At 41.9% G+C, this 1,017,958-nt stretch overlaps 4 protein-coding genes across 7 annotated transcripts in view; 2 read left to right on the top strand and 2 right to left on the bottom strand.

Moving 5' to 3' along the window:
* ABCA12 (ATP binding cassette subfamily A member 12) overlaps nt 1-14,103 on the top strand; it is a 125,272-nt gene extending 111,169 nt beyond the window's left edge. Inside the window, exons 46-54 of the mRNA XM_074966903.1 lie at nt 728-938; nt 2,335-2,444; nt 3,588-3,732; nt 4,478-4,612; nt 8,082-8,185; nt 9,341-9,433; nt 10,334-10,439; nt 11,983-12,120; nt 13,570-14,103. Coding sequence (XP_074823004.1) covers nt 728-938; nt 2,335-2,444; nt 3,588-3,732; nt 4,478-4,612; nt 8,082-8,185; nt 9,341-9,433; nt 10,334-10,439; nt 11,983-12,120; nt 13,570-13,689 — 1,162 coding nt within the window. The 3' untranslated portion in view covers nt 13,690-14,103. The remainder of the gene's footprint in view (nt 1-727; nt 939-2,334; nt 2,445-3,587; nt 3,733-4,477; nt 4,613-8,081; nt 8,186-9,340; nt 9,434-10,333; nt 10,440-11,982; nt 12,121-13,569) is intronic.
* Nucleotides 14,104-45,855: 31,752 nt separating this feature from the next.
* Nucleotides 45,856-111,944, top strand: BARD1 (BRCA1 associated RING domain 1). Its single transcript, XM_074968106.1, has 11 exons — nt 45,856-46,016; nt 47,821-47,877; nt 52,552-52,697; nt 60,493-61,520; nt 73,052-73,132; nt 74,509-74,681; nt 90,844-90,952; nt 92,414-92,549; nt 98,278-98,370; nt 109,446-109,543; nt 110,272-111,944. The coding sequence occupies exons 1-11, from the start codon at nt 45,856-45,858 to the stop codon at nt 110,602-110,604; spliced, it is 2,415 nt and encodes an 804-aa protein (XP_074824207.1). The 3' UTR covers nt 110,605-111,944.
* Nucleotides 108,917-231,605, bottom strand: VWC2L (von Willebrand factor C domain containing 2 like). 3 transcript variants are annotated; one of them, XM_074968109.1, is made up of 4 exons: nt 231,193-231,605; nt 228,522-228,988; nt 200,212-200,341; nt 108,917-109,840 (listed from the first exon to the last, which is right to left on the bottom strand). In XM_074968109.1, the coding sequence occupies exons 2-4, from the start codon at nt 228,930-228,932 to the stop codon at nt 109,821-109,823; spliced, it is 561 nt and encodes a 186-aa protein (XP_074824210.1). In that variant the 5' UTR covers nt 228,933-228,988; nt 231,193-231,605; the 3' UTR covers nt 108,917-109,820. The 3 variants fall into 3 exon arrangements, with proteins under 3 accessions (XP_074824210.1, XP_074824209.1, XP_074824208.1); XM_074968108.1 differs by lacking the exon at nt 108,917-109,840 and adding an exon at nt 144,370-144,671; XM_074968107.1 differs by lacking the exon at nt 108,917-109,840 and adding an exon at nt 147,161-150,482 and having other exon boundaries at nt 231,193-231,603.
* Nucleotides 231,606-232,207: 602 nt separating this feature from the next.
* SPAG16 (sperm associated antigen 16) lies at nt 232,208-943,764 on the bottom strand. Of its 2 annotated transcripts, none has more exons than XM_074968104.1 (16): nt 943,589-943,764; nt 938,843-938,889; nt 937,189-937,287; nt 923,481-923,608; nt 914,866-915,003; nt 910,476-910,619; nt 905,405-905,522; nt 903,663-903,732; nt 891,183-891,334; nt 825,784-825,914; nt 552,591-552,734; nt 501,898-502,083; nt 458,264-458,390; nt 395,177-395,242; nt 359,428-359,554; nt 232,208-232,655 (listed from the first exon to the last, which is right to left on the bottom strand). In XM_074968104.1, exons 1-16 carry the CDS (start codon nt 943,632-943,634, stop codon nt 232,480-232,482), a joined length of 1,899 nt encoding a protein of 632 aa, XP_074824205.1. In that variant the 5' UTR covers nt 943,635-943,764; the 3' UTR covers nt 232,208-232,479. The 2 variants fall into 2 exon arrangements, with proteins under 2 accessions (XP_074824205.1, XP_074824206.1); XM_074968105.1 differs by having other exon boundaries at nt 232,211-232,655; nt 910,476-910,583.
* Nucleotides 943,765-1,017,958: the final 74,194 nt, after the last annotated feature.

The raw sequence follows: 1,017,958 nt of genomic DNA, 5'->3' as shown, positions 1-1,017,958 counted from the left end.
TTACGCAACGCTTTGCAAACTCAGCGTAAGCTCTCTCTGCTGGCAGTTCCCATATCTACCCGTGGTTATAGTGATGACTAATAGAAATGTGTGCACCTTAATTTTTTGTTGCACCTCCCTCTCTATGGGCATTGGGAGTAATTGCTTATCCTGCGCTAATTCTCCATGTGCTGGACAATTCCAGTACCCGGGAAGGGAGAGGTATTCGTTGTTGTAATACCTGCGTAGGCCAGTGAGTTCAAATTCAAAGAACAGGCCTGGCTGACTGTATCCATTCTGTGTTGGAAAGGCAACTCAAAGGGCTGCCATTTCAGGTCTCCAGTGCCACGGGATGCTGATGGGTTGATCGGAAGAGTGGCTCTGGGGCCAGCAGATCCAGAGCCCCTTCAATTCATACAGTGGCACCTTGAGTCCAAGCTGATTTGGGTTCAGTTCATGCATGATCTGCCCCCCAAATTCAAAGGATAAAAACTGTCACCAAAACTGAAAGCTGCCATGATGTAGGACCGACATCAAAAGCAATGCATTTCTTGAATACAAGGAAAAGCTTCATAAAGAAAGAACATTTGTTTTTAAGCTTCGTACATGGAATACTAATAGCAGAGAGTTTTAAATTAATATAATGAGAGCGTATAATAGGATCTCATTTCAATTTTACTGAAAAGACACTAAGTCCTCTGCACATGCAGATCTGGAATGTAAAATCACCTGTCTCCTACGCCTTCAGATTCCTGTTCAACAAAGTGCATGGCAGGCCACCGCTTCTGCTGGAGGCAGCTGATGAAGACAAAGACGTTCAGGCTGAGAGGGAGCGGGTTGAGTCTGGCCGAGCAGACGTCGACGTGGTACAACTCCAGAGCCTCTCCAAGATCTACCATCTTCCTCTCAGGAGGATCATGGCAGTCAAAAATGTCAGCATTGGAATCCCAGCAGGAGAGGTAAGCAAGCAGGCTATGGCAGTAGCAGCCTCTCCTCTAGAAAATGTCCTCCAAGCCACTTCCTATTGTCTTCCCAGTCCCTGCTTAAGACTCAGGGAGACCATCTGACAGCAACTTATTGGACAACAACTTGCTTTACTGGTACCTCATCCTTCCTTTCTTCCCTCTGGTATTCATCACCTCCATCTATTGAGTATCATTGATTATTTGTATTATAGTAGAGCCCAGAGAACCCAACTGAAATCGGAACCCCTTTGTGCTAGGGATAGCATGGACATAAAGCAAGAGATGGTCCTTGCCTCAGAAAGTTTAAATAGACAAGACAAAGGAAAGGTGGGAGGGAAACTATGATAATCTAGAGAATGAACTCCAGCAGGGACTATCTTTTTACTGTGTTTTTATACAGCGTCTAGCACAGTGGGGTCTTGATCATTGGTTGTTTGTCTGTCATGGATTTACAGTTACCATTAGAAAAGTAGTCATGACTCTTTATTCAGACTGCATTGGGCTTGGAAAGTGGGGTGGGCAGTTAGAGAGGCAGCGTGGTCCAATGGATGGGACTAGGAGACCTGGGTTCCGTTCCTGTCTCTGCCACTAGCCTGCTGGGTGATCTTGGGCAAGGCCAGATTTTCAGAATTGCTGAGATCCCAGTTTGACACCAACAGCCAGATTTTCAGAAGAGCTTAGCATGCTGGGAAAATGGGAGCTGACACTCTTTGAAAATCTAGCCTCTGATCTCAGTGGGGGAGATTTTCAAAGGCATAAATGGCAGATACACCCTAAATCCCATGAAAGCCAGTGGGAATTAGACTCCTAACTGCCATTTGTGTATTTGACTCTCTCTCCCTCTATACCTTTGCTTCCTTTCCCATCTGTCTGTGTCTGCAGGACCAGGGCCTAAGAATGGTACTAAGTGTCTGTACAGTGACTAGAAAAGGAGTACTTGTGGTCTGTCTACACTGCTGTAGGAGGTATGATCTGAAGCACACGTGGACATATTGAGCTAGCTTTAATCTGGCCAATGCAAGTACCAATAACAGTGAAGCTGCAGCAGCATGGGATTGCAAGAGTAAAATGATCAGGATTTGATCCTTCACATGGCCTACATATGAAAATGCACTTTGCAATAAAAGGAATGCTAGTGTTATAGACACATCCGTTATTTCCTACTATATTAAACAGCGGAGCCTAATACACACTGCAATACACTGCCCAATAAACAACCACCATTATAATATTTATATGCACTTTGACTGCCTGAGGCTTTTCCATAATTCGTCTTGCTCAAGGGCCAGGGGAGGAGAAGTGTCAAGTCGCGTTGAGCACTCGCTGCATAGCAATACGTTAGCATTAAATGCAGCATGCTAAATGTCTCTCTTTCTGTCTCATAAACCAGTGCTTCGGGCTGCTTGGCGTGAACGGTGCCGGAAAGACAACTATCTTTAAAATGCTAACAGGAGACATCGGGGCTACCAGTGGAAGATTGAGAGTCCGGGATCAAACTGGGTATGGAGGATTAGCTATCCAGAAGTGATGTATCAACAAGGCTGTCTGGAAAACAATTTGTCATTTGCCCTGGCTTGGATGAATCAACAAAGCAAATTAAAAAGAGTTAGATTTAATAAAAAGCAGAAAATTCAGCCATTTAAAATATTATATTTACTTCCTTGGGTCTTGAGTCTCATTTCACTGACAAATTTTTATACTGGTGCAACTCTGTTGGTGTCAATGGAGTTTCTCCAGATTTACACCACTGTAAGATGAGAATCTGGCCCTGATTCTGTCTCCCTTTCTCTTGTTGAATAATATCACGCTTCACAACTGGTCCCACTGAAATCGGTGGGTCTGATGATGGAGTAAAGTGCTACTAAACATGAGTAAGGTTGCGAGTCTGTCATAGAGGTCATGGGAGTCACAGATTCTGTGACTTTCCGTGACCCCCGTAACTTCCGCAGCTGCAGGACTGCCCAGGGGCCAGTCACACTGGCCACTGCTGGAGTGGCCCCAGGACCAGCTGCTCAGGCAGTCCCCGGTGCCAGCAGTTGGCCCCGGGGATCACCCAAGCAACAGTCCTGGGGGTGGCCAGAGCAATGGCCCCAGGGAGGGCCAAAGCATTGGTCCCAGGGGCGGCCGTGGGGACCGCTGGAGCAGCAGCGGTCCCGGGGGCTGCCAGAGCAGCGGCCCTGGAGGCTTTCAGGAGAGCGGCCTCTGGGGGCCTTGGAGCAGCAGGCCACTGTGGGGCAGTCAGCCTCCACTGCTGGAACGGGGCCCCACAGCACAGAGATTTAGTCATCATGGGCATTTATAGTAAAAGTCACGGACAGGTGAATTTTTGTTTATTGCCCATGACCGGTCCGTGACTTTTACTAAAAATACCCATGTCTAAATCTTAGCTTTAAACATGAGTAAGGCCACTGGAAACTGGCCCATCAAAACCACTGGACGTACAAGCAGTGTGAGGTACTACTCAGTGTGAGACACACAATCCTTCCTTTCAGGAGCTAAGAATGTCAGATCTGCATAGGCCTTGCTATCATGAACTAAAAGCATTCCTGCCCCAGTGGGGGATACGTTTCCTTCCTGTTTAATAGAGCATATAGGAGACTTATGAAGTGTTTATAAAATGACCTTTCACCTTTCCTGATCCAGATCCCTGAGTGACATTGATGACACCCACTGGTCGCTCTTCGGCTACTGCCCTCAAGAAGATGCCTTGGATGACTTGCTGACAGTGGAAGAGCACATGTACTACTATGCTCGGCTACACGGCACCCCAGAGAAACAGATTAAAGGAGTGAGTAGACCCATTTGACTGTAGAGTTCCCTTGGGACCCAGTCAAGTCAGTGAGAGTCTTTGCATTGACTTCAGTGGTCTTGATCAAGGCCATTATGTGTAATAATAAACAATGAGGATAACAATCATGAATTTCCAACCTGGGACTTCATTGCTTTATGGCTAGATCGTTGTGGGATGGTCACAGAACTTGACTGTTTTGTAACATGGGGTCACGGTATGGAATTGACTTAGAACTGGGCCGTGCTGTTAAAACTCTCCCTACATAGACATCTGTGCAAATACTCCCATTGACTTCAGTAGTAAGTGTTTACTAGATCAAGTCCTAAATGAACAAGTGAAGCCGGAATTTGTAAAAGGGATTAGTAAAGGTTGTGTCCCTGATGTTTTAATCCCAAGGGGTCTTTGTGAAATCGTTGAACTCCTATGTATTTTAACGGGTATTTCAAAGCAAGTCTCCACACTTCAAAGACTTCTGTGGAGTGAAACCCAACCTGGCAGCAATATGCTATTTCAAAGGACATTTAATTATAGTATCTGAACCGCCAGAGACTGAGGGCTAGATCCCTCCTGATGTAAATCGGTGTAGCTGTGTTGAAGTCATTGGAGCTACACTGATTTGCACCTGTTGAGGATTGGGTCCTGAATTGTTGGCAAATACATACTTGTTCCAGATATTCTATGGTGGTCTAATTCTCAATGTAAACCAAGTTTTTATTATTATTATTATTATTTGTACCCACAGATTGTACATCAGCTTCTTCATAGACTTAATCTGATGCCGTACAAAGACAGAGTCACCTCGACATGCAGCTATGGCACTAATAGAAAGTTATCAACTGCTCTGGCCCTCATTGGTAATCCATCAATTCTATTGCTGGTAAGAAATCAGAAATTTTGCGATGAAAAAATGCGTAGCTTTTAAGGCCAGAAGGAACCATTCTATCATCTATTCTGACCTCCCGTCTGTAGCCTTGGATAAGTTTAAAGTACAAATTGCATCAGTCACTCATCACAGGTTCTTTTACTCAGCAGCTATGTAAGAAATGTTGCTGAGTTGGAGATTGGTGAAGCACACACACAAACTTTGGACTTTAGTTAGTAGAGACAAATATAACTGAAATGATAGAAAAATCAATATGCATAAGTACAGCAAAGTGGTTTACTGCATTGTGCTTACTTGCAACCTTATGGAGGCCATTAGACGTGAAGATGGAAAGAAAAATAAGTGGTGATGACGGTTTTGGCTGTCGCTAACTGTGTCATTCTGATGATCCCAATTAAAGGTTGGATTTACACCTTATTTTATGTCTCAGACTTTCTTCCCCTGAACACCCACACATGTCCCATGAGCATGGTTAGATCATTTTCTGGCCTTCGGTCCATTTATGGGTGTCCAGGAAACCCTAATTGCTGTTATGATCATTGACATGGCTTTTTGCATCAATACTTTTCCTTGTGTTTCCAATATATTAAAGAAGTTAACCTCATGGTTACACATACTAAAAATCCCCTAGAAGTTCATTAGCATTCCTTTAATTTGTTCTTTGCTGTGCACATGTGTATTGTAATGCACTCGTTACTAAATCTTATAACCCTAGGTCACTCATAACTAATAAAAGCAATTTTATTACATGCAATATTTTATACATATATATCAAGCTTGGCTTATAACCTCTGTAGGATCTGGTCAGGAGTCACAGGTCAACATGTATAACACAGGTCTTGGGATTTCACCCAGTTACCCTTGTACTGAGCCTAATAAGTTGTGTTTGACTTAAGCATTTCTTCCGGAAAGGCATCGAGTCTTCGTTTGAAGACATCAAGAGATGAAAAATCCACCGCTTCCCTTGGTAGCTTGTTCCAATGGTTAATCAGCCTCGCTGACAAATTTGAGCCTTATTTTTCATTTGAATTCATCTGGTGTTTACCTTCCAGCCATTGGTTCTTGTTATGCCTTTCTCAGCTAGATTAAAGAGCACTTTAGTTCCCACTATATTCTCCTCAGGAGGGTACTTACATATTTTAATCAAGCCACCTCTCAATCTTCTTTCTGGTAAGCTAAACAGATGGAGCATTTTAAGTCTCTCACTCTAAGGTATTCTTTGTTCCTGTCGTCAAATTATTTAGTGGCTCTTCTCTGCACCCTCTGCAATTTTCCAATAGCCTTTTCAAAATGTGGACACTGTATGAAGTATTCCAAGCGTGGTCTAACCAGTGCTGTATACGGAGATCATTATCCTCCTGACTGTACATGTCTTAAATGCCCCCACTTCAGACGAGCAGCGGTAGAGAGAAATCCAGAGGCTCTGCATGAGTGCTCCTTCACAGATACTACATGGTGTCTACCTATTGCTCTTAAAAGGAAAGGAACCGAAAATGCCATCACAGTATTCCATACTTATTGTCTATCTACAATGTCCATATCAGATTTAAGATGTGATCACGCCCTCCCTGGAATAGCAAGAAGGGGATGAAAGGAGCAGATAGTCTGTACCAGTGGCCCCAAATTGCCATGGTGTGAAAAACAGAACCAGAACGGTAGTGTTCCTTTAAGATACAATCTAGAAAGCATATATCTCTTGCCACATGGAGTATATTAGAATGTTTCACCTAAATGTAGCTTAACATTTTCTTCTTACATTATACTGGAGTTTTGCTCTGAAGTAGGATCATAACTACAAATGTTCTCTTTGTGCAAACTGCCATTTGATGGTGTCAAAGAGATGCCTCAAGCAGTGGGTCTGGCTTTGATGTAAGAGTCACAGGGGTTTCTCTCTCGTGGGTTACCCACAAGTTTTAGACAGCCGGGAAAGGATGCACACAAAACATTCCATACATGCACACCCAAAGTCGCAGTTCAAATTTCCCAGTCAGGCTTTTCAGCTTGCAGTTCTCCAGGGCATAGCCCTAGCACACCAGGTTTAGTTCACTCGGCATCCAGAAGTGGCCAATGTTTAAATTACCCCCATACCATCTAAGCAATTGCTTTTCTCTGGCCCTGCTCCGATTGGCCTCATTCTCTGCTTTCCTCAACAAGCCTCACCTGGCCTTTCAGGATTAAATCAGGGCAATTAGTCCCAGTCTTTTCTGCCTAATTGTTGTTAAGGCAACCAGCCTTATTCCCACACGTCAGCACTCTTTGGGCTCGTAGGAAAGAAAAGGAAGTGTGAGAGGATCAGAAAAATGTTTCAGCATAAATAAACATAACAGAGAAGGGGGGGGAACCAAGAGAAGATGATCTTTCGGACGCCATTCATAGCACATTCACTCAGTCACACCACAGGTAACGTAAGTCTTTTAAACTGCAGAAACCAACCCCACAAAGTACCAGACCACCTGCCGCTGCTGTGTTGTAAATTCTGCAATACTTAGTGATCAGTTTTCCAAACATTGGGCCAGATGGGTACAGCTCTGATTCACACCCGTTGAAGCGCCACCCCTAAATTTATATAATTCCTTCTAACTTCTCTTTTTACATATAAAATCTCAATAAAAAGGGAGAAGAGGAGGTTGTCTAAGCACAAGCTGCTTTCTGAATAACAAGCTGTTTTCTTTCTGCTTCATATAATACATTGTCACCAACAATAACAATTTTACAATAGGAAGCTGGCTGGTAATTTTGTTGATGATGAATGAGGTGGGGCACGACATACTGTTACTCATCTGTAGCTTATTGTCGATGCAATCCTGAAGACAGAAAACTTGTTTTGTCCATAAATGAAGCAGATATTACCCAGAAGACAGATAGGTGTGGAGACAAAGAGCCAGTCTGGTATTACCTCATGTTTGGATCACAGCTACAATTTACTAATAAGTTGTTATTTATAGAAGTGTGAAATAGAACATCTACATAGAGGGATGTTTATCAGAGTCAGTTTTGCGCTAGGAAGAGTAAGGCTGAGATTTTCAAATTAATTGATATTTTGAAATGAATGGGAAGTGCGTTTCCAAATCCTCTAGGCAGCCAGAGTGTTTCGAAATTAGTTTAATGTTCAGATAAGGTCCTTAGCTGTGGAGAGGGCTCTGCCACAAACCTGCTATGTGAATTTGGGCAAGTCACTTCCCCTCTGTATCTATTTAGTTTGTAAGCTCTTTGGAGAAGAGACTTCCTCTTCGTATGTGTTTGTACAACGCCTAGCACCAGGGCGTCTCATCCTAGGCACTTCCATCAGACATACCAATAATACGGACCAAAAGCTCCATATAAGAGCTAAGTGGTTGTACTGGAAGTTGTAGGGTCTGTGATGACAATTCTAAACAAAGAGCCGATATGGAGAGGAAGAGAAATGACATTTTCTTTCCTATTTAAACTTACAATCTGTTTTTTTTTTTGTTGTTTTTTAAAGGATGAACCAAGCTCTGGAATGGATCCTAATGCTAAACGACACCTTTGGAAAATCATCACCGAGGAAGTCCAGAACCAATGTTCCGTGATACTCACTTCCCACAGGTAGAGTTTACTGGCTGCCTTTATGCTTTATTGAGCCCAAACTCAAACTGCACTTTGGAACACCCTAGACCAGTGGTTCCCAAACTTGTTCCGCCGCTTGTTCCGGGAAAGCCCCTGCCGGGCCCGGCCGGTTTGTTTACCTGCCACGTCCGCAGGTTCGGCCGATCGCGGCTCCCAGTGGGCGCAGTTCGCTGCTCCAGGCCAATGGGAGCTGCTGGAAGCGGCGGCCAGTATGTCCCTCGGCCCGCCAAATTTCAGTGCCCCCAGTGTTCCCTCGGTACTTGGAACTTTGGGGGCACTGAAATTTAAACACATTTCCAGTTCCAAGTTTTCCAAGTCTGTATAATGGACTGAATCCTAATCCTGAATCACAGCAGCAGAAAAATGTATCTGGATCTGCATTATGCTGCTTGAGCCCATCTTTAGTAACATCCACCTGTAATAACATGTAATAACAAAATCCAGGAAGATCATCCAGGAAATGCTGAACACTTCCTGGAAATGTGTGATTGCTTTGCACTGAATGGATCCTTGGCCCAGATCCTCAAAGGTATTTAGGCATTTAACTCCCTTAAATATCTTTGAGGTCCTGGGCCCTCCCTATTCTAGTGGAATAGGAGCCAGATAGAGATTTGAGGTGAGGTGATTAAGATGATGAGTTACATGTTAATCTCCTGAATAGCTCATGGGAAACCATTAATGTTCTGGCCATTAGAGTTTCTTTTATTCCCATTCAGTGACTGTATAGAGCATGGGTGGCCAAACTTACCGATCCTCTGAGCCACATATGACAATCTTCAGAAGTTTGAGAGTCCGGGCATGCCTGCAGGGGATTGGGGCTTCTGCCCCGCGGGAAGCACCTGCCGGGGCTTGGGGCTTCAGCTCCACTCCTGCTGAGGCCCCCGAGCCATGGGAGGTGCACCCTGCCAGACTGAAGCCCCGAGACTCCCCTTCCCGACAGGGCAGAAGCCCCTACTCCACCACCCTGTTGTAAGGCAGAGGTCCTGAGCTCTCCCCCCCACCCCCCACAGTGTGGTAGGTTGAGAATGGGGGAAGCGGGAGTGCTCTGCGAGCCGCACTTTAACTATGAAAGATGAGGCTCACAAGTCACAGTTTGGCCACTCCTGGAATAGAGTTTCTTTGTTTGCTTTTCAGCATGGAAGAATGTGAAGCTCTCTGTACCAGGCTGGCTATTATGGTGAATGGACGTTTCCAGTGCCTTGGCTCTTTGCAGCATATTAAGACCAGGTCAGTAAAATGTATCTACTGTCCTTTCACTGTATTGCCTTTAGAGCCAGATGCCCAGCTAATGAACAACAGTGGAGCTCCACTGAAGGATGCTGATTTACGTCAGCTGAGGATCTAGCTGTGTGTACTCAGGGCATTAGCACGTAGTGAACAAACCCTGGACGTCACTGAAAGCCTTTCTGTCTTTTGTTTCTGAGAATCTGTGATAAATAATGGCAGGGGGCTGGCTGGCAAACAAGAGTTCTGTTTTGTGATGAATGTTGGGGTTTTGGCATTGGGTTTCATTCTGCAGCTGAACAAACCCAAGGCTTTTCATCATGTCTGAGAGTGAGAGAGGCCCACCCCAGACTAGCCAACACTCAGCTGTAGTGAGGGGGACCAAGTTCAAGGGCCTAGTCCACAACAGGCAGGGACTTGAACCAGGGTCACCCCATCCCAAGTGAGTGCTCTAGTCACTTGGCTTTTCTGGGGTTGGTTGGGAGTTCTCTCTCCCTCTCCCACCCACCCAGGACCTGAGAGCTTTCTACAAATCGACACGTGCCAACAAAAAAACATTTTGTTAATAAATTGTCGACCAGCTCTCTCAATAATGCATGTTCGGCCTCCATGAAGCTTTTGTTCAGTGTTTGAGAGGCATGTTCCTCTGCACAGATGACACAATAACTTGGTCGACTTTAATATGGAAATTAAAAACATATGATAGTGATGAACTTCACAGCTTATTAATGATCACCCTGGCTGGATTGCTGATCCAGATTTATTCCTAGCATGATGCTGTTGACCTCACTGGAGTTACTCGGGGGCTGGCTTTGTTTCACGAGAGCTTCCACCAAGGCTACTTGACTCTCTTGTGTCTGTTCCGTACCTGCTGTGCAGCATGCATTCTGATTTTCTGTCTAGGTTTGGAAGAGGATTCACCGTGAAGATGCACTTGATGAGCAGCGAGGTCAGCACGGAGGCTCTGACGGAGTTAATGCAGTCCCACTTTCCAGATACATGCCTGAAGGTAAGCAGGATAGATCAGACCAGATGCTGGGGGAACTGAGAATGGAATCCCGTATCAAACCTGTTATATTCACAATGGATATCTTGTAAGCTTCTTCTGACCACAGCTTTGACTCAGCAATAGCTGCCCAGAGCATTATGCTCTCAAAGCATAAGGGAATTGTACACCCAACTCCTTCTTCCAAAGCAGAGGCAAGGCTCAGATTTACAGAGCTGCCAAAAGGGTTTGGACACCGAGGTCCAATTAATTTCAATGGAATTAGAGCATCCAGATTTCCTAGGTGGTTTTAAAAACACAGCCAAATGGTAACAGTGAGCATGCAAGAGAGGAGTCTAATCTGGCAACTCCTTACTCACTTGAGTAATCCCACTGATGTCAGTACTACAGAAGGCTGGAGTTAGAATCATAGAATCATAGAATATCAGGGTTGGAAGGGACCTCAGGAGGTCATCTAGTCCAACCCCCTGCTCAAAGCAGGACCAATCCCCAGCTAAATCATCCCAGCCAGGGCTTTGTCAAGCCTGACCTTAAAAATATCTAAGGAAGGAGATTCCACCACCTCCCTAGTTGTCTAGCTCCACTTGTTTTCAGTGGGAGCTGGGATTATTCAGTGCCTCTGGTAATAGAATTACATTGGCATCAAGGTGGAGTAACACAGTGTTGAAGCAGGACCAGCCAACCCTCTAGCGTAACCCCAACTTTCAAAGTCATCCATCCAAACCACAAATTGGAAATACCACATCTTCGCTAAAGACGCTAGTCCGTCATGCACTTTAGTCTTCCCCAAAAGCCTAAGATAATAGAAGTTTTAGTTGGATCCTCACATAGATTCCAGAAAATACCTGATATTTGTTGCACAACAATATTTCCCATGCAAGAAATTTCTTCTCCAGCTTTCTCAGTCTTCACCGAGGCTAGCTGACATTACAGAATGGACTAACTAGCACATCAGCTGGGGAGTAGCTTTACCAGCCAGGAAAGGGAAATAAAACTCCAGACCCCTGTTCCTCAGGGCTTGTTTATTGGCCACCAAAGAGTACCACAAACATAAAGCAACTCACTGGAAACACATGAGGCCAGCGGTCCTCAAAGTGTGCGTCATGACCCCAAACTGGGTTGAGACCCCATTTGGATTGGGTCACCAGGGCAGAAAGACCCAGCCCGGAGCTCTGGGGTTGGTGGTGGGGCTGAAACCCTAGCCCGCAGCTTCAGAGGCGGCAGTGGGGGGCTGAAGCACTTCTTATTTAAAATACTAACTATTCTGAGTCACCCAGGGCACTGGGGTTCATGTAGTAATTTTTTTTGTCAGAATGGGGTCACGGTGTAATGAAGTTTGAGAACTGCTGCACTAGGCAGTCATTGCCCATAGGCTTTTCTCACTTGAGTGAGTCAGAAAGGGAGAAGACACATCCTCCCCCTTAATTCCGTTTTGAGTCAGCTTCCCCTACCTTTTTATACTACCACCCAAGCAGCTGTATGGCCTGCCGGGACCTTTTACAGGTGGCAGTGACTTGACTTTGTCACTCTGCTCTTGTTCCCACAGGACCGGCATCTCAACATGGTGGAATATCACGTGCCCATCTCCGCAGGAGGAGTAGCAAACATATTTGATCTTCTGGAAACCAACAAAATAGCCTTCAAAATCAGGCACTTCTCAGTGAGTCAAACCACTCTAGAGGAGGTAAGAAATTCAGCATACGTTTCAGACATGAACTGATTACCAGACACATTGGACCACATATTGAAAGGGGCTTCATTCCGCTCGCCTTTTGAGTGCGCACACCTGTACGTGCATCTTCTCGCACTTCTGTCTCCAGATGCATATGGTAGCGCTGGTAAAACGCACAAGCAAAGTTGTGTGTGACACACATGAAAACGTGGCACAAAGGACTTAGTCTGCCCTCAGTCACGCTGGTTCAGTACTGTCATGATTTCAGTGGGACTACATAAGTGTAAATGAAGGCAGAATTTCAACCCACATTTTTCCGAAGAGAAGAGTGGTCTTGTGGTTAGGGACCCAGACTGGCAGTCAGGATCTGTGGCTTCAGTATCTGGCCCTGCCATTGACTTCAGAAGTTATTCACTCTCTCTCTGTGCTTCATTCCCTATCAGTAAAATGATAATATTCCTTTCTCCCAGCTTTTGCTTGTCTATTTAGACTGCCAGCTCTTTATGGCTGCTCTTTTCTTAGTATGAACTAGATCTTCAACCGATGCAGGTTGTCATAGCTTCATGAACTTCAGTGAAGCTACGTCAACGTATGCCAGCTGAGGATCTGCCTCTATATAGTTATATAATGAGGCCCCGATCTCAGTTGGGGCATCTAGATTCTGTTGTAATACTCATTTTGTTTATGATTGTTTGTAATGTGGTGCCATAGTTACATTCCCTCCATTTCCACTTCAAAACTTTTTTCACCAGTATACAATATTGTAGGAGGAACCCAAGTTTAAGGGCTACCTTGAGTTAGGCCTGCTTGGACCATCCCATTGGCAGGGGATAGCTGGAGCACTAGGCTCTGCAGTCATGCCCCCAAGATGACCCACTTTTAGTCCCTGGGGTGTGGTGGAGCTATCTAGTTTTTATGCCACCTGGCGATTCCTCTGTGACAGGTGAATCCTCAACTGATCCGATAGGGCAGCTGTCCAGCCCCTTTGTGCCAGCAGAGTAGTGCAAAGTGAATGGATCTGGAAGCAAAACTATTACCCTGCAATCCTAGATGCGATTCTGAGAGTGAATTGTGTGTGTAGATGTGTGTAATAGGGGGTGTGTGTGTGTGTGTAGAATGGAAGGGTGTGTGTATATAACGTAGATGTGTGTGTATGTGTATGTATAGGATTGCGCATGTACACATATAAATATATAGGTAGATGTGTGTGTATAGGTATACATGTGTATATATAAAGTATACATTAAAGCTGGGCTTTGCAAAGCAGCCCAAGACATGTAAGTGCCCCAATCCCATTTGGGACCTAGGTTTCTCAGACTCCTTTTGGAAATCCCATCCCAACCACAGAATCCCTCCCTCCCAGGACTATGGTCCATATAAAAAAAAAAGGCTTTTTTGTCCATTTCTTGACTTATTTTTTTAGGTTTGTCACATAACCAATATTTTCCTTTAAACTTTTAGGTTTTCATCAACTTTGCCAAAGATCAGACTGGGGCTGACAATGCAGATGCGAGTACAGATGTAGGCTCAGACTGCTCGGATACAAGTAGCCAAGATACCAACATAAGCGCCATCTGTTAAAGGGATATTGCGGTGTTAAAAAAAAAATTGTATTTTTCTAAACAATGGGTTTTTTACTTATTTTGTTATTAGCAACCTGGTAAACATGTAAAACTGGCATATCAGATTGGTCTTGCCCCAGTCTTACAGTTCTTGTTCTAGGTTTATTTTATATCTATATTGCGAAGTTGGTGACATCTCCTGATACTTGCTGTTCAAATACGCTGGAAGCTCTTCGCCATTGGCTGTCACCAAGAAGAACAGTGGGGGATAGAGTAGAGCGGCTGCTCTGGAGTCAGGGACATAAGTGAGAAGAAGGACGGGACAGTCATTCGGATGCTAGCTGGGCTCTCAGGAAACCCACGGTTCAATGTCCTACTTCGCCACAGGCTTCCTGTGCAACCTTGAGCAAGTCACTTGAAATGTCAGTCAAATGGGGGGATCACAACACTTCCCTGCCCCGCAGAGGTGTTGTGAGTCTAGATACATTAAAGGTGGTGATTCTCCAGCAATGAGGTCCATCTTAGATAGCTATGTAAAGCTTTTCTCTGTATGTGGATTATGTCAGTATTAATACAGTTATTTAAAATCCATGCTTCCTGTTGTTTTTGTTTGTTTCTGTAGTTTGCACCAACTCTACATGACCCCTAGTACAAATCTCCCGGTCCCACGCAATTTTCCCCTACCAATACTCCACAACTCTGCAAACCCAACAGCTTGACCACAGGAAGCATTGTACTGAGCAATATTGCCCAGTCACACTCCAATTTAATCACCACCTCTCTGCCACCAACTGAAACACGTTAACCCGGCCTCTCCCAGAACAACCAATCACCCAATCCCTGCAGAACTCCGCCAGGTTTGTCCCTGGAGGACAGTGCTTCCCAGCTGGGGTGCTGCACTGCACACTGCCAATTGCTCTGTCTTCCTCTTTGGCCTGGGCGGTTCAGCAGTATTCGGGGCCTGGCAGGGTTGTTTCCGCGAGGGTGAGAAATCAGTGCTGAGTCAGGTATAGTCTTATTTATTTCCCTTCCCCCACAAAAAAAACCCACAAAAAAACCTTACACAAAGTCCTGTTGATCTGAGTCCAGTAGAAACAAACAGGAGCAGGCTGTTTCCTTGCTCGGACATCCCCAAGTCTGCCTCTCAAGCGAGCTCTGTGCACAAGCAGCCCTGTCTCTCTGCTTCCTTTTGGGGTCATGCCCACAAATCCTTCTGGCTTTTGCCTTCACCACACACAGCCTGCTAATGATATCCTAGCCACTGCATTTGCAAACAGAAACTCCTCCCTCCCACAGCTTAGCTCAGCTCTGCCATGCCACCTATTACTTTGGGTTATCTCCCAGTTGTCTGCAGCTACTGTTGCTATCATTGGCTTTAATGAGGCTTGTGGCTGGATCTAAGATCCTGCTGATTGACAGCCATTAGCACCTTTCAGCAGAACAACAGGTTAAAAACCCCAGCATTGGATCTCACCGCTATTTTCCAAGAGTAGCTGGTGTTCAAATGAGGTCAGAGAATATTATACCTGTATTATTTATTTGTATTTCCATAGCATTGAGGAGCCCCAGCCATGGACCAGACCCCATTCTGCTAGATGCTATACAAACACAGAGCCAAAAGGTGGTCCCTGCCCCCAATGAGCTTGCAGCTGAAGTACTGGTGCTGTTGTAAGAAAGGGGATCCCCAATAAAGCTGTGTGAAGCTTCCATTGCAAAACCTGAAATGACGTGAACCTTGCGTGGTTTCAGGGTCACGTACAAAATTCAAACCGGGGGGGGGGGGGGAGGGGGTTGTTCAAACTCATTTTGGGCCAAGAGAAACTTTTGATGAGACCTGTGATATATTTTGCTTTGATCTTTAGGGAATGAGTTTCCCTAGTTCAAGTTTGATTTTGAGGCTTGTTGCAAAAGTCACACAGGGGCAGGTATTGTTCATAACTAGTGTGTTCAGGATCATATTGTGGGCTTCAGCCTCATGTAGTTTAGTTGCTCCAGAAAGGTCATTGTCTACCCTTGATCTTTGTGCAAACTTCCTGCTGACATCACTGGGTTTCAATGGTAGCAGCTGGCCCTAAATTTAGAACCCAACCCACTGATCATAATTAAAACAGGAATTCAGTCCTCTCTACAGAACGCGCTTCACACCCTTAACTTAGAAGTAACTGAAAATGCCGCCAAAGCATTCGTTGTAACTTTTATTTATTATTGTTGCTCCTGCCCTGTAAAAGGCTGCCTTTTCTCATTTTCATGGCATGTATTATACAGATCCTGGATGAAATTAGGCTTATCTTTGATGGAGATCTTGCTTTCTCTGCAAAGGATTCAGAGCATGTCTACGATTTAAAACCTATCTGGAATTCCAATCAGAGTATTATTTTATTATGTCAATTGCTTTGTGTGCTGCCCCTGGAAGATGGATCTTCAATGCTGTGTCCAGATGTACTTTATATTTAACTGCGAGAGGCTGCGATACAGAGATGCTTGTGTTCCTTTACATTGCACAGATCAAAAAAAAAAAAAAGGGAAATGATTCTTTAGAATACTTCAGCAAGTTTTAGTGGGTTTTTTTTAAAGGCAGAACTTTGAGTTTCTATCCAAGTCTAGCCATTGTACCTGATGGGCCGGGGTACAATATATACTTAGAACTTGGTGGTAAAAGTAAAATGTCTGTTACCTCAGTCAAGTATGTAGGTATCAGTCCAAACAAGCAAAAGTTACACACTTCAAGTAGTTTATTGGTAAACCATGGAGAGGTGGTTTGAATTGTTTTGGCAAATAGATCAGACAGATCATAACAGATACAGCCCAGAGCTGTGTTAGCTTTTCTGCGGCTTCCTGCAGAGTCCCCATGCCACAAGCACAGCTGTCCCTGACTCCTGCAGATCCCTCTGGATCTACCCATGACTTTCTCTGGTGGAGGAAAACTCCAATCTTCCTCTCAATGGAATGATATGGGAGACTCTGTCAGAGGAGCTGTTCAAATCCACCATAGAGATTCCTTTTCGCTACACTGATGGGAGGGCATACTCTGGTCTCACGTTTGGTTGGGAATAAGAGAGAAACTGAGATGCCAATTGACAAAAATTCTGACTTTAAAATCACCTGACAAGCCTGAATTTTGCCCAGGCAATATCAGGATAATATGGACTATTATATTTTGGTGCTTTAAATGATCTTTACATTGCCAATTATGGGCATAAAACCTTCTCTTTAACTGACACAAATGGACTCATCAAAATGGGACAGCGAGCAATCAATGTGTGACTTACATTGCAATGGAATCCTACACACTTTAACCACTTATCGGTCAGCACGAGTCTATTTTCATGCAAACTGGTGGCTAGTTTATGATGAGGTGAGGGGATCAGTCCATGCTGACAGTGTTGGAAAATAACAGGTGACTTGATCTGAGGAATCACTCTGCTTATTTGCAGGTACATTTTCTCTCATTCTGTCTCCGTTTAAACCCCTAGCTCCCACTTTTCCCTTTATAAATATCCTCTTGAGAGGGCTAGATTTTCAGAAGAGCCTGGTGGTAGATTGTCAAGGACTCAGCACCTGAGCTGGTTGGGAATGTTTCGATGAAACATGTTTTCACTGGAAAATGGCAGCTTGTCAAAACGGAAACTTTTTGCAGAAATATATTGGTCTTGACAAAAAATTTTGCTGGGAAGTTTTCTCAGATTGAGGGCGGACTGTCTGGTCCAAAGGAGCGAGCAACCAGAATAGCCAATAGCCCAGTGGTTAGGGATCTTACCTGGGCAGTGGGAGAGTGGGTTAAAGACACTCAGAATCAAAGAAGGAACTTGAGCCTGTGTCTCCCCCTGTCCGGGTGAGTACCCTACTTGCAAAGTGCAACAGCTCCAACAGAGTGTGAGAATGCCTCTACAACCTGGTGGCTAAGGCACTCATCTGATGTGGGAGACCCCCCACTTCAAACCCCAGCTCTGTCTGATGCACTCCCTGCTTTGCACCCATGATTACAGGCGGGTTTTCAAAAAAGCCCCTCTCCCATTGAGGCACCTACATAAGGGCAGCCGGCAGCTCCCAGGGCGACACTTGTGGCCAAATGTCCAGAAACGTTCAGCACCCAATGTGCATCTGAGAGGCCGAGCTCTGATTCTGGTGCCTGAATGGAAGCTAAGCTCTTCTGAAAAGCTGGCCCCCGTTATGCCCTTTTGGTTTGTCTCCGAGGGAGAAGGAGCTGCCTGAATACCACGGCTCATCAGCTCTCTGTGGGTGTGAGATGAACTCTGAGAGCAGGCCTTTGACCTCTGCTCACTCACACATTATCTTTTCAGCCTTCATAATGCCAGCCGATTTTTCAGGAAGTAAAGACAAGTCCCCGTTGGATGGAGCATGTGGCTTATACATGCTAATTAGAACTGCATGGTCCTCAACTGGGCTTAATTTGAGAAGGCTCCTGAAAATTACAGAGGAAAGTGAAAAACAGTCATACACTACGTAACGGCTAAAATAGTCTGGGGCCAGGGAGTCAAGTAGGAATTTTATAATTAGTTATGTGGAGTTGTGAGACTGATTCAAATCAATTTCATAATTGGCAATGTGGAGTTAGAGACACTGGCTCAAATCTCTTTCCCGTCTCTGTTAAATTAAACACTTCGGGGAGCTGTTTATTTTGTGACACAGCTCCAGGCTCAGACTTTGCCGACGAAGCTTCTGCTTTTAGCAGAGACATTGGATTCTGCTACTGTGTCTTCCATCTTCCTGGATCCAAATGCAAGGCCTTTATCTGAATGAGGCTGACTTCAGCAATGGGGTGAAATAGATGGCACCTGAGTGGTAAATTTGCAAAGTGAAGTTCATGCCAGCAAGGAAAACATCAGCCAAAGGGCACCATCCAATGAACATCTCTGACTTGCCTCTAGTTAGAATATAAAATCAAACTCTAGTGGGTTTTTTGTTGTTGTTGTTGATTTGCTTACTTGCTTGTGTAAGAAAAACTAGCTTTTGTGTCATTTCAGCATGTGACCAATTTTACTCACATGAGTAGTTGGACTGACGTGTCATTGGGACTTCATGTGTGTAAATTACTCATTGGCAGGCTCAAGCATGTAGCAACAAGTTCCCAACTCAGACCCCAGGCCTGCAAACACACGGGTGTGTAATTTTATTCATGTGAATAATGCAACTGGCATTAATGGGATTACTTATGTGAATAAGATTCCTCCTGGGATAAACTGTTTGCAAGCTCAGAGCCTTAACTGATAATACTGTCACCACGATTTTCAAAAATGGGTGCCTAAAGGTAAATGACTTATGTCCCTATGTAGGCCCCTAAAGAAGTGGCTGGGTTTTTCAAAGTACTGAGCAACCTGCAGGACCCTTTGAATTCAGAGGAGCTTCAGACAGTTTATTTAGGCACCTAAAGAAGGATTTAGAAGCCTTATTTTATGCCTCCTGTCATAAATATAAAGGGAAGGGTAAACACCTTTAAAATCCCTCCTGGCCAGAGGAAAAATCCTTTCACCTGTAAAGGGTTAAGAAGCTAGGATAACCTTGCTGGCACCTGACCAAAATGACCAATGAGGAAATAAGATACCTTCAAAGCTGCGGGGAGGGAGAAACAAAGTCTCTCTCTCTGTCTGTGTGATGCTTTTGCTGGGGACAGAACAGGAATGGAGTCTTAGAACTTAGTAAGTAATCTAGCTAGATATGCGTTAGATTATGATTTCTTTAAATGGCTGAGGAAATAAGCTGTGCTGAATAGAATGGATATTCCTGTTTTTGTGTCTTTTTGTAACTTAAGGTTTTGCCTAAAGGGATTCTCTATGTTTTGAATCTAATTACCCTATAAGGTATTTACCATCCTGATTTTACAGAGGTGATTCTTTTTACTTTTTTTTCTATTAAAATTCTTCTTTTAAGAACCTGATTGCTTTTTCATTGTTCTTAAGATCCAAGGGTTTGGGTCTGTGGTCACCTATGCAAATTGGTGAGGATTTTTTATCAAACCTTCCCCAGGAAAGGGGGTGTAAGATTTGGGAGGATTTTGGGGGGAAAGACGTTTCCAAACAGACTCGTTCCCAGTAACCGGTGTTAGACGTTTGGTGGTGGCAGTGAAAGTCCAAGGGCAAAAGGTAAAATAGTTTGTACCTTGGGGAAGTTTTAACCTAAGCTGGTAAAAGTAAGCTTAGGAGGTTTTCATGCAAGTCCCCACATCTATACCCTAAAGTTCAGAGTGGGGAAGGAACCTTGACACCCCCATTTTTAAAAGTCTCAGTCTAGAGGTTGTTTAGCCTGCTGCCAGATCCCCAGCAAGTGTAAATTGACATAACTCCACTAAAGTCAAGTAATCCAGACCAATTTACACCATTAGAGGATTTGGCCCAGTTTGAGGTTTAATTACATAATAATTTGCAATAACATTTTTTATTAAATTAATAAAAAAGTTGACTTCAACTGATCCTTAGTATTAAAACGTATAAAAATGTGGATTAGATAGGAAATGTAAAAATTGTTTGAGTCACATTTTTGCTTAACGCAGGCGAAAAAAATTACAGGACATGTCCTCAGATGGTATAATTCAGCGTAATGCAACTGAAATCATTATGCTGATTTACACCAGCTGACGAGCTGACTCTAGGATTTTTTTATGAACAGAGTAAACTTTAAGTGTCTGCACTTAATAGAGGCAATAGGTTTCGTAAATGGGCTGCACACAAAAAAAGATCATTGGAAGGCAACTGAACATAGGATGGGGGGTTTTTTTGTTTTTTTTTTTTTTACTGGACAATAGCTGTGATCTTGTCATGTAACAAAATACGAACAGAGTATTTAAAAGAAAGAGGGGGTGATGAACTGAGAAAGGACAAACCCTAAATCCACTGGAATCATTAGCCTACAATGGTTTTTAAATAAGATTTGCTGTAGCTAGGTTACAGTTAGGGTTGGCCTCATCCAGCCACGGCTCGTGCCCAGCCCCGCTTCGCGCCCCAGCCCGACCGACCCAGCCCTTAGAGCCAATCCTTATCCCGAAGTTACGGATCCGGCTTGCCGACTTCCCTTACCTACATTGTTCTAACATGCCAGAGGCTGTTCACCTTGGAGACCTGTAGTTGTTTGAGGAGCATGTGGCAATGGGGAAGATGGCACTGAACCAGTGAGAACAACATTAGTATGGAAGAGCGGGTCCCTTAACTTTCTGTTGTCTTTGCTACTTATGAGGTTTGCATACACAACTTCATGAATGAGAGAGGCCGGATCAGCCTATCCACTACTAAAGTACGATACACACTCTAAATATGATCCTGGATGAATTCACCTAGGGCCTCATCTCAAGGCCACTGACATTTAACTGCAGTTAGATACGAACGCTTGGCCCATGCCAGCTGACTTGGCTCGCAGGGCTTGGGCTGCAAGACTGCTTAATTGTGGTGGAGATGCTCGGGCTCGGGCTCCAGGGACCTTCCCACCTTGCAGGGTCCTAGAGCCTGGGCTTCAGCCCAATCCTAAATATCTACACCACAATTAAACAGACCCTTAGCCCGAGTCAGCTGGCACAGGCCAACTACGGGTGTATAATTGCAGTATAGATATACCCTTCGGGAGTCTTTCCACTGGTTTTAGTGAGCTTGGGATAGGCACTTAAGGTGCACCCCTGAGCAATGGGGGGCCAGATATCACTCCCACTCAAGTCAATGGAAAGACATAAGTCAGAGGGAGTCGGATTAAGTCATAGGGCAGTATATGGCATAGATCCCACCCTATTGTGTGGTGTGTAGGCTGTCTGCTGGTCCCCCTATCCCGTGGAGAATATCTTCCTTATTCCTGTTCTCCTAAATCTGCAGAAATATATAGAATCTGATCGTTCCCTAAGTGGGAATCACCCACTCAGTGAGGATGGAGAGGGTGGGCGTGGACAGGAAATACTGCATGTTTCACACAGGGATTTTCCATCCCCTTAATATCCCTGTAACTCTGTAACATGCACTAGAGGGTTGGCCTCTTAAACCTGAAGTTGCCTCAGAACTGCAGGCATCTTGGGAAGCCCACCAGAAGCCAGGGTCATCCATGTGACTTCCTCACTGCGCCCCCTCAAGGTAGCATCTGTCCCACCCCCAGCTCTGGCCTGCCTCCTCCTGATTCGCTCAATCATGTTGCTCTGGTAGAGGGACTGCCCCTGCAGAAGTGGAGGGTGTTGCTGCAGAGCCAGCAGCCCCTTCACCTTTCGCACCCTTAGCCTGGAATCACTGGGTCTGGGTCCCCTTTGCTCGCAGACATGGAGGGGACAATCTAGCCCCTGGGTTTTTAATATGCAGCAAGTTTTTATAATGTGCAACAGCTGCATTTCATTCCTGTGCCTTATGATTTCTAATGAAGGCACAGATGCTTTAGGCTGACGTTTTCAAAGAAGCCTAGTAAGAGCTTGTCTACATGGGGAAATTATCCAAAATAGCTTTTTACTGTGCAACCAGCTATTCTTCAATAGCTCCTTGTGTGGACCTGGTTATTATGGAATAGTCATATCCCACAGGGAATTATTCTAGACTAGCTATGGTGCTTTAAAGTTACCTTATTCCGGAGTAACTTCTCCTGGGTTGATAAGCCCGTAGGGAGCTGGGCACCAAAATCTGGTTACATTTCAGTGGGATTTGGGTACCTAACATAGTCTCCTTTGAAAATCTCAGCCTCTCTCTCCATGATGCTTAGAACTGGTAACTACAAGTTGTGATAAACCGAGTTCTGTAAGTGACTATTCGGATATAAATAAACGGTGAGAGGCTGTGAATGTCTGAGGCGGCTATGCTAGGATTCAACTGACAATTAAGCAAGGGGAAGCAGAGATGCCTGGGGCGGGGGGGGGGGGGGGGAGAGTGTGAGAGAAATTATCATCCAGCCTGAAAGACCCACACTTCAGCCTGGGCCAGGAATGTCTACCTAAATGAATGCATCCGATGAAGTGGGTTTTAGCCCACGAAAGCTTATGCTCAAATAAATTGGTTAATCTCTAAGGTGCCACAAGTCCTCCTGTTCTTTTGCGAATACAGACTAACACTGCTGCTACTCTGAAACCTACCTAAATGTTAATGGCTTGTAGTCCCCGAGGGGGAGCTGCCCTTGGGTAAAGCATGAATAATCTGGCACTTGGCTGTGGCTTACTTCATCAGCTGGATGTAGGCTGAGCACTTTTGAACTTGCTCATGTCTCATAAATGCAGTCAGAAGGTAATGTAAAATCCCATCCATATCTTGGTCATGGTGCAAGGCAGTAATAAACTCTCTCAAAGGGACTGGGTGGGAGGAATAAAACTGCCCATGTACAGTGCAGCTCAAAAGATGACTTCCTGTCTAGCACGGCAATGCATGACGCTCACCAAAGTGACAGGGCCGCTGACAGGCCACGGGAGGGAAGGGAGAGTTTCGCTGACAGAGGTGGGCTTCTTTGGCTTCTGTGACTGCGGGTTGTGACCTGAATGGCAGGAGCCAGGGATTTGGGTCTGCAAGTGATTTTTTCCCTATCCGTTAACCTTCAGAAAGAAAAGTTTCAGAGTAACAGCCGTGTTAGTCTGTATTCGCAAAAAGAAAAGGAGTACTTGTGGCACCTTAGAGACTAACCAATTTATTTGAGCATAAGCTTTTGTGAGCTACAGCTCACTTCATCGGATGCATACTGTGGAAAGTGTAGAAGATGTTTTTATACATACAAACCATGAAAAAATGGGTGTTTATCACTACAAAAGGTTTTCTCTCTGCCCACCCCACTCTCCCTCTGGTAATAGCTTATCTAAAGTGATCACTCTCCTTACAATGTGTATGATAATCAAGGTGGGCCATTTCCAGCACAAATCCAGGTTTTCTCCCCACCCTCCCCAACAAACCCACTCTCCTGTTGATAATAGCTTATCTAAAGTGATCACTCTCCTTACAATGTGTGTGATAATCAAGGTGGGCCATTTCCAGCACAAATCCAGGGTTTAACAAGGAAAAAACAAGGGGAAATAGGTTACCTTGCATAATGACTTAGCCACTCCCAGTCTCTATTCAAGCCTAAGTTAATTGTATCCAATTTGCAAATGAATTCCAATTCAGCAGTCTCTCGCTGGAGTCTGGTTTTGAAGTTTTTCTGTTGTAATATCGCAACTTTCATGTCTGTAATCGCGTGACCAGAGAGTTTGAAGTGTTCTCCGACTGGTTTATGAATGTTATAATTCTTGACATCTGATTTGTGTCCATTTATTCTTTTACGTAGAGACTGTCCAGTTTGACCAATGTACATGGCAGAGGGGCATTGCTGGCACATGATGGCATATATCACATTGGTAGATGTGCAGGTGAACGAGCCTCTGACAGTGTGGCTGATGTTATTAAGCCCTGTGATGGTGTCCCCTGAATAGATATGTGGGCACAGTTGGCAACGGGCTTTGTTGCAAGGATAGGTTCCTGGGTTAGTGATTCTGTTGTGTGGTATGTGGTTGCTGGTGAGTATTTGCTTCAGGTTGGGGGGCTGTCTGTAGGCAAGGACTGGCCTGTCTCCCAAGATTTGTGAGAGTGTTGGGTCATCCTTCAGGATAGGTTGTAGATCCTTAATAATGCGTTGGAGGGGTTTTAGTTGGGGGTTGAAGGTGACGGCTAGTGGCGTTCTGTTATTTTCTTTGTTAGGCCTGTCCTGTAGTAGGTGACTTCTGGGAACTCTTCTGGCTCTATCAATCTGTTTCTTCACTGCCGCAGGTGGGTATTGTAGTTATAGAGACCAGCTGCCCTTTGTCAAGCCCCATCATGGCTGTTAATGAGGCACAGGTGGGCTGGACCAATTGCCTTTTAAAGTGGCCACCCCATGTTAAGTATTATGGGCCAGATCCTCAGCATAGTATAACAGCTGTAACTCGATTTGCACCAGCTTAGGGTCTGGCCCTTAGTGTCCTAAGAAATTTGTAGAGTCCCATTCTTGTGTTCACGAGCAAAGAATTCACACATTCGTCGCTTTTCAGGCCAGAAGAGACTAGTCAAGCACCTAGTCTGACCGCCTGCATAACACAGGCCATAGAAATTCACCCAGTTATCCCTGAAAGCTTACATTCTTTTGTGAGTAGCAGGGGTATAATTGCTTTTCATCAAATGTTGCTATTATTATTATGATAATGCCCGAGGGCTTGACTCAGATTGTGCCTGGCACTGTACAAATAGACAGTAAGAGACAATCCCTGCCCCAAGGAACATGCTATCCAAATAGGCAAGCCAAACAAAAGATGGGAAGGGAAACAGCGAGGTGAAGTGATTTATGCATGGCCGCCCAGCCAGGAGCAGCACCCGGGGTCTCTGGATGTCCAGCCCAACGTCCTGTCTACTAGATAGTATTTGGCTCAGCTCGAGATGGTGACTGAATTTTCAGATTCATGGGGAAAAGGCGTTTGTCTTTCAGTGTGTCTACACCCAGCTCAATAACCCCACGTCAGGAACACAACATTTTAAATTATTTCAGCAGGAATGTTCCCAAAATAGGTGTTGGCTGGAAAGGAAATTTGCCATGGGAAGTTACAGCTGTTTCTGAAGGATGAGAGTTCCAAGGATATCAATGAGGCTAGGAAGTTCCTGTCTTCCAGAGCATAATCAGCATCTGTGAGGTACATTATGAAAGTTGAAGAGTTTCAGTTGCTACACTTCAGTGGATGGCACCAGTGGAAAAGGTTTGCATGCTGGTTATCGATCACTAGTTTTCTTTGTCATTTTCAATGGGACAGTCTACTTTTCCATGGATGGGGTTTTTGACTAGGATTTTCAGAACTTATTGGGCCATTCTTTGGGACTATTGAATTCAACAGAGTTCTACCAGTTTACACCAGCTGAGGATCTGGCCCCTCTTCAGACACCCACATTTGAAAATTGGGCCTTGTGTGCTAAGCTAAAGAGCTGAAATATAACTGAACCGCCCTATAGTCATGTCTGTGTATCATTTTTACTGTTCGGGCCCAATCCTGCCCTATTGAAATCAGTGGGAGTTTTGCCATTGATTGGAGCAGGATTGGACTGTCTGTGTGTGAGACTGAGTGCATGCGACTATTGGAGCTAGCTGAAAAATGGGGGAAGGATGTCCCAAAACTATTCAAAATATCAAAGTTGTTTCTGTTTTGCAGGGTTCCAAATGGACCCATTTTCCATTTTTTGGTGACATTTTCTCATATGATTTACCGAAAATGTTTTTACATTTTTTGCTAACCCAACCCCCAATTTTCAGTAAGAAAATGGGAGCTGGGGGGCGGGGGGAGGGGAATTGTACAAAAAACATTTAAAAAAAAATCCTGGAAATTCTCAGTTAAAAATGGCAGAATATTTCATGCAACAGGGAAATTTTTGATAATGTAGGTAATTTTTTTGCTAAAAGTTTCGTTTTTGGGAAAAACACCATTTCCTTCATTAAAAAAAAAAACGTGCATGCCAAAAATTTCAACCCAGCTAGTGCCTATGGGAGTTAGGTGCCCAAATACCTTTGAGGAGCTGGGCCTTATGCACACAGGAGATTAAGTCACTTGAGCACTTTTGAAAACTTTACTCCATATATTTAGGCTTGGCAGAATTCAGTTGTAGTGCTTTTATAATTTCAACAGAACGTATCAAAGTTTATTTTTAAGCATTTTATTCTATTTTTATCTATTTACATTTTCGCAGTTATGGGACATTAGGGGGAGATCAGATACCAGAGAGAAATCAGACTACAATTATTAATGACAGTAGACACTGAGATTCAACAAGTTAAAGCTTTATAACCAGTAAAATGCAGATTGTCAAAATATACAAAAGTAAATACCCTTAAATCCATCTGTAATAAGTTCTCAAGCAAGATTTTTTCTTTCTTTGCCTCTCTGTAAATTTCAATTATTATCAATGGGAATATTTTTTGTCAGTATGTGTATTTACTGTGAACTCAACGTTTACCGACATGTACTGATAAAAATCCCAGCTTCCACACATTTTAACACGTAGCAAATTATCAGCCAATTTATACCCCAGCTGGGTATGCAGGCAATCCACAGAAAACCGAGTGACAGGTGGTGTGTAAGGGGAAAAAGGGTTAGAACACACATCTGTTTGTGTCATAAGTCATTTGCTAGAAGCATCAGCAGGAAACAGCGTCCATATTGAAACAATTACAGAAATCCCAAATGCCAAACCAACATCATTACTGGCAGCCAAGCTCTCCCCTCCCCACCTCACCTCCTCTCCTGAGCGCGCCGCGTCCCCGCTCCTCCACCTACCTCCCAGCCCTTGCCGCCGCCAAACAACTGTAGCAAGCTCCAGGAGGGACTGTATCTTGACTGTCAGAATACAGTAAGTAGTGATAGGGAGTGAGGAGCAGGAACGTGGCATGCTCAGGGGAGGAGATGGGGAAGAGGTGGGGCTGGGGCGGGGATTTGGGGAAGGACTCGGAATGGGGCAGGGAGGGGGTGGAGTTGGGGCGGGGACTTTGGGAAGGGGTTGGAATGTGGGTGGGAGGGGGCGAGATATGGAGTCGGGGGCAAAGGAGGGGTCAAGCACCCACCGGCGCCGGAAGAAGTCGGCACCTATGACAGCAATATAGGTTATGTATTTACCGTTCTTCCTTTCCAGGCAGTCTTATTTATCTCCTAGCCAGCTGTACCATACTCCTCTTTGGTTTTTTGGAGTTATGAATAATGTCTTTCTGATAAGGAAAACAACGAGGAGTCCGGTGGCACCTTAAAGACTAACAGATACATTTGGGCATAAGCTTTTGTGGGTAAAAAACCCACTTCTTCAGATGCATGGAGTCCAACTCCAACACTTGGGTGGGTTTGTTTTCCTCCTCAAGTATAGCCTGTATGATGTTTCAGTAGCACTGGCTATCACTACTTACTCTATTCTGACAGTCAAGATACTGACTCAGGTGGTAAAAGAACAAAATGGCAGCACATTTCAATCACTGGTGTGGCAGGATGGTGGGTGCCTGCCTTCACCTTTAACCCAGTCAATAGTTTGGGCCAGTGCCTCAGGTATGTTGGAGTAGCACCTGAGGAAGGAAGGAGGTCATGATGGGTAAATTTTGGTTTTCATGTAGGCCTAGTACCTATCTTAGGTACTTACGTGGCCCCCATTACCACAGTATCTGAGCCTCAGAAACTTTAATGTATTTATTCTCAGTCATGTAAGGTAGGGAAATACTATATCCTCATTTTACATGTGGGGAACTAAGGCACAAAGAGTAAGGGCTTGTCTACATGAACAATTGGTTTGCAGCAAGCTGGGGTATGAATCTCCCTCCGCCCCTCAGCCTGCTGTACACTAACTGTCTGTGAGGGCCCTGCTGACACTTATTAGTGTCAATTATTATTAGTGTCAGTAGGTTAATGTGCTTTGATCTAGTCCTCTTTGAGATGGGGCTAGATCAAAGTGCATTAACAAACTATTACTGTGCATTGGCAGGGATCACACAGTTAGTCCACAGCAGGCTAGTGAGGGGTAGATTCAGACCCCACCTTGCCATGACCTCCACGTTCATGTAGACAAGCACATGGTGACTTGCCCAGCGTCATACAGGCAACCTATGTCAGAGCAGGAAATTTAGGCAGGATCTCCTATTGCCCTAGGTTAGCATTAGAACCGGTCAGAAAAATTCAGACAAAACATTGTTTCATCTGCATTTGCTGATTCAGCAAAATTGACATGTTTTGTGAAGACGTTTTGATTGCACTGAAATTCTGATGGAACCCAGGCAGGTTGCTGGGGAGCCCAGGCTTCCAGGGTCCATAGCTCTGGGGCAGACTGCCATATGAACTGCCCCAGTGCCACAAACCCCAGGATTTCCAGAGTCCAGGACTTCAGAGAAGCCCCACCATGAAGACTGCCCTGGTGCTGGGAACCCCAGGACTTCCAGGGTCTGTGACCTCAGGGCAGCTTGCCTAGTGGACGACCCCAGAGCCAGGGCTCTATTCCCTTTCACAGAGAATTTCAAAATTGGAGACTTTTGTTCCTAATCAGAATGGAACCGAAATGCTCCACGTAGCCTCCGTCTTTCTCCACCCAGCTCCAGCTGGTAATACCCTGACATCTTTCCTCTCATCTGGAGCTTGTTTGCCTTCTGGGACAAGACTGACAGCTGCACCAAGTTGGACTCAATGTAGCAGAAGAGAGCTGTGGGGAAAGGTAACTATAAGCAAACTTTTCACACCCCCACCCCCTTGATGCTGGACCAATCAGAGGCCAGCTCGTGAAGTAATTCAGAGCAACCAAAGGGGCGCACTGGAAGGGACGATGCCTCTGTGAGGCATAGTGCTATCACTGGCATTGTCCTACATTACATAGCTTGTGGTGGGTGATGAGCATAGAAGTTACTATCAAGCCTGGGCCTTAATGGCATAACAGAGCCTTGCAATTAGAAAGTTAGAATTCTCCGACAAAAGGGAACAAACAAAATGAAAACCAAATCACTGGGTACATTTGTATTCCTCTGTTAGCTATATTAGAGCTAATTCAGTGTATAAATTAGAATTCAGTCATCGGAGACTTTCTCACCAAGGATTTATAGTGTTGCCTAAAAATACAGGAAAAAGGAAAGCTTGACTTTCCTTTGAAATTTGTAATGGTAGAACTGCAGAACTGAACTGAATATACTGTAAATAAGGATCATTAATCATAAGCAAAGCAGTCTGTGTTTGCTGTTATTTACTGAAACAACATAAATCATGAGCGGTTGCTTTGGTATTAATTTGGATTTAGTATGTAAATCTGTAGGAAAGAAAACCATTCTTACCTGTAAATACGTAGGGATTCTTTTTTCTTAGTGTTCTCTTGCTAGCAACTGAGTCAGGAAAAAAGTTTTAGCAACATAAAAGTGTTGGTATTACAATTTTCCAGACCTAGTCACAGACATAGGGAATGATGGTCTTGGGGTTAAGGCTTAATCTGGAAGAGCTGGATTTAATGCCTGGCTGGTGTTTTGTGTGAGTTTAGGTAAGTCCGTCAGTAAATGTCAGTTGTACAGGAGTATATATCCCTATTGCAAACGGGTGATAGGAGTCTACGTTATTAAAGTCTGAGGTGCTCAGATACCGGGGGAGGGGGCCATATGGATACACAGATGTGGTTTCAAAGTGTGGGTATAGTAAACCCTAAATATTATGTTCATACTCTGAGAGCAAATTCTGAAATGTTGAGCCCATCCTCTACCTAGCTTTTCTTCTCCCCAGTGCAGCTCATGAAGCAAGCCTAGAAATAGCTAATGGTTGCCAGAGGCCTTATAATACTCCCTCTGCTTTCTCTGGGGCATGGCAACCCCAAGCAGCAGCAAAGAGTCCCTGGATCGCTCCCCACCAAATTGGCTCAGTGGATGAGAAGGTGTCATAAGGGCTGATTCCAGAGGTGAAAAGTAAGCCGGTCCGGTCCGGCGTACTGGCAAGAGCCAGTACGCCATGCCAGACCAGACCGGCTTCCCCAGGCTGGTGATTTAAAGGGCCCAGGGCTCCGTGCAGCGGCTGGAGCCCTGGGCCCTTTAAATCGCCTCCCGAGCCCTGATGCAGCAGGGCTCTGGCGGTGATTTAAAGGGCATGGGGCTCCAGCCACTGCGGGGAGCCCCAGGACTCCCAGCTGCTTCTGCAGCTTGTAGCTCCACGGGTGATTTAAAGGGCTGGGTATTTAAAGGCCCCGCCTCTTCTGGTTGAGGCCCCGCCTCTTCTGGTTGAGGCCATGCCCCCTACTCAGGACTCTGGTGTACTGGTATGTCCTTTAAGTTACTTTCACCCGTCTGATTCACCTCTAAGAAGAGACCCACTTTAATAAGTAGGACTCCATTTATCTCCCTCTCAGTGCTGCTCTGTAATGTCTGCAATCAGAACATACGAATTGCCAAACTGGATCAGACTAGAGGGCCATCCAGTCCAGTATCCTGTCTCTGACTGGCCAACCCCAGCTGCTTCAGCCAAAGGTGCAAGAAACCCTGCAATAGGTTCTTATGGGTTAACCTGCGCTCAGGGACACTTCTTTCTAACACACGTGCATTAGAGACTGGCTTATGTCCAGAAGCATGAAGGATTTAAATCTCTTCTAAGATTTCTTTTCAATCCAGACTCTGGGTGCTCTCATTTTCCATACCAATGTGTTGCTCCTTCTTGTAAATCCTGCTAAGCTCACACATGGCAATGAGTCCCACAGCCTAACTGTGTGTTGTGTGAAAAATCATTTTCTCGGATCAGTTTTAAATTTGCTGCCTCAGCCGTCATAGTCATTGCCTCAGGCCTGGGAACAAAGGCAGGGGCTGACACATTCTAAATGTTTATCGCCCATTATAATAGGGATTTCATTCACTTAACACATATCACATTTGTGGATTAGTCATGTTTTTGGTGTTTAAGTAGCGGTGAGAGACTCCTTTAATCAAGGGGTTGCCAGAGCCTGCTGGTCCCCATTGAAGTCTGTGGGTCGGTTCTCAAGTCCCATACATTCCCTATCATAATTCAAGTAGCAAACAGGAATTTTAGAAGCATCTGTGCAGAAAGGAGGGCCATGCTGCTTTTGCGGGAGGATAATTCAGTGCATGGGGAAATTACGAGCAAGAATAAATGTTCCTTTCTAGTACATTCCTTTGTACTAATCAGGACCTTTGGGAAGCAATAAAAACAGGATGGTTACAATATTATTGCTTGTGACCTTATCCTGAAGGCTGCATCTGTGTGAGATGGCACTGCCAAAAGACAGTGCTTTGTGGATGAGTTAATGCTGCTCCAAGTTACTGAAGCACAGACTTCCAACAGCAATGCTTCCTCTTTCATCTGTTGAAAAAGGCATTCTAATATGAACGAAAGGCTCATTAATTCCCACATGCTTTATATGCTTCAGGAATGCACACTTTCATCCCTCTTGCTTTATGTTTCTTCCTTTTGACCCGGCTCAGAAAGATTCTGACCAAAATATCCAAAAGAGCTGGGCTGACTGAAGATTTGGTCCACAGAGTAAAATTCTGCCCTAGGATTGAAGCGTTTGGGTGAACTTCTGGCCTCATCCAACCCCGGAGGGATTTTTGCTTTTCTTATTGGAAGACCAACACATGTTGGCGATCAGAATTTGCACGCCCCTGATTCCTAATTTCTTTAATTCTATCTGGGCAGATTTTCCCTGCTCCAGTTAATGTAGCCCAAGTTGTTCAAATTATAGCAACAAAAAGGAGTGAAGGTTTCTTATTAACATGTAACACCACCTTTATCTGTGGAATCAACCCCGCAGCTGTGCTCACCATTGTTTTACCTTGATGAATCTGAAGGCGCTGATCTCTGATTGACAGTATAAGGATCATTGACCTGCTTACAGGACATATGGCAATCAAAAAGGCAAATTGAAAAGGCTGGAACTTGAAAGGGGAATACTGCAGTACATGTTCAAAAGGAGGCATACTGGAAAAAAGGCAATTAAACCTTCACCAAGGCATCCTATCTGTCTAAGAGGAAGTTTAATGTATTTAGAGTTTTTAAAAAGCTTACAATGTGCAGAGCATGATTATTATTTATTTGAATTATCGTAGCTTCGAGCAGCCCAGTCATGGAGCGGGACCCAATTGTGCTAGTCATTGTACAAACACAGGACAAAACACTATTATAGTTATTTATTACTTGAATTATGATAGTGCTAAGAGCAGGCTCCCATTGTGCTGGGTGCTGTATAAACATATAGTAAGAGACTATCCCTGCTCCAAGGAGAGTATGATCTAAATGGACAGGACAAATGATGGGAGAGGAAACAGAAGGGAAGTGACTTGGCCAACGTCACACAATAGGTCAGTGGCAGAGTCAGGAACAGAGCACATACCTCCTAGATCCTACTCCAGTGCCGTATCACACTGCCTTTCTAGGGGCTGATTCATAGGTCCAGGTGCCCCTCCTTGGCTAGACTCTGTTGAGATTACTTGTGGTGTTGTTGTGGACTACAATTGGTTAGCAAATTATTTTTTTCCTCACAATTTTTTCCCCTTGAAATGTTTTGGGGGTTTTTATTGAAAAACTAAATTCTAAAAACACTTTTTTTTATTTTTCCAACCCCTCCCCCCAAAAATTGTCCATGAAAAAAGAAAATTACTGGTGAAGATTTCCAGTCCATTTAAAAGCCATTTTTCTTTAAAAAAAACATTCTGACAGAAAGTTTCCTACCAGCTCTATTATTGACGCCTAGAACGAGTTGAAAACCTTCTTGTAGAACCTTTGGGTGTGGAGAGATCTCAGCTGGTTACTAGTGGAGTTCCTTAGGGATCAATCTTGGGACCAATCTTATTTAACATTTTTATTAATGACCTTGGCACAAAAATTGGGAGTGTGCTAATACAATTTGCAGCTGACACAAAGTTGGGAAGTATTGCCAATATGGAGAAGGACCAGACTATCATACAAGAAGATCTGGACAACCTTGAAAACTGGAGTAATAGACATGGGATGAAATTTAACAGTGCACAGTGAAAGGTCATGCATTTAAGGACTAACAACAAGAATTTTTTGCTGTAAGCTAGGGACTTATCAGTTGGAAGTGACAGAGGAGGAGAAAGAACTGGGTTGATTGGTCGATCACAGAACGACTATGAGCCGCCAATGTCATGGAATAGGGCTAATGTGATCCTAGCATGCACCAGGAGAGGTATTTCCAGTAGAGATAGGGAAGTATTAATATTGCTGTACAAGGCACTGGTGAGACCTGATCTGGAATACTGCGTGCAATTCTGGTCTCCTATGTTTAAGAAAGATGAATTCAAACCAGAACAGACACAGAGAAGGGCTACTAGGTTGATCTGAGGAATGGAAAACTACCTTACGAGAGGTGACTCAAAGAGCTTGGCTTGTTTAGCCTAACCAAACGAAGGCTGAGGGCAGATATGATTGCTCTCTATAAATACACTGAGAGGGATAAATACAAGGGAGGGAGAGGAGTTATTTAAGTTAAGGGCCACTGTTGACACAAGAACAAATGGATATAAAATGGCCATCAGCAAGTTTAGGCTTGAAATTGGACAAGGTTTCTAACCAACAGAGGAGTGAAGTTCTGGAACAGCCTTCAAAGGGGAGCAGTGGGGGCAAAAACACCTAACAAGCTTCAGGAGTGAGCTTGATAAGTTTATGAAGGGGATGATATGATGAGATTGTCTACAATGGCATGTAGCTGATCTGCGACTGCTAGTAGCAAATATCCCTAATGGCTGGTAATGGGACAGTAGATAGGGAGGGCTCTGAGTTACTACAGAGAATTCTTTCCCAGGTGTCCAGCTGAAATGCTAAGGGTCCCACTGACTGCCATATTTTCCCAAATTGCCAGAGACCTTGGGAGTTTTTTCGCCTTCCTCTGCAGCATGAGGCATGGGGTCACTTACAGGTTTAAACTAGCGTAAATGGTGGATTCTCTGTAACTTGGAGTCTTTAAATCATGATTTGAGGACTTCAGTAACTCAGCCAGAGGATAGAAGTCTATTACAGGAGGAGGGGCAGGGTCTGTGGCCTGCAATGTGCAGGAGATCAGACTAGATGACCATAATGTTCCCTTCTGGCCTTAAGGTCTATGAGTGTAAGACAACAGAATGGAACTCCCCTTCCCCCCCAAACAACAGAATTATAGCACTCTAATGGGTTTAGTTTGTACACCAGGCCTCCTATGCGTGGACTAATTTCAACCCACAGCGAAAGCCCTAAGAGCTCCCAGACATTACTCTAGTATTTTCACAAGCATCTTAGTAATGTCAGCCTTTCAGGCTAGTGTAGAATCTTAAGATGATTTGACTCATAATTGGTTCAGGCCCACTAGAACAGAAAATTTTGAATATTGAGGGATTTGATCCCAAAAGGAAATTAAAAAAAGTCTCTTACGCTCTTCGTCTAAGCAGCAGAGTCAGCATCAAATTATTAGTCTACTCTCAACAGCAGGAACATCTGCTGGAGTTAGACATGGCATTTTTAATTAAAGTCAGCAGCAAAGAAGCTTGTGGTTCATCAGTTCTGCTTTCACTGTATGAATCCAAAGGGCACGTCTACAAAGGATTTTGTCCGCGTGCACTCTCTGAAACCGAAATAGAAAAATAGCAAGTTAAAAAGTGACTAAAATGACAGATTATTTGCATTTGCAACCACGGGTTCAATCACTCATTGAAACCACTCTGTACAGATCGGAGAATCCCAAACTAATTTAAGATCTTTATGAGATTCATCTTTTGGTTCAGTGCTGTTTTTTTCTTTTTTCTGTGGAAATAGGAGGGACAAGAGGAGAGATTTCCTATGTAAAGCTACAACAAAAGAAAATATAACACGAACTGACCCCAACATGCACACAGACACACTACAAGATGTAGTTTCAAGGAAAATCTAAATACTAATTTCTTAGGGAAGTTTTAAAGCTTTCACAACACTCAGCTCTTCTGTGGGTTCTCTCCCACAATTACTGATCAGAATTAATGAATGGCAGATAGGCCATAGCCATTGCATTGTTTTTATAGTAGAATTTTACCACACCGTTTAAGGAGAACTGAAGCACTGTCACTTAGCTGGAGCAGATTTCTCTTTCCTGTCATTGGCGGTCTCGCGAGCTTTCACACAAACCCTGATAGCTAGCTTTTATCTTTATAGTCCCAAGGTCTTTACTGGTCAGTAGGCAGGTCACCAGGAAGCATTGTGTCTCTGATCCACAATCCTCCTAGGGCTCCACTTTGTGAGGAGTAATTACAACAGCCTCTGGGCACAGCTTCCCTTGTCTGGTGCATGGGCAGAGGGGGCCATGACTTTACCTGCTCCCTGCCCTCTTTCATCCACTGACTCCCTCACCCCACAGCCCTTGCACACTCCCCTGGAGCTATGATCCGTGTAGCTCGTCTAATACAATGACATAGGGCCGAGTGGGAATCTTTACATGATTTTTCAGAGGTGGAATTGGGCACCATATCAACCATCAATCAACTGGGGGGAGGGGTAGCACAGTGGTTTGAGTGTTGGCCTGCTGAACCCAGGGTTGTGAGTTCAATCCTTGAGGGGGCCATTTAGGGATCTGGGGCAAAAATTGGGGCTCAGTCCTGCTTTGAGCAGGGGGTTGGACTAGAGGACCTCCTGAGGTCCCTTCTAACTCTGATATTCTATGAACCATTCTGAGCATTTCTGTGGCACATCTTTAGAACTGCTGCAGGACCCAGTTCCACCTTTGACACGGTGTTTTTGAGAGGGAAGAGGAGTTATTTAAAGAGCTGCTTGGTACCTGATTTAAAAGGGAAAAACTCTCACTGGTTCATAGTCTTTCAGTGTGGGGAAAGCAACCTGACTTGTCAAACATAAGGGCAGTTGCCTTTATTTATCACTGTCATTTTTACTGTGCCCGGTGCTGTTACATGATGAATAAAATAATAATTGTAGCTATATTGAAAATCAGCTGGGGAACTTTGCTTAATGAATAAAATATCAAGTACTGGTGTATTTACATAAAATGGGCATTACCACATGGGCAGCGCTCTGTTTTAGCACAAGGTAGAATATGATTTTCCCTTCCCTGTCAGTTGGGAACCTTGGCACCATACTTCACCCTGAGCTTTTCTTTGAAGAACCACATTGTTAAGAAATCACATTATCAATTTAGCAAGGCTAAGAGCATTGTTGTCTCGGCAGGATATGGAATACTTGATTCATGCATGTATGGAACTTGACTATCTCACTATATCACACTACTACGGAAACTATTTTACTGGCTTTCTGTCACATAACAAATTGATTTTAAAATACGTGGGCCTCATATAGGCCAGAATTCCTTTGCCTGTACTTTAAATACTACATAAACCAAATTTAGTGATCTGTTTATTTTTCACTCCCCTGTTGTCTGCAGCATTTTGCTTCTGACTCGCCAATGGTCTGCAATAATTCACTGTAGAGACAGGTGGTTCTTATATTTTCAGTGTCTGCAACGCCTTAACCTTACAAAATTGGGGATAATGAATCACTCACGACTTTTATAAATTTCCTGAATAAAAATATTTGTTAGCTCTTAGCTGCCTGGGGCAGTGGTTTGCCTTACGTCTATCTTAGTTGTAAATATTTGTAAATCTGCAAATAATGTTTCTGCACAATGGGGGCTATGTACATATATACTGATTTATTGGGAAGGACTCTGAGCATATTTCAACTAGTGGAAGGGAAGATGAGGTACTTAGCTGTTTTATTGTCCTATACAGTATATATTGGCATCACATATTTTTCTAATGTAAATGCCAAGTTCACAAAAGAGCTCTATGGATCATATGTTGTTTGTAGCCTGCGCTGAACGTTTCAAATTGGGATTACTTGTTAAAGGCTCATTCTCTCAGGAAGACCTTTAGTAATGTTCTAATCCTTATAACCTGATCAGCTGGACTCCAGTTTTTGTGTATTGAGCACATGGTGCATAAATCATAAGAAAAAGGAGCATGAAGCAAGGGATCAGCTTGGTGACTGCTCATATTTAGTGACTGAGTCAGCAAATAGAACATTACTTTAATTCCGGATTCTTACGTGGGTTTTCGAGTTTTGAGGAGGCAGATCCTTACCCCGGCTCCATCCCCTTTGAGAAGCGGGATGGGGAGCTGCGCTAACAAGGCATTGTCCTTGCATAGGGGACCTCCACATGGCACAGAGACTTCATTGCCTGTTCTTCAACTTCCAGTGCGGACCCCGCTGGCATCTTGGCCATCTGAGGGCGTGTGTGTGCTAGTTTTGACAGAAGGACAGGCTGTGAGGTATAGCCAGAACATGCTGCTCTCCAGTGATCCTTGCCCTGTGGTTATATATCACTTAGAGTTATGGCTAGCTCCTCCAGTGTGCTTGCATTCTGCTAGATTCACCTGGGCAGGGGAAATAGGGGACTTGCTGCCACTCTTCCACTGCCTTGATCCTGAGGGCAAGCCCAGAGGGCTGCTCAAACTTGCACTGGCTAGAATGGGGCCCCCGTGGGCATTGCTGCTGTTCTGTCTCACTGATGGCTGTATTTCTCCTGCCCTGCCCATGCTGAGGCCTCACTTGTGTTTTGTTTTTTCCCCTGAGGCTGTTCGTTACTGTGTCGCTGCTTGATGAGATATCCCCAGGCAGGGGAGAAATCTGGGCTTCACCCATCCATGATTTTTGTCCTTTTCTGCTGCATACTGGGTGTTGTAATTTCTGCTGATCTTGCCACTGCTTGGAGCAGTACAGACAGCATCACAGGAATCGCCAGCATTCTTCCTTACTAGCCCTTGGGGCCTCTTTCATTCCACTAGCAGGACCTCCTCTCCATCACCTGTATGTGCTTTTTCTTTTGGGACACTCTTCCTGCAGTAAGATGGCGGCCGCCGCATATAGCGGTGAGCTCCTCCTCCCTGCCCGCTAGTGCCTCCCGATCGCGGCCATTCCATGACGTGACCTTCCTGCTCCTCTGCAGCAACTGGCCCTGTTGCATCACTGGTCTCATCCTCCTCATCTTCTCTCTCAGAAGAGGAAACTCAGCCATGAGTCATCCCCGAAGAAAACCTCCTGCCTTCCAGACATGCTGTCCACTTCTGCATCCGTATTGCCTAGTGGGTAGAGTACTGGACCGGGACTCAGGAGAGCTTGGGGGGCGGGGGCGGTCTATTTCTGGCTCTGCCACTGGGTGACCTTGGGCGAGTGCTTCAGAAGAGCTAGATAATAATAGTAATCTGCGCTAGAACAAGAGCATTCATCACATACTCTGTATTCAAGAAGCTGCTCCCTAATCCCTGGCTTCCAACTTTTCCCAGTCAAATCATGCAAATAAGATTGATGCTGTGGTAGAGCTGTTCAGGGAGGTCACTCACTGCCAGAAATGCCTTGTGGGACAAAACGATGCTGGTTGCCAGCCTGTTGCCTTGACTATGCAAGGGATCTAAACATCTCTTCTTTCAAGGTGCACACTTTTGTTTTCGCTTCCACTCTTGGTATGACTAGATCATTTATTCACTGCGGGTGAAATTCAGCCATGAGGCGATGGCCAGCACAAAGTTAACACACCACTTAAATCGCACCACTTGTGATTACAGGCCGTTACTAAAGGGATACTGCTCAGTATTATTAACACAGCAGGGCGTGTTTCCCAAGCCCCAGAAACAGGCTATTACAGAGATCTAACCACACTTTTCACAGCTGGAACCTAGCTCACAGATGTGACTACCATACTGCCAATGGCAACAAAGGGGGGGCCTGTATTTTTGCACATGCAGAATGAGGTGCAGGTGCAAATCAGAGCGCCTGCATCTTTAGCTCCGTGTGCTGTAGCTCATGAAAACTTATGCTCAAATAAATTGGTTAGTCTCTAAGGTGCCACAAGTCCTCCTTTTCTTTTTGCATTTTAATAGCCAATGCAGATTTTGCTGATGCCAATTACACTTGCAAAAGATGGGTCATTGTTTTTTATATCAGATTCTCAATGCATCTTCATTGTTTCTTTCCTCCCTGGGGGGATAAGGAACAAGTGTTATCTCTAATACAAAGACAATGATTACCTTTTCAGAAAGATGCATTGTCATGTTCCCTGATTTATCTAGGGCAACCTAGATTAGGAGGAATAAATCTTATTTATTGAAGCCTGAATTTGCTAAGGTTGAAATTCATGGGGGTGATATTTTACCCTACCAAATTTCAAATTATTTTGGATGTCAATAAGGACATTTTCTGAGACTTTGATGACGCTAAGAGATTTTTAGACTCCAGATCCTGTGTGAGGCTGAGACTCCTACCCTAAGTGGAGCAGTACACTGAAAATGGTGCTCTAATTAGTTGATTTGAAGACGATTATTTAACCTTATGCAAATGGTTGTGGAGGGCCCTCCCAAAAGCACAAAATATCCCCCAAAACTGAGGAGCTACTGTTTGATTCTTTGCCCGTAACTCCTTAACCACATCTACAGGTGCCACATTTTTTATTTTTATTTCTGTGTCATTTAGCAGGAATACACAGCTGGCTCCTGTGTTCAGTTTTGCACCTTCTTAAATTAGCTGCTGAAACAAAACTCATCTTTGCTTGAGTAAGGGAGAGAGTGAATAAAAAGGGTTCTGCTACAAATCTTTGTTAAATACCACAGAAAGATCTTCCCCAAGGGCAACAATGGATGCTGCTAACATTGTCCAAACACACTCAAGAAGAGAAAGTGCTCTGATACCAAAATGATAGGCAAGATATAGGAATCTGAATTGAATAGGAAATTTTTTTGCCACACCATTATCCCTAAGACACAACATGCAGGCCTTGGTTAGAAAAGCACTTAAGAAAAGCTTAACTTTAAGCAGGTGCTTAAGTGTTTTGCTGGATTGAGGGGACACAGTGCAGTTATCCAATCTCTAACTATGGCTGGTAACATTGCTACAGCATTGCATACCTTGCATTTCACCCTTACTTAGCCCTAAGCCCAAGTATATACAGATTTTGGATACCTCTAAAATTGTCCTGAAAACTAGCTTTTCATGTTATGTGGAGAGTAAAAAGGGAGAATTCGATTGAAGAGAGGACCATATCCCTCTTAGGGATCATACTTGTGCTTTTCCCTGTGTTGTCCCACAAGCTAGCCACCCCTTCTACCAAAAGCGTAATTTCTCCATATTAAACCTGAAAATTGAAGAAGCTACTTTTGAGGGTGTGGGGAAAAAACCCCAAGCAAACTCATTAAGATACATTTTAAAACCAGACTTAATAGTCAACAGAAATTCTCCATCAAGCAGCAGTTAAAAGTCCCAGAAACAAGAGCGAAAACTTGTTCCCTAACAATTAAGTGTTGTAATATATCTCAACCACTGGAGAGACTGTCAGTAAAATAAAGGGTTTATGGCAATAAATGCCATTTTATAGTTATTTTATGGCCCCTATTCTGGAAGGTACTTAGGCATATGCTGGGACTACTCATGTGCTTAAAGTTAGGCACATGCTTAAATACTTTCCTTGAGTAGTGGCCATTATGGGGAGTACCATATGATAAAGTAGTGTATGTGATCATAAAGATTGTGGGTGCTGAAACACTACAGTCACAAACGTTGTCTTCACAGCCGTGGGCCGTCAACTGCTCCCTTGATACGAATTGAAATTACTGCCTGAGTTCTGATGGAGCTGATTGCAAAATTTTAAAGTACAAAGGAAAACGGAATGGGTGCCAGGGTCCGTGTGCCAAATGAACATTTTACTCATGCCCAGGCAGCTGCTGAAACACCACTGAAATTTAAAACAAGCTGTTTGTACATTTTACTGACAGCTGTTTTCCATGATTTTTGTCAAACAAATTTTGCCGCTCTGCAGCACAGAATTCTTTTATTATGAAGTCCCCCCCCACCCCAAAGAATAACTTGCTTGCTTTAATCACATTTGCTCAGAGATTTATGACTTGATGAGTATTCACTAGGAGAGTTTCTCGACATGAAATGTCAGTGAGCCTGTTATAAATTGCTTCTGGCATTCCTACTCTGTCTTTGATTTGGCTGGGAGTAGTTCTACCTGAAAGTGATAAATTCCTGCTATAACTGCTTTATGTGCTTCAGTAATTACACTGTGCAGAAAAGGGGGAGGGAGGGGCTTCTACAGAGATATCCTTTAAAAATAGCAAGCAGTAAAAGCAGTGGAATGGGTTGAACTCTGAAGTGTTAGTGAACAAAAAACAATGACCAGTGAAATATCTGTGTCGGATTGAATTTGATAAATGATCAGGAAATAGAAGAGACACAGAAACCTTTAAGGCCACTCCTGTGAACATTTTAATATTGCTGTGTCGTGATGATGCACATTTTTGCTTGTTTACATACACAGCAACTCAAAGACCACTGGCCTCGGCTTGCTACCTTCACCCCATCTCTCTCCACAACCTTTCATGCTTTGACTGCGTCTGCAGAGAGTCTTCCAGGCTGGAGAATTTAACGATTACAGCAGCGCCCAATCATGCCATCATTACAGTATTTAATGTGTTGGCATTTCCATTATGAACTCCACATTTTAAACATTTTATAACTTTCCTCAGATAGCTAGGTAACAAACCTTTGGCGTGGGCAAAGCAAGTGCAGTTCCACAGGGTGGAGTTTCATGACTGTGCTGTTAGGTCCCCACAAACACTACGGTCACAAAAATCTTGGTGTCATCCGACTGTGGAAGATTTAAAACTCATCTCTCTGATCTGCCAACTTGTTTTGGTTTCCTTTTCAGTGTCTGTATAACATGTGTATCATATGTGCGTTGCATTCCCCTGCAGTGGCTAGTCTACACACAGGGTACTAGCCTACTACTGCTCCCAGCCAATGAGATCACCCATTAGCTTAAATGGCAGAGTCTGTGTTTTGATAATGGAAAGTCCAAGTTTAAAACCAGTTTTGAGGGTTGTTACATAAGGTGAAAACATAAGAAATGGACCCTCATGGAGCTTCCTCTTCTAATTCTTGTTCTGCGCTTGCTGATTCTCTATGCAGAAGTAATGGGGCAATACCATGATAGGACTTGCTTTCATTGCTATTCCCTGACATCATAGTAGCTGTAGTACGCAGTTCAAAAGGAGAGAAATGTTGAGGCTAAATTCAGCTGCCTATTGATACTCAATACGCCTTCAGATCATTGAAACCATATTCAGTATTCCAATAAGAAAGGGTTGCCGTGATGCCTTCAATTAGAAGGACAGGGTCAAGAAAATAAATAGAGAAGGCTCAGTTTTAATTTTTCATAAGAATTTGTACATTGACATGTATAATGAAATATCCCTAATATGCATGTAAAATCTAATTAAAGTGTCCTACAGAACAGAGTATGTGGCAATGTAGATCCATTTATCAGATTAAACATTTGCCTACAGAGAGCGCTGAGTATTCTAAGTGCGAGAATTATTGAGGTTTGAAATAGGTTTGCACAGATAGTTGTATGTATCCTTATCAAAGCAAGAGGCAAGTGAATTACAAAACGGCATTACTCAGCAAAGGATTAATCTTTTCTATTTCCCTTAGCCGAGACTAAAAATTCCTCCTGCCTCCCGCCTATTCCAACTGAGAAAAAGAAGTTAAAAACTGCTACACGGCCTGCAGATTGACGAGGCATGGGCATGGAATTGGACAAATTTGCAACACTTCAAATAGGAGGAGGAATGAATTGGGCCAGATCCATAAGTGATATAAAAGGTAGCTCCACTTCTTACAATGAGCGGTGCCAATATAAACCAGCTGAGGACTTGGCTGCAAGTGATCAATGGGCCAAATGAAATACACAACCAAGGTTAATCACAATCGAGACAGAACGGCAGGAAATTAACTGTGTACTCCTTTTCGCTCTCTCTTTTGACAGCTGAGTGTGGCTTCTCATGTTCTATTGCCCTTGATCCATCTGACTGACAGGTAGATAAATCTCATAATGAATGTTTTTCCATCTTAAAAAGACATTGCCAGATGGTTTAGGCTCACAATTTGAACGGCTTTATAAGAACACTCCCAAAAGCTACACGTTTGACAAACATTTTGTTTTCTAATATGCTAGAAAAGACCATGTGATTCTATAAAATATTTAATTTCTACAACAATAATAATAATAATAAAAAAATAACTTTCTACCAAGCATTGTGCTTGCTACTGTAAGTAGTTCCATTAAGGTCACCTGGCTTGATTATACTCTTTACATAAGCTAGGTGGAATTCAATTATTATTATTTTATAATTCTAACAGATACTATTGCTATGTATTTTTTATGCATTTTAAATATTTTTTCATGCATTTAAATTTCCACAGTTTTCCAAATTTATGGGTTTCAACATGTTTTGTGGTTTTTATCTATTTAAATGTTCACAGTTGCAGGAAATTAAGGTGAGCATCAGGCAATAGGGGGTTCAGAAAAGTTGTTCTGAGATTCAAAAAGTTAAAGCTTTTTAACTGTTAAAATAGATTGTTAAGATCACATCAAAATATTCAAATACCCTTAAACTCTAGTAAGTTCTCAAGCAGCCTTTTTCTTACTGTGCTGATGTATAAATTTCAGTGGAAACACTTTTTTCATCAGCTTATGTGTGTATGGCGAAATCCACATTTCCCAATCAATATCGAATCCTTCCAAGCCTATCTATCCAGAACTGAACTTGATGAGGAACAGAATCAGAACAGTTCCCTTTACAAGGAGTGGAAAACTTACCATTTTACTTTTTAAATGAACACAACGAAAGAGATGAAAGGGAATGAGAAATACAGAGATGTGGGAAGGCCTTAACATTTTAATGTATAAAAAATTGAACAAATAGCCTAAGGAAATCCATAAAAAGCTTAGTTCTGGTTTCTTCAGGAAACATACAGACTTGTTCCTGTGGCGAATCACTTTCCAGCAACTCTGCAAAAACAAACAAAGTGTCTGATCCTGCAAACACTGCCCTGAGAAACCAGTCCCACTGATTTCAACTGCATGGAAATCAATGGAACTAGGTAGTATCTCTTTGCAGTACTGAGCTGAGAATGCATAGACCATTGCACTGTACATTTGAGTACGCTATTAATATTGACAGGTTTCAGAGTAACAGCCGTGTTAGTCTGTATTCGCAAAAAGAAAAGGAGTACTTGTGGCACCTTAGAGACTAACCAATTTATTTGAGCATAAGCTTTCGTGAGCTACAGCTCACTTCATCGGATGCATAAAGTGGAAAAGCTTATGCTCAAATAAATTGGTTAGTCTCTCAGGTGCCACAAGTACTCCTTTTCTTTTTGCTATTAATATTGCTTTTCTTGCATAGAAAATGCCAGCCCTGCCTCATGTATATTTCTGTGCTCTGTGCTGCAATTCTTTAACTGAGTAAATTGTGTAGTTTTGAAGCTGTAGACCTTTTTTCAGCTGCTGCAACACTTGCAGTTGGTTTAAATGGCCCAATCCTGCAAACATTTACTAAAATGTGCAGTGCTTGCCAAATGGACTGGTTGGACTTATGTTGCTGGGAGATCATGCTCTCAGATTTTCAGTTAGAGACCTCCCATATGCAGAAAAGGCTGGCACCATCCTCCTTTCTTTGAACCTAGTGGAGTTGATGGGGCTGGAGATCTTCACAAGTGATGGGGCCTGGATGAGGAGCAGGGCAGCCAGAGGCGGGGCCAGGGAGTTGTGGGCTGTACGTTGCCCCCTTCCCAGCAGAGATCACAAAGGAGATCGTGTCACTTTTCCCACTGAGTTCCCACAGGGCAGGGATGACCCATAATGATGGACCCACTGCAGCTGTGGTCAGCTCTGCCGCCAGGGCTATGGAGCTGTGTGGAGAGCCTTGGCCCAGCTGCTCCTGGCTGCCAACTGAGCCCCAGGGCTTTTGTTGTGTGTGGCCCTGCAATGCGGATGGCTACAACAGGGGAGAGAAAATCTCTCATCCCCCAGGGCAGTGGGGAGAATGGGGGTGTCTCACCCCTGGACCCCAGGGTGATGGGAGTGGAGGGAAGGGAGTCTCGGCCGTGCTCCCCCAGGGCGATGGGAGTGGAGGGGGGAGTCTGGGCCCTGAACCTCCCCCTCAGGGTGATGGGAGTGGAGGGAGGTGTCTTGGCTCCGACACCCCCAGGGTGATGGGAGTGGAGTGGGGTGTCTAGGCTCTGCCCCCCAGAGGGAGGGGATGGGAGGGTCTTGGCTCTGACCCCCCCCCAGGGCGATGGGAGTGGAGTGGGGTGTCTAGGCTCTGCCCCCCAGAGGGAGGGGATGGGAGGGTCTTGGCTCTGACCCCCCCCCCCAGGGCGATGGGAGTGGAGTGGGGTGTCTAGGCTCTGCCCCCCAGAGGGATGGGAGTGGAGGGGGGTGTCTCGGCCCTAACCCCCCCCCCCCCCCAGGGTGATGGGAGTGGAGGGGGGTATCTGGGCAGAGCCTAGACAGAAGGATGGGAGTGGAGGGGAGTGTCTCAGCTCTGACCCCCCCCAGGGCGATGGGAGGGGAGGGGGGTGTCTCAGCTCTGGCCCCCAGAGCGATGGGAGGGGAGGGGAGTCTGGGCCCTGACTCCGCCCCCCCCAGGGCGATGGGGATGGAGGGGGAGTCTCGGCCCCGTCCCCGGGATGAGAGTGGGCGGGGCTTGCATCTAGGCCCCGCCCCCGGGGAGAGGGCTCCAACCGGGCAGTCGCTCTCCTGGCTGATCCGCCCCGCCATCCCCAGACCCTGCGGCAGCGGCTCTGGGGCGGGGCTTCGCGCTCCTCGCAGTCCGTGCGCGCGCCCGGGCGCGCCCCCCGGGCCGACCCGCGCATGCGCCGTGCTTCGGGCGGGAGCCGGCGGTTGGTTTGAGCGGCGGCCCGTCCCGCAGTAGCGGGAAGATGCGGGCTGCGCTGCGGGCTCGCTCCGGCAACCAGCCGGCTCCGGCAGGGAGGGCCGCGGCCGCGCCCGCGCCGCGCGGCATGGAGCGGCCAGCCGGCTGCTGGGACGGCACCCGGGCCGCCCTGCGGCAGCTGGAGAGGCGGCTGCGCTGCTCCCGCTGGTAACCGCGCCTGCCCCGGGGCCCGCGGCCTGGGGGAGACTGAGCCGCCCTTCCCCCGGGACAGATTCACCCCCCGCAGGATCCCGCCCTTTCCCCCCGCGGAGAGCCTGACCCGGCCCCTAGGGTCCCCCCCGAAACACTCCCTCCCCCTGGGGCTCCCCCCCGAAACTCTCCGCCCCCCCCGCGGAGAGCCTGACCCGGCCCCTAGGGCCCCCCCGAAACACTCCCTCCCCCTGAGGCTCCCCCCCGAAACTCTCCGCCCCCCCCGCGGAGAGCCTGACCCGGCCCCTAGGGCCCCCCCCCGAAACACTCCCTCCCCCTTGGGGCTCCCCCCCGAAACACTCCGCCCCCCCGCGGAGAGCCTGACCCGGCCCCTAGGGTCCCCCTGAAACACTCCCTCCCCCTTGGGGCTCCCCCCGAAACTCTCCGCCCCCCCCCGCGGAGAGCCTGACCCGGCCCCTAGGGCCCCCCCCCCGAAACACTCCCTCCCCCTTGGGGCTCCCCCCCGAAACACTCCGCCCCCCCGCGGAGAGACTATGTGGCCCCTAGGGCCCCCCCTGAAACACTCCCTCCCCCCGGGGCTCCCCCCCCCAAAACACTCTGCCTGACCTGGCCCCTAGGGCCCCCCCCGAAACGCTCCCCCCTGCGGAGAGACTGACCCGCCCCCCTGGGGCTCCCCCCGAAACACCCGTGGGGAGACTGACCTGGCCCCTAGGGGCCTCCCTGAAACACTCCCTTCCCCCCCCACGGAGAGTGCCTGACCCGCCCCCGCCTGGGGCTCCCCCCAAAATACCCCCCCCCCGCGAAGAACCTGACCCGCGCCACTGGGGCTCCCCCCGAAACACTCCCCCCCCCCACTGCAGAGAGACTGACCCGCCTCCCTGGGCCTCCCCCCGAAACACTCCCCCCCCACCCCCCACCCCCGAGTCCGGCTAGCCCATCTGATGACAGGCCTGAGGCCTAAGTGTTGTTAATGTGTAGGGACTTTGGGAGACACTGTTCTGTTCTTGAACACTTACAATAAATATAGTGAATAACCCCCCTTCCTCAGACACCCTTAGTGCTTCCTGTTTAAAGAGCACATTTGACCTCCAGACCAGACACATTAAACCATCGGAAACTGACATCCTGTTCTAGTGGAGGGTTCTATGTAATTTTGATGTAATTGCATTGCCATGGTTAGGTGGTGAGATCGCTCCCAAAAGGACATCCACCTCAGTGGGAGTTGATACCCTATAATGATTGTATTGTAAAACTGCTGTAAAAATGCCCTTGATTTTCCCAATACTTGGCTACTGTGGTAATGGGCTTATACATCCCTAGAGAGATTAACAGTGAGCTAATCTAATGTAGTGAAGCAGAACTGTGTTTACTTGTTTCAGAAAACTGCTGTTGGCAGCTTGATGAGCTGCTGTATGGACAGAGCCTAAGGAAGCTGGTTGTGCAGTAAATCCATCTACACTGGAATCAGAACCATGCTAGCTGTCAGTGGGCTTAAAAATGTGTTGCTAGCAGGGTTCTATCATGATTTCCCTGATTATTGTGGAAGGAGACATTTTATCAGAGAACCATGCTAGCTGCACTGTATGCTACTTTCCACCGATTCAGTAGCGTGATTTATAACACTGCCCTCAAACAGAATATCTCAAACTCATCAGAAAAATCATGCTAGAGTCCTGCTAGCAATAATGTTTTAACTGCAGGCACAAATACAGATGCCTTCAGAGTAAACTAACTGGTTCTTTGATGTTCTAGGAGCTAAGACTTTTTTTAATCGTTAATGCTTTTCTTCCTCTCTGAATAGCATGAACATCCTTAAGGAACCTGTGTGCTTGGGAAAATGTGAGCATGTCTTCTGTCTGTAAGTACCATATTTACTTAAAATGAAACAGCTATAAAGAAAAGGACCCTAGTCCTGCAAACAGTTATGTATAATACCCTTAACTTTACATATCTGAGTAGTTCAGTTGACATCAGTGGGACTGTTCTACATGTGCTTAAGTTTTCCTGGTTTGGAGACAGTGAGGTCAAAAGAAAAAGCTAAACAGTTTTAAAAGAGAGTAATATTTGAAATTCATGCTGTCCTTATTTGTATAGTCGTTCTGTGGGAAAGGAAGAGCTTGGGGAATGGAACAGGGAAAATTAGATGTGTAAATGTTTTTTAAAAAAATAAAAATCAGGCTCTGCCTGATTGGGTCTTCACAAGGAATCACAAATCTTGGAATTAAGGCCTTAGTCCCACAGAGGTCTGCCCAAGCAGAGCGCCTTGTGGCTTTAGTAGGGGTCCAGGTGGGTGCAGAGGTCTGTCTGCATGGAGGTTTTAGCAGGATCAGTGCCTACATATTTAGGGTTTTAGTTCATAGCTTATTGAGTTGTATTTGTAAGAGGCAAATTCTCTGAACTGTAAGGCTAAAATTATCTTCTTTATATTTGAATTGTAGTGCTGAGAATACCAAGGGGAGCCTTTCAGTTACAGGAATTAGTCTGGAAAGATTCAGTAGTTTGTCCATGCTGTGGTACCCTCATCTGAGAGAACAATGTACATATTGGACAGGCTGAAGTATTCATAGGTTTTATTGGCATACCAAAGCGCAAACAGAGGATTTAATGTATCCAAACTAGCAGGAAAGGGAGAACGCTTTCTGTTTTCACTGTCCAGAAATTCCCATAGAGCATGCAGGATCAGGTTACAGATGGGAAGATATGCAAGTCCTTAGCTTAACAGTTTACTTGATGCCAGTTAATTTGCATATCACCGTAACCTGTTGTTAATATGGTAGACACTGTGCCCATAAAGGTTACATGATCAATATATTCTCCCTCATGTGGGGCTCTCCCTGTTTCACTGTAGGTAGGAGAGTGGCAGACACCACCAATTTGGTCTACTTAATGTATCCTCTCTGCACACAGGCACATCATACATCATTTGAAAGCTTATTATGTCTATTTTAAGATGAGGTATGATGTGAGGCTGACAGTGTTGTTACCATAGAATTGGTATAAACAATGGCACCATCAACCGGTTCAAATATTTAAATTCACTTCCATTGGTTTAAAGACTCAGTATTGGATTTTGTGACCTCAAAGCATCACAACAATGGTCCAAAGGATAAAACAAAATCTAATAATAAATGTGCACAGGTATCATTGAAATGTAATAGTGCTGATGACATTTCTGGTCAACTTCATTGTCATTTTGTTCATCATTATGGTCTCGGTCAAGAGCGTGGGAGTTGCCACAGTCTTTGTTGCCTTGGCACATACACAGTTTTGCGCAGGGAAGATTGTTCTGACTACAGACACAGTTGATCGTGCAGTGACGCATGCTGGTAGAGACACAAATAAGGTGTTACAGAAACTTAGATGTCACTGGGCCCTTGAAGAATACGGGAAATAGTTCATTATCCACATTTTTCCATCCATCTTGCAATGGTGATCCAATATCTGGTGTACCTATGTTGCATAGACATCCAAATCTTTGTTTGATAAGATGTCCCTTTGACATGCTCATCAAAACTTCATCACGTGACAGCAGTTTGGCCAATGACTTGTCCTTTTTGATGGCTAGTTTGAGGTGCAAGCAATTCAGGTCTCTGTGGGTCTCCTTTTCTTTCTTGTTCTGGTCATACAGCACTGCTACAGTAGTTGTAGCATATGCTGAGTTACAGCAGTATGAGTCTCTTTAATAATATGTTGTTAGTGTCTTCAGACTCAAACACCTTTGGAGTGTTAGCTAACATTTCCCTGACAAATTCTGGAACTGCAAGAGTACCTCCTCACTCATCACGCCATTAAAGAAATGAATAAAGTTTCAGAGCACTCAGATCCTCAAACGCCAACGTCAAGCCATTTTGAGCACAGTTGAATTGCTTACCAGCAGACGTGTATGCAGGCCTGAACATCTACTTTGTAATTTTATAGCCCTGCGAGCCCGAGTCAGCTGACCTGGGCCAGTCATGTCTGTGCTGCTGGTCTTTTATCGCAGTGTAGCCATAAGCCTTAAGGGCCTTGATGGGAAAATGGTAGCAACAGGCATTTTCTGATTCTTCAGGGCTAGTAAGTTAAAGGGCAGCAATTACACACTCTCCATGGAGCTTCCGGCAATATCTTTCCCCATTCAAATCTGTTGAAAAGGTCCCAAAGTGACCTACTTCCACCACAGCCACTGTTTCTCTTCCAGACGTTGTAGACAACTTCTGTGGAACCTCACATCTCTCTTAAATCACTGTCTCTCAGGCTCTGTTGGAATCCCTTTACCATGTTCCATTTAAACCATCTTACCACACAGTATTTGATGCTCTGCAAAATAATCTTCAAATTTAGTCTTGGTGAAGAGACTTTACTATGTGTAGGCTATATCATTGTTTTAATAAAAGCAGTTTTGAGAGGTGGTAGTATGGATCATTGGGAAATAGTAATACAAGGAATCTTTAATTGAGTTAATTGGCTGGTTGTCAGACATCTAAAACATAGTAATTTAGTTTTGGATAACCCCACTCTAATTTGGAGAACAAATCTTCAAAGATTTTTGGATATTATTATTGAAGTTTTTTTTTTAGAAAAGCTTTCAGAACATCAAAAGATGCTCTAATCTGAGTTGAGGGTCAGGAGGAGTAACCAATGGACACCTTAGCTTTTGAGAGAGGCTGCTTTTTTCCCCTCCAGGTCTTGCTGCTAGAAAGCAAATAGTCTTTATTACTAATATAATCCAAACAACTGTATCATGGTCCTTTATTTATTCAGTGATGAACTAGTTTATTATTCATCTATACCTTCTGATCATTATTTCCAGTCCATTTCCTGTGGTGGCTTATTCCTGCATAGTGGCTGTTTGTTTTATTGAACTTTTATATGGTGGTTTAGGCTATTCAACTGTAGTTTGTTTCCAAACAAGCCAGCAAGAGGTCAGGTCAAAGTCTGACATGAGGTTATTCTGGTCCATAGCCCATTAGAGAAAACTATTAATATATTAAAAGGGTGGGAGGGAAATAGGTGACAATGCTGCTTTCACACATTTATCTTTATACAAGTGACCTGCAGTAATTGGGTCACATGTTGGAGACTTTTCTATGGACTGTGATATTTATTATTTGAAATCCATCCCTGTAGTATGATCTGATCCAAAGTAATTTCAGTAGGTTAACAACAGTGAATGGATGTCCTGCATCAAGATAATGGAATATATACGGGAATGTACAGTTAACAGATTGACAGCCCCTGCCCTGAATAGTTTGAAACCTAAATAAATACATAAGTCAGATACAGAGTGGAAGAAAGATCTCCATCTGTAATATGGGATAATAGTTTCTGAGGCTAAGAGAGATAACAGTTTAACTTCCAAAATACTCAGCACCTGGCAGCTCCCACTAAGAACAAAATCAGCTGGGTGCTGAGTTCTTCTGAAAACATGCCCATAAGTGACTTGCCCAATGTTACACAAGGAGTCTGTCTGAGCCAGAAGTTGAACTGAAATCTCCTTAGTCTCAATCCAGTGCTTTAACTGCAAGACCACTTGTTCTCTCAACAATGTAAAGTTCATGGGGGAAGAGTTTCAAAGATACAGATGTCAGGCACCTAACTGTCATTTGTGCCTTTGAAAAAATCTCCCACCTTGAAATTAACAGAGAGAAGTATACTTTAGTGTGGTGGTTTTGGAGAGACTTTAAAAACCCCACAGTGTTGGCCTAACTGCTCCCATAGGTCAGGTCTGTGGAGACTTAGTGCATGGCAAGTCAGGGTACGAATCTAGAGAACACTAATCCCATAAACATGAGAGCGGTGCTTTTGAGAATCCCACCTGATAACTTGTATGATGGACCCAAAAGTCTTTTCGCTATAGTAATCAAATGAGTGAATATAATTCTGTGGAGGAGGATGGAAAAGTAGTACTTGGAAGCTACAGGTTTGGGTTTAAGTGACCTTTACTAAGCAAACTTGTTTCTCCTTGAGCTGTTCAGAAATAAATGCTCTGAAAAAAATAAAGTGATAAAATAATTCTGACACCTATGGATTCCTAGGGGACTTCTTACTTAGAAATGTTGAGAGGTGTGTAACTTAAAAGTACCAAGACAGTTTTAATAACAGACAGGTGAAAGTGATAGCTTACTATAGATTGGATTTTCTATCACACTTGTAAAAAGGAATGCTGTTGAAAAACAGCACTGTTTAGTTGAGGGGACAGAAGAATCTAGAGTTAAGCTATTCAGAAATGTAATGCCAATGTGTAGAAGTGAGGCTTTGGAATATTTTAAATTTTGATTAACATGGGTGAGTGTGAGATTCAAAAGTTTATTAAACAGTTTTGATGACAGCTTCCTGATAAGACTTTTGCTTAATTCTGGCTTGTAATTTGCCAGGCCAAATATTTGATTTCCTTTTTTGCAGTGATAAGTGAATTGTAAGTAATTCTTGTAGTCTTTGCATGGTCAGCTTTTTGGTATTAAAATAAAAGTCTTGCCTATCAACTACTAACATAGCTGGATGCTGAAGAGAATATGCCAGTTTACTCATGTTGAATGACTTGCTTGACTTTCAGAGCTTGTGTGGGGGACTGTATTGGCACAGAATGCCCAGTGTGTCACACTCCAGCCTGGGTACAAGATGTGCAAATAAATAGGCAGCTAGACAACATGATCCAGCTGTGCAGCAAACTGCGTCATCTACTGGGCAAGGACTTCACAGGTGAGACAAGATCTGGTCTCCCCACATTGTGCTCCCTATTCAAACTTGGGTCAATTTCATATGCTTTTAAAGGACAAGAAAATTGTCTTTTTTAAAGATTCTGAAGGGCTATATCAAATCATATTTGGAAAATCTGCATTTGAATGGAACAGTTGCTGGGTTTATCTCCTTCATCAAATCTACATAGATCCTTATTAAAGAAAGGGAAAAAGTCTAGAATTGCATTAGTCCACAATTCATTAGAATCTGTCTGCTAAATTTAGAGTTAAAGATATGTAACATTCCGAAGTCACACGACACAGTGAATTACAAGTAGGAAAATGGCAAGCACTGTCATATCCTATACTCTACATTTGTGAGAGCATGTAATGTTCTAAGGCTTAATTCTTCAGTGAGCCCTATACAAGGCGATCTCATTGCAGGTTCAGGGTTCTTTTCACTCACCATCCTCGTGTTGTTGCCGTCCTATATATAATGTGTCCAGTAGTTTTCAGATTAGGTTGTTGTACATGTGAAATCTTATGCTTTCTGCTTCATGATGGGGAGAGAGGCAAGTCTCAATTCTCTTTGATTGTCAGAACCAGAGTGACACAACTGTACCTATTCTCTGTTGTGAAAATCTGTCATTTCTGACCATTGTGGTAGTGACTGTGCTACAAAACTGCAGAGTTGCTGGTCTGGGATTTCCCTTCCATTATTTCCTTGCCAGACTTTTGGCTGAATGACAAAGAAGGGAAGATTGAGGCAAAATGATTGTCTCTTGAGTAGTTATAACATTTTAGAAAACACTCTTTTAGCTGTCAAATACAGATGAGGTACTTTTTTCCCCTCATTGCTTATTTCCAATATTAATCTAAATAGAAGATTCTCCTTTATCAACCAGATTCCCTCAAAAGGGTCACATCACAATCACTTCTATGGTAGTCCTTTTTTGACATCCAAACACTGGATTGTGATATCACTGAAGCAGCAAGGCTAAAGAATGTCTAACAGTAATAAAGAGTTTTTCTTATTCAGCTGAAATCTCTGGGTAATCAAAAGCTATGAGTAAGATAGAAAATGTGGATGACAGTTTAATAGGGTTAGGGAAAATATTTAAGTGTGGTATAAGAATACACACTTTATGAGTATAATGGGAAGGGAGGGCTTTTGAAGTGATTGGCTTGAGGCACTTTTATATAGTGTTGAAGAATAATAGTCAAAGCTGAGAAGCAACATTTTATGGTTATCGAGTGAACTTTAGTGGTACTCCAAATGTCAAAGTGAATGGAGAAAATCATGCATGAGGTTCTTTTGGTCTGAAGTGAAGTTTCCCTATATGGTGGCTTTAATTACAAGAAGAATGGAATGAAATGTATTTTAAAATAAGGTTTATGCAGTGCAGTGGAAACCAGAGTAACAGATGAAATATTTTCCTGAAATTATTTTAAAGGTAAATGTATTCAGCTTTGAGAAACTTGAGCTTTATTGTGTCTAATCTGTTTTTTTAAAACCATTACAGTATTTTTACAAGCAATTTTTCAGTACTACTGCAGCAGGAGAGTGCTAAAATTTAAAGTGATGTGGTGATTGATTTTTCCATTTTTGGAGGATTCCTCCCTTATTAAGTATTAGTGACCTTTTATTAGTCTCTCATTCCTGACTTAAGGAAAAAACAGTTCTTGAGGGATGTTGATAGTGTATTGTCATAGATGCTATGGATGACATAACTAGGAGACTAGGCTTGATCAAATGAAAATAAAGACATTATTATGCTACATCTAATGACGAATGATAGAAAGCTGCAGGAATTGAAGATTTACAAAGTGTGGTAATGTAGGTTGTTTTGCCACTCCTGCTCGCGCTTGGAAATTAGTCACTTCCTGTAGATGTGTGTCTAGTGGAACTACCTCACAAGTGTTAAGTTAAATATGTCTGTGCAGGATCAGACCTTTCTGGTTATGATGGTAATTTGCACAATGCAGATCAATGTATTTTTGCAGGGTTCCAGATGGGTTACTAAAGACAATACAAATAACAATTATAGTAAAGCCACAAAAAAGTAACCCTTCATGCCAAGGCTTACTTTCAGCCACATTTTTGTCCTGTGGCAATAAGAAATGGACAAATTTCTATTTTTGTGGTTTTGCCTTTTGCATTTTTTGTGCATGTAGCAAGGCAAATTGAGCAAGTCAGCATTCTGCTTCCACATGCGTATATGGAGTAATTTTGGAAGGGGCCTTCTCCATGTAATTGAGGATGGGTGGAAATCAGGAGCAAACTGTCTTTGCAGGCAGAGATTTGGTAACACCAGCATGGCGGACAAAGATGAGTTTTGGGGCAGTCTTTGTGAGTGGAGGGCAGGAAGGTGGTTATGCTGGAAGGCGTATCAGACTCAACTATTGCACATAGATGCCAATCCAGGAAAGTACTTAAGTGTGTTGGGGGACCAGCTGTTTTTGAGAGAGCCTGCAAGACACACAGAAAAAAGTGTCTGTCCTGGACTCCTGCTGTTGGAGCCTCAAGTGAAAAACTGGATCCAGAATATGGGGGTCTCTTTTGTTAGGTAGTGCGCATATTCCTCAATGGTGATCTGGGCCCCATTGTCCTTGTTGCTATAAAGGCACCTAGTCTGATAACCCTTGCGCTGAAGATTCTCCAGTCTAAATAGACCAGATGGGGGGTTGGGAGAAAGGAAGGGTTTTTTTTAACCCTCATTTTAGTTATTGAGCGGCCTGAGGTCCGAGGCAGAACTAGGGGTAGGACCCATGACTAATTTCCAGTCCAGTGTCTTAAATGATAAGACCAGCCTTTGTATGCAGGGTAGTTATAGCTGTGTCAATCCCAGGATATTAGAGAGACAAAGTGGGTGAGGTAATATATATATATATATATATATAATTTTTTTTTGGACCAACTGTTGTTGGAGAGAGACCATCTTCTAATATTTACACTTGGGATCCTGCATTTGGAGCCAGTCTTAAGCAACATACAAGAAAACAAAGTAGTCGGATCTCTGCAGACTTTTGTTGCCCTTGAGTATAAGTGACTGGTAGTACGTACACCTAAGTGGAGGACTTTCATTTGTTGGATTTGAGCTCGGCTCTCTCTTTCTCTCAAAAAAGTGCCATCTCTTTAACCACCGTTTTTATACCACAAATATGGAGACGAAATCTGCAATTGTAAAGTAAGATCTGCATTGTGTAGACTTGAATCTGCACATCTTAAAAGAAAAACTAGTTAATATTGCAATTGTGTTATAAGAAATAGCCTGCAGGTGGCAAGACAGTTATTAAATGTGTTAATGGGACAGTTAAATTTTTAATTCACATGTAATTTAATTCAGAATTAGAATACCTTAAGAATTTATCTTGTTTAGCCAGCATTGAATCTATGATGCTGCTCCTTAAACAATTAAAGTATTTTATGAAATCTTAAATACAAGTAATTGCGACATAATAAGAGCTTGATTATACCCATATAGGGCACAAAATGGAGCATATAATAGAAAATCAACTACTGTGCCTGCATACCAATTTCCATCTCTTCTATCTGTGCATTAAAATGTGCCATATGTCTAGTAGAATTGCACCTTAACTGTGTTCTTGTCTTGATGTTCTCTAGATTTGTACATGTACTCTCTGTATATTATGAAGAATTGAATTTTTTGAAGACGTCTCCTAGAACTACAAAAACGTTTCACTACTAACCCCTTCACCTGAAGTATTGTGTATGTCACTGCAGTTGCTAATGACTTTTATTTGACTTTCAATACTCTTCTCCCTTTCCCAAAATACAAAAGTCCTCTTCTCCACTGGGAAGGAGGAGATAAACTGCTTCTCTGAATTATTATCATTAACAGCTCTGTCATCCCCCATAGTTGCAAGACTTTTTTGTTTCACCATTTTTGACAATTCCCCTTCCAAGTGAACCTTATTACCTGCATTTACTAGAAAGTATATAATTACTGTAATTAAGGTGGGTAATTAGGAAGAACTTGTTGAATCATGGACATAATGTATGGCATACTAGAGATAAAGAAGCCTGATTTACAGTAATACTTTTCAAAATTAGCTTCTAAATACTTCAGTAGATTTTCTCAGTTCAATGTACTTTAAAGAGAAGAGATTGTCATAAATTTTCCTGACAACCATTTATAGATAATTTTATCTTATTCTTCATAACACAATATACCTTAAACTAATAGTTAAATTGAGGTTTTTCTAAATTCTTTCCCTTTTTTATATTAAACCAGACTTTACAGCTGTTGGTCAGATCCTGTTAAGCACACGTTGATGCTGGTGGGCAGCAAAATAGATTACCTTTGATTAGCCTTTATAGATCACAATTTAGTTTCCATATTTTGATGTGGAGGGAAACATATCGGATGCCTTCTGTAACAGATTACATTGCATTTTGTGTGTGTTGTGACATTTTTCATAATAGCTAAAGATGAGTGTTTGAATAGCTCGAATTTCTCTCCCCCTTCCACCCCCCACCCCACCCGTGCTGAATACTTAACTTGCAAAATAATCATTCTTCAGTGAAGGCACTAATGTTACACAGATGGTACCAAAGCACTTCCCTTTGATTTTTAATAAGGGACTAGTTTGTCAAAGAGATTTCTCAACTTCTGTTCTGAAACCCATAATAGAGAATAATTTGAAAGACACACAATGTGCATCATTATATTCCTTTGATGTAGATTAATGATAGCTAAGACACATTTTCTAATTGCTTCTTTTTCCTCTACAGTTTATTATTGCATTACAGCAAAAACTTGAATATGGAGCTCTTAAGCGATAAGTTTCTCTGTACCTCATAATATTTTTGTCTGGTCTGAAGCATTTTACAATCCACAGAATTGATTTCTATTAAATGTCAGCGTTAAGAAACTTGGTTTTATTATGTGAAAATAAACCAGACTTTGTGAATAGAGATGATGTTTATTTATCATGTGTATGAATATTGTGTTTAGCATATAGGTAATCAAGACCAAATTTGCTGGAGTTATTATAGGCTGGTTTTAATATGGGTACAATGGGTTGTTTTTTTACATTATTGTAAATGCTTTAGGTAATCCAGAATTAGCAAATTCTGCTGTGTTGATCTGTCTGTCCTATTAAATAGATAATTTTTAAATTTTGGGGTGAGATATAAGTGCAATTAAGAATTAACTTTTAAACACATACAACTAACTTTCTTCTTTTATATTAAGGTGCAAATTGTATAAACTTTTTGTTTCTATCTTGGAAGCAGCATATGATTCCTTTGGATCAAAATCTACTTGCAACTTTTTCTGAGGGAGGCTTAATTGAGTGTTCTTAATTATTGTAATAGCCTCTGTATAAATGACTGTGAGAACTTCCTTTTTGTAGCTAATATACAATTCTTAAATTGTAACATAGATCCATGTGAATGTCCTTCTGCAGATAGAATAGAAGGAAATCCATTGTCTTCCACCCCTACTGAACACATGTTAATCTGGGATGGGGTTACAGAAAGGAGGAGTTGAGGGTTCAGTGTCTCAGGTGTGTTTCCTCTTTCTCACAAAACTCCAAAAGCCTCTGCATCTGCATCATAGAATATCAGGGTTGGAAGGGACCTCAGGAGGTCATCTAGTCCAACCCCCTTCTCAAAGGAGGACTAATCCCCAATTTTTGCCCCAGATCCCTAAATGACCCCCTCAAGGATTGAACTCGCAACCCTGGGTTTAGCAGGCCAATGCTCGAACCACTGAGCTATCCCTTGCCCCCTAAAAAGGAGTAGAGTTGGCACTTGTCCTAATTGTCTCTTCTCCCCCATGTGAGAGTCCCTAAATAGGTAGGAGAGTGAGTGTTGTTGCTTTTTTCCAGTAGCCAGGTGGAAAGATTCACCTGTAGCTGATACTACTAAGCAATGGTTCTTCTGAAAGATGAAGCCTCTGGAGAGGATCCAGGGACAATACCTTGTAAGAGTCTAGTAGTCCCCTTCCTAGAAGCTAGGTTGGTGGCTACATTTCTATGGCTCATCTTTTATATTGGCCTGTGGCTAGTAAGTGTCTGGAAATCTGGGAATACTCAAATTTTCTCAGAGTATAGACCACATTTAGTAGTCTTTTGAATGTATCTCCTCCTATTAATAATCATGCAACATCCATATAGCAACTGAAGCAATTGCTTATAGGAAAAATACTAGGAAAGTATTCAGTGTATTTTCAGCATTCTTTTAATGCAACTAATCTAAAATTGAGGAGTCTGACTTCCATATGACCAGCCAGCCCTCTGTTTACTGTCAGTAGTCCACAGATCAGTTTGAGAATCTCTGTAATCCATTTTCCAAGCACTACTGATGTCACAAGTGGTACATCTGAAGCATAACTTGCTATGCAAATATTTAATTGTATTAATATTGCTTTAGAATTTGTACTACTGAAAGATAGTGCCTGTCATCACGATATCTCTAGGACTTGTCTCTTATTGTGCTATATGTGTTAAAATAATCTGGGCTGGTACAAAATCTCTACACACATGACTCTTGCAAATTTATAAAAAGAAAAGGAGTACTTGTGGCACCTTAGAGACTAACCCATTTATTTGAGCATAAGCTTTCGTGAGCTACAGTTCACTTCATCGGGTGCATCCGATGAAGTGAGCTGTAGCTCACGAAAGCTTATGCTCAAATAAATGGGTTAGTCTCTAAGGTGCCACAAGTACTTCTTTTCTTTTTGCGAATACAGACTAACACGGCTGCTACTCTGAAACTTGCAAATTTATTTAACTCTTGTTCTCTAGTCCAGTGCTTCTCAAGCTATCTGATGTGGGGTACCGGCAATTTTTTTCCCCAATGTGCACGCAGACCAGCAGCTGATGGCTCACGGACCGGCATCGGTCCGTGGACCACCACTTTGAGTAGCACTGCTCTAGTCCATAGAGATGAATGATAGTTATATCAAGGTAAATATTTTAGAGTAGACTCTGCTAGTTGTGTAAACAGTGAAGACAAGATGAAAGTAAATATCTGCATTTTATATTGTGCATCTGTTTGCAATCAAGCCATTCCTTTTTTTAGATACAGTTATTAAAACAAAATTGGATCTGAGATCTTTATAAAGGTTAACTAGTTACAGGATTTGTCTCAATTTTAACTTTCCATCAAACCCATTCCTTAAAGTAAGTGGAGAATCTATAATGCTGTAGTTGACAACCATCATGCCTATATACCGTAGCTATTACTGGATATTTAAATGATTGATCAGCTAGCCTGAGGTTGTATTGTTTTTTGAAGTAAATCTCAGCCTAATGCCGTATGTTTCTCTTTTTTTTAAACTGAATCTCCAGATATTTAACTACACTTAATTGGAGGGGTACGTAGGGTAATTTAGCTAAGGATAGGAAAGCCTTCTATCTTGAAATATCATTTTTGAAGATTATTGGAAATATTTGTTTTGGTGTTTGACTGCTATACTGCAGAGTTTTTAGTCAGATCTGTCTTTGCAATTTTTCATGTGAATTTTGTTAAAAGTGAAATTATCTCAAATTCCTTTCTGTTGGAGAGTGGGAAAGTAGCATGCCTGTCTGGTATCCATAAACTTACTACTGCTTGAGTTAGCGTGAGTACAGCTACTAATTCTAAAAATAGAAGATATGGAGAAGACAACATTATGGCTGGAAATTGAATGCACTGAAATAGAAGTAATACATTTATTACAATCTCATGACAGGCTTCCATTTTTAATATTCAGAATTTTGATTTAGTTCTATTTCTATTTCCAGAATGGTAAACAGCTGATCTTAGCCTTAAAGCTCATTTTTTAAAAATCCCTGTCTCCTACCAGATTCTGCAGAAGACTTGTTCGCATCAGTAGGTCCTGATCATGAAACAAGAAGTAAGAAGAGGCAGATAAAAATGTGGTTCAGCCCACGCAGTAGGAAGATCAGGTGTGTGCTAAACAGCAGTTCCCTTCAGAAGCAGAATCAGCTGGTGACTAATGGTGGTAGCATTCACCAGGGCCCATCTTCTACTTTTGACTTCCTTCCTTCTCCTCCTCAAGAGAAGCCTTCCAAGATGACCAGGGAACCACCACCACACAGATCGAAGAAAAAGCTGAAGAAAAAGAGTCTAGCGCACATCAACCAAGTATGGGGTATAGAGAAGGAAAAGCAGAAAGAGGGCAGTGGAACTGAAGGGGAGACCCAAGATGAATTTAAAGAAAAGACTGTGACCTTTTGCAGCCAGCCATTAGTTTTATGCAGTCCTGAACCAAATAATATGGAAGAGACAATAGGACAGGAGTCTGTAACGGAAACCGACCGTAAGGATGGAAGTGTGTCCCACTTGGAAATGGCCACACAAGTAAAACCCACAGAGGATAAAGATAGCTCTGCACAAGTTAACACAATGAATACAGAGAAACCTCTGCCATCAGAAAATGAAATTACTCCTTTAAAGCGCAGAAGGCAGCAGTCCATATCCCCCACTGTTTGTCATTCTAAAAGACTGAGAAGAAGTGACCAGAGTGCTGATACGCAATCAGTCAACCAAGGTGTTTGCAATCCTGCGGTAACTGCCATGAGCACTATTAAAATCTCTCCAACTACTAAACATGGAACTCCAGTTCATATCTCCTCTCCTGCATTTAAACTTACTAGTGGCACTGTATCAAAGACAAGAAGCTCTGCAATTTTTCAAGAAATAAATAGCCCTTCACTTTCAAAAACTCCCTCTACCCCATTCACTTCAAATACTCATAATCAAGTGGAAACCACACACAGTCCTTCCCTCTTGAAGAAGTCTCCTAGTAATAACACAACTACCAAAAGGAATCACAGAGGAGAGACCTTGCTCCATGTTGCTTCAATCAAGGTAGGACTTTCTTATTCTTCTGGTTTGAGACAATGGTTCAATGGTCACTTTAAGTCAAGTGCAGATGTTTTTCAGACTGTCACTTTCAAATTGCAACATTAGTTCCATATCTCATGTTTTTCTGGGGCAGGGCCAATTTTTATGGTTTTGCTGTTGTATAGATCACCAAGTGTAATGAGAGTGTGTCAACACTGCAAAAACAAAACAAAAAAAGCCTTATGGCAGTGAGTCTCGGAGCTGGAGGTCAAGTGACTCAGCCTTGTGGTATGGGGCTACAAAGAACAGTGTAGATGTTCCCACTCAAGTTGGAGCCCGGGCTCTAAGAGTATGTCTACGCTGCAATTAAACACCCATTGCTGGCCCTTGTCAGCTCGCTCCAGCTTGGGCAAGAGCCTGTTTAATTGCAGTGTAGACATTCAGGCTCAGGCTGGAGCCCAAGGTCTGGAACCGTCCCTTCTTGCAAGGTCCCAGAGCCCAGGCTCCAGCCCGAGCCTGAATGTCTACAGCACAGTTAAACAGCCCTGTAGTTTGAGTCAGCTGGCATGGGCCAGCTGCAGGTGTTCAATTGCAGTGTAGGCATACCCTGAGACCCACCCCCTTTGCCAGGTTTCAGGGCCCGGGCTCCAGCCCAAGCAGGGACATCTGCACTGCTGTTTTCAGGCCCACGGCGTAAGTCCTGCAAGCCTGCTTCAGTTTGTCCTGGCTCTGACACTCCCTGGGGTATGTCCTCCCCTCTGCCCCCCCCCCCTTTTTTTTTCCCAGTGTAGAAATACCGTGGGTTCTCCAAATTGATGTCAAAGGTGTGGTTCTTGTAGCTGTTACCCTTGGAGATTTCAGTGTATACTCCAACATCGGCTAGGATTGTCTTGCAATGACTTCCAGAAAGTGATATCAGTCTAGGCTTTGTTCTAAAGATATTGTATATGCCAAAAAGTTGAATGTGTGATTGACATTGTCGTTGGGTTTATTTTGGATATTTCAAGTCTACCCTGCTAGGTGGCCTTATCAATTAATTGGTTGGCTGTTCAAAGAGCACATCAACACTGGAGCTAGATTATTTAAGTATAATTAATGTTGCATGAGACTACCTGAATACTGGTATTGCCTAGGTTTTGAGATCTTGACTTTACAGCACTAATAATAATCTTCTAATATCACTTTTTAGATGGACTTTTTATGGTTTTCTTAAACATAATTGAAAGCAAAAATTCAGACATAACTGGTAGACAGAGGTAGATTGCTGCATATCAGGATTTTTGTACTGTGTTCCTGTCTCTGGGAGGAGAGGGGATGATCTGATGGTTATAGCAGGAAACTGAGAGTTAGGATTCCTGGATGCAATTTCATTTTTTTAACTATGCTTTGCATTTACACAGTGCTCATTCATCTCTGATCAAACCTGCCAGTTTCCTTGACGTTTTACAGTCAGAGTCCCTCTGTCAGCCTCTGTGGTGTTACAGTAGCATGCTCCTATTTCTTTAAATGGATTTTTCCTCTCCCTTGTTGCTGTGTGAAAGACCCACACAAACAGGAAAAACTGTCTGTACTTAGTTAACTGTTTCCCCCTGTGTAGTCATTGTTGTCAAATTCACTAAATAAACAAGAAGGGGAGGGATATTTTTTCATTCTCTTTTTGGCTATAGTAATCATAGGTGTTCTAATAGCAGCTAAAACAGTTTGACATAAATGACCTTTTTAAGTTTGTGTCCTCTTGAGAGGGTGTTTTTTGTTTTCTGTTGTACAGCTCCTCAAGTTCTCTTTCAGGGGGATCAGACAGAGAAGTATCACATATGGAAAATTTTGGTAATGTTATCTGGGGTCATTTCAAAGAACTTGTGCTTTGTGCATAAGCACTTTAAATATATTTTATATTAAATCATACATAAAAGAAATAGTTTCATCAATAAAATGCCTGTACCTCTAGAATTGATATACCTGTAAACATCCTGACATTGACACACAACATTTCTATTTGTAGAGTCAATTTAATTTCCTTGATAAATAACTGTTTTCTTCCTTTCATGGAGGCATTATAGCAATTCTCACCTGCTGCTTATGAAACAATTCTTCCATTTGATTAAATGGAAGTAGAACCTATGGGTTATGAGTACAAATCCTCTGTTTGAAATCATTTATACTTAATTAGTCATGGTAGAGAAAATTATATACTGTAGTTAGTGACTTGAGAGCTCTAAGGATGGTCTTGCTATTACCCCAGTTCACAGATTCAGCATACTCATCTTTTATTATTAAAATGCTGCTTACAAACTATCCCTGTATATTTCCAGGAGGATTTTTTAAAAGGATGCTGTCAGGATTGATTGTCCTAAAATTGGGCCTATCTTGACAGCTTTCCCACACTTTTCCTTCAAGATTGCAGTAAGTTCAATGTTTTTTTGAGATGGGAAAAGAGCAGCTTTATCGTGAGATTCATAGTAAACTAAGAGAAGTCAATAAGGTGCAATTATCAAGGTACAGTTTTCTTGATGTTTATAGTCAGTGAGCTAAAAATGGAATTCTGGTGCTGTTCCTCATTAGTACTGGTACGATTTTTCTCAATTTTCTTTATTTGCATTAAAAAACCACCCAGTATTACTAATTATTGGTTTAATTAGATGGGGCTTCTCCGTTGCCCTAAAATAGAATCTGACTGCCTTTAAGTTCAACAGCTGATAAAAGGGAGAATGATCTTGTGTTTAAGACGTGCAACTCAACTGAGAAGACCTGGGTTCAATTCCCAGGTCTACCAAAGATTTCTTGTGTGACCCAACATGACTAGTTTAGAGTGTGTCTGCACTGCAATTAGAAACCCGCGGCTGTCCCATGCCAGCAGAATTGGGCTTGGGGGGCTTTGGCTAAGGGACTGATTAATTGCAGTGTAGACATTCAGGTTGGACCTCGAGCACTGGGACTCCCCCACCTCGTGGAGTCCTAAAGCCCACGCTTCCTTCTGTGCTCAGAGATCTACACTGCAGTTAGATAGCCCAAGCTCTGCGAGTCCAATTCAGCTGGCACAGGCCAGCCTCGTTTTTAATTGTAAAGTAAACATACCTTTTATCTCTCTGTGCTTCACTTCCCCTTCTGTAAAATTAAGATAATACTTTTTCTTCCACACTTGTCTTATGCATTTAGACTGTAAAATCTTGAGGGCAGGAATATCCTGTATTAAGTGTGCATACTGCTGCTAATGCAGTGCTCTAGGAACCCCTGTAATGCAAGCTGTGGTGTATTTAAAACTGTTTAAAATTACAAGCTATGCTTTAAGTTTTAAGGGGTTTTTGAGTCTTGGTTGAAGGCAAGAGTGCACATAGGGAAGCATGCGATCTGGGTCTTCAGCAGTCGGTCTATAAAGAACCAGGTGGGCTGAATTATGCTTCTCTGTCTTAGGGCACAGCCTGCTTCGTGTGTGTGTGTGTGTGTGTGTGTGTGTGTGTGTGTTGATTCTTGTGTTTTATGGTTCTGGATTCAAAGAAGTAAAATAGTGTTATCTTGCAACCTTTGAGCAAGTGATTTTGTGTGTGTGTGTGTACAGTAAACTGAACATAACAAACAAAAAGGGGAATTGAATAATCTCTGTACTTGACTTCTCATGTAAATTAGGCTAAGTTAGAGAATTTTAGACTATAATACATGTAAGGTAGCCCAGTCAGCGATTTTAGTTCCACAGGCAGAATGAGTTTTTCTCAGTCTTTCTAACACTGTTTTTCTGATTTCTTCATTCACCCATGTTTGTCAAATTGTCACTGTAATGGAAACAGTCTTCTTAAAAAAAAAAAAAAAAATCAGAATTAAAACTAAATTCTCTGGGACTTCATTAATTATAAAATCTATATTATTTTCATTAGCGTGTAGGCCCTAATACATTGCACTTAATGAAAGTTAATTGAGTTTTACTTTTTTTTGTCTTTTTAAAAGAGATAATTAACAACATTATCAGGCATTAAAATTAAGTATATTGTGCTATTCCAAATCAATCGAAGCTGGAAGAGTGTGTGGCTGTTTCCCATTTTACTACTTCTACACTAATAATAAACATACTAAAAGCAAAATGGTTCTGAAAAAAGGTTATAGAGTGGATGAGCTTCATGCTGAACTGCATTCATAAATTAGAATGAACGTAGCTATTTGCCTAGTGAACTGAAATCATGTTTTTTATTACTCTCCATACTCATTAAAGGTAAAATTTCCAAGTAGTTAAAGTGCAAAATGTGGTCTTTTATACTTTTAAAATTATCTAAACGGTTGGGGAAAGCCCCACTCCATCACAGTCCTCCCACATCTTAATTATCTAAATTCTTTTATTACCAAACATTAGATCAGAGAACTACTGCCCTTCATATGTGGTGATTAAAACACGGGAACTTGCACCTCTTGTCTTATAATTACACAGGGTTTTAAATTTGGCCTGGAATTAGAGAATCCTGTAAACTTCTTGCATAAACTTCCCTTCAGATAAGATTTTGCCTGTATTTTTCCTGCAAGCTGAAGGGCCATTGGGTAGGAGAGACTGTATAGAAGGCTTCCTAAGCAAAAGCAGCACTAGTATAAAGTCCAGCAAGAGGAAAGAATGATAAACAATGGGATGGGATGAGGACAACACAGATGCATAGCACATTTAGTTCGGAAGAGAGTTTGAGCTTTATGCCCGCTCTCCGACTCTGGGAGTAGGAAGCAATTTACATGTATTTAGGTGACTTTATTTTAATTGTAGGAACAGTGTGGGACAATCAGGACTTGCTTTGGGTGCTAGTAAAAAGATTACTTGGCATCTATCCTCTCTATTCCAGGGATCCTCAATTTTTGTGTATCTGTCTGAGTTTAGTCTGCAGTACTGGATCCTTTACTTTCATGGCACTTGCATTTAGTGCAGTCAGGACTGTTGGGTAACCCCCTCTGAACACGTGAGCTTTATCATGTATCCTATAGGGCTTCATTTCTAGAGAGAGTCAGACGCATAAGGTATAAACCTCCTTTCACGGTGTTCCTGAACCTAAAGTTACTATGTCCACACTCCAAACTCCTCTATAAAGTGACTTCTGGATTCTGTTTCAACAAGTTCAATTTACCAGTCATCTGTCCCCAAAACCTCAGTATTTTTACTGAGGACAACTAGAGTGGTTAAGTTTTATGTAAAAAAGGCAATCAGTTTAAATACCAAAGCCACATAAAGCTTTTTCACGCAGCAACAGTGAAGAAAAATCCAGTTTTTTAAGAACTGGAAACTGATTGAAAAACCCCAGGAATTGGCAGGGCAACTCAGAAGCAGGTGCAATACCTGCTACTGCCTTTAATTTGTTTGAAATTGATTTAATCTCTTGATGTAGATTCCGCATGAGGCAGGGTAAGGCTGCAACCACCCCACTCCATGTGCCATACATAGCAGAAGAGATTTAAAGTTGATTGTGTCCTTTTAAATCTAAGTGCTGTAGTAATACTAAGCAGACTATTGTAGACAATAATTTCCAGGTTTTTTCAAATGAAATTTACACCTGATGGCTTAAATGTATTTCAGACAAATATAAAAGCCTCATAACTACTTAAAATATTGAATTTAGAAATAAAAGAATTGACCATGATCACAGAAATCTTTCCCAAATATTAGTGCTGAATGTAAAATTGTTTCCAGTGTTCTACAAATATTGCTTTTTACAGTGCTCAGTCTCTGTGACTTGTTTTAGTTATGAGATTGGAGCTTAACTCTTCTTGGATGTTTTATATTACAAATATATGTGCTGAACCACCATGCTCATTACTCACTGAATGATCTGCTGGTGAGGAAATTAATTTTAAAGAAATCAGAGGTGATTATTTTCTTTAAAGTTTCAGTCAGAGCATTCACAATTACTATAAGTTCTCTAATTCCTTGTCATTCTCTTTCTCCGCTTAATACAAGTTATAAATAAGATGTGGGAAAGCAATAAGAGCTGGTGGGGGGGGAGGAGGGGAAATTGGGTTGTTTAACAATCAAGTAGTTCAGTCATTAGATCAAGGTATTGGGTTCTTTTGTTTGACTTGCAATATAGTAAAATCACGTGGAGCTTTGGAAAGTAGAGAGGGAGTAGAATTCTGTGGACTTATTCCCTGTCTCAGCTTCAGTCTTCTTCACGTGATACTCTAATTCTCATTGTACTTTATTTTTTCCACCCTGGCACTTAATATCACCATTAACTGTAACTCACTGGTTATTATAAGGATGCTGCAAAATATCTTTAATAGAAGTAGAAAGGGGGGGAAATTTTATAAAATAGTTAAAGGGATGCTGGCTGCTTTTCTTAACCATCTGTCAGCACTAGCATTTGATACAATTGATATTAGGACTTGAAAAAATCCACTTGCCCATGCCAAATGGGAAGCTTTTCTGGGGAAGTGCCATCAGCATCTGCAGAATCTAAGGTTTCATTAAAAAAGGGGAGGAGGGGAGCTGGGGCTGGGGGTAATGGTTTTGAAAATATCCTTCTCCTCGTAAACCAATGCAATGCTGTCTTCTAGATTTGCAGATAGGTGGCTCCAGTGCCTTTCATGCTGCTGTGCTGCTTGGAGCTTTCCCAACCTGCAGCATAGTGAAGGCTAACCGGAGCTGTGTAATTTTTCATTGCTGCTATTCACAATCTTGATAATAGCTTAAAATGGCCTTCCCTTGGTCTGTCTCCAGCAGATAATGGTGCCCGCACACCCTATGATGGTTTTCTTCCTGTACACAAACTAGTTATTTCTTTGGGGTGTTATTCACTGTTTAACAATAACCGCCCCCCCCCCCCCCCATTAATTTACAATATCAGCTTTAGCTAGCTAACCTCTTTTCCTGTGTCAAACATATGAACATCAGGCGGTATCCTCCCAAGTAGGAGAATCCCAAGTCTTTCCAATAAATTTGTTGGGCAGAGGCCTATATTCTAAATTGACCAAGGTCAGAGAAGTCCAGCTCAGTGAGTTACATAAAATTACTCAAAGTCAGCAAAGTGAGAGAGACTGAATTAGTCCAGACTAAAAGGTCTACTTGTGTCACCCAAAGGTTAAGATCATAACTAATAAACAAAGGAGAATGGAATTGGAAATTAACAACCCAAAATTGGTGGGTTGGAAACAAGGTCTAATTGGTGGACAAAAGAGGGGATGGGCTATCCTGTCCATTAACCCCCAGGTCCTTTTGAAAGACTTCTGGGGGATCTAACGCTGAGAAATGGGTGGACTGTAACGAGTGAGCTTTATCATCATTGCTGTTACGCCATCATCTGTTGGGACCCAAGAATCCATCATGACACCATTGGACATCTACTGTCCTGCTCCTGAGAAATGTCCTAAACTGACCAGGCAGGGCCAGAGAGACGGACCCAGATGACATTGCCACCTTCACAAGCTTTGGCTAAATCCTGAGCATCACCCGGAACATGAGATTTGGGTTTCTGCTGTCAGCCCCCGCATGCCATGTTTCTTCCTTGTCCATCTTTTTTTCTTTTCTTATCTCTCTTTTGCCTTTTGTTTAAGTCTGGCTAAGCCACCCAAGAAAGAGATTTACAACACTGCTGTGAGCCTGCAACCAGAGAGGCAGCTCTAAGTAATGTCTTAAACAGCCTGATGCTGAGATGCTGATACAAGTTTGCCAGGTCTCAGAATGGCTGGTAAGACTGTGTGCTGCACGTGTTTCTCCACAGCCAGGGTAGCAGGTAAGCGTGAACACCACAGAAACTCCATTTTCTATCTTTGTGATTCTTTTCTATACCCTTTTGTGGCTATTTGTCCTTTTTTTTGTCGAAAGGAAGCAGGATCGGATTTCAACATCAGCTCCAGCCCATCTCAACTGACTTTTTTCTCTTCCCCAGATAACTATCTCCAGTTGTTACCATAATTAATACTATCTAAAAGAGTGTCATACTAAAAGAGGTTTTCCTTCTGAAAAAAATAAAACTGTATACAACTAAAAGGAATAAGAAATATTATTAAAATGAAATTCTTACTTAGTACTTTACAATTCAGATGCTTTAACTATTTTTCCTTTTTTCTGTAGCTTTAATAAAAGGTTATTAAGGATAGTGCTATGGGACAAAGCAGGCTGAGGTGGCTATACTTGAAGCCCCAAATCATATTTCAGTGTTTAGTATTATGTAATGACAGGGTCATGTTAACACTTTTGACTCGTTGCGCCCATTTTTTCCATTAACCTTAACATAACAAACCCTTGCTAGCGTAAGCTCAAACAGTCACAAAATATTTTAGTAGTATCATACATCAGTGCAAATATTGTGTGATAGAGGGATTGATGACTTATCGTAGTGTCACAGAAACATGTAGAATCAAGCAAATAATTTTGTATCTGATCTTGAGAAATTTAACTTACTTTAAAATAAAAGCCAAAGCAAGTTTTCTGTGCTTTTTAGTTAAATGAGTACTAGATGGTACTCTTGAAACAAAAAATATGTATAGATGGAGACTCCTGTTTGTGTTTTCTTTGCAGCCGGTGAAAACTGTCAAAAGAACATTAAATTATCACTCATCTTCCTGATTCCTTCCAAATGGAGATGGACCATATATAGAATCAGATCCTCAATTGGGGCTCAATTCTGCCAGGTGCTGAGCACTCTGGCCCTGACCCAGCAAAATGCTTAAGGCACTTGCTTACCTTTTAAACATGTGAATTATCCATTGAGGTCAATGCTTAAAGTTAATTATGTTGTTAAATGTATTGTTGGAGCACTGTCGGGAGCTTGGAACCTAGCAAGATTGAATCCGTAGTATATGCCAGTTGAAAATCTGTCCCCCCTATTTTTTCCTTGCATGTTTCTTTTTTCAACGAGTGTTCACTGTGAAGTAGTTGAGTGCATTTTCAGAACCTCTTAAAAGTTCAGGGTGCAGAAGACATAACTTCCATGGGTCTACTAACATGCCCTGCAGCTGTAAATTTAAACTTTAATTTCTGGCTGTATTTCCTCTGTCAGTCTCTAGGCCACAAACAGCTTTCTTAATGCATCACTTCTAATCCTGATTGACAGTAGCTGTTCAGTCATTGTGCATGTGTGTAATCAAAATGAAAGCTCCTCTCCCATTCCCTCCACTTTTATTGTGAATTGTAAGTGGTTAAAAAGAGAAGTTCAACCTCGGTAACAAAAATGGATTTTTTTCTCATTTCCAGGGGGAAAAAAAATCCCACTTAACTCCATTGTAAACTGAGAAATATAGTTTTCTGGTTTTACTCTAACCCTTTTTCATTCTGTATATGTTGACAGTACTTCTAGTACTTCTACAGAAAAATTTTTCTGTAATAAAAGTTAAACTAGCATTTTATGGATTTGTAATATGAATGTTAACATTCTGAGCAGTTAATGTACCTAATGCCCACGCCAGATTCAAATTATTTGTAACGGCTAAGGGAACACTGCAAAAATATCAACCACTGTTATACATGTTTGCAAACTTAATAATTTTAAAAGAGAAGCTCAAATATCACTAACCATAGGTAATTCTTTTTATCCATGGGAAAAGCTCTGTTGCACTGATCACTGTGTCCAATGCCTGTGAAGATTTTCTCTTTGTACATGGTTTCCACTTGTCTCTTTCCTTGAGACCAAAAAATATTCTAACTAAAATAGTTTTTTCTTTAATTGCTTAAAATGTAACATTTTGCTGGGGTTGTGATTATAATGCATGGAACATATCTCTGTTATATAAATTGAGTTGACTGATATAAAACCAGAGCTTTTCAGCATTTTATGTGAATGTTGAGTTAATATTTCTTTTATCAGTTGCTGGTTATTTTTCTGCTGAACAGAGTTCGTTGTCTTGGAAGAGTTTTCTTTGGTTGTAAAGAATGAGGATAAATGCTATTCTACATTGTCTCAGAAATGTTCCTTGATATCATAGAACAGGTTTGATGCTTTCCTTCATTTGGTTTATTACTGTGCTCAATTTTGGGCCTCATATTTGTTGTTCCTAAAAAAGAGGTGAATTCTAAGTTATGTAGTGGGATAATGATCAGGATCTCTTTCAGTTAATATACCTGATGGCATGAGAATTACAGCTATCGCATTGTGATTCAGGTATTAACTTCTTCCACAGCTTTTTGTTGAGAGAGAGAGAGCTGCTGGTTTTTAACCTTTTTGGGTTCCCTTCCTCTGTTTTCAATAGATCTGCACTTGAAGCCCTTCCTTGTTTCAGCTTTCGCCATGGGGGCAGGAGATTTTGTTTTATTCCATATTGTCTCTCTCTAAGTTTGCAGTTCTGTCTTCCACTTCTAATTATTTTTCTCTCCTTTCTTTGCCATCCGTGTAGCTTTAGGTTTCTTGGTACATGGAGTTCTTACTTCTCCCTTGTGATTTTTCCTACCTTGTCTCTCCTTCTATAGGTCCCCCTTTCTTTCTCCTCTTGCCTCGTTTTTCCCTCTTCCCATCTTAGGGTTTGTAGCTGGCAGTACAAATTTTGCCAAGGACAGTTCTAATAAGACTTCCCTGGGGACTGTACCTTGACACAGTGGGAAGCCTTATGTGTTCCAGTGATCGAGAGCTATGCTGGTGGGAGTTTTAACTCCTGGTAGGGCCATCAAGCTGGACAAGTGAAAAGATAGGGACCAGAAGAACCACAGTCAACTGGTCCTCGAGGTTGGGGTTGAGTGATAGGGCAATAACGAATTCTCATAAAAATATTAAGTGATAGAAGCACAACAAAGTAGCCATTCCAGCGAACATTATTATAAACAGGGGTGAAGGAGCCTTGTTCATGCTCTAAGCAATGTCTGACTACACAGGTTCAGAATTCTAATAAGCAGGGAGTTTGGGAGCTGTTAAGTCACCCAACTTTAACCAATTTTAGGTGTATTCTGGTCAATTGTAGCTTATATTTTTCTAGGCTCCTCCTTTTACTCCCCATAATTTCTGTCTCAGGCATTCCCCTTTCCTTCCTGTATTGCTTCAACCTCTGTGCCTTAGCAAAACTTGAATATCTTGTTGTGTTCTGCCAGAATGGAAATGAAATTATGATGGTAGCATAACTGCCAATGATATAAGGGTGCTGGCAGTTTTAACATGCATAATAATTGAAAGATTAAATAGAAATACTTTCTCTTTGCTTTTTCTTTCAGTATTTTAGTCATGCAAGTTGGATGTTTCTAAGACAGGCACATAAATTGGGTTCACTTGTGCATATTTCTAGCTAGTCATTTAGATTAGTTTGACAAAATTTTTGGTTTGAAGGACATGTACCTGGTCTTAATCCTTGCAGTCAGTCTTAACCAATAGATTGCAGTCTACGCACACTTGTCCAGTTATGTATTCTGAATTATTTATAGTATGTGAGATGTGCCTTATTCAGTCTGCTCCTGACTTAAATAAAGCTTTTAGGTGTTTCTGACTACACTATACTAATAAACAGTGCTCTTTTTAAAAACAGAGTAAAATTTGTCAGGTTGACATTGTCTAAATGAAAGTCTTGATTTAATTGCAATCAAAATGATGCAGCTGCTTATTGTTCTCTCCCATTTATTTTTCTCTTTGTTCTATCTATCCTTCCTTAGATGTTTAGCAATGATTTTTTCCCCCTTCTAGGGTGATGTATCAGCCGTTGAACACTTACTGAAAAATGGAGCAGACCCCAATGTTAAAGACCATGCTGGATGGACGCCATTGGTGGGTATCAACATTCTTCTGATATTTTCATTTTTGTCTGTTGTCCTTTCCTCCACACTTCCATTTTTTACAGTTTGTTCTTGCCCCTATCTTTATTGTATCCAAAACATAAAGAAGACTGAAAGAATGAGTACTTGTGGCAACTTAGAGACTAACACATTTATTTGAGCATTACAGACTTAAAAGTCACAATTATTCAACAAAAAAACTTCAGAAACCAACTCCAACGAGAAACAGCAGAACTGGAATTAATCTGCAAACTGGACACCATCAAATTATGCTTGAATAAAGACTGGGAGTGGATGAGTCATTACACTAAAAAACTATTTCCCCATGCTAATCTTCTCCCTACTGTTACTTACACCTTCTTGTCAACTGTTTGAAATGGGCCATCCTGATTATCACTACAAAAGTTTTTTTTTCTCTCCTGCTGATAATAGCCCACCTTAATCAATTGGTCTCATTAAGAGTTGTTATGGCAACCCCCATTTTTTCATGTTCTCTGTGTGTGTGTATCTCTATCTTCCTACTGTATTTTCCACTGCATGCATCTGATGAAGTGGGCTTTAGCCTATGAAAGCTTGTGCTCAAATAAATTTGTTGGTCTCTAAGGTGCCACGAGTACTCCTCGTTCTTTCTGCTGATACAGACTAACACGGCTACCACTCTGAAACCTGTCATAAAGAAGATGATTATGAGAAATAGTCTTCCTTATGGTAATGTGAGAGTGCTCTTCCTTTAGAATCATCCCACCTCTCATCAAGTGTCAGTGTTCTCTGTCACTTTTACCATCATATTCACCTATGATTTCTTAAGTGTGCAAAATGATCTCTTTCCAGGTTAGAGTGCAAGTACAGTTTTTTGTACGTCTTGTAAACTGTTAATGCCATTAGATCTGTAGTTCCCACCATTTTGGGTGCACATTAAATAGTGGAATTTGAACTTTGGTTACCAACAGGTATATCTTAGATATATTTTTGTATTCTTGCATGCTTGAATTTCATTAAAAAATTATAGGTAGTGAGTGCTAATCCCTTTTCATTCGCTGCCTTTTTCTCCCAAAGAGCATGTTTGACCCTAGTCGATAACTTGGAAGGCATTCCTTTATAGTCGTCTTTGCACACCACGTGGTCTATGTTCAGTTCCTCTGTGCTCTTTATCAATGCCATGTTTGAAAAGATAATTACTCATGATGGCCATTGCATTGTCAAAATTGAATAGTATCTCCATATCATGCTGCCAGTCTGAGAGATGCTATGAAAGTGAATGCATTAACTCATAGTGACAAACATCCATTATTAAAAAAACATTCTGTACTTTCATTAGAATTTTATGTCTTTTTTTCCCGTGTGCTTCTTGTCAACGTCACCGGCTAGCATGAGGCTTGTAATCACGGGCACAAGAAGGTGGTGGAGCTATTGCTACAGCACCGGGCATTGGTGAACACTACTGGGTATCAGAATGACTCACCGCTTCATGATGCTGCCAAGAATGGGCATATGAGCATTGTTGAGCTGTTGCTCTCACATGGAGCCTCCCAGGATGCAGTGTGAGTAGCTGTGTAATGTTGTTTTATAATTGACGTCTTTATTTCAAAATTGATGTTGCTGGTGAAAGTCCAGGATGTAACATTGAGTAAATTTGAACCAAAGCTCTTAATACAAAATATATGGTTAATTCAATGGGAGTTTCTTTTTGTGTTCAATTACACAATGCCCCTTTCTAACTTGGATGTTATCTTTTTTGCTTAGGCTTCAGGATTGTCCTAAGCTTTTCTTTATGAAGTTTGGAACAAATCCCCAAGTTTGGGCTTTAAAAAAATAAATTAGCATTAAAAAAAAAAATCTGAGTGCATAATGGAGATTACTGATATTTTAAAAAAGTACTTCCATTTTAGCTATGTATATTTCTGGTGAGTTTGCTCTATTGATATGCATGTAGCAAACATCTGGAGTTGTAAAGTGATTGATACTGACTCAAACACACAATAATTATTCATGGATTTATCTTTCTCGTCATCACATCAGTTGAATGAGATGCTGGGTTGTTCATGTCATGCTACAATGGCAGTAGCGTTGCTATTTGTATCAGCAGCTACTGTATACAATCTGTAATCTGGTACCATGCATGTTGTCGTAAATGGCATGTGCACATTACATGCTTGTAGAATGTAGCCTTGTTCATGTCTGACTTGTTTGCTGACGTATGTACCTCCTTGGCCATAGTGTGAAGTGGGGATAAGGAAGCTTTAGTTAATTAGCTAGCTTCAAATGTTGTAAACTTATTGAAGTTCTGTTACAGAATGGAGGTATTCGATCAGAAAATACTTCTAGTTTACATGAAATGTATCAGGATATAAAAATAAATCAGAAAAGTACAAAAGGAATCGTTCCCTTGGCCCTGGCAGCATATTTAAAAAAAAAAAAAAAAGGATAGTACATCTGCTTCCTCAGGTGTCAGCTTTCCAAGATAAAATGTTCATCAGTTGGGTATTGGTAGCTGCCTGCATGATTTTTACAACTCTCCTGGGTTTCTGAAAATATTACACAACCAACCAATTTGGGTATAAATCTTTTTGATAGCAGCCAAAAGACTGGAGAAATTGTACAGTAGAACTTTAAATTGGCAATACTAGAATTTTCAGGTCAGTCTATTTATTAGCCCACCGTTTTCCGTTAGCCATACTGGCAAATATATGACCACCTTTGGTCAAAAAGTCTCCTACTCATTTCAAAACAAGAAAATAGATTGAAGTCCAGTTCCATTCAAAATGTGAACTGACAAGACATAGTCTAGTGTGAATATAAGCAACGTTCTAATATTTATTGTAGCAACAATGATATCTGAAACAGTGTGATATGGGGTATCCAAGACTATATCCCCTCTAAAATCAAATGTTTTATGAGACTGGCTACAGGTTGAATCAGCATACTGCCTTTAGTGGTACAGAAAAGGGCTCTGTTTGAATTTTTAAATGGGCAATGTTAATAACGGGGAGGCACTATGACTTCAGAATTTCCAGGGTATACAAAATTCATTTATAGTTTCTTAAGTGGTTTTACACCTAGCAAGAATTTTTAAATGTACCTTGCCAAAGGCTTCTGTAAAGCGAGTGATGTCTGAGAATAATGATAATGCTAGATAATTCTCATGGAGTAATTTATACTGTGATTTATTCAAACTTTATTAAAATCTTCTGGGTACGAATTTAGCATTCTTTGTTTCATCTCTTGCAAATGGACCTGCAAGTGCCATGGCAAGTGTTTAGTGTTATGCCACTTGGTAAGTGCCACAAAAAAGATTTAATTTTCCTGATCTTATATAGTCCTTCTGTATCTGTTGCTGAGATGCTGTTGTGTAACACACTACTGTAGTAGTTACAGAATTACATCAAAGATCTTTTCTTCGCATTTGGTAAAAGCAATTTGTCCTCTTACTCCAGTAGATGAAGTTACTCCCATGTTGTAATGTATAGAAGAATGCCACCCCTTCTATGATGTCAGGAGTAAGTCTTCAATGTAATAGCACAGTGTAAGCTAGGTATTTTCCATCCGTAAATCCCAAAACGCTTTACAGAGAGGCAATTATTATAATTGCTATTTTACAGATGTGGAAACTAAGGCACAGAGAAAATTAAAGTTCAAACAAAACTTCTAAGTCGTAGAAATACTTCTGTTATAACGCTTGCTCTTACTCCCAGTGCGACAGCACCCTACAATGAGACTCCTGCAGTTCCCTCCGCCTCACAGCTCTTCAGTTTTCTTCTTTTTGGCATCCCTTGCTTCAATTTATTTTCAGTGAAAGCATGATATAACATGACGTCGCATAAATTCTGACTTTTCTAATTGCCTTTGTAGCAATAGTTGTGACCAAGCTGGTAATATAGAGGTTCAAAGCTCCTTATTGATCAAGGCAGGATGGTTTCTTAACACTGAGTTGATAATCCCATTGTCTTTCAGGCTATTTATGTACACATCTGCCATGGGATTTCTGTCACTGTCAGCCAGGTTTTTGAAAGGGTAGAGATTTAGTACTGAGTTTTGAGCAAGATCTGAAGTTTTACTAGCTGCTTAAGAGTCTACTAGGCGGATGCACAACTTTAAATGGAATAAGTTTGTGGTCTTAGCTTGTACTGCTCAAACTGCGTTGCTGTTTTCTTCATCTCAGTTCATCTGACTAATAATCCAATTTTCTACTAGTTTTTGTTCATTCCCATCTCCCCAGGCTCTTGAGAAGCTTAAAACTTCCTATTAAAGAGAGCCCTCTTTGACATGGGATATAAGTGGTTCTTAATTAGCTGATTAACCTTTTAGAGCCATATAAAAGCCTGAATAATCAGTTTTCCTGTATCCCACTAAATTTTGTCAACACGTTAAATGTGTTCAAACTGTATTTAGGCCCCCTGTATAAATATATTCATCATTAAGCAAAATGTGGCTTTTGCAGTCAAACACTTTTATTTTGAGTGCAGAATTATGTAAACCAATATTTTCTTTTTAACAGTGTGCATTAGTAATTTGGGGTGTTGGAATAAAAGTGATGCCTGAGTTGAATTTAGGGTATTTCTACATTTGAGAGCTGGAGCTTGAGAAGACATACCTGCACTAGCTTTGGTCGAGCTAGCACAGTAAGAATAGAGTGTAGCCATTGGGGCACAAGTGGTTTGTACCTGGCATCTTGGGCAGGCACATACTTGGGGTGGCTAGCTCCTGCCACCGCTTGCGATACTGACAACGCTGTTCAACTCACTAGCTTGAACAGAGCTAGTGCAGGTATATCGTCTCCTGCTTGAGGTGTAGACGTAATCTTAGAGTGCTAGTTTGAAATAGTTCTATATGACACTTCGTAAAAAGTGTACTATAAAATATAGTAACCTAGTTTAATACTGCTTTTTAGGTATTTAGTATCTAATTTACTGTAGTGCCTAGAGGTCCCAACTGAGATGAGACGCATTGGGTTAAATTCTGTAGAATATACATGGTAAGACCTGAAATCTTATGCTTTGTCTGCCCTGTCTGTTTAGATTGTAAAAGAGGAAGGAAGTCCTTTTATCCCCATTTGACAGATAGAGAACTGAGGCAAAGACTTGCCCAAAGTCACACAGGAAGTCTGTGGCCATGCCAAGAATTAATATTTTAGCTGTCCATATACTACTCCTATATAGAGAGTTTTTGTGAATTTTTAAAATTTTACTTTTCAAAACCTTTAAACAGACATCCGATATACCGTAGAAGTAAACTTCACATCTAGTACATCTCACCTCAAAAATACTGTCAGATTTTTATCTCTATGATTTAAGTATAGGAAATAGCTTTACTATAAAAGGGAGTGCGTGTACATATTTTGTAGGATGAGAACACAGTTCAGAATTGTTTTTATTTTCCAGAACACAAATCATAGGATTTCAATTTTCCCTGGCAATACTTTTTTGAAAATCTGCAAGATTAAGCAGTTAGAGCATTTTCTTTGCTGTTCAATTTTTTTCTGACTAAGAAAGATACGAACTGCAAATGGAAAATATTATATGGACCAGTGGACCTATTAATTGCCCGGCTGGTCTAGTTAATTTTTTTAAGTTAATCTCCTACACATTTATGTTTTCATGTGCTTGTTCTCTTGAGTTCTGTCTTTTTTTTTTTTCCTTGCTTCACAGCAAGCCAAGTGACTTGAAAAATTAGATCTATTGCATTTGCAATTTCACAGTTGTTCATAAATGCTTTCACTCAAATGGGCTATCTTGCCAGTTCCTCATGCACAATAAGTTTAACATTGGTAAAAATTGTCTCATTGCCTTATTTCTTTTAGGTGTGTTTTAGCCTTCATCCAGTTGGTGCAAGTTTGAGTGTGAACAATCCCAGGTAAATGGGAATATTTTATTTAGAGGTAGACGTGCCTCTAGGTGCAGATGTGAGCAAGGCATTGGCATATACTGCTCCACCCCATGAGTATCCCAGATCATATTGTGCCTCAGATACTCCTCAGACACAATTCCTTCCTTGCTTCCCCCTTCCTTGAGTGCTGCTGGAGGTATGTATTAACTTGCTTGTTGCCCTATACCAGCAGCAAATCATAACCCTTCCCACTCCCAACCCAGCTTAATTAGTGCTGGCTGATGCACTGGGGAGCAGAGCCAAGGCTCTACCCATTCCCCATCCACCTACTCCCAGGGGGAATAAACAGACCTGTTTGTTTGTGTACTCCCAGATCCAAAGTCTACACAGCCAATGCCATGGTAGAAGAAGAGGGTTCTTACTGTTCACCATATAGCGTAAGTATGAACAATGAATCAGTTACAAGTGAAGGCGGATGGTGGTGGTCGGGGTCTCTCTCCTCAGGGGGACTGAGTCATCTATCTGCCGCCCTGACTGGGAAAACCGAGAAGTCTGCTGCTTGCCAGGAGCTAGGATTCATGATGTGACGGAGAGACTGCCGAGACTTATCAAGCCCTTGGATCGCTACCTCCTTCCTGCTTCTCCACGTGGGCACCAGTGATACTGTCAAGAATGACCTTGAGTGGATCACTGCAGACTACATGGCTCTGGGAAGAAGGATAAAGGAGTTTGAGGCACAAGTGGTGTTCTCGTCTATCCTCCCCATGGAAGGAAAAGGCCTGGGTAGAGACGGTCGAATCGTGGAAGTCAACGAATGGCTATGCAGGTGGTGTTGGAGAGAAGGCTTTGGATTCTTTGACCATGGGATTCTTTGGATTCTTTGACCAAGAAGGAGGAGTGCTAGGCAGAGACGGGCTCCACCTAACGAAGAGAGGGAAGAGCATCTTCGCAAGCAGGCTGGCTAACCTAGTGAGGAGGGCTTTAAACTAGGTTCACCGGGGGAAGGAGTCCAAAGCCCTGAGGTAAGTGGGGACATGGGATACTGGGAGGAAGCACGAGCAGGAGAGTGCAAGAGGGGAGGGCTCCTGCCTCATACTAAGAAAACAGGACAAACAGCAAGTTATCTCAAGTGCCTATACACAAAAGCAAGAAGCCTAGGAAACAAGCAGGGAGAACTGGAAGTCCTGGCACAGTCAAGGAATTATGATGTGATTGGAATAACAGAGACTTGGTGGGATAACTCACATGACTGGAGTACTGTCATGGATGGATATAAACTGTTCGGGAACAACAGGCAGGACAGAAAAGGTGGGGGAGTTGCACTGTATGTAAGAGAGCAGTATGATTGCTCAGGGCTCCGGTATGAAACTGCAGAAAAACCTGAGAGTCTCTGGATTAAGTTTAGAAGTGTGAGCAACAAGGGTTATGTTGTGGTGGGAGTCTGCTATAGACCACCGGACCAGGGGGATGAGGTGGACAAGGCTTTCTTCCGGCAACTAACGGAAGTTATTAGATTGCAGGCCCTGGTTCTCATGACGTCAATCACCCTGATATCTGCTGAGAGAGCAATACAACAGTGCACAGACAATCCAGGGAGTTTTTGGAAAGTGTAGGGGACAATTTCCTGGTGCAAGTGCTGGAGGAACCAACTAGGGGCAGAGCTGTTCTTGACCTGCTGCTCACAAACCCGGAAGAATTAGTAGGGGAAGCAAAAGTGGATGGGAACCTGGGAGGCAGTGACCATGAGGTGGTTGAATTCAGGATCCTGACACAAGGAAGAAAGGAGAGCAGCAGAATATGGACCCTGGACTTCAGAAAAACAGACTTCGACTCCCTCAGGGAACTGATGGGCAGGATCCTCTGGGAGAATAACATGAGGGGGAAAGGAGTCCAGGAGAGCTGGCTGTATTTTAAAGAATCCTTATTGACGTTATGGGGACAAACCATTCTGATGTGTGGAAAGAATAGTAAATATGGCAGGCGACCAGCTTGGCTTAACAGTGAAATCCTTGCTGATCTTGAACATAAAAAAGAAGCTTACAAGAAGTGGAAGATTGGACAAATGACCAGGGAAGAGTATGAAAATATTGCTCGGGCATGCAGGAGTGAAATCAGGAAGGCCAAATCCTACCCGGAGTTGCAGTTAGCAAGAGATGTCAAGAGTAACAAGAAGGGTTTCTTCAGGTATGTTAGCAACAAGAAGAAAGCCAAGGAAAGTGTGGGCCCCTTACTGAATGAGGGAGGCAACCTAGTGACAGAGGATGCGGAAAAAGCTAATGTACTCAATGCTTTTCTTGCCTCTGTCTTCACGGACAAGGTCAGCTCCCAGACTATTGCACTGGGCAGCACAGCATGGGGAGGAGGTGACCAGCCCTCTGTGGAGAAAGAAGTGGTTCGGACTATTTAGAAAAGCTAGACGAGCACAAGTCCATGGGGCCGGATGCGCTGCATCTGAGAGTGCTAAAGGAGTTGGCGGCTGTGATTGCAGAGCCATTGGCCATTATCTTTGAAAACTCATGGCGATCGGGGGAAGTCCTGGACGACTGGAAAAAGGCACTACATTAGCCTATCTTTACAAAAGGGAAGAAGGAGAATCCTGGGAACTACAGGCCAATCAGCCTCACCTCAGTCCCTGGAAAGATCATCATGGAGCAGGTCCTCAAGGAATCAATTCTGAAGCACTTAAAGGAGAGGAAAGTGATCAGGAACAGTCAGCATGGATTCACCAAGGGCAAGTCATGCCTGACTAATCTAATTGCCTTCTATGACGAGATGACTGGCTCTGTGGATGAGGGGAAAGCAGTGGACGTGTTCCTTGACTTTAGCAAAGCTTTTGACACAGTCCCACAGTATTCTTGCCAGCAAGTTAAAGTAGTATGGGCTGGATGAATGGACGATAAGGTGGATAGAAAGCTGGCTAGGTTGTCGGGCTCAACATGTAGTGATCAATGGCTCCATGTTTAGTTGGCAGCCGGTATCAAGTGGAGTGCCCCAAGGGTCGGTCCTGGGGCCGGTTTTGTTCAATATCTTCATAAATGATCTGGAGGATGGTGTGGATTGCACCCTCAGCAAGTTTGCAGATGACACTAAACTGGGAGGAGCGGCAGATGCGCTGGAGGGCAGGGATAGGATACAGAGGGACCTACACAAATTAGAGGATTGGGCCAAAAGAAATCTGAGGTTCAACAAGGACAAGTGCAGAGTCCTGCACTTAGGACGGAAGAATCCCATGCACTGCTACAGACTAGGGACCGAATGGTTAGGCAGCAGTTCTGCAGAAAAGGACCTAAGGGTTACAGTGGACGAGAAGCTGGATATGAGTCAACAGTGTGCCCTTGTTGCCAAGAAGGACAATGTCATTTTGGGCTGTATAAGTAGGGGCATTGCCAGCAGATCGAGGGACGTGATCGTTCCCCTCTATTCGACATTGGTGAGGCCTCATTTGGAGTACTGTGTCCAGTTTTGGGCCCCACACTACAAGAAGGATGTGGAAAAATTGGAAAACGTCCAGCGGGGGGCAACCAAAATGATTAGGGGACTGGAACACATGACTAATGAGGAGAGGCTGAGGGAACTGGGATTGTTTAGTCTGCGGAAGGGAAGAATGAGGGGGGATTTGATAGCTGCTTTCAACTACCTGAAAGGGGCTTCCAAAGAGGATGAATCTAGACTGTTCTCAGTGGTAGCAGATGACAGAACGAGGAGTAATGGTCTCAAGTTGCAGTGGGGGAGGTTTAGGTTGGATATTAGGAAAACCTTTTTCACTAGGAGGGTGGTGAAGCACTGGAATGTGTTACCTAGGGAGGTGGTGGAATCTCCTTCCTTTGAGGTTTTTAAGGTCAGGCTTGACAAAGCCCTGGCTGGGATGATTTAGTTGGGGATTGGTCCTGCTCTGAGCAGGGGTTGGACTAGATGACCTCCTGAGGTCCCTTCCAACCCTGATATTCTATGATTAGGAATTTTCCACATAGGGGTAAATGGTAAAAATATAGCACTGGGAACTGATCTTTCTTTTTCCAAGAAGGTCTGGAAACCAGGGGAAAAAATTATTTACATTGGCCTGCTGAATAAAAATACAGTGGCTAGAGGTGTTAAAATGAGGCATTTAGAACATGTATTATTTATGTTGGATATACATGTGGATACAAAAATTTAGCATTTGACTGCCTAAATTGGAGATGACAAACAAAAAATCAGCCTTCTCAATGCTTTTGAAGCTCTCCTTAATTCTGCATACATATCTGCCTTATCATACATTCTTTCCTTCTCTCTGATTCCTTATTTCCTGACTAGCAGGTTGTCCTTTCCCCTCACTACACTTTGCTGTATTGTTACTGTTACCCCATATGCTGGAACTGTATCTATAGGCTTGGTAAAATGTGTTTTGGATTTTTTTTTTAAATTTCAGTGGATATTATCAATGTTTGTTTTAAAGCACTTTTTTCTGATTTTATTGGTTTAAAGTTTTCACAGTTGTGGGAAACGATAGGGATCAGAAAAAATAATTATTTAATGACAATAGATGTTGAAATTCAGAAAGTTAAAGCTTTATTACTCTTAAAACACACATTGTCAACACCACATGTCAGAGTATATGAAGTAAATATGCTTAAATCAAACTCAAAGGAGTTCTCAAGCAGCATTTTTCTTCATTTGCCTGTCTGTAAATTTCAATTATCAATGGAAATTTTTTTTGTTGGTTTGTTGTGTACAGTGAAATCAACATGTACTGATTTTTTTTAAAAAAATTTGAATCCTTCTAAAGCCTCTAACTCCATGACGGAGAAATATTCTCAATCCCCATTGTGCCCTACCCTGAGGCTGAACGCTGCTCCCTGCACCAAGTGCACTTGTTTAGCTTGAGGCCAATGTCAAGCTCCACCTGTTGTGGTCAGCCATGTCACCCTCATCCCTCAGTAACAAACATCCTTGGAATTTTACATTAAGATCCCGTTAGACTGGCAGTAGCCAATGGACTCCCAACGCCCTGGAGTTCAGTAGTGTCACCCCATCAAACAAACTCCAGTGCTAAGGGTCATCAGCTGCTGTTGAGCTCTTTGACTTTGTGGTCCCGCAAAATCCAGCATGGAAGGTCCTGAGGAGTCAGCTGCAGTATCATATGCAGCATCACTCTCCGTATTGCTTTAAGCATCAGGCTTGAGGTGCCTTCGAAGGTCTCTGTTCTCCAGCACAGTGATCCTTCCAATATTAGATTTAGGCTCTCTTTAGCCTGAAGTGTTTTCACCATCAGTCAGTACTTAGATAAGTAGTTGATAGACTTTTTGCCTCAAAGGATACATCTGGCTCTTGTAGACCTAAATTAACCTTGAAAAGTCTAATTTCACCCTCATTCAAGAAGAGGTATTTATTGGAGCACTTCTGGACTCTGGATTAGCAAGAGTAGTACATCTATCTTACCTAAAAAAGATGGAGCCTCTAACTTCAGGATTCTGTCAACAAAGAATAAGAGGCTAAAGTTAAGGTTGAGGAGGCCTTTGTTTAAAAGGAGACTCTTCTATGTACTCTAAACTTGGCATGCTTACATGGATCACCTCGAAATGTGGTGTGCCTTAGTGAGGGTGATCTAAATTTGGAGTTATTTGAGCAAAAGGTCCCCAAGATAAAGTCTCTTCCTGCCCCTGCCCCAGGGGGGAAAAAAAAAAGCTTTTCTCAGGGTTGATTTTACTTAGTTTTTTCTGTTTCAGAGTAGCAGCTGTGTTAGTCTGTATCCGCAAAAAGAAAAGGACTTGTGGCACCTTAGAGAAATTTGTTAGTCTCTAAGGTGCCACAAGTCCTCCTTTTCTTTTTACTTTTTTCTGTGCATACCTGGGGGTCAAACCATGGCTCTGATTTTGCTTAAGGTGTCTCAGTCACTCAACACTTGCCCCAGTTAGTGACAACCACTGCCCTCTTGGGAAGGCAACACTGATGATGTTGTTCAACAAAGTGTTAGGTTTGAGCCTAAGGTTTAGGCACCAAACGGATTACACTGCACACATGTAGGCAAAGTATGCAAGAGGTTGCTATCCAGCCCATTTTCATATGACCTGGGTCGCTCAAGGGGCCGTGCTGTGGCCATTGAACCATAGCAACACCCGGGTATTATATGTTCAGAACCCACCCTTGGCAGAAATCTGAAAATGAAATGTATGCATGTTGCTCCAATCTGCCTTTGTCAAAGGGTTGGTTCTTGTCTGGGGGGAAGTGGGCAGGGAAATGTAATCTGAATACAGCAGAAAATTCAGAAATTGCTCAAAGTATATTCAAAAAGAAAATAAATTACACATGCAAATACTTGCTCGGGGAAGGGGAGAAGAGTGGAGTGCATAGGAGAGGGGTTGTGGGGCACAAGTCAAGGGATGGGACACTGGGAGTTGGTGGCAGGTTGAGTAGACGGTATTAGGGGTGTGGGGCCCTGTCAAGCTCCCATTCCTTCCTGTGTCTGTGCTAGGATCTGGGGGCTCTGCCCCTGCATGGTGGATTTGAGATCCTCTTCTTGCTCCCCATATGTGTGGGCCAAGATCTTGGGAGGCCCTGAAGGTAACACAGATTTAAACCTGAGAGTACCAGGAAATACAAAGTTAAGGTACACACCATCCCTGTGTGGAGTGGGGGGATGGGAGTGGCCTGGAGGGAAGGTAGACTGAGCGGGCCAAGAGTGTGGCAGAGGAGCCTCGGCCAAAGCAGGAGCATAGGGAGTCTATTGGGTGGGGGAAGAGTAAGAGGTGTGCAGGACTCCATGTACAACTCGGGCTACAAAAATCAAGGAGGCAGGCGAGCCTCCATTAATCTGCCTGATGTGTATGCAGCAGCAGGGTGTGCCAGACTTATGTTCTAACAGCTTCTAACGTGCTACGGATTAATGGGTCAGGAATGGAAGGGTGAGCTGGGAATGGTGGTAGGGGAGCCTGTATGTTGTGGGAGAGGGGGAGTGGAAAAGGAGAGAGAGACATGAGTCTTTGCTTACGTGCTTAGTTACTGTATCTGTCATGTAATGAAACTGTCAAGTTCTTGATTTCTCTCGCTGTCCCTGTTAGCAACTATACATACAAAACGTTTCAAAGCATGACCATTATCCCTACTCTATTATAGCAAAGTGTATAGAGGTGGGTATTTATGATTTCACACAACCATGTTGGGCCTAGTGGAGAGAAAAGTAGACTGGCACAAGATGCCATTGGGCAACATTAACTCTAATTAATTAATTGTTTTTTGTCAATGAATAAAATTAATGGTTTCATGGAAGGTAGCTCTTGTAAGCCTGTTTAAAAAAAAAAAAAAAAAGACAACGGGTTGATAAAGGCAACTGTGATATAGTATACTTGGATTTCTACTGGGCTTTGACTTACGACCACATGACATTTGATTTTTTTCAAAGTGTATTATATAGAATTAACAAAAAGAAAAGGAGTACTTGTGGCACCTTAGAGACTAACCAATTTATTTGAGCATGAGCTTTCGTGAGCTACAGCTCACTTCATCGGATGCATACTGTGGAAACTGCAGAAGACATTATATACACAGAGACCATGAAACAATACCTCCTCCCACCCCACTCTCCTGCTGGTAACAGCTTATCTAAAGTGATCATCAAGTTGGGCCATTTCCAGCACAAATCCAGGTTTTCTCACCCTCCGCCCCCCTCCACACAAACTCACTCTCCTGCTGGTAATAGCCCATCCAAAGTGACCACTCTCTTCACAATGTGTATGATAATCAAGGTGGGCCATTTCCTGCACAAATTCAGGTTCTCTCACCCCCCCTCCAAAAATCACACACACAAACTCACTCTCCTGCTGGTAATAGCCTATCCAAAGTGACCACTCTCCTTACAACGTGCATGATAATCAAGGTGGGCCATTTCCAGCACAAATCCAGGTTTTCTCACGCCCCCCCCCACCCCCATACACACACAAACTCACTCTTCTGCTGGTAATAGCTCATCCAAAGTGACCACTCTCCCTACAATGTGCATGATAATCAGGGTGGGCCATTTCCAGTACAAATGGCCATTTCCAGCACTTTGGATGGGCTATTACCAGCAGGAGAGTGAGTTTGTGTGTGTGTGTGGGGGGGGGGTGAGAAAACCTGGATTTGTGCTGGAAAGGGCCCAACTTGATGATCACTTTAGATAAGCTGTTACCAGCAGGAGAGTGGGGTGGGAGGAGGTATTGTTTCATGGTCTTTGTGTATATGTCTTCTGCAGTTTCCACGGTATGCATCCGATGAAGTGAGCTGTAGCTCACGAAAGCTCATGCTCAAATAAATTGGTTAGTCTCTAGGGTGCCACAAGTACTCCTTTTCTTTTTGCGAATACAGACTAACACGGCTGTTACTCTGAAACCTATATAGAATTAACGGAACACACATTAGATGGATTAAAATCTGGATCACAGACAGATCTCAAAATGTAGTTAGAGAGATGCCACTGAGCAGGGCTGTTTCCAGCAGGGTCCCCCAAGAATCGGCTCTTGGTCCGAACCAATCCTTGGTCCAAGTCTGTTAAATATTTTTATTAGTGATCTAGACAATGATATAAAATATTTGCTGGTGAAGTTTGTAGATAAGATACAGATTGATGGGACAGGTTACTGTTGTAGAGCAATCTGAATCACTTGGCTAAATAATCACAATCCCAACAATGTGTTCTAATCAGTCTAATCAAGGTAATAGATCTGGGAATTAAGAACACAGGTTATCTACAGCAGTGGTTGTTCCAGAGGGTACATCAACTTATCTAGATATTTGCCTAGTTTTACAACAAGCTACATAGAAAGAACTAGCAGTCAGTACAAAGTAAAATTTCATACGATGACTTGTTTATACTACTTTATATACTATACACTGACATGTAAGTAGAATATTTATATTTCAGTTGATTTATTTTATAATTACATGGTAAAAGTGAAAATGTAAGCAGTTTTTCAGTAATAGTGTTCTGTCACAGTTTTGTATTTTTATGTCTAATATTGTAAGCAAGTAGTTTTTAAGCGAGGTGAAACTTGGGGGTACACAAGACAAATCAGACTCCTGAAAGGGGTACAGTAGTGTGGAAAGGTTGAGAACCACTGATCTACAGGATGAGAGATTGTCTTGGAAGGCAGTGACTTAGGGGGATTTAGGGCTCATCATAGATAATCAACTTAATGTGCTCTCTCATTGCAATGCTGGGGCATAAAGATCTTATGGAAAGAAAACCCACAATACTTGCCTCTGAAGCATCACATTGATCTAAACTAGAGATGGGACACTGGGCGGGGTGGACCACCTCTGAGGTAATACAGAGAATCCTTTCTAGATGCCCAGCCGGTATGTCTTGCTCACATGATTGGCAGGGACCTTGCTGGGGGTGGGGCATACCACCTTCTGTAGATAAGGTGTGGTTTGACTGCTCGGATCATCTGGGAATATCTCGCCTAATTATTTCCTGCCATTACAGGGGCCACAGGCTTTGGCCCACTTAGCAAAATCTACAGCCTATGTTTATTCAATGTTACAGTTGCACAATTAAAATAAAAATATATATCTCAAAATATTCAGCATGTGTAAGATGGCCCAGTTGTGAAAACCTGAGGTCTTGCATTTTCTAACATTATTGTACTTTACTTGTTTGACTCTAACATTATGTGAACATCCCTTATTTTTTGTCACCTTGCAATATCAAGCTGAGGCAGCGTATGCACTGGTAAAAGGCAAACTTAAAATGCTCTTTGAGACAAAAAATTCCTAATTGTCATAAAACCCCAATTAAATACAATATGAAGACTGAAACAGTGCAAATGAACACACTGTGTAATAAGGCATATAGTTGTTCTTTCACTTAATTGTCAAGAGTTGAAGCCCTCGGGATTCTTTTGCAACAATTAATGACATCACTATCACTCTATGAAATAAAAAAAGCATACAAAGTGATATGAAATTTAACATTTTTAAAAGCTAGGTTCAGCCATCTGGTGTAAAGATGATGATTTTAATGTATATGCTAATATTTATTTCTCTTTTGGACCTGTTTGAAGGAACCATCTTACAGCAGCTTGATTTAAATATTGCCCTAATTTAAAGAGAGGCCAAAGCCTACCCTGATGATGCATGACAAAGCAGGAACAGCATGGTAGTATTTAATGGGCTGCAATTCCCAGGACTGGACTGAGGTGTGACCAGTTATCTTTTAATCTGCAGCATTTGTAATACGCCAACTCCCAGCATTCAGAAATACAGGAGAGCTAGGGGCTGGCACTATTGTGAAATTAGGGTGTTTTAGCAAAAACCCGTCCAGAATCTTTGACCAGAGATTCTCTCTGTTAACAAGTTGCGTGTACTAAAGAGCAATGAAAAAAGTAGTAGTGCATTTAGGTTAGAATGATCATACAGCTTTGATTTCATTGTTTTTTCTTGGTTAAGATTAATACAAGGATCTTTCTGTTTATGCCAAATCATGTAACTATGCTGAGGTACTTCCACATATGGACTAAAATCAGATTTCCTCCTAGATAAAGGCTTTATATGGCAGCATATGGCTATCCTGAAAAGATAGTGCTATAGTGACACAGCAGTTTTTGGACCTCTTTAGCTCTGCTTTTTCTATTACTCTTTACTCTGTAACATGGCATAACCGAGTCACTTCATTCCCATCGTGAGCTCTTACATTTCCTTTTAAGCTCTAGGGCCATGTAAGGTGGAAGGAAGAGGAACAGCTGTAGTAGACGTTATTCCTACAAAGGACAAGGCAGGTACAATGCCCGGGGAGTGCTAGTGAGACCAGGCTTGCCAATACCAGTTATTGTACCTGTTCTGTAGCTGCAGGCTTTTTCCCCTCTAACTACTGTCCTGCAGCTATAAGGTGGTGTGGGGAGGAGACAGATGTCACGGCCACACTCAGATATGCCCATGGTTCACTACAGGTACAACTATCCAAATTATAGCTGGTGAATTATGTGGGGAGTAGGAGGTTTCCTGCATGCCCCGTAGCATGAGTAATCACCCTGATTTCTCTCTGTTGGCAGATTTGTCACCTGTGACATACAATAGCAAACTGAATAAGAGAGAGACCAAAATTTGAGTTGATGCCTATAATAGAAAGCAATCTTGGCTAGCTGTGGGAGCCTTATGCGCATGGGTGTTTTCTGTCACAGTTGTGGTCTCGTTAACAGGCATCTTGTAGTACATCATATAGATCAAAATATGACACTGTTCTGTTTGAATTGTGTTTGAATTCTGGTAGCTGGATTATTTGCTAATGGAATATTGAATAAGGAGAAAATAACATTTACAATAAACCCTTGGTCTTGGCTTGATTAGTATCTATAACCTACTATATAGAGACTTTCAGTATGTCTTTTATAGCCTGTAGTAGCTAATATGGATTTTTGTACCTAAACTGTGTATTTTTATACTTGCTAGCATATTTTTTTCTATATCAGCAGTGTGACACGATGTTGGTGGATTCAAGTGAAGACCTTGTGTGCCTGTTTTACCTGTATATTTGTTTGTATTTAACTTGTAATAATCTGTTGGAACTTTCCATTTGGAATCAACGTGCTTTTTCTTCCCTGGTGGCGTGATTGCAATTAAGCGTTACAAAGCCAAATGCTGGCTGTTGTGATAGATATCAATGGGTGAGCAGCAAAACATTTAACAAGGGCTGTGGTTTATTTAACCTATCATTCGGTTGTAAACGCTCTTACTTCTCATGTTGAATGTAGCAGCTTGTGATTCTGAATCCATCTGCCTTTAATGCAATTCTTGAATCTTTTCTGTGTGTTTTAGCAGAAATTGCATATTAGTAAGAAGGTGGAAAAACTATCCAGATAATGCACCCAGTTAGTTAAGAATCACGTCACACATTTTATTTACTTAAACCATCTGTGCTTGTTTTACCAGTAATATATTCGGTCTGCGCCCTGTGGACTACGCAGAAACTGAAAAGATGAAGTCTGTGCTAATGCTACCAATCAAGAATGAATCATATTCATTTAGTCAATGCGGGGAAGTAAGTGTTTCTAAAAATCAAATTCATCTTGTGAGTCCTGAACACTTTGGACCTAGGGTAACTAGGGCATCTGGCTTTACAGACAGGTTAGAAATGGGCTGGGAAAAATAGTCCCAGTCAAACTTGTAAAACTCTCCAACATTCCCAAGAAGACTTCTGTAACAAAAATGATTTTATATGCAAGACTGTGGGGTCATCTCCATAACTCAGAATGGTTCCCAAATACTGACAAACTTTATTCCACATCATGTGTTGTCTTCCTCTGTTGTTTGTTGTTGTATACACACATCCAGTAAAAACACACACCTGTTCTTTGCTCTAAATGCTTTTACACACTTTAAAAGTATAATAGGCTATTCCAGTATCTCCCGTCACCCAATAATTAAGATGTTTTCAACTGCTGGGTTATTACACGTCTTTACAGTCTTCTGCCAGAGGCCTCTCAGTTTCTCGCAGCTGGAGATAACAAATTGGCCTCACTGTGCGCCTTAACAGTTACAATTGTAGGACTGTGTGTGGGTGGTGGTCTTATTTACACACACGCCCTTTTTCCCTGCTAGAGGAATGTATAGAGGCTTTAGTGTAAATGAAAATTAGACCTTACGTACGTATTTCTCTATGTACCCATAAAATGTAATAAAAATATTTACTCTTCATTGTTTAGAATGCCTTGCAAGACCTTTGGGGCTGGGGGGAAGGGTGGTGTCTCTTTGGACAAACTGACTTTGTGGCTGTCTTTGATATTGTGTCTTTGTAGAACAGTTTCAACTTAGTGCCTCATTACAGTAAAATTTGTGTACCATTTGTAAGCTAATGTGCAAACATTTATTCATGTGTTTTGTGTGTCTGTGTTTGTATGTCTTGTGTGTGTATATATACAAAAATATTATGGTAGCACCCAGAGGACCCAATGGGAGTGGGGGGGGGGGGGGGAAGCTATGTTGTGCTAGGCACTGTACATTAAGGGTGATTTTAAAATCTTTACCCTTTCATGCCCCAGTTTAAACCATTCAGAACACGTTGATTTAAAATGTTCCTGAGTATGTTATGTTCTCCAGTTGCTTAATACTCAGTAATTGCTATTAGTCGGGACTGTGTGGTGAGTTTCTTGTCACATTACTGTGACCTATGGAAGTTAGGCATGTACTACAGTTCCCAAACAGAACACGCTGCATCTTCATCAGCCCGTTTGCTGAAAACTGCTACTGATTCAAAAGGTCCCCAAGACCGAACTTTTAGTTAATTGAAAATTGCTTTGGTATGTTACATAAATTAAAGAAAGTATCTACAATGCCATAGCATTCCCTCTAGATAGATTTATGTATGTGTCCTGTAAGATGCCATGAATTATTCATTTCAAAGTCTTATTCTTTATTTAATAGACTGTCAAATAGATTAGTTGTTTTCTTTAAGTTCAGTTTAGGAAGGACTTTAGCATTTTTTCCTCTTGTCGTCACACAGCAAGCAAGCCCAGGCCACCCTAGAGAAGGGCCTGTTGTTTTACTGGGAAGCAGCCTCAATTCAGAGCAACAAAAATCACTGAGCAAACTCGCAGCGGTTCTGAAGGCTAGAAAATGTGTGGAGTTTAACAGCACAGGTAAGTAAGCCCACGTTGGAATGTCTCTTAGGTATGTTTTAATGCTTGCTTTGTACCAGGGTTATACATTTTAGCTATCAAGATGTTAACTGCGTAATGTTTTGTAGATTGAAATAAAACTTCAGGTTCCAAGAATGATATAGTATTTATGCCTCTAATAGGACTGAAGCAATATAAAGTTTCACATCTGTTAGCCCACAGCCTATGGGTGCTCTTTCTGAAGAGAGAGAAGCCTCTGGCACAAGAGAAGATGTGAGCTTGCTGGCAACAAAAATGAGTTGACTAGAAACTTATCCTTTAAAAGGAACCAACCACCAGGATACTAACTCTGAGTTCCCAGCTTCCTAGTGCAAGCAGGCAGAATTCACTAAACGCTTATATTTTGCCCCCATTACATTGCTAGCAGGGTACCATGCCATTGAGGTGGTAGTATAGCCCTCCTTAGCTTACCTACTGCTCTTGGAACCTTCCACTCAGTTCTTCTGGACCACAGGTGGTGACGGTACTGCCTGCAGGAGCTCTGTGTGTCTGCTAGTCACCAGTTTGGCTGTTTTCATCCATATCTTCATACATCTGATATCCTTCTCCCATAACAGTCCTTCCCTTCTAGGTAGAACCATGAGCAACATTTCTGTTTGTGAAGCTGTTTGCCTTGGGTGCTTGTTGCCTAGTTTGTCTCTGGGTTTTTTGTTTTTCTGTTGCATTTCAGCACCAGTGTGGCTGGTGTTTTGCCGCTTACTTTGCACTTTGGCAGCAATTTTTGGGTAACGTATCGGTGCCAGCCTCTACATTTGTGCTGGTGTTATGGATGCTTAGCACCCTGTTATTGCTCCTCTAGTTCTGATGCCTCAACACTACAGCTCTAACGTTTGCCATGCTTCAGCACCTGTCTTGGTGCTCCCATGCTGGACGCTGGGGATCTCGGCTCTTGCTCTGATTCCTCAGCTCCTTGCATTTCTGGCACTTTGCTGCATCTTTTCATCTTCTATTTTTTTCTTTTTTGTTTTTGCGTCATTTCTGTTACATGACCTCTAACATGGAGGAAGGAAGGGATACAGCAAAGCTGCTTCACCCTTGTTAGTATTGCAGGGCCATGTCTATAGTAGGTAGAAAATATGGTTATCTTCCTTGGACTTTACCACAATGTCACATTTTGCCAGATGTCACCCTGAGTACTAAGAAAACATGGGAAAATACTTCAGGTCTGCCTCAACACCCCGGAAACGCCTATCAATCTGCATGAAGCCAGCCTGGTAAACCTGCTGGCTTAGGACTCTGTTTTTGTCTCGTTTGCGTTGGTGCTACCTGCATTGGTGCAAACCCAGGTCCCCTCTCCTAAGCCCATCATTAGTGGGATGGCCTCGTCAAAGTGCTTGAAACCACCCCTTTCAAAGCTGAGGCCACAAGTGGGGCTCGTCTGCTTGGAGCCACTGGTGCAGTGCTTTAGCTCGTCTTAGGCAGGGCCTCTCCAGAAGGTGAGAAGGGCTAAAGAAGAAGCCAGCAGCATTTCAGCATGCTGTTGTTAAAGTCTCTAACTCCAGGCAGCTGATGTTACTCTCCTTCCTCATTTAAAAGGACAGAAAAAATTCGTAACAGTTTTGGTTCTGGCCCTAGAGTTGCTATCTGTTGCACTTTTACTTTGTTACTTGAGACGTCTCTTGAGCCTTATTACACTTTTGGAGTGAGAATCCTACACAGGTAGTATCTTTAGAGAAAAGCAACGTACTGATATGTAACTCTTCTCTGAAGATAGTATTGTGACGAGTTCTTTTACCTGCCATCCGTCCTCAGAGTTTCAAGTTCATCTTTACTAAGTTGATGATGAATAGTTACATTTGTTGGATTTTTTTTTTGAAGCATTCTCTTAATCCCTTTTATCGATTCTTATTCCTCTTGAGAGCTTTACTACCTATGCAGTATAGAATCATAGAATATCAGGGTTGGAAGGGACCTCAGGAGGTCATCTAGTCCAACCCCCTGCTCAAAGCAGGACCAATCCCCAATCAAATCATCCCAGCCAGGGCTTTGTCAAGCCTGATCTTAAAAACTTCTAAGGAAGGGGATTCTACCACCTCCCTAGGTAACGCATTCCAGTGTTTCACCACCCTCCTAGTGAAAAAGTTTTTCCTAATATCCAACCTAAACCTCCCACACTGCAACTTGAGACCATTACTCCCTGTCCTGTCCTCTTCTACCACTGAGAATAGTCTAGAACCATCCTCTCTGGAACCACCTCTCAGGTAGTTGAAAGCAGCTATCAAATCCCCCCTCATTCTTCTCTTCTGCAGACTAAACAATCCGAGTTCCCTCAGCCTCTCCTCATAAGTCATGTGTTCCAGACCCCTAATCATTTTTGTTGCCCTTCGCTGGACTTTCTCCAATTTATCCACATCCTTCTTGTAGTGTGGGGCCCAAAAGTGGACACAGTACTCCAGATGAGGCCTCACCAATGTTGAACAGAGGGGAACGATCACGTCCCTCGATCTGCTCGCTATGCCCCTACTTATACATCCCAAAATGCCATTGGCCTTGGCAACAAGGGCACACTGCTGACTCATATCCAGCTTCTCGTCCACTGTAACCCCTAGGTCCTTTTCCGCAGAACTGCTGCCTAGCCATTCGGTCCCTAGTCTGTAGCTGTGCATTGGGTTCTTCCGTCCTAAGTGCAGGACCCTGCACTTATCCTTATTGAACCTCCTCAGATTTCTTTTGGCCCAATCCTCCAATTTGTCTAGGTCCCTCTGTATCCTATCCCTGCCCTCCAGCGTATCTACCACTCCTCCCAGTTTAGTATGATTCGCAAATTTGCTGAGAGTGCAATCCACACCATCCTCCAGATCATTTATGAAGATATTGAACAAAACCGGCCCCAGGACCAACCCTTGGGGCACTCCACTTGACACCGGCTGCCAACTAGACATGGAGCCATTGATCACTACCCGTTGAGCCCGACAATCTAGCCAACTTTCTACCCACCTTATAGTGCATTCATCCAGCCCATACTTCTTTAACTTGCTGACAAGAATACTGTGGGAGACCGTGTCAAAAGCTTTGCTAAAGTCAAGAAACAATACATCCACTGCTTTTCCTTCATCCTCAGAACCAGTAATCTCATCATAGAAGGCGATTAGATTAGTCAGGCATGACCTACCCTTGGTGAATCCATGCTGACTGTTCCTGATCACTTTCCTCTCGTGTAAGCGCTTCAGGATTGATTCCTTGAGGACCTGCTCCATGATTTTTCCGGGGACTGAGGTGAGGCTGACTGGCCTGTAGTTCCCAGGATCCTCCTTCTTTCCTTTTTTAAAGATTGGCACTACATTAGCCTTTTTCCAGTCATCCGGGACTTCCCCCGTTCGCCACGAGTTTTCAAAGATAATGGCCAATGGCTCTGCAATCACATCCGCCAATTCCTTTAGCACTCTCAGATGCAACTCGTCCGGCCCCATGGACTTGTGCACGTCCAGCTTTTCTAAATAGTCCCTAACCACCTCTTTCTCCACAGAGGGCTGGCCATCTACTCCCCATGTTGTGATGCCCAGCGCAGCAGTCTGGGAGCTGTCCTTGTTAGTGAAGACAGAGGCAAAAAAAGCATTGAGCACATTAGCTTTTTCCACATCCTCTGTCACTAGGTTGCCTCCCTCATTCAGTAAGGGGCCCACACTTTCCTTGGCTTTCTTCTTGTTGCCAACATACCTGAAGAAACCCTTCTTGTTACTCTTGACATCTCTTGCTAGCTGCAGCTCCAGGTGCGATTTGGCCCTCCTAATGTCATTCCTACATGCCCAAGCAATATTTTTATACTCTTCCCTGGTCATATGTCCAACCTTCCACTTCTTGTAAGCTTCTTTTTTATGTTTAAGATCCACTAGGATTTCACCGTTAAGCCAAGCTGGTCGCCTGCCATATTTACTATTCTTTCGACTCATCGGGATGGTTTGTCCCTGTAACCTCAACAGGGATTCCTTGAAATACAGCCAGCTCTCCTGGACTCCTTTCCCCTTCATGTTAGTCCCCCGGGGATCCTACCCATCCGCTCCCTGAGGGAGTCGAAGTCTGCTTTCCTGAAGTCCAGGGTCCGTATCCTGCTGCTTACCTTTCTTCCCTGCGTCAGGATCCTGAACTCAACCAACTCATGGTCACTGCCTCCCAGATTCCTGTCCACTTTTGCTTCCCCCACTAATTCTTCCCTGTTTGTGAGCAGCAGGTCAAGAAAAGCTCCCCCCCAATTGGCTCGTCTAGCACTTGCACCAGGAAATTGTCCCCTACGCTTTCCAAAAACTTCCTGGATTGTCTGTGCACCGCTGTATTGCTCTCCCAGCAAATATCAGGAAAATTAAAGTCACCCATGAGAACCAGGGCGTGCGATCTAGTAGCTTCTGCGAGTTGCCGGAAGAAAGCCTCATCCACCTCATCCCCCTGGTCTGGTGGTCTATAGCAGACTCCCACCACTACATCACTCTTGTTGCTCACACTTCTAAACTTAATCCAGAGACACTCAGGTTTTTCTGCAGTTTCGTACCGGAGCTCTGAGCAGTCATACTGCTCCCTTACATACAGTGCTACTCCCCCACCTTTTCTGCCCTGCCTGTCCTTCCTGAACAGTTTATAACCATCCATGACAGTACTCCAGTCATGTGAGTTATCCCACCAAGTCTCTGTTATTCCAATCACGTCATAATTCCTTGACATCACCAGGACCTCCAGTTCTCCCTGCTTGTTTCCAAGGCTTTGTGCATTCGTATATAAGCACTTGAGATAACCTGCTGATCGCCCCTCATTCTCAGTATGAGGCAGGAGCCCTCCCCTCACAGACGTTCCTGCCTGTGCTTCCTCCCGGTATCCCGTTTTCCCGCTTACCTCAGGGCTTTGGTCTCCTTCCCCCAGTGAACCTAGTTTAAAGCCCTCCTCACTAGGTTAGCCAGCCTGCTCGCAAAGATGCTCTTCCCTCTCTTCGTAAGATGGAGCCCGTCTCTGCCCAGCACTCCTCCTTCATGGAACACCATCCCATGGTCAAAGAATCCAAAGCCTTCTCTCCGACACCACCTGCGTAGCCATTTGTTGACTTCCACTATTCGACGGTCCCTGCCCTGGCCTTTTCCTTCCACGGGGAGGATGGACGAGAACACCACTTGCGCCTCAAACTCCTTTATCCTTCTTCCCAGAGCCACGTAGTCCGCAGTGATCCGCTCAAGGTCATTCTTGGCAGTATCATTGGTGCCCACATGTATAGAACTGACTGAAAGATTCTCAGGCTGTGGTTAAGCTGATCATGTGTAATGGAAATGCTCCACCTAACTACTGTTGCATGTTGAACCTGAAAATCTCGAGCTGAGACAATTCCACCAGTCTTGCATTAAGGCACTAACATCCAGTAGTGAGAATCCTATTGCAATAATACCTTTGGAGGAGAAGTAGGTTTATAGATCAGTAATGCTTCCTTCTCTTATAAACTACAAGGCTACACTTACAACAACTAAAAGGTGTCTTTTCACAGCAGATAGAAATATTGTAGGTTTTCAGTTATAACCCCCACTTGCACAAGTTTATAAAGAGAAGAGTTTAATTGCAGTGAATGAAAACAGATTTTGAGTTTGGGGAAGAATGGCTGCTCATAAATGGGGAGGAAAGAGTTTGTAAATTGGGGGTGACTGGATTTGCAACAAGTCTTATAGATCTGGTTATTTTAGGTTTGTAGGCTTTCTTACATGTATAACTTTTATTCTAGTGACTCACGTCATTATCGCTGATGATCCAATGCGAAGTACTATCAAAGGTATGCTGGCCATTCTGGCTGGATGTTGGGTCCTGAAATTTGAGTGTAAGTATTTGAATAGGTGGAACGTTTATTTTTCAAACAAATGTATAGTTTGACCTGAGGATTAATATTGTCTGAGAACTTTCTATTCCTGTTTCAGAAACTTGTTTCAAATATGGATATTGGCTTAACATAAACTATGGGGCTTTTTAAAATTTGAGTGACAAGAATTAATGTAATTAATTGTGATTACATGTAATTACTCCATCTGTGGAAAATGTGTAATGCATCATTGTTAATCAGATACCAGTGGAATAGTCATCCCCCAAATGTAAGGAGGGAATGAATTTGTTTACCGCTCAGCATATTAGCAGTAGTGCTGGAATGCTCATGGTAAATGTTCCAATGTATGTGTTTAAGCATTTGAAATGGCTGTCGAAGGGCTGATTTGCTATAGTAGCATAAGACTGCCTGATCAGGAGAAATGACAGGATGACTAGTTACCAGCAAAAGCCAGTCAAGCTTATGGCCCCATCCTTGTATTCCTTATGCTTTGCATAGCTCCCACGGAAGTCAATGGAAAATTTTGGTGCATTAGGGGTAGGGGATCAGTGCTTGTTAGCAATATATAAAGCAGTAGTTATACTATCCAAAACACCTCTGCATTCAAGGACTTATATATTCCATCTAACAAAATAGTAACTTAAATGAAAGGGCAGATGAACAAATATCTATATAGTATACATCTGACTTTATTAATTCCCCTTCTAATTTATATTGTGAAAACCCTTCTTGTTTCCCTTGACTTCTCTGGGGACGGAACCCCTCTTCCCCCCCCCCCCCCCCGACCTTTATAATTAATTCGTGTGCAGTTTGTCTATCAATGGAGAATTCAGAGAGCTTTCTTCAAGTGGTTTCAGGAGTGTCTTGGATGATTAAACACTGGATATGAAAACTCATCTTTACTCAATAGGGACTCTTCAAATAACTTAGCAGCCTAAATTTTTCAAATGGACTACTGAGTTTGGGTGCCCAGGTTAAAGGGGGCTGATTTTTTCCTAAAATGCTGAGCATGAGGCCCCTTTAAGGTGTCCCAAGTTGGGCAGCCAAAATCACTAGTCACTTTGGAAAACTTTGGCCATCTGCTTCTAATGTCCATGTAACTTTCTAACATCTATTTGATTTCTTCTCTGTTCTTTTCAAATGGCACATTGGTTAAAGGTTCCCTTGGATACTTTCGGTATCACTTATTTAAAACAGATTATATTCATCCCCTTTATCTATAGGTAATTCAAAAAGAAAAATCTTCAAGGAGTCTTGGTACTGCAATCTGTTACAAATATGAATAGTTTCTCATTGACTCCCTCTGACATGTGATAAATGTTGGTATGCCCAAACCAACAGGTTGATTTGGGTATCCAGGACTAGCTTCAGATAGTTTGGCTGCTGAAAAGTAGTGGGGAATTGTGGGACAATTATGGTATTGTAGATGTCTGGCTGCTTAGAGGTTACACATGGGCAGGAAGATAAAACCTCTGTGGCTGGAGGTAACAAATTTCTGAGGGGTTAGGAGCCAGGCCTGGGTTTGCACAGAGTGCATATGGAGTTTCTTCAGTAATTAGAATTCTGTTTCACTGAGAATATTTAAATCTAACGTTTCTGTGGCATATCTTGACTTTATCAAAGCTACATACAGGCTGTTCAGGAGGTTTGTTAATTTTCCAGGTTAAGTATCCTCCTCCTTCTCCATCTCAGCATTTTACTGGTCAAACAATATAGAAACTAATACATAATGATGTCACCAGTACAGGATTATCTCTTCCTTCAATTAAGCACTAGGTAGAAGATGGATTTTTCTTGCAGAGGTGAGATTGAACATTTGTGAGAGAACTTGGTTGATTTTTAACTTTAGAAACGTAACAGAAAAAAGTAAATGCAGTCTGTACAGAAATCTTTTTTCCGTGGACATTTTAATACACTTCTTTGTTTTCTGTTGAGTTTTATTTAATGTGGTGGTAAAGTACTGATGATTATACTCCTGGTGCTAATGCTTATAGCTTAGTAAGCAACATACTTTTTAAAAGCAAGTGCTTCTCCTCCCTACCGGGAAATGTTAGTAATAACTCACGGGGTCTGATGCAGTTAAGTGCCTATAATTAACAACACCATTCCATCTGCTCCCACCAGTTTGTTGTTGGTCTTCTTCAGAGTCATTTACAAGTCAAAGATTGTTATAACAAATAATTGGATGCCTGCTGATGAAACATTTGTTAGGAAAAAGGGTTTTACTTTGCTCTGCTTTTCATACTCTCTCCTTATTTATCATTGCTTTCAGGGCTTCTGTTTAGTAATTGGTTACATCCACTTAGATGAGACACAAAAATAAACTTTTTAAAAGTGTGCCCTTACTCTGTTGTATTTCTCTTGACCCTGTATCTATATCAGAGCCATTACAAATAAATTAGACATAAGAAATGTTTGTTTTGCTTAAATTTTTAAGCCAGGAATTCAAACTTGGGGTCCACTTCAAAACTCACTGAGTTAATAGAAAGATCCAATATTTCACTTGTGAAAATATTCCCATTGCGGCACATGTTAAAATTGTTTTCCAAGTATATTCTTTAAAGGAAATTTACATTATGGCTTGAAGAGTTTGTTCATGTCACAAAAAAGACACCTGCTTTATACTTTGCAAAAATATTTTAATAAAAATATATATTTTTCTGAATGAACACCTCCTTTACAGCAGCTTTTCATATCTTTGTGTAATAAAAGCAATCTCCTTTCTCAGCTGCCTGAATCATTCTATAGCATCATGCAGTATTGGAGATTGTATATTTATTTTAGAATTATGTGTAATCTCCCTATATACTTGCTTACTAACAAGCTGAATTTGGAACATTCTAGTGAAGTGCACTACTCTTATTTGGGCTAGGGACAAGGCCTGCTACTACTATAGATGGCCCGGAAACCTCAACAACTATTTGAGTTCCCTTTTGGCTCTCACTGGAGGCTGATGATGTAAGAGGGGAAATACTGTGCAAGAAGTATCTTCAGAGAGGAAAGATTTCATAGTACCTATTGCCAGTTGCTTATTGTCTATACATTTTATATGTACTTGACACACTATTGGCAATATCTCCATTTTCAGAGCAGCATAAAAATCAGTTGAGACACCATTGTCACCCTGCTCCTTGCCGTTGGCCATATCTTTCATTGCTGTCATTATTTTATTGCCTTCATTATTTCTGGGACCTTAATAGAGACAGAAAGTAGCATATCCTCATCCTCCAGTAAGTATGTTGAGATTAAGTTTCAAGTATTACTGAATTTCATCTGTTTTTTTCCTAAATCAGAATACAATTTGATTAAAAACAGCAGAATTCTTTAATATCTCTGGATTCACTCTTTTCTCCCTTTTTCCTAAAAAAAAAAAAAAAAAAAAAAAAAAGCTTGACTATTTTTCATTCCCCATTTAAATCGATGACAATCCTGATGCGTGTTCTTGTTATAATAGCTACTATGAATGCCAGAATAAATGCATTCAAGAAAGATTTTCGTGTCAATGCACACATCAGGAATATGTAGCTTTAACTACACCACTCCAATCTCTACCTGGCTTCACAAAAATATGTAATTTTAAGGAGTTTGTAAAACTAATGATGAAAAATGGTTTCAGAAACCTTTTTATGTTTTTCAGTTTGAAATCTGATCTCATGTGTTTCTTCCAAGGTACTCTGGATACTAGTAAGACTACTATGCTTCAGGCGTAGGCCAACCGCTTTGTCAGAGTCTGTTAAGTGCAAAGGCTGCGTTTGGTCCAGAATTCCTACTTTCTTTTCCCAATCAATTCACCTAATGAGTTTCTGCTCTATCTGCATAGAGACCCCTATATTTCCATTTCCAGGGTCCCAATCTACAGGAAACTGAACATTTGCTGTTGCTGCCACAACTAGACCCTGGGCCCTTTGATACTAATTTGGCTGTGCAATAGCAGCAGTAAAGATAAAACGTCACTTAACCTTTTCGGGAGTTTTTTAGGATGGTAGTATTCTAAAAGATTTAGGAACAAAATCTGTGCTTAGTTGTACCTAGTGTAAATCCTGCATAACACCATTAAGGTCAGTGCAGTAAGTTAGGGCTTATGCCACTGTAACGGTGGGTGAATAAAACCATACTCATGTAAGTAGCCCTGGCTAATGCAAATAGCTTCACTAAAATCAGTAGCATTGTTCATGTGAGTAAGGGTTGGAGGATTGTGTCCTCACCTTGTAAAGTTTACAAATTGCAGTTTCTTAATTTCCATGGCCTGGGAGCTACATGAACATGAAAGGGTAGTAATAAAGGTAAATTAGTGCGAGCACTCAGGCAGATGGTGCATTGGGAATTTGTGGTGTTTGCCCCAAATGTGTTGAGATGGGTTGTGGGAAGACTAGAGACAGAAATGATTCAGGGTAAACAAGAGGAACAGTGTGAGCAGCAGCACCTGTATGAAAGAAGTCAGTCTCCCCTTTCCCAAATGTGGGGACATTAACACACAAGCTTACAACTTCTAATATTTAATGTTTATAATGCAGTAGTGCCTGGACACCTGCTCAGAGCCCCATTTGGTAGATGCTGTGTGCACACAGACAAACGAGTCTGTGCCACAGAGAGCTTAAAGTTGAAATAAGGGGGGTTTAAAAGGACTACTTTTTGAAGGGTATGGATTTATATCTTTAAACACTGGTTATCTCCAAGATGAACAATTAACTTTTTTTTATAAGAGCAATTGCGCTTCAACTTGATCCTTCATCAGACAGATTCTCAACATGGTTTACTAAGAAATGGACACCCTGGTGTAGGTTACTGTACCCCTAGAGTATGATTCCAATCCCTTTGAAGTGGGAGGTATTCTTACTCTTTTGGGTAGCTGATCCAACAAACTTTAGCCACAGCAGTTACGGTCATCAGTTTAATGACAAGGATGTTCCCCAGCACAGATTGAAAAGAACCTGTTAAATGAATATACATGCCCACCCCAGAATTGGCAAGTCTATAACTTTCATTGGTGGTAGAAATGCAGAACGGATCAAGATTTTTTTATAAAGGAATCCTGATTGCCGATGTTTGAGTGAACAAATTCTATTCTCTAGCAGGTCACTCCATTGTAAGAATTGGCTTATTTTTAATATATACCCTGTTCAGAGGGTATATATTAGAAGTTAATAGGGGGTATGTAAACATTATGAAAACGGTTTATTTACAAACCTATATATAGTAGAGCCAGTTTGGGGAGGAAAAAACCAAACGAAAGAGGGCACTGTTGTGTGCCTCATGCAGAATCTATAGTTTTCACAAGGGGGGAACTTAGTCTATCCCCCCTAATGCTTGCCTACCACCACCACCTTATGAAAGTTTGAAAGATAGATCATCTTTTAAAATTCAGTCATCCATTATGGATTTGTCTTTGTTTTCCCAGGCTTATCAATTCAGGGATGGCCATCTTATTAGGATCTGTTCTAGGGAAGTGAAGTAGCACGTTAATGATGGAGTGTGATGATAATTGCTTTTTAATTGAGACTATAGCTTAATTCTGCTTTGTGATGGCTCATTCAGCCAGTGTCTCAGGATCAAATTCTCAGCTCTGGTCTTTCAGTACGGAAATTGTGAAATCACAGATCATGTGGCATTTTCAAAAGCACTCTGCACTGGCCCAACTTAGCTCCCACTGGAGTCAAAGGGAGTTTTACACACGACTTCAGTAGGAGCAGAGTTGGGCCACTGCTGAGAACTTTTGAAAATCCTTCTCTACGTATATAAATATAACTCAATTATTTATTCATTCAGTATAGTATTTTATTTCATTTGGTCTCCTCTTAATCAGGATGACTGGCTGAATCTGGTAGAGGGGTTGTTAAAAAGGAAACTACCATGTTATTCAGGCACTCATACATATTGCTGAATAAAGTGGTTATCATACAGCAGACCGCAAGTTCAGCTGTATAATGGTATTGTCTCGTTGTCGTCTTGGCTTTCCAGTCTATTTGTATTACTGTAGTATATAGCAGTGGTTATCAACCTTTCCAGACTACTGTACCCCTTTCAGGAGTCTGATTTATCTTGCATACCCCAAGTATCACTTTGCTTAAACTACTTGTTTACAAAAATCAGACACACAAATATAAGTGTCACAACACACTGTTACTAAAAAATTGCTGACTTTCTCATTTTTGCCATATAATTTTAAAATAAATTAATTGGAATATAAATATTGCACTTACATTTCAGTGTGATATTTGAGCCTGTGTTTCACTTGTGTGCTTTGTCATGCTGGGAGGCAGTGAATTACAATTTTCACTGTCGCCGCTTTCAGCTCCTCTTTTTAAAACTCTGTCCATTTTGACTTCGCAACTACGTACGCCCCATGACAACTTCAACCTCATTAACGTGCTTGCACACCTCAGTAAAGACATAAAATGCCTGTCTAATACAGTGTATATACGCACGTTACGTTACCATATAATTTAGTATATAGAGCAATATAAACAAATCATATGAAATTTTAGTTTGTACTGACTTTGCTAATGCTTTTTATGTAGCCTGTTGTAGAACTAGGCAAATACCTAGATGAGTTGACGTACCCCTTGGAAGACCTCTGCATACCCCCAGGGATACGTGTACCCTGGGTTAAGAACCACTGGTATATAGGTTTCAGAGTAGCAGCCATGTTAGTCTGTATCCGCAAAAAGAACAGGAGTACTTGTGGCACCTTAGAGACTAACACATTTATTTGAGCATAAGCTTGAAGTGGGCTGTAGCCCATGAAAGCTTATGCTCAAATAAATGTGTTAGTCTCTAAGGTGCCACAAGTACTCCTGTTCTTTTTACTGGTATATAAGATGCCACTATGCTAGGCACCGTACATAAAACAGACAGTCCTGCCCCAAAGAGTTTAGAATCCAAGTACCCTGTCTCCTGTACTGAAATGGTAGGTTCTTTAAGAGTAGGAATCAGCTTTCTATGTAATTTAAACTGTGTCTACCACAGTGGGGCTCTGTTCTATAATTGGTGCTTCTAGGTGCTATCACAAAACAGTTGTTCTAATGCTCTCAGAGGTGCAGCCTTCCCTAGAGTAATGTGTTCAGTTCTAATCATCCTAGTTAAAAAAGGATATAGCCGAAACAGTGGTCTAGAGACATGGGAAGACTTCTGTCTGAGAAGAAAAAGATTGAGACTTACTGACTACTCCAATAAGAGGAGGTATGATACAAGTAAACATAATTAACACTATGGAAAAGTATTTTGGGCCTTTCTGTTAACTTTTCTCATATTAGAATCTGAGGATATTCAATTGAACTAATTCACTCAAAGCAGAAAAGAAGAATACAAAGTATATGACTAACCTGTGGAACTCATGGTCACAATATATCAGTAAGGCCAAGAAGTAAGTAGCTTTAGAAATATTTACGGAGGAGAATGTCCACAGTTAGTGTTTGGCTTATATGCTAAAGCAAAAGAGTTTACAATTTTTTTATTCTCACAGGGTTTGGAAGAAACTTCCCCTATGGGAAAATTATTCCATAATTATTTGTATTAGGATTTCTTGCACCTTCCTCTGTAGCATCTGGTCCTTACAACTGCCAGACAGGATACTAAAACAAATAAACCACTTCTCTGATCTCGTATGGCAATTTTAATATTTCCTTCACTGCCTTATGCATTCTTGTCTCTCTGCTGTTATCCTGTGTGTATTGTCTGTTCTCTTCCAAGCGGTGCTGTTTCCTGACCACCTATTAGTCATGCTATTTGACAGTAAAATGACATCTAGGATTTAGAAGTTTGAAGCAGCAACTGACATTCCCGTATTGCTGAGGATTCTAGTAATTTTCACATTGCTTCCCATACACAGACAGGAACAAGGTACGGGAGATTAGAGAAGAGACTTAATGACAGCTGTTCAAAAAGCATCTCAGCACACGTGGTTCTGTAAAACCGTCTAGCCGTGAGTTGTCGAATATTACAAGACCAATGACTTAAAACAAGTTCTGCTTCAGCATCGTTATAGGATAGACTTTCTCAGGTAGTGGAAGCCTACAGTCGTATTATCACAAAGATCACTCCAAGGAGTGGTATATAACCCTAGTGAAGTCAACTCACTTAAAATGTCTGCATTTGAAAGATTTTCATCTGTGCACCAATAACTTATGCCCAAGACTTCTTTCCGTATCTGTAAGTGTACCGTGTACATTGTGTGATTCTGATAAAGTGGAGGTTAAAATGAATGAGATGAAAAGTCTTCAGACAGACCTTTATTAGTAGGGTGTGTGCGTGTGTATACGTTTTAAAAAAATACTTAGCACTAATTCCTGTAACATTTCTAACTCTCAATGTTGGAGCTTAGTGAAAATGAGATGGTTAACATCAGTATCATCGTTACTATCTTGGTTAAATGTTCTCATGGCAGTTAAAAATTAAACCATTACAATGACTGCAATTAAATTTTACTGAAAGGATTTATCAGTGGAGTTGCCTGCATGAAATGGGGAGACATATGTATGCAGAGAAGATTTAATGTACTTTGCATTTTCTGCTAAAATAGATGCCTTTTACCAGAGTTAGTCACTTTCACGATTTAAAGTTCAGTTACCTTAGGGAAGTAACTCTGTAAAAAGATAACGTAGTGTTCCATATTCATTCTGCTTCCTCTGTTGCTCTCATCAAATTTGTTTTGTTTACCACTGCCAGCACTACAAGCTCAAGTTGTCATTTGAAAATCAAGTTGTGATTAATCTAGCCTTGTAAAGCCTCACCTTCCTAAGCAAGGATCCTGGAATTTGAACTTTGCTGGCAGATTGACTGATGCATGAAGCAGAATAGCATAAAGCCTGTTCTCCAACAGGTATACTGGCTCTGCACTGCTAGCAAATAACCCAGATTTGTTGGTAACCCAAACAGAAAATGTGCAGTTGTCATTCTGTTTTCCTGACCAAAGCCGCTCTTTGAAAAATATAAACTGATACTTCAACGTTAATAGTCTGATACTTTTTCAGAGGTGCTGTGCACATGCAACTTTCATTTTCTTTATTGGAGTTGTGGGTGTGGAGTATTTCTGAAAATTGAGGCATATATTTTAATATGCATTTTAAATATGGGAACTTTTAATGTACTTTTCTATAAAAGTAAAAAGAGTTTATTTGTGGTGATCTGTAGATAATGCAAGGACCAGTCCTGTTTTCAAAGCTAGATCAGATAGTACATTTCTCCTTTTAATTATAAGTAATACTCATTAACATCCATGCATTCTTGAGAGGAGGGGAAAAAACCCAGCCTTAAGGTGAAGTCCTATTGGGATTTCCTTCTGTCCATGTGCAGTGGTATCAACGTAAGGGTTGTGGAAGTCGTTTTAAAACTATGGTTAGTGCTTGAGTTGTGAAAACCTTTGAAATATTTTGTCAGTATTTGCTGCTCTGGGTCTCCAGTAAATACGTGATTTCTTCCTTTTTCAGAAAATAAGTATCTTTTTGGTACCCTTTTTAAATTTTGTGCAAGTTCATGTTAATTTCCCACAAAGGAATTGAGCAGAACACGCACAGATTCAGGCTGGCATGCATAGATGAGAGGAAAAAATGTGGAAAGCATAGTGTTGTGACATCTAGACTAGGCCTGTAGAATTTTTGACCTCCCCATATACGGGAGGCCCTATTTGCAATCAAATATATAAGCACAATTTGCCTCATCAAATTATCATTTGCTTTCATGTAAACAAATAGCTTGGTGAGTTTTTTATTTATAACTTGTCTTAAAATTCAAAAATCAGAATGAAAATTAAAATCAAACTGATCATGGCCTGTTGGAGCACAGTTGGGCTTTCAGGCTCCTTGGGGTTGGCACAAGCTGGAAGATCTCTCTCTTACGGTTCAGTAGTGCCACCCATCACCATAGCAATGTCCTTCATGGAATCTCGGGCTCTTCTTCCTTTGGGGGCTAAAAACTGTAAGTAGGGTTGGGGTTTTTTTTTGTCCTGGTTGAGTATTGGTTTTATTGGTTTCAGATTTTAGGATGGGTGGGGGGCCTGTGTATAATGGAGTGTCAATATTGTGAGTACTACTGAGCCTGTGCACCTTTTGATGGCTGTTAACAGGTTTTATTGATCTTCTTTCAAAAGCAGCTTCACAAATGTGTATTCATGTAGCGTTCACACTTGTGCACCTCTAAAACTCTACTCAAATGCAAATAAATTGGTGAATCTGAAAGGGAAAAGCCAAAGTTAAGGTATTTGGATGTTTCTGTTCTGATTTCAAACATCAGCTACAAATGACCTATTCCTGATCATTTTCATTAAAACGGGAATGAAATTTGATTCCTTATATTAGTAATGCAATACAGAGTCAGCTTTTTATTAGCTTATATCCAGCCCAGGTCAGGCACTTGCTATCATCTGATGGCTGTTGGTTGGCCTCCAAAATAAGGTTATTTAAGGGGCCAAATGATCAGCAAAGCAGTAGTTAATTCTGACATTTTAAAATGTCTGTTAATGACACTTCAGAGTTCATGCCCAATGGGAGATGGAGTTCATACTTGTCTGTCATTGTTTTAGGCAGCTTGAAGACCTGATGCAATTTTGTCTGTCTGATTTGTATTTGGAAGGTTATCTGTGCAATCGTGAGAACTATGCATGGTGGTTGGGTTTTTTCCCCCTAATTGAAATGAAAGCTTAGATTCTGCAACATGAGTGTCCAGCAGAGTCACTTAAATATATCAAGCAGGCCCAGTGTACGCTGTGGATGGAATGTTTGACGCCACTCACCTACAGTGTGCTACTGCAGTACCTATTCCATCTAGCAGTAGGATTTCATTTTCCAGGGGCATCAAGCTATCATCTTTCAGAAGCACTTCTATAAATTCACTTTAAAGAAATTCTTAGAAATTGGCTAAAGTGGAATCTCTTAGTCTTTGATGTTGCAAGGATTCCCACATATGTTTAACTTGATCTGGTAGGAATAATCCCTTTGACTTCAATGTAACTATTCACAGTATGTAAAATTAAGCACACATGTAATTCTTTGTTGAAATGCGACCTGAATATATGAAGTACTCCTGTGAGTTGGCAATAACAATGCTTTGCTCTGTTGCCTTGACATGTGTCCTAATTGCAGGGGTGAAGGCATGTTTGCAAAGCAGAATTCGTGAACGAGAGGAGAAGTATGAAATCTGTGGTGGTCCACGAAGAGGCAGACTCAACCAAGACCAGCTGGTAGCTATTTTTTTAAGTGATCTTTTATACCACTGCCCTCTGCCACATGTGCGTATAAGAGATTTAATACTTCAGTGTGCACTTATTCTGGTGCTTTTGAGAGTGGTGATTGAGTTTATTGTTAGTGATTGTCACAAGCTGTTAATGGATATCTGACTTATATTCCCATAAACCTTGCCAAAGCTTCAGAGGGAAGTCTCCGTGTCATTATGCAAGAAGTTGCGTGAAACACAAGGGCTGAAGTTTCCTCTAGGATTCTCCAGTCCAGTTTCAGTTGCTACTTGGAATCACTCCCATCTAAAAGGAAGGAAAAATATTGTAATTATTTTTCATTCAGTCTAGGTCCATCCTATCTTTTTAACTAACATCTCCTGATTTTAAATGGACCGGTGGTGTGATGTAATTTTATCACTTGTATTGTTGTAGCACCTAGCAGCCCTAACCAAGACCAGGGCCCTATCGTGGTAGGCACTGTACTAACAGAGGACAAAGGTGTTCCTTGCCCCAGGGAGCTTACAGTCTAAGTAAATGCCTTTCAGAGACTAGCTTTAATTGGTTGGAAACGTATATTGAGGTTTCTAGAAACTGGAATGGTAACTTGTTGCACAACTTAGCCTATATTTTCTGATGCACCTATTGAGCTAATGCTTGTTCCTTTGACTTCCCCATCATATGCTGAGCTGTGGATCCCTGTACTTATTCTATTTCTTGTTTTTTTTTTTTCTTAGCTGCCTAAGTTGTTTGATGGCTGCTACTTCTATTTTTGGGGAACTTTCAACCACCACCAGAAGAATGATCTCATAGAGCTGGTTAAAGCAGCAGGAGGACAGATCCTCATTAGGCAGCCAAAGCCAGATAGCGACGTGACACAGACCATCAACACAGTGGCATACCATGCCGAACCTGGTTCTGACCAGAGTTTCTGCACACAATACGTTATCTATGATGTGTCTTCTAAATACAACCCAGATAAAATTCGCCAAGGCAAAGTCTGGATGGCCCCTTCCAGCTGGCTTATAGACTGTGTGATGTCATTTCAGCTGTTACCTGTTACAAAGTGAATATCCCGGCAGCATGAACAAGTTTCACAAATGACCTCCGAGCCTCTTGAGCAGTTGGAACACACTGCTAGGCAGTCTAGAATCAAAAGCTAAAACCGCTCTTCATTATTCACACTTAAAACCACAGTAGAACCCATTAATGACTGGGAGACTCACTGTGGATTGCTGAATTTTGTGAATAAATGAGCAAGCAATGAAAAATAAGGATAATGCATCAAAAATGTACTTTAAGTTAATTTGACACAGCTAATTTTCAATTGTTATATTTCAGCATACTAATATATGTTCCATATAGTATTTTGTAATTTATAATGAAGTCTTTGTAACATGAAACCTTTATAACACCCTTTGTTGTTCAAACCTTCCCTTCAAAGTGGAGGAAATCACCATTTCTTATGTGTGATGTATAAATTAACAGCATTCTACCGTAAGTATCACATAGTCAGATTTCCCTTTAAAGCCAAGAATTAAAAAATAGAACCCTAAAGTTAAATGCCTAAAACCATACTTCAGCATCTGCCTAATTTCACTGAGATCTGAGGTAGCTGTGTGCTCAGCACTTTTGAAAATGAATACAGATTTAGGAGTCTAACTTCAGACTCCTAAGTGGTATTTGCAAAACCACCTAAGTTACTTAGGACAAGTCCCATTAGACATTCAATAGGATTTGTGGTCTTAAGTCACTTAGGCACTTCTGAAAAATCCCACCCCTCTATTTAAAAATCTTGACCTAACCTACTCTTAATGTTTCACAACAGCATATGAGTCATTATCAAAACTCATTCCACTTTCATACCTGTAAATATATAATTTAAAAAAATCCTAGCAAAATAGCATCTCATTTAAGGTGTGATTTTTTTAAAAAAAAGTTAGATTTAAAGAGTCAGATTACAGCTATCGTAAGAATTGTTTTATCCATGCGTACAAATGGTAATTGTATTACACATATCACTGCTATCATAGCCCCTTTAATGGGAAAACTGCGGCACCCACAAGCATAAAATCATGCCTTTTAGAAAATAGAGTTTTTATTAAAAATTTATCCTGATTGCATTTGAGTGAAATTTGACATTTTACATATTTCGTTCTAATCACTGATTTTTATTGAATCCTTTATTGCTTTCTTAATTGACCACAGTTTATGTTAATGTCTATAATCTCGCTTTTTTTCAATGTATTCGAATGGCTTGTGAAGCTTTTCATCCTGCAGGTTGCATATGGTATAATCATGACTTGGAGCCGTGTGATTGTAGTGATTGCTATGTGATGATGATGATGGCTGTGTGATGGGATCAAGCCTTTGTGTTCGCATTTTGTATTGCTTGTAATAAAACTTATGGTGCCAATGACTCAAATAATTTATTACGTAAGTTTAGCTGCAGAATAGATGTGAAGCTTGTACATAACTTAACGAGAATTTCAGAATTATTTGCATAAATTCCCGACACAGCAGCTGAGCGCAACAAAGATTCCGTCTGTGGGAGACTCTTCTGGGGGAAGGACAAATGATTTCTTTTCTATAGCCATTGTCACTGGGGATTGTAGGCCATTTCCATTTTTCTCCATGGAACTCTTTGTGGAGTGTTGCTTTCTTCACAGACAGTACAATGGGTAAAATTTTCAGAAGCGGCAAAGTGACTTTAGGAGCTGAAGTCCCCAGGATGTAGATCTCTCATTTATCCTGGGTAGCCTGCGGACTGTCACCGTATACTAAAAGCAGGTCTCATGCACTTGGCTTTGTGTATGCAAGCGTGCGCACAAATTTCACTGATTAACGGAGTAACTGTTGCAAACTGCTGATTTCTGTGAATAAGCAAATGATGTGAGTGAACACTACAGAGGCGAACATGTATCCATTAATTTATTTTGACACTGGTAGTTAACAGCGAAATATCAAATGTAAGTAATAGACTATGGTATACTTCATAAAAATAAGACTCATTCATTGCTGTTGTCATGGAGCACAGCTTTACACCAACAGGGAGTTTAACCCTTTAAGGATTTACTAATCTAATCACTCTCCTCAGAATTTTAAGTGGAGAATCCACCATTTGGGGAGGTTTAGGGGAGCTGCAAATTCTAAATCACACACATGGGAATTAAGGACTGAATAGAAGTGAGATTAGAAACTATAAAGTTGCCACTACCCAATGTCAGGGGACAGAAAAAAACCCACATCCTCCTAAGTTTATCTGGTTTGCTCACAAGTGGACTTTTGTGTTTTTCTGAACTAGATCACATTTCCAAGCCGGGTTTCTATGAAATGCTGCAAGAACCATATAACATCAGACCGAGTGTTATCTAGTCTTCTCAGCAGAACATACAAAAGTCATAAACTTGGGCCCAGATCTTGCAAGATTTTCTCTGCAGTCAGACCCTTGTTGATTTCAAGGGGGCTCTGTGTAGGTACCAGAATCTGCCTATAGGAATAATTGCAGGATCAGGGCCAGTTTTAGGGCTAGAAGATGGAATAATTCTGTAAAAAATAAATATATATATTTGAGACTACACAAGAATTTTTTAAAATCTGCTAAGAGAACCAGTATAGCAGTATTCACGTTGAGTGTTTCAACTCTAGTACTTAGTATAGTTTACATTTACTGTTAAATTTTTTGACTTGCTGCTTATTTAAAAAAAGCTGTACCCTCACATTAATTTAATTTGATTTCCAAGTGCTTTGGGTATTTGATTCCATAGTATGACCTGGTGAGGTTACTGCTGCAAAGGGAATTATTTATTTGATGTAGACAAAGAATCGAAGATGCAGAAAACAGAAACGCTGTTCAGATTTCACAAAAGTTAGGATTCTGTAGCTTTACTTCTGTAAAAGGCCAAACAAGGGCACGCCTAGAACCCCTTTTGAAGCATTTGGGGCCAATTTTAAACGTTTGAGCTTCCTGGTTCCGAATCTTGATTGCAATCCACAACTCTTACTAATCATTGTAAACAGGTTCAACACCTGTCTCTGCCACAGACTTGCTGTGTGACCTTGGGGAGGTCACTCAGTCTGTTTGAGACAAAGTTCCCCATCTGTGAAATGGAGAGAATACTTCTGCCTCGCTGGGCTGTTGAGGATAAAATCATTAATGTCTACTGGGTACTCCTGTAATGGTAATGAGGCCTTTACAAGTGCTTAATCAGCAAAAGCTGGCCTACACAGCTAAATAGACAAGACAGACAAAGAGATGGGAAGAGAAGCATAAAGGTCATGTAGCAGAGCCAGGAACAGAACTTAGCTCTCCTGGTTCCCAGCCCAGTGCTCTGACCACTGTACAGTTCTCATAATTAAACACTTTCCATTCTGTTCTGTTTGCCTTCAGAGAGTGTTTTTGACTCCATTTAGTTCTTCCAGAAATCAGTGTGCCACACTGAAGCTGGGCCACTCTGGATTAAATTCTGTAGCAAAATTTAAATTTCTGCCACAGCGTGAAATAAAATCCAAAGGTCTTTTCTTGAATGAAATATTAATATGGACAGTATAATAGGAGATTGTGTTATCTACATTAATATTCAATTCAATACCAAGGCCTCTGGTTTGGAGTTATTTTTCCCCCATTTATCTTGTGCTGTGGCAGCAGTGTGAATTTTTCACACTGCTGATAACACGAACTGCATTGTAGAGGTGCCAGAGGAGGTGGAGGGATTGGCAGCCGGGAGTCAGGCACCGTTGGAGGGACGATTTGGCAGCTAAGAGCAGTATCGTGCTGGGCTGCAGATCAGTAAACCAGACAGACATGCCCAAGGTCACGCACTGAGTGAGGCACCGAAAGCAGGAGTTCCAGCTGTGACTCCTGTCACCACCGGACACACCCCTTTAGAGGCACATCCCGTGGCCTGAATGCAAAGCCCCTTGACATCAGTGGGAGTATTTCCACTGAATTCTTTTGGATCAGGGTCTGGCTCCAGAAGCTGTGACTATTGGCTGCTGTTAGTGAGGAAGGTAATCAAGTCAAGTACCATTGACTGGGCAACAAAGATATATTGTGTTTAAGCCATCCAGAGCCCCCATTGAACAGTTTCCAGATTGTGTTTTAAACTCCACCAACCCTGAGCAATTCTTTTATGGCCATAGGCAGAAGGTTTAATAGAGAAACTGTCATTAACACAAGTGTTAATTTAATTTAACTGTAGCAAGGAGACTACAATTAAAGGCTAGGAGGGTCACCCCCACCTCCAAGCCATCAGATTCCCAATTCTTTGCTTTTAACACACTTGTCAAACACCAAGCAGTAAAACCTTTCAGGCATGAAATCACACTGAGCCATTGTTTTCAAATGATGGCCCGCCATGGAAGACCATTTCTAGACATGGCATTTTTAGAGAAATTGCTTGCTGAAAGATACCTTAACTGGCGCAGTGAGAAACACAGGAAACTTCCTGACCAAATAAACCCCGTTCAGGCTCTTGGACATAGACCCAATTTTCCAAAAAGCTTGGCACCAATTTAAACCCCTAATTAAGGGCCAGATTTTCAGAAGTGCTCAGCAGCACCTGTTGAACCATTTATGGCCAGATTTTCCGAAGAGCTCAGCACCCAATGTTCTGGGCTCCATGGAAGATCTGGCCACTTTTTTTTGTGCCTCATTGGGATCTTAAACTCTTTGGAAAAGTTGCCCCGGCGTTATGGGTACTGAGCACTTGAAAAATCAGCCCTTAGGGAGAAATCCAGTGCTCAGTGAAGCAAACAGGCTCAGATTGACAGTAATGAGTGTTGGATTGCCCCTTTGAAGGTGTTCTTTTGGAATTTTGAGTCTTCTGGTCATAAATATTAGGAGTGATATTTCAAGGTCCTTAGCATTCTCATCTCCCATTGAAATAGATGGGAGCACCACATGAGAACAGACCTGGTATGCTGATGTTTAACTGATAATTGTTTCATTTCCACCAACCCCCAATACATTACTCAGGTGTTGAAGGTGTTTTCCAAGTCAAACTTTGTGTTTTACATGAAAATATGGGATTGCAATCCCTGATTCTTCTTCTAGTAGATGCAGCCATGTATTCCACTTAGGTGTGTGTGTGCCCAGCACACCGGAGCAGGAGAATCTTGCATAGCAGTAGTCATAGAGGGGCGGTGTTCATGTTTCATGGCTATCGTCCCTGCCCTGGCTGTCTGAGGCAGTGCTGCCCTGACCCCACTCAGCCTGTGGCTGGAGTCGGAGCTCTGTGTGGTTTAATATCACAATCCTCCATCTCAGTGATTTTTTTCTAGTTATATATAGTTAGTGCCCTAGTGTGTGTTAGATTTAGGGTTAGTTGCGTATTTCCCTGGGGATGCCCTCACCAGGGTGTAAGCACTGTCCTTTGTGTCTGGGGGAGAAGTGATTCCCAGCATTCCCCACATGCGGTGCTTGCTCTGCTTGGGCAAGGCTCATGTCAAAGAGCAATGTTCGATGTGCACATCATTCATGAAACAGACTCGGGTGGCTTAGAGACCTTCTCCTAAAGCAGCACCTGCTCCAACAGACCATGCGTCTTGCTTCGGCACTGAGGCCTACATCAGACCGGAGGTCGCCCTCAGGTTCTGAGAGAGCTGCTGTTTTGCGCTCTGGACCTGGCACCTCACCAAAGAGACAGTGGAGCCATTCCCCATCGAGGAAATGGTTGTATAAGACCAGTTGTGACCACTCCATGACTCTTCTGCCTCCTCCGGACAGTGTATGGATTGGTGTGGTGTTAATGCTGGCATACAGGTTGGAGCAGGTCCCTGTAACCATTCCCTGATACCGCGTAGGGAAGTGTCCTGTGGGCTGTCTTTACAGCTTGGGGCATTCTGACGATTGACCCATTTGCTACAAGGGACAACAGGAAATGCCATCTGTTCTGCTCTTGCGAGGGCCTTAGTTCAGGCTCCCTCTCTGATGCCTTCCATCTGCGCTGGCACGTGGAGCTCCTGCACACTTCCCCCCCAAGCCCGATCATTCCATAGGTCAGCCTCAAGCTGAAAACGGATGGGGCCAAGCTCATCCTCATTTCCCAGGGATGGTGAAGAGTTGGTTCTCTGACCTTCTCATGCTGTCAGTTCAGCCTCTCATACCCTTTCTTCTCCATCCTAACCTACCCTCACAGAATCACGGTCATACCTTGCATCCCAGGCTCAGGTCCTTGCATCTCCCAGTATGGGTGCTTTGTGGTTGAGTGAGGAGGGAGGGCATTGCTTGACAGCTGTCCAACAGGTTCTCCTTAATAATAGAAAGCCCTCTCCCAGAATGGCCTATACAGCTCAGTGGAAGTGGTTTTCAGTGTGGTCATTCGCCCCCAGAGTTCAATTGATGCTGGCATCTACCCAGTACATCTTGGAGTACTGGCTACATCCTCAGCCTGCGGGCCTTGCGCTCAGCTCACTGAGAGCGCATCTAGTCCCAAGTTCAGCATTTCACCCCTCACTCATGGAAGATCAGTCTTTTCCAATGCAAGATTTCTCAAAGGACTTCTTCGCCTCCACCCACCAAGCCAAGAGTCGTTCCAGTGTGAGACCTTAACGTGGTCCTGGCGGCCTTAATGGAACCACCGTTCGAGCCTCTGGCATCTTGTCCCTTCCCGCTTTTGTGTGAGAAACGTGCATGCCTGGCGGGAATAATATCTGCAAGGCGGGTCTGTGAGCTGCAGGCTTTGATGGCACGGCCTCCCTACACACAATTCTCTAAAGATAAAGTAACTTTATAGCTGCACCCAAACTTTTTGTCTAAGGTGGTCTCTTGGTTTCATTTGAGCTAGGTGGTATGTTTGCCTGTGTTCTTTCCTAAGCTGCGTTCATCTCCGGAGGAGCAGCGTCTCCACACTGTAGACGTCAAGTGATGTCTAGCCTTCTACCTGGACAGGACTAAACCATTTGGTGCTTCTCCTCATCTGTTTGTCTCAAATGCAGATTGTATGAAGGGGCAAGTGGTCTCTTCACCTATGATCTCTATGTGGATATCATCTTGTATCAAGACTGCATACAAAATAGCTTTGATGGCACCTCCTCAGTGGGTGCGAGCTCAAGCAATGTCAGTAGTTCCTCAGTGACATCTCAATAGGGGATATCTGAGGGCTGCCACGTGGTCATTGATGCATACATTCATGAACCATTACGCTATTACCACATCAACCAGAGTGGACGCAAGCGTTGGGTGGGCAGTCCTGCAATCCTTGTTTAGACAGTCTCTGAGCCCTGCCTCCTGTGGGCGCTGCTTGTGAGTCACCTAAGTGCTATACATGGCTGCATCCACTAGAAGAAGAAGAAACGGTTACTTGATGCAGACGTGTTGTGCGACCCATCCTCTGTCCCCTCTGCATTGGAGTCTAGTCTCTGGGCATTCAGTGCAAAGGAACTGAAGGGCGGTGTGGGGGAGCTGCCTCAGGTAGCCCGGGGAGGGGCTGTGGCCATAAGGCATCAGTGCGGCCCCTCTATGGATACTACTAGGCAAAATTCTCCAGCTCTGGTGGACTGGATGCATGCACACCTACGTGGATTACCCATCTGCATCACATCTTGAAGACCCACTGTTATAGTAAGTTACCGTTTCTTTATTTCTATTATTGTATATGATTTATTCAGAAAGGATTTACTTTAGAGTGTAAATAATTGGTCGCAGACAACTTTAATAGAAGAAAGGGAAAGTCTTGCAGGTGGAGCCAGTGGTTTTAAGTTTGAATTAAAAATGAAGGAGCTGATCCATGCAAAATGTCTGTTACTTTCCCTGTCACATGCCCTAAAGAGTGATGCTGCAACCTGGAGCACGCACATGGCCGGAGTTTTGAGAGAGGGTGCACTTCAGTTATGAGGGAACCTGAGGGGTTCGCATTAGGGACTAGACAGTTGAACTTGTGGTTTCACTTCTCAGGCAGGGCTGCTAGACAGAGGAGCAACACCCCAAGAGTGTGTCTAGAGACCCTAGCCGGGGGCAGTGCCTGGACTGCGTTCTGACCCAGGAGACTTAAAGGGCATAAGGAGCCCAGTGAGGTGGGCTCCAAACCCCACAGACTGGGGAGCGTCCAGCCGGAGGCGGGAGCACCACCAGAGCGTGTGTCTGAGACACAAGTGCTTCCATGGTGCAACTGTATCACACTTACCATGGGGAGGGGATTGAAAAAGGCACTACATGCTTGAGTCCTTGTCCCATAATATGCTTATGTTTGCACACCTTCTTTCATCCCGAAGGATCCCAAAGCATGCTGCAAACAGTGGCCCTGGCCTTGCATTGTGCTTCACTCTTGTGCTTTCGTGGGGCACCAGTGAAGTCAATGGGGATCTGAGCAGACCTCCTGGCGTATGGGTCACATTCTGACTGCTTTGCACCACGCTGGCAAGGCAAACCCGACGTGTAGCTGGCCTGACCAACCAGTTAAGATGGATTTATGGCTGCCTTGCTATGTAGTCGGAGTGTATCAGCAAACATGATGATAGGTCAGATGCACTGTGTAGAACATATGCAGGTCTAGCTTGAGCTCTCATTTATACTAAGGCTGCTTTACACTCCTGTGGCAATAAAGGGCCTTTTAAAGTGGGTCTGAACTGGCCCTTTTCACTGCAGAGGGGTGTGAAGTGGCCTCAGTGATTGTATAATGCCACTGACCTGCATCTGGGGTGGCAGCCATCCAGTGCACAGTGAGGGAGGGGATAGAGAAATCCTGGCCAATTACACTAGCGCAAACCCCTGCTCTTCTGGAATATCGTCTGATCCAAGCTTTAATGCCCCCACACAAGCAGAAGGGGCCTCGACTTTATGGCCTCAGCTAGAAGACCCATAAGCGTTAAATATGGAACTTGATTCACGCTGAGAGCTCTAACCCATCCTCAGCAGCCTTCGTGGGAGGTGGCGAGAGGAGAGGGAGCCGTCTTTGACTGAAAGCTATTTGCATTTTGCAAATTGTATCCATTATTGTTGTAATCCACCAAATTACGTGTTTGCGAGCCCATGAAAATCCCATTATTCTTGCTTTTATTTCCTCATCAGTTTGGCTCAGGGCACCAATTGTGTCAGCACGGAGCCTCATTAGTGCCGCTGATGTTAGAGCCATGAAGCAACTTGGTTCTCAAAGCACCTTTCTGAAAGAGATGGTTATGGCAAGCTCTCCGCATAACGGTATCAGCCTGCATCCCTTCCCGGAGCCATTTGTCGGTGCGCACCTGCGGCAGGGCGACTAAAGCCGCTGCTGAGTTGTGTTGTCGTCCAGCCCCAGGAGCAGGTTGTGCCTGGGTTAACTGTTCTGAAAACACAGCCCAGAATCTCTGCATATAATAAATTGTCAGCTTCACACAACTCCCGGCTTATCAGGTATTGAACGTCATGCCACATGTCATTCACAAGGCATATTCCCTAAGATTTGCAGGTCTTCCCTAGTGCTTACTTGGGTAATATACCCATGGCACTCACACTAAGTATAGGCTTCAAGATCAGCCACTTGGAGTGGAGCAGTAGCCTTGGGGGAGCAATGAGCTTCTCAGGCGGTGAGTGAATAGAAGAGCGAGGTGCAAGAGAGAGCAGGAGGAGGAGAGAAGGAAAGAGAGCGCCTCCATGTTTAAGTGGATGACCCTCAGGAGGTAGACAAAGAGTCCATTTCAAATGATTATTATCATGTTTACTAACATCTCAGTACCCTGGTGACTGGTACTGCACAAAAGGCCCCTAGATAAAGAAGCTGCAATGGTGGCTTAAATCCTTATTAGTGGTCCGGCCGCAGCCCCAGCAGCCAAGAAGTGCAAGGGTCTGTTGTATTTAGAACTGATGGAGAATTTTTTGACTAAACCTCTCTCTCTTTCTTTCTTTTTTTTTGCCATTGGAAAATGCAGATTTGTGGAATCCAAAGCTGTTTGCGGGAAAGGGTTGGTTTTGACAAAGTTCCTCTATGGAGGGAGAAAAACGGAAGTGAAGAGTGTTGAAATGGGGGGGTCTTTGGACACTTTCCCGTTTTTTAGTTCCAACCAACTTTTTCCTTCCACAATGAAATTAATTTAGAACAACCATATTTAAAAAATAAAAAGGTCAAAAATGGAAACTGTTTGAAATTATTATGAGCCAAAAAATCAGGGCCGGGGAGGGGAGGGGTATTTTTGGTTCACAAAGATGCAGAGATTGCATCGCGGGTCAGAACAGGAAACATTTTCAAAATCTCAAACATTCTTGCGGGGAATTCCTGCCCAGCTCTAACTGTGCAGAGGGTTGTACGTGCACACGGCCAGAGACCTGAAGATTTCACCATGTGACTCGACAAGACATAGGCAGCACTGTTCTGATGTTACAGCCAAGGCTCTGAGGCACAGAGAGAGTCAGTGAAATGCTCAAGGTCACACCAGCAGGCTGTGGCAGAGCTGGAAATTGAACCTGGATCTCCTGAGTCCACGCCAAGAGCCTAACTGCACCATCTTTTCTCTTTGGCCCCTCTTCCCCAGTCCTGTGCTCAGACTGTCGCCCTTGGTGTGTGGTATTATGAAGAAGTAGATTCACAGAGTTCATCCTGCGATGTTCCAAATGGATTCCAGATGGCCAATTAAGCTATATTTTGTCCTCGTTTGACAACAATCTTCCTAAAACTATCATTACTTATGAGGCTAAATCACAATTTCCTTTCAGTCCTGCAGGGCAATAAATCTTTTTACATTTTTTAAAATATTTGATCTCTTAAGTGAAATGCATCTGAGCATGGAGAGCAGGGTATATAATGAGCCCATAGGATGTGATCCATATTCACAAACTTAAAAGTCGATGATGGGCTCTCTGCTTCTCTCACACATGCACACGCCTTAGCTGATATTAAACTTAGCATGTTAAAAAACTGAATTATAAATAGATTGATGTGAAAGTGATGAGAGAGAGTGGACGCAGGACCTTCATGAAGTGATTGTTCTTCACTGAAGGGAATCCTATACAATTCCTAATAGTGGGGGGGAAAATACACGTCTAACTAGTTCACTGTATGGACGACTCCTTTGCAAAGTTAAAGTATTATATTAAAAAACCCTAAGTTAAATGAACATTAAAGTTGTAAAGTCAAGCACTCAAAAACTTAGGAAAATGCAAGAGAGGTAAACTATATGGCCACTTATGTGGGCTGGACAGTCATATTATTTGTGGGGTACTAAATAAGAGAGGATCTTTTTCAAAATCCTCAGTTTTGAGGGCCTTTTAAAGATCTTCCATACAGTAACACTGTGCTAAACTAAACCTGTGTAGATTTTCTTTATTCAACTTTCTCCTCAAAACGCCTTGCCTTGGGGCACCACTTCTGCATCAGACTTTTGCAGGCTAATTCTCGACATTATGATCCTTCATGTCCTGATTCCCAGACAATGCCAACTAATGGATTTTTGCATTAGTAGCTAGTATCAGGAAATCTACTACCAAAAGGTTAATGTACATCCATTAGGTTTTTTTATTTGTTAGTACAAGACAACCAATTTCTGGAAATTCACAAGGACTTAAAAGGGCATGAAGCACTTGAAATCCTGTATCTGAGACCCGTTTGTGCTATTAATGTTGCTCTGATTAAATATTGTCGATGAAGCTTGATTCATTCACTGTACCATAAGTAATGTGGTCTCTGCTTTCTGAGACACTAGTCTCAACAATAAAAAATTCTATTGTGTAGATCTTTGAGATTTTGTCTCCCTGGCACAGATCCCACTGGGAATGGCTTTCTAGCTCACATAGGTCCTGGATTACATGAGAAACAGTGATTTCACACATTTAAGTGTACCCCAGTTACATTCCCAGTATGTTGAACAGAAGACAACCCAAAAAGAAATAACACAGCTTGTCCTACCCCATTCTATGGCCTATGTTGTACGGAAGGTCAGGCAAAATGATATAATACTGTGGCTCGCAGACTACTATGCCCCTTTCAGGAGTCTGATTGGTCTTGCGTGCCCCAAGTTTCACCTAATTTAAAAACTACTTGCTTACAAAATCAGATATACAAATATAAAAGTGTCACAGCACACTATTACTGAAAAATTGCTTATTTTCTTATTTTTACCATATAATTGTAAAATAAATAAGTTGGAATATTAATATCGTACATTTCAGTATATAGAGCGGTGTAAACAAGTAATTGCATGAAATTTTAGTCTGTACTGACTTCACTAGTGCTATTTATGTAGCCTGTTGTAAAACTAGGCAAATATCTAGATGAGCTGATGTATTCCCTTAGAAGATCTCTGCGTACCCCCAGGGGCATGCATATCCCTGGCTGAGAACCACTGATACAATGGACTTAAACCCTGTTAAGCGAATGGCCACAACCACCAAGCCTCCAAGACAATGCATCAGAACTGTGCCTAATTTGATGTGGTGTTTTAGTAAATTTCATGAGAAGTTGTTTTCTCTCATCAGTGGCTCACTGTCTGGGGCTTTGTATTTATGATTCACCAAATCTTAGATGTGCCGTAATCCAACTCCCAGGCTTCAAACCCACAGAACTGTGAAAGGTCAGGAATATTAGCATCTCCAGGCTAATTAAGCTAGAATAGCACTATATAGCTTTATCAGTGGTTAAGGCTTGATTCTGGAAGGTGTTGAATACAATGTCCCTTGCCCTATTAGGGATTGCGTGTTCAAGTCAAAAATTCCTTGGCACTTTAATTCTACCTTAATGATTCCTCAATCTATATTTTTCAATTGCGCGTAATCTTACAATGATCTTTGGAGCAGTTTACCAACAAAAAGCCTTTGATAACATTCAGGGTGTTAGTCTGTATCAGCAGAAAGAACGAGGAGACCTTGTGGCACTTTAGAGTACTTGTGGCATCCTCCCTTATGTCAGGTATCCAAAAGTCAATAACCCGACAGTATTCCTGACTGGAGAGCTAAAGTCTGATTTTCAGCTTCCGGACATTATTATATTATAATGATGATTATTTTTCTGCTTGAAAGACGCGTGGCTCATGACCTGGTGAATCCCACAGCATGTGCTTGTATTTCATCCCCACAGCAGCAGCTTTCAGAGAAGAAGCGTAGTAGCCCTTTGTACCGCTGCACAGTGGGGTGTGTAGTATCTGTTTCATCTAGTGACCTCTTCTGTGTGCTGGCGATGGAGGAAGAAAGTACTCCCAGCTGTACGTCATCAGATGGTAATTCCCAGATTCGAGCAACACCACCTATCCGGAATGGTTTGCTCATGAAATGATTGTGTGAATTTATATGGCATTTATTTAGTTCCTGAACATTTTGTGGGTATATTATTTAATATAACATAGGGTAGATGTGGTGGATAAGATAAGACATTTGAAAAACAACCCCAGTGTCATTCGTATATGCTACAAGACATTGAAAGAGAACTCGATACTCTCTGCCTATCCTGTCCAACGCTCCTTCTTTTGTATGTCATATTTCTCCTTCCCTTGTCTTTTATCCTTCTCATCTACTCCTCCAGGTTGTCTCCCATCCTGTTCATATTTCCTTCAGCTTGATAATTTTACAGATTGACCCTCAAAGTGCCTCTCCCAGTATTAGGGATGGGGCAGAGAGGAGTAACCTTGCATTTTCCTTTAGAAGAAGGTAGTGTTTGGTTTTGATTTCTGATCCCTAAATTAATAAGAGCTGCCCACAGAATATTGAAAAGCTCAAGGCCCCATACCTCCATAATACACCCAATGTGCAGTAACAGTAGGAGACATTAGCATTCTAACACACCATTCCTATGACCAAAAAAAAATCGTAAATAAGAATGGAAAATGGCATAAAATGAAGTCAAACTTCATGACGAATGTTGTTATGAAACTGGAGACATGGAACCAGAGGTACCCATTCTCATTATAGTGCTCACAGTGTAGTGTGACACATGCATTATATTAGCAATGTGTTCCATGAAAGAAACAAAAGGCATTTCTCTTTTGTCCTCTCCCCGTCATGTAGCCTATGGGTGAACCTCACTAATGACTAGGAGACACCCTGCAAATGACTGATTTTTTGTGAATCACACCCTGGTCTTGCACTATTAGGTCAATGGAAATTTTACTGGTGACTTCAGCGGGACCAGGAGCAGACTATGGGTAAAATTCTCACAGTGCAGAGGCCAGCACAAAGTGTATGCACTGCTTAAATCCCATTTAAGGCTTCGAAATATGTCTTGAGTGGGACTTACGTGATGCAAAGCCCTAGCACTGGTCCTCTGTAGGGGGGCGGGTAAATTCTGCCCGATGTGACTAGCTAGGATATAGTGGGCAGGACATGTCACATGGCTTGAGTTCTATTCCCAACTCTGTCATTGCCCTCTTGTCGTGACCATGGGCATGTCCCTTTGCCTCTGTTTGTCCTGCTAGACTTTGTCTGTTAGTAAACTCTACAGGGCAGGGATTCAGAGTAGCAGCCGTGTTAGTCTGTATCCGCAAAAAGAAAAGGAGGACTTGTGGCACCTTAGAGACTTACAAAGGTATTTGAGCAATAGCTTTTGTGAGCTACAGCTCACTTCATCAGATGCATTCAGTGGAAAATACAGTGGGGAGATTTTATATACACAGAGAACATGAAACAATGGGTGTTACCGTACAGACTGTAACAAGAGTGATCAGGAAAGGTGAGCTATTACCAGCAGGAGAGCCGGGGGGGGGGAACTTTTGTAGTCATAATCAGGGTGGGCCATTTCCAGCAGTTGACAAGAACAGTAGGGGGGGAAATAAACAAGGGGAAATAATTTTACTTTGTATAATGACACATCCACTCGCAGTCTTTATTCAAGCCTAAGTTAATTGTATCCAGTTTGCAAATTAATTCCACTGCAGCAGTCTCTCGTTGGAGTCTGTTTTTGACGTTTTTTTGTTGAAGAATTGCCACTTTTAGGTCTGTAATCAAGTGACCAAAGAGATTGAAGTGTTCTCCAACTGGTTTTTGAATGTTATCATTCTTGACATCTGATTTGTGTTCTGAAGCAAATACTCACCAGCAACCACACAACAAAAACACTAACCCAGGAACTTACCCTTGCAACAAAGCCCGTTGCCAACCGTGTCCACATATCTATTCAGGGGACACCATCATCGGGCCTAATCACATCAGCCACACTATCAGAGGCTCGTTCACCTGCACATCTACCAATGTGATATATGCCATTATGTGCCAGCAATGCCCCTCAGCCATGTACATTGGTCAAACTGGACAGTCTCTACGTAAAAGAATAAATGGACACAAATCAGACGTCAAGAATTATAACATTCAAAAACCAGTCGGAGAACACTTCAATATCTCTGCTCACTCGATTACAGACCTGAAAGTGGCAATTCTTCAATAAAAAAACTTCAAAAACAGACTCCGAGAGACTGCTGAATTGGAATTAATTTGCAAACTGGATACAATTAACTTAGGCTTGAATAAAGACTGGGAGTGGATGTGTCATTACACAAAGTAAAACTACTTCCCTTGTTTATTTCCCCCCCTACTGTTCTTGTCCACTGCTGGAAATGGCCCACCTTGATTATCACTACAAATGGTTCCCCCTCTTCCCCCGCCCCCGCTCTCCTGCTGGTAATAGCTCACCTTTCCTGATCACTCTTGTTACAGTCTGTATGGTAACACCCATTGTTTCATGTTCTCTGTGTATATAAAATCTCCCCACTTTATTTTCCACTACATGCATCTGATGCAGTGAGCTGTAGCTCACGAAAGCTTATGCTCAAATAAATTTGTTAGTCTCTAAGATGCCACAAGTACTTCTTTTCTTCTTAGGGCAGGGATTGTCTCTTTTTATGTGGTCTAACTACCTCACAATGTATTCTGTTCCTTCATTTTGACTGTTGCAGCTTAGTGTTAACGATTCATGGTAATACCACAGGGTATCAGAAAAAAGAAAAACAATGTTTTATGCAGTCCTCGTCCTAGGAAGTTTCACAACAGGATTCAGCTATGAAAGCTTTAATGAGAAAGAGAGGCAAGACGATCAATTATATGAATTGTAGTAACATAGCACCGAGGAATTGTATATGAATTGTAGTAACATAGCACCATTGAATAATGGGCCCGGACCCCACTGCTCTCGGCCCCTTTCAAACATAGAACACAAGACAGTCCATGCCCCAAATAGCTTTTCAGTTCCTCCAATCACAGTTTGTCTTTTGTGGCGTGTTGGTTAGTTACATGAATCATCCAATCAGACAACAAACATTAAAACTAGGCAACACAGCACAAAGTTCTGGGCACATTGCAGACGTTCTCAATGAAGTTTTGGCAGATGAATCCCCTAAGTGGGCAAGTGGTATTTAAGTGGGGCATGGTCTTGAATTTCACCAGGAAAAAATTCCCAAATAATTTCAAAGACTGAATACATTTGATAATTTGGTGACCTGTTTTCAAACGGAAGAATAAAGGCAACATTCCCTGAATAGCTTATTTGTTGCAGGTTTTTCAGGCAGCTCTTGAAACCATGGAAGAAAGTGACCCTTTACAACGACCCCACTGTTGACATCTCTGTCTTTGATGCACATGACCCAAGTGGGCTCCATAACTAGTTGCTTGATATTTCATACACTTCAGAAACCTCCCAAGTCTGGCACACAAAACATAGGTGCCCCAAGAATCTACAGAGGCTAAGGCACTGGGAGAACTTGAATTACAAGTTAGTCATTCTCCCTTCCAAATAAATCACTGTGTGAAAGCTTTATGTCTTCGGCGCTTACTGTATTAATTTTATGCATGAGTGCTTTTTTTCTTTTTTTGCCATGTGAAATATATCACTGGCCTACTAGAGCAAAATATCATTATATCTGAAAAGGGATTTGGTCACTTACACGTTGTCACCGAGGATCATTGCACATAGGTTATGTAGGGCTGTACCGTGCAATTTTTCTTGTGTTTATTAAGTGATTATAAATGTTGAGCAGAATGCCTTAAGGGAACATTTAATGTCTGTTATTGTAGTGACATTTCATTTAAAAAATGACCCACCTGGGGCGGGATGTGGCTGCCGGGCTTTGCTCGAGGGGATGTTTTGTGAGCAGGTGTCTATAGCCCTTTCTGGCCTGAATAAGCAGATCTCCTTTGCGTTCCTATGTTTTCTCTGTTGTTCTCATGCATGCATACTAGAAGGTGGCACAGTCTAGTTGTTAGAGACCAGAACTAGACATGAGGGCCTCTGAGTGGGTCTTGGCTACTTCACAGAGTTCCTGTGTGACTTTGGCTAAGTCACTTAGGTTTTTATCAAAGGGTCCTTTGGTTTTGGGAGTCTTCCTTTTTAGATGTCCAGCTACACTTGATTTTCCAACGTGCTGAGCACTCAAAGCTTCTGTTGGTTTCAGTGGGTACCAGGGTACAAGGATGGGCCAGAAAAGTGCTATATAAATATGAAGTAGTAATATTTCCCTTGGAATATTCACCCTAGTATATGTACTTGCACCCAAGGAGGAGGAAAAGAGTATTTACACAGTGTGTATGCTTTTGCATGGTGTGCAGATGTCGTCTGCCTACCGTCTACTCCTCTCTCTGTGGGAGACAGCAGGGACATTTCGTGGGGGCTTTCCCTGTCCATGATACCCCCCAGCCCAAAACAGCTCTCATGTAAGCTGCCTTCTCCTAAGGAAGATGGCTTCACCCCTGACAACCAGGGTTAGATTCTTGTATCAGAGAGAAGAATTAGAGGTTTCTCGCAGCCCAACCCTTCCCTCCCACCCTGAAGAGGGCTTAGCTATTCCAGCTCACTCCTCTCCCCATCTCGTGATGAGGAGAAGGCGAGGAAGGGATGGCCTCTTGTCTTCTGAAACTTTTCCTCCACAGTGTTTGCAGGTGAGGACAGTATTTTCCAGCCTGATCTTTTCCTTTCTGTGCCCCCAGCCTTGGCTGCTCTAGAGCTGCCCACAAAGTGACTGGAAATAAGATCAGGGTAACTTTCCTTGTACAATTTGCTGGTGGTTGTGAACAGAGACAGTATTGAAATCCCGGACATGATGTGAATCAAAGCCAGGCTCCTACTTCTGGCTCAGGAGTCTAGTAGTAGCAATGGGGGGTGGGGAGCGGGACATTTGCTAAGTCCTTTGTTCCCTAAAAGTCAGCAGGAACTAGAAGTGCTCTGAAGGCAGCAACAGTCATGAATCCCTCGTTCAAACTGAGACGGTCCGATGGCTCAACTGAAGGTTGCTGGGAAATGGGGCCTTTGACGGCCCATGAAGTTAAGTAAACAAGGCAAATGGGGGAATCTTAGATGTCAACACCCTGTTCTCCCCTTCCCCCCCAAATACCCCAAAACGAGTCTCTTAACTGTTCGAATCCAACCTTCACAGTACATTCCATAGCTCACCTGAGTACACGCAATAGGCATCATAATACTATGCACTTCTTTGACCTCTTCTCAGCCAAGGATCTTACAAACATTAACTAAGCTCTGTAAGTTTGGTAAGGTGGCTCGTTGACTGCAGCAGAGAGGTTACTATACCTTGCCCATGATCACACGGTATCAGTTAGTATCGGAACTTGGAATGGAACCCAGGAGTCCTGTTTCCTGCTGCTCTGATCTTATACTGAATCACAGTCTTTCCTCGGGGCTGGGGGAGGAAGAGCAAGGATGACTAGGATGTATCAAAGAGAATTGCTCCTAAAAGGCACTGCTCTCAGAGTGGTTCGCCTTGTTGCTCATACTCTTTGAACGAAAGAAGCAACCGTATTCTATTCCACCAGATGATGAGTCAGAAGATGTGATATACTCCAGCTCTGCTACAAATGTGCCGTTGTGATCTTTGGCAAATTAGTTAGCCTCGCTCAGCCAGATTTTCAAAAGAACTCAGCTCCTATTTTGGTGCCCAAATCAGTCGTCAGATTTTCAGAAAAGGTGTTCAGCGCTTTTGAAAATCTGGTCATGTCTCCCTGTTGGACACTGTGCTCTTTGGAAACACTGGCCCCAAATTGTGCATGCTCAGCACTTGAAAAATCTGGCATTTTGTTCCTCAGTATCCCCATCTATAAAATGGAATAAAAACAGTTGTCCACATTTGTAAAATGCTTTGAGATCCGGGGATTTTAAAAAAATGACTTTTTAGCGGTTAAAAAGTGAAGTGTCTGTGATTTGTTAATCAAAAAGACTGCAGAGAAGGGAAAATATATAACTTCTTATTTGTAGAAAGTAAACAATCTGAATAAACTACCTGCCACAAAAAAAAAAAACAACTAATATAAAGATATAATGTTGTTGTGAGATGGTTTATAATATATGAACCATGAGAAATGAAGCACAAGTGATTTGTGACCAAGATTGTAAAAAAAAACCTGTATTACATGGTTGCATATTTGTTACTTTTATTAGTTTTATAATATATGGCCGGACCATTTTGCTTGCAAATCACTTTTGTGTAACACTGCATTTTCCTCCCCAAAGTGAGCTTTTCCTATCAGTTATATGAAACACAATTCCCTGCAAATGGCTAATCCTTGAACTTTATTAATGCCTCGTGTTCTTCTAAATGATCTGCATTAGCCCAGATAATAAAGCTCTTGTTTTGCTATTATGTATCCACCTTATCTCATGGGCTTTCCATAGCAGAGGAAGGATGAAAAATCTGTTAATAAAAATAATAATAATCCAAACCATAATATGGTGCATCAATAGTAATGTGATTTTTTATACCAGCTGCTGCTCTTTGGGAATTTTCAGAGGCCACATACTAATTTAATAATAACCTCAGTCCATATTTTGACGTGATCTATCATACCAATATTGAATTTTCAGCCCTAATCATTTTGATATACGTGGTGTACCGGAATAACAATAGTCTACAGAAAATCCCTAGGTTTACATCCGCACCCTAGCATTTTGATCAGGACACATGTTTTTTTGAGGTTTGTGTCTCAGCTTGACCTATGTTATTTATCACCAATGTATGTAAGAAATTAAGCATTGGGATACTGTAACATTTCTGCTTGTAAGTAATTCAATTGTAGACAATGGGATATTAACATATGACCTGTAGACACAGGTTCTTCATGTGAAGATTCTTAGCATTGCTTGTATTGAGTTTAAGAGTCCAAGCTTGCCCCCATTGAAATCAATGCCAGATCTGGCACTAAAAATATGATTTCATCTGAGGTAACTGTGTGCCTCATTAACTTTCATGCCGTATGTCTGTTCCCCAGGCCCTGTAGCCATATGAAAAAACATTTTAATACTTTCTTGTTTTCTAAAATGCTCAATTTCTTTTCTCTCCCTGAACCAAGCTCCCAAGTGTTAGATTCTTCATAACAGAGCCTTTAACAGCTTTTAATGATAAGAGAAAGGCTGTGACAGCTCCAGCGTCTGCTACAGCAGAGCCCCAGAATTGCTGACCATTGATCCCACTGTATGCATTGGCTCGAGAGTGAAAGTAATTTCCTCCTTTTGATGTCCTTGGGCCTCATAGAGATGGAAAAGCTGTGCCGATGTATTATAGTCCAATGCCCTTTTTTATTCCAGCTCGAAAAACGTGACACAGAGTACTAAAGAGCCCCAGTTACACGGTGAAACCTGCTTAAATGAACAGGTGAGTAATAAAACCTGTAACGAACGAAACTGCTGCACACCTCAATTCCGATAAATCCTGTTACACAACAGAAAATGTATCAAATAACGAAAACGGCTAATCTGACCCTGATAAATGCCTGTTGTGTAATAATTGGTGCCAAGACTATGCATGCCGTGAAACTCTTACACATTTAATTCCAGGTGAAAGAATTGAGTTCACAAAGGAATGTGTTCTCTACACCTCCAGCAATGCATTCAATAATTTTCTCTTGTATAAGGAGATACAAATCATATTTGTTTGTTCTAGCGGGCAAGGAACCAATGTGTACTAAATAGACTGACAATAAGCACCTGTTTAACTTTTATAGTGTCAGTCATCCCATTGCAATGTATAAAATTAAGCACGAGCTAAATCCTGAATGCTGAATGTTCGGGCCTGTTCCAGTGAAGCACTGAAGTTTGTGACCAGCTTTAAGCATGCAAGTAGCCCCATTAGCTTAAATGGGATTACTCATGCATTTAAAGTTAAGTAGGTGCTTTGCTGGATTGGGCCAGAATGCCCAGCACCTCACAGGATTCCAGCCCCAGAGCTTGCAGGATCGGTGCTGAAGTCAGTATGGCCTAGCTTTTCAAAGGTATTTAGACACCTAGTTCCCTTTGATCCTTTGAGTTCTAGTGACTTAGATGGGTAAGTGACATTTTCAAAAGTGATAGGCACTTAGGATCCTAAGTCCCATTGGCTTTCAGTCTCTGGCCCTGCAATAGCTGTGCAAGGAAATACTACCCCACCATGGGATGCATAGTGCACATTTACAAAACAACCTAGAACAGGCTGGGTGACTCTCAGCATTGGGCACATAATCTGATGCACCTAATCTGCACATAATCAGCACTGGGCACATAATCTGGGTGACTCTCAGCAATGGGCACATGCGTTTGATCATCACCGGGACATAAAGGGTCACATTTTCAATAGTGGCTACTGCCGTGGGATGGCTCAGTGGTTGGGAGCTCAGTTTGTGACACTCTGGGCCTGGTTCCCAGAGTTGCTCAACTCTGGCAGGTCCAGCCAGTGAGCGCTCAGCAGGTGCCATTGCCACCACACTCACTCAAGTGTAACATGTTGCCCCGAAGTACTGCCTCGCCTCAGGAGCAACCCAACGGGACACAGGCGAGTGGTCGTGTGCCTGTCCCAATGCTTCGCCAGCTCTGCAGCTCAGCCATTTTACAATGGCCCAATTTGGCTTGCTCAGTGTGGCTCATGTTAGGAGACTACATCTACTAACCTCAGACAGTATCTATTTCCCAGTAAGCCACCTTAATGTTCACTTGTCTCAACTTGTTTGAGCCCTTTCCTATGTCTGTGGGGGAAACCTAGTATGAGAGACTTCCTGTTGCTCTAGCAAGAAGAGCTGTCAAAACTCAAGCCAATAGTTAAAGCCAAGATTTTTCAAAAGCAACTAGGGACTTTGGGTGCCTCCATTTTGGGGTGTCCAACGTAAGATGCCATAAAGAGGCCTGATGTTCAGAAAGTTCTGAGCATACACCCTTTTTTGCCACCCCTCCGCCTACAGCCTCTACTCTAGCCTGTAGGTTGAAGCACTGGTCACAGCTGTCTGCTTGACTTGTGTGTGGTGGAAAGTTTGGGTTCCATATCAACCTGGTTACCTTGACTTGTCCCTGGTTGACCCACATTATGCCCTCTGTAATGGTCTCTATGAACTCCCCCATCATCCACGAGTGGCCATTCCACCTACAGTCCCATTAAGGTGATGCTGAGCTCCTTCCCTTTCCACTTTGCAAAACCTTGGTTTATAGCTAAGATGGTGCGACACTAATGACATTTTTGTCGGAATCAGAGACTACCATTTTCCTTGTGAACGATGCTGGCCGAACACTGGATATAAAACCCATTTGTAAATGTTGTTACCTTCTTATCAAGGCATCCAGCCCTCCTTCAATATATTGTTGTCATCATTACCAGTACAAGCAGCTTGTTTCAGGATGGATTAGTGATGCTGTGGGGTCTGAGATACTCTGTGGGTTTTCACACCCTGATGGTAAACGTGTTTCTTTTTCAGTGTTTGTAAAGGAAAAGGGGAGGGAAGGAAATCAATCATGCACTGCATTATCTGGCTAGCTATAAAATTAGCAAATGTCTACAGGTCTTTAATAGTCCAGCACAGTAACCTTGAATCCAGTGGAAGTTAGGGGAAATTTAAAGACAAGCATTATACACCTGTAACTGAAATAGGTCCCAGTGCACCCTTTTTGCTCTCAAATTCCTCTCATGCCAATAAAACACCAGAAGATGCAATACAATGGGAAATTGGATCTTTGGGTATTATAGCATCTTGACTTAGAAGTGCTTTAACCTTGGCCTCATGCTTCCTGTGGGGCCTGTTGTCTTTGCTACATAAATACCAGCACTAGCAAGGAGCATGTTGAATTTCATCTAAGTAAAATTAAATATGACACCATCACAATCCCATTGATTCTGAACATGTGCTATATACGTTAAATTGAACTTAATGGACTGAAAAACGAGCATCTCACCACATATGTGAGAGAATTATTTGTTGCTCCCATATTTATATTGGTCCCTCCCCCCTCCTTCAAAATACATGTATCCATCTATGGGGGCAGACAAGACAGAAACTATTCTATTAGCCTGCTACGACTCTGTGCTGACTCCATTTCAGATCTTTTTTTTTTGTGTGCGACTGATGAGAAATTCTCCTGGGAAGTTCTTTGTCTCAGAAAGCTTCAGTGGTAAAAAATAATGCAGTGGAAATACAGGAACAGAGTTGACATCCAGGGACTCCAGCAGGATTGTGCTTATGAAGCGAGCAGATGATGTTTGACTCCATCAAGCCATCTCCATGGTAATAATAACATGTTATTAAGACCAAGTCATTAATTATTAATTAATTAATGGCCCACTCTTAAAAACACGATTAGTATTTTGCTTTGGAAAGGCTATAAACCTCTAATCAATAAGGTTTAGGAAGAAACTTCCTAGTGTTCAAATGATCATATACCTACCTTGTCTTGCACCTTCTGAATCAACTAGTGATGACTACAGTAGGACATGCAGCCTGGAATTTCCTATGTTCTTAACGTGAACATCACACTGGTGAGTATTAATATAACCCAGTTCTAGCATACTGCTTTAATGTTATAGCCTAGTATCTCTTAGGTGAAGCTTTGCAACTTTTTTATTCAAACTATTTAAGCGTTATATCGTACATGTTCTTTATAGGGATTTTTGTTGACCATTTGTCAGTAACTATCGCTGACCCTGGCCAGCGTCATGGTCACAGGCAGATCAGTTTTTGTAAACCAGTCACATCTGCAGTAGCCTGGTCTGAAGTGGTTCCATTATCTGGACCCTGTATTTACAGCTCCGTGGTGTTTATCATTGTCAGTCACTGGCTGGGCACGCGTTACTTCAGTCAGCCCACAAGCATTGTCAGCAGCACTGTTTGTGTCCTCAAGAAACAGGCAGCCAATGCCCTCTTTCGTTTTGTTTAGATGTTTGCAGTTCCTCAGGAGTGATAATGTCATATGACTACGTTGGGCAGAATTCAATTTTTTTTATAATTTTGATGGAGAATAGCTTTTTTTTTTTAGGCCTTTTTTATTTTTACCAATTTAAATGTTCATGTTTGTGCAATATTATGGCCACGATGTCAATTTGTAGTGATTTAAATGTTCACAGCTGTGGGGTATCAGGCAAGAATTATTTCATGACAGGAGACACTGCGATTCCAAAAGTTAAAGTTTTATAACCATCAAAACAGAAATTGTCAACATCACATGCCAAAATATACAAAGAAAATAGCCATAAATCAAACTCTCATAAGTTCTCAAGCAGTTTTCTTACTTTGCTTAGCTGTGAATTTTGATCATTAGTGATGGAAATATTTTTTCATCGGTTTGTGTGTGTACGGGGAAAGTGATGTTTACTGACATTTGCCAGTAAAAATCTAATCTGTCCAAACCTACATATGACCTTCGTGCAGCCAGCATAGCTGCTATCATCACAACCATGTATGTTGCTACCCTTTTTTGCTTGAAATCGAAGTCTCTCATATGTGCATTGAAGGTATAAGTTTGGCACTCACAATATTTTTCCTGTTCTACTTTCCTACTCTGTAGAGTCTTTTGTAATTTTTTCAGGACTTTGGGTCCAGATGCTTGTCACAGCATGACACTAATTTTTGTTTTCTATCCACCCATAAGTCTGTAGACTAGTGAGCCTAATAAAGCACCATGAGATGCGTGGCAATATTCTAATCACTGCATAGAAGGTCCCAAATTGTATTGGTTCGCATACCACTTTCTTTAAAGAATTGATGTTAGAAATATGCAAATTTTTTCTTTTATGCACATTTATTTTTAGGCCTCCATAGGATAACATAACTATCCGTTGAGTCGTCGTGAAGCGATGGAAACAGCTACATATATGGTTCAGAGCTCTTTTTGTTTATGACTGGGTTCAATCATAACTGGGATTCACAATCTGTTATCTTCCAATTTTTAAAGTTCTCAGCCATTTGACTTTACGAACTACACCTGTGCCACGTAAAGCTACAGCAAGGCATATATCGATGCCAGACCTTTGCGATAGCAGCGAGAACTCAACCAATCAGCACCCATAGCCTACAGGGAATTTGCATACAACAATTTCATTGGTTGTATGAGGGAGAGTGCCCAGATGGTGGTCACTTGGCCCAACTGCTGGACACATGCGATAGCATGGGCTTTCAGCTACTAATAGTAAATAAATGCCTCAGGAAGGCTAAAGTGTTCCATTATAACATAAAATCGCTCAGGTATTTAGACAGTTCATCAAAAAGAAACACAGTGAAGCAGCCATTATTATTACTTGGCTTTTGTGATACACAAATTACCAGGAACAATTCAATATGTCACACAATGACATTGACACATTTGGGTGCGTGTCGATGAACTACATTCCGCCGCTTTTAAACGTGTCTAACGGAAGTGCGCAGCTCCTGCTCATTCTGAGCTGGCTCTTTGTTGAACACTGATGAGCCACAGTTCACTTGGCTTCCCTTTTATCAAATTTCAATCAAGGAAAATATGAAGCGTTTTGAGCAGCTCTTGGGGAAAACAAAATGTGGAGTTAATGAGAAGGGAACACGTGTGTGAGAGGGCCGGGGGCGGTTCTGGTGGAGGGGGTGTGTATATGTAAAAGGCAGGGGTCTCTGGTAGGGGATGTGCATGTATTTCAGGGCAGGGGGCTTAGAGAAGGGTGGAGGTGGGAAAGACTTGGCGGGGTGTCAGGCAGCATGTTACGCCTCAGAAGCTCGGGCTCCCTCCCAAGTAGGGCTGTCTGCAGCGCCGGGTGAACCACACCCTCTGCTCGGAGGAGGCTCAAATTGCATCCACCAGCTGAAAAATCACGTCACCCTCCTTAGCCCAAGCTTTTTATGCACGTGAGCGACCATCACCACCCCTCAACTTTCTTGCAGCGACGGGAGGGCATTCTTCCCCATGCACCCCCCGCAGCAGCTTCCTGTGTGGGGACTCAGAAGCTGGATATGAGTGTGCCGTTGTTGCCAAGAAGGCCAATGGCATTTTGGGCTGTATAAGTAGGGGCATGGCCAGCAGATCGAGGGACGTGATCGTTCCCCTCTCTTCGACCTTGGTGAGGCCTCATCTGGAGTACTGTGTCCAGTTTTGGGCCCCACACTACAAGAAGGATGTGGACAAATTGGAAAACGTCCAGCGGGGGGCAACAAAAATGATTAGGGGTCTGGAACACATGACTTATGAGGAGAGGCTGAGGGAACTGGGATTGTTTAGTCTGCGGAAGAAAAGAATGAGGGGGGATTTGATAGCTGCTTTCCACTACCTGAAAGGGGGTTCCAAAGAGGATGGATCTAGACTGTTCTCAGTGGTAGCAGATGACAGAACAAGGAGTAATGGTCTCAAGCTGCAGTGCGGGAGGTTTAGGTTGGATATTAGGAAAAACTTTTTCATGAGGAGGGTGGTGAAACACTGGAATGCGTTTCCTAGGGAGGTGGTGGAATCTCCTTCCTCAGAAGTTTTTAAGGTCAGGCTTGACAAAGCCCTGGCTGGGATGATTTAGTTGGTGTTGGTACTGCTTTGAGCAGGGGGTTGGACTAGATGACCTCCTGAGGTCCCTTCCAACCCTGATATTCTATGATTCTATGACTCTCTGAACTCAGGGCTCCATGTGGCTGCAGGTTTTACAAGTACTCTGAACCAGCCCTGTTCTGGATGAGAGGAGAGCTGGGGGTGTTTTGCCCATTCACCTCAGTAGCTTGAACTGAGTAAGGCAGGGCCTAGCAGAAAGCCACCCAGCTGCATGCCCAAGGAGCGTACAACATCTGTCTGTACAGCCACTGTGCAGAACACACCATGAAGTAAAACCGCTCTGCCAGCATGGTCAGCAGCTGTTACGGCTGAAAGCAATCGGGAGAATGCCTTGTGGTTCGTGGGCCTTTTCTAGTGTCCTGCAGTGTGTGTGTGTGTGACAACTGGAGGGAGTGTGGGGTTTTTTTTTATAAAGAGTTTTTAGTGTCCCACTTCCAACTAGCTCATGTCCGACCAGTGGCATGCGCACCACAAATTGGGACCCTCCACACTTTCCCCTTGATTGACGTGTGATATTGGTTCTGTCTTGTCTGCTAACCCATCTGACGGTGCATAGGCAGGGATCGGCAGGCTGTGGATGAACTGACCTATGAAAGAGCAGCGCCAAAATGAGCCTCTCATGAACTGCGGGCCACCACGTGTTATTAACACCTCAGGAATCCACTGGGGAGCAGGCAGAGATGGCAAGAGTGAGTATACGCTGACTCCAGCAACTACTGTGCCACTCACCGCTATCTACAGGACACTGATAAGCAGTGGTGGCAGACAGGGCACGAACTGCACTTTTTTTTTTGGTGCCGCAATTTTTGGATGCCTTTAATGGAGCCTGATTTTTGGCACGCACTGAACACCTACCCTCAGGGTTTTCCTTGGCCCAGCCTAGACTCTTTTAGGGTTTTTATCTATCTACCTACCTACCTATCTATCTAATCTGATAAATGGATGAATATGCTGTAGCTTTTAAACAAGAAATTATCAGCACTTAGCGTCATGCCATCAGAATGGTCATATACGGTATCTCCTTGGTTGTTTTTTATTGGGGAGGGGTGTTCGCTAGCCTTCAGTGCATTGCAAGGGCAGGACTGGTTTAACTGAATATGACTGTAGTATGTAGGATTATTGTAGCCACGTCGGTCTCAGGATATTAGACAGACAAGGTGGGTGAAGTAATATTTTTGATTGGACCACCTTCTGTTGGTGAGCTCAAAAGCTTGTCTCTCTCTCTCACCAACAGAAGTTGGTCCAATCAAAGATATTACCTCCCCCCACCTGGTCTCTCCTTGATTGTATGTATTTTTGTCTTTTCCCTTTAACAAGCAGTAAACGGAATGAGAGTCTTTCATGCTATCTGGTAGATGGACGGTACAGTCATAGTGAGACTTTGCTCTTTGTGCCCATGTATGTTGCTTTATTATGTTTTTCAGACGCACAGCTGAATAGCTTTCACTGCAGTGGCTCTGGCCTCCCTGCTGATTGGGCTGACAGCTCGATCCTCAAGAAGGTCAAGTAAAATGGAACTCAAGTCATTATGTGCCATTGAAGCAATTACACGCTGCTGACTCAGGGGCATTGATAATCAGCAGTCTGGGTGCTGACCGCGGTTGGTGGTGGCTGAGGGACGGATGAAGGGAGTTGCAACTCCAATTTGTTCCAGTCTTAGTCTGTTTCAATAAGTGCCTCTCTAATGCTGTTACCACAAGGATGAAATATGCCTCATCATGCTTTGCAGGTGATACAAAGCAGAGATCGATTTCCACAGGAGTGTGGGGAAAATAATCTCAAATTCTAGATAACCACATATTAATAAGGCTCTGAAAACAGACAATACTGTGAGGCAAAGCTCCTGGGACTGAAGGAGATGTGAGGTACTCTCATTAAAGAGGCGAGAGAAGATGTATGCTCACACCAGTACGGGGACAGGAAACCGGAGCCCGTTACAGCTTGAAAAGTTTGAATAAAGCAAACTGTATTTAAATTTAAAAAGCAATAACTTACCAGCTCCCTGTGGAGTTTCCTCTTCTCTCTTTCTGTCACCTAGGTCCCTGTGTGACTTTGCTGCAATTTCTCGGTGGTCATGTTTTCCCTCAGACTCATTTTCTCTACTTATCAACCTTATGAAAAAATCATTTTTTTCTGTAAAAATCCTACTTGTCTCCCACACACCCTCCCACACTCTGCCTCAGTCTCTCTCTCTCTCTGTCTCACTCACCCCAACTCCATTTGCTAATCTCTCCTATCTCTGTCCTCCGCTCCATTTTTACCACCTTCGTCTCTCTTTTCATTTTCCCAAGCAATGTCCTATGCTCTCCATCAACTCCCCCCAACTTCCCTCTATCCCCTCAGCTCACCCTGTGCTCCCTTCTCTATCCACTCAGCTCCTTCCTACCTCTCTCCCCTCTGCACTCCCCCTGTGTCCCCTCAACGCCCCCAAGCTTCCCCTTCATCCCCTCAGCGCTCGCTCCATCCCCTCAGTTCCCCTGGTGTTTCCCCTCTATCCCCTTAACCCCTGCACTGCTCTCAGGGCAGTTATGAGGCCGACGCTATAACTGGCACAAAGAGGAGCTGATCCCCTGCTGCCTGTTCTGAACCTGGCTGTCTGCCATCTTTTATCCATGAGCCTGGGTGCTCTGCCATGCAGGGGAGGGAGATGTCTGAACCCCCTGGCCCCACTGCTTGGGGCTGGTCACAGCCCTGGAACCACAGGGCCGAGAGGCGGGCTTGGCACAAGTGGGTGAGGGGTAGGCAGAGCTCTGGCTCCATTAGCCTGCACACTGGAGCCCGTTCAGAAAGGGCAGTAATCTGTGCCAATAAGAGGGCAGGCAAGTGCGGCCCCTCTGGAGCAAGGGGGAAGCAGAGACCAGACGGTGATTCTGAGAGTGACACTCGAGTTCCTGCATTGCCCCTTGGGCGTGCTGGATCACAGGGTTACAACCCAGCCACTCCATAGCTGCTAGATTGATCTGAGCAGCATCTGCTGACTATGCCAGCTCCTAAATGCACGCCTGTCCAGCTCCCTAGACCTCTCCACCGGAACGTCCCTGCGTTCACATTAGAGATACCTCTCTGCCTTGGGTTTATGGACATACACAGCTCATAGCAAGGATTTACCTTCGCATCCTCTGAGCACAATTGCAGGTGCAGAGCCCTCACTGAAAACCAGGCATTACGAAATGGAGCCATGAGTGTCAGCTTTAGAGGAGGAGAAAGGACAGGCTGATAGTACAGGCTGTGTTCCTGGATCTAATAATGTATGTATCAGACACCTTGCGCTTGAGATGGCAGATCCCGGAAGCCCCACACGAATCTTTCAACAAGATTAAAGAGATGCTATTAATTGCTATCGATCATGGGTCAAGAAATTAAATTGCGTCTGCAACTGTATCTCTGAAAGGCCGAAGAGCAGTTAATGGGTCTGCCTGGCCCAGTGCTGTGATTAATTAAAAGGGGAAGAGAACCACAAAATATTAAAATAAATAAATACGTTGAGATGTGTGTGCTTATCTTTGGAAATATACAAATGGAGAGACTAGACAGCTCACTAGAAGGTAAAAGTCTCAGTTTAATGCTTCCTGTCCTGGAAAATTGTTAATAAAACTCACTGTGCACTACATTATTATTAGCATTTATTATGGGGGAGAAGTCAATGGGGCTTGTGCTCCTAAAACCCTTAGGTGCTTCTGAAAATCTCCCCCTATTTGTATTACACTAGCATCTAACCCAGATCAGGACCCAGATCAAGGTGCTGTACAAACACATACTGAGATACAGTCCCTGCCCTAAAGAGCTTGCAGTCTAGGCCCCCATTCAGGACAGCATCCCTACTCAAGACTGTACTTTAAACATGTGCTTAATTTCAATCATGTGCTCAAGTGTGTTCCTGAACTGGGGCCTAGGCAGCTGAGCCAGACAATGGACGGGTGGGAACACGGAGGCATGCCACAGTGACTTGCCCAAGGTGACTCAGTAGGTCATTATGCAATGTTGTTGTAGCCAGGTCGGACCCAGGATAGCAGAGCGACAAGGTGGGTGTGGTAATAAAGCTTGTCTCTCGCTCTCCAACAGAAGTTGGTCCACTCACCTTGTCTCAGTAGTTCATTAGCAGCGTTGGGCCCAGAACCCAGGCATTATGGCTCGCCTATCCATTAGGCTGCACCGCCTACTCTGAAGATACTGGAATGCGTTCCTTTTCCACGGCTATTCAAATGTTTAGCTGGCCAGGGATGTTAACAGGAGCTGGTCCCGCTCTACTTTGCTGAGATGACTGCAGGTGTGTCCTTTTGTGACGTGCTTCTATCGTATTGAAACTGCTCAGAGAAAAGAGCAGCAGATAGATTACTGTACAATACTATGCAAAATACTGACCGACTAGGGATGAAGAATTCTGGGGCTAGTCAGCTAGGGACAGCTTGTGACCAGATCCTCCCCAGTGTGTATCCCTACGCAGGAGCTGGCTCAAGCACTGCTCCCTGTTCACTCAAAAGGGGGTGGGCAAGAGGCAGGCCCATGGCCACCTCACTATGCAGCTACATATGGGCGCAGACACTTAGCCTGGGATTTTCGAATGAGTGTAAGGGAATTAAGCACACAGTTCCCACTGGCTTGCCATGGGAATTAAGCATGTAACTCCCTTAGGTCCTCTTTGAATCCAAGCCTTAAGGACCACCAGTGACTGCATCACCCTTGCTGACAAGGAAGTCTGAGGACCAATGGCACAGATCCGTAAAGGTATTTAGGTGCCTAACTCCCACTGAAATCATGATTTCAGTGGGAGTTAGGCACCTAAATACCTTTTGAGGATCTGGGCCAATGTCTCATTGTGGTGGTGAGGGTCTTCACATGTGACAGAGTTCTACATTTGTCATAAATATAAAGGGAAGGGTAAACCCCTTTAAAATATCTCCTGGCCAGAGGAAATCTCCTCTCACCTGTAAAGGGTTAAGAAGCTAAAGGTAACCTCGCTGGCACCTGACCAAAATGACCAATGAGGAGACAAGATACTTTCAAAAGCTGGGAGGAGGGAGAGAAACAAAGGGGTATATGTGGTCTGTCTATATTCTGTCTTTGCTGGAGATAGACCAGGAATGAAGCCTTAGAACTTTTAGTAAGTAATCTAGCTAGGTACGTGTTAGATTATGATTTCTTTAAATGGCTGAGAAAAGAATTGTGCTGAATAGAATAACTATTTCTGTCTGTGTATCTTTTTTGTAACTTAAGGTTTTTGCCTAGAGGGGTTCTCTATGTTTTGAATCTAATTACCCTGTAAGGTATCTACCATCCTGACTTTACAGGGGGGATTTTTTTTTATTTCTATTTCTATTAAAAGTCTTTTTGTAAGAAAACTGAATGCTTTTTCATTGTTCTCAGATCCAAGGGTTTGGGTCTGTGGTCACCTATGCAAATTGGTGAGGCTTTTTATCCAACATTTCCCTGGAAAGGGGGGGTGCAAGTGTTGGGAGGATTGTTCATTGTTCTTAAGATCCAAGGGTCTGGGTCTGTAGTCACCTAGGCAAATTGGTGAGGCTTTTTACCAAACCTTGTCCAGGAAGTGGGGTGCAAGGTTCTGGGAAGTAATTTGGGGGGAAAGACGTGTCCAAACAGCTCTTCCCCAGTAACCAGTATTTGTTTGGTGGTGGTAGCGGCCAATCCAAGGACAAAAGGGTGGAATATTTTGTACCTTGGGGAAGTTTTGACCTAAGCTGGTAAAGATAAGCTTAGGAGGTTTTTCATGCAGGTCCCCACATCTGTACCCTAGAGTTCAGAGTGGGGGAGGAACCTTGACAACATTGGTGCAAACCTGCCTCGTAGCTACCGGCTGTGACCTGCAGTGTGAGAATGCAAGCAGTCATTCTGTTCACCTGTAGTTCATAATAGATAGGGCTCCCGTTTACTGAGCATGACCCTGCCTTTGGCCTCCCATATCTGCCGAAATAGGACGTTTTGAAAGGGGAGGTAGGTAAAAGCTGTTGAGCCCTAGCAGCAAGTCAATATCTTTCTTACTCAGCGTTGGCGATAGTTGGGCTTTGGAGGATCCAAGCAAGAAACCAATTGTCTGACAGTCCCTTTTCATAGAAACTTGTAAGCAATGCCAAGGTGAAGTGGTGGCAGTCCATGGTGCCAGTTAATGCCAGCGAGCAGGGCTGAACATAACAGATGACTGCCTAAGGATGTGTCAGCTAAATAGTCATTCAGCTGTGTTATTAGTCATGCCGTTTAAGTGAGATGAGCCAGAACCACAAGACACATTAGAAGGATTTTTAGTCTATGTGGTTTTTGCATACGTTTTTGCAGATTGTGTGACACAAAGAATTTATATTGCTTCAGCAAATGCCCATGTCCATTGAATAACAGGAATAACTCACAACTCTGCACACAAAGGGCTAGATGGTGCCTTTAGACACAGCCCTGAGCAAAAGGTGTTGCACTAGGACTCAAAGATACCCTGCTACAGGACAACTCCTCCCCTGCGCCTGGACTCATAGCGGTAGTAACTACAACAGCCCAAGGATGACTCTGCTGTGTTGGGCCGTGCATTGGAAGGACAGAGGCAAGGTTCTGCCCACTCACTCCTTGCTCATTACTCCATCTCAGGTTGGGGTAAATGACCCGATGTCATCGGCTTACTCCCGTGCCAGTGTGTAAAGGGAGGTCGTACTAGCTTATGAAGGACTGTAGTGCAAGACACACGCTAGACCCAAATGAGATGGGAGGGCCTAAGGACCTACTCCTTAGACTGCACCATTTGCCTTTTGTTTGTTTTTAAACTGAAGAAATAACCCACAACTCAAAGCATCATGTATTTTTATGTATGTAAAGGCCATGGACCATGGATCTCCCTACCACTACAGATGGGCACAAGCCCAAAGCCTTTAGATGTAGGAACAAGCTCTTGGCACAGCCCTTCCCACAATAACAATGGCAGAAGAACACCCTGGCACTGTAGAACAACAGGAATAATCCAACAAGGGGAAAAATTACCCACAAGTAACATAAAATGAGGGATGGATGGCAAATACCATCCTTCTGACAGAATTAGGACCCTTATTATGTCAGTGCCCAGCTAGCATGGATATAATCACTTCAGAAATGTATAAGTGAAGGGCTGGTTCTTATTTACGCTTGTGCTCCTTTACACCATGAAAGGGGCCACAGTGTAAATGCGGTTCAAGTCCAGCCTATGTAAAAGGCTCTCCCTGGCCAGTCCATTATGTTATCCTTTAAATTCCGTTCTGTGGAACAAAAGCCCTAATTTCACCCAGGATACTGTCATCTGTTTTTCTGATCGCAGTATCCTCATCAGAAACCAGTGTTACCTCTCTGCTGAGCAGTGACAGATGTCCAGGGCCTTGCAGGTCAGCTTCCCTCAGGAGGAGAACTCAGAGATGTGGGGTCAGGGTACGTGCTAGGTGTAACTGGCTTTCTTTACACTCTCCACCAGTCCTGGAATGGGGTGGTCAAATAGCATGCAGGCAGTCCCGCCTTCCAGGCACCTCAGTCCAACAACAATGCCTGGATCCCGTGGAGCAACCCTGTCACAAATATTGACTCTAATCAGAACCAAGGTATAACACACACTCTCCTGCTCCTCCCATACCTTCCTCTTACCCGTGTACCCCAAATCCTGCATAACCCCAAACTAGCAAGACATGACGCCTTCCCAAGAGGCCAAACTTGCTCTCACACTAAGCTGATGCCCAAATAAATGTGTTAGTCTCTAAGGTGCCGCAAGGACCCCTCTTTGGTTTTGCTGTTACTAACACGGCTACCGCTCTGAAACCTCTCACACCAAGAACGCTAACTCAGCAGACTCGCTGTAACACCAACAACAGGTGCCACCTGTGATAACAATATCAGCTGCACCGGGCTTTAAGCTAGCTCTTTGCTTCCATGCTACCAAACCGGAACAGCGCTGTGAACGTTGGCTTTGTCCGCTGCTTCCAAGTCAGTTGGTGGGTAAACCATAGTACAATAAAGCTGCCTTGCCTACGAGCTGCATGCTCTCAATTAGCTTACCTCACGATTTTATTTCTTTTGAAATGACTTCAGCCACTGAGCACTCCCTCCCACTCCTGGCACAGATTATCTCTGCTGCTTAACATGCCCTGTCTGTCCCTGGCCCTGGGTTACCTCCCCCACTATTTCCCTGTCAGCCTCACCAGCCTTGTTTTACTTTATTCTGCCTCCCAAACCCACAACTTCCCCTTGGGCACTTTCTCGGTGCCTTTCTCAGCTCCTTGCTGGTTCATTGGTGGCCTTTCCTTGCTGCAGCTGGGCAGCTTTTGGTTTGGGTGGCTATTGAGCGGGCGCTAGAGGATACAACTGCAGCCCCTGGAGTGGGCAATGTGTTAGCAGCAATATCCTACCCGCAGGCCTGCTTTTCACAGGGGCCCACATCCTCAAAGGTATTTAACCTTGTACATACCTATGAGAAGCTCAGCCAGGAGCCTAATATAGGAGAGAACCTCACTGGCAGGCCCTGAGGGTGACTGCCTCTTGGAAGTGATCAGAAGCATGGCCGGGCTTCACTGTATCTCCCTGCAGCAAAATCCATTTTTTCATAACCTAGGAGCACGGCTTGACTACTAAGTTAAGCAGCTTGTTAATTTCCTCCTTTAAAAGCGCGACACCATTTTTTCCTAATATCTCTCTGCCAAATGATTTTCCAAAATCCAAGTTAACAGTCCCCCGCATTGTTTATCAATCCACTTCTCAACTGGCTGGGGAAGAGAGACAGGGTCAGTCCCGTCAGCCCTTTTTCACACCCAGCAGCCCTTTACTCTGCGAGGTGTCCCACTGAAATCAACAGCACTACTCACGGAAGAAGGGATGACTCCATGCAAGTACTAGTGTGAGAGTCTGGCCTTTAGGAAACAATTAACCAGCATGGGCTGGGATATAGATATGTCTAGTTTAATTAATAATATTTTGCATGTGTAGTGCTGTACATGTTCCAAGCACTGTATAAACATTAACTACATTCATTCATCTGCAATTAACTAGTGTAACTACTAATTAGGGTAAATAATGTGCCTCTCCTTCTGTAGGTACCAAATTGATTTTGTGAACTGAAAGCAAATTATTATTCTGATTAGATGGCATCAGGTTTAAAGTGGTACCACAAGGGGAGTGATAGCAGTGGGGTTAAAGGAAAGGCCCAGGCATCAGGACGGTGGTGTTCACAGCACTACCATAACCTTTCAGTGTGACCTTGGGCAGTCATGTGACCCCCTCTGTGCCTCAGTTTCCCCATCAATAAAAGAAAGATCTTGCTATTGACCTCCTTTGTAAAGCCTTTTAAGAGCTGAGTATTTTATTAATGTCTGTTAAGGGGCTCCAAGATCCTTGGCTGGTAATCGCTAAAGAAGTGCCAAGGACGATTACCATTTTTGGACTAGTCAAGCGCTTCCTATCACAGTACAAGACCTATGGAGTAAATCTAGTGTCTTGTGTATCTCGCCATCCTATAGTTTGAATTACTGGGCTTTCAATTCACTGAGCCAGAACTAACTTTGTCGCACCTGGGGACCTAAGTGTGTAGGCTAGAGTTGAAAAGGCATGAAAGCAATTACAAGTTCAGGAGCCATCTTGCAACCAATAAACGAATGTTCAAGAAAAGGCTGCAGCAAAGTGCTGCAGCTGGTATAAATCAGCGTCACTCCATTCACATCAGTGGAGCTAAGCCAGTTTACACCAGCTGAGGATCTGGTGGTTTAACCTACTCCGCCAGAATCCAGGCACTCCTCAGCTACTTACAGCCACCAGGTGAGCTCTTGCAGTCTCGTCTGCACAGTCTTTACTCAAGCAAAACCCCCCTGCCGGAGATCCCAGCGCCCGTGCTGTCCTGTTTCATTTGGAACTGGAGGAGAGTGATGAGCTGACTTGTAGTTTGGGGGACGAGTGGCAGAGTAAAATACACCAAAAAACATTTTTTTTTGCAGGTTAACACACTTTATATTTAACAAAATAATTTTTAATAATATATTTTTTACACATCAAATATTGTTGCTCGAACCCCATATTTTTACAGTCAAGTTTGGGGTTTTTGTCCCATTCTTTTTTCCAGGCACACTGTTGTTTAGAGCATTTTGAAACTGGCTAGTCATTGCCCGCTAGCCGCTTACAAGTAAATATGATGGTCCCTTATTTAACAGTAGCAGTGTACATGGGCCACATTCTCAGCGGGTGTAAATCGTAGCTGACGTCAACAGCGCTATGCTGAATTCTGGCAGCTGCGAATCTGGCCCCACTAAAACCCAAATGGGGAGGAAATAAGAATACAGTGGCAACAGGCTGGTTGCAAACAAAGGATCTGAGCCTCCTACCATTGATGCCGAAGTGGGCCAGAGCCTCAGCTGGTTTATATCAACATGGCTCCATTGATTTCGGAGGAACTGTGCCAATTTAAAGCCGCCGAGGAGCCGTCCCTAAGAGTTTTGTCATTGACTCTAACAAGAGCAGTTTCGGGGCCCAAAGTCTTAACAAAAAATTCATAAATAAAAAAGCAAATGGTTCAAAAGCCGTGACCTGGTTACAACAGAACTGTAAAGTGGCATTACTGCTTTGAGCAGGTCTGTCACAGTATTGGGTCACGTCTTCAGGAAGATAAACAAACAGGTGTCAGGGCTACAAAGCCGGAAAGTAACTCGCTTGCAGTGAGGAAAAGACTCTCTCTGGCTGCTAACCAAGGCCACGGAGCTGCCCTCCTCCAGCAGTGCTGGCAGCTGCTTTTTGAAGATGGCTTCTCAGTGTATGCCCCCTTTGCCCTAGTAAGTCCTTGCTATAGTTCTTGGTGTGCTTAGCCTTTGCTGCAGAATTATTCCATCCTGGTGTCCCAGTTGCATGTTCTCATTCCATTCCCCTAAGAAGGACACGGTAGCTCCTTAATAATGGATACGTCATGGCTCTACTAAAGGTTTTCTCTGTGTTTCCACCCCAGCCACATCATTTATTTTTTATTCCCACGAATGTGAATTTCAAAGCTGGCACTAGGCTACCTTAGTGCAAAGGAAACCATGTCTCTCCGTGCACAGAAAGCCTGGAATGCCTCTACTTTGTGTGGGCATGACTAAATCACACAGGGATGCTCATGAATGATTCAAGATCGTATATTATCTATGAATGGCTGCCACAGTAAAGTTCCCACCTTGGTGCAGATCGGTGCTCTGCAGAAAGGGCTCTTGGTGGTCTGCAGGATGGCAAAGCTATTTGTACTGCAAGGAAACCAGTTTACTCAAGGCGTTGGAGGGCCAACACCTCACCACGTTCATTTTAGGAATGGCTCTTGCTGGAACTAGCTGCTTTTAGGAGGGAAGGCGTGTAATGTCTGTGGGAGACATTCTGATCCTCTGTCTCATGCTGAGTAGCACCTTGCTTTGTGATTGGGCCCACTGGCTTCAACTGAGCTACACCAGGAGGAAGGTATGACTCAGCATGGAGAGGAGGTTAATAATCTGGCCTTGTATGACAAGTGCTGCTGTAAATCCAGGGAAATATGCCTTTGCGGGCCTAGTTCACTGGTAGCACATCACACCAGTCTGAGCCCTGGCCAGTTTCCACTGGAGTCAGTGGGAAGAGTCCCAGGATGAGCTCATTTAAACTTGATCATTTGCTCTTGGGCTGCTAGGGTCTAGGAGTGTCAGAGGTGCAAGGAGCATGCTCACCTCCTGGGAGTGGGGATGTTACAGATGGGTTCCTTGGCCATGTGGGCACAGGCCTGGGGGAATGGTGAGAAAATGAGGGGCTCATTAAGAGTGTTCTCAGGAACCAATATCTTGTCCACTGTCCATAGGACAGGAGAACACACTGGGCAACAGCTCATACCATGTATGTTAGTGAGGGCATAGGTTTAGCTTGCTCTGTGAACAACCAGTTGTCCATTGTCACTCTTTCTGCGGGTCCTCTGGGGCAGTTTTGTGATTTTAACATTTTTTTTATCACATCCAATATTTTAATTCATAACAAAAAATCTCCAGCAAACAGCTGCAGAAATCTCACTGGGGGGCTGGTCAGAGATGTGTTCAGATCTGCACTTGAAACAGAAACAGTGGCCAAATCTTGGTCTCACTGAGGTCAAGTGAAATTCGCCACTGACTTCAGTGAGACTAGGGTTTGATGCAGAGTGGTGATGGCACAGTGACAAGGTACATGCAGACGTAGCTGCATGTTGAAACCAAATCAGAGGGCTAGGGTCAATGCTGATCATATTCACAGTGGGTCTGTGCACATTGGGCCAACAGTTTATGCTAGCAGAAGCCACAAAGGGCTGAACTAATCGCTGGTGTAAGGCAGCACAGGTACACCAGGAATGTATGTGTATCCAAAGTGATTACGAACAGCCCAAAACAAAGAGCTTGATCCATGCTGGTGACAAATGGGGCACAGTTTCAACCTCGGCTGCAAATCTAGTGTTTGTCATTTTCCAAATTATTTTGATTTGTGTTTTCCCATCATCTTCATCGGTATCAAGGGAGTTGTGTCCACCTACTGCTGTTATCCGGCATCATTTAGTGATTTGATTGACAGCTTTAACGTATCGGTCGTGATTATTGTGTAGATTTCTTCAACTTGATTGTCCCCACTCGGTGGAGAAAGCGTAACACAGACAGAGTGTTCCTAGCGCATGGCCGATCCCTCTTTATCTAGGCATCTAGTCTGACCTTTCGGTAGTTTACAGTCCAGTTTGATTTATTCCATCTATCCAGCCATCCACCTCCCATCTCTATTTTTAGCATCATGAGACATTTAAAAAGTGTTCATTCTTGTTTTACCCATAATCTTATTACCCAGAAGACCCTGGCTGTGAAAAAGTTTAGGAAGATGCTAAAAAAAAAAAAAAAAAAAAAATCACAACAGCGAAAATGCAATTCACATTGTAGGAAGTGATAGAAAAGCTACAAGTTAATTGGCAGGGTGGAGGCATTATGAGTGGAGGAACCTGTGCAGGTATTTTCCCTTCCAAAACCTCAGCTATTGAGTCCCCATCAAGCAAAAGCAGATTAGATATCTAGCTACTGGATATATATTCTGTATACGGTGTGTGAGAACTTTCCTGTTAGCAAAATATTCACTTTTGTTAACCCTAAAAGGTTTTGCTGGTGACCCTATTGCAGCTGGCAGGAGGTTTAACATGTGCAGTGTAGAAGCCGTTACGTTTGTTTTTTAATAGACTCGTCATTGGTCTGGATTTTGCCTCTACAGAGTCTGCTTGCCGTGGCATTCGCGTTTTGAACACTGAGCAGGCTTCCACCAGTCCCCGTTGTGACAGTGACAGATGTTACACTCATCCACTTTCACTTCAATGCCAGCCGGAATTATGGTGGTTCCTGCAAAGCAGTTTGGACCTGGAAACACACATACAAAATAAATAAATAAATTAAAATTGGGGCTGGGTGTGTATGGGAGGAGGGTGGGGGGGCAGGACGCATGATGGATTTGAGAGTGAGACCACATGAGAATCATTTACGAGCAGGGAGTCTGATGAAGTCACCCCAAAGTACAACCCCGCCCTACCCCTTCAAATCACCAGGCAGTTCAACATCACCATAGTCCATTAGCACCAGGCAGGAAATCCTGGCCCCCTTGAAATCCATGGCAAAACCCTCATTCACGTCAATGGGGCGAGGATTTTGCCCATTGGGCAGTTCAATAACATTTTCGTAGCAGGCAGGAGAGTGCTGAATTGGTTTCCAAGCATAAAACAAAGCTTCAAATGTTTAGCTTCCTTCACGCCCCTCCCCTGTTATTGGATACTTTGTCATGGTCAAAGGCTTCCCCTGAGCAGCTGATTGGTAATGCAGTGTCCCCTTCCCGGCTGCAAGGCCGCAGGAAAACATTGGGACTAAATCTTCAGCTGGTGTAAATTGGCAGCGCTCCAGTGAAGTGACTGGAGCCCTGCCAATTTATACCCGCGGCACACGTGGCTGCGATAACTCCCTCCAGCTCCTTAAATTCAGTCCCGGGGATCCTGAGCTGGTTCCCTGATAACAATGAATAATTCACAGCATCAATAATTGATTTGTCTCCCAAACAAGCTTGCTTATAGATTTTATTTTATAAAGGGGATTCCTTTAATCTGCTGATCTTGACTTTAAAAAAAAAAATCTTTATTAGACAATTTCAAACCCAAGTCGCTTCTGAAGTCAGCAGGATTTTTGTTTTCTCATGCCCGTAAAGGCCCAACAAAGAAAACATGGCCCAGCTGGTTATGTACACGCAGTGCTTCTCTCCCACATACCCACTAGCATTGTGCATGTGTGAGTGTAATACTGAGCTTCAGATCTCAATAAAATCAATTCTGAAAAGCCAGAGATGTGAGGTTTAGCCTCTTTGAGGACTGTTGGCTGCATTATCCCAATCACCAGGCGAGCTGATTGTAGAGGTTAAATTAGCTAAACCAAACTGATCTGGGAAATCTGATTGTCTCACGTATTTGGTATTGCCCAAAACTATGGCCAAGTGTAACATCATCAGCTGTGCTCTAGTTCCATTTTTTTGCATCTGTTTTCCTACTACCGGGAGCGAATTTGCAATAATATTTGAACATCAAAGCACGTGAACCACAGGCTAGTTGTAGAGCAGAGCTCTAAACTAGGCTTAGCACTGTTTGAAGGGAAAGCAGCTCTTTCCAATGTGTATTTATTGATCTATCTATCTTGTAGTGCATTTTAAATCTACATTTCAAGAAAAAAAAAAAAAGCATATCTGTAAACATGTGTATATAAGTGACTGTGAAACGGGGAGGCTCAATTGCATTCCAGGCTCTTTTCACATTAACTAACAGGTGGAGCTGGTTAGGTGTTGGCCATTGGAGTGATTTTCTAATGGGAAAATGTAGTTTCGGCAAAATAATTATTATTTTTAATCTGAAATACTGATTTTGCCCCAAAAATTGATTTCCCATCAGGGAAAACCAAAGTGAAATATTTTATTTTGGGTAGTTTCAACCCAAATTAGAATATTTCATTATCAGAAATGACCCAAAGTGTTTCCTTTTGAATCAATTCAACAAAATATTAAACAGCATTTTCTTATTGCGGTCCATTGCTTTACAGGAGTTACAGTCCTGGCACTGATTCTCTGTGGTTCAAGCTCCCACGAGAGCTACATCTCTTGTATCAGCACAAAAATCAAATGTTTAAGTGTCAAATTTCTCACGGGACAGAATTTCAAAACTGCACTCAATTCTACCTACCGTACCAATGTTAAGAGTCCATTGAAAGTTTATTTCATGCCATTGGCTCGGTGCACGTGGAAATGTTAATATAGTCATTGTTCTCAAGTTGTCATCATCAGTAGCTGTTTCCCATTCAATATGACTCCCAAACTGACATTATTTGTAGTATAGTGGCACCTAGCTGCTTTATTGGGGCTCCACTGTGCTGTGTGCTAGTCACACATTAGTAAGAAACAGGCCCTGTCCAAACAAGGGTGCAAGCCAGATGATGGATGGGAGGGCAAATGACTTGCCCAAGGTCACACAGTAAATCGGTGGCAGAGCCAGGTCCAACACCCAGGCTTCCTGACTCTGCGAACAGTGTCCCATCCGCTGGACCATCCATTTGCCTTTCTCGGCCAAACCTTTGGAAACCAAAGGAAGTTTTCAAGCGTACATGTACACAGACAGACCCAAGCACACACTGGAAATGCTCTTCAAGGTTCTTGCGTTTTGAAAGATTAGCCGTTTGCATGACATTCCCGAGACTTAAAAATGGGGACTATTGCTGGAACTGGTAATCTGTCCCAAAACGGAAGAAACCTAAGCATATAAACACTGCATATACTGCAGTAGTCATCTACTTGAAAGGTTACCTCCATTCCATGGACAATGGACAACAGAAATATCTCCATACATATGAATTCAATAAAATAACCTTTCAGGTGACTCCCAGTTAGGCCCTGTGCTTTAACCTCACTACATAGGCAGAAATACAATTCAAAACTTTCTTCTCTCCCCGGCCCCCCACAAATCCATTTGCAGGGATAACATTTGTGGCCTCCCATTAAACAAAGGGAGAGTGGTGAACTTCACACGTTTAGCTTAACATTTGCCCAGGAGTCTCGCCTGAAAACTGGAGCTATTATGGGCAAAGCAAGACATCTGGGCACTCTAAATTATAGATGAGTCTAAATCCAAGGGCCAAGCCATTTAATGGGAAGGAGGTGAAATGCAGTATGTAGCTTGGTAGGACTTACTGGTCCGTGCCTGTCACAGGCATGACTGGGAATGGGGTGGTCTGGCGCCATACCAAAGATGTTTGCATTTTACAGCATCAGAAAACTTTTTTTTCCCCTCTCATTAACTTTATTAGTACCATGACTTTACAGTACACTTCTCAGAGCCCACAGGCCACAAGTTTGACATTTCTGGTCTTAACTACCCAGAAGTAATTTAGATAGTTGTCAAGCAGAATAATTGGTGTTTCTTGGCTATTATTCACATTTAAATCATCCCTCCCTTTCATAAGTGCTGCTATAAATTTTGATCAGCTTTGTCTCGGCTTCTACTGTCCACGCTAATAGAGTCACAATAAAAGCGTATGAGTGAGACACCTCTGATGACTTTCACGCTAGCATTTGGAGCTATTATATACGCCCTGTATCTGCTACTTTACTACCATCCACTTTCATACTAATAGGAACCACTTCCTTGTAATCTATGGGTTAGCATAGGCGCCGACTTCCTCTCTTCCCGGTGGGTGCTCGACCCCCCCGCCATCCCTGGCCCCGCCCCACCTCTTCTCCGTCTCCTCCCCGCTCCTCCCCCCCGCCCAGAAAGTCATAAGTGCCGCCAAACAGCTGTTAGGCAGTGGGGCAGCAGGAAGCGCTGGAAGGGAGGGTGAGGAGTGGGGACACAGTGCGCTGGGGAGAGGGGAGAAGGAGGCGAGGTGGGGCAGGGGGAGCTTGGCTGCCAGTGGGTGAGGAGCACCCACTAATTTTTCCCCATAGGTGCTCCAGCCCCGGAGCACCCATGGAGTCGGTGCCTATGTAGGTTAGTGCATTTGTCTCTGTTCTCCAATTGCCTGGCAGACTGTGGTGGGCTAAGGTACATAGAAGTACCACGCTCCATGTTGGGAGAGAAAGGAAGCTCTTGTGACTAAGGCACAGGGCTAGGATTCAGGAGAGCTGCATTCAGTTCTTGGCTCTGTCACTGACTTTGGGCAGGCCATTTCCCTCAGGTCCCCGTCTGCAAAATGGGAATAATCTTTCCTCTCCTGTGTATTTGGACTATCTGTTTCTCAGAGCAAAGGTGTCTCTGACTATGTGTTTGTTCAGCGCCCTGCTCACTGCATTCCCAATCTTAGCTGGACCCTCTGGGCAATCACACAAATAATGGATAATAAAAATAACCATGTCGTTACCATGTGGTGCTAACATTGTAGCAAACAACTTTGACCTTTAAATGGCCACCCAGGGTCTCCTCACTAGTCCTTTTAAAGGAGTGCTGTGCCTGTCCTGCTACTCTGTGCCCTGCAGCTTTAAGAAACAAGGCAGAGAAGCGCAAGAAGCGTATTGCCTCGGAGTAACTCCGTGAGGCGGAGTCAAGCATCGGCTGCGTGGGCCCTGGTTGACAAAAGGGTACAGCCAGTCCTCCAGAAAGACCCACGAGAGCAAGGAAGGGGCTTCATGTGATCTCAGGCCTGTTTGAAAAGAGCAGGCCTGGCCCGCTGCAAGAAGGTGTGGGCAGGGCCACCTCCATGCACAGTGTGATTCCGGCCAAGATGAATGCCTAGAAAAGGGAGCAAGCTGAAACTGAGGCAGCTGCAGTGGGACCCCAGCAGATACGAGCACAGGTTTGGAGGACACTGGTGCTTGTGGGATATATTAATGATCAGAGACCATTGGAATTATTGGGCATCTTTCCATTGAGTTCAGAGGACTTTGGATCAGGCCCTAATAAGTTGGAGTGACGGCTGAGAGTGCATATCAGCAATTTACGGTGAAATACGGTACATAGATGTTGAAAATATTCCCAAACCAAGTGTGACCACCCCAGAAAATTCAGAGCCAAGGTTAAACTTAAAAGAAATCCAGACATGTGACGGTAACATGCAGTTAGGACACCCAAATAAGCTAAACTCTGCCCCCTAGGGATGCCATGCAATACCCAGGGGATTATGATTAATGCATTTTAATGTTTGTAATCCAAGTTTAGAGTCCCCCACTCATGGTGTCACTATAGGAAAGAGTTAATGTTGTTTGGATGCCTTAATTGAGCATTTCCACTACTCCGCTTTGAAGCACACAGCATTTCTATGGCTGTGTATGTGTTCGGGCCGTATAGCTTTTTGTCCCCATCTAGTGGCTGGAACATGTAAAACATTTATGAGTCTGCTGCTGCCACGCATCTAACAAACTTTAGTTCCAGACATTCATGCTTTTAAGATCCAGAGGTTCTGGGTTTAATCTTCATACCCGACCTGGTGCAGTGTTATAATTGATGTAGGTAGGTCTCTCTCTCTCTCTTCCCCTCCTTCCTGCTAAACCAGAAAAGACTTCAACAAAAGAAAATGACAACATCTGGATTCCTTTTTAACGACCACAATGACTCTGCGCTGTCTAGACAATGCTAAATGCGATTTGCATTCTGCTGTTTTCATGACTTTCATTTTCATTCTTTATAAAATAAAGGCTTTGCTCTCCAGAAGCAGGACCAAATTGCGCTCTCTCTCACCCACATCCCTTGCGTCTTAATTTCAAGAGAGCTGTACACCCAGGATTTGGCTCTCTTCTCACTCACACAGATTATGGACTCCAGCAGTGTCACCTCTGATTTACACCATTGTGAGCAGAGAATCAGGCCTGGTCTGGGAGGACAGACTTTGGTCTGCAATTTTGCTTAATCAATCAGTCAATCACTCCGTATCGGCAGACATATTGTATGTAACATACTGCTGTAGGTTGGGTTAAACCTCAATTAAACTGTGGAGTGTGTCCTCCACCCCTCATTGAAAACAGCTGTAAGAGATAGCTGCCACCCGAGAGAAAGAGGGCGCAGGAGCCCACCCAGAAATCTGAACTGTGTACATGAGGGAAGCAGGGAGACAGCCTGAGAAGGGTCAGATGATGCACAGAGTGGAGAAGCTGGCTAAAAGAAAGTTGGGGCTGTAAGCAAAGAAACAATCTCTACTTTTTGGTTCCTCCTGTGTTCAGGGAAACAAGACTTTGTACACAAACAAGATTAAGGACAGAGTGTGGTGCACTTTCTCCACCCAACTGGAAATACCAACAAGATCTCAAATTCTGGCTAGCCACTCACGGTAACAATAACACATATCATGAATAACAGCATGGTAGATAAAAGTACAATGGCAAGATTGTGGCAAAAACGACTTCCCAAAACGTCTCCTCCCTAGTACATGAATGTCACTCGTCCAACGCTGAATGTTGAAAGCATAATTTAGAACAACGCTTGAAATGTGTTTTATCAATTTCAACTCCAGTGATTTACATGCTAATAAATCTGATCCTAAATGAGTACGTTTGGTATTCATGAAAAGATCACTTTTTCATTCACACGGGACCTCTGCAGGATAGATTCTGAGAACCATTTTTGGACCAGGCCTTTTTGAAAGCTCTAGTAAATGAGTTTTGCCGCAGCACAAACAGGGCAGATTATAAACCCAATGTCTATATTTCTTCACCAGCCTGTTGAAGTAATTGTTTCTTCACACAGTAGGCTTACAGACTTCTGCGTACGGCTGAACCAAACTGCTGTCTGTGGTGTTCACAACAGCTTTTAATTCTCTGCTTCATGAAATCCGAGATATGTTGTTGTGTTATGACACCTAGAACAGACTTTTCCATCAAGTAGACTCATTTGCTTCTGTTTAAAGTCCCAGGTCAAACACACTTGAAATGCCAATAATTGCAGCGAGCTGCATTTAAAGCTGAACTAAGCACCTGTACCTCTTCAGAACAATGGTCTGTTTGCCAGCCAGACTCCTAACAACAAACAGATTCCAAAACAGTTACCAGATCGGGGCAAGGGCTATCTGCCCCCTGGAGTATAGAGAAAAGCCCTTTTCATTAAAATTTAAACAAAAAGCTTCCTCTGGAGCTGAGGGTGGCAAAGAAGGGGGAAGAATGTTTTCTCGATTGCTGCCCTAAGGCTGCCTGTTAATCATTTTATTTGAAAATTCAATACTGCCACAACTCCCACACACATGAGAGACGGAGGGATTGCCTGGCACTTAAGGATGTAAGATTTATAGCACCAGGCTCCAATTAACTCTTCTGAATGCGTGAGGAGGAATGCAGCCAAGCTGTGTCGGGGAAGGGGAGGGAGCTGGGATCTTTTAGCGCCAAGGGGTTTGACAGGCTGAGGGAATCCTCTACCTGTCAGCCGCTAGCACAGACTGCAGCCGCTGACCCTGCTTGTCTGTCTCTAGCAGAGCCCAGGTTGGGAATTGTGTGCCTTCCTGCAATGGATTTTGGCTGCGTCCATGGCACTAACACGCAGCAGGGATGACACCGTCAAAGAGCTGCCAAGCTGCAGAACCAGGCTGGAAGGAGAGATGCATTCAGCGCTGGAGGGGGATTCTGCAAGGCCAGGGGGAGGGCTGGATTAGGTCTCCTGCTTTACTTCCTCCTTCCACACTGGCCTGCCTGTCTGCCCCATTCCCCATCCCACCACCCTGCTGCTGGTGGAAGAGAGCCGCCCAGCTCCGGCCCTGGTGATGGTATGCAGGGCCAGAGCCGGAGCAGGGCTCTCTGTGTTCCACACAGCAGCACTTGGCTCGGCTTCCCGCCTGGGTCCCGTATTTCCAGGAGCAAAGCAGGTAGAGCTGATGCAGGGATCGACCCGAGAGGAGCAGACTGGGTGTGTGTAGACCATCTAGGCTGCTCGCAAGCTAGGGGAGCCCCCTGGATCAGTTGTCTCTTACCCCTCTCCCTTTAGTCTGGTCTATTTCCCCACTCCCCCACCCTCCACATACCTTCTGGTGCTTCCATGCTCCTCTCCCACCTTCCTCTGCTGCCTCTTCCCTCTCCTCCCACCCCTTGTTCCCTCTTCTCCCTGCCCATCTGCTCCCCTCCCACTGTGCTCTCCACAGAGCAGGACTTTGCAGTGACATTGACTAATGGTTAGTCTCATTCTGCCTGTGAGTCAGGGTTGGCTACAGCTGGGTTGTGCTTCTCTCCCTTGGGCTATGAGGGCTGGCTGGCTTCCAGGCCATCAAGCAAACTGCTGGACCATTCCACCCCTCGGTCCCTCTGCACAGAGATTGCAGCAGCCAGGGGGAATGGCAGGGGAGTAGCAGCTCATGGAGGGAAACAGATCGGAGGACAGTGTGAGGTGGGCAGGCTCTGAATGAGAGAGAGGAGAGGGGACAGGTGGTGGAAAGGAACTGGGAGCACAATGCACCCACTGGAAAGGAAAGACAAGGCAGGTGCACCATATGTCGGGCATGTGATGTGCTTGGACCCACCTTGCACAATAGCAGCCCCACCTGGGTAAGACCTTAAGACACTACAGCAATAGAAATGTGAATTAAATAGTAATAACCCTACCAAGCTCTGCGATTTATTGATCCATTAAGGACCTGACAACTGCCTCTACATCTAACAGGAACACTGCCATGCTTCAAAAAGGGCAGATCTCCTCCTATGTGGTGTAATGTGTCCAAACGAGGGTCCAATCAGCAGCAAAGCGCACTGTTCCAACGACAGCCTGCTTGGAATAAGTGGCTTTCTCCAGAACTGGAAGCCGGGTAGTCACTGGGGAGCTTTCTAGCTACCTGTGCGTTTACACATCTGACAGCTAATCCAGCCATACAAAGGCAGAATCTCACACGAGGGAGCAGTAGGTGGATTTGTGATAGTCCCTGGAGGAATGTCAACCTGCAACTCAATGAGCGGATTACATGGCAAAAATAAAGTATTTTGATCTGTGGCAGATCTAATCTAGCTCCAATACTCTTCACGTTGTGCACCCTTTATCCTCACCCCAGTGCTCCGATAAGTGCTACCACGGCACATGAACGTATACCGCTGAGGACCAGATCTGGCCACCACTGTTAAGCTGAGGCTCTAAGAAAAACACCAAACTATAGCAAACCTAGCAATAAAAAGCACAAGCAACAACAATACAGCCTTTCCCAGCAATCCTTCTTAAAGATCTTCCGTCACAAGGCAGCGCTGGATGAGGGTGCAAAGAGTCACAGCCTACGGGCTGGTGCCAGCAACCCCTTGCTACCATTCGGGCGTAATACTAAGCACTCACCGCAGCAGCAAGGATCGGGCCCCACATCGCTGTGGGCAAGGCAGTGGGAACTCAGAGGGACGGACCCTCCCGGATCCTACAGGTGGCAATGGGGCTGCAAATGCTGTGCCGAGCTTCAGGAATGTGGGCTGCTTGCACCAAAGGTGCTGGGCTCTTCTCCGCCTGCTCTGCTCTCTCTGGAGTGATATGTTCCCCTTCTGGGGGGGTGCACTGATAGACTCCACACTCAGAGGAGTCAAGCGACTGCTCCAGTTTTAGGAATTAGGATGAGACCCTCATGGTGGTGGGGGGGGGCGGCAAGTTATTCCATTACTGCCTGTTTCTTGAACTTTGCTCGGAAGCAGCCAGCGCTGGTCACTGCCAGAGACAGGAGTCTGGACTGGATGGACCTTGGGTCTGACCCAGCTGGGAGATTCCTATGTGCTTATGTTGTATGCGACGGGCAGATGGTTCCTCCCCCTGTGCTCATGCATAAGGGCCCATTGTAATCAGCTCTTAGCGAGGCATTTAAACCCACAGAGAAGGGGTGGGGGGAAGTGGGAGCAATCAAAGGCCCAAAACTTATTGGGTCAGACCCTCAGGTGGTGTCAATTGCCAGGTTTATACCAGCTGTGGATCTTCCCCATGAACAATAACTTAGATTAATAAATGCTAATGACATGGGGCACTCAGGCAGACAGAGTTTTATGCTCCTGGTTTAACACTGACTGAAATGAGTTAAAAAACAGACATGATTTTTTGTTTGATTGCTAAACTAACATTTTGAATGTGCCATAATCCAAGCCTTATGCTTTCTCTTTATGATCCTGGATGAGCACCTGTGTTGACAACAAATGCCAGAGAAGCATCCAACCCAACTGCTGTTGAGCCACTTTTAGAGTAAATTATGACTTTGTCCTACTCCCTGCTACGGCATTATTGAGATGTGGAATAAAACATTAGAATTCAATAGCATCCTGCAAGGACTGACTTAAAGCAAACAAGTAGCAGGGAGCATGTGGTTTAATTTTCTTTCCGACGCTGAGCATATGGCATCATGCCGACGTTTTGTACATTTTAGCAGTTCAGTGCCAAATGCCACAGCGATTCCTAAGCGCTGGGGGCTACATTCTGCTCTCCGTTACATCTCAGGCAAGCCAATTGAAATCAATGGCTTTGCTGGGGACCCTACATCCGTGCAGAGCTGAGCCACGTACGTGTGAACGAATGCTGCAATAAAAGATTAAACACTATGAGTGAGCAGGAATTACGTAGGGCAGATGGTGACACACTGAATAGTACCCTGCACTACGAGAAGTCCCCTTGGCTTCAGTGGAACTACTCATGGAATAAGGTTCCAGTAAATAAAGTACTTTTCTGGAAAGTAAAGATACCACAATACGGCCTTAAATTTCACCCAGCTGTATGGGTCCCCCTCCCCCCCCCGTATGGCTAACATCTCCAAAATAATTCAGATAATTGGTTAATCCAAGGGATATATATTGTTTTAGGAAGAGGTGAACAGATACTTTCTTATCTATCTCAAGTTGGTTAATTCTTGCCAATTACCGGACATACAGTAAGTACATTTAGACATATTTCCTCTGTCTCCCAAACAATGTGGCACATTCCCAAGGAGCGGAAGTTACACTGGGTAACCACAAGAGGGTGTTGGCTTGTTTTTTTGCTTGAGGTAATAATCCTCCCCTTGGCTCCATAATATTCAGAGCTGGGTAGATATTGCAAACATTCCCATGAATATTCATTCAAATGTCTTAATGAATTTGCTGTCAGAGTTTGTGGTCCATGAATATTCTAGCAGAAACGTTTGCTGAAATGGAAAGAGTTTCTGGCAAGTATGGCAGAACTTTCTCAGAAAGCGAATGCCGATTTCCTAGCCATGAATATTCACACCAAAAACCTTGTTCTGAGTTATGACCATCCAATCGGGGAACTAAAACAATAGCATCTGGCCGGCATGTCCAATCCAAACAACTCATATTCCCAACACTGATTATTCACAAAGAACTGACCATACACGAGCTACAGAGCAAGAATTATACACAAAAATAAACGGGGGAGGGAAATCAATCTGCTTGCAGCCAATCCACAAAACAAGAAAGAGGTGACAGTTGTAAAATAAATTATTCATTACAAATTATTCCCCCAGCTCTATTAATATTTATGCATTCACAGCAAGTCTGCTTAATTTCTCACGAGGGTGCCTGAAGTAATGACTGTGGCCCATGTAGGAGCGTATCCAGGGGGTAGAGGGAAGAACTGGAAGTAGGACTAAGCCCGGATCTATTCTGGATTCTGCCACTATAGTCTTGTATGTATTATTTTGTTTTCGCAATGTATAAAAGAGGTTATTTATTTACCACTCCAGGCACTTGTGTCAATATTTCACAATGCACAACTCAACCATCCCCCTAAACCAAATGCTTGAGAAAACCAGTGGGCCTTGCAAGACTATGGACAAGTTCCAAATCCTGGGTGCCTCAGTTTATCCACTTGTGGAGTGATTATAACAAGGCCTCACAACGCTGTGACATTTTTAAATACCTTGTGCCAGATTCCCAAGGCCTTGCACTTGGCTTAGCCCATTTATATTTACACTTGTGCTAAATCACTGCACTATTCTGATCCGGTAAAATTGTCCAGCCATGTCGCACAGCTGGACAAGTCGCATGGTGTGGGAGCTCCTTTGAGGTCTCTCAGTGAAAGGAGGCTATAACAGAGCTTCCCTGCCTATTCTTGAACTCGAGGTGACAAGTTATTGCAAGCGCTATAACAAGTGCCAATCAACATATCCCAGCTCACTTTGTTGCTGTCCAGCCTCAATACTCATGCATCACAAAGTTTGGCTATTGAATGAATCAATGCTCTTAAATGCACAAGAATCCAGCCAAAGCACGCTATAAAATAAAGAGCAAAGCAATTGGGTTGGTGCATATTCTCACTGAATTTCCATTTTTTGTTCTTTTCTATTGCTATCATTGTTTTGGGCGGACACCCTCACCCACAGCTATTTTCCCCAAAGCTTTCCCCCCGCCATCCATTGCCAGACAAGTCAAGAACTATGTGTTCAGCCTGTCTGAGGTTTTTTGTTGTTTCAGGAGGAATTGTCTAATCGCATGGATCAGCTATTTCACATACCTTACAGGCTGGAGACATTGAAAATTCCTTGCTCTGCCCACCTGGATGTATCGTGAGCCAGGTTCTGATGCCCTGACTCACATTGAATAGGATGTTATCACACAAGCAGATCCCTGGATGCCAAGGGCACTACTCACAGAGTGAGTTATTACTCAGTGTGTCTGGATATCAGAATCAGAGCATAAGGACGGCCAGACTGGGTCAGACCAAAGGCCCATCTAGCCCAGTATCCTGTCTTCCGACAGTGGCCAATGCCAGGTGCCCCAGAGGGAATGAACAGAACAGGGAATTATCAAGTGATCCATCCCCCGTCACCCATTCCCAGCTTCTGGCAAACAGAGGCTAGGGACACCATCCCTGCCCATCGTAGCTAATAGCCATTGATGGACCTATCCTCCATGAATTTATCTAGTTCTTTTTTGAATCTGGTTCCTAATGGACCCCACTTCTGTATGATAATGCCGTTTAGATACGCTGATCTTGCACAAGCTTTTCAGATGTTAATTCCTTTCTCTCAACGCTATTTATACAGCACTCCAAACAACTATTTATAGCCAGTTCAGACTGTAAGAAAAGATCTCAACTTGTGTCCTTGATTAACTTGTCAAAACAGTGAGGGAGGTTTGGCTTCCCCCCAAGATACCAAAACTTAAACTCTTCTTCGGGGCCAAAATGAGGAATTCAAAAGTCAGCTGATTAAGATGAGGTTTGCCTGTCTACAGGGGTAGATTTTAAAATAATGCTCCAGGATTCTACAGTGCTGGTCCAAAACCCCCCAAAAAACCACAGCAGCAACTCCTGTAATATATTGGATAGTAACAATACTAGAGTATTGCTTTTATTAGGCCAGTAACAATACTGTGTTGTATTTTTCATGTTTATTATTTTTCCCACATACAACAAATATACCAAAATACCAGATTCATCATCATGCACAAAGTAAAGAGGGGTAACTTAAAGGGAGAGGAGGGGAAGCAACACATCTATCTTCAGGGTCTACATTAATTTTCGACCTCTAAAAAGTCAGCCCTAATTGATTTGAATTGTTCAGAAATTCCCCTACTGCAGAATGCTAGGTGTTTGTTAACTGCAAGCCAGGCACCAACATTTAGCAAGGATGGACTTTTCCATTTTGTCAGGATTAATCTTTTAGTGACCAAAGCTGCATGTTGGACCTACGCTGCTTTGTTACCAGGTAACCTGCCGGTATCTGGAATATCTCCAAGAAGGGGGCCTAAGGGGGATGGCTCTAACTGAGCACCCAGTATCAAACTGGCCCACTGACCCATCTCATACCAGAAATTCTCAACAAAGGGTGCTCCAAAACATGAGTGCTAATGTAGCGCCAAGGGATTTATAAAGGTGGACTGCTGTTGGAAATGGGAGGCCCTTTATCATTAGCTAGCCAACAGGAGCAGCAAATAGGGGAGTTTGGGGAGGGACTTCTCCAGGTGACCTTTGGGGTGAGTTTGTCGTCTGTGAGCCTGAGTGCTTGCTTGCCTGCCCTGTGCCTGCTTGATGGAAGGTTACAGTGTGGTCTGTTTTGAGGGAGGGCTGTGAGCTGAGCTTAGCGGCCTGCTAGGCGAGGCTGAGAACTTCCTAACGAGGCCTTAGCCTGCCGTCCTTTGATCCCTCATCCCTCTAGGATCCTGTGGAAGGGGGCGGGGCTAACGGAGGGAGAACAGGGGTTTAAAAAGCCAGCTCCTAAGCGACCGGAGGAGCTAGCGAACTGATGAGTTTTGTGAGGGAGAGAGAGAGCCAGGTACACCTAAGAAACATACTCAAAATTTAAGCCAATAACCACTTCTACTTCCCCTACTCCTCCCTCCCCCGCAAAAAAAAAACACCCATAACCCCACAACTACAAAACAAAAACACCCTGCCTGCATTGTTTTGAATCTTGCAGAAGTCCAGCAGCAGAGTGGGGGATATGCAGTGTATTGCACTGAATGCACCCTGCCTTGTGGGTGGATAGCAAGTGAGTGTATTCAGTGCAAGGAACTCATGGCCCACAGAGACCAAGTACGGGCTCTGGAGACCAGAGTGGCTGAACTGGAGGAGCGAAGGGAGACAGAAAGGTACATAAATGAAACTTTTGGGGACACAGTAGGGCAGTCCCACCCCCGAGTCCGACAACCTCTGTGATGTTGAGGAGGATCAAAGTCTCAGGGAAGGAGAACATCAAAGCGGAGTGGAGGGAAATGATCTCATAGTTGGGAACCTCCTTCCAAATGTCATGCTATCCTCTCACACTGAGGACACCTCTGAGAGACAGGAGCCCAGTTATTGGGAAGAGACAGGTAATAGTAATGGGGAATTCAATTAGAAATATAGACAACTGGGTTTGCAATGATTGGGAGAATTGCATGGTGAATTGCCTGCAGGGTGTGAAGTTTATGGATCTCTTGAGACATCTAGACTGGCTTATGTGCAGTGCTGGGGAGAAGCTGGTGGTCATGGTATAGGTAGGTACCAATGACACAGGGAAAGGTAGGCGAGAGGTTCTGGAGGGCAAATTTAGGCTGCTGGGTTAGAGATTAAAGTCCAGGACCTCCGTGGTGGCATTCTCTGAAATGCTTCAAATGCCGCACACTGGGCCAGCTGGACAGGCAGAACTGCAGGGTCTCAACGCGTGGATGTGATGACGGTGTTTGGAGGAGGGATTTAGATTTATTAGGAACTGGGGAGCCTTTTGGGAAAGGAGGTGAATATACAGGCAGGATGGGCTCCACCTAAACCAAAACACCCAGATTGCTGGCATATAAAACTAAAAAGGTTGTAAACTAAGGGCTGGGGGAAAGCTGACAGGTTCGGAGGAACACACGGTTCAGACAGAGGCATCCCGTAGGGGAGGATTTATTAAAGGGGATACTCTAGATCCTAGTAAAGAGGAGAGAATAGAACTTGATGAAGTACAGGTAGGAACAGAAGAGAAACTGTGAAATGAAAAAATGTCCCATTCAATTACATCACATGAAGGCAGACAACTAAATACTGACTGATCTTTTAAGTGCTTGTATACAAATGCTAGATATCTAAATACTAAGGTGGGTGAACTAGAGTGCCTGGTATTAACTGAGGATATTGCTATAATAGGCATCACTCCACCAAGTTTCTCTGATGCTAATCAATGGGACACAGTAATACCAGGGTACAAAACACATAGGAATGACACAGTAGCTTGTGCTGGTGCGGGAGTGGCACTCTGTGTGAAAGGAAGCCGAGAGTCAAATAAAGTAAAACTCTTAAATGAATCAAGCTGTACAATAGAATCTCTATGGATAGAATTCCATGCTTGAACAATAAGCATATAGCAATAGGATGGTCACTGTGATAGTAAAATGTTCAGGGAGATGAGAGAGAAACAAGAGGAAAAAAACCCCAATAATAATGGGAGATTTCAACTATCTCTATATTATTATGCGTACAAAGGTAATACCAGGAGACACTAACTGAGATCAGGGCCCCATTCTGTATGTACACAGAACAAGAGACAGTCCCTTCTCTACACATAGAAAGGAAAACAGGGACTTACCCAAGATCAGTGACCGAGGTAGGAAGAGAACACAGGCCTCCTGCCTTCCAGACCAGTGGCCTGTCTACTAGTCTCTCTCTCTACTCAGGTGCCCAGTCCCTTCCTCTCCCTGCCAACCACAGAATAACTTCCCCAGGCCAGTAGAACCCTCTCTGAACTGTGGCAGCTCCTCAGAGGCGAAATGTGAGGCATCTATTAAAAATATGCTGCGTTCTTATCAACGGTCTGTATTCGGCAGTTATTTAGGGTGGGGCAGAGGTGTAAAAAGCGACTAAATTTTAGGTTTTAAATCCACTAAACTGCATCAGTCTTAATGCTTCCAATTAAACCCCCCCCATGGCAGGGAGCAGGGTGTTGTGGTTGGTGTAAATCTCTGACGCGGTCGGCAAAATCTTTGCCAACCCATCTGCCACCACAAATGCTAGTCCTCAAAACACCACAGCTTGTAAGCTGTGTGCGTTGTATGTAAATATTTTCAGCGTAGGCAGGTGAATTCTGCTTGCTAGCGTAAACAATAAATCCTCTGTTATAGACCCCGAGATGCAGACCTGATTGATTGCAGTCTTGCTCTTCACGTCTAGCTTCCACCAATAGAAGTCCCTGGTAGGAATGCAGACGTGCCATCTGGGATCCAAGAAAGTGAGAGCCTTTTGTGTTGAGAGTGGTATGGGTGAGAAAACTGGGAAGTGAAGCAAAGCTGAGCTGTTTTGGCAAGCATCCCCGTGAGAAAGAGGATGCTTCTATCTCTCTGACAGCATGGATTAAATCATTACAAATCCTTCCAAGTTTTTTCCTCCAGAGTCTTTGCATTAGAATATTGAGGCAAGAACACGTCCTCCTGGATGAAAACCTTCCACTGTTGTGGAAAAGCCACCAATCAGGAGACGCAGTTGTTCCTCATCCAGCCAAACTAAGTCTTTGTTCCGTGATTAGTGGTTTTTAAAAGACAAACAATGCTCTTGAACAGAGCTGGGTGAGATTTTTAGTCCAAAAGTTCTTTTCCAGCCAAAAAAAGGCAGACATGGGTGAACTGAACTATTTCACCAATTCACATCAATTTCAATAAATTGTTTCAATCCAAAAAATCTAAAAAAACAAACAAACAAAAAAACCTGAACGTTTAAACATTTCATTTTGTGATTTTTGAAACGTTTCAACTTTTTAATTCAAAATGATTTTTTTGTTTCAAAGTTACTTTAATTTTATTTTTAAATGGAAAAGAAAGCTTGAAATATAAAAAAAATCATTTTGGTTCAAACAAAATGCTTAATTCAACCTAAAATGTACTTTTTTTTTTTACGATACGCCAAAATTTTGAATAAATTTGTTTTTGGGTGAGCCCAAAATGATTTTTTTTAAATTTTGGGAATTTTCAGAGAACTTGAATGATGAGAGATTGACAGCCCTACAGGCTTGCACAGAGTTGGTTGAAAGTTTCTCACTGAAAGATTTTTTCTGCAAATAATAACAAAATAATGATAAAATTAAAATGTTTGCAAAAAAATTTCCATTTCTGTGGAAATGTCAAGATTTGTCAAAAAAAAAAAAAAATCCCCAAACTCCAAGACTGTTTCAAGCAACTGAAATTGTTGCTGTTTTGACAAGAACCCAAACAATTTTGAGGACTATATTTTTTTTGTTGAAGGAAGGAAGGAAAGGGAAGGAATAATTTCCCAACCACCTCAAGTCCCAATTCTCTCTTTATTCATGGAACAGGAAGAGCCCAGACAAGTTTTAGAAGCCAAGTCAACATTTCCTGACTCGCCGGAAGCCCCATAGAAGCTCAATTTCTATGCCCATTCGATCCTTGGCCTCTCTGCTGAAAGTGCTAATAAAAGATGCTAACTAAAGACAAACACGATGATGGTTTTTGTTATGTGACCCCCTCTTCCCTAACAGCTGAGATTTCCAACATGTGTTGAATAGGCCATCACATAGTAATGGATTTTAGCTACTCCTAGTTTGGGTCACATTCATCCTACTGACCAGGGGGTGAAAGACTTAGCATCCCATTACCAATCTCCTGCCCCATCCAATCCATCATGAAGATTTAAGGCCCGCTACACCGTTGCCCCACACTTTGTGTGATCAGTGCAAGTTGGGGGTCAAATGTCTGACTGTTTTATATCCATTTTGTGCCCATGTACATGACCAGCAGGTGCAGAAGTGTGGGCAGTCAGGCCTTTAGTTTTATCTTTGTTATGTTCCTTTCTGGACACAACAAAATAGGCCTAATCTAAAGCTCACTGAAATCAGTAGAGATCTTTCCCTTGACTTCAAAGGGCTTTGAACTTTCCCTTGACTTCAGCGGGCCAAGTATTCCAGGTAAGAAACTAATTGAGGATATTGGCGTAAGTGGAACTAAATAAATCTCCACAAACTAATCTTAAATTGTTTTCCATCTTCTCCAGCGAGGTTTTCTAGCTTTCATTTATTTTGCAGGGCAACTGAAGAAGCTGCTACATTAGAGTTACTATCTCTAAGTAAAAGAATTATTTGCAGTTTCCTTATCTATTTGAAATCCAAGTTGTTTACTCAAATTAAGGAGTAAATCATTAAGAGGAAGCTCAATCCAATTCCCATTCAAATCTAAGGGAGTCTTTCTATTGACTTAATCGGGCCAACAAAGCAACATCACAACCTTGTATTTGAGGACAGTTAACAAACGCAATGGTCCTGATTCTCATGTACTCTAAGGCCTCTTTGTACTACTCAGGCTGTGTAAAGGAGCTTTAAAATCATGGGATAAGAGGGAAGGTTCTGTCATGGATCAGTAGTTGGTTAAAAGATAGGAAACAAAGGGTAGGAATAAATTATCAGTTTTCATAGTGGGGAGGGGTAAATAGCAGAGTCCCCCAAGGATCTATACTGGGGAAAGTGCTGTTCAATAAATGATCTGGAAAAGGGGGTAAACAGTGAGATGGCAAAGTTTGTACATTTGTATTAAGTCCAAAGCTGACTGTGAAGAGTCACAAAGGGATCTCACAAAATTGGGTCACTGGGAACAAAATGGCAGATGAAATGCAGTGTTGATAAATGGGTAAAGTAATGCCCTTTGAAAAGCAATCCCAACTGTATATACAAAATGATTGGGTTTAGATGAGCTGTTACCATTTAAAGATCTTGGAGTCATCGTGGATAGTTCTCTGAAAACATCTGCTCAATGTGCAGCAGCCATCAAAAAAAAAAAAAAGAAAAAAAAAGCGAACAGAATGTTAGGAATCATTAGTAAAGGGTAGATAAGCCAGTAAATATCATAATGCCACGATATAAATCCATGGTACTCCCACATCTTGAATACTGGGTGTAGCTCTGGCTGTCCCATCTCAAAAAGGTATATTAGAATTGGAGAAAGTACAGAGAAAGGCAACAAAATGATTAGGGACATGGAACAGTTTCCATATGAGGGGAGGTTAAAAATACCAGGATTATTCATCTTGGCCTATGTCTACACTAAAGAGCTTACAGTGGCACCACTGAATATTCACACTCCTGAGCAACATAAGTGGGAGTGTAGACACGGTCTCAGAAAAGAGAGGACTAAGGGTGGGGGAGGATATGACAGAAGTCTATAAAATCATGAATGGTGAGGAGAAAGTGAATCAGGAAGTGTGATTTACCCCTTCACATAACACAAGAACCAGAGGTCACCCGATGAAATTAATAGGCCACAGGTTTAAAACAAACAAAAGGAAGTACTTCTTCACATAACACACAGTCAACCTGTGGAACTCATTGCCAGGGGATGTTGTGAAGGCCAAAAGTATAACTGGGTTCAAAAAAAGAATTGGGTAAGTTTGTGGAGGATATAAGTCAATGGCCATTAGCCAAGACTGTCAAGGACACAACCCCATGGCTTCAGGTGTCCCTAAACCTATGGCTGCCAGAAGGTGGGACTGGATGACAGGATGGATCATTTGATAAATGCCCTGCTCTGTTCATTCCTTCTGAAGCATCTGGCACTGGCCAGTCAGAAGACAGGATACTGGGCTGGATGGACCATTGGTCTGACCCAGTATGGCTATATTTATGAGAATCAGGCTCAATAAGCCAAATTCTGCTCTCAGTTACACCAAAGCAACCCACAATGGAGCCAATGATCTGGTGTCTGTATGGCTAGTATAAGAACAGCAAATTAATTAGAAGGTTCTGAGGCTGTAGATTCAATGCAGGGTGATGAGCCAAAGTCAGAAGCAGATGTCTATTAACCAAACTGCAAGGGTATTGCTTTCATTTTGCTAGAACACTGTTATTATCTCAAATCTCATCTTCCCTATCTTTGTAATTATTAACACATACATGTATGAAGCCTAGCCCTGAATGGCATCAGTTTTCATTGGTTATTCCTCTGCTACGTGGCTTTCACAGAGATATTCTGATGAAGAAAAGTTTCTGAAACAGATGCTAGACCAAGGCACATCAATGGTGATTTGCCAGGCAGCCTCAAGAGTCCACTGCATTTCAGGCTAATAAATATAGGGGATAAGCTTGCATTTCCTAAATGATGATCTGCCTTCCACTGACACAGATTGATTTAATCTTAGCTGCTTTGCATCAAACTTAGATTACCAATAGCTTGTTATCATTCTTAATCAAGCGCAGTAGTCCCCAAACAAATCAGGGACGGAAGGCATCCTAAGGGAATACACTGCATTACTCCTTTTTATTGATGGCACAGTTACTTAATTTGATGAGGAGACATAAATGCAGGCAGCACTAGATACCGAACCAGAAATGTTTTGGTACAAAGAAGATCTATAGATGCAATTTGAAAGCACTCTGCTTAGGAAGGATGGCTTCTACCAATGGAAATTTTGATTTGAGATGTGCACACAGAATACAGATTACTACTCCAAAAGGAAGTTAAATACAGGCTACTGCTTTTAGCATTTAAAACAGATCAGCGGAAAATTGCATCTCCAAGTTCCTTTCCCCAGGCAATTCCTGAGCATCATGTCTGAGGTAACATGGCAAAGGCATGCCATCCCTCCAAGCCCAAACGAAGCTGCTCGTGTATTCGGATGTTTCCCACAGGTGTATGACTGTATGATCCTCTCCAGCATAGCTGTCCCTCCAGATTGCTCAGTTCTAATTAGTGACCTTATTATGTTCCTGATTGGTAGTAAATGCACTATTCTTGGTAACCATGCACTGGGGTTTCCATTTTTGAAAAAAAAAAAAAAATTGGTGAAGTCTTATGCAAACTAGAGTTGTGTGAACTCTGGAAACCTTCCTCTTCATTGCAGGGTGGCCTTCCACTCCAGCAGAACCTTTTCCCTACCAAGTAATGGCACCGACACAAGCTGCTCCATGGCTCTGCAGCACCACATATAACTCAAAGAGGGACATATTTGCCACCGTTTGCTTGCAAGGGTTATGGCGTTCTCCACCACTCCTGTAGAGAAAGGCAGGAAGAAAGTTGCCTATACATGCATGCTATGAATTAGGGCCACAGTTCAGGAGAGCACTAAATCATGTGCTTAAATCCATCCCTGTCCAAGACAATATTTAAGCATGTGCTTAATTTAAAGCATGTCCTTATGTTCAATCTTGAACAGGAATACTTTCCTGACTAGGGGGCTAAGGCTGTGCAAATTTGCGGAAACAGCTCAACAAAAAGGCCAGAGAAATCTCCTGCAAATTCATTTTGCCCACGTTCGTGCCCCAAAATGTGTGCGTTTTCCTAAAATTTCACAAAAATGGTAATTCAGTCGCAAGAACACGCAAAACTGCAACATTTGGCCGTGGAAACAACCCCATTCAGAGCTGATGCTGATCTTTAAAGGAAGCGCAAGCAATTCTGACTTTAGCTGTGTTCTGTTTCATTCTCACATTTTGCATTTCACTGCAAATATTTTGCCCACCTTCACGACCAGCATTCCTTCTCTGTTATGAGCTGTAATGGGGCTTGAATCAGAGAGCTAATGGTGGCAGCATGACCCTCTGAACTAGATTTGCTGGATCTCACAGATGAGTTTAAGGCCCAGCCTGGAGTTGTGTGATTTCCTTTGTTTTGTTCTGAGCACGAAGCAGGAATTCATGTCTAGGTCCTAAGAGACCATCCTCCAAGAAGCCGAGTACTCTCAACTCAGCTTCTTGGAGATACTCAGCTCCTTGTTGGATCAGGCCTCACATTCATATTATCCTCTTGACTGGTTATTGAGATTTAATTGATGTAAACACACACATCCCTGCTTTACCCTGGTGTGACTCATCCACCCTGCTTGGCTCCGACAAGTCCCACAATAGGGTAGACAATTTTCAGCCTTAAACCAAGAAAAAAGATCTGATTTTTGTTTAATTGGAGCAAGACCACATCTTGACCACAGACGTCCTATGGGCCACCAATGGGGATCCAACACCAGTTTTGGCCCTTAGTATTAGACATGGCTTGGCATGTCAGGCTCAAGCTCATGCGACTCCCACCAATGTCCAGGGGAATTGTATGGGCAAGGTTGGCCTCTTAATCAAACGGGTCCCGTAGATCTCAACAAGCAAGTGGTTCGTGGTGTTAATTTAAAGAGAGCCTTTCACGACGAGGCAAACCTGAGAAAAATACAGTAATGGGACTCCCATCCTCGTTAGCTAGATGGCAGAGGTGCATGGTTTGAGAAGGCTGGGAGAATAAAAATGGACCCAAAGGCTATGTCTACACTGCAGCTGAGAGCGTGCGTCCCAGTACCGGTAGCCAGCCATGCATTGGCACTGCTTGAGCAAGTGCACTAAAATTAGCGTTACAGCCACAGCAGCATGGGCAAGCCAGTTGAGAACAAACCCGCCCGGACCCCAGGCTACTAGCCCAAGCCACCATCCGTGCTACCCTGCTACTTTTAGCATGCTGGGCCAAGCAGACCTAGCGCATCTTCTAGTCAGGCTGGGAAGCACTGCAGCGCACGGATACCCACAGTGTTCTTGGGCTGGGTAGTGCAGCCTGCCACCAGCTCTGGAAGAGGCAGGCGCGGCTGTGTTAGGGCTAAAGTTGGTTGGATTTTTAGACAGCGTGGTCCCGCCTCATTCCTTCATATATCCCTGATGCTACAAATATATTTATCCCAAATGCAATACTCTGTGACAACAGTTTTCTGCATTGCCTTTGGGCCTGACCCAGCTCTAGGATGACCAGATGTCCTGATTTTATCGGGACAGTCCCAATATTTGGGGCTTTGGGTTATATAGGTGCCCCCCACCCCCTGTCCCGATTTTTCATACTTGTTGTCTGGTCACCCTACCCAGCTCCCAGTGGAGAGACTCTCAGCCGCTTCTGTGGGAGCCAATCAGGCTCATGGTTATTCACTGGAAACTTTATCTGTGGGGGGGGGGGGAAGAGATTTCCTCTCCACAATTCAGTTCCTAATCAAATTTGAGTCCACAGTGAAGTCACCTTGGTGTTATCAACACAATTGTATTGATAATATTACACCATGCTGTCATGGTAATGATTGTGCTGTCAGCAATACTGCATCATGACTTCCTGGTAGGATGGGTGGCAAAACGCACCACCAAAATCATCACTGGGGAAAAAAACCCCAACATTTACTGTGCCATGGGAATAAAATTTACTATGGCATCTCTGGAGTTCCCTCTCCTCAGAGCAGGAAACACTGCAGTGCAGTAAAGCCTCTCTAAGAAGCGAGTGCAATTGTTCTGATTTTCACATTTGCTCCTGCTTCTCCAGCTAGAGCTGGAAGAAACTGCAGAAGCAGAATGTTCAGAAGGGCTGTGATGTTGGACCCCACAGGACCCGCCTGATTCTGCTGAGTTGCTGTTGCTTTGTTATAACTCCACTCCGGAGACTCCAGCCGTCTCATTATGGGGAGGAAGAGGAGAAATGATAATAAACTATCAAAAAACCAGAACACAGGGAATGAATCTTTTTAACGGTCAAAGACCACTGCAGATTATGCAGTACAATTAAACTGATCTGGCCATATCAAAGAAGACATAGCTACCCCGACCGGTGCATTTCACACGCTCTGGTTAAGAGCACATGCCTGAAATAACAATGTTGCCGGAGTTTGGGAGCACGTAGAGCTGAAGTGAATATTTGCACTGAATGAATTTTTCAGTGAAGTTAGCTTCTTTTTCTTCTAGGGCCTGATCCAAAGTCCATTGAAAGCCATGAAAAGATTCACACTCGCTTAAGTAGGTTTTGGATGAGGCAAAGTATTTGCAAACAAACTGATTGCAATGAGTTTGTAAAGCAGAGGTGATGGCTGCCCTACATCTGCCCACTGTGTACAACCAAGGTGCAGAGTGTCTGTCACAGGAACGACATGAGGGGTGGGTCTGGCTTTACGAAAGCAATAACCACAGGTGCTCCTCCTTCTTTCTTCCTCCTTCCCCAAGCTTGCACAAAACATTCCAAACACAAACACCTGGGGCTGGATCCCCAATGGGATTTAGGTGCCTAGCTGACACTTTAGGTACCCAATCCAAAGTTTAGATCCTCAAAACCCCTTCTCTGCTGCTGCCTAAATTCCCTAGACACCTAAGTACATATGCAAAGTGAGCATATGCAAAGCCCCCTAAGCTGCTTGGTGCCTCAGGCCTGGTGGGATCCACAAACAAGGCACCCCTCCACCTAACTTGCCTGCAACACCCAATCTGGTAGACTCCCAGAGACTGGCTGCCTCACACAAAACCCAGCTGAGGAGGAGAGTGGGGATTTGAACCCAGGTTTCCCACACCCTGGCTGAAGGCTCAAGCCACCGAGATATAGTGGTGGGGGGAAGACCACAAAATCATCATCATGGGTTCGTTTGGCAAGAAAGAGCTGATCTGGTTTAAGCATTTAACTCCAGGAGAACATTCACAGCTGGGAGTCCCAAGCAGAGGGAAGCATCTCCCCGCATCTCAGGGTTAGGTACCTAAGTCCTTTTGAGGGGCAGGGGGCCTTAAGCCACATCCCTCTCCTCAGCTTTTCCTATGGCTAGTTTAGGCAACTCCAGCTCAGGATGCTGGCTTCTGTGAATCCCATTTTTAGGCGCCTAAACTTTTCATTGGATCGGAGCTTGAGCACCTAACTCTGGGCTGTGGATTCCACTAAACAGCAGCGTGCCTAAATCCTAGGCACTGCACCACTGAGTAAGCCCCCTTCGTGGATCTAGCCCCCAAAATCAAAATTCGGGTTTACCAGCCAGGGGTTTCAGCCTGCAGTCCTCCAATGACCAGCCCCAGCATTCAGGTTCAGACTACCTGCAGCTTCCAGCATTTAAACTCAGGAGAGCTGTTTTTATCTGGTTCTTCTCCTGTCTGGATTGGCCCCAGACTCTGCCTTCCTTAATAAGCCTCACTTGGCCTTTCAGGATTAAACCTGGGCTATTAGTCCCTGTGTTTTCTGGGCTAATTGTTCCACAATCCAACTGATTCCCAGGTGCCAGCACTCTCTGGGCTCAGTTGACTCCCAAAAGAAAGCAGGACAGGAGCTAGAGCAGAAAAATGGTTAAGAAAAAATAGACACAAAACCAAGGGGCAGGGGGAGATAGGACAATCTTTCATATTCACTCATCTGTACTCATGCAACATAAGAATTTGGGGTCTAGATCCACAATGGGATTTAGGTGCCTATCTGCCACCTCAGGTGCCTAAGTCCAAAAATTAGATCCTCAAAACTCCTGATGAGCTTCTGCCTAACCCTGTAGGTGCCAAAATTCCCTAGGTACCCAAGTTTCCCACGGTAAAGTCCCCTACCTGCCTAACTTTCTGCCGCTGGCCACGTGCAAAGCTGCCAAAATCCTGACATAGGGAAGCTGCTCAGTGCCTACACCCTCACAGGATCCTCACACACCTACCTCATCTGTAGGGTCTAATCTGGTAGGGTCTCACAGTTTGCTTTAGAGCACTCCTGTTGGATTGGGGCCCACAAAACATACCTGAGGAGGAGCCCCCCTACAGCTCAGGCCTTAGAACACTTACCTGGGATGCAGGAGATTTGCACCAGGGCTTGAACTTGGGAATCTCCCTCTGCCCAGGTGAGTGCTCTAATCACTGAGCTATCGGGGAGGCATCACCACTCTGCCTTCTCCTCCTGCTTGGTTTTTTTCAACAACGGGTCAGTTCCCAGGTGTGAATTCTGAGTGTAGACAGGCACCTTCCTCCAGCCCAGAGCTAGATGTTTAACTCCCTTTGGGGGGTGGGGCCTAATTCCCACCCCTCTCCTCAGCATGTTCTATTGGCTAGCTCAGGCAGCTCCCTGCTCTGTATGCTGGCTATTGCAAAGTCACTGTGCTCTCTCCAGGCTGTGTAAAGGGAGCCTGGGGCCTACCCTGGGGCCGAGGATTCCACGGGGCAGCAGGGTACCTACGTGGGGTATTGCATTGCAGCCCTGAGTTTCTTTCGGGGATCTGGTCCTTGTGAACTATAGAGACGTCTCTGAAAAGGAGGAAGAACCCTCCCCTGGTGTACATAATTCCCCAAAGCCCCAGACCATCCTCTCACGCTTTCTCACCTCTCACTAGGGTCATGAGGGTTAATCAGGGTTTTCACACTCAGATCCGCAGGTGAAAGGTGCTAGATAAGTGAAGAGCAGTATTAATAGAATAGCAACACTACACAGGCTGTAAAATCTTCGGGGAAGGGGCTGTCTTTTTGTTCTGTTTGTACAGCGCCAAGCAGAGTGGGCTCCTGGTCCATGTCTGCGGCTCCTAAGCATTACTTCAATACAAATAAATAATAACATATTAATATTCCCTTACTTAAGTTGCATACTTCTAGTGGCTGAGCAATGTACTTCACTTAATCATGGCATTACAGTGCTGAGCTCTAACAACTCACATCAAAGCTGTGGGAGATCAAGGCCCAGAGGTGCAAAGGTACAGAGGCACTGAACTCCCACTAGTTAAAATGGAATGTAGATAATTCATTACCTTTGACAATCTGGGCGATGGGAGTAAGGCACCTAAATACCTTTGAAGATCTGGGCCCAAGTGCCCAGCGCTTCTCAGGATCAGGCCCCAAATGGGAGATGAATCAATCTATTGTTTTTATATAAAATGCAGGCTGACATCTCCAAAGTCCCCTAGGGGATTTGCATACCAACTTCCTATTCATTTTAATGGGAACAGGGTGCTCAAATACCGTAGACAGCTTTAAAATGTTAATCTTTATTAAGAAATATACAAGTAGCCAAGATACTTCCATTTGAAAAGCAGCTAATTTGCATGTAGGTCAGCAGCATTACTTTTAAAATCAGATTGTTACTATGCCCACTTAAAAGATATATTTACAAGGCAAACCATCACTCTCACATACCATACAGCAGTCTATTGGTTAAACCACGTGTATTTCAAAATGTGCCTGGATACATAAGTAAGAGGATGTAATAAGATCCCTTTGCAGATGGCACGACATTTTAGGTGAAGAATATTCATTTTAAGAATTATTGATAGATTTTAGCTGCAGGCAAGAACAGCTACTTCTGGGCCATTATAACCTTGAAGATAAATAATACGCTTTAAAAAACTTGTCTAAATAGCTCTAGCCTCAAATGAATTCTAATAGCACGGACGGTGCTGATCAAATACGGCAGAGATTTTCTTTTCTTTTTGACTTCATGTAAAGTAAACCAATTAGAAATAAACTAATAAAGTTAACAGTAACAATACAAAGTGAGGCAAAATGAACAACATTTAAGAGTAACATTTACAGCCAAAGAAAGGAAATATAAATAAAAAGATTAAACTCTTGGCTCTACTCCTTCAAACACATATACATGTGTGGAATCCTGATTTATGCTAGTATTCCCATTAGTGTCAATGGAATTGCATGTGAGTAAGGATTACTTGTCTGAGTAATATTATGCCAGATAAGGCCATATATCCTTAATATACAACACTGTGTCAATTTATTATTATTCATTATGGGCCAGATTCTGCTACCCTTAGTCATTCTGGATAGACTCATAGACCTGAAGGGCTGGAAGGAACCTCAAGAGGTCTTCTAGTTCAGTCCCCTGCACTCAAGACAAGACTAAGTATTATCTAGACCATCCCTGACAAGTGTTTATCTAACCTGCTTGTGAAAAGCTACACAATCTCCCTAAAAAGAAAAGGAGTACTTGTGGCACCTTAGAGACTAACAAATTTATTTGAGCATAAGCTTTCATGAGCTACAGCTCACTTCATCGGCAATTTGTTTGAGTGTTTAACTACCCCGATATGTAGTTTTTCCTGAAGTCCAACCTAAACCACCCTTGCTGCAATTTAAGCCTATTGCTTCTTGTCCTAGCCTCAGAGGCTGACAAGAATAATTTTTCCTCCTCCTCTTCGTAACAACCTTTTATGTACTTGAAAACTGTTATCATGTCCCCTCTCAGTTGTCTCTTCTCCAGACTAAACAACCCCCCTTTTTTTTTTCAATTTTTCCTCATAGGTCATGTTTTCCAGACCTTTAATCATTTTTCTTGCTCTCCTGGGGACTTTCTCCAATTTGTCCACATCTTTCCTGAGATGTGGTGCCCAGAACTGGACACAATATTCCAGTTGATGCCTTATCAGTGCAGAGTACAGTAGAAGAATTACTATTCGTGTCATGCTTACAACAGTCCTACTAATCCATCCCAGAATGATGTTTGCTTTTTTTGCAACAGTGTTACACTGTTGACTCATATTTAGCTTTCAGTGGCATTCCTTGCACAGCAAGCAGGGCCGGCTCTACAGTTTTTGCCACTCCAAGCAGTGAAAAAACCAACCGCTGCAGATGGCAAAAGGGAGAAGCTGCCACCTATTTGCCTCCGCAGCCGGTGGGACAGAGGAATTGCTGCCGAATTGCCACCGCGGCCGGAGGAACTGCCTCCCCTTTCTAATTGCCGCCCCGAGCACCTGCTAGGAAAGCTGGTGCCTGGAGCCGGCCCTGACAGCAAGGCACTACTCAGAATGAATAAAGGGAACGGAATCTGGCCCTGTTTTATAATGCTTCATATCAGTGTCGATGTCCCATTGGTGGTTATATACCAGATCCCCAGCTGTGGTCAGATCCTCAGCTTGTATAAATTGTCAGCTAAGGAGAAAGCTAAAAAAGTGATGTCTTAAACAGAGAAATCTGGGCTCATTTATTACACCAAAGTCAAAACACCACCAGCTGAGGATCTGTCCCTGGGTTTCTAATATTGCTGTTTTAAATGAAGTCCAAAAAGACAATAGTTCACATGTATAATAGCTGATTCACCGAGTTGTCTGCTGGGATTTTTATACCATGCTCATTATTGTGGTATCAATTCACCCTAATATTGCAGCACTAAGGCTCTTGGAAACCATTCACTGCTATTACAAGGCAGGGCCTGCCATTCTTATACAAATGTAGCTCCGACTGAAGTCAATAGCTGTTCCATGTCTGTAAAAATACAAGGTGAAAACCTCACCCACTGAAGTCAATGGCAAATTCCCACCGGTTTCAAGAGGGGGTGGGATTTTACTTGCAAGAGCAATATTACCCATAAAGGAGCAGGTTAATAACAGAGTTAAAGCACTAACTCTGAATTTTCTGGTTCTTTCCAGTTTTAGCCAACTCCTGAGCATCACAGTAATGCATTAGTTGAAAATTTAATGATTTTAATGTCTGTTTTAACACTTTTATATCTTTTAACAAAATAATTATAAATTCAGTAGAAGAATTAAAGCTGTGTTTCCTCCTTTAAATGCAATCATAGATGATGTATGTAAGAGTATTGGCTGCAAGTCAAGTCAGCAGAAAGCCAAAATTGAATCTAACTCCACCGCTACAGCTGTGTATGATGGCTTTTGCAATTTTTTTATATTGGTTATAAATGAGGCGGAAACTGTGATTATGCCAATTTTGGAACAACACAGTTCTTCTAAAACACCAAAAATAAATAAAATTAATTTTAAAAAACAGCGCCACCAGCAGAATTCAAACATATTTATGTGAGCGAACGCTGCATTCCAGTGTGTATACCAAAGGAACCCATGCAAACCTTACTTGTTAATGAAACTACAGCTAGTTAACATACTATTTGCTGTATGAAGCAGCACTGGTATAAAAGTCAGGGCAGTGATTGATTATAGGTATAATGTGAACATTAAGTAATTGCCCATAAAGCGTGCAGATCTACGCGAAGGAATGAAAGAGCCCCCTTTCCATTTGGAACCCTAAACACAAGAGTGATAAGTAGAGCTGGGTGAAAATTTTCTGCACAGAACATTTTGCCATTGGAACATGCCAATTCGTTGAAATCAAAACGTGTCAGCTGTGATAAAATATTGTTAAAGAAAAGAAAAGAAACTAACCGTTTGGATAAGTTGAATGGAGCATACCATTTAAACCCTATGGGAGCATTTCAATTTTTCCTTTCAAAATGACTTTTCTTTTGAAAATGTGCTTTAGCTTACGTTATAAATTACACCATAATATAGCATTAAAAAGTTGGAACTGAAACAAAATGTTTCAGTTGACCCCAAACTCAATTTTTTCAAAACTTTTGCTTCATGGGAAATTTTAGAAATTCTCTGGTTTCATTTTTCAGTTTGGAATGAAAACACATTTTTCGGAAATGTGGCAATTCCCACATACCTCTAATGATAAGTGTTGCTGTGCGCAAAACCCACAGTCTAGGAAAGCCGGTCCACAAATCTAGACGGGGCAAGGTCTGAGTGATATGTAAATTTAACTGCCAACTGCAATTTAACTCCTTTCTCCACGGTCTTTCAATGCATGCACTTGCAGCCCTGCTCCCCCAGAGAGCCCTGTTGGCGTCAATGCAACTCGTGCGCAGAGGTCTGCTCACACACATCACTTCGCAGAATTGGGGCCTTAGTGTCTGAGTCAAAGCCCACTGAAGTTAGTGGAAAGACGCCCACTGATGGGCTTTGAATGGGGCCTAAATAAAGCAAATTCCCTCCTGCCTCTGCAGGTCTCCCAGGACAGTAGACTCTCACTGAGTTGCACTAATGACTGGGGCTCAGATCCTCAAAGATATTTAGCTGCCTAACGCACATTGATTTTAGTAAAATAAATGGGAGTTAGGTGCCTAAGTGTGTTTGAGGAGACCTGTTATAAATGACTGACTGTGGAGAAGTAGCAAGGAAGTGAATAAACAGAACGAAAGAAATGTACTTTCTTAATTTAGGTTGGGACTCTAAATTTCTGACAGCGATGCCCTAGGAGGGAAAACAAATGCAAGGAAATGAATACATAATAACCCTTCTACTATGAGAAGTACATGGATTTCCTCAATATTTACATTCTTCAGAATACGCATCACTATGTTAGTTAAAATGTTAGACAGTCCAGAGTTTTAGGGCAATTCTTAGAGATGAGGCACTCCAGATCCAAACGTCTACCGAACTCTGGAAAAGTTCTGCTCCGCATCTGAATCTATCGGCAACATTTCGCAGCTGGGGCGCTTCTCTCGTCAGTATGGATAGCGGGAGCTTGGGGATCACACAATAACATGTACTGCATGGGAATGCAAAAGAGCACAATGTGTGCTGATTAACACATGTCTTCTGGAGTGCAGGCCACTTCAGAGAAACACACACTAGCTTGAAATGAATGAGTGCTACTCTTTACTCTGCCTGCCTATCACCTGTCATTCAGCTGGCTCCCTGAGCTCTGACCACTCTAGAATTGATTCATTTCCACTGTGGAATGAGAGGGAGGCAGGATGCTGTGAGCCAATGCAGAAGTCTGCACCTCTTGTGCAATTTGGAGAGACAGAAGGGTCAGGCCAGGAATGATGACGCCCTGGCTACTCTGTCCAAGAGGCCAAACATGTCATGGAAGGGTGCACATGGGCTGATGGTACTAACACAGTCGGGTTGCAACAGTGGCCTGGATGTGGTCTGAAGGTGGAAGAACCCACGCGTCACAACCACAACAGGACTCCCCCCCCCCAGCCCCGCTCCCTGTGCCAAGTCCTTTTAGTCAGGCTGGTGGTGGGTTTTGCTCCAAGGTCCTGAGCCAAAGCCCTTTGAGATCAGTGGAAAGACGCCTATTGACGTCAACGGGACGCAAATGGTCAGGGACCCCAAGTGAATAGGTTCAGGGTCTATTTTGCCTCAGGCTGGTGAATGTAGCGAACAGACTTCAGTAAGAATGCAACTCATTTTTTCCACCACAAGGCCTTGTCATTTAAATGCAATTAATGAGATTTATGACCTTCGTAGATTGCTGGATTGCAATGCCGTGCAGCGAGTCAGGTTGCTGATCAAATAAACTGAGCATATGCCACTTTCTGGGGGAAGTCGCTGCATTGAATTCAATCACCAACTGGGAACTGGGCATACTGCTGTGTGCCAGTCCTTTCGGGCACCACGAAAGAGCAAAAGGGCTGATTCGTCCATGTGAAGGCAAGGGATCCCATTCTGAGCTGGTGGGGTTTTATACCTGGTTTGCATTGTAATGAATGATTACTCAAGTTGCAATGCAGTGGAGAATCAGGCTCCCCCTATGATGTTTCTTTTATAGATTTCAGATTATTATTAGAATCCTTCAAGATCTTTTTCTCGCTTGAGAAATTATTCTTGGCTCCACCACATTAACCAATTCAAATCTTTTTGTGGCGTTCATACGGCCTCCATTACTTCAGTATTAGAGCACCTTTATCCTCACTGCACTCCTGTGAGGCAGGGCAGTGCTATTATCCCCATTGTACAGATGGGGAACTGAGGCACAGAGAGACCAAGGCCCAGATCCTCAACGTTATTTAGGCACCTAATGTACATGGAACTCAATGGCATTTAGGTATCTAAATACCTTTGAGGAGCTGGGCCTATGTGACTTGCCTAAGGAAATCTTTTGCAGAGCAGGGAATTGAAACCAATTCTTCTGCATCTAAGGACAGCGCCCCAGTCACTGGACGAGCTTGATATTTAGCCAAACTTTTGATGCTTTGTCAGTGGTGAGGAATGAAGTGTCATGAAGCCAGATTGTGGCTGTGCAGGGAAGTGGGTAAACACGTCCCCTTGTTTCTTTGGACTTCCTACCCAAACCACGGGCAGTGGTGCAAAAGCCCCTGGTGGGTGAAAGGTGTAATTGCAGCACCTCTGCAGAAGATGCTATTATTTTGCAGGGGAAAAAAATCCGTGCGGGACATGAATTCTGCTCTTGTGTTTCTTTTGTTAAAAAAGTGTGGGGGGGGGCATGGCCCCGTGGCCCCCATGGTTCTGGTGCCAGTGTGTAGTGGGCCTTCCATGGGCCCACTACATTGCCCACTCTGCATAGGTGGTGGGACGGGACTCCAAAAATGGCCTTGGCTTCCCCCCCCCGCCCCGCCCCAATGTGCAATTCAGTATGGATGCACCAGTATGTACACTGCACTAGGTACTGGCCTGGGGTGTGAGGTGGGAACAATTTGCATCTTGGGCTGCTCCTGCAACATCAAGATACCCCTTGCACAGGGCTTGTGGTAAAGCCCCTAGTGACTCCATCACTATTCTGAAATGACCATGCCATTGCAAACAACAATATCCACTCAAGCTGTGAGGAGTTTCACTCCCCTTATAACAAATTATCTTGTGTTTCTTAGATACTAAGTTAGTGCTTTAACAAAATGGTTAAAAAAATGTGTCAATTTAAAAGATTGATGTTTCCTATTATATTTTTTCAATGCCAATTAATTACTTAATTCATTAGCAGTGGAACACAAGAATAGGCGTTGAAAAGCCTGTGCTTTGTGTAGATGCCTTTAATTATGGCTAATTAAATACTGTGGAAGGACCTGATTATACCTCTGAGCATTTCCTAAGCTGGAGAAAGAAACAGGGTCTTGTAGTCTTGAATGCATGTAACAAAAGCAGAACTCAACAACTACATGGCTGTAAAAAGAAAGAAGAGTACACATTATCGAGAAACACTGGGGGAAGCATTCCATCCTCAGTACGTGGCTGCCTCCCCCGTGGAGAATTATAGATGTTACCACTGTTTGTTTTGGATATTAGTAGAATCTGGAGTAAACTCGAGTAGGAAGCAGTGCATGCAGCCGCTGAAAAGAAACAGCAGTGCCAGTGAGTAAACACAGTCTCAAGGCAAATTGATGTAATGCTCACTAAAGTGAGGAGCAGATTTCCAGATGGCCATTGTACATATGGTTACGGCGGCTGCTCTCGCCAAAACTGCAAAAAAGAGCAGAACACTTTCCAAATGAAATCAGCATTGACCTTGGAAGATGAAAACGTGCCAGCCCCAGAAGCTGCGCTGGTTATTTGGTTTCTTTTCTTTTTGCTTCTTCTCTTTATTCCTCGCCAGTGATTGCACCAAAGATCAGAATCCAAAGAGTTGTAACCAAAACCATCTCTGCCGCCGTCTGAACCAGTGAAACATTTCTTTTGAAAGACATGTCATGCTATCACTTTAAGGAAAGCCTTCCTCGAGATCTTGCGGTTGGCCATGCTGGCAAGCAGACTTATTTTTGGAACCCAACGTGCTGATTGAAGCAGCGTGGTGATGGTGATGGTCGTCGTCGGGTGGGGGAATAACAATTAAACAAAGTCTCTTCATACTAGGACACCACAGCCATAGAGCCTCCTCTATATACTGTATTTCATTTTCAGTTCTTATTTATATCAAGGGTGATTCTTCTCTGTGGTCATGTCACTCTTTTGCTGGTAACAAGCCCTTTTGAACGCTATTTTGTTCTGCCTTAATTAAAAGGATCTGACTAGAGCTGGGTGATAAAACTGTGCCATGGGCTTTTATTTGCTATTGGCCACTCTTGCCTAGCCAGTTGGAAGCGGACTTTTGCTGCTGGGCAGCCTGATTGAACTTCTTAATAAATGGCAGGTTCTCAAAGTGTCAGCTACATATGTTACAGAACGGGATTGTTAACCACTGTATCACAAGTGAGCAATCAGGCAGCGAGACTAAATACTTCTGTGGAGTGTTGTCTATCCCTGCCGGGCTGTGCAATTCATTCTAATGATCATGGGGGCTATACTGGACTAGCTTCAATGTCAAGCTTTCTAATCTAGAATCTCATTTTGCCATCTTCCTCCTTGTGACATGAAACCGTCGCCTATGCTGATGAGCAAACACCTTATGCTTTATAAAATCCTTTCTCTGCAGTTAAATGCTAATCTTTTAGCTAGAAATACACTCAAACAAAGAGTCCAATGGCATCTTCTGAGTTGCATAGAGCCATTGTCAGAGGGCTGTATGCCAGTGAGATTCTATCAAAAGCTCTAATAAGAATTAAAAGATGGTCCACAATACAAGACACACTTGACTACATTTAAAAGCCAAAGTATCAATGGCAAGGTCACTCCTATTGATGATGCAGATATTTTTTGTTTTGTTTTGTTTTTTCTGCCCCAAAAAACTCTCCAGCAGAATGTGCGACATAAATCCTCAATTGCTCTTGCAGTTTTAATCTGGGGAAAGTATGAAAACCAGGGACTTCTGGGTGAAATGCACAACTGCAAAATATGACATGTTGGACAAGTGATTGATATGGCTTGGGAACATGAAGCCTAGGGTCATTCATCAAGTCCAAGTAGCTCATGTTGCAAGAAGCTGCCTACAAAGGATAAGGGGCCAGATATATTGTAGCCTTACCCCTTATGGATCCATTTATATATGTGCAAAATGGTACCTTTCTGATTTGGTAACATTCTCCACCCACTCTGCACAATCTCCATGGCAAGTGTAAATGACCGGACAAGGTGCAGCCCCTGAGTGAATGGGGCCCCAGATGGAACTCAATGCAGACAAACCTTCTTGGGTTTAGTCAGCTGTTCGCCACCATTGTATTGGAAGGGAATGGCATGGAGATCTTTTTAGCCCTAAGGTGTCATCAAGCTCCAACAGATCAATGTTTCCCAATATTTGCTGGCTGGTGACCCCTTATTCAAAGTTGAACATTTCACGGCTCCCCCACCCCCGACATTCATTATGACAATGACAAGCCTGTATAATTTCTCTCTCTGTGGGTATGCCACCACTGCGATAGAAATCCCTTGGCACCGAGCGTCAGAGCCCAGCTCAGCTGACCTGGGCTTGCAGGGCTTTGGCTGCAGGGCTAAACATTGCAGTGTAGGCTTTTGGGTTCAGGCTTGAGCCTGGAGTCTGAGACCGCCCCCCTTCGCAGGATCTCAGCGCCGGGGCTCTAGCCCGAGCCAGGCGAGCCTGAGTCAGCTGACCTGGGACAACCATAGCCCTGCCACAGGTCTTTTATTGCAATGTAGATGTACACGAAGTGTTTCAAGAGGTTGACACAGAATACTTGACCTTGATGGGTAAGGGTGTGCAGGGGGTCATGGAGCGAGCTAGTCAGAGACAATTGCCTCCATGCACATGAAAGGGGCGGAGCTCCTAGTACAGTTACTAACATAGTTGACCTCACAAACTTTGAAGGCTTTGGCCACCCCCAAAGAGGTGCTGGATACTTTCTTTTCTTTGCTTTGGAATTTGAATATTAGAATATCGCGATCCCTCCCCAATAGCCTTTCGTGACCCCTTTGCGGGTTGAAACCCATCAGCTGAGAAACACTGCAGTAGATCAATACGGTGCTAGTCTAACTTTGCCATGTATTCCCCAGTGTCACCTTCCCCAATTAAAACAATCGTTGGCTAAAAAATACAAAGCTGCAGTCAAATCAGCACATTCACCTACTGCCGGTTTGCTGTAAACTCTCCTGTGTAACTGTGCCGCTCAGCAACTATGTCCCCGGACAATCCACATAGCCTTAAACAGTGGAAGCCAGTGTGCCAGCAGAGACACACTGATTTACACCACCTGAGGATCTGGCCCATGGTTATATAGGAATACATTTAGCCAGGGCTCAAACCTAAGGAGCTGTCCTTGAAAATATACAGTGGGCCTGATTCTCATTTGTGCTCAGTCCCCTTTATGCTGCCAGAGCAGTACCAAGTGACCATTAATGTAAATGAGAATTAGGCTGCAGTGCATCACTATTACTCTAAACTTCAGCATCCTCCATGCAAAAGGTGCAATGCCTTCAAGCGCTATTGCTTTAAAAAAGGCAATTTGGAGGCTGAGAGACGACTGCCTGTTTGCTGAATGCAATGTCTGATCCAGTCTGCTGTTGCATATCTGGAAGTCGAATAGCATCACACTTGGACCTGCCAAGCCTGGTTACTGTTAGTGCTTCCAATTACCGGCCGTCTCCTCCAATCTCATTTTTGGCTTCACAACTCACTGGTGATTTATTTAACCTGAATTTAGAAGTGGAGCTTTTGTTTGATCAAATGTGAGCCTGGCGCTGGGGTAGAAGGGAAAGGAGCCGGCAACATTTCTGAGATCACACTAAGTGCAAATAACAGGGCCTACACGCATTCAGAAACCTGCTACTGTGCGCAACAGAGAACCGCTGGGCTGGGGCAGCACCATCTGTCATTGGGAACTTCAGGGATCTGGTTAATATTCAGCGTGCAGATCCCTAAAGAGGCACCGCCTGGTTTTAAAAGGTCGTTGCTCTGTTGTGAAGACGCTGTTGCACTAGAGCAGTGGGACTCAACCTTTTCCACGCCGTGACACCAGGTCACAGCAGAGAAATGTTGCTGGACTCCTTGCCCATCATTTCAGGAGGCCCCCCCTCTCATCTAGCCTTAAAGAACGGGAGGTTAGATTGCAACCCCTCTGGAGCTGTTTGGGACCCGCAGGTTGAGAAACCAGGCCCTACAGCAAGTACCTATGTGGCTGTACCACTGCCCTCTATTGGATGGCATTAGAGCTGCTTCTCTGTTTGCAACAGGTCTTATTAGTCTAAGGGTATGTCTGTACTACCCGCCGGATCGGCGGGCAGCGATCGATCCAGCAGGGCGGTCAATTTATCGCGTCTAGTGTAGACCAGGCCTAAGCAGCATCCCCTTTCACTCAGATAGTAAGGTCCTGGGCTTTCAAAACAGGATGCTCTGAGTTGCATCCCTGCTGCCACTGTGAAGCTCTGAGTGGCATCTAGGGTGAGTTAGATGCCCATTATTTGTATTGCAGTAGCATCTAGAGGTTCCAGTCAGGGATCAGGCCCCTGTGCTAGGCACTGTACATGCACATACAAAAAAAGAGACAGTCCCGGCCCCAAAGAGCTGGTTTGTTACTCTGTTAAGTAGGTATAGGCTGCCTTAACGAATATAAAGAAAAAGCCAGGGGTGACAACTGATGTAGTCACTTATTTCTAGAAGTCCAGTGCACCTCAAGGCAAACCAAGATATAGTGGAGATACTGGTAAAGCAGAGAATACATAGGTCCCTGCTAAATAGCCATCGCACTTTAAACCAAAATCAATAAATTGAGGTTTGCTGTTATAAGGTTGCATTTCCATACTCCTGTGAATTCCCTCTCCAGAATGGGTTGCAAAACCAAGAGCTTTTGACATTAAAATGCAATTTCTGTTGACGCCATTGGGCGCTGCATTATGTAGGTCATGAAATGGTAGGGTATTCCCATTTTCCCACCTGTCTTATCCTTTCTTATCTCCACCACGCAGGGCTACTGCTTCACCTCCCCCTGCTATTCGCTGGTGGTATTAGGACTGGACATGTCATACAGCTCCAGCAGGAAAAAAAGAACAGCTTATTTTTTCCCCTGCAGTGGATCTGGCTTCTGCACAGCATAAAGGGAAAAGCCTTTGGGCGTCATGCTGAAATTCTGTCTTGCAGCCTTTCGGTGTATTAATCAACACAGCGTTCCTCTGGTCTGGAGAGGCAGCCTCTTGGTCCCAGCTATCCTGAATGGTAGGGGAGCTAACCACTGGGGACCCACTCTGCAGCTGATATCAATTGGCTGACTATGCTGATTTCCACCAGCTGAGGACCTGGCCCTGGAAATTCAGCTTTTACTATTTAATTTCAAAGCTATTATAAAATCGGACACAGGGCTGGGTCCTCAGGTGGTGTAAACGGGTGTATTTGCACTGGAGGGAATGGAGCTATGCTAGTATATACCAGCTCAGAAAAAACACAGTTGAAAAAGGTGGCTTCTGTGCTGCGTGTAGTGAATAAAAGTAATTGCCAGTATAACCAATAGGTTTCTGGTTTTAATCACAGTTTTTCCTCCTCCTTTATAATTACTGCTCATCATTTCCTGTAATGCATTTCTTGTTTGTGTGACACCGCTTGAAAAGTAACCAAAAATTCTCTGTCGAACCTTCGCTTGCAGTGTTATCAGGGCACAAGAGCCCTGTGCAAATCAATGGCAGCGTGTCAAATAAAGGCAAACTAAATTCTTTCATTAATTTTTGGCATCTGATGACCTGATCTGTAACCCAGCGAGTATATCTGCAATTACTATGCTGTACTGAACTTGGTAATTTGTCCCACTATCAGCATGCATTCTATTTCTCACTTACTGGGGATTAACAATGAGGCATCAGATCCTGCAGACCTTACTCCTGCCAGCAATCCTTACTCCTGGGAGGGTCCCATCGACTTCAAAGAGGCTGCTCCAATGCCGAACGGCTACCCGTGAGAGTCTGATTTTGCAGGATTGGGCCCTCTGAGAACTAGCAGCCAGGGCTTGCAGGGTAAGAATCTGTATAATCAAACCCATTGATTTAAAAGATCCATTGTGTTCCTCCTGAACTGAAACTCTGCGAATTGACTGCAATAGATTTGCTCCACTCTGCTCGGCTACAGAATGAGGAATCAATCAGGGGGATTGCTTGCTCCCAGTTTCTGAGTCTTTTTTTTTTATGCTAAGAGATGAGAGGGGGAACGAGGGTCATTGCTTTATTCTGCATCACAAGTGAGAAACTAGAAACCTGGTAAATGCTGTGACTTTGGCTAATGAGATTCAGAAATACAGAGGCAATATTAAACAGGAATTCTGAAACTTACATCTCCTGTCATTTTTCATGTGTTTTAATTGGGCAAGATGTAATTAAAGGCACAATTGCCGTGGCGCATAATAAAAACTCTTTCCCCAGATATATTCTGAGGCTCCAAACCTGCAAGATGCCCAATCCTGCAAGTACCCTCAGCTCCCACCAGGTGTAATGGAAGAGGAGGAGGCCTGACATCTCGCAGGATTGGGCTAGTTAGATAGAAAGCACACTCCTAGCTGCAGCGTAGCTATAACCAGAGAGAACCAAAGCAGGCTGCATCCTAAAACAAAGAGTTAAAACTCACCTTGCTTTACTCTCCGTTGGCTAGCTGCTGACTGACTGCTGAGACCTAGAACTGCTGGCTTCCCTACAGAGCCCCCTAGCCTGCAAACTGGACCAGCAATCCCCCTCGCCCCGCCACACACAACTCACGCTCTTAAAGTGATAGCTTGCAATTCCAACACAGTCCTCAATACACCAGCCTACCATGGTCATATCATAATAAAAGTTACCATTCCCTATGACTTCAGTGAGAGCTTTTCCCAAGCAAGGACTTGGTGAGGCCTGCAGGAAAAGTCTGCAGGCTCCTGGGGAACTGTACATTCCTCCATGGGAAGCCCAAATGAAAACAACATTCCCCTCTTCTGATGTTTTTATACGCACATTAGGATGACCAAGCCCAGGCAAGATCTGAATCTTGCCCAGCTTTGCTTAGCACAAGTGTGGAGGAATTCACTACAACCTTGTAAAAGGTTTTCCTCTGATTTTTTTTTTTTTTAAATCAGCCCTCGGTGTGCCAATCTGATTGCACTTTTTGCTGCAGGAACTCAATTATGTGAAAGAGAGGCACCTCAGCATTCTGTTCCAAAAATGACACCTTGACACCGACCACTTATTGGAGAACAGAGCGGATGAAAACACCCACAGGGAGTGGAGGATGATGGGAGCTAACCAAAAGGGCAAGGGGTTGGGCCAACGCTCTAGCACGAAGTCGATGACGACGATGAATTGCAACTGGCATGCCTTTGAGCAGCAATGGTGTGGAATTCCCATGTTGCCATGCTGGAACTGTCTCTCTTTCCCACTCCAATTTCGTTGTGTGCTTTATTTTCATGTTTTCAGCCTCTCAGGGCTGCAATAACTGGTCGGTGTCAAGCTGTCATTTTTGGAACGGAATGCTGAGGAGGCCTCTCTTTCACTTAATTAAATTCCTGCAGCAAAAAGTGCAAATCGCTTGGCATATTAAGAGCTGATGGAAAGAAAAAAATTAAGAGGAAAATTGTCACTTGCACATATACATAGCACAAAGTTAACCACATTCATTCACCTGCAGCAAAGGAGCATCACCTCCACAACTTACTTGCCAATCTTTTCCCAGGGCAGGAACAAGTGCTGTTAGAAATTGCGGGTCCCTCTGGCAAACCAGTTCCACAAAGCTCACAAGCTTTCTGCTCTGCCTGGGAGACTATGCTCTTTCTCTGTGAGCATGTCAGGGTTTGGGATGAAAGACGCACCTTAAAAACATGTTTCAAATCCCACTAACAAAGCCAGTGGGAGTTCTGCAAGCTTAAGAACCAAGGATGCTGCTTAAACATATGATAATGTCCAGAACAAGATTACTGGAATGATCTAATTCTAAATGGTGTGTGGGTGGACGAGTGAGAACAAAACAAAAGCCCCAGGTCTGAAATTAGTGACTGCACCAGGGAGTCAGAGTGGATGGAAGGTTGGGGGCAGGGGAAACATGGAGAGAAAACTTCTGAATGCGTTTTTCATTCTAATTTCTCCCAAACTCACTTAGCTCTAATCTTTAATTCATATTTTTATTCTATTCTCTTTGTGCTAGAAACTCCCTATTTCATGTAAAGGGAGCACCTCAGACATCAATTATTTGACAAGTCAATCCCTTTTACACGTTCTCTGTTCTACATATAAGTAGGCACCAATGAGAGGCATTAAACATTCATTAAATTAGAAATACATGAAACCAGCCTCGGCAGCTCTTTTCATATAGCTATGACTAATAATCCAAACCCTGTGGAGGAGCAAAGTGAACCCTTCTGTAATTCTTTCCGAAAGCTTGACCAGTAGAACATCTTTCATAGTTTGCCTCTCAGTCATAGACATTAGATTCAATGGCCAGATCTTTAGCTAGTGTAAATCAGTGTAGGTCCATTAGCTTCAATGGGGCCGCACTGATTTACACCAGTTGAGGATCTGTCCTGGTCTCTAAGGCAGCCAAATGGTTTGCAGTAGCATAATTGGATACAAACATCATTCATACTCTTCTAAATTACTGTGATGATTTGATTGCCCCGGGAATAATAATGACATGCCTGCTTTCATTTTAGTACCTTCTGAACTGCTCCGGTTCTGTCAGTGTACCTATGCTCCCAACCTGATCTTGATGTACACGGTCCAGAAGTACTGCCCTGGAGATAGGGAGATGGTGGAATCTGAAGACTCTTCTCAGTGTAAAGGATTAACAGTGATTCCCAAGTTTTTACACAAAGTTTCAACAAAGTTGTCCCATGGGCTTTTCTCAACCTGTGCTTCTTATCACAGCAAGGAATCCTAGCATATACTGCAGATTTCCCAGATACTCAGTCTCTCTTTTCTGGATCAGTTCTTTGCCTACCACACTAATCCACACACTTTTGGTTAAAGCGGATCAATAGGTCAAATCCTTAGCTGTTGTAAATTAAAGCAGCTCCATTGACTGCAATTCACACCAGATGAAGATCTGGCCCAGTCTTTCTTCTGGGTTTTACCCATTCATTGCTAACAATAGTTATGGCTGCCATATACATAAATGGTTGTTTTCTTCTATGGCTTTAAGTGTATGCAAATGTGCTTCCAGAGTGACTGAAGATTATACCATCCCAGGTAGCACCTTGGACTCAAACACCACAGAAGAGTCAGGGGATACCAATAAGTAAAGGACATTCTCTATCTGTTCCCTTTAGTCTTGCCACAGCCCCAGTGAAAAATTAATTTGCCACCTACTACCTAGCCTTTTAAATGGCATCTCTTTCTGTGTGCCCATAACCTGACCAAATATTTAGCGTCTTCAAGATGTTTATGCTAGAAGAAAGGGGTTAAGAAGAAGAAAAAGGGCTAATAATAGTTCTGTAAGAGGTGTGATCTTCCACCAGACCTCCGAATGCTATTTTGCTTCCTTTACCCCAGAAATTGTACGCTGAACTCTAAAGCAACCTAATTTCCAAAGGTATCTATTCCTAATGTACATTAATTCAGTTCACCTCTTTGGGGGCTGTCACCTTGTTGTGATGAAGGGGCATGTGTGTTCCAATGATCCTCAGAGCTAAGTTGTCAGGAGCTTCATGTTCCTGGTAGGGTCTCCCAAGGCGAACAGGTCTGAGGGGAGGTCCCAGGCAAAGCTCCATCCAATCCCCCAAGTCCTCAATGGTAGATCAGGCAAAAGAGGGTCCTCGGATCTCAACAGCTGTGAAAGTGGATGAAGACTGCAGCAAGCAGAGATCTCCAGTTGTCTCGGACTTTCCCTGCCACTGGGCCACAGACCTCCAACTTGTCATGATCGTGTGGTCGCTGTAGGCACACCATCTTCCCCAAATTAAAATAAATCATGTGCAGGCTTCTACCATGGGAAATAACATCTTCCCCCAACCTTCCAAGCCCTGCAGCAACAGACTAGTGGTTACAGGCACAGGACCCAGACTTGCTGCTGCCAGGGAGAGGCGCCTCTCTCACAGCCCCGAGCTGCTGCAGTGAGAGAGGGCTGGGCGGAGTCCTCTCTCCCCACTGCAGTCCGGGCAGCCTGCACCCCAAACCCTTCAGCCTCACACCCCAACCCTCTGCCCCAGCCCTGAGCCCTCTCCCACACTCCGAACCCCTTGGCCCCACCCCACTACATGCACTTTGTTATGTGCACCAATATGAATGTTATGTGTCACACATCACCTCCATATTGGTGCACATAACAAAATACATTCCGCACATAGATGTCAAAAATTAGAGGGACCACTGGTCCTGGGCCTGGTTTAGTTCAACATCTTCATTAATGGTCTGGATGATAGGATGGATTGCACTCTCAGCAAGTTTGAAGATGACACTAAGCTGGGGGGAGAGGTAGATACGATGGAGGGTAGGGATAGGGTCCAGAGGGACCTAGACAAATTAGAGGATTGGGCCAAAAGAAATCTGATGAGGTTCTACAAGGACAAGTGCGGAGTCCTGCACTTAAGGACGGAAGAATCCCATGCACTGCTACAGGCTGGGGGCCGACTGGTTAAGCAGCAGTTCTGCAGAAAAGGACCTGGGAATTACAGTGGATGAGAAGCTGGATATGAGTCAGCTGTGTGCCCTTGTTGCCAAGAAGTCTAACTGCATATTGGGTTGCATTAGTAGGAGTATTGCCAGCAGATTGAGGGAAGTGATTATTCCCCTCTATTCAGCACTGGTGAGGCCACATCTGAGTATTTTGTCCAGTTTTGGCCCCCCCACTACAGAAAGGATGTGGACAAATTGGAGACAGTCCAGCAGAGGGCAACAAAAATGATTAGGGGGCTGGGGCACATGATTTATGAGGAGAGGCTGAGGGAACTGGGCTTATTTAGTCTGCAGAAGAGAAGAGTGAGGGGGCTTTTGATAGCAGCCTTCAACTACCTGAAGGGGGGTTCCAAAGAGGATGGACCTAGGCTGTTTTCAGTGGCCGCAGATGATATTAGGAAAAACTATTTCACTAGGAGGGTGGTGAAGCACTGGGATGGGTTACCTAGGGAGGTGGTGGAATCTCCTTCCTTAGAGGTTTTTAAGGTCAGGCTTGACAAAGCCCCTGGCTGGGATGATTTAATTGGGGTTGGTCCTGCTTTGAGCAGGGTGTTGGATTAGATGACCTCCTGAGGTCTCTTCCAACCCTAATCTTCTATGGTTCTATGATAAATTAACTCAAACTCCAAAATAATGAGTAATGAGCTTATATTCTAAGTAAATTAAGAAAGAAGCTTAGGTGAAATGTGGATTTCTATGCAAGAAATAAATTGTTATTTACATTAATTTGTGCCCATGCCCTCAAAGATGAGGAAATTTTTAATATTTATAGCCTATTAAAATAAATGTACATAATAACTGTGCCGGATCCTGGCCTCTTTGCCCAGGTAAAACTCCAGCTGAAATCAATGGGACTCTTCCTCGTACAGAGGAAAGGATCAGACTTTTTATTTTAAAATCTGTATCAACTGTGATAATTTAAAACTTTAATTACAGACGCAGGTGACAGATTGCCTATGAAACATCTTTCTCCAACCAGTATTTCACCATGAATCTCAACCGTAGTCTATGCAGCTAGTGAATAAGTACAGTTGCTAGAAAGTATTTCATTGTAGATGTGTTAGGTTTCATCTGTTTTGTTGTGTGCAACTAATTACCTTCTTGAGGGTTAGTGGCAACAAAAATTAAATTAAAGTGAAAGCCAGAGCCCAAATCAGAAATGTATAAGGCTTATTTTGCTCATCCCTCCTGAAAATGAAAATGCCAGGGCATAGTCTAATATTTTAGCAACTGCATTAATGTGCATGTAAGTGGGTGAGAAAGCTTTTGCTCTGAAAAGAATTTCACACTTTAGTGAAGAAAAATGTTAACTAGTCTAGGGCTGCGTTTATTGGATTTTTAAATTAATTTCTGTGACATAGGCATGCCACAAAAGCCCCAGTGATGAATTCTTGCTAATGTCAACATTATTTTGGGAAAGAATTTTTAAATAGTGCCCATAATTCATGAGAATAGAGGCCTCTGGGAATTTACTGCATAATCTTATTTTGCCCTTTCCTTGTTTTCACTCACAACTACACTTCCCAAACCAGTCTAGATTCTTTTAATTTTAAAATGCATCTGGATTTTTCTTTAGCAGAGCAGTGAATGGGAAGTGGGATGCAAACCTGACATGGAACTATATCAAGCAGAGCCAGTTTAGAGCAGTAGGTAAAGATCACACTGTAGCTAAGTCAGAACAGCATAGGAAAAAAACAACCTATCTTGTCTTCCCAGAGGACTATGGTCTATAGCCGAGCTGTTCTCCTTGTTTAAAACGTAAGAGCCAAATCCTCAAGTCCTAAGGACTTGGTCCTAGGCAAACAATCCGGTGCATGGGGAAGTTTCTCTCATCTTGTACATTTTTCCCCACGATCCAAAGGCAATAAGAACCCATTTAACTTGGACAGCAGCTTAAATCAGATTAAAAGAATTGGAAGATCATAAACTTAAAAAAGAAAAAAACGAATGCACTCTGTGCCAGAGTGTATTCAAGAGGATTCAAGGCATCATAAAGAGCAACCTCCCAATTATCCTTAGGAAAGAGCTTTAAAGTATGTCCATCCACTGATAATGAGCTCTGGCTCTGAGACTGGGTCCCTCACTCACAAATCCAAGCACCACTCACCAACTTCAAGACAGGCCTTTGGTGAGAGTAACAATGGAAGTTGTGTTAGGTGACAAGAAGCAAACGAGGGGACAGACCAATTTCACAGTACGACGGGCTGATTGGGAGACAATTGGCCGGATGCTCAGTCGTATCCAAGGGTGTGTCTCCTGAACGACACTAGCTGCAATTCTGACCCATAATTAGCAATAAGTAGTGGTGAAAAAGGTGGGTAGCGTCTCATGCTGGATGTTGGAGATGGAAGGGTCCAAGAGCACGTGACAAAATACAAGATGAGAAATAACAACACACTCTCATGTGCAGAAAGACCTAGGCGAAAAAGCTCAGGGGACATCTTAGTGGGAATTTGCTTATATAGGCTGCTGCTCTTGCTTCAGTGTGAAATGAGCGGATAGTTTTCTTGTTGAGATAAAGTAAAGCCCATGGGGCAGGAGGGACATCACAGACCAGGGCGGTCGCGAGCTTGATTTAAATAATAACAGGCAAGTTTAAGATCATGTGGAGACAAAAGTTCACAATAGTTGACAGACTTTTATCTGGAAAAGTCAAAATGACCATAAAGAACAACTTGGGGCAATAATTTTGTATTCTGTCACTCCTGCAGAACTTGAAATCCAGTAACCTTCCATCATTAGTCAAAAACCCTGTACCTGGAGCCATCACCCTTAAAATGTACTGTGACAATTTGGACAATGGGACATGAAAGAAGAAATGTTTCCTCCCAAATTTTAGCCTTGCAATGAACTCTGCCTACTGTATGTGCAACTCAATTAAGCTCCCTGATATAGCAAGCTTTTCAGTCACTCCACTGAATTTTTCAAAGCACAGGATAACAGTTCTATTTCTTTTGACAATTAGGAGTAAATCTCCAGACCCGCTTGTTCAGGATGCAGGGGAAAGGAATTGATATTGGCTGCATATGAATCTTCAGGTCAGGTAGGGTAGAGTCAACACATTTCTGCATTAACCTTCCTTCTGCACAGCGCTTCTGGCCTTGGCAACACATAATTAAGACAGGCATGAAAATCATTCTCAATGTATCAAAAGGAAATTATTCTCCAGTTAATGACAGCAACAGTTACCCATACAAGCAAGCTACACTGCTTACAAAAGAAAGCACAGCAAAGGACATGGGGCTCTCTCTTAACCAACAATGATGGCCTTTCGAGCTAAATTCATAAGGAATAACTTTTCAAAAGAGTATGTGCATTGCACACTGCTCTGCAGATTTAATCATATCCCCAAATCTCCTTCATTTGCCTTTATAGAACAATAACCAGACAAGCAGTAAGACTGACCCGAAATCTTTTGACCACAACATATCTTTCCACTGAAATAGTTTTCTTTAATGGAAAACAAAAGCTGTAGGGTGGGGGAAAAAATTGTATCACTCTGTTAAGTGAGATTGTCAAACAGAATGATCCATGAGCGTATTTGTGAAACTTATCTTTAATTGACTGCGTGCAGTGGAGTTTTCACAAATAAAAGCTTGGTCTGAACATGGGTAGCTGGCTTCTTCTGGAAAGTGATGCAAAACCTCCTTCTAGCATATGTCAGAGGGCTTCGGAGGGTGAGGTGACCCGTTCGATATCTTTCTATGCTTTTGCAATCAAGGTACCAAGGATTTCACAGAGTCATAGATTCCAAGGTCAGAAGGGACCATTATGATTATCTAACCTGGCCTCCTGTAGATTACAGATCATAGAACTTCCCCAAAATTATTCCTAGAGCAGATCTCTTAGAAAAACATCCAGTCTTGATTTAAAAACAGTTAGCGATGGAGAATCCACCTTGACCCTTGGTAAACTGTTTCCATGGTTAATTACATGTTACACCTTTCTCTGCTAGACTGAAGTGCCCACTATTAAATATTTATTCTGCATGTAGGTAGTTATGGACTGAAATCATGTCACCCTTGAACCGTTTTGTTAAGCTAAATAGATTGAGCTCCTAGAGTCAGTCTCTGTAAGGCATGTTTTCTAATCCTTTAATTATTCTCATGGCCTCTCGGAACCCTCCCCAATTTATCAACATCTGTCTTGAATGGTGGGCACCAGAACTGGACACAGGATTCCAGCAGCCATCACTCCAGTGCCAAATACAGAGGTAAAATAAGTTCTCTGCTCATACTTGAGATTCCCCTGTTTATGCATCCAAGGATTACATTAGCCCTTTTGGCCACAACATTGCACGGGGAGCTCGTGTTCAGCTGATTATCCATCCCAATCCCCAAACATTTTCAGTCCCTGGGTCCCAGGATACAGTCCCCCAAGATGAGAGGTCAACTATCAAGATGCCCGTAGAAACAATAATGCCAAACAGGAATGCTCATCATGTTTCCTATAATAACAAAGAGGTGACATGGACAGACAGATAACTGGTGAGCCTTAATCTCCCATATTTCTTCCCCACCATCCTCCCTTGCCTCAGAAACCCACCGTCTTTAACAGACCTGGGCTCTTGATCTTAAATGGTTTGGGGGTGAGTATAATAATCATACCTAGCTCTAACAAAGCACTTTTCATCAGTAGATCTCAACGTACTTTGCAAAGGAGGTCAGGATCATTATCCCCATTCCACACAGTGGGAAGCTGAAGCATAGGGAGATGAAGTGATTTGCCCAAGGTCAAAAAATGGGTTTTGGTAAAAAGTTTTGCATTTCCAAATTCCATTTCTGGTAACATTTTTCAGTTTTTGGTGAAAAAAAATCTACCAAAAATCTACCAAAACATTTTACTGAAAATATTTTGTTTTTAGTTTCGGCGGGGAGGGGGGTTGGTTAGAGGGGGAGGTGTCAAAAGACTAGAACATTTTATTGACATTGACGTTTTTGTGCAAACATTTTCATTTTTGACCAAAAGCCACAATGAAAACATTTCAGACAACTCTAGAGATGTGTAGGGAGTGGAAGTTACACATTGATAAGAAGACATGGACATGAACAGCAGGGAGTTTGAGAGTATTACTGAGCCTATGATCTTACTGAGTATAAGCTGGTGTAACTCACATGTGAAGTGGGCTGGAAGAAAGTGTAAGTTACACCTGCTTAGACTCACCTCTGAATTTATCCCAATGCATGACTAAAGAGAATGTCTCATGGGGTGAGATGTGGCAAGGATAGACTGAGTGCCACTGTAGATGCTATTTAGGTAAGTACCAGCAGAAATGAATGGAGACAAATAATACCATAGAAAGGACCTGAATTACAGTTAGCCTAAGGTTAAGGCTCCGTTCCCTTCCATTCTCCAGTGAACGCATACAGCTCCAAAGTGGGCTTTACAAAACAAGGATCTCAGTGGCTGATTCTGACTAAATGGTGTAATGACACCCTAAAAATGCCCATAGGCATAACTCACTGAATGAAGTCATAATGACAGTCATGTTACCGCAGTGGTTAAAGATGCTTTGTATCCTGACACAGGCTCCCCGCTTTGTGTGCTGTTGTTATGGTGATATTATGGCACAAGGAGTGCACTGGGTATCTGTCAATGGAAAATAAATGCTTGCACCAAAAACGCTGACCAGTGGCAAATAATAACGTAAATCATCGAGGGCCCAACCCCGCTTTCACCAAAACCAATGGGAGTTTTGCTACTGACTTCAATGAGAGCAAGAGCAGCCTATTGACCTTAGACAAATGTTGACCCCTGTCATCTCAATCTAGAGCCAAATGCCGCTCCCCTTACTCATGTAAATAGTCCAACTGACTTCAAGTGGGACTAAGTGTGGGAGCAAGGTAAGCAGGAATTGGCCCTTGGAGAGCTGAAATTCTCACCTTGATTGATCCTCACTAGTTTTAGGACACATCCTTGCTCGGGTGAACAATCCCATTGAGATGACTCATGTGAGTAAGAGTCCTTGAGTTGCATTGATGGAAGTTGATAACGAAAGCACACACACAATGAGAAGGAACAAACATCGACCTTTGCCAGGCAAAGTAGTTTCTGGGCTGCGTGTAGGTAATCAAAAAATCTTTATAGAATTTTGCTGTTATCTCTTCTTTAAAGCTAATACAGTGCATTCTTACCATTTTTGCAGACAGGACAACACTGTTCTGGTTCATAGACTGGGTTGACACATTCAGGAACTGCGCAGTCTGCTACAAGACAGTGAACTTCATTGCTGGGCTCACAACGACACCATTCACATGGAGAGGGCTAGGAACAAATCTAAAATTAGCCCATTTCCTCCTGCAGCTCAAACATTTGTAACATTTATATGTTGCCATAAGACAAAACATCTGCGTTTAATACGACTTCACTGCATTCATTCATCATGTGCAACGCAAATTAGCCTGTAGGACAAAATAGTAAACTCTGAAATATTTTTAAAAGTGCTAAAGAGAATGCTCAGAATTATATATTTTTTAAGGACCATGCTTGTACTTTGTCCATTGTCACACTTACCTCTCTATTATAAAAGGACCCAGAACAAGTCAGCGGGTCTAAAGCAAGTCACCAGTTTGGCTTTTGTTTGAAGGCACATGAATGCATGGCACAGATCGTGTTCCGTTGCTCATCCGTTGTCTTCTTGTAAGTCTGGTGTTAAGAGTTATAAGAGCAGAATTCTAGTAAACCTCAGCTCCGTGGCTGTTCTTGGGAAGGGGGCAGAAGGACTGCATGATGCTCAAATGCACATTCATGTCATGTGTAAACTCACAGTCGCAAACCAACCTAATGCCCTGAGTGTGTTGCTGCCAGATCAGCTGGCTCAAAAGCTGGAAACTTCACTGTGTTGCAGCCTCGGGTTAGAAGAGCGGATACGTTTTTCGGAATCAAGAAGAATTTCTGTTGCTTTTCTTATAGGGCAGGGATTGTATTTTTGTTCTGTGTTTGCACAGTGCCTAGTACAAGAGAGCCCCAATTGGGCCCCCCAAAGCACCACCACAATATAAATAATAAATAATAATAATAATTTAATTTTTAGCCCCACCCTCAAAAAGGTATTTACGCATATGCCCAAGATGAAGCTCTGAGTAATACCACTGAAGTCAATGAGTTACTGGGGAACCAACTGAACTGGTTACATTTTAGGACTGCCAGTCTAAAGAGTGTGCCTTGAACGTGGTAGAGAGAGTTGTCTTCATCTCACTTGCCTTCCCTTTTAATGGGGAGTTGAAGAAATATTTTAAAAAATAGAAAAGTCACTGTTTCAAGTCTCTAAAACAACAAGTGTGTGCATGCAGGTGAGACAGACACACACACACATACAGAAAAGGAGGGCAATTGGAGAATTAGTGCCTGGCAGGCTGGTGTGTGAAATCTCCAGCAATCGAGCATGCCGTGCACCAAGTGTTTGTGTGGGCCATGCTGCTGCACACTCGAAAATCCATCGTGAACTTTGATCTACTCTAGTTTGAAACAGCATGGCACACTAGGGAACTTCCAGTGAGCGGGAGCAGGGGCCACACAACCAGCTCATGTGCCGCACGCTAGAGTGCTGATGTTACACCCCAGCATGCCACGCACTAATGCTCCATCCAGCTATGCCCTTAGATAGACTGGAGAGAGGGAGTGGGACTAGGGGTGGGGAAGAGAAATAAAAATGACTAAATTAAGCGCATGTGAAAACCAAATCACTAGAAAATCATTTTATTCGATTACCTGTCAGACACTGAATTCGGGCCTCTTCTGAAACAGCTGATCCCCTCACTAGCAGCTAAACTAATGGATGGAGGGTACTGGTGCAAACTCTTCCTTCCATCACATAAGGTGAAAGCTGCAATAATGCCATTGAATCCAACGGAATTCCTCCAAATTAAATGAGAGCAGAATGCCGATGAAATGTTTCAGATCATGGTGACGTCTCTCACCAATTCGTACAAGACGTACAGAACACCCTGAGTTCTGGTCTTGGCAGGTAAAAAGCTTTTCTGTTCACCTCTAAAGGGGCTCCATATGTCTTGAATCAAATCATTTGTGCCCAGGGAATTCATTTCCACCCTAAAATGGACTAATTAAAGCATCCCTCGCTTTGTCTGAACGTCTGCAACCTGTAATCCCCATCAACTCTCATTACTAGTGGCTCTGGCAAATTAGATAAAATCAGCACATCCTGAGTTAGGGAAGCAGTCTGTGGAGGTGGAAATCCTCTGTCTAATTATCTGCCCTCATTCCACTCTGCTTTGATTTCTATCTGCAGTACCAGGAAGCTCAATTCCTTTTACCTGCTTTTCTTATTCAAGTCTATTTAATAACAATAAAAACAACACAGAAGAAACCCAAACTACTAGCCCAGGGATCAATAAGAAAATTGCTGTCTTGTTTTTCCCCAATTTAACCAATAGTTATATGGAATAGTCCAGCTCGATCTTCTGCTGTATTGAGACCTTCATTAACACATCCTGGAGAATGTCTCCCGGCCACAAAGTTACACTGGTTTCTGTGATGCTGAGCTGCTAGCACTGCAAGCTATTCTGCTGCATATGACTGAGATTGAAGTGCATCAGCAGATGTAGGAGATGCCCCTAAATGACTCTGCACTGAGTAAATGAGACATGACATGTATATCTTTTGCTTCCGTGTTGTTAGCGTTACCTGAAAATGACACTGTAATAAAATGTGACGTTATCTGACACTGGAAGCAGCTGTTGGGATGGGAGACCTTTACCCAGTTATAAGATGGAAAGAACTCTTCAGCTTTTCAGAGGATGAACATTCTGCAGAAGAAAAAAGAATATTCGACATATGTCACCCCCTCTTTGAATTTCTCTACCAGCTTCCTATTTCCCACCACATCAAGTTCAACCTACTTGTTCTTGCCTTCACACCCAGGCTTAACCTTGCCCCTTTATACTCACTAGTCTCTTATTGCAGCACCCACACATCCCCTCGCCTCCACCAATGATGCCAAGCTTGCTGACTACAAATGCATCAACGCTTTCTTCAGCATCTCTCCTTATACAGGGAACACCCTTCCGGAGTTGATCTGCAAAGCCGCTCCCGTCTTGTGTAGGATCTGATCCAAACCACAGTGAAATCAAGAGGATTCTTTTTTCTGACATGAATGGGCTTTGGCTCAGAGCCTTAAATTCCTCCTAGAGACACACACCTTCTGGGATGCCTACAGGAAACTAACTGACTGAGGAGTCTGTTATTTATCTCATGAATGAACTGCTCTTCTGTACAGAGAGATGAATCAAGTGTTGGGAGGAAAGGCACTGAAACTGAAGCTGGGAATTAGTGCAGGAATTGGGATTCATACAAGGCACCTCCAGGTCTTTTTCTGACTTCTCTATCCAGCCCATCTGTTCTTATTTTCCTCCAGGCATCAGCAACTCTTCTACTGACCCTACTGAAGTTCTCTTCCAGATGCTGCTGCTTTGTTTGCTTTTTATTCCTATGCAAATATCATATATGGTGAGCGCTCTCTATAGTGTGCCGTGCGTAACTCGGACAGTTTTCAGCAGCACCAGGGTTGGGATTTAAAGGTGTGTCACTCATGGAGCATGGCACCGTGGTAAACAGTTTGTAAATTTGCAACCGGTGAAATTCAAAGGGGATGTTCTCCTGTCCTTATTGAAAACCAGTGATGGGAATGTTTGCTAATGCCTGACATACAAAAAGAGCATTCAGTCATGACACTCACTTTTAGACAGAGCAAATAGACTAACCAGAATCTTTTAGAGCTGATACTTTACTAAAAACTCTGAGGAGATCAATGAATTCAGATGAGTAAAGGGTTATGTATGGTACAAGATTTTAGGCAAGATTTTTGACACTATCCTTCTGAACAAGAACAATGTCTTATAAGAGGTCTTTAGGAAAGCATTTTTTTAACAAGACTTTTCAAGAACCAACCTGTGTGCGTGTGTGTTAGGACTCGTCTCATTAACAATCCAACCAAAAGAAGGACCATGATTCACGTCCATATGTATATAATACATATGCACACGCTTATGGCAATATCACTTTGATAATATTTTTCAACAGAAATTCTGAACAATATGATGGATCAGGGTCAAATTCTCTACCCCTTTTGCAGGATCTCCAATTAACATCCAGGTATACTAAATTAGAACCCCGGTGAGCGATGTCGGTATAGATTTTCATGTTGTCATTTCTATCAAAGCTCAGGGGAGCTGGTGAAATAATGTAGTGCTTTCATTTTCTAGGGCACTGATTCCAACTCTAGCCAAGGCGGTATGGCGCAAATGTGGCCATCATCTGACTATTGTTCAGAGGCCTTTAAGAACTGAGTTGGTGGATCCAAGTCCGGTGCCTTTCTCACCATCAGTACTGACAATGTTTTAGCTCCCCTGTGGGCAGTCTCAGCAAAGAGGCCATTCACCGAAAAATCATAGTTCAACTATCATCTTCTTCCTAGAAGTGGACCCCTCCAGCACAGTGGTCGGGCTAGAAGATGTCAGTCTCTTGTCTTGGCAAGTGGTGGACATCTACAGCCACTTTTTAGAAAAGAAAATTAAAAATTGGGATAGAGAATACACACAGCGAAATAAGCATTTTATGTGCAAGGGAGGAGATAAGGATAAATCTGACAGATGTTATAAACCATACCAAGAAGACAACAAAGAGAAAGGAGAGATAAGGATTCAACAGGAAAAAATAATGATCCTTCCCCAAGATGATGATGATGATGACGATGATATTTATTTATTTTGCGGGAGAATGTGAAAACCTGTTGGGATTCAAATCCCAATATCCCAGTTCAACGCTCTACATCTGGGTGTTGGTTGGGCATGTTTCCCTGATCTAGTCTGGATGCAGCCAAAGATGGTGGCAAACCTATGACAATAACTGATCTCAAAAGACTTTGGACATTTTTGTCTAAACCTCGCCAGAAGCATTTGCAAGAGCTTGGCATTGCTCAATCTGAACCCTAGACTGGCCTAGACCCTGAATTCTAGAGTGAATCTAATCTAGATATCACCATCACCTCTTTGGTCACTGACTAGCTGCCTAAGCTATCTGCCTATTCCCCAAAACTATGTTGAATACTTGTCTTTACCATGTAGGTTTGCTCTTCAATTGTCTATCACTGCGTATTAAAAATTCTTACTAAAGCATGGAGCAAATATCTGTAAAATAAATATTATATAGTGGCCTCCCTTACAAGTTCTTCAGTTGCCTTAGATGAGTAGCTCTGTGTCTATTTCTCAATCAATTTTAGGTACTTCTAAGCAAACATGGTTAGAGTGGTAGATAGGCAGTTATCTAAGACCACTGAAGAATTTTCAAGGTGACGAATGATATTTTTCTTTACCTGTTTGTTCCATCCTTCAGAGAGATTTTCTCTATTCTCCGCCCCCCCCCCCCCCCCCAGTTAATACTGTCACAATTAACTAGGAGGCTAACTGCAGCTCTGGCCCTGCCTGGTCTCTCTGAGAGCAGCCCCTCTCAAGTCTTGGGCCTCTAGCCATGACCCATCTGTCATGGTGGAATCATTTGATTCTCCCCGTCTCAGACCAGGCTGTGGGCTGCAGTCCCCTGGGATCAATTGTGGTTACCGCAGCAGGCTTGAGCTGGGTTCAGTACCTGCAGTTCATTTCCCCGCAGGGCAATGACAGTGGTAACTGGTAACCCAACAGCCCTCTTAAAGCCACATATAATTGATTTAGCACAAAAGCATTTCGGAGACAACAGATCTTAAAAAGAATAAAACAGTCTATATGCAGGCCTGCCTCTCCCTAAGGCTTACATTGCCCTGGACATGGAGAAACACCAGCTCTTTTAGAATCAGACTCCTCTCCAGAGCCTTCCTCTTTGTCAACAGGTCCCCAAATAATCCCTAACTATTCACCTCCACCCCTCTCCGCCACTCCTTTCCTGAGAAAGGCTTTTTAACTGTTTGTCATTATTCTGATCTCTGGGCTGCCACCCTGGCAAAACAAGGCTTGCATCTTCATTGGAGACAAGATACAAGATCCTCAAAGCTAAGGGCTTCTCCCATTGTCCTGTAATGGTCCCCTAAGGGTTTGTTTACAGATTGCTAATCTGGATTCATTGTTTTGCTTCCTTGATTGTTTCTCCCACAGCTCCCTATTAAATTAGATCAAAACATTCATAGAGGGAAAGTCTTACAACCCAATATACAATAACTTCCCCTCACTGACCAGGTCACATACAGTGTTCAGAAAAGCATTACATCTCAGTATTCTCAGATTGTTTCATAGCAGTTCCTTGTCCACCACAAATACTAAGTAGTAAACGATTGTAGAGCAGTGCAAACTTTACAAAAGATAGTTCACAAATATTTTCAAGGGGGCTGGTAGGAAGGTTGCATACCAGGTTATTTTTATCATCTAATTCAAGTTATAGTTGTCTTGTAGTTAAACCATCTACGGTTTGTTCCAGCTCTGTTGAAGGCAATGTGAGTCTTTCCACTGACACCAATGGATCTAAGGTCAGGCCCACGATGCATCTTACAGTGAAATACATGCATGCAAGTTCACGGAAAGGGCTGGATAAAAGGAGGAATCTGATTGGTTGATGAAAATTCCACATGGTTTGGAACAAATAGAGAAATGAACACAGCGGGGCCTATTTTGAAGACACACAATTCCCACTGAAGCCAAGATACATCCACATCTTTCACAACTGCAGAGTAAATTCCACTGTTTTTAGGATAACAACTTTAGTCAGGACAAATTACCTACCCTGCCCTTCTTTATCCATAAAGGGAATGCAGAAATATATGTATGTTTTAAGTCTAGATTGGAAAAAATAAACATATTCTCAATAATGTATCTGAATATTGACAGATATTGAGTTGCTATATTTTTTCCTTTAAAAACTTAATTGAAAAATGGAAAATGTATTTTGTAAGGGTTTTTTTTTTGGGGGGGGGGAAAGGTTGGTTGTCTTCTTCTGAAACATCAAAGATGGCCCTGGCTGGAGATGGGGCACTGGATGGGGTGGGTCAGGGCTCTGAGGTGGCACGGAGCATTCCTTCTGTCATGTGCTTGGCCACAGGTGCTGGAACAATTTTTTACAGTGGGGGAGCTGAGAGCCGTTGAACTAAACTGTAAACCCTGTACACAATGCTTAAATAAATTTGTTCGTCTCTAAGGTGCCACAAGTCCTCCTTTTCTGTTTGCAGATACAGACTAACACGGCTGCGACTCTGAAACCTGTATACAATGGAAGCCACTTCAATCCAGGCGCTGCGGCAGTACCCCTAGTTCCAGCACCTATGTGCTTGGCTGGCTGGTTCTTGCTCACTTACTCAGGGTCTAACTGATCACCATATGTGGGATCGGGAAGGAGTTTTCCCCCATGTCAGATTGGCAGTGACCTTGGTTCTTTTTGCCCTCCTCTGCAGCACTGGGTGCAGTACTCTTACCAGGATTCCTAGGTGCCGACTCCATGGGCACCCACCAGCAGTCAGCTCCCCTTCCTCCCCCCAGCATCCCTGCTGATCAACTGCTTCCCTTCCCTCGCAGTGCCTCCTGCATGCCGTGGAACAGCTGTTCAGCAGCATGCAGGAGGAACTGGGAGGGAGGGGGAGGAATGGGGATAGGGCATGCTTGGAGAAGGGGGTGGAGGCGGAGTGCGGGGTGGGGTGAGGCAGGGCGGGGGTGGGGGTTTGGAGGAAGGGGTGGAGTGGGGGTCGAGCATCCCCCTGGTAGAGAGGAAGTCGGCGCCTAAGCCAGGGTACATCTCACTTAATCAATTCCCTGCCATTGCAGTGGCCCCAGGCACTGGTGCACCTCAGTGCCTCCTGTTCTCTGCCTTTGGCACACAATAATTTAGTCTCCTGTGGGATGTCATGCTTGGGTCTCATTTCCATTGTTGGGTTTAGTGTGCGGGTGCTGGGTGGTGTTGGTGGTCTGTGATATACGGAAGGTGTAGCGAGGGGGTGTGGTGCCCCACCACCCCGCAGAGGGAAGAACCTCCCAAGACACCAAAGTGGGTGGAGCCAGTGGAACCTGCGCCCATCCCCCCAGAGGTCAAGGCGCAGGACAGGAAGTATAAAAGCCCAAACCCAGAGCTCACTCGGGCTGCAGCCGCCAGAGAGGCCAGATGCCTGTGGCCTGGCTCTGGCTTGGAAAACCCTGGCAATCCGCGGCTGACCCAAGGACTGGCCGGGCCAGCTAATGCCGACTGGTGCATGGAGGAGCTGCCAAGCCTACCCGTCGCCAGCTACCCCGAGGAGCTGCCAAGCCTACCCGTCGCCAGCTACCCGGAGGAACCCATAGTGCTGGAACCCTCCGAGGATACCACCCTGACCCAGGTACCCTACGAGGGGGAGTCCAGAAGTAGCCTGGGGGCAGCCGACCCTAGTCTGGCTGCAGCACTGCCAGAGCCCATGTCAGTGTGTTGCGGCCAGGATCCCCACTGACACAGCAGTGGGTCTTCTGCAGCTGCTAGGGCCCCGGGCTGGGACGCAATGGAGTGGGTGGGCCTGCGTCTCCCCTGTCACCCAACTCGTGGGTGGCCGTCTTCCCCTCTCCCTGGTCACTCAAAGCCAGGAGCCTGAGGTTTGCTATTGAACGATTTGCTCAGTCCCTGCCAGAGGGCCTGCCTTCTGACTGTTTGTTTGCTGGACCCACCCTGACCCAGGGCCCGGGCTTATATTGTATTGCTCGCGGAGCCCTGCCTGAAGGTCTGGGCCATAGACTAGGTATTCCCCAACCCAGCACAGAGGGTGCAGCGAGGCGGTGTGGTGCCCCACCACCCTGCAGAGGGACGAGCCCCAGCGAGGCCCCTTACAGGAGGTCAAACTAGATGATCAGGTGGTCCCCTCTGGCAGAAAATCTATGACTCTATAACTCTATGAAATTCCTCTAACATATAGTTTGTGTGATTGTATCAGTTTCTACTGGAGCCTTTTCAGTTTCAATGCCATGGACTGCTTGGGAGAGAGTCAGATCTCCAAATGGATGCAAGCTGTAAATTCTGGACCCAGTTCCCAACGTTACCAAGGTTTGGGGGCACGTGGTTCTTAGGTTTGGACTCATTTTGACTTGGTTTCAAAAGACCTGCTCTCCATCGGGGATGCTGCTGTCACCCTGGCGGTTCCCACGAAGCAGAGGCAAGATGTGGCATGTCACCAAAGCTTTCATGGCTGCCAATAATTCCGTTTCCCTGTTCTCTCATTGTCTGCGAGCCACTGGTACCAGCTCTCGTATAGATAATTGCCGTCAAACCTCCTCTGCGGAATCTACTGATGGAATCATGCTTTATACAGAGGTAGCAGAAGGAAGTGCAGAAAAAGGTAAGGTGACATCTGTCAAATTGTGCACTGATACCTGGAGCGTAGATGTAAATGTTAATGATGCTAAGGACAATGGCAGTTCTGATGGAGATAATTTTTGTAGCTACAGTTTCAGGTGGTGAATTTATAGGGAGGAAGATGAATAAGATCTGAGCCACAACGGCTTCCACATTACAACTAAGATAGTAGGTTATAAATGGGAAGAGATGAATATAAAAAGAGACCATCGACACAGGATGGCATTCATCAGAGATGACTGCAGGAGTTGAAATTGGAATAATTTTCATTGCTATTTAAATTGCCTCTGATCTTAGGCAGAATAGCAGGGGATTGCAAGAAAGCTGAAGGAGTGCCTTCTCCTAAGAAACTTAGCAGGTGTTAAACTATTGAGGACAGACAGATTAGCTTGACATCCACCCTAGTCAAGATAGCAGGATCAATCAGAAAGGATGGAATAGTAGGTTATTTATTTATAATTAGAGGTGGCTTAATATTGCAAGATTCTGAGCAGCAACTTATTACAATACATAATTAGCCCCATTGACTTCAATAGGTAGAAGATATTCAGTGTGAATAAGGATATTAGAATTATCGCATTCATTGCAAACATCCATTTGAATTCTGACTAACTTCAGTTTGGCCATGCTTGTGCCCTTTTTTATTGGTTATTCATAACCGAGGGTTTTTTTGTTCACCTTAATGTTTGGGGAATGGCTGTTCTTCATACAAACACGGCTATTTGCATGTGAGTATTCATTAGTCACTATTCATTACTTGTTGGTTTATTTTCATTTTAAAAGTTTCAAACATCCAATCAGAGCAGCTACAATATTGTGTGACTTACATGGCCATTCACACAATAGGAATCACAAAGGTTCACACCCTCCTCCATAGGCTGAACTGTGTTCAAATAAACTAGCTGGTGAATATTTACACAAAGTAAATACAATCATAGAAAAGAGGACTGGTTCCCAAATGAGTCGTCAATAGATAATAGTGCTAAAATGGTTAGATAATTTATTTGCAATGAATAATTAAATAAATATTGACTGACCCTCTGTAGTGTCATGTGTCACAATATTCAGAAGCACTCAATCCACTTTAGAGACTGATGCAAACAGTAGACAGATTTCAGAAACACTGAGCACCCATAAGTCCAAGTCAACAGGGTGCTTAGCATCTCTGAAAACTGGGCAATATATACAAGGGTTATCATGGTAACCACTGAAATGTAGCAACCAGTGAGGAATTATTTATTCAACCGAAAGAACAGGGGAATAAACATACAAGTTCTTTAAAATAAGTAAAACATTCTCTAGAAATGATAGCCCTGACTCTCAAATCCAGCTGAGCTGTACTCAGTTCAGCACCTGACTAGGAAGCAAAGATGACCTGATTCCACCTTTGTCGCTTCCACATGCAGAAGCTCTAAACAAAAGTTAGAGCAGCCTAACGGCTGCTCTAACTTATGTCCAGCTGCCCGCAGTCACAAGGGGCTGTTTTAGCAGCTAGGAAAAGCCATAACACAGAAGCATTTTGGCCACCCCCCCATGGCACTGAGTGCTATTGTTAAGGAGAGACATAGAACTTCTATGGCAGCTCCCAGCCACGCAAGGATTGCCCCTATGGGGGACACGCCTTCCCTTCCCCTAACTATGCCCCTCCTATAAACAGTGGACTGCATCCCCACCACTGGGGATTCTCCATATGCTGCAAGCATTCCAGGCTAGCCGGTAAAGCTTGCTTAATGGCTGGGGGAGCAGCACACAGGGGTTGTACCATAAGAGCTAACCAGGTCCCATATTTGGTGTAACACGAGGGTCATATAATGATTGGCTTTGCTAGGTTTGCTGTATTTTCCATGTGTCTGGCCAGCTGACCTATTTCTAAGGCTATGTACACACCACAGCTTACGTCGGTGTAAGTCATGTTGCTCCAGGATGTGAATAAGCCACCCCCCGTGACGTAAGTTACACCCACCTAAGCGCCGGTGTGGACACTGCTGTCGGTGGGAGAGCTTCTCCTGCCACCGCAGCTGCCGCTGCTCCCGGGAGCTGGAGTAATTAAGTCGACGGGAGAACTCTCTCCCACCAGCTTAGAACATCTGCACGAGCTGAGCCGCTGTAAGCTCTGTAGTGTAGCCATAGCCTAAGACTCCTGGAACTGGTTTTTGGTCTGGGTCGTCATCCTTCAATTAGCGGATAAAAGGGAACCAAATTTCGTGAGAGGATCCAACCTTGGCCTCTCCCAAAAGCCTGCATATCCAGAGTCCGTTATTTCATTGACGGAAGCTATTCAACATGACTCCGCACGTCTCTTCTAAGAGCAAAACTTTATGTAGACACACGTGTCTACATCATTTTATTCCTGACAACAGCTGTACTTACAGAGCCCTGTGGCTGGAGGGACTAGCGGTTTGTATTACTTGGGTTTGTAATTAGTATGCTTCTATTCCGATAGCTTTTTTCATTTTGGACCCGCCCACCGCACGTGGAGTAAGTCTCCTTTCTAAAGGTTACCGCTGGGACTAACACAGGGATCAGGATATGGCTGGACCGTGTGAAGTACCGTCGGTTTAGGACACCAAGAGAATGAGTAATTTATCCCATGTATCTGCTTCCCGATCCACATTGCATTCTGCAACACCCTCTATTGTTGCATGTGGTCCTCCTGGTGAAGCATCCTTAGAGGGAAGGCTTCTTTGGAAGTCTGGGTGAATCCAAAGCCTGTTTGGAATTTTGATTCTTGTTTCTTGTGTTTTCGCTGGGTCTGATTCTGCTGCTGTCATTGCATTACCCTGATTAGGGACTAATCGTGCAGTAAAACACTACTGACTATGGGTAAGAGCGGCAAGAGCAGGCCCTCGATATTGCTAGGCTAAAGAGACTATATCAGGGATTTGACAGTAGCATAACACCAATATGCTGGTTGGTGGGGAGGGTCACAATTCCACCCTCAGCCCCCGCTTATAAGGTAGCTATCTGCTGTCAGAAGCCCAGGAGACCTCAGGTCTGCACTTCCCCAGACTTACTACACTGGAGTCAGATCCTCAGCGAGTGTAAATCAATGTAACTGCATTGCAATCAGAGCCGCTGATTTACACCAGCTGAGGATCTGAATTTATGGCTGATCCCTATGCAGGGCCACAAAAGGGAGATAATCCTTGTTCCTTCAAGCTCCCTCCCGTGTGCCCTTGCATGGGAACTGTCCAGAACGCAGCCCTTCAGCTGAGTTGAAGTAAGTGTTTGGAGTCAAGCGTGTTGCAAGGCCTCCTGTCCCTGTATTTTCAGCACTTTGAAAATAACTCAGTGGGGGCAGAGATGGCAGTGGAAATTCTATGGGCTCACTGTGGTGTGGGTGCAGTGCTTTGAGATTGTGCGGAGAACAGCATCTCCACCGGATCTTTCGCTCTTCTTCTAGGCTTAGCCCTGCTGCCTCTTGAGGAAGGCCAACCACACACACATTCCTTCCCCCCCCATCCCCCATTCTCCTGCTGGTAATAGCTCACCTTTCCTGATTACTCTTGTTATGGTCTGTATGGTAACACCCATTGTTTCATGTTCTCTGTGTATATAAAATCTCCCCACTGTATTTTCCACTGAATGCATCCGATGAAGTGAGCTGTAGCTCATGAAAGCTTATGCTCAAATAAATTTGTTAGTCTCTAAGGTGCCACAAGTACTCCTTTTCTTTTTACACATTCCTGTGGTGTGAATGGCTCTCTGGTTCACAGTGGCAAAACAAAACTCCACCTCTTGGTTTCGTTTTTTTCTTGGCACCTGCCAGAAGTTTGGTCCAGTCTTATCTGTGACTGATTTGTCACTCTTGTCTGAAATTCTAGGGCCAGGAATTCTAGGAATTTGGACCTGAGACTCTTTTGTGCCATTCTGGCTGCATGAAGGGACCATGAAGCTCCCGGATCTGGGCAGCTGAAGATTCCAGTGTTGTGGGGGCATCCCTGGCTGGAATGTAGCCAGCTCCAGACCATCACACTGGTCCCTTTTGGCTTATATGGGTGGGAAAGGTGAACCCAGACAGCTGGTGTACTCCATTGATCCCCCACATGGTATAATGGCCCCTTGTGGACTGTTACCAGTGGGACGAATTTAGAGCAGCTCAGCCTAGGGCAGACAGAGTTTTGTCCATTCTTTCTCTGTGGCCCTCACTGCCTTGTGTATTGGCTTTAAATAAGTTTGTTGTTGATGGGACTCATTTTTCCTGAATACCGTCCTCTTGTTCACTTACATTCGACTCAGGATTCCCCTGTGATTAAGAATCATGGGATACATTGGTGGCAATAGTTCATTCTGATCCTGGTCAGTGGTGCTGGCTTAGCTTGGCTGTTTCCTCCCCTTTATCTCCAAAGTAAAGGGATGTTGGCTAAGCCAGGGCTGAGGAGAGGCTGGGAGCTGCTGGTTTGCCTGTTCCTTGGTGCTGCTGACAGTGCACCAGCTTGGTAGGGGGGATGAATCCATGTTTACAGCTCTACACACACACACACACCTTTCAGGGCCTGATCCCAAGCCCACCAAAGTGAACAGAAAGAGTGTTGCTGGAAAGAGCAAGAGAGACCGAGAAAGGGATTAAAACTAGCCCCTGCTGCTGTTGGCAGAGAGTGGGCTGGGAAGACTGACCTACTTACCCCCTCTCAATGTCCTGCTCCCTCAGCGCAGGGCACATGGTATGGCTGAACTGCCCTGATGCCACAACTGTGCTTGCAGCCTGGCGAAAGGGGAGGAGGCAGGTTGGATCCTCCATCTCTCGGGAAAACCCACTCAGTCTTGCTGCTGCTATGTTACCGGTCGAGGGGGTGAGGGAAGGTGAATTGGGTTCTTCCGTCTGCTGATGCTCCATCAGTGGGGTAGATGCTGTTGTTTGGTTCACCAGTGCGGTGGGTTGAGGTGTCCTTTCCTGCTGCTGTTCCTGGGAAGGTTGTTTTTCCTTTTCCTTCTATCAGCTTCCACTCCCAAAGGTTCTTCCTTTGACTTAGTGTTGGTTTTCTGTCAGATTGGTAGGTGAATTTTGAAGCAGAGGGAGTGGGGTGCATGAGAACTCCCTCAAGCAATCCCTGTCCCAGCTCAGCATCACATGGTCTCCATAGGGGCAGCTCGGACTTAACACCAGATTTTAACGAGCATAATGTCATTGGGCTAACTGAAATCAATGCAGATGCGCCAGGTTACACCAGCAGAGAATCTGGCTCCCAGGCTACAGTGGCATTCGTTCCTATTTACACTGGTGAGAGTAAGAGAAGAAAACAGGCCTAGGGTCTTTTAAATGGAAGCAAGTGTTCTTGGAATGACGTTGTGAGAAGGACCCCACCAAGGCTCCAGGTTGAGATTTCTCCTATTTAACTTGCTAGTAAGTGGTTTGGATGAAGGACTAAGTAGCAGGAGATGCAGATGACATGAAGGCAGGAGAGGCTGATGACACTAAAAAGGATGGCAGTGTTGTACAAGAATATTTAAACAGCCCAGGGCAATGGGTAAAAGACTGGCGTGACGGAACTCAGTGTCAGACTATGTAAAATCGGGCACCCAGAAAGAACCACTGAGATGGCGAATATAAATTCTGAATGTTTCCTTAACCAAGGAAACACAGGAGGAAAAGGACCCAGGGCAAGAGTAATAACCAGAAATTCAGGGCACAGGACCAGATTATTACACCAGTGTAAATCCAGAATAACTCCATTGACGTCCTGATTTACAGCAGTGTAACTGAGATCAGAATTTGACACTCATTGTTAGTCGCTGTCAAAAAAAAAGAACAAAACCAAAACCAAACAGAGTTTTAGGATGAATAAGTAGGGGCTTTAATTCCAAACCACAGAAGACAATGGTCCCTCTGTACAGGGTATCTTTTAGGCCAAAATAATATGGGTCCAATCCTGCAAGGTGTTCAGTGCCCTCAGCTGTTACTGATTTCAAAGGAGCTGCAGGATCCATCCCTGTGTTGTAATAGGCAGGAACACTCAAGTTAGGGAAGCAATGGGTTAGCGGTTTGTGCTCAGGACTAGGACCAAGGAGCCCTGACACTGACTGACTCTGTGGCCTTGTGCAAGTCACTTAACCTCTATCTCTTAATGTCTCCTTTGTTAAAATGCTGGTTAATGCTGCCGACAAGACAGGGCGGGAGGTAGAGAGGATCAGTTGGCTAGTGTTTGTACACTTTATATAAAATGCCAACGAATACATTTCGGAAAAGGTAAAGAGGAGGGTGGCGAGGCTCAATTTTATACTAGAATAAAATTCTCATGGGGAAAGTCTCCTTGATTTTAACATAGATTAGTTCAGGAATAGGTAACTACCTATGTTCCCTGTAAGATGCACGGCCACACAGCAGCCTATTAAGTGCTGTGCAGGCATTCAGGGAACCCACCCGGCCACGACCTGCCAGGGAAGGGTTGTCCCTCCCCTGCCCAGACCTGCTGAGTCAGGGGGAAGGGGAGGGGGAGGGATGCCTATTCCACGGCCCCAACCCAGCCTGGACCTACCATGGCTGGGACCTACCATGGCCGGGGTGCCCTTCCCCCAGCCCCAACCCAGCCCTGGACTTGTCGCTGCAGAGAGAGGCACCTCTCCCCCCAACCCAGCCCAGGTGCTACTGCGGGGAGAGAGAGAGCTGGGGGGGGGAATCCTCTCTCCCCACCATAGCCCCTGGGAAGCCTGCACCTCAAACCCCTCATCCGCCCGCCGGAGCCCTCACCCCCAACCCTCTGCCCCAACCCTGAGCCTCTCATCCGTGGCCCCACCCCAGAACCCACACTCCCAGCTGGAGCCCTCATACCCTTGCACCCCATCCCTCCACCCCAGCCCTGAGTCCCCTCCCACACGCCAAACCCCTCGGCCCCACCCCCACCACATGCATTTTGTTATATGCACCAATAAGGGGGTGACGTGTGACACTTCACCTCCCAATTGGTGCACATAACAAAATTCATTCCGCACATGGGTGGGAAAAATTAGAGGGAACACTGGTAACTACTCTCTGTGCTCATTCAAATCCCTCCTGAAAACTCAGTCCAGCCAACTCACCTATGAGCAGCGAGGGGAAGGTGCGGGGAAAAAGCAATGCAGCCATGGAGGAGGAGGGCATATGCCTCCCCGCCCCCACATAATTAGTGAGGTTTCCCCCTCTGTTAGTGATCCTCACTTTTTGGGTCATGGTAAATTTAGGATCGGGGCCCCATTGCAGTAGGTACTGTACCAACCCAGACTAAAAGTCAGCCCATATCCAAAGATTTTACAATCTAAACATCACCCTAGTAAGGCACCATCTCTCTGCTCTGCGAAGGGCTGTCAGGGAGGAAAGCTCCATGAGGATCCTCTAGCATAGTTTCTCTCCGATCATTCTGACTGTGAGGATGCAGAGGGCGGGCTGGAGTCTCCCCAGCCTCCCTGCAGACACCCGAGGCGAAGGGGGCACAGTGCCATGAAGGCAGGAGAGCCACATGAAGTTCTTGGGGGCAATCTGGCTCAGCGATAACAGTAATTAATAACAGGTTGGGAGGGGAGGGAGGCATCTAATTCCAACTGCTATTGTTTGAAATCCCTTAGGGAATCACATAAGGATGTCAGAGAAAGTCTTTTCTGCCCCCAGGGGATGATATTACCTCTGACCACGACTGGAAGGTAAGGAAAGGTCTTTTTCTCTGAAAGGATTTTGGAATTCTTTGCCTGTGTTTAAGAAATGGACTGGTATTTACCGAACATCCAGAGATAGCCCTGGATTAAATTACGGTTAGCAAGGTTCTCCTGCTAAAATAGAGGACAGAGATCCTGGCTGTGTGGTTCTTGCCTTCATTATAATCCTATGCAGCTGTTTTGGGGCCCAATTCTCCTCTCACTCGCATGGGTTTTACACTGGCATAACTCCCTAGGCTCCAACAGAGTTATCCCTGACTTATGAAATCAGAATCACAGCTTGACATGGTCTCTATTTTAACCAACCATACTGAAAGCTGTCATTGAATGATTTATTCAATTTTTGGTTTAAAAACAATCACTAGGCTAATTATCTACTCGGGCATTACTTTTTAATTAATGTAATTCTGTGTAAAGCACTTGCAGCTATCAACACTCCATCAACCCACACGCCTACGCTTTTCAGAGCATTCTATTACAGTACCGAAAACCTTCCATGAATTCTTGCGCTACTTTTTCATCTCCTTCCGTAGGAGCTGTGCTCACAGGCTGATGGCAGGATCGGTCCCGATGACATACAGTATGTAAAGCTCTATATTTACAACTCTCTTCATGAATCATGAGATTTCAGCCGTACGGTCTAAGGAACTGAAACGTTTTGATAAGACTCATGAAAAAAATGATTAAAAATAAAGAGCCAGATCTAGGCACAGAAGGGGAACCCCCGCTCCTGGAGAGGGGATCAGCTCTTTGTGCCATGGACTCCCCCACCTCTAGGCCTTCATGGAAGGCACTTAGTGGGGGAGAGGGTTGGGGTTGTGGGTGAGGGCTCTGGCGGGGGGTGCGGGCTCTGGGGTGGGGCTGAGGGGACACATGGACGATACCCCATATGATCCTGCCCTTAATCAGGAATGATAATACAGCCTATGGCTAGGTTAGCTTTTCCATGTAGCCTTCTCTCTGGTGTGCCTGGGAACAGCTGCATGCTAGGTGTTCTTCCCTGGATCTATCCCTAGCAGCGTGGTTCCTGTGGAGATGAGGGTGTTGCTAGGGCCAGAGCCAGTGCAGGTGTAACGCTGACAGACCCTGGTCATCAGCGGGCGGGATCGAACCGGGGACTTCTAGAGGTTAGTGCATGAGCCTCTACCGCATGAGCTAAAAGCCAACTGGCTGTTAGTTAAGGCTGTAGAGCAGACTCATTTTATCTCTCTAAGTCAGAGGTGGGCAAACTATGGCCCATGGGACCATCCTGCTTGGCCCCTGAGCTCCCGGCCGGGGAGGCTAGCTCCCGGCCCCTCCCCTGCTGTCCCCCCTCCCCCGCAGCGCTCTGGCCCACTGCTTCTGTCGGGCAGCATGGTAGTATGGCTGGCTCCGGCATGGTAAGGGGGCAGGGAGCGGGGGGGGGGTTGGATAAGGGGCAGGGGGTCCCCGGGGCAGTCAGGGGACAGGGAGCATGGGGCGGTTGGATGGGGCAGAGGTTTGGGGGGGGCTGTCAGGGGACAGGGAGCAGGGGGAGTTGGATGGGGTAGGGTCTCTGGGGGCAGTTAGGGGTGGGGGTGTGGATAGGGGTCATGTCAGTCAGGGGATAGGGAGCGTGGGAGGGGGTTGGATAGGGGATGGGATCCCGGGGGGTGGTTAGGGGTGGGGGGCCTTGGGAGGGGGCTGTCAGGAGTCAAGGAGCAGGGGGGTTGGATGGGTCGGGGGTTCTGAGGGGGGGGAAATGGGAGGGGGCGGATAGGGGGCGGGGGCCAGGCTGTTTGGGAAGGCATAGCCTTCCCTACCCAGCCCTCCATACAGTTGTGCAACACCGATGTGGCCCTCAGGCCAAAAAGTTTGCCCACCCCTGCTCTAAGTGGTCTCGGTGCCACCAGATGGGACAGAACACCACACCCAGAAGGTGTGTGGGTTACATAGTGGCACAAGTCTTCTCTGAGCAGATACCTTGTCTTCCAGCAGGTTTGGAAGGAGACCCAGTGGCTTATTTAATGGAGCAGATGTCTCGAGTTGGGCACCCACAAGTCGAGGCATACAAAATGAATGAACACTTCTGAAAATGCAGCTTTTAGTGATACTAGTGATGGCCACATGTTCATTCCTGGGTCTTATTTAGTGGGGAAAAACCCAAACACATGGGCATAAGGTTACAGACCAAATCCTCCTCTGTTCTGCCACAAGGAGGAAGGATGGGCTTTTGGTTAAGGCACTGGACTGGGACTCAGGGGACATGGGTTTGATTCCTAGTGCTGCCACAGACTGTCTCTGTGACCTTGGGCAAGTCAGCTGGGGAGATTTACATAGACCAGGTAGGCCCAACTCCCATTTAAAACCCATGGGACTTGGCCACCTAACTCCCATCTACACCTTTAAAAACTTCCCCCCATGGGTATCTGCACCTCAGCTTCCCATCTGTCAGTAGGGATGATAATGTTTCCTTTTTCAGTCATATCTATTTATATGGTGAGCTCTTTGGGGCAGGAGCTGTCTTTTACTATGTGTATATACAGTGCCTGGCACAACGGGGGCCTGAACTCAGCAGGGGCCTCTAGATGCTACTGTAATATAAATAAATAATAACAACATGAAGTGACTGGAATTATTCCAGATTTACACCCCTCTAACTGAGAGCAGCATACACCCCATTTACTATTGGACTTGGTAACAGAAACATCAAATTATATTACAATACTGTACTCGCGTATAATGTAATAGACATTATATATATACACCATCAGTACCTAAAAACACAGCACACTTTTAAAGTAGGTATTATTATAGTTCAGAATATGTCATGCCATTTTACTTTATTATGTATTTTTTGTATAAACTATGACAGAAATACAGTAAGTCAGTAATTTCAGATACCTTTGCATAGACACTGTCACTGTAATTTTGCCAGGAGGGAGACAATAAATCATACCTTTCCATTTGTCTGACATTCTGTTTCCTCTATCTGATTTCAGTGGCTGTGTGCTATCTTGCAAGCTAGCATTGTTCATGGCTCCTTTTATTAAAGGATAGGCACTTTATTGAAATGTCTTTTGTACTATGATTTTCTAGCAGCACGTGAAATTGCTGAACATATAAGAAAAAGGTCTCATTTGTTCAAGCTGTAATGCAAAATCACTGCTGAATGCATCTAAGAAGGAAAAAAATTATTAAGATTGAGGCCCTGTGCTGACCTTGTTAGTAATCAGTTTCTTGTAATTTACAAACAGGTATCTGAAAATTACTAGTGACTTGAATCACTGGTCAGCACACTGCCAAAAGGTTTTAATAACCTTTGCTCTTGCTATTATTAGCCTCCTTTGATCTGAGTGCTTTCCAAGGTTCAACATGAAACTGACACTGAATGTTCATGCTATGAAAGGAGGAGGCAAACTCTGTATGGAAAATTCGTTACCAGACTAATGAAGCTTCTCGGATTTAAGATGTCATATTTCTGTTCTCTTGTGCCACTTTAAAATATAGAATGCTCATCAAAGCGGCAACTGGACTATTAGATTTACTTGGGAAAGGCTGAGTTTGAGGAGGAATGATCATCGCTTTTCAAATTAAACTTGCCGCGAATATTTTCCTCTCTCATCCACACTGCACATCTCTATCACATAGCCTGCACGTGAAATGAGTGCAGAAATCCCTTTGAAATCAATGGGAATTTTGTGCAGTGAAGGAGCTTGGAATGTGCAATAGAAGTCCCCTAGGCAGTTAATAGATCTGAGAAGTCTGACCTAAGAATTTTAAATATAATGCAGACATTGATTAAACAAACTATAGTTCGAGTGACAGGCAGTTTGTATATCAGTTTTGGGATTCATCTTGGTATAACAATATCATACAATTGGTAACAGTCTGCTAAGGTTCCAAAATGTGCATTTAATTAACATTCAATAAGGCTGTACTTATTGTAGTTGCTAATGGTTAGAGAAGGGATCTTGGTGTCACTACATCTGAATTCTGTTTCTGGCAGTCACTGTAGGAAAAAAATCACTTAACTCTCTGTGCCTCATCTTACTCCAAGATAGAATGAACATTATTAATTATTATTAGTATTACCATCATCATCACAGTGCATAGAACATAATTATAGACCAGGACCCTATGGTGTTAGGCACTGTACAAACACAGAACAAAAAGACATTAATACTTGTCAAGTCCCCAGGGGTGTCATGAGGATACCTGAATAACGTACGCTGTGCACTGACACAGTTTGATAAAAGGTACTACCTAGCTTCCAAAATATTATGAGTACATTTGCATTAACAAAACATTTTTAAAAAGAATTAACAATGGAACAGACGTTAATATTCCCAAGTAAATGTTCCCCAAATAAATTAATAATTAATGTTTTACAAAGCCATACTTAATACAGTTATTACTACTTAGTATTTGGATTACCACCCAAAAGGTCCCAATCAGGATTGCAACTCCACTGGACAAGGGACTGCACCAGAAGACATGAACTCTGGCCTGCTGTGTTAAACCCAAGCCAACAGAGCACAGCGGTATATCCATGCATAGTCAACTAGAGGATCAGGGCCAAATTTCAGACATGACACAAGTGAATTTAAGAAGAGATGGGGGAAGTTGAGGTGGGAGGATGAGGCTGACAGTAAAACAGCATGTGTGAAATCCTGGTTCCATTAACATTAGTGGGAATTTGGCCATTAATTTCAGTGATGCCAGGATTTCACATCCTGTGTTAACTCAGTCATGTGCATATCCTGATGGTATGGAAGATCCCACAGTGGTAATGGATTATTTTCACTCTCTTTTTTTCACCCCTTGGTCATGCTTAGTCTAGATAATACTTAGTCCTGCTTTGAGTACAAGGGACTGGACTAGATGACCTCTCGAGGTCCCTTCCAGTGCTACAATCCTATGATTCTAGGCCCAGTACAAATTATGAATGTTTACTGGCTACTTAGGGATTCTTTTGGGGGATGGGTTTGAGACAATGAGACTAAAGGAAGTGGTGAGGAATATGAGAGTGGGTGAAGTTACATGGGAGTGGCAGAGAACACAGGAGAGGAACAAGGAGATAAGAAATGCTGGGCTGGGGACAGGTATCAGAAGAAGAAGGATAGATAAGGATCAGGAGGATGAGTGGAGGTGGTATGGCAAGGCAGGGAAAGGGTATCAGTAAGAACATGTTAAACAAAGCAGGTAGATGTAAGAGTCAGTCAGTAGCTGGTAGAGCCTGAGATCCTGTGGTTGGTGGAGATTGGCTGAGTTGGAACATGAGACTGGGGTAGCTCACCCTGCAGCACACAAGGAGTGTCTGTACTGAGGAGTGGGGAGAGCTGCCCCAAACTCCTGGAGTTCTGGTCCATATGAGTCTGGAGAAGTGAGCCACTGTGCTGGGTAGGCAGGCTTGCCAACCCTCTGAGCAGCTCCTAGGTTCAGAGCATTGGTGGTGAGCTGGTGCCGTAGGAGACATGAATACAAGGTGGGAAGGCCCTGCCATTGGAGCTGTGTGAGTAATATCTGTGTGGGAAGGAGGGGGATCACATAGCAGGACAGGAGGTCTCTGGGCCCCAGTGTCCCTGGAGCAGATCCTCCATTGATATGGAAGTGGAAGGAAGGAAGCAAGACCTACTCACTTCTCTTCCTCATGGTTGCCTCGCCTTAGTACTAACTGATTATTGCACCATATTGGCTGACAGTATAGAGTGGATGGATCATTTATCCCCCAGCAATGAATGCTCCTAAACAGTATTTTTATGTGTTGATATATACACATAGAGAGGAGCACTCTGATGATCAGTCTGTGTCTTCCTAACCTGAGTGATGAAAGAATCATGGGACGCACAGAAGCTGTTATGGACACACAATGGATTCGTCAAAGTAAAAACTTAATAATTTCAAGGATGCTCCTACCTATGGTTATAAATGTATCATAGTCATGCTATAAAAAAGTATTTTAAATAGGGGGGGAGTTATGACTCCTTTTATTCCGTAAATTATGTATTAGAATAAAAAATCACCAAGCACACAGAAAAGCTGCAGTCTGATTTTCTCATGACTCCTTCATATTTGCCTAATTAATACTAAGAGTCATCTGACACATTGTCTCATTAAATCTACAAAAGTGCATATGTGGAAATGCTAATTTAAAACACTAAATGCATTTATGACAACCTGAGGCTGTTTCCTTGTTGTCGTTGGGTTCCCCCCTGCACCCCATCCAGTGAGAAATGGGAGAGCTCCTGATCTGTTAGAAGAGTTTTCTAGGTTGGCACTGAATGGCACGGGTCTTGGATATTTGTAATTGAAACTGAAGCCACGGCTGATGTGTGGGGAAGAAAGAAGGTTATCTGACCACATGGGTGTGGGGGAACAGAAGGCCACCACATGACCTCACAATAGGGTGAACCCTATATTATCTCATCACATGAAGAACATCTCCACCCTTTGCTACTGCCACCTTCTGACTGCGTGGATGGAGGGAGAGAAAGGAAAGACCAACCTCCGCTGGTCACTCTAACGTTTGACCTTGGGAGCAGGGGAAAGAGTAGAAGAAGGCTCTAGACGCAGCAGCTGTCAGGAAGTGGCTAACGAGATGGGAAGAGAATGAAAAATGAGGGAAGGAGAAAGGTAGAAGGGATAGAGCTCTGCCCTCTTCTCTGAACCCCGCTGGAGGTGGTGGGAATTCTGCCTTTTGGGACTAATGCAGAAGTCCAAGGAAGGCCATGTTGGGAACTCAGCCTGGGAGAGGAGGGTTTGTTCCTGCAGTAGTGAGGTAAGCTGAGTTAAGACTGGCTCCTCCCAAAAGCCCTGACCTGGTCCTGCCTCCCTTTTCCCCTGCACATTGCTCCCCAAAAGCCATCTCAACCCCCTGGAAACTGGTCAGTTTTGTGGCTATTAAGGCCCAGATTTTCAAGGTATTTTGGCATTGCTGTATTCTGTGTTGTAATGCCTCACTGATTTAGGAGCCGAAATCCCATTGACAGTTGAAATAGACATCTATGTGCCTAAATCACTTTTGAAAAGCAGATTCAGGCTCCTAAACCAGTCAGGTATTACGATGCTGAGTGCAGCAACACCTAAATACTTTTACAACTCTGCGCCTAAGTGCCTAGCAAGGCGCTCCTGGGTACTGCCCAGAGCCTCCCTACCCACTCCCTCCAGATGGGATCCCCAACCCTGGGCTGAAGTTCCATGAAGATCTTGTAAGGTTCACATCAGGGCCACGAGGTCTTCATGGTTTTCTTAAAGGTTATTTGGCCTTTCTATAACTTTGCGACCCTAGGCACCCTGTATTCACACTCTACACACTACTGCAATGCTGTCAGTGCAAAATATGCCTTGTGAGGTACCATATGAAAGATAATAACATGCTGATTATTAATATCACTGTAAAATGCATGTGTTAACTTTATATGTGAAGCGATGAATTTTCTCTATATGATGTTTAAGACAAGATAGCCTAGCCTAGATAAAGATGACAAACAGGTCTGTCCTAGAGAAAGCAATATGGGCTTACCTCAATTTACATGTTAGTAGTAAACACAGCTATAGAGTTAAACCAGCAGGGGTTCTCCTGTTCCTGAACTTGAGAGACAGAGAATTAACATGGTTACTGCACTGGACACAGGAGACTGAGTTTTCCAGAATGCCTTCCTGACTTGTGAAACAAAGACATCCCTTTGGGAAATATAAGGAACACAGAGAGACTCTGTCTTTATTCTTCACTTTAAATGACAAAAAAACCAAGTGTTTTGATCTTTGCGATGGATCCTGGACAGGTCAGCCAGGAAAAGTCTGGAAAGGAGACTGTGGATGAGAGGCACCATCTTGAATGAAGACTGTATCTTGCTAGACTAAGTTTGAGACTTTTAGATGAGTGTTTTTGCTTTTAATTGCTTGTAACCATCTCTACCTTTATCTCTCTTACTTGGTATCCTCTAATCCTTGCTCCTTTGTCAATAAACTTGTTTCACTTTTACTCGGGAAGGGAAGGGTATACTTACCCCAGTTAAATTAATAAATTATGATGCACTGACTCTTTAAAAGAGCAGTGAACTTAATATCTTCTGTGAATGCACAGTGGCAGAGGCTGTGCATTGCAGAGAAACATCTCGGAGGAACTCCAGGGCTGGAGTTCATTGGTTGTTTCCTGCTAGGTGAGGTTTGGGCTGGGAGAGCCTTGAGGGGTTTGCTGGTGAGAAAGACAGACTGATGTGGCAGGGAGCTGACACCAAGTCTAATCATCAGCAAAACTCTCTCTTGCTGAGGCTGAGAGTTAACACAGTGGCCCACAGCTTTTTTTCTCCCCAGCAGTGTGTAACAAACACATAAGGAGCTTTATAAAGTATACAAACTACTTTTGAAGCTAGATTTGCATCTGAATTTCAGCTTAGCCTTTCTTTTAGGCATGCAAATATCAACATTTGGACAGCTAGTGAGTAGCTGGTACAAATGAGGTGGCTGGCTGTCCACATGCTCATATTTGTGCATAGTTTATTATGGGTGCACAAAAATTATAGGCACTAATTGTGTCCACAACATGGAAGTCAGATTTTGGAAAATGTGAGTCTTAGTAACAAAGCAATTCGCACCAGGTACCTCTCTTTTACCCCCAAAACTAGTCAAATGCCTCTGTACTCACTTAGAGCAACAGATTGAGAAAAAATTGGATTTCCCATATCTACGGAATTGTACTGCACTGTAAACAGAGTTTAACTCCATAGAAATACCTTGAGGAATAACAGGACTTTGCTATTTCAGTATAGTTGGAGTTTCACCATAAGCAAGCTTCTTGTAAGGGCCACTCTATCTCCACAGTATATCCCCTCTCACTTTCTCAGGAGCAGAGATGAGTGAATAATTGACTTTTCAGTTCGGTGGCTGACTTTGTGAAGTTTCAGTGCCCCTAAAAGTGCACCTTTTTGTGAATTTGCTATTTGCAGGAAAAAAATCACTCCGCTCTACACAGGAACCCAGCTATGAGCAAGAGGAGGCTTGATTGTGATCTAAATTGAACCAGGAGTGTCTCCACTGAAGTCCTGCATTGAGGATTGTTTGATGCGGGGCATTCTACAATCGGATAGGCTTTTCCTTAGTTGTTGGGTGGTTATTATGATCTTGGAACTCCTCTGTCTACTGATCAGTCTCCAGCTAAAAATTTAGCATGCAGTTCAGGTGGGGGTTAAGTTTCAGCACAATAAACAGAGAATCAAATATATCTTATTAATTTTAACTGAAGTTTTGCGGCTCAATCTCAGTGCATAACATTGAAAACATACACCTAGTGTTATCAGTGGTAAAGTACTCATTCATTGTTTCTCTGAGTATAAAGGTAAAATGTGACCATTAGTTCTGTGACAACTTATTTTTTCTTGCACAGGGTTTGTGACATAAAGATCTACTTGGCATCCCTTATGCTCTAGGATCTCTCCTGAAAAGGTTTTACATTATTTTAGCATGTGTACTCGACCCTGACCCAGGAATTACACTAGGCCACTTATTTTTGAAGGCATCACCCAAAGATGGTAACGTTCCATCTTCCAGGTTCAGAGAATGATGCCTGTGATAGTAAGTTGGACTAATTTTTCTTAGGCTACCAACATTCCAATATGTTTTTACAGGTCACACCATCAGCAGCCTCATGTCGTATTCTTCTGCAAAGCAAAGGACACACTGTTCATGAGTCTTTCAAGGATATGTGTTGTGACAGGGTCAGGCCAGATGGCTACATGAGAATGACAGAAGACAGATATATTAGCCCCAGGTTAAGTAGGTCCCTTTTCCCTGGGTAAGGTAACAGGGAAGGTTCCGGAACAATCAGGAACTTCCTGGAAACAATTAAGGCAGACAGGCTGATTAGAACACCTGCAGCCAATCAAGAAGCTGCCAGAATCAATTAAGGCAGGCTAATCAGGGCACCTGGGTTTAAAAAGGAGCTCACTTCAGTTTGTGGTGCGCGTGTGAGGAGCTGGGAGCAAGAGGCCCTAGGAGCTGAGAGTGAGAATGCATACTGCTGGAGGACTGAGGAGTACAAGCATTATCAGACACCAGGAGGAAGGTCCCATGGTGAGGATACAGAAGGTGTTGGGAGGAGGCCATGGGGAAGTAGCCCAGGGAGTTGTAGCTGTTGCACAGCTGTTCCCGGAGGCACTCTAGACAGCTGCATTCCACAGGGCCCTGGGCTGGAACTCGGAGTAGAGGGTGGACCCGGGTTCCCCCAAACCTCCCAACTCCTGATCAGACACAGGAGGAGTCGACCTGGACTGTGGGTTCACGAAAATGGCCAAACTGAGGGCTGCCATGAATCTCCGAGGTGAGCAAATCCGCCGATAAGTGCAAGACCCACCAAGGTAGAGGAGGAACTTTGTCACAGTGTCTAATGCACTATGGCACCTTATGAAGCTATTAGGCTGCTTCTAGGGGCTGGACTTCACTACAGGGAGATCAACGCTGCTGCAATCAATGCAGCAGGGATCAATTTAACAGGTCTAGTGAAGACCCGTTAAATTGACGGCAGAGCACTCCCTGGTTGCCCAGCTCTCCAAGAAGAGTAAGAGAAGTTGACCGGAGAACATAGCTGGAGTAGCGTAACTTAGGTTGACTTACCCGATTGTGAAGACAAGCCCTATTCTGACTAATGCTAGTTATGGGTAGATGGGAAATCCCCCATGAAAGAAAAACTAAACAATATACTGTTTACTACTGGTAACAACAGCAAGAGAAGATACTATCTGGAAATAAAGAAGTTCTATCTTGTGTAACTGAAATGCTGGAAAATACGAAGACTGAGGTGAAAGTATTTTCACTGCCAGAGAAGAAAAGAAACTGTCAAGTATATAGAGGGATAAGGCTTATACCCATGAAGAGTCAAAGGTTGCGCTTCAAAGCAAGTCTTCATTATTGAGCTATGAATCTGGAGGCCACATGTTCTAGGACTATAAATTCATGTGTTGGGTATAGTCTCAATTCTTTTCTAGATGCTACTTGCAACAGAAGTATGGCATTTTCCTTAGCTTAATGGAAAACCTGTAATCTAACTTACTAAAATCACAAATATATGTTGCGTTAATGGTAAAGATTTTTTGAAAGTATGTTTTGGTCTTACATTTAAGGGTTCTTTCAAAAGTACCACTGAATACTTTCAACCCAATTCTCCCAATAGGAACTTGACAGTTATGATCAATTATTGAGCCATATACTTCCCATTATTTTAAAGTCACCTGCATGGAAATTTAACTACTAGTGAACTTGATTATCACTATTTAACCAGACATAGCAAGTCCAAATGCTAACGACAGTTACATACTTTGATGTTCTTGTAAATATTAATTCTCTGAGCACTAAACCGGCATTTTTTGTTGTACAAATTTGGGGTGGGATTTTTGAAAAGAGCTCAGCATTGGCTTAACTCTGCTCCCATTGGAATCAATGGGAGTTTTACCATTAACTTCAGTGGGAGCAGAGATAGGCCAATATCGAGTGCCTCTGAAAGTCCGACCACTAAAGTTCATATAACATGCTAGTATTGAATAAATACTAAGATGGCTCATACCTTAAATTCCTCCAAGATTTTGTAATTTTTCCCATGATATTCACAAAAGTTTTTCACTTCTTTGCACTCTGGGCAGCATCCATTGTGTTCCACTTTAGTACACTTTGGGTGGATTTTAGGGCATTCTGGTTGATCACAAATAGGTCCATCCTCAGTACAGACACAAGGACAGTTGGAATGCCCCGGGAAAAAACGTTCTCCCAGTTTGTATACAAAGCCACTGTCATCCACACAGCCTTTCCCTCGATAGTCATCAAAGATCAGATTGTCATTACTTGAGGTCTGGTCGCCTTCATCAGCAGGGTAGTCTTCATGATTGATGGCAGCTGGGGTGACCAACCCAAGTATTAGCAACAGAAGTATGCAGGCTACATGAATAGGACAAGCCATCCCCCTCCTCAACTTCTGCATACGGTCCCAGTCTCAGATAGAAACAGCTGCTTCCATAGGGACACCAGAAGGGTGGTCTGAAAACAAATATTTAAAATGAAAATAACTTGAAATATTAACAAAAGCAGACATATGAAGACCATGCTTTCAACCTGTATCTGGAGATACAGTGCTTTCAAAACATACAGATGTTAAACATTGTTTCATTTGAAACAAGTCTCTTATCCTCAATTATTCCGAAGGAGAACAAAGCATACTAAATACGTACATTAAAGCTATCAATTGCATATATATATATAGAGAGATATACACACGTACATGTGCATGCACACACGGGCCCATATGACATCTCCACTCAAATGCTGACTTACACTGGTGACTAATGTTTGCTCTTACCTAGTTGTACAATTGGGTCATCTAACACACAAAGAAGTGGAATGATTGCCTGCAATCGCACAGTGAGTGGGTAATTCACTGGGACTGAACGCAGGATCAGAACTGTTCCTTTCCTTTTGCTGTAACCACTACCTCTTCCCTGCTACAATACACAGCTCAGTTTCTTAAAATCAAGAGAATAAACAATCAGGAGAGGGCTTAGCAGAAAAAAAGAAAAAAGGTAAAACAATAATAGTATGAATTCTGGTCAGATTTGAGCTTCAATTATGAAAGACACTCCTGTATTTTATTTAGACTTAGAGAGATGGAATGCAACAGTGTTTTAAATGTGGCATTTTTTCAGAGGAAGGTAAAGAGGTTCGGCTGAGAACATCTGTCACGTCTGGAGTTTTTTTTGTTGGTTTTTTGCTATAGTCCAACGTCCTTATTTACTATTTCTAGACGCTGACCTTTTTCTGGGAAGCAGTATTCAGATTTGTATTAATTTCCAGCTAGGAGTTTATATAACAGTATTTTAAAATGTCTGGCAAGCGCACAGAATTATCATAATATATTTGTCTCATTAGGTTAGTGACAGTCTCCATTCTAAAACTTAATATGCCATCACAGCTACGTACAACACTCATACCATTTGGCAATGGAGAGTAAGACTTAAATGGCCAAGATAATGATTGACTGATCTGAAAAGGGAGGAAAGCCTGGCCCTGGCCCAGGAAGAATTAGGCACAAAAGAAAGACTCAGCACATATTTTCCTGTTACATTATTGTCTGTGTTGTGTGTCACATCACTGTCACCAATGCACGCAGTCTCAATTCTTTTCTAAATGCCATTCAGATGCCAGTGTAACGGCAGCAGGAAAACAGTCTCTCACCTGTTTTCAGATAACTGGGCAGGGAATGGCTGTCCTATGGTCAAAAGTATTTGTAGGAAACTTTTTTATGAACTGAAAAAAGATTAGCTTTATGTTTATTAATAGTGAGGCTTGCAGTATCTGCTAATAGCATACACACAAATACATGAATATAGGTATGTGTATTTACACACACACACATCTGTAGAAATGCACACATATTTATATGGATATCTATTTCCTCTTCCCTCAAAAGAAACATTTCCTGTATACTCCGATTTTTGGTGAGTATTGATGTTAAATGGTTATATTAAAAAAATCCGTCAAAAAGAATGAATCTGGAGAAAGCTAGAACCTCATGAGAGAAGCTAAAGGATCCTGCTAAAAAAGGCAGTTTTTCTAAAGCTACTATAGGGGGAAACACCGGATATTACACAAGCTTTGTCAAAATCAAAAGATATCCTCTTAATTCAAGTTCTAGATATGATTTTATCACAAGGGTAAGGTACTGTAGTACCTTCAGCAAGAACTGTTATAACATGCTGTTGGGGGGGGGGGGGAGTGTGATGCACACAGATAAGTCTGCATCATAGAACTGGAGAGTAAAGAGTTTTGCCCACCTAGAAGCCACAGGTAGGCATCAATTTTCTAAGCTCAGGTAAGTGGAGATTTAAGGGGGGGTGGGGTGGGAAACAGCCATCAGGAAAGCAATTGATATTTGAGGTAATGTGAAAGGATCCAACCAACCCAATAAACCCATCCCCGTTTGCTGGTCAGGCACTAAAAATGAAAGGATTACATATAAATCAATGCTGCAGCCTGTGCTCCTCGTTAGATGTTCCACAGGAATTTCGAAGACCCAGGCTAAGGCATGGGAGGGAAACGGACCCGACTGCAGCTCCCTTCTAGGGAAGGGCTTTCACCAAGTAAACAAACCCGACTCACTTTAACAGTTCAACTTTTCCATCCTTTCTCGTGACCGGCTAACCCGGTGAGCAAAGGCAGATCTCCCCCAGAGACTCGTGGCTACTCACCTAGCAGGCTCGGGGTGTCAAGCTGCCAGGTGGTGGGGGGTGGGGGGGTCACAGGCCAACCTGGACGAAAAGGTCAGCAGTCTCCCAGCCAAAGCAGCTCCTCTGGATCACATTTTCAGCGCCGAGCCCCGGGCAATCCCTTTCCCTCCACCTCCGGCAGTCCCCGCGGCAGGGGAGTGGAGCTTTCGCCCGGCGTTCAGCGGTCAAAGCAAGCGGCAGCTCCAGAGGCGAGGCTGCCTCGCAGCCGGCCAGTCTCCGGCATCGCGTCCGACTTGCCCCGTGGCTCCCCGGCGGCGCTGTTCCGCAGCGGGGCTGGCTTAGGCGGAGGAGCCCGGGCGCGGCAGCCGCCGCCGGCTGGGGGAGCGCAGAGCCAGCCCCGGCTGGAAGGCAGCCGGCACCATCCCCCGACGCCGCCTCCACCGGCTCTCCGGGCGCTGCCCCCCGCGGGCAACGGGAGCAACTTTCCCCGGGCGGGCTTCAGCCCCGCAGCCGCGTGGCCGGGCGCACGGTGCCCGCCGCCGGGGTCCCTTCAGCACCGCGGCCAGCGCTCCGCATGGCGAGCCGGGCGCTCGGCGTGCCGGGCGCGGAAACTAAGAGCCCTTCCTGGGACGGCCCATTTCCGCGGGGGCCAGAGCCGAGACTACACACACGCGTCAGCAGATCGGCCAGGCAGGGGCCAGCCCCCGCTCCCCACCCCTCCCCGGTCCCGATCTGCTCAATCCGGAGCCGGGGGGCGCTCCCCGGGTCAGCCCGCAGGGCTCAGATTTCAGCTCCCTGCAGCTACTGGAGGAGGAGGAGGCAGAGATGAGCGGCCAGGCGCCTCTCGCCAGCTCCCCTCGCCCTGCCGGCGATCAACCCGGTCGCTGCAGGAAAGGGGGGGAAAGCCCCACGTTGCTGCATTATTCAAACTTCGGAGCGGCTCGCAGGCTAGAAGGGGGGTTGGGGGAGGTAGGCGGGGAGGGGCGCGGGGGTGTAGCCGAGCTCTTGTGGCTCTCGCTGTGTTACAGTCAAAACCGGCCTCCTTGCAATTCGTCTGGGCTGGCATTAGGCGTCATTGTAAAGCTACTTCTCCAGCAGCACCCAGAGGTTGCTCCCTGTGTTCAGAAAGACACACTCCAGCACAGAGAGACATTCGGGATTTTATTTGGATCAAAGGCAGAGTTAGATGCATTTCACGCAATTACAGCTCAGCCAACAATGAGGGCGAAGGCATTTAGCTAGTGGATCGCTGCTGGCATGGTGTCCAAGCATCTCCCCCAACCTGAGATGACATCCAGGGGGGCTCACTCAGCTCCAGAGTCGAACAGTTCCATCCGAGCCCCCCGACAGCAGGTGCTCCGCCTTGTGATCAAAGACAACGCTCTGCACCTCCTCCTCGTGGCCCACCAAGCTGGAAAGCTGCCCCGACTTGAGCTCCAGAGTCTTCACCGTGCCGTCGTTGCTTGCCAGGGCCACGACGTGACCTGGAATTCAGAGCAAAGTCATCAGAGTTCTAGAAGGCGACCTGGGGGAGCAAAGGCTCCAGCTGTGAAGTCTGATGCTGTGAACTCTTGCTTGAAATGCACCCACATCTAGCAGGCCACCCTGTCGGGCTCATCTCACTCCTTGAGAGGAAAGGGACATCCTTCAATAATAACAGAGGAGATTTCAGAGTGATTCAGTGAAGCTGAGGACCTGGACTTGCTGCTCATTGGGAAGGCAGCTATTCTATTTTAATTTTGGTTCAATGATTTAGGGCCAGATTCTGATACTCTGGCTGAGAAGCACTTTAGTCCACAGGTAGTTTCACTCAAACCAGTCAGCACTCCTGGATTAAGGTGCATATCGCCCAAATGAACCAGAATCCAGCAGACATTAATGTTGATATTCCCAGCATAATAAATAAAGGTGCCTAGGTGAGTTTAGGCATCTAAATTCCATTGGACTTTAGCAGGAGTTGAGCACATAAGTCCCTTAGGTTCCAGTGAAAACTCCCAGCCTAATTAAACAGTCAATATAGAAGTGGATACAGCAGTTAAATGGGGGGCAGGGGGGAGAAGGGGGGCTTAAAGAATCCAAAGCTTCCTTGCACTTATTTTTAAAACAAGCAGTCTCTATATTTTATCAGTCCAAACAAGCCCAGTATGTATTTATAAGTTTATTATTTTGCAGTTGAAATAAAAAGCATGGCCAACAGCTGGTAAGTGATACATTTGAATCACCCTTTGTTTTCTCAGCCATCAGATGAGAGAAACTCTCTGCTTCGAAATTAACTGCAATAATCAGGATCTTCACATATGTCCGTACACACAAAACAATAACAGTACCCAACAACAACAAAATCAATACATTCATTTCAAGGCAGATATGGTCTGCTCAACAAAGCCATCATTGTATTTCAAGTCATGATTTGGGTCAAACACCTTTAGCTATTAGAGGCAGGTTCAATATACCCTCTGAATGATTATGGCCCTTTTTTATGTATTGGTACTTTTTTTTTCCCCTGAAAGCAAAGACATATCACCCATAGAAGCTGAATTAATGGTGACATTGACAAAGTCAATGCGGTATTGAAGCAAAAGTTTTTGAGGAAGAGTAGGGAAAACAGGTCCAAGTGTTGCCACACTTACTCCATGAATAGCTGATCAGGACTTAGGAGCAAACACAAGTGTGTGGGCAGAATCTGGCCCAAATGAAAATGTAATTTTAATGATGATGAAGCCACAAGGATTTGTGTATCAGAATCTGATGTAAATTTTATCCTGGAAATATATTGTCCGTCCTTTCAGAATAATTCACGACAATGATGTCTCTTGTTATGCTCACCACAATAGGATAGCTTCATTTGACAGCGTATGAGGTAAACAAATGCCATTTTCTCCATTTATCAAGTGAAACATTCCGGCAAAATAATCTCAAAAATGCATTGAGAACATTTAATCACAGGTTATGCCTGGAGTGGTCATGGCTATTTGTACAAGAGGTGGAAGTATGGAAGTAGAGCTAACCATGATAAATATGCCTTATTTGCAAACCTTTATAACTACCCGGCTTCTTCATCTAAAACAAAGCCTGACACAGCAAAGATCTGTAGGATGGATTAGGGTGTCCAAAGCACCAGATGCGAATATTTATTATAAACTCTCTTTTAGCAAGTCTTTGCAAGTCTTTGCTGACAGAAGCATTACATATGGATTTCACTTGCAACCAGACTCTATAGGCAATTGCTGGGAGGTTTTCCCTAAGAGGCAAACAAATGACTTTTAGCTCAGAGTCTTAACGTTGAAACAGCTGGGTAGGGAGTTACTGTCACATTTCATCTTTTTAAAACAGTAACAAATGCATATATTCAAAAGAGAGAGGATTTGGACAGTCCCAGTTAAGGTTCGGAAAGTAAAATCCATCCAAATTGATATTTGAAACAATAAACTTATTTGTCTAGTTAAAATTCCCGCTGACTACTGTACAAGGGGAGTAGGACAGGCCCTAACAGTGCATCTTTATAACCTTTGCCAGCTAAATCATATGCCTGAAAGATACAGATATTTATGTTATTTGGTTGGGGTATGTGAATATCTGAAAATGTTAGCAAAATATAGTAACAATTAGCTAGATGGTGCAGTAGTGATCAAAGAAGTATGTGTCTGATAGCTAGTACTCTCTGGGAAAAATGTTTGGGGGTATGTAAGTGTTAGTGGAGAATGGTTCCTTTCACCCACCTTCAATGCTAGCCAATTTATGGCGCATTGCTATTGTGGGCTATGAACAAAGCAACTTATTTGCTCTGGAGCAGAAGGGTGTATGAGTGAATGTGTGAGTGAGTGAAACAGCAAATGAGGGACAGAGGGCACATAATGGGAATGTCTCATTTCCGTTACCCTTTATGTCAACACTGATCTACCTAAAAAGAAAAGGAGTACTTGTGGCACCTTAGAGACTAACCAATTTATTTGAGCATGAGCTAAGCTCATGCTCAAATAAATTGGTTAGTCTCTAAGGTGCCACAAGTACTCCTTTTCTTTTTGCGAATACAGACTAACACGGCTGTTACTCTGAAAACTGATCTACCTGCTCATGATGATTTGCTGATTATAAAGTAAATGTACTCCCTCCTTCCTGCCCAAACGAAATTTTTCTTGTTTCAAAGAGAAAACAAATTGCATTTTATTGCTGATCAAAATGTTTTCCAACCAGCAAACCACACAAAAACTATTACATGATTACCATGTAAAAATCTATTTACAATTGGTGTTTTTACGAAGCACATTTATCTGTACGGTAACAAAGACACTTCGATGCAACACTCATGGGAAGAAAAAAATATGGCATACTATGTAGTTCTATAGCATCTATGGGCCAAATCCTCAGCTAGTGTAAATCCCCATAGCTGGATTAAAGTCCATAGAACTATACTGATTCACATCAGCTGAGTATCTGGCCCACTGTGTTAAAGCATCAAGATTGAGAACAACACGTAATGCCACGGAAGACCCTAAGGAGTTCGAACCATTTGCAAGGCCTTTGTTGGAGCCACACTGATACTGGTTCCTGGACAGCACTGGACACACAGGTAGCAAAGGTGCACCATCGCCTCTGGCTGTCCCGTGACCAGCCCTGAACCCCTGCCTCCTTCTCACTCTGTGAGGCAAGAGGAATGACTCAGCAGGTCTTCACGGGGGTGGGGGGGGCCCTATCTACACTGTCAGTTTAGCACTGATGCAGCTAAGTTGCTGTTGGCCATTGTTGGAATACAGGAACTAATGTTTCTAATACACACACGCCAACTCACCCGAGGGGCATGTTACTCTCTCAGAGCAGTGTAAGCTACAAGGTAATTTGCCTCACAAAGTACTCTGGAAGTGCCTATGTAAACATGGCATCTTCCTACTCAGCAGGTCTGATACCTCTGCATACTCAGAACCATTTCTGCTGACATTAATGACAAAAATAAGACTGTACTCTTTTACTCCTGTTAGCCTTGCTGAGCCAACACAGTTAAGAGAATGAGCTGGATTCTATTCCTGCTTATACATCATCAACAGAATTGTTAATAAGTTCCAGGCTGTTACACCTGTGCAACCCTGTTGCCAATAACTGGTCACAGGAGGGTCATAATTTGTTCCTCTGGATCCTTATTACAGGTGATGATGCATAAGAAGGAAAGGACCTGCTTGATTTTGAGATCCCAATGTCAGGAAGCAGGGCTAGCAAAGAGGATGGGAAAGCAACTGAGCACATTAGATCAGGAGTCACAGAGACAATAAGCATGGAAACTCAGGCTGCCATTTTTGCAGTCATTGCTCAAAGCAGGACCGTGCACACTTATTTTTGCCTTCATCAGCAGTAATACTCATGAACAGAAGGAGGGTACAGGACGGGCAGCTAGACAGTCAATGGCAGTAGAGTACTGGCACTGGGGATGTGCTAGGAGTAATATGGCTCCAAAAGGGGCACTGCAAAATACTTTGAGACCTCTGGGGTCTGAACTCCGTCTACTCTAGCACTCACGCCACTGTTACTGCTAATGCAGCTACACTGTTCCTGCCTGTGACTAGAATAGGGGTAATTGTTCTTGTTCAGCTGACTGGTGTTAGCACCAATGTGAATCACTGTGCAGACAGAAGGCCGCAGGAGATGGGCCTGTTCTTATGACCATGTTAGTTATACATGCTCCTTGCTTTACAGTGGAAAAAAATGCCAGAAGCCACTAGAGATCATAATGGTGGGATATATTCATAACATTCCCTGTTGCATATGTGTTTGGTATCTGTTGTGTCTGTTCCTTCCCTCTCTACTGGCCAGCAGCATAGAGCTTAATTCCCCTTGTACAGACCATATAAGGGCTTGCAGCAGATATATAATGTGTGGGAGTCTATGACTGTATGGTCACATTTCTTCTCTGTTCTTCCTTGACTTTTTCTGAGTGATTAGGGCCTTCTGATCCTTTCCGTCCAAATGCAGAATAAGGGAACAGAGCATATGGCCTCAGCAGCTGAATTAGCTATCTCCACACTGTTCCCAAATTCCAGTGTACAACAAGCAAAGAGCTGTTCTTGGACTCCAGTTGTAAGCTCCTGCATGGTAGCTTGTCATGCTGCCATTTACAGATTAGCCAAGATCTTTATTTTAGACACTGATTAATTACAAGCATAATCCTGAAGTTTTGGCCAGATCTATACCTGAAAAATGATAAAATCTTGAAGATCATTGCAATTCTCCCCTTGCTCTCTTATCAACATTGCCCTTTTAGAAAGACTGCACATACAAAACATACCCCTGGGTGTTCTCTCTTGAGAATAGAGGTGTAATATCAATCAGTTAGCACCTCAAAAGATGTTATAACTTTTTATTTTATGGGCCAGACCTCATTTGGTGTATGGCCATTGATCGAGTTACGCTGATTTATACCAGCTGAGGATCTGGCCTTATAACTTAAGGAATATATGTAAGATTTTGGAGCTAGAGACATTTTATACACATATGATAATAAGAGACCAACTTTTGATCTTTCGTACACTGATACAAATGAAGAGTAACTCCAGTGAAGTTTATGCACTGGGATAAAGCCAATATGAGTCCAAAGTCACGGCCATTATATGTTTAACTAAATTTGATTTTAAGTTCTACGGAAGCAGGGATCTGTATTTTTATTTCCTTGACTATAAAGAGCCATAAACACCAATGATGCTAAGTAAATAATAATAACAATAATGAAACCACTTTATATAAATACAGTATGAAATCCATCTCATGATATGAATTGTTGACTACATGTAAAATAGTGTTGAAGCAGTTTAATTTAATTTGTTACTGCATGACAGATTTCTTCAGAACACAAAACTAGACAAGATTAATTTGCTGGGCTGATAAAGCCAAATTACCGAGGGTAGAGGGAACAAGACCTGTACTTGTCAAAGGACAAAAAAATTGACAATTCATATTCCAGGAGATCCTAATAGAAATCACAGCAATGATTACCAGCTGTCTTTGTAAAATGAATTCGGAGCGAAGCTCTGCCAAGACAACATTAGGCCACGCTTTACGATGCGACGTATCCAAGTATCCATAAACAATACCATTTTTGCAATGGAATAGCCTAAAAAGCAGACTGTTTTACTGATATTTGGCTTTGACATTTGATAAATCATGTTGACCGAAGCCTTAGATTTTTTGTTATTAAAGGAACAAGTCACAATCCCAAAGGCTGTTTTGCAGTTAATGTATCAAACAGAAACTGAGCCCACCATAGAAAACACTCCAACAGATCTAACCTAATTTGCTTTCTACTTCCCTACTAAATCCTGCTATAGGCTTAGACTATTATGGCTAAACGTCCACGTCAAACCAAAGACAAATGAAGGGCTGGTCGACTGGAATCATAAGATAATACTTATGTTGAAGCACTGGATTTTTCTTCAGGCAAATGAATGTAGAAATTATACATCTAATTTAATTATTGAATACTCTGAATATTTCTGTTTTAGCAGGACCAAGCTGCCTAGTGCCTCTACAGAATTTTGGTAGCATGAATGCTAAATGCCACACACAAATCAATCAACCAACCAACTACTTAATGTTTCCTATTAGACTGAGACATTAGTGCTGATAAACCACAATATAAATAGCATTATTTCTGTCTTTAATTCAATTATTTGTGTAGACCCAGTATTAATTCTTTGGCTTATTTGTGGAACAGAACAAGAAATGCATACAAAAATCATGTAAAACTCTCCCTCAGCCTTTATTCATATAAGTAGTCAATACTTATATTGACTATTCATGAAAATGAAGAATACAAGACTTGGATCATTGTTTCTAATGAAAGAAGGAGGTAATAAAATAATTATATTTCTCACTGAAAACAAACCAAGAGCAACAGGTTTCCCAATTTAACACCACCAGCTCTGCTTAAAACTGTAAGCAAAGAATTCTTCAAAGAAAGAAACCCAGTCATTTCATATTTCATTCAATTACAGGTGTCTTGCATGAATTTTAGCTATTTTGTTTATCGTTGCTGCACAGGGAAGAAGCCTGAAACTATTACAACAAGGAGGAAACTATTGTGTGTAGCATAGATGAAATAACATGTCATAGAAAGAAAGCAAAGGTTTGATCAATATGAAAATGATTTTTATACACATCAGAACCAATTCAAAGCAATTCTCTGGGATCAATATAGATAGACAGAAATGCTTCTCAGCATTTATTACCTGTGGAGGGAATTATTGATTACCTCCATTGATTTCTTCTATGTATGTGGAGAGGCATCTGTTGTTTTTCCAGAAAGATGCCTCAAAGTGAAAAGTATCAAGAAACTACTTATATTTTAAGGATTTACATTAATGGTTCAAGCAGTGTCATTACTCAGGACTTTGCAACCCCATTCAAAGAGAGGTGAAATATAATTTAGCTTATTTTTAGCACATGATTGTTAGTCAATACAATGTATTGTAAGAGAAGTTGCTTTGAAACCTTACTTGCAACTCATCTTTTAAAGTACACATTGTACCAAATATGTTTTCACAGCCTGTCCCCTTTGTAAAGCATTCCTTTTGTCAAAAGCATTTGGTAAAAAAAGGGGAGAAAAGGGAGAGGCTAAATTCCTTGCTGGTGTAAATAGCTGAAATTTCACTGAAGCCAATGGAGATACCACAATTTACATCATCATTATTATATCCCATATTACCATAGTGCCTAGAGGACGCAATCACGGATTGGGTCCCCATTGTGCTAGGCACTGTACAAAAAGATGGTCCCTTACGCAGTTTGCAACCCAACTCAAAGACTAGAAACAACAGGTGGTCAATGGATCGGGCAGTACAAGGTAAAATGGGACAACTGGAAATATAATAATCTGTGGTCAGACGGCCTACCCATTGCCAAATGCCTTGTAGGTATCATGGAAGGAGGAAAGGACTTGGCTCTAAATTTACAGATCCTTACCTGCTGTGAATCTGAGGAGCTGATTGAAGCCAATTTACATCAGCTGAGGATCTGGCCCACAAAGTTTAAATTTAGTGTGAAATCGCACAAGCACTTATTTTTGGGAACTTTTGGGGAGTAGGAATTAATGGAAGGGAAGGCATCCGAACACACCTGTGACTTTACAGGCAAATGAAGGGCTAGCCTCAGTCAGAGTAGATAAAATGTTTAACAGCTGTTGCAAAGTGTGATTGTAGTGGCTGTAGATAAAATTGTTCATTACTGTCATACCACGCAGAATGTTATTTACCAAGCAACTGATTTGCACCATACGAAAGATGTTTTATATATGTTTTTGTTCTATAAACAGCTTTCAACAAATACAGTAATTATTTCTTGTCTTCCAAACATAAACTATGTTTTGCTTAGGAATGCACTTCTTTGACATTGCTATAATTCCTAAACTCTAGCAGCACATGAATAAATCCTTTGAAACAATCTTCTCTTGCTAGTAACAACACATACCCCTTCCCCTCACCCACACAGAGCTTTTAGTTAAGTTTTTCACAAGAGAGAATGAAGAAGAATGTTCTCAAGAAGGTGCTAATTCATATGGAATAATTTACAAAATATTATAGTAACTCAGTCCAAGATAATTGGGAAAGAAAGAAAGGACTTCAAGAATTTGCTGACACAGGGAATGGTTTTTAATGAGTTGTTACTGAACTAACTTAGTTCCTGTTAAGAAATCACTGATTTTTCTCTCAGAAATAGCTAAGTCAAAGATGCTAGAGATCTGGCAATGTGCATTAGGAAAAATTACAGTTATCTACAAGCACTTAAACTGCTGAGTCATCTTATTCATGCAAAACGTCCCATTGAATTCAATGCGATTACTCACATGCGTAAGTGTTTGCAGGATCAGGGCCTTACTTTGCAAATAGAGAAATTTTATTGTGATTCTGTATTTTTTATTGTTTTCAGATAAAACAAACGCATAAAGGGAGAAGGAGACAATCAACAGAAAGAAAATAGAAATACACAGAGTCCCAGGCTCAGGAAGGTACTTAAGGCCTAACTTTAAGCACATGAGTTGTGGTAGGTAGGGGCTTCTTACTATGGACAGATCCACTTTTATTTGGTTCTTTAGTAGGACTGAAACTGTTGGAGCCTTGTTAGGGGAAATTTACCTTTTTATGGTTGACTGAGGGTATATAAAGGCAGGACCCAGATTTACTAGACTCAACTATTCAGGGAAGAGAACTGTAACAGGAATTAATGCCAGAGAAAAAAATACTTTTAGGCAAATTCCTCAGTAGAAATTTAGGAATGTGTAGGGGGCTTTTAGTGAAGCACTGAATGATCCACCTTGTGGCGGTGATGGGTCATCAGGACAGAGTGATGGTGCTGCATCAGAATTGGGGACATCGGTTCCACATCAGCTGGTTATACTTCAGTCCCTCTGCATGGAGGGTTGTCCCTAGCAAGAGATGGGCTTACTATAGGATATATCCTTAAGCATTTAGTTTTTGGAGAGTAAGGGATCTGGTCAGCATTTGGCAAATTTAAATGGAGCACACTGTTTAGCTCTGATTATGCTTCTATAAAGAAAACTTGACCCAGATGGAGAGGCATTCTTTCCAAAGCTTGAACAGCTCTCAGAACTTGACAAATTGCTTTTTGGTAAAAAAAAATATATATATCACTGGAAAGTTACTCAAAGCAGAGAAAGCAGGTATCTGATAGGAGAAAATTCTTTATCCAAAGAGACTTATAAAAGACTTTACAAGATCCTGGACAATTAGTGTACAGTTATTTTTCAGCTGAACATGAATTTGTTTAAATTAGATTTTATTTGGCCTTTTGGTGGTATTTATTGTTTTCAAACTGGTTGGTTCTTAAGAAAAGAAAAGTGGAATATGTTGGAGGACAGTTTTTAGATGTCACTTTTCAAGTGAAGTTGTGAAGACACATTCACCATTCAGCACTAGATCTAGAAGGATGAGCTCATGGCTCACTTTCTACAAACAACCAGTTCTATCTCTTATCTATGAATGGCAGTATTTCATTATCTTTTCTATCCACCTGGAAGAAAAACAAATTGTATTTGCATCTAGTAGGAATAGCTTTGTCTAAATATCAATTTTATATATTTATATATGTGCATGTATGTTCACCTGTGCAACTGAGTTTACCAGAATATAAGATTAAGTACATGGCAGATGGCATTCTGGTAAACAGTGAAAAGATCATTAACTCTGCTTAGAATTTCCTAACAGCAGGTAATTGAAGAGAGCAAACATAGGTGAGGATTTATAGCCATTTATGTTTAGTTTGTGTAAGTGTTTGGGGTGGAATATCTGGTACTCTTCAATTGCTGTAGTACAAAGAGGGTATTCTCATGGAGAAGATAAAAAGTGCACTATTGAGAAAATAGGATGGAATAGGATCCAATAATAACTTCACACTGCCTTGGTCTCCGATGTTGTCTCTTAGGCCCAGCTGTTCTGGTAGTAACCACACACAGGAATTATCCTTAAGCTGAAAAAAATAACAGATCAAGGGTTGGGATATTCAAAGGGACCTAAGGGAGTTGGGCACCCAATTTCCATCAATTTTCAATAGCAGGTAGGTGTCTAACCTATCAAAGCACTTTAACAAGGTGAATTTGGAGAGGTAAACTACAGAAGCCATTGAAATAGAGCAAGAAAAGGGTCATCAGAGAAATGAATAGTTTTTAGTTTTTTGGTAGTGATTACTTAGACCTGTATGTCAACTAAGTGGTATTTCACCTGTACAATGTCCACTGGTATAAACTAATTCAATCTGTTCATCTGATTTCTCAAAATGTTATGGTGATGTATGTATACATATAAAGTTGCTGGGTTCGGGTGCATTGAGAAGTAAGGAGGCTTTTTATTTTTGTGATGGGGATCTCAACAGAGAAGAAGTGTGGGAGAGTGCCTGCTCTTGCTTTGGGCAACTCAGGAAGATCCTAGTTTCTTTGCATATTGACAGGCATGACTGATACAATTTCTGCACACTTGCAGTGAAATATTTTTCTTAGACAGAAAGGTCAGCAGTTTTATCATGCGCAGACCTGGGGGACTGATAGCCAGACATTTGAAATTGGCTGTTAAAGCCACTGTAGTGTTACCTCTGTATTTGGCAATTGCCACTGGAGTACTGTGACCCGTTCTGGTGTCCACAATTCAAGAATGATGTTGATAAATTGGAGAGGGATCACTGACTAAGGATTGGGAAACATGCCTTAAAGTGATAGACTGAAGGAGCTCAATCTATTTAGCTTAACAAAGAGAAGGCTAAGGGATGATGTGAACAGTCTGGAAGTACCTACATAGCGGAACAGAAATTTGATAATAAAGGGCCAGTCTGGCAGACAAAGGTATAACACGATCCAATGGCTCCAATTTAACAGTGAAGTTAATGAACCATTGGAACAACTTACCAAGGGTACTGGTAAATTCTCCATCACTGGAAATATTTAAATCAAGATTGGATGTTTTTCTAAAAAAATATGTTCTAGTTCTAACAGGAATCAATTCAGGGAAGTTCTCTGGCCTGTGTTATATGGGTCAGACTAGATGATCACAGTGGTCCCCTCTGGCTTTATAATCTATGAATCTAAACAATGGACTGGCCCAATAGACATTGGTAATGATCGCACATTTGTCGGAATATTAATGATATTACGATGCTGAGTCAATGGGAAGCAGTACGAAGACATGTCAGAGTAAGGACTCGATCAATAATTGTGGTCTGAGGAACTTCAGAGAATGTGACGTTAATAACATTGCTGCTATAGCCGGCAGGGCAAGGAGATGACAAGAAAATGTCAAATGTTAAAATTCTGCAAGAGTGAAAGGTGACTGCAGAAATGAGTAATGATCAGTATAATCTGCTGATCTTCACAAATGAATTAATTATCATAAAATTATCTAAATGAGGTCCTAAGATGAAACTCCATTCGCAGGGACATTTTCCACAATAATTTCTGATCAAGTGGAAAGTATCCGAATTACAGTTAGGGTTCAAGTTAAACCATCACTTTTAATAACAATTTTTATTCTTCTATTAAAATTGCACAAATGAAATTTCAATTTAAATGAATAAATACTGGACATTGCACAATACCTTCTCCAAAATGTGTTAGTTACTTCTTTGATAGTTCAAGCAACTTTCCTACAACAGTCTGGGAGAAACAAACCCTGATATGAATATGTTAACTAAAACATCTTACCTTACCTTTCTAAGTGTTCTGGGAAACCTAGAATAATGTAAGTGATAGCAAAGTGCATGTTACAAATTGGAATTTACACTGGACTTCTTTAGAATTGGGATGCAAAATGGCCTACACTATTAGAGGTCAGTATGATGTCCAGTTAGAAGATCAGGGCATTCATATTATTCCAGTTAAAAGAATTCTATCTTTTTTTACTGGCCTAAGAAAGGGGTTAAATATCTCAATATATAGACATAGATTTTCTGTCATTTCACAATGCAATATTTCTGTTGCGTTTTATAAACAAAAGAAAGACAGCAAGATATTCAAAAACCTGTCTCTGTCTAATAGAAACACAATTTTCAGAAGCACTAGTAGAATATAAAATAACCCTCTTTTTTATTAATATTCTACTCCTCTCTCTCTTTTTGGATGCCTGCAGTCATTCAATACAAGCCTCTTTGATCCTCCTTTCTTTCTCAAGTGATAATATGGATATGCAAGAGGAGTACGAGATCAGACCAGGATGTAAGTAATGACTTGTTTTCCCCACGGATCCCCGTATGTGTCATCTATTCAACCTTATCATTAGCTTAAAGAATGAAGGGCCAGATTTTTAATGGGATTTAGGTACTTTAAGATGCAGACGGGTGCCTAGTGGATTTTCAAAAAGACTTAGGGATCTAACTACCATATTTCCATTGAAATCATGGGAATTAGAGATGTGGGCACTTTTGAAAATACCACTGGATGCCTAAACACCTTTAAAAATCTGGCCCCCATTAGCCAGTGTCCACTACTGAACCTGGATCTTCATGGCAGGGTGCAGTCTCTAACACTGAGGTAATGCACTTCTTGTCTCTACTGTACTTCTAACTGGTTGTAATTAACACCTCCCTCTCTAATACAATTCCCTTGGCTCCTAGAAAAGACTTATAGAGTGCACTGAGCCTAATGACATTTCAGATGTGGCCCTCATTTCTGATGAAGGATGCGTGAGATTAAAGTGGACTCAGGTGGCCGAGAGTTGTTGTCAGTTGTTCTGCAGGCGTGGATGTCAAGCTCAATTTTAGTCTTATAAGAATTTAAACTCGTTGTAATCAGATGCATATAAATGACCTCAGGTGAAAAGGAGTTTGGAAAAAATAAACATTTTGCTTCACCTCACAAGTTGCAATCTTCGCTCCCAAACATTTTTACCCTGGCGTGTGCGCATAGAATAAAGCACTTGTGTCCTCCTCGGGCTGGATTATAGAGGAAGCTGCTGCTAAACACGTTTTGAGCTCTAATGCTTCTAGTATTCGTCTTCCATTTGCATCAAATTAGCTGATGAAACAATTCCATTTTGGCTATGAAGTTAGTTTGCAAGACCAGAAGTAAATGAATAAAGACGGAGATCGTCATTCATCAGGTTGATCTTGTGTTTAAGGAATGGGATTGAAATACAGAAGACCTTGGTTCAGTGCCTGGTTCTGCTACAGACTTCTTGTGTGTCCTTGGGCCAATAACTTATTCCTCATCTGTAAAATGGGGATAATAATGCTCCCTTTCTCAGATGTTTTGTCCCTTTCGACTGAAAGTTATTCAGGGCAGGAAGAGTATCTTATTCTGTTTGTTCAGTACCTAGCACAATGGAGCCCCAAACGGCGTTGAAACCCTGAGGTGCTACTGTAGTATAAATAAATCATAATAATTGGTTATTATGGTTTCTCTCCTGTAGATTATTACGAAATGATTGGCACCTAAATGTTTTGCCCTGTAAACAACTAAAATGTGTTTTACCGTGATAGTGAAAGAACACAGATTTAGAAACTGGGTTTAATAAAATGTTTTCCAGGGAAAAACTTAAAACAGAGGCTCTGCCCTTAACATAAGCATGTTATTGTCAACAGTGGCACAAGGAGGAACCAGGGAAGGAGATGCGGCTTGTTCTTTTACCTAAACATTCCTACTACTGTCATTTTTCAGGTTTGTCATATTCACTGTCTTGACAGTGCAAACACTACTCTGTAAAATCTGTCAAAGAGGCCAGTTGATTTCCTATATCTTCTGACACTTGCAGCTCTTTAATATCAGGCTGTCAGAACACCTAAGAGAAAGACAGGTGCTTACTTGTTCAGTGCTGTTACTGTGACTGCCATCACACATACTTTAATCATTAGCCTTATACTATGAAATTCAGACTTTTATACCCTTGGAGTTCCATGCTGTAAAATGATACTAGCATAAATCTATCTTATGGGTCAGCTAGCTCACTTGCCCAGGGAACTATATTTATAAAATGAATCCTTTGTATTTTATGAACTGTATATTATTTTTTCTAAAATTTTCTTCTGTGATCCTTTGCTTTCCCTGTTGTTTTTTGTAACTCTTTATTGAATTTATGATACCCACGGGTGAAACTCAGTTGGGTAACAGTTTTCTTTATCTTAAACCAAGGTAGATTAGGCACAGTCATGAGCAACAGGTAGTGCACCAACTCAAGAGTAGCCCTGGAAGGCACTGGACTCAGAGAAACCTCTCTAAGCCACATCTCCTTCCCCGGTTCCTCCTTGCGCCACGCTTATCAGCAGCACAAAGCCACACCCCCTGTGCAGGCTCAGCTCTTCTGGTCAATGAGGAGGGGTGCATTCAAAGCACTACCCGTTCCTAACCCAGCTGTTCCAGGGGGGAGTAAGTAGGACCCACTTCTTCCATGGAGGATAGGTCCATCAATGGCTATTAGCCAAGATGCAACCCCATTCTCTGGGTGTCCCTAAGCCTGTGACTACCAGATGCTAGGACTGGACAACAGGTGATGAATCACTCGATAATTGCGCCGTTCTGTTCATTCTCTCTGAAGCATCTGGCTGCTGTTGAAAGACAGGATACTGGGCCACTATGATCTGACCCACTGTGGTCATTTTTATGTTCTTATGTTTCATGAAACCTTCCACACCTGAACTGTTACCCCATATATTGTATCTGAGTTGAATTTTAAGTGCTTTGAAGCAGGCACTGTGTATTTTTGTGTGCTCTACAAAATGCTGCATATTTAGTTTTCAGACCTGAATGAGTATTATCACAAATACTGAAGCATTTTTCCTTATTGAAGTGCAGTAATATCAAGGTATAGCCAGAACAATTATAACAATTCTCAAATTAGTTATTGGGGTGCAACATGCACTTGTAACACACAAGTTCTTTTTCAGGTGGTTGCTTTGAATTAATTAAGAAGAAGAAATTGATAAATCACACAGAGAAACTTTATAAGCTTTTGATAACTGTGATAGGGTGCTGAGTGAGAAGCACCTAGTCAGCCCCTGCCACTCCGGCCCCAATCAAAGGGGAATGGATTGGGGCTGGTTGGACAGCCCTGTGTCTACCTGGTAATGGGCAGCACCTGCCAGCGTCCTTAGCCAGGGCTATAAAGGCTGGCAGGAAGCCGGAAGAAGGGGGGAAGAGAAAGGTCAGGCACAGACGGAGGTGGGAGCCTTCTGGTCTGTTGCTGGCCAGGCCTGCACTTGGAAAGTTGGCTGCGAAACCTGTACATAGGTGGAAACTGGTGGCAGGAAAACAACGGTAAATAAAGAACTCTGGTGTTGCATCAAGCTGAGGTGTTCCTGACTGATTGGAGAGGGCAACAGGGGCAGAAACCAGAGGGGCCCAGCGTGCTCCTTGCTACAATAACACAGACAAATGTAACTGAAATCTTCGAAAAATCCGTATACATAAGTATAAAAATAAGATAAGTACAGTAAAGTGGCTTCCTGCACTGTTCATACTTATAATCTTACATTGTGCATACTTACAACCTTCTGGAGACCTTTAGAAACAAAGATGGAAGAAAATATAAGTGGAGATCACCCCAAGAAGAAAGTGCTGACCTAGGCTTCCTACCTGGCTGTCCCATGTCATCCCCATGTCCTAACAGGCTGGATAACCACATCTTTTATACACCTTTTCCTATTCCACCCACGCACGTCTGGGACCATATCTGATGAGGTTTCGGACCCTGCCCATGTGTGATATTCTGGCTACCCATAGTTAAACTTCCGACCATTATCACCCTCATTTGTGTCAATTAACGTCCCAATAATTTTGATATGTCAATGAAGTTAGCTCCACAGTTACTTTATTGAAAAAGTTCCCTACAAGTAGGGTGACCAGATGTCCCGTTTTCAAAGGGACAGTCCCGTTTTTTGGGACTTTTTCTTATATAGGCGCCTATGTCCCTTTTTTCACAGTTGCTATCTGGTCACCCTACCTACGAGGCTATTGGATGTTCATTTCTGGGTTACCTCTTTATCACACAATGCATTGCTAACCTATCACAAGAGACACATTGCAAAGTTTTATAACATTAGATCAAACACATAATACTCTTGCTAGCTTATATCATCTGCCAACATCTACTGGGCCTCACTTTAAATCCTTAACACTTAATGCTGAAGACATTTAGCAGGCCTATTTTTAAAACACGTATTTTGGTTCTTCTGTTTGCTGTTATAGCTTCAATCGCTTCCATTTTGATTTCTATACACATGCTTAGCAGATAGATTACATTTTACCCAAAAAATATCAGGTCAGGGGTCAACAGTCAACAAAATAAATGAATTGCTGTACATTCCTATGAACATTCGGCCCAGCATATCCTAATTAGGTATGTGGGAATCGTTTCTAACAGAAAAGCTTGCAGTTAGTCCTGACTATTTTATAAACCCCCTGTCCAATGCAAATTTTAAACTTTTTAAAGAAAATAAAGCAACCCAAATATAAACATACACCACCACCACCACAAACAACCCTGCCCTGTCTACTATTTTGAACTAACAACGGATCAGTCCACAAATAGTGTTATTAATTGTGAGCACCGCCAGAGCCACTGCTTTCTGGAACTGGAGCAATTACATTCTCCAATTTTCATGACATTAAAATGAAAGCCCGAGTCACTTCTTTATCTCACTGCTGTGTTACAGGAAGAACACACACAGATATGGGTAATATACACACTGTCATTCTAAGAAAAGCCAAGGCTGTGTGCGAAGAGCATGGTTATTACACGTGCCCAGCAAAAGAAACAAACATCCTGTGTGCTTTCCCCTTCTTTGCAGAAAAGGCCTTCATAAATTCTTCTCTGGCAAACAAGAGGCAATGATGTTACTACAGAATTGATGGGAAGCATATGTTTCATGTAGAGGAAGACAACAATTCAAGTAGGTGGTGCGCACAGTGATCATCATATTGAAAAAGCTGCTGGTTTAAAGCAGATGAGACTTGTGCTCTGATATATATAATTTTTTCCTTGTGAATTCTATTCATAAGATGATATGAAAAACATTTCTCAGGTAACAAGATGTTCCTAAAAGCAACTAATGTTCAATGTTTAATTCATCACTGAATTATCTTGAAATAGATTAGACATTAAACAATATGAAATTTCCATCAAACAACACTTTTGCTGTGTCTCTTTTTCTTCCCATTATAAATGAGCCTTGGGTCCCACTGTCATAGGGCCAAGTCCGCAGTAAGGGCAAATCCACATAGTTTCATTAACTTCAACTCTTTCTTTTAAGAGAGCCCTGAGCTACAAAGTTTGGGTCCAAATCCAGACCTGAACTCACCCAAACTTCTGGAGTGTTCAGATCTGGAGTTCTGGTTTTGCCCATTACATCAGAAGAAGCCAGGCTCAATGTTCCGATTCAAACTTTCCCAAACTTCACAGGTATTTGGAGCCAGAACTTTGGTATGGTTCCAGGTCTGATTTTCCTTAGACAGTGTTAATGTTAGGTTTATGGAGTTAGTTTTGATGTCACAACAACTTTAAACAAAGCTAAAGCAACCACACAGGGACACGTGAAATGGAATTTCAACAACAGAACCTTTCTTCCAAATTGTTGCTCTGCAATTGAAAAAATGCCTTTCACATGGACCTGAAATTGTATCCAGAATGGTCAAAAATTCTGCTGCTTACAGACTAAGGTCGAGAGCCTATCCTCAGATCTGAATGCAGTATCAAATGCGTGAGAGTGCATCTAAAAGGCCTGCTCTGAAGGTTTTGTTTCTTTGTTCTTACTGCTGCTTGCAAACTCAAGGAGAGAATATTTAAAGCAGAGGTCAGATGAAATATTTGTTATGAAAACTCACCATGCAAACTCCATTCAATTTAATATTTTCTGATATTCCCTTGACATCTTGTCAACTTACACTTGAACTGTACTGTTTACCTTTGCTCCCAAGCCCTCTCCACTTCCCATTCTTATAACTGATGAACACATCACTATCTTCCCTCTAGCTCAGACCCTGAGCACCACCTTCAGTTCTCTCCACTCCTTCCCCGCATGTATCCAGGCTGTGTCTAAATCTAACTGCGGCTCCCTTTGTGACATCTTTAGCTCATCACTTCCTGTTCTCATTACTGAGACCTCCTCTTCCTCCCAGACACCTACAGTCCTCCCATCCTCCTTTTCCCAGTACAGAATGCAGCGACTAAGATACTTTTCTTTGCCTGATCTTATCATGTCCCTCTCCTCCACTGCCCACCCCCACCAAATCCAATTCAAACGTCTCATTGTCCAGAGCCCTGCATAGCTCTGTATTACTGATCCACCCATCTCTTTCCACATCACCCTCTTCCCCTTTTGTTTCTCAGTACCCCATTTGTCTGAATCACATACAACTTCCTCCACTCAGTCTTCCACTGGGAGAATGGAAGAGATCACCTAGGGGAGTTACTCCATTTAATTATTTAATGCAATTTAATTGAACTTCAAAATACAGTCATGATGAAACTCACAAGGGAGAAGTTAGGATTAATAGAGGGCTGTGTTCAAACAAACTGTCTTGTGGACACCACCCCTGCATGCGCTGTTATGCAAACTACAACCCCCTTCCCATTTGCAATTATGAAATATCACTATAGGAATTGGTTATATGGAGTAGCAGATTAAGAAATATGGCAAGTATAGGAATATTAGGAAAGTGATGTCTTTTTAGCTGTCTTTAAATGCCATTTAGCAGCTGGCGAGTAGAAAGGAGAAGCCAGCCCCATGAAAAGACCACTAGGACAGAGTGTTGAAGAAGAGCAGAAATGGGAAGACTATGAGAGACAATTGGGGATGGTTAGACGGATAAGAGGAGATCCAGAAGAACGCAACACTATGAAAACTCAGAGAGAGGAGAGCATGCAGTAAAGAAGGCAGCACAGTTTGGGAGAGCTGAGATATTTCACCACATATCTGATGAAAGACAGAAAGAAAAAGAATGGTTTTTGTTAGCTCTCTGGAGTTCTACTATGAGAAGTTCCAAGCCTTAATAGACAACTTGATGACATCTTCTTCAAAAACTCAAAGAGATTTCAATGTAATCAATTTTAACTAATGCTCCGAATCGTCCACTGTAAGAAAGATTTTGTTCAGCAGAGTTCATTCTGCTCCAGCACATTATACAAATGCGATTTATTTTTAATACTACATAATGATTCCCTGATGGCTGTTAAGAGACCAAAGCTTCCAGTGTAACCTGCTGCAAGTCTGAATGCTTGAGCTGGTGGTATTCTGAATAGAGAGCCTAGAATGCAGTAATAATGCAGGGGGAAACTGAAGAGACAGGGGAGTGCTGTCTTACTCACAACCCCTCCACTCCCAAGTGAACACATTTTTCTCACATCTAAACCATCACATCACCTTTTAGATAGAGGAGAATCGAACCCTGCGAATTTTGTCTGAGCAATCACTCAATGGAAGAATAGGACTTTACTAAAGGATCAGTTGCATGACTTCAGAAACAAAGCTGCTGCTTCTGAATTTTAGCAGCATTCTCACAGGTTGTGACCATGAAATGCAAAAGGTTACAATTTGAGTGAGTGAGAATCAGTGTGCTGTTGTCTGGTTCCTTGAGTGGAGAAAGGTTTTGTTCTCTGCTGTTCACTTCCCACAGCACATTAAACTTTTGGTGAACTGCTGATTAAATCTTTGATGCTTAAATAATAATCATCAGTATAAGAAAATGATTTCACCATCACAATCTACTGATTTGGATATAATTAACCAGATTTCTGCTCCTGGTATAAATACAGTTTAATCTAAAAATGAGCCTCCCATCCACTCTTAAAAAGCAATTATGACAAAACAGCATTATATAAGAATCAGTTGCTTATCACAGAGACATAATACATTCAGCATTTATGAGAATGCCTCCACATGCAAGGGGCAGAGAACAGTGGGGGGAAAATCAGTTACTCCATTTAATTATTTAATGCAATTTAATTGAACTTCAAAATACAGTCATGATGAAACTCACAAGGGAGAAGTTAGGATTAATAGAGGGCTGTGTTCAAACAAATTGTCTTGTGGACACCACCCCTGCATGCGCTGTTATGCAAACTACAACCCCCTTCCCATCTGCAATTATGAAATATCACTATAGGAATTGGTTATATGGAGTAGCAGATTAAGAAATATGGCAAGTATAGGAATATTAGGAAAGTGATGTCTTTTTAGCTGTCTTTAAATGCCATTTAGCAGCTGGCGAGTAGAAAGGAGAAGCCAGCCCCATTGACCAGCCAGCTTCTTGAAGAATGCCACCACATACTCTGTGGACCCACAATGGTCTATGGAGCTCACTTGGAGATTCGCTGACACTTTTCATGAGTTCTAAGAGGAGTTAGCTTTAAGTCTGAGGTTACAGAATTCTCTAAATTAGAATAATAGAATATCAGCGTTGGAAGGGACCTCAGAAGGTCATCTAGTCCAACCCCCTGCTCAAAGCAGGACCAATCCCCAATTTTTGCCCCAGATCCCTAAATGGCCCCCTCAAGGATTGAACTCACAACCCTGGGTTTAGCAGGCCAATGCTCAAACCACTGAGTTATCCCTCCCCACCCACCTGAGTGACCAAGTAGATGGGTTGCTGTGGGTCTAGATGCTAAAGATTACATTCTGTAGAAAACTGCATTTTCTCTTACTCTCTGGAAGATTTGGAGCCCCAAAGTTTAAAAATGTAGAAATTCAGTGGGGCAGTGAAATTGAGTGTTTTGCGCAAGGCCACAGAGGGAGTTGAAGGCAGATTCAGCAGAGGACCTTGATTCCCAGTCTGGTGCTCAAAACGCTCAACCACACCTCTCTCTTGTGACAGTAAATGCCCTTTTGAAATTCTCCCAGTACGACGTTTAGTGATATGAATGCAACATCACAAGCCAAGTTTTCAGCTGCGACATTCCACCTTGGCAGCAGAATGCCTCGGAAGAAAGCTCAGGGTGTGACATGCCTTTCACTGCTCTGAGAGACATACACCCCTCACAAAATGCTCAAGTCACCTCCTATGTTCTGCATCAGCAGTTTCCATTCACTTTTGTCTCCCATATGTGAAGTCCAGAAATAGTTAAACAACATGAAGAGTATTTCTAATGGATTGTGTTATTAACGTGTATTGAATTGTGCTGGGATTAGTTATGAAATGATAACTAATACCCACATTATATCTGACAGAGATTAAAAGCCTACATGTGGATGAGCCTAATCCACTCATTGCTTTATGGACCCAAAGTCCTTCAGACAGTGTTACAAATCCATCTGTTCCTCAGCACTGAAATTAGCATTTAGATCTAAATTAGCTGAAGATGTATAAAATCACATTTACTCTAGTAACAAGTACATGGACTGTATTATGGTGATGCAATGTGCTCCTGATCCACTAACTTCACAACAGAAAATTAACAGTAATACTGACACACAGGGCTATAGTCTTCCCTTTCTTTTCCAAACATGTCGCCATTTTGGGATCTTCAAGCACAGGTATGCTAGTTACTTAGGACCAGAAGCAGGTCATGGGCCTGAATGGCTTGATGACTCTCTTTCCTATACATGTTTTACTATATAACTTCTCTCAAACTTTAGTTTTCTACACCAGACATATATGATTGTCTTATCTTGCCTAAAGGGGGATAGAAGTTGCCTGGTTCTACTATAGTTTTTGGTGGAGGCAGCTTCTAGGAACCCCCACTGTAAGGGATATTCTGCTTGTGGTGCTACAAGTGTGGGATGTAAGAACAGAATTGGTCAGGTAAAGAGTTTCAAATGTGACTAGTGATTTCGGGTACCTCAAGTTATGGACTCCAACCAGAGACACTTTAACAGGCCCTGATTTTTAAAGAGTGCTGTGCACATGCCCTCTGAAAATGGAGCCCCTTAAAAAGTGTTTCAGCTGGGCCCTCAGAAATCACCCAAATCACTGTTCACTGTTGAAAATCTTGACCTGAGTTTTAAATGAACCAATACAGAAAAGAAGTTGGGTCTGAGTGGAAATTTGGTGAGTAAATATCAATGAGTTGCTTTTTAAACTCTAGATTGTAGCGACTTCTGAATAAGAAGGGTGGGTACAGGAACTTGAAACTGTTTTGAATTTATCAGCTCGGGTTTTTTCTGAACTGATTGATAATTAACAGGTATAAAGGATAAATTAAGAGGTGCCGACTGGTTTAAACTGGTTTTAGGGCAAGAGCTGAGTGATTGTCCTCAGACAAAGGCATAGGAGATAATACAAATAAATCAAGTTAGCAATATGTCACCATGAGCTGTGAGAGGACAGAATAGAGGCAGTAATAGAGTAAAGAAGAAATTAAAGGGAAGCGAGTTAGGGCTAAAATGGGCTAGGTGTTGAGTGACAGCAGGGAAACAAGGGACCGGACAGGACAAATAATGTACGTGGAGAGAAGAGAAGTGAATGTATTGCTGATGACTGAGTGCTGTGTTATATTTTTGGCTATTAGACTGTTGATATCAGAGAGTGAGTGTGGAGCATTGTTTGGAAATTAGGGCTCGGGGAGAATGACTATGCAGCTGAAGAGTAGAGTCAATAATGTCTCCTGAGAAAGATAAATATGAACAGCTCATTAATGATAGATGGTTGGTGGTGTATTTCGTAGGAGAGCGCACAGAGGGGGAGCAGCAGGCTATAATGAGTTACATAGCAAGTGTGCCATTTAGCACACTGGATTGAACGGTGACAGACAACGTAACAGTAAGGGATGTGGTTGTAAGTAAAATTACATCTGGATTACAACTGAGGGGGAGTGATTTCAGATAGGTTTGAGGCATGGAGTAACTGCTCAGGGAAATGTGGATAATGGGCTTTTGGCATCTAATAAGGGTGGTTAAAGCTGGAGGTAGGGAAGAAGCAATCTGAGGGGAAAAATCAGAGGAGATAATGTTAGGCAGCTTGCAGTGTTATGTGGACAGTAAGTTTTGCCAGCATCCACAGTCAATTGCCAGTCTAATATAAAAGTTTGGAGATGACAGGTAAATTGATGCAGAAAACATGAAGGAACTGGTAGAAGTCATATATGATGCTGGAATAAATTACACTGAAGGAAGAAAGCTCCAAGATAAGATTCAATCACTGCTATTCTTGGGGGCCTATTTTTCTCCAGAAGATACAATTAACTCCCATTGACTTTAATAGGATCTCTGGAATTGAAGGAAAGTTGCATTTGTCTGGTTGATGTCAGTCACTAGTAGAAGGAGAAGGGGTGAAAATATGAACAGAATACATGAAGACTGGAAATCTGTCTTTCTAGTCAAGTGGGCTGGTATCCTGGGATGAGCTATAGCTCAGTCTGCCTGTGGGATCTTACTACCTTCTCCATCCTACAGGCAAATTCTCTCCTTTCTCTTCTTAGCCTTTTTATTCAGGAAAAATCAAAACTACAATAAAAAAAAAGGCATGAATGCATTAAGCTGAACAGATTGCGCTTAAGTTTCTTTAATGTGAAAGACCAATTTTCCTTAATACTGCTCAGATCTGAGGATCATAAAGTGCATAGATGATAGAAATCTAAACCAAACTGTTTGCTCAGCATGGGCCCAATCTGAATGTTGTCAATGAGGAGTTATTAATTTTGTAGTAATAGGTAAGTGGGTTGCTGACATCTGAATGGCTTAGGCAAATTCCTCAACACTATACAAAGCTTTTGCTCCTTATACTGTTTTGCAGATGGATGCCCTGTATCTTTTATTTCATATTTACATCTAGAAATCTATGGCTGGGTTTTAAAATGATAACATCACAGGCAAAATGCCAGCATTGCCGAATCCGGAATGTGATTGCTGTCTGCTTCTACTATTGGAAAACAGTGAAGTTCAAAATTCCTGGATGGCTGAGGCCTCATGGCGAATAAATATATGTTCAGTACTTGATTTATTTTTTTCATGATTCAATCTTGTATCCAGGAGGAATGGGAAACATCTACTAATATGAACGTATTTCACGCCACAATGGGTCATGGCGCCAGAAGTCATTATTTCTACTGGAAACACTGCAATCACATCTGATATTCCTGTATCAAACTCTTGTGATGGAAATTAAATTCATAGCATGCAGGTAATTATACCTACTCTTACACTGTGGAGATGTATGCATTTACAGGCTAGTGTGCCAAAATTTTGCATTTATATTGCCAAAAGATGTGAGAAATTTCCATTGGACTCAGCTATCTTTCAATGACTTTCAACATCTACACACCAGCAGACCTTCTTTCACTTTTTTATTTTTAAAGATAAATTGCTTGGTTTGCTATCGAAGGATACTTAGAATTTAAGAATAGAACATATTAGCCTGTCATTCTTTCAGAGACACAGGTCTTGAAGAGTCTGAAGTAGTAGTCTTTATATGACAGCATAATAAGGATGTCAGCTTTTTTCCCCCCTCCATCTTTTTGAACGACATTTTCCCCAGCAGGGAAAATTAATACACTTCAAAAGATATGAAGAGCAGGAAAACATGCATTAGACATCAGTGTGATTTTCTAAAATGAAAGAGTGTGCAAATCACATTCTTAATAGATTTTGGTAAACTAGTTCCTTTAAAAAACAAAACAAAACATGGTTTCAAAATACCAGCCTGTGTGTGGCATTAAATTTGCTACTGAAGTGTGGAATATTTCTCTCTTATGTTATTAAATTTCAAAAAGATATTCCTCAGGGCTTGTCTTAATTCTGTCATCTGTGCTTCTGGTAAAGATTCTTAACACTTGGACAGCTACCTACCTCCCATTTGGATGCTAACAGCAAATCAATCAAAATGGCAGCTTCTGTATTGGATGTAGGCTTTTAGCAAGATGCCAGGAAATGTTTGTACTTCATTACTGTTTAGCTGTTTTTTGTCACCAAATGAAAGTTGTCCATACCACTTAACAAGAAAGACAGCCTCACACCGTGAGAGGGCCATCTCTTTAGGGTCAGACAGAGGTGTGATTATATTCATTGTTTGATCTTTGCGAAAAGAATGGTTGCCATCACTGTAAAGTCAAAAAGCGAGAAAAGCAAAGAGATATAAATAAGTTCAAAACTATAAAAGTACGGAAAAAGACACAAAGATAGAAGAGCAAGAGGAAAGAAAGGGATATACATGAAAGAATGGGGGGAAAGGAAGATCACAGAAATGTGAATTAAGAGAAGGAAAAGTTAAAGTAAACTTGGGAAAAGAACAAGGAACAAGAAAAAAGGAAATGGAGCAATTACAGTAGGTTCAGATTCAGATCAATAAGTTGGGCACCAGCAGTGATAAACATTACTATTGATATCTCTTCTGGCTAGGTTTGTGTGTGTGTGTGCGCGCGCGTGTGTGCATGTGTGTATATATTGTGATACAGCATGGCCAGAGGGCAGCAGGAGAGTGCTAGAAGGGAGCCTTCTTCCCTGTAGCGGGAAGAAAGTTTGCTATAAATTAATTAAAGCACCTGAAGCCAATCACATGATAAAACCCCCCTGCTTCAATCAGACAAAGGAGGAGTTGAAGCAGAGTGGATTGGTGTTGGAGCAGAGAGCAGTTTGGAGGGAAGCAGAGGAGAGTTTGGAGAAGTGCTGTGGTGGGCTAAGAAGACCAAGACCATAGGTAAAGGGACACCTGGTTTGTGCAGAGGGAGGGCAGGAAGCCTCACAAGCTGAAGGGCAGGAGAGGGAAGTAGCCCAGGGGAAGGAACCGCTAGTTCTTGGTGCTCTTTTGAGGCTGTTCTTGATGTGGGTCACATGCTGTGTAAAATAAGATAATTTCTTGCACTGAGAGGCACTGCTTCTGGTGTTGACTGGATATACTCTTAGTTTATGAAGAAATGTACTGTCGGTAAATCTCTTGCTGCCGGTGTAGCAGAGAAGTAGGATCTCTTGGCATCCTTCACAGTGATGGCATAGGTTTCAAGGAATTCTTGTGTCTGACTGTATCAGACCACACTCTTCATCAATACCATTTACGTTTTCTTCCTTCTCGCTTTTTCTGTCACAGGTCCGTTGAAAACCATAGATAGAGGTCTGTGTGAGCAGGAGGGGGTATGTTGGTGCTAGGGTGTCTACAGTAGTAATGAGAGAGCAGGTGTAATACCTCACTTATTCTCTACTCCTTGGCCTGTTGGTTGGGAAGAATTTTCTATAACTAAGATAGGAATCTTGCAGGGCTAAGGGTTATCTGAGGCAGATTATGGTGGTGGTTTCCTTTTGTTATGCAGGAAATGCTTCTTTCTGTCAGGAGGAAGAAGTTGTTTGATCAGGGCAGGGGTCAGTCCCTGTGTTGCTTATTTCCACATCCACATCTTTTAAAAGGAACCAACTTGAAAAATTATTTGGAAGGAAAATGATCACTAAAAATACTGAGCATTAAATTTCTTGTCTTTTGTGAAACAAATCAACCAAGCTGAAACAGTGTTTGGCAACCCTGCTGTGCATTTCTGCATGCAGAATGAAGATGGAAGAGAAAAGGATGCAAAAGACTGGCTTTTACTGACAGGTCAGCTAAGGTGACTGAACTAACAGGTTAGCTATAGCTCCAGTATATACAATGTAAGGAAAATTTCCCCTTTCCTTTTAGTTTAGCTTTGAACTGGCAAATTTTGCAATACTGTAATTTACTGTCTCCCAACAATATGAACAGTGGTAAGCTTTTATAAGAAGCAAGCAAATCTCAGAGCTGAATGGTTTTAATTCATCGATCAATGCAGAGCTGTTGAAAATTACAAAATGGTATGGAAAAAATGATAACTCTTACATTGTGAAAACTATGCTATGCTAAAGAGGTTCTATTCATTCTTAAAAATTGGACTCTTGTAGAATTCTGCAAGCATCACATCGCAGAATGATTGAGTTTTATGATAAGTGGATTTGTATCTGCTTCGGGTAATTCTTAAACTGTGCATTGGAAATACTTCTTTTGGAATAAAATGAGGTGAATGTCAAATCTCCTACCTCTATGGAAGAGTTAGAGCTTTTAAAGATGGGATGAAATTGGCCAAGAACTCCTTTCTCAAGTCCATACTCTGAATACAAACCCACAAGCATGCTAAAATGACATGTAATCACTATAGGGTAAATTTTTAATTTACCATATGAGTAAATTATTAATATTGCAAGGAGTCATACAGTTAACCATTGTAGACTGCAGTGGAAATGTACCTTTTGTTGTACCACATTATGCTAGTTTATATTTGAAGAAAAGTTAGGGAAATTACAATTAATTAAAAAAAAAAGATGCTGAAAATAATGTCTATATTGGGATGCACTTGACCCTGGAAGGGGAAAGAAAATCAATTCGGAGGCTGAGAGAGGTAATCCTATAATCATAGCTGTAACAGTTACCCTAATCAAATTTTGTATGTAACTCTACTAGTAAATTTGCATGTCATAGTATTTTAATCATGAATCATTACTGAGAAACAAAAGGAAATAATGGTGAGGTAAGAACCAGAACAGAAAATGCATTAAGAACATATACCCACTGATAAAAGAAGATTTAAGATGGTGGCTGCTTTCCCATCATTTTAATACTGACTTACTAGAACATAATATACTAACTATCGTCTATGCTTCAGTCATCTTGGATCAATATGAGGATGAAACACAATAACTCAATATTTGTATTTTATCTATTTTAAGGCAATATTAATAGAACAAGGCCCCTGCTCTGGTCATCTGCGGGGGCTGTGCCAGTGATCTCTGGATTTAAAATCATGAGCTGCCACTGCTTGAACAAAAGCCTGTAGCGGGGGTGGCCAACCTGTGGCTCCGGAGCCACACGCGGCTCCTTGTATAGGCACCGGCTCCAGGGCTGGAGCTACAGGCGCCAACTTTCCAAGGTGCCGGGGGGTGCTCACTGCTCAACCCCTGGCTCTGCCCCAGGCCCTGCTCCCACTCCACCCCTTCCCGCCCGCTCCCTATAGCCTGCCCTGCCCTCGTTCCTCCCTCTCCGCCCTGGAGCCTCCTGCACGCCACGGAACAGCTGATCGGGAGGTGCGGGGAAGGAGGGGGAGGTGCTGATCGGTGGGGCTGCCAGTGGGCGGGAGGTGCTGGGAGCCGGCCAGGGGAGCTTATGGGGGGCTGCTGGACTTGAAGAGTACATTAAGTGTAACCGGATTCCTGTTAATGCTTTCCTTAAAGGACATGGTGCAATGCAAAGTTGTATGCCAGACGATTTAACGTGGATCCTGATAATAAAAGAACAAAAGCCTGCAGCACAATCCAAATGGCAGTTGAAATTCCACCAGCAATTAATGATGTTTCATTTTGTCATGAGCAAATCCAACCCTACAATACCAGGATCTTATACTGAATTTTTAAAAAGGGCCAAATATTGCTGCCTTTATTTATGTAAAACTCCCACTGGCCTAGAATGTTTTAAGTTAAAATACCATTTTAGAGGAACTAAAAGGTCATATTTAGATTTGATGCCATAATGGAGGGTGACTCTCCTAGGGTAACACAGAAACGATATGCTTTCAAAGGAGATATATTAATATGAGGAGAATGGTTAAACACAGGCTAAAGAGCAAAGTAACAGAAGAATGGAAAAATCCCCCACAGAATCAGCCTGCAGGATTTTTAAGAACACAATATTAGACATGCTCCTGGTTTCTTTACCTCGGAGTAGAAGGAGAAAAAGTAATAAGAGAGAAGGGTAGAACCATCACGGTTAAGCAGCAAAGTTAACCAGAAGAAAGAAAAGCATCCTAAGATTGGAGCCTGTGTCAGGTAATGTGCAAAGCTGGAAATAAAAAAAAAATGGGAAAAATAAGACATGAAGAACAAATAGTCAAGGAAGTTATGGTGTCGGCTGAAGTGCTCACGTGCTGTAATTAATCAGGGGCCACGTTTTGGGCCGCCACACCTCCCTGGCATGGACCCCCCCTGGAACTACCAGACCCAGCATGACATTCTTAAGGGAGAAACTACATCAGTGGTAGGTACATGATGCTAGCCAATCCTGTGCTTATGTCCAGGAGTAGAATTCATGGGGCTGATTCGCCACCGTTACTCTGATTGTAGATCAGTGCAACTGCATTGACCGCAATAGAGTCACAATGATGTAAACCCCATCTAATGGAGTGAAGAATCAGGCCCAATGTCACCTTCGCCTCTGGGTGCTGAAAGATGGCATCTGGCCCCTCAAAGCCATGAAAAAAAGAGCTGAAGATTTGGTGTCGGTAGAGGAAGATCGTGAACTGTGACGCAAATGAAACCCTTTTCCTGTAAGCACTCTTAAAAAGCACCAGAAATAAAGGAGAAGGGCAGAAAGTAAGCAAAGCAAATCAGCACACTTTTTTCATGCATTTATATCAAGTAACCTTTCCCTGGCTTACAAGTCTTCCATATAATACTTAAAAAAGAAAGAAGAAGAAGAAGAAGAAAAAGCAACACTTAAAAGAAGGTTTGCTTAGTATTCCAATCTCACAGACCTTTTACATGCAAAGCTCCCATTAACTTGTGGGTGTGAAATAATGACAAGACCCTTCATGAATTTGGCTTGATCTTATCAATGCACTTTCACCCATAGTTATGAATAGAATCATCTTGTGCTAATGGGCACTGTATACTTCAGATCTAGGGGGGACACAGAATCATGGTCTCAACTCTCTTTCAAAGACAAAGTTTGTAATTTCCAGTGCCCTCACTTATTTTAAAATTTATTTTAGGCTGCTTAATGTTGGGAAATGCAACCTGTTTGTCTCTAATGAAGGAGAGGCTCCTTTCCAAAGCTGGGCTTCTGATAATCACAGACTGTGGAGGCTGTGAAAGGGCTGTCATTACCAACAGATTTATGTTCTCTAGTCTCTTGGCAGCAGATACTGCTATTGCTGACAGGATATACAGCACCAGGGATGGATGAGAATGCCTTTCTGGTTTGGGACTAGAGAGGTTTGTCAATCCTTCAAAAGCATCTGGAGGAAGCTCCAAGACAGAAATCCGCTTTTTGGATGGTGACAGAATCACTACATGGAGAGATAGTAAGAAACAAGTGATGGACAGGCACGTGGAGGATAAGGAAGTCAGAAACAATGGGAAAAGAGGTGGAAATGGAAGATACCAAGAAATATACATGTTCACTGGTGTGAAGAACTGTAGCATTTCAAAGAATTCTACCAGTTGTTATGATAGCTGGGATGGAAATTTGTAAGGGATCTCAGCCCTTACTTTTCAGGACATAAGCCAGTCACTACATGCTTGAGGTTAGCCAGAAACTTCCCCAGTGGGCATGTTATTGCTAAATTGTCTATTATAGGGGTTTTGCACCTCTCTCTAAAGCATCTGGTCCTGGCTACTGTCTGAGGCAGGATGCTGGACTAGATGGACCATTGGTCTGATCTGTTATGACAATTCCTGTGTTTTCTACATATTTCTAGGCTAAATTCAGGTTTCAGTTTGGCTTCCTGATTCACCTTACAAAAGGATGAATATTACATGCATAAATAAGGAAAAAGCAGAGGGTATGTACCGGTCCAAACTATTATTCAGCTCATTCAGTTTTATACACAGCATCACTGCCTGATTCAGACATAAAAAGTATCTTTAGAAATAGTTTAAGCAGAATCCCAGTACAGCTACACTAAATAGTAGCCTGCATCAAAGTGGAATGAAATAAATATTCCTTACATATCCATCTTACCGGATACACAAGATTAATTATTTGGATCCCCTTTTAGAAGCTACATTAGAGCTAGCCAGAAAATGGAATGCCCCTCCTGCAAAACCCCCCAACCCTGGATGAATATTAAATCAGCTAGATTGACAGTGTCAAAAGAGGTCCTTTCAAGAACAATGAAAATTTCTCTCTTGGGTTTAAACCTGTAAAGGGGACTGAATTATTTCAGAAAACCTGAAAACTCTTTTGATTGTAAATCCTTGTAAAGCAAAGTCAAGTTGAAGCTGTCATTATAAGGGAAGTTTTGTTTGAAATTCCTCAAAGCTTGTAACATTCTGATTTTTAAATGTTAAACCAGTGAAGGAAACACAGGTTTGTTATACCCTATTCTTCCATAAAAAACAGCCAATCAGATTTGAGGCCAAACTTAATATGGAGAGTGATATTTACAGGGAACCCCTGGGATATTAAAAGTCTCTAACTCTGCCCACTTCTGAAATGATTTCTTACTGGAATTTGGCTCAGCTTGAATTTCCCAGCACTGGACACCTGTGCAGAAGATGACTGATAATTCTTTAGTATATGAGAATACAAAGAAGGGTATTTCTCTTTCCCCTTTGCTGCCTGTGTTTTGCAGAAGAACAAGCAACTCTTATGCCAAACTGATTAATTTCTTCTACTTTATTTTAGCTCTAAGGATTAGAGCACTCTGGACAACATAATTTCTAATGTAATATTGATAAGTGTGGGCTAGGTTTGCCACAGTACCAAAGAGCTATATTTTTGCTTCTTTCAGGAAGAGGGAGGGATTATGCTAATTAGCCTAATGTCTATTTTAAATAGACAAGCACATTTTCAGCATTGAAGTGCACATTACAACATTGCAGACTCTCCTCTTTTTTTAATAAGTAACAAATAAAATTCCTATCTCACCTCTTGCTTACAGGTGGACTCGTACATAGTGACGGTTAAAATGCACTGCTGCACAGAGGGCGATGTGATACACAGGAACATAGTTCTGCATCTACAATGCCTAAATAACTTCTTCCACCAACAAAACAAAACAATCACCCTTCAACTATAATCACACAGCTCCAGTAAGAAGGTGTAAGATAAAGCAGAGGGCTGTGGCCCCAATCCAGCAAAGCATTTAAGCCCGTGTTTAACTTTGAGCATAAGTAGTCTTGTTGACTTCAGTGAAACTACCCACATGCTGAAAGTTAAGCACGTGTTTATGTGTTTTGCTGGATCAGGACCTGAGGGATGTGAACTGCTTTCTCTTATGCCCTCTTGTCAGTTACTTTCCCTCCTACCGCCTCACCCTTTACGGATATACTGACTGACTGATATGTAACTTGCATCACCTGTGACTCTATCAGATGAAGTTAGGTGGCTGGGTAATAAAATCCAGGATGTTTGATCACTTCATGTCTATCATTCATTTAATTAGCCTTCCTCCTTTTCAGAGATACAAGAACAGGGACCACACAAATTCAATGACTTTCCTCCAACACACAAGATGGAAGAAGGCTTTTCCCAGAGAGTTCATGTTCAACACAGTATTGATCTAGGGCTGACATGTTTAGGAGCTGGCAGATTTCCAGTGCAAGGTGATTCATCATTTTGCAATCAATTGAGATAAATGAAATTGCTCATCTGAAATTATTTCTCCAACTCCCTCTATGATGAAAACATCGGGAACCATGACCCTCACTCATAAATACTATTTCAGTGACCCATGCAGTACACATCCAGATCTGAGCAGGACCAACGCACATGCGAGAAGGTCCCTTTTGAGAGCAGCATCTGGCACTATATGAGCAACTATTGGGATCGAACGTGGCCAATTTCTCCAGGAAAAGTGGATATTTTTCAGTATTAATTGTGGTTTCTGCACATTATTTGGGTTTAAAAAGATGCCTATCTTAAGCTCCAGGCATCCTTGACATAAGTGGCAAAAAACAGAATAAATAACCAGCAGCAATTCCCACAACAGCCAACAGAGTACGGGCTCAATTCTACAAGGTCAAGTACAATCTGGCCCCAATCCAGCAAAGCACTTAAAGAAGTGCTTCACTTCAAGCACATGAACAGTCCCAATAAAGTCAGAAGATCGAGCCCTATATGATCAAATATTTGATATTTGCAAGAACGGATCCCACCACTCCACCTCCAAGTTATCTGACTACACAGTTAAAATCTGTGCAGCTTTGTATAGCGACCAAAAAATCAATATTGTATATATGAGAATCTGGGTACTCCATCCTTGTTGCAAACTAGCCAGATCCAGTTGGCAAAGAGCACTCTTAGCCACCAGCATCACCTGGAATTCCAGGAACTAACCAAGAATTCCCAAATTCTGAGTCTTTTGGATAAGATCCCAAGGTCTAGAGCTGCCTCTGTTTCCTCAAAAGTCTGCTTGTGAGATTTGTCAGGTCCCACTACTGACACTGATGGGGAGCACCTATGCATTTCCCTGCAAGTACTGGAGGCTTGGGGGTACTGTGCATATATTGCCCAGGGGTCCCAATGCAGCCATTATGGTGGAAAAGGCATTGGTGGTGGCATCCACGGGTGTCCATACCACCCTTGAGTATGAGGTCTGGAATGTAATTCTGACCTAGTACTTCCTTGTATGGGTGATCAGAGCTGGGACGAAAAACTTCCTCTTCCTCATTGCCTTCCTCCTCTCCGGAGAAGGGAGGAGCAGATCTGGTTGGTAGAGTGTGAGGGGGTACTGGTGCCAGGAGGTGTGACTCCAGTGTGGCAGCCATTACCTCCCGAGGATGCTACAGACAGCCTCCAAGTTATGTCTGCTGTAACACTACAAGGACATGTGACCAGGTCACTTGGTGCTGGTCTCCATCTTGGGATAGCAGTAATTTTCCACTGGCTGGCGTGGGAACTAAGCTTGGAGACAAAGGGTTCCCGTCACATGCAAAAGCTATGGAAGGCAGGGGAGTGACATCATTGTGGCTCTTCACTGATTCCCCACCCAAAGAGACTCCTGGAAACACCTGAAGAACAAAGACTGAACTGGGGGAAGTGCTGGACCCAGGTTAAAGGGATTTTTAGCCTGTGAATGGAACACCTGGGGCTCCTAAGCTGTAAGCCAGTGCAGCTTTCCCCTTAAGAATCTGCAGCCTGCTTGCATCATCATTCAGGGTGAGGATCTGCTATTCATATCCAATCTCTTTAGTATATTAAGCTTAGATTGTGTTTTTGTTTATTTGCTAGGTGATTTGTTTGTTATCCCTTATAATCACTTAAAATCTATGTTTTGTAGTTAATTGTAATTAAACTTATTTTTGCTTTGTCTAAAACCAGTGTGTGTGGGAGTCATAACTTGGGGCAGAAAGCTGTTGTATATTTCCTCACCACATTGAGGGAGGGAGCAAATTTCATGAGCTTATGCTGTACAGTTCCCTGTGCAGCACAAGACGGTATAATTTTGGGTTTACACTCCAGTTCCTTAGCTGGAGCCTTCCCATGCAGAGCCGATCACAGCATCTGTATGCAACTGCAGCTGGGTGTGTCACTATCTGTGTGTGTGCTGGAAAGGGCTTAAGAGCTTGTCACAGCAGTACAGTATAAAGGGAGCCCAGGCTGGTGGGACAGGCAGGCTCAGTGGTACCCCAGTTCCAGGTGGCATCCCGCGGGGGACCCATCACAATCATCATCTAGTTTGACCTCCTGCAAATTGCAGGCCACAGAACCTCAACAACCCCCTTCTGTAATAGACCCATTACCTCTGGCTGAGTGACTGAAGTCCTGAAATCATGATTTAAAGACTTAAAGTTATAGAGAATCCATCATTTACTCTAGTTTAAATCAGCAATTGACCCATGCCACAGGCTGCAGAGGAATTTGAAACTCCCCCAGAGTCTCTGCCAATCTGACCTGGGGGGAAATTCCTTCCTGATCGCAAATAAGACAGTCCCCCATCTAGTGTCCCATCATCGGCCGCTGGGAATTTTTGCTACTAGTAATCGCAGATGGGCCCTATGCCTTTGTAGGCAGTCTCATCAAAGCATCCCCGCTATAAACTTCTCCAGCCCAGTCTTGAAACAAGTTAGGTTTTTTGCCTCAACTGCTCCCGTTGGAAGGCAAATCGAAAGTTGGAGACTATTACTATTATAGGGCAAGGCCCCTCCTCTTCCTCCTCTTTCTCTCACCATTTCAGCCATCTGTGGATCAGCCACCACTCTGATTTCTGGGCCCTGATAGAAGGTGCAAAAATTAAGAAGGTGAGAATGTGATTAAGAATAGAGACCTGTAAGGCAAGAGGTTTGGGAGATCTAGGGAGTAAATGAGGGAAATTGCTGCTCCATGGATAAAGATCTTAATAAGACACCTGAAAAATATGGTGCCACTCTCAGCTAGATCCCATGCATCTCTTACCTACCTATCTGCTCTCTACATTACTATGGTGACCGGTGGCTTATACAGGATTAATAATGGCGCACTTTAAGGCTCACAATAGTTACAAATAACAAATGTAACAAATACAAATAAAATAGCATTAATATCACTATCACTTAATAATCAACAATATCAGTAATAAGCATTTGTGGTTTTTATTTTCAGCACTAAAAAAATCAGTTACTAAAAAAAATCAAGTGTAAGATGCTACAAAATCTTACTTGCGTGTGGGCAGAATTACTATATTAACATTGTTAAATAGGAATTTGGATATGCAGGAAAAAAAGTAGCTGTTTTCCTAATATTTGGGGTGAAATCCGAGCCTTATTAAAATCCCTGGGCATTTTGTCATGGATTTCAGTGGGGACAGGATTTTATCTTTGGAGGCTGATCAAGTACAACTGATGTCAAGGGGAGATTTATCAGCACTGGATCAGCCCTCTGATTTGCACAAGGAAACGCCTATTTGCTTGTGCAGTTGGGGTAATTACGACCGCAAGGAAAATGTATATTGCGCACACATAGAATCATAGAATATCAGGGTTGGAAGGAACTTCAGGAGGTCATCTAGTCCAACCCTTTGCTCAAAGCAGGACCAACACCAACTAAATAATCCCAGCCATGGCTTTGTCAAGCCGGCCCTTAAAAGATGGAGATTCCACCACCTCCCTAGGTAACCCATTCCAGTGCCTCACCACCTCCTAGTGAAATAGTTTTTTCCTAATATCCAACCTAAACCTCCCCCACTGCAACTTGAGACCATTACTCCTTGTTCTGTCATCAGCTACCACTGAGAACAGTCTAGATCCATCCTCTTTGGAACCCCCTTTCAGGTAGTTGAAAGCAGCTATCAAATCCCCCCTCACTCTTCTCTTCCGCAGACTAAACAATACCAGTTCCCTCAGCCTCTCCTCATAAGTCATGTGTTCCAGTCCCCTAATCATTTTTGTTGCCCTCCGCTGGACGTTTTCCAATTTTTCCACATCCTTCTTGTAGTGTGGGGCCCAAAACTGGACACAGTACTCCAGATGAGGCCTCACCAATGTTGAATAGAGGGGAACGATCACGTCCCTCGATCTGCTGGCAATGCCCCTACGTATACATCCCAAAATGCCATTGTCTGGTCCCACTCTCTGTGGGCCTACTCTCTGACTTTAATTAATAGAAGAATATAGAATCCAGTCAGTCACATGCAATATAAAAGCTCACTTGTGGTCACATAATTATGTTCCCGCAAATTCCCTCCTGTTTGAAATGAGATGTGTTCACCTCACAAAACCACCACGCAAACTGGGACAATTGGAGTTCTCCACCCCGGACTGCGATATTGAGTGCATTTCAGGTCACCACTCAGCTGCGCTGACAGGGCTGTGTAGAAACATTTACCTCTCATGCCTGTGCTGTGTGCTGTTCCAGACAGTCAGGCTAGGCCATCACTTCTGTGAACACTAAGTCAGACCATCACTTATTTTTTAAACCTGTTGGGTTTCAGTTTAATTATTTTCCCTTTAGAGATGATTATGTCGCTTGAGCAGTTTTCTTGCATTCTGCCTCTAAAATTTAAAACGCTTTCAGATCTAAGGCATGAAATCTGGACATATTCAAGAAAGGATGGCCCAGTGATTAGGGTGCCAGTCCAGTCTCTGCATCACCACAAGCTTCTTGTGTGACTTTGGGCAAGTCACTTAGCTTCTCTATGCTTCAGTTCCCCATCTTTAAAATGGGGATAACAACTATTTCTCTAACTCATATGGGTGTTGTGAGCAGCAATACATTAAAGATTGTGAGATGCTCAGATACTGTGGTAACGGGAGCTATATAAGGACAACAAACTAAGAACAGCGTAGGAAGGTGACCTCCGTAGAAAGACATTGGAAGGAACACAGAGCACTGTGAATGGTACCTATAGAAATGCTGTATGCACCAATGTAAGTTAATTCTTAAGATCCACCGGACTCCACCAAACTACATCACATGGCTGCTACCCATATAAACAGACTTCCAGCATACATGTATGTGGAACACACTACCACAAGATATCACTGAAAGGATTGGGTGTTTACATAGATAACAAAAATATCCAGAGTTTAAAGATTAAAAACAACCAAGAGTTCTGGAAGGGATATACAGCCACTTAATTGGCATAAGCCAACCTCTGACTAATGTGGGGTAGGAAGAAGTTTTACTCTCTGCAAAGATTTTCTGGTGCCATCCTTTGAAACAACTGGTGCTGGCCACTATGGGTACTGGACTAGATGGACTACGGGTCTGATCCTGTCTCACACTTCCTATGGATGTCTGCAAATCCAATTCAGATTTAGTTGTAAAATAATTTATATTCTTTTCCCCACTGTGTTAGGCCATGTCTACACTAGCACTTATGTTGGCAAAACTTTTGTCACTTGGGGATGTGAAAAAAACCCACTCCCGAGTGACATAAGTTTTGCAAGCATAAGCGCTCGTGTGCATAGTGCTATGTCAGCGGGAGACACTCTCCTGCTCACAGAGCTACCGCTGCTCGTTGAGCTGGTTTTCTTATGTCGACGGGAGAGCTCTCTCCCATTGGCATAACATGGCTCCATGAGTGCCCTTACAGTGGCACAGCTGTGTCGGTGCTGCTATAAGCTTGTAACTGTAGACATGGCCTTAGTCCTCATTCCATAGTAGAGACAGACAATTAAGTTTCACGTAACTTTCATACAAAGTTCACTGTGGGAAGCTGAAAAACATGTGATCACCAGAGAATGCAAAGCTTTTTCTGCCAGCGAGCCAAACAGCAAGAAAACGACTGATTGTATTTCACTGTGTATTTTGGATCGCCATTTACACAAACTCAGAGAATGTAAGGATAAGAGCTGTACAGAAAAGACACATGAGTTAAGCTGCATAAAGTCCCCAGTCACTTCCAAAGTAATTCCAAAAGGTGAGTCTTTCATTTTAATTTATATATGAGCTGAATCTTTTCCCTGGGTGCTGGGATTTTAGATAGCCTAAAAGTTTACAGTGTCTGTATTTCAAGTCTGAAAAAGCTTTGTCTGATTAGAAAATGTACAAGTTATATTTTGGGTGAAAAATAAAATGACAACATCCACTGGAGATGGATCCCACAATGGGCTAGTGTATGTGACTGTCCTTTCGGAAACATGTGTCTTTCAACTTGTTAACTTTTGGAACAACAGATAGGATTTAGGTTTGGGGAAGCGTTTCAGTCCCTGCCTGACAGGAGCTTCAGTGCTAGCAATGAACTGATCTAGAGACACAGTTAGGTCCAGAGATACAGTTCGAGTTCAGAATAAAGTGGATAAATATATCAAACTTGAATAAAACATCAACCTATTTTTAAGTGTGTTCTTTCAACTCCTTACAGGAAAAAATGCTGTTTCAGAACAGTGAAACATCAGTGCTAGGAGTCCATCACCTACACAAAATTCATGCATTTACTATTAAGACCTTGATTCAGCAGACCAGCCGCATTCAGCAAAATACTTAAGCGTGGGCTTAAATGTTTTGTTGATTAGAGATGAACTAAAACACATGCTTAAATGCTTTGCTTAACTGGATCCTCAATGAATAAAATAAAATAAAAAGACCCTGAAAAAAATCTCAAAAAGATATGGTGGGAGTTTTATTATTACTATTATAATTTTTATGATGATTGCAGCTAGAAGTCCCAGTCAGGGATCAGGGTCCCATTATGCCTACATCATACACACAGATAATGATAATGGGATGATAATGGGATGCCAGCAAAATGCTATGATGCTCTTACTGGACAACAAGCGTTGTTTTTATGACTTTTAATAGTATAATCTGTAATGTGTTATCTCTTGGAGGCCCCAGATCAGTGATCAAGGCCCCATTCTGCTGGGAAATGCACACATATATAATGACAGTGGGATTTCAATAAAAACATCGCACTATTACCATACAGTGAGACTATACTGGTGATATTTAAGATTGCTAAATTAACATAATTTTCGAAAGTAACTACAGCAGTGTGTTTAAGGATGCATAAATAAGTCTTCCCCACTATTAGCCATAAACACTGCTGCTAGTGATGCAAATGTGTCTTATATGCCAATTGAGTTTAAAGGTTACTGCACTCCTTCTCTTAGTCCTACAAACTGCACCACCTTCTAATCAGTAAGACAACTACTGCTGGATATTCTTTAACAACTTTGTCAAAAAGTTTATGGATCACAGGCAAAAGTTCAATATTAGTAATGTTTACATAAAATACTTTAACCAATGCTTAATGTTCCCTTCCCTTTCTGTAAAATTAACTTCAAGGTAAAAAAATAAAAACAAAAATACTGGTAAATAAGTGATTGCTCCTTTGTTGCCCATGCATCATATAATTAATACCATGATGTGATCTAACATGTTAAGGAAATAATAATTTGCAATCAACAGGCTGAGAGAAATTTGTTTATTAGTTTACTGTGATTCAATTTATGAGAATGTGCTTCACTGATCTTTGCAAAAGAACTTTAATTGGAAATGAATATCGCAATCTATTTACCACACCACTAGACCCGAGCTGCTGCTGTTCATTAAGTTCTACACCTGCTACTTAACTTTCCTGTGGGAGAAAAAAATTCTTGATTTAATATAATAAGGAGCAGCCCGCAAGTGGGTTCAAAAGACCACTGTTTTAATCAAGGAATTCCTTTGTTTTCTACACTATTTATATCACAGCTTGCATTTAGATATTGCAGATTTTTATGAGTGCTATCAGCTTGCCCAGTCATTCTTCCATTGGCTGGCAAGATCTGAAATAAGAGAATCCATATCCAGCACTCAAGGTTCAGAAGCAGTATTTGAACACTTGGCCATCCTGCCCCGCCCTAGAGCAAGGATATAGGAGGGTGCAAGGAGCCTTTCCCAACACCAAAGTACACCCCACAGAGATGGCAGAAACAATGGTGAGGCCCATATCTGGAGGAATGTAGGCATTCTTCTCCTCCATGCATATCTGGGGATGAAAATCAGGGCAGGAAGGGAGAGGGCAGGGCCAGACCCTTCCTTCCTGCCTTGGCCTATGGGACTTGCTTGGTGTGTTAGAGGAGCAGACCACACCACCAGAAGGGATGGAGCAGCATGCGTACTCATTGCTCTGTGTGTGGGAGTTTTTGGAGTAGTCATGTCTCCTGACGAGCCACCCCTCCTGCTGGGTCGATGAAGTTCTTCATGGGCCCCTACTCAGGGACTAAGTTGCAATCCAGCAGGCAAGCAAAGTCACGTGGGTGGGCAGACGGCATGCTTCCAAGTGCAACAGACTGGGCTGATATCTACTGTACCTACTCTGATGAGGCACTAAGAGGAGGCATAATGAGGCATGAATAGCTGGAAAGGAGAAATGGCTGACTCAAAATCCCACTGACACATAAACTGCCACAGTAGCAAGCACGCCCTATCAACAGCTGATTAAGCACACTGCTTCCCTGTGAGAATTAGTAAGTGCCCCAAGCGTGGTTTGCCAACTCAACATAAAATATCTTGCCAGGCAATGGCAGTCCACTGTGATACTAGATGTGTAGCTGGCTATGTGTTGCTACCCACACTGCACATCCTTTGGGTAGAGATGATTGAAAAATTCACTACAAATAAGGGGGCTGATTCAGATCTCACTTTATACCAGTTGTACATCATTACTTCAGTGAAGTTATTCCTGAACCTTAACACATGTGTAAGTGAGATCATAAGGCCCAAAATTGAGTAAAACTTGGGGAATTTTCCATTGAATAATTATTTATTAATAACTTTTTTCCCCATTATTCAGCCATTTCTGCTTTTGGCTGTAAGGATAGGATTTAGTCTTTATTTACTATTGATCTTCATAAGTGAGTTTGCCACAAATTTATAGCTCTCCCTGATGCAATATGTTTATCCTGATTAAAAGATGCCAGCAAAATCCTGTACTCTTCTTTATAATGTTCTATTTCATTTTAACATTCTGTCCAATTAAAAAAATCCTATGAATGCATTTATCTGCTGCATCATAATTCAGAAGACTTTGAACAAATTAATTTTTCTATAGCTGACGGACAGATCATTATAATTTTCCATTTACCATCTTTTTTAGGGACAACTCCTACCACATGCCTTTCGATTGACCCAGACGAGAACATTTTCAGTTTGTTGGTTCATGACAATTTTCCAGATTTTGAACTTTTGTCCTGATTTTGGATAAGAACCATTTTCAAAATTGTAGACATTTTCACAGGATTGGGAAATTGCTTCCCACCCAGCCCATTCTGCACCTCCTGGGTACAGCAGAGCAGTGCTCCTTGGATATGTCCTAGACTGCAGTTGGGAAGGGAAATTCCCACCTCAGGCAGGGATACACACACTAGCTCTGCCCAAGCTAGCATGCTAAAAATAGCAGTGTGGCAATGGCCTCATGGGCAGCAGCTCAGGCTGGCCACCCAAGTTGTACTGAGGACTTCAGACAGACCCCTAGGAGCTAGTATGTGTGTGTCTATCTGAACTGGAAATCACACCTCCCAGCGGCTGCTGTGCAGCCATCCCCATGGAGGAGGTTTGAGGACAGGGCCAGCGGTTCCACCACAACAAGATCCACTGAGTGTGGAGGGAGTTCAATGGCCTGTACCACCGCTCATGGGTTGCACTAGGGCTCCACAGCATGAGAGAAAGGGATTCTGTTAAGAAAGGCCCTTTTCTTCAGCCTTTGTCCGTGGTCTAGGAATTGAACCTTTATATTCACTTTCCCACTCTTAAATTGTTCCCTCCTGGCTTGGGGAAAGTATGATTAATATTCTTCAGGAATCCCTTATTAATTCTTCATTATGGTGTAGACTCAGAAAAGGCAAGGGGAATATTACGTCTGGCTTCCTGCACCTCACCAACTATTTCAATAAATATCCTAAAAAACAGACTGTGTGCAGAGAACGAAAACTACTGGGGACTGCTTGTATTCCAAACACTACTAGATATATCACCAAACTGTCTGCTTTAATAAAAAACAATATAGCACACAGCTAAATCCCGGCATTGGATGCTAAAAGATACAGTGTCATGAATTTGCCTTAATATATATTCAGCATATAGATGTATATATATTATATGTTATTTATATTAGTCATACAAAGGCCATAGGAGCCTTTTGTATGCTACGGTGTGTTATACTAAATACTGTGGTCCCAAAATGCAAGTATGTATGATATTAAAAAATAAAGTACACACAATACATGCAATCTATAAATAAAGACTATCCTATGGAAATATATGAGCACTAAAATAATTTACGTGTGAATAAGAAGAATATAACTTACTTGTAGTTATAGGGCTCTTGTGTTATTAACTCAAACATTTTATTCAAAAAAAGAAAAGGAGTACTTAGAGGCACCTCAGAGACTAACCAATTTATTTGAGCATAAGCTTTCGTGAGCTACAGCCCAATAACATCAGCCACACTATCAGAGGCTCGTTCACCTGCACATCTACCAATGTGATATATGCCATCATGGGCCAGCAATGCCCTCTGCCATGTACATTGGTCAAACTGGACAGTCTCTACGTAAAAGAATAAATGGACACAAATCAGATGTCAAGAATTATAACATTCATAAACTAGTCGGAGAACACTTCAATCTCTCTGGTCACGCGATTACAGACATGAAAGTTGCGATATTACAACAGAAAAACTTCAAATCCAGACTCCAGCGAGAGACTATTGAATTGGAATTCATTTGCAAATTGGATACAATTAACTTAGGCTTGAATAGAGACTGGGAGTGGCTAAGTCATTATGCAAGGTAACCTATTTCCCCTTGTTTTTTCCTACCCCCCGCCCCCTCCTCAGACGTTCTTGTTAAACCCTGGATTTGTGCTGGAAATGGCCCACCTTGATTATCATACACATTGTAAGGAGAGTGATCACTTTAGATAAGCTATTACCAACAGGAGAGTGAGTTTGTGTGTGGGGGTGGGGTGGGGAGAAAACCTGGATTTGTGCTGGAAACGGCCCACCTTGATTATCATACACATTGTAAGGAGAGTGATCACTTTAGATAAGCTATTACCAACAGGAGAGTGGGTTTGTTTGGAAGGGGTGAGGGGGGGAGAAAACCTGGATTTGTGCTGGAAACGGCCCACCTTGATTATCATACACATTGTAAGGAGAGTGATCACTTTACATAAGCTATTACCAGCAGGAGAGTGGGGTGGGGGGAGAGAAAACCTTTTGTAGTGGTAAACACCCATTTTTTCATGATTTGTGTGTATAAAAACAAACATCTTCTGTATTTTCCACAGTATGCATCCGATGAAGTGAGCTGTAGCTCACGAAAGCTTATGCTCAAATAAATTGATTAGTTTCTAAGGTGCCACAAGTACTCCTTTTCTTTTTGCGAATACAGACTAACATGGGTGTTACTCTGAAACCTGTCATTTTATTCAAAAGTCTTCTAATATCTTCTGGGTACATACTGCATTTCGTAGAAAGTTTTCCACTGTGCCCGCTTCCTCTCTCACTCCCTTTCCTCCCTGTCATGCCTTAAATATACTAGAGGCAAAAGTCTTGCCTTTGAAAGAGGATGCTGGAGTAGATGCTGGAAGATGTAACAGGTGTTTTTGAAGTTCTAATTGCTCTGGATTTTATCTTTCCCAGTTCCTGGTCCTGTCTGATCCAAATGCCATTGTAGTCAATGGAAATCTTACCACTGACTTCAATGGGCTTGTTGGATGCGGCCATGTTTGTCTTACCTGAAACCTGTATTCTTCTTCTAGTTATTCACAAATGCAAAAGGAAGGTATTTTTCAAAGGTCCTTTATTTTATCTGAGAACATTTATTATTTTGAATTAAGTCAATTTAACAAAAACAACTGCTTTTAACTAGGGCTGTGAAGTGATTAAAAAAACTAATCGTGATTAATCGTGCGATTAAAAAATTTATCGAGATTAATCATGTGACTAATTGTGCTGTTAAACAATAATAGACTATACCATTTATTTAATTATTTTGAGATGTTTTCAACATTTTAAAATATACTGATTTCAATTACAACACAGAATACAAAATATACAGTGCTCTCTTTATATTTATTTTTTATTACAAATATTTGCACTGTAAAAAAACAAAAGAAATTGTATTTTTCAATTCACCTCATATAAGTACTGTAGTGCAATCTCTTTATCATGAAAGTTGAACTTACAAATATAGAATTATGTACAAAAAATAACTGCATTCAAAAATAAAACAATGCAAAACTTTAGAACTTACAAGTCCAGTCAGTCCTACTTCTTGTTCAGCCAACTGCAAAGACAAACAAGTTTGTTTACATTTGCAGGAGATAATGCTGCCTTCTTCTTGTTTCCAATGTCACCTGAAATTGAGAACAGACGTCTGCATGGCACTGTTGTAGCTGGCGTCGCAAGATATTTACGTGTCAGATGCGCTAAAGATTCATATGTCCCTTCATGCTTCAACTACCATTCCAGAGGACATGCATCCACGCTGATGATGAGTTCTGCTTGATAACGATTCAAAACACTGCAGACCAATGCATGTTCATTTCCATCATCTGAGTCAGATACCACCAGCAGAAGACTGATTTTCTTTTTTGGTGGTTTGGGTTCTGTAGTTTCCGCAATGGAGTGTTGCTCTTTTAAGTCATCTGAAAGCATGCTCATGCTCCACATCTCGTCCCTCTCAGATTTTGGAAGGCACTTCAGATTCTTAAACCTTGGGTTAAGTGCTGTATCTATCCTTAGAAATCTAACACTGGTACCTCCTTTGTGTTTTGTCAAATTGCAGTGAAAGTGTTCTTAAAATGAACAACATGTGCTGGGTCACCATCTGAGACTGCTATAACATGAAATATATGGCAGAATGAGTGTCATCAGTATGGAAGCATGTCCACTGGAATGGTGGCTGAAGCATGAAGGGGAATACGAATATTTAGCACATCTGGCATGTAAATACCTTGCAATGCCGGTTACAAAAGTGCCATATGAATCCCTGTCTCACTTTCAGGAGACATTGCAAATATGAAGTGGGCAGCATTATCTCACATAAATGTAAACAAACTTTTCAGCGAACAAGAAGTAGGAGTGAGTGGACTTGTAGGTTCTAAAGTTTTACACTGTTTTGATTTGAGTGCAGTTATGAAACAAAAAAAATCTGCATTTGTAAGTTGCACTTTCACGATAAAAGAAATTACACTGCAGTACTTATATGAGGTGAATTGAAAAATACTATTTCTTTTGTTTATCATTTTTACAGTGCAAATATTTGTAATAAAAATAATAATATAAAGTGAGCACTGTACACTTTGTATTCTGTGTTGTAATTGAAGCAATATATTTGAAAATGTAGAAAAGCATCCAAAATATGTAATAAATCGCAATTGGGATTCTATTGTTTAACAGTGTGATTAAAACTGCAATTAATTGCAATTAATTTTTTAATTGCAATTAACTTTTTTCAGTTAATCGCGTGAGTTAACTGCCATTAATCAACAGCCCTACTTTCAACACACGAATCTACTGCCCTGCAGTGATGATTCTAGGTTGTGTCTTTTCACGTAAGCTTTAAAGATACCTTTGCACTCCCTGCTCCAATTGTGAGAAGTATTCTTCAGCCACAAGGAGGGACAGGGATGTAAGGGCCAGATTCTGCAATGCCCTAGAGCATGGGCCTAACTTTAAAGCACAAAGAATTCTAAATGCAGCACCACCATCACCTAAAGCTAACCTGTGCTTAGAGTTGCAGCCATTCTACCAATAAGCTGTTGAACAAATCAGATAATGATTTATTATACAATACGTACATTTACACACACCACATTGATTTTTGCTGTGTTCTGAGACCATTAAAATGAGGGGAGATGGTCAAAAAAGGAGGCAAACCCCCCCTTTAAAATGAAATTTGAAAATAAAGTATAATTCAAATTTAATAATATTTACAGTGGTCATTCACCTAAAGAGATCAAATCATACTACTCTAAAGCCATTTTTTATTGGGTCTGATATATTTGCCCCTCACCTACTAATATCAGCAGGAATTTGGGCCCAGATCTTTGGCTAGACTAAAGGACACAGACATTGATTTTAAGACTCAGTCTAGAATAGTTGCATTGATGTTTTTAAGCGAAGGAAAACATTGCATACCTTTCTGAATGCTGGCTGGATTCAGGAAAAGATTACCACGGTTTGTGGGAGTGCAAATTAGAAACTGCTATAAAACCTGACTGACCTGCTAAAGCACTGAAGTGCTGGCAAAGCCTGCTTTGTCTAGAGACAGTGATGGTGGGAGGGGGTGTTGTCTAATGTAGGAGGTTCACTGTTTAGGGAACTGGATAAAATGTTTGGGAGATGATGATCAAAACTAGGTTTGCTCAAGTTAGCCCTAGTGACAGGATTCTACAGTAAAAAAACATTTTAAAGCAGTGCTGGGGAGTCTAGAACTTAACTGCCTAGAGCAGAAGTTGACTCAGCCCCATTAGAAGTCTTCATCTGCTAAAATCCTATTGGGATTGCTGTAGAGGAAGTTGCTACTTTATGAATAGGGTTGGACTGGATGACTCAAGAGGTCTTTTCCAATCCTAACATGAGATTCTACATAAGAATATATCACTGTTCTTGTGGAGTCAGCATGACATGGGTTGACTACACCCAGATAAATTACAAATGTTAAAAGGGGAGTAACAAAAGAAACCCACCATTTGCAAAGCATTGCAAATAGTCTAGATATGTTTGAGATAACAAAATGATGCAGTGATCAGAGTGTGTTGTTTAATTCTCCCAACCCATATCCTCTCTTGCTCCATTCCTTTCACACTGGTCACTCACCTCTTCACTTGCTCTTCCCTGCCCTGCACAGCTCCCAACTGCTCCTTGTCCTATTTCTCTTCAACTAGTCTTTTACCTGCCTTATCCCCTCTTTGTAGCCCCAACTGGTCCACACTGCCACCCTTCACCTGATCTCATCCCCAAATGGTGTCTCTCCTCTCCCAATCACCATCTCTCTACATCCTCTCCACCACACCAGGTTAGTGGCTGTAGTAAGAGGAAGAGGGAAGTCTGTGGAAACCTCCTACTGGGGAGGAGGAGGAAGTGGTGAATTGGTGCTTTCAATGATGCTTCAGGGTGTAGTGCCTTGGAAGGGATGGTAGCTTTCAAAGAACCCTGCACGTGACCACAAGAAGGTGAGGGGATCAAAGTTAAAGGTTGTGTGGGAAGTGGCCAGCTGTATCTCCTGATCCCTGCAGTCTCCTCTCATTCTTCCACCGAGAGAATGATGGATAAGAGGAGAAAAGTTCAGGACTCAGGCATACAATATGAGTGCCATGACAGATCTTCATTTCTGTCTTCCAAACACATAGGAGATAGAATAGGAAGAACACCAGGAGTCTGAAGTCCTTACATTTGCCATACATTTCAAGTGATTCATTAAGTCTTCTAAAGATCTATGAAAATTGCTGCAATATTATGTACATTCAGTATCCAGAGCTTTATAGATAGTCCTGGTTGCACAAACTATGCTGATACCGTGGGATGCATTGGTTGATTTCCCAGCTGGAATATAAGTAGCTGGTATGCACTAATTACTGAATTTTTAAAAAGAGTCTTTGAAAATAAAAATTATAGTCAGAGGGGAAACTTTTATTCTTACTTTGATATAGTGGCATTAATCTTGTAATTTTTGAGGAAGCACTGTAGTTCAGAAGTTAAAAAATGCAGTCATAGATGTAAAATTGGAGTCATCTCTAAACATGATGATACAGCTTCAGTACTGTGCTTTCTCTCTATATAGACTCACAGAAAAGACTTATTTCATAACCAATAACAGACTCAGTTTTGAATGACTGATCTCCAAACCAGTGCATAAAATGGTCAGAATGAATGTAACAGCCAAATCTGGTATAGCACAATTTTATGGAAATAAATGTAAAGATGACATCCCAACGATATATGAAAAGAAGTGCAGCTTTAATCAAAGAATCAGAACAACATAATTCAGAAATATTCATTTATGGATAAACGTAGGTAAGGGTCTTAGGCAACATTTTGAATTTGGGTAAGTTGCACAGGTTTATCTATCTGATAACAGATAGATATCTGTTCCAAGTAATGGGAAGCTCTATCATTCCCAGTAGCAATGTTAGAGAGTAACAGAAGACATCCTATGTAATTCAAATCAGCATACAAATCAGAGGAAAATAAATTATGATTCCAAATCAAATCTGAATTAACTCAGGGAAAGCAAGAATTTTTGGCCCCTCCTACATTTCTGATCAAGAGAATTGGAACTTCCATTTATAAAACATAATTGAAACTAAATGTACATTGGATTTAAATTTAAAACAATTCCAGTTAAAATTATCCAAAGCAAAAATATATTTAATATCAAAGGTTCAGGTTCCAATTACCTTACTCATGTTGAATAGTACTTTCCTCCACAAATAACCTTCCTGAAGTCAATAAGACTATTAATGGAATAAAGGTATCAGAGTTTGGCTGAAAGTTACTTACAACATGATATGAACATATCAGAAATGTTTCTCTGGTAAAGATTTCTCCCTAATACATGCAGCTATGCAATAGTGAGCATTGGCCATCCTAGCTTTGAGTACCATTCACAACAGAGGTTGGTGTCAAAAAGAGCTCCTCCTGCAGCTGCAAGGTGGAATATGGCTCTCATAGTATCAGTAAAATAATTAAAAAAAAATGAAAAGCTTATGTGCTCTGGCTGTCAACATAAAGTCCCATCAGCGCTGTTGAATACCAAGACTTAATGAGGATTTATTTAAATTAAACTACTCACACACAAACTGATGGGTTTTAAATTAGTTGCAACCTCTCAGGGAAAGATCTAGGAGCCATTGTAGACAACACACTAAATTCCTTGGTTCAACACACAGAAGTCAAAACTGCAAATCAGACAGGCTGCATGATACAGAGAAATACAAATATACTAGCAATGAACATATATGTGCATATCTTGAATGCTACATTCGGGTTTGGTCACTCACGTGGAAAAGATCGCAGTGGAACACAAACACTCCAGAGACGATCAATGAAAATGATTTTAGGCATGGGGTATTGGAACTCCTATCCCAAAAGAGATTTAAAATGCCAGATGATTAACAATAATTTGGAATATGTGTATATGATGGAAGTATAAAAAGTAATGAATGCAAGATTCATTTCTGGGTAAGCGATTCATCTCTGGGTAAGTGATTGTTTCTGTATTTTCAATCCTGCTTTGTTGACCATATAGTCATCCCAGCAGATTTACTAGTGTGCTGGGCACTGGAGAAGAAATTTTCAAAGTGCTTTGTGTTGGTGTAACTCTATTCTTATTAACATTAGTGGGAGTAGAGTTAGGCCAATGCTGAGTGCTTCTGAAAACTCCACCCTAAAAACACTGCTAGTCGTAGGTTCAGATCACTGTGCTTTAAGACACCATGACAGGGAGAAAAATGAAGGGAGCTGCCTAGAAGGAGAGTGACAAGGGAAGAAGGGTCAGGGAAGGAGTGAGTTTGCCACAGATTTATAGCTCTCCCCGATTCAATATGTTCATCCTGATTAAAAAAATAAGACTACAGAAAAATACTGTACCCTCCTTTGTAATGTTCAATATCATTTTAACACTGTTTAATTAACAGAATCCTATTATACATATATATATATATACACACACACACAGATATATATATATGCTGCATAATATTTCAGGAAACTCTGAACAATAACATTTTTCTATTGGTTATGCACAACCATTACAGTTCTCCAGAGAGGGAGGGGTCCGGAAAACAGAGAATGACAACAAAAACGATGCTCCCCCAGATTTTCGTAATTGGTGGGCATGGTATAGGGACAGGCAGTTGAACCTTCTGATTTACCCTCTCCCATAATGTAGGAATGAGGAGACTCTTAATAAAACGCAATACATTTAAAACACAGAGGACATACTTTTTCCACCCAACATATAAATTAAACTGTGATACTCACTGACACTGGACATCATTGAAACAAACAGCTTAGTGAGATTTCTTTTTAAAAGGATTGGATATAGATGTCAGAGGAAAATCATATGCAATTGCATTATACTAGATAAAACACTACAAAAGTTATGAATCCCAATATTATGGAGCATAAACTGACCCTCAACAGGAGTCAGGAAGAAATTTCTCATATCCAGCTGCATTAAGGCAGTTTAATGTGGTATAGGCATTTGGTAGAGCTTATAGACCACTGGAGGACATAGAAGGTTGAATAGAAAGACGATTAGTTATTGCCTTACCAGAATACACTATGAGCTTTATAAGCCTCTTCCAAAGTTAAAGTAAGTCAGTGGGATTCCTTCCATTGACTTCAGTGGGCATTGGAACATGTCCTATACACATATCCTTTAAATTTGCCTAGGTTTGCCATTTTAGAGCACTATATTCATTTGTTTAACTTGTTTTCAGTCACTGAAGGCTGCTAAAAAGTACCAAGATTCATTTGCCACCAAACTTTTTTTGAGGGATTGCTGGCTTTAATGTCTTGGACCAAATTTTACCCTCAGTTATGCCAGTACAAACCCTCATGACTTCAGTGAAGTTGCAATGATGTAGCTGACAGCAGAATTTGGCTCACTGTGTGGTTATTTTTGTATAGAAACCAACCTCAAGATACACAAAAATAAATGCATCAATAAATAAAACTCTGCAGGTTTTGCTGGGGTGTCAGGGAATAGAAATTCTAGGCTGGTACATGCATAAAAGATTAAAAGACAAATGCATGGGGATGGAGGAAAGTGGGGAAAAGAGGTGATTTTTTAATGTCTTAGCAACAGATGCCAAGAAAGCAGAGTCTTTGGGCAATGAAAAGAAAAAGTAGATTTAAAAGGTGCAACTAACAATATTTTGAATTGCTAAAGATATCATTTTCAGCTTGAAATAACAGTTTTATCATACACATTAAAATGTATGATTTGCTTCATTAATCACGCTCATTTCCCTTCCAGAGCTCCTGGTATGAATCATACCTTATTTTACAAGACCAACGTAGAAAGGTTGAGTTTTTCCTTTTTACTTGACTGTTCAGCCTGATTATTGTGAAAATCATTTCCACCTTGAAATGCTCAAATGCTTTGTCTCTGAATGTGGAGGCTGCAATTGCTAGCCGCCTCCCTTCTCTACCTGCAGTTCCATTTTCTATTTTCCCCTCATTGAAATCAGAAAGGATACACAGAGTGAAAGAAATGGTTGCAGATTTTTGACTCAGAGACAGAGAAGCCATCATCAGTCAGAGAAAGAGAGAGAGAGAGAGAAGTAGGTATACTTACTGTAGCTATCTGGACTTAAAATAACACATATTCTCAAGGAGAGAATAACTAGATAAATAGGGATGAAGGGGGAAAAGACCTAGAGAAATTCAGTGACCATTGGACTTTCTGGGTTTGAAATTTTACAACCCACTCGACACATTTGAAGTCTGAGTCTATTTTATCGTGATGTCAAGACCAAGGGATACTTGTAATGAAGAAGCTCAGAAACACAAAGTTCAACGATATCATGGTCTAAATCCTGCCCTTGGATTCACACATGAAGCCCATATACTACCACGGAAGCTTCTTGTGCATATGCAGGCAGAAATTAGCTTTCTGCAGCTAGCAAGAATGAGTTGCAGAAGAGAGGTGCTGATAGTGAATAACAATCAAGAGAGGAAGGGGAAAATTTCAAGTCTATGTTCTTGAAGGGCTGCCTGGAAAAGGAAGATATTGTATCCATAAAAATTAGTTTGTGATTAAGAACAGAAGTGCCTTCAAAAACTGTTGCCTCCTGATTGTTAATCAATCCAGCCAAAATCACTTTTACAAAAGGAAGACAATCCAGAGATATTAATCATTAAAATATTGCATATTTAGAAAGCTGAAGAAGATCAGTGAAAAATGGCTTCGGCCAGAAATTGATCATTGGAGTCATGAACATAGGATACTCCTTATTAAAAACAACCCCTTTTCTGACAACAAATAATAAAAAAAAGGGTCAGATTTTCAACTGGTATAAATTGGCAGCATTTCCTCAACCTCATTAGTGCGATTCTGATTTGCAGCAGTTGAAAATCATGGCCCAGGATTATTATTTTGCTACTCATAGCTTTTACTCTTGCCTTCAATCCCTGACCCTGGGAAAGCACGTCAGGTGTCATAAGAACATAAGAATGGCCACATTGGGCCAGACCAAAGGTCCAACCAGCCCAGTATCCTGTCTACTGACAGTGGCCAATGCCAGGTGGCCCAGAGGGAGTGAACCTAACAGGTAATGATCAAGTGATCTCTCTCCTGCCATCCGTCTCCACCTTCTGACAAACAGAGGCTAGGGACACCAATCTTTACCCGTCCTGGCTAATAGCCATTAATGGACTTAACCTCCATGAATTTATCTAGTTCTCTTTCAAACCCTGTTATAGTCCTACCCTTCACAACCTCCTCAGGCAAGGAGTTCCAGATTGACTGTGCGCTGAATGAAGAACTTTTCCTTATTCACTTTCTCCACACCACTCATGATTTTACAGACCTCTATCATATCCCCCCTTAGTCTCCTTTTTCCAAGCTGAAAAGTCCTAGCCTCTTTAATCTCTCCTCATATGGGACCCATTCCAAACCCCTAATCATTTTAGTTGCCCTTTTCTGAACCTTTTCTAATGCCAGTGTATCTTTTTTGAGATGAGGAGACCAAATCTGTATGCAGTATTCAAGATGTGGGCGTACCATGGATTTATATAAGGGAAATAAGATATTCTCTGTCTTATTCTCTATCCCTTTTTTGATGATTCCTAATAACCTGTTTGCCTTTTTGACTGCCGCTGCACACTGCGTGGATGTCTTCAGAGAACTATCCACGATGATTCCAAGATCTCTTTCCTGATTAGTTGTAGCAAAATTAGCTCCCATCACATTGTATGTACAGTTGGGGTTATTTTTTCCAACGTGCATTACTTTACATCCGATGAAGTGAGCTATAGCTCACGAAAGCTTATGCTCAAATAAATTTGTTAGTCTCTAAGGTGTCACAAGTACTCCCTTTCACTTTACATTTATCCACATTAAATTTCATTTGCCATTTTGTTGCCCAATCACTTAGTTTTGTGAGATCTTTTAAAAGTTCTTCACAGTCTGTTTTCGTCTCAACTATCTTGAGCAGTTTAGTATCACCTGCAAACTTTGCCACTTACTGTTTACCCCTTTCTCCAGATCATTTATGAATAAATTGAATAGGATTGGTCCTAGGACTGACCCTTGGGGAACACCACTAGTTACCCCTCTCCATTCTGAAAATTTACCATTTCTTCCTACCCTTTGTTCCCTGTCTTTTAACCAGGTCTCAATCCATGAAAGGATCTTCCCTCTTATCCCATGACAACTTAATTTACGTAAGAGCGTTTGGTGAGGGACCTTGTCAAAGGCTTTCTGGAAATCTATGTACACTATGTCCACTGGGTCCCCCTTGTCCACATGTTTGTTGACCCCTTCAAAGAACTCTAATAGATTAGTAAGACATGATTTCCCTTTACAGAAACCATGCGGACTTTTGCCCAACAATTTATGTTCTTCTATGTGTCTGACAATTTTATTCTTTGTTATTGTTTCAACTAATGTGCCCGGTACTGATATTAGACTTACCAGTCTGTAATTGTCGGGATCACCGGTAAAGCCCTTTTTAAATATTGGCGTTATATTAGCTATCTTCCAATCATTGGGTAAAGAAGCTGATTTAAAGGACAGGTTACAAACCATAGTTAACAGTTCTGCAATTTCACATTTGAGTTCTTTCAGAACTCTTGGGTGAATGTCATCTGGTCCCAGTGACTTGTTACGGTTAAGTTTATCAATTAATTCCAAAACCTCCTCTAAGGACACTTCAATCTGTGACAATTCCTCAGGTTTGTCACCTACAAAGGATGGCTCAGGTTTGGGAATCTCCCTGACATCCTCAGCTGTGAAGACTGAAGCAAAGAATTCATTTAGTTTCTCCGCAATTACTTTATCGCCTTTCAGTGCTCCTTTTGTATCTCGATCGTCCAGGGCCCCCACTGGTTGTTTAGCAGTCTTCCTGCTTCTGATGTACTTAAAAAACCTTTTGTTATTACCTTTTGAGTTTTTGGCTAGCTGTTCTTCAAACTCCTTTTTGGCTTTTCTCATTACATTTTTACACTTAATTTGGCAGCGTTTATGCTCCTTTCTATTTACCTCACTAGGATTTGACTTCCACTTTTTAAAAGATGCCTTTTTATCTCCCAGTGCTTCTTTTACAAAAAGAAAAGGAGTACTTGTGGCACCTTAGAGACCAACAAATTTATTTGAGCATAAGCTTTCGAAAGCTTTTGCTCAAATAAATTTGTTCGTCTCTAAGGTGCCACAAGTACTGTTTTTCTTTTTGCAGATACAGGCTAAAACGGCTGCTACTCTGAAACCTGCTTCTTTTACGTGGTTGTTAAGCCATGGTGGCTCTGTTTTAGTTCTTTTACTGCATTTTTTAATTTGGGGTGTACTTTTAAGTTGGGCCTTTATTATGGTGTCTTTGAAAAGTGCCCATGCAGGTTGCAGGGATTTCACTCTAGTCACTGTACCTTTTAATTTCTGTTTAATTAACCTCCTCATTTTTGCATAGTTCCCCTTTCTGAAATTAAATGCCACAGTGTTGGGCTGCTGAGGTGTTCTTCCCACTACAGGAATGTTAAATGTTATTATATTATGGTCATTAGCAGGGTCATCACCCTGCTCCGGCCCTGAAGGGGTTAAAAGCAGCCCCTGAGAGGGCTGCAACTGGGAAAAGCTGAGTGAGTAGCTGACCACAGGTGTGGCCAGCTCAATCAGGGCCCAGCTGTCCCTTATAAGAGGGATGGGGGCCAGGAGCTGAAGGAATCTCACTCTAGCCCTGGAGTGGGAAGGGCTAGCTGCCTGAGAGTGAGGTACCTTAAGCAGAGCAGTGCTGGGGAAGGGCAAAGGGAGCTGGGGAACTCCAGCCTGGAAAACCCCCAGGCTGCAGGCCTTGGTAAAGGCCCAGAAAGGTACTGGGGCTGCAGAGGGGCAGCCTGGTGATAGGCAAAGACAGCAGGTCCTAACCCCTTGCCAATGATGAGTGGTCATTACACTGCAGTCTGCCCCAGTGAGTGGGGGCTAGCTGATGACTAGCAGTAGCCACTGAGGAAAGGTGGGTTTAGAGGGTTGGGGATTCCCCTGGGAGGGGAGACCCAGAGTGTGGGCACGGCTGGGGCAGAACCCTGAGGAAAAGGGCACTGGGGTCTGGGAGGGACACGGGGCCAGCTGGAGAGCTAATTTCCTGGATGACCAGCAGGCGGCGCTGTGCCGATGAACCTCGCTACAGGTCACTATTTTCGAGCGGTCCTGTTATAGTTACCTCTTGGACCAGATCCTGCGCTTCACTCAGGACTAGATCGAGAGTTGCCTCTCTCCTTGTGGGTTCCTGTACCAGCTGCTCCAAGAAGCAGTCATTTAAAGTATTGAGAAATTTTGTCTCTGCATTTTGTCCTGAGGTGACATGTACCCAGTCAATAAAGGGATAACTGAAATCTCCCACTCCCATTGGGAAACCAAGTGCACGAGGAGCACCAGCTCAAGGACTTGACCCCATCAGACACTGCTCCTGTTGCTCTACTAGGATCTGCAAATTTAGTATGTCTGAGCATTCCTTGTCAGCTTTGATTTTTCATAAATAAGACCAGAATGTACGGGCATGAACCTCAGCTGGCGTAAATCACCATTGCTCTATTGACTCGAATAGAGTTACTCTGATTTACACTAGCTGATTTACCCCGTGTGTGTATATAGATCATATATTTGTTTCTTACGTCAAACCTAGTCACTTTGGGGCTTTATACTGATGTTTGCATTGCTGACTGCTGTATGCCCCACATTTATGAAAGCCTTTTTTCCTCCTTATGCTCAAAACATTACAGACTAGATCCTCAGCTGATATAAATCAGCGTGGCTCCATTGAAGTCAAATACATTTGACTTTCCAGGGACAAGATGATATTTAAACAAATAGGGCCAGATACTCAGCTGGTGAAGATCAGTATGGCTCAGCTGAGATCAATTTACCAGTTTACACCAACTGAGAATCTGGCCCTATTTGTTTATAAGTCATTTCACCCCAAGAAGAGTCAAGTCTGCATGAAACTGATATTTCTATGTCTCCCACAGCAATTGTCTTTAGCTACATGTCTTTAATCGTTAACATTAGGCATGAAAACATGTGTGACACTTCATTTTAAAATACCATATGAACTGCCTACCTCACTGGAGGGCTCCAAAGCTCTTAAATCAACAGGAATCATTCAGATTAACCAGTTTTTTTAATGACTTTGCATCTTGGGAAGTAAGTTCCTGCCACACTTTCAATTAATTTTATTTTACTGAATTTCTTTTCTTCCCACTGGTTCTTTGTGTGTGTGTGTCTACTCTGCTAACTCCTTTAGGTATCACATTTTTATTTTTATGGTAATTTAAATGGCTGCTTATACAAAAAGGCCAGTATTGGAATGATCGCAAATGTGAACAAAGTTTACTCAAATATTTTCATCCTCAGCGCCACATTGGTAGGTGTGCTCTTAAAGCATTTTCCTCATTAAATGCAAATGTTAGAGCAGTATAAAAAGCTGCCAATAATGTTCTAATGCATCACTAGTTTGGAATAAAGCTTTTTTCAATTTGAGCTCAATTGGCTAGGGTTTATTTGACTAATTAAAAAAAACATTAAAAAAGCCCCCAAAACAAACCTGCCATGCTTGCAGGAGAAATATTGCAAAATATAATTATAATAATCCTGTAAGTTAATAAGACAAAGTATGTGAAGAAAAACAAGCATAACATGAATTCAAGAAACCTCAAAATCAGATCAATCTGTAGTCAGAAGAATGGTGAGTAATGGAATCATTAATAATGCCGCATTACCATTCATTGTAAGATATTACTTTGTTGTGAATGGTTCACGTCTGCTTCTCCATACACGAAAATATAACAGTACTGAGTGCTAATATCTATTCTATACTGAGTCCGCAATAGGCTCAATTCAACATATTCTATCAATTTTTCATCTACCAGCTGCTATGATCATTTTTGTCTTCCTTTGGCTAACCTTTCTGTCCAAGGTAAAGCTTGCTCTCTTGATTAAGAATAGCAGTTATGCAGCCACTTGATGTATTACATAATCTATCAAGATGAAAGCGAGAAACCCAACAGGTGTCTTGAGATCTTTGATCTATTTTAACATTTGGTATGTGTTCTTTACATTCTCTGGAACCATATTTGATGTTCTTAAAGTTGTTATGTAAATGTCTCCTTTGGTGCAACAAGGGAAAAAACATTCTCAAGCTCATATGTGATATGAGTAATACCTAGCAAACGTGAAGGTCTAGGATTTTGTTACAGCTGAGTGAATAATGCAAACTGTTTTCTGAGAATGCTCTATGAATTTTAAACTAATTCACCAAGGTGAATTAATATGAAAGTTTGCGTTTGCTTTCTATGAATGTTCAAGCTACCACAGATTTATGAGTCAAAGTATTGCAGAAAAGCGACTTTCAAAGTTTCAAGTTCACAAGAACAAATATTCACGCCAGAAGCGCTTGTGTGTGCTCAGCCAACTAAGGCACCGGAAACAATAGCATGTGACTCATCTGACTGATCAGAGGTAAGCAAGATATGTTGACTGTAGTGTATTCATCATGAATCCATGCAGTAAAAGATTTGAAAATCAGAATAATTAATTGGAGGAAACTGTGATCGGCTCATGGACATCCTGTGAGTGGAAAAGGAAACTACATGTGTCCAATAAAGTATTCATTGCAAATTGTTCACTCATCTGTACAAACATTGGGCTAGATTGTCACATCCCTTACTGAGCCATTCAGGGGAGCAAGGGCACCACATATGGTGATTCTAGCTCTAGCTTCATTCCCTCCTACTTGCCAGCCAGAGTAGCTAGCCCAGTGTGTAGGAGAAATGAGCTGCTCCACGAAGAACTCTGTGCAGCTTGAAACCTTGAATGTTTCACCAAGAGAATTTGGTTGAATAAAAGACATTACCTCACCCACCTTGTCCCTCATGAAAAAGGGAAGCCATGAAGACTCTGAGTCACAATTCATCCTCCAATCCATTCCTGGGCCAGTAAAACTACCTTATGAAGGACAGACAGTAAGGTTCCAGTCTTGCACATTATGAACTGTACATCTATATGTGAGATGTAAGGTTAACCCTGTCACTACCATAATTTTTTCCGAATGTGTGTCAGTTTGAACAATCAAATCAGGCAGAAAATGAAGAGCTGAAATACAATGCGTGAAACGTGGAGGGATACGGCTAAGTGACTTAGCTGAAGTACGACTGGTCAGCTACAACTGCAACTCCTAGCCAAACTGTAACAACAAAGGTTTGTCTATATTTCACACGTAAACTCCTGTTTTCTAGAGTTATACAAATTGGCTGCAGGTAAAACTCCCTATATAGAGCTGTGTATGCTCAGGGTAGTCGGCAAATCTCATTAGCCAAAAAGCATGCGTTTCAGATGTGGGCATTTGCGAGGCTAAAAGAGTGACAGCAATTGACGTGAAAAGGTTGATGAAAACCCTCAGGCAAAGCACAGACACGTTCACTAGCAACCTGACATTTCCTGTATCCCTAGTTCCTCAGGGAAGCATAAAACATCTTATTTTATTCCTACATCCTCTCAGCTATTGGTCACATGCTCCATACCATAGAAGTCATTAGCATATAAAATATAAAATCCCTTTATAAGGGGAGTGTTTAAAATCACTTCTTAATACCTATAAAATACATGTTTAGGAACAACCATAACCATATGTAGCATGTAAAAAACACACCATAGGTAGACTTGAAAAACAACCCTCAAAACATTCCTAAACTACCAAGTTATAGGCACTAACTGACAGGGATTATTTCAAGGAGAACATTTATGTAATTGCAATAGGAAGCCCTGCATGTAATTCACATACAATCATCACGTTATGTGCATTTTTATAACAACCAATGAATCCATACAGATAACCAGTTCAACTTATGTGATGGGTGAAGGGAGGTCTGGATGGTTAAGGGGCTTGGTACTTGATTACAGAGTCTTTCTTCTCTAGGGACCTAGTCCAAAGCCCATTGTAGGCAGTGCATAGACTCCTGTTGACTTCAGTGGCTTTTGGACCAAACTGTTAGTCAGTGGCTTAAATCTGGCTCAGGTCAGTAGTGAAGCACACTGGTGAAATATGTGAAATGGGTTGGTGATCTCAATCCAATTCCAAGTGAACAAGCCTCCACATCACAAAAATCACTTATACAATGGGTACTAATATACACGTTTGGAGATAAACAGAGAATACCGATTGAACAGATGCAGAGAATAAAATGCGGTACATTACATATAGACCATAGATCCGGCTTCTTCTCTGTTTAATGACAACAAGAGGCAAGCTTCTGATTGAAAGCAGCAAGAATTGAAATAGAGTAATCACTTAAGCATAGCTGTAAGCTCTTGGGGCGGGGGGGGGGGGGAAGGAGCATGATTTAGCACAACGGAACCCCCATTTTTACTGGAGCATTGGGGTGCTACTGTAACATAAATATAAACAATAAAAGATAGATCGTTTGACCTCTTTGCCCTGCTCCAGCAACATCAAAGGGACGGAAGCTTGTCAGCTCTTCCTAGCTGACGATTTCTCAGGTATAGGGACTTCTCCAACTCATGTATAGCCAACATAGCTGACTTACAAGAGAGGCCACGCCAGGAGTAGGAATGGGCATAGTTAGAGTGTTGTTGCACTCCAGCCATTCCCAGCTGCCTGAAAATCCCTTGAGGGCTACCACTAGCTGGTGTACTCTAGAGTAACTGCAACTGGCTGTTATTGCTTTTCCCTTCCACTGAGTAGAGCTGAGAATCTGGGTCCTGATATTTGTTATAACTTGTAGCTCTCTCCCAAAATTGTTCCACAGTGGGTCAGAGAAGACAAATCATTTTCCTAGAGTTGGACGACACACTACAATACATACAGTACTTCTTAAAATGATCTTTATATACTTCAGGTTAGAATGCTTACATCTGTACAAAACCAAAATGAATGCCTAGTATTATATTATCAAGGTAATACCCCAGAATCCCCATTAAGTTCAATCATTATTTGATATAAATATGTGTGTGTTCATGCACATGCTGAGAGAGAGACAAAAGGCATAAATGTTCTTTTGCCTTTGAGTCACTACCGTGACTCTCAATTTTATTTGTCTTCACAACCTTGCAAGTAAAGTATAAAAAGGTTACTCAAATAATTCATTGCATGTATAGTGGCCACGACTAAAAAATTCAATATACTCTATGCCCTGAAATTCTGCAGGTTCCATGAAATGCTTGCTATGTGCACTGTAACTCAGAACTGTTATGATTTCATTGTTGGATTTCACAGATTCTTAAGTCCTTCCCATTAGGGAACTGCAATTTTCAGGCGTTGTCATATGTGTTTCAATATTAAATAGAGAATAAACTATTCTGAATGTTTTTCTTCTGGTTTTAACTAAGCTCAAGATTTTATCTACCTACATTTTCTTAAAAAATGCATAGAACTATGAATTAAATATATGCATCACTCATATTTTTTATCTACTGCACTCATTTTATATATACACAATTAGATTAAATATTCATGTGATCCTTCTTCCTTGCAAAGTACTATAACTTTTAGTTACTTATTCTCACAGATTTTTCTATTAGCTTTGTATAAATTGAAGACCATCTAGGGATAATATCCTAGGGGAACTTGGCCTAAAAATTTAACATTAAACGATTTCTAAACTAGTAGTAGTGAGTTGTCCATATGCTTGTGTTAAGCCTGAAGGATCTTCGATTACCCCTCAGTTTGTAGTTATGCAGCCTTAATGAAGTTTAGATACATTCATAGCTGTTAATAGCTCAACACACTGAGACCTTGAAGAATAACAACCAAGGTTACTTAGTAATGTAATGTAGTAAAATAAACCAGACTTCACCATCTATGCAAAAGAAGTCAGTAAACGCATTGCTGATTTTAAGACATATGCTTCTTTAAAGTGCTCAGAACAAAAATTATGTAACTACCCCCACCCCCCATAAGCCAAATTTATTGCAAACATTGCAAGCTGCAATAAGCAGGTAAAGACATAAATAGTCAGCAATTACAAATTTGCTGAAAAGGATAGTTAGGGGAATTATGCTAATTTAGAGAGATGAAATGCAAATATATAATCCTTGCATGTACAGGGTAACCACACCGGTGCCCTCACAAAACCACTAAATCAGCAAGCATGAGTCAACAATCAAACCAGGAGGATGCAGATCACAATGGAGCAGTAACAATCTTGGTGCTTCATTTTGAGAGGTACTGAGCCCCGAGAGTTCCCATTGACTTTAGTGGGGATTGTGTGTATGATCAGCAACTCTGAGGTGCAGGCCCACAGTAAGAGACTGTATTTATTAAGCTAGAACAACATGCTAACAATCAGTTAACTCCTCCAATAGCCCTTCCAACAGCAAGACAAAGACACTTTGCAAAAGGTTTGCCTCCAAAGACCTCCTCTCAGTATCTCCTCAAGAGTTTTCTCACATGTCCTGGTTTCTCATTATACTGAAATATTATGGCTGTTAGCTTAAGAAATCACTAGTACTTTAAGAAAGGGCTGGCTGGCTATAACTGAATTACCATTAGCAGAAGCACTACTTCAACTTTTGGAGATGATGATTGAATGAGGTGCTTCCTGGAGGGGCAGGTATCCAAATTCCCACTCTGCCTATGGTTTAGCAAACATCTGCATGTACTCAAGTAGATCTTTGCCAGTATACTCAGAAGAGCCTGATATGTTGTTTCCCTAGGGCCCCTTTGGGTCAGCTATGGGGTGGCAAATGATTGTAGAACAGGAGTATGGCCCTTTAATGGCATGCAAAGCACAGGGGAGCCCTAGGCCTAAGCACAGAGCCGGCTCTGTTCCACCTGCACAGCAGCTCAGGGAGCATGCTGGGGCGGGGCAGGGTCAGTCTGGAAGAGGAAAGAGGTGGATTGAGAGGTAGGAAGAGGTAAGCTTCTGCCCCTGAAACATCCCCTAGGGATCAGCGAAGAAAGGGCACAAATTAAGGCATCCTTCGCCTGAGTCAGCAGTCTTAGTGGCCACTGCAGCCCCTCTTTCCTGCCCTAACACCAGTACCTTTGTCAGCGCAGGGACGAGTCGGGCCCAACATCTCCTGTTAAGTTTTGCAGATGCACTTCTGTTTGGTTGCCATTTGATTAAACTCTGCAGGATGAACGCTGTGTAAAATAGCTCCCGCTCTAGAGGTTTTGTTTACATCCTTTACGCTGTCCCCGTGTTTAACTTGTCATAATGCAACACTATTCACGTTCACTTCAGTCGTTGTTAGTTGATTCATGCAGGTCTTTCAAATTTCAGATCGAATGAGACATGGCATTCAACTGAGGCAGCTGTTGGAAACGTGCTAACTATGGTTCTGAATCAGTCTGTAGCTGAAGCAAGCTGTGCTACTAGCTAGCCATAGGAAAAATCCATTCAATGAGCCCTTTGAACAAATCCATGCTCAATTGATGTAGCTCCTCTAAAACCGTGACAGTGTTTGTGCTCTAACAAGATGGCTAAGACACATCACTGCTACCAATCATTGAATCTATTTCTCTAAGTTAAGTATCGTCATACCTTCTTGTCAACTGTCTAAATGGGCCATCTTGATGATCACTACAAAAGTTTTTTTCTCCTGCTGATAATAGCTCATCTTAACTAATTAGCCTCTCACAGTTTGCATGGCAACTTCCAACTTATCTGTATGTGTGTGTGTATATATATATATATATATATATATATCTTCTTACTATATGTTCCATTCTATGCATCTGATGAAGTGGGCTGTAGCCCACGAAAGCTTACGCTCTAATAAATTTGTTAGTCTCTAAGGTGCCACAAATACTCCTGTTCTTTTTGCGGATACGGACTAACATGGCTGCTACTCTAAAACCAATCATTACAGGAGAGCGCCTTCTCCTCAGGAAGTGGTGTCGGTCCAGGAAGACAGCACAATCAACAGCAGTAAGAGAATATGCTAGGAAGTGTGGGATAAAAGAGATAAGATCAAAATTAGTAACCTTATTCCCTGACAACCAGAAACTTCTACGCGTAAACGGTGTATCTTTTTTTAATTTTAACATCATCTTAATAAAATTCTTAAATTTGAAAGGCTCGGTGGGAGAATGAGAATTTGCTGAGAGAGGATGAAGACATCAAGGTGAGAGATTGAAGGAGAAGGAAAGAGAACAGCTTAGGAGACCCAGAAAGCTGAGGGAGAGGAAAAAATGGAGAATTCCTAGAGGAAAAGCAGAGTAGAGACTTGAAGGAAAACAGAATTCAACTGGGGGACAGGGATCAAGTTGAGATTGAAAAGAATGGATGGCTAGAAGGAAAGGGAGGAAAGCATAACAAAAGAGAGAGGTCTAGCAGGGACGGAAATAAGAGAGTCGGAAGTGGTTGGGTTACTGAGAAGGGTTTGGAGTTACAGGCCAGAGGAGAGAGTTGTATCGTAAAGAGATAGGGAGTCAATTAGGAAATAAAGAAGCTGAACAGCTGATCCAGATGGTAGGGGATGCTTGGGAGAAGGATCTATTGCAGACTGTGGAGAGAGAAGGTAGAGAAAATAGTTCTGGAGGAAATGTAGAAAGAAATGAAGCCAGAGAGATGGAAGTGTGAGAGGCAGACAGTAGAGGATGTTGAAGCCTAGGAGGAAACAAAACACTCCAAATAGCCAGACCTTGAGCTGGTGTAAACTGACGTAGCTCCATTAAAAGCATTGGAGCTATGCTGATTTACACCAGCTGAGGATCTTGCACCAATTACTTCCCCCCCCCACAATATTATTCTGTTTGTTTTCCCATATAAATGATCCCTGTCTTCTGCTTACACATACTTTAGCCTCATCTTTCAGAATTCTGCCATGGTTTGACAGATGATCAATGTACCCAAACCTTTAAAGTTGGGAGCATTCGGAACCGGAATCTGAAATTAAGAAATGTGTTGTGAAACAAATGCCCTTTGTAATCTGGTTACCACCTGCAGAAACTCCTCTTATTTAATAGATTTTTGAAAGAAGAAAAAAGGCTAAACTGAATTTTAAAAGTGGTAGTGGAGAAACGAGGGGAATAATGAAAATCGGGAGTCTCAATGATTATAAAGGGAGTGTAAACTTGTCTACTGCTTATAGTAAGGGACAGAAAGTCAGGTTCAGCTTTGCCACCAACCCATTATGTGACCTTTAGCAAGTCACTTAACCTCTCTGTGCTGCCGCTTCCCTGTCTGTACAACAGAAAGGACAATACTTACCTTACAGATGTATTTTGAGGCTTATTTAATAATTGTAATATGCTCAGAAAAGTGCTATATCCTGTAAATGAACAGTGTTATTAAAATTTTGCTTCATAAACCAATCATAACAAGGATTGTATGCACAGCAGTTATTGTACCAAACCTTAAGGTCCTTGTTTAACCAGCAAAATCCCAATGACTTAAATGGACTGAGATTGGATTGTGGAAGAGATCAGGAAAGAAGCTAGTAGCACTGCTGGCAGGAACACGTCTAAGTACTCCAGGTGCGGGACCGTTATGCAGTGTACCCATTTCCTGGCCTGACTGCTCCCACACAGGGAAAAGGGAATTAGGAGGAAGACGCACTTGGGACTCTCAGTGACACACACAGTAGAGAATGCACATTTGAGGTGGGCTGGACATGTGATAAAAATGGAAGAAGAATGACCAGGGGAAAAAAGCATGGGAGGAAGAAGACAGCAAGAGAGGACATGGAAGACCAAGGATATGATGGAAATAATCTGTCAAGAGAAGTTTGAAGAGAAAAGGGCTGGAACTCCAAGACCTATGAACCCGGGTCATAGACTCGAAGGAGTGGCGAAGAATCATCGGCAGCTCTGACCTCATGTAAATGGGAAAAGGAGTTGAGAAGTGAAGTTTTATGTATATGTATACACACACACACACACATATATAGCCATGTCTAGACTCGGAAAATAGTTTGTATTGAAAGATATGTTAGTTAGCACTTTTTAACTAACATGTTTTTAAACAGTAGTATAGACAAGGTAAAGCAACTTTTAAAACATTAGCTGGTCACCAGCCAATATCCTTTTAGCAGTGTCTGCACCAGAGTTTCAAACATTTTAACTAACATGTTTTTAAACACAAGCTATTTTCCTAGTCAAGATGTAACCTGTGTAGGGAGTATATTCCGGTTATTCATGTGGGAATCTAGGGGTGCCTCTCTAAATAACTGTGGGCTGAATATTGAGATTAAATATGACATACTGGAAATCCCATGGACAAAGGACACTATAGTGTATGCAGCTCCATGGGACTGTTACATATTTGGTTGTGATTAATGCATACATTCACATCTACTGAGAGGCTGTGCTAAGAATGTCTCATTGAGAATCCTGAAGGCATCAAAAATTGAGGTGGGTTTGGTTTCCCTTCCCCCTGCCCCCACATACACACTATGTGTCTATCTTTTCTATTCAGGTGGTAAGTTTCTGGGGACAGGGACAGTCTCTTTTTGTGTGTGTAAAGTGCCTATCATAATGGCTCCCAATGCTGGTTGGAGCCCCTAAGTGCTTCTCTAATATAAATAACAATAGGTGCATCAATATTTGGCATATTTAGACAAATACTGTTCCAATAGTCTCTCCCCCATGCCTTTAAAGCTCACAAATTAGCATAAACAAAGCTTTCTTTGCATTCTGGAAAAACAGGACATAGGAAAATCCCCGCAACCAATCTGAATTTTCTCCTGTTAAAATTGAATCTGTTCTTACGGTTTGGTTTGGTTTAGTTTTGTCTTGTCATTGCCGAGATTCATTCTGTATTGTGCTCTTTCCCCATAGATCTATTGGGGTCTTTCATCAGCCACAGCCTGTCCAAAAGTTCTACTTAACTCACAAAGTAAATGCAATGTTTGGTATAATATTTCAAACAGGTCACATTATGATTCCTAGCTTAGTGGCCATTCATTTTGTTTCACATATGTTTAAATTCACACTTTGTGGTCAAGGGCAGTAATGCCATGCACAAAATAAATAAATAAAACAGAAATGCTCCTGATATGTGGCTTTTGAAATATGTTTTATATATGTGGGGATAGATTCTAATGCCTGTAACGAATAGCACCTTATGGCAAGCATAGTCCCACTGAACACAATAGGCCAGATTCTGATACCCTCAATTTATGAATAGTTCCACTGGCTCCTATCTATACTGGTATTTATATCGCCCTGTCACTGGGGTATCTGAGTGCCTCACAGTCTTTACTGTATGTGCCCTTACAAGGTAGGGAAGTTCTAGTATCTCTATTTTACAAAGATACACAGAGGGGCTAACTGAGGGTATGTCTATTCCACCCGCCGGATCGGCAGGCAGCGATAGATCCAGCGGAGGTCAATTTATCGTGTTTAGTCTAGATGCAATAAATCGACCCCCAAGCGCTCTCTTGTACTCCACTGCCGTGAGGGACACAGACGGAGTTGACGGGGTGCGGCAGCAGTCGACTCACCACAGTGAAGACACCACGGTGAGTAGATCTAAGTACGCTGACTTCAGCTACGTTATTCATGTAGCTGAAGTTGCGTAGATTCCGCCCCCAGTGTAGACCAGGCCTACTTACCCAGTTTCACAGTCCGCAGCAGAGCAGGGATTTGAACCACGGTCTCCCAAGTCTTAGGCTAATGTCCAAACCACTGGGCAAGCCTTCCCCTCTGTAGTATCTTCATCTACAAATAGTTCCATTCCATGACTACTTATGGAATAAGTTACTTTGCAATTGGTCTGCGTCCAACGCCCATTGAAGTCAATGGGAGTCTTTCCACTGACTTCAAAAGGTTTTGGATCTGGCCAAATGATGCAAATATATCAGCAGTTGTCTCTTATAGTCAAAATACCAGCACTAACCATGAGTAAATAAAAAAAATACATTCAGAGTAAGGCAACTTTCCTTTGAGATGGCAAAGTTTAAAAGCTAACTTCTGTCTTTTCACAGGAGCACAATATGGCCTACCAACATAATGAAGTGTAACAGGCCATTTAAGGAAAGCACAGCTCAAAAAGATACTTGTTTTGGCGAAAAGAAATCATGTTTTCACTATCCTAATCTTCACAGGAATAGTTTTGTTTCCCCTCCCTTCTAAAAAAAATCCTTTGAAACCAGCTGAAGGATGTAGGGCATTTTTCTGCAGCCTGAATTTTTTTTCATTTCCTAAGTGGCTAGGTGGGTTTATAGCCATGTTACCCACATGAGTGAAGTAACTCCACATTTGGAGATTCCCCCATATATAGATTTTAATGCAGTAGAACTGATGTAAGTGGTTCCCCTCTCAAAGGGTACATCTGCAGGTGCCATTAAAATCTTGACATTTACCACAATACAGTATTTCCCTTACCGATGGCATTTACAAATATTCCTTATGCTTAGAATGGGGAACATTGCAAATGCCAAAGCGATTTTATCTATTGCAAGCAGTAAATGTCAAGCGTTTCAGAGCACCCACTGTATATATGCTCCAAAGGGTCCTCGATGTGTGTGCATTCTTGCAGAGGTCAGTCCTATGTACAGATCCCTTTCATATTCTGTTCCTACCAAGAGTTGGAATAATTTGCATGGGGGTCAATGCATAGGGACCATTGCTTTGCCTGGGTGTTCACTCATGTATGTATGTATATACAAACAAATTATGTTCAGTTATCTATGGCTAAGGCCTGATGCTCCCCAACATCTTAGTAGTGGATGCCTGGCATGTGGCAGTCTTTTCATGTCTCTCTTGAAGACACCGAATTGGGATGAGCATCTTTTGCAATTTGTTCCACTGTAGCTCATGGGGCTTTTTCTGGTGAGCAAACCTGTACAATCTGATGGAATTTAGCTCAGAGCATTGTTTCTCTAACTGAAGTCCAGAACAGTATTGACAGCATTTTTGTTTAGCAATTTTGAATCGCTCATATCTATTTGAAATTATTGTCCTTCAAAACAGTCCTAAACCTGGGAAATTAGATATTGAAGATGATTTATGTATCAAAAATTGCACAACTCCAGCATTGTCAATTTCACAGATCTATGAATCCTAACTTATTACAATTTCCTCTTATCCAACCCAAGGACCTAACCTCACTCAATTATAATGGAAGAACAAGTAGTCCAAATATCATTTTAAATAAATAAATTGAATACCATACCTTTCACATTATAGTAATGAAATGGAATGAAACTATATGCAATGATAATGTCACAGGAGATGAATCAGCAAGCTTGTATAAAATTATACAGGCATGAGTACCTGAACTGAAATCCAAAAAGTAGTTTATTTTGGATTAACTTTCTGTATTAATCTGTTATTTAAACCAGTGTGTACATAACAAGTCTGTTCCTTTCCATTTCCTGTTCGTATATGATAAAGGTGATATTAATTTCAAAGAAATGCATGCCGGCCCCATATTCTCATAAGAAATGTCCTAATTTACCATATGATACCTCTAATCCGTGTTTCACTTCTCATATGTAGCATAACATTGGGTCACATTGATTTCACTATGGATTACATACAGCATGTCTCCAGTCACATGTATGCTTTACAGAAGGATTAAGCTACTGGGGTTAGCTCTGTGGGATGGTTATGAATTTGTGAATAATGGACAGACATGAAAGACTGTACAAACATTTAATCTAAACCCAAACCCCACCCCACATCAGAGTGGGTTTGGTTTGTAGCCAAACTGACAAACATTAACCCTGGGTCTGTGAATTTGTGGCAGATTTGGGCTAGTCTCCCACAGCACCTCTCCCTTGCCACCATGTTCAGGCCCCATGGCCGGCCCTCCCTAGTCTCTGTTGCTGTCTGTCCCCTTGGCCCCTCAAAAAAAACCTGACCTGAAGCTGCTGGGAGTCTTTCCATTGACCTCTTTGTGCTTTGGAACGAGCCTTTAAGCACTGGACCTCCCTGAGTCATTCAGAGCCATGGGGTGGCTGTTTTCACAGTTTTCCCCTGGGATCACCAGCTAGCACCACTGCCTTCTCCAATCCACCACATTTTCAGAGAGATCACGAGCTGGCATGACTCCTCCTCAACCCAACAGGCAGCAGTGGAGTAGGAGGAAACTCCCCATTCTCTACTATCTGCTACCTACAAAGAGCAGAAAGACACAGCTCACACAGTACAGAGTAGATATTCGGGGGTGCTACCGCCTTTTGCTAATCAGGGTAAGGAGTGGTCAGCAGCAATGTTTCCCTTTTAATGATCTATAAAACATGAGGGAAAGTTGCTCCCACCCCCCAAAGAGCATGTGGCACTTGTCTTACCTGACCCCTCCCCCCAAAAAAGAGAAAGAGGAGTCAGTAAGACCTGGGTATGGTTGTGACCCATGAACCCCTCGGTGCCAGCTGGCAAGGGGGTTATACGAATATCCTGATCCTGGTTTATACATTCTGGTTCAGCAAAGAGTATCATGTCAGGTCTTCAATGAAAGCCAGGGTCACATTGGTCAGTAATATCATTGTGAAATGTTTGCACAGATATTATGCAAAGAGATACATATGTATGCCAAAAAATGTTCTTAAAGTCTGTATCAAGGTAGAGTCAACAAACAGGTTTTGTGCCAGACAAAACATGTGTATTTACCTCTCTCTTGCTCAGCATATAAATTAAGCATTGTAAGCCGACACAATGCAAGCCTCATTTACCTACAAAGTCAACAGGGGAATGTTGAAATCAACTGGGAAGAAGCAGGACTCAGAAAGAACAAGCAAAGGGAGGGTTTTACTGTCCCTGAGGGCAGAAAATAAACGTTGGGGATACAAGTAGAATGCAAAAATACACCCCCTTATCCTGCAGCTAGGCAGCAAATGGACAGCATGTTATATTCATGAAGATGGATCTCCACCAGGCTTGGTTAAAACACTGCAAAGGATACTTGGGATGAGATAAACTTCTTTAGATAGGAGGTTAGCCTGCTAAGTTAAGTTTAGTCTCTAGACATCATGTTATGATTTTGTTTTATCTGTAACCCTTTTGTTTCTATTATCTTTACTCACTTTCTCTTGAATCTCGAATCTTTGATAATAAACCGTGTTTTCACTATAAATTAGTGCTGTGGGGTGACGCAAGGAGCTGATCCTGAGCTGAATCATAGAGGCTGGTGTGTACACTATTCCCTTGGGGACAGCAAGCCTAATATTTCTGTGAGCATTCAGTGGATAAGGGGCTGGACTCTACAGGGGAACAATTCAAAGAGGTTCAGGGATTGGTGTGCACCTACTGGTAACCTGAAAGACAAAGTAAGGGCTGGCCTAGCCCGAGGAGAGTGCTTGTGTGGCTAACGGGCTAATGGTATCAGGGAACTGACACCCAGTTAAGTGAGTCTTCCTCTTGCTGAGGTGGGTAACGAGGTGACACACAGTCCTGGGTACCCTGAGAACTGTCACAATGGGCCAAACAGATCAGGCAACCCCAATCCACACAAACAGACAGCAATGGTTAGGAGGATTCCAGGGACACGGGTTCTTAGTGTTTGGGTTCTGTAGGACTTCTACTTACAATCAAACTGCAGGGGTTGGCCTATTGCCAAGCTGGCTAAACAACCCTTTCACCCTTATGGACCAGGCACTGCAGGGTTCATTCAAGTTCAATATGTAATACAGGACCAGGTCCTTTTAATGGCAAGAGTAGGTGTTTCCCAGAAATCAGACATTGCCTGTGAAAATCTGAATACTGGCCTAAGCAGCTGCCTGGTGATATTTTATAGACTAAATGTACAAACTATTTACCATATGATGGAACAAACTTCTTTACCTTTCAAATAAAGTTTTTTCCCCCTAAAAAACGAATTGCAAATTTTCTCAGAAATTACTTTTCCAAGTCAGGACTACAACAGTTGTGATAAATTACTTCTTCATTTACTCTTTCCTCCACTGGGACAAAAGCTTTCCATAGTGTGGATTTTAATGTCTTAATGATATTTGCCAATAAACAGAGAGCGTAAACTAGAAATTAGATGCATGGCCGTCTTTCACCACACTTTTTGTGTACAATTAAGCATTTCAGAAATCACCCAGTGCCGGTGATCATGACAATTCTATTCATTAGTTACACTCTAGCAAGTAAACTTGAAGCCACAGTGCCAATTAAAACTACTTAGTTGTGTTTGGAAGTTAATTAATAGTAGATTAAAGTTCTGATTTTCATATGGATTTCTGATCCATGCTGTTAAGTACACTGAATGTGTCTGATGGTGGGCATTGAGGGAACAATTTTCTGTCAACTTATTTTCGTCTGAAAACAAGCTACTAAAATTTTCTTTATGCCTCATTTCTTGGTGACATTGAAGAAGGTTGTTTATGTTCTTTTTTCAAGTATTTTGAAGGTGTTCTTTTTCCCCATTCCAGTAAATGATTTTTATGTGTTAGTTGGTTTTGGATAGACTGCACAGTCATTAAAACTATACCCATAAAGAATTTAAAAATAGCTACTAAAGCTCCTATTTCCTCCCATCGTAAACCACTTTGAGCTCATGTTTTGGCATAGTACAATTTTTTGATAGGAATGGGATTTCAAGGTACAAGGTAATACACTGAAATGTGATTAATCTAGGATGAGGAAGAACCTAGAAGCCAGTGGAGTATATTTGAGAGGTCATAGATTCAAATAATAAAATCATTATAATATATGGCAACAGCAAGTTGGGATGACATATGCAATGTGATACAAAAAAAATGGTGAAGAAAAGTCAGTGAAATAAAAAGGAGAGTGTTAGAATTATATAAGGTGTTTAAATGACAATTAATTGATCAACATTTTTGTTTCAAAAGCTTTTTATCTTATTTGCCACTTACAGTTAGTCAGATTTCTCAGGATACCAGTTGCTTATATATATTATTGAGGGCAGTGAATATTTTATAGACCAGATTCTTGGTTCTATTCTGGCAACTTTGTATGATTCAGACACCATAAAGTGACTCAATTCTGGCCAGGAGAGGCCAATGGAGAATCCCCCCTAGTGAGGGGAAACTCTCTACTGGCACAAAGCTGATTGAGCTGGCCCCTGAGCCAACTATCCTGTACATCCCTGAAGTAAGGAAAACATTTCCATGGAAGCAATGGAAGCAATTTGTTACATTGGATCTCCAGTGGCGAAGGGTCTTTTAGTGACCTTATACTATTGGTGTACATTAGAGCAGCCCTTAGGTTGTATGTACACACACAGTGCTGAACGAAGTGCTACCTGGTTTGTTTACTCAGTCATGGAAATTTGTCAAGACGGGGCAAAATCAATGCAGCTATTTGTTAAGTGTCAGAGTGCTCAACACTGCTCTCAGTTACACCCGTGTAAATGGAAAAAAAACTCAATTTGAGTTCATTCTATTATGCAACCTCATTGGATTTGAAGTCAATACTACAAGTTTACCCCACAGAGCCATTATAGGTAAGGCCATTGACTTCAATAGAGTTGGATGGCCAATGAGAGCAGAAAGTAGCCCAGTGGCCATAAAATGTGACTGAAGATTGAAAACTGCTCGTTATTTCATTTCTGACATAACTGATGACAGATCCCAACTAGGGGCTCAATCATATTTCAACTGGAATCAATGGGAGGAATGAGAGATTTCAGATAAAATCATGTCACGTTATTCAGCATTTTGGTTTGGAGAGTAATTTAGGTTAGCTGTGAAAGCAGTCCCAAGTTTTCACTAATGTGGCTGTACTACTAATTCTAAGCAATCTGTGCTGCAAACTGCAGTTAAGAAATGTTAATTTAGGACAAAATCCCCCTCTACATTCAATAGTGTGGCTCTCTGTTTTAAAGCCTGGCACTCATTCTATGCCTGGGATTCCTAATGATACCTATTGCACATTTTACATGTGAAACAAGTGTACCATATGCAATAGAGATTCAGAGAGGATAATGTTGTCCTTAATTTTGGATTGCTTGGCATTTGTGCTTTTCTATTGAAAGATTTTGGGTGGTGTACATGACTTTATATGGCAGTGAAATATACAGACTGAACCTAGCATAGATGTAAGTTGCTGGTTTGTTTTAGCTGTTGCCTGCAAGCTTACGCGATGTGACAGCTAGTAGTTTTAGTTCCTTAACATGGTGGACCACTGTGCCCGTTGAAGCTCCTAAGATCTATATCATGATGGGACCCCTTCTCCCACAGAGTCAGAATGAAATCAGTGGGCTTCTTCAGGAAAGGGGTCCACTCCCTGCACCACCATGCAGGATCACAGTTTAAATAGGGCTATACCCTATTTTAGAGTGATTTTTTTCCCCAAATACTGGGAAAGTCTGGAATTTTAGACACATCTGTATCCAGAATATCTTAAATACCCTCTTTTGTCACAATAACTACTTGTTGCTAGTGGTAATCTAGAAGTCAGTGTAAGTTACTGTGGTGTTTGATGCATGAAACTGATCATGAACCTTAAATTGCTAGCTTTTCTTAAACAGAATATGTCTGAAGTGGCTGTTTGATGGCCAAATTCTTTTTGTATATTTCACTGAGTCAGCCTGTTAGGAAGGCATGAGAAATACGGCAATCGTAAGTCATTAGTTTTTTGTGGTGTCAGTTTAAAATAATGCTTTATCTGGTCCTGTTACTACATTTACTGTAATTAAAACACATTTATCACCATACATTCCCTGCAATATTTGAGACAGGGAAGTCAGTTTTTCCATGGTCTATTGAACATTCTAGTTCTTTGAGTGGCCAGGGACATGACCTATACATGCCTATGATAGTCAGAAAATTCTACGACTATATACTTGTGCTTGTTTTTCATTAAAATTCAATGGACCCTAATTATGCTTGATGAAGGGCAACAGAGGGTCATTTATATCAGTGTAAAGTGGTTGTACTAGGCTCCCAAAGCAGAATGGGAGTATGCTATACTCAGTTTGCAGCGGGGTAGATGACTATACATACTACAGGACAATGAAGAATAAGGACCAATATGTTTTGTCTGAATGCCAAGTTAAGTCCTGATTCTGCTACCCTTACTCATGGTGAGTAGTATCACAGCCTGCTTGGAATTCACCCCTATGAACACACAGGATCTACGCACCACTTAAGACCCATCTAAATTCCCTGAGGGTGCGGTGAATTTCACCCAGAATGATTGTGTATCATGTCTAGCAATCTGATGGCGAGGCAGGGTTAGTGATAATTTCTTCTAGTAATCCGAAGGTGTTTAAAATCAGAGAAATGCAGGCCTGTTGTCATGCTATGGAGACTCTGCTAGTATAGGACGAGTTTCAGGATTTTTCAAAGTGCACCAGTGAGGCCCAAGGCATTAGAATATTTTTTTATCCCTCTAACACTGGGTATCGCTCATGATTCAGTCATGGAGCCTTGAATGGACACTATTAACTTTAAATCTAGTCAACATAAACAAACATGAATTCAAAGTAGTTGAAGGTACTCACCTGCCCAAATTTGTGGCTTTACAATTTTACTGTTTTGAAATGACCACCCCCTCCAAATTAATACCTGATGGGCTACACAGGGGAAACAGTGAAGCTGGCTATACACACAGCATTGTTCGATGCACAAAGTAAACACACTGAAAACAGGGAAACATAAGGCTTTTCTTTACTCTCTCTAAATTATCTTGGCGATTACCTCTAAGAATAGGAGGGGAGAAATGTTCAGAAGTGTGATGTTTAAGTTGACTGTGTCCCTTTAAAATGCTGCCTGCCCAACACAAAGTGAATATTTTTTTTACAGGAACTCCATGTTTTTCAATGGAGTTCACCTAGCAGGAAAACTCCTCCAGAGCAGGTGGCATTTTAACACTTAAAGACTGCATGTTGCTTTCACTTCTTCATGGGCAGTGGCATTTACTCTTTTGCCATTCTAGACAAGGACATGAGGCTTTCATGGCTCTCCTTCTAAACTGCCAGTTTTCCAAATTAGTCATTTCACAGATGCAGAGTAAGTACATCTGACAGGGCTGACGTTCTCCTTTTAATACAGCTGGCTGGAATGATAGGAGTGAGAAGATGGGCTGGTGCATGGCAACCTTTTGCCCGGGAAAGTGAGAGTATCACCTATGAGTTGTCCCTCTCAGCCCCTGCAGATCACAAGTGAACCATAAGTGAACCTCTACTGCTTGACTCTGCAATTTGCTGTGTACTGTGCCAACAGACGGGTTATTATTTACTAATTTATCAAAAGTAGCCTTCACAGGGTGATGTACAAGATTATATACATCAGAGCACAGAAATACTTGGAACGTCTCATCTAAAGTAACGAGACGGAAGGAATTTTTAACATTTGACCTGAAGCATTTTGAGAGTATAATCTGACTTCACACACTTGGAGTTAAATGAGAGAAAATGCTATACCAGGAGATTGCAGAGGGCATACATGGTACAACAAGGGAATTATCTGACCTGGAAAATACGGCTTTGCACAGGGACATAAACATTAATCATCTTACACAGATTCGATGGAGCCAAGGAATGAGGAACCTTAAATACAAATAATAAAGGTGGGTTTTTTTTTTGCAGGATAATGGGTAGCCACAATAGGTGTTTGAATAAGGGCCTGATGTAGGAGTTATACGGCAAAGAAATAAATGAAATGTGCTGTTGTGTTCTGAATGGATTGTAAATGGGTAATGGATGAGGCAGATAGACCATACAGAACCACAAGACTATTACAAGAGTGTAAATGTGAGATTATAGGACTGTGAATCTATATCTGAACTATTTACCTATGATTTTTTAACTGTTACATTATTAATAAAGACCTTATAATGGCTGTTGTACTGTTTTTCTGGAGTCACTGGTTGATTCCAGGGGACACCAGTCTTAAAGGTGAAATGAAAGGTTTAAAACAACAAATAATATAATCTAGCACTTTTCCTCTGTGCATCTCAATGTGGTTTACAAAGCTGTGTATTAGCATCACAGAGGGGGATATTGAGGGACACATAGGTTATGTGACTTGTCTGAGACCATGCAACAACTCAGTGCCTGGGAGTCTACGAGAGGCCAGGGAAACCAGCAATTGGGAGGGTGGGGAAATGTTCAATATTACTGAAGAGGGGCTTTTGGGAGGTTGTTGGTGCGGGTGAGCATTTGGTATCTTCATCCTTGGTTCTTTAAGGGGTGGTGGGGGGGGATTCTCCTAAGCCCATGCAGTAAATGTGTATGCTGACACTGGAAGTGCTTTTATGCAGGAAAAACAAACCGTGGCCCTTTCAGAGTCTCTTCAGACAAGCAGGGCCAAATATGTGGCTATAAACAGCTATCATTTTAGAAAGATGGAAGCAACACAGCTGGTTTCGTGTAGGTGTGGAGGCCGCTGTCTGATCTATAAAGACTGCCAAATTCTGCAGCTTCACAATGTGGGTCTGACAATATCATATGAGCCTAAGTGCACAATCCTATTACAAAGCCACGTTTTTAAAGAGGATTTTATAGGAGCAGCAGAGCATGGACATGAACAGTGCTGTGATTGTCAGCAACTGCTCTGTGGGGCCCTTATTGTAAAGGCATTGAAACGCTTCTGCCAAAGAACAGAGATACGGTGCAGTTTGAAAAGCGAAAGAATAAGCTAGCACTGGGAGTAACATTTGAGTAGTTCAACCGTAAACACCTGTAGCGAGAACCATCTCACCAACGTACAGGAGACATGTGGTACCTGCTGGGGTCAAAAGGGAGGAACTGGGTCCACGTAACCCACTAAACCCATCATGCTGGATTTGAGGCTTCCCCTGGAAGACCATGCACCTCTCTTGGTTTTGTCTAATCCCATACCTGTTGAAGTCAATGGCAGACTCCAATGGGCTTTCGATCGGGACTCAGGTGCACAATTAGGTGAAGGAGGATGGACTGACACCTGGGACCAAGAATACTTTTCTCATGCCCCTGCCCACCTTTTCTTGGGTCTGCATCTGCCTCGGCTGTGCGTAAATGCAGCGCTCCCGGACTGCGCTTGCCTGCCCCCTATGTTCAGGTGAGCACTCATTTTGGATAGCTAATACTGTTCTTTGCCTTCTCTAACCCATCCAACAATGGTAAGGACATTTTTATACAGTACAACTTATTTCAATGTACTATTTGGGCTAAATCCCGCTTGCCTTATTGATTCAAAATTGCTGCTGAACGTAAGCAAGATTTGGACGTAGATGAAAAATTAGACAGAGAAAATAAATGAGCGGATGAAAGACAAATATATTTTAAGATGGGGATGCTAATCTTTTGTTACAAGGTCTTCTTGAGGTATAAACTATAGAAATAAAAAGATAAATCTGCACCACGATATCAGCCACTGTAGTAATATTTTAAATTATTCAAGGTCAGATTAGGCATTATCTTTTAAAGAGAAAATGTAAATAACAAGAAATATACTAGCTTTATCAACACTTCCGTACGCAAAGAAGTGGTTTTCTTTCAAGGTCACTGGCACATACATTTAAAACAATATGATAAAACATGATAAAGAAAACGTGAAATGACTTGGGTTCCTACAGTAGAAGTGCAACATTTGTTTACTTTTGACAGTTAGTTTTTTAAAAAGAAAAAGTGATACGTGATATATATCATGGTAGCATGAGGCAGAACAATACTGCAGTTTATGCTGTCAGAAACAAACAAGGATGCTGGGAAGATCTCTGGAATTTAAAATGATTTTTTAAAAAAAATCATGAATATGGAACCACCTGCTACAGTCGGTCAATAACACTGCACTCTGCTCTCCTTGTAGAGAGAAAATAAAAGCAGAGTTTTAAGTACTTTCCTGACAAGGGAACTATAAATAAAATAACATTTTATTGTAAATACCATTCTTTGATTTAGTGAATTGCAAAAACAGTAGCAGCAAAACATAGGTCCCTTGACCATCACTGTATCTTAAACTGATGAACAAGATAAATACAATTTTGACATTTAATTTGGTCCTCTCTGCCCATTGCTGCAGAATCATGTAAGTTGAATTTTTAAACAAATCCCATGTTATCTCTTTAAAAGAATTAGACTACGCTGATGCAACATGCTAGTGCAAAATGTAGGCCTTGTAGGCAAAGTAATAAAGTGTACGGCAAATTGAGTTTCAAAGCAACAGAGTGAGTACAACAGCGGTTCAACAACATTCTGTCCCAGGTTCATCTATCTTTATGCACATGGACTCTACAGCTCTAGAGGACGAGGAGAAGATGATCCTAGGAACTAACTGATCTCCATGGTTCCCAGCAGGCCCAAGCAAACATCCAATTGGAAACCTGCCTGGAAGTTATATCTGGAGAAATAAGCAGAAAATGCTGTTCCATGGTTGCAAACTCTCCATCCCCTAAGAAAGCCTTTAGGTGCAGCCTCCATCAGGTACTAGGTGGAAATCCAACAGCTCATGGATCTGTGCTGTCAAGAAGTTAGTGAGTTGGTGGAAGGCTCTTCTACCCAGAGGCCCTTATCCTTTGTAAATGTCTCAAGAGTTGTATGGATTTGGGGACACCTGTGAACTCGGGGGATGGAACTTCCTGCCAATTCTGGACAGCGGAAATCTCTGTTCCTCTCCCAGTGAGATGATTACAAAGTAGCTTAATGCGGAAACTGGGTATCCTAATTCCTTCCCAGGTTTTCCTTTTCAGGAGTTGCCTGTGACCCTTAAGGACTAGTCTTGACTAAGATTTGGAAGATATTAGCTAACTCATGTTAGTTAATGTGTAAACCACTAGCATAGAAAAGTCAATGTGCTTTTAACATGTGTTAAGTCAATTGAGTTGAACCTAGGTACGCTTTAACCTGACCAGCCTGACACAGATCAAAGACACTCTGACTTGTCTACACTAGACTGTTAATACGTGTTAGCTAACCCCTTCCCAATCCTAGTTTAGACAAGGTCTACAGTGGCATAACACCTGCAATAACGGGTTGAACTCTAACTCTGTAGGATCAATAACAAACCTTTCTTTAATTTAAAAATGCAAACATTGACCTTAGAAATAGCAGCTTTTATTTTTGTACATTTGACGTTATGTAGAAAAATAAAACCAGTGACCCATCCTTATGCCATGCTACTAATTGTTCTGCATCATTGGCCAAAGTCAGCCCAGAAGTAAAGCAAGTGCAACTCCACTGGCTTCATCAGGCCTGGATCTGAAGCTACAGACCAATAAGGCTAATTAAAAGCCAGGACAGTCAACGTTAAAAATCTAAGCCAGCTCTTATTTAACTTTGCTTTGCTATTGCGTCACTTATGACAGAGTGGATCACCCTCTCTTTGGAGATTCCTGCAATACCTGAATCTACCCTCAAATTCCGTACTTAATTCTGAATATCTTTGCTGGGAGTTTTTTTCTGGTTTTTGTTTTGTTTTGAGGTAGCTCTCCCAGGGACCCAATGTTATCTGAAGAAGGGACTCTTTTATGATTTAAAAAAAAAACAACCAAACCCCGAAGTGTACATTTCCAGAAGTGACTGACTGTGATCTTGGTCCTTCTCTTCAATACCCGCCCGTAGGAGTGGCACTACTACACATTCCAATCCGCTGACCAGGTTGCGCTGTGTCACCAGAAAAAAGTTACAAATCTCCCCCTAAGGCACAGTGAGGCTGTGACAGCCCAGGCTTCAGCGAGGGCTAGCCACCCAAGTAATAACACAGGATTCTGGGTGGGCTTGTGAACCCTGCACTGAAGCCCATCTTGCCACAGTTTCACTGCTCCAGTCCTCAGGGCAGCCAGATTAAAGATAGCTCGGATGTGTTTACATGAGCTGCAGCCACACCCTGTGACTGCAGTGTAGACATATCCCCAGCAACTGGTATTTCTAAGGTGCCTACAACCAAAGTACAAAGACACCCAATAATAGCAATTATAATGAAGCATGTCTGGTGTGATTTTTTTTTCTTAGCTTGTACATAGAAATTATTTGATCACAAGTTAGGGGAAACAGCAGATTTGTAATCACTTACCCAGTGATTGTTTGGGAACAAGCATTATTACAAATTGTGCTGACCTAGTTGATTTTCTGGCTTATGAAAGGATATCCCCCAAATTACACAAAGACACTCTAAATCCTACTTTAATAAAACAGAAGCCTTAAAGAGCAAAGCAGTATTCAAAGAAGGTAAATCTTTAAAGGGCTGAGCAATGCCTTTACTCAGCAGGTATTTAACAATGTTAAAGTAACAGCTTCTTATGGTACCACACTTTCTGTGCCATGCACAGTAGTTACGTCTGTGAATAACAAAACCCGGCAGGCCAACTACTAGCACATTCTCCAGATTTTAGTTTGGCTGGAAAGGACTCAAGAGCTCCATTACGGAATGCACTTTCAGACAATCACTGTGTTATTCCACAGCCCGCTGGCTAACGAGGACGAAAGCTATTAAAGGAAAAGACTGAAAAGTATATCTAGGACAAAAAGAAAAGGAGGACTTGTGGCACCTTAGAGACTAACAAATTTATTTGAGCATAAGCTTTCGTGAGCTATTTTTATGTCTCATTTTGAGTACTGTACTAAGCAAGTAGTTTTTAAGTGCGGTGAAACATGAGGTACACAAGACAAATCAGACTCCCGAAAGGAGTACAGTAGTCTGGAAAGGTTGAGAGCCACTGACCTAGGATCATGAAATACCAAACCATGTTGTGGTCTTATGGGGTAAAATGCCAAAATTATTCATGTGCAATAAGTCTTTGAATTAAAAAATGTAGAACAGTAAAAGTGTGTCATGATTTCTCTTCAGTCATAGAACCTTCGATCAAGAAACAAAGTTGAAACTCTTTATTGCCATTAGAGGGTGGGGGGAAGAAATCGTCAGTATAGTGGACCATCATAGAACTCAGTGGGCATCTTAACACTGATTTCAGTGTGATCAGGATTGGCCCCAGGAGGGTTACCCTGATGAACATATTTACTCGTTATTGTGAGAAACTCAGATGATCCTTTCAGTGGTATTTCTGAAATCATTCAATAGACTGCCTAGCACAGAAGGGTGGGACAAAAAACCATTTCATCTGCTTATTGAGATCAACTCAACTAGTTTCTTGCTGTATTTTGGAAGTTACGCCTTTCATTTCTGTGCCTCACTTTCTAAAGCACACTCATTGCAGACAGCTGTAGGGCTCCTGCAATCCTCCCTATTGCTAATTTAAGGCAGGAGGGCTGTGCTTATTAGCTGTACCGATCAAGCAGGAGCTCTAGAAGGCATTGTAATCAGGGGCATGTGCTCTCTGCTTCACCCCTTCATGGGCTGTAGGATGCACTCAGCCAGAAAATACTGACCACTGTGGAGGCGATGGGACCACATCCCTGTTAAGCAGCTAGTACCATTCACTAATGCAACTGTGCTCCACAACCTCTTTACAAAGGGAGAGGGGAGTTTCCTTGCCCTCTTTCTTCCTATTTCCATACGCACAAAAGCCAGGCACATACTGATTCTTAGTGCTGACCATAAGAATATTAGCTCTTCTTTCTTTTCCTCAGCGGAAGGTGTGCAAGCACAGAACCTTCTGCCTCCCATACTGCAACACTAGCTACAGTTCAGCTCTACTGTGGTTTACAGCCGCAGCCTGAGTAGGGGGCACCATAACAAGAGATCTGGGAGCCCCAACCCCTCAGTTACCCACATTGCCCTGCAGGTCTCCCAAACATCACTCCTGCTAGGGGTGAGTTGTGCCTCACGAGTTTTAGCAGAGAATAGTCCCTGCACTCAGGAGAGCAAAGGTATTGCATTTCTGGCCTGCCCCATGAGGTGGCTTGATCTTGAGACCACCTCCCTTGCACAGGGACCACTCACAATCTGGCTTACACTACTGTTGCAGTTCCCAGTCTCCTGGATAGTTGCACAGTCTCAGTAGAGTCTTTCAGGCTTGGACATCTTACTTGTTATACAGTTTGAGGAAGAATCTTCATTTGATAAAGTAAATGCACTATCTAATGTGAGGATCATTGGAAACATTTTCCTGTATTGCAGCAGGTTACGATGCAGATTGGAGGAATTTACATGACAAAGATCTGTCTTATTGTTGTAAAAAGGTGCTGCAGGAAACATAATGCAGGAGAACATTTCACTCTCCCTGCTGTCGCTTACTGAGTTTCAGCAACCTATAAAAAGTTATTCTGTGTGAATTCTAAAAGACCAGCTGCTATAATGTGTGCAGCCACTATGTGCTATTTCTAAAAATAGGGCACCATGGAGAACAAAAAAGTGGAAAAATAGAGAGTTACTGACGGAAATCCAGCCCTAAGTGTTCCCTTTTTCTATTTTAAGTTTGTCTGAACAGATAATTTCCACAAGAAACCAGAAACGCTGCCACTTTCTAAGGTTACTGTTAGATGGTATGGTCCAGGGGATCAGCCATTAGCCTCCCATTTAGGAATCTGGGTTCTAGTCCTGACTATGCCTTGACATGTCGTAGGACTTTAGACAAATCACTTATCTCTCTGTGCCTATGTTTCCCATCCCGCCCTTTATCTGCCTTGCTTATTTTGATTGTAAGTTCTTCAGGGGAGGAAAAAATCTCATAGCATGTGTATATACAGGGCTTGGATTTTATATCTATGCACTACTGGAATACCAATCATAATACAAATTCAGATATAAGTACCTGTTTAAGTACCATTAGTGTAGCTATCCTACAACAATTCCCACAAGATACAAGCATGGATCGAGAAGTAGCAACATCCTGATAAGTAAATTTACAAAAGTTAAGGACATATTAAAACAGAATAGAAAATATTGTGGGAATCCATGTGATAAACATTCATATATGTATCTGTAGTAATTATATCTTGTTTCTTATCTGCTAATGTAATTTATAATTAAAAACAAACAAAAGAACATATATAATGGAAATCTTGAATATATGTGAAATTTGAAACCTCCCACAACAACTCCCTTCCTTCAACCAGTGTAGTGTGCCTGGCTTGGGCTTTCTTATACCACAGCAATCCCTGGTTGCCACAATGGCCCCTTGGGAGCTTGCAGAAGTTAGAGCAGTCTTAAGGCTGCTCTAACTTGTATCAGGGGCCTTGCTGGTGCATAGTGGCCTTGAAGGAACAGAAAACTTAAAACCATCTTTGCACCCTACCCTTCCTGAGCTGTGCAGTGCTCTCTTTGGCTGCAGTCCCAGGATGGGGGCCAATACATCTTCATTTATCCTCTTTGGAAACTGCTTCTTAGAATGTAAACAAATGCATAGTTTTAAAGATTGGCTCCCCTGCGCCACCCCAACAATAGATACATAAAAAAGAGTTACTTGATAAATGGTGCCCTGAAGTTCTGGAACAAAAATGCAAAATAAAGTGAAATAAAAATAAAATAAAAGCATAAATCTACATTTTAGAGTAAGCCTGGAATATAGCTTGAACAAAAATTATCATCTTCCTAGCCCCCATTAAAGTCAAGGATAAAGCCATCATTATGTCCAGTAAGAGCAGGATCGGGCCCTAAATTGCAACATAATACTTGGCACAGTATGTACTGTATAAGCATAAAAATCATCATTTCGCTACCATCGACCATTTGAATGTTGTGGGCTGCATTTAATTTTCATATTACTTGTAATAAAATCAAAAGTACCTTAACCAACATTTTCATTGTGTAGCTACTTCCATCAGGAATGCCAGGTTAAAATGGAAGCTTTAAACATTGTTTTGTAGCCTGAAAATACAAATTTGAACATTTTTTAAAAAGGGCAGTAGATTTTGGAAGCAGGAAATCATAGCAAATATCTGTCCCTCTACCAGTTAGCTGCTGGAGGCATTGCTCTTCCTAACTTCTCCTGTCATTATGAAAGCCTGTTGATGCTTTGATACGTGAATTTGACAAAATATTTGAGTCAAAAGTTGAATATAATTTGAACTAAAGAATATGATCACTGAAATACCTAATCTTCATCTGCCTTATTGTAGAAGATGTTTTAATAATATCAGTGATCATATTCTTTAGTTCAAGTTATACTCAGCTTTTGATTCTGAAATTCTTTATGAAAAAGATTCCAACTCTTCATGGTGAACAGAACATTCTCACAGCAAAAATGTTCAATGCCTAACAGAATATCTTCTGTCAGATGGTAAAGCAATCACATTATGCTCTAGCTTCTTGTTGAGGGGAATATGTAACCCATAGTTACATATTGCTAGTGAGGGGTTTTCCCTCAGCTCATTATTACGCAGAATGTCAAGGAAAACATTAGTACAACCCTGTAGAGCATAAAAGGAACTGAACTACCATGAGCAGAAGCTTCTTTTCAGTAGTATACTTGAAATACAGCTGAGTGGATGAAAGAAAGGCCACTTACTAGTGGTTCTTTGGGAGGACCACACCACTCCTCATATCCCTCACCTCTATACTGCAGCACTTCAGGGACCCTCTAGAAAAGCAGAGCCCCGCATAGCAACCAACATTCAGGGTTGATCCTGTAAGCCATGTGGCTCGCCACCGACCCCCTTTCCTTCTGTTAAACCCCATTGTACAGAACAGAACTCTGAGGAAAAGGGGAAGGTGGACAAGTAGCATGAACACGCAAGGGTAACACTGCAAGAACTACTGTGGCTGGTAAGAAACCTCTCTCTTTCTTCTTCAAGGTGGCTTCTGCATATCCTCCTTTGTGGAAGTCTAGGTCGCAGCAGCACCCAACAACTGGGGCAGGCTGATTAAACAGTTTACAGGACTGCTCTCTCAAAGTGAATATCAGATATAGATGTCAATAGATTCCATGACTGGATGTGGCAATGAGAGAGGTGACTACTTTATTTCAGCTCTTTTAGAGGAGGCAGAAGAGTGAATTAAAGGATTGGGCTTCTCAGCTTTGGTGGTCCCCTGACCACCAAAAGTTGAGAGAGCTCGCTGCCAATATAGAAATATCAGCCATGGGGTTAACAGAAGGAAGACAAGGAAGAGAAGTCTGCATCAAAGTGTCCCAGGGAGCCTGAGAGGTCCTTTCTAGTAGAGCCCAAGGGGAAACATGAACCCATCGAAGGCTCAGCTCCCTTGTCTCAAGAACTGTCCCAGTGAGCCTCCAAGCCCTTCCTGGGTGAGGCCAAATCCAAACCCGACAGCTTCCAGAGCACAGACTCTAAATCAGAAGTTCCTGGTACCTCTCCCAATTTGAAGGAGGATCTCTCCTGGATTCTCCCAGAGAGAAACCAGTACCATGCATAAGATGATGTACCCGTACTGATGAACCTGCACCTTCCTCAAACAATAGAAAGCGAGACTGAGTCTTAGGTTTAAGTATCCCTGGTTCCTTCAGAACCAAGGAAGCAGGAAAAGAGATCTTCAGTTCACAGAGATGTTTCTTCTTCCTCTGCAACTGCATCACTTATCCCAATAGGAGGAGACACTCTGTGCTCTGATTCCTCTTAAACTTATGCCTTAGGGTAGAAAAGAGCAGAACTTAGGTTTTCACAAATGTTGGGCCCAAATGAGACACCAGATCCCAGGAAAAATTGACACTGACAGCACTCCACTTTGAGAGAGACTTTCCAGAACTGAGACCCACTCCAGCATGGAGGAACCTACAACAGCTCGTTTCTTCCTAGAAACAGATGCTGCTAGAGTCCCTGGCATCAGAGATGATCCCTGGTAGCTCCAGAATCAAATCATGGAGCCAGTCCTCTCATTGCCAGAGCAGCCTTGGAACTGGATTCAGAATGTTCCTCTTATTGCAGGTTTCAGAGTAGCAGCTGTGTTAGTCTGTATTCACAAAAAGAACAGGAGTACTTGTGGCACCTTAGAGACTAACCAATTTATTTGAGCATAAGATTTTGTGAGCTACAGCTCACTTCATTGGATGCGTAAAAGTGGACTTATTGCAGAAAGTCCCAGCACTGAAACCTTTTTTCCTCATTTCAGGGCAATTCAAAACCAACAAAGGCTAACTCTGTCCCTGCATGAGAACAGGGTCTCGACCCATGGGGAGATCTGAGGTTTTGGCCCAAAGGCTTCTAGCACAAAGAAGACCTGGAACTGAGTGTGCTTGTCTTTCTGGGACCAAGGCATAAAGAATCAACACACTGATCAGCAATGTGGGGAACAGCCTTTTCCAAGGCACATCAGGCTGTTGGTGTGTGCATCAGAAGTCTGGGAAGACAGAGGGCGCATGAAAATACTGTGCTTAAACCCAGCCTTTTCCCCAGTGTATTTAGGATCTGGATCAGATTTGATGTCTCAGAATGGAGCTGGAGATGGATGTGGAACCTGCACTGTGCAAGGCACAAAACTACCTTAAATTGCCTAAAAACGTATTTAAAAAACTCTAAACTGCGGCAACTCTAACAAGCCACAAACAATTCAGTGTAAAGCCAAGAAAAGGCTCTGTGGACTCAGAGAAAAGGTCTTTAACACCAGGAGCTAGCCATGGAAAGAAAGGACTTAGGCAGCCGGGGGCTCCATAGCTTTACATAACCTCGCAGCTAAATATTCATTGCTGTGAAGGGTATGGCTTTTCTGTCAGGTTCCTGAAGCTCAGTTGTGCCAGGAGGTGAATCCTAGAAGATGGAATATACAAAGGTCATCTTGAAGAAAAAAGAAAGTATCTATCTGTGTTAATAAATGGATCCCCATGACAACACATGAATGGAGAATTATCAATTGACGCCATCACAGAGGAGAATGGAATGGAAACAACTTTTCAGCATCTAACATGATTTCCTTTCTATTAAGGTGAAAAGCAGGAAAACGCATACAATTATTGTTTAGAAAGAATAGTTTGGGGGTTTAAAATACACTTTGGCTTAAATAATGCAAAAGGGTTACCAGAAAGTTTTAAGGAACACATCTGTATTTACGACCAAGAGATGGAAATCTGCTGATGTGTCTGTGTTTTACGACTATTTAGTACTTTAGTCATAAATTGGAAGTCACACATTATTTTTTAGACATTGATTTCTGTTGCTTTTCTTAACTTAAAGCCAGGTTTATATTAAAACTTCAGATTTACTGTTAGTATGCTCTAAATCTTAGAAAATGCCAATATTTTCTTCACTTCCTTCTTCATTTGCTTCAGCATGCTTATTTCTTTCCTTTTATCTGCAAGCCTCTCATAACTGTTGGAAAATAAGCAAATAGCCCAGTATGAGGACAAATCACTCTAATAATGAGTCGTGACGATTGCTGGTGGCTCAAAACTCCGACAGGGAATGGGCTGTGTTTTCAGAAAAGGTTGGATATTCTTTTTATTTTGCTTTCAGGGAATTGGGAGGAATAAGTCGGCCAAGTGAATTGCACGTCACTTATCACAGTTTATGCAAGGGTGTTCCAAATGTCTGGACCAGGCTCTGCCATGATAGACAGAGCCAGTTTAAGATCTTTAATACTCTACTTCCTCCCACTTTCAGCCAACTAACTTCTATCTTATCTTCGTGGGTAGAAAAGGTACAGCAATTTAACCAGTTCAGAATAGGCTTGTCCTATTAATAGACTACAGAAATAACTTTGAGGCTTTAAAGAGTTCTCAGAGTTCTGACTCTGATGCTAGACTAGTTTAAAGAATATTTAAACTCTGCTGGGCACCGACATATATTAAAGACTAGGGCCAACATAACAGAAAGAGTTGGAAAGAACTCTCTTTACAGTTACTGTTCAGCTACTGATAAGTCTGAGTTTCTTGCCTTTTTTTAATTTATGTCTTTGATGCCTTTTTTCTGGTGTCTTTCTCTGTTTCGCTACCTGTCTTGCTGTCCATTCACACTGTAACTGAACAGAACTAAATACGAGGGGGAAAGGATCGAAACAGAAATACAGTGATGACCTAAAAGAAAAAGGTCAAATGTCTTGAAGTTAATCCTTAGTAATAAAGCATGTAATTTCATTTGATAGGAATAATATAATTTATTTTCAAATGAAATTCATTGCACTTATATATTTGACTCAGTTGAAGGGACTGCTACAATACAAATACTTTACAACTAGTAAATAAAAGATACATTTCCAGTGTTCATAACATTCCATATATCATGGAATGAATGTACATCAGTATATATTAAGCCATTTGATGATCTGTTAATATTCTGATGTGATTACTTTTCATAATTTATATAAAATCACATTTTCCCCTTGAAATAGATTAGTGATTTTGATGTCCATTTAAGACAGGTAGTTTATTGCACCATAGATTAATATGCTAAACATGGTAAATTATTTGGAAAACTGCAAACATTGTTGCTTGGTTTGCCCAACTCTAATCTGAATACATTCTAACACCACCAAGTAAACTCTCTTACTCTGCTACTCAGACTGACTTATATGACATAAACTCATGCACTCTGTCAAAAAAAGTTAAAAAAAAAAACAGAGAAAGTTTACTAACCAAAGCCAAACATGTGCCACAAACAGATAATGATTGGAAAAGAAGTGAAGTATAGATCATGAATCTAAACTGCTTGTTACATTAATCTAGCAGACCCACTCTGCTAATTAGAATGCACACTTGAAGCATCTTATTTGACAGAGTTGGTGAAAGATTATTTCCTTGCCAGGGCATATTCAATATTCAATTATTTTCCGTTTAATAATTTATCCAGTATAATAGAGAAAACACTGTAAATAACCATCTGTCTCAAGGAACAGCTTTTATATTCACAATAGTTAGGCCATGCAAAGAGTCTCAAAGTGAGCTCTCAAATTCATGGCATGTTGAAAGGAAGAACATTCTGGTTTAACCTTTAGAAATCTGGAATTTTGCAGATTGCCAGCTAAACTGAGGTTATAGACATATTCTCCATATCCACAGTGAATTTTCAAGATTACAGATGTAAGGAATAAATTCAGGTGTTGTGGAAAAATCCAGGCAACCTTAAGCCTTTCATTATATAGAATTATCCCCATTAAAGAATCCACATTCCCCAATAGCTATGACACCACAGTCTCTGACATTCTATGTGCTATTCAGGTTCTTACATCAGTCATCACCGTAGTAACTGAGCACCTTCCAGTAGTAGATTACACAATGTGACTGATGATTCAATGTTTTTCTAAAAGATGTTCTCTAGCTCCACCATGGTTATTCGATTTGAAGAAGGAATTAAGCAAAGACCTATGGCCTGTGTTACACAGGAGGTCAGACTAGCTGATCACAATGATTCCTTCTGGCCTTAAAAAAATAAATCAGTGGATCCGTGACACATTACAGTGCTTTGTATCCTAAAAATATGGAAATACTGTGGTATTTTTTCAAGGTGTGGTAGCTGTTTGCAAATATTACGCCAAATTCTGTACTGGCCTCACTCCACTCAGGTCAACGGAGTTATGCTAGCAAAGTTTCTTAAACATTGACTTTTTACTGACGACCACTAAAATGCTACTCTCCACAGCATATCATCATGGTTGTTTCCAAGAGTGACCTCACAACACTAAGAATTAAAAATGGTTGCAAGCAGACCTCCTGGTTTACAGGACTGCTGTTTCAAGGAATACCATATAAAACATGGTGTCTTTTGGTATCTAGATAAAGACATTTGAGTGCATTCTGCTCTCACTTGCATCTCTAACACTAGTGAGTGTGAAGGTAGACTTTGGCCCATTGTACATCAAAACCTTTATGGGCTACAAGAGAAGTGATTTCAAAAGTACCTAAACTTTTGCAAATGTAACTGCTTAGTTCCTCCAAGGGTACTCTAGTATTCTAATCTGAGTAGCCCAGCAGTGCTGGAGGTTTCTAATGGAGCGTGCAGCGGGTTGCTGGAGCTCTGGTAATGAACGAGCATTAATTCTGTGCCAGTGTGTGCCTGGATTTACTTCCACAAGACATTGCATTACCATAATACAAATGTTTCTCCTTATGAGAATCCTGTATTCACTTGTCAACCATTGCTAGGCTTACATTCACTTTTCTTGATTTCTCGAAGTAACCAGACTGAAAACTGTCCCATGAGTGGCTCTTGTAACGGAAACAACCACCACAGGAGTTGGATAAGTTAATAACTCCCTACACACTCTGTTCAGTGAATTGATATGACCTACCCTTGCCTGATAAAAGAGTCTTAGAATAAAACCAGGCTTGGCTATTTCTGAGCTTAATCAAGGTTTGTGCTCTGTTCCTGGTGCTTTCAAAACTGAGGCATCTTGAGAACATCATATGTAAGGCCCTACCAAGTTCATGGCAATGAAAAACACATCACAAACTGTGAAATCTGGTCTCCCCCCATGAAATCTGGTCTTTTGTGTGCTTTTATCCTATACTATACAGATTTCATGGGGGGAGACCCAGCATTTCTCAAATTGGGGGTCTTGACCCAAAAGGGAGCTGGGGGGGGATGTCACAAGGTTAATTTAGGGGAGTCGCGGTATTGCCACCCTTACTTCTATGCTGCCTTCAGAGCTGGGTGGCCAGAGAGCGGTGGCCGTTGGCCAGGAGCCCAGCTCTGAAGTCAGCATCCTGCCAGCTGCAGCGCAGAAGTAGGGATGGCACGGTATGGTATTGCCACCCTTACTTCTGTGCTGCTGCCTTCGGAGCTGGGCAGCCAGAGAGTGGCAGCTGCTGACTGAGGGCCCAGCTCTGCAGCCAGCAGTGCAGAAGTAAGGGTGGCAATCCCAGACCATGCCAGCCTTACTTCTGCGCTGCTGCTGGCGGCGACTCTGCCTTCAGAGCAGGGTTCCCGGCCAGCAGCCACCGCTCTCCAGCTGCCCAGCTCTGAAGGCAGCGCTGCCGCCAGCAGCAACAGTGCAGAAGTAAGAATAGCAGCACCGCAACCCCCACTACAATAACCTTACGACCTCCCCCCCCACAACTCCTTTTTGCGTCAGGACCCCTACACTTACAACACCATGAAATTTCAGATTTAAATAGCTGAAATCATTATATTTATTATTTTTAAAATCCTATGACTGTGAAATTGAGCAAAATGGACTGTGAATTTGGTAGGGCCCTAGTCATATGGAACGGATGCCCACTTTTCAGTGCACTGTCAATGTGAACTGGTATAAAGGGTTCATATTCACACACATGTATGTACACACACACACACACCCCTCATCCTTCTGCATTACAAAATAACCTATTCCTGTACCTCTAACTGGAAAAAGCCCTATCACTGCTTTAAGAACTGACGGTGACAGGAAAAAAAAAACAAACACCTGATATTTTATTCTTTGATCATTCCAAATTGAATACTGACGATATTCTGGTTTTCAAATGAGTTCTTTGACTCCTATACCTTCCCACTCTTTCCATTAGAATCTCCAGAAATTAATAATTTAGTCTAGTAATACTGTAGGCCACACTAGGGTTATCTTCTGAATAAAACAGAAACCAGCACTACCCGCACTTAAGTTGCCAGAAGGTAGTCGGGCTTCTGAGATGCAGTGCCAGGAAAATAACTAAGTAATTTCAACTAATTGTAACAACTGGAATTTATCAAAACAGGCTGCAGCTTTATCTACCAGTATTAGCTAAGCTTAGGTGTTTTCTTTTTATCTGATCTGTTGATTTGCATTGGATTTTATGTCTACAGGAAAGAAAAGCACAGAAAGCCTCATTTACAGGATCCCTGAATAACAATCTACCAATGCTTTTATAGTTAACTGAAACTCCTAAGATTACTATCCACTCTGGCTACTTGGTTATACTGTATTTAATCAAAACAGCTTATAGAGATAGCAGCTCAGCCTCTAATCTATGATCTTAGATGAAGGTCTACGGCTGTGGTTCCCAAACCTGTTCTGCCTGGCTTGTGCAGGGAAAGCCGCTGCCGGGCCGGGCTGGTTTGTTTACTTGCCGTGTCCGCAGGTTCGGCCGATCGTGGCTCCCACGGGCCGTGGTTCGCTGCTCCAGGCCAATGGGAGCTGCTGGAAGCGGCGGCCAGCATGTCCCTTGCCCCGCGCCGCTTCCAGCAGCTCCCGTTGGCCTGGAGCAGCGAACCACAGCCACTGGGAGCCGCGATCGGCCGAACCTGCGGACGTGGCAGGTAAACAAACCTCCCGGCCCGCCAGGGGCTTTCCCTGCGCAAGCGGCGGAACGAGTTTGGGAACCACTGGTCTAAGGACTTTGACATAAGAATCAGACTCATGCTAGCCGTGAGTCATCACAATGGCTAATCCTAAGAGAGAAGACAAGCATTTAAAAAAGCTGAGCCAAATTTAGCATCTTAAGTATTTGCCAACCACTTGCTTCAATGGATTTGCCCCTGCTTACCCCTGGCTCAACTTGGTCTTTCGAACTTTTTTGTTTTGTTTGGTAATGGAGCTCTAGCTCCGGTCAGGCACTGGGTCTTTGTCCAGCTGTAGGTAAAAAGAAACAGCTGGTGAAAGAGAAAAGTAAAGAGGGAAAAGAAAGAAAGAAAACATTTCACTGCCTCAGAGCACCCCAGAAAGATGCTCCATATATTACCAGCTAAATTCCCTCTGAATTGAGGTTGAAATGATTTTTTAAAAAACAAACAACCCTCTCTGCATCTATTAGAATGTAGCTTTTTTTCAAAGGATGCCAGAATGGAATGACCCTGAAGGATTTAAATCTCAGGCGCAAAGGAGTGGTGTCCTGCAAGCCAATGAAATCTGCTTAGCACGGCTTGTACTGAACTCAGCCTGCAGATTCCTCTCTTCTGAAGTCCCGTTCCTTGGTGTTTACAAGAATTAAATTCCCCACTTTAACAAGATGGCTTGGAATACAGAAAGGCTTAGTAGTTATAACTGTAAACCTCGGCTGCGACATTAACACCAGAAACATGCACAAAATTTATTTAGACTTAAAGTGGCTTTTAAAAAAATGATTGGGTAGAGAGGAATCTGACATCGCAGACACATAGGTATCTGAAACAGGGACACAGAGTAGCTAGAAGAGTCTGTTATATGCCTCCAGTTTCTCAAATGCATTACATTAATTTTGCACTTATTTCCATTATTCTTTTCCTGCTTATTCCCAGGGCCAATTAAAATGCAAACAGGAGATTTTAAAGGCTTGAGTTTGATAAAAGACAGCAAGACAAGTGAGGCATGGGACAGAACTGAAATATGACTGTTTAATGTGAGCATATTAATAGAAATAATTGGATTTCTAAAGTTCCACAATCACAAGCTTTACCTCTTATTGCCCATTAAATCAACTGATGTCTTACACTTGTGATTTCAGAAGTGTTAGTCTTCTTTCAAAAAGTGCCATTCTCATTCAGTTTTCAGCCAGGAAAGTTTGTTGAGTTACATATTTTAATATGTGACAGTCTCCCATTCTGGGGCATTCTTCAGTGTTCTTTAACAAAGACAAAGGGTGGAATCCTGGTCCTAACAAAGTCAATGGGCAAACTCCCACTTACTTCAATGGGCCAAAATTCCATCCAATAGATTTTAGTCTCAAGCGAAGTTCATAATACTTCATTAGCCTTCTTGTAGTCATTATAAAATAAATTAAATTATTTAGCCTAGGATTTTCAAAAGAGCCTACTGGAGTTAGGCGTCAGGATTTTTTTAAATTTAAGCAGGAGTTTGGTGCCTAATTTCTTTGAAAATCCCACTCTTAATGTTTATTACTGAATTCTGGAGATTAGAAGTTCATCATCTTCCATTCCATACAGATCCAGGGCCACAATTCTGATTCACCCTTTCTTGGTTGTCAGCAGAACACTAGGTACAGCTAGGCTGCTCATAGATGGGATTTTCAAAAGATGCTCACCCACTCTGAAATCAAGTTAGGCCAATGATGAGTGTTATTAAGTGTTGAAGGCTGGAATGTCATTGCCTCAGTAACTCTGTTTAGGCTGCTCAGTGCTTGGAGTTTCAGTGTTAGTACTAACAGCAGATAATGCAGCCTGCTTATTCAGCAGACGCTTATGTTACTCATAAAAGACCACTGGCACAGTTCAGTGACAAAGTCACTTGGTCAGGTTTATTGCCCTCAAGGCACAGTCCTAGTGCCCTGACTCCATAGTTACAGGTACAATAACATGCGTGCCCAGTGGCAAGAAGTTACTCAGTCAGCAGCGGAAGTTGTTGCTGTTCACTAGGCCACACAAAGAGTTAAGGCAAGACTTACAGACTGAAACAAACAACTGGATTAAACAATTTACGTACCTCCTTATGTGTTTAATGACATCTGTTTGTTACCTCCCCTTGTTCTTGATATCTTGGACAAAATATCCCTATTCATTAGTTTGTCAGACCATCTTATCTTGTATTACATTGGAATGTATCTGTACTAGTTGGAATAAATTTACATAAATATCTAGTGCCTAGCACACTATCAATAATTCTGCCAAGTTCACATACTGAACAGTGAACTTGTAAGCATCTGCTTTAATATCTGGCTTTAATGGCCTGACTTTGGTTCACAGCCTCTGGTTCAGGCCTCAGACCTTGCACCAGGCCCAGTGCTCCAGGCTCTCTCTCTCTACTACATTGAACACTTATTAAATTCCGAGGACAAGAATTTAAGGCCAAGATTTTCAAAGCTAGGTACCTTAAGTTAGGTTTCTAACTTTGCCTAAAATGATGAACAACCAGCAGCCTATGAGGTCACTTACTTGGTGTCTAAGTATGGATTTAGGACACTAAGGGTATGTCAGCACTGCAAAGAAAAACCTGCAGTGTCGAATTTCAGAACCCAGGTCTACTGACTTGGGGTTGCAGGGCTAAAAATAGCTATGTAGATGTTCCCACTTAGGCTGGAGCCTGGGCTCTGAAACCCAGCAAAGGGGTGGGTCTTGGGGCCCAGGCTCCAACACGTGGGGGAATGTCTATACAGCTATTTTTAGCCCCGCAACCCGAGCCTCACTAGCCCAAATCAATTGACCCGGGCTTGGAGGCTCGGTGCTGTGTTTTTCTTTGCAGTGTGGATGTACATTGAGTGAACGAGGAGTAGAGCTGAGTGAATAATTGATTTTTTTGGTTCAGAACTGACAATTTGTTTCAAAAATGATGTTTTGAAATAAATGGTCAAAATGATTCTTTTAGAAAATATCAAAGCGAAAACTTTCAGCATTTCCCAAAAGACATTTTTCCTTTCTCCCCCTGCCCAAAAACCAATCACCACATTTTTGGAAATGATTTTGGTGCCCCCAAATGTATTTTTCTGTAATGTAATTTACTAATTGCTGAAAAAAGCCTGCCCAGCTCTACTAAGCAGCAACGTCCCATTGAAGCTGAAAGAGAGTTGTGCTCCTAAGACAGTCAGGTGCATTTGAAAATCCCATAACAAACTTTAGGCTCCCATTTTTTAAAAAAAATATTGGCCTAAGTCTTTATACCCATTTATTTTCTTTTGCTTATTCCCAGATTTAAAGCATGATAAATAATCTTTTATATTTAAGCTTCCCTACAATTCCTGATCACTTTACTTATGTAAACAGTCATATTCACTTAAATTGGACCAACTGGCTTGAGTAAGGTAAGAAGGATCTGTCCCCAGATTAGAGGTAGCAAAATAATATATACAAAAAAAGTCAGAACCCAGCTTCATTGGCATGCTCCAGCTGTTTCGGGCCTCTCCAGTGAAGTAAAATAGCTGTAAACCTGGTTTAATCACCCAGGTTTAGGGTGGTTTTGCTTCATTGGAGTGGCATCATTTGAGGAAAATTATATTTTTTAAAAAAATTATTAAACTGATCTGGGGCCATAAACACAGAAATTCATTAATCATAATTGTACACCTATGGCATGATGTAACTACAGGGCAGAGTTAAGGTTGTTTGCATTTCCATAAATTAGTATTTTTACAGTTCTTTTATATGTAAACATAGCTCTGAATTTCATGTGTTTGGAATGTTTATTTTTTACATAATTACAAGATCCCAGTAATGTTTTTTTCCCCAAAAGTTACTGATACATACTCTCAACCTTGTTTCCATTTTAACACAATTTCTGTTTGGGAATATATATAGTTCTCCGTCATAATAGTTCTGAATTAGAATTATGATTGGAGCACAAGATTCAGTGAATTGGTGCTTATACAGATTTGTATCTATAGGGTCAATTTTTCAGATGTAGATGCCTGAATTCTTTTTTTTGCAAAATTTAACTCACAGATGAATTGCACACAGAAAGCATGTATTTGCATACACAGAATGGATAAGCATCTACCTGTGTGTGGACGAGTGCTTTATTTTCTTGTGCTACAGGTACGCATGCAAAATCTTTCCTCCAAAATCAATTAATTCATCTCCCACAATCAATTATTTCTCCTGTCTCAGAACAATCAATTTGATGCTTCAAAATCATTCTGCCTTCACAAAAATCAATTCATTCTACACTCCCCTCCCCCTTCTTTGCAAGGCTTCTATATAGATTTTGCTGGTTTCACACTTCTCCTAGGATCTCAGCTTCCCACCTCCTCTACTCCTTGCTCCCAGACCCATCCTGTGAAAAGAGCAGCAGCTCCAGCCATTCTGCCCCATTGACTCCCCTACTCTCCTGCAAGAAGGACAGAAGAGCTTGGGATGATGTGCCCTGTTTCCCCCCTTATTAAGGAAGCAGCATCCCCTGATGAGCAGCATGAAGGGGAGTCTGTAGGGGGAACACCAGCTGGAATTCCCAGCCAGAGCTAGGGGCCTGTCACTGGGGCAGGGGGAGAAAAAGCTAGGGTAGACATATCCCCTTCATAGACACTGTGGTTTGGTATGGTCACAATGAAGTGCAGCTCAGTGGCATAAGAGGTCTATTGGGATAAACTCCAGACTCCTACTTTGCCACCCGATGGACTCCCTCTATGGCCTTGGTAAAGTTATTAACCACTCTGCCTCAGTTTCACCATCTGTAAAATGAGACTAATACTTGCCTTCCTCAGAGGCCATTATCATGATTACTTGGTTAATGTTTGTGAAGTGTTATACATGTGCTATGAATCCTCAGAATTCATATAAACCCCTCTAGTAGCTGAGGGCCCAGCATGCCCCACACCGTCAGCTTAGTTGGATATTTCCCCCTTGCAATACTCTAAATGCTGACAACTATGCACAAACAGTGGGGATCCACTTGTCTTACAGTAGAGGCCAGGTTGTACCTGAAGATTCACTCCACCCATAAACCCTACCACATGCATGGACACACAAACAACTGTTAAATAAAATGAGCTAGCTAAGTCTGGATGCTTTCAAAAGGGTCACCTCACTAACCCCATAATGTTCATGCCATCCCTTCACAGTACAGATGGGATCATGACGAACAGCAGTCAGTTTGATTAGACATGACAAAAAATTGTTTCTAAGGTTCATTCCAAATGCTAAGGCTGCTTAAACCAACATCCCAATGATTTCTTCTGCTTAGAGTTAATACTCTATGGTTGGCATCCCTGACTGTAAGCAAAGATCTCCTTGAATGATGAGAAGTTTTGCACTTTATCAAAAGAGTCAAATTCAAGCTAGCCATAAGAACTGAAAGAGCAAGTCTGTAACAATTTAACCCCTGAACATGCCAATAGGGTTGCCAACTCTGACTGAAGCTATTCCAGGAGATATTTTCCCCCCAACATGACATACTGTCATTTTCTTAAAATATCCTATTAAAATCTCCTGAATTACTTTCAATGGTCACCGGGAGATGGATGCCAATTCCGGGAGACACCAGGTCAATCCTGGAGGGTTGGCAACCCTACAGGCCAATGGAATCATTTTAACTCTAAAATTATGAGAATAAGTTCAAAATGAACTTTGTGGACTGATTGTACTTTCAATTTCTTCCAATTATAATGTTTATTTGCCTACATACATGTTTTTACAGCAATAAATATGAGCAAACAATGAATATTCATTTACAGTAGCAAAAACAAGTCTGAAACTCTGAGTATGAATTTTTAAATACCATTTATTTGTTCCCAGAAACCCTGTTGAGTGAAGTCAGGTTAATTGCTTCTGCGTCTCTTTGAATAATGCTCCAAAACTCAGTATTGACAGTTACACCATTCTTCTGTTACCAATGTATCCCACAGCCATAGCAGTGTATAACTGTTACTCATTTTGGCTTTTAGATCCACATGCTAGGTTAAAAGCCAATATCAAACACTCTTGCTCTGCCTTACATTTTTAATCACCTTCTTATCCAGTGTGTATACATTTTGGAGGCATTATTTAATCTAACATGCAGCAAGAAGATTGTTGGCTCATTTTCCTAATATATTCCCTCAAAATTATCATCTTTCATGATGGTAATGGTGTCTTGTCTCCATAGACTACACTATTGTTGTTCCCCAATATTCTGTTCAGCATTTATCAGTCGATTGCAATCAGACTAAAGCTTAAAGGTAACCAGGATTCTGAGTTTTCCACAGTGGAGCAGCTCCAAAATTACTTAGCAGTCCATTAAAAAAGACTCCTATCAGTAGAGATGGGAAAGTTAAGGTTGCCCAGTGAAGTATTCATACATCAACTGGTGGGATCCTCTGGTTTTTAGGTAGTTGTGTTCTCATGGGTTGTTGCAGGACAGCATGGAATCCTGGACTCATGCCCTGAGAGGCAAGGGCAGGAGAAACTAATTTTCAAACAAAAATGTATTTAGTTGTAACTTGAAATTTATCTAGATACAAAAACAACAAGGAGTCCTTGTGGCACCTTAGAGACTAACACATTTATTTAGCCCATGAATGCTTATACCCAAATAACTGAGTTAGTCTCTAAGGTGCCACAAGGACTCCTTGTTGTTTTTGCTGATACGGACTAACACGGCTACCACTCTGAAACCTGTTACCTAGATACAGTTACTGATTCCAGATCTTAAAATGTTTTGTTTGAAGATTCACAATTCACCATGAAGACCTACAAGTGAAAACATTTTAAGTTCACTCTCAAAGTGTTTGCAACTTTTACTCACTGTTCTATCAAGCAAAGACATCACCCAGCCAATGAAAGAATGGACTACAGTGTATGCAAGCCTAATAGATAAAAAAATCATATCAAAGCAAAAATAAATAAATAAATAAATCACAGCAGCTTTCTTTAAGCTACCTTTGCTGTGCTCTTCATATCCTGCATCTTTCTACATTTAGACTTTCTCACAATAGAAGGACCTCTATGGAACACTAAAAATATTTTGAAGCTTGGCCTTCTAAAAAGGAAAAAAAATGGGAACATTATTTCCATGACTGGCATTTAAAAGCAGTATCAAAACATTCTTAGTTCTATGGACAACAGGAACGTTTACAGCCTGAAAATCATAAATGCCATGGAACAGATAATGATAACCTCCACTGACATGACGAATAAGATATATTCAGTTTTTAATGGCTTTTGTGATTTTTCTTACGTGAGCTGCATACTATGTAAAATGTATTTTAGTCCTCAGTACTTGGGAGCAAGATATCCCATTATTATTTCACATTAGCTCCATTTGCTGACTTGATGACTAAAGGCCTAGTGTCCAGATGCAGATTCTGCCTTCTGATGTTAATCTAACAAGCACAGAAGCCATGAGCCTGTCATTCTACAGTCAAAAGCTTGAATGAATCAGGAGAATCATTTTGTAAAGTACTGCGTAACGCTAAGCTAGATGCAGTAATTATCTGGAGGAAGCTCTCAGTTCTGTATGAGAACATTTATATTAATAATAAAGAAAATGTCTTATTTATTAAGATAAAACACTTCACCATAAAGATATTTGGTTTTTTCCCAGTCAAAAATTTTGCCAGAGGGCTTGATCTGAGAAGTTGCAGAGCGCTTTAGCCTTCAGCCACAAAGCACATGCTTAACTTTAAGCAAGTATGTAGTTTTAGTGAAGTCAATGGGGTTACTCATGTGCTTAAATTTAAGCATATGCTTAAATTCTTTACTGATGCAGACTAGAAAGCACGGAATATTGTTAATTCTCCCAACACCAGTCACACTGGTATAATCTGATGTACTCTAGCTCAAAGGGATGAGAAATATTGATTTAAAGCTGAGTGGATTTCTCCTGTAGCTTCCTGATAATAGTTACTTCCATAATAAATACACTTCCCTTGTTCTGAATTTGCTAATAATTGCTGATATTTTGCCTAAGAATTTGGGTTTTAGTTACATTGTTTAATAGACTTTCATCTTTGAATAATGAGAGCTGAAAGAAGTAAAGGTGAAAGACTATTACAATTAGTATTCAGGACCATAAATGTGTAAATATATGGGTGAGGAAAGCTTGTGAATTAAAGCTGTCTGATTGCTGGAGACTGGTGAAATGTTAATTATATCTGAATAGAGCATGCATTTATATGAAGATGCTGTATATGGTTCAAGTGTCATAATATCTTTTACTCAAATACAGAAAAGACCTTCAGATTCATTTAATTAGCAGTTATTCACATTATGACATTCAATACATTATTTCTTCCTAAAACAGGTAGGTTAAAAAAACACAAGAAGATATATACCAAAAAAAACCAATTATATATATATATATATATATATATATATATATATAATACTGTCATGCTTCAGTGCCTCAGCCAACCATGAGCTGATGTGGTTAGGACGAAACTTGCCTAATGGGCAAGTTGTTGCTTAATTGATCATAATGGGGTTTCTTACACCTGCCTTTGAAATAGCTGGTATGATCAATTTTGTAAACAAGATACTGGACAAGACGACATATGGATTTAATCCAGTACAACTCTTTCTAAGATTCCCTGTTCTGCAATCCAAAAGGACCCACAAGTCTCCAATTGCTGAAAATAAAAATGTTTCATTTTTAAATCCAATTTTTTTGGTTTATGGTTGACAAAAGCCTTGAAAATGTGGAAGAAAAAAAATGACAAAATGAAAACATTTATATTTTCATCATTTTTTGCAGGATAAACAAACATTCCAAATAGCTCTGATGCAGATATAGATATCCGTGTGCAGACACGTGCACGTTTCTAATTTTGCCAATATCTAGAATATAAGAATTCAATCTCATCATGCCTTATTTCAACCTGCTGTTGAGAAGCAAAAAGACATTTTCTACTAATAATAAATACCTGCACAGGTAACATGTAGAAGGATTAAAACTTCACACCCAAAGCCGCCCCATCTGCCCTCCCTCCCTTCCAACCACACACACCTGTTTTTTCTCTCTGGCTACACAAAGGATACTACATTCACAATGTCAAGAAAATAAAAGTATCTAAATAAAATATTATCAATAGCAGAAGTAGAATCAGTAAAGACCTTCCATCTCCTGTGTCAAGGTTTCTTCCCCACTCCGAACTCTAGGGTACAGATGTGGGGACCTGCATGAAAGACCCCCTAAGCTTATTCTTACCAGCTTAGTTAAAAACTTCCCCAAACTTTACCTTGTCCTTGAACCGTATGCTGCCACCACCAAGCATCTTACACAAAGACCAGGGAAAGAGCCCACTTGGAGACATCTTCCCCCAAAATATCCCCCGAAGCCCTGCACCCACTTTCCTGGGGAAGGCTTGTTAAGAATCCTCACCAATTTCTACAGGTGAACACAGACCCAAACCCCTGGATCTTAAGAACAATGAAAAATCAATCAGGTTCTTAAAAGTAGAATTTTAATTAAAGAAAAGGTAAAAGAATCACCTCTGTAAAATCAGGATTATAAATACCTTACAGGGTAATCAGATTCAAAACATAGAGAATCCCTCTAGGCAAAACCTTAAGTTACAAAAAGACACAAAAACAGGAATATACATTCCACCCAGCACAGCTTATTTTACCAGCCATTAAACAAAAGGAAATCTAACGCATTTCTAGCTAGATTACTTACTAACTAACAGCTGTAAGGCTGCATTCCTGATCTGTTCCCGGCAAAAGCATCACACAGACAGACGAACCCTTTGTTTTCCCCCACTCCCGATTTGAAAGTATCTTGTCTCCTCATTGGTCATTTTGGTCAGGTGCCAGCGAGGTTATCTTAGCTTCTTAACCCTTTACAGGTGAAAGGGTTTTGCCTCTGGCCAGGAGGGATTTTATAGCACTGTATACAGAAAGGTGGTTACCCTTCCCTTTATATTTATGACATCCTGGTATTTCTGAGAAGTGAATTCTTGCTAGCATTCTTGCAGAGGAATAAAAAATGCTTTAGCAATAGGTAGAAAACTGTCCTCATTTCTGCATAATATCAGTAGTAAATATAGTGTAAAACAGCCTAATATGAAACACTTTCATTATTAACTTCCCCAGGCAACACAGAAGAAAAGTTTACAAAATGCAGACTGACATATTTCTATGCTCTCCATTCTTCTGCAAAGAAATATTATTGCAAATCAAACAATTGGTTGGGGCCTAGAAAGAAGTGAATTTACTTGCTGCTTGGCTTTCTTTTTGAAATAGGCATGATGTGACCTTTTGAAGATCTTTTACTTGTGTCTCTAGATCAGATACAGAGGAATAAATCAAATCCAACATCTGATCCATCTGTACTAAGGCCTTAGTTGCTAGTGATTCTAAAGTTGTACAGGTGTTTGTTTTTCCCCCTCTCCATTCAAATTGATTAAACATGGGATTGGGATTGCTCGAAGGCCTGAAACCTTTATCTGCTGACTGGAAATTGTAGATGATATTTCTCTCATAGCCGCCATCAGGTTCAATAGAGTTAGAAAGAAATTACGCCACCAACTTAAAAGAAAAAAAAAATCAAGTGATTCTTAAAAGCTGACCTCCCAGTCTTATCTTGGAGGGCATATACATCCACTTTGACCCTCAAAATTCAATAAAGAGGTCTAAAAAGCCCATAAGTGTATGTCTGATGTTATTCCTGGTAATTCTGCTTGTGAGATACTTCTGATGATGTACTCAGAGTACTCTAAATCAGAGTATATACATGCCTGTTCTTCACAAGTGGCAAAATGCTAGCCCTAAATGCACAGAAATGCTAAGACAAGGGCTTGAAGATTACCACAAGTTTTTGACCTCATTTATTCCTTTTTCTAAAATAAACCTTAACAAAGTAAAGCTTTTATGCAGTTGCTGATCAGATACTGTGCAAGCAGCCTTCCCACATGGTTTAAATTAGATATGAAAGAATTAGTATCCTAAGTTTGAGGAATGGTTGCCTAAAGGATTCATGCTGAGAACAAAAGAGAGAAAAAAGCTACTGTGGTCAAAGAGAGATGTCAATGTTTTGCAGGGGCTATTATTCAAGACAAAATATAAAACTCATTTAACTTTCTGTGCTAAAGTGGCTTAGTCCTCTAAGAAACAGTATATGGATAATAATAATTGTATAGTTTCTTAGAAAAGAAAGAGGGAAAAATAAGCAGAAGAACAGCATTTTTGTGTGGTAAGAGGTCTATGACCTCTCGTGGGAATTCTTCACATAAGGTGTAAATTGCTCCGTGGGGAACAGAAATAGCTGTAAGCAGATGGGCTTGTGCAAGTAGAAACAGCAGTTCCACAAGTAACTGGTTTCTTTAATATATGACAGTTCACATCCACCAGAGCTTTCAGCACCACACTGCTTAATCATTCCTGACATTTTGCCCATTTCATACATTCACAATATGATGGCCAAATATGAAAAATAATGAGACCAAATGGCCGCGTAACCCTCAAAGAAAACAATACAGTTTATGCAAAACAAACCACTTTCTTAGGGAACTCTCTGTTTAATGAATGTGAGTCCATCTGTTCACAACGGTTCCTTGGAAAGTATTTGTTTTGCCTACAAAAACCAATATTGACTGTGCTGGGTGGTTTGTTTTGTAAAATTGTGTAACATCTGTGAAAGCAAGGTTGTATTAGACCCAAACAGTCAAAACATAAAACTTTAAACTGCATTTCATTATGTTACAAGGTGCATACATTATAAGGGCAATCCTGGGGGGAATTCCTACTGTTAGCCAGAGAATGACACTGTTTTCTCTCCATGATGAATGGTTGGGATGGTGCAGAGGTGAGGTTCATATGTCTTCTCCATGATTATGAGGAATCAGACAGATATAGAGCCATTAGAGGCTAGCATAGAAAACCCTGTCTCTGCAGACAGCAGAAGTAATGGGCCCCACTGGGCCCCCAGGGAAGCCAACAGTCATGCTATTAACTTCAGTGGGAGCGGGAGAAGGATAGGGCCCACTGTTCTTGCTTTTTATGATGGCACAAGCGAAGTCCTAATGATCGTTCTGCGGTGTCTGTATTGAGCAAGCAGCTCTGCTCACATAATTGGGTAGTTTATTGTGATAAGAGCTTGTTATCCAGTCCTAGGCAGGGCATCAAAAACAAAACAAAACAAAACAAAACCCCACCACACCATGTTTTCATAGTAAAATCCCTCGTATCGCAAAAGTGCACTGTACCAGGGCAATATTATTATCTGTGCAACCATACGCGCATTAGTATCTATTCTTTATTTTATAGAAATGCAACTACTGTGTCTTCACTTATTAAATGCCCCTGCTTTTAACGACCCCCCGCCCTCCATAGCATTACTGCGAGATTCACCTCTCTGTCACTGTAACCTGTAAGTCTTAAAGGAGAAGACAAAACAGAAATGGGACCTTCAAAAATTATTAGAACAAAAGGATTTTTCTAATAGGAAAAAGAAATGAAATGTATTTTAAAGTATAACTTAACAATAAAAATGAACTATTATAAAATGTATAGCAAATGTAGCCACCTTTTCTAGTCTGGGGTAGGGCTGGAGAAAAGCAGCTCCCAGGAGCGCTCAGAGAACAGCGCACAGGCTGGGGTGATTTAAACTGAAACAGGCTGCCTGTGTATCTGGTATGCCTCTCTTACCCCAGAAATCAGCCGATGCCTAACGCTTCCCTTTCTCCAAACTCCAACTCTGCCAACCAGCTAAGGCCTGTGGGGAGACTTTAGGGGGCATCGTCTTTATTTTTACTTTATTGTGAGTTTTTGAGGGAAGAAGAGTTTATTTCTGCAGGATTGGTTGGTTGCTTTTTTGATATCCTTGTTTCCTTTGCCTGTTCCCTTTCCCCTTCTTTTAATTTACCCTTATCCTTTCCAGGAATAAAATGTTTGTTCGGCCTGATAATCTGCTGGTCCTTGATTTCCTGTAATTATGAACTGTAATGTCCTAGAAGTCATATGGGTTTTCTGTTAGTTTATGCATCTGGATGTAGGCACCAAGAACAAAGAACCCAGGGCCCATTAAGCCTAAAGTGGACCACTGACCCCTTGTAGAGGGAAGAATTAGGAGTTCTCCCCCTTTACGTACAAAAGGGTAGTAATTTTTTAAAGAAAAAAATTAATATAAAGAGCTTTTATATTAATCTCTAGGCAAATTTAGACATTTTAATACCTGGTGAGGGTGACTTAGTGATGCTCAGTTCTGTTTAGTTATGGTCCCAATTAAAAAAAATTGGACAGTGATTCTCAAAACAATATGTATCATTATCAGAAGGAGTTAGAAATATATGTTGTGACATTAAAATACACACTTAAAAAGACAATTCAGGGAGACATAGACTGATCAAATGGTCATATTTTGTACTGCCACTGAGATTTTCAGTATGGCTCAGAAAGTTATTCATAGTAATGGAGGTTTCATAGTGGAAATCACAGAAAAACTCATTGGGGCCTGATCCAAAGCCTGTTGAGGTCAATAGGAGTCTTTCCAGTGATTTCAGCAGTCTTTGGATCAAGCCCTAAGAATACATATTTGCAGTAATAAATGAACAGAGCATGGGGAAGCTGAGCTAAAACTTGTGCACTTATTGAAGGAATTAGATGCCATCCTTGACGAAACCTTAATAAGAACCATTTTTCTTCCACACAGCATGTATACCCTTTGTATCCTTTGGGTATAGCTGTTCAGATGTACAGGTACCGTGTGTGCAATATACAATTAAAAACAGAAACAGCAAAAATGAAAGGTTTCCTCCATTTTTGCACAGGTAAAACCCAGGGGGGAAAAGCTTTTCTTAAAATGCATTCTTCAACTACTGAAAAGAAAAAAAGACACCTGCAGTTAACTGAAACCCCTTTAAAAGTAATTTTCTGGGACTAGTTTTGGATAGTAATCAATATTCAGAGTTCTTGTGGCCAGATGCCATAATATGCACACTGACTCGTGTCAGAACACCACTTTCCCCTCCCCTTGGGTAGCTTGCCTTTTTGAGGTGCAGTCGCTGAGTCCCTTCACGCCTGGTCACCGAAGATTTAGCTTGGATTTTATGCAGGGGAAGTCAAGGCCGAGGGAAGGATCCTTGGATGCTTCCAGTCCCCTGTACCCTAGCAAGGACCAGGTACAAGCTAGGCTTTGGAGAATAAATCAACAGATTTCCGACTACCACGGACCAGTAGGTACTGCAGTGTATAGAGATACTTACATTTCCCTATCTCCACAGCTCTAATTGTGACAAGGAGATGTGACAACATTAAAAAGGAAGTGGGATCAAGGACTATGACCTAACAAACCCCTCTCATATGTTATTTTAGTGATCTGTAAATGCACCCCTTGTGAAACAGCTATGCATGAAAAAGCATTACTATTCTGCACCATGAAAGTTTTTGGTAAAGGCTTCAACGCTTTTCTCTAGCTACTTAAAGGGCAGGCTTGTAGCTACAGCTAAAATAATAATAAAAATAAATAAATCACCATTATACAGTGCCTACTGTGTTACCTGGGACATTTCAAGGAGGATATAGGCTGAGGCTGGCAGATTTATTAAGGTGAAGGAAAGGGGATATAGACAGTAGGAGTCAGAGACAAAAATTCCAGTTACAAACTTTTTGTTTCCTTTCTTTCTAAAAGGGCAACGCACAGGGTTGTTTTCCTTTGTGTGCCTTCGTTTACTAAGACCTATCTTTGAGATATTAATTTACTGGCAGAGTGTTTGAAATTGACAACTCCAGCATGGAATACCCTGAGGAAACAAAAGCTACAGAGGAGCCAGAAACAAAACCCTAGGGTATGAACTACTGCTCACTTTGCCAACGTGATGGGGGAAAGAAAGAGAAGTCAAAATCCAGACTGGAATTTAAGTTTCACAGCAGGATGACTCTGTACAATAGACCACACCAAACCCTGAATTCAAATAATGCTGTATTTTAGGGATAGGAAGCAGCTTAACTCACAGCTAAACTTTGCATCTCAGACTCACATCTAATAATAATAATAAATCAGATCACCTTACAGTATAAGAACAGATAAATCTGTTGAGGGAAATAGTGACACATTTTCCAATTAGTCAGTTATCAGCTGGGCCTTTAAGATGAAGTCATGTGAGGTTTAAGTGCCCCTTGTTCCAAAAGTTTGAAATTTTCTCTATTTTATAAGGGTTTAAAATCCGTGAATGAATGATTTCTAGCCAGACACATACAAAAGAAAGAGTAAAGGACTGGTCAAATACAATGGGCCAGAATTAGTTCTGGATTATGCTGGTTGGTCCCTGGCATCAGAAAATATCTCCTCTGGAAGGAGAAGCATCAGGTAATGACAGTACATTGGGCACCTGGAAGTCTGGTTATGCGTCTGGAGTGTGGCCAGGCAGGTAGGGGAGTCAACACCCAAAGATAGATGTCCTATAGAACCACATGACAGATTGGCCTCTGGACACATTCTTCATACTGCATCCTGGGGAGCCACCACAGCACAAGGCATGGAGGGCCACTCAACTTCCCAAGCAGCGCCATCACCTCGGGAAGCGCAAAAGCATCATGCTGGGAGGGGTCTGAGCAGGTGGATGTGGTGCAGTGGTGCCAATTCAGATTTTGGAGGGGGAGGGAAATTCCAATCCCTCCCACACCCAGCAGGGACTCCATTCCAGTCCCAGTTAGTGCCCCCCCCATCCCAACAGGTATACCGGGTCTCCTTCAGTCAGGGAGTCTCCCTTATCTCTTACCTCAGCGGACTTCCCATATAGGAACAGACTCTTCATGTGCCAGGCTGCAGCACCATTTGGCCTGGCCACCCCTCTATCTAGACGGAGGGTAAGAGGGGCCATATTGTGTTGGTCATGTGACCATAATGCCACTTACTGAAATTTAGCCCGGTCACCTTTTGTCCGTACGGAGAGACAGCCAAGTCAAATTTCAGTGGCACTGTGACTATGCAGTTGGAGTAATGCTCTGGATGGCTCAGCAGCAGCTACACTGATTGAACATGAAACCACTCTTTAAAAGTTGTCAGGCCAGAGTCCCACCCAGCTCCACAGCCTACGGACCTTGGAGCAAGTGCAAAAATTGAGGGGGAGGGGGATGGCTCACGCAGGCCCTCATAACTGACACCATTGGTGTGGATGACCTTCTTGCTACGTGTGAGAACCACATTGCCTAGGGGAGGATGGTTGTTTGGCACTAGATTTTTGTTCTGGACACCAGAAGGAAGATCCTTCCAAGGAGAGAAAAGATCCTCAAGGTGAGCCAACTAATAAGTAGAAAAACAGACAAAATTAAAAAAAGATATTTAGAGCGAATTATTTTCTGAGCTCTATCTCCATTGTACTGTGGGGGAATCTAAGGCAAACAAAAGGTAAGAGCAACTCCGCCTGGGCCACAGTGCTACAGTGATGTTTCGAATGCAGGAGTCTCTCATTCTGAGTCCTGTGCTTAGTCCACTTAAACTACTCAGCTGTCACTGCTTAGGGTTTGAGGCGCTAGCTCACCCTCAGATCACGCAGGGGCCAGCATTTATGTTAGAGCAGAATGGCCTCCCTCAAAGGCGTAGTCAAATCAGTCAGGGCTTTCCACCTGGACTTTGGTTCTTGTGTCTATGAACTTAGGGACTTCCAGTCTTTGGCCAGTTAAATCATTAATTTCTAGAATTTAAAAGTGCTCCCATCTCCTTGCCTCTGAGCTCATGTATGTACATTAGTAAAAAATAATACTGCACTCAGCAAACCAAAAGTAAACTTACTTACCTACACATTGTATCAAGGCAGGTCCTCCTGGAGCAGCCCCTCATGGCTAGAGGTGGCCCCACAGGTGCCCTGACCTCAGTTTCCTTATGCTAAGGTTCCTCATAAACTCCATTTTGGATCTTAGATTCAATAGTGCACTGGCAGCAGCAAATTTATTAACATAAATTCTTCAAAATAAACCCCCAGAGTCACATAGTCCACCACTATAACATGAAAGCCAGGCTCTTCCTCCACTTCCTTCTTCAGAGTGTCAGGTTCCCATGCATCTCCCTGGTGTCCCCAAACTGAACTCAAAGCCCAAATGAAAAAGTACAAAATAAACAGTTTCTGCCTGGTCTGATCACAACAAAAATGCAAAGTAACTTAGGTCTGCCCAGCCTGGGCTTCAGGTCTGAGTCCTTCCTTAGTTGTCCCCAGAGCTGAATTATTCCCTTGGACCTTCCTTCTCCACAGGCTCAAAGAGGTAAGAGAGCAAACTTCCCTCCACTGGTCTCCTGGCCCTGAGCTTTCCCAGCTCTTAGTTCTTCCTGGGCTGGTCCCAGCTCCCTGTCCCTTTTCTGAAATAGACTTCACAGGGACTGTTTCCCTGGACCTCCTCTTCTCCCTTGGCTCACAGAGGCCAGAAAGCAAACTCAACTCTGCTGCTCTTCCGGCCCTGAGCTTATTCTAGCTCTCCACTACTGTTCATTCCCAGCTGCCCCATCCTCCCTCCCCATTGCCACGTGACCCTTTATGTAGGTCGGGTGTGTTCTCTCCCACTGCTAGAAGGCAACTAACGAGGCACGGGTGGACTGGATTTGCTCTCTCTTAATGGGGCCAGTCCCCTTGTGACACCCATAGTTCTCCTACTCTGAAGTGGGCATCTGAATAAGAACATAAGAATGGCCATACTGGGTCAGACCAAAGGTCCATCCAGCCCAGTATCCTGTCTACTGACAGTGGCCAATGCCAAGTGCCCCAGAGGGAGTGAACCTAACAGGTAATGATCTAGTGATCTCTCTCCTGCCATCCATCTCCACCCTCTGACAAACAGAGGCTAGGGACACCATTCCTTACCCATCCTGGCTAATAGCCATTAATGGACTTAACCTCCATGAATTTATCCAGTTCTCTTTTAAACCCTGTTATAGTCCTAGCCTTCACAACCTCCTCAGGCAAGGAGTTCCACAGGTTGACTGTGCACTGAGTGAAGAAGAACTTCCTTTTATTTGTTTTAAAACTGCTGCCCATTAATTTCATTTGGTGGCCGCTAGTTCTTATATTATGGGAACAAGTAAATAACTTTTCCTATTCACTTTCTCCACACCACTCATGATTTTATAGACCTCTATCATATCCCCCCTTAGTCTCCTCTTTTCCAAGCTGAAAAGTTCTAGCCTCTTTAATCTCTCCTTATATGGGACCCATTCCAAACCCCTAATCATTTTAGTTGCCCTTCTCTGAACCTTTTCTAATGCCAGTATATCTTTTTTTGAGATAAGGGGACCACATCTGTACGCAGTATTCAAGATGTGGGCGTACCATGGATTTATATAAGGGCAAGAAGATATTCTCTGTCTTATTCTCTATCCCTTTTTTAATGATTCCTAACATCCTGTTTGCTTTTTTGACTGCCACTGCACACTGCGTGGACGTCTTCAGAGAACTATCCACGATGACTCCAAGATCTTTCTCCTGATTAGTTGTAGCTAAATTAGCCCCCATCATATTGTATGCATAGTTGGGGTTATTTTTTCCAATGTGCATTACTTTACATTTATCCACATGAAATTTCATTTTCCATTTTGTCGTCCAATCGCTTAGTTTTGTGAGATCTTTTTGAAGTTCTTCACAGTCTGCTTTGGTCTTAACTATCTTGAGCAGTTTAGTATCATCTGCAAACTTTGCTACCTCACTGTTTACCCCTTTCTCCAGATCATTAATGAATAGGTTGAATAGGATTGATCCTAGGACTGACCCTTGGGGAACACCACTAATTACCCCTCCATTCTGAAAATTTACCATTTTAATCACAATAACCTCCTCATTTTCCAACACAGAGGCTCTCTTCTATTTTTTTTTAAATCCCTCTCTAGTCACACCACAATGTCAGCAGGTGGAGCTGTTCACAGAACTGATTGGCTATGGAACTCAGCCAACTGCCCAAGCTGAGAAGAAAAACTATAAATTCCAATTAATAAACATTATGAAAGGTTAGTCATCTTCAGGAAGGATAATTTATCTTTTACCTACTTATTCATCTATTATACATTAAATGGAAATGAAGAGACTTATGGCTAAGTAAGATATCATCTCTCTGCAGGAATAGTCCATAAGGGGAAAAAAGGATTGACTGAGATATTTCTCTTCAACTGGAATTTAATGCAAGTTAGATGATGCCTTGGGTGGGGTCTCAAGGAGAACCAGGTGCTCATTTCAGAGACAAGGGAGGGATAGCTCAGTGGTTTGAGCACTGGCCTGCTAAACCCAGGGTTGTGAGTTCAATCCTTGAGGGGGCCATTTACTGATCTGGGGCAAATATTGGGGATTGGTCCTGCTTTGAGGAGGGGGTTAGACTAGATGACCTCCTGAGGTCCCTTCCAACCCTGATATACTATGATTCTAAGGAAAGAATACATGTAGGTAAGTACACTTTATCTTTCTCCCAGAGGGCTGTTGGTACTCCAAGATCTGTTACAACTGGGAAGTAGCCAGCAGTAAAACAATTTTCTACAAATGTAAGGGAAATATATAACATCAAGAAAACTGAATTAAGACAGGGAAAACCAGCTCTTATTTGACGGTTTAGGGATTTTGAGGGGGTTGCTTCTGTTCTTTTTGTTGGTTTTTTATTTAGTTTTGATTTTTTCTTCCCTCACTATATGAAGCATTTTAATAAAGGAAAATCAAGGAAAAGATTGCAGAAACCTTTGTCCAAAACTCAGACAACACATCTGTTTTAATGTAATAGATAAAAGCATACACTGAAGGCCAGGTAGCCAAATAGCAAAAGATTGCTTGAATGAAGCACTGTGCGGTTCTTCTAAATTTATCAGTCTGGAAATAGTGGATATGAACATTTCACATCCCCTTCTTAGGTCAATGATCTTATCCTAAAATTGAATCCAATTTTCTTCAAGAACTAGTTATACATAAAACAAATTTGAATGTCCCAACCCTATGTAAAGTGTCCAATTTATTCACTTAGTAGTGGAAGGTCTTAAAATTCAAGGAAAGCAAATAGTGAAAACAATAATTTTGAGAGGCAGAAAATTCTGGTTCAGGCCCGAGAATCACCTCATCTGGGGAAAAAATGCATATAAGGATTTCAGATGGCTATAACCCCCAAACTTGCTAGCTCTCCAGTCCAATGTAATTGCTAACAGGAAAAATAATAATGGGAAATATCCAGAACACACCTCCATATATTCAAAAAAAAAGAAAATTTAGAGATTACCTGAAACTTCAAATCATTGCACTAGTCTCCCAATGGCATCTCTGCAGAGACACAACTTTAAAGTTTTTGGATGTGTGACGTTGCTTCAAAAACAGGCCAGGAATGGAAGGAACATGCTACAAGGCTCTTAACACTGAGACTTTGATCTTTAGGAAGCTAGGACTCAAACCCAGCCAGAGTCCATCTAGAAGAAACTGCAATGAGTCAAACCCAGCCAGAGTCCATCTAGAAGAAACTGCAATATATTCCTGGTTGAGAAAAAAATGGGATTCTTGTCCTTTGAAAAACACCAAGATTCAGAAGCCCTTGAATTGCCGAGATTTGTGGACAATTAATAGATCTGAGCAAGAGCTCTCCTCTACAGTCATTCTCTAGAAAGCAAGTCTTTTCAGGTTCCAGGCCAAGTGCCTCAAGTGCTTTCGGCCTGGGAGTTTGAGAGGATCCTGAAATAAGATCATTTCACAGACCATGGGGGTTCAATGATGCTGAGTGCCGCCTGTAGGAATCAGAGATTTTGGGCATCTGTGCCACTACCTTCCTGTTTAGGCTTGAGGGGAACTCCAATATAGAGATCTTGGGCTGCTGGAGTAGACTGCTTTGCAGGCATGGAAGCCTGAAAACATGCACTATGTTTTCTTCTCTTATTGAAGAACCTTTCAGTCCTTCTGGCCCTTGTTCCTTCATACCAAACAAGGATGCTTCCATCCAGAGGAGAATATGACAGTCGATGATAAGTACTAGTGGAGATGGAATGGCTGTATGGCCACCCCATGTCCTATCCCTAGGCTGGGAGGTGGGAGATGTCAGTCACTCCTAAACCCTGCATTGGTTCCTATTCAGAAGGCCCATTCACTCTCTTACCTCTGGGGAAACCAAGATAACCCCTCAAGAGCATGGAAGACACAGAGATAGGTCTGTGAGATATAACAAGCCCTCATTAAGCATACGTATGGAGATTGTATTATTAATCCATTTATTTTGCATAACCTCATTGACCACTTTTTGTCCCTGATTAGGCCTTTTAACCCCCTTGATAATTTGTCAATATAAGTTTATGGCTGCACTTTTTATTGTATTTCATTTTAAAGAAGATTACATGCTTATGAAAAGGTGCCAGACTCAAAGAACTGGAGAATGACAACTAGCAGAACTAGCATAGGCAGCTGTGCCGTGCTCTCTCTTCCCTCTACCCTTTGAATATGCTTCATCCCCAAACTAGAGATGCCACCCCTCCCTCTCCACTGAGATCACCAATGGAGGTGTCAATTAGTGCCAGTTATTAGGTTACTATATGAGGTACGGACAACTTTTCATGAAGCCTACCATCTTTTTTTGGATTGGTCATCAAAAAGCTGTCAGACTTTTCATCACTATTGAACTGAGCCAGATTCTAACTATTGACCAAGAGGTGACAATCTCTGTACCCCATTACTAATCTCCTGAGGCATCCTCTTGCCACTGAATGCCTGTTATACCTGTCCTATTCTTTGCACTACATTTAAAAAAAATTATACACATGCGCACACGTACACACATATATATGTATATATTTATATATAAACCAATTCATTTGATACTTTATTTTATAAATCCCTGATTTTTATTACATTATATAATAGAGTAAGCCTTACTCAAAGCACAAGAACTGACTAAGCTGTTGATCTTTAAAGTGAAGCTTTCATGGAAGAAAGGATAGGATGACCTTCAAGGGATCTTTAGTGTCTGATTGTCTGTAGGAATAAGCTAATCAGGAGATGAAGTCTTGTATCTAAGCCAGACTTTAGATGGAACAGTGCAGTGAGGTTTCCAGACTAAAAGAAAGGAGTTTTCATTAAATACTTGTAAACACATTCAAACTGGAAATATAATAATTGTACCTTTGTGAACTAGAATTAATATAAATTCAAGAACACATGGACTTAATAAAGTCACAAGAGCAGCCAATGTTATAAGAAAACATTTAAGATGTTGAATAGATTTACATTTAAAAATACTTGTGCCTAGTTTAAGGGAGATTTAAAAAAAACTACTGAAAAATTAAATAATCTGGTTTGTCGTTAGCTGCTAGAGAATCAACATTTTGATCAGTTATGTTCCACTTGGGAAGTGCAAACCTCCAATTACTTTCAGCTTGTGTTAGTTTAACACACGGATTTCAAAAATCATGTGGACATTTCTGGCACACACTCTCAGAACAAACGATTCACCCATCACCAAGTTATGGGCTTAATGCCAGTACAGCCGAGAGTCCTGCTCTTTCTTAAAGAATAATGTTTAACCAGTCAGCTACCGCCGCATTCAACCTGGGGTACTCAACAAAACTAACAAATCAGTATATTGCTCTAATGAGGTACCACACTTGCATCCAGAACTTAGTTTTAGTGTTGGAGATATGCAGGCATGTGAGAAGAGAATATTTAATCTACAGTGTATCTACTTGACAAAAGCTGGATCTATTAAACAGCTGTCCATCTTCCTGCACTCAGGGGAAGGAAGCACTCCTCCCTAGCAAAGATGAAGAGAATATCAATGGGGCTAATCTCTTCAAAGTGCTCAGAGCTCAAAGCAATTGCCTGCAGTAGTACACAGTCCCCACCCAATTAGCTCAGCAAAGAAAACAGACACAAATATACAAAATACAATCCCACATTTCAGGCAAAAATATAAAGCTCTGAATTTCCAAACCATTCCCCCTCTCCTTTCCAAGATACAAATATTTCATACATTTTAAATCATGTGTATATAGTGAAAATGTAGTTATACATATTAAAAACCTCTTCTCCTTCCTTTCTACACATTTAAATAGCATGGACTCTGGTCACATTGAAAAATGTTCATGTCATGGCATAAGTATGGTACAGCATAACTCCCCTTGGTAAACAAAGGAAAATTACTCACTAGCAATTCCTTCCCTTTGGAAGGCAGAGACAGACACGAATAGACTATGTTATATGGCTTCACCTACAAGGACACAAGAAGGCAAAATACCTGTCAATCAGATCCTATATATGAAGGCCCTGGTCCACCCACTTCTTTCCAGTTAGAGAATTTCAGAGGCAAAGGAAGATTCTGAGAGAGAGAAATGCAATGCAGAAGTCAGGGGAAAAGGATGCCTGATGGAGGAAAAGAGGACTACAACAAAAGAAATGATCATTGAGCAATTTTGCCTTGTTTTACATTCCTGTATTCCTATCCTAACCACTGAGTCAGTCAAGGGCAGCCAGTAGATATAGTCAGCAATGCCTGGAGGAGGAGGAGTGTTTATATTAATGTGTTGCTTGTAAGACTTTAAGACCAAGAGAGGCATCCTGAGATACAGCCATACAGCCCAGTCGGGACAAGGAAAGAGGTTAGGGCCTTAGGCCAACAAGTGCAGAGGACACAAGACCGTCCACAGTTCCAAAAAACAAAGCTGTCTGAGCACCAGGAGACAAACAACAATACCTCTGAATTATTCTTTGTTATTTTCCTGAGAACACTGGCTTGTTACAGCAGTAGCTGTTTGTCCCAATGCTTTGCAAAAACACCTGTGAGCAGGGATCTGACCCTGACAGATTAGGTGCAAACACAAGGGAGTTTGGATGATAGAGCTGAGATGAACCAGGCCATTATTGGTGTTGCCAGCTGGAGACATACTGTCTGAAAAATATTAAGTCTCCATTGTCTTCATTAGTGATGGCTGAGTCAATAAATGGTTGAGCTATAAAGTGATCTCCTGAAGAGATACATGTTAGGATACCAACCAGGCACGCAGAAGACATACTCCCAAAAGGAAATGAGCACTCCTTGTCTCCTCTACTCTGTTTACGTCTGTGACTGTTGACTATTGGCTGCTCTAATGTCATACATGCTTGTGGAACATTGGGGAATCTCAAGTTTGTAGGGCTAAGAAGATAGCCTGCGGTTATAAGAGGTTTATGCTCAGTCTCTGTTGGCCAAAGAAAGACTGTTCTCCTTGACCTCAAGTCAAAAAGCTGGCACCTGTACAGCTGGTAATGAGAAGATTTGGGATAGGAAAGAGAGGCCAACTGAAAGTGGAGTTCGGGGAATCACTAGGCAAAAGGAGGACTAAGCTGGCTTGGGAAGAAAGATTCCTGGAGGTAGTGGATAGATTGCCACTAGGCTAATGTTAAGGACTTAAGAGGCCAAAGATGGGCCAGGAATCACATCCACATAGGCTGCAGAATGACTCAGACCCTTTGAATGACCTACTGAACTAGCTGACTGTCTGGATTGCTCCCCACTGGAGAGAGCATCCAAGGACTCTGAGGCAGAGATCCCATCTCTGCTGGATTCATCTTGGATCCCTCCTCAGGTTCAGATTCCCTCTTTTGTTTTGGCTTCTTTCCTTATTCCTTTGCTAAACAGGCCTGGAAGGAAAGACAGAAGCAGAATTATGGAGAAAAGGAGCTGAAACAGGGACTAGTGACACAAACTCCAATTATTCCAGGCTGAAAAAGGCAAAAGAACTGGAGGGAAGTGGACAGATGAGCTGTTATATACATGGTTGGTTCACCTCCTTTATTCCTGGTAGGTGGAGCTATAACACTGTCTGTAAGACAGAAAACTGAGAGTGAATAACAACTAGAAATAGGGATTTTTGGTTTGTCTGAATTTTTACACCAAACTCAGAAAAATGCCAGTGCAATTCCAAAGGATGAGTCAGATAGAACAAGCTATGTTCCCATATTCTCCTTATTTTACCCTAAATGAATTTGAAGCTCAGGCATTGAATGATGAGGGAAAAGGTACCCTGTAGATTTATTAGTGTTGTTATATAATCTGCCTTTTGGATAAAAAGATGCAGGCCAATAGGATGCTTGTAATAAATACATTCAAATATGTATAAAAATCACCTGCCTTTCAATACAGAATTTAAAGGCATAGGGAAAAAAACACAGATTCAGAATATCACTGCTGCGACAAAGGCTAACTTCGTAAATGCTGCATGAGAGTATCTCTTTTTTGTCAAGTTCTACTTTAACCATAAGTAAGAGGATACTAAATAAAGTGCAATGTAAAAACACCAGGAAAAATGGGGCCCAGATTCTCTCCTGCACCTGAATTCTAGACTACTCCAGTTTATGCCAGCTGGCGGTGGTCCTCAAAGGCTGAGCATTGGTGGAGTGGAGGTGCATTCTGCCCCACCCCCATGACCAGGCAGTTAATGCAGGAGAGCTGCATTAGACCAAGTGAGAGCTCTCCCTGGCTGGGAGAGTCTTCAGCTGGCCAGTTAGGACTAGATTCCATTTTGTGCCTTCTGATAGGTGCAAAGTGACCAAGAAGAAGAAGAATATCACTGTCATCACTGCCATTGGCACCAATCTCTCGCAAAGATCTGGACCCAAAACTCCAGCTGAAATCGAGGAAATGAAATAATTTTGGTGTGCTTCCCATTGCAGGATCAGACCTTAAAATACATTTCACTACAAAATATTAAGTAGAAGTAATTATTTGCTTGGTTTCTTTTTTTTTAAAGCACAGCACATAGTAATTTAGCCAGATCTGAATTTATTCTACTAAGCTATTTCTCCTCTTTTAGCAAAAGGATTATTTCTGTTACACCCTTCTGCAGTTATCAGATTTCTGTGGACTAGGTTATGCCTTCAGGTAATGGATAGTGCAGAGATGGTGCCAGTCCAGGAATAGCCCCCAGAAGCAGTGTGCCTCACAGACCCCCTCCTGCCCCCGAGTCACAGTTACAGTGGCTGAAATAAAGAAAAAAAAATTGTATGGAATTTATGAAAGTGTGGAACTGTTTCTTTTTCACAAATTTCAAAGTGGACACATTTTTCATTTGTCGTGAACATTTCTGTGCATTTTCCAAAGTTTTAACAGCAATGATCAAAATCGTGTTCCATCACAATTTCAAACATGATTTCAACAGAAGAATATGAACAACAATGTTGTGGAAACATTCATGAAAAACAAAAAACAGATGTCAAAAATGTTTTACGAAAAGTCTGTTTTCAGAAGGCGGCTATTTTTTACTCTACATTTTCTTTGGGCTAAAATGTCCCCCCAGCCCTAATCACAGTTCCTCCCCTGCTTTCTCCTTGCTCCTGGTTGTAATTTACCACTGATCTAGACGAGCAGTTAATTACTAACTCCTCCAGCAGGCGATGGCTCATCTACTCTGGCCAGTGACGGGTCTGGTGTAGAACCAAGGTTCACCCCGACCCTCCCATCCATTAGAGGGAGTGAGCAGGTGAATCGCCCAAAGCCAGGTTAGCCTGTCTATAGAAAATGTAAAGAGGATTCTTATTCCCTTGTGCTGGTGTACAGCCTAAATCCCAAAATAGCTCTTAGTACTCCCCCTCTAAAAGGTCAGTAGGAAAAGAGTGAAGAAAAGAATATCAGAGTGACTCCAAAATGCACACGGTAGAGCTGAAGATTATAGCTATTTCATCACACTGCACGTGCTAGAAAGCCATACTGTACAAGTCTGATTTTCCCAGAATAAAATACTTGCTCCTTTTCTTAAATTTGCACATTGTTCAGTGAAATAAAAACAAGCTACACAGGCTTTTATCTTCCACCTAAAATAAAAGGGAGACGGAACCTCTGAGCTCAAAGTGTATAAATTGCATTGAAATGTTTGACATTCAGTTTTAGATAAAACAAGGCTAGTAATTATTTCTAGTGCCACCTGAGCAACCTATGGTCTTTCGCTAATAATATGCTGTTTGCCCCGGCAAATAAAATGCAGACCAAATTAACTGAAACTTCTATTAAAGGATTATCCCATTTATGAAATCAACCTTACAGATTACAGAAAATGACTATGTATTCAATTTTGCTTGGGCACCTTTTTACTCAATTAAAAATGACTCCAGACAAATCCTTTTTGTTGTTTGACTTGAGCTCATGCAGTATATGAGGACCAGAAGGTTGGAATTATAACAATATTTACTTTAAACCTGCTAGTACAATATTCTAAGTAGCAGAGGCAGTGACCTGTACAGTTAAAGTTGTCTAACACTTCCCATTATAAGACCCTGGTTTCAGTTGCTTATAACTTTTCCAACTTGACATGGTTCAGGCTGAAATTTTGCCTTTTGAGAGTCTGCCTAAGGCCGATTCTGGGGGGAAAGTGTCAGCTGAAATGGTTCAGCTGTTTTCCAGGATTAGACTGGGGAAAACGATGTTGTTTAGCCCATTTTGAAAAAAAAAATCTCTCAACCATTTGTTGTGAAGCTCTAGGGCCTCTACGCTTTGGAGCAGGGACTTGAGATTTGGCAGGTGAGTCACCCTGATGCCAGAGATGTGTCTTTTGCTATCCTAATGAAAATTTGTCTTAATTTGGCCAAGTTATAACCTCTGGACAATCTCAAGCTGTACATGCTCAGTTCAGACTTTTTAGAGTTTGGCAGCTAAATTCTCTGAAGAGTCCATCTGCACAAAAATGTAACCCTTCTGCCCATCAGAGTTGGCAGCAACAAGGGCCGGGTTCAATATCTAGGGGATCCATTCCAATAACACAATGCAAACCGGCTCGAGCCCCCACCCAGTGACCTGGGACAAATATATACCACCCCCGCTGGGCACCTCCAAGAGGCAATACTTCCCCTCTCGCAAGCACATAGTCTGAGTGTAGCAAAAAGCCTTTTAATAACAGAGAGAAACAATGTGGCATTATGTTGGGGAAACACCACCAACAGGATTCATAACACAACCCATGAGCAAAAAAACCACCCCAAGCAAATTGGGGCATGCCCCTTTCCCTCGGGTTCTTGAGTCCCAGCACCCAAACGTCTCTTGAGTCCAGCAATCCACAAATCACCCAAAGTCCAAAAAGTCCAGCCCCAGAGTTCAAAAGTTCATCTGCATAGTGTTACTCCCCAGTCTGGCTAAAATGTGCCTGTGTGTGGGGAAAAGGGGCAAGGGGCACCTTACGTGTCCTGAAGCTGACTGCCCCACAGGGCTCTGCTCTGCTACGCTGTCTCACAAACGGCTCTGCTCCACCACGACCGGCTCCGCTCTGCACCGCTCGCCGTCTCACAAACAGCTCTGCTCAGCTCGCCGTCTCACGAACACACCGCTGTCTCACGAACGGCTCCACTCCACCACGACCGGCTCTGCTCTGCACCGCTCGCTGTCTCAAGAACAGCTCTGCTCAGCTGGCTGTCTCATGAATGGCTCCGCTCTGCACAGCTCGCCGTCTCACGAACACACCGCTGTCTCACAGACAGCTCCGCTCCACCACGACCGGCTCCACTCCGCACAGCTCGCCGTCTCACGAACAGTTCTGCTCAGCTCGCCATCTCACAAACACACCGCTGCACTCTAGATCTTCCGGCTCCCCACTACTTGACACAGTGCTCAGTGATTTCAGCTCTTAGTGATTTCAGCTCTCAGTGATTTCAGCTCATAGTAGTGGGGGCCTTAGTGCTGGTGCACCTTAAGGCCAAAGTGAATGCAGCATAGTACCTGTAGCAAGACTCTTAATAGACCCAAAATTAGCTCTGACATTCCACAGTGGAGAGAGACAGAGGTGCAATTGGTGCTTCAGGCCCTCACAAAGGGGCCCACACCACCAGGTACTAATACCTGTCTCAAGTCTCTCTCCATTCACACAGTTTTGGAACCCATGACCCTTGCCTAGCGAGTGCTACTTAGTTGATGGTGAGTCCCTCCATCATAGCAAAAGGCCAAGTACAGTTCCAAGCACAGTTCCCATAATCAGGGTAATAACAATTTATTCTTCCTGCCCCAATAACAGAGACACTGGGGATCCCACAGCAGCCGAAGTGACCATTTGGGCAGCTATGGCCTCAGTCTTGCCAACTGTGCCCACATATCTATTCAGGGAACACCATCACAGGGCCTAACAACATCAGCCACACTATCAGAGGCTCGTTCACCTGCACATCCACCAATGTGATATATGCCATCATGTGCCAGCAATGCCCCTCTGCCATGTACATTGGTCAAACTGGACAGTCTCTACGTAAAAGAATAAATGGACACAAATCAGATGTTAAGAATTATAACATTCATAAACCAGTCGGAGAACACTTCAATCTCTCTGGTCACGCAATCACAGACACGAGGGTCGCTATCTTAAAGCAAAAAAACTTCAAATCCAGACTCCAGCGAGAAACTGCTGAATTGGAATTCATTTGCAAATTGGATACTATTAATTTGGGCTTGAATAGAGACTGGGAGTGGCTAAGTCATTATGCAAGGTAGCCTATCTCCCCTTGTTTTTTTCCTACAAACCCCCCCCCCAAGACGTTCTGGTTAAACTTGGATTATTGCTGTGCACATTGTAAGATGAGCTATTGCCAGCAGGAAAGTGAGTTTGTGTGTGTGGTTTTTGGAGGGGGGTGTGTGTGTGTGGGGGGGGGGTGAGAAAACCTGGATTAGTGCTGGAAATGACCCACCTTGATTATCATGCGCATTATAAAGAGAGGTTTCAAAGAGGGATGGGCTATTACCAGCAGGAGAGTGAGTTTGTATGTGTGTCTGTGGGGGGGGGGGGGGGGAAGGGTGAGAAAACCTGGATTTGTGCTGGAAATGGCCTTCCTTGATGATCACTTTAGATAAGCTGTTAGCAGCAGGACAGTGGGGTGGGAGGAAGTTTTGTTTCATGGTCTCTGTGTGTATATAATGTCTTCTGCAGTTTCCACGATATGCTATGCATCCGATGAAGTGAGCTGTAGCTCACGAAAGCTCATGCTCAAATAAACTGGTTAGTCTCTAAGGTGCCACAAGTACTCCTTTTCTTTTTTCTTTTTACGAATACAGACTAACACGGCTGTTACTCTGAAACCTGTCATCTGCACAGAGCATGCTTCATCACCTCACAGTTCTATGTGCTGCCTGAATTGCAATCTCCACAGAGTGACTAAGCATCCTCATCCCAGGAATGAGCAGGACTTTCCTTATAATTACTCCTCCTAGCGGTTGTGGGCTGCTATGGCACCCTGACAATATGGAGGAGGAAGCTTCCTGGCTGAAATGTAGAGGCTGAGTAACAGGAGGTTGGTACGGGGTGGAGATGCTGGATAAGGGGAGCAGGAGCAAGGAAAGGCAAAGGGAGGGGGGCAGAATAGGAACAGGAGCTGGGAACTAGAGGACAGGACCAGATGGAAGAAGTTGCCACTGTGAGTGTTCTGCAATCAGACCCCACGTGTCTCAAGTTGGATACCCAGAAAATGAGGAACATACACTGGTTAACTATGAAAATGTTGGTTTATGTAACTTGCTCAGTATCACATTCACCTAGGAACGTTGGCAGAGGCAGGCACAGAACCCTGCTCTCTAAGACAGCATTCAATTGCCTCACTCACAGGACCAACCTTTCACTGCCTCTGGATTCTCACCTCATTTGCAGCCATGCTGAGCTTTCACAACTGCAGCTGAGGTCAATAGGAGCTGCAGTCCAACACAAACACAGCTATGAAATGCAAGGTACTCTGAAAAATCATCTCCTTGGCATCTCAATGTGGGCACCTAAACTCAGTTGACAGCTTTGACAATATTGGCTTTAATTCCTGTGCCTCTATCCCCCACGTGTCAAATGGGGATAATAATACAACCACACCTCACAGAAGTGGAGTGAAGATAATTTCATGAATGCCTGTAAAGATCTAACATACTATGATGACAGCAGCACAAAAAAGCCCATAAGGGATGACTCTGTATTCAATTAAAGGTTTGGGTGGTGTGAGGTAAATAATGCCTGGGTCCACAAAGTGAATCCTGAGAATAAAAAGAAATATTGAATAGCAACCCACTCAAGGAGTTCATCCTGGGCACTAAATGGGGCAGGGGTCCTGTGAAAAAAATAGCATGTGACCATGTAATTAAAGACTGCGCCTTATGCACAAGGGGCCCAAATTAATGTTGGACAGGCAACCTTAATACAGGCATTTCCTGCATAAGAACAGCCACACAGGGTCAGACCAAAGGTCCATCAAGCCCAGTATCCTGTCCTCTGACAGTGGCCAATGGCAGGTGCCCCAAAGGGAATGAACAGACAGGTTATCATCAAGTGATCCATGCCCTGTAACCCAATCCCAGCTTCTGGCAAACGGAGGCTAGGGACACCATTCCTGCCCATCCTGGCTAATAGCCATTGATGGACCTATCTTCCATGAATCTATCTAGCTCCCTTTTGAACCCCGTTATAGTATTGGCCTGCACAACACCCTCTGGCAAGGAGTTCCAGAGGTTGACAGTGTGTTGCATGAAAAAATACTTTCTTGTGTTTGTTTTAAATCTGCTACCTATTAATTTCATTTGGTGGCCCCTTGGTCTTGTATTATGAGAAGGAGTAAATAACACTTCCTTATTTACTTTCTCTATACCACTCATGATTCTATAGACCTCTATCATATCCCCCCTTAGTCGCCTCTTTTCCAAGCTGAAAAGTCCCAATCGTATTAATCTCTCCTCATACGGAAGCCGTTCTATACCCCTACTCACTTTTGTTGCCCTTTTCTGAACCTTTCCCAGTTCCAATATCTCTTTTTTGAGATGGGGCGACCACATCTGCACGGAGTATTCAAGGTGTGGGTATACCATGGATTTATATAGAGGCAATATGATATTTTTTGTCTTATTATCTATCCCTTTCCTAATGATTCCCAACATTCCTAACTATTGAGTGCTTGCCTTGGCAACCTTAATGTTCTTTTAACAGTGTTTTTGGATGTAATACAGACAGACAGTGAGTCTTCTCATATGTTTAGAAAACTCAGCAAACCTTGCAGCAGAAATCATATAGCCACCATACTCCTTTTACACAGAGCAGAATTTTGCTCCTTTTCCTCAAACTGGGTGTAAACGGACAAACACTGTCCCATCCCACTGTATCTGCCAGGTATAGTAAACTGCTACATTTTCCTGGTACTACTCGCTGGTTTCTGCATCTCAGCCATATCCTAAATGTCTTTCCTTACACAACAGGAGAGTAGTGTGTGCACTTTAGGGTTCAAAGAGAATGTCCTGCAGCATCTATAGTTCTCACTCCTCACACTAACTGTTGCTATTAACTGTGCTGTTCATCATCTTTTCAGGTGGATTTGCTGGATGGAAACTGTGAAAAACACCCGAGAGCATCATATGCGGCAAGGTTGGTGGGTTGCTGATGAGGAAAGGAGGGGATTTGACATGTGCATGGTTTGTGAATGTTAGGTGTAGTGGTCAATATGTGCTGGAGAACAGATATAAACGCCTGGAGACGGTGGTAAACTTACTTACTAAAGGACAGATCTGTTTTTAATAATAAAGGATAAGTCACAGAAATGTTAGGCCATGATACTGCAGAGAGTCGCCCACATGCTTAACTATGAGCCAATGGGGTACCCACGGTGTACAACGTGAAGTAGATGTGCATGTCTTTGTAGGTCTGACATTAAGCTTGAGCCTGAGGATCAAGTCTCACAATGGGCTGTGCCCTAGCTATCTCAAGGACTGTCTCACTTTCCATACCATAAGCGGGCATTGTAGTTTCTCTAACTTCCCTCCTCCCCACACACAAACACAAAAAACCCTGGAACTATATTTAGAATGAGACTTCCAAGCAGAGGGGTGTAACATTTTGTTTGCATAGGTTTAAACTGAAGACAAGATCTACACCTAAGAAAGTGATCCAGTGAGAAAAAAGCTCAGGCAGAGAGAGAATAGACTTTACTGTTGATATTTAATCAGAGAAAGATTTAGGCAGATGTGGGGTCTATCCAAAGCCCACTTTAGGTAACTAGGGTCTTTCCATTAACTTAATTGGGCTTTGAATGAGGCTCAGAGAGAAAATGAATATCACTTTACTGATCATATTCTCAGCTTCTGAAAAGAACTGCGTAACAGCGCCAATAAGCACTTCTGCCAACAGTAACATTCAGATAAATAGAACTAGCAAAGAGCATCTTCAGCAGCACCATCTGGTTTCTCCCAACAATGTTACAAAGAAACCAGGCTTTCTTGTAGCAGTCCTGCACTGGAGAACTTTCAGCAGCTGTCACATTGACAAAGGATGTTCCCATCTTCAGACCAAAATATAAGACCTTTCTCTTTACATTAGATTTCCCACAATAACTATCTGAAACTGGTAGCAAAAGAAAATCAAACAAAAATCTTCCATTAAGTATAATCACGTTGTTTTACAAGGAACGGATTACTTTATTTATGTAAATTTTTATATGCAGCTATCTCGGTGATGGGAACAAGACACATAATTAGATTTTAAGCAATTTGAGGCAGGGACTGTCTTTTCATTCTGTACAACGCCTAATAAAAACGGGCTGTAATCCTAATTAGGGCATTTAAGCACTACCAGCATACAAACAACAGAGATACAAATACTGTAATATTCTATTGTAGTCAGATATTATTGCTTATGACAGCTTTCTTTTAAATTATGCTTCCTTGTGGTCATTCTTCCGAACTTGGCATCTCTGTTGTGGTTACTCCTGCAGAGAAAATTTTGGATTTTATCCAAATGATGGGAAATTTTGCCCATTCAGACTATCTGAAGCCGATAAGCTTTCTACTGGAAACTTCCCATCTGGCTCAAAATACTGCTATTGCATTTTTCAGGGATGTGACTCCTTTACAAATGCCCCTACATTACGTTCCAGATATGAAAAAGCAAAACTCCTTCAAATCCACATCATGCAGAATGTGAGCTATTTTTCTAAACTCTATATTCTTACATAGAGCAGAGCTGAATTCAGACTTGTGGAAGTAGTAGAAAGTGTATAATGTCAACATAGTTTCTGAAAATGACAATACATTCTTTAGGGATTGAATATAGAGATCTGAAAAATTCCTTATAAAATGCTACAGTGTCCCATGGAACTTTTTCTAGTAACAGCAACTCAGTGAAATAATATTCTATATTCTGTAGTTTTTTTACCATTATGACTGTAGTACTATTATTAGTAAAGTGCTACTCTCTCACATCTCTCATATTTGATTTAAATGCTTGTGTCTGGCCTCATCAGCACTTAAGTGCATGCTTAAAGTTGAGCACATGTTTAAGTGTTGCTCTGAACAGGAGTGTTTTCCAGAATTGGGACCTAAGTTTGTACTGTGATACAACTGATTATCTTCCCCTTGAAAGTGACGATTAATGTCCTAGGTAAAACAAAGCTATTTTTGTTCATTTTGTACAATGGCACTCTTAAAAATACAAAGGAGCAGTCAGTCACAATGCTAGTGACATATTGTAATATATGGCTGATGATGCAAAAAGCATTGCACTATACATGCATTTCAATTCTTTGTACATAATAGACCACTTATTTCAATATGATAGGGCGCTGCAGGGAGAATAATAGGATTTATCATCGGTGGTTATGAAACACAACTGTTGTATAAACATATGAAGAAGCAGTAGAAAAGGAAGAGAAATAAACCCCTCTGTTTTCCTCAGACAGTGAGCATTTCTTACCTTTATGTAATTCTTTTTTTGCATCATTGTAAATGTTTGGTTTTATGTAACAACTGAGCATTAATACAATTTGACAAATTGAAATAAGTATGTGTCACATCGTTAGCTGGTATAAACAGGCATCGATTCACAAAAGCCAATTTACACCGGTTGGGGATCTGGCCTCAGAATTTTAAACTCAATTACAAAATGCTTTCAGAGCAAAACACTTCTTTTGATAGTCAGTTTAAGAAAGGATCCTACCGGATGGGTCAAAGACCACCTGATTGCCAGGATGGGGGCCTGCATCTATAGATACCATTGGTGTTACCCTCCGAACATCCCAGAACTTCATCACACCGTAGGAGTCACAGGAAACAATGGTGTCACCCTGCCAAGTATTAAAAAATGAATAAATTATTATTTGTGCATCAGAGAGGAAGAGAGCACTGTGGCAGACATGGAGCTCATGTGTAATAATGTTAAGAATACTGAGATAGTTACATGTTTATTATGCACCTATAATGCCCAGATTCAATGGGGTCTGTGCATGAAGATGAGAGAATGGCTTCTCAGATAAGAACACCCAAGCACATACTTGAAAGACAGTGGGGCAAACTGTTAGTTTCAAGGATCCTGTCTCCAACCAATTGCAAACCTTGTCTTGCCAAAGCTGGGAGTTACCAGATCAAAGGGCTATAAATGGTGAAAAGGTGACATGATTTGGGGGAAGTGGGGTGATTTGCCAGATGCTGTCCATGGAGCTGTCAGTGAGGCCTGACAGGGAGGCTTTAACAAGCTGACAGAGAGAAAGCCTCTGTGGAGAAGCCTAACAGCAGTTAGTCCAGAGGTCCCCATGTGGAAGATGGTTGAACACCTAATAAACTAGACATGTCCAGATGCTGTTTCCATGTTTTTAAGATCTGTTTTCTCTTAAAGGATTTTGTTCTAAATAAATAATACTTGCCTTAAAGCTGGCTCTTTGATCACCGATGACCATTGCCATTGCCCTGGAGGGAACAGAATTTCAAGGCCTGCACAAAAGTCCGATCTGCTGAGGTAACCATGGTCAATACACAGGGGACTTCAACTCAGGGCCTGGTCTGAGAGTGGGTGACCTGCCTGATTCCATCCTAAGAGACAGGCGACGGCTAGAGGCTTGAGACCTAAATGGGGGGCAGCTTATAGAGTCCAGGAAAGATGCAGTTAGCCCGGTAACTGTGAATTTGTAACTGAAATTGTATCTTTAAATGCTTTCATTTTGCATGTTGTTTTGTCTTTGGGAAAACAGAGAAAGTGAATGATATTTTAAAAAAAATCTCTAAAAAATATACCACAAGGGGGGAAAAGTTCATAAAAATTGTCAGGTTGACTTCACATTAATTGCAGATCAATTTTATATGCAAAACAATATTTAAATGTTAGCTACATTTGAAGTTAAGCAGCACTTACACTTTGATTTTTTTAGTTATTTTTATTAAGGGTTAGGTTAATTTTACAATGCAGAGAAAGCTTATGTGGTTACTGACTGCTAATAAAACTAGTCATTAAAATATAAATATATATACACATACAATATAAATATAATTAGTACAGTACTCTCATTAAAACTCAATCAATATAATACTTAATCTTTCATTGCAATATATCATAATCATAACCTGCACTAGACCTCCGTCGCAGATGGTGCTTTTGGAGGAATTTAAAGAGGAGCTACTTTTGTCAGTGAGGTTACTGAGCTCGGAAAAAATCAGTGGTTTTGCTGTGACAAATAGTTCACAGAATAGCCACACTTATAATATCTGACGGAAACAGCAAAGAGCAAAGAGGATGTTTCAAAAGGCACATGTATGATAGCGTCCATATAGAGCCTTTTGATGGCATTAGGACAAAACATGAAACCTTTCTGTAAGGTATATTATTAAGAGCGCTCACTCTGTAGACCTTAACCAAATAAAACTCATTTTCTTCAGTGTGGGCCACATGTGAGCAGAACTGTATCCCTATATTAGCCATTTCTAAATAACTGTACAGGTTTAATAAAATCCTATTGTGAAAGGGTTTAAACACCAGAAGAAAAAGTTCACAGGAGGAGTGACACTTCTTGGGGACTGAGTCACCTTGTTCTCCCTGCCGCCAGCATCAGGGAGACATGCTTGTACTTAACTGGGTGTCATCTCCCTGGAAACACCAGCCTGTTAGCCACCCAAGCACTCTCCTCTGGGCTATTCCAGCCCCCAGTTAACATTAAAAAGGTTGCAGAGCAGTTTTTAAACAAAGACGGGGGAAAGCCGATTGCTGCAGAGGAGCACGTGGATCGGACAGAGACTTCTCTTAGAGGAGAGTCTATTGATAGAGATTCTCTAGGTTTTAGTCAGGAGGAGAGGATGCATGAGGATAACATATGGGCCAGATCAGATGAGAAACAGTCACATAAAAAAGAATCTGACATATCAGAAAAGGGCAGACACATGACAGTGACAAGTTTATAAAGTGCTTGTACACAAATGCTAGAAGTCTAAATAATAAGATGGGTGAACTAAAGTGCCTTGTGTTAAAGGAGGATATTGATATAATTGGCATCATAGTAAAAATCTTAAATGAATCCACATGTTCCATAGAATCTCTATGGATAGTAATTCTATGCTCTAATAAGAATATAACAGTAGGGATCTATTATCGACCACTTGACCAGGACAGTGATAGTGACTATGAAATGCTAAGGGAGATTAGAGAGGCTATCAAAATAAAGAACTCAGTAATAGTGGGGGATTTCAATTATCCCCATATTGACTGGGTACATGTCACCTCAGGACGAAATGCAGAGACAAAATTTCTCGATACTTTAAATGACTGCTTCTTGGAGCAGCTGGTACAGGAATCCACAAGGGGAGAGGCAACTCTCGATCTAGTCCTGAGTGGAGCACAGGCTCTGGTCCAAGAGCTAACTATAACAGGACTGCTTGGAAATAGTGACCAGAATATAACAACATTTAACATTCCTGTGGTGGGAAGAACACCTCAACAGCCCAACATGGTGGCATTTAATTTCAGAAAGGGGAACTATGCAAAAATGAGGAGGTTAGTTAAACTGAAATTAAAAGGTACAGTGGCTAGAGTGAAATCCCTGCAAGCTGCATGGACACTTCTCAAAGACACCATAACAGAGGCCCAACTTAAATGTATACCCCAAATTAAAAAAACACAGTAAAATAATTTAAAAAGAGCCACCGTGGCTTAACAACCATGTAAAAGAAGCAGTGAGAGATAAAAAGGCATATTTTAAAAAGTGGAAGTCAAATCCAAGTGAGGTAAATAGAAAAGAGCATAAACATTGCCAAATTAAGTATAAAAATGTAATAAGAAAAGCCAGAAAGGAATTTGAAGAACAGCTAGCCAAAAACTCAAAAGGTAATAACAAAAGGTTTTTTAAGTACATCAGAAGCAGGAAGCCTGCTAAACAACCAGTGGGGGCCCTGGACGATCGAGATACAAAAGGAGCACTTAAAGGCGATAAAGTAATTGCGGAGAAACTAAATGAATTCTTTGCTTCAGTCTTCACAGCTGAGGATGTCAGGGAGATTCCCAAACCTGAGCCATCCTTTGTAGGTGACAAATCTGAGGAATTGTCACAGATTGAAGTGTCATTAGAGGAGGTTTTGGAATTAATTGAGAATCTTAACAGTAACAAGGCACCGGGACCAGATGGCATTCACCCAAGAGTTCTGAAAGAACTCAAATGTGAAATTGCGGAACTATTAACTATGGTTTGTAACCTGTCCTTTAAATCACCTTCTGTACTCAATGATCGGAAGATAGGTAATGTAACGTCAATATTTTAAAAAGGCACTAGAGGTGATCCTGGCAATTACAGACCGGTAAGTCTAAAATCAGTACCAGGCAAATTAGTTGAAACAATAGTAGAGAATAAAATTGTCAGACACATAGAAGAACATAAATTGTTGGAGAAAAGTCAGCATGGTTTCTGTAAAGGGAAATCATGTCTAACTAATCTATTAGATTCTTTGAAGGGGTCAACAAACATGTGGACAAGGGGGATCCAGTGGACATAGTGTACTTATATTTCCAGAAAGCCTTTGTCAAGGTCCCTCACCAAAGGCTCTTATGTAAATTAAGTTGTCATGGGATAAGAGGGAAGGTCCTTTCATGGATTGAGAACTGGTTAAAAGACAGGGAACAAAGGGTAGGAAGAAATGGTAAATTTTCAGAATGGAGAGGAGTAACTAGTGGTGTTCCCCAAGGGTCAGTCCTAGGACCAATCCTATTCAACTTATTCATAAATGATCTGGAGAAAGGGTTAAACAGTGAGGTGGCAAAGTTTGCAGACGATACTAAACTGCTCAAGATAGTTAAGACCAAAGCAGACTGTGAAGAACTTCAAAAAGATCTCACAACACTAAGTGATTGGGCGACAAAATGGCAAATGAAATTTAATGTGAATAAATGTAAAGTAATGCACATTGGAAAAAATAACCCCAACTATACATACAATATGATGGGGGCTAATATAGCTACAACTAATCAGGAAAGAGATCTCTGAAGACATCCATGCAGTGTGCAGCGGCAGTCAAAAAAGCAAACAGGATGTTAAGAATCATTTAAAAAGGGATAGAGAATAAGATGGAGAATATCTTTTTGCCCTTATATAAATCCATGGTACCCCCACATCTTGAATACTGCATACAGATGTGGTCCCCTCATCTCAAAAAAAGATATACTGGCATTAGAAAAGGTTCAGAGAAGGGCAATTAAAATGATTAGGGGTCTGGAACGGGTCCCATATGAGGGGAGATTAAAGAGGCTAGAACTTTTCAGCTTGGAAAAGAGGAGACTAAGGGGGATATGATAGAGGTCTATAAAATCATGAGTGGTGTGGAGAAAGTGAATAAGGAAAAGTTATTTTCTTGTTCCCATAAGAACTAGGGGCCACCAAATGAAATTAATAGACAGCAGGTTTAAAATAAATAAAAGGAAGTTCTTCTTCACTCAGCGCACAGTCAACCTGTGGAACTGCTTGCCTGAGGAGGTTGGGAAGGCTAGGACTATAACAGGGTTTAAAAGAGAAATAGATAAATTCATGGAGGTTAAGTCCATTAATGGCTATTAGCCAGGATGGGTAAGAAATGGTGTCCCTAGCCTCTGCTTGTCAGAGGGTGGAGATGGATGGCAGGAGTAAGATCGCTTGATCGTTACCTGTTATATTCACTCCCTCTGGGGCACCTGGCATTGGCCACTGTTGGCAGACAGGATACTGGGCTGGATGGACCTTTGGTCTGACCTAGTATGGCCATTCTTATGTTCTTATGTACTTTGCCTTGCAGGTTAATAGGTGTACCCCGGCCCATGACTCCCTTTGAAGCATTTGCCGGTGATACCCAGCCCCTGACACTAGCTACTCACAGAATTACCACATCCGCTGTCCCCAAGGAAACACTGTACACAACAGATTGTATGATTCATCTCAGGATCAGCTCTTTGCTTAATATCACAGCACTTAGATATGTTTATAGTGAAGGCAAACATAAGTTTACAACCAACGATTGAAGATTCAAGGGATAGTGAGGAAGGACATTGGAAATAAAAGGTTACATGTAAAACAAGATCATAACATGCTTTCTAGAGACTAAATTTAACTATTAGATTAGCCTCCTGTCTAATGAAATTTATCTCACCCAACGCCTTTTGCAGCTTCTTCTGTTAAGGCAGGCAGAAATCCTGTTTTCATGAATGTAAATGCACTGCCCATTTACTTCCTAGGTTCAGCATGAAGGAATGTCTTCTTTGACTTCTACTTATATCCCCAAAGTTAATTATCTGTACTCACAGTATAGCCCACTCCACCATTCACTTGTTTTTGTGTGTGTTCTTTTCTGCTGACTACATCTCTTTGATAACTTCCTATGTAAATGGTCATCCACTGTGTTAGCTTACATGCTTAATTTACATGTGACAGAAAGGTGAATAAACATCTTTTGTCTGACAAAAGCTTGTTTCTCCAGCTGTACTGTGGTACTGAGTCTAAGAACATATTTCAGAGCGTAAGTGCTTCATAATATCTGTACATACATTTCACAATGATATCACAGAGCAGTGTGACCTGGCTTTCATTTAAGGCATCACATAACATTCTTTAGTGAACCAGAATGTACATACCTGAATCAGGATATTTTATAACCCTCTTGCTAGCTGGCATTAATGGGTTTTTGGGTCACAGAAGGCCTAACCAAAATAAATAAATACATGAAAATAAAAATCCCCCTATTAGGGTTTCCAGTTTGATAAGGTTGTGAGTCAAAGAACAAAACACACATCACCAAAGTCTCTGGCCATAGCTCTTCCTGAGGGAAATCATGAGTTGACCATCACATAGTTTCAGGTATTTTACCCAGTACAATGTACAACTAAGATAAATTTCAAACAACATAAAAGTTGTATCAAGAGGGCAACGCATGTCTATAGAATTCTCTGGTTTTTCATCAGCTATAAAAATAATCCATGCACCTTTTTCTTCAGTACACTGAGGCCCAATGTGTTTTACTGATTCAGCTCATGAGGCAATGCTTGGGGGCTAAAGGGTTATATGGTAGGGCTATGTACCTCTTGCAAGGGAGCATCTGCACATTTTATCACATCTATACAGAATAGGGTTTTTCAGAGGAATATCAGAAGAATTCTGGAAACATGGCCAGGGGTGGGGTGGAGGGAAGGTTACTTGAGGTATGTAGAAGGGGAATGTATTTAATCAGTGTCAAAACTCCTGGGGGAAAATATTGCCCCAACAAAGACCCTGTGAATCTCAGGCAGGAAGTTGAAAGAACAGGGTAAAATAACTGAAACAGTGCGATGAACGGCTCAAGATTACAATATAGCAATCGAAAGAGACTGAGAAGTGCTGCCAAACTCAGGAAGGCTTTTTTCCCCCCTACTCACTGAGGTGATGCAGAAAGAGTCATAGTTTTTTTCGGTATATTAGGAAAATTTGAAAGGCATATCTTATGACGTCTGGGTGTTAAATGTATAAATTGTTAAAAACAAGCCAAGGAGTTTTCACAGATCTGCTTATAATAGATTATATAGTCTGGTATAACTTTTTCTCATGTTAGCTCCTCAGCAAACAATAATTTCATTTTACAATGTTGGCCCTGATCCTGGAACCCTGGCTCTTGGACTCTTCTTAACCAGTCTTTACCCATGCAACTAGTCCCATTGACCCTCTGGTTTATGTTGTGGCATTTAGCAGCTTAGGGTAGGAAACAAGATGGAGCTGTATTGCCCCAGTGGGAGTTCTGTGAGGTACTGTGCCTCAGGAAGAATGTGAATGCTGTATCATCCTTGGACTTCTCTCCTCAGTGGGCTAGATTCATAGCCAGCACAGAGGGACAGGGAGGAAAAAGATCCTGCTTATTCCCCACCCCATATGGGAAAACTTGCACACCAGGAACTGTGGTTGTGATTATGCCTTAAGGGGGTGCAAAGGAAAACTCCTTGGCCCTGATCTTCCAAACACTTAACTTCTGTAGGATGAGTAATCCGCTTAAAGTTAAGCACGGGCATAAGTGTTTGCAGGACAGGCAACCTTCTTCTCCACTGCTATGCACCAGTTCTACGGCTCAGGACAATCTCACCTTCAGTGGTTGGTTATATGCCTATGTATGGACTATTCATGTGAGTGAGGGTAGCAAGATCAGGCCTCTCATCCTCTTCAATATTAATAATAAGTCCACACAAAAAACAATGGCAAAAGAACTGGGAGGATACAAAGGAAACCACTCCCAAATCAGTGAATGCCATTGATCAGGCTAACCTAGTATAATCTGTTAACTAGCTGCTGCCACAGCACCAGAAAGTAAAACATTAAAAATGTTTTTGTATAGTCGAAAGAAATGTCTGTTTTGTCCTTTAAATGTCTTATCAATACAGTCAAAGAGGAGGTGAATACATAATGCTAGCCAACTACAGATGACTACAGCAACACCAGAGGAGGAAGGAGAAAAGCAGATCGAGGGACGTGATCGTTCCCCTCTATTCGACACTGGTGAGGCCTCATCTGGAGTACTGTGTAAAGTTTTGGGCCCCACACTACAAGAAGGATGTGGAAAAATTGGAAAGAGTCCAGCGGAGAGCAACAAAAATTATTAGGGGATTGGAACACATGACTTATGAGGAGAGGCTGAGGGAACTAGGGATGTTTAGTCTATGGAAGAGAAAAATGAGGGGGGATTTGATAGCTGCTTTCAACTACCTGAAAGGGGGTTCCAAAGAGGATGGCTCTAGACTGTTCTCAGTGGTAGCAGATGACAGAACAAGGAGTAATGGTCTCAAGTTGCAGTGGGGGAGATTTAGGTTGGATATTAGGAAAAACTTTTTCACTAGGAGGGTGGTGAAACACTGGAATGCGTTACCTAGGGAGGTGGTGGAATCTCCTTCCTTAGAAGTTTTTAAGGTCAGGCTTGACAAAGCCCTGGCGGGGATGATTTAATTGGGGATCGGTCCTGCTTTGAGCAGGGGGTTGGACTAGATGACCTCCTGAGGTCCCTTCCAACCCTGATATTCTATGATTCCGTGATTCTATGAAAAGGCTTCTCTACAGGGAGGACTCTGGCTGCTGTATGGAATCTGAAGTGCCGACAAACCCAGCAGCTCTCTGATACAGCCAAAAGGTGCCAAAGGCACAACTGAGGATGAAGCAGTAGCAGCTACAGCACCAGAAAACTCCTGAACTAGTGGAGAGTCAGGGACTAAGAGGCAAAGCAGGTCTGATGTATTATATGATACACCAGCAGTGTGGAGACAGTCGGTGCTGGTGCCAACGTCAGCTGTACTGAATTTAACAGAGCAAGCCATGGCCAGAACTGGAGTCAGCGCTTTGGGCCCCCGCTGATCTCTGTTTGGTATCGGGGAGCTGATGGACCTGCTCCATCCCATGTGCTGGCAGGAATAAGGTGATGGTCAGCACCTCTCTTACATGATGAGGAAGAGTCTCCCTGAACCCTGGAGTGGGACCTCTTTCTCACAATATCAGAGGACGGAGTATGAGTCCTCTTCCTCTTGCGGAAAAACCCCAGAGTTCAAACATAGAGTGGCATCACAAGCTGGTTCTGAAGATGACTGCCTATAAGACGAGGACCTTAATCCCAAAGTGGGCCTCATGACCTGCTCCAGAAGGTGCTGCCTCAGCTGTAAATCTCTTTCCATCTGAGTCCTCTTTTTGAACAGAAAAAGCACCATTCCATAATGTGACCCTCACTGGGACATAACAAACATCTTATGCAGGGATTACTATTGGGGATTCCCCCTGCTACATGATGGACAGTGCTTGAACCCTGGTGAGGTCATCACATATGGCGGACAACTACTCTAACACTATACTAACCCTAAACTAAACCTGAGGTATTACTAACTATTATCTAGAGGAAAAACTCTCCACAAACTGAGATTGAAAATGAGAGGTGAAAACAACACACAAAGCTCTGAATGTAGCCGTAGGCAGTGAGAAGGCACTAAAGGGGAGGAGGTTGGTCGGTGTTGCCCTTAGATAGCCGGGGAGGGGCTTGAGGCATAGGGTGCAAGCGCAACCCCTACAGGTCCTGCTAGGCAAAGTTCTCTGGCTTCAGCAGGCCGGGCACACACGCTTATCTGGAATATATGGCTGCATGAAGTAGTACTGGGAGTATTATTACATAAGTTAAATTATGACTTAATTAGCATCACAGTGACTTGGTGGGATAAATATCATGACTGGAATACTGGTACAGAGAAGTACAGTTTGTTCCAGAAGGACAGGTGGGGAAAAAGCAAGGAGATGCTGCAGCATCCATCAAGAAGACACACACTTGTTCTCAAGTCCAGAAGGAGGTGGGAGGCAGACCAGTTGGAAGTCTCTGGGTGAAGATAAATGGGGGGAAAAACAGGGGCGATGTCATGACAGGAGTCTACTATAGGCCACCAAATCAGGACGATGAGGTAGATGAGGCATTTCTAGACAAATAACAGAAAAATCCAAAACACAAGACCTGGTAGGAATCGGAGACTAACTACTCAGACATCTGTTGGAAAAGTAATACTGCAAAACACAAAATGTCCAGTAAGTTCTTGGAATGTATTGTTTCAGAAAGCAGAAGTATCATCTAGGGGAACAGCCATTTTAGACTTGATTCTGACTAATGGGACACAGTTGGTTGGGAATCTGAAGGGGGGTGAAAGTGATCATAAAATGATTTATTTTTCGATAAGGGAAAGGAAGGAGTGAGAGCAGAAGAATATAGACAATGGACTTCGAAAAAGCAGACTTTTTACAAACTCAGAGAACTGGAAGGCAAGATCCCATGGGAAGAAAATCTAAGAACTAAGATGGGTGAGGTAAGATCTTTTATTGGACCAATTTCTTTTGGTGACAGAGACAAGCTTTCGAGCTGCACAGAGCTCTTCGGTTCTGGAAAAGGTACACCAAGTGTCACAGCTAAATGCAAAGTGGAACAGATATTTTAGCATAAGTAGTTACCACATATTCTAGGGGACAATTCAAGGTGAAGTGGCCTGTTAACATCCCTATAATCAAAGAACAAAAAGGAGGGTTAGTGGGTTACCGATTGCTGTAAGCCATAAATCCAAGGTCTCTGTTCGGTCCGTGATTTTTAGTGTCTAGCAGAGTTATGAATTTAAGCTCCCAGGCTTTTCTTTTGAAAGTGTTGTGCACTGCATTCAGAAGAGTTGGCAGTTTCTCAAAGAGACAATATTAAAGGAGCAACAGCAAACCAACCTGAAGCAAAGGAAAGATCGGAAGAATAGCAATAGGCTAATATAGCTCTGTCAGGAGCTTTTTAATTACATGAAAATAAAAAGCAGAAACATAGACAAATTGCTAAGGACGAGAGCATGTAGGGACAAAATCAGAAAGGCTAATGCACAAAATGAGTTATGCCTTGCAAGGGACAAAAAAGGCAATATGAGATTCTATAAATATATTAGGAGCAAGAGAAAGATGAAGGATAGTGTAGGGTCTCTACTTATTGGGGAAGCAGGACTAGTAACAGACAATATGAAGAAGGCTGAGTGGTTTAATTCCTATTTTGCTTCAGTCTTCACTAAATAAATAGTGATTAGATTCTTAACACAATCAATATTAACAACAAGGGGGAAGGAACGGAAGCCACAGTAGGAAAAGAACAGGTTGAAGAATATTTAGATAAGTTAGACGTATTCAAGTTGGCAGGGCTTGATGAAATTCATCCTAGGGTACGTTAAGGAACTACCTGAATTTATGTCAGAATAATTAACAATTATGTTTGTTATGGAGGACAAGTGAGGTCCCAGAGCACTGGAGAAGGACAAACATAGCACCTATCTTTAAAAAGGGGAACAAAGAGGAGCTGGGGAATTATAGACCAGTCAGCCTAACTTTGATACCTGGAGAGATCCTGGAACAAATTATTAAACAATTAGTTTGTAAACACCTAGAAGATAATAGGGTTATAAAGCAGTAACCAACATGGATTCGTCAAAAAAAAATCGTGCCAGACCAACCTAATTACCTTGTGTGACAGGATAACTTGGGTAGTGGATGGAGTGGGAGGGAAATGTAATGTATCTGCATTTTGGTAGGGCTTTGGACACAAACCCATATGAGATTCTCATAAACAAAGTTTGGAAATGTGCTCTAGATTAAATTACTACAAATTCAGTGCAAAACTGGTTGAAAGACCTTTCCCGAAGAGTAGTTATCAATGGTTCACTATCAAACTGGGGACACTTATCTAATGGGGTAATATTTTCATTAATGACTTGGATAATGGAATAGAGAGTATGCCATTAAAATTTATGGATAACACCAAGCTGGGAAGGATTGCTAGCACTTTGGAAGACAGGATTGGAATTCCAAACAACTTTGACAAGTTAGAGAATGGATCTGAAATCAACAAGATGAAATTCAATAAAGACAAGTGCAAAGTGCTTCACTTAAGAAGGAAAAATAAAATGCTCAACTACAATATGGGGAATAACTGGCCAGGAGGTAGTACTGCTCCTAAAAAGGATCTGGGAGCTATAGTGGATCATAATTTGAGTATGAATCAACTATGTGATGCAGTTGCAAGAAACTGCTAATATCATTCTGGGGTATAATAAGAGGAGTATTGTATGTAAGATATGGAAGGTAATTATGCTGCTCTACTTGGTATTGGTGAGGCCTCAGCTGGAGTACTATGTCCACACTTTAGGAAAGAGAAGAGCTACAAAAATGATAAAAGTTTTAGAAAACCTGACCTATAAGGAAAGGATTAAAAAATCGGGGCATGTTTAGTCTTGAGAAAAGAACACTGAGGGGGCACCTGATAACAGTCTTCAAATATATTAAAGGCTATTACTCAGAGGATGCTGATCAACTATTCTCCCTGTCCATTGAATGTAGAAAAGAAATAATGGGCTTAATCTGCAGCAAGGAAGATTTAGGTTAGATATTAGGAAAACATTTCTAGCTGTAAGGATAGTTAAGCTCTGGAATCGGCTTCCAAGGGAGGTTGTGGAATCCCCCTCACTGGAGGTTTTTAAGAACAGGTTAGACACACACCTGTCAGGGATGGTCTTCTAGGTGTATTTGGTCCTGCCTCAGTTCAGGAGGCTGGACTACAGGACCTCTTAAAGTCCCTTCCAGCCCTACATATCTTTGATTTTGTGATTCTGTGGAATTTTAGAATATAGGGAGTCCAAATTCTGAAATCAGTTCAGATGAATATCTGAAGTAATACAACCTAAATCAGTGTAGCTACTTCTGATGTATATTAGTCTGGCAGAACAGAATGCAGCTTGTTGACTTCAGTGGGACTCCAGGAATCCAGGATCAGGCTCCAGATTATTACAACTTTAAAATGGGTCAGATTCTGTGTCTAAGGCTTATAACCCTAATTTTCATTTCTTTCCTGGCGGTAATGCATGCAAGAAAAAGCATGGGGTCATCAAGCAAATAGAGACATTTAGACTTGAAGACATCCATTTCCTTCCAAAGGAGAAGGTAATGACCTGCAAACCAGTATTAAGGTACAACTACAATGAAATGTTTAGGTTCATTTGCAGGGGATGTAATATTTCAAAACTTATTTCTGGCATCTTACAAAGAAATGTTGGAAACAAAATAACGAAAAACGAACAATGGTCAGTCATCATCTACATTTCTCAGAAAGCAATGAGGGACAACACGTCAACTTTCTGATTATGAGGTTTTGAAAAATTATTCCAATCACCATAGATTAGATTTTCCAAACTACTCAGTGCTACAGCAGGTTGGAACATTTAGCAAAAGATGCTGTTTTGTCAAACGACCAACATTTTGCAAAGACTTAGCAGTTTCCATGAAACTTCAACTGGGAATATTTTTGGGTCTCCGATAGACTGTCGATACCTGGATGGTTGGGATACTGGCCTGGGATGTGGGAGACCCAGGTGCAAGCTGATTTGGCATGATCTGGGATGAAAAATTGTGCTCAGAATCTAGTAGAGCAGGGACTTGGACTTGGAACCTTCTTTCCAATGCAAAATGAAAACAAATTTTGAAACCTCAAAAGTTGTCACAAAATGTAACTGTTGTCCTCTGTACAGCTCTACTCAGTACCAATAGTTGAGGGCAGGCTTTCATAAGAGCTTATTAGCCAGATTTACAAACAATCTCTCCATACTGAGTACTGTTAAAAATCTGGTCCAATATGTACTCATCTAATTCTCTGTAGTTACATATGGTTCCTTTCACAAAGTTCAGGTTATATAAATTGCAAAGGTGAGTCAGTCATGAAAAATATTACTAATACTTTTCTCAGGTGCAGTAATGACTATTCTCAAATTGCAGATTTATTCTGAATTAAGTCTCAATGAAGCTAATTTTCAATGGAAAAACAATATTGAAACTGGAATTAGCTCTGATGGCAGCCACCACAGACTTTCATAAAGGTATTGGCCCAAGTTTGCAAAACTGGACACGCACTTTGGGTGTCCAACTTGAGACATCCAAGACCTGATTTTCAGAGGTGCTGAACATCCACAACTCTATTGACTGTAGAGTTGTAAGAGCTCCAAATGAGACTATCACATGGTAGCATCCAAAATGTGAGAAGGGATGGGACATGGATGGCTATGAGGGACTTCTCCTTTAAATCGATCCTCCTCTACCCCACTTATAAGGGGAAGCGGTACTGCATAGATCCCCTGGGATGTTGGCTGCTTCAAACATTGGCATTAGGAATAGACCACCACACCTCCACTTCCTCTTCCCTTTTTCTCCCTTTTGTAGGTTATACCCATCAATATGGTCATTCCACTTACGAGAATTATTAGTTTCTATTATATCCAGTATATCATAATCTCTATAATTTAATATGATTTCTAGACCTTTTTGCATGTTGCTTGTGCTTCTGGCATTCTTGTACAGATGCTTTAGTGGGTTAATACACACACTGGTCTTAATCTTTTCTTTCAGAACAGCTCCATCTTCAGCCTTGTTTTGTATATTTGAAGTCTACTCCAAATCACTTGAATTACATGAATGCTTGTTAATTGCTACCTAATTTAAAACTTGCCTAACAAGTATTGTCAGATTTGAACAAAGGCAATCAGCACCCCTTCTGGTTAAGAGGAACCCATCTAACCCAAACCCAAATAATCTTGGAAGGCATTCTGTAGCTCCAGTCCTTCCTTTCGATACCATCAGTACATGCATCAATGGGTCTGTACTATGAGACTTCTCCTTTCTTTATTATTATAATTTAACATCTGAATTACAATAGCATCGAGAGGGCTCAACCAGGCTAGTGTCTCATTGTGCTAGGCACTGTACACACATATAGTAAACGACAGTCCCTGCCCCAAAGTGTTTACAGTCTTAGTGGTAAATTGTGAGCAGGGACAGTGTACAGCTGTACTGTTCTGGGGAAAATAATGCGTCCTATACCTGCTGCAGTTTACTCCTCCCATGAGCCAGTTTAGCTGCACTGGCCAGCACAATGGCGGAGTGGAGTAACTCATAAGCAAGCCCTTAGCTTGCACTTAATACAAGTACATCTAGAAGATGACCTGCATCACTCCTGTCTTAAGTTCTCACCCATGAAGTAATTTGTGGCCATATCAAAATGGATAGCTTCAAGTGTTATCCATAAGGATCATTACTATTGTTATTATTTACTGTTCGTATTGCGGTAGCAGATAGGAACCTTAGTCATGAACCAGAATCCCACAGTGCTAGACACTGTACCAGGACCCTACAATCTAAGAATCAGGATCAAATAATTTCTATTGCATCAAATGTTCTTGGCAGACTTTTCATGGATACCTACAAAGCTGTAATGAGCTTACTATTCCTTTCTAAAAAAGAACAGGAGTACTTGTGGCACCTTAGAGATTAACCAATTTATTTGAGCATAAGCTTTTGTGAGCTACAGCTCACTTCATCTGTGGAGTTTAGCTCTCCAAGATTTTGATTTTGACATACAACACATCTCAGGAGCTTCTAACAAAGTGGCTGATGCACTCTCCCATGAAAGTTTCCCAGAATCAACTGGTTACAATCGTCCTTGAGATGTGGAAAATACTGTTAGTCTTTATATACTTGGTAGTATATTTAGAGGTGCATGTGTCTTATTAACTCTGTTTTCTCCTAGAGCTTCAGGAAGAAATCACAGCCAGTGTTTCACCCTATCTGTGATTTGGGGGGCATGTCATAAATATAAAGGGAAGGCTAACCACCTTTAAATCCCTCCTGACCAGAGGAAAAAACCTTTTCACCTGTAAAGGGTTAAGAAGCTAAAGATAACCTCGCTGGCACCTGACCAAAATGACCAATGAGGAGACAAGATACTTTCAAAGCTGGAGTGGGGGGCGGGGGGAACACAGGGTTCTCTCTGTCTGTGTGTTGCTTTTGCTGGGACCAGAGCAGGAATGTAGGTCAGAACTCCTGTAAAGGACTAATAAGCAATCTAGTTAGATATGCATTAGATTCTGTTTTGTTTAAATGGCTGATAAAATAAGTTGTGCTGAACGGAATGTATATTCCTGTTTTTGTGTCTTTTTGTAACTTAAGGTTTTGCATAGAGGGATTCTCTATGTTTTGAATCTGATTACCCTGTAAGGTAATTTACCATCCTGATTTTACAGAGGTGATTCTTTTACTTTTTCTTCAATTAAAATTCTTCTTTTAAGAACCGGATTGCTTTTTCATTGTTCTAAAGATCCAAGGGTTTGGGTCTGTATTCATCTAGGCAAATTGGTGAGGATTTTTATCAAGCCTTCCCCAGGAAAGGGGGTGTAGGGTTTGGGAGGATTTGGAGGGGAAAGACGTTTCCAAGTGGGCTCTTTCCCTGTTATATATTTGTTAGATGCTTGGTGGTGGCAGCAATAAAGTCCAGGGGCAAAAGGTAAAATAGTTTGTACCTTGCTGTAGCTCACGAAAGCTTATGCTCAAATAAATTTGTTAGTCTCTAAGGTGCCACAAGTACTCCTTTTCTTTTTGCGAATACAGGCTAACATGGCTGCTACTCTGAAACCGATTCCTTTCCACCTACTCATTAGCATAGTGTAATCTCTATTTACACCTTTCCTAAATCAAATGAGTTGGACTTTTCAATGAGAGTGAATAAAATATTAGCAAAGGAATAGAGTTGTGTTTTAAGGATGGCTTTTGAAGAAAGAAGTAAGTGACTGGCAGGGCATGTTAAACTAAAGCATTCTGCCTCTGGCAATGAGTCTTTTCAAAAGTTTTAAAAAGGATTCTGGTTTAATTCTCATGTGAGCTTTCGGCATCTTCATCCCTATTATTGTTGTTATTTTAGTTATTCATGGATGAAGCCTCTGCCTTGCTAGGTTTTCTTTTTCTTGCCACATTAAAAAGTCTTTTTATGATATATTTAACTCAACAACATGCCAGAGTGTCAAAGCAGTGGAACATGGTTTTCTTGCATGCGGGGGAAGAATGAAATGCCATCTAAGGAGAAAAGTTGGAACTCCGGGATATCAAGGCAAAAATTGTGCTCCATTCTCTTTGTCATGCTTTATTTTGCACTTCAACTGAGGAGGCATCAACTCTGTTATTTCATCTGGTCATACAGATCCATTATGTCTGGATGATTCACAAAGCTGATAAGACAGATGTTGGAAACTTGCTTCTCATATTTCATAAACTATTGTACATCTCGATTAGGTTTTTATTCTATGGTAATTAAACAAGGAGGATGGTCTTGTGATTAAGGATCAACTCTGAGGCACTAAACGAGAACTCAGGAGATCAGGGTTGAATTCTTGGTGCTGCCACAGATTCTCTGCGTGACTTTTGCAAGTCATTTAATCTCCTAGAACTTGAGTTCCCCATTTGTAAAATGGGAATAAAACACTTCTGTTCCCCAACTCTTTGTCTTTCTTGCCTGTTTAGACTGAGGTCGTTGGAGTAGGGAACACCTCTTACTATGCATAGAACATACAGTCCTAAAGCACTATGGGTTGCCAATCTCAGGTGGCTCTTACAGAATACAAATAGTTAATAATTTAATAACAAGAGTGAGTCTACCACTGTCACCAGCCATTTGCAAATATTAATTGATTGATCTATGTTACTTTAAGTTTGAGCTAATTATGCTTTTCCTTTTAGAATTATTGCTACAGTACATTTGTGAAAAATCTTAGTAACAGTGGTAGTAATGTTACCGACTACTTTGTGTAAAGTGTTGTATGTTATTAGATCTTACTAATGATAAAAATATGAACACTTGTGGCTTTCCATTAGTAACAGACCTCTAAATATATGCACAGTAAATCAGTAGTGCCTAAAACATAATCAAATGGCTTTATCTAATTCTGATTGTAATAAACTCCTTTGGGGAGCTTTCCCTTGAAAGTCTTAACTCTGAAGGAGACTTATTAATTGCTTTGTGACATTCTGCAGATCTTTTTAAAGGGTACAGTATTAAAGAACATCTAATGTATTTTTCATTATGTTTTTTATCTTGTAAGAAAATTAGACATTTGTATTGAATTCAGATCTGGGGAAAACAAGTACAACACATTTCCAGTCATTGGTGTTGCATTATCTTACACCAGGTCTGAATTTGGTCTTTTGTTTTAAAAATTAAAATTATGTACATGAAAAGAATATTTTATTATTAATGAATGATTCTGAGAATATCATTAAGACTTCCACTGACTTCAATGGAAACATGGTCAAACCCTAAGACTCGCTCATGAGGATGAAGTTTTTTTGAGGTCTCCCCCATCCCATCTTCTACTACTGAGCATCTGACTGATGCCTGGAATGACAAAGTGTTTATAGAATAAACAACTGAGAGTCTGGTCACTACAATGTCCAGAGAATTTAATGGTCACATCTGCATGAGGGAGCAGATCCAATCCCCTCATGCATCGCCACAGATGTACTCTGGCACTTGAAGCAGTAAGATTCTGCTGCATAACAGGGGAGGAAAGATAAAGACACCTGATTGGGATGCAGAAGATCCAAAAGTCGGGGTTGTCCACTAACACATTCCTGCTAAATTCTAACAGACTTTTGTTGTGACTTTTTGCAAGTCACTGGCTCTCAGTTTTCTATCTATAAAATGGAGATAATGCTTCCTTTCTTAAATGCTTTGTCAGTACTGTCTATATTGCACGCTCTTTGAAGCAGGGAGTGTCTCCTATTATGTGTTTGTGCACCTAGCACAATCAAGCCCTGATAATTGTTAGTAACTGCAGACACTATTGTAATACAACAAATAAATAACAGATGGAGCAGGGAGATAATAGTGGTACTTTCTCTGTGTGGTGTGAAATCTGGCTTCCTGCACAGCAGTGAGCAGGGGTGGTGTGAGGCCAGAAGATCTGCTGCAGCAGAAGCAGGGGAGAGAGCTTTTAATTTCTCATTAAACTTGTAAAGTATCATATGCGAGAAGAGAAAATGCATCTGTAATCCATTATTAGAATTACGGTTAATCGATCTCAGACCACTTTTCAGGTATCAAGATTAAATCATCTTTCTTCCAATGAAAATAATTTTTCTAGGAATGACTCAGAATTATTTACTGGAGCAAGGATTCTGAGCTATATTGATTACCACTTCAAAAAAGAAGTGGCTCTATTTTGAATATATTATTTTAGTCAGGAGTGTGGATTAAAGGTTATTTACAGCCACTTACTGCAAATTTTTCCTCTATCCACCTTTTCACTAGCTTTTTCCTCTTACAGTTCAACTTCTTAATGATGATCACAGTAGGGTAATACCATTTGTCTTATCAGGCAACTATCTGTTACAAAAATCTAGGATTCCAGCAAAAGGATGCCACCACTGTCTCTTGGTATGTCCGCGACACTCTTTAAAGACCAGAATGTACTAAGGCAATTACTGAGAGGATACTTCTTCCCATAGAGGTAATATATCATCCAGGGGATTTTCTTCCCATCATGGCAGACAAAATCATCTGTGAGACTATTACTGTGTTAGTTCCGGGAGAAGAACTCTCTAGGATTGCCAGCAGAGGTCTGTCAGTGCACAACCCCTACTTTTGGCCTGCTTGGCTATCTATTCGAGCTAAAGTTTGGCAAGTGACAGGGCCCAGTGTAAGACACTTACCTGGTTATTTGTGTTATATCTAATGTGGTTAATTATTCTACTCTCTTCATTAAGAATATGGTTCACAGCAGTAATCCCACTCACTGTGGATGCTCTTTAGGACAGGGATGGCTTTCTTTCTATTTTCTCTACAGCATTATGCTCATTGTCACTGTTTGACAAATACTTTATAGAGTGCCCATCACTTTGTCATTACTATTCACAATCACAATGGAATCCAAGACACAGAACTATGTCAAAATCCAGTCAGGAATCTATCCCAAGATCCCACTTACTGTTGTTATCAGCATCTTTATCCCCCGCTCAGAGAGGATCTCCTGCCAGTGATCTGGCTGATGTTTTGTGCTAGTAGGTAGTGGAGATCATTCTTGTTCCTACCTCTGTTATTTTGCTGGCTGATTTCCCTTCAAGCTCCTGGCAGCTGAGGTCCATAAAGACCATAGATAAATTAACTGCACTTTATTACAAACCCATTAGGAGGATTATACAGCAATGTGCTCTTCTTTTCTCACATTCTCCCACAACGGGGGTGTGAAAACAGCCACACTGAATGGTGTGCTGGTTTGAAGGGCCATTCATAAAAATGCAGGGTGCCTCCATCAAAATTTAGATGCTGGAACTCGCTATCAAGATGCAAAGTAATCATTGCTGGCTCATGTTGGGAGGTGGATCTTCTTAGCTTCAATTTAGTATAACGGGGGTTGGAGTGTCTGTGGGGCAGAAGGAACTGAGTAATTGGACAGAAGAGATTCTGCAGGAAAACCCAAGAAACAGAAAAGCTTGGGGAGCAGCCTAGACTGAGGTTTAAATTTCATTACTATTCTTCAGATAGGCAATAAAGACAGACCCACGAAGGGGGTTAGAGCAGGGGTAGACACACAATCTGCTTACAGCAGGGTAAAAAGTATCCTAGTGAAATGTTTATACCTAGTGATCAATTGTGAGAAGAGTGTTCTGGTATTAGCAATCAATGTGCCTACCAGAATGAAATATTGATGGGGTTGAGATGGCATCATGTTGGTAGGAAAAGTGGTGGGTGTGTTTATACCATACAAAGGAAAGGGACGAACTGAAAAGCTGAGTCATATTTGGGTCAGTATTTCTTGCTACCAGCTTTATTTCCTTAGTGTTGTAGGACTCAGTAAAATGATGTGATATACGAATGATGAAAATGCCATGATGGTATTATTTCTGCCTTACTAATTTTACAATGTGGGAGCGGGTGGAAGCTAATAAAGAACACTTTTTGTAACTGTGGGTTATAGGGATCACTGTAAACAATAATCAAAGAAAAAGGAAGAGCTTTTGTTTCAGCAGATTTTCTAGTACTACTAACTTTCAAATAATGACGGATCATTGTTCTCTTCCTTTGTTTACATGCACTCCACAGGCTCCCCTCTTGCTGTGTGAAACAGAGGGAATCTCTCTTCCCTTTGCCACATCAAGTATTAAGAAGTTCCTTGAGGTGTTTGAGAACAGCACACGCTAGGCTTGCAGAAGTCCTTTGCATAAATTTACATAAAAAACTGAAGATCCGCGCACTCCCTGCAGAGTTACTGCTAGCCATAGTTGACACTACAATTGAAACAGTACAGCAGAGAAAGCTTCTTCTTCTTCTTCTTTTTTGTAGAGGGGCTTAAGATGATCAATTCTGTTTTTCTTTTTATCCATCAAAGCAGTGCCTTTGAATGCCAGGAGTTGTGCAGCAGGAGGAGGTGAATGCTAATTCCTATTACTTGCTTTTCAGAATATTTTGAAAGATATCATGCCTAAACTAAAGTTAGGTGACAATGTTACCACATTAGGTATTCACTCTATGATCACTGCTGATCATAATGAACTCATAGCATATTACAATAGATGTCATGTGTTTCTCCTCAAGAGTTCTATTGTAATTCAGCTTCTACATACCATTAAAGTAAAGGATTACACACTTAAAAATAAGTGGGCAGTCATTGCGAATCAGTTTTGTATTCACTGTAATAACATTATCACCAAAACTTTATTTTGGTTACTGATGTGTCTGTAATATATGATTCCACAAATTCAGTGATAGTGGTAACATATCAAACGTTCATTTTAAATAAACAGTTATCTATACTAATGCTTAGCTTTAATAAATCAGAAAACATTTTCCATTAAAAACAAACAAGCAGCACTTACCTATACATAATACTTTCACACAATATAAAATAAAGCTGGCTGAAATTTGTCTACCATTTTTTTTGACACAGAATTTTGCTTGAAAATATTCCATTGTCCTTGAGATATATATATATATATATATTTTGCATTTTCATTTAAAAATCAAACAAAACTTTTTCAGTTGCTAAAAACAGAAATATTTTTGATTTACAGGTGGTCAGTTTGACAAAAAGAAAATCGAAGAAAATTTTCAACAAAATTAAAAATATGTTCATTTTCATCAGAATTCTTCATCAGGAAAAATAATTGCTCTATCAGTTCTAGGTTCAGTAAAAGCCGTGTTATCCAGCATGTTGTGGGAATGGGGGTTGCCAGTTAGGCAAAAATTCCAGGCTCAGGGCTGGGGTGTGGCGGGGGGGCGGTGCGGAGCATGGGCTCTGAGAGGGAGTTTGAGTGAGGGAGAGGGCTTGGGGCAGGGGGTTGGGACGCGGGAGGGGTTTTGGGGTTCCGGATCCGGGTGATGCTCACCTTGGGCGGCTCCCTGCAAGCAGCGACATGTCCCTGATGCTCCTTGGTGGAGGCATGGCCAGCGCCTGGAGGCAGAGGCAGTGCGCAAAGCCACCTGGCTGTACCTCTGCCTAGGAGAAGCAGGGGCAAGTCACCACTTGTGGGGAGCCGCTGAGGTGAGCACTGCCCTGATCCAGCACCCCGAAACACCGGTTTCTCGAGTTTTCTGGCTCATAAAGTGCCGGAAAACACAGCTTTTCCTGTAGCAGTAGTAATAATAATAATACAAAATTTATCCTCCCAATTTCAAAATATTTTGTAATACAGGGGATGATCAAACTAAAGAAAATTCATCCCATCAATTCAAGGACTTCTTCACAAGGTATAAGTGATAATCTAATCCTTTAAGGACATAATCTTCATTCTGATCCTGAATGTACCTCTGTTTTTGTGCCTGCTATTAAATGTAGGTACTTCATTGCACCCACAATTATTTCCAGGTGATATTACTTAGATGTTTACCTGCAAAATCTGGTATTTAGACAATCAAAATTACTGTAATACCCTGTACCCCATATGACACCCTGTACACCATGTTCATCTCCGCAACCTGATTACGATATATTGTGCACAAAGTGTGCCTTGTGAGGTAACATTTGAAAACTCATAATCTGCTGAATATTATTATCCTGTTCAAACATGTGTATCAATACTGCATGTGAAATTATGGGATATTGCTATATGTTTGTTACTGAAATATGCTATAGTTCTGGGTAACATCCTCAGATCATTTATCTCAAAAACAGAGAGGCACTGGCACATCAGCCAGGTGCTAAAAGGCCATTACCTGGTTAATGGGAGATTCATCAGCAGGGGAGTTATAAATAAGAAATTTACAATTCACCTGAAGGACAGTTGGCAGTTCACATATACCATGGAACTGCCTGATCCCATGACCCAGCAAATATTTTTCCAGTACAAAGGGTCAGAGTAGAAATAGGAGTGACAGTGAACTCCTGATCACCTCTCCTCCCCCATCTGTACTCACAGCAGCAAGATTGCTTGAAAGACAATAGGAGTATCATTGAACTGGGGGGACTGGTCCTAGCTGGAAGATTTTCCAGTTAGTATGGACTGCTGAAAGTTTTTGGGGAAGAGAAACATTTTTGCTTTCAAATCTTATTTAGCTTGGTAAAGTTTAGGAATTAGCTGCTGTGTTTATCTTTTTATTTCTTTTCTAACCAACTCTGATTAGATGCCTTATCAGTTATAATTACTTACAATCTATCTTTCTCTAGTTAATAAACTTGTTTTTTTGTTTTATCTAAACCAGTGTGTTTCAGTTGAAGTGTTTGGGGAATCTCTGCTCAGGTTAAGAAATGCTGGTGCATGATCATTTCCTTTGATGAAATGAAGGACTAGTAATGAGCTTGCATTGTTCAGTATTGCACTGGACAGCACAAGATGCACATTTCTGGGGTGCAAGGCTGGGACCAAGAATTTGCAGGTGTCACCCTATATGTAGTTCATGAGTGTCTGGGAGAAAATTCATGTAACTTAGTTGAGAGTGACTTTACATGCTAATGGAGGTGTCTGAGCAGAGCATGGAGATGCTGCATTTCAATAGTAAAGCTGTGTAAAAGGCACCCTGAGCTGGAGAGTTAAAGGAACATAGTGTCCAGCAGTCCAGACTGTACCCTGGGGCAGTGGTTCTCAACCACGGATCTGGGGCCCCCTGGGGGGCCACGAGCAAGTTTCAGGGGGTCCACCAAGCAAGGCCAGGGTTAGATTCCCTGGGGCCCAGGGCAGAAAGCCAAAGCCCCTCTGCATAGGACTGAAGCTTGGGGCCCTGGGCCATGTCACCCAGGGCTGAAGACGAAGCCTGAGCTCATACTACTCTGAGACATAAAACCACCTCCATGAATGGCTGAAGCTATGTTGGTGGGAGAATCTCTCCCACCGACACAGCGCTGGGCACATGACTGCTTATGTCAGTGTAACTTATGTCACTCAGGGGGGTGGTTTATTCATACTCCGAAGCAACATAAGTTATGCCAACATAAACGGTAGTGTAGACACAGCCTTAGAAAATTTAAGTGAACAAAAATATAGCATCCATGCAGGTGCACGAGTGCATGTAAATTTGCATATGTCAGTAGTAAGGAACCTGTCTCATGAGTGTATCAATGAAATATACAGCTCTTAGTATATATATTAAGTTTTAAGTATCAGAGGGGTAGCCTTGTTAGTCTGTATAAAAAAACAACAACAAGGAGTCTGGTGGCACCTTAAAGACTAACAGATTTATTTGGGCATAAGCTTCTGTGGGTAAAAAACCCACTTCTTCAGATGCATGGAGTAAAAATGACAGACACATCAATATATATTGGCACATGAAAGGAAGGGAGTTACCTTACAAGTAGAGAATCAATGTTGACAAGGCCAATTCAATCAGGGTGGATGTGGTCCACTCCCAATAATTGATGAGTAGGTGTCAATACCAAGAGAGGGAAAATTGCTTTTGTAGTGAGCCAGCCACTCCCAGTCCCTATTCAAGCCCACATTGATGGTGTTAAGTTTGCAAATGAATTGTAGATCTGCAGTTTCTCTTTGAAGTCTGTTTTTGAAGTTTTTTTTTTGTTGAAGAATTGCTACTTTGAAATCTGTTATTGAGTGTCCAGGGAGATTGAAGTGTTCTCCTGCTGGCTTTTGTATGTTACCATTCCTGATGTCTGATTTGTGTCCATTTATCCTTTAATTATTGGGAGTACACCACATCCACCCTGACCGAATTGGCCTTCAGCATTGGTTCTCCACTTGTACGGTAACTCCCTTCTCTTCGTGTGCCAATATATGTTTATGCTTGTATCTGTAATTTTCACTCCATGCATCTGAAGAAGTGGGTTTTTTTACTCACAGAAGCTTATGCCCAAATAAACCTGTTAGTCTTTAAGGTGCCTCCGGACTCCTCGTTATATTAAGTTTTGTTTGTTTAGTGACACAGTGAGTTTAAAAAACAGCTATTGAAATGAAAAATGAATTCGGTTGGGCCAGGGCCCATTATGTAAATCTGCCACAGCAAATCCTAGCATGTTTCGCCAGGAGGTGTAGTTTTTTAAAAATCCTTATTCCTACAGTTTCTGCTTGGGATATACAAATTAATTCTCCTCTCAGAAGGAAGGGCAAAGTCTTCTGCACTGCTTCAATTTTGCATGTTAAACAGCACTTGCTTCTTGGATTATACATACAGAGGGCCACATTCACTGAAGAACACACAATTGAGCAAACAAAAGCACATTAAATGAGATAATCTCTTTTCCTTGTAATTATATTTAGGCATAAATTGGTATGATAGTTTGTTTATTTTTTGCAAATATGAAGTTCAAATATATGAGAAGTATGATTTATGATATGTTTATTATCTGTTTCTCCCCAGGATCTCTTAAAGGCTCAAACTGGCCTAAGATATATGCAATTCCTTAGCCATACAGAATTGTATTAAGTCAAGGGCAGTTACACTAGATTAGGCATCAAATGTACAGTCAGTCCTATTAAACATTGGAACTGATTCAAAAACAGAATCTCCATCCAGCAGGCAATTCTACTATTTTGACTTTTTTTTCAGGAAAAAAACAAAACAAAAAGTCAAAAATATCATTTTTTTCATGAATAAAAGGTTCTGAGTTTTTTCAGTTTTGAAATGTTGAAATGTTCTGTTTTGCATTGGTTTGGCATTAATCTGCATCTGCCTGACCCACTGTGGTGTTGCATGGGAGTTGTATTTTGGTACCTCATGCCCCGGTTTCCCTGGCGCTCACTGGCAAACTGCATCTCTCGCAACATACCAATGCAGCTCACCCATGGGAGTCGGGCCCCTAGGGTAGAATGGAGGTATGAGGCACCCAAAGAACTGCTTCCATGAGACACAATGGTAGCTTACGTGCACTGTGGTGGAATATACTCCTGGGTTCACACCCTACACACTACTGTAATAATGCTTGTACAAGCTATGCCTTGTGATGTACCATTTAAAAACTCATAATTTGCTGATCAATGATATCATGACAAAATGAAAGTGAAGTTCTATGTGAAGTTATAAACATAAGCTGAAATCATGACTGGTTTTGCAGGTAAATCTGGGGAGTGGCCAAACCAGTTCCTCAGAGACAAAGGGTAAACTGACACCTCAGCCAGGAGTAAATAAGGCTGATGGACTATTACCTGCTAAGTGGCCATTCTTTGGCAGGAAAGGAGGTGTGGGCAAAAAAAATCTACATTTTAGCAAAGGAACAGCATGGGGTTACCTTCCATATAAACTGCCTGTTACCTTGCTCCCAGACGGAAATGCTTCTCAAAGGGGCGGGGGGACAGAACTATAAAAAGAAGGGGAAGACACCCCCCTCTCTTCCCCTGCCCATCACAGTCACTGCAGCTGAAGAGACAAAGGAAGCAGCTGTTGGACTCTGGATGAGGGGTCCTGACCTAAAGATTTTGGTCAGTAAGACTGCTGAAAGCATGTGGTGAATTCTGCTCTGAATCTGATACAGTTTGTTAAGCTGGGCACCAGTAAGCATTTTAGCTTTATTTTTCTTGCAACCATTTCTGATTTTGATGCCTCATTATTTGTAGTAACTTAAAATCTCTCTTTGTAGTTAATAAACGTGTTTTATTTAATCCAGTGTGTTCTAGTTGAAGAGTTTGGGTAACTCCTTTTGGGGTAACAAGTTGTGTGCATATTATTCCTTTAAAGGAATAACAGATTCCATATATTTGTATTATCCAGGAGAGGGCTGGGCAGTACAGAACATACGTTTCTGGGGGAAAATCTGGGTCTGGGTGTGTGTTGGGGGTAACCCGGTGATAATCTTTAAGGCTTGGTAAGAGACAAGGTGTGGCTGGCTGCAGCACACACACAGACAAAGTTAGAAGTGATCTACATGCTGGAGGCTGTTTGTGAGCAGTCAAGGTTGGACACTACAGCAGCAAGGCATTGGAAAGGGCACCCCAGGTGAGAGGGCAGAGGTGACACAGCTACTCACTGGTCTGGACTTGTACTCTGGTATGTCACACGGACAAAGAATAATGTTGACCCCTAAATTTTTGCATTTTCTAGATGGAAAATATTTTTTAAAAAAAAATCCTGCAAAGTCAACATTTTCCTGTGTTGTTATAGCTCTGTGAATCCCAGGACAACAGAAAGAAAAGGTGGGTGAGGTAATATCTTTTGTTGGACCAATTTTCGTCAGTGAAGGAGACTCATAGAACCATCCTGAATGAGTTTAGGGGTAATCTGTACAGAGCATGGGAATAGCATTGGTGTAGCTCAGGTTTATCATTAGTTCACGGTACAGTTGTCCAGAAATTCTTCCTAAAGGTCACCCATGAAGAGACTGGCATACTGGAGAGCCATCCTAGTACCCATGGCTATTGTCCTATTTTGGAGGAGGTCCTGGAAGAAGCTAGCTCTTTGTGTGGTGAGTGGTTTGAGGAAGGTTTCTGTGAGTCCTAACATTCCTTCAATAAGAGTACCATTGTCTTAATAAAGACATTGGATTTATGGCTTATTACAACAATCTGTAACCCACTAACTCCCCTTTTTTTGTCCTATGACTGCAGAAGTGTTAACAGACCACTTCTCCTTGAATGGTCTCTTAGCATGTGTGTTAACCCCTCACTTGGTAAGGCAACTCCCAACCTTTCATATGCTGTGTATATATACCTCCCTATTGTATTTTCCACTCTATGCATCTGATGAAGTGGGTTTTAGCCCACGAAAGCTTATGCCCAAATACATTTGTTAGTCTCTAAGGTGCCACAAGGACTCCTCATTGTTTTTGCTAAACAATCTGTTCCACTTTGTATTTAGGTGTGACATCCTGAGTACTTTTCCCAAACCTGAAGAAGAGATTTTTGTAGCTTGAAAGCTTGTCTTTATTACTAACAGAAGTTGGTCCAATAAACTATATTACCTCACCCACCTTGTCTCTCTAATTTCCCTGTGAAAAAAATTGATTTTGCAGAAACCCTGTTTTCCATCAAAAACAAGAATTCTATTAAACAAAGCTTATTTACATAAAAAGTATAGTTTAACTGATCAATTCTGTTTTTCATTTAAAAAGATGCCAATATTTTATTAAATATATTGAAAATTGAAATAATGAACATGGGACATTCCTGTGCAAGCGGTAAATAAATTTATATTACTCTTCTCAGAGCAAGTGCATTCACCATTCCAGAAGCACAAGGAAAACTACTGACTAGCATCTATAAATCCTTGACAAAAAGGCATCTTTTAAGGAATTTTTATGTTGGCACCATTTAACCTGTTTAGGAGGCATGCATCTGGTATATGATCCCTGGGGGTCCAAAGAAACTATGTATCACACTGGACACCACAGAGAAAAGAGACAAGTTAAAATTCACAGCAAGGATGGAGACAGCCTCCACAATGGTATGTGCATTTATTCCAAGATAACCAATATACAGACAAGGGATTATTCCATTCCCATTTGTTGTGTACTCACTGATCCAAGGATATGGAACACTACTGGGATACATCAAACAGTGCATTATTCAAGGAAGAGAATTAAGGTATTAAACAGGTTAGAAAAACATAGCAGCTTTTAGTACCTGATACCAGAAGGCAATATCTGCAGAAAAGCAGGCATCAATCTTGTAATGTTTAGTGAAGGGGAAGATTGAAGCCCAAGAGGTGGCTCTACAAATCTCATTATGAGAAGCTATGTTCCTTTCTTTCCCGGAGGCTTCCATGTGAGAGAGAGAGTGAGCTCGGAGAGTAGAGATAGCTGAAGGAGGAGGGTTTTTAGAGCTGATGGATGGTACAGTCAGCTTCTTTGCCATTTCTTAGTGGGACTAAGACTTTCTAGCAAGTTTGGAGATCTTTACTGGGTTTACCATTAGGAAGAAAGAGAGACACATTTTGCAAAGAAACAATATTGTTTATCAAGGGTACCGGATGTTCTTGTGAACACCAGAGAGTTGCTGTAATGTAACAACAAAAGAAGAACAAAGAGAAATTTCTTGGTTCAAATGGAAAGTTATTTTAGCTTGGTGATGGATGAAGGAAAAGTATAGAGGATGTGATCTTATCTTGGAAGAATGGGAGATTAAGTTCAAGGAACTTCCAGTTCACCTACTCTACTGGCTGAAGTAATAGCAAAAGAGAGAGAATTTAATGGCTAAAACAATAAAGGAGGGTGAGATTGAAGGAGGTTGCCTTGACCTATAAGTATTTTTGTAAGATTTCATTTAGAGATATCAGTCTTGATAGGACTAAGTCTGGTGAAAGCCTTCAACAAACTAGTAATTTGTGGGAGAGTGGAAGTCTTGTTAAATCCAAGATTCCTAAAGTAACTTGAAAGAACTGACTTCTGTAGATTGAATCTTGTTGAGAAAAAATGCCAAAACTTTGTGCAAAGGATAAAGAGAAAAGATTCAAAGCCTTCAGCTCTGCCTTTCCACATTAAGAAATAAAAATGTAGTTCTAGTTGATAGTTATGCTCATATTTTCATCCAAAATAGACTCAACTTCCAGGATCATATTTCTTCGATGAAAATATAAGCGCAACTATCAACTGGAAGAACTACAGTTTTCTGTTTTACGGGAAAAGGCGGAGCTGAAGGGGGGTTGTGTACTAAATCAGTGCTCAGCAAAGAAGGTGTCTGGATTAACATAATCTGTCATAAAGAAGTGAGGGATGATCTTTCAATGTAAGTATTTCAATGGCCTACCTCACCATAGTGGTCAGCTCAATGGATCTGAGTGCCAGATTTCCTTAGGCCCTGATGAAAATCCCAACTCATATATTTGGGGGTTGCCCATAGGTTGGTATTAACAATTTACTGGGTAGCCAGAGGCTGAGGTCAAACAGGGGGAGTTAAGACACCCTACTATTGAGCTGAACCATAACTGTATTACAAGCATTGCTATGTTTATCTTCACAACACCTCTCTGAGACAAGGAAATAGAACAGAGAGTGGAGAACTCAACGTCACATAGGAAGCTGTGGCATAGCTAAGGATGGGACCCACATCTCCTGAGTCCCATTCAAGTGCTTTTATTTTAAGACCATCTTGCCCCTCTAGAAGGCAAGAGAATTATGGTTTGCAAGGCTAATACAGTACAATAAGAATTTGCAGGGATGAACTTGGGCTTCCTGACATTCAGAGTATCATCAGAACAAGAAAAAAGGCATACATCTAGGGACTTCTCCACAGAAAGAATGCAGAATCCCTCTCCAAGACATTGTGTTACAGTATCTGGAATGAGAGAGCTGATGTCTGTGATGGTTACTGAGGTGAATAAGTTGAGGAGCTTCTGATATTTGGAAGAGTTAGCAAAGAGAATTTTTCTAGTCTAATCTCATAATTTGAGAATCTGATTTCTGATTTATATGACATGAATATTTAATTTGATCTGGATATATGCTTCAGACATGGATATAAGGATCCTCCTAGGATGGCTTCAGAACGTCTTTTCTGACTGCACCTTAGAATCATAAAATCATAGAATATCAGGGTTGGAAGGGACCTCAGGAGGTCATCTAGTCCAACCCCCTGCTCAAAGCAGGACCGATCCCCAATTAAATCATCCCAGCCAGGGCTTTGTCAAGCCTGACCTTAAAAACTTCTAAGGAAGGAGATTCCACCACCTCCCTAGGTAACGCATTCCAGTGTTTCACCACCCTCCTAGTGAAAAAGTTTTTCCTAATATCCAACCTAAATCTCCCCACTGCAATTTGAGACCATTACTCCTTGTTCTGTCATCTGCTACCACTGAGAACAGTCTAGAGCCATCCTCTTTGGAACCCCCTTTCAGGTAGATGAAAGCAGCTATCAAATCCCCCCTCATTCTTCTCTTCCGTAGACTAAACATCCCTAGTTCCCTCAGCCTCTCCTCATAACTCATGTGTTCCAGTCCCCTAATCATTTTTGTTGCCCTCCGCTGGACTCTTTCCAATTTTTCCACATCCTTCTTGTAGTGTGGGGCCCAAAACTGGACACAGTACTCCAGATGAGGCCTCACCAGTGTCGAATAGAGGGGAACGATCACGTCCCTCGATCTGTTGGCAATGCCCCTACTTATACAGCCCAAAATGCCATTGGCCTTCTTGGCAACAAGAGCACACTGTTGACTCATATCCAGCTTCTCGTCCACTGTAACCCCTAGGTCCTTTTCTGCAGAACTGCTGCCTAGCCATTCGGTTCCTAGTCTGTAGCGGTGCATGGGATTCTTCCGTCCTAAGTGCAGGACTCTGCACTTGTCCTTGTTGAACCTCATCAGATTTCTTTTGGCCCAATCCTCCAATTTGTCTAGGTCCCTCTGTATCCTATCCCTACCCTCCAGCATATCTACCTCCCCTCCCAGTTTAGTGTCATCTGCAATCTTGCTGAGGGTGCAATCCACACCATCCTCCAGATCATCTATGAAGATATTGAACAAAACCGGCCCCAGGACCGACGCTTGGGGCACTCCACTTGATACCGGCTGCCAACTAGACATGGAGCCATTGATCACTACCCGTTGAGCCCGACAAACCTTGATGATTCAGATAGGCAACCACTACCTGTGGGATTCTATACAAAGTATTGATGGTGTGAGATGGGGAAAGGGGTGATGAGTAGTTTGTGTGGCAGAGAGACAGAATCCCAGAGAACCCCTAAAAGGAATGGGGACACAGATGAAGCTCCCTAGCCACTGGAGTTGGAATCAATCCTGCTTGTGACGGAGGGTCTTCCTACAGTTACATCTGCATCTGATTGAATCTCTCTACCTACAGCAAAATGAATGAAAAACTGTATGAGGAACAATTCTGTTTTGGTGCATACTTTCCTCTCTGCCCCACTGTGAGTGAATAGCAATTTCTTTCTCCCTTTGCCTTGATAAGGACACTTCTCAGTTTTTGATTTTTTTTTACTTCTAATAACTTTCAACTAATAATACTAATATCTGCATTTAGAATGTAACCCAGTTGTGTAATTATATTTCTTATGCATGAAGACAGCAATAAACTTGGAAAAGAGCCTATTAGCCCTTCTGCATGTCTAATTACACATTTGATATTACTAGGTAACCTTTATAAGTGACTGGCTTTGAGCTTATGCAAAGAACTGAACACCCTGAATACATAAACAACAGCAGCAGCAGCAGATCCATGTTTGATTTTGTATTCTGTTCTTTTCTGGTTTCCGTCTGTCAGCTGTAGTCTGACAGCCCTGGCTTTATTTGGCCATCTATGGAAACATCTAAAAGATTTGGCTTTTGTATCATTTGGGTGCAGTAATGAATAAGAACTGACATCAAATATCAATATTATTGGCCTAGCTAAATGGTAGCTGACATCAAGCTGGACTGCTGAAGAGGTAAACAAAATTGAAATTTCGTTTTTGTATAAGAACTGTCTGACATTATTTGTCCTTCAGTAAATCAATGGAAGACTGACCAGAAATGCTGGTTGCATTTCTGCGTGGGGAGGGAAAGCTGGGTGCTGCTATTGAAGTATGTTTTATGAAGCCTTTTGGGCATTAATAATTTCAGAAATACTATTTGTTTTAAGGAAATTTAGTTACTGTGATTTTTTCCCCTAATCTAGTGCAGGCAAGGTGCGGAGAATATCAGTTATAAACAAGCACCAATGAATGGTGACTCATTCCTCCGTTTATACGCAAGCATTTCTATACCCACACACCAAGGTTCAAACTTTGCTCTAAGTTACAGTGAATCTGAAGTAATTCCACAGAGGTAAACAGAGTTACTGTATGATAATGAGGTACAAAGAACGTAAATGCCTGTCAAGTTGGAAAGTGCTGTATGAGAACTTGTTTTAAATGTTGCAGTTTACCAAATTCTTACAGTTTAATACAGGTGTATTACAAAAACAGAGAAGATACTCAAGTTCAATGCCAGCTCAAGTTGCCTGAGTGAAATTTACATTATGCAACTGTACTGTTTTCCTATAATTGCTGAACACAAATATAGATATCGGGTCTGATTTTTCAAAACTCAGAACAAAAATACTATTTTGCAGAACAGACAGTAAAGTGATTGTCCTTTAAAACTGTCCCATTTTGCCTTTTATGTGCACTGACAAGGAAGAGCTGCATCCATGACCCTGCCTCCATATTCTGCGCCAGTGGATATAGCCAATCATGGAAGGGTGCATAGGCTGCACTATGCAAAGTGTCTGTCCTCGATAATACCTAGAGAAGGGATTTTACCTGCAAGTGCAATTTCCCTTGGGTCTCCCTCTGATAGGGCACATCAGCACCCCTAGTTAACTGAGCTATGTGGAATCTGTTATTCTGGTGAGTCTTGTGTGTCTTGGGGCCATTCACTCAGAGCCTTTGAAGAGAGTCTGAGTCTGCACTGTAATCTCTAGAGAAATGTGCAAAACTATATCCTCGCTTATGTATGTATTTTTGTAAGTAATGAAAGGGCCTAGCCCTGCATGAGAAAAAGCCATCTTGAACATTTTAAGTGATAAATTAGCTGTGATGTAGTTATGGAAAAGTAAGCAAATAAAATATTCACCTTGATTGATTGGTCCTTCAGTTCTCGTATAGATTGCGCCAATCACAACACGTCTTCAATTCTTCTCGTAACCTGGCCTTCCTTCTCCATGTGCAGCCATGTCTTTTCACGATAAAATCTTCCCATCTCTTTGGAGGTCGGCCAAGTGGTCATTTCAGTTCCCATGGGTACCACTCGGCGACAGCTGCAGTCCATCAATTGTCAGTAAGCCTCACTATATGCCCGGCCCATTGCATTTTACTATGCCTGCTCTCAACAATGACGTCCTGCACTCCACTCTGCTGTCTGATCACTTCATTGGGGACTCAGTTGTGGATTGAAATTCCCAGGATTCTTCTTTCCATCACCCTCTCCATGACAGACAGCTGCTGCTCCTCTGTCTTCATCAGCGCCCAGGTTTCACTACTGTACAACATTGCTGGCAGTACTGTTGAGTTGAAGAAGCTGGCACATGTTGCCTGCTGCAAAATCCTATCTCAATGCCTCAAAGTGGCACAGCAGTGACCCTGGCTTCTCTGACAGTGACAATAGTGGAGTGTATTCTTTAGTAGGTTCAACTATGCTATTAAGGTGTCAGACTACCAACCCAGGGTTGTCCTCCTTCTTGAGGTTGGGTGCTAGCTAAGTTGAGGAGGTAAACACACCACTGACAGCACAGCCAGTGGGTGGATGAAGAAATGTCTAAAACAACACAAATAAACAGGCCCCAACTCCTTGTGTGCTCCTCAATCTGTTCTACGATAGTGGTAGGGAGTTCAGTTGACAAGAGGCTGTTAAGAATTTCAGGGGACAGAAAAAGGACTGCCTTCTCAGCGTGCACCTATAACTGAAGGACACTGATGAGAAACGATTTGATAAACCATGTAATGGAGGAGAAGGCAACGACAGACTGCAACATCCTTGGTCTCTGTGAAACACGATGAAGAAAGGAGATGGAAGTGAAATGGAGAGATGAAAGTACCTTCATGTTGGGAAAAAGAAAAAGCCCAAGAACCATTGGAGGAATTGGCTTCATCATCAACATGGAATGTTCTTCAAAAGTCATCTCCTGAAAGTTTAAGTCATCCTGCATTGGGGTGCTACACCTCCAACTGAACAAGAAGAGCACCCTCAGAATTATTCAGATCTATTCTCCCACAAGCGCATGCAAAGATGACAATGTGGAAGAATTCTATCAGGAGCTCGAGGAAACCCTCACTCAAAAATCCACATATACGATCGCAATGGGAGATTTCAACACCAAAGTTGGAAGAGGGAAAGAAAGTGAAAGTTTTATTGGAAGGTATGGCATTGGCGAATGGAATCCTCGAGGAGAATGACTGGCAACTTTGGTGGAGATGAAAGAAATGTTCATTGGTAACACCTGGTTTAAGAAGAAGGCTAAGAGGAGGTGGACATGATCACACCCAATGTGAAAAACAAGAACAAGATTGACTATATTCTGATCGATAAGTGGCGCATTGTACAAGACAGCTCAGTAGTGCCATCATTTAACACCAGTAGTGACCATTGCTTGCTCAGAGAATGGCTCAACTTCAACAAAAAGGTGGAGAAGAAAGCGCTACAGATGGCAAAGCAGAGACAGTGGCCAAAAATATTCGATGAGGCAATCTTGAAAGTGAAAGTTTCCAAGGAAGACTGGAGTCTTTAGATAAAAACTTCACTGATAAATTGAGGCAACGCATGAAATTAGCCAAGAAAGAAAGACCAAAAAGAGTGAAAAGAAGAATCTCAGAGGAAACATGGAACTTGCTAGAGAAGCGGTGGGATATGAAGTGAAATGATGGTAACAAACTTGAGTCACAGTGAGGGGGAATGGCTCAGAGACAGCAAGAAATAAACTAAGCTTTGTCATAGGGATGGAGCATTATTGTACATATAGCGGGAACTTTACATACTATAATCAGTATGTGTGCCTTCACAAACTGTCACAGGATCGTGAGACATTCCTACAAGATACGCAATTTCATGAGGGGGAAATATCTGTTCATGAAGACTGTTTACAAAAGAGGTATATGGAGATTTTAAGATCAAGATGGGATGTTTTTCTAAAAGATACACTCTAATTCAAACAGGAATTATTTCAGGGAAGGTGTATGGCCTGTGTTATAAAGGAGGGCAAATTAGATGATCACAATGGTAACTTCTAGCTTTATAACACGGTGACAATGAGAAACCTATCCTTCGTACACAGAACTTACCTTCATGTTGAATGTAGCATGATTACAGGAATGCAGGTGACCATAGAAAGTCTGAGCACAGAGGCCCTAGGAAATCAACCAAAAAAGAGAAAACAATTAAATGATTTACAGTTATGTAAATTACAGTATTTCCTTATAAATACCAAGCTTGATTTTACTGTCATGTACAAAGATGCACGTCACTCAACGCGCTAAAAATTAGCCACTGCACTTCTGCATTCATGACAAGGAGCAGATTTTTTAAAGACATGTGATGATGCACATCTGCTTCCAGAATTGTGCTTAGTAGAAAAGATGCATTAACATATTGTCAGCTAATGGCTCTCTTACAAAACACTTTTAATGAACTAGACACATACAATTATAGTCCTTTGGAAAGCAGAGTGCCAGTTTTCAGTGAATGCTTCAATAATGATTTAATAAAGTGTAGTGATTTTATATATATTACTGTGATGCTGTATGATTGTAATATGTCCATTTATATCATGGATATTGCCATTGTTATACAATTGCAACAAATCTTGTACGAAGTACATCATCTAAGGGATCAATGGAAAAGTTACAAGATATCAAATATGATTATCCTGGTTAAATCCATGTTTCATCTCTGTACCTAAAGTTATGAATATTGGCTATGGACTTATATCTTATACATGTACTATTCCTGGGTAACACCCACCAGGTAAGATTTACATCAAGGCTAGACAGCTTTGTGTTGATGGTCCATCAAAGACACTTAGCTCTCACAATGAGCCATAGAAGAAACTCATTCCACCGAGATAGCTCTTCCTGCAGATGCCTCAGCCTCCAAGGGGCCAATGGCCACCCCCTGTGAGTCATCAAGCCATGTAAGGATATCCAATATGCTCATGTGATCCTGGACTCCATCTTGTGCCAGTAACTTTCCACAAACTGGGCTGTGAGCTTTGTTTGAGACAGTAAAATTCCAGGCACATGGCAAAGGGTAAAAAAGACCTCTGAGATATTTCCATTTTGCCTTTTTCCCACTCTGATTCTCTGGACTCTGGATTTACAAAAAAAAGGAGTATTTCAAACTATGGATTGAGGACCTTCCAATCTTTGGAAGTTACCAGTGAGACTTTACAAACTAGTAGTCTATTCCATCACTGCTACAAACCAGATATAAGGACTTTGCAGTTATTTGTATGTATACGATCTATTAATCATTATTAACTCTCTTCTTTTCTTTTATTAATAAACCTTTAGATTTTAGTTACTAAAGGATTGGCAGCAGCATGATTATTGGGTAACATCTGAGTTATATATTGACCTGGCTCCATGGCTGATCTCTTGGGATTAAAGAACTCTATATGTGATGAAAGTGGTTTTCAGTAACCACTCCTCATAGAGTCCAGTGTCTGGGTGGTGAGACAAGGGCTGGAATACCCAAGGATACTGCATCTTTGAATTCCTGTTAACCAGTGTGTTGAGACAGAAGTTTACCTTTGTTACTGGCTTGGTATGGTATAATCTAATAATAGGATAACCACCAGTTTGGGGTAAATTGGTCTGATTTCTCAGCATTTTGTCCTGAATCTAGTATTCTCAGCTGTGATCCACTCAGACACGGTGGCAATTACATATACACCTTTAATGTCTGTCTTAAGAACCCAAAAGCAGTGAAATCAAAATTCATTATCTTCTATTGCCCTCCCCAGCAGGCTGTAGTTGACCTAGGGAGGCCCATAGTATAGGTCAGATGTCATCTCAGATTTCTGACATGTGCTCTCTGTGGACAGCAGGCATCCAAACTACAATATCTCCTGCCTGGGAAAGAGATGGCCAAGATGGAAGAAAGGAGCTAGTCAACCTATGCTCTCCAGACATGGGAAGCAGCCTACTGGCAAAGAAGTCAGCAGTTAGCAACCTACAATGCCTCGTCCTGGGAACAGATGACCTGGGTCTTCAGGGGATGGAGGACTGGCATAAAAGGCTCCAAGTTTGCCTCCACTATGCCAGCCTGATCCCTCCCAGAGAGATCTAACCTCCCTCCAGTTCCACACACCCTCAACAAACTACTCCCTTCCTCTGAAACCTGGCTCTTCTATACTGGGAGCGTTTACCAGAGCTCTCCCCTACCTTGGAGGGATGTTCTTCTCAAGGGCCTTCCCTGTTGGTAAGCTGGGCCATGGGGAGAAAAGAATCCCCCATCTTAATAAAAATAAGTACAAACTGACCCAAGGGGAAATAGCATTAAAATGCCTTCCATTAAAAGTAGCCAAAGGTTTTGGGCAACATATCACATGTTAAGAAACCACTCTGCACTTTGGGCAATATTTTACAGCTACTGGCATTGGAACCAATCAATATTTGTTTATGTAAATGTGACCAACAGCAAGAACTGCTACTGAGGTTACACCGTATAATACCCCCTCTATTTTTATGCTCACTTTATCTGAAATTCTTATTTTAGCTGAATTTACAATCATTATGCTCAACCCAATGCTGTTATTTGGGGAAAATTTTAAACTCTGTTTAACCATTCATGAGTATGAGAGAGTGAAAAATTACAGGTTTTCCACCGAGGAAAGATTTTAATGTACTCTTTGGGGCATGGATAACTCAAAAATTGTTGAAATTCATAAGACAAACTTTCACAGCAAGGTTAGTCCTAGTCTCTAGGCTAATTTGCAAAGAAAAAAAGTACTTTTATGCATAGTATGGAATTTCTATTAAGTTTATAGTTATCTTACTCCCTTGCTGCAGACATATACACAACACAGTACTTCATGCCGTCTTAACCCTGCTGGTCACTGGTTCCATGACTCAACCAGTCCTCAGTCCTCCTTCCTGGAGCTGGGTTATAGTCCCAACAGCCCCTTTACTTCCTGCAGGGCCTGGTTTTTCCCCACGAGGCACTCACCAACTACTGCTTCCTCAGGCCAGCTGCAGCTTCACAGACTTCCGTCCTGCCTGACACTTCTAGCTCTACCTAACTGGAGTGTTACAAGCTCCCACTCAACCTCCGCCTCTCCCTTTTGTCCCTAGGCCTGGCCTGAGTTAGTCACATGACCTCATTATTACTCATCCTCCCCACATGGGAAGGTGAGCTAAGCATGTTGCAGGTGAGGCTGAGGCCCATCTCCCCTTATTGGGCCCAGCCACCCTGTGACAAGGACAGCACACAAAAAAAGTATAATACAGCAGTTGCCCAGTAGGGACGCATCAATTAGAAGTAACAGAGGAGGAAAAGGACCTTGGAGTATTGGTTGATCATAGGATGACTATGAGCCGTCAATGTGATATGGCCGTGAAAAAAGCTAATGCGGTCTTGGGATGCATCAGGAGAGGGATTTCCAGTAGGGATAAGGAGGTTTTAGTACTGTTATACAAGGCACTGGTGAGACCTCACCTGGAATACTGTGTGCAGTTCTGGTCTCCCATGTTTAAGAAGGATGAATTCAAACTGGAACAGGTACAGAGAAGGGCTACTAGGATGATCCGAGAAATGGAAAACTTGTCTTATGAAAGGAGACTCAGGGAGCTTGGCTTGTTTAGCCTAACTAAAAGAAGGTTGAGGGGAGATATGATTGCTCTCTATAAATATATCAGAGGGATAAATACCAGAGAGGGAGAGGAATTATTTAAGCTCAGTACCAATGTGGACACAAGAACAAATGGATATAAACTGGCCACCGGGAAATTTAGACTAGAAATTAGACGAAGTTTTTTAACCATCAGAGGAGTGAAGTTTTGGAATAGCCTTCCAAGGGAAGCAGTGGGGGCAAAAGATCTATCTGGCTTTAAGATTAAACTCGATAAGTTTATGGAGGAGATGGTATGATGGGATAACATGGTTTTGGTAATTAAATATTCATGGTAAATAGGCCCAATGGCCTGTGATGGGCTATTAAATGGGGTGAGATCCGAGTTACCCAGGAAAGAATTTTCTGTAGTATCTGGCTGGTGAATCTTGCCCATATGCTCAGGGTTTAGCTGATCGCCATATTTGGGGTCGGGAAGGAATTTTCCTCCAGGGCAGATTGGAAGAGGCCCTGGAGGTTTCTCGCCCTCCTCTGTAGCATGGGGCACGGGTCACTTGCTGGAGGATTCTCTGCTCCTTGAAGTCTTTAAACTACGATTTGAGGACTTCAATAGCACAGATATAGGTGTGAGGGTTTTTTTGTAGGAGTGGTGGGTGAAATTCTGTGGCCTGCGTTGTGCAGGAGGTCAGACTAGATGATCATAATGGTCCCTTCTGACCTAAATATCTATGAATCTATGACTCTACATGGAACTTCATTTGGGACTCAAGAGACCTAGGTACTATTCTAGGCTCTGCTGCTAACCTGCTGCGTGACCATGGGCAAATCACTTCACTGCTCTGTGCCTCAGTTTCCCTATCTGTAAAATGGGGATAATGATATTTGCCTGTTTGGATATCTACTGTTGAAAAGCACTCTGCTGGAACAAGGTACTATTCTCATGGAAATTTTGCAATACAAATATAGCAATAATAAAAAGAAAAACAAACCATTACAAAATTCCATTATCTAAACTTCAGTTATAGGAAGAAAAAGATTCACAAAATGGGCCTAATGCTCTACTTGTGTAACTCCATTGTCTTCAATGGACACACAGCAACAAAAAAATTGGCCCTATATATTTAAAAGGGTTATAAATAATCAAACCACCACCCATAAACCCTTTTAAAAAAGAAAATTTAAATATTCATTACCCAATTATGAATTCTCTCTTAGCAGAGAAACATTATTACACACAATCCCCAGGGTAGATAGTGAGAGATAAATTAAATTTGGATAATAACATAATAGGAGATGGGAAGAGTGTAACCGAATATTCATGAAAAGTCTGGTGAAGAAGAATTCCGAGAATACAAAATCTAGTTTGTGTCCTAGTGGCACTGTCAAGCTACATGTCAAAGCATTTTTTGCATCAGTGTAGTCATGGAAAATATACTTTGGCCCCTTTAAATTAATGTGTTGTTTGGTAGGATGAAGGGCAGTGACTTGCACTCATATATATATATATATGCTAATATTTTTAAAAATCCATCTTTCCCCAAGCATAGGAATTCAGAAGGAAAAGACAAGAAACATGTGGACACAATCCCCCCGAATGAGCACTTCTTGACTTTCCTTCTAGAAAGATCTCAATCTTTATCACCAATGAATGAAACAGACAATGGTGTTGTAAGGTGTTTCTAAATAGTGTCCCTGAAGAGTAATTACAACGCCACTAGATTCATCATAATATGTAGTGTACCAGCAGATCAAATTTAATTGCTAATAATAATTGCAAATATATCTAATATATTTAATCTAATATTTCAGAGTTTACATTTTATTGTTCCCTTTAGCACCCCCAGTCGTGGTAAGATTTGTACTCTAACTGCATACATAAAAACTATATGACTGCACCTGCAAACCCTTACTGATGAACATAGTGCTTACTACAGTGAGCAGCCCCATTGAGGTCAAGAGGTAATAAGTATTTTCAGGATCAGAGCCCATGGTAAGAAAATGTTACGTTTGCAAAATTGAGCACTCAAAAGTGAATTAATGAGGCACACACAACCTTAACGCTGCCTCCCCCCTGCATACACATTCTGCTTTGGTCTTTAATTATTTGATTGTATATTAGTATATCCTCAGGACCCTGGTCTCATTCAGTGTGAAATTCACCCCATGCAGACTGCCTGCACAAGAAGTGTAAGTCCCAGTTAAGAAGTATTTTGAATGCCCTATGTCCAGGGGTGAATTTCCCACTGAGTTAAGAGGAGGAGCCCAGTGGAATGAATTAGGTAGGGGGTCCTGCAGAACAGGCTTTTGTGGAGCTCCCACTAAGGCAGTGTGGCTCTGCAGTGTCTTCAGGGCAGAGTCCCTTTGCAATTAGCATAATCTGGTCCATACAGTATGAGAAGTAATTGTTAAAGGCCCAAGAATATGCCATAGCTCATGGTTACAGCACTCTCCTGACAGCTGGGAGACCCCTGTTCAAATCCATTCTCCCCATCTGGCAGAAATAGGAATTGAACTTGCATCATCCACATCCCAGGTGAGTGCTCTAACCATGAGGCTAAAAGGCTAACACCACCACCGCTTCCTCTGGTCATACTTTAAATGGGACTGGATACAGTAGGCATGCTCAAAGTCTGCCTATCAGATCAGGCCCCGCGCACAACTTAGGTTGCTGAACATATCTAGTCTTTCCCTGGTTTGTGAATTGTTTTGGGGCCTAGGTGGGAGATAAGTGTCTGGGTGCTTACAGTGAGGCAGCAGTGCCCGGAGGCAGAAACTTAAGCACTGAGGGAACTTTTACTCTGAAAACTTAGGCATGAAGTGAGTTTAGGTGCCTATAGGGTTCGACAAGAGCTTTGTGAGTTGCAATGGAACCAAAACTGGGATTTAGGCACCTCAATCTGAGACTGAGGTGCCTACATTAGAGGTTTAGGTGCCCAAGTACCATCATGGATCCCACCCTACATAGAGCAGATGCAAACATTGTTGGCACTCAAGCACTTTACACCATAATGCCTGGCTTACTGACAGTACTTCTTGCCACCAAGAAAGCAATGAGGATGCCTGATATTTGACCAAACCTCTCCATTTACAAGAGTGTTAGAGGCAAACTCTGGAACACAGTACTTTACCCCATATAATGAGAGACAAGATCTGTTAGAAAGACAAGATCTTATCCCCACATCAATATTTTGGAAGATTCTCTGATTTGGGTCCGAAGTTCCTGAGACATTATTGTCACAAGTCCAATGACCATCAAACTATGTCTCTCCAGCGAGAGAAAAATAAAAGAGCAAACTGTTTATTATAGAATTCCATAGTTTTAAAAGAGCAACAAATTTATCCAGTTCCCCCCTTAGGAATGTATTAATATCCTTGGGTACAAAGCCCAGGAGCCTCACGGGGCACTAAATTATGAAGAATACCATATTCATTGTTAAACTGAGTCACCAGTCTTTTGATATCTTTGAAATTTAAATTAGTAAAACTGGGTTTTCCTCCACTCTCTTTGAATTACTAGCTGCTAGCCACTTCCTTTTATGTGCACTACATTCTTCTTTTGTAGCTTTGCCATGAAACTAACAATCAAAGAAAAACACCACAGCAGCAGCATTCACTGAAAGGAAACAAGTATTAAAAGTGAAGCATTTGTTGATAAAAATGGATATAAATATTCTTTTTCATTTCAAAGCTTTAAACTTATATTTGAATTAGTGTTTATAAATAACACAGAAAAACATCCCTTGGTGCTTATCAAACTTAGCTTTCACTAAACATAGCTGTTAATTGCCTGTCTGGGATTAGAGTCATCTGAATGATCTTAAAAGACCCTGATGATGCTTCTATTTTTAAAACTCAGCGTAGCACAAAAGAAAAGGTAGCTTCAGAAAGCATTTTGCCATTTTCTTGGAGCGGAGAAGCTAAAATAGGTAACCTTGAAGCAATCCTCATGGAACACTGAAACAAGGAACCTGAGTTCAAATAATTTCTTAGGTCTAATTTACACCACGCAAAAAGCCAGGGAATTCAGGGCCATGGGTGAAATTCTGTTCTAATTTCTCCTTGCTATTGAGTGATGCATATCTAGGCAAAACAGGACAGGTTAAGGATAGAGATTTCAGCCCAGCTCTTCATTTCTTTTCATCGATGGAATTAAGTTAGACCATTAACTGCTTACCACAGCAGTTGGGTTTCCCTGATATGTATTTAATTGCTGGTTTAACAAAATCCATTGAGCCATTTTTGATCTATGTGAGTGTGAAAACAATATTGTGCTGCATGTTTTAAGGTGCTGCTCAACCATTTTGAAGGCCCTGATAATTTGAACTCTTTTGGGACTGAGAATGTCATACCACGGGCGATAGACTTCCACAAAGAGCACATCCTTTACAGGGCTGAAAAGTTTGGTTGAGAAATGTTATAATTGATTCAATATAATGTGCTATGTAAGTGCAGTACATCATTTTCTTTACTGATTTAATCCTTTATGATCTTTTAGATATACACATCTGAGCGCATCTACACCTGTTTACATGGACAGAGATTCAAATATGCAGGACTTCTTGGCCTTCCTGGGAGTTCCAGAGCCTTCAAGAAGTGCACCTACAGGGACTGGTGAGTGCACTCAGAAAAGTGTTTACACAGCAAAACACTCATCGGTATTTTCACTGGTCTTTGTGACTTGGAAAGAATGCTATGATCCCTGAGTGCACCTTAAAGAAATACTCATGGGCCAATGAACACATCCTTTCTTCAAATAACCATATGCTTACACGTCCAAATAGGAAGTCCTAACTTTTCTACTCTAAAGTAGAAAACATATGTATTAATTAAAATAAATAATGTCTTGCGCTTACATAACGCTGTTCATCAGAGGATGGACTTTACAAATGATGCCCTGTGAGGTAGGTAAATAGCAGTATTATCTCCATTGTACAGGTGGAGTAACTAAGGTACAGAGTGATTAAGTGACCTGTCTCAGATCACACGGGAAGTCTGTGGCAGTGTCAGGAAACAACGATTGGGATACCATCACAAGCAACTATAAATCAAGGCCCTGAAACTGAGACACCCCTCAAAATGCATTCATTGGAAAATTTCAAATGAAGGGGGGTTTTTGTAATGTTTCGCAAACAGTACTGGACTTTGAATGAAAAAGTCCTTTGAAAACCCATGTTTAAAGAAGATAAGAAATGTTGACACTAAAGAATCATTGTGTTTTCTGTAACTCCTCCCCCACAAAGAGATAGAAGGGGTATAATGATAAATACATATTGAATATGATATTGAAATGTCAAAATGAATAATTGTTAAATGGTAAGGGTAAAAGTTTTGATAGATTGATATTAATAATTTGTAATAATGGATAGTGGGTGAGTTTAAATGAGGTAACACTTAGGCTCAGTTCTTGCAGGCATAAGTGTAGTTTTGCCAGTTCTTCTTTTACACAGAATTGCCAATCTGCTTAAAATGATGTTGTTGCTGATGGAACAAAGATAATGTTGTTCTGGAAGTTTTGAGGAAGAAACATACAAATCTGTAACAAGAAGAGATGTTTTACTGAGAAAACCCAGGATATAAAAACTGCAGAAAAACAGCAGAAAAAATGCAGGAGTTGGGTAAATTAAAATGTCCAGGTTACATAAAGAATTAAAGGGTGGCTGTGATAGAAGCTGATTGGAGAAAAGAAATATGGAATGTGAAAATGTATAAAAGAAGTGAACAGGGCCCAAATCAGAGAAACAATGGACCGAGAACTGAAGGAACAGGACTGAAGGACCAGACAAAGAGATCAGAGGAGGCAATAACCAGCATGAAATACAAGCTAACTTTCCCAGTGTCCCAGAATTAGGAAATCTGGACCCTACACCTATTCTGTTTTGTCTGATATTATTTTCTGGCATAAATATATGTTCAGACACTGTAAGTAACACTAATTCTGTCTGAAATTGTATAAATAAAGGCGAGAATTGATTAAGTCTAAATTGGGTGGACTTGTGACTCAGTTCCCCCATTTTACACCCTCCCCCCAACACAACCTACATCTCTCAGCTTTCACGCCCATGTTTCAAACACAAGACCAGCCTTCCCTTCATCTGGAAAAAAGAAATCTGCAAGTGAACCGCCAAGGTTGGGAACATAATCACAACAAAATTAAGATTCCCATCATATTAATTCTGTCACATTGCACATAAATATTATGGCAAACCCAGTGGCATTTTATAATGACGGTGCTGAAAGCCATTGAACCAAAATGTAAACCTTGTATATGATGGAAACCACTTTAAGCCGGGGGTGCTGCTGCATCCTCAGCACCCGCAGATCCAGCACCTCTGGGCACATCTTTGAATCGACATATACAGCACCACTGTCAACAGATCAGTACAAATATGGAAGGAACTAAGGTAACCTTGCTTTGGGAGTACTTATTTCTGACTTTCCTCACTTTTGTGCATTTGAACTTCCCCTTAATGTAGCATTAACATAGCTTTTGGATTAAAATATTCTTCCAAGATATAAATGTTCAAACTTATTTTTCTTAATTGGGAAGAAAAATGTGCTTTCAGGCCAAGACCTTGAATGCTAAGTCAGTTCAAAGTGAACCTTGGAGGCTCTCCTGGCAAACCCTGAAAACAAGGGTTTGTAATAGAAATGCTGACAGACCCCATTCATGCCTCTGTAATATAATCTGACTCCACGATAAATGTTTCATGAATTAAGAAAGTTGAAAAAGCCTCTCTGTTTGACTTTGTTCTTGAGATGAAAGCAAATCATCTTTTTGTCTTCTCCCCACACTTGGATTTCTAATATGGCAGTCTGCTAAAACCCTTAACCAGAGGCAGTATTTGAATAGACGTGACCATATAGGATACCCTCTTCTATGAACTCCTGAAGGATTCATCAGCTTGCAACTCAACAGAAAAAAGTTTCAACAAACCAGAGGAATGGAAAAAATATGGTTCTGTGACCTATTTACTAAACATTTACAGAGTTTCGGTGCATTGTTTAAACAACTATCTTCCCCAGAGAAGGTTTTAAAAATAGATGTAATTGAAAAACAGACTGCTGACAATTTGACCCTGAGGTCTTCTCCACCGTAGGAAGTCTACCACTTTTTGACAAAGGGTGTCAAGAACTGTACAACCTTCCCTCAGGCAGCGTAGGACAAGTCAACGTAATTCAGTACTTGTTGAATAGAAGTTTTTAGCTTGTTTATCCAATATTTATAGTTCAGTCAACTTTGCTACAATGAGTGTTGAACTCAATTGATCAAGACCACTCCAGAGGATAAACTATTTCCAAAGATCTTGAGGGGGTAGGGTGGGATTCATTTTTTAAACCTATGGCTCATTTTTTCTAGACACAACTTTTCAACCAGTCCATCAGGGTCCCACTGGAAAAAATAGCGGTAGTACTCTCCCATATGCCACCTACATGAGACACCGAAAGGTGAGATCATCATGAGACTCCTCTCACAATAGCTCTTCATATTAAGATCAGCCTTCCCTTACTTATTTGGCTTTACCAGCAGGGAAATAGTGGATAACATTGACTTTGAAATCAACATTATTTTTCAGAGTCAACCACCTTTCTAATTAATAGGAACAGTTTGCATCTCTCTCACAGTTATTGTTCAAGATTATCTGGAGACTCAGCCTCAGGCATTACTTGTATTGGTCTTTACTTGGTTCATGTTTGTTAGTTTACCCTTGCAGCTAAAAGGGCTATAGTTTAATTTGTGTTTTTTTGTTTACACTGAATCAGTCCCATTGAATGGTAGGGGACCGTGTAATAACAGAGGTGCCATCTTCAAGGTAAGATGTGAAACTGAGGCTCTGAGCACTCGTGATCACAAAGATCCCATGAAACATTGAGGTGTGTTAATTAGCTTTTCAGGATGGGGATGCTGATAAATCAAACCATGAAGGTCTAAATTCCACATAATCCTGCCTCTGAGGCTAGCACTCTTTTCTTTTGCTCTTTAGGGCACCTCTGACTGCAAGCCCTCTGCCAACATTACTCTTTTGTTGTCCTCAAAAGGGCTGGTGGACCGATCTCCTCTGCCTCCAACTTGCTTTTCAGTCCAGGTTGTTCCCCTAATCCAGGGTGCACCAGGTGACCACATCCACTATCATGCAGTTTCAGCGGCGCTAGTGTCTTTAAACAATGCATGAGTGACTCTGGGGAGAGGAAAACCTCCAGAAGGAAGAAGGGTCTGGGACACATGCCAGCAGCCAATGCTGTTAAAGTTAGTGAAGGGTCATAGACACTCTCTAAATCATAGTGCAGAAGCTGGAAACCACTAGTTGTCCCAAATAGTACACAGTTGCTAAGGAACCAGAACAATTTTCTGTCTACCACACTCAGGATTATGGGATGCCTTCATCTGTGCTCTCATTTTAGCGGTACTGGCAATTGAAATGTCTCCAGCAACTGCAGAACCCTACGGGGGGAGGAGTCAGCCATTGCCTGCTCCTCCTCCTACTGAATACCAGTGAAGGGTAGTCTGTACCTAGCAAGCTGCAAGACGAAGAAAGTGAGCACACAGTTTCCCCTCCCCCCTGGGGGGGAGCGGGGACTAGAGACGGCCATGTGGCTTGGGAGAGGGAGAGTGTAAGGTTGGATGGACCACCTCTTAAAAGACATCCAAGGTATTTATGGAATATCAGTGTCCTTGAAGGGAAGGATATATGAGGAGCTGTAGCTGGAAGGACCTAAGGATTATACAAAGTGTTTATTCACCTGGTTGATGTCCGCAGACAACACTAGAAACAGAACCCATTCCTTCTTCAAATGGATTCTGAGATCTACATGAACATATCAGATTGCCATTGCATTAAGCACCCAATTTAGATGATTGCATTCCTCCCCCTGTAATTTTAGTGGTCCACCCTACAGAGGTTCTGGAGAACAATGGTCAATCAAGATGGCCAGTGCCACCCTGCTAATCAGGGTGAGTGTGTCCCTCAGCTCTGCTCACTGCATGAGTGGGATGAGACCCTTCTCTCTCACAGAACAGGGTAGTTTATTTTTATTGTAACTAAAGGTCACATTAAATGAACTCGTGATTCCAAAACTCTGAAACAAGAGTTTTCATGAGTTATGTTCAAGTGATATGGATATAATAGGTCTCTCTCACGTTCAGTCTTCTGAGCCTCAGTTATCGTAACCTAGGAAGGAGCACTACAAAAAAGATCAGATTAACTGAATTTGCTAATGGTGCCTAATAAGGGAAGTAGTGATCACAGTGAAAGCAGAAAGGAACATTCAAAAGAATTTATGTTGGCCTTGTAAATGAGATGACACAAAGATGGATGTCAATACAAGTAATACTTAAGTGGACTTGAATTAAATATAAGAAATAGAGATGAGTCCAAACTGGAAAATCTGCCAATTCTCTTTTCTCCCCAGATTTCAAGAGCAGGAGATTGATATTCAAGTTCCCTGCCTTTAAAATCTTAATTCTCTGTGAAACCTAATATAGAAAGAGTCTTATTTTTTTGGATGTGGTTCAAATGCAGCCCAAGTTTGTGGAAAGCTAACAAAAAGAGCTGATCTCATAAGATGTCCACCATTTCTCCACACCTTCTGTGGTTGTAAACTCCTTGCATGTGTCCAGTGATTGTATTTTTAAAGCTGTTCACTCTATGTCTTCTCTACCTAGGACTCTCAATAAATAAAATACATAAAATCTACAACTCAGGCTGGCACGAATATTGCAAAATCTCTTGAGTTTTCTATTCTATTCTATTTCAGTTAAAATCTCTTGAAAAGCGCTCACAACATTTAGGCACATTCAAACAAGAACCATAGCCTTGGTTCAAACTCAGACCCAAACGCCAACCCGTTATTTAATTCACACCAGAACAGTACTTATTTGCCTATCTTGAATAAACAAAACTAAGTTGTTTAACTAGAACAAACAACTTAGAAAACATTGCAGGCAACCTATGGAAGAGTGTTTATTAAAAAAATAAACAGATAACGAAGGATGGCTCAAGGATAGGGAATGCTTAATGAGCCTCTTCCATTTTCAAAGTGCCAGTGAGAATCCAAATCAGGTCAGTGGTAGCAAAGCTATTACCCATCTGACAGCTATTTTCTTTTTTAAAATCCCATTTTTATTTTTAAAAACTCATTAGTAACAATACTGCATTTACACTGTGCATTCTATTGTCAAACCTGTTATATGTGGAACATACCCCATCCAAGTTTAACATGGCAGATCAATGGAGAAATAAACCAAAAAAAGGAAGATTAAAAAAAGAAGCTATAAACAACCCTGCAATTTTTATTAAAGCTTTCAGTAATAATTTGTGATTGGCATTTTATACTCTTGTGTCTTAGTGTTTGTTCTGTGCAATTTTGGTCCAATAAAATATATGATCTTACCCACCTTCTTTGTTCTGTATCCTTTATTGTCTTCATTAATCTACAAGGTGGGTTGATTGTGCTATAGATTTTCAAATGTATATGTTCAGCTCCTTCACCATCTAATTGCTGTTCCTTGGTTTATGAGCAAATAATGTGTGATCTCAGTCCATTATCCTACTGGGCAGAGAGCCATAACCCCAATTGGCACCCAAATTAGCAGTCTCGGCAGAGAAACCCAGCACTGAATGGGAATAGAAAGTAAACCACTTGCTCACCCAGGGCTTGCTGTCTGAGGAGTTGTGAAAGGTTCATCAAAAATTCCTAAAGTCTGTCAAATTTCAAAATGCTGAATTTCAAATGTTGTCAATGTTTTGAAACTCAGTCAATTTTAACCCACTCTAATCATTTGATCAGGTTTGACAGACTCTTTGGGGGGGGGGGTGTGGAAATTTTTTCTTAGCTTTTATTTAAAATTTGAATATTTCAATTAAATGTCAGTATAACAGTGACAGGATGGTGCTTCCCATTAAATTTAGTCAGAACCACATCCTGAGTTAATAAATTCCTAGGCCTACGGCCTCTGAATTTGTTCATCCCACGATACAGTTATCACTTAAAAAGGCAGCATCCTCATGATCATGATTATCATACATTGCAATATATGTGTAGTAAATGTTTTTCGTTTAGATACTGAATTACGGAATGGGTCAGATCCTGGGCCCATTGAAGTTAATGGCAAAATTCCTATCAGTTTTAATCATAGGACCTCATCCTGCAATGCTTGTTTCTACAAAACTCCCATGGATTTCAGTGTTTGTATTACATATTGCAGTAGCTATCCCAAATCATGTAGGCTCAGATCCAGGAAGGTACTTAAACACACACTTTAAACTTTAAGCACATGAAATCAATTGGACTAATCACATGCTTAAAGGTAAAAGCACATGCTTACGTATCATGCTAAATGGCAGCTTTTGGATTTTCAAAATGGCTCACTGCTGACCTAACTCTGCTCTCATTAGATTGCCCACAGTTCACGTCAGTGGGAACAGAATTAGGCCAGTACTGTGTGATTTTGAGAGTCCCTTCCACATTATATAACCCATATAACTCTCTGCTCACACTGCAGGAAAACAATTTCTAATTTTTATATTTTGTGGTTACTTAAAAATATATGTAATTGAGTTCAGCTTTGTTCATATTTCCCTGTAAAGAATAGTTCTGACGTAAATGGAAAGGGAATTTCTGTTTCATTTTTTGTACCCAGGCATTGTGTTTGATGACTGAATTCACAGGAGTATAAACTATGTAATGACCCCTGCAGTCTTCAAAACCAGAAAATCTTACACAGGCTGTAATGGGACAGCACTAGTGTTGCCAACTTTCTATTTCAAAAACTGAACACCCTAGCCCCACCCCCTTCCCTGAGGCTCCTCCCCCGATCATTACGTTCCCCCTCCCTCAGTGGCTCATTCCCCCCCACCCTCACTCACTTTCACTGGGCTGGAGCAGGGGGCTGGGGTGCTGGAGAGGGTGAGGACTCCAGCTGGGGATGGAGGCTCTGGGGTGGGGCTGGCGATGAGGGATTTTGGGTGCACAAGGGGGCTCAGGGCTGGGCAGGGGGTTGAGATGCGGGCTTACCTCAGGTGGCTCCCGGTCAGCGGTACTGCAGAGCCAAGGCAGGCGGCCTGCCTGTCCTGGGCACTGCCCTGTGATCCAGAAGCAGCCATCAATTCTGGCTCCTAGGCGGGCGGGGAGGGCAAGAGGTTCCATGGCACGCACTGCTCTCGCCCACAGACCTCCCCCCACCATTGGCCAATGGGAGTACGGAACTGGTGCTTGGGGTGGGGGCAGCGTGCAGACCCCATGGCCCCCCGCCTAGGAGCTGAAAACCGGATGCCTGTCAGCCCTACCCACTCCCTGTCAGCAACTCCAGTCCCAGCAGCCAGCCAGGAGCTCTCTTTGCTCCCCTGGTCCCTGCTCACACTGAGGATTCTGTGGTCTGCTGCTCTTTCAGCCGGCAATCCAGCCCTCTCCCTTCCAGCTCCAGACAGAAACTAACTGCTGCTCTATTCTGCAGCTCCTTTTATATGGCCCCGCTGGTCCCTGACCGGCTACTCCCTGCAACCTCTTTCATTGGCTGCTTCCCCACAACCACTCTAGGTTACCTGGAGGACTTCTCTTCTGCTCCTCTCTGCGAGGGGGTGTGGCAGGACCGTGAGGCCTCCAGCAGGGGTCACTGGGCCTAGTCTACCCCGTCACATGGGCACATCCCATGGCAAAGAAAATATCAATGCCAGTTGCTTTTGATTAACGTTAAACAAATAACGGGATAAGAGGCCATTAATAAAATGAGATGTCAAAAAATAAAAGCTGACCAGAAGCACTTTCTCCTGAAAGATTTCTTGCCTGTTACAGACAAAGTTGTCAAGACAAAAATGAGTTCTCCAAAACCCATTTAGCACCTGAAGAAATTAAGCACTGATGGGCCCACGAACGCCACCTATTCGACAGCAGTGTTCCCAAGATGCTAGTATAGCAAACAAACACTGAGAAGAGTAACACTCCTTGAAGCATTTTCACAGTTCAGTAGTGAAATTGCAGCATGACTTCAAGTTAATTGGAGGGCATGTCTGCATCAGCACTTGCCAAGCTGCAAGCTGGGGTGAATATCTACAGCGTTCCAGCATGCTGCACACTAAGTATCTGCGTGGACCCTGTTGCCGCACACTAAACATTTCCTACTGTGCATGGACGTACTGCAATTTGAAACAACCATATGTCACTGTATATATATGGAAAGAAAAGTTTATTTTTGAAATCTGAGTTTTTTGGACATTTGGGTGGGAGCCTCTGACCAAATCTATTCTGCTTCTGTCGTACACTGTATAAAATATTAGTTGCATTATTTTAATATTGCAAAATGACAATATTGGCCTGATCCTGCAGTCCTTATTCAGGCAAAGCTCCCAGGGACTCAGTGGGAGTTCTGCCTGAGTGAGGATTGCTGGACAGTTCCTTACAGTATGTAATGGAAAACAGAAAATACACACAGCAAACTCACATTATAGTAGATCTATTGTTTTATGTAGTCTGCGGACAAAAGAATTTCAGCCTTAGGGTTTTGCGAGTTATTAAAGGCAGCCAGCTCCAAAATTGTTAGTGCAATAATCTCATTGACACATACAAGTTAGGAAATAGAGGTCTCATTAACAAAGCCTCTAGTCTTTATTAGATCATATAAATAACCAAGAAAGCCTGCAAAAGATCGATTACAGCCTTTAAAATGTTTACAGAATTTGTGTTTAATTAAGACCATTTTAATATGCAAATCAAGGCTAATTATCCTCATTTATTAATGTTAGTCTGCCTGGGCTCTGAACAGCTTCAGCTGTGGGTAAGATAACTGCATCCTGTTTCTGTTGTTCTTTCAAAGGGGAACGGCAGAGGAAACGATCAAGTTCTGCCACCAGTATGTACTAAGGCTTTCAAAACTGCATTTCTGTTTACCATTTGGAGATCGAGGTAAAAAAAATGCTCAATGTAGCATCAAATCTAGCTGAAATGTTAAGCACTTCTTCACCCACTATTTTTCTGAGTGCTTTAATTAATGCATTTCCTTCAAAGTATGTGATCCCTCTGGGAGCTTCTTTTGGTGAAAACGTGCCCTTCTTCAGCGCAGTGATTGAACGGATTGGTTTCTAACACAGGGCATTGTCAATTAGAAGTTGATATCAGGGCATGGTCAGCCCCTTCCACCCACCGGAAATGGAAGCCTCCTACGTTGAAAAGCAAGGCATTATGGCAAAGCACTAGGAAATTAAACATGAAGCAAACAAGACCATGAAGAACCCAACAGCCTTCATCCACATGAAGGGAGAAGAGGCTAGTGGGGAATAAAAAGCAGCAAGGGGGGAAACAAATGTCTGTATTTTGATACTTAAGAATGAAAATTAAAGCCTAAAATCCCACCTGAATTTGTTCCGAGAAAAAGGTAGGAAGAGCCAGAGCTGAGTTCTTGTAAAAATCATCTTCCTTTTTTCCCCTCCCCACTCCACTATTCTCCTGCCTCCAGAGTGAACTCTTAAGTGAGTTAGCTCACGAAAGCTCATGCTCAAATAAATTGGTTAGTCTCTAAGGTGCCACAAGTACTCCTTTTCTTTTTGCGAATACAGACTAACATGGCTGTTACTCTGAAACAATCCAGAGAATCATTTGCCATTGTTCAGTATTGACTTGTTATCGAGGGCATAGGGGTTTTATGCAGTGGGGAAAATGTGAAATGCTTCTGTTTGCCACCTGCCCCATTCTAAAATCGATGTCTCTATTTTCTTTTCTTGTATTGTAAATGGGTGGCCTTGGATAGCTCAGAGGGCAAAAGTGGAGGTTTTCCACCTCTGATTCTTCTGTGATACCATACTAGACACTTTTAAATGTTCTGGGAAAATAAAATCACATAGAAAAAACACAGGCAACCACTGTAGGTTCCTGCTTTTTGAGATAAAGAGATCAGAGCAGAAAAAAAAACAAGATTTCACAAATAGTCATGTACAGTCCCCATTCCACAGATCAGAAGCAGTGCTGAGAAGGCTGGTGCTGCCCCCAGAGTCATGAGGGGTTAGGCAATGAGCAGACAAAAGAAGCTGGCCTTTCTGCCTACCACAGAGCTGGTAGACAGACTGGCTAGACAGCTAGAAGGCAATCCAGCTGCCAGCTGTTTCCAATTGGATAATGAGGATGGAATTTGAGAAGGGACTTTAAAGGCTGCTGGAGAGGGCACATAGGGGCATATCAAGCCTAAACGGAATCTAAGATCTGGCTTTAGGGGACAGGCCCAAGGAGCAGCATGAGTGCATGGTCCCCATGAGCCTGCATCACATCTAAGGATCAGTTCCTGCCCAAAGGAAAGAAAGTGCCTTAATCCGGGACTAATGAGCCATGGCTGGAGGGGTTGTGGAGCCTCTTTGTGACTGATGGAGGGAGAATTCTTTTTAGGCATCTTGGATTTGTGCCAGTCTTCAACTGGCTGTTCTTCGCAATGACACCAGGATTCTGGACGTGCTAAGAGAGCACCGGGACATTTCTCTGTGTTGGAGCAATCCCTGAGGGAATTCCTGCCTCCTGAAAGGTTCCAAGCATTTGGAACAACCTTGTGCCGGATGAGTGCTCCTATTACAGTCTCATTTTCTATTGTAAGTTATTGTTTGTAATTAGAGACTTTGGCACTTTCTGGCCTTTATTACATGAGAATATATGGCTGGGATTTTCAAAGGTGCCTAGAGACCTAGGAAGCCCAAATCCCACTAAGGTTATTTTTACACAACAACTGGGAGGCAACCGTGAAGCATGTGTAAGCCTACCTGAGCCAGCTTGCTAAAAATAGCAGTGTCCTATGGGCTAGCCTCTGAAGTACAATGCCCACCCAGGACTCTAGGTATGTACTCTGGAAGTTAGCCTGTGCTGCCATAGCTACACTACTGTTTTTAGTGAGCTGTTAGGATATAGACATTCAGGCCTGCCTGTAAAGGCCTATACTTTAAGAATTTAGGTATATGTTTATCATTTAGCCAGTTACAGAGGTATAAAAGAAAGAATCTGTGTAAGGGCCTTCTCTCACTGTGACGGTCTGAGGCCTTGTTCTTAGGCCAATGCCTTTGGCTAAGCAGCAGAGGCAGCCATAAGCTGGGAAGCGAACAGTCACATCCTCACATCCCAAACGAGTCGATCTGGGGCTGTTAGCAAGGTGATCCGATCTGTCACCTCCAGGGAAAGGGAAGAGCCTAGAGGATGTAAAAGGAAATTTAGGTTGATAGTTTTCTGTCTGGTAAGAACTCACTTATCAATAGACACAGCTGGGAAACCCTTATGTCTTTATAAAGGTACTTGTGAAATCCTTACTTCTGTATTGTTTTGTCTTTATAGTTCCCACTTTGCTATTGTTTATTTGCATGGTCTCTGTCTGGTTCTGTGATTGTTTCTGTCTGCTGTATAATTAATTTTGCTGGGTGTAAACTAATTAAGGTGGTGGGATATAATTGGTTAGCTAATCATGTTACAATATATTAGGATTGGTTAGGTAATTTTCAGTAGAATGATTGGTTAAGGTATAGCTAAGAATATTACTATATAAATTAGGGGCAAAGAGGAAGTAAGTTGGGATTCAAAAATAAGGAAAAAGGAACTTGGATTTAAGCTTGCTGGAAGTTCACCCCAATAAATTGTTTGCACCTTCGGACTTTGGGTATTGTTGCTCTCTGTTCATGCGAGAACGACCAGGGAAGTGGGAGAGTGAAGGAATAAGCTTTCACCCCAATAAACATCGACTTGTTTGCACCTTTGGGCTTTGGGTATTGTTGCTCTCTGTTCATGCGAGAAGGATCAGGGAAGGGGGAGAGTGAAGGAATAAGCTAGAGAGCTAGCTCCATAAAATCTAGCTCAGGCATGCCGACACATGCTGTCCCAAACTGCAGTGTAGACACACCCTGAGTGTCAGTAGAATTCCCTGTCAAACAAAAAGCAAACTGAGTGCATTTTCACATAATCAATGCAAACCCAAGCTTCTCACGGCCAAGAGGAGAAGCTGGAAGGTAAACTCTACCTACTTTCTAAGTGAAGATGTTTTCTTTCTATCCATTGGAGAGGCATAGCGCAGCTACAGCTACTAGATGCTGTCCAACCCTGACTTCTAGGGACCACCTCTGAGGAAAAAAGGAGTATTTTTTTTTAATTATTCACTCTTTAGCCATTCTGTGGAAATGCCAGTTATGGAGACTGTATTTGTAATATGGACATTTTTCCTAAAAGAGGATGAGACCAGCAATTCATTTCATGTAGGCCACAGAACATCAGATAGTAACAGCTTTTGGTCACTGATGCCCTTGCCCGGATTTGAACCATTGACGTGGACATGAAAGACACCACATTCTAGTACCAGGCTTCTGAACTATTATATCCCCAAACGATATGTTTTAACATGGACTCTGAGACCACTCGCCTGTGAGACCAGTGGAAATCTCCCAGAACACAGGAATTGCTATATCAGATCACACCCAGATAGTATAGTACCCTCTGAAGCATCAGAGACAGGAAATTACAAGTTATAGAACAAGCAGATTGGAATAACCTGCCCTTAGTACGTTTCTTCCTAGACCCCATTCTTTCAGGTTGACTTATGCTTGGAAGCACAAGAATTCATATCTCTTCCACACCATTTTTTTGTATAACCCCTTACTATTGACCAGGTCTTTTTTGAATCCTCCTCAGTTCTTGGACTCAATATCTCAAACCCAGCCTGTATCTCCTGTAGGGTTGCCATGTGTCTGGTTTTCAGCCAGAACACCCGGTCAAAAAGGAACCCTCCCCAGCCTGGTGCAAATGAGCGAGTGAGGGTGGGTGGGGGAAAGTGAGAGACGGGGTGGGGGCGGAGTGAGCGGGGTGGGGCCTTGGAGAAGGGGCTTGGCAAGGTGTTTGGTTTTGTTCGGGAATGTTACATACTGTTAATAACTGCCTCCAAAGTCCTTTCTTCTCTTCAGAGTGCAATTGTGCAAATAGGAAGAATGAGCCCATGAATCAAAACCATGAACATGATAACATTATAAGGAGGAGTCCTTGTGGCACCTTAGAGACTAACACATTTATTTGGGCATAAGCTTTCATGGGCTAGAACCCACTTCATCAGATGCAGGGAGTGGAAAATACAGTAGCAGGTATATATATACATAGTATATGAAAAGATGGGCGTTGCCTGACCAAGTTGGGGGGGGGGGATCAATCTAACGAGCCAATTCAATTAACAGTAGAATACCAAGGGAGGAAAAATCACTTTTGTAGTGGTAATGAGGGTGACCCATTTCAAACAGTTGACAAGAAGGTGTGAGTAACAGTAGGGGGAAATTAGTATGGTAAAATCAGTTTTTGTAATGACCCATCCAAGTGGGTTCTAGCCCACGAAAGCTTATGCCCAAATAAATTTGTTAGTCTCTAAAGGTGCCACAAGGACTCCTCGTTGTTTTTGCTGATACAGACTAACGTGCCTACCACTCTGAAACCTGTCATTATAAGAAGGATATGGCATAAGACAAACCTTAGTCAAGAAAACTACTTAGCTGATTACCTGTACCACCTTTCTTAGGGTTCTTTGAATTTTGATTGCTTAACTAAAGAAAAAGGACTCAAGAGTTTAATTAAATTTTATAGAGTTTTATGAATTATTCTTAACAACAGCAACAGAGAGTAGAGGATACAAGAGGGCAAACATAGTACTGGACTATGATTTTTCCAACATAAATTAGAAAGTTGATAAATACGGTAGCCATCCAGGTTTTCAGAATAAATAATACAACCACAATAGAAAATAACACTTATACTTAATCACTATCCTGAAAAGGTGACTTCGTTTAGATTTTTGACTAAGAGACCCTCAGAATAGGGCCTTACTTGTGCCAGTTGGTTATCAAGTCTGGTGTTGGTAGCACAACAGAGGAAAAAATACAAAACTAAAGCATAAGACAATTTGGTCAACTGCTTACATGCCAATTCACCATGGTCTCCTTCCCAATGGATCTACACTAGCCAACCCTTTACACCCACTTCCTAGCCAACTATATTAGCCTGGGATCTGATTAACGCTCTATCTACCTAATGTAACTCCTACATTTATAACAACTATACAGACTGAGTGCGGCTCAAGAGGCTTGCACACTTGGTCTTGTTTTATGTCTGTACACAGCTACAATTTGAAGGTCAGTATGAAACTATTAACTATGGTAGACATATGTACAGTGTTTCACAGTCTTAGTTAGCCTTCGTGACTTGTTCAGTGTCAAAGCTACTTTACAAAAATTTTGATTGCCACTTGTTACAGGACAAGGACACACACGGTAACTGTGTGACAATTTTTACAGCGCACACACAAACATATATATTTCCCTACTAATTAGGTACCCCGTTTCAAGAAGTAGTCAGTTTGCCTGATTTGGGTCATCACTCAAAAGAAAGTCTTGGTGTTACTTATCACCAGGTCTTTGCTCAGCCATCAGTAGGAGTTGACACTGCAAACACAGGTGGATTGAAGGATGGACATGACTAGTCTTTTCCTAGTGCACTAGTGGGCAACCCGAATTGCTAGAAAATACAAAGGGACAGGTAAATGTGCCTATCCAAGCTAGGTACTTGATGTCATCAGAAGCATTCCCAGGTGACCGGGCCAGGACCTCAATCTTTTGGGAATTTTCAGTTCTTGGGAAGTGATGTGCTGAAGGAGACAGACCATTTTTTCTCGTTTGTGCTGATTAGTCCAGCTTGGGTCCTTTTCTTGGAGATGCTGGACTGGATCAATCAGGTAGTGAACTAAACTTCTGCGAAAAATTTGAAACCATCCAATAAAAATGAGAATGGTCCTCTCTTACCATTCAATCAGGGAATGAGGCAAAACTTCGAATGGGGAAAATGCATTTGACCAGCTCTGTTAGGCTTGTGCCCCTGCTTTAATGAACCACGCGGTTTTGCTGGGGATAGAATCACTTGGTGTCTGCCACCTGCACTACAGGCTGCTGTGAAGGTGGTGCAGAACTGATGATGTGGCTTTGCATCTGGGCATAGGGGTCCCCAGGGTAATCCTTTCCTGTGGCATCTTTGTGTGGGGCTACCTGGTGTAAAGCAGAATAAGGGCAACGTCGGATCAGGCCCAATATCTAAGCTGGAATTAGAATTCAGGAGTTTGTGTCTCCTAATGCCATGCTCAGACCACCCCTGATGCATCAAATGGCCAGTATAGTCCCCAGGGATGTAATGCCACCTACCATACAGGACACACTGGCACAAGGAGTATTGTACTATAAAGAACCCCATTATCTTCATTTTCACTTCAGCTAACTTTGCACGCCAGTGACCTGGGAAGCAGCATGAAATGAGTACATATTGCAAACTGGCTTTTATAAACATTATTTGTTCAAAGAAGGAACTCTCTTTACAATATATGAACCACGACTAATTACAGAGGTCAAGGTGACCTTTGCTCCTCACTGTGTAAAGTATTTTTCTTCTCTAAAGAAGATCATAGTTTAATGAATAAGGTGTCAGGGAACACACACAAAAAAGAGAGACTAAGCAAGAGTACACTCGTTCTTGGGCTCTGCTATAAATAATGCTCTCATTAAAATTCTGCCTTGAAAGAAAGGCAAGTCCATTAGTCTGGCAGCTAATTTTTACTGCCTCCTTAGATGTACGCATATTAAAAATTCAGCTTTTATAATTGCCAGCCATCAACCACCTAGTCAATGCTGTTCTTGGAGTTTTTAATTATTTACTTCATTTGCATAGACACTCCAATTTGTGATCAACCATTTAGTTATCAAGGGACAGTTTTAATAATTTCTCTTTTCCATTTTTATTTAGCCCTTTTGTATCCCAGTAAAAGCTCTGAGACAGTCCTTGCCCTGTGCTGAGGACTGTTAAAAATATATATGCTAACAGCACTGGCCTCCTTTTCCCCATTCCAGCCTACTCTGCTGCAGGGCCACGGTTTCTGATTAACATGTGTTAAAAGGTGTGATCGACTCCATAGCTAGGTTAAGTTAACACAGGACCCTGGATCCAATCAGTCATTTGCCCAAGTCCTCATGCCCCTAAAACGCTACCAGTGAAACTGAGCAGATTTGAATAGCTGTACTGATGAACACCCCAAATATTCCACCAGCTGCAGCAAGTTGTTGTCTGTCCTCTGCTTCCACCCAGAGGGGAAAAACTCACCTTTGATGGTCTTTTTCCTTTTTCACAGGTGCCAGCAAGCTGGGGGAGGAGACACCAAATTCCGTCCCATACATTCTTCCCAGTATTCTAAGATTTTTTTTTCCTCTTTCTCTTTATGCTGCTTTTTCACAGACTCCCTCTATCCCCGAGGACTATGCTGCTGCTAGGCCTTTGCACAGCTTATACATCACACCTAGTATTGCCCCCCTCTTCTATTTGACTCACAACAGCAAGGGTCTGGGACTTTTTTCAAAGGCTTTCCGCCCCCTGCTTTCTGTTTGTAGCTCTATGCCCAGGGCACACACCTTTGTTCTCAGCATTCTGTCTGCACAGGACTTGCGCTCCTTGGATACACACGTGACGTCTGTGTCCTAGTGTGCATGGGAGAGCGCAGCCTCCCAAATGAGACCCTCTGCCCTTCTGCAGTGAATCTCACTGACCCTCTGCTCCTGAACAACCACAAAACCCTGTGCAGTGGAAGAGGGCCATGAGCACAATTATTATTTTCAGCACCCTTGGTGTCAATTCTCTCCCACTATGCATCACAGCAACGGCTACAGGATAACAATGCATCATGAAAGAATAATTGTAGGGCTCTTCATACTCCCTCAGAAACAACTAAACTATTGAACAAAAGAATTGCACTGTGTGTCATCAGGGTTCAGCTTCAGGCTCTGGCGACAATCAAAGTGACCGATTTGTAATCCCAGGTATCAGTGTGCTCCCTCCCTGGGTACTGTCTGGAAGCTTTCTGTGGAGAGGATATTGAGGAGTGAATGTGAATAGAGGAAAGCAGCCTTGCCTGGCAGGAAGGAAATTGATTACGAGTTCCTCTTTCTGCCAGGCAAAACTTCTTTGCTTCACTCAGACTTTTCAACGGTTTGTCTGAAGATGGCCTCCAGTGGCATTGGGGGTCAGGGTGATGACCCTAGAGATTACGAATCAATCATTATTACAGAACCTTTTATTCGGTTTCTTAGTAGCAAACAAAAAATAAAAATCATGTTCCAATTTTTGTCTTCTTTTTCCCTTCACCTCTTTCACTTCCCCTTTTCCTCACTCACCTGCTATTTTGCTTAACTTTGCCATTTTTACTTTCATTCTTGAATGTGTATTTCCCTTTTATACTTGATGTTATCCCTTTACCAAGGTTTTTTTTACCTCTTCCCTCTGCTAATTCACTGTTCTCCCCACCATCCATATTCAACTGAGATTAACGTGAAACATTTCAGACAACTATCAGGTCTTTCCATTCCACAATCTCTTTTCTTCTTCCTTCCTTCTCTCCCACTCAGACCTCTAAAAATTGGGAGTATAACACTAGGGGAGAGGAAGATGTCAGTTACGCTGCTTAAAGCACAACAGTGCTCAGATACTATGCTTCTGAGTGTGTATAAAAACCTACATAGAATAGTATATAAGGCCCATTTGAAGCTTCTTGACCATCCAGCTGTCTCCTTTCAGTGTCCTCACTCCCTCTTCCTTCAATGCTATTCTCTGTACAGCAAGAACTGGTGGGGTTTCACTTCAGAGCTTCCATGACACAGCAGTGCTGAAAGTCTAGGCCCAATTCCTATTTCACTTACACCAGTTTTACACTGGGAATTTGTCTAGATTATTGTCAACTTCACATGTTCCAAAACCATGGTGCCCCCTCTCCCCAAAACGGATATATTTTAAAACATAATTTTGGGGGTCATTTTTATTTACCTTCTAGTTTTTAAGCCTTTTGGGTGCACTCTGGTCACATTGCCAAGCTTTTCCCACAACCATGAGGGCTAGCAAGTTTTTTTAGCTTTTTAGTACAACACGAAATTGTGCAAGACTGCAATACAAATCATGAGAGAGGATAACGATGGAATTGCCAATGAACTTGAAATAACTAACACAACTGTAAATGCCGGCTTAGACAGTCCAAAACATTCCAGTGGAGTTTAGCCTAGAGCTCGCCCTTACATTGCATTTCCACAGGCGCTCTCTGCCACTGAGGACTGTACTGCTGCTGGCCCTTTCACAGCTTATACTCAGCCTTAGTACTGTTTCCTCTCTCTTCACCTGCCTGGGCATACAGCACCAAGGGCCCAGGTCTTTTAAAATTGGCCACTTCCTTTCCTTACTGTGTCCTCTTTTGCAGGTCCATGAGAAAGACAGATACCTGTATTCATAGATTCATAGATATTTAGGTCAGAAGGGACCATTATGATCATCTAGTCTGACCTCCTGCACAACGCAGGCCACAGAATTTCACCCACCACTCCTACAAAAAAACCCTCACACCTATATCTGTGCTATTGAAGTCCTCAAATCGTAGTTTAAAGACTTCAAGGAGCAGAGAATCCTCCAGCAAGTGACCCGTGCCCCATGCTACAGAGGAAGGCGAAAAACCTCCAGGGCCTCTTCCAATCTGCCCTGGAGGAAAATTCCTTCCTGACCCCAAATATGGCCATCAGCTAAACCCTGAGCATATGGGCAAGATTCATCAGCCAGATACTACAGAAAATTCTTTCCTGGGTAACTCAGATCCCACCCCATCTGATATCCCATCACAGGCCATTGGGCCTATTAACCATGAATATTTAACTACCAAAACCATGTTATCCCATCATACCATCTCCTCCATAAACTTATCGAGTTTAATCTTAAAGCCAGATAGATCTTTTGCCCCCACTGCTTCCCTTGGAAGGCTATTCCAAAACTTCACTCCTCTGATGGTTAGAAACCTTCGTCTAATTTCTAGTCTAAACTTCCCGGTGGCCAGTTTATATCCATTTGTTCTTGTGTCCACATTGGTACTGAGCTTAAATAATTCCTCTCCCTCTCTGGTATTTATCCCTCTGATATATTTATAGGGAGCAATCATGTCTCCCCTCAACCTTCTTTTTGTTAGGCTAAACAAGCCAAGCTCCTTGAGTCTCCTTTCATAAGACAAGTTTTCCATTCCTTGGATCATCCTAGTAGCCCTTCTCTGTACCTGTTCCAGTTTGAATTCATCCTTCTTAAACATGGGAGACCAGAACTGCACACAATATTCCAGGTGAGGTCTCACCAGTGCCTTGTATAACGGTACTAAAACCTTCTTATCCCTACTGGAAATCCCTCTCCTGATGCATCCCAAGACCGCATTAGCTTTTTTCACGGCCATATCACATTGGCGGCTCATAGTCATCCTATGATCAACCAATACTCCGAGGTCCTTTTCCTCCTCCGTTACTTCTAATTGATGCGTCCCTAGCTTATAACTAAAATTCTTGTTATTAATCCCTAAATGCATGACCTTACACTTCTCACTATTAAATTTCATCCTATTACTATTACTCCAGTTTACAAGGTCATCCAGATCCTCCTGTAGGATATCCCTGTCCTTCTCTAAATTGGCTATACCTCCCAGCTTTGTATTATCCGCAAACTTTATTAGCACACTCCCACTTTTTGTGCCGAGGTCAGTAATAAAAAGATTAAATAAGACTGGTCCCAAAACCGATCCTTGAGGAACTCCACTGGTAACCTCCCTGCAGCCTGACAGTTCACCTTTCAGTAGGACCCGTTGTAGTCTCCCCTTTCACCAATTCCTTATCCACCTTTCAATTTTCCTATTGATCCCCATCTTATCCAATTTAACTAATAATTCCCCATGTGGCACGGTATCAAATGCCTTACTGAAATCTAGGTAAATTAGATCCACTGCGTTTCCTTTGTCTAAAAAATCTGTTACTTTCTCTAAGAAGGAGATCAGGTTGGTTTGGCACGATCTACCTTTTGTAAAACCATGTTGTATTTTGTCCCATTTACCATTGACTTCAATATCCTTAACTACCTTCTCCTTCAAAATTTTTTCCAAGACCTTGCATACTACAGATGTCAGCCTTTGTGTCCTGGAACAAACATCGCTAGTGTCCTCAGTAGCAATTAAAATCTTATTAGTTAGTTTGAGTTAACTGGCAATCAAATAAGACCACAAACTCTAATCTAGACAAATTTCAATGATTTCAATGGAGTTACTCCTGATTTACTGTGCGAGCACAGGCTTCATTGGCCTATGAGTCAATGAAGGCCTATCCATATAGAATTAATAGATTAGGCATTTAAATATCTGCTCCTTAAAGATGCGGAAAGGAACCTAGAGCGATTTAAACACCGTTTGAAAATTCCATTAGGCGCCTATCTGCATCTTTGGGTGTCTGAATGCCTTTAAAAATCTGGCCCTAATACACTCCGTTAGCAGAATGAGACTTCTTAGTTTTGTTTTATGAAAAATCCTGCACTAATACTACTACACCCTTCTGTTTTATGGCAGTATCCTTCACACGATCTCAGCAAGGTGAAAGAAACCAGTGCTATTTTGAGTAGGCCAGATTCAGGTTTTTTTATCCGTTGCTTTATGGTCCTCCATTCCTACAACACCATACATTAGCAGGCAGCCTTCAAGCACTCCCTTTTGTGGGGGAGGAGACACATCGTATTAGTGATCTGCTTTTATCAAATCCAGTCTATCTATTGGATTTGTAGCATGGCTGTTCCTGCTGTATCCAGGCCAAGGATATCTCAGACCATTCAGATGTTCTATTCTATTCAGAAACCCCTGAATACAGGTGCTTAACCAAAGTTTGGAAATCTCACTAGAATCCAGCAGGCTTTCTCGTGAGAGTCACAGTTCTTCCTGATTTTGGCCGAGTCACAAATAGCACGAGAGTCGTCTCTTTTTGTGCTATTTCAGGAATTCCACTTCTGGTCAAGAACAGACCAAACAGTTCACACATCTCCACTCTAGATAGCAGTGGCTGTGCGAGGGGCTCAAATGCCCTCTCAAAAATCAGCATCTTCCACCTGCAGGTGAACAATGTTACTTTGCTCCTGTTCTGAGATACAAAGTCACGGTAGCAAACTCACACAGGCCACCGCCAGCCTCACCGTCCTCACCGTGCTTAATTCAATATGGATCATTCAGTAAACTGCTACCTCCAATGGTTCCTTTGATTAGCTACACTATTTGTGGCATGAGGGACCAGGTGGTTGAGTTCAGCTCCCTTGCTGTGCTTATATTTAAGCTCAGTTAGCAGAGCAGTTTAGTCTTGCCTTCATCCCAGCACAGTGACAGCAAGGGGAGTCATGCAGCAGCATACTGCAGATATTCGGTGGGAAAACAGCTTTGTATTGTGATCTGTGAACCCCGTATAATCGACGCAGAGCCTGGGCGACACATGGGGAAGCTGAGATTTGGCTAAGGCAATGAACGTTCTGTAACTCTATCCCCTCTCTCCCAAAACCTCACCCAAACTCAATAAGATGGGGTTGGGGGGATTTTTCACCTCTAAATAACCCTTCCACGTTGGTATCCTTGCTTATACAACAGCATCCTGAGGTCAAAGTAGTGGAAGACAATCCTATATGCACCTAATTCATATGCTCAATACAAGAGCTATGCTTGCATATCCCTGCTCTATATGCATTAGTTTACAATATGTGGTAGTATTAATTGATAGTTGAATTTAGGGGTATCAGCCTTGTGCCACTTTCCTATTCTTTATTTTACAGGGGGAAATGTATGCAAACACAATTGCATCGATTGAGCTGGCTATTAGAAATCTAAGAGAAAAGTTTTGTTTTAGTTTAACTTTTTGTCATTGTGCCATTTTTGACAGCTGAAAATTGCTGAAAATAAATGACTGGCAATTGTTTGAATACCATTTTTACAGCACATTACTTTATAAGATTATTCTAAATTGCTAAAAACAGATCAATTTATCGAAACAGAATTCTTTAACAACCAATATGGATTAGCATTATACAGTACAGTATGCAGAAGCTCAAAGAATACTGTCTATCTTCTAATTCTTTTCTCAGATTAAGAAAAAGATCTCTACTCAAAAACTGATCAAAATATTGAACTTTATTCCTGAGAATACCTCTAAATGCTTTGTGACATACGGAGAACTTCCTTTACGAAAACCAACATGTGACCCAAACTACTGGATATGAGGCCTAGCTCATTCCGAATGATCTCATATACAGAAGGGTAAAGATTACTAGAAAAAGAAAGCAAAATCTTGATTTTGCTGTCAGTAAATGCTTGCAGCCAGCCATTCTTTTCCTAATTTTGTAAACGTTATGCCTTTATGCTAGGCAGATGTTTATCTAAATCATTTAACTCACTATCTTCTCCATTTTAGACACATTTAGTATTAAGGGCTGCTCCCTGCGTAACAACATAGATTAAAAGTTAATTAAGAGGAAGCTAAAGAAAGAGAAAAGTAAATACTTTTGTTATCCTCCCCACAGCCCCACCAAGACATTTGTTTCTTTTTGGCAGGTTAAAAATGGAATAAAAATGTGAAAATAGGCAATTTAAAAAAACCCAAACTGTTATTATCCATTTCCTTGTGTGTGATGAGGACACCAAGCTAATTAGGAATATTTGTCCATTTACTACTGATAAATGGGGCTAATGAGTAATGTAAACCAGTTCATTTGGTTAGATTGTTTTGTATGGTTGATCTTTTTAAAAGCTGTACATCTAAATCAAATAGCTGACAATGGTGATCTATAATCACAAAAGCAACCCATTTTGGATCAGTGCTACTTACTATTTTCAGCTTTTCTCATTATCCAGTGTCCAATGATAATGTCTCTATCACTATAGGACTAACGATAAAATAATATATTATTGCAAATGAATTCTGTTCCAGAGGCAGAATAAAATATACCCAGAAAAACTGTGTGCACAAGCATACCTTAGTTGATAAGAATATTTTCATTATCCATTCTTACTCATTTCTACCAAAAACAAGTCTTGCATTGCTGGAAATTCTAAATTCCGAAGAAAAAAAAACATATACAAGAATATGCTTTTTTTATCCTTTAGACTAACGGACCCTATGATTTCCAGATTCAAAAGAAAAGCCCGAAGAATAGAAATACAGTCAGTCTCCGAGGCATATTCATGTTGTACTGTATAAAGCAGGACTATTGTTCTTGCGTGATATAATCCTCAAGATCTAAAGCTATTTGTATGTAAGACATCAGGTCTTAAAACACCTGCATGATAGAGGCATGTATGTGTGCCATTAAGATTGATCAACTGTAGGGGGTCCTCAGTCAGCCTCTGAAAGGCAGCGTTCTCCCTGAGTATGGCCAATTTACTCCATCTGTGAACTCCGTCAGTGTGGGTTATATTTATGGCTGTAGGCGGGTGTTGGGGAACCTGTGTTTGGAGTCTCTGCTTTCTTCAGGGAGGAACTGACAAAATGTTAATTGTCAATAGCAGGATTAAAAGGGAACTGAGCAGGGAATACACTGCAAAATCCAATGGAAAGCAAATCTGCAGAGGAACAAGGATTCTAGGAAGGGATCAAGTTTGGAAAAAAACCAAAATTGTTCTTTATTACCTTTTCAGTGTAAAAAAGCCTGGTGTGTTTCTCTCACAATGTCTGATCCTTGCCATCCCTATATAGTCAAAACTCACCCTGACTTCAAATAACATTGATTACAATTTACATGACTGAAATCAATGAGTGTGTCAATGGCAACAACTGGATCATCAGGCCCTAAATCTAGTCATTTACTTAAGTCTAGCAGCCAAATTCTATCTTGCTCCATAGCCTCTTACACTATTCAGCGTAACGAAGCTGTAGAGGCGGTGGTTCTGCTTACTGGGGAACAAGCCTAATTACAGCTTCCCCCGATGTTGCAGCAGAGCCAACTATGGCAGCTCTATGCTACTCCTGCTCTCACCCCTCAAGGGCGGGTCACACTGGGGTGATGACCACTTAGGGAGAGGTATGGTTGGAGCCCTTGGTGCCTCCTGTTCTTTGCCTGTTAAGTCTCCTGAGAGCTATAATACTTTATTCTAATCCAGTTCTTTGGACTCAATACAAGAGTAACTAAGGGTATGTCTACACAACAAAATTAGGTCCAATTTATAGAAGTCGGTTTTGTAGAAAGCGCTTTTATACAGTCGATTGTGTGTCCCCCCACTCAAATGCTCTAAGTGCATGTAGTCGGCGGAGTGTGTCCACAGTACTGAGACAACCATCGACTTCCGGAGCATTGCACTGTGGGTAGCTATCCCACAGTTCCTGCAGTCTCTGCCGCCCATTTGAATTCTGGGTAGAAATCCCAGTGCCTGATGGGGCTAAAACATTGTTGTGGGTGGTTCTGGGTACATAGCGTCAGGCCCCCCTTCCCTCCCTCCCTCCATGAAAGCAAGGACAGACAATCGTTTCGCGCCTTTTTTTCCGAGTTACCTGTGCAGATGCCATACCACGGCAAGCATGGAGCCCGCTCAGCTAACTGTCACCGTATGTCTCCTGGGTGCTGGCAGACATGGTACTGCATTGCTACACAGCAGCAGTTTATTGCCTTTTGGCAGCAGACAGTGCAGTATGACTGGTAGCCATCGTCGACGTAGTCCTGGGTGCTCTTTTAACCGACCTCGATGAGGTCAGGGGCGCCTGGGCAAACATGAGAGTGATTCAGCCAAGTCATTTCCCTTTTAAGTTTCGTTTCATGGCGATTCAGTCCTACCGGCAGTGCACTGTCTTTTAATCTGCAGCCAGCAGAAGACGCTGGCCAGCAGTCATACTGCTCCGTCTTCTGCCGAGCACCCAGGAGATGACGATGGCAAGCGGTCGTACTGCACAGTCTGCTGCCAGCAAGATGTATAAAGATAGATGAAATGGATCAAAACAAGAAATAGACCAGATTTGTTTTGTATTCATTTTCTCCTCCCTCCCTGCGTGAAATCAACGGCCTGCTAAACCCAGTTTTGAGTTCTATCCTTGAGGTTTTGAGTTCTATCCTTGAGGGGGCCATTCTGTTTCTCACAAAGCCACCCCCTTTGTTGATTTTAATTCCCTGTAAGCCAACCCTGTAAGCCATGTTGTCAGTCGCCCCTCCCTCCATCAGGGCAACGACAGACAATCATTCCGCGCCTTTTTTCTGTGCAGACGCCATACCACGGCAAGCATGGAGCCCGCTCAGATCACTTTGGCATTTAGGAGCACATTAAACACCACACGCATTATCCAGCAGTATATGCAGCACCAGAACCTGGCAAAGCAAAACCAGGCGAGTAAGCAACGTCAGCGCGGTGACGAGAGTGATGAGGACATGGACGCAGACTTCTCTCAAAGCACGGGCCCTGGCAATGTGGGCATCATGGTGCTAATGGGGCAGGTTCATGCGGTGGAACGCCAATTCTGGGCTCGGGAAACAAGCACAGACTGGTGGGACCACACAGTGTTGCAGGTCTGGGACGATTCCCAGTGGCTGCCAAACTTTCGCATGCGTAAGGGCACTTTCATGGAACTTTGTGACTTGTTTTCCCCTGCCCTGAGGTGCAAGAATACCAAGATGAGAGCAGCCCTCACAATTGAGAAGCGAGTGGCAATAGCCCTGTGGAAGCTTGCAATGCCAGACAGCTACCGGTCAGTCGAGAATCAATTTGGAGTGGGCAAATCTACTGTGGGAGCTGCTGTGATGCAAGTAGCCAACGCAATCAAAGATCTGCTGATATCAAGGGTAGTGACCCTGGGAAATGTGCAGGTCATAGTGAATGGCTTTGCTGCAATGGTATTCCCTAACTGTGGTGGGGCCATAGACAGAACCCATATCCCTATCTTGGCACCAGAGCACCAAGCCAGCGAGGACATAAACCACAAGGGGTACTTTTCAATAGTGCTGCAAGCACTGGTGGATCACAGGGGACGTTTCACCAACATCAACGTGGGATGGCCGAGAAAGGTACATGACGCTCGCATCTTCAGGAACTCTGGTCTGTTTCAAAAGCTGCAGGAAGCGACTTTATTCCCAGACCAGAAAATAACCGTTGGGGATGTTGAAATGCCAATAGTTATCCTTGGGAACCCAGCCTACCCCTTAACGCCATGGCTCATGAAGCCGTACACAGGCAGCCTGGACAGTAGTCAGGAGCTGTTCAACTACAGGCTGAGCAAGTGCAGAATGGTGGTAGAATGTGCACTGGGACGTTTAAAAATGAGCTGGTGCAGTTTACTGACTCGGTTAGACCTCAGCGAAACCAATATTCCCACTGTTATTACTGCTTGCTGTGCGCTCCACAATATCTGTGAGAGTAAGGGGGGAGACGTTTATGGCGGGGTGGAAGGTTGAGGCAAATCGCCTGGCCGCTGGTTACGCACAGCCAGACACCAGGGTGGTTAGAAGAGCACAGGAGGGCGCGGTGCGCATCAGAGAAGCTTTGAAAACCAGTTTCATGACTGGCCAGGCTACGGTGTGAAAGTTCTGTTTGTTTCTCCTTGATGAAACGCCTCCCCTACCCGTGGTTCACTCTACTTCCCTGTAAGCTAACCACCCTCCCCTCTCCCCTTCGATCACCGCTTGCAGAGGCAATAAAGTCATTGTTGCTTCACATTCATGCATTCTTTATTAATTCATCACACAAATAGGGGGATAACTACCAAGGTAGCCCAGGAGGAGTGGTGGAGGACAGAAGCACCAGGAGGGGTGGTGGAGGAGGGAAGGACAAAGCCACACAGCACTTTAAAAGTTTAAAACTTTAAAACTTATTGAATGCCAGCCTTCTGTTGCTTGGGCAATCCTCTGGGGTGGAGTGGCTGGGTGGCTGGAGGCCCCCCCACCGCGTTCTTGGGTGTCTGGGTGAGGAGGCTATTGAACTTGGGGAGGAGGGCGGTTGGTTACACAGGGGCTGTAGCGGCGGTCTGTGCTCCTGCTGCCTTTCCTGCAGCTCAACCATATGCTGGACCATATTAGTTTGATCCTCCAGCAGCCTCAGCATTGAATCCTGCCTCCTCTCATCACATTGCCGCCATCTTTCAGCCCTCTCTTCAGCCCGCCACTTACGCTCTTCAGCCCGCTACCTCTCCTCCCAGTCATTTTGTGCTTTCCTGCACTCTGACATTGTCTGCCTCCACGTATTCGTCTGTGCTCTGTCAGTGTGGGAGGACAGCATGAGCTCAGAGAACATTTCATCGCGAGTACGTTTTTTTCGCCTTCTAATCTTCGCTAGCCTCTGGGAAGGAGAAGATCCTGTGATCCTTGAAACGCATGCAGCTGGTGGAGAGAAAAAAAGGGACAGTGGTATTTAAAAAGACACATTTTATAGAACAATAGGTACACTCTTTCATGGTAAACCTTGCTGTTAACATTACATACGTAGCACATGTGCTTTTGTTCCAAGGTCGCATTTTGCCTCCCCCCAACGCGTGGCTACCCCCTCAACCCTCCCCCCTCCCCGTGGCTAACAGCAGGGAACATTTCTGTTCAGCTACAGGCAAACAGCCCAGCAGGAACGGGCACCTCTGAATGTCCCCTTAAGAAAAACACCCTATTTCAACCAGGTGACCATGAATGATGTCTCACTCTCCTGAGGATAACAGAGAGATAAAGAACGGATGTTGTTTGAATGCCAGCAAACATACACTGCAATGCTTTGTTCTACGATGATTCCCGAGTACATGCTACTGGCCTGGTGTGGTAAAATGTCCTACCATGGTGGATGGAATAAGGCTGCCCTCCCCAAAAACCTTTTGCAAAGGCTTTGGGAGTACATCCAGGAGAGCCGCGAATGCCAGGACAAATTAATCATTAAACATGCTTGCTTTTAAACCATGTATAGTATTTTAAAAGGCACACTCACCAGAGGTCCCTTCTCCACCTGGCGGGTCCAGGAGGCAGCCTTGGGTGGGTTCGGGGGGTACTGGCTCCAGGTCCAGGGTGAGAAACAGTTCCTGGCTGTCGGGAAAAATAGTTTCTCCGCTTGCTTGCTGTGAGCTATCTACAACCTCATCATCATCATCTTCCTCGTCCCCAAAACCTGCTTCCATGTTGCCTCCATCTCCATTGAAGGAGTCAAACAACACGGCTGGGGTAGTGGTGGCTGAACCCCCTAAAATGGCATGCAGCTCATCATAGAAGTGGCATGTTTTGCGCTCTGACTCGGGGCAGCCGTTTGCTTCTCTGGTTTTCTGGTAGGCTTGCCTCAGCTCCTTAAGTTTCACATGGCACTGCTTTGGATCCCTGTTATGGCCTCTGTCCTTCATGCCCTGGGAGATTTTGACAAATGTTTTGGCATTTCGAAAACTGGAACGTAGTTCTGATAGCACGGATTCCTCTCCCCATACAGCGATCAGATCCCGTACCTCCCGTTCGGTCCATGCTGGAGCTCTTTTGCGATTCTGGGACTCCATCATGGTCACCTCTGCTGATGAGCTCTGCATGGTCACCTGCAGCTTGCCACGCTGGCCAAACAGGAAATTGAAATTCAAAAGTTCTTTTCCTGTCTACCTGGCCAGTGCATCTGAGTTGAGAGGCTGTCCAGAGCGGTCACAATGGAGCACTCTGGGATAGCTCCCTGAGACCAATACCATCTAATTGTGTACACAGTACCCCAAATTCAACCCGGCAAGGCCAATTTCAGCGCTAATCCCCTTGTCGGGGGTGGAGTAAGGAAATCGATTTTAAGAGCCCTTTAAATTAAAAAAAAAAGGGCTTCGTCGTGTGGATGGGTGCAGGGTTAAATCTATTTAATGCTGCTAAATTCGACCTCAACTCCTAGTGTAGACCAAGGCTCAGTGGGGTTTAGTGGTCTGTGATGTGCAGGAGGTTAAACTAGATGACCTGGTGGTCCTTCTGGCCTTCGATTCTCTGATGCTGCCAGGGCCTGATTAAGACACAGACACTATAGGCCAGGGCCTAGTACCCTGACTTCTGGAGTCACGTGATTATGTCAGATTCTCAGCTTTCATTTAAAAAACAAGCCTGTAGCCATCAGGATGATGAAGCAAAGGTTAAAAACATGTCTCTGCAGTGGTTGCACTTGGGACACCTGCCTGCATCTGCAGTCACCCTGGAATATTGTCTCTGAGGGGGTGAATGCCTCATGCAGTTCCATGAGGAGTTAATGCCCAAAGCCACTGCTCTAGGAGGTCCATCAACACCAGCCCAGCAAAGGATTCTGTGCACGGCAGGAAAAGAAGAAAGTGGTAGGCCCTGCCCTGCCACCCACGCATGCACTCTGATACATGTCAGCCGCTGAGGTAAGTGCTAGGGATTCCTCTGCTGCCACCCCTGCCTCCCCAGTGAGAAGGTAGGGTTGCCAACTTTCTAATCGCACAAAACTGAACACCCTTGTCCTGCCTCTTCCCTGAGGCCCTGCCCCCTACCCCACTCCTACCCCACGGCCCTGGCCCTGCTTACTACATTCCCCCTCCCTCGGTGGCTCACTCTTCCCCATCCCCACTCACTTTCACTGGGCTGGGGCGGGAAGGGGTGAGGGCTATAACTGGGGTGGTGGGCTCCAGGGTGGGGCCAGAAATGAGAGGTTCAGGGTGCAGGGGAGGGCTCTGGGCTGGGACAGAGAGTTGGGATGTAGGAGGGGGTAAGGGCTCCAGCTGGGGGTGCAGACTCTGGGGCTGAGGGGTTTGGGCTGGAGGAGGGGGCTCCAGGCTGGGGGATGGGGCCAAGGTTCCTAGCCAATGGGAGTGTGGAACTGGTGCTCAGGGTGGGGACAGCACGCAGAGCTCCATGGCCCCCATGCCTAGGATCCAGACCTGCTGGCCGCTTCTGGGGTGCAGTGCGGGGCCAGGACAGGTAGGGACCAGCCTACCTAAGCCCTGCAGCATCGCCGACCACAGTTTTAACGACCCAGTCGGTGGTGCTGACCGGAGCTGCCAGGGTCCCTTTTTGACTGGGTGTATACCTGGCAACCCTATCAGAAGGAAATGCTGCTATTTTTTGTGCGGGGGGCGGGGGGGGGGAGTCCCCATTGTACTGTCCTTGCCTGTTAGGAGAGATGTGGGGTTCCTCTGCCACTCCAAGTGTGTATGGATAGGCCCATGGCACTGGGAGTGGGATTATGCAGGTGTGGGGGGCAGAGGGGTGTGCCTAGGCCTACACACATTCCCTTATTCCAGTGCTGAATACTGTTTCCCCCTCTAAATATTCATGGCTACCAAAACAGCACCTTGGAATCATTGCTGCTAAGCCTAAATTAAAGTATGCCCTGAGCCGGGCTAAGAATACAGGGAGGGCCAAAGGTGTTATAAATCACCTCTGCATACATACCCTGAACACCCATTCCTGTTCTGAATGTAGCTTGGCCATAACAGAGAATCAGGGCCCAGATATTTATTCTAGTCACCAAGAGTGGAAGATCATGTGCACAGGCTTTGTCAGATTGTTAAATTGTGCTCCTTGCATATCAGTTTTGTCCCAATGTTTCTAATCTGTGTGTGATAAATGTCTGTTCTCTTTGAAAGATTATTTCTTCTCTACAAAACATTTTCAGGGCAAAACAAAACAACAAAACAGAACAATCAGCTGAGTGAGAGACTGGCATGTAAAGCACTATCATTAGCAAAACACTAGCCTAAAATGCCCTTGCAGGCAGAAATCCTGGGCTCGGGCCACAAGAGAGGGAAATAAAAATGAGATACATATCCATATATTTTTGGAGAAAATTAAATGCTGAATAAACCATCGATCTGAAACCAGTGTTTACCAGTAGATCCTTTCTGTATCTGAAAGCTGCTCTAAACAATTCAGGAACCGTCAGGTCTCAGTGGATTAAGCAGTGGCACCTTTCTGGCAATGTCTCATTCCTTCTGTGTTTTGTGCCACTACACTTCAAGTTCTGAAACAATTAATTTTAAGTAGTGCTGCAGAAAGCTACTGTCAGAGTTCTGAACTTGAGAGATCAAGCCACATACTGCAATTCTCCTGTTAAAACGTATTCTTCCATCCTAAATCTGCAATCACCTACTAGGCACTCATGAAGTGGAGCTCTGAGATTGCTGTGCTGAGTTGAAACCACCAGGTTTCAAACTGATGCAGAAGTGAGAGATGACAATGCAGCTTCAGGTAGCAATGATGAAGGGATTAGAGCACTCACAATTGGATGCTACATTGAATTGTGTGTGTATGCATGTCTGGGAGTAAGGTATGTTCAGGAAAGATACAGAGATTGACTTGGGGGTGGAGGGTGAGTGTGTCTGTGTATGTGTGTGTGAGAGAGAGAGATGTCTGATTGTGCCATGAAAACTAAGAAGCCTATCATTGCCTCCCACAACAGGATAAAATAGACACAGAAAATTCTGCAAGTGATTCTAATGCATCACCCCCACCTCAGGAAATGTTACAGCCAAATGAAGGAGTCCTGGGGCAAGTGATGATGTTAGTTATCTAGGCAGTTAACTAGAGGGCACCAGAACATGTATGCAGTATATGTTAACATGTTAATATCACCGTTTAGAGTACAATCCTATTGGTGGATGGAAAGTCAGACTTGGAAAGATACTGTTGCTCTCTCTTAATCACATCATGTACTTACAGTATATAATTGGGGTGGCCACTATTAGTTGCCCCCAGGATCTTGGGACATCCAGGGATCTCAAGGCATCTGCACAGACAGCTCTCCCCCTTGTAACTTGCTCAGAAACCAAGTTACCGTGGGTGGCCCAACTACACACTACCTCCTCTACTCGGGAAGCTGTGGAGCAGGTGTCAGATTTGATCTGAGCACTATGGACTCCCAGTGGGTTTTCTAATGGAACATCTGCTGGCCTCAAAGAGTATAATGTTGTATAGAACAGCTGCTCCCTGTTACTCCCCACGCCTCTCCTGAAACCGGTAGCATGCCACTGCATGAAGCAGGAGTGATGCTACCTTGTATGCTTTGTCCTGCCCCTTCCATGCTTACCAGCCAGTCTGGTTTGGCATTTGCACCAATTTCACACTCTCCAGGCCTCATCCTGGAGGAATGGAAGAAAGAGTGAGTGGGGAAGAAGTATGACTTCTAAAAGAGAACTTTACATGTATTAATTAGGCCATCAGGGCCGTCCTTACCCATACGCAAAGTACGCAGCTGCGTAGGGCACCAGGAAATTTGGGGCACCAAATTTCCTGGTGCCCTATGCAGCTGCATGCTGCTCCAGCCCCTGCTCTGCCTCTTGTCCCTAGCCCCCGCCCCTGCACCTAAGAGCCAGAGGAAGATGTCGCCACCTCCGGGAGCCATCTGAGGTAAGCGCCGCCCAGAGCCTGCAACCCCTCTCACACCCCAACCACCTGCCCCAGCCTGGAGTTCCCTCCCACACTCCAGACCCCTCAGCCCCACCCCCAGCCCGGGCCCTCTCCTACATCCCAAACCCCTCATCCCAGGCCCCACCCCAGAGCCCTCATCCCCAGCTGGCGCCCTCACCCCCTCCTGCACCCCAACCCCCTGCTCCAGCCCAATGAAAATGAACGAGTGAGCAAGGGTGGGGGAGAGTGAGTGACGGAGGGAGGGGGGATGGAGTGAGTGGGGGGGCGTAGCCTTGGAGAAGGGGCGGGGCCTCAGGGAAGGGACGAGGCAGAGGCGGGGCAAGGGTGTTCGGTTTTCTACAATCAGAAAGTTGGCAACCCTAGTCCAGACACAAGCCAGTGGCAGAACCAGGAATGGAAGCCAGGCCTCTCAAATCCCAATCCAGTGACCTATATACTAGGCCATGCTGCTTCTGAAAACAGTGTTCATATTTAACAATGTTGCATCATACTGATTAAAATGAGATCTGTGGTTATCTAATAACCACAGGTGGGAGAAATCTGTGTTTAAACCACAAAGTTTGATGAACTCTTCTCTATGCCCTGAGTTTGAGGGTGTCAGAGCACAGTGCTGGCTCCAAGTCTCTGCAACAATGACAATTCTGCGTGTACCACACTTGCATTTGCAAAATGCTGGTTTGGATCAAGAGCCAGAACTCAATAAATTTGGATTGCCACTGCAATTGCTCACTATTCACCAAAACCATGCATGGGGCACTGTCTTTGAAGAAGATCCAAGAGGCCATAGCCCTCTCCTTCAAATCCCTCCTCAAGTCTAGCTTGTCTCATGAGACCTACACAAAACCAGCCAACAAACTGACTAGTTCAAGGGGAAAGAGGGGTAATTTTTGCTTGTAGATTTAATCCTCTGCCCCACCCTTCAGATGTTTCTTGTCTTCTTAATCTCTGATCCTGCAATTGACTCAATGCACCTGTGTGGAGCCCCAGGGATGGCAAGAGGGTTCCTCTGCACCGAAGGAATAAATTGCAGGAATGGAGCCTTAAATTGTAAGCTCTCTGGGAAGAGACTGTGTTTTCCTATCTGTGTGGATAATACCTAGTGTGAACAACTGCTGTAGTACAAATAAGAAATAAATAATAGGGACCTAATCTTCTTTCAAACTCATGTTTTCAGAAGTTCTTAATAATTAGTGCAATGGGACAGAGCTGCTCAGAAAACGGGTGTCTTCCATGGAAAGTTTCAACTATCAAAAAAAAAATGAAAATGCTCAGCCAGCCCTAGTGTGATGCTGGTAGATCAGGTGCCAGCCAGCTCATGCCAAATCCCCAAGCCTCCCTGGATACTTACAAATGCACAGCTAAGGCTAAGATTTTGTCATGGTTATTTTTAGTAAAAGTCATGGACAGGTCACGGACAATAAACAAAAATTCACAGAAGCCGTGACCTGTCTCTGACTTTTGCAGCTGCGGCTCCATGGTTTCCCCTGCCACTGTGGTGGCTGGGAGCTGTGTCGTTCCCCTTCTGCACGCGTGGCAGCTGGAAGCTGCAGGGGGGACCCCTTCTGCCCACAGCAGCTGCAGGGTGACCATATTTCCCAAAGAGAAAACAGGACACCACCAGCTACTCACCTGAAGTGTCCCCCTCCCTCTTCCCCGCCCCCCATGCGAGGCTGTTGCCCATTGCTGGAACCCTGAGGAGGGCCCCCTCAGGAGTCTGTCACCTGTCGCTGGAACCTTGCAGGGGGCCACCTGTCGCCTGTCGCTGAAACCCTACCAGGGCCCTGCTGGCTGCCAGCTCCAGATGCACTCCTGGGTCGGAAGCAGAGAATGTCATGGAGGTCTCTGGAAGTCACAGATTCTGTGACTTCCAGGACCTCCGTGACATAAACATAGACATATGCATATCTGGAAACCGGTCTTGTTTATCTGTGGGTTAGCATTACCAAAACAGATATTAGACGTTACATTGATAAGAATGTGTTTAGACTCTATAAAATGCTTGTAGGATGCTGCATATATTGATCTCACTTATAACTCCATAGCACATGGCATAAAGTAATACTGAGAGTTTTCTTAACTCCCTCAAGGAAGGAGAAACTGACACTTGAAGCCATACCATCAGTGTGGTCTCTGGAGTGGAGGGGATATAAATGTCTGACAAGGAGAAACTGACTTTCTCCGATTCTGTCTGGATTCTGAAATGCAAAGATTCCTAAACATAAGCATAGAGATCCCCATGCTGCTTGACATGGGTTAGTCTCAAAAGACTCTTTGCATTGACAGACTACTATAACTCGGTCACCTTTTGCATCAAAGGCAAACACATTTATATATATATGCTTGCTTGCTTTAAACTGTAAATAACTCTCATTTCTTTTTCCTAGTGAATAAGCCTTTAGTTTATTACAGATTTGGCTACAGGCTTTGTCTTTGGTGTGAGATCAAAGGTCCAAATTGATCTGGGGTAAGTGACTGGTCTCTTGGGACTGGGAGCAATCTGAATATTTTGCGATTTTTTTTGGTGTAAATGACCACTTATCACTAAGTCCCACTTGCCTGGGGGGCAAGATAGACTGGAGTGACCAGGGGAATGCCTGTGACTCCGTTATAAGATGATTGCAGTACTTTAGGATTTCATATTTGTTACTGGGTTGGTGAAATCTAATGATAGACCATACTATCAGTCTGGGGTGTTGGCTCTGAGGTAGACACTCACAGCTATGAGCCTCTCCAGATAGCGTGACCCCTACTCTGAAGCTTTTACGGCTTGAGATAGAAAACGTTTGCCTCTTTTGCAGTTCAAGTTGCTTCCAACAACACAGTGTTTCTACTCCTATTCTGTCAATGATCTGCAAACAAAAAGTCTAAAAAGCCACATACTAAAGGTATGAGAGATTGGAGTGGAAATAACTTTGTTACTTAAGCAAGAATGGTTAGAAGTGAGTAATATTATACATGATGCAATAAATGGTTTCCAGGTTCAGTAAACACCAACATTTTGATTCAGTATTTACCCAGCCTGAAAGCTGTTCCCTGAGAATTGATTATTTACTTTTCAACATTATTGTTATTAGAAAGGAAAATGATTTATAACGTTCCTTTTTTATGGTTCTCTTTGAGAATTCAGTCATGCTACAGCCATCACCTCCCTCAGACTTCCTGATGAAGTTCAGGGTCTAGTTAATGACTAAAAAACTGAAAATTGAAGAGCTTGGTAAAGGTTTGGCTGGAATGGGGAAAAATATATGATTAGTCAGATAATGGTCCAGGTTTTGAGTTAGAGGTACAGTGCAAACTTTGGATGTGCTAAAGACAAAACTTAATAGCTGTATTCACTGTGGGTGAGACTGTCATTGGTCTAACCTGGGGGAGCATGCAAGTGCCAGTCACAATTGCAGTATGTGTGCTCAGTGGAGCACAGGCATTGCTCCCTTGGAGCATATCACTCCAAAAAGGAAGGGGAGGAGGTAGGGCTATTCCTTAGTCCTCCCCCTTCACATTATTTGGCAAAGGAGACGAGGTGCACGGGGGTGAACCATCTCTAGGGTAATCCACCACAAAAATCTTTCGTGCATGGCTCCCTTCTGTAACCTGTTTTGTTCAATGGATCTATGAAGCCACTGGGGAAGGTAGCGAGGTGGTCTGAGTTGCAGAGCCATCAGCACACAGAAGATATGTAGATCTACATATCTTTCCTCATACCTTAACAGTGAGGTGTCTCTTTTCTCAATGCCTTGTCAAGAGTGAGATTTGGATATGAGCAAACTAGTTGAGGTTATCCAGATAAGACATGGGTAATGCTCGTTATCTAGGAAAAGCATCAACTGAATACAGTGGGGATAGTATCTACCCATTCTGAAGAGGTTTGACCACCATATGTCCATAAAGATCATACTGATGGGCTATGTCTGGATCCTCAATTACTCCTGGAATACTAGATGATTCTTTTTACATAAACTAAAACCAGCAAGTGCAACCATTTCTCCCTGACGTGCATTGTCATCCATGCTTTTGTCACCTCTAGACTGGACTACTGGAATACACTTCAGGATCTCCCAGAGGTACATCTGATACAGAATATGGGAGCCTGCTTGCCAAACTGTCCCAGATTGAGGAAACATTACACAAGTTCTCCAAAAATTTCACTGGCTTCCTATTTGTTTCCATGTGCCATTAAGATGTCGCTATTGAGCTATAAGGGCATGTGTACACTGCATCTGGGAGCAAGTCTCCCAGCCCGGGTCCACAGACTTGTACTAGTGGGGCTCACACTAGCACTCCACAGTAGCTGTGTAGACATAGCAGCTCAGGCTGGAACTTCGGCTCTGAAACCTGTGGGGTGTGTAGAGTGTGCGTGAGGGGCTGGACTTGAGAGTCTAGCCTAAGCCGCAACATCAGAGTAACATCTACACAACTATCTTTAGAGCGCTAGCATGAGTCATGTTAGCACAAGTCTGTAGACCCAGGCTGGGACGCTTGGTCTCGGATGCAGCATAGACATGGCCTAAATGGTTTGAGTCCCAAAGGCGGGGCATGGACCGCTACAAAAGTTGAGAAGAGCTGAGGTACATAAACTAGAAGTCATTAGATTTAAAAGTCCTGTGATACAGTGTGTCCTGGACTCAAATTCATTTCCCTTCTTGGCCTGACAGAACCTGACTGTGAAGAACTTCAGGGGAGGGCGTACAGTCTGCGCCCATGATTGTCATTTACACTAAGGCCCCTTTATACTACCAAAGCAGTGCAAAGGGACTTCATGTAAATGACAAACAGGCCTCCTCTAATCAGACATTTGTTACTTTTTGTTTTATTGCTGAATGCAGGGAAGTTTTTGTCTTGCCTGTTTATCCCCGCTCTACCTACTATCTCTTAAACAACGGTGATATGTCAGCTCCCACCTCTGCTCTGCAAGTAATACCAACCTGGATTGCCCATTTGGAAAATTTTCCAGCAAGCACATTCATGCATTCTCCCATGTGGCCCCTCATGTGGGAGGAGCTCCATATAAACATCTGAAATGCCACTTCATCGTCCTCCTTCAAATCTCTCCTAAAAACTCGCCTTGCAATACTGTCCACAAATAAACTCTCCAATAGTTAGGCAGTGGGTGTGCTGTGAGGTCTGCTTACTAAGCTGTATATAATCATTTCATTATTACCTTGGGCTTCCCCTGCCTGTTCGTTGTGCCTACCTGTTGCCTTTTGTCTCATAATTAGACGGTAAGCTGTTCAAAAGCAGGGACTGCCTTTTTGTTCTGTGTGTGTATGGTGTGTAACACAATGGGACCCTGATCCCTGATTAGGGCTTCTAGATACTACCACAGTACAAATAATAAATGTTGTACTTTTTTCATTAACTGATATACCTGCACCTAGCGACAATGTGATGGGTATATTTAAACTTACACACACACACACAAAATTACTAATTGATGACTAATTTATTTTTGTCCTTGCTTCTTCCAATAAAGTGATTAAATTAAAAGCAACCTTTCAGAGATTGCATTTGCAATTCCTTCCATCTTTAATCACTTACTTTGCTTTAATTGCTAAATTAAAAACTATTAAGAAAGCAGCCTACTTCATAATCAATAATTTAATTAGAATTTCAGGGCCAAGAAGACAATGAAAATGTTATTTTTCAGTCAGATCTTTTCCAAGGCCTTTGAAAGAACTTTGCTCCCATTTTGCTTGAAAGTGACATTGGTGACATAAAAATTAATCTCATGGGGATTGCTATATATCATGTACACACATTACAGATATACACTGCCAGTAGGTAAAAAGTTCAACTTCAGGTCAATCCATTTCCTGCCCAGACAGGAATACTGCTTGCTTTTCTCATTCTATTTCCAAATAATCAGTGACATATCAGCACAACTTGACATTACACATTCCAGTAATACCTACTAGAGATACTGCATGTCAGAAGCCACAAGAGCATAAAAACGTACTGACGCCTGCAACCAGATGTGTCTCCTGGCTGTAGCTTAACACGCTTTAAATTATACCTTTTTTAAAAGCTCTGTAATTACCTTTAGTATTTTCTGATGACCTGCAGTAAATGTAAAACTAATACAATGGCTTTTTAATTGATAAGATCTGATTCTTTTGGTAACATATCAGTTTTCTCCCACATTTCCCTCTATGACTTCTATTCCCCATGCAACCCTACATCAGCATCTGTGCTACAACAAAGGGAGGCTTCACACACAGATACAAACTGTGATTTACGGTGCTTCATGCCTGAACTATGACCATCCGTCATCCATAATTATAGGTGAGTTGTCACAGCCATGATTTACAAGATTCAGGCACTCTCAATGGCTGAAACGGCTGGCCCAAAAGTAGCTACCAGACATGCAGGGGAAATTGTTCTGTTATTAGTAATATATGAAAAAGAGGAAGTGAAGTAGGAGCCACTAGAATGGTAGGGAACAGTCAATGTGGTATGTAGCGAGGAGGAATGGCCTCCCTCAGAGGTGGACGCAGAGGGAAAGCCACAAGCCGTCTGATGGGCGAAGCTAGGAGGACCACACCCTGCACGCTGGAAGCAGAGGAGAGGGACAGGAAGAGGAAGTATAAAAGGCCTGCCTAGCAATTCAGTTAAGGAGGAGCTGCCAAAGAAGACAGACACATCTTCCCTGCTGCTGGAGCAGGACGCCAAGGAGAACCACAGCTGCCCTAAGGGCTTGCGTGAGCTTCCTGAGAGTTCTGCCATTCCCAGTGCTAAGGAGCTGCTACTGCTACTCTTGGCGGTGTACCCTGGGGAGACTGAAGATGACCCCTGGATGCAAGTATGCCTGAGGGGGAGAATAGGAAGCAGCCCAGGGAAACCAGATAACAGTCTGGTTGAGAGCTGGCCTGATACAAAATCAATGTGTTGCGGGTGGATCCCCACTGACCCAGTGGTGGACCACTCCGCCACTGTTAGGGCCCTGGGCTGGATGAGGTGGAGTTGGGTGGGCCCGAGTCCCCACTGCAACGCCACCACTGAGGTAGCAGTACTCCCCCTCCTTAGACCAGGAGGCCTGCGCTCCTCGGACACTCCTGCCGGAGCTCCATAGACTCTGCTGGGTGCTCTGGCCCTGCCGGAGCCCCTCAACTGGGCTGGTTCTATCACTCTGCCTGACTGTAGTCCAGAGCCTTGACTGTTTCCTACCCTGCCCTGCTTAAATGCTGGGAAATAAACTTCTTCTGCTTTGTCTGGTTGCAGGCCAGAGCCCAGACTTTTTATGGCCACACCCCACTTGAAGGCCAGGGCCAACTGAGAACCACTAATTCCCCCACCGTTTTTCTTCGCTTGGAGACTACTCTAGCAGACCATACTGCAAGGAGGCTGGCCTCCTTAGAGGCAGATGTGGAAGGACAGCCACACCAGTTTACAGGTAGCAGGGAAAGCAGGGAGGGAGACACAGCTTTTGTCTGGTGAACAGGTGAGAAGGAGGCTGCACTAGGAACCTTGAGATGGAGAAGGCAACAGCAAAGCCATAGGCACTTGAAGCAGGGGAGGGTCAGCAGTGAATGGCTTGCTAGATGGGAAATAGGTAGACTGGTAGTCATGCTCCCAAGGAAATATGTGGGCAAGCACAGGGGTAAATGGGAAGTCGCAGCCTAGGAAAGTTGAAGGAGAGAGGAGAGAAGATGTTGGAAGGCACAGGTCAGATCCTGAGCAGGGCAACAATGCAAGACTAAAATTCACAAATATAAAGTAACATACAGGACCAGAGGAGCAGGTGCAGGCAACCTGGAAAATACCTTATTGACAGAGTTGAAAACTAGTGAGAGACAATCCACAACTAATTCTTCTGCCTCCTCAGCTCTCTCCAAATCCATTCTTCCACCATGCCTTCTGCCCCTGCCCCCAGACCCACTCACCTCCTTGGGTACATCAGCACAAGGATAAAGAACCCACAGCTGGCCCGGGTCAGCTGACTCAGGCCAGTCATTCTTATGACTATACAAACATAAAGCTTCGCTTTTGTGGTTTATAACACTACCAGAACTTTTTCATGGAATTATAACCCAATAATTCACAGCAGCTTGTTATTTATTCCGTATTTCATTGTGACTCAGAAGTTCCCTTGCACATCCAAGCCAGGGATTAAAAACACGAGACCTATTATTTACAAGCGAAGAACAAAATAAAAAATAAAATATATTTGTTACTAGTTAATTCTTCATACTATGAATTGGACCCTATTTCTAGCAGAAAGCTTCAATGATAGTAAGAGGATAAACCTTTTATGGAAGTCTTGGTCTTCAAAACTGAAAACTTCAATCTTTGACCAGGTTTTAGAGAGGTCAGACTTGAATAATGTACATAAACTGCCACAGATTTTAAAAATAACCTGTTTTCTTAGAAAATGTACATCCATTCAGATCTTGAGTACAATCCTCATAAGTTCAGATGGGCCCAAATCAAACTGACAACTCCAAATAGCCTCAATATTTTGAGGAATTATTATCTAGATCCTAATCTGCATCTTAATTTTCTGGCTCAGGCATATCTCATGATGTAATTCACACAGATGCAGATCCACCAGTGCCACTTGATTTGCCTTCTCTAATGGTTAGTCACCTTTTGGTTGCTCTAGGTTTAGCTGGCTCAGGCAGCTGTACTTTAAGGTCTATGTGCCAGCTTTACTGAACTTGGCCTATGAACATCAACTCCAACAAGTCAAATGAATGTAGAGGGTAGTAATAAATTTGCAGAGAGGACAGCATCCCAGCACACAGGAAATAGTATCCTGAAGCTCCCAATACCCAAAGGTAAACATGGCCAGTAGGAGATTCTCAGTTAGTATTACAACTATTTAAAATGTTTTATCAAAATCAGTATTTCAAAATGAGGAGTCTAAAAGATAATCTCTGTGTTCCATTGAAAACAAGAGAAAGGGGGTGGATGGTTTAGGGATTATACTCCTGGGGGAATTCTGTGCCACCATGCACGTGTAAAATTCATCTCCCACACAGATTTTTTTTTTCTCTGCAGAAAATACATTCTGCCAGAGAGGTGCTGCAATTTTGCCTTTCACCTATCAGGGGCTGCTGTGGCTCCAGAACAGAGGGCAGCTGCTCCTGAGTGGGAGCAATCAGCTGCGGATAGGAAAGAGAAGAATCCGGGTTCCTCACAGCACCTTGCCTGTGGGGCAAGGTCAGGAGGCACAGGATATGGGGGGAACAGACAGTGTGGGGCACATGAGGCTGCTGGAGGGGTCACAGACTGGAGTTCAGAAGGACTAGTAGGGGACACACAGGGGATGAATGGGAGTGGGGGTGCAGGGACACCTGCAGATGGGGGAGGGGTGCAGAGCCACATGTGGGAGGGAGTGGCTGAGTAGGGGGTGCAGGGCCACATGGGAATGCGGGGAGGGTGTGCAGGGCCACATGGGGGCAGGGAAGAGGGTACAGGGATGGATGGGGGAAGAGGTGTGGCTGAGTGCAGGTGGAAGGACACTTAGGGACAGGGCCAGATTTTCCTGAATGAATAAGAGAGGCCAGGGGTCTGACAGGATCTGCATGGGGGAGGTTCCCTAACAATCCCTTCCCTCCCCAAACAAACTCCAGTTCCATACTTCTCACACCCACACCAAACAACCCGCCAAGTTCATACTCAGGCTCCTTCCCAGCAATTATTTCCCTCTCCCTCAGCTCCTTCATTACCCAACTCCCCCAAGCCTTTGTACTGATTCTGAGGGGTGTGGGAAATACATTTCTGTATTGTAGTTTTAAATTAATCATTACTCAAAGTTCTGTATTAATATGCATAGTAAGGAATCTATTGATCTAAAAACATTTCCTGAATCTTTTTTGTGGCCTGTATTGTTACAGACATACTTGCTGACAGGTATTTTGAAATAAATTATCAAAATAACTGAAACTGGCATGATTATACTGTGTTATTTTGACAAATAAAATATGCAATATTGTGCACAGAATTTTTATTTTTTGGCTCAGAATTTTTAATTTTTTGGTGCAGAATTCCCCCAGGAGTAGGATTAGTAATTAGGATACATGCTTCAACCCAATTTAACCAAGATTCAGTCAACTAAAAGTCTCAGTTAATTCAGACTCTTTTGTGCCTCTCACGATTTTTATAGCCGAATGACCAGCCTCCAACCCTTCTTCACTATGTTCCAAAGTACATATGGATTGTAGCTTTTTCAAAAATATATGGCTCTTCTGTTCAGCCAGAACCCTGTTTATCCCAGGGTTGCAGAAATCTCCCATAATTTTCAGAGTTGTGTTGTCAAGGCTTTCACGATCGGTACCTGCTGCAATCCGATGACTCAATCTTGCACTGAGAACCACATCGCTGGACACCTTCGCCCATATGAAGAAACACTGAGGTCAGTGAGCTGTGTGGGGGTTGAAGGATTAGGACGCAATGCAGGTCCCCAGTGACTTGAATACATTACCATCTAGCACTTGTTATGTGGCTGTGCGAAATGCAAGGATGAATCAGTCCAGTTCCAGTGTGACGGGACAGATGTCCATACCATAAAAACGTTACACCGTCATAATTGGCACTAATTAGCAATCTCAGCAGACAGCTCAAAAGCTCATACACACAGACACACATCCCGTAATGTTTGCGGCACATTAGTGAGGCAGTACAGGGGGATCTTGTTTTGTTGCAAACCATGCTGCACATGTTCTGTATACAAATTAATGACTTCACTCTCCAGGGCTATGAATCCAGCACCTTTCCCAAGCACTAACATTTTACCAAAAAGAAAGAGCTATAACACTATCCAGCATTCTATGTATTTATAATTGTTTTGCTGTTCTACACGGTCTTTCCTTGTACGACCCATGCCCTTTTGTATCTGTATTTTCTGCTGCACATGGTTTTATTTTCTCCTGAACAGTGTGTCGTTCCTGTTCACTGAATGTGGTAACCTGGAAAAACTATGAAGTCTCACTAATAAAACCAACAATCTGGCATATTTGATTTTCATGCACCAGCAACTCTGATCTAGATTCGACTCTCTGTAAAACTTGTATGTTGCATGTTGCAAGTTTACTGCTATACACATTTTGCAGACTTTGTTTTCCAAGCAGGCTGTTTAATTTGCTAAGCAAATGAAAACCTCTATATGCCTGAAAACCTCTATATGCCTGAATTAGAGCTCCATTTTTTAATCCCGCTCCCGTCCCGTCCCACAATACCCATTCCCACTGGCTTTCACATTGTTTCTTGCATTTTTTACCCTGCTCCCTACCTCAAAAACCTTAGATCCCACAAATGAGACAGATTCCTCCATGCTATTAAAAAACAAAACAAAAAAAGACTGGTTAATATATTATAAACAGAATTCAGACAATTTTTACCACTAAAAGAATAAAACAAATCTTGCTTAAACCATGTAAAAATCCTGTTAAATCAAATCTCTTTCTAGCTTGTTTTACATTGCTGAAATTCTATTTATGACAAACTGATGGAGATGTTAGAGTTTTCCTGAAAATTACTGCACTCTGGTTTTTTTGCCCATCCAATCCCACCCACAACTAAGTACATTTTATCCCACTCCTGCTATTATGGCAGTAGGTCCAGTGGGACCCACCGAATCTCAGTCTCGCTGCAGGCCTTTAGCCTGAATCATATTTTCTCCTGATGAAAGGAAGGGCATAAATTGGCACATGCAACAGACCATGGAGTGTTATTGGTACCAAGTCCAGTCTCAAGATATTCCAACCATTCTGCAGAGATATGTCAATGTACCCCCAAGTTGATGTCCTCTTCTCAGTGCCCCCTCACAGCGAGGAAGCAGCCTCCCTACTACATCGAAGGCAAGTTTTCAGTAACATGGTTAAATAACATCCATCCTTGCTAAACCATCTGGTCTGGAAACTGAGGGACTATGATCCTGGGTCCACAGGCTCAAAATGTATTTCTTTATTATAAATTTGGAGCTCTTCTATCAGCAGGACAAAATACTGATTTTCCCAGATGCTGGTTCAAGCACAGAACTTGGCTGGGAGATAGTTTTAATTTTCAGTTACAAAGATCAGAGTTGTTTTATGTATGCTGGATATTAACAAATATTCAATAACCAGCTAAGTTCTATATTTTCAATTGGCTTTGTCCCTGTCTTTTTTCTATAAACCAAGTGGTAATTGGGCAAAAGCAGGCAGAGCAGGTTTCTGCTTTTTTTCAGCTGCCTAACTAGAGGAAGAATGGGAAAAACACAGCATAAATTTATAAGGGACAATCCACCCTACTCTGAGAAAACACTATTCTTATAAAAGTGGGGCTGGGTTTCTTCTTTCCCCTAAATTCTCATGGATTATTTATCTTCTTCCCTCTATTTCCATTGATGGGTCCTTTTAGACATCAGGAGCTAAAAGCCAGCAGGCCAGATCTTGCAGAGCAGACCGAGAATACAGGAGTAAGAAGATCTGACCCCATGGCCACCCTATTACTAATTTTTAACACTAGAAGAAGGGTTTTAGACAACCCCTGTTCACCCTTTTTCCCTCCCCCCCTTTAGTTCTCATCACTTTCTGATTTCTTCCTTTTTGTTTGTCTCTGAAAGTGAATGAAACATGGCCCTTCAGCACATGCTTGTGGGCTGTCCTGCCCTATTATGTATAGCATGGTGCCATCAGCGGCATGAATCATTCTAACCAGTGTAGAGAAAGAGATATGCCCATGGAAGAGAGGGAAGCATGTTGTCCCTGCACACTTTCCTCGTTCTGTGAGCCAGGATGCTGAGGGAGTGATTTAGCCCTACAATCTCATACGGAGTTCCTCCTTGGGGTGGTGTGCCTCTCTTTGGGGTGAGCAGCCAGATTCCTCTCATGCTTCTCCTAGTCATGAGTCAGCTGGTGGGTCCTATTTTGGAGGTCAGTATATAGCTCTCAGTCAACATCACTGCTTTCTACAGTCACAGTGTCTCCTGTCAATATTGTACCACCCACTCCCATACTCCAGGTGGGAGGATCTGGAGAAATTGCTGAAGGTGCAACAAGATCAGGAGAAGAAGAATAACAAGGGGGCCTGTATCCTAGAGTTCCAACCAGGGAACTGACTGTTACTTCTGCTACCTACCTCTGAATCCAATCTGTTGGCCCTTGGCAAGGGCGCTTTGAAATAGCAAGAATAGTCAGGACTGTAGACTACAAAGTTTGCCAGCTGGGAAGAGGAGAGCCACCCAAATATATCATGTCAACTTAGGGAAAGTGTGGAAAGAATGAGAGGGGGTCTTCATCACCCCATTATCCTCTGAGACCAAACTCAGCCCCTGTGCCATGATGGTTCCCCAGTCAGGGACCGTATCAATCGGGGAAGGCTTATAACCTGACCAGGAACAACAGACACATAAACTCATCAACACATCCCCCTCTATGCTTTTGGCATCAGCAGGACAGATGCACCAAGTGTTCCACTATATAGAGACTGAATCTGGCCAGAAAGTCTATGACCATTACCCAGAAAACTGTGGCCGACTGTGTGACAAGAGCTACAGAACATGTTGGCCATGAGAGTTGTTGAGGAGTCACACAATGAGTGGCAAAGTCCAAGAGCTCTCGCCCAAACAGAACCCTGCACAGACTTTCAAAAAATGAATGCAATATTCTAGTTCGACATCTATCCCATGCTGTAGGTTAATGAATTGCTAGAGAGGCTGGAGGCTGCCAGGTACATATCCACCCTTGATCTAACAAAAGGGTACTGGCAGATTCTTCCTTGTCCCCAAATTCAGGAAAAAGACAGCTTTCTTTATGGTCCTCGTCAGTTTAGAATCATGCCCTTTCGGCTGCCTGGGGCCATGGCTATGTTCCAGAGGTTAACGGATCTCGTATTGTGCCAACATAGTCAATACGTGGCCACTTATATTGACAATATTGTCATCTACAGCTGGACCTGTAACTATCCCATAAAACAACTCACAGAGCTCCTACAGGCACTCCAAGAGGCCAAGCTGACAGCTAACCTGGCTAAATGTTGATTAGCCAACCAGGAAGTGAGCTACCTGGGATACACCGTGGGCAGGGGAGGCTTATGCCCATTAGTAGGGAAAATAAAAGCCTTGGCAGAATGCCCTATCCCCTCTATGAAAAAACAAATATGCTTATTCCTGTGGCTAGTGGGTATTATAGGCAGTTCATACCAACTTTGCCACAATAGCTGCACCCTTAACAGACCTACTAAAACAGGGGTGGGCAAACTATGGCCCGTGGGCCGGATCCAGCCCCTCGTGGCTTTGGATCTGGCCCATGGGATTGCCACCACCGGGGGCTCCGTGCTGCTCCTGGAAGCGGCCACACCATGTCCTTGCAGCCCCTGGGGGTGGAGGTGGGGGTGGAGAGGCAGAGAGCTCCGCACGCTGCTCTTGCCTGTGGGTACCTCCCCCAAAGCTCCCATTGGCTAGGAACGGGTTACCGTGGCCAATGGGAGCTTCGGGGGAGGTACCCACAGGCGAGGGAAACACGCGGAGCCCTCTGCACCCCGCCCCACCCCCAGGGGCCGCGCAGGGACGTGGTGCCGGCCGCTTCCCAGAGTGGCACAGTGCAGGGCCGGGGCTGGGGCAGGCAGGCAGGGAGCCTGCCCTGGCCTCAATGCACACCACTGCCACCCCAGAGCCGCTCCAGCTAAGCAGCGCTGGGCCAGAGCCTGAACCCCTCCTGCACCCCGCACCTCAACTCCCTGCCCTGAGCCCCCTGCCGCATCCCGCACCCCTCCTGCACCTCAACCCCTGACCTGAGCCTCCTCCTGCACTCCACACCCCTCCTACACCCTAACCCCCTTCCGTGAGTCCCCTCATACATCCCGCACCCCTCCTCTGCCCCAACCCCTTGCCCTGAGCCCCTTCCTGCACACCGCACCCCCTCCCACACCCCGCACCCCAACCCCCTGCCCCGGCCCTGCAAGCAATTTCCCCACCCAGATGTGGCCTTCAGGCTAAGAAGTTTGCCCACTCCTGTACTAAAAGATATCTCACTCAGGAAGATCTGGCAGACCAAGGCCAGCGACAAAGCCTTCCACATGCTAAAAAAACAGCTGGTCTCGGAACCCTTTTTATTTCATCCAGACTCTTCAAAACCTTTTATTTTACAAAAGGATGTGACGGACATTGGTCTTGGATGTGTACTATCACAAGAAGTAGAGGGAGAGGAGCATCCCATCCTATATCTTTGAAGGTAGCTATTTCCCTGAGAAGCCGCCTATTCAGTGATAGAGAGGGGGGCTCTAATGCTAACACAGGCTGATGATGCCTTGAATTTACCTGTGGGACCAACCACCCCAGCTAGTGATGGATCACATGTCCCTACGATGGCTACAATCCATGAAGGACCACAACCACCAAGTCATGTGGTGGTATCTGTCCCTCAACCATACTGCTTTCAAGTACTGCAGCCAAATGGTAAAGATCATAAAAATGCAGATTTCTTTTCCTGAGATGGGGGTGGTGGTGCAGTGGGGGGCTGTCAACATAAGCAGACCAGTGACTCTGAAATGGAAGGGGACAGTTTCTGATGGGCTATGCAGGGCCCACACTGAACCAAGTCAGGGAATAGAGCAGTACTGGTCTAGGGAATGTCCCATCCCTCAACAGGTGCAGGACACAATTTAAAAGGATGCTGGTACCCAGGAAAAAGGGGAAGGAGCTGCAAGGAGGATGATGCTGAGAGCTGTGCCAGGAGTGGCAACAGTTTGTGAGGGCTACTCTAGGATCAGGGACTTGGATTTCCCACCCCCTCTTCTTGGGAGTTGAAAGCCCAAAGAGAGATTGGCTGAACAGTACACAAAGAGACCAAGGAGAGTCTGCTAAGCCTGTGATGGTGCCCAAACCTGAGGAACTCCAGACTGGAACAAAGTGACAGAGGGAAAACAAAATTTGGGATAGCTCAATGACTGGGCTGGGCACTTTGATAAACCCCTAGGGTCGTGGGTCAGGACCCAGTGGAGTGGGAGGGCCTGGGTCCCTCTACCTTGCTACCCTGCTTTCCTGTAATGGCAGAACCTCATGGGGAGCAACTGGAGCACGCGAGGGTGATGAAGCCACAGCCAGGGTCCCCTCTGGGATGACTAGGTCAGCAGAAACTGTAAGGCCACAACCTGAGCGCCACGCCAGCTGGTCATCAGGCCTTCCAGCTATAGGCTCTAAGAAAGTGAGTTAGCATTAATGGGAGTTATTTGATGCTATCAAAGCAGAAGAGTAAGTGTTTTGGACAAGCTCATCCAGTTTTCTTCCTCTTCTCCTGTTATTGATACCTGCATTATTCATCAAAGACACCACACTACTCCAGAGCTTTCAGCTTTTAACTGTGCTCTTCAGTCCACAAATTAAGTCATTGATAAGGTTTGATGTATAGATTTTGAACACAAGCTTGGCCACTGTTATGCTGAGCTATTTTACCAATGTTTAAGTAATTTTTAACCCAAACAATAAAAATCTGACATGCTTGCTGTCTTCCTGTTTGAATTCCAGGGACGTTAGCTTCACAGCAGGATAGAAATGGCATCACCTGTGTTATTATTCTAGCATTCTGCTGCAGAACAGTATGGAAGTATAAAAAGCATGTTTGAAATTGGTAGACTACACTGCAAAATAAGTGACAAAGTCTGAAAGCAGTCATGGATAATGACATAAATTGTACTACGCACAACTGAATTACAGTGGTTGCCACTGAAAAGTCAACATTTGCCAACAATAACTACAGAATGATATCTGAGTTACCTAGTATTTCCCTATAGTTAGAATAAAAAATAAGCACAGTATGGCCCTAATTCTGTAAAGAGTTATGCATGTATTTAATTTTACACGAGTGTCCCACTGAAGAGAATGGAATTATTCAGATAGGTAATGCTAAGCATATGTGTAAGTTTTTGCAAGATCATACCACGGTGTGTTACTATTAGTAAATGTTAACTTTTTAATGACAACTACTATTACATACCTGTTACAGAATGTGAAATCGCTAGTTACAGAATATGACAATTGTTTTGCCTCAGACAGTACTAAATCAAATATGACTTCACACATATAGACAAATATATGTTCTGATTTTTTGTTTGTTTTGTTTTTATCCAATTTTTTGAAAACTCAGTGTACATGCAGGCTGAGATGACTGAATATTTGGATTTGTGTTTATTTTCTTCAAACAAATTTGATTAGCACTGGAAATTACTCATCAGAATGTGAGAAATACAGATGAATGGCAGCCATCTTATCTTGGACAGAACTAACCATGCAGGTGAACTGTGCTTTAGGGGATTGTGAGTCTCTCATGTTCCGCACATTTAACATTCGATACACATTGCAATTCCCACAAAGAGAAGATGTTTACTCTGATGTGACAGCATAAAAATATTCTGCTGAAAAGCCAGAATGCTTGTATTTCTATGAAACTGGCAAAAAGAAAGAAAAAAATTCAGCACCTTTGCTTGGCATGAAAATCTTCAGCTTTACTGCCAATAGATTCCACCACTGAATTGTGCCCACACTTGTAATCCAGTGGGAATTTGGCCCAGTGTTAGGATGCTTCCAATTCAAACTTAACAACAGGTTGTGTTTCCTTCCAAAACATTTGGAAAGTTCCATGATCATCTAAATCTTATTTACCCTTTCATAATCTTATTTCCCTGAAAACAACATACTACTTATTTAATGAAAGCATCATGGATATTTCTTCAACCTGTTGAAACAAACCATGCATGCTATCAAAAAAATAACATGCAAATTTAATTCATTTCCAAACTCTGCAAGATGTTTTATAGGTTCAGCTTTGTGATTATAAAGATTTATTTTCCATTCTCCTCCAAAATTCAAAGCTGATGTGTCCATTTGACTTAGACAGAATTGACATGCTGTTCTTTGCATCCATTATGTTTTATAATAGAGAGTTGACTTAGGCTAATGATTTAAGAGCAGGATATGATTAATAATGCGAATAGAAGCTTTAAACCCAACTAATAGGAAAATAAACCAGTGTATAATTTTCATGTTTCATTGAAGAACATCTTTAGATGTATGCCATAATACTAATTGATCCCAGAGAGGTGGGGAAATGCATTGTTCCAGTCTGACTAATGTGACTAAACTGCTTTTCGTGTTTCTGGAAGAGACCATTAGTATAACCTGATCATTCAGTATTTGAGAAAGAAACAAGGTGTTCATGATGAATGAGTCACTTAAGTGCTATCCAAATATGAGCAATTTATTTGAGATTTGCAAGATATCCCAAGGGACACAAGTAGAATAAACATGAAAACAATTTTAAACAGATACTATGTTTTGGACAAAGACCTTTTCTACAGTAGAAAGCTATCCTTTCTTGAAAACCAGTGCAGGTGAACGAATACTGAAAAAGGTTTAATTCCAAGTTTAGTAAAGGGCAAACCATGGTAAGCACTGTATCAGAAACTGACTAATTTTTATAGACTCATAGAACTGGAACAGACCTCAAGAGGTCTTCTAGTCCTGTCCCCTGCAATGACGGCAGGACTAAGTATTATCTAGACCATTCCTGACGGGTGTTTGTCCAACATGCTCTTAAAAATCTCCAATCTCCAAAGATTCCACAACCTCCCTGGGCAATTTATTCCAGTGCTTAAGCACCCTGACAGTTAGGAAGTTTTTCCTAATGTCCAAACAAAACTGCCCTTGCTGCAATTTAAGCCCATTGCTTCTTGTCCTATCCTCAGAGGTTAGGAAGAACAATTTTTCTCTCTCTCCTCCTTGTAACAACCTTTTATGTACTTGAAAACTGTTATCATAGAATATCAGTGTTGGAAGGGACCTCAGGAGGTCATCTAGTCCAACCCCCTGCTCAAAGCAGGACCGATCCCCAATTAAATCATCCCAGCCAGGGGCTTTGTCAAACCTGACCTTAAAAACTTCTAAGGAAGGAGATTCCACCACCTCCCTAGGTAACACATTCCAGTGTTTCACCACCCTCCTAGTGAAAAAGTTTTTCCTAATATCCAACCTAAATCTCCCCCACTGCAACTTGAGACCATTACTCCTTGTTCTGTCATCTGCTACCACTGAGAACAGTCTAGAGCTATCCACTTTGGAACCCCCTTTCAGGTAGTTGAAAGCAGCTATCAAATCCCCCCTCATTCTTCTCTTCCATAGACTAAACATCCCTAGTTCCCTCAGCCTCTCCTCATAAGTCATGTGTTCCAGTCCCCTAATCATTTTTGTTGCCCTCTGCTGGACTATTTCCAATTTTTCCACATCCTTTTTGTAGTGTGGGGCCCAAAACTGGACCCAGTACTCCAGATGAGGCCTCACCAGTGTCGAATAGAGGGGAACGATCACGTCCCTCGATCTGCTGGCAATGCCCCTACTTATACAACCCAAAATGCCATTGGCTTTCTTGGCAACAAGAGCACACTGTTGACTCATATCCAGCTTCTCATCCACTGTAACCCCTAGGTCCTTTTCTGCAGAACTGCTGCCTAGCCATTCGGTCCCTAGTCTGTAGCGGTGCATGGGATTCTTCCGTCCTAAGTGCAGGACTCTGCACTTGTCCTTGTTGAACCTCATCAGATTTCTTTTAGCCCAATCCTCCAATTTGTCTAGGTCCCTCTGTATCCTATCCCTACTCTCCAGCGTATCTACCTCTCCTCCCAGTTTAGTGTCATCTGCAAACTTGCTGAGGGTGCAATCCACACCATCCTCCAGATCATTTATGAAGATATTGAACAAAACCGGCCCCAGGACCGACCCTTGGGGCACTCCACTTGATACCGGCTGCCAACTAGACATGGAGCCATTGATCACTACCCGTTGAGCCCGACAATCTAGCCAGCTTTCTATCCACCTTATAGTTATCATGTCCCCCCTCAGTCTTCTCTTCTCTCGACTAAACAAATCCAGGTTTTTTTTTTCAATTTTCTGTCATAGGACATGTTTTCTAGACCTTTAATAATTTTTGCTGCTCTTCTCTGGACATTCTCCAGTTTGTCCCCATCTTTCCTGAAATGTGGTGCCCAGAACAATATACTCCGGTTGAGGCCTAATCAGTGCGGAGTAGAATGGAAGAATTACTTCTTGTGTCTTGCTTACAACACTCCTACTAATGTAGCCAAGAATGTTTGCTTTTTTTGCAACAGTGTTACACTTTTGCCTCATATTTAGCTTGTGATTCACTTTGACCCCCAGATCCCTTTCTGCAGTACTCAATCCTAGGCAGCCATTTCCCATTTTGTATGTGTGCAACTGATTGTTTCTTCCTAAATGGAGTACTTTGCATTTGTCCTTATTGAATTTCATCCTATTTACTTTAGACCATTTCTCCAGTTTGTCCAGATCATTTTAAACTACAGTCCTATCCTCCCAAGCACTTGCAACCCCTCCCAACTACGTATTGTCAGCAATCTTTACATGTGTACTTTCTATGCCATTAGCTAAATCTTGAAGATATTGAACAGAACTGGACCCAGAACTGGTCCCTGTGGGACCCCACTTGATATGCCCTTCCAGCTTGACTGTGAACTACTGATAACTACTCTCTGGGAATGGTTTTCCAATCAGTTATGCACCCATCTTATAGTAGCTACATCTAGATAATATTTCCCTAGTTTGTTTATGAGACAGTCATGTGAGAAAGTATCAAAAGCCTTATTAAAGTCAAGATATACCACATCTACTGCTTTCCCCCATCCACAAGGCTTGTTACCCTGTCAAAGAAAGCTATTAGGTTGGTTTGACACGATTTGTTCTTGACAAATCCATGCTGACTGTTACTTATCACCTTCTTATCTTCTAGGTGTCTGTAAATTGATTGCTTAATTATTTGCTCCATTAACTTTCTGGGAACTGAAGTTAAGCTGACTGGTCTGTAATTTCCTAGGTTGTCCTTATTCCCATTTTGTTCCCATCAAGAACAAATAAATGTCCTGATTCTCATTTTGTTAGTGAAAAAAGCAATATTGGTGAGATTTCGGTGATAATGTGTTCGGCATTAAGTTATGGTAAAAAAAAAGGTATTTTAATATAAATAAAGTTCTTTTTTCCAATTAAGTTTTAACTTTATTTTTGTATTTCAATATTCACTCTCTTTTTGAATTGTTCATTCTTCTGTCAAACTTCCTCAGAAACTAACTTCCATATCTAAGAACAATGAGTCTTGACTGACTTCATTTTAACTTGTTGTGCTTAATGTTCATGATTCTTATTAAATGACCTTCTATCCTGTCTGTTTCTATAATCCATAAATAGAAAGTGGCTAATTAACTTCAGAGTATTCCACTGTCCCCTTCATGAGAACTTCTCTCTCACATCTAATATTTGCATAACTATTACAGCAATGACTTTTTCTCCCTTCTTCGCATAGTTCTCCCCCACTTTACTTCTATAATTACTTTTCATACCAACATGATCTTCCATATTCTGTGTATATTCGATATTTTGGTTGCTTTATGCTGCTAGAGTAGTGCAAAGGGGTCATAATACCAGTTCAACAGGCTAGTTGAGAATTCCCACAGTGTAGGAGGAATACCATGGTGATGGATGTTCTCTCTGCTTTTTGGCCCAATCCTTTCAGTATTACCATGGGAGATGGAAATCTGTCCCTCTTATTTTATTCCGAAGTGAACTTTCATTATTACATTCTTTATCAATTAGGATTAGACATTTAAATTGTGGTGTTGATTGAAAGCAACAGAGATCAAGAGGTTGTAATGTACCAAGCATCACGTATCATTCTGTACTGTATACACTGTGTGAATGCCTATCATTCCAGGCATTTATTCACATAGGAAAAAGTGAGGCTAGGGAACAATGAGATGGAGAGATGTATATTTTCAGCCAGTACCCACAGTGATATATTCCCTTTCTTAAGAGAATGATCTATAACTCATGAGAGGTCAGCAGTGAGTTATGAAGGCCATTCCCTCAAAAAGAAAACATATTAGACCTACACACTATTGTGTCCTCTATTCCTCCTCACCCCCCAACCATTTTTCACTGCTAAATTTTCTTTATAAATAATTTAAAGTCAATTTTAATGATTATGAAAGGTACCATACAGAGCTCACTGACAACTGTTCTATTTGCAGAATAGCAGGGCAGTCTTCCACACACAGCCTTACCATTGTTTCAACTCCATTCTGCAGGGGGCAGTTATAAGGCTGGGATTCATCCCTCAGCCTTTCTGCTAAGAATGCCAATAAGGACAACAATTAACGCTAACAGTGATATTGATATCTGCGTATTAGCAAATGTACTTAGATGAACAACGCATTTCAGAGGTCCCCCAAAGAGCTGTTACATGGTGATAATTTTTTGGTCAGTATATAATACCTGAAGATGAAAGGCTCTGTATACTACTACCAAGTCCCCTGACAACACACTTGTTGATTTTCTGCACCAGCTTTCACTCTTCTTTTCATTAATCAACCATTGTATTTGCACAGTGCCACTAACTTCCGTATATTCAGAAAGAGTCCAAAACCACATATTACTCACTGTTCTGGCATCCCAGAGAGATAGGGTCTTGTCTGCAGAGCTGGTGAGAATGGTGTTGGAGAATGGAAGAAACTCTATACTATTGACCGAATCCTTGTGTCCACGCATGGTGTATCTGCATCTCTCACTGTAAAAGAAAACAATGACAGAAATATAACTCTTGCCATTAAAGACAATCAGCAGTCTAGAAGACAATGGCAGTAAAAGAGAATCCGATTTCAAATGGAGTTCATTGTCTCAGTTACTATTTTCAGAGAAGTTAGTACACAGGGGAAAGTTTATTGCATAGGCTAAAACAACCATCATCAAAAGGTTCCCTATGCTTTCTGTAGAGTTATTTGAACTTTTGAAAGGTTGAGCAGTACCCACTGCATTGGAGAGAAAAAGAATAAAGATCAAAAGACAGTGCAATAAGTTACCACCTTACTAATATTCCAGAGATCATTTATACAAACTATGGCTAGACAATGACAAAAGGTTAAAACACTAGGCATGTTGAGTCTTGAGAAAAGAAGACTGAGGGTAAACTGATAACCATCGTCATATATGTTAATGGCTGTTGTAAAGAGGACTGTGATACAGCATGGCCAAAGGGCAGCAGGAGAGTGGTTTTATTTTTTTGAAGCAAAAAAAGGCGTTTTTATTTGCATAACACACTTACAAAACAAAAACAACAGCATATGACATGTGTAACACAGCAACCAATCACAATTGTTTTCTCACTAGCTTCAGGGGAGGGAAGTGTTCAAGCTTGCCTGGGCCCAGAGCGGTGGGCTTCCTCGACTCTCGTGGTCTTCCACCCTTCCGAGTTACCTGGTGGCCCAGAGCGAGGGGGCTTCATTGACTCTCAAGGTCTGCCACCCCCTCGAGTTACCTGGCGCCACGCCCAGTGTCACCAACAATTCCCTCCTCTGAAAGCATCCAATAAGAGGGGCAGGCTGTGGGGTGGACAATCTGGTGGGGGGGCACGTGCACCCACGTGTGAAAGGACCCCTCTAAGGTGGTGGTGTCCGCAGCAGCAATGGCTGGGGCCCCTTAATCTCTCCCCCAATCAAAGGGTCAAACAAAGGGAACCGGACGGGGACACCGAGCAGAGAACCTCGGACAGCGCCCACCGCTCCTCAAAAGCATCAAGGGAGTCGGTGGACGCCGCCCAGAGGAACTCCGCCTGGATATGTGAACGGACCGAGGATCGGAAAATGGCCCCACAGTCACAGGAAACTCCATCGACCAACCTCCTCTCTCTGGTTTTATAGATGTCCGTTTTAGCCAGGGCCAGGAGGAGGTTAACTAGGAGATCCCGCGACTTTGTGAGACCACGGATGGGGAGTGCATAAATAAAAAGGTGAGGGGAAAAGTGCAACCAAAAATGTAATAGGAGATTTGTGAGGAGCCGGAACATGGGCTGCAGCCTGGCGCACTCCAAATATACTTGCACCAGGGTTTCCCTCACACCGCAAAAGGGATGGGGTTGAAACGCGCCAAGTACATGCCCGTGCTCACAGCTCCGTGAAGGAGCTGCCAACTGATGTCCCCGATGGGCCTCGGAACCAAGGTGGAATATAGGCTGGCCCACCGGGGCTGCTCACCCTCCAAAGGTGGCAGAAGGTCTCACCATTTTGTGTCGGAGCGGGACACTAGGGTGAGGGCATGAAGGGTATGGAGCATGAGCGTGTATAGATGTTTCCTTGGCGCGGTTTGGAAGCATACCGGCTGCAGTTCATGCAGCCGGCTCGCAGTAAAGGGGTGAGGGGGTTGATTGGGTCTACGGGGTAGGGGTCCAATTAAAAGGTTCGGCAGGCCTGGGGTAAAGGGTGGGCAGGGCATGCCTTCGAGCAGGACCCGGTTGAGGTAAGCTCGAGCAGTGGGCGGCAAAGCGGCCTTCACCTCCTGAAGTACGCGCCGGGGGGTGCGAGGTCTGGAGAGCCCCATTCGCCGAGCAAGCATCAGGGGATCCAGCCAGTCTCCCTGGTCGTAGTCCAGGAGGTCTCCGACTCTCGTGACTTCTGCCAGGATCAAGCTCTGGCGCACCAAGCGGGACTCCGCCACCTGCACACGGAGCTGGGGGTTGTGTAGCAGGGGCTCCGCAAGGAAATCTGCCCCCTCGGTGGCCGCCACGGACCTGGTCATTAAAAACAGTTTCCAAGTCCGGAGAAGGTCCTGGTAGAAGACCGGCAGCCCGGAGAGGTCTCGGGGAAGACCTCCCGGATGGAGATAAAAGAGCTGCCGGTCATATTGGAGCCCTCGGATGCGGCACAGGATGGCGTGCACCAGTATGCTCCACGCCGAACTGCCTGCACCATAGAGGAGCCTCTGTAGGGCCTGGAGGCGGAAGACACGGACCTGAGTGTGCAGACACTTCAGGCCCTGTCCTCCTTCCTTCAGGGGTAGATGAAGAACCCCTGCAGGGGCCCAGTGCATTCCTGACCAAAAGAACCCCAGAATCGATGTCCGGAGGTTGGTCAGGAAACCCAGGGCTGGGACCAGGGTGTTGAGCCGATACCAGAGCATGGACAGGACTAGTTGATTAAGCACCAGTGCTCTCCCTCGGAGGGAGAGACATTGGAGTAGTCCCGTCCATTTCCAGAGCTGCTCTAGCACCCCGCCCTCTAAATTTTCCCAGTTCTCTGGCAGAGAGGGATGCGTGGCAGAAAGGTAAACGCCGAGGTAGAGCAGCGGACCCGCGCTCCACCGGATGGTCTGAAGCACGGGTGGGAGGGAGCTCGCCTGCCAGCAGTCTCCTACTGCCAAGCCAGAGCTCTTGACCCAGTTGACCCAGGCGGAGGAGGCTGCTGAATAGATGGCCTGGCAAGCCTCCACCCGCGCCAAGTCGCCCAGGTCCTGGACCACGAGGAGCACGTCATCAGCGTACGCCGACAGGACCAGCCACAGCTCCGGCTCCCGTAGCACCAACCCTGTCAACCTCCTGCGGAGGAGACAGAGGAAGGGCTCGATCGCCAGAGCATACAGCTGGCCCGAGAGGGGGCACCCCTGCCGTACTCCTCGCCCAAAGCTGACCGGTTCGGTCAGGGTCCAGTTGAGCTTAACCAGACACTCTGCGGAAGAGTACAGCACCCGGAGAAAACCCAGAAACTGGGTTCCGAAGCCAAACGCCCGCAGGGTGCCCAGGAGGTACCCGTGGTCCACCCTGTCAAATGCCTTCTCCTGATCTAGGGACAGGAGGGCGAACGACAGATCGTCTCTACACCCGAGTTCCAAGAGGTCCCGAACCAGAAATAGGTTATCAAAGATGCTGCGGTCCGGGACGGTGTAGGTCTGGTCTGGGTGGATCACGTCCACCAGCATGGACCCTAGCCGCATCGAGATTGCTTTCACTACGATTTTGTAGTCCGTACTGAGGAGCGAGACGGGACGCCAATTTCGTAAATTGCGGAGGTCCCCCTTCTTCGGCAATAAGGTGAGCACAGCTTGCTTGCATGAAAGAGGGAGGACCCCGCTCTGCAAAGACTCGGCCCAGACGGTGACTAGGTCTGGGCCAAGGACGTCCCAAAACGCGATAGAGCTCCACGGTCAGCCCGTCCATGCCTAGAGACTTATTAGTGGGGATACGACGGAGAGCTTCCAAGAACTCGGCCAGAGTGAGAGGAACTCTAGCCTGTCTCGGTCGCTCGCGCTGACCGTAGGGAGCTCCTCCCAGAGCACTCTGCAAGCACTAGGGTCGGTCGGATCCGGGGAGAAAAGACTTGCGTAGAAGGCTCCGGCCCTCCCGCACATCTCCGCTGGTTCCGTGAGGGGGGCGCCATCTTCTGCCAGGAGGCAGGTGACGTGTTTCTTGGCCCCCCTCGTTTTCTCCAGGGCATAGAAGAAGCGGGAGCCGCAATCCATCTCCCAAAGGAGGCGGATGCGGGATTGAACAAAGGCGCCCCGGGCCCGATGGTCCTCGAGGGTCCGGAGCTCCTCCCGCTTCTCCTGGCACACTCCGCAGAGGAGCAGGTCCTCGGGGTTGGTGGCCAGACGCCTCTCCAGCTCTAAGACCTCCCGTTCCAACTGCTCTATCGCCGCATTTCTCCGTCGGCTGGTGCCCTTGGTGTAGTCGCGGCAGAAAAGCCGGGCGCGCACCTTCCCCAGGTCCCACCATCGCTGCGCCGAGGGAAAGGCACGCCGCTGCCCTTGCCAGGCCAGCCAGAATTCCCGGAAGGACGTCATGAAGCCCTCATCCTCCAACAGGCTGTTGTTAAAATGCCGATAGGCCAGCCCTGGCCTCTCCGCACACAGGGAGGCTGTCACAGTGGCTAGGTGATGGTCAGAAAATGGGGCCAGCTGAATGCTGGAGGAGTGGGCTCGTGAGAGATGGAAGCGTGACAAATAAATGTGGTCCAACTGGGAGTGGCTTGACCGATGGGCCTCCACCCGGACAAAGGTGAACGTGGAAGTGTCATCCGGGTGGTGGTCACGCCAGATGTCCACTAGGGAGTGATGTTCGACTATCTCCCGGAGGGTGTCTGCGGTGGCCGGGCTCTGCTCGGTCCTCGAGCGGTCCCGCTCCTCGAGGGTGGTATTAAAATCCCATCCCAGGACCAGGCACTCATGAGAATCTAAGGTGCCGAGGAAGGCGGACACCTGCTGATAGAACTGCAGCCGCTCTGGGCCCGATGTCGGGGCATAGACATTAACGAGGTTAAACACGAGCCCCTCTATATGGACCCGGAGATGCAGCAGCTGACCCGGCATGGCCTCGGCGACCCCTAGCACCTCGGGCCATAGGTCGGGGGAGAACAGGGTCGCCACTCCAGCCTGTTGAACCATGGAATGGCTAAAGTAGACCCTGTCCCCCGACTCCAGCCGCCAACTGTCTTCGGCGGTCAGATCCGTATGAGTCTCCTGCAGGAAAACCACAGAGCACCCTCCCTCCCGAAGGAAGGAGAGCACCTGGGACGTGCGGAGAGCCATCCTACAACCCCGGGTGTTCAACGTTGCAATGGTGAGAGGTGTCATGGGGAGGGCCGGGGGGGATCCTCACTGGCAGGGACGCTTGCATCCCCCAGCGGGCCACGCAACAGTCCTTGACCCATTCTGTAGGTGAGTAATTGTTCATGGAAGACACGGACCTGCCAGTAGGCCACGGCATCCCGCTTCCCCGTCCCTTTACCTTCCCCCAGGAGGGCCCTTGTGGCCTGGAGGATTCGAGAAAAGTCCCCCCATCGTTGGAGAGCAAGCTGTACCTTGTTGCGGGAGCCACGGACATCCTCTAAAAACTTCTGCAGCTCTCCTCGCAGCTTATGGGGGATGGGGTTACCGTTTCTTGGTTGTTCCCCGACGGGGCCCTTGGTGCAGCCCCATGGCCCACTAAAACGGGCAAGCAGAGTGAGGACCCCCAACAGGGTGCCTGATGGGCTGGAGCTTCTAGGCCCGCCTCAAGCCCTGGAGTGATAGGGGGCAGTGGAGGGAAAATAGCAGCCCCTAATGGGTCGGGGCAGGAGAACGCAAAGGCCGCTCCCTGGGGTCATCAGTTGGAAAAGGGAAGGAGACAGCCCCGGGGATGGCGATAACATTGCAGGAGGTAAACTGGATCAGGCTCAAGGGTTAAGGGGGTGGGGAGGGAGCTCACAGTAACACCGGGCGCGGGCTCTATTGTGGATTTAGCGGCCACAGTGTCAGGAGGTGGATTATCTTCTGTAGGGCCCCCGCCCGGGAGGGAAGTCGATTGCTCCGCACCAATGGGGGGTGCCCCTGGCGACTCGTGTCCTGGCCGTGTGGCGCTGGCTGTCACCTGAGCAGGTTCGGTGGTCGTCAGCAGGGTGCCATCAGCAGCCAGGTAGATGGAGGAGTCCAGGGGCTCCTCGGAGGTGGGAGCAGAAGAAGCAGTTAGGGGGAGGGAGCATGGGGAAAAGAGGGGTAGAGTGAGGTCGCCCAGATCGAGGTTTGCTGGCAAAAGGTCGTCGTCCCCCTGGGCGACCGGGGTCAGATGTAGGGCCTCAATCTCCTCGAACATGGAGGAGAGGACACTTTCCGCCGCCCCGGGGTTCTCCCCGCTGGCACCCGCCACGACGGTTGCCTCGGGGTTCACGGGGGCTTCGGGTAGTGTCAAGACAGAAGGGGCTTCCTTGAGGGTTTTGGAGGAGAGGGTCTCCCGTGGAGGGGAGACACTACCTTCCGGTGCTGCCACGTCTTTTCCGGCTGACACCGGTGGATGAGACGCAGTCGTGGGCAAAGTGGAAGGCTTGGCATCGGTGCCCCCCTTCCTGGTCTTCCGGGGGGCCTCCGCTTCAGGTAGATGAGGCAGAGCTTGGGCCTTCCGCTTGCCTCGCTTCCCCTGGACTAGGGCCCACCCCTCCATGGCATCATCTGGGGGCTGGTTAGCAGGGGTCGTGTCAGGGGGTAAAGGCGATGGCTCAGGGACTTGGGTGGGGGAACGGTGGGGCAGCATAAGGGAGGGAGGATTCTCCCTGGGGCAGGCTCTCTCCCATGCCTCGTGGTATCTCTGCCACACCCTCCTCCATAGACCCCGCCAGATTGTCAGCAGCGAGGGCGGGGCTCTCCCACTCGTCTGGGCATTGTAGGGGAGGTGCCCCTTGGGCCTGAGCAGGAGTAGTGGTGGTCCGAAGAGGAGGGGGGCAGGTTCGGGTACCGGGCGACCAGGGGCGTTGGCAATGACGGGGCCAATGTCCTGCCGGGTCTCGGGGATCCCAGGTGCCCCTCCTTGCCGGGCTAAGGGGCAGTCCCTCTGGACATGCCCCGACACCTGGCAGAGGTTGCACCAGGCTTCCCCCGTGGAGAAGTACACCCGGTAACGGGCCCCCTGGTGGGGGACTAGGAAGGACCCCTCGAGTGCCTCTCCATCACGCGCCGCCGACGGCAGTAGAAGCTGCACTTGCTGGCGGAAGGAGAAGATGTGACGGAGGGTGGGGTCCTTGCAGCCCAACGGGAGAGGGCTGATAACAGAAACAGGTTTCTCCAGGTTGGAAAGGGCGGGTAACAGGGCAGCATTGGAGAGAAAAGGAGGGACAGAGGTCAGAACCAGGCGGACGCCCAGGTCCTCTAGCGGCTCTAGGGGGACAAACATCCCCCCATCTCCAGGCCCCTCTCCACCGCTTCCTGGGTGGCAGCCTCCAATCCTAAGAAGAAGACGACCTTCCCGTACATTTTGGAGGCTGCCACAATGGCTGAGGGCTCCACCACCCTCGCCAACGCCCGCACGTAGGTCTCCACGTGGGGCGAGGTGGGCACCAGGAGGCATCGGACACCGTGCTTCCTTGTCATGGTGGGAAAGGGGCCCCGGCCGCTATTGATGGTGGCGGAGGTGGTGGGCGGGAGAGATGACGAGGCGGGAGGCCGGGGGGCTGCCGCCGCCCGGGCATACGTCCTGGGGGCTGAGGGAGGAACACCCGCAGAGCTGGTGGAGGGGGCAGCGGGGAAGGACGCTGTGGTCGGTGGTGGGGCCACAGCAGTGGGGGTGGCCCCTGCCATGGAGGGCCTGGTGGTTTTAGCAGGGCCCTTCCCCTTCTTCTTGCCCTGGCCTTTCCCGCCGGCTGGGGGGGCTCCCCGAGAGTCTGGGGAGGCGATGGGCATGGGAGCGGCGGAGGTCACCCCGGTGCCCTCCATTGCCGATGCCCCAGTGGGGGTGGTGGCAGGTGGTTAACAGGAGTTGGGGTCAGGTAAAAATGGACAAGCTGTGGAATGGACAGTTCGGGGGGCGGGGGGCACATGAACCAACGTACGCTCGTACAGAGAGTCCTGTTTGGTTGGCTGGTGCTTCTGGCCCACATGGTGGAATCAGGGCGAGCATCTGAGTCCAGAGGCAGATGTTAAACAGCCAGCAAAGACGGTGGAGGGGGCCAGTGGTGAAGATGGTAGTGTGGGGGTTGGGAGGACACAGATGGATCGGGGGGCAGCTCCATGCCACACCCCCTGTGTCCCTACAAACACAGTCAAGACACAGTCAAGGCCTCCCCCCACACGAGAGCACAGTTCGAAAGTTACTCAGTCTTAAGGCCCCCTCCACAGTGATTTTTGTAGATTCCCCGGGCGGTGTTCCTCCGGTGGACGGCTTTTTCCCTTTCTTTTCCGGGCTTTCTTTGCAGCTGTAGCATTCCAGGGATGCCAGAGCAGATGATAAGAGACTTTCTCGGCCGGATACGGGTCCACAAACAAACAGCAAGTGACTGGGTCTGGGGGCTGGGTCCCTCCACTTCCCCCCTCCGGGGATCGGGTCAGCAGGCCCCCCCTCTCTCGGGGGGGTGCCTCAGCTGGAGCGGCAGCATCGTCCAAGGGCGGGCGGGGGGGAGGCCGACAGCCAGCCGGCAGCCGACCAGCACTCAAGCAACAGCAGAAAGACAAAACAAAAAAGGGGGGAGAAAGGGGGAGAGCGTCTGGCCCGGTCAGGGGGGAAGCTGAAAGCAGGGGCAAAAAGCGAGGAAAGCCCAGGCCAGAGGGCAGCAGCAGAGTGCTAAAAGGGAGCCTTCTTCCCTGTAGAGGGAAGAAAGTTTGCTATAGATTAATTAAAGCACCTGAAGCCAATTAGACCACCTGAAGCCAGTCACCTGATAAGCCACCCCCCCCCCCCCGCTTCTATCAGACAAGGGAAGGAGTTGAAGCAGAGTGGATTGGTGTTGGAGCAGAGAGCTGTTTGGAGGAGTTGAAGCAGAGTGGATTGGTGTTGGAGCCGAGAGCAGTTTGGAGGGAAGCAGGGGAGTGTTTGGAAAAGTGCTGCGGTGGGCTAAGACGAACAAGACCCAAGGTAAAGGGACACCTGGTTTGTGCAGAGGGAGGGCAGGAAGCCCCACAAGCTGAAGGGCAGGAGAGGGAAGTAGCCCAGTTTACCGCTATCCCTAGGGCCCCTGGGCTGGGACCTGGAGTAGAGGGCAGGCCCAGGTCCCTCTCTCTGCACTGCCCTCCTTTAGGACACTAGTGGGGCAGTTAATACTCCAGTTCAGGGATGAGAAACGGTGCCCTGAACCCTTCCCAAGAAGAGAAAGCACGAGACCCATCAAAGTAGTGCCAGCAATTTTCCACAAGGACTATGATCAATTGTTCTCCATGTCCACTAAAGGAAGGACAACTGATAATGAACTTAATCTGCAGCAAGAAAGATTTTAGGTTAGATATTAGGAAAAACTTTCTGGCTATCAGGATAGTTAAGCTCTGGAACAGACTTCCAAGGGAGGTTGTGGAATCCCCATCACTGGAAGTTTTTAAGAACAGGTTGGACAAACACCTGTCAGGGGCAGTGTAGGTTTACTTGGTCCTGCCTCAGCACAGGGAACAGGACTCAACAATCTCTTGAGGTCCCTTCCAGCCCTAAATTTCTATGATTCTGTGAAATAAGTGTCTCAGTTCAGAAGTGCAAGGCGTGTTCAAAATACTGACTTTATTTTATTTTTTTATTTACTTTGCTTTATCAATGATTGACATTTGGATTGGTGATGGTCAGGAGAATGGCCTGGGAAGGGGATATTAGAATTGTAAGCATAGATGAGGCCAAACCAAAAACATTTAACCAACTCTTCTCTGCTCTGGAATTTTTCCAGCACCCTTGCTTCTGGAACAGTTTGGATGGGGAGGATAATGAGTTTATGAAAACCCCAAAGCACAATTCCTTTTTGCCCACATTGAGTTGTTGCATCCTTACTTGCTTGTCAAGCCAGTTTCCAACTTTTTGTTACTATGTAAGATTTCAAAAGGATTAACTTACACCGCCAAAACCCCCCACAGAATTTTACAATTAGTAATGAGATCAATTCTGTCCTGTATGTCCTCCTAGTGCCTCAAATAAAGAGGGGCAGATAAACTAGCAAACAAACAGAAAGCAGCAACCCACCACTGCCCACTGTAATTTGCAGTGTTAGTTCAGTATTTTATTCATTGCACATTTGGTTTGATAGCTAAAAACACATCAGTTCTGAGCTGGCCACTGAATACATTGGGCTGGCAAATTAGATTACTGCGGGGGCTCAACTGGAAAAGACCAAATTTCTTACAGTATTCTCTTTAGGAGGCTGTTAGCAGAGGGAATTAAAGATGTTGTGGTTTTTTTTTCCATTCCTGCATGATGCCAGAAAACTCATAGAGCTGTTGCAGGGTTTTTTTGTACTAAAAACATTGGAGATCAGATGCAGACCACGAGAGCTTAAAGAGGCTTGCCAGAGTCTCGCACTGATCTGCCAGAGAAAAGCGAGTTCCCAGACTTACTTAAGACTCCTTTCCATTTTCCAGGCTAAAACATATATGTTACTTCACATCTGAAGATCAATATTGTCTTTGAAGAAGGTGTATAGGTGTGTGTGTGTGTAGCTGCTTCCAAAATGGAAATTTTACCCAGGAAATACATTTCAAATACACTGTATATTGTACATATTATTCTATTATAGATATTACATCACACTATATATTTTTATAGTATTTATAGTATAGTATGTGTTATTTTGTAACAAGGATCCAAGTTAAAGAATCTGTTATTTATATCATACATGTAGCTTCCCGGCTTTTAGAGATTACTGCACAGTTTGTCTGATGTTCATGATTGTTTGATATATATTATTATGTTTTATATTCCCCATGGTCACACTGCTTTAACCATCAGGACAGATATACATACATGCATGTGGGCATATGTACGTCTCTGTTTTCAAAAGTGACTAGTGATTTTCAGGTGCCCAATCTGATATGCCTGAAGGGGAACTGATTTTCAGATGGTGGGTACCCAGCACTTTCTCTTAGAGCCACGTAAGGTGTTGACTGGTGATGCTGAATGCCCATCTGGAACTTTTGAAAATTTAGGCCAGTTTATATCTTAATGTAACATTATGTTCCATTAGAAGAAGAAAGAAAAGAGAGAGAGAGAGAGCGTGAGCGCGCACAAGAGCACTTTGGGGGATATACTTCTGTACAGTAGAATAATAAGAGGATTTATATCACACTCTTCCCAAAAAGGTAGCTGAAAACTACATCTTATCTGTTTGTGGAAAGGGACAGCATAGCACAGAGGTGGAGAGGGGGAGGAAGAGTATTGTTCATGAGTTCATACGACCTAAAATAGGGGCATCCCAGGCAGACTGGCTGCAAGAACAGACTTGTGAGAGATTAATTAGGTGCCATAGCAGGAAGGTCCCATTCAGAATCTCTGAGCAAGGTGAAAATGGACTAAAGTGATGGACAATAACAGCAATGGAAGGGAAGGAAATGAGTTGTACATTTCCATCAAGCACATAAACACTTAGGCTTGATACAGCTCTCTCTCTCTCTGCAACCTCCATACCAATGTGTAGTGATGAGAGAGCTCTCTCATGCTCCAGATTTAATTTACCACTCTGGTAACTGACTGACTGATATTTCTGAGAACCTCTGACTGCTATATAGAACAAACTCATCTTCCTTTTCAGCTGAGATATAATTTAAATGAGACTGCATTTCTTGCATACAAGCTCCCTTCTAGTTGGAAGGGAAAACTTTTATCTAGATGTTCTACTGTGGCAAAGGAAAACTTGGTTAGAAGCAATATACCAGCAATATACCACCAATGACTCTAGCACATTTTGTACACAATGGGCCAGATTCTACACTTTTGACATGGGAGTAAATCCAGAGAAACACCAGTGTTTTAAAACGCGTTGCTCCAGAGAGAGCCTGATGAAACAAAGAACGGAATCCTTTCTTTGTAAAACAAACACTCATTATAGATGGGCTTAGGTGCTTCAGAAATTTTTGGGTAGCTCAGAAAATAGAGGAAACCACCTATTCCTAGTAGGTTAGGTATTTGTACCAATCTGACAATTTCCTTAAAGCCTGAGCCACTGGAGTCATAGGAATACATGAGTATCTCAGCTTTCATTTTTTTAAAGTACGTTTTTAGCCCTCATGTTAGCAGAGAACAGAATACAAATGTGACCCCAGTGTACCTTAAAGAACATAAGGCAAATGGAAATAACCCAAAATTTGTTAATTTTTTAAAAAACGTTGATTTGGGGGCAGGTCCTGACTCATGATGATTGAATATTTGGGCTTGGCAATTGTGGTAGTGTTCAAATACCACTTAGTAAAAATTTCTAAGCAGGCAGCTGGAGGCACTTTATTAGCTCTTTGCCCACTTAAACTAAAGAGGACAAACCATCTCCAACACCTTGCTACTTTGTCAGCTATCACCTTACAGACTCAGGGTTGTCAGTTTAAAAGTCTAGCGAGCCATAGACTGTGCGTGCCAGATAATTCCACCACACCTACGTGCAGCCACCATTCTGGATTTGCTGCTCAGAGCAGCAAGTTCCCATGGTCTCTTTTTGAAAATAGCAAAGCCCTAGCTGTAGGGTATTAGGTGTAAAGGGATCAGCTGATTATGTTCACGCTAATTAATCCACACAGGCTGGCAACTGAAGGTGTGTCCCTCTTAAAAACAGAATCAACTGCACCAGATTTTTAAATTAAAGAAATGATAAAAAAATGGAATAATTAATCTTAAAATGGGGCCTTGTATAGTAAGTTACAATTGAAAAAAATGATAATGAAGCACCAACACAACTTTAATCATGTAATCATACAAAGTGCAACTTATCTTAGTCCAATGCCATATTAGGCCTTGATTCAAAAAAGACACTTAAGTAACGTGCTAAAACAGTAAGCCTCAAACAGCAGCATCTTTCTTATTAATTGTTTTCTCAAATCATAAAATGGAAAATAACACTAAACTCCTTCTTCATATCTATCATATAACATCCTACCATCTGAATTGCCTTTGCTATCAACTAAAAATGTGTGGGAAATTTGCACCATAAAGTGATTAACAAATAATCTACACACAGTAGTTCTGTGAAAGTTTTGTAAAATCACACACCAATCTCAACCCTGTTAAGCTGATAGAATGGGACCAGTTAAAAGGAGAATACTATCAACAGAAACACACCCTATCAGTTACCCACTATGTGATTTTATCTCCAAAACATGTTTAACTCAGGCACAGAACCTTTTGGGCCAAGATCAAAAAAGAAGTATAGCAAATGGGCTGGCTTGAGACATTAAAATGCCAGTTTGTTTTATGATGTTATAAATACATCCTATCACGTCTTTCTATTTTATTACCTCTATTTTATTTCTAGGTAGCTTCACATATGACACATCCAATTATTCATGTCAAGAATATAAAACTACTAGTATTTCAGTAAAAAGTGCCTACCATCACTTATAACAATGATTTTTTTCTTGACCCATTATTTCACTTAGCATAACCAGGGTTTCATAAGACATTGATGAGTGGGGACATATCCTCTATAAAGCATATTTGTCTTAGACAAGGTAGAGATGTGTATGATATTGCCAATATGAGCCATTCAGCTCAATGCAAGATATTCTTTCATTACCTCCCTTCAATAAAATGAAGTTATCCTCTAATTCTGAAAACTCAGTTTACAGTCTCTGTGTAATTAATGTTTGTACAGTGCTTTGAATAAGAAAAGTGATGGAGTACATAGGTGCTTATTATTATTTTTGTAAACATACAGAAATTCTCTTCCCTAATGTAAATTTACATGCACTTAGAAATAGAATGAAGATCAGATAATTGGTTGTATAAATAATTGATATTAATAATACTCAGAATTTAGAGTATTTTCATCTACAAAATCCTGGACAAACATCAGTGGCACTGTGCAAATGGAGCTGTGTGGGCAGTCCCCTGACTTCAGTGCTGGTTCAGGGGGTCTACCTGCACGGATCAATTTGCAGAGTCTGGCCCAAAGTCATTAAGCCTCACAACTACAATGATGTTGCCTTATTCAAAGCTAAATTTTCTCACTGTACACTTTTAAACCATACTGGGTGATAAAATTAAGATTACGTGCCAAATCTCCCATTATTCACATCAGCAATCCCATTGAGCTCAGTGTGACTACTCATGGGAGTAAGCCAAGCAGTGGCTGGAGATTGGCTACATCAGAGCAGCAACCCAATCCTGCTCCCACTGAAGGTGATGCAAGTTTTGACATTGCTTTCAGGGGGAGCTGGACTGGGCCTTAGTTTATCACCATGGGAGGTTGGCAGTCCAAACCCTCGGTCCAGTACACAACAAACTGCGCATGTAAAAAGAAACCAACCCCTGAAGCAATACAGACTTGACTGATACGTTAACAATTCTCCACTCTTCCCCACATCCCTTCCTCTTTAGTCTGCTAATATCAAAGCCAAGGCTTAACTGCTAGAAACAACAAAGGGGAAAAAACCTACGAGATGGTATGATGTTTTATTAATATTTTCTAGGTATATAAATAAACACATTTCCTCTGACTCAGCATCTTCACAAGTCAGCAATAAACTATCATTTATATTCTTCTGTTATACCTCCTTGAGAAAAATGAAAATTGATGAGTCTCATAATTTAACTGTGACAGCTCCATTCTCAAAGTTCAAACTGCTTCTCGTTTCATTAAAAAGATAAGTCAATTTTAACCGCTTACATTTTGGTCTTGCTGCAGCATTTTAATTTATGCTGATAGGCGGTTTTCTTCTCAGAAACTTGGCAAACATACTTTTCCTGTATTTTGAATGGAGCTGAATTTAACTTGACAGCTATTCACTGACACCAAGTTATAAAGAGTCTTGCCATGACAAAAAACATGATTGGCCCTGCCGCAGTTCACAGTGAAGTCAATGGCAAAACTCCCATTGATTTCAATGAAAGCAAGATCAGGCCATTTGTTTACGCAACAATGTAATCTGGTGCCAACAAAACCAATGGAGTCATAGCAGTTCTGGCAATATGTTAGCTGTTGGCTAACAGCCACCACAGTACTAGAAGAAGGAATGCAAAATGCTATTTTGGCTCTGTCCTTGCAATGAACACTATGCAGGCAAATCCTTCTGCCCACATAGTATCTCATTCTCCATATGGGGGCCCATATCTACCTGTAGGGAGCAGCTCAGGGCATGAGTAACTTTTGAGTTTAAAGAAAAGGAGTACTTGTGGCACCTTAGAGACTAATAAATTTATTTGAGCATAAGCTTTCGTGAGCTACAGCTCACTTCATTGGATGTAGCTCACGAAAGCTTAGGCTCAAATAAATGTGTTAATCTCTAAGGTGCCACAAGTACTCCTGTTCTTTTTGCGGACACAGACTAACACAGCTGCTACTCTGAAACCTGTCATTTGAGTTTAACGCACTGCTCAACAGAAACATTCAAAAAGAACAGGAAAATAATCTAATTGTGATGCTGGAGGTTAGTCTTGGAAATTTACTGGACCTTCCGGGATCTTTGCTCCTGGTACGTTTTTCCTGGTCTAAAAATTATCTTGTTGCATTTCTGTAATTTGAAAAAATGCCTCCATTGAACACTACTCAGAGAGGGAAAACTTACGGGACTAAATGGCATAGAGAACACACAAAGAGTGGCCCAGGATAGATAGGGATGGTAGTGCCTTGTTTGTGTCCTTAGTGACATCTGATGGTTCAAGAAGGATTCAGATTGAAAACAAATATCTGCAGATATGTTCACCAAATGCCCCCTGTCTTCAGCTGATTTCAAACTTACAATTAATTGGGAGAAAGCAACTCGCTAGTCAGAACAATATTCTGAAATGGGACTGGAGAACATAAAAATACTCCCAGCTCTGGAAACAAGGATTCTATAAGTGCTGGAGGAAAAGCTTGTTTCTCAGCTGATTACAAATTTAAGACAGGAATTATATTATTGCAAGAAATAAAAGCAGAAGGCAACACAATATTTCTTAGTGTACACAAGTAATTTTGTGGGGAGAAAAATATAGTAACAGACTTTTGGAGGGGTGCCATTATATGTATATTAGTGGAAACTATATAACTGATTTGGTTCATGGAAGTTTCCAGCATTGGGTGGACACCCAGTAAGAAGACTGCTCAGTCTACCAAGAGGCATCAGTGAAGAAACACTGGTTGCTACAGTGTTGCACATGCATTTGGCTCCCTGATGGTTCTGGCTATCCTAAGATGCAATGAGGACCCCTACCTTCCACTCTTCTGATTGCTGAGCTTGTTTCTATCTAGACTGCACTATGGTAGTGGCTGTTGTGTCTTCTAGCACAGAAGACTTTTACAAGTATCTATGGGAGACACCTAGAAAAAGAAGATTGAAAAAAATGTGAAATTCTTTATTTTTCACATGGTGTGTTTTAAATAGTCCTCAGAATCAGGACTTATTTGGTAAATACTGAAAATAATTTCTGATAGATACTATTATTTGACTTGTTTTATGTGACTAAAGTATATATCCTGGCATTACTCTAATTAGGCTTTAACAGGAGAGTGTAAAGAATCCTAACAGTGTATGACTATAATCTTTGTCACCTGTTCTGTAATGACTTGAAACATTAATAATTAGGCTTTTGCTAATTATCCTAATGAAGGATTAGTCAGATAATGATTTTACACTGCTTTGAACATGTAGAGCGCTACATAAAGTGGTAAGTATTATTATTTAGATTATTTTTGGTTTCAGATAAAGGCTTTTCTGGTTTTAAAAGGAGAAAAGATAAAAGGTCTAATTAAAATACAATAAAATTAAAGCTCCAATCTTGCAGAGACTTAGGGCTAGTCTGTACATAGTTTCAATACTGATTGAACTCTTTCGATTCAGAGTGTGATTTTATTCTGATATAACTAAATTGGCAGAATCCCTCGTTTGAATGCAGTAAAAGCAGCTTTGTATCGGTGTAATTGCATCCATGTTGGTGAGCTATGCTGATTTCTAAATCTATATAGCTGAACCAGTGCAAAATCTGCTTATAGACAAGACCTTATGGGGGTGCTGAACTTCATGCATGCGGATTGGGGGACTAATCAAGGACTTAAAGTTAAGTATGTGCTTAAGTGCTTTGTTGGATCCGGGCCAGAGTACACAGCCCCTCAGAGGAGCCAGACCGAAAACAACCACAGTAATTAGCACCTGTATTGGTAGTGTCAACAGAAAGCCAAGTGAGTGAATGATCGTAATGAAGGGAGACAACTCGTTTTTCACGCATACTCCTGAGGCACATTGGCAAGGCAGACTGGGAAAGCCTGGGCTGTTGTATAGCAAGCTGTATCTATTCTGATGTAGAACAGATGATAGGACTTCCGTTTCCAGGACTGCCATTTATTTTTGGTGGGGGAGGAGGGAAGAAATACTTCAGAAATTCCTTAGCTTGTTCAATGACAATACCCCATGAGATAAAAAGGCTTAGAACATACTACATATTTTTCATACCAGATTTAGATGGATATTTCACTTTCTTTAAAAATATCGACTAAGCTGGCCTCTGTATTTGCTCAGCTTGCTTTAAAATATCCATAGAGAAAGAGCTTGACTGTCAGAGGAGCTGAGCATTCCCACCTCCAGCTGAAGTCATCAGCACCTGCCAGGACTCAGCACTTCTCACAACCAGGCCAAAAATGTTTGCTAAAATGGATACCTTATTTGTGCATCATTGTGTATTATGAATGGAAACGTATTATTAATAATAGGCAAAAGATTTTCACGACTAGTCATTTTGGGGGCCCATACCTGAAAGGGGTCTGATTTTCAGAGGGTCGGGGTTGAGCACTCTCTGAAAATCACACCTCTTCAATGGGTTTCAAATTGGGCACTTAAAAACGGAGGTACCTGAAATAACTAGCCACTTTTGAAAATCTTGGCTTTATTTTATGAAGCAACCCTCTCCTATCCCCATCAAGGAAACTGGGGGTGCCACTTAAGTAGTTAAAAATAACCACAAATAGATGTAAAACATGTAATTAAACCATCGTGAAACATTGCAGTACTAGTACGACCATGTTTCTGCCCACCAGCTCTGTAGCAAAAGAATAAATTATATGCCTCACTCCCTCAGGACAGGTTTCAGAGTAGCAGCCGTGTTAGTCTGTGTCCGCAAAAAGAAAAGGAGGACTTGTGGCACCTTAGAGTCTAACAAATTTATTTGAGCATAAGCTTTCGTGAGCATCCAATGAAGTGAGCTGTAGCTCACGAAAGCTTATGCTCAAATTTGTTAGTCTCTAAGGTGCCACAAGTCCTTCTGTTCTTTTTTCCCCGAGGACAGTGGGCTTATCCTCAAATAACGTATCAGCTGAAATCAGCACTGAATTGATGTCACATTTCGGTAAGCATTTCTTAGGAGGCTTGTACTGAAGCTGCTTTTTGTTCTGGTCTCTAGCACGCCCTTCATATAGGTAAAACGTCTGCTTTTTTCTGATTTGTCTCGGATGACTAAACCCAGGTTTTTCCCCTTAATCCATCCAAGTTGATGTTGCTGCTGGTTGCTACAAGGCAACAGCGTAAAGGGGAAAGCTTCCTTGACCTGTGCTTTGAGGGATCAGATGGCTTCCCAAGTGACTCTCTCTCTTTTTTTTTTTTTAAAGTATCCTTAAGCTTACTTTAGGCCTGCCTTGTCCAGACACACTGCTGCAGGCATAGTTTTGTGTTTCAGTTTTTCAAATAAAATATCCAGGAAAGTTCACTTTCTAGATTTAATGTTCAGTCTTTCCTATACTTTATTTCCATCAGACTGAATCGCTACAAAGCTGGTTGAATGGATGCTTCTGTTATAGCTCCTGTTCTCTTCCATGAGCTGGTATTTATTTTTAGATTTACTAAATGTTTCCATCAGTCATTGGATCCAAGAAGAAAACTGTAAAACAGCATACATCTGTCAGCCCAAACAGATTCCTAAACCAGAATAAATTTTAGCAAGTTTCCTATAATTTCACCCCTCTGGCTAAATGGCTGACATAGTCCATGTTGGTCAGTTTCTCCATGAATTTGCCTTTTCTCTCAAAACAGGGCATTTTAGCAATTTCAGAACTTCTTCACCAAAAGTTTTTCAAGTTGGGCCTTGAACCCAACAGTGTTTTGCAAATATTTTCAGTTTTGACAAATTGCAAGTTTTCAGTCTAAAAATTAAAAAGTTTTGTTGAAAAACTCCCAACGAGCTCTAGTTAGGGGCCAGATTGTAAAAAGTATTTAGGAGACTAAACATGCAGATAAACACCTAGCAGGATTTTCAATCGTTCATAGGTGCCTAACTCCCACTGGCTTTCAAGAACTCCCTTAGGAACTTTTGAAAACCCAACCCTTAGTCTGTATTAAATTGTGGGTGTCTGGCCCAGTTGAAAACTATATTTGCAACATCTTTCTTACAGGAATTTGGCATGATTTAGCAGAATTTATAGTTGAAGAGAAAAAGGCTCTCCCCACTGATGAGTTGGAGGGGGCTCTCCTGAGGCCTCTGTTAACGTTGACCTTGGGCTCCATGAAGGACAGCTTCAACTCACTTTTATTAAATGCAAGATTCTATCCTTCTCCCTTGTGAAATGTAAACTGTTTTATCCCTATGGACAGGAGCAAGCAGCTGGATTTCAGTTATATAGCGCAACGCCAGGGAAAGGAACAAAGACACCCCCCCCACACACACACACACATACACAGGGTTTTTTTACACAAAAGGACATATTCCTGAAAAATCAGCTCACTAATCTTCCCAACAATCCATAGGCTGGCCCTGTACAATAGTGAGGAAGGGAAGGTATTGGTTATGTGTGGAGGAAAGACAGACCTAATCTGCTATTTCATTCCCCCCAATTCCTAGATTCTCGAGACAACAGGATGGCGTGGAAATTTTCATATCACCCCACCCGCACCCAGACAAGAAGATTAGTGTGCAATCTGAGTAATTCAGATTTCTCAATTTGCACATAAGAAACTGTACAGTAATTTGCATTCACTGAACTCCTCATCCAAATGCGCAACCCACTGAAAACCACGCACAAGGTGTTAACATAATTCCACTGGAGATCATCCAATTATTCCTATTGATACATACAAGAAAATGACTGAATCAAAAGCACAGTCAGATAAAAATACTGCAGCATGTCAAATCCAAACTATGCGGCTGCCGCTGAGTGTTAGTGGCACTTCTTTCTTTGGAAGAGATGCCCTTTTCATTCATATTACCATAGCACCTCCAAGGCAGGGTCTATTCATCTTTATAGGGGAAAGTTATAGGCTAAAATGCCGAGTTCCAATCTGTGCCAATATTATGCAGTACTAACATACAGAGTTTGGAACCAATGCTGTGCTATTGTAAGTTAACATGAAGATATGTATATTGTTGGGGTTCCGCAACAATAGCTATGCAACTTATTAATGGTTCAGTTTGATCTACTTGGTATAGAGCCGCTATACTCATCATTGGTACCCTGGTCCTCTTTTGACTTGATTTTCTTTCTCATTTTAAATTTGACTGACACTGCTTTCAAACTATGAAATTAGCAAATACTTTTGAAAACAGCACAAAATGGCTGAAACACAATAAATATAAGCACATAAATATTAAAGTGAGGAAAATGAATTTCAGTGTGTTTTCAAATTGGTTTTCTTCAGAGCGGGAGTTTCATTATTCGTCCAAATGAAATGGATTTTGAGTGGGTGGCGGTCTTAAGGAGGCATGCTGCACTGTTTCAATGGCTTTATGAGCTTGGGAAGATATGAATAATGGATTTGCTGTGCACTTAGACACAGCACCACAACAAATACAATATCATTCTGGTTCTCTAATAAGCAGCTGCTAGAGTGAGGAATAAAAAGCCTTGCCTCCTGGTCTAACCTACAGGTGATATCATTTTCAGTCAGTATATTTTTCATAACCATTGAAACAAATTACTGCACTGCCTCTGTCTGGTTTTATAGGGAGAAACCACTGAAAACACAGCAAATAAGAGGCTGAATTCTAGAGGTCATCTCTTACTCTGATCTGCGATTTAGCCCTTGAAGGGACCAACCTTTCAAAAGGCAGATGTGCCAGGGTGTGACTAAACAAAGGATACTCCTGATTTTAAGGAGGCAATTTCCAATTGGAAGGGATTGTGTAATTGTTGCCCTAGCTATTATGCACTCAGTTACATAACCATGGAGTCACAAACTTCTAGAAAGGTTTGGGGGAACCATACTGGTGCATCTCCTGCTGTCTTAACTTGGGCACAAGCTCTCCTCTGCATTTACAGTTGAAGTGTTGCTGTAGCTGTGTGGTCCCAGGATCCTAGAGACACAAGATGGGTGAGGTAATATATTTTATTGGACTAACTTCTGTTGGTGAAAGAGACAAGCGTTCAAGCTACACAGAGCTCTTATGCCTTTTTCAAGAACAGAATTTGGTCCAATAAAAGATATTACCTCACCCACCTTGTCTCTCTAACCAATATTTAGTCAGGTGGGAAAGTATTACAACGGAACAGCATTGCCAGGAGACAGAAATTAAGCTATATGCAGTTTTGCTGCAACCGTCTCGGTCCCTGGATATTAGAGAGACAAAGTGAAGTAAGGTTCCAAAGTCAAGTACTCGAAAGTTAGGAGATGCTTAAATTAAGTTTGTCTGTGCAATTTTAATTCCCTCCCTCCCTTGTGCATATGTTTATGGTACAGTCTTTAATTATGTGCTCACATACTTTTCTCCCACAGAACCTCTGCTGCAATCCTTCCCACATCCATGGCTCATGTCCTCTCCCCTTCCCTCTGCTCCTGCCCCTCTTGTTCCTGTCACCCATAGGCCATCATTTGCCCCCTCTGCTCATGCCTTGTCCCCACCTCCTGCTCCTAATTCCCAAGCTCTTTTCCCTGTGCCCCTGCCCTGTGTTTCTTCCTCCCCCATATTCCCAATTCCTCATCCTTCTACATTCCAGTCAATCAGCTCCTCCTTCTCCATGCTACCTGTTTACAGTCATGGGGAGCACTGAGAACACCTTCAAATCAGTGGCACTGCTATGGGTACCCGCATGGCCCCACAGTATGCCAACATTTTTATGGCTGACTTAGAACAACGCTTCCTCAGCTCTCGTCCCCTAATGCCCCTACTCTACTTGCGCTACATTGATGACATCTTCATCATCTGGACCCATGGAAAAGAAGCCCTTGAGGAATTCCACCATGATTTCAACAATTTCCATCCCACCATCAACCTCAGCCTGGTCCAGTCCACACAAGAGATCCACTTCCTGGACACTACGGTCCTAATAAGCGATGGTCACATAAACACCACCCTATACCAGAAACCTACTGAACGCTATTCCTACCTACATGCCTCCAGCTTTCATCCAGACCACACCACACGATCCATTGTCTACAGCCAAGCTCTACGATACAACCGCATTTGCTCCAATCCCTCAGACAGAGACAAACACCTATAAGATCTCTATCAAGCATTCTTACAACTACAATGCCCACCTGCTGAAGTGAAGAAACAGATTGACAGAGCCTGAAGAGTACCCAGAAGTCACCTACTACAGGACAGGCCCAACAAAGAAAATAACAGAAAGCCACTAGCCATCACCTTCAGTCCCCAACTAAAACCTCTCCAACGCATCATCAAGGATCTACAACTTATCCTGAAGGACGACCCATCACTCTGACAGATCTTGGGAGATAGGCCAGTCCTTGCTTACAGACAGCCCCCCAACCCGAAGCAAATACTCACCAGCAACCACACACCACACAACAGAACCACTAACCCAGGAACCTATCCTTGCAACAAAGCCCGTTGCCAACTGTGTCCACATATCTATTCAGGGGACACCATCATAGGGCCTAATCACATCAGCCACACTGTCAGAGGCTCGTTCACCTGCACATCTACCAATGTGATATATGCCATCATGTGCCAGCAATGCCCCTCTGCCATGTACATTGGCCAAACTGGACAGTCTCTACGTAAAAGAATAAATGGACACAAATCAGACATCAAGAATTATAACATTCAAAAACCAGTTGGAGAACACTTCAATCTCTCTGGTCACTCAATTACAGACCTAAAAGTGGCAATACTTCAACAAAAAAAACTTCAAAAGCAGACTCCAACGAGAAACTGCTGAATTGGAATTAATTTGCAAACTGGATAAAATTAACTTGGGTTTGAATAGAGCCTGGGAGTGGATGGGTCATTACACAAAGTAAAATTATTTCCCCATGTTTATCTTCCCCCTTCCACCCCCCACTGTTCCTCAGATGTTCTTGTCAACTGCTGGAAATGGCCCACCTCACTACAAAAGGTCTCCACCCACCCCCGCTCTCCTGCTGGTAATAGCTCACCTTAAGTGATCACTCTGGTTACAGTGTGTATGGTAACACCCATTGTTTCATGTTCTCTATGTATATAAATCTCCCCACTGTATCTTCCACTGAATGCATCCGATGAAGTGAGCTGTAGCTCACGAAAGCTTATGCTCAAATAAATTTGTTAGTCCCTAAGGTGCCACAAGTACTCCTTTTCTTTTTGCAAATACAGACTAACACGGCTGCTACTCTGAAACCTGACAGAAGAGAAAGTCTCCTTGCTCTCAGTTCTTGTGCCTGGCACCATGGTGGCTTCAAGAAGAGCTACTGTAGAGAAAGTCCTGCTTTGTCCCTGCAGCCCTTGGATGAAGCATGCACGTGGTGGGAATGGTGCATTCACAGTCAGGTCAGACATGGGAGCTGTGAGGGGATGGAGTATGCCCAGTGCAGACACAATTTTCAGATAATTTAGCTCCAAACTCTAACAAGTCTCTCCTGAGCATATGTGAAACAGCTACAAGATTTTTATTTACAAAGTTAAAAGAGTGTAATTTCCCCTAACCACATTCTCAGAAATTGTGAATGGTTTTAGATGAAATTTTCCCAAAAAGCTTCCTCTTGAAGAAATGGTTTCAATTGACCTGAATGGTTTATTTTTGCAGAATTATAAACCATGAAAAACAGAGCAATCTTGACTATGGGTATCTTAAATATAGCTGACAATAACAAAGGTTAATAATGAACACAGACAATGACCAATGCTTTCTTTTTGTCTTTAAGAGCTGCCCTCTTCCATATATTGTCTCTAAGTGTGCTAAGGTTTACTTTTTACAAGCAAACGTCCAGAGTTACCCTTGTTTTCAGTATCATTCAATGAAATTTGAATGACATTTAAATGAAATTTAAACTGGATTCTGGATTTTACCTCTGTACTTCTCTGAAAAATGGCATTGTGAGGCTCCATGTTCATTGTGTCTCAATAATCCCATTTAAAATTTGCTCTGTTTACAAAATAAGGTTCTTTTCTAACAAGCAGCCCTATAAACTCAACCACAGATCTGAAGTCAACATGGAATATTTCCTTTTCACACATGACTACAAATCAGCAAAATTCTTCAGGCTAAATTATGCCTTTTTTTTACACCTGGGCAAACCACAACATTTTCAGTGGGATTATACAGGTGTTACTGAAGCAGTAATTTGAAGACAAAATGGGTGGCACAAATATTATTCAGGGCAGCATGTGGTCTGCAAAATCTAAGTTACGAGTGTTAATCAATGAGATGAAAGAACAGAGCTTGACTTGTAGATCCCAGGTTGAATTTGCAGTTCAGGCAGCTAGAAAAATCATTTTTACCTGTAAACTGAGCAAATTTAATACAGAATTAATTGAGACAAATATACAACCCCACAGTGCTCTTTTTACAGTTACTGTTAAGAGTGGAACTGCACTTTCAATTGTGTCTGAGGCTGTACACTAAAACAAAGAGAATACATTTCATTAGACTATGAGAAAATTACCTAGGCTTTGAATATTAATGACATAAGCAAGGCCCAAAGATTTTCAGAATAGGCAGACGATCAAAACAGATTAAGAATAGCATATCTGACTCTGTTTGAAAGTCAACTGGCCATTACCGTACAGTAAATATCAATACCTTTATAGACATATGACCAGATCCTGAGAGAGCTGGGCACTTTCAACATCTATTGGCTTCAACCAGAGTGGAGAGCAAACCTCATATAACTGGCCTCTCTGATTATTGAGCACTGATCATTGTACGCCCACGTTAGACCCAATCCTGCGCACACAAGTGCTTAACTGTACCCATATTAATGGTTCCAGGGGCTTAACTGGGACTAGATTCAGTTAAATTTTTCAGACAAATAGTTTATTCACTGAAAAATACACTGTTGGTTAACCTGAAACTATTGATGAATTCACCAAGGTGTTTCAGCCATTTTTGTTTCTTTGCAAATTAGCTGCCATTCAGAAAACAACTAGAGGAGGCGGTGGCAGAGAATGAGGTGACAGTTGTGTGATGAGAGAGACAGCGTTCAGTGCCCCCTCTACTTGATGTGGAGAAGGGATTTGAACTTAGGTCTCCCACAGTGCAAGAGAATGTGCCCTCCCTGCTGGGCCAGAGTTATACGGCAGGTGCCGTTACCAGTACTACCTCTTTCTTCTCCTCCTCCTCTAGCCATTTTGTGACTCTAGACTTTCACTTTTTTTTATTTATGTTTGGCCTTTATTTGTAAAAATGGCTGAAAACCAAACCAAACATGTTTTTTGACCAGAAACAATATTTTTGTTGAGGTTTTTTGGTTTCCATTTCGGTTGATTTTTTTTTTTTTTTACTTCCAAGAAACTGAAAACTCAACTATTCCCTTGCTCAGCTCTAATGGGGAAAACTCTCAGGTGTAAATTTATAAGCATGTGCATGAATGTTTCTACAATCAGAGCCTCCACTATTGGCCCCAAAAGCCAGCATGGAGTACATGAAATCTAAGATTATAATAAGGTTAACAGGTCAGCGGCTGCTAAGATTTTAAGGGCTGGCACTGTACATTTGGATGTGTCACTGTATAATACTCTCAGTAAAAATGTCATAAATTCATAGACTATCAGGTTGGAAGGGACCTCAGGAGGTCATCTAGTCCAACCCCCTGCTCAAAGCAGGACCAATCCCCAACTAAATCATCCCAGCCAGGGTCATCTTCTTGTATAATATAAGTGTAAGCTATTTCCCTCAACAGATTGTGTAAATCCTAAATTGCAGAATGTAATCTTAGTTTGTATCACTGTTGTAGGTGTTGAATATGTAATCAAAGTAATGTCAAACAGTGATTGATAACCTAATAAGAATTATGCAAAAAGTTCACACAGTCAAGATTAGATTTTTGTCACCCCAGAGCACTAGCTGTTAATTTTATACACTGAATAACACACCACATCCTCAAGCTATTATTTTCATCTAAACTTTCAAAATGCTGTTACTTCATATCTATGCTATTACCATAAAAATGAAAGAAACAATTATATCTCTAAAAACCATCCTCTAAGCAGAAAAACCTAACATATTAGTTTAACTGCAAACATCAAATATAGTACTTTATTATGCAGATGATAGGTATAACTTCACAGGTCAGGTACAGTACAACTTCAAATATAGTCATACTTTGCAGTTTAGTAGCCCCAGATCCCTCTATCCGATCTGACTGACAATAGGGGCTTGATTGTGAGCCATTACACACACATGCACCAATGACTAAGGGAACGTAAGCCATGTTCTTGCCCCCTGCATGCTCTACCACTATTGCAGGGCACAGGGAATTCTTTAAAAAGCCGTTACTCTCCCTCTTGAGTAAAGGTGTGGGCAAGGACAGGGAGTGAAAGGAACCAGGCATAGGGCTTTCACAGATTGCTTTCCCCTTGCATTAATGTCCAATCTGGTTTGTGCTGTGCCCCATAGTCAAGGTTTGTGGCAGAGCCACAATCTAGCCCCAAATGTGAAAGTAAAACTAAAGGCTGTAGCCTACAGGGCTAGCCTGCTTGCTTGCCTATATATCTTTTCTTATATGTTTCTTAGTTTCTGATGGTTTTGATTATTTGTTTTATTATAATAGGTTATAATTGGTTTATAGGTTTATATTAGAGTATATGCTGGCTGTAATGCAAGGAATCTACAGGCCACATCCTGTATGTTGACCTAAGGCAGAGTTAGCACATGTATGTTTGGGACCTTTCACCTAGATAGTGGTGATGAGCTAAAGCAGAAGGTCCATATCTTTAACATAGGTAGATAAAGGATATGTAGAAGCAGGTTGGAGTAGAGGGCTTCCTAATTTCATACCCTTTGTAAACTTAACAGATACACCACAAGGAAAGAACCAAAATAACCGGGTAGGGCAAAAATAACAAATGTGAGAATGATCTAATGTCATTAATATATGTATGTATATGTCATCAATACGTATAAACATACCAGCCTATGGAGTAAGTGTAGCCTAACATTTTGTGGGTGAGGAAACTAAGTTTGGACATAGAAGGAGGGCTCAAGTACTCAAACTCTATAAGAGGGGTGACCCACCATGCCAAGGAGGTTTCTGAGTTCCAAGGCTTCTAAGCTTCAGGGTTTCTAAGCTTCAAGGCTTCTTTGTTTGTTAGTCTATTAGTTCTTAATTGTAAGTTTTAAGTCAGTTAGTTAAGTAAAACTCTACTCTAGCTTGGATAGCTCTTAGCTCTTTAGCTTCTCCTAAGCTCTGCACCTCCCACTCAAGAACTGAGGAACCTGGACCTGAACTCTCTTGGGATGCCAGAGGCAAGGCTGGTCCTTTGTCTCTTACCACCAGGTTATCAAGGAAGGGTGTGAGTATATTAATCAAAAGCTTTATAGTATATAATATCACATGCATCTCTAGAACAATATTATTGCATTTTAACTGATTATTTTTACCATGTGATTACTATTTGAGTACTATCTATTTATCTCAATAAAAGTCTTTAAGGCTATATTTGTCTCCGTGTGAGCATCCTTATCATATCCCTGAGGGTCCTTGCACACTCTGTGTAGCCTGATTCTGGGACAAGAACCTAATTATCTTCTGATCAGATTAATTGGCAAGCCTATAACCCATACTATCCAAATTAATAATATTAACCTCCTAAAATCAGGCAACAGGGCCACATTCTGATACTCTCACTCCCTCCAAGTAGCACCTTACTCTGTGAGTAATCCTACTGAAGCCAGTGGGACCACTCATGGGATAAGGTGCTACTTACCATGAGAAAGGGCATCAGAATTTGACCCTAAATGTTTAGTTCTAATTAGTATGGGCCAGATTGTGAAGCGCTTACTCCTAGCGGTGAGCAGCCACTCAGACTCATGTGACTGCTCATGACTGTGCGTAAGGGATTCACAATCTGGCCCTTTTATGGTCCACTACTTACGCTATAGCTATGGCTGAGAAGGTACTTTTATTATAGGCCTTATTTTCAGGTGCTTAGATCTTTCCAAAGGTGTTACCCTGTGAGTTGAAAATGGAAGGTGGGTTTGGGGTTGACTTGGAATAGATCATTTTAATTCCATTTCACCATTTTCAGTTATCCTGGCATGAAGGGGAGGATGATATACACTGAGCACACTCATCCTGAACTCTGTTGGCAGAATGGCAATTGGGCTTCTTTGATTATATTGAATTACGTTTTCAAAGATGTGTGGTAAAGCTGGGAAGGAAATGGTATTCCTGTCCTGGGAAATTTGTCAAAAGCAACCCTATCCTATAAATAGTTTCAGTTTTGACAAATAGGCATTTTTCAACCCAAAAAAATTAATCAAAAAAGTCTCTATCAGCGGTAATGCATAGGTCCAATGTGTGAATGCAAACACCACGGCTGCTCACAGAACTTTGATAACTTCCATACATAGACATACATGATATTCCAAGTTCGAATTCATCATCATCTCCCTTTTCCAACACCAAGGCTGGGAAGAACTGATATTATGAGCTGATTCCATCCACATCTGTTGTGAGCCACCATTTGAGTGGGTTGCCTGGATATATCATGTATACCATGTTAGACCACTGTCTCCTTGGACATCCATGGCCTCTCTCACCATGTACTCTTCCACAGAAAGCAAATTACGCAGTCAACATAGGGTCATTCTAGCAACATGGCCAAACCACGGTAGTTGGCGCCTTTTGATGATTATAATCACACATTGCCTTTTCAGTCTTCCACAGATGCCATCATTTCTTAGTGTAATCAAGCTTTATCACACCTCATTTCAAATGGTTGCAGCTTTTCCTCCAGAAGCTTTGTCAGTACCCGTGTTTCACAACTGTAAAGTGAACAATGAACGTTGTATATAATCTGGTTTTAGCTGTCATGGACACTGATTTAAGGTTCCAAAACATTTTTATTCAGACACACAAACATTGTGCTGGCAGTAGCCATTCAGTTCTCAATGTCATCTTCAGAGCAGTTGTCATGTGTTGTGATGGAAACTGTAGTAGTAGAAACTGTCTACTTGTTCGATGTCTACACTGCTAATGACTAGTTTAGCCTGTTTCTTGATATTTGATGTTACCATTAATTTGGTCTTTTGTTCACTCGGTTTTAATCCTCATTCTCTGGCTGTTGTGTACAGGTTAATTATGGCTTCTTGGTTGTATTCCTCCATAAGCATTATCATTATGAAATTGTCGGCAAAGTCAAGGCAATTAATAATTTGCCCCAATATCTTGCAGCCTCCATCAATGTTACTAAGGGAATTGGATATGATGCTTTTGAGGAATAGAGCATAAAGTAAGAGTATCCACTGCCGTTAGTCTCAAGTTTTCACTTCAAACCACTTTGTCAGTTCTCCATTGACTCTTACTGCATGCCAAGTTACGATATGCAGACTCTGCAGTATTTGAATCAGCTTGCTACTAAAACTGTACCAATTGAGTATTTTCCACAGAATTATACCAGTAACATATTTGACACACCTCACACTGAAAATGTAACAATGTGTTTCATTGTTAATAAATACAATGTTAAATAAAATGCACAGAGAAGTTGGATAAAGGGGTTTTGTGCCACTTGGAAACAAAGCTCATTCTTCCCTTTCAGATGGTGCAGCTGCAAATCTCTTTCACTCACGCTGGTCCCAATCTGATTTCTTCTGCACAGAGACCTGCTATTCTAGATGACACTTCTGCACTTCATTTTTCAGCACATCCATTTCCAGTCTGTGACACAGATAACTAGACTCTAATAAAACACTCAGCACTAAAGCAAAAATAATAAAGAAGTGCCAAGTGTGTTGCCTTCATTTTTGCATGCCACGGAACATACAGGGTTAGCTTGTTCCTTTAAGCTAAGCCATAAGTAGCAGTGCCCTAGGAGAAGCCCCAGGAGGACTTTTGTGCTTCACAGACACCCCCACTGCATATCAATTCCTTCCCCGCATTAGGCCAGCTACTCTGGCTGCTGTGTAGGGTTCCCCTGTCACTTGTTGACAGTGGGACGTACTGAGCAAGTAGCCTCTGCTCTCCCCACCCTGGCTGGAGTTACTCTCCTCTGCAGCCAAGAAAGGGCCATGACTATTTACCACACATTGAATAGCTGACCGTCAGTGACATTACGCTAGAAGCTAACAGCCAGAATAGAGTCTCTGTCTAGATGGTACAGACATGAATGAAAAAAACATTGAAAGGCAAAGGAAGTACAATGTTTCAGAATTACCTGGACATTCCAACACATATACAATGGTGACACTTAAAGGTTTCTACCAGTCCGAATGCTTTGCTGCTGTGGAGTTTCATAAATGGATGTATCTGAAATGGGTCTCAGATTGGTAAATGCTTTCAAGCAGGTAGAAAAATTTGGTTGCCCTGGGGCTAAATTCTTTTATGACATTGTGCCTAAGTACCCATGACACAACCCGCTCACCACAGGGGGAAGCACAGAGAAGAAGCTGTCTGCCCAATTCTAGCTACCCCCAAAACCTCATGGAGAAAGATGTTCTCGTGACGGGTCTAAGGGTTGGCCCTGGAAGGGGCAATGGGTGCATATACTTCAGCATATACATCCTTTGACCTGACAGTGGTCTCTTCATCCACTCTTCTGTGTGGATCATTCACAGCTCTAGAAGGAAAGATCTGTGAAGAAGGGCTGCTGCCGGTCAGAATGGAATGACACAGAAATAGCAGCCCTTGAGCATACTCATTCGGGGTCATTTAAACTTTGGTACAGAATTCAGCCCAAAGGTATTACAAAACTGTGTTTGAGGAGAGAAAGAGTTGTTGTACTGAGTTATATTTATTCACATTTTAAGACGGTACAAAGACAATTCAGTGTCTGCCAACTTCAATAAAGCACTCTGGAGACTTTTTTATACAGAAGAAGTCATTGTTTAAGGGTTTCTATGTGACTCGTGTTCATATTGCAGTGATGCTAATCAAAGATGAACGTGGGCTGCTTTAATAGGATAGTCATATGGTAAAAGACAAGACTTCTGCCATTCGGGGTGGAAAAATCATTTGACAACACAAGATTTTATGCAAAGCCTACTCTTTCTGAACTCTTAAAAAAAAAAAAAGATACATCGCTGAAGACTGCCTGAAGCCAAAAGAACTACAATCCAAATGAGAGCAATTGATATGTATAAAGGCATTCATTGCAACAATCTTTCCTTTTCCTATCAAATGACCAGCTCATCTAATTTCAAACTCGAATACATTAACAGTTAACAGCAGTTTAGGATTCAGGCAGTTGTGCCTTTCCATGTACTACTGCTTATGAATAATAAGGAACGTGCCAGTTCTTGTCCTCTGACTAGGGTTGTAAGCTATTTGCAATTTTGATCCAACGTATGTGCTTTTGGGTAACACATCTCTTTAAGATGTACCACATATGGTATATATACAATTTGCACTAACTGGAACTGAAAGAATATAGAGCTGATGATTGAAACACTTCATCTTAATGAACCGTTTGTTGTCTTTAGTGATTAGCAGAAAATTATCCGACAGCTCTCACTACTGTGTGAGTCTCCGACAATAAAATTAATTCTTGTTTTGTTTGGGATGCTGTGGGACAACGTTTCCACGAAATGGGGGTGGGGAAAGAAAAGGTTGCAAGTAAGGAGTTGGATATGCAAAGAATGTGATTGGATAAGGAATCCAGTCATTTGGTGAAAGACTGTGCTTTCAGCTAAAATGGACGGCCTGTCCAAAGTGCTGTTTATAGCATTATGCATATTATATATAGGGCTATGGAAGCTTTCTGTGGAACTATTTACAATATTTTGCAAGACCCAGAGTTAAAATTTCTAAACATTGCAAATGAGACAAAATATTCTATTCGCAACAGTGTTGTTTAGATACTAAACACGGATGTTTTAAAACTATTCTAAAAAGTGGGCTCGGTTCTCCAGACCAGACAGAGTGTGTTTGGTACAAGTTGGAAGAGGGGCAGTCAAAAGTGGCTTTAAGTCTGAACATTGCTCTATTTAGTGTTGGCTGCCAGTGATCCAAGGCTGAAATCCTCCTGGCAGCCAGTTAAGCCTAGTTTAGGGTATTTTTGCAGTCACCTTGGGGTTGATGCAGAGCAGCTGGAACATACTGATGAATCAGACTCACTAAATGATTTAACAAAGCCATCTTCAAAGGTATCAGATGTTAATAATAAAAGTTTAAAAGGAAACAAAAGAATGTAAACAAAAAAATATACATACCAGGATAAGTTAAATTACCACTGACAGCTGGTTTCTAATTTTAGTGGAAATCATATGTACCTAGCTGAGTGTACAGTTCAGATAACAGAATAAAAACCAAATTTATAGAGAAGGAAACTAAGGACTTGAGGAAAACTATTCCTATTTAGCAGTATCTTATTTTTAAATTATCTAGTAACTTGATCAAAATCATAATTATTCCTTAATTAATCCAAAAAATAAAATTGCTGTACATTTCAAGCCTATTACCAGAGTCCAACGGGGTGATATACCCTTATTTTTCTAATAGTTTTTAGCAGTTTGAAAAGAACACACCCCAAAAATACCCCTGCAAATGAACAAATCACACCTCTTTCTTCACTAAAAAGCAGTATATGCCACTCTAATACAGGCTACACCCACACAGGTAGCTCCAGTGAGAATACATTCCATAACAGGAGAGAACAATGAACCATCTAGACTTGCCTTTGACAGAGGCCAATATGGATGTTTTAATGGAAGTTGTAAAACTCCCATTATGTGCTTTATAATGTAATACTGTGCCATGGAGGGGCATTTCTTCTTGATCCCAGCTGGTAATTAGTTTATGCCCTGAAGCATAAGGATTGATAGCCCTTGTAATTCTAATTGTAGCTAATATAACTTCTGATGCTTCTTATTCCTATAAGTAACTGCTGTCTGATCATTGCTAGACCAAAGCACAGAAAAGTTTAGCTGAAAACTATTTCTTTACATTGTACTATCTTAATGTCAGTTAGAATAATATCCAGTGTCCAGTGATTTTTTAAAATCACTGTTATTATTGCAGCAGTAATTCTAACCTCATTCCTTCCCAAACAGTTTTCCCTCTTTCTTTCTTTCTTTCTTTCTTTCTTTCTTTCTTTCTTTCTTTCTTTCTTTCTTTCTTTCTTTCAGAAATTTAAAGAGAATCCATTTGGACATTTTTTATGGTATCCAAGGGTGAAAAAATAGTGTTTCTAACCATGGCTTTAACGCTAACTCACTGTGTGACCTTGGGCAAATCACTTAACCTTTCTATGTCCCAGTTTCCCCATAAGTGACTGGAGCTCCTGGATACCACAGTAATAAATAATAAACAGTATCCATCTACCTCACAGAATTCTTGTGAGGATTCATGAAGTGCCGTTTGTATGTTGCTTTGAAAGAGATGTGAAATATTATGCTATTTTTATTTTATTAAGATATTTCTTAGTAACTAAGTTCTGTTTTTAAAAATATTTCGTCCTGCTCCTCCAATTAGATATAAATAAGTATATAAGTTCAGAACACCTAGAGACGGCAGCCACTTTGAAAGTTGGCAATTCTTCACGAGTTTCTCTGAAGGAGAAGATTTTATCCATTAGCCTCTGATGACAGAAAAAATTTCAATTAAGAAAAATAACATTAATCCTAAATATTTCATTCAAAAATTACCCACTGCATCCATTCTATTCACCAAGGAGGGCAAGTGAGTAGAACCAGTGCAATACAGAAGGAAGAGAGTAGAGCAGAACATGAAGGTAAAGGAGGCAGATTGCACACTGGTTGCTTTGTGGTGCTCTGGTGATGCAAAGCGGCTGCAATCCCAGTTTAATTAGCGAATTAGGTAATCAAAACAACCTTAACTCTGTCCCATGGAGACACTATAGAAAAATTATAAAAACAATATACTGTATCTTTTAAAATCACAGTTTACTCTCCCGTGGCTCTGCAAACACTGTTATGATGAGTAAATCATAATTGTACAGCTATCATCCGGTGTCATTACAGGGGCATGTTACAGTGATTAAGGGAGCAGTAACTGTGTAATTCCATACCTTAACATATTTTTATTTCTTTTACATTTATTCTTACATCCGAATCCCCTGAATTCATAACACTTCCTTTGAATAGAATTACAACTGCAGTTCAGCAGTTAGGAAATGCAGACAGTACATAACAGAAGCTAAGGGTATCAGTGAAAAAATCTATTGCCAGTAGAGTTAAGGTCAATAAGAAGGAATTCTGAAAATATATTACTAACAAATAAATTCTTAGCAATGGTATGGATCCGATATTAAATAAGGATGGTAAAATTGCCAGTCATAATGTAGACAAGGCATTCAATAAATATTCTGCTCTGTATTTAGAAAGATGCATTGTATTCCTGTATTACAGTGATAATGAGATACTTTATATTCTATCAGTGACTAGAGAGGACTATTCTTTATCTTCTATCAGTGACTAAACAGCAATTATTAAAGTTAAATGTTTTTAAATTAGCAGGCCTGGAAAACCTGCACCCAAGAGTAATAAAAGAATTGCCAAAGAGCACTTTGAACCAATAATGTTGATTTTTAATAAATCTAATTACACTGGAGAAGGTCCAAAGGATTGGAAAAATAGCTAGTATGTAAAAGCAGGGGGATATTGAATTACAAAATGACAAATAATGGCTGGGGAATAGTCAATAGCAAGTAACTGTGGTCCTGATTCTGATACTTTTATTCCCATGGAAGACTTCAAGGGGGTACTATAGAGCCGTTCTTCTCTGAAGGCTGGTTCCACTATCCTTATGGCACTGGAATAGTGTAAAAGTGCATGAGCAAGAATGGAGAATTGGCTCAGTTAAATTTCAGTGTAAATTAGAGGAGAATTTGGCCCCTTTATTTTAAATGTTCTTAGTCAGCACAAATAATTTCTCAAATTAAAGGTATAACATAGTTTTTCCATTTTATATACTGTATACAGCATTTGCATGCTCCGCGAAATAACTGTCTGTGTTTACAGTAGGTACTTTAAGCTAAACTTGATTTGCATTTCAGAGATAAAGCCCTGAATCTCTGAAGAGATTTATAGTCAGATAACCACAATTAATCTTGCCATAATGACTTTGACAGCCCTGGATTTATGGTCAGGGAAAACAATCCTGAATTGTTTGCTGAGCTATTAACATGGGCAGCTATATATTTTCAATCTTAGTTACACTGGTGAATAATAAGAGGGTTATACAAAATAATGATTAGCATCTCCTCCCTACAAACTACTTTCCATGGTTACTACAGAGAGGGGTATGGCCTGGGAAGGCTGGATATATCTAAATACATCAGTACTTCCATCCGAGCGGGAAGGTTAGGTATCTCTATTTACCTATAGATACTACCGCATTACATAGCTTATGGTCGTTTCCTTCAGCACACAGCTAGACCTCAAAGCTCTTCAAAACCACCACCACTATTTCTGCAGAACAGTTAATACTGGGAGGCAACGGTGGGTACTCTCGATAGCAGTTCTTTTATGGCACTTGCATGTCTCTTGGGGGGGAAAAGATGCTGCATTTTTTACTTAAAACAGATCTTTAAATTAAGGGCAAACAGGCACTCCAAGAGAAGAACATTGTTGACGACAAAACTACCTTGCAGTATCCTGATTGTAGGAATGTCATTTATGGCTTGATATATGGCAGACACTTACAAGCTACAGAAAAGAAAAGTGCTTGTGAATAATTTCCATTTCAAAGACCAGACTTTTCAGAACCAGTTTCCCATCCTAACAGTAATAATAGCAAAACAAGCATGTAGCAGTTTCCCAGCTTTCCTGTCACTGACAATTATTATATCTTCTCTGCTTGCAAAATTCTTTACGTAATACTCTACCTAAGTTGTGTGTGTTTTAATGTCTTATCGTACATGCATTATATTTTTGGAACTGCTTTGTTGCAAATTCTGAGTTAATTCCAACCAGGGATGGAGAGCCCAATACTGATCTCATTTCAAATGCTTACGGAAGTAACGTTTGTGAGTTAACTGACAGAAAAGATGCAAAAAAGACTCGTGATACCAAATTTACAACCCAGGAAAGAAATTGCCTTAGGCATTTGCAGAAATTATATATTTATTGTGAAGGAGTTCCGGGAATTGCTTTATGAAATCTGAGTTTATTTCTAGAGCGGAACAAAGATTATCTTTCATTACTATGAAATGTGGCCTAGTAGATCAAGCACTGGACTGGGACCCAGGAGCTCTGAATTCTCTGCCTGGCTGTGCTACTAGCATGCCAGGTGACCTTGGGCAAGCTATTTCTCCTCACTGTGCCTCAGTTTTCCTATCAGTAAAATGGGGATAATGCTGCTTACATCCTTTGTAAAGCGCTTTGAGATCTACTGATGAAAATGCTATGTAGGTACTAAGCAGAATCATCATCAAGGAGAGATTTTCTGCATGTTGCTTATTTATAATGTATCTTCTTTGGAAAGGTGACAGTTTGCAGCAGAGGTGACACGTACCTGTGGCTGGGGGAGGCACAAATGAAAGGTTCTGAGGGGTCAAGTGCCCCCCCTCCTCAATTTCTCATGGATGCCCAGCAGTGAGGAGGAAGCACCCCCCTGGCAGAGGCACTCTCAGTGTGTCCATGCAGCGCGGGGAGGGAGGAAGCAACAGGGCGGATGGCTGCTGGCTGAGCTCCTCCCCCATCACATGGAGCTGCTTCTCCTTCCCTGCTGCTGGTGTCCTACAAGTTGCCTCTGCCTTCATTCCCTAACTCACCTTGGTGGATGGACTCCAGCAACCAGGAAGGCGAAGCGGCCCCATGTAGCGGGGAGAGGAGCTAAGCTGACAGCCAGCCACCCTTCTGCTTCCTCCCTCCCCACGCTGCAGGGATATGGAGAATGCTGCTGCCAGGAGGAGCGCAGCCTCCTTGCTACTGGACCTCACCACAAGAGGCACCCCAAGAAATGGTGGGGGAGAGAATGTGACCCTGCATACTCCCTCCCCACCCCTCCCCGCGTCGCCTCTGGTTAACAGCCTTGATTTCTGTCTTATGCCTGTAGTATTTTTCAATGTGATGTTTTCCCAGAGTGTTATAATTTATCTAGGACACCCATCTCAGTATGTTAGCAGTGAAAAAACCTCATTGACAAAAATATGAGTTTATTAATACTAGCAATAACTTACCAGTGGATTAAATTGAATGATTTACCATTGATTACTACAGTAATCATAATAATCTCTCCCCCATCTGATCTTTCTGTTGCATACACTGTTTTCTCATCATACTCCTAGACTGTAAATTCTTTTGGATTTTCATTCCATTCGTAATGGGCTCCTGACCCCTGATTGGTGCCTTTAGGCATAACCACAATACTAATCCTATAGGCAGAGCTCTTTACAACATCTGTAGTTAGGGTTGCCTAACTGTCCATTATGGATTATCCATTTTTAAAAAAATAATTTTGCGAAACTTTAACAATTCAGGCTGAAATTTCCCATGCTGAGCGTTAGCATCAGGTTGAATTTTTCTGGCATGTTTCAGTAAAAATAATTCAGCTGATTCTGAGAATAAGGCTGGGGGAAAATGCATTGTTTTGCAAATGCTTAAAACCGGTCCCCCTTTAAATTGAGAAGTAGAGCTGGGAGAGTAGCGTTTGCCTAAATTAAAAAAATAAACAGGAAATTATGTTTTAAAAGCCTAAGTCAAAATAATGCCAAGGTTGTAAAGTCAAGCACTCCAAAACAAACAAACAAAAAAAACCCCATCCTTGTCCTTTGAATTATAGTTTTAAATATATGCTCATATTTTCCCACATAAGTCCCCTACCTCATTCAGTGCACAGAGTAGACAGTGCCTTGAGAATAAATCGGGGTTGTGCAGTGAATGAGGCTTTTATCTGAAGGACTTCTGACTTGTTTATTGCAGAAGTTGAAAGGTGTTGAATGAAGCAAGGGACTGCAGGTAGAGAAAGGATGGCCTTGTGGCTAAGACAGCTGAATTCCCTCTGAGAGAATAGACTGACTATTACATATACATGCAGTACAGTATAGCTGTTATATTTCTACAAAAAAGGCACTGTACTATATTTCTCTTTTTAGACATAATGTTTGCTATGGAAAATGGTTCATAATGAAGAAAAGAGGAAAATACATATCAATTTAGCAACAGGAGATGCTTTTAATTACAGTGACCACTGTACTTTTAAAAAAGTGAATATGGTTTAATATCTAACTTTTTTTTCCCCCTTCCTTTAGGCCCCTAGCTTACAACACCATCTGTAAGAACATAAAAATGGCTATACTAGGTCAGACCAATGGTCCATCTACCCTAGTACCCTGTCTTCCGACAGTAGCCAGTGCCAGATGCTTTGGAGGCAATGAACACAAGGCAATTATCGAATGATCCATCCCGTTATCCCGTCCCAGGTTTTGACAGACAGAGCCTTAGGGGGCTGCATCCCTGACCACCTTGGCTAATAGCCCTTGATGGACCTATCCTCCATGAATGTATCTAATTATTTTTGAACCCAGTTATGCTTTTGGCCTTCATAACATCCCCTAGCAATGAGTTCCAGAGGTTGACTGTGTGTTTTGTAAAGAAGTACTTCCTTTGTTTTAAACCTGCTGCCTATTCATTTCATTGGGTGACTTCTGATTCTTATGTTATGTGAAGGGGTAAAAATAACACTTCCTTATTTCCCTTTCTTCACAGCATTCATGATTTTATAGAAGTTTATCATAGACCCCCCTCAGTTGCATCTCCTCCAAGTTGAACAGTGCTGTCTTTTTAATCTCTCTTCATATAGAAGCTGTTCCGTACCCCTAATAATTTTTGTTGCCTTTCTCTATACTCTTTCAAATTCTAATATGTCTGTTTTGAAATGGGATGACCAGAACTGCGTACAGTATTCAGGGAATGGGAGTATCACGGATTTATATAGTACCATTATGTAGAGAATGACCCTTCGCCTGTGAGCAGTCAGTGTGGAATTAGGGTCAACTCCATCTGATTGTTTTACAGGATTGGAGCCGTAGGTTGGATCTCCTGTATTAGATCTCATAATGGCTTGCTGTCATCAGATCCCCTTTTCCTCAGGGGGGACTGGCCTACTTTTCACATTCTGTAAAAGGGTACATGTGGAGCGTACTGTGCTCTGGATTCCACCTGTCCAATAGTAAAACAAAATCTTTACATCAATCTGCTGACGAGGAGCAGCGGAAGAAGCAGCAGCTCAGTTGTGGGGAAGTGAAAGTGGCTGGCTGATGGGAGTAACATGAGCTGTACTTTCTTTTAGGAAGGTTGAATTGGGAGCTGTAAACAGCATGCAATATAGATTTTTTTTAAAATAAAGGGAAAATGGAAAGTGGCCACACTGTCAGATTAGTGAGTGGGAGGCTCTGGTGATGGGAAGCAGCACTCAGGAACAGAGAGCAGACTTCTCTTTGATGTTTACTGAACTCAGCATCACCTGGCTCAGTGCTTGGGCAATTTTCACTAGGGAGTGCACATCAGAAAAGGTTTTATTTTGAGCCATTTGATGGCACACAACTGAAATTTGTCTAATACAGCCAAACCCACTGACAGAGTAAAATCTGAAAGGTGTCAAAGGGTCCACACTAAGCTATCAGCACCATGGGACTCCTTCCATTTGTTGGGTTCAGCTCTGACTATACCAGCATAGAGTGGAGCCAGGAAAGGGGCTACTGGATCCGTGTTTACTCTACGGCAGTACTCATTTGGAACCTGTGTTCAGATAAATAGGTTCTATTTCAAACACGAAGCATTGAAATGTAAAAGAACCCAAGAAAGAACCCAAGCAGCCAAACAGCTGTGTCTCTGTTGCTATAGGCAGGGCTGGTATCTTTATGCGGTTGGGATGAAATTTTTCATGGCAGGTGTCTGCCTCAGGCTCTATTTTGGGAGGGAAATCTCAACCAGAACTGTTCAGTGGGATTATCCTGTGGTGATGGCACTAGGTCAGTAGCTTGATGGCTTCCTGGCAGAGGGATGCTTGTTTATGTAATGCATTGCAGATGCATTGTCTGTCAAGATCCACACTGTGGAGTTCCATAGAACAGATAGGAATGCCATGCAAGCCAGTGTTATGGGCTCCCTATGCTGTTCCTGATGGTATGTGATGAGTGTCACTGTCAGAGAGGGGGCAGAGAATGCACTCCTCCCATTCATACCATCTGGAGTCTCTCCCCTAGCTCATCTCCCTCAGCACTTGAAATAGGACTGTGACCCTCTTTTTCATGTGGTACTTGAATAGGGAGTACACTGACCTCAGCCAGAGTTGTAGGGGCAATAGGTGAAGCTTGGCACCTTTACCGTCCCCTGACTGTAGCTAGGCGTTTGGCTGATCCCCAACAGCAGCCTCTATACAAGGTGAATCTCCAGCTGCCAGTAAGACAGTTTTCTCCCTATGGTACAAAGGGCCCATTAAGTTTACACAGGGAGTAGCTTGTTTGCACCTACAGCCACAGCTGAAGCAATGCACGTTTTAAACGCACTTCATGTGATCTAGTTGTGTAACATATAATCAGAGAATATCAGGGTTGGAAGGGACCTCAGGAGGCCGTCTAGTCCAACCCTCTGCTCAAAGCAGGACCAATCCCCAACTAAATCATACCAGCCAAGGCTTTGTCAAGCCTGACCTTAAAAACCTCTAAGGAAGGAGATTCCACCACCTCCCTAGGTAACCCATTCCACTGCTTCACCACTCTCCTAGTGAAAACGTTTTTCCGAATATCCAACCTAAACCTCCCCCACTGCAATTTGAGACCATTACTCCTTGTTCTGTCATCTGTAAGTTCTTTTCGGAAGGGAGGGTGTTTTCATTAGGTCTGTGTGCTCTGCCCAGCATAGTAGGGGTCCAAGTGCTGACTGGGGCCTATAAGTGCTTCTGCAATACAAATACTTTCATAATAACGTTATTATTAATATGATACAATGTACACTGAATTCAAGTCCTGTTGTCTTTTGTGACAGAACAGATAAATTATGCACAGAGAATCCTGACTCATGTGGCATGGACCAGTGTGCAAAATTTTAAGGTCAACGTTTTCAAACACAATCTAATTTTCAGTGCCTTCCAGGTTTTTTATACCCAGCTTGAGGCATTTTATGAGACAAGCAAAATATCCTCTTTTTATGTCTTCGGTAGGGAATCGTAAATACTTGTCTATTTGTGGGGAGCAGTGTTTCCAAATGTCTTCTATACCCAGTTTGTACATACTGTATATACTCAAAATCTTTTCCACAGGACATCATGCAAAGAGATCTAACTTCAGTAGAGTAGCTGGGCAGATTCTATTAGTGCCTTTTGGACTCGATATGATCAAATTAAAATAAATAAGCGAGAACGCCGGCTACTGTTATAACACAGAAAAATCAACCAGTGACGTTTCCACGTAAGCTTCCTAATTTAATAACCATTGAGTCTCCTAAGTCTGACCGGGTATATTGTGCCACATTCTCGTACCACCTCCTATTCTAGCTAAGCATTTACACTTTCTCATTACTTAAGATTTTAACCATTATGTCATGATAGTCTTTCACGTTGTCACTGTGCTGCTTACTTGTGGTTGTATGACTAGCTGAGCCTCACTCATTGCCAGATGCCAAATGTACACCAGACTGTACAGAGGAGGTAGAAAGGCTAGCTGCAAATTAGTGTGAGTGGGAGGCTAGGGTTGGTGGTGAAGCTTTGTGTTAATTTCTGTGACAACAAAAGCTTCCTTGGTGGAGATATTTTAAGATGTCTAAAGCATAACCACACCTAAGCAAATTTAAAACCATTCAGACATCCAATTAAAGCTATTCTTAGCACTATTCATTAGAGGTCACAAACATGTTTTACATTATGCTGAAAGATAATCAAGTTACAAGAAGTTAGGAAGAGCGGCAACTACACAAGCGATCGATACATGAAGACATGAGAAGTTTCAACCTAATGTCAACCATTCATTCTTGTCAGAAAGACTGCTGCTATAGTTAAGCTGGTAGAACTGCCTCTTATTAAGGTTGCCCAACACTTCCCATTGTAAAACACCCGTTTTCGGTTGCCTATAACTTTGCTAAACTTTAATTGTTTGGGCTTAAATTTCACAAGCTGGGTGTGTGCTGCAAAATTTATTTATTTATTTCAGTCATAATAGCCAAGCCAAGGACAAGGCTAGTGAAAAATACAGTGTTTTGTTCATGATAAATTCTGGCAAACTTTCTTTGAAGTGATCTAGTGCCCCTATGCTTTGGCGCAGAGACTTGAATTTTGCAGGAGAGGTGCCGTTGTGCCAGGGATGTGCTCTTTGCTGTCCTGTGAAAATCTGCCCCAATTTGGACAAAAGTTAAGGCTTTGAAAAACTGCAGTTCAGAGATGCTCTGTAGAGACTTGATAGACCTGTTGCAGGTAAGGTACAAAACTCTGAAGACTTCATCAGCACGGAGCATGCTCCAGCCCAAGACTAAGTAGGACTTTTCCTGCAGTTGCAGCTCTGGACTGCAGCAGGCCAGGCCTAGTTTAGGAACTGAAAATGAAAGCAGAAGACTGTCTCTCCTGTGCTCTCAATGACCCCCGGCTGGGGCCAGGAAGCATGGAAGAGAAAACGGCCTGGTTCAAATGCGGAAGGGACAGAAGCCGGATCTGGGGGGTGAGGGAGATTAGATTGGGACAAGGAGTCATACATGCAAATTAAGAAATATATAATGCCACCTCATTAAAGTGGAAGAATTATTAGCTGAGCTCTAGGCAGAAACGCACAAGTATTTCTAGAAGTGACTCCTATAAAGTAGGCTCTAATTTGACCAAAGAAGGAATTTAAGGATATAGGCACAGTTGCCAACTTTCACACAGTAAATAAGCACCCCAAGTTTCACAATAAGCCAAAAATCAAGCTAATCCCATTTCAAAACAAGGCCAAAACAAGCCAATCCCAAAGAACCCCAACACTATGTGACTAGATCCCCATGGCGTGCAGTCTGGGACTGTGTTGGGCCCGCTGTGCACCCCGACTCTCTCCCCCACCCCCTTACCCCTGCTTGCTGGGAGTCCATCAAAAAAAAGAAGCAACAAGCTACAACAAGCTACAAGCCAGACAAGAACAAGCTACAAGCCAAAAACTAGCCAAAAAGCAGCTCACAAGCCAATTAAGCCAAAACCAAGCCCAATTTCTCCGTTTTTTTTCCCGCGGGTTTCGCATGTTTCGATATAGGGCATGTATCCTTTAATCAGTCAGAAATCACACTTACAATACAACTAAAATAAGTGAAATATTGTTTAACTGGTCTACTCTTAGTTTAAAAAGTGTTGTGTAGTCATGCACCAGAAACAAAGCCTAGAAAACACACATTTAAGTTTCTGGCTCACAAAGCATTGATCTTGAAAAAACACCAAGGAAATTCAGATGCAAAGTAAAACAATCTTGTTCTGAAATACTCTAAATTACCTGCGTCCCAGCTCTCAGCTCACTAAAGCCCTGATCTAGCAAAGCACATACATTCTTAATCTAATGTTGATATCAGTGGGACTATTCATGCTGAAAGCCAACCATGTGCTTTACTGGAATGGGGCCTAAATATATATCTCTACAGGTGACCTAACACATACCAAATTTTGCTGTTAATTATAGTTATCAATCAGTTACACAATGATTTTCAATAAGTACACACCTGTTAATGTCCCATATTTTGCTGGTGTTGTCCATGGAAGCAGAAGCCACAAAATCTCCACAGGAATGCCACGAGCAGTCCCAGACTGCACGGCTGTGTCCTTCTAAAGTCAGAATACATTCACCCTTTGTGAAGTTCCATATCCGTACTGTTGTGTCTCCACTTGAAGTGACCAGTTTGGTGCCACTGTTACCAAGAAAAAGGAAGAGAGAGGGGTCATTAGCAAAGATGGAGGGGAAGATTACTTGGATGCCTTCTGCAAACCATCTTTTTTCTCTATAGGAGTACAGGATGGGCACCTAGAGTTACATTTAGAATAAAGTGTAGAAAAAATGTGCTAAAAAATCTCAGTCCTGTCTTTACACTGCTTTCTGATACAGATGCAGAGAAAACTGGCATTTTAGTGTGTATTAATGAAGTCATATTGAGAGAAAAGAAAACAATACTTAAAATAACTTTATTTCAGTGGAAAGTAAACATCGATTTCAAAAATACCACTCACTTTTTCTAATTTATTTTTAAGCTGATCAGCAATAAAGTAACTTAAGCGCAAACAATTGCTTTCATAAAAGGGTAAAAGAGGTTTTTCAAAATCCATACTAGTTTTTAACCAATAAATTGTTATTTAAACATTATAATTCTGTCTCCTCTCTCTCAGTAAGGTCGCATTACAGTAGCCAACATACAGTAGCTTCATTATATATTATATAAATGTGTGAAAATAGAACTCCACTCAGATTTTTTGTCAGATCTTGAGCTGATGTAAATAGGCATAGGTCTACTGAAGGTAACAGAGCTTCCCCAATTTACATCAGCCAACGATCTGGCCTTCTATTTTATTTATAAATGCATCAAAGAAAAGAATGCTGTGAGATCACATACAAAATCTAGTACCACAAATGACTTTAATTCAAATGTCTGAACTACTACTCCTGACATCTCACCCACTGAGAAAACAGCTGTGGAAACACAGAGTCAGAGTTTAAGGCCAGAAGGGACCATCAGATCATCTAAGCTGACCACCTGTTTATCACTTAGCACCCTCCAGTCACCCCCACACACTAACCCCAACAACTGGAATTAGACCAAAGTCTTAGAGCTCTCAGGAAACTAAAATACTGTGTGGGTGGATCTTGCCTTAAAGATCCAGCAAACCCTGGGTTTGTTAGACTTGTGGAGGATGTGTTGTCCAGAGTGGAGGACTCTCTGTTGAGAACATCCTTCCATCAGCCCCTCTGACATGAAAATGTGAGGACTGTGACCAGCTGCAGTATTGACCTCAAGGATCACAGCAGGACATCACTCAGACTGATGACAAACTGAGATATTCAGTCTTCTGTGCCTCGTAACAGAATGGCCTTCCTTACATCTATTACTTCCTCCCGCCCTTTCTTTTCCAATAGATGTCTCACAGATTGTTGCGTAAACGTATGTACTGAGACAGCTTGAAACATTTGTCTCATTTACTGGATAGATCTTAAGGCTCGCTTGGCATTATGAAATATTGCCAAAGGGTATGGCTACACTGCAAAACAAACAACCAAACAAAAAACAAAACAAAACACAGAAGCGAGCCTCAGAGCCCAGGTCAATTGACTCAGGGTCATGCTATGGGGCTAAAAATAGCAGTGTAGATGTTCGGGCTCAGGCTGGTGATAGGGTTCTGAGACTTGACCCCTCACTACATTTCAGAGCCTGGGCTCCAGCCTGAGCCCTAATGTTTATACTGTTATTTTTATCTCCATAGTGTGAGCTCTGCAAGCCCAAATCAATTGACTCAGGCTCTCAAACTCATTACCGCAGGTCTCTTTTTGCTGTGCAGATGTACCCTAAGTATAGTTTTCGGCCATTTTTAACGCACGTGGTTCAACCTGCTATTTCTATCAAAAATCACTGTAAAACCAATTATACCTCATGTCAAGGAGAAACTTTTCAAAGTTACATCTCCCTGCAGTTTTAAAACCATAGGGCCCAATTCTGCTACCCGTTCTCAAATATTTCCAAGAATAAAAGCATCTAGTATGAGTAAGGGTTGCAGGATGAGACCCTAATTTTGCCAAATTGCTACAAGCAAATGTGTTATTATTAATCATTTGCCATTTTAATAATTCAAGCTAACTCTGAGTTCAAGGGACATATAAAGGCAACACAGTGATGAGTTATTATTCCTTTTATTCATTTATAAAGATCATATTTCAGGTGATGGGAGGGAAATTTACTAAAAAATACGTTCTTGGGCTAAGAACATTGACTTTTTTTATTCAAAAATAATTTTAAAACAAATTTGGGAATAGCCATAAAATGAACATTATGGAAAATATGATTGATTCAGAATGATTGCCACATTTATGGCCATTGTGATTCATAATGAGGCTTTATTTACTTACAAACTTTTAAATACACAGTCCCGAAAAAGCAACACGAAACACAAGTTCTTTGGCTCAAATTCTGTCTCTCTTGGGGATGTAAGTTAGACATCTGATGTAAGCTGCCCAGAAAACTGGTATACATAGGAAAGTAGTCTAAATGGATCCCCATTGGCATTCTGGGGTACGTCAAATAGAGTCTAGTTTTTCTTCCGTAACAAGCGGGAGGGCAGAGTGCATCAGTCAAAAATACTGCATGTGAAAGGAAGAGTCCCATGTAGGATAGCTTCTGGTAGTGGTGAGTAAGTGCAAGGAAAGTGTAAAATAAAGGTATCCAATACCACACCTCCTGCAACATTAAGGGTCAGATCCTCACCTGGTGTAAATCAAGTGTAGTTTCATGAAAGTCAATGGGGTTACACCAACTGAGGATTTGCCCCCTATCCATGCCATCCCCAAAACACCTGGCAGCATACTTAAAGCCCACAGTTGACACACATGCTGTGCAGTGTTGTTGGGAATGTCTGTTGTTGCACCCAACAGCATTTCATTACTGAAAATACATTTTGAAGTCATGACACTGGCAAACTTGGACAGCACTTAAATAAATAAATAAGTGATCACTTAAATAAGTGATCATGAAAATACACGCACCAAATTTTAAAAACCTAAAGTTAGGCTCCTAAATCAAAAAGTCCTGATTACAAACATATTACCCATGCGGTTGTCAGGCTTAACATTTTTCCAAATTTGTCTTACCAAAGTGCAGCATTCATTACATTTACAGATACTGCGATAACGTTTTGTTCTGTAGAGCTAATGACAACTTTTTAAAAGTGTGACACTCTACATCTGTTTGATATAATATTTATCTTTATACTTGCCTGATTTTAATATCTTAATAAGTTGACATTATATTATACCTATCGCAAATGTTTATCGGTCTATAATATACACACAGGCATATAGATCTATGATGTATTATTTATATTTTTACTGGAATATATAGTAACTATTCAATGCAAAAAATATATTATAAATGCCACATTAATGCTAAGCTAACACTGCCCCAATTATCAGCAGTAATTCCCATTAGGGACTCTACAAGTGTAAGATTTATTCACAGGAGAAAAAGAGCTTTGGTTAATTAGATTGAGGGCTTTCTCTCCCTCTACCCCTTTCATGGGGTAAACAATATTTACATTTCATGGATTACTAGCAGAACCTTATTAAGCCTGAAGAAGAAATATACTTGGACATAAAAAGGTAATTTAGGTTATACATGAAGTTAGATGCTTAATATAGGATTTGTGCTTATGGGCCTGACCCAAAGCACTCTGAAGTCAATGGAAAGTCTTCCATTGCAGCCAGTGCACTTTGTATAAGACCCTATAAGCACGGGAATTTACTGATCCTCAGATTTGAGAATGAGAAGGAATCTTCACCTGGGCATTTGGTCAGAGACCTTGGAGTTTTTCATCTCCACCGGAAGCACTGACTCAGGCGAAAGTAGGTGTGTTCCACCTGGCTAATTTCCCACAACTGCAAAATAGGCAGGCAGATGTTGGTGGTTTTATTGTCTAATTCTATGTTTCCAGGTGTTTTTATTCATTTACTGTAAACTGTATTAATAAATTATCATCCATGCATAGACATAAGGGATCACAGTATAGCTACAGGACACAATCCCAAATTTTGCGGTTAGCCCAAACACATGGAAATGTGCGTGCACAATTCTTCATGCCAACTATTACAAATTAAGCTTTATTTTTTTCTCAATCTCTGAAACAGAAAGACTCTCAGCTATAACAGTCCGACACTGATCTAAGAGGGTTTTTTTTTTCTTGTTCAGGATTTTTAGAAGGACCAAAGGTTTATTAGGAATAAAAAACACTTTATTAAGAGTAGTGCTTTACATTTTATCTCCAGTACAGATTCCATTAAAGCTGTAATTCTTTGCATTGTTTCAAAGGCTACATTTCCTTCCTAAAACTACATTTTAAAAAAAAATTATTAGAGCACAGAGAGCTTTTGAACTATCAGTTTCAGCCTCTGCAGATAGAAATAGAGCATTAACTCTTGCTAAATCTTCATAAACCTTTCCCCCACATTCTGCTCTAAATTAAAAGATACTAGATACAAATGCTTTCAGATTTGTGATCAAAGACCAGAATTTCCACTCCACATAGCATGGATCCAACTATTGCCTCATGGAATAGTGTCCCCAAAACCCTATGAATTGATTGCCTTGCCATTACCAGCTGCATGTACTTACCTTTGACTACTGGTCTCCACACTTGATTCCTTTTCCCCACCATTCTATTCTTCCCACCTGTTCCCAAGTCTGGTTCACCCCTAACATCTACTTCTCCCATTCCTGCATTCCAAAAAGTTCTGTAGATGCACACCACAGACAAAACAGACTCCCTACATTACAAATCCATTATCCCTTCAGCTCCATCATATTTCCTAGAAAACAGCACTACTAATACTCACTGACTGATTCTTACACACCTACAAGTAGGGTGATAGGCATTTTGTGATTCTGCAGCCAGGAGAGCGAGAGAGAGAAAGAGAGAGTTTGTTTCCTGAGTCTGCAGTCAACCTGCAACAATGGTTCAGAAAAACAAACAAACAAACAAACAACCCCTGCCTATTCATCTCCAGGAGGTATTAACTCTCAACTGTAAACAAGGCAACATAAATGCCAGTATTTCACTGCTGATCATTTCCGAGCAGAAACAACAGTTTAATAGGATTATCCCAAGATCTCAAACTGTGTGTCATGACTCCCCCAACTATTAAAAGTCCCTGTCCAGCTGTCAAAACCTTCAGCTGCCAACCTGTATGATGCAGTTAAACATTGTCCATATAAAAATCCGAGGCACAGTGAAAACTCAATATGGGATAACATTAAATGAATGAAATTTAAAATCGAAGTTTTAAAAAAATCATATGGGCCACTGTATTGATTGTATAACTGGTTTTCATATTCAGTTTAGTAAAAAATATCCATTTCTAATTCTAAATAGAGATGCTTCAGAATTTTTAATCAGCTGTAAGAGTGATGTTATAAAATCTAAAACTTCAGCTTTAACTGCAGTTTGCCCAGAAGTACACATTCACTGATAATTTTGTCAACCATGAATTTCATCGGCTAATATAGTGGCAATTCATCTAGCTTTGTGAGCTCTTTGTGAAGTTTCTCACAGTATTCTCTAATCTAGACTAATATGAATAATGCTCTTATCTCCAAATTTCAAACAAAAACTCTAGTAGATGAGAGAGGCATGATTTATTACAGATAAGAAATATTCTTCCTTTAACCAAACCAAATTATATGTAAATCCAGAAATTAGTAAATTATCATCCTTACCATTCTTATATCAAGAAAGCAAGTTCTAATATATTACCTCAAAAAATTTAACATTAAATAAATGTAGGTAAAATCAAAATAATAAAAAGTATAGACGTTAATCCGTTTCATATTTCTAATGTAACGTAACAGACCAGATCCCCAGATGGTGTAAATTGGGGCAGCTCCATTGACTTCAACCCACTGAGGAACCATCTAAACATTATACTTTTCCATTAGTGCTACAGCGGCAAGGTCCCACACCAAGACAGATTAGGACGCTGAAGCTACAACATATTATTTAACATGAACTGCCTGCTTTTCCTATGCGTTTCTCTCACCACCACCTTTAGCTGTTTTAAATAGATATAAGAATTATACAATCTAGTCAATTCTCTATTTATATATAAATATTTATTTTTTCTCATTTATTCCCTTTTTGACATGGATGGGGGGTTAGTGATGTTCCTTTTGGTGGATAATGCAGCTGCAGTGCAGAAAATTTCAGTATCGGTGTTTCTCAAATGAAATGGAAGTCTTCATGTTTCCTTTTGGAAGGGCAGAAACCCTTTTCATTGGGAGCAATGTGACACCAAATTTTTCCGAAGATGGACGTAACATCTCCATTTTAAATCAAAGCAGAACATGTACATTATTCTGTGGCATTTTAAACCAGGAGGACTATAGTATCGATAAAGGATGAGGAAAGGATGAAAGAAAACAGCAGAAGGGCAAGAGATGGGAATGCTTTACTTCTTTACCTCTGATGTAACCATCCAATCAGAGAGGAGAAGAAAACAAGAAACATGGGAAGAGTGACAACTGGATAATTTATCTAATTTGTCATAATATCACTGGAGATACTATCATGATCCATCACTCACTAATGAGCCATTCATTAGGCCGCTGTGGAAAGAGAAGTGATGTCCATTTTGCGTGTCACAATCTCATTCTCTCAGCAATGATCTGGAGGGGAGGTATATCGGAAAGAAGCAATTATGCGTTAGAATTGTACACTCTGCATTTTTGTGGGTTTCTATTATTCATTTGGGGCTGTACCAGTGCAAAAGAAAGGAGTTGGTAATACATGCTTTATTTGTTTGTTTCACACTTGTATAAAACTCAAATAAGCACATTTCTTTCCTTCTTTTTGTAACCTCACTCTCAATCTGGAACCTTAAATGAGAGCTTTATTTTCATCAGCTGTAGTGTATGAAAGCTCTGGTCAGCAGAATTTGTCCTGGGTGCTATATGTAGTTGAAAACAGTAGCTATCTTTACTAAGAGGTGGAATCAAATGCAGCAGTCTCATAGAAGGAGTTTATAGACATTTTATATTCTGCTTACAGATAAAATGCATTCAAACTGAAAGGTATGGGTGGTGGCAAATTGGAGATGCCACCTTTCTCAACTATGTACACCAAACAGTCTCTCATTGCCAAAATGACATATTCGTGAAGAAGCAGCCTCAGGTTTCAGTGAAATTATTTTATTTAGCTATTGCATCATTGAAAAAATGAATGAAAAGGAATTCAACATCTTACTAAGAGAATTCCTGATCTCAGAGCATGTCCTCATGTCTCTTTAACATACTTCCTCCTGCCTCTGCACTTCCTGATAGGTTCATGCAGTGTCCAGAAGGAGGCACTACGCCATGCTCATTGTGAGGGGATTTATTCTTCAGGGAAAAGCAACCGCAAATCTCCTCTGGTTGAGTTTCAGACAGTGGAGCTTTAACAAAGTTCTGGAGCTGCGGGGAGGGCTCTTGCCTACAAAATGCACGTTGAGGTGCACTCTCCTCATATCTGGTCAAATAAAGCAGGAGCATACTGGGTTCACTGTTGGTTGAGACTGTTATAGCATTGCCAACCCCAAGCAATCAAAAATCATGAATCAACCCCAGGCTACCCCCTCTCCCAAAATCATGAGGCTTTAAAATAAATAACACAGTTATTTTCCTTTGTATTCTGGTTTCTGCATCATTAGGGTGCACTTGGGTCACATTTTCAAGCTTCTCTCTGTAACTACGAGGCTAGAAGCTTACTTTAAAAAAAAAAAAAGGAGACCTGAGATTCAATGCAATCATTTGTTCCCAGGAGCTGAGGCCTTAAGAAAACCCCTGAAGACCTCCAATAAAATTGTAATAGTTGACAGAAGTGTCGTTAACATCTCCTTATTGTAGAGTAGGGTGACAGCTGGACTGGGGACATTTTGATTCATTCAGATGTCCCCAAACTCTAACACTCATGTCTGTGGGTGGAGAACCACACTTGCCACCCACTGGGCTTAAAATTCGTGGCTTCCTTCCACAACCTTTGGGGAAGCAAGAATTAACCCCAGAAATGAATGCCATACTCATGGGGAAACATCGTAGTTATTAAAAAGGACCATTCAAAGGCCTAAAGTAATGCCTAAACCTGCAGCAGTAACAGGTCCCCATGCTGCAAAACACATAGTAATAATATTTTACGCAACCAAGAGTCCAACAGCCCCTTCGCCCTCAAAGATGGCACCTCCTGCTCCTTGCAATGATGTTGATTCTTGGGCACAGTGTGAGCATGGAGTGGTGAGGTTCTCTGTTGTGTAGCCAGGTGTCAATATGCTGGTTAAGGTTTCTTCCATGGGACCTGGGCCACTCTTTTAGCCTGCCTGTGGCTATGCCTGCAGCCTACTCCCTAGGCTGATCTCCTAGCTCCAAGGTTAGGATGAATTTCAGCCTGATTTAGAATAATTGCATATTTATACATAGGTTTCAGAGTAGCAGCCGTGTTAGTCTGTATTCGCAAAAAGAAAAGGAGTACTTGTGGCACCTTAGAGACTAACAAATTTATTTGAGCATAAGCTTTCGTGAGCTACAGCTTACTTCATCGGATGCATTCAGACTTATGCTCAAATAAATTTGTTAGTCTCTAAGGTGCCACAAGTACTCCTTTTATATTTATACATAATAATAATAATGAACAGAATGGCTTTTACACAATTATTTCCCCAGTGTGGTAGTAAAAATTGATAGTTTAAAATGTTTTCGACTATATATTTTTTCAAAAGCTTTCCATTTGTTGCATGTCTTTGTTTTTACATTTTTAACATTAACTCAATTTAAATTTACCTTTTTAGCTTGTCCCAGCACCACCCCTGTGCCAGCTGACTGGCCCACAGCCAGCCAGGTGGTCTGCAACCAATGCCCTGTCCCTACTTATGCAGGGCGGACATCTTCACAAGTGGGGAATACACACAGTTTCTCTCAAAACAGCTGCCTTTAGGCCTCTGCTTATGAATCCACCTCTTGATGCTAGTGATCTTGCCAGTTGTTGACCTGTCTCTTAAATTGCCTTTTTAGGTAAAGGTTTTGAAAAAGTTTGGGAGAAGTGAATTATGTCATCCCTGATTCCTTTCAGCCTCCATACATAGCAGTTTCCTTGCTGGATGCAAAAGGGTCTGAACAGCCTTTCATACTATTGGCCAGGAGGTCTTGGTCATGACGCAAGGGCTGAGGGGAGGGATCCCTCACAGTGACATTGGGCAATTGAGTTTCTGTCCCAAACGTTCTTGTGTAGGGTTCTGCAAGGTTTATTCGTGTCACCACTCCTTATTCCACATAACACTGAAGGCCCCTTTGTGGGAGAAGAGGACTATTTTGCTTGCATGGCCATTAGCTCAGTCTTATTTTCATCATATCATGATAATAGTGTTCCTGAGATGTTGGAAGGTGAATAAAAGCAACTTGGTTGATGCTCTCACTCCTGAGGAGATGCTAGTAAAATTTAGGAAATAGCTAAATCCTAGAGCACAGATTGTCCCCATATTAATGAAGGGGTGTGCCCATTCTAAAATATACAGGTTCAGATTTTATGACATACATAAACTTAATGACATCTATGCTACTTGCATGTGCCATGGGCAGGCATAGTGCTCTGCAGACATAAAACAAGACAAGGTTCCTATCCTGAGGACCTTACAGTCTACTATATAGTAGATGAGCAGAGATTCATAGGTCAGGGTGATAATTATGGGGTCTCCAAACAAGGACAGACAGGGCCAAAGGAAGAGCTTGGGCGACTCTTCCTTAAAGTTTTGTTTCATAACTCTAAGAGGGACAATGGCAATGGGGGGAGGGGGTGGCACCTGACTAGAGTTTAACAGTAGAATGTCAGCTGGAGGCATGGAGTTTCCAGGAAGAGAGTGAGGTAAATTTCAGTTAAGTTCATTTTGTAAAATAAAGACAACCACCAACGTAAACCATTCTGAAATACAGTCTAAGACATTTTAAACTATCTATTTTTATCATACTTGAGAAATAATAGCACAAATAATCATGCAATAAAATCAATCCTAAAGTGCAAAAATAACATTTCTGTTAATTTTTATTACTTTACAAGCATGCAACTATTCTAAATCTGGATTTACAGAATTGCTATTCTACTCCATGTGACAGAGCAGGCTACCACTGAGTAGGAGAAAAACATTTAATAGCTTTACCCCTTAGGTTAATACCAAAAAACCTATTTTAGGTGCATTACAATCCTTCACTGAAACTGTATGGAAAGCCCCAGGGGAAAGGTAGGGAAGAAAAACAAACAATAGCAGGGTGCATACTGCACAGCTGGTTTCTTCCTTCTTTCAGACCTCATTACAAAAGACAGAGACCAGGACACAACTCAGGAGAGTGGGTATTTGCTGATGGACTCTCTTTTAGCTCATGTGATGCGGCTTGTGGGTGCTGCTGTTTATCCCCTCATACTGCACCACCTGGTGCCAAGAATGTGGGCACTGCAGCTTCCCACTGAGGATGGCCAATCCTTAGTTTAGGTGTTTCTTGGTTCTCATTTTGATTTGTTGTGCTTCTTTACATATGTTGTTGTTGATGGGCCCTTATTACTCCTATTTAGAGGGGGAAAGGTGGAATAATGTTTTAAATTAAAGGAAAAACATTCCACAGCATAGAATGGTAGAGGAGGCTGATTGGTTGAAATACAAAAGGGGCGGAGTCAGTGGCCTATGTAACTTTTCTGCAGCTCCTAAGAACTCAGTCTAGATTAGACTCATAGACTTTAAATTCAGAAAGATCTAGTCTGACCTCCTGAACATTGCAGGCCACAGACCACCACCCACCCACTCTTGTAATAGAACTGTAACCTCTGGCTGAGTTACTGAAACAAAATAATCATTTAAAGACTTCAAGTTACAGAGAATCCACCATTTACACTAGCTTAAACCTCCATGTGCCCCATGCTGCAGAGGAAGGCAAAACCCCACCACGGTCTCTGCCAATCTGACTTGGGGGAAAATTCCTTCCTGACCCCAAATATGGCTATCAGTTAGCCGCTGAGCACATGGGTAAGACCCACCAGCCAGACATCTGGGAAAGAATTCTCTGTAGTAACTCAGAGCCCTCCCCATCTAATGTCCCATTACCAGCCATTGGAGATATTTCCTGCTATCTGTCCCAGATCGGCTACCAGTGTTAGATATCAATACCACTTAGATATCATGTATGGCTTAGTTTCTAGCAGAAATTCTTTTATACTTAAGACTGAGGCTGAAATGTGGTGGTGTATTTACTGAATATTGCTGCTCTGTAAATCAGATTATTTATAATAGATTTTTAAAATTAAAATCCCCTATTTTGATGCATACAATTCACTCCCAATTTCTTTCTGCCTTCCCTCTCCCTCACTTATTCTATGAGTCTACAACACACATCTCTCATGCTATAACTGTAGAATGACACTCCTTTAAAAACAAAACAAGAGCCTAGGAAAGAACCTGTTTTATTAACCTACACAGTGTGTCATTTATCCAGGTAGCTGATACCACAGAAGGAGTCAGAAATCACAAACATATTAAAAGGTCTTTCTTTTCCTCATTTATCATCAAAACTAGGACAAGAATGAATTAAATTAAAAGGGTTCAAACTCAATCCTAAACTGGCATTTTATAAACCAATTAAGAAATTTCAGGTCCAGCAAACACAACAGCAAACACTTGCTGGTTGATTGCAGGCACACTCCTTCTCCTCACAGGAGCAACAGATCACTCCAGAGTGCAGGGCTCTGGCCCTCCCTAAGGAATCCAGTCCTAGCCAGCAGGAACCCTGTGCTCAGAGCACACTGGTCTGTTTTCCTGCTCTCCAATGCTATGCTGGGATTGGCAGGGTTTGGCCCCTACTGAGTGCACTCTGACTTTGCTAAATACCCTTAAAAATCAGTTACAAAAAAGAAAAAAGAAAGAAAAGAAAAATATGAATCTCTGTCTTTCAGAAAGCTGAAGTTTCAGAGTTCACTGCATTGGGCTAAAAAGATCATGACAGACAGTGATATATTGCTTCCACTAACGTATTGATGTCGCTTCTCAGTTACTTCCAAACACTTAGTTGCCCATGTTGTATTGAAAAGCCCAAAAGAATGTTGAACACATTCAGATGAAACACAAACCCGCTTTTTTGTTTGTTTGTTGAGGGAAGGAGGAAGGATGGAAGAGTTTAGTTATCTATTTTTGTTAATATAGCCTTTGCAGCAAAATACCACTAAAAAACTGTTCTCATCGTATTTCTGGCTCAACTAATCAGCAATTACTGCTACTTTTAACAAGGAGATGACACAAAAACTGCCATCTGGAAGCCTTTAGAAAGTCTCTCCAAAACTAGTAATGCATAATAAGCCTAGTCCAAATTATAGGTATTTTTTCATCCCACTCTTCATAGTAGTTAGATTCTTTCATAATATGTTTGTGTTTGTCTGTTGTTCAATGACATTGTAATTGGTTTCCTCTCCTCCACTAGCTGGTTGACAAGTGGGTGTGGTGTCATAGGAAAGCCATGGCAATGGAAGGGGAATGTTCTCTTTGAGAGCGACCTCTCACCAGTTCTATGGGAGACAAGCACTCTGTGAAAGGACTTTGGCTACATTAAAGGGCAGTTGTACTTGAAGACAACGTAGCGTCTGCTCATTCAGTCAGACCCCCTCATGATACACGTAGAATCTGCTCATTCAGTCAGACCCCCTCATGATACAAGGTGTTTCAGAAATGAAGACTAGTTGGGTATAGTTACACGGCCACTATAATGTAAAAAGAACATGCTCCCACTGCCAGTAAGGTTTGAAAATATAGCACATATGAGCTTTTGGGAGGATGGAAGGGCTGTAAGTAAGTTTATTGACCAAATCTCACCTGTGCTATGTTTATTTGGTTCTCCACATGTTTAAATATTTTTGTTTTCATTTTCAAGTGATCAGAATACTGGTGGAAGATGCTGGCTCATCAAACTAAAGAAAGAAATCCTCAACTTCACAGAGCAAGCTTTCCCAGCAATGCCACTACCAGTTTGATTCAGTCATGATGCAAAGGCACCCCCAGTATCTTTAGGAGTAAGGACAGTTCAGTCTGCATGCAAATTCAGTCTTTGGTCTCTGCACGTGTTTTTTAATGTCTATAAGGAAACAGACTGCAAGTGCCAGTGCATTTTACATACTGTAGGTCATCATAACATCAACTTATGGCTTCCAAAACAGCAGCCAAGATCTTGCGTTACCACTTATCTCAAATAGTGCCTACAAGATGTTGACAGAGGGCACTGCAGTAGTCAGTGTTCAAGTGTTTGGCTAGGCTCTCCACATTCACATCTGGGGCATTCCTCAGCCTCTACTTGGTCATATTATCACCAGTCTTTGCTATCCCAGGTCTCGCTCAATTTAGAGTACACAGTGTTTCATTCAAGGTTGCTGTGTGGAGGGAGTTGTCCTGAAGGAACCAAGCTCTCCAAGATCATTGGCCTTTCCTGCCATTTTGTTACTCTGTAGCCTTTCACAGTAGTATTTTGGGATAATGGATTTTTAGAAGCAAAGCCCTTTCTGGACTTTAGACTCTTGGTTAGTAGTATGTATCCATATACACCGGGTGTCTCAGATCATGCACCTGTTTTTGTCTCCCCTTTTTAGTGAAGGCATCCTGCTGCCTCAGTAATGGTGGTGGAATCCCAGTGAGGAAGGATAGCAACACCGTGCGAGTTTGTTTCAAGGTCTCTGTTGATCCTACCCCTTTTATGTTGGCCTGTTTCTGGAGTACACAAATTCCTGGAGTTCACTTTCGTTTTTCAGCTTCTTGATGTGCTCTTTGAATGTTTGGTCCAATATGACATCTGGGTACACTGGATGTTCATAATGCTCAAGGACTGGACCATTCCATGATATCTGGAGTTTTTGCTTGGCCTGGTGGTGTTTCAGATAGAAGACACACACTTGTGTTGTCTAGGGTTGGCACTGAGGAACTATGTGCAGTAGTATTCTCCACGTACACTCAGGGAGTCAATTAGAAAATGCTCAATGTCCTCAAATCTCTCCAAGTGGGTAGCAATGCAAAGATCTGTATAAATTAATCTTCACATGCCAGGGAATTCTGGTTGGTCATTTGTGCAGACATTAAACAGCAAAGATGATAGCACGGAACTTTGGAGCAATCTAGTCCATTGAGTATGCCATCGACTCTTCTGACCACCCATCTTGACAAACAAATATTGATTCTTGAGCGAGGAGGAGTTGACCTGGACCATCTTGCTATTTCTAAAAATTCTTGCCAGTTTCACCAGAAGTACACAATGGTTCACAGAGGTGTAAGCAGCTGACAGATCAACAAATATAGCCCCTGTAATTTTGCAGGTTTCAAAGTCATCTTCTATGTATTGAGTTAGGTTTGCAGCTTCACCACAGCATGACTGTCCTGGGCAGAATTTGGTTTGGTCATCAGTCAGCTGCCCTTCCATTATTGGGGTTATTCTACTTATTATCCACTCACATAGATTACAGGTTGAGTAGAGTAATGATATTGGTCAGTAACTCTTTGCAGAGTTAAGATGTTTAGGGGGTTTGAGTACTGCAACCACTTTAGCCTGTTTCCACCTTCTTGGGTATCTGCATTGTCTCTGTGCAAGAATTAAAGAAGCAGCCACTTCTGTGCTCTTGTTCCAAAGTGTAATAATAGATCACTAGATATACATTTGAGACCAGCTGCCTCTCCACAATTCAGGGTTTTCATGACTATTGTGAGCTCCTCAATGCTCATTGTGGGCTTTGGTATTTATGAGAAGTGAGCAAAGTTACTGTTTAACATGTTTAATTCTATGTTTTGCTTTGTGGACTGGTTTACCATTCAGGATGAGCTGGTGTGCAACTTGGTTGGGAGAGATTGCAAGGATCCACTTTTCACTGTTGTCTATCAGGGTTCAGATTGCAAATGGTGGCCCTATTACAAACATGGCACAGGTTTGTTGGTTCAAGCAGGTCTCTCCAGCATTCGCATTGCTCTTTTCTGATCTCTCTCATAAGCATTTCCCTGAGCCCAATGGTTTCTTCACCAAAGGGATCCAGGACAAACAGTTCTGAACATCTCTTATGTTCTTGGCTTGTTTGTTCTGAAACCCCACGTACAGGGAGTTGTGTCAGATATGTTCAAATGTGACCCCCTGTTAAGCTCCCATTACAACTAACCATGGAAGAGACCAAATTTAACAATATGTACCGAGACCACAATAGAAGGGAGACAGACAGACTGTAGGCTGTGGCCTGGGCTAGATTCAAACAAGTCCATTGGCAATGGGCAGCTCTGAGTCCCAGTACAAATATCCTGAGTGATATAGTTCTTTCCAGCCTAGTGCTCTTAGAAATATAAGTAGCTTCCTTCCAAATTCACGCAATTAAAGAATAATTAAATGAAAATTTTAAATAATTTAGGTACCCAGTAGAGGGATGTGTACTTAATACACTCTAATTTGCCTTTTAAGAGGTTTTGGAAGCATCTGGGGTAGGGAATAAAAATGGAAAAGCCAAAAAAAAAATTAAAAAATTGAAAACCTGCCATAGTGGTTGCAAGTAAACTATCTTCACTTGCCATCTGCAGCTGAGTAGCTGGGAATAGAAATATCTCTTCATGTCAGATTATATTTTGGGATGGTTTAGTTTATCTGTGCCTATTACAAACATTTGGGGCAAATCAACAAATGATGCAAAACACCAGTTTTGATTTAAAGTTTCTTAACACAAAGGGCAGTAAATTGAGGATTACATTTGGAAATTCTCTAATCGGACATATTGTGATGATGTGGAAATGCAGTTAGACGTAATGAATGCTATTTTGTTCAAACAGAACACTTTAGCAACTATGTATGTGCTCACAAGCCCAATTCTTCCATTCTTATGTTGAGTAACACTCAGGCAAGTTCTCCCCCATTGACTTCATTGGGAGTAATCAGATAAATTCATAGATTATAAAGACAGAAGGGATCACTGTGATCATCTAGTCTAATCTCCTGTATAACACAGGCCATAAAACTTCCCTGAATTAATTCCTGTTTGAATTAGAGCAGATCTTTTAGAAAAACATCCAATCTTGATTTAAAAATTGTCAGGGATAGAGAACCTACCACAACCCTTGGTAAATTGTTCCAATGGCTAATTACCCTTACTGTTAAAAATTTATGCTTTATTTCCAGTCTGAATTTTGTCTAACTTCAACTTCCAGCCATTGTAACTTATTATACCTTTGTCTGCTACATAGAAGAGCCCTCTATTATCAAATTTCTGTTCCCCATGCAGGTACTTATATACTGTGATCAAGTCATCCCTTAACCATCTCTTTGTTAAGCTAGTCATTGTGAGTAAGAGTGGCAGAACTGGTTCTCTTGTATTCAGAAGTAATAAACTGTATTCCCCGTCAATACTGTTTTTCCAAATAATTTCAGTCAAAAACTGATTCCTTCCTATGCCCTATTGTATTTCTACGTAAATTAATACATTTAATCACATAAAGCCATGCACGCTAACAATCAAGGTTCATAATGCAGTTTGTTTTAAACAGTGCATTATGGTGGGGTTAATACACAAAGCCATTAAAGGGACTAGGGAACACAGCACTGGACTAGGACTGCAAAGACCTAGGTTCTCTTCTCAGTTCTGTCGCTGGTCTGCTGGGTGGCCTTGGGCAAATCACTTCACCTCGCTGTGCTTAGATTCCCCGTTCATTAAATAGGGATAGTAATACTGACCTCCTTTGTAAAGAACTTTAAGATCTACTGATGAAAAGTGTTACGTAACAGCTGAATAATTTTAATGTCAACATAAATCCCCTCTAGTGTGTATTCTTTTCCGCCCTCCAAATGACTCCATGATCTCAAACTTTGTTGAGGGTTAGAAGAAAAAAAGTGTTAAGAAAGATGTCCAGATATGTGAACTGACAAACTGCATTGTGTACAGAACACAACCCCGATCCTATTGTTATCTGGGCTAATTCTCCTGACAAGGTGTGGGCATTCACTCCCCCTCCCCCCACCCCAATTTCTTTATAATATAATAATATGAGAGAGTTATTGGCATATTTTTCTGCCCTTTCTAACATTTCTCTTGTGCCGTGCATCATCAGCATGATATCCACAGTCCTGCAGTATTAAGATCCAAGGCACATAACTTTAACTCTTTCCCCTTAGCATAGGCATTAGGATACAGTATTTAATTACATTATTATATACTATTACTTAATGCATGACAATGTCATACACATTCACCTATAAACTAGACACACGAAGAATTTTCTAGTACTGTGTATACTATTCTATATATGTTTCAGAGTAACAGCCGTGTTAGTCTGTATTCGCAAAAAGAAAAGGAGTACTTGTGGCACCTTAGAGACTAAGCAATTTATTTGAGCATAAGCTTTCGTGAGCTACAGCTCACTTCATGCTGTAGCTCACGAAAGCTTATGCTTAAATAAATTGCTTAGTCTCTAAGGTGCCACAAGTCCTCCTTTTCTTTTTACTATTCTATATATGTTACACAAACTAGTTTATGAAAAAAGAAAAGGAGGACTTGTGGCACCTTAGAGACTAACCAATTTATTTGAGCATGAGCTTTCGTGAGCTACAGCTCACTTCATCGGATACATACTGTGGAAATTGCAGAAGACATTATATACACAGACACCATGAAACAATACCTCCTCCCACCCCACTCTCCTGCTGGTAATAGCTTATCTAAAGTGATCATCAAGTTGGGCCATTTCCAGCACAAATCCAGGTTTTCTCACCCTCCGCCCCCCCACAGACAAACTCACTCTCTTGCTGGTAATAGCCCATCAAAAGTGACCACTGTCTTCACAATGTGTATGATAATCAAGGTGGGCCATTTCCTGCAGAAATCCAGGTTCTCTCACCCCCTCACCCCCCTCCAAAAACCACACACACAAACTCACTCTCCTGCTGGTAATAGCCTATCCAAAGTGACCACTCTCCTTACAACCTGCATGAAAATCAAAGTGGGCCATTTCCAGCACAAATCCAGGTTTTCTCACTCCCATGTGTGTATGGGGGTGGGGGAGTGAGAAAACCTGGATTTGTGCTGGAAATGGCCCACTTTGATTTTCATGCAGGTTGTAAGGAGAGTGGTCACTTTGGATAGGCTATTACCAGCAGGAGAGTGAGTTTGTGTGTGTGGTTTTTGGAGGGGGGTGAGGGGGTGAGAGAACCTGGATTTCTGCAGGAAATGGCCCACCTTGATTATCATACACATTGTGAAGACAGTGGTCACTTTTGATGGGCTATTACCAGCAAGAGAGTGAGTTTGTCTGTGGGGGGGCGGAGGGTGAGAAAACCTGGATTTGTGCTGGAAATGGCCCAACTTGATGATCACTTTAGATAAGCTATTACCAGCAGGAGAGTGGGGTGGGAGGAGGTATTGTTTCATGGTGTCTGTGTATATAATGTCTTCTGCAATTTCCACAGTATGCATCCGATGAAGTGAGCTGTAGCTCATGAAAGCTCATGCTCAAATAAATTGGTTAGTCTCTAAGGTGCCACAAGTCCTCCTTTTCTTTTTGCGAATACAGACTAACACGGCTGTTACTCTGAAACCTAGTTTATGAAAGTAATTTATGGGACTATACCTGCTCTCTGCCACTGGGGGATCCCCTCAGCCATGCAGTTAAGGACGTTTGTGACACTTTGCAGTATCAGGGTTAAGGATCTGGACCAATGAGACTACTCAGATGTATAAAGTTATGGTTTGGGAGCCTATATAAGAAATTAACTGTACTGTATATGTACAGAGGACAATTTTCAATAAGTCAGGCCAAAACTACTTTTTACCAGAATTCTCAATGGGACTTCTACTCAGTGAGACTTCTTTTCATCCCAGAAGTGTTCTAGAGTGTACTTTCCCACCCATCCCCATCATGCTGAAAAATAACTGCACTGGTTTTGGTCAAACTTTTCATAAAAGGCATCTTCTTTTCAGGCAGAGGCTAAGTTTGGAATATTTTAGCCTAAAAAGAGAACATTTCTGAAATGTATAAGCACTTGAAAGCAAGGGGTCAGAATAGAAACCTTTATTATAGCAGGCACTTACTGTGATCACTTAAGCCCGAATCCTGCAACTCTATTCACATGGGTGGATCCCTGAGTCCATGAGGAACAAGCTGCAGGATCAGGGCCTTAGCATATATTTTCCACATGGCTTATCTAGAAAACATGTATGCGACAAAGAAGTGGAATCAGGGATCTGTTCTGTACACAATAGTGTTTTTCAGTCCACATATCTGGAAGGCTTCCTAATCCAGCGTATGCTGGAGTTATAGGATGAATTGGAACAAAATATAGGACTGGAGAAATATGTTTGAAGACGAAAGGATCCATTCTATAGGTTCAGTCTAAAATATATTAGAAGAAAAAAATATTATGGGAGCCATCCCCATATGATTAAAAAGTGGCACAACAGAGAGCTTCCCTTTTGTTCTCATTTATGTTTAGAAAATTTTAAATGAAAACTACATTCCACGTTATCACTTCATCTAAAAATCTTCTAATCCTGCACAGATGAACTAAACAATCCCATATCTTAATCTGGCAAAAAGATATGTTGCTTTTCACGGCTAAACAGCTGCAGATGGCAAATTAAGATTGTTCACTTGCTTCTACTGGCAGCAGGCTTTAAAATTAATCTGTTGGTTGTTCCTTTTTTAATTCCTTACCTTTATATTGTTCCAATCCCCTTAAAAGACATATGGAGAAGCACCAAGACTTCATTCATTTCTTTTTAGGCCTAAAATGTCCTTTGAATGATGGTTCTACCTGAAGTCAGCCATTTAATATTCATTGAATGCTAAACAAAAATAACCAAGAAATGAGCAAACTATTCAGTAAGAATAAAACAAAAAACAAAAATACTACATCCTGACCTTTAGAGGTTCATCACCATTTTTTTTAATGGTAAAAGAACATGAGGTGTTTACACATTAATTGTGCATATGCTCGAGGTGGCATCTCTAGTGACATAGTAAACAAGTGTTTGAAATTTTGTGTAGCCCACACACCTTCCATTTGGGATTTTCTAAAACTACTCAGAATTGGCCTAAATCCCCTCTTAGTGAAGCAGAATTGGATCAACACTGTACGCTTCTAAGAATTTCCCACTCTATGGGCTAAATCTTTCAAGGTGCTGAGTACTTTGGTCCCAATCCAGCAAAGAAATTAAGCACTGATGTGACAATTGGGCTGAGAAATTTATCCTAACTGTGACCTCAACTGTAAAAAGTATATTAACATTTATAAAATATTACAAGAGCCTATATTAACACATGGTAATAGAAAGTAAGCTGAGTTGCTTTCAATAAAGAATATGACAAACAGGAGCAAAAGAAACAGACAGAGAGATTAAATTAGTCCAAACAAAAAAGGCCATGTTGATATAATTCAAGGACTATTTTGAAATCATGCTTGTTAAAAACAGAAGATGATGTACTGGAAGTTAATGAGCCAAAACTGGTGTGTTGGATATTAGACCTAACTGGTGGACAAAATAATGAAGGGATGGGCTATTCCACTCGACATTCCCTTTGTGGGTACTTAAAGACAGACATTGTGGGGAGAAGCAAAGAGCAAGCTTCACCACTATGGCTGCCCCCCCCCACCATTTCATGTGACCCCAGGCCTTCATCATCCTGAACCTGAGAGATGTCCTGACCAGACCGAGCTAAACAGAGAGGGACCCAGATGACATCGGCACCCCTACCAGCTCCACGTGAATCCCAACCACCAGCTGAAACGAAACAGGATCCAACTTTGACAACAGCAGCAACAAAACCAGCTCCTGGTCATCTCAACTAACATCTTTGCTTTTACCCAAAAGAACAATTATTGCCACATCCAATACTAGCTAACAGACTGTCAAAAAAGGGGTTCTGTCCTCTTAAGACTCTCACCAGTTAAAGGGAAAGGGAAGAAGGGAGGTTGTTAAAATGAAAGCCTTATTTAATACTTTACATTTCAAATGCTTTAACTGGTTTCCTTCTTTTCTGTATTTTTATAAAGGACTAAAAGGATTTTTAAATGGTGTGTGCTGTGGTGCTAAACAGGCCACGGTCTCTGTTTACCAAACCCCAGAACTTGTTTAACACTGTGTTGGGCAGTGACCGGGTTATGTTAACACCTTTGGCCCATTTATTTCCTGTAACATAATACAACAGCACATGATTAACTTTAAGCATGTGTACAGTCCCACTGAAGTCAATAGGAAAACTCAGGTACTTAACATTAAGTATATGATTAAGTGATTTGCTAGGATCAGAGTGCTCAGCTCCTTGCAGGGGCGAATTAGGGTTTTGTGGGGCCTCTGGGCCGGAGCAAGTTTTTCCAGGGGGCTCCCAATTGGCCGGGCCCCATTTGCTAATCCGCCACTGTCTCCTTGCAGAAACAAGCCCTGAGATCAGTTCTCCCAGCTCCATGCTGTCCAGAGATTCCCCTTCAGTGGTGGGCTGTTTTTTGTGGGGTTACAGCCCCTTTCTGCCTTTGGAGGATGGAGCGGGTCTGTAACAGAGTAAAAAACGGGCCAAAATTTATTTTGGGGGCTTTGGCTCTTTACAGATGGCAGTGCTATGATTTCTAAATCCAAAATGGAACAGTTCTAGAAGTATATAATCAAAAAAGGAAAGAAACCCATTTTACACAGTGTTATTAATTTCATTTCACTATTATATTTACAATTCGATTCTTGATTGTGAGATCTCACACATTAAGTTTACCACAAAAATACTTTGGTTCATTCTTTGTGATACGCAAAGTATCAAATGTTCCAGTTTCTTGAAAACAGTAGTAGTTCTACTGTCTCAGCATTTTTCTTACCAGGATGCAGTTCATATTACTGATTTTGGTTGCATTTTGTTAAGTATAAAACAGGTTAATGTGTGATATGCAAATATAAAATATGTGGACAGATTGATAAATCTATTACATACTTTAATAAAGGATACAATTTTAATATCTGTCACAGTTCGGAGCAACTACACCTGCATTGCCTCTCAGTGGACCAGCTAGAGGGCCCGCTCTCAAGCGTCCAGCTCTCCAGCCATTTCCTTTCTTGGGTGGAAACTCGTGTCTCAGACCCTTCTGCCTGGGGTATTCTCAGACTGCACAGAACCCTAACTTCACTGTGATATTCCCAGCAGAGACAGGCCGCCAAGCAGATCTGTTTGCTTTGCTTTCAGAGAGATAACAGAGTGATTATAAATTACAACACAGCTCTTTCTATGCAAGCCTATTTTATTCTTAAAGTAAAAGCACAAAAAAGAAAACCTATTCAAAACAATAAGAAACGACATGCATGCTAATAAGTTTACCAGACATCATCTCAACTTTAATATGGGCTCTAGCAGGAGGCAGTCTTTCAGAACCCCACCCACGTGGTCGCAAGTTGATCACAACTTCAGTTCAGAACAAGCACACTTATAACATGTTTAGTTCGCCCTTTATACAGTTCAGAGGTCTTCTGGAGTTTCCAGTAGCAGGTAATTAGATGAATAATAAATCCAGAATAATATACAAGCCAGGGCCTGTTATGAAGAAGGTTAATTCATTTCTGAGAGGAATGCATCTTAAAGAAGGGTTTTCCTCCCCAGGGTGTAGCTTCAAAAGAGTAGATTTGAAGTGGGTCACTTTCATTCCCTGTATCCCCAGGTACTTCTGAGGAAATCCACTTCACACGTATTGTTCCAAAAAGCCCTTTGATGTTCCTAATACCTTCCAGACATTGGATTAGCCTGTCTCCTAGAGAAGGTACATATATACATACATACATACATACATACAAGTGCACAACAACACATATACAATTGCATTTTTAATACAGTAGACCCCAACGATATTCAAACTAATTCCATAAGGCTTAACTTAATTGAATAAAATTCATTCAGCATATTGCAGGAAATTGTCAGTCTGGTTTGCACTACAGTGTGTCCACGTTCAGAGATACCCAACTCTTTCTAAAGGCAGTTTTAATACTTCTAATTGGAATAAACTTTCATTAAAAACGAGTTTCTACTTTTTATATAAAATTGGTTCTAGGTTCTTTGAAAATTTCTCACTTTCTTGTATCTGTTTTGTATCCAAATTTTGCCTGTGTAGAGTATGCAATTCATCCTTCCGGTACAGTCTGGAATTGCTTCTTTGAATCCACTTTTATCCTAATATGAAGCCCACCTGGTTAATGATGCAGATTAAGAAAGTGCTCTGTAAAAGTGTTATCCTAATCATATGTACGAACCCTGTTCCCGGAAGTGATTTTTCTCTAATCCAGAAGCTCCTTATAGGGCTTTAGAGATGCTTCATTAAATGATGTAGTGTCAAAGGGTTTTGCTAAAAAGTCCTTATTGTTCACACAATTCTTCTCCAAAGTTTATGCTTCCAGCTAACTATAGATCATCAAACATTGACCATATGTCACAATCATTATAGCATATACTAGATAGAACTTGTCGGAACACTTTTGGCGTAATGAAATAAGAGGCATGCACGCTCCACAGCCTGATGATTAGGGAAGTAGCCTTGAATGTGGAAGACCCCAGACCCCACTCTGCCTGACTCAGAGCAGATTTTCATCCTAGATCACTCTGGATCAGGCAGAGCAGGTACTTGAACCTGAATCTCCCACATCCCAGGGCAGTGGCCTCACCTCAGGCCACACATACTCCTAGCTGAACTGCAAAGCTAAAGTTTCACCTGAAACTTGACATTTTGGCAATTCCATTTTCCAGAAAATGTTGGAAAGGTTTTGGTTTTGTTCCATTTCAAAACCTGAAAAGTTGCTGTCCTCTGGTCAGCAGTAATACTAAATAATATCATCTTAACAGCCCCCTTTTAGGATATGCATATTTCAACCATTTCACATAACATGCATACATCACCAGCGACCCCATGGGAAACCCTGAAAGCTGTCCTCAGGAACAAAATAATTGCCTTTGATTCATAAAAGAAAACAGTAATGGACAGAGAAAATGTAATGCCTCAAGATAATTGCACACACAGAAATACCACACAAAAAGATTAAATTAAAAGAGCTGCTCAAATCTCAAGAACAAAAACTGATCAGAACTGAACAATATATTAAATGATAACATGGGAACAGAGCAAATACACTGCTAGCAACCCAAATGAGGAAGCAGCAACCCTTCAACATTCTCCATAATTTCCACCCAGCGTAGAATGAAATAATAATCAACCCAGACAAAAATAACAGCAGCCTTTATTTTGAATAAGAGAAACATCCTTATTTCATCTCCAAAACAGATGTGACATATGCAAATCTGACTTATTTTATTGAGCACCACGCAGCAGCTGTCATACAAACACTGGAAACTGAGGAATTCGATGACATTAAGTTACTTAGAACACAGAACACCCAAGGACTCCAAGAGCAGGGTGCAGACTTCTACAATCCTCTCCTGGAACAAATATGTAACTCTTACAGAGAGCACTCATACAAATTCCAACAAGACAATTCTCTGCATGCTAGTAGCCATCACAGAAGCACCAACGGAGGCAAGGATTTAAGACAGGGTCTCTCTTAGAGGCCCTTCTCCCTTTTGGATTCAGCCAAGAGCTATGTCAGACCCTGTTAGTGTAACCCCAGATGGTTCCCAAGGCAGATTGTCTTCTAGGGTGTGGGATGTCACAGGATATCAAATTGTCTGTTCAGTGCTTGGGTATGAAGCCAAATCACGATTAGAGTTTAAGTTTGATTTCCTCGCAAGATGAAAATGTAAGCCTCCCAAGATCAGGTGATTTCGCAAGACTTCCATCATCTTCAGTCATAATTTTACACAGTGGCACCCGCTGCTGTGCTCACGTTACACACAGTGCATACCACTGGCACGGGCACCAAGTCATCATCACTGGGCCCTCCCACCCTAAGGGAGCCCCACTGCAGGAACTAGCCCTATGGCAGCAGTGAGGAGGATCACTGCTGGGTGCCCCACTGCCCATGCAGATTTGGCCCCGCGGCCCTTGATCATGACAGTGGGGTCAAACCTGAGCAGCGCTGAGACCCCCATTCATCAGGTCATAATGCCACTCATAGTTTTGGTACTGCTGTCATAATGGAAGGGCCACAAGAGCTAAAGCTGAGTGGGCAGTGGGGAGGCCATAACTGCATCTTCTTGATGCTACCATGGAGCCAGCTCCTGCCCCAAGGCTCCCCCCAGGGGCCTGCCCAGCCTCACCGTGCTTCCAGCAGCCCATGTCCCCTCTGCTCTGTCCTCAGGACTTGCTCAATGACAGCCTCAAGACCTGCTACAAGTACAGGGAACTGCAGTGGAGAGGGGCTGCGGGGAGCCCTGGGACGTACCATGTGTAAAACTTCTGTGGATGCCCCAGATTATACAACACTATCATTCACATGAAATTTACAAGAATGACACATAGCATGAACACTTCTTCTGCTATTAATATTATGTGAAGGCACCCAGATTCTATGGTGATGCACACCAATAACAGAACCCTAAGGTAAGATAGATTGGAACCAGAAGGGGAGGATTGCAGGGATGGATGCAGATCTGCAATTCTAATCTGTACTCCCTATGATATTTGAATGGATTCAGATTCAAGTTCTGTTTCTGGCTAATCTCTGGTAAAAGGACATACTCACTTGGGACTGGGCTGTCTTCTATGGCAGCATTTCTCAAACTTCATTGCACCGCAACCCCCTTCTGACAACAAAAATTACTACATGACCCAGGAAGGGGGATCAAAGGCCAAGCCCCACCGCCCTGGGCAGGAGGGTCAAAGCCGAAGCCCAGCCACCCTGGGAGGGGCAAAGATGAAGCTTGAGGGCTTAAGCAATGGGCAGGGGGGCGGTAAACCCCTGCCACCCAGGGCTGAAGCCCTTGGGCTTCGGCTTCAGCCCTGGGCAGTGGGGCTCAGACTTCGGCTTCAGCCCTGGGCCCCACTAAGTCTAACACCAGCCCTGGCAACCCCATTAAAACAGGGCTGCGACCCACTTTGGGGTCCCGACCCACAGTTTGAGAAGACCGCTGCCATGGTGAAGAAGCATCCAGCACACTGAGGCTTCATCTACATGATAGACTTATGTTGGTATAACTATGACATTCAGGGATGTGGAAAATCCACACCTTTGAGCAACACAGTTATACCAACCAAACTGCTGGTGTAGACACCACTGCAGCTCCTGCTGACATAGCTACCGCCTCTTGAGGAGGTGGGTTAACTACGTCGACAGGAGAGCGTAGGCAGCATCTTCACTAAGCACTCCAGTGTGGCACAGCTGCACTGCTGTGTGTGTACACAAGCCCTGAGAGTGCGTATGAAAATAAATAATAATATGAACCTATTTGAAGGTATGAAAATATAGCTCTTTTGTCTGTTAGCTGGATGAATGAACTTCAGCATTCTGAAGATTTCCATATTATACAGAAATGTATCATCTGCTTTTTTCTACCATACTGTTATTGTACATAGATTGTTACCCCTTTAGATATTTTCTTAAGTAAATTCTGTTCAGGTTCTACACAGGATCTGATTACTCACAAATCTGATCAAATACGCTACTCTTAATTCCCAGGAGTTTAAAAGTTCAGATCATATTTCTCAAGTGAATTTGAGTAACCTAAAAAACTTTAATAGGCAATATTAAACCTGACACCTACTCCTTACAGCATATGAAGGTAATCACAGAGCCTGCACACCGCTATGGTTAAACTTGACTGGGCAGTCCCAATATGACTAAAGTCTATTTTCAGGTCACATATCCACACACAGACAGAACTTGGTACACAAGTTACGCGCTTTTAAGAATATTTCTTATTTTGAAAAGTAACAAATGGAACTGAAATATATTTACATTTAAAGAAAGGCTTAAAATAGTATTTAAGACCACAATCCTGCACTGGGTAGGGCTAGCACTCTCCCATTCTCAGATGGACCACAAATGCCTTCAGAGGAACAACAAGGAGTCCAGTGGCACCTTCAGGACTAACAGATTTATTTGAGCATAAGCTTTCGTGGGTAAAAACCCCACTTGTTCAGATGCATGGAGTGAAAATGACAGATGCAGACATAAATATACTGACACATGAAGAGAAGGGAGTTACCTCACAAGTGGAGAACCAGTGTTGAAAGGGCCAATTCGATCAGGGTGAATGTAGTCCACTCCCCATAATAGATGAGGAGGTGTCAATTCCAGAAGCGGCAAAGCTGCTTTTGTAATGAGCCAGCCACTCCCAGCCCCCATTCAAGCCCAAATTAATGGTGTTAAATTTGCAAATGAATTTTAGTTCTGCAGTTTCTCTTTGAAGTCTGGTTCTGAAGTTTTTTGTTCAAGTATAGCTACTTTCAAATCTCTTATAGAATGTCCGGGAAGATTGAAGTGTTCTCCTACTGGCTTTTGTATGCTACCATTCCTGATGTCCGATTTGTGTCCATTTATTCTTTTACGTAGGGACTCTCTGGTTTGGCCAGTGTACTCGGCAGAGGGGCACTGCTTGCACATCATAGCATATATAACACGTCTACTAATGTTATATACAGTTTTTCAGCACCTTCTAGGACTTTCCCAAGGAACAATTTATTTCATCATGCGATCTATTCACTTTCCCTCAACTGAGGAAAATGCCAGAAATATTAAAATTTGAAAAAAAAAATGCCAAGCAATTTATTTGATAAGACTTATACAGGTGTTGCTCAAGCGATCAAACAGTCACTTAAAATCTACTGGGTAAAAAGAAGGCATTTTAACCAATGTGTATTTCCTAAATGGAATAGAATTAAGTTGATATGCTGACAAATCAGAAATAGACTTTTTAAAAAATTGGTAAATACATAGTGATGATAATGTAAATGTTCAGTGCTTTGCAAGTGAACCGTAATCCTCAGCTAGCTGTAAAATTTGATAGCTATTTTCCACTAGTGAGTAAAATACACTGGAGTTTCATTCTACCATACTACCCTCCTTTTAAATGTATACATTTCCAGGGGCTAAGTCATAACTCTAGATAGGTCATAGGACTGAAGGATATTTTGAAAGTGGTTGTGGTGTATCTAAAAACTCTGTTGGAACTGTAAACTGTCACTTTAAACTGTAAGGGGTTTCCTGGTGCTGTTTGCATGCTAAGGGGTTTTAAGGAAAAGAGTCCAATAGAGTCAGTCTGGAAAGAACCTAGAACAAGGTGGGGTGGGTGATGCCTCAGGGAGCAGCCAGCTTTTTTTTTTTTTCCTGCTTTGGTTACTGTGTTATCATCTTGGATTCTAAGGATGAAAGTAGTGTTACATTGCAAACTTCCAGTAAGTGCATCTGCTGTTTTTATCTAACTTCTCTGTGTGGATGCTGTGAACGTAACAGTAGTCCCCTTGGACGCTATCCTCTCCTCTTTTTGTACATTACAACTTTTAGATTAAATAAAACAGTCTCCTCTACATTAGACTTTACTTCCATCACATCCAGACTGCAGGAAAAGCTCTTCCACTCCGTGAGGTAAATGTCAAAAAACGTATCTTGGGAGTTTCATTGCCAATTGGCATGTGCTTAGTGTACCATTCTCTGGCATGTGTGAATTAAATTTCAGAGGGTGTATGTCTTTTCTGCAGGAATTAATGGGATCTCCAGTTAATGCCCACAGACACATAAAAGGGAACTAACACATTCAGCAAACTGCAAATATACCGATATCTAAAGAAACCTACCATACATTTTAGTTATTAGAATTCCAGTTGATTAGTAGAATACAGAAAAAAGCAGCAAAAATGTAGGAAATTCAAATTAAGACCAACACCTCATCCCAAATTTATAACATTCTTCTCCTCCCCCAACCAAATTTATTGATTTTTTTCAGTTTCTACCTCAACTTAAACATTATTGGAAGCCATTTTTTCTTATTTAAATCAATATATCCAGATACCAAATAACTCTTTTTTCCGGCTCCAAATGAACCAAAATTTCCTCTTATCTCAATCACGAGTATGTTGCCCAACACAACACACTTAACAAGCCAGTCCACAAAATGTTTCTGACACATTTCAGATAAAGACAAACTGCAGTACAATATTTTTAATATGCAAAGGGCACTTACCAAGTACCAGAATTTATTAGTGTCCTTACACAAATTTCAATAGGTTTCAATTATGACTTTCTGAAAATAAATATGCAAAGTCACTCAAGTAGCTAACTTCACAGCAGTCTCAAAGGGCAGCATTTTATTTTAATACAATTCCTTCTTGGAATTATTTGACATGTACATTTGAATTGTTCAAAAGAGTGATTGTTTATTCCCGGTCAGCTAGTTTTCTGCCTTTGACTTTCCTGAACAGTCATCAGCATTCATCTCTCTTGCTGTTTGCTGAATTATTGAAGTGGAGATCATATCAGTGAATCACTCTAATTTAGGGTGGTCAATAGTTTCACCAACTGGGGCATAGAAACCAAAGATCATTTTTGCATTAAAGAATCGTCATTCCTGATGAAAAGTGAAGCCTATTCAGTAACCATAGTATGGAACTGCTGATTGTTTGCTTTGAAAATCAATATAATGATAGACTTTTAAGTTTCCTAATCTAAGAAAAATCTATTGCATTTTGTATTTTGTCCTGAAAAGTATTTCTATTTTAAGTGGTTTTCCAAGGACAATTCTATAACTAAGGGATTTGTTTAAAAGATAAAAATAAAGTTGTATGGTGCTTTTTGTTTTCAGCGCCAGATCTGTCTCTCTCATGTTACTCATGGGTCTGGGCTAGGGTGTATACTTAGGATAGGATGTCCCAAATTTTTGGTTGGCACAACCCCATTTTAATGAAATATTTCCTCCCAGATGCCTGGACAGCCTGGAGGACACCATTTTGAAGAGCAAAATGGCGTCCTCCTCACAGCATGATCTTGCACATGTGAGGTCATGCTGTGCAGGATGGCATTTTGCAAAGCAGAATGGTGTCCTTCATGCATTGTGACCTTGCAGGCACCATACATGTGAGGTCAGGCCATGCAGAGCAAAATAACATCCTTCGAACACTAGGGAACACCGTGACCCCATATGCTGATGGTGCAACCCCATTTGGGGTCACGGCCCACAGTTTCAGAACCGCTGATTTAGGGCATGTTCACCAACAAAGGCAGAGAGTATTGATTAAGAGGAATCTGTTTTTGATAAAGCAGACCCTTGATAATAAGCTGCTCCCTAGGCTTTAACTCAACAAATGGGGCATATCTTAAAGTATGAGCTGTCTTGTTTACACCAGACTTTTTGAACACCGCAGTAGGAGATTTGACTGCAGCATGTGTAGACATACCCGAGCTAGCTTTGATCTAGCGAGTGCAGGGGTTCTCAAACTTCATTGCACAGCGACCCTGTTTTGACAACAAAAATTACTTCACAACCCCAGCAGGGGGACCGAAGCCTGAGCCCGTCCGAGCCCCAGGTGAGGGATGTGCGGGGGGGCAAAGCTTGAGCCTCACCTCTCTGGGCAGGGGGGGCAAAGCTGAAGCTCAAGGGCTTCAGCCCCAGGCAGGGGACCTGCAACCTGAGCCCCGTCGCCCAGGGCTGAAGCCCTCAGGCTTTGGCTTCAGCCCCGTACAGTGGGGCTCGGGCTTCAGCCCTGGACCCCAGCAAGTCTAAGCCAGCCCTGGTGACCCCATTCAAAGGGGGTCGTGACCCACTTTGGGGTCCCGACCCACAGTTTGAGAACTGCTGAGCTAGTGCAATACCAAACAGCAGTGAAGCTGCAGAAACACAGGCTTCAGTGCAGGCTATTCAGTCCTGCCTGGATCCCTGGTACTTATTCATGCGGCTGGCCCACGCCAAAGTCTGTGCTGTTATTGCTACGTATGCTCACTAAATTAAAACTAATTCAGTGTGTCTATATGAGCTTCAAATCACACTTCCGAAGTCAATGAAGACATACCCTTAATTAGCACGTTAGCAAACAGTTTCTAACAATTCATCTTTATATGCTAGTCTAAACAAAGCCTCAGTGTCCTTGGGCAACTAATTATCCCTGTGCCTCCAGTTACCTATTTTTAAAATGGGCACAATAAGACGCCTTGTACAAGAGAGGTGTTTCCCTTAATGAATGTGTGTAACACACATTAAGCTCCTCCGACGAAAGGTGCAACATCCACAAAGAACATTAGCATGATTATAAGTAGCTGAAAGTCCATGCTGTCACACGGGTGTAATTCCTAAAGACTTTGTTTTAAAAAAAAGCAAGCCAAAAATGGCTGAGAACTTAAACATTTAATGGTAACAGACTGCACATCCCAATGATGATTGAACCTGAGGATATTCTAAACAAAAAGAGCTCTCAATAAGGCTCCATTGCTTCACACTGACTCAAGAGACATCCTAGGTTTCAGAGTGATATTTAGGTTTATTGTGCATGGTGGTTGTGTTGTTTTGTGGATAGTTGTGAAGAATTGTTGGGCCAGCTCTCAACCATCTGTGCAGTCTCCCTCACACAACCCATGAAACTGTTGCATGCAAATTAGGTTTAGAGTAAGGTTGATGATTGATTGAGTTGTCCCTGATATTAAAATGGCCTTGGACACTTGTCATGCACACATGCCTTAGCCCTGGTCTATGCTTAAAATTTCAAGTGACCTATCTACGTTGCCCAGGGATGTGAAAAATTCACACCCCAGAGAAACGTAGTTACGTGAACCTAACTCCTGATGTAGATGCCGCTGGATCGATGGAAGAAAACTTTCTTCAGCTTAGCTACTGCTGCTCACCATTACCTACATAGATGGAAAACCCCCTTTCATTGACATAGGAAGTTTTATGCCTACGCCTGTAGTGTAGATGTGCTTTTATTGTAGCTGTACACCACAAACAGGAGTAATTTGTAAAGTCAAAATGGCTGAAAACTGAATAACAGATTGCAAAATCCAGTGATGATTCAACCTATGATATTCTAAACAATAGAACTGCCCCCCGCGCTTGTAGCTGTTTCAATCACCTCACACTCACTCAACAGACATTCTAGTGACAATCCTGGAAAGTTATTATATAGATATTAACCTACTTTTTAAGAGGCCAGCACTAACTGGAGGTCAAGTTCCCTTCCAGCCATACATTTCCATGATTTTTTGACTCTGAGGCATTCACTAAGTATATCCTGTTATAGTAAAAACAACCACTGATATACTGTAGTCTGCAATGGTGCATTTTAGGGTGAATCAATCTAAAGAAAAATTATATTTAGCTGTACATATGCCATTTTTGAAAATGGACCCAGATACTTTAATTGATATCTGAGATGTGTCATAGAACACACACATGTGAAATATACCTATGTATAAGAGCACATGCACACACAGGAAAAGCAGAGTGGCTAACCAACAGCTCCATATATCAGCAGCCGATTAGTATGGGTAGCAACATTTGGCTTGTGGGGGCGGCTGGAAAGAGGAAAAAAATAAACATTTTAATCAAATCCATTACCTGGTTATTGATTTCTCTTTGCCAGGCTGATCCTGCAGAATACTTATAAAGCTTTTGACATTGAGACATTTGGCCAAAGATATTGGATTAGTCTAAGCAAATGCTCAGCTGCTGGTGTAATCTCTCATATTTCATTTATATGTGATTTATTCCTTTGTCCAGGAAAAGGCCGTTTTATTGATAAAATTAATGAGATTGAGACTCCCCAAGGGAATTTAACATCCACCCACTCAAGACAGGTTTGTGAAGTGAAAGGAGTGGGGTTTCTTGGGCTGAAGGAGGATTCTGTTACATGCAGTTTGTTTCTTTCTATATGTTGCTGTTCAATAAGCACGGGTTAGATTTTCTGCCCACTGTGTATTTACCAATTATTTATTCTTGACGTTTTAAAATGGACAAAATAAACAATGCTACATTCCAAATACAGGCTTTGTTATACCCAGAATGCAGTGTCAATGGGTGCGTAGGTTACACCTCTCTGCAGCTAAGACGACATTCAGTCTGAAAGGCTTTTGAAAACAATTTTTTCTTGGGGAAAAAACAGCTTTTTGGGGGGATACATTCTGTGCTATGACCATTTTCAAAAGCCTCTTGACATGTATCTAGTTTGCCAAGTCCAATGTGTTTTTGCAAAGCCTGTTACGTGGCTCAAAAGTAATCATGCCATCTCCCAAAAAAGGGTCAAGTTACTGTTATATTTAATATCTAGTCTGATAAAAGAAGGCTTTGTTGAGTTCTGCATCTATCAAAGCTCTCCATAAATGAATCAAATCAATTTGGCTTTACAGTAAAAATACAAACTTAAGAGTCCTAATGAATATATTAGACCTATTGTGTTTCCATATCAATAATATTTTTACCAGGGATAAATAAGGTATGTGTTTCTGCAGTGAAATCTGCATCAGGTTTTAATGCCTCCATCTTACCTAAAGCCACAAAACAGAATGATTCAATCCCACTGCTATTTAACAGACCCTGCTGTGAATATGAGCCATACATCTCTCTTACATTAATACTTCAGAATGAGGTTGTCGCTTTTTCCCTGTGTGGACAGGGGTGTGGAGCTGCACTACTTAGCATGGACGCTCCAGCCAGAAACTCTCCCCACACTGTGAGCGGTTATGTAGGGACCATTTACAGCAGCAGTCCCCGAGATCCCTGCACTCCGACTGCAGAGATTGGCCACTCCTCCCATTGTCAGCAGGGCTGACCTTAGGAAAATGGTGCCCTGGGTGAACTTGTATTTTGGTGCCCCTGGCTCTTGTGGGCACTGGCACTCATGGATGCCCCCCATTTGCTCCTGGCCCACGTGGGCTCCCTAGGCTCCCTGCCTTTTCCCCTAACCCCTGCACCCCCTCCCTATCTGTGCATCGCCCCCACACCACCACCAATGTTCCTCCACTGATAGGGTTGCCAGGTGACCAGTTTTCGACCGGAATGCCTGTTCGAAAAGGGAGCCTGGCGGCTCCGGTCAGCACCACTGACTGGGCCATTAAAAGTCTGACTGGCGGTGCAGCGGGGCTAAGGCAGCCTCCCTGCCTGCCTGGGCTCCGTGTGGCTCATGGAAGCAGTGACATGTTCCCCATCTGGCTCCTATGTGTAGGGGCAGCCAGGGGGCTCCACACACTGCTTCCGCCCCAAGCACCAGCTCTGCAGTTCCTGGCCAATTTTCTATTATGAACCCCCTCTCCCCCGTGGCAGTAGGAAATGAGGAATGGGGAGGGTTCTTGCTGACCCCTAGCTAGATGTGCATTGGCCACACGCAATATGGCCCTTACTTGTTATCATAATTCTCCCTTTTCTTTCAGCCCCTTGCTCTCTGACTCTGGTGTCCCTAGCACTACTTTGCACTTTCAGCAGTGGTTGGCAGAGAGAGGCTTTTCCATAGCGAAACCTGAGAGTGTGGATGATACTGAGACTAGGTCACGGGGCTACTTAAATTCTCAGCCTCTTCCAGCCTCCACCGGGTTAAACATTTTGACGAGTCACCTTTTGACCTGAGTAGGTTGACATTAAAAAAAAAAATATGGCACTACTTTAGGTATGATTTTTGACCTGGTCGATGCTAAGTGGAGCCTTTCAAAGCATCATGTTCTATTGTCTAGACAGAACCCAATAATATTCTCTAAGACACGATTTATAAACGCCTCTGCTTGTCTCCATATCAACAGAATTTTCCAAGACCTCTAGAACAGCATGCCAAGGTCTCCGCTGAAATTAACAAGACCATCAAATACAGATGAATGCTGTTTTGTTTAACCCGAGCTAAGAAACATTACTTTATAAAGGCATTTAGCAGATCCTGGAGTCATGATTTTGACAGCGTCTGCTTGACCTGCAAACCTTTCCAGCTTCAGAGAATACTCTCAGTGCAAATGATACTCTATGCTTAAAGAGATGAGGTGAGTGAGGTAATATTTTATTGGTCCAACAAAAGATATTAGCTCCCCCACCTTGTCTCTCCAGTATCCTGGGACTACAGCCTCAACAGCACTGAATATTCTAAGCTTAAGTCCACCTATTAAACAAGAGAAAAGATACAATAGCAGGATAATTCATCAGTTGCTTGCTGTATTTGCCAATGAAACATGCCATATAAGACTGATATTAGAAATTATTGAAGTGTTAGGGAGGAACATATTTGCTGTCAGGGTAGCTTTTTCAGTAATATTGACACCATGACTAAAGAACCCTAGTCACTGTCAATTTTTCATCAAATCACTTTCCTTTGTTTTTGTTTCACTACTTACTAGTTATGCTTATTATTATGGAAAAAATAGTTGCTTTATGCAACCAAATAGAAAACAGCCTAAATATTTTTGGAATCAGATTGATAGAGTGTTTGACTCTCTGCGCCCAGTCGCTGTTTCTCACCAAACACTGATGTATGAGGGCATTATCGCTTGATAATGGTTTGATGTGGTTGCATATACCAGTATTAGATCCTTGCTAGCCGGTACAATCTATAGGGAGTCTACAGTTTGAGACACGGGGAATGGAGGGCTGAGCATTGATCTCTGTTTTTAATGCGCCTTGATAATCAAATCAGCTGCATCCTTGTCCTCAAAAATTTGACAATGGTTAAGCCACACCCTATCATGCTGACCAATATTGTTTCATTGTTTCCTTGTAATCCCCATCCATCTGTCTGTATCCATCTGTTTGCCCTTGCCTTATATTTAGATCGTAAGCTCTTTGGTGCAGGACTGTCTTTTTTGTTCTCTATTTGTACAGCACCTAGCACAATGTGCTCCTGGTCCATGATTAGGACTGTGAGGCACTATGTTGACACAAATAATAAATAATAACATTTCCAGATGGTATTGATAATCCTTGGCCCTTCTTCCACCAACTCAGGTTTCCTTTTCAATTTTTCTGTGGCTGACTATGGGAAATGATCACACTATTTTCAATATAAAATTGCAATACATTAGCATCTACTTTCACATGTCCACCACTCTTTGCTACTGATTTTATGCTTCCTCTTTTCTTTTCATTTTCTTTCATTCTTCTTCCCTTCTAATATCATCCTGTGCTTTAAGAAGAAAACCGACTTTGACTATATTGTTTAATCACTTCTTTCCATCCTTGATCCTGACATCACAACAATGGCCAACAACTCCTTTGTCACTTTTACCTTCCCTAACATTTGTGGCCACTCATTTCTTCTTAACAACCCTTCCTCTCTTTCAGCTTTCTTTGTAAATTCCCAGGGTAGTTATCAATAGAGTTAGCTAAGATTTAGTAGATTTAGACCATGAGGAAATCATATATTTAAAACACAGATTCTAAGATTAATGAGGGTGACTCCACACGTCAGAGTAGGCTCTATTTTAAACCTTTTTGCTCTTGGCTAATTCTCATGATTGACCATGATTACACAGCCTCAGCAAAGTTCTTTGCCTCCTTCATACAACCTGTTAGCCTTCTTCTGTTGAGCGTTTCTCCCAAATGTCCTCTTCCAACTTTCTGCTTTTCTACCACTTCTCTGAAGATATGTATCAATGCCTCCAATTCCTCTTGGGAGAACCATTTAGACCAGATTACACATGAACATAGGACTTTGGGCCATAAGACTAGCTTACTATCTTTTGAAGAGAAAGGCTATACAGCTCCTCACAGATGACATTATAGCTATAAATTCCATGAACTACCCAGGAGGCAGATGATCGCTTCCTCCTTTTACAAGAAGATAGCCGTGATTTTTTTCACCAACACTTACAAAAAAAATTTAAAAATAAAAGGAGAATTCTCTTGAGAACGTTCAAACTGAAGCACTCAGAGGTGGCCTCAGAAAAAAGTTAGTGATAAATCTTGCCAAATGAGCTCACACTGAAATAAAATTGTTTGTCTTCTCAGAAAATAAGATTTTGCACATGAGTAGATAGAGATTTTTGTTTTATTTTAATCTGTTAGCAATCCATGAATTACCATTTTCTTCAGATTTCAGGCTCAGTAGGAAGCTCAGTTTTTATACTCAAACACAGTCGCTTTACCTAGCAGGCTACCTATTTGGCCCATAGTTAGTGAGGATCTTGGATGTTCTGAGGTGCTCAAAAGAAAAAAATTCAAGGCTAAAATTATTGTTAAACATTATAATGCGGAAAAGCTTAGAGTCTACCAGGTTAGGCCCTACTGTTCTAGGTGCTGTACAAACAAACAGAAAATGACGGTTCCTGATTCAAAAAGCTTATGAAGCCTTTCACCTGGTAGCGCTCTGGAAGGCATACTGGAAGGAGACCCGGGAACTTGGTTATGAAGTACTTGTGGTGTGTTCTTGCCATAATAAATGTGCAGATATAGACATTTTGAATTTTCGCTTTTCTCAATAATTGTTAGTGATGTACATTTTTATGAACACCAAATGGCTTGACAAATACATATGTGGATTACTCAAGTTCAGTGAGAAAATAGGGCATTTTCATATATAAAATGTCTCTCTTCAAATGCTATTGTCTACACTGCCGAGTACACTGTTAGTGCTCATCATATAATATTAATAATATTGATATTATTTGTTTAGAATTCATAAATGAGATGCTGAGAGAGTAGAAATAATAAGATGATATTGGCAATTCTTCTGTCCCAGTTCAACAGAATACTACCAGTTCATGAGCCCATGATTTGCAGCACAAGGGTTTGAGAATGAATCAAAATTACTACTCAGATTCAGAGGATCTGAAGTAAAAAGTTCATGTTGTTTCATGGGCTCAATCCCTGTTTTACATGAGAAAGTCTAAAAAATATGTTCCGAAAAGAAGGTACTCTATTAATATTCAATACTATATTAATGTCATTGAACATTATGCTAGCATATGTGGAGAGCAAATAATATAGCATTAAGACACTCCACGGTGAGTTTTATTGGTCCATTAACATACACCTCGGGTACGTGTTTGTGGTTTGCAGTTTTAACCACCCAAGGCTAGTATTAATAGACCAGTAAAATATAATACATGCCCTGAAGCATGGTTCTTTAGGTTGTTTTATTATTTTACAAAAAAACCTTTTTTAAAACAGGTTTTAAAGCAAAAGGATAAGTTAAACTAGTACAACAAGATTCCTCCACTATTTTTGAATACAATTATTTGTAAATGATTTTTGCCTAACCTTAAGGTCTCCTTCCTCCTCCTCCTCGTCTACATGTTTTGGGAACACTGGAGCCTTTCCTGAGCAGTTTGTGGCCCATCAGTCCCTTTCCCCTTTCACTTCATACTGCTGAAGCTCAGTTGAGAGATGTTCAGTGCTTTAGGTTAAACAAAGTCCGACTCCTCATAGAGCTTTACTACACAGCATTTATATCTTGCAACAGAATGTGAGAAAGCAAATTGGCTTTAGAACTGTAAAGTACTGTTAAAAGTGTAGAAGGGCACTGGGGAGAATTTTAAAACAATTCCTTTTCCCCACCAGGAACCCCACGCTGCTCATTGACACTGCCAACTGTCAAACCACTTTCAGTTTTAAGTACAGTGGCTGATGTGATGTCTGCACTGCAATCACGGGGTGTAACTGCAGCTTCTGTAGACATCTCTGAGCTAGCTTTAATCTAGCTAGCTTGGGTATTGGAGCAGCAAAGCTATGGCAGCACAGGCTTCATCATGGGCTAGCCACCGAAATAATTACCCAGGGTTCCAGGCAGTCTTGCAGAACCATGCTGAAGCCCATGCTGCAGCAGCTTCACTGATCTGTTACCCAAGCTAGCTCAATTAAAGCTAGCTTGAGTGTGTCCACATGAGTGGCAATCACACTCCTAACTGCAATGTAGACATATATGAGACACTCCAAAGGGGCTGTAGGTAGATGGAAATTACGTGTCCCTGCACCAGTCTGGACTTCTGTGCCACAGGAAGAATTACACCCATAGGGAGAGCAGACGCTGATGCAATGACTCATGCTCTCTTTTGGTGTCCACCAGGGATAAAAGGAGAGCAGCTCAAAGTTTTAAGGAGCCTCCCTTGTTGAAGCTAAAGTGATAGACTGAATCCACACATTCTCTGGTCACCATGATTGGTGGTCATCCTGTGGAAGTTGTGCTGACTCCCTAGGATCCCACAGGTAGAGAAGAAGCTGCAGATTTTTTCCCCCATCATCAGGGGTCTCTGCCAGACTCGATCCTGTGGTGAATCTGGGTCAGTTTCTAAACAGCTAAATCTAGAGCTGAATGCACACAAGCTTATAACCCAGTTGTACCCATTCCTCACTGCTCCAGTGAGGAGTGTGGAGCTGAAGAGAGATGTTCTGAGGAGGATTTAGGCAGAGTGCTTCAGAGAGTGCTAGGGGACTACATGGCCTTCCTTGCATGTGCTGGTTAAAGGTGCAAGATGAGTTCCCTCAGCTCATTCTGGAGGTGCTATCAGGGGTGCAGGGACATGGGACCTTGCCTACAACCCCAAACTATGGGGACATCCAGAGACATCAGATGTGATTTCTAATGTCGGCGTTCTGCATGAGACCTCTGTGGATGGCTGTGGAAGGAAGTGCCCCTTCTCTCATCACCCCTTGCATACTCACACAGGATGAGCCAGCATTTAGCCTTAAGTGATTTAAATAAAAAACGAATCCTGAAAGAAGCTCTTTCACCTTCAAAGCACTGTTCAAGCAGAAGAAGCCAGAGTGATTCCCTTTGCAGTTTGACCACTTGTCACCTGAACTTCAAAAACAATGCATCTCTTTCTTCCTTCCCTCCAGCTGCAGTGCTCTACAGATAATTGGACCTGTCTGAAGTTTTCCTTTCATTTTTTTTTAAAAGCGCAAGGCCAAACTACTCTCAGATTTGCACAGGGGATAACACAGACACTCTGTTCTCCCTATATGTATTGTCCTGAGAGTTCCATGTAGATGGTGAGATCACAGTCAGGATCAAGATCCTCGGAGCAGATCCAGGAGCAGAACTGAGCACTAAGTCTGTAGTAGTATGAGATCCAATCACAGTGCCCTCCCACTTAGCAACTGTGTTCAAGAGCACTTCCCAGTATGGGGAGGGAAAGGCTGGGTCTATGCAAATGTTTATCTTGTAAATACACACATCACCCTTGTCGTGATCCACAGAGGATCTGAATCTGCTACAGCCCCCCACCTATGAAGTCTGGCTATTTAGCTCAAGCTGTAGTGATTCATGGTTTTAGTTCTGGAAGCCCCTGGTTTGTCAGTCAGTATAGCTGTTATCATATATGGATATCTATGGTGCACATGAAATGATGTAGTGATCAAAATAGGTTTGTCATTATACCTCGTTTTCCAAGGGAATTATTTTAAATATGAGATTGTTATCAGTGAAATTCTTACCCAGTTAATAAGAATACAGCTTCAGTCAAGATGGCTTCAGAGTCAAACAGTAGTTTGATTTAGATTAGTACTGGAAAGAAAATTCAATTCTATTTTGCATCCAAACTTTGGTCAATAAGCAGAGCTGGGTGAAAATTTTTGGTCATAAATTTTTTTTCACCAAAACTTGCAGATTCAGGTCAATGAAAATATTTTCCAAATTTGCCGAATTTTGCCAGTTGAAAAAAAAAGATGAAAAAATTGAAACATTTCATTCAATCCAAAACAATTCTAATTCTAATTCTTCTAATTCTTCTTCTTCTTCGTAGGGTCAGTGAAAAAAATGATTTTTTTGTTGTTTCTGGTCAACTCGGAATGATTTTTTTTCCACACTGCTCTACCAATAAGCTATGTTCTGTTTTTTCACTTGTGTAGAGACTGTTCCAATTCTTTCCCTTTCCAGATATTTAAGACTGGTGAAAAGCTGTACCAGAGGACTGTGCAACTTTGCTTTATGAAAGATAATTTAAAGGTCAGAACAGATTCTTCTCAAGGTTACATTAGCTGTAAGTTGAAAGGCAGCAATTTCCAAGATTTCTGTAGGGAATAATACAAAACAAGCATTCTCTGTGTCTGCCATAAAATATAAAATTGCCATAGGAACTCAACAATATGGTTAGTAAATATTTTTAAGCCCCATAATTTTTTCCCATAGTATTCTGGCACTGAATGGGATTTTAGGTGAGTACAAAGGAAAGTGTTCTATTAATTTCAATTACAGTTCAGAGCTTGCATGGCATTGCTGAGACACCAGATGAAGCTTTTATTGAATCTGGCCCTTGGGGCAAATTCTCTACGACTCCTAAATTTCATACTGGATTTTTTGGCTTTGTTTTGAAGGCCTTTTGTGAAAGACAATCTCGCCTGTACTGTACCAGGCAACTAATGGCCAGCAATAAATTGTGGTTAGTAGAAAAATCCTTATGCTCAGCCCTAAAATAAAATTTCATAGAAAAAATACAAACTTCAGAAAAGAATTAAGCAAGCCAATGACACGTTGACATACAGAAATAATACAATAGCAATAGACCAAAGGCTTTTAAAAAAATGTTTGTAGTTTTCCTAGTACAAACTGTGTAAAGATCTAGAGGAAAAGGTTACTCACCTTGTGCAATAACTGTGGTTCTTTAAGATGCATATTCCTATGAGTAAAAAGAAAAGGAGTACTTGTGGCACCTTAGAGACTAACCAATTTATTTGAGCATAAGCTTTCGTGAGCTACAGCTCACTTATTGGTTAGTCTCTAAGGTGCCACAAGTATTCCTTTTCTTTTTGCGAATACAGACTAACACGGCTGTTACTCTGATTCCTATGAGTGTTCCCCTTCAGGTATGCATGTGCCTTGATTGGAGATTTTCCATTAGCAGTGTCCTTTTGGCCTGCACATGGCTCCCTATGCCTCCTTGTGCTGGAAACCAAGGTTATATAGGGATGCATGGACAAACCACCCTTAGTTTCTTCTCCACCTGAACATCCCATAGAAAACAGTCTAAAGCAGAGGGGAAGGAGAGTGGATAGTGGAGCATCTGTAGTGGGACACATCTCTAAGAACCGCAGTTACTATACAAGGGGAGTAACCTCTTTTTCTTCAGGTAGCATCCCCATTGGTTCTGCTCTTCAGGTGACTTCCAAGCAGGATCCCCAGAGGGAGGAGGGAGCTTCAGAGCTGAGTCTAGAACTGAAGATAGTACTGCAGAATCAAGTGCCACATCAGATCTGGTAGCATGGATCAAAACATAATGTTTAGAAAATGTATATACTGAAGCCTATGTGATGGCCCTACATATCTCAGACACTGATGAGTTCTAAAGTAATGTTGTGGATGTGGTTATGATCTGGTAGAACATGCTATCACCCTTTCGGGGAGAGGAGGGAAGAATGCTGCTGCATAATAACAAATGATAATACACCCAGATATCCACCTCAATAGTCTCTGACAAGAGACTGTGGACCCCTTGGATCTACCTGTGATGAAAATAAACAGTCTTGGTGACTTCTGAAATTCTGTTTGGTTCTACCTGCTTGACCAATGCCCTTCTAATGTCTAAGGCATGGAAACAGGTCTCCTGCAGAGAGCTATGCAGTTTTGGGAAGAATAGTAGGTGAATGGATTGGTTAAGATGAAATTCTGATAGTATCTTAGGTAAGAATTTGAGGTGTCAGCATAAGGAAACCTTATTCTTGAAGAACACAATAAAGGGGAGATCTGCCATCAAGGCCCCCAATTTCCCAAACCCCCTGGGCCAATGTGATAACTACTAAAAAGGCAGTCTTCGCAGATAAGTGGAGCAGAGAGCAGGTTGCCATTGGTATGAATGGAGGTCTCATGAGGTATTTAAGTACCAAATTGAGGTCCCAAGTGGGAGTGGGGTCCCTAATCTGGGGGCAGAGATACCGCAAATCATTAATGAACCTTGATGACACAGGGTGAGGAAATATGGAGAACCCTTCTGCTGGAGGATGAAAGGTTGATACTGTAGACAAGAGGGTCTTAATCGAACTAACTGATAACCCTGATTTATTTTGATCTAGCAGGTAATGCGGGATGACAGAGTGACACAGATGCAGGCACCAGACAGTGGCAATGTCACCAAAGGAAGAATCTCTTCTATTTCTGCAGGTAAGTAATTTGTGTTGACTCATTTCTTACTGTTCAGTAACACCAGCTGCACTTCCATAGAGCAGGAAGATTTTAACTCTGAGAACACTGAGGATCCAGGCCCCAAGGAGAACCCCTAGATTGGGGTGAAGCACCTGACCTGAGGGCGGGGGTGAGGAAAAGTCAGAAGCTTGAATGGCTGTTGGACACAAAGGTGGAGCATGCAAGTGTCTCCACCAGATTGGTACTATTAGGGATAATTCTGGCTTTGTCCGGTCCAATCTTATTCATCACCCTTAGTATTAGCAGTGTTGGAGGAAAGCATAGAGTGGACCCTTCATCCAAGGCAGGAGAAAGGCATCTACCAAAGACTGGTGGCCTAGATCTCCTCCTGAGTAGAACAGAGGACACTATTTGTTCCTGGTGGTGGCAAAGAGATCCACCTCTGGGAGTCCCCACCTTTCAAATATACTGTGGAGAATTTGTGAGTTTAGCTTTCGTTCCTAGTCCTGGGAAATGCTCCTGCTGAGAAAATTGGTTGTGATGTTCTGAATACCTGGGAGATAGAGTGATGAAATTTCAATCTGATGAGCTATGCATCAGTTCCAGTTTCATGGCTTTGGTGCACAGGGTGGGGGATCTTGCTCCCCACTGCTTGTTGATATAGAACATGCAGAATAGTTTGTATGGCATGATCCTGATTGATTTGCCCCAATGAGGGGTAGGAAATGGAGGCAGGAATTCCTGACAGCCCTGAGTTCAACAGATTGATGTGGAGACTGGTTTCTTGAGTTGTCCGTCTTCTTGAGTTGTGAGGGCATTGAGGTGAGATTCCCATCCCAAAAGTGATGCATCTGTTGATAGAGTTAATGGTGGAGCTGGGCAACAAAAAGGTACATCTTCACAGATGTTGAATTGATCTTTCTACCTATCTATGGAGTTTGTCACGTGTAAAGGAAAAGTCATCTGTCTGTCCAAGGTGTGAGAATAGGTCGTCCTGAGGCAACCCTGGAAGAAGAGAAGGCATGACCAGTCATGAAGGTGCAAGCTGCCATGTGTCCCAGGAGCTGAAGACAGTTCCTTATTGTGGTTCAAGGTCTCCCCTGAATTGCCCAAAGAAGAAGTACAATGTTATGAATCTGTCTAAGGGAAGGTAGGCCCTGGCTGTCAATGACTGCAAAGATGACCCAAAAACTGTATTTGCTGTACTGGGGTTAATGTGGATTTTTCTACATTCAGCTACAGACCCAACTCCTGGAACAGAGCCAGAGCCATCTGGATGGAAGATATCACTGCTTCATAGGAATGGCTCTTGAGTAGCCAGTCATCGATGTATGGGAAGATTAGGACCACTTCTCATTGCAGGTAAGCAGCCACCACCACCAGGACTTTTAAGAACACCGTTGGGGGGCAAAAAAAGGCTGAAGGGAAGAACTCCCTGTTGGAAATGATCCTGGCCTATAATGAATCGTAGGTATTGCCTATGCATTGGGTGTACCGTTATATGAAATATAGGCATCTGGTAGGTAAAGGCACAAAAATCAATGTCCTTTCTCCAGTGAAGGAATTATAGCTGACAGAGTCACCATCCAGAACTTTCGAGACTTTACATACTTGTTTATAAGTCTTAGCTCCAAAATCAGTCTTCATCCTCCACCATTCCCCAGGACAAGCAAATACTGTGAGTAAAACCCTTTGCCCTTGTAAAGAGATGGGTCTGACTTTATTGCTCCTAATCAAAGGAGAGAATTCACTTTTAGTCTCAATAAAAGCTCATGAGAGGGGTCTCTGAAGAAAGACAGGGAAAAGGGGTGGATGGGAGGGAGGGACATAAAATGGATGTTATAGCCCGATGCTACAGCCTTTATGAGCCACTTGTCTGTAACAATCTGCCTCCAAGCATGTTGGAAATAGGAAAGGTAGTTTCCAAAGCTAGAGGATGTGGGCAACTGGATGCCGCTGTAAAACCAGCTCTGCGGGAGGATTCAAACCCATGACCCATCAAAACTGCTGCTTTGAAGATGACTAGGTGAACAGCCCTGTTTCTCTGGAATGTATGTCTTTCCTGGGAATTTGGTGGATCAATTTTAGAGTTATAAGAATGTGGTTTGTCTTTATGAAATACTTATAGGATGCTGCATGTATTAATCTTACTTATAACATCTATGTCCCATGCTATAAGGTAACATTTAAGTGTTTTCTCTGTAGCTATAAAAATGTTTGCTAAAACTGTAAACCTCCACAGTCAGAAGAGAAGTATTACAAAGCGTGAAATCCTAGTTTAACACAAGCAGTGTCATCTCCTCCCAACAAAAGAAGGCCTATAGATACTAGACAAAGCACTGTGGAACATCAGTGGACAAAAGACTTTGTTGATTGTTTCCCCCACAGCCATGAACAGGGTACACGTACAAGCCCTCATCCACCACTGCTTGAATGCTGAGGGAATGGACTAAAAATCCCTGATAAAGAGAAATTATCATTACTATGCTGCTTGGAATTCAGAGAGGGCAATATTTCTAAGCATAAGCAAGGGATCCCCAAACTGCTTAGTTTGGGTTAGCCCTAAAGGACATGTAGAGCTTGTATACATAGCAGCTACTCTCACCTCTTGGAACCTAAAACTGTAACTCATGTGTGTGTAAATTTATCTGTTTTAACCTTGTAAATAACTCTAATTTCTTTTTTCTAGTCAATAAACCTTTAGTTAGTTTAACATAGGATTGGCTACAAGTGTTGTCTTTGATGAGAGATCTAAGATACAATTGACCTGGGGTAAGTGACTGGTCCTTTGGGACTGGGAATAACCTGATTTTTTTGGGCAAAGGGACCATCTATCACAAAGGCAGTCTTGCCTGGGTGGCAGGATAGACCAGAGTACCCAAGGGGACTGACTGAGACTCCATGTTAAAGCAGTTGCAGTACTTGAGGAGTTCACACTTGATACTTGGTTGGTTGGTGAAATCTAATTATATGCCACATAACCAGTTTGGGGTTGGTGCCTTGGTTTGTAACAATCTGCCCTGAGTTTGGCATTCATGTTCGTGAGCTCCAGACAGCTTGACATGGGTAAACTTGGTGAAGTGTTGCTTACCCCGCTCATTTACCACATTCACCACCAGGGAGTTAGGTAGAGGATGGGAGAACAAAAAGTCAGAGTCCTTAGAGGGAACATAATACTTCTTATCTGGCTGTTTATGTGATAATAGAATAGTAACAGGTGCTTGCCATACAGTGTTAGCTGGATCCAGGAACACCTCATTAATGAGTGACACCACCATGGATGGTGTTCCTGACTGCAGGATATTCAACAGTTTGTGCTGTGAATACTTGACTTATTTGAGTGCAATTTCAAGAGCATCAGCCACCCCCTTTATGAGATCTTGAAATTTCCAAAAATTGTTGGCCATGAAAGACGGCAGAGGCATAACAGCCTTGTCTGGAGCAGAGGATGAAACAGGTGTTTTAGAGGTGGCTTCTTAATCCACCTTGGCCTCCTGCTCTTCAAATGTCTCCTCCTATCATGGGACCTGGTTAGGGAGGAGAATACTGTAAGACTCTAGCCTCCTTATGACACACTAGCAGTGGTCTGGCAAATTGCTGCCGATAGGCAGCCCCGCAATCCCATTCAGGGGGCCCATGTTGGGATGGCATGCAGCATTGGTTCCTCCACCCTTGCTGATGAGCGCCATCTTCCCTATGACTTTCAAAGAATGGGTTCCTGAAAGGTGAGGTTGGAAAACCCTGAACAGAAATAGAAGAGACTGACCGGATGTTTCCTTTATCCTCAATATTGTCCAACAGAAGAGCACCTGCAGAAAAGGGTGCAGAGTCCTGAAGTACCAGAGGACAGTGGCTGTCTGGAGATCAGGGTCTCGGTACCAAGAGGTGGTCAATACCCATGAGGAGCGGAGACTCCAGGTTTGTCTATTACAGACAGATCCTTAGTGTATCTGAACTCTTGTGGTACCAAATACAGGATTGGTACTGAGGCAGTAGCCAAGGATGCAGTAGGTGAAGCCGATGGTACCATTGATTGGGGAGGGGCGGCTATGCACTGATGGTATCTGGTGCCATTGCTTGTTTGGTACTGAGGGTGCCAAATGGTAGGCACCAATGGCAGGGCTGAGCCCAACAGTTCCAATCCATCGTGCTTATGCTTGCCCTCCTTGTCCTTGGTAGAGGGTACTGAGGCCCTGTTGGAGCCATGTCTCTCCTTTGAGTTCTGGGACTTTCTGGCCCTGCTGGTACTGGATGAGGAGTCCCATGATTCAATGGTACCAAGCCCAGAGGTCAAGGCTTCAAAGACCATTGATCTGGCAGGTGACTTGGGCTTGTTCAGAACTGGCTCCTTAAGAAGAGAGTCTGCACCCCTCTTTTTGGAAGTTTTCCATGAAGCCTCCAAAGTCTTTACTTTCTTAGGGAAAGCCTCCACCAAGGCTGAAGGGGAACTGGATCTATCTGGAGACAGAAGTACAGGACGGGGGTCTCCTGACCTGACTCAGAAGTTGGTTGAAGGGAGCATTCCATCATCAAGAATCTGAGTTTAATCTCCCTATTCTTCCTTGCTTGGGATTTGAGGGCCAAGCAGAAGTTGCACTTCTGGGAGATGTGGGACTCCCTGCAGCAATGGACACACTTAGGGCTGGTCTACACGAAAGCTGTAAGTCGACCTAAGTTACGCTACTTCAGTTATGTAACTGAAGTCGACATAACTTAGATCAACTTACAGAGATTTCTACACTGTGCTATGTCAACAGGAGACACTCTCCCTCTAACTTACCTTCTGCCTCTCGGGAAGGTGGAGTACAGACGTTGACAGGAGAGCGCTCTGCCATCGACTTACCTTGCCTTCACCAGACCTGCTAAATCGACACCACTGCATGAATCACAGCAGTGCCAATTTAGCCAAAAGTATAGACAAGCCCTGAGAGGGGTTGTTGTTCATAGGTGTAGCCTCTCAACAAGAGGCAGTGTTTAAAATATGGTGAGCCAGGCACACCCTGCCAGGAGAGTAAGGCTTCCCAAGGGAAAGGAGAGGAACAAAACAATCCTCTCACTACTTATCTTTAACTGACTATAACTATCACTAACAACTACCTATATTAACTAATCCTAAACAAACTACTACAGGAAAATCTGAATACAAGATAGTCGAGGCACGCTCAAAGCAAACACACTAAGAGTCTGCCTCAGGCTGATGCAGATGAGCAGGAACTGAGGGCAGTTTGCCCTCTCATCCTTATATAGTCTATTGTTGTGTAGCACAATTTTGGCTAAATTGGCACTGCTGTGATTCATGCAGTGGTGTCGATTTAGCAGGTCTGGTGAAGGCATAGGGAGCATGTGCGGCTGATGAAACACTGCTCATGGAAAATCTCAGATCAAGGGTTCAAGAGGCACATATGCACCTTTAGTGGACACCCACAGAGACACTACTTGACGTAGAATGTTTATTCCTTTTGTTTGTAGCAAAACTCTTGTCTTATGAAAAGGAAACCCAAGTTCTAACAGAATTGAGCCTTTAAAAATGTAAGAGAGCTTTGTTTTTAATATCTTATAAAGATAGATTATTATTCATTTGTATTATGGAACCAGCCAGGTTAGGCCCCATTGTGCTAGGCATTGTCTAATATTATTATAAGAGACAGTGCCTTCACTGAAGACCTTAAAATCTTAATAGACAAGACAGACAAGGGTGTGAGAAAGTAGTTATTATCCCCATGTTACAGGTGGGGAACCAAAGCAAAGAGCAATTAAATTACATGCCTCAAGTCACACAGGAAGTTAGTGGATGAATAGGGAATTGAACCCTGGTCTTTGAATCCCCACTGAGTAGCCTTCCTACGGGAATACCCTTCCTCTCAACCTCCTCTGTGAATAAACCATTTATTCATGCAAATAAAAATTAAACTAATGAATGTCTACATTTTAATCGTGACACCCTGTACAAGAACTTTCCACTTACATCTTGTTAATTTCACATCTCAAACATCTGATGTGTAGAAGCCCTAAACTGAAAAAAAGACCGATTAAATGTATTTTGTCCCATTATATTTATTTCATCCATTAACAGCAGGCGCATACTGTAGCAGCATTTCGTTTACTCTTTATATCGCATTCAGCCAGAGTAAATTCATATTGCAAGTGAATAATGATGTACCTTGCTCATTTTAAATTTCAATAATTGAATGAGAGACTGGGAGGCCTATTGAAAGGACTGTCTGCTGGTCAAAGACTAATGAGATTTTTTTTTCCTTTTTTGAATCTGAGTCATCGGTGTCATGGTAACAACGCATTATCAAAATCTGATTAGTATGCCCAGCAGCCTTATAAGTGATAGCATGCTTTTCTAATTGTATTTTCTGTTCTCAGGGAGGAGTTTGATGTTCATAAGAGGTGAGAGGATGGCAGTGTTCTGTTTATCTATAAGTTTGATATGGAATGTACTGCAGGCTCCTATGTTCAATGCAACCTGAGCTGCCATTCATTGAAGAAAAAAAAAGTCTTCTGTAGTATTTAGGGAAATGGAAGACCCAGCTTCCCATTCTTCCTCCCTTCCCTTGCCTCCCCCACCTACATTTTTAATTCATTCAAATATCAGAGCGATGCCCCTTTGATACATCGTACTGCCTCTAAGTATTAGGAGGGTATTCTGAAACAAAGGCACCATATTTAGTGTCCGAACCTACATTACTTGTGCACCTGAAACTCCCAGTTAAGGCAAGGGGAATTTTGGGTACATAAGGAAATGCAGGATCAAGTCTGCAACTTTCCATCTTACTCAATAATAACCCATTTCAGGAAAGCACACAAGCACGTATGCAAGTCCCACTGAAAAAAATGGTACAACCTGAAAATTAAGCACATACTTCAAGTTCTCTCACAAATTGGGATGCATTCCTGCACTGAGGCTTAAAAGAGTACTACTACTTCTTTTTCTTTTTTAAGATTAAATTAACATATGAGAAGCCAACAGAAGCTTTGAAATTAAAAAGATTTTTTTTAAAATTACTTCTGAAGAACAGCATAGATAGTGCCTCGCAATGAAAAAAAATGCAGATTTGGAGGCTTAATAAGGCTTTAAGTTAAAATTTGGGCTGCGGAGTCAAGCAGATATTCACTATGTTAAAATACAAAGAGCTCTAACTACAACTGCAAGCCATGGTTTACAACATACATCTGATGCAAAATCATTTTACTGTGTACATCTCCAACCTCAGGAGATGAAAAGCTAAGTTTTCCAGAGTACAATTAAATTACATTTTTCTACAAAATAACCATTAACTAAATATTTTTGGACTATTTCAGTAGCTTATGACTGTTTCCTGTTCTGAACATTACTTTGTCTGCAAAATCATTTGACTTTCTATAAAAGGGTTGGGGAGAAGCCCACACACCTATTCCTTAGGGAAATTTAAATATTTTAAATAAGATCCACAAAAATGATTAATACAAGGAAGTCAACTGTGCTATACAACTAAAGAACACGCAATGTTTGTCACGGTGCAGGGACACACAGAGAATGAACACAGCTAGACTTAAAAAGCTCAGTACTATTTGTTCGATGCACCGACATGTGCACCAAGTTTGGGGCGTACAAAATATCCAGAGCAATCAATCTTAAGTCAACACAGTGAAAGCCAAAGGAACGTTTATCTACATGTTTGGAAATTCAGCAGAGAGCACAGGGTTACACTGAGAATAGAAAGTCATCAAAGCAAGCCACCAAGGGACGAAAAGGCAAACAAGCACTTCCCCAGAAGGGATTAGCGCTGGTTGAGGGTACTGTTTGTACTAACCTTGGATGGAAGCAGCAGCCAGAAAGCCAATCAGTGTGCCCTTCGCCTGTCATAATGATGTTCCCATTAGGAAAGGCCCACATCTTCCAGAGGCGGTCATCACTTGCAGTTACCACAATGTCTTTCCGAGGATGCAAAGCCAAACTACAGAAGAAAAGACATACAAGAATTTGATTCAATTTAATCTTATTATATGAAATCTAAAGCAACATGATTTGATTTTAGCAATAACAAGGTCTACATTACTATGATTTTGGATGGTGTGTGTAATATTTATGCTCCCAAAAGTCATAAGATACACAAATCCTTTATCTGCTACAGGCCTGATCCTGCTTCTATTGAAGTAAATGGCAAACCTCCCATTGACTTCAGTGGAATCAATACCAGGTTCAAACTCTTAAGGCCCCTATTCAATAAGGCACCTAAACACGTGCTTAAGTGCTTTCCTGAATTGATCCCCTAAATGAGTGCAATACATAATTTAAAAATATAAATTATGAACCAACAAAAGCAATGTGAATCACTAACACTGTTCCAGAAATAATATCCTCCTGAAACATTAGCCTGTGGGCCTTCTCAAGACAGATGGGTTACAGGAGATCAGACTCTGTGCTAGTGTTCTGTGTCCATGAGCTTAAGATCTCCTCAGCACACGGACATTACTGAAATCTGAATTATACTACAGTAGCTCTGGTTTATTGTTAATACTTCAGCCACTACTAGGCTAAGTTAAGAAAATTCATTTCAGTTCTACTCTCTGATTGTTCTACAGGTTTTCCTTTTGTGTAATGAAGTAATGAGAACACAATGGCTAAGACATTATGCATCTATTATAACTCTTAACTGAAAACTCCTTCCAACACAGTCTATTTTTGGTTTGGACATTGTGCACCTACAAAAGAAAATGTGAACCTGTGACAATGAGCATTACCAAATTCTTTTTATTTTGGCTTAACTGTTTGACTTAAATCAGTATAGTGATCAACACTGTGCTTGGTCCTATGTCCAAGAAGGACATAGACTCATGGAGCAAATGGCTTAAATAGACCAACAATAAGGTTCAAAATCAAAATGGAATGAGGGATGAGAAACTATTTTTTTTAGACAGATGAGATAGATAACATAAATATCTCAACATTAGAGTTGATCTAATGGTAGGTTGCACAGAAGAAGTGTTTTAAGGTGGGATCAGAATGGAGAGAATGGATACCTAGCAGCCAAGCAGAAGAGAGTTTGACTCATAAGAAGTACATAAATGTTACACCAGAAAAATCTCTTGTTCCTATAGCCTCTTTCTTCTACACATAAATAATCTATTAATAATTATTCCACAGTTTCACAGACCAGCATTCTCTCCTCTAGTAGGCTAAAAATGTAACACTTCTTCAAATCTATCATAAAAACTCACTTTTTCCAGTTAGCTTTCCATCAAGAAATATCCACATATGCTCTCCTATCTCAAAGCACCAACTCATAGTACAGAAGTATCTTCAGTTTCCAGGGATTTAACAATTAGACACTCATTTGGACAAGGATTCTGAATCAAAGGAGGAGGAGATCTTGGCGCTCTTGGACAAAGAGGAGGATTTTGCCCTCCCTTTACTGGGGGAGGAGAAAGAGGAAATGATATTATTCACATTCTACAGTGATGAATACAGAATAATTACATAAGTTAGACTGGTCAGAATTTGGTCTGCAGCTGAGGAGGGAGTAGAAGGAAATGTCACAAGAAAAGAAAGATCTCCAGCCTATTACAAGGCAAAGGAGAGGCGTAATTGGTATGGGTCAACCTGCCTCAACCCAGAATTCTCATTGATATAGGACTCTCCCAGAACACAGGAAAATCTGTGATAACATAACTGTGTCTGAAGCCTTGCAAGGAAAGTAGTAGTATTGCCAAAATGGGGGAGAGGCAACCAGGAAGGAGGCCCAGGGCTACAAAGGAGGGTTCAGAATAACACCAGTCATAAAGGGGAGTCCATGGAGATCAAAGATAGAGGGGCCCACGAGGGCCTTCTCACCCTCGGAAGACGACATGGCAGGCTGGGTTAAGTTGGAGCTTCCCAGCTGGCAAGCACATGTGGGCAAAGCCATTGGCAGCATGGCAGGCAGGAGCAGAGCCAGTGCACATGTGATGATGGAGCAGACCTCGGAACACAGTTTTCACCAGGCTGCTGCTGAGATTCCTCTGGTGTAGTAGATGTAGACGGAGAATGGTAGGAGAGAGGAAGAACAGAAGTAGATTCCCAGCAAGGCCTGCAGAAATGAGGTCTGCTCAGAGACAGGAAGTTCCTGCAGTGAAGCTGCTCTACAGCCATATTGCGCAAAGCATTTTTTTAGGCAGCGCTAGTGCCTGCCTACGATGGGAAACCTGAAAGGCTGAGGCTTTCCGCTTGGTTAATCTCATTGTTGAGAGCAGCTGGATTCACTGCTGTTTAAAAATTACAAAAATATCATTGAATACCTCTTGAAATCTTGATGTCAACCTAAACCCAATACTTTATCTTCTGACTGCCTCTCCCATCTCTAAGTTTGTCTGTTCTGCCTTTCACAGTACTTCCAAAAGTAGTTAACTAAGCTGCCACTAGTACTCCTTTTCTTTTTGGGTGTATACAGTGATCAACAGGTTCTGACCTCAGCTATCAATCATCCCTTTTATAAAAGTCTTCCTACATTCTGAGACCTGCTAAACAATCTCATTCACATCACCTTCACTTCCTAAATTCAATTCAAGATTGCTGATGGTTTACTCTAGATTCATATCCACCTCCTCATTCCACTCTTCCAACCCGGCTGCTGCTTCATGGCTTCCCTACAATTGTCCACAGCTGGAAGTTGCTCATTTGCTTATCCGGCCCCATCTGTCTGGAACATTTTCTTCCCTGCCCTCCAAAGCACCACAACACTTCCCTCTCTTCAAAGCCAGCCTTTGGACCTTCTTTTCCTCTTAGCATTTCTAAAGTGTTTTGTGATGCTCTTTGTTAAGAATGCTCTGTAAAAAATAAGGTGTATTATATATCAGAGGAAATAAACGCTTGCAATTGGAATGGAACTCACACTGTACATTTTATAGACTTTTCTTTTTAATTGCAGAGCTCCTGTAAAATGATGCTGCGACCCAAGTGTGTATTCCCCCCCGCCCCCGCAATGGAATTGTACAGGCATAAAGCTAACACCATTTAATGAACAGGAGGCTGGGTGACATCACCACCACTGAGCTGCTTCTCAAAATGGGAAGCACATTCATCCAAAAAAAGAGTGCTATACACCATTGAGTGCCCTTGTCTTCATTTTTGGCAACCTGGCATTGAACTGATTCTTGTGTCATCTTTGTACACACCGTCTAATTATTTCCAGCACAGAAGACTCTGGGTGGATTGGGGTGAAAATCAATAACAGGACGTGTGTTATATGAACGTTCGTTTTCTCCTCCTCTTTTTGTGTGTATGTGTGCATGTGGTGGGAGGAAGGGACATAGCTAGCAATAGGAGAACTCTCAGACATTTGCTGCTGTCAAGTTGTGGAAACAGGTATATTTATATACCCATTTCAACAGCAGAAATCATTGAAATGTCTTCATCACTTGCAGTGGCAGATATGTAGTGCTTGCAGTAATTTGCTTTAAAAACATTCATGTATTGTATTAATGTACCTTGACTGAACAGCAAACAAACATACAGCATCTTAAGGTGCAGACAAAAGGTAATTTCAATCTAAAATACATACTACATAAAAAGCTACATTAAAATAACATTTTTAAGGTTGTGATGTCAAGCACTCAACAGTTAGGAAATGCCAGAATTAAGGTTGCCTGTGCAACCTTAATTTGGCCCCCTTTGTGCATATTCTGATCACAAACTATTATATCCACAGAACCCTGGCCTCATTCAGTGCACAGGATGGACGGAGGTCAGTGAAGAGATAGTTAATGTCACAAAAATATTAATGAATTTATCTTCACTATACCTCTCTGAAGTATATTTTGTCCCCATTGCACAAACAGAGGAAACTGAGGCACAGATGGATTAAAGACAAAAGTTGCTTATTAATTTTTGGTGGCTTTCTGAGACACCTACGGCCTGATTTTTCAGTGGACTTACATTTTTATAGCACTTTATATGTTCTAAGCACAGCTCCCGCTGACTTCAACAGGAGCAGAGAGTGTTCGGCATGTCTTCAAATCTGGGCCCCAGTGCCTAAAGTTGGGCACTCAGAAAACAAGCAATACAAAATTAGTGGCCAATTATGAAAAGTTTGGTTTAAGTAACTTGCCCAGCACCACATGAGAACCCTGTTGCAGAGTTAGGGATAAAATCCAATTCTCCAGGATGAATTCAACTGCATTAGCCATGAGACCAACTTCTGTCTTCCTGAAATCCCCTGCCTCACTCACTATACACTGCCAATTTCTGCAACAAATGAGGCAGGAATCCCTACAGAGAACAGCCTCATTTACGACACAAAACTGATTCATCCCCAGATCCAGTACAGCCTATGTACTGAACGAGGCAGGGCTTCTGTGAGAAAATAGTATGTGATCATGTAATTGAAGACAGTATCACAGTGCATACAAACAAAGGGGCTGAATTAAGGTTGAACGGGCAAGCTTAATACAGGCATTTCCTAACATTTGAGTGCTTGGCTACATCAACATTTTTAATATAGGTTTCTTGGGATGCTATTTCCTACGTTTTTACAAAAACTGAAGTCAGAAAGTCCATCATGTAGGGCCACATTGTGTTCCCATATGGGACATCAGTAGGACAGGGACTTTTCGATCCACAGCCCAATCCTCTATCACTTGAGTAATGGAGTCACTGAGAGAAGTGGTGAGTTGTCATTCTCCGTGGAACAGTCACTAGACGGATAGGGAATACATCTTTTGCCAGTGGGGTGTCACAGCTATTTGCTGACCACAAAGAAATATTGAGATTCAGGAATCCTGGATCCAGATCCAGGTTCTGGAAGGGATAATTCTCTAGTGGTTATAAACTCTTCTATCCCTATTCCGATCATCCTCAGCTTCTGTGTTCCTCTCAACACCCCCACCACAGTTCTTCATCCTGTTACCCCTCTCTTCTCCTCCACCCCTCTGCATCTGAGACAGGCATCTGCTCTAGCTCCACCTACGTGCCAGTATGGGAGAAAGTTTCTCTACTCAGCTCTGATGCCTTGTATCTCAGTGGACCCTGGCATCTGGGAGGAGAAATTGCAGGGAAAGTGCTGCTCAGCCTCTGATGCCCCCAGGATGGTGCATGCTCAGTCATTCCGTGGGGATAGCACATGTGCAGACCAATTGATAAACAGGAGCTGTAGGAGGAGGGAGCATGATTGGTGCAAATGGAATTTAGCTGCCGAGTTCTAATAACCCTTTACTGAGCATGTGCAAACTGTAATTTTCAGAGGTTCATGATTTACCTGAATTTGAATGGATTTTCACAAGGACAGGATCCTTGACACCAGGGCAACCCTTCTGACAAATTTTAAATCCCTGGTCCAAAGCATGGAGACACTAGAGTTTCTCAATGAAACAACTGTAAGAATTTAACATGAGTAAAAACAGTATATTTTCCCATTATCTCATTCTCAGAAACTTAAAAAAAAAATCAGCCTGAGTTAGACAACTGGACATAAGAACATTAGAACGTCCCTCCAGCCCAGTGTCCTGTCTACCGACAGTGGCCAACGCCAGCTGCCCCAGAGGGAGTGAACCTAACAGGTAATGATCTAGTGATCTCTTTCCTGCCATCCATCTCCACCCTCTGACAAACAGAGGCTAGGGACACCATTCCTTACCCATCCTGGCTAATAGCCATTAATGGACTTAACCTCCATGAATTTATCCAGTTCTCTTTTAAACCCTGTTATAGTCCTAGCCTTCACAACCTCCTCAGGCAAGGAGTTCCACAGGTTGACTGTTCATTGTGTGAAGAACAACTTCCTTTTATTTGTTTTAAACCTGCTACCCATTAATTTCATTTGGTGGCCCCTAGTTCTTATATTATGGGAAAAAGATCTCTTTCCTGATTATTTGTAGCTAAATTAGCCCCCATCATATTGTATGTATAGTTGGGGTTATTTTTTCCAATATGCATTACTTTACATTTATCCACATGAAATTTCATTTGCCATTTTGTTGCCCAATCACTTAGTTTTGTGAGATCTTTTGGAAGTTCTTCACAGTCTGCTTTGGTCTTAACTATCTTGAACAGTTTAGTATCATCTGCAAAATTGCCACCTCACTGTTTATCCCTTTCTCCAGATCATTTATGAATAAGTTGAACAGGATTGGTCCTAGGACTGACCTTGGGGAACACTCCTCTCCATTCTGAAAATTTACCATTTATTCCTACCCTTTGTTCCCTGTCTTTTAACCAGTCCTCAATCCATGAAAGGATCTTCCCTCTTATCCCATGACAACTTAATTTACATAAGAGCATTTGGTGAGGGACCTTGTCAAAGGCTTTCTGGAAATCTACGTACACTATGTCCACTGGGTCCCCCTTGTCCACATGTTTGTTGACCCCTTCAAAGAACTCTAATAGATTAGTAAGACACGATCTCCCTTTACAGAAACCATGTTGACTTTTCCCCAACAATTTATAATCTTCTATGTGTCTGACAATTTTATTCTTTACTATTGTTTCAACTAATTTCCCGGTACTGACGTTAGTCTGTAATTGCCGGGATCACCTCTAGAGCCCTTTTTAAATATTGGCGTTACATTAGCTATCTTCCAGTCATTGGGTACAGAAGCTGATTTAAAGGACAGGTTACAAACCATAGTTAATAGTTCCGCAATTTCACATTTGAGTTCTTTCAGAACTCTTGGGAGAATGCCATCTGATCCCAGTGACTTGTTACTGTTAAGTTTCTCAATTAATCCCAAAACCTCCTCTAGTGACACTTCAATCTGTGACAATTCCTCAGATTTGTCACCTACAAAAGATGGCTCAGGTCTGGAAATCTCCCTAACATCCTCAGCCATGAAGACCGAAGCAAAGAATTCATTTAGTTTCTCTGCGATGACTTTATCGTCTGTAAGCGCTCCTTTTGTATCTCCATCGTCCTGGGGCCCCACTGGTTGTTTAGCAGGCTTCCTGCTTCTGATGTACTTAAAAACCTTTTGTTATTACCTTTTGAGTTTTTGGCTAGCTGTTCTTCAAACTCCTTTCTGGCTTTTCTCATTACATTTTTACACTTAATTTAGCAGTGTTTATGCTCCTTTCTATTTACCTCACTAGGATTTGACTTCCACTTTTTAAAAGATGCCTTTTTATCTCTCACTGCTTCTTTTACATGGTTGTTAAGCCACAGTGGCTCTTTTTTAGTTTTTTTACTGTGTTTTTTAATTTGGGGTATACATTTAAGTTGGGCCTCTATTATGGTGTCTTTGAAAAGTGTCCATGCAGTTTGCAGGGATTTCACTCTAGTCATTGTACCTTTTAATTTCAGTTTAACTAACCTCCTCATTTTTGCATAGCTCCCCTTTCTGAAATTAAACAGCGTTGGGCTGTTGAGGTATTCTTCCCACCACAGGAATGTTAATTTCAGCCTGAACAGTTACATCCTGGTGAAGTCATGAATAGCTGAAATCAGGGTCTTATAACGGAAATTGTTAGGCTACATTAGCTTCACCTAACAGCTCCACCTATGATAATAAGATTATAGTAGGAAAATAGTACTTCAAATTGGCAACTGGATTCTGGAAAGTTTGTGCTACCAAACAAAGAAATATAGTTAGCATATCTGCCTGAAAAATATTTGCCACATATTGGTCAAACTATAGTAAGTCCTTTAATTATAAGCCCTTCTAAACTGCTCACTCAGCAAAACAAATCACCCTGTTTATTCGCGAGATGGTAACTAAGCCCTCTTTGAAATTATCTGATTAAACCCATGGAATTTGTTGGGGGCCTTTAAGGCTACATCTTATGCTTGCTAGGAATTTCTAGGGATGGCCAGAAGACAAAGTCAGTAAGGGCCAAAACCAGCAAAAAGATTAAGTACAGTGCATTCTTAAGTACTAGGAACACTGGCAGTCCTGTTAAAGTCAGTGGAACTATTCACTTGTGCATGTGTGTAAGAGCTTTGCTGAGCTGCATCTTAAAAACCATGATTTTAGTGTTGCATAGAGGAAGTTTTGGTCTATTCCCAAGTCTCTCAGGTCACTACTAACAAGCAGTGAGCTCTAACAAATCTAACCAATTACTATAGATTCTAGTAGATAGAATAGCTTTGTTTGGATTGCATGTCTCCCTCCTCTGATGGAAGTAGCTTTTTGCACCCCAGTGGCAAAATTAGACATAGTCCAACTAGACAGATGCCCATATATATAAGATCACCCCCAGGAACTCCTGTATGTGCATTTACTACTCAAAGTACAAACAGGGACAGTCAGAAGTGGAGACAAGCGGAGGAAACAGACTGATGTGCTCTCATTGGAAAAGCTATTGAGAAGAACCATGACACATAACAGTATGAGGCTGCTGAAAATGCAAAGGCTGGGCCATGAGCTCCATTTACTTCCTCCCTGGGAGCACAAGGCTGGGTGAGGTAAAGGTGAAACAGGAGCCCATGTGACAATGAAAATCCCCCTGCTTCCTTCTTCAGCAATCGGGATGGAAGAGAAGCAAAAGAGAAAGTCCTTACCCCCATCCATTACAGAGGAGAAGTTATTGTCCACATTCACCCCCTCTGAGATTTAGCCTTACTGATCATTCAAAAACAAACCATCAGAAAAACCTCCCCCTTAACAACCCCCTAGACTTTGCAGGTACTCCTGGTGTTCCTCTCTTAAACTACTTCCCTCTACTAGAGGCAGCTTATTCCACCTTCTTTATGTCTTGGTTGGAGCTAATTGGTCCCACCTGCCAGCTTACCTCAGCAGTAATTATTACCCTGACTTCTAATGCAGGGGTTTAGAACCTAAGCCTAGGATTATTTAGCCCCAAAATTCCTGCATTCCGACTCAGGACCTCAAAGTCTGCCTTCTTGTTAGAAAGTGGGGGGGGGGGGGGAAGGAGGGGAAAGAAAATATGGAGTGAAAGCAAAATAAAAGTAAAACAAAAAGTAAAGCAAAACCCATCAACCAGAAAATAAACAATAGAATAGGGCACAGGCAAAGCCCACAATGTTCAGATAAACAAATCAGATTATTTCATATTCCTATATGCTGGCCTATGTTTCAGGGTGGATCTCAATTATGGGGTTTTCAAAAAAAAATATTCTATTGATATGGTTGGCCCTTTTTTTCATCCTTGTGAGTTAGAAATGGGGAAGAAGAAAAGGTGCAAAAAGATGGCTCTCTGCAGGGCACCAACATACCTACAGCCCTCTCTGCAGACCATCCAGCAATCCTTTGTAGACCACAATTCATCAACTGTCCTAATCTTCCAAAGGCTTTCAATCCACTTCTCCAGAGATGAAAGGCTGAGTAATTAGCCTATGGAGCTATCCAACCCACCCCTCACCTATATCCTGCATGCAAAATCTTTAGTCTCAGCTGCATACTACTCATGGATTCACAATTCGTATGCACACTCATGAAGCTGCACCTCACTAATCTGTACTTTGTTAATCCATCTACATTATAACTCACCCAAATATGGCACCACACTCAACAAAATGTAATAGTGGAGTGCTATATTGCAATGCAGTTTTATTATCAACACTACATGGTTATACAAAATATTCTATACATTGGAGTACATTATGAAATATTATAATTAATTGAAAATAAGCTAAAATTATATGAACAAAACTTTTATAGGTTTTTTGTTTGTTCACTTACCTGAAAATTAGCAAAATTCAGTAAGTTGCAATGGACCCCCCAAGTACTTATGTGAAGTAGCTAGGTTTTACTGTATTTGATTTGATTATGAACAGAAATCTAGATTTCTTTAAATATTTTTCTTCTTAATAGCAAAAGCTGGTCCAATATATAATCAAACCTGAGTAAATGTCCTATTCAAAGGTATGATGCTGATGTTAAATATGCTGTAGGCCCCGATTCTGCAAAGATTTATGCTCATGGTTAACTTTATGCACTAAGAGTAGTTCCATTGACTCCACAGGGCAGAAAGTTAAGTGACTGCATATGTCTTTGCAGGACTGGATTCTTGCTTGATTTGGTGGGAGCAGGAAGTCTCCCCACAGAGCCCACAGGTAATATGCAAATTATTTCCATTGTTGCATTCCAATCTATTGTGAACCTCAGCAACATAACTCTTTTGTCCAAATACTTATAAATAATAAATGTGTCATTATTTTACAGCATTATTTTATACTTTTTAGAAAGTCTTCACTGAAACATTCTTCGCTTTTGCTTATATAGCTTTTGCTTATTACTGATTGCCAAACTTTTCTTTGCTTTTAATTCAGATATTATGCATGTTCCAATGTAGCTGTGTAAGTGTGCTCAGCAGAGGTTTTTTTTCTTTCTTAGACCTGCCTTCAGTTGAGATGCCAGGAAGTTGACAGACTACCAGTTTACTTTAGAGAAGACCATTATACTTCCTTTGTGCTTGCAGCACTTGTGGACACTTAAGTTTTTATTTAAGCTTCATAGTTTAGACTGTGACAAAGCTGTGACTGCATTATTTAAACAGATATATATTTTTAAACTATACCAAATTTAATCCAAATTTAGGCTAGCAGTTATTCGAACAAGCCCAGATAAGTCTGTGTGAGAGTAAGTGCAAGGCAAGTATCTTGTTATAACCCAAGGATCATATATATATTCCTGATAGCCCTAGTAGAGAACAGAGAGTAGGCGGAGTCACTATTGAAAACTGTTCCTCTTCATAAGGCTATGAGCCAAATTCACAGGTGACATAAATGATGATGTAAATTACATATCAGCAGGTCGGTGTGCTGTAAGCAGGGCTGATTTGTACGTCCAAAGGAGAGCAGGGCAGGAGAAACAAACAGGAAGGTACAAGTTAAAGCCGGAGATAGCAACTTATACCCTCTTGTTACTTCTGTTTTCTGAGACACCTTGCCCTTTGCCCTTGGTGTGAAGGCTATACCTGCTCACATGGATTTACCAACATGTAATTTATATTCCCCTTGAAAACAAGCTCTGAAAGTAGTCTAACATCTGGCACATAATTTTCCTGTAGCCCCTTAGTTCTACTGATAGTTATCTGAGTAATGACAGCCAAATTTCCTTTGTATCTCCACCACCTTGGACTAAACTGACAGTGCAGGAGACATGAGTCCTTCACAGAAAGTAAAGAAGCCACTTTGCACCCTTTGGAGGGCTCCCAGGTGAGGATTAGATTGTGCCCATTAGACACAGCCCTGGGCAGAGGGCAAAGTGGAGCTGCACCTTCCCTGGGGAAACTCGGGTAGAGATTGCCTCACAGGATCAGAATTCTCTGGTGCAGAAGTGGTGTAGGTAGGTGAGCAGGCTGCATCAATCCTCAGACCTTGCAAAGGTACAGCCTGTTTTCCTCAGTGCCCCATGCACCAATATGCAGGGGAGAGTGGAGCAATGGACCCGTCTCCTCTCCACCATTTTGGGGCAGTGTACACCAGGGGGGACCCTTAGAAGTAGTAGTCCCTACACTTCATTTAGCACAGGAATAGTGAATATTCTTCTCCTTGGTACAATCTGACCATGTGCGGATTGCATGGATGTCCCTATGACTCTCTAAGGATTTACTGGTGCTACCTACTTATTGTAAGATCATTACTTACACTGAAAGCTCTTTGAGGCAGGGATCATCTTTCTTCTGCATCAAACCTAATAACTGTTGATCCACCTTACTCTTCGGGGAAGGGGTTCTAACCCCAAAAAGGGGACAGAAAGTTTTCTTGTTGGCATACAGCTGTATACTCCAGGGTGCCCAATAAGGCCATGACTGATAAGCATACGGATATTGGACTGGTGGCCACAAAGCAGGATACCAGGGGCCCTGTTCCTGTGAGACCCAGGCCTTCTCCTTCTCTACTATTTTCCAATGGAGAAAATAGAGAGGAATATACCTCGAGTGCTCAGGCTACTCTTTCTGGTGAGCTACAATGCTCCTACCCCCTTCTCCCTGGGTTGGGGAAGTAGAAAGTACCAATGTCTCAACAGCTTTGTGAAGTACTCTGATTCTGGTGACTGAAAGCCTTGTTAGCACTGCTGATATTGTATGAACCAGCAACTAGGACTATGGCACCAAGCCCACAGACAAGTCACTCAGTGCTGAATATGCCACAAGCACTGAAATGGATGGTACTGAGGTGCTGGGTACCAATAACAGTGCTAAAGTGTCTGTGTTAGAGGAATCTGTGGTCTGCAGATTTACTGCAAATACTCTTCGTAGCCCAAAGTGAGACACCAAAGGGACCCACCTTAGGCCATTCGTTGCCTTTCAGCTGAGGGGCTTGAGATGAGTCTAACACATATTGATTCAAGTCTTGGTTCAGAGGTTCTCAGAGAGGGAGATCTATGTCTTGTGTCACCTGTGGAGTTATGCTCCTTCCTAACCCTTCTTGAAAAAGTCAATATTGGACCAAATTTGACCACTAGAGTCTTAGATGTCTCAACCCCAGAGCTTGGGGTGGAATCATGGCTCGCCCTTTGCCTAAATAAAAGGTGCTAATATTGAGTGGCTTAGAAATATCACAGAAGGGGCATATCTTAAAACCTGGAGATTTAACTTTCATGCAGACAACTCAAACCCTGGTACCATGGGGTGGTGTGGAGCTTCACTTTCTATGACTAAATTTTCTCTCTTTTTAAAGCCAATGGGCAAAATAAAAAGTTAACAACTATGATAACTAATCATTAGCACTAACTGCAATAGGGTCACAGAGAAGAAGGCAGATACTGCAGGAGTACCATCTGACTGCCACATGCAGTAGGAAAAAACTGAGGGATGATTGGGCTCCCTCCATCCTTTATGCCCTTGGGTAGGGGGCAGGAGGATGTCGAGGACACAGGTGCAGCCCCAACAGACACTGCTGGCCAAAGGAAACCAATCTCTCATATATGGAGTGCATGCACACCAAGAGTGGAATTAATTTGGACAATCACACGAAGGACTACCTGACTGGCCACGATTTGGGGAAACTCCTTCAGGCCTTGTGATTTTATTGCATTTGTTTTACAGTATTTGGAAAGTGAGTTTTTAACATTAGATATTTATTTTTGCTGGTTGTAGGCATCACAAAGGGAGAAAGAGAAAAGAAACAAAAAGCCTTCAAAGTACTCGAAAACACCCAGAATACTCAAAAACCCAGATTCACAGTTGTTTAGGGAAATCAGAAATGGCCCTCAGGATTCCTTTTATTCTGTAACATACACAGCAAGAGAGGACAAAGTAATATGAATAAATAAGAGATTTGTCTATTTGGGGCCATAACTGAAGCTGGGAATAATGAAATATTAAATACCACTGGTATTTCCATAAGTATGAGAGATGCATTTTGTGAATATTGATAATAAAGGATAATCGTCCTCCCCAAAACAAATAAACAAAAACTCATCTATCCACAAAAGCCCTGCCATTTATCAAGCATGGTAAAGCACTATGGGACATTCAGGGTCACTAAATTCACTGACTATTCCTAAATCCTTTAATGTAAAGTATATCTTGTTCTAGTTGTATGAGAGGGTCCCCATGAATAATTGAAATATCAGACTATAAAAACACAGAGTAAAGATGAACCATTCTGCTCTGATAGCTGAATTGTTAGTGAGGGTATCTCTAATTCAGAATTAATCCAAGGAGCATACCTCACAACTATATTGCCTTACAAAGGATTGCACCTTTCTTTTCAACATCAATTTATCTCCCTTCTATTCATTGTTGGTTGCATGAAAAATGCTAAGTCATTGGGGGAAGGATAGTTCAGTGGTTTCAGCATTGGCCTGCTAAACCCAGGGTTGTGAGTTCAATCCTTAAGGGGGTCATTTAGGGATCTGGGGCCAAAAAAAAAATTGGGGATTGGTCCTGCTTTGAGCAGGGAGTTGGACTAGATGACCTCCTGATACCCCTTCCAAATCTGATATTCTAAGGACGTAGGAAATTTTATTTATCAGAGTTAATTACACTTTAATTCAAGATTCCTCTTCCATTTTATTGGGCATTTTGTCCCACATAAGGATTTTGCCAAATTAAGAACTGTGCTATGTACTATTATGTCTATATACTTACTATAAAGCACTCCTGGAATACAATTTGAAAAAAAGAGATAATTCAACACAAAAATACTAGAAACCATCTGTATATATCCTTCTTCAAATATCCCCCATTTCTACACAGTCAGAATGGAATAGACCAATGTTACCTAAGCTACTCATGCCAGACTCATGCCACTCTGTTCAGAATATATCCTCTCCTCATAAGTCATGTGCTCCAGCCCCGTAATCATTTTTGTTGCCCTCCGCTGGACTCTTTCCAATTTTTCCACATCCTTCTTGTAGTGTGGGGCCCTGTCATAAATATAAAGGGAACGGTAAACCCCTTTAAAATCCCTTCTGGCCAGAGGAAAAATCCTCTCACCTGTAAAGGGTTAAGAAGTTAAAGGTAACCTCGCTGGCACCTGACCAAAATGACCAATGAGGAGACAAGATACTTTCAAAAGCTGGGAGGAGGGAGAGAAACAAAGGGTCTGTGTCTGTCGGTATGCTGCTTTTGCCAGGGATAGAACAGGAATGGAGTCTTAGAACTTTAGTAAGTAATCTAGCTAGGTATGTGTTAGATTATGATTTCTTTAAATGGCTGAGAAAAGAACTGTGCTGAATAGAATGACTATTCCTGTCTGTGTGTCTTTTTTGTAACTTAAGGTTTTGCCTAGAGGGATTCTCTATGCTTTGAATCTAATTACCCTGTAAGGTATCTACCATCCTGATTTTACAGAGGTGATTCCTTTACTTCTATTTCTATTAAAAGTCTTCTTGTAAGAAAACTGAATGCTTTTTCATTGTTCTCAGATCCAAGGGTTTGGGTCTGTGGTCACCTATGCAAGTTGGTGAGGATTTTTACCAAACCTTTCCCAGGAAGTGGGGTGCAAGGGTTGGGAGGATTTTGGGGGGAAAGACGTGTCCAAACTACGTTTCCCAGTAAAGCCAGTTAGAGTTTGGTGGTGGCAGTGGAGATCCAGGGACAAAGGATAAAATTAATTTGTACCTTGGGGAAGTTTTAACCTAAGCTGGTGAAAGTAAGCTTAGGAGGTTTTCATGCAGGTCCCCACATCTGTGCCCTAGAGTTCAGAGTGGGGGAGGAACCTTGACAGGCCCAAAACTGGACACAGTACTCCAGATGAGGCCTCACCAGTGTCGAATAGAGGGGAACAATCACGTCCCTCGATCTGCTGGCAATGCCCCTACTTATACAGCCCAAAATGCCATTGGCCTTCTTGGCAACAAGGGCACACTGTTGACTCATATCCAGCTTCTCGTCCACTGTAACCCCTAGGTCCTTTTCTGCAGAACTGCTGCCTAGCCACTCGGTCCCTAGTCTGTAGCAGTGCATGCAATTCTTCCATCCTAAGTGCAGGACTCTGCATTTGTCCTTGTTGAACCTCATCAGATTTCTTTAGGCCCAATCCTCTAATTTGTCTAGGTCCCTCTGTATCCTATCCCTACCCTCCAGCATATCTACCACTCCTTCCAGTTTAGTGTCATCTACAAACTTGCTGAGGGTGCAATCCATGCCATCCTCCAGATCATTAATAGGGTAGATCTGCAGTGCTGTTATATGCCCCGCTCTTCATGGCCTCTGCCACCAGAGAGTTTGGCATAGGATGTGAAAATAAAATTCTGTCCCTTGGAAGGCACGTAGTATTTTTTATCTGCTCTTCTGCAGTAGGATGGAATTGTTGCCGGGGTCTTCCAGATGGTCTTGGCTGAGGCCATGACAGCCTCAGTTACTGGGAGGGAAATCTTGGAAGGGATCGAAGTCTGGAGGATATCCAAAAACTTATTTTGGCATACCACAACTTCATCCAGCGGCATCTTCAATGAGTCTGCAATCCTTTTATATGATTTTTTGAATCGTTTAAAGTCATCCCGTCATGGCTGGTGGTGAAATGATGGGTTCATCTGGACAGCAGGATGAAAAATTGGCAGCTTGGGTGACTTCCTGGTCTGAAGTCTCATTTGCCTCTTTTTGGGGCTCAGAGGGTCCAGGTACTGAAGGTGATGGAGAATGTCTCAACCTCTCTCTATGTGGACTGGGAGGCTTAGGGTAGTGTTGATAGTACACTGTCCATGGGTCCCAGTAGGGCCACCGTGGTGGGAATGGCATTGGTGGTGGCATCAATAGTTTCTGTACCATCCATGAGTTTCAGGTCTGGGGCGGTACTCATGTTGGTGTAGTGGACCTGGTATAGTGGCTGTCTGGATAGGCGAGGAATGACAGGAGGAATAGATTTCCCCTTCATCATCATTATCCTCTGTGCTGGATAAAGGAGGAGCTGATCTGGGTGGTGTTGCAAGTTGACGTGGTACCGAGCATGCAGGAGTAATGGTACCAAGGTGCTGATGAGACTAGAAGGTCTTTATACCGGTGAAATTGCTGTGCTACTGGGAGCATTGGTACAGAGGTGGATGTTGTCAGCGGTACTGATGGCTTTACCACAGTTGTCGGTACCAAGGGTTGTGCGCTTTGCACTGTGGAGGCAGGAGGTGGTGCCACAGACTGTAGTGCTGCCAAGTTGCTCGGTGCCGCATGTTTAAAGTAGTTTTGGTGGTACCAAGGAAGGGTTTCCATTTTATGCCTTTGTCTGAGCCTGCCTGCTTAGGGTTTTTGGCTTGCATGGTACCCACAGTACCGGATGATACCACTGCCTCAGAGGTAGATGGTCTCTGTGGCATCTGTACTGATGGGATCTGATGGGTCAGGGAACGCTTCTTCTTGACAGTTCCTGAGGAGAGGAGATTGGAGCCTGTTTTTTGCTGCCTCTGTGGAAGAGTGCTCCTTCCTCTGAGAGGGTGGAGGGGAACCTCTGTCAGATGCCACCCTTGGAGGCCAGTGCTCAGGAGGGGTCCGTCACCCCAGATCAGATGCCAGATGCAGAGACTTCATCATGAGGAGTTTTAGCTGTAGGTTCCTCGCTTTCCTGGAGCGAGCCTTCAGATTATGGCAGTGGGAGCTCTTTAATGGGATGTGTGTCTCGCCGAGGCATTGGACACAATGCGAATGTCTGTCAGAAACTGGGATTGGTAACTAGTAAGGCAACATTTAAAACCGAGGGAGCCAGGCATGCCTCTTAGAATAGGGTTTCTCCCATGAGGGATGGTAACTATACTACACTAAAGGGTATACTTATAACTGATTGTTAAATTTCTAATGGAAGGGACAAAAAATGTTATTTTATTTTTAAAAATGGGGAAGAGATAGGGTAGTTAAATATTAACTAACTAAATAACTGGGTTCTAAAACCAGTACTCTAAAGATAGACTAAAGATAAAACTCAGACGTGCTGCCGATTGCTTTGTCTCAAGCCAAGGGTGGTAAAGAAACTGGGGGTGGGGAAGCCGTTGGTCACATAGCGCTATGTAAATGCCAAAGGGGGCATGAGACAGGGACAGTGCATGTGCAACCCAACCAGGCACTGCTACTTAAATTCTCCGATCACAGGTGCAGGGACGCAGATTCACCTAAAGTGGAGCACCCACAGGGGCACTCCTTGAAGATGAATATATATTTTTAAATATATAAAAATTAAAATAGCATAAATGCAATCTTAAGGATTAAATATCAAACAGTCAAAAGTTTGGAAATTACAGAAGTTAAAGCTGTTTTCACTACTTTAACTCAGTCAACTTTCATATCCTATTTTTTGAGGTATGTGTTAACAGCAAACAATTATATCTTAACATTTACGTTCGACAGGGACATCAGGAACTGAAAATACTCCACACAAACAATATGGACACTATATGGATAAACTTTAATGTCTGAATTTCCTGACTTTCATGTGCTTGACATTTCAACTTTAACGTTTCAATAGGTAATTTTGTTTATTGGTTTGGTTCTTTGCATTTTTATTTGGGGATTGGTTTGAGGGTGTTTTCTTTATTTGTTTTGGTTTTGTTTTTTTACAGGGAAGTTAAATGCAAAAATCCCCAAACCTCCAGCACTCTGTAGAGTTTACTATCAACCCTTCTGACATTGCCAAGAGAGCTTGTTAGTTCCTTCATCCTAGCCCTATGCTAAAGGCTTCCCAGATCAATGGCTATATCTCTTGCTGGGCTCATAATCTCTCCATGCTCCTGGACCCAGCATCTCTAACAGTAGCCTTAACTGACTTTATTAACATCCTTAGAGAAATTCCTTTTGTCTATGGAGTCTACAAATCCTTATAATGCATGGGAGTTTTACTATGGACTTCACGGGGGCCAGAATTTTAGCCTCTAATTTTAAAACTACTGAAACAATTTTCTTAACACTTCTTTTTTAAGGGTCATTAAAATCTACAGATTCCAACAAACTGAGTCTGAAGTTTCTAGTTCAGCTATTACAAAATTTCTAATCAGAACATAAGAGGAAAGTAGTGACTTATTTTTACACTCCAATAATTTTAAAACAGCTGAACTGCTTTCGGTCAAATATTCACCATCAGGCTATGACCGAATATGGAAAACATCAGCCTAAAAGGAGTTTGTCTGAGTAAGTTCTGAGCAACTGAAAAGGACCAGGAATTAGAATGGAAGTTGGATTTCAACTGTAGCTCAAATGCAGTACAGTTAAAGTTGCCAGGCATCTCGTTTTTGACCGGACCACCTGGTCAAAAAGGGACCCTGGCTGCTCCTGTCAGCACCGCTGACTGGGCTGTTAAAAGTCTGGCTGGCGGCACAGCGGGTCTAAGATGGGCTCCCTGCCTGCCCTGGCTCCACATGGCTCCTAGAAATGGCTGGCACGTCCAGTTCCTGGGCACAAGGGCAGCCGGCCAGGGAGGCTCCGCGAATTGGCCCCACCCCTAGTGCCAGCTCCACAGCTCCCATTGGCTGGGAGCCGGGGGCTAATGGGAGCTGCGTAGGCGGTGCCTGCAAGCACTGGCAGTGCACCGAACCACCTTGTCCCTGTGCCTAAGAGCCAGACATGTCGGCTGATCCTGGGATCCGCACAGAGCTGGGGCAGGCAGGGAGCCTCCCTTAGCCCCGCTGCACCACCAACTGGGAGCCACCTGAGGTAAGCGCTGCCTGGCCGGAGCCCATACCCCACACCCCCTCCCACACCCCAACCCCCTGTCCAACATCAAAATCCCTTCCTGCACCCAAACTCCATCTTGGAGCCTGCACCTCACACCCCCTCCCACACCCCAACCCCCTGCCCCTGCTCTGAGCCCCCTCCCAGAGCCCACACCCACACTTCCTCTTGCATCCTAACCCCCTACCCCAGCCTGGAGCCCCCTCCTTCACCCTGAACGCCTCATTTCTGGCCCCACCCTGCAGCCCATAACCCAAGCTGGAGCCCTCACCCCCTCCCGCACCCCAACCTCTTGCCCCAGCCTTGTGAAAGTGAATGAGGGTTCAGGAGAACGAGCAATGGAGGGAGGGGGGAAAGCATCAGTGGGGGGCAGGACCTCAGAGAAGAGGGGCAAGGGCGTGGCCTTGGGGAAGGGGCAGGGGTGTTCGGTTTCATGCGATTAGAAAGTTGGCAACCCTAAGTACAGTGTATGATCCTGGCGCCTGACGTAATTTAAAAGCGCTTAATTATATACACATTTTCTTTGAGTTCAAATCCCATACCCTAAAAACTTGATGGTAAGCTATTTTTTGTAATTAACATGCTCTTTTTTGAGATAAAAGAACATGTCACTTTTTCACTTAAAATTTGAGTGGAAAATTAAAAACCCTGACATTTTACTGGTCACACTGGCATAGCTCCATCAAAGATGTCTCTTCTTAGATCAAAGGCTTCCTGATGTTTACTGTGATTAAAAATCTCACAACAGTACTAACCACTGAATCACAAGTTTTCTCCTGTACCTCAGCCTATTAACTAACTTGGTTTCAAAATACCACATAATTTCAACAAGACTTCCCAAGCCTTCGGGTACCATTCTACTTGATGCTACGGTAAACATCTGAAAGTAACATTCCTGCCAGACAGTGTTTCTGTATACTGTGCTGGAAGGGTAAAATCCTACATATGACTAAAGAGATTACTTATTTTCAACAACTGCAATTTTATACAATATTTACCTGAAGGGCTGACGTCTATCTTGCTTCCAAACTGCTTTCTATTCCACTTCAAACTGAGCTGTAATGAAGGATAAGCATCCGCCTGAAAGGCCACCGCTGCTTTCCTCAGTCCCCATTAATGTACATGTTAGGAATGTGTACTTTTACAATATATTTTAGCAACTGAGAAGCCTCTTTCTTGAGCAGAAAAGAAGGAAAAATAAGTTGTCTTTCATACTGTTATAAGACTCTAGGTCACCATGGTGATTAAAATGATCTCAAAATCAGTCTATACCTTGTCTGAGGAAGGCCTATGGTTTGATATGTGTTTGTTATTGTATATTCAATTCTTAAAAGAAAGTAATAGAAAAGTCTCAAATTTCACCTCAGCTTCATCACTTTCTATCTCAAATCCCACACAAATGCCATAACTAAACTAGTAAGGACAGATTCAAAAACAGCTTCCTAAATTTTGCTCTGTAGACCACTGGTGGTCTGTGGAGAGCTAGAGGGCCAAAAGTGGCATGATCCAATGGCAACTGAAGTCAGCCAAAAGACTCCTGTTTAGTTCAATGGGCACTGGATGAGGCCCATCACACTGGCTCTCATCTTGTTCCAAGGTGCTAAACTGCATTAAAAGACAGCTAAGAATACACTAAATACTTCCCTAATGTATGTTACTTTTCCTATACAAGCAACTGCTGTCGAAGTCACAGAGATGCTATAGGATTATGAACGAGGGGAGAGGTTGTCCGCATGATCCTAAGATCAGTACCCGCGTTCAAGAAAGAAAGTAACTGGCCACCAATTACTCAGGGAGAGGACATCAGAGAGGAGGCCTGGCTGTTCATAACCATCAGAGAGAGGGTCCTGGCAGCCTCCTACAAGGCTGGAAATAGATGAGGATGGGCAGAATTTTCCAGTTGATATCTGGTCCTCAGGTGGAAACTGAGGATCAAGATCAAGATCCTCTCAAGATCAAACTGGTCCAAGGGTATGGAGAGATGTATGGGTTGTGCCTGTGGATGGTAGCTTGGCCCAACCATAAGAAAATCAAGTTTGTCTACAAAGAGTTCTCCCGCTGTCCAAGAAAGACAGATGGTCCTTGTTGGGGATTCAATACTCAGAAGGATCAAAAGAACATTCTGCAAGGGACAGGCAGACAAAAGGATGGTGTACTGCTTTTCCAGAGCCAAGATATGAGATGTCACTAAGATTAGTTCGGCATTTGAAGTCAACATGAAAGGATCCATTGGTGATGGTTCATATAGGCGCTAATGACACTGTGTTGGGGGTATCTCACAGATAGCAGATGACTTCAGGGAACTTGGAAGAGTGCTGAAGAAGAATATCCAAGTGATGTTCTCTGAGATCCTTCCTGTCCCATGAGCAAAGGACGACAGAAGGCAGAAGATTCTGGAAGTGAACTGGTAGCTAGGTAAGTGGTTCAGGGTTTTGATTTTGTGGAACATTGGTCCACCTTCTTTGGGAAGAGGGAGCTGTATAGTTTAGATGGCCTCCACATCAGTATAAGGGGGACCAATCTTCGTGGGGACAGCCTGGCTAGAGTAGTCAGGTAGGCACTAAACTAATAAAAAGAGGGGAGAGTAAAAGGAGAGAAGATATGAGTACTCAGCACAAAATTGAGATTTTGAGAAGAAAATTAATCAAGGAAACAAAGGACACGAAAAGAAGAAATTCTTTAACTGTCTATACATCAATGCTAGGAGCCTGGTTAACAGAGAGGAGGAATTGGAATTGTTCATTTATGAGCACACATTTGATCTAGTTGGTATTACTGAAACCTAGTGGGATGTTAAAATCAATGCTTATAACCTATTTAGGAAAGACTGAGTAAGCAAAAGGGAAGGGGGAGTGGCGGTCTATGTCAAAAATGGCATTACCAGTTTGAGTCACTGATAAGTGAAATGAAAATGGTCTTGAATGCTTATGAATCAATGTCCTAACAGATAAAGCACTAAATGGGCTATTAGTTGTTGTATGCTCTTGACATAAATATAAAGGGAAGGGTAAACCCCTTTAAAATCCCTCCTGGCCAGAGGGGAAATCCTCTCACCTGTAAAGGGTTAAGAAGCTAAAGGTAACCTCGCTGGCACCTGACCAAAATGACCAATGAGGAGACAAGATACTTTCAAAAGCTGGGAGGAGGGAGAAAAACAAAGGGTCTGTGTCTGTCGATATGCTGCTTTTGCCAGGGATAGAACAGGAATGGAGTCTTAGAACTTTTAGTAAGTAATCTAGCTAGGTATGTGATAGATTATGATTTCTTTAAATGGCTGAGAAAAGAACTGTGCTGAATAGAATGACTGTTCCTGTCTGTGTGTCCTTTTTTGTAACTTAAGGTTTTGCCTAGAGGGATTCTCTATGTTTTGAATCTAATTATCCTGTAAGGTATCTACCATCCTGATTTTACAGAGGTGATTCCTCTACTTCTATTTACTTCTATTTCTATTAAAAGTCTTCTAGTAAGAAAACTGAATGCTTTTTCATTGTTCTCAGATCCAAGGGTTTGGGTCTGTGGTCACCTATGCAAATTGGTGAGGATTTTTACCAAACCTTTCCCAGGAAGTGGGGTGCAAGGGTTGGGAGGATTTTGGGGGGAAAGACGTGTCCAAACTACGTTTCCCAGTAAAGCCAGTTAGTCTGGTGGTGGCAGTGGAGATCCAGGGACAAAGGATAAAATTAAGTTGTACCTTGGGGAAGTTTTAACCTAAGCTGGTGAAAGTAAGCTTAGGAGGTTTTCATGCAGGTCCCCACATCTGTACCCTAGAGTTCAGAGTGGAGGAGGAACCTTGACAGCTCTAGACCACCAAATCACTCTAGGGAACAGGATGACCAGTTCCTTATGCATCTATTTACTGTGATAAACTCAGGACAGACAGCTGCAAGGAGTGGGTAGAAAACAGTCCCAGAAGGTTAAATGGCCCTCCTCCCTATCAACTGAGGAGGGGTGACTACAGGTCTGTCAGGTTCACCTGAGAAGAGGGTTACCAGAGATCAATTAGGATCAGCTAGAAGGGAATTGCCTGAGGTCAATTAGGATCAGGGGATTCCAACTAAGGGCAGCCTGAGACCTTTTTAAACCCTCCCCTGTTCAGAGAGAGAGGGAGAGAAGGAGTCATACTGCCAGTAGGTTAGGAGCAGCAAGACAGTGAGCTGCACCAGGAGGGGAGGCTGCATTCCCTCCCATAAGGGAGAAAAAACAAGCCCAAAAGACTGGCGGAGAGAAGGAACGGACTGCTCCGTGCAGCCAAGAGGGACTGTTTTACCCAAGCCCATCTCGCCAAGGCTAAAAACAGCTGAGGCTGGTGAGACCAAGAAGGTGCCTTGCCACACTATAATGTGTACCAAAAAAAGCTGCATGACTGTGGGGTATTTCAATTTGAGCAACATATTTTGGAGATCTCATGCTGCCGGTACTAAAATATGCTTGGAATTTATAAATATTGTAGATGACCATTTCCTAACTCAAAAAGTGTTGCATGCAACGTGGGGGGAATCCTATATTAGACCTTGTGTTGACAGATAAAGAGGAACTGATCAAAGAAATAAAAATTAATGGTAACCTAGGTACAAGAGATCATGACTTGATTACATTTATAATGTGCAAACAGAATAAAGTCCAGACCAGTGGATATATATATCGATAGATATATAGATCTAGATAGACATGCACACATGCATAGATGCACACTTGGTACTTTAAAAGAACTAATTTCACAAAGCTGAAAACAATTATGAGCCAGATTAGGTGGGAGAAAATATGTAATCAGAAAAATGTGAACAATAATTAGGAATTGATTAAGAACACTTTCTTAGATGTCCAAAAAGCCACACTCCCACAAACTAGGAAAAAAGCTGTATTGGTTAAAAAAAAAAAAACAACTGACTTGATGGGATGTGAGGGCACCTACATATACAAATGGAAGAAAGAGGAAGTTGATAGTAATTAATAGAAAATAGATAAGGAAAGCAACGGGACACAAGGAGAAATCTAGGACGAGCAGAATTAAGGACAAAAAGGAGTTTAAAGTATAGTAGAAACAAAAAGAATCTTAACAACAGTATTTATCCATTACTAGATGGAAATAGTAGAATTACCAATAATAATGCAGAAAAGGCAGAAGGTGTTCAGTAAATATTTCTGTTCTGCCTTTGGGAAAACAGATGATGTAGTCATATCATAAGATAACACTTTCTTTTCCACCTCAAGAGGATGTTAAACAGCAGCTACTAAAGTTAGACTTTTTTAAATCAGCAGGTCCAGAGAAACTTGCATCCTAGGGTGTTAAAAGAGCTGGCAGAGGAGCTTGCTAGACCATTAACGTTGATTTTCAATAAGTCTTAGAACACCTGGGAAGTTCCAGAAGACTGGAAGAATGCTAATGTTGTGCCAACATTTAAAAAGGGTAAATGCGATGACCCAGACAACTATAGGTCTGTCAGTTTGACATCGATCGTAGGCAAGAAAATAAAGAATTAAAGGAGAGTAATATAATTAATTCCAATCAATGTCTGTTCATGGAAAATAGATCTTGTCAAACTAACTTGATATTTTTGATAAGATTATAAATTTGACTGATAAAGGTAATAGTGTTGATGTAATATACTTAGACTTCTGTAAGGCATTTGACTTGGTACTGAATGACATTTTGATTAAAAACCTAGAAAAATATAAAATTAACCTGGCACACATTAAATGGATTAAAAACTGGCTAACTGATAGGTCTCAATGTAACCGGAAAAGGGGAACCATCATTGAATGGGTGTGTTTCTAGTGGTGTCCTGCAGGGACTGGTTCTTGGCTCTACACTGTTTAACATTTTTATTAATGACCTGGAAGAAAACATAAAATTATCACTGATAAAGTTTGCAGATGATACAAAAATTGGGATAATGGTAAATAATGAAGAGGACAGGTCACTGATACAGGTGATCTGGATCACTTAGTAAGCTGGAGACAGGCAAACAATATGCATATTAATACAGCTAAAGGTAGATTCCACAGTATTCTTGCCAGCAAGTTAAAAAAAGTATGGATTGGATGAATGGACTGTAAGGTGGATAGAAAGCTGGCTAGATCATCAGGCTCAACTGGTAAGGATCAACGGTTCAATGTCTAGTTGGCAGCCGGTATCAAGCAGAGTGCCCTATGAGTCTGTCCTGGGGCCAGTTTTGTTCAACATCTTCATTAATGATCTCGATGAGGGGATGGATTGCACCCTCAGCAAGTTTGCAGATGACACTATGCTGGGGAGAGAGGTAGATATGGTGGAAGGTAGGGATAGGGTCCAGAGTGACCTAGACAAATTGGAGAATTGGGTTAAAAGAACCTGATGAGGTTCAACAAGGACAAGTACAGAGTCCTACACTTAGGACAGAAGAACCCCATGCACTGCTACAGGCTGGGGACTGACTGGCTAAGCGGTTGTTCTGCAGAAAAGGACCTGGGGATTACAGTGGAAGAGAAGCTGGATATGAGTCAACAATGTGCCCTTGTTGCCAAGAAGGCTAATGGCATATTGAGCTGCATTAGTAGGACCATTTCTAGCAGATCGAGGGAAGTGATTATTCCCCTCTATTCGGCACTGGTGAGGCCACATCTGGAGTACTGCATCCAGTTTTGCCCCCCGCAGTACAAAAAGGTTGTGGAAAAATTGGAGAGAGTCCAACAGAGGGCAATGGAAATGATTACAGGGCTGGGGCACATGACTTACGAGGAGAGGCTGAGGGAACTGGGCTTATTTAGTCTGCAGAAGAGAAGAGTGAGGGGGGAACTTGGTAGCAGCCTTCAACTACCTGAAAGGGGGGTTCCAAAGAGGATGAAGCTAGGCTGTTCTCAGTGGTGGCAGATGATAGAACAAGAAACAATGTTCTCAAGTTGCAGTGGGGGAGATCTAGGTTGGATATTAGGGAAAAAACTATTTCACTAGGAGGGTTGTGAAGCACTGGAATGGGCTACCTAGGGAGGTGGTGGAATCTCCATCCTTAGAGATTTTTAAGGTCCGGCTTGACAAAGCCCTGGCTGGGACGATTTAGTTGGGGTTGGTCCTGCTTTGAGCAGGGGGTTGGACTAGATGACCTCCTGAGGTCTCTTCCAACCCTAATCTTCTATGATTCTATGTATACATCTAGGGACAAAGAATGTTAAAGGGTGGGGGACTCTATCATGGGAATCAGTGACTCTGGAAAAGATTTGGGGGTCTGAACATGAGCTCCCAGTGCAACTCTGTGGCTAAAAGGGCGAATGTGATCCTAGGATGCCTTAAACACGGAAATCTCAAGAAGCAATAATAAGAGGTTATTTTCTCTTTGTATTTGGCACTGATGTGACAACTGCTGGAATATTGTGTTCAGTTCTGATGCCCACAATTCATGAAGGATGTTGATAAATTGGAGAAGGTTCAGAGAAGAGCAATGAGAATGACTAAAGCATTAGAAAACATGCCTTATAGTGATACACTTAAGGAGCTCAATCTATTTAGCTGAACAAAGAGAAGGTTAAGAGGTGACTTGATTATAGTCTGTAAGAACCTACATGTGGAACAAATATTTAATACTGGTCTCTTCAGTATAACATGATCCAATGGCTAGAAGTTGAAGCTAGGCAAATTCAGACTGGAAACAGTGAGACTAATGAACCATTGGAACAATTCACCAAAGATCTTGGTGGATTCTCTAAGACTGATAATTTTTAAATCAAGATTGGATTTTTTCCTAAAAGATCTGCTTTAGGAATTATTTTTGGGGAGTTCTATGGCCTGTTTTATACAGGAGGTCAGACAGGATGATAACTGTTGCAATAAGATGCTCGTATATTCTAGAGAATGCTTAGGTGATGTAATGGCAAGGCATTAGAATATAACCGGTGACTAGCCTGTGGACTCTGCAGCAGAATGTACTGTAGTGCCAGAGTTTGATATTTTCCAGATGGAGCAATCATACAGTATGCAGGATGATCCCAGGCTACTCTAAATCCAACATACAGAAATATTTTCTAGCACTACTAATGACCCCTGTATATTATGTAAAAACAGTTCTCGCCTAAGTATGCTAAAATATGAGCCTGGATTGTAATTACAGGATGTATGCATTTTCTGACCAATACTTTTTTTATACAATTAATATCTGTGTAATATCATCTTCATTGAACGGGTACCCAATGGACTAAGAGAAAAAATGCTGGTTCCCATAAGTGAACAACAGAAATGATATTAATTTATGAATGCCTCAAAATATACACACCATTATGTCATAAACACAGGAATATGAGAATTTAGTTTGTTATTAGATATCCAGGAATGTACAAAGGTTAGTTAACGTCATGTAAAATATTAATATTACCATTAATCTCTTTCAGTTGGAAGAATTTTCAGGCTCCTTTTACTTAAATTTAAATGCAATTATTGTTTCTTTCATGTAATTAAGGAAGAGATCTCTTCCAAGAAAAAAAAAGGAACAGGAACATCCACCAGCCAAATAAATGGACTAGCAATTAAGTAGAATAAGGGTCTAAAATGAATTTTACTACTGGTGCCACTATTTGTAGAACTAAACTAATATAAGATGTGCCCCATTAGTCTTCCCACCATGTGGAGTAAAAATTTTGCCAACATTAATCTTTAAACTCTGCATTGCACACTTCTACAATTACCATGCTAAATGATATATTTTTTCTATGACAAATAGACTATGTAGCTCTGTTCCCAGTCTTATAAAGGGCAACTGTCCAAGAACAGCTTCCTCTACATTGCAGGAAGCAATAGGGATATGAAAATCTGAGAGTAGAATTAACTCCCTCTTTCTTTAAATAGCAACCGTGCATATGAAATCACCTACAGTAGCTGCTCAGAGCTGTAAAGTGGAGTTACAGTTAGTGAATGAGCTGCACAGATGTCAAGGCTCAGCCTATTGTGTGAAGGTGACACACAGTACTTTTCCTTCCTATAGCCATTTAGTTCAGTATTATGTACATGGCGTTAGTTTATTAAATATATCGGGATGTAACAAATAATGTGCAAACAACGTGTTTGCAGGCTCCTCCAAAACCATGTAGCCAGCAAGGCAGAAACAAAAATATTGCAGTAAAGAATTACTGACAGTGGAGTGGAGTTTTGCAACATTATTGTTTGACTTGAGAAAATAAGTCAGTGTGTTAACATTCAATACCACAGAGCACCAAACTACGCCTATATAGAAATGAGACATCTGCCACCCTCAGTCTCCTTAATATACAGCAGCCATTCCTGGTTTTTTCTGGAATGGTTCCAATAAATTCATTTATTCTCAGTCTCATCGCAGTACATAAGCGGACAGTGAGGGGTACAATTTCAAACTGGTGCATGGGGCTTTAGATGCATGGATCTCATTAATATAAGTAGGAATCACAGCATCAACTTTTTGAGCATGGCTCCTAAGTCATTCAAATTGACAAATTCTTTATGTGACCCTTCTGCCCATCAGAGTTGGCAGCAACAAGGGCCAGGTTCAGTATCTAGGGGTTCCATTCCAACAATGCAAAAGCGGCTCAAGCCCCCACCCAGTGACCTGGGACAATTACATACTATCCTCCGGGCGCCTCTAAGAGGCAATACTTCTCCTCTCACAAGCACAGAGTCTCAGTGTAGCAAAAGCCTTTTAATAAAGTAGGGAAACAATGCGGCATTAGGTTGGGGAAACACCACAAACAGGATTCATAACACAAACCATGAGCAAAAGACCCACCCGCCAAGTAAGTTTGGCAGTGTCCTTTTCCCCTCAGGGTCTTAAGTCCAGCAACCAAAAGTCACCCCTCCCACAGTTTCTGTCCTTGGTCAGTGCAGCCCCCAGAGTTCAGAAGTTCATCTGCAGAGTTTACCTCCCAGCCTGGGTGGAAGTTGGGAGAGGTATGAGTGGGGGCATCTTTACATGCTCTGCTGGTCAGGCTGATGACCAATTGCCACACCTCTCCATGGGGTTATGCCGCAGTCTTCACTACCAGCTGCACCTCTCCACCAGCCGCCCTGCTATCCGCTCTTCTCCGCTATCCAAACCTCTCCACTAGCCATCCTGTTAGCCACTCACCAACTTGTCTTCAGCCCCCACCCCTTAATACATCTTTCAGCAATTTCAGCTGTTAGCAGGGCACACTCAGAACCACTAGCCCAAAGTAGGTCTAATGCTTAGACCTAGGAATCAGTGATTTCAGCTCTGCAGCACCTACCAAGACTCCTAACAGAGTCAAAATTAGCTCTGTTTTTACACAGTGGAGAGAGGCAGGGTCAAAGTGGTGTTTAGAGCCCTCAGAAAACAACATCCAAGTCCACATACCTATCCCCACCCCCCCCCTCAATTCACTGGGCTTTGGAACCCATGTCCCTTGCCTAGCGAGTGCTACTAAGTTGAGGGCGAGTCCGTCCATCATAAAATGTCAAGTACAGTTCGACTGTCCTTGATTCACATCACCAGGATAACAACACTTCATTACTCCTGCCCCAATAACAAAGAGACTCGGGATCCCACAGCAGACAAAGTGACTATTTGGGCAAGCAGTCCATCATCCTAGGCAGAGTGGGTGTGCCCATGCAAACGAGATCTGCCCCTGAAGTCCTTTTCCACAGCTCACCACCAGATACCAGGATAGAGCTCATTTTGACTCTGCTTACATCTACGTACTAAAATGTTATTTTACAGTGCATCTAGTGTATATATATCCTCTTCATGTGTTTGCCCTTAAGTCCTTACAGCCTGATCCATAGCCTAGTGAAGTCAATAAGAGTATTTTCATGTATTTCAGTGGGCTTTGTGGAGACTCTTATTTAGGAAAAAAATTGCCATTAAAGTTCATGGGAATGTGGCCTGAATCAGTACTTCAGGATTTGGCTCTATATGCACACACACAGTATTTATTTTCTCTCCCTACAAATGACGCTGCTCAGAGATGCATGGTAGGCAATATTGCAATGGGAAACCGCAAAGGTTGCACGAGCCTGTGAAATATCTGCACTTATAGTTGCAACATTATGATTTATAGAAAATCTATTTCAAGTAATTTTTAAAGCTTTCTAAAATGGATTTGTCGGTGTTTTCACCCTTGTAAGCCTGACAGTCGGACACATGTTTCTATGGCAGCCTAGCTTTACAGGAAGGGAGATACAAAAAGCAGAGAAATAACATTTTAAAATGTTTTAAACATTTAAAAAAAAAAAAATCTTGTAAAAATGTGTTACAAATTAACCACAGTAAAAGTACAGTGAGGTCAAAAAGATTCTTTAGTTCTCATTTGTATGTAAGTTATATAGAGACACGAATATACACTGAATACCTACTACTGGATATACACAGAGAACTTGGACTGAATGTACCATTTCAAAGAGCATCAATATGAGAGCAACTTTTGAATGACAGGTATGAAGAAATGAGAAATGAGAATGGAGGACTGACAGTGTCCATATGAAATGTTCAGTTAGGGTTTGCTCCTACAAGGCAAAGCACTTGAGCATGTGCTTCATATTAAAAATGAGTAGTCCTCTGAAGAGCAGGTCACTAGCAAACCAAGATAACCTATTCTGATGTCACTGGGACCATGCATGTGCTTATGTGCTTTGATGGATTGCGGCTTGAGTGCTCTGTGCCTTACACAGTGAACACTTAGTCCATGAATACTTAAGAATAAATATTATTGTACAGCTGATCCAAGAACTGTACATGTGCCTGCATCATCTGCACAACAGAGCAGTTTAAATCAGGACGACAGTACTTCTTAAACTGCCCCCCATTGCCCAGCTCCCTCGCATCCATTCACGCACAGAAAAATGGAAACCCATGGACCTGAAAAGCAATGTCTATTTTGCCCTTGTAAATATATTACCTTGGTTTGCTGTTGCTGCTGGTCTTTATATTTTTGCATAATAAGGGAGAATATTGAATACAAATATCCGGGTAATTAGAACATCAATCATGTTGTTCTTTAATATAAATGAAATATTAATTCACTCCTCCATAAACTCCCTGGCCATAACTAATACAAATCATGAATTAATTAACCACAAGAAAAAGAAACATAGAAAGCTATCAGAAGCACATACATCCCATCAGCAATATATCTTAAAAAAAAAAAAATAAAGGAAATATCCATTTTGGTGATTCATCCCAACTCCCCACCATCAGCCTCAAAAAGTGTACCCAGAGCATTACCAGCTTGGGCAGTATGCCAACTTCAGGCTGTGCTAATATAAAGCAGCAACCTTAGGTTCAACAGCTTCTCTATCCAGCTGTGCATATGGTGCTGCACGTTCTGCTGCCTCCTTGCTACACAGTTCATTAAAGACCTCACCTCTGCATTCAGGTATCATATACAAAATGTAGCTTGTAGCTGTTATAATTACCCCATTTGTCACTGAAATGTCATTGTAGGGGATCAGCTGTCTCCATCTTGCTTTCAGTTTCCCCAAATCACACGCTTGTGTTTTTCCACCAAAGGACAGATACTAATTCATCCACGCATTTGGCAGGTTCAGGATGCAGGGGAAGCCTGGCCCCACACTGCCTCATGACTGCTTTTTAAAATATTCCTTGTCAAGCAAGAGAGAGGAACATTCATCCTGGCCGTTACTTAGGGGGAACCAGGGACCAGGAAGTAGCTGTGGGGAAATACCTGGGGAATTATAGGAGTTTCCTAGCTGGCTATAGCAGTTTGATCTCCTTTTCCCCACACTTCTCCTTGGTTCCTATAAGGCTTTTAGAAATTTCCCAGAAGCTCCTGCTTCAGGGAGTTGTGCAGGGAATGGTAGGTACCCAGAGGGCAGCAGAATTGCAGTTGTTTAGTATGGTGATGCAGGCAAAACTGCAATGGAAAGAAAATGGCTAGCATCCAGGCTACAATACCATACCACCAGTTCAATGCTCTAGGGCGTAGACAGCCTCAAGGCGCTGACATGGGTTCACCTGAACCAGTGAGAAGTCCCACAAAGCAAATTCCCTAAAGTTGTACAGCAGTCAAACTGATATTTGACTTAAGGTGGCCACCTGGGCTTTGCATTCCAGAAAACAAACAAAAACAGTGTTCCACTGACTCAGTCAAAAAAGTGCAGCCAGACTTAGACCCCTGACCAGGCCGGCTTTCAGGTTAAGACAGGAGAGATCCTTCCTACCCACAACTCAGCTTCATCCAGAACTGACCTTTGGAAGACGCCGCCAGCCCTTTTTACCTTGCCTGTTGGCTCCTGATTGGTTTCTGTCTGCTCCCAGCCTTTCGAACCAATGGAGGGCCAATTCTCATTGGTTCCACCCACAGCTGAGCCTGGGTGGCCTCGTTAGGGAGCTCTTGGATGTTTAAATGTGCTTGTGTTTTTCCACCAAAGGACATTTTCTTTGGGTGGGGTACGCAAGGTGGCAGGGCCTCCAGCTGGAGGCAACAGATGCCAGGTATAACCCATCACAGGTGCTTATTTCTAATACTCCATTTATTCATGTGTAGAGAGTGAAGTGTATTAATAATCCCTTTAAATTCAATTAATTTATGTTTGGTTGCAGTCTAGATCTCTGTTTTTGTTTTCTGTTTTTAACTTGTTACTCAAATTGGAATGGTCAGATTTTTTTAAAATTAATTAAGCAAGAGCGGTGTTCTACTTGTTTTCTACCTAAGTCTACCTGACAAGCCCTGCTTGTTTGAATCTAGTAAAACAGTAGTCCATCTGCTTAAACGGAGAGTGGATTTGAGTCTCCATTCATCACTGATGGCATTCTAATCCTCCATGAATCCAAACCTCTCTCCTGTATCATAGCCAGAATTCAGCAACGCACATCAGCATGGGCTTCACTTTAAACACCTGCCTAAGCCTCATTGAAATCAAGTCTCTTTGAAGACAGTGGGATTTAATTGTTGAATTGTTTACTGAATCAGGGCCTGTAGTTCTGGTGCATATATTTGCTGCTATCCAATAGCAGCTTTTTCTTTATTTCCCTTATAAAACAAGAGTATCACTAAATATTTCCAAGAATATCACCTCCATTGAGCCCCATATTCCAGTCTCTTAAGTCCCAAATTTCATTTTATGCATATAATTGATTCTCATGTTGTTGGCCATAAGTACAATTTTGATAGGCATCCTTCAGGATAACTCGTGTCCCTTTTGTCGCAATAGCCTCCCTGAGAACGAATCTCTCTCTTATACATACACATACTATTATCTATATTTTCCCCAAGTCTATAATCAGAGACAGCTGAAGACTAGACTTTTTTCCCCATCGAAGTAGTGATCTAGTTTGGAAGCTCCTGAGAACATGAAGAGAGTTATTATATTATTGTAAAACTGCATACCACGCTAAGACATATCCCACTGCACAGATACCTTTCCCCTTAGGGACAGTACAATTTTAAATTTCATTTTCTTACTTTTGTTTGCAAGGAAGAGCCTGTTCTTTCCTTCTGCAGCTGTTAGCAGCAAATCAAAAAAAGAATTTCAACAGAGATGTTTTGAAAAGCTAGCGCATAAGAAAAAATGCAATTTCCCCCATAGGATTAGAGTATAATCATCCAGTGAAATTTCATTGATATGTGACATTGTGGGTTGCATGTCACATACTGTATTCTTAAAACAACTGCTGGGCAAGGAAAATGTTTTACTCCACATTTTTAACATATCTTCTTTTTTCTTTTAAAAAGAAATTTTGACTAAAAAAAATCTTACTTTAGTCCCTTCTGTTTAGTGGCTTGTTATAGTTTTTAGAATTTGCAAAAGTTTACAGCTACATTTGCCTCTGCAGATAGACTGGACAGTTCTCTCCCTCTCTTTTGAATCAGCAGCATGCAAAACTAGCACCTTATTAGTCATTGCTAATTGAAAAATCAGCAGTTTTCCAGATACTAGGTAAAGGAAGAATCATTTTCCTTCAAAAACAATCATTCAAACAAACAAAAAACAGCAGAGGATGTTGGGATGGGCTATTCTGAGCTAATGCAAATGTGTTTAATCACTAATTTGGCTAATGACAAAGATGGGATTGTTGGGCTCATTGGACCATTTTATTTTTGAAATAAACACAAACTATGGTCAGAATCATCTGGATAGTTTTTTATGCACAACTCTCATTGAAGTCAGTGTACCTGCAGAATGGCTGGAATGAGAAAGGCCCCAGAAGTATACAATCAGACGTGAAGGGGCATCTTTGCTCAGCAGAGATCTAGGACTTTAGTTTAGAATGGAAGGTAGTGATAGAATTATTACACCTAGAACAGGGGTCTCAAACTCAAATGACCACGAGGGCCACATGAGGACTAGTGCATTGGCCCAAGGGCCGCATCATTGACACACACCCCGTCGCTGCCCCCGACCCCACCCCCACTCCACCCCTTCCATGAGGACCCGCCCCTGCCCCGCCTCTTCGCACCCCTTCCCTGACCCCATTCCAACCCCTTCCCCGAAGTCCCCACACCAACTCCGCCCCCCTCCCTGCCCCCAGGGGGAGCAGGAGGGGTGCGGGGTGTGGCAGGGGCTAAGGGCAGGGAGTTGAGGTGCAGGAGGTGTGCAGGGTATGGCGGGGGCTCAGGGCAGGGAGTTGGGCTGTGGGGTGCAGGAGGGGTGAGGTGCAGCAGGGGGTCAGGGTGCAAGGTGCGGTGGGGGCTCAGGGCAGGGAGTTGGGGTGCAGGGTGCAGAAGGGGTTTGGGGTGTGGGCTCTGGCCCGGTGCCGCTTACCTAGAGCAGCTCCAGGGTGGCAGCGGCGTGCACCAGGGCCAGGGCAGGCTCCCTGCCTGCCTGCCCTGGCCCCGCTCCGCTCTGCTCCGCTCCAGGAAGCAGCCAGAACCACGTCCCTGCGGGAGGTGGGACACAGGGCTCTGTGTGCTGCTCTTGACGCTCCTCCAGGTACCACCCCTGAAGCTCCCATTGGCTGCGGTTCCCTGTTCCCGGCCAATGGGAGCTGTGGGGGGTTGGGGGACGGTGCCTGGAAGTGAGAGCAACACACGGAGCCATCTACCTTCAACCCCCTGCCCCAGGAGCCACAGGGACATGGTTCTGGCCGCTTCAGGGAGCAACACAGGGTTCGCGAGCTGTAGTTTGCCCACCCCTGGCCTGGAGGTAGGCAGAGGGGCTGGGGGGGGCACGTGGGGAGCTTGGCGGGCCGCACAAAAGAACCGCGTGGTTGAGACCTCCTGATCTAGAATAACGAGGCCCCTGGAACCAGATCAAATCCCAGCAAGGATGATTCAGCCAATTGTCCTTCCAAAATTGATAAGTAGACTACATCAAGTTTAATATTAGGGAGGAGCAGGGACAGCCCTAGACTAGCTGCCAGTAACTGGTGCCCTAGGCGAACCCATGCAATCGGCGTCCCCCACCCCAAAACCTCAAGGGCCGATCTAGGCTGAAGTTTTTGGTAAACTGGGAAACATTTTGCCCCTTTTTTCCTTTTAATGTTTTTTAAGCATTTTTTTTTAAACAGAGGCTTAATTATTCGGTTGTCCGTCCGTCCATCTGTCCAACCAATGTTTCTGAGATCAGATAAAATAGAGACACAAAATTTTCAAAATAGATTTGTACGTGACAGCTAGATGCTATTTCAGTCCGATTTTAAATAAAATTGCATTAAAATGTTCATTATAATTTTGATTATTACAAATCCCAAATCATCTATTACGCTATCCTGCTTTAACGACCTTTTTCAAAGTTATAACCCGACACCGGTTGTTTGGAAAGTAATCCCCTTCCTCACGGTTACCCGCTTGGAGTGTGACATCATCACTTTCATAGTGTATTAAGTGTTAACACTGTTACTTTTCTTTTATGGACCTTATTTATTACATGGAAACCAGTTATAACAAAGAAAACGTTATAATTATACAGCCTGAGAATAATGCTAAGGTTTAATAACGCTTAAAGATACTCACATTTTGGATTTATAATGCTGAAAGACGTTATTCTTTGGCAACAAGAAACACAATTTTTCACAGTATTCACTCAATTCTACCTGTGACATGTGTTAAAATGACCGTTTGACATGTATCAACTCGCGGTATCTCCGCTCTACATAAATTTCCGGCTATGCAACCTTGATGTATATTCAAGTTAGGTGTCATAGCATTGCAGCTCTTGCCACTGGTGGATGTGTTTCATTGTATCTGAGTTATTGCATGTCAAAATTGCGGAGTGAGTCATCTTGACCCTATGTCACAAATTGAAAATTTTTTTGCTAAAATATTATTTATTTTTGCAGTAAATATAAGATTTGACATTAATACATTCTCAGAAATGTAGAGAAATGAATTATAATTCACATTCCCTCCGTACGCACACGGGAATTGAAATAATGACATCTTTGTTATTTTATTTGTATTTTTTTTCATCTTTTTTTTTTAAATTTGATTTTTTTCCTCGAATTTGGCGCCCCATTTAACTTGGCACCCTAGGCAACCGCCTAGTTCTCCTATATGGATGGGCCGCCCCTGGGGAGGAGTGTTGGAGAAGAGATCTGAAAAATCCAAGGAATTCTCTCCCTCACACAGGTAGTAGATTCTGTGGCACTATTTGTAAGCACAGAGAGCTGTCCAGGAGTCCTTACGTAAAACTTCCCTTTCCTAAATTATCTGCTGCCCGGCACCTCAGACATGGCTGCATTTCAGTGGTTTGTATGTAACGGGGTATGCTTTGTAATGGGACTGTAAATATCAGGTCTGGTGCAGCTAGCATGAGAAAACAGTGAACATTTTGGCCATTTTGTTTGATGCTTAGGCTAAGTTGGAGTTTCTCCCATAGACTGCTATCAGATCAAAGGCTTGCACCTGCAAACATTTGTTTGCACAGCAGATTGGAAGGGTGGTGTTTGGAATTTGCTTAGCTTTTCCCCCTTAAATCCTCCCCAAGGGAAAGTAAATCTTCAGAAGCAGCAGATAAACCAGCCTGATCTGTACCAGGGTTCCATCAACATCACTGATTCTTACAATCTGCACTGCACACAGACAGCCACAAAGGGAGGATAAAGGTCCATAAGGGATGTAATGAACACAGGCAGGAGAAGCAGAAGCAGCAGCTAAACAAACCTCTCGGTGTGGTAGGTAAATAGGATCCTTGCCCTTTGGAGCCAAAGCACTACTCATTTTGAGCTGCAAATTCACCAATATCCATGTGCTGCAGTGTACAGACACTCCAAATACATGTTGGGTGTAGAGCAAGGAACTGGTTTTTAATTAGAGGGCAATGCTTGTCTGAAAAATCTCACTCTGTTAGCAGGTGTTGATCCGACTGGGAAAGGATTAAGTGGGATCTGCTGTGTCAGTGATCTCCAGTCAAGATCAAATCACTTCCCACAATGCAAGGTGTAAGGAAGATATTATCAGGGAAAAGCATGTTGGGACCTGAAGAGATCTTGTGAAGGCATCACTCCAATGCATACACAGGGCCAAATTCCATCAATGAAGTTTCTCCACATTTATACCAGTTTAGATCACTGGACAGCAAAATTTGGTCCTTAAAAAGAAGAACTGCAAAGAATCCCAAATACCTATCAAAAATCAGCAAGGGAGCCAGATGACTGCACGTTTGCTTACCTACCACAGTTCATAGCTGCTGCCTCTGTAACACTATATCTTGGCCAGGAGAAGAAGAAAGGTTAAAAAGGAACTAATTAAAGATACAGCATTGATATTCAATTTTACATACATACAATTCCATGCATTCCTGTTAAAATATAGTCCTTAATGTCTATAGTTCAGTAACTCTTCTCCACTGACTTTCACGTTTTTCCCCCCTGCACGATTCCTGAATCTGTCTCCAAGGAGAGAGAGAAAGCTATAATTCCCACTGAGTTCCAAACTCATTTTGCTTGCCTCTCAGACATGCAAAGGAAGAAATCAGAAGTAAAATATCTTGGGTTCCTACTTCTATGGATTGGTTCCAAGAGATAACAAAAGGACCACTAATCCATTTTTGCCACTCAAGCCTCTGATGTTGTCTGTTTTCAGATTACCGAGGGATAATCTTAGCTTTTTATATCCCTTTTTGAGTGAAGAGGTTCAGCACAAAGAAATCTATTTATCAGAATAAACAGATGCTGTCATTTTCACCTGTCATTGTATTTTACAGGCTGTCCATCTTTTCTAAGTTTTCCCATCCTTACTCATTGAGCACGGAATAAATACTGAAAACACATGCAGACAATGTTTCAACCTCCACCTTTCAACCCTTCAACCTTTCAGAATTCAAGTATACAAATACATGAGAGTGGCTACCATGCAAGAAAGGATGACAAATGGAAAGTACAGTAGACTCTCAGAGTTATGAATACCAGAGTTATCAACTGACCTGTCAACCACATACCTCATTTGGAACCGGAAGTATGCAAGCAGGCAGCAGTAGAAACCAAAACAAACAAAAAAAGCAAATATAATACAGTACCGTGTTAAACATAAACTGCTAAAAAAAACAAGGGAAAGTTTAAAAAAAGATGTGACAAGGTAAGGAAAGTGCTTCTGTGCTTGTTTCATTTAAATTAAGATGGTTAAAAGCAGCATTTTTCTTCTGCATAGTAAAGTTTCAAAGCTGTGTTAAGTCAATGTTCAGTTGTAAACTTTTGAAAGAACAACCGTAATGTTTTGTTCTGAGTTATGAACATTTCCAAGTAACAAACAACGTCCATCCCCGAGGTAACTCTGAGGTTCTACTGTATCGAACACTCGTTTCCTCTCCCCCGCCACTCACACAAGCTACAGAAGAAGTAACTCTACACTACAGATAGAGAAACAAAGCACATTTCAAAACCAGAGAGAAGTATATGTACAACTAACCTGACAGAGAAGAGACCAAGAGAGAAACACTTTCTAGTCCAAAATCTGAAATACACAGGAGCACAGCAAGGACATTTTTTCAAGTAGTCAGAAATGGCCAAAGATATTTCATCAGAAAGAAATTAGGAAAAAACCAGTTCCTAAGCCTGGACTTCACACTGCAGAGTAACCTGATCAGAAATAGACACACACAGTAGGACAAAAGAATAAAAACTTCACACAGTGCACACCCCATCCCAAATTGTATTGGCCTGTGACAGATACCTCAGAGTTCAATCTCTTTTACGCTTGGGCAACACTTGTACAGCTGGTCAAGCCAATAAAGCATTGTTATTTATGTATTTAAATGTATATGCATATTAAAAATACCGAACCTCTAAGCACTCTTGATGCAATTTAAATATACAAGAAAATCAAAATCCAACCTTAACTAAAGTGCCACAGTACAACTCAATATGCCACCAGCAGATAAGGCAACCCAAAAGCTCAAATCCACCTCTTCTTTTAGCCCCACCCTTGTTTATAGATGCCTAAGGGTGGAAAGATTAACTTTGTAGGTGACTCTGTGTGTCATCAGAGCCCCACAATTTTGAACCAAGAGATACTACTAATTTTGAAATGTGTGTGTATTGGCATAATTGTTCAAAATCCAGCAAAAAAGAGAAAAAACAGAATTTAGGACTATGTGGATATTTATGTGGGATATTAATTCATGTTTCACCATTTGATAACTTTACCCACACCTTTACACTCTCTCTCTGGGTATGCAAGTCTGGAAGTCACTCTGCATAGAGACTTTTCTTTTTGAGGAATAGCTAGAGCCAAACAAGACCAACACCTTAGTGATATAAAAATTAAAAGGGAGGAGTGCATTTTGTGTTGCTCTCTGGCCAATCCAAATAGGATGGATAAGATCTAGAAAGAGATATATCCTTTCCTGGCTGGAAGAAAGGGCTTGAAAGAATGCTTTGGAAAAATTTACCACTACTATAATCTCTTTCTCTCTCACACACACACAGAGTTTATTTTTCTTCCCAACCATCCAGATCTTTCCTCCTCCCCTCTCTCTTAACCCATTTCCCCTCACCAGTCCATTTTATATCTTCTACACTTATGATCAGCCAGTCATTGTGGTATCTTCATATCTCTTCCTCAACCCATAGGCCCCACCTCTTCAGCCCATTATCAGAGATGCAAGTGGTGATTTTCCACTCAAGGAGTGATATTTCTGCAAGATTCATCTGGCCCATAAAAAGGAGCATTTGGGCTCTCTCTTGTTATAGCAATGCTTGACAGGAGGTGCTGCAAGGAGATCCTGATGCACAAACTTCCTATACTGGTTAGATGGAATCGATATGCCTGTGTAGGACTTGCAGGGATGAAGGCTGAAGATGAGGAAGATGGCTGCCTGACTCTTGTGAAATGCGAAAGACACCGTAGCCATGCAGAACAGTGGCAGAGGAGTCCTAGAGGGCAAGAAAACTGGTATGTCACACTAAATCTGGTATCCTAGAGAGGTCTGAATACAGACCGTCCTCATATTTCACACAAATTAGAACAGGTGTCTTCTGGCCAGTGTTCAGGGAATTCTGTTGTCGGACTGAATACAGATATCTCTAGAGAGGGAGACCAGCTAGACAGCACTATCTGTTACCTGTTAATTTGAAAACTAGAATTTTTCAGAGATACAAATAGGCCATAGGATGTTTAACTTACAGCAATTTGTATTCTGTAACTGTTCTACGCTGCCTGGAGTCGTGGATAGGTGCCCCATACATTGCATAAATAAATAAATAACTGAAACACTCTATTTAATGAAAGCATATTTCAGAGCTTAATATGTTAAATTTTCATTAATTTCTTCCTCTAGGTCAGTAGCAAACAAGTTACATTTCAGAGTATGTTAATGGAAATTCCCTATAATTTGTCTCTTAGTATTACCTGTAAACAAAAAGATATCTGAAAAGTATTTAAGCAATAAGACATGACAGATAGCATGTCCCTGTGCGAGTATAGTAATTATTGGGTAGAAGTAAGGCACAAGGACAAACCAAATGAATTTACCCATCTGAGCAATGCAATAAGCTTGCTAAATTGCCTGTTCTGTCTTTGGCACTCATAAAAGAAACATATAAAAATAAGGAACTCAATTGAAACTGATCACTTACTATGCCTTAGACATTGTTAGTTATTAATCAATTAAGTGTTGAGCTGGGCTTGGTCCTGTACAAGTCACAAATGAAGACAGTTCCTGACCAGAGCAGCTCCCAATTTCAAAGACACCGATCAGAGATGTGTGGAAAGGCCCAAAAGAAGGGGCTAGCTTTTAATGTGTTTCTTCCTCACTTTTCATCCTTCTAAAGAAATGTTGGGGTAGTGAAAACATTTGACTGACGTAAGTTAGTGTTGTGGAAGAAATGGGTACAGGGCTTGGTACGCTGGGATTGGAAAGTCCACCCAGAATGGGAACAATAACAGAAGACCCAGAGACAGGATCAGGAAGAGGATAGAAATAGGACTTTGAGGGAGTCGTCAATGGCACAGCGAGGAGAGAAATGGTAACTAACAAGACATGGGTCAGACTATCACTGACAGCAAATGAGAGAGCCCAAATTTATGTTAATGCCATAATTAACCACGATAGGATATGATTTAGTGGTGCATTAACACATGCCAGGTATAGTTTTATATTTTCAGCTGCCCAAGGTATGCATTAATGGATGAATGAATCATATTTTTAAATGACTTGCCTATTGTGATATGATATGGTTATGTATTTTTGTACATGTAATGTTTATATTTAACTTTTTTTTTCTATTTTGACATCTTCCCCTTCTATAGGAATAGTTCCTGCTAGTTGGTTAAAATAAAATAGTGGAACACAGGTATTCTAAGACTATACTGTATTTTGTTGTTGTTGTTCTTTTACAAATCTTTTTACTTTATTTTTTGAATACAAGTGACTAACTTAGAGGAATTTCTTCGAATTGTGCTTCCAGTTCTTTCTCTGTGTGGAAAATTGCAGACACAGTTTTGCTGGCCCAAAGTATAATACTCACACTTACAGAAGGTTTTTTGATTTGTTTTGTTTTTTTTAATTACTGGTTCCAACAGTATTTCCCATTGCATGTGCAGGGAATCTCCCACAAACCAGTAGACTCTTGGAAAAACATAAGGAAGGTTTAAAATGCAGCCACTGTGTATGCTTGTCCCCTCTGCTCTCTGGAGATCTGGTAGGCAGAATTCCTCCTAGAGATCCCTAAGTGGCAGGATGGTTACACCAAGCTACAACCCTGCCCAATATTTTACATAGATATTGTGCCTTTCATTCTGATTGATTCCAAAGTGTTTCGTCGATTCACCATGAGATTCTTTACTGTGCCTCTAAGAAGCCCTGGCACTGCCCAAACTCTTCACAGCACACTGACTAACATGCCACTCCGATCCCCAGCACTTCCCCTATTCCAGGACTTCTGAGGAGGTCCTTGGGAGGCAGCCGTACAGCTGTGTAGCACAATATCTGAAGGAGGGAGATCTTCCCTCCAATGGAACTGGGACTTTCAGGAGCTTGTTATTCCACTTCAGCACTTTTATGTGGTGTAAAGGAGCCAGAGTGGAGGTGAGGCTCTCACCCTCTATGCATTTAGCACTCTTGCAAAGCAGCAGTAAAGGAAGTTGCAGCTTCAAACTAAAAATATGCCTATTGTCATTCAGGCAAGATAAATGAAAAAGGGGAACATTGTTGTTCTAGTGAAAAATAGCACGGCTGTACAGCTGTAATATAGAACCTCTTAATTATAAGCATCCCACCAGTCTTGAAATGAACCAGTAGCAAGGACCTGATTCTCATCTCCCTGTAGGCCAAAAATAACTCCGTTGAACTAAACAGAGTTAGTTTGGTATAAAATGAGTGCCTGCGAGATTGGAATCAAGCCTCAGGATTTCATAAGACCATTACATATCGGAAACACAAACTTTTATTGATTTCCTCAAAGGGCATGCAGTTATGTTGATCAGAGAGGTTTTCTGCAAGCAAAATTGTGTTTTCCTGAATGAATCACGTCAGAGTAAGTGTAGTCTCAGTGGCTAAAACTTCTGACTCACAGCAGCACTGAGAGCAGGATACTTAAATTACCACATTTCACTCTCAACTGGAGGCTTGTGTATATTCGTATTATTCAGAGCTTCACTAATGACACAGGTGTGAAATATGGACTTGACTCCTGTGTGCTCTGTCAGTATGCCCGTCCATCGTGCATCAAAGTGGTATCTCCATCTCATCTGAAAAACGAGCCTGTTTCTCTAAATTCATCTTGCGTAGTCCTGCCTTACTCCCAGCAGCGAGACTAATGTAATACACTCCTAATTGGATTTACAGAACAGAACTGGCTGTTTGCCTCTTTGGACAGGAGCAAGGGAATCAGTTATGTCCCAGCACCTCCTGTCATTTGACTAGGATTGAGCTTTATTGGTCCCAAGGTCCTCACTTGTAGAATTCTCTCTTGGAAGTCTGCTGGAGTCTTGCTTTTAAGGCACAGTGGTGAGTCAATGGACCATCATGTGAGTAAAATTACTCATGTGAGTACATGATAATAGGATCAATCCATTGTACTGTACAGTAATGACATCAAAGGGCAAAATTTAGATCTGCATGGGAGATCTGAGTTCCAACATTATGTTTTTCCGACTGGCAAACATATCCCAACGGCAGAATAACAGAGTCAAGATCTACTGTAAGGATCAGAGACAATTTTGTACAAAACAGTTATTAACTGACCAGTTCAAATTCCAAAGCAAAAGCCAATGGCTTTATTGCTTTTAACAGGAAATTATCTTGCTACCTTAAAAACAAAATTACTTGAAATTCTCGTTTCTTTAGTGTGTGTGTGAAATATGGTTAATCCATAGTTGATCCAAGCATTTTAAGATAAAGGGAATGAGTATCAGATACAAACCCCAACTAAACTATTGAGAGACCAGTCAGCATCCACATTTTAAACAAATTCAATAAGAATAAAACCACTGACCTACTTACAGTTACATTCACTTTCTTTGTGTTAGGTTTCTGCCTTTTATACTATTGTATAAAGTGATGTTATATTTTTTTTCAGTTTTAAAATAGCAAGGTACCCGCTTCTGTGACCGTAACATGGGAAACTGCTTTGTATTCTATGTAGTTTTTGTATCTTTGAAAAGGAAAATGCATATTCTGAAGTCTTATGTCTAATAAAATGTGTGTAAAAATGCTATTGTGTCTTTTTAAAATAAAATTACAGATCATGAATGCTAAACTGTGTTTTATTTTCTCTAACACACATTTGAATGCTATGAGTTTTTTCTGGTTATGTCAAAATTGCAGCTCAGAAAAATGTTAGAAGGCCCTGTCATACTTATTCATTATAGAGATAAAAGAAAAAATAGAAATTAAATTACAAAATACAAATTCTACCAGAAGATACATAGAAAACAGTATGGAAATGTGGCAGTGATATTTATAATATGTTAGGACTGTTGTGTACTAACTGGAGTCTACTAAACTATGTAAACTGGAGCTTTGGTTTAACAACAGGTAATATCCCATGACTTTCACCAATCAGTTTTTATAGTATTATAGAATCCCCATGCCCAACTTTGAAAATAATCTTTGGTCAGAAATCTATAACAGCCTTACCAAATCATTAGTAATAAAAACAGAGGGTAAATATTGCCCCCATGGAAGTCAATGGCAAAACTCCCTTTGACTTCACTGGAGTCAGGATTCCACCTGGATTCTCTTTCCTTTGGAGATCAGGGATTTCTGCTTTTTTGTTTTTGTTTTTTGTTTTTAACTTTTGAGATAAAACCTAATTATTTAAGAATCTGATTCTGCACATATTTACCCATATAAATAACTCTATTCACGTGACTCCTCCCAAGGAGTAATTCACTGAATACACTAACATTATGCTACTTTCATATTAGTAACAGAGAGGAAGTGAGAGGCTGTTACAAATATAGACTAAAGACATGAAAAGACAGAGCATAGGGTAGGGAAAAGGAAACAATGAGCATCTAGGAAGAAAGAAACAGTAGAGTGGAAAGAGTTTTCAAGGTGAGCCCAAGATGCTTAAACAGAAGGTGAATAGAAGCCAGTGAAGAAATTCAGGGAGGGCGATATGGCCACAGAAGTGGCAGAAGAACACGTTACTCAGCTTTTTCAGTAACTGCAGTTCTTTAAGATGTGTGTCCCTATGAGTCCTCCACTTCAGGTGCGCATGCGCTTCTGAATTATTGATTGGAGATTTTTTTGTTTGTAGTGTCCATATGGCCAAGGCATGTGTCTATGCATCCTCATGCCATACGCCATGGCTATAAACTGCCCTGCTTCCTTCTCCATCTGAATGTCCCACAGAAAACAAAGCGAAGCAAAAGGAATGGAGGGTAAGTAATGAAGCACTCATAGTGACACACATCTCGAAGAATCACAGTTACTGCACAAGGTGAACCTCTTCATCTCCTTCTTCATCTTCCATCTTCTTCTTCTTCGAGTAGTGTCCCTGTGGGTGCTGATCTTCAGGTGACTCCCAAGCAGTATTCCCAGAAAGAGGAGGGAACTTTGTAACTGAATCCACAACTGATAATAACATCACATTACCAAGTGCCGCACAAGATCTGTTGGCATAGATCAAGGCATAGCGCTTAGAAAGTGTATATACTGTAGCCCTACATATCTCAGATACTGGAACATTTTTGAGTCATATTGTGGATGTTGTTTGCAATCTGGTAGAATGTGCTATCACCCGGGGTTGGGGGGTTGGGGGGGAATGGACTCCAACTGTATCACAGCAAGTGACAATACACTCAAATATCTACCTTGACACAGTCTCCGAGCAGACACTGTGGACTCTTTAGATCTATCTGTGATAGAAACGAACAGTCTAGGTGACTTTAGCTAGGTAGAAGGGCAATATCTTTCTAACATCTAAGGTATGAAAACAGGTCTCCTGCAGTGAGCCATGTGGTTTTGGAAATAATACTGGTAGGTGAATGGACTGATTAAGAAGACATTCTGATAGTACCTTAGGTAAGAATTTGAGGTTTGGGCATAAAAAGTCTCTGTCCTTTTAAAACACCATAAAGGGGAGATCTGCCATCAAGGCCCCAATTTCCCCAACCCTATTGGCCAGTGGCTTTCAAAATTTTTAGGCTGTATATCCCTTTCCAAATAATGTAGTCAAACACATACCCCTGTCATAATATACTTATGATTAGATTGCCAAATCTTACTAAATAAAACGTATTGTCTGCTATTACAGGATTTTTTCTCGTGTACCCCATGATGAGAGCTCACATACCCCAGTCTGAAAACCACTGCTATGGGCCGATGTGATAGCTATTTAAAAGGTCATAGTTTTGGCGCACACATTGAGAGGGATCTTGCTCCTCCTTGTTTGTTGATTTCGAGCATGAAGGTCACATTGTCTGTCATGATCCTGAGTGATTTGTCCCTGATGAGGTGTAGGAAATGGAGGCAGGCATTCCTGACTGCCCTGAGTTCTAACAGGTTGGTGTAGAGACTGGTTTCCTGAGGTTTCCATCAACCCTGAGTTGAGAGGGCATTTAGGTGAGCTCCCATGCCAACAGTGATGTAGCTGTTGTCATGGTTACTGTTGGAGTGGGACAATGAAAGGAATGCCTGCACAGATGTTGAGATGATTCTTCCACCAGTCTAGAGAGCTCCTTACCTGGAGGGGAAGCATGACCTGCTTGTCCAAAGTATCTCTGCCCAGGGATTAGGTTGTTTACCTGGAAGCAGAGGTAGTGTAACCTTGCATGATTGGTCACAAAGTTGCAAGCTGTCATCTGTCCCAGGAGATATAGACAGTTCCTTATTGTAGTTTGAGAACACCCCTGAATTTCCCTGACCAGACCTGACAAAGTTATTAATCTGTCTGTGTGAAGATAGGCACTGGCTATCAGCAAATCCAAGTATGCCCCTATGAACTGCATTTTCTGTACAGGAGTTAATGTGGATGTTATTATGTTCAGCTAGAGACCCAATTCTTGGAAAAGAGCAGGAGCCGTATGGGTGGAAGATAGTAATTCTTTGTAGGATCTGCCATTGAGTAGGGGACTGGTACTGACATGGTAGCAGAAGAAGACAGTGCCTTTGGACTGTACTGACGCAGGTGCCGATAGTGTTTGATGCTGTGGTTTGCCCCGTACTGAGAGTGCTGAGTTGGTAGGTAGCGATGGTGCAGCTGCGCCAGGTAATAGCAGTCTGGATAGCTTATCCTTGCCCTCTTTGTCTCTCATAGACAGAACTGCAGCTGTTGGAGCCATGTTTCTCTTTAGAGAGCGAGGACCTTCTGGCTCTGCCAGTACCAGAGGAGTTTTTGCCTGTACAGTACCAAGCTGAGACTTCTAGACTTCTGAGGCTCCTTATGATGGGAGTCTGAGCTCCTCTTCTACAAGGCTTTCCACAGCCTTCTCTGTCTTAGGGGAACCTGCACTGAGGTTGAAGGGAAACTGGATCTGTCTGGAAACAAAGGTACAGGGGGATGTCTTCTGACCTGATTCAGACACGGATTGAAGGGAATGCACCATCATCAGCACCCTCAGTTTAATCTCCCTGTTCTTCCTTTCCCTGGATTTGAGGACCAGGTATAAGTTGCTCTTCTGGCAGACATGGGACTCCCACAAGCAACAGAAAAACTTGGAGGAGCTGTCACTAACAGGTGTAGACTTCTGACAAAAGAGGCAGAATTGAAACCCTTGCGAGCCAGGCATGTACTGAGGTAGGGAAGGGAGAGGAAACAAGTTAATCCCCTCACTACCTATATCTAACTATAAACAATCTACTAACAACTAACAAAATGAACTAGTTCTAAACAAAACCCTCTAGTTACCTCTATAAGAGATTAGCTGAGGCAGGCTCAGGGTGGACACATTAAGACTCTATCTCCGGTTGAGACATTTGAAAAGGAACTGAGGGTAGTTCACCCACACAGCCCTACACAGACTTGTTGTGTGACATAGGTATGCATAGGTCACGTGCCCAGGTTGAATGGATGCTGCTAACAAAAAAATCTCTGATCAAGGGATCAAGAGGCGCATGGGCATCTGAAGTGTACCACCCACGGGGACACTACTCAAAGAAGAGGAGGATAATTTTGTTAGAAGCATTTTGATTATACTAGAAGTAGGGTAGATATGGATGATAAATAGGGAAGCTGGAAAGAAAGTGGTTGTGCTGGGGTAAATTAGAGTGTTGGAGATACCTGCACCTGTGAAGGTGCATTGGCCGCTTTGGCAAAGAACATCTAAGACGAAAGGTGATAATCATTTACAAGATACCAAGAAAGAGAGCCATCAAGGTGGGAGAGGAATTATGCAAGTGAGGTGTGAACTAAGATATAAGCAAAGACAAATTTAGGTTGAACATCAGGAAAAATGTCTTAATGACTGTGGAATAATCTTCCAGTAGAGAAAGGCCCATCATTTGGGCCCCTGAAAACTAAATTAGACAATGAACTAGAAAATGTTCCCTAGAGAGAAATCCAACATTAGCAGGAGCCATGGCCTAACTTCCATCTCTAATTTCTGTTTTGTCTAATATTGTTTATTTCTACTGCATTATTTATTAAGTGCTGACTATGTGCTCTGTGCTGCACAAGACACAAAATAAAAACGGCTCTTGATGCAAGGAACTTGGAGTCTCAAAAGGAAGATGGAAAGAAGACAGCTTATACCACGAAACCCAGATGAGAAATAAAGCTTTTTAAAGCTATTGACCATCCTCTTTTCAACAATCTGTGGGTCTTAAGAACATAGGAACATATGACAATGGACTGGCAGGGACCTCTTGGGTCTTCGAGTCTGGTCTCCTGTTACTGCAGACAACCCCATAAGATTCAGGAATCTGAATGATTACAAAAAAGGGAAAGGTTCCAAATGATTCCTGAATATCTGATTAACAAGACAAATATTGGGACCTATACTGCAGCTCAACACACACATCTGCTAATTGAAAAGGGTGATGTTGTCAAAGACAGCTAAATGCTACAAAACTGGTGATCTATTTATTCTATTGGAATATTTAATTCTCAGTCCAACATATTTTACAGGCAACAAAGAGATAAAGAATTTTTAGTGAATTTTAACATTGTTAGAGTCAGTCAAGTTAAAATTAGATCTTTTTCCCCCCCCTTTGACTTTTAAACATCTTGTTAGATATAATTATCAGCTGGTTAATAACAGTGGTTTAAATAGATGAGAAAATGTGATCTTTAAAAACTACTCAAATAGAATAACAAGTGAAATAATTTTATCTCAAGGAGCATGTAGCGGGGCAGTTACCCCTCTCCTGGGAGAAAAGGTAGGCTGATTGGGGAAACGGCCACAGCTGGGGGCCACATGTAATCAGGCCACAGCAGGCCCTGATAAGAAAGGCTAAGGAAGGAGCTGGGTCAGAGTCTCTCTCCAGCCTTGGAGTGGGAAGGACTTAGCTGCAGGCGAAGCACAGGGTACCCGAAGCAGTGCAGTGGAAAGGCAAGAGGAGCTGGGGAGCTCCAGCCTGGCAACTCCCCAGGCTGAGGCCTTGTTTAAGGCCTAAAGAGGTACCGGGGCTGAAGAGGTATAGCCTGGGGCAGAGGCAGATGGTCCTACCCCCTTGCCAGTGATGAGTGGCCATTACAGACTGCAGTCTGCCCCAGAGAATGGGGCTAGATGACAACTGGCAGTAGTCACTGAGGCAAGGTGGGGATAGGGGGAGGGGGTTCCCCTGGGAGGGGAGACCCAGAGTGAGGGGGGCACTGCTCTGGAGCAGCACCCCAAGGAAAGAGGCAGCAGGGTCTGGGAGAGACATGGGGGCCTGAGGCAGGAAAGACACCAGCGAGCAGGACGTGCTGAAATTGAGCTAGTTCCTGGATGACCAGCAGGAGGTGCCGTGGTGGTGAGTGCTCGACCTGTTCCAGACCACTACACAGAACTATCTCAAAGCAGAGGTAAGGCTGCTGAATACAGCATTCCACTCTGGATCATCAGTTCAGACTCCACGTCAAAGGCTAAATTCCGCCCTTTCTGTGGTCAGTGAATTACGTGTGCATTCCTTAACTGAAACCACTATCGTATAATGACTGCTGACTTATATGAAATAAGTTGATGGCTGGACTGTAGCTCCTAGTGTCATCATAAAAGCTATCATAGTAATGGGCAATGGTACTGGCAGTTTCAGCGCAGTGAACTGCTTTGTCATCTCTGAGATAATCCCTCCAGAACAGGGTTGAAGGCAAATTGGTAGAATGGCAGGAGGAAGCTTTCACTTTCACTGCCTCCACTGCAACTGTTCTGTGATTAGAGGGCTACAAGCACTGCATTCAAAACAATTGTCTGATTAAAGTACATTTATTACATTGAATATTCAAAGAATTAAAATGGAGGTAAGTATGCATGCTGTGTTCCAATTCACAGGCAGGAAACTGAGGCAGAGAGAGATTCCACTAAAATGGTATGTTCATTGAAGGTGCCTCAATGACTCGGGAATAAATTACTGTCTTGTATTATATCCACAGAAGAAATATGAGAGAGGAAGTGGCGGGACAAACTTTCCATAATTCTTCATCAATAACCTGGAAAGATGACCTCTTGGGTAAAACACTACTTAGTTTTGAAGTAATATTTTCTACTGTGACTGCTAACAAAGACTTTTGTCAGTAGTTTTGGTGCTGAATTAGCATAGAAGCACTTAGGCATCTGTCATTTTGAATCAGCTTTCCGTGTAGCAGGAATACCTGTTCAGGAAATGTTAAATCAGGAACATCATGTGTTAAACATGAAAAGACAAAACGGAACTTTTTGATGTTATGTCTGCGAGATTGGCTGGGAAAAGAGCATGCATTACTGTGTAACACATTTGGTCAGTGTTAAATTATGGCTATGAAACATGGATATTCAAACAATCGATAATAAAGAAATTACAATCTTTCAAATTACGGAGCTTTAGAAGAATTCTGAAAATACCATGGATAGAGTAGCCAATGAAAGAGTATTAGAGGTGATTAGAACTCAGCAAATGCTAATCAGAGCTCTTACGAAAAGAGATTCAATCTTCATGGCACATTTTAAGAGGTGTACAGTGGGTCACACATGTTTACAGGCCCTGGAAGGGAAAGATGATGGCAGAAAAACATGTGGGGTGGGTGATGTCATATCCTGGGTGGATCAAAAGGACTGTTCATCCACAGAGATTAATGGAGGATTGTTGTCATAAATATAAAGGGAAGGGTAACCACCTTTCTGTATACAGTGTTATAAAATCCCTCCTGGCCAGAGGCAACATCCTGTTACCTGTAAAGGGTTAAGAAGCTCAGCTAACCTGGCTGGCACCTGACCCAAAGGACCAATAAGGGGACAAGATACTTTCAAATCTTTGGGGGGTGGGGGGAGGCTTTTGTTTGTGCTCTTTGTTTACGTGGTTGTTCTCTCTTGGGATTGAGAGAGGCCAGACAGAAATCCATCTTCTCCAACCCATCCTAATCCAAGTCTCCAATATTGCAACCAGTATAGGTAAACCAGGCAAGGCGGATTAGTTTATCTTTTGTTTTATGTGAATTTTCCCTGTGTTAAGAGGGAGGTTTATTCCTGTTTTCTGTAACATTAAGGTTTTGCCCAGAGGGGGATCCTCTGTGTTTTGAATCTGAATATCCTGTAAAATATTTTCCATCCTGATTTTACAGAGATGATTTTTACCTTTATTTTTTTTAATAAAATCCTTCCTTCTTTTAAGAACCTGACTGATTTTTTTCCATTGTTCCAAGATCCAGGCGTTTGGGTCTTTTGATGATTTTGTAACCAATTGGTTAGGATATTATTCTCAAGCCTTCCCAGGAAAGGGGGTGTGTAGGGCTTGGGAAGGGGGATGTCTGGGGGGAAGACGTCTCCAAGTGGGCTCTTTCCCTGTTCTTTGTTTAAAACACTTGGTGGTGGCAGCATACTGTTCAAGGACAAGGCGAAGTTTGTACCTTGGAAGTTTTTAACCAAGCTGGTAAGAATAAGCTAAGGGGGTCTTTCATGCGGATTCCCACACCTGTACCCTAGAGTTCAGAGTGGGGAAGGAACCCTGACAATCGTACAGAGTGGGATACCAGGGTTCCAAGCTTCCAGCAATGGAGATGCCATGTAAGAAGTAGCAGAAAGACAAAATGCTTCTGAAATATAGTTGTAGTGGTTACAGCAGGGGGTGGGGCATCAAGATGTATGTGGCCAAATTCTGATGTCAATTAATCTGGACTAAGCCAATGAAGTTATTCTGATATTACATTCAGAGCAGAATTTGGCCCATGGTTGCTATTGCTATTTCTGTCACTTCAGACTCTGTACAACCTTGGGCAACTCACTTAAAGTCTGGGGACCAAACTCATCCCTGCTCCCGCATAGTGCTTCTTGCACCTGGTGAATTCTCTAGGAGGCCAATGTGTCTGCTACAATTGGACTGTCCTGTGTGTTCCAGTTTCTCCATCTCTAAAATGGGGAGAACACCACTCTACCACCATTGTAAAACTTTCAGATTCTTGGGGTGAAAGGTGCTATGTAAGTTCAAAATATTGTTATACACATTTCCCCAGCATGAACTGTTCAGGATGAAAAGGAGTACTTGTGACACCTTAGAGACTAACCAATTTATTTGAGCATAAGCTTTCCTGAGCTACAGCTCACTTCATTGGACGCATACTGTGGAAAGTGTAGAAGATCTTTTTATATACACACAAAGCATGAAAAAATACCTCCTCCCACCCCACTCTCCTGCTGGTAATAGCTTATCTAAAGTGATCACTCTCCTTACAATGTGTATGATAATCAAGGTGGGCCATTTCCAGCACAAATCCAGGATTTAACAAGAATGTCTGGGGGGGGGGTAGGAAAAAACAAGGGGAAATAGGTTACCTTGCATAATGACTTAGCCACTCCCAGTCTCTATTCAAGCCTAAGTTAACTGTATCAAATTTGCAAATGAATTCCAATTCAACAGTTTCTCGCTGGAGTCTGGATTTGAAGTTTTTTTTGTTGTAATATCACAACTTTCATGTCACGCGATTATAGACCAGAGAGATTGAAGTGTTCTCCGACTGGTTTATGAATGTTATAATTCTTGACATCTGATTTGTGTCCATTTATTCTTTTACATAGAGACTGTCCAGTTTGACCAATGTACATGGCAGAGGGGCATTGCTGGCACATGATGGCATATATCACATTGGTGGATGTGCAGGTGTATATAAAAATCTTCTACACTTTCCACAGTATGCATCCGATGAAGTGAGCTGTAGCTCACGAAAGCTTATGCTCAAAAAATTGGTTAGTCTCTAAGGTGCCACAAGTACTCCTTTTTCTTTTTGCGAATACAGACTAACACGGCTGTTACTCTGAAACCTGTTCAGGATGAGATGACCATTTTTTCCTCTTTGGAGAGTGAGGAAGTTAAGATAATTGTATTTCTCAACCTTGCTGTCCAGAAATATTTTTGAAATCTAGCCATACTAGCTAGATAAAACTAATTGTTGAAATCTTGTTGTTCTAAATTAATTTTGCAAGTAAACCATATATCCGACAACACTTCCTCGTATGTCCACAGGTTGAAAGAGAATCTCAAAGTGAAACCTTGGAAGGAGATTTATTTAGATTTCTCATATTCTGACTGCTAATGAGAGAAGAGAAATGGAGGACATTTGAGGAAGATCTTTCTGGAGATCGGGAATAGCTACAAGCACACAAAAAAACCGAACAGATGGAGAAATCAAGGGCCCAATTCATCCTAGTGTAACAATGGAGGTACACCAGGAACAATAGAGCCTGGATACTCAAGTATTTATAGTGTTGTCTGCCCATTCAAAAAGGATTTTTTTTAATGTAATCTCTTTACCCCACAATACAGGCAGCATTTCAGTTTTACTTAAAGCTAATTTATGTGTTAGGATCAGCTATTTTATAAGTGTTCAGTAATAGAATTAGGATATGTTGAATATTACAAAACAACAGACAAATGTAATCTGCGTATTGGGAGACTCTGAGGAATTAATTTTAAATTTTACGCCTGAACTGTCTTGGTTTAATTAAATAGAATAAGCCAGTATTTTAATACAAACACTAATAAACATATCAACAACAATAAGCAGATATTTATATAGAAGGCCAGGGGGGAAAAACCCTTATTTACTTCTGCTAAATTATTTGGGATGCCAAGAGGTTAATAAGCTGTTTAATTGGCTGGTAACAAGTAACAGTTTTCACTGAAGTCAGAAGCAGGCAAGCAGGTAGAACTCATTTACATATGCAAATCATTGCTTAATATTGCTCCTAATCTCTCTTCAGAGAAGAACAATATTGAAAATAATCTGTACTCATCTGAAGACTATCTTCAGCCTATTATAAACCAGGATTACTGCCTTTTTATATAAGAGTTATTATCTGTCGGGCACTTTGAGCAACACGTACTTCCCTAGGCATATATTTTCAAAGCTTATTAGTATTTTGGTTGCCTTCATTTTTAGGCACCCATCTTGAAGGGGCCTGATTTTTCAGAGGGTGAGGACCACCCATCTTCTGAAAATCAGGCCCCTGGAAGGTGTCTTCTATTCAGCCACCAAAATTGCTCATCGCTATTAAAAATTTGGGCCTAAATCAATAAATCATGAGGTTGTCCTGAAGAGCTGTCAATTTTTGTTTAATTATTAATCGTACAGAACAAACAGCAGAAAGGACAACGAACAGCTCTGCCGTATGCTCCTTAATATCCATGCACCCTTCAAGGAAGCTCTAAGTATGAATATAAAGGTAGTGTCAAGTATCAGGGGGTTGGACTAGATGACCTCCTGAGGTCCCCTCTAACCCTGATATTCTATGGTATCTGTGGTAAGCCTCTGAACCTGCCCAGTGTGACTAGGATGTTTCCAGAAGCCACAGTAGTCCAAATAAACTGAATGCTTGTACAGTTAATAACTTCTCTCCTGACTCCAGAGTGCTTACTAAACAATACAAGATGGTGAAAAATTTCTATCTTTAAAATAAACTGAACCACACAGAGAAGCCTATTTTGTCAACTACCTAAAAAATCAGATCCAATCTCCCCACTGTCCAATGAGATTTCAGGATATTGAAACATAATACAAAGTTACTCCCTAGGTCATGCCATAATCAATGATATTATTGACCTTATTAACATTGTCATAGATGTTCCTATTTTTAATTCCTCATATTTATTTATCTAAGTCATTCTCAGGCCTAGAAAGAACATTTTTGAAATGATAAAGATTAGAAAAATACTCAGCAGGAATGCAGGAAAACACATCCCATATTTAACTACTAGAGATTTTTCTTTTTCCCTAGTGTCTATGTACAGATTGTACAGTTATTACTGTACATTACAAAAACAAATACAATTACATGGAAAAAAGAGAATGAATGTTCACTATAACTATATATTATTTATATATATATATATATATATATATATATATATATATATATATATAGTGTGTGTGTATGTATATAAAATATTGTTGACAAAGTATTGGAATATTCAGGTCCTCCACATACAAAGTCCTTATCAGAATAGTTTGAATGGGGCACTGGCATTGTGCCCATTAGCCAATCAGGGTTAACATTCACAAACACACACCTTTCCAGAGGTGTTACTTACACATACACACACCCCTTTCTAGAGGTTTCCCTCATGCCTTCTGACCAGGAGTGTTTAGAGGTGGGGCCCACCCTTCCTGACCATTATCTTTTGACCTACTAAAATAATGCCTACATTTATTTTAGAGCTGTCCTACTGCAGTCAATGCATGCATACAATTTTGGGCACTGCTGTACCTTTAAGAGATGACTTGTGAAGTACATCGGCCTATCTACACCTCCGATCAGCCCATCATTGTTGGCTCCACCCTGCAGTGGAACAAGGCTTTTTTGTCTGAATCAACTGCTGTCTGTGCTTTCAGGGGTAGGGGCTGGTAGGTAAAATGAACAATGGGACAGCGTGGGGTGAATATACAGCAAGCATAAAGAACTGAATAAGAAGACAAAGTCATCTGGTTTAAGGTAAAGATCTGGGATGAGGGAAGATCATTTGTCTTTTTAAAGGCCATCACATGTAAAGAAATACATATATTTCTCTGTGGAAATTAGAATAATGCTTTTAATCCTAATCTGCAACAATGTTACCTATTTACCTTAGTCTGGTTTTCAACCAATATTTTAGCAGTACTTCATTAGAGGAAGCACATAAACAAGAAAATGGAAATGAAGAACAATGTAAGCTAAGCAAATGAGGAAAAGCAAGATTGCAAAAGCAAGTTATTCTGCTCTGCCGTAGAGAATATAACCCATCCCCAAAGAATCAGAGCATGCATTCTCGCAAAAAATGGTGAGATTGTTCAGAGAGCTTCATAATTAACATTCTGCTGAACTCTCACCATTTTCCAGGTAGAATCAAAATGTTGGATTCCAAAACACGCTTGTTTTGCTGTTGTTGTGTTTTAAATCTCCTAGGGAAGTATCAGCTTTCCACATGCATGTCAATGTACATTTTTTTTTTAAAGGAGGACAGTTCAGATTTTGAAAAGTTTGTGGTTGAGAAATTAGCCAAATTCCATTACCATTTTAATAAACGTTTTGGGGCAGAGATTATTAATTGACTTTATAGTTGTACAGTAACTAACAGCACAGCCCTGACCTGACTGAGGCCTCTACATACCACCACAAGATAAATGTTAAATAATACTTATAGCAATAACTTAGTATTGAAGGTCAAGACTCTGGTTCTGTCTGTACTGCAATGTATATGGAAATTAATGTGAAACCTAACTTTGCCTCTTTGCCCTAACCTGACCTTCTCATATAAAAAGCAGAAAGCCTAGGCAATCCATTCTGGTAATGACATGATAATAATCAAACAGCAGACCCTACACTCGACTCCACTCTCATTGACTTTGCATTGATCAAAAGCTAAATTAAACATTCCCGATTTCCAATTTGTCTCTTATCTGCAATCCTGCTCCCTGTTATCTACAATTTTTCAAAACTAAGTGCTACAGTGCTATTCACCAGTGGAGGCGTACATACTGAGCTTTAGAGGGCAACCACCGCCATTAACAGATGACTATTTGTTATGAAATGTGCTGTTCTACATGCTACCACCAATTTCTCCTTGAAAGAAAGAAGATTCGGAGCTGGCTCCCAAAATTAGGAAAGCAGTTTTGAGACAGAAGAGTCCTGCCCTTCTGATACGGAACCAGGGAAGTCAACAAGCACTACCGGACTCTGGCAACATTCATCAACATTAAGCCAAGAAATAATATGCCTATATGCTGCAGTTGTCAGTGCTCACCTGAATCTTACACTATCACAGTACATAGGGAATAAAATTACTCCACTTGGAGCAATACTGTGCTCTGAGATTAGTCCTTGGTTTTCACATTGAAGGCACATGCAAAAATTGAGTCTCTTTTGGCTGGATTATAAAAACCCAATACTATTTTATGCCCTTAAAAGGTGTTTTCACTGCTTTCCTTTTGTTTAATGTCTTCTCCAATACTGCAGGGCACAGAAACAGCCCCACATTTCAGCAAAATGAACTTGCTCAAATCCTTTTAATGAAAGAGATAAAACTTTTTAGAAGAGGATGGAGAATGTAGCTCTTATGGGAGCCTTTACAAGCCATTATTTCTGACATTTAGTTCCTCAAACCAATAAAGATCTATGTGAAGTTTGTCCTAACAACTGTGCGCATGTACACAACATATGCCTATGAACCTTGCATGTTACAGACACTCATACGCTTCCTCACTTTTTTCAACATTTCTGTGTATCTTTCTTGCAAACAGTTATTAAAAGGAGAGAATTTATGTTTTACTCCATTCCCCCCTCCCTCAATTTTTTGTGCCAGAATATCATTGAATTTCTCTCAACATAAAGACATCTCCACGTTACCTAGTTAGGAATTTCCCCAACTGATAGATCAGAACGGCACTAATCATAATGAGCCAGGGAAAGTATCCATTTGACCTCTTTTAGCACTGAAGAGCTAGTCAGTCTCCTGGTGTGCTGCATGGTTCAATATTAATACTCAGAGCCCTAATCATTTCAGGCTTTCCATAATGGGGCTCAGTTTCTGCCAGCTTCTTTAGTGCCAAGACGCTTTTGGGATGGAAAACCTTTGCATGTAAATTTCCTTACTTGTCGAGACAACGTGGGTGAGGTAATATTTTTTATTGGACCAATGTCTGTTGGTGAGCGAGACAAGCTTTCAAGTTTACAGGACCTGAAGAAGAGCTCTGTGTAAGTTTGAAAGCTTGTCTCTCTCACCAACAGAAATTGGTCTAATAAAAGATATTACCCCCACCTCATCTCTCTAATATCCTGGGACCAACATGGCTACAACAACATTGCCTAGTAGTTATATATGGCATTTTGGCTTTTTCAGTCAGTTTCAGGAAATGGACTGTTACTGCTCCAGTTCTTTCTTTAGGATTAGAACATTAATGTAGACCATCACACACTCTCAGTGAGACAAAAAAAAATCTCAGTGAAAAAGCTCTTTAGAGAGTCTAAAGAAAACCTTTTATGTGCTGACCTCCACTGATATTCTTTTAAAATCTCAAATTGGAGCAGCAGCCATGGTTTCTTTTCTGGGTCAACAACCTTTTTGATTAAGTGTTAAATGGCCCTTCTCATCTCTTTCACATCACAGGATTTCTTTGAAATTTGCTCCTCTAAATTACCATTCAAATTTCTCTCTTTTGCAGGCTGTTATTTTAGGTTACCATTTTCTGAACTACTGCGGGTCTGCTAACTTCTTTAATCTTGTTGTTAGTTGCATCAGCCTATCCTTGCCTCTAGAATTTTATATAGTGTCAAGTATGTGATGCAATTGGCAAATCATTAGGCATCAGATTATTATCAGCTTCAAATCCCACCTTAGATAGAATCTTCCATTTTAGTACAAAAATGCACTTCTTTTATTCTAACTTTGGGGATTTGTTTTCTCTCTTGTAGTACTAATACTAGCAACCATAGTATGGTTTTACAAATCATAAAGCTATATTTAAAGATTTGCTTCTATAGAGCTGGAAAAGAGAACATTAGCACAAATAGGAGAGACAGACAGAAGAGAACATCAGAGGGGAAAAAGAAAATAGGGGAAAAGCAGGAAAAGAAGATAGAGATGGAAAAATATAAGGATAGAAGTGTTTTCTTGTGGTCCCTTTTTATTGTAAACAACTCGTTCCGTTGAAAATGTCTTTTATGGGAGGGTCCCTGTTATTTAATTTACTAAGGAGATGATTTCACCATGTGTATGTGATAGGTATTGTTACATTTTCAGCCTTATGACCTAGGGTTGATTGAGAAACAGGTTGACAGTCTGTTATAACTCACAGGCATTGCTGTCTTGTATCAAAGAATATATTTATTACAACTGTAGGTGCTCTTTTTAAAATACAGAATGGGAGGGCTAATCATCTAACATAATTCATCAAGAATAAGTAAGGTGCAGATGGGCACAAAGAGAAAGTAGAAAGGACAGAGAGAGTATTATTATTATTTGTATTACCGAAGAGTTTGAGTCATGGGACCAAGACCCCATTAAACAAACTCAGAACAAAAAGATGGTCCTCCCTGCCCCAAACAGCTTACAATGTAAGTATAAGACAATAAATAACAGATGGATATAGACAGATGGAGAACTACAAGTAAATAATAAGATAATACTGGTCAGCATGACACGCTATCGTTTCTGCACCCTATCAGCCTTACCAATATCAACTTTTGTGTAGGCATCATGGCAAGGGAGAGTTTTGAGAAGAGATTTGAAGGTAGCTTTGCGCATGTGCACAGGGAGCACCTCCCAAGTGTGTAGGGCAACATGGGAGAAATCACAAAGAAGTGGGCAGTGGTGGCTGGCATTTGGTGCATAAAGCAGAGATGTGGCTGTGGGCCTAAAGGCGAAGTCATTTATCAGGCTGTACAGAAGTCAGCTATTGCCTAGCAGACTCGGGTTTCTCCTAAAACAACTGGGACTGAGGAGGTTGGAATGAGTGAGGGAATCAAAGTTCAAGACAGATGAGAAAGTATAATGAGGCATGGTATGCTTAACTCATTACATGGCAATTGACATGTGCTTCAGGGAGGCTTCAATTTGACCTTCGGAGCTGAGCCCTAAAGAAGCCTTGTGGGAAGATATCTCATTATAGCACAGCCCCTACACTCTAACACATCACATGGGAGCTAGGAAATTGATTTGATGCTGTTGAAATGCCAGGAAGGTAGCGTTGCACGATCCTCACCTCTTTGAGAATGACTCCAAGAGATTGTGTGTGTTGAGTCAGAGTCCAAATGCATGTGTGAACAAATGCACGCACATTGTCTGGATGGAGAAGTTTATGGCTTGCGTTTATACTGAGAGTGACCCAGTAGATTTTTCCTTCTGCAGGTACATTTTCTTGACAATTTCACAAGACTGTGATAATGGATCTATTAAGACAAACAAGAGCTGAATTGGAGTCCCAGTGGGCATGGTGCCCAAATGCTACTTTTGAAAAAGTCTTCTTCAAAGTTTCTATTCTGCTCTGAGAGAATCAAGTCAAAGCCTGTTATGCTTTCCCCAGGAGCTGAAGGTTCAAATAAGGCATCCCTAAGTGGCTACTGCAGTCACATGCAACTTGGTTCACTTCAAGACAGCACAAACACTGAATGTGATTGTGCACAAAAGATGAATGCCATCTCTTGGACATACTTCAGACGCTACTGAAAACCAATGGGATCCTTTCTGATATCTGTGAAAAAATAAACCTTGACACTAAACAGGTACAAGAAACTGAGAATTTCTCTCATGTTCCTCCCCTGCTCCTGAAAAAAAAAAAAAACATTTTAAAAGGTTACTCAATGTTTTTGAAAGAATAAACCTTGAATGTTGCCAAAGGAAAGGCAACACAGATAAAAGCAAAAACTTAGCTGATCAGCCAAGTACCAGGTTCATAAATATAGAGACAAGAATAGCAAACAGCTGTAACTACAGCCCCTCAAATGGCAGCACAGAACGTGAACTCATGGCTGTTAGGTTGGTGAGGATGACCATTATACTATAAGTGAGATCACACGGAAGCTCAGGAATTTGATCTATGGTGGTGCTATCAGAGTTACAGACTGGGAGCAGCAATCCAGGAGTGGTAACACACTACTCGCTTCTGAAGAATTTGAGCAAGAGCTCAAACAGCTGTACTCCCTTGGGTCAAGAGAATCAGAGCTTTAATGACCAGCAAGTGTAGTATAAGAGGATCCATTCAGAACTAATAAAAAAGCAGACTTCTTCTTCTCAGGCACCTATTGAAATATTCAAATGACACAAGTTAGACTATTGGTATTTTCCAACTTAAATTCCCAGGCAGATGGTGGCAAAGTACATTGATATGGGTATATTTTTGCTGATTTGCAAAGTTTCTTTTATTACATGTATTCATGAAGGAAATGTTTTCTTTCTTTCTCTTCTGTTCTGCAAATTCTCACAAACCTAAGTCATGAATACTTAAAAACACAAGAGGGATTTTTCATGCACACTAGGTTATTCTGGGAGGTAGCTTCCCACCCCCCCCTCCGCCCCCCGATTATTTCTGAGAGCTTTGATTGTGCAGAAGTAAATTCACGGTTGAATAAGTCTGTACTTCTGAAAAGACAATGAAAATGCAGCAAGACAGAAAAGGAATTAGCCCATGTGCAAATTTAAGTCTCTGAACGTTGCACTATGTAACTACATAGAGACAGAGGTGGTATTTAGTAATTGGACACAATTTACCTGGTGGTAACCATCAATCAGTTAGGTAGCTTGTTCCACCTGCCTGAACCAGAGTAATATTGGGGAAGCTTGTGTAAGGGTCTCATACTTTGCCTTTATAACTTTCTCTGCAATATGTTCTTTCTCTGGCATTGTCAAAAGCCACTTCAGTTTGTTTTAGAGTAACAGCCGTGTTAGTCTGTATTCACAAAAAGAAAAGGAGTACTTGTGGCACCTTAGAGACTAACCAATTTGTTTGAGCATAAGCTTTCGTGAGCTACAGCTCACTTCATCGGATGTGATGAAGTGAGCTGTAGCTCACGGAAGCTTATGCTCAAACAAATTGGTTAGTCTCTAAGGTGCCACAAGTACTCCTTTTCTTTTTTCAGTTTGTTTTAGACTTTGGAGACAGCTAACACACTACTTATAGCACCGCATGGAGGAAATGTATAACTTTGAAAACTGCTTAGAGAATTTAAAATATAATATGATAAAACAGGGTTTATTTTTAAGTAATTTAACTGGTGGGAAGACTGGTGGGAAGACTCTTGAATGCACTAAATAGATAGCTAGATATATGTGCAGGAAAAAGCCAAGCCGCGGGGGTTGGGGGGCGGGGAAAGAGGGACAGAAAGAAAAAGTTGAGATTTATTTTATTCTCTGATTTTTGGTCTTTGTGTTGATGATGTCCCAAATCAATAGTGCAATAAACTGCACAGTACATAAGAGACCGCAAACACTCGTATTCAGCGGACAGGGCAGAGATTTTGTAATTTCATACATACTTTACAACTTCCTGCAGAGGTTCTATCCCATTATCAGTACATGTTGTTAGTATAAAAGAGAAATAAATGCGGCCAGTTAGCTGAATTTCCATCACAGTATCTGGGTGAAAACCATTAAGACTGAATTCAGGAGAAAATGCTCTGATGCTTTATTAGTGAGTCATCTTTTCCTAAACAAAGCAGTTAGGCACAGCAACATGTCACGAGATCTGAACAAAAGATCAATAGGAGATCTTGCAGTAACTTCAAAATTAACTTATGTTGACATGGTAGTATCGTTTTCGTTCCTCATGCACGGGCACTAGTTTTCAAAGACTGATCACCCTTCCAGCTACTCTCATTGCAGAGTAGTCAATCAGTAACACAAAGAAAAGAAGACAGAAAAAATGGATTTCTTAGCTGCCTGCTTTTTTTTTCTTTAGGATTCTGGATTCTTTACAAATTGATAAGGTTCTCTTTACTCACAGCTAGAGCAAAATGTTGAAGGGAGCTACCAATCAGCTGCTTCTCCAGAATTTATACTTCCCACAGCAGGTGCTAAGATGTGTATTAGTTCAAGTTAACTTCCAAGCAAACCCTTTCAACATTCAGCAATGGAATATTAAAATAATTAAAATTTTGCCTTAGGGATATGAGTAATAACTTTGAAACAAAATACTCCAGCCATTTACAGGAATATAGATGCTTGGCTAAAGATGGGTTGGATCAGTGGCCTTGATTCTGAACTGTGCCTCTCAGGAGGTGCAGCCTGGAACGGTGGACTCAGAACGCAAAGCTGACTTTAAGACACCTTTGTGCCTCCCAAATTTTGGGCTTTCCTGGGGGTCTTCCCTAAGACCACCTTTCATACATTCAAGAATCTCTGATATTTTAAGGGATTAGGAAGATGTCTGGGCCCATATAAACTAGTGCCTGAATTAGTTCAGTGCTCTGGATTATGATTTATACATGGATGGCTGTTTGAAAAAAATAAAATTGTTGACTAAAGTGTCTGACAGTTTTCCCTTTGTCTTAACTTCCTTTTAAGCAATCAGGCATCCATATTCAATGGCTGTGGGTGCTGGTGGTGTGCTGGACCATGGCTGAGGTACTCCGGTTTCATCTGGAGGTGTCAATATGATAACATCAGTATGGGTTTCAAAAAAAACCCCATCGTCTCTGTGTCCAGTATGGTGTAATAAGTATGGAATTTGGCTCATTCTGACCTTCTATTATGTACTTCTCTGGGCTGAAGGGATACTGGATGAAAACATATAGAGGATGTTGTGACCACAGTTGCAGCAGAAGAACGTTGACTGCAGAGTTCATTTATTGGGCTCCCTGAAAATTACAGCAGGCCTTTCTCTGGATCTCTGGGGATGATTCTCATTTACACCAAGAACCCTTTACACCTCTGGCAGCGTAAAGCGGCTTTTAGAGTGGACATGTTACATTTACACTGATTTTAAGATCTCTTTTATATTACCAGGGGCCTTAGTGTAAATGAGAATCAGGTCCTCTATGTATCTTGGCCTGAAATAAATAAGATGAAATTCAATAAAGTTAGCTGCAAAGTGCTTCTCTTGGGAAGGAAAAATCAAATGCACAACTACAAAATTGGGAATAATGGGCTAGGTGGTGTTAGGCCTGGAAAGGATCTGGGGGTTATAGTGGATCCCAAATTGAATTATGAGTCAACAATGTGATACAGTTGTGAAAATGGCTAATATCATTGTGGGGTGTATTAATAGGAATGTAGTATGTCAATCACAGGAGGTAATGGCCTGCTGTACTTGGCACTGGTGAGGCCTCAGCTACAGTACTGTGTCCAGTTCTGGGCACCACACTTTAGGAAAGATGCAGAGAAATTGGCAAGAGTCCAGAGAAGAGCAACAAAAATGATAAAAGGTTTAGAAAACCTGACCTATGAGGAACGGTTAAAAACACTGGGCATGTTTCGTCTTGAGAAAAGACGACTGAGGGGGGACCTGACAACAGTGTTCAAATATGTTAAGGGCTGTTATAAAGAGGACAGCGATCAATTGTTCTCCATGCCCAGTGAAGGTAGGACAAGAAGTAATGGGCTTAATCTGCAGCAAGGATGATTTAGGTTAGATATAAGGAAAATCTTTCTAACTATAAGGATAGTTGAGTTGTGGAATCCTCATCACTGGAGGTTTTTAAGAACAGGTTGGACAAACACCTGCCAGGGATGGTCCTTCCTCAGTGCATGGAGCTGGACTTGATGACCTCTTGAAGTCCCTGACAGCCCTACATTTCTATGATTCTGTGATAATAAAGTACATGCAATTTTAGGGTTTACCACTATGACAAAGACCCTTAAGCACCGTTCTCCTGGTTTTAGAATATCAACCTTTCATAGTAATTTCTTTCTAATTTATTATTTCCTATGTATGAAAATAGCCAAAGTATTTCAATCACTTCACTAACAAAATAGGATTCTTTCAAAAACCTGTATAAAATTTACCCTAGCAAACTGTTATTTGGTGCAGATTTTTCCACACTATCGAATCTAAATTTCCACAACACAATCCTATAAGAATGAGCTTGTCACACTGGTGAGAAATTAATTCTTCAGGGAATAGAGCCACTGGCCACATGTTCAAGCACACTGTTCATTTATGCAATTTATGGGAAATGGCTTCAAATAAAAAAAAGAAAATCTATTTTCATTCCCGGCAAACCAAACAAATAGTACGGTTTTAGCAACAGTAATCTGATCAAGCCTAAGTGAGAAGAAACACTGGGGGAAAATGAGAGCAGGAATGAAGTTACCAAAAAAAAAGGCATTTTGTACATAAAAATGAAAGTCCTTGCTATACGCCTACAGATATACACAAGCACCATATTTTGGGGGCAGATTCGCTTCTATACTCTAAGTGCTTTGTGCTGCTCTGATGATACAATACATCTGTAAACCCAACCTAGTCAGCTGGTGGAGCTGTGCTTATGCCGCTTTGCCACAGCTGTGTGATGCAACCAGAACCCCAAATGGATGGGTGATTGTGGCCCATATCCACTGTTGCCGACTCTCACGATTTTATCAGGAGTCTAATGATGATTGGTGGTTTTGTTACAGCACCAGCTTATAGCCTCTTTTTTAAAACACAAATTCGTAGCCCTCATCGTGGTATAGAGAAAAGCTTGAAAACATGACTCTAAAGGCTCAAAAAACAGAAGACAAATAAAATGAACTCAAGGTTTTTTTGGAGTACTGACATAATTTTTGAATGCTTAGCACTGGCAATACTCATCATCATCAAGGTCAATCCCAAAGGGACATAGCCTCCTTCCAGATTGAGTGCCATTGGCAATACTGTGTAGCATTATTTATGGATTCATAAGAATGGCCATACTGGGTCAGACTAATGGTGTAGCTAGCCCACTATCCTGTTTTTCAATAGTGGCCAAGGCCAGATGCTTCAGAAGGAATGAAGAGAACAGGGCAATTATTGAGTGATCCATCCCCAGTTGTCCAGTCCCAGTTTGTGGCAGTCGGAGGTTACTAACATGCAGAACATGGGACTGCGTCCATGACAATCTTAGCTAATAACCAATGAGGGACCTATCCTCCATGAATTTGTCTAATTCTTTTTTTTTCAACCCAGTTACACTTTTGGCCTTTTCAAAGACCCCTAGCAAGAAGTTCCACAGGTTGACTATGCATTGTGTAGAGAAGTACTTCCTTATGTTTGTTTTAAACACAGTATTTAGTCAGCCAAAGTTCATCACATTGTGTCTCTTCCTTAAAAAATGATCTGTTTCATCATCAGAACATGAGTATTGAAATGATTAATTCAGATTAAAATGTATATGGTCAGACTCAGCAGTCATTTAGTTTGAATTATGCAAAGTGGCATTTCAGTGCTGAGTACAGTAAGGATTTTTAATATACATCCTTACTTTAAGTTTTAAATCTAATTAATGTTACCAATGCAAGAGCTAGTCAAAGCTCCCAACTATGCTACAATTTTCACCTGAATTAATTAAAAGAAAACCATGCCCATCAAATCTTGATCCTCCAAAAGTGAAATGAGATAAATGTTACAGTAATAGTTACATGAGAAGTTTTATTTAAAGAATATTGAGTTCAAACACAGATGACATACTCTCTGGGTTATTTAGCTTATGCCCCTAATCTGCCAGAGTATTTCAGGTATAAAAAATAACAAAGTGCTTCTTAAGGTTATCTACAAAATACCTTCTCTTTTTAAGGTCAGATAAAGAAAAAAAGAGATTCTGTATCTCTTTACTCAACTGGAAAAAATGGTTACATTATTTATTAAGGGTCTCAAACCCTTTTTCACAGGAAGTCAATGGAACTACTTGCATCAGTAATGGTTTGCAGGAACAGGCCTTTTAAAGAGGGGATTGTTTCCATTTTGCAGGGCTCTTGTACTTTCCATCCTTCCTTCAAAACCAGATTATACCTCAAACTTCACAGTGACATCCTTTCATCTGGAAGTGATTTCCTTAGGCTTCAAAAGACATCAGGAAAAAAGAAAAACAAAATTGTCCTCCATTTCTTTCTCTAAAACCTCATTCAACTTTACTGGATATATAATGTAACTGGATATAGTTTTTCTTTAAAAAGTAAAGAATGAAAATTATAACTAAGTTATACAAGAAAAGCACCTGTAAGTAATGAAAGAAATCCGCAGGCTCTGAAATAGGATACTATTTCATTTTCAGCACATATTATGCTAATGTAGAAGTAGGTGCTATAATTTAGCAAGTAGGAAGAGCTTTACATCAATTTGACAGTGTTATTAGCCCTCAGTAGAAGGTGAAAGAAGAGGTAGTTATTGTTGTTGCAAACGAGTTTTTCGTATCTCTCTTCTTCTACCTTTTTAAATCTCACCTTGGGATTATTTTCAAGAAGAGATGTTACTACTTTATATAAATAATACATTTTTCTTACATACTGTGATGTGTTGTTCACATTTTTGTCTAATTCTTTACCTGCAGCCATTCTTAGGCTGATTTCATTAGTAAATTTCTTACCCCAATAGGTAGCACTGCACTGCTTCTAGCAAAAGTGAAAGTGCAGGAGTAGGCTTGACACAAAGGTTTTTCTAATGGTGTCACCTAATCTTGATCTTTCCTCCCAAAACATCTCCATTCTGCATATTCTCTGACACTGTAGAATATACTGCTATCCTCCCTGTTCTGGGCATCCTATGGTTGGGGAGGGAATGGACAGAACACGGGCAGATCATGCTGCACTCCAGCAATCCAAGTGAATCCCAGGCATGTGTCCTCCCTTCCCTAGCACACCTCCACTTCGGGGTCTGAAAGGAGAGAGGCATTCCACTACCCCAGCACCAAGTGCAGAACCCTTTTATGCCAGGGGTATTTCAGAGGTCAGTTCTGTCAGCCCCTTTACACCACTAGAGCAGCCTAAAGTGGTCCACTGGAATGGATAATTGGACCCCACAGCATATATTGTTGAAGCAGAGAATGAGGGAATATCCCATTTTTAAAAACTCAGATATACGGCAGCCTTGGAGCAGAGAGAAATCAAGAGTGAAGGCTGATAAAAATTCCTTGTAAATACATGGGATAGGCAAGCAGGTTTGGGTACAGTAGGAATCAAACCAAATCCACTCTGAGCATTTTCTGAGCTTCACTCCCCCCAAACGTAAAACATTATTTACAATTCTTTCTGTAACTTCTTAGTTTTACCTGTATGTGAGGCTACTGAAATACTATGCAAATACTTTTTTCTTGTATTATTTGAAGCATAACTGAAATAGGAATTAGTGGAAATCTTGACCTACCAAGAGTGGTCATGATAAGTTTGGACACTTTGGTTAAGCTGCATATTTGAACCAAACCTCTGAATCTTTTGAGGTTTTCTCATCACTGTTATGTCCTACAGATTAACACTGTGGCCATTAGGGAAGCTAATTGAGGGCCCAGTTCCACAAAACCCTATTCACACAAATATTTCCCTTGACTACTAACATGAGCATCTGGCCCTAAAAGGAATATATGAAATAAAGTCACCAATTCGAGTATTGGTACATCCTCCAGAATATGAATATTGTATCTGCTAACACTAGCAGAAAATTTAATGTAGGAGATGAGCAAGGGAAACTTCCAATCATAGAGAGCTTAGAGTTTCTTTGTTCCTTCAAGAAAAAGAGACCTTGTCTGCCAAGTAGATTTTTGCAAGCACTCACAGCTCTAATACTGCATATTAATTTCCTCACTGGTATCTGCTGATATGGAAAGAACAGATCAGGAGAAAGCCTTCCTACTGCTGAATGCAGCCAAAAACTTGCTCTAAAGTCTGAAGTATGTAAAAGTTTAAATGGGAATCATAGACTAATTTCCCCACTTTCAGGATAACCAAACTTTCTGTCTAATAGGGAAACTAATCCCACTAACCCTGGCCAATTTGCTTTTAAATGGCAACATTTTCCTTGGAATTGGTGGAGTCCAATTAACTTTGCAATGTAAAGCTTTATACAATTCTAATTTTTTAAGTGTCCTAATAATCTTTAAAAGGCTTGGCAGACTCTTATTTCCTCTAACAGGATCAAAATAATGGGACTTGTTAAAACTTTAAGGTGGAATCTATGATGGATTAGTAATTTATTTTCCCAGGCCCATCTTTGGAGTGATGAAAGAGTCTCTAAAGCATGACTTAAAGGGTTAAAATTTTGCTTGTTTGGGGGACATCCTCAGTTGCTATATATTGTCATAGCTCCGTTGAAGTTAATAGAGATCTGTGGCCCCTTTATTCCCAGGGAAATCAATGGGACTGCTCACATGAACAAGGCAAAGCGCACTTGGCTCAATATACAATAACCAATAAAGAGCTAGACCATTGAAATCTTATGGAATATGTGCTGCCCAACGTGAATAAATGTATGAGAATCTGGGACTAAAATCACTACTCAAATGTGGAAAAAGTCCAGGGACCAGAATATCAGCAACTGTAAATTGGTGTAGCTCCATTGACTTCAATGACCTATGACAATTTATTCCCCCCTGAGGATCTGGCCCCAGAACTAGAATTTGAATTTCTGTTTTCATTTGTTCCTCTGAATTTAAAGTAGTAGCACTGCTACCTCAAGTCTGTTACAGTTAATACAAATTTACTTTTACTTGTTCTGTTAAAAGTGACTATAGCTACTAGTACTGTCATTCAAATCTGCTTTGTCTTTCAAATGTAATTGTAAGTGTGATGCTTTGCCAAATTCTGAACTCTTTCTTTCTCCTTACAAATATGAAATGCATCATCTGAAAGAAACACCTTGCTAGAAGACCAAAAATGGCCTATTGTAATACATCAAATACACATCCTATAGACAGCGGATTCTGAAAATAATTCCACAAAAATGGTGAATCTTGAGCACAAGTTCATTGTTACAGAGGGACTGAGATCATTTACCATGATATGAATATTCTGTCTGACAGAAAGGGTTCACGAGGATCAAAATTAATTTCCTTAATAGGGTCCTGTGATTTAACAGAAATGTTAAAAAGCCACACAGCCTATAATGGATTGATAACAAAAATAGCTAGCTGATTGTTGCTGCTTTACAAATTATAGAGGATGATTGTTATTGTGAAAGATGATACTGCCATTCTGGTCTGACAGTTGAAAGTAAAATCTATCTGCTACGTATTCACTATTGTGGCTTCTGTGTGCAAAAGTAAATACCCTCGCCATGCTCTGAAGAGTGTCCAAGGAATACAATGTTAAGATTTTAAAATGAAACCAATTATTGATGATAACCCAGTTTACTCTAAGATTTTGGAATAAACCTAAAATGCCATTGCTCATAATCCCTGAATGTGTGAATATAGAACAATGTGTTCTTGTATGTTTTATATTATATTTGCTGGAGTCACCTGGAGGCTAACTTCCTCTTGGCTGGCAGTCTTAAAAGAGTTTACAAAAGAAATGACACCTGGATTCTCTTCAGTGGGAGAGAATTTCCTGTTTCCTGTTGCTAAATAACATATTGCTTTCTATACACAGATCACAGCTATTTTAAATTGGTTGTTTAATTCTAGACAGTTTGAAGCAATAATTTTTGTATCCTCTTAACTACGCCGAAAACCCAGCAAAGCACATCTGAGGGAGAAAACAACCATTTTGCCTTAAAATGCTACTAATGAGAGGATTATTACTGATATATCAGTAATGCATTAATGGTATACAGAGCTTCATGACAGGTGAAAAATAGCAAGTGAAAATTAAGCTGCTGGACAATGAGCACACAAAAAAACGACAGACAAGTACAGCACAGGTAACAAAACAAAGGGCTATGCATGGAAGCAACTGCAAGTAAGCCTCATGGAATAGGTGGGAATTAAGAAGTGAAATTTGAAGGAGGAGAGGGAGAGTGATTGATACACATCAATGGAGTGTGCCAGGGCCCAGGGCAACTTGAAGGGAGCATGGAGTAAGAAAAGCAGACAAAGGAAACAGTCAGGAGACCTTTGGATGACACTTAGGAGGAAATGGAGGCAGAGAACACTGCCTGGACAGCTTTGCAAATGAAGATATTCTTACATCCTTCATTGAAGCAGGTGGGAAACAAATGCAGAAATTCATGAAGGAAGGTGACATGAACTGTGTGTGCAAAATAAATATGATCTTGGCAGCAGCATTTAGGATGGATTAGTGCAAAGGGAATGAGAACAAGCAAGGGAAATTTGGAGAGGAGAAGATTGAAATAATGAAAAAGGTAAATTATGAGAGCATGAGCTAGCATTGTGGCAATACGGATGGATTTTAGAAATATTGTAGAAAACAGTAAAAATTTGAGAGCGCCTAACTGGAGATAAAAATGAAAGAGTCAAAGATGAAACCAGGGTTGCAAATGTAGGTGACCGGAAGGGTGGTGGTGGTGTCAACAAAGCCAGAGAAAAGGGGATTTATGGTTGTATACTTTTAGACAGCACGAATATTAACTGACTGCAGAGAATATTGATGGGGGGAAGTGTAGAGGGTTTAAGGGGACAGATAAGGACCTCTGCTTTCGCTATATTAAGTTGTCAGCAAGCCAGCGAGGCAGAAATGTAGCAGAGACAGGCTGAAATACATTTCTGAACAGAGGTAAACAGGTCATGATTTGATAGGTTTTTGAACATCAGCACAGAGATAACACTTGAATGTGTATGAGAAGATGAGGTCACCCAGCGATGAGATGTAGAGGGAGGAAAAGATAAGGCCAAGGAGACCTCAGGGGCTGCCACAGACAGCCGGAGATAAGAGCGGGCGGGATAGCTCAGTGGTTTGAGTATTGGCCTCCTAAACCCGGGGTTGTGAGTTCAATCCTTGAGGGGACCATTTAGGGATCTAGGCCAAAAATTGGGGATTGGTCCTGCTTTGAGCAGAGGGTTAGACTAGATGACCTCCTGAGGTCCCTTCCAACCCTGATATTCTATGATTCTATGATAAACCTTCAAAAGAGATGCTGAAAGAATGGCTGGAGAGGTGGCAGTAGAAGAATAAGGGGCCTGTGCCAAGGATTAAAGCACATGAAGGAGAATTGAGTGAGCAGTGGTATTAAAAGCAGCAGAGAGGTCCAGGAAAATGAACGAGAAGTGAAGGCCCTAACCTTTGACGAAGAAAAGGTCACTGTAGGATAATGGGAACAGTTTAAGTAGCTAGGAGAGGGCAGAAGCCAGACTAGAGTGCACCCAGGAGTGAATTAGAGGAGAGGAAGCCAAAGCAATGGTTTTAAACTGAAAATTCAATTACTTTGGAGATGAGAGAGTAACTGGAGAGACAGCTGAGTTTGAGGGTCAGTGTTTTTCAGGAAGTGGGTTATTGTACTTAGAGGGGAAGGAGTCTGGAGAGGTGGAGCGGGTTAGGGTGGGGACCAAGAGCAGTCAGTATCCAGGAAGGGAGGCAGCGAAAGGGACATATGGAGGGCATGTAGGTGGAGTGTAGATAAGATACCTCAGTTAATTACAAGAGAAAAGAAGGACATGGTGTTGGGAAGGGCCAGGAGGAAATCTCCTTGAAGAAGTCAGTGAGATCCTAAGCGGTGGGCAGGAGAGAAAAAAGAGGGGAGAGGACTTGTAGGTATTTGACTTGACAGGTAGAGCTGGTTTGCAAGGAAGAGGGCAGCGGTGTGGAAGGAAAGAATAAATTAGCAATGAAGGAAAGCTATGCAGTTCTTTCATTTTCACCAGAGATGTGCAGTGGCATGAGAACAAGAGTTCAGGAGGTGGGTGCACAGTATGAGTTACATGGATGGGGTTTAGTGGGATGGATGGTGCATTAGAGAGATACATCAATGATGGAGTTGCTGTTGTTAACTACAGAATCAATGGTGGTAAGTGTGGAAAGGGATGGTAGGAGGAAACTGCACAGAAGGAGGTTGGTGGGTTAGATGTTATGGAGAAGCTAGATAAAAGGGTGGGAGCTGGGTGAAAGTGTGCCGTGTTTAAGAAAACAGAGTTCTCTTTATCTAACCACCACTTTGTTTCCTTAAACACGGCACACTTTCACCCAGCTCCCACCCTTTTATCAATGGAGTGATACCAATTTACACTAGGCAGGAATCGGTTTCTGTATCTCTTGACTTCCTTTCCTGTGCTCTAACCATCTTCCCACATCCAGAGCAGAAAACCATCCTTCCTTCCCTGCTATCAGGCCCACTGTTAGTTACAAAGGTATTCTTCAAGAGACAAAGTTCCTTTGTTCCATACATAGTGGCTTTCCACACCCTGGAGTCAATCTATTTTCTTGTTGTTTAAACAAGATTTATTACGGTAGCTCATCTAATGAACTTTTTAAAAGGAATGTAATACTGCAAACATAAAAGCCCCAATCTTACAGTCCTTCAACACATTCACTTGAATAACTTTTGTACAAATCTTATTCAAAAACCCTTTCATCACATTAGGCCAGACTGTGCCACCCCGATTCAAGTTGAGCAGTGCCTTTACTCCATGAGTAGTCCTATTCTAATTTACAGGTCTACTTGTGGAATAAGGTATTACTCAATGTGACTAGGGGTTATCATAATCTGGCCCATTACTAGGCAGCACAGTCCTTGCATTAATGTATTAATATAGAGAAGAAAGAAAGAAAGAAAAGTTGATTTTTCAGATGACTGATCACTCATGACTATACAATACAAAAAAATACAGATCACTGTGTCCACTCAGGGGCAGTTCAATGAAAAAGTTGTATTTCTGCTTATCAAAAGGAAAAAGATTCATACTAATACTTGAAGAGATAAAACTCTGCCACTATCCCTGCTTGCTGGGTGGCATTTTGACTCCTGTCATTGTCTTTTGAATAAGACATGAAACTGATAGCTTGCATGTCAGCTGATACAGTATAATACTCCACGAGCAAGTTTCTACAACAATACTTATAAATCACTTATGCACTTGAGTCAATCAGATTACATTGTCTACTTACCGACAACATTAACTTGATCATATTGATGCTTACTGTATTCTGTTAGTTTTTAGTAAACATAGTAGTTCAGAGCTTGCTCAGAAATACTGCTGGGTTTTTTTAAAGGCACTTTTCTGGATACGTTGGTTTCTGACTGACTGTAGTTTAATTTGTATCCCTTTCTTTCAGTAACTAAGCCTCAGCAATTCAAGAGCATGGCCCTGATTTCATTTGGCAGAGTTTTATACCTGAGGTGCTTGGGGCTGCTGAGCTGTGTATTGGATTAGTCTATGTTTCCCTGTGACTAAATGGGGACAATGATGTTCCACATACATTCATTCTAACTTAGGTCCACAACTCTCAGTACTAGTAACACTATGGACCCCAGTGAGTCTCGAGCTATAGTAAATGACCAGGTAGGCCAGTAGGGAGAAGTAGGGGCAGGACAATGTGGCAGGGAAAAGGAAAGGCCCGTGTCTGGGGATAGAAGCAGTTGAGTAAGGACTGCTCCAGCCCCATTCCACTTTCTCCTGTGTGGGAACTCCACATTGTCCCTCTGGTGTTGGGTCTTGCCCTATAGAAAGCAGGCAGGGGTGGTCAGCTGAGAGCATCATCAGCAACCTGGACCAGGGCAAAACCAGCCTGGAGTGGAGCACAGCACAGTTTCATTCTGAAGGAGCCAGGACATAAGTGAGACAGAAATAAACAACATGGGGTGCTTCACTCACTTCTGGGGAGCATTTTTAGTGCTTCTGGAATAGCGGGAGGGAGGGGAAGGAGAGGTTGCAGAGAGGTAAAGCTCTTTCAGAAGCTGGGAAGGATATAAGAGAGGAAGGGAGAGTGAGGAGGGGAATGGGGCTATTGCAGAGGCAGAGATTGTGAGAAATCAGGCAAAGCACATGTCCCCTCAGCATCTTACTACTTAGGGATACAAGGGCTAAAGCTTTCACTCTTTGACAGACCATATCAATGAATGACAAGTATAACAGTTTCGCTGTTGGTGGGGTGGATTTAGATAGCCATTGTTATCCTTTAACATTACAATCCACAGACAGCTCACTCCTCCTTTATAATTGTAAAGCGCGTGCTCCCCATTGCACCCATCCAGCTCTGCTCTGTTCTGCTGGCCCTTCCCCTCCACCTTTCCATGCCCTCATTAGGCAGGCTAGTGCCACCACAGTCACTAATATAGAGCAGTGGCTTTCAATCAGCAACCGCAGAGCTAGCCTGTGGTTAGGGGTTATCTGCACCCTCATCCTCTCTTGCACACTCATGCATGTCTGGACTGTCTGGCCCTTGGAGGTCTAGGGCCAGATTCTGATCTCTGTTCTACTGTTGTAAGTTTAGAGTAACTCAGGCTTCTATGGAGCTACTCTGCATTTACACTGCTATAGCTGAATCTGACCTTTTGCTTTCTATAGCTTTGTCCAAATCATTTTGTTATGCAGTAGAATCTTGCTAATTGGCAGAAAAGAGTAGGAGAACAATTGAGTTTTTTGAATGAATGAATGAATGAAATACATATCTAATACAGCCAGGATAAGTCATCACAAAATCTACTGGGCCACCCATATGCCCTGGCTGCTTTGCTCTACTCCCATGACACAAAGCAGCTATAAAACTCAACTCCCACTGGCCATTTACACTGGGTTTGCAGTTGTTTGCATTGCTGGAGCAGCACAAAGCAACTGGAGCACAGTGGTGGATCTGGCCCGCCTTGTTCATTTAACAATTGTCATTTGCTTTACAAAAGTGCTGATGCTGGATAATCCTCTAGTAAATGTAGTATAGTATAGGAAGATAATGATGAAATCAACAGGACTCTGAGACCGCAGTACAGCACCCTGCTGTTAATTTTTTGTTGAGCAAGAATAAGAGAGAACCACTTTTACTGTGTTATAGTTATAAAGTGGGACAGTTAGCAAGGATCTGTTCTAATAAGTATACTAAGGCCAACATGTGGTGCACCTCCCTTGTATTCCTTTTTCTTGAAAAGTGTCCTTTCACAGCTATCATTCACTTCATGTTCATAACCCAGTTTTCTATCCACTATCACTTTTCACAGGACTCTATCTCCATCAAAAAGCTGTTGGAAAAAACTGTACTACATCAACTCCTTTTCCTTCATCTATTATGGAAGTAATGTCTTCAAAGAATTCCAGCAAGTTAGCTAAGCACAACCTGCCCTGCATGTATCCCAGCTGTCTCGCTTTAATCAAATTGCTTTTGCAGGTGTCCTACCGTACATCTTTAATACACTGCTAAGATTTGCCTCACAGTTATTATTAAACTCACTGCTGTATAGTTCATAATTAGTTTCATCATCATTTTTTAAAATAGTCAACTTTCTTAACATGAAAGAAAAAAAATTAGCGGTGACAAACAACTAGTCACTCAATAACTATGAGATCTTCCTACACTATCTTTTTAGGGCTGGCTCAGGCAAGTACAGAGATACTTTTAAAAAACAGATTTTTACCCCATTTTGCATAAGACTTCAGAAAACTAGAACATGTTTCTGAATACTGAATACTTCGAACACACTTAAGTCTTTGCGGGATCAAGGTCCATGACTCTCTTAAACTTTACACAGTTTGATTAGTCCCATTGACTTCAACTGGACTACCTCTAGCTAAAATATTTCAGACTAAAGTTTTCTTGGGGAAAAAAATGCAGATTCAGTGAATCAAAAATATTTTGAAAATTTGAATTGGGTTTGTCGAATTATTTTGTTTAAAAAAAATCCCTCCCCCATAATTCTGAAAACAAAATTGTTTGTTTTGGTTTTTTTTGGTCTGAAGTGATTTGGGGTCAAAATATCTTTTAATTTTACTTTTAAAAAATCAAAAATATTTTAAAATCATCAGAATAAAACCTTAACGTTTCAATTTTGTCAAAACAATTTTTTTCAACTTTTCGATTCACCAGAGATGTTGAAAAACTTTGTTTTCAGTTCAACTTGAAACAATATTTTACTTTTATTTTTCGGAATGGCCAGTAAACCAAAATCTGTTATGTGCTCATCTCTAAATGGGACTACCCACAGGCAAGGAGGTGTTGCCTTATTTATCAAAAAGTATACACTTGGACTGAGGTTGAGATGGAAATAGGAGACAGAGACTTGTTGAAAATCTCTGGATAAGGATAAAAGGGATAAAAAACAAGGGTGATATCATGCTAGGGAACTACTACAGGACGAAGAGGTGGATGGGGCTTTTTTAAAACAACTAACAACATAATCCAAAGCACAGGACTTGGTGGTGATGGGAATTCAACTACCCAGACATCTGTTGGGAAAATAACACAGCAGGACACATAGTATCCAATAAATTCTTGGAATGTATTGGAGACAATTTTTTATTTCAGAAGGTGGAGAAAGCTACTAGGGGAGAGATTGTTCTAGATTTGTTTTTGTCAAATAGGGAGGAACTGGTCGAGAATTTGAAAGTGGAAGGCAGCTTGAGTGAAAGTGATCATGAAATGATAGAGTTCATGATTCTAAGGAATCGTGGGAGGGAAAACAGCACAATAAAGATAATGGATTTCAAGAAGGCAGAATTGAGCAAACTCAGGGAGTTAGTAGGTAAGATCCCATGGGAAGCAAGTCTAAGGGGAAAAACAATTCAAAACAATTGGCAGTTTTTCAAAGAGACATTATTAAGGGCACAAGAGCAAACTATCCCACTGTATAGGAAAGATAGGAGGCATGGCAAGAGACCACCCTGGCTTAACCAGGAGATCTTCAATCATCTGAAACTCAAAAAAAGAGACCTAATAAAAGTGGAAACTAGGTCAAATTACAAAAGATGAATATAAAAAAATAACAAGTATGTAGGGACAAATTTGGAAAGGCCAAGGTTCAAAACAAAATGAAATTAGCTAGAAACGTTAAGGATAATAAGACAATAGAAAACATTCTACAAATACATTAGAAGCAAGAGGAAGACCAAAGACAGGGTAGACCTGTCTCAATGAGGGGTAAAAATAACAACAGAAAATATGGAAATGGCAGAAGTGCTAAATGACTTTTTGTTTCAGTTTACTCCAGAAAGTTTAGAAGCAATTGGACATCTAACATAATGAACACCAGTGAAAATGAGGTAGGATCAGAGGCTACAACAGGGAAAGAACAAGTTAAAAATTACATAGACAAGTTAGATGTCTTCAATTCAACAGGGCCTGATGAAATATATCCTAGAATACTCAAAGAGCTGACAGAGGAGATATCTGAGCCATTAGCGATTATCTTCGAAAACTCATGGAAGACAAGAGAGATTACAGAGGACTGGAAAAGGGTAAATACAGTGACAATCTATAAAAAGGGGAATAAGGATAACCCAGAGAATTACAGACCAGCCAATTTAACTTCAGTACCCAGGAAGATAATGGAGCAAATAATTAAGCAATCAATTTGCAAACACCTAGACAAAATAAGGTGATAGGTAACAGTCAGCATGGATTTATCAGGAACAAATCATGTAAAAAAAAACTAATAGCTTTCTTTGACTGGGTAACAAGTCTTGTGGATGGGGGGAAGCAGTAGATGTGGTATATTTTGACTTTAATAAGGCTTTTGATTCTGTCTCGCATGACTATCTCATAAACAAACTAGGGAAATACAACCTAGATGCACATATACAAAATAGGAAATGACCGCCTAAGAAGAAGTAGTGCAGAAAGGGATCCGGGGGGTCATAAATATGAGTTAATAGTGTAACACTGTTGCAAAGAAAGCAAACATCATTCAAGGATGTATTAGCAGGAATGTTGTAAGCAAGACACAAGAAGTAATTCTTCTGCTCTATTCCATGCTGACTAGGCCTCAGCGGAAGTATTATGTCCTGTTATGGGTGCCACATTTTAGGAAAGATGTGTACAAATTGGAGAAAGTCTAGAGAAGAGCAACAAAAATGATTAAATGACCTATGAGGGAAGATTGAAAAAAAAAGAGTTTGTTTAGTCTGGAGAAGAGAAGACTGATGGGAGGCATGATAGCAGTTTTCAAGTACATAGAAGGTTGTTACAATGAGGAGGGAGAAAAATTGTTCTCATTAACCTCTGAGGCTGGGACGAAGCAATGGGCTTAACGGCACTTTAGTTTAGACATTAGGAAAAACATACTGTCAGGATGGTTAAGCACTGAAATAAATTGCTTAGGGGGGTTGTCATTGGAGACTTTTTTAAGAGCAGTTTAGAAAAACACCCCTCAGGGATGGTCTAGTTAATACTTAGTCCTGCCTTGAGTGCAGGGGACTATACTAGAAGACCTCTCCCAGTCCCTTCCAGCCCTACGATTCTATGATGAAGTCATTTAATCATTTACTATTTCTTCATTTCAATTTGGAGTCACTATACCTGCCCACCTGAGAGCTTTCACAAAAGTTAACTCCTAATTCTTAAAACAAAACAAAACAAAACGCAAGTAGCAACTGCAATATAATAATTCACTGCCCACACAGCTTTCACAAACACTCACCAATCAATAATCATGTTGTAAAATGTCCCACAGTTCTATCTTCTCACAGTCCACCTCCTCCCAAAATGCCCAAGAAAAACTATGGTCTTTGTGTCAGGTTTCAGAGTAACAGCTGTGTTAGTCTGTATTCACAAAAAGAAAAGGAGTACTTGTGGCACCTTAGAGACTAACCAATTTATTTGAGCATAAGCTTTCGTGAGCTACAGCTCACTTCATCATCTAGAAGGTTAATAAATCCTGGCTTTGGGTGTGTGTATGCAAAAAAAATCAGTTCCTGACCTCAAAGAATCAACACGGCAGGCATATTTAACAAGTTTTCCATTTCTGGTCACTAATAGTCCTTTGTTCCCTCCATCCTTGCCCCACCCCTTTCCCTTTCCCATGCTCCCAAAGGAGGCTTTGTGATGTTTGTATTTAGGCCAGAAAAGTGAAGTTAATTTGAGGAGACGTTGTTCTATATGAAAGGCGTTTTGCCAATATATACAGATGTTGTTTACTAATGGTACTTTAAGAGCTGTTAAATGTCTAGTTCCTTACTGATGACCAAATCCCACAATGGTTCTGTCAGCACCAACCCCTACAGGCAGAGTCACAGATCTCAAGTGGAACTGTGTGTGGAAGCAAGGACAGAGCCCTTTGTGGGATCAAAGTGTATGGGTAAAACCCTCATCAGTTGCACAAATCCTGTGTAAACAAGCTGTGCAAAGATGAATTCACTGGAGACAGGATGAAGGGGGAACCCACCAACTCAAACCCCTCAGTCGCCAGTCTGTAGTCTCTATTAGGGTTGCCAACTTTCTACTTGCACAAAACCGAACACCCTTGCCCTGCCCCTCCTACGAGGTCCCACCCCTTCTCTGAAGCCCTGCCCCCCACTCACTCCATCCCCCCTCCCTCTGTCACTCACTCTCCCCACCCTCACTCACTCGCTTATTTTTACTGGGCTGGCCTCAGGGGGTTCGGGTGCGGAGGGGGTGAGGACTCCATGTGGGGGTGCGGGCTCTGGTGTGGGGCTGGGGATGAGGGGTTTGGGGTACAGGAGGGGGCTCCAGGCTGGGACCAAGGGGTTCAAAGGCGGGAGGGGGATCAGGGCTGGGACAGGAGGCTGGGGCATGAGGAGGGGATCAGGGCTCTGGCGGGGGTGCAGGCTTTGGAGTGGGGCTAGGGATGAGGGGGTTTGGATGCAGGAGAGTGCTTTGGGGCTGGGATTGAGGGGTTTGGAGGGTGGGAGGGGGATCAGGGCTGGGGTGGGGGTTGGGGAACAGGAGGGGGGCAGGGGTGCAGGCTCGAAGTGGCACTTACCTCAGGCAGCTCCTGGAAGCAGCAGCATGTCCCTCCTCTGGCTCCTATGTGGAGGTGCGGCCAGGTAGCTCTGCGTGCTGCCCTGTCCACAGGTGCCACCCCGCAGCTCCCATTGGCCACAGTTCCAGGCCAATGGAAGCTGCGGAGATGGCACTTGGGGCAGGGGCAGCGCGGAGCCCCCTGGCTGCCCCTAAGCCTAGGAGCCAGAGAGGGGACATGCCGTTGCTTCCAGGAGCCACATGGAGCCAAGCAGGCAGGGAGCCTGTCTTAGCTCTGCTGCGCCACTGACCGGACTTTTAATGGCCCGGTCAGCAGTTCTGACCGGAGCCACCAGGGTCCCTTTTCAACCGGGCGTTCCGGTCGAAAACCGGACACCTGGCAACCCCAGTCTCTATGGTCTCCTCATCCCTAGCTGGGTTTTTGGTCAATTACTTTTGCAAGACACTCTCCCTGTCCCTGTCCCACTCACAAATCCCTCCTTTTTAGTGCCACAGATGAATTTTAACATCACAAGTTTCTCCACATCATAGAAGGGGGTGCACAGTGTCTCTGCACAGCCGCTTCGTCACCTGAAACCTGTGTGATAGAACTGTGTTATCTCCAATGCAGTTTGGGCCAGCATGCTCTTCAAACAAGGGATGGCAGGATTCCCCACCTTTGATCACGATGTGCAAGGTGAAAAGCAAACATCTATTAACATTACCACAAACACGGGTACAGACTGACAGAGATCTCCCTACGGCCAGGCATGAAATTCTATTTTATTTTCCTTTAGGATAATTACTACCTCTTTCAAAAGTGACTGTGACTTCTTTACAACAGCCAGATAACAATATTAAATGCTGTAGCTCAACTCATTCCACAGTGGGGAAAATCAGCTGGTTTTATCATTCTATCACATTGCCCTTTGGCATCTGTTTTGTATTAGACATTGGTGGAGAATCTGTAAAGTAACTATGAGAAGGGATAATTCTGTCACTTCATTTCTGTTGTGTTTTAATTCTCTGTAGCAATTAAAAAGCTATATTGAATCAATTTCTTTTCCTCCTTTAGGGAAAGATTATGGAATTTGATTTTATAAGCAACAGATCCATCCTCTTCCCACAAACATTATGGCATAGCAAACACATCTGATGGAATCACAAGGAGACAACAAAAGTAATAAAATCTAATAATACTTCACTAAAATTATACTAGTTTAAAATGATCACCTCTTTTATAAAAAGTCCTTTTCAGTTCTATTAATTTCAATGATTTGGGAATAGTTTTGTTAAAAAATCAATGCTCCGTTTAACAATAAGTTACTAAAACATTTAGGAACCACAGCTCATATTCTGCCAGTGATTTTTAAGGAGACTCCATTATTGATTTTAATGGAGAGTTCTGCTTAAAAATTGATGGCATGATGTGGTCCTGAGACAGGGATAATTGCAAATAGATCTGTGCCTCTCTGGAGCCCCAATGACTTAAAAGGGAAGGGGGATCTGCCTGCATGGATCCAAATGGAGGGTCAGGGACTACTGATCCTTTATGACAGAGAGTTCTAACATTTCTCATGTGCATGAATTTTATGGTAAATTTCCATTATTTACAGCAGGTACATCTTAATTACAGCATGCATTTCTATTCTTATCTCTTCCTTCTCCATTGTAAATCATTCACTGAGCTATCAGAATCCTATTGACTACTAAATTGCCTAATTCTTCATATGGCGAGCTGCCTTACTAAAATGTAGGGCGGTGATGAATCCCTAAGTAGGACTCAAATTCTTGAGGATGTACTCTGGGATGGGTCCTCAAATTAGTAGAGCCACCATCCCTTTTCCTCCCACAATTTTTTGTTTACCTCCAGTGTTATCTGTGTGATACAGTAGAAGTCGTTAATGTTTTCTAACCATTAACAACCCGTTACTACAGATATCTGCTTTAAGTGAAAAGGCCAAGTACAGTTTTGGTAAATTGTTGAGAATGCTGACCATTTAATGCTGACCACTCTATATACAAAAAAGTTTTGGCAGCAAGTAATAGTTCTATGTAGGGCTGTCGATTAATCACAATTAACTCACGCTATTAACTCAAAAAAATTAATCACGATTAATCGCACTGTTAAAAATAAAATACCAACTGAAATTTATTAAATATTTTGGATGTTTCTTACATTTTCAAATATATCGATTTCAATTACAACACAGAATACAAAGTGTACAGTGCTCACTTTATATTATTTTTATTACACATATTTGCACTGTAAAAATGATAAACAAAAGAAATAGTATTTTTCAATTCACCTCATACAAGTACTGCAGTGCACTCTCTTTATCGTGAAAGTGCAATTTACAAATGTAGGGTTTTTTTTTACATAACTGCACTCAAAAACAAAACAATGTAAAACTTTAGAGCCTACAAGTCCACTCACTCCTACTTCTTGTTCAGCCAATCGCTAAGAGAAATAAGTTTGCTTACATTTATGGGAGATAATGCTGCTCACTTCTTAATTACAATGTCACCTGAAAGTGAGAACAGGCATTTGCATGGCACTGTTGCACCCCATAAGGCTTATGTAAAGGTTATGTTATATATATACATTCATAAGCATATTTCCATTAAGCCTTACGGGGTGCACTGTCACACTGGCGTCACAAAATATTTATGTGCCAGATGTGCTAAAGATTTTCATATGCCTCTTCATGCTTCGGCCATCATTCCAGAGGACATGCTTCCATGCTGATCACACTTGTTACAAAAATAATGTGTTAATTAAATTTGTGATCGAACTTCTTGGGAGAGAATTGTATGTCTCCTGCTCTGTTTTACCCACATTCTGCCATATATTTCACGTTATAGCAGTCTCAGAGGATGATCCAGCACATGTTCGTTTTAAGAACACTTTCACTGCAAATCTGACAAAATGCAAAGAAGATACCAATGTGAAATTTCTAAAGATAGCTACAGCACGCAACCCAAGGTTTAAGAATCTGAAGTGCTTTCCAAAATCTGAGAGGGATGAGGTGTGGAGCATGCTTTCAGAAGTCTTAAAAGAGCAACACTCTGATGCAGAAACTACAGAACCAAAACCACCAAAAAAGAAAATCAACCTTCTGCTGGTGGCATCTGACTCGTGATGACGAAAATTAACATGTGTCAGTCTACACTGCTTTGGATGGTTATCAAGCAGAACCCAACATCAGCATGAACGCATGTCCCCTGGAATGGTGGTTGAAGCATGAAGTGACGTATGAATCTTTAGTGCATCTGGCATGTAAATATTTTGCGACGTCGGCTACAACAGTGTCATACAAACACCTGTTCTCACTTTCAGGTGACATTGTAAACAAGAAGCTGGCAGCATTATCTTCTGCAAATGTAAACAAACTTGTTTGTCTGAGCGATTGGCTGAACAAGAAGTAGGACTGATTGGACTTGTAGGCTCTAAAGTTTTACATTGTTTTATTTTTGAATGCAGGGTTTTTTTTGTACATAATTCTACTTTTGTAAGTTCAACTTTCATGATAAAGAGATTGCACTACAGTACTTGTATTAGGTGAATTGAAAAATACTATTCTTTTGTTTTTAGTGCAAAAAGTTGTAATAAAAAATAAAGTGAGCATTGTACACTTTATATTCTGTGTTGTAATTGAAATAAATATATTGAAAATGTAGAAAACGTCCAAAATATTTAAATAAATTGTATTCTATTATTGTTTAACAGCACGATTAATTGCAATTACTTTTTTTAATCATGCGATTAATTTTTTTAATTGCTTGACAGCCCTATGTCCATGAAACACAGCACAGTTCCCACAGCCATGGGGAAAATGAACAAGCACCATATAATCTTTTCTGGGACTAGCAGTGCATTGGACATACAAATTCACCAGAAGAACAGCTGTGCTGCATGGAGAAGTTTTCAATAGCAACTATCTCTGGAGTGGAGGGCAGCAACCAGCACTCTGGGCAAGAGGGGGGAAAAGGAACTTTTTGACCCAGGGTGCTATAGTAAAAACTCCTACAAATAGTGCCATGAGATATTTATGTGCATGCAGAGCAGACAGGACTTTGTTGCTCAAGGTCTTATCTGAACAATGTTAATGCAACTCTGTTCAGATATCAAAACAAGGGGAAACAGTGTCTTTGTCTCTCTGTAAAAGTAGTACAAGGTCGAAATGAAATTCAGTTGTTGATATGAGCCCATGAAGACAATGATGATATCAAAGGGAAATAAAACAGATCACATCTGAGTTCCACAACCCCAAGGATACAGTATGCTACCATTTGTTCCTTATGTTGGATCATATTAAAGAAGTTCTGTATTAAAATCACAAATGAGTTTGATTCCCCATAGTTTAAATTCCAGGGTATTACTAATTAAGAGGTCTCTTGGTTTTTGGTACTGTTTCTCTCCCTCTGTATGTGAAACTTGCAAGCTGCTAATTGCGTTAGTACATTCTAAGACAGAATCTGTTCTCAAAGCAATTCACAGAGACTCAAAGCAATATTCTAACAACAGAAACAGCACCCAGAGACTCCCCGCCCTTTTGTTGTATTAACAATTGTGATTAAAATAGAGATAGAGGATGTATGTGGACGGATGCTTGGTGTGGATAACAACTGAATGATCAGGGAGGTGCCAGCCTAAGAATCCAGTGTCCATCGGCTGAAGAAGGCGTCAAGTGGAAATAACCAGAGGACCCCCGGAGGGCAGACTGGAATCCACCCAACAGCCTCAAGAATGGGAGAACCAAAGAACAAGATAACTTCTTGGAGCCGTCAGGAATGTGCTATCTGCTGATTGATTCAGCAACAGCATGATGAAGCAATTCCCATAGACTGGCATAGGAAGAAATTCCTATAAAAATAGACTCTTAAAAAGTGAGAACTTTGGGGTCTGATTCTGCAAACCAACTTCCAGGAGCATCAGATGAGCATCTGACAAGGCCCTGCTCCCTCCTCATGTCCAGGCCACCTGGCCAGTGGCTTGGCATGAGCAACTCTAAGGCTGGTAACTATGATGACAACCTTGCAGAACCTCTGTGTGTGTGTGTGTGTGTGTGTGAATGTGTGAATAAATATGAGATTGAATGGAATGTTATAGCTATAACTAACTGCTTACTATGATAACAACCTTGCAGAACCTGTGTGTGTGTGTGTGTGTGTGTTTGTATGAATGAATGAGTGAATAAAGATGAGATTGAATGGAATGTTACAGCTGTAACTAACTGCTTACTATGATTCTTTCTGTATTCACAATAAATGTGGTATTTTGCCTTTTTCCCTTTAATAAGATCCTGCTGGTTTTTATTTTATTGGTACAACATTTTGGTGGAGAATTGCGAAAGGGGGAATATTGGTAAAAAACCTCAGTTATTGTAAATATTGGTGTGCACACCGCCAGCTCTAGTGAGCTAGGCATTTCTATTAGGTTAACCAGACCTGCTGGCCTCCGAGAAGGTAGCAGGGGACCTGCTGGCCTCCGAGAAGGTAGCAGGGAAGAACAGGTTAACCGGACCGGCTGGCCTCCGAGAAGGTAGCAGGGAGAAATAGGTTAACCAGACCTGCTGGCCTCCGGGAAGGTAGCAGGGGACCTGCTGGCCTCCGGGAAGGTAGCAGGGGAAAAACGCATAGATTAAGCTATGATTTCAGAATCTAGGCTGTGTCACTTGCTAAGTAATACCAGCAGTGACAAAGAGATTGAAATATCCATGTTAAGATGTTTAAAAGAAAACAGGGTAAGCCAGTACAAGAGGGAGGAATGGAGTCAGAAGGAACTCCAACCTCACCTTTTGTTAAAGAAATTACACCTTTTAAACAAAACCTTCAATAATTTGGGCACAGTCCTTGGACTAAACAAGCCCTAGCTGATGTCTGCACTATTTCGGACCTGGAGGATAGATTGGCTCAGTATATCCTCATATACAAGCCTTCTAGTGCTGCCAAAAGAGATGCAGCAGCAATTTGGTTGTTGTGTGAGGCATGTAAGGATTGTTCCCTCCGCTTGTCTTCACATAAAGAGGAAAAGGCACAAACGGAAAAGGGAGCAGACAATTTGAAGGTGCTGGCTACAAATACCCAAAGCCAGCTGAAAATAGTGAAAGAGGCACTCCAGGAATACAAAAAGAGTGAAAAAAGTTAACTCTGCAGAGGCTGGAGGGAGGCAGATAAAGGGGGAGAAGGTCCTATGTATGGCACCCCCAGGCATAATTACAAAGATAAAGAGTTAAAAAAAAAAAAAAAAGTTAACTCTGCAGAGGCTGGAGGGAATTAAGCAGCTAAACTTTGTGAAAATGTTAAAAAGGAAAAGTGTTAGAGAAAGAGCATTCTTGGTTTCTTTGCAGCCATTCTGAAAGAAAAATGGGCCCTTTTCCAAAGGAATGTCTGTAAATTAGCCAGGCAAAAATAAACTGATTAAAATCATTTGACTGGACAATTTAGTCAAATTTGCTAAAAGAACATAAGAGGGTTCTATTGGAACTTAGCTGCCTCAAATGTATAAAGGGAATGTAAGATGTAAAAAAAAACCAGAGCAGTGTGGAAGGGATGTTAAAGAAAATGTGTATGTATCTATCTCTGTGTGTGTAAATATGTAAAGTTCTAAGGACCAGTTGGTTTTGTTTTAAATAATGCCACTAAAAATCCATTTGACTCTTTAATTCAAAGTTGCAAAACTGACAGACCTTTTTGCTAGACACAGGTAATTAGTGTTGTTTGGCTTTGGGATTTGGCATTTAACCCTTAAAAGGTAACTCAATGCTTTACAAAATTTAAAATGTTTTTAAGTTGTGGATGCAGCAGTGCAGTCAAAATCAGGAGAATATAAAAAAAAAAAAATTCTGGATTCTTTTTGTTTGTTTGTTTTTGTAACAAAATAACAGATGAGAGTTGTAGTACAAAAAAAAAATTAAAGACAGTGCCCCTCTGAAGCAACAGCAGGGGTGAGGTGCACAAAACAAAAAGAAGCAATGTTAGAAACACTGAGTCTTAAAATGGCTCTGAGTAATCAGACTGTCACTTTGATAAAGGTACATGAAACCTCTGTAAAAAAAAAAGAAATAGTGACACCTTATGTAAAAATGGATCTGGATAATGTTATAGAAGTTAAACTATGGAAGGAATGTGCATTTGCCCCAGAACATGTGCAGGGTATATTGTAGAAGGGGCAAAAGAAATGCAAACATACCATGCTACTTAATTAAAATGCTATTAGGGCTCCAAAGGGAGCCACAATAGGTTGGGTTTTCTTTTTCAGATTGCTGTGTGTTTTGGAAGCAGAAGTTAAAAGTAATCAAAACTCTGGTGAAAGTTGATGGTGTCCCTTTTAGTGAGCTGCTGATGGCTTTAAATCCAAAAGCAGGAAGCTTCTGTGAAAATGCAAATTACCTAAATGATAAAGGAAGGAAAGAATTAGCAGCACAAAGGAGCTGCAGATAAAGGACATACCTGGTCAGCAAACAAATTGTCTAAATAAAAGGCATGGGATAACAAGATAATTTTAATAAATTTAATGATAATAAGTATCCCTGTAACAACATATAGTGTGTATGATTTTTGGAAAAACCCTTTAAGGTCGTATGGTAATGATGCTTCTCAGTTATTACCTGTAAATAAAACTTAAAGCTTAACACAGCAGGAAAAACATTATAAACTTGGTCTTCTGTATAAGAAGGAAAACTCAGGGATTTAATGACTAAACAGTGGGATAATTTCCCCATAACCCTTAAAAGATAAAAGCCATTGAAACCTGGCCTGCCTATAGAACAAAAACAGGAAAATACGGGGGCAATTCCTCTGTTTTGCCTGCAATCAGCAAGGGTATTTGTAAAAGAAATATTTTAAGCAATAATCTGCCACCCCAAAAAGGGGTAGAAACATGTTCTTTTTGTCTTTCAGAAAATCAGGAAAAGCTGATGCCAGCTGAAAAGCAACCCAATACCATGAATCTACTGTCACAATAGAAATTGTGTTTTGTGTTCTATGTTTTGTCTTGTTGCTAGCACTGTTGTGTGTTTAAAAAAAAAAAAATACTAAAGACCTGCAGGTACTTAAAAATAAATTAAGCTCTCTGACCCAGCTACAGGACAGCCTGACACAAAAACAAGTACATGCCAATGTAGACTTGGTCCAAATTGGTCTGGGTAACCTAAAAGCCCGATGGAATCTTTGGCAATGGCTTAATACTACCACATGGCTTATGCATAAGAAAAAAAAATATTAGAAATAGGAAACCACACAGCCATAGCTATGGGATGCACTGAAATGCAGATACTTGCACTAGCTACTTTGGAACACGAAATGTTCTGGGTCATATTGGGAAATATTAAGGGTTTGATGCATTTGTTAAAACAAAGAAAGAGATCATTGTTTGACACTTATCAATATGAATGGATGCAATATGTTTCCAGTATTGTAAAACCAGACTTGTTAATGGGAGAAATTGTTGTCAAAATTGCACACCAACAGTCCCTGGAGGCAAAGGTATTGAAGGTTAGCCCACTCCCCATATTACACGTGGGATCCTTCTGGCTACCCTGGACCTCGAGCCAGTGGGCTGGGGAGGGAGGGAAGCTATTGGACACTAGAGGTTGTACCGAATGGACTCCTCAAAAGTGGGTGTGCCTCACCTTGCCTGTTGCCCCAGAACCTTGTAGTAAAGATACATCACTAGGATCATGTATGTGGCATGAATTGGAATCACAAACTCAAATTGCCTCACAGTACCTTCTCTTGAATTGGCTACATAGAAAGTGACACTGACGATTATAAATCTTAGTGTCAAAAGGGGGATTATGTTGGATCATATTAAAGAAGTTCTGTATTAAAATCACAAATGAGTTTGATTCCCCATAGTTTAAATTCCAGGGTATTACTAATTAAGAGGTCTCTTGGTTTTTGGTACTGTTTCTCTCCCTCTGTATGTGAAACTTGCAAGCTGCTAATTGCGTTAGTACATTCTAAGACAGAATCTGTTCTCAAAGCAATTCACAGAGACTCAAAGCAATATTCTAACAACAGAAACAGCACCCAGAGACTCCCCGCCCTTTTGTTGTATTAACAATTGTGATTAAAATAGAGATAGAGGATGTATGTGGACGGATGCTTGGTGTGGATAACAACTGAATGATCAGGGAGGTGCCAGCCTAAGAATCCAGTGTCCATCGGCTGAAGAAGGCGTCAAGTGGAAATAACCAGAGGACCCCCGGAGGGCAGACTGGAATCCACCCAACAGCCTCAAGAATGGGAGAACCAAAGAACAAGATAACTTCTTGGAGCCGTCAGGAATGTGCTATCTGCTGATTGATTCAGCAACAGCATGATGAAGCAATTCCCATAGACTGGCATAGGAAGAAATTCCTATAAAAATAGACTCTTAAAAAGTGAGAACTTTGGGGTCTGATTCTGCAAACCAACTTCCAGGAGCATCAGATGAGCATCTGACAAGGCCCTGCTCCCTCCTCATGTCCAGGCCACCTGGCCAGTGGCTTGGCATGAGCAACTCTAAGGCTGGTAACTATGATGACAACCTTGCAGAACCTCTGTGTGTGTGTGTGTGTGTGTGTGAATGTGTGAATAAATATGAGATTGAATGGAATGTTATAGCTATAACTAACTGCTTACTATGATAACAACCTTGCAGAACCTGTGTGTGTGTGTGTGTGTGTGTTTGTATGAATGAATGAGTGAATAAAGATGAGATTGAATGGAATGTTACAGCTGTAACTAACTGCTTACTATGATTCTTTCTGTATTCACAATAAATGTGGTATTTTGCCTTTTTCCCTTTAATAAGATCCTGCTGGTTTTTATTTTATTGGTACAACACTTAATATTGGGAATGTCTGTTTTCAGAACACGTCCTGGTGCCCGAGCTATTTAATTTCACTTTTTGGAACACCCACCATCACCACCACCACCTACCCACAATGGAGGCTCTGGCTAGAGGCTGAGAAAGTGAAAGTGAAATTGAAAACAGACTGACTTCTTAAGGACCACCTCTTAAGTGCACATGCTTCTTAAGGACCACCTCTTACTAGGGTGTCATCTGTTGTCATTGTCCCTAAAACACCTACCAGTGATTATCAGTCACCTAGCACAACCCCTTGCCCTCATCATTTGTGCCAGCACCTACTTGTGCACACCTCTTAGATACCTCACCAAAATTTTCCTTTGCATTGACCCCAATCGCTAACACTGTAGCTCCTGTCTTTCACTTTAATAAATATCAAGACAATGGGCTAAGAATGACAATATTAATTTATGGAGGTGGCATTGCAATGTCAAATCAAGCTTATGGTATCAAGATGAAATACAACAGTGTCAGGATAAATCTACAGCGCTGACAGCATGAAGTCAAAATGGAGGCATGTCACTGTAGATCTACAGAAGTAACATTAAACTGTCAAAATAAAATCAGCTCATTGGAATTTTGCAAGGCTTAATGGTTGTGTGTTTATTTTTTTCCCAAGGTATTATATAATTTACATTCACGCCCTCATCTCGGCAAGCAAGTTGTTTCCCTGTTCCCACACAGTAAGTGTGGGTGAGTAAATGTTGTGCTTGGGTTAGAAAATGTTAATGCAATCTACAGTGAGGGAGAAATCCTGCATCTGCCTTTGTGACCATGGAGGATCCCCTACAACCCAAGCAGAACTAGAGTGGCTCTGCTGCACAAGGTGAAGGGTGGGATTAGAGGGTGCATATCTCTGCAATATATTCCTGCATAGCAGCATAGTGGGAGTGGTGCATGGGCAGGACAAAGGAGGAGCCGGGCTTGAGGATACAGTTCTACAGGGATCCAGCTAACCTCTCCCTATGCAAAGCCATGCAAAGCCCTGCAGAATCTACCACAGCAAACCAGTCTATCTAGCAAACCTCTCCGCCATGCAAAGCCCCGTGGAAGCTACCATAGTCACTGAGCAGGAATAAACTCTGCAGAGTGGCTCTGTAGCCACTTCATGGCTTGGAAGAGAGGATTCCTTTCCCCACCACACATCTGCCCAGCACCCAGCCCAGGTATTGAAGTTGGGTGCTGAGCTGTAGCCTTACACCTAAATGCTGCAGATTTCTTCACTCAGTGTAAATTCCTCCTATGTTTCTTCTTCATGACTTGAGGTTGGCTGGTTGCTGATTCCTCTAAACCATCTCAGACTTTGGATAAATATAAATGTTTGGGATGCTCTTGTAACCCACACACCTCCTGTGTGAGGTGCTCTGTCCCATCTAGTGGCACCGAGACCACATACAGAGAGATTAATGATTAATACTGTGTGCTTTCTAGTGGCACCAAGACCACTTAGAAAGAGAGATTAATGAGTCTGCTCTACAACCCTAGCTAACAGCCATAGGGCTTTTAGCTCATGCAATAGAGGCTCATGCACTAAGCTCCAGAGGCCCCAGGTTCAATCCCGCCCACTGGCGACTCGGGTCTGTCGGCGTTACACTCTGAACCTACTGAGACAGTGTGTGTGTGCTTAAGATCTAACAAAAAGTAGTTTTACGTAAAAACACTCTTATTTGTACCAATCATTTATCAGACGGAGGAGCTGTGTCCCCATTGATTTATTCCTGACAGCGCCTGGAGAGAAACAGGTTACCACTGCCTTGATTCTGAAAACCTAGGGTAACAATGTGACGGAGAGGAAGTAGCTCTGTAGGGGGCCATCTCAACTCACTCCCTCTAGCTGTGTAGCACCGCTCCTAACTCTGTCCCACACACCGAGCTCAGGGACTATTTTCTTTGGAGCTCATGAGCTTCACCTGGGAGAAATCCTATCTCCCACGTCTGAAATTCAAGGGAGTGTAGGGACAAATTATTGCAAATCGGCTCCCTACATATCTTCCTCTGAGGTGGAAGCAAAATGGATTAGGATGAGGCATCTCAGAGGAGGAACACTTACTTTTGAGAGAGAAGCCTGAAAACTGGGGCTAGACGTGCAATTTCTTTTTGGAACAGACAGATCTGACAGAGATTTTCTTTTGTTCTTGACTTTGTGGGAAACCTGGTCTGAGTGAGTGAGGGAAATGGACAACCTGGATAAGGAGTTACCCTGAGTTAGCCTAAGGGTAGATTGTTGGATTTGTTTCAAATTTTCTTTAGAGAGGAGGGCTGGATAGCCTCTTGAGTTGAGGAGGGTTCCTCAGGCTTGTATTAGATCTCTTCCCTCTGTGGCGGTGCGTGCATTGCTGGGCTCACTAAGAGGAAGCAGAGTTGGACACAGAATAGAAGAACCCAGAAGTTCATAGGGGATCATTTACAGCCAGACAAATAATTGTATTTGTGACCCAGTGAAAACAGGTAGCTTAAATTTCCAGTATTAGAAGCATGTTTGAAGAGAGAAGTTGAGAAAACAACTGCTCTGCAGAGGAGGTACAGACCCTTCTTGAGCTGCTGTTGAGGCAGACCGAACTGTGTGGCTCTTCGGGAGTTAGGGGGAAAGAGGCAGAGCTCAGCAAGTGATACGCAAGTGATACGCAATCCACCCTCAATGCTCCCTGGAGACAAAGTCCATTGTGAGGCTCAGTGGAGCTGAAGATTAATTCTGGACTTTCTATTTATGTATTTTTTGTAACGGCTGTTTTCGTGATGCATAGATGCATCAAATTAAAGACTAAATGGAACTGCACTAGCTAAAATGCTTTTGTACAATATATCTGTATATTTTTCCCCATTAACAGAACCTGCAGAGAGATCAGCAGGGTGTTTTGACAGCGAATATTTAAACCTCATCGTCAGATATGAGAAGGTGTACAGATGAAACATCTTGCTAGCATAAATCTATACAGTTTCAGTTGATTGAATCATGAACATAGATGAAACAGACAAAATGCTAGTCTTGTACAGGGCACCATTTCATTTCTCCTACATATTTAGCTACTTTCCACCACAAAAACAGGGTGATGGAGAGCCTTTTTGATATGAATTTCATTATTAAAAATATGTATATTGTTTTGCATGAACTATTATGTGAATTCTTTGAGACAGTGCAAAAATACCTTCCTAACCCACCCTCCAACCCCCAAACCAGAGACAATGTAAAAATTGTTGAAAGACAATGGGAATTTTTCCTATTTCTGCAGAACCCTATGTTAGTGCTTCGCATACAGTGCAATTGATTTTCTAGTAAACTATGTTCATTTTTGCTTCAAGTTTGCTAAATGACTGCAAGACCAACACAAATCTGCAGGAAAGTTTGCTAAATAAAGGTGAGGTTTTTTTTCCACCACAAAGCTGCAGAAAACTTTGTCATTCATGAGTGATATGGAATGTGTACTTTGGAAGCTATTGCTTTGGAATATACTGTATACCAGGGGTGGGCGAACTATGGCCTGCGGGCCGCATCTGGCCCGTCAGACCTTTTAATCCGTCCCTTGAGCTCCTGCTGGGGAGCGGCATTGGGGGCTTGCCCCACTCCACCCACCTGGTGCTCCCCAGCCCCTGACTAACAATTCCTTGTTGAGCATCATCTTCCCGCATGCAGAGCCACACTGCGTAGGGGCCAATGGCACCACTTATCCAGACTTCACCGCACTGTTTCCGGGATCGGAGCCCCGCCCCGACATAGCAGCACGCGACCAATCCCCAAAGCGCCAGCCTCCTCGTGCCAGCCTCTGCCCAAACTAACCAATGATCAAGGCCAGCAGCATCGCAGGATACCACCCCTAATCGAGTCCAATTAGGAACCGCAAGCTCCTTCATTGACGAATTGCTGAGGCACTGCTCCTCCAAGAGATTTGATTCATTCCTCATCAGCCAATCACCATGGCCCAGACCCTTTCAGTCTCCTATGGCCCCCCCTCGAGACTCTCAAAACTGCCCAGGGGCCACACCCGTCTCAGCTAGGGTGCCTCCGCCTGTGGGGGTGCCTGGTATGGCCGCATTGCTGTCACTGCCAGCAGGGCCCCTAGGAGTTCCTGGTACCACCCCTGTAGAGCCTCCCACCCCCACGCGCCACACCCATGAGTCCTCCGTCCCACCTTGGTAACATCCCTTACTATATACAAACTTTGAATGATCACGGATTTCCACAATGAGAATGACACCGGACTTTGACGCCATTGTAAAGAAGAGTGACCAGCTGCATCGTTCACATTAATCAAAAGGGGTAAGTTTCGTTTAATTATTGTAATGTGTTGTTATGATGGTATATTTATAATAATAAGTAAGATTTTATGTTTATTTCCACTAATACATATCTTTATTAAATAGACTTTATTTGAATATCTCTGAATTGTTAATTTCGTGAGCATTCATGGCCCGCCGTACAATTTCCATACCCAGATGTGGCCCTCAGGCCAAAACGTTTGCCCATCCCTGCTGTATACAGACTGTGAACATGTGACTTTCCCAGCTATATTAAAACACATCCTGTGTAAGCTCAAAATTCATGCCTTTATTTTGACTTTATTATCAAATGAACAAGACCATAAAGAATGATCAAAGCCTTTCCTCCAGGCTTGGCTACTCAACCCACCCTCTATGTCATCTCTGCTACATAACCAAAATCACTTTTCCTGAGCAAGCCAGCTCTGAAGCCTGTTTCCTCTCTCTAAGCTTCTTATTGCTGGTGGGAGTCATATAGTGAGGATAGCCTCAGTCCCTGCCTCCAGGACAGACTATTAACTCCTTCCTGCTCTTTCTGGGGCAGAGATCTGTCATTCCATCACAGATTAAAGAGTAAGACATTTTTTCTAATATTTAAGGTCATGCATAAAAGCTTTTTTAAAATTTATTTGCATGACTATTCCCCAGAATTTCCAATATAAAGCTTTTGGCACTATACACTTTGATAGTTTAATTGCCATTACTCGTTTATTTACTGTATCATGAAAATCCTGCCCTTATGTCTAGGAACCACATTGCAGAAGGAATTGATGGCTCTGGCTTTGCACAGAGTTCATGTCAAGATGATGCATGGCAGAGAGAGGCAGAGGAAACATGATGTGATCTTCACCTTATTGCCATTTCAAAAAGGAGCAGTGTGTACCCACCGCCAATCAACCTACTAAGGCCTCATTGTGGGACACAGTCTGCAACAAAGACCCAGAGTGAGGGAATTTCACAAAGTTTGGTTCTCTTGCCTATCTTTAACTTCTGCATGAAGCCATTAGAGGAAGCTGAGAGCCATCACGGGCCCAAATGCCAGCAATATACAGATGGCACATTGCTTTGCATGTTCAAACTCATTGTGTAGTAATACTAAAGAGCATATAGATGCAAAATATAATGTATTGAATAAAAATGAAAGGTTGAAACAAAGATAGAAAAAATTTCCCACAAAGGTGTTTTTCACGTTGTCATATAAATGAGTATAAGTGATTTCAATTATATTTCACTTTTTTTCCATGTAATCAATAGAACATTTTAATATATGATACATGTAACAATCCTATTTTATATGCTGAATATCACCCTCTCATTACTTGCAGTTTGCTTAAGCAAAGCAATCCATTCTGCCTCTGCTGGAGAAGAAACAAAACACTGTCACAATATCATTTGTCTTGCTCTTGTTAATGCTACTCATCATAACAAATTGTTGTGATTTTGAGATACGATCCGTATTTGGAACATTTACTTAATAAACACAAGGTTGGAGAAGCGTTTACATCTTCTGGAGAATCTTGTGATTTGCACTAAAGACCAGGGACCAGATCAATTGGGCACTAGAGGAATGTAGAGGGTTCATTCTGCGCAGGAAGAGAAGGGGAACAGCCACACCTACAGTATTGTCCTGCTCCCATTGAGTCCTCTTTGTGTAGCAAGGATCTGTTACTCGGGAGGCAGCTTTATGCAGAAGGGGGGAGGACAGGGGTGGAGCTAGGGCATGCACAATATTCCTCCCTCCACGCCCATCAGAAATCCCAATGGAAAATTAGTGTACCCTGGGGCTGCATTAACTCCTCTACAATTCCTCCATATTCCTAGCAACAGCAAGGCATTTGGAGAAAATGCTCGGTGCCATAAAAAGACTAAAGAGTAGGAAACAATGTCAGTAGTGTCCTTTCATATTTCCAAGCCAAAAATCACTTCTAAATGATTCATGCAGGCTTTCAGCCGCCTCTGGTCTTGGCATAATCAGAAAATCGCAAAAGAGCAATAAACAACATATTAAAATATTGACTCGAGTTTTTAACCTGTAAATAATATTTAAAGTATCAGAAGTTTCCAGCACCATTGGTTCCATAAGCTAAAACTAGTGTATTTTTTGTGCTGGTGCAGGTATTGACAAACAAAATCACATTATAAACCATTATTTGTGGAGTTATCGGACCTGTCTATCTGTCAATAAGCTCAATGTTATAGTGCAAATAAATAAATTTTAGATTACTCAAATTGTAGAGTGAGCTGTAGCTCACGAAAGCTTATGCTCAAATAAATTTGTTAGTCTCGAAGGTGCCACAAGTCCTCCTTTTCTTTTTGCAAATACAGACTAACATGGCTGCTACTCTGAAACCTGTCATTAGAGTCTTCTGTGATTTGATGTGAGATGACATTTTGAAATGACAACATAACACTCAATACTAAGTTTCCTGTTGCCTATAATTTCCTTAACAGACAGAGAACAAAGAGTAAAAAGTAAAAGCCAAATTCTGCTACTCAGACAAATAATGCAACTTTCATTTGTTTCTGCTCATACCGGAGGGCAAAATATTCAAGTTGCTACATTTGCTTTATTATTTATTACTTGTACTGTGGTAGCTCCTTTGAGACCCCAGTCAGTTTTCTAGGCATTACATTGTGCTAGGCATTATGTTAACGTGTAAATAAGAAAACCCTGCACCAGAGAGCTTACAGCCTAGAATTGTGACAGGACATAACAGATAGAATAACAGACAAAAGGAAGAGATAAGAGTAAAATGGCCATGCTATGCATAATAAGCAGTGGGCTCAGCTTGCTATCTGAATGGCCATTGTTTGCTTGGAATGCACTCGTGTCCATGAAGTGTTACACAGTTTAAAAAGAAGAAAAAAATGAATTGTTTAAAAAGAATAAAAATATTAGAGCTGGTTGGAGAAGTTCTGATGGAGCTTTTCAGGGCAAGGGCAGAATTAACTGATTTGTTGAAATCACAATGTTCTGTGGGGATGTTAGGTGAAACGTTCTGTGGAAATTTCAATGCCAGGCAGGTCTTGGTCAGCAATTTGCTTGGTTTTCTAGAGCTTTCCTTTCCGGATCCTCAGCAGCCTGCTTGCCAGGCTACCTTGGAGTCTGAGACCCCAAGGCATCCAGGGTCCATTGCTCTGCAGTAGGCAGCAGCAGGCAGACTGCAGAGGAGCCCGGTGGAATGCCCCGGAGCTGGGGCTCCATGCCCTTTTGTGAAGATTTTTGAAACTTTTCATTTTCATTGGAATGAAAACTGGCCCATCCTTGAATCACAGTCATAGAGAGTTTAATTTAAAGCCAGAATGGACCACCAGATCTTCTAAACTGACCACATCTATAACATACCACCCAGCACCCACATACCAAACCCAACAATCAAAATTAGACTGAAGTATTACAACCCACGGGAGAGTAAACTATTCTGTGCCAATGGCAGAGAACAGGAAGGATCTAGTTGCACCAATGCCCGAGGCCTCTACAAGGGCAGGGAATTGATTAAGTGAGCTACCCAGATAATCCCAGCAAGTGACCCAAACACCATACTGCAGAGAAAGGTGAAAAAAAAACCCAAGGTTTGTGGAGAATTCCTTTCTGACCCCACATATGAGGATCATAAGAACATAAGAATGGTCAAACTGAGTCAGACCAATGGTCCATCTAGCCCAGTATCCTGTCTTCCAACAGTGGCCAATACCAGGTGCTTCAGAGGGAATGACCAGAACAGGTAATCATCAAGTGATTCATGCAGTCTCGCCAGCTTCTGGCAAACACAGGCTAGGACACTTCAGAGCATAGTTTTGCATCCCTGCCCATCCTGGCTAATAGCCACTGATGGACCTATCCTTCATGAACTTACCTAGTTCTTTTTTGAACTTTGTTATAGTCTTGGCTTTCAGAACATCCTCTGACAAAGAGTTCTACAGGTTCCTCACGTAATAAAAACTGTCCTATCTTGTACTCAGTTTGCTCCCTACACTGTGTTTTCCTCCTCAAAAAATACTTGCTGCGCCACACTCAAACATTACACTGACAGCTATTCTGAAGCCCATTAAACCCCAGTAGCTCTATTCCACACAACAAGATGCTTCTGCCAGAACAGTTACTACAGAAGCAATATAATGATTGATAAGTCACAAAATATTCTTCGTAACCTACACACACACATCAAAAAGATCTTGACTGAAGTATATATCATGAGACACAATCTGCAGTATATGTCACACTGCAAAATAATTGGCTGTAACTATTGATAATGAGGTTTATAAAAAATAAGATTTATACCACTGCAGAAGATTTATCTCTTGTACTTGAGGCACGAATGAAAATAATTTGACTAACAAGCTCTTAATAAAAAATATAATATCTGTACATTTTGTAGTCACCACTGACTGGAAAGGCACAGGGCTTAGCCAGGAAAGGAGTATATATTGCACACTGTCTCCTGAAACTCCCACTGGAGTGGTATAATTCTGCCCCTCTCCCAACACTGCACAAAACCAGTATTACTAGGAAGGACTAGATTTGTATTGGTAAATGTTGATTTCACTGTCACGTACACACACCAATGGAAAAATATTTCCATTGGTAATAATCTATATTTACAGAAAGACAAAGTAAGTAAAATGCTGTTTGAGAACTTATAGGAGTTTAATTTAAGCATATTTCTTTTGTATATTTTGGCATGTGATGCTGACAATGTGTGCTTTAACATTTATAAAGCATTGCAACTTTTATATCTCAATGTATACTCATTAAATAATGTCTGATTTGCCCCATCATTTTCCCAAACTGTGAAAATGTAAATTGATAAAAAATAAAAATGCTTAAACTCATAATTTTGCACAACTGTGAAAATATAAATTGATAATAATGGGAAAATGCTTTAAAATAAACATCAATAGTATCCATCAAAATTATAAAAAAATAAAATTGAATTCAGCCAAGCCTAGGCATAACTGAATCCAATAATGTGTTCTACAATATATTTCAGTAGTACCTTCACCATGTCACTTGAAGGTATTGTGTGCACAGAATAGGCATTCGACATTACCAGGAAAAAAAACAGCTGGTAGAATTGTTTGAAGAAAAGGAACTGGGACAATGTGAACATACACTGAAAGGGTCTAATGCTTCAAGAGAAAATAATTCAGTGCCAATGACGAGGGAGTTCATTTGTAAGAATTGTCCCTCTTCTACCATCTCCCGTGCTCTCATTTCATAAAAATAAGTTACTAAATTTTGGGACACTATAAACCAAGTGCAAAGTTGACACTGTAGAGACGATCAAGAGGCATGCCAACTGTAGTTGATTTATTAAACAAGAGGCACCTTTGTGAACACTCTGAGTGCCTTTGACAAATAATTAAAAATATAGTCTATAAAAACATCAACCCCATAATATATAATAAGGCAGCACAAAAAAAAATAAACTAAATTCCACACTCTCTTTATGTAAAACTCCTATAGAGCCACCTTTTTAGCAGATCTCCAAAAAAGATTTGCCTTGCTAGTCAGCAGATTTGGGCTATTTTGGTCCAAAGGAATTTGATGTTATTTGTGATTTCAAGACTTGTCTACTAGGCTCTAAATAAGATACATTTTTTTATCCCCGCACAGGCCACTGAAAGGTTATTAGAAGGTAATGACTTCAGGTCAATACTGAGTGGGGTCACCTTACAACCAATGATAAGTGAAAATCTCTGAAATCCATTACTAATCTCCTAGGCTATACTGTCTTTGCACACATATTTTAAATATTTTGGAAATAATTAACCAAATTCTGGTGGGATTTATACCTTGTGCAGCCCCACTGAAGTCAATTAGGTTGCATAAAGAGTAAGTCAATGCAGAATTTTGTCAAGTATGTTTGCCCGGTAGACAATTGATCCACAATCTTATTGTGCAAAACTTGATTGTGAAATTTACTCCACCTGATGTATGCAATTTGTACAAAATGTTGATATTGTATTCTGGAACTTTTCAAACCATGAACAAAATTTTGTTATATACGTTTACATAGTGGTACACTATAAAAACATGTACAGGAGACAAAATTAATTTGAAGTAATGTAGTGTCTTGCACAACTTCTATCATTAGTTATGAGATATGAGCAGCACTGGTAAGATTCAATGGATCAATCTGCAAAAATTAATGACATGGTCTCTGATAACCTAGTTTATACTTTGCACCTCAAAAAACTGAGGATCGCAAAGTACTTTAAAACATAGTTCAGGGACTCTTTCAACACCTCTGCAAGGTACATAACCATTATCTTAACTTTACTGATGTTGAACCCAGGGCATAGAGAAATTAGACGATTTGCCAGATATGATGCAGTAAGTCAACAGTAGAGTCAGAAATATAATGCAGTTCTCCTCAGTCCCAGTCCTGTACTTTAAACTACTACACCATGGTCACTTTATTAAAAACAACCACCATACTACAATGAATCTGCAACTTCTTTAATAAATAAAATGACATTACATTAAAAGCATAGTGGAATTGGAAGCAGACTCCATGAAGGCAACCGCACTGAAATTTAGTCCCATTTATGGCTTTGTGCGTGAGAGGGAGCCAATCTCACTGGCTGTTTTAAACTAAGAATTTTTTTTTCCTGCTCACACTTATGTTTAAATATATTGGAACACTGCCTACATTCCATTGTGTTTTAAAATGCAAACCAAGCCAGCAAGAATCTTCTTTCTTCTCATGAAAGAATCCCACGAGATACCAAAAACTCCTACAGTTTTTCCAGACCATCTATGACAATTTTTAAGTGATGGCACTCAATTTCACTAAGTTATCTAGAGGTTTATCTAGCCATTCACCTTCACATGTATTTTATAAGCACAGACATTAACTACAGATTCCCGGATGGGGTTTGGCCTAAGGACAGTAAGTCCCAGTGGACCCTACTATGAGGCCCACCAGCTACAACAGCAGTAGTCAGAATAGGAAGCAGGGGTGAATGCCTAAAATAGTTGAATCCTCAGTGGGCCAGAGAAATCAAGTAAGAATTTATATAAAGTAGAACAGCTTCAATGGCAGAAATTGAGAGAGAAATGCCAAAATAGCCAGTAGCCAGGCACTCACCTGGGAGGCAAGGAGACTTGCTTTCAAGACCCTGCTACAGAGCAGGGTTCAAACCTGGCTCTCCCATATCTCATGTAATTCCCTAATCACTGGGCATAAGGCGGAGATTAGCACCACCACCTCCTTCTCTTTCATGAATGGTTCATAAATTCCTTTGTGAATCTAGCCTGAATAATCAAAATGCTTCATTTTGATAAATGTCATGATGGTTAATTTTGACTTTCCAAAAAAAAAATATTGTTTTTTCCTTTTCATAGAATCACAGAATATCAGGGTTGGAAGGGACCTCAGGAGGTCATCTTGTCCAACCCCCTGCTCAAAGCAGGATCAATCCCCAACTAAATCATCCCAGCCAGGGCTTTGTCAAGCCTGACCTTAAAAACTTCTAAGGAAGGAGATTCTACCACCTCCCTAGGTAACGCATTCCAGTGTTTCACCACCCTCCTAGTGAAAAAGTTTTTCCTAATATCCAACCTAAACCTCCCACACTGCAACTTGAGACCATTACTCCTTGTCCTGTCCTCTTCTACCACTGAGAATAGTCTAGAACCATCCTCTCTGGAACCACCTCTCAGGTAGTTGAAAGCAGCTATCAAATCCCCCCTCATTCTTCTCTTCCGCAGACTAAACAATCCCAGTTCCCTCAGCCTCTCCTCATAACTCATGTGTTCCAGTCCCCTAATAATTTTTGTTGCCCTCAGCTGGATGTTTTTCAATTTTTCCATATCCTTCTTGTAGTATGGGGCCCAAAACTGAACACAGTACTCCAGATGAGGCCGCACCAATGTCGAATAGAGGGGAACGATCACGTCCCTCCATCTGCTGGAAATGCCCCAGCATATACATCCCAAAATGCCATTGGCCTTCTTGGCAACAAGGGCACACTGTTGACTCATATCCAGCTTCTTGTCCACTGTAATCCCCAGGTCCTTTTCTGCAGAACTGCTGCCTAGCCATTCGGTCCCTAGTCTGTAGCGGTGCATGGGATTCTTCCGTCCTAAGTGCAGGACTCTGTACTTGTCCTTGTTGATCATCATCAGATTTCTTTTGGCCCAATCCTCTAATTTGTCTAGGGCCCTCTGTAACCTATCCCTACCCTCCAGCGTATCTACCTCTCCTCCCAGTTTAGTGTCATCTGCAAACTTGCTGAGGGTGCAGTCCACACCATCCTCCAGAGCATTTATGAAGATATTGAACAAAACTGGTCCGATGACCGACCCTTGGGGCACTCCACTTGATACCGGCTGCCAACTGGACATGGAGCCATTGATCACTACCTGTTGAGCCAGATAATCTAGCCAGCTTTCTATCCACCTTATAGTGGATAGAAACAATTCACTGAAATTGACATGAATCTGCAAAATATTTCAGTGGACCCAAATCTGCATTTTTTGGCAAAAAAAAAAAAAGTTTCAGCCAAAAAATTTCATCCAGCTCTAGTCCTGATAAGTCTTCAGTTGCTAGCACAATACAAAGAAAGAATAATAATGATTACATTAATGAAGAGCATTATGGGACTGTCACAGTGTGGTTTACCCTCTCAGAAATTTGCACTCGCACACGTTGTCAGTTCAGAGAAAAAAAATCAATCAGCAATTGGCATACAGCGATTATATACTAATAGACAGTAACTTTATGTATTGCTAATTCACAGGAAAGAAAATGAAAAGAAATAGTGACAAAAACAGACCATCTGATCAAGGAACTGAATTCACATTATGACAATTTACATTAGGGGACCCTCCATAGTTCCCTCCAAGAATCTTGGGAGATTTGTGATAGAAAATGGCTACATACCACTTTGAGTCCCCATAATTCTGTGGCCAGTTGGGGGCCAGTTTGCTCCACCAGAGAAGATAAATTTATACCCAGCTGCAATGGCAGTTCTCCAGTCATGACCCTTCACCTTGATATATCCCCTATGCTGGCTCTGTTCTACTTGGGCATACCTCTTTTTCTTCAGAAGTCCTCAGCTGGCCACTAAGACCAGCTGTAACTGTGTTTTGAGCCAATGGAGTAGTGCAGTGCAGACTAGAATCTGGACCTACTAACAATAGAAAGCATAGAAATATAGGGCTGGAAGGAATGTCAAGAGATCATCTAGTCCACCCCTTCCTGCTGAGGCAGAATTAAATATACTTAGATCATCCCTGACAGAGGTTTGTCGAAGGGTATGTCTACACTGGCAAGTTTCTGCGCAACAAGTGATACCACTTTTATTAAAGCGCTGGAATTAAACCGTCGTTGTGCATCCACACTGTGCTCCTTGTGACGGTGGAGCGCATCCACATTTAGCAGCTCTTGCAACGGCAAAGAAAGCAGTGCATTGTGGTAGCTATCCCACTGTGCAAGTGGCAGCAGGGTGCTTTGGGAAGGGTTTGCAATGCCTCATGGGGCAGGCACAGCGTCGCATGATGCAGGTTTCCCAATCCCATTGTTCCATTCCATGGACATCCTATTACATTGCCAGCTGCTTTTCAACTGAAGTTGGGGGAGAGAGGGGGGCAAAGAGTGTGTGACAGGGAGTGTGTGTGTGTATGGTGGGGGGAAGAGACAGTGTTCTTTTCGGGGACAGGGAGTGTGTCAGCATGCTGTCTTGTAAGTTCAGACAGTGGCAGGAAGCAGCCAGTCCTGAGGCGGGAGAGAGGGAAACCCCGACATCAGCCCCTATCTCCCTCCCCAGCTCTCTCTCTCTCTCTCTCTCTCATACACACACATACACCTGCCTCTGTGTTCAACAGCACGAGCATTCCACATTAATGGTTTGCTTTGTGTCCCAGAGCAGATCAGCACAGCACCCAATGGCTGTCAGAAACAGAGCTTTGAAAGGGGTGGGGTGCATGCCTCCAGGGCAGCCGAGTTCAAAACAATGAGCAGAGCGGCCACTTGAGGGATTATGGGACACTTGTGGAGGCCAATTGATTGCTTTCTGCGCTGTAATGTGTTTACACTGCCAACATAGCGTTGGAGTCTCTGCGCTTTAAGGGTTACGACTCTTGTCGAGGTGGTTTTTTTGCAACTCTGCGATTGAGGAGTTTCCGCGCACTAAGTGGCTTGGCAGCGTGTACACCGCAGAAAGCTGCTTTACTGCGCAGTAACTTGCCAGTGTAGACAAGGCCTTTAATATATTAAGTAACATGTCTATCTGTGTTGATACTTTATTATTAAATGCGCAAGTGAAATAGAGTGAGCTGATTGGCCAATGATCCCAAACTTGACTGTAATCACCACAACTGACTGCTCAGAATGTGGAGCTCTGAATGTTACGCTCACAGTTTGGAATTTAAGCTAACGAGATTAAAACCTTTTATTAACACAGTAGGACTCCGGTGTGAGAACTGCCACATTAATTTGCACCTAATTGTCTTGACAGCACTTTGTTTTGTGGCTTTATGTCAAATAACACAACAGGCAAAGATAAATATAAGGTGATTTACACCCTGTCTTGTTTTTCTGCTTAACAAACAATAAAAATACTGACAGGCTAAATCCTTAGTTTTTCTCACACGTCACCCAAGTTTATTCACATTGACTTTAACAGGAGTTTTGCCTAAGAAATGAGTAACAACTGATGAAAGGTCTCTGTATTTTATACATATTTAATTTAATTTACACAACATGGATGTACTGGGTACCAAGGTAAAATTAAAATACAAGCCTGCAAAAAAATAAAGAATGACAGATTTTAAATACTGTGTCTTAAAAATGCAATACGTCTACAAATCACATTTAATAAATTGATTATCCTGATTTATGCTTACACGTGTAAATGTTGGGCCAGTTCCTTGCACCTTTCCTCCCCACGAGTCCATGTGCTTTGTGCTGATCAGGCTGCTGGAAAGAAGCCCTAATGAGTCAGCTACATCCCTAGCATAGGGGGATTTCCTGGTGATGTAAATTCAGCTCTACACCACCTTCTTCTTCTATCCTCCCAGGTGGGGCCTGCCTGACAGACTGTTATTGCCAACATAACATAGAGCCCTCCCTGTATTCTAAATACAGCAGGATCTGAACCCTGGCCCCCAGTTGGCCCCAAGACCAGAGGAGTGGAAAGATGCACCTCAGAGGCTATTCCAAGTGCAGCAAAGCCAAACCAAGGGTTCTGGACCCTAAAGTACAAACAGTTATGATATTTGCAGTAATCATCTCTATTGACTTTTGTTAATATTTTAATGTCTTTACTTAAATCTTTCTAAACATTAGCTCCGTGACATTTTCCCCTCACTTAATTTTCGAGTTTATTTAACTTATTTGGTTTACCAGATTATTATTTCAAGGGTTGTTCCCTTAACTTCCTCAAACTCATGCCTAAGCCTCACACACTTGATTATCTCATTCTGCCTTCGGTCTATGGCAACAAGATACTATACAAGAGGAAACTGAGAATTTTTATTTTTATTTTTTTTTTTTACAAAGAAAAATATTTTGATACGCTGTTATTGTCATGGGGAAAGCCCTGTATTTTACTAGAATGGAAGTATACTCTAGTTGAAGTAATGTGCTTCAAAGGATACCTTTTTGAGGGGACAAACTTTGTTAAGAAATTTCAGCAATAGTGACTGGTGATCTCTACAGGGAGAGTGTGGGGGAAGGGAAGGACTTCTACTCCCTGGAGGAGTAGAACTCCAGGAGGTGGAATTTCCATTCTATGCTTTTTCCCTGGACTGGCAGCATTTGAGGAGCTCCAACAGAGCTGGGCTCTGCATCACATACATGTGCACAGACCTTGCACATCCTTCCCAAATCCTGCCCCTCTGCAGAAGAACCACACTGGTTCCACAACATGAGGTGCTTGCTGCACCTGCAGAGGAAGTGGCAAGATTTGACCTAAATGGGAAGTTCACACTAACCAAGAATTAAGTTTGCATACCACACTACACTGAAACAAGATTTCCACTTGATTCACTATGAACTGATTTTTACTCTATCAGAGCTCTGTACGAGGGATCCACTCTGCTCAGTAATTCAGTAAAGCTGTGTCCAAATTTAAATGTGCATTGGGTGACATTAACTGTAACAATATTATTTCATTTTTTTAATTGTATATAGGTGAGGTAGGTGAGGTAATACATATTATTGAGACTACCTTCTCTTGCTAGGAGAGACAAGCTTTTGAGGTCCAATAAAAGCTATTACCTCACCCACTTTGTCTTTCTAATATCCTGGAACTAACACAGCTTTCTTGTTTTTGAAAGTTTCATCATACAGTAAACACTGTATACTTCTTCTTAAACTTTGTATTTGTTATTTTACACAAGCTAATGTTATTTTATTGGACATACTAAAACTGCTTCTTACAAACTTCCTCTTTTGTATCTGGAAAAATAAGAGCACTCAGAATAATAAATTCAATCACCTCCAGGAGAGGGGGGCGGGGAAGAAACAGCACAAGAAATCAAGGATGTCTCAATCCAATATAGAATCACTTTACTATATGCATTCTGTACCATCAGAAATGAGTAAATTAGGTTATTGCTGTGTAATGCTGTTCTCGGAATATATTGCCTCCACTCCTGGAGCTTGTGTTGTCTCATAAGGACCTTAAAAGCATAGACTTTAGGGGTCCAGTACGTCAAAACAAGCCACTAGTGGGTTCCCAAACTTACTAATTAATCTGCCACGAAGTGATCCACAGACAAGTGTAGAAGGTGGGAAGAAGCGTGTGGATCTGTGGAGGCAATATGATTAGAGAACTCCAATTAAGAGAAGTAACCCAGTTTTTTTGCCACTACAGATTCGCACTCTTGGAAACAGCAAGCAGGAAAGCCCCAGGAGTTGAGTTGGGGAGTCTTCCTAATAAAGGAGAAGAGACTGAAGCAGTGCCCTACCCAACCATTTTTAAAGCTAACCTCCCAAACCATTGGAAGTCAGCATAAAATTACAAAGAAGTTGCTGTATGGATCCTACCCACAAGGCTGGGGAAAATGTAGTAAGACAGCTGTGGTAGGCTAAATGCATGTGTACGTTAATGTGCAGCTGTTGACAATGAAACAAAATACTCATACAAAGACATGTCCCTTAAAAAAGCATTGCTTGCAAAGAAGCTTTCCTATAAATCCACCTGTCAAAATTCAGAGTTGAAGTTTCTTTCAGTAACTGTGTCGATTTCAAGACACCGCTAATCATAGTGACATTTTCTGTACTATTCCATGCATGGAAAATATCCTTGAAACAAGGAAGAAAAGGATCAGGTAAAACATTTGAAGCTCCCTTGCCATCCTGCCAAGGGGAATTACTAGAAGGACTTCTTGAAAAGAAAAATGCATCTTCCATGAAAGAAGAAAGAACAGCCTGCCATCCAAAGAATTATGGAGAACAATAAAGCTGCCCAATAAACTCTAAAGTAAGTGTAGTTCAGACTTGCATAACTAAGGACAAAGCTATTAAACAAGCAACAGGAAATAGGGACCTATTCTCACCACAAATGGACCCTTTCCTTTAACCCCATATACACACGTAAGAGTTGTATGCTCCTAGCATACTCTGATGAAAATCGGCAAAGTGTACAAATGCAGATCCCAGAACTAGTGTGCTATGCAGAGAAACTATGCAGGCTTACAGTGAAGAATTCTGTCTTTACTGGAAGGTGCTTATGCTTATTTTTATCAATTAAAATATTACCCCAGGAAACAGGGTCTCCTATCTAGCTGACATTTACAGCTCAGATCAAGCATGAATATGCTTGTCAAACAGGAGGCTGAATTGAGCATGGCCTTGAAGTTTGGCGGGGGAGGGGGAGAACCTCAAGTTAATCATTCAGCTAAAGAACACCTGCTCTGAGCCGTCATAGTTACTTCAAGGATATAAATGACAATGTGGAAGATATCGAGCATACTGAGCCTGGTGTCTCATCACCATGTAGCAAGAGGGGTTGATGAATATGTCCTCTTTTTTTCTATGAGAATCTAAGTAGCAATAATATTTGGCACTCACTTAGTGCTTTACATCTTCAAAGCGCTGTATGAACATTAATCTTTTCAATGCCTCTGTGAAGGAAAGGAAGTGTTATTTTCATCTTAGAGATAAGGAACTAAAACAGAGATTATTATTGTTGTTTTAATTATTTGTTAAATTCTCATCGTTTATTTGACCCAGAGAATGACACAAAGCAAAACATGGTCTCTGCCCCCAGGAGTTTCTAATCTAAATAGGAAAACTTGTCAAAGGCCACACATTGAGTAGCAGAGCTGGGATCAAAACTCAGCAGTTTCTGGCTTGCAGTCCTCAGCTTAAATCTGTGGTCTAAAATCGACGGTAATTTTTTTGGTGGAAAAATAAAATTTTCAGCCAAGAACCAAACACTTTTAGGCTGAAAATTTTATCTGAAACCAAAAATGTTGATTGGGAAACGCCATCCTGGCGCTGCCTAGGAATTGTATTTCAGATGCCTTATTCTCCTATCCATGGCTCCCTGGCTCATCTCCTCGACCAGTCTACATCTCCCTTGAAAATAAACCAATCTGAACAGAACAGCCAAATCAAAAGAAATTAAATTACCGATGCACAGGTATGCAACTGGTAAACTACCTATCATCTGAATAACGTATCAATCATTAAAAAAAAAACATAGATTTCTGATGGTTTCAGTTACTCTCTGATGTGCTATGTCCTGATCGGAGGGGGTTGCAGATCAGGACACAGCACATAGGCAGACCTAGAACTAAAAGATTACCTCCTCCTGAGTACGGGTAGGAAACACAAGTGTTACACTTTACTGCTAGATCTCTCTTCAGTGCGGTTCTGATGACACGCACGCTATGTTAGATGCCAAGTTTACTGATACCCTTAAAAACACCTGGGATAAATGGACAGCCCTCTCTTTTCTACCTCTCCCCAAAAATATGAGAACAAGGAGAGACAATGAAAGTGATAGTTGATAAAGATAAAATCAATTACAGAAAATAGTGCTTCCCATGATGGAGTCCTCCTGTCACTATCTAATGATGTTGTTAGCTGCAATAATGTATTTGTGTCTGCTTTCTAAAAGTGTTGGATAATTTTATGACCATTAATATTTGTTAGTTATACCATGTGAGCTACAGCCAATGTAATCTCACACTTTGGGACATCAACTGACCTCCTTTGGGGCTAACTCCCTTGTAATGCAGAGAATTCTACATGATGAAGTGCATTATGGAGACTGAGCTTTCGTGTGCTTATGAAAATAAATGAAGCTAATGCTGGAGGCAGGCACTGAGCTTGCTGGACCACTGGTCTGATTTGGTGTGGCTAATCCTACGTTCTTGCTTTGTAAAAGCAAAATCATCCTGGCTAATCCATGGCAGAAATTGCTTTATATCTCTTCTGAGGATCATTGTATTGTTCTAGATCATTGGGGGTTGCAACAAGATGCCAGAGGGTTCCAAACAAACCTGCCTCTCTTATATTACTAAATGGGAGGAGGTCTCAGAATGGAAAAGGTTGAAAACCACTGTTCTATGCTTTAATAGTAATTGCTGCATACCGTGCAACTCACTCACATGAGGCATAGGCTTCTGAAAAAAGCCAGGTTGTGGCTTTGCCAAATGGAAGAATTTTGCTCTCAACCCACCCTTAGTTCTGAATTCTTCCACCCCATATCTAGTCATAGTGCATTCCACCTCTGAAAATGAATAACAATTGTGACACATTTACTGCAGAGGTGGAGCCACGTGGGAGATGGAGGGACAGATGCATATTTATAGCCACACACATCTGCTCATAGAAAGGTCACAAAGCAGGCATTAGCAATGAAGAACTTCAAATGGACGCTCCCTGGAGGATATATCTCCCATCACCCCATAGATTCAGGTTGGCAACTTGTCAGAGTTACAGTCCACATCCCAGCTGGTTTATGTTAAACCACAGGAAAATATGTATTTATGCTCCTCACATCAGCACACTGAAATGTCAAGAGATTCACCTCTCAGTATGAGGACTCTCAGTAACACCAAAGAAAAGCATCTGACATGCCCCCTGGAAAATCCACACCTTGCTAAGGAACCAAATTGGGAAAGTGATTAGATGGAAATAATAAGCTTATGTTGATGAGGCAGCGCTAGGTGTGTAGAGTGGATATTCTTATCACGTGTTTATGCTCCTATACAGATAGTGTATTTGCTTTTACTTTACTTTGCTTGTAAAAGCAGTGATTTGCTTTTACTTAGTCTCAGACAGCGACCATTTAGTCCCGTATTTCTCTCTCTCTCTCTTTTTTTTTTTTTTTTGAGTTCTCCACAGTGGTGTCTCATCAGCCTAGGCAAATGAGGCACAGCCCAACCAAAGAATTGAGAAGCTAATTTCTAAAAGCTACATTTTTTGTATATATACAGATTTTTAAGAACTGTTAAGCATGTACATTTTAAATAAGTAACGTAAGGTCACCAGAAGTGCTTGTGGTTTGGTTAAAGTCTGTCACATTACTCACTCTGTCTCTGTAGTGACAGGCAATGCCAGAAAATGTAGTGATGTGGGTGAGGCTCAAATCCTGGTATAGGTAAGAGTGCCTCAGGAAGCTACCTTGTTACCCTGGCAACTTATCACCCCAGGAGTCATTTTAAGAGGGTGTTGCTGGGGCACCCAGGGCTTGGTGAGGCCAAAGCAGGACTGCAGCAGTTAAGGGTGGTTCTGAGAGTGGGGCTGCAGGGGGCCCCCTGCAAAGGGCCAAGACACCAGAGCACAAGATGGAGGTGAGTTTTCAGTCATTCTGGCCTGGTGGAGCAGAGACCACTGGCCAAGACTACAAGGAGGAGGACAAGCCTCCAGCTGCGAGGGAGGCCATCCCACTTCTTAAATGCCTGGGCACTGCTCTGACACTCCTGGGTGGTGAGTGAGGCAGCAGGGCCGTGGCAGCAGAGCTGCAGAGGGCTCCCTGAACAGCCGCAGGGCCAGTGACACTGGATCTCAGCAAGAGCGGGGTGAAGCAGGGAGGCTGTGACACTGGAGAGGCACAGCAGAGACTCCCAACCAGGACTGGAAAGAGGATGAGGTATATTGGAATTTGTGACACTTTGTGATATGCGCCTCACCTGTCAAAAAGGTCACGAGCCACCACTCATTCTCCAGGAGAACATTATGTGCCAGATTTCCAAAGAGCTCAGCCGCCAGCAACTCCCATTAATAAAGTTAGGAGCTGAGTGCTTATGAAAATCTGGGTCTCAGTGATTTGTTCTGTTCTGTTCGAGGCTTTCACTCAAATCTTGTGTGGTTTTACTCCTTAGCAGCTAGTGATGCAGAAAATGAACGAATGGAAGATGAAGTCCAGATCGTATATAATAATATGACATATAGGAATGTGTGGCCAGACAACTGGGAACTTCAACCATGGAATAACCAGCTATGCTGTCCATTTGTGCACCTCATTTTTCACTGTCATTATTAGAATCACCATGATCAATTTTATGGTTATATAAAACCCATCCCTGTAGCATCTATTGATAATTTGCCCTTGATGAGGTAGGAAGAATGTGGTGAATAGAGAGAGGGTGGTTTTGGTAGTGAGGTAAGGAGTAATACAGCAGATGAAAAGAAAAGGAAGGAATTTTGAAGGATAAATGGCAAGTGACAACACCCAAAATCAAGGGGTAAGCAATGGATGATTATAAATTAAATGTATTAACCTCCTGATGCCCAAAATCCGATAGCTATTGGAAGATCCTTGGGGTGATATTCCTGAAAGAAGTTTTACAGAAACTCTTTTTTCTTACTTACAGTCTCTTGAAAAATAACACATTCCTCCATGAAGAGGAGATATCTGAGCCATTAGCGATTATCTTTGAAAAGTCATGGAAGACGAAAGAGATTCCAAAAGACTGGAAAAGGGCAAATATAGTGCCAATCTATAAAAAGGTGAATAAGGACAACCCAGGGAATTACAAACCAGTCCCCTTAACTTCAGTACCCAGAAAGATAATGGAGCAAATAATTAAGCAATCAATTTGCAAACACCTAGAAGATAATAAGATGATAAGTAACAGCCAACATGGATTTGTCAAGAACAAATCATGTCAAACCAACCTATTAGCTTTCTTTGACAGGGTAACAAGCCTTGTGGATAGGGAGGAAGCAGTCGATGTGGTATATGTTGACTTTAGCAAAGCTTTTGATACTGTCTCGCATGACCTTCTCCTAAACCAACTAGGGGAATATGACCTCAATGGAGCTGCCGTAATGTAGCTGCATAACTGGTTAGAAACCTATTCCCAGAGAGTAGTTATCAGTGGTTCACAGTAAAGCTGGAAGGGCATATCAATCAGGGTCCTGCTGGGTCCGGTTCTGTTCAACGTCTTCATCAATGATTTAGATAATGACATATAGAGAGTACACTTATAAATTTGCAGACAATACATAGCTGGTAGGAGTTGCAAGTGCTTTGGAAGATAGGATTAAAATTCAAAATGATCTGGACAAACTGGAGAAATAATCTCAAGTAAATAGGATGAAATTCAATAAGGAGAAATGGAAAGTACTCCACTTAGGAAAGAACAATCAGTTGCATAAATACAAAATGGGAAATGACTGCTTAGGAAGGAGTATTGCAGAAAGGGATCTGGGGGGTCATAGTAGATCACAAAGCTAAATATGAGTCAATAGTGTAACTCTGTTGCAATAAAAGCAAACAACACTCTGGGATGAATTAACAGGAGTGTTGTAAGCAAGACACAAGAAGTAATTCCTCCACTCTACTCCATGCTGATTAGGCATCAACTGGAGTATTGTGTCCAGTTCTAGGCACCACATTTCGGGAGAGATGTGGACAAATTGGAGAAAGTCCAGAGAAGAACAACGAAAATGATTAAAGGTCTAGAAAACATGACCTATGATTGAAGATTGAAGATTGAAAAAAATGGGTTTGTTTAGTCTGGAGAAGACTGATAGGGGACAAAATAACAGTACATAAAAGGTTGTTACAAGAAGGAGGAAAAATTGTTATATTTAATCTCTGAGGGTAGGACAAGAAGCAATGGGCTTAAATTGCAGCAATGGAGGTTTAGGTTGGACATTAGGAAAAACTTCCTAACTCTCAGAGTAGTTAAGCACTGGAATAAATTGCCTAGGGAGGTTGTGAAATCTCTGTCATTGGAGATTTGTAAGAGCAGGTTAGACAAACACCTGTCAGGGATGGTCTAGATAATACTTAGTCCTGCTTTGAATGCAGGGGACTGGACTAGAAGACCTCTTGAGGTCCCTTTCAGTCCTATGAGTCTATGAATTACAAAGAGTGAAGTATGTGACTTAGGGGGAAAACAAACGTGTCATTTCAAAGAAAATAAATAACTTAAAAGCTAATACTGTAAGTTTTAAAAATGCGTTACTGAGTCTTTCCTAATGAAGTTATCAAGATTTGAAAATGCTTTCACTTCTGTCTTCTTTATTCAAAAAAAAATAATGGAAACAAGACCATTTATCTTCTTAAATATTTTACTTTAAAAAAAGCAATTGTTTCCGTCCTTCGTATGATTTACTCATCTATATGAGAACCAAAGGACAGCTTTTCAAGGTAAAATAGCATTTAAGGAGATAGAGTGACAGCTCTCTTTTACAGAATGCAGTTGGATCCGAGTATGGGCATCTTGTAGTTATTCAGGAGAAAATGGGCACAGTGTGATAAGCAGATTGAATGGTGTTCCTACTTTTCATTTTTATTTCATTTTGCAGATTGAACATGCTTCACTATTCAAAAAAGGAAAGTAACACTTTAGCATTAAACCTGCTTAACAGAAGAAAGCCTGGGATTGTCTGTTTATTATTTGGGAATGCAGTTAACAAAAATGTAATACAAAGGGATGCCAGTTCCCCTATTAAACATGTTCATATTATTAGAAACAGAAGCATTCCAGTAGCGAACAGACCCCTTTAATATTTGTTTCACTCATTAAATCTCAAGTAGAACTGAAATTGGTATTCTTTCCTTATCCCTGTTTCATGTCATCTCAGAACTCAAAGAATAAAGAGTTCATGCAGACAGCATTTTCCCAAGGTCTGTTCTATTGGCAATACATAGTCACAGTGTTGCAATTCCTGTCTCTTATGCTACCCCCTACAACTTGTCAACACTTGAAACCTATACTCATTTGCAATCCCTTGCAGGCTGCCTGTTATGCTGACCACAGGACTGAGGTAACATTTCCTTATTAAATTGTATGTTTACATCAGAAAGGCCTAGGCTTGGGGCAAAATCTTGCTTCCTCTGAAGCCAATAGTTTTGTAGTTGATTTCAGGGGAACTAGGATTTGGCTCCCTGATGTGGATGACCAGTCTGTCAAGCCTGGATCAGAGGGAGCCCTGTTCTCCTGTAGGCCCCTAGGATGCAAGGATGTCTCATGGGGCCAGTAGCCCTTCAGGGAGAATCAGGGACTAAATGGCCTCTGATGACCCCATAAACTACACCTGGGAGCAGGTTGGTGCTCCCAGTGGTGGTTCATCAGATAATTAGCAAGGAAGCAGTGGGGTTCTATAAGAGGACTGCCTGAACAGTGTAAGTAGGAGGCTGCTCAGATAGGAAGGGAAATCCCAGGTGAGAGGAATGAAGAGATTTCAGTCCCTGGGGAAGGCCTGGGACTATACGCTCGGGGGATTCCACAGGAAGCAGTGCAGGCTCCTGCAGGGGAGGAGCCCTGAGCTAGGGCTTAAAGGCAACTGGGAGAGCTCCCAGAGAAGACAGTCAGATCCCTGGGGAAGGGAGACAGTAGGGAACATCTGATTGTTAGCTCAGGAAAGAGAGCTGGTGGGTGCCTTTGGAGAGTCCCAGCAGTTTGGGACAGGCTGCTGCTGGACAGCTGAGCCACAGGAGTAGATCTAGGGGCAAGGTGTCCAGGGAGGCAGTCCTGGGGCCAGTGTTTCAAAAGGGAAATGGAATGGAAGAAACCCACAGTGGCTCCTGTGGGGGAGCCCTGATATAGGGACTACAAGAAACAGGGAACAGAAGAAAAGCCCAGCAGGGGTGGAGCATGATTTTATATTGTATTTGGACTTCTAGTGGGGAAAAGCCTGGAGGAGTCAGCACTCTGATAAGTGTGAGAGAGTGATAAGTTGAGCCCAGGAAGGGTGAAGGACCTTCTGTCTATGTCAGCTTTCATTCGGAGTGTCCCAGAAGGGGGCTGAACTTTATGTGACTTGGCCAGAGGGCCGAGCCACAGAAGACCTGGAGAGAGGCAGACGGGCTGCAGGAAGTGCTAGAGCTGAGAATACCAGTGATGTAATGCACTAATACAAGGGATGTGCTCAGGGTGAGTGTGGATCATTAACAGACAGGTTGACCTTGGATGTGAGATGGGACTTGCAAACTCTGAGCACGGCCCTACGTTCTAGCAGACAGATGTGCAACCATGCTTCTCATGTAGTCCACAGGCCCAGAGTCTGCAAACCATCAAGAGTCCATCACTGTAATTTAGGACAGGAGAGGACGTACAAAGGGGACTCTCCTTTGCAGACCATTTTCTTTCTATCATGTTAGGAAGGAGAGTACTAGTTGACGTACACAGAGAAGCATGTCCTATTGATGTCTGGTGGGGAAATACACCAACCTTAACCAGCCCTGCTTGCATCAAAGGTCTAGTCTAGCATGCAGTATTATGAAGTTGCATGAAGCCACATGCACAAGCAGAGCAAGACACATCCTCACTGTGGTACTTGGGTTTGACTCTAGTTTGGTTCTGAAGACAGATGTGTTCTCAAACCTGTCAGAGGTTAACCATGGGCTTGATGGAGCCCAGGGCAGCCCCTATAAACTTGAGACTCTGAATGGGAGTCAGTTTAGATTTTTGTATGCTGCTTTGAGAATGAAGTCTTGGAACAGTTAAAGAATGTAACAAATGGCAGCTGACACTTGATGAGGAGTCCTTCCCCAAACTAGCCAATCATCAAGGTAAGGGCAATGACCACTAGCACCTTGATTAAATCCCTCAATCAATAAGCCAAAGGTAGAACTTGATACTGAAAATGTTTGTGGCCTACCATGAAACTTAGGTACTTCCTGTGCAATATGCATCTTGGAGATTGAAAGATGTGAACCAGACCCCAGGATTCAGAGATGGAATTATTGAACTCGGAGCTGAACTTCTCTAGATTTGTGGGTAATGTGAAAGTAGAACTTTCAAACAGCACAATTGTTGGGGATGTGTGATTCTCCCAAACCAAGTAAATATTTTACATGCCATCATTAGTGGGTATAGCACCCTCCCATGAGGAGCAATACTTAAATGCAGCCAACTTAGAAGAAGCCATTATAGTACTAGAAAGATATCGTTTTTCTTAGGAATACGTTTATTTATTTTTTTCTTTTACCAGAAAGAGAAAACAAAATACCAACAGGCAACAACTAACTATACCATTTAAACAAAGTTGAAAAAGAGCCAGCAATTTGTTGAACATACAGCGAGCATGAAATGGGGAGAGGAAGTGAGTGACGGTTGGCCTCCTTTGCCCATTTATGCCCTGTGCGACTACAAAGAACACTTTCTGGCCAAAAGACTTTCAACTTGGGCACATGCACAAGTGGAATATGCATAAGGATAATCACTCAAAGGAGAAATCAGACTTATTCTCAGTTGCTATCAATCAATGTAGTTTCACTGACTTCAATCTGTCCTATTAGCTTTAAGAATTTTTTTCCGATAGGGGGTTAACAGAATTAGTGGCTTGAAAGATTCAACCTTTCCCTCCATGAATAACACAGAGTTTAGCAGAAAATAATATAATGGTTTCCCTCCTGTTTTTTTCAAATGCCATTTTGAGGAATGTAAACTCTTTGTGCCAAGGCTGTTTTCGGTCACAAAACAATACAATGTTTTTGCCTTTGTAAATGATGTCACCCACAGCTAAAGCTGCCTTCAGGATTCTCTACTTGTCATGAACATCAGATAGACAGACTATACTGATGCTTCTTATATTGAGCCTTTCTCAAGGTTCATGCATTGGAACCTCAAAGCATCTCCTCTAGTATATTAAGTTTAGTAGATCAGAGAGAAACTTTTCTATAATATAAAGCATCAAAATTACCCAGAAAATCTAGAATTCAAACATTTTAACCCTCATTTAGTTTTCTCAAGTTTAGTCTTTTTTCCTATTATTTTTGAAGGGGGTAGATTCACATATTTAGGCGTTTCTTCCACAAAGTCTTTTAAAGCCTTAATCTCAGCCTCCATATGGCTCACTGTTGAGCCCCAGTAACTTGAGTCCAAACCAGTGAACATTTCTGAGACCTTTACTTCCACAGAATACAGAGACTGGATATAAAACATTAAGTTTAACCTTACATTCAAAATCTTTCATTTTAAGGAGTTCCCTTCCCCTCTCCCTGCATTTTCTATACAACAAGATGGTGCTGGGGTCTAGGAGTCTGGGACTTGAAGGAGTCAGCCACCTCAGGATGTGTGTTGCTTTTCCTCATTTAACTGGTAAGACACGTGGTTCCAAAAGGAAAAGAACAACTTTGGATTTTTGCAGGAAGTCAGGAGACTTACGTTTCCTAAAGCTGGAATTTCTCTGCTATACATCGTCTCAAGGTTCCTCCCCCACTCTGAACTCTAGGGTACAGATGTGGGGACCTGCATGAAAAACCTCCTAAGCTTATCTTTACCAGCTTAGGTCAAAACTTCCCCAAGGTACAAAATATTCCACCCTTTGTCCTTGGATTGGCCGCTACCACCACCAAACTAATACTGGTTACTGGGGAAGAGTTGTTTGGACACGTCTTTCCCCCCAAAATACTTCCCAAAACCTTGCACCCCACTTCCTGGACAAGATTTGGTAAAAAGCCTCACCAATTTGCCTAGGTGACTACAGACCCAGACCCTTGGATCTTAAGAACAATGAACAATCCTCCCAACACTTGCACCCCCCCTTTCCAGGGAAATGTTGCATAAAAAGCCTCACCAATTTGCATAGGTGACCACAGACCCAAACCCTTAGATCTGAGAACAATGAAAAAAAACATTCAGTTTTCTTACAAGAAGACTTTTAATAGAAATAGAAGTAAATAGAAATAAAAAAAAAATCCCCCCTGTAAAATCAGGATGGTAGATACCTTACAGGGTACTTAGATTCAAAACATAGAGAACCCCTCTAGGCAAAACCTTAAGTTACAAAAAAGATACATAAACAGAAATAGTTATTCTATTCAGCACAATTCTTTTCTCAGCCATTTAAAGAAATCATAATCTAACACGTACCTAGCTAGATTACTTACTAAAAGTTCTAAGACTCCATTCCTGGTCTATCCCCGGCAAAGACAGAATATAGACAGACACACAGACCCTTTGTTTCTCTCCCTCCTCCCAGCTTTTGAAAGTATCTTGTCTCCTCATGGTCATTTTGGTCAGGTGCCAGCGAGGTTACCTTTAGCTTCTTAACCCTTTACAGGTGAGAGGAGATTTCCTCTGGCCAGGAGGGATTTTAAAGGGGTTTACCCTTCCCTTTATATTTATGACACATCGGCTCCAGTAGAGACTCGGGATCCCCTTTCCCCAGATAATCATGGTTAAAAATATATTCTAGCAGAACTAACAAGTCATGTACATAACGACTAAGTAATCATGTAATCCTGTTATTGTATCCCTCATCCTCCCTTTTCCTGTCCCCGCTCCCACTGTTTGCTACTCCGATTCACTGTATCGTGACTAAAATGACATTGTAAACTCCTTTGGGCAGGGTGTATGCCTTTTACTTGATTTGTAAAGCACACAACACACTTTGGACACAGCATAAATAATAATAATATACACATTTCATTTCTAGGCATGGACAAATGCTTAGATACAGTAACTAGAGGAATATATTGATCGCTCTAGGAGGCAGATTAATGAGCACGGCAGAATCAGATTTAATTAACGGCTGCTAAAATGTATTTATCGATAGGGCAAATAAAGCTTCTCAAAGTCTGTGTCTTGTGGTTTGGTAGTTGACACTTTGACAGGCAACACTGACAGAACTCTATTTTCAGCTGCCAGTCAAAGATTAGCAGTCTGACACCTAGGGAATTCCGTTAGTCATTAGATTACAAACTCAAACTTCTGCAGAGACAGGTTTTAGTTAGACATTCACATTTCCTCTACCTGGGTCTGAAGGTACCATTCCCCTGACATTTTTAGAATAGACAGCTATCAGTAATATATAAATGGGAACAAGTAAAATGAGAGTGCACCTGGTTATTTGCCCAGATTGTAAAGGGAAAGCTGATTGAAACTAATATTCTTTTCCTAAACTACATTCACATTAGCTAAAAGCTACCATTAGCTGAAAGTTAACATTGCCGGTGCTTCTCACAGCCCCATACCCAGCAGCACTGAGCCCATGCTTGGTACAGCCAAGGGGCAAGAGACACAAAGGTGGCTAAGCTACTTTTGTACTTCCCCCAATGCTCAAAGTTAGCCCAGTCACAGGGCAAGCTCTAATTTATCCAAGCTAGGACAGTCTGCCAAGGACCATTCCAGTGTGCCAGGATTGCCTGAGTGCAGCTATGCTCCCTTCCCACCGCCCCCACAGCCCATGCCAGAATGCCCCCTACATGGGTTGGTTGCAGGGGAAATGGGTGATTTAAAGCTGGCTTTACACCACCAGAGAGTCATCTACATCAAAGGAATCCCCAGCTGCCCCTTTAGGAATGGTTCAAAGGGTACTTAGCCCTGGCCAAGGATTTTACTCATAAAATGCAGTTCATGTAGTGACGAGCCAGCAGGAATGTAGGATAATAAAAACTATTTATTGGCTACTGTGGATTAAAAAGGGCATTTAAAAATGTATTTAGAGAAAAAGTAGTGAAAACATTAATCCAAGAAGATATAATGCAAAAAATAAAACATAAGTATAAAGGAATGAAGACAAAAAAACCAGAAAACATTGTTTGCATGGAGGGATAATACAGTAAACTAAATCAATGTGCAATCATTTTTTCAATACATTATTTCCCTTGTGAAACCTCGACATCTTATTTTCAGAAGGGTTTCAAGAGAAATAGGAAGTAATCTACTGAAAACAGAATAAAATAAAGTTAAATGTGTATATGGATATCTGTTGTTAGGTGGTTTTTTTAGAAATGGTATTTTAAAGAGCATTTTCAGTCTTAAGACTACAGTCTGCAACAAAGAGTGGCAATATGAACAGGTGAAGATTAATAAATAGCAGGCTTACTGCACATATATGACAGCAGTCATGCACATGTATGCAGAAAGTGGTTGTAAAGCATTCATGGGAACAGTGGCAATTGAAATTTCTACAGTTGCACATGTGGAGCCAGTACTGTGTTGCGAGATGTGGCACAAATAGATGGTGATCCCAGAAATGACCCCTCTTCATGCACCTATCCATCTTTTCTAGATATATGTGTGTAGCAGGGTCGTCACCCTGCTCCGGTCCTGAAGGGGTTAAAGCAGCCCTGGAGAGGGCTGCAGCTGGGGAAAAGGAGTTAAAAGAGCCAAACTAGGCTGATTGGAGTAGCAGCCACAGCTGTGGCCACCTCAATCAGGCCCCAGTTGGCCCTTATAAGAGGGCTGTGGGCCAGAAGCTAGAGGAGTCTCACTCTAGCCCTGGAGGGCAAGGGCAAGGGCAAGGGCAAGGGCAAGGGCAAGGGCAGCGGCAGCGGCAGCGGCAGCTCCAACCTGGTAAACCCCCAGGCTGCAGGCCTTGGTAAAGGCCCAGAAAGGTATTGGGGCTGCAGAGGGGCAGCCTGGGAATAGGCAGAGGCAGCTGGTCTAACCCCCCTTGCTGATGATGAGTGGTCATTACATTGCAGTCTGCCCCAGTGAGCGGGGGTTAGATGACGACTGGCAATAGCCACTGAGGCAAGGTGGGTTTAGAGGGTTGGGGGTTCCGCAGGGAGAGGAGACCCAGAGTGTGGTGGTACTGCTGGGCAGAACCCTAGGGTAAAGGGCACAGGGGTCCGGGAGGGACATGGATGCCAGCGGCAGGCGAGACACGGGCCTGCAGAGGATGCTCTGAAGGCTGGAAAGAGCTAATTCCTGAGACAACCAGCAGGAGGCGCTGCACTGGTGACTCGTCACCTTGCTACAAGACCATAGGTTAGATACGCAGTGTAGATCTGAATGCATTTTATGTAACTAGGCTTGAAATAATTCAATTTTTATGTATCGATCATTTTGATGGATAATATTGATGCTTATTTTAAAAATTTTTAAAAATTCAGCAATTTAAATGTTCACATGTGAAAAATTATGAATTTTAAGCATTTCTTAATTTTTAATCAATTTACATTTTCACAATTGCTGGAAATTTGGGGGGGGGAATAAGACACTAATTACTTAATGACAGTAGATGTTGAGATTCAAAAAGCAAAAACTTTGCAACTGTTAAAATAAAAATTGTCAACATCACATCAAAATACATAATTTAAATATCCTTAAACTATAATAGTTTCTCAAGTATCAGTTCTCTTGCTTTGCCTATCTGTAAATTTTGATTATAGATGGAAATATGTTTTCGTGTGTGTGTGTATGGTGAAATCAACATTTACCACCATTTACTGATCACAATCTAATCCTTCTAACCCTATATGTAACTAAATGCAGGATTTTAAAAAAATATTTCCACACCTAATAGGGTCTGCTTAAGCACCACAGCTAGAGAACACACCCGTGCACACACACATAATTTGTGTGTGTATGCAGGTGTCTAAACTACAGCTTACTAGTTATGTAAATTTCGGAACAGACTCAAAGCTTTTGATATTAGCATTCAATGGATTTCAAAAAATGAAATCTCTCTAAGCAGAATATATCTGTCTAATTCTTGTATACAATGCTGATATTTAATAACATAGCCATATAGTTTTTCATTATGATTTCTATACTATAATCAGATTTGGAATAAATACTTTTGGTTGTTTTGCTCATGCATTAAAGCCAACAACAAAAAATGAAAATGCCCCTCTGCCTTTCAAGGTCACCTTAACCAATTCCTCATACACACTAAAATGGCAAGTTCATAAATCACTGAAACAATGAAGTATTGTAAAATACATCTAGACTATAGAGCTGAATTTTAGTTGCAGCACCATAACCTGTAGTGCATCATCTATGATCAATTAAAGATGACCTTAATTCAGCAAGATCTAATACAGAAACTTATTGATTTTTCTGATTAATAGCTTCTGTATACCTAGAGCTCTTGTAACCATTGCATGAATGTGTTAAATGAAGTGAGGAAATGGATAAATCGCTTGTGGGGATAAGGCATATGTTTCTGCATGACGGTAGCACAAATATCCTACAAATAGATATTGTGATTAGGGTGACCAGATGTCCCAATTTTATAGGGACAGTCCAGATATGTGGGGCTTTCTTACATAGTGCCTATTACCCCCCACCCTCTGTCCCGATTTTTCACACTTGCTATCTGATCACCCTAATTGTGATTGTCAGCTAGAATCCTATACTCTTTCCCATGATTAAGACCCTGATTCAGCAAACCATATAAGCACGTGCTAAAACACTGAGTCAGGGCCTAAATGTTAATTTCAGTTAAAAAGCATTTTATTAGAGTTTACAAAGAAAATGTATCTACATTCAGGCACGCTTACTCCCTGTTTACTATGACTTCCACCATTGTATTCCATGGATATCGGAAAATCTCCCTTCGGGCAAGGTTACATCAGTGCAAGGCACCTTAAAAGCCCTATTCACTCCATTGTGGGGCCTGGAGACCAGAAAGTGGTGCATTAGTCAGAAGACATGCTCATGCAAACACTATCAGCCCAATCCTCAGTTGGATCCAGTCTAAGGTACAACTACCTCTGCTGAGTCAGGAGGGAATTTTCACCCACCTACACACACTTGCTCCTCTATGCATCAGCAGTGAAAAAAGGTAGCCTACCATACACAAACTCCTGAATCTTGGAGCCTACTAAAAATAAGTGAGTTCTGCATATGGTTGAACCCTGCTCTTGCAGAGCAATGAATTTCTTGTAGTTAATATTCTGTGTAGGAAATACCATAATCTGTGAGATGTATTTTTCCCCTTTGGCATGAATTCACTTGCTAAGGAAATAAGGAGTTTGTAAAAGGGAAGACAAGAAACACATCCACCTAAGACTTAAAATATTCTGACACCAGTATTTCCAATGAAAAAAGAAAACTAGTGGTCTTCCAAATTTACAAAATCAAAAACATGAGAAAGGACCCTACAAAACAGGTACAGTATGCATAATCCATCATGACAAATGGCACTAATGATCTTTAAAAAAAATTAACTGATTTAAAGCGTTGTATTAGCCTATATGCTTAACAAGCTATTGATACATACAATTCTTTTGGTTAATATTTTATTTTTCTTGGAAGGTTAGGAATTTTGATGTCACATAATCCTTTGATGGTCGGAAAGCATTTGTACCTACTCCCCAGCCCCTCTCTCTCATATATATACAAACTGAAAAGAGATAAAAAGCATTATCTTTTTTAGAACTAAATCTATGGACTGAAAATCCTGACCCCTTGAAACCAATGTGGATTTTGCAATTAATTTTATGGAGTCAGGATTTCACTCTATCGTGCAGAACTCTCTAGCCTGCTAGGTTGTGGCTGCTTCTGCTTCTTCTTGCATTCTGCTGTTGATTCCCCATTTTCTGCAAAATTTGAGTTTTCATTAAAATGAATGAATAAATAAATAAATCTCTAGCTTGTACATTAATGACAGAGAAGGGGAGGAGAGGGATCAAAATGTGAAGCCATATAATCTTGTCTACCTGCCCTAAGCTATGCCATTGATGGCAGCACCCGGAGTCTGTTATATAGCTGAGGTTTGCCCAAGTACAACACACTGGCCATTCTTTTGCCATGCCCCCTCCACGGTAGGGTGAGGAAGGAGTGGCACAGAGCCAAGGCTTTCCCAGCTGGCTCATTACACTGGCTTTCCAGCCCTTTTCTGGTGACAAGTATCTGATGGTAGAGAGACTGCTGAGCAGAAGGTGCAGGAAAAGACAATGGCTCCAACCTCCCCTCCACCAGAGAAACTGTAGGCAGCCTGCATAGCCCTGAAGTGGGGGTGCTGGGCTGTCAGGGAAAGAGGCAAAGTGAAGATTGCAGAGGACTGCACTGGTTCCGTACATCACCACTTCACCCTTCACCAGCAGAGCACCTAGGCAGACATTGGAGGAATCAAAAGATACACCTCACTGAGGGAGGGCGTCATTGGAAATACAAGCTGCTTTCCCTGGAAGGTAGATTTCCCAGCTAGTACTGGGAGGGACAGTTTGCACCTCTCTGAGCTTGCAGAAGTGAATGTAGTCTTCTGACAGGTTAGTGGTCTTTTGTTTTGTTTTGATTTGTTTTTTTACTATGGCGGGGTTGTTTGCTCATTCAAAACACCACACACTGATCTCTCCAGGCACCTGAGACTCTAATGCTCTGAACAGATAGAATGCCTCAGAGTGTCTGGGTCTGATTCAAGCTGCCACTCAAGTGCATACTACTCCACTTAATTCCTTGTGAACAGAGAACTCACAAGCAGGCCACATGCCATGAGGCAGAGAGGTCAGCCTGAAGAACCGGTGGTGCCATTATCTAGGCACACAGCTCAATCCCAGTCACTGTGTTCCAACTGCTGGCCATCAGAGTTTGAAGCATTCATATGCAGCAGGGCATAATGTGATGACTTCCCTCAGTGGCTTCCACTGCAAAATCTCTGTTGCAGGGAAATGCCTCTCCTAACTATCAAAGCATCTCTGAAATGCAGAGTTCTGACAGGGCAAAATCCCTTGACTGGCTAACCTTTAATCCTGAAAAGAATTAGGTCAGAGGAATCAAAGAGAACACATACATTGTTATGTGAGGGGCATGGCCTTTGTTAGAACCCAGCAATCTTGGGTTCTAATAAAGATTTTTTCAAACGAAAAAATGGATGAATCTGAAGAGCCAGGAAATAATGAAAACCCATAAAACAAATAAGAAGTAATAAGTAAAACCACAAAAAGATGTTCTAAATACAGAGAAATGCAATTCACAATTCATTCAACTAAAGGAGAAAGAACTATGCAAGAGGTATCATTTTTCATGTAAGAAACTGCACAGAAAGCAAGTTAATCGAGAAAGAGGGATACAAGTGTCTCTAATGGCTAAGCCATTAGAGAGCTGTCTAGCCATATCCTTGCTCCTTAGAGGAAGAGAATAAACTGAGCATAGAAAGCTGGGACACTGTAATGTCTGCCTTAGGTCACATAGCTGTGGCTCTGGAGAGCGTTTTCAATTCCTAGCTTGTTAGCCAGTTCTGATAAAGAGAGCATTTAATATGACTTTTGCCTTGGGAGGAAACTATTTCTTAGAAATAATCCACCCTTCTTAGAAATTAAAGAAATTAAAATAAAAGAACCAAAATCCAACAGCCATTTTTTATGCAAGACCTTCCATGTTTTGATATAACAGCTATCCAATCAGTATGTGGCGCGTCAGTTAGCTATTAAAAGGGAACTGCTCTGTCACAATCTCTGATCCTGGTACACGAGCACAGGACATGAAAAGGGTTGGCACAATTTGCTTCCACATGGAGCAAAGGGAATCAGGGCCAAAATTGTGATTCTCTCTGGCAGCATTTGGACTCTGCCCAGCTTCTGGGGCAGTGCAGCCACAGGCTGTCCCTTACTCAGGTGGAATGGCAATCAAACCCAATATAGATTAATGAGGGCAGTACAGTCATGGACCCCTAGTCAGCCAAGAATTTGAGCATGTGGTTATGTCTATTCCGATTCAGCAAAATGCTTAAGCACATGTTTAACTTGATTTCAATTAGACTTAAGCAGGTGCCTAACATTGAACACATGCTTAAGTACTTTGCTGAATAGGACTGCCAAATTGGGGCCTTAATCCTGTTTCTTATACAGCATCATGAACATTTTTGGTGCTTAAGAAATATTAAATAGCCAGATGAAACAAAGGAATGTCATGGAATGACAAAGGAATGTGCCAAATAGAAAGTATAAAACTGGGTCAACCTAGTGTAAGAAAACAGTAAACCTAAGGTGCTCTCTACAAATGGAGCTTCAAATCAAATTAACAATGTACCAAGATACTTCAAGAAATGTTGCACAGTCATTCACTTACTGTTATCTATTATTCCCAGCACTTCTGTGATAAATCAGTTTCTGCTTTTTAAGTCATAGCATCACCAACAAAAAGATGCAATGTCAATTCCTTCCTGTTATTTGTAGATATCTGTGAACAGACTACTTGAGCCACAAAGCAAAAAGTACATAACTGTGTCCTTCAGATACAATATAACAGCATTTTTTCCCAAGCTTTGTTGTCATTACCCCTGAAGTTCTGTGTATTTATCTGTAAGATCTTCATATTTATTTAATTTTTAAAAACGAGTGGGAACAATATTGTTGGGACCAAAATTAAAAATCAAAATAACTCAGATATTACTGTGACCGGAACCCTATAAACATCTGAGCAGACAAATAGCTAGATTAAAAGAAATCTCGTCTGGAGGCCCTGTAGGATGGTAAAAATGTTCATTAGCTTTTACTCAGGGTTGTGCCTTAAAGTCACAATTGACCCTAAATCTTGACATTCAGGAGAATAGCAGCAGCATTTTAGGGATTCATCCAATGGATTAGAAATGAATGTTTTTGCTATGCTGATTAGGTGAGCTTGATAGTGCTCATATTCTTAATATTACGAGCTGGGAAATCTTGTCATCTTTATTTCATACAAAGAAAGGGGAAAGCCTATACAAATTGTATGTGTAGTGTTTTTGTAGCTGGGTTGGTCAGAGGATATTAGAGAGACAATGTGGGTGAGATAATAGTATTTATTGGACCAACTTATGTTGGTGAAAGAGAGAAGCTTTTGAGCCACACAAGAGCTCTGTGTGGCTCGAAAGCTTGTTTCTCTCACCAACAGAAGTTGGTCCAATGCAAGGTATTACCTCATCCACCTTGTCTCTTATACAAATATCAGTCACTAGTCTGCTATTAGTAAATAGCTGTATAATGAGTTAAGATGTTGTTGTTATAAATTGTCTATTTGTAAGGATGCATCCCACGGAATTAGAAGATACTTTGGGTGAAATCCACCCCGCATTGAAGTCAATGGCAAAATTCCCATTTACTTCCATAGAACCAGGATTTCATCCTTTGTAAGCAACTCATTGGTGGTACCATGAAGTGAAGCTTAATGACTCAGTCCTACAACTGAAACCGACATCACACTACTATGTGTGTAAACTGCAACTTGCTGTAGACAAAAAAAAAATAAAGATTCAGACAAACAAGACAGTAAAACTTTAGTGTACCAGCTTCAGAAGTTAAGGGAAAGATGAAACCTGGGTTACACAGTATATTGTATGTAAGCAGCGTCAGAATGGGCTCTACTCTGACATCTGGTGGTGAGCTGGAGAAGAGGACTTCAGGGGCTGATCTCGTTTGCATGGGCACACCCACTCTGCCTAGCGTGATATGACTGCTTGCCCAAATGGTCACTTTGGCTGCTGTGGGATCCCCAGTCTCTTTGTTATTGGGGCAGGAGTAATAAAGTGTTTTTATCCTGGTGATGTGAATCAAGGACAGTAGAACTGTACTTGGCATTTTGTGACAGAGGGACTCACTCTCAACTAAGTAGCACTCGCTAGGCAAGGGACATGGGATCCAAAACCCAGTGACTTGAGAGAGGATGTGGGTAGGTATTTGTACCTGGTAGTATGCGCCCTCCCCTCCCCTCCCTGGTGTAATAACAGAGCTAATTTTGACTCCATTTGGGGTCTTGTTACATGCTGCAGAGCTGAAATCACTGATGCCTAGGTCTAAGCATTAGACCTACTCTGGGCTAGTGGTGCACCAGAACTGAGGCTCCCCTACTAACAGCTGAACTCACTAAAGAGCTAAAGTTACTAAGACCTGAAATCACTGAGAGCTGTGTTAAGTGGGGGGGCTGAAGACATATTGGTGAGTGGATGGCTGGTGGAGAGGAGTGGCTTGTGGTGAAGACTGCAGCTGAACCCTATGGAAAGGCATGGCAATTGGTTGTTGACACGAGCAGTGGAGCATGTAAGGTGCCCCATACCTTTCCCCCCCCTTCCACCCAGGCTGGGAGGTAAACTCTGCAGATGAACTTCTGAACTCTGGAGGGCCCACACTGACCCGGGACAGAAACTGTGGGAGGGGTGACTTTTGGGTTGCTGGACTCAAGAACCAAAGGGAAAGGACACAGCCCCATCTGCTTGGGGGTGGGTCTTGTGGTTCATGGTTTGTGTTTATGAACCCTAGTTGTGGTGTTTTCCCAAATTAATGGTAGTTAAAGATGTTATTAAAGATTTTTGCTATACCGAGACTCTGTGTTTGCAAGAGGGGAAGTATTGCCTCTTTGAGGCGCCCAGGGGTGTGTGTGTAATTTTCCCAAGTCACTGGGTGGGGGCTCGAGCCAGTTTTGCATTGTATTGTTGAAAGGGAACCCCTATGTTCTGAACCCGGCCCTTGCTGCTGTCAACTCGGCCTGGCAGAAGGGTTACATGTAGAAACAATTTCCTCCAGTTTTACTGATGCAAGCACATTTTCTTGAACAAGTAATTAAGAAAGTAACTTGCAAGTAAGTATATATAGTCTACAGAAGTAAACAACAGGAATTTTTCAATCTTAAAGTGCCATAATTGATTAGACTTTCCAAGAAATTATTTTGTGTATTTTCTTACTCTTCCTGGCAAAATATTCATTAATAATGCAATGTACTATCAAAACAGCTATACTAATATTAATTACCTGAAAGTAAAAGGAAAACTCACTATTCTAAAGACTTAATATAACCCAATCTGTAACTAAAATTATATTACTCTGCTTTAATTAAGACATTATACACTAGTTTTCCTTGGATGCTCACAATCATAATTACTGAACGTATGGGTGAACCCTTGAATTACTTTTAATAGAATTTAGCATTTGTGCTGGTGTCCCCAAAGGCAATAGCATATGAATAAAAGCAATGTCTTCTGTCAGTGGAAAAAAGGTGGAGACGTGAACCTCTTCTGCATGAAATCTAAACAGAGAACATTAGCAAAACAAAAGTTAGAGTCCCTTTCTCCAATCTTGTCAAGAATACTGCTGCCATAGGCATGCTGTAGCCTTTTCCATTTGATTGGTTATAGCAGTGCCTAAATTCTACTCTGAAAATGCTGCCTGTGTGAAGATAGCCTCAAGTCTCCATTGGTTCCAGATGTGTCAGAATATCATTCACCCATGTAACGTTTTCCAAAGAGGGAGTTCTAAAGGCATTCTTGAGGACAGTTGCTTGTCAATTCGTGCTACTGTTGAAGTATATTCTATGGTAGTTAATGAAAAAATTGTAAAAGCAAACAGAGCACTATCCACTCATGATAGCTTATGTTGTTACAAATGTTTGCCAGGAGCGGATTTACCATGAAACAAATTCTGCGGTGGCAAGGGGGGTCCACGCCGCCGACGGGGGGGCCCCAAAATGCAGAACAAATATCTGACAGCCTGCCCCTGAGTCCCAGCTGGCAGTGCAGCCGGGCTCAGGCAGGCAAGCTGCCTGAATGCCATGGCCGGTGGCCCCACGCCGCTCCCGGAAGTGTCCGGCTGCTGGCACGTCTCTGCGCGCCCCTGGAAGGGGCGGCTCCACACGCTGCCCCCCAGGCAGCGCACAGAGACCCGCAGCACCCCTCCCCACAAAGGGCGCACAGAGGCATGTCAGCATCAGGGCTAAGGCCGCTCCCTGCCTGCTCTGCCTCCCTCCTGCCACTCTGCTTCACTCCCAGAAGTTGCCAGCATATCCCAGTAATCCTGGGGTGGGGGGTGTTTCTCTCCATGTGCTGCCCCCGCCCTGAGCACCGACTCTGCAGCTCCCATTGGCCAGGAACTGCAGCCCATGGGAGCTGTGCAGGTGGTACCTACGGACAGCAGCATGCAGAGAGGCCCCTACCCCACCGCCTAGGAGCCCCTGCTGGAGGGGTATGTGTGCTGGTCGCTTTGGGAGCTGTGCCACCTGAGGTAAGTGCCGCACCCCTGCCCCCCACCTGCACCCCAACCCCCTGCCCCAACCCAGAGCCTGCACCCCGCACCCAAACTTCCTCCCAGAGCCCACACCCCTCATCCTCTTCCACACCCCTGCCCCAGCCCAGATCCTTCACTCCTCCTCCCACACCCCTGCCCCAGCCCAGAGCCCACACCCAGCACCCAAACTCCCTCCCAAAGCCTGCCCCCTGCACCCCATCCTGCACTCCAACCCCCTGCCCCAATCAAGGTTCCTCACTACCTCACTTTATTTTCATTTACCTCCCATTACTTATCATATAGGAGGAGGATGAAGAAAAAAAGAATGAAAAACAGGGGTGGGAGGGGAGATAAGAGAGAACATTCTTTTTCGTGGCTGGGTCCTGAGGGGGGCCCCCGAAAATGAAGCTGCGCACAGGGCCCCACTAACTCTAAATCCGCCACTGCAGTGGAGCAAGCTGTGGCTCATCTTGTTCCTATTTTCATAAAGAATTGAGCACTAAGAAGTGTTCAAAAATACAACTGATAATACTGGAAACTGAAGTCCTTAATTAATGCATGGTATATACAGCATAAACACTATTAGTGCATGCTTCCTAACACTGAGATGTACTGATTTTACGTAGGCCACTGCCTTCTACTGCATGGAGTCATACTAGCGCATGTATTTGCTCTCCGGTGAAGCTGGGCTGAAGAGAGGGTATGAGAAAAATGTTTAAAGACAACTGTGTTTGGTAGGCTCCTACCCCTTCTCCCGTTCTACAACACAAGAGTCCACACAAATATTTAAGTACCATCTACCAGGCAGTGGAAAGCAAAAAGACTGTCAAGCTCATGAGGTACGTACAGAGAAACAGGTGCTTTGTAAATAGGTGCAAGCACACCCCCGTGATTACATAATGTCAATTATGCTAAAAAGAACCTACATTAAAATAAAGTTATTTAGTCAAGAACTAAAATGTTTGGAAATGCCACAATGAAATTGTCCTGTGCATTAGTTCTGTTCAGTTCTTGAGTTTTATTGTCCATGCATTTTAGATTAATGATAGAACTATCCATGGCAACATGGCGTTACAACATACTGAGTGGCCATAACCAGTCAACTGGGGGCATCTTTCTTAAGATTGCCAAGTGATGCCCTATATTGTCCAATTCTGAAAACAAAATTTAAATATATCAGAATTTAAATAATATTTATTTTCTTTGAAAGTGCAGTTTGATAGGATCTTTCACAAAGCCTGCTTACAGAATTAGTTTAATAGAGTTTCATCTACAGTGAGGCCGAGACTGACCAAAGTATGAAAGATTACAGATGATTTTGGCATTCGTAAGAATTGGAACTTTCCAGTCTGAACAACAGAGGGCAATGGTATAGTATATAAGTTCATTTGAGAATGCAAGCACCACTCATGAGGTTGAAGACAGAATTACTGTAAAAATATATGTCAAAATTAGGACTACCGAGTTTCAGTTAATCCACTCTAATTTAGCAAAATCAGACTCTACACAGGTGTGGGCTTTTCTCCCTCCAAAAATATTCTCTCTGAAGGATCATTAAATACAGTAAATAAATAGGTGAAAGGACAGGATAAATTAATCTTTAATGAAAATGATACTGCGAGTTGTCACAATTAAATTAATGTTTTTATTTTGTTATATCAAATCCGATGTTGAAGCTGAGTCAGCTCTATGGGAACTTTTCTAATATGACAGAAGCACGCTTCAAAACAATTACAGTCAAGCCCCTCAACCAACAAACCAGTCACATTCAACTGTCATCCCCAACAAAAGTGTTAGATTATTATACACAGAAAGCTGAAGCAGATACTGTGAATTTGTATTCAGTTCAATAACTTCCCTTCTACTATCAAGATCATGCATGACTTTAACATATTCCAGTAATAAAAACACTGCTGTATTTGTTTCATCATGTCTTCTTTGTATATTTCCAAATGTGCTTTGTATATTTCGACATGTTGTAGAAAACAATGTGGGGCTTAAAGATAATAAAGGATAGAAATTTTATCAGTACAGAATATGCTCCAGGGCCTGGCCTTAGAGGCAACACTGGACACAATGAAGGATTCTTCCACTAGAAAATATTATGTAGGAAATGAATGGTATATAGGTGGAGATACAGGCCAAAACAGTCTAAATTGGGTGTTTAATACTAAGCACCTAAATCCATAATTAGGCACTTACATGCTTTGATGAGCAGTGAAATAGTATTTAAAGTATCAAAACTAGCAGTTGAGTCAGCACCCATTTACATTACTGGGGCAGTTCATACCTCACAGCTACTGTTTCAGGTGTTCTGCAAACTCATGTAGACATTGCTTCATTGGTTTCACTCAGATAACGTTAGTATGGTTAAAGCACTGAAGTAGGACTCAGGAGATCTTGGCTCTATTTCTAGCCGTGCCACAGACTACCTTTGTGATAACAGGCAAGTCACTTAATCTTTCGATGCCTCAATTCCTCATGTGTAAAATGGAGATAACAACATTTCTTTTGTACTGTTTGCCTATAAAAATGGCAAGCTCTTTACAGGAGGGACTCTTTCTTCCTGTTTGTGTCAGCTCTTAGCACAATGGTGACCAGATACTGAAAAACAAATCATAACCTAATGGCCTAATTTTCAGAGGTACTCAGCACTCACAAGTCATATTAAAACCAGTGGGTCTTATGACTGATCAGACCTCTGAAAATAAGGGTAGTTTTATGTAGATGCCTAACTTAAGACACCCAAGTTTGAAAAAATTTGGCCTTTACATATATCAGCTTTAGCATACTTCATTTAAGATTTGCACAAATAATTGTACTGCATATCTGGCTGACACAGGTAGATGTCTGGTGTACTAGAAATACTATAAAATATCAAACAGTTGTCTCCAATTTTCTTGCTCAAAACAGTCCCCACAAACCATTCTCTGAGGAATCTCAACATATGACACAGCTACAGAAGTAGCTATAGTACTGAAAATGCAACATTTTCATGGCTGACTTAGAACAACGCTTCCTCAGCTCTCATCCCCTAATGCCTCCACTCTACTTGCGCTACATTGATGACATCTTCATCATCTGGACCCATGGAAAAGAAGCCCTTGAGGAATTCCACCATGATTTCAACAATTTCCATCCCACCATCAACCTCAGCCTGGACCAGTCCACACAAGAGATCCACTTCCTGGACACTACGGTGCTAATAAGCGATGGTCACATAAACACCACCCTATACCTGAAACCTACTGACCGCTATTCCTACCTACATGCCTCCAGCTTTCACCCTGACCACACCACACGATCCATCGTCTACAGCCAAGCTCTGCGATACAACCACATTTGCTCCAACCCCTCAGACAGAGACAAACACCTACAAGATCTCTGTCAAGCGTTCTTACAACTACAATACCCACCTGCTGAAGTGAAGAAGCAGATTGACAGAGCCAGAAGACAGAGCCTAATACAGAAGTTACCTACTACAGGACAGGCCCAACAAAGAAAATAACAGAATGCCACTAGCCATCACCTTCAGCCCCCAACTAAAACCTCTCCAGCGCATCATCAAGGATCTACAACCTATCCTGAAGGACATCAGTCTCACAGATCTTGGGAGACAGGCCAGTCCTTGCTTACAGACAGCCCCCCAACCTGAAGCAAATACTCACCAGCAACCACATACCACACAACAGAACCACTAACCCAGAAACCTATTCTTGCAACAAAGCCCGTTGCCAACTGTGTCCACATATCTATTCAGGGGACACCATCATAGGGCCTAATCACATCAGCCACACTATCAGAGGCTCGTTCACCTGCACATCTACCAATGTGATATATGCCATCATGTGCCAGCAATGCCCCTCTGCCATGTATATTGGCCAAACTGGACAGTCTCTATGTAAAAGAATAAATGGACACAAATCAGACGTCAAGAATTATAACATTCAAAAACCAGTTGGAGAACACTTCAATCTCTCTGGTCACTTGATTACAGACCTAAAAGTGGCAATTCTTCAACAAAAAAACTTCAGAAACGGACTCCAAGGAGAGACTGCTGAATTGGAATTAATTTTCAAACTGGATACAATTAACTTAAGCTTGAATAAAGATTGGGAGTGGATGGGTCATTACACAAAGTAAAACTATTTCCCCATGTTTATTCCCTCCCTCCCCGCCCCGCTGTTCCTCAGACGTTCTTGTCAACTGCTGGAAATGGCCCACCTTGATTATCACTACAAAAGGATCCCCCCCCTCCCCCCGGCTCTCCTGCTGGTAATAGCTCACCTTACCTGATCACTCTCGTTACAGTGTGTATGGTAACACCCATTGTTTCATGTTCTCTGTGTATGTCATTGCCAAAAAAAAATCCTGTGACCCAAGTGACACTGGTGAAGCAATGTCTGTCTGAGTTTGTAGAGAGCATGAAACAATAGCTGGGAGGTATACACTGGCCCCAATAATTATACAGGTACCAATTCAGCTGCCAATAATGCTACTGTTAACTATTTCACTGCTTATCAACGCATGTAAGAAAGGAAAGAAAGCACCATACTCTGAAGATCTACTCAATCCATCTATTCTGAGTGACCACTCATTTTGGCTTGACTTTTAACAATACATGGTGGAGTTAAAGGGTGGAGCAATTGGTTTCATTTTACTGACAGGCAGGGAAGTACTCAATTTTCAAAAGTTTGAGACACTCTACCTTAAGGCCTTCTTTGTAGAGTTCTAAAAAAATTTTAAGACATACTTTTTAAAATGTCCATAGGGATTGTGACCTTTTTTCAATGACAATCTAAAACCTCACATGCTTGAAATTTAACCACAGGGCTTCATATTACAGAAAAGCTTAACCTAAGATAAATTTTTTAATAAATTATTCAAAATATAAATAGCTGGTTTTATGTTTAGTTGGTTGGTTGGGTTTTTGCCAGAACTCTTATTTTTCAGTACACTCAAACACACAAGACCTTATCTCCAACCTCATATTCTTTCAGGAACAAACAACTCATTATAACAACTATAATAGATGTGTCCAGACAATGTGGCTTCATCTAATGGATGTTAGTTAAGGTCATGTATTTGATATCTGTATAGGGTGACCAGGTGTCCTGATATTATTGTAACTTTCCCGATATTAGAGGCTTTGTCTTATATATGCAACTATACCCCTCCCCCCACAAAAAAGTAGGTGACCAGGGGAGAGAGTACAATTTTTAGCCTCCAAGATTGAAGAAGAGGAACTTTTTTATTTTTTTTTTTTGAAATAAAGAAAGCACAAATTTTCAGTTTCTATAGATATTTCTCTGCCTGGTGTATCTGACATTGAGAATAAATAATTATCACCATGCTACTTGCATATCATATTGCTGCAGCATTAGGAAACAAACAAACAAAATGACAGCAATGATGAAGAAAACAAGTTCATGTTGAAAAAATGGACAAAAACACAGCTATCTTAAAAACAGAGTGAGCAATTTCAGTAGCAACACTGACGTAGATAATGACCATTTATGAAAGCTCTTTATTCCGCTTTGCAAATGTTGTTTACACTTCTTTCAGTGCAGACCGAGATTACTCCTATAAACACTCTAGTGCTAGCTCCAGTTTTGGCTGCCCATTGGAAATTAAATATATGATGTATATAATTGTCACAATATGTCCTTTTTATATATCCCTCCTTAAACTGAAGATGGGGCAATGAGACGCTATTGGTGTATTAGCCTTTTACATCGCTTCCAGGAGGGTTAGAAATAAAAGTGAGTTCAGTGATCTCTTCCTAATCCATTACGCAGACATTTATTCTCCGCACAAAAAACATGACGATACTTTGTGACTAGAAATCTGTATATAGCAGCGGCCCTTGGCGAGGGTAATAGGGAAGCTGCTTGTCAGGATTAAGGTGTATTGGCAGAGTTTCATTAGGAATCTTTTCTGCCCTCTCTGTAATACACTGTGTAATCAGCAAGCTCAAACAATACACCTGGTTCAGACCATGAAATTAATCGTTCCCTAATATATGCACAAAAATTACCAAAAAACCCAATGAAGAAATGATGAGATTCAGTAGATTTTTGAGTGATATTCTAAACAGCAACTGAATTATAAAACTCCTAAAAGCTAGAAGAATGAGAGAACAGCTACTTACCAATAACTGAGAGTTTCTTTATGTAGATTGTGGGTCCAACTGCAACCATTACTCCTAGTTGAGCACTTACATGAACAGTCAATGGGACTACTCACATAAGTGATTGGTAACATAAGGATTGCACAACTGGGCCCTTTGTGAATAGATACACATCTCCAGTTTGTGCATGTACTCTCAGAGTCCAGGTTGAGACCCTCTAAAAAGCAGTGATTTGGGGGGATGCACAGATGCTCTCTCATGAAACCAAATATTCTGGGAAAGGTTATGAGCTAGATTGTGCTCACACAGGGATGGATAAGGTGATTGGGCCTTGTAAAGGCTATACAGGGAGGTGGGTTTCTTCTCATAGAATAGAATCATATAATATTAGGGTTGGAAGAGACCTCAGGAGGTCATCTAGTCCAACCCCCAAAGCAGGACCAATCCCCAATTTTTGCCCCAGATCCCTAAATGGCCCCCTCTAGGACTGAGTTTACAACTCTGGGTTTATCAGGCTAATGCTCAAACCTCTGAGCTATCCCTTCCCCCTTCTGCCTTACCCCCACCTACCCCACCGCAAGGACTAATAAAATTGACCCTTTATAAGAAGCTGGGGCCCCAAACTTCCTCCCCTTTCATCAAAATCCCTAATAAAGGCTCCAATGAATTAGGGATGGAGGGTAGGAGCATGGATGCATACAATCTACTTGAAGAACAGCAGTATTTCTGATAAATAATCTTTCTTTCTCCTCTGAGCATGAGCCTCACTTCTGAGTGATTAAATGGCAGCACTAACTGTCAAAGGATGTAGATGTGAGATGCATGAGCTAAATGAAAATTGAGGACTGCTTTCCAAATTGGGCATCCTATCTGGCTGCTAAATTTAAAGTGCTTAAAGTTTTGACTAGTACTCAGGTAGCAGTTTTACTTATCAACAGTGATAATAAGGCCCGACCGACACAGTGGGGAGGGCTGCTTTAGGCTTTGTGGAATGTGTTCTCAGACCCTGGAACTGTAACAAATGCAAAGTCATAACAACTTGCAAAGCTTGCTCATCTTAGACAATCAGAGCAGAAATTATCTGCTCCCTTGGATTTACCTCCATATGCTACAAATAATCTACAGAATTTGCAAATGGTATTACTTTTATTTAAATCATAGCCAAAGGCCCTTTTTATTTATCTAAACTACATAGCCTGTACTCCCAACATAAAGTATGCCATTTAGAGAAAAATAAAGGCAAGTTGATGGAGTAGTTCACCTGAAAATGAGTAATTCCTTTAGTATAAAATGGTGGCTGCGGGCACAAAGCCACCTTATCTTTATGCAACACTATAGGAATAAGGGAGGTTATCTTTTATATTTAGATCTCTATGACACACCTTCAAGAGGGTCTCCATTGACCTGATAAGAGCTAAGGTGTACTTCCAAGAAGGTGGTGGCCCATAAACAGCTAGCAAAGTAGGAATCAGTCCTTTGAGGAAATCACAAGAGGGGCCTATAGATATGACCCTATAGTGTGTACGTCTTATTTGGCCCCGATTGTGATTTATCAAACCAAGTCAACTGATTGATGAAACAAACCTGATGAAACATCAGTTTACAATATATTACCCAAGATAGCAGAAGTTTGTAAGAGCATTCAGCTATGTGTTGCTGATGGTGACTCTGTGTATGGTTTTCCTGGTGCAGGTTGAGACATGACCTCTGTCTTTTTCAGATTGATTGTCAGCCTGTGCCTTTCTGCAGTCTCTGCAAATCTGTCCATAATCAATTCTCTCTCTTTTAGAGTAGGTGCCCCTAGAGCACAGTCATTGGCACACAGCCGCTAATGAACAATTGCTCTGAAGACCTTTGTGGAAGATCATAGCCTGTTCAGGTTAAATAATTTTCCAGAGAATCGGAAATATATCTCTTGTAGCAGCATTGAGCACTGCTGCATAGAAGAGATTAAACAAGAATGAACCAATTACACAGCCCAGCTTAATACCATTAGTGATAGGAAATGTGTCAGACAGAACACCATCTACAGGGACTCATCTGAGCATTCTGTCATGCCATAACCTTCTGAATGTTTGTGAATTTACTGGACAACCAAACTTACATGATAATTGCCAAAGCCCAGATCTACTTATGGTATCAAATGATTTATCCAGGTAAATAAACACCATGTAGTGGTTCTGTTGCTGTTCTCTGCATTTCTCTTTCATCTGACAGGCTACAAATATCATGTCTCCCATTTCTCACGTTGGCCTAAAACCACATTGCAACCCCTTTGGCAATGAGTAACGATGTTGTATAGCAGACGATCAAAGAGTACTCTTGGCCAGTACCATTCCAACAATGGAGAGTAATGAGATACTGCAAACTTTTCACCTTTCCTCTTGTACATGGTGACAATGGTGGTGTCTCTGAAGTCTTGTGACATGTCTTCAGTACTCCATATATTGAGAAATAGTCCATGAAGTCATCTCACCAGGATCTCGCCTCCATACTTGAATATTTCTCCAGGAACGCCATGAGATCCAGGAACCTTGTAGTTCTTCATGGTACTGATTGCCATGCTGACTTTGTCAAGTGAGGGGGCTGTGTCCAGGTTGCCATTACATGTTGACTGATCCACTACTCTTATTAGTGCCTTGTCTGTAATGTTGGACAGTGTGTTCAAAAGATCACAGAAATCTGTCATCACCTCTGAAGGATTTCTCCTTTGTCAATAATCAGTGCTAGGGCATCCACACTCTTCAAAGGCACTGTGGTGGTATGTGAAGGACTGTATACTGCTTTGAAAGATGTATAGGTCTTTGGTCTCCTGACAGTTGGCCTAGCACTGGATTTCGTCTACCTTTACATCCCAACACTGATCCCACGTACCTCTAAGCTTAGATTGCATGTCATGACAGATCCCAGTATGTTATAACTGTGCGCACACGGACATGAGATACAAGAATTAGGTGATGCATGTCATGATTTTTAATGAGTACCTGTTGAATTTCTGGATCATTCTCATAAAACCCATCCTGATAACATCATTTGCTGTACCCATGGTGGCATGAGCCGCTCAGTACACAATGTTGTGAAAAGTCACTGACTCACTCTTTACGTTAGCACTAGTAGTCAAGCCAGCAGGGCCAGACAAAGCTGCTGCAATGTTATTACAGAGCTGCGCTTGTGTAGCTTTATCTTGTAATCGCTTTTTGTTGAGCCATCTGACTGGGTTTAGATTTTGAGTTGTGATGTACTGGTCAAATTAATAAAATTAGCTTGGAATGGATCATGCAATGGTCTGTCCAGCAGACTGCTCCGCACATGGCTGAAGTGATCTGTACATCCTGTCTATCTCTCCGCCAGACAATGATGTAGTGGATAAAATGTCACTGTTTGGACCTTGGGTGCATCCATGACATTTTCTTTTTGTTTGGTAGATGGAAAAAGATATCTGTGATCGCGAATTGCCCCTGGACACAGTCTCTAAGTAGCAGAGTTCCACGCTTTTTCCTGGTCTCATACTGTGCAATGGCATGCAGCCAGATTACTGCATTACTTCCAACCCTTGCATTAAAGTCCCCCAAGATAAGCAGTTTATCCGATGCTGATGTAGACACCATGAATTTGTCTAAGTCATTACAGAACTTTTCTTTACTACTGTTGGTATTTGTCATGGTAGGAGCATAAGCACCGATGATGGTAACATACCGCTTATGTTTCAGTGGCAACCAAAGAACCATAAGACAATCACTTATGCCTGTAGGTAGACTTTTGAGCTAGGAAGCTAAAGGATTCACTAAAGGCAAAGCCAACACCTAATTTTCATGGCTCTGTGGATGGGTAACCTCACCAGAACAACATGTACCCTGCACCCGACCTCTGCAAGTTGCCCTTCATCAGCATGGCCCTGGTTTCACCGAGTGCAGCAATGTCAGCCCTATACCTGACCAGTTCTCTTGCAACAAGTGTTGTGCCTCTCTCAGGTCAGCTGCTGGCAGGGTTGTCACATGAAGTCCTAACATTCCACTAAGCTATGCTAATTGGTGTTGTGAGTCGCCTACATGCAGCGCTGCAACGACCATCAGGGTCACCATGCCTGTCGCTTCGCCACTTGCCCCGCACTGCAAGACTTTCCTCCAGCATTCAGTATACGCATGAATTGTTTTTAGTGATGATGGCTTGCATCACACCATTCACACACTCTCTCACCCATGCACCTGTGCTCCAATGGCATGCATTCACAAGATGACTGGTAGGGGTGAGGGGGCAGTCTACGGCTGTCGATGTGAAATCATTCCATGTATCCACTATTAAGTCCTCCCTCCTGGTACACAGCATCTCCACGGGCAAGACTCCTGAGTGGTACCAACCAGAAACAAGTTCCTTGCACACCTAGTCAAATTCTGCCAGGGATCTCAGAGCAGTACAGGAGCTCAGATGTGTAATGAACAGGCCTACCAGTGTGTGGAACATTACCTGGCACTCAGTAACCCATGCCCTTGGCTGGCAGGTCGGTAGTGAAAGCATCCTACAACAGCATAGCAAACAGACGCAGGCATAACAGTTGTGGCAGGGGTGACAACAGCAATCAAGACAGAGCAGGCTAGCGAGCAGAGTGCATACCCAGGGCCCATGCTGGGCTTGTATTTTCCATGCTGAAGCCTGAGGTGTTCTGTCTTCACTGTTACTGTGATCCGTGCTAGCTGGATTCAAGCTAGCTCAGGTAGGCTAGGCTAACCTGTGCAGAGCTTTTGCTATGTAGACATACCCTTAATCTTGATCCAAGATAATCAGGTACTTACAAGTGAGATTTTTTTGTACTGGATAATATAAAATTATTCAGCCTGTCTGATTCTAAAACCAATCTAACAGTTTAGAAAAATGCAAAAAGAGTTCTTTGAAACCAGAACTATTCTTGGAACTCTGCACCTCCCTCAATGCTTTGATTAGCATAAAACTTTTGAATTTAAAAGAACTTCAATTTACTAGTTGAAAAGATTGATTGATTGATTATAGACTAATTCTTGCCAGTGATGCCTCTAACTACCAAAATGATGCTGCTTTATTAAATGAATTTTAAATTAACAAGGCTTTTCCGAGGTGGTAATCATTATTATTACAGCACACAGGCACTCCTGTGTCTGAATACCACAAAAGCATTAAAAGTAAGGAACGTGATTCTTAATATACTTATAGACTCAGACTAATAGACTTTAAGGCTAGAAAGGATCATTGTGATCCTCTAGTCTGACTTCCAGCATATTGCAGGCCACAGACGCAGACACAAAGCTATGCACCTACTCCTGTAACAGACCCATAACCTCTGGCTGATTTACTGAAGTCCTCAAATCATTATTTAAAGAAAGTTACAGAGAATCCAGCATTTACTCTAGTTTAAACCAGCAAGTGACCCAGGCCCCATGCTGCAGAGAAAGGTGAAAACCCCCAGGGTCTCTGCCAATCTAACCTGGCAGCAAATTCCTTCCCAACCCCAAGTATGGCAATCTGTTAGACCCTGAGCATGTCAGCAAAATCCACCAGCCAGACACCTGGGAAAGAATTAACTGTAGTAATGCAGAGCCCTCCCCATCTAGTGTCCCAGCTCCAGCAGTCACAGATGGGCCACATGCCATTGTAGACTATCTCATCATATTATCCCCTCCATAAACTTATCAAGCTCAGTCTTGAAGCCAGTTAGGTTTTTTGCTTATGCTCCCCTTGGCAGGTGGTTCCAGAACTTCACTCCTCTAATTGTTACTTAATTCCATATTTCTAAAACTACCTCCTTTTGTTTAAAAGAAATGCAGTGGAGGAGCTGGAATTCCTACTTTGAAGGAGAGGTATTGTATAGAAAAGTGGAACAGTTACAGATAGTTCCATGTTAATTGCCCGTCAGGTCAGTTTCTTAGGGTGCAATGTGTGTGATTTAAACAGAAAGCCATACATTCACAAATCAGATATCCTCATCATCTAAATAGCAACAACTTACCTTTATCTAACCTGCACTAAAATGACATCTTTTTTCCCTTTTTAAAAAAATTATTCATCTAAAAGAATAAGTTAGATGTCTGAAAGAAAAGCTAAATCCGGCCTTCAAAATAGAAAAGTTCACTATATTTCAAAGACATGTTAGGGATTAATAGAGATCCATGATAATAATGCTAGTTTCTCTCATGAAGTCATAGAAATGGATATTGAAATATCTAAACATATAAAATGATGTTTCTGCATACTTGATGGCCAATCAAAACATGGTAAATATATATTTTCTGCACTAAGAAAAGGAGTACTTGTGGCACCTTAGAGACTAACCAATTTATCTGAGCATAAGCTTTCGTGAGCTACAGCTCACTTCATCGGATGCATACTGTGGAAATCCACAGTATGCATCCGATGAAGTGGGCTGTAGCTCACGAAAGCTTATGCTCAAATAAATTGGTTAGTCTCTAAGGTGCCACAAGTACTCCTTTTCTTTTTGCGAATACAGGCTAACACGGCTGTTACTCTGAAACCTGCCACTTTCTGCACTGAAATTATTAAATTAGCATATTGGAAGGCTGTATCTTCGCACCATGTTCTGTTAAAAAGATCTTTAAGGCAACATACACAGAGATTACTGTGTATTTTCTTTTGTTTAAAAATGGGTTTTTGTCATGAATGGAGCACCGATGTCAGGTAAAGAGCCACTAATCAGTTTCAAATCTTCAGCATTCTGAAGTTCTCAGCATGAATTAGCCCTTCAACAATTTAGTGCCATATACAGCAGTCCTTTGTAAAGCAAAATTCATGCTGAATATGCACTGACCCTGAGTTTGACTAAGGAATGAAGAATTAATGGTTTTTAAAGACTCTGCTACTTAAAATGGGGAATATTATGGGAACTGGTAGCATTCTGAAAATGAGAATGAACTAAGTGCAACCACCATAAATGATTGAAGTGAGCCACAACCAAAACTCCCATCTGTCCAAATATAGCCTGCCACCCTGATGTTTCTTCTAACGCTTCTCTGATGGCACCAGCTCCTCTGAAGTGAAGACCTTCTCCCATTTTACCTATATGCTTAATGATGCAGGGCATCTTGGAAAACTGTTTTCTTGAAAATTTTTTGACCAGGTGTACATATAAACTACCCCCGACAGGTGTTTGTCTAACCTGCTCTTAAAAATCTCCAATGATGGAGATTCCACAACCTCCCTAAGCAATTTATTCCTGTGCTTAACTGCCCTGACCATTAGGAAGTTTTTCCTAATGTCAAACCTAAACAGCCCTTGCTGCAATTTAAGCCGACTGCCTCTTGTCCTATCAGCAGACATTAATGAGAACACATTTTCTCCCTCCTCCTTGTAACAATCTTTTCTGTACTTGAAAACTGTTATCATGTCCTCTCTCGATCTTCTCTTCTCCAGACTAAACAAACCCATTTTTTTCAATCTTCCCTCACAGATCATGTTTTCTAGACCTTTAATCATTTTTGTTGCTGTTCTCTGGACTCTCTCCAATTCATCCATATTTTTCCCAAAATGTGGTGCCTAGAACTAGACACAATACTCCAGCTGAGGCCTAATCAGCATGGAGTAGAGTGGAATAATTACTTCTTGTGTCTTGCTTACAACACTCCTGCTAATTCATCCCAGAATTATGTTTGCTTTTTTTTTTTTTTGCAACAGTGTTACACTGTTGACTCATGTTTAGCTTGTGATCTGCTATGACCTCAGATCCCTTTCTTCAGTACTCCTTCCTAGGCAGTGATTTCCCATTTTGCATGGGTACAACTGATTGTTTGTTTCTAAGAGAGTACTTTCCATTTCTCCTTATTGAATTTCATCCTATTTACTTGAGATTATTTCTCCAGTTTGTCCAGATCATTTTGAATTTTAATCCTATCTTCCAAAGCACTTGCAACCCCTCCCACCTTAGTATCATCCACAAACTTTATAGGTGTACTCTCTACGCCATTATCTAAATCACTGAGGAAGACAAGAAACAGAACTGGACCCAGAACTGATCCCTGCGGGACCCCACTTGATATGCCCTTCCACTGATAACGACTCTCTGAGAATGGTTTTCCAACTAGTTATGCACCCACTTATAGAAGCTCCATCTAGGTTGTATTTCCCTAGTTTGTTTATGAGACGGTCATGCAAGAAAGTACCAAAAGTCATATTAAAGTCAAAATATACCACACCTACTGCTTCCTCCCTATCCACAAGACTTGTTACCCTGTCAAGAAATGCTATTAGGTTGGTTTGACATGATTTGTTCGTGACAAATCTATGCTCACTGTTACTTCTCACCTTATTATCTTCTAGATGTTTGCAAATTGATTGCTTAATTATTTACCCCATTATATTTCCAGGTACTGAAGTTAAACTGACTGATTTGTAATTCCCCGGGTTGTCTTTATTCCCTTTTTCAAAGTTTGGCACTACATTTGCCCTTTTCCAGTCCTCTGGAATCTCTTCCATCTTCCATGTCTTTTAAAAGATAATCATTAATGGCTCAGATATCTCCTCAGTCAGCTCCTTGAGTACACTTTATGGCTCTAGCTAATTTAATCTCGTTTTCTGCCAGGGCCTTTTTAATTTTGTCCCTACATACTTGTGTTATTTTTTTATATTCCTCCTATTTCCCACTTTTTTTAGGACTCTTTTTTGAGTTTCAGATCATGGAAGACCTCCTGGTTAAGCCAGGGTGGTCTCTCGCCATGCCTCCTATCTTTCCTACACAGTGGGACAGTTTGCTCTTGTGCCCTTAATAATGTCCCATTGAAAAACTGCCAACTGTCTTCAACTGATTTTCCCCTTAGACTTGCTTCCCACAGAATCTTACTTACCACCTCCCTGAGTTCGCTAAAATCTGCCTTCTTGAAATCCATTATCTTTATTGTGCTGTTTCCCCTCCTTCCTTCCATTCCTTAGAATCTTGAACTCTAACACTCTATCACATCACCTAGATAATCTAAAGATATCTAATCTACAAATCAATGTTTGGTCCAAGCCAAGAGAAAGCTCTCTGGGCATAGAGTGAATCATAGAATATCAGGGTTGGAAGGGACCTCAGGAGGTCATCTAGTCCAACCCCCTGCTCAAAGCAGGACTAATCCCCAACTAAATCATCCCAGCCAGGGCTTTGTCAAGCCTGACCTTAAAAATATCTAAGCAAGGAGATTCCACCACCTCCCTAGGTAACGCATTCCAGTGTTTCACCACCCTCCTAGTGAAAAAGTTTTTCCTAATATCCAACCTAAACCTCTCCCACTGCAACTTGAGACCATTACTCCTTGTTCTGTCATCAGCTACCACTGAGAACAGTCGAGATCCATCCTCTTTGGAACCCCCTTTCAGGTAGTTGAAAGCAGCTATCAAATCCCCCCTCATTCTTCTCTTCCGCAGACTAAACCATCCCAGTTCCCTCAGCCTCTCCTCATAACTCATGTGTTCCAGTCCCCTAATCATTTTTGTTGCCCTCTGCTGGACTCTCTCCACTTTTTCCACATCCTTCTTGTAGCGTGGGGCCCAAAACTGGACACAGTACTCCAGATGAAGCCTCACCAATGTCGAATAGAGGGGAACGATCACATCCCTCCATCTGCTGGAAATGCTCCGGCATATACATTCCAAAATGCCATTGGCCTTCTTGGCAACAAGGGCACACTGTTGACTCATATCCAGCTTCTCGTCCACTGTAATCCCTACGTCCTTTTCTGCAGAACTGCTGCCGAGCCATTCGGTCCCTAGTCTGTAGCGGTGCATGGGATTCTTCCGTCCTTAGTGCAGGACTCTGCACTTGTCCTTGTTGAACCTTATCAGATTTCTTTTGGCCCAATCCTCTAATTTGTCTAGGGCCCTCTGTATCCTATCCCTACCCTCCAGTGTATCTACCTCTCCTCCCTTCATCTGCAGCTTGCCATGGAAAAGAAGGCACTGAAACAGCTGGGCAGTGCATGACCTTTTATCATCACCTCAGTCATTTCAGAATGTTTGGTGCCACAAGAGGTTCTCACGCAGTTACTATAAGCTCTGCTTTTCTAGAAGACTCTTGATGCTCATCTGTTCCAAGATGCACATCTCACACGTGGGAATATACATGAGCCATGTAAGAGCCACCTTGAAGAAGATTACATATTATCAGCCAGAAAACTCTGCCCATGTATATATCTCAACCTGTTTTCCTTGGAAAAAACCATCAAAATGTCATTGTGGCCACATTTAGTATTAACTGTTAATGTCAACAGTCTAATAAAACAATGATCCTTAAAGAAAACTAAGTAATACATATAAATTCAGTTTGAAAAGAATGATTGGTAATAGCATAAAATCTGACAGATTCATTAAGGTCTATTTTCTGAGCCTTGTTTTGGAGTGCAATTGTTCGTGCCATCATGACCATTTGATAAGGTCTCCTCTATATAATGTTTCCTAAAAACATAAAGCACAAACACACAAGTGATCATTTCCATTGCTGGGTACCTGGGAACAATGAGAGGGTTATTAACTGTTCCTTCAGGTGGGGAAAATATGAGTCATTGCTATGAATTAGAAAATAAAATTACTCTGAATTTATGAAAAAGTAATCTCCATTGCTGAAATGCCAAGGCTTGGTTTACAAAAGGATTTACCACCCTACAGTGCTAGCTGCTTTCAAAAACTACATAGTGTCAGCATGTTATGAACGCCTCTAATAAAATTTCTGAAATATATTTTCTCCTGATATTTATGCAACACTAAAACCACAAACCACTCCAATCCTTTTGAATAATACTTTGTTTTATGTGCAGAAAACATAGGTTCATTAAGCTTTGCTTCTTTTTGGATCCAAATAAAGCCACACCCGCTGTTCATGAAGGCCATGGTGTCTTGCAAAATACATGAATATTCTGACATAATCCATTATGAAACATTTGGATCTTACTCTTAGAAATGGGACAGCTGGGGGTAATTTGGGTTTTCAAAAATCCTGGTTATATTTTTCAAAGGAAAAACCAAATCCATACCTGGTTTTGGTTTCAGATTAACGGTATACAGGAGTGGTGTCCACAGGCTGATTGCAAAGCAATTGTTGGTGTGCCTGGAGTCTGGAGATGGTGGATTGCATGATACTGACTCCTCCTTCTTGTTTCCAGCTATTCCTACAAGTGCCCAGGCTCTGATTCAGGGGCCTGGTGAATGTGGCTACTTTGTGCTTCCCACCCCAGGTTATTTCCCTTGCAGTCCTCAGTGAAGATCTTCTGTTATACACTGTGTTTCTTCACCCCTCAGTCAATATCGCCTCTCACTAATACTTTAAAGGCACTTGTACAACATCTATTTACCAGACCCCTCGTAATTAAAAGACTTCCTCTCCTTGCACTATTGTCATCTTGGTCCACTGGTAGAATTAGCCAACAAGGAATCACAAAATAAACTCTTTGTAAACTCAGGTAAAGTGTTTGAAACTTGGGGGAGGAAAGTCCCACATCGCACAAGGAAGGAATAAATGTTACAGGAGTCCTCCTTGCCCCTTCTATTGTCAGTCTGCTGTACAATAATTACCAGAAACAGCAAGCTGTGGAAGAGCTCTGATGATACCAGAATTTCAAATGATGATTTTAGGTGTTGAATCAGCACCTGACAACAGCTTTGCATAGGAGGCAAAACCTACTTGTATCAAAAAGTGACTCATTAGTTATGACATATTAAAAATGATTTATTGAAACTGTGGGCTGGGCTGTGATTTCCATAGGGAGATTATGGATAGTAGTAAAGTTCCAAACATGACTCAGGGCATGTCTACATACGGCGGCTACGGCAGCACAGCTGAGAGAATGGCAGAGCTGGAATTAGAACCAATCCTCTAATTCCCAACCTTGTGCTAAACTGCCTCATCTGCCTTTTTACATGCTAAACTGGATTCTGGAACCATTACAGAATCACAAATTAATTCCATTCCTGATAACTTCCCATCTGCATATGATTTTCAGGAAGAAGATGTGGCTGCTTGCTGCCTCATCATAACAAAACTATACAACTATACAACTACTATCTGAAATTTGCATCCCAAGCAAGAGGGAAAAAACTTGCAGGGAGAGGCTTCAGACTCAGCTGGATGAATAAGCATCTCAAAAAGATTATTAAGAGCAAGCAGAAAGCCCATCAGGAAGAGAAAAATGACATTGTGGAGGTCAGAAAGTGTAGGAATACAGTGAGAATTGCTACAAGTCAAGTTGCATTAGTTCTTGCCAAGGATATTAAAACAATCAACAAGAGGTTTTTTTAGTTATACAAATAAAAAGAGACTAAGAAAGGATGAGTTTGGGTCGGTATTCAGTGTGGATGGGAAGGAGATTAAAGATAATCTAGCTATAGCGGAAAAACTAAATTAATACTTTCCCTTGGCTTTCAATGATGATGATAATTTGAAAAATGTGCATGAAGTCATTAAGGTTGATGGAAATGAATGTCTAGAAATAGAAACTACTACCCCTGAGATGGAAGAAAAACTTAAAGAGCTTAATTCACTTAAATTGGGGGAATCAGATAACTTCCATTCCAGAACACTGAAAGAAATGGGCCATAAGATTACTAGTCTGGTAGCAAGGATTTTAACACATCTATTTGAGGGTAGTACCATATGACTGGAGAACAGCTAACGTCATATCTATATTTAAGAAAGGGGAAAAAAAGAAGGTAAATGATAAAGGGGATGTAATGCAATATGGGTTTACCAAAGGTAGATCATGCCAGACTAACCTGTTTTCCTTCTTTGAGAAAATAACTGAGTAAGAGAAGTGCAGTAGATCTAATATACTTGAACTTCAGTAAAGCATTTAACATGGTAGCACATGGGAAATTATTAGTTACACTCGGGAAGATGGATATCAGTACACAAATTGTAAGATGGATAAGGAACTGGCTAAGTGGGAGAACGCAATGATTTGTGCTGAAAGGTCAATTAACAAACTGGAGGGATGTTACCAGTGGAGCTCCTCAAGGATCAGTCTTGGGACAAATCTTATTCAATATTTCTATTAACAACCTTGGCACAAAAAGTAGGTATGTGTTAATGAAATTTGCTGAAGATACAGAGTTGGGAGGCATTGTCAATACAGAGGAGAATCAGGACATTTTATAGAAGGATCTTGAAGAATGGAATGACAGAAATAGGATGAAATTCAATAATACAAAGTGTAAAGTCACTTACTTAGGATCAAATAGAAAGAATTTCTGCTACAAGGCTCCTTAGTTAGAAGTGACAGAGAGAAGAGAGAATTGGGTATGTTGGTTGATCACAGGATGATTATGAGCCACCAGTGCAATGCAGCTGTGAAAAAGGCAAATGCGATCATAAGATGTATCAGGAATCTCCATCCTTGGAGGTTTTTAAGGCGTGGGTTGACAAAGCCCTGGCTGGGATGATTTAGTTGGGGTTGGTCCTGCTTTGAGCAAGGGGTTGGACTAGATGACTGCCTGAGGTCTCTTCCAACCCTAATCTTCTATGATTCTAAGGCATTTCCAGTAGAGATAGATAAATATTAATGCAATTCTACAGGGCACTGTTACGACTTAATATGGAATCCTGTGTACAGTTCTGGTCACCCACATTCAAGAAAGATTAATTTAAACTGGAATAGGTGCAGAGAAGAGCAACTAAAATGATCAGGAAAATAGAGGGTCTATTTTATGAGAGGAAACTGGTAGAGCTTGGCTTGTTTAGTCTCGCAAAAAGGAGGCTGACATATGATTGTTCTCTATAAATACATTAGGGGGAAATACCAGGGAGAGTAAAGAGCTATTTAAGCTAAAGAGCAATGTTGGCATAAGAACAACTGGGTATACACTAGCCATTAAAAAGAACAGGAGTACTTGTGACACCTTAGAGACTAACAAATTTATTTGAGCATAAGCTTTTGTGGGCTAAAACCCACTTCATCGGATGCATGTAGTAGAAAATACAGTGGGAAGATTTTATATACACAGAGAACATGAAACAATGGGTGTTACCATACACACTATAACGAGAGTGATCAGTTAAGGTGAGCTATTACCAGGATGACTATGTCTGGAGATGGGATATTGGACCAAGAGGGCCATGGCTCTGAAATGGCACCGAACATTCTCTCTCTCAGGGCTTGGCTGGTTAGTTCTTGCTCACATGCTCACAGTCCAACTGATTGCCATATGTGGGGTTGGAAAGGAGTTTTCAGGTTTGATTGCCAGTGACCTTGGAGTTTTTTGCCTTCCTGTGCAGAACGTAGGTGTGGGTCACTTCCCAGGATTATCTGCGTATGTCTCACTTAATCATTTCCCTGCCATTGTGGGGTCCTTGGGCATTGGTGCATCTTGGTTCCTCCTAATTTCTGCCCGTGGCACATAACAGTCTATTCTCCTGTGGGCTGTAATACTTTGGTCTAATTTCAGTAGCTGGGTATTGTGTCGGGGTGCTGGGTGGTGTTCGTGGCCTGTGTCATACAGGAGGTGAGACTAGATGAGCTGTGGGTCCCTTCTGGCTTTAAAATCTATGACTTTAAAACAGTGATGCAAGTAGATTTTAACTCTTACCGGTAAGGTATCGACCCCCCAATCCCACCCCCTCACAAAAAATGTTCCATGACTAGAGCCCTGAGTGGATACAAATTTATACCCACGGATGCAGATATCCATGGATAGAAATTGATATCCATGGAACCACAGGGCTCTCCCAGGAACTGCAGTGGCAAAAGGAGCAGAATGTGGGGCCCACACCAGCAGCTCTTCCAGCCTTGCTTTACTGCCCCAAGCCTTTTAGAAGTCCTCAACTAGGCACCAGAATCATTAATTACTTCTGAAAGTTTAAGTCATGATCTTCTAGACCTTTACGAATTAGAAATGTCCTTGTGCATTTTCATTTCAGTCAGTTTGTGCAACTGACCTTGTCTTGTAGAGGAGCCGTTCTTCTACTGCTCACAGACATTGCTCAGTATGGTAAAAGAGCTTCTGAGAGCCTCTTCTAGCAACTTGATTCTTTTATGTTTTCAAAGTTACGTCCTTATGGTATTGTATACACTGATGTTTGAATGTGACAAGAAACTGGATGAAGACAGGCTGTGAACAAAAGAATATTTTCTTTGTCTCTATCTGTTTTTTTATGTCTGAACAGCTTATTGTAGACCTGGGCAAATAACTGACTGTTTGGTTTGATGGCAGTTCTGAATTTTTTTAAAAAAAATTGGGTCCAACCTAATCTGAAAACTGCAAAAAATTTCAGCAAATAAAAGAAAATCAATTTGGGGCATTTGTAAAGGGATAGATTTGGGTGACAGTGGTGGAGGCTTCCCTTATAAGCGTGAACCCAGTGGTTAGAGCAATGACAGGGGATGTGGGAAACTCTGGTTCGATTCCCCTCTCTGCCCGATGAATAGAAGGGATTTGAATTTGGGTCTCCCACATTCCTAGTGGCAATTCATAGTCACTCATAATGACAATGAATAGTAATTGAGCTAGGGAAAGAGATTTCAGAATGACCCTCGAACTTAGTAGCTAGGGCACTTACCTAAGCTCTGGGAAACCCAAATCCCGGCTCCAATGACTATTTTATTATTTACAAAAAGGAGAGACTGGTACTAAAATACTCCATACCCTAATGGCAAGGGCATTTTCCTGCAACATGGGAAATTCCTTCTCCATATCAAGCAGAGCAGGGAATTGAATCTGGGTCTCCCATATTGCCGGTGAGTGCTCTAAACACTGTGTTATAAGGGAAGCCTCTCTTTAGTCATGCTGCGCACCACATCAAAGCCCCAAAATATTTTAGATAAAACTATTCAGCAAATTAGTGTCAATCTCACAAATAATTCGGGGTTAATCAATATGGCAATAAATTCTGCTGTGACTTAGAATCTGATTTTAATGGGTAGGAAAGAGAAAAAGGCAGAGCATAAGAACCTGGATAAATAAAATAGAAACCACTGAATGGGTATATTCTCACCGTAGTCATGCAACTCCAGTAACTAGTGGTGGGTGCTGAGCAAGCTGATGCCCCACACAAGAGGGGAATATACTCCTAAACATATTTTCCACCTTTTCTATATTAATGTGAATTTAACACATTGACACACAACCTTTTCCTACAAAGGATCACACTGGATTTTGAATTAGCTTTCTAGAATGACCGTTGCTGGGGGAAGCTCTGTTCTTCACTGGATGTCCATTATTATTAAGGATTACAGTATGAGTATATGGCCAGAAAAAGTTACCCCTTTAAATCAAGTGTTTTAAATCAAGTGTTAAGTGTTTTAAATTCACAGCACTGAACTCAGTAACCAAAACACAGCTAGAACAGCTGCAATTTGGTAGAGATTAACTCTGTAAACCCCACCCCCACCCCCCCAGCTCCTAATGTCTGCCGTCAGGCAATACAGTGAAGATGAGAACACACTGATCCTCTGAGCTACCTCTGAAATGATTGTTTATGGCATGTTTATATCATATAGCAATGGGATATAGGAAAGCACCAAATTCATTGCCTTTTGTGTGAATACAGGCTCAGGAAAGAGCTCTCTAGAAGTCAACTAGTTCATTGCAGCACTTGGCTCCCACTTCTTTACTAGATTACTCTTTTAACATGACTGTTTGTTTTGACTGTCGGCTGTGGGTGCTAGACAACCTGTGGCAAACATGCAGAAAATGTTTTCTAATGGGCACTTTGTGTGTGGCCCATGCATAGCACACAAGATTGATGGATCTTTGCAAGAGGGTATATTGTTCTTTTACTTTTATAAGGATGATGAATAGCTCAAATTAGGCTTAAAGATGAATATTCCATATTTAATGGGGAAAATTAATATTATGTAATTCATTCAATTAGAAGGCGCATTTCGATATGTTCATGTAAACTTGTCACCATCATCTTTTCTGTGTTTATGGTCTCCTAGGCTTTGGCCAATAAAATGAGCATTCCAGTAAAATCAGCTAAAATTCTTGTGATCTAAAAAAGAATCTGTATGAAAATACTTCAAATTTTAAACAAAACCCTTAATTAAAACCCTCATCAGTGGGTCTAACAAACTTCTTCCACCTCTCTTATCATATTTAAAACCTCTTCACATCCATGTATAGCACTGTTTCCCAACCTTGTTCTGCTGCTTGTTCAGGGAAAGCCCCTGGCGGGCTGGGCCGGTTTGTTTACCTGCCGCGTCCGCAAGTTCGGCCGATTGCGGCTCCCACTGGCTGCGGTTCGCTGTGCCTGGCCAATGGGGGCTGCGGGAAGCGGCGGAGGCCAAGGGACATACTGGCCGCTGCTTCCCGCAGCCCCCATTGGCCGGGCACAGCGAACCGCAGCCAGTGGGAGCCGCAATCGGCCGAACCTGCGGACGCGGCAGGTAAACAAACCGGCCCAGCCCGCCAGGGGCTTTCCCTGAACAAGCAGCAGAACAAGGTTGGGAAACACTGGTGTATAGTACCATACGTCACATACAAACAAACTTCCAATGCCGGGCGGAGGTAATTAGATGTTAATTTTAATTCCATGAGTAAAAGGAAGTTCCTAAATCATTAGCTTTATAAGATACATCTGTAATGCTCGTAGACCAGATGCCAGCTCATGTCAGCATCCCCATGTCTCACCTGAACACTGACAAATACATAGCTGGAATCAGTCTGGCTCATTTGTGTGTTAGTATTGTTATAATAGGTATTAGAATTTTTAATTTTATTAAATACTTGTGAGCTACTGTGTGCAATAATCAAATTTACGTTACAGTAAGGGATACAGATACAATATCAATTCTCAAATGTTATAGTAAGCCTCTGTAATCATATAAATCATCAGGCAAGAGAGATACATTAAACGAAAAAAGAAAAGGAGTACTTGTGGCACCTTAGAGACTAACCAGTTTATTTGAGCATGAGCTTTCGTGAGCTACAGCTCACTTCATCGGATGCATAGCATATCGTGGAAACTGCAGAAGACATTATATACACACAGAGACCATGAAACAAAACTTCCTCCCACCCCACTCTCCTGCTGGAGAGTGAGTTTGTATGTGTGTCTGTAGGGGAGGGAAGGGGGGGGGAAAGGGTGAGAAAACCTGGATTTGTGCTGGAAATGGCCCTCCTTGATGATCACTTTAGATAAGCTGTTACCAGCAGGAGAGTGGGGTGGGAGGAAGTTTTGTTTGATGGTCTCTGTGTGTATATAATGTCTTCTGCAGTTTCCACGATATGCTATGCATCCGATGAAGCGAGCTGTAGCTCACGAAAGCTCATGCTCAAATAAACTGGTTAGTCTCTAAGGTGCCACAAGTACTCCTTTTCTTTTTTCTTTTTACGAATACAGACTAACACGGCTGTTACTCTGAAACCTGACATTAAACGAGTGTGACATGCCAATCTGCAATCAAAGGTATTACATCCTGCCCAACAGGAAAGGTCCATCGACACCAGGCAGACTATTGTGGAAAATTAAGGCGGACAAAAGATTTTGTTGCACTGCTTGCTCTTCAATCCCATGTGAATCCAAAATTCCCTGATATCCTCTACATGGACTCCAGAAGACGTGGCTTGGGAATACTGTCTATCAAGACCAACATGGGCAACTACACCTAATATGCAAGCAAAGGATTTTCAAAAGATGAAAGAAATTACCCTGCCCATAAAATGGAATTCTCTTAGCTTTTAAATGGACTCTTTTGTAATAGTTTCAAGACTATCGGTCTGATAGCCAATTTACTGTTTTTCCTGTATGTGCTTATCACTGCAAAACTAGATGCAGCTAGCTGTCTTATCAAATTTACAGATCAATCATAGAGCAGGGAATATTAACCAGGATGCAGCTAGTCTTTCAGAACAACTCCAGGAGCCACCGTTTGAGCTCTAACATTATCAGTCGGACAGAGTTAGAATAGATTAACTTTCTACTTAGTGAAAAAGAAAAATATCATCCTGTCAGTCAGATCCATTGTAATGCAAATCCTTACTACTACTCCTGAGCTGACAGGGATGGAAGAAATAAAAAAAACATTGAACTCAAAGAGATCTAAACTATGTTAAACTTGATTTTTGTTTCCTGGAGAGTAAATAGTAAATTATTCCTTACTTAAGCTAGGGAATTAAACATTAACTAGAGAAACTAAACCAGCCAGTAACTTCTGAACATTATATGTGGTACTTATTATTAGTTTGTGTTAATTCCTGTGAAGGCTGAAGTAAAAAGAATTTACTGAAGAAAATATTTAGAGAAATGAATTTTTATGACTTGGATAAAAAAATTAAGATAAAGAGTGAATATACCATTTTTGAATAAAAGCGTAAATCATACTAATGAAGCTTAGAAACTTCTGTGCTGTGCTTTTATTCCCATGCACAAGTTGCTATAGAAGTCAGCAATGAAGGGGAAAGGAAGATTTGTTGTAATGGAGTAACTGATGATAAATACCACATCATTATTCTATACATGACTAGAAATGAGATTTAGTGGAACCTTAAATATGAGTTGCTACCACGAGCTGCAAGGCACAGGTTGCTGTCTTGGTACCAGAAGAGGAGAAAGAGAAGAGAGAACCATCCACAAAAAGCTAGATCTCCTTTTGTTTATACCCATTGTCTGCAGTGTTTCTTTCTGGGAGGTAATGGGCAGAGGCTGGGCCCTACGGAACAGGGCTTCCCCCTTTTAGGGCTCGTCTTGCCTTCAGGACTGGCTGCCTGAGCCCAAAGCTGTTCTCTAACCTCTTTTTGCCTGGTGCATGGTTTGTACATTTTGCCACAGTACCTATTAATGTTTATATTGAAAACTGCAGTGTTGTAGCAGTGTTAATCCCAGGATATTAGCGAGAGAAGATGGGTGAGATAATATCTCTCATTGGACCAACTTCTGTTAGTGAAAGAGACAAGCTTACGCAAATTTCATCTTCAGGTCACAAGAAGAAGAGCTCTGTGTAAGCTTGAAAACTTGCCTCTCACCAGCAGAAGTTGGTCCAATAAAAGATATTACGTCACCCACCTTCTCTGTCTAATACATTGAAAATAACATTTAGCCTGGTCACATGTCCTGTCTGTTCGTTCATTCATGTCAGTTCATTAGTTGCTGTTCTTAACTTGTTGCCACAGCGGCAAAGTGAGGAAGCAGTAAGGTAACCACATCCCCTTTGAGCATGACTGTTACAGAAAGATTGTAAACCTGGATCATGGGAAGCATGGCTGGGGGGAGAAGAGAAGTGTCTTAGAAGTGAATTCAGAAACCTGACTATAGGACTTATTGGTATGTCTCTTATAAGTCTGTAGACAGCTCTCTTATGCATCAGATTTGTGCAGTACAGGGGCCTTCTAGTCTCTTCTCTGACATAGCCCATGTTCATATGGTGTCATTGATGTTATTACAGTGTTACGAGCTTTGCCTGTTACTTTGGGGTATGCTCATTTATTAGGGTTACTCTTGGGGGGGAGGGGTTCCGGCTGGAATGTCATCTAATAAAGTGGCTGTTCAGTGAATAAGAATTCTCCTGCCCCTCCCCTAACTAAATGGGTTAGAGACCATTCTTAGAGGTCAAAGAACCAACTTAGGCAGTGGTTCGCAAACAGGGGTATGTGTACACCTGGGGGGTACCCAGAGGTCTTCCGGGGGTACATCAACTCATCTAGACATTTACCTAATTTTACAACAGGCTACATGAAAAGCACTAGCGAAGTTAGTACAAACTAAAATTTCATATAATGACTTGTTTATACTGGTCCATATGTTATACACTGACATGTAAATACAATATTTATATTCCAATTGATTTATTTTATAATCATATGATAACCATGAGAAAGTCAGAAGTTTTTCAGTCATAGTGTGCTGTGACACTTCTGTATTTTATGTCTGATTTTGTCAGCAGGTAGTTTTTAATCAAAGTGAAACTCGGGGGGTACACAAGACAAATCAGACACCTGAAAGGGGGACAGTCGTCTGGAAAGGTTGAGAGCTCCTGAACTTAGGAATCATCTTTAATGAGTGAAATCCTCTCATAGAAGTCTTTTGTTACATGAGTGATAATATAGTTTTGATCAAAGAGGAAGACCATTTTCAGATGGCAAGTTGTAAAGCATTTCAAATGATCTAAGACTGAGATCAAGATTAGTGACTGCGTAAGCAATGTTGATGTAGTTGGAAATCTTTTGGTTCTCTTAATGTTGCATTTGACAGAACCTAACAATAGGAGCATTTTGTGGACAAACTGACTTTTCACTTGAGCAACAGGGCAGTCATGTACCCGTAGGAAATCAATTGTATCCAGTTACTAGAGAACTGCCTTATCCGGAAGCTCCTCCTGATTTCTGAAACATAAGAACATAAGAATGGCCATACTGGGTCAGACCAAAGGTCCATCTAGCCCAGTATCCTGTCTTATGACAGTAGCCAATGCCAGGTGCCCCAGAGGGAATGAACAGAACAGGTCATCATCATCCCTGTCGCTCATTGCCAGCTTCTGGCAAATAGAGGTTAGGGACACAATCCCTGCCCATCCTGGCTAATAGCCACTGATGGACCTATCCTCCATGAATTTATCCAGTTCTTTTTTTAACCCTGTTATAGTCTTGGCCTTCACAACATCCTTTGGCAAGGAGTTCCACAGGCTGACTGTGCACTGTGTGAAAAAATACTTCCTTTTGTTTGTTTAAAACCTGTTGCCTATTAATTTCATCTGGTGGCCCCTAGTTCTTGTGTTATGAGAAGGAATATATAACACTTCCTTATTTACTTTCTCCACACCAGTCATGATTCTATAAACCTCAATCATATCTCCCCTTAGCCATCTCTTTTCCAAGCTGAAAAGTCCCAGTCTTATTAATCTCTCTTCATACGACAGCCGTTCCATACCCCTCATCATTTTTGTTGCCTTTTTCTGAACCTTTTCCAAGTCCAATATATCTTTTTTGAGATGGGGTGACCACATCCACACACAATATTCAAAATTTATATAGAGGCAATGTGATATTTTCTGTTTTGTTGTCTATCTCTTTCTTAATGATTCCCAAAATTCTGTTCACTTTTTGACTGCCACTGCACATTGAGTGGATGTTTTCAGAGAACTATCCACAATGACTCCAAAATCTCTTTCTTGAGCGGCAACAGCTAATTTAGACCCCATCATTTTATATGGATAGTTGGGATTATGTTTTCCAATGTGCATTACTTTGCATTTATCAACACTGAATTTCATCACCCACTTCTGAGAGATCCTTTTGTAGCTCTTTGCAGTCTGCTTAGGAGTTAACTATCTTGAGTAGTTTTGTATCATCTGCAAATTTTGCCACCTTACTGTTTACCCCTTTTTCAAGATCATTTATGAATATGTTGAAAAGGACTGGGCCTATTTGAAATTTGAAAATTACACAAATCTTAATTTTTTCTACATAAAACCCCAGGACAGTTAGCTTTCCATAAATTTTGGAAATGGGGTTTATTTATGTCTAAGTGTTTCATATTCCTTATCTTTCTGTTTTGTGCCACCTAATTTATACTGCTTGGGCCAGGGCCTTCTGCATTATACTTTGCTGATTCAGGCTGATGGGTTTTTAACTCCTCCCTTCCATGCTCCCTACAATTCCTCTCACCACTCATATGCAACCTGAAAAGACAAGGTGATAGCTGAATAATTGTATACTGTGAGGTTTCCATAGAATGCTACCACAATGCATGCAAACCACCCTGGAACAGATTATCTCCTAGCAAAATCTATTGTTGGTAGCCTAGTTTGGCTCATGACACAATGTTGTTGAATGCATGGTACAATATGGATCAAAGGTCCATGTTAATGTTCCTGTCACTGTATTGTCCTGTCCAAGTCAATGGGATCAAAGACTGGCAACAGATTAATTTTGACTTGCAGAAAAAGACAGGCTAACCTCTCTCCTAACTGCTGATGCCTATGCAAGGTGTCTAGAGGTAGCTTGAAATTGTACCACTTTAGCAAAACCACTGAAGCTGAGGAAAATGGTTTGCTGAAAACAGATTCCAAAATAAGACTTATTAAACAATAGCTCTCAACTGAGAATTCAGCAATTTCAGACATTCTTAAATATTACAAAGCATACTAGCACTGTTAGTCACTATCCTGAAACAAACAGGTTAGAAGAGAACTTTTTTTGAAACATTAAAAAAAAAAAGAGAGATAAACATGTAGGTATATCAGTAAGCCATTTTGTAGCAAATATTTTATATTAAAGTGTCATTCCTCAAGGAACACTACAGAAAATTTCTGCTAATTATTTTTGAACACTGCCCTGGAACCAGATTTTCTTCCCATAGAATATAAGTGGCAAAGGAAAAAGGAAGTAAAATGCAGGTAGAAAAATAATAAAATATGAAAGAAAAAGAGTAAATTCAGATTGAGCATTCAGTCTTATACAAGGGAGAGGAAAAAAAGAACGGATGTATATAAAGGATGTAATAAAAATGGAACAAAGTCTTACAGCATAAGTGATTAAGAAACAAATCTGTACAGTGTGAACACAACGTTTTTATTGGTTAGAAAGTTTTTACTGATTATACTAGCATTCTCTATTAAACACAGAGGAAATATTTCTCAAACCAGTAAAAACATTCTGACTAGTAGAACCATTTTAAGTGCGTGACAATAACTGAGACCTTGAAAACATTCTTGTAGACTACAAGTCATGAAGAAATAATTTCACCTTGCCTAGAGGCTTTGCAACCTAATCCTCATGTTACACTGTCTTCAAGTTCTAGAGAGAATATGGGCTCTGTTAGTGACAATTCCCAGTAGAAAGTTACTGAAATAAACAGCACACTGCCTAAGAGGCTTAACTGTAAAAACAAAAAGAAATGTGTCTCTTTCTTTCTTTTCTCGGTATAACTTGTTTATATGGGCAGGGAGTTAATATACGACGTATGTTCTAATGTGCACCTGTCTGGATACAAAACTACAGAGATGATCAGCAATTGGTTAGTCTCTAAGGTGCCACAAGTACTCCTTTTCTTTTTGCGAATACAGACTAACACGGCTGTTACTCTGAAACCTGAGAGATGATCAGGGAGCCGTTAAAGCAGTTTATGGAAGCCGATGAGACAAGCTATTTAAATCTCTCTGCTTAGGCACAACAATGGAGTGGGGGAAACATAGTATAAAAAAGTGACTCCTCTGCCACCTGAAGTCTTTAAATCAAGAGCACGTCTTTCTATAAAACACGCTTGAGATCATCCACAGATTATGGTCTGTATCACGCAGGAGGTTTGACCGGCTAACCTTAACAGTTCCCTCTGGCCTTAAAATCTATGAGACAAAGTTGGATGAGGGGAATGACAATAATCCTGTTGATGTTCTGATGTATACATCAACAGGGGAAACATGTTCTCACTCCTGGTCTGCTCCAATATCTTTTCAGGGGCTGCAGCCCTGCTTTAAATGTCTTGGAATTTTCTTTCTATGCTTAAAGAAAAGTAAAGCATTTGGTTGCAAAAAGGTCTAAGAAAGTGCTGTGTGGTTCTTCAATTCACAGAAAGTTCTTCTGTGGAAAAAACAAGCATCTTGTAACTGTAGTGCTTGGTTATCCTATGGTCAGATTTGACATTCACATACTGCATCAAAGAACAAAATAACACAAATCTGTACTGTGTAGACCTATATCTCTTATATATATCTCAGAGCTGTGCTGCTATTTCTTTGCTTTAAAGCTGCAGCTTGTGATGTCTGAGTTTATAATTTCTGGCACATGAAACTTTAAATAAAAAAAAGAGAGAATAAAATCCCTATATTAGGCAAACTAATGCCAATCACTGATTTTTTTAATTGTTCATGTCATTCATTGCAACATGGTGACAAACATTTCAAAATGTCTTCAGTATTATAAAACGCAGAGTAGTGTTCAAAGGTATTCAAATGCTGTCCATTTGTCAATGGGTTTATAGGTTCAACAGAAACTAGGAGTGGATTTCAGAAAACTTGAACCTAGCAAATGGCTGTTGTACAGCTCAATATTACCATGCTGAAAATGTGAATGCTGAGAATTCCCCATTTTAGAATGTTCCAATTATAACACTGCAAGTCTCTTATGCAATTTAAGTTTTAAATTATTGTAAATAGTTTCCAGTTACTAAAGTAGTAACTCCTATATAAAGACCATCTATTTAGTAAATTGTATTCAGCAAAACTATGACTGAATTACTAAATAAATTTAGAAATTCATAAATGTCAAGCATCTTATACTCATAAACGCTGCAAGTAACGGCATTTCGTTGTGAAGTAATTTAAATACCACAGTTAGGACAGGGAAAGTTCAGTTTGGTCTCAGGTATTTTGAATGAGACAAAATATGCCTCAAAGTGATAGGAATAGTATTCAGTTTGTCATTTAAATACTAGCACAGCTCAAATATAATAGTTGTCACATTGCGTTAGTCACTGCCTTTTGCGTTAGTTGATATTTCACTGACAGGATCAAAGATGTTAACAGTAAAACACACAGGATTGGTAATGGCATATGGAGCCTTTCACCTCTAGATCAAGGTTTCAGACCCAACTAGGATTGAAAGAAACTGAACATCCTTACCAACGGTGGTCTCGTTTACAGTCCACTGTATGTAACATGAATTGTCAACAGCTAGGCTGAGACCACCAATTTCAACAACCAGGCTAAAAACTAGCGGACATCAAGACTGAACATTTGTATCTTAAAAGGTGGTCTTTCCAGAACAGTACTGAAGCCATTGGAGGGGCACTCTGGGGAAGCTTGCACTGCCAGTGCCTGTCCTCCCTTTGTCTGTGGTAAGAGAACTTCAGGTCCCAGGGCAGCTAGCTCAGAAACTTTCACAAGCACTAAGGGTTTGTCTACACTACAAAATTAAGTCAACCTAGTTTAGTCGATGTAAAGCCACTGCAGTAATTTTGCATATCTAAACTTTGTTCCTTGTGTCAGCGGTGCGCATCCTCACCAGGAGCGCTTGCATGGATTTACCTGTCAGTGTGGGGCATTGTGGGAAGGCTTCTGAAAAACAGCAACAGTCAATGTAAGCCGCACAGTGTCTACACTGACACTACATCAACCTAACTAAATCGACCTAAGCACTACGCCTCTCACGGAGGTGGAGTTATTAAATCAGTGTAGTGGGCAAGTTACATTGGTGGGAGCTACATTTTAGTGTAGACACTTACAGAGTTAGGTTGATGTAAGCTGCCTTATGTTCTTACAGCAACCTAACTCTGTAGTATAGGCCAGGGCTAATTTAACTACTTTACTTTGTAAGCTTGTTAATTTACTGCAGTTCTCACTGCAGGTTTGAGGCTTTAAATTATAAATGATAAATTAGTGACATTATAAAAATTTCCACGGACACAGACAATGGTGCCTAACTATAATAATAATACCTAGTCCTTATACAGTGCTTTATACCAGTAGATCTCAAAGCGATTTACAAAGGGAGCTAAGTATATACGATAATGACTTCACTGCAGGAACAAGCAAAAGGAAAAGACGAATTGGGAGGGAGAAAGACTTTAATAAGGGAACATTAACTTCAATAAATAGCAAAAAGGGGAAAGATAAATATACTAAGTACTTTTTTGTGTGTAAATGTTCTTTTTCAGGTTTGCTCCTGTATGAAAATCCCTGGGTAACAGTTACTTAATGTAGTGACCACTATAGTTTAAATTTGCAGAAACCATTACAATTATTCCTCTTTATTTCAGCTGATCATAATTTTCCCCAAAAATACATTTTTGGGTTGAGCATCTGCATCCTTGATCTGTGCTCTCAGTTTGTTTTTTACAGGGCTGAGAAAAAGCTATTTGGTTTACTGGAGAATGAAAAAAAAGAAGAAGAAGAAGAAGAAACTTCCCCACTATAAATACATCCACTCTTTTTAAAAAATGAAACTACAAAAAACAGCTAAACTCTGAATTTCAGCATACACACAGAGTCCTCAGTGAGGAGTGAGGGCTTTTTCCCAACTATGATAAAAAACTGGTTTTGACTTTTGACTGTGGAAACATTGTCACTCTGGGCACGCCTGGCTGAAAATTTTATGAAGTTGCTAGTTGTGCACAAAAATTTACACATTTTATATTACTAGATTGTGTTCTCACCCCTGTGTGCCTTCTTATGAAGAAATAACCACCCTGTAACCTGAAAATAAATGTTACCACTTTAACTTGCTAAAGAACAAGACTGCATCTCTTCATTTATGGTACTTGCATATGTTGCTACTTTTATTAAACAATGTAATATTATGATGTGCTTAAATGACAAAAGACAAAGGGTCCCCTGTGAAAAAAAGTTATTTCCACAGGGAAATTTACTCTTGATTTATGAAGCCTTCCTTGCTTAAATAATGTGACAGTTAATGGGGTAATTGAAGTGCAAAAAATGACAAGCATACTTTTTACCAGGATCTATCTTTAATCCACAGTTCTCTTCAGTTGGAAGGAACAAGAAAGAGTAGTGAAAGAACAAACATTGTCTTTTATGTGCAGCTAAACTATATCACAGGACACCAGTCTAAACCTCTACATTCTTTCAAAGACTCACAATTTCATTTCACTATTGTTTTAAGGCATTGCTAGTTTGGTAATACTCCATTTAACAACTTAATGTATATGATTTTCTTCAAAAAGAAGAGCATGAAACTTTGTTCTTCGTTCTTATTTACACGTCACAAAGTACAAATGCACCAGATATACCATAATCCCTAATGGCAAACACAAAGCTAAATACACTTTGTCCCGGTCGTATTAATTTTGGTGGGATATATGGTCCAAAGGTATTAACGTAATCCAGTTGTTCAACATAAAATAGTTTTAAACAAGGTTTGGGGTTAGATTTCTTAGTACCTTGGCAAATACACCATCATTTTTTTATTTTTTTAAAGATGTTATTAAAGATACAGAAAAGAAAATAGTTAAGGCATTTGAATTGTAAAGTATCAAATAAGTAATAGCTGGAGAGAGTTTTTAGAAGGGAAAAAAAACCCGTTTGACAGTCTTTTAGGTGTTAACTGGTTTTGAAGGGGGAGAGAGAAGAAGTTAGTAGAGATGGGCTAAAGCTGCTGCTGGCATTGCGAAAGTCCATTTTTGATTTTAAGGCGGCAAAACAAAATGAACACACACAAAGGGGGAAATAAGAGAACAGCAAAACTTGGGACACCGCTAACCATGTTACCAAAAATTGTGAATGATGTCAGATATGTGGGCAAGGGAACAGGGACCTGATGGTTCAAAAGAAATCATATACCCCATCGCTATGTAAGTTGAAGGATAAAATGATGGAGAGGAAGGGGTAGGTAACCGTAGCAATAAGCAAGAGAGAGCTCTATTGTTTTTTATGTTAGTAACCTACTAATGACCCCCTAGGACTAAGTTAAGTGTTTCTCAACAAGTTTGAGGTCACTCTTCCATGTTATAATTTGTCTTAGCTGACCGTTAATATTTTTTTCTTTGATTACTTCTTTGAATTCATTGACTTTGAGAAAAAGGTGGAAGCAAAAATCACAGGGAATGGAAGGTGAAGCTACTCTAATAATTTTCATAAGAGGTTGGAGTCTTTTCGGATATTGCACTGAGATCAGAGAAAATGCTTCTATCAACAAACCAGGAGGCTTTGATAACCTGATGTAAAAGGGCACAAAACAAACAGAGGTAGTAGGAGGACATGCATCTTTGGAGGAGAAGTACAATAAAAATAATTTGTATAGAGATACATTAGACATGTGGATTTCCCCTATATGGGTTAACATGTCAGTGTTTGTGACGGTTCATCCTGTCTCATTGCTGAAAACAGGCACAGCATAGCGGAAGGTGGAGGTAGGGAGAGGGGGACCACTGCTGGTTACTCCCTGATTCACATCTACCCAGCCCTGACACAAGATAGAGCTGCCTCCTGTGAAGCCCTAATTTATCGCTCTGGAGAATTGGGCATAGCAGAGCTCTTTTCTGCCATTCCATCTCCTCTTTCCACCCATATGCCCAGAATACCCCAGATATGTTCCTTCCTTTCTTGTAGGCATGGAGTGGGGAGGTTGGCACAGTCTCCTCCACTAGTTTTTCTCCATTAGAGAGTTCACCTGTGCAGGAGAAATTCCCCAGCAGCTACCACAGGATAATTTAAGGCCACTTTCACTTTTCAGCAGACGGGAGAATCCAGTGTGTGGCTTCCAGACTCATTACTTGGACAATACCCCCTGTCCAGCTACACTTCAGACTGCACTGCGGCAGATTCAGAGATCCAAATGACTCCTTGTAACAAGGTTCTCTCACCACTGGGAGCACCCCTCGTGGCTAGGTTTGGGGACCAGTTCTCATCCAGGCTAGCCCATCTCCCTCCATCACTTGCCCTGCAATATCTGTTGCTCTCCCAGACTCAGGGTGCTCTCACTTCATGACTCAGACCTCCAGCTAGATCACTACATAATCTTCCCCTTCTGAGGTATAAAAATCCCTCTAGACCAGTTGTCCATATACTGCCCTTGACAGACCTCTTAAACAGTTCCCAGTCTGGTGTCGCTTCCCCAGGGGCTGGTAGGGGAACCCAGGCCCACCCATTACTTCAGGTTCCAGCCCAGTGACCCTATCAGCAACAGCCAGGGTCTACACAGTCTCAACCCTTGCTGTTCTTTCTCTGAACTTCTTCCTACTCTGCCTTCCACAGGCTTTCTTCCCCGCAACTCCTCTGGGCACACCCCTTCTGTCAGCGACAGGAGCCCAGGGCTTTTGCTGCCCCCCAGGCTTCCTCCTACCTTCCTCTCCTTGCCCTGAGACCAACTGCAGACTTTCTCCCTGCAGCCCCATTGGTCTTCTCAACTACTGGCTTTATACAAGCCCAGCCTGCTGCTGCCCAGCTGGGCTTCATCTTCAGATAGTGCTTATGAACCAAGCCTGACTCTTCTTCAAGTGCAACCTATAAGATTAATTGGCCTCTGTGATGTTGCACTCCGTACGATTTTATGAAAATATGCTAATGAGTGTGAATATAATGTAACTGGAATATGCTTCATGCAAAAGGTCTCTTGTAAGGTATCATTACAAAGCTTATACTCTACTGAGTGTGGTCATCCTATTTGTATAAATGTATTTATCCTTGTACCTGAAACTAGAAATATGAAATATAACTCTGAGGTCCTATTGTAATTATGCAAAGTGTGGGCCATTAATAGTGGTTTGGAATCTTGATGGCTCCCATCAACTAGGACAATTGGTTGTAAATGGCTTTGTTTACTTGCAAACCTTCCTGTGAGTCAGGCCAGGAAGGATGAAGGCTTGGGGTCTCACAGGACATGTCACCTATTTCACTATTTGAAATAGGTGACCATGTCGCCTGGTACTAGAATCCATCTTAAACCTGGTGCTTTTCCATTTAGAAGAAGGGGTGGGGACCCAGAGAGACAAAAGGTTCCCGCCTTGTGCCAAAGGTATATAAGGGGGTGGAACAGAACAAAAGAGGTTCCAGTCATGAGAAATCCCCTAGTTACCACGTGGGCTGGAGCTAACAAGAACTGTACCAAGGGAAAGGATTGGGCCCAGACTAGGAAGGAGTCCAATCTGTGAAAGAAGCGTATTGGAACATCTCTGAGGGTAAGATTTTATCTGTAATCAGTTTTTTAATGTATTAGGCTTAGACTTTCATGTTTTGTTTTATTTTGCTTGGTAACTTACTTTGGTCTGTCTGTTATTACTTGGAACCACTTAAATCCTACTTTTTATATTTCATAAAATCTCTTTGGCTTATTAATTAACCCAGAGTAAGTAAGTAATACCTGGGGAAGCAAACAGCTGTGCATATCTCTCTACCAGTGTTATAGAGGGTGGACAATTTATGAGTTTACCCTGTATAAGCTTTATACAGAGTAAAATGGATGTATTTGGGGTTTAGGCTCCCAGACAGACTGAATACTGGGTGCTGGGAAAGTCCCTGTTAACTGAGAAGCCCCTGAGCTGAGTGGGTCTTAGTTTCTGTGAACTGCAGGGGGGCGTGGCCCAACCTCTTGGTCTGTGCTGTAGCTGACTGGAGTGTCTAGCTCAGCAAGACCTGAGTGGAGGGAAGCCTTCTCTGGCAGGGGGGTTTGTTCTCAGTGGTATCCCAGCACATCCAGTGACAGTCTTGAGAGAGTTTCTGTGACCCAACCCATTACAGCCCCCTCTGAGCCATCTTAACCCCTTCAGGACTGATGCGGGGTGAGCACCCCATCACATACATTTACCCACTTTTTTTTTTTTTTTTTACTTACAAGGGTGCAGACAGATCCTCAAAATCAAGAATCAGGGTGCATATCCCTGATTATCAGTCTCTTGCTTTAATGAAGAGACCACAGTCTCTATTTTACTTGAGTTATTTTCCTCACATGTTCAAAAGATATTCTAGCCATGTTTTTTCTTTAGCATTTTATTTTCCTCTAAAAGGGTGTGTGCTGAAGTCCAAAAAAGAAAGTGTCTTTTGCAAAGATGAAAATTGTGTCTTTCTAGAGTGGAAAGACGTTATTTTGCCTGCCTAGGAAGGTCAGGCAGATATAATATATCACAAATACTAAAGCCTTTTTAACTTCCCAGGAATGACAAAGGAAGAAACCCAATATATCAGCACAGCAATGTAGATGCATGCAACTTTCCTACCCTTTGAAAATAAAGGACTTTGTCAAAATATACTCATTTATCATGCCCAGTCCTACCAAATGCTGAAAAGAGCCAAGGTCAAAACTTATTGTGCAAAGCCCACATGTATGTAATCCACATGCTTGCACTGCAGCTATTGATTTTCTTTAGTCTAAAGAGGGGCGAGACGATCAGAGGGACATGTGTGAGTGTGTGCCTGCTAAGGTACACCTTTGCACTGATAAACATATGTAACAGCAACAAAGTTGGGAAATCTGTGTGGGAAAACACCAATGGAGTTTTTGCGTACTAGCTGTTTAAGAAAAGGTATAATGAGTATTCCAAATGCTCATTGCATATATAACTGTATGGTACTTTCAGCAACTTAGTTCTGTGTAAAATTTTTCTTTACCCTTCTGACAAGACTGAGCTTTGGCCTGTGCTTCAGCACCAAAGCAGGCTGAGATACAGGAAAAAGTGTTATACATAATATAGTACTCTCTTAACCAGTTACACATACATACGCACTGAGGAAATTATGGCGCTTCCGTGGCTGGTGTGCAGCCCTCTGCTAATGTACATCCTAGAGAAGAGGAGTTACTGTCTGAGTTTAAAAATTGGTTTACAACAGTGGAAGAAAAGGCAAAAGATCACCCAACAACCACACAAACATATGTCAACAATTCCACTCCTCTGGCAAAATGGAATTTTCTACCATAAAAATAATGCTCACGTGAGCAGGAGACAGAGCTTTCTTGCTCTAATAACTAAAGACCACCACAAACCTCATCACCTTCTGGTCAAAGAGAAATGCACCCCTCTTCGACCTTGCTTTCTCCAGTATAAACACAGAGAACCCTGTATGTTTCAAAAAAATCCTCAAAATCAAACCAAAACATTCCACTGCACACACACTTCTCTTATGGAGAGGATGAGAGAAAGAACAAACAGATGGCAGATGTTAGTCACACTGTTTAACACACTGTTGGAAGGTGCTCAGATACTACAGTGATAAGGGCAGCTATGAAGATTATGGAAGATAACTGACCAGATTTTCTTGCTGAATAAACTTTTGGTATCTACTAGCTTCAGAGAGATAAAATTCTGCCTCCTTTTCCAGAGATGAATGCAATACAGGGACAACTATCAGCTAGTCATACTCCATAAAGCTTTTCCAGTACTACTGCTGATTTACATATGCCTGAACAGAATGTGACCAGGAAATGTGTATCATCCAGGAGGCCATTTTGCACTGGCAGAGTGAATCAAATCTAGGAATAATGAAAAAACAAAGGTGAGATGGATATCACAGGAAACGAAGCTGATTCTCTGAATCATATGTGAATTCCAAAGATCAACAATGGACATGAATTGATTAACAGAATTATGAGAAGTCAGAAGCTGCCCACAGAGCAATTAAATATCTACACTCATTAACGTGAGCAAGTTTCCTCAATGTGGCCAGATCACAATCATGGAGGAACTTCTGGAGATTAATTGTGGTGCTTAATAATGGTCAGAGATCAAGAGCAGTACTGAACCCAAAGCCCATGTCATAAACAGTGGGCTACTGGACCTTTCCTTCATTCTGCGCAGAAAAATCAGCAGTGCAGGACCAGAGGGAAGTTAGATGTAAAATATCTGTCTGAGACCTGACCTGTCATGAAATAGTATAAGAATCCATCTCCACTGACTCCTTAAAAATCACTTACCACCCCATGTCATAAATATAAAGGGAAGGGTAATCACCTTTAAAATCCCTCCTGGCCAGAGGAAAAATCCTTTCATCTGTAAAGGGTTAAGAAGCTAAAGGTAACCTCGCTGGCACCTGACCAAAATGACCAATGAGGAGACAAGATACTTTCAAAAGCTGGGAGGAGGGAGAAAAACAAAGGGTCTGTGTCTGTCTGTGTGATGCTTTTGCCCGGGACAGAACAGGAATGGAGTCTTAGAACTTAGTAAGTAATCTAGCTAGATATGCATTAGATTATGATTTCTTTAAATGTCTGAGAAAATAAGTTGTGCTGAATAGACTGAATATTCCTGTCTGTGTGTCTTTTTGTAACCTAAGGTTTTGCCTAGAGGGATTCTCTATGTTTTGAATCTAATTACCCTGTAAGGTATTTACCATCCTGATTTTACAGAGGTGATTCTTTTTTTCTTCTATTAAAAGTCTTCTTGTAAGGAAACGGAATGCTTTTTCATTGTTCTAAGATCCAAGGGTTTGGGTCTGTGGTCACCTATGCAAATTGGTGAGGATTTTTACCAAACCTTCCCCAGGAAGTGGGGTGCAAGGGTTGGGAGGATTTTGGGGGGAAAGACGTTTCCAAACAACGTTTTCTCAGGAACCCAGATAAAGTTTGGTGGTGGCAGTGGAAGTCCAAGGGTAAAATAGTTTGTACCTTGGGGAAGTTTTAACCTAAGCTGGTAAAAGTAAGCTTAGGAGGTTTTCATGCAGGTCCCCACATCTGTACTCTAGAGTTCAGAGTGGGGAAGGAACCTTGACACCACAATACACCAAAAAACAGAGCACAGGTTGCTAATATTATAATTATTATTTATTTGTACTACTATAGTACCTAGAAGCTCTAGTCATGAACTACGACCCCATTGTATACCCCAAGAAAATTACTAAATTAAAACGTATTTTATCAACAGGAGTGTATCAGGATTGCAGCATGAGAGGACCTCTGTCTGCCAGTGATGACATGGTACCCAAAACAAACAAAGCTGACAAGGCCAAAGATGAAAGTCAATTGTCTACAAAACCTGGTTTCAGTCCATTAGTGTCAGATTCAAAGAACTGACCTTTGTCCCAAGATTCTGCTTGTGATGACAGAAGTTGCTGATTTTAGACGACAGAGACATTGTGCTGGAAGCTAGAGTAGGAGAGACCACAGAGGGCATGACATAGCTGCAGCAATTGACAATATGGAAAACACAGTCAGTAGAAACAACATCAGAATCAAGATGTACCTGCAAGATGAAGCAAGAGGAAACCTAATTCATTATGAGCAAACCTTGATTAATGTTCCATTCCCTCAATGCAAGACTGGTAAGAGACAAAGTCAGTTGCGAAGTTTCACAATTACCTCTGAAGAGACATGATTCTGGAAACTGTTAGGGACTAACCTGAACTTTTATTCCAAGTCCACAAGCTTCAATTTTTTATGAGATCCATAAAAAAATCTAAAAAAAATGAACATTAAAAAAGAGAAAGAGCTGGGTGAGATTACATCAGGGCCTTGAAGGGCCCAGTGACCCCAGGGGTGAGGATTTGTATTGAAACTCGCATTCTACTTTCAGAATCAGTCGTATACAGTAAAAGACTCTAAAAAGAGGGGAGCCAAACAACGTTTACTTATATGAAGACATGCAAGAATATTCTTCAATGACAGGAACAAAGTAAGAGCTAGTGAAATAATGGTGGCAGATTGTGGAACTCAAGGAAAAAAAGGGTAGAAAAAAAGAAAGAAGAAAAGGCTTAAAACAAGGAATGTCACTGACAGATGTAGAGTTGTTGAAGAAGTGGAGGCTTTAGATAACTAAAGATTAACCAGAAAAAGACTGCCTGTTAGGAATAATAAAAAAACCCAACAGTAGTTATGTTAATAAGAAAAATATTATGTAGGTCAGAGTGTTTAAATGAGGTAAACCAAATTCTTTATAATTGCAGTGCTGAAAACATTTTTAGCTACTTGAAATTGGTACCAAACATTAAATCATGCAAAAAGTCACTTAAACCACAGAAACACTAACAGATTTTATCTTCCAATGAAAACCAAGTCAGATTTCCATGTGTGGACACAAACAAATGAGAAAGATGTATAAGATGAGCCCCCACAAGAATTGCTTATATAGGAAGTATCCGCTGTAACTCCATTGGTACACATGAGTCCAGACTTGCTTTTTAAGTCATATTTTCTACCATCCACTCACTTTCAGTTGGAATAAATTATTTTGTGTGTGTGTGTTCCAAATGGGGTCTGAGAAGAGAGTTTGGGATTTTTTTCCCTTGAGAACTTGGGAAGTATAGGATTAAAGGTGTTTATATGTTACTTAACTGAAAATTCCATGTGCTTTAATGTCTCATGATAGTATCTGCCACCATGTTCTCAGCATTGTCTTCTTTTAGACAGTTCTCTATATTTCACACACACAGATAGTTCTATGTACACTCACACAGAGGTGTTCATCCATTCAAAGGGCATTTTTCAGGAAAAAAGATTTAGGAATCTTCACCTTCCTAGAGATTGAGACAAGGAAGTTGGGGAAAGATTAGAGAGATAAACCAAGAGGTAAACTATGGTAGTGGAAACAAGAGTGCGGAATATATATTATTATTAGGATCCCTTTAAATGTAAATTTTATATATATCAATTTCCTGATTGCTTTCACCAGAATTCCCACACCTGAACAGTAGGATAGCTAATATTCCCATAAAAAACATTTATAAAACTCTGAGTTGGGAGTACACAGTACTGAAAACTGTGCAGTAACTTTTTTTATTTAAAGCATTTGGTAATGTTATTAACATATAACCTAGTGGTAACATATTTTCATTTAATAGCTGCTTGGGGTACAATAAAATACAGTTAGAAAATGCAGGAATGAAAAAAAACTGATAAAGTGCCCTGTCTTCAGAGAAACAAAAAACAATATAAGCTTTCTCCTTTTTCCTTTGCCAAAAAAAAATGATTTAATCAAGGGTTTCTGTCAAAGTCACAGAAAATTACAATTTTTAGTATGCAGAAATGAATTCAGATGGTGAATGTATCATCCAGATTTACTGAGGTGAAGAGAAGTTCAGCAAAGTATATATAATCAATAGTATCCATGTATCTGTTATTACCCTGGAACACCAGCTACAATTATAGCAATTGTTCAAATAGTTCAGCACACATCTGAACCACTCACCATATTCTTTAATAACTTCAAAAACTAGTTATGTAGGAACTCTGAACTAATTCAGTTTGGTCACACAAACCAGGAATAGACAATATTGCTTAAAAGCTTTTTCTCAAAAACGTTACTGTAAATATACAGACAGACAGACACATACACCACTTGTCCTGCAGCAGCAGTGCCATCTGGATATTCCACTTTGCAAATATGGTGCTTTTAGCATACAAGGGAAAGCTACTAGCCACACCACTACTGAAACTTTCCCTTTGATTATCCTACTTACCCTTGGAATTTCAATTACCACTAGAATCAAACATCCAAAGTATGCCAAATCAAATTGACATCAATAGAAGCTCTGTGAGTATGTAGTGGGGTGGCTGCCCCACTCCTATCCTAGATGGGGTTTCAGCAGGCCAGGGAGGCGGTACAGGTGGTGGCCAATCAGAGGCTGTGTTAGAGACAGCTAATCAGAGGCTGTGTTAGAGACAGCCAATCAGAGCCAGACTCAGCCATATATAAGGGCTGACCAGGAAGGGTGTGGGTAGTCTCTCCCTGGTGGTTGAGAGAGGAGGACTGGCTCCTCTGCTGGAAGGTAGCACCTTGGACAGGGCTGTGCTGGGGGAGCTCCGGCCAAGGAAAACCCCAGGCTGCCGGCCTAGGCCAGGCAGGTGCATAGGGCCGAAGGGGAAGTGGTCCAGGGACAATAGCAGGGCAAGGGGAGAGAATGAGGGCAGAGAGGCTGCCACTATAGGGTCCCTGGGTTGGGACCCAGAGTAGTGGGTGGGCCTGGGTCCCCCCCCTTCAGCTACGCCGGGCTGAAGAGGAGCATGGCCTGATCCAGGCTGTGGCTGGGCCCTGTGATAAGGGGCTAGACTTAGAGGTTGCAGCTGGCCACTACAACAGGTGCAGATTGTGGACTGTGATAACACCAAACCCCCAGAAGGGGGTGAGACCAGAGCAGTGGGCACTGCTGGAGGGCAGTGTCCTGAAGAGGACACTACTGAGTAGGGAGCAATGAGGGTCCCCAGAGCAGATGAGGGGCAAGGCACCACACAAAATAGATGCTCTATGACTGGACAGAGCTAATTCCTGGAGCAACCAGCAGGAGGTGCCAGTGGTGGTGAGTCCTAACCCTGTCACAGAGTGAAAGAAATATATAATATAGTGCACAACATAATTCTACAGCACAATGAGAGCATTGCCCTTAAGCTGTATATTTGTATCAAGGATTTTTATGGACATACCAAGATGCTTTAAATACTGATTTGCCATAACAGTGTGGGCAGGGGTGAAGCTGTGCTGGTACAATCCCAAATCCATCACACTTGGCCATCCTGAGCTATAGATTATGTGATTGGTCTTGGAGAAAATTACTGTTTAGAGATTCTCCCACCTCCAGACACCAGTCTGAGAGTAAGTAACAGGAGGCAAAGTTTGCCACTCTGTTCATCTGAAGCTGCAGATGAAACCATTCACAACTTTTCCTGCAGGCAGAGTAAGATCTCAGTCTACAATTAGGAATCATGTTGTTGAATTAGACTAAATACTGCATATAGAGAGTTAGTTATTTTAAAAAAACAATAGAAACAGTTTCCACTGTTGCAAATGTTTACTTCTGCTTATATTTACTTTAGGGCCAAGCTTTAGATCCCAAACAGCTATTCTTGCCATAGTTTTTGGCAGCGAAAGAGTCTTTCTAAACAATGCAATCTTAATTTTTGTACTGTTTTTTATAGAAGTCTCACTAATGTTAACAAATCTGAAGAGCTTATGCTATACTCTGTTGCAGTATAGTAAATGAAATTAATTTGTAATATATAGGGCTAGATTGCGCCTATCAATTCCAGCTCCGCATAAGGTGGAGAGAGCCATATGATAGTAAACATCCTTGAAAACTGTGGCTGACCACGCTGGAATTGTTTGGGTGTTTCAGGGAATGTGCAGTACAACAGCTCTGCCACCTTTTTGCAGCGCTTCTTGTGCTGCCCTCTGCACCTAGTCAGCTCTGGTGACTAGTTTAGAAGTAATGCTCTGTCTAACCCTTCATCCTCTTTTGCACAGGGGGGGTCACCACTAGAAGGAAAATGCCAATGAAAGCTAAATCTGTGCACTTGACTGTATTGTCTGTAAAAGGGGGCAACTCCTGCATATATAACTCCGTTTCAGTGTGTTACGCATGTACGCATCATCCTCTAGTAGCTGGTCCATAGAAGACAACAGCCTATTGTATTATCCTTCTTATTTGCAATAAATTAGCACCTGGGAGACTCAGTCATGGACTAGGACCACATTGTGCATGGTGCTGAACAAACACAGAACAAAAAGCCCTGACCCAAAGAATAGTTACTCCATTATCTCAAGTGGTAGAGGTCTGTTCTGAAAGTCCATGGTTCAAACCCTGCTGATGTCCCATGAGGGAGGATTGTTATAGTTGTGTATAATAAAACTTTGAAATTTGGGGATTTTTCCCTTTTTTCTTTAAAAAGAAATACAAAATTACATTAACACCACCAATGTTAAAAGAAGATGATTAAGGTTGCTAAGTCAAGCATTGCCAAGTTGGGAAAAGACAGACCCATGCAACTTGTATTTATTCCTTAATGCTTATGCATATCTATCATTATCCTAAGTACATGATCAAATACTATTTCTTCCACTGATACATTTCCTTCTGGTGGTATACTGTATTTATTTTAAAGAGGCTATTTATCATTATGGCTTGCTATTTGTATTTGGGAGCAATATATAGTTCTTGTGACCTGCAAAACAAGAATCAGTTCATAATGGAGGGCAAAAAGCAAGTCCAGACTGAAAATTAATCCAGGGAGGTTGTGAGTAGACATGTCCAGAATACAAGAATTCTGTTTTGTGGCAAGTTTCGAGGTTTCAAAATTTGTGTGTTCTTTCACACCGGAATGAAAACAAAACCGTTTGAATGTTTTTTGCAAAAAAGTTTTGCCAAAATGTCAGTTTTTACACTGAAACCTGAGTATTTTGAATCAGGAAGGCTTTTGGGGGGGTCCAGGGCTTTTTGGTCACAAAGAGAGGCACTCTGTAGATAAGTGGTTAGGGTACTGTCCTCCGATGTAGAAGAGCCATATTCAAGTCCCTGTTCTGCCTGATTCAAAAGCAGTGTGTCATCCCATAGACGGACATAATATGCCATGTTTTGTTATAGAAGTAGGCCTCAGGGAAGGAGGAAAGATAGAGACTCTTCAGTATCTTCACTGAGAGGAAGGCTAGGAAATGGCTCCCAAAGTTTATTTCCTTTAGTGAGATCGCCTTGCTGTCAACAAAGGAAGTACTACACCTTCCATGTTCTCCCTTCTGTTTTGCAGCCCACCAGTCAGATGGGGGATCTTTATATTTCTGTTTTTCCCTAGAAACAAAACAAGAGTGGATGAGGAAGAAAGAGGAAAAATCCCCATGCTCCCAAGATGGAGGACACAAAGTCCAACAAACGGAGGGGGCAGACTGAAGCCTACCAAGGGAATTCTGACACTCAACTCCTTTGCTTCCTTGTGTCTTGGTAGGCAGAGCTATACTCTGTTGCAGTATAGTAAATGAACCAACTGTTCCTGTCTGCCTCTCCCATAGGATGGGGCAGAGAGAGCCATATGCAATAAAAGTCCATTTTATTATAAGAGAAAAGAAGTAGGGTATTTCCAATTAAATGTAGCAGAGAAAACACATTAGCTTTCTTCCAAACCCTTTGTTAGGTGTCCTAACAGTCAGCATTTGGGGAAAGCACTTTTTCAGACTGTAATTAAAATGATCATCTAGACTGAGGTAAATAATAAAATACCTAGCTCAATCTGAGCCCAGTTCTTATAAATAACCCTGTACTCGTAATGTTCAGACAGGCTTGGGCCCACTGTTGTTGAGACCCCTTCATTCCCAAAATGTGTTGTGAATGAATTAATATAATTTTCCTTCAACTGAAGGATTCCAATGAGTCCCAGAAGATCCCAGGATCTGTCAATTTCCTCTCCTCCTTCTACAGCCTTCTTTTCTAATGGAAGACTCTGGATGTTTCTCCCACCACCAAAATCCATTAGTACTGTTTTCATTCCCTTACTAAACAGTTAATTAAAAAGTGACAAAATATGCTTAGTCCCCACCAGCAGCAAACATGCTGCCTATAGGTTATCACTACATCTTGGTCCCTGCTCAGATTATCTCACTTTTTGAAGATAATAAACAGTTATATTTTCCCCCAAATTCTGTACCACAAAGTGTCTGTAAAATGTATTTTAAGTTATCCAAGCAAAAGAGTGCACTCAAAAGTCTTTCTTTTTTACTCAAACTCAAAAAAAAAAAGGCCAAATGCTAATTCAAATGTTACAAAAATATTTGCTCCCAGACTCGGATCCTTCATGCCACATTTCAGCACAATGAATTTAACTATGCAAGCTATACATTTCTGAAATGAGGTAATAAAAACCCCAACAAGGCTTAGCTATAGCGATCTGAGTGATGACACTTATATATTTTCATATTATACACATTGCAGAAAATGGAAATGTCAACTGGTTAGTTTACAAGGAATCTGAACATCCCCAACAGCTGTAACAGCTTGTCAATAGCAGCTGCATATGTACTTGATGTTAAAATGCATTGTCAAGAAACACAGGAGAAAGTACATGAAGGTCAAATAAAAATTAAAAGAACAATCCATAGTAGAGAATCATGTTACCTACATATATTTACATTTCAAATAAAAAGATATTAAGATAACATTTGTCAAAAAATAAACTAGCTCAATGCCGCTTTTTGCTTTGATCTAATACCACAGTCACTGTGCTGTGAAATTTGAAGTCAGAATGAGATTAATAATCTACAAGGCTAAAGCTTCTTTCTAAAATAAAAAGGCAACTTTATTATCTATTACACACAGAAAAACTACCTTCAAAAAACAATATTAAGGTTGCAAAGTCCAGGAATCAAAATTAGTAAATGACAGAAATGATGTTGCCTGTGCAATATCAGCTTGGCCCCCTTGTGTGCCTGCATTATGATAAAGTAATTACATGATCACTATTTATCCTGGAGGACCCCGCCTCATTCAGGGCCCAAGATGGACTGTGCTCACAAAGTGAGCAGCTTTTCAATGTTTTGTTTTATCCTTATGGTTCAGTGTGGCTCCAGGCCTTATTCATTGCACACTACACTGCTCTGAAGAGAGGATTATTAACCTCCTCATGGGTTTTTCTATGGCATTCATCACTATAGTATCTGAGCGCTTCACAGACATTAAATTAATCTATCTTTAGGAACACCGCTCCACCCCCAATGAGAAGAGGGGGGGAAGTACTACCCCCATCTTACAGTGGGGAGCAGAAGCACAGTGAGTTTACGGTTAGAAGGATCCATTTATTTTGGGTGCCTAATCTGAGATGTCTAGGACCCGAGTTCTCAGAGTACCTACATTATATAGCAGATTGAGGGAAATGATTATTCCCCTCTACTCGGCACTGGTGAGGCTACACCTGGAGTATTGAGTCTAGTTTTGGTCCCCCCACTATAGAAGGGATGTGGACAAATTGGAGCGAGTCCAGCAGAGGGCAACATAATGATTAGGGGGCTGGGGCACATGACTTATGAGGAGAGGCTGAGGGAACTGGGGTTATTTAGTCTACAGAAGAGAAGAGTGAGGGGAGATTTGATAGCAGCCTTCAACTACCTGAAGGGGGGTTACAAAGGGGATGGAGCTCAGCTTTCTCAGTGGTGGCAGATGATCAAACAAGAAGCAATGGTTTCAAGTTGCAGTGGGGGAGGTCTAGGTTGTATATTAGGAAACACTATTTCACTAGGAGGGTGGTGAAGCACTGGAATGGGTTACCTACGGAGGTGGTGGAATCTCCATCCTTAAAGGTTTTTAAGGCCCGCCTTGACAAAGCCCTTGCTGGGATGATTTAGTGGGTGTTGGTCCTGCTTTGAGCAGGGGATTGGACTAGATGACCTCCTGAGGTCTCTTCCAACCCTAATATTCTATGATTTTATATATTACACACAAGTCTGATTGACATCAGCTGCAGCTGTGAGAGCTCTGGTCTTCTACAAATTGGACCCCAGAGCCTCAGTTCAGGTGCCCAGAAAATGAGGAACACACAATTAGTGACCACCTGTGAAAAATTTGGTTTAAGTGACTTGCCCAGCGTCACATAGGGACTCTGTTGCAGAGGCAGGGATGGAATCCAGTTCTCCAGGACAACATTCAACTGCCTTACCCATAAGATACTCTTTTCTCTTCTGTAAAATCTCTGCCAAATTTCAAGTCCCACCAACAAAGCATGCAGGCACTAGAACATTTCAAAGTGAAGATCTCAAGATTTTTTTTTAACATAGGCAAAACAATGCACTAAACTGTTACGGCTGAAATTCCCTCTCCCACAAAAAAATATCAGCCCGTGGCAAACACCCAGTCTGGAAAATTTCAGCCCAAATGATTAAAGCTGGGCAAAGTTATAAGCAACTGAAAACTGGGTTTTACCATGGGAAGTGTCTGGCAACCTTAATAATATGTGGTGCTACCAGCCCCACTTATAATTAAAGTTTAAAATCACACACTCTATTTATTGTTATGTTTAAATTTAAAGAGATGGAGTGTAAACGTTCAATGGAATGGCAGTGGGTCAATAAGGCCTACAACACCCAAATTACTAATTCAAGACATGGCACATTGGTGGGGTCAGAATTTAACGGGTAGTGCTAAATTTCCAGATTTTCCAGTCTTGCTTATGTTTGTTGCATTTGGCCTAAAGACCAGATGTGAAGAAGCAACCTGTAATTTTGTATGTGAGTTGAACAACAAGAAAGTGAATGCTTGATCTGTCCTGTCTCTCCTAAAGCCATAATATCCAACCCTACTGATTTAAGCACTGGTCTATTGTTTTGTACCATAATTGCTTACAGCGCCAATTTGAAAGACCTACTGCCTTTTCCTCTTATTGCCACAGTTACTATTACTTTGACGGCTCCACAGCAGGGAACTAACACTGAAGGCAGCAGCATCTCATACCAATCCCTGACAGGGAGCCTAGTCTCCGACAGTGTTGATTCAGCACTGCTTGGGAACAGAAGAGCAGAGTGGAAGCAGTAGGAGTGGCAGAGCCGGTGGCTGTATTCACTCAAAAACCAAACCGTTCTTTAAAGATGACATTCAGGAGGCCCACATAAAACAGACTCCAATGAGAGACTGCTGAATTGGAATTAATTTGCAAACTGGATACAATTAACTTAGGCTTGAACAAAGACTGGGAGTGGATGGGTCATTACACAAAGTAAAACTGTTTCCCCATGTTTATCACCCCCTCCCCCGCTGTTCCTCAGTCATTCTTGTCAACTGCTGGAAATGGCCCACCTTGATTATCACTACAAAAGGTCGTTCCCCCCCCCCCTCCTGCTGGTAATAGCTCACCTTACCTGATCATTCTCCTTACAGTGTGTATGGTAACACCCATTGTTTCACGTTCTGTGTATATAAATCTCCCCACTGTATTTTCCACTGAATGCATCCGATGAAGTGAGCTGTAGCTCACGAAAGCTATTGCTCAAATAAATTTGTTAGTCTCTAAGGTGCCACAAGTCCTCCTTTTCTTTTTACATAAAAGCTGAGTAATTGGGATTTATCAGAGCTTCCTGTAGAGGACTTGGAGGGAAAAGGAAACTCACTGCTAGACCTGAGGGCAGGCTGCATGACTGCAGAGCACCAACCCATGCCCCAGCCTCCAACCCACAGCTATCATTTGTGGGGATTATCAGTCAGTGGCCACCCTTGATGCTTCACCTGTCCATCTGGTGCTGGCAGAAAGCACAGCTTGCTAGTATGCAGGCATTGCAAAGATACCACTGCATGACTTCCACACCTCTGCTAGGCAGCCACTAGGCTTCCACAGTGCAGGCAATGTGGTTGTGTTTCATCCAAAATACAGAAGTATGGAGCAAATAGAAGGGGATGCTGGTAGTGGAAAGAAGATCAGAAGAGAAAGAGTAAAGGAAATGAACTGTGAAACAAAATACCAGCTATTTTGCTTGGTCAAAAATGAATAGTGAATGGCAACATCCCATAGGCTGAATCAAGGTAATTGCAATAACAGACAGAAATTTCCAATACATCAGTGGGGCTGTTACAGATCTTTAGTACTTTGAAAATACATCTGGAAGATGAAGAGACTAGCACTTCAAGAAAACAAAGGGCCAAATGCTCCTGCTTCTCACTTTCTAGGGATATTAATGCCCTCTAATTGTGTGAAAGGAGGGAAGATGTGGACAAACACCCTTCACAATCCCTCAACCCCACCCAAAAAAGTTCCTGAGACAGTTGAAGGCCCACTGTGCAAACAATGCACAGCTGGGGTCTCCACAAACCCATGAGCAAACCCTGTAGGTAGAATACTCCTCTAGCAAGCTGACATATTACATTCCTCAATCCACTTCAGATATCAACATTCCTTTTTTCATCTTTAGTGTCTAATCTTCAGCCTCCACATCTCATGCAATCCGTGTGCGCATGAGAGTGTGAGAGAGATACAATGGGCATATGGCCACTCAAAAAGCTGTAAAGTCAGGCAAAGTGTACCCTGTAAAGAATGCACAGGGAGCTGGTGCTCAATATAGTTATCCAACAGATGCCTCATGGTTCCTTTCATGCTACATGATTAAGAGACTAAGGCCCTTGTATGGTGCCACTAACCTTTCCCACTGTGAGGATACTATATCAGGTTGTGCGAATGGTGGACTTTTGAATGGACCATTTCCTGGTCTATGGTTTTGTGAAAGAACATTTGGGCCAAAGGATTTATGAACAGATATTTTCATAGTAACGTTTTAAGTCTCGCTGGAGTAACTATTAAACAACCGTGCTTCATCTGGGACTTTTAGTCTTAATCAAGGCCTTATGTTATGTGAATTTTCTATTAGGTCTTTTTCACAGAAAACAGAAGTTAAATATCACAAAAGGGACATGGTATGACAGCACTGTTATAGAGTGTGAGGGAAAGACAGAGAATTGAACTGGCAGTGAAATCAAATTACTTTTCCCAAAAGAGAGAGTTCCCTCCAAGTCATAATTAAAACCATTGATGCAGCAGAGATTAGCAATGTTACCAACTCTCAAGATTTGGTTTTGTGGCACCCAATTTTTGCTGTCCTCAGTACACCATTACTCATGAAAACAATTACTTCACACTGCTACTGGGCTCATTTTCTGGTTTGAAATAGAACGGATTGAATAGTGTTGGTAGCAGGAAAGAATCACTTCTGTAGCAAAGAAACGGATTTTTTCTTGACTTGGGTTACAATTTGATAAGTGTGTTTCTTTCCGAGAATATGGTCTTGAATTTGAGAAAGCAGCACAAAAATTCCGTGTGTTTGTGTATGGTGGGGTATAGTAGATCTAGCCTAAAGAAGAAGAAGAAAAAAATTTCCAAAGACTTTCCCAACTGCAAGGGGCATAAAGAAGGAAAGCCAATAGGGTACAAAAGGACACAAATATTTAAAGACTAGATTATTCCTTTTAGGCACAGTCCCAAGATGCAAAATCCTTCCCTGAGATCTCATGGTCCTAGCTTTAGTAGTGTCTTCCCCCACTGCACAAGACTCAGGTATAATTTGGCCCAAACAGATGATACCTAAAAAGTAGACTAAAATACACAGGGTATGCATAGATGATGAAACCCCTCTAGTAATAGTGATTCCTCTGCAGTCACAAGGCTTTCTAAATGCACAGCATGATGTTACAGTATCCAACAGCAAAGCTGTAGTCCGAGTGGGTTATGCACAACAGCAACAGTATACTTGGTATGTTTGCTGACATTTTTTTTCTTAAATCATCCCAAGGAAATTGAAGAAATGAAACAGCAAACTGGCACTGCAAAATGTTCATCTTCGCTACTCCAAATTTAGCACATTCAGATGACATTCATTTAAAGATTTAGCTTTTAAAATAAAAAAATAACAATCAAAAGGTATCGTGTTAAGTATTCAATAATTTAGGGATATATTCCATATCTAATAAGAAACCAGAATATGGCCTTATTATTTTACAAAAATTGGTTAATGTTGAAATCCTAAATTCAAACTGTGCTTCAACTTGTATGTACTGAGTGCAACATTCTATATATTAAAAAATTAATCCATGCCCAAACAAAAGCAAAAGCTTCCTACATTGTTCTGTTGGAACTGAAAAATTCTGCAGTCACTGTAATTGCATAGATAAACATAAATAAAGGAAATTTATAAGAAACATCTTTGTCAAGTATGACTATAGTCTGGTGATTTGAGAGATCCTAAGTGACTCCATCTTGTATCCCTGACATCCATTTTGAATAAGCAAAAGCCACTCCACCATTAGATGGAAGCTGCAGGTCACATAGTGCAAAATATAGAATTGGTGGGAAAAGGTGGTAAACAACGATTCAGCCGATCATAACACTGTGAAGTAAATAACAATTGCAAGTCTAAAAATAGAATTGACAGCAGAAGAAAGTAAACAAGTAGAATGATGTCACGTGTCAAAATATAGAATTGAAAAACAGTTTAAAGGTCCGTGGCTTTTATGATGCTGTGTGATGGTGGTGCAGTGGTGACAGACTCCAGCCAGAGAAACAGATTCATCCTACTGCAGCAAGTATGCCTCGCCAGACCACCCAGCAGGGAGTGAGATTTTACTTGCTGTAATTATAGCATAGGATTATATATTTAGGTCCTGTCATAAATATAAAGGGAAGGGTAAACACCTTTAAATCCCTCCTGGCCAGAGGAAAAACCCTTTCATCTGTAAAGGGTTAAGAAGCTAGGATAACCGCACTGGCACCTGACCAAAATGACCAATGAGGAGACAAGATACTTTCAAAAGCTGGAGGGAGGGAGAAACAAAGAGTCTGTCTGTGTGATGCTTTTGCTGGGGACAGAACAGGAATGGAGTCTTAGAATTTAGTAAGTAATCGAGATAGATATGCGTTAGATTATGATTTCTTTAAATGGCTGAGAAAATAAGCTGTGCTGAATAGAATGGATATTCCTGTCTTTGTGTCTTTTTGTAACTTAAGGTTTTGCCTAGAGGGATTCTCTATGTTTTGAATCTAATTACCCTGTAAGGTATTTACCATCCTGATTTTACAGAGGTGATTTTTTTTTTTTTTTACTGTTTCTTCTATTAAAATCCTTCTTTTCAGAAACTGAATGCTTTTTCATTGTTCTTAAGATCCAAGGGTTTGGGGCTGTGGTCACCTACGCAAATTAGTGAGGATTTTTACCAAACCTTCCCCAGGAAGTGGGGTGCAAGGGTTGGGAGGATTTTTGGGGGGAAAGACATTTCCAAACAACGCTTTCTCAAAAATAAAACCCGGTCAGACGTTTGGTGGTGGCAGTGGAAGTCCAAGGGCAAAAGGTAAAATAATTTGTACCTTGGGGAAGTTTTAACCTAAGCTGGTAAAAGTAAGCTTAGGAGGTTTTCATGCAGGTCGCCACATCTGTACCCTAGAGTTCAGAGTGGGGAAGGAACCTTGACAGGTCCTATTGTAGTTTTCAATAAATTGTTAAAACCACCTGGTCTCTCTCAAACTTGACTGAATTGCTCTGGAGGAAGGGCAGTTCATAACACTGTTCAGTTGTTTGAAACCTGATCTTTTTGTACACCTCTACAGGGTTCAAATTCTCATTTGTTTGGCATTGTTCCTAGTAAGTATCAATACAAAGCAGTCGGCATTTTATACTCCAGTGAAGCTGGCATCTGGCAGTCTCTTTTTTTGCATCCTACCAGTCCCATCCAACTTGACATGTTTATTAATGAAGATTAATTCTGTTACTTCAACATATTTGAAAACTATTCAGTGTGTAAGAATAAAATATTGTCATTGTGTTTGCTACTCTGCCCTTTTGCCAAATGATATTTGATTAAGATAATTTGCATAATTCTGAATTAAGAATATCCTTCTCTTCAGAGATAATATAGTGACAGTTGTCAAAGTTGCACTGAGACAAGGATCTGTGTTTTTTAGTTATTCTACTTTTTTTGCTTCGTCCAGACACTGCTTTTGAAAGCAGATAAATTATTAGACAAGAGAAATGCTAATAAAAATAAAAATAAAATTTGGAATGAGTGCAATTGGCATTCACTATCTGTATAAAACTTTATATGTGGATTAGTTACACTGATTTCATGCATATTTGTTGCCTACTGTACCTAAATAAGACATTAATTCTATCCAGGCATACTGGCAATATTAAACTTAGATAGAGAATCCCTGTTCCTCAGGCATACCAGAGGTCTGCTCAGTAGAGAGGAAGAAAGGGAAGGTAAAGGTATCTTTTTAAGCTACCTTTGCACACCCCTGATCCCAAGTGCTAGCCAGTTTGTTGTGTAAATGAGAGTAGCCTCGGGACTGCTCTCATTTATGCCAGTTTGTAGTAGTCCCCAAGGATTTCCAGAGTGCAGCATACTATATCTATCCCGCATCTCGCCTTAACATGCACCCAACATATCCCTACTAGGGTTGGGAGAAGGAGTTGATTAGAGCCAGCTACACCACTTGTATGCCAGCTGGGGACTCCTGCTGGCTGATTAGGGCAGTCTTTGCTACTCTTTTGTGACACTAAATCAACATCAAAGGGACAAAATGGAGGCCAGGACTTGAACGTAAATGAAGAATTTGGACCATTTTTGGAGAGAAGGAACCAAATTCTGCTCTCACTTAAAATAATGTAAATCCAAAGCAATCCATTGACTTCAGTGGAGTCACTCTAGTTTACATCACTTTAGCAGAGAGCAGAATTTGACCCACAGTCATTAATATGAAGAAATATATGCTTAGCTATCATGTCTTCTTCCTCAGCTCCTTTCCTGTGTATGGGTGTCCCTTCCCAACAAAATATTTTCCCTCTGGTTCATGCAGTAGCACTGTCTGGGCTTCTAACAGTGCTCGATGGGGAGCCCCCACCCCAACCTTGGATTTGCTCCCTCTCTTGTTGAGGAATTTAGTTTGAGGTCCTTCAGGGCATCGTGTAAGGGACACCTTTTTGTTTTCTTCAAAGCTGAAAAATAATATGATGTGAAAGAGTGGGAATGATTTATCTGGAGAATGCCCTTTCTTCCTTTGCCTTTAAAATAGGCTAATAGGTATTGGTTCATTTTTAGATTGTTTACATGGGCCACAAGATGTACAGAGAAACACTATAGAAATCTAAATATAAATCAGATTAATTTATGCAGGATAGATCTGCAACTTTAAGCAGAAGTAAAAGAGCAATGATTCCTCCTGCTTTCCGTGAATACAACTATATTAGCCAGCACACTGTAGCTATCAATAAAGTGATTGCTACTTATGAGATTACAATACACATTTTTCACACTGGTATCATGTGACTTAATCAGTTTGCTATAATCAGAATGGAAGAATAAAGAAATGATGGGAATAGTTTACAGTCACTTTGTAATCTGGCAGGGAATGGCAAACCAATGTGTCTTGTGAAGATTGACACCTGATGATCATTTACTTCCAGCCAATTACTAATTAATGAAGCACGAAAGCACATTGATGAAATACACAAGGGTGATTACAGAGCACATTTCAGTATCATATTACTGAATAATTAATGCTAGGAAAACTTGAAGTGCAATTTCAGCATAGGGAAATAAGGATAGCCAGAACCTTTCAATAACAAAATGCCTGCTTGCTGCATAATAATGAATGATTGTTTCTGTTTAGCGATTTAGGGCTTTATTTTGCATTCCTAGTCCACCAATAACTCACACAGAAGCCTCTTTGAGAATTTTGCATCAGCAAAGGATACATGATTAGGATATTGAGGGTGAATTTCTAGATTATATAATATTACAAAGGGGTGAAATTAAAAGTCTTCTAGAGTTAGCAGTATTTATTTCCAAGCTTTGTCATGGCGGTATTTTGCACCAAATTGATAGCCCAAGAAGAAGAAAACTTTCTAATTTTTTCTAAATCTCTCACTGAAGATTAATACAGATGTCTGGTTTTCAGCTATTTATAACTTTATTGGGTTGCTATGAAGATATTTATCTTTATAACAGGAAATAAGCAGTGGCTCCCATTAGCTCATCCAAGGATTGTCCTCTACAACTACTTTTTTGCCTGCTGTTAATCAAAGTGCTGACAGTCCCCCCCACCCCAAAGTTTCTTAAGTAAACCTAAAAAGTGCAGAAAGTGTCAAGTTTGATGTATCTAAAAAGCAAGGCTGCATTTCTTCTTAAGTTAATTGACAGTAAACAGACTTGCCTGTCTATCTGTCTTTGTCTAACTTTTTCCAGCTGGATAAACCCAATTGCTATTAAACTTGACAAAAGACAATGATATTATTAATGAAAGCAGCTACATGATGTTAGACTTTTCATTACAGTCTCCTAGTGAGCTTCAATTAATTGCAGGGCTGTTGTGCCTAAGAAGGCTGCAGATGGGAAGAAGGGTATTGAGAGACAGCACTGATGGATTGTTTTACCGCTCACTTTCAGTAGGGTATCTTATCCATCATTTTCCTGCCTTGAAACTTTAAATAAATTATGTTTCTGAAGAGTTATCTGTAAATTACCCATATATTTTCCACTCTTCTGAATAACTTATACGCTAGCATACACATTTACATATGTGGATCATTTAGACATACCTTGTTGCAATGAATGGCCACATCCTGGCTTTCGTAATGTGGTGTTTAATTAACAAACCTAATTTTAAACACAAACAATCTGAATGGGGCTAACAAACAATGATGCATGCATGTATTACAGGTTTGCTGAGCACAACAGCACATTCATATAGTCACTGTTCTGCTTTAGAGGGGGACTGGAAATTATTTTCTGGGTCATCTAGCCTATCCTTGCGAACAAGCACATGAGTTACTCTATCCTACTAACATTAAATCTAATTTTCTCTTAATTAAAATAAAACAATGATACTTCAATGACTTTTCTTAGCACATTATTTCATTGCCCAATTAACTTCATTTGTAGGCTTTCTAGTTCCTAAAACTTCACTTGAATTTTCCTTTCTCTCTATTCAGGATTTCACTCCTTATCTTGTTGCCTTAGACCCCACCAAATACTTCTCCTTTTTGTCATTACTTCAAGATTTTTGCATCATTATTACTATTGATTGAGTACTCTCAATGTTCATAATCATGAACAAATATCACAGAATCCCCCAGGGGCTTACAGTCTAACTCAATTGCTTTATGTCCCTCTATATGTCTTTTTATGTCTCTTTTAACTAGCACTTATCCAGTTGCTTCAGTCTCTCCTACAGAACACTTATTTGTGTAGCCCTTTATTAGACTTTTGATTTTATCTGTGTCCTTTCCATTTCGAGGCGCTTGAAATAGAATTCTCAAAATTGACTCTGCTCTTGTCATCCTATGGTTCACCTGTTTATTTAACTTGGATTCCCCACTACTCCTCCCTTTCTTTTCTCTTCTTCACCTTCATTCTTCCTACCCCCTGTTATTGTGGGTAGGTGTGAAGAATGTGAGAGTTATCTGTGTTACTTTTATTCAAGTTATTATATAACTCTGTGGGCTTGGTGGTTATTGTATTGCTAGCTATGGGATAACTAAACGTTAAATCAGTCTTAGTTAGCATTGCAGGAACCAAAAATCAATGGCCATGGACAGCCCCAGTGGCTGGTACTAAAACAATGAAGATGATAATTCCTTTGAAACTTATGTGGAATTAGGATCTGCCTGGTCCCACAGGAAGGGAGGAGGAGAGATTCCAGCTTGAAGGGCTTTTAGGCAGGAGCTCTGAAATAAAGATCTTCAAAGCAGCTAAAAAGCTGACCCTCTGAACATGCAGGAGATACAGAAGATCTTCAGAAAAGCACATTCTACGTCAGGAACACTACAGAACAGGAAGGTACAAAGGTTAATTCAGGCCTACCTACTTGCATGAAGTAAATGCTGAGTTTAGATAACACAATATGCTTTTGTTGTTTTAACCCTTTTCTCTCTGCTTATCATATTCTATGGATGAATAAATAATACTTTGTTGTGACAAGCTGCTCTCTATCACCACATTTTCAACTGATCACAGCTTCTAGGGAGAAATTAATAGCAGGGACCAAAGGGTAATATTTTTGGTAAACAGGGGTGGTGATCCACTCTAAAAGTGGAGTGAATTGTGGGATTACACTACAAGAGAAATGCAAATGTAGGCAAATGAAAGAGGTGCCCACCAAGAGAGGTCAAAAGTAAAGCTGAACCTGAACCATAACAGTGGGCTTCTGTGACAAACTGGGATTTGCACTAGGCTGTGACAATTATTGGATCAGGTTTGGCTATTATCTTTTCTGACAAGAGAGTTCCACAATAAAGTATCAAGAGCCTACCTCCTGGTGCATAATGTTTAACCTTTGAAAGTGAAAGTTGCTCTATCCCCAATGAACCAAAATTGTTTTGCTAGATTGTGGATAGAGAGACAGTCAGATAGTCTGGTGCCAAACCACCAAGGCCCTTGAAGATTAGTACAGGGAGCTGGAAATACGATAGGATAGTAGAGAGTGCAGAGACCTTGTGTAATGTTCCTGCAGCAGCTATACCCACTCAAGAGATGAAATTTTTAAATGAAAAAGCCTGACAGTCCTAACAAAAGTGTCAGCTTTGGATTGTTCAGTCTAGATGTGACCAATACATGGATTATGATTCCTAAATCTACAACAGACATCATTAACTAAGCTCCCTGATCGTTTTTGTTGCACTTCTCTGAACATTCCCAATTTGTCAATACTTTTCTGGTAATGAATTGCCCAAAAGTGAACTTAATATTCCAGGTGCAGTCTAACAAAATACATATATAAGGTGTATAGTGGACCTCCTTCCAACCCTCCTCTGTCCCTTCTCTCTTCCAGTTAGGCTGTGTGCTTCTGATGGTCTGAGTCTCGGTAGCAAAACTTGCAGTCCCCTAGTGCAGAGGAGGCCATTCTGGCCAGCCTTTAAACAGGAAAAGCAAAATGTGAGAAGCCCCCTGGTTCTCCTCCTCTCAGCCCCAACCCCGAGCCAAACAAAAGCTGGCCACAATTGAGCCATTAATCAGGACTCACTCATTCCACTCCTTCTCCTGATGCTCCTTTAGGTGCAGCACCTTATGTCTCTGACTGACAAAAGATGCTCTTTCTGGCAGGAGGGTTTTTCCACTACTTCCTTTATCCTTCTGTGTCCAACACCTCTCAATTTTTGCCTCTTCCCCTGTTTTCTGTAAGGCCTCGATCTCTGACAGGGACTCAACTCCTCTCCCCTTTCATGGAAAATATCTCCCTAGCATACAGATTCTATTCCCCAAACAGCACAGGAAGCTCTACAAAATCAGGGACTTTCCATGCAAAAAGAGCTTCATGAATTATTAATAAACAATTTTCTTTCCCACAAGCAGCCCGAGTCCTAAAATGCACTTAAATACCTTGAGATGAACCAGTGAAAGAATTGTGTTCCCATATTTCCAGATACTGCAGCTACAAAGATGAGTGAAACCTCTTGGAACCCATGCCCTCCCATTCTCAGGATTGGTTGACCTGCTGCAAGGCCTGTTAACACCACAGTCTAGGACTACCTTACCCTTTGCAACTCTGTAATATAGGGACCAGATTTGCCAATAACAACTTCTTTGCTAATAAGAGGAATTTGTGCTTTTTCCTGGATTCTGTTTTTGCCAGGGTTGAAACATAGGGGTATAAATAATGGATTTTCTTCTGAAAATACTCAGTGAATATTTAATAAAACCCTTTTCCCTCCCATCTGCAAAAGGACCAATTCATAGAGTCATCAATCCCTGGGTACAGGGACTTTGAAGTGATAACTGAGAGTATCATCTGACAAGGTGCCAGAAAAACAAAAGGAAAATATGTAGCATCTTCACAGGTGGGTCAAGCCCCTCTGAACATCCTTCAATTTGGAAAATTAGCTTTAGAAATGGCGATATTAGACTTGTTCTGCAATTGATTCATCAAGCGCCGTTCCATGTGGAGATCCCTGAATCACCTTGCCAGTGTATCACACGTCTTCCCTTGAATATGTAATTTTCCCAAACAATCTCTATGCATACTTCACAACTAGCACTTTTCATACCTGATTTTTCATTTCAGAAACTCTTAGAAAGAACCATAGGAACAACAAATAAATGATCTTATGGCTTCTGCATTAATCATCAAGTAAGTTTTCCAGGAGCTACTTATTGCTACATGGAGTATACATTGTGTTATATCAATACATGCACAGAAGAAAACCTGTTACCATTCATGCCTTGGCATCAGGTAGGTAGGTCCCTCACAGAGAACACAGCAGGCCCCTCCCCTGAGAATGTAGACATGACATAGGAAAATACGAACAGGACATGTAAAAATAAGGTGCAAGGTTTATAAGCTCTTGCAAAGACTCAGTATAACACAGCACTGTCTAATAATGAGAGGAAGGATGGTCTTCTGACAAAGGCACTGGACTGGGACTCAGGAGATCTCAGTTCTATTTTACAGTGTATGTCACAGAAGTCCCATGTGAATTTGAGCAAGTCACTTAAATCTCTGTGCCTCAGTTTCCCTCTGTAAAATCAAGACAATACATGTTCCTACCTCACAGGGATGTACTATGAATACATTCGGTTATGTTAGTGAGATGCCACACAGATGGGAACTACAGAAATACCCAGACAGAATGAAGAGTAAACGAGGCTAGCAGGGTTGATTTTGAGGCAGCTACTATTCATCAGAGTCTATAATCTTTATAAAATGATACCCATTTGCCCAGTACTTCATACCTTTTCCGGTCTTTCTTTCAGGCATGGGAATCTCTCTATTACCGTGGTGTCCCACTTGTCCTTTGAACCAGTGTAAAGTGGATATATAAGCACTATGCTGGCCAGCTGGGGTGCATTAATGAACTACGACTTGGAGGATTTTAACATGATGATCTATTTTTTCTTATTGGGTTCATTATTTACTCCTAGCACAGGGATGGACATATGTAAGTTAATGAAATCCACAGGAGTTTTTGCACGGGTTGGGACATCAGGTCTCAAAAATCTGTAAAATGGAATGATGACATCACACGTGCACACCCCTCCTCTTGGAGGCATTGCTTAGACAGTATTTGTCAGATTAGTTTGTTATAACTGTGCTATGAAGTTCCCATTTGTTAACATGGAGCCTGATCCTGTATTCGTTGAGCATCCAGAACTCTTACTAAAGTTAATTACAGTTTTGCACTGAGCTTTATTTACCATATAAACAGTTCTTTGTAGTACGGCATACACGTCTGAAAACCCTGTCTTTATTACTCCAGCACTTTTTATTTCTAATTTTGTTATTGGTCTTAACATGAATTCTTTGAAGTTAGACCAATTTAAAATATGGAAAAAGCTAAATTACATCAATTAGTATATACTTTTTAAAACTATGCTATTTTGTTAAATAGTCTTTTTCATCAAGTAGTAGAACAAATGTGGGGTTCAATGTGCACAATGAAGTTTGTGAATCACTTGTGGAAATAGAGGATTGATGCAGAATAGGCTTAGTAGGGAGTCGGCTATAGTATAATTAAGAACTATGGTAAAATTTCCTACGTACGCGTATATTATTACACACATTTAAAGTGCACTCATCACCATAGTATCTGGGGGCTCTTTACACAGGTCAAGTCTCAAGTACACCAATCATTTCCCCAAACTCAGGATCATATCCATCATGGGTGAAACACTGGCCATATTGAAGTCAATGAAAGTCTTGCCATTGACTTCTATGGGTCCAGGGTTTCTCCCCAAGACTGTACTCCACAGCACCAGACTAACTTCTTCAATGACATCAGGGATGGGGAAACATCATAGGAGGTCTACAAGACAGAACTGCATTTAATGGGATGCCTGAACTAGAAGCTGAATCTTATAATATGCTATAAAGCTGCCCAGGCTCAGACTCTAAGGTAAGTCCAGCAGGAGCAAATTTCAAAAGCAAAAGTCTTATCACTAAGAACCACCTCTCCGCGCTCCTGAAATCTTCACCTGTGGGACAGCCAGCCAAAATGTTCTTGACAAAGCCACTGCTGATGTGAAAGGGACAGGGCAAGAGGTGACCCCTGAGATAAGTAGGACCTAGACAGCTATGGGGTCTCTGTACATAAGATCCCCATACCTTCACTTTCAGCCAGAAATGACTTGGCAGTCAGTGTATGGAGCAGAAGTATAACATGATCTCTTGGGTCAGCCCTATTCTGAAGACATTTACATGCATTTTGTACTAGCTCAAGCTTCATAATAACTATTTTAAATGCAAAACTTAACAAACCCTTAACTGTGAAGCTGCAACTGGAGAGATCATAATAAAATGACCTCTTAGTGTCCTTTAAGGGCAGCCTTAAGGTAGAATGTATCAGAACAGTCCTGAGGTAACAGAGTTATGGGTGATGGTGGCAAGGTCTACATCTGAAAGGAAAGGATGCAATTTCTTGACCAACTTAAAGGTGGCCAAAAGCATTTCTGGTCAGATATGGATCTTGCCATTATTATTCATTCATTCGCTATTTCTAAGGCATCTATTGTGGAGTCCAAGCACTAAACAACATTTACAGGCAGCAATGAGGGTGCCTCAAGGGGCAGTATTCTCACTGCTCCCCAGTGTGAGGTGTTTTTATTAGTGTTTCCTTTTAAGTTTTTTTTTATTTGTTTATTTCCTTCTCCTCATCGGTAATTCTTCTGTCTGTCCACATTTTCACACAACTTTCTCACTGTAGGCTGGTACGGAAAGCAAATGCTGTTGCTTCGTGAGGCCCTATGCAAAAGGATGCAGGAGTCTGGCATTTAGGTCTGAAAATGATGAGGCGTGGGCTTGTTCAGATCTCTCCTGGGAAGGTGTTCCACTGTTGAGGTTCCATTCCAATAGATCCTGTCTGCCAGACAGGTTTCAAAACCTGTCTGATTTTCTGCCAGCTTGCCCACCCAGGTCCTTAGCAGACTCCCACCCAGGCTCCCAAACTCCCAGGCTCCTGGCTCTTCAGCAGCCTGGGTGCCCAGGGTCCTTGGTTCTGGGACAGCCTACCAAGCAGGCTGCCTCAGAGCTGGAGGTCCCAGGGTTTCCAAGCTCCCCAGCTCTGGGGTGATCTGCCAGGCAGGCTGTTCCAGAGCTGGGACTCCCTGGACTTCCAATTCCTGGCTTCTCAGCAGCCTGGAGGCCCTGTGAGCCTCAGACTCCCTAGCTTCCAGGGCTCCAGGCAACAGGGAACGTCAGAAACTTGTAGAAAAGATGACAATGAGATGTCATTTTGACTTTTTCTAAATGAAATTTGGAATTCCTGTTCCCCCTTTCAGAATGAAAACATTTTTGACATTTTGGAATTTCTCAGAATAGGAATCCTAGTTTCTGGTCAGTTCCATCTAGCACTTTAATATCTGGGCACCAGAAAAATTAAATGCAGCCACATCCAGTCATAAGGACTGTGCTAACTGAGCCTTACTTGTATTGCACTGTTAAGGCACGTGAGGGAGTTTCTGCATACAGTCATGGTGGCTGTTATGGGGAGGATGTTGCAAAGAGAGGAGTTATACATTTCATTTTGAACATGGTGAGGTCTAAGGACATCTTGATTTCTGGAGGAAGGGAAAACTACAACTGTGGGCCTCAAGCCGCTGTGAACTCTCCTGTGGGCACTGTCAGCTTCAGAGTGCATAATAAAGCTCGCTGTCATGGAGTGCAATGGAGATTCTGTCCCTGAGACAATAAAGGCCCAGCCTATTGCTGGTTTTGAAAATTAAGACCAGAACCATGAAGTGGATCTGGTACATGACTCGGGAGCCAGTGTAGAGAGTGAAGCGCTGATATTATCTGCTCCCATTGACCTGTGCTGCTCAATAAATATGATGATGTAGTTTGGACTAGCTGGGGCTTCAGCATGTCCCCTCCCTTCAACCTCCAGCAGCATACATTGCATGGGACCCAGGTCCATTTATAGGTCAACTGCTGGATTTCACAGGAGAAGGTATTTAGTACAAGAGTGCAGCTGGCAAACAGGTGCACACTGAGCCTTCCTGAAGCAAGTGCTGGGCATTACAATCTCTCTCTCTCTCTCTCTCTAAAGAATAATCAGTCCAATGTATATCTTCAGCTAATCCACAGAAGGTGTGGTTTTCTATCCCATCACACTGACTGAAATTTTGGGTGCAAGAATCCATTTTTATTTAAACCCACTTATATTTAGTTTGGAAACAAGGATGACATCATCCTGGCTTAGGCAAAGGGTTGACTGATAGCAATACATGTATTTACTATATCAACTGGACTAAATGGCACATTATGAAAATTTCTTTTTTTCTCACACAGGTAGAAAGTATTTGACTAGATGTACATTTTGTTCTGTTTTTCATCATATTTGCTGGATTTTCTTGAAATAGTCAATCTAGCTAATGAGATAGAACATTATGGGTAACTCAAAATAAAGTATTTCATTCTTGTGATCAAGAACTACAGACTCTCATTAAGACACACTTTTACTAATTGTCACATTGGATAATTCACACTCAAATAAATAAATAAATACAAAAAATATATATAAACCCTCCTTGTCTTCTCAACAAAGCTGTAATAAACAGGATGGCCTAGTAAGAGGTCATATTACAGGTCTAAAGCATCTCCAGGTTTTCAAAATAATACATTATGAACTACTATAAATAATGTAAACTAAAATATCTATCTAAATAAAGGCTAGAGTATGAATAAGGTGCAGTTCATTGTTATGCTGTTCCTGGAGCATCTCAGGAGAATGTCAGAATCTCCTTTCTGGTTCCCCCTTTGTTCCAGAGCAGGAGTGCTGGAAGCTCCTTAAAAGTGTGGTGGGGGGACCAATGCGCAAACCATGACCCCACTCCCTACTCTACCTCTTCCCCCAAGGGTCGTGCCCCCCCCCCGCTCGCTCCTCTCTGCCCCTCCCCCATCACTTGTCCTTGAGGCAGGTAAAAAGTGATGGGGCCATGGCCCATCCTGTTCAGGTACCCCTGCTTCAGAGAGGGAATAAACTGGGCTGGATCTACATCCAGTGCAGTCATTTGTCTGATGCTCTGCCATGACTATGTTGCCCTGTGCATTGAGGATGCGAAGCCAAGGCTCTGCCTTTTCCCCATCCTATTCGTACACATCCTTCCATCCACTTGCATGACGTGGAGGAGGAATTCTCAGTTCTTCAGAGGTTGCTTTCACTTGGGAAGGCCTGCCTTTCTACCTGTTACGCGAGTAGCCAGCCCAGAGGCACACAGGGGCCCCTTGTGCCCCGTTTCATTCTTGTGCTCCTGCATTAGCTGGGTCATAATCTGGCTCTAAATGAAGAACATGCATTTTGCTTTATTATTGTGCTCATTCACGTCCTTGTCAATTCCCCAAATTCAGTCATTTGAATTTATTGGGTTTTCTCAGTCAACTGTGAATGAGTGGTGTTCTCTTATACATCTACTATTCAGTCATATAACTTACATTTTATACTCACTTTTTCTTCCATAATAAAAATATTTTTGACAGAGATTTGGTGACCAGTGAATCTGTATTCTTAGCCATTCAAATGAAATACAGAGGAAATGGATGTTAAGCATTACCACAATGCTATCTTTTCACAATTGTGAATTTTATTGTACAGCATTTTCATGAATGTTGGATGAGGGCAGCACAGTGCTGCAAAAATAACATTAAAAGCTTTCCAACTGTCCAAATAGCACAGTTAATGAATGTTAGCATAGGTCTTCATTTTGATGGGCTATATTCAATTTCCTGTTAAAAAAAAGCATTATATTTCTATGAGGAGGTCATCTTTTTGATAATAAGTAATGGAAGATACATCAAAGCTCTATTAAAGTATAAAAAGGGAAATGAAATAAATGAAGGTCTTTTAAATCACTTGTGTGCCATTTTCATGATTTCAATGCAGTACTTACTTCAAAACACTTTATTTCATAAAGTGCACACAGTTTGTTATTTAAAACAAATGTCCAAGGAAACTATTTTGTTTCTTTATCTTTATGACCTTTTTTGTGATTAAATGCAGCAAACTTGAAACATCATAAAAGGAAAGTGGTAGCTAAAACTTGTCACCTTTATGTATCCTTTAGGTTAAATAACTGACTTTGCTAGAAAAATCTCTAATATTCATACTCACAAATCCTACATACATATTCCTCAACTTTTTTAAGCACAAGGGGTAGGAGAGTGAAGGGGTTAAAAATATAAGACGGATAGGGTTGCCAACTTTCCAACTGCACAAAAGTGAACACTCTAGCCCCACCCCTTCCCCGAGGACACGCCCCCACTCATTACATTCCCCCTCCCTCAGTGGCTTGTCTCCCTCACCTTCACTCATTTTCACTGGGGCAAAGAGTTGGAGTGTGCAAGGGGGTGAGGGCTTTAGATGGGGGTGCGGGCTCCAAGGTGGGGCCAGAAATGAGGGGTTCAGGGTGCAGGAGGGGGCTCCAGGCTGGGACAGGAAGTTGGGGTGTGGGAGGGACGGAGGGCTCTGGTTGGGGGTGCGGGCTCTGGGGTGGGGCTGGGGATGAGAGGTTTGGGGTGCAGGAAGGGGCTCCAGGCTGGGAGGTGGGGCAAGGGATTTGGGGAATGTGGGAGGGGGCTGGGGTGTGGGAGGAGTGAGGGCTCTGAGCTGGGGCTGGGGGTGTATGAGAGGGTGCCACGCTTGGACCGAGAGATTCGGAATGTGGGAGGGGGCTGTGGGTTGAGGCATGGGTTTGGGGTGTGGGAGGGGTGAGGGCTCTGGTGTGGGGCCAGGGATGAGAGGTTCAGGGTGTGTGTGGGGGCTCTGGGCAGGGGTGCAGTGGGGGTGAGGGCTTTGGGGTGTAGTAGGGGACTTTGGGTTTGGGGGGGGCTCAGCACTGGGGGTTGGGTGCAGGAGGGGGTACAGGCTCTGGGCTGGGGGTGTGGGCTCTGAGGTGGGGCCAGGGATGAGGGGATTGGGGTGCAGGAGGGGGCTCTGGGTTTGGAAACGCTCAGGGCTGGGAGTTGGGGCTCGGGGTTGGAGTGCAGGCTTACCTCGGGTGGCTCCCAGTCAGCGGTGCTGTGGAGCTAAGGCAGGCTGCCTGCCTGTCCTAGGGCACTGTGCTGCACCCCGGAAGAGGCCAGCAGGTCCGGCTCCTAGGCAGGGGGGAGGCAGAAGGCTCCATGGCACACAGAGCCCCATGGGCCCCCCATCTAGGAACTGGACCTGCTGACCATTTCCGGGGCTCAGCGCAGTGTCCAAGGACGAGTGGGGACTAGCTTCCCTTAGCTCCGCAGCACCATTGACTTTTGACGGCCCAGTCGGCAGTGCTGACCAGAGCAGCCAGGGTCCCTTTTCGACCGGGTGTTCCGGTCAAAAACTGTACACCTGGTCACCCTAAAAACGGATGAGGCCCAACAGAACTTAGTAATAAACAACTGTAATAATAATAATAATATAATATAATAATACAACCACCAATTTGGATTGGTGAAGCACTCATCTGATCTCAAAGCACTTTACAGAGAAATAATGAAGGCTCACAACATCTATTAAGGTAGGTAACTGTTATTATTCCCTTTTTACAGATGTGTGACTGAAACACAGCGAGATAAAATTACAGCTGAAGACTGCATTGTAAGTTAGTGATGGAGCTTAAAACATAACATTTATCCCAAGTCACTCAGAAGTTCCCTCTTTTATATCTGCCACGGAATACACAGAATTTCAGTTGGTACTTAAACACTAACTATTCCTTATCTTCACAATTCAAAAAAAATATCTCAGTGGAAGTAATTACAGTGATGTAAGTTTAGGCCTTCATGATGCAATCAGATTCATGTGGTTGACCTCTTGTGCCTTTGAAGGCCTCTAAGGTTACAGGACTGGCACCATAAGCTCTTTGGGGCAGGGACAGACGCTTTTTTCTGTGTTTGTACGGTGCCTAGTACAACAGGGTTCTGATCCATGCCTGGGACTGCTAGGCACTACTGCAATACATAAATCATAGTAATCATTTACTGTACTCTTTCCCCTTTTCATTCCTGACTCTTTCACTTACCTCTGTCCCCACTATCAGAATTCTCCAGCTGCAAGTTTGAAGGTCCCTAGGTTGGATCTACTACTAGGAGTATTTTTCATGCAAGTTGTCTGTTACAGAGGTCACCCATAAAAAGTGTTCAGTTGCCTTTGTAACTAACTAAATACATGCAGTATTCTTTATACAAATGCTAGGGCATACAGGAAATACCACAACAGCATTACTAGTTGCCAAAACAAAGATGAGAAGGTTTTTAGGGTGACCACTGTGTAATCTATTATATTACTGCATAGGTTTGAGTTAGAAGACTCAAGAGAAGATGAACAGTGCTGGAAATTCAAGTAAGCCAGTGATTGACTAGCTTAGCTGTTGAATCATTTGGAATGTAACTCCCAGGGTGGGTTTAAATTTAAGTATTAATTACCCTTTTCTTTAAATAGAATCTCTGAAGTAATTTGGCTAAGTGAGCCTATGGACTCACAGCAGTGGGATACATGAGTAAAATGCACCTATTCCCTAAGTGATCTCTAAAATGATATAACATAACTGAACTGTAGATTTCAGTAAATTAATCATTCATAAAATACCATAATATGCTGTGGAGGTGATTAGCTAAACTGCTTATACTTGCACAAACATGCAGGCATACATTTGCCAAAAGCTGTCCCCTTTAATCTTGCTAGACACTGTTTCATTGTCATGGATGACACCAATAACTCAACTCTGCTCTGACAGCTCTGGAACTTCAGGAGATGATTTGTGGAAATCAAACTTATGCAAATAAGTATGCTTACAAATTAATTTATTTAATGGCCAGAGAACATATTTTTAACTCTCTTAGAACTGTAGCTTTCCTATTCCAAGTTGAATGAATATATTGCATAGTCTACTAGCCCAACAAAGCTATAGCATCTGTAACGATAAATCTGCAGATGGCTCCTCATTAAAAGAGTCCAGAGAAATCCTGTTACTATAGAAATTATTTCAGAGGGACTCCACACAGATGCAGGGATTATAGTAATGGATCCTGATGCAGGGGAAATAATTTAATGAAAGGAATAGTCTACTTATCTCATTGCATCCAGCCAATGTTTCCATTTTTAAAAAGAGCTGCTGTGGTGTTTTTTAGTCTACTGTAGAAACCAGTTCTTCATAGGTGGCACACTGTGAAACTTCTGAAATCCATTCATGTACCATCAGGGCTTTTTCTGATTTCCTTTGTTGTGTCACACAAGAAAAAAAAACAAGTGTGCAGAGATTTCTGTTTGTAAGCAGAAACAAATGCCTTCAAGAGGGCGATACTCAAAAGAAATATCTTCTGAGCAAAGGAGATTTTTTATTCTATTCCAGCAGTTCACTGGTGGTTGTACATTTTCTAGTATTTTTGAAGGATGGCACAGTTCCATTGTATATGCATAAAGTTAGCATTTTTTGTATTTTACTCCCACATTTGTTTAGCTCGGCTACAGGGTTCTGTTTCAGTTTTTTGGAACCCTGCAAACTATGCTGCAAACTGTCTTTCCTTTTGTGAAAAGTCTGTTTGAAAGGGAATATTTAAGTTAATAGAGTAAAAAAAAAAAAAAGCATTGATTCCTCTGAGGTATGAGCTAAGCTGAGTCACAGAAAGGTTAAGTGATGTGCCCAAGGTCACACAGCAAATCAGCGCCAACATTAGAAACAGAATTCCTAATTCCCAGTTCTATGTTTTAACTATTTAAGCCATGCTCACTCTCATAACATTAAAATATCATTCATGAACATTCACTGTCATTTCATTACAAGCCCCTAGTTGCCGTATCATAATAAGATGCCCCAGGAATAAAGTAAAGATACATTAATTAATTGTATATGGTAATTAATTACCATATGTACATAAAAGCAAAGTGCATGCTTCAGATGTTCCAAGAGACTTTTTTTAAATCTAAAACTCTGAAGATATTACTTTAGTTGAAAGGAAAGAATGAGGTGTTCTATTTCATTGGGAAGACCATGCTAGGAGTGAATAATATGACAAGCCCTGTATATAAAGCCTGCCAGAAGCTTTCATTATACCTTTGAAATTATCTCAAGAGAATATGATCATATATGGATATGTAGTGAACCAAACACACCAGAGATTAATTATATGATTAATAAAACCATGACAGACATTCAATGATTAAAAAAAACCATAGAAAAGGTTATTATACTATTTCTCAGTACTGATACAGAAGACATTTTTCATGTTAATCTATATAGCATGAAATAAACCTGTAAGCCACACTCATTCTAAACACTTGTTATTCAGCAACATCGGTATTCCTCTGACTTCACAGGAACTTTTTTATTCTCTGCTTATGAAACTTATACAAGAGCAAGCAACAAAGACTGCTGTTCCGTGGTGCTGAGGGAAAGGAAAAACAATAAATATTCAAACAAGTTACCAAGGTCTAGTGTTGCTGTAACTGCATTCAATTTCTACCTGCAACATCACAATTACTTCTTTTAAAACTGGGAAAATAGACACTGAACAGAGTAATGCTGGATAATGGAGATAGCATGACAATGAGATCCAGTTCTGGAAATAAAAGCAACTTCCAAAGATCCTCAGAAGCACGCAAAAACTGAGTCTGTCTTCTTTGATCAATTGATTTTTCCCTAGTGTTACAGCCCTCCTACATCAGGGCTTTGGATTTACTTTCAATATCTATCTATCGGTTCAAGTGTGGGTGTGGGTGTAAAAATACACACACACATACACACACACATGAACCTACCACTATATTGGCATCTACAACAGAAGACCAAACAATTCTCTGTATTGATTTAGCTAGCTTCACTATATGCAGGGCCCCGTGTATTCTGCAATTCTTCAGCTGTAGAATTTGCTGTGGAATATAATCTTTATTGCGGAACTGTACTTCAGAATCAAAGTTTCCATTTTTTAGTGTTTTCTTCTCAATATGCAATGGCTTTGAGAAAAAAAGCAAACAACATATCTGGAACCATAAGAAATAGGATGGGAAGTAATAATGAAAATATTATAATGTCATTTTATATTTCAGTGGTACACCAACATAAGGAGTAGTGTGCTCATTGCTGGTTATTTCATCTCAAACACTGCATAATAGAAATAGAGGGGGTTCAGAGCCAGGTGAAGTAAAATTATAAGAGCCATGAAAAAACCTTACATATGAAGCTTCTTGGAAGGAAAAAGCAAGTTGCACAGTCCTAAAAGGAGACAAGCTGCACTATGCTGCCTCTTCCCAGTGAGAGAGCACAGAGAGGGAGCACACCTAGGCAAGGTGAAGTCTTCCTAAAGGAGAACTTCTCTTTCATAGCTATCCTGCCTGATCTGCATTTGAGAAGGAGCTACTCATCCGTGTTGTGCCAGTGGAACTAGGTCTCAGAAAACCCAACTGTATGTAGTCAGTATAAGAATTATAATGAACTGAAAATTGTAAATTTAGGAACAGTACAATTGAATTTAAGAGCAAAATAAACAACACAGGGGCTACTGTACTGACTGTATTACTTATTTTCATAATTAGAGGCCTTAACTGCAGTTTTAGCTTACTACTGAGCACATGGGGACCCGACTGTTACCCTCCTTCAACTGACATACTAGTATTCAGAAATACAATTCAAGCAGGAGATCCACATGCAAAGACAAAAGTGATTGGACGTGTTCTTTTTAATCATTTATAATAGAACAAGTGATCATCACTTCCCTTCTAACATTACAATATTACACTATGAAGTGAGACAAAACATATGGAGACAAATGCAAATTTTTGACCCCAGTTACATCTCCACTGCTGTAAGTGGAGTTTCATGGATGTGACTGAGGGGAGAATTTGATTCAACACTAAACCAAATCCGGTTTGCCTGACTTATCCAAGTTCTCAGTGGGAAATGCTGGAAGTTGGGCATTTCTCTTCTACCTGAAGACATATGAATTTTGTTCAACCATCACCTCAAGCCATTTCCTTATTCTAGGTAGAAGCCAGGAGCCATCCTCCTCAAAAATCTGAGAAATAATTAAATGATTTAATAAGAATTTTCAAATTCAGCCTCTTGTGACCATTATGTGATCAAGGATCAAATCATTGCCCTGTCTGCATTTTTCTAATAGTTTTAATTCAGATTTAGCTGTTACAAGTAAAATAGGAAAAAGAAAAGGAGTACTTGTGGCACCTTAGAGACTAACCAATTTATTTGATGCATCCGACGAAGTGAGCTGTAGCTCACGAAAGCTTATGCTCAAATAAATTGGTTAGTCTCTAAGGTGCCACAAGTACTCCTTTTCTTTTTGCGAATACAGACTAACACGGCTGTTACTCTGAAACCTGTCATTAAGTAAAATAGGAATGACAGACAGTGACGCATCCTGTAAAACAATGAATGTCGGAGGCATTAAGTAGACTTAGGAATTGATTATATAAATTAATGGGAAATCTTCTCTAAGTATTTTATACATCTAATAATGTTCTGAAAAGCAACTTGTCACTTAATGACTACCTAAGCTGTTTTCAGAAAAAATAACCACTTTGGAGGCTTGTTTTACTAATGGCAAATGTGGAGGATACTTTATCTGAGTCAGACTGAATGACTTCTATTTTTATTATGATTAATATTGATCAAATAGGAAGTAATTAAATAATAAAGGAGGAATAATTTAGGAATAACTTTAAAATTTACAGAAGCGACTGAAAGCTTTTTATAGCTAAAGAAATTACACCATAATGAGAACTCTAGTAATTAACCATTTACTGCATCTATATCGGTATTTTGAAGGCCCCTTTCACCATAATAATTGATTGACTAAAACTTGTCATTAACTCGGCCAAGGTTTCTTAAACTTCATTGCCCCGCAACTCCTTTCTGACAACAAAAATTACTATGTGACCCTGGGAAGGGGGATTGTAGCCTGAGCCCCACTGCCGGGGGGGGGGGCACGGGGGGTGAGGTGGGCAAAACCAGGAGAGAGGCCAAAGCTGAAGCTTGAGGCTTCAGCCCAGGTCTGGGCAGGGGAAGGAGGAGTTGTAACCTGAGCCCCACTGCCCAAGGCTGAAGCTGAAGCCTGAGCCCTGCCCCAGCCCCAGCAAGTCTATAACCAGCCCTGGCAACCCCATTAAAATGGGATCACGACCCACTTTGCAGTCCTGACCCACAGTTTGAGAACCGCTGAACTAGGCCAATAGACACGAAGAGTATGACATTGTAAATACAGTAGTAAGTAGCCAAAATAATTTATTTTATTTTTTGCATCAGTGTTGTGAACTATGAAGAACATGCAGTAAAAGTTTGAGATCAGTATCCTTTGTAGGCTATATGCTCCTCCATATGCTGCCTTTAGAAATTAAATAGTACTTGAATTGAAAATTTTGATGATCTCTGAACACAATAAACACAGCATAACGTCTACAAATTGTTGGCCTTTCTACAAGTGTAGATCAGCCTGTTCAGTAACCACACAGAATCTCACTTGTTAGATAAACATTTTGAGAGCATAGAGGTCGAGAATGTGTCTCAGGTCCCCTTTGGTTTTGGGGATCATAAAGCAGGAATAAAAAAACAACTCCAAAACTGTGTGGGAACCTCCTTAAAAGTCCCTAGGGTAAGCAGCAATGGTTGAATGTCCAGAGCTATTCCAGAATTGCATAACCACAATGCCAGTCTCATTATAATTGCAAAGGTCTCAGCCCTACAAGAGACATCTGCAACATCAAGTGCCGACTGGAGTGAAGTTTTCAGCGAATGTGACAAATGTGAACTTGCCCCTTGCATCCTCCAGGAGCTTGGCAGAGAACTTAACCATTGTCTCCCAACTATAGAGATCATATTTTGCTAACAGTGCTTGCTGGTTCGCTGTCCTCATCTGGAGCAAGGCAGTCAAAGACATTTTCTTTCCTAACAAATCCAGCCTTTTCAGCCCTTTCTTTCTGAGTTGCTTGGACCTCCGCTGCTGAGACTTCTCATTGACAGCTCTGACTATTAAAGAGTTAGTCAGTGGATGTGAATAAAAATGTTCAAACCCCTGAGCAGGTACATAATGCCTATCAATACATTTAGCTGTCAGGGTAAGTGAAAGAGGGATTAACCATAAAGCCTTTGCAGGTTATAATACAAAATTTATTGGGAGGACAACCCTTCTCAGAGTAAGGGTCCAGTAAGTAAGGGTAGAATGTCCAGTAAGTTGTGGGTATTTTCCTGGACTTGTTCAGGCTGTATACCCAGAGCTGAAGCAATCCTTCAAAAAAGGTCCTGGTAAAATTTAAAATCCTCTGGGAGGGGAGATGAGGAATCTGGGACTCCTGGATCTTCCAGAGGTGGCAGGAAGAGAGATAGCATAGCCAAGGTTATCTCCCTAGTGAGAGGTTGCTGCTTGGGCTGGGGCTCTGGAGGATGGACATTTTTGAGCGGGGGCTCTCTGACAGCAGGGAAATATGCTTCCTGGCTGGGGTGGAGTCCTAGCTCCACATGAATGGGAAATCCCAGGAGGGCCACTGCGAAAAAAGGAGGCCAGTATATCGGAGGCCAAGATAGACTGTCCTTACTATAACAGTGTGAACACTCTTGATACTGATGTTGTTTCCTCCGCAGGGCACTTAGAGGATCTGTGACATGTCTTCCACCATGATGGAGAAGCACTAGAAGATTCCATATCAAAATCTGATGAACCCTCTGCGGTTATGGTGGAGCCAACCTAAGTGGGGCTAAGGGCACCTGGCCTTGTCCATAGCCCAGGAAGAAAAGGGAAAAGTTAGTCCCCAAAACAGAAGCATTGTCGGTACTAGCCATGTTGCCAGGAGGCCCAGGAAATTGTATTTTTTTGCTTCCCGGCAGGATAAGGAATCAGTGCAGGCTCAGAGAGGAGTCTGGGTACTGAGATCCTCAGCACCAAGGTGAAAAATATAGACAGTGCCACAGGGGAGGAGTGCACTTTAAAGTCAGCTGCTTTAAAGATGGTGCCCATTTTGTCACCGGTACCAAGGATGTTGATGGCATTAACCTCAGCCCTGTTTCTGAAGAAGTTGAAGGGCCTGGAATAGCAGGCATTATTGATAGTCTCACTGACTCCTGAGGTAGTGACAAGGTTGGCATGGATAAACAGAGCTCCTCTGTTGCTACCACACAGGCCTGTGGGGTCGAAGGTACCAAAAGCATTGGTGATGCAACTATGTCCGTAGATACCAGATTTGACAGTCGTCCTCAGACAGATCCGGAGTCAACAGTGTGGTACCAGACATCTCCCTCCCCAATACTGGGGAGACATGGATTGACTGCCTGACTCTAACCTTGGTACCAGTCCATCTTGTGGGTCTTCTTTCGAGGCAGTTCCTGAGACGTAGAGCAATCCCTTTGCCTCTACCGCCACTTCAGAGGTGGAAGAGGACAGTGTGATCAGACCCGAAGGCAGGCCCGCCGACAGCAATTCTGGGCCCCAGGGCAGAACAGTCAAAGGGCCCCCTAGAAAGCCCGTGCAGGGCGGGCTGGAGCTGGGCCCCACGCTGCTGCTGGACTAGCATGGCGTTGCCACATGTGCGCAGAGCTGGCAGCTGATGCATGCACGCATAAGCCGCGGACGTGGTCCATCTGACATTTGGGTGGTGCTGTGCATGAGCTGGTTGGTGCCCAGTGAGCTGCTGCCAACTGCGCTGCTGGTGCCCAGTGAGCTGCCAGCTGCACTGCCGGGCATGCTCTTCCGGCATGGCCAGGGCTTCCACATGCCTGCCCAGCTGCCTTCGCCACAACCGGTACCACCCTGCACGCGCCTAGGAGCCATGCAGCCCTCCTGGGTGATTTAAAAGGGCCGGGGGCCCCTGGGTCCTTTTCAATCATTCGGGCCCCTGGGCAATTGCCCCATTTGCCCATTTGTAAGGAGAAGTCTCGCACATAGCGAGCTTCAACTAAATTCTCCGGCAGTTAAAGGGAACTGAGGGGGGTCAGGGAAGTGCCACCCTTATAGTGCTGTTGTGAGGGTCATAAGGAGGCATAAAGCATATGCACTGCTCCAATGGGTACTGCTAAGGGCAAAATCTCTGATGCTGGTGCACTGGGTGCTAACACACTTGAGTGGAATATTTGTCTGCAACCCCACGCAGAAGAATAAATAAGCCAGATCGATGCACTTTGGTTATTCTATAAATAAGTACCACACTATACTCCCACCACAAGGAGCCAAGGATATGACCCAGAATTCCAAATTTCCAATATTCCACTACAGACTTTCAATTAATTGTGTAACCCACGGGCAAACTGTGTGTCAAATCCCCCTCTAGTGTATTAACAATACTTCTTGTAGCTGAAGTGATTGGGTTGTGTGCTGAAGGTCCGAGGTTCAAGTCCTGCCATCAATGTAAGAAGGATGTCCATGTATGGATGAAACCAAATTTGTTTTTCCAGTTTTGTTTTTAAAATCTAGTTTATTTCATTCAGACAATGAGATGACATCCTTTAAATAGTTTTTTTTTTTTAAATTGTAATCTATCAATTATGTCCCCACACTCTGTCCCGATTTTTCATACTTGCTATCTGGGAACCCTGGTGAAACGTAATCAAATATAGGCTTTCTACACTTATTTGTCAGCCATTTTGGGTATGTCTACACTGCAATTAAATACCTGCAGCTGCCCCATGTCAGCTGACTCGTGGTTGCTGGCTCGAACTACAGGGATGTTCAATTGAGGTGGATATGTTTGGGCTCAGGGCCCTAAAGCCCAGGCTCCAGCCCAGCCCTTTATGTCTATCCCACAGTTAAACAGCCCTGTACACCAAGACCAAGTCAGCTGACATGGACCAGCCGTGGGTGTTTTTATTTGCAGTGCAGACATACCCTTTGATTACTGGTGTCACATGTTGGTAGGTTTGAAGATTGAGTGGCAATTTGATGACAATTTGTGGAACACTTATATTTGAACATAAAGGACAGTGCCCAAATAAATACTTCAGAAAAGTATTTCAGGATGGATTTTCCTGAATAATTTTTAACAAATTTTTACTTGCTTTTAATGATAGTACTGATTCCCTATACTTAAAGTATTACCTACTTTAAGTATAGGGAATCTCTCAAGTATAGAGAACCAGTAAAAGTTCATTTCATTTTGAAAGATATATAAAATGTGATTTTTATAGGCTAGTGTAATATTAACAAGACAGAATAATAGGGTGTACATAGAGTTGTAACAGACTTTGATTGCTATATTCCCAATGACTATCTATCTCCCTATCAGCCAGAGACTAGGACCAGTCCCTGGTAAAAGTTAGAACCCAGAGGGTCATGCCAGAGATCACTGTGGGGTACTGTGGCAGGGCAGGCGTAAACCCCTTGAATGCCCTGCTAAAATGCTGGCTAAGCCCTAATTTCTGGTAGGGAGGCCAGATGCGGGGGGCCAGGCGGTCAGCAGAGAGCCCAGCTGCAAGCCCTAATGAGGGCTGGCTCACTACTATGAGTTGAGTTAAGTAGCGACAGCTGAAGAGGGCTGAAGAGGAGAGGGCTATAAAAGCCCTGGGGAAAGCTCAGTTGAGAGGCTAGCCTGGGAGGGGATAGGAGGGTAACATCTCTGACTCCTCACCCAAGGAAAGGAGCCTCACGGGCCAGCAGACCCTGGGAAGGGTCTGGCTGGGGATAGCTGTTGAGGGGGAAAAGGGGGATAATACTGTTGCACTGTAAATAAAGATACAAGGGTGAAGCACCGAAGAAGGCATGGGGTCTCTTTATTTAACCAGCCAACACAGGGCACAGGCACAACAGAGTGGAAACCTGAGCAGACCCTGTGACAGGTACCCATCCCCTAGCCACATCCCCTACACTAGAAGCCAGTAGGACAGGTATATAAGAGTTGCTACAGCCACTCCGTGTCACCTAAGGATTCCCCTAGATAGGAGTTCTTTAAGGATATGAATGTAGTGGTTTTACAGTTGCATTGCACCCCCTAGGATATTTTTCAAACATGGGGCAAGCTTTTCCAACATTCATACACACAAATCCATCCAACTCTAATAACATGTTTGTCATTGCCATGAAGGTATCATTGTACTCTACTGGATGAAAGACCATTTAATTTTGTTCCACAGATCATTATTCAGATGTTGCACAAAAATAATTAAAGATTCTAATTGATTTTCAGTCAACAGAGGCTAGACCAGATGTTCTGTACTGAGTTGAGGTCATTATCCTTTTGTCAAAAATTACTAAGAATGGCAATTTGCTCATAATTATAATAAAAAAGCTATGAAATTTAATTTAGTGCATGGCCTGCTTAGCACATGGTTGAATACTTTTTGTACAATTTCTATTCACTCAACAAGCCCTCTCCTCTAATCAGACATGCCTGCTCCTGCTTAAAATTGGTAGCATGAACTGCAATCAACTTAATAAAAGTAGAAATAAGAGCAATTCATTTCACTCAAGATCTCCAGCTATCTATTTTATAAAACTAAATAGAAATAATGTTGGTGCCCCTGCCTGGTTTTGGCAATACTGATTATGATGATACCTGCTCATGCCAAAGCAGAATCGGATTCTGAAAATCCTGATTTACACATACGCAGCTGAGATCAGAATTTGACCCACAAGGTGGTATCTTGGTGTATAGAAAAGAACAGCATGGGAGTTATTTACAATGATTGAAACTGTTATTGGTGTAGTACTATACCAGCAAATAAGGATAAAGTATAGCAAAACTAAGGAAAAAAACACAGATCAGAATATTATACAAAGATACTCGAGGAAGAAGACTTCTGACTAGAAGCTGCTGGGCTTGTTTCGTTTTGTTTTGTTTTGAAACAAAATTCCAATGGAGCCTTGCCAGCTTTCAACAATTATTGGGTAAAGCATTGTGAAATATTGGATTTTGTGAAAAATAGGCATTACAACACTTTCCCAGTTGGGAGCAACTGTAGGCTAACAGACACTTAACTGGGAGTCAGGACAAATGGATTCTAACCTTACAATCTAGTCTGACTTCAGAAAAAGACACTTGGGGACTGATCCAAACCCCACTGAAGTCAATCAGTTCCTTGGAAGGGATTTTAAAGGTGGTGAGATTGGCACGCAGTGCAGAGAAAGGTTTCAGAGTCGCAGCCGTGTTAGTCTGTATCCGCAAAAAGAAAAGGAGGACTTGTGGCACCTTAGAGACTAACCAATTTATTTGAGCATAAGCTTTCGTGAGCTACAGCTCACTTCATCGGATGCATTATGCTCACAAAAGCTTATGCTCAAATAAATTTGTTAGTCTCTAAGGTGCCACAAGTCCTCCTTTTCTTAGTGCAGAGAAAGGTTTCAGAGTCGCAGCCGTGTTAGTCTGTATCCGCAAAAAGAAAAGGAGGACTTGTGGCACCTTAGAGACTAACCAATTTATTTGAGCATAAGCTTTCGTGAGCTACAGCTCACTTCATCGGATGCATTATGCTCACAAAAGCTTATGCTCAAATAAATTTGTTAGTCTCTAAGGTGCCACAAGTACTCCTTTTCTTAGTGCAGAGAAAGGTGGTCTCTTTGGCCCACGGTAAATACAATACAATACTAATTTTTGGAAGACAGCTCTGAAATTCAGCCCTAACACTGCCCCTTCGCTACAAATTATTTTCCCTCTGTCCAGAGGAGAACACAGGCCTTGGGATTTTCAGAAACATCCAAGTGGCACCCAAGTGTGCACAAGGAATGCTACTGGATGTAGCACACTTATTATTGTGTGGTGAAATGTAGTAAATGAGGCTTTGTAAGGCAAAATACACACACTAGACAGAATGTAAACGTGGCATACCTATGCATAAAAACCACATGTGAACAAATAGAGTGTGCCAGCACTTCCGTACAACAATCACAAACCTAGCTCATGTGCACTTTCATTCCAGGCATGCAGGAAGTAAAGCACGCATCTCTCCTCTCTAACCATTAACAGCCACAACTTTATAAACAAAGTCACACGTTCACATAGACGGACCTTGGCATTGTGCAGCAGCAGCAATGTCCTGAAGGACAGGGCAGTTGCTCTGCGTTATGCACAATTCATCCCTGGCAGATTCTGTACCTCACGGTTACCGTGAAAAGGTGGCTAATGCATCACTGGTGAAGCTACATTGCTATACTGTATTCTGTGCCTCCCACTTTATTACCAGCATACACTGCAGACAGCACAAGGCAGGGTATCTAGGATGCAAATGGACTGCAGTGGGCCAATGAGGCTCAGAACATTCAGCATTTCCACAAGCTATGCTAATTATCCTATGGCTGACTCCAGCCCAACCCTGCCTTTAATCTCCTCAAGACAATATTAATGGCAGTCATTTAAATATGTTCCTTATCAATTTGCACACACATTTTGAAAACAAATATCATTGCATCGTATCTACTTCAGTGACATCAGAGAGCACAGTCAACCAATGAAATTACTCTTTATTCACACTATTCAGTGAAACTGATAAGTAACACTTTAGAACCAAATTTCCAAAGACGTCTGTGTAACTGTCCCAAAACTTTGCACTTATATAATAGCTTTCATCTGATGACATTAGGGCATTTTACAAGCCATTCCTCACACCCATTTTAGGTAATGATAAACTGAGGCACAGAGAGTTTACTTGACTCGCAGAAGGTCAAACATTTAATCACTAGTAAAGTCCTTTCTCCCAGTCCCCTGCAGTAGCCACTATTCTGAACTGTACTGGCAAGTAAACAAGAGCACTACAACACAGTCTTAGGCAAAACTCCTATTAACTTCAATAGTTTTGCTTGTATATGGACTGTGTGATTGGGCCATAGAAGTGACTCTGATTTTCAAATCTACTTTTAAACTTTAGATATATTTGCAATTTTTAAGTCTGCATATAATAATTGTGGGATGTTTTATTTATATCCGAGTTCCTTAAAGAGTATGATCTAAAAGCAAGAATGCAGGAAATCTAAACATTTTCTGTTACTTGCAAAATAACTAATAATAATACTAACGATAATTGAGACTGTGTGTGAAAATAAAAGGCTCTCTTAACAGGCTTTAAAAAAAACCTTTGTATTATCCATGAAGTTTCTCCTCTTGCATAGTAATCATAGACAGAAAAATTAAACAAACTAAGGCTTTCAAAATGGTTCATACTCACTTAGGAATAGAATTCATTGTGTATTGTATTCACATAGTTTCCCTGATTTCATTTGGAATTTATGTACTGAGATGAGATTTGTGCTGGGATGGTCTTAAAGACTATCCTGTAACGTTATACAAGTAGCAGTAGTGACTATTGTGGCATTTCTGGGTTATTACTAATAAAGCACTTTCCTGTACCATAACCGCATCGGCCTCCCTGCTCCTGCCTACACCAGAACACAAAATTCAAGCACCCAAAAGTTAACTATGAAAATTATAAATAAAAACCTGACATTAATGCAATACTTAATTTAAATGATTTTCTAAGTATTTTCTGATGTAGCATTTATAAGGAAGAAGATAACCTAAAACCCAGCCTGGGAATAATGTAAATTTTTGATATTGGATGTAATTGGTACATAAGTCACCTGTCAGGACCAGACCTCTCAATTCATCCTTAGGGTTTTCATTAGACAGATATAGATACAGATTAATAGTTCCTAACTGGATAATATATTTTTCTAGAGGGTTGCAATACATTCTGCTGACCTCTTGCCTTCCGTTCTTCATGTTTCTCTTACCGTTTTCTCTACCATGGAAACAATAATAGAACACATTTCCACTAAGCATGCTGATGTACTCAACAGTAATTGTGTTTCTGGCCGAGAGAATCTGCATTAAATTATGTTACCATTACAGTATTAGAAGTTCATTCACTTGCTGACCTTACAAGTGGAGATGAGATGAATCTGTGCTTGGAGAATTTCACTTGGAAAACTTGTAGATTATAATTCAGAAGTGATCCCTGCAGTCCCAAAGCTGTTATATTGCTTTAGAAAGATTGAACATAAAAGATTGGAGCCATTGTTTGGGGGCAAGGGAAGATGGTAATAAAATATTTCTATTCTTCTGGTGTTGAGTTAATAGTTTGTATGATTAAAAAGCAAAGTTGCCTGAGGACCAGAGATGTCACACCTTTTCAGAGTTTACATTTTACAAAACTTAATTTCTGTGACTAAAGAGTACCACATATTTTGTTAAAGCTAAGTAACCCAAAGTAATTGTATCCTTTCCTGAGGCAATATTTAATTTTGATTCATACATTTTACAAAATCCTACATTGACCTCACAATAAAACTCTTTCTTCAAAAATGTTGTCAGTTTTCCTTGTGTAAGCCGTCATAAAAATACAAAGCAAGAAACCAGGATAAGGAAATACATTAAACTTGATAACCATAAGATATCATCAGAACAACTCAATGCTTGTTTAGAGTCTAAAAGCTCAGTTACCTATCTAAAAAATTGGAGAAAATGCTAGTGCCACCTCTTGGTGAAAACATTAAACTGCCAATAATTCTTTCTAATTTGAATAAGGTAAAATAATTTACCATGAGGGAAAATAGCCAATAGGTGGGGTTTTTGTTTGTTTTTACAGTTTTCAATGTATATTTCAGGTTAATAGCTATTATATTTAGTGTATGTTTTGGATAAATTAGTCACCATAACACTGAAAGCAATGGAAAAGCGTAAGACTATGAATGTCAGAAAGACAGAGATGCACATATTGATAGCAGAAGTATAAGAACACAAATATCACAGAAAAAATGCAAATTCAATACCAACACAAGGTAATACTGCTCTACAGAAGTCTTTCAAGTATGAATAAATAGTGGTTGCATTTTAACCCAAGGCTTAATACATTTGAGGGACATTTGGAAGAGCATCTGTCTCTGCAAAGTAAACAATTTATTATCCCCTGGATTGTTCAATAAATATCTTGAAGAAAAAATGTTTCTATCTGAAACTGCTAATATCAGAGAATGCTCATAGGGATAGTTCAGATCTTTTGCATCTTCTTTATGCACTATAAAAGTGCAAACTATGGTAACCTTAAATTTACATTCAGAATTACATTATAATCCTAATTGTCCTGTGTTTACCACTTTACAAAAAGTTTTCCTTCTGTCTCAAACATTCTACGATCTGGCTCATTTCAGATATGAATTGTTTGGAAAACCTGAAGAAAATCTCTTCAAACAGATTGAGTTATAAAAGATTGAAACAAACGTTTTTTGTGTCTTAAATAACAGTTTCCGTTTTAAATCACATTCCACAATATACTGCTATAATATTTTAAAATTTCAGTCACAAAAAGAATAAAGGTTTAAGCATTTTCCATTAGTAAAGCTATGTCTACACTACCGCAGTAAGTCGACCTAAGATAGGCAACTCCAGCTACATGAATAACGGCGCTAGAGTTGACGTAGCTTAGGTTGACTTACTGCAGTGTCTACACTGCGCTGGGCCTACAGGAGACACTCTCTCATTGACTTACCTTACCCTTTTCATTCCTGGTGGAGTACCGGGGTCGACCACTGATTTAGCTGGTCTTCACTCGACCGCTAAATCAATCCCTGGGGCATCGATTGATGAAGCATCAGTCCGGCTGTAGCCTAGACAAGAGGTTAGATACAGCCACCAAAACCTAAATGGATGAGCTCCTGTCCTTTTAATCTAGCCATGCAGGAAGCATAATTTTAGTATTACTTTGTAAAGCTGTCCTCTAGGGGCAAACTAACAATCTGAAATTGGGATGTGTCACTCCTTAGGTAATTCTGCCCTGAATTGTTGCTAGTATTTTCCATACCTAGCTTTCCATTCCACCTCAGCAGCCCATCTTCTCCCCATTCAAAACTTCCTCAGCATCTAGTACAAATAACAGTGAAATTCTGAATAAAATGCTAACCTTTCTGTAACTGTTGTGCTTCAAGGTGGGTTGCACATGTCCATTCCACTGTAGGGCTGTGTGCAGTCCAGTGCACGGTTGTCGGAGACTTTTTACCCTTAGCAGTACCCATTGGGGTGACCTGTGTGTACTTTGCTGTTATGTGCACACCACACAGATATAAAGAGCCAAGCTGCATCAGACCCACCTCAGTTCCTTGCTAGAATGATGATTCCGATAGAGAGGGAAAGGAGGGTCAGTTGTGGAATGGACATGTGCAACTCATCTTGAAGAACAACAGTTATGGAAAGGTTAACTATTTTTTCTTCTTCCAATGATTGCACATGTCCGTTTCACTGCAGGTAACTCATAAGCCATCCCATCTGCAGGTAGGTTTGAAGTCTGTATGAACAGGGACTGGAGGAACCTCTCATCCAAATTTAGCATTTTCCCTAGATTGCTGAGAAATTGCTTAGTAGGAGGCAAATTTGTGACATGATGACCAGGTTTCCACTTTGCAAATGTCTAACATGGGCACATGAGCCAGAAATGATGCAAAGGCCACTTGGGATATAGTCAAATGACCCAATACTTTATTCAGCAGCTTCATGTTAGCCAACTAGTAACAAAGGCAAATACAATCAGATATTCATGACAAAATCCTTTGCATGGAAAACGAGGTGCCCTTCATTCTGTCCACAAATGCAACAAACAATTGCGATGAAGACCTGAAAGGTTTAGTCCATTCCAGATAAAATGCTAGCACTCTTAACATCTGGAGCGTGCAGTGACTCCTCTCCCTTATTACTGTGAGGCTTTGGGAAGAAAGTCAGTAAGAATATTGCTTGGTTCACATGAAAACAGAAGACCACTATCATAAGAAAATTTGGATGAGAATAAAGGTAGACTTTATCTGCATAAAAAAATGTAAATGGAGGATGAGATACCTTTGAGGAAGTTTACTTTTGTTGCTGGTTTGGTACATCTCGTGAAAGAAAAACCACCAGTTTTGGGGTGTGTCTTCCCTTTTTCTAAGCAGCTTGTCCTGAATTTGGTATTCTCAGTTGTGACCCACAGAGGCACAGTGACAAACACTGAATCGAGATTTTAGGCCCTGATCTAGCAGAGTACATTAAGCAATGAGCAGTCTCACTGATGTCACTGGGACCTTAGTGTAATGCTAAAATGGTGCATTAGTGTCGGTGTGGGCCCCCTGTATGGGGTCAATGAATAAATGTCTGCTCCATCAATGTATAAAGCCCAACTTAAACAACTTTCATTCTAAATGAAGGTGTTTTTCCTTGCACTTTTAAGCTTCTTCTGTTATCTTCACAAAATGAGAAAAAACACAGAAGTTCAGAGTTTGATAAAAAATGTTTTGGAAAAAAAATTCACTGTTTAGATCCATGAAAATTATTCTCTTGTTTCATTAAAAATGCTAAACATTAAAGTAAACTTCAAAACATCCAGAAGCTTCTAAATCAGAAGCTAATTGTAACAGTTTGTGGGATATAGAGGAATAACACTTCTAATTCAGCTCCCAGATAAATGTCAGCACAGCAACCATGTAACTCAGTGTTTTCAGTAGGTTGTGCTGGAAATGGCCCACCTTGATTATCATGCACATTGTAGGGAGAGTGGTCACTTTGGATGAGCTATTACCAGCAGGAGAGTGAGTTTGTGTGTGTATGGGGGTGGGGGGGGGTGAGAAAACCTGGATTTGTGCTGGAAATGGCCCACCTTGATTATCATGCACATTGTAGGGAGAGTGGCCACTTTGGATAAGCTATTACCAGCAGGAGAGTGAGTTTGTGTATGTGTTTTTTTTTGGGGGGGGGGAGGGGGAAAGGGGGTGTGTGTGAGAAAACCTGTATTTTTACTGGAAATGGCCCACCTTGATTTTCATGCACGTTGTAAGGAGAGTGGTCACTTTGGATAGGCTATTACCAGCAGGAGAGTGAGTTTGTGTGTGTGGTTTTGGAGGGGGTGAGGGGGTGAGAGAACCTGGATTTGTGCAGAAAATGGCCCACCTTGATTATCATACACATTGTGAAGAGAGTGGTCACTTTGGATGGGCTATTACCAGCAGGAGAGTGAGTTTGTGTGTGGGGGGGGCGGGGGCAGAGGGTGAGAAAACCTGGATTTGTGCTGGAAATGGCCCAACTTGATGATCACTTTAGATAAGCTATTACCAGCAGGAGAGTGGGGTGGGAGGAGGTATTGTTTCATGGTCTCTGTGTGTATATAATGTCTTCTGCAATTTCTCCAATTTGTCTAGGTCCCTCTGTTTCTTATCCCTGCCCTCCAGCGTATCTACCACTCCTCCCAGTTTAGTATCATCCGCAAATTTGCTGAGAGTGCAATCCACACCATCCTCCAGATCATTTATGAAGATATTGAACAAAACCGGCCCCAGGACCGACCCCTGGGGCACTCCACTTGACTCCGGCTGCCAACTAGACATGGAGCCATTGATCACTACCCATTGAGCCCGACAATCTAGCCAACTTTCTACCCATCTTATAGTGCATTCATCCAGCCCATACTTCTTTAACTTGCTGACAAGAATACTGTGGGAGACCGTGTCAAAAGCTTTGCTAAAGTCAAGAAACAATACATCCACTGCTTTCCCTTCATCCACAGAATCAGTAATCTCATCATAGAAGGTGATTAGATTAGTCAGGCATGACCTTCCCTTGGTGAATCCATGCTGACTGTTCCTGATCACTTTCCTCTCGTGTAAGTGCTTCAGGATTGATTCCTTGAGGACCTGCTCCATGATTTTTCCGGGGACTGAGGTGAGGCTGACTGGCCTGTAGTTCCCAGGATCCTCCTTCTTCCCTTTTTTAAAGATTGGCACTACATTAGCCTTTTTCCAGTCATCTGGGACTTCCCCCGTTCGCCACGAGTTTTCAAAGATAATGGCCAATGGCTCTGCAATCACATCCGCCAATTCCTTTAGCACTCTCGGATACAACTCGTCCGGCCCCATGGACTTGTGCACGTCCAGCTTTTCTAAATAGTCCCTAACCACCTCTTTCTCCACAGAGGGCTGGCCATCTACTCCCCATGTTGTGATGCCCAGCGCAGCAGTCTGGGAGCTGTCCTTGTTCGTGAAGACAGAGGCAAAAAAAGCATTGAGCACATTAGCTTTTTCCACATCCTCTGTCACTAGGTTGCCTCCCTCATTCAGTAAGGGGCCCACACTTTCCTTGGCTTTCTTCTTGTTGCCAACATACCTGAAGAAACCCTTCTTGTTACTCTTGACATCTCTTGCTAGCTGCAGCTCCAGGTGTGATTTGGCCCTCCTGATTTCATTCCTACATGCCCGAGCAATATTTTTAGTTGAGGCATTTTTAGTTAGGCATGTTTAGTTGAGAGAAGAGGAGGCTTGGGGGGACATGATAACAGTCTTTGAACATGTAAAAGGTTATTATAAAGAAGATGGTGATCAATTGCTCTCCATGTCCACTGAGGGTAGGACAAGAAGTAATTGGCTTAGTTTGTAGCAAGGAAGATTTAAGTTGGGCATTAGAGAAAACTTTCTAACTATAAGGATAGTTAAGCACTGGAACAGGTTATCAAGGGAGATTGTGGAATGTCTCTCCTGGGAGGTTTTTAAGAACAGGTTGGACAAACACTTGAGATTCCTTCCAGACCTAGAGCATGAGACAAAAATTGGGTGCTTTTTTATTGCCCCCAATATCAAACTCTAACCTAACGTCACATCAGCAAAACCAATCTTAATCATAACAAACCAGAAACGATTTTGTTAACATTCTGTTCATAACAATATTATTCCTAGTAGCAATCATAGTGTGCAGTTGACCTTGCTCTTGCTCAGCGATCTTGAGACACTTTACTAGTGACATAGTTCCTTCTCTCACAGTAACGACCTTTACAGAGTTATTAGTGATTAATATGCCTATTTCAGAAGCATGTTTCATTCTAGAAGCATGTGCTCTTCTTTATTCCTTAATTACAACCTTTTTAGTCAGAACATTTACTCCCTAGGACTTTCAAATTACTGTATATGGCTTTATCATTTACTGTATATAATTACAGTCAGTGCATTTTTTATAACGTAAGATGTTCAAAAACCAAATTTCATCCTCTATGTGACCTTAGCAGATGGAGCTTGGTTATTACTCCCTGAAGCTTTCGAATGTATAGGACAGATTGGATCGCTTTCATCATTCACCTTTTGCGTTAGCCAAAGTTTTGGTCAGCTATTTTTGACCCACAAAAGGCCAATTTTTATGGCTTTTATGTATTCCCATCTCTACCAATGAACATATAACAGACGCTTCATGGAAGGAATGGGCCTACTGTGTCCACAGTGCACCTTTTCTCTTCAGTTTAACATTCATCAAGCCATTGCTAAAATCATTAGTAGTTGTGATAAGGAGGAAGGCTGCATGATATGATAGGCAAACTTTTAGTACGTGTTCACTAAGCACAGCTCTTCACTTTGCCTCATTTACAGTGAACAAATCTCTCTTCCCTGGCTCATTGATACCAGAAGACTGTCAAAGGCTGGCAGCTTGAAGAATGAGTTAGCTATGGTGTGCTACATTTATTAAAACTATCGTCAAGAAAGAATTTGAGCTACCTAACTCAGGTAAAAAAAAGAATATTGCACTGAGCAAATACTAGAACAGAAAATATTCCAAGAGAATTACATGCAGCATTACTAAGTGAAATGTTGTGATACGTAGGGTATCTTGTTATGTTTCATACCACATTTACATAATGTAGACAAAACGATGCCAAATTTTTCGTTATGAATATCTGTACTCTGTAGACTGCTCCTGCTAGTTTTGGGGATTATTATGTGACACATGTAGTAAGGAAGTCAGATAGTCACACACACAAAAAAACCCTTATCCTTATGCACGTAATTGTTGAGATTTTAAATTCAAAGTTATGATTCCTGCAGCAACTTGAAGTTCAATCCTTTTGAACATGTGTAGAATATTGCATTACTGAACATGTTAACTTCAGTGCCTCCCTACTTGGGTGCAATGTGTCCAAGTTATTGTGTCAGTCATGCTAGGGCTCAGTAAATACATCCCAAATATGCAGTAGATCATTGTATTATAGAATCCAGCTTCAGTGCCTTTTGGTAATTCTAGTTTCCCCATATGAGGTACTGGAGTGAACCCTTAAACTGGTAAATTGTTTCCAAGGTTTGTGAAGGCATTACCAATAATCAGTTTTTGACAGTAGAACAGAGTTTTAGTACATATATAACACAGGAAGCAAAACACAATCAGGCAAATGTTCAAGAAATTTCTGAATACTAGTCGACCTGGCTTCTTATGGGTCTCATCACAAATCTAATGGCACAACAGCCATAGTGACATACTTTTCTGGTAAAAAAAAGAGTATGGAGTCAATGTACGCACAGGTAAGGAATTGTTATTGGTGCTTGTTAGCTCAAGTGTCCTATTATTTTCTGAATCTGACAAAAAAAAATCTTTGTTTTACTTTAAAAATTTTGGTGAAAAACAAAGTATATGAATTCTGGAATACATGTGGTACAGTAAAATGAATTCTATGAATTAGGAGTATGGATAACTATAAATTCTCCATGGAAACACACCATCCTTAATACATAAGCTTTCATTTTGCTTTTTAATGCTGCTGTGAGTTAAGGAAAGAAATCCAGCCCGGATTCTGAACCACAAAGCTCTTTGATTTTCTCAGTTGAAGATTAAATAAAATAATGTAGGGCTAAATGCCTCATGTTGTATGGGTGTGATGCAGAACAGAGAAGGATGCTGTCATCAAGTGCACCCATACAGCAATAAGATGCGATATCATCGTGTACTCTTAAGCACTTGGGGTGGGAGAGAAGAGCCCAAGCTAGCATAGCCGTACATTCTCCAGAGCCCCACAAATATGTGGTCTGTCATTTTGAGAACATAGCCCCCATTTTGAGCATATCTGTACTGTAGGAGGCAGAACCCCCAGCATAGGGCCCTTTGTGCCCCTTTCAGGAGCAGCAGTAAGTTGCATCTTAATGTGCTTTTTTCCCATGCCCTTCTGTACTGCTTTGGTAAGATGGCTCAGTGTGTGGCCAGTATCACTTCACTCCTCTGCTGCAAAGCATAACACCAGGATTTTACCCTCAGTGCAGTTTTTTGTATTACAATACCAACTAGCCTACAGTATTACAATTATAAAGAACTAATCCAAGGTAATGTCACATTGCCAAGTGCTGTGAGACCTCCTACTCAAGTTCCATATAGAGCCCATTGCTAGGAACAACAGAAATATAGTATTGGTAGCCTTGTACATCAAAATAACAAGTACATCACCAATTAAGAGAACTGCAACATTAATTTCATGCCCCGTTTTTAAAAAAAATATCCCTGAGTCACGATTGCTCTGGGGTTTAGGCTTGCAATTCCATTAATGATTCTTATTTCATACAGTTCATAGTGTATTGAACTATACTGTGCTAATGGGAAAGCTGTAATAATTTACTGTGTGTATTTGCTGCTGTCTAAGGTAAACATGACATGCAAGAAGTGTCAGAGTGTAAAAATAAAAGGCAGATAATGGGAGGGGGAAAAATAAGAAGAGAATGACAATTCCATAATTCTTCTTAGAATGTTTGCCTTTTGGGTGAATAGAACGGCATTAAATGGTTAGTCAGAAGTATGACACTTCTGAAAGCTTATCTTCATTTATTTTCAACAAGGATTTGATGACTTTTACATTAATATTTTATTCCAATTCCCTTTTAATGTACTTAACTATGATAGGCATCCAGCCAACTTTCTATATTCTAATGTGCCATATCCAGCAACAACTGTTTGATATGCTCATTATAATTTTTTTTTTACATTGGATGCATGAGGTTAGTGAAGCATTTGTGGGATAGATGAAAAATTAAATGGCTTTTCATAGGCATCTAAAAATAGGTTATATCATTTTACTATTTACTTGTCAATTGTTTTGGCAAGCCTTTCAGTAAGAAAATAAATGGGAAATATAAAAGTTAAAAATTAGAAGCTTTCAGGTATCCAATAAATCCATTTGGCTACACTTGCCTACTTAGCATGATATGCAGTCCTTTCTCAGGTAAAACTCCCGTTTAAGCCAGGGAAAACCTAGGCTGACATTTGTGTCTTGTAATCACTGGATTGTCTTTTGGCAATAAATCAAGGCACACAGAAAAGTACAGTTCCAGCAGTCTACTCTAAACTACAACTAGACTAATCTCTAGTAGTGCTATGGCCCTCATGTTTCCATACAGTGGCCTTTAAGGGACACATCAATATATGGACCAAATCCTGCAATCTCCAAAACAAAATGCAATTAAAATGGATAACAAAAATTGAAATAAATAAATAAATATATATATATATATAAATGTAGGTATACAGAAAGTTTCCAAGAAGCACCAAAGGGCAGATTTACTCATGGGAAAAGATGAAAGGCAAAACTTGTGAAGGAATCAATAGTACAGAAAAATAAAAGCTGAGAAATGTCACTGAAATGTGAGAGATTACTAAATTTAGTCAAGTTGAATTCTGAATCCAGTGGAGAGCCATCATTCAGAAGAAAGGAACAGTTGGTCAACAATATGGGCAACTTCAAGTGTTCAAAAATCATGATTTTTTTTTTAAAAGCAATACATTGAGTCCTTTTTATTTGCCTTCTCGTCATAGAGCCTTTCTCTGCAACCCCAAGGGCTAGAAACTTAGAGTTTTTATTCACATGAGTCAAAGAGCTGGGGCTTTAAGAAAGACATCAAATATCATGAGAATCCCATAAAATCCCAAGTGCTGGCAACACTCGGAAGATAACATTTTTAAGACAGCTGGCCAAAAACTTTCAGATAAATAGTTTATTCACTGAAAAAAGCAATTTAGGTTGACAAACTATTTGTGAATGCAGGTGGAATGTGGCAAATTGTTTTAGCCAACCAAAAAAAAAAAAATGAAAAAGTCAGAACATCTTGAGTTGACATTTTCTAAATAAAACATTTTGACATTTCCCTTCAAAATGTTTTGTTCCAAAATCTAGCTAGATTTATTTTTAAAATGGGGGTAAAAATACCCCCTGAATCAGAAGCAAAAGAAAATTGGTTTCTCATTTCAGCAATGAAAGCCACAAAATTCCATTTGGGGTAAACCCAAAACAATTTTGGGCGGCTTTTTTGGTTCAGCCATGTGATAAATGAAGTGTGTGTGTGGGGGAATAACTCCCTTTTATGGACACCCAGCCAGCCAGTAGTTATAAAATCCCTGTTAGTAGCTGTTCACTACTTGCTTTACCTGTAAAGGGTTTTAAAAGCCCATAGGTAAAAGGAAGGGAGTTGGCATCTGATCAAAAGAGCCAATGGGAGGGCTAGAACTTTTTAAAATTGTGAAAAAAACTTTCCCTTAGTCTGTCTGTTGTTGTTTTCCGGGGAGAGGAGACACAGCAGCGACAGGGCTGGGACTATGCTGTAAGAGCTTTGAGCCAGGTATGGAAACCATCAGATCATACCTAGAGCTACTCATTGAAACCCCAGATGTGTAAAGAACAGGAGTACCTGTGGCACCTTAGGGACTAACAAATTTATTAGAGCATAAGCTTTCGTGGGCTACAGCCCACTTCATCGGATGCATAGAATGAAACATATAGTAAAAAGAGATCTCTCTCTCTCTCTCTCTCTATCTATATATCTATATGTAGATATATATATACATATAGAGAAGGTGGAAGTTGCCACACAAACTGTAAGAGGCTAATTAATTAAGATGAGCTATTATCAGCAGGAGAAAAAAACTTTTGTAGTGATAATCAAGATGGCCCATTTAGACAGCTGACAAGAAGGTGTGAGGATACTTAACATGGGGAAATAGATTCAATATGTGTAATGACCCAGCCACTCCCAGTCTCTATTCAAACCCAAGTTAATGGTATCTAGTCTGCACATTAATTCAAGCTCAGCAGTTTCTCGTTGGAGTCTGTTTTTGAAGCTTTTCTGTTGCAAAATTGCCACCCTTAAGTCTTTTACTGAGTGGCCAGAGAGGTTGAAGTGTTCTCCTACCGGTTTTTGAACGTTATGATTCCTGATGTCAGATTTGTGTCCTTTATTCCTTTGCTTAGAGACTGTCCGGTTTGGCCAATGTACATGGCAGAGGGGCATTGCTGGCACATGATGGCATATATCACATTGGTAAATGTGCAGGTGAACGAGCCCCTGATGGTGTGGCTAATGTGATTAGGTCCTATGATGGTGTCACTTGAATAAACATGTGGACAGAGTTGGCATCGAGCTTTGTTGCAAGGATAGGTTCCTGGGTTAGTCTCTCACAGATCTTGGGAGACTGACCAGTCCTTGCTTACAGACAGGCCCCCAACCTGAAGCAAATACTCTCCAGCAACAACACACCACACAACAAAAACACTAACCCAAAACAAAAATTCAGCTATTCACTCAGCTCTAATTGATAGCCACAGTTATTCAGCAGTATTTCCCTCTAGTGGTGAGGAAGTTTAAGTTTTTTTTAAATAAAGGAACATACTTAATCTGATATTGCTGGTGCTGCATGTCCTAGCTGTATTTTTGGTACCAAAGCAAACCGGCTATACTGCCTCTAAGGGGCTCCTTAAAGTCCCTAAAAAGCATCCTGCTCTTGTAGAGCTTTCCAGTCACCCAAAATAATGAGGAGGGCCCTAGAGATTGAGAGTATGTCTACACGGCAATCAGAGGAGTGACTGCAGCATGTGTACCCATCCATGAGGTAGTTTGACCTAACTACCTCAGATAGTGAAGCTGAGTGAACTGCCACTCAAGTACCCAAGGTCCCCAAGTGGGTTTGTACTGCCATTGATGAAACCCATGCTGCTATGGGTTTTGGTACCTGCGCTAACTAAATTAAAGATGGTTCAGTCCTGCCAATATATACTGCATTCACACACACTGACTGCAATCTAGAGAAATCCTTAGTGAGAGGCCCGAAAGGGCCTCCATTTTTTGACCAAATCAAATGCTACATAGAGTTTTCTGTTACGGGTACTTCAATCATAGAATCATAGAAGATTAGGGTTAGAAGAGAACTCGGGAGGTCATCTAGTCCAACCCCCTACTCAAAGCAGGACCAACCCCAGCTAAATCATCCCAGCCAGGGCTTTGTCAAGCTGGGCCTTAAAAACATCTAAGGATGGAGAGTCCACCACCTCCCTAGGTAACCCATTCCAGTGCTTCACCACCCTCCTCGTGAAATAATTTTTCCTAATATCCAACCTAGACCTCCCCCACTGCAACTTGAGACCATTGCTCCTTGTTCTGTCATCTGCCACCACTGAGAACAGCCTAGCTCCATCATCTTTGGAACCCCCCTTCAGGTAGTTGAAGTATGCTATCAAATCCCTTCTCGCTCTTTTCTTCTGGGGACTAAATAAGCCCAGGTCCCTTAGCCTCTTCTTATAAGTCATGTGCCCCAGCCCCCTAATCAATTTCATTGCCCTCCGCTGTCCAATTTGTCCACATCCTTTCTGTAGTGGGGGGGGGACCCCAAAACTGGATGCATTATTCCAGATGTGGCCTCACCAGCACCGAATAAAGGGGAATAATCACTTCCCTCGATCTGCTGGCAATGCTCCTACCAATGCAGCCCAATATGCCATTAATCTTCTTGGCAATAAGGACACACTGTTGACTCATATCCAGCTTCTCATCCACTGTAATCCCCAGGTCCTTTTCTGCAAGAAGTGCCACTTAGCCAGTCAGTCCCCAGCCTGTAGCAGTACATGGGGTTTTTCCGTCCTAAGTGCAAGACTCTGCACTTGTCCTTGTTCAACGTCATCAGATTTCTTTTGGCCCTCTCCTCCAATTTGTCTAGGTTACTCTGGACCCTATACCCTCCATCTTATCTACCTCTCCCCCCCGCTTAGTGTCATCCATGAACTTGCTGAGGGTGCAATCCATCCCATCATCCAGATCATTAATGAAGACGTTGAACAAAACTGGCCCCAGGACTGACCCCTGGGGCACTCCGCTTGATACGGGCTGCCAACTAGACATGGAGCCATTCATCTCTTCCCGTTGAGCCCGACGATCTAGCCAGCTTTCTATCCACCTTATAGTCCATTAATCCAATCCATAATTTTTTAAACTTGCTGGCAAGAATACTGTGGGAGATCATATCAAAAGCTTTGCTAAAGTCAGGAGATATCATGTCCACAACTTTCCCCCTATGCACAGAGTCACTTATCTCATCATAGAAGGCAATCAGGTTGGTTAGGAATGATTTGCCCTTGGTGAATCCATGTTGACTGTCCCTGATCACCTTCCTCTCCTCCAAGTGCTTCAAAATAGATTCCTTGAGGACCTGCTCCATGATTTTTCCAGGGACTAAGGTGAAGTAGTTCCCTGGATTCTCCTTCTTCCCTTTTTTAAAGATGGGCATTATATTTGCCTTTTTCCAATCATCCAGGACCTCCCCCGATCACCATGAGTTTTCAAAGATAATGGCCAATGGTTTGCAATCACCTCAGCCAACTCCCTCAGCACCCTCGGATACATTAGATCCAGCTCCATGGACTTGTGCATGTCCAGCTTTTCTAAATAGTCCTTAACCTGTTCTTTCACCACTGAGGGCTGCTCACCTCCTCCCCATATTGTGCTGCCCAGTGCAGCAGTCTGGAAGCTGACCATGTCTGTGAAGACCAAGGCAAAAAAAGCATTGAGTACTTCAGATTTTCCCCATCATCTGTCACTAGGTTGCCTCCCGCATTCAGTAAGGGTCCCATACTTTCCCTGATCACCTTCTTGTTGCTAACATACCTGTAGAAACCCTTCTTGCTGCCCTTCACATCCCTTGCTAGCTGCAATTCTTCCCCATAGCAATTCAATCTCTAATAACAAGCAGGAGAACAGACCCCTATTGTGAAGCCTTCCTCTTAGAGAGTATTTACATACAAATAGTGAAGGGTAAAAGTAAGAAATGTGTTTAACTCATCTAACTTGTTAAATTTATCACACAAGTTCTCTCTTCTTTTTCTTTTTTCAGGATTGGAAACTGATGGTTTCTCCACTCTTAACACCTTTTGTGCCATTTAATTCAAAAAAGATCTCAAATGCCTTGAATTTCTAAACAGTTCTAAATAACAAAAGAACTTTCATTTCTCAGCCAATCAGCCTCCAATAACACTACTCTATTACTTGCAAATGCAATAAAAATGAGTAAAATATTTGATGGGGTTCATAATAGAGTGGAATAAGAACAGTATTACAGCTGATACCTCTCGACCCAGGAAAAGCACTCACTGATTGCTGGTAGATAAGTGTGTCTATCTAGCAGGCTGAAAGTGTTGGTCAGTCTAGTCAGTAAGAGAATCCATAGCTCAGGACCAGAGAATGCTGAGAAGAGTTACAGGTGCCTCGAGAAGGTTGAGAAGCGTGTATGAAAACAAAATTTAAATCTAACTTTTAGAGGTAAGGCTGCTCAACAGCTTTTCTTAACTACACAATCACTAAAACAAGGATTTTCCCAGCTAAGCCAACATCAAAAGTATTATTTATTTGTACTAATGTAGTGCCAAGGAGCCCTACGCATGGTGCATGGCTCTGTACCGGGGCGGGCAAACTTTTTGGCCTGAGGGCCACATCGGGTTTCCAAAATTGTATGGAGGGCCAGTTTGGGGAGGCTGTGCCTCCGCAAACAGCCAAGCGTGGCGCTGCCCCTGCCCCCATCCGATCCCCGCCCCATCCCCTGACAGCACCCCTAGGACTCCTGCCCCATCTACCCCTCCCTGTCCCCTGACCGCCCCATCCAACCCCTCCTCTCAGTCCTGACTGCCCCCCTGGGACTCCTGCCCCATCCAACCACCCCTTCTCCATGACCGCCCCTGGAACCCCTGCCCCTGACTGCCCCCCACTGCCCCATCCAACCCCTCTTCTCAGTCCTGATTGCCCCCCAGGGACCCCTGCCCCCATTCAACCCCCCTGTTCCCCACCCTCTGACTGCCCCGACCCCTATCCACACTCCCACCTCCTGACCACCACTCCAAACTCCCCTGCCCTCTATCCAACCCCCCTGCTCCCTGCCCCCTTCCCGTGCTGCCTGGAGCACTGGTGGCTGGCAGCACTACAGCCGTGCCGCCCAGAGCACCTGGACAGGCATCTGCACACCCGGCTGGAGCCAGCCACGCCACCGTGCAGCACAGAGTCGGCAGTGCAGTGAGCTGAGGCTGCTGGGGAGGGGAAACAGCAGGGGAGGAGTCGGCGGCTAGCCTTCTGGACCAGGAGCTCAGGGGCTGGGCCGGATGGTCCCACAGGCCGGATGTGGCCCATGGGTTGTAGTTTGCCCACCTCTGCTCTGTACAAACACAGAACAAAAGACAGTCCCTGACCCAAAGATCCTGTAATCTAACAGCCAAATCAGCTCCAACTCAGAGACTCCTCAGACATGATCCTCAGCAACACGACAAATTCACTATCCATTCTAACACAGAACTATACACAGTACACACATCACCGTTAAACACAATCAGACTCAGATACAAAACATTGGTTTTGATCTCAACTGGATTAAGATATTTTACTGATACACTCATTTGATGTTATTTGACTAAGTAATATGTTTGTTTATTGGTTTATTTTTAGATCAGGAAGGAAGACGGTGTGAAATGTATGACTCATCTGTGATTTGGTGCAAAATAGGTTGTGCTCTCCTTTGTTTCTTGAGCTTCAAAGTCCTCCTTTCCCCATAAAGCTTGCCAAGGGAATTGGTGACAGCCCCTTCGGGGCTCTATGGGGGATAAAGAAGTGGAGCTGTCACAGCACTAACTCCCTGCAGCATCCCAGCTAAAATGGCTTTCCCCACTGCAGAGATGATCATCAGCCAGTTATGAATCAAGAATGTCACTGTAATTTGCCAGCGATAGGCCCTGATCCTGCTGCTCTGCTCAGGTGAATCCCTGCATCTGCTAGCAGCTCCATTAAAACGGCCTTCAAGTGAGTGCAGGAGTCTGCTCTTGTGGAATGGGCTTGCAGGATTGTGGTGATCATATGTTGGCAGGGGGGTGGGGGAATGTTATTTCTGCTTCTATGGGTGCAATTCTAACCCTTCACACTATTTGAAACTAAATAAGCGTTTTGCTTAATTATTTTTTCTTATGTCTACAAATCTGTTAGTTTGAAGTAAACTTTCCCCAGACCAACAAATTTGATCTGCCCTTTTGTTTATTTAGTTTCAAAAATAAGAAAGAGCGATGAGAGAGCTTGATGGCTATGGAGGTTTTCCCACACTTGACTTATCATAGAATTGGAAGGGACCTCAGGAGGTCATCTAGTCCAACCCCATGCTTGAAGCAGGACCAATCCCCAATTTTTGCCCCAGATCCCTACATGGCCCCCTCAAGGATTGAACTCACAACCCCAGGTTTAGCAGGCCAATGCTCAAACAACTGAGCTATCCCTCCCCCTTCTTCTACCCATCAGTCACCAGACTGATAGGGCATAATTATCCTTCACTGTAAATCATTATACCAATCATCCAGTTTTTGAATTCCAAGCTGAATCCAGCTTTCCCCTGTTTGTAGTATTTAGCTCTTTATTTCCCCAATTTCTAAACTCTCACTCAAAGCCCCATAAAAACATTAACAGGTACACAGAGGAGCCATGAAGGTAATTAGCCCTCAAATTTTTGAGCTCTGATATCCTATTACTCTGAACCATTTGAAAAGCTACAATTGTGACATAATTATAAATTGCAGAGAGCTGAAGAAGCAAACTATGTAATAGATCAACTGTGCAATTATGGCAAACAGTGTAAGTATGTACCATACCACCAACTCTTCTACTACAAATCTGTCTTCCGTCAGCTGGTGAAGTATAACCGTCATCTTTCAAAAGGCACAATGCCAATCTACTCATGCTGTTATACTGATAATCAGAAAAATGCCAAATATTTCATAAGTAGAATACCATCTTAAATTATCTCCAAATAGATTACCATCTGATAACTCATAAAAACCCCTTTAATTTGTCTGTTTGCTTTATATCATATTCTTAGATCTAGGTTTGCAACAGTGATTAAAATTTCCAACTAAATATCATTGTTACACAAAAGGCTATTAGTGGCTCACCGCTCTGTCAGCAACTTATCAGACCTGACATACTCAGTACACCTAACATACTGTTGTCATGATACTATAACCAAAGAGTGGCATTTAATATATCACTGGAAAACTAATAATTCACTAATCATTAATATTCTTGCGTGGTATATGTACCAGGTGTGTCCAAAGAGTTATAAGCATGTGATAGAATCATGTTCTTGAAACGTGTTTGGCAAGCAATGAGTAAGCTCAATCTGCCTTAGACAAAGAAATTTGATTGTCTGACCAGCCTGGTTGTCAGAGACAATGAAGGTACATTTCCAAATATGGTATTCAAAGCTATCACGCTAACAAGCAGGGGTGGGGGGAAGCATGGTGTCTACATCCCAGGAGAGAGAAAAATTATCAGAGAATACATTTCCAAGGTTTACTGATCTGTAAAGACAGGCCGTCTGAACTTCAAGTGATAAGCAATTGAATCAACTGATTGTATACACTATTATTGTATTATAGAAGTGTATCAAAAAGTCTTTTATGAAAGCCTGTGATACTCTGGTGATTAATATCATTGTGAAAGGTATGCATTAATACTATGTGAGGAATTATTAATACTATGTGAGGAATTATGGCTACTCACTGATAATGTGATTTAAAGTCTGTGACCAAACGCAGGGAGAAACAGGTTTTCTTCCAGACTGGAGGGAAGGCAGCTATCTACTCATCTCCCCTGTAAATGAAGCATTGTGGAATCAAAACAATGGAATCCCCATTTACAAACAAATCATCAGGGTGATGGGACGTCAACAGGGAGGGAAAAACAGCAGGAAACCTTCCTGCCTCTTGTAACCAAGTCAATGAACTTTGGGAGATATAAACATTTTGGTATCCATCACCTGGGGGACTAAAGGGCCCAGAGCTCCTGAAATCACAGAACACCAGATCCTTCAGCCAAGGCGGTTGATGTCTTTTGCGAACTGAGTTTAGGTAAGAAACCTGATTAGGCAAAGATTGTAATTTGTTGAAATTAAATATTAGTCTTAGAAGCACATTTTTACTTTTGTTTGCTTGTAACCCTTTCTATCTGTATTCCTTATATTTGGTATCACTTAATCTTATGGCCTTTTGTTAAATAAACTTGTTTTACTTTTACTATACATTAATTTAATGCTGCAATTGAAATAAGAGTGTTTGTCAAAACCCCAGTTAAGCTGCTGTTACTATCTCTTTAAAGGAGCAGCGAACTTAACTTCTGTGAGTGTTCCAGGAGAAAGCTGGACATTGCCTGGTGCAGTCTCTGGGGAGCTTAGGAGTTGGGGTTAACTGTTTAGGCTAGCAGAGTTCTCAAGAGTTTGCTAGCAACACAGACAAGCTGGTGTGTCAGGGAATTGTCACACAGCTTAGCAGTCGCAAATCTCTCACTTGCTGAGGCTGAGACAGGTCAACACAATAACTCACAATTCTGAGAACTGCATTGACAAATGGCTCAAGGGAAATTCAGGACTGGGACTCTGCAAAAAGTAACTGGGCGGTGGAGGCCGGGCTGTGACTTGCATACTTGTAAGGCTGCTTCTTGGTGTCAGAGCTGCAAATAACAGCTGCATAGCATTTAAGGCACTCAGAGCTGCAGGGTGGGGGGGTGACACGATCCCTCACTGGTCTGAGTTGAACCCCAAAACATCACAATAATCAAGCATTTTGTGTTAGGTGTCGCCGCAGTAGACACTGAATAAATATGTAGTTATATGTTTAATCTAAGAAATCTTTTGGGGTTTCAGTTGTTGAATATCCGTTTGCTTTTTTGGATAACAGAGCTGCTACTATGGCCCATGAACATACAGAGATGTGCAAAGCAGCTTGGGCATTGTTCTAACACAAGAACCAATTCACATCTTCATCAACACTCAATATTTTTTAGACTAGTCCCAATGCCACTTCACTTATTTTAAGTTAAGTTCCTTTTTAGGAGTAACGACCACGGAATTTCACCTTGGAATGGGAATGTCCCCCAATGGACTTTCACTCTATAGCAGTCATTGCAGGGCATGACTCGGCAGCTTTCCCAGTGGTCTCCACTGCTGTATCCCTCTGCAACTGTAGCTACATGAAAAGGTATCCCTAGTCCTGATGACCTGAAAGGGACCAAACACTTCTATCCTGTCCTGCTATGCTGGTTCTTCAGGACTCACCACCACAGCAAAACTGAGGCAAAAGTAGCCTGTTCAGGAGAGTCCCACCGCTGTCTGGCTGAGCTAGCACTTCATGGTTCTGGAGGCTGTTTAGACATATTGGGCCATAAACAGAGGTTTGACAACTTTCTAACCATACAAAACTGAACACCCTTGCCCCACCCCGTCCCTGAGGACCTGCCCCTTCTCCAAGAACCTGCCCCACCCACTCACTCCATCTCCTCTCCCTCACTCCATAGAACCATACCATAGAATCTCAGGGTTGGAAGGGACCTCAGGAGGTCATCTAGTCCAACTCCCTGCTCAAAGCAGGACCAATCCCCAATTTTTGGCCCACATCCCTAAATGGTCCCCTCAAGGATTGAACTCACAACCCTGGGTTTAGCAGGCCAATGCTCAAACCACTGAGCTATCCCTCCCCCCTTGCTTTGTAGGCTTGTGTGAGGGGCACTACATACAGAACCTCAGCGGGCACACCCAAAACAGCACTTCTACACAGCCACATTTAGACAGCATTTCAAAAAACAAAGGAGGGGTTTCCTGAGATGAACGCTCCAGTACACAGAATCCAGCCACCTGGGCAGGGGTGGAGGGCTCATGCAATGGTGAAGGGGAGCAGAGGCTGCCCTTCTGATGGCAAATGGGTAAAGGGAAAGCCAGTTCCACTGCGGAGGGGAGGAAAGTGTTCTACACAGTGGCACACGGAAACGGACCTGTAAACCTGGCTGTTAAGATGTGATCTGCAGTGTGGCAAACTAGGAGCCTGGTCCAGCTCCTCTCTGAACAGCCCCAAACAACTCAGCCTCTTATTTTCCTGCATGCCCAAGTGAACTCCTCAACCTGCTTTGAGGCTCTTCTTCGCACTTCCCACAGGGTCCTAGCAGATGGGCTCCTCTGGGACTGACCCAGGCCCTGCTAACTCCGCTTAGAGAACCATCCCTGGGAGCAAGAAGTTAGGGCTCACCATGAAATTAAGCTCCTGCATCCTGTGTGCCACATGGAATGGCCTCGTCGGCATGCAGTGAAAACGTACTATGCAAAGCAGCGGCATGGGGGGCTGATCAGTAATAAATGACTCGGAGGAAGACAGAAACAGAAGAAGAAAATGATCCCTTAGTTAGGCTGGAAACATAGAGCATCCCACTCTGCATCCCCGCAACCCTTTCCTGGCAGACAGGACCATTCATGGGGCTAAGGTGGATGTGTAGATCTTTCCCTGCTCCCAGCGCAGATCAGAAGGGGTGGAAGTCATGCTGGGGCGGTGGCCCAGTGACCCAGTTCTGCATTTCCAGCTTTCAGTCACTCAGGTCCAAGTGGATTCCAGGCTCTCTGTGACCAGTATGTTTAGCTGAAGGGAGGGGCACTCTCCCCGGCTATCATTCTAGGAGCATCAAACACCGTGCCCCTTCCTGTACAAGTATGGAAAAGTCAGGTCAGCACAGGAGGGCGGGTGGGGCACATTGCTGCCTGGGCCCCTGCTGATGGACAGCTAAGAACCAGCACATCTTTTAGTGACAAAAATCTGTAAGGCTGGGGCTGGGGGTTAGGGTGCGGGAGGGGGTGTGGGCTTGGGGGTGGGGCCAGGGATGAGGGGTTTGGGATGCAGGACGGGGCTCCAGGCTGGGACCAAGGGGTTCGGAGTGCGGGAGGGCCTAAGGGATGGGGCAGGGGTTTGGGGCATAGGGGAGGTGCTGAGGGCTCTGGGGTAGGCCACCGTTCCTGGCCAATGGGAGCAGCAGAGCCAGCACTCAGGGTGGGGGCTGGGTGGCTGCCCCTGTGCCTAGGAGCCAGACATGCCGGCCGTTTCCGGGAGCCACACAGAGCCAGGGCAGGCAGGGAGCCTGCCTTAGCCCTGCTGCATTGCCAAGTGGACTTTTAGTGGCTCAGTCAGCGGTGCCGACTGGAGCTGCCAGGGTCCCTTTTCAACCGGATGTTCCAGAGTGGCATAATCAAAACCCTTAAATATTTAGTCTCAATCTGCTCACAGGAAGGAATGTGAGTAATGCATATAAACTGGTGGAGGACAACAAAGATGGAACTGACTGTAAGAGTCACTAAGGGGACTACACTGTCAACTTCAGAAGTTTAGCTCTGGGAATTCCTGAAAATAACACACCAGGAGCAAGGACCCAGGAAGTGTGAATCCATTATTATGCATCTTTGAAGAAACTACTGAAGTGCTACAAAGGCATGTTTAAAGTGAAAATAAGGCAAAATAAATTTCATGCTGACACCAATCTTTGTAACAGACCATGTTTTTTGGAAAAAATGCATATGAAAGCTCTTTTATGACCATCACAAAAATTTCCTCTCTTACTAGGGAGACACATGTTCTATAGTGACTTTTTTTTAATCCACTGCAATCTAATACACCAGCAGTTCTCCATCATTCTTGCTTTTGTTTTTTGCATAAATTGTAATATAATCATGAAAAATCTCTCTTGCCCCCAAACAATCTAAACTCATCTTGTTTTAAAACACAACAACAAGTATTTTTCAGTGATTCCCTTCTCTGCCCTAACCCCACCCACTCAAAATCCTAGTAAACAGAGTAAACCTTAGTTATACAGAGGAAATATTCAGAAATAGGTGGGGAAGAGAATCTCATCCCTGCCATAGTTATGGGATTAGCTGCACCTTTGTTCCCCTTCTGGTTTCTCCGAGTGCATCCAACTCAGGTGTTTGGCCTCTTCCCCTTACCTGTCTCAGAGTATAATCTCATGATTCTTTCAATCTTAGCCCTGGATCTCTTGTGAACCAACTGCTTTTCATTTTATAGGTGTGACTTGGTTTCAGAAGCCTGTGTTTCTTCCCTTTGGGAGCCTGTGACTAGTGAGATTGACCGACAGCCCTCTTAAAACAAAGTATTTTTTATTTAGTAGCTGAAAAAAAGCATTAGAGAAAAGGATTCTAAAACAACAAGCACCCGACACACACATTTAGTCTCATTTAATCTTATGCATCACTCCAAGCTACATTAGATTGGCTTTCCTCTTCAGTTACAGGAACAGAACCAACCTACATTCTCTTAGCAAGGCCAGATCTTCCTGACCAGTATATACCAGTACCTATCTGAGAGGAGTGTTTTGAGGATTAGTTCCTGTTTGTATGGTCTGTTTCAAAATGCAAGTCACTATGTAAACACTAAGTATTTTATTTTATTACTGTTACTGTCCCTGGCCAAATCCTGAGGTCCTTCATCAAAGCTTCTTTTTCTCTTATTCAGGTATAATAAGTGCAGTGGAATGTTTTAAATTCACAGAATTTCTTGCTCATGTTACTCTGGGGCCTGGGAAGCGCGGTTTCCAACCTGCATGGAGTTCAGATTGCACCCCCTTAACCCATGGTCTTTCTGGTTCTTTAAAAACCAAAGTAGACAAGAGAATTCTGTGCAGATGTTCCTGACCTCTGGGTGTGCCTGCTGTTCCCACTGGCTCTTGTTGATCATAGAAGAAGACATTCCTTCATGGCTATCCTCAGATGCCCCAATAAAACAGAGAGGGGACAAAAGCTCAACTTAAAATATGATCCAGCATCTCTCTCTCCTGGGCCTGAAAAGGAAAGAATCCATAGGAACCCCAGACAACTCCTGCATCAACTTCCAACAATTCCACACAGCTGGAACACCAAAGTGGGGCTTCCATTAGGTCCGAGGATGGGGTGCGGCACAAGCATGGATTTCTTTCCCTAATGGGGGCACAGATTCACCTGCATTCAGATAAAGAGATTATGTGACTCTATTTTTATGTAGGGAAATTCACATTGAAGTCAATGAGAGTTTGCCTGAAGTACTGTAAGGAGGAAATAAAATCTGAGTAAAGGCATCAGAAACTGATTCCATGATCAGGAATATACAAACTGATTTGGGCAAATAACGAGCTAATATATCTCCATTTCTCCGACGTAACCCTAACCCTGAGTTAAGAGAGATGGAGCCAGCCGGAGAGCTAGTCAAAAATCAAACTTTCCCATGGGAACATGTCAGTGAAATTTTGGTAAGAAAAAAATTGAAACAAAACATTTAGATTGGGACAGAATGTTTCAATTTTTCATTTTGAAATTTATTTTAAATTGTAAATTATTATATCAAATAAAAAGGCAAAATCAGAACATTTTGATTGCACTGAAATTAATTGTTTTCAAAAACTTTCTTTTGCAGGAAATCATTTTTGTTTGTTTTTGTCCCAATTTCAAAATATCAGAACTTCCCGCAGAATAGAAATCCAAAATTACACCAGCTCGAGTCAGCAGGATGTTGCTCCTTCAAGACAAAGAGGAGAGTAATCTATCCGGAGTTTTCCTGTTGGCACTATATGTTTATCTAGCTCAAAGGTCAAGTAATATGTGTGGTTTAGCAGACAATCAATCAATTCTAGATTCAATGATAAAGATTAAGGTGAAGTGAAATGGGTGAGGGTTCTCTCCCCAGAATTCCATCCTGGACCCAAGGAAAGTTAGCCAAAACTAATGCAAACCAGCCTTTTCCAACAAAACATTTAATCAAAAAATTCCCTGCCAGCATTTAGGTACCCAATGGTGACTTTCAATGGAAGCGGGGCTTCTAAAATGCCCTTTGTGTCTTTGGAGACCCTTTGTGACAGCACTCAAACTCAAGTTCAACATTGTTCCAACTCAGCATAGCATGCCCAGCTTAGTAAAGGTCTTTCATTCATCTAGAAGGGATGCCTTTCAAACTGTTGATCATCCATCAAGATGCGCTGCAAGCCACAGAACAGAGATATTTTCAATAGCACAATGGACAGTTAGTAGGGCTGGCCAGAAAACAAGAGCTTGGTTTAGAAAAAAAAAAAATCTGAGGTTTAGAAATGTGTTTTCATGCTGGTGTGGGACAAAAATGAGACCTTCTGAAATTTTTAATGAAAACACACACGAGAGGGGGAACCAATCCAGTCAGAATAGCCAATAGCCCAGTGGATAAGGTACTCGAGTGGGATGTGGGAAAGCCAGGGTCAAGTCCTTTCTTTGAATCAAGCAGAGCAGGGACCTGAATTAAGGTCTCTCCCCCTTCCCAACTTACCTCCAGGCTACTGGATATTCTGGGGTGAGGGTTCTCTCCCCAGAATTCCATCCTGGACCCAAGGAAAGTTAGCCAAAACTAATGCAAACCAGCCTTTTCCAACAAAACATTTAACCAAAAAATTCCCCGCCAGCATTTAGGCACCCAATGGTGACTTTCAATGGAAGTGGGACTTCTAAAATACCCTTTGAGTCTTTGAAAATCTCCCCCTAAAAAGTGAGTACTGCAGCATTAACAAAACCACAAATCAGGTAGCTATATCAGTCACTAATAGAGCACTTTGCCTCTTGCTACCACGCACGTCTATGTTGCTTGCTCCTGTCTTCAGCATAGCATGACATGATGTCAGAACTAGCCTGAACCCACCAACAGTGAGGAAAAGGAATAGGGATGAAGGAAGGGCAAGTAAGTGAAACTTCTCTGCAATGAACTTTTTTTGCTTTTCCCCAAGCACTGGATCATCCCCCACAACAGGGCACTGAAAGAGAAAGAGGAGAGACAGCAGAAAGGCAAACAGAAAAATCAGATGGAACAGAGAAAGTGAAGTCTATTAAGAGGAGGATCTACAAACTGGCTGCAGGCCACAAACAGATCACCTGCAGCAAAAGGGCTCATTCCCCCAGCAGCAGTTAGGGAGGAGGCCTTCTTGAAAGGAGCAGTAGGAGCTCTCTTAAAGGCACATGATCTTTAGGAAAAATCTTACATAGAGTTTGTAATGGAACGTAAGTTCTTTTTCGGGAGTAATGGAGCTAATGTGTCCTATAGTCTCTCCAGAGATCTTCGATTTTGCTGTTAAATCAGCACTGTCATAATGAATAGGCCATTGGAATAGTGATATTCTATATCAGGACTTGTTCATGAGGGTACTGAACAAATTAATGTTTTCTCTGCACGATTGAGAGATGATGCAGATGATCTACTGTTGACATCGGACTTAACTCAAGATCAGAAGAGTATGTATGAAACTGTGACATACACTTCATTGGGAAACTTGAGCTATCCCCACTGAATAACAAAGGAATGCAAATGAGGATGCAAATTTCAATGCAATGAGATTCTGCCAAAAAGCTCACAATGAGGCACAAAGCAGAGGCTGTGGGAAACTGAGAAAGAAGATTATGGGGATAAATAACAAAGTAGTGAAAATGATATGTGGAAGATGTTATAAGACACACCAACACTCCTTGTAAATGTGCCCAGCCTGAGAAGCTGAAAACTATACATGTCAGAAAAAATGACACTGTATAGGTGATGTACAGTGAAAGAGAGCAGCAAAAAGAATCAGAGAAAGAGGAGTTTTCCACAACAATCACAGTGACAGAGCTTGCCAGTATTTCATCCTAAAAGTGATAACAGCGAAAAATAACCACAGAGGAAACAATGTTCCTTGGTTAATTTGCACAATACACATGGAGACGGAGCTGCTAATATTTGATTATGGGAATGCTGAGAATGAAGTTACAGCACCTTTGTCACCACACCCTACTGAGGAGTAGTTTACCAAAGGTTATAACTGTAGCTCAGTAGTGGATTCAGCAGTAAATTAAGAAGATTTCTACATTGAAAACGTACATGAGCATACCTCTGAGGGGTGTGAAAAAACCACGCCTCTCAGAGACATTGCTATGCTGACCTAACCCCCAGTTTAGGTAGCGCTAGGTTGACACAATAATTCTTCCATCAACCTAGCTACTGCCTCTTGGAGAGGTGGATACCTATAGCGCTGGGAGAGCCCCTGCCATTGCAGTGTTTACACTGAAGCACGACAGCAGTGCAGCTGCAGCTGTGCCACTATAGCATTTTAAGTGTAGACATATCCAGAGGTCCGGTTTACACTGAAAATTTGTATCGGCATAGCTACGTCTCTCAGAGGCATGGAAAATCCACGCTCCTGAGATGTAGCTATGCCAACCTAACCCCCACAATAGACAGCTCTTGGTCAAAGGAAGAATTATTCTGTCGACTTAACTACTGCCTCTTGGGGAGGTGAATTAAGTACAGCGATGGGAGAACTCCTCCAGTCGATATAGTGAGTGTCTATACCAGGGGTCACACAGTCCCGGCCCGTGGGCCAGCTGTGGCCCGAGAACCTCCTCACTGCAGCCGCAGAGGAGAGACGCATGTAGCCACGCCGCCGGCTCTGTCTGCAGCAGGCACTGCCTCCCCGATCCTCCCCCCGCAGCTCCCATTGGCTGGGGGAGAGGGACAGAGATACCATCACTAGTCGCCGGGCAGAGTCAGCTATGGAGGCAGCATCATTAGTCGGTCATGGAAGCAGCGTCACTTTTTTCCACAATGACTACAAATAAGTCAAAATACCGAACACAACGATCTGATGCCCACCTTGCTGCAATCCTGAAGGTTTCAACTGCTCAGTCACTGAGGCTAAACATCAACAAACTGACAGAACCGAAGCATTGCCAGGTGTCTGGCAAACACTAAAAACTCTCTGGCAGGCGAAGAATTGTATAATATTCTATGACTGTTTTATTATTTCTAAGAAATTTGAAATAAACAATACAATATAAACATTTTCTTTTCTGACCACCATTTTCAGTGACATTATTGGCCCACTGGGAGGATTTGAGGACTGGCACTGGCCCTAAGGTAAATTGAGTTTGAGACCCCTGGTCTACAATGAAGTGCTGTGGTGTTTTAAGTGTAGACTTAGCCTAAGACTTTTGAACTTGTGGCAGAAAACAGCAAAACTAGCTTACTGAATGGATGAGAACCAGAGTTTCCTTGCAAAGATTTTGGTCCCATTCTGGGTTCCGAAGAGGCCAGGCCAATGAAGACCTCACAAACTGCTGATGGTGAAGGCAGGAAGAAAGGGTTTATGAATATACTTGGGCATCTAGAAGCCCCTTCTTAGGCTGGCCTCCGATGCCACCCATTCTGTCAGCCAATCTGATGTGAATGTGGCTTCCCACCACCACCACTCATGGTGTGCAGATGTTCTCCCTTTGTGTTTGGGTGAATTTTCCCCTTAAAGTTTTACTTTGAATTGTACCTCTTTCATTTTGTTGTTCCTAAATCTTTGTGTTACCAAAACATTCTTTAATTTAAAATATATTTTATCTAGATGGGGAACAGAGGAATTAATATGGGTGGATGTGCATTATCTTTACTACATCTCCTGTGAGTTTTTGTCTTTCCTCCATCAACTGATAATGTTTAGTTTAGTAAAATTTGGGATAAATTAGAAGAACATTAGTCTCAAAAGCATTGAAAACTTGAAACATTTTTGGCTGTTTATCTTGGAGGAACACAAGTAATATTCACACAAAGAGCTCTCAAAGGGCTACGTTAATTAATAGATCCAAGTAATTTACAAAAACTAAAACACTGCTCATACCATTTTGTAAGTACACTCACCTCATTAACAAAAACCAATTCAACTTTCAAGAATTCCTATAGGACTTATAAGAAAGATTATACAAATATTGCTAAGGTACTAACACAAAAAATGTATGGTAATTTATCATCAGAGCAGTGTCTTCTGAGCCTTTTGGCTTGTACTTTTAAAATAAACTGCAAAATGTATAACAAACAATGGCTATTTACCCTACATTAAGTGTGGTTCGTCAAGAGGTGTTGTCCACGTGGATTCCACTTCTAGTGTGCATGCATTCAGATTCTTTTGGCCAGCAATGTACACTGGGGTCAAGTCTGCATCCTGGATGCCCCGTATGCCCCCTCCCCCACCCCATTTAGGACAGAACAGGTCCAACTGTCGCTCATTTCCTTTGCCAATACAGAATCCAGATGGCATAGGACTCTGTAGTAGTGAGGAAAGAAGGCAGGTCATGGAACCCACATGGGCAGCATGATTCATAGATTGTAAGGCCAAAGGAATTATTGTCATTGTCTAATCTTACCTGCCAGGCCATAGGACTTAACTGTATTAATTCCCACTTCAAGTCTATTAGCTGTGCTTTAACTAGAGTATATCCTTTAGAATACCTTTCAGACTTGGGCAGTTGCAGAAGCACCTTCCAGGGCTGCTGTTGGGCATGTACATTGAGAGAGACTGCTGTTTTTCACAGATACAGAGCTGCCCAACCCCTCTGTTAGCAGGGCAACCAATCCCAGCACCAACTCAAAGCCAGGACATGCACCCCTGATGCTCCAGGCTTGGCAGTGGCCTTGCACCTTGCATCAGTGCTGCATGAATTTTACTAGCACCCCGTTTGCTTCCTGGTTTGGAATAGGAATTTTTTATTTTTAAATCTCAAAAATTCTCAGTGGATGGAAAAAATATTTCCCACCCAGCTCTATTTGAAATGAAGCAGCATGCTGGGACTTCCTCAACAACTATGTCATAAGCCTTGTTTACATTAGGTAAGGTCTACAAAAATATCCGCCATTGCTAGCACTAATTCAGTTGCTCTGATATTAGCAACACGGAAAATCCACGCACAGAAGGCAACTTTTCATCACCATGTCAATCATTTATCCCTGGGTATGTAAGCAAATTATTTTCAGATTGGGAAGTTTGAACAGTGAAACAAATAAAGGTGTTACTTTACAATAAAGAGTACTGATCTCTTTCATACAAAAACAGTACACTTACCATATAAAAATTCCGATACCACATTTGCAAATACACAATGAACTGTGTATTTGCAACCTTGAGGGACTTTATTGTAAAAGCCATTTCTAATTCACTACTAATGTATCCTCTTGAGATGCTGTTCAATTCCATCAAACTCCCAAACACTTTATACCTAAATTCTATGATCTACGATTATAAAGGCTATCTGTAAAAATTATTTTTCCAGGGGAACACAGAGTAAAGATTATATTTTATATACATATGTAAATGGTTAATTATATCAATATATAGATATATAAATGGTAAATTGAGGAAAGCTATGAAAAACATGCATGAAATATAATTATGCAATAAACAGACAAATGTAATATTTAAAACTCATGGTCCTCAGATAGCAAATAGAATATTCAGTGGCCTATCTGTTATAATACAAGGCTATAATGCAATGTTACTTTCACTCACTGATGTGGGAGTGCCCGCTATTTAACTTGTCTGGACACAGGTTATGATTTTTTTTCTCTGTTTAACAGGATAAGGGACCTAATGAATTCACTGCTGTATCTCTTGGAGGGATACGAAGTCAAAGCAGTACTTTTGTTTCAATAACAAGTGACAAGATTTTGATCCCTTTACTCCCCCCGGGCAGCATCTTACTACACAAGGAGCCCCACTGACTACTGATGATGTTGTTACACTGCAGGTCCAGCAGCTCTGCTCCCATGTAACTTCCATGGACAGCTACAGCAGCACCTGCCACAGCTGCTGCAACAAGGGATGTACCGTGAGAGACTGTGCAGTTCTTCACAGACACAGAGCAGCACAATCCCACTCTGTCTGAAGGGCAACCAATCCCATCTGCTCCCCAAAGCCAGGTCATTTGCTCCAGATGCTCCATATTTGGCAGTGGCCTTGCACATCACCATGGATGGTGGGGGAGCATCAGTGCAAGAAAGCATCGAATTTAGCCCTAAACACTTAGAATTACAAAATGTCAGACTACCGTTCCCTCAAAACATGATAGGGTGGATTTCTCAAATTGTCAAGGTATACACAGAGAGTAAAGACAGAAATATCAATCACATTCTGTTATTAAGCAAGTGCCCTTGCATTTGTTGTAAATTTCACCAGAGATTTAAAATAAAAACACAGATGTATAATATTTACAGTTTTGACAATTCTATAAACTCAACACATTTGTATTCAGTAATTTAACTATATGGTGAGTTTGAAATATGTTGACATTTGCAGCACTTCAGACAGTAATCCATAATTCCTAATAATACTTCAGAGATTCTGCGAATCAGTGCCGTATTTGCTTTTAAACATGAATTGAGATAATTTGTTAAAAAGTTTAAGATCACCAAAGTTACAAACTATATAGAATCATAGAAATGGAGGGCTGGAAGGGACCTTGAGAGGTCATCTAGTCCAGCCCCCAGAACTGAGGCAGGACCAGCTTAACCTAAACAATCCCTGCCAGGTGTTTGTCTACTCCGTTTTGGAAAACTTCCAGTGATTTGCCCATATCTTTCATAAAGTATGGCATCCAGAATTGGACACAGTACTCCAGCAGAGGCCTCACGGGTGCGGAATAGAGGGGGACAATTACCTTCCCATGTCTTACATATGACACTCCTGCTAATACACCCTAGAATGATACTAGCCTTTTTTCACAACTGTATCCGCCTGTTGACTCATAGTCTATTCGTGATCTACTCTAACCCCAATATCCTTTTCAGCAGTACTACCACATAGCCAGTTATTTTCCTTTTTGTATTTGTGCTTTTGAGTCTTCCTTCCTAAGTGTAGTCCTTTGCACTAGTCTTTATTGAATTTCATCTTGTGAGTTTCAGACCGATTCATCAAGGGTTGTTTTGAATTCTAATCCTGTCCTCCAAAGTGCTTGCAACCTCTCCCAGCATGATGTCATCTGCAAATTTTATAAGTATACTCTACTCCATTATCCACATCAATGAAAATATTGAACAGTCCCTGACACCTGAAGGACTCCACTTGAGACACCCTCCCAGTTTGACAATGAACCATTGATGACTACTCTGAGTTCAATACTCTCAGTTGTACGCCTACCTTAACATAATTTCATCTACACCACATTTCCCTAATTTGCTCATGAGAATTTCAAGTGGGACTGTATAAAAACCATTACTAAAATCAAGCTATTTTGCGTCTACTTGTTCCCTCTTATTGACTAAGCCAGTAACCCTGTCAAAGAAGGAAATTAGGTTGGTTTGGTACGATTTGTTCTTGACAATTCTGTGCTGGCTATTCCTTTTAACCCTATTAGCCTATAGGTGCTTACAAATTGATTGTTTAAAATTTGTGCCTGTATCTTTCCAGGTATTGAAGTTAGGCTGACTGGTTTATAATTCTCCAGGTTCTCTTTGTTCCACTTTTTAAAGATATGTACTATGTTTGCCCTTTTCTACTCAACAGGAACCTCACCCCTCCTCCATGAGTTCTCAAAGAAAATCGCTAGCTCTTCTGACAGTGCTTCACCTAGTTCCTTAAGTACCCTAGAATGAATTTCATTAGGTCCTGCTGACTTGAATACATCTAACTTATTGAAATATTCTTGAACCTTTTATCTTTCCTTGTTTTGGCTTGCATTCCTTCCCTCTTGTTAATATTAACTGTGTTCAGTAACTGGTCACCATTAACCTTTTTAGTGAAGACTGAAGCAAAATAGGCATTAAACACCTCAGCTGTCTTGATGTTATCAGCTCTCCTTCTTCACTAAGTAAAGGACCTACACTTTACTTTGTTTTTTCCTTGCTCTTAACATATTTAAATAATCTCTTCTTATTGTCTTTTATGTCCCTGGCTAGGTATAACTCATTTTGTCTCTACATGCTTGTGCTGTTCTTTTGTATTCCTCCCTAGCAATTTGTCCAAGTTTCCACTTTGTGTATAATTGTATGATTACTTTCTGAGTTTCTCCAGATGGAGCTATAATTGCCTCTTACTATTCTTCCTATCTTTCCTTTGTTTTTGACTAGTTTGCAGTTTTGCCTTTATGTATAGCTTTAAAATCTTATGTACATTTTAAGTTGATTAATCATTTCTTGTTCTTTACATAAAAAGATTTCAGTTCAGAGTTTTTGTTTCCCTTATAACAGTTGATCAGATCACTAAATTGATACTGTCTAGCACATATTGCTCAATGTTCTTGAGCTGTTTTTTTTTGTTGTTGTTGTTTCCAAAAGGCTGATTACTCTGTCTTTGTTAGTCTCCTCTCTTACCTAGGTTCCATAATTCTACCCTGTCCTGGTTCTTTTCCTCTTACCTTTCTGATAACAGTATCATTTTTGAGGAAATCTAAGTTCAGATTTGAAATACCTGTACTATCTGAAACCACAGTACTTAGTTTAACTCAGAGAACAAAGGTCTGAGTTCCATGCAGGTTTACTGCCTGCAGACACTTTTGTAGAAATGCTTATGAATATATTATAAAATCAAATGTCTTCAGAAAGAAAAAGATGTGCAAATGGCAGCATTTAGGAAAGACCTTAAATGGTTAGCACTCATTAATTCTTGTAAAATTTTACTGACAACCTTAAAATTGTAGTGATTGGTTAATTTACAGATGTTTAGACAGCTTGTATTATGATGTTTGTTTTTCTGTTACTTTCCCACCATAATTTGTGAATGTGATATTATCAAAAATATTTCAAAAATGTAACAGTGAGCATAGCCATTGATTGCAGGCAGCAAAATTTTTAATTAAAAAGAAATGCAGGGTGAAAAACGAAAACCATATAAATGAGATTTACAATTCAATTCAAATGAGTCAATGCAATGAGCCCCTACCAGGGATACTGTGCTGAAACATTAACTAATTTAAATGAGCTGAAAAGCATCTGACTAAATAACTCTTTTATCTGTGTTCCCCTGAAACAGTATTAATTAGTTTTCTTCATAACTCACTACACTACACCCTTAATGGGTCATTAGCATTTTTGTTATGTATACTATCCTTAAAGCTGATGCTCATCTGTGCTTTGTAAATTTTCCCTTTTGAAAATAAATAATTTCTATAGCTGCTTTCACTGAGTGCTATGTGAAACCATAAAAAGATAAGGCTGGAACAGATCCACTAGACCATTTAATCCACCCTCATTCATTGTTGTACTGTACACTATCTACTCTTGAACATTGGTAGTGATGTTGTCCCTCACACCCTACCTATTCAGTCCTCTAGCTCACCTTGTTATCAGATGCTTTTCTCCAGATCTAGAATATCTCCCTTTTGATTACCTCTTGTTATGGAAGCCCAGACTCATTTAGACTAGATTGGACCTCCAACCTGACATCTAGTCCCTCCAATACAAGACTGAAAGGACTGACTTAATTATTTCTAAACCATCAGAAAGGATCCAAAATGTTTTCCTAAATGTGCCAAATCACAGGTTTTCTCTTTTAAGTACCACAAATAAGTGGAAAGGATTTTACTGTCCCTATGTTTAGATTCAGTTTTAAAACAACAAAGCAAAATAGTGAAAGTAGGACAGAGTAAGCTGGCTGCAGATGTTTGGATAACTATGAGTCATAAACTTGCATAAGGGAAATTTGTTTGGTTAGTCCCTGGCTCAAACATGTCATTTTATACAGGGGCAAACAAAACAAACAAAAGAATTACTGACACCTAAATAAAGCCTGATGCCTTATATATAGTTCTGAGTTCACAAAACTTCATCACTGAAGCAGCTCAGACTGCAAATAGGTTGGAGATGCCGTGACCAAATGCACCTCTGTATTTGCATCCTACACATTACTATAATCTTAGTACAAAATATGCTTTGTGAGGTATCATTTGAAAACTGATAACTCACTGATCAATAATATCAGGGTGAAATGTATGTAGCAACATTATACATAAATTATGAATTACCCATGACTGATGTTAGTAGCACTTGTTTAAACCCACAGAGCCCTGATTAGGTAAGAGTTGTTATGCAGGTCTATCTTAAACAAAGGAATGTGTGTTTACTTCAATTTACACATAAATAGTAAAAAAAAAAAAAAAAAAAAAGGTCCTTGACACAATGAGAAAGACAAGGCAAATCTGCATTTCAGCATACACAGGGGAGAAGAAAGAGCATGGGTGGACCTTCACCCCCAGACTATGTTGCCTTCTTTATCATTTGAATAAAGAAAAGGAGTACTAGTGGCACCTGAGAGACTAACCAATTTATTTGAGCATAAGCTTTCGTGAGCTACAGCTCACTTCATCGGATGCTTATGCTAAAATAAATTGGTTAGTCTCTAAGGCGCCACAAGTACTCCTGTTCTTTTTGCGAATACAGACTAACACGGCTGCTACTCTGAAACCTGTCATTTGAATAAACTTTGCTTTAGGGGTAATCCTCAGAAAAATGAACTTCATAGGGTAATTGGACTATAGAAGTGAGGAGCAAAAACACCCCATGTATTCTCTCATTTTATCTCTCCCTATCTCTCTCTCTTTCACCTAAGACAAGGGAACCAGCCATTTTGACTTTGGGAGAGATCCTTACCTGAAATTTGGTCAGCCCTGTTGGTGGGAACCTGTGGCAAGGCTTTTACCTTGACCTAAGTCAAGTTTGTTACGTTTTAGTATAAGAAAATATTTTATTTTTATTTCTCTGGTAACTATTTCTGACTTCAATGCCCTTTACTCATACTCACTTAAAATCTCTCTTTGTAGTTAAATGAACTTGTATTATAATCAAAAGAATCCAGTGTTATGTTTAAACTGAAATGTTGGGTAACTCCACTTAGAGCAGCAAACTGTTGTATATTGACCCTTTACCAGGGCAATAGAGTCATAATACCTGAAATGTCCAGGAGAGGGCTGGACTGTGCAGAACACACATTTTGGGGGAAGATTCAGGGCTGAGAGTGTGTTGGGGTCTTCCTGCAGGTAGTAACCCAGGCTGGTGGGGTCAGTATTGGTAGCAGGCTGCAGCTATACACAGACACTCAAGCTGTGATGTGCATGCTGTTTGTAAGACACCCACATTGGGAGCTACAGCAGCAAAGCATTGTGATACACCCCAGGTTGCAGAGCAGGTGGTGACAACACCTCACTGGTTTAGATTGCACCCCAGCATGTGACAGATACATAGAAAACTTTAATTTTCAGTACTGCAGTCTATTAACTTTCATGAGTATGAATGCTTACAACCAGCCAACCCACCCATGATCATAACTTTGCACAGGCTCTGGTAAGAATGACTTTTTCCTTTTGCAAACTCAAGTGCCGACACACGCATAATTGGGACAGATTAGGACTAGAGCGTGCCCTCTATTGTGATTTGATTAAAAGTTTAATTTATAGATCTCATTTGTTTTGAAACAAACAAAAACAGAGATGATAATTTTGCAAATACCATTGTAGCCTTTGGTTAGTATCAATTAGCTTAAAATGCAAATGAAGATGATCTTTTATCTGGTTTGACAGGATCAGTTTGTTACTTCTTCATCTTGGTAGACTGCTTCCTTCTACATTGTTGATTTTTAAAAAATCTAAACTATGTCATTAGTTTCAAATGTAAAGCTAATAAAAAAGATCAAGAGTACTCAGCATTCTCAACTGGGGGCAGATTGTCAGAAGAGCTGGGCTCTCAATAAGGCACCTAAGTGAAATGGAAAGATTTTCAAAAGTTCTCAGCTTCCAGTAGCTCCCATTGTTTTGTTGGGTATTGAACATTTTTTTTTAAACTCTGGCCATTTTATTTAAGTGCCTAAATGGGAACTGAACTCTTTTGAAAATGTGGACATTATTTGGCTGCCTAAATGGGAGCTGTTTTGAAAATCTGATCCTAATATTAACCTTGGATATGAATGAAAAACAATGCAAGTTGGATACCTGTCTTAGGCATTTTTGAAAAATCTCGCTCTTTGTAAAAGGAATCAAACAGATGAAAACATTTCTTATAAGATAAGATTATGTCTGCCACATGGCTACTTCATTTTCTTCCCAAGACTCATATCATCTTCAGCCAGTTAATTCCCTAATGTAGGCCACAGAATGGAAATATAGAAAACAAGAGCATGGTTGCCAATGTGTTTTCAAACTATTTCAAAATAATTTGTTTTAAAACTCCTAATAAAACAATCACAAACCAAAATGTATGACTTTTAGCAATTGATTAAATATCCTCTGAGAGATCCAAATCAGTTAAATTTAATAAGTTAGGAACAGAATTTTCAGGTATAGATACAAGAACAAGAGTGTTGTCAGTATAAAAGCATGACCATGTGCTCCGTTTGGCCTAGCCCGATGTGATGCATATATTGATTTGTACAGATAACAATAGCTAAACAATAGCTAGGAGTAGGTCAAACAGCAAAGGCAAGAGGAGGCACACCTTGCAAAACATTAAAAAGACCTCTACTGTTGACCTATGATTAAGGCTGATTCAGAAGAAAATTATATTTCTGGCACACTGGTCCCAGCATAGGTTACAATGCATGGGCCTTGACAAAACTGACTATTGATGGAGATGTCTCCCAGAGTCACACTGGCTCATATGTGTTGGGACTGTCCCGGGATACAATCCTTGTGGCTAGAAGTAGGCAGGAGGATTAATATAATGCATATACCTCCTTAAAAATTACTTCCCAGAACTGTGTTTTGGGAAATAACACATCATCTTGGAAACCCTATAATTCAGATAGTTAGGTTCCCTGGAGCAGTGATTATAGTGAAATGAGACATACAGCTTAGCAACAAGGGCAGGCTGCCTCCAGGGATAGAAACCTGGCACCGCAACTTGGCTGCCCTGGCAGCTACAGAGTGGCTGACAAATCAGACAAGAGGTTAACCACAGACACATTTGAAAAGATTTGGTCTGATTTTTTAGAAATCGTTAATTAATTCCTAGTGGATGGAAAGAGATGTCACTCTCCTTTCCCCCACCCTGCCCTCTTTCCTTCCTACTCCTCCACTTTTTTGTTTGTTTGCTTTTTTGTTTTGTTTTTTATCCCCTCCCCAGCTTACTTATTGGGAAAAATAAAAATAAACTAGTCACACAACCACATGCTGTACTAGGAAATACATGCTGCTTTCTGAAAACTTAAACTGGTCCCTCTATAATTTTAGAATATATAAATCAGAGATGTAATCTGGGATCAAATAGTGGCATGTGTCATTTAACAGCATTTTCAAAGGTTTATCAAATTGTCAACCACATTGTAACCACTGTGTACAATATGACAGGTTTCAGAGTAGCAGCCGTGTTAGTCTGTATTGGCAAAAAGAAAAAGAGTACTTGTGGCATCTTAGAGACTAACAAATTTATTTGAGCATAAGCTTTCATGAGCTACAACTCACTTCATCGGATGCATTCAGTGGAAAATACAGTGGGGAGATTTATATACACAGAGAATATGAAACAATGGGTGTTACCATACACACTGTAAGGAGAGTGTGCTTCATAATATGCGCTTCATAATAAGGCTGCTTGCAGGAACAGTTTCAAAAAATTCTAACACTCCCTTTAAGACAAACTTATTCCCTGGCAATCTGATATTTTATAAAGAGAATAAATATAATAATATGAGTCAAATGGCATTGAACAGACTTCCCTTTTACATCTGAGATAACAACAACTAAGAAAACAAACAATGTAAAAGAAAAGTACTGGAAGGGAGCTCCAACTTGATTTTGCAACTCTCATACAACACCCATTTAGTCTATCAATCTTTAAAGGGGCACATTCCATATGAATCTTTTTTTTTTTTTTAAAGTTGCCTTATGAGGTGGGCCTGTCATAGTGCTGCTATACTCAAGTGTTCAAAAATGATGAGTCAAGGCCCCAAACATTGCAGGATTGGCTTAAAAATAAATAATATATTTAGGGAGGTTTTTTTATTTGCTTTCTGCTCCCTGAGCCTTTGTCGTAATAGTGTAGGCCAAATTCCCAGATCAGTAGATACTAAGAAACAAAACATTTCTGGGAAAAAGTTGCTAAAATTATTTTCTGTCATAATTTGAATGTGCTGCATCTGAAAATGATGCTTATCAAGCTAAGTTTTGAACTTTAAGGTAAATAAAAACAAAAGAAAATGGCTACCATTTGTAACTTAAAAAAATAAATAGAAAGTAATGGAGAGGGACTAAATATGGAATACATTCCTAATTTGGAATACTGTGCTATCAGAAAATGCAGGGAGAGGTCTCAGTTGAAGATTGTACTCTGCTTCCTCTGGTCAAGTGATGATATTCACTTTGAAGAGAGCTGTAGCTCACGAAAGCTTATGCTCAAATAAATTGGTTAGTCTCTAAGGTGCCACAAGTACTCCTTTTCTTTATATCCTGAAAGAAATCTTTCCCAACCCCCCTCTTCCGGCCTTCAAACAATCCCCCAGCCTCACCAAACTCCTCATCAGAAGCAAGCTCCTCACAGACCAGGACACATCAACTCAAAGCAGCATCAAAGCCTGCCATAACAGATGCAAAACCCATAGACACATCACCATTGCTACAATGATCAATACCCCCCAATGCATATTTCAAGATCTATGGATCCTACACATGCCTATCACAACATGTGGTGTACCTAATCCAGAACTCTAAGTGTTCCAATAACAACTAGATGGGTGGAACCTGACAGTCACTACAGCTCTCGAATGATCTCATGCAAAAAAAGTAATAATGCCATATTGACTGTGGACGAACACTCCTCACAAAACAATCACTCCATATGTAACCTCATCCTCAAAGGAAACCTGCTCAACACCTTCAAAAGATGAGCCAGGGAGCTTAAAATCATAATTTTGCTAGATACTAAAAATCATGGTCTTAATAAAGACACTGGATTTATGGCTTATTACAACTATCTAACCCCTCCCCCCACCTTTTCTGTCTTCTGACTGCAGACGTGTTAATGGGCCACTTCACCTTGAATGGTCCCTTAGAATATGTGTTAACTACTCATGCTAAACAATCTATTCTACCTTGAATTTAGCAGTGACACTCTTGAGTACCTTTCCCAGACCTCATGAAGAGCTCTGTGTTGCTTGAAAGTTTGTTTCTTTTACCAACAGAAGTTGGTCCAGTAAAAGAATACATCACCCACCTGTCTCTCTAATAAACTACATCATACTATGCATTTCCATAATTTCTCCTCTATTAACCCTAACCCCTAACTTAACCTAAAGCTTACTCTTGGTTACAGTGTAAGGGGGTTGAGTATTGATTTAGATACCTGTCACATAAGCTACATCACCTTGATCAATCAAACCTTTAGCCCTCATTTAGTTGTGCTGATCACAACACATCTTCCATTCTTCTCTTATCCTGGCCTTCCTCCTCCATGTGCGGCCATGCATTTTCACAATAAAATCTTCCCATCTCTTTGGAGGTCAGTCGAATGGTTGTTTCAGTTCCCATGGGTACCACTCGGTGACAGCTGTAGTCCATTGATTGTCAGTGAGTCTAACTATATGCCCAGCCTATCGCATTTTACTGTACCTGCTTTCAATAATGTCCTGCACTCCACTTTGCTGTCTGATCACTTCACTGGGGAGTCGGTCGCGGATTGAAATCCCCAGAATTCTTCTTTCCATCGCCCTCTCCATGACAGACAGTTGTTGCTCCTCTATCTTCGTCAACGCCCACGTTTTGCTGCCATACAACATTGCCGGCAGTACCGTTGAGTTGAAGAAGTTGGCACGTGTTGCCTTGTGGATTTTTCCTTGGAGAACATCCCTGATAGAATTGAATGTGTGCCAGACAGCTTTCTTTCTTCGCAAGACTTTGCCATCCTGATCGTGGCGCACATTAATTTCTTGGCCCAAATAGACATATTTGTTCAACTTCTTCTATTTGTTCTCCCTTGACTATTATTTGGGCTTTTGGCAAGGCATAAGACAGCATACATCTCATTTTAGAGCAGTTCACTTTCAGTCCGTCTTGGCTGCTTTTTTTGTTGAATTCTCACAGCATTTTCTGTAGTTTGATAGTGTTTTCGGCAATCAACGTGATATCATCCGTGAATCTGAGGTGGTTTAACTGCTCTCCATTGACACTGATTCCACCCTTCCAATTCATCTGCCTCATTACCATTTCAAGGCAGGCTGTGACGAGTTTCGGTGAAACCATGTCTCCTTGCTTCACACCTTTTTTGACTGGGATAAGAAGGGGAGTGTATAACAGAGTTATATCCACAGTGCCGTCAGAGTTTACTTCCTTTAATAGTTTGATATAATTTGTGTCGATGCCCTGTTCCGCAAGAGCTTTCAGCACTGCAATGAGCGCTATGCTGTCAAACACATTTTCATGGTCAGCGAAGGCAATGCATAAATGGAACACACAAATAAGCTACATACTGGTAAATATGTATAATTTATTTGTTTTAAAACAATATTCATGTAGTAGTAGTTATATTTCTCATCAGGTATTCCATAGATGAAATATGAAGGCAGTCTTGAACCTGAACATCACTCAACAGGATCTTCTGAGCAATGCATTATTTGCCAACTAGTGAAAAAGGGCACTGTTTTTGCTTTAAGAAAAGGAGTACTTGTGGCACCTTAGAGACTAACCAATTTATTTGAGCATAAGCTTTCATGAGCTACAGCTCACTTCATCGGATGCAATCCAATGAAGTGAGCTGTAGCTCATGAAAGCTTATGCTCAAATAAATTGGTTAGTCTCTAAGGTGCCACAAGTACTCCTTTTCTTTTTGCGAATACAGACTAACACGGCTGTTACTCTGAAACCTGTTTTTGCTTTAGTGAACAGGAATTGTCTACAAGAGGCAACCAGTGCAAGATAAATTTGGATTTCTAAAATAGGGATGCAACTGATTGAAGACCTGTTAGAATTCTGTCTGAATGCAAGCAGTCATTACCTTGCTGCAAAAACCTGTTATGCAATGTTTACACGAGGGTAAAAGTAGCAGACTCTGTAAATCTTTTCATTTCAGCACTCATACATGAGGCTTCATGATAAGATGGCAACTTCCATGAGTGGAGTACCAGCATTGAGGGAGACAACTTGTTCTGGAAGGATATATAGGGGGAAAGGAGGAGGTGTTGTACTGTATGTCAGGAACATACACACTTGCTCTGAGGTCCAACAGGAAGTGAGCAGTCAACATACTAAAAGTCTCTGGGTGAAGATAAAAATGTAAAAGAATAGTAGCAATGTGATGGTGGGGGTCTATTATAGACCACCAAATCAAGAGGAAGTGAATGAGGCATTCTACAAGCAGGTAACAAGATTAGCTAGCATATACGAGCTAGTATTAATGGGGAATTTTAACTTCCCTAATATCTATTGGAAGACTATTACCACAAAACATATGTCCTACAAGTTCCTGGCACGTGTAGGGGACAACTTTCTGATTCAGAAAGCTGAGGAAACAATTAAGGGGTCATCCATTTTTGATCTGTCATTGACCAGCAGGGATGAATTAGTTGTGAACGTGAAGGTGGTCAGAAATGTTGGAGGAAGTGATCATGATCTCATAGAATTCAAGATCCTAAGGAAAGGAGGACATGAGAACAGCAAAACAAGGACACTGGACTTCAGAATGGCAGATTTAAACCAACTCAGTAGGCAAGATCCTATGGAAAGACTAATTAGGAAGAAAAAGATTTGAAGGAGATGGGCAGTTCCTAAAATACGTAATACTAGGAGCTCAACATCAAGCTATTCCAATGCATAGGGAAGATAAGAGCCACAGGAGGCCAATGTGGCTGCACAAGGAACAATCTAAAATTCTCAAGGGATACATACAGGAAATAGAAACAGGGGCACGTCACCAAGAAAGTATACATGGGAACAGAGTGAGTATGTAGGGACAAAAATCAGGAAATGCAAGACAAAGAATGAGTTACACCTGACAAGGAATGTGAGAGACAGGAAGGGGTTCTTTAAATATGTCAGACAAAATAAGATCAGGAACAGTGTGGGTCTGTTGCTTAATGAAGACGACGATAGAAAGGCAGAGCTGCTCAATGCCTACTTTGCTTCAGTCATCTCACAAAAAATAACATGTGACTGGACAACTAGGACAATAAAGGGGAAGGGATACAGATCAGGATAAGTAAAGAACATGTCAGACCTATTAATTGAATGATGTCAGATTGGAAGGAGGTCTCAAGTGGGGTTCCACTGGGATCTGTTCTGGGTCTGGTGTTGTTTAACATCTTTATTAATGACCTGGATGTAGGAATAGAGAGCAGACTGATCACATTTGCAGATGACACAAAGCTAAGGGTGTTGCCAACACTTTGGAGGGTAGAGCTAAGATTCAGAGGGATCTTGATAAATTAGAGAACAAAATAAAATTTAAAGAAATGTAAGGTGCTACACTGAGGGAAGAAAATCCAAATGCATGATAACTGGTGTTGCAGCAGCACTGCTGAGAAGGATCTGGGAGTTGTGGTGGATTACAATCTCAATATGAGTCAACAATGTGATGCTGTTGCAAAAACAACAACAAACACACAAATGCAGTTACAGATTGCATTAACAGAGGCATAGCATGCAAGTCACATGAGATGATAGTACCACTCTACTTGGTGCTGGTTAGGCTTCAGCTGGAGTACTGTGTCCAGTTTTGGTCACCAATGCACAGAAAGGACGTAGAAAAATGTGAAAGGATCCAGCAGCAAGTGACAAAGATGATCGAAGGGATTGAATGCAAGCCACATGAGCAAAGGCTGAAGGAACTGGCTAAGTTTAGTTTTGAAATAGGAGATTAAGGGAGAACATGATAGTGGTCTTCTAATACTTGAAAGGCTGCCATAAAAAAAAAGATGAAGAACAGTTGTTCTCTCTTGACACAGAGGGCAGGACAAGAAGAAATGGGTTCAAACTACAGCATAGCAGATTAAGATTAAATTTTAGGGGAAAATTCCTAACTGTAAGAACAGTAGGACAATGGAACAGGCTGCCTAGGAAGGTCATGGAAGCTCCTTTACTGGAGGAGTTCAAAAAGAGGCTGAATAGCCATCTGTCTTGGATGGTATAGACACAACAAATCCTGCATCTTGGCAGGGGGTTAGACCAGATGACCTTCATTGTACTTTCTAACCCGATGGTTCTATGCCAGCCTGGTGCTCTACTTGCTTACTGGTATACTTGCTGGTACACTGTAACCACAATTCACCATTTAAAGAAATACAAGTCATGCCAGTTTCCGCCCCCCCCCCCCCAGTTTGGCATCAGCTGTGGTTCCCTGAAACTCTCCTGTACTGCAGAACAAAATTATTTTTCATTAAAAAGAATAACAGCTGCAGACAGAGACTTCATATTACTGTTGACATCAGTGCGTTCTTCTGCTTTTGATAGTGCCACATCTTCTGCTGCTTTTAAGGGTATGTGCGATGATTCATTCCTGCAAATAGGATTGCTAAAAAGGACATCCATATCCCTCAGTTCATCTTCAATAAGTGCATTACGAGCCTTTCTGCTAAACGTTTGTTCCTCTTCAATCCTGTTCAAAGCACATATTTCTCCATACTTAGCCTCTGCATTGGCCATTGCCACCACTTTCCCCTCCATTAGTGCCTCTCTGAAGCAATTTATGAACTCCAGCTGAGCCACCCAGTGTGCAGGAGTAAAATCAGAATTTGTTGCTTTTACCTTTTAACGCAACACATTACACACATTTTCAGTGTAGCACTCAATGTGATACCGAATGTCATATGCCTGGGCATCTTTGGGTCAATGCACTCAGTTTATTTTCCATGCAACATTCTTGGTAAGAATGACTGCTTCATACAGATTCTCACCTGTCTGACATGTTGAAACTGTGCTTAATGAATGTCCTTGGGCTTATCACAGAGGAAGCATCTGTACTCAAGATGCATGCCATGGGACCTAGTATAAGGCAAGTCTTTCCCACAGCTAGCACTTGCCCCAGCATCTTCAACTTGTTCCTGGTTCTTGATGTATTTCCTCTCCAACTTTGCCAAGTTCAGTTTATGGGTGCACTTCCTAGAGCATGTAAGGTGCCACCACACATTGTGTTTAATCCAATTCTACACAGTGGTATTCTCCAAAGTTTCAGCTACTAGTTGATACTTTGTCTCCCTACTGATGCATAAAAATGAGCAAGACCAAAGTGAAACAAAGGACTTTGTAATAAATTATTTTGGGATTGTAATTATGTTATATAATGTATACTATGTCCATACCGTTTGCAGATGGATTCTGGGAATTTCTTGCTGATGTCTTAACCAGTGCGTCATTACAACTTTTAGAATAATAAACAAATCTGATAATCAATACCATGTCTCAGCTTTTTTGCAGATGATGGCATATCAGCTTGAAGCACTCCTTCCATTTATATAATCTAACGTTAAAAAATTAATCCGGTATCATGTTCTGAGTATTAACAGTACTGTCAGTAGACAGCTCCAAGTTAACTTTGTGAGGGCTGCATATTTGACATGCCTGTGTTAAAGTACAATTAATACATTGTTTTTTAAACCTTTTATTGAATATATAGCTACATAACTGTTCTGGGGGTCTGTCGTGTTTGGTACCATTGTGTTTGTGGGAAAAAGAGATTTCGAATGATACCCAAGCTGACCCGTTTCTGGCCACCCTGTATTATCAAAATTTCCACCAAGAGACCTGGATTGCGTGGGGCGGAGGTTGGGGGGGGGGGGAGTGAGTTTCCCCCGTTGCACGCTGCAGAGGATGACACAATTTAAATTTATGTTTCTGTAGATTTTTATGACTCAGATGACACTTTCCTTTCCTTTCCATCATTTACTTGTCCACAGAATTACACTTGGTCCCAGACTGAATAGAGAAAAAAACATTTTCCTAGAATCTTACAATCCCAATGATCTGAAAGTTTACTTCTAACAGCTATACAATTTTCAGAAAGAAATGTGATTGGAAAGTCGACTGTGTCCCTTTAATAATCATATGTTAAGACAGCTTGATAAAGTGATAGGATTTACCTAGGGTCCCATGAAGACAAACAATTACAATAAAAAAAATGAATGTAATGCACACAAATCATTTTGACTATGGAAATATCAATAATGATGACACTGAACTGCCTATGAGAAGATAAGCACTTTATTGCAGTTTGGCAAACCTTTACCAATCTGGGGACTAAAAAGTTATGCAAATACATGTTAGAAAAATGTGATGACTGTACATTCAAACAGCAAGCAGAGATCGATTTTGCCTGCTTTAGGGTTTGCTACCTAATACCAATATACAAAATTCCCACTCAGTAGAATGGGTTACATACCTCTTGCATAATACGTTTAATACTATTACTTACAATGAGTAAGCTCCACCTCAACATGAGGCCCAACATAAGGTATATGCCACATAAGAACAATACTGCCTTAGCATGGTACGGGCAAGATGAACTAAATACATGTTTTCTGTTGCTAATGTCTATGGTTGTATATGAATAATACCAACAACGTGTCAGATACATGATTTTTTTTCTTCAAATGCTCCAAAATTTCACTTGGTCTTAACATTAAACTAACGGGTATCCTTTGCTTTTCTTTTAGAAGACTGTTTTTATTTTCACTACATCATTTATCAGAGACCTTTGTCCAAAGGAAGCAACTAAATATAACTGATAAGGATGCTAATCATTTCTCAGATAATTCCTTTAATACTCTGGTGGATTTCACTTGGCCCTGATTCTTGTAAGTTCATTTCCCCTACAAAGTGCTTAATTTTTTAATAATTGTGCTACTTCCATCATCTGCTTTTTCCATAGTTAATTGACAAAAAGTGTAGCCTTTCAGCCATTTTTTGTCAATGGTTCTTCCTTGCTCTAGATATATTTGGCCTAGTTCACTAACAAATGCCTCCAGTTCTTCTCCAGATTCTCTCCTGTGCTAATATCCATGGGAGGCAAGAGATGGTGGAGGATCAAGAATTTGTTGCCACTCCATTCTCTGGGCCAATCTGTATTGACCATGGCACAGGCAGGATCTGCTATAATTTATGACAGCTGGTTATAGTCCTCAAGAGATTTTACACCAGCTGGGATGGCATAAACCGAGAGCAGGGATAGGCAACCTTTGGCACGTGGCCCGCCAGGGTAAGCCCGCTGGCGGGCCGGGCCACTTTGTTTATTTGCTGAGTCCGCAGGTTCGTCCAATCGCAGCTCCCACTGGCCGCGGTTCGGCGTCCCAGGCCAATGGGGGCTCCGGGAAGCAGCGCAGGCTGAGACATGTTCTGGCTGCCACTTTCTGCAGCCCCCATTAGCCTGGAGTGGTGAACCACGGCCAATGGGAGCCGCGATCAGCCGAACCTGCGGACACAGCAAGTAAACAAACTGGCCCAGCCCGCCAGGGGCCTTATCATGGTGCGCTGCATGCCAAAGGTTGTCGATCCCTGACCTAGAGTAATGCTGAATCATGCCCATTATCTAAATAAATCTACTGTCACAACTGATCACATTCATGCATTTTTCACTAGTTCATGTATATTTATCATATGGTAGGGCGCTTTTTATGGCATGCTAGCATATTTACAAACTGGGGAGAGAGGGGGGAAAAGGGGGAACAAAACCTTAGTCTTATATGCAATACACAAACTGTTCTTTATACAGTATCTTTTTAAAAAAAATACCAAGTGTTTTAAAAATGCATTATTGAATTTCTAAATGTGAAATATTATGTCAAGTCCTGTAATCAACATCAGGAAATAAATGATTATTGCACCTAAAATATGCCTAAAAATTGACACTGTGTACAGAAATTAAATGATTATTTTTAAAAAGGAATGATAAACCATCCTGAAGAAAAATCTAGAGTGTTCTGTTTCACATACTTTCCTGATGGGTTTATTTGGACAGTTAAAACTATAATGCTAGAAGATCTCCAGAGAGATATATTTTTTGAAAGACTAAGAAGGCAATTCACTGACAGAGAATTGTGCTGGGAATAGTCCAACAGTGAATTTCACCTGTTGGACTATTTCAGCATTATATCAGTTTCAACATTCCAAGTCAAACTCCAAGGAATTTACTTTCCTCTTGAACAGCTTGTGTCTATTTTTCGGTAATTTTTAAACAATTTCACTATCCTAGTTAGCATCGTATGTTCTCTGTTAATATTATCAACATGTGGACAGCTCACGGAATTTACCAGAACAGATGTTTTAGGGGTTTAAGCTAAAGAAAATGTATTTGCAGTTAAAATAAACCACGTAAAATATAATCAGGAGTGGTACTGTATCTTTTTAAAACAATTCTATTTTTATGCATTGTGAACATACTCACAAACCCACCATCATTAACTACACAGGGTCTCATTCACTACTTTACTGAAGTGTAATTCTGTGCATTTCAATGGAGTAAGAGCAGTGTAAACCTGGACCAGTGCAGTGGAGAAATCAGACCCATATTTGGTGAAGTCAATATATCTAACAAATCCAGCAGTTAGTTCATTCAATGATTGCGATGAAAAAGTCAACATTTAGCAATATTAGACAGTTGCCAGGTATTTCCATTCTAAAAGTAGGAAAACCAATGGTATCTTAGACATGGGAGAAGGGGGGCGGGTGGATGCCTTCAAGGAGGCACAATTGATGCAGATGCTCTGATGGGGCAATCTCCTTCCACTGGAACGTCCAGCCGATTCAATAGTCTGAAGCAGAGGTTGAGATGTGCAGCCCCAACTCCCTGCCCCCTTTGAGGTAACATGCATCCCTGCAGTCTCAAAGAGGAAGCAGTCCCTACACTCGCCAAAGCATAGGAGTTGCTATTATCCCTGGTCTTCATGTAAGGTGCATAAGGTAGTGGAAGATTCCCTCAGCCGTCTTCTCTACACAGCACCTACGAAAAGGTCCATCACAACCTATCTCATTGTGTGGGCAAACACTGATTTTATTAGTAATTTAAAGGTTGCTCTGTGACACATATAATATCTGAGTAGCTCACATATTAGATATTAAGGAATTTATCTTTGCATCAGCTATTCCTGAGTAGAAACTTATTGTGAATGATTTGAGGAGCACTTTGCATTACTCTTGTAATTATTCCGTTATGTAAGTTACTCAGTTCCATATTTGTATTGCTTACATTTTATTTATGTCAGTGGAGTGCCCTCTTTTTGCTAAGGCACCTCACTTTCCCTTGTCTTTAGTACTCTTTGGTGCTGATAAATGTCATAGAATCAAAGAATATCAGCGTTGGAAGGGACCTCAGGAGGTCATCTAGTCCAACCCTCTGCTCAAATCAGGACCAATCCCCAATTTTTGCCCCAGATCCCTAAATGGCCCCCTCAAGGATTGAACTCACAACCCTGGGTTTAGCAGGCCAATGCTCAAACCACTGAGCTATCCCTCCCCCCAATTCAACAATGCTGTAAACTTCCCCACAATACAACCTTTCTATTTGTCCAATTATATTACACACACACACACACGTACACACACACGCACCCTATACATGTAAACTTGACCAGAACTTCTACAGGGTATACATATTTGCATGTTTCCTTTCTCTAAAGACCTATGGAAGTCACTGCAGATCAAGTACTATGCTCACCTTAATGGCAGAAAACCAGTTTAAAATGCTCAGACAATGACAAATGGCTGAATAGATTTTTCTCAAATTTTTCAAACACTTTTATTTCATGGACAAAACCCACATGAGATGCATCAACCCAAAATATATTTGGGAATAAAGTTGTGTACAACTGAAATGCCACTGCTGTTGTGCTGTATTATAAAGAGACAAAGTTAAAACCTTAAATGTATTTATGTATGACTGGACTTTAACGAAAAGTTCGGGATCTCTGTGTTTGTTTTTACCGTTTTTTACCACTTTTTAATATATGCATAACATTCATTAATAAAAACAAAAGCCTGAGGGCATTACCAAATTAATTTTCAATTTGTACAGTAAAGCATCAAAGAAAGTGCTTTACAGTAGAAATTACAAAGCAATTATTGGCAAATCTAATCCATCATTAAAATAATATAGACAATTGTGTGCATTATTTTTGAGTAGCATCTTTATATGAAAAGTATTATGAGCACTTTGCATTACTCTTGAAATAATTCTATTATGTAAAAAGAACAGGAGTACTTGTGGCACCTTAGAGACTAACAAATTTATTAGAGCATAAGCTTTCGTGAGCTACAGCTCACTTCATCGGATGCATAGAATGGAACATATAGTAAGAGATAGATAGATAGATAGATAGATAGATAGATAGATAGATAGATAGATAGATAGATAGATATAAGTTGGAAGTTACCATACAAACTGTCAGGTTTCAGAGTAACAGCCGTGTTAGTCTGTATTCGCAAAAAGAAAAGGAGTACTTGTGGTTAGTCTCTAAGGTGCCACAAGTACTCCTTTTCTTCATACAAACTGTGAGAGGCTAATTAGTTAAGATGAGCTATTATCAGCAGGAGAAAAAAAAACTTTTGTAGTGATAATCAAGATGGCCCATTTAGACAGTTGACAAGAAGGTGTGAGGATACTTAACTTAAGGAAATAGATTCAATATGTGTAATGACCCAGCCACTCCCAGTCTCTATTCAAACCCAAGTTAATGGTATCTAGTTTGCATATTAATTCAAGCTCAGCAGTTTCTCCTTGGAGTCTGTTTTTGAAGCCAAGCTCTAAGATACAACCGCATTTGCCCCAATCCCTCAGACAGAGACAAACACCTACAAGATCTCTATCAAGCATTCTTAAAACTACAATACCCACCTGCTGATGTGAAAAAAACAGATTGACAGAGCCAGAAAAGTACCCAGAAGTCACCTACTACAGGACAGGCCCAACAAAGGAAATAACAGAACGCCACTAGCTGTCACCTTCAGCCCACAACTAAAACCTCTCCAGCGCATCATCAAAGATTTACAACCTATCCTGAAAAATGATCCCTCACTCTCACAGATCTTGGGAGACAGACCAGTCCTTGCTTACAGACAATCCCCCAACCTGAAGCAAATACTCTCCAGGAACCACACACCACACAACAAAAACACTAAGCCAGGAACCTATCCTTGCAACAAAGCCCGATGCCAACTCTGTCCACATATTTATTCAAGTGACACCATCATAGGACCTAATCACATTAGCCATGCCATCGGGGCTCGTTCACCTGCACATCTACCAATGTGATATATGCCACCATATGCCAGCAATGCCCCTCTGCCATGTACATTGGCCAAACCGGACAGTCTCTACGCAAAAGAATAAATGGACACAAATCTGACAACAGGAATCATAACATCCAAAAACCGGTAGAAGCACACTTCAACCTCTCTGGCCACTCAGTAAAAGATCTAAGGGTGGCAATTTTGCAACAGAAAAGCTTCAAAAACAGACTACAAGGAGAAACTGCTGAGCTTGAATTAATATGCAAACTAGATACCATCAACTTGGGTTTGAACAGAGACTGGGAGTGGCTGGGTCATTTCACAAGTTGAATCTATTTCCCCGTGTTAAGTATCCTCACACCTTCTTGTCAAATGTTTAAATGGGCCATCTTGATTATCACTACAAAAGTTTTTTTTCCCCTGCTGATAATAGCTCATCTTAACTAATTAGCCGCTCACAGTTTGTACGGTAACTTCCAACTTATCTGTATGTATATATATCTTACTATATGTTCCATTCTATGCATCCGATGAAGTGAGCTGTAGCTCATGAAAGCTTATGCTCTAATAAATTTGTTAGTCTCTAAGGTGCCACAAGTACTCCTGTTCTTTTTGCGGATACAGACTAACACGGCTGCTACTCTGAAACCTGTCTATTATGTAAGCCACTTATTTATCTTAAGTATGATTTATTCATTTTAATTTAGTGTCCTCTTTAGTTTCCCCTTTTCTCTAGTTTTACTATATCATATATAGAAAATTCCTGGGTTCTGATGAAATTTCATTCAAGAATACTTTACACTTCCCCAAAGTACAACCTTCCTACATTATTGGCAAGCTGTATGTATGCTGACTCAGATATACATTTAATCATCACTGTTCTCTCTTTGCTCTTTCCGAAGAAATATATCATTTTCTTATGAATCTCAACATCCAGAAATTTGCTGCCAAGTAGCAGACAACTTAAATGATGGCAACTGAAATCAAAGCAAATCCTCTTGGATATAAATTCCACTTTGTGCATGTCTAATGAAATGGATAGCGTTAAACAGATACAGTGAAACTATTCCATTGCTGTTCAATCTGGGACTTCGCTGAGTGATGTTCAGACATTGGTTGTGTCATACCACATAACAGGGCAGAACACAAGAAGGTGCTTCCGAAAGCAAGCACACCAGAACAACAACAACAACGAGACCTACCCCTCATTTGATATATAGAATGAAAGAAGTGACTTGCAATCACTACTGACCTCAATTCAACCAGTCAACTTAGAGGTCTTCAGCATGTCACCTAGAGGGAAATCACTAGTGTCAGAAGTTGTCTACACAGGCATGAAGAGAAGGTATTCCAAGTCTTACAGGCCTATGATAACCAGAAACCTTCTAGAGCAGAGGTTCACAAGTTGTGACCCACATAACACTTGTGGATGATGCATGGATTGCTAGCTCTTTCTCCTTATTAAAATGACAGCTAAAATATATTTGGCACTTTCCTAATATTACTTTTCCATGTAAGCAGTTGTCATAGGTAGAGCTGGGTGATTTTTTTTGTTTTTTGGCAAAGAGAAAGCCCACATAAAAATGTGGAGATTTTGGAGGTGGGAAGGAAATCCTTTCAGGAGTGAGGCACCATTCACAAAACAGAGGGAGGAGGTGATGGTGCTGCTGTCTCCCTTTTAAGCTTCAGTCTAACTGTTAGGGCAGTCATCTGCCACATGGGGAAGACTGGTTCAGTCCCCCCTCAGCCTGATATAGAGAAGGGACTGAGTCTCCCACATTGGAGGACAGTGCCCTAGTCTCACCCCAGAGGATATACTGCGTCTCTCTCAGTCTCTCCTGTGGAAGTTGTTCCACTGTGTATAAATAATTAAATAGTAACTGAAGCAGAAACATGAACTTGGGTCTCCCACTACCCAGACAAGCTCCCTAACTACCAGGCTAGAGAGTCATTCTCACTATCTCCTTCTGGCCCAGTGACCTTCTTCAGAAAGATATAAGGGATAAATCAATCTTCTATTATGCTTGGGGTTTCTGAGTTTTTTAAAATGTTGGTGGTAGGAGAATGAAAATTCCACTTCTTTAAAGAAAATCACATTTGACAGTTCTTCAGCAAGGGCAGAAAAAAAATGACAGCCCAGATGGGGAATAAACGGCATTTATAAAGGCATGGTCATTGCATTTCTTAAATTGCAAAAACTGACACTTTAAATTATTTTAACCATTAAAAAAGTAACTGAACAGGATAGATAAGAGCACAAAATTAATAGGGTGAAAAAACAAAGAAAACTTGCTGAAAGCACAAAGACTGATCAGCCTTTCCCTGCATTAACTCCTCAAAATGGTTTCACAGATGATTTAAAATGGAGTGACTGTGAAAAGGGTAAGATCAAGGCAAAATTTAAATATTTCTTCTCTATTTTCCCGTTTGAATCAAGTTTTGTTTTTGGAATAGAAGAAACTATTCAAAATGCAGGACTGTAGCGCAAGAAGATACTATATAACAGATTTTATTATGCTCTGCCTTTGAAATCTGGAAATAGTAGCATTTTCTCCAAAACTTGCCTCACAAGTTGTATTAGACTTTTCTTTCATATTTCTAAAGATGGCATTTGAGATTCATTTCGGGGGGCGGGGAATCAATCCTCAATTTAAACTGTCTATTTTTGTTCAGCTGACATTAAAGTGATCATCATATAAAAAAAAGTTATTTCTGAACAATAGGGGGTGAACCTCTGCATGCACCACTGAATACCAAGCACAAAACTTTGTATGAAAAAAGATTGAAAATGCAAAGAGAGAGCAATGCTCAACTAAAACAGTTTAGGAGAGTTGGGATGACCCCATAGTGAATTGACATTATTTTTTGCTGGAGAACATTTTGGAGCTAAGTCCCTCCTGACCCCTGAAGAGATTAAGACATAGGACATAGGGGACAGAGACTTTCTTGCACCCCTCTCTTCCCATAGAGATCTGCAGCCATGTCAAGGTCCACAAAGGGGCTCTAAGGTCCAGCCAAGAAGGTCCATAAGGGGGCTCTATTTCAGCCACGCCATTACAAGAGTAAACTGTAAAAAGGATTAAAGGTTGGGGAGCCCCTGATCCCATCAATGTGGGGAAGCTGAGTCAATGCAGCAAACTTCTCCTGCCCTAGAAGACACCCCAAATAAGCAGAAGGTGGTGGGACTTTAGGAGGTTAGGAGATGCTGGCCAGGATATGAGGGGTAGAGAGTGGGAGTACTTACTTTAAAGAGTAGCATTTCCACCTTAAAATTCGGCAGCAGTTAGTGCTGCTAGTGTTAACCTTTTCTCCATGCAGTCTGCTCACAGAGGGAGTAGGGTAAAGGCACCGTCAGCATGTGGTGGCATGACTCCTAAAAAATACTTGTGCTACTGATGGGAGAGAGAACCTAGAGAGCCAAGTGGACATCTGTGCAGCTGCAAATTATTTCCCCTGCAGATGTGTAAGGATCTAGGGGGCTGAGAGGCCACCATCTCTGACTCTTCCATTTCCCCCAAACTTCTTTCCTCTGAAGGGAGCGTGGGAAGGAAATTCCATGAGGCGAACTGCGTCTTGAGCCCTTTGTCTCCTACCTCTTACCACAGGAGAGTACAATAAGATTTTATGTTCCTAAATCACTGCAGGCAGGGATACACATTTGAAATGTCTCCTAAAACTAAAATATTGATCTATTCATACAATTATAAGGATCAGGCTTGAGTCTAAATCTCACAATGAAATTTTTAAATCCCTTTCATGCTGCTAGATGCAGAAAGACTTAGTGAGTTGGAGGACTGTCTAATCTGTAAGCAGGTTAAAAAATATATATCTCATATTGTTGTCTTGGACCCCAGGATACGACGATTACTTTCTACAGCATCCAACTTTGACATTTACTCATTGTGGAAAAATGTGTACTACTTTTTGAAATAGGTTTTTCTCACTCTAATCTCACCACAAAGGCACTTAAGAGTCTGAAGGTAGTAGTGAAGATAAAATAGAACAATGCTGAATAGACAGTCAAGTATCAAAACACTCTTGCTAAAAGTCTGAACATATGTGTGCACATGTGAGTGAGAAGGCATACATGAGCTAATATTTGTATATACTCCAGCCATCTCTGTATCAAGATGTTAAATCCTAGGCCAAAAAAAAAAAAGTGTTTATGAGTCTCCAAAGGCAAGAAATACAATGCAACTGGCACAGGCATGAAAGTGTATTAAACCTTACCAAGACTCTTCAGAAGTAGACTACTGAAAATTGCATCATCAGTGTAATGTTATGTGGAGCTGACTTGTTATGCAAAGCAAAAATATTTCTATTTCACTTCACTTACGATTTGTTTGCAAAGGAAATAAAGTAAGCTTTAAAATTCTCACACTGCAGGCATTATATGCCCCTGACATATTGTAAGGAGAGAACATTAGGGTCAAAACAGTCTCTTTCTTTGGTCAGGACTAAGGCTAGCTGGAAAACCTGTATTCGATTTTCAAAAAAATTGAGATATTGAAGTTTGTTTGTGTTCTGACGTGAAATGCAAATGAGAATTTTCTGTCTTTCTTTCTTTTTTTTTTTTGGTGGAAATACAGAGACCCACAGACCCACCCTACAGTTGTCCATTGGTTAGGGCAGGCCCTCGCCGGCCATATGGGAAAAGGAGCTTTTGATTCAGGCAGAGCAGGGACTCGAAACTGGTCTCCCACATAACAGGCAAGTGCCCGAACCATCAGGTTATAAAGTTAATCTCTCCTGTTGGAGCTGTTCCACTTTATATAAATAATTAAATATTCAGTCAGCCAGAGTGTGAGAGACTGACTCCACAGCCTGGTAGTTACAATACTCAGCTTGGATATGGGAGACCCATATTCAAGCTCTTGCTCCAAAATCAGGCAGAGCAGAGAGAAACCAGGTCTCCCACATCCCAGATGAGTGCCCTAATTACTGGGCTTTTGGTTATTCTGGGATCACTCTAGTTTTGAGAAGAAATTCCATCCTGGACCAGAGAAACATTCCAATGAAAGTTTTGTCAAAACCAATGAATTTCCATGAACATTTTCAGTTTTGACATATCATTATTTTCCAACCAAAAAGCCCCACAACCCATGTCAAAAAATTCCCAGTCAGCTCTAGATGTGACCTGAGGGTCAGCACTTCCCTTTGCTTCATGCAAGGGAAAGACCCCACACATTCTTCACCAGGAAGAGTAGATAAGAGTGGTGACCCACAGGTTCTATGACTGGACCCACTGCCACTTCCACTGGGGCTGGAAGGAAACTGCATTCCCCCAAAAGAAGAATTAGGAGGAAAGTAAGTAAATTAGCATTCACAAAGTTTCCATTCCCCTAATCCAGTTGTTCCCATGTTGAAGACCATGGGGCCCTTTTGTAGTTCTTACACGTATTTTTCAGTAAAGATTCAACAAGTCATATTGCATCAAAGAAATTTTCTGGGGCCTAGAGGGGTTTTGCTGATCAGATAATACTTTATGAATATAATGTACACACACTATTTCTACTTAGGTGACAGTCCTTAATTATCTGACAGAATCTTAACTCATTTCTCAAACAGCTGTATAAAAGCACAAGATTTGGGAACTTTAAAAATGAGTTTCTGTATATTAAAGAGACTGACTGTCGGGTAGATGGCTCATATATCAAATGGTTGTCTGGTGCCATGGGATGTACAATTCTGCAAAGTGTTAGCTAAATTATCCTCTCTCATTCACGAGAACAATGCCCAGGGCCTTCAGTGGAAGCCCCGAAAGAATGTCTGAAGGGAAAATTTAAGTTCAATACCATTTTAAGTTTACAGCAAATGGATGACCCTTAGGTACTTCTAAGGTACTTATTTAAGTGTGGAACTTGCGTATTATACTGATTGGATTATCTAATTTGTAGTTGCTCAAATACCATTTACTCAGTTTTGAACTCTGTAAACAGGAATAGCATGTTAGGTGATAAAGACCCTGAAAAATCCATGTTAGAAGTCTGGGTTTCCCTATATACCCAGAAGGTGTCATCACTGCTCCACAGAGGTTTTGTAAACAGCATTTACCTTTACCTAGAAGCTAAAATGCTTGGCTCTTAAAGGAAGAAGCTCATAACTGACAATGAGCAACGCTGTGTTCACATCCTAAACACTCAAGCAGTCTGAAGTAGATTCCATTTAAAATAAGAAAACCACATGTAAATTGGATGATGACCCAAACTATAGCATTGACCTTTTAATTCTTCAAAACTAGACCTGAAGACAAGTATAAAGCACAGCAGACCACTGAGCCTTTGCAGATCTCAATGCAGTATTGGAGCCTCAAGGTGTAATTTTAGAATGAGGGGATGTTATAATACTGTCTGCAGCAAGTCAACAGGTCGAAATTTTCAAGGAGATTTTAAAAATATCTTTTCTGGAAGCCACTCATAATAAATGGGGAAACCTAGTATAATTAAATATAATGATGAGTTAATCCTTAGAGGACAACATATCTTTGACTGATCCCATCAGGAAAACCTTGATAATCTCACTAAATCCTTTATATTTGCTTTCCTTTATTATCTCTAAAGTCATATGGCAACAGTGGTAGGCATAGCTGTTTAAATCTGTTCTTTACACTACAGAGTATAATGTAGGGCTAAAAGGATGTAGAAGCACCCACTTCCATGTAAACAGGAATATATGTTTTTTAAAGAGTGTATGTAACTATAGTTAGGGTGTCTGGGTGTCTCCCCAACCCAGGAGGTATTAATACTAAGCCCAGAGTATGTTCAGGCCCTTTCTTCAGGGTACAATTTACTGGTTGCACTGACCACCTTTAGTAACCCCCAAAATAAAACACTTCAAAATAAGCCCAACAGCTACTTTCCCCCTGACTCAGAGGCTCCCTTCTCAGAGCTCCCCTGCCCCCTGGCCTACCACAGGAGTCAACCAGTTTCCTGTAAATCCCACTACCCACCCTTCCAGCCTCCATAGGAATCAGATGCTCATCAGTCAGTCACCTCATCCCTTTCTAGCAGGACCTGATAATCCCCTCTACAAGATCTAAACACCAATTTTTGAAGTGGCTCTGCTTCTGAACAGAACTGGCTGGCCTTTGAGGGGAAGACTAGCCTGCTACAACAAACAAATGTATGTTTTACGTAATATTGGGCAATACACCTTCTAAATACTTTTGAGAATGGATCACTTTCCCTTCCAGTGTGCACAGAGGGGCATGAGGTAGGATCAATGTCCTCCTAAAATCCTGGCTGTACACTTCTGGGCAAGGAATATTAGTAACTCCCCTACGCAGACTGCAGAAAGAAGTGAGACACAGTAACGCCCAGCTATCTTCCCTCACTGGATCAGGGACCCCATGCAGTATGCAGCTGTACCAGAGAAAATAAGTCAAAATGTTGACATTAGAACTTAAGAATATAAGAACATAAGAACGGTCATATTGGGTCAGACCAAAGGTCCATCTAACCCAGTACCCCATCTTCCGACAGTGGCCAACGCCAGGTGCTTCAAAGGGAATTAACAGAACAGGTAATCATCAAGTGATTGATGACCTACCCTATGGGGTAGATTCAGCAAATCACTCATATGACTAAACCAAGTCCATCAAAAGCCAGGCAGAAATTTAAAGAACCACTGTGAAAATTTGTCAAAATGGTTTAGCAGTCATTCTAATAAAAGCAAATAAGATTTTCATGAAACACATTCAGATTTTTGAAAAACCGTTTCCAGTTTCACAAACAAGAACATTTTCGTACAGGAAGCTCTTGGCAGACCAGTACAGTGCCTGAATCACTACTGCTTATTCCTAAAAGTAGGCAAGCTAGCAGGCCATAAGACCGAGTCAGGAGGGGAGGGGGGTTGGGTGCCACAGAAAGGGCAGCTTGACCCTCGTGTCCTTCCTGATGAGATCTCTGTTGAAATTGCTGAGATAGGCATTTTAGGAAAACAGGAAGCTTGTCTACATATGCCCTCAGGGATGTGTCTGTCAGGGCCTCAAGGCATGCAAACTCTAAAAAAACACATCTGGCTCGTTGATGATCAGAAGGAAACCTCTTGCTTGACCTTTGAAATTGCTTGCTTAACAAGTTTTCTTTGAGTGACGTGTTATTGTAATACTAATGAATAAATAAGGGAAGAAAGTTTGGGGTAGTTGGACTCTTCGGGGACTCTCCCTGTGGACACATCTTGTGGTCCCCACTGGCAGATGGAAGATTGGCCATTGGAAGACTGCCGCTGTGCCACTCGAGAGGCACACCCAACTTTGGTAATTATTGAGGGTTGGGGGTGTTTTACTAGCCTGTTGCGGACATGTGTAAGTGCTTGAGACTAAATAAAGTTTAGCTTTAAGTGACAGCATTTTTGTGTTGTCCTGTTTGTGCCAGCCATCTGTTGATCAGACGGCCATGTCTCCCTTGATTTATTTCCTGACACCACCATGCACAGCGTAAAGTTACCAAGAGTTTTGGGTTGAAAGAACCGCAGATAACAATTTTGACCAACACAAACCTCCTTTTGTTAGCAACATTGTAACCAGCTCTACTTGTTGTATATTGCGTATATGACAGATCCTCATAAAAATATATTGGGTGTTTCCCCAATTTTTCAAACACTGATTTTTGGGAAGGCCTTCAACTGACATTTGAGAAACCACATTACTAAAAATACAAGATCTAAGAAAAAATGTACTTTGGAGAAAACTCCATGGATTTAACAAGAACTTTGTGAAATTAAATGAGGAAAGACAATGTGTCTTTAGGCTGATAATTTTAGTAGCCTTGAACCTGTAATATGGCTGCAATGTGCACAGTACAAAACTGTTCCAAAAAATCTATAAATAGCAAAAGAAATGCATCTGGGTGGGTTTCAAACATGTATTTACAAAGAAACACACCTAGATAATTTGTCAGAAATTTCTGAACTTTGCTGCTAGCTGTAACCTATTTTCAAAGATGACTTTCACGTTTACTCTTCCTCAGCCCAAAGCACTTTAAGTGTGCAAATTTAAAACTTGATACTTTGACCCAAGGAAATGGGCTGCAAACAACTGCAAAAACATTCATTTTTTATCATTCAGCCTACTAGAACCTGAGTTTACAATCATCTTCACATAAAAGATTGTCATTATAAAATATTATTAAATACAAACCTGCCAACCAAAAGGAAACCATTTTTGTCCACAATGGAGAACATTCAGCTTCCCCCAACACTTCCTTTAAAGTCCTGTTATGGTGGTAAAAGCATGTGACTTTAGGAGTCCATCCACAACACCCCAGCCAGAGTGCTTTTTGCAGAACAGTGCTACCAGCTTTGTCAACTTACACCAGCTGAGGACCTGGCCCTTAGATTAAAAACATAGCTTAGCTCACAAGTGGACATGAATTTTAGCACATTTATCCTTGCTCATTTACACAAAACTCACAAAATCACTACAAATTTGGTCCAAATTACAGGTCTTTCCTCAAGAGTAGATGAAGAATGGAGCAAAAAAAGATGATGCAAACTCAGATGAGCATTACCACCATACTGATCTATTATTCCTTGGCAATCCAGTTCTGTTAGTTTTATTTCTCATGAAGACCAATTTACACACTCTTTAAATGTCTATAAGGAATGGCTGTTAACATTAGAGGTACATACTGTCAGACTCAACTACCATACAGATTCTGTATGCCAAACTTCCAGCTATCTTTAATGGATATATTGAGAATGTTGGCCCATCACATATGCTTTTCAGCTGGTTTGAAAATCCACTATGACAAAATGGACTAGGACACAGACACCAGAATTTAATATTTTCTAATGGCCAGATTCTGTTCTCAGTTACATCAACTACTAAAAGCGTCTATCTAGAGGAACTCATTGGATTCAATGAATTTATTCTAGATTTACACCAGAGTAATAGAGATCAGAGTATGGCAGTAAATATATTGCATGGGAATCTCAGAGCAACTCCTCTGTACATTTTATAGACGAGGGTTAGGTCTCTTAGCAAGGACTCTGCATAGTCCACTTGGTCTGCACAGTGCTTTTGACAATTGTTTCAGAAGTTTAACAAGAACAGTTCCTTCACCACTTTCAGCAAATTGTTCTCTATGACCTTTTGAAAGATAAAACTCAATGATATACAATGATAAACTGAAAAAACTGTTAAGGTTCCTACCAGCTGACTGCTAGATCATGGACTTTTAAAGTGCTGCTCAGCCTGTATACTCCAGATTTCAATGGTCGGGTGCATTCCTTGGCACGAGAAAGATAAGGGTTCACTTGAGTATCTATGGGAAATTCTGAATCCTAGGAAAAAAGAAAAGTATTCATTCTTGGGATTACGGCACAAGTTTGTGTAACAAATTATTTATCAATTTAATTTTGCATGTATACAGTTTTGTCTATTTTTTCCATTGCTCACTGTTGGTTCTTCACCATTGCTTCTCGTAAACTGCAGTCAGCCTCCAATCCTGCAAACACTAATGCATGTACTTAAAGCTATGCACAAGTATGTTTACAGCATTGGTGTCTATAAATGATTACCCTGAGTATACTCAAAGACCTAATTATTTGTTTCTTTAAACGCGTGTTCCACGGAGTATGTTTCTGAAGCAATGTTAGTTGTTAAAAGGAGCCCAAACCCCACCCTTCTCTAAATCTGAAGCCTGCATCTACGCTGCTCAACACAGCAGTACATTTTCAAAGTACAATGCAAATGTACACTGTAAATACTGTGAAATATAATGGAAAATGATGACCAAGTTCTGCTGTCATTTATACCCATCCAACGGTACTGAAGTTTATGCAGGTGTATGGATGTAAATAAAAGAAAGAAATGGGTCTCATGCTTTAATTCAAATTGCCATTTATGAACCTGCTGGGGGCGGCATATATGTTGCTGAAAAGTGAAATTTGTTAAGCCAGCAGCACAGCAACACAATAGAAAATGTAACCAAAATTCTATATGCCACAAATACTAGTTTCATAAAGCACAGGGTAAACTTCAGAGTACAACTTGTTATGCAACATGTTATTATTTAACCAATAGAAATCTTTTTAGATCGTTTAGCCAGCACTAGAGCAAGAAGTTTAAGGACATTGCTAATTTGCTAATTTAAAAACCCTGGATTCAGCCTAGGGTTGCCAACTTTCTAATCGCATAAAACAAAACACCCTGCCTCACACCCCCCCGCCCCGCGCCTTCTCCCAGAGCCCGCCCCCCACTCGCTCCATCCACCCTCCCTCTGTCGCTCGCTCTACCCCACCCTCACTCACTTTCACCGGGCTGGGGCAGGGGGTTGGGGTGCGGGAGGGGAGTGAGGGCTTTGGGCTGGGGGTGTGGACTCGGGGGGGGGGACACGGCGATGAGGGGTTTGGGGTGCAAGAGGGGGCTCCAGGCTGGGGATATGAGCTCTGGGGTGGGGCTGGGGATGAGGGGCTTGGGGTGCAGGCGGGGGCTCAGGGCTGGGGTGTTGGAGAGCTGTGAGGTGCAGGCTCCGGAAGGGAGTGTGTGTGTGGGAGGGGACTCCAGGCTGGCGCGGAGGTTGGGGTGCAGGGTCCCAGTGGTGTTTACTGTGGCTCCCAGGAAGTGGCCATCAGGTCCCTGCAGCCCCTAAGCTAATGGGTGGCCAGGAAGGCTCTGTGCAGGGCCCTCGCTCTTGCAGGCACCATCTCTGCAGCTCCCATTGGTCGCGGTTCCCAGCCAATGGGAGCTCCGGAGCCGGCACTCAGGGTGGGGGCAGCACGCAGAACCTCCTTGACTGCCCATGTGCCATGGATCCACAGGGACCTCGTGGCTGCTTCCGGGAGCTGCGTGGAGCCAGGGAAGGCAGGGAGCCTGCCTTAGCTCCAGGCCCCCACTGCGCTGCCAACCGAACTCTTAATGGCATGGTCAGCGATGCCAGCTGGAACCCCCAGGGTCCCTTTTCAAAAACCGGACACCTGTCAACCCTAATTCAGTCCTGCTCTGTAGCAAACTCATTTTCAGACCAATGTGGCTTTAAACCACCTTTACACCTTCCCCATTCTTCAACCAATATCGTCTCCAGTGTAGTTCAGAGCTGCATTTGCACTATAATTTGCGCGCTGGCTAAAGCAGTCCTACTTATGCTGTTCACTTTTTACTTACTCCTGTTAATTTATTTTGGGGGAAAATTAGGTCATTTATTTTTTAGGCACCAAGGGCCAGATTTGCAAGGTCTGTCGGTGCCTAAAGATGCAGGTAGCGTCTTTTGAAAATCCCACTAGGAGTCTAAGTGGATTAGGTGCCTAAATCCATTGAAATCAATGGAATGCAGACACCTAATCTACTCAGGCACTTCTATAATTCCCACTAGGCACCTATCTGCTTCTTTAGGCACCTAAATAACTTTAAAAAATCTAGCCCTAAGGCCCTGATCCAAAGCCCATTGAAATCAATGGAAAGAATCCAACATTGACTTTAATGGGCTTTCAATCAGATCCTTAAATATAGTGTTATATATACCTATCTTTCAGCATCCAAGACTGAACTTTTTGGCAGACATTTAGATTGCATGTGCAATTTGTTATAAAGCAAAGATACCACAGGGATGATAAAAACTTAGATTAGACTAGTCTGCATTGTATTAGACAACCAGTACAGAATTGTAGTATAGAGATGGGCTCAAATGCACAACCAGGACTGGATTTCAAATGCCCAAATGTTCCATGGTGTTGAGATTAAGGATTTAGGTCTGACCATCGTAAGGATGGGACCAGTAGCAAAATTTTAACCTGACACAGATTTCAAACATTCCAAGGGTTAGGATGTGTTGAGCCAGGGATTTTGTCTAAGCCCATCTTTAGTAATACATTTGTTTTTTTAAACAACTACCAGAAAAATAAAAAAGGATTACTATTTACTCTTCAGAAAAGCATATTTTTTCTTTATCTAGGACAATACTGCTAAACAGTTGATATGTCTCTATATCCATATGGTTTTACAACCTCACTTCTCTGATCAATGTAGACTCTTAAACGTTTTCTAAAGACTAATCAACCAGCTAGAAGATTTATTACCTGCTCTAATTAGCCTGGCTACATGGGCTTTATTAAAAACAGATTGTCATTTAAGAAGTTCAGGAGAGTACTAATCTTACACAATATACATTAAGGACTTAAAAAAAAGTCCTTGTATCCTTAAAGGAATTCTAAAGATTTAGCTGACTGTACATGTTTGCAACATTCATAGAATATCAGGGTTGGAAGGGACCTCAGAACCCTAAATGGCCCCCTCAGAGATTGAACTCACAATCCTGGGTTTAGCAGGCCAATGCTCAAACCACTGAGCTATCCCTCCCCCAAAGAAAGTAATTTTTCACCCCAGATGGGACTTGAACTCACAATCTCTGGTTTAGGAAGCCAATGCCTTATCCTTTAGGCCACTGGGGCCCTGAACAGTCCCAAAATACACTGGTGAAAAGAAGTTTCATACAGAAGAATAATTTATAGTGTTCTTTAAAATTCCCATCACCCAATAAGATTAAGAATGGAACAGGATCCACACGTTATTATCTGAGTATGTGCCTATCGCAGGGATACGGACATTCTTTTTAGTGTTTGCACTAGTTCTTGAACTCAGTCAGGATTAAATTGAAGGAATAAGCATCGGGCAATTAAATTCCAAAACTGCAGAATATTAGGAGGGTATCATTTTAATTCACATTTTAAAACCACTTTATAATTCATGTTTCTTGTTACAGAGTTCTCTCACCACTTGGTATCCCCTCATGGTCAAGAATGACATAGCTGCTCCTCACTGTACTAGTGCCCCTTGTTGAAGGTCACTCAGATGCCGTGGCAGTCTGTCTACATTGGGGTCTCAAACACACGGCCCGCGGGCCACGAGTTATTTGCTGCGGCCCACCAGCAAATAACTTGCACAACCCACCAGGTGAGGGGACATGGAAATATCTCGCTCAGAAAAACCTATACTAACAACTATAACTAACTACTAACAACTACAAAACAAGAAAACAAGAAGAAGAATTAGACTAGGTAACTACACTAGGGGAACACTTGCAAAGCAAGCGAGTCACTGTTCCCATGGCTGCCACGGACGGTAAGAAGGAACTGAAGGGGGGCCGGGTCAGCAGGGTCATATATTGAGCGCCATGAAGGCGCCACTCCAGGGTGCTCCCCAGCTGACCCGACAGGAGGTGCTAAGGGAAAAGGTTTCCGACGACCATGCACGTTGGGCACACACACCTAATTGGAATCGACGTGAACAAACACTTGAAGAAGAACAGTCATTTATCAGTATCTCTTAAGCTGTTTTTCCAGAGAAATACATGGACAAAACTTTAACAACATAGTTTATTTTAAGGATTTCCTCTTTGATTCAGGCAATGTCTACACGGTCCCACAGTGTAGACTATGGAGGTGTGAACTGCAGAGCACACCAGAGAGTTCCATTCTAACTACCCCATGTGGATATGATACCTAGCTCACATTAGCATAGTCCTGTCTGAAAGGGGACTGTGTTAACAGCAACCAAGTACCAGTTTGCACCAGCAACATCCATATGGGGCACTTATAGTGCAACTCTTTGGTGCACTTTACAATTCACAGCCCCATAGTCCACACCCATAGACAAGTCCAAAATCTGTTACACAGTTTTTCATGTGACATATCTTCAGACTTTTTAAAGAAAGTTTAGATACTACTTTCACAGAGTATTGGATTTTACTCTCTTTAATACACTTTTAAACTGTTTCTTTAAAGAGTGAGAATTTGTCCCCTTCTATGCAAGCCCTGTTCCCTTATTGGCCTACAATGTCCCCTTTCTTATCTCATAAGAGATATTGTAGCTGCCATTGCAATTAAGCATCACTGCACTTTTTCTGTCCTGAGATTCTCCCATTGCTTAGGCCAGCATCAACTGGCACGAACTCTTCAGTCAGAGTACATTACTGTGATTAATTTAACTCTTTAAATGCTTCACTCCTTAAGAGTGTGAATCCTGCATTATTCTGGAACATGAGATTCATCCTTAACTATGAAGATCCTATCGCACCTCAAGGCCCAGGTGGTGAAAATAGTGGTAACTCCACTGAGGTCCAATTGAAATATGATTTCAGGGGAGCTATCCCAATTTACATCAGCTGAAAATCTGGCCCTCTAATATAATCAATCAGATTTACTACTGAGGTGACTACTTTGCATGGAGTTCAGAAATGGAAACAGTTTTGGGTTCTGCCTAGTGCAGTGAACATTTAGTACTGAGCATTTTGTTTTGTTTATTAACTTACACAGAATAATACTTAGCTCTTAAATACTGCCTAACATCAGTAGATATCAAAGCACTTCATAATCTTTAATGTATTTATCCTCACAACATCGCTGTGAGGTAGGGAAGTATTATTATTCCCGTTTTATAGATGGCGAACTGAGGGACAGAAAGACTATAAAGAATTGCTCGAGGTCACATCGGAAGTCCATGGCAAAGAAGGAAATTGAACCCAGGTCTCCCCAGTCCTAGGCTAGTGCCCTAACTACTGATCCATCCTTCCTCATGTTTCTTCCCCTCTTCAGTTCACATGATGGGCTAGCTCAGTGTGGAGTTTCTGAGTCCTGGTTCTGCAAAAGAACCCAAACTTGCTCCCTTTGAATTCATAGGAGTCAACTGAGATCAGGATTGGACCCCAAGGTAATTACAGTTATTTAACATTGTGAAATAAATACACAATCCTTATATGGAGAGCATCATTCAACAAAAATGTGACAGTTGAACTGTGCTTTCTGATTGGAAGGTGCATGCCAACAAGTTTTGGCAGAGACAGGAGCTCTTCATTGTCTAATCCCCATTCTGTGTTCAAGCACTAACCCTCAGAGCAGGAGGAAATCCTCAGTGCAGCACAGCTGAGATGTAGCACACTGAGGATTTCTTGCAAACGCAAATATTAACTGCAAAAATGTATGCTATTTCAACATCAACAATAAGAATTTGTATTCACAAAAGTCAAAGAAATGGAAACGTTAAGATTCCAAAGCAATGCGTACTTATTATTATGTATTATTTTTGTTTGCTCTAGCATCCACAGTGTGCTAGACATTTGTATTACATTGCACATTAAAGGCCTTACGCTTCTCTCTCCACATTATCTACCAGACAGAATAATGCATTTCCTGCCTGTAAACATCCTATTACTTTATCATTAAAGGTGAAGAACACTGACTTCTAAATAGTGACCATGAGAGAATCTCCATGTCCTTGGCCATTCTGAGCACAATGGCCTTAGTCTCTGCTGATACTGAAAACAAATGACCCCATCTATATGCCCAAAGTGTCATTTACAAATCACAGTATCTTTGTTATTTAAAATTACAGAGTGAAATGGATTGTGTCAGCCAATCGCAATACCAGGATGATGTCAGATATTACTAGTATTAAGCTCTTATATAGTGGTACCATAGATCTCGAAACATCTTACAAAGGGGAGTAAGTATCAGTATCTCCATTTGACAGATAGGGAAATTGAGGCATGAGGAAGTGAAGTAAATTGTCCAAGGTGTCTCAGCAGGTCTATGAGAGTGCCGGAATATAATCCAGGTCTCCCAACTTCCAGTTCAGTGCTCTACCCACTATTCAATATTATTATTTATTTGTATTACATAAGCACTTAGAAACCCCAACTGTGATTGGGAACCTATTGTGGTAGGCACCGTACACACAGAAAGAGAAAATCCCAGCTCCAAAGATCTTTCAGTCTAATAGACAAAACAAAGAGTGGCAGAAAAAATATTTTCAGTTTCCCATCTAATTTTACAAATGGGAAACTGAGGCATACAGAGGCTAAGTAATTTGCCCAAGGTCACCCAGGAAAGGTATAGCAGAGCTAAGAATTTGACTCACATCTCCTGAGTCCTAGTACAGTGCCTTAACCATAGGACCATCCTTCCTACCAAGATATTAAGATACTTATCTGCTTATTAACCCAATTTACAAATCTGCTGAGGTACCTAAAGGGGTTCTTCCTTCTCCGTCCTGCATCTTTACTGTGGGGAGACATTCCCACCTCCAACAGCAGCACTCTTCAGGACAACTTTGCGGCCCTCAGTCAGGATTTTTCTGAGAAAAAAAATTATGGGGCCCTCCCTTACACTAACAGAATTTTCAGGAGTGAGACTCCACAGTAATTTTAGATAGGAAGTTTGAGTACCATCCCAGTAAGATTAGCTGCAGCTGCCTGAATGCAAAGTCCACCCATTTTTCTGCCGTGTCCTGCTGCTGCCTGGTTTGAATGAATACTTGTTGTCATAAATATAAAGGGCAGGGTAACCACCTGTCTGTAAACAGTGCTATGAAATCCCTCCTGGCCAGAGGCAGAACCCTTTCACCTATAAAGGGTTAAGAAGCTAAGACAACCTCGCTGGCACCTGACCAAAATGACCAATGAGGAGACAAGATACTTTCAAATCGGGAGGGGGGGGGAACAAAGGGTTCTCTCTCTGTCTGTGTTGTCTTTTGCCAGGACCAGAGCAGGAATGCAGGTCAGAACTCCTGTAAAGGGCTAATAAGCAATCTAGTTAGATATGCATTAGATTCTGTTTTGTTTAAATGGCTGATAAGTTGTGCTGAATAGAATGTATATTCCGGTTTTTGTGTCTTTTTATAACTTAAGGTTTTGCCTAGAGGGATTCTCTATGTTTTGAATCTGATTACCCTGTGAGGTATTTACCATCCTGATTTTACAGAGGTGATTCTTTTACCTTTTCTTTAATTAAAATTCTTCTTTTAAGAACCTAATTGCTTTTTCCTTGTTCTTAAGATCCCAAGGTTTGGGTCTGTGTTCACCTGTACAAATTGGTGAGGATTTTTATCAAGCCTTCCCCAGGAAAGGGGGTGTAGGGCTTGGGGGGACATTTTTGGGGAAGACGTCTCCAAGTGGGCTCTTTCCCTGTTCTTTGTTTAACACGCTTGGTGGTGGCAGCATACAGTTCAAGGACAAGCCAAAGTTTGTACCTTGGGGAAGTTTTTAACCTAAACTGGTAAAAATAAGCTTCGGGGGTCTTTCATGCAGGTCCCCACATCTGTACCGTAGAGTTCGGAGTGGGGAAGGAACCTTGACACTTGTTCTAGGGCTTCCACTTAAGATCAGTTACAACCCAGACTGCACAATATGACTTAGAAGTTCCAAAGCACATAAGCTCAGGGGTTTCAAAATCTACTATGTGGGGAACACCAGAGTACAAAGCGGAAATAGGGGAGAGCAGACAGGCTGGCAAACACCTCTGCTAAAACTTACAGAAGATAAATGGTGTGTAAGCGGAATTTACCTAAATCAGTCCCAAAATTCAAGAAAGGTTTGACATGGTGTAAGAGATATGTGAAGTATTAGGAAGTATTGTGCATCTAAATCAGTACATTCATGTCTAATCTCAGCCTTGTCTATATCTATGAGGCTAAAATGCTAGGATTCTGCTTTGCCAGCTAATTTAGATGGAAGTCTAGGCAGTCAACTTCACTAGGCAAATGTCAACAGAGTCAAACTTGTTACCTTGCTTGCAAAATGTGAGAGCATTATTAAGAGGGAGGTAGCCAGAAAGTAACTCAGTGACACAAAGATCCCTGAGGTGAGGAGCAGGAATCTATTTCCATTTCAAAAAATCATTTGACAGCTCTGCAACATCAGTTTGTAGCTCTGCTTTGAAAATTACATCTTTCTACATCTGCAATGATGTTAGTCACTGACTTGCAACTTCCAAACTTTTAAACACGGATCAATCATTGAATCATAGAAACACAGGGCTGGAAGGGACCTCGGGAGATCATTAAGTCTAGGTCCCTGCGCTGAGGCAGGACCAAGAAATAGACCATCTATGACAAGGGTTTGTCCAACCTGTGCTTAAAAATCTCCACTGATGGGGATTCCACAACCCCCCTTGGAAGCCCATTTCAGTACTTAACTATCATTCTGCCATGTCTACACTAACCGCCGGATCGGCGGGTAGTGATCGATCTATCGGGGATCAATTTATCGTGTCTAGTGTAGACGCGACAAATCGATCCCCGATCGTCCTGCAGTCAACTCCAGAACTCCAACAGGGCGAGAGGCAGAAGCGAAGTCGACGGGGGAGCGGCAGCCGTCAATCCCGCGCTGCGAGGACGTGAAGTAAGTGATTCTAAGTCGATCTAAGGCACGTCAACTTCAGCTACGCTATTCTTGTAGCTGAAGTTGCGTATCTTAGATCGATCCCCTCACCCCCAGTGTAGACCAGGCCTTAGTTATAAAGCTTTTCCTAATAGCTAGCCTAAATCTCTCTTGCTGCAGATTAAGCCCATTACTTGTTGTCTTACCTTCAGAGGACATGGAGAACAATTGATCACCATCCTTTTCATAACAGTCCTTAACATAGCTGAAGACTGTTATCAGGTCCTCCCCTCAGTCTTCTTTTCTGATGACTAAACTTGCCTAGTTTTTTTTAACCTTCCTCATGCTTCCGGTTTTCTGAACCTTTTGTCATTTTTGTTGCTCTCCTCTGAACTCTCTCTAATTTATCCACTTCTTTCTTAATCTGTGGCACCCAGAACTGGACACAATACTCCCGCTGAGGCCTCACCAGTGATGAGCAGAGAGGGACAACTACCTCCCGTGTCTTATGTACCTGTTAATATATGAATGATATATTTTTCATAACTGCAACACATTATTGACTCATATTCAATTTGTGATCCACTCTAACCCCAGATCCTTTTCTGTACTTCTACCACCTAGTCAGTTATTCCCCATTTTGTAGTCATGCTTCTGATTTCTCCTCACTAAGTACAGTACTTTGCACTTATCTTTATTGAATTTCATCATGTTGATTTCAGACCAATTCTCTAATTTTTCCAGGTCATTTTGAAATAGAATAATGTCCTCCAAAGTGCTTGCAACCCTTCCTGGTTTGATGCCATCTACATATTTTATAAGCATATTCTCCATTCCATTATTCAAGTTAACAACGAAAATATTGACTATTACTGAACCCAGGACTGACCCCTGTGCAACTCCATTAAATACACCCTCCCAGTTTGATAGGAAGCCATTGATAACTACTCTTTGAGCAGGATCTTTCATCCAGTTGTGCACCTACCTTATAGTAACTTCATCTAGACCAGATTTCCCTGGTTAGTTTATGAGAATGTCATATGGGACTGTGTCAAAAGCCTTACTAAAATCTAGATATATCACATCTACTGCTTCCTCCCTATTCACAAGCCAGTAACCCTGGCAAAGGGGGAAATTAGATTGGTTTGGCATGATTTGTTTTTGACAAATTCATGTTCCTTATAACCTTATTGTCCTCTAGGTGATTACAAACTGTTTAATAATTTGTTCAAGTATTTTTCTAGGTATCAAAGTTGGGCTATAATTCCCCGGGTCCTCTTTGTTTCCCTTTTTAAAAAGAGGTACTATGTTTGCCCTTCTCCAGTCCTCTAGAACCTCACCTGTCCTCCATGAATTCTGGAAGATAATTGCTAACAGTTCCAAGATTGCTTCAGCTAGTTTTTTTAAGTACCCTAAGATGAATTTCATGAAGCCCCGCTGACTTGAATACATCTAACTTATCTAAATATTCTTTAATGTGTTCCTTCCTCTTTGTTCTTAATATTAATTGTGTTAAATATCTAATCACCATTAATCTTTTTAGTCAAAACTGAAGCAAAAAAAAAAAAAAACCCAAGAGGCATATCATGTGAAAGGCAATGATTGCTCCTCTGTATGTATCAGTTTATTCATTTTAAAAGGAAATAATGAGACATGTTAACAAATGAATGGGGGAGGGGGGAGGGGGGGAAGAAAGGGAGAATTGTGAAGCTTAGTTCTTATTATTTATCTACCGTATATGTCCAAATACCCTCACAAAGTGCTTACTTGTCTGGCTGCCCATTTTCACTGTACGAAATATTCTTCTCTTGGATGTCACCCAAAATGAAGAACGACTATGTATTTTTCCAATTGGAAAAGCACCATTTAGATCAGCTATTTTAACCTTACTCTCATTCCATTAAAATTAGTTTTTACTTCTTGCAGGAAAAGAGAGAGACAAGTGCATCTTCTTTTAAAAAGGGTTCTTCATGTCACTGTTTTAGGAAGGTGTTTATATGTTTTGTAAGTGCATTTATATTTTGGAGAACACAATTGCCTTTAAAAGAAAAGTTATCTATATACAAGCAACCCTAGTTGAAAGTATCAGTACTGACTACAGTAAAATTGTGACATCTTCTCCAGAAAAACTGCTTTTGCAGCAAAGGCGCCTCATAGCAATTTGGAAAGTAGGTTAGGTAGTCCCTGTATTTGATCCACTCACAGGACAGTTTGAAGATTCCTAGATCTTTAAAACCAGTGCAGCCCCTCTCTAGTATGAATTTAGTGAAGTAAATATGTAATCCTTAGAAGTGTCAATTTGATGCAACATGTTAAAAATGTATTTTCTATTCATGGAATTATATTTCATTTTCTATTCTTGGAATTGTAATATTTCATTTTCTATTTCTAAATGCCACATAAAAATGATAGAGACAAGGTAGATGAGGTAATATATTTTATTGGACCAACTTCTATTGGTGGAAGGGAAATTTCAAGCTTCACAGAGCTGTTCTTCAGCTGTGGAAAAAGTATTCAGTGTCACAGCTAAATACAAGCTGGGACAGATGTGTTAACCTCTTATGTTTAACAATGTCACAGGAGACCCCTTAATTGCCCACTTCATTTTAACAATTCTGCAGTCATAGGACAAAGGAGGGCTAGTAGGTTACAAATTGTTGTAATGAGCCATAAAACCAGCATCTCTAAGTCCATGATTTTTAGTGTCTAGCAGAGTTATGAATTTAAGTTTCCAGGCTTGGCTTTTGAAGGTGTTGTGCAGGTTTCCTTTGAGGATGAGAACTGAGAGGTTATTCCATTTTCCACTTTTCACAATTTGTAACCTACTAACCCTCCTTTGTCCTACAACTGCAGAGGTGTTAATTGCCCACTTCATTTTAAGTGGTCTCCTGAAACATTAATTAACCCTTTATGTTTAACACCTTGTATTTGGCTGTGACTAAACCTACAAATCTGTCACTGATTAGGGCCAGATTGCTAGATTAGGGCCACAGAGGTCACAGATTCTGTGATTTTTCATGACCTCCAGGACTTTAGGGCTTGGGCTATCAACCCCCCCTCCCCCCGCACCTTAGCCCCCTGCCAGTGGCAGGGATCAGGCTTCCGTGAATTCTTGTTTATTGCCTGCAACCTGTCTGTGACTTTTACTACAAATAACCAAAATAAAATCTTAACCCTAGCTGTTACACACTGATTACTTGCCTCTCTCATATCATGGGACCGATATGGCTACAATAACACTACAAACATAAAAATGATTACTTATATTTTCAAAAGGGACTGGTGAGTTAGCATACTTCTATTTTTGGATGTCCATGTTGTGATACCTTACGAAGTGCTTCAGAAAGTGGTGAGCACTTCCCCATGAAAATCAAGACGCTTTAAGGAGTCTCAAATTGGACACCCAAAATTGAAACACACAAACTCACCAGTCACTTTCTTTAAATTTTCCAATGGAACAACGCAAAGCACAACTAAAACACACCTGACAAATATTTTGTTGGAAAAAAGAGTAGAGGAAGAATAAAAGAGCTTAAGAAACAATACTGGAAGCCCAAAATCTGACAATACTCAGAAAGATTAATATTTGTACTCCTTTGAGGACAACAAGCGCTTTATAAGTAGCTGGTCAGAAAATGGAATTTCCATCTCGTGGAAAGTTCTGGCATTTTGAAATTTGTTTTTGTTCTGAATCAGAATAAAATGTTGAAATTTCAATAATTTTCAAATTCTGAAAAGAAAATTGATTTGGAAACATCAAAATATTTTGTTTCATTAATGTCAAAATATTATAATATAATACATTAAAAGAATACATAATAGTACATATATATCAAACTATTATAATACAATATAAAAGTCAAAATGGGACAATAAGTAAAAAATAGTTTTTACCCTATTGAAACAAAATGTTTCAACATTAACAAAATTAAATTAAAAGCTGAAATTATTCATTTTGACACTTTCCCTTGAAAAAATTTCCTGCAAAACGCTTAGATTTTGACAAAAATGCATTTTCCAATGGCAAAGTGTTCTCTGTAAAATATTTCAACCAGCTCTGATTAAAAATGTTCAGCATTATTACCAGTTACTATTATGAAGCACACAGTTACTTATGTATGTTTATTAGGGCTGACAAGCTATTAAAAAAATTAATCACGATTAATTGCACAATTAATGACGCTGTTAAACAATAATAGAGTATCATTTATTTTAAATATTTTTGGATGTTTACTACATTTTCAAATCTATTCATTTAAATTACAACACAGAATACGAAGAGTATAGTGCTAACTTTATATTTATTTTTATTACAAATATTTGCACTGTAAAAAAACAAAACTGTATTTTTCAATTCACCTCATACAAGTACTGTAGTGCAAGCTCTTTATCATGAAAGTTGAACTTACAAATGTAGAATTATGTAAAAAAACCTGCATTAAAAAATAAAACAATGTAAAACTTTAGAGCCTACAAGTTCACTCAGTCCTACTTCTTGGTCAGCCAAGAACTCGGACAAACAAGGTTGGTTACAATTTGCAGGAAGAGATAACGCTGTCTGCTTCTTGTTTACAATGTCACCTGAAAGTGAGAACATGCATTTGCATGTCACTGTTATAGATGGCGTTGCAAGACGTATACATGCCAAATATGCTAAAGATTCATCTCTCTCTTCATGCTTCAATCACCATTCCAAAGGACATGCTTCCATGCTGATCATGGGTTCTGTCTGATAACAATCCAAAGCAGTGTGGACTGATGCATGTTCATTTGCATCATCTGAGTCAGATGACACCAGCAGAAGGCTGATTTTCTTTTCTGGTGGTTTGGGTTCTGTAGTTTTGCATCAGAGTTTGCTCCTTTAAGACTTCTAAAAGCATGCTCCACACCTCATCCCTGGACTTTACTTTTGTTTTGGACTGTGCTTCAGATTCTTAAACCTTGGGTCAAGTGCTGTAGCTATTTTTAGAAATCTCACATCGGTACCTTCTTTGAGTTTTGTCAAATCTGCTGTGAAAGTGTTCTTAAAACCAACATGTGCTGGGTCATCATCTGAGACTGCTATAACACGAAATATATACAGAATGTGGGTAAAACAGAGCAGGAGACATACAATTCTCCGCCAAAGGAGTACAGTCACAAATTTAATTGACGCATTATTTTTTTAATGAGCATCATCAACATGGAAGCATGTCTTCTGGAATGGTGGCCGAACCATGAAGGGGCATACAAATGGTTTGCATATCTGGCATGTAAATACCTTGCAATGCTGGCTACAAAAGTGCCATGCGAACACCTGTTCTCACTTTCAGGTGACATTGTAAATAAGAAGCAAGCAGCAGTATCTCCCGTCAATGTAAACAAACTTGTTTGTCTTAGCGGTTGGCAGAAAAAGAAGTAGGACTGAGTGGACTTGTAGGCTCTAAAGTTTTACGCTGTTTTGTCTTTGAGTGCAGTTATGTAACCAAAAAAAATCTGCATTTGTAAGTTACACTTTCACAATAAAGAGATTGCGGGTCAGTACTTGTATGAGATGAATTAAAAAAATACTATTTCTTTTGCTTATCATTTTTATAATGCATATATTTGTAATAAAAAATAATAATATGAAGTGAGCGCTGTGCACTTAGTGTTGTGTTGTAGTTGAAATCAATACTGAAAATGTAGAAAAATATCCAAAAATGTTTAATAAATTTCAAATGGTGTTCTATTGTTATAAGTGTGATTAATCAGGATTAATTTTTTTATGAGTTAATCACGTGAGTTAACTGCAATTGACAGCCCTAATATTTATTCAAAACAGATGGCTATTTTCAGGTGTTTATAACACCTGCCAGGTTGAAATTTGACAAATTTGATCTCTGCTTGAAAACATTCTTTCTTTTGAATGTTTCAAAATGGCCTCATTCTCAAAAATAACTTTCAACTGTTTCTGAGACTGAGAAGAGTAAAAAAAACCACATTTGTCATTATAAAAAATAGTTACTTAAAAACAAATAGTTGCTGCATATCAACTGGAAGAAGAAACTTACAATTTCTTTTGGAGTTGGCCCTTACTTTGCATATATATGCCTTCCAATGGCCCAATAGGAACAGATTTTCTTTATGTTGAGAGACAATGGTTTTTAAAAAAAACATACATTGTGGGTATGCACTGAATTTTGTTCTAAGATCAATAATCTGCCACAATAGTCCATTTACATATCACATTTGCATGATTGTAAATGGATTCGATATGTCCATTGAGTAGGTGATCTCACAGCAGTCTACTCAAGTTATGCATGAACGAATAAAAAAATTGAGTTAAAATTTCATTTTTAGGCCCCCAACTGTGCAAACAGCTCCAGATAGATCAATCCCTGTATCTATGCGGAGCTCCAGTCTTTTCAATGGGACTCTGTGTGGACACATAAACCCACCTGCATAGAGCTCATTGGGGCCTTAATGCATAAAAGAATGTGGAATATGACCTGTGATGATACCTATGAAAAGAAGAATACAGAAGGATGCAGAGCATCTGATCCCAGCCTCATTTTACAGGATATGTTAAAACGTGCATGGAAGGCATGCAAAATATCCTGTCTTTTTTGCAAATTCGCCCCAAAATAAAGGAAGCAAAAAAGTCAATGATATAAAGCTAGATAAAAGACAAAGTAACTAAGAAATAAATAAAGATGTTATATAAATACATGCATACATTTAAAAGAGAAAAATTAGTGGGCAAGATAAAAGTAGCATAAATACAGACCCCAGTCCATCAAAGCTCTTACGCACATGCTTATTTTTAAGCCTGAGAGCTGTCCCACTGAAGTCAGTGGGACTACTCACAAGCATGCTTAATTTTAACCGTAAGGGTTTTGCTAGATTAGGGCCTTAGTGTCTCAGCAGAACCATGCTGTAGAGGTCAGTATTGCATCCAAGCCCCAACTACTTTCAAGATGATTCTAAACTCACTAAGAACCCACTCAGTCCAATAGTGGGGATATACATAAAGAAATTCTTTGAAAATCCAAACGTGTGCATCAAAGAAAGGGTAAAAATCATCTTAATTGCATCTCTGTTTATGATGGGTGATCTCCAGTCAGTTCAGTACCTCAACATTTGAATGCTTTTTATAAAGTTACTAATACTTCATAAGTGGGCAAAATAAATAAATAAATACTAATAATGAAAGGAACAAGCTCTCTCAAGAGATTTCCAACCTCTTTCTTATTACTCCTGCACCTCCACTTCTTGTCTTCAAAAAAACCAGAAGGTGCAGGTTCTGAAGCACATAAATAATGACGCACTGACTAACTAACTAAGATAGATTTAAATTGGCTTGAGATTTGAAGAAAGGTTCAGGTCAGTTCATATTTTCCCCACACCCTGCAAATTCTGTCCCCACCCTCTTGACCCACACAAAGTCAGGTGACTTAGCTTTGGTGCCGAGGACATGGTTTGATTCTAAATTTACCAACTATTAAGCAGGAAACCATTGAATTATTGTATGTCTAATCATTATATTGCAAGCACCACATTATGAGTGTAAAATATGACAACCCACTACTGTTCCATTTTGTTATTTGTCCTTTCCACCCAGACCAATTTTCCATTCTTCACTGTTAGCCATGTGTGCAAGAAACTACAATCTGAGCAATTCAGAAATATATATATGTAAAATAAATGGAATGTCATTAATACATTCCCAATCTGTAGTAATCTTGTATGATCCCTAATATTCAAGAAACTTGCTTTTCAAAATGTCACTGGGTTCATCAGTATATCATAGTACGACACATTACACGTTTTGTATTTTAATCAGAAGTACAATTATTTTATAAACATCTGAAATATCAGGAAAAAAGTTGAAAGCAATACCAGGAGAGCTCAGTTTTATTGCACACTACATCTTGCTTAGCTTGTTAATAGAACTCATAAAAATCAGCCACAACGGTTGTGGCTACATAAATCTCCCTTATTCCGCTTTATAACCCTGATTTTTTTTCGTTTTCTTTTTTTTTAAAAACAAAGATAATATGCAATAGATAGTAAAAGTTAGATTAATTAAAAAAGCCATTGTAAAACTGCTCTTACTTCATCTACAGGACTACTGTGTTCATCAAACTGTTCAGACACAGTTTAAGTACTGGTGCCAAGAGTAAATTTAAATCTGAAAGTGCTCCTTACAATGTTAGTTTTAAGGTTCTGCCAAGGCAACTTGTTACAGCAGTTGCCTATGCAGCAAAGAAAATAGGTATTGTGTTTACAGCTGTTTCTCGCGTGCTTAATGATACTTTCCTGGCTCAGAAATGAACTTACTGTTCACCATAAAAGAAGGAGCATAAGGTTTGAGAAGAAATGCTGCTGGTTTTAACTAGTAGTGTATTTATTTTATTACAGTAGTTAAAATTATACTTAGCATTGTTTAGTATATCAGTGGAATTAGGGAATAAGAACAAAATTAGATACCATCATATATATCAAAAAGATTACATTTCTGATACTAAATAAGTGTACAATTCAACAATGTGCATAATGGTGTTTAGTACTCTTTTTTCAGATCATTACCATTATTTGACTATCCTTTAGTGCCCTTAATACAGACAGTAAAAGTAAATATCAAACTAAGGAATGCTTCTGAGCATATTTTATGTGATTCATACTGTATAATCCTACAGAAACAGAGGCGACTCTTGCACAGTTCATGCTCCTGTTAAACTCTGCAAACATGCTGGCCAATATCTGTGTCAATCACATATCTCAATTAATCATATACATTCAAAACAAATGAACTATATATGTAAAGGATCCAATGCAAAATCATACACCATCAAGGTAACATGTTTATGACGACTCAAGGACAGATTCTGTTAGTCCCCTAGGGGCTCGGCATTGAGGGTAATGGAAAGTGGCACCCAACCAGGTGGAGCTCTGAGACAGATTGTGCCTCCTCCATCTCCCTGGCACCACACGAATGTACAGGCTGCATCACTCATCATTTGTGCCATTCCGAATTCATTTATTTGCCCCGACTCACTGCAGGCACACAGACAAATTCATCCAAAATATCCATTATGTAAGCCCTATAAAAGAACCGAGGGGGGCTTCCATGGGGAGAACAGCTACACCAGGGCACCTGTGTATGTGCTGCCCAAACTGGAGCCACATAGGCATTTGCAGAATATCACAATGGGAGTAGCCACAGACACACATCCATGTGTAACGCCGATAGTCCCCCGTCATCAGGATCGAACCTGGGACCTCTGAAGCTAAATGCATGAGCCTCTCCTGCGTGAGCTAAAAGCCATACGGCTAAGGCTGTAGAGCAAACTCATTAATCTCTCTCTCTAAGAGGTCCCGGTGCCACTAGATGGGACAGAACACTACACCCAGGAGGTGTGGGGGTTACATACTTCCCATAGCTGAGGAACCATGTCCCGAGCTCTAGAGACTTCCCAGCTGAAATCCGGGATGATCTCCCACTTGTAACACCGACAGACCCCAGTGGTCAGCGGGCAGGATTGAACCTGGGAACTTTGGAGCTTAGTGTATGAGCCTCTAGTCACTAGATTTTTGATAAGGGGTGCGAGAACATATTTTGAGAATCAAAGGGGTGCAAACTGCAGTAAAGGATAAGAACCCCTGCTCTAGTGCACAAGCTAAAAGCCATATGGCTCTTAGCTTAGGCTGAAGAGCAAACTTATTAATCTCTCTCTCTAAGTGGTCTCCGTGCCACTAGATGGGACAGAACACCACATCCAGGAGGTGTGTGGGTTACACATGCAAGTACAGTAGCTCAAAACCCCACACTCCACATGTATGGAGGGACTGTAACCACTACCGCAGCTCATTGGTTGGTATAGGTGGCTTGGAGGGTGAGGGCTGGGACCAGCACAGAAGCCGTGAACCCAAACCCTTACTTGAGAAATGGATTTCATTTCCCCAACTGCTCTGCATTCCCACAAGTGGTATGGTTTTCACCCAGAAGGAATAGCCTTCACACTATGCTAAGCATAGGGACTGCTATCTGTCCTTTTCCCTGTCCCTTCTGTGGGATGTACAAGGTGGTGGGGGCGGGGGGACGACTCCTGCATCCTCTTCCATTCATGCACTGGAGTAAGGAAAAATTTGGTTCTCAGACTTCAGGTTCTGTGTAGTCCTTGTTCAGCTGTGAAGGACAGTAATGCAGCAGAGAAACTGAATTATTCCTGGAATAGCTTACACAGTGGACATATTCACAGCTCTTTTGGAGCTAACTCTCGTCTCACGTGCCCACGTAGTTCTACTGAAATCAACGGGACTACTCACCTAAGTTAGGCCAGCAGGACTTGCTTTTTAATTTCTACAGTATCAAAGTTGTGAATGAGTGAACAAGTCAGTAAAAGTCAAGGACTATCCTGAACCTCAGTCCAAACATTCAATAATTCTTTAGGAAGAGTCAGATCGGTTTGGATAAGAAACCCCTTGCCTGATCAAAGGTATTTTTTGCCCATACCTTTTTCCCCATCTTTGTGAAAATCATGCCATATCATTGTGCAATACAGCACATCTAGCAATCTCCTCGAGGTCAATAAATTGAGTCGCTGTGAGCTCAGAGACAGGATGCTGTCAATAATTCAGTTCACTATATTCAGTTACAGTCTCCACACTACATAATGATTACCCAATTGTTTTATTACTCCTTGGTATTAGAAATAAGGATATTGTTGTGACTCTTGGATCTCAAATGTGGGCCCACAGGGTTCATGAAAGCAGCCATGCTCCAACCCTCCACCTGGCAGCCTATTGACAACTGCTTGCCTGGGACCAGCAAAGACCAGGCCCAGCATGAAGGAGTCCTAGAGCAGCTGGTTGTCCTGCTGGCCCTATTTAAAAGCCAGCAGCAGGAACAAGAACCTGTCTGAACAACTGGGCCCCGCCCTGCTCCAGATTGTGTGCCTATTGCCCCTCGGCCTGATTTCCTGGCATTCAGACCTGGCTTGTCTCCTGGCATCTGATCCGTGATTCCTGACCTTCAGTGGGCTCTTCTGGTATCCTGACCCAGCCTGACTCTGGTTCCCAACTCATGGTCCTGACCTCCAGTTTATCTCCTGCTCCTGTCCTCCCACTATCCTAGCCCAGCAGACTCGACTCCTGTCTCATGACTGGAGACTCTGGCTCTGACTACGGGGTCTGGCTGCCCATAACCTAGCCCATGCCCATAACCTGGCCATGACAGATATAAGTAAATATGCACATTTAATTGTCATCCCTTGACTAGCAAAATTGTTTCATTCCGTATTATGAATATAGGGTGCACAGAGTCTATTCTTCTACTGATGCCCTTGGATTTTGGATTTTACACACCTAGCTCCCATTAACATTAGTAGGAGTTAGGTATATAAATCCCCACCAGAGATGGGAAAATAAACTCTCTAATATTTTATAACTAGTAATCTTCAGTGTGTTGATACTGATTCTTGTTGCCAAGACATCACTCAGTTATTATGGTAGAATATGCTCCAGCATATTCGTCAAATATATAATTACCCTGAATATAGCAAATCACTCCCTTTTGAGATGCAAAACCCTATCAATTTTTCCCCACTGTGTAAATATACACTACAGCTACACAGTTGCGGAAACGTCAATGATTTCACAGAAAAGACATTCTGAGAATGTGGTTGCAAATTAAATCAGACTTGCGAAATTCCACTTCCAAAGGGAAGTAAATAGTGTTAAAAAAAATACTATCATCAGTCATTTTGGTAAAACAGATGCAAGTACATTTTATGCTTTGACTTGTACATTTTCAAGACAATTTTGGCACGTTACTCCTGAGGACATTACCTGTCTCATCCTCAAAAAAGGCCTACATTGGAGAAAGCGACTGTATTTATGATTAACTATAAAATAAACATTGGTGTAAAAATATGCAAACTTATGCAAAATAATTTAATTTTGTAGATTTAAATTTTGCTTAGGGTTCTACCACACTTCAGTGATATTTTAAATGACTGCAACACATGGTGCATAGCCCATACAATTCAATTAGGTATATTAAAATAGGCAATTTTGATTATACGATAGACTTCTAGTTCAGCTTTGTAGAGCACTTTATAAATGTTGCAGTTATGAGCCAGACATTTCATCATTTTTAACATATATTAACTACGAGAGATTATTATGAACTCTCTTTACTGTGCAGAGATCTGCTTAGACCTAATTTTAAAGCCGAACCTGAACTGACTACACCATAACAACCCAAACCTGACACAATCCTGAGTGAGTCAAGACATTTTCAGACCCAGCCCAAATCTTTGTCAGCACCACCACCACCTCATTCTTGGGGCTCAGCCTGGCTGGGGATTTCTGGTCCCCATGCCCACAATCCACCTCTGGCTGCTTCCTGCCTGTGGGGTTGGTGCCCCACTCCTGACAGCCACCACCACCTTGCTGCCCTGTATGTGCTGCAGATTGAGTATGCTGACAAGTCACAGAGACTCTCACTCCGCAGCATATGCGGTACGAGGCAGTCGCAGCTGGCAGGAGTGGGTCATGCAGCCACTGCGCCAACCCGACGGGCAGGAGGAGGTGAACAGGTACTACCCAAACCAAGCCCAAGAATCACAGAAGATTAGGGTCGGAAGAGACCTAAGGGGGTCATCTAGTCCAACCCCCTGCTCAAAGCAGGACCAACCCCAACTAAATCATCCCAACCAGAGCTTTGGGTTGGGTTGTTTTCAGACCAGATCCAATCTGACCCCAACACTTGCAGTCATGTTCCATCAGGTTCTTGTTGAGTTGCAAGGGTCTAATTCTTTGTATATACAACTCTGTATCCTGAACAACTTATCAGCCCTATTTACTTCTTCATTTCCTTGGGATAGCCACATATGTCAACTGACTAGGCAATTTAGGCCCACATTTTCAAACCTGGGTACCTAAAATGAGGGTCCTAGATCCCTAAGGTGGACATAGGAACTTTATTTCCATTGATTCACTGGCTATGTCAATCCTTAAAAAGCAGGGTGCCTATCATACAATAGATTTGTGTGCCTTGAGCAGCATTAGAAGCTCCTGTATGCTCCTGCAGCTACAAGCTTTAATTTTTCCCCTGAAGTAGAGGGTCTGAGTCCATGCAGACACCACAGCTGGCACTAATTAGCACCCTTGTTGACTCTCTCAGCTGAAATGCCAAGTAATGAGAGATAAAGAAAACTACCCTGTCATCACATTTGTAAGCTTGGGAAACAACTGAATTGTTCTGAAATCAAAAGGATGAAATTAAATAAAGACAAGTGCAAAGTATAACACTTAGGAAGGAAAATATGAAAATGGGGAATAACTGGCTAGGTGGTAGTACTGCTGAAAAGGATCTGGGGGTTAGAGAGGATCACAGACTGAATATGAGTCACCAATGTGATTCAGTTGTAAAAACGGCGAATATCATTCTGGGGTATATTAACAAGAGAGTTGTATGTAAGACAAGGTAGTTGTCCCACTCTACTCAACGCTGGAGTACTGTGTCCAATTCTGGGTGCCACACTCTGGAAAAGTTGTGGATAAACTGGAGAGAGTTCAGAAGAGAGCAACAAAAATGATAATAGGTTTAGAAAACCAGCCCTGTGAGGGAAAGTTAAAAAAACTGAACATGTTTTGTCTTGAGAAAAGAAGACTAAGGGGGGACCTGATAATCTTCAAATACATTAAGGGCTGTTTTAAAAAGACTGATCAATTGCTCTCCATATCCACACAATGGGCTTAATCTGCAGCAAGGGAGATTTAGGTTAGATATCAGGAAAAACTTTCTACCTAAGAATAGTCTCCCCGCCCCGTCCTCCCCATGGCGCCACGGAGCTCCCATCACACGGGCTCGCACAAGGCGCGCTCCCTGGCCCTCTAGTGGAAAGCAAAGCAGCGGTGCCGGGACCTGGACCAGATCCATGGGGACCTGCAGCCGGACAACACAGCCAGGCTGCTGCACCAGGAGCCGGACCCCGACATGCCCGGGAGTGCGCAGCACTACTGCGTGCGATACTTTGTAGATTTGAATAGCATGAAGGAACATTTCAAATCTAAAGTTCACAAAAGAAGACTGAAGCAGCTGAGGGAGGAGCCTTATACCCAGCAGGAGGCAGAGAGAGCAGCTGGGATGGGATCCTACATTCCTCTAAAGAAGATAGAAGTACAGACTCAACCGCTTGTGATGGAGGAATCTGGCTGAATAGGGAGGACCAGAGATTGTGGCAGCTTCAAAAAAAAAAAAAAAAAAAAAGGGTAAGTACTGGACCAGGCTTCCAAGGGAGGTTGTTGAATCCCCATCACTAGAACTTTAAGAACAGGTTAGACAAACCTCAGTCTAGCTATACTTGGCCCTACCTCAGTATGAGTGGGCTGGGCTAGATCAGAGATGGATTAAGGTTTCCTGGGGCCCTGGGCCACAGCATCTGCCAGGGATGGGGTCGGAGGCGGGGGGGGCGCACTGAGGCTTCTGCTGGAGATGGGTGCAGAGGGGGTAGGGGAGCCTTCCCCCGTCCCTCGGCTTCTGATCGGGACTGGGGGGGGGAGCACATGGGGGCTTCCCCCATCCCGCAGCTTCTGCCAGGGGACTTCCCCCACCCAGCCGGTGGCTGAGGCTCTGGGCTTCCGCCGCCCAGCAGCAGAGTTTTTCCATGGCCCCCCAGGTGGCTGGGGCCCTTGGGCACAGGCCCTGTCGGCCCAGTAGCTAATCCGCCCCTGGGCTAGACGACCTCTCAAGCTCCTTTCCAGCCCTGCATTTCTATGATTCTGTGAACAAGGGTGCACGTGAATAAAAGAGGTCACCTTTTGAAATTTGACCCACAAAGACTGTAATAACTAAAACTACATTGCATTCAAGTGTTTGACAAGTTCACTTTTGTCTCCCATTCTGGTGTACTGTGTTTTGTTGCGGTTTTCCCACAAACGTATGTAATTGTCAAAGTCTGCCACTACTTACTACACAGTAGAACCTCAAAGATACAAACACGAGAGTTACGGACTTATCGGTCAACCGGACACCATGTGGAACTGGAAGTAATTAGGCAGCAGTGGAGACACACACACACACCACACAAAAAGCAAATACTTTACTGCCTCGGGGCATTAGCCCTGGGGCTCAGGGCCTCAGCCAGGGGAGGGAGGAGCTGAGGCTGCAGCCGCAGAGTGAGGGGGGTCAGAGCTCCCGGCAGAATACTACACTTAGGAAGGAATAATCAATTGCACAAATATAAAATGGGAAATGATTGCCTAGGAAGGAGTCATGAAGAAATGGATCTGAGGGTCATAGTGGATCACAAGCTAAATATGAGTCAACAGTGTAACGCTATTGCAAAAAAAATTAAAAATAAAAGCAAACATCATTCTGGGATGTATTAGCAGGAATGTTGTAAGCAAAACACAAAAAGCAATTCTTCTACTCTACTGAGCACTAATGAGGCCTCAACTGTGTCCAGTTCTGGTTGCCACATTTCAGGAAAGATGTAGACAAACTGGAGAAAGTCCAGAGGAGGCGGGGGGGGGGGGGGGGAGATTAAAGGTCTAGAAAACATGACCTATGAGAGAAGTTGCAAAACTAGGTTTGTTTCATCCGGAGAAGACAAGATTGAGCGGGGATATTATAACAGACTTCAAGTACCTAAAAGGTTATTATAAAGAGAAGGGTGATAAATTGTTCAGTTATCCACCGAGGACAGGACAAGAAGCAAGGGACATTTAGACATTAGGAAAAATTTCCTAACTGTAAGGGCAGTTAACACTGGAACAAATTACCTAGGGAGGTTGTGGAATCTCTGTCAATGGAGGTTTTAAACAACAGATTCGACAAACAGCTGTCAGGGTGGTTTAGATAATATTTAGTCCTGCCTCAGTGCAGGGGAGTGGACTAGATGTCCTATTAAGGTACCCTCCAATACTGCATTTCTATGATTTGATTCTATGTATCACTTTACATGTGCCTGTATTAAAATGCATATTGTTTACTTGCCCCCAGTTTACTATGCGATCCAGATAGCTCTGTATCCGTGACCTGTCCTCTTCATCATTTGCCTCTCCACAATCTTTGTGTCATCTGCAAATTTTGTCAGGAATGATTTTATGTTGTCTTCCCAGTCATTGATAAACATTTTAAATAGAGCAGAGCTGATAATCAATCTCTGCGGGGCCCACTCCATGTTGAAACGAACTCAATGATGAGTCCACATTTGCAATTCCATTTTGAACCCAATCAGTTTGCCAGCTTTTCATCCCTTCATGTGTGCCGTGTTGATTTTGTATCATTTTAGTTTCTTAATCAAAATATTGTACGGCACCAAGTCAAATGCCTTACACAGGTCTAAGTACATTACATTAACACTATTACCTCTATCATCCAAACTTGTAATCTCATTCAAAATGTATAAAGTTAGTTTGGTAAAATCTATTTCCAATAAACTCATGTTGATTGGCATTAATTATATTGCCCATCTTTGATCCTTTATTAATCAATTCCTGGCTCAATTCCTTAGGTGCTTAGGTGTAAAACTCTCAACTTTCAGTCCCACTTGCAGTCGGTCAACTTCAGGTTTACAGTACTGAAGAATGGAATTAATTTTTGCCAGCTTGCTCCTAAATAACACAATTGCAATACCATGTGTTTTTGTAAGATATCATAACTGCAAGTTATTATTCAATTTCTGAACCCATTCTAAGATCTCTCGACAGGAAGATAATTTATTTATGGGGGTTAGAACAGATGGCATGGTGAGTTAATGCAAGTTTTACTCTGAAAAATGGCACTGACTTAACTCAATAGATCTGTTTGTGTGTATTCAGAATCATACCTCCTGAAATGGGTTAAAGTTTTTATGGTTTTGTATGACTCTTCACCCTTCAAAACCAACATAGTTCTGAGAGGAAGATAGATTCTAGTTATTCTTCTACAGTCACTTTTAAAAGTAGAACTACACTTTAATACACACTAGCTTTTTCCTCTGCAGATTTTTATTTTTTAAATCCTAACTAAATTACTAGGTTCAGGTAACCCTTATCTGCCATGGCTGTTCATCCATATATAAAACACACATAAAAGTGGCACAAACCTCATCATACTTTCACTACAAATCTATAGTAGTTTTATGGTGACCCTAAACACTGGTGAATGCCTAGGTGCTCTGCTCATAGGTTACAAAGGGGTGTCTGTCTGGCAGCAGAACTAGCTGGTGTAGTGTAGGATTGGGTGCAACAAGCATGATTATGTTAGGGGTGTAAGGAATGCAGCCAGGTCACCCATTGTGCCAAAGCTATTCCCTGGGCCATATAGGGTATGTCTATACTGCACATTAAGCCTAAGTCTGTGGGACCCAGGCTTATGGACTTAGTGTTTCCAAGCCTGCACTTAAATGTCCTCACTGCATCGTAAACCTTGGTTTACAACTCCTGGACCCATGTCCCACAGACATGCTAACATGTCCATACTGCACTGTGCAGACATTCTGACTCAGATCTGCAGCTTCACCTGCGTCCACACTGCAAAATGACAGGGCTTGGACCTGAGTCATAGCAGGAGTTGTGCTCTGACTGACCCCGCAAAGCAGGGTCCTAGGACCTGGGTCCTGAGTGCTTGCTGACCAAGTTAGACTTATTTGTGTGTGGACGGAAGCAGGCTTGGGCTCAAACATGAATCAGAACCTAAACTTAGTTTGCAGTGTGTAGACATACCCACCAGTTCCTTAGATGTAATAACAGCTAGAGTACAAGTTAAGGCAGCCCTCAAAACTGCCCTAATCAGCGCCTGAGGCTGAACAAGCCCCTGACATCACAAGGGTTAGACAGGTTTAAACCACCCCACCTCTGCCCATCTCAGAGCTAGGTACCTTTTAAAGAGTTTGTTCCATTACAGCTTTTGGCTGCTCTGTATGTTTAAAAGAAGGTATCTTACTCTAGATTTTAAGACCAGAAAAGACCACGATGATCATCTAACCTGACCTCCTGCATAACACAAAACATTTCACCCGCATACAAGATATAGGTTTGAAGGGAATTCAAACAGAATGTGTAAAAAATCACCAGCAACTGAATCACTGGAATATGCTATTCAATTATAATGAAACACAAAGAGAAGCCCTACCCTTTTCATTGTGCACCTCAGCAGATGCACATGTTCAGTATGAAGCCAAAGTAGCTATGTAAACAACCTTTTCTTAAACCCTGGTTGAAAAATGTAAAACCAAACCATTCCCAAAATCATGGAATCACAGGCTCGTAGGACTAGAAGGGACCTCGAGAGGTCATCTAGTCCAGTCCCCTGCACTCAAGGCAGGATGAAGTATTATCTAAATCGTTTCTGACAGGTGGTTGTCTAACCTGCTCTTAAAAATCTCCAGTGTCAGAGATTCTACAACCTCCCTATGCAACTTCTTCCAGTGCTTAATTACCCTGATCATTAGGAAGTTTTTCCTAATGTCCAACCTAAACTGCCCTTGCTGCAATTTAAGCCCATTGTCCTATCCTCAGAGGTTAACAAGAACAATTTTTCTCCCTCCTCCCAACACCTCTTTATGTATTTGAAAACTGTTATGTCCCCTCTCAGTCTTCTCTTCTCCAGACTAAACAAACCAAATGTTTTTCAATCTTCCCTCATAGGTTGTGTTTTCTAGACCATTAATCATTTTTTTGCTCTCATCTGGACTCTCTCCAATTCAAATCATATCTTTCCTGAAATGTGGTAATCAGAACTAGACACAATACTCTGGTTGAGGCCTACTCGGTGAGGAATAGAGCAGAAGAATGTGTCTTGCTTACAACACTTCTGCTAATTCATCCCAGAATTATGTTTGGGTTTTTTTTGCAACAGTGTTACACTGTAGACGCATATTTGGCTTGTAATCCACTATGACCCCCAGATCCCTTTCTGCACTACTCCTTGTTAGGCAGTCATTTCCCATATTGTGTGTGCGCAATTGATTGTTCCTTCCTAAGAGGAGTACTTTGCATTTGTCCTCATTGAATTTCATCCTGTTTACTTCAGACCATTTTTCCAGTTTATCCGGATCATTTTAATCCTATCTTCCAAAGCACTTGCAACCCCTCCAAGCTTGGTATCATCCACAAACTTTATAAGTATACTCTCTATCCCATTATCTAAATAATTGATCAAGATATTGAACAGAACTAGACCCAGAACTGACCTCTGCAGAACCGCACTTGATATGCCCTTCCAGCTTCACTGTGAACCACTGATAACTACTCTCTGAGAACAGTTTTCCAACCAGTAATGCACCCACCTTATAGTAGCCCCATTTAGACTGTATTTCCCTAGTTTGTTTACAGGAAGGTCATACCAGACAGTATCAAAAGCCTTACTAAAGTCAAAATATAGCACATCTACCGCTTTCCCACATCCACAAGACTTGTTACCCTGTCAAAGAATGTTATTAGGTTGATTTGACATAATTTGTTCTTGAAAAATCCACACTGACTGTTACTTATCACTTTATAATCTTATAGGTGTTTGCAAATTGATTGCTTAATTATTTGCTCCATTATCTTTCGGGTACTGAAGTTAAACTGACTTGTCTGTAATTCCCCGGATTGTCCTCATTTCCCTTTTTATTGATTGGCACTATATTTTCCCTTTTCCAGTCCTCTGGATTCTCTTCAGTTTTCCGTGACTTTTGGAAGATAATTGCTAATGGTTTGGATATCTGCTCTGTCAGCTCCTTGAGTACTAGGATGTATTTCATCAGGTCCTGGTGACTTCAAGACATCTAACTTGTCTAATCAATTTTTAACTTGTTCTTTCCCTATTTTAGCTTCTGATCCTCCCTCACATTCACTGGCATTTATTATGTTAGACATTGAGTCGCTGCTAACCTTTTTGATGAAAATTGAAACAAAAAAGTCATTTAGCACTTCTGCCATTTCCACATTTTCTTTTATTGCTTTTCCCCCCTTATTGATTAACAGGCCTATACTGTCCTTGGTCTTCTTCTTGCTTCTAATGTATTTTCAAAATGTTTTCTTGCTACCCTTTACGTCTCTAGCTAGTTTAATCTCATTTTGTGTCTTGGCCTAATTTTTCCCTCCATACTTGTTTATATTCATCCTTTGTAATTTGACCTGGTTTCCAATTTTTTGTAGGACTCATTTGAGTTTCAGATCATTGAAGATCTCCTGGTTAAGCCAGGGCGGTCTCTTGCCATACTTTTTGTCTTTCCTATGCAGTGAGATAGTTTGCTCTTGTGCTCTTAACATCTCTTTGAAAAATTGCCAAGCTCTCTTGAACTGTTTTTCCCCTTACACTTGCTTCCCATGGGATCTTACCTACCAACTCCCCCGGTTTGCTAAAGTCTGCCTTCTTGAAATCCATTATCTTTATTGTGCTGTTTTCCCTCCTACGATTCCTTAGCATCATGAACTCTACCATTTCATGATCACTTTTATCCAAGCTGCCTTTCACTTTCAAATTCTCAAATCAGTTGCTCCCTATTTGTCAAAATCAAATCTAGAACCTCTCCCCTAGTAGCTTTCTCCACCTTCTGAAATAAAAAAAATTGTTACTAATACATCCCAAGAAATTGTTGTTTATCTGTGCCCTGCTGTGTTATCTTTCCTAAAAGATGTTTGGGTAGTTGAAGTCTCCCATCACCACCAAGTCTCGTGCTTTGGATGATTTTGTTCGTTGTTTAACAAATAGCTTCATCCACCTCTTCTTCCTGGTTAGGTGATCTGTAGTAGACACCTACAGGGTTGAATCACAGAAACCCCCTGGGAGCTGCCACCTGATGTGCCAAGACTACTTCTGCTCCTGCTTTCTTGCCCAGTCAGCTTAGGACTTCAGTGCCCTGCCTGGTTTGAGCCAGACCCGCTAGCCTGCTGCAAACCCAGACCCAGGTCTGAACCACGTCCCCTAACAGCTGTAGGCTTAACTGAAAGCAGCTTACAGAAGTGTTCCTGTCCTTGACACTCAGATGCCCAACTCCCAATGGGGCCCAAACCCCAAATAAATCCGTTTTACCCTATATAAAGTTTATACAGGGTAAACTCAAATTGTTCACCCTCTGTAACACTGATAGAGCGATATGCACAGCTGTTCCCCCCAACCCCCAAGTATTAATACATACTCTGGGTTAATTAATAAGTTAAAAGTGATTTTATTAAATACAGAAAGTAGGATTTGAGTGGTTCCAAGTAGTAACAGACAGAACAAAGTGAATTACCAAGCAAAATAAAATAAAACCCACAAGTCTATGTCTAATAAAACTGAATACAGACAAAACCTCACCAGTTCCAGTAACATTCCTTTTACAGACTAATCTCCTTTTAGTCCGGGTCCAGCAATCACTCACACCCCCTGTAGTTACTGTCTTTTGTTCCAGTTTCTTTTAGGTATCCTTGGGGGTGGAGAGAATATCTCCTGAGCCAGCTGAAGACAAAATGGAGGGGTCTCCCAGGGGTTTAAATAGACTTTCTCTTGTGGGTGGAGACCCCCTCCTCTCTCCTATACAAAGTCCAGCTACAAAATGGAGTTTCAGAGTCACATAAGCAAGTCACATGTTCCTGCAAGACTGAGTTCCTTACCAGTCAAGCCACATTTCTGGGAAAGCTCAGATGTGGATTGGTGTCTTCAAGTTCTATTGTCTGTTAAGTGCTTCTTGATTGGACACTTAACTTGCACATTTGTTTCTCAAGAAGCTGACCAAATGCTTCTTACTAAGGCTATTTAGAAAGCAAACAAATATACAGCCAATATTCATAACTTCAACTACAAAAATGATACAGGCATACAAATAGGAGGAATAGATTCAGTAGATCATAACCTTTACAGAGATATGTTACATGGCATATGTAGCATAAAACATTCCAGTTACGTCACATATATACATTCATAAGCATATTTCCATAGAGCTTTATGGGGTGCACCATCACACCTACCATGACATCACTCTTGTTTTTTAACCCCTTTATCCTTACCCAGAGACTTTCAACATGTCTGTCTCCTATTTCCATCTCAACCTCAGTCCAAGTGTATACATGTTTGATATAAGGCAACACCTCCTCTCTTTCTTCCCTGTGCATGTTCAAAGTACAGTTTTCACAACCCCATAGTCAGTCAAATCAAAAGAAGTTTTCCCTGGCATTGTTAAAGGCACTTCTCTTCATTGTGGGACTATTAACCAGCCTAATTTAAAGTTTGTCTAGTTAAATAGCTAGTGCTATTTAAATTTATGCCATGCATAGATCAAATGTTACACATACACACTCAGAGTATATATTACATATAAAACATTTAATCTTTCAGGTCTTATCTCTTTTGTAAAGTCTGAGCAAAAACCATTCTGCCATTTTGAAATGGAGACTGAAAAAACACTTTCTCATTATTTTTAAAAGGGGTAGATTTTGGCCCTCCATTGAAATGATTGTCACCTATCATCTGATAGCAGCCACAGCACATGAACACTGAAGAATGTGGGAATTATCTCTATTAATTTTTGTGGGTGTAATCTATATCTATACTTGTCTCTCTGGGTTTGGGTGGTTATTGTATGACTGGCTAAAAGGTACTCAATATTAAATCCTCAGAAACCCACAAACTCTGGTTGTAGGCAGAATTCAATTTCCTGGAGCTCAAAGGGACAATACCGGCAATCTACTGTGGGAAGAATAACTCCAATACCTCTGGAGAAACACATGAACTTGTTTGTTCAGGTTCAGATGCTGTGCTCCAAACCCCAGGAGATCTTCAGGCAGAAGTCTGAGCAAAATGACTTTACAATGATTCACAAGACAACCTGCGACTTTAAGGGGAGAGAGACACTGACTGATAGAGGCTGCAGGAGTGCACTCTATCTCGCCCATCCCAATGCTGTGACTCTATCTAAAATTGGCCCAGAAAAATCAAAGTTTAGGTAAGATAGTATGGATTTCAGCTTTTGTTATTTTAACCCTTGTCAATCAATAAATAAATCATACTTGTTTTGGAAAGCTGTCCTAAGTCACTGCAATTCCATACTCGTCATAAGCTCCCAGACAGAATTCTGCAGCAGGGTCCAAATTCAGTTGGGCTTGGAGAGGTAATACGCTTCTGGGAACAGAAGTGCTGTAACCTGGTGAACCAGTCTAAAAGTGGGCTGAACTGGAAGTTCTGCCTGGAGAGAAGGGCAGGCACAGACTGGTGGCTTGTAAAAGGAGCTCATGGGAGTGAATGAAAGGGGGGCCAAGGTATAGTGCACACTGGGAACAATAACAACTACATACAAAGTTTCATAGACATAATGGGTTGAATCCTGGCCCCGTTGAAGTCAATGCCAAAACTCCCATTGACTTTAACAGGGCCAAGATTTCAGCCAGACTACATATACACACAGATATGGCAGCACTTGATTCTGAGGCAGAGCTTTTATCAACAAGCAATTACAAGTTTAGAACAAATGTCTCAAGAGACATTAAAAAGCATTTATCTGTATATATGATCCAATGACATCCTCTGAGTAGGTTAATTGAGTTTTAGATTATTTACCATTAATATACCGTGGGAATCTGTCCAGGCACATGAAACTGATTTTGAGAAGGAGAGAAACTTGCTTGTTGGACTTACAGAAGACGAACATACTGGAAAGAGGAGATAAAGGCACTCCTGGGGCCAGGTTCTAATCTCTGGTGCATGGCAAACATTTAAAATAGTTTAGAAATTCTGCTTCTAAACCTCTGCACTCAGGGCTACACAGTGCCCTCATCAGATCTGCACTGTAGAGCCTGAAATCTGATCTGACATTCAAGAAGCTGACAGCAGCTGCAGCATTTAGTTGAGGACCACACACCCAGCAAAATGAGTGGTCATCTCCATAACTCTATGGTGTGTCTTGCCAAAAGACATGCAAGCAGCACAAAACACTACAGGACTGATCTAAAGCCACTGAAGTTGGTTCAAAGACTCACATTGGACTTTGGATCAGGCCCTAAAATATATGCCATCAGGAAAAAAAAAAAGAAGGGAAAAGCTGAGTACACATCTATTACATTATTGGGCTTTTCAGCCCTAAAGGAGTGTGGTTACTTATTGGCAGTCTAGTTACAAGGTATTCTATTCATGTTATTTTTATCCATTTTTTAAAAGAACAGTTGTATTTTGACTAATAGAATAATAATTTTAAGACACTGAATTAATGTAGATTTTTGCGTCTTACAGTTATTTGTATGTTGCAGTAGTGCCCCGAAAATGCCAGATGCTATCTAAAAAGAGTCCCTTCTCCAAAGAGTACATAGGTAAAGCACATTTATGTTTATGAGACAGGGATTTTTTTTTTTAAAGAGGGTCAAAGACAAAAGCTTCACAGTTTACAAAAGGAGGAGGTATCAGAAACTGCAGGAATTTTCAGAGATCAAAATGATCCCAGTGATTTATAAGCCCAATATTCATCTTCTGTAGCTAAGTGTAACTCTGATCTACATGGGCTGGTGGAAGAACACCACTTTCCTAGGGAAGAGTTTGATCCATGGGAGGCAACAGGACTACCAGTGGCATCTTCACAGGCCCAGGACCCTGCTGACACCATAACCTCCTTTGCCTAATTGAACTTCAGACTTTCTCGTGTGAAGACCTTTCCACTGTTCAACTGGGATCCTCCTTGACCCCTTGGCACCACCAAAGAGCATGGGGAACCCCTGAGCCACAGTGGTTCTATAGCATCAGATGGACTAGGTGCCCTGATGGGAAAGAAAAGGACCAACCATCTGGTGGTAACAACTATGAACAGCTTCTTAATGTTCAATTAAAATACGCTAATTTGAGAGTCCAGGTGACCACCTTAAAATCTGATCAAATATAACTAATATTGGAGGTAACTTCCTTTAAATGGATTGTGTCTTCTTCAGCGTGTATATATGCCAATCAATTTTCATATCCTTATCACAAAAAGAAATGCTATTCTAACTCCTTGACTATCTGTTTTAAAGACATAGCACTAAAAATGATAAAAATATACTGACTTCACAGAGCCTCCTGTTTTTTCTAGCAAACATGTATACAGACAGGCAGTGCTAAATATAAATCAAGAAGGAAAGATGATCTTGAGCTTAAGGCATTGCTCTGGAACTCAGGGGAGTTGGATTTAATTCCAGATTTTCCAATCGACTCTTTGTGTCCCTGGGCAAGTAATTCAGCCTCCCTGTGTCTCAGTTCCCCATCTGTAAAATGGGGATATTACTGCTTTTCTCCCACCCTTTGTCTGTCTTGCCTATTTAAAGTTTAAGTTCTTAAGGGACTGTCTTAAAAATATATCTACAGTACCTTGCACATGTGTCCTGATCTTGGTTTGGGGTGCAATGTATTATCACAATACTGCTACCAATAACAGAAACTGGAATAATCCATAAAAACACAATAAATATGAAAACACAGTATATTTTGTACTTAACAGTCAGGACATCATGTTCCGATGACTTATCATGAAAATTTTGCTGAGAAGAGGAATTCAAAGATACACTTAGATGCCCCATTTGTAGAATGAATGCACTGGGCAAATCAGCTATTAGAAAAAAACTTGAAAGTGTGTGCTTATTTGATTACAATCCTAAAACAGCACAGTTCCATCAGGGGAATAAAACTGCACACACAAAGAATGCAAGTACAGTCACCTCGTTCATCCTTCATCCGCTGAGACTGTCAAGTCACTGTTCCCTGCAGATAGCTACTTTAATTCTGCACTCAGAATTCTTTGCACATACACTAGGAGAAATGAAGCATGCATGCACTGGTGGAAACAATGTAACTTTCCAAATTCAGTCTGTAAAACTTGAGAAATTTCACAGAAGTAAGCTGAAAATCTTTGTCATTTAATAGCGGGAAAATCATCCTAGGTTGATTACCATAACCAAACAGAATTTCACCAGAAAGTAATGAGAACTCTGCTAACGCAAATAATCTGACCAATATTAATTCCTTTTGCTGCAAGAAATTTTGATTTTTTTCTTTCAGATCTGATATTTAAAGTAGCATGTGCACATGGACACTGTAACACTAGCAGAAATAACCCTGCAAATTCAGTGGACTAAGCATATTTAAACTGTCAGTGTTCTAGCACCAATGAAGTACTTAAAAGCTTCTGAGGAGTATGTGGGAAACTCCTATGCTTTCTGCTGCAAGCTATGAATGGATAAAAGAGCTTCCACCTGGTCCTCTCTGGTGACAACTGGGCCTCCAACTATCACCCGTTAAAACCTGGAAGTTTGTTGCAGGCTAGAGAGCTGTTGAGTGACTACTGTTGAAAATAGACAGCTTAGCCAACCAGTTGCAAAAGTGAGGCTGGAGAAAGGTCTCCAGGGAAAGTCTCTTTGTTCCTTTGACCTAGGCAACACAAAGCTGTACTTGAAACTTGGTATTATGAAAGAAGAAAGAAACTAATAGAAGTGGTATAAGAAAAAGAAATGAGAAAATTATTAATATTGTTTAGAAACAACTAAGTACACATTTTCTCTAGTCAGGATTTGGCAGAAGCTGGGTCAGATATTTGATCTTTCCTGGGCTTTTAAATTTTGTTCTGCACATACCACAAAGTCTATCTAGAAAACCAAGGAAATGAACAAAGTCCCAGGCTTGGCCAATTCTAGAATATTCAAGTCCCACAACTGTGACATCACAGAATTCCAGGATATTTCAACCAATAACGTAGCTCTTACTTCTCGCAGGCTAAACAAAACTGCTCACATAATGTGTACTTTTAGCCAATCTACTATGTGTTCTGTATCTCAGGTTCTCCTTAGTATTCAAATTTCAAACCAGCTACAGACCCTCAAGTGCATAAGCTGGTGCCTGAAAAAACAATGCTGTGTGTCCCCAGCCAGACCTGGAAATCTCATCAGATTCTGAACAAGTATGTCTTTCTATGTCCACAAAAGACCTGATAATCCTTGTTCCTGCTCCCATCCACTAACGTTCTTCTCTACCTCCCAGCTCAGCCCTTTCTCCAGCCAGCTGAAAAGGGTTTTGCTTCCTTATTGCTATCTACCGTAGAACTGTTTTAATTCATACACACATTTCCCACTCTGCAACACCTCCCACCAATCGCTATTCATAGTTTATATACTTCCTCTCTTCCCCAATCAGTTTTTTCTCCTATTCATTTGCAACTCCTCACATCCTGCCAACATTATCCAAGGCCTTAAGAAAATAACCTCCTCTCTTGATTTCTTTACTTCTGCTGTCATTCATTGTTGTACCCTTGCATCCTCCATTTCCATACGTGGCAAAAAATGTTCTCTGATAGCTTCCCCAACTCTTCAGAATCTGTCATGGTTCATCCTCTTCTCCAGAATCCTCCTTTAACTATGACACTCTAGCCAGAAATCTATTTCTAACCGTCTTTCAGCTGTACTTGGGAAGGTCTCTTTTTCTCTTATCTTCCATAACAACCCACACAGCAATATCCATGACCAATTTAAAATCGGGGTTTCACTACCCCTTTATTATGGAAAACATTTTTCTTTTTGTAAGCAATGACCACCTACTCTCTACTCCTGATAGCACCCCCTCCTTGACTTTAGTAGAGGCTTTAATGCCGTGGACCACTCTATGGTATCTTGCCTTGTCAAACATCTAGCTATACAGGATGTAGACATTTTTAGTTTCCTTCTGTCATGTTTCTGCTCTTACCTAACTCTTCTACCTCTGGTGAGGACTCCAGGTTGCAATAATACCCTCATGCATCCCCAATTCAAAGTCAATGTTGATTTGGGGAGGGAGCGGTCTGCTCCTTTTACCATTCAAAAAGCCAATTCTAAATCATAACGCTCTCTCCTTACACTTTCCCCATACACAATACATGCTGCCTTCCTCCCAACTCCAAGTTCCTAATGGTTCTGTCACACTTTACCCATCACTCATAATCCCTGTAGTCTCTGCCCCTCTCTCTCTTCCTCCCTTTGTGTTCTCACCCACCTATAGCACATCTGCCAGTGACTGGGAAAAGAGATCACCATTGTCATTTGCTACTGCCCCGTTTCTGTGTAGGTGTTGCTTCCATGTATGATTATTCCAGGGTTGAACATAGTGGGAACAGCAAGCAGGGAGATCAACTGGTAGGCACCTTCAAAGGGCCTGCTAGCATTATTTGTTCCATCCCCAACAGCAAAGGGAGCTTCCTGGAGTGATGTTGGGAGTGGTTTTGGACCTTTCCCCTCCCTCCTGTGGGTCTTCTACTCAACCCTGTTACAGCTCCTGGTGCTTTTCCCTGCCCCATTGGTCCCAGCAAGTGAATCAGACAGCTGAAGGGAGGACCATGGAGAGTCACTCTTCTGCTTGAGGAAATGGCACCTCTGGAAAATCCCTTTTGGATTTGCAGAAAGAAAAGGAGTACTAGTGGCACCTTAGAGACTAACCAATTTATTTGAGCATAAGCTTTTGTGAGCTACAACTCACTTCATCGGATGCATTCAGTGGAAAATACAGTGAGGAGATTTATATAAACACAGAACATCCAAAAAATGGGTGTTATACACACTGTAAGGAGAGCTATTACCAGCAGGGGGCGGAGAGAGAAAACCTTCTGTAGTGACAATCAAGGTGGGCCATTTCCAGCAGTTGACAGGAACGTCCGAGGAGCAGTGGGGGAAATAAACATGGGGAAATAGTTTTACTTTGTGTAATGACACATCCACTCCCAGTCTCTATTCAAGCCTAAGTTAATTGTATCCAATTTGTAAATGAATTCCAATTCAACAGTCTCTCGCTGGAGTCTGGATTTGAAGTTTTTCTGTTGTAATATCGCAACTTTCATGTCTGTAATCGCGTGACCAGAGAGATTGAAGTGTTCTCCAACTGGTTTATGAATGTTATAATTCTTGACATCTGATTTGTGTCCATTTATTCTTTTACGTAGAGACTGTCCAGTTTGACCAATGTACATGGCAGAGGGGCATTGCTGGCACATGATGGCATATATCACATTGGTGGATGTGCAGGTGAACGAGCCTCTGACAGTGTGGCTGATGTTAATAGGCCCTGTGATGGTGTCCCCTGAATAGATATGTGGGCACAGTGGGCAACATGCTTTGTTGCAAGGATAGGTTCCTGGGTTAGTGGTTCTGTTGTGTGGTGTGTGGTTGCTGGTGAGTATTTGCTTCAGGTTGGGGGACTGTCTGTAGGCAAGGACTGGCCTGTCTCCCAAGATTTGAGAGAGTGTTGGGTCATCCTTCAGGATAGGTTGTAGATCCTTAATAATGCGTTGGAGGGGTTTTAGTTGGGGGCTGAAGGTGATGGCTAGTGGCGTTCTGTTATTTTCTTTGTTAGGCCTGTCCTGTAGTAGGTGACTTCTGGCTCTATCAATCTGTTTCTTCACTTCCGCAGGTGGGTATTGTAGTTGTAAGCATTCTTACAACTACTACCCAAGATCCATACCCCTGGAAATCCTGGGCACCCCATCATCTCAGGCATTGACACCCTGACATCAGGATTGTCTGGCTATGTAGACTCCCTCCTCAGGCCCTACGCTACCAGCACTCCCAGCTATCTTTGAGACACCACTGACTTCCTGAGGAAACTACAATCCATCAGTGATCTTCCTGATAACACCATCCTGGCCACTATAGATGTAGAAGCCCTCTACACCAACATTCCACACAAAGATGGACTACAAGCCATCAAGAACACTATCCCCGATAATGTCACGGCTAACCTGGTGGCTGAACTTTGTGACTTTGTCCTTACCCATAACTATTTTACATTTGGGGACAATGTACACCTTCAAATCAGCGGCACTGCTATGGGTACCCGCATGGCCCCACAGTATGCCAACATTTTTATGGCTGACTTAGAACAACGCTTCTTCAGCTCTCGTCCCCTAATGCCCCTACTCTACTTGTGCTATATTGATGACATCTTCATCATTTGGACCCATGGAAAAGAAGCACTTGAGGAATTCCCCCATGATTTCAACAATTTCCATCCCACCGTCAACCTCAGCCTGGTCCAGTCCACACAAGAGATCCACTTCCTGGACACTACAGTGCTAATAAACGATGGTCACATAAACACCACCCTATACCGGAAACCTACTGACCGCTATTCCTACCTATATGCCTCCAGCTTTCACCCTGACCACACCACACGGTCCATTGCTCCGGACAAGCTCTGCGATTCAACCGCATTTGCTCCAACCCCTCAGACACAGACAAACACCTACAAGATCTCTATCAAGCATTCTTACAACTACAATACCCACCTGCGGAAGTGAAGAAACAGATTGATAGAGCCAGAAGAGTTCCCAGAAGTCACCTACTACAGGACAGGCCTAACAAAGAAAATAACAGAACGCCACTAGCCGTCACCTTCAGCCCCCAACTAAAACCCCTCCAACGCATTATTAAGGATCTACAACCTATCCTGAAGGATGACCCAACACGCTCACAAATCTTGGGAGACAGGCCAGTCCTTGCCTACAGACAGCCCCCCAACCTGAAGCAAATACTCACCAGCAACCACATACCACACAACAGAACCACTAACCCAGGAACCTATCCTTGCAACAAAGCCCGTTGCCAACTGTGCCCACATATCTATTCAGGGGACACCATCACAGGGCCTATTAACATCAGCCACACTGTCAGAGGCTCGTTCACCTGCACATCCACCAATGTGATATATGCCATCATGTGCCAGCAATGCCCCTCTGCCATGTACATTGGTCAAACTGGACAGTCTCTACGTAAAAGAATAAATGGACACAAATCAGATGTCAAGAATTATAACATTCATAAACCAGTTGGAGAACACTTCAATCTCTCTGGTCACGCGATTACAGACATGAAAGTTGTGATATTACAACAGAAAAACTTCAAATCCAGACTCCAGCGAGAGACTGTTGAATTGGAATTCATTTACAAATTGGATACAATTAACTTAGGCTTGAATAGAGACTGGGAGTGGCTAAGTTATTATGCAAGGTAACCTATTTCTCCTTGTTTTTTCCTACCCCACCCCCCATCAGATGTTCTTGTTAAACCCTGGATTTGTGCTGGAAATGGCCCACCTTGATTATCATACACATTGTAAGGAGAGTGATCACTTTAGATAAGCTATTACCAGCAGGAGAGTGGGGTGGGGGGAGAGAAAACCTTTTGTAGTGGTAAACACCCATTTTTTCATGCTTTGTGTGTATAAAAAGATCTTCTGTACTTTCCACAGTATGCATCAGATGAAGTGAGCTGTAGCTCACGAAAGCTTATGCTCAAATAAATTGGTTAGTCTCTAAGGTGCCACTAGTACTCCTTTTCTTTCTGCGAATACAGACTAATACGGCTGCTACTCTGAAACCTTTTGGATTTGGTGGTTGGATCTATGCCTGTGGTTTCTCCTCCACTCCAACACCTCTAATCAAAGGAGTCAAACAGGACCGAGTGCTGTAAGTTCTTGCATTCTCTGCTATTCTTTATTCTGGTCTGTAAGCTACCTCTAATCTTAGCTAGCACATTTATACAGAGGAGACTCAGCTGTGTATGTCTTTCAATATTTTTAAGGCACACAGATACCACAGTTATGTGCACGATTTGAGAAATGACATGGATAGTCGGATTTAATGACTCCTCTGTCTTAAGTTAGAAAGCTTTATGTGTCTTCTCCCTCAACTAAATATCTCAAATATAGCAGCTCTTGTGCAATCCTCAAACACAGCTCACCTCTTCTTCTTGACCCATGCCTCCTTTTTCCTCCCACTATCTGTTAACCTTGGCATCATCAGGAAGTTACCTTCTGTACCCACACCTACAAATTTGCTGAAATGGAGTGTCATGATTTCATTTTTTCTGACTTTGATTATTTCAGTTCACTTATCTATGGCCACTCAAAGTCCCAGCTCTCCATACTCCAGCAGGTGTAGAACTGTAATTGCTCACTTTCATTCACACAAAATAAAATCCACAACCGCCCTGTTCTCAGACTGGCTCCCCATTCATTTCTAAATCAAATTGCAAATTGCCCTCCATTTATTTAGAACTTCCTAAGGGCTCTCTCCTCTCACTTGCAGACCTCCACTGTTTTTACCCTCCTCTTTTTCCCTTTCAATCATCTAGCACTGACCTCTTCTCTGTTGCTTTACAACCACATATCATGACATGCAATACTTTGCACCTCCTGCCATGCAGAACAGAAGTAATCCTACTCTCCAGCTTTTCACACACTCCATTTTATATCATATCTCAGCTGAAATTCTCTCTTCTTCCTATCATTTTCTCTCACTTTCTTTCTCCTTTCATTATTACTGTATAACTAACTGTGTGATACATTAAACCAAGTAAAACTGTATTGCATTTTTGTATTAAGACCATTTGCATATCATTATCATATTTCATATTGGTTATATTTATGAATTTTTGTCTTCTTTGGTGTCAGGATTTCCCATTCTAATTAATTGTGTGGGTGCCAAGAATGTGCTTGCCTATCCTTCATTTTACTATTACTATCAAAGGTGCTTTACATTTTGCTGTGGAAAGCCTGAAGTACCCATGATATTTTGTTTAGAATCATTAGGAATCAATCTTCCCTGCACTGGGGAGAAGAATATTTCCAGAATTACTGTTAAACCATGTGTGTATTTTTCCCCCACAATATTCACAATCAAATGCATGTTTGTCCTTTTCCGACTGCTGAAAAAGCCTGACAGGAGTTCTCCAGTGCTGATGAGTTTCAATCAAGAGAAAATCATTAGCCCAGATTTAGTTTTTCTCTTGTTTCTTTTTCTATAGCTATGGAACCATTATTTCAGCTGATTAAGCTACAGTATAATGCAATGGTACCCATACAGTATGTATTATTGTGGATGCTGAGTTGGATTTTTGAGGCGATATATTCTATTCTGTGTAGGTGGCATGCTAGAATCATAGAATACCCAGGAGACTCCCTTCAAGGAGTGTGTGTATCTTGGCTGGGGAACACTCGTACATATAAATAAGGAAATAGTGGAGAGAAAGAATGAGTGATGGAGTCTCCTGAGTGGTAAGTGCACTCATGTTAAACAGACCAGTTTACAAGTTGGATACAATTTTCCATTTTCAGTAGTTACTTCCATTAATCTGTAGAAATCTCAAATATGGGGAGATTCCATTAAAAAAAAATGAGTATTTACCACACAGTGGAATTGGAAATAACCCTTTTTTCTTATTCAAAATAAATGTACAGCTATGTTAAATCATTGCTAAGAGGTTGACTTTTTAATGGCAATCAATGTAGCAAGCAGTAAGGAAGGGGATAACCAATACCATCCTCCAAGGTTTGGCATACAAACTTAGTAATGGAAACATGTATATATGAAACATTGTTATGTAGCACACAATTTCAATATTCTGCATGCAAAGGGAAGATGGTGTGCTCTGTCAGTGCACAGTGTGAGTGCCTCATTTGAAATGTATTATCTTAACTCTGTAGTTCCTAACATTAGTATTTTGGATTTTTTTTCAAATCTAACATTCTTGACTGGTAATATGCACTCACATAATGCTATGTGCCTGTGATCTTGCCACCACTTTAATGTTTTTTGTATGAAGAGATCTCCCTCCCTTTATCCTCTGAAATAGAATCTGAGGAGAACGAAAATGAGAAACAAGGATAATTCTCCTTCCACATAGAAACTCACAATAGATTTAGATTATTTTTTTTGAAGAATTTGATTTTTATTGTTTAACTTAGAGCAGGGGTTGTCAAACTTCATTGCACCATGACCCCCTTCTGACAACAAAAATTACTAAACAACCCCAGGGGGCGGCGGGGCGGGAGGGGGTTGCAGAGCCCAAGCCCAAAGGGTTCAGCGTCAGGGTAGGTTGGAGGCCCTGTATCCTGAGCCCCTCTACCCAGGGCTGAAGCCTGAGCCCCAGGCAGCGGGGCTCGGGCTTTGGCTTTGGCCCCAGGTGGTGGGGCTTGGGCTTCAGCAAGTCTAACGCCAGCCCTGGCAACTCCATTAAAATTGAGTCCCCACACACACAGAGAATCACTGACTTACAGTATATTCACACAGAGGTGGGGGGGGAAATTTCCCAGTACAGGTAGACAGACGTGCTATCTCTGCTTGAGCTGGCATGATAAAAATAGCAGTGTGGATCACAGAAAATTAGGCATTAGAAGAGACCTCAGGAGGTCATCTAGTCCAACTCCCTACTCAAAGCAGAGCCAACGCCAACTAAATCATCCCAACCAGGGCTTTGTCAAGCCAGGCCTTAAAAACATCTAAGGATGGAGAGTCTACCACCTCCCTAGGTAATCCATTCCAGTGCTTCACCACCCTCCTAGTGGAATAGTTTTTTCTAATATTCAACCCAGACCTCCCCCACTGCAACTTGAGACCATTACTCCTCATTCTGTCATCTGCCACCACTGAGAACAGCCTAGCTACATCCTCTTTGGAACTCCCCGCTTCAGGTAGTTAAAGGCTGCTATCAAATCCCCCCTCACTCTTCTCTTCTGCAGACTAAATAAGCCCAGTTCTCTCAGCCTCTCCTCATAAGTCATGTGCCCCAGCCCCCTAATCATTTTAATTGCTCTCCGCTGGACTCTCCAATTTGTCCATATCCTTTCTGTAGTGGGAGGACCAAAACTAGACACAATACTCCAGATGGGGCCTCACCAGTGCCAAATAGAGGGGAATAATCACTTCCCTCGATCTGCTGGCAATACTCCTACTAATGCAGCCCAAGATGACGTTTGCCTTCTTGGCAACAAAGACTCATATCCAGCTTCTTGTCCACTGTAATCCCAGGTCCTTTTCTGCAGAACTGCTGCTTAGCCAATCTGTCCACAACCAGTAGCAGTGCATGGGATTCTTCCGTCCTAAGTGCAAGACTCTGCACTTGTCCTTGTTGAACCTCATCATTTTTTTAGCCCAATCCTCCAATTTGTCTCAGTCACTCTGGACCCTATCCCTATCCTCCAGTGTATCTACCTTCCACCCAGCTCAGTGTCATCTGCAAACTTGCTGAGGATGCAATCCATCCCATCATCCAGATCATTAATGAAGATGTTGAACAAAACCATGCCCAGGACAGACCCCCGGGGCACTCCACTTGATACCGGCTTCCAACTAGACATCAAGCCATTGATTACTACCCGTTGAACCCGATAATCTAACCAGCTTTCTATCCACTTTATAGTCCATTCATCCAATCCATACTTTTTTAAACTTGCTGGCAAGAATACTGTCGGAGACCATATCAGAAGCTTTGCTAAAGTCAAGATATATCATGTGCACCACTTTCCCCATATCCACAGAGCCAGTTATCTTATCATAGGAGGCAATCAGGTTGGTCAGGCATGACTTGCCCTTGGTGAATCCATGTTGACTGTTCCTGATCACCTTCCTCTCATCCAACTGCTTCAAAATGGTGGCGCACGGGTACCGGCTTAGGCTAGAGCTCCTTGAGGTTGGACCAAGGGGATCAGGTGCCCTTGGACTCAGGTGGCTACCCCATGCCATTGCCAGTGCTGCAATGTCCTCACTGTGAGTTAGCACAAGTCTGTCTTCATGGGCTGGGAGCTGCAGTGTAAATATTCTAGATGGGTCTACAAGGTGTTTAGTTAGAACATTTGTATTATGAAGGACAGGGAAAAACAGAATATAAACATCTGGGTATGTTTTAAGAAGGAAAATCTGAGCTATCAAAACGCTAAAAAGTGGGTGCAAACCAGTTTTCATAATGAGAGTAACATCCCTAGAAATTATATTAGGGACATCATTAGGGACATCAAATGGTCAGACCTAGAAAGAGGGCTAAAAGGAGCTGCATGGACTGAATGGACAGAAGAACTTGAGTGAGAGGCACAAAAGTTTCATTACAAAGGTTTATATGGTATCCTTCTTTGTAACATCTGAGTGTACTTTACATAGCTTAGACACAAGCAAGAATACTCCCTAAGGAAAAAAAAGTAAAATACAGTGATCCACACAGAATCACATTTAGTTACTCCTGGGGGAATTCTGAACCACTGTGCATATACAGAATTCATATTCCCCTGCAGTTTTTTTTTTCTCTGCAGCATATAGATTCTGTTGGAGAAACACTGAAATTACACCTTTTGCCCTACAGGGGCTGCTGTGGCATCAGAAGAGAGGGCAATCATTCAGAGAGGCTGTGTTCCTCACAGCGGGCCCAGGTGAGGTAGCACTGGAGAGACAGAGTGGGGCATGCAGGGCTGCTGGGGGGTTACAGACTGTGGTTCAGAAGGACTAGTGGCGGGGGGGAGACTGGGGCATGGGCGCAGGAGCTACTGGGGTGACAGCATTGAGCCAGGGGCTAAATGGAAGAGGGGCTGCAGGGCCACATGGGGACAGGGGTTCAGGGACACATGGGGATGGGGGCAGATGTGCCTGACTGAATGGGAGAGGCCAGGGGTCAGCCATGGTCTGGCAGAGGGGATGCTCACCAACTCCCCAACACTCCCTCCCCCTGCAATAAACCCCTTCCATACTTCTCGCCCCCACACCCACCAAGCCTCCAGGTTCACTCCCAGGCTCCTTCTCTCTCCCTCAGCTTCTCTGCTACCCCTGTTTCCCCCCAAGCCTTTGCACTGCTTCTGAGAAGTGCAGGAAACAAGTTTCTGTATTGTAGTTTAAATGAATTACTCAAAGTTCTGTATTAAAATGCCTAGTAAGGAACCTATTTGTCAAAAAACCATTTCCTACATCTTTTCTTTTCATCTGTATTGTTACAGACATACTTGTTGACAGGAATTTTAAAATAAATTACCAAAATAATTTAAACTGGCATGATTATATTGTGCTATTTTGACAAATACAATTTGCAGAATTTTAAAATATTGTGCTAAGAATTTTTAATTTTTTGGCACAGAATTCCTCCAGGAGTTAATTTAGAGGACAGAGACTAAGGAAAAAAAGCTTGGAGTTGGCAAAATATTTTTATTTTTTGTACTATTGTCCAGGCTCCTAGGCACCACAAAGATTTCCTGATGAAAACTGCTATATAAGAGCAATTGCTATCTGAGACATCTGCATTGCCATATAATAACTAGCTCCTATATAGCAATTTTCATCAGGAAATCTTTTAACTATTCATTGCCAGACATGTTAATATTTTTTTTGGGGGGGGGGGGTGAAGCAAGGGGGAAGAGAAGTGTTAAAGATGCACATTATTTGAAAAGCAATATTGGAATGGATAACAGTTGGACTCCACTGAAACATTTTTAATCTTCAGTCTTGTTAATAAAAAAGGAGTACTTGTGGCACCTTAGAGACTAACCAATTTATTTGAGCATGAGCTTTCGTGAGCTACAGCTCACTTCATCGGATGCTGTAGCTCACGAAAGCTCATGCTCAAATAAATTGGTTAGTCTCTAAGGTGCCACAAGTACTCCTTTTCTTTTTGCGAATACAGACTAACACGGCTGTTACTCTGAAACCAGTCTTGTTCATGATATTTTTGAATGTCAATTCCTCAAGGTTTTGAATTAAAAACACAATTTAAAAACTCTGTTTCTGTATAAAGTCCACAATCTCTCTTCTGAGGCCTATAAGAGCAGGGCTCCCCTCAGACTTGCTAATGGATGTCAATAGGAACAGGTGGGAAGTAGGGAGATATACCTGGTGTGAGATGAGGGTAGTGAACAGTGGAAGGGAATGGAAAGGGAGAAGGTAAATCCACAGTGAAAACTTTGAGCCCTTCTCCTGTCAAAGTAGTCAGTTCATCTTATATTGTTAAGAAGCTTATATTGGCTTATATTGTTAAGAAGCTTGACTGTGGTCCTTAAGATCATGACTTTGAGTCTCGCGTACTCTCACACTGAAAAGCCACCACCAGTTCACCCAGCTGCAAAATGGGTACTTGAGCCATTAGGACACTCAAAGACAGCTGGATGTAAAGCTGGCCACATCATTCTCCTATGTACCACTGGCTATGAATCTGAAGTGCATTCTCTTTTGCTAAGTTTAAAATGAGGGAGTTTGTGTCTTACTGTGTCCTTCGATAGACATGTCTGCCAAGTGCCTAGCACAATGGGGCCCTGATCTTTGATGAGGGTTACTAGGTACAACATTACCGCAAATTAAAAGATAACACTAATTAACATTTACCACACGCAGTCCCCTGCACCTCCTTTATGTCTCTCTACCCCTAACCAGTTTCTTCCCCCAGCCATATATTCCCTCAACCTCTCTCCCGCAAAACCCCACATGCCAAGACCGGGTATCACAGCTCCATGCCATCCAACCATCCCTGCCCATCCCTGTGTTAACTGTATTTGCAATTGGAAAAGAAAAGAAAAAAAAAACCACAACACCGTTTGGCTACTGTTCCATAATCATTGTTGTTTGAATTTTAACACAACACAGATATACCATTTTAAGTCTCCACTGAGTCCTTTATGAATGCGTTTATGTGCCGTCTCCAAGCTGGTGTATCCATACTATACAATGACTTTTTTTTAAAAAAAGAGAAATGTCAAGGATCAAGCCTGGAAATCTCTTATGTAAGATCACTCTACTGTGTATTGCTATAGCGTGAGAACTACAAAGAAAAGCTAAGCCTCTCTCTTATGCTAAGGGCATGCAAGAAGACACCTTAAATAGCTGACACACAAAGAGGTGCTGCAGCTATATGCTTCATTGCTAACTGATAAAGTTACATTACTTAGTTCTGTTAAACATTTAATAGTATCAGTACATGCTATTTAAGTCTCCCAGTATGTAAGTGGGATGGATTTAGTCCTATTATGAAGGGTGTCACACACATGAAGGAAGGAATGGTGCTCTGACAATATTTTTAAAAATCCAGTAGGTCTGGGATTCCCCCACCCCCACCACTTTTTTTTGTTTATTTGTTCTTTTGCTTGTTAACCTGTGAAAATTCCTTACAACTGATTTAAATCACAGCAGACAGTCTCAATTTTTGCCCTATTACTTCAAGAGTAAGATTTGTTTAGGAGTCCTGCAGAAACGTTTTGTGGGATTTGTAACGCTTGTTTGCTTTCTATTGTTTGAGTGAGGCATTCCTGCAAAAATACGAGATCCTTGTATGCACAATAAATCACAATTTTGATTGACTGATCTCCTTTAGATGACTTACAATATGCAGTACATTATCTGCACTGCACAGACATTGGTACTAAACGATAAAAAGGAAAACTTCAAAAACAAAGAAATGACAAACTAGACACACAAAAAAATTTTAAATTGAATCTGTCGTGCATAAAATAATATCACCCCTACCTGAAGCAGCAGTATTCTATTTTTAGCTACCATTTTTTATAAACAAAATGCTACACCAAGAGACTTTTAAAGGTTGAGGGGTCATTTCTTTTTTAATGCAATGCACGAGTAGAAAGGCCTTACTGTTTTACGGAAGAGGGGGGGAATAGAAAGCTGGAGCATGCAAGACAGGAATTAGACTGAATGAAAGAGGAAAATTGCTAAAGCAGCAGCAGGATGAGATATGAAAACACTAGTGAGTATTAAAAATCCCATGGCACTTTCTGCTTAAAAAAATCCCCTTAACTTCACTGGGACTACTTGTGACGTACAATGATTTCACTGGAGTAAAGCTATCACCATCTGGCCCTGTGTAAATGAGATCATCTGCTGATGGAGCAGATGATGCATTTTGCAGGTGATTTAAAGACAGTGATGGGGTTTATAAACCACAAACTATAGAGGAAGGGGTTAAGGAGCTGCTCTGGGCCACCATACCTCCCATGCATGCACAGACTGGAGGAGGGGCTTGAAGGGGAACAAAGTGGCTACATGCTGAAGCTCTGCAAAAAGGAGCATGGGGAAGGTCCTGCTGCTGGAGCCCCTAACTATTGGTGGTCTTCGTGACCTTCTGAGTGAAAAGCATTCTGGACATTTGCACGGTTGAAGATTTCTTTTTCGATTTTTTTTTGTTTTGTTTTTGTTTACAAGCCTTTGCTTTTCTCTCTTGCATAGGGAGACCAGTAGGAAGTGATCCACAGAAGCAGCTGCATAGCACTCCAGGGTTGAAGACTCAGCTACCTAACTTTTGGGCCCTGGATTGGACTCCAATAGAGAAGGTGGGCCCATGCTCCCCTGCATGCCCTGTGAAGCGGCTGGAGGCAAAATGCCTCTCTCTGATACCAAATACTCAGGACGAGAGAGACCCCATATCCTAGAGAGTCCCAAGTCCAGGCTTCATCTGGCCAAAGTCCTAAAGCCCCTTGCTGGGCAGCAGAACTAACCTTTCTCTGGACCCTCTACATACCCCTGAAGGGGTGGACACACTTGTAGCCCAGCTAGAGGGCTAAGCCACAAAAGGGCACAGACTGCTATAGGGCCAGAGGGGCTGTCAACAGGGGGCTCCAAGGTAGAAGACCACCTGTCATGCCCTCGCCCAACTACTAGGCAGAGTCTGGGGGAGCAAACCTCTTCACAGGCACCATCAATTATTTTGGTTCTGTATTTGGGAAAAAGCCAGATGATGCATTGGTATCGTATAACTATATAATTTTCTACTCCAACAGTGACTAAGGAGGATGTTAAAAAACAGCTAATAAAAACAGACATTTTAAAATCAGTACATCAAGACAACTTGCATCCAAGTATTTTTAAAAAGCTGGTTGAGCCGAGGAGCTCTCTGAATTATTAATATTGATTTTCAATAAGTTTTCAAACACTGGTGGAATTCCAGAGAATGGGAAGGCGGCTAATGTTGTGCCAATATTTTAAAAGTATCAAGAGGACACTCCAGGTCAGTATAGTCCTGCCATTCAAATAATGGAACAGCTGATACAGGCTCAATTAATATAGAATTAAAGGAGAGTAACATAATTAATGCTAAACAACATGGGTATTGCAACCTAACTGATTTTTTGGGGGCGGATGGGGGAAGATGTCATGTTTGGCTGATAAAGATAGTCGTGTTCATGTAATACATTGAGACTTCTGTAAGGCACTGACTAGGTACTACATGGCATTTTGATTAAGGAATAGAACAATACAGAATCAACATGGCACACATTGAATGGATTAAAAACTGGCTAACTGAAAAGTCTCAAAATGGAAGTGTAAACAGGCTTCTGTGCCTAAATCAACCCCATGGTGCAGAGGTTGGCACACTCCTCCCCTTATTCAGGGGTTCAGGCAAACTGCAGCTTATTTTAGTCGGGCTTCCAGCTCACCCTTGGAGAAGCTGGTCTGTTCTTTTCCCCCTTCCTCCTCCCCTCAACTACTAAGCTTCCTCCTTTTTTCAAATCCTACACCCAGCCCTAACAGTCAATACAGATGCACCTGGAGAAGGGCTAATGGAGACTCTGACTGTAAGTTAACTGCTTCCAGATCAGAATGGGGATTATATACCATCACAACCATATACAATAGTGTGTGTATATATTTATACAGACACTTAAAACTGCTTAAGCAAAAACTACTTGTTTTTAAAAGATATAGCCAACATCTCAATGGATCATAGCTGCAATGGTTAGGGGAATAATCTGGTTATTAATTCATAAACTATTTGGAGTGTAACCTTAGCATTTTCTTTCATTTAACACCTCCAGTATATTCTATCCAAAGCAATTAAGACTTTATTTTTTACTCCCAGAAGTCAAGTATACAATGTAAACAACACAGAATAGGATGAATAGCAGAGCTAATACCATGTTTACGACCAGGATGCTTGTGGTATATTAGAGAGATTCAACATTTACATTTAGGCTTCATGAAAAATGAATTTCATTTTTCTTAAGGAGATGTTTGCATATGCAAAAGCTTTGTTTAAATATTGGGGGAAAAGATTTAAGAGTGAAAATCTATGATTCAACACAGAATTGTTAATTTCAAATATAAATACTACACTAAATGAGCACCTGAGCCCCTTCCTCCAGACTTTAGGCTTTTGAGTGCTTATTTTACATTTCAATCACATTTCTGTAAATTGAAAGGGATCCAGTATTATGCATGAATAATTAAAACTGAACTACATTAAAATGGAAAAATAGAAAAACAATTAGTATTGCTAACTATGGTCTCATTCAATTTACATCAATTTTTCATTTTGGTAAGTATACAGTACTGTAGCATGCATACTCTTTCTTTTTAACCATATCCCTGAACACTAACGTAGAACAACTACAGAATTCTGTATTTAGAATGGTTTCAGAGTAGCAGCTGTGTTAGTCTATCAGCAAAAAAGAACAGGAGTACTTGTGGCACCTTAGAGACTAAAATTTATTTGAGCATAAGCTTTCGTGGGCTACAGCCCACTTCATCGCATGCATAGAATGGAACATATAGTAAGAAGATATTTATACATACAGAGAACATAAAAAGGTGGAAGTACCCATACCAACTGTAAGAGGCTAAATAAGAGGCGCTATTATCAGCAGGGGAAAAAAAAAAAAAAACTTTTCAAGTGATAATCAAGAGGGCCCATTTCGGACAGTTGACACAAAGGTATTAAGAATGTTCATTTTGGAAGAATATTACTTTAAAAATATATCATGGGTGATTATTCTTCCTGTTCAAATACATTTTTCCTTTTCAACATTTTGATATAATTGTGTATGGATCACAAAGTCAAGCATTATTTGTATTATAGTGGCACTTAGATACACCAGTCAAGATCAGGACCCATTGTGCTATCCAACTGTTTATATGACAAACTTGAATTGTGATGAAATTCATCACTGTAGACTAAAATTTATTCTGCAAAAATCTTAAATAAAAAAAGAACTTAAGGTTGAAATTATGTTTCATTGGAATTCATGTAACACCTCTGAAAATTAATTTTCTTTTCAAATTTCTATACCTTTCAAAATAATGCAACCGTTAACAGGTCTGGAAATGAGCAGTGAATAGATTCAGCAAGTTTTCCTCTGCCATATAATTTTTCATCATTGACTTACACTGACCTCAAATATATAATCAAAGATCAAGACATGCATACAAACATCAGTGCATATATTGTGCCGCAAAGTGAATGAGGCAAACCTTTGTGTCAGATTTTTTTTTTTTTTTTTTTTTTTTTGCGGCTCCTAAGGGTCCCAGGAGAGGGGCTCTCTCCTCCAAACCTTGTGTGGTGCACTAAATAGTACATTCCTGCAATTTTTAGTCTTTTTGCTTTCCTTTAAAGATAACAAAAACTGGCTACATTGGAGCCCTCCCCCTTAAACTTCATTCTGGCTATATTCATGATACATGGAAGTTACCTAGTAACAAGGCAGCATGGTTCCAATGTGCAGCTTTGGTTGCTAAAAAAATGGATCCTGAAAAAATAGAAAAGTCGATCTCCACCAAATATTGATGCCTGGCTCAATGATATTTTTGACCTTGCAACTAGCAAATGACTGGCATTCCACAGAAGGAGAATGCCCAAAAAATTCAAAGCAATTTTTGATGTCTTTTTAGAGGTCTAAGCTTAAAGTAGATAACCATAAAGATAGATATGTCACTTTCCCTCCCCTCCCTTTATCCTAACCCTCTTTACTTACTTTGTGTACTATGATGAATCTGGTATTTTGATATATTTGTTGTATTTGGCAAAATTAATAAAACATTATAAATATGAAAAAGAACAAAAACCTTAGAAAAATCTCAGGTAACTATGTTAAAAGAACATTCAAACTGGAAAAAAATTGTGCTGGCACTATCTCTTTTGCTGCCTTTTCATGTTAGCACGTAAATATTACCGGTAGAAAGTTTAGATATTTATCTCATTATTTTAAAACATAGAATTCTGCCAAGCCTGCTTATGAGGCTGTACGTGAATGACCACGCGCGCGAGAGAGAGAGAGAGTGTACGCCCATATACAATTGGACCCCATGAAGGGGGTTGGACTCACCACTTGAGCACCTACTTATGGTTAGACATGATGTAGCAGCACTCTCCCCATCTGGTGCCCCCAGCCAATGACTACCCTTCACATGATCGAGTGGTCTGCCTCTTCGCATGACTTGGCCTTCAGGCCAGGGCACAATTTAGTCCACACCTTCTGGGGTAACAAAGTCCAACATAAAACAGTAATGTCCTTAGAAAATGGTCTTCGGCCCCATCTCTGGGACTCATGGTCCTCACACCCTTTTCTCAGTGCCTTCGCCCCCTTCCCAAGGACCAGGATTCTCAGGTGGTCTACACTGTAACTGGGAGCAAGCCTCTCAGCCCAAATAGACAGATCTGCGCTAGTTCTGCTTGAGCTAATGCACTAAAAACAACAGCGTGGACAGCTCAGGATCTCAAGTCCACCCAGCCCCATGGGTCTGAACTCAGCTGGCTAGCCTGAGTCTCCACCGAGCCACAATGTCCACACTGCTATTTTTAGCATGCTCACTTGAGTGATGCTAGAGCAAGTGTGTCTACCCAGTCCGGGAGGCTCACTCCTAGCTACAGTGTAGACATACCCTTCAAGCTGTCCTCTGAATCCTCTAACAAAAATCCTAAACTAAAGGTATATAAACTTAAACCTCCTATCCCTTTCTGCTGCTCTATTCCTCCACTGAGCACCTCTCAGAGCTCTCACCTAGCAAGTTCAAATCCAGCCCTTTTATGGAGGCTTGCCAATAAAGCCTGCTACACACCCAGTGGCTGCTGTCTCTCTCTCTCTTTTGGCCTCTTGCCAGACTCCCCAGGACTCTGGCCACACTCCCCCTCCCCCACCTTGGGAGAGGATCTCAGGACAAATTTCTCCATGGGTTCTTTCCTCACAACCTAGTCCCAGACAGTGACTGCAGAGTTCTTCACTTTCTACCTGCAGCTCCCTTTTCCACTCTCAACTTTCTTCAGCTTTCATCACTACTCAGCTCCTCCCCGTGGGACTTCCTCTCTAATTAAGGTTGGCACTCTTCTCCTCCTCCTCCCCGCCCACCACATAATGTAATTGGCCTCTCAGGCCCTCATTAACCCTTTCAGGGCCTGTGTGGGATCCACACTCTATCACAGAGCCCAGTAACAATATGAATGATACAAATGATTTCCTTAGGGTTTTTTAAAAGGCATTAGCCACTTCAATTAAAATAACAAATCATTAAGACAACACATTTAAGTCCTCAAAAGCCAGGCAATGCTGAAATGAATTGTAGTTATGCAATTCGAGCTCTGCCACCCTCATATGTGCATTCCAATACAGCCTCTCATTCCCTTAGCATATATTATTTCTTAGACAATAGGCTACCAAATCATAGGCCTTTGCCTAATTCGTTGTTTATCGTTAGGGTGTACATTGAATGAAGCAGAGTGCTATAGGTGCCAAAGCAAAGGACTTACCCTTTCCATGTGGCTCACCCACAGCAGAAGGATTCCTGATTTTCCCTGTACAAGGGAGCCTCCCCTGGTTTGACGGAGAGGACACCAGTGGCCACCTTTTATCTTTTTGCGAAAGAAGTGTTCTTGCTTTGGCGGAGAGTAGATGAGTAAAGCTGCTCAACGTAACCCCAAATGAGCTAATAAGATTTTTAAAGACAAAAAAGTGTGGTGAGGTATTTAAGTTGCAAATCATTGCTGTCACATACCAAAAGTGCGGGGGGAGGAGGGGAGAATGTCGTAGTCCTGGATGCAGTGTGTGGGTTTTTTAAGAGGACCCTTCTGACTGACAGCTCTTGGCTGTCTCCAGCCTGCCTGGCACAGAACCTACTCCCAGACTAGACTCCTAGACATGCTTTGACCGAGGATGCTTCACTTAGTTTGAGCTGTAGATCACCACATGTATAGATCTCCAGCAAACAGACTATGACTGCCTGCAAACACTAAGGAGGGGAAAAGGTGGACAAACTAAGAGACATATCCTGACCTTTTCTAAAAATGTGTCTAAGCTGAAAAGTCTGGCAGAGTCCCAAGTCAGTAGAATTAAAATCACAACCTGTCCTTGCATTTCAAAAATGGCAAAGTAGGGATTGCACATCTGGCTGGTGATAAAGCTTTCAGATACATACCACTATCAAATAAGGACAGTACAAGTAGTTTAAACACTCTTATGCTTACATATTTTTGTTAAAATATATTTTAGCTCCTAGATATTCTATCATAACTAAATTGCTACCTGTAGAATTCGGTGCCAGATATCTTGCCATACCTACCCTCTCAACTGTCATGGCCACCAAAACACTGACACTCCAAAGAAGCATCACAAAACCCCACCCAATATCAGTAATGGGGAGGTTCATAGTAGAAAGTACATATGAGAAAAAATGACATCCTAAAATCAGCAAAATCTTGATAGGCAAAGAACAATTATGATTCCTCACACTCCACCAGATTATAGACAATGTCCAAAAAAACCAGATTGCAAAATCTATCAATCCTCACTGAGTCCCAAGAAGCAGGTAGGAAGTTACTACGAAGTCCACAAATAACATCTTAACATTCTTCGTGTTCCTTGTTTACGGGCATCCTTCTTAATCTTGGGTTTGGTTCGGGGTCATCGTGAAAGCTTAACATATGCCTATTTTTCTCACTGCATAGTGATGGTATCCTTTTTATTGAAGGTTACATGCCTGTTATTCTCTGAAATGGTGAGATCTCAGGTGAAGTGGAAGAACGCCGTGAGATCACCATGTCAGAGCTGATGCCTAGCAGTTTAGCTTTACAAGAATCGAAACTATGAGATAGCCAAAGAGAAGACCCATTTTCCACATCTTCATGGAACTGAAACATATGCATCTGCTCCACTGTAAGTGACTCCTGAGCAGCAGCCACCACTGGAGGCTGGGACTTCTGTAGAGGGCCCCATACGCAAAGTACGCAGCTGTGTAGGGCACTAGGAAATTTGGGGCACCAAGCTGCGTGCTGCTCCAGCCCCTGCCCCGCATCTTCCCCATGGCCCCTGCCCGTTCTCCACCCCCGCCCCGCCTCTTCCTGCCCCTGTTCCACCCCAGTCCTGCCCCCACTCCCCTGAGGACTACAGCAGGACCGGGCCTGCACTCACCGGCAGCAGGAAGTGCAGCGACCCGGCCCCAGCCGTATCGCCCGTGAGTGCTGTGGGGCGGTTCCCCCTTGCCCCCCAAGCCAGCTCCTCCCCCCCCCTCCACAGAGGTCTGGGGCCCCATACCCCCTCCCTGTGGGCCGGGGGGGGGGGGGAACTGCATAGGGCCCCAGAATAGCTAGGGATGGCCCTGCTTCTGTGGATTCTGTTACTAAAGAGATTACTGTGGAGTTGAAGATGGCATCAGAGGCTGAATTTCCAGTGATCGCATAATGTTCTGTGAAAGTGTGGGCAGAGGCCCAAGTTGCTGCTCTGCAGATTTCCAAGATCCGTCACATTCCTTAAAGATGTCCCTAAGTAGAAATTGACCTCATGGAGTATGTATAGACTCTGGATGGAGGCCGCAGGTTGTGCCCTTAACAGTGATAATGCAACCAGAGATCCCTTTGGATAGTGCTTGAGCTGATATTGCACAGCGTTTGGATCTTTCCATGAGTGAAAGGAAGGAGTTTAGGGGACTTCCTGAAGTCCTTAGTCCTGTCCAAGTAGAATGTTAGTGCTCTTCTAACATCTAGCTTATGGAGAATTGCCTCGCTGATATCACAATGTGGTTTTGGGGGGAAAAACAGGAAGATAGATCTGTTAATTCATATGGAAAGCGGAGGCAACTTTAGGGAGAAACTTGGGATGTGGCCTCAGTTACTTTGTCTTTAAAAAAAGACCATACTCGGTGGGTGTGCCATCAGGATTGCTATTTCTCCGATACAGCTAGCTCAGCTGATGGCAATTAGAAATGCTGTAGTCATGGACAGGTGTGAGAGAGAAAGTTGCCATGGACTCAAATAGAGGTCTAGTCAAAGCCCTGAGAACTAGGTTAAGATCCCAGGTTGAAACAGGTGGTCTCACACGTGGGAAGAGATTCCCAATGCCCTCAAGAAATCTATGCATCCACGGGTGAGCAAACACAGGAGTATCTCTCTACCTGGCGGTGGAAAGCAGTTTTATCCATGATATGTACCCTAAAGAGAGTTGAGAGAGAGTTTTGACCTCTTGAGGTCTAAAATGTAATATAAAATCAGATGGAGGGAAGATGAGGTTGGGTTATGTGTTTAGAATGACAACAAACTTGGAATCATTCCCATTTTGTAGGTAATTACATCGAGTGATCAACTTCTGGCTGGAGCAACATGTTTTTCAGCTCGTCAGAGCATTTTGCCTCTAAGCCTTGGAACTAAGCCTGAAAGTGGAGGACCCACCGGTTGGGGTGAAGGATCAGCCCGTTGTTTTGAGAGAGCAGGTAAGAAATAGGCTGAAGAGGAACCAGATGACATATTGCCATCTGTGTCAGGTCAGGGAACTAGACTTGTCTTGGCCAGGAAGGGCAATCAGAATAACTCTCGCTTTGTCTTGTTGAATTTTCAACAGGACCTTGGAAAGAAGAGGAAACTGGGAAAAGGCATACAAGAAGTCCCTGTCCCATGGGAGGATGAGGACATCTCCCAGTGAATGTTTCCCCAAGACCGGCCCTGGAGCGATAACAAGGACATTTCTTGTTCCGGTAAGCAGCAGAGAGATCCGTAGTCAAGATCCCCCAAAGAGCGAATATCTCTCAAAGCACCTCTGACTTCAGTTTCCATTCGTGGTCATGAGAAAAATTATGACCGAGATGGTCAGCTGTCACATTCTGTATCCCTGCTAGACAGAGACAGCCGAGATGAGCACATTGTGATGATGCACCAATTCAAAAGTTTGAGTGCTTCTGTGCAGAGGGAGGGAGATATGACACCCCCTTGGTAATTTATGTAAAACCTTCATGTGGGTTTCTTGATGAAAGGCAGAAAGTGTGCACAGGTGTTCCTGACAGCCCTTGGCTCCAAAAGAGTGATATCGAGAGTCACTTCTGTGGAAGACCACTTGCCATGAACCTTGTGGTTATGTAGATGAGCTCCCCAGCCTATTAGGGAGGCATCTGTCCCAGGGCAGTGAGTCTGTGTAGGGGGAGGAACGCTCTTGCTTGTACTGCATTGAGACTGGCGCTCAAACTCCAGTAACTGAAACAGGGTTAGTGCGCCACTACAATGGAGAGAACCTTGGAGAATACCCTGGGTGGAGCATTCTGTACTGATAATGGTCCTGCCCAAACCACAGGAATCTCCTGTACGATTATTCTGTCGAGATATGGAGGTAGACATCTTGCAGGTCGAGGCCCGGAAATCAAATCTCCTTGCTAGAGCTGGAATAATGGCTGCTAGTGTGATCATCTTGAATGTCTACGCCTTTGCGTATTTGTTTAATGCCCTTAGATCTAGAATGGGCCTCCAACCTCCCTTCGCCTTGGGGATCAGGAAATAATGAGAGTAAAACTCCTTGCTCTTGAGATGCACCGGGACTGCTTTTATGGCCCCGAGGCATAACAAGTGATATATTTCCTGATGAAATAGGTTCTCGTGAGAAGGGTCCCTGAAGAGGAATGGGGAAGGAGGGTTGGAATCGGGGAGGGTCATGAACTGAATGGCATAACCCTTTTAAATAATCTCCAGGACCCATCTGTCAGAGGTGATATTCTCCCAACTGCTGTGAAAGAGGGCCAGGCGACTTCTGAAGGGACATGACTGGTGTGTAGATGGCAGCTGATGTTGCAAGATGTAATTGTTTGGGCCCTCAACCAACCTGTCAAATGTGCTTAGAAGAGGCGGTCAGCGGTCATGAATTAAGGTGCAGACTGCTTCCATTTCTGAGCGCTGGTCCTCTTACTCTGCGACTCGTAACAGCACTGAGATGGTAGGTATTGAGGAGGCTGTGACCTATGCTGTAACAGAGGGCTACATCTTCTCTTCTGTCCCACGGTGTCGATTTCTAAGGAGTGTAATGTGGCCTGGGAATCCTTCAGGGTGTGGAGAGAAGAATCTATCTTCTCCATGAAGAGTTTGGGCCCTTTAAACTGGAAGTCTTCTGCAGCTCTTTGGGCAACCCAGAAAGGTGTAGCCAAGAAGCCCACCACATTACCACAGTCATGAACACAGGGCAGATCACTGTATTGGCTATGTCCAATGCTGTCTCTAGCACCAGTCTGGCTACTAACTGACCCATTCTGAGAATTTAGACGACCACCTGGCTGTAGACGACCACCTGGTGGACTCTCTCTGAGAGACACTGGACGGTCGCAATGTGTGGGATGTGTACATCACCCAAGGATTGCAACACAGCCATTGGGGGTGGCATGGGTGGTGGGGTTTCCTCAGGGGGCCCGTACCATGATCAGGACCCTTGATTTGTAACAGTGGACCACGATGTGCAGCCAGGGGAAATGACCTTCTCCTGGCCCCCGTCAGACTCATCACTGGGTAACGGTGGTGCTGACTGGGGTATTGGTGGTACATGGCCTGGAGTGGAGAGTGATTCTAGGTGCTGGGATGTGCTTGGTACTGGGGCCCCAGTGCCAAGTACTGGGGATTGCAGTTCTTCCCCAACTATCAGGTCTCCAGGGAGCTCATACAGTGGGCTCATTTGGTACCGCAGAGGAGTGTCCGTGGTACTTCGTTGGTACCGATGGTTGAGGAAGTGCAGAGTGCTCCCCAGATGGGAGTTTTCTTGCATCTGGTACCAAAAGTTGTGTGTGCCACTCTTTTAGAGATGGTACAGTAATTGTCTCTCTCCTTAGGGGGTGGTATCATTGCCTTAGAGCCTGAGCCCCTGGCTTCTCCAGGCGTGCGGCAGAGCTCATAGCAGAGGCCCCCTTCTGGGTACTGTGCTTCAGAGCTGTCAGTACCAAGGTGGCCACACTGGGGAGCCCCTCTGGCTGGCCAATGACTTGGAGCCCATGTTTTTTGGTGCCGTTGGTGCGGAGGTGGCAGTACTGGGGAACGCCCCTAGCTGGCCAATGATTTGGAGCCCTTTTTACGAGCCTTTACAGGGAGAGTCTGCTCGTTTTTCCACAACTCTATCCCCTTTGAAGTTAAAGGCTCCGTGGTCAGCAACCAGAGTCCCCTGGAGACTGAAGTGCCTTCTCCAAAAGGAGCTCCCAGTTCCTGTGAGACTGCAATTTTAGCTGTGGCAGGGGAACACTTCTGTGGGACTCTCCCAGGCACAAGACACAGGGAGAGTGTCTGGCCATTACAGGAATCAACTCCTTGCAGGAGAGGCACCTCCTGGAACCAGGCATGCCCCTGGGCCAGGGGCTAATATCCTCTAGCAGTGAGGAATGCAGAAGAAAGGTCTTCTTTCCTCTTCCTCCTCCTCCTCTTTTCCTTTAAGTTTTTTCAGTTAAAAAAAGTCTTCTAAATGCCTGGGGGGAGGGGGAATCCCCCCCACACAGGGCAGGAAATGTAAACTAAAGGTTTTTTCTTTTCCTTTTTTTTTCTTTAATCCCAACGGAGTAAAAAGGAAACAATAACTATTAAGGAGAACAAAAGAAACAAGAACAACAACTACTTATGCTAATGACACAGAAAAGGAAGGGACGACTGCTCGCTCTCAAGGCCAAAGGCGGTTGAGAAGGAACTGCAGGGGGAGGGGGGGGTCCACTTGCACAGTGCTAGATAGCCTCGAAGCCGACCATGAGGGAGGGAGAACACATGTGTGGGCTCAATAGACACTGCTACCAAAAATCTCCGATTAGAGGCACTCGGGCACACATACACATACAGTGGAGCACCCATAGGGACACTACTCAAAGAATAAATTTTTAATTTTTCTCACACATGGAAAAGGCCCACTGTATATCCTAAGAATGAGGCCACCATCAGCCACTACAAACAGAATATTGCATGCATTCACTCCAAGGAAAATGCAGGGGAACCCTCCTACAATGTAAGTTTCTCCCCTATTCCCCCAAATCACTATAACTGGAGTTGCAAAAGTGAGGGTTTACCTCACAAAGGATTTCCTCCTCCTCCTAACCCCAGGATGGTAACAGACTCTTGAGTCCAGCTTCAAAGCCCATTAAAATCAGTGGAAAGACATCTATTGACTTCAGTGGGTGGTAGAACAGGCTCTTGATGCCTACATTTGCAGAAACACAATAGCTTGACATTGTTGAGGAGAGAGATGTGAGTGGTATGAACATCCCCTGGCGGGAAGCAGGAGTAAGAAGGGAGATAGGAATTCTTCCTAAGCCCACTAAATGGTATCTCAAAGCAGAGACGAAGGGGAATATGATATCGTTGAAATACAATTCTTACATAAAAGACCACCACAGGTGCTGTGTAAATTCCTTTGGAAAAACATTTTGCAATAAAAAAGGTTTTTTCTTGCTCCACCGATTTATTATGCCTTGAATATTTCAGTAAAGATAAGAATTATAAGGTTACTATGTAGCAATACCTACATGAGTCACAGAAACAGTTTTAAAAGTCTGATGTCCCACTCCTGCAAATACACGTGCATATTGGTAACTACAGGCATGTGAACTGAACTCAAGGGGCCAGATCCTAAGCTGGTCGAAAATGGCATAGCTCCACTGAAGTCAGTGGAGATGTACTAATTTACATCAGCTAAAGATCTAGGCCTAGAGAGTTATTTATTTACATACATGTTTGCAGGATCAGGGTCTTCGTTTTTTCACTCTATTTTTTGTACCTTTTCCAAAGAGCTTTTCAGTTCTAAGGAACAACTCAGACTTCTTACATACATGCACGCACATATCATCTTATCAAGAGACATATACCTAATAATTACAAAGAGCTGTTATTCCTATCATTATTGCATTTTATTTCTCTAAACCAATTTAAGTGTCATTTGCCATCATCATTTTCAACCTCTATTCCACAGTGGTAGAAAATATCTCAGCCCCAGACCTTTACAATGCATCTTTCAATAAAGTTTTGCACCTAATAAAAACTTTAGAAAATGAAATTACATCTTACAATAAATTACTGCCGGAATACATACAAGAATACAAGCTGAACCTGCTTTGCTAATTAAAAAAAAAAAACACAAAAATTCAACTACAAAGTGCACTCTATCTGAAATCAGACATAAATTAATAAGAAAATAAAGAAAATCAATTAATAAAATCTACTCCAGATATATATAGACAATCATATTATCAAAAGGTTGTCTGAGCTGTAAGAGTTTTTTCATTAAAGTAAATGTCTTATGGAATATTAGATTCAAATGCTTAACCTATGAGGTATTGATGCAATTGATATAGGAAAATTACAGAGTAGGGATTTTGATATTATTGTTTCCTCACCTGTTATTTTATGACCTAATTAAGTCTTGAAACAAAGCTTTTGGAACCAGGAAAAGCCATTCCCTGCACAGAAATCCCTTGCTGCTTTTTCACTGTTATTGTAGGTTTTATAACAAAGACACCTTGGGTTTTAAATTAAACATCAGCTTTTATAAGACATTGGGATACTGAAGTGTTTGACTGTCCTTGGAGAAAACTTGATAACTCAGCTACTGGCCATATTTGTAGCTAGTTGACACTGAGCAAATCAAACCAAGAGATCACTGTTTAGCAGATGGTTGGACCGCAGTGTTCTCAAAAGATTTAAAAAACACTTTAATTGTTAGAGCTCATTCATGTTTGAACAGTAAATTTAATACAAATATTTTCTAATTTTTGTACCAAAGACACTTCCTGAGTGGTTTGGTTTTTTTCCATTTTTTAACTGGTAATAATGTAATCCAGGTGGCTATCCTTGAAAGTATAAGATCTCTTACTAATTGTAGATGAACAGTTCACTGTCTCTGACTTCTGCTAAGCTTTAAACACTCTGAGCCCTCCTGAAAAGTTATGGAAAACATTCTTTTTACAGTCAATTCTATTTATATCTCACATGGTTTCTTTTATGTCTCTTTCCCTCTTTCATGATAAAGGACAGGATTATTAATTTGTATTGATCCCTGTTGCTTACTCCTCTCCTGAATTTATGAGGCCTGATTTGTATTTACACTAAGACCGCTTTACACATCCAGAGTAGTAAAGGGGCTTTACAGTGAGTGTAACTTTAATTTACCTCCACTTAAATTCCCTTTATACCACCAGAGCACTTAAAGGGGTCTTAATGTAAATAAGAATCAGGCCCATCACCTGTGACATTATCTTCAGCACAAACTGCAATGTCCTGAACAGACCATGATTAAGTGAGGGACCAATCTGCTTAAGATCTGGCATGTTTTACCAGGCTTTTCTGCTGCAAACAATGCAATTGAGGAAACCTCCACTGGTCTGATCCCCATCATCATTATAGTGGAGATCTAACAGGGATAAAGCAGTCAATCAAAAGCCTAATCTTTCCCACTTGGAGGAGGCACCTAGGAAATTTAGTAAAAGTATAATTATTAGAATCACTTCTCAAAAGTAGAACTGTATTTCAGTAGATATGGGGGAGGAGAATTACAAGACAGAAATTATTATGGAGAGACGGTAGTCTGATATAAATAGCTCTCTGATATCACCAGCTTTCTGTTTTAAAGCAGATTTTGGCTTTCCCCCACCATCTCCAGCTTGGCCAAAAATAAACAAACAATGCACCTATAGTTTCTCATGCATGCTTTTCCACCAAAGGGAACGTTTTGGAACAATATAGTCATGAGATTTTTTAAAAATCAGAGATTTTTCACTCTTGGGAAAAAATATCTAACTTTCTTTCCTAAAATGCCAGATTTGGTTTATTTTGTCACTTCAACAAGGAGTAGTATACTTGATTATTCCTAGAATATTTAGTAGGCTATTTTTGGACTTATTCTCTAGTTTTCTAAACTAGCTCCAGGAGCTAAAAAAGACTTCAGGGTACCTGGATAGGATTCACCTGGGGCTTATAAAATCCATTGCAGCAGAGAAGCCTGCCAGATCCAGTCAATTAGCATTGTAATGTAATAGGAGAAGAGACCTTATAATTTCCAAGGGTGAAATGTTGGCCCCACTGAAGTCAATAGTAAAAGTCCCTTTCACTTAAGTAGGGCCAGGATTTAATCTTTACCCCAGTGCTCTGTGGAGTTCATGTATCTCTGACCCGCCAGGCTGAGAAAAATAGAGTTGCCCAGCAGCCAGAGATAAATACAAGTGCTTTCCAGGTAAGTCAAAGGATTAAATTTCCTGACCACTGGAAAGATTCATTGAAGGAGACTGGGCCTGGGCTGAGTGTGGCATGAGGCACAGCAGTATTCAGATAACAGGAAGGGAGACAGGCCAGAACTGACCTGCCTCAGGTATACAGCGAGGAGAAGGACCAAATAGAGAGTGATAGAACTGAGCTGTTACCCAGAGAAAGGGGTAGAAAGAGGAGGGAAGGAACAGAAAAATAAAACTAAGCACTAGTCAGAGTGGAGGGACCTCGCTGATGTCAACCACAGAAGCAATGTCTTTGCAGAATAAGAGATGGAACCATGCAAGGAATTCACTGCTATGCAAGCTTAATCAGAAGTCTGCGGAGATAGGGAGGGACAAGACTGGGGCTGGACTTTCCAGCTACATTCAGGTAGTCAAAAGCCTCTCCCCCCCAAAAAGGCTCCAACAGTTGCTGCCAGCCAAGCAAGAGTAGGCTGCTGTAGCAATTTTAGAGCCTTACATAGTTTTAGATATTCGAATTTTTACTTTAATTTGGGGAAAAGAAATCATTGTATGGTCCCCCACTATGACTCAGTCTCAGACTGGTGAGGACCATAGTATTTTAGTTAATATTAAAGTGAGGACAAAAAACTCTCCACATAAAATTAAGTGAAATTAAAACACATTAAAATCAAGAGACTAAAAATGAGAAACCCCAGCACAATAATCCAAGCAAAACAAGAAAAATCTGAAGAAATCCTCTTAGACAAGCATAGCAAAATAAGCAACAAAATTTTGTTTTAAATTATTTAGGAGGAGACCACAGCCTGCAAACTCGAGCAACTGCATATCTTGTTGAACACCAACTTGGACATCTTAGCTGACCAGAAACAAGCAATCAGATTTTTCCACTCCCCGCCCGGTCCTGTCCCCTCTCTGTAGGCCAATACCTGGAACAACTCTGGTGTTTCTGACCCCTGAAGACACAAAATGAACAGAACTGAAACTCTTGCAAAGTTTACAAGCCCTACAGCATGGGCCAGGATCCCTACTAAGAGCATGTGATACACAGAAGTAAGACTGCAGTCAGAACTTCTGCTTAGAGTTTTGAACTGCAGTATAGTTCCTAGTGCAGCTTCTGTGCGCTCCCTATCCTAGTGCACTCACTCACTGTCACCCACCCAGTGATTGGGCTCCCAAGGCAGGACTTCTGACCCAACCTCACTAGTCCTGTATATTCTTACAACTCCATTCAATTATCTGAACTATTCTGTTCAGATAATCAAGCTAGAAAGATACAAACTCAAGAGCTCTTTAATGGTTAGGGGGGAGGGATAGCTCAGTGGTTTGAGCATTGGCCTGCTAAACCCAGGGTTGAGAGTTTGATCCTTGAGGGGGCCATTTAGGGATCTGAGGCAGAAATTGGGGATTGGTCCTGCTTCAAGCAGGGGGTTGGACTAGATGACCTCCCGAGGTCCCTTCCAATCCTAACCTTCTATGATCAGTTCTATGATCAGATGTTTACCCTACATTCATTGTCTGAACATGTGAGAATATAGAGCCAGACTGCTCTCAGTTACATTGACTCACTATCTTTCCACTAACTTAGTAAAACACAGAAGATTAGTTTAGATTCAATGAGCGTTTCATACCTTTGAATACCTCTTCCCCTTCTGCTTTGTTGGATCTTTGGCAGGATCATATGGAGCAACGCCAGCATACAGATATTTTTGCTCCCTGTTTTCTTGAACAGCTTTCTGTGTAGGACCCTGTCTTCCATCCTCCCTTTCACACCTATGACCTGCTATAAAATAAAAAACTATTTCATCCTCTTAGAACTTATTTCTCTTATTCTTCTTAAAAAAAAAATTCATTTACCTAGCAATAATCTCAGTGTGAAAAACTAAACAGAACTGGAAGCTGAAATTCATGCAAAGTAGGTCTTTGAAATAAAGTGATATCCAAGTAACCAAGGTTGCACGTATCAATAACTCTAAAATTATGCATACGACTCTTCCACTCCGTTCAGCCCCTTTAATACAAGTTCTGAGTGTGAATCCACTTAACTTTTATTACAATGCCCCAGAATTTCAGCATGCTGCAGATTCTGGTATTGAAAATATGAAGAACACTGTAGTAGTCAAAGAAAAGCTGCAGGTTTTTGGTAACTAGATAGGGGAGAATTGTAATTTTTGGCATCCAAGAAGGTGGGGAAATTATTTTGGAACCCAGGAAATAGCTGCGGAGGAAGGAATGCACCTCCTCTTTCCTTTCCCACAAATGTAGAGAGGGCGTACAAAACGTACAGAGCAGGCGTTTGAATTTTCACTCCAGCACAAAAAGCTTCCCCATTGTATTCCATCCCAGTGTCTGCCGTTGCCTCCCAAACCTGACACAGAAACACATTTGCTTGATGTTTCTGCTAAAATAATCAGCAGTAAAATAGTTAATGTTGACATTTAAATTGTCATCAGATTTGACAGTTACTGCTTCACTGAGATGAATGGGAAATTTCACAGTCTTTCAGGTTGTCCACAGACTAAGGCAGATAGGATTACATTGGTTTACATCTGCTTCATATTTGGAAAGTTTCCATTGCAATCATATGGGATACTGTGCATGTTGGTATTGCGTTGGGATGGATCCTCCACCCCTGGGGGAGTAAGAATGGAACACTGAATTTCCATGGGATTTGGGCTCTTAAGTCTCTTTTGCAAATCCCAACCTTAAAACATCACATGTAGAACTGGGCAACATTTTTCAGCTGAATTTTTTTTTTTGGGGGGGGGGGGGAAGAGGAGGAAGAGGAGAGCAAAAAAAAAATGGCAGATATGACACGCTGAAATGTTTTGCCAAATTGTTTGTGAAAAACAAAACCCACAAAAAAGTTACAAAATGTCAAAACAAAACATTCAGAAATTCCATTTCAAAATTTCCTTCATTTTTTTTGTAAATGTAAAAGATTAAAAGGCTCTCAAAATCAATACAAAACATTTCATTTGGGATCTAAAGAAATGTTTTGTTCAACCCTATTTTTTTTTCCCCCCAGGATTGCTACCGAACCAAAACATTTTATTTGTACGGCACTAAACACATAAAATAACTAGGCTGAAACAAACAAAATTAAACATACACATCTAATAAAATCTGCTCTTTGTAAGTAAAGTTCAGTTCAGTCGTGAAATTCTAACTCTCAAAAAAACAGGATGCATAAGTTGGATTAAATGAGGATCAAAACCTTCTGTATGATGAACTCCAATAAAAGCTACAAAAAGGTGAAAAGAACTGTGTCTTACAAAACAGACTAGCCCTATTATCAATTCTTTAAGAGTGAAGACTACTGCAGTAAACGCTATGAATAACATTTCCTGAAGTACTATATAATGCAGAATTGTTTTATTCATGTGGAAGATTTCCCCCTCACTCAATAACTATCACCCACTCGCAATTATGATGATCATGGGACATTGGGTTTGTTTGCGCTTGTGAAATATACATATTTATAAACCACCACAGAACCATGAAAGTTAAAGAGCTTAAAAAGTCAGTAACTGCTTGAAAGAATGACCAAAATCTAAAGGATTGTGATTATACTCTATAAAATGGTAACAGCTCATGTTTCCCATTCTGACTGGCTTGTGCTTGGAAAAGGTCAGTCAGGTCTAAGTATTACAACTAATGCCTTTGAAATTTCCTTTTCCATGACATCCTGAGAGCAGTTACATCAGATCAAGGAAGGAGGAAACATGGTAACAGGCTTAGAAGTGGGTTAATTCAACCACGAAGAAAGTCATTGAGTTAGACTTCATAATTGGGTAATAAACAGCTGCAGATTCCAGAGAATACAAGAAATATACTGAGCTGGTAACAATTTCATTGCATGGTTTTCTGAACCAATTCTAATAGCAGTGCTGGGTTCAAATATATACGTAAGCCAGAACAATGATTACTTAGAACTTTGGGGTCAGGAACTGTCTTTTTGTTCTGTGTACAACACCTACCACAATGGGAGCCTAGTCCATTACTACAGCAATACAAGCAAATAATAATTCAGTGAACAAATATTAGCCCTTCTCTGTGTAGGCTCCTAGTTCAAATTTTGGACAGGGCAGGTTAAAAAGAAGTTCATATTCAACATGGGCACATTTTTCATTAATATTTTCACAAAATAGCCGTCCCTCTTCTCAATTAAAAAAATCTCAATTTACCTTTTTTTTTTTTTTTTTTTTTACTGGCTCTAATATTGTATCCTTTTGGGCCCTGGTCCCAGTACAGCCAAACTCTTTAGCATGTGAGGAGTCTTAAAAGGAAGCATGAGAGTAGGGACTCCAGTTGGTATGCACACGCTTGAAGTTAGTTGAGCGCTAAAGTGCTTTGCTCAACTGGCCCTTTAAGAGGATTTCCAATTACTAACTTGTACTTATTTATTTAGGAAACCGGAGGAGGGAATCATACTTATACCTAATAGTTAAAAAAAGAGCAAACATCTGATGGAGCTACAGGCAGAGTGTTAAATAACTTTAACAGCTGCAAATTCCAGGGCAACCGAGGGACACTGTCTTGGTATCCACTTTGGACCTTTCTCCACCATCCTTCTAGTCTGTTACCTGCGCAGGTGCTGTGGTAAATTCCAGACAGAACACAAATCAGTTCTGCAGTTTTGTTTTAATTCTCTCTTGCAGAAGGTGCTGGATTCCACTGCCCTGCCAGTAGCTAGAGGACACAGAACACAACTGAGGACTCTCTGGAAGGTGGGGACTAGTCCCTCATCAGCTATCCATCAGCTCTGATTCTGTCCCCTACAGCTACAGACAGATGGGGACAACACTGAAGCTATTTCTACACTACAAACACTACAGCAGCACAGCTTCAGGTACACTGCTATAGCACTGTAACACAGACACTTGCTATAGCAAGAGAAGGTGTTTTTCTGTTAAGGTAGCAAATCCACCCTCTCAAGAGGCTGTAGCTAGGCCTAGCAGTGTCTATAGTTTTTCACACTCCTGAATGATGTAACTAGGTTGACCCAAGTTTTAGGTATAGATCAGGTTGGATGATCTGTGGAGCTAGCTCTGAAAGAGAAAGGCCAAATTCTGAACTTTCTTATGTTGCATGTTCGGGCCAAAGCGAAGAGAACCTCAGCATTCTTGCTACACCAGTGGCCAAAACAATAGGGAGTTCATACAGAGAAATGCTGTACGTCCAATCCATACTGTAGATGAGTGCTCCACAAGGCATCAGAGAAGGGGAAAATGTTTATATGTTTGGAACATGCATAACACAAATCCACAATATGCAAAATTAGCATAGGAGCGGAGGACCCACCTTGTTGGCTACTTCCCAAAACCCAGTAGCCGCACATAGCAAGTCTGCATGTATGTTCTGAATTAGAAAGACGTGTGGAGGTTGAGAATGCTGTTTCCAACCTCTGCTGAGTCTCACACAAGCAACATATTGTTTCCCAGCACTTGACTTCCCAAAAGAGCAGCTGTACATACACTATCACTTTAAAAAAATTGAAAGGCAAGTAACTCAACAAAATTAATATGACAACTAAATAATCAGAGAGGTCACGGATCACTCCGATTTTTGATGGAAGTCTGGGGAACACATTTTTATCATGATGTGCAAAGGGGTATATCGACAAACTCCTTTATAACATCTTGCTGATCATGGAGTACATGTCCGACAGCGTTAAGTAGGACGCGTGAGAGAGCGCTATTGATTTGCAATGGACACTGGGTAAAATAGACTTGATGCAGTAAGTAAACATTACTCCACATCTCCCTTCTACTGTATCTGGACTTCAAGTGGTTGTTGAGAGAACGAGAGCGAAAGCAGACTTCACCCTTTTATTCCTCCCACCAGACAAAATAGCAGCCCTGTGCTCAGGGCGTGCAGGACGTGTTCTATCTATGTGCCCCTATACAGCAGGAAGGGGTCTTGCTCCGTCCATCCCACTTTCACCCTGGAATTGGCTAAGCACACATGAGGTTGGGGCAGGCTGCACCCTTCAAAGGGACGTGCACTCCTCCTGCTCTCTAGAGACCTGAGAGATTATGCCTCCCCATCCTGAGGCACGCCACCCAAAGTTTCCCAGGGATGACGAAGCTCAGCACTGCCAACAATGTGGAGCCGCCCCATATTGGCACAATCTGGTCTCTAATTTATGACACCCATTTTAAATCCATGAAACCCAGAGTTTAAATATATAATTGACTTGATATGTCAGAGAACAACCATTTCAAAACGTACAAGAGTATTTTAGGAGTTTGGATGCAGATGGTAGAAAATAACTATCACTCCCTCAAAATGTGTAAAAAATTGCTTACATGCTATATTCTATCAACTCTGGCATGCCCATAAATGGAGAGAATGACATTTACACATCAAGTGTGGAACAGGCAAAGGGCGAGCACCTCTTCCCTCACATTTAGAAAGTTCAGTTGAAGCACATGGTTGCTAAGGTTAGTCACACACAATTTTACATTTAAGTTCTCTTCACTTTATTTATTTTATGTTGTTCCGTTACAACCAGAAAATAATGTGCAAGGTTGAGATGCTAGGTCATGCAGCCAAAGACAATTGTACAAAGTATTACAATACAAACCCATATAGTTATTTAGATTTAAAAATTGACAAAAATGTGTCTAAGTACCTTTGGCATCAACTAAAAACAGTCACATAAGAGACTGAGCAGCAGAGGTTTCTCACCCCAAAGTCAGAGAATAATTGACCAAAGATTAAATCAACTCAACCCAAGTTATTTGAGTGACTACATTTTACCTTGCACAAGTACCAGTCCTTATAATGGCCATGCATCTGCAGAAACCAAGGTAAAAACATGGGCTTTGTAGCATGCCCTGAAGATCACACAGATTTGTAGAGCAAATGACCATTTGTATTACCCTTAAGCAAAATAGAAGAGGACAGAAAAGGAAGGCCCAAACAAAGAAGTGTTACTTACCAGTAATTGGGGTGTAGGATGATAGTCTGTATAGATCCAACCTTGGGGAAATATGCAGATACCTTGGGCCTGATCCAGTGTCCATTGAAATCAGTGGAAAGACTTCTATTTGCTTCAGTAGGCATTAGATTAGGCCCCATAAGTGCCAAGTCAGAACACTCTAGAAGAGCAGTGATTGTTGGGACCACACATGAATGCAGACACACTTGCAAGAGATTAAACAGCGGTAACAACCATGACAGGAGGTAGGTCTGCGAGGAACTAGTGCCTTAGAGCAGGAATCATCCTTTTAAAGTATTTGGAAAGCACTTAAACATAGTGGGTGTTACCGCCAATAAATAAATAGGTAAATAGTAAGTCTCAGACAATTTTCCTGAATTGGGCATCAGATCTGGCTGCCAAATTCAGAAAAATAGTTCTGTAATCTACTATGAGTGTTGCATATTTGAAGGAGACAGAGGAGGTATGTAATAGTCTGACCAACAACGAAGAACCCCTTGCACTGAGCTACCTACCATCCAGTATGTCATAGAGAAGCTAGTAAAGCCACTTTCTAGCTCATCTAGCCAAAGCCAATCTGGTCAGGTCAGGATATGGAATGGAAACAGCATTAGTGGCACTGATGGACAATTTCCTTCTATCAATGGCTAGAGGGAGGAGAACCATTCTCTTGAGCCTTTCTGCAACATACCACACAGTTGATCGTGAGATACTACTGTCCTTGCTAACAGATGCAGCAGCAGTCCAGGGAAATGTACAAAAGAGGTTTGAGAGCTAACTGTACGGACACACACAGAGGACAGTGATGGGAAACTGTACTATACCAATTCAGTTTATAGGGGCATGAAGCTATCAGCCCTGGAGTAACTACAGCTAGTACAAAGTGCAGCAATGGACATCCTCAGCTACACAGGCTACTGTGAGCACATCACACGTGCCCTCCACTCAGTATGCTGGCTCCCTATAAGCGATCATCAAATTCAGAAAAAGACTGCCACCAACATTTGTCCTGTTTACATCTGTGCATAGGTCCACCTCTCAAGGCTTCAAATACATCATCGCCAGAAAAATCTTTTGACGACATGCTGCAGGATATGTTACCATCTTTCAGTATGCAGTGCAGACTGACTGAATAAAAACACACTGCCCATTGAGACATGAGTGAGACCAACACAGAGCAATAAAAAGCATGAGAGCCAATGGCGCTAGAAGGGAGTGAAATGAAATAGCATTTGCAGGGTGAAGTAGTGGGATGAGGTAAATCAAAGCTTGTGTGGGCGTGTGGATGACTGATGAGTTTAATAATTTGTACTGGATATGTAAAGTGATTTTATTTATTTATAAGTACTCCCCTGCTTGTCACTTTTTTGGTATTATCAAATGCTCAAGATTTTGGGACAATAAGTAAGTGTGTGTGAATAGCAGGACAGTGGTTCTTTGAATCACCTAACAAATGAAAGCTTTGTATAATATGAAAGACAGATGGAGCACTCATAATACAAAGCACTAGCACAGAAGAGGAACCCATGCTCCAGGCCTTCAGGCAACAGCACCTACCCCCCCTGAACTGGCATACAACAAGAAGCCTATACTCCATTTCCTGGCCTGAAATGTGACAAAGATGAACAAGGACCCCTCCACTGGCACAAGGTTTACACATTTATTTATAACTTAAGATCTCCACAAGTACTCCTTGTTCTTTAAGATTTAAAGTGGACTTACTGATGAGTAAGGTACTACTGCATGTGAGTAAAAGGTATCAGAATCTAGCCCTAAGAAAATATTTCAGACAATTAAAAGTAAAGAAAGGTTACTTATTTGTAACCAGAGAGTTCTTCAAAATGGTTCTGCATAGTCACACTTATGGGTACTGTACTGTCTTGTGATGCCGTATGGTAAAACCTTCTCCCAGCAGTATCCATTAGAGCACTCTCTCACCACCAGCCCCTTCCCTTTCCGGATTTCTGGACATCCTGAGAGCAAGACTATATAAGGAGTGGAGTGCCTTCTACCATCTCAGTTCCATCCACTGCAATGTCGGGGAACAAAAAGCAATTAGACCCTGACAAAGACAGGACGGTGAGTGGGGAATAGGACTATACAAAGCCATCTTGAAGAACTGGAGTTACAAGTAACCTTCTTTTCCTGTTCAAGTGGCTCTACATATTCCCACTTAGGGTATCAGAGTAACAGCCGTGTTAGTCTGTATTCACAAAAAGAAAAGGAGTACTTGTGGCACCTTAGAGACTAACCAATTTATTTGAGCAAAGTGAGCTGTAGCTCACGAAAGCTTATGCTCAAATAAATTGATTAGTCTCTAAGGTGCCACAAGTACTCCTTTTCTTTTTCCACTTAGGGTAAAGACTCATAAGCAGTGCTGAAAATAACTTGGAGGTGGAGACAGAGTCCTAACTCAATAGAGACTGAGGTGCCACTCTACCAAAAGCAGCATAGGCCTTGAGGCCAAGTCCAAAGCACAATGCTTACTGAAAACATGAACAGAATTCCAGGTAACAGCTCTTCCAATCTCCACAGCAGGGACTTGTTTAAGTCAAGCAAGAGAGGTTGCCACAACTCTAATGAAATGTGGACATATTGTCCCTGGAAGAGAAGTCTCTGCCAAAGAATAAAACATTCAACAATACATTATTTAGTGCAGCTAGAAATGGTCTGGGAAGAAACCATATATTCCCTGCAATTTTTAGCATAAAAACAAAAACCAATCTGGATGATTTACAAAACCTTTTAGTTCTGTGTAATAATAAGCAAGGATTCTTCTTTCATCCAAAGTAAGTAAAGCTGAATCACCTTTATTAGAATGTGGTTTTGAAAAACAAAACCCACCAAATCAATGAAATGATTGACATAAAAATCAGAAACCCACCTTTGGTAAAAACCTGAGGTCAGGCTAAAGAACCACTTACATTTATGAAAAATGATGAATGGTGGGTCAGTCACAAGAGCATTTACCTTCTGGCAGTTGGCATATCAATAAAAGCCACTTTAATAGATAAACAACGCAAGGAACACTCAGCAAAAGATTCAAAGGGTAGTTTCATCAGCATGGCTAGAGCCAAATTGAGATCCCAAGAGGGACAGGGTCTCTCAAATGACTATACATATTAAATAAGCCCTTCATAAACCTCTTAATTGTATTAAACACAGTGATCTACCAGCAATTAAGGTATGATAAGCAGAAATGGTTACCAAATGAATCCTTAACCACTTCATATTTTAAAAAGATGGAATATTCTCTACAGCATAGGGCATGGATGCTGAAGCAGAAAAGACGCCCTTCCCAGTCATCCCAAGTCACAAATCTGGTCCATTTTGATTTGTAATGTTGTCTGGTAGACTGATTCAGATTAGATACAGTCAATCACCCAAGCCATCAGATGCAGTGTGGGAGGTCTCGGTTGGGATGAAGAAACCTCTTCCTGTTCAGACAACAGATCTAGTGACAGAGGAAGACACACAGAGACTCTGCCAGACAGTCGGAGGACACAGTATACCATTGTTGGTGTGACCAGACTGGGACAATGATCATCATCCTCACCATGTCCTTACGTACCGTCCTTGCCACTTTCTGGATCAATGGAAAGGGGATAAAAGTCATACTGCAGGCTCCTTCCCCACTGCAGGAGAAAAGCATCTGACAAAGACTGGCTGTCCCTGCTGGCTCTGGAGCAGACGAGGCAACACTTCTTGTTGCACATTATTGCCAACAGGTCCAAGTCTGGTCGACTCCTTCTGGCAAGTATGTGGTAAACCAATTAATCCTTCAAGGACCACTCATGTTTCTGAGACATGTCTCTGCTGAGACAGTCTGCAGTCACACTGCTCTCCCCCAGCAAATGCAGGGTCACTGGAAACACATAGTGGAGGACGCACCAATCCCATAACCTTATTGCTTCTGCACAAAAGAGGAGGAAAGTGAACACACACACCCTGCTTGGTGACATAGAACATTGAAGTACTATTGTCCATTACTACTTACACCATCCTTCCATGCATGTGAGAAGAGAATGATTGAGGGCTAAACAAATGGCTCTCAACTCCAACACACTGATTTGCAGAATCTTTTCCTGATGAGACCAATGTCCTTGAAGCGCCTGATGATTCAGATGTGCCCCCCTACCACTGTTTGGCGCATCTGAAGTTAACATCACCAATGCTGCCAGAGCATCAAACTGGACACCTCTGAAGACATTTGTTCTCATTAATTACCACTCCAGTGAAAGAAAAATGTGTGGAGGTATGGTGACCCACAAGTGCAAATTGTTCCGGACTTGGACGGTAAACCTGAGACATCCAGTGCTGCACAGGTCTCATTGGGCTAAAGGAGTTACATAGGTAGTGGCCACCATGAGAGCAAGGAAATAAGATTACTCTTCAAGTCAGACACTCCTCGGCATTGAGAATAACCTCCCTCAACCTCAGAAACCTGTCCTCCAGCAGAAAGGCTCTTTCTTCCACTGAGTCCAGTGTGGAACCTATGAACACAATTCTGTGAGTTAAGCATTGATTTGATTTTGCTTGATTGATTTGATTGTTGAGAAGACCCAGGTCCAAGAATAGATGGATTGTAACTGCTATATGGCTTAACAGGTATTCAGGCACAGCAACCTTCATTAGCCAATCATCTAAACAAAAATACCCTGCCTTCTCAGATTAGCCACTACCACAAAGAGGCATTTTGTAGAAACTCTGGGTGCTGTTGAGAGGCCAAATGGCAGCACCTCATATTGGCAATGGCATCCCACCACCACTAAATGAACGTATGTGATGAAAGCAACTGTCATTCTGGGGTGCAATCCTGAGCAGTGACGGGTTGTCACCGCCTCCCCTGTAACCCTGGATGCCTCACAATGCTTTTCTGGTTTAGGTCCTAACCTGGGCCACTCACAAACAGACTACCAGCATGCAAGTCACACCCTGAGTGTCTGTGTAGAGCTGCAGCCCTAGCCCAGCAGCTCTGACCCAAGCAGCCTGTCAGAAAAGCACCAGTCACACTCTGGCTTCCACCAACCTTTGTTATGACTTGCAAGGTGACTCCAACACACTCCCAGTCCCAGATTTTCCCAAAACATGTGTTCTGCACTGTCCAGGCCTTTAGGGGACAGTTCAGATATTAAGATCTGTTGCCCCTGTAAGAAGTCAACAGTTTGCAACTTTAACAGGCATTACCAAACAGTTCCATTTAAACACAACACTGGATTGGCTTAGATTAAAGATAAAACAAAACAAAAGACAGGATTTTAAATAAATTCAAGTATAAAAGTTAGAAATGGTTACAAGCAAATGCAAGTGAAAACATGCATCTAAAAAAGTCTAAAATGTAATCTAGCAAATTCTGGTTCAAGGCTTTGTTCAAGATGGCCTCTCTCACCCACAGTCTTCCAGCAAGACAGTGAATGACCTTGGTCAGGATCTCTCCAAGAGGTCTAAAGATGCTGGTGTGTTTGTCTTCTTAGGTGAAAGAGATAACATGGGGTTCTTTGCCCCTTTCTTTAATAGTCCAGTGAACCTTTGAAGTGGATTCTTCTGAGGGTTACCCTTCAAAGTAAAGCTCATTCAAGCAGTAAAGGTGGCAACATGGAGTCTAATGGTGAAGGAAGCTCCAGGAGCTTTTCTGCCCCACCTTTGTGTTTGCTGAAATCCAAATTGTTCTCTTCCCCCACTGCCTTTAGTATCCTGTTTACTACTTACATGTCAATTGAGGTAAATGCACACCCCTATGTTTATAATAGACCTGTTTAACAACTTTTACCAAGGAAGGGCTGCGTGGTTTTGAATGTGTGCTAGTATTATACAGGGAAATTCATAACTTCACTTATAATATTGCTACATACATTTCACCACAATATTATTGACCAGTAAGTTATTATTTTCAAATGATACCTCACACAGCATTTTTTTTACAAAGATTATTACAATGGTGTGTAGGGTGTAGATACAGGGGTGTTCAGTGTCACTGAGACAAACTGAAATGTGAAAATATGCATCCTTTAAATCAAGAGTCACAAACCAAACCATGACCAAAAGGGAAGGGATTTATGGCAGTGAAGATGATGACTGCTGTAATATCTGCATTAAGAGTTAAATAAAAGTCATCTCAATAGTTTAGGGAAATACTTGCTGTCCTCTTCACTCAAATATAGGAATTCGAAAAACCAAAAAGTTGAAGATTTGGCTATTAGTTCTTTCCAGACCTTGTTTCCCCTGAAGTAATTTTAAAAAGCACAGCTTGGGATATAAAGCACATAAAAGGACATTTTTCTCACAGGATGCTACAAAAAAAAAGGTCACTGAATATTTACACTAATTTCTTCCTTTTTTCAAAATTACAGGGTAAGTACTTCTTTTAGATACAGATATAGGTGTTATTCCAGAAGGTATTATATACCCTGTGTTATTAAAGACCTCCGCCGAAGATCAATATGCTAGAATGAGTTGTTGAGCTCTACAATACCAGAATTTTTAAAAGCTCTCAAAACATCAAATTCTGCCAACCTTACACTGAGTTGGAGGAGACTGCTCTCCTGGTTATGTTCTACACAGTGAACCAGATAGCAGAATCAGATCCAAAATTAGGTTTCTAGGTCATGATCCCACCACGCTTACTCAGGCAAAGTAGTCCTTACTGATATGTGTAATTTCATTGTCCTCAATGGAACTAAATGTGAGAATAAGTATTCAGTGATAAAACTACAAAACTGAATCCTTAGTTTGTAGCTGTCACTAAAACAACACATTTTAAATGCAAGGACAGTAGAACCACTATTTTATGAACTAATTGGGGATTGAGGAGTTCATAAAAACTAAACTGAGCTTCTTAAAATTACAGTTGGTATCGTGCATAAGTTGCAGTATGATGCATTGTATCACTTTCTTCTTGTCCTTCAAACCACTGCACGGAAATTTTCAATGCCTTGAAAGCACTGGAATGTGAAGGGATGTTGACTTGTTCTTCAATGACATCCTTTTATTATGTGATTATCTTTTTCCCCACCTGGACAAATGGTTTGTATAACTTGTTGTTCACAAGACCGGTGTTTGTAAAATCAAGGTTCCACCGTATTTCAAACTTTGTATTATATAAGGTTCTGAATTAAACTAGATGCCTTCCTCATAGAGTCTGTGCACATTTAACAGAATGTTTTACCTCCAGTCACAGGGATCTCAATGGCACGCCCAGATTCTAAATTTTGTAATGTAGCTTGTAAACCTGTAACCTAAAGAGTAAATATAAAGAACAGTTATGAGGACTTTGCTTTTGTACCCTATAATTATCAGTACAGAAGACAGAACAGTCATGAATAAATAAGCATGTGCAATTACTGATTTATCTAACTTGCAATCTCTGTTTAACTATATAAATATTTTCAATTACTCATCCCACTCCATTCCTTTTCAAGAAATAGCTTGAATATAACTCATTTTTAAAATATTTAATCCAACGATATAAAATAATCTATCCAGAATTTCTGGTGGGAATTTTGCATATTTATTAAAACAACCAAATATAGACAATGTTATGGCCATATTGTGACATGAACTTGTAATCATAATTTCTCATTGAATTAAAAGTTAACCTGATGACACAATATGGCCCATAGCATTGTCACAATAAAACTGATCACGCAATATGGTGTAAATTAAGGAATGCCTGTCATTCTAGTAGCCTAGTAGGTGGTAAACTGACCGATCATGTATAAGATCTTTCATTTTCATTGCACCAGAGGATGATTTTGCAAGATAAATCTTTTATTATGCATTTAAATGATTGATCCCTTCCTCTGGGTGTCAATGTATTGGCCGTAACCCTTCTTTTCCTCTAGGACATTTTCCTTCATGTAGACATTTGTTCTCGCCCCTTTAGCGCAGGGATGGGTTAAGACATCATCTACACCAATCTATAGATCAGATGAAACTAAAAGGGCCAGGGACGAGCAAAACACAATCTTTCTCTCTCCATTTGGAGGACAAAGGTGTCTGTCTCTTGTACCTACTACTTCAAGAAGCAGGAGTTTTAAGATCATTCCCAAGTAGAAAAATGTACTGTGTAATTCTCTAGGATCTGAGCTAAATTATTTGGTTCGCAATGATCTTAGAAGGCTTAGATCTTAGAAGCTTATGGATACTGCATCTCTACAGGCATGTTTTGAAGTACCTGAAACTATTGGAGATAAATTGACACACTTTTCTTTAAACCTTTTTGACTGACAATATTTAATTAAAACTATTGGGGCAGCCAATAACCTTTAAGGATGGTTTCCTGTGCAGTATCCATAAAGGATAACGAGAGCCCTGCATGGATAAAATACTTGTATCCATATCTGATCCACAATCCACAAACGTCTGCAGATATCCACAGATTTGCAGGACTCTAAGGATTAATAGATCATCAAAATTATAGTACTTTGATAAAGTTTCAGTGTAAGTCCTCTGACTAGGTCATAGTTCCCCTGATGTTTCATTCACAAATATGAAAGCTGAAAGAAGATTCTAGTACGCCCATTCCTGCTGATAATTTAACACAGTCCTTCGCCCAAGTAAAGGCCCTGTTCAACTTAAGGTTGGCCTAGTAGAGAGGACAAATTCCAGTCTGTATTAGTGATTTTGTCTCACTGATACTGAGCTGATTGTAAGTACTTCCAGTTTAAACCATTAATAAAATGTTGTCTCTTCAGCTACACAACATCAGCAGGGCACTTGAAGGCAGATATCACTTTAATATTCTGTCCGGGTACATTAAACTAAAGCATCAAGATTCCTATAAAAACTTCAAAAGTATTTGTAAATAAGTCACATGAAACTCAGAAATAATCTAGCCTACTCTTATTTAAAGAAAAAATATGAATCAGCTGCCTATGTTTCTGCTAGTGTAGTTGACCATGTTTTTACCTGACCGACTGCTCTGTCTCTCTCCAAGCTGGTTAGCATTTTCTGTCTCAGTATAGTCTGGTATTTTTCAGTCAACTGCTTCAACATTGGCTCATATGATGCATAATGTGCCTTCAGCCTATGAACAATAAAAGCCAAAATGTATTTTAAAGGATGACTGAGTTAAATCAGCAATTTCCACCTAAATAACTTTTTCCTCATGTACTATAGAGAAGAATAAAATGTAGAAAGGTCAAAACACAGGACACAGCTAGTGTTACTTAGCACGCAACCACCCCGCTGGAGTGCCAAGGAAAAAAATATGTATATATCAGTTTTTCAGTAATAGGATCTGTATATCCTGCCACCAAAACCTTTTGAAGTAATCTATCCAGTTTTGTTTTGTTTTCAGCAACTCCCCTAATCTTCAAAATACATTAAATTCGTTACATACATTAAACTTTATTAATCTTTGCTTCCTTCTTGTAGATGGATGTTATTTCATTAGGAGAAAGAAAAATGCAGATAGGATTTGACAACCAAGTAAGCTACTAATTTAGAGAAATCAGCTACAATATAAAATTTTGTAGCATTAATTACAGTACAAACTATATTTGGATCCCTTCATCAAATTAACAAGAAGCTAAGTCACCCATACCAACTCATGAATCAAAGTATGAGAATGCTTTATTTTTCAGGAGAAATTGTTCAGCTCAATACACAAACAATAACAACTTCAAGTATATTGTGTTTTGCCAGAATGCTGGCAAAAAGACAAAACTGGGAGTTTTCTTGCAGTAAGATAGACTGTAAAGTTAAAATGCATATAAATGTGAGTCAGCCAAAATCATGAAAGGTGTTGAGAGGTACTTAATTAACATCTGCAACTCCCAGGATTTGGCCCAAAGCTTGTTTTAAAATTGATCCACTCAAGGAAGAGATTCTAAAGAATTATCACTGTTGATTGGTGATCATCTACAACGTAACGCCTCCCCCCCGCCCCCCCAAAAAAAACAAAAAACAAAAACAAAAACAGATCCCTGCAGCAGTGGATCTCAGAGCCCTGGTTAACTGACTTGGGCTCCTGGGACTCACACTACAAGCCTAAAAAATAGCAGTGTAGACATTTCCACTTGGGCTAGCCCCTGGACTCTGAAACCCATCCAGGGTGGGTGAGTCTCAGAGTCCGGGCTCCAACCCAAGGGGAAATATTTACACTGAAATATTTAGTCCCATAACGTGAGCCCAACAAGCCCATGTCAGTGGACCTGGGCTCTGAGATTTGCTGGCACGTTTTTTGCTTTTTTTTGGTTTTGCGGTACAGATGTATTGGTCAGTAACCTAACCTTGGACAGCAAAGAATGGCAGGTAATACTAGCAAAGGCAGAGGAGCACAAAATTCCCAGGAGCAGCAGCTATTATGTAATGATGAAATTATGGAAATTAATACTAAAGAACTCATAGGGAACATTCATATAACATTCATATTCATATAGTTTGGGTTTATTTGCACCTAAAGCAGTTCAAATCCCAGGTAGAAAGCTCAAGTTTCAGGGGATTATTAACAAGGATAGAAAGACTAATTAATGAAAAGACCACCTCAAAGGGCCTGATTCCCAAGGTACAACAACTTGTTACTGACTGATCTAGAAGACAAGACTACCTTGGTAGAAAAATTGATCTAAAAAATAGATATCACTTTATAACAATGGGAAAATATCCAGAGGAAAGCCAATAGCTCATCTATTTATTTAATCATTAAGGAAAATTACTACAAAATACTTTACCAATAGTACTTCCCTCCATTTAAAATAAGGAAAATATACAAAAAAGGAAATCATAAATCCTGCAGAAGATGATGTGGAGGAATTAGGGACCTCTCTCTATATATGGTGGGAATGACCTATGACTTTGTTTACACTTGGGGTGGTGCGTAGGGTTCACATAGCTACATGCTGCAATGAAAGGCAGGCAGCATCCCTACTCACTGCAGTGTGTAGCTACATGCGGCAGTGAAAGGCTCCAGAAGGGGGAGGAAGCATGGAGAGGCTCCAGTAGTGGGGCATGACCGGAACCTTTCCCTGCTGCTGGAGTCTTTCACTACAGCAGAGAAAGGCTCCAGCAAGTGGGAGGCAGCAGGACACGACATTGCTAAAAATAGCAGTGGAGACATGGCAGGCACTGTTTGGGCAAGTAGAGAGCCATGTAGGGGATATATCCTAGGGTTCAGGTGGGTAGGGCACTCTATCACCTAAGCAGTGTCTCACCATCTACATTGCTATTTATACCCACGCTAGCTGCGCATGCAGCATCAGTATGCTACAGGCCACCATAAGTGCAAACATACCTTAAAATGATAGTGACTGCGATGAAAGTGGTACATAGAAATTTTCAAGGTAACTAAAATTTAGACCACCCAGAGAACCTATTCTATTAGGTCACAGCCCAAAGGAGGTTATTGCTTCTGAAAAGGACACATTAACTACACAATTACCACTAGCAGCCAGATGCTCATTTTTGGTAAATAATGGATCGCCAGCATTAGAGGCATGGAGGAGTAAAGTATTAGAAATCCTTTGAATGGATACAGTGACAGACAGCCTTACATCAACATCAAGTAGGTTTTATAATATATAGTTACCATTCGTTTAGACTTTGAACAGAATTAACGCACAGAAAATGATAAGAGATTGACCAAACACTAATGGGTCTTTTGAAGGTAATAAATACAGGTAATGAATAGGATTAAATACTTCTGTGGAAAGTTCATATATGGTAATAATGATAAAATAAATTAAAAAAAAATCTAGGGCCGAGACTTCAACCCATGAACTTTATCCACACAGTGGTAAGGTATCATAGATCACTCCAAGGCACTTCACACAGAACTCGATGGGACAAACTTAGTTACTTTGTCAGCTGTAATACAGCACCTGCAAGAAGGTATGTAATGTGATGCTCACAGATCTCTTCAACAAATTCTTTGACAATATTGAAGCTCCACCAAAGTATTTGTTTCCCACTCGTATCTTAAAGCTACTTTTAAAAACATCTTCCTGCTTTATCGGATATTTTGTTGTCTATCGGTTAGAGCATAGGGCTATGAGCCAAAAGACCAGTGCGAAATTTCCAAATCTGCCACTGACACATTGTTTGGCCTTGAATTACTCACTCAACCATTCTGTGCCTCAGCTTCTGCATATGTAAAATGGGGATAATATTGTGACCAAAATACTCGCCTGTATTCACTCCCTGCACACTACTGCAATGATACTTGTAGAAAATATGCCTTGTGAGGTATCATTTGAAAACTAATAACTCACTTGTCAATAATATCATGGTGAAATGTATGTAGCAACATTATATGTAAAGTTATTAACATAATCTGAAATTATGACAAATGTGGTTACCAGACAAATCTGGGGAGTGGATAAACCTGTTTCTTAAAGGAAAAAAAAAACCCAAAGCTGGTGCCTCTAGTCAGATGTCAAAGTTGATGGGCAATCACCTGCTAAGTGGCCACTTTTTGGCAAAGAAAGGTGTCAGTAACACATCGATCTACACTTAAACAACAGCATGGATCCTTTTTCACCATGAGACTCCTAGTCTCCATCCTTACAGCATGAAGGAATTTTATCTAGGGGTAACCTGCAGGAAAATGCATTTCACAGGGGGAATTGACTATAAAAAGTGAGGGGCAAGAACACCCCAAAGCTTCCCTCCCTATCTATCTCTATTTCTTCTTCACCTAAGATGACGAAGGAAGCAGCCATTTGACTTTGGAAAAGATCCTGCCCTGCAATTTGGTCAGCCCTGTTGCTGAGAGAATGTAGCAAGAATTTTACCTTGCACCAAGTCTGGTTTGTTAAATTTAGTTAAGAAAGCATTTTCTCTTAATTGCTCGTCACCAATTCCGACTTTAATGCCTTGTAATTGTACTCACTTAAATACCTCTCTTTGTAGTTACATAAATTTGTTTTATTCTTTAATCAAAACCAATCTAGTGTTGTGAATTATTTGGGTAACTCCAACTAAAGTAGCAAATTGTTGTATATTGTTTCCTTACAGGGCCAATGGATCTAAAATATTTGAATTGTCCTGGAGAGAGCTGGACAGTACAGAACACATGTTCCGGGGGGAAATTCAGGACCAGGAGTGTGTGTTGGGGGTCACCCTGCAAGTAGTAGCCAAAGCTGCTGGAAGCCAAAGGGTGGCTGCTGTGCTGCTGACAAGCTAAGAGTTGCTGGACCAAGTTGGAAGCTACAACAGCAAAGTACAGTGAGGCGCCTAAATTTTCAGTGGTGACCCAGCCCCTCACTGATCAGATAGCACTCCAGACTACCATAAATATCACCTGCCTTTTTGAGCTGTTCACATGAAAGATGCTGTTTAGGTGCAAAGTACTATTTGCTTTTATATATTTCCAATCCTTCTCCTTCATTCTGCCTATCAAGAGGGCCTACTGATCCTTCTCTAAAATACAAATGTAGCTTTAAAAAAAAAAAAAAAGCTAGTCAAAATGAAGTCCTTTCTTTCAAAGGAAGGAAGGCAACATGGAAAGCAGAGATGATAAAAGTTACAACTATGCAGTTTTTTGTATACATTAATACAGCAAAAATGCCCAAAAGAAACAAAAAGAAGTACATCATGACATTCTACAGATTAGCTCAACTCATAGTCAACAACTGTCAAGAACAAGAACTAAAGACATTTAAAAAAAGAAGATTGATTTAGTTGTATCTAACTCAAGTTGAAACAAATAAGTGAGCTTGTTCAATCACCATGAAAAAAAAGGAATTGACAGTCAAGGAACGTTACATGCTTTATGTACCAAAAATAAGTCTATGTATGTATGTCTCCTTTCTCTGCATCCCAGGAAGTTTCCTCCAATTTATGAAACGCTGCAGACATTTGAATTTTAGAGGCCTAGGTTATCATTTCTCTGCTTTCAAGGCTGGGCAGAACTGCCAATTACCAGAACTGCTTTGGTCTAACAATTTAAAATTCAGCCATGACATAACGTTGCCAAGTAACAACTCAAACTCACTTAGCTTTCTGTTAAACAACAGTAAAAAAAGATCAGTTTGCTTACCTTTTAATATCACTAATGAGCCTGTTTTTTTCCTGGGCCACTCGCTTATGGTGCATTCGATGGAAATCACGTTCTTTCTGTATTTTTTGCAGAGCCTCCTTAGCTTTGCTGCATGAAACCACAATGTGAAACTCTATTACAGACCTAAAAGTCGCAATATTACAACAACAAAACTTCAAAAACGGACTCCAATGAGAGACTGCTGAATTGGAATTAATTTGCAAACTGGACACCATTAAATTAGGCTTGGTAATAGTTCACCTTAACTGATCACTCGTTATAGTGTGTATAACAACACCCATTGTTGCATGTTCTCTGTGTACATTATATTTATCTTCCTACTGTATTTTCCACTGCATGCATCCGATGAAGTGGGTTTTAGCCCATGAAAGCTTATGCTCAAATAAATTTGTTAGTCTCTAAGGTGCCACAAGTACTCCTGTTCTTTTTGCGGATACAGACTAACACAGCTGCTACTCTGAAATGTGAAACTTGTAATTCAATCTCTTGAAGACAGGAACTTGGGAGACTGATTTAAGAGATGGATAATGGAATACAGAATTTTTAACTCTAAGTCTATGTCTACATTGTCCAGTAGTTGAGACTACAGTTGTGTGAATAGCAGTGTGTGCTACATTGTAACTCCTCTATGTGGATGCCGCAGGGGCAAACTAGGAGGTTCCTAGTTCACATTACTGTAGTCCTGTTTGAAGAGGAATACGTTAAGTAGAAACCTTTTAGTTTCCCCTTGTGGATCCTGCAGGTGTGGTTACAGTGCAGCACTTTGGTACCCACTGCTATTCACATCCCTGTAGTCCTAATCACAGGGCAGTGTAGAGAAACCCTAAATCACGGATTCAAATCCGTCCCAGACTGGTAGTGACTGAAATGAGGAGAAAAAATTGGTGGCCTCAGTCTACTTTCTCCTGAACTGTGTCTGCTCAAAAAAGAACACCATCACAATGCTACTCAGATAAGAGACTGAAGACTTAGCTGTCAAAGACCATTTTTGTGAAAACGATCCTTCCAGGTCAAAGTAGATAGGTGATTCAGATCCCACTCTCTCTGTGGCATTGCCAATTCTATCCCTTTTGGTGGGTACGTATGTCAGAGATTTTAGTGTAAGGGCTGTCAGTCTTGCTCCCTTCACAAGCAGTTAGCTAAACAGAATTAGAGAAAAAAAAGCAGGGCCATTTGTAGAACTAGGCTGGGATTGTCAAACTTTGAGCCATCTGTAATATAAAGAGGAACCTTTCAGAAACCACGCATTCTCACTTACACCAACGTCTTCCCTTTACCCACACACTGTATGCAGCACATATCATTGTATGAAGTGCTGCACATAATAAAACAACAAAAAAGGTGTTTTTCTCTGTGGCAAAGGCAAGCAAATGTGTATGGGCTTTTGGTGCAGTGGGAAGAAAGTCAAGCAAGGGTTCTCTTTTTTAAATGATCATCAATTCTGAGGACGGTTTTATCCTTTGACAGTCTGACTTCAGCTGCAAACAGGGTATAAAACTGTATGCACAGTTTTGAAAGTCAGGACCCTAATCTCTTGTGCCACAAGTAGATTAGATTCCGATCTGTAAAATAAGAATAGAATAGATTTCCTCACATGGACGCCATAAGGCTAGTTTAACTGACGTTTGTAAACCATGTAAACATCATCAGATTTAAAGCTCTGGTATTCACTGGTAAGTATTACTATTATTATTACTACAATGCATATACAGATCAAAGATCTACACATCCAGCAATCATCACAGCTACCGAATACATTCCCACCACATGAGGCGCTAGAAATTTTATAACTCTTTGCAATACATAGTGGTTGGGGTTCTCTGTGGTGAAGGGCACATTAAATCTGATTACCGTTAGAGATATGCACACACACAGTCCATAGCCTCTGTTTCAACAGTAGGGGAAATGGTTTAAAATATCTACAGCTGCAGGTAAACACAGGATTATAAGACTGGAGGTTCCTCTGAAATCAAAGGTCAAAGTCTAAAGAGATTTGAGGCATCTCACATCACCAGGATAACCAAGATTTAATATTCCAACTGGCTTCGAAACCACGATATACGACTTGATTGAAAAGTAACTAATATACAAAGGTGGTCATATCTTCAGCAAGGGTAAATCATCACTGAGAACAATGGAATTATGCTGCTTTACCCTAGCTGAGATCAAACCCTCCATGTATATGTTAGTTAAATAGATGGATTTAAATCAACAAATAAATCAATGTATTCAAATACATTGTTTCAGAGTTCATGTTTTCAACATTTCCTTATTCGTCCACTATACAGCTAGAGACAATATCCTTGCTATAGCAAAAGAAGTGTTACAGCAGAAGACAAAGCAACTGCCTTGCCAACCAATCAGAACTTGACTTCAATGGAACTATACTCATTTATACAAGCCTAGGATTGTGTCCGGAAAATACAAGGGATAGAAGGAGAATGAAGATAGTTTGGGTTTTTTCCTCTCTACATTTCTACAGTCTTCAAAATAAACGCAATTTTAAGTTTGATTTCCATGACTTTCAAATGTTTAATTTTTAGAACTAGAACACTTCATTTTTAAAAAAAAATTCCCTAAAATTATTAATAAGCCTAAATTTCAATTTAACAAAGTTTTTGCATGGTAATTAATGTTTGCGGAGGTATTGTTGGAGTGGAAGGGGCATTTCTGCACACGTGCTGTATTTCTTTTAATGTTTTCCCTAGTTATTTCAGTAGGCAGATAGAGGCTTTCAGACTTTGGACAGCCTACTAAAAATGTATTATTTATTGTGCACAGGAATTGAAACTGATCAAGAGTTTCTTTTTAAATGTTGAAAATCCATGGTGAAATGTGTCTGAGTAACAGGTAGGAATCTAATAAGTGTGTCTACAGTTGCCGTACAATCATTTTCATACTGTATTAAAACAACAAAATTACATTTAGTTTTAGACACTAACACTCTTCCTATGATAGTTAAACATTAAAGCAGGAGGAAATTGGTTTGCAGTCTCTTACACTGGGCCCCCATAATGGTGGTGTCACAACTAATGTCCCTTTTCAGCAAGAGGACTGTCAACAGCAGCAAGCTCAGAAGCAACTAATTTAATTAGAAGCTATTTTCAAATACATTTCACAGCGATGCATCTCACCATGAAAACTTTCTGTCTCATACACTGAGTATAATGAGTATTATCGTCTAATCAGCACTCCCCCAGTATGTTCAGCTGGAAGCATTGAAAAATAAAGTTTTGTATCACCAATGGGAAAAAAGGCTGATCATAGAAATCTTCCAAGTGAAATATATGGTATAGTATATTTCACTCAGCACTGGGACTTGGGATGTAAGGGATAGAGCCTCAGCTGGTGTACAGTGTCAGTAATCCACTGCAGTCAATGGACCTGACAATTTATACCAGCTGAAGATCTACCCTGATGAGTCAGAAGTTCATTATTATACTGTGCAAATGAGGAGCATGCTCTCTTCTAAAGATTTTTCTCTGTAGAAGATACCATCAAATGGACAAAAATTTCAGAGGGCTAAGGTTTTGCTTTTCTTTTTTTGACTGCAGCTTGTCATTCCTCCCCTACCTACTTAAACGGGAGTAGCTGGTTGCCTGGTCCTCCCTTCTCTCTCTCTCTCTCTCTCCCCCCCCCCCCAAGGTTCAGGGAGGCTGCACAGAAGAATAAAGGGATGGTTTTACTCACAGTTCATCTCCCAATAAAGCCCATTAGATGTCAGTGCAAATCAACATTGAACACAAATGCAGAAAAGAGTTAGCAAAAAAAGACTGCAGTGTAGCTCACTGCTGCATCTCTCCATTATACAGTCTGAATGTAAATTACTGAGTATCTTGTAAAATCAGCTACTATGGATCCATATGCACAGATACAGTCAATAAATGTAAACATATATATTTACACACATACCTACTAAACAAAACCTAAAAACAATAGAAGTGTAACATTTGAAAGGACTACAGGATCAGGTGTTTAATAAGGAATTATTCTTCTCCTTTACATACCAACTTGTTGCAATATGACAGTTTGTCGCATTTTGATGCATAGCATTATATGGTAATTTTTCATCTATCCCTACATATGACATTTTCATAATCCTGTGGAGTATTTTGTTGAGACTATTGGATTTTAAAATATTATCAACTAAAGCCAAACAAACTGACACAAAAGAAATTCAGACTCAGCTCTCTAGACAGAGCTGAGAGATATCTGGCAATTTCATTCAGCGCCTCATCCATAAGTGAGAATGTGCAGAGGCACAGAGAAAATAGAAATTATTAATTCCATTAAGAGTTTGATTTTATTTTCTCTGGAGCATTTGCTGTTTAAAAAAGAAGGCAGCAGCATGCCTTTAAAACTAACATACCTGGCAGCCAGTTTATAGTTTTCCAATTCCTTCTTTAATCTTCTGTTCTCCATCTCCAAATGCTGATTGTAGGTGTACATATCTGGGACAAATCCAATATCTTTACATTCAATTGCACCTTTCTGCATCAGTTCATACCTAGAATAATATAAATGGATAGATGTTTTACTTTACGTTCCTTTATTCCCCCCCCCCGCCAGTGTTTTCCTTCCCATGTTCATGTTTACGTTAACTATAATCACTAAACACACAAAGCAGCCTTGTTCAAAAATTCTCATTTATACTCAGACTTAGTGATATTACCACTCTATGTTATGCCCTATTTTGGTCCCCTTCATTTTAGCATTTTTTCATAACATTTAAAACACATCTTATTTGTGGCATACTGCCTTAACCTCAACAGTTGTTCTTTTCCTTCCTTTCTTCTGGTCTATGCTTTCAAAAGAAAACGTAAAGAAAAAATATTCACCTCAAATTGTACCCCTTTAAAAGTAGCAGTTTCCAAAGATACACACAGTCCTTTTAGGTCATGTAGTCTCTAACACATGCTTCAGAGTAACAGCCGTGTTAGTCTGTATTCGCAAAAAGAAAAGGAGTACTTGTGGCACCTTAGAGACTAACCAATTTATTTGAGCATAAGCTTTCGTGAGCTACAGCTCACTTCATCGGATGCATACTGTGGAAAGTGTAGAAAATCTTTTATACACACAAAGCATATTTCCCCTTGTTTTTTCCTAACCCCCCCCACCCCCCCTCAGACGTTCTTGTTAAACCCTGGATTTGTGCTGGAAATGGCCCACCTTGATTATCACACACATTGTAAGGATAGTGATCACTTTAGATAAGCTATTGCCAGCAGGAGAGTGGGGTGGGGGGAGGTATTTTTTCATGCTTTGTGTGCATAAAAGATCTTCTACACTTTCCACAGTATGCATCCGATGAAGTGAGCTGTAGCTCACGAAAGCTTATGCTCAAATAAATTGGTTAGTCTCTAAGGTGCCACAAGTACTCCTTTTCTTTTAACACACGCTTGTTTTTCTGAAGGCCTCTATGACTCAAACAAAGCTATGGAACATGTGGATGAATGACCCTATCAATTGTCCCAAGCATGGAACTCATAGTTTACCTGGAAAAGTGTCCCCATAAAACATCTTGTCCTTCATTTTACTAATAGCACTCTTTCATATCAGTATTACATTTTTCTCCTTCATTATTTTGGAATCAGCTAATCACAAAACACATTTCCCGTTGCTCAATGTGATATTTATACATTTTTGTTATTAGCAGGCCAAATCTTGAGCCTACGAGCTTCTGTGATGTAGAACTCTATAGCCTGTTCCGTGCTCCACAATTGCAGACTGAGCCATACCTTGGGCAGTGAACAGTGCTTCTTAGATAGCCACGTACATTTCCATAGTACTCATGCAGCCTCTCAGTCATTCTTGCAACAGTGTCTATGACTTTACCCAATCTAAGCCTCAAACTCTTTAGAGCAATTCAGCTCATGGATGTGTTGTTACTGGAAATATAGAATCACCCAGCAGAAGGGCAAATTCCACTTTGGCTTGCTGACACTATGAAAAGATAGATGATGCTATCCACGAGAACAGTATTTCCTATGTGTTTGCTTCTGTCAGAGTTCTAGTTGAGCTAGGAGTGAGTATGAACTTCAAGATTTGCCAAGACTTTTAAAAAAACACATCCATATACAAACTCAAGATCCTATGGGCCCCAGTTAACCCAAGGTGCCTCTGTACCAGTAGAGGTTGTAAAGAAGTTTCCTAGGTTCCACAGCCACAAAGACTCCTCCCTAGTGCACAGAGGTACAGTACATTGCTTTCTTGGCTCTGAATGGGTAATCTGGCTCCATTCTCAGGGACAGCGGAGCAGATCCTCAGCTGGTGTAAGTTGCCATAGTTCTTTTGAGGTCAGTGAAACTATGCTCCAAGGAGCTGTGCCAAATTACAACAGCTCAGCATCAGCTCAATGGAGCTGTATCAATTTACACCAGTTGAGGATCTATCCTAGAATCCTTGGGTCTACCAAACCTGATTGCCATAGAAAGATGTGTTGGGGCTGAACTTGCTAGTGGAAATCATATCAGCATGTTTTGCCGGACCAAAAAGGCAAATATACTTTTTATGAATCTGTTTTATGCAATTAGTATGCCTGGCAACAGCAGCAGAAATTAAAACTAGGAAGGATATACTGTACACTAGCTCCTGAACTGGACCCAAACAGCAGGCTTCAAATGAATAATTGCAACATTGCTATGGTTTTCAGATCAATAAAACACATTTGAGAAAGCTAGAAGTTCTGTAGACCATCCTACAAGGGGTGTAAACCACCTAGATCAGCTATCTCAGCAATTGAAAAAAAATATGGCTGTTTACTCCCATTGGAAAGTTTCAAAGGATGAAGGTGAATGTTAGAAATTATTGTTTCCATGTGTATGTGCTCTGCCTAGGTCAATTGCTTATCTGTGACTTCTGGGTTACCCACGGTTCCTCAGAGGAGTAGGCACTGCCATTCATAGCTAGGAATGAGACGGTCACTCATGCATCTTTTTACCATCAGAAAAGTGATGGATTTGTGTTATCTTTGAAAATATTCAATAGTATTTAACCAAAGCTAAATTAAACACTAGCATCACTTTTAGTTTTCATATCCAAAATAAGCTTTTGATATCAGGTAGGCTAACCACACTGCCCAAGTCATCCTACAAAGGAACTATGACCATATCATTTCATTGTTTAAGTAAAGCTCTCATTAAAATCAAGGGCTCTTTTTGCCAAAAGCAATCTCAGACCATGTATGGCTTTGTCATTTGATGCTAATAAAACATTGGATAATCTAGTTTGTTAATACTTGCATTTTATATTGTGAAAACCATGTTTCAGGAAGAACTTTAAGATGGCACTAAACAGCTTATTTTAACTCTCAAACCTCCATTTTGTCCTGGTCTTTTAAGTTTGCCATGCAGCACAAGGCAATGCTTCCCCTTTTCCTCATTATTTTTTCATTTAGCACTAGAAATCTTGGCAGTAACCACACAGAGTAGCTTTCTAATCCAGTGGGGAAGGGAGTCAGAGTACCAAAGGAAAGAATGTTTAATATGAACCTCTTTCTCTTCCTTCAATTAATAAGCAGTGTAATATCAGATTACTCCACTCACTGGTCTTTTTCCTCTATGCACTTTCTATCTAGTTGTATTAACTTTTCATTCTCATGGCTTGAGGAAGACCTGAAATATTTAGAAATCATTCTAAGAAACCCAAATTAGTTAGGGTTAATTTTTCCCTGCTTTCTGGTGAGATAAAAATGAATCTTAGAGCTCCCTTTTTCAATTTGAGTAGAGGTAGAGGAAGAGAACAATTAAAATTGGTCTCATTATCTTGGTTGCATCTAAATTATCTATGACACTAATATATATATATTCATTCTCAACATTCTCCAACAAGAGTGATATTTTCAAATGTATCTAAGTGATTTAATAGAACTTGTGTTCTTAAGACATTTACACGCTATTGAAAATTCCCACCCAAAAATCAATCAGGACCACACTGTACTTTCATTTTTAATCAGAACTCTGATTGGATTTCAAGGAACATTATGTCCTTTAAACAAGGGAAGAGCAATGTATACAGAGATTATGGTCTAATGGCCTCGTTTTCAAGAGTCATGGCTGATCTGGAGTCATGGCTGATCAGTGCATCTGAAAAATTCAGACCCTGGATGTCTCAGGATGGGCACCCAAAATTAATGGTAGCTTTTTAAATTGTAGGTCTAAGTCACAAAGGAAGGGCCTGGCAAAACCATGAATTAATACCAGATCTCCTGAGCCCCAGTCCAGCACCTTAGACACAAGTCCATTCTTTGCGTTTCACAACTTCATGTTTCATATTCAAACAAACTCAAAATCTCAAATGAAACTAAGCTGCATACCACCAAAGTATAGACCTTGTTTAATCTAATAGCTGGAAAAGTATTAATGAATTTATCCCATCTAAGTTAAGCGTATGAGTAGGGCACACTATGAACAGCCATTATTAAATCCGGGCCCAGCGCGGCAAGCCCTTCACATGAGTTGCCCCCCAAGTCAAAGTGTACCATGATACCCTTTGATGCCCAGTTAGATTTGCCGGCAGGTACATGGTGCGAGAAGTACAGCCATGGCCTCTCCCTTTTTTGCCCTCTTGATCATGATGGGAAAGTATTAGGTGCCCTTCCCCCTCTGCACCTAGAACTGCAATCTGTACAGCACCACCACCGCCACTGGACAAAGGAGGAGAATCTTTACTCTTCTGTACTGCTCTCCAAGGCTGTGTGTTCGGGATAGAGTTGATAAAAAAAAAAAAATAAAGAAATCCTATATATATCTCAGATCATTGCATAACTGCTGGCTACACTAGCTAGAAACCTATGAATGTCATGGGGTAAAATCATCAATATCACCAGTTGGAGATTCAATTTATATATACTCCTTTTGTCAGACAAATTTCTCAACAGAATGCCCTAGCATGAAAGCCATCAACTTTCTATATGAAGATACATAGGACATGGATAATTGATGAAGTTAGCTTCTAGCAGAGCTAAGAACCCTGAAAGAGATTTTTCAGAATGAATTGTATTTCATTAAAATTAACATGCTCTTCTCCAAGACAACCATTAAAAACCCATGTCTCATTACTTTTTCAGTGAAAAGGGGAAAAGCATGCTGCCAAAGCAGAAAGTGTGGTTAGGTCTTACTATGTTAAATTTGGCTGGTGAAAATTCATAGAATATTTATAGCTAGATCGTTCTCGCTCTTTTCTTTTAAAATTTTGAAAGGAATTGTGAAACAAATTAAAGTATGGTTAGAGCCAAACGTACATAGTACAGGTGGGCATTCTTCAAGCTCTTCACCACAGTTTAACTCGAAATAACCCAAGTACCTATGACATGAGATTCTCAAGAAGAGAGACCACCAACTGTGAGGTTATGATTTAAAGCCCACTGGTGTCTACCCTGAAATCATGAAATTCAATATGCTTGCAATACAAGCCATAAATAGATTCAGGTCCCCACAAATGTTTTGAAGGAACTGGGTGGTGTGATGATTCTGCAGTTGTAAGCTAATGGATGTGGGGATTGATTGATTAGCATGATACTTTATCTTTGGATATCAGATAAAATGTTCAACACTTTGAATATTTAAGATGACATGCTGTGTCACTACCATTCTTATTGGAAATCTCAGCAGCAAGGCCAAGAAAGAACAGAGCATAGAAGTTTAATTACCTCTTTATCCTCAGAGTAGCCACTCCAACCTATCATGAAGGCAAATTAGTGGAGACTTGCAGTGCCATGCTGTGCCTGTTTCTTACACACAGAGCTTCAGTACAGCTGTATAAAGACTTATATATCCATTAACTGCAGTGTACCTTAGCAGCCTTACATTAAACACTCAGTAGCATGAGTTTATATTTACAATACAGTGAAAATGTAATATGTACTGACAACTATATACTCACTACTAGAGAAAGATTTTGTTTACTTCTGATTTAATATATGTAAAGTGCACTCTGACATTAAAGTTATAAGCGCTCTACAAATGCATAGGGTTACAAACACAAATATATAGATAAAAGACATGGCCTTAAAGATCAGAATGGGTTCCCCTCTGAATGCCCTCCAACGAAGCAAGCAAATCTTTGTCCTTCAATAGGGCTAGATTTTTAACGTATAGTCTGGCCAGCATAAAGGGCAACACATTGTTGCACTGCCCCTTGAATAGCCTGGGTGGGGGATTGTGACTCAATCATAATCTGCCTCCAGGTTTCTCTGCTGCTCCAGGAAGGAATGATGCTGCACTAGGTCGATACTCAGTGTAGCGAATTTTCCCCCAGTGTGCTGGTACAACTGCACAAAAGAGGATATTGCAACCTTACAGAGTCTACTTTCCACTCACACTGCTATCCCATAATACCTGTAGCCTATACAAAAGAGAGGGCATGCTCTGCACGCCACCCCTACAGTCTGGCATGGCCACACAAACCAGTCTATGCTTTTGTCCATACTAAGTAAAGGTAGATTAGCAAATTATTTACCTGTCCCGCAAAGTACTTGGAGACAGCCCATCTTTCACCCAAAGGTGGAAACACAACCGACTCTTTGTAAACTGAGGAGTGCTTTAAAAATAAATAAATATCAATGATTGCCAGTTATGAGTTTTCTGACCACAGGTAGTCAAAGCTAGATGAGAACTAATCGGTAGCTATCAATAAGCTCTTTGGGACTGTACAGCCCATATCAATGGATGCAAAGATCTGTCCTTGTGCTTCATTCTCCAGAGCTGTCAATCCAATACCATCAGTAAGTAAAAAGGCAATACAAAAAATCTGGGGAAGTCAGAAGACTACAGAACATACAAGAAGTTTATGATATTTTGCAATATTCCGTAAGTATTTTCAACCATGGTTTTAAATTCCCAGGAGTATCGTTAGACTAGACATGTTACGGTGTACATGGAGATTTGCACAAATAATGTACAATATGATACAGCACCGTTCATTACAATGAAGAAAAACAGTACTTATTTATCGTTTTAAAATAAAACATCAATATGAACACGAAACATTTTTATATATCCAGACAGAAAGATATTTTAAAAGTACTCTATTGTCTCAAGTTGCAATATAAACACTAATAATTTTGTCTAATTTAATACAGCATTAGATCTTAGGCAGACTATTATATTTAAGTGGATCATTTGATAAATTAGTCAAGCTCTTTTGGTGTAAATGGGAGAAGTTCTCAACTCATTATTTTCTCATTTTAAATCCCATTAGGACTTGATCACAGCATGGATCAGCTGTACATTAGCAAGAGGAAGGTACCAGTTCAAAGAAGAACTTGATAACACTAATCTGCTCTCACCTCATTAACAGTGTAAATCAGCAATTTAAAACCAGTTTAAAAACCACTTGCTAGTATCATAAAAATGTATTACTAAGGAAGTGTCTTAATTCCCTAGGACTCGATCCTGAAAATCCTTACTTATACAAGTAGTATCAATGAAGTTAAAGGTATTGTCCATGAGTGAGGAAGAACTACTCATGTGAGCAAACGTTTGAACGATCAAGCCCATAAACTAGGGTCTGATCCTCTTCTGTTTAGAGAGTCAATGGGAGCTTTGCCACGGATTGAATCCAAGCAGGATATGACACTTGCGAAGTTTCAGTTCTATACAAATTTGTCATTTATATCGGTCTAGTATTAGCTGTCTTTTGCCATCGGAGTTACATATCTGATATTAATCATCAACTGCTTACCATCTAAGAGTTACACAGGCTCCTGAATGGTGCTCTTTCTGAATGAATGTATTTAAAATAATGACATTGTATACAGTGTCTAAACCATAAGCTCCACAGGCAATGCCTGCCTTTGGAAACTCTGTATCAGCAACACCAATGTCTTACAAGTGGCTGGGGCTTGGTCCAGTGAACTAGACACAGTGACTCAGGGAGTAATAAAACAAGCAAGAAGTTTCAAGCCTTAAATATGTGTTTCTAAAACGTTAGGTTTTTCATTATGTGAAAAAGACAACTTTTTTTTTCAAATTGCATTATTCCAAAATAGCTTGTCAATCAGCCTAAAAAACCCAAACAAAAACCCCCAAAGAATTCTCCCTGGCCTTAAAAGCAAGACTTAGACATTTCAGGTAGATGGGATCCCCACCTCCCACCCAAATTACCTGGAGGGTTTGAAATGGGCTAACGGAAGCTGTATCATTAGAAGCTTGCTACCAGAGTCGTCCCTAGAGATCCATAACATAGCTCTCTCCCCCGCACAGAAGCTGTGTCATTCTGACAGTTAATCACTAAACAAATTATATGACTTGGAATATGTATTTTAAAAGCAGTGCATGGAACTCCTATACAATTCCTCTGCTTGAAAATTGTGGGACAAAAAAATCTCTACAAGCCACTTAAAAATACAGAGAAGAGACCAGAGGTAAGTAATCACAAGGTCACTCTTCTAAGCAGTATTTGACTTAAACTAAAAAGACAAAACATACAAGGGTAGCCATCACAATTTTCTAACCAGTTAAAATGATAAAAGTTGTGCTCATTCTTCCTCAAGAAATGAAGTAACTATTCAATAGAACATGCTCCAAACATTTAGACAAGGAAACTGCTATATGCTAGGAGTCCTGTGGCACCTTATAGACTAACAGACGTATTGGAGCATAAGCTTTCGTGGGTTGATACCCACTTCGTCGGATGCATGCATGCCGCTTTTACAGATCCAGACTAACACGGCTACCCCTCTGATGCTTGCTGTATGCTAGGTTTTCAAAAAGTGCCCAGATTTTGAAAAGTGAGAACAATGGAAGTTTATGGGTTCTGAGAACTTGTGGTCACTTCATGCAGGTGTCTAAACGGGACCTGCTGGGGTTCAGCTCCTTTAAAAAATCTGGCCCTAAAATGATTGTTTCCATTCTCAACTTAAGCTTATTTTCTTGAAAAGTAGGTTTCTCCAAGTAAAGTTTGACTTTTGAAGCACAAAGAGGCTGGATTGTCTACATTTATTCCAGAGTCCTCACAGTTAGATGGACATTTTAAAAGTTTTACCATTCAGTTTGGAAGCAGTCAAGGGTTCTAGCCATCCCCATTCTGACCAGGAAATTGCAAAGAAAGTCATCCACAACTTCAGGTGTTTCAGACACCGAATGCTTAGAAGTCAGAACAGATCGCTGAGCCTGAAATTAAAAAAGTTTAGCATTTGTTATTGTAAATTTGTGCAATCCCTGAAAAAGATACAAGAACCCATTACTTCCTAGCCTAGTGGGTCCCAAACTTGTTCCACCGCTTGTGCGGGGAAAGCCCCTGGAGGGCCAGGCCTGTTTGTTTACCTGCCGCTTCTACAGGTTCGGCCGATGGCGGCTCCCAGTGGCTTCGGTTCGCTGCTCCAGGCCAACAGGAGCTGCTGGAAGCAGTGATCAGTATGTCCCTTGGCTCGCGCCGCTTCCAGCAGCTCCCATTGGCCTGGAACAGCAAACCACGGCCACTGCGAGCCGCGATTAGCTGAACCTGCGGACGCAGCAGGTAAACAAACTGGCCTGCTCCCCCAGGGGCTTTCCCTGCACAAGCGGCGGAACAAGTTTGGGAACCACTGTCCTAGCCTATAATCCAATCCCAGGGCCACCCCTCCATCCAACAGTCATTGGAATAAAACAATGCAAGACATCTAGACCATTTGCGTGAAAGTGTGATGCTGTGTATAAGAAAGGTGACCATTTATATCACTGTTGCACTTTATATAAGATTTATGGAAATTGTGTATCATGTAAGGCATCAATGGAAAAGTTACAATCACGTATAATTATCCTGGTTAAATCCACATATCATGTTTGTATTTGAAGTTATGACTATTGGTTGTGTTGTATTCTTGATGATTGATATCCACCAGAAGGATTTACATCAAGGCTAGAAAGCTATGTATTGATGGCCCATCAAAGACACTCAGCTCTCACAAGGAGCCATTGAAGAAACTCATTACTAGTAAGTCTTCCTACAGATGCCTCAGACAGCACGATGCCAATGACCTACCCCTGTGACTCAGCAAACCATGTAAGAACATGTGATATGCTCAGGTGACCCTGGACTCCATCTTGGGCCAGTAATTTTCCACAAGCAGCTTTATTTGGGATAGTATCACCACCACCACCACCACACCGGGTCAGACCAAAGGTCCATCTAGCCCCATATCCTGTCCTCCGACAGTGGCCAATGCGAGATACTTCAGAGGGAATGAACAGAACAAGTACTCATCAAGCGATCCATCCCCTGTCACCCATTCCCAGCTTCTGGCAAACAAGGCTAGGGACACCATTCCTCCCCATCCTGGCTAATAGCCATTGATGGACTTATCCTTCATGAATTTATCTAGTTCTTTTTTGACCCGTTATAGTCTTGGCCTTCACAACAGCCTCTGGCAAAGAGTTCCACAGGTTGACTGAGCATTGTGTGAAGAAATACTTTCTTTGTTTGTTTTAAACCTGCTGCCTATTAATTTCATTTGGTGACCCCTAGTTCGTGTGTTACGAGAAGTAGCAAATAACATTTCCTTATTTACTTTCTCCACACCAGTCATGATTTTATACACCTCTATCATATCCCCCTTTAGTCATCTCTTTTCCAAGCTGAATATTCCCCATGCTATTAATTGCTCCTCATAGGGAAGCATTTTTGTTGCCCTTTTCTGAACCTTTTCAAATTCCAATATATCTTTTTTGAGATGGGATGACCACATCTGCACACAGTATTCAAGATGTAGGCATACCATGGATTTATATAGAGGCAATATGATATTTTCTGTCTTATTATCTAACCCTTTCCTAATTATTCCCAACATTCTGTTTGCTTTTTTGACTCCTACTGCACATTGAGCAGATGGTTTCAGAGAACTATCCACAATGACTCCAAGCTCTCTTTCTTGAGTGCTAACAGCAAATTTAGACCCCCATCATTTTATATGTATAGCTGGGATTGTTTTCCCAATGTGCATTACTTTGCATTTATCAACATTGAATTTCATCTGCCATTTTGTTGCCCAGTCACCCAGTAAGTTTCCAGGCACGTGACAGAGGATATAAAAGACCCCCGAGAGATCTCTATTTTGCCTCTTTCCTGCTCAAAATCTCCAGTCTGGGGATTTGCAACTAAAAGGAGCATCCTGAACCATGGACTGAAGACCTTCTAATCTTTTGGAAGTTACCAGAGAGACTTTATAAGCCAGCAATCTATTCCATCATTTCTACAAACCTCATAAGGACTTTGCAATCATTTGTATGTATATGATCTATTAACCATTTATAACTCTTCTTTTATGAATAAATCTTTAGTAGCTTACTAAGGATTGCCCGATTGTGATATTTGGGTAAGATCTAAAATATATATTGACCTGAAGGCATGTGTCTGATCCTCTGGGATTAGTAAGAATCTCACATATGGTGAATTAGGTTTTCATTAACCCCTCACCACATTAGCTCCCATCCAGATAAACAGGTCTAAGTGGAATGCCTACAGGGAACTGTTTGGCTTCTAGTTAATCAGTGGGGTACTGCAGAAGCTCTTTTGTTACTGGCTAGATGAATATAGTTATAGAATAAGCCACCAGTTTTTGGTGACTGCCTTCTCTATTTCGTGCAGTGCACTGCACACGGAGAGTGCAGTGTGGCACTCTCAGTGTGGCCCATTCCAAGAACCCGGTCACAGAAGGTTATTACTAAAAAGCAGTTTCATTGTTGTTTGGGGGAAGAGGTTATTCATATAGATATGAAGTAGAATGTCAAAATGGCCTCTTTTCTGGATACAAACAAAGAAATATGTACATGGCAAGTAACTAGAGATGTAGTTTTGCCATTTGCACTTTGGAGTGAAAATTTTAGCCTTAGAAGGTGTATATGATCTTTTTTTAAAATAAAGTAACCACACAAGATTATAATTGTGATGCAAAGGATCCCGTAGAATATTTTATGAGTTTTACAACAAAATTGCAGTACAGCTGCCCATTTGGGCTATTTTCAGAGACAGAGAGAAGTTTGAAACAGACAGGATTTTAGACTGAGATTGCTCTATTCCACGGGCACTGTAAAGTAATGCTCATACCTGCACCTGTCCCTCCCAATCTTTTAGCAATTAGAACTTCAATTAATAGTCTAGAGTAGTGGTGGGCAACCTGCAGCCCGTTAGGGTAATCTGCTAGTGAGCCGTGAGACAGTTTGTTTATATTGACCATCCGCAGGCATGGCCGCCCACAGCTGCCAGTGGTTGTGGTTCAGCATTCCTGGCCAATGGGAGCTGCAGCCAGTGCATGCTGCTTTCTGCAGCTCTCATTGGCTGGGAACAGCAAACCGCAGCAACTAGAAGCTGCGGGTGGCCGTGCCTGCGGATGGTCAATGTAAACAAACTGTCTCACGGCCCACTAGCGGATTACCCTGACGGGCTGCAGGTTGCCCACCACTGGTCTAGAGCCTGGATAGAAATAGGAGGAAAATCCCCATACAACCTCTCCTAAATCTGATATGATATGAACTGCATCTTTATATTCAATTAATACTATCCATTTAAATTAAAGAACCAAGGTCCTCAATTATATGCAACAGGCTATAATTAATAGTATATGCTTAGTGTCAATACACACTCCAGAATAGTAGTATTTTGACTTACTAGAGGTGTATCACAGACAGATACACTCTAATTGTGAGAACGCCATGGCTTTATAGAATAAGTCTGCAGTCATATAATGGTCTCTTTTCTATGCTCCTGCTGTTCTTTTGGCCCAGTTCAAGTAAATGCCCAACTGTGACACATCCAAAGGCTACTTAGGAGGGTGAGGCACCTCACCACCACCCGCTCTTAGCATGTGGAAATCTTGTTTGTGCCTGCTGTGATTCTTCAGCATGCTGTGCCTGCAAAGAGTGCAGAACGGGGAAGAAAATTGGCAGCATGTGACCTCCAGAGAAGGAAGAGGAGAACCCATGTATCCGCTTTGCGGATAGAGGTAAGAAACTATTTTCAGGCTCTCTGCACAGATACTACAGCAGAGAATGGTTTGGAAGAGTTGTCGGAGGGAAGGGATCAGAAGGAGACCCCATTGATCGGAAGGCATGAGATGCATTGTCCTAGGGATGGGGATTCCATGACCACCACTCCCAAGAGGAGGAAATGGGTGATGGTGGTCGGAGACTCCCTCCTAAGGGGGAAGGAGTCATCCATCTGCCGGGAAGCTCAAGAAGTGTGCTGCTTGCCTGGAGCTAGAATTCAGGATGTGACAGTGTCTGAAGACTGATCAAGCCCTCGGACTGCTTCCCCTTCCTACTTCTCCATGTGGGCATCAATGATACTGCCAAGAATGACCTTGAGTGGGTCATTGCAGACTATGTGGTTCTGGGAAGAAGGATAAAAGGAGTTTGAGGCACAAGTCGTGTTTTCATCCAGCCTCCCTGTTGAAGGAAAAGGCCCAGGTAGGGACCATCGAATTGTGGAGGTAAATGCATGGTTGCATAGATGGTGTCTGAGAGAGGGCTATGGATTCTTCGACCATGGGCTGTTCCAGGAAGAAGGATTTCTAGGAAGAGATGGAATCCACCTAACAAAAAGAGAGAAGAGCATCTTCGCAGGCAGGCTTGCTAACCTAGTGAGGAGGTGTCGAGGTTCCTTCCCCACTCTGAACGCTAGGGTACAGATGTGGGGACCTGCATGAAAACCTCCTAAGCTTACTTTTACCAGCTTAGGTTAAACTTCCCCAAGGTACAAACTATTTTACCTTTTGCCCTTGGACTTTCGCTGCCACCACCAAACGTCTAACCGGGTTTATTATTGGGAAAGAGCCGTTTGGAAACGTCTTTCTCCCCCCGCAAAATCCTCACCAAAACCTTGCACCCCCCCTTCCTGGGGAAGGTTTGATAAAAATCCTCACTAATTTGCATAGGTGACCACAGACTCAAACCCTTGGATCTTAAGAAACTGAATGCTTCTTTTCATTGTTCTTACAAGAAGAATTTTAATAGAAGTAAAAAGAATCACCTCTGTAAAATCAGGATGGTAAATACCTTACAGGGTAATTAGATTCAAAACATAGAGAATCCCTCTAGGCAAAACCTTAAGTTACAAAAAGACACAAAGACAGGAATATCCATTCTATTCAGCACAGCTTATTTTCTCAGCCATTTAAAGAAATCATAATCTAACGCATATCTAGCTAGATTACTTACTAAGTTCTAAGATTCCATTCCTGTTCTGTCCCCGGCAAAAGCATCACACAGACAGACCCTTTGTTTCTCCCCCCCCCAGCTTTGAAAGTATCTTGTCTCCTCATTGGTCATTTTGGTTAGGTGCCAGCGAGGTTATCCTAGCTTCTTAACCCTTTATAGGTGAAAGGGTTTTCCTCTGACCAGGAGGGATTTTAAAGGTGTTTACCCTTCCCTTTATATTTATGACAGGAGGGCTTTAAACTAGGTCACCAGCTGCTGGCGAACCAAGTCCGGAGGTAAGTTGGATACCTGGAGGAAACACAAGGAGGAGGGTGCAACAGGGGAGGCCTCCTGATTCGTACTGAGAAAGTAGGGCAATTGGCTAGTTATCTCAGGTCCCTGTACACGAACGCAAGAAGCCTGGGAAACAAACAAGAAAGATTGGAAGGCCTGGCACAGTCAAGGAACTATGATGTGATTGGAACAACAGAGGGGTAACTCACATGACTGGAGCACTGTCACTGATGGGTATAAGCTGTTAAGGAAGGACAGGCGGGGAGAAAAGGTGGAGGAGTTGCACTGAATGCAAGAGAACAGTATGATTGCTCACAGCTGCAGTATGAAACTGGAAAAAAGCCTGTTGAGTCTCTTTGGGTTAAGTTTAGAGGCAAGAGCAACAAGGGTGATGTCGTGGTGGGTGTCTGCTATAGATCACCAGACCACGGGAGGAGGTAGACCAGGCTTTCTTCAGACAACTAACAGAAGTTTCCAGTTCACAGGCTCTGGTTTTGATGGGGAACTTCAATCACCCTGACATCTGCTGGGGGAGCAATACAGCAGTGCACAGACAATCCAGGAAGTTTTTGGAGAGTGTTGGGGACAATTTCCTGGTGCAAGTGCTAGAGGAACCAGCTAGGAGGTGGGCTCCTCTTGACCTGCTGCTCACAAACAGGGAAGAATTGGTAGGGGAAATGAAAGTGGGTGGCAACCTGGGCAGCAGTGACCATGAGATGGTCGAGTTCAGGATCCTGACAAGAGGAAGAAAGGAGAGCAGCAAAATACGGACCCTGGACTAAAGAAAAGCAGACTGACTCCCTCAGAGGACTGATGGGCAGGATCACCTGGGAGGCTAATATGAAGGGAAAAGGAGTCCAGGAGAGCTGGCTGTATTTTAAAGAAGCCTTATTGAGGGCACAGGAGCAAGCCATCCCAATGTGCAGAAAGAATAGCAAATATGGCAAGCGACCAGCTTGGCTTAACAGAGAAATCTTCGGTGAGCTTAAACACAAAAAGGAAGCTTACAAGAAGTAGAAACTTGAACAGATGACTAGGGAAGAGTATAAAGATATTGCTCGAGCATGCAGGGGTGTAATCAGGAAGGCCAAAGCACAATTGGAGTTGCAGCTAGCAAGGGATGTGAAGGATAACAAGAAAGGTTTCTACAGGTATGTTAGCAACAAGAAGGTGGTTAGGGAATGTGTGGGACCCTTAATGAATGGGAGAGGCAACCTAGTGACAGATGTGGAAAAAGCTGAAGTACTCAATACTTCTTTTTGCCTTGGTCTTCACGGACAAGGTCAGCTCCCAGACTGGAGCATAGCATAGGGAGGCAGTGAGCAGCCCTTGGTGGTGAAAGAACAGGTTAAGGACTATTTAGAAAAGCTGGACATGCACAAGACCATGGGGCCAGATCTAATGCATCCAAGAGTGCTGAGGGAGTTGGCTGATGTGATTGCAGAGCCATTGGCCTTTATCTTTGAAAACTCATGGCAAGTGGGGGAGGTCCTGGGCGACTAGAAATAGGCAAATATAGTGATCCTCTTTAAAAAAGGGAAGAACTACAGACCGGTCAGCCTCACCTCAGTCCCTGGAAAAATCATGGAATCCATTTTGAAGCACTTGGAGGAGAGGAAGATGATCAGGAACAGTCAACACGGATTCACCAAGGGCAAGTCATGTCTGACCAACCTGATTGTCTTCTATGATAGACAACTGACTCTTTTGATACTGTCTCCCACCGTATTCTTGCCAGCAAGTTAAAGAAGTATGGATTGGATGAATGGACTATAAAATGGATAAAAAACTGTCTAGATAGTCAGACTCAGTGGGTAGTGATCAACGGCTCGATATCTAGTTGGCACAGTGCCCCAGGCGTTGGTCCTGGAGTCAGTTTTGTTCAACATCTTCATTAATTATCTGGATGATGGGATGGGTTGCACCCTCAGCAAGTTCGGGGATGACACTAAACTGGGGGCGGGGGGAGAAGAGGTAGATAAGCTCGAAAGTAGGGCTAGGGTCCAGAGTGACTGAGACAAATTGGAGGGCACCCCAATTTTGAGGGCACCCCACTACAGAAAGTATGTAGCACTACCTTCCAGTCCTTACTCTCTGTATAGGTTAACAACAAGCACACACCAATCCCCAAGTCTTGCATGCATTCCCTGTCGTGTCCAACCCTTGTTCCGCTGAACATTCACATAATTACCAGGCCTGCTGTTCACAAACGGTACCCAGGCCCGCCGACAGCAATTCCGGGCCCCAGGGCAGAATAGTCAATGAGCGCTCCTTCACCACCACTGGTACCATTCCCGTGTGCACCTAGGAACACTGTGGCCTGCATGGGTGACAAATTGGCTCCTGTGCCCTTTTAAATCATCCAGGGCCCTAGGCAATTGCCCCCCACACATCAGCAGGCCTAATTACATGACAGCTTACAATGTAGAGCTGTGTTCTAAGGAATGTATGTGTAGATAAAAAAATTTATCAAAGAAGAGAGATTCAAGTGACAGAGAGTAAGAATAATTTATTATTCCAGAGGGCATTCGGCACCAAAAAGACAAAAATTCTGTGCACAATATTTTAAAATGCTGCAAAATTCTGCAAATTTTGTTTGTCAGATAAATGTGGAGGCTCCAGAATGGCATTGGGGAGCACAGAACACTGGCTACATAGATGTGGGAGATCACTGTGCAGCTCCTCCTAGGACATGGACTCAGCAGTGAGGCTGCACCTAACCCTGAGACAGCACAAGGACGGGGCATGCCCCAAAAACACCCCAAGGCCATGCCCCTCTGTGCCAGGTGCACCAGCTGTGGGCAGGATGGCTTAGCAAAGCAAGATCCAAGTGTGGAGGGGCTTAGTGTGGGGGGATCCAGGTGTGGGTTGAGAAGGTTCAGTGTGAGGCAATCTGGGTGTGGGCAGCTCAGTAGGGGATCCGAGTGACGTGAGGGAGGAAATCTGGATTCACAGGGGCTTGTTGGGGGGGGGGGGGTAAAACAGTAATGGGACTCCGCAAGAGGGGACCGGTGAAGGTAGTTGGGGTTCAGCAGTGGAGGAGTGGGTGTGGGGGGAGATGGAGCTCAGCAGGGGGGTCCAGATGCAGCTGCTGGAGGCTCAGTGGGATGGGGATCCAGGTGTGGGTGGCTCCTGAGGGTGATCCAGGTGCAGGGGGAGTGGGGCTCATTGGGGGGAGGGGGAAGAGGGAACTGTGGCTCAGCAGGAGGGTCTGGTTATGAGGGGGTCTGTATGCACAGGGTGTGAGGGAGCAGCTCCCTGTACAGGGATCCCTCCCCCGGCAGCGGAGGAGCAATTGGTGCAGGAAGTGGAGGGGAAGTGGAGTGTGCAGAGCTTCTTTCAGCTGGGGGAGAAAACTGGGGTTGGGTTGGGCCGGGCCTGGCCTGGCCTCAGATGCTGTGCAGGGGAAAAGCAAGTCTTGTCCTCCCCAGCCCAGCTGGGACTAGCAGCTGAGCCTAGTACAGGGTAGGAGGCACCTGCTGGGTCTTCCCCAGGCCCACCTCCTACCCCACAGTGATTTACCTCTTCGCTAGCTGCCCTGGGGCCCCAAAACATACTGTTGGGGAGGGCTGCATGACCGCTCTTGGGGCTTCCCTTTGCTTCCCTGTCAGAAAGTCATTTTTCTGTAGGGAGGCAAAGAAATTTACAGGGGACAAATTGGGCACATGCGCAGTGGCATATTTTGTTTTGTGAAACTAAAATAAGACATTCTCTCATCTCCTACAAGAAAGCTTACTCCAAGTTCTTCCCGCAGCATTTTCACCCACTTTCGTGGAGACCCCTTCTCACAGGATCAAGCCCACTGGCAGTTTTTCCATACAAACTGACAGAATACTTAGAGGGTCATCAGTACCCAAATATAGTTTCAAAAGTTCATTAACAAGCTAACGCCTGAAGTTTTCATCTTCAAAGATTCCACAATCTTTCATTAGCATTCATCTCAGACTAGTGAGTGGGGGTTCATTGTGAAAAGACAGTTACCTTTTCCTGTAACTGGAGTTCTTTGAGATGTGTTGCTCACATCCATTCCATATTAGGCGTGTGCGCTCACCACATGCACCCGTGCCGTAAGTTTTTCCCCTCTGCAGTATCTGTAGGGGACCAGCTCTGGTGCCCTTGGGAGTGGCGCCCTCATGGCGCTGTATAAGGGGTACTGCCAGCTCCCCCCCACCCTCAGTTCCTTCTTGCCAGAACCTCTGACCCTGGGGAAGGAGGACAGGTCATGGAATGGACATGAGCAACACATCGACGAACACCAGCTACAGAAAAAAGTAACTGTCTTTTCTTCTTTGATTACTTGCTCATGTCCATTCCATACTAGGTGACTCCAGTAGCCCTGGAAGTGGGTAGGAGTTCACGGATATGTGGATTGCAACACAGCTCTGCCGAACCCAGCGTAGTCCCCGGCCTGCTGAGTGATGGCATAATGAGAGGTAAACATGTGCACAGAGGACCACATTGCGGCTCTACAAATGTCCTGGGTAGGGATGTGCGCCAGGAAGGCCGCTGAAGATGCCTGCACTCTTGTCAAGTGGCCTCTGAAAATCGGCGGTGGCGGAACCCACACCAGGTCGTAACAGGTCCTTATGCATGAGGTGATCCAATTGGAAATAATAGAATATCAGGGTTGGAAGGGACCTCAGGAGGTCATCCAGTCCAACCCCCTGCTCAAAGCAGGACCAATCCCCAACTAAATCATCCCAGCCAGGGCTTTGTCAAGCCTGGCCTTAAAAACTTCTAAGGAATGGGGGGCGGGGGGAAGGATAGGTCAGTGGTTTGAGCATTGGCCTGCTAAACCCAGGGTTGCGAGTTCAATCCTTGAGGGGGCCATTTAGGGATCTGGGGCAAAAACTGGGGATTGGTCCTGCTTTGAGCAGATGGGGTTGGACTAGATGACCTCCTGAGGTCCCTTCCAACCCTGATATTCTATGGTTCTAAGGAGATTCCACCACCTCCCTAGGTAATGCATTCCAGTGTTTCACCACCCTCCTAGTGAAAAAGTGAGGACACCGGGTGACCCTTCATCCTATCCACTATAGCGATGAAGAGTTGAGTCGATTTACAGAAAGCCTTGCCCAATAAAAACCATTCTGACTTCTTCACACCTAGGGTCCGTCAGGATCTGCTGGTACTCAGGAATTTTCTGTCCGAGGAATGCTAAAAGAGACTCCAAACAAGATGGGAGGTGGTAGAACAGAGACTGTCAAGAAAATGCTTTAGAAGAGATTCCTTCAAAACTTATTCAGCTGGAAGCAAGGAAGGAAGAAAAACAGGAAAGTGCTGAAGATTCCTTTTTCCATATGGAAAAAGCCAGTTACTTTTGGCAGCCATTACATTCTGGGATCACCCACCACATTACTTTATACTGTCCAAGACACTGTTCAAGGCAAGGACAACAGCAAATGTAATTAGGTGTAACAAACAGGACAAATTAGGACTGAAACAAGGATGGCAGCTAAGGAATCCCCCTTGGGCAGGGGAGCTCTGCATGTAAACCAAACCGCTCCCAAAATAGGGGTGAAGCAGCACGATAGAGTAGAGCTCCACTATGCCCTATCTTCTATTGGCAACAGGTCCTGAGAGCTTACACCAATGGTGTAAGTTGAGCTGCTCCATGCAGCTCTAGCTTGCACTGGGACTGTGCAGTTTAGAATCCAGGAGTCACACCTAGTTCCCTAATTGGCCCCTATTTCCACTGTACTCAAGCAGAAATCTCAAAAAGAGGACAATCTGCCCCATTATCTCTTGCAGGAACACACCTTTAATCACAGCCCCAGTATTTTCCTTCCCACCAAGATGGTGGATGCTAACACATCCTAGCTGTTTGGCACATAGTAGTCTTGGTTTACTGAAAGTGCTAGTTATTCAAATTAAAGACAATTTCTTCTCTTCTTGAGTTTTACAGCCTATGTTTGATCTTCGTAGACAAAATGAAAGCTATGGACACCAACTCTAAATAACCATGATTTCTAAATTCAGGGTGTGGGCTGTATAATGCTTACTATACTTTTGGATACCTACTTGATCTATGCACCACAATTGCATAAATACTGCATTTCCTTAAACTCTGCATTTAAATAGTGGATGAAATTCTTTTATTATGGAACTGGGTGTAAAATATACAATAATTGAACTGAAGCTACAGGGGAAGTGTAGGTGTGCCACGACATTAGTTTATGGTGGAATTTAGCCAAGACAGAGGAACTACCACTTGCAAAACGTGCCAGGGAATCTCACGGCTACAAATATTCATTGCTTCAGTTTTGCTTCACATAAAGATGTGTTTCTTAGCACAGTATGGGGATATTGATTCAGTAGGCAATCAGAGAGAAGACTAGTACTTGCCGAGTAATCGAAACCACTTGCTTCAACACCTGGGTTATCTAGTAAATGAGCACTGAACAACCTAGCAGATACTCCTCATAAAATATGCAGCAAACATTATGAAAGCATGAAGGCAAACAACAAGTGTGATTAAAAGTACGTTTGTTTTGCATTACAGATCCTGCCATCTAATGAAAATGATTGACATACTGTTGCCAAAAAACTATGATTTACAGTGAAAATTGTATTAAATATCTCAATACCAAGTCCAGAAGCAAAGAGAAACCTTTTAGCTAGAACACAAGAAATCATATTGAACTTGAGGCTAACAAAGCAAGTGGTGCGTTTTGCTATCAATGCTGCAGGAAGCTTCAGCACACACACACCCTCAAGTGTACCATATATCAAGTGTTCCTGTGTAGCCGTCTTACAATTCAATAAACACTTATCACACAGCTGAAAGATCAGGCAGTTGTACTCTGTCAAAAGATTAGACTAGTAAGATTCTCAGTTGTCCTGGGGTGGTTTTTTACTATTATTTTTAAGTGTCAAGGTACATAGTCAGATGTAACTACAGCGGATTTCTGAAGAATTTCCAATATTTCCAATTCTTAAAAAAAGTTTGGAAAACTGAATCTGCTTTCAGATGTACCTCTTATTTTCAGATTTCTTCCATCCAAGGTTTAATATTGACCACAGAACTGATGAGTTTACTTACACACACACGATGAAGTACATCTTCCCTCAGTTGTCACTGAGAACTAGTCACTTTCATTTAAAAAAAAAAAAAAAAAAGTTATATTCATTTGCCTTTGCAGATCAAAGATTGACAATCTCTCACTGCATAAAGGAAGAAAATATAAAAAGTTGATGGTATAATGGAAAGGAAAGATACCTTACTATGTGATTATAGTAAGCCAAACCAAGTAATTTTTCTGCAACTGGAATTAGCATCTGAACTCACTCTGGTAGACTTAAAAAAAAAAAACCACACGAACCACACCCCACTATGTTCAAGTTGTGATCAATTCAAATTCTCAGGGGTTTTCCTAGTCCCGCCTAAAGGTGAGTAGCTGGCTGGCTCTGTAGGGAAACACACGATCTGGTCCTAGCAGCAGGATAAGTTTTGCTAAGAGCCAGCCTACAGTAGGGAGGGATGAGGTGGGCTTCTCTTTTAGTGAGCCCCCTGCTTTGTGTCTCAGCATTTTGGGGTTCTTGGTGTTATTTTGAATTCTAAGAAAACAAATAGTGTCACATTACAGCCTTCCAACAAGAGTATTTAGGTTTTTAAAATTAACTTGTGGGTGTATGCTGTGACCATAACACTTACAATCCCACCACACCACTACATGGTAGTCTATTGTGGTTTAAAAAAATCAAATTCTAAAAAGGTAAAAGTATCTAAAATACTAGTTGTTAAATGAGTGATAATTTGACCACAGCTCTCATTCGACCAAGCAGCTAGGTATATGCTTTTGTTTTTTAATAACAAGCATGTGAGTAATTCTATTCCTATTCAGCAAAGCATTTAAGCGCATGTTACATAGTGATTAAAGCACATGCTTCAATGGAACTTAAACATATGGGTAAAGGGCTTGGTTTAATCAGGGCCTAAATATTTTATTTAACTCATTCCATTTAGAGAAAAGGATACTTACACCACATTTTAGTGAATTAAGTCTACTATTTTCCTTAAAATATTGAGCAATGCATGAAATATACAACAAGACAAGCAAACAGTGAATAGAGGAATATCAGGGTGGATGGAAATGAATTCATTTAAGCATTGTTCTCACAGTGACATCATATATAAAATGTTTCTAGAGATTTATGCCATAAGAAATGTAAAATGCTCTATCTATACTTATATTCAATAATTAAGCGTGTTCAAGGTCTAAACTTTAAGCCAATAGAAATCAGTTTTGTTACTGATGGATTCTTAACAGTATTTTGAAAACTCTTACTATAATTTGTGCATCTTCAGCCTGCTCCTGTATTGTCTGCAAAGCCTTTACCAGATCTTCATCACCTTCTAGGAGACTAAAATCATCATCTGCTGGAACCTAAACCCAAATATAAATGAAGTCAGATCAATGAATATTTTAAATGGATTATACTTTCTTCCAGAAGATAATTAAGTCCCAACAGCACACAGTTAAAAATAAAAAGTCTTATGCTAGTAGCCATATTAGGAGCTTGGTGTTATAATTACACAACTGATTATTGTTCTACTTGGTACTGAAGCATACCTTTTTTTTTTTTTTTAAATTGTATCACACATTCAGTGGTATCCTTGCCCTATTTAAATCAGTGACAAAACTCCTATTGACTTCTTTGAAGATAGACTTTCAACCCTGATCTCTTGGCACTTGATCCAAGGCTCAGTGGAAAGATTCTCATGGATTTCACCAGGCTTAGGGTGAGAGCCTGCTGTCTGACAGTGTAGATTTTTGGGGGAAGAATGGACCCACTGCTGGCACAGCCCAGGATAAAAGTCTCTCCTCATTCGCACCTTCTGTTAACCACTACTTCAGTCCTACAGTAGCGTCATCTCCTCACAACTTGGTCCTCCAGGCAGGTCCCTTAGAAGTCTCACCCTTTCAGCGGTATCACTGTCTCACATGAGCAGTATCCCACACATTTTAATTACCACCATAGCATTTTCTGCTCAAACTAGATTCCTTTACAGTCCAACTTCTCTCAGAGAAAGAAATTCCCAGGTCTCCCTCAGCCTTCACCAACAAAGCACAGAAAATCCCAGAGAAACCAAACCTAAATAAAGCAGCTTCTGTCCCTCCAGACTTGAACTTTTAATCCCACGAGGTTCTCCCCAGCATCCTGGTATAGAACACCAACACTACTTCCTTAGAAGCACTACTACTCCTATCCTAAGCACAAAATTAGTTCCTCTCCTACAGCTACCCTATGATTCCTTTGCCATCTAACTCTAACCCTCACCCATGCACCCCCTCTTGTAGTTTTCACTTCCCTGCTTTATGAGAAGACACAGCTCCTCCTCAGCTGGGTCTGATAACAAACCAACCCTGACACACCCTCCAGGTGTTCTCCAGCTCCTACTAACACTTTGTTCACCAGTGTGGGGTTTACAGTCCTTCACACAACTGCTATTCAGAAAGAGATCGAGCACAGGCTTGAGTTAGAGGATTTTGTTTATATCAAAGACCAAGACATTAATATACTGAAACAATATCCAAGAAAGCAAAGATATATATGAATAAACCTATTTAAATAATGAATAAGCTGAAATTAGCTCACTATGAATAAGCTGAAATCAGCTAAACTGAGTTACTGCTACCTTTTAAAAATTATTTAAATGAACATAAGACATAATAAATCAAATGTTACTAGTTCTTTTTATTAAATGAAAATATATGCTTAATATCATGCATATTTTAAAGTATGCTTCATAAAAGAGGATTTACTTCTTTGGTGCTAAGATATAGTGACTGGTGCATTTAAATAAAAGAAGAGATGGTTACTACAATACAGATCTTTCTTAAGACTATCTCCTAAGTTTTGAGATCTACTTTTGAAAGGCACTATAAAAGAAAAAGGTATTACTATTATTATTATTGGCAATATTATTAAGTAAATTACCTCTTCATATTGATAATCATCTTCTGAGTCTTCTGTAATGGTAACTTCTGTATGTTTTGTCAAGTCTAAAACAGCTGACATATGCGGTGCTTTCCAATGAGAAAACAATTGTATATGATCATTTAAAAAAAACCAGTTATTCATAAATCAGTCCTTATCAGCCTCTCCCCTCTTCTATGTAAGGCCAAATTTCACATATTTAGGGCTAATTTTGGCTCTTGGATGCCCAGTGAAAGGCATGTCTCTGCATTCAAGAACAGAATTTAGCACTCAAACTTTTCATTGCAGGACTGCACAGCATTAAAATACCACCTATTTGTTCTGCTATAGCTAGACACCAGTTGCTGTGCTTCATATAAACAATAAGCCAAACTCTACTCTCAGGTACACAGTTACAGTGGCTATATTGTACCAGGGGACTTTCACTGTCCTTAGCCTCTGGGTGAATTTCATCCTTTCAGAAAACTAACCATTTTTTATCAGGTTTAGAGATCCGACGTGGCAAATGCACATCTGTGGATCCACGCTTTGGGGGAAAATAACAGTAAATTGAGCATTGAAGCTTCTGTTATGTTGGTTTAACAGTCCTACATCTCCTTTAGTTACATGAGGGAAAAAATGGATTAACTGATTTTAATGGGAGGATTGAGAGGTATGTGTTTCAATGAATACTTTATAATCTCCTTCTGGCAAAGTGTTCCAGCAACAGCCCATGTGCCCATTGAGTTGGGCAGGGAGAACATAGCTGAGAACAGTTGCACTTTGCAGAGGACTTTGAAGAGCTCCTCCTGAAGAACTGAAGCCCTGACCACCCTTCCAAGACTTTAGCAGCTGTCTGGCTCCTGAGTCTCAGCTCCCCACTCCCAAAGGCAAATACTGGAGGCCTTACATCATCAGCTACTTCTGTTCTCTTTATGCTCTTAAGAAACTACTAGTGGTGCCTGGATTCTCTGATCCTTTAACTGGAGGGGGGCAGGGGAGAAGCAGGCAGCAAAGTGGTCCAGGGACCACTAACAGTTTGCTAGAGGGGCAGAAAGAGCTAAGTGGCTGCCGCTGCGCTAGTGTTTACAAGATGAGACAGGGAAGGAGAAGAGTTACTTCTGACCTATTGAACAAGGACTGGGAGCAAAATGCACAACAGGGAAACCACTGTCTTTTTTTTTTTTTTAAATGGCTCTGGAGATTGGTAGGGAACAGTAAAAGCAGAGGAAGTCTAGTGGCAGAAGAATTGATTTTGGAGGTCAGGAGTTTTGGTTGATTGAGTTTGGTAAGTAGTCTAAGAATCATCTTTTTAAAAGCTAAACACTCTATGATCAATTCACTCTTCATTCTTTCAATGTACCTAAAGTGACCATGATGCTACTTTATGTCTGGGGCAGATATCTTGTGAATGAGACTTTAAAAAGTGAGGTCCTATTTGCACAGCATGGACACTAAGGCCCAACTTTTTATAAAGGAGGGGCCAATGTATGTGTTCTACTTCTGTATTTGTACCTACTCTGTGATTATGTGCCTGAATCAGATATTTGTATACCTGCTAGTGCCTCCTAAAATCCATGGTTTATTTGGAAAATTGCCCTTGGCTATATTATATTTTGTCTATATATTTAGAGAGAGAGGCAAGCAAGGAAAAAGTTAACTGTGTTATTGCCAAAGAACAAGGCTTCGTTAGCCGAAGCTACAAAAATCTTTTGCTGATTTAAAATAAGAAGAGGGGTTATTTTAAATTTCTTATAGCATTAATTTTTAAATTTGCCTCAGTTATACACACCGCAAAGTGTGTAGTAATTTACATGTGAGGTTTAGAGGGCTTGCCCCACAAATGCTTTTGAGCTATTGGTAAGTCAAAAAAGTCTTAATATGCTGAGAACACTTTTCTCCCCTCTCTCCAGTAACTCAAGATCATGAAGGGATTTTGTTCCAGTTTTAAAAAACAAAAACAAAACAAACAAAGAAAAAAAGAACAGAGCTGCGAACAGTTTCAGCCATAAAGGACTTTTCAGAAATCTACACAGGTGCATGAACAAAAGTTTATAATAGAAATCACAGTGTAATTGCAACTGCTTTAATTATAGCAAAAGGTATAATAAAAGTAACATTCGAGGTATGTATGATCTAGTCATCTGGGACTTACAAATGTTTTGAGTTCTAGTCCTGGCCCTGCTACTATGGTGTTGTGGGGCCTTGCGCAAATCAGATTAAATGTCTGGTCCTTAAAGTCCCTTATCGATTGAACGGGAATGATAAATTACCTATCTTGTTGGGTATATAACAATTATGATTATGAAACCATTAATTAATTAGCACCATAACTGAATGGTACTTTATTTAAAGTTTGCAAAGTACGCAGAAGCTGAAAAATGTACTATCATTTTATAAAATATCTAATAATAAAAGACAGGATAATGTCACTGTAATTAATTAAGTAGCCTTTTGGTACTGTCATATTGTAGTAGTAAATAGAGGTTTGAACGTTTATACGGTACAATTTAAATACAATATTGTGTATCCACCAATTTGGCTAAAAACATTTCTCTCACTGGACGCTTAATTGTATAATGAGAGAGACAGATTTTGTCAACCTGTTTGACATGTGCAATACTTCATTCCTTTTTCTCCATATTGACAGTTCTATTCTACAGTTGTAGAATATTTTACAATGTGGATAGAAATGTCAATATGTCATATCCACCAGTCATTCCAAACTAATGCAAATGATCTTGGTTATTTAGGTGCTTCCAAGAAGGTGAGTTTGCTGTTAGTTTTTTGAAGTGTTTTACTGACTCAATAGCCCTTATGTGCCATTAGGGTCTAGACTACTGTGTTGTTGCAGATGCTATACATGTGGAATAAAACCTCATGTTAAAAATCTTGACATGATTTTTGAAAAATCATATTTCAGATGCACAATCTTTTTTAAAGACAAAATTCCTCATTCAACTACATTTCTGAGCAAACATTGTCTACAAATTTTATTTTCAATGTCTTTTATAATATAGACACTCTTCTGTAACAGCCGTGTTAGTCTGTATTCACAAAAAGAAAAGGAGTACTTGTGGCACCTTAGAGACTAACCAATTTATTTGAGCAAAGTGAGCTGTAGCTCACGAAAGCTTATGCTCAAATAAATTGGTTAGTCTCTAAGGTGCCACAAGTACTCCTTTTTCTTTTTACTCTTCTGTAGTGTCTTATCAGCCACAGGGCATTGAAGAATTTCTGTTTTAAGGAAACAGAAACTGAATCGCAGAGAAGTGGCTTACATAGGGTCACAAAGCGAGTCAGTCAGTACCAAGGTTGAGAACAGAATTCAGATCTCCTGACTGCCAGCCTCTAAATAAATATACACTACAGAAAAACAAAACAAAAAACCTGCAACCGCTAATTTATAGTTTGCCTTTGCTCTTTTTAAAACTGAAAAGGAGTCAAACTGATTGTTTCTAAATGTCATAACTCAGAAATAAACCTTCTAAATTGCTGCTCTGCAATCTAAAATTCCTATTTTACTTGTATAAACTACTCAATTAAAAATAGATTTTTAGGGAATGATTGGATAATTCAGGCACTAGATGACAGAATTTGAGCCTTTCGCTCTAGGTCAGTGGTTCGAATATTGCTAAGTGGAGGAACAAGCAAATGTGGATTACCTTCTGATACGTATTTAGTGCCTTATGGAAAAGGCTTGGAAAAACTTACCAGACGCTTGCTAGAGAGAGACAAGTACAAAAAGGAGTAAGAGGCAACAGCTCCAGGTCTTCAGTTGTTGCTCACAGCTTTCCCAAGTAGCAACAGAAAAGAGGGATTCTAAACAACAACAGTGGATCTTGACAGCACACTGAAATGAACAAGACTCTGGACAGTCCCACTGTTACTATTCAGAACCCCTAGGTGAAACTAACAAGAATCAGGACAATTTCACTTTTCTGTTTCCATACCAGAGGCACTGGAGTCATCTGTTTGTAGATGCAGCAAGATGGCACTGCATCAAGCTACACTCAGTTCACATTGAGAAGGTATTCCTCTTAATCATGAGGCCTGGAGACTTAGCTGTCTTTGTTCAAATAGTGCAGAATTTAATTTTTCTAACTTATCGTTTATTCCCCCGCAGTTCCCAGGGAAGTTCACTATTAGCCAGCAGCAAGTAGGGGAGTGTTGGTAAAATAAGTCGGTAATCTCAACTTTTCCCCACCATAATTACGTGATTTTTGGCCTGGCTCCCGCTGGGCAGGTCTGTACCTGGCAAATACAACTGTATGGGCATCGAGTGAAGCCTTTATTGCAGGTGCCACTGAGCAGCCTGGCTGATGGGCCAGAGAGAAGGTCCTTCCTCAATCCTGGGCAGAGCTCAGGTGACAGTGGTGGGGGGGAGTGGCACTGACCCATGCAGAGAACGAGGGGACCCCAGCACTCCCCACCCCTCCCCATGGCTTGAACTTGCCCGGGACTCAAAACCAGTGGGGGGGGGGGGGGAGAGATTTGTTCTCAGCTGAGTCAAAGGCTCCAAAAAAAACCCCAGAGGCTAGAGCCCAACAGCCCGCCCCGCAAAGTGAGACCCCTCCCCCCAGCTGAAACCCCTGGGTGAAGCCCCCCAGAGGGAAGATCCCCGGCTCCCCCTCCCGGGGTGAACCCCCAGAACCTCCCGCCCCCAGAACGAGGAGCCCCCGGCGTGAACCCTCAGCACATCCGAGCGCCCCCCATCCCCAGCGCTGCTCCGCCAGGAGCCGCTGAGGGGGCGCGGGGAGAGGATACGCTGCAGGCAGAAGGGCCCCTCGGCTCCGGCCGCCGCCGCCTCCATCGCCGGCTCTCCGGGTCGCTTGTTTACCCGCCGCTCTCGCCGTTGCTAGGGTCCCCCGGAGAACCTCTCGCGAGAACAGCTCGCCCCTTCTCTCCACCTGGCTCTATCCCGGCTTCACGGGAGAGAGCGCGCGGCCGGGGTGGGGCGGGGTTGTTAAGGCAAGGCGTGGGGACTGCCGGAGGCGTCCCGGTCGCCATAGCAATCGTCACTTCTCGGTTACGGAAAGGTCCAATGGCGCTTCAGTAGGGCGGTACCGAGGGACGAACTGGCCAATCGGTGCAAAGCAGAGGGGGCAAAGTCCCGCCTTCTGGCCCAGGCTCCCCCCCACTGGGCAGAGAAGGGGGCTCCGATGCGGCGGTACAGCCTCTCCCGTGAGCCCCCTCGCCCCCCCACCCACGGGGCTGGGCCTGCGGCACAGATGCGGCCCTCAGTCCCCTCTGTGGGGGCGGGGCATAAGGCAGGACCCCCACCCCCGCAGGGTGCCCCCGGGCTTGCCCTGGGATCCGAGCTGCTGGGGAGAGCAGCCCTAAGCCACGTGCGGCCTGCCAGGTGTCCTGCCCGAGAAACCCCAGGAGCCATGATGACCGCTGTTGACACCATCTGCTGTCACCTTCTCTGGTCACCGACAATATGTCTGTCTACTAGGGCTGTTGAGCGATTAAAATAATTAATCGTGCTGTTAAAGAATAATGGAATACCATTTATTTAAATATTTTTGGATGTTTACCATATTTTCGAACATATTGATTTCAATTTCAACACAGAATACAAAATGCGCAGTGCTCGCTTTGTATTTCTTTTTATTCTAAATATTTGCACTGTAAAAACAAAAGAAATAGTATTTTTCAATTCACTTGCTACACGTACCGTAGTGCAATCTCTTCAACATGGAAGTTGAACTTACAAATGAATCTTTAGCACGTCTGGCACGTAAATACCTTGCAATGCCAGCTACAACAGTGCCATGCGAACACCTGGTCTCACTTTCAGGTGACATTGTAAACAAGAAGCAGGCAGCATTGTCTCCTGCACATGTAAACAAATTTGTTTGAGCAATTGGCTGAACAAGAAGTAGGACTGAGTGGACTTGTAGGCTCTAAAGTTTTACATTGTTTTGTTTTTGAGTGACGTTATGAAACAAAAAAACCTATATGTGTAAGTTGCACTTTCACAATACAGAGATTGCACTACGGAACCTGTATGAGGTTAAAGATACTATTTCTTTTGTTTATCATTTTACAGTGAAAATATTTGTAATAAAAATAATATAAAGTGAGCACTGTACACTGGTATTCTGTATTGTAATTGAAATAAATATATTTGAAAATGTAGAAACTTCCAAAATATTTAATAAATTTCAATTGGTATTATATTGTTTAACAGTTTTATTAAAACTGATTAATCATGATTAATTTTTTTGAGTTAACAGCAGTTAACTCACATGATTAACTCAAAAAAATTAATCATGATTAATCGACAACAGCCCTAATATCTACACACACACACACACACACACACACACAAAACTCTTGTAACATCCTGGTTTTGCTGGACAGTGCCCACATTCCAGCCATTTCTGTGTAAGCCAGAGCTTCCAAAACTCTGCTAAAATAGGGAAATGTTATTTATAAAATGGACTTTTATGAGAGAATTTTCAAGTAAAGCAAAGTGTGGGTCTATAACAAAGGTTTGTTCCAATTCCAGGGATTCTTAGTCAAGAGGAAATACAATGTTGCTAACTCATCTAAAATCTAGATTTTTTTTTTCTTAAAATCCCAGCTCAGTGAAGTGATGTGATTACATGAGACCCTCAGCTTTCATTTTAAAAACTAGTTTTTAGTCCTGATGGTTTCAGAGCAAAGTTTGATAATGTGTATCCTAATGGCTCAAGAACCAGAAGGCAAAAAGAACCCTGAATGTATTTAAAAAAAAACAACCATGATTTTTAAAAAGAAAAGGAGTACTTGTGGCACCTTAGAGACTAACCAATTTAGTAGCTCACGAAAGCTTATGCTCAAATAAATTGGTTAGTCTCTAAGGTGCCACAAGTACTCCTTTTCTTTTTGTGGATACAGACTAACACGGCTGCTCAAATAAATTGATTAGTCTCTAATGTGTGGGGCGGGGGGGGGGGGTGAGAAAACCTGGATTTGTGCTGGAAATGGCCCACCTTGATTTTCATACACATTGTAAGGAGAGTGATCATTTTAGATAAGCTATTACCAGCAGGAGAGTGGGGTGGGAGGAGGTATTGTTTCATGGTCTCTGTGTATATAATGTCTTCTGCAGTTTCCACAGTATGCATCCGATAAAGTGAGCTGTAGCTCACGAAAGCTTATGCTCAAATAAATTGGTTAGTCTCTAAGGTGCCACAAGTACTCCTTTTCTTTTGGCTGCTACTCTGAAACCCATGATTTTTAAGTGAACCTCAGATTTTTAGGGTTGACTCTAAGGTGACCAGATGTCCTGATTTTATAGGGAGAGTCCAGATATTTGAGGCTTTTTCTTACATAGGTGCCTGTTACCCACTACCCTCTGTCCCAATTTTTCACACTTGCTATCTGGTCACACTAGTTGACTCATGGTTTTTGAATCCTTGGGGTTGGCACTACTGAAATAGTTCATGGTATAATTATGTGCAATAAATAATATTTTGAATTTTTATAGCACTTTTCATCTCAAGGACTTTATAGATATGCAATAATTGTTACTTTGTGATAGGTACGGTATTATACCCATTTTAAGTAAACTGAGCCACTTTGCCACAGACTTTCTGTGTAACTTCGGGCAAGTCATGTAACTTGTATAAGGTCTCACAGTGAGTCACTGACAGACCCAAAAGTAGAGCCCATGAGTTACTCTGAATTCTAAATATGTTTTATACTAACTTGAGATATTTTTGGTGACCTTTCTATGCAGGTAATATGACAATATATGTGAAAGAATAAAATGAGTAGAAAGGAAAGTAAACTATCAACGTGTAAGCCTTTTAGACTGGTGTTAATTATCCCTTTAGAGAACGTAAGATCTTTTTGAAGCAGAAACAGATGTCCTGGAGCAGATGTTGCACCATAGCATATCCTTGAAGGAATTAGTTGTTCAAATTATGTTTCTATGGTATGCTTTTTCTCTGTAGTTTGTTTAAAAATATGGGCAAAGATTTTGAGGTCATAGTATATCATTTACTACATTCTTAAGGTTATAGCATATTATATATTAATGCTCTTGAGATGCCTTAGCTCAGGTTCTTTGGAATCAGTGGAAGACTTTTTCCATTGACCTCGGTGGGTTTTGGAATAGTCCATAGGGCCCAGTCCTAAATTCTCATATTCTCACAATGGGGAACTCAGGGTTGGTTGAGCGAGAAAGGTTATTTGCATTTGTGCACAACAACTGAAAAAGAAATTCTTAATTTTTCTTTGAAAGGGTTCAGGAAGGAGAACTGCCAGCAGTCAGACTCAAAGGAGATGTGCTGATTGTGCTGGCCAGATGTGAGAGTATCTCAGGCAGTTAAGCATACAAAGAGAGGCTCACACAAGTTAGAGATGGAAAACATGCATTAGATCATCAAATCCAGTCCTGCAAATGCAGGATCTAATCAGAGTGAGGACATATTGCATGGGAGCCATAAGATGCTGCAAACAGAATGTTCACAGTGGGTTGGCTGTCCTTTTCATTTGTAGAGGCAGAAGTTTGAGGGAACTGATCAGATTTGCCGTTCCAGTGTCTCCAAATTGTAGTGAGACAGGGGTTGAGAGATTTGACAGGAAGTGTGAGACTCACGATGGTCTGTGTAGTGGAAGTGTGTGTTATGGTGCTATATTTTCTTTAACAGTAGTGAGAGTGTGTTTGTAATGCCTTACTAATTCTCTGTGTCATGGCCTCTTGGCTAAGAAGACTTCTCTATAAGTAAGGGTTGGAAATTGCAGTGTGTTAAGTGTGTGAATTCAGACTGTGTTGTTGCTTTCTTCTTGTGTTGCAGCAGGAAAAGATTTTTTTATTTCTTCCCTGAGGAGGAAATGATCTGCCTCAAATATGGATGAGGATGCAATCCTGGGCTGTTTGAGTGAAGCAGCACCTGAAGGAATAAAAGGTACACAGTGTTGCCAAATGGAAGAATTCAAAAATCATGAGCCAGAACCCCCAAAATCATGATTGGCTTAAGATATTTTTTAAATGTGAGGTTCTTTTTATTTGCCTTTTGGTTTCTGAGTTTTTAGGGTGTACTTGCTGCATGCTTTCTAGCTTTTCTTCATGACGAGGAGGGTGAACAACTTTTCTTTTTTTTTCTTTTTTTTTTTTTTAATTTAGTGAAAGCTGCAATTCTCTTAGAAATTCTTGATTTCAGCAATTGGGACATTCAAAAAAACACTATAAATCATAGACCCGGTGGGTGAGGTAATATCGTTTATTGGACCAAGCTCTGTGTCAGCTTGACTCTCTCTCACCACGAAAAGGTGGTTCAGTGAAAGATATTCCATCACCGACTGTGTCTCTAATATCCTGGGACAACACTGTATGCTATAAATCATGACAGCTGGCAACAATGAGTGAGTATGCACATATGTAAAGGTCATAGAGATGCAGCTACTTTTGCTCACATAAATTAATATTGCTTTTTGGGGGGGGGGTCCCAGAAGGTCTCTTTATTTGCTGCTGCTGTAGTGCTTTCAGTGCTTAGAATATTGAAGACTAGTTGACTAATTCTTAGTGATCTTTTACTGACAAACTGAGGTTGAACAAATCCAGTTCCCATCCATATCCTTCCCTCGCTCTTCCACCCAAACTGGAGCTCCACCTACCTCCTCATTCCTGCCAATTCCTTCTCTCCTCCACTTTCACCACCCTCGCCTCCCATAAGACCCACTCTCCCCAATGAGCATCAGAAGAATTCCACTGCATATGAGAGGAAAGCTTCTTGCTTTCTGCCTACCTTCATCCCCTTCACAGTTGATCCTCTCTTCCCCCCCAGGGCATTAGGTTCCACTCCAGGCTCTCTCCTACACTGTCACCAGTGTAATCTCCCTCTACTCATTCTTATTTTAGGGGATGGGTCAGGAATTGGCAGCCATCTGGAAGAGGTTGTCATTTGAGGAGGAAACTGTGTGGGAGGTAGATTATGGTAGGAAGGAAGCCAAGTGGGTTAGGATTGGGCCCTCCCAGGAGTTCTAACCTGTTCTTTAGCCAATAGCTAGAATGTGTCTGACAGAGGTGGAGCAGCTTTGTGATCATCTCAGTATTTTTAGATTTAATACTCTTCTGAACACTGTACGTGATCTGGTCAGTGAGGTGAACTTACTACTGTATATTGGATTATAAAACTTTCCTGTAGAACATATTGATCTAGCTCAGTGGCTCTCAAACGATGGAGTGGGCCTCCCAAGTCTGACATGTGGGAATGTGTCAAGGGAGGCACGAGCTGTGCGTGGATGTGTTTGTTTTTTGTTTTGTTTTGTTTTTTAAAAGAGCTCTGGCTGTCAGCCCCGAATGGCTGGGGCTCGTGCAGAAGGGCCGTGCGCACCTGTGAGGCAGGGATAAAGGAGACAACTGCAGCCCCACTGCTCGGACTCTTCTTTCCCCCACTCCTAATCCCTCACCTGGAGTTGGCGGGGCTCTGGCTGTCAGTCCCAAAATGGCGGCAGCAGCGATGAAGTAAGGGTGGTAATGGGGAGCTAAGTCTGCTGTGAAAAGTGATATTGATGATCACTTTTCATATTGTCACCCTTACTTCTGTGCTGGTGTGGTGCTGCCTTCAGAGACGGCCGGCCAGCAGCCACTGCTCTCCACCCTGGTGGTGGTATATATACTTGGTGGAGGAGCTGGGGAGGAGGAGGATGTAAATGACTACAAATGCAAAGAAGGGAGGCCTGATCAAATAAGTTTGAGAACCACTGATCTAGCCTAATAGGGGGTTGTGGGAAAGACCAGCAGGAAAGAAACACAATAGCTGTACACAAGCAAACCTCCCAAGAAACCATGTGAGGGGGCACTGACAGGACAATAGCCTACTTCTCGGCTCCAAGCCAAAGTGAGACAGCCAGGCTGGGAACCCTCTTAGGACAGGAAGAGATAGGTAGGTAGGGTGTGTCTGCGTGCCTGAGCCTGTTCAGGGGACTCTGGAAAGAGAGTTTAAAGAAGCTGTGTTTTCTCCAGTATCTAGAGTATGGTAGCCTTAGGGAGAGACAAACATGCATATAGACTAGTGTTTTATTTAAAGATCTGTTCTCCCTTAAATGCTGTCCTTCTAAATAAGTGTTTTAAGAAGGCTGTCTGATCACTCGTTACCACGGTCATTGCTCCCCCAGGGAACAAAACCACAGGCCCTGAAGATAAATCAGGCCTGCTGAGGTGATCACAGTTGACTCCAAGCGTCCAGTGCTTAGTATGACAGTGGGAGAATTGTGTGACTCCGTGCCTATGGAGAGGGGATGGCCCAGACCTGAACAGGTGCACTCAGAGAAACCAGGAGGGGTCAGAGGTACAGTTAGCCTTTTAACTGTGACAGCCTCTCACCTGAACATCACAGCAAAACTCATCCCAACAGTGGCCATTTCCATCCCCCCGGAAACTTTCTAGTCCCCAAAGTATTGAAGAAATGGTGCCCGAGTCCCTTCTCACTTCCACTAGTATGCATCAGGAGTAACTCCACTGCAGCCAGTGGAGTTGTACTTGTGTAGCTAGCTGGCATTTTACATCCCTGGACACAGAAGAAGATGGGTAGATTGTTACTTCTAGGAAAAAAAGAGAACCAGGAGGAATTTCACAGTGCTAGAAGTATCCAGCCTTCTGTTCTCAGCACTGAAAATGATCACGACGTCCTCACATTTGGTATGTGCAAACAGAAAAATCCAATCCAGTAATATGTGGTGGTCTAAGAGCTAGTTTCACAAAGCCAAATCACCTGGAACAAACAATTTAAATAGAAAATGTTTATGGTAATTAAGAACACATTACTAGATGCCCCAAAAGCCACAATCAAGAAAGAAGGCTACACTGGTTAAACAAACAACCTAACTTAGAGGGGAAATGAAGGCAGCTATAAAATAAGAAAACTGTATAAAATGGGTAAAAGGGAAAGTTGACAGCAATTAATATATATTAGAAGCTATGAATTGTAGAAAATTGATAAAGGAAGCAAAATGACACAAGGACAAATTTATGATCAACAGAATTAAGGATAATCAGAAGGAGGTTTTTAGTATACTAGTAACAAATAGAATGCTAGCAATGATATTGGTCCGTTACTAGATGGAAATGGTAGAATTCTCCATAATAACACAGAGAGGGCAAAAGTTTGATAAATATTTGTTCCATATTTAGGAAAAAAGGATTGTGATGTATTTGACTAAGTACCTTGCATGACAATAGTAACGGAGAATGTTAAACAGTAGATACAAAAGTTAGACCTTTTAAAATCAGCAGGTGCAGATAACTTGTACTCAAATGTTTTGAAAAAGCTGACCAAAAATTAGGGGAGTGATATATAATGAACAGGACAGGTCGTTAATACAGAGAGATCTGGATCACTTGGTAAGCTAGATGCGAGCAAACAATATGCATTTTAATACAGCCAGATGTAAGGTCATCAATCTACAAACAAAGAATGCAGACCATGCTTACAGGATGGTGGACTTCATCCTGGGAAGCAGTGACTCTGAAAAAGACCTGGGAGTCATGGTGGATAATTAACTGAGTTCCCAGCATGCCACTGTGGTCAAGGGTTAATGTGATCCTTGAAGGTACAAAGAGCAGAATCATAAGTGGGAGAAGAGACCTTATTTTACCTTTGTATTTGTCATGACATGATCACTACTGGATGCAGTTTTGGTGCCCATAATTCAAGAAGGAAGTTGAAAAATTGGAGAGTTCAGAAAAAAGCCACAAGAGTGAGTAAAGTATTAGAAAACATGCCTTATAGTGAAAATCTTGAATAGCCCACTTTGTTTAGCTTAACAAAGAGAAGGTTAAGGAGGAACTTGATCAGAGTTCATAAGTACCTACATTGGGAATAGACATTTGATAAATAAAGGACTCTTCAATCTAGCAAACAAAGGTCAAACAAGATCCAAGGGCTGGAAGTTAAAGCTGGACAAATTCAGACAAGAAAAAAGGTGCAGGGTTTTTTTATTATTATTATTTTATTTATTTTAAACAGTCAAGACGATTCACTAAGAGTTTTGGTGGATTATCCATCACTGGCAACTTTTTTTTTTAATCAAGATTGGATGTGTCAAGGTTTCAGGGTAACTGCATCTGTGTCCCCTTCCCTCTGTGGTCTACTCCAGGAGTTCCCAATTAGATGTCAGGTCTTCTCTTGACACCTGTCTCTTGCCCTCCTCCCTCCTGACTAGGGTTCTGAGGCTCCACTGCTCCCTGCTTTACAGTGTGCTATTCCCAGAAAGTCAGTCTAAAGGTCAGCACCTGTGTTTTGGTTTCTCTCCAAGGACGATGAATAGTGTGTTACTAGCAGTTACAAGTTACCGTACAGCTTTCTAAGCAACCACATTTATTCTTAAGTTAAAAGCATTACAGAGGAAAACCTATAAAAACATTAAACAGATTTAAACACTAAACTTACCAGGAGTCACACATCAGTCTTATGGGGCCGTAATGGACCAAAGTCTTTCCAACCCTTCCCCAGGGTGGGGGCTCCCCTTGGACAGAAGGTCACGTCTGTTTGATGGATCATAATGAAGGTTCAAGTTCATCTTTTTATACCAACAGCCCTTTCTTTGTTTTCTAGTCTCTGGAAAACCCAGCCTAACCCAATATATGCAAACCACCCTGTCAAGGCTGAATCCCCACTCTGGCACTTCAAGTACAGAAGTTGGGTGGGGGGGCTGCAAGGATTTTAAAAATTAATACTTGCTACTCCAGGCTTGTATTACACTCCCAAGGTTACAGCTTTAAAACCCCCCTAGAGCCCAGGAAGGAACACTTGGGAATTCTTCCCTGTGGGGTACCCTCAAGCCCTTTCAGCCCCCTCCAGAGAAGAGCTGAGAAAGAAAACCAAGGAAATTAGCTGTTGCCACCAGCTAATTAATTGCCACCAGCTAATTAAACAACATATGCACAAACCTCTTAGGACACCAAAAATCCAATTCTGTTCTTAAGGTAAACTTTTATTTAAAAACAAAAGGGAAGAAAATACATCTGGAACTTAGGCTTTTGCTAGATTTTTTTAGAGGAGGAATTCCAAAATTAAGCATTAAGCAAAAATAGCTTTCTTGGGGGTTCAGCTTAAAGGTTACAATCAAACAAAAGCATCTGGGGTTAGCACAGAAGAGTCCACAAACCAAGAAATAAACAAAAATATACCTAATTGGGTCTTTCTAAACATTCCTAATCTATTTACACATTTGGGAGTTCCTAATAAGTAATTCTAGGTATGATCTGATGATTTTTTTGATCATACCTGGCTTTCCCAGAGAACACAGAGAAGTTTTCCCCGATTTTAAAAAGTTCTAGCCCTCCCGTTGGCTCTTTTGGTCAGGTGTTCACTTTTTTTTTTTTTAAACCTGGGGGATTTTTAACTCTTTACAGGTACCAAGAGGGACTTCATAGCTAACTCGCTGGCTGGGTCCATAAAAGGGAGCTCCCCCCTTCATTTATCACTCCCCCCGCCCGCCCAGGAGTTGGAACTTCTGGAGTCATTTACAATCTCAGGAGTAATCGCCCCCACTGTTTTTAGTTCCTGTAGAAGCTCTGGTGACTCTCCACTATGGAGTAGGACACAGTCCAACAGAAACCTTTCAAAATTTAATGTAATGGCCGCCCAAAATAGTACATGACGTTACAATATTTGTCACAAAATGCTCTTCTAAAATATATACTCTAGTTCAAACAGGAATTAGTTCAGGAAAGTCTTGTGATCTCTTCTCTGCAAGAGGTCAGACTAGATCACAGTGGTCCCCTCAGGACTTGCAATCTATTTAAAAAAAAAAAAAAGAGAGATAATTGAGAGCATAATCAGGCCCACTGTATGGAGATTAACTGGTATTCTAAAGGTTAATTAAAAAAAAAATTCAGTATTTATTTTAAAGTTTGTTCAGTGTCTGTCTGTTTGTTATTCTTTAACATATTGCCTCTATATAAATCTATCGTATGCCCACATTTTGAATACTGCATGCAGATGTGGTCACCCCATCTCAAAAAAGATATATTGGAAAAGGTTCAGAAAAGGGCAACGAAAATGATTGGGGTATGGAACAGCTTCCATACGAGGAGAGATTAATAAGTCTGGGACTTTTCAGTTTGGAAAAGAGATGACTAAGGGGGGATATGATTGAGGTCTATAAAATCATGACTGGTGTGGATAAAGTAAATAGGGAAGTGTTATTTACTCTCTCATAACACAAGAGCTAGGGGTCACCAAATGAAATTAATAGGCAGCAGGCTTAAAACAAACACAAGGAAGTATTTCTTCACACAACGCACAGTCAACCTGTGGAACTCTTTGCCTGAGGATGTTGTGAAGGCCAAGACGATAACAGGGTTCAAAAAAGGAACTAAATAAATTCATGGAGGATAGGTCCATCCGTGGCTATTAACCAGGATGGGCAGGGATGGTGTCCCTAGCCTCTGTTTGCCAGAAGCTGGGGATAGGAGACAGGGAATGGATCACTTGATGATTACCTGTTCATTCCCTCTGGGGCACCTGGCATTGGCCACTGTCATAAGACAGGATACTGAGCTAGATGGACCTTTGGTTTGACCCAGTATGGCTGTTCTTATGTTGCTAGCAACCGGTGTTAATCTTTGTTTGGAAATAGCTAGGAGGCTTTGCTTGGCAGTTTTATGATGTGAGCTGATTAGGACATCAAGCTCCTGTTACATGAATGACTTGATTTCACAATAATCTTTCATCAACACACATCACAAACCATCATGCCTTTTCTATACCAACCTGAGAACTCCCCATGCAAAGACTACATTTGATTATTGCAATACTGAATTCCAAACACTAATGAATGGAATTTAGAATAAATTGGGAGACCGATTCACCCTGGTTCACAACAGCATAACAGTTATAACTGAATTATCAATGATTACTTTGTCCCTGGGTAAAATCACAAACGTTGTTACTCTATCCTGTTACTGCTCTTGAGAAATGGAAGCTTCATAGCTTCAGCAGTCAATTAAACAGCCTGACGTAGTATTTGCCCTCTGGGAGGGGAAGCTAAATTCTACAGCCGTTCAGTATGCTCATTAGAGGAGCATGGGACTTTGCTTCCACTCTCAGAAAAGGGCCCAATCCCATTTCCAATGAAGTCAATGAGAATCTTACCATTGATTTCCCTGGGCACAGAAACAAGTCCAAAGCATCCACCCATACTACTTTCATAGACTGTCACTCCACCTTAGGCAAATTCCTAGAAGGCGCATCCTGTGTGTTCCATTGCAACAGACATGCAGCCAACATAGCATTCTCTGCCTCGTTAACTTAAACGCATGTGTTTCCTAAACATCGGGACACATTCAGAAAGTCACACTGCTTTCTTTTTGAACAAACACAAAAGCATGGATGGTACAGTATACAGAGAGCATCATGGGACTGGAAGAGCTATCATCTACATAGCCATAGCTGGAGTGTAGAACCATGACTGGAAGTAAGGATGAGTTGGCAGCCATCTTAGATCAAGCAACTGACACCGATTGTATTTTCTGTGCATCACCATTGGGCACCTGCTTGTACGACAACAGGATAGCATGTTGAATTTGGCTAACAGTTATTCACTGAAGCATATCAAGAGAACGTGAAAGATCCAGATTCTGAAGCATGAAGAGCTTTACTGTCTAGCTCATGGCACTGTATGCATAGAGATGATATGGGAAAACAATCCTCTACAGAGAGAAATCAAAAGTGAGCGGTGTACAAATATCACATCATCATGTAAGTATAATCCGCAGACAGAGTGTGATACCTTTCCACCCTGGGTGAATTTGGTCCTTCATATTTTGGAACATCACAGAGGATACAAAGCATTTCAGACAGCATTTATTTTAAGACGGCTAAACAAGACATCTAATGAAGTCATCAGTTTTTTTTCCCTACATATGTGAATATTGCAAACAATACAACTTTTGTTCATGAAAAGTAACATTTTTGGCATGATTTGGGAAGCCTGAGTACTTCCATTTCTGCACCTAATAAGAATAGCAGCTTCCAATACACTTTCTATCCAGTTACGCAAGGAGGGAGGGAACACTCAACCAATGCAAATACAGAAAACATGAGTTAGAGTGATCATTTGTCTCGTTGGATCATTAATACAAATCACGAGCCTGAGCAATAATTTTATTTTGACATAAATATAATCTAAAATACAGAAATATGAGCAATTCATTAATCATTTCCAGAACTGATGCAACAACAATACTGATAGAGATACAATCAATGTACTTTACTTGTTCCCTTTAACTGGTTACTTAGTGATTTGCCACATGAAGATTCCAGCACAGATTATTAAACATAACCCACATTGTCTTTTCTTAACCCCTCAGTAGAGCATAAAACATTTTGGTCTTTATTCCATTTTCATACCTTTTTATGGCTGTTGCCCTTATGACTGTGTTATGTATGTAAAATCTCTTCTTGAAATGAAGATAGGGTTCCAGACTGAATCTTCCAGAAAAAACTTGTTTCCACATGAATCAGTACACCTGCCAATTCTTATTTCTGTAGACAGCTTTTTACTGAATGCATTAACAATGCGCCTTGAACACCAGCCATAATTCAGTCAGTTAGTGCCAGACCCATGTGTGGGTGGGGTTTTTTTATTATTATTATTATTTTTATTTTATTTTAATGAAGGTTTTTATCTTGGCTCTTTTGACTAGAAAGCACTGAATGTGTGTATATGAATGTAAATCTTTCCTGTGACAAGGACAGGTGCACCTAATAACCAATATTCTGTTCAAGGACATCCATGCTGTGTGTCTACACATTGGACTGTGAGAGAGATTTGGCCCCATATGTGTACACATTTTAAATCTGGGCATAAGAATTCAAAATATTTCAATCATAACAGTAGAATGGATTAGTTATGGTGTGACTCCACAGTGTTGAACTTTATGACCTTCTACAAGAATGAGTTGTTTTCCAGTTGTAGGTGGCGCACAAATGCTATTCTGATGCATGATAGACTCTGACATGGTCATATCTCTCTTTTTTATCTATGCCGATGCTGCTATTTCTGATGCTCCAAAAGCTGCAGCCTCCACATCTTCTGCTGTTGCAAATTCAAGGGGAATTGGACCGACTGATTTAGTCCGTATCTCCTCATGCCAAACTGTGGGTAGCTCTACATGGCTGGCAAGAATTAATGAGGGTGGGAGAGAGAAGAGTTTTGACTTAGAGTCACTTTTGCTTACACAAGTGTCACAGACCCATGCCCTGTACAAAACTAGTTTTGTGAACATCATTATATTTTACAGAGCTAGTAACCAGTAGAGATTGTTTCTGATTAGAGGATAGTCTCCTACATCTTTGTTTTTCCTCCTTATGCTATTACATTTCTTTAACAGACAGATCATAGTGTCATGAGAAACCTACTAAAGAAAAAATAGCTAAACCAACACTCTTATTAGAAGTGAAAGAAAATATTTATTTATAAGGATGTTCACAGGTTACAAAAAGGAAAACCACACATTCATAATGCTAAACAACACAAAGAAGGGGCACTACTGCATTTTAATATATATCCTTATTGCTGCTTAAGTAACACACAAGCATTAAGATTCTTTCAGATGACACAGAGGGAAAAGACAGTTAACAGAAATGTGGATTAGTTTTTATTTACCTCATATTAATGCCTCCGTGCATCTACCAGCCAGATGAAGTACCTTCACTTTGGAACTCCCATCCACGCACTGACCACCGCATTCTAGAATAATTTGGACTGGTTTCCTGTTTTTCTGCCACTTTTTAGATATTTACAGCCCAATCCCTGTGTTCCCCATCCTTGGCAATTTTAAGAGGCATACAACTATAGATGCAAAGGCCAAAAAAAAAACCAACAAAAAAATGGCTGCTTAGCTAAACCAATTGAAGTTATCTTCTCTCTACACCCACTCCTTCTCCCTCCATAATCCATACCCCATCTAGATCCTCTCTCTTCCCTTGATATCATTTCTTTTTTTTTTCCCCCTCTCCCAACCCACATCCTGTTTTGCTTGCTGATCACCTTGACTGTAATGAACACTTTCCCCCCTATACTTTCCAACCTGACTAGGATGGATTTTTTTTTTTAAATCCATGTTTATTTAATTGAAACAGATTTTTTTTTACAGGTTTATTTTTTTAACTTTAAAATAGGTTGTCGATGTTAAGGCCTACACTTATTATAATCTACTACACTCTTTGAATTTAAATACAAGTAGAACATAGTTGTTGCCAGTGTTTAAAGAAAGTCAAACCACTGAACTGATGGAAGTCACTGGCTAAATACCTGGGACCAGAGTCAACTGAAGTGCTAAAACAGCTTTTGACAGCAGTAGCCTTCTCTGTAGGTGCAGAGAATATTTTCTTCATTTCAGTTTATTCAATTAGTTCAGTTCAATGACTCGCTCATTCAAAGTTAAAAATCAACTGGGGATTGAAAAAGCAGGATAGCTTGTTTTCCTCTTACAAAACTAAGTGTGAGAGGATGAGAGCTACTAGTTCTAAGGTGATAAATAACAGTCAGCATGGATTTGTTGCTCTTCTCTGGACTTTCTACAAAATGGGAAATGACTGCCTAGGAAGGAGTACTGTGGAAAGGGATCTGGGGGTCATAGTGGACCACAAGCTAAATATGAATCAACAGTGTAACACTGTTGCCAAAAAAAAGGGGAAAAAAAGCAAACATCATTCTGGGATGTATTAGCAGGAGTGTTGTGAGCAAGATACAAGAAGTAATTCTTCCACTCTACTCCACGCTGATTAGGCCTCAACTGGAGTATTGTGTCCTGTTCTGGGTGCCACATTTCAGGAAAGATGTGGAGAAATTGGAGAAAGTCCAGCGAAGAGCAACAAAAATGATTAAAGGTCTCAAAAACGTGATCTATGAGGGAAGATTGGAAAAAATTGGGTTTGTTTAGTCTGGAAAAGAGAAGACTGAGAGGGGACGTGATAACAGTTTTCAAGTACATAAAAGGTTGTTACAAGGAGGAGAGAGAGAAAAATTGTTCTTCCTAACCTCTGAGGATAGGACAAGAAGCAATGGGCTTAAATTGCAGCAAGGGCAGTTTAGGTTGGACATTAGGAAAAGCTTCCTAACTGTCAGAGTGGTTAAGCACTGGAATAAATTGCCTAGAGAGGTTGTGGAATCTCAATCGTCGGAGACTTTTAAAAACAGGTTAGATAAACATCTGTCAGGGATGGTCTGGATAATACTTAGTCCTGCGATGAGTGCAGGGGACTGGACTAGATGACCTCTCAAAGTCCCTTCTAGTCCTATGATTCTAAAGTCCTGAAAGACATAGTGACCAGAAACAATCAGTTCGGTTCGCTAGCTACAGATGATACCTAATTTGTTTAATTGATCAGTTGGTTTTAAATGCAAAACATGTTATGATTTTTAATAAACTTTTTTCTTATTTCCAGCACATAAAGTAGTTTTTATTAAATGAAAAAGTGCTATTTTTGTACAGTTTAACTGAATTTGAATTTCCATTCAAATGGAGCTTGACACAAATAAAAAATGTATCATTCACCATTTCCAAGAATAATAAATACCTTTATTCAGATTCTTATTTTTTATCTGTTAAACTCTGTATTTGTTTAAATGTGTATAGACATAAATAAAAGCACCACATTTAGTGTAAAGACTATTATTTAGTTGGAAATCAACATGTTTTAATGGTTTCCATCCAATGAGAATCAACCTTTCTTTAGGAAAATAACTAAACGACACAAATGCAAAACACAATTACAATCAAGCTTTCCTGCTTGCTGCTTTAAATCAGTGAGTGTTATTACTTTGATTAAAATCAGTTCCTCTTGATCCTGACACACCTATTCTTAGATCCCACTAGTTCCTCCACAGGGTCTTAGCAGGTCTGGCAACAGCTGATAGAACAGACATTTCTTCAAAGTTAATCTGCTCTGAGGCACACCTAGAAGCACCCTAGAATGTGTGGTATCTCCCTGGTCCTAGGAAAATAGATGAAAGAGTGAACCAATCCAAAAGACACCGCTGAGCCTTCAGGGAACCAGTGGTGAGGTTTTGTGGCTTATTGATTAAGGCAGGAGGGCCAGTTGGGAGCACAAGTGATTTTTTATTAAGTATTTATTTGAGATTCAGGATTATTGTGCTGACTGAGGTTCAGGATGGAATTTCTTTTGCCTGTTCTTAGTGCAGTGCCAGTTTGTCAGATAAATTATGCTAAAATATAAGTGATATGGGACTGGATCCTCAATTTATGTAAATCATCTTAACTCAATTGATGTCACTAAGAGCTACAAAAATTTACGCCAGCTGAGCATCTGGCCAATTGTGTATAAAGGAAGTCAGACTACAGAGTGCAAAGTACATATAGCAGTCTTCCTGCTTCTTGTTGTTAATAAACTGTAGCTTTTAGAGTAGGTTTCAGAGTAACAGCCGTGTTAGTCTGTATTCGCAAAAAGAAAAGGAGTACTTGTGGCACCTTAGAGACTAACCAATTTATTTGAGCATAAGCTTTCGTGAGCTACAGCTCACTTCATCGGATGCATACTGTGGAAACTGCAGAAGACATTATATACACAGAGACCATGTATATAATGTCTTCTGCAGTTTCCACAGTATGCATCCGATGAAGTGAGCTGTAGCTCACGAAAGCTCATGCTCAAATAAATTGGTTAGTCTCTAAGGTGCCACAAGTACTCCTTTTCTTTTAGCTTTTAGAGTAGTGATTCTGAAAAATCCTACATTTTGTATCGTGCATAACCATTTTAAAAAGCCCTTTTCATGTAACCCTTTGATGCATCCTATTGATTATAGTTTGTGTGGGTGGATGAAACACTGTGGTTTTTGTTTTCATGTATCTCCGATGACAGCTACAATACAATATATTGCTATTGTATGCTTAAATGTCAAACCTCTGCTTTGTGGCTTCATTATATTTTCTGTTTAAATATCAAAGTGTCACAGACAGTGGAAATCTGAAAATGTTAAAGTTTAAGCTCCTCTGCTTTGGTTTCCTATCCTTTGCAATTTACAGTGTGGTCATCATTTTGGACTGTGAAGCTATTCTATTCAGTGGCACAATTTGGTACAGTAAATGTTAGAGATTCAGCTTTTCTTAATCATTATCTAAATCTTAGTAACTTGCTCTTGCTCTTTAACTGCACTCTACTTCAGTGGGTGTTAAACATGTTAAAAGGCTGTGCAATCAAGCCCCAAATGTTTAGATAGCAGCATATATTTTGAAACAAAAATCAGGCTGTGCAAAAGATAGTTTTCCCCTGACATTTTAGAAGTGCCTGCAATTTATCATTGCTCTGTAGAAAGAATTAGTTTACTGAATTAAGTTAAATACTACTTTAATATATTTTGAACAAGATTTCTGACTGTATATTGACATAAGTCCTGTATTGCCACTGACCAGAAATTGCTGCCATGACTGCTGTCTATCCATCCTCTAATCTACAGAGGATCTCAAAGTCTCCTGAGCTGTGTAATTATGGAGGCTGATTCCTATTTGAAGGGGATTCTTCCATTCAGAAGTGATCGCTTATGCCAATTTTGACCATAGATGGCTGCATAAACCTCTGTGTTTCCAAAGGGCAGAATCATATGCTCCACAGTGGCTCTAGATTTATATCCTTACAGTGTACTCTCTGGTTCCAGGGAATCCAAACCCTAGAGGTCCCACTGGTGGGGGCATACTAGGTTGGACAAAAAGAGGAAGAAGGCTGTGCAGTCAATATACACCCCTTTCACAGTTCCCCAGGCCAGATCTGCTTTTTTCGCCCCTTTCTCTCCTTGTTTCTCATGGCAAAGAGCATTTGGGCCTTTATCAGCTGGAGCTTCAGACAAAACATCTGACAAAGGATGGTCATAGACCCTACTTGCACAGAAAGTCAAATTTATTATCTTTAAAACTATTTGCACAGAATTGCTTGCAGACAACAATGTCTTTGCTTATTAAGGTTGGGTTCTATTCAGCACACGAAAGGTGGGTAAGTGTCCTTCAGACTGAGATATGATTGGCTGGGGGGAAAATAGATGGAGTTTCTGCCACAGGTCAGTGATATCTCCATTGCTGTTGTAGAGGGATTCAGGGGATCTCTTCCCATCCTTTCTTTCCGCCCTTCTTCCCAACCTCCCAGTTACCACTGCAAGCATTACACCCTCTGGCTAAATAAACCCCAATTCCTCTATCTGACAGAGTTCAATTTCAGAACTGTCATTCAGGGAGATTTGCTTGAGGCCATGCAGCACCTTTAAATATTTTTCCTTTTTGATTGACTGCCCATCATCCAGGGGAGATGCTGTTTGTCAGGAGAGGCTCTGAGTATGATCTGTGCACTTGCTGGTGTCTTTACCTGCAGCCTAATTACCATCCATATTCTTCTAAGTTAGGATGTTTAGGCTACAAACCAGCAATATTTCTTCATCTTTAAATAACGAACAAGAAAAAAAGTTAGATATGGCTCGAATGTACTACATGCCAAATATAGTATCACCTTGATCAATAGGTCCTTCAGCCCTTGTATAGATTGTGCCAATCACAACACATCTTCCATTCTTTTCGTATCCTCTCCTTCCTTCTCCATGTGTGGCCATGTCTTTTCACAATTAAAATCTTCCCATCTCTATGGAGGTCAGCTGAGTGGTCGTTCAGTTCCATTGGGTACCACTCAGTGACAGCTGCAGTCCATCGATTGTCATTGAGCCTCACTATATGCCCGGCCCATCGCACTTTACTATGCCTGCTCTCAACAACGACGTCCTGCACTCCACTCTGCTGTCTGAGTAGACTATAATATACTAGGCTGTATATATTATAGTATATGACTGCAGGAAACCAAAGGATTTAAATATCATCCTCTGCCCACTGTTGAATGATTTCAGATTCTAATTAAACGCTCAGTTGAGGAAAAAAATCATTACCAGAAAAATAAATGGAGCACCTTGTGGGGAAAAGTATACCTTTAATAATAACTATTGCACCCATACTGTAAAGTATGAGAAGAGTACAGACATTGGTTGTGTTGTAATTAATGCCAAGCAAACTCTCTGTAGCCAAGAGTTTAGCCAATGAATTTACCTTGTAAAGTATGTACATACTTTTCAGGCCCAATTAAGTACTACTGAAGTTAATGGGAGTTTTGTCATTGACTTCAATGGGAGCAGGATCATCCCTATAGGCTCAGTCCAATTCTCATAGATCCAGCTGGGATGGAAGTCAATTATCCATAACAGTTGAATGGAAACAACCTGAAACCCCCTCAGTGACTAATTGGAGTGTGATGCCAGTGGAGAAAATGATACTAAAGAATTACCCTTTGAATAAATATACAGGATCAGATCACCACACATTCCCTTTGTGGCATGGTGCCGAGCACCCTAATCCTACAGGGGAAGAGATGGTTGGGGATAGAGTATGCAGAAAGGTACCTATGCAAGATGTGCTCTGTAGCCACTACTGTCCCCTCTGTGACATTCCTGCAGAGCTGGTGGACTGAAGAGCCATGTGGTTATGGACCGTACTTTCTGCATATTCTGAGCCTTTGCACACTTTGGAGGTAATGGTCCTTCATGCCCCACCTCCCTCCCCCAAACACAAACTGCCAGAGTTCCCATGGGGTGAGGAAGAGGAGGAGGATAGATCCAAGGCATGGCTTTCTGATTAATTCATTCCTTTCTGTGGCTTTTAAGACAGAAGGGGAACATAAAGATTTTCGTTTCCTTTCTCTCTCAGAAAACTTTTTTTCTTTTTATTATTAAAAGGACAACTTCTCTAATTTTTATTCCCTGACTGACCAAGTACAACTCATGGGCCACTAACCCACACTCTTAGTGATTGGCTAAGTACCTCATCAAGTGTTATTACTGCTGTAATATAATCTCTACCTTTTTAATACCAATATAGACCTATGTGCTGTCCTTTAAAATATATATTGACTTGCATAACCAAACTGATATTTAATTATGTATATGTATATTACTTGTGAAACCAGAGATACCAATTAAGAGACCTTAAACTTTTCACATTAATGATGTTGTACACATTCTGTCATTTCTTTCTTTCTTGTTTTTTTAAAAAAATCACTGAAAACCAAACAAATATTTGAATAAGACCTAGCATGAGTAGTCAGTCACAGCAGGAGAAGGACTGTAGAACCAGTCACCTTTGTTCAGCTAAAGTTTAGCTGAACACAATAGCAGTCCTAAGTAAAACATACTATATTTTGAGATATTTGTAAATAAGCACTGAGTACAAAGGAAATAAGTTCAGTTTCTTCAGGAACTACATGGCTGCACTTCTTATTATGTATGCAGCCCCTAATGCTGGAAAGTTAAACCACAGCTTTCCATCACTGCAGATTACAGAAAAAAACAGTCTGTTTGCCATCCTCAATGTAAATATGGTACAATACTGCTATTGAACTGAACACCAAAAGAGAATAGAAGTAAAGTAGAAATATAACAGTAAATATTCTCAAATGTATGTAATGGAAGATATTTTAAAGTTTTCCCCCAAATGAACGTGTATGAGAGTGGATGCCAATACATACATGACACTTGCATACAACCATTTGAGTTGTTATTTTTAGTGTTTTATTAAGGTGTACTTTGTATGTCAAAGTGATCATGTGGTTTCAAACTACACTTTGGACCCTTTCATCCCCTCTCAAGCATATCCCTTAGGTGACAGGCCTGGCTTCCCTGCACCTCATGTGGTTCAGCCACTTTGGGGTGGGTATCTGGGGACCAGCCTCCCCCTGTTTCCCAACCAGTACTGTTGTATGGAGATGCAGGTGACAATGCAGGACAGCTCCATTGTCTGATAAATGGGATGTTTTTCTTCTCCCTTGCCCACTTCGTGTAGTCCAAGTCCTTCCCGCTAAAGGGAACAATTGCCTGACAGATTGTCAAGGTGAACATGGTACATGCTAAGATGCCTGTGTGTCTGCAGAATGCCTGGTGTCACGCCAAGCCTGCAACCTTGGTCCTTCCTGACCCCCTTTCTCCAGTTCCAGTCACCATACTAGAGAACTTTGCTGAGTTTTTGTTCACGCTTTGGCCCCCACCTGCAGGTTTCTCAGTGATCTGGCCAAGTGAAGTCACTCAAGCGGGTATTTGGTCAGGTCATGTATGTCAAACATGCTTTACTCCTTTACCAGTGGAAGATTCTCTCACGAATAATTCAGAAAGGAACAAACTTGTTCATTGAATCAATTTTTTTTTTCCAAACACCGAATGAGCCTCAGGAGACCTGCTGACCACTGAATTAACAATTTAAAAACCTATTGTGTACCATGCTGGCACACCCTCCTCTGTCACTGTTAGAAGAAGGAAAACAGACTTTTGGGTCCAAACCTGCTCCCTTGGAAATTAATGGGAATTTTGACTTTAGATCCAGTGGTCCTCTCACTAATCACCGGCATGTTAGAATTCTCTTCCCATTAATTCTCGGTCACTGGGCACACATTATTTTACTAGCGTTCAGAAAATATCAGCATTTTTTTTTCTTAAACAGCCACAGGGCATTGTATGAAATGAATATAAGTAGATAAATTACAAACTTCTTGAGAAATCCAGACACAAACAGGCTTTCTAACTGGTTGCTAATGATGTTATTTTTACCCATGTCAATAACGCCTAGTAAATGCATGAATCAGTCTGTTTTCGCATTACGTATGCATGAAATTCTATTTTATAGCAATTCTAGACAATTCAGGGGATCCATTCCATTACATATGTATGATGTTCCAAAAGTACTCCTGGTTGAATTAAATAAATAGTTCTAGTTCCAATTTCAGCAATTAAGTTACACAGAACAACACGATTTGTATTTAAACTTGATTTAGAATGTTGAAGCTGTCCAGAAATCTTAATAGCTGACTGTTCTTAAGGTCCAATCCTTCATTTCTTGCTGTCCCAAAATGCCCTGGAAGGAATGCATGGGGTGAGCCCTAAATGTTGTATGCTAAAGGATTATTTCAATTCTTAGGTAATTTTAAATAATTTGGCTTTAGGGGAAGTGACATCTACAATAGAGCACAGCATATGGTGTTGGGATATCTGGTTTCTATGCCCACCTCTGCCACTAGCTTGTTGTGGTTATTTGGGCAAGTCACTTAGAGCCACATTTTCAAAAATGTCTATCCATATTGTTAGGGGCTTATTCCTTCACCCACTTACTTCCCTGGTCCTTCTCGCATGAACAGAGAGCAACAATACCCAAAGTCCAAAGGTGCAAACAATTCAATGTTTGTTGGGGTGAACTTCCAGCAAGCATGATTCCAGTTTCCTTCCTTAGTGTCCCCCTTCCCAGTTCTGACACCACAAAGCCTTACCTGTGTCCCTGTTCCCATTCCGCCCCCTTAGCAAAACATGATTCCAATTTCCCCACTCCCATTCCCTGTTCCCATTTCCCCCCCTCTTCACTTCCTGATTGACTGCAGACTATATAGTAAAACTTGAGTTCTGCTTAGCTATACCTTAACCTATCATTTTACTGAAATTTAGCTAACCAATCCTAACATATTATAACACGATTATTTAACCAATTATATCCCACCACCTTAATTAGTTTACACCCAGCAAAATTAATTATACCGCAGACAGAAACAATCACAGAACCAGACGGAGATTACACAGACAAACAATAGGGAAATGGGGACTCCAATGATAGAACAACACAGACATGAGGATTTCACACCCCAGCTATTGATAAGTGAGTTCTTGCCAGACAGGATGCTATCAACCTAAGTTTCCTTTTACATCTTCTGGGCACTTCCCTTTCTCTGGAGGGGATAGGCACTATCAGGACAGCATTGTATTCCTAACAGCCCAACAGCACCTGATTTCAATGTGACTCGTTTGGAATGTGAGGATGTGAGCGGTCGCTTCCCAGCTTATGGCTGCCTCTGCTGCTTAGCCAAAGGCCTTAGCCTAAGAACAGGGCCTCAGACTGTGACAGTAAGAGAAGGCCCTTACACCGGCAGACAGTGATTTTGATTCTTTCTTTTATACCTCTATAACTAGCTAAGTGATAAGAATACACCTGAATTCTTAGAGCATAGGCCTTTACAGTCAGGCCTGAATATCTATATCCTAACACATATGTGCTCCTGTTTTTGGAAGCCCAGCCTAAGACATCTACATTTTTTTTTTAAGTTGGGCACCTAAAAATAGAGACAACCAGAATTAATGGACACTTTTGAGAATAACCTCTCTGAGCCATAACCTCACAGTATTTACACCTCCCCATCGGTAAAATGGAGACAGCAATGCTTCTCCAACTTTGTAAGCACTATGAGGTCTTCAAATCAAAGTATTTGAAGTAAGTGAAGCATTCTAGGTATTATGCCCTATAAAACCACTTCATCTGCTCCATAACTACACAGGTTTCGGAGTAACAGCCGTGTTAGTCTGTATTCGCAAAAATACGTTACCTGTTTGTTATTGCTTAATTGGTGGTGTTAACTTTGAACTTTGGTTATTACTGACTCTAAAAATCAAGAACTGACCAGTAAAGCTGGCCTTACTACTGGGGGATGACAGTAGCATGGACAGTCCAGAACCAAACTTAGTTCTGAACACTCCTAACTTTGGAGTGTAATCTTGAAACTAGAGCTGGATCCAAATTTTTAGTCATCGTCTATAAACCAAACCAACCTCCCCCCAGGTCTGAACCTTTGTGTGCACATCTGTAAATCCAGAATGTATAGCTTTGTAACTTCACAAGTTTGCAGCTCAGGCCCGTCTTTAGGTTATTAACCGTGACCACATTTCCTTGGAAATGTGATTTCTTCTCCACAGTCGCGAGATATTATGCTACTGCTTTGTTCACCACAACTTAGCCACCTCAGGTAATCATGTACCTACTACATCATAAATGTGTTAGTACATATAAAATGTACACCATTTTTGACTATTTTGTTAAATATTTTTATAACATCTACTCCCTGTACCTATTCAAGTGTACATCCTCCTGTGCTGCGTCACCCTATCTCTCTCTCATCAGTGTCCAGAGTTGGATGGAATGATCCACTATATTAAGAGTGAAATTCTGCAGTACTCAGGACCAGCTTCTGGCAATCCCTGCATGTGCATACAAGTGGGAAGGACAGAAGGCACCTGTGACTGATATTGCAACCCCACACCACATCTTGAGGACCGCTGTATTAAGTTTCTGAATAGTTTATGTATGACTGTGTTCTACTCCATGGGGAAGTGTTATCACAGATCCTATAGGGACTAAAAACAGTGAGCAGTAATTAAAGCAAGTCACTCAACTCCAGAGAGGTGCACCCCTTGGAGTGGCTTGCATATGCTGGTTCAAACTGCGTTTTCCAGAGAACAAGGGACAAAGAAAGGCTTTTGGTATAAAAGTCTGAGTTTAAAAAGCTCAGGGCTTTCCTTTTCATTCAGCAAACAGGCAGGACCCTTTGGTCCAAAGGAGACCCCAACCCATGCTGAACGGTTGGAAGGGATGCTGGCTACCACACTCCCCATGTGGAAAATGGGTGATTTCTGGTATGGTTAGTAAGTGTGTAGGAACTTTTATCATTTTTTGTTTTCTCTGTATTTTTTTTTAATCCTGAATAAATGTACTCTGCTGAGAAACAGCTGTGTGGTAACTTGTAACTGATGATGAACACATTGTATTTGTCCTCAGAGAGAAAGCAAAGACCAGCTGTTGGCCTGAAAGCAAACTTACTTGTTGGGGATATCGCTGTGAGTGGCGGCAGGGGGGCAACCTTAAAACCACGTGGTTGGAAGGGAGTGGGATAGAGGTCCCTGCCCAAAGACAGGTGATGGCTTGAGACCTCCCTGGACGCTCCTGGAGTGGTCCATAGTTGGGACAGCTACCTTGACACTTCAGGACATATGGGGTAGTTGCTGTTGCAGTCCATGTGTTCTCCTGACCATTGGAACTACTCCCTGCTAGAGCCTTGTGGCGTGCACACCACCTCAAAAGTGTCAGGGGAGGGAAAAGGAAGAAGCTGAGGTCAGGCACAAACTTACCTCCATAGTAGCATGTGAGCCTGGCCAGTAATGGAAGGGAAAACAATGAGGAGTCCTTGTGGCACCGTACAGACTAACAAATTTATTTGGGCATAAGCTTTCATGGGCTATAAGCCACTTCATCAGATGCGTGGAGTGAAAAATACAGTAGGCAGGTATAAATATACAGCACTTGAAAAGATGGGAATTGCCTTACCAAGTGGGGGGGGGTCAGTGCTAATGAGGCCAATTCAATCAGGGTGGATGTGGCTCATTCCCAACAGTTGACAAGAAGGGGTGAATATCAACAGAGGGAAAATTACTTTTTGTAGTGACCCAGCCACTCCTGGTTTTTATTCAGGCCTAATTTGATGGTGTCAAGTTTGCAAATTAATTTCAGCTCTGCAGTTTCTTGTTGAAGTCTGTTTGTTTGTTTTTTGTTTTTGTTGAAGAATAGCCACTTTTAAGTCTGTTATTGAGTGTCCAGGGAGATTGAAGTGTTCTCCTACTGGTTTTTGAATGTTACAGTTCTTGATGTCTGATTTGTGTCCATTTATTCTTTTGCATATAGACTGTCCGGTTTGGCCAATGTACATGGCAGAGAGGCATTGCACAGTATCTTTGTTTTTGCTGATACAGACTAACACAGCTACCCCTCTGAAACCTGTCACCATGCGAGGTAATGAAAGGGAGTATATCCAGCACCCTCTTAAGGAATGGAACGGGCATGATGGCTTTGAACCCTCACCCCTACTCAAGCTAAACAGGATAGGTTGGCTCACAGTCCTTGTTCAGTTACAGTCTCATCCTCAAATGTTGTTTTGCTTATAAGTAGAATGCAGGATTTAGCCATATGGGTCCCTTCTAACCTTAAGTTTCCTATGATTCCATGATTATCTTTTAAGTAGCAAGGGCCATAAATGGGACACTTTTATTATCTTGTCCAAACTGTCCTTTGTTAATTAGGCATTTTTTTTAAAAATCCTCATTTGCATAAGGAATCTGTACTGCAGCTGTGTTGATTTATAAATAGCATATCAGCAATTCCTCCATCAGGGGCATGCATGTAGGCACACTGAAATCAATGGAAAGATTCCTGTTGATTTCAATGGTCTCAGGATCAGTTCTCTGTTGAAGCTAGCTGCTTCTGCCCAAGTAGAGAACATTTACAAGGACCAGACATCATTGTAGCAATATATTAAAGGAGGAAGTCAAACATTTCCGGTGCTTCTTCCTTTTGATTTTTGTCTTCCTTGCTGTGTGACACTGTCATTTTAGCATGTCTTTCCATCTTCTAGCAATATCAACATTTCCTTAAAGATGATCTGCAAAAGACTTTTTTAAAAATGGGATTTCCCCCTCCCCCTGTTTCAATATAAAATGACTTTTGAATTGTTGGGTTTTTGTTTTGTTTTGTTCTCTGGGGTGTATTTTATCCTTAGAAAAGTCAAATTAATGTTTTCAAAAGGACCTCTGTATGTACCTATTTTCTGAACAATGGGACTGAGTATGATCAGAGAAAAGCAAGTGGACATGATTCTTAGGAGTGTCAGCATGTTCAAAAGGGGATGCTGAGCATTAGCAAGAGCACACATAACACAGAACATAAAAATGGCCATGGTGTGTCAGACCAGTGGTTCATCTTCCAGTAGTGGCCAGTGCTAGATGCTTCTGAGAAAATGAACAGAACAGAGCAATTACTGAGGGATCTAGCCCTTGTCATCCAGTGCTAGCTTCTGGCACTCAGAGGTTTAGGGACACCTGGAGCATGGGGCTGTATCCCTGACCATCTTAGCTAATAGCCATTGATGGACCTATCCTCCATGAATGTATCTAATTCTTTTTTTTGGAAAGGATTTTTATGCTAAGGACTGGCATATGGTGGAGAGTGACTAATGTATTACCAGGTGTGACAGTGCTGGGAATCAACAGCTGGGCCAGGACTCTGGTCACTTAAATGCCAATTAATTCCCTCCAGGATGGACCTGCTGGGGCCTAATTAGTGCATTATAATGGGCTGGGGGTGGACTAATGAGCAAATTGGCCCAGTAACACAGTAGGTAGAAGAAGGCCTAGAAAGGAAGTGCTGGAAAAAGAGAAGCAGGCTAGCAAAGCCAGAACCATGAAGGGCTGCTGGATAGAGAGCTTTTTTCCCTCTCCTCTCCAGGGAACTGAGCAGAAACTGAAACTGTGAGTAATATGGTGTATGGATCGGTAGTTTAGTGGGAAGAGCAAATGTAAATCAACACTAGTGCAGTTTAACAATGGAAGGTGTCTGAGTCTGCATAGACAGAGAGATGACAGGAGCACCCTGTCGCACCAGGATACTGCCAGAACAGTGGTTTTTTTGTTTATCATGAAAAAAGAAACACAGAAAACAAAGGTCAACTTTCTACAACATTTCATCCAATCTACCCAAACCGAAGGGTCACGCATATCAATTTCACCCCTCAGAATGCTGGTAGTTTCTGTGGAAAAAAGAGTAAGAAAGAAATGTCAGACATTAGAAAAATGTTAGTCACACGGTCCTTTTAAAGACACTCATAGCAAACCTCAGATGTTCTCCCTCTCTTTCCCCACCCCCAACTGCTATGGAAAAAATAAGTAAAGCATAAACTACAATACACATTTAAAACTGATACTGTAACGCAAAAGACTATTTTTGTTGGCCATTCTTGCCTCTGTAAAAATGGAAATTCTGATTTAACTTTATATGTGGTGACTCTATTTCCCCACCACCACCAATACTGCAGTGCCACAAGAGGTCTAGGAGTAGAGTTAGTGGTGCAAGTTGGGGTCATGTGGTCTAGGGGTTCCTCAGGCAGAGTTCCCCAATAAGAGCTGATTTTAATAATCAAAGTGCCCATGTGCATAATGCGATTTTCTTGAAAATTGGTACTCCGCAACAGGGACTGTGATATACTTTAGGAGAGTGGGAGGAGAACATCCACTGAGTTGAATGGGTTAGTTCACACCTCTGAGATACTGTGTCAGGGGTATTCCATGGGATAGGACCTCCACGAGAGACTCGTCTGAGAGCATCCCATTGTGCTACCGGGCCACTTCACTCCTCTGTAATCCTCTTGCGTCCCTTTCACGACCACCCCTTCCTCCAAAACCAAGGGAAATTCACTGCCCGGAAAACTTTGCCCTGAAGCCGTCTCTTTGCCCTCTTTGACTGATGCCCCTGACAGACATATTAGCACTCTATCCTGCCAGGTGATAGGAGCGCTGTGGGGACACAGCATACAGGAATAGCAGGAAACTCTCCGGCTGGGTCCTCCCTAAAGCAAAAGTTATATTTAGGGTGGACTTAAAGAACACCAGCTGGCTACAAGTGGCTTATACTCGACCACTTTATCGGCTGTGCGCAAGCTCACTTAAGGCATGTCTACAGCTATAGTGGCACACCTGTGCCACTGTAGCATCATAGTGTAGATGGTTCCTACATCGACAGAAGAGGTTTTTCCACTGATGTAGTTAATCTACCTCTCCAAGAGGCAGTAGCTAGGTCGATGGAAAAATCCTTCTGACAACCCCGGTTTAGATCTGGATAGGTCAGGTTGACCTAACTACAGCACTCGGGGCATGCAATTTTTCACACCCCTGAGCAACATAACTAGGTCAACCTAAATTTTAGATGCAACCTAAATTTTCATGGAGATCGTATCCCATGTCTTTACTCTCCCCAGCCCTGAACTGCACTGTCAGGAGTGCTACCAGACAGCTATACATCCCCCACAGCTACAATAGACTATTGCGCTCTTCTACTTGCACAACAGACATAACTCAGCACAGAACTGAGGGGTTCCTGATTCTTTTGGGTGCAGACACACCTCTCCTCTTATTTCAGCATGAGCTGTGGCAACCTCCTACAATTAATCTTTACCCCAGCCGATACAGCTGTCCCTAACATGGTGAAGGGCATTTGGAGTGTGTGGAGACAAATTCTTACACCCCCATAACCCCCCCCAGGGTTTCCCTGGGAAGGCAGATCAGCACTGCATGTTGCTAACACTGTTACAAGCATCGCAAAGCATTTTGGGGAGGGTCAAAGGTGTGATTGGGGAGTGGAAGATTCCTTTGCAGACTGCAAGAGGCCAAAGAAGGAAGTGAGCAAAGAATGGGTTAACTCAACACTGCAGCTAGCAAGCTCAGTCCAACAATAAGACGCTGGGCGCAGTTCAGGGTCACGGTGCTAGACCGAACATCTGCAGATGCATTTATCTCTCACCCAGCCACAGCCAGCCATGAGAAAAGAAAAAGTACACTGAACCAGGGCTGCAGAGATGGAAAACACAGGCAAGACTATGAGGAGGGGAGCAAAGCTTCACGTCCCTGGAGCTGGTGTGTTTTTAAAAAAGCGAAGACGACCACAGAAAGCCAGTTTAGACTGGTACAAAGAACACCAAAAACAAAGGTGGTGGAATGGAACACCCCCAAAGGAACCCAGGACTTAAAACCCTCCTGAGAGCTGGAGCAATTTGGAGATCAACAGCAGACCCTAAACGACCTGTGCGCACAGGACAGAACTCCCATCCACCCTTCCCCCTCTTTTTCTTACGTTACACCCAGGCCTGGTCAGCCTCAGGTAGTGAGTGTATGAGTATGAAAGTGGGTTAGGCCGTGGGGCACTATCGCCTTCTTCCTTCCTCTGAGTAACCTGGGGAGCACCCATCACTCTCCACTGTTAGTTTTAAAGCGTTATTGATAAAATAATAAAGTAAGTTACTGGTGTGCTCTGTCATCTCCTCCCTAAAGATTCTGCGGCCTCAGCCTGATCACCTGATGCCCCAGGCAGATTGGTAACATAAATCTGTCACAAAATGACAGAACACAATTCTATGGAATATATCACTCCCCATAAAATGTTTCATTTACATAATCATTCTTCATGGCTGTCTTATCATAGGGCAGCCCTGCCTGATACAGACCTAAAATATATTCCCAGTGACTCTTGCCAGCTATACTGGGCAGAGTTAAGATTGCAGCATGGTGGGGCTGGTGTGTACCGTAACTCTGTGTTGTTAAAGCTTTTGGAAAGAGAATTAATTATATACAGTGATAGTTAAAGAAGAATAGGAAGAGAGAACATCAGTTTTAGTATTGAAAAACAGATCAGGAGAAGAAACAATGATTTCTTATTATTCTTTTCAAAGGCAAATGGCTTTTGAAAAGTCATGAAAGAGGAACCTTAAGGATATTTTTGACAGCATATAATTAACTGTAAAGGATTTCACAGAGCCATCTCTACAGATTGTAAATGCTCTAGGTAACATTTCTAATGGCTTTTTTGTATTCAAGTGCTGTAGATGAAATAAAATGCTATAGCAGATTATTTAAACTACTTTTCTGTGTCCCCTCTATCTCTGAATAGGTTCCAAGATTTTTGTTTCTTAAACTAAAATTTCTCACACAGCATACTTTGCAAGAGGTTTTTAAACAGTTTTCCTCTTCCTGTTAGGAAAATGACAATGGTGACATCTACTGTTCAAAGAAAAAGAACTACTTAAGTAAGTGCTAACCTCAAATGACTTCTCCTTTGTACTTAAGTTATTAACAATTGTGTGCACTAAAACAATCTGAAAACAAACATGGCATAGTAATAAACTAAAGGATTTAACTAATGCTGAGATATTTTAGCCCTAGTGAATTTTAGGTGCAAACACATTTATGGAAGGTTATACTCAGCTAATCTAATATGTTACAATAACAAAGGCACATTCAAATTGTACACATTCATTACAGGGTGAACATTTTCTTTCTCTTGGGAGACCTCTAAGGACACTTAAACACTAATTTCCTTCTAGATTTTAGGGGTTTTTTTTCCTGATTAGGTTTTAAACTGCTCCTTTCATCCAATTTAGTACAGAAATCTTGCTTCTCATGCCGAGAGACTTGATGTGCAGATAGGAAATATGTTTTATTTCCTGAAACAGAAAAGGAAGAAACTGATGCAACTCACCCCACCCAAAAAAAAGATTGCAAATGAAGATTATAAATGTGTTCATGACTCTGCTGTGGTATCACTATCATTAATGACATTTAAGTGGAAATTGTGAATCCCTTATTGTGTACATTTTCTTAACCATCTTATGGTGAGGATAAACTGAAGCAGCAGACCAAAGAGAACACAAGGAGGGAATGGCAAATAACAGTACTGGTAGAGCTAATGGGTGTGTATGCATTGTGGAGGTTAAAGAACATGCCACATTTTAATGCCACCCACAATATTGAGCATATCATTCTAGTTATTTTGTCCATTTCATTCCTCAAAGTTTTCTTCCAAATAACAATAACCATAAATCTGCTAGTTTCTCAGTTTTTTTGAGATCATCAAATAGAAGAGTTTGTATGTGGTGAATACATGATTCTGTCCCTCACTGTCCTTTTTATTCTTTGCTTTCTGGGTTTGGGGTGTTTTATTTTATTGTTGGAGGGTAGAAGTGGTGAAAACGGATTGTTCAAATTTTGTTTTTTATTGATAGTTAATTGCTTTTTGAGATGCCATTTTGAAGCTATGAGCAATTTATTAACTGGCAGTAACAGTTATTTTCACGAGTATTTCTCAGGAATTGCTGCCAAATTACACATCAAAGAAAGGCAGTTACCATGCTGAGATAGCACCCTGTGAATGGTCTTCTGTGATGGGCAGACTATTTTTCTCTTCTAACTCAACCCATATCCCTAGGAAAAGTTATGGGCCTGGTTTTCCTCTCATGCACAGCTATGTAAATTGGGAGCAACTTTATTGTATCCAGATATAAAGTGTATTTAATATTTTAAAGAAACAACAAAGTAAGGACTTGATTGTCGATTTAACCCATGGTCCATGCTGGAGGAAGATGGGAGTGAGCCATGCTAAAGCTCCAGAGGCGATTCTGGCAATTACAGGCCAGTGAGCCTAACTTCAGTACTGGGAAAATTGGTAGAAACTGTAGTAAAGAACAGCATTCATACACATAGATTAAACATGATTTGTTGGGCAAGAGTCAACAAGGCTTTTGTAAGGGGTACTCACCACTCTATTAGAATTCTCTGTGGGCCTCAACAAGCATGTGGATAAGGGTGATGCAGTCAATATAGTTAAGATCCAAAAGCTCTTAATGAAACTAAGTAGTCATGGGATAATAAGGAAGGTTGTCCTCTCATGGATGAGTAACTGGTTAAAAGAGAAGAAACAAAGGGTAGGATAAATGGTCAGTTTTCACAATGGAGAGAGGTAAACCGTGGTGCTGTTCAAAATATTCAGTAATGATCAGGAAAAGGGAGCAAACAGTGAGGTGGCAAAGTTTGCAGATGATACAAAATTACTCAAGATAGTTAAGTCCAAAGCTGACTGTGAAGAGTTGTAGGGAGATCTCACAAAACCAGGTGACTGGGCACCAAAATGGCAGATGAAATTGAATATTGGCGGGGGGGGGGGGAGAGGGGAATAATCCCAACTACCCATATGTAATGATGGGGTCTAAATTAGCTGTTACTAATCAAGAAAGAGATCTTGGAGTCCTCATGGATAGTCCTCTTAAAAACTTCTACACAATGCACAGCAATGATCAAAAAGGCTAACTCTATGTTAGGAACTATTAGGAAAAAGAGAGAAAATATCACAATGCCACTATGTAAATCTATGGGGCTCCTACCCTTGAATACAGTGTCCCATTCTGGTCACCCCATCTCAAAAAAGGATACAGTGGAACTGGAAAAAGGTACAGAAGAGGGCAACAAAGATGATCAAGGGTATGGAACAGCTTCCATACAAGGAGAAACTACAAAGATTGGGGCTTTTCAGTTTTAGAGAATAGATGACTGAGGGTAGATATGATAATGGTCTAAAAAATCATGAATTGTGTTGGAAAAAGTGTATGCAGAAATGTTATTTACTCTTTCCCACAATATAAAAACCAGGCATCGCCTGATGAAATTAATAGGCAACAGGCTTAATGCAAACAAGACCAAATACTACTTCACCCAGTGCACAATTAACCTGTGGAACTCTTTGCTGTGGTATGTTGTAAAGACCAAAACTATAACTGGATGCAAAAAATAATTCTATAAATTCATGGAGGATAGGTCCATCAATGGCTATTAGCCAAGATGGTTAGGGAGGCAACCTCATGCCTGGGGCAAACCTAAACCTCTGATTGCCAGAAGCCAGTAGCAGAAGCCAGAGGTGAATATTTCCACACTTGCCTTGTTCTGTACACTCCCCCTGAAGTGCTGGTGCTGGCCACTGCTGCAGACAAGATACAGAGCTAGATGGACCATTGGCCTGACCCAGTATGGCCGTTCTCATGTTCTTAAGGTGGGAGCCTCAGGAGGAATTCTAGCTGACACAGCACTATTATTAATTTATATGGCACTATAGCTTAGAGGCCCCAACACCATTGTGCCAGCCACTGTACAAACATAATAGAGATGGTCCCTGCCCCAGAGAGCTTACAGTCTATGTGTAAGCTGAGGCAGCAGCAGCTCCACCAGCCTTTGTAAGGGAGCAGTATACCTGACTTATTTTGCTGTTTGCTATAGAAGGGGTGGCAGAGCCATGTCACTGACTTCACCTCAGGCCTCCCCCAATCCTTTTCAGGAGACTGACTCAGTGCTAGCTGGAAGCACCGCCTCTGCTCCACAATGAGATTTGTGCCCAGCCCCTACACAAGGAAAGGAGAAGTATTTATATTATAGTAGCAACCCCAGGCTCCTAACTGGAAATTAAACCTCATTGTAGGGGGAGGTGTAGACACTGAAAAGACCATTCCAGTCCTGAAGATCAGACACTCTAAAAACATAAATAGACAAACTAAGGATGAGGATACGACATACAAGCAAATGAACCTGGTGAAGAATTGTCCCGCCTTTGTTAGTTACAGGGATTGGGGTTTGGAGGTGCGGGTTTAATCAGGGGCAGAGAGAGGAAAGAAGGGGAAGAGGAATAGTCGCAGCTTGTCACCCATCTAGTCATGATCAGGCTGGGTTTGTGGGCACCGTGGGAGATATGAATCTTAAGGAGGAATCTGAAGGAAGATAAGGTAGTGACTGACTGGATTTTCTGAGGGAGATTTTCCTATTCATACGGGGCAGTGTGATAGATGGCATGGAGTTGCATAGCTTCTGTCCTCTTCTCCCCATTCCCACTTTTGCACCCATGGAGAGCCATCCACAGTCTAGCCCTCCAATCAGTGTCACAATGATATTGGGATAATGACCTCGTTCTATCTATCATGCATACATGAACTTATCCATTACTGTCTGAACATCAGTGTATATAGGATCCACTCATCCCCTTTGCTTTTGTGGGTGAAGTGGATCCAGACATGATGGAGCCTGGAAGTGGGGAGTTCTAGCTTTGTGTTTTCATCTGGGCTACCACGGGAGCCTGAAGGAGCTCCTCTGTGGAGATTCACAGATTTGGTGGCTCTGTGGAGTTTTGAGGGCAGGGCCTGTCTACAGCATTCACACTTCCAGTGTCAAGGAACTCCAGTGGATGCCTGAGTTAACAATGACAGATGTTGCACCTGCAGCTCCCTCAGAGGAAACGTTTTGCTCAGGAATAGGGTGGCTGTCTTCTCCCCACTAAGAGCATGACTCTTGAAGGGAGATAGAAGGAGCAGAGAGACAGCATAGAGAACCCAATCTTCTGTGGGACCAAGGATCTCCAGATTTCATCAGAGTGGAAGGCTGCATGGCTCTGCCCCAGACTCCTCCCTTTTAGGGCATTTCAGAAGGAAGTTTTTTCTTACCTCTACTCCCTTCCCCTGGATAGTTCCATGGGAGGTTGAATTTGGACTTCAAATACCAACAGAGAAGGAGCGAGTCCTTAGTCTGCTCACAATAACATTCACACACAGGAGCAGTTAGGCTGGCACGGGAAGCTGAATAGTCTGGGTACTTATGTCTCCCACAGCAGGAAACAGATGTGCTACCACCAGGAAACAAGATGACAACTAGTGTGATTGTAAAATCATTGCAACAGATAGGGCTTGATCTGAAGGGAAGCCCTGCTCTTCAGATCATAATATTAAAATAAAAGCAATAGTTGAATAAATTACAGTACAGGAAGAAAGACCGAGACAGGTGCATTTCTCTCCCCCACCCCATATTTTAACAAATATCACTCAAACTCTCATCACACACCACAGTATCTTAAAAAGGCTGACCAATTGTTATGGGAGAATGACTACACGAGGAAAATATTGGTACAGATCCTGAGTTGCTGTAAGTCAGGGTAGCTCCTCTGAATTCAGTACTCCTACAATTTACATAGGCGCTTTCCAATTTCACTGACATTTGGTGAAGAAGCAGATAATTCAAGGCAGTGATATAATCCCACTATAGTTTTTAGTGTGTGGGGTAATGAACATCTTTTAGTGCTTAAAGATGCTGTGCAAACCTGCAGGGCATGTGTGAATGCCAAGATTTTTATGAAAAGGGTGGTTTTACTGCTAACAGACTTTAAAAAAATCCCTGCAGTTTATATTAATAAAACTGGATGTTATTGCATGTCAGAAGTTACTGTGATTTATAAAGTACTTCCTACCCAGTGTGTACTGAAAACACTTGGCTCTCAGTTCCAGTAACTAACAGCAGGTGATAATCGCTTTATCTCAATAGCCAACTTGACCTGGAACCTTCTATCATTTCTGGTGATTTTAGCACTGCATTCGGCTTTCACCTTTGCTTAGGATAGCTTTGACATTTTTTTCCAGTTTGGACCCCCCAAAAAGTAATTCTTACAACAACAAAAATTGCATTCTTGCATCATCATTGTAGAATATTGCAATGTTTTGTATTGTTTTGCATAAGGGTTGGTTTGTAGATTGAACCTGTTGTTCTCCTTTCTAGAATTTGACACACACCTTGAGGCAAAATACCAAAAATGTAGCAAAAGAGAAAGGAGGGAAGAGCATAAAAGGAGGGAAGATCAGTCTGAAATAGAAGAGTAGGCTGTGTTCCATGGGCCAGAACTAGTGCACTCGCTCTAACTGTGCTTCACATCCAAACAGGTCATAGTGCTAAGAAAGAGTGTTCATGAAAAAGTAAAGAATATGATTGGCTGGGAGTACAGAGCCTCATTCTAGGACACCTTTCACATTCTGAACAAGGTCATGTTTTTAGATGGTCATATACATTGGGTCAGATCTCCACTATACTGTGGCACCTTTGTGCCAATCTCTTTGGTCAAATAGGCTGTGTGCCCAATGGATCTCGTCAACCAAGGATTCCCCCAATGTGGAAGAGACTGCAGGTGCAATAGGGCTGCTGGAGTTGCTCTTATGTCACCACTATCCCCCTGGCCCTGGCAGTAGAAGTGTGGCTGGAGTTGGTACATCCCAGCAAACCCTAGCTGCTGGTATGGCCTCTTGGTGCCATGGGCAGCAGGCATAACTTGTGGTAGCCCTAAATGCAAAAGTAGAGGGCTATTGCTCTGGGCTTCACCAGCTGAGCAGGAAGGCAGACAGGATCTGGATAGTGATCACTGGGTAACAAGAGGAACCCACATCATCCCAAGAAACAAACATCAGAAATATCCATGCTGTTAGGATGCGTCAAGGCAATCTTTCACATCATTCACATTGCTCTTGCTCTGGCTAGCTGCAGGAGAAGTGTTGCCAAAAAGGAACGTACACCAGATAAGGGGTCACTGCAACATTGTTTGTCTGAAACAGGGTACATGTCCAATAAAATGGGAAACACGCTTCAGGAAACACCGATTACCTGCATATATCACGCTGAACCTGGGCACACAGGCACCCACAGCATGATAAATTCTAGACTGTTTTGCATGTGGAACATTAATGAGGGGAGAGTGTCCTTCATATCCTATCCTTCCCTTATTTACTGACACTTCCAGAGAACAACAACTTGGGTGCTACTTGCAGACAATGCTACTCAGCATTCCCCTGCCCGCCAGAAATCATTCTACACCACGTTCAATGAGTCACCAGCCAAATTTGCACTCAGGTTGTTTAAAAGGATTGTGCCCACATCACAGCGGAAATAAAGGAGGGTACGAAGGAAGCCATGGTCAGGCAAGGAGGACTGATGGTCTGAAAGATAAAACGGTGTAACAAGATCCAATGACTAGAAGTTGAAGCTAAACAAATTCAGACTAGAAATAAGGAGTACAATTTTTAACAGGGAGGGGGATTAATCATTGAAAAGATTTAGCAGGAATCATGATGGATTCTCCATCACAGGCAACTTTTAAGATTGGAATTTTTTAAAGATATGCTCTTGTTCAAATGGAATTATTTTTGTGGAAAGCCTATGCCCTGTATATGGAGGAGACCAGACTAGATTATCACAATTGTCCCTTCTGGCCTTTTGAATCTGTGACTCTCCTGGCCACACGGATGTACCAGAAATTTGCTTATTTCAGCAGCAAGAACAGGTGATGCAGCCCCAATGCAGAAACCCACAACTCGGACCCCTCTGTCTTCTCCTGACTTGTTTTGGCTGGCCGGTTGCATACACTGCAGCTCCTCCTTAGCCTTCCCTCCTTCCTCTTCCCCCCCGCCAACACTTGTTCTCTGTTCTCTCACTGAATCTGGCTGTCTCTTTACACTGTCTCTATTGGGGGACTTTTTTAGACATACAGAGATTGTGTGTTATGCAGTGTGTGTTATGCAGAGCAAGTATAGAATGCCTGGCCTGAGGGGCTTAATTTGTGCCGGCAGATGTAATCCTACTCCTGACATGGCTAAATCAGAAGCACCTCGGTGACCCCATGGTTCTTGAGCATTACTGAAATAGCTGACTGAGCTAGTAGCTCCTTAAACATGGCCCAAACTGCCACAGAGCATTTGGGGAACTTAGGCACAACTAACAAGCTGAGCACCAGCTGGAATACTCGACAGGCCCACCCAAGCACTTGAAGATACTGGTTCTAATCCTTCTGTGGCTAACTTTCCACTTTGGTAATGGGAGGGTAGATATTTACCAGCCTCACAGGCATGTGACCAGGATGGTGATAGTGACTGTGAAATGCTCAGGGATATTAGAGAGGCTGTACAAATAGACAGCTCCATAATAATGGGGGATTTGAACTATTCCCCCTATTGACACCGTACATGTCACCTCAGGATGGGATGCAGAGATAAAGTTTCTTGATACCTTAAATGACTGCTTCTTGGAACAGCCAGTCCTGGAACCCACAAGGAAAGAGGCAATTCTTGATTTAGTCCTAAGTGGAGCACAGGATCTGGTTCAAGAGGTGAATATAGCTGAACTGTTTGGTAATAGTGACCATAACATAATTAAAGTTAACAGCTGATGGTGGGGGGGAGTGGCAGACACCAAAGCAGCCCACCACAGTAGCATTTACTTTCACTAAGGGGAGCGACTCAAAAATGAGGGACCAAGTATCAGAGGGGTAGCCGTGTTAGTCTGGATCTGTAAAAGCGGCAAAGAGTCCTGTGGCACTTTGTAGATTAACAGACGTATTGGAGCATAAGCTTTCGTGGGTAAAAACCCACTTCGTTGGATGCATGTGGCATCTGATGAAGTGGGTATTCACCCATGAAAGCTTATGCTCCAATACGTCTGTTAGTCTATAAGGTGCAACAGGACTCTTTGCCAAAAATGAGGGAGTTAGTTAAACAGAAATTAAAAGGTACAGTGCCAAAAGAGAAATTCCTGCAAGCTGCATGGAAACTTTTTAAAGACACCATAATAGAGGCTCAAACTAAAAGTATGCCCCAAATTTAAAAAATGCCACGGTGGTTAAACAACAAAGTAAAAGAAGTGGGCAGAGGCAAAAAAGCATCCTTCAAAAAGTGGAAGTTAAATCTTATTGAGGAAAATAGAAAGTAGCATAAACACTGGCAAGTGAAGTGTAAAAATATAATTAGGAAGGCCAAAAAAAGAATTTGAAAACAGCTAGCCAAAGACTCAAAGTAACAGCAAAAAATTTTTTTAAGTACATCAGAAGCAGGAAGCCTGCTAAACAACCAGCGGGGCCACTGGACGATTGAGATGCTAAAGGAGCATTCAAGGAAGAATAAGGCCATTTAGGGGAAACTAAATGAATTCTTTGCATCCGTCTTCATGGCTGAGGATGTGAGGGAGATTTCCAAAACAGACCCATTCTTTTTAGGTGACAAATCTGAGGAAATGTCCCAGATTGAGATGTCATTAGAGGAGGTTTTGGAACAAATTAATAACTTAAAGAGTACTAAGTCACCAGGACTAGATGGTATTCACACAAGAGTTCTGAAGGAACTGAAATGTGAAATTGCAGAACTACGAACTGTGGTATGTAACCCATCATTTAAATCAGCTTCTGTACCAGATGACTGGAGGATAGCTAATGGGATGCCAATTTTTAAAAAAGATTCCAGTGTCGATCCCAGCAATTACAGGCCAGTAAGCCTAACTTCAGTACCCTGCAAATTAGTTGAAACTATATTAAAGGACAGAATGATCAGACACATAGATGAACATGATTTGTTGGGGAAGAATCAATATGTTTTTTGTAGAGGGAAATCGTACCTCACCAATCTACTACAATTCTTTGATGGGGTCAACAAGCATGTGGACAAAGATGATCCAGTGGATATTGCGTTCTTAGATTTTCAGAAAGCCTTTGACAAGGTCCCTCACCAAAAGCTCTTAAGCAAAGCAAACCATCATGGGATAAGAGGGAAGGCCCTCTCATGGATCATTTAACTCATTAAAAGATAGGAAACAAGGGGTAGGAATAAATGCTCAGTTTTCAAAATGGAGAGAGGTAAATAGCGGTGTCCCCCAGAGGTCTGTACTGGAACCCGTCACTGGTCCCTCTAAGCTATGCGCATGTGCGCGTGCACACAGATCCTAAACCCCACGCACACAGCAAAACACCACACACACAAAAATTTGCACAGAAACACAACAATTTGCACAGAAGAAATTTTTTTGTGTGTACGGCCTGTCAAAAATTAGAGGGAACACTGGAACCAATACTGTTCAACATATTCATAAATGATCTAGAAAAGGGGGTAAACAGTGAGGTGGCAAAATTTTCAGATGACACAAAACTACTCAAGCTAGTTAACTCCTAAGCAGATTGCGAGGAGCTACAAAGGGATCTCACAAAACTGGGTGACTGGGCAACAAAATGGCAGATGAAATTCAATGTTGATAAATGCAAAGTAATGCACATTGAAAAACATAATCCCAACTATACATATAAAATGATGGGGTCTAAATTAGCTGTTCCCACTCAAGAAAGAGATTTTGGAGTCATTGTGGATCGTTCTCTGAAAACATCTGCTCAGTGTGCAGTGGCAGTCAGAAAAGCTAACAATGTTAGGAATCATTAAGAAAGGGATAGATAATAAGAGAGAAAATATCGTATTGCCTCTATATAAATCCATGATATGGCCACATCTTGAATACTGCATGCATATGTGGTCACCCCATCTCAAAAAAGATATATTGGACTTGGCAAAGGTTCAGAAAAGGGCAACAAAAATGAAATGGGGAGGGAACAGCTTCCATATGAGGAGATTAATAAGATTAGGATTTTTCATCTTGGAAAAGAGACGACAAAGTGGGGATATGATACAGGTCTATAAAATCATGACTGGTGTGGAGAAAGTAAATAAGGAAGTGTCATTTATTTCATTTATTCCTCATAACACAAAAACTTGGAGTCACCTAATGAAATTAAAAGGCAACAGGTTTAAAACAAACAAAAGGAAGTAGTTCTTCACACAACACACAGTCAACCTGTGGAACTCTTTGCCAGAGGATGTTGTGAAGGCCAGGACTATAACGGGATTCAAAAAAGAACTTGATATGTTCATGGAAGATAGGTCCATCACTGGCTATTAGCCAAGATGGGCAGGGATGCAAAACCATGCTCTGAAGTGTCCCTAGCCTTTGTTTGCTAGAAGCTGGGAATGGGTGACAAGGTGTGGATCACTTGATGATTACCTGTTCTGTTCATTCCCTTTAAAGCACCTGGCATGGGCCACTGTTGGAAGACAGGATACTGAGCTAGATGGAGCATTGGTCTGACCCAGTATGGCTGTTCTTATGTGATAGTACCAAATTAACAAATGCTTGTAAAGTATTTGAGATCCCTGCATGAAGGAACAATCCATGTAGAAAGTATAGAGGTGTAAGATACAGTTACACTATATATTAGTCATACTGTACAATGCTATATCCCAGCTGGCATTATTCACATTGAAAATAGGTCAGAAGTCAGCACAGAGGGAAAAATACTGTATTCTAGGGTCTAAAATACCCAGGAAGATTTGGCCCAGATCTTCAAAAGTATTGAGGCGCCTATCTCCCATTGAAATCAATGGGAATTAGGTTCAGACGGCAGTTAGGTGCCTGCATATCTTTTGAGGATCTGAGCCATTTGTACCTTCATCCATTGAGAATGTGAGATAGCAAAGCTGGGTAGCTCAGGGCTAGAGCAGAATTATGGAAAACACTATTCTACAGAACTGCTGTAGCAACCACAGGAGCCAAATACAGAGTAATTTAAAGCAAGCCTTCCTCTAAAACATGAACGAGGAGTGACCACAGATGCTTATTGGAGATGTAATTGTCCTTGTCAGCAAAGCTCGTTATCCATATAGAAACATATGTGCTGCTGTTCAGCATAAAAGTGCATTTTTCAAGAGACAGTTTGAAATCTGAATCCCTTTAGTGTCAAATTAGAGAAGTCTGGCCTAGTTTTTAACTACACTAGTCAGTTACTGCTTATCTATTGTATTGTGCGGAGCAATGAGGATCACGCTACTTTGCAAAGCAAAGGAGACAATGTTGTGAAATTCAGTATGCAACCGTGATCCCGATAGAAATGTCAGCACTTGACATAACTTAATGCATTCTTAGTGTGGCAAATAGGAGTCCTTACAGTAATTTCAACGGGCTTTTTTGATCAGGCCCCTAGAAAAGGATGTAATTGTGGAATAACTAAATGACAACTTTATAGCATCTCAGCAAATGTTGCCTTTTTAATAGTTTCGTCTGTATTATTAATGTAAAGGCTCACATATACAAAAATAAGCAGCCTGGTTCTCTGTTGTCCTTCACCTTTAGTCATTTACAAGAGCAGAAGCAGGTATGACGCTACCAGCTCACTACATTCATTCTTCACTGGTTTAAGCAGCTGTACAAGACGCAAGAGGAAGAAATGATTTCCTCTGTGCATTCTGGCATGGTGTGTCAGGAAAACAGGGAGTAGTCAGCTATTTCCCTAATGACATTCGCCAAATAAATGAATTTCCACCCACACTTGATGTGAAGCATAACCTTTTACTTAGTGATGATAGAGACCCATGTGCTTCAAAGAACGGATGTGTTTAATGTTGGGAGTGGGCATAAAAAGAAGAGCCTTTGAAGTATGAATAGAAAGATAATGGGTTGGGCATGGAATGAGAAGGGGGAGTATCCTGACAAGCAGAACAGGTTGGGTGAAAAGAGGGAGGGTGAAATTTTTTTAAAGCTATACTTTCAACGTTAACTCAGTACCTGCTCATGTCTCTCCTTGCCGCCTGTTCAGATTTTAAAATATTCATTTATCAGAGTTCTAATGAATGGATGTGTACTCTAGTTAGTCAAGTGAGTAGATGTGTGGGGGTGGGTGTGATTTATGCCATAGTGGAGTTGCTAGGAAAGTTATTAATTGGGCAAGGTGATTGTCAGGATCCAATGATACCCTCCGCTCTCATGAGCAGAGGTCAACTGAATCAAGTTGGGTCAGGAACCAGCGAGTAATTCCACCTCAAAAGCATATTCCTCCTTTCTGCCCCAGCCCAACTCTCCCGCAGTCCCTCTGTGCTTATAAAGGCAACAAGACAGGCAGAGAGCCAGCAGCTCTCCAAGGCATTGTCCCCGTCCTGTACCCTGTGGAAAATTCCAGGCCAAGTTAACAATAATCCCGTGTCAGTATTACCTTACATAACCTCCGCAGCACTGAAGGTGCTTGGAAGCAATGGTTGACATGGGATAGAGTGAGATATGCAGGAGAGCTTGGAGTCAGTATGGAAGAGCATTGCCTCTCCGTAGATAATCCAGCTCTGTGGCAACATCCCTGACATTCAGGGGTTTATATCCCCCACAACACAGACTGAAGACGAAACTCCACAAGTACAAACTTTTGGGGCTTCTTTTTTTCCTAGAGCTGAAGAGTGTGCCTAAGGGAGCACTGGAACTTAAATGAGGGCCAAGCACTCCCTTCTGTTAGCTTTTCCCTGCAAATGGGATGGGAGACTTTGGGGGCATTTACTCAGTTTCATTAAGCCTCTTCTGTTGAGGTGAACAGAGGCAGAAGGAACAGACACGGGGGGACTCTGTGCAGAGAGCCTGCCACTTAGCCCACAGTGGCACATGACTGACAGGAACTGTGTTCCCTTGGACTCCCCCAGTGTCCTCTTCCCTCAGTCCATCCTCAAGGGGAGCAGGTAAATGAATGTTGACAGTGACAGCATTAATTCACTCACTGCTTTCCCAGGGGGTAGGTGGGAAATGGGGAACGGCTACTGCAGGTACTAACCAACCCGGCCTGCTGTCTCTCCACCTCTTCCTTTTATCTTTGATCAAGAATGTGGAAGCTCAGGAAGGATTTAATAATGTAAAATACATTTTAAGGTTTTTAGGTGTACACACCCAAAAGCCTCAGAGCACTTTAACAAACGCAGCATTTCCAACTCTCACAACTTCTGCTGTTTGGTGGTTTCTGTAATTACATGACTCCAGGAGCTGAGGTTTTATGAAGAATCTCAGCTTTCATTTAAAAAAAAAAAGTTTTGGAGGAAAGCTCAAAAACCTAACCTTAAGAAAGATAACCCAAATTTTAATTTGTGTGTGTGTGTGTTAAATCTCCATGATTTTTATGCTAATCTAATGCAGTGTGAATACTTGGGTTCAGCAACACTGGAAACAACAGAATTATATGGTTAAAGTCTTTAAACCTGCCCACCCTCCCCAGAATACCCCCAAAAGAAACTGATCCTACAGTTGGCTTGTATGCGGATTGTTACACACTTGAGGACCCTACACAGCTCTCCTTGCACCCTCTGCAAGTAAGGTTGACAAAGCTTCAGAGTAAGCAACACACAGAGCCCCATCTGCAGTTCTTACTCAGACAAGACTCCTTTTCAGAATCAATGGAAGTTTTGCTTCAGTGGAATCGGAGCGTCAGTTAAAATCGTCTCTCGGAACTCCAGTGTCAGCTGCCCGATCTATTGTTTTCTAATATGAAAAACAGGAGAGTGTGTGTGGTATTGAACACTACCTTGTTACCAACCAGATCAATACTGCACATCAATACTGCCTAATGAATCTGGCCCACTTTTACCATATATGAAAGAAAATACTCTTAGAAATCCCTGAGTCATTATTCAATGGGCAGCTTAGATCTTGTTCAGTGTGAACTTCATGCATGGTGCTATTCTAGTCTACACAGGTTTTTATACCACGCTCATCACCAGAGCATCTGAGCATCAGTGCTTGTTTCCTTCATGTATATTTTTATCCACTCTCTTACCCAGAATTGCAGTACTGCCCAACACAAGTATTCACAAGTCAGGTCCCCCCAAAATCACAACATTTTAAACGTTGTTTTAAAAGTTTTGGGGTTATTTTTCTTCTGGTGTTCAAACCCTTAAGGGTCACAATTTCAAGCTTTTCCATCACAATTTAAAGCTTTTCCATCCATTATGAGGGCAAAAACTTACTTTCCCTCCTGCACGCTCAAATAATAGCTGAGATTCATAACTCCAGGGCTAGGGTTTGAAGACAAGCCCCAAATATCAGAAGACTAGTACTAAAATCACAAGAGCTGGCAACACGGTAACACATACAAGAATAAATATAAAACCAAGACCAAAAAAGAGAGCAATAAACAACTATTCTATTTTCACTGGTTGTGGGTAGCCATGTCTCAGTCTTTACAAGTCTGACCACGCAAGCTGTTGTCCTGTAGCCAAATTCACTCCATGGAAGTCTAGAATGAATCTGGACCGACTGAAATCAATAGGAGCTTTACTATAAACTTCAATGAGAGCAGAGCCAGACCACGCCTGTGGGAGTCCAGTATTGGTGACTCCAAGCCAATCTGTGTTTTTTTTCCTTGTGGGAAGTCCTTCCTGTCTCCTCTGGCTAGCAGAACTGATGTAGGGTCTCACGGATAGCAGACTTTTCAAACTTACTACACTGGCATGACTACACTAATAGCTTTGTAAGGTCACTATCCTGAACTGAAAACAGTGCAGAGTGGACTCCTGCAGAGCCTCATAAAAGCCAGTGCAGAGGGACAGGAACAAGTTGCAGGCTTGAGGCCTCAGAGGAGGAACTGATCAAGAAAATACCCTAGATAGGGGAAAGAATCAGGCTTTACTGCTCCTTAGAATACTCCATGTACTCCCCCAACCTTCCACACCCTGAGCATTGAAAGAGGCACCAGAGTTAAAACAGTGGTAAGACACCCAACCAAATAGATATACAGAGTGAATGCAGAAATCCCAGGTTCAATGTGCACACTGATTTGGTCTGGGTGCTTGCTCCTACCTGCAGTTTAGACAAACAAATCAAACTAAATACATATTTGATTAACCTGGGGATGTGGGAGAGAAAGAAAACAGACACATCTTGGGCCTGCTGCGGATTGCTCTGTGGGATGAATGGCTTTGCCACCCACATGAGTGATTAATAACATTTTGATTTTTCCTGGTATTATGTTTTTCTAAGGCTCAAAAAAGGGACTGGAACTTTTTTATTTTTTTAAACCAAAACAACCATTCAAATCCTTTGTGCATCATATTGAAACCAAAAAAGGCACAAGACTAGTTTTAAAAGGAAATCCTCCGCAGGTCACCTTTACTGGACTTAGACCATGGATTCCAACTACTGTAGCACTGTCAGCCCCAAACATTCAAAAATCATGAGTCAGGCCCCTAGAATTGTGAGATTGAGAGAGAGAAGGGTACTCTCCCCCCACCCCCTTTCTGATTTTTGAGCCTTTATGGTACACATGGATCACATTGTCAGGTTTTTCTGTAAACATGAGTACTAGAAATTTACATTTTTAAACAAATGAAAGCTGAGATTCTCACATAACCTCTTGCCTCCATGAGCTAAAGTGTTAAGAAAAAGACCAAAAATTGTGAGATTTTCTGTTAAAAAAAAAAAAAAAATCACGAGAGTTGGCAACAGTATAAAGTTATCATGGTAACTGCTTTCCGTTACAAATCCAGCTGGCCTTGCATAGTAGCAGCCTGTGATACTTTGCCCCTCTCATCACCCAGTGTGCTGTCGGTGTGTAATATTTTATCATTTGGTTAGTTTGTAAGATCCTAGAGGGCAGGACTTACATCCTTGATGTTCAGTAAAGCGCACTGTTGATGCAGTAAATAACGTGCCAGAGATAACAACAACCAAGAGCCTATTGCACATAAAGGAAGAAGTATTTCTGTTCTAAACCTCCTGTATCAGCATTAATATTGCGGAAGCAACATGGTCTGGATGATAAGGCACTGGGCAGATCTGGGAGATATCTGGGTTCTATTCCCACCTTTGCTACTAAACTGCTATCTGACCTTGCACAAGTCACTTTACTTCTGTTTTCCTTCCAACAGTCTATCTGTCTTGCCTGTTTAGTCTGTAAACTCTTCAGAACAGGGACTATCTCCTGCCATGAGTCTGTAGAGTACTTTCCACAGTGGGGCCAAAATCTCAGCTGGGACCTCTAGATGCTACTGTAATAATAATTATTATTATTATTATAATTTTGTACTAGGAGGATTCTATTCGCACTATTGGATTAGTCATTGCCCCGATCATTTTCACAAATATGCAGTTTGTCCAACCTGCCCAGATTTCAGTAGTAGGGCATTCACCTTCCCCCACAGCTGGATGACATTCCAGTCCAATTATAGTCCAGGTAGAAAGTCACACGGATCCTAAACAAAGTCATAAATCTTCTGAAATCCCACGCTTGGTTGATCACCTATGTGGAGAGTTAGCTCAGAGCACTTGGAATATTTGGCGTGCCCACTGAGCATTGAAGGTCTCTGTGATAAAGAGAAGATTTATCAGGATGACAACAAATAAATTTGGTTTGCTGGCCAGACATTCGTAGCTCAGGGCTGTACATAGTCAGTGGCTATCAACCTTATTAGTGATATTATGGTAGAGCTGGGGGACACCAGCTGAAATCAGTGCCCCATTGTGCTAGGTATGGTACCTTACATATACTAAGAGAGTTTCTGCTAACAGACAAGAGGGATAAAGTGTGGGAGGAGAAACAGAGGAGAAGTTGGTTGCCCAGAGTCATGCAATGGCTCAGGAGCAGAGCTGGGAATAGAATCCAGATCTCCTGATTTTTAGGCCAGTGACCTATTCACTGGATCATACTACCTCTCAACCCTATGTTCCACTCAAGCCCTGAGTCAAACATTATATTAGGCCAGTAAAAATTGTGATGGAGATAACTTCAAATTTTACTCAACCTACTTTATCTCTTATTGATTCTTAATAATAATAATTGTAGGGTTGGAAGAGACCTCAAGAGGTGATCAAATCCAGCCCTGCACTGAGGCAGGACCAAATAAACTTAGACCATCCCTGGCAGGGGTTTGTCCAATCTGTTCTTAAAAACCTCCAGTGGGGGGGGGGGGGGGTTCCACAACCTCCTTTGGAAACCAATTCCAGAGCTTAAATACCCTTATAGTTAGAAAGTGTTAATCTCCCTTGCTGCAGATTAAGCCCATTACTTCTTGTCCTACCTACAGTGGTCATGGAGAACAATTGATCATGGTCCTCTTTATAAAAGCCCTTAACATTTTGGAAGACTGTTATCAGGTTACCCCCCTTAGTCGTCTTCTCTCAAGTTTTTTTAACCTTTCCTCATAGATCAGGTTATCTAAACATCTGATCATTTTTGTTGCTCTCCTCTAGGCTCTCTTCAATTTGTCCACATTTTTCCTAAAGTATGGTGGCCAATGTTGGATACAGTACTCCAGCAGAGGCCTCACCCCTGCCAAATAGGCAATTACCTCTTGTTTCTTTCTTACAACACTTCTGTTAATACACCCCAAAAGATATTAGCCTCTTTTGCAACTGCATCACATTCTTGCTGAAGTCTGGACTGAGTTACTCCAGCAATGAAATACCGTCATTTGGCAATAATGTCATGTTGCTTTTGCAGAGGAGGTACATCTCCTGCCAGAGGGGTAAGATTAGGCTGGTTGTTTTCAGACACACTTACTTAGCATCTATAACGTGGGGAAATTGGCTCATTGACATGAAAGTGATGATACAGCTAGATTAACAGACATGGGCACAAACCATGAGATCGCTTCTTTGCTTATAGGTTTTTAGGTTGGGGGCAGGACTCCTGGTTGGGAATATTCAACCATCAGAGGAAAGCATTATAATAAACCTCCACCTTCTTTCACTCTGGGCCAAGCTCAAGGCCATCTCATTACAAACATTTGCTGGACAGCCTGATTTGCTATCAAATGGATACTACGGACACGCAAATACATTCTGAGACCTATTCGTACCCTGGTGATATTTCTGCTGAAGAAAGTCTTTACAGGCAAAAATCAAAGTTACTGGTATCTGTTCCTTTCCCACAACCCCCACCCCCCACTACTCTTGCTAAGCTATTGTGAAAATTTAAATTTAGTAAGAGAGAAACCTCAAAGGTTATCAATTTTGGATGTGCTAAGGAAGAGAGAGATTGTTCCTTCTTCCCGCCCCACCCCCCGGCAAGAGTACGGCACAGAAATGGCATCGTTCTGTGATTCAACTCAGACAACGTGATTTAACTCAGACACCTCCAGGGCAGGGATCACAAAATGCGTAACACAATATGTTCATAACAACTTAACTAGATGCTAAATATTATGAGACACAGCCAGCCCTGCCTTGAGTAAAATCACATAGAAAGGGAGGATTGCCTCAGAACATGCAGGGCTTCTCTTGCCTGGAAGTGGTGTTACATTCTTCCCTCTGTGAGGCCAGGCTGGAGTTGAGAGGGAACTGGCAGGGCTTGTAGCCTGTCAAACATGTGGATGCAGAGGATGTGGTGGAAGAAGCAGATCCCAAACCACATAGACCTTGGGCCATCTGCCCACAGCTGGCACCATAGCTGGCTCACTTGCTTTGATGTTACTAGAAGGGCTTGTATACTTCTTGGATGACATTCTGAGGCCGTGTCATGGAAGTTTAATGCTGCCTTTGGCAATATTATAAACTGGCTTTTCCAGTGTAACGTGTGTGCTGCTGGGGGAGTTTGGGAATGGAGCACTGCTCTGCGTGGGCTGAGCCTTCCCAGTTAGAACCTGGGCATGACCCAGGGATCTCCTACCTGGGCAGCTGACTGCAGTGTCAGTCTTGCAGGGTGGTTAGTCTGCTTTCACCCACACAAGGCGTCTTCAGACTCATTTTGTAGCAAGTTACTGGAGAAGTCTTTCCACTCCATTATAAACCTGAGAGGATAATATGATCCTGTGGGTCTGCTAGGTTCTTCTGGGCATATCCTATCTAATCAATTCCTGCCATTGCTGGGGCCTCAGGTATTGGTGGTGACACATCAATCTCTCCTGTTCTCTGCCTTGGCGCATGACCATTTAGTCTCCTAAGGAATTAAATGTTTTAGCATAACTGAAGTTAATGGGGTCAATATAAGGATAACTGGATGAAATTAATGCCCTATGTTATACAAGAAGGTAGACTAGATGTTCTAATGGTCCCTTCTGATCTTAAACTCTATGAATCTATGAAAGTACACGTGGCCCTCTGTGTGTTCTCATATCTTATGTAAACAGTAGAATTAGTGTAGATTTTCTACCGTTGAACTCATATTCTAAGAGGGGTAGAGAGTGAACTGTGGGGCCAGTAAAATCCTGAACCTTATTCGCCTTTCATTAAGTGCCTGATCTGCAGTGATGAAGTAAATGGAAGTTTTATGACTGACCTAACATAAAAACACCACAAAGGAATAGTGCTGCACTCAAAATGAAACAGTTAAATTAGGAAAATTGAAATTGCTCCATTCAAAATAAATGTAAAATCTATTTGGCTTTTTTCCCTGCTAACTAATGCAATGTCACTCCCGAGTTACACATTCCTAATGCCAAAAGGTGGTACTGGCCATAGTTTGCCAGTGATGTCAGACAGAACTAGCCAAAACTTTTTGAACTTTAATTTTTAGATTGAAATTTTCATTAGAGACTGGTATTTCAGCACTGTGACCTACCAGGGTACAGTCCAGACTAATGAGCAGCTGTGTTACCTCCTGCCTGCAACTTTGGGTGCCTTACAATGCCTTGCTGAAGTAACTCCCACCTGAGCTGCTCACAAACAGCCTTCCAGCAGGCAAGCCACATCCTGAGTGTCTCTGTGTAACTGTAGCCTGCCCACCATTCTTGGATTACACTCTGGCTCTCGCCAGCCTTGGTTATACTGCAGGGTGACTCCAACACATCCCAGTCTTAGATTTTCCCCCCCCAGACATGAATGTCCTCTACTGCCCAGCCCTCTTCTGGACAATACAAGTTGTATTAAGTCTTATTTCTTTAAAAGAATAGTATGCACACAGCTTGTTACCGCACATGGAGTTTCCCAGATGCTTCAATTCAAACACACTGGATTAGATAAAATCTCCCTCTTTGTAGTTAATAAACTTGTTTGATGGTTTTAAGTGAGTACCAGTAATGAGGCAGAAAAGTCAGAAATGAATTCAAGAAACATAAAGATAAGACATTTACTAACACCTCGCTTAACAAACTATATCAGATTCAGGCAACATTTCTCACCACATGCTTTTAGCAGTCTTACTGACCAAACCCTGTAGGTCAGGACCCCTTCTCCCAAAATCCAACAAATCTTTTCTTTGTCATTTCAGGTGCCGTGAATGTGATGGGAAGGGAGAGAGGGAGGGAGGGGTCTCTTAGGGTGTTTGTCCCTCCTTTTCATAGTTTGTCCCCTTCTTGAAAAACATTTGTAGCTGAGATTCAGGAGATAAAGAGTCTATGTGGAAAGATGTTCCCTGCTGCTTTTTATCACCTGTTTGAGCTTCCCTTGTTTCCCATCCTGCTTGATGACTCTGTTTACTGCTTAAATGCAAATTAAGCAGAGCACACATTTCTTTATTCAGGGTCGACCTGTTTGCCAAGTGCTGTTTGGGCAGGGCTGTGAGGTTTGGAACATGTGTTAATAACATCATACAGGGAAATCTTATAACTTCACTTACAGTGTTGCCACACACATTTTATCAGGACAAACAATGTTCGGCCAACTATGAGTTTTCAAATGATACTTTACAAGGCATACTTTGTTCAGATATTATTATAATAGTGTGTAGGGTGTGAATTCAGGTGTATATTCTGTCACAAGCACATACACCATCTTCCCTCCCCCCTGAAATAGGTTGATAAGCTTTTTTTTTTTTCATGGTTTTTGACAAGCTGGTTGAAATTTTTTAGGTTTTGAAAAATGTCTATGAAATTCAATTTTTGTTAGTGATTTTTGAAATTGAAAAAGGTTTTTAAAAAAAGAGCAAATGTTGTTACTCTCTCGATGAGAGTAGCTAGCAATGTTCAGAAGTGCATCTTAAAGTCAGTTTATCTAATTACTTGAAAATGATGGGTTTGGAAAGGTAGTAGCAGTTGCAATGGTGACCAGACGTGTGTGTGTGTAGTTAGTTTTAGTTATATAAAATACAGATAATACAAGAAGTCAAAATACATGGGGCTACTTTACAGTGGTCCTGGAAGACAATGGATTGCCTTATAAATGTTACAACATGGTTCACATGAAAACTGATGCTAACGGCTATTGTTGGCAGTCTCCGCAGAAAAGTCAATGATCCTCAATTCAGCAAAGTTCTTTAGCAAGTGCTTAACGTAAAGTACATGAGTAGTCTCATTGGAGTCAAAGGGACTGACTATTCATGAGCGTGAAGGTACTTAAGTGTATGTGTAGCTTGCTGCTTAGGGGATTTAATGAGCAAGAAAACTGAATTACCTTCTTGTCCTTAAAAGGAGCCACAAAAGGTTAGCTTTAAGAAATCACCTGCACTAGAAAAATATGGTTTGTAATATTACACACAAGAAATCCCAGCTTTTGACTGTTAGAACATATCTTACCCTGAGAAGCTCAATGGAGATCAGACCTTAAAACTGCTACAGCTCCAGGACTGAATATAACAAATATAATTATTAGTCCCTGCTCTTGCCTGATCCCAGGTGCCACCTGTGAAAGAAGGGAAAGGTAATGTTGGGTTTTTGTTTGTTTTTGTTTTTAAAGGGGTGGCTATGTAGAAACACTGACAAGCTGAGACTGTCGCATGATGTCCCCACAGACCTAGGTCTGTGGGTAAAGTGTAGGTGAGAAAATAAATATGCTTCTTTCATGCTTAACACACCCACATACTGTCAAACAAAGGTATACTTAAGAAAACAAAAAGCAAGCTACCAGTGCACATTGGTGACGTGTCACTCATTAAATATAATGTAACAGCTAATGTATCATGTTTCAGATTTCTATTGAATTTCCTTGATTATACATGGAATTAAATATATATTGCCGTAACTATATATATACATGAAAAATGATGTTTACTTATGTGTGTATACATATAATCTTGTGTGTGTGTGGATATATGGATTTTATTGAAGGAGCAAGTTTCAAAATGAACTGCCCAGGCATATGACCAACTAGCTAGATTTCTAGCTGTGCTTTCTAAGCTAACATTAAGTATAATGGTTTGGAGCATAAAATAATTGCTTGTAAGGGCGAGGAATTATTTATTATTGGAATTGCAGTAACACTTAGGAGACTCCAGTCATGGACCAGGATCCTATTGTGCTACACACTGTACAAACACAAAAGAAAAAGACAGTCCCTGGTGCAAAGAGCTTACAATCTAAGTACACGACAAGAGACAACAGACAGAGATGAGGGGAGTACAAGGAAACAATAAGGCAATATATATCAGCATAGACAATATTGGTTTGGATACATTTCTCCATACAGCGTACTAAATAATTGGTGTAGTGCATTGTTAGGAATTTCTTTGTCTGTGAAGCATTAGGCACTGGCTACTGTCGGAGGCAAGATGCTAGACTAGATAGACCAGTGGTCTGATCCAGAATGTTTCAGAGTAACAGCCATGTTAGTCTGTATTCACAAAAAGAAAAGGAGTACTTGTGGCACCTTAGAGACTAACCAATTTATTTGAGCAGAAGCTTTCGTGAGCTACAGCTCACTTCATCGGATGCATCCAGCAGGACTGGAAGGAGTTACTCTGACTCTATTCCCCTCTACTGGGGTGAAACTCCTGAGGCTTGTGACACCAGCTTTGTGCCTATGGTGCAGTGCAAAGTGCAACAACATAAAATGAAGGCAGTAATGTAAACATTATACAGAATTGCTCTCTGTTTATCCAAGGGTCATGGTGTGTTCCCTAATAAGCTAGTTGAACTCAAAGTAATTAATTGAAGTGGAGCCCATGTCTATGTGTTTGTGCCCACAGTAATTAACTGAAGTGAAACACGTGTATTACTAATCTTGCACACTGTGTTTAAGATAGAAATGAAGATGGCTATCAAATTGAATTATTTCTTTATTAGCAAGACTCAGGGACATTTTTACAGCTATGTAATTAATTTTCATTGTGTATATGAGTGTCTCCTATTATAGGTTTAAGTGAGATATTGTATCAGTATTCTGGGAGGAAGGAAATAACTATTAATATATGAGAAAGTACACAAAGAGTAAAGATTTAGTGATCTGATTTTCTTTAATGTTTTCTTTGATGTTTCCAAGGTGATACAAAGAGAAAAATCCTTCGTGAGTATGTCTTTCTTCACTAAATAAGAGATCTTTGTACATTACTATGTTAACCAGACTGTACTGCACACTCTTTGGCATACATTCAACAAGGTAAACAGGACAGGAAATTTCACTGGAGGAACTTCAACTTTTGCATTTCACCTTTTTTTCAATTGGAACAGTAACTTAAACTTTGCATCAGCATTTTTTGCAATTAATTTCCCTGCTTTTTTTTTTAAGAACAAGGTTAACAATCCCTGATAACTGTGTTTGGGATTTAATGCAGCACATCCATTTAAGCATAGTAAGGCCCCAGTTGGCAATAAGGCCCCAGTTCTGCATACATTTCATTGGCTTCCATGAGATTATTCCTATGAGTAAAGTTAGGCATGTTTGTAAATGCTTGCAGGATCAGTGTCAAAGGCTCAGATATTTAAAGGTATTTAGGCATTGCCCCGCTCAGCGCTGAAATACCGAACTAGCTTAGGAACCTAAGTTTCATTGAAAGTTAATGGCATTTAGGTTCCTAAGTGCCTATGTCACTTTTGAGAATGAAGTTAGGCTCCTACGTCTGTTAGGCATTCCAGTGCTGAGCAGAGAAATGCCTACATACTTTTGAAGGTGCTTATGGTGATATGACCCATTAGTTTCTGATTCTGAACAGTGTCCAGTACCTACACCTCTTATTGAACCTCCTAGGATCAGGCCCCTAAGGTAATAAATGTGCTACTATGAAAGGCCACTTGCATGTGCAGGGCATCTCTATTGGTCGCATACTCAGAAGTGTTAAGCATTGGCCTGACTCTGCTCCTGTTGAAGTCAGTTAGGCTAATGCTGAGCACATTTGACAATCCCACCCTAAATGTGGGCAAATACTCTGACTTGATGTAATTTTCTGGTGCTCAGACACCATAGCCAATTTTCTGTTATCTGAAGTTTTAAATTACTAGCCAAGTCATTATTGTTTTCAGATTTGGTTCTGGACTTACTCCTCAGTACTGACCACTTATATGAGGACTATTTACCAAGTTTGAAAATTCATCTTTGAGTTACCTGTGCAAGGAGGTAGTGTAGCTATATATGTACCATATTTGAATGAAGAGAAGAGAGATATTCCACTCTAGCTAAATTTAAAAAGAAAATGGCTGAAGGGGGGTTGTTCAAAGTTTCAACAACAATAACCTTTGTCTAGAGCAGTGGTTCTTAACCTGGGAAGTGACTTACTTCAACGATTTTTGATAAAGGGTGCAAGAACATATTTTGAGAACCAAAGGGGTGCAGGCCGCAGTAAAGGTTAAGAACCACTGGTCCAGAGAGATCAATCATAAAAAATTCAACCTAAAGAGTAAATTTCTGAAAGTCACTGATACCAAACAATTATCTTCTTTGCAACCCTTTCTGTAGCCTTCACAACCAAGTGCATATCTCTAGATAACTGCTATATAAGAATTCTTTCATGTTTTTCCCCCCTCCCTAATTCAATTTGATGTGATTTGGAATTACGGCAAGAGGAGATATGGCTAGGTACATTTTTAAATCAGGGGTTGTCTTTCTGGTTCAGAGTTAACATAGATTCCAAGGCTGGAAGGGAGCACTGTGATCATCCAAGTTAAGATTTGGTAAACGGTTTAGCTTGTTGGGTGAATTGTTGTCCTACTATTTTTTTTAAAATGAGGGGGAAAAGACAATGATCTCAACCTATTGGAAGAGCATCTCTATAAATATACCTAGTATCTATGAGGCATACTGCAATGTATTCTCAGTGAGGATATTTACAATCACTAATATTCACTGCCCGCCTAATTTTGGTCCATTTACGTTTATTATCCCATCCTTGATTTCATTAGGTAGTGTGCAACCTTTAAATATTCTGAGGGGGATTTTAAAACACATGAATATGTTCACAGAGAGGTAGTCATAGCACAGAGAGTAGGTCTCATAGCTTTCTTCTGTTCTTGTCTCTGCCATTACAATGTTCTGGCTCCTTGGAGAAGCCATTTAACCTCTCTGCCCCTCTTTCCCCAGTTGTAAAATGGGGCTAATATTTCCTTGTCTCTTCGGAGCTTAGTAGTGCTTTGAGGTTCTCCGAAGGGCCTGTAGTAGTATAAAGCATTAATCTTTATATGTAGCATGAATATGATTGAGAAGCAGTATGGCTAATGGCTTGAGGACTGGACCCATGGACCTCCTCAGTTCTAATTGCTGCTCTGCCTATGACTGTTTGACTATGGGCAAGACCTGTGTCTGCTGCTCCTCCCATTTGTAAAACAGGGATAATCCTTCAATATTCCACAAGATTATTAGTTAATAGCTATATACTAGACTATTAGTTAATATCTGTAAAGGGCTTCAATGTAAAATGTTAAAATAACTAAGTATTATAAACAAACACGATACATAATTAAAGCTGCACTGTGCCCTTTCCTTTTGCACAGAAAACATTTACTCTGTATTCCAGCCTTCACTGCACTAATGAAATACCACCTAAAAGCGACAAACTATGCTATGTTTCTAATTGCAGCCCAGCTTCTGATCAGATGTGTATTTCTAAAAGAGAACTGTGGCTTTGTGTGTATTCTGTGTTACGTTATTATTCAGTAAGTCCTAAACCACAAAGAGCTCCTAGGGGAAGAGTCATGGTAGCATTAAACACGAGAGACGCAGGGGCTGGCTCACTAGCAGTCACAGGCAGGGTGCTTTTGTGTTTTTATTTTGCTTGTTGGTGGTGGTAGTTGGGGGGGGGGCATGTGTGATAGAAAACAGTTTGAGATACAGTTGCATGGAAAAAAAAAATAAAGAAGCGACTGACCGCAGACTGAAGCTGTGCAGCAGAATGGAGGTTTTTAACGGCTCCCCTCCGACTTCAAACATCTCCCCAGTGTGCAAAGAGCAGCCACAATGTAAACTTATCAGTCTGATAATCATCTAGAATGAGAGGGTCTGGTGCAGGCTCCTCTCCCTCCGAGAGTCCCCCTTGCCTCAGAGCAGTGGCACGCACAGAAGCAACTCATCTTCCCATCTGCCCTTTTACAGGAACTTTTTTCCCCAACATGCCTTACTGGGACTGGCCCTTTAAATTAAGGCTACAGCTGCTTGGCGAGAAGAGAGTCCGTTTTGCAACTTGCTGCTGTTTCCCACATCTCCCTCACTTTCAGCTAATAAATATTCTGAGAGAGGCTGTGTGGTCCAGGGGAAAGGGCACTCAGCTGGGGGTCAGCATTCTGTCCTCAGCTCAGCCACTGACCTGGGGTGAGTCACTTCACCTCGGTTTCCTCTCCCATCCTTTGTCTCTTTTCTCTTCGGGGCAGAGGCTGTCTATTCACAGCCAGAGCCTCCTGGTCATCAGAGGACACCTGGGGGTCATAACAACCATCTCTCCAAGGAAGCCTTCTTGCCCTATCACATCTATCCAGAGGTGGAAGATTATGGAGGGACTTCACAGGGGTCTGATTTTTCTGTGCCTATCCCTCCCCTCCAGCATTTCAGCATGTCTGGACAGACTGGCACCTTGTGGTTCCATCCATCCTTTGCGACCATTGGGGAAGAAAGAAGGAAATATTTGTTACTAGTGAAAGGAGAAAAGCAGAATGGCCACACCAGCATTTCCCTGCCACTTCCTCCTTAATTTTAGGAGGTGCCTATGCAGCTTTCCGTCCTCCTTTGTCCCCTTCTTCTGAAGAAGGAGAGTTTCAGATTGCAGGTGCTTCCTCGAGCAGGAAAGGGGTTGGTGCAAATTGTGACATAGAAAATATGAGCAGCAAGCTGCCTCATCCACACTGAAAAAAGGGGGGAAAAAAGGCATTTCCAAACTGTGGGCTGTGCTGAAGTTATGTAGCCCTATTCTGATGTTAGAATGGAAGGGGAGGAAAGGGTCATACAGAATCATAGAAATCCAGGGCTAGAAGGGACCCCAAGAGGTCTTCTAGTCCAGGCCCCTGAGGTGAGTCAGAACCAAGTAAATTCTCAATCCTTTCTCACTTGCGGACCCCTAAATTATTTCAAATAGAGATTCAGACCCCTTTGGAAATCTATTGTCTGCATATATAGTTGAATTCTTTACAGTCAGTTTTCAGTCTAAGTCTTTCATGGACCTCTTAGATGTAGTCTGCAGACCCCGGGAGTCTGTGGACCACAGATTAAGTACCACTGACCTAGACTATCCCTGGAAGGTGTTTGTCCAACCTGTTCTTAACAACCTCTGATGATGTGGATTCCACAACCTCCCTTGGAAGCTGATTCTAGAGTTTAACTACCCCGATAGTTAGAAAGTTTTCCCTAATATTTAACCTAAATTTCCCTTGCTGCACGTTAAGCCCATTATTTCTTGACCTACCTTAAGTGGCCATGGAGAACAGTTAGTCACTGTCCTCTCTATAACAAAAAGAAAAGGAGTACTTGTGGCACCTTAGAGACTAACCAGTTTATTTGAGCATAAGCTTTCGTGAGCTACAGTTCACTTCATCGGGTGCATCCGATGAAGTGAGCTGTAGCTCACGAAAGCTTATGCTCAAATAAATGGGTTAGTCTCTAAGGTGCCACAAGTACTTCTTTTCTTTTTGCGAATACAGACTAACACGGCTGCTACTCTGAAACCTCTCTATAACAGCCCTCCACGTATTTGAAGACTGTTGTCAGGTCCCTTCTCAGTCTTTTTTTCCTCAACACTGAACATGCCCTGGTTTTTTAATCTTTCCTGACACAACAGATTTTCTAGCTCTTTTATCATTTTTGTAGCTCTCCTCTGGACCCTCTCCAATTTGTCCCCCCCCTCTTTCCTGAAGTGTAGTGCCCAAAATTGGACACAGTACTCCAGCAGAGGCCTGACCAGTACTGAGCAGAGTGGGACAGTTAGCTCCCATGTCTTACATATGAAACTCCTGTTTAATGTACCCCAGAATTATATTAGTCTTTTTTGTAACTGCATCACATTTAACTCATATTCAGTTTGTGAGCCTTCTCAGCAGTACTAGCCAGTTATTCTTCATTTTGTAGTTGTGCATTCGGTTTTTCCCTTCCTAAGTGAAGTATTTTGCACTTGTCTTTATAGCCTTATATGTAATGGTGAAGCCAGTGTGTTCCGGATATTTTTCAGATGTCTTTTTGCACTCTGATTAAAAAGTCTCTCTGCAAAACTTCCAACTTGGCAGGGATTTAGGGTAAAATTTTCAGACGTGCCAAAGTAATGTAGGAGCCTAAGTCACATTTTCAAAAGTGTCTTAAGCACTTTGGGGCCCAGATTTTCAAGGTTATTTAGGTACCTGACTATGCAGATAGGTGCCTAGTGGGCTTTTCAAAAGCAACTGAGCACGTGGGGTACTTTTGAAAATTCCACTGGGAGCCTATCTACGGTCTTGGGTGTCTACATACCTTTGAAAATCTGGCCCCCAAAGTGCTTCAGACACGTTTGAAAATTGGACTAAGGCATCTATGTGACTGGCTTTTTTGGAAATTTTACCCTAAGTTTCACTTTCAAAAGTGTCTTAAGCACTTTGGGGGCCAAAGGTATGTAGATGCTTTTGAAAAACCCACTAGGCACCTAACTGCATATTCAGACACCTAAATACCTTTGAAAATCCAGCCCTTGATCTTCTAAGAGGACTCATGCTTGAGATGTATATGAAGAAACCTGGTCCATTATAGATCTTATGAAACTGTTGCATTGAATGAACTCAGAAAATTACTTTATGTAACTCTAACAAAGGAGTGGGGTGAAATTCTCTATATATACACATGTACATCTGTGCACATTGCTGGATAATATCCACACATCATAATCAACAAAACTGCATTTATTGCAGAGATTACCAGGATTGTGCACGGGCAGCATTTTATAACACCCTATATAGTAACATACTTGGAGTAAAATCCTGACTTTATTGACTTCAGAAAGCCCAGGATTTCACCGCTTGGTGTCTTAGGACCCAACCCTGCCAGCTTAATTTGCTACATGTAGTACTATGCTGTGTGAGTAATCCCACTGATTTCAATGTCCTTATTGCTTTCCTGGATCTGGAGCAGTAAAGGTTATTTTGGGCAGCAGTTCAGTGATGTCTGTGGCCTTGACAGTTTCACTGTATGTTCACAACTCTTGGCATTTTAACTCTGATTTCCCCATGATTTTACCTTGAAAACTGCCATGATCAAACCCTCAGCTAGGTTTCAGCATAAACAACAAAGGGAAGTTTTATAATGGTTTTTGACCATGAAGCCTTCAGGCTCAGGACTTTTCTTCATTCTAGTTCCCAAGAATCGAATCTATTTCTTATCCACTTTTCATTAAGATCTGGATCCTGCACAGAGTTCTCCATGACCACAGGGACATGGCTGTGTGGAGCAAAGCACAGATTTCAGCTCAGGATCCTGTTACAAAAACATTCTAGAAATACTGTGAGCGGAAACCTCCACTAAACACCCTCTCATAAGTAACAAATGGACTACTAAGCATATAGGCCAACATTTTCTAAAGTGACCAGTGATTTTGGGTGGCCCAGTTTGTGGGTGGACAATCTGAGACCTCTTAAAGAGGCCTGATTTTCCAAAAGTGAGAAGCATCCACCCTCTGAAAACTAGCCCCACTGAAGGGCTCTCAAACTGGGCATGCAATACTGGAGAGATCTATCGTCACTAATTACTTTTTAAAATTTAGGCCATAATCTCACTAAAATGATAATAAAAAGGGAACAGGTATGTTTCAGACAGTGTATTATAAAATGTATTTAAGTATGTCTGGTTTTGAGAAATAACAGAAATGCAGTGGTGTCGTTGCATAGGTTGTTCTTTTGGTTACGAAAAAAATCTTTGTGCAGGGAATTCCACAGTTTCAAAAATAGCTGGTTCCCTAATTTGTGTCTTTTTTTAAAAAAAAATACATCACTTGTGCATTACATTTTATTGATGTTAATGTAAATACATATTTGTTTGCATTCCTAATTGGGAAAGCACAGATGGCAGTGGCTTCTGTTAAAATGATATGCTCTTTAAAATAGCTGGCAACATTACAGAAAAGTATAGTCATTAAAATGACTGTCTGTGCGCCTTGTATGGAGCAGGAGTTTCAGTCTCCGGAACAGGATGCGTTCTTATTTTAAGGAAATAGGCCTTGATTTAACCCTTGTTCATAATAGTACTTGAGACAGTGGACTAAATTCTGAGCTAGTATGAATGGGTAGAACCTCACTGACAGTGTTTCGTTTGTCTGAATGGAAGACAAGCGTCCAGGAAGGACTGAACGCTTGTCTTCACATACAGCACTGTAGCTGCACCACTGTAGTGCTTTAGTAAAAGACACCACTATGCAGATGGCAGAGCTTCTCCTGACGTCATAGTTAATCCACCTCCCCAAGAGGCGGGACCTATGTCAATGGGAAAAGCTCTCCTGTCGACATATTGCTATCTGCCCACGGGGTCAGGTCAGTATAACTACATCGCTCAGGGGTGTAGATTTTTCACACCCAAGTGATGTAGTCATACCAATATAAGTTTGTAGTGTAGACCTGGCCTTAGCCAGACTTGCATGCATATTGTACATAACTAGGGTTCTGGAGTTGATTGTTTTTTTATTTAAATATGCCTTGGTACTTTGTTCCTTGCATACAGAACAAAGTAACAAAGTATGGTAGTGTCTTGTCCCCCCAAATGGTTACGTCATAGTCATAATGAGGAAAAGGTAAAAGGAGTTTCAGTCCTGGAGATCCTCTAAGCTTGGCCACTGGAATATCCCATCGTGTCTCTACAATTGGAAAATCAAGTGTGTAATCATGATAATTCATCATCTTCTGAACAGAAGGGAAGAAAAATCATTAAAAACGATCAAAATCAGGCTGTCACGAGTGACTGTAGCACAGATGAGCAGCATTGTACAGAGCACCTGTACTCTACTCACATAGGTGCAGATCCTCAAAGGGATTTAGGCACTTAACTCCCGTTGAAGTCAATGGCAGTTAATCACCTAAGTACCTTTTGAGGACCAGTTGTTTCTTCTTACACCGACAACAAAATGGGGAAAATCCCCTTCTCTCTATTAAAAGAAAAGACCAGAGAGAGGCAATGTCTGCAGGGAGAGGCCTCTGAGTCTGCGAAATTCCACAGGATATCATACACATCACAATGCTTGCATTCCCCACTGTAGTTTCCTGTCCCCAAGCCTTGCTTGAATTGATGCATTTTATGATTGCCTCCACTGTACATTTCCTGGAGCAGATTTCAACATCCAACTCTGAACACCAATTCTGACAGACATTCAACCACTATAAGAGGGTTCATATTTCAATAGCCTTCATCAGAGACAGGGACTGTATGATTTTTGTGCTCTTAAAGGCCCTGATTCAGTACAGTACTTAAGCACATGCCTCACTATCAAGCAGGTGATTAACCCTGTGGTCCTCAATGGGACTACTCAATGCTTAACTGTAGGTGAGCGCTTAAGTACTGCGCTGTACCCATCTGCAAAGCCACTTCACTATCCACCTTCAAATCCCTCCTCAAACCCTCCTTTGCTATGATGCCTACAAAGATCTTGCAACTGTTAGATTGCTGGTGAGCTCAGCCTATCATACTGATCAATATTATCTCATGATTTATTTGTGCTCCCCTATCACTCTCTAGCAATCTGTTGTCACCAGTCTTACACTTAGATAGTAAGCCTCCTGGGGCAGGGACTGTCTTTTTTTTTTTTTTCTGTGTTTGCACAGCACCTAGCGTCTTGGGGTCCTGGTTCAGGACTAAAGGCTCCTAGGTGCTATGGTGATACAAATAATTCATAATAATAATGAGTCAGGGTCCCTGACTTCTGCCTCTGGGGAATTTTTGAGAAAGAGCGAGGAGTGAGTGAATGTGTACTCACACATACAGTTGTACAGTTTTTTTGTCTTAAGATCATCTCCTAGTGTTTTTACAGGAAGCGTGTGTGACTAGCAATGATAACAGTGAAGGGACAGAAAAAACTAGACTGGTGGGTCTGCAGTATACCCTGCTCCCCCAAGGACTAGACTGCCAAAGCAGTATAAGCCAAATTCAGTGTTGCCAACTCTTGTGATTTTTATCAAAAGTCTCACACTATGTAAGTGTTCATAAGTTTTGGAATGTAACTCGTTGACAGCAGACTATGGGTTGGATATACACCAGAAAGGTCTATTTTCCACTTCTGGTTCAAATATGGCCAATGTTTCAGGAGAATAACTAAGACTGGAAGGATGATACTTTAATAATCCTAGCTCAGATACCTCTTTCCTTTCTCCCTCACAGCAAGCTGTGCTCTTTCATGCCAAAACCAAGGAGTGCAGCGAAGTACAGCAGGCCGCTTTGAAAATATGTCTCCAAGCTTGTACAGCAAGAGGGAGAGACCAGGCTGGGGGGAAGGCATGCAAACCATGCCACCCCCCTTCCTCCCCACTAACTGCACTACTCCCACCTGGTTGTATTTCCTCTAATGGAAAAAATTGCTATAGAAGAATTTCTAATAACGGGGTTTCTCTTCAGGGGTTAGCAGCAGTGTTGAATGTGCCGGAGGGGGCACCGGGGTTGTAAACAAGACTCATTGTTTCAAATAAAGTCTGATTTGTTAACAAGTGTTTACTGCCTGTGGCTGGATTCAAGAACAGGGAGTGAACAGGCAAGTGAATACTGGTGAAAAGAGCACTTCCTCAGAGCAGCACGGTTTTATATTTGCATTTTGGAGGGGGAAAGTGTTTAAACGCTGGGAGGAGGTGCGGGGAGGTGGGAGGCAGGAACTTGGGAAGATGTTTGAACAATGAAAACCAGACCGTCTTCATCCACATGCTATTGCTGTATGATCCTGAGACCAGAGAGAGGCAGAGAATCTCTCTGGATTAAGCTGTGAGGCCCGGAGAATTACTGCTCCCTGCAACGCACTCCTGCTTTTAATATAAAACCAGCCAATTTTTGTGAGGTGAGAGAAAGACTGGCGTGAAAGAGGGAGAATAGGAAGTGTTACACGGGGTACTGCTGACACTGTATCCAACTTACTAAAAGCAATTAATGCACATTTAAAAAAATTAGCATCCAAGTCGCAGAATTTCATTGTGTAGTTTTTGAAATTTCCTTCTTTTATACAGTGCAATGCATGTGCTACGTTACAAAGATTTGAGACTTATAAGACTTGCGAGTTTCACGGCATCGCTACGTGCGCTATATCCCACAGCTGCTAAAAATGTGTGACTTTCGATGGAAGAGTGCACCGAGTTTGGCAACTTGTCACACACACAGTGGATCAGCAGCTGTCGTGACAAACCAGTGGCATTCAGGTGTTGTCTAAGACACCAATACACTTGCAGTCAATCTTATAGTTAATGCTGTAAAGAAAAGAAAAGAACTATGCTCACTCAATGGGAATCTTTCCATCGGACTTTGGATCCAGCCCTTTTAATCTTATGGAAGGTGAATAGTCAAATAATTAAAAAGGAGGCAAAGAAGCATTCACGGTCACATCTGCTTTTATTTTGTAATGACAGTGTTAAATTTCGCCTTGGGCAATAGCTGAGGCTTGTCGATAAGGCATAGGAATGCAACTGTAGAGCCCCCAGATATGGAAAACTTGGCTATCTGAATTTTTCAGTATAGCCAACTAACCGCTTGCCAATTAGGAGCTCTGTAGCCTCCTTAATAAAATGGCCTTTAAACATGAGCAGGTTCTTCTTGAGCAGAGGGCTTAAATTCTCAAAGAGTATTTCCTGGAGCCCCCTCTGGGAGGCGATGGGGCTTGGGGCATCAGTCCCGTGGGCTTAAAAATATTTACCAGAGCTCCCCTCCACCCAGCTTCAGCTGAATTTAAGCCTTGGCTAATATGATAAGCAGCTTCCTTCCATGCTCACATGGCAACTCAAAGACAGGAATGCAGTATAACCTATAACATAACTTATGCAATATTACTCCAGGGTTGAACTTTGTACACTGGTATATAGTCTGTGTACAATCACTTACGCATATGGAAAAGGCCCGGGATGTGTAAAACAAAGACTCATTGGAAGACACTTTGTGCTTCTAGAGTGTCTCATAATGAGTGTATTCACATCCATTTATTTCTAACCGGTACTGCCACATTACTTCAACAAAATAAAATCGGAGGCCATCATCTTTATACATCATTAAGAGCCCTAAACCTAAATACTTTAGTTTTGGCTTTGCAGTTCACCTCAGAATGAAGGGAGCTGTGCCCAGGACCATAAGATTTACCATACTGCATCAGACACTAGTCCATCTAGACAAGAAAGTACCAATGGCTCGATTTCTGAAACATAATTGATGTTTCCAGCTGAATCAGCACGGCAGCACAGACGCGGACACAAATTAAAACAGGTTTGCAAATATTCCAAGGTGATCATTAAAATCTCTAACAAGGGGGGTAGTGGGTGGGAGTGGGTGTGGACGTGGAAAATGTGTTCTCTTCTCCCCACCTTGCATCACAATTTTTTAATTGATTTAGCTTTGTTAGCCGCTGCTACCCTTTCCCCTTCCAGGATAATCAGCTGGCACAAATCACAATTGAAGTTCCACCAGTGTGTAAATTAAACACCAGGTGCAATTCCAGGTGGTGACGAGAGAGGAAAAAACCAGCAAAATTAAATGAAACCAGATTAACTCTTCAGTGATGTTAGCAAGTTTCCAAAGTACATGCATGTGTTCTCTGTATCGGCATGTCTACACTACAAACTTAAGTCGACTTCAAGTAAGTCAACATCCAGCCACAGTAATTAAGTTGGTAGTGCGTGTCCACACCACACTTCTTGTGTTAGTGGAGTGCATCCTCCCTAGCAGTGCTTGCATCAACGCAGAGAGCAGTGCACCGTGGGTAGCTATCCCACAGTGCAACTCGCCGCAGGGGGTTTTGAGAAGGGCTTGCATTGCCTTATGGGTCCAAAACATTCTCTAACGGGAGGACTGGGTACATGGCTTCAACATCCCATGATGCAATTTTCTCCCTCCCTGCCCTGATTTCAACTGCAACCCATAATATTTCACACTTTTTTTAAAAGGCTGGCGTAGCCCATGTCCCGAGAAGTATGGACCCCACTCAGCTGTGCACTATTGTTGTGAGCATTACAAACACCATGCCCCTTATCCTGCGGTATTTCCAGTCACGCAGCAGCTGAACACAGTGGAGCACCATTTCTGGTCCCGAGAAGCAAGCACAGATTGGTGGGATCACATTGTGATGCAGGGATGGGATGATGATCAGTGGCTGCAGAACTTTTGTCATGCACAAGGCCGCTTTCCAGGAACTGTGTGTGGCGCTCTCCCCAGCCCTGCAGCGCAGCCACCCTAAAATAAAACCTGCTCTGACAGTGGAGAACCAAGAGGCGATCACTGTGTGGAAGCTTGCAACACCAGACTGCTGCCGGTCAGTGGGGAATCAATTTGGAGTTGGTAAATCCCGTGTGGAGGTTGTTGTGATCCAAGTGTGCAGGGCAATTAATCACCTTTTGCTAAGAAGGGTTGTGACTCTGGGCAGCGTGTTTGCGATACTGGATGATTTTTCCGCGATGGGGTTCCCTGACTGTGGTGGGGCAATAGATGGCATGCATATCCCAATCTTGGCACCAGACTACCTTTCCAAAGAGTACATAAACAGAAAGGGATACTTTTCAATGATTTTGCAAGCACTGGTGAATCACTGGGGCCATACTACCGACATCAACATGCGATGGTCAGGGAATGTGCATCACACACACATTTTTAAGAACACAGGTCTGTTCAGAAAGCTGGAAGCAGGGACTTTCTTTCCCGAATGCAAAATAACAATGGGTGACATTGAAATGCCAATAGTGATCCTTGGAGACCCAGCCTACCCCTTACTCCCATGGCTCATGAAGCCAGACACTGGACGCCTGGATAGCAGCAAAGATTGGTTCAACAATAGGCTCAGCAAGTGAAGAATGGTGGTTGAATGTGCCTTTGGCCATTTAAAGTGTTGCTGGTGCAGTTTGCTTACTAGCTTAGACCTCAGTGAAAGCAATATCCCCATAGTTATAGCTGCCTGCTGTGTACCTCATAATATCTGTGAGGCAAAGGGAGAGACGTTTCCACAGCGGTGGGGCATGGAGGCAGATAGGTTGTTTGCTAATTTTGAGCAGCCGCATACCAGGGCTATAAGAAGAGCTCAACGTGGAGCATTGAATCTCAGGGAGGCTTTTGAAAACCCGTTTCAGTAATGACCCACAGTAATGTGCGCTGCTTCTCTGTATTGGGCCTTCCCATAGTGTGAACCTAGCTCTGACTGCTGGGTTTTTCTTTCCAGGACATCCCCTCTGTTGCCTCAGTTTCCTGGTCTCCTCTCCTCCCTCCCCCCCAGATAAAGATAATTTCATTCACAAGACATGGACTTTTATTGCACAAACATACTGAAACTTAAAGATCGCAAAAAGAATTTAACCTTGGACACAAGGTGGAATAAAATTAGGGAGGTAAAAACACATTAATCTTGTCTTTAAAAGCACAGTGGCCTTGCCAGTCACACATCATCGTATGTGCAACTTTTATTCTTAAGACCCTCCCCCGGGGTTGAGTGGAAGGGATATTGCATTTTCTCCCCTCACTTCCTGGAACATTTGAGAGTGGGAGGGGGGGAATATGGTGATGCTGGAATGCCGTTCTGCAGGGGCTGCAGAGGGAGCCTCACCTCCAGGTGTTTCTGTTGAAGGTCAGCCAGATGCCTCAACACGTCTGTTTGTCCCTTCAGAATCTCCAGCATCTTCTGCTGCAAGCTATGTTCACTCCACGCTCTCTGGTCGGTGTCTGCTGTCCCAGAGGCATTTAGAATCTCATTAAACGTGTCCTCATGCATTCTCTTTCACCTTCATCTTATCTGGGAGAACCTCTCCGCCAGTGTTGAGGAAGAGCTGAAGACCACACTTTCAGCTGTAAGCCATGGAAAGCACAAAGCAAGCTTGTCAGTGGAGAGCCAGGGTCTTATGCAGAGTTGCCATATAGAAATCATTCCCTTATTTTACGGAATTTAAGGCAGAACATTTTCATTGAACCGGTTTACTGTCCCAGCCATTGTGAGTACAGCCCTGGGCCCTGGGTGCTGGACCTTCAGCAGCACTGGGTGGGCAATCCGCAGCAGGACCAGAGGTGGGCAAGGGGCCATGCCACCTTCCCTTTGTATCATGGACATTATCTGGAGATCGGAGACCAGTGTTGACCCTTCCAAACTGCAAGCCTTGGCAGAGGATGCACCCGGGGGTGCTTGTGGCAGAGAGTGGGCACCACAAAAATTCGCTTCCCTCCTCCCCCACTACAGTGCTGCTGCTGCTAGCCATCTCCCAAGGCTTACAGTTACTAAGGTCACCGCTGCCCCCGCCCCCCAAACCACAGCCATGTTTTGGAAACTGGGTGAAGGGGCAGAAAATCGCAATGGGTAAGGGGGAGCACAGGCACTGGTGTTTGTGATTCGAGCAGTTGAAATGAAAACTATCATCGTCTCCCTTGGTGACCCTCACTGACCTCGATCTCCTGAGGGTAACAGAGGTGGCAAGGGAACAGCTTCTGCAAGCACCCAGGTATAGACCAGGTCCTATGCTGCCCTGATGCAATGATGCCGGACGAATTAATACAGGAGTGGCATAGGAAAATGCCCTGCCATGGTGGAAGAAATAAGGCAGTCCTCCCCAGAAACCTTCTGCACCAGATTGCAGAGTACCTCCCCAAAAGTTTCCTGGAGATCTCTCTGGAGGATTCCCAGGCCATCCCTGTGTGCATAAACGGTCTTTTTTGTGGGCACCTCTGCCTAGCTGGTGTGGCCCTTTGGAAGCAGATAATCACTGTACCTCACCTTGTTAATTTTAATTAAAAATAAAATATAAGAATGTGTGACCCCAAAATATTACTTGGAATTGAATACTCACCAGAAGTTCCTTCCACGGCATCACGCTTGGCTACGATGCTGTTCTTCAACTGGCTGGACTGCTCCGGGGTCACAAACAGCTCCTGGCTCTCCGGGAGAATGGATCCTTCACTGGCCTGTCTCCCATTCTTCTCCTTCTCTTCCTAGTCCGAGACCTTGTCCTTAGTGTTGCCTGCACTGGCCCAGGACTCTGGCTCTTCAGAGGTATCCACGCTGCTCTTGGGGGTTCTGCTGGGGTCGTCCCTGAGAATTGCGTGTAGCTCCTTGTAGAAGTGGCGTGTGTGCTGTGCTGCCCCAGAGTGACTGTTTGCCTCCCTTGCCTTCTGGGACGCCTGCCACAGGTCCCTGATTTTCACGCAGCACTGCTGCATGTCCCTGGTGCAGCCCTTCTCCCCCAGGCCCTGCGCGATCTGCTCAGAGACGTCTACGTTTCTATGGCTGGATCGGAGCTGTGCCTGTACAACCTCTTTTCCTCACAGACCCAGAATATCCACCACCTCCCACGTACTCCAGGCTGGAGCGTGCTTGGCGCATGGAGCCACCGTGATCAACTGGGCAGACGAACTCTCCATGGCAAAAATACAGGAAATGGACATTCAAAAGTTCCCAGCCCTTTAACAGGGGAGGGGCTGTTTCCTGTGTACCTGACTGCTATGCAGCAGAGATGAAAATGTTTACCAGAGTGGTCGCAAAGGAGTATTGTGGGAGGCCAGTTAAGTCAACGTAAGCAACACAGTGTCTCCACAGCATCTACATCAACCTAACAACATCGAATTAAGCACTACGCCTCTGGTGGAGATGGAGTAATTAAGTAGACGTAGCAGCTGAGTTATGTCGACAGAAGGGACCTGGTAATGTAGGCACGTTCATTATTAGGTTTACATAAGGCAGCTTACGTTGACCTAACGGTGTAGTATAGACCAGACCTTAGTGTCTGTGATGAGAAGGGAATGCGGGACAGACCTATTACAGAAGAACATAACAAAATTCCCAACTCTGCATAACTGTGGGACGTGTTCTTTAAAAACCTACAAAATCTTATCAAATTTAAAGACTTTCTTTTTGTTTGGAATGGAAGGTCAGATTCTCTGCACAGGCTCCAGCAGCACAAAAGAACTAGGATCTGGTCACAGCTGCCTGGTCGAGAAATTCCTCAGCAGGAGGGAAAGAGACCCATCCACTGACATACACATGGCAGAACCAGTTTCTATGCCAATCGCTGCCCCCTTAATGTAGGGGGCAAGCTAGGGGCAGAACAAAGCACAGCCAATTCTGACAAGTCATAACTGTCATGGGGTTCCCTAGGGAGAGCAGCTAGTTGTCACAAATTAGAGCAGCCCCAAGGCTATTAGAGCCCCAAGGCTGCTCTAGTTTACATCAGTTCAGGGGCAATTTGAGAATCAGAACCAGAATCAGGGAGCCTTAACCAGTTTCCTGACAGCTCTTTCCCCCTTTTATGGATCTCTGAGCAAGAAAGAAGCTAAACTTAAGCATGTATTTTCTAACTACTTGTCACCTTGTAGCAATCAGAATCATAGAATCATAGAATATCAGGGTTGGAAGGATCCTCAGGAGGTCATCTCGTCCAACCCCCTGCTCAAAGCAGGACCAATCCTGAACTAAATCATCCCAGCCAGGGCTTTGTCAAGCCTGACCTTAAAAACCTCAAAGGAAGGAGATTCCACCACCTCCCTAGGTAACCCATTCCAGTGCTTCACCACCCTCTTAGTGAAAAAGTTTTTCCTACTATCCAACCTAAACCTCCCCCACTGCAACTTGAGATCATTACTCCTCGTTCTGTCATCTGCTACCACTGAGATCAGTCTAGATCCATCCTCTTTGGAACCCCCTTTGTCTGGAGAAGTGTGTCTTTATTTGAATCCCCAGATGATGCTCTGCAATTGACCAGCTTTTACTCTCTTCCTGAGTTCTTCCGCCGTTCTTCTCTCTTCCCCCAGCCCTCACACATACCTTTGTGTCTTGGGCTGCACTTCAGAGTAGAACCTACGTGAGTCTCTTTCCCTCACACTATTATAACAACAAACGAAATGTCAACTTTAAAAGCTGCACATGGTGTTTGAGTGAGATGAGTGAAACATACTGCTGTACCCTGCTACGCAGGCCTTCATCAGCTGTTGTTGCTCTTTGCTTATCTGTACATGCTCTACTTCTTTTCACTATTCATAAAATGTGCATGTTCCTTTCAAGCTTTGCCTACATTCAGAACTGCAGAGTTACAAATTGCCCCAGCAGAACTGAACTGGTGACAATGGTGTAGTGCTCCCAAACCGCCCACCCTGCTTCAGATGCAGACAACGGACCACACCTGCCCAGCGTGCTGTCTGCAAGCATTGCGGGGCCTGAAGAGTCTTGCACATATTCCAGCACTTCTCTCTAGAGCAGGTGCACCAAGTCTGTGGCCCACGGGGTGTATCTGGATCTGCTCACACTGTTTGGTTTGGTCCAATGGATTTTTCAGAAAGGTTCAGTCCTGCACAAGCACTTATATATGTTGAGGGGCAGAGCCTATGCCCTGCTGCAGCCTGATGCTTACAGATGCCATGGGGGCGGTCATCAAGCTATTGGCAGACAGACAGACTTATATTATTCCACGGTGCTCGTGCTTGAAGATTTAGGAAGCTTGAATCTGTTTGTTTTCCTCCTAGAAACATTATTAACAATGCTGGATTTAACTTATTTCTCTGTGTCTGTTTCTGCTGCTCTGTGGTTTGTATGAGGGGGAAAATGGAGAACTGAAGAAACAAAACCAGCCGATTAGTTGCTCACCTGAACTCAAACTTGCCTTGAACAGGTTATTGGGACTGGGCAGAGCCGAGAGCAGCTGACTGCTTCAGATGCTGTCGGACTGGCCAGCAGCTGGTAGAGGAATAGCTTGATAGGTGACAGTGACAGTGCTCTGAGCTGTCACCAATGCAATGGCGGGATCACAGCGGGAACTTCAGTGAGAGAACTGATTGCCCCATTACAGCTGCAACACTTGTGTTTCCTGGCCCCTTTGGCTCTGTAAAGGCACTGAGTGGTGCCCGACAGCTTGCAACAGTGGTGAACCTTGACATGTTCCCTATTGCAAGGAGGTTTGTGCATAGATGCAAGATGTGCAAGAGGTATGCAAGGGGCTTGCAATGCCAAAATACTATCGGTGTGGACAAGGCTTTAGAATGGATGGGGCTTAATTCAAACACCCTCCTTCACCTAGCTGTGTTTAAATGAACTGATCTCAAAAGGAGCTAGCACAATTAGGTGCTAAAGTCCTATAGACTCCTTTGAAAACATAAACCTAAATGTCTAGCAAGCATGTTTAATTCCTTGTAAGCAATGCATTCTCTTTTTTCTTTCTGTTTCTCACTCCTCATTTTCATCTTGTTTCTCTCTCTCTCTCACTCGCTGACCTGCCATCCTCATTGATAATCCACTCCTTTCTCCTCCTGAAACACAAATGTTCAGAAAGCAGTTCATGCATCCCCTTAGGTCCTGCTCCTTGAGGAATTCTGCAATTGAGTCTAAGGTACTCAGGTTACTGTCCCTCCTGATGGAGTTCTCAAAGCAACATGTGTTAGAGTTTAAAGTCTATGCACGAAGCCACTGCTTAAGAGGGTTTGGTGTGTTTTTGCTAACCACAAATGCAACGGGAAAGAAACTAATTGGATACAGTTAGCATTGCAAGCTAACAGGTGTGAAATAACATATGTGGGAGATCAACATCCTCTTTACCATAGCAGCTTTGTGGTGGTGTCAGAAATACTAGACACTAACTTAATTTTTACCCTTTGTGCTCTCACAAAAGGCCTTCACACATATTCATTGCAGCCTCCTTTCCAGCCCCCACCCTGCACAGCTTAAACAATGCTAAACTGAACAAAAGTTAAACGGTTAAGAGTTAGAGGCACAGTCCAATCCTGTAATTCATATAAAAATTGCTCCAAGGTTTGTTTTAAAATGCATCTTTCAATCATTTGGGGGTGGTGAGGGAAACCCCCAAATTCTAACATATTAGTTCAAAATGGTAATGACTCAGCTGGTCAAAATTTTCCATAATATATCATCCTCTTATTCCTTATGTGATCACCTGCTACTTCATGCATCAGGAGTCATGTACATTTCACTTTTATATCTCTCTAGTACAAAATGCAGCAGCCAGGGAGCTCCTGGTTTTGCTCATTTTCATGATTTTTATTGCAAGTCTCGCAATAGTCGCTGTTTTTTCTTAAAACCTCGGCTCCTGAAGTCACGTGAATATGGGAACATTTCTCTGTTCATTTAAATAAAAAGTAAGTTTGCAGAGAAAATTTGAAAATGTGACCTGAGCGTACATCTAAAACCAGAAGGCCAACTATTTTGCCTTAAAAATCAGGTTTGGTTTTTTGGTTTTTGGTTTTTTATCTCATGGTTTTTGGGGTCTGACTCGTGATTTCTGAATGTCTGTGGTTGGCAGTGCTGAGTGCTGCTAATCCAAACAAAAGAAACCTACTTTATTGACTTGCATGGAGCCCATTTTGAGCATCACACAGACCAACCATCCGTGGTAAGATAGCTGTCAGGTTATATTTCCACAAAGAAAGAGTAGAACATTTACTTTTAGTCTAAACTCTCTCTCATTGTTCATTAAAGAAAACAAGAAAGAACAAAGGTGAAGTCTCTACCACCCAATTAGCATAGAGCTCTTCTTTCTCTCTGAGCATGAGGCCTGGTCTACACTACAGAGTTAGGTCGAAGGAAGCAGCCTTAAGTCAAACTGTTAATGTATGTGTCTACACTACCGGGTCCTTTACATTGACCTAAGTCGCCTCTGATGTCGACTTCTGTAATCCACCTCTGAGAGAAGCATAGCGCTTAGTTCGATTTTCATGGGCTGACTCTGCGGTAGTGCAGATGCAGCGTTGTGTAGTTCGATTTAATTTGCCTCCAGGTGGTGTCCCACAATGCTCATCTGTGACCACTCTGGAGATCATTCTCAACTCTGCTGCACTGCAGCCAGGTATACAGGAAACAGCCCCTCCCCTGCTCAAGCACCAGGAACTTTTGATTTCCCATTTCCTGTTTGATCAGCATTGGGAGTGTGCCAGCTTGAGCACAGCTGATCATGGAGACTACACGCTCCAGCCTGGTCTGCACAGGAGGTGATGGATCTCCTCGCTGTGTGCGGAGACGAGTCTGTACAGGCAGAGATCTGATCCAGCAGAAGAAAGGCTGACATCTATGCAAAGATCGCTCGTGGAATGGGGGAGAAGGGCTACATGAGGGATCAGAAGGCGTACCAGAAGGCAAAGGAGGCGAACAGTCGTTCTGGTGCTGAACCCCACACATGTCAGTTCTACAACGAGCTGCATGCGATTCTCAGGGGGTGACCCTACCAGCGCCCCCACAAGCAACATGGGCACCTCACAGGCGTGTGAGTCTAGGGACAACAAGGAGGATGATATGGTGGGTGAGGAAGAGGAGGAGAATGTGAGACAGGCGAGTGGTGGATCTGTTCTCCCCAAGAACCAGGAAATATTTTTAACCCTGGA

This window comes from Natator depressus, chromosome 11 (assembly GCF_965152275.1).
Source record: "Natator depressus isolate rNatDep1 chromosome 11, rNatDep2.hap1, whole genome shotgun sequence".
NCBI classification, from domain to species: domain Eukaryota; kingdom Metazoa; phylum Chordata; order Testudines; family Cheloniidae; genus Natator; species Natator depressus.
Note: the sequence above shows the minus strand (reverse complement) of the source record. Positions and strands in the feature narration are given on the sequence as shown.

Coding starts and splice junctions, on each gene's coding strand:
- VWC2L (XM_074968107.1), bottom strand. CDS start 228,932: ATGCAGAAGTTGAGGAGGGGGATGGCTTGTCCTATTCATGTAGCCTGC. Junction 200,342..228,521: donor AAATCTTGGAGGAATTTAAG/GTATGAGCCATC, acceptor ATTTGTTCCTAG/CCCTCTCCATGTGAATGGTG. Junction 150,483..200,211: donor TTGTCCTGTCTGCAAAAATG/GTAAGAATGCAC, acceptor GTGTGTTTCCAG/GTCCAAACTGCTTTGCAGGA.
- SPAG16 (XM_074968104.1), bottom strand. CDS start 943,634: ATGGAGGCGGCGGCGGCCGGAGCCGAGGGGCCCTTCTGCCTGCAGC. Junction 552,735..825,783: donor CATGATCTAGCAGTCAGCTG/GTAGGAACCTTA, acceptor TTTCTTCTGTAG/TTTGGCTTTGCATCCTCGGA. Junction 395,243..458,263: donor CTCTCTGGGATGCCAGAACA/GTGAGTAATATG, acceptor TTGATTTCCTAG/GGCCTCTGTGCTCAGACTTT.
- BARD1 (XM_074968106.1), top strand. CDS start 45,856: ATGCGGGCTGCGCTGCGGGCTCGCTCCGGCAACCAGCCGGCTCCGGCA. Junction 90,953..92,413: donor CATTTAGTCAATGCGGGGAA/GTAAGTGTTTCT, acceptor GTCGTCACACAG/CAAGCAAGCCCAGGCCACCC. Junction 92,550..98,277: donor TGTGGAGTTTAACAGCACAG/GTAAGTAAGCCC, acceptor CTTTTATTCTAG/TGACTCACGTCATTATCGCT.